Raw genomic sequence first — 1,010,470 nt, forward strand, 5'->3', positions numbered from 1 at the left:
ATGAATAAAATCTTTTAAAAAAAAAAATCCTTTCACCTTTACCAAATTCTGTTGGCTAGATGCAATTCACAATCACCACCCACACTCAACGGAAGAGGATTATACAGAACAGGAATTCTAGGGGTTGGGAAACAGTGACCACCTTATGATGTGTTTGTCAGTGTCCCCCAAGAAGTCTCTGTTTTCTGCAGTTAATTTTTTTTTTAATCAAGAACCAAAGAACTGAAATTTTACTTTTAATGTTCGCTCGCCCAACTTTTTCATCTTTATATATCATAGAAATCTTGGCTGAACATTTAGAAGATGAAATCTACTTCATGAGACTCATGGAAGGGAGAAAGGAATCTAAAATTTGGCTAAATCAGTTCTACCTCTCCCCTAATATATCAAGTTCAGGAATTCAACTCTACATATTAGGTATTCTTTTTTTTTTTTTTTTAGATTTTTTTCTTTATTTATTTGACAGACAGAGATCACAAGTAGGCAGAGAGGCAGGCAGAGAGAGAGAGGAAGAAGCAGGCTCCCTGCTGAGCAGAGAGCCCAATGCGGGGCCCAATCCCGGACCCTGAGATCATGACCTGAGCCAAAGGCAGAGGCTTAACCCACTGAACCACCCAGGCACCCCCATATTAGGTATTCTTTCATGGATTTCTGCTTCTGTTTGAATGACTATAGTAGCTGGAAGATAGTTCATGAGTGCTTAATTACCACTGTAGACAGCGACATTAGTTTTAAAAAGCTAACTTACAGGCACCTGAGTGGCTCAGTCAGTTAAACATCTGACTCTTGATTTTGTCCCAGATCATATCATGGTGTGAGATTAAGCCCCATATTGGGCTCTGCTCTGGGCATGGAGCCTGCTCAGGATTCTCTCTCTCTCTCTCTTTGCCCACCCCCCACTTTTGCTCTCTCTAAAAATTAATTAATTAATTACTTGATTAAATTTAATTTAAAAAGCTAACCTTAAATGAATTGGAACATTTATTGTTGAAAAACAAACCAGATTGTACTGGGTTGAATATTTCCTCCAAATTCATGTCTACTTAGAACCTCAGATTGTGGCCTTCTTTGGAAATTAGGTCTTTGTAGATGTAATTAGTTAAGATGAGGTCACCCTGGATATGGATGGGCTCAAATCCAAATACTAGTATCCTTATACAAAGGTATATATGAAATATACAGAGAAGGCAGCTGTGTGACAACTAGAGGCAAAGACTAGAATGATACCACTCTATTCTCTCCCTTTCCTACTAGGACTGTCTATTCTATGCCTGTACCACCATTATATTTTGGAGCACATAACTTGCTTCCTAGTTTCACAGGTCCACAGATGGGAAAGAATTTTGCTTCAGGATGGAGCATACCCAGAGTCTCACCCATAATTGATTTAGGTCGATTTAAATGATGAAATTTGGAACTTTTTGAGTTGACAGTGTTCAGATGAAATTTTGGGTATAAAGGTAATTAAATGGGTTAAGACTTTGGCAGATGTTAAAGTGGAGTAGATATATTTGGCATATGGGACAGACATGAATTTAGGGGGTCAGAGGCAGACTATACTGTGTTAAATGTGTTTCTCCAGGATAATGTCTACCTAAAACCTCAGAATGTGACCTTATTTGGAAATAGGGATTTTGCTGATTTAACTAGTTAAGACAAGGTCATACTGGAATAGGGTTGGCCCTAAATCCAATAATTGGTGTCCTTTTAAGCAGACCATATGAAGATATAGAGAGGAGCATACTTGTGTGATGACACAGACAGAGATGGAAGTAATGTAACTACAAGCCAATGAATGCCAGGGATTGCTGGCAGCCACTGTAAGTTAAGAAGAAGCAAGGGAGCATTTGTCTCTAGAGACTTTAGATCAGGCATGACCCTGTTGACATCTTGACTTTGGACTTTTGGACTCCAGAACTATGAGAACATATTTCCATTGCTTTAAGATACCGAGTTTGAAAAAAATTTTTATGGTAATTCTAGGAAATTAATACACAAACATATAAATAGGGACTTTATCTTTTACTAAGGAACATCACATGACAAGCTTATTCCCTCTTATGATGGCCTTAATCTTTTAGTTTGGTTTTCTCCAAGCTACAAATCAAGAGTCCTTCAAATATTTTTTGATGTAGCACAATTACATCCTGGTTTCTGTACCTCAAAGATTTGTAGTTTATCCGCCCCTTATTAAAATGTCACAGCCAATACTAAACATATTCCAGATGTAGGATCTCTAAGGCAAAGCAAAATGTCTGAATTTAATCTCTGAACAGAACAATCCTATTATTTTCATGTAATAATTATGTGAGCCTTTTAACAGTGTCATTACAGTCCTAAAATGTATTTAATTTGTAATCTACTAAAACTTCGAAATGTTTTTCCTGTGAACTTTTTTTTTAAAGATTTTATTTATTTGACAGAGAGAGATCACAAGTAGGCAGAGAGGGAGAGAGAGAGAGAGAGGGAGGAGGAAGCAGGCTCCCTGTCAAGCAGAGAGCCCGATGTGGGACTCAATCCCAGGACCCTGGGATCATGACCTGAGCCGAAGGCAGAGGCTTAACCCACTGAGCCACTCAGGCAGCCCTGAACATTTTTTTTTTTAAAGATTTTATTTATTTATTTGACAGAGAGAGATCACAAGTAGACAGAGAGCAGGCAGAGAGAGAGGGGAAGCAGGCTCCCTGCTGATCAGAGAGCCCGACTCGGGGCTCCATCCCAGGACCCTGAGATCATGACCTGAGCGAAAGGCAGAGGCTTAACCCACCGAGCCACCCAGGTGCCCCTTTCCTGTGAACTTTATCAAATTCTGGTCATATCCAATATACACTTGAACAAGTGGTTGACTGGACCAATGTACAGATTATTATATCTTCCTGTGAAATTGATCTCAGTTTGAAGCTATACTTTTAGCCTTAGTGCTTTTTTTAAATTTGGATTTTGGATGTCAGGACCTAAAACCAGTCCTCTAATTTTTCTTTGCTTAAGAATTTGATAAGCATGCTATCACTGTTCTCAAAATTGCTGGTAGAAACATGGGGCTCCTGGGTGGCTCAGTTGGTTAAGTGTCTGCCTTCAGCTCAGGTCATGATCCCAAGGTTCTGGGATGGAGCCCCACATCAGGCTCCTTATTCAGTAGGGAGCCTGCTTCTCCCACTCCCTCTGCCTGCTGCTCCCCCTGCTTGTGCTCTCTCTCTCTCTCTCTCTCTGTCAAATAAATAAATAAAATCTTTAAAAAAAAAGAGAGATGCAAGCATATGAGGATAAATTTCATTAAAATAAGATCAAAAATAGAATTCAGTGGCACATCAGTGAAATTTTTTCCCCCAAAAAAGCATAAAAATTAATCAGTATTCTTTTAAACTATTCAATTAGAAAGGATCCACTTAATAATAACATCAGCCAATATTTTATTATGTAGCCCACCAGAAGATTATAAATTGCCTGGTATAGCTAATATTCAACTAAAATTTAGCAATACTTACAATAGTATATTAATTTGCCAACTAAATTACAATTTAAAAATAAAATCAGATTATTTGGGAATGATTAATTTTGGGAGAAATCTCATTTTGAAGTATTTACCAAATGTTTACAAACCAGCTGTTTGATATGATTTTCTAGATTTTTCTCTTAAGAAATCAGATTTGCTCACAGCTTTGTGGTTTCTGAAATCAATCCTTTGTCTCTTTAAAAATTTACCCTGCTTGGGATGTGTGGGTGGCTCAGTCGGTTAAGCATCTATCTGCCTTTGGCTCAGGTCATGATCCCAGGGTCTAGGGATCAAGTCCTACATTGGGCTCCTTGCTCAGTGGGGAGCCCTCTTCTCCCTCTGCTTGTCACATCCCTTGCCCGTGCTCTCTCTTTTTCTCTGACAAATAAGTAAATAAAATCTTTTTAAAAAAATTACCCTGCTCTAAAAGTCTTGGTTTATCAGCAATTTAATTTTTATAAAAGTAATTTTAATTTTAGTACATCCTTACCTGTCATGGCATCCCAGTTTTCTGTTTATGGTGCTTGTTCTAAGCTTTCCAATTTGGTGACCAATCTCCTTAAAGAAAAAGGCTAAAACACAAAGGACATTGATAAAATTTTTCTGATGTATTAACATTAGTCCATTTCCCTTGTGCAAGAATCTCATCCTATCCTGTTCATTTTGCTGTAAACATGGCACCAGAATCCTCCTTTTGAACAGTTCAAAGAAACTATGTCCTTAAGAATCACTTTTAACACTTGTTTTATGGCACTCACATTCACAGCGTTTGAATCAATCTCTTGTGTTAAGAAGATTTTCTGTTTTCAGAATTGTCCTGAGAAATGCAAATTATATATATATATATATATGTATATATATATATATATATATATATATATATTGCTGATATATGTCCTATAATTAGATAATTTCCTTAACTGTACTATGTGGGTCATTAGTGTTCTGAAAGATATTAAATATATTATCTGGAGAAAAAGCTTTTTATATAAATATAGCTAGGATATATCCATTCTATAACTTTTCTCTTGATGTCTCATTGTATTGTAGATAATGCATTACTATTAATTAGGATGCTATATCTTGCAGCAAAGGAAATTCTTTAATTTTATGTTATATAGTTTCATAGAATAAATTGAGCACAAAACATTTTTTAAAACATCTCTTCATAGCTATTCAAAGAAATGCATTTGAGAAAGCATTGAATTAAATCATTAACACTCGGGACTTCACTATGAATTACTTAATCGTATGAGTGAGAATGACACAGAGAAGCTCTCTCTAGATCCCCTTTCAAAGAAAGACTTCTGGCGGCATCTGCGTGGCTTAGTTGGTTAACCAACTGCCTTTGGCTCAGGTCATGAGCCTAGAGTCCCAGAATTGAGTTCCACATCAGGCTCCTGCAGGGAGTCTGCTTCTCCCTCTAAACCCTCCCCCCGACACCTATGCTCTCTTTCTCGAGTAAATAAATAAAATCTTTAAGGAAAAGTTAAAAAAATTTAAAAAAAAGAAAGACATCTGGCCAGCTGTGGGGAATGCATTCAATACACTGCTTCCAGGGGTGCCAGGGTGGCTTAGCCAGTTAAACGTCTGAGCCTTCAGCTCAGGTCATAATCTCAGGGTCCTGAAATCAAGTCCTGCATCGGGCTCCCTGCTGAACAGGGAGTCTGTTTCTCCTTCACCCTCTGACCCTCCCCACTGCTTGTGTGTGTGTGCTTTCTCTCTCCCAAATAAATAAAAAAATAAAATAAAATAAAAATAACACTGCCTCCAGCTAACAGTTCTAGGAGCAGCTGCATACTAGTTTACATCTCTTAGGGGAGCCTGCATGTGGTGACTGAACAAGGTAGGGATATAAGGCTGTCATCATTTAGGTTCAACATAGCACAGATCTACTGAGCAATATTTGCTCCAGATCTTCCTACAGGGTTGGCCAAGGCTTTTTGTTGTTGCTATTGTTGTTCAATCTTCCTTCCTTCCTTCCTTCCTTTTTTTTTTTTTAAATTCTTCATTTTGCCTTTTTTTGTCCAGTCTTCCATTTCAATTCAGCTTCTTTCTCTGCCTCATCATACTCCTTCTCCCTTATCTCTCTGGTATTAATCACACATCTTGTACCGCTAACTCTATCTTAGCATCTGCTTCTTGAAAAAAAAATTGTGATAGCTGGAAAGCAAAAATTTAAAAAAGAAATGCTTTTAGTCAGTTTTCTTTGGACAGATATATTTTAGTGAGAGGTGAGGGGAGAAGGAAATGCACAGTGCAGAGGCAGTGTTAGAACAGAGCAGCATAACTCTGTTCTAACAAAGTATTAGAACAGAAGCACTCTCATGTGGGCTTGACACATGAACAGGGAGACCACAGACTATGGATGTGTCAAGGCATAAGCAGTAAGGAGAAGTAAGGAAAATGAATGATTCTAAGGACAAATACAATTGTAATTTAGCTGCATTCTTCTGGTTGGCCTAATGATAGGTTTAAACTTGCAGTGTTTCTCTGGTCTCAGGGCCAAGGGCAAAGCCAACCTTAATTTTAAATAAGACTATAAATTAGGGTTGGGCCAGATTGTTAGCCTATTTCATTATCTTGCCTAATTTCAAACCTCTGCTGAAATTAGCTTCATGGCTAGCTGCAGGAAGTGGTGATGCTGATTCAGCAGAAATATTTTTGGACTGAGATTTACATGAAGACAAATCAACTAGTCAATTCAGGGGAAAATAAAATAGCCTTGAACTAGTTGTTGGGATAAATGGAATCAATTCATTGAGCCATTTAAGCAAGAAAGCAATTCAAAATCTGACTCGAGCAAATATTCTATAAAGCTATTGTCAAAATAAATATACACAAAATTATACCTAAAACATAAATAAAATGTTACTTTGGCTATTACATGTTGAATTAATCCCTAAATTCAGTTCTCAAGTACAGCATACTTTATAGACCAGTGTTTCACTGTATCCTGTTGGCCAATATTCTCTCCTTGACCCCTTCGCAGAAAGTTTTCTCAAAGAGATGTATCATTTGAGGTATTTGAGAACACATAAGTACATTTTCAATCAAGCTCATTTCTCAAGAGAAGGGGATTTTTTTTTCCCTTTTTTAAAAGCTGTGATCACCAAGACAGCATAGTACTGGCACAAAAACAGACACACAGACAAATGGAACAGAGTAGAGAGCCCAGATATAAACCCTCAACTCTGTGGTCAAATAATCTTCAACAAAGCAGGAGAAATATCCAGGGGAAAAAAGATAGTCTCTCCATTAAATGGTGCTGGGAAAATTAGACAACTATGTACAGAAGAATGAAACTTGACCATTCCCTTACACCATACACAAAGATAAACCCAAAATGGATGAAAGACCTCAATGTGAGACAGGAATCCATCCAAATCCTAGAGGAGAACATAGGCAGTAACCTCTTCAACATCAGCCACAGCAACTTCTTTAAAGACGTCTCCAAAAGCAAAGGAAACAAAAGTAAAAATGAACTTTTGGGACTTCATCAAGATCAAAAGCTTCTGCACAGCAAGGAAACAGTCAACAAAACAAAGAGGAACCAACAGAATGGGAGAAGGTATTTGCAAATGACACTGTAGACAAAGGACTGATATCCAAGATCTATAAAGAACTCAAACTCCACACCCAAAAAACAGATAATCATGTCAAAAAATGGGCAGAAGACATGAACAGTCACTTCCCAATGGCTAGCAGACACATGAAAAAATGTTCATCATCATTAGCCATCAGGGAAATTCAAATCAAAACCACATTAAGATAACACCTTACCCCAGTTAGAATTACAATGATCAACAAAGCAGGAAACAACAAATGTTGGAGAGGATGTGGAGAAATGTAATTCCTCTTACACCATTGGTGGGAATGCAAGTTGGTGCAGCCTTTTTGGAAAACAATGCAGAGATTCCTCAAAAAATTTTTAAAAAGCTACACTATGGCCCAGCAATTGCACTACTGGTGTATTTACCTCAAAGATACAGATATAGTGAAAAGAAGGGCCATATGTTTCCCAATGTTCATAGCAGTAATGTCCACAACAGCCAAACTGTGGAAAGAGCCGAGATGCCCTTCAACAGATGAATGGATAAAGAAGATGTGGTCCATATATACAATGGAATATTACTCAGCCATCAAAAAGAATGAATACCCAACTTTTGCATCAACATGGATGGGACTGGAGGATATTATACTGAGTGAAAGAAGTCAAGCAGAGAAAGTCAATTACCATATGGTTTCACTTACTTGTGGAACATGAGGAATAACATGGAGGACATTAGGAGAAGGAAAGGAAAAGTGAAATGGGGGAAATGGGGGTGGGGGATGAACCATGAGAGACTGTGGACTCCAAGAAACAAACTGAGGGTTTTAGAGGGGAGGGGGTGGGGGCATGGATGAGCCTGGTGGTAGGTATTAAGGAGGGCATGCATTGCATGGAGCAGTGGGTGTTGCACATAAACCATGAATCTTGGAACACTGCATCAAAAACTAATGATGTATTTTATGGTAACTATCAAACATAATAAAAAACTTAATTAATTAATTAATTTAATTTAATTAGCCAACATAGAATCATCATTAGTTTTTGATGTAATAATGTTCAACGATTCATTAATTACATATAACACCCAGTGCTGTTTTCATCATGTGAAGATGTTTTATCTCTTTGGTTCTGATACCTAAGCAGTGAATATATTTTATAGATCCAGAAAATAAACTGTGCCTCACTTCAAAAAATAGGATTATGATTTAAAAATTAGTAGTCTCATTCATATTGTCTGAGTGAAGTTTATTCACTTACAGCTAGCTAATAGAATATGAATCAATTCAAACTATCAGAGATACACAGAATTTAGTTTTTTGCCTGTTCATGGATTTGAAAGTTGGATATATTTTCATAGAAAAATAAACCTAGTGAAACTTAATAATGGTCCCCCTCAGGAAGCTAAACAAATTCTCCACTTCAAATCTACACATCCAATAATTGTATTCTCCAAGGATTTAAGTGTGGAAAGTGTATGAGATGAAGTATGAGAAGTGACTTATGAAGATTAGTAAAAATGTAACATACCATAGCACATTATAATTAGTTGCTCTTGGAGCCAAACTCAGGTGCAGTTCCCAGAAAGACCCTTTTTTCCTTTGACAGTAGAGTTTATAAGTACCTATTTTTAGTGTTTCAACTGTTGTTCTGGATGATATTTTGAGGCCCATTAACTCCTAAGGAGATATTGAACCTCCAGGAACATACACAGACTTTTAAGGAGAATTACTTGGAAAAAGTAGAATGATACTCTATTTATGAAGATGGGTGAGATATTTCTGTTATGTATGATAGCAACAGAAAGTGGAGAAGAAATTAATGTGTTCTTCCTGTTTTCTATGCCTCTGCTAGATATGTTACATATATCATTTCAGTATCCTTATCAACTACAATCAATTAAATAGGTGATAAGCTGATTGTTTTAGATAAGGAAGTTAAGTTGTATAATATTCCCAAGACCTCTTATTTTCTAATTTGTAGAGATTTAACTTAAACTTTAACTTGTTGTGTCCTTTCTACCTTGTTAAGCTGCTTCCATCAATAATGTGACTCCCATCAATATTTAATGTGTGTTACATTTCATGTTTAAAACATGAACTGTTTTTTCATATTATTTTATATTATGTTTTATATTATGTTTATCTAGTTATATATTATATTATATATATTTTTATATTATATTTTATATTATGTTTTTATATTATATTTATCTAGACTTATCTTCAGAGTTAAAAAAAACTTGATATGATATTGGAGCTTTTGAAATAAGAATCTGAAGAGAACATATTTTATATTAGTCTTTTTATTTATTTATTTATTTATTTATTTTTTAAGATTTTATTTATTTATTTGACAGAGAGATCACAAGCAGGCAGAGAGGCAGGCAGAGAGAGAGGAGGAAGCAGGCTCCCTGCTGAGCAGAGAGCCCGATCCGGGGCTAGATCCCAGGACTCTGAGATCATGACCTGAGCCGAAGGCAGCGGCTTAACCCACTGAGCCACCCAGGCGCCCTATATTAGTCTTTTTAAAGCTATTTTTTTATTCACTGGTAGTACATGAACAATATAAGGGTTTGAATGGACAAACCAATAAGTAAATTTTTACTGTAAAGCAACAAATGAATAATGAAACAGTGAAGAAAAATCCTGAAATATAATTGCATTACGATAATTGGCAGCAGCAGTAGTAGGCTGCTATTTCAGTAAACTTGACCAGAGCTGTGACAGTCATTTGGTTTCTCTACTACTCTTCTATTGAGAGATATTTCTCCATGGGTCTCTTATGTTTTTGGATATCTTCCAGCAGAAGCACTGACTTCCTTTATGCCAAGCTTTCTTTCAAGGATGTTTATACAGCAAATAACCTTGGAAGATAGAGATGGTATCTCTTTTGAGAGCAAAGGGTAGGTTTTCTCTCAGCTGTGGAATATAGAGATGTTATCTCTTTCTGGAGCAGAAGACAAGCACACTTAGTAGGTCTAGGTACAGATTCATAATGCTCAATATTTCTGGTAGTCAAGGAAGGGCTGATACTTCAACCACCACTACAAAAAAGGAAGGCCAGCCCCTTATTTGTCATGTTGGATATTGGAGATAGTGGGATTGGAGATAAGTGGGAATTCTACTTTGTTCTTTATATTGGCTATCTCATAAATCAACATTTCTTGGCTAAGGTCCAAATAAATACTTTGGATTGAAAGACATCCAGCAAGTCCTGGAATGTTCTCTGACTTTAGGGCCCCATAACCATAATGAATTTTTGAACTAAAATTCTCTATGATTATTTTGCCTTTGGCAAAGGAAGGTAGCGTAGCAAAGGAAGGTAGACTCAGGAATTCATACTCATTGCCTCTCTGACATGGCTATTAGACATGTACCATCTGAAAGGGAGTTATTATATTGCTACTGAGCTCTTGTCAAAGCTAAAAACCTTCTCCACAGGGGCTTTGTGACTCTTTGGTGTAATATTCCCATTTTGAGGTAGATCAGCTTAGACTCAGTGACTAACAAGTAGAAAAATCTCAACAAGCTTCACTGATAGAATGGAAATTATATACCCAATAAAACAGGAGTCCTGGCCCCAGTGATGTATTTACCTTATCTGAAAAAATGACAGCTAATCCCTTTGGATGAAAATTTGTCCTTCACTCTGTCACCTAAAGCATAGCCTCTGACTCAGCAGAGTCCTTTATTCACAGAGATTCCCCTTGTTCTTAAGCTTGGTTCACTGATGGTTTGGCTAACCTAAAACTTGAAGAAATAAACTGGCTTGGTATACCTTTTCCACCTTAGTGTCAGCTATGCAGAACCAAAATTAGACATGATTGTTCCACTCATAACTCATAAGAACCTTAACTGTTCTTATAGCTGTGGCCAATGCTCTTCTTGATGAGCCTCATTACATTTTTAATGGCCTTTTTAATCTTGAAAATGGCCTAGGTGTTTGGTCTGCCCCTAGGAAAAGAAAAGATTCCTCTTCCTCCTCCTCTACTTTCTCCATCCCTTCCTTCTCCTTCTCCTCATTTTCCTTTCCCGTCCCTTCCTCCTTCTTCCTCTTTTTATTTTATGAGAGTCATTCAACAGTAGGCTGGTATTCAAGTCAAGGTATTTTATTGATCTCCCATACCTCTTGGCATCCAGAGGCATCTGGTTTTGCCTAGTCTCTGGTGTTGAAAAAGCCTATTCAAAAATAAAAAAGACTTCTTAATCTACTTGCCTGCCTACTTTAGTGAGGCTGTTTTATTCATTGAATACAGTTGTCCCCAGAAATGGATCATCTCCTCTGTGAGACTTTCCAGCTAATTCTCATGACAGAATGGGTGGGGATTTACATAGACCTATTGTTGTTTTTTTTTAAATGTGAGATTCCATCTAGACCATTCCTGGGCATAACTCTTTCTTTTCCCTAAACAGCAATTTGAGGCCAGTCTGTTTGCTACACTGGGTACAGCCAAATGGTCCCTAGGGAATTAAAAATAATTCTTGTTTAACCACCTGAATTGTCTTTTTGAATCAGCATGGTCTTTGATCATAATGATAATGGCAGTTAGTTGAGTATACTGGATACCAATAGTAACCCACACCAGATCTTTCAGTAGTAGCCTATATAGCCAAATGGTGGACATAATATCTCTATAAGTTTTATATAAACTTTGTCCTTCTTGGGCAAAAGGTTTGGATTCAGGTAAGAAATGTTTGAAGAAAAATGAATTTACAGCTTCTAGAATGGGACACAACAAATTTTAGGGGGTAGAAGGAGAAAACAATCACAGTGGTACCTAGGGAAAGAAAACCTCAGACTCCTTGAAGTATGGTGATGGAGGACATTAATGACCTTTGTCTTTCAGAACCATGAACATTTCTCATTAATGAAAACATTCTGATATGGCTCCCATAAACTGATGTGTCCAGCACCTTAAATTTAACTGACTGTTGTCATCTCCTGCCAGACAACTCTGACCATGATTTGATTAGTACTCTCCTTGATTATACTTAGAGGTCAATCAGAAACTGCAGATTAAAAAAAAAAGGAAAAGAAAAGAAACTGCAGATGGCTTCTGCTCTTGTACCTTCCATATAAAAACAGCTGTCAGTACTTCCATGTATCTTCCCAACCTCCATTACTATATAACTGTTTCTTATTCCCTTGGTAGACAAATACCTTCTGCCTGGTGGTATGAACAAACAGAAAAGATGGACTGGTTCCATGAAGGAAGTTCTATCCCAAAAAGGTTTGGTCATAATTATTTGAACTGAACTTGGTGTCTTGATGACTATAAAAGCCCATATTTTTCCAGTGACACCATGTACACCCATGGCGCTGTACTTCTTGTCATTATCTTGCCTTCCTCCCTAAATTATAGTGATTTATAGCTTAACAAAGATTATAATGGACTTTCAAGTTTTGAAGAAATGCCAGATTATGTAACTCAGGAGACTACAGAATTCTCTCTAAATGAGGCTACTTTTTACTCAGGGGAGCTTCCAAAGGAATAATTGACTTCAGTAAGTATACAGAGATAGTCATCCCTATAATGGTAGTCATTCAATTAGAAACAATATGAAATTTGTTTCTGACTTTAATTGAAATAACACAACTTTGACCATGACAGACACTTGCATCAGTATCAACTCACTGTCCGAAGGACTTTTTATAGATTATAAAATCACCCTAGGCATTCTTGCATGGCAAGGCAGAGTTGGTATAATTACTAATACATAGTTCTGTACTTGGATTAATGCCTTAGGGAAATGAAAAGATCAATATAGGAAGTTAAGAGGAAAGCCACCTGGATATTTAAGACAGACTCTGATGGTTTATGGAGTTTGTTCAACTGTCGAGTACAGGATTTTAGGGTAATGCATGATGTCAGTACTGCAGGTTTGTCTTACTCTTACTTGGAGTTCTAGTGGTAGAATTCTTAATTAAATGTTTTATATGAGAAAAATTGCACAAATTGTTCTCATATTAATCATATTAATTTGTCAACCACATTAATCCAATCACTGATGGAGCAGGAAAATTCACCAGAAGCCATGACAGTATAAAAGATATATAAAGATGAAGGATTGATATTGTTGGGAGACACAGGTCTTTCATACAGACCATATACATTTCTGTTCATGCTGTGAACAGAAGCACTGACAGCTATTATTCCTGACTATATTTCCAAAGTCTTTGTATAGTAAACAGCCCTGGGAGATAGAAATAGTGCTTTTCTCTGAAGAAAGGGACTAGTTTGCTTACAGGCTTGGAAGAGAGAAATAGTTCCTTCCATTCTTTACCAAAGAACAACATGCTTACTGCCTGTTATAAAATATTTAGGTTCCCTAAGCTCATGATTCCTTTTCTGTAATATGTATTACCTTGTCCTCTTTAGGCGACCCTCTGGGAATTGTGGCTTGAGGACATGGCATAAGTAAATATATTAAATTACAAGTTTGAATTGTTTTGGGACCAAATGATTAAATTAAATTTGCATTGCTTTTTCAGTGAATTTTACTATAATTGTTTCATGATAAATTTGAAGTCACTTTTCACACCCCAGCCCCCTATCCCCACCATCAAAATACTGAAAATATGCAGCTTAACTTTTTTTTCTCCAGTGGCTCTATATATGTGTGTGTGTATACACACACATATCCATATGCACTTTTATAATAAAAAGGACTTGTAGTAGCATAGAAAGAGTACTATGTTGGTAGTTTAAAAAGAGGGTTTTCTGTTACTTATCAGTTGCTCAATTTCAAAATCCTCTGTAACCTTTTTGATGTAATATTGATCTGTTTTACTCTTCTCATAGGGTTGTTGTAGAGATCAAATTAGATAATGTATATAAAAGGATGTGAGGTATCCAGAGTGTTTAAAAATGTAATGGAGGAGGTGCCTGGGTGGCTCAGTTGGTTGAATGTCTGCTTTTGGCTTGGGTTGTAGTCCCAGGGTCCTGGGATTAAGCCCCACATCAGCCTCCTTGCTCAGTAGGGAGCCTGCTTCTCCCATTCACTCTGCTGCTCCCCCAACTTGCTCACTTGGTCTCTGTCAAATAAATAAATCTTTTAAAAAAATTTGTAATGGAGTATTTTGACTAATATAAAAGGACTCCTTTTTTTTGCCTAATGCTTAACTTGGGGAAGTTTTTCAGAAAGTTACTGTTCTTTTCTTGACTTTGGGGTACTTTCTGAAATGAATTTTATAAAGATTGTTTTTACCTGTTGTTTTTTGTATTGCTACATTTGTTTTAACAGTGTACTTAGTATTTTTTTTCATCATTTAGTGTTTTATCAAAATTTTAGAAAAAAATCACTTTAAGTTTATATGAATGGTAATATCTACTTCCAAATTATAAATAAAAATGAAGAATACACAGTTAGTCTATTACCTTCAAAACAATGTCATCTATCCTAATAGTCACAAGTTTAGAATTAACTTAGTATATGAATACTTTATAGTTATATTCAAAGAAGTAGTTTAATACATTTATAATTTAAAGTAGAACAGATTATCCATTGAAAATATAAAAAATCATTTGTTTTCATTTTCCAGATTTAAAATGAAATGCAACTATACAATTACTCTCCATACTTTTTGCTAATTCCAAATGAAGCTTCAATAAACTGAGCTTTGTGCTTTTGCAAATGTACAGTATAAATGATTGCAAGCTGAACATATTGATTTGAATGGACTTCATTGGTTTTCTTCAGGCCATTCAATATTGATCACTTGTTTTTTCTTGATAATCAGAAAACTGATGAGATTGCAGTGATTACATAATCCAAAGAAAATAGCTTTCATGGGAAAAAAGGAAAGGAAATCTTAATTTATAATGATAATTAACCATGTCAGTTATAAGGAAATAAATCCAAGTAGAAAATATATTTTAAAATAGTCAACTGTATATAAAAGTAATATTTTGAATTGTCTATTTTGGATAACAAAAACATTTGAGATATTCTTACTCTATAAATGTGGTAATGGTTTCACCCTGCTCCAATATCAGCAGTAGGCTGAGCTTCACCTAAGAGCAATTGTAAATTATTCAAATATTGTCACCTCAATAGTTAATATTTTTATTATTTTGTTACAATAAATTTGTCAGATAGATATTATCCTCTTTTTATAGAAATAAACTCAGGCGACATGGCCCATTTGCAGTCACCCAGCCAAACTTCATACATTTCTGACCCAGAAGTCAAAGATAAATTTAGATCGCCCTTCCTTCATACTGTACCATTCTTTATATTATGCTGTGCAGCATATTAAGTCTAAAGTAGTTTTTCTTCTCATGCCTTATCAGATACTTGCCAAAAGCTAAATTCTCACTATACATTGCAAAGAGAAATGAAATTTAAAAGCATATAATTAATACTCTCAATCATGGTCATAAGCACTGGAATATAATGGAATGAATTCCATTTGCCATGCTCTGACTATTGAGAGTATAGCTTAGTCACCAAAAAGAGCCTGCTAAATATCAAGGTTGCTTAAAAAATAGATTATAGAACTTTCATGTTCCTAGGTTTTTCTTTTTCTTATGTAAGTTATCAGTTATTTATTTTTGACTGCCATTGATCAATAGCTCATCTCTGGACAAAAATGGTATAAAAATTAGCTATTTATTCACTAATTAATTTATTTATTAGTCACACACTATTCTTGATGCAGGACAATTAATAGTGGACAATGGTTACTGTGGGAGAAACAGATATTATTGAATTGCATGATTCTTTGAGAGCATGAAAGAGCATGTAACGAGGTAATAAAACTATTTAGGTACATCTTACATAAAGCTGAAATTTGAACCAGATATGAAGGAAGAAAATGAGATCTTATGTAAGTGGTGGTGGTAAGGAAAAACTTTTAAGGAAGATGACACATCATTTGTAAAGACTATGGCAGGGAGTAACAGATGTCCAGTAATTGAAGAAGGTCCATGTGACAGATTCCAGAGAGCACATGTGGGAGCATGACCTGAGATATAAAGTATGTTGTGCTTCACCTAAGAGCAATTATAAATTATTGAAATGTTTTGAATATGAGAAGGGGGCAGAGATCGGAGAAATTCAGATTTGTGTTTCAAAAACATTGCTGTAATTCAGATTTGTGTTTCAAAAATATCATTGTAGTTGAAGTGTAAGAATTTATCGTGGTTGAGAAACAAATCAAAGATGCTATAATATTTGAAGCTGGAATATCTTTGGACAGGAGAAGTCTGCCTTTCTAATTATACTCTGCTTAATTCAATATTTCAAAAGTATTTGTAGCTTCAGAGTGTAGACACAGAGTATAAGTCTAGGGGCACCTGGGTGGTTCAGTGGGTTAAGCCTCTGCCTTCGGCTCAGGTCATGATCTCAGAGTCCTGGGATCAAGCCCTGCGCCAGGCTCTCTGCTCAGCAGGGAGCCTGCTTCCCTCTCTCTCTCTCTGCCTGGCTCTCTGCCTAATTGTGATCTCTCTCTGTCAAATTAAAAAAAATCTTTAAAATAAAAAAAAGTATAAATCTGCACCTAGTTTATCAAGTCTTACTGAGAAAATAACCCTCTAGAAATAATCAGTAGTTATATTATATTGTATACACTGATATATTTTGAAGAAATACTATAATATTTTTACGTTACCTTATCTTTGGTGGCATAGTTATAGTAGAAAATATTTCAATCCAATAACTAGATATATATATATATATATATATATATATATATATATAACTAAGATATCTAGTAAAGAAAATTGTATTTTTGGTAGCAGGGCTATGAATAGTGAACGTCACAGTAAAAGGATAAAGGTAAAGGTAAAGGGATTTGTTGGAAGAAGCACCATATTTAGGTTTTGAAGAATATGAAAGATCTTGACATAACATAGACAATCAGTGAATGTTATGTTGTACTATCAGCAAATACACTAAACTAAGTAGAAAAATAAATGTGTTCAGTGGCTCTATTTTCTACCTGACTGGTAACAAGGAACAAATTAAATTAATAATTTTTTATGTCCTTTGGATATAGATAGCAGAAATTTTTTTAAAAAAGTACAATTTGTCAGAGATGTAGAAGGCATGGAAACATATGAAAAGTCATTTACAAAAGATTATAGTGACAGTGGAGAGGCAAAGGAATGCTCAGGAGGGAAGATGACTTGCCAATACTGCCAGATGTGAAAACAAAACAAAACAAAACTATTCTGCTAAAGAATTAAATTAAGTAAACTGTCAAATAATTTACACTAGTAAGTGAGAAAAATTGGTTTCCATGGATGAGTCAATTCATAGTTCCTAAAAGTTTAATTAGAAATAATGAAGAAGAATCAAACTTACTACTTAAAAGTCCATTTTGTGGGGCACCTGGCTAGCTCAGTTGGTAGTGAATGCAAGTCTTGATCTTGAGGTCATGAATTCAAGCTCCACATTGGGCATAGAGCTTATTTAAAAAACAAAAGAATAAATTATTGAAACGAAATAAAAGTCCATTTTTCAAAAGTTTTTAATGTACTTGCCCTATTTTTTATTCCAAAATTGACAATGTCCTGATCGTAATTTTAATTTTGCTGACTTGTTGCAGATTAGTTGTCTAGGTCATAATGACATCTATCTATCTATATACAATGACATCTATCTATATATCCTTTGCTTATAACCAAGACATGTTATAAGACTTTTTTGTGGAATTACCATTCTCTCTCTTAGAAGGAAGTCCCACTTTCTTTTTTCTGTGTCAAGAGACCTTGATTAGCTATGATCCTGGCCTAATGCTAAGCTGGTTCATTCTGCTCCTCTCCTCTTGATGCCCAGTGGCATTTTGGAGAACAGAAACTAGCATGTGCACATCTACCCATTTCTGCCCTCCTAACTCTTAAAAGGCACCTAGAGAGGGCAACCAGTTATGGTCTGCTCTGCTATGTCCTCACATATTGTGTGTTTTACAGAATTATCTCAGCACGGGGAAGCCTGGATTTTTCTATAATAACCTCCACTTTGTTCATTATTCTGACAAATTCTGGAGTTTAGGATCAAGAGATCTATTATGGTTACACACATAAGCGGCAATTACTAATGTGAATAAGAGTGTTTATTATTAATATAGGTGATTGTTCTACCTCCCTCTAGATTGAGTAACGCCTGGGCTACAATTTTTGCTTCAATTTTAATAATAGAGTTTAATTTTTTAGAACAGTTTTAGGTTTACAAAAAATTGGGCAGATAATACAGAGAATTCCCATATGGCCCCTATACATGGTTTAATGTTATTAATATCTTACATCATTATGGTTACTACATTATAATTAATGAGCCAACATGGATATATTTATGTTTAAAAAGTGTGTAATTTATTCAGATTTCCTTGGTTTTTACCTAAGGTCCTTTTCCTATTCCAGGATCTCATCCAAGATACCACATTGTATTTAGTTGTTAGTTCTCTTTAGCTTCTTTTTGACGGACAAACTTTCCTTGTTTTAGATGAACTTGCAGTTTTGAGGAGTACAGTTTTCCGTGATTAAACTGGGATTATTGATTTAAGAAAGGTAGATCACAGAGGTAACGTGTCCATTTTATTACATCTTATCAAGGTTATATACTATCAACATGATTTATGACTGATGATGCCAACTGTGGTCACCAGGCTGAAGTAGAGCTTGTTATGTTTCTCTACTTTTCCTCATTTACGGGAGAATTTTAAATATCAATGTATTTTTTTGAATAGGAATATTTTAACATATTTCTAGGGTGACTGAAAGAAGTAAGTGGTGAGGGTGAGAAAGGAAAATGATAACAAGGTTGCACATTTCCGAGGAAATGGAGAGGTTTCTGGGCAATGACATGAGTAGATAGGATTACTGTGGCTTGCAACAGAGCACATCTTCCTCTGAGACTGTAAAGAAAGAAACTAGGAATTGTGAACCTATAGTTATGTTTGAGTATGTCTCATGTGTTTATTTTTTTATGAGGGAGTTTATGTTATTTGTTTGGTTTGGTTTGCTTGGCTGAGTGAAAGGAAATGGCTGAGACTAACCACATAGGAAAATAGAAAATTTATCCAACTAGAAATTAGTGGAAAGACCACCAAGTAACAGTTGAGGGTCTATTTGAGGTTGGAAATGATCAGTTTTTTCAGATTATGTAATTTTATCCAGATAATGCAATAGACCATTGGTTTGAACCACTGTTGGGGATTGGCAAGATCAAGTGTAGTAGAAGGTAGGTCATGGGGGAGGATATGAGGTTCTGATGTAGAGCTGAGCTAGCTAAAAAAAAAAAAAAAAAAAAGTAATTGAAAGTATGAAGAAGGAACTAGAGACCATGAGACTTAAAATGAGGTAAGAATTTCCCAAAATGAATTTGAAATTTGAATTCAGTTAATGATTGAAAGGGGGATAAAAGAAGGCTGTTGTCATCAGGTAAATTTTAAATTTCAATATGCGGAAGATAGTGTGAAATTCTTCATCCATTTTGTGGCCATAAGAAAAGTCTACGAAAGTAGAGAGATGGTAAAAGAAAAAAAAAAAAGTCAAATTACAGAATCTAACCCTATAGATACCTATCATGGTGACAGTCATTCAGATTGATATCCTGATGACAGTGACTTAGGAAGTTGAGAAGAAACTGGGTCTGGTACAACAGTCTTTTTAAATTATTAATTTGTGAGTCTAAAGTTAATAGATAATTGTGACAAGGATAAGAAGAGAGAGATATACTTAGATTTTGTGGGAGGAATATTAGTTGGCAGGTATTGTGGAACCAGAGGGATGTCAAAATAATCCAAACTTTCTTTTTGATGATGTCAGTAATGGGCAAAGGAGTGTCCCGCTTTTAAAAGGAATGCAAATGGAGTTGAGAAAGGTAGTTTTTAGCTAATGAGACAATATGGTGCATTACTAGGAGATATATATTTTAATACAAATCGAGGTCATAAAAATTCATAAAGAATGTGATAATTTGGGGCGCCTGGGTGGCTCAGTGGGTTAAGCCGCTGCCTTCGGCTCAGGTCATGATCTCAGGGTCCTGGGATCGAGTCCCGCATCGGGCTCTCTGCTCAGCAGGGAGCCTGCTTCCCTCTCTCTCTCTCTGCCTGCCTCTCTGCCTACTTGTGATCTCTGTCAAATAAATAAATAAAATCTTTAAAAAAAAAAAGAATGTGATAATTTATGTATTTTGGTCTTATTATCAATTTAGATTTAGTATACTGGAATATGATTTCTTCCTCCAAGATATGGAGCAATGAGTTATAAAAAATGGTAATGAAAGTTTTGATGCTACTGAGATGATACATACGACATAGGGAGAGTGATACATAAGCAGAAGAAACAGCAGCAAAAGAACACAAAATTCATGTAAAGGGCTATGGCTCTAAGTTCCACGAACCTACTGTTCATCAGTGGGGTATAAGGAAGACTGGAAAGAGCTCTACTTCTGAGTTTGAGTTCTGCCTCTAGGAAACCAGCCCTGAGTTTACTAAGCACTTGAACTACTTGCATTTACTGACACTAGATATATTTCAGTCAATATTCTGGAATTTGAAGAAATGTTTTTAAAGTATTTTCCTGTCTTTCAGAGATGTCCTATATGAGTTAATTTGCTTTTTATAATAGTGAAATATAATGAAACATGCTTAACTTCTAACCCATCCTGATACAACTTTATTTGGAAATCTCATTTGTTAAAAATTTCTCTCCACAAAATGATACAAAAGTAGTCTATTTCCTATGTAAAGAGATGTAACAAATGACTATACAAGCATTTCTGGGACTCTTTATTTAATATTTAAATAAAATTATTTTAAATGTCCAGATCACTAGAGATTTTCGAGTTTTTTTAAACTAGGATCTCCGAAAATGGTTTCTAAAGTACTTATGGTGGTGTCTATTTCCTTTTCTAAGGCTTGGCATTTTTTGCACCAGATAGTATGTAAAATGAAAACAGGAATTTCATTATATAGATCATTGTAATTGAAATGCTAAATATGAGGTTTTACACATATGTAATTGAGCATCTGGAGTTTTCAAGATGCCTCTTTCTACTTTCAGTGGACAGTCATACTACTCTTATTAAATGTTCCTCAACAAATTATTTGGTGAGTTTTAGCACTGGAAACACAAAACACATTTACAAATTAAATTCTCTATAAAATGATAAAAATTGAAACACACAAGAGAAAGTTGGATTTTAACCCATATTTTCACATAGCTAACACCCTTTTGTATTCCATGATGAAGTTTTTACCTTTGTGTTACCTATCTGTTTAAGAGGGCCTATAGGCTAGAAGCCCAAGATCAGATATTGGTAGGTTTGGTTTCTTCTGAGGCCTCTTTCTTTGGCTTTCTGGTGTCCACCTTCTTGCTGTGACCTCACATGGCCTTTCCTTGTACATGAGCTTCCTATATGTCTCCATATGTTTCCAAATTCCCTCCTATAAGGACACCAGAATGGATTAGGCCCACCATAATGGCCCTATTTTAACTTAAATGCCTCTTTAAAAACTCTATCTCAAAATATAGTCATAATATGAAGTACTGGTGGCTAGAGATTCAACATATAAATTTTGGAGGGGATACAGTTCAGCACTTAACACCCTCCCCCCATATACATACCTTATGTCATGTCTGTCCAGAAATATTATCATCCAGTATCTTATAAATGAATAAAAGAATTAGGAAACTACGTGCATTTTTATTTACTGTATTTTACTTAGGCTTTGTTGAAATTAAAAATTAGCTCAAGTAAAAAGTCCCAAATCTTTGCTCAAAATATACAAAACAAATATTCATTGGCAAGCAGTTTATATTAACATATCAACTTTTGCAAAATATCTCATCACAAAGACCAAGTTCAGCTACTATGGTGGACTCTTCACTGAAGAGTTTCTAAATAAAGGGAGGGGAGTCAAGAATTCTACGAATTTGATCAATATAATGACTTTTTAAGAAAAAATACTTTTTAGACAATTAGCAGGAATTTTTAGACTTGAGTTTACTTATATTAAGATATTATCTTTCCTAATATGTCTTGGGTATGAATACAAAAATATTTTGCCAAAATGGTTTTTATCCTGTTACTCCTTGAGGAATAATCCTTCAATAAACCTTAGCTACCTCTATGATATGTCAAAGCACTTTAGCAAGGACTTAAAGGCTTTAAAGATATAACCTTAAAGATATAACAGCAAACTAGTTTTCTCATCTCATTTCCATGTACTTTCTTGAAAGAATTCTCTGCTTTACTCAGATTAATCAGTTATCTCTTCATGATTTCTTTAAATCATTGTTTTCTACACTATTTCTTATCTATATATAGATCAACTGACAGACCGAGTAAAATAAGGGGGAGAAAAGAAGAACAACTAAACAATCAATTTGTAATTAACTTAGGGTTATGATCATGTAATCTTAATTACTTGATATTTCTGTAAACAGTGAAATGTATTTTATTTTATTTTTTTAATTTCTTTTCAGTGTACCAGAATTCATCGTTTATGTAACACACCCAGTGTTCCATGCAATACGTGCCTTCCATAATAACCACCACCAGGCTCACCCAACCTCCCACCCCCCACCCTTCAAAACCCTCAGATTGTTTTTCAGAGTCCATAGTCTCTCATGGTTCGTCTCCCCTCTAATTTCCCCCAACTCCCTTCTCCTCTCCACCTCCCCATGTCATTCCCTGTTATTTCTTATGCTCCACAAATAAGTGAAACCATATGATAATTGACTCTCTCTGCTTGACTTATTTCACTCAGCATAATCTCTTCCAGTCCTGACTATGTTGATACAAAAGTTGGGTATTCATCCTTTCTGATGAAGGCATAATACTCCATAGTGTATATGGACCACATCTTCCTTATCCATTCGTCTGTTGAAGGGCATCTTGGTTCTTTCCAGTTTGGTGACTTTGGCCATTGCTGCTATGAACATTGGGGTACAGATGTCCCTTCCTTTCACTACATCTGTATCTTTGGGGTAGATACCCAGTAGTGCAATTGCAGGGTCATAGGGAAGCTCTATTTTTATTTCTTAAGGAATCTCCACACTGTTTTCCAAAGTGCCTGTACCAACTTGCATTCCCACCAACAGTGTGAGAGGGTTCCTCTTTCTCCACATCCTCTCCAACACACGTTATTTACTGTCTTGTTAATTTAGGCCATTCTAACTGGTGTAAGGTGGTATCTCAGTGTGGTTTTGATTTGCATCTCCCTGGTGGCTAGTGATGATGAACATTTTTTATGTGTCTGTTAGCCATTTGTATGTCTTCATTGGAGAAGTGTCTGTTCATGCCTTCTGCCCATTTTTTGACAAGATTATCTGTTTTATGAATGTTGAGTTTGAGGAGTTCTTTATAGATCCTGGATATCAGCCTTTTGTCTGTACTGTAATTTGCGAATATCTTCTCCCATTCCGTGGGTTGCCTCTTTGTTTTGTTCACTGTTTCCTTTGCTGTGCAGAAGCTTTTGATCTTGATGAAGTCCCCAAAATTCATTTTTGCTTTTGTTTCCTTTGCCTTTGGAGACATATCTTGAAACAAGTTGCTGTGGCCGATATTGAAGAGGTTACTGCCTATGTTCTCCTTGATGATTCTGATGGATTCTTGCCTCACGTTGAGGTCTTTTATCCATTTCAAGTTTATCTTTGTGTACAGTGTAAGAGAATGGTCAAGTTTCATTCTTCTACATATAGCTGTCCAATTTTCCCAGCACCACTTATTGAAAAGACTGTCTTTTTTCCACTGTATATTTTTTCCTGCTTTGTCGAAGATTATTTGACCATAGAGTTGAGGGTCCATATCTGGGCTCTCTACTCTGTTCCACTGGTCTATGTGTCTATTTTTATGCCAGTACCATGCTCTCTTGGTGATCACAACTTTGTAGTAAAGCTTGAAATTGGGCAACGTGATGCCCCCAGTTTTGTTTTACTTTTTCAACATTTTCTTAGCAATTCAGAGTCTCTTCTGAGTCCATACACATTTTAGGATTGTTTGCTCCAGCTCTTTGAAAAATGCTAGTGGAATTTGATTGGAATGGCATTGAAAGTATAGATTTCTCTAGGCAGTATAGATATTTTAACAATGTTTTATTTTTCTGATCCATGAGCATGGAATGGTCTTCCATCTTTTTGTGTCTTCTTCAGTTTCTTTCATGAGTGTTCTGTAGTTCCTCTAGTACAGATCCTTTACCTCTTTGATTAGGTTTATTCCCAGGTATCTTATGGTTCTTGGTGCTATAGTAAATGGACTCAATTCTCTAATTTCCCTTTCTGTATTTTCATTGTTAGTGTATAAGAAATCAAATGATTTCTGTACATTGGTTTTGTATCCTGCCACATTACTGAATTGCTGTACGAGTTCTAGTAGTTTGGGGATGGAGTCTTTTGGGTTTTCCATATAAAGTATCATGTCATCTGCAAAGAGAGAGAGTTTGACTTCTTCATTGCCAATTTGAATATCTTTTATTTCTCTTTGTTGTCTGATTGCTGTTGCTAGGACTTCTAATACTATGTCGAACAAGAGTGGTGAGAGTGGGCATCCTTGTCATGTTCCTGATGTCAAAGGGAAGGCTGTCAGCTTTTTCCCATTGAGGATGATATTTGCTGTGGGTTTTTCATAGATAGATTTTATGAAGTTGAGGAATGTTCCCTCTGTCCTATACTTTGAAGCGTTTTAATCAGGAACAGATGCTGGATTTTGTCAAATGCTTTTTCTGCATCAATTGAGAGGACCATGTGGTTCTTCTCTCTTCTCTTATTGATTTGGTCTATCACATTGATTGATTTGCAAATGTTGAACCATCCTTGCAACCCAGGGATGAATCCTACCTGGTCATGGTGGATAATCTTTTTAGTGTGCTGTTGGATCCTATTAGCTAGGATCTTGTTGAGAATCTTAGCATCCATATTCATCAAGGATATTGGTCTGAAATTCTCCTTTTTGGTGGGGTCTTTGCCTGGTTTGGGGATCAGGGTAAGGCTGGCTTCATAAAAAGAGTCTGGAAGTTTTCCTTCTGCTTCAATTTTTTTGAAATAGCTTCAGGAAGAATAGGTATAATTTCTTCTTTGAAAGTTTGGTAGAATTCCCCAGGGAATCTGTCAGGTCCTGGGCTCTTGTTTTTTTGGGAGGTTTTTGATCACTGCTTCAATCTCATTACTAGATATTGGTCTATTCAGGTTGTCAATTTCTTCCTGGTTCAATTTTGGAAGTTTATGGCTTTCCAAGAATGCATCCATTTCATCTAGATTGCTTAACTTAAAAATTGGCATATAACTGTTGGTAATTTCTGATGATTGTTTCTATTTCCTTGGTGTTAGTTGTGATCTTTCCCCTTTCATTCATAATTTTATTAATTTGGGCCTTCTCTCTTTTCTTTTGGACTAATTTGGCCAATGGTTTATCGATCTTATTGATTCTTTCAAAAAAACCATCGTCTAGTTTCATTGATGAATTCTACTGTATCTCTAGTTTCTATCTCATAGATCTCTGCTCTAATCTTATTTCCCTTCTTGTGTGTGGAGTTGGCTTAATTTGTTGTTGATTCTCCAGTTCTTTAAGGTATAAAGACATCTAGTATATTCTGGATTTTTCAGTTTTTCTGAGGGAAGCTTGGATGGTTATGTATTTCCCCCTTAGGACTGCCTTTGCTGTATCCCATAGGTTTTGGACTGAAGTGTCTTCATTCTCATTGGTTTCCGTGAATTATTTAAGTTCTTCTTTTATTTTGTGGTTGATCCAAACATTCTTAAGCAAGGTGGTCTTTAGCTTCCAGGTGTTTGAATTCCTTCCAAACTTTTCCTTGTGGTTGAGGTCCAGTTTCAAAGCATTGTGATCTGAGAATATGCAATGAGTAATCTCAATCTTTGGTATCAGTTGAGCCCTGATTTGTGACCCAGTATGTGGTCTCTTCTGGAGAAGGTTCCATGTGCACTCGAGAAAGAATGAGTATTCTGTTATTTTAGGGTGGAATATTCTGTATATATCTATGAGGTCCATCTCGTCCAATGTGTCATTCAATGCTCTTGTTTCTTTATTGATTTTCTGCTTGGATGATCTGTTCATTACTAAGAGTGGCATGTTAAGATCTCCTACTATTAATGTATTCATATCAATATGACTCTTTATCTTGATTAACAGTTTTCTTATGTAATTGGCTGCTCCCATATTGGGGGCATAAATATTTATAATTGTTAGATCTTCTTGGTGGATCGTCCCTTTAAGAATTATGTAGTGTCCTTCTGTATCTCTGACTACAGTCTTTAATTTAAAATCTAATTTATCTGATATGAGAATCACTACCCCAGCCTTCTTTTGAGGCCCATTGGCATGAAAGATGCTTCTCCATCCCTTCACTTTCAGTCTCAATGTATCCTTAGGTTCAAAATGGGTCTCTTGTAGACAACATATGGATGGTCCTGTCGTTTTATCCAATCTTCAACCCTGTGCCATTTTATGGGCGCATTTAGGCCTTTCACGTTGAGAGTCATTATTGAGAGATATGTTTTTATTGACATCATGTTACCTGTGAAGTCTTTGTTTCTATAGATTGTCTCCATATATTTCTGTTCAATGATATTCTTGGGTTTTTTCCTCTTTTATAGAACGCCCCTTAATATTTCTTGCAGTGCCAGCTTGGTGGTCACATACTCTTAAACCTTGCCAATCTTGGAAGCTCTTTATCTCTCCATCCATTTTGAATGTCAGTCTTGCTGGATAAAGTATTCTTGGCTGCATGTTCTTCTCATTTAGTGCCCTGAATACATCTTGCCAGCCCTTTCTGGCTTGCCAGGTTTCTGTGGACAGGTCTGATGTTATTCTAATGGGTTTTCCTCTGTATGTAAGGAATCTCTTCCCCCTAGCTGCTTTCAAGAAGTTCTGTCTAAAATTATGATTCATCATTTTCACAATCAGGTGTCTCAAGGTCTTTCTAGACTCTATGATCTTGGGGGGAGACCTTTCCGCCGCTGGTTCCATTCACCAGATTGGGAAAATTTTCATGGAGAATTTGTTCAATTATATCCTCTAGTCTTCTTTCTTTCTCCTCACCCTCAGGGATTCCAATAATTCTGACATTGGAAAGTTTCATGGCATTTGTTTCCCTAATTCTGTTTTCATGGCTTCTAAGCTGTTTGTTCCAGGCTTCCTCCTGATCCTTTTTCTCTATCAGTTTGTTCTCCAGATTACTGATTCTATCTTCTGCCTCAACTACCCTAGCTTTTAGAGAATTTAGATTAAGTTGGGACTCATTGAGAGCATTGTTAACATCATCCCTCATGGCTTTCACTTCTGCCCTAATCAATTCCATTTTGTCATCAAAGGCTTTCTCCAACCTAGCTATTGCCTGGATAATTGTTAGCCTGAATTCCCTTTCTGACATACTGTTTATGTCCATATTCAATAGCTCTGATGGAGAGGGCCCAGTATCTGAATTTTTCCTCTGTTGGGCATTCCTCCTCCTAGTCATTTTGGTGAGAGATGGCTGGATGGATGTGTAGCTGAATGTATCAACCATGGTGCAGGCAAGGTACACTCTGGAATGCTTCTGAGCAATCGAGAGTCCCCACCAAAAAGAAAGAAAAAAGAAGAAAAGAGAGAGAGAAAGAGAGACAGGAAAAAAAGAAAAAAGAAAAGAGAAGGCCCAGCCCGAATAGGCCCCAAAGTTAAAATTTATAGAGTATACAAACAAAAATAGACAAACAAAAAGACTGACGATAGTAGATGACAAGAAAAATAAATAAGTAAATAAATAAATAAAAGAACCCAGCCAAAATGAACCCCAAGTATAAGATTTATGTACTACCAGAACAAAAACAATTACACAGAAACACTAACAGAAGAAAAAGATGGGAGGGTGGTTATGAATTCTCAGTGTGGGCAAGGAAGAATATTTTGATTCTTCCTGCATGTATCTTGATATCTTTGTTAAAGGACTCAACTTTCCTGAGATAAGAGGGGATTAAAACTGGTTTATATATAGGGGTAGCATTGATTGGGGAAGGGGATTACCTTGAAGCTTATCTCTATATGAATATTAAAAAAATAAAATAAAATAAGATAAGTTAAAAAATAGAAAAGCAAAAGAAAAACACATATATGTATATGTATCAAAAAAGTTCAGGTTAAAAGATTATTATGGAATTTGATGTACTGAACATCTCATTGTGATGGTAAATAGGTTAAAAGGTTATATTAAAAAAATGAAAAGAATCAGAATAGTGCGAACAAATTAAAAATAAAAGTTGTATCTATAAAGTAGTGGTGGTTGTCCTCTTTTTTTTTTTGTTTTTGTTTTTTTTTTTTTGTTTGTTTGTTTGTTTGGCTGGCTTTCTGGGGGAGGGGCCTGCCACGTGGTTTTTCAGTGAGTCTTGCTAGAGTTGAGTCCTTCTACCCCCATCAAAGGTCTACTGTGAGGAAACTATTTTTTTCAGGCTTGTGTTCTCTGGAGTTTTGTTTGTTTGTTTGTTTTTTCTCTCCTTGGTGGCTTTGGTGGTTCTTTGGAGGTTTAGAGGAAAGCAAACTGCACCCAGACCTCCATCTCAGAGAGAAGTCTCAGTCGGTTCTCCTCTGGGTGCTCCAGAGCACATAAATTCCCCCTCTGCCACTGGCAGAGCACGTCCCCAGTCACGGTCGCTGGGGTCACAGAAACTCCCACTTGTAGCCAAAATGAGAAATACTAGTCTTGGCTGTCTGGGCAGGTTCAAACCACCGAGAAGTCCCAATCAGAGAGAGCACGCTGAGATTTTCATGCTGGCCCAGGCTGGGAGTGTTCAGAATCTCCCAGTCCTAGAGAGCGCTGGCTAGCGCCTGCATGAACATCTCTCAGGGGAGGGTGTGGAGAGTGACTCAGACCCTAGTCGTGCAGCACCCATGCCAAGTACAAAAGGCTGTAGTTCTAGAGAGCGCCAGTTGGTGTCCACACCAGAATCCCTCACAGGTGCTGCCACCCAGATGCTCTCAGGCACCCCGGCGGCTCAGGGACCAAGACCTGGCTTCTTCACTGCACTCTCTGGTTCCATGCCAGTGGTGGCCATCCTGCATCTGTGGGCTTAAGTCCCTGTCCCTAACCATCCAATTCCACCAATTTCCCCTTATCTTTTGCTCTTTTTGAATGCTTTCAAGCAGACTCCAAGTTAATGCTGGTCCTCAATCACAGTGCACTCCGTATTGGGGTATTACTTTCCAGTGGGTCACTCTGGTGACTCCCTCCCCCTTTTGTTTATCTTTCAATATCAGTCCAATGTTCCCACTCCACTTTTCCTGTCCACTGGCATCTTCTGCCTCCGTAGAGATCCAGAAGCGTATAATTCTAATCTCAGGCTGATTTCATCAGTGATTGGAGTTCTTTGGTAGGTAATCAGCTCACTTTAGGGGACCGGTTGAAACAGCGCCTCCTACTTCTCTGCCATCTTGTCTCCTCCTCAGTGAAATGTATTTTAAATACATACCACTTATGATGCAGATATTTCATTTAAGGATATATAGCCAAATAAATGTAATTTCATGTGCACCAAAAGTCACAAACATAAGTTTTTATAGAATTATTTGTATTATTCCACATCTGGAAACAACTCCAAAAGCCATCATTAGGACCACAGCTGTAGAATTTAATGATAGAAATACTATACAGTAATTAAAAATGTACAAAGTTTTGTTATAGCTAATGATATATCTCAAAAATAACTGAGTAAAAAGAGTTGCATGAGACAAAACATACACTGTTTGAAGCCAGTTATATAAAGTTCAAAAATAAGCAACATGAGTTTATGGTTTATTAGAATAATGGTGACCTCTGAGTTGAGGATATGAAAAATGCTACTGTGTGCAAGTAATGTGCTAGCTCTTTGGTTATGTTCATTACTTTATGATTTATGCACTCTTCTATGTGTATGCTATAATAAAAATCACCTAAGTGGGGGCGCCTGTGTGGCTCAGTGGGTTAAGTCTCTGCCTTCGGCTCAGGTCATGATCCCAGGGTCTTGGGATCGAGCCCCACATCAGGCTCTTTGCTCAGCAGTGAGCCAGATTACTTCACTCTCTCTGCCTGCCTCTCTGCCTACTTGTTATCTCTGTCAAATAAATAAATAAAATCTTTTAAAAAAATCACCTAAGTGGGGGCGCCTGGGTGGCTCAGTGGGTTAAGCCGCTGCCTTCGGCTCAGGTCATGATCTCGGAGTCCTGGGATCGAGCCCCGCATCGGGCTCTCTGCTCTCTCGGGGAGCCTGCTTCCTCCTCTCTCTCTGCCTGCCTCTCTGCCTGCTTGTGATCTCTCTGTCAAATAAAAAGAAAAAAAATCTAAAAAAAAAAAAAATCACCTAAGTGGATGCATATGCACATAGCAATATAAACTGTTAGTTTGTATTAACTGTTAGTTAGTAGCAAACTAACTACTGGATAACATGGTAGATTTAATGGAAACATTGACCTCAGTTCCCTCCAGAAACCATTATAAAGAATTTTTTTTTAATAGACAGAAAAACACAAAGGCAAAGAGAATACACAATAGCCATTGACTTATAGAAGACAGGGAACAGATCAATGAAGGATAAGTAATTTATCAGATGTTAAAGTTTTAAATTAAAAACAGTGTGGTAAACCAGAAAGCTAAATGGCACTGAAGACCTACTGACCTAGTAGAAGTTATGTTCCAGATCCTTCCATGCTCTGCTCATCTAGAGGGTGGCTTATCCTAACCTACCCAGGATGAAGAATACAGGTTATTCTCAGTAGATTGCCAAAGAGAGAACCTGCATATTGAGAGATACCAGTTACAATGGAGGCTGGATGTGCTATATGGAAAATTGGGAGATTAAGTGATTGTTTACATACTGAACATTGAGATCTTTTATTTCTTACTATATCTGGCTCAAAGATTACTAGCAGCCAAATTATACCCTGCAGATAGGCAATTGGGGAAAACTTCTGAAAGCCCAAAGAAAAGAACTGAAGAAAAAAAAAAAAAAAGAACTGAAGATATACAACATAAGTTCCTTGAAAACCTGCCTCTACTATGTTATCCTACTGTAAAGTGGTCAACAAAGCTCCACCACATATATTGAACTAATCTTTTTTTAGCCCATGATATTAATGGAGAGTAACTATATAAAGGATAGTAGGTAATAAAAAGATAGAGGCTAAAAGCTATAGATAATAACCAGTTATATAGAAGAAATAGAGAGTATGAAAGAAGAATTAAAAAAAACAACAACAATATTCTGAGTAGTATGGTAGGACAGTTTTACCATAAGAAAAAAAAGAAGACACTTTTAAGTAGATCATTGAGAGAATTTAGAAGAGCCCTTGGATATTACAAATATGATAGCATACACAAATATATCAGTAGAAATGTTGAAGTTAAAATAGAGCAGTTTTAAGAAAAAGGATAAGAAAATGATAAAAGAAATATCAGAGAAAAAAATACAGTAAAATTACAGTACTATTCCAGGTGATCCAATATCAACATAATAGTAGTTTCAGAACAATAATAGAATAGGGAAAGTGAAAGAGATCACATCATCAACAAAAAGATTTAAGAATATTTCCCAGGACTGACATGCATCCTGAGTTCTCAGCAAAATGTAAAATAGAAGACCCTTACCAAGACACATTATCACAATACTTCCCATAATTAGGAACAAAAAGAAAATCCCCAAAGGTTGTAACAAGGGAAGAATCAGGAATCAAAATAGCATTAGAATCTGTCAAAACAAATCTGAGAAGTAGGTGACAGCAGAGAAATGCTTCCCAAATTCTGAGAAAGGTATTTTCAATCTAGAATTCTGTAGCTTGAAAAACTAACATTTGTTTGTGAGATATATCTCATAATTTGTAGACTTACAAGATCTAAAACTTTTTTATTACTTGCCTCTATTTTTGGGAAGCAACTGGAGTATATACTCCAATAAAATAAGAGTGCAAACTAACAAAAAGATGCTCCTGGGCCCCTTGCTCAGTGGGGAGTCTGCTTTTCCCTCTGCCCCTCTCTGCCGCTCATGCTTGGGTTCTCTCTCTCTCAAATAAATAAATAAAATCTTAAAAAACAAAAACAAAGACAAAAAAAAACCCAAACAAACAAACAAAAAAAACCACCTTTCTGGCTGAGGAGAGAAGAGACTGATCGCCAGAGGTAGCAGGACTCTGCCAGGATCAAGCCTTTTATATGCAACCTAACCAATTCAGAGTTCTTCTCCTGTATCTGGCCTATACACCCCAGGAGGCAATATTTCTCTTCCATAATCATTCCAGGTCCAGGTACCAGGTAAGCAAGTACTAGAAATCCCTATAGCTTAGAGACTGCTATAATTATTCAAACTAGCCTATTCTAAACTTGCCTTGCCTTACCTTTGCCATGAAAACTCCAGTAAATGCCTTGGCCTAAGCTTTCCCCTTACTTCTGCCCTCCTGCCTGCTGACTACTCTGGTGTCTTACTCTGTGGCTCTGCATGGCATTCAGTGTCCTTCTCTGAGCTTTGTGGGTATAATAAACTTCTTCCTTCCATGCCCCATTCCCATTTCCTCCTGTGGCTGCACCGACTTCACCATACCATATCCAACATGTCCATCCATAGAACATGAGAAAAAGTACTTAGACAATAAGTTATGATCTAAACTTTTTACACAGAGTACATTTTTACTGAAAAGAAAAACTGCCAAACAAGGTTATTCATATTTGGGTATTTAACAGACATTTCTTAAAATAAGTGAAGTAAGCCTATTATTTGAAGGAAAACAACAGAGAGTATTTATTGCCATGATGAAATTTTAACTTTCAAATGAAGATTAAAATTTTGGAATACTTTTATGTGACTTGATAGCTTCCCATACTTAAAGACATTTCTGGTGAGATCACTGTAGTATTTGCGAATGTGAATTTTTGATATTAAATGAAGAAAATGTGTCAACATTGGATAACCTACATAAGATAGCAAAGCAGTATTTCCAAATGAGTGATGCATGCATGTTACAAAATCACCTGTGCATATAGATAAGATGTCCATTCAAGGTGAAAGACTACAGACTACAGTGTAGAAGTTCGTTGATAGGGTTTAGATTCTAATTGTAGCTGTTAAGAAACTGTCATTATTTAGCTTTGATTGAATATAAATAAATAAAAATATCCACAATTATTTGATAAGATTCCTCTCTTTTCTAAGTACATACTGTGTGAGGCTGGATTTTCTTTATATATTTCGACCAAAACAATATATGACTGAATGAAGAAAGTAGATATAAAAATCCAGTTATCTGCTATTAAGTAGACATTAAGAGATTTGCAAAAATATAAAACAACACCATTCCTCTCTGTAGAGACTTTTGTTTTGCAAAAAACTGTTATTTTTTTTAAAGATTTTATTTATTCATTTGACAGAGAGAGATCACAAGTAGGCAGAGAAGCAGGCAGAGAGAGAGGAGGAAGCAGGCTCCCTGCTGAGCAGAGAGCCTAATGCGAGGCTCCATCCCAGGACCCTGGGACCATGACCTGAGCCGAAGGCAGAGGCTTTAACCCACTGAGCCACCCAGACACCCCCCAAAACAGTTATTTTTATATAAATATCTTATTTATGCTTATCTATAACATTTTTTGGGGTTATTTTAAAATCGAGTAATTGGGGTGCCTGGGTGGCTCAGTGGGTTAAAGCCTCTGCCTTCGGCTCAGGTCATGATCTCAGGGTCCTGGGATGGAGCCTCGCATTGGGCTCTCTGCTCAGCAGGGAGCCTGCTTCTTCCTCTCTCTCTGCCTGCCTCTCTGCCTACTTGTGATCTATCTGTCAAATAAATAAATAAAATATTTAAAAAAATAAAATTGAATAATTGTTTTAAAGTTTCCAAGTTTTTCGGCAACTGTCTCAGGTTCCCTTCCTCTTCAGGAACTTTTACTTTACTATCATTTTACTATTGTTCAATAAACTTTGCTTTGCTGCCCACCAAAAAAAAAAAAAAAAAGTTTCCGAGTTTTTATTTGTACTATGGTAAATATAAGTAGACATAACCCATATAAAGAAGAGGTTTTGGGGGGCCTCCTTAAATTTCTAGAGTGAGATCCTGAAGTGAAAATGTTTGAGCACCACTGGTGTATATAATGCCTAGAACTGAAAGGTGAAAAAGTAGCAATATAAACATTTTTGAAGAGTTATGCTTTTGTAGGAAATGCTGAGGAATTAAATATTTCAAAGTGTCTGAAAGTTGATAAAATTATTCCACTGTGTAAGAAACAATGCAGATCACAAAATATATGCTTGTATTTATTGTAATAACTTGTAAATGGTGGCTTGGATAAAACTTGCAGTGATCATATCTCTTCATTAATAATAATAATAAAGTTTATAATATTGCTTGCTTTGCAGAATTTTCTGATAACTAGAAATAAAGTATTTAAGGCCTACTGTTTGGTTTGTTGTTATTGCTTTTAATTATTTATAATTATTGTAGCAATAAAGAAAAAATGGTGACCTGAGAAAACAAGATCCAGAATATGTCAAATATATAGTTATTTGTGTTTTTTCCCCCCTCTATTATCCACTCCTGTTGTTTTCTACTATTTTATATGGAAGGCTAGAAATATTTTCCATGAAAGGAACTCATGGGCCATATGGTGATCTAATAGTGAAACATCCCAAACTACCCAGCCATATTCTTACCACTGAAGTAGTTCAGACTATGATATTAATGTTGACTTAATTGTTACATATTCTTTTCTGAAGAGAGAATTAGGGAAATGGAAATTTTATAACGCTAAGTCTCTGGAGTATGGCTACAAAAATAGAAGAGCTCAGAAAGAGTTGAGGAAGGAGGAATTTCAGTGACACATATTGTCAAACTTTACCAACTGTCTTAGGGCTGGCCATTCTAGCTGATAATGAATATGGACATTAAAAATATTCACAACTCAAGATATAAAATACAGTTTACCTCCAGAGTCTCAATGCTGAGTTTCTCTACATTGGAGAAAATGGGATTCGTTAACTTATACACAGATGAAAGAAAGATACTTCTTTTTTATCTGTCTCATACTCACTGTTGTTAATTGGTACAGGGATACACTAAAGGCTAAACTTCAAGTGAAATGGACAGGTAAAGGGATTTTCAGTATGCTTGCAAACAAAAATCCAACACCAACATGAACATCTTGGCCAGATCTCTTACTGTTAAAACCATGTTATCATTAAAACATAACATGAGCATATTTTTTTGGTGAAGTGTAGTATTTTAAAAATGGAATCTCTAATTCTGCAAACTGTTGCACTTTCTGTTAAGACAACGATACAAGCTCCTGTTCTATTACTTTCATACTAAACCAGCAAAAGCCATTGTCAAAAGAATCTACACATATGGTATTTATAAGATGTTTAGTTTGCTTCATATGATTTTATTTTACTCTGGACTTCCTGCAACTCAGATAGTCTTCCTTTTAAATTACTGGAGATAATTTAATAATACTGTTTTTCTTAGACAAAGAACTACTCATTGTTTAAAATCAAAGAATGACTTTGGGAAACTTGAAGGATGAGTGAAATTCTATTTTAGCTTTTAGAAATATGTTGGTCATATTTTATGATACCTCACCTTTGCTGACAAAGTAGCCCTTTCTCTAGCTTTTTTAGACTAACTATGAAAGAACCAGTATTATTTTAAAAACAAAATATTCTATTCTATTAAAAATTCTCACTGATAAAATATAGAATAAAATAAAAAAAACTTTGAGATCCTGTATCCTTTCCTAAAACTTCGGGGATATATCCATAGGTTAAAAAAAAATAATTAGGACACCCTGGGTATGAGGTTAGGCAATGGTTTACAAAAAGAATTGGAGCAGCTGTATACTCTGACAATTAGTATATTATTGTACCATTTCTAGAGAGGAAATATAACTTAATCCAAATTACCTATGCAGCAATATACGTCTTTAAATTCTGAGGACTAGGAAATAGTGGCAGAAGGAAATGTCTGTCCAGACCAAGTGTGCTATAGTGACAGACATCTTCTAGAACAAGAATATATGCAAGGGCGGGGAGGGGGCACCTGGGTGACTCAGTGGGTTAAGCTTCTGCCTTTGGCTCAGGTCATGATCCCAGGATCCTGGGCAGGAGCCCCGCATAGGGCTTTCTGCTTAGCAGGGAGCCTGCTTCCCCCGTTCTCTCTGCCTGCCTCTCTGCCTACTTGTGATCTCTGTCAAATAAACAAACAAATAAATAAATAAATAAATATCTTTATTTAAAAAAAAAAGGACCCTCCCTCTCTCTTTCTGTCTGCCTCTCTGCCTACTTGTGATCTCTGTCAGTCAAATTAACAAATAAAATCTTTAAAAAAAATGGATATATGCAAGGGTGTTTTATTTGGTTGTGATGTTGTTCAAGGGGATTACACACACCTGTTAGGGGTTAAACATTGGACGCATATTATAGGTAATCTTTTTTTCAAAGATAGATTGGGGGGAAAAGTTATTTGTGCAACAACCACAGTAAAAAGTAAATTATTGACCTAAGCTGGCAGAAGTTGTTACATATATGAAAGGATTTCTACAAAAAAACCAAAAAAACAAAAAAACAAAACCCAAAAATATTTTAAATACATATGCTGTCATCAATAAAATATATTATAAAAACTTCATTACAGGGGCGCCTGGGTGGCTCAGTGGGTTAAGCCGCTGCCTTCGGCTCGGGTCATGATCTCAGAGTCCTGGGATCGAGCCCCGCATCGGGCTCTCTGCTCAGCAGGGAGCCTGCTTCCTCCTCTCTCTCTGCCTGCCTCTCTGCCTGCTTGTGATCTCTCTCTGTCAAATAAATAAATAAAATCTTTAAAAAAAAAAAACCACTTCATTACATAACAGGAAAAAAATGAGTTGAAAATGCAACTGCCATATTAAGGTCCAGAATGACATTGAAAGAGTCAATAGAATGAGAAAAAGGGTAACTAAAAACATAGTAGCAAATTAAAATGTGCATTAGTAGTACCAAGAGAGAAAGTATAACATTAAATCCCAGAAAATTATATCAGTGATGTGGAGGAATAATTACATAAGTTCTTAAGGAATAAAAGAGAAGAAAATAATTTAAAAAGAAGATAGCTATGGAAATGAGGGAGATAATCCAGTTTATATAGATTACCAGAATCCTGAGAAAGAAACAGGACCTGACTTCCAGAGAATAAATAAGTGCCAGGATAAATTGAGTAATACCTAAGTTTTCAGAGCAAAAACATGCATTTTGATTCAATGGCGATGAAAAAGAGATATATGTGTATACGTGTGTGTGTGTTTATATGTATATTCTTACACAAATAAAACCTACAAAATGATTTTTTAATGATTTTATTTATTTATTTGACAGACAGAGATCATAAGCAGACAGAGAGGCAGGCAGAGAGAGAGGGGCAGCAGGCTCCCCGCTGAGCAGAGAGCCCAACGTGGGACTCCATCCCAGGACTATGACCCGAGCCAAAGGCAGAGGCAGAGGCTTAACTCACTGAACCACCCAGGCACCCTACAAAATGATTTTTATATATTTCATATGTCTATAACTGGATCTTATTTTGTATCTATATTTCATTTTATAGTTTTTATACTGGGTGATACAGATATGTAAATTTAATAAAGCTATACATCTATATTTCCTGTACAATTTTTGTAATCCTTGTATTATCCCTATATCTCTATACATAATTACATACATATAGATAGGTAGAGATGTATATCTCCTGATAAAAATTTTTGCCCTTTTATTCCCTTCACCTATTTTGCCCATGTCTTCCCACCTCCCCTCAGGCAACCACCAGTTTGTTCTCTGTATTTGTGAGTCTATTTTATTTGTTCATTTGTTTTGTTTTTAGATTATACATATAAGTAAAATTATATAGTATTTGTCATTTTCTGTCTGACTTATTTTGCTTAGGGTAATACCCTCTAGGTCCGTTCATACTGTCAAAAATGGCAAGATTACATTCTGTTTTATGGCTGAGTAATATTCCGTCACACACACACACACACACACACACCCTCACATCTTCTTTGTACGTTTGTCTATTGAGGAACACTGAGTTGCTTCCATATTTGATTATTGTAAATAAGGCTGCAATAAACATAGGGGTCCATATATCTTTTCAAATTAGTATCCCCCCCCCCACAAAGATAAATACCCAGAAATGGAATTACTGGGTTATATGGTATTTCTCTTTTTAGTTTTTCGGGGGGCAAGATCCATACAGTTTTCCATAGTGGCTGTACTTAATTCTCACCAACACTGCACAGGATTTACCTTTTTTTCACATCATTGCCAACCCTTCTTATTTCTTGTCTTCTTGATACTAGTCATTCTGACTGGTTAAGGTGATAGCTCGTTGTGGTTTTGATTTGCATTTCCGTAATGATCAGTGATGTTGAGCATCTTTTTGTGTGTCTGTTGGCATCTATATATCTTCCTCGGGAAAAATGTGTCTACTCAGCTCCTGAATCATTTGGTTTTTTGGTGTTGAGTTATATGAGTTGTTTATAACTTGGATATTAATCCCTTATCAGATATGTAATTTGCAAATATCTTCTTCCATTCAGTAGATTGCCTTTTTGTTTTGTTGATGTTTCCTTCACTGAACAAAAGCTTTCTAGTTTCATGTAGTTCTAATTGTGGTTTTTGTGGGTTTTTTTTTTCCTCTTATTTCCCTTGACACTTAGGTCCTCTTTGGGTGATGTTTAGCAGCATGACTCTGATTTCTTGCCTTGTGCCAATAAGCATTTCATGGGGCAAAATGTTGGTGTGTTGTTTGTAAGAATTGTACAAAGAGAAACACTTCCCTAGTCTTGGGAAAGGCAGTTATCATAGTAGTTTGCTGATTTAAGAGGGGGGAAAACTGTTTAACTAGTTGTTCACATAATACTTAGAATTAAATACTTTCCACCAGACTGGGTAAAAATTTTCAGTTTCTAAATAAGACTGGAGTCAGTAGTGTTTCAAATTCCTCTATGTCTCCTCATCAGATTTTCACCAAGCAGTCTCATTGCAATTATCTTTCAATACAGAAAGGCAGTTTAATTACATTTCCCAATATAGCTACATTATCATTTCATATAGCTGTCATCTTGATCCTAAAATAACCAAAGTCTGTTTCCTGTGAATGTTAGCATATAATCAACAATAACTCCCATAAAGTGACCTTTTCTTGACCCAAAGCTGAAAAGAAATGGTGGAATGTAGTTTAGTGCTAAGAAGGCTCCTTTGAAAATTAGCAAATTGTTTGGAATAAAAGCTTTTGTTAGTGGCCCTTATCACAAATCTCATTGTGATCACAAATCTCATCAATTTCAAAAAATTGTCATACATTTACTGCAAGAGACAAGAAATGTTAGATCCTCAAGAAGTTACAAAATATGGACTTGTCCTTTATTTTCACTTAGTATGCAAACCATTTGAGAATCTGAATGATTAGATACCATTAGAAAAACCCAAGGATTTATAAACTTGGACCCCAATTCCAGCTGTGCTTCCTGTGGTGATTATTTTCCTGAATGTCCAAACAAAATTATATCCACCTACTGTCTTATACTGTATTTACTTATGTCACCATGCAAGCTAGTTTATTTTGTGTGGTGGACTTACCAGGATTAGCTTATCATTTTACTTCTGTTTTAATAAACATATTTAAGAAAGGAAAATCTACAAATGAGCCTTGCCAAAGAAAGCTATATTTAATACCAGTCTAACTTGTATGGCATTAAAAAATATTTTTTTACTCTCTCTTGGTGCTCCATGATTATACAAGAAAGAAGAGGAACATTTCAAAGTACAGAAATATTTCTTCATGGCTTTTAATAATGTGGGAGGGTAATTCAATAGAGATACTGAGTAGAATTACAGGGAGTTATAAGTGACTTTGTTTTTGTGCTTCAGGATCTAAACTAAACATGTGGGTCAAATAAGGTTTTTTGTTTATCTCTTTGGTTTTGTTTTAATGAGTTCATTTTCATATTATTTCCATTAGCCTAAAAATCTAAAGTTTTAATGAAGGTCACATTTGGGAATTTCTAAACTTTTCCTAGTACTCTCATTTTCCTAGTGTTCTATTTTTTTTCTCTCTTTTCTCTTTGACCTCACTTGCAGAATGTTGAATTAACCATATATTCCAGCTCATACCCCATTATCATATTTATCTGTGTCAAGAAATCACACTTATTTCATTTTATTTTCTTTCATCTTCATGTCGTACTTCCATTGCTTCCTCTCACAAAGGCGACTCTCCATTATGTTTGATATTTGTCTTTAAATACACATATATCTTGGTATTCAATACAGTTTGTATTGGGGACATGTTTTTTAGAATTACATAAATGTTGATATATGAATCTAAATTTTTTCTCCTTTTCATACAGTATTGTTTTTGTAATCTGTGTTGCTATATGTACATCGAGTTTTTACTTCTGACTGCTACATTATATTCTATGATCTAGTCCATTATTTTTAATTATCTCTTCTACCCAGACATCTTTTACTACAAATAAATGAGAACAAATTATGGAACTGAGTGGGAATATAATCCCAAGAGTGGAATTTCTAGGTCTGCAGTTATATACATAACTATTTTTACTAAGTTCTGAAAGAGTGCTTTCAGTAATGGCTGCAACTATTTAAACTCTCAGTAGAAGTATATGAAATCTTCAATATTTCTCTGTCCTCAATAACACTTGATATTATCCATTTTTTTTTCTATTTTCAGCATTCTCATTTCAAAATTCACAATGATGAGCTTCATAGTGAATTAGAGAATCGAATATTTATTAGTCATTTGTGATTCTCTGTTTTGAATTATATATTCCTGTCCTTTGTTCATTGGTTTTTATTAGATTTCTGATATCTCTCTTGTTGACTTGTAGGAGTTCATTTTAGATTCTGGTTATTATTTTGGTTTCAGACATGATATTATCTTCTTCTGGCCTTTGATTACGGTAGGTGTCTTTTGTTGAGGAGTAGAACAGTCAAGATAGACTAGGCTATACTGCATAAAAAAAATCTTCAAAATCTAAGTGCCTTAACACATAAAACATCATTTAAAGTTTGTTGCAGTTCTGGTCAGTCTCTATGAGTCCCTTCAGACTGGGGACTTGGGACTTAAGGATCTAAAAGTTTCCATCTGTTGGCACTGCTGTTTCAAATATGGCCTTTACTCATACAGAGGAAAGGACATAGAGAGCATGGTTTAACCATAGTTTTTCCTAAGTATCTTTAACCAGAAGTAAAACCTACCACTTTTGATCACTTTTACATATAGCCTGTTAACCAAAATAAGATGCAGTTGTCCGGTCTATCTGCATGAGAGGGCAAAAATTGATTGGGTATGTAGGTAGTGATTACTCTCTGCCAAAAAAAAAAGTTAAATTTGACATAATTTAATCTATCAAATTTTTAATCTCATGGTTTATGTTTCAGAAATTTTCATTATGAAGTATTTTTCTATCATGTAGGTATTCTTTCATATTTTCATGTTTTCTTCCATTAATTTTATAGCTTTAACTTTTGCACTTAAGTCTTTAATCTACCAGGAGTTCATGTTTGCTTGTGATGTTGGAGTAGTCTTTCTACCTTTATTAATCCAAATTTCCCATTATTGTTGTATTTAATAACTTCTTTTTTTTTTCTCTGTGATACCTACTTTTCTATCATGGTATTATATCAAATGCATAATTGCAAGGTCTCTTTTCCTGTGTTTCATTAATCCTAACTTCATCATTAATGCTAAAGTCAACATTCCTTTTTAAAATCCAAATAATATCTATCTCTTGATTTCTAAAATTTGCTTTTATTTATTAATTTGTTAACAAACTTATTCATTTAACAAATATTAAATGAAGATTTTCATATCCCAAGAACTATATAGGCATAGGAGTATATAATTGAACATTTTTATGTGTAAAAATATTTTTTAAAACATTTTATTTATTTATTTGCGAGAGAGAGCACAAAAGAGAGGAGAGAGCACAATTGAGAAGGGGAGAGAGGGACAGAAGGAGAGGGAGAAGCAGACTCCCCCCTGAGCAGGGAACCTGATGCAGGGCTTAGTCTCAGGGCCCTGATATCATGACCTGAGCCAGAAACAGACACTTCACCAACTAAGCCACCCAGGCATCCCTATAAAAAGTATTTAATAGTGACTCTGGGTAAGCTGTTTAGCTTTTCAGTGCCTCAGTTTTCTCATCTGTAAAATGGAGGAAATTTTCCTTATAATTTTGTTGGGAGAATTCAGCATGTTACCAGAACACTCATCAAGTACCTGGTATATAGTAACTTTTCATTAAATATTAGTTACTATTACTATATTAATTATTGCATTGCTTATATTGTTTTTATTTTTTTAATTCTATTTATTTATTTATACTTATTTGAAAGAGAGAGGAAGTGCATAAGGGAGTGGGGAGAAAGGCAGAGGGAGAGAGAGAATCTCAATCAGACTCCCTGCTGAGTGCAGCTCCCGAGGCTAGGCTCAATCCCTGGACCCTAGGATCATGACCTGAGCTGAAACCAAGAGTCAGACCCTCAACTGACTGAGCCACCCAGGAGCCCCACTACTGTTGTTTGACTACCAAAAATCCATGAGTTTTTACATTTTCCTTTTGATACTTTGATCATTGATCTTCTGCTTGCTTAAGAGTTAAAATAAATATAAAACAACCTAATAAATTCTCAAAGAAAAGAAGCAAAAATTTACCACCAAGAAATAAGGCAACAAAGAGATGTTCTTCCTATTCCTTGAGAAATTAGGAAGCAAAACAGTAGGTGAAACAAAACTTGGCCAATCATGCGGAGTTCAGCAAAGTGCACCTAACCCCTGATGGCGTTTAAGAAATAGTCACTATAAATCTTCAAAACTTCTTTCCACTTTCCCAAGGAAAGTTAAAAATGCTTCCATATTCAATTAAAAAGAAAAAGTGACACCTATGCTGCTCTGAGAAATACTAGATAAGTGAGTAAAAACTCTGGTAAACAAAATCCCATCCTCTCCTTTTAATTCTTAATCTGTGTTTGAAGCAAGAGTCATATGACATATTGTAATTTCCCTGCCAGGAGCTTTAATTAATAATCTTTATTATCAAAATCACTATTGTGACATTGATGTTAACACAGTATTTTAATATTTGCGAAGCCCCAAGTTCAATGTCATAAACTAGGTCTTAAAAAAGCGTATGAGCACTGTTATATGCAACTAATGAATCACTGAATACAGCATCAAAAACTAATGCTGTACTAGATATTGGCTAATTGAACTTAAATGTTTAAAAAACCCCACTTATCTAAACCTATAGTAACCTAAAAAGTTCATTTTAAGCTAGGATACTTACCATTTTGTCTACTGAACTAATGATTTTTTTCTTAAGCTTCCTATTGTTAAATAATATAAATTACAAATATAAAACACTTTTCCTGGCTTAAAGATGAAAGTAGATACAAGCATATCATTTAAGACTTGTTTGCAAATATTATTCTTGTCTTTTAGAATATCCTTTTTCTGTTTCTCATAACTTTCAATCTGCATATATATCAGTTTTTAAAAAGTAGACATAATGTGTTTGAGCTAGAAATTTGCCAATGTCATTTGCTCATTGGTAGGAGTGTAATGCAATATTCAGATTACACCATTGCCAAATATTTTCATTTGAGGGTAATCTAGCATTTTTTGCATTAATAACATGACTTGTTTTCTTTTTGAATTATTAACTCATCCTATATAAACTGAAATATATCTGTTCTAGACAACGAAGAGAAGTTAATCCAAATGAAACATAATCCCATGGACTTTAAAAAAGATTATAAACATTAAGAACCAAACAAATTATAACAGTTTTATTTACTTATTAGCTAGCATATCAAGCCACATCTAAAACAAAATGTATACCTAATTGTTTTCCTTCTTGATGTCATTGACTAGCCTAACAGTCATTGCTCTGTTATAGGGTTAACATGTACCTGTTTAATTTTCACAACATAATGTGATTACCACAAAATACAAATGAAAGAGCATGTTGACCCCATAAGGCATTTCCTAACTTGCTTCTTAGATTGGTCAGGTTTTAGGTAATAATGCTGTTTTGGATGGTAGCTCTTCCTGTTTTGTCCAACAGCCAAAGTGTGGCTCACAGTGGGACTTACAAAACAAAGAGGAATAGAGTTATTAGAAAGAATTTAGCGTCTTGGCATGCCTAACTAAGGTGTCTGTGCTTTATGTTACTAGACCCAACAGATTTTCTGGCCCATCCAGAAAATGAAAAAATGCCCTATTATTCTGAACTCTTTGATAATTCTATATTAAGAATTTAAAAAATATGCATGTGTATAAGACCAGGACAGAATAAGAAATGTATTTTTCATGTTATTGTTTGTACTATGAGTAGGCATTCATGTCCAGAAATTACTTTTTGGCATTTTCTCAGGGACTAAATTTAGTCTTGGAAAACAAAAGGCAACCATGAAGGGCAATATACAACTGTGTGGTAAAGATAAATATAAGGTACTTCCGATATGATGTAAACTTCTTAAATGGTTCCAGGCTAGTTCAAAAGACTTTCATAAATTTCACTTAACCCATTGTAAGTTGTTTTTCCAAATGGTTCACACATCTGTAGTTCTCATTTAAATGCTTTTTTATTCCTTGTTGGATGCACTTTGGTTTCACTGCCAGGGAAAACAGAAAGCCTCTTTCAGCTGTATCCATTTAGAAGAGGAGTGACATCTAATGACTAGTTAAGTGAAGGGTATTTATTCTTTAGGGGACATCATTCCAATTCTCCCATGGAGACAAATATTTGAAAATGATATTAAACATTTGTGTATGATAAAGTGGATTTTGGAGAAACACATCTTGAAATGTCAGCAGGGACCCTGAATTTCATTTCAGGATAAAGTTTGATCCTTTGTATCAAATATAGCAAATCTATTTGAATAAATGCAACAAAATGTGATAATTCTCTTTCCTGTACAATGCGTCTGCTCTTTTCACCCCTCCACCAAATAGTAATATAGACAAGGATTATAAAAGTCAAGTCAGAGTTTTCTTCTCTGTGTTGCTGAAATAAATTAATTTTCAATAGACTAAAAGATGATCTTTAAAAGAAAGTTATTATTTTCAGTGTCCATATAAAGTCCTCATTCAGAAAGAAAAGAATCAAGGAGATTTTTTGGATCTATTTCTAAGTTTTTGTTTGTTTGTTTGTTTCCTTTTAAATGATGAAGTTAAAAAGAAATTCAGCAATACAGGGTGCCTGGCTGGCTCAGTCAGTTAAGCATCTGACTCTCAACTTCAGCTCATGTCATGATCTCAGGATTATGATCTCAGGGTCGGTCATGAGATGGAGCCCTCTGCCAGGTTCTATGCTGGGTATGGAGACTGCTTAAGAGTCTCTCTCTCCTTCTCCCTTTGTCCCTCTGCCCCCATCATTAGGCACACTTGTGCTCTCTCCCTCTTAAAAAAAAAAAAAAAGAAAAGAAAAGAAATTCAGAAATAAAATCAAAATGTGCTGTCAATTATAGAATTTGAGCCACAATTTCTTATCTTACAAAGTGAACCTATGAGTTTTAAAAATTATAGTTTCTGCCATTTCAGTGTCTTCATGTTTATTTCATTTATTTAATGCCTTTCATCTACAGTTTCACTCCTCTCCTTAAGTAAAATGGAAGCCCAATAAACTCAGGTGTTTTTGTCTGTATTGTGCTCTGCTATAACTCTAGTGCTTATGATGGTGCCAGTTATTTGGTAAGCATTCAGTAAAAATTGGTTATATATTTTTATTTATATAGTTAATATAAAGGCAATGTATGTACCCTATAGAGTATAAGTTTGAAAATAAATAGAATGAAATGCAGTCAGATCTTACAAAGTTACACAAGTACATTATGGGGAGAAATATTTAATTTTTACTTCTAGCTATTACTCTGAAATTTTACTTGTGAAAAATATTATCTCATGAAAATTATATTATTAGATATTATTGTGTTTCCAAAAATATTGGGAAGAATGTGATATTACTATATACCTTTTCTGTACAGTAAAACTTTTAATTAATTAATTAATTAAATTTAATTAGTTGACATATAATGTATTATTTGTTTCAGAGGTACAGATCTATGATTCATCAGTCTTATATAATATCCAGTGCTCATTACGACACATACTTTCTCCAATGTCCATCACCAGTTACCCCATCCCACCACCCACCTCCCCTCTGGTTTTGTCTTGTTTCATTTTTTCCTTTCTTCCCCTATGATTCTCTGCCTTGTTTCTTAAATTCCACATATCAGTGAGATCATATGATAATTGTCTTTCTCTGATGGACTTATTTTGTTTAGCATAATAGCCTCTAGTTCCATCCATATCATTGTAAATGGCAAGACTTCATTCTTTTTGATAGCTGAGTCATATCCCATTGTATATATACCACAGCTTCTTTAGCCATTCATCTGTTGGTGGACATCTGGTATCTTTCCATGGTTTGGCTATTACGGACATTGCTGCTTTCCACATGGGATGCAGGTGCGCTTAGGACCACTACATTTGTATCTTTGGGGTAAATACCCAGTACTGCAATTGCTGGGTCATAGGGTAGCTCTATTTTCAACTTTTTGAGGAACCTCCATACTGTTTTCCAGAGTAGCTGTACCAGCTTACATTCCTACCAATAGTGCAGGAGGATTCCCTTTTCTCTGCATCCTTGCCAACATATGTTGTTTCCTGCCTTGTTAATTTTAGCCATTCTGACCGGTGTGAGGTGATATTGCATTGTGGTTTTGACTTGTATTTTCCTGATGCTGAATGATGTACAATAAAACTTTTGATATTTTTTTCTAGAATTTTGAGAAAGGCCATGGGGATTAGCATTTAATTCAGTTACTGTAGTTGGTTGGAATTAATGACATCTTTCAATGCAGGAAGTTCTTCATTTTTAATCTATTTATAGACGTGCCAATGTCATCAAGATAAAATTCCTAAGATATAAAATTCTGAAGTCTTCTGAAATCACTAAAATGGTAGAAATGTTTTCTGGCCAAAAAATTTTAGCTAGAGGAAAAATTAATTTCTATTCTGTGCACAGATGCAGCATTTGAGATGCTTGGTAGTGCCTTTGGTAAAGACAATTGTTTTTGCATGCCATTGTAACTCATTGACTTTTCTATGCATATATATTTATGTCAAAGACTTTGCTTATTGTTAAAAAAGTGTTTATTATCAGGGGCTCAAATCATCATTTTTACCTCAGGTGGTAAAGAAAAGAGAACCGAACTTGGTGCTGTCCCTTTCTACATAGAAATTCACTGACTTCCCTGATGGTAATTTTTGAAGTACTTTTAATAGTTAATATTCCCCCAACTCTGTACAATCTCCACTCTAACCTGCTTTGTTACTGTTATTACTAAGAAAAAGAAAAAGTAGTAGGGAGGTTAGTTAGCCATAGGTTTGATTTATTGCACTATTTTCAGTTAAAAGAATGAGGTATATCTACACTCCCCATAAGGGTAAACTGTAAATCTGTGACTTATATTTTGGTCATGCTGCAATATTAAAGAATATAAAGATGAGACAGAAGGATTTTCAGGGCTGAAGGAAATACTTCCTCATGAAGGTGGTGAGAATAATAAAGTCTTGTCAGTTTTCCTGTAGAGAGAATCCTGACCAATCACCATAGAATTCTTTTAAGTGCTATTGGTCAGGAAAATTAAAAATGGATTTTTTTATTACTGACATCAGTGATTCACAGCTTGCCAAACATAACTGCACTGCCTCAAGGTTAAAGGTAATAAATTCTTCTCAGTTCAACATAATCTTGGAGTATCCATTCCAAGTAAGGAATAGGCAAGATAATCTATGAGATGTCCAATTTGTTTTGCATTGGTTAACAACAATAACAAAAAAAGAGGAATTTAAAGATGATAGAAATTCAGAGATGATTTGCTCATCAGCATGTAAAAGATGATTCCCAAAGGCCACTTTTTTCTCATGCCAAATAGTTAATTCTTCTCATTGTAACTTATTTAAATATATTTTTAAAATCTATGTAAGTAACCTGCAGTGTGGGGCTCAAACTCTTAACCCCCAAATTAAGTCACATGCTCTTTGAAATAAGCCAGCTTTTAAGTAAGTTCTGCATTCATTATGAGACTTGAACTCACAATCTTGAGATCAAGAGTTACATGCTCTACTGCTAACCCATCCAGGCACCCTTGTAATTTATTTTTAAATATTTCACTTACCATTCTCTTTGCTTATGGTTTCAGCTCTAGTTTTTGTATTCAGAATTTTGCTATGTCACCTCAAGATATGTCACCTCAAGGATACTTGAAAACTCAGTCTAAGGTAGACCCACATTTACTCTTTCTTACTACTTACTACATTATCTTGTATTATTTTATAAAGCATGTTAGTATACGAACTAGTCTCCTCAGTAACCCCATAAGGAAGATTTTCAAACAGTCCCAGAAAAAGAGTAGGAATTGTGTCTCTTTAAATAATTTGTATTATGTGTCCAATGTTTAACTATCCATGTTGCAACAGTGATGGTTAATGTTGATTGGCCAGGCTATAGTTATATGTCTAACCTGAGAGTGGAGAGGTGGTTGGTCCCCTTAAAGGAAATCATGGTAGTGGAGAGTGAAATGGATGGGATGCAATGTTACAATAGCAGTTGATTAGTGTTTCTGACAATCTTTATATTTATACGCTCTATCCCCAAAGTCAAAATAACTCCAGAAATTTTAGATTTATATAAATATATAGATATATAAAAATATATAATATATATATAAAAGATATCCTAAAAATAGTATCTTTATGAGTTTTATGAGTTTTTTATGGAAATATATTGACTCTCTTTAGAGGTATAATAACTTCATGTTTACTTTGTGTGAATTTTTTGTAGAGAATAATATTTAAATGTAGGAAAGTTTGAATATTAGATTTTATTTCAGAAAACCTGGGTCTAAATTTAAAGTCTAATAGCAATAAGTTATCTTTACTCTAAAAAGTTCTAATTTCCTTATTACTTAACAAATTAAGGGTAAAGTAATATATGAAAGTGCCATTGAATACAGTACCAGCTGGTGTTTTCATACTCACTTTATTGCTCACATGTTGAAAATATGTCTTAACACTTATACATATGATAGCTTTTATTTCTTTTCAGAATTTTGGGAGCTAGTGGTGTTACTAACATCTTGACAAATTTTTTTTCTGAAATATATATCAATTTAGTAATTCAATAAGATTGTAAATCTTACACATCATATAAAAACCCTTTAAAGGATATATATGTTGCAGGATTTCTTTTCCTTCAGTGCTCACGGTTCTTGGTCATGCCAGTTCAAAGAATGAAGAGGTAGACCAGATTAAGAGTGGTGGGCCCCAAAGCAAAGTTTATTGAGCAATAGCAAAGTTTATTGAGCAATAATACAAAGCTCCCAAAGAGGGAGAGGACCCAAGAAAGTTGCCACCAGAGTTTCTAAGTCTAGAGGTTTTTATGGGCTTTTTGGTGGGCTGTTTTAATCTAATTAACCCTCTATGAGCCTGTCACCCAATCAGGTTTTTGTCATCTACCTATCCTGTAGGAAAGGGTGGAGGGCTCCATCCAGGGTAGTGTAAAATCCCTTTAAGAGTGTTTCCCCTTAGAGTGGAGCCCTTGTTACTGCTTGCCTCTTTTCCAACTATCCTTCTTTATATATCCAAAGCTAAGTATATATGAGTTCTGTGTTACTATCAGGGATAACTGGTGGGTAATTCAAGTTACTCACTTAAAAGGAATTATTTTATGGGTGTCTGGCTGGGTCAGCCTATTAAGTGTATGACTTCAGCGTAGGCCATGATCTCGGTCCTGGGAGGGCTCCATGCAAAGCGGGGAGTGTGCTTGTCCCTCTCTCCTTCCCCTGGCTCATGCTCTCTATCTCCCTCTCAAAAAAATAAACAAAATATATTTTTTTAAGGGATTATTTTATGTTCTTAATGTACCTTCAAAATAAATATACCCTGAGCTTTTGCGATTTTTTGGTAACATTTCAGATTTAGCATGGTTGCCTTTATACTTGGCAAATATAGCTGAAATCAGGACATCTTGTTAAAATCCAAATGCTATTGTTTTTGAGAATAAAGAAAGAAATTATAATTTTTCTTCTGAAAGAGAGGTATGTAATTCCTCCACAATACAACATCCTGGGTACATTTTTGAGAACAATCATTATCATTTAGCAAAAATCAAAAGCAGTGAAATGTTAAGTACCCTTATTCAGGATCAGAGTAATAAGTAAGGGTTTTGGTGACTCAAATGATTTTATATCATTTAATGATTATATTATTTAATGATTTTAAAATTTAGCAGGACACTTATTTTGTGTTATCTTCCCTAATTAACACTTTCTCTGTTAAAAAAATTAATTACTAGAAAACATATGAACATGTATGAGAATCAATAAACAGACACCTAAGTTCTTTTCCTGTGCAACCTGTAGGGGGGAGTAATTTTTTTCTCGAACACGTCAAAGGTTTTCCAGCTCATTTAAAATTAAATTGTCATGATATGGATTAACAGGGAAAAAACCCATAGTTTCCTTATGTGTGTACAAAGGCCCAATAATGAAATTGAAACCCCAAGAAATTTCCAAGGAAGCAGTTTTCATACTTTTTAGACAAAGAGGCAGTAATCTGTGAGGACTTGACAGGACAAAGAGAACTTAATTTTGTGAGCTTCAATTAGTAAGGAATTCTAAACAGAACTTGGGCTGGCTAGTAAATTTTAAAAGTAACAAGGTTTGTTTATACAACCTCCTTTGCTCTAAATTTCCTATTTCTGGTGATAAGGATGTTTCTTTACCTTCTGTTACAGAGAGGGCACCTTTCACGTGGGAGATTTATTTTCTGGTTTGTAGAGACAGAGAGAGGAGGAGCGATTACAGTGTTCTTTCTGCACTGACTATTTCTTAAGGGACTTTTAAAAAGAATAATCAATATGCCAAAGTGGTACATTTTGGGGCAGTGGGCCCTTGGTCCCTACAATCCCAAATTTCAGTTGTATTCAAACAATGTAACCTTTAATGCACTATTTATATCTGTTTGATGGGCAAGAAGTATAATTACTGTTTTACTTTGATGACCTGCAATGTTTTTGATATTTTTTAGTATTTTTTTCTTTTCTGAATCTTGATGTGTTGACTGCTGTGCTGATGTAACCAGAGCAGAAATTTAGTAAATTTCAATACAAATCAGGACATTTTTAAAATCAGTTCGTGCAGTAAACTGAAGGAGTATTAAATTCCCTTTGTTTGCATTTAGGCTGCTTGCTTTGAAGTGGAATCCTATCAAGGAAAGCCCTTGGGGCCTCCTCAACAGAAGAGATCAATTGTATGCTGGTAGATTACTTAAAGGTCATTTTGTCAGAGGATTTTTGAACTGGATTCTACACCAGCTCTGCCACCCCCCTTTTTTTAGTGACAGAGAAATTTCCTTATGCTTCTTGTTTTTAATTATTACTATTTTCTAGAAGGATTTATTTCTTTAACATTTATCCTGAGTATTTAATTAGGGTTCTCAATTAAGTGCTTGTAAACCTTTCAAGTGGAAGAGACAAGCATTTACAATAAATACAGTACATGGATGGTTTTAACACGAAAAATAAAGAGAAACCATTTCTTTTTTTTTTTTTTAAAGATTTTTATTTATTTATTTGACAGAGAGAAATCACAAGTAAGCAGAGAGGCAGGCAGAGAGAGAGGAAGAAGCAGGCTCCCTGCTGAGCAGAAAGCCCGATGTGGGGCTCGAACCTAGGACCTGGGATCATGACCTGAGCCGAAGGCAGCGGCTTAGCCCACTGAGCCACCCAGGCGCCCCAAGAGAAACCATTTCTTTTCTTTCTTTTTTTTTTTTTTTAAAGATTTTATTTATTTATTTGACAGAGAGATATCACAAGTAGACGGAGAGGCAGGCAGAGAGAGAGAGAGAGGGAAGCAGGCTTCTTGCTGAGCAGAGAGCCCGATGTGGGACTCGATCCCAGGACCCTGAGATCATGACCTGAGCCGAAGGCAGCGGCTTAACCCACTGAGCCACCCAGGCGCCCCAAGAGAAACCATTTCTAAAAAGAGATTTCTTCAGCGTAGGTCATTTACAATTTAGAAATTGTAGTTTTGAAATGTGGGTAGTGTACTGGTCATTATTTTTAGACCAATCTAAACAAAAACATTTATCTTGCATAATACTATGATTCTGGATAGGAATATTAGTTAGATGTGGTAGAAAAGAGATAAAGTGGCAGAATAATTAGGCCCCTATTAATTTTTTAGAAATTATAGTTATATATTTTGAATATGTAGAACAGTGAGTATCTGTTGTATATTTGCTTGATATGATTTCATATCCACTTTTTTATAACCAAAAGAGTTGTCTTTAGAAGTAAAGTTGTTTGGATATAAGAATGAAGTAAGTTATGTCAGAATGTCATCATCTCATCTGTTTTCATCAATAACAATTCAATAGTTCAGCCCCCACTGGGGGCTTATTAAAAAAAAAAAAAAACATATGAAGAAGCAACTACGGGAAGGAGTCATTTAAGACTAGAAATACCTAGAGTTTGTGAAGACTCTTTGAGAGTGTTCAGTCTGGAGAAGACTACACTTTGCAATCTAAAATAGGTCTCTGAAGACTTTGGGACATTGGCTCCAACCGAGATCAAGGTGACTCTTTCATCAGCTGTGGTGAAAATACGCAGTGTCCATAAAGACCATCTTGTCATCAACACCAGAACCTTTCTTCCCTAGCAATGTGCTCTATCAACAGGAGACTTTCACTTTTCCTCTGGCAGTTGGACATCAGCTCTTGTTGGCTAAGCTGTCTCTCCTGAGTACCAACTTGAAGTTGAGGTGTACCTCAACTAAATTTGGACTTTATTCCTTTGATCTCCCCCTGCCTGGAGCAGTAGTGTGATTAATCTGTCATTGGTTTGGAGTATATTTCTTTATGGTTCATTAAGAGGTGTTATCCTAGGGATGTCTGGGTGGCTCAGTCAGTTTAGTGGCTGCCTTCACTGGGTCATGATCCCAGAGGCCTGGGATGGAGCCCCACATCAGACTCCTTTCTCAGCAGGGAGCCTGTTTCTCCCTCTGCCTGCCACTCCCCCGCTTGTGCTCTCTCTTTCTCTGACAAATAAATAAAATCTTAAAAAAAAAAAAGAGGCATTATCCTGTATGACACTGGTTTATGAAATTCCCATGGCAAAACTGTTAAATACATTGTTGGCAAATGTATTTTCTGAGCATTAATTTGCTCAGAGCATTAATTTGCATCCCCAAACAAAACACTATCGCAGTCATACTGTTTTTATTATTGTATTGAAGTTAAATATTTAGATATTTTCTTGCCATATATACTCTTAAACTGAGTTATAGCACCATCTATACTACCAAAATAAAAGAAAAAAAACATAATAAAAAACCTATTCATCTGACATTTGCAATGATATAGACTTGACTAGTTTGAAAGGTAAATTAAGTACAATTAGTATAATTACTAAATATAGCTATTTCCTTTTCTTGGAGTTTTTTAATAGGAGATGTAATTCTGATGCACTTACTTTGATTGAATTCCCTCTACTATCATGCAGAATAATTGCTTTACACATGTATACTTGCAATTTTAATCATAAGTTCTTATTTACTAGGAATACTTAATTAAGTAGATCTTTAAACCCTGCTTGTATATATGTTTTTTAACCCACCATAGAATTAAAATGTAGCATTTAAATGGCACTGATATATATAAAAGCTGATTTTATAGACTTACTAGCTTTACTTATAATTAGTATTTTCAAAATTCCAAAGGAAATGAAAAATAGGCCACATAACTTGCTGAATGTTGCAAGTATTATAAGACATCTTTTTTAATAAGACATTTTTAACATGAAAAAATATGGGAACCATTTAAAAGTTTCTTAATAGTACACACACACACACACACACATCAGGGGAGCATGCAACAACCATGTTCATCACCAAAAAAATCGTTCTTAGTGCAGAAGTCACGTTAAAGTAGTTTTTGGCTATAGTTAAGTGAAAAATATGGAAGTCTTCTAGGCATTTTCTTTATTACTCAGATGCATGTTTTTCAGAGTAAAATTCCACAGTAATATTGTCTCATGGGGCATTGTCCCCCACCTGACCATCCATCTCTGAGTCTCAACAAAAATGCATTCCTTGGTTATATAATTTGGGGAAATAATGTATGTTCGATTATCCTCCTGGAGAGTTGAAAAATATTTAAAGACTGAAAAAGTCTTGCAGTAAAGAGATATCTCTAACTTTGTTTACCCCAGTGTTTTTGAAACATACGTAACCATAGAAATGAAAAGCAAGAAAAATAACAGTAAGTAAACATTTATTAATATCCCAGGGAACTATTTTTCTTAGGAAAACTTCCGGGAAATACTGCAGAATATCACTGGAAACCTTGAAGTTTGCAATTATTAAAAAAAAGGACATCAGAATTGGTGCATTGTTAGATTTTCCCTCTGAGTTTTCTCCAGGTGGCCATCAAACACAAAGGAGTTATAAAAATACTCCATTGTTATCTGAAAGCTCTGTTCCGTTTAATTAGTTTGAAGCTTTCTGTATTTCTTGAATCAATAAAAATTTTAAATAAGGATAAGATCTATGGTGTAATTTTTAAAAAATCACATTATGCCATAGCTACAAAGAGGAAGGAAGACCCTCATCTGTGTTTCCTTTTTATCTTCTTTCTCTCTGACCCAGAGGTACCCTTTTCACTGCTTTGGGGTGGAAAAGAAAAAGAAGACCGAAGACAAATACTACAGCTTTATAATTTTCATAATGGCTACATGAGAAACATACAAATCAAGTCCACAATAAAAAAAAATTGTATATAGGAACTTAAACACTAATTATTATTTTCTTTTATTATTTTTAAAAAGATTTTAATTATTTATTTATTTATAGCCCACACGTACACATGCAAGGAGCATGAACGGAGGGAGGGACAGAGGGAGAGGAAGAGGGAGAGAAGAAGACTCCCTGCTAAGTGTGGATCCTGTCCTGGGGCCTGATCCCATGACCCTGAGATTATGACCTGAGCCAAAATCAAGAGGTGGTCACTTAACTGACTAAGCCATCCAGGTGTCTCAGTTATGTTTATTTTAGATACCTCCACCAAGTTTTACAAAATTGCTTCTACTTTTTGTTTATTTGCTTTACAAAATGGTACTGTTGGGTGTTGTTATTGTGTTGCTTTAGGAACATATGCCAGTTGAGGATTTGCATCCTGCCCCTGCTGGAGTCTGCATATGCCCTCCAGGTCTCACCCCACCAATCCAGGAGATGTTCAATAAAACCACAATATTGTATACTTACTACTCACAAGGGTAAATTTTTACTTATGATACAGACAACAATTTGTTAGCTTATAAAGTCTTCTTACACCCTATCAAAGTTTCATACATTTAACTGATATTCTTCAAAGTTGTAGCTTGATACCATATTTATTTTTGTGCAGAGTGCAAAAGTACTTCATAAAAGTTTATTTGTGCAATCATCTTTCCTGGGGCCACACAAATTACTGCTTACTATAGATACACAGGGTCATGCCACCTTTCACTGTCATCATTGGCTTATCATAAATGCTATTTATAAGGACTTGGTTTAACCTAATGTATTGATTGGCTGCTGTGTCCCAAAAACTGTCATTGAAAAGTTTTGAAACATTTCTTTGTCTGTAACTGTGTGCTCTTATCAATATATAGTGGGATTTTAACAACATATAGTGCTATGAATGAATGAATCTATCAGAACACCACAGAAAGGGTTGCATGGAAACACCTAATAGTAGTTTCACTGGTATATTATTATGAACGACACACAGGGCCATTGTTAGTGTCATTGTTAATAAGTGATTTTCAGGATACAGATGGAGCTGGTATTAACTCATCATAATTTTAAGACTAGCATCACTCTATTGGTTTTGCCTATCATTGAAATAGAAATTTTCCAGTGCAATGGCATTACCTTAACGGCATCCAATTCAAAGTGATTTAAAAACATGTTCAGTCATGTGATGAACTTATTTTTACCCTGTCTTCACAATCTCTCTTTATACTGCTTACAAATTGAGGGTGGGTGGGGTGTGTGTGTGAAGTAAATATACCAAAATTTACAATTATTGTTTCTGTGAGATATATAACAGATTCCTACAATAGGTAAATACTACATTTCTAATTAGGAAATGATCAATAAATATGTTCAAAGTCCTTATTTTTTTTGTTCTTAAGGTGCTTTAGAGATAGTTTTTAAATCGAAATTCTTTCTACTCTGCGTTTTGCAGCATATGTGTATTTATATGTGTGTTTATACATAGAGAAGAATATATCAGACATTTGATAAAGTTTGTCATGAAAGAGGTAGACAACTAAATGCAATGCATATCACCCAAAATACACATTTAATTTGTTTCAATTTTAAATTATATAATATTTGGGAAACATTTCTTCCTTCTTTCCTTTTTTCTGTTATTTGTCATTTAATTTGACAAATACTGAATGGTTAACTGTGTGCTTGGGTCTGTCATAGATACTCTGAATATAAAGATTAGTATGGAAGTCTCTATCACTGGGAAAGCAAGCATATAAAAGATGATACTATAATGTCATAAATCCACTAAGAGAGATATACCCCATAATAATATTGATATATATCAATAATATATAAATTTATACATTTTGTATACAGGAAATGTAGAAAAAAGTAATACTAGGTATTCCATGATATTTGGAAAATAAAAAAATTAAAATTTGGAAATTTTTTATCCTCAAGGGTCTTATATCAGAAAGTTATATTTTGTGGGGATGATGAAAGCACAATTTGGCAGACAATTATTTAGTTATGAGGGTTATTATTAATTCTCAGGTCTTTGTACAGCTTCAGCAATGTGTCCAATCCTTTGTCTATTCAAAGAGTATGCTCTGTCTTCAGAGAGCATTTTATAATATTGATTTGGTTTTCAGCATAGATATTTATTTTGGTAAGTATGGTTTCTATAAAAAAGATTACTTTTAGTTCAATAACTAAATACTTCGAGTCAAATGACTGCCATTCTTTTTTTTTTCAAGTCATTCTTTTTTTTTCTTTTTTTAAAGGCTTATTTATTTATTTATTTGCAGTGAGAGGGCAGAGGGATAAGGAGAGGAGGAGAATATCAAGCAGATTCTCCACTGAGCACAGAGTCTGACATGGGGCTCGATCTCATGTCCCTGAAATTGTAACTTGAGCTGAAATCAAGGGTCAGATGCTTAATGTACTAAGCCACCCAGGTGCTCCCTGACTGCTATTCTAATTCACATTTTATTTTTTCTGAGTTTGATCAGAGTATGTTATTCTATCAGATATTGTTCAAAGGAGGAGGAAATATCCAAGGGTCATATGAGCTGGAGATGAGAGATTAGGTCTTGCTGATTTTAATAGCATTTACATCTTTATTACGTGTATTTTCCAATGGAATGTCCTACACATAATAGTGACACAGTATTTATTAAATGAAGGATCATTTACTGTTATCATTTATATGGTCTATTTTAACTTCTGATTAACAGTATTGAGGATTAAAACATTAATGACTAGTATTAGAATTAAACTGGATGACACCAGATGTAATTTGTGTAGGTAACAAGTAAGCCTTCTGTTATCAAATATCAGCTTGTCCTACCATGGAACTTGGAATTGGAGAACATTGATTTAAATCCTGAATCTTCAGAATGTGGCCTCAGATAAGTCATGTAACTCCTCTTAAACTGGTATCACCTTAAACTGGGTGATAATCAGTTTTAAAGTAGAGTTAATAGTGCTTGTTTCACTCTGTTGTGATGAGAATTTTTAAAAGATAATGCATAAAAAGGCCTTTTTAAATTGCAAAGCACTATTTGTTATGGATAAAAATCATATTATCATAGTTTAGTATGATAGTCCACTAAAAGCTACTCTGTAGAAATAGGATCAAGAGGTAATGATGGGGAAGGGGAAAGATGGACAAAGGGAGTGAGAAGAGAAAATAATGTAAAAATCATGTTTACATTAGTTTTGTTTTCTGGGACAGTAAATTTGATTTAACTTTTAAAAGTCAAGTTAAAAATCAATGTAACTTACCTGCTAACAAAAAAATAGATAAAACCATCTCAACAGATAAAGAAAAGGCATTTGATAAAATTCAACATATTTCATGATAAAATCTCTAGCAAACTAGGAACAGCAGTGAATTTCCTAATCTGATAGAAAGGGTTTACAGAAAATTTACCACAAATATCATGTATAATGCTGAAAGCTTTCTGTTTGAGACAGAGAATAAGATAAAGATAGCTATTATCATTATTCCTAGTACTATAATAGGTGATTGATAGATAATAGAGAAATGAATATTTAAATAATAAATAAGTATAAAGATTAAAAGAAAGAAGCAAAACTTGTATGATTCTCAGATGATATGATCATGTACATAGAAATCAGAGAATTTAAGCTACTATTAAAATTAATTATAAAGTTTAAAGGGCTTGTTGATATTACATTTTTTAGCAACAAGTTAAACATCATATTTAAAAAGTTACACTTTACCATAATAGAATAAAAATATATTCAAAGTCCTTGGAATAAATCTAACAAAAGATAAATAACATTTTTCAAACACAAAAACTAGAAACATAGTATAATCATTGAATGCTAATTCATATTCATAAATCAGAAAACAACATTTTCAATATATTCAAGATATATTGAATTCAAATAAATTCAAGTTATCTATATGTTCTATGAAATCCCAAATCAATATACTAGCATTATTTTTTGGAACTTCAAATAATGATTCTAATATTTATATATAAAAAAGATACAAAATTACTTGAAAAACACAATATGGGTAGACAGCTCACTGTATATTAAAATTTATTACAGAACTTTATAATCAGTTGTGTAGTATTTGTACAAGGATAAATAAATAAATAAATGGAATACAGTAGAGCTTCCTACATAACCAAGCTATTGGGAGGAACTTGATTTATGTCAAAGATAGCACAAAAGAGCAATAAATGAAGGAAAGTCTTTCAATAGGTGGTACTGCCATTTTGTATATAGGGTATGGATACTTACATAGTATAAAGCATGAAAAATAAGACAAGAAAATAATTTTGACCTCTATCTCATGCTGTGCACAAAAGATCAATTACAAGCGGATTTCATATCCTAAATATGAAAAGCACAATTACAGGGACGCCTGGGTGGCTCAGTTGGTTAAGCAGCTGCCTTCGGCTCAGGTCATGATCCCGGCGTCCTGGGATCGAGTCCCACATCGGGCTCCTTATTCTGTGGGGAGCCTGCTTCTCCCTCTGCCTCTGCCTGCCACTCTGTCTGCCTGTGCTCGCTCTCTCTCTCTCTCTCTCTGACAAATAAATAAATAAAATCTTTAAAAAAAAAAAAGAAAAGCACAATTACAAAGCTTTCACAAAATAATATCAGAAAATTACTTTCTGACCTCAGAGAATACTATTAAATAAGCAATGTAAATAAATAAATGATTGCTACATAGAACAATGGGGATGAAACTCAACAAAATAATTTTGAGTAAAAAATCCAGACATAAACTATAAATTCTTCTACTTAGAGTTCACAATATGGCAAATTGCCGCATGGCAAATATGGTTACAATATGACCTACCCAAAGTGTTTGTTATGTACACTTAAGTGTTCAAATTTTAAAGAAAGCAAAGAAGTGATTATCATAAAAGTTAGGATAGTGATGAACTCCACATATGATAGAGAGAATATTATATGTATTGATCTGAGTAATGATTACACGGATGTTCACCATAAGTGATTTTTTTTTTAAAGATTTTATTTATTTATTTGACAGAGAGAGATCACAAGTAGGCAGAGAGGCAGGCAGAGAGAGATGAAGGGAAGCAGGCTCCCTGCTGAGCAGAGAGCCCGATGCGGGACTCGATTCCAGGACGCTGAGATCATGACCTGAGCCAAAGGCAGCGGCTTAACCCACTGAGCCACCCAGGCACCCACCATAAGTGATTTTTAAGTTGCATACTTTTTTACATGTTTGAAAAAAAAGTTTAAAAAGGAAGTTAAGTGGGAATTTAGTAAGGTTCATGTAGAGTGTACCCATAAATGCTGTTTAATCTTGTGGTAGTCTAAGAAAAGCAGAACACAGTTGTTCATATTACCCAGTCTCTCAGCTAGGGAGGTATTCAGTTAGAGGTACAGTATAGCTCTAACCAGAAATTAAGTATGTTTGTTGTTTGCAACACTCTTTGTATCATATTCTTGGGGCCATTGCCATATATTATAAAACAATATATAACATTACATATTGCCATATACTATATTACATATATTGTATTATATGTATATTACTGTATCTGTAAGATACATGTATATAAAATTTAATCACCCAAAGAAATATTAAAATAAAAGATGATAACATTAATCCTCTTATAATAAAATAACCTCTATTGTAAAAAAATAATGTTAATGAATCTTATAACATAGAGTAGGTTTACAAACAGTACAGTATTATTTTATAAAACTTATACCAAGAAAAACTAGACAATATAATGTGTACCTACACATGCATGATACCTATACATATATGCTTATATAAAACTAAAAATTGATTTAAAAAATCTAAAGAATGAGTGCAGGATTCAGGCTAATTGTTACTTTGGTAATGGAAAATTATGTGAATGGAATAAAGAACACACAAGTAAAATGGCAAAGATTTTGAGGATATTCTAGTTCTTGAGTAGATGGTGGATTTGTAGGTGTTTTCTGCTATAGTACGTCATAGATTACATGTAACTATATGTAATATATGAATTATAAATCATATATTTACATGCATATACAAATGTACATACTTATGCAAATGATACAATTTACACATATTTACATAATTTACATAATTTCTCACCATGTAAGAAAGAAGTTTGCCTGTATTAAATATTTTATGTTGGAAGTTAAAAAAAAATCAGCAAAACTAACAATATATTTCTTAGTGATGGACACTGTAGCAACAAAGAATGTCTTCCATTCAGTTGTGTCATGTCAGTTCTAATCAGTATCACTGAGCATTATGTGTATGTCACAAAAAAATCACCAGCACCAGTATAATTCGTAATGAAATCATTTATCATCATAGAAACAATGCTTAGTTCAGTGCCAAATTGTTTATTTAATGGGTGAGAAAATGGACAGTAACATTTTAGTTAAGTAGCAGCTATTAGTGAGCTGAATTTAGACAATTGTACACAAAATAGGCAAAGACATATCAGAATGGCATGCAATGGTTTTATAATATAAGGAAGTAATGTTTTTCTAATATTGGAAAACAAAACTGCAATGCAGCTCGTTATGCAGAAATCAGATATGCCCTTTTCAACCTAGCAAAGGTATTGATATTCCTACCTCAAAACAGTCTTTATAGTGTGTTCTCTAAACCTTTATTATTACAGTTGTTATCCAAATGAACATTTTCCCAAGTTTTCTATTGGAAGAGACCTCTTGGTAATGGACCTTTTTGGCAAAACTCACACATATGAAACAAAATCCTGCTAGCAAAATCCTTTAAAAGGCCCAATAAACAGTTAATTTCAAAATTCATTATTTAAAAATCAATTTGCTCTCACACACAAAAATCAACAGGTAAATACTGAGTACTTTCACACTATTAGTGGAGTATGTGCATATACTTCCACACAATAATAAATAAATAACCATTTGATGAGGGTTTTATTCTCCCTGATCAACCTTAATGATATCTTGGTAGCCATTAATGGAAAAAAACAATAGGGATTATAGTATTGCTTATTTTGAACATTAACATTTATTAAGGAATACCAAGTGGGAAAATCAAAGGAGCAAAATATTGAGAAATATTTCATGACAATAAAGATTAAAGGAATCTAAATTGGAATAATATGATACCATTTTTTTCTATGATATTAGAAACATTATAACATGACATGGCCGTGATTGCTGTGAGTCTATTGAAATTGGTGTTATATGCATTGCTTGTAACTATGTAGCTTGAAGCCATAATTTTGGAAAAAGTGTAGAACTTAAAGTTTTCGTAATTTCAGTCTATGTTAAAGAATCAGTCCAAAATGTAAATGAAACACACAGAGAAATTCACCACATTAATGATTATAATATAAAAAACAAAATAGAAATTATTTAGATGATCTGAAATGGAGTAATAGTTATATAAAGTATAAAATATAGCATATCCATACTCTCTGGAATATAAAGAAAGCACTATGGTAATAAAACACTATGTAGAAATATATAAATATTTGTTGTAAGTCAAATTTTTACATTACAGATTGCAAGTTTTGAGAAATTAGGTAAAGCGAATATGTAAAAAACAGGTTTGATGGAGGTAAGGCAAAAATAGTGTTTGTGTAAGTAGTATGTATTTTTCTTATTTTTAGAACTTCTTAAATATTAAATTATTAAATATTAAATTATTTTTATTCAAATTCCTTAAAAATTTACTGAACACAAATTACAAGCATGTTCCCCATAAGCTGAACTTTAATAACATGCTCATTTATTGCATCAAATTAAAAAACAGTTGAAAGTATTACACTATTTCCTAATTTCCTGTCCCTCAAAGAATATTCCCATGTCATTGCATTTTTACCTAAAGCATTGAAAAATGTAATCAAATGTGTTTATTTTAATCAGTGACTAAAATGAATTACTGATAGTTAATGCCTATTATGTGACTATGTTCACAAAAGAAATTTGAAGACACGGGCTAATAATTTCATAAAGGCCAAACCAGCAGGAAGGCAACTAGACAGAGCATAAAGTGTCTCCCGAGGGAGCTGTGTCAAGAACGTGAGTGGGTCTTCTCCGTCAGTGCGGCAAATTTACAAGCACTTGTCCTTGTCCCTCAGACGGCAACTGCATTTTGTTCATCTTTGTAGTCACAGCTCTGGCAGAGTGATTGGCATAGAGTAAGCATTCATAAATATTTGTTGAGTAAGTGCTGAAAACTAAGTAAGTAATAAAATACCTGTGTTTTTTCATTTTTTTTAAATTTAATAGACCTGTAACTTCCAATAAACATTTCCAGCTTGCTTTTTGTCCCAGTAAAATTACTACTTCAGCTTCCTTTCTCTACCAAATGTGTCCTCCCTGGATTGTAGATTATACCAGACTTTAAACCCATGTGGAAGTAGGGAGTGAGGTGCACAAGGCTTTTTTCACAAACCCTGAAGTTTCCGTACAGTTCTGTCTTGCCTCAGTGAAAAGCTTGAGGATAAACTGATGTTAAAAAAGCACAGAGGTAGGGCGCCTGGATGGCTGAGTGGGTTAAGCCTCTGCTTTCGGCTCAGGTCATGATCCCAGAGTTCTGGGATAGAGCCCTGCATCGGGCTCTCTGGAGCTCAGCAGGCAGCCTGCTTTCCCCTCTCTCTCTCTGCCTGCTGCTCCATCTACTTGTGATCTCTCTCTTTGTCAAATAAATAAATAATCTTAAAAAAAAAAAAAAGAAAGCACAGAGGTGACATATTTGTCTTAAAAAAATAATTCTGGAGGCAGTACAAAAGATGAATTATAGTAAGGAGAAAGTTGCCTTAGGGATTCTTTTTTTTTTTTTTTAAAGATTTTATTTATTTATAACAGATAGAGATCACAAGTAGGCACAGAGGCAGGCAGAGAGAGGGAGGAGGAAGCAGACTCCCTGATGAGCAGAGAGCCCCATGTGGGGCTTGATCCCAGAACCCTGAGATCATGCCCCAAGCCGAAGGTAGTGGCTTTAACCCACTGAACCACCCAGGCACCCCGGCCTTAGGGATTCTAATAGGGAGGACAATCCAATTACCTAGAAAGGCCTTTCAGGACCTTGGATCACAGAGACAGGATCATATTTAAGTAGGTTACTTTTTGCCTTATACATTTCATCAATTTTTGCAAAACCAAAGGTTTCTGGTTCTTTGCTGACTGTACTTAACAGAACATATTTTTAAATGTCTGCTGTTAAAAATACTATTTTACAAAATTTTTATATGTGTTGCATACCATTTTTTTACATATAAAATGATTATTTTGGTAACTTTTTATCAGATGAGAAAAATTGTTTCTAATTACTTTTCTCATTCTGTTCATGGCATTTAGAACAGCTTATAACATAAATGAGGAGAAATAGTAAAAACATATTCAAAAACTTTAGCAAGAAGGCAGTCGTAATTTCACTTCTCTTACTAAAAGTCAATTTTCAAATGATGATTTTTACACAGGAGGACTAGGGTGAAATCACATCTGACCCATTTAATAAAAAATTTCAGTGAGTTCAATTAGAAAATTCTTTTTTTTTTTTTTAGATCAATTTAGTCAGAGCATCAATCAGTAGAACATTTGCAAATAGCAAAAGCTTCCTGGAAATGGTCAGGCTACTTCCTTTGAAATAAGCCAGGCTGAATTGTATGTGTTGCCAAAATTTTTCTTTCTATATACAAGTTAGCTATAAGGTATATGAGGAGAAATCCTTGATAACTATAGGTAAGAGTTGAATCCTCCAAACATATGGAATATTTATTGTTTATATTGTTTACATAGATAACATATATAGCAAGTAGATACATGTGCACACACCATTTTATATTTCTCATAAAGCAGAGATCATGATAAACTACGCATACAGACTTCCAGCTGAATCACGTAGTAAGAAAATCTGGAATATATGCTTAGAAACTTTAAATAGTCCACATACTTCCACAGTATTTTTTAAAGTTTGCAGCAGTGTAGCCATCTTTGTAATTGGGCATCATGGGAGAAAGTCTTTTTCGATTATATCTCATTACAGTTTTTCCTTTTAAAGGAAGTACTGAGCAGCAGTGATAACTGTCTTCCCTGCCTTCTAGAGCCTCACGGTTAGAGAAGGAGACCTGGGGAGAACCCTCGCAAAATATTCAGATCTCAAAGCTGCCAGCACAAAATAGAATGAAAATGGTACTGTTGGAAGGCCTTTCCCCCCCCTCCTCAGATTTCCAAATGAATCCAAGTGCATGTTTAGCTCAATGAGAAAAGAGAGTGAAGGCGTCCTAAAGTAACATAATGGATGGTCACTTTAAGGTGTGATTTAACTTGTTTAATGGCTCCACAATATATTCCTCTGTCTCTGCTGTGCATGGTTTTGGAAAAATAATAAATACGTTGTATTGACTGCTTTGGAAATTTTCTAGATTAGAATTTGTGGTTGCTTGCTCTGCAGCAAAATAAGTGTTAATTTTTGAAGTTTAGTATTCTCTTAGGATGGGATGATTGTGAAAAGTTAGTATATATTCTCCTCTTTCCTCTCTCAGTCTCTGAATATGAATATGTTTTTTCATCCCTAGAGCCTAGATTTAATAAACTACAGAGAAGGATAGGGATGTTTTTGTCTTTATATATAAACAGATAAAAACATACCTACAACAAAATAACAAAAAAGAAAACACACAAATTATTTCAAGAAATGTTTCAAATGTTACTCATTAAACAAATATCTTTTGAACATAAACTCTGTATCTAATATCATACTAGTAACTTTAAGGATTGTGTCCCACCATCACTCACAAAAAACTTGTTCATGAGAATTCTCAGTTAGGTAGCTGAGTGGAATTACCTCTGAAAAGATTTCTTCTTTCTCTGATACTGGTATCCTCTCAATCTTTGGAACTAAGACACTGCTTGATTTTTCAGTTAAGTTCTTTTGCAAACTTTTGATGCAAAGGCAATTACAGTCCAAAAATTTGGTACTACACATGTAAGTGCTTGGCAAAGTTGCTGGTTCCTAGCAGTTAATAAACAATGTTACTTTTCTTTTCTCTGATGACTTTTTTCTACTGTAGTCAACAGAAAAAGAAAAAAGAAAGATCACATTTTATAGAAAGAAATCCAGGAGTCACTCCAGAGTTTCCTATAATTCCTGAGCTTATGAAAATTGGGTAAACAGCTGCTTTCTAAAAGATAACTCTTCATGTTTCACAAACACATCTATCTTTATAACAGGGATAACAACCTCAGATGCTCATAAAGACCAAGTTAGTAACCTGGAAATGAGTGGAAAAGGATTGGGTAAGAGTTGCAGAGCACATATGATCTGTCTAGAAAGCAGCTGCCATTTGTCTCTAGGAGATTATAGCTGTGATAAGCAGGATGAAGATATCCATATTCCTATGTCCTAATTCCCAGAACCTCTTGAATATATTTTAGTATATAGCAAAGGAGAATTAAGTGAGCAAATGAAATTAAGATTGGTAATCAGCTGATCTTTAAAGAGGGAGGTTATCTTGACTATCTGGGGCAGGCCCAATGCACCCAAGCATCCTTGAATGTGGAAGAGGGTGGCAGAAAAGTCAGTGTCACAGAGAACAATATGAACAAGACGCCTCTGGCCAGTGGCTTTGAAGATGCCAGGGAGCAAGGGGATGCAGGCGGTCTCTGTAAGTAGGAAAAAACAAGAAGGCACACTCTTCTCTAGAGCCCAAAGAAAAGAATGCCACCAGTGGCACCTTGATTTTAACCTAGTGAGACCCTTTCAGACTTCAGACCTACAGAACTTTGATACAATAAATATGTGTTGTTCTAAGCCACTAACTTTTTGGTAATCTGTTACAGTAGTAATAGAAAATTAATACAGTGTCCATGTGCCCACAAGTGCACACTAGATCTAGTGTTTAAAGAAAGCTTGAGATACAGATTCTTATACGAAAGCTTGTAGATTGTTAACCTTGATAATTAATTCTGCTCTTACCATTAATTCTTCAGCTGTGTAGGGTCCATGAGAGATGCAGCATTCTGTTATTTTATAATTTCTGATATATATAATTTTGTATCTCTTGGTACAGATAGAAACATGATCTGGTACACAACAAAAGGAAAGAATAAGTTGAAGAAAGCCATATGTTCAGAGCCATCAGTGAAATACTACCAGGAACCCACCTATAGCCAAATAAAGTGGGGCTTTTTCCTAGTGCACCTAGGGAGATCGCACACAGTGAGGAACCATGAGGCATCTTAGTATGAGGAGTTTGGAGGAGGAGTGGGGAGGAGCTTATTAAAAGAATTAAGCTTATGTTAGGTGATTTTGGAGAGAAGGCAAGAAATATGGGGCCTGTTCTCAATTGTGTGATGTCAGAAAATTGGGTCATTTGGTGATATTGACCAAATCAAAATCGAGTATGGAAGAATGCTTAATACTCAGATACTCAGTACTAACTAAATACAGGTTAAGTATTTTTAAATTAGTGATTAAATATGTTTGAGTTCTCATTTAGTTTAACATTATTTTAAGATTATTTATCTTACATAAAGTTCACAGATAAGATATTTTTACTAAAGTCAATTCTCAGAAAATTCTCATAAGACCTTACATTTTATTCGAATTGATCATAAAACAAATATGGCAGATATGGCAAAATGTGCCTAAATCTTCCAATCATTCTCTCCACATTGAGGGTATACTGCACATTGTGAAGGTGGGTAGAGGAACTATAGTTAGGGTGTTCATGTGCAAGTAATGAAAATGACTGACTCAATTTTAAATTCATTTCTAAATGCTGAGTATTAATCAAATATTATACACTGAATAGCATGTTAGATGCTGAGGATACAATATGTGGTGAACTATAGAACAATTAAATTCAAGCAAAAGGGATATATATAGAAGTCTATTAAAATTATGGTCTTGAGGCAGAAATCTATGAAAAAAAAGTAGATCACTGACTTAATACTTTTGATGGTTACTGTTAAGTGTTGACTTAGCTTAGCCATAGTGCCCAGATATTTGATTACACCTTACTCTGGATGTTTCTGTAAGTGTGAGTTTTATTTGTTTTAGGGTTTTTTGTTTTTCGGTATGAAATTAATCTTTAAATTGGTGAACTTTAAGTAGAGCAGATCACCCTCCATAATGTTAGTGGTCCTCATCGATTCCGGTGAAGGCCTTAAAAGAATAAAGACTGACCCTCTGTTGGACAAGAGAGATTTTGCTCGCTCATGGCATTCATTTTTGAATTGCAACATCATTTTTCCCTGGGTCTCCAACCTGCTACTTGCAGTCTATCATGCACATTTTGGACTTGCAGCCTTCATAATCCTATGAGCCAATTCCTTAATGTAAATCTCTCTCTCTCTCTCTCTCTCTCTCTCTCTTTCTCTATGTCTCTCTCTCTCTTTCTTCCTTTCTCTCTCTCTCTATATATAAATACCTCCTATTGGTTCTGTTCCTCTGGAGAATGCTAACACAATGCTCAATGTCAACTTTAAGTCTGTGTGTATGAAGTCTTGCCTATCTGAAAACTTTTCACTTGATTAGTTTTTATCAGTGCGCCCCTCTTTGCCATTTTCCACACACACTCACCCACCTGTGCAATCACACTATTAATCTCCTGTTTACAGTGGCTTCTATTCAAGGTGAGGACTCTCCTTCTAGAATGAATAATAATTGCAGAATTCTGAGATCTGCCCCTACTTCCACCATTTTACTTATAAGCACTACATTCTTGCTTGTGAAACTTCTGCTGATTTTGTTTAAATGTAAAGTCCTCTCTCGCCTTTTAAATTTCAATTTCAAAAAGTACAAATTAAAATTTAGTTTTTTACATTTGCATGAAAATTCCCTTCTGCCAGAATGGTATAATGCCAGGGTCAATTTCATCCATTGTGCTGGGCACTCAGTGGGATGTATTTACTTGAGAAATTCAAGTCCTTCATATCTGGGAAATTATCTGCTGTGTTTCCATTGATAATTTTCTTTCATCATGCTTTAATAATCAGCATCCCTTTGTTTGAGTTGCCAAAGAAGAACCTATATTGAAACTCCTGGATTGGTCTTCTAATTTTCCAGTCTTTTCTCTCTATTTACTCTATTTTCTCTTTTGTTCCTTTTTTTTCCCAAGATTTTTCTCAACTTTATCTTCCAATATTTCTATTGCATTTTTCATTTCTACTCTAAAATTTCTTCAGTTATTTTTGTTGTTCTCTGGTATTACCAGAGGATCTTTTTCTTATCATTTTTATGGATTCAGTATCTTCTTATCTCTTTGAGAATTATAATAGCAGTTTTATTTTTTTCCGCGATATTCCTTTTTCACTAAGCTCTTTATCTTTTTTATGTTGTCCCCATCTGGACTCATAAAATAGTAATATTAATTGGTGACATTGCTATAATGCTAAGACCTTCTTTCCTGTTACTCATTAATTAACACAACTCTTTGATGTAGGAAGCTTATAATCTTCATTTTAGAGAAAAGGAAAATTCTGATATTTCCCATGGTACCATGTAGTTAATGGTGAAGTTATGATATTAATCCAGACAGTCTAGATCTGAAGTCTAGAGTCTTAACCATTATGACATATTATCTCTCAGATGAGAGGTAATACATGGTATGTACTACATAAAGGAGTATCTAAAATTCTGTTTGGAATCTCGGGTATGTGGATAGGGCTGGTCAATTTGAGCTTCCCTGTAGGATCATCTGAGAGGGACCATTTGTTTGAAAACTCAAATGCCAATGTTTTTAGATCTTTTCTCTAGAGATAGAAAACTCAAATATCTTCCCTCTGTTGTAAGACTCCAGCTCTGTCAGTGTTCTGGGAGCAGAGGCCAAGTTCAGCATTCAGGGTTCTTTTGGTAAAACCAGGGGTCTCTTAAATGGGTCACCAAGCAAGGTTTGAGACCGAGGTAAAACACAATTAAGAGATCTTATGCACCATTTCTTTGTTTCTCTCTTACCAAAATTCTGTTTCTTTCATCTTCCCTACCTGTGTTATATTCTCAATTTATTTTGACAGGCTTCAGTCTCACAACTCCTTTGAAAATTTTCTTCTTAAGGCCACTAAAACATTACCAATATCCATGGTATCTTTTTTCCTATCTCCTCTACTCTCACTCATTTTTTACATAGCTGGAAATATCTTCTATCTTGCAATTTATTTTCTTTTTTTCCTATAACAACACATTTTCCTTATTTTCTCCTGTATTTAGAAAACTTTTCAGATCAGTCATATTTGTTATTTTATGTTTTATGATACTGTGACATCTTAGAACCTTTCTGATTCAGTAGAGAATGGCTCTTCTCAGGGCCAGCAAATTCCTAATGATAGCAAATGACTCCTCTGTGAGTGCTCCTTTCATAAACCAATCAATCCAAAGCTCATATCCCCAACTAGTTCAGGCTCCCACAGAGCTCTAAGACTCAAATCAAATAACCTCCCCCCCAAATACCCCATGGCCAAGTATTAGACAATCTTATGTGCCAAAATTATTCAAACTAGCCATTGTTAAGCCTGCTTACTTTGACTTACTCCTTTCTTCCAGCAAAACCCACCTGCCTTAGCTCAGCTTTTCCTCTACTCTACCTTCTGACCAACCTTCCTCCCCATGTGGCTCTGCATGGTTGCTGTGCCTCCTGTTTCTGGGGATCTGTAAGTTTTCTTTCAGGATAGTCATTTCTGTGTCTGCATGTTGTACTATAACTGATTAAAATAAATCCTGGTACATTTTTAAATGTCTGCTCAAGCAGTAAATGTTGGCATGACTTCAAGATTCCTCCTGAAATTTTGTCTCTTATCCCTCAACTTCTAATTTCCATGTAACTGCATCTTTACTCTGACTTCTCCAAATGTTTTTCTCCATTCTAGATCCACCCCCCCCACCAGAGCTTGTCTCCAATTATTCAATTAACAATTTCATTTGTAATTCTACTAGGAATTTGACATATTAACATGGCCAAAAATTCTTGATTTTTCATGAAATGTATTCTTCTTCTAAAGTTTCCTTAGTAAATTTTACACTTAGTAAATTTTCCTTAGTAAAACTTATACTTTAATTGGTCAACTGAAGACCTTGCCATTATTCCAGAACATTTTCCTTTCCTTACCTCTCAGTCTTCTCCATCTTTACTGTCACCACTCAAGTCTAAAATCATGCCCATCTAAACTGCTTCAGTAGCAGCCAGGATCAACTTATAATTCAGACCATGGTACTTTCCTGCTTCTAAATGTACATCATACATTGAAGACAATAGAGATAAACCAAGTTGTGTGCCAGTGCCTTCTAGGATTTCCATTATCTAGTTCTTGCCACTTGTCTTTCTTTCTCTAAATACATACTGGTTCTAGCTACACAGGCTTTCTTGCTACTATACATACATGCCAGGCCCAGCTTGCTGCTTTGTCTGTAACTACTCCTTGTAAAGTTTTATATGGCTTTTTCTGCTTGATCAGAAAAATCTTAGGCTAATCTAAGCCCTTTAAAAGTCTGTCCTCTGACCACTTTGTTTTGTTTTCTTTATATCACTTGTTATTTTCAGAAATGTTTTAACTTGCGTACCTGACTAGTATCCATGGAACTCAATATAATTTAAGTCACTCATGAACTGAGATTTTATTTTAACCCTTATATTTCCTTTGTATGGAACAATGACGTATAATAAATTTTTGGACTTTGAATGAAGAAACTATAAATACACTGAACTAGCTTCAAAAGTAGCCAGAATTCAATAAATTTAAACATTAAATTGTGCCTGCATTTTGGTTTGGCATATTTATTGAGATTGAAGCATTTTTTTAATGCCCATGCCTTGTCTAACAATTTTAGTATACTGGCATTTTCTGACATTTGAAAATTCCTTTTCAATTTTCTCAAATTCATTCAGTCCTGAAACAGCAAGCCCAGTATATTTGCTTTATGATTCTATGATTCCTTTCTTATTCACTGAACCATTTTTCTCTCATGCCATGCTTGTCTTGAATATGACAGTTTTAGGGAGATAGTGGATGTTTTAGAAAATCATAACTGTTAAATAGATATTTAAAACATATCATTTAATGTTACAGACTAATGACTATAGAAAGCAGAACATGAGCACACAAAGTTTTAACAGTGATTTTTCAAATTCTTAATCTTTTAAATTAATGTTTTCCTCTGGTTTCAGTATGGAAGGTCTAATATTAAGACTGATATATTTGGAATAGACTGAAGGCAGTTTTTTTCCTTAAAGCATTTTGGGATACAGAATGAAAACAAAATAATTACTATTTGTATTAAAATAGAACACCTATGAATATATTATTTAACTTATACTTACTAACTTTAACTTAATTTAATTGTATAGTGAGGGTCATAAAACCTCCAAGTATTTAGACACATAGAGAGAAAGAGCTATTCTGCAATATAACAAAGTTTAGGGGACAATGGCATTTTGGGAAATCAGATCCAGTGTACAAATCAATTTGAAATCTGAGTGCCACCTGGTGGCCATTCTGACCCTATGGGGTGATGAGGCAGATACAGTTGGCACTAGATAAGACCCTTAATTCATTTTTATGTTTGTGTATATGTATGTATCCATACATGCATGTATGTTTAAAGAAATGATGGCATCTATAGTTTTGCTTATTGTTTGTTTCATTACTGTCTATAAAATACAAATACAGATAATAGAGCACTTGGAACATAGAAGAAGAAATTGTGGTAAAAATATTTTAATATAGGGGCGCCTGGGTGGCTCAGTGGGTTAAATCCTCTGCCTTCAGCTCAGGTCATGATCCCAGGGTCTTGGGATCGAGCCCCACATCCGGCTCTCCGCTTGGGGGGGAATCTGCTTCCCCCTCTCTCTCTCTGCCTGCCTCTCTGCCTACTTGTGATCTCTCTCTCTGTCAAATGAATAATAAAATCTTTAAAAAAATATATTTTAATATATCACTTCCTCAGTTTTGCTATCCATCCTAACACATTTTATCATTTACCACAGGAAATACAAGTGATAAAAACTCAACAAGAAGATCTATGTGCAAACTGCCTTCTTCAGTGTCTCCTAAATGTTGGCTCACAACTTTATATTCTTTCTAAAATGGTCACATTCTAAAGGATTATGGTTCTGAAAAGAGCCTCTGGGCCTTAAAGATATTAAGCTGAGAAGAACCGTAGAACATTAATTGTGAACACTAACACAGCAGTTACAGCGTGATTGCCACTATTCCAAGCATTTTGCATACATAGCTGTAATCCTGTCAATTGCCTAATGGCATAGCCACAGTAATAAGCCCATTTTATAGGTGAGGAAAGTGAAGCCCCAGTGGGATTAAATAAATTGCATAAGTCACACAGGGAATGCACGTTAGAGAGAGGTTTATGAATCTCAACAATGTCGTGCTAATGTCAAGCTGTAGACCACTACACCATGGTGACTTTAAATTCCCTACTCTACTTCTTTCCTGCCTTCTGTGCTTCATTCACTCATTCACCACTCACTCTGTTAACTTACCAGACACTAAGGATGAGTCTGAAAAAGAGGATCTTGAAATTTTCCCCATTCATTGACAGATCCAGACATGGACAGATTTTAAGGAACCCAGCTATAGAATTAATTATCTAATACAGTTAGATATTATTCATTTATGAATAATAGTGAATAAATACAATTACTCACTTATGAATAACTGCATTTTACCAGAAAATTCCTAAGAAAAGACTAAGTTTCTAATATTTTTAATTAAATGTATTTAGCAGTCTGATTGTTTACACATTTTTTAAGAGGATTCTTTTGACTATGCTCCCCAAATCAAAGTATTTAGCCAGCTGCCTTCCATATATCTATTTTGCCCTCTCTAAATCTAATGGTTATTATTTTATTCACTCACCCATTCATGATTTATTCATTCAGTAAATAGTTTTCAACATCCATTATGTGATGTTGTAAACACTACTCTGGGACACAAAGGTGGGCAAAACTAGACATGGTCCTCACATCATTTATGGTATTTTGTGGAAGACTGATATTTATGCAGTAATAAGTTAGGTAAGGGTAAAATACTGATAAGTACTACAGAAAGAGAGAAGAACATTAGTCTATGAGAAGTTTTAAGTGGAGGATTCACATTTGTTTGAAAGATGACATAAGGAATCTCTACACAAGTGACCATTACATTGATATCTGAAAGATAACTAAGACTTAGCTATCTATGAATTGCTGTTTGTATGGTATGAGCTCTTAATGAGAAATAACTGAATTTAGAATGGTTTTCCCAGTGGCCTATAGAGCTGATTCCTCAATGTGTGCTTCTTGGTGATGATATCAAAGCTTATATTAATTATCTTTTGAAATTCATCAGTGATCCCCCTGCCAAGAGTGATGCACTAATATTCCATTCAGGAAATAACTGCCTGGATTTATCAGGGTCCAACTACTAGATCTTAGGTTGAAATCTCTCCAGGAGACTTGAGGATAGATATTGAATGTGGGACCTCAGGACCTCTGAGCCTCGGTGACCCTCACAGCCATATAGATGTGTGATGAAAGAGATGATGATTGTAAAAATGCATTTGCCCTTTTATGTTACACTGTTTGCTGAAGTTGCAGGCATGGCTGCTGAATGAAAATGTCAGATAGGATCATAAAGCAAGCCTTGGGGTTGTACCAATTCTCTTGACCCAAGGCTTGTAAACCTGTAGTGTATCACCCACAATATACCGAGTTTTAAATACAGTGACATAAAGAAACAAGTGCAGTATTTATCTGGGACACTATAGTATTGAGACAAAAATTTTACCCATTACGCTGTGAATAAGTCTTATAAAAACTGACTGTGTATTTTACTGAGGCCATGCCATTATAGTTCAGAGAGTCTATTAGTCTTTCTTCTTACAGATACGACATTTATTCACCAAACAATTCCCCAAATGCCTTTTGGGTGGCATTTTAAGTTTAAAGCTCTTTAGAAATAAACTGAAGATATTTCTCTGGTATTAGTCAGGATCTCTCCATACCAAGACTTTTTTCCCCTTCTTCCTTCTCCCCTCCTTCCTCCCTTTCTTCTTTTCTTTCTCTCTCTCTTTCTATCTTTTTTCTTTTCTTTCTGGTCTATGTTCATCCCTTAACCTAACTTTCACTGGATAAAATTTTCCCCTTATGTCTTTCATTTAGTCTCAATGAACTGATTGCATTTGCTAAACAGATGAAAGTCAAATATTAAACTAGGCCAAATTTTGGCTTAGAGTCCAGGAGAGCTCATTCAAGGGGGTTGCACACATTTTTATTTCTATCCCAAAGCATCAGAAGTATCTATCCAGTATTCACAGTAGGAAAATATTATTCTACTGTACCAAGGCTAGCCTCAGTACCCTAATTAAGTACAAATGTGAACAGTCTGACTTTAGGAAATGGACAGCTATTTGAATAATAGAACTCTTAGTAACCTCACCCTTACTCTCTCTCTCAGTCCTCCTCTCCTGGCCAACTCTGACTTATTCTTTACATTCTATGGTATCAACATCACTTGCTCAGAAATGTCTTCTCAGCACCTCCACCCCATCCTACCCTGGACTTCAACACAGGGTCTCCCACTTTCTGTGTTCATAGCCTTCATTATTTCCTAAATTATGTCCCTGGTGTTCATATTTCCTACTAGAGTGAAAACTCTGTTAAGGCCTGGACTTTGGCTGACATGTATTCACTGCCCTATACTTATACCTAGTATAGCGCCCCTTGACAAAATAAGTGCTCAAAAAAGTCTGGTTGAATAGCTGAGTAAATGACTGTGTAAGTGAGTTGACATGGACACTGGAGAAATTCTTACTTCACTGAGGTTTGTCTTCTGTTTCTAGTTAGTACTTTTTTCATCAGTTGTTCTAATAGTTGGTGCCAAATATAGGCTTTCTTTCTGCCTCAGTCTGTCAGTATTTTTTTTTTTCTTTTGTCCTTTTTGAAAACTGCTCTTTTGGAACTGAAAGATCATTTCTAAAAAATTGTAAATGATGGCTGATAATAATAGAGTGTTGGCTGTATTATCAAACAGATCACTGTCTTACAACAAAGGAATAATAGAATTTCAGGAACAACCTAGCAAAAGGGATCAGACAACTATGGAACACTGGCCAAATTTAGCTAGAAACCTGTTTTTGTAAATAAAGTTTTATTGGAACCTGGCCAGGCCCATTTGTGCATTTATGGCTGCTATCGCTGCTTTCATGCTATTCTAGCACAGATGAGTAGTTGCAACAAAGGAGTGTGGCCTGCAAAGCCCAGAATATTTACTATCTGGCTCTTTACAGAAAACAGCCTGCTGATCCCTAATAGAAGTTAAGAGAATTTGTTTTGTTTTATCTAGCCTTGTGAAAATCCCTGTATTCATACCATTTAAATGATTCCCCACCTGCCTTCATAAAAGACTGGCTCTTAATGATGTAAAAATATATATATTTGTACTTGCTATTCAGCTTTCAGATAGTTGAATGAAGGTAACATCCACAGGGAGGGACAAACTGGGATATTCCACAATCTTGCACACAGCTCATAATTAGTAGCCATTGCGAATTATATGGTAGAGCTGAATGGAGCATACTGAAAATGAAATTTAGGATTTCAGATAGGCTGTAAACAGTTTCAGTAAGTACCAAAAAGGGGCTCTGTTTCACGGAATGAAATATGTATGCCTTCAAGGGATTTGCCGAAATAACTTATACTCTCTTCTTCGCTCAGAATATATAACCTGTAATAAAGAACACCCAAGATAGCAGAAGCTGAGAATACTCTCCAACAACTTTTTATTAGATGGAGTGATTAGGAAGCTTTGTCATCCTTCCTGAATTTGCATTCCTTTGGGTACAATCAGGGAGAGGAGTGAGAGGTCGATGCTTCTCCATCTGCGTTTAAAAATTGTTGTAGATGTTACCAGTTTTTCAGACAGATCAGATTCAGAGCTTTTTGAAGAATAATCTTTTCTGTCTGAAAAAGGTGTCTGGTGTTGCTTCGTACAGCAACTAAGAGAATCTCATGGCTCCTTCTCATTATGGTGGTGCATACAACCTTATAACTTATTATAGGCTACTTATTTTGTGTTGCTTTGATTATACTTTCCTTATTTTGATGAATTCAGAGCCTTTTATACATTTGACCTAGTTACAAATCATGCTGTAGTGCAAACTAAGATGCTGTTTGCTGTATAACCTTTGTCTTTGTCTCCTTGGGTAGTCATCTTTGAATACAAACTGAAGTCCTTCAGTTTGTAGCTAAGTGAGCTGTGCTTTAAATATGGTAACTTCTTTTCTATTTTTTAAAGATTTTGTTTATTTATTTGAGAGAGAGAGAATCCAAGGGCAGCAGCAGAGGGAGGAACAGAAGGAAGGGGACAAGGGGACTCTCTGCTGAGCACGTAGCCAAGTATGGCTTGATCCCATGGCCTGAGATCATGACCTGCATAAAATCAAGAATCAGGTGTTCAACCGACTGAGCAACCCAATCACCCCTATAATAATTTCTTTAAGAGAATAATTGAAAACAAAAATGATCACTCTTTGTAGCTCAAGAAGCTCCAATTCTGCCTCCAATGCTTGGCCCATTCTACTGTGGTCCCCAAGTGCAGGATAACTTAATAATTGAAGTGCCTTGCTCCATATGGTATGTGGTTGCTTCTCTGAGCATACAGGATGAATTTCTTATTGAAGTGCCTGCAATGATAGGCTCCAAGAAAATGGAAACAAATAAAAGCTCAGATGCTAATAGATTATTATTTGGTATTTCAATGGAAAACTCCATTCAATAAAAAATTATTACAGACTGAAAAAAAGATAAAAAAGACAAGAAAAGTGACGAACTGGAAGGAAGGGAACAAGTTTAATTTACCATGAAAAACAAGGGACACTGATGGTCCACAAAGCAGGACAAAAGTTATTTTATACCCAGGAGGAAAAAAATATACCCATGTGGAAGTACATATAAATAATTTAAATAGTAAAATTCAGGAATGCAGAATACCAGGTGGTTTTTAACATTATTTGACCCACTCAGGGATAGGTGCAAGTGAGATAATAAGGGAAAAGAAGTGAAATGGTGATAAAAAGGGGAAAATGTGCATTGAGGACAAGACTACTTGTAGTGTAAAGATAAGACTAAAAGTCAAGCAAAGTCTAAAGAAGTCAATGCTACATTACCATCCAAAAGCAGATTAGACAATAAAATCTCTGATGTCACAATCATAATAGGCATTTCTCATAATGCCTTTTGTAAGAGTAATTTGGAAGAATGTATTGTAGTTGGAAGTCAGTTGCACACATAATTCAGGGAATTGTGAAGAGAATAAATATATCAACAAATATAGCTTGCATAGCTGAGACCAAATGTCCAACTGTGTTGCTGTAAACGAAGTTTATTTTCTTTTATTATTATAGAAGTAATTTCTATTCATTACATAAGCATTAGAAAATTATACACATATAAAATTATATATAATTTATATATAAAATTTACTGTATGAAACAATAATTTTTTAAAATTCTCTATTATTTTTTGACAGAATAGTAGTGATAATAGCAAACATTATGTTCTACTTCAATAGCTGAGATATAAGATGAGATCACATTTTAAGGTAACTTTTTATTGACATATTATATTCATCCAAAAAACACATAACTTACAAAAATCTAAATCAATTAATTTTCACAAAGTGAACACACCTGCATGACAGCCATCCTGATCAAGAAGTAGAATATCACCAGTGCTCCAAAAGCCCCTTCATGCCCTGCCCCTTGAATTACACCCCCTTTGCAAAGATAGCTACTCTACTGAGGTCTATGGTCATTGATTGATTTTGCTTGCTTTTTAAATATATATTACTAAAATCATAGAGCAGGCATTTTTGTTTGGTTTTCTTCAGTGTATGTTGTGAAATTCATCTATATTATTATATGTATGAATATTATAGATATATTCATTGTTCAAAAGTATCTTATTAATTAATTAAATCTTATTTATTCTTTCTAATGTTCATAAACATCTGGGTGATTTGCATTTGGGGTGATTACAGAAGCATTGCTATAGACATTCATGTTCATGTCCTTTTGTGCATATGAATGTATTTCTGCTGGAATAGAATTACTGAGTGCATATAGTGCATATAGTCTCCTTTGATAGATGCTATGAGTTGTATGAATTTTTCCCAAGTGGTTGTATGAATTATAGTTCAACTAGTGTAAAAGAACTCTAGCTGCTTCAACTCTTTAATCATATTTATTATTGTCAATTTTTTAAAAAATATATATTTTTGCTGAGAATGTAGATGTATGTTATAATGGGTTAGTTTTCATTTTTTCATGAATATTTGCTTTTGAGTATTGATTTGGGCAATTTTTCCGTCCATTCATTGGAAATTTTATATCACTTCTTGTGAGATAACTGTAATAATCTGTGACATATTTTCATGTCTTTTCCTCATTGATTTATGTAGGTCTCTTTATATTCATGTAAGTCCTTTACACATATCTATTTGTGCAGCTAGATAGATGTTGATTAATTGGTAGTATCTTCTCTCAATCCATAGGCTGCCTTTTCACCCTCTTCTCAATGTTATCTCTTGATAAAAAAAATCCTTAATTTAAATGAAGTCTGATTTATCCCTGGTTTCCACATTAATGCTCTTTGTTTCCTGTTCAACAACTCTTGGCTTATTCCAAGGTTATAATGATATCCTCCTATTGTTAATTCCAAAATCTTATCATACAAACTTGACCTTTCATATTTAGATCTGTACTTTTCCTAGAACTGGTCTTGAATGTGTTGTGAAGGATGGGTCAAGAGTTATGTTTTCTTGAAGTACTTATATAACTTGGCACAATTTATTAAATGAACATACCTTACTTGTTGCATAGCAGTATTACATTTGTCATAAGTCAAGTGGAAATACATATATATATAAATCTGCTTTTAAACTCTCTAGTACAAAACAAATAGTTCTCAATAGTCAGATATTAAATATTTTAGACATGTGGATCATATGGTATCTGTCACAACTACTCAACTCAACCATCATGACACAGAAATAGCTATAGGCAATATGTAAATGAATGGCTATAGTTGTGTTCCAATAAACCTTTATACAAACAGACAGCTGACTCAAAGTTTATGGTTTGCCAACTAATGTTTAGGTAACTCCATTGGGTTATTTGTTTAACCTTGCACAATACAATTGTTTATTAATCATTGGCATTTTATATATGTATATATGTCATATTGCACATGATGAATTTGATCAGTTTTTATTTTCTTGAAAATGTGTTCACTTAGCCTTCATTATGGAGAATTTTTTTTTTCCCCCTGGGGATCCCAGCTGGCTCAGTCAGTAGAGCGTGTAGCTCTTGATCTTGGGGTTGTGAGTTTAAGCCCCATGTTGGATGCAGAGATTGCTTAAGTAAGTAAACTAAAAAAAAAAATAATATATTTTTTTCTGGCTTGGTTTTTTGTCTGTTGTTTTTGTTGTTTTGTTTTGTGTTAGCTCTTTAAAGATGTCATCTCAGTTTCTTCTCGTTGCAGTCATTTTGTTTTAAAAACCAACTGTTAGGTGTTGTTGCCTCTTTGAAAGTAATGTATCCTTTCTTTTTAAATTTTATTCTTCCCTTTCTTTCTTTCTCTCTTTGTATTTTTTATTTTTTATATTTTTCATGGTATACTTAGATGTGTTTTAAATTAATCCCTGTACGTAGATCATAAAGCTTCTTTAATTTGTGGCTTACTATTTTTCATCAGTTTGGAAGTCTTCATCAACATATTTTCAAATATTATTTATATCTTCTGAACACCAATTACACATATGGTAGAAGTTTTTATCATGTCTTGATTGGCTCTGAAGTTTATTTCCATATTTGAGCTCTTTTTACTCTCCCTGATTCAGTGTGGTTATTTTCTACTATTCTACTAATTGGAATCCTGTTTAACATTCTATTGATTTCTTAATTTCACTTATGATATTTTTTAGTTCTAGTATTTCCATTTAATTCTCCTTTATGGATTCTATTTTTAGGTATAATTTTCAACCTTTCCATCTATTTTTAAAATATACTAATGACAGTTTTCACTGTACATTTATAATTACAACCATGGATACATTAATAACAGAACAGCACAGTGTCTAATGTTACCAGTATCTGAATAGCCTGTGGATTTATTTCTATCTTCTATTTCTTTCCACTATGATTTCAGCTACTTGATCTTATCTCTTGGCGTATCTTGTGAGTTTTAAAATTAAATTCCAGACATTGTGCACAAAAACTATTTAGCCTTTGAATGATGCCAATTTTCCTTAGAAGTGATCTATGTTTCTTTTGGAAAGCAGTTAAATTAGTGGGAAATAAACTTCATCCAGTCTCTAATAGAGATGATTAAAGACTGTTTGAGGGTTTTTGTTTTGTTTTGTTTTGTTTTGTTTTTCATTTTTTTTTTTTTTCTAAAGGCTTCTCTATTTTGGTTTGCCCTTATTCCTAAGGTGTGGTCCTTTATAGTTTCAACTGAAAGTCTGAGTTTAATTACTAGAGCTCATTTTCTTTGGAAGACCATGAGTTCTAATTTTTGTTTCCTCATCCATGTGGGACTACTGAAGTCCCTGATTAATTTTTAGCCTCTCATATGTCAATTTATGCTTAAGTTTTCAGCATTTTGTGCACAGTTAAGGAATTGGCAGGATGCCTCGAGGGAACAAATAGCCCAAAATATCAGACTCATTTTTCTACAGATGACATTTTTTTTTTTTTTTAATCTTGCCTTTTAATGTGATGGCTGCCTTGGTAAACCTAAACTCCATTTTTTATCTGCCCACCCTTATGAGATTGCAGAGAACATTGAGCTGAAGTTTTCTGCCCAGTTGAAAATGCCTGGGTGGGAAAAGTGTCAGACAGTTTGGAACTCACCATAACTTATGTCCCTTCTTCCTGGGGTCTTGGTCCCTTTGGTCTGGCTGCTTTGCTTCTTTCCCATGTCTTCAAACAGCTTATTTCTTGTTTGTTGTTGTTGTTATTGGTGGGGGTGGTATGGTGGTAGTTTCATGTGTATGTGTGTTGTCTAGGTAAAAATATTGATCTAACATAAGCTACTCTTTTTTTAACAGAAGCTGTTCAAACAAAATAGATACAAGCTTCCATCCTACCTGTTATAAAATGCGTTCCTCATTTTTCAGGAGACCTCCTTCCTGTAGTAATTTTGGGATATTATGGGTTATCCAAGTTGGTAATTTTAGTTACTCTCATTTCAAAGAAAGATTGTTGCTATCATGTCCACACAATTTCACCTGAGTTCTTGAGTTTAATGCTATCTTTGACATCAGGGTACCAATAAGATATATTCTTTTTTTTTTTTTTTTAAATAAAGGGAGGAATCTTAGAACCTGAAGTACTTTTTTTTTTTTGAAGATTTTTATTTACTTATTTGACAGAGAGAGACAGTGAAAGAGGGAATAAGCAGGGGGAGTGGCAGAGGGAAAAGCAGGCTTCCCTCTGAGCAGGGAGTCTGACACGGGGCTCAATCCCTGGGATCATGACCTGAGCCGAAGGCAGACATTTAACAACTGAGCCATCCAGCCTCCCCTCAATAAGAGATATTCTTTTTTTTTTTTTTTAAGATTTTATTTATTTATTTGAGAGATCACAAGTAGGCAGAGAGGCAGGCAGAGAGAGAGAGGGGGAAGCAGGCTGCCTGCTGAGCAAAGAGCCTGATTCAGGACTCCATCCCAGGACCCTGAGATCATGACCTGAGCCAAAGGCAGTGGCTTAACCCACTGAGCCACCCAGGTGCCCAATAAGATATATTCTTGATTATATACACTACCACTAGTAATAGCTAAAATATATTCTGGTTTTTATTGGCTAGAATACAATGTGCAGAATTCTCTTCCCAACATGCTGGCTAAAAGAATCTATATCACAAAAGTCTGACAAATAGAATATCAAGAACCAAAGAATAAGGATGTCATATATGAGAGTGACATTCACGCTCTACTTAGTAATACAAGAGGGATTGGTCAAGGAGGGTCAGAAGACATCTAAGGATTGGTCCTAAATCTTCTCTAGAAATGTTCTTGGAAAATAAGTTCTTAGTTTGTGCAGGTACAATTTTGTAGCAGCTCCTTCAGTTTGTACGGATATAGTCTATTCTATTTCCAGAAAGCCCTAATTATTAGAAAGATACTGCTCTTACACTGAACCAAAATCCCCCTCTCCAATCTGAGTCCTAATCACTGAAAATACATGGACCAGGTTTAACATCATTTAACCTGATACTCTTTAGACGTTTTAAGACAGCTCTCTAATTTCCTATATGTTTATCTCTACAAGACACACAGTTTGGTTTCTGAACTGGCACAATGTCAAGGTTTTTACTCTCTGATTTATTCTTTTCTGGAAGTGTTCCAGCTTAAACATTCCCTTCTTGCTACTGTGTCCAGAATTGTACTTTTATTCAGGTGTGGTCTGAACTGCCCAGGATGCCATAACTGCCCCTCCCCATTTAAGAAAATATTCTCTTTATCACTCTACTATATATCTTAGGATGTAATTAGCAAGGGGCTATTACATCGTTAACACATCCTGTCTATACTACCAGGTAAAGAAAATGAAATAGCTATGTCTGCTGAAATACTATATCCTTATTCTGTCTCTGTATTGTTTAAATCGTAAGTTATCCTTAGTAAATTTCTTCTTTAAGAATTAGTTTATTATTTCTGTCCATTAAGGTGTTTTTAGAGCTTCAGTTCCTCAAAAGCCTTTTAAAATATAATGCTATGCCCATATAGCCAGGAAATCCCATTACCTTTCAAAATCTTCTAAAAAACACATTTTTTTTTTTTTTGGTGATTGATATCACAGCAAATTGCTATTAATGCAGCTTGTTTCTCTGTGATGTCAATACAAGTGGTCGAAATGTGATCTTTGCTTTTGTTCTTTTTGTCTCTCTTTATAATACAGTTCTGTTTTGTACTAACTTAATAAAAATGACTGGTTATAACGACTTAATATATACATAGAATTAGCCTATTTTAGAAATTGGTGTTGGTGTTAAAACGGAAACACACTCATCTTTTAATAATATCTGTAGTCCATGTGATTCATTGAAGTTATTAGTTCCAATATCTGTAATATAAAGATGCTAGTCATTCCATTAGGACATTTATGTTTATTTAAATTTTTAAAAATTTAGTTTATTTAAATCACTATTATTCTGAATCTTGATTACTCACAACTAAATGTAATTGGTAGGCAGGGCAGGAATTGGTAGGCAGAATAATGACCCCCACCAAAGATTTCATACTTTAATCTCCAGAAGCCATGAATATTTTAGCATAGGTGATAAAAGCAAATTAAGGTTACAAAACCAATTCATGTCGCTAATGAGCCAACATTGAAATGGGTAGATTATCCTGGATTATCCATGTGGGCCCAGTTTGATCGCGAGAGTCCTTAAACAAAGAAGAAGGCAGAAGAGTGGTTCAGAGAAAAGTGACAGGAAGACCCCACCCACCATTGTTGGCTTTGAAAATGGAGGAAGAGGCGGTGAGCTAACAAATCAGGGCAGCCTCCAGAAGCTGGAAAAGGCAAGAAAATAGTTCTTCCTATTCACCTCCAGAAGGGAATCCAGACCTTTCAAGACCTTGATTTTAGCTTGATGACACTTGTGTCAGACCTCTGACCTCCAGGACTGTAAGCTAATAAATTTGCATGTGTGTGTGTTTGGCTTTTTTTTTTTTTTTTAAAGATTTTATTTTTTCATTTGCTAGAGATCACAAGTAGACAGGCAGACAGAGAGAGAGGGGGAAGCAGGCTTCCTGCTGAGCAGAGAGCTGATACAGGGCTCGATCCCAGGACCCTGAGTGCATGACCTGAGCCAAAGGCAGAGGCTTAACCCACTGAGCCCCACAGGCGCCCCTTGTGTGTGTTTTTTAAGCCACTTAGTTTGTGGCAATCTGTTATAACACCAAACAGAAAATGAATACACAACATCACAGAAAATAGCACAAAATACAGTGTCTTTTCTTTCATCTGAAATCGTGATGAGAGTTAACTCTGCAAATAGGTGCTCCAGGTAGGAAGAAACTAAGTAGGCAAACAAAATTCTTACAGCATCACTTTCTAAAATGTCAATAAAATGGTAATTAATTGTGAGACGAAATGATCTTGGCTGCTTCTGATATTTCCCTAAGCTTTCTACTAGAAGCAAAACCATTAATTCTGTTGGTACCTGTATGCAACCTGCACCTTGTTTGCCAACCCTGAAGCCTATTCTTGAGGCCTGAGACACCCAAACAAAACCTAAGTTACAGAAATCTCTAAAAATTAATGTAAACCTTACTGAGGGTTTTTACTAATATTTTTGAAGAGATGGTGCAATATTTACTAACAAATCATAATGCCGTGTTCTGTTCTCTTCCTCTTTCTCTTTGCTAAACTGCCCAGACCCCAGGAAGTGGGTGAAGCGCCCCTGTCTCTGCAGCCTCTGAATGGAACTCTTGACTCCCACTCTTCGTAATTCTTATTTTCTTTTCTTGCTCATTGTGTATCACTCTGAGAATGTTAGCACACATCTTAAATGTGAGACAATAATGATCTAAGCTGCTTCCTCTATTTTTGTAAGTCATTTGCTGAAAAAAAAAAAAAAAAAACTTTAATGTTGCTGATACTATGCAAAGCCAATGATGCAGTTAAGAGCAATCAGGAGGGGCGCCTGGGTGGCTCAGTGGGTTAAGCCGCTGCCTTCGGCTCAGGTCATGATCCCAGGTCCTGGGATCGAGCCCCACATCGGGCTTTCTGCTCAGCGGGGAGCCTGCTTCCTCCTCTCTCTCTGCCTGCCTCTCTGCCTACTTGTGATTTCTCTCTGTCAAATAAATAAATAAAAATCTTAAAAAAATAAAATAAAAAAAAAAAAGAGCAATCAGGAGTCTTTTTGTGCCTCTCATCACCCAGATTGTCAGCTAAGTTCTAATTGCAGAACCTTACCACTCCTGATGATATAAACGAGAAAGTTCACAGTATCATTCTTAGAATTCAGGTTCAGTTTACTGCCTGGCATTGGGAAAAGGCAACTTTTTATTTGCAAACAGAGAAAAGCCAAAGACGAATTCAACATATATGATTTTACTTTCCAGCAAATACACTTTAACCATTTTTTATGGAGTAAGACAATAGCATCTTTTAACAGAGTGTGTTTTTAAGGACCAATTAATTTCTACAACCAAGAAGACAATTTTAGTCACGACTATAGAAAAATGCCATAGGGGCGCCTGAGTGGCTCAGTGGGTTAAAGCCTCTGCCTTGGGCTCAGGGCATGATCTCAAGGTCCTAGGATGGAGCCCCCGCATCGGGCTCTCTGCTCAGTGGGGAGCCTGCTTCCCCCTCTCTCTCTGCCTGCCTCTCTGCCTACTTGTGATCTCTGTCAAATAAATAAATAAAATCTTTAAAAAAAAAAAAGAAAGAAAAATGCCATAAATTCCTATTTTACTGCAAAGAGCTATTTAAATTAATTGATTTTTTAATCTATCTCAAGAAATTCTTCATTTAAGAGAAAATAGGAAAAAAACTATACTACCATATGCCATCTCAAAGTTTGTAAATCTCTGAAGCCCATGCTTATTTATCATAAAATGGTAGGTAACCCCCATGGGCAAGATTAAGAGATTATTATTATTATTATCATTATTATTATTTCAAGAGATTATTTCTCTTTTACTTTCAGTGAGGTGAATGTCCTAAATAGTCCTCTGATTTAAGAAGGGCTCTGCTTCCCAACTTCTGATGAGAGAAAAAGACAATGCATGTATCCCTGGTTTATGAATTTCTGTAAAAGACATTATTCTTAATACTTGTACATGAACACTATGCCTCTGGATTCAGTGTCTTTGCAACCACATCTCACATCAATATTTCAGCTTTAAATAAAATGCGAACATCTTTACAAATGTTTTGTTGATTTGGGAGGCCATGAAGTGAACTAGCAGTAAGATGGCCTACTGCTTTTGTTCAGTTATTAGAATAACTGGCAAATCAATAAATAGGTATTACTAATCTGCCTAATCCAAAGCTGGCTCTTAAGAATGTCAAGCCTTTGAAGATTCTTAAAGCACAGCAGCTGCATTCTCATTTAGCTAATTTTATTTCTAAAACCAAATTTTATACATATTTAATATATAGTTATTAAAAATGGAAAAACAGTAGAAAGACACCTTTCAAAATTATAATTGGTGTTGAATGTGTAACTCTAATTTGGGTAATAAGAATTTACAGAGTACAATATGCAATATTTCTTTTTTGTCATTTTAGGATTCACAATCTACTTTATAATAAGACATTTTTAACATTTCTTGAAAATGTCTGCAAATGGCAAGGTATTTTCTTTTTTTTTTTTTTTAAAGATTTTATTTATTTATCAGAGAGAGAGGAAGAGAGAGCGAGCACAGGCATACAGAGTGGCAGGCAGAGGCAGAGGGAGAAGCAGGCTCCCTGCCGAGCAAGGAGCCCGATGCGGGACTCGATCCCAGGACTCTGGGATCATGACCTGAGCCGAAGGCAGCTGCTTAACCAACTGAGCCACCCAGGCATCCCAGCAAGGTATTTTCTTAAACACACTTTCTCATTATGTCCTTATAGGTTGGTCTCAATGCCTAGAAAATAAATTGATGAAAAATACAGGTAAACTGAATTCCTAACTTGGGTGTCACTGATAACAATTATCAGATGATGTATTAAATAAGACAATTCTAACAAGGTAATATATGATTAAGACATAGCATAATTTTTTGGAATACTATAAACCTTAAAAATTTTAGTTCCTTTACTTAGATTTTTGAATTAGAGGTATAGCATAAATTTTCCTGCTGTCTTAGAATTCTAACCAGGGCCAAAAAGATTTGAAGGAAGTGTGTTGAATACCCACTAATTTGAAAGTGAGGTACCTGACCAGCTGTGCAGAAACTGCTGAGGGGTACCCCAAATACACAGATGGATAAACATTTTTCTAGCCAATATGAAGGGAAGTACAAAGAACAATAGAAGAAAGATCATAAAAATGGGGTTTTGTAGGAAGAGTCATTCTTTCTCCTTTCCTCTCCAGATCTCAGGACAACCAGGAAGACTTCGGAAATCCCCTTACAGAACATGGCCCATCTCACCACCAGGATGTAGACTAACCTGGAGTACAGGAGGGAGAGAAGCTCCGAATTGACCTTGTTCTTTGGAGTTGAGGGCACAGGGCTTGGTGTTGACGCATACTTAGTTTTGACCCACATTTGGAGAAGTTTGATACCAAGAGGATGGGCCTGACTATATCGGGCCTCTTTTTTTTTTTTTTTTTTTTAAGATTTTATCTATTTACTTGACAGAGAGATCACAAGCAGGCAGAGAGGCAGGCAGAGAGAGAGGAGGAAGCAGGCTCCCCGCTGAGCAGAGAGATCGGGCCTGACTCTTAGAAGAGAGGGCTTCGATGGAAGCAAATTCCATTTTCACTGAACACAGCCAGTATTCACAGAGACTCCACGGGACTCTAGAAGTTGAATTATTTTGAAAATAATACCATCTAAAGGGCTTGCAGCCTGAGGAAAGATGATCCTGGTTGGAAGAGGCAGGAGTATACTGTCCAGTGCAGGAGAGGGCAAATATAGAAAGGGAAAAGTTTGTAAGCTGCTAGCTGGAGACTACATTATTGCTATAGGCAATAGTACTGAGCAAGATCTATAGCAAGGATGGAGAGATTTTTGGCCCAACGTTCCTCCAAGAAAAGAAAGAGCAAGCACTGTGGCACCAGCTACACCATTCCAGATTATAACATTCCAATCAAATATTCCATTCTTCCCTCTCTTTTCTTTCTCTGTTCCAATCCAATACTTGAATGTGAAACTGGTTATTAAACTTGAAAGTGAACAGAAAACTTATGGAAACCTCAAAGACTTTTACCTTAGAGATAGGGAAGAGTTGACATGGTAAGTTTAACAGGATTGCAGTGAGGGAGAAAAACAACAATGCACTACTTTCTATTTGCACTCGGCAGAATCCAGTTCACTCATTAAACCCAATGCATTAAGGGATATTTGGAAGGAAAGCAATAACTGCCATTCATTTTCTGCTTCGAACAGGAATTTGTATCTTCCTTTCAGTTCCCCCAGAAGACCCTGAACAAGGATTAGAGGCCAAGTAATTTATCTTGAAAGTGATTCCAAAAAGCATCAGTAGAAGAGTTAGAAAGTAAGAGAGAGAAAGGAAGGCACCCAATAAAGCATCCATTTACAAGCAAGTTTACAATGTTGGTTTCTAAAACTTAATCCTGCTGGGAGAAATCTGGAAGCCAATATAAAACACGTGCTTCAGAGTTCTGCATCAGGGCTACAGGGAGCTAGGGTGTTGCTGTACCAGCTGCCATCAGTCAGAGAGTTAAGCTCAAAGAGACGTTGATTATGTGGCAATACCAGTTTGCAAAGTACATGGCAAAAAGACACTACCAGCCAAGGCAAGTATTCAGGCAAAAAATACATGTGATGGAAGGAGTCTGCACTGCTGTACGGCAAGAACATATAAACAGGGCATTGACAGAATCAAGTACATAAAATGAATCACATGTTAGGATGGGGGTAAAACATAGATGTTTCAGTCTTTTCACTGGAAAACTTTTAAGAATGGTTTTAAGCTCTGTCTTGGGGAACTTTACCTGTATTGCTTCTGAAGCAAAGAATATTGAATAACTCTTGCAGTTTTCTGTCAGAGTTATTAAATATAAAGTTATAGAAGGAAGACATTTTCTGTATATGAGAGGTTAGAGTTTTAAGCTTTAAAAATGTTTTTCACTGGAAATGTTTTAAAGGAGAAAAAGCTCACTTTTGAGTAAGAACAGGATTTTCTTTGATACTTAAAAACCAGTGGGAGTTAACTCAGGTTGTTGTAACTCTTATATACATGATAAAAAGTGAGTTAAACCAATGTACTGTTCAAAGTGAAAGTTTTATAGAATGCTTACTGACACAATTTTTAAACAATTATTAATGTAACCACTATTTTTAAATCATCTATTGAGTAATTACATATCCCAGATAGGAACATATTGAGAAAGCATATTAGCATTCAATAATTATTTATTAATTTCTCTTAGGTCTTCTTAATATACCTGATAGGAGCAATACAGTGGGGAATGAGAGAGCAGACAGGATTCCTGCTCTCTACTGGTGAAGGCAGAAGATATACACAGTAAGCAACTAAATGATCTAATTTGTAGTCACATAATAAATATTCTATAACAAACTTTTAAAAGAGCTATAAGAGAAAAATGAAGGGCACTTTGGAAGTTTAAGTATTTTGTTTTTTAAATTTTTCTTATAACTTCCTCTTTTTTGGATTCTCCCACATACCAAGTTAAAATAACAGAATGGGAACCATATTCCTAAACTCATGACTCAAAGCATATGCCAATAGATTTAAACAGCATGGAAAGTCGGATTACCTTTTAGAAAAAATTGGGGACACCTGGGTGGCTCAGTTGGTTAAGATCTGCCTTCGGCTCAGGTTCATGATCCCTGGGATCATGTCCTGATGATCAAGTCTGCATTGAACTCCTTACTTGGTGGGAAGCCTGCTTCTCCCTCTCACTGCTGCTCCCCCAGCTTGTGCTCTCTCTCTTTTAAAAATCTTTTTTAAAAAAAGAAAAAAAGGGCGCCTGGGTGGCTCAGTGGGTTAAAGCCGCTGCCTTCAGCTCAGGTCATGATCCCAGGGTCCTGGGATCGAGCCCCACATCGGGCTCTCTGCTCAGCGGGGAGCCTGCTTCCCTTCCTTTCTCTCTGCCTGCCTCTCTGCCTACTTGTGATCTGTCTGTCAAATAAATAAATAAAATCTTTAAAAAAAATTAAAAAAAATAAAAATTAAAATTAAAAAAAGAAAAAAAATTTGTAAGGTAACCATTAAAATTAGTGATAATTTAATTAGTGATAATTAAAAAATTAGTGATAACACCAAATGCTGGTGATGATGCAAAGAAACTGGGTCACTCATATATTTCTGGTAGGAACACAAAATGATATAGCTGTTCTGGAAAAAGAGATGTTTTTTGTTTGTTTATTTTGTTTTTTAAACTTATCATATGACTCAACAATTAAACTCTAAAGGTATTTATCCTGGAGAAATAAAAACTTATTTGCACACAAAAATCTGTGCATAAACATTTATAGTAGCTTTACTAGTAACAGCTACAGACTGGAAACAACCCAGGTATCCTTCAGTGAGTGAATGGTGCATACTATTCCATACAATAGAATATTACTCAGCAACAATAATAATTTTAAAAACTATTCATAGACATAATAATCTCCAGGGAATTATGTTGAGTGAAAAAAGCCAATCTCAAAAGGTTCCAAACTGTACAATTCCATTTATTTAATATTCCTGAAATGGCAAAATTATAAAAGTGGAAAACAGATTAGCGGTTGCCGGGGATTAAGGAGAGGCTGGAGATAGGAAAGGAGTAGGTGTGGGTATAAAAGAGCCACATAAGGGAGCCTGGTGATGACAGAAATGTTCTGTACCTTGATTGTACTGATATTAATAATCTGATTGGGATATTATACTATAGGGTTTTGTTTCATTTTGTTTTGTTTTAAGAGAGAGAGAGAGAAGCAGGGGAGGGGGCAAAGGGAGAGGGAGAGAGAGAATCTTAAGTAGGCTCCTGCCCAGCACAGAGTCTGATGTGGGGTTCAACCTCACGATCCTGAGATCCTGACCTGAGCCAAAAGCAGGAGTCAGATGCTTAACTGACTGAGACACCCAGGTGCCCCTATTGTACTGTATAGTCTAGCAAGATATTACCATCGGGGGAAACTGGGTAGGGGGTACAAGGGATCTCTCTATATTATTTCTTACAACAGCGTGTGAATCTATAATTAACTAAAAATTTTGATTTAAAAATGACAGAAGCTTATAAGTAAAAGCTCAGGAGGGTATTTTTTGTTTTGGTGGCAGGCAAAAAAAAAATTTTTATTTGTAATACAATATAGTATGTAAAAAGCAATAACCATACCAGAAAAAAAATTAAATTAAACATAAAAATTAATAACTTCTGTTAATAAAAATATGCTATTAAGAGAATCAATGCACAAGAAACAAAATACTTGGGAAAAATATTAACAAAACATACCGGACTAGGAGCTTATATACAAAATCTATACCTATGCCTATATCTAATTCCTCTTTTTTATTAATAAAACACTAAAAATGGGCAAAAGATTTGGGTAGAAACTTTACAAAAGAAGATTTATGAATATCTGAAGTGAACATATCACTATTCAACCTCATTGCTTATCTGGCAAATGAAAAAATTAAAATTAAAATCAAACCTCATTAGACACCCATCAGAATAGATCAAATTAAAAAGACTGATCACACTAAATGTTGGCAAGGTTGTGTAACAACCAGAAATCTCACTTTGGTGGGGATGTTAAAGGCTACAACTTGTTAAAACCTTTGAAGAGCCCAAGGTTTTACTGTATTTAGAAGTAAATAATTAGTCACACTTTCATGGATGCTGGGAGTAGGCTGGATCACTGGGTCATATCAAGAGGGTGTTTTGTGACAGCAATAGCAGTAACTGGAATATTAGCTTTTCCCACTGGTTCTTAGGTGACAATGGGAAGAGGACCGGATGACAACTGAATATAAAATAGGTTGCATTATGAGATAGGACACTTGATTTATGGAGCCTGCATCTGTATCTTTTATAATTGACAGTAAGCCTACTCTTCGCTGTGGAGGAAGACACTAACTCTATCTCCCATGGCTATTTGCTTGACAAAACATCTTACAGATAGTCTGAATCAAAGAGCAGTAAGTGCCTCACTGGCATGGTTAGTGCAGAAATATGAGAGATTCATGGAGAATTATCTCTCAATATCACTTTAAAAATAGGATTAACAGTTTCTTAAAAAACTAAACACAAACCACCTATGCCCTATCAATTCCTACATATTGGGCCATGAGAATGAAAACATATGTTAACAAAAAGACATGTAATAGTCACAGCAGTTTAATCTCTAATAGTGATAATAAATCAGCCCAAATATCCATCAGGAAAACATGTAAAAACTAGCTTTGATGTATCCATATAATGGAATACTTAACAATAACAAAAAAGTATGACTTTCTCATAAAAGCAACAAATGAATGAACCTAGAAGACAGTATGTTAAATAAATGCCTTACACAAAAGAAGCTATACCCAATAAATCCATTTTTATGGCATTTTAGAACAGGCAAAATTATGTTTGAAAGGAATTAGAACACTGGGCAGAAATTTATTCAGAAGGGGAAGTGGGAATTTTCAGAAGTTATGTTAATGTTCTATCTATGGCTTCAAAGTTTTGACTAAACTTGGAGAATGTACATTGTACATTTTACTCTTTTGATTTTAACATAAGAAAAATACTGTCGGGCTCCTGGGTGGCTCAGTGGGTTAAGCCGCTGCCTTCGGCTCAGGTCATGATCTCAGGGTCCTGGGATGGAGTCCCACATCGGGCTCTCTGCTCAGCAGGAAGCCTGCTTCCCTCTCTCTCTCTCTCTGCCTGCCTCTCTGTCTACTTGTGATCTCTCTCTGTCAAATAAATAAATAAAATCTTTAAAAAAAAAAGAAAAAAAATACTGTCAACAAATATAGTATCTAATTACAAAAATGCTAAAGTATTTAGGAAAGATTGTTTTGTTGTTTGTAATTTAAGTGCATTAGTTTTATATATATATATATATGTACATATATTATAAATGAATAGTTAGATATGGGATAAAACAGGAATAGAAGTATAGTAAATATAAAGTGTTTATAAAGTTCTTTTAATTTTGCTTTTTGTTTTATAAAAGAAATTTCTGCCACAATTAAGTTAGAATAAATTAGTGAATAAATACATAGTTTTAAAGTAAATAGGTATATTTTAAATTAAGCTTTCTATCAACATTGAAGGAGGTGACTGACTCTACCTCTTTCTCACAACCAATCTCAAGATCATAATTCTTAGAGACATAGTATTCTTTTTGCAGAGTGGCTTAGTTGTTCAATGCATGACTGCCATTGCTTTGTATTTTATCACAACTAGGATTCTTAGTGCCTAATATGATGCTCAGTGTATAATATTTCCTTAGTAAATTTTATATGTGATGTTGCATTAATAAAAGAAGCATTCAGGGGTGCCCAGATAGCTCAGTCGGTTGGGCGGCTGCCTTTAGCTCAAGTCATGATCCTGGGGACTTGGTATTGAGCCCAAGCCCTGTACTGGGGTCCTTGCTTGGCAGGGAGTCTGCTTCTCCCTCTCCCTGCCACTCCCCCTGCTTGGGCTCTCTCTCTCTGTCAAATAAATAAATAAAATCTTAAAAAAAAGAAGCACTCACTTTCATTAATTTACACACCTTCCCTAACTCTTCCATACTCATTCCTAGAGTACCCAGCATATTCCAAATATGGAGACATTAGTTAGAAGACTTCAGCACATTCCAGCATAACATTTTGTTTTATTTGTATTTATTTATTTTTATGTGGGTTTATCTTATTTATTTATTCAGATTTTGGCAAAAGCAGTACCCTTATGCTAACACCAGGTATATTATACGCTTCTTAGGTTACAACATACCCACGTTCTAAATTTTTTTTAAAATATTTTTTATTTATTTAACAGACAGAGATCACAAGTAGGTGGAGAGGCAGGCAGAGAGAGAGGGGGAAGCAGGCTCCCTGCTGAGCAGAAAGCCCAATGTGGGGCTCGATCCCAGGACCCTGAGACCATGACCTGAGCCAAAGGCAGAGGCTTAACTCACTGAGCCACCCAGGCGTCCCCAGGTTCTAAATACTTTATTATTAATTTTTTTACTTATTTTTAATTTAATTTTGGTTAGTTAATATATAGTACAATATTGGTTATTGGAGTAGAATTCACTGATTCATCACTTACATATACACCCAGTGCTCATCACAATTGCCCTCCTTAATACCCATCACCCATCTAGCCCATCCCCTACTCACCTCCCTCCATTAGCCCTTGGTTTGTTCTCTATTGTTAGGAGTCTCTTATGGCTTGTTTCCCTCTCTCCTTTTTTTTTTCTTTTCCCCATCCCATATGTTCATTTGTTTTCTTTCTTAAATTCCACATATGAGAGATCATATATCATTTGTCTTTCTCTGACTTATTTCACTTAGCAGAATACACTCTAGCTCCAGCCATGTCATTGCAAATGGCAAGATTGCATTTTTGATGGCTGAGTGATATTCCATTGTGTGTACACACACACACACACACACACACACACACACACACACCCATATCTTCCTTATTCATTCATCAGGATATGGACATTTGGGCTCTCTCCATAGTTTGGCTAATATTGATAAAACCAACATGACATTTTATTTATTTTTTTCATTTTATTTTATTTTATTTCTTTTCAGTGTTCTAGCAGTCATTGTTTATGCACCATACCCAGTGCTCCATGCCCTCCATAATATATATGACATTTTAAAATCAATTCAGTTAAATGGTTGAATCATGAATCTCTTAATAAATAATTAACTTTTGTCTTTCAACCACAAAGGGGAGGTATGTAAGACTGATTACATTTATAAAATTATGTGTACTGGCATATTTTTAATTTTGAAACTTATGCAAGATAGAGAATCTTTCTAAGGATAATGCCAAACAAAAAGAAGGAATAAAAATTGTAGTCATTAATTTAAACATATATTCAACCACTATTTACTGAGTACTTAGACCTACTCATCTGGGGCATCTTGTCAATGATGGACTAAGATGTCTTATTTCATAATTATCTTACATGTGCCATTAAGGTTAATATAATATTCAAAATAGAATTTGGTTTCTCATTATGTAAAACATAGAACTCAGGAATAACAAGAGCCATTTTCCATTTGGACAATTGAGGTACTATGCACATTTACGTTCTTTCTCTTCTTAAAATGTTTATTAATCTTATTTTGTACCCCTCTAAGCAAAAAATTCATCTCAATCTGCCAGCTGGCAAGGTTGAACATGTTTTCTGTGCTCAATAAATGTTAAATTACAAATTATTATGAAGTTCTTTACAGGATTCTGCCTATAATCATGTGGGATCCATAAGGCATTAAATAGCTTAATTTTCTATAAAAATGAGAACATGATTACATTTTAAACAAAAATTCTACAGAAGTTTTACTCACATAGTGGGGTAATTTTTCTTTTTTAAAAGCAAAATGTTATGAGAACCATGGTATGTGTAGAGGCAAAAATGTCTCTTACTTCCCAACCCACTTCTCAGCAGACACCACAAGTCAAAAGTCAATTTATATTCACACATAGTTAGTCTAATAAAGTCATAATATCCCATTTTTAATATCCTGATATATCGCTCCCTCTCTCACCCCCTTACCCCCAGAAGTTGACTAGACCCCAGCTTCATGAATTTACAGATATATGGCTAATAGTTTAATAACCTAGCATGTACTCACTGCAACTTGTTTCAGAAATAATTCTTCAAGTTTCTTTGAAGACATCATACTCCGACCCAACCCAGTAATATCTAATGACTACTACACACTTCAGAGCATCAGTATGTGGTGTTTAAAATCCATAAATTTGGAAGATAAAGTAAAGTGAAACTTTTGACCACCTAAAATCCTCAGGCCTTACCAGTCTTGCTTTTAATTGAAGTTTTCTTAGCATTTGTCCTGATTAAGTTGAGTAAGCCCTCACTTGTTAACATGGTACCTTCATTCCTCACAAACTCCTTCTGTACCCTATTAATGAACTATCAGGGTAGGGGCGCCTGGGTGGCTCAGTCATTAAGCTTCTGCCTTCAGCTCAGGTCCTGATTCCCAGGGTCTTGAGATCAGGCTCCCTGCTCAGCAGGAAGCCCGCTTCCTCCTCTCCTATTCCCCCTGCTTGTGTTCCCTCTCTTGCTGTCTCTCTCTGTCAAATAAATAAATGAATTTTTTTTTTAAAGTGAGATATCCAGGGTTGTCTCATATGCACCCAAGATTCCTGTGGTGATTGCCATTTTCAGAAGTACTTTTTTTGTTGAACTGTTTAGAATTACACATTTGTAAAACAACAAAAAATCATGGATTCCTTGGAAAGTTTAAATATTTAATCAGTATTAAAAAAATTCCTAGAATCATTTCAAGGCAATCTAAAATTCAGTTCTGTGACATAGAAGTACATCATTTAATAATCAGTATTCATGAAGCTATGCAGGCCCAGGTACTAAGAATTCTCTGTGAATTTCAGGCTTGGAGTAATGCTCTTTCTCCACTTGTGAAGTTCAGTTTGTCAATTTATTTATTTATCATTCAATAAACATTCATTGAGTTTGTACTACACCCAATCCTTTATACTAGCATTTCTACTTTTATTATGGCTAGTAACAACTTAATATCCCTTCTTCACATCTTAACCAAGACTTAAGAGCAAACAAAAATTGTCTTATTTTTTACCCAAAAAACGTAACTTTCAGGTTTTTTTTAAATAAAATAATGATATTAGTTTGAATTGTTGACACTAAGTGTCAGAATAAGTGTTTCAAGCTTTATAAGGTATTAGAAAATGAATTTCAATTTCTGAAATTCTCCCAATTGTGCAAATTCTAAATTCAAAATGTGTATCATCACAGGAATTCTGACTCACAAACTATCATTTATTCTGTTGATCTGAAGATAGATTTCTTCAGTACACCAATAGTCCATTACATACATACCAAGTTGGAATTTATTTGTATAAGGAAGACTTTTGTTGATTTGATTTTAGTTAGTTCCACATGTATCAATAAACCCCTAAAACTAGCATGTTATTATTTTTCCTTACTTGTACCTGTAGGACATGATTCCTGGGGCTCTTCTATAAACACAATCTGCTTTTATTTCTTTACTTTTTTTAAAAAATGTGTGTCTAGAATATATGATATAGGTGGAGATGTGTCTGAGGTGGAGAGGCGGTGTCCAGGAATGTCTTGAAATTCCTAGAGCTCCAATGAAAACATTTTGAAAATCCCTTTCTAAATATAACATATTGCATTGTTTTACCTCACACTACTTCAAAGAATAAAGAGGTACTTTATTATCCTTTGGACCCATCTCTTCATAGCATTTATACTTTCCCTTTTATTCTACTTACCTACAGTTGGGTAAATGGTTACCTATTCACTAAACTCATACATTCAAGAGATTCAAGCTCTTTATGAACTCCCTTATCTTTTCATTTTAAATAATGAATATAAGAAAATATTGAGGATTTATTTTTCTCCTCAATATGAAAATGTCTTTGTTCCTCAGATAATTACTGAATTATTTTCTGGACCATTTCTTGTTCCATTCAATTTTGTTTTTTAAAGTTTTGTCATGAGTACATTTCCACCATAATATAGTATCTAATGCAGTCTAACTGTACCATTTAAGAAACACTGTAAGTCAATTTTGGAATAAAAACAGTAGAAAAAGGGAAACATATACAAGCTTTTATGCTTTAATAAAAGTACCAGTGTTAACCAGATGTCCTCTTTCTTCCCATGCTCTGCTTGTAGCATTTACTTACAAATGCTAATCAGATCTGCAGACAGTATCTAGAATAGTTTGGTGCATGAGCTCCAGAGTCTGATGGACAAGAGTGGGCATCCCAGCTTCATCTCTTCCTAACTGCATGGACCTTGGTAGCTTATTAAACATTATCAAAGCCATCTATGAGAAACCCACTGCAAATATCATTCTCAATGGAGAAAAACTGAAAGCTTTTCCGCTAAGGTCAGGAACATGGCAGGGATGTCCATTATCACCACTGCTATTCAACATAGTACTAGAAGTCCTAGCTTCAGCAATCAGACAACAAAAGGAAATTAAAGGCACCCAAATCGGCAAAGAAGAAGTCAAACTATCACTCTTCGCAGATGATATGATACAATATGTGGAAAACCCAAAGACTCCACTCCAAAACTGCTAGAACCTGTACAGGAATTCCATAAAGTGTCAGGATATAAAATCAATGCACAGAAATCAGTTGCATTTCTCTACACCAACAACAAGACAGAAGAAAGAGAAATTAAGGAGTCAATCCCATTTACAATTGCACCCAAACTATAAGATACCTAAGAATAAACCTAACCAAAGAGGCTAAGAATCTATACTCAGAAAACTATAAAGTACTCATGAAGGAAATTGAGGAAGACACAAAGAAATGGAAAAATGTTCCATGCTCCTGGATTGGAAGAATAAATATTGTGAAAATGTCTATGCTACCTAAAGCAATCTACACATTTAATGCAATTCTTATCAAAATACCATCCATTTTTTTTCAAAGAAATGGAACAAATAATCCTAAAATTTATATGGAACCAGAAAAGACCTCGAATAGCCAAAGGAACATTGAAAAAGAAAGCCAAAGTTGGTGGCATCACAATTCCAGACTTCAAGCTCTATTACAAAGCTGTCATCATCAAGACAGCATGGTACTGGCACAAAAACAGACACATAGATCAATGGAACAGAATAGAGAGCCCAGAAATAGACCCTCAACTCTATGGTCAACTAATCTTCGAGAAAGCAGGACAAAGCTCTGTGCCCCCTGAACAGACAGTGAGCCGCCAAAGCTTCCACATGGCCATGGGCAACCCCAGTGAGTTCTTTGTGGATGTCATGTAGAGTGCACAGCAGGGGCCATGTTTAGTCTCTTCCCTCGGCCCATCTGGTCCGTGTTTGGTGCTTCTGCCCATCCCGTGCCCACCATGGGGTTTGCCACTGTGACTCTCACTGGCAGGGCCTGGTCCCTCCCCTGCTCTCGGGGGTGTACAAGGGACCTTTGGTTATTTTTAGCTTTATTGTTTTTATAAGCCTTGGGGGGGTTGAGATAGACTTTCATATTTTTGGATTTTTTTTTAGTAGACCTTTCCCTTTTTATATGAAGAATCCCTGTCTCCCGGGCCCCTTCTAACCCCAGAATGTGACCTCCTGCTCTGCCCACCCCGTCAGCTGTGTCTGTGCAGGGCGGGGGCTGGGCAGCGGTACCTTGGGAGGAGGATGGGGCAGGCACCCCAGCTGGCAGTCAGACGAAGCTGGGGTGCTGGTGCTGGGGCCCACGTAGCTTCTTTTGTTACTATATTTATTTAGCCGTCATTTGTATAAAACCAAATAAAGCAATAGGGGCAAAAAAAAAAAAAATGGCATGGTACTGGCACAAAAACAGACACATAGATCAATGGAACAGAATAGAGAGCCCAGAAATAGACCCTCAACTCTATTGTCAACTAATCTTCGACAAAGCAGGAAAGAATGTCCAATGGAAAAAGACAGCCTCTTCAATAAATGGTGTTGTGAAAATTGGACAGCCACATGCAGAAAAATGAAATGGGACCATTTCCTTACACCACACACAAAAATAGACTCAAAATGGATGAAGGACCTCAATGTGAGAAAGGAATCCATCAAAATCCTTGAGGAGAACACAGGCAGCAACCTCTTTGACCTCAGCGGCAGCAACATCTTCCTAGGAACATCGCCAAAGGCAAGGGAAGCAAGGGCAAAAATGAACTATTGGGATTTCATCAAGATCAAAAGCTTTTGCACAGCAAAGGAAACAGTTAACAAAACCAAAAGACAACTGACAGAATGGGAGAAGATATTTGCAAATGACATATCAGATAAAGGGCTAGTGTCCAAAATCTATAAAGAACTTAGCAAACTCAACACCCAAAGAACAAATAATCCAATCAAGAAATGGGCAGAGGACATGAACAGACATTTCTGCAAAGAAGACATCCAGATGGCCAACAGACACATGAAAAAGTGCTCCACATCACTCGGCATCAGGGAAATACAAATCAAAACCACAATGAGATATCACCTCACACCAGTCAGAATGGCTAAAATGAACAAGTCAGGAAATGACAGATGCTGGCGAGGATGTGGAGAAAGGGGAACCCTCCTACACTGTTGGTGGAATGCAAGCTGGTGCAACCACTCTGGAAAACAGCATGGAGGTTCCTCAAAAAGTTGAAAATAGAACTACCCTATGACCCAGCAATTGCACTACTGGGTATTTACCTTAAAGATACAAACGTAGTGATCTGAAGGGGCACGTGCACCCGAATGTTTATAGCAACAATGTCTACAATAGCCAAACTATGGAAAGAACCTAGATGTCCATCAACAGACGAATGGATAAAGAAGATGTGGTATATATACACAATGGAATACTATGCAGCCATCAAAAGAAATGAAATCTTGCCATTTGCGACGATGTGGATGGAACTAGAGGGTATCATGCTTAGCAAAATAAGTCAATCAGAGAAAGACAACTATCATATGATCTCCCTGATATGCCGAAGTGGAGATGCAACATGGGGAGTTAAGGGGGTAGGAGAAGAATAAATGAAACAAGATGGGATTGGAAGGGAGACAAACCATGTGTCTCTTAATCTCACAAAACAAACTGAGGGTTGCTGGGGGGAGGGGGGTTGGGAGAAGGGGGTGGGGTTATGGACATTGGGGAGGGTATGTGCTATGGTGAGTGCTGTGAAGTGTGTAAACCTGGCGATTCGCAGACCTGTACCCCTGGGGATAAAAATATATGTTTATAAAAAATAAAAATAAATAAATAAAAAAAGGTCCCTCACATTTTATAACTTTTAGTCCCCACAAAATTTAGGTCTTTCCTTTCATGAAGTAATTATTCAATAAACACTATTCTTATTTACTATTAGAAAACTCATCCAAAATAATATATGAATTTTTCTTCTTTCCTTCCTTCTCCTTTCTTTCCTTCTTTTCTGTATATATCTTAAAGACATGATTTAGCCTTGCAAGCTAACTTCCATCATAGGTCGTGAGACTCAGTTGTTCTACTTTCTTCTCAAAGAACACGGGATATGAATGTGAAAATCAGCAGCTTTTTAGATAAGTAATGTAATAAGAATGTTCAGTTTCAAATGTCAATGATTCTAGCATGATTCAAGTTTGTGAAGGTAGTTTAATTGACTCAACCAGTTTGTTTTCCTGACCAAGGTTCTTTGATCTTCTTTCTTGAATGACAAATGAGAATAAATTGATAAGCAAATTGGTTAGAATTTATACCCTCCATTACACAATCTTGACTCTTTAGGAATTTTCAGCACCACTCTCTTACCCCCCACTTGAGGAAAGCCATTTCTCAAGTCTCTGTTTAGTATTACATAAGAATATAGGTATTCATATACAAAGCCAGTTGATATGAGCAAATAAATACATATAAGGTGTGCTTCTGAGACAAAAAAGTAGTGCTGATCCAGTGTAGAAGGGTTACACAACATGTCCTAGAGAGAAAGATAGAAGAATGGAACAAATACCGTGTTGATAAGGAGTGGTTGCATAAAAGAACTTAAAGTAAGTAAATGCAGGCCTCTTAGGGTCTAAAGTGAAATAGAGGAACAGAGAGAGAAAACCCTAGGTTTTGAAGCTGTGAAAATATACTTAAAAGAATTAAAAACTGAAAAAAGTGACCAAGTAGTAATTATGATATAATCATAAACCATAAACACTTTGTTTTAAATGTCTACAAATTTATTAATAAATATCACATGATCACATGGTTGTCCTTTATCAGCCATCTCACATTTACTGAGAGAACAAAATTCTCAGTCTGGTGAGTCTTGGTTGCTCAGTCTGTCAAACTTAGTTTTGGCTTAGGTCATAATCTTAGGGTCATGAGATGGAGCCTTGTGCTCATCAGGGTGTCACTTGAGATTCTCTCCCTATCCCTCTGCCCTTCCCCTTGCTCATGCTCGCTCTCTCTCTAACAAATTTTAAAAAAAAAAGAAGACAAAGCTCTCACATATTCCAGAAAATACGCAACTTTCTCTGATGCAAGGGTTAGAATCCTAATTCCACCATTTGCTAGCTCTGAAATTACTTTAAACCACCTAGAATTTCCTCATCTGAAAACTAATAGTGATAATATTACTTATATCCTAGGCTTTTTTGTTAATATTAAATATGAGAATACATGAAAATGCTTAGTTTTATGCCTAACACCATACATATGTGTCATTTATATATCATTATATATCATTTATATGATATACAAAATTATATTGCTATATAATATACAATGTTATATATTATGTGTATCATATTTTATATGCAATATATATTATATGCGTAACATACATATTTAAAAGTAAATTTTATTTTTGCTCTCTATTGTACTGCATGACTCACTAAAGAGATGTTTCAGGTGACAGATAATGCTGTAACAAAAAAAAAAACAGTATGCATCAATGAAAATTTAGTAGTACAGTCCTGAAGAATTCTGGCATAGTGGTTTAAATGACCATGCAAACTCAGAACTTAATTAATCGATAGTGTTATATAAATATTTATCTGTAGAATCTATGCACAAATGACTCTGTAAACATATTTTGTGTTTTTACCAATGATATTCTAAACCACCTCTTTTAATGCCTAGATTGAGATGTAGACATATGATGTATTTTAGCACCTACCTACTTTAACTCTGTAATGCTTAGAAATGCTTCTGCTGGGGTGCCTGGATGGTTCAGTGGGTTAAAGCCTCTGCCTTCGGCTGGGGTCATGGTCTCAGGGTCCTGGGATCGAGCCCTGCCATCTGGCTCTCTGCTCAGCAGGGAGCCTGCTTCCTCCTCTCTCTCTCTTTGCCTCCCTCTCTGCCTACTTGTGATCTCTATCTGTCAAATAAATAAATAAAATCTTAAAAAAAAAAGAAATGCTTCTGCTAATACCCATGCATGAAAAAAAAAATCAAAACAGCTTGATACCGATATACTTATAATTACTTGATGGAAGACTGATTTTAGAGTAAATTGTTTACTTTCACAAACTTCTGCTATAGTCATGCAGTACCATTGTCCATCTCTCACCTCACCCTGACCAAGGATCTATTGGTAGCATCAAAGAACCCAGCCTCAGTGAAAGTGCAGGATAATCTTCTCTGTGTAAATGGGTCACAAGCCAAACTTTAACTTATTCCTGAAAACACTCAATTTTATAGATTAAGGATAGGCCCAAATTATGATATGTGTCAGTTGGTGTCCAAATTATATGTGTCAGTTATGATATATATTTGTGTCAGTGGTTCTAAGAAATCCCAGACACAGCATTAGCCTAACAAATTCCTTTGATAGAATGTTCATGGTTTGGGACGCCTGGGTGGCTCAGTTGGTTAAGCAGCTGCCTTCGGCTCAGGTCATGATCCCAGCGTCCTGGGATCGAGTCCCACATCGGGCTCCTTGCTTGGCAGGGAGCCTGCTTCTCCCTATGCCTCTGCCTGCCACTCTGTCTGCCTGTGCTCACTCTCGCTTCTCTCTCTATGACAAATAAATAAATAAAATCTTTAAAAAAAAAAAAAAGAATGTTCATGGTTCTTTTTCAGCTCAAGCAGTGACTAAACAAAATTTCTCTCCTCTGGCAATACAGAGGACATATCCTCAGAATACAGTAAATATGTATAAGAAATTTGTTTCAAAATCACCCTTTAAGTATGAACAACTTGAATAAGAATAATTTTTTTAAAGATCCCATTTATTTATTATCTCTCTACAAGAGACAGAGACAGAGAGAGTGAGAACATGAGTAGGGTGAGGGAGAGAGGGAAAAACAGACTCCCTACTGAGCAGGGAACCTGATGCAGGGCTTGATCCTGGGACTCCAGGATCATGACCTGAGCCGAAGGCAGAAACTTAACCAACTGAGCCACCCCTGAATAAGATTCTTTTCTATTTAACACTTTGTAATGAAATTAACAGGCAGTTAATCCATCTTTCATAAAGTATATGTGTATATATATATATGATGTATATATAATATATATATTTTATTTTGCAAAATTGCATCTAATTTTCAATGCAGTATTTCATATATATCAAGACAAACTCAACACTTTGAAGTTAGATGAGAATGAAGCTGTACAAAAATAGAGAAAGGCATCTAAGAACTGATGTAAAGTGCACTAGAATAAATCTGTTTTAGCTGTTCGGAGAACCCCAAGGTAATGGCTTCCTCCCCCACCCGATCTTAATGTCTCAGTGCACAGCTATTTAAGCTGAACCGTAGGCCCTTATCTCAGCTTTCCAGATGGGCCCTTTAGGTGCTTCTTTGACCCTCAGAAGGGTAATTGCTTAACATTTGAGGGAGGGTGGCATATGTGGTAACAAGAAGTTGAAAAGAATAATTTAAGAAGGAATAATAGGATCTGGATTTTAATAATTCATAAGACTCCTTAACAGGCAAGATTTAATTACATCTTTATCAGCTGTCCCTTTCAAATTTGAGTGCCTCACAACAATAAATAGCCTAACATTTTTAACTCCAACATACTGTGGACACATTATTTGAAAATGCATTTCATGCTCTTTTTGCTAAAATTATGTAAGCCAAAATGGATCCTCAGATGTTACAGGATAACATTAAGATGGAAACTTTTTTGACAGTGGATTTTTAATTAAAGCAAATGATTGAATTAGATTTTCATGTCTCTTCTATTAGGTATATATGAAAAAAGACTTACAAAGCATAATTAAACAATTTGCTGTAAACTAGACCATCCACAATAGCACACTGTTGACTGATTTCCGTACAAACTATGTTCCAAACAATTTGCATTCTAAACATATTTAGAATAAAAATCTTCCACTCTGTTGCTTTGGCAACACAGATTAAATCTGAAGTAGATGCATGAGATTTACTCCATTTCCTTTTATATACACCTTGGAGAAAGACCTGAGAAATTATTGGTGTTAATATTTTGCATTCTGCATTGTGCTGTTAGAGTTGAGGCTATGTTTTACTCAATAACTTGATTTTAGCACTTCTCAGAGGACCTGGGATATAGGATATATACTCAATCAGTATCTTCCACTGGGTAACAAAAACTGAAATTCTTGTACCCAAACCAACTTCCATAATTATCTTAGATTATTCCTCTATATGCTAAAATACTTGGTTGAAAAATGAAATTAATCTATTAATTGTCTGGTCTACAAAGTACTGAATCATTGATATAAATGCCATTGTCTCAATGCCATCAAAGTAACTGGTTATTTGGCATCATTAGATGCTTTGGGAAAAGGTTATGAAATTAGACCTCTTTTCTTTCAAGGCTGTGTGTATGACTGGGTATGTATATGAACATTGGGTTATTTGCAGTGTGACCAAATAATCATGTGTGAATGTCCCAATATTGTTTCATTTCCTTTTATATTGTTAACTCTTGGGCCTTTTAATTTGATTTCATGTTAATCACCGGACAGGATTTGTTGGTGTGTATAAGAAATTGTACCTTTTAGGAATATATTGGCTATAGAAACAGAAAATCCAATTCAAAGTTCCTTGAACAATGAAAACATCATCATCATCATAATCATTATTTATCTCACTGAAAAGAAGACCAGAAGTAAGGCAAGCTGTTGCACTGGTTTAATCTGGTTTAATGATGTCATCAAGAATACAAATTTTGATCCTCCTCTCTCTACTCTGTCATCCTTAATGTGTCAAGTATTTGCCCTTCTTTATTCATTCTTCTACGGATTACGAATGGCTCCCAGGTATCATTTCCTAGGAGAGCAATCTACAGAAAAAGAAGAGAGTTTGACTTCTTCTGGTTTTTCTGAAAAATAAAGAAATATATCTTCAAAGACTCCAAGGAAAATTCTCCTTCTATATCAATGGCCACAGTTGGAGTTCCTGTCCAATTCTAAAACGGTCACAGGCAAGGGAAATGGGACTGCTGTAAGTGGCCTAGGAGGATTAGGATCTCCCTTCTGGGTCTGTAAACAGGCAGACACTTAACTACTAATCCCATGAAACCACAGCTTCATAAAAAGTGAATGATATTAGTTAGGAAGCCAGAATGGGAAATGATTGTTAGGCAAAACAACATGTGATAAAAGGGTATAAATACTTTTCAAATCTATTAGTAATGAGTTTTTCCAACTCACCCATGTATTTAGACTTATTTTGTGGTCATTTCTACATCTACATCCTGTGAGAAATAGGCTCTGAAAAAATGTAATCATAAATAATAGTATCTGTGTTTGACATTACTATGACTCCAGGTATTGTGATATTTTTCATCTTGCAAACATTGTGTTGAAAATGTGTATTTGTCTTAAGAATTTGCTTTGTCCCCATTTAAATCTTGAAATTTCATCTTCCTTCAATTATTTTCATTACTCACCTAACGTTATCTAAAACCATTTATAGTGACCTCAATCTCTGTTCCTATAGAAGGTTGATATTATATTAACTGAACAAAGATGCTTCATTATTACAATTGAACACAACATTGTTTTATAAAATGTCAGGAAAATGAGTAGTAAGCTATTAATTTTAAGAATTCTTCCATAAAGAAAAATTTAATGTCTGCTATAATGCAAAATGATTGAACAATTTCTGAAATAGCTTATGCTAATTTTGATAGCTTACTTTTTTCATGATCAGGCATATTTATGTTTGCAATTTCACGTGGTACTTATATATTTCACATCTGGATTGTTGTAATTTATCTACCTTTTTTTTTTTCCAACAAAAAGCAAAAACTGGGTAACTAAGCCCTTTAGAGAATCACCCAGCTAAAGCAAAAGTAGTCAACTTTATTGATAGAATTGTGCTCTTCCAAAGGACCAAAACACAATCAAAACAAAGACAAATAAAAAACAAGGGATAACTAAAAATATAAAAAATGTAACTTACCAGGGACCGCTAGCAGTAACAGTAGTATTTCCTTATTTAGTTTAGGTTAGGTTCTGGGATTTCTATCATGGCAAATTGAAATATTTCCTTAAGGCAACATCCAGTTCCCTGGGATAACAATATTGAAATCCTAAACACAGTTATATTGTCACTCTTGAAATGTTAATGCAGGAAAAAAGTAGAGTGGTTTCTTATGAATCACAATAATGAACCAACCTTTTCCAGTATGTTCAGACTAAAAACAAAACAGAAGGAAAAAAAAAACCCTATTATTATTAAAAGTAGGATTCTATCTGATAACTTTTTAAAAAACTGGACTGTTGCTAAGGAGAGATTTTTGTTCATTATTATTCAAACAATTGCCTAGACTGCTTATACTAAATGAAGAGCTACAGAAATGAAAATGATGCCTAAAGCCAAATCATGTGCCCTCAGGATTCTGCCTGTTTAGCTCATAAGGAGAGTCCCTGAGTATAGTTCTTGCATTGCATTACCACTAGTAATGCCACTGGTAGTAACACAGTAGTGAAGTGTGAGACGCAGAGGTGATCCAAACACTCACCAGGTTCTCCTCTGCCTCTCTGTGTCATACATTCAAAAAAAAAAAAAAAGAGAGAGAGAGAGAGAGAGAGAAAGAGAGAGTGTGCATTTTGGAGTAGAGTAATTTTCAGTATCGCCTGCTGCTATTAGTATCCCTACTTAGTGTCAGTGAAGCAAAGCTGGTGTCAAATCCAGGAGCTGAAGTGAAAGTAATTACTTCCCAGCAAACTGTGTCCTTTTGCCCTTAAAGGAAGATGTATTCCCCACCCTTCTTTCTGTTGGAAGGCATACATTTCAAAGCCCTTCCCTTTTACTCATTTGATAATAATAAATACTTGGCATGAGATTTTGAAATATAGCAATAAAACAAATATTGTTGTTCTGTCAAATTTCTCACCCCTGCTGACTGATTCATAGAGATTGAATCTTTATCAAAGCCCTGTTTTCTCTTTGGGTTTTGATTTTTTTCTCCTTTCCTGAAAGTTCCTCTATGGATGATTTCCCTTTGCCCTTTTACTTTCTTGCCTCATCCTGGTAGATATGTGTTACCTGAATAAGAAATGGGAGAGTGTCAGAATAGTGACTAAAAGTAATTGCAGAATGGGCTTGCAAAAAACATAGAAGACACTAGAGTATCCCTTTCTGGAGAAATAAAAGAACTAAAATCTAACCAGCTCTGAATCTAAAAGGCTATTAATAAGATGCAATTTAAAAATGGAGGCTTTAACTGATAAATGAGGCAGAAGAGAGAATTGTCATATAGATGACAAAATGATGGAGAATAAAGCAGCTGAGAAAAAGAGAGATAAACAGCTGCTGGATCATGAGCATAGAATTTGAGAGATAAATGATACCATAAAGTGAAACAATATTAGAGTAATTAGGATCCCAGAAGAAGAGGAAAGAGAGAGAGAGGCAGATGGTATATTAGAGCAAATTATAATGGAAAACCTCCCTAATCTGGGGAAGGAAACAGGCATCCAAGTCCAGGAAGCACAGAGAATCCCCCTCAAAATCACTAAAAAGAGGTCAACACCCCAACATGTAATAGTGGACTTGAAAATCTCAGAGATAAAGAGAAAATCCTGAAATCAGCTCAAGACAAGAGTTCTGTAAACTACAAGGGTTGAATCATTAGATTGGCAGAAGACCTGTCCACAGAAACCTGGCACGCCAGGTCTGAAAGACTGGACTGAAAGAAAGGATTGGTATGTTATATTCAGGGTACTAAATGAGAAAAATATGCAGCCAAGAATACTATATCCAGCTGCCATGTATTCAAAATAGAAGGAGTGATAAAAACCTTCCAGGACAAATAGAAAATAAAAGAATTTGTGATCACCAGTCCAGCCCTACAAGAAATATTAAAGGGTATCCTCTAAGCAAAGAGAGACCTCAAAAGTAACCTAGACCAGAAAGGAACAAAGACAATATACAGAAACAGTGACTCTACAAGTAATACAATGGCTCTAAATTCATTTCTTTCAATAGTTACTCCAAATGTAAATGGGCTAAATCAAAAGACACAGGATATCAGATTGGGTAAAGAAGCAAGACCCATTGATATGCTATCTACAAGGGACTTATTTTACACCCAAAGACACCACCAGATTTACAGTGAGGGAGTGGTAAACCATTTATCATGCTAATGGATATCAAAAGAAAGCTGGGATGACAATCCTTATATCAGATAAATTAGATTTTAAACCAAAGACTGTAATAAAATATAAGGAAGGACACTATATCATAATTAAAGGGTCTATCCAACAATAAGATCTAAGAGTTGTAAATATTTATGCCACTAACATGGGAACAGCCAATTATTTATGCTAATTAGTAAAAAATTAAAGAAACACGTTGATAATAATATAATAATAGTGGCCGATTTTAAAACCCACCTCACTGCAATGGACAAAATCATCTAAGCAAATCAAAAAGGAAATAAGGGCTTTGAATGACACACTGGACCAGATGGACTTCACTAATAGATTCAGAAATTTCATCCTAAAGGAACAGAATACACATTCTTCTTGAGTGCACATGGAACATTCTCCAGAATAGATCACATCTGGGTCAAAAATCAGGTTTCAACTGGTACCAAAAGATTGGGATCATTCCCTGAATATTTTTGGACCACAATGCTTTGAAGCTAGAACTCAATCACAAGAGGAGAGTTGGAAAGAACTCAAATACATGGAGGCTAAAGAGCATTCTACTAAAGAATGAATGGATCAACCAGGAAATTAAAGAAGAATTTAAAAAATTCAGGGACACAAATGCAAATAAAACCACAATTGTTTAAAACCTTTGGGATGTGGCAAAGGTGGTCCTAACAGGGAAGTATATAGCACTATAAGCCTTTCTCAAGAAACAAGAAAGGTCTCAAATACACAACCTAACCTTACACTTAAAGGAGATGAAGAAAGACCAGCAAATAAAGCCTAAACCCAGCCGGAGAAGAGAAATAAAAAAGATCCAAGCAGAAATCAATGAAATAGAAAACACCAGAACAGTAGAACAGATCAACAAAGGTAGGAGCCGGTTCTTTGAAAGAATTAATAAGACTGATAAACAATTATAAGAGCATATTATGAACAACTATATGCCAACAAATTAGGCACTCTGGAAGAAGAAATAGAAGCATTCCTAGAGACATATAAGCCACCAAAACTGAAACAGGAAGAAGTAGAAACCTGAACAGACCCATAACCAGCAAGGAAAATGAAGCAGTAATCAAAAATCTCCCAACAAACAAGAGCCCAGGGCTGGATGGCTTCCTAAGGGAGTTCTACCAAACATTTAAAGAAGAAATAATACTTATTCTTCTGAAGCTCTTTCAAAAAATAGAATTGGGAGGAAAACCTCCAAACTCTTTTTCTGAGGCCACCATTACCTTGATCCCAAACCCAGACAAAGACTCCACCAAAAAGGAGAATTACAGACCAATATCCTTGCTAAACATGGATGCAAAAATTCTCACCAAAATACTGGCCAATAGGATCCATTAAAAGGATTATTCACCATGACCAATGGGATTTATTCCTGGGCTGCAGGAGTGGTTCAACATATGCAAATCTATCAGTGTGGTATACTACATAAATAAAAGAAAAAACAAGAACCATATGAACCTCTCAATAGATGCTAAAAAGCATTTGACAAAGTACAGCATACTTTCTTGATTTAAACTCTTCACAGTGTAGGGATAGAGGCAACATACCTCAATATCTAAAAAGGTATATACAAAAAGCCCACAGTGAATATCATTCTCAATGGAGAAAAACTGACAGCTTTTCCTCAAAGTCAGGAACATAGCAGCGTTCTCCACTATCACCACTGCTGTTCAACATGGCACTAGAAGTCCTAGCCTCAGCAGACAACAAAAAGAAATAAAAGGCATCTGAATCAGTAAAGAAGTCAAACTCTCACTTCACAGATGACATGATACTGTATGTGGAAAACCCAAAAGACTCCACCCCAAAATTGCTAGAACTCATACAGGAATTCAGCAAAGTGGCAGGATATAAAATCAATGCAGAGGAGTCAGTTGTGTTTCTATACACTAACAATGAGACAGAAGAAAGAGAAATGAAAAAATCTATCCCATTTATAATTGCACCAAAACCCATAAGGTACCTAGGAATAAACCTAACCAAAGAGGTAAAGGATCTGTACTCCGAAAACTGTAGAACAATCATGAAAGAAACAGGAGACACAAAGCAATGGAAAAATGTTTCATGCTCATGGATTAAAAGAATAAATACTGTGAAAATGTCTATGCTATGTAGAGCAATCTGCACATGCAATGCAATCCCCATCAAAATACCATTACTTTTTTTCACAGAACTGGAACAAAATTCCTAAAATCTGTCTGGAACCAGAAAAGACCTGAATAGCCAAAGGAATGTTGAAAAGGAAAAACAAAACTGGTGGCATCACAGTTCTGGACTTCAAGCTCTATTACAAAGCTCTAATCATCAAGACAGTATGGTACCAGCACAAAAACAGACACATAGGTCAATAGAACAGAATAAAGAATCCAGATGTGGACCCTCAACTCTATAGTCAACTAATCCTCAACAAAGCAGGTAAGAATATCCAATGGAAAAAGAATAGTCTTTTCAAGAAATAGTGTTGGGAAAATTGGACAGCTATATGAAGAAGAATGGAACTGGACCATTATCTTATACCATACAAAAAAATAGACTCAAAGTGGTTGAAAGACCTAAATGTGAGGCAGGAATTCATCAAAATCCTAGAGAATGCAGACAACAACTTCTTTGACCTCAGCTGCAGTGACTTCTTACTAGACATGTCTCCAAAGGCAAGGGAACCAAAGGCAAAAATGAACTTTTGGGACCTCATCAAGGTATAAAGCTTTTGCACAGCAAAGGAAATAATTGACAAAACCAAAAGACAACTGACGGAATGGGAGAAGATATTTGCAAATGAAATAAAAGATAAAGGGTTAATATCCAAAATCTATAAAGAACTTATCACACTCAACACCCAAAGAACAAATAATCCAGTTTAGAAATGGGCAGAAGACATGAACAGATATTCCAAAGAAGACATACAAATGGCCAAGAGACATTTGAAAAAGTGTTCATCATCAATTGACATCAGGAAATATAAATCAAAACTACAAGGAAATAACACCTCACACCTGTCAGAATGGCTAAAATTAATAAGTCAGGAAACGACAGATGGTGAGGATGCAGAAAAAAGGGAACACTTCTATACTGTTGGTAGGAATGCAAGCTGGTATAGCCACTCTGGAAAATAGTATGGAAGTTCATCAAAAAGTTGAAAATAGAGCTACTGTATGACCCAGCAATTGCAGTATATAGTATTTACCCCAAGGGTACAAATGTAGTGATCCAAAGGGGCATCTGTACCCCAATGTGTGTAGCAGCAATGAACACAATAGTCAAACTATGGAAAGAGACCAGATGTCCATCAACAATAATGGCATATTAGTCAGCCTCAAAAAAATGAAATCTTGCCAACTGCAATAACATGGATGGAACTAGATAGAGGGTGTTATTCTTTTTTTTTTTTTTTTAAAGATTTATTTATTTATTTATTTCACAGACAGAGATCACAAGTAGGCAGAGAGGCAGACAGAGAGAGAGAGGGAAGCAGGCTATCCGCGGAGCAGAGAGCCCGATGTGGGGCTCGATCCCAGGACCCTGGGATCATGACCTGAGCCGAAGGCAGAGGCTTTAACCCACTACCCACTGAGCCACCCAGGGCCCCTAGAGGGTGTTATTCTGAGCAATACAAGTCAATCAGAGAAACAAGTTGTCATATGATCTCACTGATACATGGAATTTAAGAAACAATTCAGAAGATCATAGGGGAAGAGAGGAAAAAGAAAAACAATACAAAACTAGATAGAGAGGCAAACCATAGGAGACTCTTAATCATAGGCAACAAACTAAGGGTTGCTGGAAGGGAGGGGTTTGAGGGTTGGGATAACTGGGTGATAGACATTAAGGACATTACATCATGCACTGGGTGTTATATAAGAATGATGAATCACTGATCTTTACAATAACACATTAATGTTAATTAATTGAATTTGAATCAAAGAAAGTAATTGCAGAAAATCTTAAGAAAGAAAAAACAATACATTTTAAAACCTGAAGTTCTTAACAACAAATGGATTTATTGTCTATATATTCCTTTTGGATTTGGTAACATAGAAGGCTAAACATTTGCAAAAGATAATGGCAAATTCAAAAAAGAATTACAAACAATAAAGTAAATAAATAACAAAAGAATAAAAAATAAAGTGTGTTAAATGCAAAGCCATATAGAAACATTCTAAATGAGGAGAAACTCAAAGTAGTTATTGAGGTAATTGAAGTCCAAAACGCCTTTGTCAATTATCTTGACACTGCATATAAAACTGTGATTCTAGATTATTTGAGTAATTGACTTTGTTCTATAATTTCTTTGAAATTATGATTACAGATGGAATTGATGCATGGATCAAGTGCTGTATCCATTTTAATGAAAGGAAAATAACCATGCTTGTGCATAAAATAACCTTATATTACAAAAAAAGGACTCAAAGAGAGGGGGAAAAGGAATTAAGCTGTTACTTCTAGCATGAAAATAGGCATGGTTACAGACCTATGGTTCTTTCATTTCCATTCTTCCTTCTTCTACTTATTTTCATCCATTGTATCACCACCCAGTGGATCAAATGAGAAAAAAAAAAAGAATAATGGATGGATATAGACGGCAAAATATTTGCAACAATTCAGAATGAAATGGATTTTAAAATGCCCCAAATATTGCAAAACTTTTTCCTTTGCTTTTCTACCTCAAAACAGAAAATATGAGCTCCCTTTGAGAACAAAGAACATTTTTTTTCTCCTACTTCCAATAGTACACATGATTTGAATAAATTTTCTCTATATATTGATGGATATTTGCTGGGTGAAGAGGATGATCAGTACATATTAGATGAGCTAGTGGGACTGATATCCTCACTAAAATTGCTTGAATATTTTGCTTTTTTCCTTCAAATTTTAATATTTGGGGAAATCTATTTCTCTTTCCTGCCTGAGTTCTTCTGAGTCAAATATGACAGAATACAACAGAATCATTAGCTTAAAAGGGGGAAAAAATATTATCTTTACTTTTCATTAAGACTGGGTAGCAGAACACAGCTAAGTGTGTCAGCTAAACCAGATTTACTAATTCTTTGAGCCCCATCGTTGGATTACCTACCTAAAAAGGTGTTTGAGATTGTAGGCACACCACTTAGTCATTGCTTTCCACTCACTGATATGGACAGGGGAGGAGGAAAAGATCAATTCCTAAGACTTAAGACATTAGGTAGATTGATTCCATCTGTGATATTGCCATCGTTTATAATAAGAACTAAATATTTGGTAATTGACCCTGTTCTTGGCAAAGTCTCTGAAAAACCCTTTGAATTTCAGAAGTAATGAGAGTGATAAGGTATTTTATGTTAATGAGGTATTTTGGACCCCACCTAAGGATGGGGGCTGGTTGCTGTGATTAAAGGGTTGGAACTTTTGGTCCAACCCTTGACATCTGGGGAGGGCAGAGGGGTAGGGAGGTTGAATCAATGGGCAATGGCCAGTGTTTCAATCAATCATGACCATATAATAAAACCTCCATGGGGGGCACCCGGGTGGCTCAGTGGGTTCAAGCCTCTGCCTTCGGCTCAGGTCATGATCCTGGGGTCCTGGGATTGAGCCCTGCATTGGGCTCTCTGCTCAGTGGGGAGCCTGCTTCCTCCTCTCTCTCTCTGCCTGCCTCTCTGCCTACTTGTGATCTGTCTGTCAAATAAATAAATAAAAATTAAAAAAAAAAAAACAACCTCCATGGAACCCCAAAAGGACTAGGTTCAGAGACCTTCCAGGTTGTTGAATGAATGGAGGTCCTGGGAGGGTGGTGTGCCTGGGCAGGGCATGGAAGCTCCTTGCACTTTCCGAAACCTTCCCCTGTGCATCTCTTCCATATGGATGTTTATCTGTATCCTTTACAATATCCTTTAATAAACTGGTAAACATAATTGTTACCCTGGGTTTTTTGAGTTGCTCTAGCAAATTATAGAACCTGAAGAGGGAGTTGTTGGAATCTCTGATCTAGAGCAGGCCAGTCAGAAGCATAGGCGATAACATGGGTTTGCAACTGGCATCTGATGTGTGTGTGTTGGGGTGGGGGGGGGAGTTTGGGGAGACAGTCTTACAGGACTGAGCCCTTAACCTGTGGGATCTGATGCTATCTCTGGGTAGATATTGTTGGAATTAAGTTAAATTATAGGACACCCAGCTGGTGTCACAGAGAATTGCTTGGTGTGAGGAAAACCTTTACACATTTGGTGACCAGAAGTGTCAGAAGTGAAATGTTTTGTGTGAATAGTAATGGAGCCACATGGGAAAGAAATACACATTAGCAAAAATGGGTTTGTTTGTTTTCTACACAGAGAAAGGAAAAAAATTGTGAGTTTTTTCTTCACACCATCCAAATGAATAAGATGAATCAATAATGGTCATTTATTGTACCTCTTTTTTGGGGAAAATGATGCAGCAGTGTACAGAACACCATTCTTCATGAAAACAAGAGAAAGTAGAGCTGAATCTAATTTCTAGTGGTCTTCTTTGAGATACTATAAGACAGAAGCAAGCTCCAGTCCAAGTTGGCACATTAAAAGCAGAGAGACAATAGGAAGATTACCATATGAGCTTTTTAAGGGAGATGTCCTCCCAAAGCAAGGAATATCTCTGACTAGTAAGAGCTGTGCACCTTATTTAGCAGAAGATAGATATTTTACTGTATCCTAAAGTTAATGAGTAAGATAGGAAATGATAGAAACCTGGAAATAGGAAAGGAGTTATACAGAAAATCTTCAATGGATCAGAGGAACAATTTCCTACTCCACAATGCTTTCTGCTGTGACAACACCTTGAAAAGGGTGAAATGACCTAAGAATATTTGGGGGACATATTGTAGAGAAAAACCTATCAGGTTGAGCTTGATATTTGTCATTTTCCATTCTTGGTATGAGGTAAAGTTTATTAGCAAAGAGCTAGAATTAGGTGGAAGAATGATCCCCAATTCAATTTGGAGAGTTAGGTTCATCTTTACTAGCAAAATCATCCTATAAAATGAAACTAAGAGGTTTCTTACGCAGGCTTTAAAAAGTTATGTTAACAAGCTAATACCAGAACTGAGCCTATAGTTGCTCAATTATAATGTCCAAACACCCACACAATGGGAAGCAAGTAGCTGCTTTGGTAGCAAAACCACAGGGGAATAATCTCTAGTGTGCCTCTAACGTAACCAGAGAGGTCACACTGAAGGGCACTGGACAAGGAGAATATGAGCAGTTACTAGATCTTGGAGCAGTTTATGCTGGCTAACCCACATGTTTGCCTCATTGCTGATGGATATAGCCAACAAACAGTTTTCCATGAGATTATTGTTCTATTCTTTACATGATTAATGCAATATATAAAGTCTTTGGGTTAAGATCAATGGCAGTCTCTCTTAACTAAAAGTTTTAATGCATATTTTTGCTTCTTCCTCCATTTTATATGACACATATATTTTCAAGATGTTTATATTTATATGTTAGCTCACCAGTTGCAGTATTTATGAAAGTATTGCAGTATTTTGGGGTCTGGAATTGCTTAAGATTGTATAGCCAAAACCAAAACAGAATGAAAGAAAATTAATGTCAGAAAGTTTGGGCTATCAGATCATTGGCCCACAGGTATTCAAACTTGGAATGAGTTTGTGTCCTCTCTCTTTGGAGAAGTGATGTATACTGCATCATGTTGGGCAAGAATATTTTTGAAAATGTTATGAAAGATGGTGTGTGTGTGTGTATTTGTTGTGTTGGGAAGTCAAGCAATGTAGTAGACCCTATTTATTTGTTTTCCATCAAACTCTTCTTCTGAAACATCAGTAAACTATACTTTCCCTCACTATATCCACATGGTTCTTGGTGTCTTTGTCCTAGAAGTTTGGTTTTGAAATAGTGACTTGGACCAAAGTGGACCATTGAGCATGTTATTCAATCCCCAAATATTCATTTATGTGTCCCTTAGCCTCTTCTTGCAAAATCCTTGACTTTAAAACTCTTCAAGATTTAATTTTAATCTAGATTGCACTTTAATTTTAACCTATTTTGGTATTGTAGAACAGTTTGGTAAAATCAAAGAACTCTTTTTTTTTTAATTTACTAAGAGCATTAATTTGAAGACTTGTTTTTGTCAGGATTTTTATTTATTTATTGCTACTATACAGAGAAAATTATATGGCAAGAAAATGGATTTTAAATTATAAGAAACATTCAAACGTTTTCCCCAAAGTTGTTGGGATAAGAAAGCTTCCCCAAATTACTAGAATTAGAATTATATAAAGTATCATGATAGGGTAAATATTTCAGGAAGTGTATTACAGTGGCGATTTTAAGACGGTGTTAGGAAGCAAAATAGCTCATCTGTTTCCACGTAAAGAATGGTATAAGGAAAAAGAAGTAAATGTACTTTAAAAATAAGGAGAAACTTAGAGTATCATAAGCAGTTTACTGAAGAATAAGTACTAACTAAATTTAGAATACTATTATCATCCCTACTTAAGACAGAAATGAAACAAGAGCACAAATTTGGAAAACATTTTTTTGTTGTTTTGAGTTTCAAAAAGGACTTGAATATGATTGTCAGCATATTACCAACTTGTTAAAAAAACACACTCCCAAATTTGGAGGTATGTCGAAGATGCTACAAACTCTTCATTAAAATAAGAAATTTATAAATAACTCACTGAAAAATGATAGTTTATGATGATCAGTGCAGTTTGAAGATCAAAAGCTTATTAAGATCAGCTATAAGGGTCATCTCCGGGTGGCCCAGTCAGTTAAGCAGCTGACTCTTGGTTCCAGCTCAGGTCACTATCTCAGGGTTGTGAGATCAAGCCCTGTATCAGGCTCTGCACTCAGAGCAGAGTCTGCTTCAGATTCTCTCTCCCTCTGCCCCTCCTGTTCATTCTCTCTCTCTATCTCTAATAAATAAATAAATAAATCTTAAAAAAAAATAAAAAGAGGGGTGCTTGGGTGGCTCAGTCATTAAGCATCTGCCTTTGGCTCAGGTCATGATCCCAGGGTCCTGGAATCAAGCCCTGCATTGTGCTCCCTGCTTGGCAGGGAGCCTGCTTCTCCCTCTCCCACTCTCCCTGCTTGTGTTCCCTCTCTTGCTGTGTCTCTCTCTCTCTCTGTCACTCTCTCTCTCTGTCTGTATTTTATGTAAATACATAAAATCTAAAAAAAAAAAAAAAAGAATCAACTATAGGAAGACAAATCCCTAAAGTATATGTGTGTGTGTGTATGTTTGTGTGTGTGTATATATATATATACACACATACACAAATACATATGGTATATACATATATATGGCACATATATAAATACATATACATACATATATGTATATATATGGCATTAAGTAAAGGTATTTTCCCTTGAAATAAGCAGAATGAAAATAATTGCCCGTACCTTCACTTTGATTTTGTTACCTAAGCTATAAAAAAATTAGCACTTATAAAGCTTAATTGTTACTTAGCATTAATGATTAACTGGATTTAAATTAAATTGAAAACCAGTTGTTTCAATCTTCAAAAATTAGGATGTACATTCTGATATAATTCTTATAACCAACACAACTGAGTTTTACTTTGAATATTGAGTTTTACCCTTTTTAAATGTTTTATGTATCTTATCTTAATCTTATAGTCAGATCTACAGAATAGGAACTGTCAACATCTCTATTTTAGAGATATAGAAACTGAGTTACCTAAGGTAACAAATTTGGTCACACATGAAATGATGATGCCACACAAAGCCACCACCCATTCCACTAAATGAACTCCAACACTGTGCTAAATAAAATCACTTGCAGAAGATAATTATCATGTTGAGCTTAAGGCAAATCATCTATCATGTTCTGGTAACATTTTTGTTGTTGTTGTTTTTTTATCAAAAAGTAAGGACATTGAACTAGGTACTCTTGATAGTCTTTTTCAGTTCTTGTATCCCATGGTAGATGTTTGACCCTTCAGCTGAGCAGCAGTTTTCATGATGAGAAATCTCCAATGGTTGCCTTCTGCAGTAAAACTCAAGCTTCCAGTGAATTCTTATACTGTTTTGTTGCAGGTGATTTAAACAATCAATGTAAAACAATAACAACACAGTTTATTTTAGATTATTAAATACAAATTATTAGAAATTAATTGGTATAAGAAATAAACCCTATCTCAAGTGGGGTTTATAAAACACAACTCCAATAGGATTGAATTTAATCATGTAAATCCATCCTTTTTTGGGTAGGAAATCATTCTGGAATTAGATATACTCTAGATACATCTATCAGATATCTGTCAGGTATAATATATATGATATATATATATGTATATCTCAGATATCTATATAAGACATCTATCAAATATATATAAATACTCTCTGTCATTCTGACAACAGCAGCTTAGGATTCAAGGGAGAGAAAAAAGAATTCGTTTGACTTTTTAAAAAAAGATTTTATTTATTTATTATTAGAGAATAAGAATGAGCAGGGGGAGAGGCATACAGAGAAGGAGAGAGAGAAGCTGATTTCCCACTGAGCAGGGAGTCCAATGTGGGGCTCAATCCCATGACTCTGAGATCAAAACCCAAGCCAAAGTTAGACACTTAACCAACTAAGCCACCCAGATACCCCTTTGAAAGAAGCCTTACACAAAAGTCCAATAAAGGCATCCGTATGGAAAATAACTTGGCTTCACACTAATTCTGCATGTTTGTTTGAGCTATGATCAAATTCTAGTCCTCAGTATTTCAACCTGTCCTTAACCCATGTTAGAATTCCTGCTCCTAGAAAGTGGAGAAGAGAGTGTTTAGAAAACAGGTGAGAGATGGAGCTCCTCCTAAGTTAGAAAATATGGTAAAAAATAAGACATAAAATAAGCAACAGTGCAAAGCCAAGCATTATAACTGAAGACAAAAAAAGGGAAAGAGAGAGAATTCAGTTTGCCTTCCAAACTAAAATATTTACATGATTAAATTCAACCTTGTGATACATCACAAGCAAAAATAATCAGAAGATATAATCTTTACTCAGTTATAATTGTCGGAACTGAAGGGCCTAAAATTCGAATGCAGTATTATGATTGACTAATAGAGTCTTCAAGAAATATTAACTCAGTTACTGCAAAGTAAGTTTAACTTTAAATTAATGCTGTTTATCTTTATGACTTTAGTGTTTCTCTGAAGACCTAATTAGAGTAGATTAAATTCATGGAAACTTTACTAGGAAATAATATCAAGGATATAAGCTGTATGTCATTTTTATTTAAAAATCAGGACCTCAGACCTTGCATGTAAATAAGTCTACACATTAGTTCCTGTTATTCAGCTGATAAATCTTAATTATTAAGATCCCACGTTATTATAATGTGTCCCTTATATTTAACTGAACTTTGTAAAAATAAAAATAATTTATGTTGTTAAAAGAAGGTTTATTATTTTATAGTAATGGACTGTGGAAAGCTAGGAGTTTCTTGAAAAAGAGCTTGAACTTTCATTTGTAAATAGATACCTGTGCTAGTTAGCAGCATTACAGTGTTCACTATGTTATAGAGCTGTTGCTGAATATCTGAGGGGTAGTAATTCAGATTACTCCTATACTTGAGGGAAGGGCAGGATGGGGAGAGTTTGCCTCCAAAGGGCTATTTCCTTCTTATTGGAAGAGGATAAAAAGGCAAAGTTTGCTAACAATGGTAGGGAAGCCAGAAGCTTCCATCATGAGATCCACTGGATACCTTCTGACAATTTGGCCATTCCTCTCCTGGATTCAAAAAGGGCAGACCAGTTTGATCCCTGGCTTCTGGCTGTAGTGTAGTGACTTTCAAGAGTTATGTACCTAAGAACCTGTTGGGAAGCTGGTTAAAATTCCATTCCTTACAAGACAGAGGATCATGGGGGAAGGCAGGGGAAAATGAAACAAGACAAAACCAGAGACTTTTAATCTCAGGAAACAAACTGAGAGTTGCTGGAGAGGAGGGAGGTGGGAGGGATGGGGGGCTGGTTGATGGACACCGGGGAGGGTATGTGCTATGGTGAGTGCTGATGAAGATATATGAATCACAGACCTGTACTTCTGAAACAAATATTACATTATATGTTAATTTAAAAAAACACAACCTTTTCAAATATAGCCATTAAAAAAAAAATTCAGTTCCTTGTTACATTCTGAATAGGAAGCCTAGGGCCAGCTACCTTGCCCCGCCCCCCTGCCTTCTTTTCCTTAACCAGTATTCCTGATGATTCTGATAAACACTTGTCCAGTGTCTGGTAAATTAGTACAACGCCTGTCTTAAATCTCTTTAAAAATGTTATTGGGTCTAGGGACGCCTGGGTGGCTCAGTTGGTTAAGCAGCTGCCTTCGGCTCAGGTCATGATCCCAGCGTCCTGGGATCGAGTCCCACATCGGGCTCCTTGCTCGTCAGGGAACCTGCTTCTCCCTCTGCCTCTGCCTGCCATTCTGTCTGCCTGTGCTCGCTCTCTCTCCTCTCTCTCTCTGACAAATAAATAAAATCTTAAAAAAAAAATGTTATTGGGTCTATACTGTTTAACAGTACAAACAGAACTAGTGGATAAATAAGTCCTGGAGAGTTTATGCACAGTGTAGCAATTATAGTCAATAACACTCTATTATAAACTACAAAGTTGCTAAGAGACTGGATCTTAATTGCCCCCACTCCCAAAATGTTAGTTTTTCTTTTAACTGTCAATTTATCTTAAATGTCATAACACGATTATTTAGATTTATTACCTATGGGCAGCGATATTATTCATAAGACCAGTTAATTCTCTATTATTCAAAATAAGTGGTAGAAAAAGAACTTTTGGAAAGTAAAGCACCTTGTTGATGATTTTCCTACAATACAAATAAGCAAAGCATTCTTAATGATTAAATGGGGTGAAGGTCATTATTATAGAGCAGTTCTGTATTGAAAAACCTTGTAGTATATAAATGAGCACACCAACGGGAGGATGTGTGCTTCCTCTATACCTCCACATTTAAAACTAAACTGTATAGAATCATGAACTAAATGATGCTAACATTTCACTAATTTTTATTAATAAAAATAAATAAGGATCTATTGTTATAGATCCTAATTTTGGTCTATTTAAGGCTTTTGTTTTCTGTAACTGTTTTAACTGGAATTGGTTGCCAAAATCAAAGCAGTTTGCTTGCTTTCACATAGCTTTTTCTGTTCTTAGTAGTTTGCACTCCAAAAGGAAGTCACCAAAGGGTGTACTCCTTGTTTAGTGTCTTTCGTCTACAAAATAACTGATGGACCAAAAAGTTATTCTGCTCTTACTACCAAGGTTTTTCAAATCCTCTTTTATTTTCTGGTGGTGAAGGGAAGGGAGTTTGTGAGAACAAGATGACTTTTAAAGAAACTGTGAAAGTTAACATTGGGTATAAAGATGGCCATGCCCATGGGACCTGAGAAAGAAAGTGAGTTCGGAAAAAACTTGGACTATGAATTAGTTGAGTATTAGAACTATAAGAAACCATAATAAGATAATGTAATTCTCTCTTTTTACAAGAGAGAACTACACTCCCACCCTCACAAAAATAATTTTGTGACTAGCCCAGTATCACCATTTGTGTTTTCTTCATCTTTCACTATTTTTTTTATCTTTCTTAGTTCTTTCTGAGTTCAACAATTGGAATAAAATAGTCCTCTCTTTATTCATCTTATAAATTATGAGGATTGAAAGACCAAAGGAACATTTCTGCACACAGAGGTTACAGTCAAAATCAAATAGGTCCAAAGGAAAACTACTCCCCAGGAAGTAAATTCAATAAGACATATTTCCATATGGTTTAATAGTTTAAAAAACATGCCAATGTTGAATTGAATCAGTCCAGAGCATTTTTGGTGTACAGACAGGCCCAAAGGATGGAAACTCTTTTACTTGCCAGAGATAGGCAGGGATAACTTAAATACACTTTGAGGAAACATGTTCAGTAAGTATTTGTGGAAAAAGAGAGAGGAGAGAGCAAGAGATTGATTTAGACCTGAGACAGAGACCTGAAAACAGATAGTGAGAGAAAATAGAAATATTCAAATATAATCTGATGCTTAAACTCAGAGGAGAAAAAATACATTTGGTAAGCAGCCAGATTCCCCACCTTGAACCGTAAACATTTACAATGCACTAGAGATTAAGAAGTTCCTATAAATATTATGTCAGCCTTTCTCTCTCATTGTCTGTTATTAGAAATGGACCTACCACTGTGTGAAGACATCTGGAGTAATCCCAGCATATGCTATTGTAACCATTATGGCATTTAACAGCTGTCAAAGGAGGAGGCACATTGCAAACATCCTGGTTGGAAACTTGGAAGTAGACTTGGCCTCTATGGTGAAGGAATTAGAAGCCCATTGTGGGCTGATTGCCATACAGACTGTTTTATGAGAATTTCTGGAACTCTTTTGTGCAACACTGTAACAATCTTCTGTTCTGGTTTTGTGAAAAAAAAATCTGATTTCAATGACTATCTATAATGGAAAATTTGAGGAGACTAGAATATTCAGAACTTCGAAACTTCCTTCATGGTGCTTTTGTCCTGTGGTGTGATACACTATGGACTCATGGTTTATGTTTTTGAACCTCCACGTAAGTGTGCGGTGGTCATGAGTTTCTGAGCCAGAGTTAACATTTAGGATTACTATAACCTGATTAAAATGTGCATGGGTGGATGATTTTAAACACAAAAGTGGACTCTTCAGGAAAAAAAAAATATGTTTTGAAGGAAAGAGATCAAACAAGCAGACAAAAACCTTTTGGGTTTTTTTTTGTATTTCATGATGCATTTGAATATAAATCTATCTCAATGGGAAATTCTAAAGTAGCCAGAAAAATAAACAGCTGACAAACATAAAGACATGAGGCTGAGAAGCACCGCCTAAGAACCTAGCTTATGATTATGTTTCCTTGTTTTGCTTCATATTCCCAGGTTGAAGTTGTTTGTGTGGTGTATGATTTCAGGCAGTTTTCATTACATTGCACATCTTGATAAATATTAGATGGGTTTTATAGCATCCCACGGTGCATGCTGATCCCATGGGTCACACAGCCTCAGCCTCTTCAGGAGTGAAAAGTCTCTTATTGTCACCACATATCACCCAAATTCCCATCACTGAATGAAATGGTACTATCTGCTTTTCCCCTCAGGATTTACTAACAGTCTCTGAAAAGTGCTGTAAATCTTATTAATTTTCTTTGATTTGGGTAAATATTAAAATATTCAGACACTGAGCTTTGGAAAATATTTCTTGAGTCTCATGAATGTTTCCTGGCTTATAAAAACAGAGAGATAGTTTAAAGCAAAAATTGAAGATTTTTATTGTTTGATTTATAAGTGTGTACCATAAAAATAAAATTTCAAAATCTATAATCTTCAAATTTTTCAATTTTCTCTCCCCTCCTCTACCTAGCTCTCCAAAACTGCAAACACCTACACACACAAATACATATTCACCCAAGCATACCTTAAATACATACCCAGTGCTGTATGTTTATGCTTATATAAGAGAAGCCAAATGAAGGTCTTCTATAGTTATATAGAATGTTGAAATAAGTTTCATTCATCTCTTTGACATATGCAATCTATGTGAAGAAAGAAGATTCAAGAACTTGATGGATTAGTATATTTAATGTGTACAATTGGAGCAATTTTCTTATAATTTGAATGAACCCAACAAAACTCAGGAGGAGAGAAAAATGAAAGTGACTAAAATCAATCTATTGATTTTAATTCAACTGTCCCTCACACTTGAGTAGGTGATTATATAAAGGCAAATGAAAATTATATAGACATTTCTAAAACAAATAAAAAGTAACCATAGGCACCAAAATATTTTTAGTGAGCTCATGTGAAAATACTTGTTAGAAAGAAAGGGGAAGCAAGTGGGAATATATCATTTGATGCAATGTACTAAACTTTTTCCAGGGAAGGGTCCTTGCTTAACAATTAGATGTCAAAAAACGCACAATCCTAACCTGAATATGTTCATGGCAGAATTGTGTTGACCTGCCAGATGTTTCCACATCTGTGGTACATCTGTTTAAACAGAACTATTGGAGGGGATACAAAGAATAAGATTCCAGTAAAATATAAATTCTTTTATAGATGTATGCTCTGTCATCAAAGCAATTTAATATTCCAATTTATTGAAAATCCCTAATTCAGTGTTTCTGTGAAGAATTTATTTTGAAGATATAACAGTACTCCATTTTTAAAAAATCAAAATTAGGTCATATTTAAAAACAAATAGATTGCTTTTTAAAATATATGTTATTGAATTGAGTGAGGCAAAGGCTGCCAGAACGATGGGTATTGATTTTGCTTCTAGTTTGCTAGTTTTTATGTGGTTCTATATATTGTAACATCAGACAGTGAGGAGGATATCATGTTAAGAAGTACAGTAATTCTGGAAACCTCTGTGAATATCATTTCTGCAAAACTCCCTTTTATTCCTTGAAAATTGTAAACCCTCCTTCTAGTGAAATGCAAAAAAATGCACATAAATATTAACACTGCTTATCATTAGCTATGAACTCATTTATTCCATGAAGATTATGCATTTAATGTACAAACTCCAAATAAATAGTTCATAAATCTTAAGAGTATGGGTCTGGGTCTTACATTCAGCCAACACTTATGCAAGTATTACTGATCACTTATCAATTGGCATATCTTAGGTTAAGGCTCCTGAGTCTAGGTACACACCACTTAATTAAATATGATCCTATTTGAATCTTTGTTTTGGCTTCTTCTTGAAATGCACTCTGAATTTGAGTCAAATCTGTCAGTCAATTATCATTTTATTTTCTATGTGTCCCATGAAGATCATGATTAAAGTGAAGACTTTAGCCAGTCCTTAGGGAGCCTATTGGTTCAGGACTCAAATGTGGTTTGCATTCTTTTCTTTATGACTTAACATTTTAAAAAATATAGCTTTAACTTTTACTACTAGTGGAGAGACTTAACACAGACATTTTTCAAGATAAATTGACTTAAAATAATATAATCCTGCATTTATTAAATCCCAGAAGTAATAAATAGGTTTGATTCACCTTATCTTAATTCTTTTATTTATTTATTTTTTTAATTTCTTTTCAGCTTAGCAGTATTCATTGTTTTTGCACCACACCCAGTGCTCCATGCAATATGTGCCCTCCCTAATACCCACCACCTTGTTCCCCCAACCTTCCACCCCTGCCCCTTCAAGACCCTCAGGTTGTTTCTCAGGGTCCATAGTCTCTCATGCTTCACCTCCCCTTCCAATTTCCCTCAACTCCCTTCTCCTCTCCATCTCCCCATGTCCTCCATTGTTATTTGTTATGCCCCACAAATAAGTGAAACTATATGATAATTGACTCTCTCTGCTTGACTTATTTATCTTAATTCTTTAATGTTGTACTTACTCAAGAAATACACCATAGCTGAAAGTATTCTTAACTAGTATATTGTGATCACAAAATAACTATATCCTTTTTTTTTGCATTTTTTAAATTAATTTTATTTTTATAAACATATAATATATTTTTATCCCCAGGGGTACAGGTCTGTGAATCACCAGGTTTACACACTTCACAGCACTCACCATAGCACATACCCTCCCCAGTGTCCATAATCCCACCCCCCTCCCAACCCCCCTCCCCCCATCAACCCTCAGTTTGTTTTGTGAGATTAAGAGTCACTTATGGTTTGTCTCCCTCCCAATTCCATCTTGTTTCATTTACTCTTCTCCTACCACCTTAACCCCCCATGTTGCATCCCCTATCCCTCATATCAGGGAGATCATATGATAGTTGTCTTTCTCCGATTGACTTATTTCGCTAAGCATGATACCCTCTAGTTCCATCCACGTCGTCGCAAATGGCAAGATTTCATTTCTTTTGATGGCTGCATAGTATTCCATTGTGTATATATACCACATCTTCTTTATCCATTCATCTGTTGATGGACATCTAGGTTCTTTCCATAGTTTGGCTATTGTAGACATTGTTGCTATAAACATTCGGGTGCACGTGCCCCTTGGGATCACTACGTTTGTATCTTTAGGGTAAATACCCAGCAGTGCAATTGCTGGGTCATAGGGTAGTTCTATTTTCAACTTTTTGAGGAACCTCCATGCTGTTTTCCAGAGTGGTTGCACCAGCTTGCATTCCACCAACAGTGTAGGAGGGTTCCCCTTTCTCCACATCCTCGCCAGCATCTGTCATTTCCTGACTTGTTCATTTTAGCCATTCTGACTGGTGTGAGGTGATATCTCATTGTGGTTTTGATTTGTATTTCCCTGATGCCGAGTGATGTGGAGCACTTTTTCATGTGTCTGTTGGCCATCTGGATGTCTTCTTTGCAGAAATGTCTGTTCATGTCTTCTGCCCATTTCTTGATTGGATTCTTTGTTCTTTGGGTGTTGAGTTTGCTAAGTTCTTTATAGATTTTGGACACTAGCCCTTTATCTGATATGTCATTTGCAAATATCTTCTCCCATTCTGTCAGTTGTCTTTTGGTTTTGTTAACTGTTTCCTTTGCTGTGCAAAAGCTTTTGATCTTGATGAAATCCCAATAGTTCATTTTTGCCCTTGCTTCCCTTGCTTTTGGTGATGTTCCTAGGAAGATGTTGCTGCGGCTGAGGTCGAAGAGGTTGCTGCCTGTGTTCTCCTCAAGGATTTTGATGGATTCCTTTCTCACATTGAGATCCTTCATCCATTTTGAGTCTATTTTCGTGTGTGGTGTAAGGAAATGATCCAATTTCATTTTTCTGCATGTGGCTGTCCAATTTTCCCAACACCATTTATTGAAGAGGCTGTCTTTTTTCCATTGGACATTCTTTCCTGCTTTGTCGAAGATGAGTTGACCATAGAGTTGAGGGTCTATTTCTGGGCTCTCTATTCCGTTCCATTGATCTATGTGTCTGTTTTTGTGCCAGTACCATGCTGTCTTGATGATGACACCTTTGTAATAGAGCTTGAAGTCCGGAATTGTGATGCCACCAACTTTGGCTTTCTTTTTCAATATTCCTCCGAGGTCTTTTCTGGTTCCATATAAATTTTAGAATATTGTAAGAAAGAACAAAGTAATTTTTAGTAGTAAAAATATGTTTGCTAAAGCAAAAAGAAATATGCTCAGAGAGGATATATTCAACGATGACACTTAGTAACAGGATGAGCATTTTCATCCAGGATTATGTTCTTTGTGCAAACAAACAAAATTAGACTGAATTTAATTGTGAAAATAGAAAGGGATAACGCAAAATATGTAAATATAGAAATGAGATATAAAGGGTACAAGTAAAGTTTAGATTATATACTGGAGAAAAATTTAAGACATAATTAGAAAAAAAATGTTGAAACAACTGTTGGAAGGTAATTCTCTATGGGTGTTTCTGTTCATCGCTGAGCTTCTTCTGAGCTGTTTCTGAGTTACAGACTGGCAGTTTTATAACGTTTTTAAAATGTGAATGACTATGGAAGGTAGAGATACTGTCTTCCACTGGGGCAGAGAACAGGTTTGTTTGCTTTCTGGAATAATAAAGATAATGCTTGCAACTCTTTAACAGATTGGACTTTTCTAAGGTCAGGGACAGAGTCCCTTGCTGTGACATAAGTCTCTGGGTGTATACGCCTACCTGGGTGTTTCTACCTTGGCACTGCTCCACATTATTTCTGTGGAACTTTAGACAAAAGGAACACATGCAAAGATGAAGCTCACTCTGCCTGCTATGCCATGAGTAGTAAAGTCCTATTTCTGACCCTGGAGTCTTTTGTCTTCTCTTAGCATCCATGAAATTCTAGCAGACTAACTTGTTAGCTTACACAGTAAAATCTCAGACCTTTCACACTTCTTAATGCCTATTTTGCTTTAAATACTGATATAAAAGAAGACTAAGGAACTATTATTAGTTACAATTTCCTCAATGGTTACTAAATAGTTTTCAGATTTTCTCAACTGTTACTGCAAAAAAAATTATTGTTTTCACTCATGTATAGAAGACCTGATAGCTCATATGAACATCACTTTCATGAGAAACTACTAAAAACCCTAGATAAGATCTAAAAGACAGAAAGAAATTTAAATATTCATATGTATTTTCTAATATTGGCAGTATCTTAACACAAAAGCATGTAAGACAGTATCCGAAATAAAGGATACACATTACTATTCCATGTAAAAATAAATTAAATTTAACGGAACATTAAGATAATAAACTACCATGACTAAAGAGAATTTGTCCCAAAATCAACCGAATGGAGATTTAAGTTAAGCAATGTATTAACAAAACGTATCACAACAACAGATCAAATAAGGAAAGCTATATAATAATATGTGACCTGTTGGCTAATTGAATTTAAATAAAAAGAAAAGAAAAAAAGCAATCATGACAAAATCCTTAGAAAAATTTAGAAAACAAGAAAGTAATACCCTACCATAAAAATGAATGTCTATTTCAAATAAATAATAGTGAACTACATTTGGGGTTACTTAATGTATGTTTAAGTAAGATTCTATTGGAACAAAAAAGTTTCATATATGATTTAGAAATAAAGTTCACATATTCCCTTTTTGGGAATATAGTGTTAAGTGAGATAAAAATTGCAACCAAAATTATATTTGAACAAAGTTAAAATGTGTGACCAATTTGGAATACTTTTATAAAACAGAAAGGAAATGTCAAAGGGTCTATGTCTCTTTACCACTCTCTGTCAAAATGTAAGCATTGGTGAAATTTCCTTCTGGATGCTTATTCAGGAGTGATTATTATTTTCCTTATATACTTTTAAAATTTTATATTTGGCAAAAAAAAAAAGATAAAAGAACACCTTGTGCTTAGTATGGGACAAATGACTAAGAGTGAATTGTGCTGAAAAAAAGGCCTTCTCTTTGTTTTCTCTGAGATATAACTGAATGAGGTTAAGGAAATTACCAGATGACCACTTTTTTTTTTGGATGATATTTTTTGGATATTTTTGGATGATATTGCCTGAAATTAATTATACTTATCAGATGTAGACTTTAACTACATGAAATTAAAACTTTCTGCACAATCTTAAATATAGCAGATTTCCTGGCATTGTGAGAATCTTGTTGTAATGTGTACAAGAGGGCTGAGACACATTTTAATGAGCTCTTTTAATATAATCCAAAAAGCATGTCATCAATTACATGCATAAGTAATTTAAGAAAACTTATATTAGTGTCAGTGTTTTTTAATATGTTCTTTAACTTTGATTTAAATTCTACCTTGCTCAGTAGTTGGGCACCTCTAGAAATGAAATTCATCTCTTTTAATACTATTTTGGGGGGACTGTTTTAATTCACAGTGATAAATTTCTGTTACCCAGAAAGTGCATGAAGGGTTTCACCATGCAATTGCTTGGCAGTCTCAGAATAGCTGTGGCTGCTCTATCATTAATCTAGTACTTATTGAATGTTTTGCCAAAAGTTACAGTGCTTTTTGCTGGGACAGATATTTAAAATATCTGTTATTTTATCTGATATTTAAAATAATAATGATTAATATTTATTATGTGACAGGTAACTTTTCATTGCTTCACTTGCCTTAGCTCAATTAATCCCCAAACTATGCCTACGAGAAAGTGTATCCTCATTTTATAAATAGGAAAACTGAGGCCTGGAGAGTTGTTGTCACTGAGTAGCTAGCTCCAGCTTTGTGCACAGACTGCTATGATACTGTATGTATAAGAAAAGTCACAGGTATGCCTTTAGGGCTATACTGCCTTGTGTGTCATGCAAGCAAATAATTACATTACAGAATGAGAAGTACTATTAAAAAAGCTAACTATTAAATATATAAGACAAGGGGCACCTGGGTGGCTCAGTGGGTTAAGCCGCTGCCTTTGGCTCAGGTCATGATCTCAGGGTCCTGGGATCGAGTCCCACATCGGGCTCTCTGCTCAGCAAGAAGCCTGCTTCCCTCTCTCTCTCTCTCTGCCTGCCTCTCCGTCTACTTGTGATCTCTCTCTGTCAAATAAATAAATAAATAAATAAATAAATAAATAAATATATAAGACAAAAGATTTTTTCCACTATAAAATTGGTCATCATATGGTGAAGTCTACTTGTTATAGATGTCTATTACAAAGCACATTAATCCCTAATACTTACGCTAAGAATGTTATCCCAATTATAAAAAATATGCCTAACTCCTCCCTTAAAAACTTAAACTGCATTATTAAAAAGATAAATGGGGAGGGTGCCAGGCAAGTGGCTCCATTGGTTAAACATCTGCCTTAAGCTCAGGTCATGATCCCGGGACCCCGGGATCAAATCCCACATCAGGCTCTCTACTCAATGGGGAGTCTGCTCCTCCCTCTCCTCCTCTCCTCCCTTTCCTCCCTCTCCTCCCACCCTTGCACCAGCTTGTGAGCTCTCACTCTCTCTCTCAGATAAATAAATAAAATCTTTAAAAAAAAATAAATGGAGAAATTTTCATTTCTTGACATTTCATTTCATTTCTTTAATAAGAAATTAAATTAGTCATGAATAATGCTTTAAAAAAAGTATACTTTAAAAAAAAAAAACCTTTAAAAGCCTCTAAATGGTCACAGACATTTGTAAAAAATCATCAAGCCAGTCCTGGCTAGAAATGGGAATCTAGACACATAAATAAGGAAATAAACTACTCTTCCCATAACATATTGACTGATCTGGAAATTTTGAATTTTTATTTTTACAAGCTCCCAAAATGAAGGGGTCAAAATATCAAAACCAAGTATTCACGAAAGGTAAGTAGTAAAACAGGAAATGCTCCTACAATAAGTTTGTCTCCAAAATCCAGCACCCCCAGGATGAGTAAGAAGTGGACCAGTTTTCACATGATTTGAAATCTATAGACTGTTCATGGTATTTGTCTGAAAGCTTTTCTGGAAGAAAGTAACACAAATCCTCTCCTGGGGAAGGAATTCATCCCAGCTGTCAATTAAATTCTAAAAATAATCATACTTATCACTGGCTGGTGAAAATAATTAAAAACACAAGTAAACATATAATAATTTATAAGTAGTAGAAATCACAGGCAACATAAACAGACCAGCAAAGACTTCATATACAAGTCAGGCACAGACTACAAAATAACTTCATTTTATATGTTTAAAGAAATAAATAATATATTTTAAAATACCAATAGGAAATAGGAACTACAAAAAAAGTAGCACAGCAAACTTGAAAAGGAATGAAATGTAACTTCTAAAATTAAAAAAAAAAACAGTAAAAAGTCAATGGACTGGCATAAAGGCAGATAAGAAACAGCTAAATTAATATATTATTGAATTGAAAAATAAATTTAAATAAATAATCTAGAATTCAGCATGAGGAAAAAATGTAAAATGCAGGATATATTTAAGATGAAATAGATGGGGTAAAAAGGACCAGCATATCCTTAACTGAAGGTCTAGAAGATGACTAATGGTTCAAAGGAAATATTTGAGGAGATAGTGGCTGAGAATTTTCCAGAATTGATGAAAATCTCCACTCTACAAATTCAAGAAGCCCAACAAACTGCAACTCAGACATATAAGAAGAAATCCAAACCTAAACATTTTGTAGTGAAACTTCACACAGGAAGACAAAAAGGAAATCTCTAAAGCTCTCTGAGGAAAAGGAAAAAGTCTCTTCAAATGACCAGAAGCTAGAGTGACAATTTATTTTTCCACAAGTGGGGAAGGGAAGGTTTTGTCTGAGGGCTGCAAAGAATTTATTTATGCCTCTTCTGGTAGTTTGTTGGAATCCTTGGTGGTCCTTGACTTATATGCATCACCTGGATCTCTGCTTTCATCTGCACATGGCATTCTCCCTATTCATGTGTGTCTGTCTCCAGATTTCTTTTGTAAGAGACCATTGGATTAGTGGCCTACCTTAATGCCACATAAATTAGTGGTGTTATGGCAAAAATTTGTTTTATCTCAGGAATTCAAAATGTATAACAAAGAAGAAGTGGCATTATATATACAATGAAATATTATGCGGCCATCAAAAAACCAAAATCTTGCCATTTGTAATGATGTGAATGTAATTAGGGGCTATTGTGCTAAGCAAAATAAGTCAATCAGAGAAAGACAATTATCATATGATCTCACTGATATGAAGAACTTGAGAAACAAGACAGAGGATCATAGGGGAAGGGAGGGAAAAATGAAACAAGATGGAACCATAAAGGGAGACAAACCATAAGAAACTCTTAATCTTAGGAAACAAATTGAGGATTGCTAGAGGGAAGGGGAGCGGGAGGGTTGGGTGGCTGAGTGATGGACATTGGGGAGGGTATGTGCTATGGTGAGTGCTGTGAATTGTGTAAGACTGATGAATCACAGACCTGTACCTCTGAAACAAATAATGCAGTATATGTTAATTTAAAAAGACTGTACTGTAAATATAAAGGATCAAAAAAAAAACCAAAATGTTCAACAATTGGGAAATAAAAATATCAATAAGTAGATATTATGTTTATTATATATTTAACCCCAAATAATTTTCAGATTCATCAACATATGAAAAGCAAAGCTATAAAACTTTATAATATAAGGAAATGTTTTTATGGTTTCAGAGTTGGGAAATATTTCATAAATGTGTGGTAAGAAGTACTTATTTTTTTAAGATTTTATTTCTTTATTTGACAGACAGAGATTACAAGTAGGCAGAGAGGCAGGCAGAGAGAGAGAGGAGGAATCAGGCTCCCCGCCAAGCAGAGAGCCCAATGCGGGGCTTGATCCCAGGACCCTGGGATCATGACCTGAGCCAAAGGCAGAGGCTTAACCCACTGAGCCACCCAGGTGCCCCAAGAAGTACTTAAAAAATTGATGCATTAACATTTCTTCAAAAGATACCATAGAGTAAAAACACAAGTCATACAGTGGAAAATAAAATGTCAGCACATTTTAGCAAGATATTCAAATATATGATATCTCCTACCAAAGGAATGTCATCGAAAGGGGAAAAAAAGCAAAATACTAGAGCAGATAGTAACAAATACTCTGAAAACAAACATTTAAATATACATATTTAATCATTTCTACATGTATTCAAAAGTGAAAGGGTAATGAAATAAAGGGAAATGAAAGAAGTTATAGAATATAATGACTAGCATAGTCCCTTGTAAAATACCAGAAATGAAACATTATCTACAAGACTACCAAAACTTGTTTTGTTCTTTTATTGTACAACTTACTGATCTTATGGTGTAACAGATGTCTAGATAATCAGAAGGAGGAGAAATGCAATGCAATTGGAATATCACTAATCAGTGACATTGTAAATGGCCTCACTTCCCATAGATTTTTTGAAATCGCCTTATTATCAATGGTTTATTTGCAAATACAATGTCTTTTTAATATTCTTAGAAGACTAAGACTTTACAGGACTTATACAAAGACTTAGTAAGATTCTTCAGCTGTTTGGCATGCATTAAAAACTGTTTGCATTGTTTTTAAATTTTTTTTATTTTAATTCCAGTGTAGTTAACATGCAGTATTATATTAGTTTCAGGTGTAGAATATAGTGATCCAGCAGTTCCACACATCACTCAGTGCTCATCAAGAAAAGGGCACTCTTAATCCCCTTCACCTATTTCACCCATCTCTCTCCACCACCTCCCGTCTGGTAACCATCTGTTTGTAAAGTTGTATGTTTGTATTCTTTTACAGCCTCTTCATCTTGCATAATCACAGAGAACACTTTAATATAGCAGCGTTCATTTATAAATATACATTTTGATGTATGTATTATAGTACTAAGAGCACTGCTGCTCCAACTAACCATTTTATAGAGATGTTGTTATGAACTAATGTTTGTGTCTCCCTAAAACTCATATATTGAAGCCCTAACTCCCAATATGAGGGTATTTGGAGATGGGGCCTTTCCAGAGTTAATCAGCTTCGAGGAGGTGGGGCCCCCATGATGGGGTTCATGTCCTTTTAAGAAAAGGAAGAGACATGGAATACCTGAGGGCTCAGTCAATCAAGGGTCTGATTCCAGATTTCAACTCAGGTCATGATATCCATGCTGGGCATGGAGCCTGCTTAAGATTCTCTCTCTCCCTCAGCCTCTCCCTGCTCATGCTTTCTCTCTCTCTCTCTCAAAAAAAAAAAAAAAAAAAAAAAGAAAGAAAGAGAGAGAGAAAGGAAGAAAGAAAGATGAAGAAGAGCCAAGAGCTTGTCCTCTCTCTACAAACATGAGGATATACAGAGAAGGAGACAGTCTATAAGGCAGGAGAAGAGTCTTCAACAAGAATCAAAACTGTTGGGGCGCCTGGGTGGCTCAGTGGTTAAAGAATCAAAACTGTTGGCACCTTGATCTTGGATTCTCTAGTCTCCAAAACTGTCAGAAAATAATGTGTGTTGTTTAAGCCTCCCAGTCTATGGTATTTTGTTGTCACAGCCTGAGTTAAGACAGATGTCATTTAAAAATTGCTCCCAAACTTAAAATTCTTTCTTTTGTCTCCAGAAGATCTGACTTTCCATTTATCACAAACTATAACTTCTCTCCTTTGGGGGAGATTCCATTTACATATTTTCTTTTGTAAATACAGCAATATATTAGAAGTTCTTTTAAATGTAATTATTCTTCTGACATGAGGTAAGTTACTTAGTTTGAATTTATATTCCCTAGATTGTCGCCTTATTGTATAGGAACAGTTATTTGTATTCTAAATGTATTCTATTCTTCATTTAATATTCTTTATTCTTTTCACATGTTCTACATCCATTTGAGGTAAAGTTATTCTATTTATATTAATGGTACAAATAAGTTGTTCTGGCATAACATAGTTTGTATATCAGTTAAATGCCATTGAGTACAAAGATGTTAGAACCAAAGTTTGTTTCACTATTACTGATATAAAAATCTTAGTTATTTATTAAAAAACAAAACAGATAACATTAAGAAGGCATAAGGTGTTTCAATGCTAAAATATATTTTAGTTTTACTTTATTTTAAAAATTAGAAACTAACCTGATAAGTATATTCAGATGTGCCTCCAAAATGAGAACTCATTGCATATTTTAGTGATGGTGCCTTTTTCATATGGCACAAAATCAAAAACTGGTATAAAAATTGATTATATATATATTTTTATAATGATTAATATGTTTTTAATATGTTAAAAATTGTTTGTGGCTTTTCAGCTCTCAACTGGACCTTAATTCATAAATGAATTCCATACTCCAGGTCAAAGACTGTTACTTTCTATACTGCACTGGCTTCTCTTAATTTTATATAAAATTATAGCCACACCTATCACTCTTGGTTCAATTTGTAATACAGAAATTATGTGTGATTTTAACAAAGGAAGGGATATTATCCAAGCAATTAGATAGTTACAAAATGATCATAAAGACGGGAGAATTCAAAGTTGTAGAGTCAGAAGGTCTGCCATCAGCTTCAGATTTAATTCATAGGGATCAGAGATTTGATGTTTCACAGATTTTGCAGTTAGTCTACTGCCTTAGAAAGAGGCAGTGGTTTCTACTTCTTTCAGTCTTCTGCATCTCCTGTGAATGCATCCTATTGGTGCAAACGAAACTGTACATGCAACATTGAAAGCTAAGATTCTCAGAAATATTACAGGTGTTTAGCTCTTGGTACCAAGCAAATCATAGATTGGCTGTAAAAGTTTTAAGTACCAATAAAGAATGTCCAGGTTACCCCCTACACAAATGCAAAGTGTTGGAAGATAAAAAGTGGACACAAGTCATCAACTCTGCATGATAAGATTTGTCTTACTACAGGGTAACTTTTATGAAATCATATTCATTGATTAAAACAAAGACCAAATTTTCAGAATCTGCCTCTTCTCTCCTGCCTATATCTCTTACTTGACTGTTCATTACATGCTTCCACCCTCAAACACATTCAAGCTTTGTCAGAAATAATTCATAAAAACAATTCTAAGGCATTTTGCAGGCATTGAGTGAAATCAAACTGCCAGTGGGGAAAAATATGTTTCATGATTATAATGGAAAATGCATATGTAGACAGAAAACCAATTTGTTTCTTTCTGTGACTGATTTTTAGTGATTAAAAATAATGAATGGCTTATTTTTTTTTAAAGCACAAGCTGCCTTTAGTGAAGAATATTCCTTGTATGTGTCAGCAAAATATGTTATTAGGCATTCTATTTTTTTCCATGCTGTTTATTTTAAATGATATCATACTTTTATAATGTATGATGTAAAAAAGGCCATATCTTTTGGCATAAATACATCATTTGTTGGCCATAGAATTGAACGTTTTTTGGCTTTCCCATTTTATTCTGTTTTCATATTATTAGCTAACCACACAATTAAAAACTCAGGCAAAGACACCACACAAGAGGAATTCTGAGCTTGATAAATATAACCAACTGCCCCCAAGCCCCTAGGTCTTTTCTTTTCTTGGCACTGAGTCTTTCCTGGAAATGCACCCTTTCTGAGAGATTATTCCTACACACTCAAATATATACAAAGGAATTATCTTATTCATATATATATCTCATTCGTGTGTGTGTGTGTGTGTGTGTATATATATGTATATATATATATATATTTAAAACAAATATATAAATTTGGACTCACAATTTCACACTATATAAACTTCACACAATATAAATTGTTATATATACATATATGTAACATCTATTATCATATAGCATATCATTATTATATAGCATTATATATATAACATCATTATATGTATGTGTGTGTGTGTATATATATATATATACATATATGTATATATATATATATAAAACAATTTGGACTCACAATTTCACACAAAACAGAGAAAATCCAAGCTCTGTCTTCAAGAGGACTGTTTGAAAATTAAGATGTGGTGACACGTGGGTCTACTGTGTTTCTCATTTCTTGAGTTCACAAGAGTACACATTATTTTATTTACTCTTCTCCTACCATAATCAGGCTTAATGATTCCTGATAACTTCTGTCAGAAAGTCATTCTCATTCTATCCTTGCTTTTTATTTCTAAAAATATTGATTCCAGACCAGCATCCCACAAGTATATATTTCTTTCATAATGATTGTTTTATTTGGGCATTCATCTAGTGTTGTAGGTCACACAAGCTCATTAGTACTAGTCTCTATTTAATTCTGAGAATCCTTAGGGGATTTCCTACATGTACTCATACATACCTCTTAAAGTATTTTTATTTTATTTTATTTATTTATTTGACAGAGATTACAAGTAAGCAGAGAGGCAGGCAGAGAGAGGGGGAAGCAGGCTCCCCGCCGAGGAGAGAGCCCGATGCGGGGCTCGATCCCAGAACCTTGGGATCATGACCTGAGCCGAAGGCAGAGGCTTTAACCCACTGAGCCACCCAGGCGCCCCTCTTAAAGTATTCTTAGGCCTATGCAATTATAAAACTCCAGAGGAGTTTAAGTAATAATAGCATTGACTTCCCTTGTTTAGCATAATGGCTAACACCTAGCAGCAACCACTCAATGAGTGCACATTAATTGAATGAACTTGATATCTAGAGTAGACCATTTTCACCAGTTCTTTTGAAAGAATAGTTTAAAAGCAATTCCCATGCAGTATAAGTCTGAGGCACTGAGGTAGATAAGAAGGTTTGAAGAAATTTTATTGAAAACACACACACACACACACACACACACACAGAGAAACATCAGGAAACACTCTTAAACCTTTAAAATAAATTGACTTTATTTTATTTTATGTAATAGTTACTTTGATATTAAATAGAACATATGGAAATAATACCAAAAATTTTGTTCTAATCTATTTTTTTTAAGTAGACTCAACACCCAACGTGGAACTTGAACTTATAACCCTGAAATCAAAAGTTGTATGCTCTACCAGTAGAGCTTGTCAGGCACCCCTCTCTTGTCTAATTTTAAAATAAAACCCTTACATGGTAGAGTTTCTTCAAATTTACCATTGTTATAAAATTAACTTAAAATATGGAAGCCATATCCAGTAAGATGTTCCCCATTGCCCTACTGATGCTAAATTAAAACAAATAATTATTTATATTCTTGTGGAATGTCTACAACCAGTCTTAGCCTGGGTCAGGTACCATACATGTTTTGTTTGCTCCCACGTATTCAGGTCTTAACACATAGTAGCTACTCAGTAAATATTGCTGAGTTAACCAATGGAGACAAAGGACTGTTATGTAATTACCTGCAGTTTCAACCTAGAAAGTCTTCTCTAGAAATTTTCAAAAGTCTAAAAGCACTGGGAATTTCCTAAGCTTTCTGCTACTAAAGCCATATATTCTTCTCAAACTGTAAATGGTATTATAATGACTGCAAATTATCAGACTGGTCAGATTTATGACCTGAATTTATGTGTTTCTTCAGATGCCATAAAAGTGTCATTCACTATCAAGTGCTTGAATTGGGGGCACAATTTTAATAACAAAGAAAAATGGCAAGAAAAAAAATGTGTCCATTTTAAAGAAAGATTGAATTAAAAATATCTTCCACTTAGCTAGTTGGTCAGTCATTTCACAGTCATTGTGCTGATTTTGACACTGTTAAAAGGTGTTATGACAAGGTTTAGAAGTAAACACATGAAAGTTCTAGAGATGCAAGTGAAAAAAGTTTGAAGTCCTAATATTCATGGAACATGTTCTTAGCAAAATTATAAGGCAGACAATCAGTTAAAGTGTCATTTGCATAGTGATACAAAGTGGGAATAGAGAGATACCTTGTTTTTCAGTTCTCTATCAGGGTATGTGCTTAATTTTTGAGCAGTGGGGTAAGAGCTGTGGGGTAGGATAAAAGGAAATGAAACCATATTGTTATTATATTTTTCATACTATACGTATACAAACATAGTTTCCGATCCTGCTCCATGCAGGCACACATATATGCACTCAAAATATTTTGATATGATATGGGTGATCAATTTCCACTGTATTTCCATTTCTGATAAAAGAATGGAAAATTCAGAGAAAATCTGCTGAGAGGTTGATTGTACAAAATAAAAAGAAGATTGCTTGAAGAAGCCACAATGCTAACAATTCTGGCTATAATCTATAGAGTCAAGATCTCAGAGAAGAAAGGCTTAAGGAAGTGATCTAGCTGTTTAGAACTACATTTTCTTTATTGATTCTGGAATCATAAAATGAGAACTAATAAGCTAAGCAGAGCTATTGTCAGCCTTTTATATATAAAGGGACAATACTTGGAGTCCTGGCCTTGCAAATAAAGGGAACCCTTATGAAATGCTCATTTGGGAAGTTGGTATCATGATAGGAATAACAATAAATAAGAAAAATGAATTGGTCTAATGAAATTTAGCATTATACATTCTGAATCCCTGACACTGGACTAATGTGATCCCAGATTACTAATGGCCATTGCATCTGGTAAGAGTAAAATTTAAATATTCTCTCATTAAAAAGTAACCAGCCACAGGAGTAGAAAGAGGTGACAGAAATAGAGATGAGGAAGAAAGAGGGAAAAGAGAGAAAGAAAGGGAGAGAAGAAGGAAGGGTAGAAGGGGGGGGAGAAAGGGAGTAGGAGGAGAAGGAATGGGGGAGAGAACTTAGAAATGAGAGCCAACAGACAATGAAAGAAGATCCAAAATATAAGGATAATAAAGGTTATCAGACAAAGACTTAATTATATTGTGTATGCTAAGGAAGCAAAAGATTGAGATTTGATACAGAGAACTGAAACTATTTTAAAAAAAGAATCAAATGGATATTCCAGATGCACATATTAAAATAACCCAAACTACTATCTCAGTGTATGGGCCTAACAGTAATCTAAACTTAGATGAAAAGATCGTTAGTAGAAGATAGGACAAAATGAATATCTAGATTTACAAAAGGATACAGGACAAAAACAGAGGCAAAACAAAGATGAAATAGGGATTTGGTGACAAGGTTTAATGTATATGAAATTGGAGTTCCAAGAGGAGAAAAGAGAATGCAGAAATATTTGAAGAGAATAGAGTCAGGAATTTTCCAAAACTGAAGAGAGCTAGCCAGCCACAGATTTAAAGGCTCTATGAAATCTCAGACCTAATTTCTTTTTTTTTAAGATTTTATTTATTTATTTGACAGACGGAGATCACAAGTAGGCAGAAAGGCAGGCGGGGTGGAGGGTGGAAGCAGGCTCCCCACCAAGCAGAGAGTCCAATGTGGGGCTTGATCCAAAGACCCTGAAATCATGACCTGAGCCGAAGGCAGAGGCTTAACCCACTGCGCACCCCCAGGCACCCCTCGACATAATTTGAAACAAAAGAAAACAAAATAAAAGCACACATTTCAGACATTAAAATAAAACTGTTTAAGAACCAAAGACAATTCTAGACCCCTAGCTATACTGCAAAGCTGTAGCCATCAAGACAGCATGGTATTGGCACAAAAATAGACACACAGATCAATGGAACAGAATAGAAAACCCAGAAATGAACTCACAACTATATAGTCAACTAATCTTCAACAAAGCAGGGAAGAATATCCAATGCAAATAAGACAGTTTCTTCATCAAATGGTGTTGGGGAAACTAGACAGTAACATTCAGAAGAATGAAACTGGGCCATTCTTTTACACCATACACAAAAATAGACTCAAAATGGATGAAAGACCTAAATATGAGACAGGAATCCATCAAAATCCTGGCGAAACACAAGCTGCAACCTCTTTGACCTCAGCTTTAGCAACTTCTTACTAGAATGTCTCCAGAAGCGAGGGAAACAAAAGCAAAAATGAACTATTGGGACTTCATTAAGATAAAAAGCTTTTGCACAGCAAAAGGAGCAAAACTAAAAGGTAACCTATGAAATGGGAGAAGATATTTGCAAATGACCTTTCTGAAAAAGGGATAGATTCCAAAATCTATAAAGAACTTATCAAACTCAATAGCACCAAAATAAATAATCCAGAAATGGGAAGAAGACATGAACAGACATCTTTCCAAAGACATCCAGATGGCTAACAGACACATGAAAAAATGCTCAACATCATTCATCATCAGGGAAATACAAATCAAAACCATTGAGATGCCACCTCACATGTATCAGAATGGCTAAAATTAACAACACAGGAAACAACAGATGTTGGCAAGGATGCAGAGAAAGGGGAATCCTCTTATACTGTTGGTGGGAATGCAAATCAGTGCAGTCATTCTGGAAAACAGTATGCAGTTTCCCCAGAAAGTTAAATATAGAACTGCCCCCCAATCCAGCAATTGCACTACTAGGTATTTACCAAAAGCATACAAAAATATTGACTTGAAGGGACATATACACCACAATGTTTATAGCAGCATTATCAACAACAGTCAAATTAAGGAAAAAGCCTGGTGTCCACTGAGGAATGGATAAAGAAGATGTGATAGGTATACACAATGGAATATGACTCAGCCATCAAAAATAATGAACTCTTGCCATTTACAACAACATGGCTGGAACTAGAGTGTATTATGCTAAGCAAAATAAGTCAGTTAGAGAAAGACAAATACCATGTGATTTCTCTCAGATGTGGAATCTATGAAACAAAACAGATGAACAAAAGGGAAGGGAAAAAAAAAGAGAGGGAAGCAAATCATAAGCGACTCTAACTATAGAGAACAAACTGAGGGTTGATGGAGGAAGGTGGGTGAGGGATAGGCTAAATGGATGATGGGTATTAAGGGGGCACTTGTGATGAACACTGGGTGTTTTTTGTAAGTGATGAGTCATGAAATTCTATACCTGAAACAAATTTTACCATATATGTTAACTAACTAGAATTTAAATAAAAACTTGAAATAAAAAAAGAAAAGGAGATCTCTAAGATATCTAAAAGATATATATATATATATGATGTATAATGAGCAGCAATTAGATTGACAAAATGAAATATTTTTAAGATACTATGAATAAAACAGCTAGCCTAGAATTCTATATTTAGGAAAATAGCCTTCAAAAATAATAACATTTTCAGGCAAACAAAAGCAGAGAATTTGCCTGTAGCAAACCTTTTTTAGAGCCAAAGAAATCATGATAAAAATTTAAAATATACTTTGAACTGAATAGTAATTTAAGGGGTAACTGGGTGGCTCAGTGGGTTAAGCCTCTGTCTTTGGTTCAGGTCATGATTTCAGGGTCTTGGGATCGAGCCCTGCATCAGGCTCTCTGCTCAGCAGGCAGCCTGCTTCTCCCCTCTCTCTGCCTGCCTCTCTGCCTGCTTATGATCTCTGTCTGTCAAATAAATAAATAAAATCTTTAAAACATAGTAATTTAAAAATATTAAACTTTTGGGGTGCCTGGGTTCAGTCAGTTAAGCATCTGCCTTTGGCTCAGGCCCTGGTCTCAGGGTCCTGGGATTGAGCCTCACATTAGGCTCCCTGCTCAGCCAGAAGCCTGCTTCTCCATCTCTCTCTGTTCCTTCCCTACTCCTCACCCCTGCTTGTGCTCTCTCTCTCTCAAATAAATAATAAAACCTTTAAAAAATATCAAACTTTTGAGATAAATTATAGGTGCACTTACTGGGAAATTTATATCCTAAGTGCAAATATTAGGGGAAAAGAAGCATTGAAAATCAATAAGCTAAGTATTTACCTTAAGAATCTAGAATAATACCAGCAAATTACACCCACAGAAATTAAAAGGAAATAATAAAGAGCAGCATAAAATTAGTGAGAAGGAAAACAACATAAAGGAAAAAGTTCAACAAAGTTTTTTTTTTCAAAACTAATTGACATCAATAAAACTTGACTCTAGTTTAAAAAGATGACACAATACAGTAATTGACATCAGCAAAGTCAAATGAACATCACTAAAATTGTCTACACATTATACAAACTATAGAGGAAATTTTAAAGAACTTCATGAAAATAAATTTGAAAATTTTGATGAATAGACACATTTGTGGAAAGATAAAACTTATTAAAGTGACTAAAAATAAGTAGAAAGCCTGATTAGTCCTATGCAATTGAATAAATTAAAACCATACTGAAAACTCTTTCCAGAATGCAAACTCCAGGTCCAGATATCATCAACACCAAATTCTGCCAAATACTTAAGGATTTTGATATAAATTCCTTAAGAGAATATAAGCAAGCATAACTTTAATCTTAAAACTTGACAAAGCTTTACAAGAAAGGAAAAGTGTAGGCTAATTTCCACAACCTAAATGTAAAATTTAGCAATATACACAAATGGCAAATAAGATGATTTGACTTTATATCAGTAAGGCAGTATGAAACTAATTCTGATATGCTACTGGGTCTCATAGAAAGGAAGCACCTAATCACAGGACATCAAGTGCTAATCATGTACTAGGTTCCATCATAACCTAAGTCATAAGGTCAGGAAGGCCCAGCTTCACATAGGGAAGATGTAATTGGTACATGTAGACTGGGCACAGGTAAGCTGATTGGCCTGAATTCTCATGTCATCTACCACAATTGAACTGACATGTCTCCCTCAGCTTATACCTATGATGGCATGGGGGTTTTCTTATGACCAGCCAACAGAAAAAGAAAATTCAGATATTGGTTCACAACAATTCAACTCAGTACATCTGTAAAGGCCAACAATAGATGGCAGATCTTCTAGAGCCCCACAGGAGGGGTTCAAGGACAGTGGTAAAGGAAAATCTTCTTAATAGGTAGAACTTCAGGAAGCATATTTCATCATCTACTTGGTGAGGAAAGAGAATTGGCTGGAAGTAAGAATATATATTTTCATAAGTGATGACTAATGGCTTGGCTGGGTGTTCAGAGGCCTGGAAGGAAATATATTGGAAGACTCGGCTAAAGACTTGCAGAGAAGAAATATGTAGATGAACATATGGGTTTGGTCATGAAGTGTGAAGCCGTATGCTTCACATGTTAGTACCCACCAAATAGCATATTCCATGGAGATGTCCTGAACAACCAAATAGAATGATTTTGCTAGTTTATATGAGCCAAGTCCATGTGGCAAATGGTCACATTAATGGAGTAGCTATGGTGGAAAGGATAGAGGTTATTCAAGAGATCAATTTTATGAGTTCCCTCCCTAAGCCTCTCACAGTTGAAAGTCCAACTACCAGTAGAAGACATCTATGCTGATTCTTTGAGATGGCACAATTCCTAAAAGATACTAAGCACTTACACTGGGCCTTTCCTCCATGGAAATGGCAGGGGTTTGTTTTGACTGGAATGTCACATATTTTTGCACATAATTTTGCCTTTCTTTTTTTTTTTTTTAAAGATTTTATTTATTTATTTGACAGAGAGAGAGAGATCACAAGTAGGCAGAGAGGCAGGCAGAGAGAGGAAGGGAAACAGGCTCCCCGCTGAGCAGAGAGCCCGATGTGGGGCTCGATCCCATGGGATCACGACCTGAGCCGAAGGCAGAGGCTTTAACCTACTGAGCCACCCAGGCGCCCCAATAATTTTTCCTTTCTTGCCTGCAAGTTGTCAGCTTGTTCCAGGTCCATGGGCTGTTGATTATTTGAACTACTTTCCAGAGCATTCAAATTTCTGACCTAGCATTCCATTCAATATCAGTTCAGAACATGGGTTCTGCTTAGCAACAGAAGCTCTACAGTGGGTACATGACCAAGAGATCATTTGGTTCCCTTACAAACCTCACCACTCAGAGAGTACCATGCAGATAGATAAATGGCACAGCCAATCTGAAGGCACAGAAGGGTCTTGCAGATGACACCAGTGTGGATGGGCCACCATCCTCTGTGAGTTGATAAATGTTATTTAATGTGGTGTCTCTAGAGTATAAAAACATATATCTGAAAACCAAGAGCTGAAAGTAGGAATCGCTCGCTTCATTATTAATAGTTATCTGACTGGGGAACTTTGGCTTCCTATACCTGAAAATCTGGTCTCTTTGGGTTTAGAGTTCCTTATCTCACAGAGAGAACACATTCTACCAGGGAACACAGCAAGCATTCTACTAAACTTTAAGCTGGGGCAGCTTTTGGTCACTCAGCCACCTTGTGTTGAGAGACCACCAGGAAAAAAATGGAGTCACTATCCAACCAGCGGTAATTGGCTATGATCATTAAGATCAAGTGCATCATCCTGTTATATACTTTAGGCAGGCAATAATATATTTGGGTTCCCTTTTACCAATATACTTCTTTTATTCCCACATAACTTAATACTTAAGTGCACTTTACAAAAGATATAAGTATTTGGTGCATTGGTAGAGCATGCCATTCTATGTATTGAATAAATGATGAATTAGATATATAAGCAAGTAAAAAACAATAATAGCAAATATGTATTGAGTACTTAGTAAGTTCCAGGCACTGTTCTCAGTTCTTTACACTATTAATCCACTTTATCTAACAGCCTTCCTCTAAAGCCTGTGTATCATTATCCCTACTTTACAATGGAATAAATTGAGGATTAGAGGAGTTTGCTAACTTGCTATATGTTATACACAAGTCACAGGAGAGTTTACCCTCAGTTCAGCACTGTCTCCCACCATTCTCAATAGCTACTAGGAATTTGAAACCTGCTTTTCAACTCTTTCCATTCTTTTCCATCATAAAATTAAAGTGGAGAAAATTAGCAATAACTTATTGTTAATTAAGGCTCTAAAGGTAAGAAATATTTGTTTCAAAGCTTATTTCTACTTGTTTTACCCTTTTTCTCATTTCAGTATCCCCCTACCACCCTGACTTTCCTGAACCTTCCCCTAGATCACTGCACTGGGTTCTCTCCTTTAAGATGTAGGCCATTTCAGTAGGAAATTTTTTGATGCCTCAGACCAAAGGTTGCTCTTATGTTATCTATCAAAGGTAAAGGCACAGATCAAATACAAGTAATCATTTTCAAACAATTCCTCTACTCACTGGATATTTCCAGGACTATTGTGTAGCAGATTAAGGTCACATAGCCAAAAAATTTTAGGTATTCTGTGATGCCTGCTGTCCAGCCAAAAGATGACTTCCCTTCCTTCTTCTTGCCTGTTAGTGATTAACAGACCAACCAGATCACACGCTTAAATCACCTTGTGCATCAGTGGTGGGCCGGTTCTGTTCAAACAAATGCTGCTGACATACAAATCTCATAAGATTACTTTCTGAATCAACCATGAGGAAAATTGAGACGCAGTTCTTCACCTAGCAATGACAAGACCTATCATCCTCAATTGATTGGCCGCCAGATGGAGTCCAAGACACTCATAGCTCAGTAATTTTTCAGCAGTAGCAGAAAATTAGATATGTAGGGGTAACTAGAACACCTTGATTATAGTGACACATTGTGTACTTAATGTAACAATATCCTATTCTGATCACCCTGATAAATCTCTTGTTTTTAAGTTTGGCTCTTTGTGATTTATTTATTTTAAGAAATCCAAATGGAGGAATAATGTCAGCCCAAAGATTTTCAGAACAGAAGAAAGGGTTTAAAAATAGAGACCTCACAAATGGCTGAAAGCTTGGAAGCCTTTCATCCTCAAATAATAAACACTTCAGTTGCTTTTTGATTGTTTCTTTTCCCATTGAGACATAACATCAACAGAATCTTGCATATTGATAGGCAGGTGGTCACTTAGCAAATCTTTTAAAATCATCTGCTAATCTAAATTAATATTTACTAAGCTACTATTCACACCTACATTCTTTTGCCATTTTTCATTTCTATTTCTCGTATTTGTTTTTGTGTTTTTTCCTCCAAACTTCCATAGCCTCCTTCTCTAATTCTATATGTTTAGTACGATTATATTTATTTTTACCCTTGGCAGACATATTATTTCTTAATAGATGTATTTTTGCATTATTTAATTGATTGTCCTATTATTTTATGCATTGTATACTCAGACTCATCATTATTTTGCAGAATTATCATTATTGTCAGAATTATGGGATCTTCTCAAGCTATTTTTCAACACATATAACTCATATTTATTGAATACAACTCTTTCAATGACTTTTTGCAGTAATCCTGGAAGTATGTGTTATGTCCACTTTAGAGTCAAGATTTAGATAAGCTAATAAAATATACATTGAAATTATAGCACTTTTATCTAATAAAAACATGAAATTGTCATTTGAACAATGGCTCTCTTCAGTGCAAAATGTGCATTAAACTAATTTACATTAATCACTGATCCACTATGAACTAGTAGTAATATGTTAGCAAAAACAGTATTACCCTATGGTGTCAATTTTTAGCATGCAGATTTACATAAATGATTTTTTACATCTTTTATCTTCCCTGAAGAATTAAATGACATAGCTAGAGATAAATTCAGTTCAATTGGCAGTTCATTTACTAATAAGATTAAAGATTCATATGTAACTATCTTAATATATTGAAAATCCATTTTCTTTTCCACAGCTTATTTTACCAAAAAGGACACAAATGATTTAAAAGCAATAAAGTAAAAAGATAAAATAAAATAAAATAAATAAAAATAAAAGCAATAAAGTTATTGCTCATATAGATTGTGGTGTACACATGATGTATATATAGAAGAGAAGGAAGCTTTAGAAAAATGATGAGTAGGAAATTTAGCTTCCATATTCATTTTTGGCATGAAATATATTTCTGGATCAAAGCATTTTGTAGTTAATGAATTACACTGTGAAAATTTATCAAGATGCCTGAAACTGGTAATGCATTTTTAACCTCTCTATAGCTCTGAGGAAGATTAATGAACTGCATGCATGTAAAATGCTGCAATCTGCATTTTGAAATATTTAAAAACTACAAGTTAGTTGTTCATTACCATAGTTGTCTCACAAAAATATAATGGCCCCAAAGTCTCAAAACTTCTATTTTAGTGAATCAGCTCAAGAATTGTAAATAGACTATCTGGAATAATAGATGCTGTCTTCTCAGGAACTATAAAGGTGGTGATGGAATATCTTCTGTAATAAAGCTACTTATGAATCTAGTTTTGTGACACTTTATCCCCTCAGTACATCTTTTCCAGTAGGCTTTCCAACACATACTAGAAAACCAGAGTTTAAGAACATTATTACAATAGTGTTTTCAATCTGGAGTGTGCATCAGAATCACATGAAAGGTTTTTAAAAATATGTATTTCTGGGCTCCACTCCTAGAATTTCTGATTCAGTAGATCTGGGGTGCGCCCCAGAATTTGCATTTTAGTAAATTTCAGATGATGCTGAAGTTTCTGATTATAGTGCTATATTTGAGAATCACTGTCTTACAAAAACAGCATTCAAAGATAAGAAAAATCAGGAATCAGGGTGTTTGTTTTGTTTTGATTTGATTTGTTCAGCACTTCTAATGCCAAGATAAGCCAAAAGTCCAAAATGGATTTTTTTTTTTCAATTGGAACTCTTTCTAGTAATGTCTGGAAGTGGAATCAATCAATGATTTCTACAGTATAGCCAATGTCAGAATTTTTTACTAAGTTGTATGTTTCACATATGGTTCAATTGAAATGTCTTAAGTGTCTAAGGATTTACTATCAGTAAAATGGATGTGTGAAATACTTGAAGAAAAAATAATGGAAATCCTTACCATACCAATAAGCTTATCTCTGCTATATACCCACATCTGGCCAGCAGAAATACATGCGTTTGGTATTCATTTTGCTTGTAGTTATACAAGTAGATGAAATGTAAAAAATACTACTAAATAGCTAGAATCAAACATATTTCATAAAGCCCTTGTTTTTAGCAGATGAAATTATTTAAAACCACTGATACATTGTTATTAAAATGACTGCTGGAGATACATGTAACATATAACATCAGTAAAAATGATGAGATTAAGGGGGTGGAAGTGCCAAAGGGTTTTGCAACAAAACAATTTGTTTTGAAATGAAATAATTTGGCAGATTATTCAGATTCATTTTGTGGGGTAACAAAATCAGTAAATTCCTGGAAAATAAAACTTAATTTTATTTTTTATGGTAAATGTAAAGTATATTAAATTGAGTAGGTACCCACTCTCAAATATTTAAAATCCTGACATATTTTCTGGTTTCTGAGTTATCAAAACTGCTTATAGAAACTGCTCAAATGTTCTTAACAATTTCATGGATTCCTTTAAATTTGTATGGTCTACGTTTTCCCAAATGACTTTGTAATTATATTAATCCTTAATGGCTTCTTCATCTAGAAAAAAATAAGAAAATTCTTGACTTCACAATGCAAATACATATTCTAATGAATAAGAAGTTAAATTAAGAAAGGTAGAAAGCTATATTGTTCAGAAGAGTTCACTAATTAGTTGCTTTCTAAAAATAATCTCTATTTTGTACAAACATTATATCTAATCATTTAGTAGAGTATTCGATCTTTTAAAATCAACAAGATTATGTTCAATTAGAAAGGAACTCAATTTGAGAAGATATTGAACAAACGAAGTTTAAAGCAGAGAAACTGCAAGATACATATTGCTTTTTAAAAATTGGAAAGTAGTAGGCACAACTTTACTGAATACTGCCAATTGCCTGGAGAATGGGGATAAACTAAAGACAAATGGAATATAAATGCCAATAGGTAGACCAACCATGTCATTGAATCAGACTCATTTTCTATCAGTTTACTTATCTTTTCTGTTCTAATTATAAAGAAATACTGATGAATGGGGCCTAGATGGAAGGGCAGATGTGTGTGTACACACACACACACACACACACACACACACACACACACACACGGAATCCTGGGTCAATCCAGGAATGAGTTTGTTTAGTTGTTTCATTTTGTGTATAATTAAAGACAGGAGGTTTAGAAAGAATACGTTGAAATTTAAAACTTTTTTGCAAAGCAACATTAAGTCCAGCTTCTAAAGTCAAAAAACAACCTGAATCCATGTACAGTAAAGCCCTTAGAGCTGTCATAGGGTGTTTCAAGGCTGGTTTCCTGAGTAAGAACTAGATGATCTTGACTTTGAGTGAAAGAGGACAGTTGTGTTGTAACAGGGCTGCATGTATAACAGAAGATAAATTTGAAATATTACATAAGGCTTCTGACCAAGAAAAGCATTTCATTCTGTTGGCTTATATATCCAACAGAAAGCAGATTTGTTTTGAGAGAGCACTAGAAAGCAAATCACGGCTGTTCTGAGCATATGTTTTAAGTTTAACAAAAAAGATCGTTCCAAATTGTTATTTCTTTGTCTGGTAACTATTGTAAACTAGTTATGTAAGTTTAAAAACTTTTAATTTTCCAATAAATAATTTTAATTTGCCTAAAAATGCTTTTTATATTATAGGAGACCAGTAAAACTAAAACTTTAGGTATAAATTGAGATCATTTGACCAACTTCTCTAACTATAATTACTATCTCAACTAGAAAGACATGATGTAAAAACTAAAAACAAATGAATAAACAAATCTTTAGTGAGTAAATATTAGTAATAAGATAAATCATCCAAGATGTGTTCCAAAAAATATTAGTTCTCTGATACTGGTTAACAGGGAATCATTGCATGAAATGATGTTAAACATAAGACACCCCAGAGCCCTCATTTTTTAATATTTATAAAAAATGTGAAAATGGGATACTGCATGCAAAATTTTTTTTCCCAAAATTTGAGAATGAAATGGCATTTTTTTTAAAGATTTTATTTATTTATTTGACAGAGAGAAATCACAAGTAGGCAGAGAGGCAGGCAGAGAGAGAGGAGGAAGCAGGCTCCCTGCTGAGCAGAAAGCCCGATGCGGGGCTTGAACCCAGGACCCGGGATCATGACCTGAGCCGAAGGCAGCGGCTTAACCCACTGAGCCACCCAGGCGCCCCTGAAATGGCATTTTGATAGAAGACGTGAAAGACAGATAGATAGATGATAGATAGATAGATGATAGATAGATAGATAATAGATAAGATAGATGGATAGAAAGATAGAAAGGTAGGAGATGATAGACAGACATATAGACAGACAGACCCAGACTGGAGTATGAAAGAAGAATATGAACATTTAAGTGCTTATGTTTAACCTGATGACTTGAAAACTCAATTACTATGGTTTTCTACTTTCTTATCTGTAAACAGAAGGAATTAGAACAAGTAGTCAATAATATTCCTTTTACCTTTACTATTATGGCCACATTTACTAAGTGATCTATAAGAACTGAATGTACACTGAGACCGGTTTCTTCCATGCACATCTCTATGATCTAGTCCTGTGAGGTCTCCGAGAGTGACTTTTGATCAGGCAGAAGGCACATGAATAGTTTTCTTTTTTTAATGTTACTTTCACTAAAAAATCAACATATAAGCATTGGAAAAAAAAACCCTCATATTTGTGTGAAAAATTCAAATTGTTTATCTTCATATAGCCTATCCTTTACAACTAGCTTCTGTTAACAATTGTCTGTTTTTTCCATGCATTATTTGTCTACAAATATTTAAATTACCTATATGAATAAATGAACCCATGCATTAGATATTATTTAGCAACTTGCTTTTTTTCATACTGTTGCCATTATATGAAATTTATCTAATAGCTTCATTGTAAAGGTTGCATGATAGTCTATCCAATGATTGACTATAATCCAATCAGTACCCTGTTATAAATAATATTAAAAAGAACATCTTTGTGCCTAAATGTTTATCTACTTACGATGGCACATTAGCAGAAATCTCGACTTTGAAGGAAGTTGGGATGCATGTATAACTGAGATGCAGTTTAGAAATTAGTTTGAAATTTAAAGGTGTTAAAGGCTTTAGTAGATATTACCTGGTTTCTCTCAAAAACATTCTTAGTATTTTGTAGTATTCCAAAGAATTCCACAGCCCAAGATCACTGAAAAAAAAATCTGGATTAACAGTATAATTATCTTAATACCTTCCAATCTGAAATACTTATTTTTATTTTTTAATTATAAAAAATTGAGAAACTTTTCACAGCTTGACAACTTCTGAAACTTGTTTCCATGAATGGCATATTCAAAGTTTTGAATTTTTCCTAAGGGCTATTAATATTTTTCCTATTATTTGGGAGAATTCCTTGCATAGTAAGTATATTACCTCTTTTTCAAAGAGTTATAAATTTATGGTGACTTTATTTTACCTTAGTTTAAAGACATTGTGTAGTCAAGGTTATCACTCCTACATTGACAGTTAGTTAATGACTAATAGAATATTATATTACTGAAGTAATACATATGCATTACATAGAAGGCCAATATTACCAAAAACTTAGAGCAAAATATAGCAATTTCCATTCCATTCTTCCATACTCTGCCCAGTTCTTCTCCTAAAAGACAGATTTCACTTTTTAGTGTATTTATGTGTCTCTATATTTCTGGTCAACATGATTATTCTGTTTGCCCTTTAATCATTATTTTTAGAAATCTTCTGTCTTCCTATTGCTTATAGCTATATAAAATTATGATTCATATTTAAGTTTATAGCACATCATGATTACATTTATTTCTTATTTTCTGTTTTTGTTTTGTGTTCATTTAAAAAAAATTGAGGTGAGATTCATGTAACATAAAATTAATGATCATACAGAGCATTGAGTGGTTTTATATGTTCACAAGGTTGTGCAACCACCACCTTTATCTAGCTCCAAAACATATTTGTCACCTCAAAAGAAAATCTTGTACCCATTAAGCAGTTAATCCCCATTCTGCCTTCCCGAAGCCGCTGGGAACTATAAAACTGCTTTCTGTCTCTATGGATTTATCTCTTCCAAATATTTCATATAAATAGAATCACACAATATGTAATGTTTCGTGCCTGAATTCTTAGTATAATATTTTTGCAGTTCATGTTGTGTCAGATATCAACACTTTATCCCTTCTGATGGACCAGTAATATTCCATTGTATGTAGGTAGGCACATTCTGTTTATTCATTCAGCTGTTGAGAGACATTTGGGTTGTTTCCATCTATTGGCTGTTGTGAATAGTGAGTCTATAAACATTCATGTACAAGTATTTGAGTTCCTTTTTGTAATTCTTTTTAGTATATATCTAGGAATAGAATTGCTGGGTCATACAGTAAGTCCATGCTTAACTTTTTGAGGAACTGCTAAGCTTTTCATAGTAACTGCACCAGTAATATTTTGCAGTTCCAATTTCTCCACATTTTAACACTTAGTATTTTTCATTTTGTTCAAAATAGTCATTCCAGTAGGTGTGGGCTTTTATTAAAGTCAATAATTTCTTTTGTTTTCCTTTGCTATTTTTCACTGTAACTTCTTCCCCTATTTCTAATTGTTTCTCAGAAATTTTTCCTCAAGGGAAATATCATCAAGCAATTAATGGTTCTATTTTCTTTGAGTCATCTTCCTGGAAAACTCCATTCTTCTACCCACTTCTGTTGCTCTCTATGCCTGTTATAATGAATTGTCACAAGATTTCCTTCACCATCATTCTAGAACAATTTGCTTTATCTTTCACTAAGTTGGATTTTCATTTCGTTTTTTTTTTCTCAATCTTATGCTCTCCTTTGTCTTTACTTAGTCCCCTGTTTTGGTGAACACAAACTGTAGTAGCTTCATTTTGTTAAAAATATGACATCCTGAGAAAAGCAAGGTGAAGATACTCCTTAGCATATCTGTTTTATGACAAATGTATCAAAACTGGGCAAGTTGGGGCGCCTGGGTGGCTCAGTGGGTTAGGCCGCTGCCTTCAGCTCAGGTCATGATCTCAGGGTCCTGGGATCGAGCCCAGCATCGGGCTCTCTGCTCAGCGGGGAGCCTGCTTCCTCCTCTCTCTCTGCCTGCCTCTCTGCCTGCTTGTGATCTCTCTCTGTCAAATAAATAAATAAAATCTTAAAAAAAAAAAAAAACTGGGCAAGTTGTCCCCTGTGCTTGTTTCAAAGCTGTCATGCTACAATCTCCTTCAGTAATCGTCCTAGAGATTCTTATTTTGTTTTTTGTTTGTTTTGTTTTTCCTGTATTGGACCTCCTAATTCCTTGAAATTCCTGGAAATACATGTCATTTAATTCTGGAACTTCCACCTGAATAACTTGATATGGTATAAAATCCCTCCGTGTGTTTGGTATTCCCCGCCCAGTGACCTACCCTCTCCTGGGAATACATATTTAGACTTCTACTGCAGTGGTAGAAGTAAAACCGACCAGAGAAGTATGGATTGGGATCTAAGGATTTAAGCTTTTAAATAGCTTTGAAGCACTCACCCTCATTTTAGGGGTTCACTATATACCTCAGGAATCATCTAGAGATGTCAGTCCCCAAACCTGTTTACATCTCTCTTTGGAAGAAAAGATTCACTTTTGCTTTTTCTCACACTTAGTTTAGAATTTATATTTCTCATGTCTTTTAAGTCAGTTAAATTCCTCCATCTGCTTTCCAGCTTCTGATGTGCTATTGCTTTGTTCCTCTCTTGTTAGGTTTGTGCAATACTGAAACATACTTTATGTCAGATAATGGTTAGACAACTATTTCTAATGTTTTTGCATACCCTAAATGCATTTTTCTGCCATTTTCACAGACTCCATCTTAATTTCTACAAAACACATTCCATTCACCAAAGCCTTCTGGGGAATTCCAGGATGCTTCTTGCTTTTGGTTCTATACAAAATATTTTATTCACACTCCTTCTTGGTTTTCCTTGTCCAGTTATCTTGTTTCTGGGATCAGCCACTACTCAAATTCTGCAGATTGGAGCCTACCAGAAAATTATGGATTCTCATCCAACATTTATCCCACCTCTTCATTTTTTCTTAAGGAGCATCAGCTTTCCTTAGACAGAAACTTACTTTCCACGCTGAATTACATTTCATGGGAGGCCAGTCACACCCCCAGGTCCATAGGGTAAAACCCAATAGATTTGACAGGAGGATAAATCTGCTAAAGGAACTTGGCCTCTGAGGGCTGAGCTGACATGCTGAGAATGGGAGAAGGAGAGAGCAAATGATTCTCAGCCATTGAACTGCTGAACCTTGGAGCCTTTCTGAGGATTTATTGTTATGTAAGAAAATAATATCATTTTGCTAAACACTTCAGTAGGAGTGCAGTTCAAAGTGTCCTAACAAGTAAAACACTTGATTGTATTTGTCTTTCCAAATTATTATATTAATTTAATAGGCCATAATTTCAATGGAGAATATTTTCACTCAGTTCAGTAATTTTAAAAAGGTGAGTCAAGAAGAAAAACTAGAGTTCGTTCATGGAAACAAACTTTATAAACTGCTGAGATTAATGGCTTGCAGATTCTATACTGAGATGGCATATATGAATTTAGACAGGGTTTCTTTTTTTTTTTTTTTAAGATTTTATTTATTTGACAGACAGAGATCACAAGTAGGCAGAGAGGCAGGCAGAGAGAGGAGGAAGCAGGCTCCCTGCTGAGCAGAGAGCCCGATGATGCAGGGCTCGAACCCAGGACCCTGGGATCATGGCCTGAGCCGAAGGCAGAGGCTTTAACCCACTGAGCCATCCAGGTGCCCTACACAGGGTTTCTTACTCCAGAGTGCTCATATCAAACTCAGAATCATTCTTTTTTATGTTAAAGAGATTTTGCTTTATGTAGTTACTGTTTTTGATTTTTTTTAATTAGCAAAACTGTACCATTTGTAGAAAACATTTGGTTCTGATGGAATGAATATAATTTTGAAATTTATTGATTAAAAAAAGTCCAAAAGTGGTATTCAAAACATTAGTCTATCTATAATGATAATGTCTTCTTGTAACTCTTTTAGTGTGATAAATTTAATCAATCTCAGACAATAAACATTTCTTGATCATGTCACTCTTCTAGGAGCTAGACATATACATATGAGTGAAATAGAATATATAAATAATATTTTGTCTTCTATCCTTAGGCATCCTAACTTCTAAATCTTAAACTTGGATATCCCACCATCTGCTTGCTGTCTCCTTTCCTCCTAGCTCTTTTGATTTTTCTCATTCTCATTATGTATACTCTGATACATTGGGGTTTCAAGTCTATTCTTCATTTTCCTTCAGTTTATTAGTCATGGCCTTGCTTTCTTATTTGTCCTACTTGTAAACCTTAGGTGAGCCCTTATTTCTTTTCCTCTTTTTCAAATCCCCTTAATTACCTCATAATTTTGCTGAATATGCTTTATAAATTCTGTAGCCTGAATCAAATTTCCATTTCTATGTTCCTATCCCAGAACTACTGACTTCTAAGCAGAAATGATGAGTCACTGCCTCTCAAAAAGCCCTTCTTTTCTTTCTTTACTTTTACATATCTTTTCATATATCCTTTACTTTCATGTTTTCCTTTAATTTAAGAAACATCTTTCAAAGCAAAGAAACAAGAAAACAAAAAACACCCTAAATAAAAAAAACCTGTCCCTGGTCAGCCAATGCCAAATCTATGTATTTTCTGTCTAAACCAAGCCTCCTGATAGTGTAGTCCAATTTTGTTTCTTTACTTCCTCCAGATGCTTTCACCGAAATCATAGCAATTCATCCTTTTCCTGTTATAGGAATTTTTAAAAATTTATCTTAAATTGCTTCTTGTAGCTGCTTTTCCAAATGTTAAGAAGCAGAGTTTGACTTTGAGTGATGACTGAACTTAAATTGGAAAATACATGATTGAACTTTTGTGTATGTAAAGGGAAAGACCATAATCTAGTCTGAGAGAGGAGGAAGCATCAAGTAACCAAATAAGGATAAAGAGGTGTCTTTCTTGGGCGTGTCATTATTAAGGTGACAAGTGGTTCATAGCTTTATCTAATATTTGGGCTTCAATGGAGAGGAAATGTGAGAGAGAAAGAGATTCTGAACTGAGAAGGAGTGGCACTCAACAGGATGTCATAGATCAGAGCAAGTTTGAGGGACAGTAGGAAAACCTACTGGACTAGATATGTCCAACAGATTTAAGAGCAGTGATGTCTGAGAACTAGTCATCATAGGTTATAATTCCCCTTCTCAAACTTCAGTAACACTCACTCTGCCAATGTTTGGTGTAGTGAGGCTGTCTTCTCCCGCTGTCTTTTTTCTATATTAGCATGGAGGAAGCTGCAGTGTTCCCTCTCCTTTTGCAACTGCTGTGGTTAAAAACAACTGCAAGATGGTAAGCATTGGCTAGGAACTTCTAGGAATGTTGAGCAAGACCTTTGCAGGTGTAACCATTACTAATATGGAAATCCAGATTGTTTTCTATTTGACTATCGAAAGAAAAGTGTTGACCTAGAGCTTATAAAATTGCTTTTTAAGACATCTAAATAAATTTTAAATGAATCTTTGATATTATTTAATTACCTTTCAGCAATCAGTTGACTAAATGACTGAGACTTTCTCTTTGAATTAAACTAACTAATGCTGAGTTTTGATTACTGACAGCAAACAATCCTGAGAGAGAACTGGTCTCTGGAGTTAGAAAATTTCTAGGCTCAGTATTATAGAAATGATTAAGTCAAAATGAATGAAGAGTGAAAATCCTTATACCCCATAATAAATAAAATTACAAATTGGTTATATTCTTGGCTTTTGGATTCAGTAAGTCTGAGTTTTACTTTGCTTTAAGTATTGATATAGTAATAAACCATCCCAGGTTGCCTGGGAATGTCCCAATTTTAGCACTGAGGGAGTCCCATATCCCAAAAAACTTCTCAGTCCTGGGTAAACCTGGACAGTTAGTCATCATAGTCTTGGATAGACTAAAGTTTCTTTCTTTGTAGATTGGCATAGTTATAATCCACATGTCCCATTATGTAAGTTAAATTAAACTAGTTCATTTTGTATATTTATATTACCCAGGGACAAGTCTGGCAGTCAGTATGTTAGCTGTCTTATTGTTATATTTATTATTATTTTCTTGGACTGTAAAAATAGTATTTCATGATAGGCAAGTAAAGTAATTGGTAAAATGAACATCTTTTTATGTTTGGTATTCAATACTGACAGCCACCAAGGTTGAAGTTCTATAAGATTTGGTTATTTTGGATGGCTGTTGATGGAATGCTACAAAATAAACACAAAGGATCTAAAAGAAGACACAACAGAGCAGGACGGATGGGTATATGCCTTTGTTGAGAGGTTATTTCATGTCCATGGTTGGGGATCCATGACTATTGAAGGTTACGAGGAAGGCAGGAAGAAGAGTAGGTTTAAGGGAAAGTGGTGAATTTAGTCTGAGATAAGCTGGATTTTCCATTTCCATGTAAAAACAGACAGATGTCTAGGAGGATATTAGTTATTTAAAATCAGGACATTCAAGATGGGGCTTAGAGTTGAATTAGTGAAAACCCTCTAAATTGCATTACATTATGCAAGAAGTTTATAAAGATCCAGTGGGAGAATGGTAGGGATACAGTTATGCCTCAGGATCAATGAGAACCTAAAACACAAATAGCATAAGGAATCTCCACATCCATATTACATTTCTTATTCTCTTTGTATGAAAATCATTCTGGGAAAGTTTTCTTTGGCAGATTATATTTTTCTAAATGGCCATCAAGGTAGATACCATCCTACATGGTTTTTTTTTTTTTAATAATGTAAAATTGAGACTCTCCTCTCAAATCTGTCATGTCTATGTTCCCTCTCCTTTTGCAACTGCTTTGATCAAAAGAATGAAGCAAAAATGATACAACATTATTAGAGAGGGTAGGTCAAAAGTGATGACTCCCATGTGACACTTTCTTGCTCTTTCAAAAGGGGTACCTTGGGACCTCTGAACCAACATATAAAAAGTCTGTCAAGCTTGAGAGATTTGACTATTTGGACAGACAACCAGCTGTTCAAATCTTCTCAGAGCAGGATCCTGACATATGCATAACAAATCTTTTTTTTTTTTTTTTTTTTTTGCATAACAAATCTTTAAGATAAACCCAGCAATGGCTACCATATTACTCTAACTCAAGAGATCTAAGACAATCTTTATATGCCTGTACATGAGCACTTTATGAATTGAGTTTATTTACTTCCTTAGAATTACCACTCTCTGCCTCCTGTGTGTACAGCGCATTGCCCTTCAGTTATAGACCTGCTGAGCCACTGGATTTTCTTCATTCTTTTCCTTTTGGAGCAGGAACAGAGGTGGTGAGAGTGCCTTAAAAGTTGAATACCAAGTTCCCCTTTGACAGACATGGGGAATTTCTGGAAATGCAGTTACTTTACTATTGAATTACTTTCATTTGAAAGAATTCACTGCATAATATGTAAAGTCAGAAGTCTTGTCCTAATACACAAGTCTGGATTTTGTTTCTCTTCTGGCTTTTAGCAACAGGCCTGTAAGTTTTATCTATTTTTTAATATTCTAGTTTAAAAGTGGCTTGCTTTATTCTACCTTACAGCAATGGATAATAAGATACTTAGATGTGAAATAAAGCTCATTTTCCACAGAAGCTTGCTCCTGATTATCAGGAAGGAGGAGAAAAGCTGGAGATGCTAAGCCAGAATATGGAGAACAGAAGACATCCTCAATTCCCCTGACTCTTCCAAGACAGATACATTTAAAATTCTAATGCAGCACAATTTCTTACTGGCAAACACACTATTCACAACTCAAGAAACATGATTTTTCTTGCTGAAATTACCCTTTTCTATTAGGACTCCAGTAATAGATGACATTAACTGGTTTATCATCCTAATACCATTCCCAACTTCTGGAACATCATTCCCATCTCTTTCCCTATTTTAAATTTTTATAGCATGTGTCTTTGCCACATTTGGTTGACCCTAAGTACACCTGATATAAGTTTGACTGTGTTTTTTCTAAGAATTTTAACTTAAAGAAAGAAAGAAAGAAAGAAAAACTTCTTTCAAGGTGATACATTTGAATGGATAATGATGATGTCATTAGCTGAACTACAAAACACAGGATGAAGAGATAATTTTCAGAAAAAAAATTGTAAACTTCGTTTTTTAATATATTAAGCTTGATATACATGTGTAACAACTATATAAAAATATTCAATAGGAACTTGTTAAAGTCAGTTGGAAGAGAGACGGGACAAAGAAAAAGAAAAAAATGTAAAGCAATGTAAGAATGATATGGAATTCAAGTGGCAAGAATTAGAATGCTGTCTATTTGACTGACGTCATTTTTAGTAACACAATTTCCTTTTTACATTGTTTTCCAAGTGCAGGTTCTAACCATTTCAATGTGATGCTCCAATAAACCCACAGATGGGCACATTAAGGACTGTTCAAATATGCAGTTCATAAAGATAAATAGACAAATAACTTTCTGTTTGGTTAAAAATTACTTTATATTATGACTAGAGTCTAGTTATCCTGAGAGCATTTCAACTCTGCCTAATAGGAGGCCTGTGTTTGTTGAACACAGAACTGTTTCTGTCTGTTGTTTAGTAAAAGAGCTTGTATATGCTGCCTTTTTTAAAAAAAGATTTTTATTTATTTATTTGACAGACAGAGATCACAAGTAGGCAGAGAGGCAGGCAGAGAGAGAGGAAGGGAAGCAGGCTCCCCGCTGAGCAGAGAGCCCAATGCGGGGCTGGATCCCAGGACCCTGGATTCATGACCTGAGCTGAAGGCAGAGGCTTTAACCCACTGAACCCAGGTACCCCAGCATATGCTGCTTTCCGTGTAACTCATCTTAATCAGCAATTTTATCCCCAGCTCTAAACTAGGCTCTTTAGAGACCCCCAACTATGTTAATTACTGAGGACATTGCCTCTTGGTGCTCTCTGGGAAGGTAAGGAGACAGAAGCTCTTGCTTTCATTACACCAAGCCAGGAATGTTGAGGCTAGAAGACAATGTCAGGGATAAAAACAGACATGGAAAATAAGAAAACATGAAAAATAAGAAAACATGAAAGGAACATATAACTGAAAAATAAAGGGAAGATTTAAGAAACTGAAATAGAACTTAAGAGGCCGATATTTAGAGTAGCAGTTCTGAAGTCCAGCTTATTTGCATTTTGCTTTAAGATGGACAGAGAGATATTCTGATCTTTGTTTCCAGTAATCTACTTAAACTTCAAAGTACAACTTTAAGGCCCCCAAATTTTGATTGCCTACTTCAATATGCTGCTGAAAATTGAGTATCAATTTACTTCCTGCCTAGGTTAAAGATTTGATAATGTACTTCAAAGGTTCTCTCTCCATGAAGGCATTTCAATCTCTTTTAAGTTCAAAAGAGCATTACTACTTCATCTGTGTAAATATTTCATAATCATAAAATTCACTTATCAGAAATAGTTACAATATAAACACAAAGCCATAGAATAGACACAAAATTAAGGTCTTACTTTTTTGCACAATCATATTTTGGGGGAAATGATAAAATTTTACCTACCTCATTTCTAAAGCTATTTTGTTTTTCTTATGTTAATGAATGGAAGTCTCCTGTCGCAGAGTGTACAAAAACAACCTATTTGTAAAGATTTCCAGAAAGGACAAGATTCTTAAACTGAAAAAGTCAATGAATACAGGAAAATTGCCATGGAAGAATTGCATGGGATTTAGAAACAGAACAAGTACTTAATCATGAAAAACTCTGAAAAAAAAAAAGTATTAAATAAGCACCAAAAAAAAAAAAAGAGAGAGAGAGAGAAGAGTGATTACATATTGAAAAAAATTGTATGTTAGGAAAAAAATTACACAATTATTTTTATTATTATTGACCCTTTGTGAACAGAAAATAATTAACTAGAGCTCTTCAAAGGAAAAGGTAGTCTCCTGATCTCTGAGTAAGAGACCATAAAATTACAGTTAATGTGGTGGGACAATAGGGTTACATAAAAAGGGAGAGACTACATAAAAAATAGCAAAATTCAATTAAGTTTTGCTTAAAATCACCATAATGCACATGGTTGAGTAACAACATTATTATGTGACATTATTCTACAAAACAAAATACTGACTAGTAAAAATTTCAATTTTGGCTCTTCCACTTAAAAAATTACCAAAAAACTTAGAAACAGTGACAAGTAACAAAATGATCAAAAAGATAGTAAGAGGCCTGAAGAGGAATCATGAAAAGACTTTTTTTTTAGTCTGAATGGGAAAAAAATGAGTAGTTCTTTTAATAGAAATTAGGGTCAATTTTGATTGTATATACGTTTTTTCCCCCCCTCCTTTTTTAACCAGTAATCATTCAAACGAGGTACTGTGGTGGGTTTTGCGGTTTTTCTGCTTGGATATTTTCAGAAAGAGGCTAGAAACATTTTTAGAAAGTATTTCAGACGCTTACCTGCCTAAAGGCAGGCAACTTGAACAGAAGGTTTTTCAAGGCCCTTATAGATCTATTATCTTATAATTCTATGATTTCATGTAATTCAAATCACTTCATATTGTCAGTATTCTCCATTTATGTGAACAGACATCAACTCTTGTATCTTATTTCATTTATAAGACAAGAGCTTGAAAAGCACCTTCAGATAGCAATTTGTACATGATCTGATATATTTTCATGGTTTTATAAGCATGAAAGATTTAAAAGAACTGTACCCAAGACTGCATTACTTATAAAGGGAAGTTATGAAGAAACACACCATAAAAAAAAAAAATTAAAACAGAAGAGCAGTAGCATGCTACTAAAAGCCTCCATTGTTATGGTATTTTCACTTTAAACACAAGTCCAAACTTTGAGGATAGTGGTGGAGGATCATGAACCTCTTCCAACAACCACTAAGAAAATTTCTTTTTACAATAATGAATGAGATTGCGTGAGCCAGAAACTGTGCCTTATTTTCATTTAGGAAAATACTGAAGACTTAACTAAGTAAATATCTATTGGTTGGTTTATTATGGCTTGGACTTTTCCTTATTACTTTTAATAAAAAACAAAGTGACAAACACAAAAGAACATTTATTAACATTTACTGAAACACTAATTTCTATGTGTACCCATTTCCTTATCTGTGAAGAAGAGAATAATGATGGGAACTACTTAATATGGTTGAGAAAATTGGTTGAATTAATCTATTTAAAGGCTCATAACAAGTTCTTTTTTATGTTATTATTACAGTAAAGACTGCCATAACTGATCACTGTCTAATAAATTCACCAAATTAATCAATACCTTCTACTTCCTACATAAAAACATAATGTTTAATATGTAAACCAAAATACATGTGACTAGAAATTTCCCCTTACATTTATTTGATTACTGAAAAATCTTGAAAGCCTTTATGCGTATTTTGCTAGTTGCAGTTATATAACATACTTAATAAGTAAGTTAATATTATGTGTAAAAATAATGTTGCTATTCATATGGCATATGTATTTGTTGAATACATTTGAAATCTTTAAAAAGAGATAGATGAGCTCCTAAGTAATGTTAGCATGTTAATCATGTCAATACATTGTTAATACATGTATTAACCATAAGAAAACATTTAGATCAAAAAGAAATAGAAAATATAGATGCTTTTAGATCATATTGAAAATTTCTTTTAACTACTTCTCTACTTGGTGGAGGTGAGGGATGAAGCCTAACATTGTAGAGGTTGCTTTTGGCTATAGTTATGCCAGAAAGAAGATACAGAATTCCAATTTCTCAATCATGGGACTCATATGATAAATCAAAATCTGATTAATTCATTACACATTTTGAGACTGTAGTGTTTAATACGTAAGTGATGAATCATTGAATTCTACTCCCAAAACCAATATTACACTGTATGTTATTTAACTAGAATTCAAACAAAAATTTGAGGGGCAACTGCTTGGCTCAGCTGGTTAAACATCTGATTCTTGATTTCAATTCAGGTCATGATCCCAGGGTTATGAGATTGAGCCCCAAATTTGGCTTCATGCTGGGTGTAGATCCTGCTTAAGATTTTCTCTCTCCCTTTCCCTCTAGCACCCCTCTCTCTATCCTTCTGTATATTAATTAACTAATTAATTAATTAAAATGAAAAAGAAAAAATACTGCAGTGTTTAACATATATACACAAATGTGTCTAAAAAAATATATATATAATTTTACATAATTCTTCAATATAACTATCTTTTCCCATTAAATACTGATTCCAATTCTACTGGAAATGGCTGTTATTATTTGATTATTTGATTATTTGACTGTGTTATAATTACAGATTTTAGGCAGAGAGCCTATGAATGTCCCTCATGTTATTCTTTGACCTGTATTCATGAGTTTGAGTATTTCATAACATAAAAAAGTTAATGGGAGTTTGAGGACTGGAGACAGTGTCAAAGAAGAGAGTTTGTGAACAGTGAGGTTAGGTGAGAGTTAGTAATTGTCAATGAGGGATATTATAGTTGTAGGGGGAAGACTTGGAATATTATAAGTTTGTATGTTGATGTAGATTATCTAGTGTGGCAGAAGATACATAATGAAGAGAGAGAATAACCAAGAGAAGGAAATATTTGACTAAGTTACAAGAGTGGGTTGCTGAACAAAAGTGTATGTATTTGTATATTTGACAAGAAGAGTTTAATAAGACATGTAAGAAAAAAAATCCCCAGAAATCCATCTATCATATCTATGTATATATATCTATCTATGTATCTATGTATATACACACAATACACACAAGTCATTTATATATTATGTACTTCTATTTCTGTATCTTTATCTCTAATTCTGTCCAATTTATCTCTAATTATAATTCCCCAAAAGTAATTAAAAACTGCAACTGGAACAAGTTTGAGTTCCTGCAAGATTCAAAATATATATGGCTTCCACAGTGCCACAATGTGGAGTGTCTTTTATACACCTTTATGTGGGTTGATAGAAGACAGAGTTAAGATTTAATGCTTGCATCATTAGAAAAGGTAAAGACCCCAAAACCAGACTTTTCCATCACAGGCTGTTAAATCTTAAAATCTGTGAAAGCAATTTGGTAGAAACAGTAGATTGATCTTGTTCTTCTCTCCCTATAACTGTCCCAAATACTTTTATTTTTTTCTCATGAATATCTCTGAATCTGTATCTTTTTATTCAATTTTCTGGGTTATTCACACCAGTGTGGGTGTTGTTTAGTTATATCTATTGCTTAGTTCAAGCAAGTTATATGCATTGCTTAGTTTTAGCACTCATCATATCTCACTTAGATTACAACAATTGTTCTCTTACTATGTTCTTGCTCTAATTTCTCCACTGGTGTGATTTTCCTAAAATATAAATATTATGGTATCATTTCCCTACATTAAAACTATTCCATGACCTATAGTCCTCACAGGACAAAATACCCATGCCCTCAGTATGGACTATTTAGTTAGGACATAGATTTTACTAAGGACCAGATACATTATTTGTAAACCCAATGAAAAATGAAACTGTGGGACCTCTTGTTCATAAATAATTAAGAAATCCAAGATGGTGATGAAAGCATTAAACCTGGCACAAGGTTTTCAAAGCACAAGGCCCTTTGCAACTGCATTGACCATACACACATATGAAGCTGGTCTTGATTTCACTTACTACTTAGCACATCATTTTCTGACATTTTCCACACTCATGAATGCCATCAGGTTTAGGAATACCTAATTATAAATTCTGAAATACATCTTGTGCTCTGCCCTTTCAGGCTATTACAATGGCATTCATCCTCTTTTTCTGGAAAGTCTTTATGCTTAGTTTTGCCTGAAAAAAAAAACTGTTAAAAAAAAAAAAAAAAAGACTGTTCTCTTACTATAAGAAAATTCCCCTGAAAAATTTAATACTTTGATTACTGTTTTCTGGATGAAACTATCATACTTAGCATATATTTATGTTTGCATTTATCACATAATTACAGATTTTACTTATATATATTTTTCTCTAAGGCTAGATTAGCCCCAAGAGGAAGGTCCATATTTCAATTATATTTTAATCTCCCATGCTTGGTTCAATACCTGGTAGGTATTAAACACATGCAATGTTCCTTGAATGATTTATGTATTATAATAATTCTAAATATTTTGAAGTTGTGAGCCACTAAAATTTGTTTGCACTGCTTATGAAAGTTTGGTGATGCAACTTCCTATAAGTAGGTCAAATTTACAGTTTACTTGGGTTATAAATTTTGTGTTTTAACTTTTTTTAATTTAAGCATAGTTGACGCATAATGTTACATTAGTTTCAGGTGTACAATGTAGTGATTCAACTTCTCTATACATTATGCTATGCTTATCACAAGTGAAGTTACCATATATCACCATACAATACTATTATAATATCATTAACTATATTCCCTATGTTGTGCCTTTTAGGTTGCAAATTTTGGAACCATTTGAAACTATTTTGTATTTGAAAATATTTGGAGTCATTGAAATGGTGTTTTAAAATGTCCTATTAGATAACTCAGGCACAGTGTGAAACTCACTTCTAAAATCCACACTGAATCTATCAATTCCCTGCCTCCTTCTAGGGGTGAGGAACCAACTGAGGTTTTTATATTTCTTGCTATTTTAAACAGACTGCATAATCTCTATTATTATTTCTGCTTAAATTAGAAGTTCTCAGATATTGTATGAATAAATTATTACTAGGAAGCATAAATCAAATATTACCAGAGAAAATAAGTTTGATCATTAAGGCTTAAGCAATGAGAGGTATCACATGTTTACTTGTAGGCTTCACTATGGAAGATGTTAAAGGAATTAGAAGGACCCATGACATTTAAGAAAATATATCAAAATGGTGATGATATACCTGGGGAAGATGGCAGACTAGAAGTATCCTGAACTCACCTCTTCCCATGGATATAACTAGATAACACCCACATCAGTGTGAATAACCCAGAAAACAATGAGAAGACTGGAGAACAGACTCTCCACAGTAAAACATAGAGAAGAGACTGTTGAAAATGTTAGGAAGGGTAAAGATGTGATCAGGAATCAAGCTGACACTCAAGACTGGGAGGGAGGGACATCACAGGCATGGGGAAGGGAGAGGAGCTGACCCCACACTGGGCACAGGGACCTGCACTGTTAAGTAAATCCTCATAATATCTGGCCTCAAAAACCAGAGAGGCTTAACTGTGTTGGACATTAAGTGGGGTTCAACACCTGGAATGTCAAAAGTCAGCAACTCAGCTCTGGGAGAGCAGGAGGGCAAAAGCAAATTTATACCCTGCCCTTTAAGAGACAGCATTAACAAACAACCCAGCTGAGACACAGCATGGAAGCAGCAGTTTGAAAAATGCCTGGGGTATACAGAAAGGAGATTTATTTACTAGTATCAGAAAATGTGCTGGAGGGGCAGGGATCTTTTGGAGACTTCTTCAAGAACAAAAAGCTGGTGGACATCATTTCCCTCCCCTGTCCCCAGCCTAGATACACGGACACCTGTGGGAACAAGCATAGTCAGAATACTCCACCTCGATTACTAACAACTTGCCCAGCCTCTGAGTTCTCCTGCAGACCCACCCTTCCAAACTGCCTTTGGCAGGAATCAATCCAACACAGTGCCACAAGCATGGCATTGAGCAAGCAGTCCCAACAGGGCCAGCACCCCTGTAAAGTGACTTCTACCCCAGGAAGTGGGGAAGATAACCACACACACCATTCCAACAGTCTGGGGATAGACAGATGGTCTGATTATAGTCCCAGTCCATCAATGAAAGCCTCTCAGAGGACAATAAAGAGTGAGTGCCCCACAACCACATCTTTAGCAAACACCTCATCTGACCCAACTCAAGCCCAAAGGAGCCCCAGACTGGACCATTAAAAGCACATGGATCAAACGTTGCCCACAACAGGTAAAGAAAGCTTGGACAAAAGAAAACAGGGCTCAGCCACAACAGTAGAGTAGCATGCAACACACACGGGAGACATCCCTGAAGTTCCAGGTTCTGGTGAACAGGGGACCTTGCACTGCAGGACACTATAAGACCTCTTCTTCATGAGGCCACTACTTTCAAGGTTAGGAGACATAGCTGACTTTCTTAACACAGTGAAACAGATAAATAGATTTAGACAAAATGAGAAGACAGAGGAATATGTTCCAAATGAGATAACAGGACAAAATCACAGCAAGAGAGCTAAATAAAGTGGAGATACGTACATCTGATAGGGAATTTTAAGTAATGGTCATAAAGATACTCACTAGACTTGAGGAAGGAGTGGAGGACCTCAGTGAGACCCTCAACAAACATAAAAACATAAAAAAGAACCAATCAGAGATGAAGAACTCAATAACTAAAATTAAAAATATACTAGATATAATAAATAATAGACTAGAGGAAGCAAAAGAATGGATCAGTGGTCTGGAAGACAGTAATGGAAAGCAATCAGACTGAATGGGAGAAAGGAAAAAAAATAATAAAATGTGAGAATAGATTAAGTGAACTCAGCAACACCATCAAGTGTAACAACATTCACATTATAGGAGTCCCAGAAGGAAAAGAGAGAGTAAAGGGCGCAGAAAATGAATCTGAAGAAATAATAGTTGAAAACTGCCCTAATCTGGGGAAGGAAATAAAAATTCAGATCTAGGACACAGAGAAAACACCCAATAAAATCAACCCAAGGAGTTCCACACCAAGACATATCGTAATTAAAATGGCAAAAAGTAGTGATAAAGAGAGACTTTTAAAAGCACTAAGAGAAAAGAAAACAGTTACCAGGTAAACCTCATAAACCTATCAGCTGGTTTTTCAGCAGAAACTTTGTAGGCTAGAAGAAAGTTGTATGTTATATTCAAACTGCCGAAAGGAAAAAAATATATATACATTTATAAAGAGAGAAAGAGAGGGATTCACAAAATAAAAGGATGTAAAGTATGACAATATATACCCAAAATGTTGTAGAAAAAGGAGTAAAAATTTAGTATTTTTAGGTGGGTTCAAACTTAAGAAACCACCAACTTAATATAGACTGTTCCATGCATAACATGTTGTATATAAACATAATGGTAACCACAAATCAAAAACTAATAATAGACATGCAAAAAATAAAAAGAATCCAAGTATATATTACTAAGGAAAGCCAGCAAACCACAAAAGAATAGAACAAGAGAAGAAAGGAACAAATAAGAACTAGAAAAATAACCATAAAACAAGTAACAAAAAGGCAAAAAGTACATCCCTATCAAGAATTACTTTGAATGTAAGTGGACTAAATGCACCAATCAAAAGACAAGATCCATCTATATGCTACTATAAGAGACTCATTTCAGACCTAAAGACACACACAGAATAAGAGTGAAGGGTTGGAAAACATTTATCATGTGAATGGAAATGAAAAGAAAGCCAAGGTAGCAATACTTACATCAGAAAAAATAGACTTTAAAACAAACACTGTAACAAGAGACAAAGAAGGACAGTATATAATCATAATGGGAACAATCCCATAGGAAGATATAATAATGGTCAATATTTGCGCACCCCACATGGGAGCACCAAATATAAAAAGCAGCTACTAACAAACATAAAGACATAAATTGATCATAATACAATAATAGTAGGGGAGTTTATCATCCCAGTTATATCAGTGGGTAGATCAACCAAACAGAAAATCAATAAGGAAATAGGGGCTTTGAATGACAGATTGGACCTGAGGCATCTAACAGATACAGTCAGAACATTTGATCCTAAAATAGAATAATACACATTCTTTTCAAGTGCACATGGAACATTGTCCAGAAGAGATCATATAGTAGTGCACAAAACAAGTTTCAATAAATTCATAAAGATCAGAGTTATACCATGTATCTTTCTCTCACCACAATGCTATGAATTAGTAATCAACCACAAAAAATGAACCTAGAAAGACCATAAATATATAGAAGTTAAATAACATGCTACTAAACAATGAATGACTCAACCAAGAAATCAAAGAGAAAATCAAATAACGTATGGAAACAAATGAAAATGAAAATACAATGATCCGAAATCTTTGGGATGCAGCAAAGCAGTTCTGAGAGGGAAGATTATAGCAATACAGCTTACCTCAAGAGGCAAGAAATAAAATCTTAAAAAAAAAAATGGGGAATGGGGGCGCCTGGCTGGCTCAGTCGTTAAGTATCTGCCTTTGGCTTTGGTCATGATCCCAGCACCCTTAGATGGAGGGGTCTTCAGCAGGAAGCCTGCTTCTCCCTCTCCCACTTGCCCTGCTTGTATTCCCTCTCACTGTCTCTCTCTCTCCCTGTCAAATAAATAAATAAAATCTTAAAAAAAAAAAACCAAGAAAAATCTCAAATAAACTAAGCTTACACCTATGGGAATTAGAAAAACGAGAACAAACGAAACCCAAAACCAGTCAAAGGAAGGAAATAAAGATTAGAGCAGAAATAAGCAAAATAGAAAGTAAGAAAAGAGAATACAAAACAAAACAAAATTAAAAAAAAAACAATAGAAAAATCAATAAAACTAAGAGTTGGGTCTTCGAGAAGATCAACAAAATTGATAAACCTTTAGCCAGACTCATAAACAAAACAAAACAAAAACAAAAGAGAGAGAACTCAAATAAAATCAGAAATGAAAGAGGAGAAAAAAATTGACATCTCAGAAATACAAAGGATTATAAAAGAATACTATGAAAAATCATATGCCAACAAATTGGGCAACCTAGAAGAAATGGATAAATTTCTAGAAATATATAACCTACCAAAACTGAAGCAGGAAGAAAAAAAATTCAAACACACTGATTACCAGCACAAAAACTGATTCAGTAATCAAAAAAATTCCCAACAAACAAAAGGCCAGGATCAGATGGCATCATAGGTGAAGTCTACCAAACATTTAAAAAATAGTTAATACTTATATTCTCAAACTATTTCAGAAAGTAGAAGAGGACAGTAAGCTTCCAAATTCATCCCATGAGGCCAGCATTACCCTGATATTAAAATAAGATAAAGTCACTACAAAAAAGAACTACAGACCAATAGCTCTGATGAACACAGATGCAAAATCTTCAACCAAATATTACCAAGCTGAATCCAACAATATAGTAAGAAAATAATACACTACACTTAAGTGGGATTAATTCCTTAGATATAAGAATGGTTTAAAAATCAGAAACCAATCGACATGATTCATCACATCAACAAAAGAAAGTATAAAAACCATGATAATTGTAATAGATGCAACTGACAAAGTGTAAAACATTTGACATTTGACAATGTACAACATCCATTCATGATAAAAACCCTCAAAAAGTAGGTTGAGAAAGAATATTTCTCAACATAATAAAAGCCTTATATGAAATACCTACAGCTAACATGAGACTCAATGGTGAGAAACTAAAAGCATTTCCCCTAAGATAAGGAACAAGACAAAGATGTCCTTTCTTACCACTTTTATTCAACATAGTACTAGAAGCCCTAGCCATAGTAATCAGACAAGAGAAAGAAATAAAATATATCCAAATTGGTAGAAGTAAAATTCTCACTATTTGCAGATGACATGATACTGTATATAGAAAATCCTTAAGACTCCACCAAAAAACTACTAGAACTGATGAATGAACTCAGTAAAGTTTCAGGGCACAAAATCAGTATACAGAAACCTGTTGTATTTTCATATAGTAATAATGAAGTAGCAGAAAGAGAAATTAAGAAAATAACCCTATTTACAATTTCACCAAAAATAATAAAATATCCTAAGAATAAACTTAACTAAGGAGGTGAAAGACCTGTGCTCTGTAGAACACTGATGAAAGAAACTGAAGATGTCACAAACAAATGGGAAAATAGTCCATGCTCATGGGAAGAACAAATATTGTTAAAACATGAATGCTACCTAAAGCAATCTACAGATTTAATGCAATCACTATGAAAATACCAACAGCGTTTTTCATGGAATTGGAACAAATAATCCAAAAATTTGTATAGAATCACAAAAGATTCTGAATAGCTAAAGCCGTCTTGAAAAAAAATCAAACTGGGGTTGTCATAATTCCAGATCTCTAGGTATAGCACAAACCTATAGTAATTAAAACAGTATTGTACTAGCACAACATAGACACATGCAGTAATAGAACAGAACAGAGAAACCAGAAATAAACTCATGATTCTATGGACTATTAATCTTTGACAAAGAAGGAAAGAATAGCCAATGGGAAAAAGACAGTGTCTTCAACAAATGGTGCTGGGAAAACTGGATAGCTACATGCATGCTACAGAGATCCTAGAGAGCTTCCTAGCTCCTTACACTACATGGGGACAGAGGGAAAAAATGAGAGCAATGGACAGAAAAAGGATCCTCATTGGAACATGAGCATACTGGCAACTTGATCTTGGACTTCCCAGCCTCAAGAACTGTGGGAAATAAATTTCTCTTATTTATAAGCCATCCAATCTATAGCATTTTGTATATAGAAGCTCAAAAGGGTTGAGCCATCTCACATACTATAGAATGCATAGAAAATTGGTTGTACTTTGCAAACAAGTTTAAAATATAATAAAACTATTGTTTCATAGGTTTGGAAAAGCAAAATTAAACTTCCTACTTTTGTTTCATTTTTATGCCTACTTTAATGAGCCAAGGCATGGTATTTAATTTAAATATGCTAACTTGGATTTGGATGTCAGAAATATTATTTAAAAATTTTTGGTTCTCTAAAAATTGTTATGGAAGATATTTTTATCTCCTTTTATGATATAAGACCTAATAAAGAGAAATCCAGGGGGAAAAAAAGAATAGAAAGGAAATTCTGTTGTTCAATATAAATGTATTGGTAGAAATGAATTTATATGAATAAGTTAGTAGGAAACCGGTCTGCAGGAAGAAATAGAATTATAAGGTAATTGAGTAGATCATTACAGAGATTTAAAATGAATAACAGAAACAAATTAATAGCCATACTTAAATCCCCAGCTTCTTATGAGCTGGTATCTTTAATAACTGACTAGAGTATCCTTGAGATTCCTAGGAATGCTGGTCCAGCAATGGTCCCATTTTCCAAAGCCTGGAATAATTCCATTATAGTACAAGGAATTTTTCATTGTTTTGCCCTAGAAAGAAAAGATTATTAAAAGTAATTAATCTTATTATCCCTAAACTTTGAAACTTATAATAGAATGCATAGCATGAATTCCAGAGAAAAACAACAAAAAAAGAAACTTTTTTAAAACTTAAAGGTAGAATTTTCACTTAAGCAAAATCTAGAAAAAAACAATTTATGCATAATTTTCTATTAAATAAAATTCAACATTCATATCTATACATTATTTCTCAATGGAGCTATTTTTTAAGTTTAAAAAAGGATTTGAGGAGAAATTATAACTTTTAATTTATAAAGCATGGCTTTTTTATTATCTGAAATCCTCAAACTGTTTGTATATGTCATTTAAAACTTCATCCTCCCGTTACTGCTATAAGGCAGATAGCAAGGAATGATTTGCCCTATTATTATCATTTGCCAAGATAATTAACTCTTATAATAACTGGAATATCTTGTATTATCATGTAAATATTTGATGCCTCTCTTTAGAACCTCCTCATGTGAATAGCTCTCTGCTGTGTCCCCCTTTAGAAGAGGCTTAGTCTTCTCTGCCCCACTGATGCCGAGGTAGCCGTGTAGCTTGCTTTGGTCAATACAGTGACAGAAGCCATGAGGTGTGCCATTTCCAAGAAGAAGCTTCAGGAGCCACTGAGTGTTTCCTACACTGTTCCTTTTTTTCTCCACGTGATAGCAACCCTCTGAGTCCTAGCAAAATGTGTATATATTCTCAACCTATGCTGGGCAAGAGGGTGAGAAATGAAACCTTTGTTGCTGAAAGTCACTGAGGGCTTGGGGGTTGTTTGTATCATGCCAAAATTTAGTCTAATCTGGAGCACGGCATTAATATTAAAAAAAATCTTGTCTTACATTTGGTTTTGTTCATATTGACTTTACTTATGAAAACAGAGAATGAAATAAAAGCCATATGGAGTAAGTGATGTCTATACATAAGTAAAGGGAATTAGTTTGTGTTGATTGCCTGCTATGTCTCATTTAACTCTCACAACCCTGAAAGATAGGGAGTATTTTGTTGATCTTTAGATGAGGACACTAAGACACTTTTAAATAAAAAAATTCTAGTTGACTTCCAGGGCTGATGTAAATAATTACATAACATGTTACTTAAATATATATAATGAGAAAATTATATTTAATTCTTGGAACATAAGTATTTTGTAACTATTAAAACAAATGTCCATGAACAACTATGTAATCAATAATATTCAAGTTGACATTAATTTAATTTAAAAGATCTTATAGTTAAGCTGAAACTATATCAGGCTTCAGAAATTAAATATGGTATCTATTGTTGGGAGCATAATTTTTTGTTTGTTTTTAGTTCAGATGTTTATACTATTATGTGCAGCATATTTAATTTTTATACCACATTTCTTATTATGGAGGACTAAAACACTTTTTTTATCCACTTAACATCCTATGATTATTTTCCATTCAATTGGTACAAAGAAAAAAATTACATATTAAAGTCAATTTTCTTTTTCATAAAACTTGGATAATTTTTTTTCATTAGACAATACTAATTAGAAACAGAGAATGAACCTCAGGGCAGTAAACAGATAATTAAAAGTATAATCCAAATTGTTCAAGATATATTTTTCTATTAACATTGAAAGTAACAGGCAGCACTAATATATAGATTTATAATAAAATAGGAAATATATAGCATCATATGAATTGTTTCATTGAGATCTGAACATATGGAACATAAGGAAACAGCGTTCTATAGGTTGAGAAATCCCAAATTAAAGCTTGAGGTGTTAAATAAAACTGTGAGTCATACAGCTCAAAAGTGGTGAAGCCCAGAATTGAATCCAATTCACTCTCCTTTTTTGTTACTACAAAAAGGAAAGTACTAAATATAGTACTATCTCATTTAAGTAAATAGCTTTTAAAAACTCACAAACTTATAATCTAGTAATACTGACTGAAAAGTAAAAAGTAAGAAAAGCATTGGCTAAAAGGATAGCAGAATATCAGAGAAATATATAAATACAGAGAATATAAATCAGATTCTTTGTTGCTAGAAGCAGATACCAACAGGTATATGTTGAAGAAAATCAGTTCAAACTGTTTTATGCTTGTTTATTTATCTTCTATTTATGTTGCTATATTTTCTTTTTTTTTTTTTTAAGATTTTTATTTATTTATTTATTTAAGAGAGAGAGGGTGAGAGCATGCACCTGTGAGAATGCGGGTAAGAGCAGAAAGAGAGGGAGAGAGAGACTCCTGACTCAGGGCTTGATCTCATGACACTGAGATCATGACCTGAGCAGAAATCAAGAGTAGGACACTTAAACAATTGAGCCACCCAGGTGCCCCTATATTGCTATATTTTAAAAAATGATTGGAGAGAACTTACAATTAAAAAAGAAATAGAAACAAGGAAGACCAATAAAGCCAGGTAAAAAATAATTCATAGGACAGAAGGAAAATAATACCAAAATCAGAACACTAGTTTAATAGAAATTTACTGCACTTTAGAATCAAATATAGTTATGACTTCGCAGGCAGCTAAATTAAGATGGTATTTCATAAATTTTGTAGCTTTTATTTCCAAATAAGATAAATCTATTTTTTCAAAGTATTATTAGATATCAAGGATAAGATTTAATAATTTTTTTCAAGAAAAAGTACTCATTCAATGACTCTAAAATTTACCATAGAGTAAAAAAAATAAGAATTCTTTTATTTTTTTAAGTTAGATTTAATCTACAACTCAAAAAATTCACTCTTATGGGACTTATAGGAAGTTGGATTTTGTCACTCTCAGATATCATGTCTATTCTATTCACAATAGTATAAATGTTGTGGGTCTAAAGGCTTAATAATTTAAGCCTTTGAAGAAGAACATCTGATCTCTCTGCATGGTCTCTAATGGCATGCTGTGCTTTAAACCCACTAATCCCTTAACCTTGGGCGATTCTGACACTTGTGAGGCAGCACTGTGGTCTATCTACCCTCTCCAGGTCCACCATACAGATACTCTCTCTGAAGTCTGCCACCTCACTGGGTAATGTGGTGGAGCTTTCACAGGCCCTCTTTCTTGTGGAACATATAAAATTCCAATTTCTTTGGAAAATTTTCAAGAAGCTCTTCAAATAACCCCTTATTCTTTCAGTGCCCACCAGCCACATGGAAACCATTCTCTATCTTCTCTTTTCTGGATTGATCTAAATATTTTCCCATTAAAGCCCCATTATAAACACGATTGAGCTAGAAGTTTAGAAAATTGGATTTTGTTCTTTTTATTCTTACTAATTTACTTTGTTAGATATACATTATTTAAAAGGTGAAGTCTTAGGAATACTCAAAGTAGGTTTTGTTGATTTATTGTTTCTGTTCTGTTAGACTTGGTAACATAGCATGTTACTACTTATTCAATTAAGGCCATTAAGTTTTAATTACCAAGGCAGAGAAGATGGAAAAATAAGAAAAATCTTCTTTCTTGAAAATTAGGAGATCGGAATATGGTCTAAAATGTTTTCATTTGTTTTATGCCTTTATTCTCTTTTCTCGATGTGGTAAAATAAACAAAATATTTACCATTTTAACCCTCTTAAGTGTACAGGTCAGTGGCATTAAGTACATTCACACTGTTGTGTAACCATCACCACTATCCATCCCCAAAACTTCTCTGTCATCTGAAACTGAAATTCTGTATCCACTGAACAGTAACTTCCCATTCCGCTTACCCTTAAGCCCCACGTAATCACTATCCCACCCCCTGTCTTTATGAATGTGACAAAATCTGGCTGTTCAAGACACCTCATTTGGTAGAATCAGACAATATCGATTCCTTTTGTGTCTAGCTTATTTCAATTAGCAGAATGTCTTCAAGCTTCATCTATGCTGTAGCGTGTATCAGAATCCAATTCTCTCTTACGGTATTTTCTTTATCTGGATAACATAACCATGTTTGGCAACAAAGCTGAGAATGGAGTTGGAATTAATGAGTTTAGTGGGCAGTAAATTAAAAAGAGAAATTCTGGGGAGCTAAAAGAGAAAAAGCAGAAGCTGATATTTCAGTTCTTGTATTTTTCCATTGCACTAGAAAATTAATTTGAACACATTTCAGCACTTCTCCATTTGTGATTCACGTTGGACATAGAGCTTTTTAAATTTATTGCTTGGTTAGAAAATGGATTAAAAACTTATAACAGCCTCCCTATCCATCCTTGTCTTCCCAAATCTTATGAAAACCAGCAGGTTTTTCTATTAAAAACCTAGTCATGTGAGTCATGTAAGAAGATGTCATTGTTCTAAAACAATGCAGTGAGCAGTGAGGACAAAGACTGCCAAGTTAAACACAAAGGATAAAATCTGTCTGCATATTCCCACACCCTTAAACACGTATTCCAGTGTGAACTGCCTGTCAGGTTTGGATGACAGAACTTGGCCCACCAGGCGATCATTCTCAGAAGAACTCAGCTCTCTCCAGAAACTGCATTTATATTTCCCAGATGATTATGTCTTTTATCAAAAGCAGCAGTTGAGAAATGGTCAAGCTCAGCATCAGAAAAAGTAGTCCAGCTATGATGACTAGTTTCACCTACAGATAAAAATGGGAAGGTGTAGGAGAGCAAGGCAGTTGATGTGTTTAGATTCTCAAGAATAATATTAAGTTCATGTAAACAAAGATGGGGCAAATCAGTGATCGTCAGAAGACAAATGACTTTTTCTTCAGGAAGTTTATTTACAAACCTAGCTTATGTTTTTTTAACTTCAAAATAAGTGAGGCAATTGTGTTAAGTGTATAGTACTCAGGACAAAATTAAAACAAAAATGTTTGCATAATATTATGGCTATATATATGCCTGTATGTGTGAGTCCATAAAAATACATATAATCTTTTTAAAGACGTATTTATTTATTTGAGAGAGAGGTGAGAGAGAGAGAGATCAGGAAGCAAGGGCAGAGGAAGAGGGAGAGAAAATCCCAGGGAGACTCTGTGCAGAGCATGGAGTCCCACACAGAGCTGGATCTCATGATCCAGAGATCACAACCTGAGCTGAAATCAGGAATCAGCCACTCAACTGACTGGGCCACCGAGGTGCCCCACATATATTCTTTAATAGACGTTTGTGATTCCCTCATACACCTTTCTTTGCAAAACCCTTGCAAAACAAGGTGGGTTTTTTTTTAATGAAACTTACTGGATTTGCAAATATCTTCTCCCATTCTGTAGGTTGTCTTTTCATTTTGTTGATGGTTTTCCTTTGCTGTAGAGAAGCTTTTTACTTGGATATAGTCCCACTTGTTTATTTTGCTTTTGTTGACTTGGTTTTTGTTGTCAAATCCAAAAAATCATTGAGAAGATTGATGTCCAGGAGTTTACCCTCTATCTTTTCCTTTAGGAGTTTCATGATTTCAGGTCTTATGTTCAAGTCTTTATTCTGTGTTGATTTTGTATATGGTATAAGACAATAGTCCAGTTTCTTTCTTTCTTTCTTCCTTCCTTTCTTTTGCTTTTTCTTTTTCCTTTTTTTGCATGTGGCTGTATACTTTTCTCAACACTATTTATTGAAAAGCTTGTCCTTTCCTCATTGTATTTTCTTGGTTCCTTTGTCATAAATTAACTGAGCACATACATGTGGGCTCTCTATTCTGTTCTATATTGATCTATGTGTCTGTATTTATGCCAATACCATGCTGTTTTTATTACTGTTACTTTGTAATACAGTATGTAATCAGGAAATGTGATGTCTCCAGCTTTGTTCTTCCTTCCCTAAGATTGCTTTGGCTATTTGGGGTCTTTTATGGTTCCATATAGATTTTAAAACTGCTTGTTCTCTTTCTGTGAAAAATGGTATTAGAATTTTGATAAGGATTGCATTGAATCTATAGACTGCTTCGGGTAACATGGACATTTTAACAATATTAATTCTTCATATATATGTGCAGGAATGTCTTTCCATTTATTTGTATCTTCTGCAATTTTTCATCAATGTCTTATAGTTTTCAGTGTACAGATCTTCCACCTTCTTGATTAAATTTATTTCTTGATTAAATTTACTAGGTATTTTATTACTTTTGATGTAATTATAAATGACATTGTTTTATCAATATATTTTTCTGATCATTCATTATTAGTGTAATCAAATACAACTGATTTTTATATAGTGATTTTGTATCCTACAAATTTACTGAATTTGTATAGTACTCCTAATGGTTTTTTTGGTGGCGTCTTTAGGGTTTTCTATATATATCATGTTATCTGCAACTAGAGGCAGTTTTATCTTTCTTTTCCAATTTAGATGCCTTTTATTTCTTTGCAAATCATATATCTGATAGGGACTTAATATCCAAAATTATAAAGAACACCTAAATAGCAGGAAAACAATCAGGGGACCTGAATAGATGTTTTTCCAAAGAAGTCCTACAAATGGTCAACAGCTATATGAAAAATGCTCAACATCACTAATCATTATGAATGCAAATGAAAACTTCAGTATCACCACACAGCTCTTAGAATCGTTATTATTAAAAAGACGAGAGTTAACAAATGTTGGCAAGGATGTAGAGAAAAAGGAACATTTGGATGTTCGGGGGGTGGGATATGAATTGGTTCAGCCACTCTAGAAAACAATATAGAAATTCCTCAGAAAATTAAAAACAGAACTACCATATGATTGGCAATCCCACTTATGGGTAAATATCCACAGGAAATGAAAACAAGATATCACAGGGATATGTGCACTTTTATGTTCACATCTGTATTATTCATATTGGCCAAGATGTGGAAACAACTTAACCATCCACCAACAGATAAATGTATAAAGAAGATGTGGTATGTATATTTAATGGAATATCATTCAGCCATGAGAGAGAAGGAAATCTGGCCATTTGTGACAACATGGATGGACTTTGAGGGCATTAAGCAAAGTGAGGTAAGTCAGACAGAGAAAGACAAATACTGTATGATATAACTTATATGTGATATCTAAAAAAAAAAAATCAAACTGATAGACAGTACAAAATTGGTTACCTGGGGGTGGAGGAGAGAAGGAGAGTTTGGTGAAATGGTATAAACTTTCAGCTATAAGATGAGTAAGTTCTGAGGATGAATGTATAACAAGGTGACTATACTTGACAACACTGTATTGTAGAATTGAAATGATACAAAAATTGTAAAAGAATAGAACTTAAATGTTCTCTCTCACACACACAAGAAGATAAACATGTGAGAGGATAGGTATGTTAATTAGCTAGATAGGGGAATTCTTTCACAATGTAAACATATCAAATCACCATGATATATACTTTAAATATCTTAAATTTAATGTGTCAATTATACCTCAGTAAAGTTGAAACAAAAAAATTATTAGAGGGGTGCCTGGGTGGCTCAGTGTGTTAAAGCCTCTGCCTTCGGCTCAGGTCATGATCCCAGGGTCCTGGGATGGAGCCCCACATTGGGCTCTCTGCTCAGCAGGGAGCCTGCTTCCCCCCCTCTCTCTCTCAGCCTGCCTCTCTCTCTGCCTTCTTGTGATCTCTATCTGTCAAATAAATAAAATATTTTTTTAAAATTATTAGAAATTTAAAGACTATCCAGCAGCTTTTTCTCCTGCTGTAATTACCAGTCCAAACATAATTCTGAATTTATAAAGTGGTACCTACACACCTTGAGACTTTTATTGGTTACGTGGGTATCTCAGTACACCATGAGGATGAGATGAGAAAGTCCTTTTGTTGTTGATGTGACTACTCTGTTGGTGCTATTTTGTGGACCTACTTGTCTCCTCTGGTACCTGAAAAATTATTGTGTGCCTCAGAGACTGAACTCCTTTCATACTCTTTGCTTGAAGTTATACATCTTGAATTTTAAGCCGTAAGTTGTGCCTAATAGGAGAATCCATTTATGGCCTGACTTAGCCTTCCCCATGCAGAATCATGCATATACATACATACATACGTATATCATACATAATTACATATATAATACATATATATATTATGCATATATATAGTATCATCTATCAATTTTTCCCTCCTACTCTATGTTTGGCTTGGATATCTAAATTAAAAAAAAAAAAAAAAAACAACCAAACAAGAAATGCAAAATATTGTCTTCCTACATGGACTTTAAACTTTTTTTAACCTGGCTTCTCTCTCCAAGACTTGTGATAATGATATGCTCTCCATTTTATATGAAGTGCCACTCTAACTGTAACTGATTTAGTTGTTCTGCCCTACTGTCCTGAATCTCATCCCTGAATTTTCATTCTCCTACCACTGATAAATGGATACTAGGCTTTTGAATATAATACTTGCAGTTGGCCTATGTACAATTTAGACAGATGCTATATTATTAGCCACTATTTTAAACAAGTTTTGAATTATAATTGGTCTGAAGAAATATGTATATCTTTATATTAAGAATCACGGATATTGCCTGAGGTTTTATATTAAAGAAAGAATTACAAAACTGTATATATACAAGACATTAAATGTATATTGCACAAAATTAACATTAAGTCTTATTTCACTTTCTTCATAGAAAAGATAAAAATAAGGAATTACCACTGCTTTCTTTAGAATACTCTGAATTATGTTAACTACTGCACAAATTCCGTATCATATACTGAAATCTAAAACAAATTCTCAGCTTTGAAAGCAAAGGCTAGCAACTTTCACATTTAAGAAGTGTTGTGAAATAACAAAGGAACAATTAAAACTAGAAAGGTATTTCATATATAGTTAGCCCTTGGTAAGTAAATCTTAAAATACCAAATTGAAGGATTTTTTTTTTTTTTTAAGTTGGCTCCATGCATGAAGCCCATTGCAGGGCTCAGATAACAACCCTGGATCGAGACCTGAGCCAAAATCAAGAGTCGGTTATTTTTTTTTTTTTTTAAAGATTTTATTTATTTATTTGACAGAGAGAGATCACAAGCAGGCAGAGAGGCAGGCAGAGAGAGAGGAGGAAGCAGGCTCCCCGCTGAGCAGAGAGCCCGATGCGGGGCTCGATCCCAGGACCCTGAGATCATGACCCGAGCCGAAGGCAGCGGCTTAACCCACTGAGCCACCCAGGCGCCCCAAGAGTCGGTTATTTAACTGACTAAGCCACCCACCCACCCTAGAACTGAAAGATGTTTTAATATGATACAAAAATAGATGAATCTGAGATCTATGATTATTTTTCTACAGGTAGAACTCATATGATTAATTGTCCCTACAAAAAATTTATTGAGCCTGATATATATTTATACTCATACAGACAAATTAAAAAAGAAATAAGGATGATTTAAAGTGTTAAAAAGAATGACATAGAAAATCACAAATTGGGACGCCTGGGTGGCTCAGTTGGTTAAGCAGCTGCCTTCGGCTCAGGTCATGATCCCAGCGTCCTGGGATCGAGTCCCACATCGGGCTCCTTGCTTGGCAGCGAGCCTGCTTCTCCCTCTGCCTCTGCCTGCCACTCTGTCTGCCTGTGCTCACTCTCGCTTCTCTCTCTATGACAAATAAATAAATAAAATCTTTAAAAAAAAAAAAAAGAAAATCACAAATTGTCTTAATATAACTATATAACAAAGGATTTTTTACTTAGTCTTAAACAAGATAGTAAAGCAAATTCAGATAAATTAAAGGAAAAACTTAAATAAGCCTATCTTATCTTACTTGTGAATCTTTTTTTTTTCCCTTTACAGCATCCCTTAGAAAACTTCTCACAATATTATGTGTATATTTATCTGTGTCTTTGTTTCTGTAATTTTTGTATCTCCCATTAGAGGTCCAGAAGCTCCATAAAAGCAGGCATGATTTGATTTCTGTTTACCCTGGTTACTTAGCCAGTCACAGAGTACTACTCAATAAATAGTAGCAAATTGTATGAATTTTTTCTTCTTTTTTCACATTTCAGGAGATAATGAGCCATTTGAATTATCCAGATTTTCATTCAATTTCATCATTTAACTAATGCTTACTAAGAGTCTGCGTGTCATGTCTGTGTTTAGTTCTTGATGTATATCTGTAAACAAGAGACCTTACCTTCAAGGAACTTAAAATCTAGACAAGATAAACAGAAGAAGAATTTCAAATAATGAGACAATGTTTTCAAAGAGAAATGAGAGTGAGAGAGATGCCAAAAAAAAAAAAAAAAAAAAGCCGCTTTAGGTCTCCACTTAAAATCTATAGATACATGTTACAGATCAAAATTATTTATTTATTAATCCCAATGGGAAGAATAAGCAAATATGAATTTTAGGACAAAAAAAAAATCAACCAACCAATAGTTGGTATAATGAGAAAAAGATTTTCACTTCTCAATAATATATTCCATTTCATGAAGACTAGCCTGGAGCATCAGGTCAATTAATATAATAACTTGGTACATAGAGACTTAGGCATAGGAAGTGAAATTTAATTTAGTGGTCTTATGTTAATCACTAAGGGTCCAGAAGAGAACAACAAAACAATCTTAAAAAAGTAAAATAGAATTTATGAGGAAACTAATCAAATATAGCCCAGAGAAGAGATGACTAAGTGGTATTTAATTTCACTTGAAGGGATATAGTAGAGACATGATATTAGGGCCAAAGAACTGGTATGAATGATGATTTAAACATGTGTCAATAATAAAAAATATATATGCTGTTAGCACATTTGGATATTTATATTTACTTAAAACTGTTTTTTTTTGCACCATAGAGTTATGTGTTTTTGGCTCTGGACTTAAGGACAATAAATAACTTATATTGGCTATAACCTAGGTGAGTAAGAATTTTTTGTTTTGTTTTCTTTGTGAGTGTATTAGTGGAGCTTTTTTTGTTTTTGTTTTTGTTTTTGAGCTGTGCTTTTTCAGCACAATTTGGAGATATAGAGTAGTATATTGTGTCAGTTTAGCTCTTGAAAGTTCATATTCTTAGGTTAATTCAAGATGCTAAGGTATAAAGACTAATTAAAATAAAACTTAAAAACTAACAAATACCATTAATCATTTAATATGTTCATTAAAATCTATCTCTGACCATTGGACCCCTTTTGAAAACTTCATAAAACCATTTAACCCCTGAAAATTACAATTATAGACCAGAGCTGAGTCCTAATTTGGATTTTTATTTAACCTATTCAGTATTAACATTAAAAATTTTTAAATATAGTTGAAAATTGATATGGAGTGATTACTTCAGATAATTTTTTTTCCTAAGCTTTATTTATTTTTTTATTTTTTATTTATTTATTTATTTTTTTTGGTCAGAGAGAGAGAGAGAGGGAGCAAGCACAGGCAGACAGAATGGCAGGCAGAGGCAGAGGGAGAAGCAGGCTCCCCGCCAAGCAAGGAGCCCGATGTGGGACTCGATCCCAGGACGCTGGGATCATGACCTGAGCCGAAGGCAGCTGCTTAACCAACTGAGCCACCCAGGTGTCCCTACTTCAGATATTTTGAAATGTGATTTCATTTAAATTTTTTATAGTGTTTCTATTTGCTTCAGTTATTTTTTATGTTAAAATGGATTTCTACTCTGATTCACAATTCCACTCTGATTCTTAACTTTTTAAATTATTTTATTCCATATGTTAACTAACTGGAATTTAAATAAAAACTTGAAACTACAAAAAATAGAAATAAAAAATAAACTTATTTTATTCCAAATGATTACATTAACTAAAAAACAAAAATAAAACAAAACAAAATCTCTATCCTGAGAATAAATTTGAATGAAATACATAGATTGCAACTATTATTATAATATCATTTTTTAGTTAAAACTATTAAAGGGATTAAAATATTTTAGGGTATGAAAGTAAAATCTGATTAAGTCATTAGAAAGGCATTTATCAAACTACTCTTTCTGGTTCCACATTTCAGTTAACATTATTTATTCAGTTTCCCTATGTGTTCAACACTATTCTGTTTTATATTGTACCTATTTGCAAGTACCTTAAAATATACTTTAAAAGAGAGAAGGAGATGGGGCGCCTGGGTGGCTCAGTGGGTTAAGCCGCTGCCTTCGGCTCAGGTCATGATCTCAGGGTCCTAGGATCGAGTCCCGCATCGGGCTCTCTGCTCAGCGGAGAACCTGCTTCCTCCTCTCTCTCTCTCTCTCTGCCTGCCTCTCTGCCTACTTGTGATCTCTCTCTGTGAAATAAATAAATAAAAATCTTTAAAAAAAAAAAAGAGAGAGAAGGAGACACATGTACAAAACATTTATATATATATACATATATGTATATATATATACACACACATATGTTAATACCATATACATATATACATATACATAAATATACACATATACATATAAATAACAGTTCGGTATATAACCAAGTAATTCATTATAAATTACAGACCACAAAGAAAGACTACCAGTGGAAGCTAGGGCAATCAGGAATGTGCAATTGAGAGGGATAGTTGCTGTGACTGAGTACTAGGATCTCGACTTGGTTAAGAGGAGTGAGGGGAAAACACAAAGAACAAAGCCCAAATAGAATTTGTGCTGGAAGAGTAAGAAAATTAAACTGACTAGAATGGTCAGAAGGGAAAAACCCTGGGAGGGAAAATAAAGCACAAAAAGCTAAATGTTTGTTCAAGGAGTTCAAACCTGCTCAGAATAGCAAAGAGGTTTGACTGTAGACATGAATGGCAGGGAGACCTGGTGACACATCTGCTTGGGAAATATTGTCAAAATGAACAATACAAATAAGCATTGATGCCAAACATTTTTCATTAAAGAGTTAACTTAGAATGTATGGCAAATCCAGAATTTTTTTTATTGTTGTTAGTTAATACTGAAAAATGATTATTTCCCCTCAAATTTTGACTTTTTTTTTTTTAAAGATTTTATTTATTTATTTGAGAGAGAGACAGTGAGAGAGAGCATGAGCGAGGAGAAGGTCAGAGAGAGAAGCGGACTCCCCACGGAGCCGGGAGCCGATGCGGGACTCGATCCGGAGACTCCAGGATCATGACCTGAGCCGAAGGCAGTCGTCCAACCAACTGAGCCACCCAGGCGTCCCATCAAATTTTGACTTCTTAATCTTCCATTATAATGTGAATATCTCATCCCTCTGATTCCAGCCCTCCAACCACTTTTGGTGGAATGGCTCCCTATTTCCTCATTACTTCCATTATTCTCTGTAAGTTTTAAAATTAAAAGCCAAATTTTTTCTCAGCCTAGTTGTTAACTCAGGTTTGTGTAAATGAATAATCTCACATACATCAAGAACCACTTGTGTTCCTGGGCCAGCTCCCAGAAAGCCAATTGGGTGCATCTCTCCCAACTATACTTACAGTGACAACACTTTGGGGACTTGAAATTGACAATGATGGGGGATATTTACACCCCATGAAAATTGGCAAATGCTACAAGTCAAATGCTTTTTATTTGGTCAGTTTTGTTTGGGAGGAGGGGAGTGGTTTGTTAAACCTTGATTAACACACCATTGTGTGCAACAATATATTTTTCCATACACTTTCCAATTGTTTTTTAGTTCCAGTTTTTATGAATCAATCAAAAAATATCTATAGGGCGCCTGGGTGGCTCAGTGGGTTAGAACCTCTGCTTTCAGCTCAGGTCATGATCTCAGGGTTCTGGGGTCCAGGCCCGCATTGGGCTCTCTGCTCAGCGGGGAGCCTGCTTCCCTTCCCCCCTCCCCCTGCTCCTCACCTCTCTCTGCCTGCCTCTCTGCTTACTTGTGATCTCTCTTTGTCAAATAAAATTTTTTTAAAAATATTAAAAAAAAAAAAAAGAAAATATCTACGGAACACCCATACGCTTAAGCCTACTAGGCTAAAAGCATGAACATGAAAGCTCACAATCTCTTCTTGTTAGTGTACACATAATACCTATAGACTATGAAATCTAATGTGTTCACTCTCAATGAAGTTAAAAAAAATGCTTAGGTATTTCAATATCCCTGGTATATATATTACAGGAAGAAAGGAAATCAAGGTTTAGTTCCACAACTCCTTGGCTATAGAAAATACATCCTGATAGGATCAATAATCAATAAGAGGTAATGGGACATTTTTAACAAATTCCTGTGGCAGATACTTTGCACAATTGATAAATAATTTAGATTTAGTATTGGGACAAGAATTACAACGTCAGGTGCAACTCTGTGGATTGCTCTGTGGATAAACTGTTCTTGCAATAACTTTAATTAATCTGAGAGTCTTAAACATCCAGCTAGAAGTTCATGAATCATTTTCTAAATATGTGGTGAAAGTGTATCTGGCAGCAGGGAATCATTAAGAAACAATAGCTTGATTGAAGGGCCTTGAGCTCCCAGATTTTCCAGGGTTTCCTCCATCACTGATTTGGGAAGACATCAACAAAGTTATGGCATCTTTATTCTGGGCTATTTCAGCTATAAAAGCATCTCTGGTAGCATGTTTATCATTCATTCTAATTCTTTATAATTAATAAGTTCTCATCAGTTAATAGGCGCTATGCTTGTCATTATCTCATCCTTCCTGAAACTACAGTCTAGTAGTAATAATAATACAATAATCAGTTACAAACCAGTAAGGGTGAAGGTGTTTCAGACAATACAGAGAATGGCCTTTTAGGGAATTGAAAAAAATTCACTAGAGTAGGAGGTTTTGATAGGGACAAAGTTCTTAAAAAAAAAAAAAAATCACATGCAAATTTTAAAAATCAGATTTGAGGGTGTTTGTTTGTTTGTTTGTTTGTCAGAGAGAGAGTGTGTGTGTCTGCGCGTTGCGGCGCGCGCGCGGGAGCACACAAGTAGGGGGAGGGCAGAGGGCAGAGGGAGAAGCAGGCTCCCCACTGAGCAAGGAGCCCTACATGGGACTCAATCCCAGGACCTGGGATCATGACCTGAGACGAAGGCAGACGCTTAACGACTGAGCCACCCAGGATCCCAGATTTAGATTTCTTAAGGAAATAATGGGGAGAGTATTAAATATTGATTATTTATTATTATTTATTTATTTATTTATTTATTTATTGTGTGTAAGGATTAAAGAAATGATCAGATTTTATTTTGGAAAGAACCTGAACTTAAAAGGAAAAATACCTAATCTTTAGTAAATTAAAATATTTGGAGCTATGCAAATCCCAGTGGGAGCCAAATCAGTGCTCACAAACTGAAAAGAATATGACCAAACTCCAAAGAACTAGTTTATCAAGAACACAAGACAAGAATTTTTCAAGGCAAGAGCAAACTGTCCACACTGACAAAGCCTTCATCATTGCAGATGGCTATGGGAAGTAGTGTTTCGATGTGGGAATTCATCCCAAACTTTGCTTCACTGTTCTTCTCTCAATAGAAATAATCATTTGGAAAGTTTCTCTGACATACTTATTCTTACTAAATGGGTCAGTGTTTCCACCCTACCCTACATGCCTACAACATAAAGGAGAAATACATATTGGGCTTAAAGTCATGCAGTAGTTGTGCAGTGCTTACCTCTGGTGTCCTGGAGCCAGAGCCTAAGATTGAGCTGCTTGAAGAGATTTACCCTTTTATTTATTATTTATGTCCATAAAATAAGGAAAAACAATAACTGTAAATTAAAGAGATTAACTTATGGGGGTGGGGTAACTGGATGATTGGCATTAATGCAATGAGTACTGAGTGTTATATGCAACTGATGAATTACTGAACTCTACCTGAAACTAATAATACAATAAATGTTAACTCAATTGAATTTAAGTAGTATTAGTTTTTTAAAAAAGGTTACATTATATAGCATTAAAGTTTGGAGTGATTTGTTTTTTTTTAATAAAATTCCCTATTTAAAATTTCTGCCCATTATTTTTACTGTCTGTTAATTATCCAGTGTCTTGTACCAGATTAATCTATTATGTTAGCCAGAAAAATAAAGAGAGGTTGTTACCTTGAAAGGCGATGCACTGTCTTATTTCTTTATGGTGTGTTTTAAAATTTTCTTCGTATATTGGAGACTATGTGTCCTAACTGTCCTACAGTCTCCAGAGTTATTCCTTTTTTTGTTTCTAAATTCACTTAAACACGTAAACAAATGAGATATTTAAAGGGTTTCACCCACTGTTGGGTAAGTGATGATGGGGACAGTGGTAATGATGATGGTGATAATAATGATAATGATTCTGGGAGTCAAATTTTCATCTGCCAAAAAATTAGATTAATTCCATAGCAGTGAGAAAATCACCATAGTCACAAGTTTTTCCTTTGGCATATATATTATAAAATATACTTTTATCCTCACTTGCCAACTTCATGCTATCATTCACACAGAAAGAACCATAAAATTAAAAATAGCTCATTGATTCTGGAATTGGGCAAACCCAAGTTGTATTACTGAAAGTTATACTATCTGTATCATTTGAACAAGTTCCTTAATCCCCACAGTCCTTGGATTCCTCTGCCATAAAATAAGAGAAACAATAACTGTGGTTAAAGAGGTTAAATGATATGGCATATATAAATGCCTTAGCACAGAGTAAGTACTGAATGCATAGTCTTCCCTCCAAATTTGGAAAAAAAATGTAATTACTGCAAATTTATTTTACATGTTTCTTATAAGACAGTACAAAGCTATAAAGAATTAAACAATAATTTTAATTTAATTATTATTTAATTAAGCTAGAAAGAATTAAACAATTTTTTTCAGTAGAACTGTTTTCTTTAACATCAATTTATTATAATTATTTTCCCTAGTATTCATCCTCTCTGAAAAAGTTATCACAATTTACTATGGGTTACCATAAAGAAAGAATGATCAGTTATTCTATATATTTTGTTGCAATATATAGTGTCATACCTTGAAATTTTTCCATTCCTGTTTTTGTTCCCTTTGTAAATATTCAGTTTTGACATCCTCCTGTAAGAAAATAAGATTCTATTGATTAAATGAGCCAATACTTTTTCCCAGTTTAGTACCCTGTACTGTGATTCTGACTATTAGATTTAGAATCAAAGCAAACCTTGAACATGTATAACTGTGAGCAGCTAGAAAACAATGGCCAAGATGTTGAACAGTCACATGACAAAAAGAGATGCAATAACTTGTTTGAGCCAAGCATCAGAGATGAAGACAGAGTCAGATCTTCAAGGACAAACAGGGTTTTGAAATAAAGTTCTATTGGTAGCTGATAATGGATAATTATCAAATACATAAGTAACTTAATTATATTTACATAAATTCACCCACAGTCTTTCCAGCCATTCTTGTATCTTCATTAACACTTCTATTTTATAAAATAGTAAACAACTAAGAAACAGAGGGATGAAATTAGAATGGTTCCACATTTTTAAAATAAAGACTTGCTCAACATGATCTCTGAAATTATTATTCCATTTCTTCTGTGTATATCATCATTTTTGTTTTTATTGCTTTTAAATTTAAATTATGAACACAATGAGTGAATACACGTCTATATTTATGTTGAATGTTTGTAGAAAATGTAATAAAAATTAAAACCTAACAATTCTCTTACTAAGTCTCCCAGAAAGCTTCTAGTTACCAAATGCAAAAGGGCATTTTTACATTTTAGAAGGACGTGATTGCTCATCTATTATATTTTACATAACTTAGAAGGACACAAACACATGAATATAGAAACCGTTTTCTTAAATAGAAAAAAGAGAGCACCCCTTAACATATGAACTGTTCCTCTCAAAACCTGTAATATTACCTTATGGCCTATGTATAGTCAAAAAAATCCAAGAAATAATTAATTTGGCTTCATGCATTGTATCACATAATAAAAGTATTAAAGACATAATATACAGCAACTTATTTCTCTTCTGGAATATGATCTTTCACATAAATAGTAAGTTTCCAGTTTCTCAGTATGATGGATACATGTCACAGTTAATAAAATGATCAAATAAGCAATGTAATAGAGAGTAAATCACATAATTATTCATTTTCAGCAAACATATATGAATACAAACCAACTAAACATAATTCAAACCTTGGTAATTCAGCAGGCACATAAGTATTTTTTTTCATTACTTTTGCTTTTACTTTAGTGTTCAGATAATATCAGTTTACAGTGATTTCCCAGATGATAAATGCTATATAAAACTACTTTTGTTTTTATTTGGAGATTTGTGATAGTTTAGCGATCATTTTTGGAATTATGCTTTTGATGACTCCCAGTGTAAAGCAAACCTTAGGATTAAATGTAGTGGCTGTGGCTTTCCTGACATTATTATTCCTCATACAAAGATAATCTGCTGGATAACTTCACACTGTAGAATAACTAATGACCCCATTCTCTTTTTGGCAGTCCAAATGAGGCATTTTTCAATGAAAACAAAGAACAGAGTTCAACATTAGCAGATGTCTAGGGTGACACACTAAACCTATGCAAGGAGTGGAAATCCTAGATCCTCTCATCTGTGTAAGAAATGCTGACCAGTGCGTGTAAGATTTCCTGGTAGCATCATCTGGTTTTGTAAGAGTAGAATTTTGCTCATGTATTAGATAATGATACCATCCCACATTCCAATCCCTATCCTGCTGCCAAAACTATTTTTCTTTTGAAAATAATATTAATGATCCATTAGATTTTTAAGCTATAATTAGGGTTTTATTACTTTTAAACTCTTTCTATGTCAAATAACAAAATAAAAGACTGTAACACACAAAGATAATTTATCTGCACTATTCAAATAAAATCTTGGTCTTTTTTTGCCCCAAGTCCATATGGCTTTCTCTATTATTCATTTTTTAGCCTACTCAAATATCATATTCTCCGTGTCTTCTAAGTAAACTTGTCGCCTTCCCTGTGAAGGTCCTTCTCATCCTGGTCAGGCTGCAAAACCAGTGCTTGGTAGCCACCTGTGCAGGTATTCTCCCTTCCCTGATAAACTGCTAAAACCTTGTGCAGAATTTCTGGACCCTTGTGACAGGACCTGTACTCAGTTCTCCTGTGCTCTCATATCCTCTGTGGGACAGCTCTCCCAAGCGGGCAACCTTCTCAAACTTTTCAGGCTAAGATACTCAGCACTGAACCCTATCCCTTCATCCTTATTCTGAGCATGTTCAGACACTCTGTGTCTACTCTCCCTCTATCTGGATGCCCTCATCAGCTGTCTCAGGCTCCAATAACCCCTGCCATGCAACCCTACTAGGTAAATGCCACATGGTCCTACATGGTCTCCACACCCTACCCTTCCTTGCTGGTGCTGCCCTGCCCATCCATGGCTTCAGGACTAAATTGTACAAGAAGGGAAGGAAATGGAAAGAAGAAGCACTCCTACATATATACTCTGTATATATATCCCTACATATATACTAATATATATACAAAATACATATGTACATATATTTATGTATGTACATATGTATACATATGTTGTTTACATAATTAAGAATAACCTAATAGTGAAAAAAATCAACTGACACTATTTACAACTGAGTTATTTGTTTCAGATCTTATATTTTGGCACAAATCTAATAATTCTGTTGTGAGTGAATGCAAATAACTTAAATGTTACTGTTTAACTTGGAGAATCAACTTTTTTTTTACATATCTTTGGTGGTGCTAAGTTATTTAAATGACTTGACTGTTTCTTAGAATTTGTTTCTAGTCATGAAAAAAATTTTTTTTAAAGATTTTATTTATTTATTTGACAGAGAGAGAGCACAAGCAGGAGTGGCAAGCAGAGGGGAAGGGAAAAGTAGGCTCCTTGCTGAGCAGGGAGTCCAATTCAGGACTTGATCCCAGACCCTGGGATCATGATCTGAGTTGAAGACAGATGCTTAACAGACTGAGCTACCCAGGTGCCCCTGAAAAAATTGTTTTATAAATATAAAATAAAACACACTTTCAGAGACAAAAGAAAAAGATAAATCTTGAATCACTAGCAAAGTTGAGATGTACTTATGAGTTAAATAAATTAGTTTCTTGACCCAATGATAAAGAAAGCACATTTTAGCTCTCAGCACTTGAAAAAAAGTATATTTTCCATCTTCTGAATCCTTTTATAATTTAGAAGGCATTATTGTATATCTGGTCAACATATTAATCCATTCTGCTAGGAACCCATTTAGGGTAATGCTTAATTATTTTTAATTTCCCCCTATATTTGGAATTAAATATAATATATGTACATACACAATAATAATAAATAAGTATATAATGAAGATATATTTAGAATATATATTCTAGTCTATTTAACGTAGTTTAGTTTTTAGAAGTTTTTAAACCTAGAATCCCAAATTTTTGTTTTTATAAATTTCTTCATCTTTTTTTAATCCTTCTTATGTTATCTCTTTCTCTCTTCCCACTTTTCCTATAATACATTTCCCTCTCATTCTATTTCTAGTTTATTCATCAAGGAAGTGTATAAAACCTGATGTCACACTATTTGACACAAGTACGATTGAATTTAAATTTTAAAGCTAAATCTTTTTGAAGGTTTAGTATAACATGGAAATTATTAACTATTCTCCATCTAGCTTTGTACATGGTACTCACTAGTAGAATCATCAGGTGTGCTTACTACTGCCACCTCTCCAGACTATCCTAAATTGGTAACCACAGAGCATGTTGCCTCACTGATACAATGAAATGAGCTTTTGTGATTATTCTATTATTATTATACCTTTATTGGCTATTGCAAATGCAGTGTAGCCTGGGAAACATCTAAGCTTGATAATCCACTGCCTTCTTGTATTCATCTGCTACTTTTAATTGTCATTTGATTGGGCTTTTAATTGATTACTTTTTAATTGATTACTTAATTAAATAAACTATATGTATTTACCATACATCAGAAGCCAAAAAGTACACAGATGGATGACATTTCAGGCTATTGCTCTTGAAGAATTCTCAGGTTATTTGATTATAAATACCCTTGAAAAAATCAGGGGTGCCTGGGTTGGACAGTCAGTTAAGCCACTGATGCTTGATTTTGACTCAGGTCATGCTCTGAGTCCTGAGATCCAGCACAGCATGGGCTCCCTCTTCATCACAGAGCCTGCATAAGTTTCTCTCTTCTTCTCCCTCTTCCCCTCCCTCTGCATGCTCTCTTTCTCTAAACGAACAAATAAATCTTTAAAAAATAAAATTAGGGGCGCCTGGGTGGCTCAGTGGTTAAAGCCTTTGCCTTTGGCTCAGGTCGTGGTCCCAGGGTCCTGGGATCGAGCCTCACATCGGACTCTCTGCTCAGCAGGGAGCCTGCCTCCTTCTCCTCCTCTCTCTCTCTGCCTGCCTCTCTGCCTACTTGTGATCTGTCTGTCAAATAAATAAAAAAATAAAAAAAAAATTAAACAGAGCAAAGTTACACTGAAATGGCTATTTTATGTCTTCAGTGATAACATTGATGATGCTTTCCCATAAAGCTCCCATAAAGCTCAATAAAAACTGTACTTTACCTGACCACTATGATAAAGGATATGCTAACAGACACAACCAACAAACTACACTGCTTATTTCTTGCTCCTGTCATATTTCAGTGCAGGTTGGTAGGATGGCCGTGGTACTGCTTTACACAGATATTCAGGGACCCAAGCTCCATCTGTGGCTTCTTAATTCCAGAGGCCTCAGAGGCCTCCTCTCATTCAAACAAGGGAAGATGGAAAATATAGGATCATGAGTGGGAGAATATGGAAACTACAAGGAAATCTAAAAAATACAATCTAGTTGTGTTCAGGAAGAAAGTGAAAAGATTTTGGGAACAACAAGATTGTTTCTGTCATAAACGTTATTTTATCCTTGCAGTTGACAAAGATCTAAAAATAACGTTTATGACAGTTTATGGTTGATCATTTCACAAAATGGAAATATAAATCATGGAAAATAATAGAGAAATTCTAATCAATATTGAGATTTTTAACATGACAAATCTCTCTCTTTTTAACCTGGCAGTTGATATGTTGTAATAGATTTGTTTCTATTTTACTATAAGGAGTTCTTGTTCTATATAGTATGCATTTTGTCTGATTCTTATTTAAATAATCCTTAAGGACCCATCCAGTTTTGGTGCTATTAGAAATGGGACACCTATGAGATAACCTATAGCTGAAGTTATTGAAGATTCTACAGGTAGGTAACAAATATTAGCTAACTCATTTTACTCCAGCTCTCAAACCTATCACCTTTATTTAAAAAAAAAAAATGCACCTTGACTAAAAGAAAATAGTTACTATTACATATACACTTTTAAAAATTCACATAATTGGTAAAATTTAATCATGGGAGGATTAGATTTTTTTTTTAAAGATCTTATTTATTTATTTATTTGACAGAGATCACAAGTAGGCAGGGAGGCAGGCAGAGAGAGAGGAGGAAGCAGGCTCCCTGCCGAGCAGAGAGCCCGATGCGGCAACTGGATCCCAGGACTCTGGGATCATGACCTGAGCCGAAGGCAGAGGCTTTAACCCACTGAGCCACCCAGGTGCCCCTAGATTTTTATATCTAAACAATCTGACAGATTAAAAAAGCATAAACAGTAACAAACTGAATCATAGTATTTTTGCAATTTTAGAAAGAAAATCATTTAGAATATTGTTGATAAATGAGAGATGACTTAACAAAGCAAAACAAAATCTGTGTTCAGCAAAAGTAAAATAGCAACTAGCTTTCTAAAGAACTAATTTAACCTGAAACAAAGACATATGACTTTGACCCTGGTATTGTATAAAACAACATTTAGGAAAAGATTCTAGAATCTTTGAAACAGAATCTTACACATATTTACATTAGCACCACAATCCTGGAATTTCTTCTATAATTTTCTTGACACAAAGCATCCCAATCTTATTCTCAACACTTCCAATGGATAGAGTGTTACTACTTCTCAGGTGAACAAGAGCCATTGCTAAATATATATGTCTTTATAAAAGGCTATCCTATACTGACTTAAAATAAAATTCCTTATGACTTCCAGCCATTAATCTTTTTTTCTGTGATCTAAGATAATAAATATATTTATTGTTCTACATAAGATATTTTTAAATAATGATGATGGATTTAATGCAATCAATCCATCTTCTTTTCTCTATTCTGAGCATCTTTCTTTATACCAGTTCTTTAAAATTTCCAATTAAATTGTTGGCTTCCCTTTCAGAATGTCTGTGGGTATTCCTAACCAGAAAAACATGTTTGAGATGAGAAGCAACATACTTGGCATTTGTAATATCATTTTTAACATAAAAATATGCAGTAAAAATAATATACCCCAACAATGAAATCCTTGAACTTCAAATTTCTCATGCAATACAATAAAGTTATGTTCATATTCTGTTACTTGGGTTTATTCTTTTAGAAAAATGGTGGTATTGTTATCTCAGGAAAAAAATTTGTTCTTAATATTTATTGTTTATGAACATTAAGCTAGAGAGGGTACATATTTTTAGGTCAGATAAATATCCAGTAGGATACATCCAACTGGACATGGCTAGAAGAATACAAGTATTGACCATCTCTCCACCCTCAAATTCCAGGAAGCAAAAGAAAAATACTAAGGTAAAATCAAATGCATAGCAATGTTCAGAAGGAGAACACAAGGACTAGTAAGATCCTGTATAAGATAGAAAGCTCCATTGGGGCACCTGGGTGGCTCAGTGGGTTAAAGCCTCTGCCTTCAGCTCAAGTCATGATCCCAGAGTCCTGGGATCGAGCCCCACATCGGGCTCTCTGCTCAGCAGGGAGCCTGCTTCCCCCTCTCTCTACCTGCCTCTCTGCCTACTTGTGATCTCTCTCTCTGTCAAATAAATAAATAAATAAAATCTTTAAAAAAAAAAAAGATAGCTCAAGGAATCTGAAAAAGATAATAATAATCTCATATACATAAATGTTAGATATATTTTTAAAAAAAAGAAACAAAAAACTTTTCCTACAGAAGGAATATTTGCTTGAGAGACCAGCCAGTTAATGCATATATTAAGTGACCTCTTTGAATCTTTCTTCATCAAAGTGGCTGACTTAAGTATAAATCCTCAGAATAAAGTTAAGTAATTCCACGATTAGAATGGTGAATGATGAGCTTTATTTCAGGAGGCCAGTGTAGGTTTTGGGTCAGAGAAATAGGGTAGCATTATCAGAGCTTTACACCATCCTGCTGCTATTAGCCTTATACACATACTTGCTGAAGGACTCAAGAGCCAAGCTATACATCAATGGTAAACTCAATAATCTCCTTCCACTGCCCACTTTGTCCACATGGTCCAAAAAAGCTAAGGCCTCTTTAAGCAGAATCTGCATTTCTTGGTTTTGTACAGAGTTCATAACTGGGTTGAAGATGAGCATTCTGACTACCAGATGTGGATGTCTAAAAATATAGACACAAAAAAAGACCATAATAGATATATTTAATGTCAAATCATATTTGTGGAAATTAAAAACATAACTAGATAATATTTTTTTAAAACTTCCTGATCAAATGAATAATAAAATGTACTTGATGATTCACTCTGGTAAGCTTTAAGATCGAATGGAAGTTGTATCTTAATACATTAAAAAGTACAAAGGAAACAAAATGGAAAGAATGAATAAAGTTAGAAAAATGAAGAGCAAATCTATGATATTTAGGATTCATTTCACATGTGTCAGAAGGGATAATGGAGACTAGAGCCTTTACAATATGAAGGCTTTACAATAGGAAGTGTTCAGATGCCACAACACCTTTCTAAACTCATCTCCTACAGCTCATCCACTCCAACCACTCTGGCCTTCTTTATATTTCTTGGACTTGTTTACCAAGTTCTCAACTCAAATAAGAATTGGACCTTTGAATATGTCTATTCCCTCTGTCTGAGACACACTTCCATAAAATAAATGTCTGATTCTTCCTTCAGGTCTCTGCTTAAATGTCAGTATATTCATAAGGCTTTCCCTGTTTATACTTTATAAAATTGCCCTTCCAGCCCAATCTGGGGCACTCCATCTTTCTCTATCTCTGCTATATTTATCCCTACAATGCTGATTAAGTCAAATAAATTAAGTACACTTTTATTTTCAGTCTCTTTTGTCAGACTGCAGGAAGTTGCTCTGTTTTGCCACCTACTACATCCCTATAATCAGAGCACTGTCTTGTACATAGTAGGCACTTAAAATACTTGTTGAATGACTGAATGAAAAAATGAATGACTTGGGGGAGGAGCAAGATGGTGGAGGAGTAGGAGACCTAATATCATTGGGTTCCAGGAGTTCAGCTAGATAGTTATCAAACCATTTTGAACACTTACACTCTCAACAGGAGATTGAAGAGAAGAAGAGCAGCAATTCTAGAAACAGAAAAGTGACCACTTTCTGGAAGGTAGAATGTGTGGAGAAGTGAATCTGAGGCAACATACAGAAGATAGACTGCAAGAGGAGATGCCGGCTCCCGGCAAGTAGTAGAGTGGTGGAGCACAAAATTGGAACTTTCAGAAATCTGCTTCACTGAAGATTGTGGCTCCAGAGGTTAAGCAGGGGGTGGAACCTTCACCAAGCACCAAGTCCTGTGCTCTCAGGACTCATGGGTCACAAAAAGACCAGGGGTGCCTGAATGTGGCAGGCCCCCAGGTATCAGAGCAGGGAAGCCAGCTGCAGAGATGGGAGCTGAGGAGGGGGCTCTCAGGTCTGAGTTCCCTTAAACCATGATCTGAGGCACAGTCAGGCTACTGTTCTTTGAGCAGGGACCCCAAAAGTGGCAGATCTGGGGAGAACACTTCCTTCTTCCTCTGGGAGGAGTGGTGTGGGAGTGCACTACAGGAATCTGCTGGGTTTGGAGACTCAAAAGGGGGCTGTGTGCCAGAGATAGAAACGATTAGTCACAGGCTGGGTGAACACGGAGTGCAACTGGAGACAGGGAGACAGGAGCGATTGACTGCTTTTCTCTGAGGACACACTGAAGAGTGGGGCCCCGAGCTCTTGGCTCCTACAGGCCAGAGATTGGGAGGCCACCATCTTCATTCCTGTCCTCCAAAGCTCTGTGGAAAGTGTTCAGGGAACAAAAAGCTCCTGAGAGAAAACCCAAGCAGACTACTAAGCCTGGCCCTGGCAAGGGCGGTGCAATTCTGCCTCAGGCAAAGACATTTGAGAATCACTGCAAAAGGCCCCTCCCCAAGAAGATCAGCAAGAACATCCAACCAAGACCAAGTTCACTAATCAATGAGAACTGCGGGCCTCCAGAGCTAGGGGAATATAACACATAGAATTCATGGCTTTTCTCCCATGATTCTTTAGTCTTTCAAAGTTAAAATTTTTTAAATATTTTTTTTCTTATTCTATTTTTAAAAATTTTTCCTCTTCCCTATTTTGAAGTTTTTTAACTATTTTATCAATACCTTTAAAAAAATCTTTTTAAATTTTCATTGTTATAGTCATATTCTATCCCTTCATTGTATTTAGCCTTATTTGTTGTATATATATAGGTTTTTCTTTCTTTAAAATTTTGGGATACAGTTTCTTCTAACAGGTCAAAATATACACTAAATCTAGCACATGGCTTTTTTCTAGTCACCAGCCTGATCACATTCTTTCCTTTTTATTTTCCTTTTTTCTTTTTCCAACCAACTTCTTATCAGTTATTTTTTAAAACATTTTAAAATTTTCATCTTTACAGTCATATTCCATCCCTTCATTGTGTTTACCCTTATTTTTGTATACATATATGCTTTTCTTCCTTTAAAATTTTGGGAGGCAGTTTCTTCTATCATACCAAAATACACCTAAAATCAAGTGTGTGGCTCTGTTCTATTCACAACTCTAATATATAGAGTTATATATATATATATATATATACATATATATATATATATCACGACCTAAACCAGGGGAGGGGTTGGGGCAGAAGCAGAAAGGAGAAACAGACAAAAACAAATTATATTTAGAACATTCCATCCCAGTACAACAGAATACATGTTCTTCTCTAGTGCACATGGAACATTCTCGAGAATAGATCACATCCTGGGTCACAAATCAGGTCTCAACCAGTACCAAAAGATTGGGATCATTCCTTGCATATTTTCAGACCACAATGCTTTGAAACTAGAACTCAGCCAACCACAACAGGAAAGGTGGGAAGAACACAAATACATGGGGGCTAAAGAGCATCCTACTAAAGAATGAATGCGTCAACCAGGAAATTAAAGAAGAATTGAAGTAATTCAGGGACACAAATGAAAATGAAAACACAACAGTTCAAAATCTATGGGATATACCAAAGGCGGTCCTGAGAGAAAAGTATATAGCAATACAAACCTTTCTCAAGAAACAAGAAAGGTCTCAAGTACACAACCTAACCCTACACCTACAGGAGCTGGAGAACAATAGCAAAGAAAGCCTAAACCCAACAGGAGAACAGAAATAATAAAGATCAGAGCAGAAATCAGTGAAATAGAAACCAAAAGAACAGTAGAACAAATCGATGAAACTAGGAGCTGGTTCTTCAAAAGAATTAATAAGATTGATAAACCCCTGGCTAGCCTTATCAAAAAGAAAAGAGGAAGAACTCAGATAAATAAAGTCATGAATGAAAGAGAAGAGATCACAACCAATACCAAAGAAATGCAAACAATTATAAGAACATACTATGAGCAACTATACAGCAACAAATCTGATAATCTGGAAGAGATGGATGCATTCCTAGAGATGTATAAGTTACCAAAACTGAAACAGGAAGAAATATAAAACCTGAACAGACCCATAACCAGTAACCAGGTTGAAGCAGTCATCAAAAATATCCCAATAAAAAGAGAAAAAGAGCCCAGGGCCAGATGGCTTCCCAGGGGAATTCTACCAAACATTTAAAGAAGAATTAATACCTATTCTCCTGAAACTGTTACAAAAACTAGAAATGGAAGGAAAATCCCAAACTCATTTTATGAGGCCAGCATTATTTTGATCTCAAAACAAGACAAAAACCCCATCAAAAAGAATTACAGGCCAGTATCTTTGATGAACACAGATGCAAAAATTCTCACCAAAATACTAGCCAATAGAACCCAACAGTATAAAAGGATTATTCACCACGACCAAGTGGGATTTCTTCCTGGGCTGCAAATTTGGTTCAATATTCACAAATTAATCAATGTGATACAATACATTAATAAAAGAAAGAACAAGAACCATATGATACTCTCAATAGATGCAGAAAAAGCATTTGACAAAGTACAGCATCCTTTCTTGATCAAAACTCTTCACAGTGCAGGGATAGAGTGCGCATACCTCAATATCATCAAAGCCAGCTATGAAAAACCCAGAGCAAACATCATTCTCAATGGGGAAAAACTGAGAGCTTTTCCGCTAAGGTCAGGGACATGGCAGGGATATCCACTATCACTACTGCTATTCAACATAGTACTAGAAGTCCTAGCCTCAGCAACCAGACAAGAAAAAGAAATAGAAGTCATCTGAATTGGCAAAGAAGAAGTCAAACTCTCACTCTATGCAGGTGATATACTTTATGTGGACAACCCGAAAGACACCACTCCAAAACTGCTAGAACTCATACAGGAATTCAGTGAAGTGTCAGGATATAAAATAAATGCACAGAAATCAATTGCATTTCTATATACTAACAGCAAGACAGAGGAAAGAGAAATTATAGAGTTGATCTCATTTACAACTGCACCCAAAACCATAAGATACCTAGGGAAAAAAAGCTAACTAAAGAGGCAAAGAATCTGTACTCAGAAAACTATGAAGTACTCATGAAAGAAATTGAGGAAGACACAAAGAAATGGAAAAACATTCCATGCTCATGGATTGGAAGAACAAATATTGTGAAAATGCTACCTAAAGCAATATACACATTTAATTCAGTCTTTATCAAAATGTCATCCTTTTTTTTTTTCAAAGAAATGGAACAAATAATCCCAAAATTTATATGGAACCAGAAAAGAGCCCAAATAGCCAGAGGAATGTTAAAAAAAGAAAACCAAAGTTGGTGGCATCACAATTCCAGACTTCAAGCTCTATTACAAAGCTGTCATCATCAAGACAGTATGGTACTGCCACAAAAACAGACCCATAGATCAAAGGAACAGAATAGAGAGCCCAGAAATGGACTCTCAACTCTATAGTCAACTAATCTTTGACAAAGCAGGTAAAAATGTCCAATGGAAAAAAGACAGTCTCTTCAGCAAATGGTGTTGGGAAAATTGGACTGCCACATGCAGAAGAAGGAAACTGAACCATTTCCTTCACCACACACAGAAATAGACTCAAAATGGATGAAAAACCTTAATGTGAGACAGAAATCCATCAAAAACCTTGAGGAGAACACAGGCAGCAACCTCTTCAACCTCAGCTGCAACAACTTCTTCCTATAAACATCACCAAAGACAAGGGAAGCAAGGGCAAAAATGAACTATTGGGACTTCATCAAGATAAAAAGCTTTTGCACAGCAAAGGAAACAGTCAAAAAAAACAAAAGACAACCAATAGAATGGTAGAAGATATTTGCAAATGACATAACAGATAAAGCCTAGCATCCAATATCTATAAAGAACTTATCAAACTCAACACCCAAAGAACAAATAATCCAATCAAGAAATGGGCACAAGACATGAACAGACATTTCTGCAAAGAAGACATCCAGATGGCCAACAGACACTTGAAAAAGTGCTCAATATCACTCAGCATCAGGGAAATACAAATCAAAACCATAATGAGATACCACCTTACACCAGTCAGAATGGCTAAAATTAATAAGTCAGGAAATGACAGATGTTGGCGAGGATGTGGAGCAAGGGGAATCCTCCTACACTGTTGGTGGGAATGCAAGCTGGTGCAGCCACTCTGGAAAACAGTATGGAAGTTCCTCAAAAAGCTGAAAATAGAACTACCCTATGACCCAGCAATTGCACTACTGGGTATTTACCCTAAAGATACAAATGTAGTGGTCCAAAGGGGTATGTGCACCCGACTGTTTATAGCAGTAATGTCCACAATACTCAAACTGTGGAAAGAATCTAGGTGTCCATCAATAGATGAATGTATAATGTGTGTGTGTGTGTGTGTACATATATGTGTGTGTGTGTGTGTGTGTGTGTGTGTATATATATATATATATAAATGGAATATTATATATGGAATATTATGCAGCCATCAAAAGCCCCCAAATCTTGCCATTTGCAATGATGTGGATGGAACTAAAGAGTACTATGCTAAGTGAAGTAAGTTAATCAGAGAAAGACAATTTTCATATGATCTCTCTGATATGAGTAATTTGAGAGGCAGGGTGACAGTTCATTGGGGCAGAGAGGGAAAAAATGAAACAAGATAGGACCAGGAAGGGAGACAAACCATGAGACTCTTAATCTCAGGAAACAAACTGAGGGTTGCTGGGGAGGAAAGAGAGGGATAGGGTGGCTGAGTTATGGACATTGGGGAGGGTATGTGCTATGATGAGTTCTGTGAATTGTGTAAGACTGATGATTCACAGACCTGTACCACTGAAGCAAATAATACATTATATGCTAATAAAAAAGAATAATAAAAATGAATGAAGAGTAGACAACAATTTTTTAAGCTTCTGAAAGAGTTATAAATTCAGAACAAAAAAGCACAACTTTCATTGAAAAGGAAATATGTTCAGAAATAAATGACCTCGGGATCAAAGGAGAGTCAAGACAGAAACTTAAGAAAATAGCATAACACAGGGAAGAGGAGGTTGACTTCAGATCACTTATCTGCATCAATGAGCAATGACTCAATAAAATAATATCGAGGCTATGGTTATTTATTCAATTAAACTAGCATTCAAATGAGAGTTGAAAATAAGATTTTGGTAGAAGAAAACCTTTAAAAATGACATTTAAAAAAATCAAACTGAGAAAAAGGCATATTGAAAGACTTAGGAAACAAATTTAAACTTAAAAATAAATATTATCATTAGAAATGTGACCTTGAAACACTTTATTAGGAAATCGTTGATAACTAATTAGAAGCAGGATTTCAGAAATTACTGACATTTGTGTATTAACTTTCCAGATGAAATTAAAAGAACATTAGGTGAAATGGAAGGTAAAATGGATATTAACATATTTTATTCAGGTCATATCTGTTTACATTTTCAAATTCATTTTAAATTAGAAAATGGAAGCGTGTATCTGGGTCATTGAGTAATATGTTTACTGTTACTTTCATATATGGACTTCTAGTAAAAATGTTTTATTTTGTGTTAGAAGGAAGAAATATTAGGGGACAAGAAGGACCTTAGTTTTTATTTCATTTATCTTCTATAATTTCATCTGTGAAACATGAATCAAAATTTTGGAAAAAGTACCTGGTATTTCTGGTCAACAATACTAAAGCAATATATAAAGAAGAAATTTCAACCTCAAATTATTTCTAACTTAATTCTTTCATAACAAAATACTCTCAAAAGAAAGGGCCTAAACAGTTGTTAAACCATATTCAGTCAAACATGCTATTTATTATCTTTTTTTATTAAAGCAAATACATACATCATATCGTAAAGGGTTTGAAAGTGGAAAAGTATCTGAAATAAAAACAAAAAGGCTTATATCTCACTTCCTCCAGCCACACTTCCCCCCTTACAGATAACCACTGACAGACATTAACAATGACAAATTCTAGGAACATGCAAGTTGGAATTTTGATAGCAAGAACATAAGTCTACAAGGATATCCTGTCAAATAAATTACTCATGAAGGCACAAAAAGGATTTTGAGAAAGAATATTGTGATTTCCTATTTCAAGACAGGAAATCAAGACAACTCAACGCTAATTCTTATAAGAACATGCATTCTCAGAACACAGGCCTTCTTACTCTTTGTAATACAGAAATGAAACATCAATGCATTACCTGAGCTACGGCACTCAGTTCACTGGCAAGAATTTCCTGGTTTATACTTTGATGATTCTAAGCAAAACATTGATAACTTTTTAAATATAAAAATGGCATTCTAACATTTATAGCAATCAGTCTCTATTTATAAAATATAACAGTTGTACCAGGTGGACTCCATGTTCAGCTCATGCTAACACTTTAAGAGAGGTTAAGAAAGAAACAGGAAGACAGTTTCTGCACTTAAGCAGCTTATATTTTAGTAGAAGGGAGAGGTAATTTTAAGTGACTGATAAATGAAATTAAATGATGTGCAAGATCCAGATGCAATAAGTAACAAAGAAGTGAAGCAGGAACCTTCCCAGCAGGTGTGCAGCATTTGGAGAGGCTTCAGAGAGGAAGTTTCCCATGGAGAGGATTTGAAAGATGAATTTATTTACCAGGTTTGTAAGAGAAGAATACAACAAAGGCAAAGGCACAGGGGTGTGAAATTAGATGGTGCATTTAATAAATTTAAAGCAATTCGGCATTGGTAGAGCATAAAGAAGTGTAAAAGGCAGGAAGGGACCCTGGAGAAATTGTCAGGGGCTAAATCATGGATGGACTTGTATTAGCTAAGTCACTTGGGCTCTAAACTGTAAGACATGCATATGAATGAAAGTTTTAGAACTGGGGGATATTTAGAGCTTGTATTATCCGAATGTATCTAAGACTTCCTAAATCATATATTACCACCGAGTGAATGTGATCTGTGAGCAATTTACACAAAATTCCTGAGCATCTATGTTCATCTGTCCTTGCTGGAAAGGTCCTGTGAGCAAAGTTCACAAATGAGTCTGGCTTATGTATTGTCAAATAAAGAAATTCTGGGCTAAAGGGAAGGTCATTAATTTTAGAAACATATCAGGTTTGTTAAATCACATAGAAAATCATTAGCAAAATATGATTTGGCCTGGATTCAATAATAGATTTCACTTGTTTCAATCTTTATGGTAAACTATGGAACTATTAATTCATTGCATATTTTTGTTTTCAATCAATCATTTAAACGTGTTTATTTATCTACCTTAAAGAGTTAAGTGCTGTTGTGGGATGTCTCAATTAAAAAGATATTGCTCTTAGTTTAAAAATGCATAAGATTATGTGCTATGATAAATGCTGAGAAGTGTGTAAACCTGGCGTTTCACAGACCTGTACCCCTGCGGGTAATAATACATTATATGTTAATTTAAAAATGCATAAGATTGTTGGGGATACAGAGCATAAGAATTATAAATATTAAATAATGTAAGAGATAAATAAAAGAAGGTATCACAAGGTAAGTGTCAGCTTTATTGCTAACTGAATTTCTTTGTGGCTAAAGAAATAAGCATTATTCACTTGTGACTTCCTTAGAAATTCTTGTTTTCTTCAATTCTAAGATTTATCATCAATTTTATCAAATAGATTTGGTCTAGTTAAATAGTTAGTCAATTACCAAAAATATGTCCATAATTACAGTATTGGATCTAGGATGCTAGATCACCATAACACACATGAATGGAATGCCACAAGATGACAAGTGGGAGAGTATACGATCCATAAAAATGGATAAAATTGAATGCCTTAGTTCAAGTAGTAGAAGTCGTTCCAAATATGAGATGACATGGGACAAAATGTAAATAGATAAAGTGGTAATTTGTACATGAGTCAAACCCCTTTCAATAGAGAATTGAAATTGCAATTTAACATCCAGTGAGTTTCCAAGACAGTCCCAGAGCCCTGCTAGCTTTTAAAGAGAGTGAAAATAGAATAATATTTACTTCATATAATTTGTGTGATGGACTATATTGAATGCAATGCCCTAAGGTACCATTTGTTACCAAAGTTCTGCCAAAGACGACTAAATTTAAAAATCAATAAATTCAGGACTAAGCTGAAAAACCAGTGAGGCCTAAATTACCAAGACTATTTTGTTAAGCTTTAATAAAAGATGAGACATTGAATGTCTTGATAGTCAATAGTCATCAGAGCAATGATGGGATATTGGCATGCACACTATTTCACACTTAACTGAGTTGATGTGAATGTTTTCTTTTCACTGACCTTATTTTAAATGGTATAGGAATTAAGTTCCAGATTTATTTTGGTTATCCACAGAATTTCTATGAATGGTATTTATAAACAAAAGAATTTCAAAGATGACAATAGAGATTTTAAGTTAAGACTATCTTGAAACCATTAAATAAAATTTGATAAAAACAAACATTTACACATATTTGACTGCACTATCATATAAGCAGTAAAGAAAGAAGCTAAAAGGAAATCAGGATTGTCAATTGCACACTAGTTAACATTTTAAAAAGCATCCATGAAGATATATATCCAATACCTAGATTAAATAAAACAGAATTGCGCCATATTTAAATAAAAGTGTGTATCAATAAAGTTTTCCCTACAGTTTCTAAAGTATGAAAAATGAATGTGAAAGATGTTATTTCTAGGATCGATTACTTAAGATACAGTACACAGAATGGTTAGGAGCAGAGCACTGGAGCCAGATAGCCTGGGTTCAATTTCCAGTCATGGGCCTTATGAACCAAATGACCTTGGGAAATTTATCCAACTTCTTTATACCTCAATGTTCTTATCTCAAAAACAGAGATGATAATAGAAGCTACCTTATAGCATTGTAAAGATTTAAGCCATTAAATGTAAAGCATAGAGTAAATACTCTGTGTATTAACTAAACTATAGCAATTTAAAATCAAAGAGAATGAAAATCAAAAAGATATCTTTTGGAAAAGGAAGCTCAGTTGAATGTTTTTTTTTCTTTCTTAAAATGATGAAGCAGTATCTTACACGAGTATTTTGATATTATTCATTTCTACCATTAAAAATGAGACATATGTATGATTTATCTCATTAGAAAGAAAGTTGCTTGTGATGCTTGTGATAACCACAGACTATCTAGTTTTATCATCTTAGATATCTGTAGGGAAATTGATTATAATAATTAACTCCATATTTAGCTATTTTTATAATATCTGGTTATAACAAAACATGGCTTGAAATGAAAATTAAATGAATTAGAAAATTCAGATTTGCTTTATATTAGTGGTTAGAACTATGACAGAAATATACATTGAACACACCACATTGGTTCTTCTGTTAATATTAAGTTTCAGTATTTTTCAAATTGGTATACATTACTACTTACAAATATCGCATGGGTCCTAGTATGTATTTGTCCATGTTGAAATATTAAGCATTGTGTTTTTAATTGAAATGTAAAAGTGTAAACTTTTTGGAAAATATTTATCTATATCTACATTTATGTCTATCTATGTCTGTAAAATATGTCTTTCTTTTTTCTTTTTTTTTTTAGTCTATTTCTTCCAACACCTTATTGTCTAATATATAACTATTTAACTGAGTGGATAGAGGATCCACCAGCCTTCAGCATTTTCAGAAATTAACAGCTCCTCTGTTGAGGGCTGCATAGGAAAAGAAAAAAGAATAACACGGAAGACATTGGGAGATGGAGAAGAGAAGTGAGTTGGGAGAAATTAGAGGAGAAACAAACCATGAGAGACTGTGGACTCAGAAACAAACTGAGGGTTTCGGAGGGGAGGCGGTGGGGGAATGGAGTAAGCCTGGTGGCGTGTATCAAGGAGGGCACCTATTGCATGGGGCACTGGGTGTTGTGCATGAACAATGAATTTTGGAACACTGGAAATAAAATAAAATTCAAAAAACATTTAAGGAAAACAAAAAAAGAAAAAGGAGGAAAACTCCCAAAGGTCATGTGCATACTCAGATGGGTTCATTGTAGTACTTTGCTTCTTTTGCTCTGCGTTCTATTGTTATTACTCACAGCTTTTCTATCTCTTCTCACAAACTGTACACCATATCTTTCTGAAAGCTATCTATGATTAAAAAGGACTGAGGTCTCCTTTCTCTTATATTTTACATAGATGCTGAGTGGTTTCTAGCTTAGTAAAATTGTCCTGATTACTTTGTGATTGATGTTAGTATGAGTAATAAAAATAATGGTTGAGAATCTACATTAGAAAGTAGGAAATTTGGTAATATACTTGTGCTTTTGGCTGCAAAATATAAACAGGCTGTTGTACTTCATGAAAACAGCAAATTTTGCACTGCCTCTGTCCACATTGGCGAGGCTACATTAAGATAGTCCAGATGTGACAGATGCATGAACCACACTGAGCTGATCTTTATCCTGGAGGAAATCCCAGAATATTCTGGCCAGAAAAAGGTTAAAGAAAGCACTTAGACTTACATCATGTACAACTTTAAATCCGGAAGCAATAATGAATAGCTTGTTTTGTTTATTTGTATTTGAGATTTTTAAGACAACACCCATTGTGAAATGCCACAGGGCATATGTATCATGAGAAATAAACAAAATGCAAAAAGCTAAAAGTCATCTTTAATTAACATATCAATTATGGAAAGCTCAATTGAACAGATGTCCCTTGCTTTGTGCCCAGAAGTTCAATGAACTGGAGTTCTGTCTGGTCAATAGGAAAAAAAAAAAAGTTTAACAGCTAAAAGTCTTAAGACTTTTTTTTAAGATTTTATTTGTTTATTTACTTGACATAGAGAGACAGTGAGAAAGAGAGAAGAGAGCACAAGCAGGGGGAGCAGCAGAGGGAGAGGGAGAAGCAGGCTCTCTTCTGACCAGGGAGCCGATGCAGGGCTCAATCCTAGGACCCTGGGATCTTGCTAAAGTTGAAGGCAGATGCTTTGAGCCACCCAGGCACCCCAGTCTTATGACTCAATAGGAGCACTCTTATTGATTTTACCCTTTGTGACCATACATATAGATAGCTATTGCTCTAAAAAAGGATATCTTTTAAAGGCCAATGTCATATGAAGTTTTACTAATTATATTTGAATTTTATCACTGAATTTTATTATCTTTTTATTACATCATTCAATATACATGTATGGAAGTCACTTAACTAAGTATACCTGGTATGTATAACCAACATGATACCCTTCCTATACTCATATCCTCAATCTGTTTTCCACATGAGTAATTTTTATGAAATATAGACTACATACCTTCCTGTATAAAAATCTCAGTGGAATACTAGCGATGGTAGGAGAAGATCTGGCCAAATAAAAATCAAGTCATTCACAAAATATGACACCAAGTAACTTCTCAGACTTCTCTGCTATAAATATCCATCAGAATCTCTCCATTTCAACCCTATGTTTTCCTTAGTAACTTAATAATTCATGTTGTGCTGAAAGTATAGATCATCTCACCACTTCCGAACATTTACATCTGGAAAATTCTGTTGATTCTTCAAAGCTTAAAGTGTTTCATATAGAATCATTACATCTATACTTCATAAATTGTACCTGCAAAATTAACTGTTCCTATCCCTTGTCTTACTGTTTTTGATAAGAATGCAGTCTAGCCCCACTATGATGGCTTAAAGAAGTCATAGTTGATTGGATTAATGATATATAAATATGTTGGTAGACTGTTCAATTTACTAAAGCAATCAATGAAATAGGCTCTTTCTTTTTTGCTACAATACCTATTTGTAGGCAACATGATAACAAAATGGCCACTTCTTTTCTCATAGTCTGTGCTCTAGTTCTTGAGAAAGGTCAAGAACATTTTGCTAGTGAGATATAGTCTGTTTCTTTAGAAGTGAAGCCATCTGTAGAGAACCCCTGTAAACATTTAATTAATCAGGTGACATGAACACTCCAGCTGCAATAGAGCTTGAGAAAATAAATATTTTTAAATTTCAGAATCTAGAGAACACTGAGAACATCAGTATATAAGTGACTCCATAATGCTTCTTCAACTGTCATAAAACTTACCAATTTTGTTATTAATTATAGATATTAATATAATTTACTTATGTTCAATTCTGCAATTCTGATTTCCTTGAAGGAAGATAGCTTTAGTAATCTTATCCCTCATGGCATGAGTAATTTTTAGACCACATTTGTAGAACATATAGCTTTAGGAAGAAGATACTTTTGATAGAACCCCAGTCTTTGAAATAAGACACCAGAGGTCTATACACTAGCAGAAAGCAACTTGAAAATAGACCAATCATGATTAAATCAAGGTAATTCTTCCAGTAATCTTCCTACTAACTAGAAAAAAAAATTCCCTCTGAAGAAAATAACATCATTCATAGATTTTATATTTTTGTCAAACTTTTTCAAAGAGAGATTTTATCATAATTCATTCCTACCAATAGTGTATGAGAGTTCCAATAGTTTTATATCCTAGCCAACCCTTAGTACCATCAATATTTTTAAAAATTTATTACATATGTAGTGATATTTCATTATAGTTTTATTATTTATTATATTGAAGACTAATTACATTGAGCATTTATTCATGTGTTTTTTGACTATTTTTATGTCATGTTTTGTGAAGTGCGTGTTCAAAATTTGACCATGTTTTAATTAGTCTTCCTTTTTTCCTTTGTAAGAGGTATTTTTATATTTCCTATCATTTATTGCATATATATCTTTCAAAGAAGCTCTCCTAGTATCGGTTTTACTATTTTATTTTATTAATCATAACTTTTTATAATATTTTTATTAAGATATAATGTGCATACCATAAAACTTACACTTTAAAGTGTAGACTTTTTTTTCTTCCTATAGTCATAGAGCTGTATAAGCACCAACATTATCTAATTTTAGAAGAGCAGAAATTTTTAATTTTCTAGTTCAATTTATCACTTTGTTTTCTTTATATGACTCATTTTTTCTGTCTCTTGTGTGATAAATCTTTGTTTATTCCAAGTTGCAAAGGTTTTCTTCCATGTTTTCTTCTGAAATTTGTACTTTTGACATTTTTTAGTTAGTGTGTCCATGAGGTGTTATAAGGCACACATTTGTTTTTTCGTATGTATATCCAATATTTGCAGGCTATTCTTTCTTTGTTAAAATATCTTTCTTCATTAAAATATCTTGTCAACCTTATTGACCATCTATACATGGGTCTTTTCTTTTTCAATTTTTTATTTAAATTTTAGTTAGTTAACATACAGTGCAATATTGGTTTCAGGGGTAGAATTCATCCTGAATTCAGGGTTCATCACTTATTCAGTGGTTCATCACTTATATATACCACAACCAGTGTTTATCATAACAAGTCCCTCCTTAATACCCATTACCCATCTAGCCCATCTCCTACCCAACTCCCTCCATCAACCCCGTTTGTTTTCTATCATTAAGAATCTCTTATTGTTTTTTCCCTCTCTTTTTGCAAGGATCTACTCCTATTTGTATGTTCTGTTCCATTGGTTTGTTATACCAGTATCTTTTGGTCAGTGTAGCTCCATAGTATATCTTGATAACTAGTTCATCTGTTTCTAAATTGTGCACATCTATTTTAAATATTTTCATGTATTTCTAAATTGTTTTGGCTATTCTGTATACTTTACATTTACATATAAATTTTATAATCAATTTTTTCAATTTCTAGAGAAAAACATTCTGGAATTTGTATTGTAATTGTGTCTAACTATAGATCAAATTGGGAATGACTGTCATGTTAACAATTTTGAGTCTTTCAATTAATGAACATGGTATTCTTCTACATTTACTTGTATTCTTTGGTTTTTCTCAACAATTATTTTTAGTTTTCAGTGAACCTAAATATTTCATGGTTTCAATGGTATTTTATTTGATGCATTTCCCCTACTTTTTTGAGGTATAATTGACAAAATTATAAATGTTTAAAGCTTGCAAATGATGACTTCATATACATGTATATTGTGGAATCATTGCTACAATCAAGTTAGTTAATATAATTAACACATCCATCACCTTACATAGTTCCTTTTTTTTTTTTTTTTGGAGAACAGATACTAAAAATTTAAGTAAAAAAGGTACAGCAAAACTTTATATATATTTATATATATATATAATATTGCATTAAATCATATAATATTATATTATATATGTGTGTGAGTATGTGTATTGTTTTAATCCTATTGAGAATGGTGCCATTTTTGCTAAAAGCAGGCAATCGACCTCATAAGGGAGATAGAGCAATAACACACATTAACCAAGTAGCAATTACAGTCACTCTAGAAGTCACTCTGCTAGGTTCAGTCTGTAAGCTGCCATACACCGTTTGTGGGCTGTTATCCCAGTGTCAGTTATGTTTTCAAGGACTTTGAAGTGCTTTCAGATCTGTCCCCAATATGTGACACCCATGGCCACCTGGGAGGTAGTCTATCTGCTGGCTCAGTTCTCAGTCTTTTTTAATACTGATTAGGAATAGTTCTACACATGCGCAGCTCAGGTGTGAGCTCAGGATTTTTTTAAAAACAAATTTAGGGACTGACTTTCATGAACTCCTTCATCTCATTATTCTCACTGGTACTTTCCAGTTCCCTGAGGTTCCCCCTTTCCACTTCTCTGGACAGAAGGTTGGGGAATTAGCTATCCCATTCTGCCTTGTACTTCTGAGACTGTACTCACCTATAGGGTCAACCAACATGAAAAACCAAGGGGAAAATAAATTATAAACTCATTGTCAGTTTGGTGTTACTTTGAATTCTTGTTTTCTTCTCCAATATACCTGCCACTATTTACATTTGAAAAAGCTCAATAGCTTCCCTATGCATTCTGTCCAGGTTCTATAACTTCATTCAGTGAGAAAGACATGGACGAATGTGTTTAGTCCATCTTACCTGGTACTAGGTCCAACAGTATTATTCTTAACAATGAAAAACAGAAAAAACAAAATGTCCATAAACAGCAAAATCAATTGTATATGTTTGTTACATGGAATAATAGCATGTTTATACCAACTACTGTCACTCATCAATGAAAAAGAATCAAAAACTGCTGCATACAACAGCACTGATAAACATCATAAATGTATTATCAGGAGAGGAAGCCTATGATAAAATAATGCATACTATATAATTCTATTCATATAAAGGTCAAGAGAAGGTGAAACTAACTTATGAGAAAGTTAGACTAATTCTTACCTTTGGGGAGAAATCAATGATATGGAGTGAAAATGAAGAAGGCTTCTGGGGTGCTGGCAATGTTCTGTATCATGAACTTCATGAACCTTGTGGGGGTTACATGGTTATTGTCATGTACACTTAAGAACTGTACACTTTTACTATATGCATATTATACCTCATTATAAAAATCTATAAGGAAATGAAAATAATAAAGTGAAGAAAACAGTGGTCATATCACATTACATTTTAATTTTGGGGGGCACAAACTTCCAGAGTGACTATAATTGCTACTTGGTTAATGTATGTTATTGCTCTATCTCCCTCATGAGGTCAACTTGGCAAATACTCTTCTCTACCATCCCATCTCTTAAACCCTTTCTCTCTTTCTCTATTTAACTATATTTCTATCTTTCATAAACATATACTTAGTGTCATTATGCAATTTAATCCTGAATCATTTGAGTTTAAATACAAAACTAAAAATAACTAAATATTTATCACAAATTTGAAACAAAACCTGAATAAATGAATGACTTCAAATTTTTGTTAAGCTTCCTGAATATGAAGAACATTAATCATCCAAGGTGAAGAAAAAATCTATAGGATTAAGGAATTCTATTCTTAAGTTATAAATCATAATTTTAATTTTCCTTAGAATTAAAGCCTTTGGTCCTGAAAATAAATGCATGGCCATTAGAAGATCATCATATTTCAAAAATGATAAGCACTCAAGTCAGTGTGGTTAACAATAGAATATGTCACATATTCGGTTGTTGAAGAGATCATATGGTGACTCTAATTTCCTACTGCATAGAGTTAAAACAATCATGGTAGAAATTTTTGGGTCATTAGCTCCCCGGAGTTGTCAACACGTGTTAAGTAGTACAACTTCAGTGAACTTCTCTGTCATTTGGTTAACTGATTGAATCATTTGTACATGATTTACTTAAGGGTGCAATAGGAATAGCCTAACAATGTTAATTATAAATCAAATAGCAGGCATTAATGAACAATTGCATTCACTATCTGTACTTTATGTATTTCATGAGCAATAAAATATTGCACCTTATACACAGGGTAAATGGCAACAAGGAAGGTTTCATCATAGCTGCAATAGGGACTTTCTTAATTCAAAAATAAAACTCCTATTAAATAATAGAGAAACTCAAATGATCTTTGTTATTTTAAAATTATTTATGCAGAAAAAAATAGTTGTTCAAATAAGTTTTTAGAAAACTTGAAAACCATTTTTGAAAGAAGAAATAATTGCCAAGCGTCTAGAAATTTTCCTTTATATTAGTTTTTCCTTCTGGAAGAATATGGTTCAAACAGAAGGATTTCTCACAGTGATTATGCATGAAAGTAAGCACATTAAATCAAGAGTAATCTAAAAGACCATAACATTTTGTTCTAATTAGAAGCAGAGCAATTTTCATATTGCAACATAACATTTGTTTTTTGCTTCCTAAACTTATTTTCAAAATTGATTTGGTAGAAATATAAAAATAAGGTAGTCACATTAGATCTTTTAAAATTCCTGTGTTTATAGTTTTTTAAATATTTATATTAGAGAACATTTAAACTAAAATTTAAAATCATGTATCAGATAATACAGATGATCCACAGCAATCATAATATTTAGACCAGAAACATAATAGAATAAACTGACAATTTCAAATATTAATTAAAGTAAACGTTAGCCTATTGGGTCTTTTTAAGAGGTATCTAAAGGGAAAGATTGGGTTTTACTCATTTAATTAAAAATACTTTCCAAACTATCTTAATATAATTATTCCCTCCATCCATTCTCTTTTATGTACATTAATCCATTATGCAATGAATAAAATAAAATCACTCCCTAAAATTCCCTAGTAACAATATTGGTCATTTTAATGTATTGCTCTAGTCTCATTTGAACCATGAATAAATGATATGCTAGTAGACAAAAGCATACCATGCAAAATTATATCATTCTGATTATATTAAGGGTAAAATGATTTTTTTTTGTAGATTTTACTTATTTATTTGAGAGAGAGAGAGAAGGAGAAAGAAAGCACGAATGGGGGTAGAGGCAGAGGGAGAAGCAGACTCCCCACTGCACAGGGAGCCCAACATGTGATTCCAACCCAGGACCCTGAATCATGACCTGAGCCAAAGGCAGACACTTAACCAACTGAGCCACCCAGGAACCTTAAGGATAAAATGATTTATATCAGGTGGTTGGCACTAGGTGATAATGATTACTATGAACTCAGTTTATTTTCTTTTCCTGTTAAAAGATATATCTTAAAAAGTTTTTGTTATAAAAATTCATGCAAAACTACAAAACAAAATAAATCAAGACTGACTAAGAAAATTGGGACAGAGGGAAATGAGGATAGGAAAAGGAGATGATGTCAGAAGTAAGATGAGTACACTGAAAGCATACCAAATGTTCCTGTACATCTGCTAGAGACAGGACACAAATTTAGCCCAAAGCTTTCTAGTAGTCAACACAAAGAAGGATCAATGATTCATTTAATGGGTCACAGTATCCTTGAAATGAAAACAAGGTACTCATTCAGGAAAAGACCTATTACTGGCACTATAACAACAACAAAAAATCCCACATGTCTTAATAAAAAGAATATTGGAAATTACATCCATACCTACATTTTTACAATAGAGTATAGTCAGATGAGCTCTGACATTTTTAGTAAAAACATATTTAAATTAAGCTGTGCTATGACACAGGACACAATTCAGAAAAGCCAAAGCAATCTAATTTGGATGGACACAATTATCAGATGATATGGCTTAACCCTGAAATCCACTGTGGACTTTCTAAAGCAGGAGGCTTCATATTTTGACTTGTCCTAGGAGCTGTCCTATGCACACACATGAGTGTTCACATATACAAATAGAAACACAGATATAAAGAAATCCAATACCATTTAAAAAAAAAAAAAAAAAAGAAATCCAATACCATTTTCAACAGGAAAAATTTAATAATATATTATTTTTTTTCTCCATTTTTATATACTGTGGCTTATATGTAGAAAGCTTGAAATTGGTTTGTTTCTCACAGATAATTAAAAAAATTCCAGATCTGAGCAAGGGCTGGCTGAAACACTGTTTAGGAAATTCTGAATCACTAATTCTCAAATGAGTGAGAATTAGAGACAATTACTTCCATGTTACTCTTCCTAACAGATTTTTAAATTTTTTATTTTATTTTATTTTTTGTCTAGTACAAAACCAGTTATTTTAAGAGTTAGCCGAACACTCACCAGGATACTAGCCAATAGGATCCAACAGTACATTAAAAGGATTATTCACCATGACCAAGTGGGATATTTTCCTGGGCTACAAAGGTGGTTCAACATCTGCAAATTGATCAATGTGATACACCACATTAATAAAAGACAAGAACCATATGATACTCACAATAAATGCAGAAAAAGCATTTGACAAAGTACAGCATCCTTTATTGATTAAAACTCTTTACAGTGTAGGGATAGAGGGAACATACCTCAATATCATAAATGCCATCCATGAAAAGCCCACAGTAAATATCATTCTCAATGGAGGAAAACTGAGGGCTTTTCCCCTAAGGTCAGGAGCATAACAGGGATGGCCACTCTCACCACTGTTGTTCAACACAGTATTAGAAATCTCAGCCTCAGCAATCGGACACAAAAAGAAATTAAAGGCATCTGAATCAGCAAAGAAGAAGTCAAACTCTCACTTTTCACAATGACATGATACTCTATGTAGAAAACCCAGAAGACTCAACCTTAAAATTGCTAGAACTCATACAGGAATTCAGCAAAGTAGCAGAATATAATCAATGCACAGGAGTCAGTTAGCATTTCTATACACTAATAATGAGACAGAATAAAGAGAAATTTAAAAATCTATCCCATTTACAATTGCACCAAAACCCATAAGATACCTACAAATAAACATAACCAAAAAGGTAAAGGCTCTGTACTCAGACAGCTGTAGAACACCTATGAAATAAATTGAGGAAGAGATGAGGAAATGGAAAAACATTCTATGTTCATGGATTGTAAGATCAAATATTTTTAAAATGTCTATGCTACACAAAGCAATCTACATATTCAATGCAATCCCTATCAAAATACCATCAACATTTTTCACAGAGCTGGAACAATAATTCTAAAATTGTATGGAACCAGAAAAGACCACAAAACCCAGATGAATGTTTAAAAAAAAAAAAAAAGCTGGTGGCATCACAATTCTGGACATCAAGCTATACTACAAAGCTATAATCATCAAGACTGTATGGTACTGTCAAAAAAAACAGACACATAGGTCAGTGGAATAGAAGAGAGAACCCAGAAATGGACTATGACCCAGGAATTGCACTACTAGGTATTCACCCAAATGATACAAACATAGTGACCCGAAGGGGTACCTGCACCCCAATGTCTATAGCAGCAATGTTCACAATATCAAAACTATGATAAAAGGCCAGATGTCCTTCAACAGATGGATGGATAAAGAAGATGTGGTATATCTATACAATGGAATATTATTCAGCCATCAAAAGAAATGAAATCTTACCATTTGAATTAGAGGGTATTATCCTGAGTGAAATAAGTCCATCAGAGAAAGACAATTATATTATTTCACTCATACATGGAAGTTAAGCAAGACAGGATCACAGGGAAAGGAAGGAAGAATAAAATCAGATGAAATCAGAGAGGGAGACAAACTATAAGAGCCTCTTAGCTAAAAACAACTAAGATGCTGGAGGGGGATATGGGTGGGTGGAAAGATGAAGAAATTGCATGATGGACATTAAGGAGGGCACTTGATGTAATGAGCACTGGATGTTATATGCAACTGATGAATCATTAAACTCTACCTCTGAAACTAATAATATACCATATGTTAATTAATCAAATTTAAATTAAAAAAACGTAAAAAGGGGGCACCTGGGTGACTCCATTCATTGTGTCTGCCTTCAGCTCAGGTCAGGATCCCAGGGTCCTCGGATCCAGCCCCACCACATTGCATTGGGCTCCCTGCTCAGCAGGGAGTCTGATTTTCCCTCTCCCTCTGCTCCTCTCCTGCTCCCCCCATACTTGTGTTCTTTTTATCTCTCTCTCAAAAATAATAAAACAGAGAGAGTCAATTATCATATGGTTTCACTTATTTGTGGAGCATAACAAATAGCATGGAGGACAAGGGGAGATGGAGAGGAGAAGGGAGTTGAGGGAAATTGGAAGGGGAGGTGAACCATGAGAGACTATGGACTCTGAAAAACGATCTGAGAATTTTGAAGGGGTGGGGGGTGGGAGGTTGGGGGCACCAGGTGGTGGGTATTGTAGAGGGCACGGATTGCATGGAGCACTGGGTGTGGTGCAAAAATAATGAATACTGTTATGCTGAAAAAATAAAAAATTAATTTAAAAACAAAAAAACAAAAACAAAAACAAAAAAAAACAATTTTTAAAACTTTTTAAAAAAGAGAAGAACTAAGATAGGGTTGTTTTTGAAAAGTAATAATGTTGATGAGGTATGCATACACTTACACGGTACCCTGGATTACTTTAACAGTCAAAGTCGTGCAGCTTTTATTTCAGGACCAAATAACAAAGTTTAAAAAATATGTTTTCAGATTGATGCCAGGTAAATGTTTTCAAGTCTGAAGGGAGTTTGAGTGAAATCATTTATAAAACTTTTAAAAATACAGGTGTCATATACATTCAAATATCCTGAATTAGAAATTGCCAAGAGTAAGGAAAGAGTAGCTCAAATATAACTGTTTAAAATGTTCCACAAGTGATGGTTTATGTAATCTATGTTAAATAGATGAATTAAATAGGGAAAATATTATTAAAATGAAAATAATTTTTTTTCACTTTTAAAATTCAACCCATTCAGACTGGTCACTGAGTCAAATGTCAAAAAGAACCTAAAACAGATATGTGTACCACATCTATTGTAGGGTGAAGAAACATTACACCTACAAGCCTCCTCCATTTTGCTATCATGTTGCTTTTTTGTCTTTGAAAATCAACCACTCAGATGAGTGAAGAATTCCAGCAGCACAGATTTGGGACTCCATGTGTCCCTGTGGCCATCTCTGTTGTCTTCGCCACTGCTGTTCTCCTGATTGCAGTTGTGTACCACTCAGCAAAACATTGCACACTCAATACAAAATTTCAGCCAAGGAAAAATGATAGACACTTGAATAAGCATTATAAATTGAATTTTCTAGACAGTATTTATTCTTTTTTTGGTGCAACACATATTCATTTTTACAGAGAATTTCAGAAAGTAACAGTCACTGATAGATGAACCAAGGAATAAAGAAGACCCAAATAAAAAGGAACTTCTTAATTTTTCTTCTGCCTTCTCATTTACCACATCTCCTAAATTTCTAGAGTAAAATATTCGATTTTTATTATTTATTTCTTTTTAAAGATTTTATTTATTTATGACAGAGAGAGAGAGTGAGAGAGGGAACACAAGCACGGTGAGCTGGAGAGGGAGAAGCAAGCTCCCTACTGAGCAGGGAACCCTGATGTGGGGCTCGATCCCAGGATGCTGGGATCATGACCCCAGCCAAAGGCAGACGCTTAATGACTGAGCCACCCAGGCACTCCTGGATTTTTATTTTTAAAATTTAAATCTAATTGTTCTGCTTTATTACAAACCTGATTTATTTCAAGAGTAACAGAAGAATGGCTTTTAACCAGCTACAAAGTATCTCTGACTATATTTTTCATTTAAAAATATCTAGTTTTATTATTCTTAATATGTTTTACCAACTATGAACTGTATGTTACACACTTAGGACAAACACTTTATTAGTTTGGTCTGATATTGAACTTGACTCACAATGCTTTAAATGTTCTTGGGAGAAAAACCACTAGAGACTCTTCACTGTAGGAAACAAACCCAGGGTTTGTGTAAAGGAGGTGGGTGGGGAGATGGGGTAATTCGTGATGTGTATTAAGGGGGAGGGGCATGTGATGTGATGAGCACTGGGTGTTAGAGCAACTGATAAATTATTGAATACTACGTCTGAAACTAATAATGTACTCTATGTTGGCTAATTGAATTTAAATATAATAAATGTTTCAAAAAGGGAAAAAGGTAAATGAATGTTTTCTTTATTCTCTCTGCTCCTTTTGCTCCCTTTTCAACTTTTTTGAGTCAAGTCTAGTTTAAAGTAGTGTCTCTCTAGTCCTTCTGTATTTACAATGTTTTTTGTACATTCTTTTGACAATTACTCATATGCCTTCCCCAGACTTCCATTGTTCTGCATAAGCCTCATTTATTTATCAAGTCAGGGCCACTAAGTATCTTCCCTGAAGTCTAGCCTTTCTACAAAGAAGAGAGAGAAAAGGTGTCTCTATTTCATGCCCTCAGCAAAATCTTAGCATAAAAATGTGTAAAAGGTAGAATAGTTAATTGTCTTAAGCAAAGGTATTCCTGTGGTGGGAACCATACAGGTGCAAGGGAGATCATTTGATGTTTCAGGTATTAGGGACTGATAGACAGTCTTGAACCATTCACTGGGAAAAAAAATACAGCCAGACACTTGTTAAAAAAATGTACTGTAGGCATGTCCTTGAGATGGAAAACCATAAAAAGTGGTACAGCCTAAATATGGAAATAAAATTAACGAGAGAAAATGTTTTGATTCATGTTTTTCAGTAGAAGTATATGCAGAACTTCTGCTTCCAGGTAAAGTGGAGTACTTTGTGGTAGACTGCCATTCCTGCTAAACACAATTAGAAAAGTTGGGAAAAACTTTTTTTTTTTAAAGCCTTTGTTTATCTTATAATCCTATGAAGATGTAAAGATCTGGTAATCATGGTCTGTTGTGTTTATAATGACAAAATTAAAGACTTTATGGGTCTCAAACACATGGTAAATTATCATCCATATCCCCGAAGCTGTGCAAGGCAAGAACCCAAAATGCTTATCCAAAAACCATTGAAAAAAAGCTGAATTTTCAGCAGTATTTCCTGGAGAGGTAAAAGTAGATTTCAGAAGTTTTAGGGGAAGGGCCCACATAATGTTTTCAAATTCCATGAAAAACCCTGGTGAGTGACAGGAATGAACAAATAGACTATTACCAAAGTTGTGATGCAGCCTTAATTCCCTGCTTCTTTTAAGTGTTGAACTCCCCATTCCATCTGCCTACTGAAGAAAAAAGAAGTCAATTACTAGGAGGATGTCATGTGAAGTCTCCTGAATTTTTGTGCAAAATATCCAGCATGAGATTGAAAATTACTGGGCATGGCATCAAGTATGACAATGTCAGAGAGAACCAAGGTCATCTATCTAGATGATCTGGATGCATGGATAATTCAGATGTTACAGTAGATAAGGACTTTAACATCAATTTGACAGTTTTGTTCTGTTTTATGGAGTCTTTAGGGCTTTCTACATTTATAAGCCCAACAGTATTTTACTTTTTTCTTTCCAATTTGGATGCTTTATTTTTTTCTAGTCTAATTGTTCTGTCTAGGATTTCCAGTACTGTGCTGAATAGAAGTGGTGTGGTGGTCATCCTTGCCTTGGTCCTGATGATAGAGGAAAACTGCTGGTTTGCTAACACTGAGTATATTAGCTGTGGGCTTGTTAAGTATGGTCTTTACTTTGTTGAGGTACCTTCTTATCATACCCAGTTTGATGACAGTTTTTACCATGAAAGGTTATTTTGTCAAATGTTTTTTATGCATATATTGATATGATCATGTGACTTTTATCTCCGTCATTCTATAATGACGGAGTACCCCATTAACTGATTTATGTTAAACCATCCTTGTTCAGGGATAAATCCCATTTGCTCATGATGTGTGATCCTTTTAAGGTGCTATTGAATTGGTTTGCTAGCATTTTGTTGAATATTTGTGATTCTATGTTCTCCAAAGATATGGGCCATGGTTTTCTTATCTTGTAGGATCTTTGTCTGGCTTTAAAGTTGCAGTACACAGGAATACTTGGGTCGCTCAGTCAGATAAATATCAGACTCTTGATTTCTGCTCATCTCATGATCTTGGAGTCCTGAGATAGATCCCCGTGTTGAACTTTGTGCTCAGCATGGAGTCTGCTTAAGATTCTCTCCCTCTAGAAGAGAAGTGAGTTGAGGGAAATCGGAGGGGGAGATGAACCATGAGAGACTACAGACTCTGAGAAACAAACTGAGGGTTTTGGAGGGGAGGAGGGTGGGGGGGTTGGGAGGGCCTGGTGGTGGGTATTAAGGAGGGCATATATTGCATGGTGTACTGGGTGTGGTGCATAAATAAGGAATCTTGAAACACTGAAAAAATAAAATTAAATTAAATTAAAAAGATTTTCTCCTTCTCCAGCCATCTCTCCTCCCTTTGTTCTCTCTCCCTCTCTCTCAAAATAAATAAATAAATAAATATAAAGTTGCAGGGCACAAAATCAACATCAGTTGTATTTCCATATGCTAATAATGAGTCATCCAAATAAGGAAATTAAGACAATAATCCTGTTTACAATAGCATCAGACCAAGGAGATAAAAAACTTGTACACTGAAAACTATAAAAGAAATTAGTAATAAATGGAAAGAACTGGTATTCATGAACTGGAAGAATTAATATTATTAATATATCCATACTACTTAAAGTGTTCTACAGACACAGTGTGATCCATATAAAAAACCCCAATGGTATTTTTTAGAGAAATAGAAAAGACAATCTTAAAATTCCTAAGAAACCACAAAGACCCCAAATAGCCAAAGCAATCTTGAGAGAAAAAAGCAAAGGTGGAGTTATCATACTTCTTGGTTTCAAATTACAATCAACAGCAATTAAAACAGTATCTCAGTCATATAAAAACAGACAAATAGGCCAATGGAACAGAATAAAGAGCCCCCAAATAAACCACACATGTGCCATCAACTGATTTTCAATAAGAATGCCAAGAATGTACAATGGCAAAAAGATCATCTCTTCAACAAATGATTTTGGGAAAACTGGATATATGCATGCAATAGGATGAAATTGGATACTTATCTGACACCATACATAAAAATCAACTCAAAATGAATTAAAGAGTTAAAAGTATAAAACTCATAGAATAAAATATAGGAGAAAGCTTCATGACATTAGTCCGTGTAATGATGTCTTGAAAATGACACCCAAAGCACAAGCAAAAATGGCAAAAATAGAGAAGTGGGACCACCTCACACTAAAAAGCGCCTGCATAGCAAAAAAACAAAACAAAAGAAAAACAGTCAATAAAATGAGCGGGTGACCTATGAAATGGGAGGAAGTATTGGCAAACTATATATCTGATAGTGGTTAATATCCAAAATATAGTATGAGCTCCTTCAATTCAATAGCAAAAATGTAAATAAGCTGATTTAAAAAATGGGCAAATAATGTGAATAGACATTCTCCAAAGAAGACATACAAATGGCCAACACATATATGAAAAGGTCTCAACATCACTAATCATTGGAAATGCAAATCAAATATACAATAAGATATCACCTCATACTTGTTATGAAGACTATTATTAAAAAATAAAGGACACCTGGATGAGTCAAGATGGTGGAGAAGTAGCAGGCTGAGACTACTTCAGGTAGCGGGAGATCAGCTAGATAGCTTATCTAAAGATTGCAAACACCTACAAATCCAACGGGAGATCAAAGAGAAGAAGAACAGCAACTCTACAAACAGAAAATCAACCACTTTCTGCAAGGTAGGACTGGCGGAGAAGTGAATCCAAAGCGACGGGAAGATAGACCGCGGGGGGAGGGGCCGGCTCCCGGCAAGTGGGGGAGCAACGGAGCACAAAATCGGGACTTTTAAAAGTCTGTTAAACTGAGGGACATCGCTCCCGAGGCTTAACCAGGGTGAATCCCACACGGGGTCAGCGTGGCCTCAGGTCCCGCAGGGTCACAGAAGGATCGGGGGTGTCTGAGTGTCGCAGAGCTTACAGGTATTAGAACGGGGAAGCCGGCTACAGAGACAGAGCCAAGGAGTAAGCTCTAAACTCGGGGTTACCTTGAACTGGTCGCAGGCTCGGTCAGCCCGGAGCGCAGCTGGAGGCCAGGGAGATGGGAGTAATTGGGCGCTGTTCTCTGAGGGCGCACTGAGGAGTGGGGCCCCGGGCTCTCGGCTCCTCCAGGCCGGAGACTAGGAGGCCACCATCTTCATTCCCATCTTCCAGAACACTACGGAAAGCGGAAAGCGGTCAGGGAACAAAAGCTCCTGAAAGCAAACTCGAGCGGATTACTCAGCCTGGCCCCTGGTAAGGGCGGTAAACTCTGCCTGGGCAAAAAAGCTTGAGAATCACTACAACAGGCCCCTCCCCCAGAAGAGCAACAAGAAATCCATCCAGGACCAAGTTCACCTACGAAGGAGTACAGTTTCAATACCAAGGAGAGCAGCGGAATTCCAGAGGAGGAGAGAGCAAAGCCGGAGCTCATGGCTTTCTCCCCATGAATCGTTAGCCTTGCAGTTAATTTTTTTTTTCCTTTTTCAATTTTATTCTTCTTCTTCTGCTAAATTTTTTAAACTTTTACCCTTTTCTTTTTTAACGTTTTTTAACTAGTTTATCTAATATATTTTTTCCTTTTTATATTTTTTCTTTATTCATTTTCTTCTTTTAATTGTTTCATTCTTTTTTTCTTTCTGAACCTCTTTTTATCCCCTTTCTCCCCCCTCACGATTTGGGATCTCTTCTGATTTTGTTAAAGCATATTTTCCTGGGGTTGTTGCCATTCTTCTAGTACCTTACTCGCTCCTTCATATACTCTTATCTGGACAAAATGGCAAGGCTGAAAAATTCACAACACAAAAAAGGAACAAGAGGCAGTACCAAAGGCTAGGGACCTAATCAATACAGACATTGGTAATATGTCAGAACTAGAGTTCAGAATGACGATTCTCAAGGTTCTAGCCGGGCTCGAAGAAGGCATGGACGATATTAGAGAAACCCTCTCGGGAGATATAAAAGACCTTTCTGGAGAAATAAAAGAACTAAATTCGAACCAAGTTGAAATCAAAAAAGCTATTAATGAGGTGCAATAAAAAATGGAGGCTCTCACTGCTAGGATAAATGAGGCAGAAAAAAGAATTAGCGATATAGAAGACCAAATGACAGAGAATAAAAGAAGCTGAGCAAAAGAGGGACAAACAGCTACTGGACTATGAGGGGAGAATTCGAGAGATAAGTGACACCATAAGACGAAACAACATTAGAATAATTGGGATTCCAGAAGAGGAGGAAACAGAGAGGGGAGCAGAAGGTATATTGGAGAGAATTATTGCAGAGAATTTCCCCAATATGGCAAAGGGAACAAGCATCAAAATCCAGGAGGTTCAGAGAACCCCCCTCAAAATCAATAAGAATAGGTCCACACCCCGTCACCTAATAGTAAAATTTACAAGTCTTAGTGACAAAGAGAAAATCCTGAAAGCAGCCCGGGAAAAGAAGTCTGTAACATACAATGGTAAAAATATTCGATTGGCAGCAGACTTATCCACAGAGACCTGGCAGGCCAGAAAGAGCTGGCATGATATATTCAGAGCACTAAACGAGAAAAACATGCAGCCAAGAATACTGTACCCAGCTAGGCTATCATTGAAAATAGAAGGAGAGATTAAAAGCTTCCAGGACAAACAAAAACTGAAAGAATTTGCAAACACCAAACCAACTCTACAGGAAATAGTGAAAGGGGTCCTCTAAGCAAAGAGAGACCCTAAAAGTAGTAGATCACAAAGGAACAGAGTCAATATACAATAACATTCACCTTACAGGCAATACAATGGCACTAAATTCATATCTCTCAATAGTTACCCTGAATGATAATGGGCTAAATACCCCAATCAAAAGACTCAGGGTATCAGAATGGATAAAAAAACAAAACCCATCTATATGTTGCCTACAAGAAACACATCTTAAACCCGAAGACCCCTCGAGATTTAAAGTGAGGGGATGGAAAAGAATTTACCATGCTAATGGACATCAGAAGAAAGCAGGAGTGGCAATCCTTATATCAGATCAATTAGATTTTAAGCCAAAGACTATAACAAGAGATGAGGAAAGACACTATATCATACTCAAAGGATCTGTCCAACAAGAAGATCTAACAATTTTAAATATCTATGCCCCTAACGTGGGAGCAGCCAACTATATAAACCAATTAATAACAAAATCAAAGAAACACATCAACAATAATACAATAATAGTAGGGGACTTTAACACTCCCCTCACTGAAATGGACAGATCATCCAAGCAAAAGATCAACAAGGAAATAAAGGCCTTAAATGACACGCTGGATCAGAAGGACATCACAGATCTATTCAGAACATTACATCCCAAAGCAACAGAATACACATTCTTCTCTAGGGCACATGGAACATTCTCCAGAATAGATCACATCCTCGGTCCTAAATCAGGTCTCAACCGGTATCAAAAGTTTGGGATCATTCCCTGCATATTTTCAGACCACAATGCTCTGAAGCTAGAACTCAATCACAAGAGGAAATTTGGAAAGAACCCAAATACATGGAGACTAAACAGCATCCTTCTAAAGAATGAATGGGTCAACAGGAATTAAAGAAGAATTGAAAAAATTCATGGAACCAAATGATAATGAAAACACAATGGTTCAAAATCTATGGGACACAACAAAGGCAGTCCTGAGAGGAAAATATATAGCAGTACAAGCCTTTCGCAAGAAACAAGAAAGGTCTCCATATACAACCTAACCCTACACCTAAAGGAGCTGGAGAAAGAACAAGAAAGAAACCCTAAACCCAGCAGGAGAAGAGAAATCATAAAGATCAGAGCAGAAATCAATGAAATAGAAACCAAAAAAACAATAGAACAAATCAACAAAACTAGGAGCTGGTTCTTTGAAAGAATTAATAAGATCAATAAACCCCTGGCCAGACTTATCAAAAAGAAAAGAGAAAGGACCCAAATAAATAAAATCATGAATGAAAGCGGAGAGATCACAACCAACACCAAAGAAATACAGACAATTATAAGAACATACTATGAGCAACTCTACACCAACAAATTTGACAATCTGAAAGAAATGGATGCATTCCTAGAGACATATAAACTACCACAACTGACCCAGGAAGAAATAGAAAGCCTGAACAGACCCATAACCAGTAAGGAGATTGAAACAGTCATCAAAATCTCCAAACAAACAAAAGCCCAGAGCCAGATGGCTTCCTGGGGGAATTCTACCAAACATTTAAAGAAGAACTAATTCCTATTCTCCTGAAACTGTTCCAAAAAATAGAAATGGAAGGAAAACTTCCATACTCATTTTATGAGGCCAGCATCACCTTGATCCCAAAACCAGATAAGGATCCCATCAAAAAAGAGAACTACAGACCAATATCCTTGATGAACACAGATGCAAAAATTCTCACCAAAATATTAGCCAATAGGATCCAACAGTACATTAAAAGGATTAGGGGCGCCTGGGTGGCTCAGTGGGTTAAAGCCTCTGCCTTCAGCTCAGGTCATGATCCCAGGGTTCTGGGATCAAGCCCCACATCGGGCTCTCTGCTCAGCAGGGAGCCTGCTTCCCTTCCTCTCTCTCTACCTGCATCTCTGCCTACCTATGATCTCTGTCTGTCAAATAAATAAATAAACAATCTTTAAAAAAAAAAAAAAAAAAAAAAAAAAAAAGGATTATTCACCATGACCAAGTGGGATTTATTCCAGGGCTGCAAGGTTGGTTCAACATCTGCAAATCAATCAATGTGATACAACACATTAATAAAAGAAAGAACAAGAACCATGTGATACTCTCCATAGATGCTGAAAAAGCATTTGACAAAGTACAGCATCCCTTCCTGATCAAAACTCTTCAAAGTGTAGGGATAGAGGGCACATACCTCAATATTATCAAAGCCATCTATGAAAAACCCACCGCAAATATCATTCTCAATGGAGAAAAACTGAAAGCTTTTCCGCTAAGGTCAGGAACACAGCAGGGATGTCCATTATCACCACTGATATTCAACAGAGTACTAGAAGTCGTGGCCTCAGCAATCAGACAACAAAAGGAAATTAAAGGCATCCATATCGGCAAAGAAGAAGTCAAACTATCACTCTTTGCAGATGATATGATACTATATGTGGAAAACCCAAAAGACTCCACTTCAAAACTGCTAGAACTTGTACAGGAATTCAGTAAAGTGTCAGGATATAAAATCAATGCACAGAAATCAGTTGCATTTCTCTACACCAACAACAAGACAGAAGAAAGAGAAATTAAGGAGTCAATCCCATTTACAATTGCACCCAAAACCATAAGATACCTAGGAATAAACCTAACCAAAGAGGCAAAGAATCTATACTCAGAAAACTTTATAGTACTCATGAAAGAAATCGAGGAAGACACAAAGAAATGGAAAAATGTTCCATGCTCATGGATTGGAAGAACAAATATTGTGAAAATGTCTATGCTACCTAAAGCAATCTACACATTTAATGCAATTCCTATCAAAGTACCATCCATTTTTTTCAAAGAAATGGAACAAATAATCCTAAAATTTATTTGGAACCAGAAAAGACCTCGAATAGCCAAAGGAATATTGAAAAAGAAAGCCAAAGTTGGTGGCATCACAATTCCGGACTTCAAGCTCTATTACAAAGCTGTCATCATCAAGACAGCATGGTACTGGCACAAAAACAGACACATAGATCAATGGAACAGAATAGAGAGCCCAGAAATAGACCCTCAACTCTATGGTCAACTAATCTTCGACAAAGCAGGAAAGAATGTCCAATGGAACAAAGACAGCCTCTTCAATAAATGGTGTTGGGAAAATTGGACAGCCACATGCAGAAAAATGAAATTGGATCATTTCCTTACACCGCACAAAAAAATAGACTCAAAATGGATGAAGGACCTCAATGTGAGAAAGGAATCCATCAAAATCCTTGAGGAGAACACAGGCAGCAACCTCTTCGACCTCAGCTGCAGCAACATCTTCCTAGGAACATTGCCAAAGGCAAGGGAAGCAAGGGCAAAAATGAAATATTGGGATTTTACCAAGATCAAAAGCTTTTGCACAGCAAAGGAAACAGTTAACAAAACCAAAAGACAACTGACAGAATGGGAGAAGATATTTGCAAACGACATATCAGATAAAGGGCTAGCGTCCAAAATCTATAAAGAACTTAGCAAACTCAACACCCAAAGAACAAATAATCCAATCAAGAAATGGGCAGAGAACATGAACAGGCATTTCTGCAAAGAAGACATCCAGATGGCCAACAGACACGTGAAAAAGTGCTCCACATCACTCGGCATCAGGGAAATACAAATCAAAACCACAATGAGATACCACCTTACACCAGTCAGAATGGCTAAAATTAACAAGTCAGGAAATGACAGATGCTGGCGAGGATGCAGAGAAAGGGGAACTCTCCTACACTGTTGGTGGGAATGCAAGCTGGTGCAACCACTCTGGAAAACAGCATGGAGGTTCCTCAAAATGTTTTAAATAGAACTACCCTATGACCCAGCAATTGCACTACTGGTTATTTACCCTAAAGTTACAAATGTAGTGATTCGAAGGTGCACATGCACCCGAATGTTTATAGCAGCAATATCTACAATAGCCAAACTATGGAAAGAACCTAGATGTCCATCAACAGACAAATGGATAAAGAAGAAGTGGTATATATACACAATGGAACACTATGCAGCCATCAAAAGAAATGAAATCTTGCCATTTGCGACGACGTGGATGGAACTAGAGGGTATCATGCTTAGTGAAATAAGTCAATCGGAGAAAGACAACTATCATATGATCTCCCTGATATGAGGGAGAGAAGATGCAACGTCGGGGGATAAGGGGTAGGAGAAGAGTAAATGAAACAAGATGCGATTGGGAGGGAGACAAACCATAAGTGACTCTTAATCTCACAAAACCAACTGAGGGTTGATGGGGGGAGGGGGTTTGGGGGGGGTGGGGTTATGGACATTGGGGAGGTTATGTGCTATGGTGAGTGCTGTGAAATGTGTAAACCTGGCGATTCACAGACCTGTACCCCTGGGGATAAAAATATATTATATGTTTAAAAAATAATAATAAAATTTAAATTAAAAAAAAAAGAAAACAAAAAAAAAGACTATTGTTGGTAAGAATATGGAGAAATTGGCACCCTTGTATACTGTTGATGGGAATCTAAAATGGTGCAGCAACTATGGAAAAATAGTATGGAGGTTCCTCAAAAATTAAAATAGAATTACCATATGATCCACCAATGACACTAATAGATATATATTCAAAAGAATTTAAACCAAGATCTCAAAGTGATATATTCAGTCCAATGTTCATTGACACATTATTCACAATAGTCAGATATGCAAACAACCTAAATGCCCATCATGATTTAGATAAAGAAATTTGGTATAGGCATACAATGGAATATTATTTCACCTTAAGATAAAAGGAAATTCTGCCACATGCAACAACATAGATAAATGTAGGGTATTATGTGAAGTGAAATAAGCCAGTCGTAGAAGGAGAAATGCTGTATGATTCCAATTACATGAGGTGTCTTAACAATAGAACTCACAGAAACAGAGAGTAGAATGGTGGTTTGCAGGGGCTGGGGGCAGAGGGAAATAAGGAGTTGCTGCTCAGTAGGTATCAAGTTTCAGTTATACATGATGAGTAAGCTCTAGAGATCAAGTATACAACATTATGTCTATAATAAACATTATGTAGGCACTTAAAAACTTGTTAAGAGGGTAGATATCATGTTAAGTGTTCTTACCACAGTAAAAAAAAAAACAAAAAACTGATATGTTCAAGATAAAGTGGAAAAAGTGGGCAAGAAGGATGAAAAAATGTAGATATCATCTGATAATTGGAACCTATACATTTTTTTTCAATTTATTAAAACTAAAAAAATACAGTTTACCCATTTCTCACACCATACTCCCCATCTCTGGCAACCAATAATCTGTTTTCTGTTTCTATGAGCTTTTTTTTTAAATTTACTATTATTATTTTTTAGATTCCACATATAAAAGAGATCATACAATATTTGTCTTTCTCTGACTGACCTATTTCACTTAGCATAATGTCCTCAAGGTCCATCTATTTTGTCACAAATGGCAAGATATTATTCTTCTCTTAAGACCTAAATACTATTCTGCTGTGTATATATACCACAATTTCTTTACCCATTCATCCATCAAGGAACACTAAAGTTGCTTCCATATCTTGGCTATTGTAAATAATGCTGCTGTGAACAAATGCGTGTGCATATATGTTTTTGAGTTAGTGTTTTTTGTTTCCTTTGGATAAATACCCAGATTTGGAAATTAAGAACTCAACAGCTAGATTTAACAGCAAATTAGAGTAGAATATAGGATTAGTAAACTGGCAGGAAGAATATTTGAAAGTATGCAAATACACTGAAGCAGAGAGAAAAGGAAATAGAAATGTAGAAAATGTAGAGGAGAAAAGACAAAGTACAAATTTTTTACACATATTTAAATGGAGTCTGAGATGGAGAGGGAAAAGATTGGAGCAGGATCTTTATTTGAAAAAATTTCTGGTTGTGAATTTTCCAAAATTAATGCAAGATAGATGCCAGTAGATTCAAAAAGCTCTAAAACCTACACATAATAACTAGAAATAAGAACAAAACCAAAAGTTGGCACATCAAAAGAAAACTACTGAAAAGCAGGGTGCCTGGGTGGCTCAGTGGGTTAAAACCTCTGTCTTCGGCTCAGATCATGATCTCAGTGTCCTGGGATTGAGTCCTGCATCAGGCTCTCTGCTCAGCAGGAAGCCTGCTTCCCCCCCTCTCTCTCTGCCTGCCTCTCTACCTTCTTGTGATCTCTGTCTGTCAAATAAATAAATAAAATCTTAAAAAAAAAAACACACAAATATGTACCCCTGGTGATAAAAACACATTGTATGTTTATTAAAAAAATTTAAAAATTTAAAAAACAAATAAAAAAATTTAAAAAAAATTACTACTGAAAAGCAAAGACAAATAGAAAGCCTTAAAATCCCAGAAGGTTATTTTGTGGATATTGATAAGTCGATTTTATGGTAAAATTTAAATGGAAATTCAAAGAAGGGGAAAATCGGCAAGGCAATTATGAAGAAAAATAAGGCAAGAGGATTTCTTCTATGAAAAAAAGCAGAATTTATATATAATCCTCAAAAAATTTTTTTTTAAGATTTTATTTATTTGTCAGAGAGAGAGGGAGAGAGAGCAAGCACAGGCAGACAGAATGGCAGGCAGAGGCAGAGGGAGAAGCAGGCTCCTGCTGAGCAAGGAGCCCGATGCGGGACTCGATCCCAGGACACTGGAATCATGACCTGAGCCGAAGGCAGCTGCTTAACCAACTGAGCCACCCAGGCGTCCCTATAATCCTCAAAAATTAACCTATTTTGGTGTGAGGGGAAAATGTACCTCTATTACATTACAGGGAATATATAAAGAGGCTCACTCATATATAATCACCTGATTTATAAGAATGATGGCAATGTGGTTCAATGAGTAAAAGGATGGTCTTTTCAATACATAAAGCTGGGAAAATTGGACATGTGTAAAAAACAAAAACAAAACAATACACTTGACCTTAAATTCACACCATACACAAAGGTTATTTCCAGATTTATTGTAGATTAGTTGTGAAAGGTAAAATAATAGTTTTTTGTTTTTGTTTTTTTTTTAAAGATTATTTTAGAGTGAGTGAGAGTTGCATAGGAGGAAAGCATAGAGGGAGAGGGAGGCAAGCAGACTCCCCACTGAACAGGGAGCCCAAATCAGAGCTCAATCCCACCACCCTGAGATCATCACCTGAGCCTAAATCAAGAGTTGCACACTTAACTGACTGAGCCACCCAGGCACCCAAAACAACAGTGTTTTTAAAAGTAAACACAGGAGAATTAAAAAGAGTTTGAGCATATGAGTGGGAGTGAGATCCAAGTTAAATTTCAATGCTGGCTCTTTCGGCTATAAGAATTTGACTTTGTTTAAATATCCAATAATTATACAGACATTTATGATCTGTGTCTGAAACTCCTCATTTTTATAAACTAGTAAAAATAATTGTAAGTCTGTGAAAAAAATGCTGATCAGCATGAATAAGGTGTATAAAAGATACAGGTATTTCATTCAGATATATATTCTGTTCTTTTAATTTTGATTTTGCGGGAATTAGTTAAAATAATACTAGTTTGTACAAACACTCTTGTCTCACTTTCATCATAATGATTTAATCCAAAATGCATCTGGGAGCTACACTTTAATCACAAATCCCAGTCGAGTTCTCAAAATCAAAACCCGATGTTGTCCCCTTTGGAGGACTTCTATCCTCACCATACATTAGTCTTAAAGGAAGACTCAACATGGGTCCAAATTCAACCACAAGAAAACATTGAAAACATCACAGCAAGTCACTAATAGATGGCCTTGAAGGAGGCCAAATTTGAAGTCAATTTAGAATTGTCAGAAAACATCATAGTCACAAATACAGAACTAAAAGTGAGCACTTGCATGATTATTAACACATTGGAGAATAAAATGTTGTTGTTGTTGTTGTTGTTGTTGTGCTCTTGTGCTTCATAGTTTAACACATGTGGCTGGCTTTGTACACAGCCTCTCTTCTTGCTCCTGTCCCTAAACCTGAAGTTGGATGCGGCACTGTTTTTCTACTAAGCATAAAAAAGTAAAATAAAATCACAAAAAGTCATTAGTGAGCAACTGGAAATTCTAAGGCAAAACAGAACTTTTATTTTTAAACCTGCCACTGCAAGCAACTTAAAGTTTAATTAGAAATGTGTATCTTCTTCTAAGTCTATCTCTGGCCACAATTCCAACCTAGGATTTTCTCCTTACTCCATTTTCCTCTTTCTGCTGCCTTTTAAATGCCTGTTTCTCTGATATATCACATTTCCCCATCATGTTCAGTTCCCCTGAATGCATAGATTATATCTTTGCTCATGCAGGTGTCAGTTCCTGCCAGTTAGCCAGCCCTTTCCAGCATTTCCTATATCCACTAACCCCATAAATAAAATCCTCTTTCTTATTTATACATTACAGACAAAAAACATCTGCATTCCCCTAAAAAAAAAAAAAAATTTTCAAGAACACCAGATTTTACTTGTGATACCTACGGCTCCAATGGGTACTAGCTGAAAGTCTGCTCCTAAGGAATAAAGGAGCCTTTTCAGTGTCCTCTTCTGAGTAGTGTTTCTGATCTAGTCTGATGACTCAGCTTTCAAGAGAGTCTCTTCTCTTAATTCTGGACTTATCCCTCTCAGTAGAGTCAGGCAAAGTTATACTTGAGTCAGCAGAGGTCAGTAGGTATATCTTAAGTTCAGGGACTAGGCAATTAGTGCTACAGAAGGGGAAGTACAGAGGGGAACTCAGAAGTTCAGCCCTCACCTACTAACCACATTTCATCCTAAGAGTCAGAGCCCACCTGCCAGAAACTGTGGGCCTTTTCTCCGCTTTAGCTTCTAATAGTGGTATCTCTGCCTTACTTTCAAACTACTCTCATTTTAGGAGCTTAACTTCTCTATGACAAGCATATAATTTGTACCCTTAACCTAAAATGAGTGGCTAAGTGTTTCTACTTCCCAGCATCTTGGAAAGTTCTTTGTTTTTATTTCCAAATATGTTTCTTCATGTCTCTGTTGGTCATATCAGCTTTATGTAGGACAACCATCAGACCAGAATTAAATTAGTGGGCAATTTCAGTGCCCAGGGCAAGTTCTGCAGGCCATTTTTTTCCTGTTCGCTAGCACATATGACCTCAGGCAGCTGATCCACATGTTAGTAATCTGCAAATGGCCCACTTTGAACTGACAACTGAAGTTTCAAGTCAACGATTCCATTTTTATCTACCAAGGACAAGCATTATTACCCCTAATCTTCTTCCTCCTGGATCAGCTTTACTTAAGAGACAGATAGGAGGGAGGAAAATTTGGGGTTTTAATGAATTCAAGCTCTTTCCAGGAGCGCTTATTTATAAATAGCTCTTCAAGTGACTATCTCTGAGTAATTCTAACATTTTCTCCACATCATCTTATCACAAGTCTTACTACAAAGTCTCTGGAGTTTTAAAATATATGTAGAAGTCTCTTATTACCTGTCTTTTTGACTTATGATCAAAATCTTGTCCTCTTAATCCTGGCTACTTTCCACTTTATAATATATTGCCCCCAAAACAGAGACATGTCCACCTTATGTAATTCTTAGCACTGGTCTTGAAAATGATTTTGTAATCTTTTTCATTTTTCTACTTTATACCTCCTACTCCTGAACATTTCACTGGCATATTATAATCACAAATCAAAATATTTTTCTTATGTCACTGGCATTATATTCCCCATACATTTCTCTGTTTTTTTTTTCTTGGTTGCTTTTGACCTCAACAAATCATTCTAATACTCAATTAACAACCAATTCACCCAATAGAGTACTTTCTCCAAGAAATTCTACCTCTCCAGGCAACATCAGCCATGGACATCTTATTATAATCCTGAAAGGTTTTGCTATCTTAAAAACTTGGTTAACTTTTGTAGCTCAAAAACACATCCATTACTAGCCAAAGACTTTAGAATATCATTTCTTGATTCTCTCAGAACTCAATACATGAAATGGTACATGAATTTGGTATTTTATTTTAATCTTCAGTATTAAACTTTGCAAATGCTCATCTCATAATGTTCCTCTTCTATGAAGTCATACGCCAACTATCATCATGGTTTGTGTCATTTGGCAACCACAGTAATGAAACACTCTTGTCTCACTTTCATCTTGATGATTTAATACAAAATACAGCTGAGAACTGCACCTTAATCACAAATCCCAGTTAACTTCTCAAAATAAAACCCAGATGTTATCCTCTTTGGGGGACTTTACCACACATTAGTCTTGAAGGAAGACTCAACATGTGTCCAAATTCACCCATAAGAAAACACTGAAAGCATCAGAGTGAGTCATGTAGATTTCACTAATGATTTTGTGGGGAGACAGAGGTCAAGGCTTGCACTGAGCACCACACTATAAACAAGTTAGTCTTTAAAAGTTCCCTTTAGGGATTTCTGGTCCTCAAAGACCCTATTTGGTTAAAGAGCCAATCTGTTTCCTTTCCCTTTGACTTCTCTCTGCCTTTTTTTGCATATGACACAGCATAGTTTGCCACCTTTCACAAACATCCTCTCCAGACATGTGGACTTGGGTTGTGCCTTCCATCAAGCTATCTGGCTTTCTCCAGACCTCTCTGAAATGTTATTGATATAAACTTTCTGCATACTCTTCATTATATCATAAAGTTGTTCAAGGGTTTCTTCACATTTCTTGTGTAAGTTATCAAATATTCTAACTTGAACTAACTATTCTAATGTGATCTAATTTTTAATGGTCCTCTATGCATTCTATAGGATATTATAAATATAAGTTTTATAAAGATTGGCATAACATGTGCTTATTACAACTACAAGTAATACTTTAGTCACATAAAATGGACATACTAAAACAAAAAATGTACAGCTTTTGAAATATCTATTTAAATGTACTGCTCTTAAAAATGTGAAATTATAAAAAATATTTTATTGTGCTAAAAACACTTAACATGAGATTTAGCCTCTTAAAAGATTTTAATTAACAATATAGTATTGCTATCTGTAGGCAAAATGTTGTACAGTAGCTCTCAAGAATTTTATTGACTATATTATTGCTTTTATTGATTAATTTATACATTGATTAGCAACTATCCATTTCCCTCTCATTCTAGTCTTTGCTTCCATGATAGTTATCTCATATAAGTGGAATCATAGAATATTTGTCCTTCTGTGACTGATTTATTTCATTAAGCATAAGATCCTCAAGGTTCATCCATGTTGTCACATATTATAGGTGTGTAAAAGAATGAAACTAGACCCTTATCTTACATCATACCAAAAAATCAACTCAAAATTAATTACAAACTTAAATGTAAGATCTGAAAACATAGGTGAAACTCTTTTTTTTTTAAAGAGTTTATTTATTTTTAGAGAAAGAGATAGAGAAAGAGTGGGGGTGGGGGCAGAAGAGGGAGAGAGAGTCTTAAGCAGACTCAGAGCTGAGCACATAGCCCCACCCAAGGCTGGATCTCATGACCCTGAGATCATGACAGGAACCAAAATCAAGAATGGGAGGTTCAACTGACTCTGCCACCCAGGCACCCCCCTTAAGTGATTCCCTTTTATGTAAGGATGATTATATGGTACAGTTTGTTGAAACAGGCTATGAGAATTTTTGTGGTCTAGTATAAATCCCCACGTTGCCAAAAATATTACCATAACCCCACATTAAAACACATAAGTAGGTAGAAATATCCTACTCCAGTATTTTCTAGGGAGTGGATAATATTCCAGTTATTTTAGTAGCAAAGGTACTAAACATTAAAATATAATAGATGCTTGCATTTAATTACCATGAATAGTGATATTTATTATAACTTGGACATTTTACTTACATCTGTCAGATGGCCAAAAGTTGGTTTAGCTGTATAGAGCATAAGTTGCTTGGTCACTGGGTCTAATTCTAGGGAAAAAAGCAGAGAAATTATTTATAATACCATCAAAAGTAATAAAAATAACTAAAAAGTGGAAAGTTGTTCATCTTTATCATTATTTTGATATGAAAGACCAAATTGAATTTCCTCTAATGATAAAATTTACTCATTTGAACTTTTTCCTAAATTCACATTCACAGACACCTTGATTATCACAGAGAATTTTAGCATAAGTTAATCTAATTTGTACAATGTCTAACTTCATAATCAGAAATAGGAAATGGTTTGGTACTTAATATGTGACAGATATTGTTGGTTGCCTACCCCAAAGCCATTACATTATCCCTTGCCAAAATCACTTTCTATGAGAGGCTAAAAATAAGATTTGCTTTTTCATTCAGGATCTCGTGCTCCAAGGCATAGCCATGTGACCAAACTTAATTATAATTTATTATCTAAACAGGAGCACATTTGAGAATAAAGAGGAATTATTCAAAATTCTTCTTGGACAATAGAGAACACCAGAAATTTAAATCCAGTAGGTTTTAACAGGAAGTGTCTTGGGGGACTTTTGGGGAAATCTAAATTCCAGAATTTAAAAACAATCTGGGGGTGGGCAGCTGCCCTTTATGTTTTGGGCAAAGTTGTATTGGATCACAGAGCCTGCAGCAACATTTTGGATGCATGAAAGGACAAGACTAAGGACAGCCAGCATATTGAAGACAGCTGAGTGAAAAGACAGAAAGATCTATGCTGACATCATTAGATAGTTTGCTTCTTCTTACATAATAAATAACTTTATCCTTTAAATTAGGTATGTTTTTAAATTTGTGTCAAAAGCAACCTAAGTAATATATTCATAAATATTAATATGTACTAAAATTTGGGATTTTATTTTATGCATAACCCATTCAATTATTGGACAAACTTTTTGATAATTTTTCCTCCTTGGCCTTATGTAATCTTCATAGTCTCTTTTTTCCTCAATATTGAAATATACAATGAATCCACTAATATTTTAATGTAAAGATGTCAGTTTCAAAACATTCTATGTAATATTAGCAAATATATTAAGTAATTTTATAGTGAACTTAGAAATAAATACTAATAAAAATCATGATGTAACTTAATATCTTGAAAAATAAAAGCTGCCCTAAATAACAAAATTTTAGAAGCACTGGAGTAATTGATGACTCAAACTCATTGGATTTGTAATATTAGAACATAAGTTAGCTAAAGTAAAAAAATTATATGCTTAAAAAGGGCATATAAAATAAAGAGTAGATTCTTAAAATATGGCATAATGAAATTTACATATGAGATCAAAAATATTAGGAGACAAGGGTGCTAGGTTTGTACATTGGAAACTATTCAGTCCCTCTCACACTCCCACATACTTCCCCTTAAATTATCTGTTCACTTTCTCCACTGCCGCATTTTATACAACACCTAATGTGGGAGACCCCCCAAATCAAGTTGATATAATCCTATAATTCAAGAAACTACCAGTTGGCTCCAGTATTTATGCCAGAGTTTATTTATTGAGAAGAGATAATTGGCTTGTCCCAACCTATACATTTATTTACATTAATTAAGGATATATCCCTGGTTCAATTAGGAGAGACTAATTAAGGAGCTTTTTTTCTGGGTCTGTGAGTGGGACACAGAAATGAAATTGCCTGATACAAAAAAGAAGTCAATTTGATTGCTCATGTTAAATGCTAGGCACCACCAAGACAAACTTCATGTTATCTTTTTGCAATTCTCACATAATATCTACAAGATAGGTATTTTTTTTTTAAGATTTTATTTATTATTTGACAGAGAGAGATACAGTGAGCGAGAGAGGGAAACACAAGCAGGGGGAATGGGAGAGGAAGAAGCAGGCTTCCCACTGAGCAGAGAGCCCGATGTGGGGCCTGATCTCAGGACCCTGGGATCATGACCTGAGCTGAAGGCAGATGCTCAACAAGTGAGCCACCCAGGTGCCCCTACAAGATAGGTATTCTTGCAACAATTTCACAAATGAGAAATTGAGGCCTCAGGAAAGTTAAGCAAGTGACATTATTGTATTATATATATGGCCAAGATTTTGGCTAAGTTTTGTTTATCTCATTAAAAGGTAAAAAAATGGATGAGGACCTCATTGTAAGCCATTAATTACTAACAGAAGGTACATCACAGAATTGTATGGATTGTCTTCATTTTTATGGGTATGAAAGTATAGGAACATCATTTGTATAACAGATGTGTACATTAATATTCATGTTTTATTTATTTTTATTTTTATTTTTTTTATTTTATTTATTCATTTGAGTGAGAGAGAAAGAGAGAGAGAGAACACAAACAGTGGGAAAGGCAGAAGCAGATGCCTGACATGGGGCTCAATCCCAGGACCTGGAGATCATGACCTGAGCTAAAGGCAGATGCTTAACCATTGTAGCCACCCAGACACCCCAATATTCATGTTCTTTTAAACACACCAACTTTACATTACCCACATTATGAAACTGCATTTAATAATTTAGAATATCAGGGGCACGTGGGTGGCTTAATCGTTAAGCTTCTGCCTTTGGCTCAGGTCATGATCCCACTGGGATCAGCCCTGCATCAGGCTGCCTACTCAGCGAGGTGCCTGCTTCTCCCTCTCCCATTCCCCCTGCTTGTGTTCCCTCTCTCTCTCTGTGTCAAATAAATAAATATAATCTTTAAAAAATAATAAAAAATAATTTAGAATATCAAACAATTTAATCAGAGAAGAGAATATGTAGCTACAGTTTTTGGTGTGCCTATATAGTATTATCGTAACTTTTAAAATGTATTTGAATAACAAATAAAAGTAGTCTGGGAGGTGAGTGGTCATTCAATAAGCAGATTTAATGTGGGATAATGTTGCCTCTCTTCAGCTCAGGTGACTGCTACAGACAAGAATAAAAGCAAAAAGATGTCATCTCTGAATTCTACTCGACTCTGACACACAAAATTTTCACTCCTTTTCTAACAATGTTTTAACAAGCAAAGAAGCACACTTTTCCAAAAGTGCATGCAAAAGAAACACCATGTGACTCCATTTCAGTAATTATGATAGCCATAAAAGAATTATTGTTTCCTTTTCTTTGTAGCTTCAGAAAGATCTCAGGAGGGACAGCTGAAAAAGTAATGTCAGATTGATCTACAGGATATGATTCAAAGGGCCCTGCTGTTAGCAAGTTTTCTAAAGAAGAATGCCTTCAAGAGTTGACATATTTTTATTATAGTGCTTACATGAAGCTCTGAAACTGCAGTAATCATTATAGAAACGGTACTGTGTCTGAGTTCCTTGAACAAAAAAATTGAAAAACTAAGGGTTTCTGAAAAAAATGATTATATGATATTTTTCATTTATTCTGAAATATAGTAAAATATATTGATACATTTTTGAATTTACACTAACCTTATATTTTTGGTATAAACCAAACTTGGTTGTGATAAATAGTTTTTCCATATATTTCTGGATTCAGTATCCTAACATAGTATAATTTTTCATTATGTTTATTTATGAAATTGGCCAATGATTTTTTTCTTATAATGTTTCTGAGATGTTTTAGTATAAAGACTAATTTAAAAAGTTTAAGACTGTTTTTCTTCCTATTTAGAAGGGTTTGTGAGAATTGACATATGTCTTCCTTAAATATTTAGTAAAATTCACAGATTACCAAACAAAATGGGTCTTTATAGGAAGATTTTAAATTACATATTCAGTTTTTTTAACAGGCACAAAATTATTTTCATTTTCTATTTCTTTTTGTGAATATTTTTTTCTTAAGCTCTATACCCTATATGAGGCTTGAGCTCATGACCCCCAGGTCAAGAGTTGTATGCTCTACTGAGTAAGCCAGCCAGGCTCCCCTTTTTGTGAAGATTTTCTAAGGTTTTGCTTTTCCAGACAGTTGTCCATTTTATCTAAATATTCAAATTTATTTGCTATAGTGGCTCATAATAGCCTCTCATGGCTTTAAATGTCTGTACCTGTAGTGTTCTAACCTCTTTCATATCTAATAAAACATATGTTCTTTCTCTCTTTTTCTCTCTAGATAGATAGATATATACTAATAAGGAGATTGAACAGTTGTCAAAAATCTTCCAATGAAGAAAAGCTCAGGGCTAGATGGCTACACTGGTGATTTTTAACCAAACACTTAAAGAAGTAACACCAATACTTCTCTAACTCTTTCAGAAAATTAAAGAGAAAAGAACACTTCCAAACTCATTATCCTGATACCAGGGACAAATAAGGACCCTACTAGAAAAGAGAACCTCAGGAAATATCCCTAATGAATTCAGATGCAAATATTTCTTTTTTTTTTTTAAGAATGTATTTATTTTATTCATTTGTTTATTTATTTATTTATTTGACAGAAAAAGAGAGAGAGACAGCAAGAGAAGGAACACAAGCAGGGGGAGTGGAAGAGGGAGAAGCAGGCTTCCGGCTGAGCAGAAAGCCTACTGTGGGGCTCAATCTCAGGACCCTGGGATCATGACCCAAGCAGAAGGCAGATGCTTAACGACTGAGCCACCCAGGCACCCCAGATGCAAATATTCTTGATAAAATACTCGTAAGCTGAATTCAGTAACACATTAAAAGTACCATTCACCATGATAAAGTAGAATTTATCCCTGGGATGCAAAGGTGTTTCAACATACACAAATCATTGCAATACCTCATATTAATAGAACAAAAGAAAAGAACCATATAAACCTCTCAATAGATGCAGAAAAAGCATTTTGCAAAATTCAACCTATATTCATGATAAAGAAAACACTTAACAAATTAGGCTTAGAAGGAATGCATCTCAACATAATAAAGATCATATGTAAAAAGCCCACAATTAATTTCATACTCAATGATTAACTGTTTAAAGCTTTTCTTCTAAGATCAGAAACAAGAGTGCCTACTCTCTCCATTTTGATTCAACACAGCATCAGAAGTTTTAGCTAGAGCAATCAGGCAAGAAATATAAATAAAAAGCACTAGAATTGGACAGGAAGAGTAAAATCATCACTATTTGCAGATGAAATGATTTTATTTTATTATTTTTTAGTTTCTTTTTTAAAGTTAGTTAACATACTGAACATGATTTTATATATAGAAAATTCTAAAAACTCAACCAAAAAACTGTTAGAACTAATCAACAAATTCAGAAAGTTGCAGGATACAAAATTAACATACAAAAAAGTTAGTTTTCCTACACACTATAAACAAATTTTCTGAAAAAGAAATAAAGAAATTGATCCTATTACAATAGCATCAAAAACAATGAAATACTTAATAAATTTTACCAATGAGGTGAAAGATCTTTACTCTGAAAACTATAAGACATTAATGAAAGAAATTGAAAGAAGACATAAATAAATGAAAAGGTATCCTGTATTTATAGATTGGAAGAATTAATATTGTTAAAATGTCAATAATACAAAAAGCCATCTATAGATTCAATGCAGTCCCTATCAGGATATCAAATGGTATTCTTTAAGAAAATAGAAAAAATATTTCAAAAATTTACATGACATTACACAGAACCCAAATAACAAAAGAAATCCTAAGAAAGAAGAATAAAGCAGGAAGCATCAGACTTTCTGTTTTCAAGCTATCTTACAAAACTGTAGTAATTAAAACAGCATGGTACTGGTATAAAAACAGACAAATAGACCACTAGAACAGAAATGAGAATTCAGAAATAAACCCAGGCATATATGGTCAAGTGATATTTGACAAGGGAGTCAAACATACTCAGTGGAGAAAAGACAGTCTCTTCAATAAATGGTGCTGGGGAAATCGGATATTCATATGTAAAAGAATGAAACTTGAGCCCTGTCTTACACAAAAATTAACTCACAAAAATTAACTCAAAATGGATTAAAGACTTAAGTGTAAGATCTGAAGCCATGAAACTCCTAGAAAACATATAGGAAAAAGTTTTCTTGACATGGGTCTTGGTAATAATTTTTTAGATATTATGCCTAAAACACAAGCAACTGAATAAAAAATAAAGTGAGACTACATCAGGCTAAAAGGCTTCTGCACAACAAAGTAACCATCAACAAAGTGAAAAGACAACCTACAAAATGGAAAATAATATTTCCAAACCATATATCTGAGAAGAAGTTAATATCCAAAATATATAAAGAACTCATACAACTCAATAGCTAAATACCAAATAATTCAATTTTTTAAATGGGCAAAAGATATATTGCCAAAGAAGATATATAGTTTGCTTTTGTATCAACATGGACTGGACTGGAAGAGGTTATGCTGAGTGAAATAAGTCAAGCAGAGAGAGTCAATTATCATATGGTTTCACTTATTTGTGGAGCATAAGAAATAACACTAAGAACATGGGGAGATAGAGAGGAGAAGGGAGTTGAGGGAAATTGGAGGGGGAGATGAACCATGAGAGACTATGGACTCTGAAAAACAATCTGAGGGGGGCCCTGGATGGCTCAGTGGGTTAAAGCCTCTGCCTTTGGCTCAGGTCATGATCCCAGGGTCCTGGGATCAAGCCCAGAGTCTGGCTCTCTGCTGCTCAGTGGGGAGCCTGCTTCCTCCTCTCTCTCTGCCTGCTTCTCTGCCTACTTGTGATCTCTGTCTGTCAAATAAATAAATAAAATCTTTAGAAAAAAGCAATCTGAGGGTTTTTAAGGGGCGAGGGGTGGGAGGCTGGGTGAGCCTGGTGGTGGGTATTATGGAGGGCACATATTGCATGAAGCACTGGGTATGGTGCATAAACAATGAATTCTGTTACACTGAAAAGAAATTTTAAAAAAAGAAAATAGTTTGCAAACTGGTACATGAAAGATGCTTAACATTACAGTAATTATGGACTTAAAAATTAAAACTGCAATGGAATATCACCTAACACCTGCTAAGAGTGGACACCATCAAAAAGACAAGAGATAACAAATGCTAGTGGGATGTGGGGGAAAAGGATCCCTTGTACAATCTTGGCGGGATTATAAATTGGTACACCCGCTATGGAAAACAGTATAGAGATTCTTCAAAGGAGTAAAAATAGAACTACCATATGATCCAGAAATTCTACTTCTGGAAATATATCTAAAGAAAATGAAAACACTAACTCAAAAAGATATCTGCACCCCTATGTCCTATGTTTATAGCAGCATTATTTACAATAACCAAGACATGGAAACAACCTAAGTGCCCACCAATGGATGAATGGATAAAGAAGTCACACACACACACACACACACACAAAACAAACAAATAAACAAAGAACTCATGGAAAAAAATTCCAGACTTGTCATAATCATAAGTGAGGATTAGAGGAGAGGGAACTGGAAGAAGGTGGTCAAAAGATACAAACTTCCAGTCATAAAATAAGTAAGGACTAGTGGTATAATATACCACATGCTGTTAATACTGCTGTATGATATATAAGAAAGCTGTTAAGAGAGTAAATCATAAGACTTCTCATCACAAGAGGTTTTTTTTCTTCTTTCCTTTATATTTATGTGAGACGATGGGTGTTAACTGACCTGCTGTGGTAATCATTACACAATATATGTAAGTCAAACCATCATGCTATACATCTGAAACTTCATACAGTGATACATGCAATTAGTTCTCAATAAAACTAGAAAAGTTCTTTAAAAAAATCTATGAATATTATTTTCCCAATTTGCATAAAAGGACAAAAATAAAGGATAAGAGCATCTCAATTTAAACTGGAAAAACTTCTCAGGTTATATAAATTTTTCCTGAATGTTTTAGTATTCTAAATCTAAGATATTGAAGTCATCTCTGATTATCAGGAAGAAGCACTCCAGTGGTTTATGCCCAAAGCAGTAATGAATGTTGAAGTATCCACATAAAATGTTGGTCAGTTGCAATAATGAAAGAAAAATTTTAAAAAATGTGAAATCTTTCTCCTATACAATCAATACCATATGTTTATTAAATGCATACTATTTAAATGATTTTTTAAGATTTTACTCACTTTTTAGCCACTAGTTTTAATACTCATAGAAAAATAATATTTTAATATTAAGCTAGCATTTTATTACATCACTGCTATGGTTGTTTTAATGGAAAAATTCATCCAATTTGCAGAGGATATTCAGGAAACAGCAATTACTATATTACAAATATAAGGAATTAAAATAAGATTTGAAATTTACAATAAATAAAGTGGGATCAGAATAGAAAGGGAAAGATAGCCTAAAGTTATTGGAAAGGATTCAAAAGAACATAGAAATAAACATAATCTCAAGTGTAAGAAATAGGAGTTGGAATTCTGTTATTTTCTGTATTAGTCAGGTGTGCACTAAAAGTTTACAATCAATTTGGGGTCCTACATTTCAAAATGCGAATGATTCAGGAAGATATTCAGCAAAGACAAATGCCAACTAGAAACACTCCCTTCTGAAGAAAAGAGAAAATAATTGATGCTATTTAGAGCAGAAAGTTGTGACATGGAGTAAATGCAGTTATTGTTTCTTTTGATTCCAGTAGAACAGACTATGACTAATCTATCAAAAACACATTAGATTTGGGGCTTTGGTTTTGATTATGATGTACTAGCTTGTCCTAGACCAACTCTACTAATAATAACTGGGAAAAGTGGGTAAAATGCATTAAATCTCTTTGGAGGCATCAGAAAATTACAAAGATGACCATGATATGAGAGGACAGAATCTGAGAGAGAAAGGAAAATACTTTAACAAAATTTTTACTGGTGCCATTTTTGTTTCCTGGCATTTGCTGATAGGTAGGGGTAAAACAAGGTAGAGTCTAGGGGCTGAGAATCAAGAGAGTGGTATTCAAGCACCTGGGAAACCATGTAGAGCTTTCAGCAGTCCTACAGTGCAAAGAAGGGCAAAACAGGGCTCAGGACCAGTCTGATTAATATATCAGATTCTGGAAGGCTACACTCTAGTTATAAGAGCAAACCTAAAAATAGACCAGCCCTCAAAAAAACCTGAAATCCAGCTTTAAATTTGCTTAGTTCCAATACTGGGTTCAAGAGATAAGTCTGCAAAGGCAAAGAAAATCAAAGCAAAAATGAACTTTTGGGAATTCATCAAGATCAAAAGCTTCTGCACAGCAAAGGAAACAGTCAACAAAATGAAAAGGCAACTCACAGAATGGGAGAATATATTCACAAATGACACTACAGATAAAGGGCTGATATCCAAGACCTATGAAGAACTCCTCAAACTGAACACACATAAAACAGATAATCGCATCAAAAAATGGGCAGAAGATATGAACAGACACTTCTCCAAAGAAAACATACAAATGGCTAACAGGCACATGAAAAAATGTTCATCATCATTAGCCATCAGGAAGATTCAAATCAAAACCACATTGAGATACCACCTTACACCAGTTAGAATGGCCAAAATTAACAAGACAGTAAACAACAACTGTTGGAGAGGATGTGGAGAGAGGGGAATCCTCTTACACTGTTGGTGGGAATACAAGTTGGTACAGCCACTTTGGAAAACAGTGTGGAGATTCCTTAAAAATTAAAAATAGAGCTTCCCTAGGACCATGGAATTGCACTACTGGGTATTTACCCCAAAGATACAGATGTAGTGAAAAGAAGGGCCATCTGTACCCCAATGTTCATAGCAGCAATGGCCACAGTCGCCAAGCTGTGGAAAGAACCAAGATGCCCTTCAATGGACGAGTGGATAAATAAGATATGGTCCATATATACAATGGAATATTATGCCTCCATCAGAAAGGATGAATACCCAACTTTTATATCAACATGGATGGGACTGGAGGAGATTATGCTGAGTAAAATAAGTCAAGCAGAGGGAATTATCATATGGTTTGGCTTACTTGTGGAGCATAAGGAATAACACAGAGGACATTGGGAGGTGGAGAGGAGAAGTGAGTTGGGGAAACTTGAGCGGGAGACAAGCCATGAGAGACTGTGGACTCTGAGAAACAAACTGAGGGTTTTGGGGTGGGTGGGGAGTTGGGTGAGCCTGGTAGTGAGTGGGCATATATTGCATGGAGCACTGGGTGAGGTGCATAAACAAAGAATGCTGAAACACTGAAAATAAATAAATAAATAAATAAATAAATAAATAAATAAAATGAAAAAAAGAGATTGTCTGAAATATGCAAAAGTAAATAATTTCTGGAGGAAGACAACACCACCCAGAGATAGGAATTACCCCTACAATATTTTTACACACTCATTGGGATTCAATCATAAATTAACAGGCTATCAGAATATAAAATCAATTCACAAAACACAAAAAATAAAATAAAAAAAGAAAGATTCAAAAGTGATGCAGATGTTAATGATATAAATACTAAATCAGAAATGAATATATTTTAGTATTTCTTAACCTTATTATTCTTCAAGGTAATGCAAATTAAAACTACAACAAGATAACATTATCTACCCAACCAAATTGCTGAAAAGAAAAAAGTCAGAAAATACCAAGAGTTGGTAAGGATTGGAAGTGATGAGAATTCTTACAGACTGATGGATGGAGTGAAAATTTCACTTGTCAATCTGAAAAGTTATTTCTCAGTATTTTCTAAAGCCAAACATGTACATGAACTGACCTAGAAATTCCATTCTGAGAAATTGGTTCTTTTGAAAAACATGTAATAAAAGGCATTTACTAGAATGCCAGAATGTTCGTGGTAGTATTTTTTCATGATAGACCCAAATTAGAAACACCACCAATATCCATCAATAATAAATTTATTTTGAAAAGTACAGTATATACAAATAAGAGGATATTATACAGCAATAAAAGTGAACAAAATACTGATATAAGCAACACGGATGGATCTTGCAAACAATATTGAGCAAAGGAGACTTTAAGAAACTATATCCTATGTTTCCTTACATAAAACTTAAAAATTAGAAAAACTCCTTCAGAGAATTACCAGTGAGAATAATGGTTAACTCTGAAGATGCAGATAGATGCTATAAATAATGGGGGGAGGTAAATAAAGGGCTCTGGGGTGTATTAAAAATCTGATTTATACCCTAGTTTTTAATCTGGGGATCTGGACCTTGTGCAGCCATGGAATTCAACCAGTGGAATGAAAATCCATATATAAACTATATCCACATATAGACTAAATATTATTTTTATATAAACTAAATATTATTTTTAATGAATGAATGTTTCATTCACATGTGTTAGTTTTTAAAAATCATTAAGCATTTATTTTAATTAATACAAAATCATTTAAATTATTATTAAATTCATATTAGCTTTTTGTTATTTGGTATTTCATCAACCAATACTTACCAATAACAATAATACTATTGATATTTATGAAATATTTTTACATCTATAAAGTTCCCTAAATATGAACAAAATTTGGAATCAACAACTTAGATGATGTACTTGGATAGAGGCCATTAAGTTGATGGTCTTCCAAGGTCCTTCTTTATTATTTAATTATTTAATTAAAAGAAAAATATTTTAAATGATACAAGCAATCAAAATAATGTTTGTAGTACAGTGAACTGTAAAACTGCAGCTTCACTTCAAGGACCATAGAAAAATATATTGAAAGTAAGATGTAAATGTTCAGGAATTTCAACTTGTCACTGGATGATTAATCTCCACAGATACTCTTTCAGTGTTATCAGTTAACTAACATGTTTGGTGTTTACCATGTCAATTTTTTCATTGGTGAAATAGATATCAATAATTCTAATGTTTCTAATGTGAATCATAATAGGATCTGATATAGTTTCAGATTGTCTGAAATAGTCACCTGGGAGTATTGACCACAGAATATTGAATGTAGGCTTTCTTCCTGCTATCAATATTGTTAGTCATATTTTATGCCAAATAAATTCTCATATCTTGATATATAGCATGAGTAATGCTTATGATATTTCTCTTACTTTATTCCTCCCATGTGTTAATTGTTTCAAAACATCAACCTTGCACTTGCTTACTCATTTAGATCTTTCACAAAATCAAAGACTAAGAAAACTGGTGACCTTATCTTAGGCAATAAAAAACCATTAGTGAATTATTGTTAAATATGTGCCATATACATTTGTGATATTATAATGAAATCAAAGGATATGATTGCATACCATGATCTGGCAATGTCTGTCACAGGAGTATTACCCAAGGAGCATTAAATTTTTACCTAATCATCTCTTTGTAAGTAGTAATAACTATAATAATGCCCACTATTTGCCAAGCACTTTTTTCTACTTTTCAAGTTTTTATTTAAATTCCAGTTAGGTAACATACAATGTACTACTAGTTCCAGGGGTAGAATTTAGTGAGTCATCACTTAATACAATATCTGGTGCTCATCACAAGTGCCCTCCTTAATACCTATCACCCATTTAACCCATCCTTCCACCCACTTCCCATCCAGTAACCATCAGTTTGTTCTCTATAATTAAGAATCTGTTTTCTGGTTTGCCTCTATTTTTGTCCCTGTCCCCATGTTCATCTGTTTTGTTTCTTAAATCCCCCATTTGAGTGAAATAATATGGTATTTGTGTTTCTCTGACTGACTTATTTCACTTGGCATAATACACTCTAACTCCACCCACGTCATTGCAAACAACAAGAGTTCATTCTTTTTGAGGCCGGGTAATATTCCATTGTGTATATATGTGTATATATATACATATATACACACATGGACCACATTTTCTTTATCTATTCATCAATCAGTGGACACTTGGGCTCTTTCCATAATATGACAATTGTTGATAATGCTGTTATAAACATCAGGGTGCATGTGCCCCTTCAAATGAGTATCTTTGTATCCTTTGGGTAAATACCTAGTAGTGCAATTGCTGGGTCATAGAGTAGTACTATTTTTCACTTTCTGGGAAACCTGAATACTGTTTACCAGAGTGTCTGGACCAGTTTGCATTCCTACCAACAGTCTAAGAGGGTTCCCCTTTCTCCACATCCTCACCAACACTTGTTGTTTCCTGTGCTGTTAATTTTAGTCATTCTGACAGATCTGATGTGATATCCCATCATAGTTTTGATTTGCATTTCCCTGATGATGAATGATACTGAGCATCTTTTTACATGTCTGCTGGCCATCTGAACGTCTTCTTTGGAAAAATATCTGTTCATGTCTTCTGCCCATTTTTTAATTGGAATTATTTGGTTTTGGGGTGTTGATTTTGATAAGCTCTTTACAGATTTTGGATACTAACCTTTTATCAGATATGTCAATTACAAATATCTTCTCCCATTCCATAGGTAGTCTTTTAGTTCTGTTGCTTCCTTCACTGTACAGAAGCTTTTTATCTTGATGAAGTTCCAACATTTCACTTTTGATTTCATTTCCCTTGCCTCTGAAGACATATCTAGTAAGAAGTTGCTATGATCAGTATCAAAAAGGCTCAGCCTATGTTCTCCTGTAGGATTTTGATGATTTCCTATCTCACATGTAGGTCTTTCATCCATTTTGAAATTATTCTTGTGTATGGTGTAAGAATGTGGTCCAGTTTCATTCTTCTGCATGTTGCTGTCTAGCTTTCCCAATACCATTTGTTGAAGATATTTTTTTCCATTGGCTAGTCTTTCCTGCTTTGTTGATTAGTTAACAATATAGTTGTGGGTTCATTTTTGGGTTTTCTATTCTTTTCCATTGATCTATGGGTCTGTTTTTGTGCCAGTACCATACTGTTTTGATCACTAAAGCTTTGCAATATAGCTTTAAGTCTGGAATTGTAATAGTTCCAGCTTTGCTTTTCTTTTTCAAGATTGCTCTGGCTATTCAGGGTCTTTCCTGGTTCCCCAAAATTTTAGAATTGTTTGTTCTAGCTCTACAAAAAAAGCTGGTGGTAATTTGATAGGGATTGAATTAAATGTGTAGATTGCTTGGAGTAGTATAGACATTTTAACAATATTTGTTCTTGCAATCCATGAGCATAGAATAATTTTCCATTTCTTTGTGTCATCTTCAATTTCTTTCACCAGTGTTCTATTGTTCTCAGAGTACAGAACATTTACCTCTTTTGGTTAGGTTTATTCCTAGGTATCTTACAGATTTTGGTGCAAGAGTATATGGGATTGATTCCATTATTTCTCTGTCTGCTGCTTCATTACTGGTGTATAGAAATGCAACAAATTTCTGGATTTGATTTTGCACCCTGCAACTTTACTCAATTTGTACATCAGTTTTAGCAATAGTTGGGTGGTCTTTTGGGTTTTCTATGAAGAGTATCATGTCAACTGTGAACAGTGAAAATTTGACTTCCTTGCTGATTTGGATGCCTTTTATTTATTTTTGTTGTTGGATTGCTGAGGCTAAGACTTCCAGTGCTATGTTAAGTAACAGTGGTGAGAGTGGACATCCCTGTGCTAAGCACTTTTCATACACTATTTTTCAATCTACAAAATGATATTTCATAGAAAAATGCAGTATAATGTTATGGACCAAAAAAAAAAAAAAAAAAAAAAAAAACAAGGGCTTACATAGGTTAAATACTTGCTTAAAAATATCATATATAGTTTCTAGGTGTTTGAAATTGGATTTGCACTCAAATCTCTGTCAACCAAACCCTGCATTTATTTTATTACATGTGTTACTTCTCCTCTTTACAACAATCTTTGAGTATATTAAGTTTCGCAAGTACAACTTTGACAGAATCATTTGTTCACTTTCTAAATGAATGAAAATGAATTATTTTTCCCTTAACTTGGTGCTGATATGTGTGATAGAAATTTTATAACTCAGAAATTCTTTCCTGCCTTTTCCCAGATATAACTCAGGCTGGTTATGATCAAAGCCATTGCCAAAAGTGAACAGGTGGAGCCCTAGACAAAGATATGTACAAAGATGCCATTTTAAAATTAGCTCAATCACGCTTTAGGAAGTTGTTAGAAAGACAGTGAAGCCTACAGGAAAAAGATTACATAAGAAGGAGAACCTGTTTGTAGCCAAGGAAGGATCTAGATAGTAAGTCAAATGACAGGCAGTTGCTATATATTCTTACATAGTGGAAAGATAACTTCAGCAATTTCACCTTTTGACCAAATATACAAAAAATTAAATACAAACTTAAAGACAGACTGACATATTGTGGATATTACAGACCCACTTTTTCCAACAGAACATAAATTAAATCAACAAAAAAGAATCACAGATATAAGCAAGAAATTAGGAGATATTTTAAGGTTAGCATGAGTTATATTAATTGATTTCAAAGAATTTGCTTTGAGACAAATAACTAGTTCTTGCCAAATAATTTCAACATGGTAAATCTCACTCAATAAAGACTGGAGTAATGTTGAAGGTAGGGGGTAGAGATTGGACTCAGTATTACGTTTTGTCAAGAACAAGAAAGGAGAGTAGAATATTGGCATTTAAATTTAGATAACAACTTTTTTAAGTATCAAAGTACAAACTGTGTCTGTGATGACACAGTTGTGATGAGAAGAAATCATGAACCCATTTTGGAATTATTGCAATTTGTTACATATTACAAAATCACTAATTCAAGGATGCACTGCACCATAAGCAAGCTGTTTCAAATTTTCAACTCATTACAACTTGATTTATGTCCCTGCACTTGCCCAGACTGACTTCCTCCACTTCCTCACATAAAAACTTACACTGGAGTGGCCCCGTGATTATTTCTTCTATATTCTTATCTAATACCTCCCTGATGCTGTTTACCAAATAGTCAGTCCTTTGCCAATCCCTTACCAGAATGCTGGCAGGAATCCTCTCACTAATAGGCCTCTTGGTTGATCTGGACAGCTGAAGTATATACTAAAAGAAACACCTTGTCAATAAATCACGGTCATTTGCTGTTCAAAGGTATATTTTTTTGAAAGAGAGAAAGAGCGTGTATGTGCAATGGGGAGGGGGAAATTGAGAGAGGGAGAGACAGACTCTCAAGCAGAATCCCTGCAGAGCAGGGAGCCCACCATGGGGCTTGACCTAAGGACCCCGAGATCATGACCTAAGGTGAAATCAAAAGTTGGTCACTTAACTGACTGAACCACCCAGGCACCCCATGTGCTCTTCAAATGGTACTATTTATAGTATAAATAAATCACATTAGGAAGTGTTGAGGGGTTGGCTTTCAGAGACTGGGTCTAATATCTTAATCACTATTGATAACAAATTTTTCCTTGGGTGAAATGCATTCAGGGACCCAAATGGACTGTTAAAATACAAATCATTTTTGTTATAAACATAGCCATTTGTATGTCTTCTTTGGAGAAGTGTTGTTCATGTCTTCTGCCCATTTTTTGATATGATTATCTGTTTTGTGTGTGTTGACTTTGAGGAGTTCATTATAGATCTTGGATATCAGACCTTTGTCTGTAGTGTTATTTGTGAGTATCTTCTCCCATTCCGTGGGTTGCCTCCTTATTTTGTTGACTGTGTCCTTTGCTGTGAAGAAACTTTTGATCTTAATGAATTCCCAAAAGTTCATTTTTGCTTTTGTTTCCTTTACCTTTGGAGACATGTCTTGAAAGAAGTTGCTGTGGCTGATGTTGAAGAGGCTACTGCCTATGTTCTCCTCTAGGATTTTGATAGATTCCTGCCTCACATTGAGGTTTTTATCCATTTTGAGTTTATATTTGTGTATGTAGTAAGAGAATGGTTGAGTTTCATTCTTCTATAAATAGCTGTCCAATTTTCCCAGCACCGTTTATTGAAGAGACTTTTTTCCACTGTATATTTTTTCCTGTTTTGTCAAAGATTATTTAACCATAGCATTGAGGGTCCATTTCTGGGCTCTCTACTCTGTCCCGCTGGTCTATGTGTCTGTTTTTGTGCCAGTACCATGCTGTCTTGGTGATCACAGCTTCGTAGAAAAGCTTGAAATCAGGCAATGTGATACTCCTAGTTTTGTTTTTCTTTTTCAACATTTCCTTAGAAATTCAGGGTCTCTTCTGGTTCCATAAAAATTTTAGGATTGTTTGTTCCAGCTCTTTGAAAAATGCCAGTGGAATTTTGATCAGGATGGCATTGAAAGTATAGATTGCTTGGGCGCCTGGGTGGCTCAGTGGGTTAAGCCTCTGCGTTCAGCTTAGGTCATGATCTCAGGGTCTTGGGATTGAGGCCCGCATTGGGCTCTCTGCTCAGTGGGGAGCCTGCTTCCCCCTCCCCCTCTGCCTGCCTCTCTGCCTACTTGTGATCTCTCTTTCTGTGTCAAATAAAGAAATAAAATCTTTTTTAAAAAGAAGAAAGTATAGATTGCTCTAGGCAGTATAGACATTTTAACAATGTGTATATTCACAGCAGCAATGGCTACAGTCACCAAACTGTGGAAAGAGCCAAGATGCCCTTCAAGAGCTGAATGGATAAAGAAGATACAGTCCGTATATACAATGGAGTATTATGCCTCCATCAGAAAGAATGGATACCCAACTTTTGTATCAGCATGGACGGGACTGGAGGAGATGATGCTGAGTGAAATAAGTCAAGCAAAGAGATTCAATTATCTTATGGTTTCACTTACTTGTGAGCATAAGGAATAACATGGAGGACATTGGGAGATGGGAGGAGAAGTGCATTGGGGGAAATCTCGGGGGTGGGGGAGACAAACCATGAGAAACTGTGGACTCTGAGAAACAAACTGAGGGTTTTTGAGGGGAGGGAGGTGGGGGGTTGGGTGAGCCTGTTAGTGGGTATTAAAGAGGGCATATATTGCATGGAGCACTGGGTGTGGTGCATAAACAATGCATTTTGGAACTCTGAAAAATTTTAAATTTAATTTAAAAAAATGATTTATGGGAAACCTGGCTGGTTCGGTTGGTAGAACATGTGACTCTTGCTCTTGGTGTTGTTAGTTTGAGCTTCAATTTTGTATAGATTACTTAATTTTTTTTAAATATTATAGAAAAGGAAGAAAAAAATCTACAAGTTCTTTATGGGGCAGCATATAAGAAAGAACACCTTAAAACTGTGATTGAGTGATTCACCGGATATATTTAGAAAACACCTGGTCTCTAGCTCTCAGGAGTAGTAATAATAGTAATAGTGGTAGTAGAAGTAGTATCAGTAGAAGGAGGAATAGTATAGATAATAGTAATAGCACTGATGATGATAATCACTTGCTTTCAGTGACTGTCCATTTTGTTTCTGGCACTCTAACATGTACTTTACTTATGGTATTTCATTTAATTATCAGAAAAATAAAAACAGGGGTGCCTGGGTAGCTCAGTCAGCTAAGTGTCTGCCTTCGGCTCGGGTCATGATTCTAGGGTCCTGGGACTGAGTCCTGCATGGAGCTCCTTGCTCAGCACAGAGACTACTTCTCCCTCTGCCTGCTGCTCCCCTTGCTTGTGCTCTCTCTCTCTCTTTCATACACACACAAATAAATAAAATCTTTATTTTAAAACAGAAGAACAGAATATTAAAGTCACATTTTATTTCAATATAATTATTTTAAAAACTTCAATAAGTTATACTGTATTTGTTCCAGGTTTATTTAGTTGGCTAAAAACAATACCCAAAGATCACATTTATGCACAGTTTTTATGAATATGAGAATTTCTGTTTCCTCACAGCACACCTTTGTGCACTAACCACCCTCTGGTTCATAAATTAATGACTTCAAACTGAGACAAATCAAAACCTGGAATATGAGCCTGTCCTCTAGGCTATATTCCAGAGACTTCTTCAGTGAGAAAAAGTTATTCTTCAAGAATTACCTAGGGAACTTTTAAAAAAACAATGCTCAAACCACTTTCCTGAGAAAAATTAAATTGAATACAAATTTCAGTGGTTAGGAAGAAAGCATCATTATTTTTTTAAAAAAGCAATGTGCATCCAAAATTGAAACCACTGGGTTAACCGGAGGTATTTGAAAGATGCTTAAGAGTATAGGTTTATCTTTTACCTAATCTTATCCTTTGAGAATTCTATCTTTCTGCCTCAGTATATCAGATCTTAAATTTGGATTATAGTATAATTTCCATCAATGCACAGAATCAAGTTATCCATATTTCAGTCAGTTTGGAGAGCAACAAAAGAGAGAAAGGATTTTTATTATAAAACTGCCTTTTCTTTATTTCTTGTATTTGGAGAAACTGAAGTTTGTCTCTTTCTTGAAAAATCTTAACAATGGCAGTAAGAATCAATCAACACCCTGCAACATCCTGATATTTTCCTAACAAGTCCTTGAAGATGTTGCTCTTATTCCAAATATACAACAAACCATAATTTAACTAAATATAGCAAAAAAAAAAATCAATTTTCTACCTGACAATGATAGAATTCTTTAGCAAATTAATTCTGTATGTTAGGGTATGCCAGCAAGTCAGTTCTACATATTAGGAGGTATTACTGCCAGTAATACAGTCCTGGTACCAATTCTTTATACGTAGTCTCAGTCATAAACCAGAGAAATTAAATCTTAACTTAAACAAAAAAAGAATTGTAGAGGAAAAGCAATTGGTGGCTCATTAAATCTCTGGGAATCCCAGAGAGTCAGCCTCAGGCAGAAACAAAGGGAACTAATGTTAACCAGGATCTTGCCACAGGGACAACCTATGTAAAGTGATTTTGCTGGTGCCATGACCACTGATTATCAATTTGTGCAGTAGGCAACATGTGCTTGATTCTTGTTCACCCTTACAATCCATCTGATTATGCTTTTCCTTTTATCCTTTTTTGATGTCAGTGTTGTTCCTAGAAAAATGTATTTGGAAAAGATCTGAAGTAAATAATTAAGTATCAGTTATAGTCAGTGGGTTGCTCCAGTTCAGTGGAACCAATTAAAATAGTCAAATATTTCCCTACCAGTTGAGTTAAATAACCATTGTCAAAACACCCTAAGTGTCCTATCAGCACTCCAGCTGCTCCACCTCCCTATTATCTTCCAATGATCTCTCACTACTAAGTTTGTGATGCTTGATGCATCAAGGATCCTTCAAGACATCACTCTGAGCCGTGTTCTTCTGAACGGACCAGTGTCAGGCTCTTCTAACTTTTAAATAATTTGAGTAACACTCCTCTTATTTGACTGAACCTTTGGCACAGGGAGCTGTAAAGTAATTTTATAAATTATTCAAGAGAGCTCATAATGAAAGGATGGGTCCAGCATTTGGAATGTAACAGGTTCATTCCAAAGCCAAAGCTCTAAAGTACAAAATCATACTATTATTTTCTACATAAGTTTGTATACCATTAAGTGAATTTTTCTCACAAAATCCACAGATTGAAGAGGTGAAAGGCACTGGGGAATGCTTGAAAGGGAATCAGGAAGAGTGTTCAAATGACCTTAAAGTCATATCACATACATATATGGTGCCCAAGGCTGGTGTTGCCTTAGGACATAAGCATCCTTAGTCCTGGTGTCTTTAGGGCTAACACATATTTGGCAGATGCTTAAAAATTATTGCTAGTTAATTTCCATGATTCATGTTTTTATCTACAAAAGAAACACAAATTGTAACAAAAATAACTATTACCTATTGAATCATCTCAGGTAAACTAGTGAAATAACTAAAAGCAAGACATGAAATATATATATGTATATTTCATGTATATATATATGTGTGTGTGTGTATACACACACACACACACACACACACTTGTCCACTTTGAAGGAAAAATAAATGGAAGAAAACAATTTTACTTTAGTATTTTTAACTTCTGGGGGAAAACTCTGATATAATTAAAGAATGAATCACTGAAGACTAACAATCTAACAAGCAGAAAAAATATCCCACTTAGGGAACAATTTTCTCCTCACAGGAGGCTAGGTGGGTCTGAAAGTTATAGCAGTAAAATCTCTAAGTTTGTTTTAGATTTACTGCCTCTCTTGGTCTGAAAAGAATATTAACAACAGAGTTAAAGCCCAATAAGTCATGGAAGAAACTTTAAAAGAGGCATGTAGAAGCCTTTGGGCAAAATATGTTTACTGCTTAATGCACTGAGCATGGGTGACATGGTGAATTTAAACTTCCAAGACAGAGGAATTATACACAACCCTACAGGCCTCCCTGAGACTTACTTGGAGTGATGAAAGGCATGCTTGGAGTACAATAAAAGGAGGATGGATAGGCTTTAAAGAAAAGTTGGATTATGTAAAGAGATCTATAGTTGTATGGAAATGTATGCAACTGAGAGTAAAAATATGCTGAACAGCATTTGAATAAATTGTGGAGGATCATCGGAATGTATATTTAAAGCCTGGTAACCATATACAATTCAACCAGGTATAGAAACTGTTTTTTACTTTTTTGATATATATCAACAAGCTGGTTCACAAACAGACTCACATAGGACTAGAGAATTTCTATTTTCTCTGGAGATCTATTTTCTCTGAAAAAAGAAAAAAGTGTTCAGCAGTATATGTCAATCCATAGAGATAGAATGAGGTGGTTCCAGAAATGGAAAAACAGTATAAGTCTTTAAAAGCTTAACAAAATCCGTACATAAATATTTAGATGTCTCCAGGAAATAGATATGTAAGAAAATATGAAAATAATTAAAATTTATTAATATATAAGGGAATACTTGCAGAAAGGTGTTTGTCTATAACACAGGTAAAATCCAGGCTATCACATAAAGATGAGAACATGTAAAAACTTAGAGGATGTTGATAATTATAATTTAATCATCAATTTATGATGATAAAATAATTGAAGCATGACCACAATTGCATCTATATGATTCTTCTATGTTTCAGTATAAAAAGAAGATAGTGTACATGAATTCTGAGGATTGTGAGCAAAAAAATGTAATTTCCCTGTATCTCCAGCACTAACCAAGAAAGAGAAAACTTCTGTTTCTTGTCATAAAGTGCCTGGCAACTATGAAGGTAAATTCTGTTTTGTGGCAGTTATGTTTCAACTATATTTCACAGCACTTAGGCAAAACAGTATTTGAATATCATGGTTTTTGCTCCGATTTCCCCTTAACTAAACAAAGGACACTTTGGCTTTATAAAACACAAAACCAAAAACCTTCCTTTTTAGGGGACTGGCTCAAGATGACAAGTGAAGCAATATTTATAACAAGGAAAGTGGGGGGGCGCCTGGGTGGCTCAGCGGGTTGAGCCGCTGCCTTCGGCTCAGGTCATGATCTCAGGGTCCTGGGATTGAGCCCCGCATCGGGCTCTCTGCTCAGTGGGGAGCCTGCTTCTTCCTCTCTCCCTGCTTGCCTCTCTGCCTACTTGTGATCTCTCTCTGTCAAATGAATAAATAAAATCTTAAAAAAAAAAAAAAAAAAAACAAGGAAAGTGGGTATACTAAGCTATGCAAGCATTTCTAGTTATGGGATGTAGTTTACTCCTCTGACCTAAATAAACAGTATGAAAATTACCTGTTCAGTCTTAGGGTAAATAAACTTTGCATCTCTGGAAGAAATAATGCACAAGGACAAATAAAAATATGGAGTAAAATTTTAAAAATAAGCCGAGAAGGGGGCACCTGGGTGGCTCAGTGGGTTAAAGCCTCCGCCTTCAGCTCAGGTCATGATCCCAGGATCCTGGGATCAAGCCCCACATCTGGCTTTCTGCTCAGCAGGGAGCCTGCTTCCCCCTCTCTCTCTGCCTGCCTCTCTGCCTACTTGTGATCTCTGTCTGTCAAATAAGTAAATAAAATCTTAAAAAAAAACAAAGGCCAAGAAGTCCTGACAAATAAAAAGTTATACTATAAAATAAAAGTAATTAAAACAGTATGATACCCTTCAAATAATAAAGCAACTAACTGAAATCAAGAACCCAAAACAGATGGAAAAAATACATTTTTTAAAATTTGCATCTATGACCATGATAAAATAATAGACTATTAAAAGCACAATATTAGAAAAATTAGCGATACATGACTATCAGGGGGTAATGGAATGATCCTTTCATTACATGAAAAGAAATTGTAAGTAATTCAAAACTAGGTGAAAAAACACTATAACACATTAGACACAAAACAAAAAAGCCATAAAATAGGCTGTAGACAATAGTTCTCATTACATTTAAAAAAAAAGAAGGTGGTTGAAAATATCAGAAAACTCAGTGACAATAGATGGATGGGGGAAATATTTCCAATATACATACAGGAAAATTTTCAGTCCTGTTAATACAAAGAAAACTCATATGAATTGAAAACAGAACAATTTAATGAAAATGGATAGGAGCTATAAATAGTTAATAGCAGAAAGAGAAATGCAAATGTCAAATATACAAAAGATGTTCTGCAACATTAATAATTAGGGAAATGCAAATAAAAATGATATACAGTTGATTTGTGTTATTCACGACAATCATATTCTATAAACTTGCCACAAAAACTGAACCACTGTTCCTAGAGGAATTACAGGAGTAGTTTTCTAAGAATCTCTAGTCACATTTTCATCAACTGATCAATACATAACCTTGTTTTATGGGTGCTTATGTTTTTAAGATACGTTATTTAATAGATACTATTGATTAATTCATTGACATTGAACTCACAGCCTATAGCACTGTAACTCATGCCTGAATGAAGCTTTTCTAACACATGTATTCTCTCCCTAAGGAATGTCACAGCCTTCTCGCACTTTGGAACATCAGACATCATTTCACCACTAGACTGCCATTTTATTTTATTTTATTTATGTATTTAAAAATTTTATTTATTTCTTTTATGGACAGAGAGAGGACAGGCAGAGGAGAGGAAGAGGGGGAGAAATCTTCATGCTGACTCCCCACTCAGTACAGAGCCCTACTTGGGGTTCAAGCCCAGGATTCTGAGATCATAGCTGAAATCAAGAATCTGACACAACTGACTGAGCACTCAGGCACTCCTACAGGGCCATTTTAAACAGCAAAATCACCAACAAACATAAAAATGAGGAAAACATGGCACTAAATTAATCACTTGCAAAAATTACACTTATTTATAGTATGAGAACTGAAACAAGAAAGCAGCGTGTGTTGGCCACTTAGATTTTTTTTGTTGCTGAGCATGTCTATGAATGGTCCAGAAAGCACCATAAGTATTGATTTTGGGGTTAAAAAATCAATTTCAGTGAGTAGGTAAGTTCACAAGTATACAATCAGGGATAATGAAGATATTTTAAACCATGTAATGAGCAAAGTCTGAAAAAATTTTATATCCAATGTTGATGTACAGAAACAGGGTTGGTGGAGTATAATTTGGTAGTACTTTTTTGTATAAAATTAGACAGTACACACAAAATTTAAAATGTGCATGCAGTATGGCTAAGTAATTCCACTTCTAGATCCAGCCTTTGGAAATATAAATGCATTAAAATATAAATATAAGAGTGCTATATCAGGAACATTTCTTACAGTATAATTTGATAAACAATACAAATGTTCAGTTTAAAATAGTATTAAATTGAATTATAGTGAATTCATACCATAGTAATTTCTAAAAAAATATTTTGGACCAATATACACTCAAAAAGTAATATGTCCTACATACATCAGGAAGTAAAAATGGCAAGTTAAAGCACAGTATGTATAATTTATGTTAATAAACCCAACTTATGTTAACATTTAAAATTTGCATAGAAATTCATGTAAATATATGTTTAAAGTCTTGAAAGAAATAAAGGAAAATAATTAAGTGTGCTTACTTCAAGGATAAGAATTGATATTTAAGAGAAATTTTACTACACTTAGGTATGCTATTTATTTGCTTTACTGATTTTATGTACTGTATTATTGATTTTTTTCCACAATAACAACATTAAAAGTAACTCTTTGGTTGTTTTTTGGTTTGTTTCAAGATTTTATTAAGAAAAAATATATTACAGGGTCTCTGAGTGGCTCAGTCAGTGAAGCATCTAACTCTTGATTTCAGCTCAGGTCATGATCTCAGAGTCATGGGATGAAGCCCAGCGTTGGGCTCCTGCTCAGCCCAGAGTCTGCTTCTCCCTCTTCCTCTGCTCCTCCCCTGCGCCCTTTCTCTCAGATAAATAAATAAGTAAGTAAATAAAATAATTAAATAATATATATTACATATACATATTACAAAAATAGGAGCTAAAGGAATAGAACACTCTATTTCCCTTGAAGACTTAATTATTAAAAAAAACATAAGAATTCATTTTGTTATATAATTCAAAATTACAAAATATTATGAAAGACAAATATCTAAGGTGTCATGAGAAAGAGAACCTGATTCTAAGTTAAACATGGGCATTTCAGTGAAAGGAGTCAGCATCCCAGGAGTAGAAGTTTGCCAAATGATTTAAGAAAAATTTTTTAATTTTTAATACACCTTAATAATAAAGTGTTTGGGGAAAGCTGATTGGTATGGCTGCATAAATTATCATGGCATGTTATAGATGAACAGTCATAAAGGATTGAAGAAGTTTGTTGTATTTCATAACTTCTGGTACCTACGAAAGGGATGCAATGAGGGAAAATACACATAAGGGTTATATTCAAGACTCTCCTCAATATTTCCTCTCTCATAAGCTTCCTTTAAAAACTGTGATGTCAGAGGAGTCAAGATGGCGGAGAAGTAGCAGGCTGAGACTACGTCAGGTAGTGGGAGATCAGCTAGATAGCTTATCTAAAGATTGCAAACACCTACAAATCCAACGGGAGATCAAAGAGAAGAAGAACAGCAACTCTACAAACAGGAAATCAACCACTTTCTGAAAGAAGAAGTGAATCCAAAGCGATGGGAAGATAGACTGCAGGGGGAGGGGCCGGCTCCCGGCAAGTGGGGGAGCAACGGAGCACAAAATCACGACTTTTAAAAGTCTGTTCCACTGAGCGACATCGCTCCAGAGGCTTAACCAGGGTGAAGCCCATGCAGGGTCAGCATGGCCTCAGGTTCCGCAGGGTCACAGAAGGATCGGGGGTGTCTGAGTGTCGCAGAGCTTACAGGTATTAGAACGGGGAAGCTGGCTACAGAGACAGAGCCGAGGAGTGAGCTCTCAGCTCGGGGTTACCTTGAACCGGTCGCAGGATCGGTCAGCTTGGAGCGCGGCCAGAGGCCAGGGTGATGGGAGTAATTGGGCGCTGTTCTCTGAGGGCGCACTGAGGAGTGGGGCCCCGGGCTCTCGGCTCCTCTGGGCCGGAGACCAGGAGGCCGCCATCTTCATTCCCGCCCTCCAGGACACTACGGAAAGCGCTCAGGAACAAAAGCTCCCAAAAGCAAACCCAATAGGATTACTCAGACCGGCCCAGGTAAGGGTGGTGCAACTCCGCCTGGGGCAAAGACGCTTGAGAATCACTACAACAGGTCCCTCTCCCAGAAGAGCAACAAGAAACCCAGCGAGGACCAAGTTCGCCTACCAAGGAGTGCAGTTTCAATACCAAGGAGAGCAGCGGAATTCCAAAGGAGGAGAAAGCAAAGCCGGACCTCATGGCTTTCTCCCCATGATTCTTTACCCTTGCAGTTAATTTAATTTTTTTTTCTGTTTCAATTATTTTCTTCTTCTGCTAATTTTTTTTAACTTTTACCCTTTTGTTTTTTAACGTTTTTTAACTAGTTTATCTAATATACATATATTTTTTTCCTTTTTATATTTTTTCTTGGGACGCCTGGGTGGCTCAGTTGGTTGGACGGCTGCCTTCGGCTCAGGTCATGATCCTGGAGTCCCAGGATCGAGTCCCGCATCGGCTCCCGGCTCTGCGGGGAGTCTGCTTTTCTCTCTGACCTTCTCCTCGCTCATGCTCTCTCTCACTGTCTCTCTCTCAAATAAATAAATAAAATCTTTAAAAATATATATATATTTTTTCTTTATTGGTTTTCTTTTTTTAATTGTTTCTTTCTTTCTTTCTTTTTTTTCTTTCTGAACCTCTGTTTATCCCCTTTCTCCCCGCTCACAATTTGAGATCTCTTCTGATTTGGTTAAAGCATATTTTCCTGGGGTTGTTGCCACCCTTTTAGTATTTTACTCACTCCTTCATATACTCTTATCTGGACAAAATGACAAGGCGGAAAAATTCACCAGAAAAAAAAAGAACAAGAGGAAGTACCAAAGGCTAGGGACCTAATCAATACAGACATTGGTAATATGTCAGAACTAGAGTTCAGAATGACAATTCTCAAGGTTCTAGCCGTACTCGAAAAAGGCATGGAAGATATTAGAGAAACCCTCTCGGGAGAGATAAAAGCCCTTTCTGGAGAAATAAAAGAACTAAAATGTAACCAAGTTGAAATCAAAAAAGCTATTAATGAGGTGCAATCAAAAATGGAGGCTCTCACTGCTAGGATAAATGAGGCAAAAGAAAGAATTAGCGATATAGAAGACCAAATGACAGAGAATAAAGAAGCTGAGCAAAAGAGGGACAAACAGCTACTGGACCACGAGGGGAGAATTCGAGAGATAAGTGACACCATAAGACGAAACAACATTAGAATAATTGGGATTCCAGAAGAAGAGGAAACAGAGAGGGGAGCAGAAGGTATATTGGAGAGAATTATTGGAGAGAATTTCCCCAATATGGCAAAGGGAACAAGCATCAAAATCCAGGACGTTCAGAGAACCCCCCTCAAAATCAATAAGAATAGGTCCACACCCTGTCACCTAATAGTAAAATTTAAAAGTCTTAGTGAAAAAGAAAAGATCCTGAAAGGAGCCCGGATCCTTTCAGCAGACCTGAAAGAAGTCGGTAACGTACAATGGTAAAAATATTAGATTGGCAGCAGACTTATCCACAGAGACCTGGCAGGCCAGAAGGAGCTGGCATGATATATTCAGAGTACTAAACAAGAAAAATATGCAGCCAGGAATACTCTATCCAGCTAGGCTATCTTTTAAAATAGAAGGAGAGATTAAAAGCTTTCAGGACAAACAAAAACTGAAAGAATTTGCAAATACCAAACCAGCTCTACAGGAAATGTTGAAAGGGGTCTCTAAGCAAAGAGAGACCCTAAAAGTAGTAGATCAGAAAGGAACAGAGACAATATACAATAATAGTCACCTTACAGGCAATACAATGGCACTAAATTCAAATCTCTCAATAGTTAGCCTGAATGTTAATGGGCTAAATGCCCCAATCAAAAGACTCAGGGTATCAGAATGGATAAAAAAACAAAACCCATCTATATGTTGCCTACAAGAAACTCATTTTAAACCCGAAGACACCTCGAGATTTAAAGTGAGGGGGTGGAAAAGAATTTACCATGCTAATGGACATCGAAGAAAGCAGGAGTGGCAATCCTTATATCAGATCAATTAGATTTTAAGCCAAAGACTATAATAAGAGATGAGGAAGGACACTATAGCATACTCAAAGGATCTGTCCAACAAGAAGATCTAACAATTTTAAATATCTATGCCCCTAACGTGGGAGCAGCCAACTATATAAACCAATTAATAACAAAATCAAAGAAACACATCAACAATAATACAATAATAGTAGGGGACTTTAACACTCCCCTCACTGAAATGGACAGATCATCCAAGCAAAAGATCAACAAGGAAATAAAGGCCTTAAATGACACACTGGACCAGAAGGACATCACAGATCTATTCAGAACATTACATCCCAAAGCAACAGAATACACATTCTTCTCTAGTGCACATGGAACATTCTCCAGAATAGATCACATCCTCGGTCCTAAATCAGGTCTCAACCGGTATCAAAAGATTGGGATCATTCCCTGCATATTTTCAGACCACAATGCTCTGAAGCTAGAACTCAATCACAAGAGGAAATTTGGAAAGAACCCAGATACATGGAGACTAAACAGCATCCTTCTAAAGAATGAATGGGTCAACAGGAATTAAAGAAGAATTGAAAAATTTCATGGAACCAAATGATAATGAAAACACAATGGTTCAAAATCTGTGGGACACAGCAAAGGCAGTCCCGAGAGGAAAATATATAGCAGTACAAGCCTTTCGCAAGAAACAAGAAAGGTCTCAGGTACACAACCTAACCCTACACCTAAAAGAGCTGGAGAAAGAACAAGAAAGAAACCCTAAACCCAGCAGGAGAAGAGAAATCATAAAGATCGGAGCAGAAATCAATGAAATAGAAACCAAAAACCAATAGAACAAATCAACAAAACTAGGAGCTGGTTCTTTGAAAGAATTAATAAGATCAATAAACCCCTGGCCAGACTTATCAAAAAGAAAAGAGAAAGGACCCAAATAAATAAAATCATGAATGAAAGAGGAGAGATCACAATCAACACCAAAGAAATACAGACAATTATAAGAACATACTATGAGCAACTTTATGCCAACAAATTTGACAATTTGGAAGAAATGGATGCATTCCTAGAGACATATAAACTGCCACAACTGAACCAGGAAGAAATAGAAAGTCTGAACAGACCCTTAACCAGTAAGGAGATTGAAACAGTCATCAAAAATCTCCAAACAAACAAAAGCCCAGGACCAGATGGCTTCCCGGGGGAATTCTACCAAACATTTAAAGAAGAACTAATTCCTATTCTCCTGAAACTGTTCCAAAAAATAGAAATGGAAGGAAAACTTCCAAACTCATTTTATGAGGCCAGCATCACCTTGATCCCAAAACCAGATAAGGATCCCATCAAAAAAGAGAACTACAGACCAATATCCTTGATGAACACAGATGCAAAAATTCTCGCCAAAATACTAGCCAATAGGATTCAACAGTACATTAAAATGATTATTCACCACGACCAAGTGGGATTTATTCCAGGGCTGCAAGGTTGGTTCAACATCTGCAAATCAATCAATGTGATACAACTCATTAATAAAAGAAAGAACAAGAACCATATGATACTCTCCATAGATGCTGAAAAAGCATTTGACAAAGTACAGCATCCCTTCCTGATCAAAACTCTTCAAAGTGTAGGGATAGACGGCACATACCTCAATATTATCAAAGCCATCTATGAAAAACCCACCGCAAATATCATTCTCAATGGAGAAAAACTGAAAGCTTTTCCACTAAGGTCAGGAACACGGCAGGGATGTCCGTTATCACCACTGCTATTCAACATAGTACTAGAAGTCCTAGCCTCATGAATCCGCAAACAAAAGGAAATTAAATGCGCCCAAGTTGGCAAATAAGAAGTCAAACTTTCACTCTTCGCAGATGATATGATACTATATGTGGAAAACCCAAAAGACTCCACTCCAAAACTGCTAGAACTTGTATAGGAATTCAGTAAAGTGTCAGGATATAAAATCAATGCACAGAAATCAGTTGCATTACTCTACACCAACAACAAGACAGAAGAAAGAGAAATTAAGGAGTCAATCCCTTTTACAATTGCACCCAACACTATAAAATACCTAGGAATAAACCTAACCAAAGAGGCTAAGCATCTATACACAGAAAACTATAAAGTACTCATGAAAGAAATTGAGGAAGACACAAAGAAATGGAAAATGTTCCATGCTCCTGGATTGGAAGAATAAATATTGTGAAAATGTCTATGCTACCTAAAGCAATCTACACATTTAATGCAATTCTTATCAAAATACCATCCATTTTTTTCAAAGAAATGGAACAAATAATCCTAAAATTTATTTGGAACCAGAAAAGACCTCGAATAGCCAAAGGAATACTGAAAAAGAAAGCCAAAGTTGGTGGCATCACAATTCCGGACTTCAAGCTCTATTACAAAGCTGTCATCATCAAGACAGCATGGTACTGGCACAAAAACAGACCCACAGATCAATGGAACAGAATAGAGAGCCCAGAAATAGACCCTCAACTCTATGGTCAACTAATCTTTGACAAAGCAGGAAAGAATGTCCAATGGAACAAAGACAGCCTCTTCAATAAATGGTGTTGGGAAAATTGGACTGCCACATGCAGAAAAATGAAATTGGGTCATTTCCTTACACCACACACGGAAATAGACTCAAAATGGATGAAGGATCTCAATGTGAGAAAGGAATCCATCAAAATCCTTGAGGAGAACACAGGTAGCAACCTCTTCGACCTCAGCTGCAGCAACATCTTCCTAGGAACATCGCCAAAGGCAAGGGAAGCAAGGGCAAAAATGAACTATTGGGATTTTATCAAGATCAAAAGCTTTTGCACAGCCAAGGAAACAGTTAACAAAACCAAAAGACAACTGACAGAATGGGAGAAGATATTTGCAAACGACATATCAGATAAAGGGCTAGTGTCCAAAATCTATAAAGGGCTCGTGTCCAAAATCTATAAAGAACTTAGCAAACTCAACACCCAAAGAACAAATAATCCAATCAAGAAATGGGCAGAGGACATGAACTGGCAGTTCTGCAAAGAAGACATCCAGATGGCCAATAGACACATGAAAAAGTGCTCCACATCTCTGGGCATCAGGGAAATACAAATCAAAACCACAATGAGATATCACCTCACACCAGTCAGAATGGCTAAAATGAACAAGTCAGGAAATGACAGATGCTGGCAAGGATGCGGAGAAAGGGAAACCCTCCTACACTGTTGGTGGGAATGCAAGCTGGTGCAACCACTCTGGAAAACAGCATGGAGGTTCCTCAAAAGGTTGAAAATAGAACTAACCTATGACCCAGCAATTGCACTACTGGGTATTTACCCTAAAGATACAAACGTAGCGATCTGAAGGGGCACGTGCACCCGAATGTTTATAGCAGCAATATCTACACTAGCCAAACTATGGAAAGAACCTAGGTGTCCGTCAACAGACGAATGGATAAAGAAGAAGTGGTATATATACACAATGGAATACATGCAGCCATCAAAAAGAAATGAGATCTTGCATTTGTGATGACGTGGATGGAACTAGAGGGTATCATGCTTAGCGAAATAAGTCAATTGGAGAAAGATAACTATCATATGATCTCCCTGATATGAGGGAGAGCAGAAGCAACATGGGGGGTTAAGGGGGTAGGAGAAGAGTAAATGAAACAAGATGGGATTGGGAGGGAGACAAACCATAAGTGACTCTTAATCTCACAAAACAAACTGAGGGTTGATGGGGGGAGGGGGGTGGGGGAGGGGGTGGGATTATGTACATTGGGGAGGGTATGTGCTATGGTGAGTGCTGTGAAGTGTGTAAACCTGTCGATTCAGAGACCTGTACCCCTGGGGATAAAAATATATTATATGTTTATAAAAAATAAAATTAAAAAAAACTGTGATGTCTTTATCTTCCTTCTATTAACCTCTATGAATTCCTAAAATGAATGGAAAACATTCATTTTAGGCACTCTGTTTGTGTGCCTTTATGTCCTCCCAACTCTTCTTCTGGAGGGAATGATCATGAGCTGTCAGGGGATTCTCAAGGTGTTAAAGATCTCTCTCTCTCTCTCTCTCTCTCTCACACACACACACACACACACACACATAGTGTTTGCACCACTGTGTTACACAAAACAATTTTTCCCTCCTGCTATGCTCACAACTACTTTGTAAACATTTTTATAGAATTTTTCATATGATTTGGCACACATTAAGAAACCAATAACATTTCTTAAATATTCATCTCCCTCTTCTCCAGAACTTGTGTTCTAAAAATCATACAGTTGCAGCAAGAAAATTATTTTCATTGAAAAAAAAAATCTATGCTAATTTCATAAGCAAACCAGCAATTATGGATCTGTACAATCTTTAAATTAATCTATAACTATTTATTATCATGTTAAATTTTTCTCTGAAGGGGTCTATAGTAATTTATGTCAACTTCAAAGCATATATTTAATTTTATATCATTATGTTCTCAGTGAGAAAACATGAAGCCAAGTACTTCGAGCTGTTAATCTATCCTTAGCAAGTGAAGGGCAAACAAAATATTAAAACAATATTATTTTGCTTTAATTTAGTTCATTGTTTTGGTGGTTTAGTGTCTTTATTTAAAAGGAAATAAACAATGTCTCATATTGATCTGCTTCATCATGGCAGTAATGAAAATAATAGTGTTATTTCTTTAGCTCTAGTAAAAAACGATGATTCCTTTTTATGCATTTTTTTATTAAGTCAGCAGAGAAAGAGCCATAAAAAATTTAAAAATCAAGATGGCTTAATCAAATGAATAATGAGTTTAATTATCTGAAACCTAAACTAAATGTTTTTGTTAAAAAATAACTAAGAATTTATGTCTCCTTTTGTTATATGGATATCCACCCTCTAACCGGAAAAGTAAAACAGAGGTTCATAAATGTTAAGTATTCTGAAAATGAAGTACACACACCATCCATGAAGAAAGGTAAGTTTTATCATCATAGCCTTAGAAATGCAAATAAAAGAACAGAAATAATTATTCTAGTCTTTCTTAATAGCCATTTTTAAGTGTGTGTGGGGTGGGGGCGGGTGGTATGGAATATGTAAGACAGCTGTGAGAGGCAGAGAGATAGAGAAAGGGAAAAAAAGGGGACTGCTAATGGTTACAAACAAAATTTAAAAGAAGTAGTAAATGGCAGGACAAGGTGATTTTTCTTTGGGATTCATATTTCTGAATTTAATGATAGGTCTGAATATATATAAAGTTGAAGAGTCCTATCATTTTTCCCTCCCCAGGCCACACCATTTCTTCATCTAAACAGCTATTATGTTTAGAACTGGGAGTAATTATTTGACATTTATTGGTGCTTTGTGTTGGGAGGAATCTTCTTATTTTATATCACTAAGCTAAATTGTATCTCTTCAAGGCAGTTCTGATTTTTAAATAGCCCCTAGAATATTACAATACTTAATACAAACATGATTATTTTCAATTGACAGACAAAATATCCCCTTTGATTATATATACAAAATAAACAGGTAATTCGATATTATTATTATATTACATTTTATATTACCTTTAACCTAGGAGTAGTTAATTGTGTCCTCTTTATTCAGCTGGTCATTTATTCAACTAACTTTATTAGATATTGTGCTATAGAGAATCTGAAGGATAATAATTCTTACTATTCCCTGAATAATCAATGTGCAATTCAACCTTCTCACTTGTATTGACAATTGCTTCCCTGAATTTTGATTATATTTCTGTCCCCCATCAATGTATCCATATATGCTGTCTTTGAGACCTAGTAGGAGTCACACTTACTTCATAGCTCCTCCTGTTGCCAGTCCACAGGCGGTTTTCTCTTCCTGTTCTATGGCATAGCTTATTTCTACATGCATCTTGGCACTTAGCCATTCACCTGTCTTTTACATCTCATACGTTAATCTCTTACTATTTTTAAACCTCCTGTTTTTGGGAGGTATTGCTTTTTTTCTTGCAATTCAAAGTTATTTTCCTATGAACCCCACAATCTCTTTTAGGAAAGAAACAATGGTCATATTTTTGAACTTCTCGAAGCTTAGTTCTAATTACATATTAGATGCTTTCTAAAAGGTTGAATTCATATGAGTAAAACACAATGACTAATAACAATTTACTCCATATGTCTATTTGCAATTACCCATCTTTGTTATTTTAGGAAAGAATTGAGATTACTTGCTCACATCTTATCTAATTAATAGAACAGAAGAACTGTTTCTTTAGGTGGAATATTACTGAAAGATTAAAAAGTTGTTTAGTTATAGTGTTAACTATACTTGAGTCTTGCCAGTGGGAATTGTTTCTCTTACTTTGTCCTAAACAGCAGACTGCTACCATTCTGTTTACTGTAATCTCCTCTTGATAATCTTCTGTCTCTTTTGAGTTAATATGCCTACAAACAAACTTGCTTCCATCCTCCATCCTACTCTACCCCAATCTTCTAGATTCCTGTAAATGGCATCCTGATCTTTCCAATTCCTCTGCCTAAAATCTCATAGTCATTTCATAGCTCTAGCATAAAAACAACAAACAAGCAAACAAACAAACAAACAAATCCTCTGTAGGCATACCTTCAGAATACTAACTGTAACTACTTGAAATAATCATTTTGTAGATAAAACAATAGTTAAAAGCCAACAACATTGTACGGTTTATCCATAATGCATTCAGAATCAGACTATTTCTCATCATATTCAAAGTTACCATTCTAGTCCCAGCCATCATTATCTCTTTAAAATTATTTTCAATATTTTCTCCCATTCTGTGAATTGATATCACTTTCTTGATAGTATAGCTTACATTGCAAAAGTCTTTAATTTTTATGAAGTCCAATTTAATATTTTCTTTTCTTATTTGTGTTTTTGGTATCATATCTAAGAAGAGTTGCCTAAGTTAGGGTCACGAAGATTTACTTCTAGATTTTCTTCTAAGAGTTTTATAATTTTAGCAACATTTACTTCTGTGATTCTCTATGACCCATTTTAAATTGTTTTTTGTGATAGTGTAAAGTAGGGGTCCAACTTCATTATTTTGTGTGTGAATATACAGTTATCCCAGTATAATTTGTTGAAAATACTATTTGTTTCAGCATAAAATTGTCTTGACACTCTGCCAAAATGTAATTGATGGTAATTTAAAAGGTTTATTTCTAGATTCTCAATCTTATTCAGTTGATATATATGTCTATCTTTATGCCACGACTGCACAACTTTATAGTAAGTTTTAAAACTGGGAAGTATAAATCCTCCATATTTGTTCTTGATCAAGATTGTTTTGGCTATTCCAGATCTCTTGTGTTTCCATATGAATTTTAGGATCAGTTTGTCATTTTCTGCAAAAACTCAGACTGGGATTTTGATAGGGATTGTGCTGTCTCTAGGTTAATTTTGAAACTACACTATGACCATCTTTTACATGGACTCTTTCCCACCCAGCTGATGTTTTCACTTTGATCCTTGCTCCTCAAATCTGTTCTGCAGGTAGAACCAAAGTGATTCCTTGAAAATTTAAATCAGATTATATACCTCCTCTGTTTACAAATGTCCAATGTCTTTCTGCCTCATCCAGGATGAAATCTGAGGTCTTTACTTTGGTTTAATGGTCCTGCATATACTTTTCTTTGGCTGCTACTCTGATTTCATCTTACAATTACCCCCCTTAGTCACTTATTTCATCTATACTGAATTTATCATTAATCATGCTGCACACAATCCACCTCAGATTCTTTAAACTCCCTATTCATTCTGCTTATGTCCCTCCTCCTCTGGACATCCATCACCTCTTTGAGGTCTCAGGTGTAATATTATTAGATGGTCCTACTTGACGATCCTTTTATCCAAAATAGCACTTTCGGGGCACCTGGGTGGCTCAGAGGGTTAAGCCTCTGCCTTCAGCTCAGGTCATGGTCTCAGGGTCCTGGGATCGAGCCCCGCATCAGGGTCTCTGCTCAGTGGGGAGCCTGCTTCCTCCTCTCTCTCTCTGCCTACCTCGCTGCCTACTTGTGATCTCTGTCAAATAAATAAATAAAATCTTAAAAAAATAAAATAAAATAAAATAGCACTTTTTCCATCTGTCTCCATCTTCTGATCTGCTTTGTTTTTCTTCAGAGCACTTAACCACTGCCTGGACATTAATATATACCACACATTTTTTTTTTTTCATATTTACCCCCCCCAATATAATGTAAAATTCATGAAAAAAAGTTTTGTTTTGTTCACTATTTTATCCTCAGTGCATGACAGGTACTCAGTAAATATTTGTAGAAAAATGAACAATATGTTTTAGAAGTGTCTAATGGCTACAGATGAAATAGCCAAAGCTAGCAGGATTCTGTTAGACAATGTTATACACAGATAATACACAATTAAAATTTCTCCTTCCTTTTGTATCCAATTATTATTGTATTATTCAGTGGGTCCACTTTAAAGCACATGTCAAACAATTTTGAAGTCCAACATAGTCTTAAATGAGTAAGTCTTCTTTGAATTTTATTTTTAGTAAGTCAAAAATACTAAGGACTTAGTATTTTATTATTACCAGTCCTGACAAGCAATAAAAATTATATTGCCATGTTCTAAAAAGAATCATTGGCATCTCATAAATAGTATTCTAGACTAGGAAGCCAAGAGCATTTAACTTCTTCACAATTCTATTTTTAACTCTGCATGATTTGGAATGTGCTGCTGGACAAGTCATTTATCTTTTCTAACATTAGGTTGTGTTTCTTTAAAACAAAACTAATACAACTTGCTGCTATTTATATTTTGTCATGCATATGGCAATGTTGGTAAAGGTGACATAATTCTAACCACAGGTTAATTTTGCACTTGGGAATTGCCATTCAAAAAGAAAGAATTTCTGAGGTATAAAACTTTCAGTGTGAATAAAGAAGGATATACTAATATTATTGTAAGAAAAATAATATAACTATAAATGGATGGGAAGCTGTATGGTACAGAAAAACATCAAGAGTCAGGGAGACTGACTTTCTTTTAAATGCTGACTCTATACTTTCTAAGTGTAGTAGTAACAAAAAAAATTTAACGTTATGGAACCTTAGCTCTTTTTCTCTAAAAGGAGAGTAACAAGCACTTAAAGTACCTAACATGGTGTGAGGTGTATGGTAGATGCTAAATAAATGGGCAGTTCAATCCCCTTGATAAGGACTATCAAATGGCCATGGCACAAAGTATAAGATCACAAGTCTAGTAAAAAGGTAATCTGAAACAATTATCTCTGCATGGAGTATGTGGGATAACTTCTGAAATGAATTAATATTTCCATTATTAGTTTTTAAAGTAGCTGATAGCTCCATAATAAAATCACATTTAAAAATGAATACTTTTGGGGCTCTTGGCTGGCTGAGTTGGTAGAGCATGTGACTCTTGCTTAGGGGCTGTGAGTTCAAGCCCAGAGCCTAGAGCTTACTTTTAAAAAATGAATACTTTTTACAAAACTGAATATTAAAATAAAATGAAAAAATTATGAGGACTTTGAAGGTCTCATAAAAATTTGGGACCAAGTTAGCTATTCAGTATTTATCTATTTGCCTTTTAAATATTCTTTATAGTTTTTTTTTTTAATTCCAAAAGTCAAATAAATATCCTCCTAAACCAAATACTGTCAACAAAAGTTGACAGCCTGGTGCGTATATACCATTCTTTTGTGTACATTCATATAAAAAGCTACTACAGTTTTTATTTTTTTGTGTACATCTGCTTTATATATACCCTGAAATATATTTTGAAAATTCCTAATACTAACAGATAGAAATCTAACTAGAAAGACTAATTCATAATCCAAAACAAGAAAGACTATGTTATTAAAACTAAGTTTGGACACCAGTGCTAAACAGAGACTGCCCTGGGAGAAACAGAATGTATGATCACATCAGAATGAAATTAGTTGGTGGTAGTATCAAAATGTTTTATGACACAGTTATTCACAATTCAGTCACTACCTTATTAACTAATGTTTATTGAGGTTGCTTCTAGTTTTAGGCTGCTTCAAAAAACAAACAAAAAGATGTGATGTAATAAATATTCATTTTCTGGTAGCTTTTTTTCCCTATAGGAGTGAGTCCTAAAATTGCATTGCTGAGTCAGGAGGTTTATACTTTAAAAGATGCACATGAATAATGTCAGATCACGTTCTAAAGAGCATTTCACACTCCCTGGAATGATTTCTCTACAAGGAAAACAGTCTTTACAAGGAAAATCCATAGTTACATGGATTGATTTTTCAATCCATTCTGAATCTGATTAATTTATATTTTCTTTTGGTAACCTCACATCCTTTTGCTTATAATATATTTAAAAATTGTTAACTATTTTTGTAAATTTGGGATATTCATTGTTCCATAGGAATGTAAAATCATTTTCTCTCATTTCCTAGCTATCTGTGTGGTTAGATATTCTCATGAAAATGTTGAAATGCTGAACTGTAGTTAAATTACATGTACATTGTGGAAAAGATAATATTTCATGAATTTAAATTTTGTCATCAAATCATAAATGATATTTCTTTGCTTTGTATTCTTTATTATTTTTATGAATTATATCACATATGCCCCAAGTTTCTGTTATTGGATTACTAATTTTATTTTATATATTTTTTGTCATTTCTAGTTCTAATTAGATATATTTGATTAGAAAAAGTTATTAAATTTTGAGTTTATACTAAATATTTGACATCTTAATATTAAAATATTAGCATTAATTAAATTACATTTATTTTTTTAGCTGGTAATTAAATGAACACTCTTGTTTATGTAAGTAATCATGATAAAGAAAATTTGGTTCCTTTTCCTGTATTTATTCTTAATATTTCTTGTTTTCGTCTTATAGTATTATCTAAAATTTCCTAAACTGTCCTAGTCAGTGATATGTGTGTCCTGATCTGGGTTTTATCTTCAATAGCTTCAGCATCCCATCACTTAAGAAATATTTTCGTTGGTTTCTGGTAAATCATCTTTATCACGCTTAAGTCTTTTTCCTGTATTTTCATTTTACTTGGAATTTTTCTAAGGCATTGCTACCAAATTCTGGAAAATATGTCTTCATTTCCATAAAATTTTATATTTTAGATCTTCTTCCTTTTCAAAGATAATTTTCATTTTTTAAAAAGATTTTTATTTATTTATTTGAGAGAGAGAGAGCATAAGCAGGGAGGGGTAGAAGAAGAGGGAGAGGGACAAGCAGACTCCCTGCTAAGCAGGGAGCCCAATGCGGGGCTCTATCCCAGGACCTTGAGATCATGCCCTGAGCTGCACATAACCAACTGAGCCACCCAGAGGGACTGATAATTTTCATTCTTTATACACAAGTAGATTCATGCATTAAAAAATTTACAATATTAAAAATGCCCATCTTTTTAAAAATTTTATTTATTTGACAGGCGGGTACAAGCAGGGGGAACAGCAGAGAGAGAGGGAGAAGCAGGCTCCCAACCAAGCAGGGAGCCCAACATGGGGCTCAATTCTAGGACTCTGAAATCATGACCTGAGCCAAAGGTAGATGCTTAATTGACTGAGTCACTCAGGCCCCGCCCAAAATGTTTGTCTTCTAAGAGTAAAATTATTGTGTCTCTGAATTCAATTTTCAGTGTTTTGATTATTATATTATTTAGTGATTTTCTTCCCATTTTTTTCTTATCAAGTTTTGCACAATCTGGAAAGCTAATAGTTAACAACCTTGCTTCTTATCTCAAGCTCCTATCCTCACAGGTTCAAGTTTTACCCCTAGACTCAGGCTGGTGGAGTAGCCATTATCTGGGATCTTTAAGATTTCATTGCAGAAGGAAAAATTAACATATTGGAATATACTATGATGCTTGCAATTTCTGCTAACACAAGACATATATCCTTGCATCAAACACTAAGAAATGAAGAGAAAGAAGAGGAAGTAGTAAAGATTTTGAAAGAAAGACTTTTACAATCAACTTTTCATATCATCCAGAATTTACTTTTGTATTTGCAAAAAGATAGTGATAGTGCTTATTTTCTCCCAGATTAAGTCAGCCAGTGTAGCAACTTCACGTTTCTTTCTTTCTCTATTCTATCCTCAACTTCTTATGTTTTGTTTAACTTTTTCTTCTCATTTCCCTGAGCTAACCAAATAATCTGATTTGTCAGATCAGACATAAATATTTATTTACTAAGAATTCAAGAATACAAGCTAGTAGCAAGTAAAAGATATCTGGGATATTAATGATGGTTTCCCTGGTAATTACATCATTCACTAGACATGCATTTTCTAGCTGGGAATACCAGGTCTCCATAGAAGACACATTTGTTACCCCGCAGTAAGAAACATCAGGTTATGAAGCATTTAGGTTTATACCCAGATAGGTGATTCTACTTGATACTTCCCATGAAATTGCACATCACATATCCTAGGTTTATTTACCATAAACAATCCTAGTCACAGGATTTCTTCTAAGAGCATTCCATTGATAAGGACTCTTTTCCTATCATATAGAAATAGTTTACTTAAGACATCCAAAGAGATTATATTGGGTCACTTGTCTTCTGTCTTTCCCTAAAGTCATTGCCCCAATAAAGAGAAATAGATTACAGGGCAGCTGTTTTAACTCCTTCCTTCTCACATTACTAGGAGACTCCTAGGTCTCTTTAGTTTTTCCAGAAGTGTCACTCTTTTATATGTACAATATATGTTTATATATTTTTATATATGTATAAACATATATAAACATATATATATGTTTATATATTTTATATATTTTATATATGTATAAACATATATGTACAATATATGTTTATACAATTTATATGTACAATATAGTCATAGCTAGAAAAACATAATAGCATTTTGGGTAGAGAAATAGAAATTCCCACTTAAATTAGTTTGCTATGTGAATTTGGTTGTAATTATCTCTAATATGAACCAAGTATATCCTCACAATCCTACTTCAGAATTTAAGAATGGCATTTTTACACATCATCTCTAAGGGTGACATCATCCTTGTATCATAGTACTACCATTTCCCTGTACTTGACACATATGTAAACCCATTCAAGAAATATGTATAAGTTCTCAGCCATTCAAGGCACATAAATTAAATAAACAAATACCAAAGCTTAGGATTATGTAACTGAGCCAAGACAGTTTGTTTCTAAGATGTGCTACCACACAGATTAGACATACATCCTCGAATTAAATTTTTTCGTTTTTCCAAGTTTACAATTTCTTCTCTATAAAGTGAGAAGCCTGGGTAAAAGCATGGGCTTTGGACAGAATTAGATCTGAATTCAGGGTCTACCACTTACAAACTCCTATGGAACTGTGCAAGTGACTTAAGCCATATAAGCCTTAGTTTCCTCTTTTGTAAAATGAGTTTAATAGACTTAACAAAAAGGCTTTGCATTGGGACTTCATCAAGATCAAAAGCTTCTGCACAGCAAAGGAAACAGTCAACAAAACAAAGAGGCAATCCACGGAATGGAAGAAGATATTTGCAAATGACAGTACAGACAAAAGGTTGATATCCAGGATCCATAAAGAACTCCTCAAACTCAACACACACAAAACAGATAATCATGTCAAAAAATGGTCAGAAGGTATGAACAGAGACTTCTCCAATGAAGACATACAAATGGCTAACAGGCACATGAAAAAATGTTCATCATCACTAGCCATCAGGGAGATTCAAATTAAAACCACATTGAGATACCACCTTACACCAGTTAGAATGGCCAAAATTAGCAAGACGGGAAACAACGTGTGCTGGAGAGGATGTGGAGAAAGGGGAACCCTCTTACACTGTTGGTGGAAATGCAAGTTGGTGCAGCCACTTTGGAGAACAGTGTGGAGATTCCTCAAGAAATTAAAAATAGAGCTTCCCTATGACCCTGCAATTGCACTATTGGGTATTTGCCCCAAAGATACAGATGTAGTGAAAAGAAGGGCCATCTGTACCCCAATGTTTATAGCAGCAATGGTCATGGTCGCCAAACTGTGGAAAGAACCAAGATGCCCTTCAACGGACGAATGGATAAGGAAGATGTGGTCCATAGACACTATGGAGTATGATGCCTCCATCAGAAAGGATGAATACCCAACTTTTGTAGCAACATGGGTGGGACTGGAAGAGATTATGCTGAGTGAAATAAGTCAAGCAGAGAGAGTCAATTATCACATGGTTTCACTTACTTGTGGAGCATAACAAATAGAATGGAGGACAAGGGGAGATGGAGAGGAGAAGGGAGTTGAGGGAAATTGGAAGGGGAGGTGAACCATGAGAGACTATGGACTCTGAAAAACAATCTGAGGGTTTTGAAAGGGTGTGGGGTGAGAGGTTTGGGAACCAGGTGGTGGGTATTAGAGAGGGCACGGATTGCATGGAGCACTGGTGTGGTGCAAAAACTATGAATACTGTTACGCTGAAAAGAAATAAAATATTAAAAAAAATATATATATATATACTGTAATATATATATATTCACAGTCACGTAGAGGACTAGCATGGAATTTAGGTAAAAATGTTAAAATTTGGATTTTAGGAAGATTTTGAAATCACTTGATGCTTTGATAAATATATTGATAGAAAATCTGAAAAAAAAAGGCTTTGCATTAAGATTGAATTAAATAATGCAAATAAAATAATTTGCTTCAGGCTGGAGGAGTCAAGATGGTGGAGAAGTAGCAGGCTGAGACTACTTCAGATAGCAGGAAATCAGCTAGATAGCTTATCTAAAGATTGCAAACACCTACAAATCCAATGGGAGATCGAAGAGAAGAACAGCAATACTAGAAACAGAAAATCAACCACTTTCTGAAAGGTAGGACTGGCAGAGAAGTGAATCCAAAACGACGGGAAGATAGACTGTGGCGGGAGGGGCTGGCTCCCGGCAAGCAGCAGAGCAATGGAGCACAAAATCAGGACTTTTAAAAGTCTGTTCCACTGAGGGACATCGCTCCAGAGGCTAAACCGGGGTGAAGCCCACGTGGGGTCAGCATGGCCTCAGGTCCCGCAGGGTCACAGAAGGATCGGGGTGTCTGAGTGTCACAGAGCTCACAGGTATTAGAATGGGGAAGCCACCTACAGAGACAGAGCCAAGGAGTGAACTCTCAGCTCGGGGTTACCTTGAACCAGTCGCAAGCTCAGTGAGCTCAGAGCACAGACGGAGGCCAAGGAGACAGGATTAATTGGGCACTATTCTCTAAGGGCGCACTGAGGAGTAGGGCCACGAGCTCTCGGCTCCTTCTGGCCAGAGACTGAGAGGACGCCATTTTCATTCCCATCCTCCGGAACTCTACGGAAAGCATTCAGGGAACAAAAGCTCCCAAAAGCAAACCCGAGCAGATTATTCAGTCTGGCCCCTGGTAAGAGCGGCCAATTCCGCCTGGGGCAAAGACACTTGAGAATCATACAACAGATCCTCCCACAGAAAATCAACAAGAAATCCAGCCAGAACCAAGTTCACCTAACAAGGAGTATAAGTTCAATACCAAGGAGAGTGATGGAATTCCAGAGCAGGAGAAAGCAAAGCACGGAACTCATGGCTTTCTCCCCATGATTCCCTAGTCTTGCAGTTAATTTAATTTTTTTTTCTTCTTTTTCAATTTTTTTTTCTTCTGCTAAATTTTTTTTAACTTTTACCCTTTTCTTTTTTAACTAGTTTATCAAATATATATATATATATATATATATATATGTGTGTGTATATATATTTGTTTCTTTTTTATATTTTTTTCTTTATTTGTTTTCTTTTTTTAATTGTTTCTTTTTTTTTTCTTTTCTTTTCTTTTTTTTTTCTCTGAACCTCTTTTTATCCCCTTTCTCACCCCTCACAATTTGGGATATCTTCTGGTTTGGTTAAAGCATATTTTCCTGGGGTTGTTGCCACCCTTTTAGTATTTTACTTGCTCCTTCATATACTCTTATCTGGACAAAATAACAAGGCGGAAAAATTCACCACAAAAAAAGGAACAAGAGGCAGTACCAAAGGCTAGGGACCTAATCAATACAGACATTGGTATATGTCAGAACTAGAGTTCAGAATGACGATTCTCAAGGTTCCAGCCGGGCTCGAAGAAGGCATGGAAGATATTAGAGAAACCCTCTCGGGAGATATAAAAGACCTTTCTGGAAAAATAAAAGAACTAAAATCTAACCAAGTTGAAATCAAAAAAGCTATTAATGAGGTGCAATAAAAAATGGAGGCTCTCACTGCTAGGATAAATGAGGCAGAAGAAAGAATTAGCAATATAGAAGACCAAAAGACAGAGAATAAAGAAGCTGAACAAAAGAGGGACAAACAGCTACTGGACCACGAGGGGAGAATTCGAGAGATAAGTGACACCATAAGACGAAACAACATTAGAATAATTGGGATTCCAGAAGAAGAGGAAACAGAGAGGGGAGCAGAAGGTATATTGGAGAGAATTATTGGAGAGAATTTCCCCAATATGGCAAAGGGAACAAGCATCAAAATCCAGGACGTTCAGAGAACCCCCCTCAAAATCAATAAGAATAGGTCCACACCCTGTCACCTAATAGTAAAATTTAAAAGTCTTAGTGACAAAGAGAAAATCCTGAAAGCAGCCCGGGAAAAGAAGTCGGTAACATACAATGGTAAAAATATTCGATTGGCAGCAGACTTATCCACAGAGACCTGGCAGGCCAGAAAGAGCTGGCATGATATATTCAGAGTACTAAATGAGAAAAACTTGCAGCCAAGAATACTATATCCAGCTAGGCTATCATTGAAAATAGAAGGAGAGATTAAAAGCTTCCAGGACAAACAAAAACTGAAAGAATTTGCAAATACCAAACCAGCTCTACAGGAAATATTGAAAGGGGTCCTCGAAGCAAGGAGAGACCCTAAGTAGTAGATCAGAAAGGAACAGAGACAATATACAATAACAGTCACCTTACAGGCAATAAAATGGCACTAAATTCAAATCTCTCAATAGTTAGCCTGAATGTTAATGGGCTAAAGCCCCAATCAAAAGACACAGGGTATCAGAATGGATAAAAAAACAAAACCCATCTATATGTTGCTTACAAGAAACTCATTTTAAACCCAAAGACACCTCGAGATTTAAAGTGAGGGGGTGGAAAAGAATTTACCATACTAATGGACATCAGAAGAAAGCAGGAGTGGCAATCCTTATATCGGATCAGTTAGATTTTAACTCAAAGACTATAATAAGAGATGAGGAAGGACACTATATCATACTCAAAGGAACTGTCCAACAAGAAGATCTAACAATTTTAAATATCTATGCCCCTAACATGGGAGCAGCCAAATATATAAACCAATTAATAACAAAATCAAAAAACACATCAACAGCAATACAAAACTAGTAGGGGACTTTAACACTCCCCTCACTGAAATGGACAGATCATCCAAGCAAAAGATCAACAAGGAAATAAAGGCCTTAAATGACACACTGGACCAGAAGGACATCACAGATCTATTCAGAACAGTACATCCCAAAGCAGCAGAATACACATTCTTTTCTAGTGCACATGGAACATTCTCCAGAATAGGTCACATCCTAAATCAGGTCTCAACCGGTATCAAAAGATTGGGATCATTCCCTGCATATTTTCAGACCACAATGCTCTGAAGCTAGAACTCAATCACAAGAGGAAATTTGGAAAGAACCCAAATACATGGAGACTAAACAGCATCCTTCTAAAGAATGAATGGGTCAACCAGGAAATTAAAGAAGAATTGAAAAAATTCATGGAAACAAATGATAATGAAAACACAATGGTTCAAAATCTGTGGGACACAGCAAAGACAGTCCTGAGAGGAAAATATATAGCGGTACAAGCCTTTCGCAAGAAACAAGAAAGGTCTCAGGTACACAACCTAAACCTACACCTAAAGGAGATGGAGAAAAACAAGAAAGAAAGCCTAAACCCAGCAGGAGAAGAGAAATCATATCAGAGCAGAAATCAATGAAATAGAAACCAAAAAAAACAATAGAACAAATCAACGAAACTAGGAGCTGGTTCTTTGAAAGAATTAATAAGATCGATAAACCCCTGGCCAGACTTATCAAAAAGAAAAGAGAAAGGACCCAAATTAATAAAATCATGAATGAAAGAGGAGAGATCACAACGAACACCAAAGAAATACAGACAATTTTAAGAACATACTATGAGCAACTCTATGCCAACAAATTTGACAATCTGGAAGAAATGGATGCATTCCTAGAGACATATAAACTGCCACAACTGAACCAGGAAGAAATAGAAAACCTGAACAGACCCATAACCAGTAAGGAGATTGAAACAGTCACCAAAATCTCCAAACAAACAAAAGCCCAGGGCCAGATGGCTTCCCGGGGGAATTCTACCAAACATTTAAAGAAGAACTAATTCCTATTCTCCAGAAACTGTTCCAAAAAATAGAAATGGAAGGAAAACTTCCAAACTCATTTTATGAGGCCAGCATCACCTTGATCCCAAAACCAGATAAGGATCCCATCAAAAAAGAGAACTACAGACCAATATCCTTGATGAACACAGATGCAAAAATTCTCGCCAAAATACTAGCCAATAGGATTCAACAGTACATTAAAATGATTATTCACCACGACCAAGTGGGATTTATTCCAGGGCTGCAAGGTTGGTTCAACATCCGCAAATCAATCAATGTGATACAACTCATTAATAAAAGAAAGAACAAGAACCATATGATACTCTCCATAGATGCTGAAAAAGCATTTGACAAAGTACAGCATCCCTTCCTGATCAAAACTCTTCAAAGTGTAGGGATAGACGGCACATACCTCAATATTATCAAAGCCATCTATGAAAAACCCACCGCAAATATCATTCTCAATGGAGAAAAACTGAAAGCTTTTCCACTAAGGTCAGGAACACGGCAGGGATGTCCGTTATCACCACTGCTATTCAACATAGTACTAGAAGTCCTAGCCTCATGAATCCGCAAACAAAAGGAAATTAAATGCGCCCAAGTTGGCAAATAAGAAGTCAAACTTTCACTCTTCGCAGATGATATGATACTATATGTGGAAAACCCAAAAGACACCACTCCAAAACTGCTAGAACTTGTACAGGAATTCAGTAAAGTGTCAGGATATAAAATCAATGCACAGAAATCAGTTGCATTTCTCTACACCAAAACAACAAGACAGAAGAAAGAGAAATTAAGGAGTCAATCCCTTTTACAATTGCACCCAAAACTATAAGATACCTAGGAATAAACCTAACCAAAGAGGCTAAGATTCTATACTCAGAAAACTATAAAGTACTCAAGAAAGAAATTGAGGAAGACACAAGGAAATGGAAAAATGTTCCATGCTCCTGGGTTGGAAGAATAAATATTGTGAAAATGTCTATGCTACCTATAGCAATCTACACATTTAATGCAATCCCTATCAAAATACCATCCATTTTTTTTCAAAGAAATGGAACAAATAATCCTAAAATTTATTTGGAACCAGAAGAGACCTCGAATAGCCAAAGGAATACTGAAAAAGAAAGCCAAAGTGGTGGCATCACAATTCCAGACTTCAAGCTCTATTACAAAGCTGTCATCATCAAGACAGCATGGTACTGGCACAAAAACAGACACATAGATCAATGGAACAGAATAGAGAGCCCAGAAATAGACCCTCAACTCTATGGTCAACTAATCTTTGACAAAGCAGGAAAGAATGTCCAATGGAACAAAGAGAGCCTCTTCAACAAATGCTGTTGGGAAAATTGGACAGCCACATGCAGAAAAATGAAATGGGACCATTTCCTTAGACCACACATGAAAATAGACTCAAAATGGATGAAGGACTTCAATGTGAGAAAGGAATCCATCAAAATCCTTGAGGAGAACACAGGCAGCAACCTCTTCGACCTCAGCCGCAGCAACATCTTCCTAGGAACATTGCCAAAGGCAAGGGAAGCAAGGGCAAAAATGAACTATGGGATTTCATCAAAATCAAAACTTTTGCACAGCCAAGGAAACAGTTAACAAAACCAAAAGACAACTGACAGAAAGGGAGAAGATATTTGCAAACGACATATCAGATAAAGGGCTAGTGTCCAAAATCTATAAAGGGCTCGTGTCCAAAATCTATAAAGAACTTAGCAAACTCAACACCCAAAGAACAAATAATCCAATCAAGAAATGGGCAGAGGACATGAACAGAAATTTCTGCAAAGAAGACATCCAGATGGCCAACAGACACGTGAAAAAGTGCTCCATATCACTCGGCATCAGGGAAATACAAATCAAAACCACAATGAGATATCACCTCACACCAGTCAGAATGGCTAAAATGAACAAGTCAGGAAATGACAGATGCTGGCGAGGATGTGGAGAAAGGGGAACCCTCCTACACTGTTGGTGGGAATGCAAGCTGGTGCAACCACTCTGGGAAACAGCATGGAGGTTCCTCAAATAGTTGAAAATAGAACTACCCTATGACCCAGCAATTGCACTACTGGGTATTTACCCTAAAGATACAAACGTAGTGATCCGAAGGGGCACGTGCACTCGAATGTTTATAGCAGCAATGTCTATAAGAGCCAAACTATGGAAAGAACCTAGATGTCCATCAACAGATGAATGGATAAAGAAGAGGTGGTATATATACACAATGGAATACTGTGCAGCCATCAAAAGAAATGAAATCTTGCCATTTACGATGACGTGGATGGAACTAGAGGGTATCATGCTTAGCGAAATAAGTCAATTGGAGAAGACAACTATCATATGATCTCCCTAATATGAGGAAGTGGAGATGCAACATGGGGGGTTAAGGGGGTAGGAGAAGAATAAATGAAACGAGATGGGATTGGGAGGGAGATAAACTATAAGTGACTTGTAGTCTCACAAAACAAACTGAGGGTTGCTGGGGGGGAGGGAGTTTGGGAGAGGGGGTGGGTTATGGACATTGTGGAGGGTATTTGCTGGTGTGAGTGCTGTGAAGTGTGTAAACCTGGCGATTCACAGACCTGTACCCCTGGGCATAAAATATATTATATGTTTATAAAAAATAAAAATTAAAAATAAATTTAAAAAAATCTAAATAAGTAAAAAAAAATAATTTGCTTCAGTAAACAATAACTAAATGTTAGCTATTATAATTATAAACATGAAGATTTCTATTAAATTGCTCAAGTCTATCCTATGACTATACATACCTAAACGTGTGCCAGACACTTTTCTAAGTTCTTTCACCTGTGTCAGGATATTTATTTTGTTTTGTTTTGTTTTGTTTAAGATTTTATTTATTTGTTAGACAGAAAGGGAGAGCATAAGCAGGGGGAGCAGCAGGCAAAGGGAGAAGCAGGCTCCCCGCTGAGCTGGGAACCTGACATGGGGCTCCATCCCAGCACCCTGGATCATGACCTGAGCTGAAGGCAGATGCTTAACAGACTGAGTCACCCAGGCACCTAGTCAGGATATTTCTGGAAAGTAATTATTTTTATATCAAGTTTTACTGTTAAAATATTAGGATCCAAGAGTTAGAGGAACTACTTACAGCCACAATTCACAGTAATTGATAGAACATGAATTAGAGTGCTGAATTTTTTAAGTGAAACATAATCTTACCATATCGTACTGTCTTCATCAAAGGAAAAAGTTAATAAGCTTCATACAAAAGGAGATTTTGTATAGGTCATAGGGAATAGATATGATTTTGATAGGAAGTTAGGAGATAAAAAGGCCTGGGGTACTGGGGTGGTACAGCCAAAGTGTTGGACTCGATTTCAGCTCAGGGTGTGATCTGAGGGTGAGCCCCATGAGCAACTCTACCTAAGACTTTCTCTCCAACTTCCTCTGCCCCTCCTGCCATGTGCTTTTTCTCTCTCTCTCTCTCTCAAATAAATAATGAAAATAAATAAACCTTCTTTTTTAAAAGGACACAAAAAGGCCTTTTAGCATTGAGCAAAGGTTTATAGTGGTGAATGAGGATATCTCCCATGGGGAAAGAGGCCTTAAGGGCTAACCTAGTTGGATCAAGTGATACCCATGGAAATGGAGAAAATACATACTGTGGATCAAATGAGATAAAAACAAATTGTACCATTTTGAACAGGAAATACTAGACTACTAGAAACAAGAGGTTCTATGTGTGAAAGTTCTTAGATTAAAAAGTTAAGTACCTTCTTAAACTCAACTCTTAGAGTTTATAATATACTAATTTGAAATACAGCTCTACAGCATACAAAGTTTCCCAGGCTTATTGAGGACAGTTTCTGTAGAAATCCTTCCTAAAATTCTTTAAAGCCTTTTTCTTACAACTAGAATATTATCATGGCCTGGTGAATTCAACATCTTCTACCTCTATCTACTGTTCCAGACCTCTCTCTCTACTCCCCTGCTCATAACTGCTTTAGTCTCCTTTTTGATATTCATTGCACAATCATTCCCTTCTAAGAATTTTTGTGCTTGTTCCTTCTTCAGCTTAGAATGCTCATCTCCAGGGGCGCCTGGGTGGCTCAGTGGGTTAAAGCCTCTGCCTTTGGCTCAGGTCATGATCTCAGGGTCCTGTGATCGAGCCCCACATCAGGCTCTCTGCTCAGCAGGGAGCCTGCTTCCCTCTCTCTCTCTCTGCCTGCCTCTCTGCCTACTTGTGATCTCTCTCTCTCTGTCAAATAAATAAAATCTTTAAAAAAAAAAAAAGAAAAGAAAAAAAGAAAAAAAAAAAAGAATGCTCATCTCCAGATCTTCACCTTAACTGGACCCTTTTCGACATACAGTTCTTACCTCAAATGTTACCTTCTCAGAAAGAAAGAGAACCTCACAATTAAAGAAGCATTCTCTGATCTATCACCTGTTATTTTCTCACTTATCTGAAATAATAATTGGGTTCCCCATTTCTGAATTTAATTGTGTACTATCTATCTCTTCTCTCATCAGAATATGAACCAATGGGATTAGGGTGTTTTTTCAGATGTCATTCTGCTAGCACCTGGAAAAGTACTTGGATAATGTAAGTGCTCAAAATTATTTGTTAACTGACTGAATGATGGATGCATGGATGGGTGAATTTGGACTTCCTTTACTCAACCCTCATTTTCAAATACAAAAGTTGGCAAAAAAAAAAAAAAAAGTCTTCTTCATTTTCCCTTGAATTACCCACCCTGACCAGGTGACAAGAACTTCCTCTGCCTACAAAGTTACATGCGCTCACCTTGTGAGTTGGATTCTGATTATACTCTGTAAAAGTATATAGGCAGCATCTCAGTCACCAAAGACTTTGGCAAACAACCAAAGTCTATTTTATTGGTCTTGTTCTATTTTGATTTTCCAAGCACCTTGGCAAGATAATTACCCATTTTTCTATATAAATTTTAATCCCTTTTCAGATACCATATTGCCCAGATAATCTCAGGAGTCCTAACTCCTATTCTGCAATTTATTTTATTTTATTTTTTATTTTTTTTAAAGATTTTATTTATTTATTTGTCAGAGAGAGAGTTTAAGAGCATAAGCAGAGGGAGTGGCAGGCAGAGGGAAAAGCAGCCTCCCTGCTGAGGAGCCCCATGCAGGGCTCAATCCCAGGACCCTAGGGTCATGACCTGAGCCAAAGGCAGCCACTTAACCAGCTGAGCCACCCAGTTGTCCCTCCTATTCTCCAATTACACATTCCTGATTCCATGTATAACTTCCACAATTTACTGACTGAGTACAGGCCTTCACCCCAATCACTTTCTGACCTAATCTGCTTTCAAGTTCCTGATAAAGGTCCCCATTCCCACAGGATCTTAGTTCTAATCCCTATAGCGGTCATTTTTATGAGTATTTGTTAATTTATCTCTAGACACTCCGTTATTTTTTAGGATCTTTCTCATTTTCCCAACTCCAATAAAATACCAACACCAGTCTTTTAAAGACGAAAAAGCCTATTGGAAAGATCTAACACAATAGCCTAGCACAATACACAACACAGAAAGGTCTCAGCAGCCAATACGTATATAATTAAATAGTAAACTATTAAATATTTACACAGAAAGTGGAATTCCTCCTCCAAAAGATCTATGCATCTCTTATAGATAAAGGTCCAAATAGACATAAAGCCTGAAAATAGACATAGGATGGTGATTGCATTTCCTACAAGCAGATCAGGACAGTATTAAGGAAGAAATCCAGTATTGCTGTAGAACAGAACTTGAACATTTTAAATCAGAATTAACTACTAATAAATGGTAACTAAGCAATTTTGTGGGATTTTATATGAGAAAGGCATTTTAAAATAAAGGATAAAAAAATAAAGGATCAGAATTTTGTCTTGCATGATACAATGCATTTATTTTTTTGAGATTTTGGAATCATTTCTAAGCCAAGATTTCAATATAATAGCCTTAATTCAGTTCCTATCACATAATATCCTAAGGGGAAAATCTGTATAATACACTGAATACAAAGACTTACTTATAATGAATTCTATGCCTTTGGAAAAATGGTCATTGCAAACTTTCACAGTAGATTTACTGATAACCTTGTCTGCAAATAATTCTGGGTCATTTTCTATTAAATCTTGGTGTATGTTTATCTGACATAGCCTATTGAGGCTAATTTTGATTAATGATTCATCTAACTTTTTGCTTTCTCTTCAAAATGTACTAAATTCTACTCTCTGTGTTAACTGGCACCACATAGTATATTCTATAACTTGGTTATATTCTGGAAATAATAACTATAACACAGGATATTTTTTATTTTTTAAGATTTTATTTATTTATTTGAGAGAGAAAGAAAACAAGAGGTGGGGAGGGGCAGAATGAGAGATGGGGGGGTGAGGGGAAGCAGACTCCTCACTGAGCAGGAAGCCCCATGTGGAGCTCAATCTCAGGACACAGAGATCATGACCAAGCTGAAGGCAGACCCTTAACCAAATGAGCCACCCAGGTGCCCCTATAAGATATTTTTAAAAGATTTTACTGTGAAATTTAAAGTACATTAATTTTTTTAAAAGAGTTGAATTTTTTTTTGCCATCTCTTGTCTATATGATATTATGAACTTTCCAAAAATAATTTTAAAACTTTTTCTAGAAAGTTACACTTTCTTTATGTACATATATATTCTTATTCCTATATGTGTCTTGAAACTCTTTTTGAGTAGAAGATTTCTAAATATTAGGAATAAAAGAATAATCATAAAAAGCATATTCATTTAATATCCTAATTTGGAAATTTTTACTTTTCTAAGAACTCCTCAGAAAATTTTTCTTTTTTGCCAGTTGTATGACTCAAGGTAGCACTTGCTAGTTACTATAACAAACAAACCAAAATCGTGGTTGCTTAATTCAACAAATGTTTATTTGACACTTGTACAAAGTCTAATACAGATGTTCCTGGCTGAGCTATTCTTCTGGGAAGTTCCATCCAAGAAAAGGATCCCAGAGTCTATGTTCCCACCATCATGTGATTCTGCTACCTTGGAACACTTCACTTCCAGACAGTGAGTGAGATCATGGAAGATCATATCTTTCATGGACAGCCCATAATAATTTCCCTTTATTCTATTAACCAGAGCCAGTGGCATGGTTCCAACCTCATTGCAAGAAAGGCTGGGGAACTTAACCTCTCTTTGCTCAGGAAGAGAAAAGGGGGATTGCTGAACCTCTAGTCAATCTCTGCCATAAAGTTATGCCAGTTGAAAAACATGGTAGAGGAAGTAAATATCAGCAATGGGAACAAATTTCCTCAATGATAGTTTCTTTTACTAAAATTATCCTTATTATGGGGCGCCTGGGTGGCTCAGTGGGTTAAGCCTCTGCCTTCAGCTCAGGTCATGATCCCAGGGTCCTGGGATCGAGCCCCACATTGGGCTCTCTGCTCCGCAGGGAGCCTGCCTCCACCTCTCTCTCTCTGCCTGCCTCTCTGCCTACTTGTGATCTCTGTCTGTCAAATAAATAAATAAAATCTTTAAAAAAAATTATCCTTATTAAAATCTTGGTTCCAAAAAAATTCTCGGTTCAAGGAATCAAATTTTAAAATGTAGCATTTTTATTATTCATATATATAACTCTGTAAATAGAAATGATTTTACCGAGTTACTTATGTTACACGTTTTATTCAATTGTGTTTTCCTAGAAAATTGAGTGACAGTCAATATTTAGCCATCAATCAAGATGTATTATCAGAAATACTCTAGAAAAACACTATGGCATAATACAAATAGATAAAGTACAGAGTAAATATTCACTTTAATTATATTTCAGCAGGTATATTACATATTAGATATAACTTTCATATACATATTGATGGGATACAATATTTCCTACAGTCTGATTTTCTTTTTCATGAATTATTTTATTAAAAAAACTGTATTTAAGGCAACTAGCTTTCCCAAATATAAATAATCAAAAAATAAAAAATACTATACTATGGAAGTATGGTTGGAAGTGGCAGAAACTGTAACATTGAATTAATCAGATGTGAACTATTGCAGATTCTAACAATTAAGCAAGCTTTTACAATATAAATATTAAAACTTATCAAGAAGTACAATGTAATTGTAAGTTTGAACAATTACATAGGTGTATACATAGATTTGGAGTCTCTAAATACATTGAGGCATAGGGTTTACAGAGAAACTTGACCTGAAATTTTATGTGAACTAATTCTAAAACTAATTAAGAAATACTGGTTTTTCCAGGCACCTGAGAGGCTCAATTGGTTAAGTATCTGCCTTTGGCTCAGGTCATGATCCCAGGGTCCTAGGCTCAAGCACTATATCAGGCTCCTTTCCTCAGTGGAAAGCCTGCCTTTCCCTTTCCCTCTGCCACTCTCCCATTAGTGCTTGCTCTCTCTCTCATGTGCACACATGCTGCCTCTCCCTCTCTCTCAAATAAATAAAATCTTAAAAAAAAGAAATACTGGTTTTTCATCAATCTTTGGGTTGAACTTCATTTTAATTATTATTATATATATTATATAGATAGATGATAGATAGATAGATATTGTATTGTCTTCCAAACCAGCAAGATAATCTGTATAGTTTGGTAATTTCCTATTAGCCAAAAATTTATAATAATTTTCTTTATTTCCAAGTATTTCAAATTTGAAGTATACAAAACATTTTCTAAGTAAATATAATACATTAACTATTTTTACATGATTTGTCCACTTAGATTCCTTGCTGAAAATAAATTCTTGATTAAGTTTTCATATACTTACAAGATTGAAGAATCAAAGCCTATAAAGGTTAAGGACTAAAACTGAACTAATTATTTTTATCAAAATGCTTCATATCCAGGAAAGCAAGAGATGCATCACTAACTCTGCTGGTGATGATGTCTTAAAACCAAAATTCTGCCTGGCTGCATTTCAAATTTTGTTATTTGTAATCAGGGTCAACTCTCTATTTCAATATCACCTATGAGGCTGGTGGCTTCACCTAAATCTACTAAGCTGATACTTCTATAATTCTGGGTCAGTAGAAGTATCACAGGTCATTAATCATCATCTTCAGAAAAGTCCAATGTCCAACAGCACTTGCTTTTATTTTGAGAAAAAATTCTGGCCAATATTGAAACCCACTAATTAAAAAGAATAAGTAAACTCTGCTTTTCTTTATCATTGAAAGAGTAAATCCCTCTACTTCTATATCACATATAATGATAGTTATATATTCTTAAAATTTATAACATATCTACTAAAAAAAGAATCTGACATAAGGTAAATATGTAATCATAACTTAAAAATGATTAAAGTAGCAGAAATGGAAAATAGTGAGAGAAAGGAAGAAATACCAATGTGAGTTTATCTAGATAAGGAAGTTACCACAATTAAAGGCAAAGCTGACATTGTTCTTTCTGGGAGTCTAAGAGAAATATAGATTGTTTATAAAGAGGAAGCACACCATCTCACTCACAAAAAATACTTGTTCTGGAAATCTTTAAAAAGTACCATATGTAGGGCACCTGGGTGGCTCAGTGGGTTAAGCCTCTGCCTTCGGCTCAGGTCATGATCTCAGGGTCCTGGGATCGAGTCCCGCATCAGGCTCTCCGCTCAGCAGAGAACCTGCTTCCTTCTCTATCTCTCTCTCTGCCTGCCTCTCTGCCTACTTGTGATCTCTCTCTGTGAAATAAATAAATAAAATCTTAAAAAAAAAGTACCATATGTAAATTGATTGAACTTAAATCATTAAGAATTTTGCTGTATGTTCATTCATATATGGAATTTAAGAAACCACACAAATGAGCAAAGGGAAAAAGAGAGAGACAGACAAACCAAAAAACAGACTCTTAACTATAGAGAACAAACTGATGGTTACCAGAATGGAGGTAAAGGAAGATAGGTGAAATAGATAATGGGCATTAAGGAGTGCACTGGTTGTAGTAAGCAGCAGGTGTTGTGTGGAAGTGTTGAATCACTATATTGTACACCTGAAACCAATATTATACTGTATGTTAACTAACTGGAATTTAAATAAAAACTTAAAGAAAAAGAAGTTTTCTGTATATAAGTTTGAGAATTTTAATAATGGGATAGATTATTTATAGATAGTCTTGAGAATGAAGTAGACCATTTATTTGTGGACAAATAAAGTATCATGTAACAAAGAACTGTTGTTCTTTGATTTTCAGTGTCATCAATATTTATTAAACTATAGGTTCTTTTCTTTGTAAAATGATCTTCCAAAAAATCCATCTTGAGGACACTGTCAATAGCAACCCTTAACCAGAGCACTAAACCATATTTTATGAACATATTTGGAAATTAATGGGTTTGTGGAAAAAATATTAAAAAGTATTGACTATTCAGAAAGAATCTAGGTGTTACAGGATATTAAGATTAACAATGGCATATTCCTTGACCTAAAGAAATTTATAATCCAATTAGCAGGATAAGAAATAAACAGGGATTGAACTGGAAATTGTGTAGTACTAGTTCTAAAAAAGACTATGTAAAAACAATGAAAGAATGATATTCAGTAAAGAATTCATTATGTATTTTAAATCAGTGTCAATGTGTTAAAGGGTCAACATAATCTAAAGTCATCAGTACAACTTTACAAAGGAGAACACTGTAATGTCCTGCTACCTACTGAGCATTTATTGTGAAGATTGTCTTTTTTTTTTTTAATTTCTTTTCAGCGTAACAGAATTCATTGTTTTTGCACCACACCCAGTGCTCCATGCAATACGTGCCCTCCTTAATACCCACCACCTGGCTCCCCCACGGAATGGGAGAAAATATTTGCAAATGACAGTACAGACAAAAGGTTGATATCCAGGATCCATAAAGAACTTCTCAAACTCAACACACCCAAAACAGATAATCATATCAAAAAATGGGCAGAAGATATGAACAGAGACTTCTCCAATGAAGACATACAAATGGCTAACAGGCACATGAAAAAATGTTCATCATCACTAGCCATCAGGGAGATTCAAATTAAAACCACATTGAGATACCACCTTACACCAGTTAGAATGGCCAAAATTAGCAAGACGGGAAACAACGTGTGCTGGAGAGGATGTGGAGAAAGGGGAACCCTCTTACACTGTTGGTGGGAATGCAAGTTGGTGCAGCCACTTTGGAGAACAGTGTGGAGATTCCTCAAGAAATTAAAAATAGAGCTTCCCTATGACCCTGCAATTGCACTACTGGGTATTTGCCCCAAAGATACAGATGTAGTGAAAAGAAGGGCCATCTGTACCCCAATGTTTATAGCAGCAATGGCCATGGTCGCCAAACTGTGGAAAGAACCAAGATGCCCTTCAACGGACGAATGGATAAGGAAGATGTGGTCCATAGACACTATGGAGTATTATGCCTCCATCAGAAAGGATGAATACCCAACTTTTGTAGCAACATGGATGGGACTGGAAGAGATTATGCTGAGTGAAATAAGTCAAGCAGAGAGAGTCAATTATCACATGGTTTCACTTACTTGTGGAGCATAACAAATAGAATGGAGGACAAGGGGAGATGGAGAGGAGAAGGGAGTTGAGGGAAATTGGAAGGGGAGGTGAACCATGAGAGACTATGGACTCTGAAGATTTGTCTTTTGACTTCAAAGTTTGTTAAGAAAAGAGGTGGAGACATAAAATACTGCAGTATGTGTAGCAAGAGGTCTGTTTATAAGGAAAACTTTCCTGGGAACACATATTTGGAATTTGGAGGTATAAATAATGGTTTTCCAGCTGAAAAAAATAATGGTTTTCCAGATGGTTAAGGAAAAAAAATCCATTTCAGAGAAATGCAATAGAATAGACAAAGGGCTTAGAAGCATAAAACAATATTTCCCGGAAATTATACTTAATTTGATACTGCTGGACATTTAGGCAATTAGAATGAAGAAACAAGTAGTTTGGCAGAGCCCATATTGCAATGGATCTTAAGTTGTCTTGAGAACTTTTAACTTTTCTATAGAACTCAGAGCTTTTCAATCAATGTGTATGTAACAAAAGGGTTAAAATGTACAGAGATACAGATCTCCTCAGTCCTGATGCAGCTAAAAGGGATTGAAATGCAGAGAGTCTGACAGGTCATGACTTAGATCAAGAGATGAAAGTATCTTACTATATTGACCCTGAATTTCTTTAAAATATTACAATATTTATGTGTTCCATGATGAAGACTTTAAGAAGCCCTGCTATAGATGAGGGGAGTCAATAAAAGGGTTCAAGTGGGGGGGGAACTAACAGATTTGCACTGTAGTAAGTTTAATTAGGGACTGTATGAATAATGGATTAGAAATGATAAAAGCCAGAGACAGGGAGACTAATTAAGTGGTTCCTGGAAATCTCAGTAAAAGATGATTAAATTATGAACTAAGATATGGCATTGGATATAAAGATGAGGAAAGAAATTTAAGAGGTATTTAGGAGGGAGACTTGATAGGATTTGGTAGTACTACAACTTCTGTAAACTCCAGGAGTATGTATGTCTACAGTAGAATGCAATGAAATGGTGGGTTCTAGTGGCCAATACAATAGCCCAGTGGATGTGGGGATTCCTACAAAGTATTAGAGGAAATACAGTACTGCTGATTTCTTCAGGATGCAGGATACTGAAAAATTTATACATTTATGGCCTCTTTCTGCCATGTCAATCATTCCTAGCCTGGAGCAAAGATTGAGATACTGAGTTCTAACATTTCCTTTCCGCCTCCCCTTGGGATCCAGCTTGTCTACCAAGAAGGATATTTCTTCCTGTTTCTCCATATCTTTACTGGAAAGCCCTACACCATCTCCTGCATGAAGAGACATTCGGTGGTGTAGCAATACCAATGACTGTAGGTAATCCAGGTGAATTTGGGGATTCAGGATTAGGACTCTAGTCTGCAGATATAGACCACATTCTCCAGTTTATATCAACAATGTAGTACTATTTTGACCTCCCTTCTACTATGTTCCTTTGTCCTGTTCTTATTTGCTTTAGAATTCAAGCAAATAAAAGGAATGTTACCTACTAGGCTCCAAATTCCAATGTATGGCATTGAAGACTGAGGAAAATGGAACTCCATCAATCGAAATAAGATACATTATTATTTCATGATCTTTTGTGATATTTCATAAGATAATTTCCTCAAGTAAGAACTACTTTTATTTTTTTTATTTTGTAAAATATTTTATTTATTTATTTGTCAGAAAAAAAGAGAGAGCACAAGCAGGGGGAGTGGCAGAGAGTGAAGCTGCCTCCCTGCTGAGCAAGGAGCCAGAAGAGGACTGGATCCCAGGACCCTGGGAATATGATCTGAGCATATGAAGAAGGCAGATTCTTCACTGACCGAACCTTCGAGGCATCTCTAAGATCTATTTTTAAAGGTCTGCAAGATGTCCAAAATATTTGGCTGGTTTTATCATTAACAAAACAGTTCTTCAATATATTTATAAAATACCTAATGGAATAAAATAATTTACAGAGGAAGTTATATGAAATATAACTTTTTCACTCAAAACTATGTCCATAAAAGCCTAAATTAAAACACAAATTTTACTCAAATTAATTAGCATTTTTTTCTTTCAATATTATTAGTAATAAGCAAAAAAAGATTCATAAGAAGAAAAAATACTTTTAAGTATCATACCTTGTTTTTTACTTGGAGATATATTTTCATATCAAAATTTTATCATAAACCAAACCAAAATACAAAGAAAAGGGAAGCATATTTACTCTGGCAAATCGTTCAAGAGTTTAGGCTCTTCTGATTAATGTTGTTACCAAGGAGACACCTGGTTATAACCTGTCTCAGCAAGAAGGAGAAATACTGATGTACTTGGAAGTAGATCTTCTGGATAAGAATGTATTCATTACTTCTAAAATGTCTAAAAGACCTATCTATAGTAAAAAATCTAGTTTCCTAAGCTTTTGATTAAGAGAATCATTATTAGAGATAAAAGTCTTTGGACATTCTGTTTAAAAACAAATAGAAACTTTCAGATAGTTTGTAGCAATGTCACCTTGCAATTGAAATTTCCCTTTTGAGAAAGACAATTTAAATACATAGCTATCTCTTATTTTTTCAAACATGGATGGTTGAATTGAGATATAATTAAAAACAGTGGTAATTCATTTTTTAATATTAAAAGCAATTCTTTATCATTACAAAAGTAATACACTTAATTTAATGGTAGGATAAGAATTTCAGATATCAGTAAAATTATAATTGTTGGTATTCATAATTTTAGTCTAAATGACTTGAGGTATAAGTTCTGGATCTGGGTAAAAATACATTACCTTCACAAAAATAATAATCTGATAAACTATATTCCCAATGGCATTATATAAAAGAGATTATACTTATATTTGCTTAAACTTAATAATAATTCTACACTCATTTTTATTTAGATGTTCAAGGTTATGTCTGAAAAGCATGAACACAGATTGCAAACGTTATTTGCAATTTTCGAAAAGTTAACAACCTAAATGAACAAAGAAATCACACAATTCTAAAAAGAAATAGTATATTTAACAACTTTTGATAAATTAGAAAGTGTAGGCAATCTAATCCGCTATGGGTGAGAATTCTGTTGGAGCACATTGGTTTTATTAGTTTTTGTTATTTTTTAATGGGCCACCTCAAATATAAACAATTATTCCTAACACCAATTAAATACACCAGCTAATAACAATATTATCTTGATTGCAAGATGACATATACTTGACATTATTTAGGCACATTTTACTTTCTCTTAAGTCCTTCCCTGTGCCATTTTACAGAGATGGATTCATATTTCAGATAATAAAGAGTAGAACAGATGGAAACAAAATGAAGTACCATGAAAATGCAGAAATAAAGAACATTGTTCATGTGTGAAGATGATTCTTTCAGTAAAATTAACCATTACATTTCTCATTAAAATTATTTAGCTATTTTTTTGGAATAAAATGTAAAACAATTAGAATGTAGAAATAAAAAATCTCTGAAATTAGGGGCAGGTGGGTGGCTCATTCAGTTGAGTGATTGACTCCTGAATTTGGCTCAGGTCACTATCACAGGGTCTTGAGATTGAGCCCTGTGTTGGACTCTGCAGTCAGTGGAGAGTCTGATTCTCTCTTTCTCCCTCAACCCCTCCCCCTCCAACTTGAGCACGCTCTCTCTCTTTCAAATAAGTACGTAAAACCTTAAGGAAAAAGAAAGACTCTGAAATTAAATACAGTTGACCCTAAAGAGCAGAGGACTGGGCCACCAACTCCTAAGCAGTCAAAAATCCAGGTATAACTTTTGACTTCTCCAAACTAAACTACTGATAGTCAGCAGTCAGTTAACACAGATTTAGTATGTCATATATATTTTATACTGTATTCTTACAATAAAGTAAGCTATGGGAAAGAAAAGGTTATTAAGAAAATCATAAGAATGAGAAAATATATTTTTAGTACTGTAATGTATTTATTGAAAAACTCCATATATAAGTGGACCCACACAGTTCAAACCCATGTTGTTCAAGGGTCAACTGTAAAATATTTTATTTTCTTGTAAGTTGTGGCAAAACAAAATGTAATCCTTAAGAACATTTCTGTTTAAAATATTTAATTAGGCACACAATGCATCAGTAGCTTTAAGACATCAGTCTCAAATGAATAAAATGTAGAAAGAAATTTTAAGTACGGACAGCACACATACAAAACACAACTAAAGCTTATACTAAGCTATCTATTTTAATTTTAGGTTGCCAAACAGCAAAGAAGATTCTAATACATGCTTAAAGGAAGTACTTTCATGTGTGAAATGTTGATTTACATAAAACAGTCCACAATGTATTTACTTTGCACCAGTTAATGTAATTAGTACACTAAAAGAAAAACCTAGCCTATATCAAGGGAGAGTATTGTAATTTAAATAGGTAATTGGTATTTATTTTTAAATGATGTTTACCTTTGGGAGGGGTTTGTATTTGAATGTCACAGAAACAAAGAAAATTAGTCAATGCTATTTCAAATTTATAACTTTTAAAAAATGGATATATGAGTTGTGAAATCATGGATAAAAATGGATATATGAGTTAAGTGAAATCACAAACTGGTAGAGAGTACATATTCTTTAAAAAACATAAAAAGCTTGAAATTCAAGATAAGGGAATTCAGTCAATCATACATGGATAATAATGGGAATGTTTCTTTTTGTTTTTAAAGATCTTATTTATTTATTCGAGAGAGTGAGTGAAAGAGAAAGCGAGAACACCGGAGCAGGGGCAGAGGGAAAGGGAGAGGGATAAGCAGACTCCCGTGCTGAGCAGGAAGCCCAACATGGGGCTCAATCCCAGGACCCTGGGATCATGACCTGAGCCAAAGGCAAACACTTAACCAACTGAGCCACCCAGGCACCCTGGGAATGTTTCTAATTGAGTTTATTTGAAGGAAATTTCTCACCCATTTTCAATTCCATGAGTTTTTCCTCTTTTATCCTTGATCTGATGTTTGCTATTCTTAGTTTCATTATATAAAAAACTATATTTTTCTTTAATATGCTGTTATGTCATCATGTATTAAACCCTATTCATTTATCCTTCACACTCACTGGCATTTCTCATTTGAGTATAACTTTTGGAGGACCAAACATGGGTAACCAAACATTATTCTTTTAATACTACTAGAATGCTAGAACTTCAGGTAAAGGCTTAAATGCTACAAGCCATGATTCTTCATATACACTTGATCTAAATTGTACCTTAGAAGATAGCACACTCTTGACCTGAACCAGAAACACAGAAGCAATAATTATAGATATGAAAAACCAAAAGATACTCCATAAAAGGAAGGAACGATGCTATTAATGGTAACTCAGGAATTAGAGATTTTATTAATTTCAAATCAAAGTGTTTTGAAATAGTGTTAATACATTCTTAATGTAGCACAATTAAATCAGAATATAACGTGTTAAAGGGGACTATCTATAGATATGTTGTTTTTGTAAATAACATATATATACACCTACACTTAGATATCTTTCTATGAAATTTATCCACACTTGTCAAAAGCTCATCAAATAAAAATGGTATGAAAGATATGTATGTATTTACCAAATAGGTCCTTATCTTCAATGATTGCCATCTCAACCTCTTTTCCAGTAACCACTGTGCATGTGAAAGGAACTTGAAGAAGAACACTAATCTCACCAAAGGACTCTTTCTCCTTAAGTCTACCCATACAAACAAGTTTTTGAATTTTTTTCTGTAAGAGATATAGATAATTGATGTTCAATGAAACTACTTCCATTCAATGGATAAGTACCATTATTATCAGAAATTCACTGTTCAGAAATCATTTTGGTGTATGGTATTTAAAATAAATTACAATTTCATTCAAGTCAGAGAAAAGCTATGTACACATGTATTTAAATATTAGAACAATAGTAAATTGATAGACAATTTCAGCATATCTAAGGTAATTCAAAGTACTAGTACTGTCATTTAGTGATCTGCAAATTAAATTTTTAATCCACTAAGGTGTTTAGGCAACATTGAGCTCATTCCATTTTTCAAGGTCCTAGGATAGCATTTTGTAAATATAGCTTAGTTTTGGTGTTTTCTGAGCTACCATTTATTTAAATTAGCCCCAGAAGCAAAGCACATTTGTTGGACTAACACAGAATAAGAAAATAAGCACAGATGGCTAGGACCAGAATTGATGGAATTAATGGCCACAGATGGAACTCCATCAAGACTTTCTTGTTTAAATAAAAAAGAAACATGGAAAGTGAGTTTGACCAGGGAACTAGCAATTTAGGTCCAAATTACAAACAGTGGAAAAGGGCCTACCAGGTTTCAGTATGCATGATTCTGAAGAAAAAGTTGAAACTCCAAATTAACTTTTCATGGCAATCTCAACAGCTTTGAAACGGGGATGAGTTGAAGAGCAGTAAGATTTAAAAAAAAAAAAAGTGTAGTTCTTGAAGTAGGTTGATGACATTAACTCGGAAGAGATGAAAGCCTTTACTAAGCATCCTGGGGTCAAAAGCCAATATCTAACTTGAAGAATCGCCACCCTGGCAAATCTTCATACTGAATATAATTTGTGTGGCAGAATTCAACTAAGTTTACATATTAAATTGAATGCCACTGAAGACTGCCTGGCCAATGAAAAGAAGGGTTAGCTCTAACTTTTCTATCACTGCATTGGTGTTTTACCTGTCCTAGAACTTCATAAAACTGAAATCAAATAGACTGCACTCTTTTGGGTTTGATGTTTTAGCCAAGCATAATGCTTTGAGATTCATCTATATTCTTGTATGCATTAGTTCTCTTTATTAAGTATGCCATTCCTTTGTATGAATATATCATAATGCTTCTATCCATCTAACTGTCAATGGATATTTGGATTACTTACAGTTTTTGGTTTATGAAGATTCACGTAGATTACATTTCTATTTCTTTTGAGTAAATATCTAAAGTAAAATTTCTGGGTCATATGTTAAGTGTATTTTAACCAATCCGATATTCTTAAAGTAGTAACTTGTTGTGCTTTTAATTTACATTTCTCCAAGGAATAAAGATATTAAACATCTCTAAATGTGCTTTTTGGTCATTCCTGTCTTAAAACTCAGTATACAATGTATTTTACATTCCCGAATCTTACAACTCAGTAAAAAGAAAAGAAATAGCAAAAAATAGTAAAAAATGTTGAACAGAAATTTCACAAAAGGAGACAAAAAAATGTTCAATAATTAGGCTAGATTCAATTATGATTAAAGAGAATACATAAGTTTAAAACTTACCACTCTTTTTGGCTGTAGTTTCATAAGTCCTACAATATTTCTATAAATGTCACAATATCCAGAATTAATATAAGCCACAAAAGAAATTATCTTTCCACTTTCCACTATCACTGAAAATAAAAGAGATAATTCATTATTTTATACATTCTTCTCTACAAAAATTATTTTAGATATCACAATGAAAGATGACATATTTAATTCAGGAACTATTAATGGCAAATTTTTTGATGGCTGGCAGTTCATATGCAGTACTCAGCAAATGATAAAAAATTTACATCTGTTATTTATATCTGTAACCTAATATATAGGTAAATATTGACAAGACTTTGGCAGTAAAGGCAATGGAATGCTAATAAACTGTCAGGTGGAGGAGATGAAAATGTGGAGCAAGCCCCAATTTGTAGCATTTGCTGATTTTTTATGATATAAATATTCCTACCATGGCTAATTTCAAATTGCTAGTGGCTTAACAACCAGCTCATAAAATTGCTGAATATTTAGCTTTTGACCTTATGAGGGCTGTGCCCTGAGCCAGGCCTGGCACTCTACTAAATACGGCAGTGGTTAAAAACAAGGACTTTATACAGTTTTTTTTTTTTCATAAAACAAAAAACAAATAACAGAAACAAACAGAAAAACAAGGACTTCGAGGCCATACTGGCCTGGTTTAAAACTCTACTCTGCCACTTCATATGTGAGTGCAGATAGATAATAGAACTTTTCTGAGCTTCAAGATTTTCATCTTTAAAAAGGCAAAATTGGGGGTTCCTTGTTCTATACTTGATACATGGTAATTAAATGTATATAATTTATCATAAGGTTTGGCACAAAGTATTACATAAAAACCATATTATTATCATTATTATTTTCTCATATTTATGAAACCACCCTAAGGCCAAGATACACTTGAAAGTGAACTGGATAATACCTTTACAACTATTAGTGGATTAAAAAGCAATGTAAATAAAAAACATCTGATCTATATAACATTAAATTATCAACATAATATAATTTAAATAATAAAATCATTTGGATTTACATAAATTGAAATTACTATTTCAAATTGAATTTCAGATTTCTTTGTTCTAAAACATATCAATATTTTTTTCTAAAAACCCCAAACACAGGTGCCTGGGTGGCTCAGTGGGTTAAGCTTCTGCCTTCAGCTCAGGTCATGATCTCAGGGTCCTGGGATTGAGCCCCACATTGGGCTCTCTGTTTGGCAGGGAGCCTGCTTCCCCCTTTCTCTCTCCCTGCCTCTCTGCCTACTTGTGATCTCTCTCTGTCAAATAAATAAATAAAAATCTTTAATTAAAAAAATAAAAACCCCAAACACAAAAGTGATAACATACATATAAAGATGTATATGTATCTTTCCTGTGAGTTTATAAAGTAGACAATTAAAAATATTTTCAATTATTCAAAAGCATTTATTTCATAGTGTAGAAGAGTATATATCAACATGAGAAAAATATTTTTTTTTTAAGATTTTATTTATTTACTTGACAGAGAGAAATCACAAGCAGGCAGAGAGGCAGGCAGAGAGAGAGGAGGAAGCAGGCTCCCTGCTGAGCAGAAAGCCCGACTCGGGGCTCGAACCCAGGACCTGGGATCATGACCTGAGCCGAAGGCAGCAGCTTAACCCACTGAGCCACCCAGGCGCCCCAACATGAGAAAAATATTGATGTTATGAAAAATAAGCTCAAGAATAGCATAGCTCTTTAAAAATTATGGTTAAAAAAGAACAAGGTAGCAGTTGGTAAATATAATTTATCATAAGCAAAAAATGAATGCCAACATACAATGGAAAATACTTTAAGATAAATCAAGTGACATTTCAATTATTTTGCTGACATGTTTATGAGAATATTCTATCTCCCTTTCCTCATATAATATTCAGAGCTCAAAGTTTATAATTAAAAATTTAAGAGGTTATTCTGCTATCACCAATCATTTATTTTGCTTAAATGAAAATTTATGGTAATGCTTCTACTGTCTTATATTGTATTTGTTACAGCCAAACATTGACACTATACATTTATCTTAAGACATCAAAGTAAAGTATGTCTGTAAAAATTATGTATAAGTTGTGTAGACAAAAAGAAATTTTCTCATAGATTATACTCGTAAAAGCAAAGAGTATCTTTCTACCAAAAGGTTATGATAGTAGAGAAAATGTTATGTGATAATAGAGACTATCATATAACTGTTTTCCTTCTTTTAGTCAATCAATAGGACATAAAGGGAGGCATAGTGCCTTTTGGTAATTATAAGAAAAGGATACACTTAAATAGACACTAAGAAGACCATTATTTCAAACGTTCAGAGCTGCAATATTATAAACCTTTTCTTGAAAGTCAAGTCCTATATAGATCACAAAGAAACATACATAATATCAAAGAGGATAAAGACCAAAAAAATTTTTCTTCGTTTTGAAGGCAAGGCAACAATGAAAAGGCTGAAGCACTCATATGGCAGTCTCATTCCATAAAAGGGATATTTGCTATCTGAGTAATTGTTTATGGTCTTTATAATAATCTTAGCAAATGTTTATCTTAGTGAAGAAAATACAGAAAAACCATTTTCATCTAGGTAAGTAGTTTGAATTTAATAATATTAATAACATTACAAAATGTACAAGATGTAACATTACAAAAATATGTATCATCACTTAAGTAAGATTTTAAGTATTACTATTCTTGACTAGAAAAAGAATCATATGAGGTACTTGTAAAGATTTAACACCCCCCCCCATTATGTTTCCTAGTTTCTCCCATTTGGCTTCTGATCCTGCTTCGTATTACAAAGAACTTAAGTCAGTGATGTCAAGATTAATATTGTCATCTTATACTCATTCCTCTTAGGATACATAGAAAATGACAACATAAGATCCAAAGGATTATAACAGAATATTATATGAAAAGATTTAGTCATGAACTATATAGATTAAATTTTATTATTATTTAAAGGTCATATTCATTGATGTTAAGGAATTAAAGTTGATTTGTATTTAAAAATTAAGTTTTGCCAGAACCCTATCTGGAGAGAATGGAGGACATATGTTTATGATTGCTTAAGATTGATATTCTTCCACTCGACATAAGATTCATTCATATGAGTGGATACACTACCCCATAAGAAAATGTAGATTAACAAGTTTGGAATTTTACTAGGATTCCAGAGGCACAGAATTGAATCTTAAAAGATAGGAGAAGAAAGAGGAAGAGAATATTCAGAGACATACAGTGCATCTGTATCAGAAAGCAAGGGTTTAAGTGGAGAGACTTGCTGTAAACACCAGAACTTTCTCCACTGAAATGTAGTAACATACATCAGCCCTAGTATTATGACTTGCATTTCTCCTATATACGTGTCCTGATGCAACTGGTTCTTGCAAATATGAGTAAAACTAAATGAAGGCACTAATAGCAAACTCCTTCTGAACAGAGTTTTGTTGGTTGTAATATCACCGTTGATACTACCCACCCTTAAGCCCAAAACGATGTACATCTTTGCATGTGAGAAGGGAGTTGAAAGGAAGAAATACAAGAGAGGTTCAACCTAGAATCACCACTTCAAAGAGTAAACAAAACCAAAATCTCTATAAGTAAACATACTAATATCAAAATCCAGAAGAGTATTATTTTAAGTATTACTTTAAATACCTTTATTGCTTCTGTTATTACAATTATTTTGCTCATAAAAAATCAGAAAATATACAAGAATACATAAGTTACATGTATCTTATACACATAAACATACATGTGCATAAATATATAAAAATGTGGTGTATGTGTAATATATATGCTCAAAAATATATAGCATAAAGATAACTATTATTGATATTTTTATCACATATACTTCCAGAATATATGGAAAATTCTGGGAATATATATGTATACATGTAAAATTATAGATTTGTATCATAATTTATAATAACTGACCAAAAAAAAAAAAATCTTCCCTCTTTAAATATAAGCTTGGGAATCACTGGAGTAAATTGTCTTAACTAAAATAAAAGTGAGGTACAAGTTCCATTTGTTATAAATGTTAAAAAAAAAAGCTATTTGAATTTCAGGAAAATGTAAAGGAAGCCATTAATGACAAAAAGTGCAAAAATCAAAGATGTATCAGAAAAAAAGACTAGTAAAAATGCCTTTGTATTTATAAACTAAATTTTAAGATTTTTATCATTAATCTAATTAATATATTTTTAATCTGATGACAAATTTAAAGGCCCTTAAGATAATATTCTAATTTTCAAGATTTTTTATTCAAGAACATTGATAAAATCAATTTTCTTTTAAAGTGGAAAAAAATAGGTTTTGAAGCTCCTCATAAAAAATTCACACCCATATTCTAAAACCTGAAATCATTAGACCATTACGAAAAGAACAAACTCAATTTTATCTTAAGGTAAATACCAGAAAGAAACTAAACATTAGGCACTATTTTTTTTATTTCTGTTGTTTATTATATGCTAGAAAGTAGTCATGAGTCCAATAAAATAATTTTATTCCAATTTTCAGATTAGAGTCATGATAAGAAGGAAAATTCCTTACTGGTTATTAGTATCAGTACTGGGACAGTTTAAATGGAAACTAGTGATTAGAAAGATTGTTAAAGGACATTTTCTTAATTAAGATAAACTCCATCCCATTAGCTAACAGACCAAAACAGTGTGTTGGAGCAGAAGTATATCTGAGGATCTGTAAGACTGATACAGCTTCAAGCAAGAAATGCATTAACTGAACGGGTATTGGTTTTCTTTGTAGTGATATAGAAGAATAGCACTATTGATTGATATTCTTACTGAAGTATAACTGACATATAGCATTATGTTAGTTTCAGGTACACAACGTGATGAATCAACATTTGCATACTTTGCAAAATGATCACCACAATAACTTTAGTTGCTATCTGTCAACACACAAAGTTACAAATTGTCTTCCTTGTGATGAGAACTTTGAAGTACTACTCCCTTAGCAATTTTCAAATTTATAATACATTATTGATTATAGTCACCATACTGTACATTTAATCCCCATGAATTATTTTTTTTATAACTGGAGGTTTGTTCTTTCTGATCCCCATTCTCAAACCCCCTCTCTCCTCTGGATACCACCAATGTATTATCTGTATCTGAGTTTTGTTTTGTTGTTCTTTTGATTCCACATATGTACAAAATCATTCGGTTATTATGTCCTTTAAGTTTGCTTAGTATAACATCCTCAAAGTCCATTCATGTTGTTGCAAATTACAACACCTCATTCTTTTTTAAATGCTAGGTAGTTATTCCATTGTATATATACATATAAAACACATCTTCTTTGTCCATTCATCTATCAATAGACATTTGAGTTGTTTCCATATCTTGGCCATTGTAAATAATGCTCCAGTGAACACAGGGGTGCATGTGTCTTTTAGAATTAGTGTTTTCATTTCCTCTGGGTAAATATGCAGAAATGAAATTGCTGGATCAAATAATAGTCGGGTTTTTTTGCAGTTTTAATTTTTTGAGGAGCCCTCATACTGTTTTCCATAGTGGGTGCACCAATTTAAACTCCCACCAACTCCAGCTTCAAATTCTCTATACTTCTCTATTCTTTCTCAGTAGATGATAGATAGGTAGATGGATAGATAGATGATAAATAGATGAATGCTTCTATAGAGGCATATATATGAATATATATGCTCAAAACCAGAGGTTTGAATGTATATACATATACATACACATATACTTGTATAGGGGAAGTGTGTGGATATATTTCATAGGATTCCATATTCCTTCCTCACATATATCCTGTCTTCTTATGATCTTGTAAAAGGACTGATGTTTAAGCACGTGTTATATTGTGTTTTGGTTAATACTGCTGCTTTTGTTACTTAGATTTTAATGAGCTTGGTGTTTTCAAAATTACACATTTGGTTTTGTCTTTTCATTTGAATTTGGAGCCCTGCTTTGTAATATTACATTTGATTCCCCTCAAGCTTAAGGATTACCTTAGTAAATATACAACATGCATTTAACTGTGTCTACCAGAAAGAAAATGCTATATACTAATTTGCCATTATTATACTAAATTTTGATCCTTAAGTTTTCCAGATATTTTAACCATATTTGGGCTTTAACTAAATATGATTAAATAGCAAGATTCAGCATAAACCCAAAACTATAGATATAGACTTCCAAATACCTCAAACTCTGGAGGTATAGAACATAAAGTGATTATGCAAGAAATATTAAATAATACAAAGGTGATTTCTGGAAGGACTTGTGTAAGATAGAAACTTCTCTTTTAAGTTTGGGAGAATTAGATCATCTGATTGTTTTATCTTGATTATTAAAAAATCGTTTTTTAAAATGAATTTTGGCCTTCTTCAAGTTTTCTAATTTGTGCTTCTCTTTCTTTTCACTTTTGATATATTATAGAAGTATTTTTTCCCCATCCAGTTTTTTAAATCATTAGAATGGACTTGTTTATAACCCATTATTATCCTTAAAAGATTATTTTGTCTTCATTATATTTCATTTGTTTGTAACACGATTTATTGTTTGTAATTTTTTCTAAACAGCATTTCATTTCACAAATAACCACTATTTCTGTGCAGTTATTGCTTCATAGTTCATTGATCTCTGCACTTATTTTATTATTTTTTAAAATATTATTTATTTAGTCTTGCTTTCTTTTTTCCAAACCTCTGGTTTCAAATGCCTGGATTATTCATTTTTCTTTTTTTCTGATTTCTTAAGGATTCAACATCACACATTTCTTTTATCTACAGTTTTAATTACATTTCATATATTTTGAAGTAAAGTGATTTTGTTATATGGTTGAGAGTTTTTCTTAATAGCCTTTAATCAGTGGGGTACAATAATATGTAACTTTCCAAACACTTAAGGACTGTCCTTTGCTGTCCTTTTAAAGTCAGTTTGAAGGATAAAATGGAAGATGGCAGAGAAGTAGCAGGCTGAGACTACTTCAGGTAGCAGTAGATCAGCTAGATAGCTTATCTAAAGATTGAAAACACCTACAAATCCAATGGGAGATCGAAGAGAAGAACAGCAATTCTAGAAACAGAAAACCAACCACTTTCTGAAGGTAGGACTGGTGGAGAAGTGAATCCAAAGCGACGGGAAGATAGACGGCGGGGGGAGGGGCCGGCTCCGGGCAAGCAGGGGAGTAATGGAGCACAAAATCAGGACTTTTAAAAGTCTGTTCCGCTGAGGGACATTGCTCCAGAGGCTAAACTGGGGTGAAGCCCACACGGGGTCAGCGTGGCCTAAGATCCCGCAGGGTCACAGAAGGATTGTGGGGGTCTGAGTGTTGCAGAGCTTGCAGGTATTAGAATGGGGAAGCCAGCTACAGAGACAGAGCCGAGGAGTGAGCTCTCAGCTCAGGGTTACCTTGAATAGGTCGCAGGCTCGGTGAGCTCGGAGCGCGGCCGGTGGCCAGGGAGATGGGAGTGATTGGGCGCTGTTTTCTGAGGGTGCAATGAAGGGTGGGGCCCCGAGCTCTTGGCTCCTCCGGGCTGGAGACTGGGAGGCCGCCAATTTCCTTCCCATCCTCCGGAACTCTATGGAAAGTGCTCAGGGAACAAAAGCTCCTGAAAGCAAACCCGAGCGGATTACTCAGCCCGGCCCCTGGTAAGGGTGGTGCAATTCCGCATGGGGCAAAGACACTTGAGAATCACTACAAAAGGCCCCTCCCCCAGAAGTCCAAAAAGAAATCCAGCCAGGACCAAGTTCACATACCAAGGAGTACAATTTCAATACCAAGGAGAGCAGCGGAATTCCAGAGAAGGAGAAAGCAAAGCACGGAAATCATGGCTTTCTCCCCATGATTTTTAGTCTTGCAGTTAATTTTAATTTTTTTCTTTTTCAATTTTTTTTCTCTCTTCTTCTGCTAATTTTTTTTAACTTTTACCCTTTTCTTTTTTTTAACGTTTTTTAACTAGTTCATCTAATATATATATATTTTTTTCTTTTTTATATTTTTTTCTTTATTCGTTTTCTTTTTTTAATTTATTTTTATTTTTTTTTCTTTCTGAACCTCTTTTTATCCCCGTTCTCCCCCCCTCACAATTTGGGATCTCTTCTGATTTGGTTAAAGCATATTTTCCTGGGGTCTTTGCCACCCTTTTAGTATTTTAATTGCTCCTTCATATACTCTTATCTGGAAAAAATGACAAGGTGGAAAAATTCACCAGAAAAAAAAGAACAGGAGGCAGTACCAAAGGCTAGGGACCTAATCAATACAGACATTGGTAATATGTCAGATCTAGAGTTCAGAATGATGATTCTCAAGGTTCTAGCTGGGCTCGAAGAAGGCATGGAAGATATTAGAGAAACCCTCTCGGGAGATATAAAAGACCTTTCTGGAGAAATAAAAGAACTAAATTCGAACCAAGTTGAAATCAAAAAAGCTATTAATGAGGTGCAATCAAAAATGGAGGCTCTCACTGCTAGGATAAATGAGGCAGAAGAAAGAATTAGCAATATAGAAGACCAAATGACAGAGAATAAAGAAGCTGAACAAAAGAGGGACAAACAGCTACTGGACCATGAGGGGAGAATTTGAGAGATAAGTGACACCATAAGATGAAACAACATTAGAATAATTGGGATTCCAGAAGAAGAAGAAAGAGAGAGGGGAGCAGAAGGTATATTGGAGAGAATTATTGGAGAGAATTTCCCCAGTATGGCAAAGGTAACAAGCATCAAAATCCAGGAGGTTCAGGGAACCCCCCTCAAAATCAATAAGAATAGGTCCACACCCCATCACCTAATAGTAAAATTTACAAGTCTTAGTGACAAAGAGAAAATCCTGAAAGCAGCCCGACAAAAGTCTATAAAATACAATGGTAAAAAAATTAGATTGGCAGCACATTTATCCACTGAGACCTGGCAGGACAGAAAGAGCTGGCATGATATATTCAGAGCACTAAAGGAGAAAAACATGCAGTCAAGAATACTATATCCAGCTAGGCTATCATTGAAAATAGGAGAGATCAAAAGCTTCCAGGACAAACAAAAACTGAAAGAATTTGCAAACACCAAACCGGATCTACAGGAAATACTGAAAGGGGTCCTCTAAGCAAAGAGAGACCCTAAAAGTAGTAGATCAGAAAGGAACAGAGACAATATACAATAACAGTCACCTTACAGGCAATACAATGGCACTAAACTCATATCTCTCAATAGTTAGCCTGAATGTTAATGGGCTAAATGCCCCAATCAAAAGACTCAGGGTATCAGAATGGATAAAAAAACAAAACCCATCTATATGTTGCTTACAAGAAACTCATTTTAAAACTGAAGAAACCTCCAGATTTAACGTGAGGGGGTAGAAAACAATTTACCATGCTAATGGACATCAGAAGAAAGCAGGAGTGGCAATCCTTATATCAGAACAATTAGATTTTAAGACTATAATAAGAGATGAGGAAGGACACTATATCATGCTCAAAAGATCTGTCCAACAAGAAGATCTAACAATTTTAAATATCTATGCCCCTAACGTGGGAGCAGCCAACTATATAAACCAATTAATAACAAAATCAAAGAAACACATCAACAATAATACAATAATAGTAGGGGACTTTAACACTCCCCTCACTGAAATGGACAGATCATCCAAGCAAAAGATCAACAAGGAAATCAAGGCCTTAAATGACACACTGGACCAGATGGACATCACAGATATATTCAGAACATTTCATCCCAAAGCAACAGAATACACATTCTTCTCTAGTGCACATGGAACATTCTCCAGAATAGATCACATTCTTGGTCCTAAATCAGGTCTCAACCAGTATCAAAAGATTGGGATCATTCCCTGCATATTTTCAGACCACAATGCTCTGAAGCTAGAACTCAATCACAAGAGGAAATTTGGAAAGAACCCAAATACATGGAGACTAAACAGCATCCTTCTAAAGAATGAATGGGTCAACCAGGAAATTAAAGAAGAATTGAAAAAACTCATGGAACCAAATGATAATGAAAACACAATGGTTCAAAATCTGTGGGACACAACAAAGGCAGTCCTGAGAGGAAAATATATAGCAGTATAAGCCTTTCTCAAGAAACAAGAAAGGTCTCCGGTATACAACCTAACCCTACACCTAAAGGAGCTGGAGAAAGAACAAGAAAGAAACCCTAAACCCAGCAGGAGAAGAGAAATCATAAAGATCAGAGCAGAAATCAATGAAATAGAAACCAAAAAAACAATAGAACAAATCAACGAACTAGGAGTGGTTCTTTGAAAGAATTAATAAGATCAATAAACCCGTGGCCAGACTTATCAAAAAGAAAAGAGAAAGGACCCAAATAAATAAAATCATGAATGAAAGAGGAGAGATCACAACTAACACCAAAGAAATACAGACAATTATAAGAACATACATACTATAAGAACAACTCTACACCAACAAATTTGACAATCTGGAAGAAATGGATGCATTCCTAGAGACATATAAACTGCCACAACTGAACCAGGAAGAAATAGAAAACCTGAACAGACCCATAACCAGTAAGGAGATTGAAACAGCCATCAAAATCTCCAAAAAAACAAAAGCCCAGGGCCAAATGGCTTCCTGGGGGAATTCTACCAAACATTTAAAGAAGAACTAATTCCTATTCCCCTGAAACTGTTCCAAAAAATAGAAATGGAAGGAAAACTTCCAAACTCATTTTATGAGGCCAGCATCACCTTGATCCCAAAACCAGATAAGGATCCCATCAAAAAAGAGAACTACAGAACAATATCCTTGATGAACACAGATGCAAAAATTCTCACCAAAATATTAGCCAATAGGATCCAACAGTACATTAAAAGGATTATTCGCCACAACCAAATGGAATTTATTCCAGGGCTGCAAGGTTGGTTCATCATCTGCAAATCAATCAATGTGATACAACACATTAATAAGAGAAAGAACAAGAACCATATGATACTCTCCATAGATGCTGAAAAAGCATTTGACAAAGTACAGCATCCCTTCCTAATGAAAACTCTTCCAAGCGTAGGGATAGAGGGCACATACCTCAATATTATCAATGCCATCTATGAAAAACCCATCGCAAATATCATTCTCAATGGAGGAAAACTGAAAGCTTTTTCGCTAAGGTCAGGAACACAGCAGGGACGTCCATTATCACCACTGCTATTCAACATAGTACTAGAAGTCCTAGCCTCAGCAATCAGACAACAACAGGAAATTAAAGGCATCCAAATCGGCAAAAAAGCAGTCAAACTATCACTCCTCACAGATGATATGACACTATATGTAGAAAACCCAAAAGACTCCACTCCAAAACTGCTAGAACTTGCACAGGAATTCAGTAAAGTGTCAGGATATAAAAATCAATGCACAGAAATCAGTTGCATTTCTCTACACCAACAACAAGACAGAAGAAAGAGAAGTTAAGGAGGCAATCCCATTTACAATTGCACCCAAAACCATAAGATAACTAGGAATAAAACTAACCAAAGAGACTAAGCATCTATACACAGAAAACTATAAAGTACTCATGGAAGAAATTGAGGAAGACACAAAGAAATGGAAAAATGTTCATGCTCCTGGATTGGAAGAATAAATATCGTGAAAATGTCTATGCTACCTAAAGCAATCTACACATTTAATGCAATCCCTATCAAAATAGCATCCTTTTTTTTTTTCAAAGAAATGGAACAAATAATTCTAAAATTTATATGGAACCAGAAGAGACCTCGAATAGCCAAAGGAATACTGAAAAAGAAAGCCAAAGTTGGTGGCATCACAATTCCGGACTTCAAGCTCTATTACAAAGCTGTCATCATCAAGACAGCATGGTACTGGCACAAAAACAGACACATAGATCAATGGAACAGAATAGAGAGCCCAGAAATAGACCCTCAACTCTATGGTCTACTAATCTTTGACAAAGCAGGAAAGAATGTCCAATGGAACAAAGAGATCCTCTTCAACAAATGCTGTTGGGAAAATTGGACAGCCACATGCAGAAAAATGAAATGGGACCATTTCCTTACACCACATACAAAAATAGACTCAAAATGGATGAAGGACCTCAATGTGAGATAGGAATTCATCAAAATCCTTGAGGAGAACACAGGTAACAACCTCTTCAACCTCAGCCGCAGCAACATCTTCCTAGGAACATCGCCAAAGGGAAGCAAGGGCAAAAATGAACTATTGGGATTTCATCAAGATCAAAAGCTTTTGCACAGCAAGGGAAACAGTTAACAAAACCAAAAGACAACTGACAGAATGGGAGAAGATATTTGCAAACGACATATCAGATAAAGGGCTAGTGTCCAAAATCTATAAAGAACTTAGCAAACTCAACACCCAAAGAATAAATAATCCAATCAAGAAATGGGCAGAAGACATGAACAGACATTTCTGCAAAGAAGACATCCAGATGGCCAACAGACACGTGAAAAAGTGCTCCATATCACTCGGCATCAGGGAAATACAAATCAAAACCACAATGAGATATCACTTCATACCAGTCAGAAGGGCTAACTTTAACAAGTAAGGAAATGATAGATGCTGGCAAGGATGTGGAGAAAGGGGAACCCTTCTACACTGTTGGTGGGAATGCAAGCTGGTGCAACCACTCTGGAAAATAGCATGGAGGTTCCTCAAAAAGTTGAAAATAGAACTACCCTATGACCCAGCAATTGCACTACTGGGTATTTACCCTAAAGATACAAACGTAGGGATCCGATGGGGCACGTGCACCCGAATGTTTATAGTAGCAATGTCTACAATAGCCAAACTATGGAAAGAACCTAGATGTCCGTCAACAGACGAATGGATAAAGAAGAAGTGGTATATATACACAATGGAATACTATGCAGCCATCAAAAGAAATGAAATCTTGCCATTTGCAACGATGTGGATGGAACTAGAGGGTATCATGCTTAGCGAAATAAGTCAATTGGAGAAAGATAACTATCATATGATCTACCTAATATGAGGAAGTGGAGATGCAACATAGGGGGTTAAGGGGGTAGGAGAAAAATAAATGAAACAAGATGGGATCGGGAGGGAGACAAACCATAAGTGACTCTTAATCTCACAAAACAAACTGAGGGTTGCTGGGGGGGAGGGGGATGGGGAGAAAGGGGGTGGGGTTATGGACATTGGGGAGGATATGTGCTATGGTGAGTGCTGTGAAGTGTGTAAACCTGGAGATTCACAGAACTGTACCCCTGGGGATAAAAATATATTATATGTTTATTAAAAATTAAAAAAAAATTTTTTTAAAGAAACAAACCAAAAAAGTCAGTTTTAAGGTTTTTTTTAGTTTTGCTCTTGACTCTTTGTGAACACTCTACATAAATTTTCGTAAATGCTGCTTATGTCTTATTTGCTGGGGGAAAACTGCTCTACATATATATAATGGCTCGAATTCTTTATTTAACGTTCAGTGTCTAGTTGTCCTCAGTTTTATTCTATTTGGTCTATCAGTTCCTGAGAGAGCTATATATAAATAGTTAACTATAATGATTATGATACTTGTTTCTTCCTATAAGCCTATCAGTTGTTTATATACTTTGAGGCTTTGGATATGTACATGTTCCTAAGAGTCACATTTCTCTCTCTCATTCCTATTAGCAATATATAATGCCTTATTTGTTTACCACAATATTTTCATTGAATTCTATCTTGCTGTATCTTAAGATTGTTTCATCAGGTTTACATTCTTTTAAAATAAATGCATCGTCATTTATACTGTTCTGTGGTATGATTTCCTTTTTAAATTATTTCTTTTTTTTATGCTTGTCAATGTTTTCTAGTGAACTTTCCACTTCTCTATGTATAGAGAAACATTATTTTTAAGATTCCATGGTGTAGAGGTACTATAATTTAGGAGAATATAATAATTTTTGTAAAATTAAGCTTTTAAATGGTTCCAAATTTTGCTAGTTAAAAATATTCTATAATAAATTTCTTTTATGAACATCTACAGATAGGTGCAAAATTTTCTATAAATTAAAATTTTTCAGCTAATAGACAGATGAAAAGATGCTCAATATCCCATTAACAAGGAAATACCAATCAAAACTACAATGAGATTTCACTTCACACCTGTCAAAATAGGTAAAATTAACACCACAGGAAATAGTAGGTATTGGTAATGATGTGGAAAAAAGGGAACCCTCTTACACTGTTGTTGAGAATGCAAACTGGTGCAAGCAGTCTGGAAAACAGTACTGGAAAACAGTATGGAGTTTCTCAAAAAGTTAAAAATAGAAATACTTTCTAATCCAGTAATTGCACTACTAGCTATTTACCCAAAGGATACAAAAATGCTGATTCAAAGGGGCACATGTACCCTGATGTTTATAGCAGCATTAACAATAATCGTCAAATTATGGAAAGAGCCAAAATGTCCATTGACTGATGAATAGATAAAGAAGATGTGGTGTATATATATATATATATATATATATATATATATATATATATATGTATATCCATCAAAAAGAAGGAACTCTTGCCATTTGCAGTGATGTGGATGGAGTTAGAGTGTATTATGAAATTAGTCATTCAGAGAAAGACAAATACCATATGATTTCACTCATTTGTGAAATTTAAGAAACAAAACAGATAAACATAGGGCAAAAGAGAGAGAGAAGCAAACTCTAAAACAGACTCTTAACTATAGAGGACAAACTGAGGGTTAGTGGAAGGGACATGGATGGGGGATGGGCTAAATAGGTGGTGGGCATTAAGGAGGCATTTGTTGTGATGAGCACTGGGTGTTATATGGAAGTGATGACTCACTAAATTCTACTCCTGAAACTAATAATACACTATATGTTAACTAACTGCAATTTAAATAAAAACTTGAAATTATAAAAAATGAAATTTTTCATATAGCTTCTAATAGTAAATTCTGATATATTTTTGATAAATTTTAAAATGAATTCTAATTTTAATTGTTATGTCCTTGATATTTATTGAGAGTTAGAATCCATTTATTTATGTATTTACTATTTATATATTTTAATGATTTTTTGGTGATATATAGTGTCCATTTTTAAAACTGAGCTGTCTTTTTTTATTTATTTGTAGTAATTCTTCAGAGTATGGTTATTTAATCTTCATTATTATACACATTGCAATTGTTTACTTCTAGTTTCCCAAGAATTATTTAATTTATTTATAATCTTATCACATAATTTTTACTATTTAGTATGTGATCAAACCTGTTAAAATTTTATTGATAAACTAGAAACTGAGAAAGACAATGATTACTAATATAATAATTCCATATTTTGAAACACATGGCTGGCATAGTTGGTAGACCAATAATTCCATATTTTGTTTCAATAAATTTTTTAGGTTTTTTAACTTAAAAATTTCATATATTTATAATTTGAAAAATGTATGAGGTAAGAGTTTTTATCTCAAATGGATAAAACTCCTGAAACAGTTGTTGAAAATTCCATCCTAGCTCAACTGATCTGAAAAGATCCTACTATCATATAGAAATTGATAATAAAATTATGGAAGTTTTTCTGATTATTGTGATCCTGTGCTCCAACACTTTTTAAATTGTTTTAATGTTAGACTGTCTTGAGTACTGTGAGATAAGTTTTCCTATTGAAATTTTACCAAAATTTTCCTGGAACATATTGTATTTGCTCTTCCAGATAAAATTATGGTGCTGAATATTTTGTTTGTATCTCCAACCCCACACTCTTAACTTTCTCTACTCTGTTGTTTGCCCTAGAATGCCAAAACTCATACAATTCATCAACCAGTCTCCTTCATCCTTTGGGTTTTGTTTGAATTTGGCCAATAGGATGTAAATGAAGGTGACTATAGAAGAGGTAATTTGAGATACTTATTCCCCCATCTGCCTCCCTGATAGACTACTATGTAGCAGAAGCTGAACACCTGTCCTAAGGTCACCAACTGCTACAGCAAAGTGCTTATACCTATAAATGCTATCATATACTGATAATTTCTTTCTAGTCTTTCCCCTTCAGATCTAGACATGGTAGTCGTTTTCTACTATACGTGTCTCTGTGTTTCACCATCTTTTGGTATGTTTCCTTAATCTTACCCTCACCTTTGCATGTAGTCTCTTCCTTAAACTCTCTTCCAACACTCCCAAGTAATATGTTGTCTGCCAGACTCTTACTGATACTGATGGGCTTCAAGTCCCATAAGATATTCTATCAATATTTTCATTATCATTCTATTCAATTCATGTTTAGGTGGAAATAAATGTTTACAATATTCCATTCTAATTTCTATTCCCTAAGTATTCTTTATACCATTCAAAAAAGTGTATAGTTTGGACCATAAAGGGGTTTACACTTTTCTAACTGAGTTCATTTTGGGGTACTTAAATTTTTTTATATTTTAAGTGATGTTTCCCATTATTTTGCAAAATTAGTTACTGTTTCTTATACAAACTATGACATATTGATGTAATAAAAGAAGAGTTTTGAGGAAAAGACTGACACCTGACCCAAAGTCAATTTCAATTACAGTGTCACAGTCAGAATAAATAAAGCATAGTAATTGTTATACTCAAGAAGTTTATTCTACAAGAAAAAGTAGTATTGCGCAAATGTGGATCAGATGGAAGATCCACAGAGGACTTCCTTTTGTGCAAGATGTGTTGATCATCAAAGAATTTTGGTGGCATTACTAATGACTAACTTGATGCTAAGCAAATAGAAATATTTTAAAGGAAACATTTCAAATAACACAGGAACTGTATAATTACCATCTTCCAAGAATATTTCTGATTTCACTGGTATCATCGTTTTTTTTCCTCTAGAACTGTGATTAATGTTGATATATATCCCATATATATATACATATATATGTATATATATATGGAGATGGATGATTAATCTTGGTGTGTATATATATATATATATACACACACACACACATACATATGGTTAAACACATAAGTAGGTATATATATATATATATATATATATATATATATATATATATATATATTTCCTTTCTGTGGAATACTGAAATGAAACCCATTTCAGTGGGTTATTGAAAGTAACCATTGTATATAGCCAATTTTCAGTTGTAATGGCAAAAATAACTTTATCTCACAGAATTACCTAGAGGATTAAAGAGATAATCTAACCTAATATGCAAGAGACAGTGCTTTATAAATAGCATTAATTTAATAGAAGAAAATTATTTTGTATTTATGTAGAAAAATAGAAGTTCCTACGTTTTCACCTGATAATCATATATTTTAATCATAAATTCTATTTAATCATGGTAATTGTCCATTTAACAATGATACTCTGATTAGTTACTTCATTTTGACACTACCTAACCATCCTACATTGATTTTATTTCAATTACTTAAGCAACATCATCTCAGAGATGAATAATCACATACTAAATGGACTGGCTCAAAGGAGTACATGGGTAGTATGATGTATTCATAATTTGTATCTAGTATATATGATAATTAAGTTTATTCATTATTTGAGATAATGATTTACTTCATTAATTTCATGATAATTAATTTTGATTCAGGAGATATTCCATTTGGTATATGTTAATGTAATCTGGACCAGCATAGCTAAACTGTTCAAGTAAAGAGATTTATTTTATTATATGCTTTCAGAACATTGGTTATTTATACTCAAATTAGTTCAATCATTCTCTATATTTATGCAAATGTATACTTTAATATATCTATTAATGATCCAGTCATCATTTTTGTGCACAATATTCTGGCTTGAAAAATATGTGAAAATTTTCGTTTTTAATATTTTAGTATTTCTCAAAGCAACTTTAAAAAGATATGCTAAATCCCATTTCCATTTTCAAAAGTGGAATATTAATGTTTTTCCTATAAGATTTTATTTAAAATTTTTATACTAATCATTTTTATAATACTTATTTGTTACCCTGAAACTATTGTTTTCCTTTTAATCTCATTACTTTTACACATTGAACTTTCAATGTGAAATGTATACCCATAATTTTCCTATTGTCATCTCTATTTTTAACTTAACAACTAATAATTTTTCCTATTGTCATCTCTATTTTTAACTAACAACTAACATTTTAAATTGTTTTTGCCACATGACATCTAATTAAATATCTTCTTCCCCACATGTGCAAATTGTTTTCTAACACCCTTATTTTCAAGATAATACTAGTCTTTCCCATGATGCATGGTACTTCCTGTTATATACTATACAATATTCTTCTGCATGTTAGTGTCTTATATAAGATAATACCCTAATAAAAACCTAAGCCAAGAGTATGAAAAAGTTGTTGGAAATTTTATAAGAAGTAAATTTAAAGCATGTGTCAAGAATGATATAATTATACACATTGATGAAATATTTCTAATAATTTTTCCTAAGGAAATAATCAGGTAAATAGGTACTTGGGTATTAAGTATTCAAAACCAAGCATGTAATATTTTATGCAACTTAAATGACAATCAAGAAAGAAATGTTTAAATAAATTATAATAAATCACAAAATATATTATGCTTCCACTAAATTCAGAACTCAAATCTGTTATTGGTGTGCATATATTCATTTTATAAGAGCCAGTGAAAAAGAGTTCCATTAACTCTATAGTATTCAGCTTTGACAAAATATATAAATATTATTTGCTTTTGAATTAAAACACTGAAAAAAAATAGGTAAAGTTTAATAATTCTATAAGAGCATAATTAGAAGTTGCATATGCTTTATAATTTTTCGTTTTCCCAAAATGTATACACTGAGATATAAATTATTTTCATGAATAGATGTCTGGGGCCACTGAGAACAAATAGGAGGTGTATAGTGTGCTGCTTCTCCAGAAAACTCATGGTATAGCATATAGGCCAATAAAAAATAGCGTGGTAGCCTTTCCCTCACAGGGAATGAGAATTATGGTACATCATTCAGTGTTCTGCTTGCTGTTTGTTAGGCTGCTTGATGGGTTGGCTTTTGCTCCATTTCTCTTGGATTATGGGTGGTATCTGGCATCTTCTTAGATGTATGGGGGCTGCTAAGAACAAAAAGAACAGGGTGGCATGTTGCTAGTTCAGAGGACCCATTGTACATCAGAAGATACCAGAAAGTATAAGAGATTATGAGTTCCTGAAAAAATATCTAACCAGCAAATTCCTCTAATTAAGAATCCACACACATAGATCCAGAGAAGGCATACCCACAGAAAAGTCCGAAAGGTCCCAGATTCCCTAGCTAGATGGACTGGTGAAAGTTTTTCCCTGTATAAAAATAGTTCATAAAAACTGGGAGAGGTGGATGTTTTTTTCAAATGTACAAATACGGAAAAATAACCCAAACAAAGGGACAAAATGAATCTTCAGAAACCAATCCCCCCAAAATAGAAATATATGAATTACTTGGCAAAGAATAAGAAATAACATGCATAAACATTTTCAGAAAGTAGAAGCTAGAAAGATGGTAGAGGAAGCCTCAGACCTGTATTCCCCTCAGAGAAATGGAATTAACATTACATGACTAATTGCCTTTGTGAGAAATCCAGAAAGCAATTAAGAAGTTCCTGTACTGAGGAGGAGTCAAGATGGCGGAGAAGTAGCAGGCTGAGACTACTTCAGGTAGCGGGAGATCAGCTAGATAGCTCATCTAAAGATTGCAAACACACAAATCCAACGGGAGATCAAAGAGAAGAAGAACAGCAATTCTAGAAACAGAAAATCAACCACTATCTGAAAGGTAGGACTGGCAGAGAAGTGAATCCAAAGCGACGGGAAGATAGACCACAGGGGGAGGGGCCGGCTCCCGGCAAGCGGTGGAGCAACGGAGCACAAAATCAGGACTTTTAAAAGTCTGTTCCGCTGAGGGACATCACTCCAGAGGCTTAACCGGGGTGAAGCCCATGCAGGGTCAACGTGGTCTCAGGTCCCGCAGGGTCACAGAAGGATCGGGGGTGTCTGAGTGTCGCAGAGCTTATAGGTATTAGAATGGGGAAGCCAGCTACAGAGACAGCCGAGGAGTAAGCTCTAAGCTCGGGGTTACCTTGAACCGGTCGCAGGCTCGGTCAGCTCGGAGCGCGGCCGGAGGCCAGGGTGACGGGAGTAACTGGGCGCTGTTCTCTGGGGGCGCACTGAGGAGGGGGCCCCGGGCTCTCGGCTCCTCCGGGCCAGAGACTGGGAGGCCGCCATCTTCATTCCCGTCCTCCGGAACTCTACGGAAAGCGCTCAGGGAACAAAAGCTCCCGAAAGCAAACTCAATAGGATTACTCAGACCGGCCCCGGGTAAGGGCGGTACAACTCTGCTGGGGCAAAGACGCTTGAGAATCACTACAACAGGCCCCTCCCCCAGAAGAGCAACAAGAAACCCAGCCAGGACCAAGTTCACCTACCAAGGAGTACAGTTTCAATACCAAGGAGAGCATCAGAATTCCAGAGAAGGAGAAAGCAAAGCACGGAACTCATGGCTTTCTCCCCATGATTCTTTAGCCTTGCAATTAATTTTTTTTTCTTTTGTTTTTCAATTTTTTTTTCTTCTTCTGCTAAAACTTTTCAACTTTTACCGTTTCTTTTTTAACGTTTTCTAACTAGTTTATCTAATATATATATATTTTTTTTCCTTTTTATATTTTTTCTTTATTGGTTTTCTTTTTTTAATTGTTTCTTTTTTTTCTTTTTTTTTTTTTCTTTCTGAACCACTTTTTATCCCCTTTCTCCCCCCTCACGATTTGGGATCTCTTCTGATTTGGCTAAAGCATATTTTCCTGGGGTTGTTGCCACCCTTTTAGTATTTTACTTGCTCCTTCATTTACTCTTATCTGGACAAAATGACAAGGCGGAAAAATTCACCACAAAAAAAAGAACAAGAGACAGTACCAAAGGCTAGGGACCTAATCAATACAGACATTGGTAATATGTCAGATCTAGAGTTCAGAATGACGATTCTCAAGGTTCTAGCCGGGCTCGAAAAAGGCATGGAAGATATTAGAGAAACCCTCTCGGGAGAGATAAAAGCCCTTTCTGGAGAAATAAAAGAACTAAAATCGAACCAAGTTGAAATCAAAAAAGCTATTAATGAGGTGCAATCAAAAATGGAGGCTCTCACTGCTAGGATAAATGAGGCATAAGAAAGAATTAGCGATATAGAAGACCAAATGACAGAGAATAAAGAAGCTGAGCAAAAGAGGAACAAACAGCTACTGGAACACAAGGGGAGAATTCGAGAGATAAGTGACACCATAAGATGAAACAACATTATAATAATTGGGATTCCAGAAGAAGAGGAAAGAGAGAGGGGAGCAGAAGGTATATTGGAGAGAATTATTGGAGAGAATTTCCCCAATATGGCAAAGGGAACAAGCATCAAAATCCAGGAGGTTCAGAGAACCCCCCTCAAAATCAATAAGAATAGGTCCACACCCCGTCACCTAATAGTAAAATTTACAAGTCTTAGTGACAAAGAGAAAATCCTGAAAGCAGCCCGGGAAAAGAAGTCTGTAACATAAAATGGTAAAAATATTCGATTGGCAGCAGACTTATCCACAGAGACCTGGCAGGCCAGAAAGAGCTGGCATGATATATTCAGAGTACTAAATGAGAAAAACATGCAGCCAAGAATACTATATCCAGCTAGACTATCATTGAAAATAGAAGGAGAGTTTAAATGCTTCCAGGACAAACAAAAACTGAAAGAACTTGCAAATACCAAACCAGCTCTACAGGAAATATTGAAAGGGGTCCTCTAAGCAAAGAGAGACTCTAAAAGCAGTAGATCAGAAAGAAACAGAGACAATATACAATAACAGTCACCTTACAGCAATACAATGGCACTAAATTCATATCTCTCAATAGTTACCCTGAAAGTTAATGGGCTAAAGCCCCAATCAAAAGACAGAGGGTATCAGAATGGATAAAAAAACAAAACCCATCTATATGTTGCCTACAAGAAACTCATCTTAAAACCGAAGACACCTCGAGATTTAAAGTGAGGAGGTGGAAAAGAATTTACCATGCTAATGGACAACAGAAGAAAGCAGGATTGGCAATCCTTATATCAGATCAATTAGATTTTAAGTCAAAGACTATAATAAGAGATGAGGAAGGACACTATATCATACTCAAAGGAACTGTCCAACAAGAAGATCTAACAATTTTAAATATCTATGCCCCTAACGTGGGAGCAGCCAACTATATAAACCAATTAATAACAAAATCAAAGAAACACATCGACAATAATACAATAATAGTAGGGGACTTTAACACTCCCCTCACTGAAATGGACAGATCATCCAAGCAAAAGATCAACAAGGAAATAAAGGCCTTAAATGACACACTGGACCAGATGGACATCACAGATCTATTCAGAACATTTCATCCCAAAGCAACAGAATATACATTCTTCTCTAGTGCACATGGAACATTCTCCAGAATAGATCACATTCTCGGTCCTAAATCAGGTCTCAACCGGTATCAAAAGATTGGAATCATTCCCTGCATATTTTCAGACCACAATGTTCTGAAGCTAGAACTCAATCACAGAGGAAATTTGGAAGGAACCCAAATACATGGAGACTAAACAGCATCCTTCTAAAGAATGAATGGGTCAACCAGGAAATTAAAGAAGAATTGAAAAAATTCATGGAAACCAATGATAATGAAAACACAACGGTTCAAAATCTGTGGGACACAACAGGCAGTCCTGAGAGGAAAATATATAGCGGTACAAGCCTTTCTCAAGAAACAAGAAAGGTCTCAGGTACACAACCTAACCCTACACCTAAAAGAGCTGGAGAAAGAACAAGAAAGAAAGCCTAAACCCAAGAGGAGAAGAGAAATCATAAAGATCAGAGCAGAAATCAATGAAATAGAAACCAAAAAAACAATAGAACAAATCAACGAAACTAGGAGCTGGTTCTTTGAAAGAATTAATAAGATCGATAAACCCCTGGCCAGACTTATCAAAAAGAAAAGAGAAAGGACCCAAATAAATAAAATCATGAATGAAAGAGGAGAGATCACAACTAACACCAAAGAAATACAGACAATTATAAGAACATACTATGAGCAACTTTACGCCAAAAAATTTGACAATCTGGAAGAAATGGATGCATTCCTAGAGACATATAAACTGCCACAACTGAACCAGGAAGAAATAGAAAGCCTCAACAGACCCATAACCAGTAAGGAGATTGAAACAGTCATCAAAAATCTCCAAACAAACAAAAGCCCGGGGCCAGATGGCTTCCCAGGGGAATTCTACCAAACATTTAAAGAAGAACTAATTCCTATTCTCCTGCAACTGTTCCAAAAAATAGAAATGGAAGGAAAACTTCCACACTCATTTTATGAGGCCAGCATCACCTTAATCCCAAAACCAGATAAGGATCCCATCAAAAAAGAGAACTACAGACCAATATCCTTGATGAACACAGATGCAAAAATTCTCGCCAAAATACTAGCCAATAGGATTCAACAGTACATTAAAAGGATTATTCACCACGATCAAGTGGGATTTATTCCAGGGCTGCAAGGTTGGTTCAACATCCGCAAATCAATCAGTGTGATACAACACATTAATAAAAGAAAGAACAAGAACCATATGATACTCTCCATAGATGCTGAAAAAGCATTTGACAAAGTACAGCATCCCTTCCTGATCAAAACTCTTCAAAGTGTAGGGATAGACGGCACATACCTCAATATTATCAAAGCCATCTATGAAAAACCCACCTCAAATATCATTCTCAATGGAGAAAAACTGAAAGCTTTTCTGCTAAGGTCAGGAACACGGCAGGGATGTCCGTTATCACCACTGCTATTCAACATAGTACTAGAAGTCCTAGCCTCAGCAATCAGACAACAAAAGGAAATTAAAGGCATCCGAATGGGCAAAGAAGAAGTCAAACTATCACTCTTTGCAGATGATATGATACTATATGTGGAAAACCCAAAAGACTCCACTCCAAAACTGCTAGAACTTGTACAGGAATTCAGTAAAGTGTCAGGATATAAAATCAATGCACAGAAATCAGTTGCATTTCTCTACACCAACAACAAGACAGAAGAAAGAGAAATTAAGGAGTCAATCCCTTTTACAATTGCACCCAAAACTATAAGATACCTAGGAATAAACCTAACCAAAGAGACTAAGCATCTATACACAGAAAACTATAAAGTACTCATGGAAGAAATTGAGGAAGACACAAAGAAATGGAAAAATGTTCATGCTCCTGGATTGGAAGAATAAATATCGTGAAAATGTCTATGCTACCTAAAGCAATCTACACATTTAATGCAATCCCTATCAAAATAGCATCCTTTTTTTTTCAAAGAAATGGAACAAATAATCCTAAAATTTATATGGAACCAGAAAATACCTCGAATAGCCAAAGGAATATTGAAAAAGAAAGCCAAAGTTGGTGGCATCACAATTCCGGACTTCAAGCTCTATTACAAAGCTGTCATCATCAAGACAGCATGGTACTGGCACAAAAACAGACACATAGATCAATGGAACAGAATAGAGAGCCCAGAAATAGACCCTCAACTCTATGGTCAACTCATCTTCCACAAAGCAGGAAAGAATGTCCAGTGGAAAAAAGACAGCCTCTTCAATAAATGGTGTTGGGAAAATTGGACAGCCACATGCAGAAAAATGAAATTGGATCATTTCCTTACACCACACACGAAAATAGACTCAAAATGGATGAAGGATGTCAATGTGAGAAAGGAATCCATCAAAATCCTTGAGGAGAACACAGGCAGCAACCTCTTCGACCTCAGCCGCAGCAACATCTTCCTAGGAACATCGCCAAAGGCAAGGGAAGCAAGGGCAAAAATGAACTATTGGGATTTCATCAAGATCAAAAGCTTTTGCACAGCAAAGGAAACAGTTAACAAAACCAAAAGACAACTGACAGAATGGGAGAAGATATTTGCAAATGACATATCAGATAAAGGGCTAGTGTCCAAAATCTATAAAGAACTTAGCAAACTCAACACCCAAAGAACAAATAATCCAATCAAGTAATGGGCAGAGGACATGAACAGACATTTCTGCAAAGACGACTTCCAGATGGCCAACAGACACATGAAAAAGTGCTCCACATCACTCAGCTTCAGGGAAATACAAATCAAAACCACAATGAGATATCACCTCACACCAGTCAGAATGGCTAAAATGAACAAGTCAGGAAATGACAGATGCTGGCGAGGATGCGGAGAAAGGGGAATCCTCCTACACTGTTGGTGGGAATGCAAGCTGGTGCAACCACTCTGGAAAACAGCATGGAGGTTCCTCAAAATGTTGAAAATAGAACTACCCTATGACCCAGCAATTGCACTGCTGGGTATTTACCCTAAAAATACAAACGTAGTGATCCGAAGGGGCACGTGCACCCGAATGTTTATAGCAGCAATGTCTACAATAGCCAAACTATGGAAAGAACCTAGATGTCCATCAACAGACGAATGGATAAAGAAGATGTGGTATATATACACAATGGAATCCTATGCATCCATCAAAAGAAATGAGATCTTGCATTTGCGACGACGTGGATGGATCTAGAGGGTATCATGCTTAGCGAAATAAGTCAATCGGAGAAAGACAACTATCATATGATCTCCCTGATATGAGCGAGAGGAGATGCAACATGGGGGGTTAAGGGTGTAGGAGAAGAGTAAATGAAACAAGATGGGATTGGGAGGGAGACAAACCATAAGTGACTCTTAATCTCACAAAACAAACTGAGGGTTGATGGGGGGAGGGAGGTTGAGAGGGGGGTGGGATTATGGACATTGGGGAGGGTATGTGCTATGGTGAGTGCTGTGAAGAGTGTAAACCTGGTGATTCACAGACCTGTACCCCTGGGGATAAAAATATATTATATGTTTATAAAAAATAAAATTAAAAAAAAAAAGTAGTTCCTGTACTGTAGACAAGCACAAAACCAACCACGTAAAATCTGGTAGAAAATTCATGGCACTTTCTCACCAGACTCACTCCTAGTTGTGTTGTGGCATGATTTGGAAGAAACCACTAACACCCAGATTCTCCCTGGGGAGGGAAAGAAATGGAAGGTACATACAATGTTCTGAATTTTGGGAAGCTGCCCAGGGGACTGATTTCTATCTTGCCTGAATTTAAGCACTGATGGGAAAGGAATGCCAGGTTGGGATCCACTGAGGACAAAAATGTTCAACATATACCAGAGTATATAGTACCACAGACAGACACGAACTAGGTACTGTTCATTAGTAGCACTTGGCAAACTTCTTCAGTAAGATTACACATATAAACTCAGAGAGAATACATCCCAGAAAAGCCTTGAAAGATGCCTAGAATATCCAGCTGGGATGATTTAAGAAAAACCTCCCAGGGCAAAGACCATAACACAAATACTGTAGAAGTGACTGATACATTTTTAAATTTCCAAAGTCCCAACAGAAGGTAACAAAACATAACAAAGAAACAGGGGGATATGACCCATTCAGAGGGACAAATTAAATCACAAGAAGCTGGCCCTAAAGAAATGGAGACAATAACTACCAGACATAGAACTAAAGAAAAAAAAAAGATCATAGAGATGTTGAATGAATTAAAAGAGAACACAGAGAGGCAATTATATGAAATCAGGAAAATGATGTATGAACAAAATGAGAATATCATCAGAGATAGAAAAAATGTAGAAGAACCAAACTGAAATTCTAGAACTAAAGAATAAAACAAATGATTGAAAATTTCACTAGAGGGATTTTATAGCTATTGACCAGACAACAGAAAGAATCAGCAAACTTGAAGATAGGACTTTTGAAATTACTGATGTACAGGAGCTAAAAGAAAAATAATAGAAAAGAACAAAGAAAACCTGAAGTACTTGTAGGACAGCATTACATAGAACATGCATATTATAGGAGTCACAGAAGGAGATGAAAAGAAGAAGGGGCAGAGATCCTATGTGAAGGAATAATGGCTAAAAACTTCTCGAACTTGAGAAAAAAAATGAATATATACATTCAAGAAGCTCAATTCACTCCAACTAGAAGAAAGCATACGCACAGACAAATCATAATAAAATTGTCCAGTCACATAGAGAATTGTGAAAGCAGCAAGTAAAAACAGCTATCACAGGGACGCCTGGGTGGCTCAGTTGGTTAAGCAGCTGCCTTCGGCTCAGGTCATGATCCTAGGGTCCTGGGATCGAGTCCCACATCGGGCTCCTTGCTTGGCAGGGAGCCTGCTTCTCCCTCTGCCTCTGCCTGCCATTCTGTCTGCCTGTGCTCGTTTGCTCTCCTCTCTCTCTGACAAATAAATGAAATCTTTAAAAAAAAAAAAAAAAAAAAAAAAACAGCTATCACATACAAGGCAACTCTAGGGATCTGCTGTACAACACTGTGCATATAGTTAACAACACCATATACTACAAAGTCGTGTAAGTCTGTGTTTGGTGTTTATTACCACAACAAAAAAATAAATTGGTGCTAAGTAACTTGAATTACTACTATTTTTTTCATTATTTCTGCCTTAAAACATAGCCTGAGTAATACACACACATACACACACACGTGCAATTTCCTATCAACAAAAATTCAGTTTTTGAAATATTGTTAATCAATCATTGACTGAGGGGAGATGGCACATAATTTTAACTTTGACAAAGTAATTTTTCTCTATTGAAACTCCAGAATTATAATCACACCAGATGTGTTTAGAGAGACACCTGAGAAAAGTCTCAGAAATATTTTTAGTTAAATTTTTAGAGTTGTTGAAAATATGTTATTTTCCAAGTTTGAAGACTTGATCTTATTCCCCTTATCTAAAAACGCAAATGTAGAAACAAAAGAACCAGTGAAATTATCTAATTTAATTAAATGATTAGTATGTACCTTTCTCATGCACAAAACACTATTAATCATGTTTTTGAAAAGCCTGAAATATAGTTACCGAGAAGAGGCAAATAATGAAAAAGCAGTAGTATAGGACAGTAAAATGTTTATTTGCTTCCACATAAATTTTGTTCCTTTTTTCTCTTTTGGAGTTAAAATAACATCTTCACGATGTAATGTAATGCAAAAAGCAGCCATTCAATATATTTTCTTCATATGGTGTGAAATCTGGACTTGGTCTTGGAATGTGTCACTATTCTAAGAAGCTTTCAAGCTGGAGGACGTAAATATTTTTTAAAAAATTTATTCAGGGGGCGCCTGGGTGGCCCAGTGGGTTAAAGCCTCTGCCTTCAGCTCAGGTCATGATCCCAAGGTCCTGGGATGGAGCCCCGCATCGGGCTCTCTGCTCAGTGGGGAGCCTGCTTTCTCCTCTCTCTGCCTGCTTCTCTGCCTACTTGTGATCTCTGTCTGTCAAATAAATAAATAAAATCTTAAAAAAAAAATAAAAAATTTAAAAAAATTTATTCAGATCACTTTAAAATGGTGCAATTATCAAAAAGAAAAAAGATATAATTCACTGAAAAGACATCAAAATAAGTTATACAGGTTCATGCACATTACCTTTATCAAAATATAAGCATTTATAAAATGGTTTTATAATAAAATAAAAACATTTATAATCTACATAGAATCTTTTTCCTGATTGGTTAGCACTGTCTCTATTTTCAAACTCTACAACTTTCACTGTTAATTTCTTTCTCACAGAGCAATGTTATTTTGTAATTAATCAGTATTTGTTGATTAAAGTATTAGAATTAAATTTAGGTAAAATTATGTTAACTTCCTCTCTCTCTACATATATGTATAATTATCTGTATATATATTATAACTAATTATAAAAATAAATACAAATATATAAAAATATGTCATGTATAAATTAATATATTTATTATAAATTATAATATATAATATCTGTGTGTATATATATATATATATATACATATGTGTATGTATGTGTGTGTGTGTGTGTGTGTGTGTGTATAAAACTTATCTGTTGAGAAAAAGTGTATTTTTCCTGTGGCTACAGAAGATATAAATCTAATTTTGAGAGATGAGAACTAAAATGACTGGGTGGAAAACACAGGATTATGATTTGTAGTAAATTAGATAGTGCCAAAAAATATTAATAAAATGAAGACATGGTAATAGCAAGAATCCAAAATGGAACACAGGGGGATAAAAAGAAATGCACATACATACACACACAGAGGACAAAGCAATAGTGAAACAGAGGACAAGTTCCATCAGCCTAATATACATATAAACTGGGGTATCCCCAAAAAGGAAAGAATATTTGAAAAAATATCAGCCAAAAATAGTCTACATTTGATTGAAATGAATTTTTCATTCAATAATATCAGAATACATATTGTTTACAAGTTCACATGGTACACTTACCATATAGACCATATTATGGACTATAAAACAAGCCTTGACAAACTTTAAGGAATTCACAACACATAAAATATGCTCTTTGACAAAAATAAAATTAAAATATAAAATCATTAACTGGAAAAAATACTTGGAAGTGTAATAACATATTTCCAGATAAACTATGGGTCAATAAGTAATCAAAAGGAAAATTACAAAGCGTTTTGAGTGAGATGAAAACAAAGACCAATAATCAACATTTGTGCAGTACATCTAAAGCAGTACATAGAGGGAATAGCACTAAATGGATATATTAACAAAGGAAAAAGTTCTTAAGTCAACAACCTCAGTTTCTATCTTGATCCTATAATGGTATATGAAACTCAACATATGCAGAAAAATAAATGAGAGGCAGAGAAATCAACCAAAGGGAAAATAGCAAAATACAGAAAATCAATAAACAGACAAAGCTGATTCTTTGAGAAGGTCAATAAAATTAATATACCTCAATCTAGACAAATCACAACAGAAAACTCTGATAATAGGCCTCAGGGATTAAGTACTATTATTATCCCTATTTCCAAAGGAGAAAAACGAGGCACAAAGTTACATGACTCGTTCAATATCTCACAAATAATAAGTAGTGTAGCCAGAATTCAAACCCAAGTGATTATCCTCCTCCAGTGATGCTCTTTAATATATATTATGCTATGTAATGTTTGTTTATATAATTATAAATTCATATTCATTAGTATTTCTATAGCTACATAATTATATATGGATATAATTCAGTAAATAATTACATACCACTAGAACCAATCTCTAAACACATTCTGCCTCTTTTTCAGTTTTAAGCATATCTTGAACATCTATATACATCTGCATATATGACTCGCTTCATTCTTTATATTTGCTTCATTCTTATATTCTTTATATTTCCATTCAATGAATGTCCCATAATTCACTTAACCAGCCCTTTCCTGGTAGACATTAATTAGTTTCCCACTGCTAAAAAATGTACAATTAAAATTATTATACATATACCTTTGAATTAACAAGTGTATATTTGGGGCGCCTGGGTGGCTCAGAGGGTTAAGCCTCTGCCTTTGGCTCAGGTCATGGTCTCAGGGTCCTGGGATCGAGCCCCACATCGGGCTCTCTGCTTGGCAGGGAGCCTGCTTCCCCCTCTCTCTCTGTCTGCCTCTCTGCCTACTTGTGATCTCTCTCTCTGTGTCAAATAAATAAGTAAAATCTTAAAAAAATAAAAAAAATTAAAAAACCACAATTTGAATAAATAAAATATTTTTAAAAAGTGTATATTTACTAGTAGTATAAATTTTTAGCAATAGAATTTGCTGCTATAAAGTTTTTTTTATTTTTTGTAGATTTTGACAAATTAGTCTTGAAACATGCTGTACCAGCTGACATGCCCACCTAAAATGCACAAGATTCTTGTTTTTAACTTCCTAGAGAATCTTGTGTATTAAAATTATTTTCATTTTTTGTCAATGGGATAGGTAGAAAATTCTAATTAAAATAAAATTTTCAAATTATGAGTGAAGTTGAATTATGCAAGGTTTTTATTACCTCATAGAGACTGTCTTTTTTTTTTTTTCATTTAAGACAGGAATACTTTATTCAAACCCATCAGAGAAATGGACAGCTTGAGTCTGTAATAAAGTGTTGTGGTTTTGTTTGTTTGTTTGTTTCTTTCTTTCTTTCTTTCTTTCTTTTTAAAGATTTATTTACTTTAGAGATACACGGAGAGAGAGAGAATGAGTACATGAGTAGGGGATGGGGCAGATGGAGGAGAGACAGACCCTTAAGAAGGCTCTCTATAGAGGGTGGAGCCAGAAAGTGGACTTGATCCCAGGACCCTGAGATCATGACCTGAGCCAAAATAAAAAGCTGGTCACCCAACCAACTAAGCCACCCAGGCATCCCAGAAAGTATTGTGTTTTAAAGCATAGGTCAGTCGTTTTACATGAAAGTATACACTATTATATACAAATCAACTGATCAGAGCACAACTTTTCAGTGTTTAAAACAGAATAAGCTACCCTGTAAGGGCAGCACTTTTGTGACCCTTTTAACTATAGTATTCCTCTCCTTCTTCATCCTCTTCTTCAACAGAGTCCACAACAACCTCCTTATAATCCTATTCAAGAGCAGCCATATCCTCACAGACCTCAAAAAACTCTCCTTCCTCCATGCTTTCACCCACATACCAGTGAACAAAGGCAGTTGGCACACATCAGGTCAAACTTGTGGTCCAGGCAAGCCCAGGCCTCAGCAATGACTGTGATGCTGTTCAGCGTGCACACAGCTTGTTGTACTTTGGCCATGTCTCCACCAGGTACAAAGGCTGGTAATTAATGCTGACTTTGGAACTAGTGGGGCAGCAGTCCACAAACTGGATGGCACATTTGGTCTTGATAGTAGCAATGGCAGCACTGACATCTTTGGAAACCAAGTCACCATAGTACAACAGGTAGCAAGCCACGCATTTGCCATGGTGAAGGTCATATTTCACCATCTAGTTGGCTGGCTCAAAGCATTCATTGGTGATTTCAGCTACAGAAAGCTGTTCAGAGTCAGCTTTCTCAGCAGAGATGACAGGAGCATATATGGCCAGAGGAAGGTGGATGTGAGGACAAGTCACCAAAAGTTGGTCTGTCTGATTCTGTCTGTCTGTCTGATTCTGTCAGATCAATATTCAGGGCTCCATCAAATCTGAGGAAAGCAGTGATTGATGACACAATTTGACCTATCAACCAGCCTACTTAGGTTATTGTAAGTTGGGCATTCAGTATCAAGGTTTCTACAACACATATTATAGATGACCTTATTGTCTACATGAAGACACAATGAGTGCTCCCAGGTGGTGTGGGTAGTGAGGATGGAGCTGTAAAGCTCAACTAAAGCTGTGGAAATTGGTGGGGGCGGAGGCGGGGGATGAGCTGGGTAAATGGGGAACTCCAGCCTGGACTTCCTGCCATAATCATCAAAGAAATGTTCCATCAGTAGGTTGGTGAACTCCGAACCATTCCCCTCCAAAGTTGTGGAAAGCCAAGAAGCCCTGAAGACCTGTGCCCTGGTGGGCCAGTTGGTGAATTTGGTCCAACACAAGGTCACTGATTTCCTTGTAGAGCTCTAGGGTATAGTTATTGGCAGCATTTTCCTTGCCTGTAATGATCTTCATCAATGACTGTGGGTTCCAGGTTTACAAACACTGCCCTGGGCTCATGCTTTCCAGTGCCCATCTCACTGAGCAAGGTGTTGAAGGAGTCATCTCCCCCAATGGTCTTGTCACTTGGCATCTGACCATCTGGCTGAATGCCATGTTGCAAGCAATAGAGCTCCCAGGAGGCACTGCCAATATGGACACCAGCCTGGCCAACGTGGAGGGAGATGCATTCATGCATGGTTGCTGATTCGTGGCTGCTGAGCAGATGGCAGAGAGGAAGAGGAAGAGGTTGTTTCTTCTTATAGTGCAACTCTCAGATGGTCAACATAAGAGAACCTGCTGAGAACTTTCTATTCTCTTTTATCTTCATTCTCTTTCCCCTACCCATCCTCCTTGAGATTTTACAACTATTGGTAACAGCCATTTTTAAATTAAAATAATTTATTTCTTATGTGTACAGCAACTTTATTAGCCTGATATATTTTTTTAAGATTTTTTTTTTAATTTATTTGATAGACAGATCACAAGCAGGCAGAGAGGCAGGCAGAGAGAGACAGGAGGAGGCAGGCTCCCTACTGAGCAGAGAGCCCGATGCGGGACTCAATCCCAGAACCCTGAGATCATGACCTGAGCTGAAGGCAGAGACCCTAACCACTGAGCAACCCAGGCGCCGTAGCCTGATATTTATATATTAATAGTTATGGAACATTTTTTCCATTTAGAATACTGAATTTTTGTTATGCAGAGATAAATATTTCAATTTGTCTTTTACCTTTTTCTTTTGTCATGTTTTAAAGGATTTCCTCCACCAAGGTTAGAAAATGAATTTGCTATTGTTTTCTTATAGCAATGTTATGACATCATTGTTTACATAGAGGTTTTTAATCCACCTGAGATGTATTTGTACCCTACTTGTCTAACAATCAGATATTTAATAAACTATCTTTTTTCCTACTCTTTAAAATAACACCTCTATATTATACTAAATTTCAACACTAAATTTGTCATATGGAATTGCCATGTTTTCTTCCTTAGTCTTTCAATTAGTCAGCTTGCCAAATAAAATATTTTATTTATATTATATTCTCTTAGTATTTTAAGCCCTTCAACAGATGAATGGATAAAGAAGATATGGTACATAGATACAATGGAATATTACTCAGCCATCAGAAAGAATGAATACCCAACTTTTGCATCAACATGGATGGGACTGGAGGAGATTATGCTGAGTGAAATAAGTCAAACAGTGAAAGTCAATTATTATATGGTTTCACTTACTTGTGGAGCATAGGAAATAACATGGAGGACATTAGGAGAAGGAAAGGAAAAGTGAATTAGGGGAAATTGGAGGGTGAGACCAACCATGAGAAACTGTGGACTCTGAGAAACAAACTGAGGGTTTTGGAAGGGAGGAAATGGGGGGGTTGGGTGAGCCTGGTGGTGGATATTATGGAGGGCATGTATTCCATGGAGGACTGGGTGTGGCACATAAACAATGAAACTTGGAAAACTGAAAAAATAACATAAAATTTTTTTAAGAAGAAAAGAAAGCACTTTTAAAGTTTGCTTATTTTATTTTGTATGTAGATATCAGTATAAACATCAACTTTAAAAAGAATTCCTGCTGCTGTTCTTTATTATGTTTACATTAGGCTAACAAATTTGTGAAAAAAATCATCTTTGCAGTAATGTAGTTTCCTATTCAAGAAAAAGTTTTTTTCAATTTCTGTCTTATTTCATGTAACTCAGTTGACTTTTACATATAGTTCTTATTAAGTGTGTTTCTAGATATTTCATATTTTGGTTGCTATGATATATATAAAATCTCTTCTTCCTTTAAATTTTTAAATAGGTTTTATAAAATAAAACTTAAATATTAAGCTTGCCACCAGTAGTTTCACTGAATTCCATGGTTCCTAATAATTTTCTCATTGACTTCACAAATAAATCATATATTTCGTAAGTAAGAATGATTTTACTTCCCGCTTTTACAAGTTCATATTTATTACTTATTTTATTTAAAAATGTTTTACTGAGTATTGTATGTAAGTGTTGAATCACTAAATTATACACCTGAAACCAAGATTACACTGTATGTTAAATTCTAAACTGGTATTTAAATAAAAACTTAAAAAATAAAGAAAGAAAAATGTTAGTAAGTTCATCACTTTAATAATAATTCTTTTGCTATTTACTATTAAGAACATAGCTAACTTATTTTTTGAGATCTGGATCATTTTATATTATAGAACATTTTACCTATTCTTAATTTATTAGGATTTTGTGTCGGAATTTCCTCAAAGGCGTTTTAACTGCCATGAACACAAGTTATGTTTCTACCTTGATCTATATCTTAGTAAAGATACTAATGGCTTTTTAAAAAAAATTATTTTGAGTTAATTCCCATTGAATTCCTCGAATGAATCAACTTTTTTAGTGTCTTATTCCTTAAAGTGCTACTGGATTATGTTTTCCAATATAATTTTCAGGATTCTTATATTGATGTTTACATTTGAAATTCCTAGTCTTTTTAATATTTTTATATACTTTTGTATTATCTTCATCCACTTTAACTTTCACGTTTTACTAAATTTGAAAGAGACCATTGGTATCACTTGTTCTTTACAAAAATTTAATCAAATTAACTAATGTTAGCCATACTAAAATATTCATACTGTTATTACAGTGTGCTTCTGATACTCAGTAAGAAATTTTCCAATATTCTAGAAAAGGATGCTATGATTAGTCTTCTGAGACAAACAGACAAAGCAAAACCAACAATTTATACTAGAAAACATGAGATAGAAAACTGGGGATAAGACAAATTTTTGTCTTGATGTACCATTATGGAAATTATTTCTGTTGCTGACAAGTTTTTTCCTACTGTCATTATATAAGAAAAGTGACTAAAATGTTAGAAATGTGAAATCTATATAACTATTATAATGTATTTTCTTATATTTTTCTATTTTTTTAACAAGTAATTCTACAAGTAACTTTCAATCTAATGAAGAAAGCATAAGAATAAAGTATAAGGCATCAGATCTCCCTGTGATAAACAAAAACATCACTTATGCAGGTTATGCAGGACATTAAATAAGTGCTGAGGTGGTTTGTTAAGTGATAGTCTTGTGGTTCAAATGCAATAAAAACTATTGATAGTTTCTTCACAACTGAAAGATTTGTTCAAGTAAGGTATAGTTCTCTTTAAAACTGTGTCTTAAATATTTGACAAATAGCATGGATAAATAAGGGTCCAAAGTGCTTCTTGAAAATAACTACTTAAGCACATAAACAAAATTATTCTGTGTAAAATGCCTAAATAACTATCGTCACATTATTCGAAAACATAGCATTTATTTTTGGAGAGTAACTCAAATTTGATTTATATTTTATATTCTATAGCAAATATTATCTCAAGGTAAGTTGCAGCAATATTTTCTAAAATAACATTTGTCAAACATAAGTGGATTAATATTAATACAGTATGTGCAAAAAAGAAGCAAACCTCTCAAGTTCAATATCACTTTGTTCTGTCTGAAATGGAATGTAAGTATATGATATTTTAATATAAAGCCTTGCCAAGTTTTCTGGGTGAAGAATTGACTTAATGTTAAAATAAACATCAGAAGAGTGCCTGGGTAGCTCAGTGGTTAACATCTGCCTTGGTCCTGGATTGAGGCCTGTTCAGACTCCTTGCTTAGCAGGGAGTCTGCTTTTTCCTCTCCCTCTGCCCTTCTTCAGTCTCGTGCTCTCTCTCTCTATAAAATAAATAAATAAAATCTCTAAGTAATAATAAATAAACATCAGAAAATAAGGCTATTATTACAAAAATGGTCAAAAATTAAGTATTAAAATAATTCAGAAAATAAAAAGTATGTTATTTTAGATGTTTAAACAGAACTACTATAGCACTTCAGCCTAAATTTATGTTAATGCTCACATTCTTCTCAGAGCTGTAACTATCTCCTAACGTCTCCTGTAAGATTTGGGTATCTACAGAAACCAAAAGGCAAATACAGATCTTTGACATGGCTGCCCTCTATTAATCCAAGATTTGTCTTGACTCTTGATTGAACAAAAGACTATGTGGACTATTATTATTTGAAATATTTAGTTTTACCAGAACACTAGATTTATTTTAAAAAATTATTTATTTATTTGACACAGAAAGAGAGAGAGAAAGAGAGCACAAGCAGGCAGAGCAGCAGAGGGAGAGGGAGAACCAGGCTCTCCACCCAGTAGGGAACATGATGTGGGGCATGAACCCAGGACTCTGGGACCATGACCTGAGCTGAAGGCAGATGCTTAACTGACTGAGCCATGCTGGTGCCTCCCAAAATGCTAGATTATAAAAAGATGCAAATAACATCTTTTATTAAATTCTGAAAAGCAACATGTGCACTTATGAATAATTAATGACTCGTGGCTGTCATTTGCATGTAGAAATGCAAAAAAATTGAAATAGTAAATAAGAATGCTATAGGCAGAGGTAGACTGCACCTAGCAGAGTTTTTTTTTCTTTTCTTTTTATAAACAATGTAAATCTCCACTATATTTCACTAGCGCTAAGATCCGCTCCTTTTGTTATTAGCTAGTAGCTTGGAAAACCTTACGTAAACATTTGTTTGATATCCAAAATATATAACAATGCCACTGACATAAATTCAATACTGCTAATATCTAAAAAAATGAAACTAATCATGTGCTATCATGTGCTATTGACCTAAGAACATACATGAGGTTGTGCAAATATAACATATATAATTCTCATATATAATGAGAAATGATTAAAACAAAACCACTAGTACCTTGAAACAAGGTATCAATTTGTTAAAAATAGATTATTATTGTGGTGCCTGGGTGGCTCCGTAGATTAAGCATCTGCTTTCAGCTCAGTCATGATCTCAGGGTCCTGGGATTAAGCCCCACCCAAGTCAGGCTCTCTGCTTAGTGAGAAGTCTGCTTCTCCCTCTCCCTCTCTGAGATCTCTTGCTCTCTCTCAAATAAAAATAAAATATTTTCAGAATTAAAAAAATAAAAATAGATTATTATCTTGAAACTACTTGATACAATGCTTTGAGGAGACAGAAAGTACAAGAGAGTAACTTCTAGGTGCTCAGTCCAGAAGATAATAGACATGATAGATGATAGCTAGATAGTTAGATAGAGGTATAGATATACAGACTTTTGCTTTGTTTAAACTATGGAAGCCTGCAAAACTCTTCTTATAATAATCCTGAGCAAGAGTCATTCTAGAGATTCTAGAAAATTCATGCAGGGGATTATATTTCATGAAGTCATATAAAGGCAGTTGCAAATACAAATACACAAAATGATACCATTAGAAACATTGCCTCTGAGAAAGTTAGAGGAAGATCTGTGATTTAACAGCTAAACAGCAGAAAATGATTTTACGTACTAGAAAATGCCACGTCTGATGCAAGTTATAGTGTAATACAGCAGGAGAAATGATTTGGGGTCATGAAGAAATAAAATCATAGAGAACACAAAGCATATATAGGTCTAAAAGGAGGCAGTCCTCTCTGCCTTTAATTGCTGCCCCAAAGCTTTAAAAGTTAGATAATGCCACACTTCTACTTGGATAAAGTTTGCATTTTTTGTTGTCTCAGCATCTCTGTAGAGACACACTCAACCTCTTTGGCAGTCCAAGTGGTTCAAGGAGAACTTTACCATTTTCCAGGGGCAGGGCTGTGATCAAGCTCCAGCTGAATGACAAAATCCCTCTCCTAGCCAGAGTGAGTTGTTGAGTGTATATGTGACTCAGACTCAGCCAGTGAGACTTACTAGATTTTTCCTGGAACAATCAGCAACAGACCTTTTCACAGTGATTGTTTGCTGTAACAAAAATGTATCCCCTAGATATTTTTGACCTTAACATGGGGAAACTTGGAGAAGGGAATGAATACAAAGCAAAACAAAACCAAGGACTGGAACAAACAATCATAGGGCAATTAGGTCAGATTTTGGATCAAGGTTTCCTGAAAGATAAGTTCCTGAACTTCCCAATTACATATATCAATAAATTACTTTGAGTTTATTAGTATATTTTCTCTTGATACATGAGTTCAATTTCTGTCATTTAGGATGAAAATATATCTAAGAAAACACATTAAAGTAAGAATTCATGAAGCCTTTCTTGAATACCCTTGCTAGGCTCTGATCACTTAAGTTTTTACCAAAAGTTCTCTTAAACAGACTCCACTTAAGAGATATACCAAGATAAAAAAAACTATAGGGGGAGGAGTCAAGATGGTGGAGAAGTAGCAGGCTGAGACTACATCAGGTAGCAGGAGATCTACATTTACAAATCCAACAGGAGACCAAAGAGAAGAACAGCAACAATTCTAGAAACAGAAAATTGACCACTTTCTGAAAGGTAGGACTGGCGGAGAAGTGAATCCAAAGCGACGGGAAGATAGACTGTGGCGGGAGGGGCCAGCTCCTGGCAAGCGGCGGAGCAATGGAGCACAAAATCAGGACTTTTAAAAGTCTGGTCCACTGAGGGACATCGCTCCAGAGGCTAAACCGGGGTGAAGCCCACGCGGGGTCAGTGTGGCCCCAGGTCCCGCAGGGTCACAGAAGGATCGGGGGTGTCTGAGTGACGCAGAGCTCGCAGGTATTAGAGTGGGGAAGCCGGCTACAGAGACGGAGCCGAGGAGTGAGCTCTCAGCTCAGGGTTACCTTGAATAGGTCGAAGGGTGAGCTCAGAGTGCAGCCGGAGGCCAGGGACACGGGACTGATTGAGCCCTTGTCTGTGAGGGTGCACTGAGGAGTGGGGCCCCGAGCTCTCAACTCCTCCAGGCTGGAGATTGGGAGGCCACCATTTTCATTCCCATCCTCCAGAACTCTATGGAAAGCATTCAGGGAACAAAAGCTATGGAAAGCTAACCCAAGTGGATTACTTAGCCCGGCCCCTGGTAAGGACGGTGCAATTCCGCCTGGGGCAAAGACACTTGAGAATCACTACAACAGGCCCTGCCCGCAGAAGATCAACAAGAAATCCAGCCAAGACCAAGTTCATGTACCAAGGAGAACAGCAGAATCCCAAAGAAGGAGAAAGCAAAGCATGGAATTCATGGCTTTCTCCCCATGATTCCTTAGTCTTGCAGTTAATTTAATTGTTTTTAATATTTTTTTCTTCTTCTAAATTCTTTTTAACTTTTACCATTTCCTCTTTTAACATTTTTTAACTAGTTTATCTTAACAATACCTTTCATAAAAAAATAATAATAATAATCATTTTGAACCATCATTATTATAGTCATATTTTATCCTTCATTGTATCTAACTTTATTTTTTGTATACACATAGGGTTTTTCTTCTAAAAAATTTGTGGTACAACTTCTACTAATAGATAAAAATATGCCCTAAATCTAGCTCCAGGCTAGTTCTAGTCTTCAGCCTGAGCAAAATCTCTCCACTTTCTTTTTCTTTATTCTCCCAACCAAGTTACTTTATCAACTCCTTTATATAAATTTAAAAAAATATTTTTTTCATCTTTATAGGCAAATTCCATCCCTTCATTGTATTTACCCTTATATATGTTTTTCATTCTTTAAAATTTTGGGAGGTAGTTTCTTCTAAGAGACCAAAATACTCCCAAAATTAAGTGAGTGAACCTGTTCTAGTCACCAGTCTAGTATATAAATTTTTTCTTTTTTATTTTTTTTTAAATTTTTTTCTTTTTTTTTTTTTAATTTTTTTTTCTGAACTTTTTTTCACCCCCTTTCTTCCCCCCATGATTTGGGGTCTCTTCTGATTTGGCTAACGTGCAATTTCCTGGGGTCTTTGCCACCCTTTTAATATTTCATTTGCTCCTTCATATACTCTTATCTGGACAAAATGACAAGGCAGAAAAACTCACCCCCAAAAAAGAACAAGAGGCAATGCCAAAGGCTAGGGACCTAATCAATATGGACATTGGTATTATGTCAGATCTAAAGTTCAGAATGATGATTCTCAAGGTTCTAGCCGGGTTCGAAGAAGGCCTGGATGATATTAGAGAAACCCTCCCTGGAGAGATAAAAGCCCTTTCTGGAGAAATAAAAGAAGTAAAATCTAACCAAATTGAAATTTAAAAAGCTATTAATGAGGTGTAATAAAAAATGGAAGCTCTTACTGCTAGGATAAAGGAGGCAGAAGAAAGAATTAGTAATATAGAAGACCAAATGACAGAGAATAAAGAAGCTGAGTAAAAGAGGGACAAACTAATACTGGACCATGAGGGGAGAATTAAGTGACACCATAAGATGAAACAACATTAGAATAATTGGGATTCCAGAAGAAGAAGAAAGAGAGAGGGGAGCAGAAGGTATATTGGAGAGAATTTCCCTAATATTGCAAAGGAAACAAGCATCAAAATCCAGGAGGTGCAGAGAACCCCTCTCAAAATCAATAAGAATAGGTCCACACCGCGTCACCTAATAGTAAAATTTAAAAGTCTTGGCAACAAAGAGAAAATCCTGAAAGCAGCCCAGGACAAGAAGTCTGTAACATACAATGGTAAAAATATTAGATTGGCAGCAGACTTATCCACAGAGACCTGGAAGCCCAGAAAGAACTGGCATGATATATTCAGAGCACTAAATGAGAAAAACATGCAGCCAAGAATACTATATCCAGCTAGGCTATCATTGAAGATAGAGGGAGAGATAAAAAGCTTCTAGGACAAACAAAAACTGAAAGAATTAGCAAACACTAAACCAGCTCTACAGGAAATATTGAAAGGGGTCCTCTAAGCAAAGAGAGACCCTAAAAGTAGTAGATCAGAAAGGAACAGAAAATATACAGTAACAGTCACCTTACAGGCAATACAATGGCACTAAACTCATATCTCTCAATAGTTACCCTGAATGTTAATGGGCTAAATGCCCTAATCAAAAGACACAGGGTATCAGAATGGATAAGAAAACAAAATTCATCAATATGCTGCCTACAAGAAACTCGTTTTAGACAAATACACCTCCAGATTTAAAGTCAGGGGGTGGAAAATAATTTACAATGCTAATGGACACCAGAAAAGGCTGGGGTGGCAATCCTTATATCAGATCAATCAGACTTTAAGCCAAAGACTATAACAAGAGATGAAGAAGGACACTATATCATACTCAAAGGTTCTGTACAACAAGAAGATCTAACAAATTTTAAATATCTATGCCCCTAACGTGGGAGCAGCCAACTATATAAACCAATTAATAACAAAATCAAAGAAACACATCGACAATAATACAATAATAGTAGGGGACTTTAACACTCCCCTCACTGAAATGGACAGATCATCCAAGCAAAAGATCAACAAGGAAATAAAGGCCTTAAATGACACACTGGACCAGAAGGACATCACAGATCTATTCAGAACTTTTCATCCCAAAGCAACAGAATACACATTCTTCTAGTGCACATGGAACATTCTCCAGAATAGATCACATCCTGGGTCACAAATCAGGTCTTAACCAGTATCAAAAGATTGGGATCATTCCCTGCATATTTTCAGACCAAAATGCTCTGAAGCTACAACTCAATCACAAGAGGAAATTTGGAAAGAACCCAAATACGGAGACTAAGCAGCATCCTTCTAAAGAATGAATGGGTCAACCAGGAAATTAAGGAAGAATTGAAAAAATTTATGGAAACAAATGATAATGAAAACACAACAGTTCAAAATCTGTGGAATCACAGCAAAGGCAGTCCTGCAAGGAAAATATATAGCAGTACAAGGCTTTCTCAAGAAACAAGAAAGGCCTCAAATACACAACCTAACTCTACACCTAAAGGAGCTAGAGAAAGAACAACAAAGAAAGCCTAAACCCAGCAGGAGAAGAGAAATCATAAAGATCGGAGCAGAAATCAATGAAATAGAAACCAAAAAGCATTAGAACAAATCAATGAAACTAGGAGCTGGTTCTTTGAAAGAATTAATAAAATTGATAAACCCCTGGTCAGACTTATCAAAAAGAAAAGAGAAAGGACCCAAATAAATAAAATCATGAATGAAAGAGGAGAGATCACAACCAACACCAAAGAAATACAATTATAAGAACATACTATGAGCAACTCTATGGCAACAAATTTGACAATCTGAAAGAAATGGATGCATTCCTGGAGACATATAAACTACCACAACTGAACCAGGAAGAAATAGAAAGCCTCAACAGACCCATAACCAGTAAGGAGATTGAAATAGTCATCAAAAATCTCCAAACAAACAACAGCCAAGGGCAGATGGCTTCCCAGGGTATTCTACCAAACATTTAAAGAAGAATTAATACCTCTTCTCCTGAAGCTATTCCAAGAAATAGAAATGGAAGGAAACTTCCAAACTCATTTTATGAGGCCAGTATCACCTTGATCCCAAAACCAGATAAGGATCCCATCAAAAAAGAGAATTACAGACCATTATACTTGATGAACACAGATGCGAAAATTCCCACCAAAATAGTAGCCAATAGGATCCAACAGTACATTAAAAGGATTATTCACCATGACCAAGTGGGATATATTCTAGGGCTGCAAGGTTGGTTCAACATCCGCAAGTCAATCAATGTGATACAATACATTAATAAAAGAAAGAACATTAACCATATGATACTCTCAATAGATGTTGAAAAAGCATTTGACAAAGTACAGCATCCCTTCCTGATCAAAACTCTTCGAAGCGTAGGGATAGAGGGCACATACCTCAATATCATCAAAACCATCTATGAAAAACCCATCACAAATATCATTCTCAATGGAGAAAAACTGAGAGCTTTTCCACTAAGGTCAGGAACATGGCAGGGGTGTCCATTATCACCATTGCTATTCAATATAGTACTAGAAGTTCTAGCTTCAGCAATCAGACAACAAAAAGAAATTCAGGGCATCTGAATCGGCAAAGAAGAAGTCAAACTATCACTCTTTGCAGATGATATGATACTATATGTGGAACACCCAAAAGACTCCACTCCAAAACTTCTAGAACTTGCACAGGAATTCAGTAAAGTGTCAGGATATAAAAATCAATGAACAGAAATCAGTTGCATTTCTCTACACCAACAACAAGACAGAAGAAAGAGAAATTAAGGAGTCAATCCCATTTACAATTGCACCCAAAACCATAAGATAACTAGGAATAAAACTAACCAAAGAGGCAAAGAATCAATACTCAGAAAACTATAAAGTACTCATGAAAGAAAATGAGGAAGACACAAAGAAATGGAAAAATGTTCCATGCTCCTGGATTGGAAGAATAAATATTGTGAAAATGTCTATGCTACCTAAAGCAATCTACACATTTAATGCAATCCCTATCAAAATACCATCCTTTTTTTTTTTTTTTCAAAGAAATGGAACAAATAATCCTAAAATTTATATGGAACCAGAAAATACCTTGAATAGCCAGAGGAGTATTGAAAAAGAAAGCCAAAGTTGGTGGCATCACAATTCCGGACTTCAAGCTCTATTACAAAGCTGCCCTCATCAGGACAGTATGGTACTGGCACAAAAACAGACCCACAGATCAATGGAACAGAATAGAGAGCCCAGAAATAGACCCTCAACTCTATGGCCAACTAATCTTTGACAAAGCAGGAAAGAATGTCCAATGGAACAAAGAGAGCCTCTTCAACAAATGGTGTTGGGAAAATTGGGCAGCCACATGCAGAAAAATGAAATTGGACCATTTCCTTACACTGCACACGAAAATAGACTCAAAAAGGATGAAGGACCTCAATGTGAGAAAGGAATCCATCAAAATCCTTGAGGAGAACACAGGCAGCAACCTCTTCGACCTCAGCCGCAGCAACATCTTCCTAGGAACATCGCCAAAGGCAAGGGAAGCAAGGGCAAAAATGAACTATTGGGATTTTATCAAGATCAAAAGCTTTTGCACAGCAAAGGAAACAGTTAACAAAACCAAAAGACAACTGACAGAATGGGAGAAGATATTTGCAAATGACATATCAGATAAAGGGCTAGTGTCCAAAATCTATAAAGAGCTTAGCAAACTCAACACCCAAAGAACAAATAATCCAATCAAGAAATGGGCAGAGCACATGAACAGACATTTCTGCAAAGACGACATCCAGATGGCCAACAGACACATGAAAAAGTGCTCCACATCACTCAGCTTCAGGGAAATACAAATCAAAACCACAATGAGATGCCACCTCACATCAGTCAGAATGGCTAAAATTAACAAGTCAGGAAATGACAGATGCTGGCGAGGACGCAGAGAAAGGGGAACCCTCCTACACTGTTGGTGGGAATGCAAGCTGGTGCAACCACTCTGGAAAATAGCATGGAGGTTCCTCAAAAAGTTGAAAATACCCTATTACCCAGCGATTGCACTACTGGGTATTTACCCTAAAGATACAAACGTAGTGATCCGAAGGGGCACGTGCACCCCAATGTTTATAGCAGCAATTTCCACAATATCCAACCTATGGAAAGAACCTAGATGTCTGTCAACAGATGAATGGATAAAGAAGAGGTGGTATATATACACAATGGAATACTATGCAGCCATCAAAAGAAATGAAATCTTGCCATTTGCGTCAATGTTGATGGAACTAGAGGGTATCATGCTTAGTGAAATAAGTCAATCAGAGAAAGACAACTATCATATGATCTCCCTGATATGAGGAAGTGGAGATGCAACGTGTGGGGTTTGGGGGGTAGGAAAAGAATAAATGAAATAAGATGGCATCGGGAGGGAGAGAAACCATAAGTGACTCAATCTCACAAAACAAACTGAGGGTTGCTGGGGGGAGGGGGGCCGTGATGGGGGGGTGGGGTCATGGACATTGGGGAGGGTATGTGCTATGGTGAGTGCTGTGAAGTGTGTAAACCTGGCGATTCACAGATCTGTACCCCTGCAGATAAAAATGCATTATATGTTTATTAAAAAAATTAAAAACTTATTTAAAAAAAAAGAAAGAAAGAAGTTGAGTCTCAGAATTGTCTTTTAGCTAGCCAAGGATAGAGCTGGGATTCAGACTCAGCCAGTTTAAGTTCAAGCTCCATACTCCTCATTGTCATGTGCCACTTAATGGCACAGGAAAAGATGGAGGTGGAGAGTGGAAGACTCTGAAGGTATGGTAATGGAGTTTTAAACTCCCCAAGGCCAATTTTAAATACCAGAGATCATAATTCCAAGTATGCTCTATGCCAAGAGTACAGATACTTTTTTTTTGTGAGTGTATTTTTTAATGGCCAGGTGATTCAGAACTTAAACTTATGGATTTGTTCTACTGACTTAATAAATGGGGTGCCTAGACAAAAAAAAAAAAGAAAGAAACTATAGAACATGACCGATGCCCATGTCTCATTGAGTATTGGCAGCTGATAAGTTATACTTTAACATATTCAAATGTTTCAAGTACAATCAAAAGAGCTGTATTCTAGACAACAGTTGATTGTGTTCGTTTCAACACAAAAATACACTGTTTATGTCCGTTGTATTTCTCATTGTAATCATAAGTTTTAATAAAATATTAAACCAATAAATATTCTATGTGAGAGTTTATTTCTATGAAATCTAAACATGAGTGCATTAGAAAGACATAATAGTTGTGAGCTGCATAGGAAAATATCCTAATTTGATAATGGAAAGAACCTGGAAAAAAAGCAAAATCTAATCCTCACAAAATATTTTATTTCTTGTTACTCTTTAAGTGTATTAATATTAGAATTCATGGCTATATTTAAAAAGTAAAGATCTCTAAGGTAGATTCATATTCAAGGAGGTCTTCAACTTCCATCGAAACATGGAAAATAGGGAATATGTAGACTATTTTAAATTAAAATAAAGTTCTTAAGCTACCTATATGTCATCTTACACAATTATTTAATTTTTCTCAATTATGTTACCAGTTGCTGGTTCTAACATACCAACCCATACTCCTCACTCTGTCTCATATTGGACTGTCTTCTGTCCTTATTCTATTTTTCTCCAATAAGCCAAGGACCCAATAAATTTTACCAAATTTACAATATAAACTTCTTTCAATCTATGATTTTCTGGGTAACATATTTGAGTATAATTCAGAACTGTAGATACCCGAAGATTTATCATTTCATTTATACTGTCCTCTGTAAGGCCTAGGTGAAAAAAAAGGAGGGGGGACAGAATATTGTGAGGAGCTTTTTAACCATATGTCTATTTCTCACTTTTTATTATAGTAATAAGAGTTTCCTGAAACATCAAACACTTTGGTATATCCTTCTGAAAGAGAGAGCAAGGCAAATTCTGTAAACTGCATGGGATCTAACAAAACCATGGGGACTACAGAAGTCTGGCCATCAGCAGAAGCCGAGTAATAAACATGGGCATTGATGAAGGAAGGTTAATTCTCAGAGTGCACAGAGGCAAATATGTGAAAATGACAGGAACCTGACAAATTAAAAAAAAAATTAAACTCCAGATTTTTTCTTCCTGGAGTCTAACATGCCTACTTCTGCTAACAAATAGGCAGCTGCTTCTGACTCTTCCAAATACTAGAAAATCTCTTGGAAAAATAACATGATGGAAAGAAGATTTTCCATTATATCATATTTTCATTTTGTCATTAATCAGTTCTGGATTTCAAATTTGACATTTACTAGAAGTCTAACTTTGGAAAAATAAATTTTTTAGCTTTTATTTCTCTCTTTCATGAAGTTTCTTTTTATTAATATAAAATATTATATTTTATATAATATTTAATATGTAATATTAAATCACCTGATAGAGATTTATGAGAAGTAAATGAGAAAATACATATAAAAGTAACCAAAAAGTAGCTGACATAGAGTGGATGTTAAATAAATGCTCATTTTACCCTGACCCAATCAGTTGTATTCCTTTTTTTAATGGAGTGAAGTAACCAATATAAATTTGAAGCTAAAAGAATGACCAGTTATGCTGTTCAATAGCTCAAGGTGGTAGTGATTGGTTGGGTGAGGGTTACTTTTTATTTTTAGAAACAGAGAAAGATATTTTTCAAGTCCTCCATCATAAGTAGGGGTGACATGATTTAAGAAGGTTTTGCGCACTGTCCTAGGAACCTAAGCGACTAATACCATTTTGTTGGTGGGGTGTAGTGAGGGAGGGGATGGGAAGTATTACAGGTTCCAAACATATGATGTAAAGAATATATATATTTGCAATTAGGGCCCAGTTTTGTGGAAAATCAAATTATCTTTATGATAAAAAAATGTATGGCAATATAGTTATATTCTTAATAATGATAAACAGATTAATAAAGCTTGAAGATTCCTTTCTCAAATAAACTGTTAGAGAATGCCTTTAAATGCTAACTTCCTTGATAATTATAGAAATCAGTTTAGAATTTATGTAATTCTACCTGAATAAGTTTAGAAATATGAATATCACTTTATAAGTCATTACCATCTGTGAAGATAAAGATCTGTGGTATTCCATAGGTTTATTGGTTTAATATAGTCAACATAGCCTGCTAAAAAATGAAAATACAAATATTGCATGTAACTATGTTTTAATTTTTCTGAGATTATCTTAAACCCCGCCCCCCAACACACATGCTTTCTCATCTGTAAACATGACATTCCAGAAAAATTTAGGATGCTCAAATGTCAGAGCAAAGAAAACAAAACTATAATGACATGGTTCGCTTTCTTAGCTGTATTCACTCTTTAGAAAGTAGTCATTAAAATGATATATGAAATCTTTAAAAATGTAGCCATATAGTTACTCACTGTTCAGTAGATTTAAAAAAATCCAGTTCTGTAATTCTATTACACCATTATTTTTGTCCTTTTTTGTTTTGTGATATCAGAAAAAGTATTGCAAATTCTAAGTCTGCACTATCTAATATGGAGCCACCAGTCACGGGTACATATTAAGCATTTGAAATGTGGCTAGACCAAATGGAGATGAGCTGTAATTACAAAATATACACTGCATTTTGAAGATTTAATATAAAATTTAATACAAGTAAAATAATATAAATTATCTAGTTAGTAATTTTATATTGACTGCCTGTCAAAATTAGACATATTGAGTTAAAATATATTAAATTTAATTTCATCTGTTTCTTTTCACTTTCTTAAATGTAGCTAGTAAAAACTTTAAAATTATATATGTACCTTGTATTATATTTCTTTTGGACAGCATTACTCTAAGATTTATACTTCCTCAAAACCAAATATTATTACATTATGATCCTTTATAAATTATAGGTTCTGTTTTAGGTTTTTAAATCTTATTTCTATTTTATAGCCATCATAAGTGCAATAAAAAAAGAACTGAGTCATCACTGGTCAACACAGTCTTACCAAACTAATACAGACACTGCTTCTAATTATTATGGCTATTACTATTCATGTCTTCTTCCCGTGTTTTTACTGGGAAGCAAAACATGCTCTTCTTTTTTGGGTGTTGAATTTGATTAGTTCTTTGTAGATTTTGGATACTAACCCTTTATCAGATATTTCATTTACAAATATCTTCTCCCATTCTGTAGGTTGTCTTTTAGTTTTGTTGATCATTTCCTTTGCTATGCAGATTTATATCTTGATGAAGTTCCAATCATTTATGTTTGCTTTTGTTTCCCTTGCCTCAGGAGACCTACCTAGTAAGGATTTTTATGGTTTCCTGTCTCACATGTAGGCCTTTCTTCCATTTTGAATTTATTTTTGTGTTTGGTGTAAGAAAGTGGTCGACTTTCATTCTTCTGCTTCTTTCCAGTTTTCCCAACATCATTTGTTGAAGAGACTGTTTTTTCCATTGGATAGTCTCTCTTGCTTTGTTGACAATTAGTTGACCATATAGTTGTGGGTTCATTTCTGGATCTTCTATTCTGTTCTTTCTATTTGTTGTTATTTTCCTAGCTTCTTTAAGTGTTAGGTTAGGTGTGTATTTGAGAATTTCCTGCCCCTTGAGGTAGTCCTGTATTGCCATATATTTCCTTTTTATGACTGGTTTTGTTGCATCCCAAATGTTTTTAACCATTATGTTTTCATTTTCATTTGTTTCCATGTATTTTTTATGTCTTTAATTTCCTGGTTGACCCATTCATTCTTTAATACTATGCAATTTAACCTCCAAGTATTTGTGGTCATTCCAAATTTTTTCTTATGATTGACTTCAAGTTTCATAGTGCTGTGGTCAGAAAAGATGCATGGTATGACCTCAGTCTTTTTGTACTTGTTGAAGCCTAATTTGTGACCTAGTCTGTGATCTAATCCAGAGAAAGTCCCATGTGCACGTGAAAAGAATGTGTACTCTGCTGCTTTAGGATGAAATGCTCAGAATATATGTTAAGTCCAGCTTGCCCTGTGTGTTATTCAAACCCATTATTTCCTTGTTAGTTTTTGCTTTGATTATCTTTGCATTGATGTAAGTGGAGGTTAAAGTCCCCTACTATTATTGTATTATCATCAGTGAGTCCCTTTATGTTATTATTAATTGTTGTATATATTTCAGTTCTTCCAAGTTGGGGGCATTAATATTTATAATTGTTAGATCTTCTTGTTGGATAGACCCCTTAATTATGATATAATGCCCTTCTCCATCTCTTGTTATAGGCTTTGGCTTAAAATCTATTTTGTTTGATATAAGTATTGCTACTCTGGCTTTCTTTTGATGACCATTAGCATGATAAATATTTCTCCATCCCCTCTCTTTCAATCTTCAGGTATCTCGGGGTCTAAAATGAGTCTCTTCTAGGCAGCATATCAATGGCTCTTACCTTTTTATTGATTCTGACACCCTATGTCTTCTGATTGGAGCATTTGGTCCATTTACATTCAAAATAATTATTGATAGATACTTATTTATTGCCATTTTATTATTTGTATTGTAATTTTTCCTGAAGATTTTATCTGCTCCTTTTTAGTCTTTGTTGCTTTTTGCCTTTCCTTACTACTCAAAGAATTCCCTTTAATATCTCTTGCAGGCCTAGTTTGGTGGTCATGAACTCCTTTAGTATTTGTTTGTCTGGGAAACTCTTTATTTCTCCTTATATTCTGAATGATAGCCTTGCTGGATAGAGTACTTTTGGCTGCAGATTTTCCCCTTCAGCACATTGAATACATCATGCCACTCTCTTCTAGCTTGCTAAGTTCTGTGGAGAGATCTGCTGCTAACCTATGGGTCTTCCCTTGTAAGTTAGGGACTTCTTTTGTCATTTTGCTTTTAATATTTTTTAATTTATCACTGTATTTTGCAAATTTACCTACAGTATGTCTTGGTGTTGGCATGCTTTGTTGACTTTGATAGGAGTTTTCTGTGCCTCCTGGATATGGATATCTGTTTCCTTCCCCAGATTAGGAAGGTTTTCAGCTATTATTTCCTCAAATAACACTTCTGCTCCCTTTCCTCTCTTCTTCTCTAGAACTCAGATGATATGAATGCTATTATGTTTGATGAAGTCACTGAGTACCCTAAGTCTACTCTTGTGATCCATCATTCTTCTTTCTCTCTTTTGTTCAACTTCATTATTTTCCATAATTCTCTCTTCTATACCACTTATTCATTCCTCTCTTTCTTCTATTCTCGTGGTCATTACATCTAGTTGGTTTTGAATCACAGTTATCGCATTTTTCATTTTGGCCTGATTGTTTTTTAGCTCTTTAATGTCTGCAGTAAAGTTTTCCCTGATGTCTTCCATGCTCTTCTCAAGCACAGCTAGTGTCCTTATCACTATTGCTTTAAATTCTGGATCAGGCATCTTTATTATATCTGTTTCAATTAGATCTCTGGCCATTGCCTTTTCTTGTTCTTTCTTTTGGGATGAATTCATCTTGCATTTTGTCTAGGTCTCTCTCTGTCTTCTGTGTGGTAGAAAAACCTGTTATGTTTCCTGCTCCTGAGAGTAACAGCTTTATGAAGAAGAGATTATATAGTGCCTAGGGCCTAGTGCTTCAGGAAGTATCTATGGTGTGTGCTCTCTGCACTCTGCTGCTGTGTTCTGGCTGCTTTACCCCTCAGGTCAGTCATCTGCAGTTTCTCCTTGCCTGCAGTGGGCAGTGTTTGGACCTTGGCCAGAATGTGGCAAGTTTTAATTAGGTGTGCTCTATTTGTTAAAAGAGAACTGATGCTATTTCCACAGAACTGAACCTTTGCAGAACTCTATGGTCAGTAGATATGGTACATATGAGGGAATTCTGTTGGTCTCTGGGGACAAGGGACCCATAGCACTAGTCCTTCGGGACACCAGCTAAAGAAAAGCAGTCCCAATGGAGTGCAAGGGGTCAGAACTTAGTCTAAGCAGGTTAGGCAACAGTGTTGGCTCTGTGGTGTTTAACGAAGTTGGTTTATGCTGAGGTGTGGGAAGGGAAATGGCACCAGCCGGTATCTTTGTTCCTGAAGAAGGGAGTCTGTGCTTGCTGCTCTCAGGGAAGCACTTTCAGAAGAACAAATAATTTCCCCTGTGCATCACAGGCATTTTTCAGATCATTGCTTTCATACTATCTATCTCTGGGTTGCTTGCTTGCTTACCTGGAGTGGTACAGCACACTTCTATCACAGTCAAACCTACTGACTTTTAAAACTCAGGGACCTGGTATGGCAGGGACCTGTGCTGGTCCTCTGGGAAAGGATCTCACCATGCTGGGATTGATGCAAGTTTGACCTAGAAAGGCAGTCATGCTAGAGCACAGGGACATGGGATTTGGAGCACAGCAGGCTAAACAGGTTAGCTGCCTTCAGCAAGTGTCTCTGTGCTTATGTTGAATGGCAGGGAGAGAAATGGTGCTGGCTAGTTCTTTTGACCCTGAAGAGGCAATCTCACTTCTCACTGATATGCTCCAAGAAGAAAAGTCTCTTCCTGTGCACCTTAGGCAATCCTCTGATCATGCCGCATGCCTCAGGGTTGCCTTGCCTTCCTTCTCTCCAGGAATAAGGAAGCACCCTGAGGTCTCTGTCCCAGCCAAGCCTGAGACCTATAAACCTCCAGTCTTGCACTTTCCCGATTGCAAAAACTCATAAAAATTAGCCCCTCTTATTTTCCCAGCCAATGGCATTGTGGAAGTGTTCTTGTGCATATCTCTGTGCACCTTATTCTCTCACCTTTCTCTGGGATCAGGGTTCCTTCCCTTCCACAGCACCTGCAATCTGTTTCTCCTTCAAACCATACCTTCACACTCCCTACTCTCCTCAATGTGGCCTCTTCTCTCTCTCTAGTTGTACAGTTTGTTCTATCAGTCCTCAGGTAAATTCCTTGGGTATTCAGAATAATTTAATAATTATCTAGCCATGTTCAAGGGACGAAGCAAGCCTAGAGTCCTTCTACTATGCCACTACCTTAGCTCCCTCCCTCTAATTACTGTTTCAGCAGACAGTTATTCCAGCTTCTTTATTTCATCTTGTTAGATATACTCCAGATTTTACCATACACAAAAGGAATGCTTTGGTCTAATGCATGATCTTTTCCTGGACAAACCTTTAGTAGAACTTTTGTTTGATATCATAACTCTAATGAACTGGGCCTTAGAATTTGGAAACAAGCAAAATGACGTTTTCTATATTTTCACTTCTCTCCCTCTGTAAAATCTGTATATATCAAACATTAATTACCTAACTACTTGCATTATTCTGGTGTCTATCTTTGTGCATATAATCTCTTCAGGTGTGAAAGAACCTTCCAAAAAGCATGATTTCTTAAAAAATGATGAAAACTGTCAAACTCAAGATTGCAAGGACTTACTTATATCACTGCCTTTCTGCAGGTGGAAGACCGGATGGGTGCATCACAAGATCCATCATAGATAGCTTCTTTATTTAGCAGATTGCTCTGGGTTTTTATAAGCCAAATTACAATTATACTTATTTAGTTAGCTAAGTATAAAAATAAATAATTATTATGGAATATCTTCAATATACCAGAAAGTTAAAAATCATCCATACTATCAAGTAACAAAGATTATTGTTAACAATCCAGTTATAAATAATAGTTTTAGTGCAGTTCAATAATTAGCATTTAAAGTTCTACTCTGAAATTTTTAGAAATTACTTTGATTAAGGTGAATGGTATTTATAATTAACATTTATATAGATTTAAATGTCCATGTATTTGGTGTGCTTAGAAAAAAATTATGTCATGTATTTGGTTTTTAAAATGTGAGAAAATGGAATTGTGCCATTTTATTTTTTTGATGGAGGAAAATGCAACTTTACTTCTAAATGTAAAGAGATAGAATGTCAAAATTCAATTGCCTTAATAAGGAAGATTATAATTTTTATAACAACAAAATAAAAGAGACAATGGTCATATGTGGGAAGTAGAAAGAAGTGGAGGAAAGTGCTCTATAAAGAGCTTCAGTATTGCCTTGTTTGCTCAAGAAAAGTTCTATTTACTCATGAAGCAGTTGAATAGATGAGTGCTCTATTATTAGAAGATATTTAATTGTACCTTATCTATTTCCAAAGGGCTCAAATTAATTAAATAAATGTTTAATTTATTTTAATTTAATTTCCATCTAGCAGCTGGATCATTATTTAGATGAGCATTTTTTTTTAAAGATTTTATTTATTTATTTGACAGAGAGAGATCACAAGCAGGCAGAGAGGCAGGCAGAGAGACAGGAGGAAGCAGGCTCCCTGCTGAGCAGAGAGCCCGATGCGGGACTCGATCCCAGGACTCCGAGATCATGACCTGAGCCAAAGGCAGCGGCTTAACCCACTGAGCCACCCAGGCGCCCCTAGATGAGCAATTTTTTTACTTTACATAATTATTGAAGATATTGTTCACCTTTCTTATTCTGTTGTTATAATTAAAGGGCTAAATTTGAAGTTAAAAAATGAAACTACATACTTCCTACAAAGCCTGTTTAGATGTATTCTATGGATATTAATATATCTTTGTCAAATTACAAAATCAATTGAGAACAAAATCAATGGTTTTATAGTGCAGGTGTTATAGTTTCCAGCAGTTACAATAACAAATTGTCACAAACTAGGTGGCTTAAAATGTGAACTTTATTTATTGGTAGTTATAGAGGCCAGATCTCTGAAATCAAGGTGTCAGCAAGGTCCTGCTCCCTCCAAAGAATCACTAGGTAGGGAAAATATTTCTTCTCTTTCTTAGCTGGCATGCTTTAACGTTCCTGGCCTGCTGGCTCATCACTCCAATCTATTCACATCACCTTCTCTTCTGCTTGTGTCTCAATGAAATCCTTCTTGGACCCTTCTTATAAAGATACACAAATGGCAGATAGAGCTTACCTGATTAATCAATGATAAGATCTTCCTCTCAAGAGCCTTAAGGTTTCCATATCTTTTGCCATATAAAGTAATATTCACAGGCTCTAAAATTAGGAAGTGGATATATCTTTGGGAAGCCATTTTTTCTGCCTATCACAATAATAAAAAGCATAATCTAACTACAATATTTAAATTTGTATTTATCAAGCTGATCAAATGTTTGCAATTTTTTCAAAGATTTATTTATTTATTTATTTTAGAAAGAGAAATTAAGAGAGATAGTGCATGGTGGGGAGAGGGAAAGGGAGAGAAAATCTTAAGCTGACATCCCTCTGAGTGCAGAACCCAATGAGGAGATCAACCTTACAACCCTGAGATCATGACCTGAGCTGAAATCAAGAGTAGATGCTTAACAGACTGAGCCATTCAGACACTTGCAATTTTTCAAACATGAGTGTTGTCTAACAATAAGAACTTCCCCAAACTTATATTTTAAAGCAACAAATATGTTTAGGTCTTAATAGTAATGCATTTTATTTCTATTGGCAAAATTTTCAGAATTTTGCATCCAGACTCTAATAAACTTGACTTAGTTTTAGAGATCTCATGTACATGCATCCAAATCCACATGTTTTATATAATTATTTATATTAATTATGAAGTGAAACAAAATTTCATAATGAAAACTAACAGAAACGTTATATTTAATGATCTTTCTATCCACAATATTTCTGAAGTAAATTATTAAATTGCGTATGATAGAAACAGTAGCTATTTTCATAGAATGTTAAAATTACTAAATTTTACCTAGTTGTTGCACATTTTCATTACTAATTACTTTTAGCAAAAAGATGTACTATCAAATCATGAGGAAAGAAGAGCTTTTTAAAAAAAAAGGAGCAGAAGTTTCATGGGAGAAAATTAGTTTCTTGAGTTGCAAAGGAAACTGTAATATAGAAAGATCCAGGTAGAAATACTGGATCATAATTAAATGACCTTGACAAATAAATTTAGAAAATAAAGTAATAAAAACACATAATCTGAACTTGTATCTAAAGATAATATCACCATAAATCCTTTAATGGAAATAAAAATTAAAGATGAAATTGTAAAGTCAAGTGGTAAGGACCTTAAGTAGTCTTGGGAACATCTGCAGATGGCAACAACTGAAAGGTTTGAGTTTTAAGGACCAAAATGAAAGGAAAGGAAAAATGTCTTCTCTTACACATTAGGGAATAAGAACAAACATACTACATAATAAAAACATAAATTATAAATATCTGTCAATGAAAGCATGAGTTACAAATATCCACCCACAGCTAAACAAGTTATTGAGAAAGTTATGTTTAGCTTGAGTTCTGGGATAGGATGAAAAGAAACTCTCTCGTGAATATTTATAAATAATGGCTTATACTGACAAAAGACTTGAGAGAGGGGATGGGGTGGTCCGCATTTAAATATCTCTGGGAAATACTAGGGAAGTTTTGTTCCATCTTTGAGGTAGTAGGTGAGAGCACAGGTTTATTTAAATTTGTACTTGAGGATCCTGCCTGCTGTTTGTAATAGTTTAGGCTGACATACACATATTTGCATATATCTATGCAGCAACAAAGTACTCTGGTTGAAATTAAAAATGAAACAAAGCATCCCATACAAGTGCATAACGCCAAAGGTACTAAAGAATAGAGAAAACGTATTTATAAAGGTCCATTCCATACAATACACTGAATAATTAAATTGCCTCTCACATTAATTTCTTGCCATTATTAGTATCACTGTTGCCTTTTATCTCTTTGCCTCTGTACTAGCAAAATGGACTCTTAATTGTTTTCCTGGTTTTCTACTGCCTCTCTCCTTTCAACCATCATTCATATTGCTCTACCTGATTCATTCCTCTAAAACTTTTACTAGGTATCTTTTACTATTAAAAAATCTTTAATGATACCATGTTAGCCATAAAATAAAGTACAAGTACATGAATATGGCATTTAAAAAGCCTCAGACTATCTATAGTTTTGACTGAGATTATAATGATTACAATTGAGCACCTAACCTTAGTTGGGCTATTTGATCCACTCTTGTGAATCATATGCAAGGCATATATTGGCTCATGTTATTTTTCTTTTCTCTCCTAGAATTATCATTCCTACTCTCTGTCCAACTATATCCAAAAAAATCCTTTCTTCCATTTAATATTTATTGTATCTGTTGAAAATAGTAATTTAACAATTATCATGATAAATAATATACATGTCCATGAGTTACCAAAAATTATTTTAATGCAAGATATTTGTGACCCATCTCATTAATTTAAAATCAGTCATTATTTTTTATAATTATTAAATCTCCTGAAATAAATCCAAACTACCCTACATAGTATTGAATGCATTGTAGCTACTCAAATATTTGATTTTATGTAATTTTAGAATGCATTTCTTTTAATATTCACAAAAGCAACTAATACAATGTTTTGTACATAATAGATATTCAATAAAAATATTAATGATTAGGGGCGCCTGGGTGGCTCAGTGGGTTAAGCCGCTGCCTTCGGCTCAGGTCATGATCTCGGAGTCCTGGGATCGAGCCCCGCATCGGGCTCTCTGCTCAGCAGGGAGCCTGCTTCCTCCTCTCTCTCTGCCTGCCTCTCTGCCTGCTTGTGATCTCTCTGTCAAATAAATAAATAAAATCTTTAAAAAAAAATATTAATGATTAAAGCCAAATGAAGAAATTCTTTAAAAGCACTTACAAAAGAGATCAACTTTGGTAGAATGGATAACTAAAGTACTATTTTTGGTTTCTAAGTATATAACATAGACTCTATCTAAGTTTAAATAGAAAAAGTTTTATTAGAAGGTATTAGCAAGTTCTAGGAGGACCGTGAAACTAGGTTTCAATGCTACAATTTAAGAAAAAAGCCAATGGAAAGGTCCACCCACAATATAGAGCTCTTCTAAAAGAAGCCTCTCTCCTGCACATCGCTCATAATGCTAGGGGGAATATCAGAACCACCATCCTCATCACCATGCCTGTAAAGAGTCGCTCCCTGACTTCTTCCAAACATTGTGTTTGTTGGAAAGAATTCAGGCCATAATCAAAATTATGTCTTTTCAAAAAAGATTCTAGGAGATGTAGTCTTTAGCTTTTCTAGCCTCTACAATGGAGGAAGGCAGGTTAAAGATGTTTGAGAGGGGTATTGAGCAAATATAATCTGCAGTATCTATCATACTAAGAAAATATTTCTTACAGAGATATTTATAAAAATAGTGTATATGATGACAAATATAAAAAGTATAAAGGAGATTATACTTGAACTATATTTATCACTGAACTATATAATCATTCCATGCCTTGTGTTTTAGAAAGTTGGCTGCATATATAGTTCACAAATTTGAAAATAATGACTAAAAATACAAATGATTAATTGACAGATTCTACAAATTTTTGGTCCTGGTGATTTCTTGAGGAGAACATTCTTTCAACTGCCTTTAACTGGTGTTGTCCTTAATACCATGCTAATGCTTGTTTTATTTGATATCATCTCAAGTTAAGGTTAGCTTTTATTATCCTTAGTTTAAAACACTGTGACCCACCCCCAGCATTCTTCATTGTTGACTGATTGAAATCATATAATTCTCTTAAATTTCTACTCAAAGACAGTAAAACAACAAATTTTGTTTTGAGATTTAACAACAAAAGTGTGTTCAAATATACAAAGGTTTATTTAGTGAATAAATTCCCTCATATAGAGAAAATATATTCTCGAAAAAGTAGAAACAGCATGTATAAAGATCTTGAGGGGAAGAAGCCACTAGAAGTCATAAAAATCCAGAATTTTCAAGGAAAATTGAAACGAACAGAAAAAAGGATGATTCAATATAAAACTTGGAGACACAGTCAAGGCCCAGATGCAACTGGCCTTTTAAACTATATTAAGGATTTTGTATTTTAATCTAATAACAATGGGAAGAAAGAATATTATTAAGGAGATGAATGATAAGATAAATTTTGATGAATGATATGATAAATGATGAATGATGAGATAAAATTTTATTTTAGTACCAGTCAGTATACTAAAGTGTATAGGATATAGTGTAGCTTAGAGAAAGGAAGGTGGGGAAGACAGGAGAGAAGACCGGAGAGAAAAAGTTAACATGGTGGCAGGATTCTGGAACTAGGTAAGATGAAATAAGTGGAAGACACATTATAGTAAAAATGATACAAGTCAAAGACAAGGAGAAAATCTCAAAAGCAACAAGAGAAAAATGACTCATCAATTAGAGTGAACAACAATAAGATGAACACCTCACTTCTCAACAGAAACAATTTGAAACCAGAAGACAGTGGAATAATGTCTTCAAAGTGTGTCAAACAACAACAACAACAACAACACTACCAACAAAGGTATCTTTCAAAAAAGAGAAACATTCCCAGTTAAATAAAACCTGAGATTATCTGTTGCTATCACAAATACTAAGGGAACTTCTTCAGACTTAAAGCAAGGAACACCAAACAGTAATTCAATTCTGCTAGAAAATTAAAGAGTACTTCTAAAGGTAAATATGTAATTATAGAGATCAGTGTTAAGTGCATATTTCTTCTCCTTTCTTCTTTTAAATGACTTAGAGAGTGATTTTAAGTACATAATCCTGGTTTGGGGTCTATTATATACGTGTGTATATATATTTGCAAATAACAGCACAAGATGGTAAACTGGAGTAAACTAATACTGGACTAAGGAAAGCATATCAGGTGATACTTCAAATCCACAGAAATAAGTGAAGATAGCTAGAAATGGTAAATAAATCATTTAACATTATAAACATATACTTTTCCTCCCTTCTCACAGTTCCTTTAAAAGATGTAAAATCATATAAAATAATAGCAATTTATTGTTCAGTTTGAACATATATAGATGTAATATGTATAGTGATAATGGCATATGAAGAATGAAAACAGAGTTATATATGGTAATATTTCTATATCTAACTGGAATTAAGTTAGTCAAAATCTGAAGTAGATTCTGGTAAGTTGTGATGTATATAGTTAGCTCTGGAACAAACATAAAGGAAATAATAAATACAGTGAAAAATCAGTTTTTCTGATCCAGCTTCCAAGGAACTCGGGAGTCATTACTTCACTCTAATAATAAGTAAAGAGCTAAAAACAAACAAACAAAACAAAACAAACAAAAAACCTGAAAAATAAAGAATTTTTAACTTCTAAGAGGAGTGAGATCAAAAGAAAAACTTCTGCCCCACAAACTGGAGCAACTAATAAGTAAATACAAACAACTGCAACTTGCCAGAACAGAAATCTCCTCAGGAACCAGTGCTGGGGTAGAAAAATCAAAACTGTACTTGACAAATTACTGAAGGTTCACTGTGGCCAAATCTGAGTTTGAAATTCCAAGGAGACACAGGATTCAGGAAATCCCACACTTTTGTGAGTTTTACCTTCTGGGTCTCTGTTAGGTTCCTACAGTATATATTAGAGGAAAATTCCTTAAGCTTCTGGAATGAAATAGGCAAGGCACTGTGTTTAACAAGACCTGCCTTGGGGAAAACTAGTTAACCAGAGCCTAACCTAGTGGGATTTTATCGGAACCTAACTGAACTAGAGAAGGAACGTACCTAACATCAGTCCACTCTGACCATCCTGTTCTATCTAATGTGGGGGTAGGGGTGAGTGAGAGAACTAAGAAGTATAAGTGAAACTCCCATTCCAGAGACATAAGTCCACTAAAAGACTGAGTCCTAATCACAAGACTATAAAACATTTCTTCCCCTATACCTTATAAACATATTACTAAAGCCTATTTATAGTAGTTCTATTTACAAAGTACCTCATGTCCACCAATCAAGAAAAATGTCAAGAGAATGAGAAGACAAAGCACAGATTGGGAGAAAATATTTGCAAAACACATATCTGAGGGAAAAAAAAAAAACTGTTATCCAAAATATACAAAAACTCTTAAGAATAACAAAATATTTGGGCCCCGAGGGGCACCTGGGTGGTTCAGTGGGTTAAAAAATGGGCCTTGTTCCAAATAGACACCTCAACAAAAACATGTATAGATCAGAAATAAACATGTGAACAGATGCTTCACTCAAATGTTTTCAAGGAAAGGCAAATTAAAACAACAATGAAATACCACTATAAATCTACTTGAGTGGCCAAAATCCAGAACACTGACAACACTAAATGCTGACATGGATGTGGAATAATAGGAACTCTCACTGACAATGGAAATGCAAAAGAGTACAACCATTTTAGAAGACAACTTGTAGTTTCTTACAAAACTAAACTTATTAACTATCCAGGAAGATATTTTTTTACTATTATTATATTAGCCATTTTATCTTTCAGAACTAAATTGGTTACTACTTTTTAAAAGTATCTCTAGTGGGGCGCCTGGGTGGCTCAGTGGGTTAAGCCGCTGCCTTCGGCTCAGGTCATGATCTCAGGGTCCTGGGATCGAGTCCCGCATCGGGCTCTCTGCTCAGCAGGGAGCCTGCTTCCCTCTCTCTCTCTCTCTGTCTGCCTCTCTGCCTACTTGTGATCTCTGTCTGTCAAAGAAATAAATAAAATCTTTAAAAAAAAAAGGTATCTCTAGTTATTGTTTGCTACATCATATGCCTGGAAAAAATGGAGCATAATGATGTATGCAGGATAATAATAAGATATACATAAATAGTTCACTGATACCAAGTTAACATTTTTTTCTTATATACAATAACCACAGAAACAAGCTGATTAGTGAGATAAGCTGGTTGTCTTTTTCCAGCAAGTCATACTTTGAAAAAAATAACACCTGGGAAGACTTTAATTAGGGTGATAGGAGCTGCACATGCCCAAATTACCAGCAGCATTGTACACATCTATTATAGTCAGGATCCTTTGGCAAGTGAAGCAAAAGTAAGAAGACTTAGGAAGTTACAAAGGAAATAGAGCCAGAAATAAGCCTTACTTATTTCATAGATTGCCAAGGATTAATCCTAAATTCTATCAAGCTTTTGAGTAATTAACTAAATCTCTCTGAAACTTCATCCAATACACATTCCTAAAAGAAGATCAAAACACACATTATTATGCTTTGGAAATCATACTAGTGCTAATTTTAAACCAAGATAATAAAAGTATAATTTGAGATAGAGTTTTTACACTTTCTGATAAAAATTCAAAATAAATCTTGAGTAAAGTCGAAAAGTATTACATCTAATGCTTCTCTTTGATATATCATGTTTGTCACTGCTATATAAGAAAATTTGATTAGGTTGACAGAACTTATTCTTCACCTATGTATGTTTATTTATAAGAACCACAGTATTTCAGAACTGAAAGAGGCTTTAAAGATCATTTATTATAATTGTCATTGTTCTCTAAGGAGGACAAATGATTTTTAAAACTGTATAAATGTAAGCACTACATATTTTTATTTGGGAATCAGTCAGAAAATGATGCTACTTTTGACTTATTCAATATAATCACAGACTGTCCAATACAATAGATGGATTCCACCATTATTTTTAAAGACATTTGTAAAAAGAACTTGAACCCAGCATTAGCCTAAGAAACTACTTTAATTCTGATGCTAAATTTAAATATTTTGTTGATATTTTAGAGTGAGGCACATATTAGTCATCATTAGTAATCAAAGACATTAAAAGCTCATAATTATTCCCCTTTTTAAAATTCCATATTCTTCTGTCTCACATACATAATTGAAAATATCTTGTTATAGTTTCTTTTCTCCTTTTTATTTTATTTATTTTTATTTTTATTTATTTTTTTTTAAAGATTTTATTTATTTATTTGACAGAGAGAGATCACAAGTAGGCAGAGAGGCAGGCAGAGAGAGAGAGGAGGAAGCAGGCTCCCTGCAGAGCAGAGAGCCCGATGCGGGGCTCGATCCCAGGACCCTGGGATCACGACCTGAGCCGAAGGCAGAGGCTTTAACCCACTGAGCCACCCAGGCGCCCCTATTTTATTTATTTTTAAATTATATTTTATTTATTTGAGAGAGAGAAGGAGCGAGACAGACAGCATATGCAGGGGGAGGATCAGAGGGAGAGGAACCACCAGACTCTAGGCTGAGCATGGAGCCCACCGTGGGGCTCAATCTCATGACCCTGAGGTCATAACCTCAGCTGAAATCAAGAGTCTGATGCTTAACTGACTGAGCCATACAGGTGTCTCTTCTTCCTCCTTTTTAATCACCTAAAAATATTAATGTCCTAACAGGTAAGACTGAGACATTGTTTTTTATACAAAATAGCCCTGGAAATGAGGCATGGACCAAAATGTGACATATCTGATACAAAAGGAGGAACCAATGATAAATCAAAATGCCCATATTAAAAAAAAAGTTTCCATACAGGGGCGCCTGGGTGGCTCAGTGGGTTAAAGCCTCTGCCTTCGGCTCAGGTGATGATCCCAGGGTCCTGGGATCGAGCCCCACATCAGGCTCTCTGCTCAGCAGGGAGCCTGCTTCCTCCTCTCTCTCTGCCTGCCTCTCCCCCTCCTTGTGATCTCTGCCTGTCAAATAAATAAAATCTTTAAAAAAAAAGTTTCTATGCAATAAATATGCAGACTTTAGAACTGTCCAATTCCTAATTTTTCCCAAGTTAGGGAATTGCTTTCTTAAATATACTGTTGGCCAAAAGTGGCATTAATAACACATTAGAAAAAAATGTCTCATAAACAAAAATACATCTAAAATTCAATTTTTGCAAGCAAGAAAAAAATATATATTTGGATAACTATGGGTTAAACACTATTTTCAAAAAGTGATAAATAAAATATAAAAATAAGCACAGGAAAGAAATTTGGAATAAATTCTGTAAACGAGTATAATCTCTACAAATTTAACAAGTTTATTAGAGAATCTTGGTTTTTGAAGCATAACCTCGCCTCTAGTGATACTTACTTTTCTTCTAATAAAAGAACCTTCTGTATTGGTTCTATGCTACACCTCACCTTTCTATTACACAGTGACTCCCTCAAAGGGTATCTTAGCCAGATTTTTCTTAACTCCACCATATTTTTATTAACAGTTACATTATGGAATTTGCAACTCAGACTCATTCTTTTTAGCATTTTAATTTTAAATTTAATTCAGAAATTTTCTCCTCCTGGCAACATATCCCTTACTACATTTATGGCTCTGTAGCCTTGAAATGGAAGTATTTCTCTTGAACATTATATCTTCTATTATAATCCACTGTCCAACTAAGAGAAAAGCCAGGCAAGGCTGCAAACCTCTCTCTTATTTGTGACTATCTCTTGTAGGGCAGTAAGGATTCTTACTAGAAGGAGATCTAAAGCTGCTCTGACCCATCTACCACAATTCCTCTTGTGTCAGTGTCTTAGTCAGTTTGGGCTGCCATAACAAATATCAAAGCCTGGATGGCCCAAACAAAAAGCATTTATTTCTCACAGTTTGGGATGCTGGGAAGTTGAAGATCAAGGTGCCAGCAGATTCAGTGTCCAGTAAGATCCCTCTTTCTTAATTGCAGAAAGCTGCCTTCTTGTATCCCTTTATGGCTGAGAGAGAGAGAGATCATCTCTCATGTCTCTTTTTATATAAAGACACTAATCCCATTCATGAGGGCTCTCCTTTAGTGACTTAATCACCTCTCAAAGGTCCCACCTCTAAATAGCATCATATTGGGGATTAGGGCTTCAATAAATGGATTTTGTGGGACACAAACATTCAGTCCATATCAGCTGACATCTCTCATTTAATAGGCTTTCATAGATAGAAACAATTATGCAAAATGACTTAATGCCACCTACACTTTTTCTGTACATGTAAGCATGAAATCCACACATCCCTGCCATGCCAAATACTGGAAATGTTGGCAGCTTCACTGTTGCTATTCCTTCTCTCAGCCTCACCTTTTCTCTATATTTTCCACTGATAATGTGTATTGCAAGTACAGAGAAGCAAATTTGCTCCTTAAGTAGGTGTTCAATCAGGAGAACAGGAAAAATGAATAAAACTTCTCACTGCATTTCTACTTTTGTCCTTACATTGACTGGATAGGGCAAGAAGGGCAAGGCCATGAGGAAATACAGAGGGATATGAAAGTAAGGCAAGTTCTGAGATCACTCTTCAAGCCAATACATAATGATTTTTTAATAAAAAACAGGCAATAATCTAAATGTCCAATTAAAAGACTACATTAAGAAGTTAGAGAAACACTCATATGAAGATATATTATATAAAACATTAAAACCACGAAAAATTACTAATTCCAATAATATGTTATGTAAAGAAAATGATCCAAAATTGCATTAAACTCACCATGACCTGGAGGAAATTTTTTCCATTTAATGAGTGCAACTAGCTCACGTATGGATAAAGTGGGCCACTCTTCATAATATGGACATTTACGAATTAATTTCACCTTTTCTTTATTTTCGAGTTTTATTTTTTCCTGAAAAAGGTTATTAAAAAATAAGGGAAAATGTACAGTAGATAGATAAATGGCAGTAACAGAAAAATAAAAGTTATACGAGTGCAAATTGTATAAATTACATTTGAATTTTGTAGGAGCATCATTCTATGATCACATAACCATATTGAAATTTTAATCTTCAGATTTGCTACTAAAATTGTATTTTTCCCCCTTTCATAATATTTTTAGACTTCCATAAGTGTTTTTAGCATTTTTAAGAAATCCTGTCATAGTCAAGACTAAACTCAAAAGTTGTACTTGATAATATTGAATCCTTGACTCATATTTTGAAAATAAAACATACAAAATGATTTTTTTTTTAAGCTAGCCACTCGAAACCAGGGATTTGGAAGGAAGCTGAATTCTGAGAAAGTCATCTGTACCAATGACACTGAGACAACTGTATCAAAAGAAACCCTAACTATTAGAGACCTAAATCTAAAAGGTGGATGCTCTTCATCTCCCTCCAACCTGAGCACACAACCGTAGCTGATACCAGTGCTCTGTTGCCCCTGTACCAGACTTAGATCCTATCAGAAAAGCTGGCAGAGTAGGACAATGGGGGCCTTTCAATGCAGTCATTTATAAAAAAACTTTCTGTCACCAAGAAAGGAGAAATCAAAAAAAGGGAAAATTTTGGAGTTGATTAAAGGAGACTAAATTGGTAAACTTGAAGTAAATAAGTTATCTTAATGTAGCAGAATTGGGGGCCCAGAATTTAGTTGTGATCACCTATTCACCCAACTCTGGGTGTTTAATATCTATTAGAACAATGAAATAGCATGTCAGCCACTCCCAAGTATTTCTTTTTCCTCAGGTGGACTGTACAGATTTAGAGATCTCTCTGTATGTTTGTCTGGTATCCCTAACACGTGACAAGCTGTTGACACCCAAAACATATGTTTGTTGATAAATACCTGAATAAATGAATGTATAAATGAATGGATTTGAAATTCATGAAAAACCCAAAGTGCTAAAAATATACATAAAATATACCCATAGAGACCTTTCTTTCCACTTCAACTACCCATCATCATCATAAGCTTAAATAATGTTCATCAAATAAGCCATATTTTTGTCTCCAAGTTAAGTATATTAAAACATTAAAAAGATATGGACATCTTCTGTCTAAAGGCAAAACTTAGCTTGAGTTTACACACATATTGTGTGTGTGTGTGTGTGTGTGTGTATTAGATATGGTCATACCGATTTAAATCTTGCATAATTCTTTGCAGAGATTTTAAGAATTTCACAATCTTCTTCTGTGATCACTGAGTACTCCTTTGTTTGTGATTCAGTCTGAGCTTCAACTTCTAGGGTTCCAAAGGTACTCCATTGTCGAAGCTGTAAAAAATACAGAAGTAGCTTAAGCTTCATTATCACTCATCAACATAAAAATACTAGTGATGATGAAAGAAACAATCTAGAAGAGTCTGCAAAAGAGATGATGGCAGATCAAACTCCAAGTCTGTGAAAGAAGGGGATCTAAACAGTTTTGCATGGATGTCATACTTCTACCCAATTTTACCTTCCCAAGGCAAGAAAAAAGTTTCCATTTTTTCACTAGAATGAAAGAAATAACTTATAAGAATAGATCTTCTGGGGGTGCCTGGGTGGCTCAGTGGGTTAAACCTCTGCCTTCGGCTCAGGTCACAGTCTCAGGGTCCTGGGATCAAGCCCCACGTTGGGCTGTCTGCTCAGCAGGGGGCCTGCTTCCCCCCTCTCTCTGCCTGCTTCTCTGCCTACTAGTGATCTCTCTCTGTGTCAGATAAATAAATAAAATCTTAAAAAAAAAAAAAGAATAGATCTTCTGTTTTATCTCCTGATTCATTTTAAGTATCTAGAATAATGCTTGGAACATAGTAAACATTCAATAAATATTTGTTGAAAGAGTGAAGAAAAAAGTACACTTACATACTTGGTCTTCTGTTTATTTTATTATCCTCATATGTTAGTAGTAATAATGAAATGAATATATTGTTATGCAGTATATAAATTATAAGTATATATATTTATACACACTCATATTCACACATAGTGTCTTCTAATTTAATATGTAAAGGATAAATATTTAGCATCCTCAAAATTTTGCACTAGGATATGTATTGTAAATTATTACTATATAATGAGAATATATTTAGCTACATAGAAGACCTGTATTTATGTTTGCCTGGGGAAAAATATATAGCATAGATCATCTATATCTATGAAATTGAGAAGCTTCTTAGGAAAAACATTAGGTCTATATGCCTAAGATAATATGAGAGGACATCCACTCTTCCATTTCAAATCCATAAAAAGGCTGAATTGTCTTCTTTTGAGTTGAATGGATAGCTGAGCTTGAATCTGCAAGTTCAGAATTAAAGAGGAATTTTAAACAGACACTGATGAAGCTGAAGTGGTTCACAGTGATATCAAACTAGGATAAAGGCCTAAAGGGTGGAGCTCTGGGATTTATCATACATGTAGGAATAGGAAATGAGACCCAGGACCATGCAAAGCAAGGAACTGGAATTGAGCCCTCTTACCTAAAGCCTAAGACCTTGTGTAACTGTCCCCAAGATCAAAGTACTGCTTAAAATATAACCTATGAGAAAATACACTAGTTATGAAACATGTTTAGATATAGCCTTAAGAAAAACATGTACCGGCAATAGGCCTCTGGGGGAGAAGATGATATACGTCCTTGAGGCGGAGCAGCTGGGGATGCCTGGCTCACTCAGGGCCGGCCCAATGCCCCCTGCTTCATTTTTTCGTTATCTCCCCTTCCCTGAAGAGCACCAGTAGTTAGTCAGACAATCCTTTTGTTTGGGCTTGCTTACTGTAGGTCATGTACTACATGACAAGACATACTTTGTCTTTCTTCTTATGTATCTACAAGACTCATGGTCAATGTGTTATCTCCAGTTTCTTTGTTGATTGTTACCCACTTTCTAATAAACATGAGACCAAGGAGTTGTTTGGGGCGACAGTCTTTTCTACTGACCCCTGCTCCCCTTCCCTTGCAGCTGCAGCTGACTTGTTTGTGCTTCATTCTTCTCCCGTGCGCCATCAGGAGGCAGCACCTTGGAAAATCACCTCTTTGTGAAATGGAGGCAACAAAGTCTAGTTTGTTGCCTCCACTAGTCTAGCTAGGGAACTGGGTAGAGTTGTCACAAAATCAGGATCCTAGGTCTATAACTTTTGTAGGTGAAGAGTGTACATTTATACATCATACAGGACTCAAAGCTTAAAAATTACTCTACAATTTGGTATACATCTAGTACCTAGGATCCGGGAAAGTGCAAATTTAAAACCCTATGGATGAATTGAGGATAAAAGGAACTCACATAAGAAGCAATCCCTACTAATAACAAAATCACAGTAAAAACTTACAAGCTTCACAAGTGACAAAACTCCTATGAGGATAACTCAACAGAGAACTTGAAAAAGAAAAAGAACCATCTAAAAGAATCTATATACAATTAACTTATTAGATCTTACTGCATTTGCATTTTATAAAAGAACAAAATTAAACTTTTGAAAGTAAAAAGTTATAAGAAGTTATTAAAAAACTCAATGAACACATTAATTAAAACATAAGAAATAATTCACAAAATGGATAAAACATAAGAAAAGCATTCAGAGTAAAACATAAAATATAGAAGAAATTTGAAATAAGAATTTAAGAGATATGGAAGACAGAAGGAGAGCATTCAGTATACATGTACTAGGATTTCTAGAAGGAATTAAAAATAATGGGAGATGAGTAATTATCAGGTCAGTGACAACAGCACCAAATTTTCCAGAAGAGGGAAAAGATGAGTCTTAGAAATGAAGGAATATACAAAACTTAGATATATATTTGTATTTTGTATTCCTGCTCAGGTTTTGTTTGGTGTACTCTATTTATCTTTCTCCTCCAGGTACCCCTTCATCATCTTGTTAGTGATCAGTATATTCAAGTAGATATTTTCTATATATAGTTTTCCAGATTTTCTAATTGTTTTCAGGATAAGACTTAGTTTGTGTTACCTAATAAACCATTATGAAAACATAAGTCCTTTATGACTTTAATATTCTTAAGGCTTTCTTTCTTGATGTGTCAATGATATCATCAAACTCCCTAATATTATTAGGAAAGTATTATATTTCCAATATCTTTTACATATGGTCTATATGTAAACATTGTTGTATAACTGAATTACTATATTATTGAATTATTTAAATTATTAATATTTATATTTCCATTCTGTCCTATAACTATCTCATCTTCAAAGTGCTCAGAAAAAATAAGTTTCAAGCTAGAATTCTATATTTACTTAAAATAGCAATATGGAATGAAGAAAAGCATCAAGCTAATTTTTGACATCATGTGAAACAAATTTAAAAAGGAGAATTTTAGTTAGAACAATACTGAATCCAAAGAGGAGTACAAAACAGTTGATAAAAAAATTGGTGAATGTAAATAAAATTTATCAGCATATAATATTTTTAAAATAACTAATTTTTATAGCTATTTTAAACTAACTATCTTTAAAATAACATACTAATATGTGGTACTTTAAAATAACATAGATTTAAAATAGTTTTACAACAGTAACTCCAAAGAGAAGAGCAAGAAGACAAAAAAAAAATGTATTGAGAGTAAACCTTTATACTTTGGAACTAGGAAAGAAAAAAGATTATATAGCTTTTCTTAGTTAAAATTGAAAATTTAATAATATAGAAATTAGACCTTTATGGATGGAAAAGGAAAATAAACATAATGACACAAAAATAAAGTGATGAAATTTACTATGTCCCTAAAATATCTAACACCTATAAGTTGACTTAATTACAAGCAACAAAAACAAATAATTAGAGAAAATGCCAAATTATTTTATTTTTTTTATTATTTTTTAAAGATTTTATTTATTTATTTGACAGAGAGATCACAAGCAGGCAGAGAGGCAAGCAGAGAGAGAGGAGGAAGCAGGCTCCCTGCTGAGCAGAGAGCCCGATGCAGGGCTCAATCCCAGGACTCCGAGATCATGACCTGAGCTGAAGGCAGCGGCTTAACCCACTGAGCCACCCAAATTATTTTAAAAAAAGAATTTAAAGAAGAGAACAACTAAATAAACCACACACAAAAGAAATATTCTCAACCTTACTAGTAGACAGAGAAATATTTATTCATCTATCAGATTGAAAATATTAAAGTACTCTAACCTATGAGATCAGGGCAATACTTTTGTGCATAACTTGAAAATATAAAAACCTTTTAAAATGGGAAATAATCTAGCAGTATTTACTAAAATAAATAAAGAATATATGAAATGTTTTATCCATCCATAAAATGGGTAAAACATTTTATCCATAAAAAAGTTTTACCCATCTCCTAGAATCTATCTACCTTATAGAAATAAATGCATTCTTAAGGATATTTATAATAAGTTTAATGCAGCACATTTTAATAACCCCCAACTGGAATCTTTAGTGGCCACCAGTTAGAGTGTGTATGCGTGTATGTATTCAACTAAATCTAAATTTTTACATACTGTATAAAATTAGTGACATCTATGTATCTTATCCTGTAAGAATTCTTATAATGAAAAAAACAAATAGCAGGTAAAAATATATGTTGAAAAATTTTATAAACTGAACAGTCACAAAAACAGTAATCTGTAAATATTTATATAATTGTTCATATGCTTATGTGAGCTCAGAGGAAGTTGTGCAAGTGTGAGCACCAACCTATTCAGGGGAGAGGTGGAGCTAAAATGACAAAAGACTTACTACCTTTTCCTTAAAACTTATATTTTTCTTTCAGTTACAACACTGAGTATGTATTAATTTTAAGTTTTGGACATTTTAAGATACATTTAAAATGCAGATTCAAAACAACATGCTGTGTAATTTTCCGTACCTGTTAACCCTCTTGATATCTTTATACTGATATAGGAAATATATTAAATGATACATATTAGATGTGTATAGTTACTTTTGAATGATTAAAGTGCAGGTAACTATCATTGTCTACTTTGTAACTCTGTATTTTCTGAAATTTTCAATAAATAGAGAAATTTTGAAATCTGGCAACATTACAAAGCTATTTAAATTATATTCAAGAAAATCTTACTCAATTTGGGGGGAAACATTCATTAAAGCTAGGTAGATAATCTTATTTTGCTGGAGATGGTTGTTGGAAGTGCACAAAAGGAGCCATATCTCTCACTTCTAAATTCTCATGTTATTTTAATGAAAAATAAATTGATAATTCCCTCTATTGGAAAACGACATATTCCTTTTTTTAAAGATTTTATTTATTTATTTGACAGAGCAAGAGCATGAATGGTGGTGGGGCGAAGGGAGCAAAGGGAGAGAGAGAGAAGCAAGCTCCCCACCAAGGAGGGAGCCAGATGAGGGATTTGATCCAGGACCCCGGAATCATGACCTGAGCCAAAGGCAAACATTTAACAAACTGAGCCACCCAGGCACCCTGGAAATGACGTATTCCCATGATTAAAAATGGTTATACTTCTCTAATAATAAATGAGCCAAACATTAGCTTCTGAATGGTAAGAGTTGGTAAAACCTTAAGATTTCCTTTGAGTGGGGGCACCTGGGTGGCTCAGTGGCTAAAGCCTCTGCCTTCCGCTCGGGTCGTGATCCCAGGGTCCTCGGATGGAGCCTCACATCCGGCTCTCTGCTCAGAAGGGAGCCTGCCTCCTCCTCCTATCTCTCTCTGCCTGCCTCTCTGCCTACTTGTGATCTGTCAAATAAATAAAAATCTTTGAAAAAAAAAAAGATTTCCTTTGAGTGAAAACATTGAGATTTGTTTCAAACAGCATTTTACTGTTTCTGAAAAACAGTAGATTTTACAGGTATAATTTTTGATCTTCCTGTCTTATTTTTCCAGTGCTTCTAGCTTTCAAGCATTTACACATTAAACAAGATCAATAACTAAAATTAGAATTGCTATTTTTAAACCAAGGAAGGGTAATATTTTTAATCCTGTGGATCATTTTTCCCCACTAAGGGGCTAAAGAGGCAGACAGAAAATACAAAGCCTCTCTAGATCAGGGATTCATAACCTTAGACAAGGATGGACTTCCAGAATATTCTTGAACTCCTAATGTCTCATGCCAGTTAGTGGTTATTTGTAAATCTCTCTTTTTTCCTTGAAAGGTTGTCTATAGCTTTCATTAGATTCTTAAAGTTGTCTATGTCTCAGGGAAAAAAACAAAAAAACAAAAAAAAAACAAAAAAAAACCCCACAACATTCCCCTATGATTTAAATGACCTATTTAGAAAGTACATTTCATAGCCATTTAATGTTGTACAATAAGAAATTGATATGGAAATGCTGCATTTTATAATCTCTCATATACGTATGGAGGATTTGGGCCATATTAGGGTTGTATTATGATATCTAACAAGTAGAAACAGGAACCAACCTAAATGTGAGGACAGCCTGATTGGGATCACTCAACCCACTGGCTAAGAGACTGGCCTTCCTGCTTAAATTCTCTGGGTACATTCATTCTAAATCCATATGCTGAGCCAAAGAGGAAGACATTTCCAGTCTGTAGGAAAAGAATTGATATTTGAAGATTATATGAATAACTATGCAGTCTCTAAGTAAAACCTACAACTCAAGTCAATTTGTAGATTTGGTAAATAAAGTCCTCTTTAAAGTCAACTAAATAAAGCTTCCTATTATGTCCCTCATGCATTTTGGCAAGAAAGGTCTAGATATGATATCAGACCAGAAAAGTAGAAGAAGAAATTTTTTTTTCTTCAAAAAAGAGTAGTTTCTTCAAGCATTCTCAAGGCACTCCTACCTCCTACCTTTCATTCACATGAAACACTTGTCTTAATTACCTTACACACTGAGTGTTGACTTGAAATTCTACCTAGCTTAAAACCCAGTTTAATCCCTATTACTTTTCTAAGGTTCCCTGGGTAATCCAGTTACCCCCCTGATTTCTAATAAACTATGTACTCTATTGTTTGTTCTATAATATGCAATGCTCTCATAAGTATGGGCACTCTATCAAAAATATTATATTACTATCTTAAAACTTTGAGAATAAAGAAATGTGTTTCTTTCTCTCTAATATAGGAAGATTTTCAGCACCAAAGGGGCCTGGGTTGAATAATCATCATTTGGTGACATGTTAAGACCAGTACAATTATAATCAAATATCCTTAAGTTTTAAAAGTTCAGTTGTGAAACATTAATTGATCTTTTAGATAAATGTTAAACTTGGTCTGTGGAGTTTATCTGATGTTTGGTTAATTCTACGTGGTTATAGGACATAATCATTTGAAATTTGTTGAGACTCAGTTTATGCCCTAATATCAAATCAATTTTTAAAATGTTCCATGGGCACTTAAAAGGAATATACATTTTGCAATTGTTGTTTGCAATGTTGAATACAGGTCTATTAGATCAAGTTTGTTCACTGTGTTGTTCAGAATTTCCACATATTCACTGACACTTTTTTTTGTGGGGGGTCTGGTCCCTTATCAGTTACTCAGTGATACTTATTAAAATTACCCTTTATAGTCATGGACTTGTTTACTTTTTTTCTTTCCTAACTTCCTCTCTTCATTTCTTTATCTTTCTTTTCTTTCCTTTCCTTTCTTTTCCTCTTCTCTCCTCTACTTTTTTTCTTCTTTCTTTTCTTTTCTTTCTTTCTTTCTTCCTTTCTTTCTTTCACTTTCTTTCTTTCCCTCCTTCCCTCCCTCTCTTTCTCTCTCTCTCTTTTTTTTCCATCAATGTTTATATATTTTGAGGTAACAATTCTTAGTGTATATAAATTTCACACTAATTATGAAATATCTCTTTTTACCTTTAATAATATTCTTGCAGTAAAGTCTACTTTGCCTGCTATTAGTAGAGCTTCATCAGCTTTCTTTGGGTTAGTGTATTCTGGTTTACCATTTTTCCATTATTTTATTTTGCAACTTCCAGTATGTTTTTAATAAGGTGTGTCATACCAGAGTGTGTGTCATACAGGAGTTTTTTCTATCTATTCTGAAAATCTTTGTTTATTAATTAAAATACTTAGTGTTCTATATTTAATGTAATTACAGACATATTTGGTTTAAATTTGCCTTCCTAATATTTGCTATGTGTCTTTTTTTATTTTTCATGTGTCATTTAATTCTTTTTATTCAGTGCTGAACACGGAGTATGAAAAACAGTTATTGCTGTAGATATCATCTTCCTTTGAGATGCTTTTCCTACTGACAGTTAAGTAGTGAGTTGTAGAAGCAGATTAACATGATCCAATCGTTGGGTATTGAGGTATTTGAAGCTGGTTTTAGTTCTGGGTTTCTACTGATAGACTAACATGTATCAGAACTTCTTACCTTACTAGACATAGAACTTCTTTTTTTTATTTATTTATTTGACAGAGAGAGAGATCACAAGTAGGCAGAGAGGCAAGCAGAAAAAGAGAGGGAAGCAGACTCCCCATTGAGCAGAGAGCCCAATTTGGGGTTTGATCGTAGGACCCCGAGATCATGATCCAAGCTGAAGGCAGAGGCTTAATCCACTGAGCCACCCAGGTGCCCCTAGACATAGAACTCTTAATTGCTACCTGTCAAACACTATGAGACTGATGACAGTTCTTCTTGTTAGATTTTTAGCTGCATATTTTTACTTGTGTTCTGTGATGGTTAATTTTATGTGTCAACTTAATTGGGTCATGGAATATCCGGATAAATTGGTCAAATATTATTCTGGGAGTTTCTGGGCAAGTTGAACTTTTAAATTTATACACAGAATAAAGTAGATTGCTTTCTATTCTGTAGCAGGCCTCATCCAATCAGCTGAAGGCCTGATTAGAACAAGAGACTGATCTGCAACCAAATAAGAGAGAATTTAGGAAATTCTCTCTCCAGTGGCCTTCAAGCTGATCTCACTAAATATCAGTGATTCCTGGTTTTACAGCATCTTCCAGACTTCAGACTCAAACTGGATATTGGTTTGGCAGATTTTGGATTTGCCAGTCTCCATAATTGTCTGAGCCAACTTCTTACTATCTATCTATCTACTTATCTATAATCTATTTATCCTTCTGTCCATCCATCCATCCTACTGGCTCTGATACCCTTAGTTCTATAAAGCTTAGGAATTAGCAAATACCTGAAAGAAAAGAAAGGCATATCAAGCTACCTTTCCTCTGCTTTTCTTTTTCCAGTATCTTGGCTCCTCAAATCCTGATTGTCTAGGTAGATTGAACTCCAAATTTTGTCACTCTTGTACTGCAAGACTCCTGAAAGTCCCGAACTACTGTTTTCTTCTTATGCATCCCTATAATGCTTAAAAATTGGCAGATGCCTCAAAGGAAAGCAACAGGAAATGTCTGGTTCAAAATGTTGTATTTCCTTTCTTTCTTGAATCATGGCCCTTCAAATCCCCTGGTTCCTTGCTTGCTCTCAAATACCTTCAGACAGTTGTTTGGTTGGTTGCTGTTATCCAACCTTTTTAGTGTTCTCAGCAGGGTAATTGGGTTGATGCAAGTTACTCATTATGGTCAAAAGCATGAGCTTTGGCAAACTAAAGTGACTGTTTCTTTAAAACAAGATCTACTTCTCTTTGTATTGTTTAGATTTTGTTAGCTTGCTCTTATCATCCCTATATAAAATGAGTGACAAAAATCACTCAGAATAATCAATGGGACAATAATATCTAAACCCTTTTCATAGAAGATAAAGGAAGGATAGAGACTCTGGCAAGATTGTCCAGGAATTTTTATATAAAATAGTATCTGTAATTAGAAAAATATTCTGAAGACCCTTATCCTGGTTTTGACTTTCTTCTCCTAAAAAACAATGGAGAGAAATTATATGGCAGCTTCTTAACACAAGGAAGGAACTAGTAGGCATACAAAGGGGGAAAATGCTTCATATTTCAAAATACTTCATATTTCATCATTTTCTCTTTCTCTGTAGATGGATAGATCATATAAATGATTAATTAATCAATGAATATTAATGTATTGATAGCAGAATTTCTAATGTCTGAATTATTCATACACATCAGATACTCATAAGAATAATATAAGTACAAAGTACTCTTTGCTACTTGGCAGGTTATGTATGTTGTATGTACCTGTGTGTCCTGTTGAGTTTTCTCTGTCAACTGAATTTTTTTAAGTCTTTTAAAAATCATAAATTTTCTGGTTCATATAAAAGATATATCTACAAGTGCAGGAAAGGAGTGGATCAACAATGAAAAATAGTACCTAATGAACACATTGGAAACATGTTCCTCTATAAGTGTCACAGTACCTACAATATAAAAACTCGTAACGGCCCAGACTACATCCTAGTAGCACATGAGCACAGCTTAGCCGATAACCATGAACCAAACATCAGATACATCCCAAATATTTCTTTGTGCATTAATTTTTTTTTATGTTTGGGAGGGAACAACTCATACAATATCTTCAGCACTGGACTGCTGATTTTTCTTGCCAAAGAGATACAGTTTTTTTTCTATGTCCTCAGAGGTCCTAAATGACTACACTTAATTCTGAAGGAGTCACCAGCATGATTCAGCACTTTCATTTATCTAATTTGAAAATACTGAATGTATAATTTAATCAGAAGTATAGTTCAAAAATGAAACCAATTAATTAAAAGATAACATTTGGACAAATAAAATATATTTCATAATTTTCTAAACATCGTTAGTGCTCAATAAGTATTACTGACTAGTTATAGATGAGAAAAAACATTTTTATAGCATTATTATTTGAGATATTTTTATTTTCTTATTACAAGGGAGGAATTAATCATTCTGATATGTAGGAATATACCATTCAACCACTAGAAATAATCATTCTAGCATATCATTTAGTGATATTGCTCTTTCACTGCAATATTATACTGCAGAAAATATAAGAGTGGCATAGTCACAATTATTTTAAAGTAGCACTAAGAACTAAAAATACTTCTATATTATGATATGAAATGTAATGTCAGTTAAAGTAAAAGCTAATATTACTTTAAATAATCATAAATTTTAAAAAATTAGCATGTAAATCTTAGTAAAAAATTAATGGAGCATATGTTGAAATGCATACATTATAGGTATTCATACGTAAGTGCTCATCACATGTTCACTAGCTATAACACTTATGAAATCTAATGTTCTTTAATGGATCAATATCATTCATGTGTTACATGGTTTCTCATTTTTAAATTAATTGCTCTGATGTGATTTAAATTTTATATGAAAAATGATATATTTTGGTAGCTTTGTATAGCAGACTCTCTAATAAAGCAGAAACACTTTCTGACTTTATATTCAAAATAGAATTTTATCCACATAATGGTAAATTCAATGGCTCATATATCCATTTATTCTGAGTTTAATATGATCTTATAAAGAAGATTCAGTTGAACAAGCTTAAATATAAAGTGAAATAACTGTGTCAGCCTAATCTCAATGTGAAAATGATTTAATATTTACATTTTTGCTTATAGCCAAAATAAGTACTTTGAACTGCACTTTGGGATTTTCCATATTCACCATTAAAGAACTATAATTTTCTTAACTATATTCTCTACTTTTATAATTATAGAGCCTACTTCTTAAACTGTTCAATGAATAATAAGCATATAAAAGTAACAATAAAATGAGCTTCTATGTGCCCACTACCTGACTAAAAAAATCAAATTTTCCTAGTTAGGCAGAGGTTTCCATTATGTTAATTATTAAGATATTAATTTATAACTATATCCTGGTAAAATTGTATGTAACTACAATATAGTATAGTTTTACCTTTTTCTTCACCTATTACCTATAGTTTTACCTATTTCTACAAGAGTATATTTTACCTTTTTCTTGCCTATTTCTATAACCTATAGTTTTACCTATTATTATAGTATAGTTTTATCTATAGTCTAGTTTTACCTATTTCTTCTTTACCTCTTATTTTAAGTAACATTAGAATAAATATTATTATATTTTTGCTGAATATTAAGTTTTTGAAATACAACCATGTTGATGTAGTTCATTCACTTTTCATTGTTGCATGACTACGCTCAGATTATTTATTAATTATTTTGCTGATGAACATTTGTGTCATCAGTATTTGGCTATAAAATGATAATGTAAACGTTATTATACATGTGTTCTTATACAACATGTAATATTTTTCTAAGATACATGCCTAAGGATGCAGTTTCTGTGCTATAGGATGTGTTTTCACTTTAACATCTAATATCCAATCCAAACTGTTTTCTGAAATGCATGTTCTAACGTATACTCTTACATACATCATAAATGCATGCAATGTCTTTCTGCACAGCTTCTCCAAAATTATGCATTTTCTGATTTTTAATTTTTTCCAATTTGATAGTAAGTAATATTATTGATTATACATTTTTGTTATTTATTTGCATTTATTTTAAAGTGCAAAAATATTTACTATATATTTACTGGATTCCTAAAGTGGTAGAACTTCATTGAATTTGTCAAGTCCTTAATTCATAATTTCTCTTCTGCATAAGATTGATGTATATGTTTTGTATTTTTCTTTATGATTTTCCTTTGGATTTGTAGATGATTATATAGTCAAAATGTTGGTTCTTTCCCATTTATGTGTGTTGAAAAAAATCTTCATTGAAAGTGTGCCTTTTCTTTACTTAGGGTATCATGGGATGAATAAAACCTAATTGGTATTTTTTTTATGCTTCAAGTTTTTATTTAGATTCTGGTTAGTTAACATATAGGTTCGTATTAGTTTGGGGAGTAAAATTTAGTGATTCTTCACTTACATATAACTATCCAGTGGTCATCAGAAGTGCCCTCTTTAATACCCATTACCCATTTAGCCCATTTTCCCACCCACCTCCCTTCCAGCAACCCTGCTTGCTCTTCATAGTTAAGAGTCTCTTATGGTTTGCCTCCATCTCTTTCTTTCCCCTAAGTTCATCTGTTTCATTTCTTAAATACCATGTATGAAATATATGGTATTTGTCTCTCTGACTGACTTATTTTGTTTAGCATAATATGCTCTAGCTCTATCTGCATTATTGCAAAGGGCAAGCTTTCATTCTTTTTGATGGCTGAGTAATATTCTTATATATACCACACCTTCTTTTTCCATTCATCAGTCGATGGACATTTGGGTTCTTTCCATATTTTGTCTGTGGTTGATAATGCTGCTATAAACATTGAGAGCATGTGTACCTTCAAATCAATATTTCTGTATTATTTTCCAGAGTGGCTGCACCAGTTTCCATTCCCACCAACAATATAAAAGTGTTTCCTTTTCTCCACAACCTTGCCAACATATATTGTTTGGTGCTGTTAATTTTAGCCATTCTGAGAGGTATGATGTGTTATCTCATTGTAGTTTTGATTTGTATTTCCCTAACAAGGATATTGAGCTTCTTTTCATGTGTCTGTTAGCGATCTAGATACCTTCTTTGGAAAAATGTCTATTCATGTCTTCAGCCCATTTCTTAACTGATGATTTAAGAATTTGGGGGGGGTATCAAGTTTGTTAAGTTCTTTATAGACTTTGGAGACTAACCTTTTATGAGATATGTAATTTGCAATTCTCTTCTTCCATTCTGTAGGTTGCCTTTTAGTTTTGTTGATTGTTTCCTTTAACATGTAGAAAGTTTTTATCTTGATGAAGTCCCAACAGTTTATTTTTGCTTTTGTTTCCTCTGTCTCTGGAGACATGTCTACTAAGAGGTAGCTATAGCCAATGTCAGAAAGTTTCCTATGCTCTGCTCTAGGATTCTGATTGTTTCCTATCTCACATTTAGGTCTTTCATCCATTTTGAATTTATTTTTGTGCATGATTTAATAAAGTGGTCCAGTTAAAACTTTGATTTTAAATTTGTTTGCGGGGAGGGGTAGAGGAAGAAAAGATAAGATCTTAAGCAGTCTCCATGCCCAGTGTGGAGCCTGATGCATGTTCGATCTTACAACACTGACTGAGATCATAACCTAAACCAAAATCAAAAGCAGGACACTTAACTGACTGAGCCACCTAGGTGTCCCAAAACTTTCTTGATTTTCAATGAATATCCTTAAAGTATACTTCTGTAAGTATCTCATTTCAAAAGCTTTTGTTATCATGACATCATGAGGAAATTCTGCTACATACTCCTTCAGAATATTTTTTAGCTAATTCCCTTTATAATTAAGTTTGTGATCCTAAATTGATCTTTATGTATGATGTGAAGTAAACAGTAGGTTTATTTATTCTATTTGCATAGGTAACCAATTTCCTTAGCTCATATTATTGAATCCTCCCACAACTTTCCCCACTGTTTTTCATGATACTTGTTTATATCAAGAGTGTTTACATATGTGGATCTTATTTTTGGACTCTGATTGCTCATATGTTCATCTAAGCTACTATTAATCATTATAAAAGCACTATATCAATTAGATAGCCTAGTTTTAAGTCTTGATATCTGGTAGAAAAAGAATCCCTTCCCCAAGTGTCATCTTCAGAGTACCTAGCTATTTTTAGCTTTTGGCTGTTTAGTATAATTTTTAGGACCAATTGGCAAGTTCTACAAGAAAACTACTTGGATTTTTTTCACTGAAATTGCATGACCTAAAGATCTTTTTGGGAGACTTGTCATCTTAAAATATTAAATGTTCCTATCCCTAAATGTAGGGTAACTATATTTAAGTCTTCTCTTATATGTTTTAGGAATACAAATAATGTTCTCCAAAAAGTATCACAACAACAATTTTTATTATTTTTCTCATGTACTCAATATTTTACATATCTATTTAATAGAATCTTTTTATTAATGATATTTTCTAACTATACTTTTGTGAATTCTTTTATTGTAATATCAACAATGCATTTAGGGGTATGTGGGTGGCTCAAATGGTTAAGCATCTGCCTTCGGTTCAAGTCATGATCCCAGGTTCTGGGGATCGAGTCCTGCATCGGTCTCCCTGCTCAGCAGGAAGGCTACTTCTCCTTCTCCCTCTGCTGTCTCTCTATCAAATAAATAAATAAAATCTTTTTAAAAATGCATTTATAACATAAATAATGATTTGTTACATTTTAGTCAGTTCTTTAGTTGTTTTCATTTAGAGGAAGGGGTTGGTAAACTTTTTCTCTAATGGACTAGAACGCATACATTTTCAGTTTTATGGGATGTATAGTCTCTGTTACTATGATTCAACTCTTCCATTTTGGAGTAGAAGTAGTCACAAACAGTATATAACAAATGGGTGTGGTTGTATACTTACAAAACTTTATCCACAAAAGAAAAAAAAGCTGTAGTCAGATTTTGCCCAAGGACTTGAGTTTGTCAACCCCACAGAGCTTCATTAATATTATTAAGTCTCATATACTTTATTATTATTTATGTTTTAACCTTAAAAATGTATAAAAAATCATTCTGTAAGATGAAGTAAAAATGACTAACATTTAACATACAATAATACATTTTACATGATATACTATATGGTATAAAAGAGTACTACTAAAATATGATATTCATATAATTTACATTTTAAAAATTATAGTTTCCAGATTTTTTAATTGATATATTTCCTCCTGTAGTAGCCTTTCCGTTCCTCAAAATGTTTTACATTTAATTTTCTTTGGCCTTGGAAGTCATATTTTCAGGCTTATTATATGTTAAATATAAGTAAACTATGTCATCTAAACATCTATTGAACTCTCCTAGGAGTAAAGTATGAAGCTTGGGAAATTTGTTTGCTTTGGTAAAATATAACTAATCTGCTAAAAAATCCTTTAGGTTTATCACTCTGTTCATCTTAGAAGAAATTGACAGATCCACTCTTGTTAGATGAAATATTACTGTATGTGAATATAAAGCAAATCCTTTTAGAAAACAATTACACAGACAATTTTTTCTGAAAATAATTGTGCATGTGTTTATCTGTGTGTATGTGTTCATTTATATGTTGGCTGAGTAAAGTCTTAGCCAACTTTTCAAGGAATTTTCATCATCCAGAATGTGTTATGGTGGAGGTTTACTAAAACTTTTACTAAACATTTTCTGATTTTCAATAATATAGTCTGTTAGCTGTATATTTTGTCCAGTTTCATTTATGCAGATGGATTTCTGAAGATGGGTAAAAGCAGCTTCTTAAACAATTGTTTGGGGAAAAATATAAGCCAGTTAATTAAGTCAGTTAAAAATAAGAATTGATTTCCAGTATTATTATACATACATACACACACACACACATAGTTTCCATACAAATGACAAGCTTATAAAAGAGAATAATGGTCATCATAATTGACAAGGACACTAAATAAATACAAAAATTATTTTAATTAAAGAAAAACAGAGTTGAGACCACCATATACCACTATGGTTGTGATCATACTTTTCAGGCAATATCACGTAATAAACATATATAAATGGAGTTCCACATAAATCAAGGAAGTTCAATCCTCATTCTCAAAGCAGGGCCTGGTGCTCTGAATTTTTTCTCCCACAAAAAGGCGTTGTTTATTTATTCACCAATTCACACCATCAAACTGAAACTTTCAGCTGCATTTCCAGCCATCTCCACCACATCATCACCTTCTTTAAGGCCAAGACAATTTCTTATTTATCTCAGTACCAAACACATAGTAGGTGTTAAAAAATGTCTGTTGTAACTAAACTGAACATTAGAAAAATGCCAAAATATAATCTTTTATCAGAATAGATAAAGACCTCTTGAAGTATTCAAAGGTTTTGGATGCTAAAAAGTGGCGAATTTCATGATTCTCTATCTCAACTGGCAGAACCAAGTGGAAGTTTATATTCCTGCCTTTGACCAGGGCATATGTTAATGGGATTCTCAAAAGCAGGGAAAGGAAATAAAATAATTAAATCTGTAATTGAAAAATAATGCTGTTTGTTAAAGGGAGGAACCTTGCCTGAGACTCAGTCAGAATGTTTTTGCTGTTCTAATTCCAGTTTTTAAACTTCTAATAATTAATAAAAATATAATGTTCAGCCATCTATACTGTGTTCAATAAAGAATTTATTAGGAATGAAGCACAGTTCTTGAATTACTTTTTGCATCAACAAAGCAAATAGAAGCAGAAATTTCATTTCTGTGATACTCTAAGTGGTATCATCACACCTCTAGCTGTCACTAATCTGCAAGAAATATACCAGTCACCAAAAGAACAGTTTTCATGGTCAAGCCAGTCCTATAGGGAAAAAACAAACAAACAAACAAACAAACAGTTTTTGATCTTCAGAGAATCACTATGCTCAGACACATCTCAAATAATTGGTGGTTTACTTTCAAATGCTTCCAAAGAAAGAAAGAGTATATAATAAGAAAGCTCTATTACAAAGAACTTGAGGTGAATTGAAACGTCAAAGAACATTGAATAAAACAATGAGGTTGTTTGTTGCTTGAACAAGTGGGAAGAATCAAATAACTCTTAAGGAAAACCACCCATTAAGGAAGGCAAACTGATGGAGGAACTTTTCGCAACACAGAAAGGCAATTTCAAGGAATTTATTACTATGTATTTTCACCAGCTGTAAAGAATCTCAAAAGAGTACTTTAAAGATTTACAATGCTAGTGAAGAAAACATTTGCTATACAGAACCAAAAAAAAAAAATCATTCTTATTGTTTAAGATCTTTTTTAAAAATTACTGATCTTTAGACAGGGAAAGAAAGACATTGGTCCTCAAACTGCTGACTCAGAGAGCAAGAAGGGTTGGATTTGCTGAAGAGGAAATAAACTATTGGAAATGTGGAACAACTGCAATGGTGAGACACCTCTATCAATCTGAAGAGCAACCTGGGATAAAGTAAGTCTAATCAACTGCATAAGCTTCCATTGCTGGCCAATGAAAGAGCCTCCCAGGATGCCTGGATGCAAAAGATTTAATTATGCAGTTATTCAAGTAAGTACTTCTTTCACATAGACATGAGTATAATATTCTTAATTTGAAATTGTGGTTTTATAATTATGATCATATTATAAGAAAACATTTTATTTTTTTGTTTTGTTTTTGTTTTGTTTTGTTTTGAAAACATATTTTATATGTACATTAATCTTACAGCATTATTCTGTTTATTGTGTCTTATTCTGCTTAATAAAGACATAAAATATTTTCTGATACTAGGCACCATACTCAAGACTTTATAAATATTAGCTCACTGAATACCCATAACAACACTCTGATGTGAGTTTGTTACTATATTCATTTTTTAAGGATGAAAATTAGACTCAGAAGGCTAGGCAACTTTTCCAAGGTCACACAGCTGTTAAGTGGCAGAATCAAAATTGGAACTCAAGCAGTCAGTCTGGCTTCAGAACCTGAGCTGGCTCCATCACTTCTCTGTGCTATCTGTGTATGCTCAAAGCCAGGTGCAGAATAGGTGAGGAAAGATAGCTAGTGAATATTGAAAAATGATAATTACAGATATTGATTTTCATATTAATTATCTTTTTAAAAGTTGGCTGCACTTACATATTCTTCAAAAATTTAGGAATTTGAAATCTATGTGTTAAATGAGAGGAACAAATTATTCTAACTGGCTTTCCTTTCTCTTGAAAAACTGTAATCATTTTTTCCCTCTTTACAGCATAGCTCTACTTTCATGCACAGATGTACTTTAATCAGGTAAATAAAAATCAAAGAGTAAATAAAAATGAGAATTATTCAGTAAATTTTCCACATGCATGAGGTTTATTTCTAGTACCTTTAACATCTTATATCCTGTGATCTTTTCTTAATTTTCTATGCCTCAGTCCTTTCTTCCCACCACCTTCACTGGCCTCAAATTGTCCCTGACTCCTTGGGTCACAACTGTTGTGCCTCAATTACATTTCTGGAGATTATTTTTTAGAGTAATTTTAGGTTTACAATAAAAATGAGAGGAAGGTACAGAGATTTCCCATATATTCCCTGCCCCGCACATATATACTTTCCCTCATCATCAACGTCACTCAACAGAATAGTACAATTTTTTAAGCAAAGATGAACCTAAATTGAGACATAATTATCACCCAAACTCCCTAAGTAACTGTTTGGTTCATTTTTTGGTGTAGTACATGCTAAAGATTTGGACATTAATGTATAATGACATAGATCATAAAATCATAGACTATTTTCACTGCCCTAAACATCCTCTGTGCTCTGCCTATTCATCTTTCCCTCTCCCACTATTACTCTTGGCAACCACTAATTTTTTTAAAGTGTTCATAGTTGTGTCTTTTCCAGAATGTCATATAGTTAGAATTACACACTATGTAGCCTTCTCAAAGTGGCTTCTTTCACTTAGTAATATGCATTTAATCTTCTTCCATATCTGTTCATGACTTGATAGCTCATTTCTTTTTAGCACCAAATAATATTTCATTGTCTGGATATACCACAGTTTAATTATCCACTCACCTATTAAAAAACATCGTATTCCTTTCAAGTTTTTGGCAATATGAGAAAAGCTACTATTAACATCTCTGTGCAGGGTTTTGTGTGGGCCTAAATTTTCATTTGGGCAAATACCACAAAGTATAACTGTTGAATCATATAGTAAGAGTATAATTAGTTTTGTAAGAAATCACCAAATGACCTTCCAAAGTGGCTATACCACTTTGCATTTCCATCAGCAATGAATGAAATGCTGTTGTTCTGCATCCTCACCAGCCTTTGGTGTTGTCAGTGTTACAGATTTTGGCTATTCCAATAGGTGTATAGTGGCATTTCATTGCTGCTTTAATTTGCATTTTCCTAATGAAATATGATGTGGAATATCTTTTCATACGTTTATTTGCCACCAGCATATCTTCTTTGGTGAGGTCTCTGTTAAGGTTTTTGATCCATTTTGTTTTGGTCCAGGTTGGTTGTTTTCTTACTGTTGAGATTTAATTAGGAGTTCTTTAAATATTTTAGGTAACAGACCTTCATCAGATTCATTATTTGAAAATACTTCCTCCCAGTCTGTGGCTTGTCTTCCAATTCTCTTGATATTATCTTTTCGTAGACCAGAAGTTTGTAATTTTAGTAAAGTACAGCCTGTCAATTATTCCTTTCACAGATTGTATCTTTGGTGTTGTATCTAAAAAGTCATAACCATACCCAAGGTCATCTAGGTTTTCTGCTATGTTATCATCTAGGAGTTTTTATCATTTTGTGTTTTACAATTAGGTCTGTGATCTATTTTGAGTTATGCTTTGTGAAGGGTGTAAGGTCTGTGTCTAGACATTTTTTGCATGTGGATGTCTAGCTGTTCTAGCACTATTTGTTGAAAGACTGCATTTACTCCATTGTATTGCTTTGCTCCTTTGTCAAAGATCAGTTGGCAGCATTTATAAGGCTCTATTTCTGGCCTCTTTATTCTGTTCCATTTATCTATTTATCTATTTTTTCACTAGTAACACACTGTCTTAATTATTGTAGCTTTATAGGAAGTCTTGAAGTCGGGTAGTATCAATCCTCCAACTTTGTTCTCCTTCAATATTGGGTTGGCAATTTTGCGGTCTTTTGTCTCTTCATATAAACCTCAGGGTCCATTTGTTATCTATAAAATAACTTTCTAGGAATTTGATTGGGATTGCATTGAATCTATAGATCAAGTTGGGAAGAACTGTCATGTTGGCAATATTGAAACTTCTTATCCTAAACATGGAATATCTCTCCATTTATTATTTTATTCATCAAAATATTGTAGTTTTCCTCATATGGATCTTATACATATTACAGTCGTTTCATATCAAAATATTTCATTTTTAGGGGTGTTAACACAAACGGTTTTGTGTTTTTCATTTCATATTCCACTTATTCACTGTTAGTATACAGAAAAGTAACTGACTTTTTATATTAACCTTATATTCTGTAACTTTACTGTATTAAGTTCCTAGAGTTTTTGGTTGATGTTTTCAGATTTTCTACATAGATAGTCATGTCCTCTGTAAAAAAGTTTTATTTCCTCTATCTCAGTCTGTATACCTCTTGCTTTCCTTTTCTTTTTTCTTTCCTTTTCTTTTTTCTTTCCTTTTCTTTATATAGTGAATAAGCAAAGACTATCACTATAATGTTTAAAAGGAATTGTGAGAGAGAACATATTTGCCTCATACCTGATCTTAGTGGGAAAGCTTTATGCTTCTAATCATTAAGTATGATGCTAATTGTAGGTTTTTCTGTAGATAGTTTTCATCAAGTTTAGCAAGTTTCCTTCTCTTCCTAGTTTACTGAGAGCTTTTGTCAAGAATGGGTATTGAATTTTGTCAAATGCTTTTTATGCACCTGTTGTTATGATCATGTAATTTTGTTTTTTCATCTGTTGATGTGATCAATTACATAAATTGATTTTTGAATATGGAATCAGCCTTGAACACCTGGGATAAATCCTACTTTGTCATGATGTATAATTCTTTCTATACTTTTTTGGACTTGGATAGTGTGAGTACTTCATAATAAGAATCTTAATTCTCCCTCTTACACCTTTTATCATCACTGTCATTTCTTTATACATAAACATAGTGAAACATTTATATATTTATACACGCATGTGTATATATATTCATAAGCATACATAGTCAAATACAGTGTTGCTATTATTATTTTGGACAAGCTGTTATATGTAAGATAAAGAAGAAGAAAATTAAGCAGTTTTTATTTTGTCTTACTTATTCCTTCTCTGATCCTCTTCCTTTCTTCCGTGTAGATCTTAGTTTTTGACTTATATTATTTCCTTTCTCTCTAAAGATTTTTTTTTAAAGATGTTATTTATTTATTTGGCAGACAGAGATCACAAGTAGGCAGAGAGGCAGGCAGAGAGAGAGAGAGGAGGAAGCAGGCTCCCTGCTGAGCAGAGAGCCCGATGCGGGGCTCAATCCCAGGACCTTGAGATCATGACCTGAGCCGAAAGCAGAGGCTTTAACCCACTGAGCCACCCAGGCGCCCCTCTCTCTGAAGATTTAACATTCATTGCAGGCATCTACTTATACCACCAACAAATTGAGAAAGTCTTTGTTTTTCATCAGTTTTGAAAAATAATTCCCAGGGTACAGAATTTTAGGTTGGCGGGGGGTTTTTTGCTGAACATTTTGAATATTTCGCTCCACTCTCTTCTTGCTTACATGGTATCTGTTAAATCAGAAGAAATTCTTTGTTGCTCTATATGTAAGATGATTTTATTTTCTCTCCGACTTCTTTCAAAATATTTTCTTTAAAATTTTTCTTTTAAATTTTTTTCTTTAAATTTCTATAATTTAAAAATGAAATGCCAACATGTAGGTGTTTGTTGTTTTGTTTTGTTTTGTTTTGTTTTGGCATTTATCCTGCTTAGAGTTCTCTGAGGTTCTGGATCTGAGGTTCATTGTCTGACATTAATTTGGAGAAACTTTCGGTCATTATTGCTTCTAGTATTTCTTCTGTTCTTTTCTCTTTCTTCTCCTTTTGGTATTCTCATGATGCACGTGTTACACTTTTTGTAGTTGTCCCAAGGTCCTTGAATATTCTGTTCTGTTTTTAGTCTTCCTTCTCTTGGCATTTCACTTTTGGAGATTTCTAATGAGATATCCTCAAGCTGAGATTCTTTCCTCAACCATGTCAAGTACCCTAATAAACCCATCAAAGGTATTCTTGATTTCTGTTACAATGTTTTTGATTTCTAACATTTTTCTTTCTTTCTTAAGATTCAATCTCTCTACATTGCCCATTCAGTCTTACATGTTGTCTACTTTACCTATGAGAGCCCTTAGCGTATCAGTGACAGTTGATAATGTGTAGTCTTGTTTCTGTTTGTTTGTCTGTTTGGTTGGTATTTATCCTGCTTTGTGTTCTCTGTACTTCTGGATTTCACAATATTGTGTAGGTTCCATTAAGACCAGGTTTCCCTAGAGATTTTAACTCTCAGAGTTGTCTATACTGAGCTACCAATAATTTGTCAGGGTTCTTCTTTATCTATCCCCCACACTGGTTCCCTACCTGGTTTCTACTTCCGAGTTTGTGCTCCTGTAATCTTGTGCCATATATTTGCTTCTGTCTTTCTAATCTTACAGGCTGTTTGCCCTTTGCCCTCCCTTCTTTCATGGATACAAGTAGAGTTGTTGATACTACAGCCTATTCAGCTTTTTACTTGTTGATACAACAGAGTGGGGATTTCCAAGCCCCTTACCCCCACAAGCGCTTCCATTTACTTTGTGTGAGATAGACAACATAACACCAAACATGTGATTATAACAAGTAATTGACTACTGATGATAACAAATTACTTTGATTGGACAATACAAATAAGCTAGACGGCACTGAAATAACATCTTTGCTCACTGTTACAACAGTCTTTCTGAAATCTCTTTCTCTGCTTCTTTTTACCACTCCTACTTTCCTCTCATGCTCAGTGAGTGGGAGCCTTTCCCAAAGATTAGTCCTCAAGTCTCTGGTCTGCACTTTAGGTAGCTCTACTGTCTGAGAGCTTGATTCTAACGACACGGTATCACCATTATTTGGAATACTGTTAAATCACTCTACATTTCTGACCTGTATCTACAATGCCAGTCTCTTCTCAAAGTGCCTAACTGGGCATTTCTCCATGAATATAATTCATATAAAACCCAATCTAAAATTGTCTTCTCTAATTTAGAGACCTTTCTTTTTTCTCTATTTTGTATATGATAAAATAATTTTATCAATGACTTAAACTCAACCCTCCAGTTGTTGACATCCCTAACTAAATTCTCATTTTCTCATAAATCCCACATCTTGCAATCATGACTATTCAAGTCATGGTTAATATTTTGTTTTTCTTTATTATCTGTCCCTTTCTGTCATTATTTCCCCAATAGTGGTTCTAAATCTCCATACCCTGAATTTGGTCCTTATGTGATCAATTCTGTTTATTAATTCTCTCTGCAGCTCTCATTTACCAATCTATTTCTGGATCTCTAATATAATAATAATCATACTATAACAGCTACTTCAATATTTTCCCGTTTATCAGTCAGGGGAGAGATACAATGTGCCTTTTGGGTAATATGAGAACAATGAAATGAAGGAATTATTGCCAGGTGGACAGGAGAGACCCCAAGCCCTGAGTCCTCAACCTAGCCAATACCAAAGATGTTGCCAAAGATCTACTCACAAGAAAGAATTCAAGGACAAATTAGCACAGTGGAGAGACACAAGTGGAAAAGTTTATTAAAGTGAAAGTACACTCCTGAGATATGAGAGCTGGTGAGTTCAAGAGAGAGAGAGAGAGAGAGAGCGCTATGCCTCTGGGGTTTGGGTTTTTATCTTTTATTGACAGTTGTTAACAGGAAAGTGGAATATTTATTACTTGGAGTGGGAATTTCTTTGAAGCAGGATTTGGTGCTTTTTCTTCCTTATTTGGTCAGGGGTTTCTGGCCTACTTTTTCAGCCATCTTGATCCTTGTGGCTTGTTGTGGCTTTGTTTTGGAGTACTGCCAGGACAGGCCTCTGACTTTTCCAATAGCTGGCCATGACTTCTTCTAACAGAACTACTTATTAAGGATATTGGGAAACCTGATGGGATAGTGTCATAACCTGGGGTTAAGAAAGGCAGAGCACATCTCTCCTAGACCTGAAAAGAGAGGAGAACTTGAAGGCTTGGAGAACTGTGTTGTGAGGATCATTTGATTAGAGCTGTGACCTTCAGGTGAGAGATTTAGTCAGTGACACTGCAGACAAGGAGCCAGGGAATAAATACACATATCTCCACTCACCTACCTCCTTCTGATCTCCCACTGGTCCCCTTCCTGGACTAAATCCAATTGTAGATCAGTGGGGAAAAAGAGCTAGTCTCAGGGTAGAGAGGAAGGTAGAAAAGAATGGGAGACTGGTTCTGATGACTAAGAGAAAGGAAGGGGAAAAATCATTGCCTTAGATTTTCAGCTTATCCTTTAAACTGGCCTTGAATATCAGGCTTAGCCCTACCTTACTACTTTCTCTCTCTTTTCTCCTTCTCCAGATCTGCTTTTTGTTCATTTACCACTGAATTTCCTGAACTCTGCACATCCCGGATGCTTGCTCATTTTCATTTCTAAATCATTGCTTAAGACAGGATTCTACACAGAAAATTTGTGTGCCCTCTCTCTTTTCTATATAATCAAATCTTACTTATCCTTTAAAGGTATCATAAGATCCCCCTTATCAACAGGCATTATTTGAAACTCAGCCCATAAAAATCTACTCCACCTGTGACATACTATCCAACTTTGTGTTCCAGTTATTACACACTTGAATAGGGACTATCTCATATTGTCATTTAATTTGTATGTGTACATATATTGAGCCTCCAACCAGATTGTAAGCTCTTCAGAGGCAAGAAAAAAAATTTCTCTAAGTTTTAGACTCCCCACATCTAACAGAACTTATAAATACTGTGTATTAGATTTTAAACTTAAGAATAAGAATGTCAAATTCATTTTTGCTTCACCAGTACTCAGCAGTCAATATATAGCACACAGTGGATGCTTATTTAAGGTTTGTTGAATTAACTACATTAAAATAACCAGTGAAAAAATAAATTATGTGCTTCTATTAACTTATTCTCTAAATAAAGTAACAAACTATTTCTCTGATTATAAAGAAGTCTACAGAGTCTAGATGTGAAACTGTTTTTCTTCATGTAAATATAATCATTGAAATAAAAACACAATTGATTTTGAATAATGTTAAAACTCCTACTATAATAACAAAGTATTGAAAGTCAATTATCATTGTTTGATGTTAGTCAACCAATTTCATTGAACTGAATATAAAGAAAAAGTATACCTTGTTTCACATTTATGTAAACACAAAAAGGAAAAAGACTTTTTCTTTTTCTATATAAAACCCAGTATATCTTGAACTACAATTGAACCATATTTATCATAATAATGTATATAACTCTGGCCATAGCAGCAAGGAAAAAGTAGAAATGAATTTCAGAAGGGATACTAGAGACTTAGTCTAATTTAAATGTTTTTATGTATTTGTTGTTCTATCAAAAACACTGATGTTATTAGTAGTTTAGGTGGGAATACATAATCTGCTCATCAGATTATAATCAAGATAGATTCTATAATGATGCTTTTCAAATATACTTACCCACCACAATATTTGAAAAGTATTTACTTCAAGAAATCCTACTAAGAAGAATATTAAAAGATAAATATAAAAGGGTTCTTCTTGACATAGATATGGGTGCCACTGTGGGCAGCAATGAAATGTTCTACCCAAACTTTGTCCTTAGTGGTTCTTAAATGACTAAGGAGTAAATTTAGAAAAACTGTTTGATGAAACATATTTATAGCCACCTGCCTTTGAGAACTACCACAGAATTTGAAAAGAATAAACAGTAAATGGCACCTAGACAGAAGTGGTCAATTCAGTTTCTAAGAAAGAATGTCATATAACAAAAACACCAACCATATTCAACATTCAAAATACTAGGAAGTCAATACCACAAAAGCTAGAGAACTGAAATTACACCAAAGGTCTCACATGTCCTGTTTTTATAGTTTTGCCAATCTGCTGAATGATTAAATTACCTTACATAATGTCAAACTAACTCTTGAGAATTTTGTGTCAGAAACATATTCACTCACTCAATAGCAATTCCTCAGTCCTGCCTCATTTGCTAAGCCTGATTTTGCTCAGGCATCAGGCTACAAAGTGCCCAGAGATAATGACTAATCCCTTGGATCTGAATCTTGATTGCTCTAAGCTTATAAATGGTGATCACATTCAACTTCGTCAATTTTCAATTGAAAAGTGAAATGTCTTAATCCATTTGGGATGTTATAACAAAATACCATAGATTGGGTGGCTTATTAGAAATTAGCAGTAGAAATTACTGCTCACAGTTTTGGAAGCTGGAAGTCCAAGATCAGGGTACAAGCACGGTTAGGTGAGAGCTTTCTGGATTGCAGATTTATTGCTATATCTTCATATATAGGAAGGGTCAAGAAATGTCTCTGAAGCCTCTTTTATAATGTCACCAATCTCATTCAAAGGGCTCTGCCCTCATAATTTAATCATTTCCTATAGTCCCTACCTACTAATATCATCACTTTGGGAAAGAGTATTTCAACTTACACATTTTGAGCGGATACAAATAATTCTGACCATAGCGTGGACCTATGACCCTGTCTGGCCAATAAGAAAGAAGTGGAAGTCTGTGCCTTGTGTGGATTTTGTGAAAATGTTTTTTTTCACTGATAAAAGGACACATGATGAAGAACCATTCCCCACTCCATGCCTGGAAAAGTGACAATTGAGAGACAAATCTGAAGAAGAAAGCCAGCATTCTAGGGATGGCAGGATGGAAAGACAGGCAAGTTCCTGCATCCAGGTGACATCGTTATGGCCCTATATTAATCACTGAGCCATCTATCTCCAGACTTCCCTTATGTAACATAATAAATATACTTATTGCTTAAACCATTACTGATAAGGGTTTAGATTATACACATTGAAAAATCTTAACTGATACAGGGGTAAGACCAAATTCTCTAAACACATTTCATAACTTGGATTTCAACTCTAAGAAAAAATTTTCTATTCAAAAAGTGACAACATATTAAAAAATATGCTAATGTAAAAATTCTAGCAGTTATTGCATGATCTAGTTTGCTAAAAATTAAACCCTATAGCTTCCCAGTATGATCAATTCCCATTCCCAATATGATCAATAACCAAAAGACATCATGGAAATAATGACTTGAGAAACAAAAAGAATGTAAATTAGCTTATTTTAGAAGTAGTGGGAAAATTACCGAACAGATTTGCCAGTGCCTTAACCCTCATCATTTCCTCATTCTGTGTCTGTTAGAAAAATTTAAATAGCAAAATAGTGAAGAATTCCAAGATAGTTGCAAAAAAAAAAATTAAAGAACTACAACCTGAAGCCATTATTTCTGGAAACCTTTCTACAGGTGAAATAGGCACCAAAGTAAAGCAAACCTGTAACCATGACACAGCAGTCCAAGAATCTGCTGGATTTCTAAAAATATGAACCCATTTTACATGAATAATTATTTTTAATCTAATAGTGTAAGTTGTAAAAGTGATTCTTACAAATAAGAGACCTATTTACTTACTCAAAATATATACCTGGGAAATAATGGCAGCTGGGATGCCTTCTCCTGCTTAACTCTCTGATGAGAATATTGTTTTCTTTTTTTTTTTTTAATGTAAAGCATAATCTTGAAAACATGAGCTGAAAAAGGGTGTTTGCATGGTGGTGGTATTGAAGTGTGTCAGGGGCATTTACTGTTAACCATTTTGGGTAGGAATGAGAACACATTACAGACATTCGAAAGTAAGAAAGTTGCTTTCCTAATACACTATTTTCAAAAGAAGTTTGGTATGACCATCTGCAATTGCAGAAGCTTCTTGAGGAACCTGGGATGGACGAACTATGTCAATGACCTCATCACACAGAAGTGAACTGCCCCTTAAGATAGAATAAATAAGGGGCGCCTGGGTGGCTCAGTGGGTTAAAGCCTCTGCTTTCGGCTCAGGTCATGATCTCAGGGTCCTGGGATCGCGTCCTGCATCGGGCTCTCTGCTCAGCAGGGAGCCTGCTTCCCTCTCTCTCTCTCTCTCTGCCTGCCTCTCTGTCTACTTGTGATCTCTCTCTATCAAATAAATAAATAAATAAATCTTAAAAAAAAAAGATAGAATAAATAAAAAAGTCCAGGAAAACATTAATTAAAAATGTAATAGGTACAGTGCCTGGGTGACTCAGTTAAGTGTCTGCCTTAGGTTCATGATCCTGGGGTACTGGAATCGAGCTTCACATTGGGCTCCTTACTCAGCGGTGAGTCTGCTTCTCCCTCTTCCTCTGTGATCTCTCCTGCTCTCACTCTTTCTCAAATAAATAAAAATCTTTTTAAAAAATGTAATGGGTGAAAAATGCTTTGGGTGATTTCCTGTGTCAATGTAGGCTCATTAATTGTAACAAGTGTATCACTTTTGTGGGTGATGTTGATAATGGAAGAGGCTATGTATGTGTGGGGTAAGAGGGTACTTTCCTCTCAATTCGGCTGTGATCCTAAAACTGCTCTTAACAAAATTAAAACTTTTTTAAAAATGTAATTTTTTTAAAGCAGATACAATGATAGAAGCAAAAGAGTATCTGGATTCAAACATAATTTTTCAATTTAGCAAATTTAGTAGAAGAACTGAAAAAAGGGACAGTTCTAAAACTGAATTTGTAATCTGGAAATTAAATTGAAGAGCATTTACATACAAAGCAAAATTCCTAAGAAATAGAATCATTAGTGAATTTTTTTTTAAATAGTGAAAGATAGCTGAGAAGTATTGAATACAAATTCTAACATATCTCAAGGAGAAAAAGTGGAAGCTATAATTAAAGATAAAAATGTGATTATTAGGACAGGTTAAAGAAAGTTGTGCTTAAATGCTTAGGCTTCAAAACCAGACTGTCTAGGTTTGAGTCCAAATCCCACCATTTTTGAGCTATATATTTGCAGTTTACTTGATTTTTTGTTACTTTGGCTTTTTTTATTATAAAATAGAATAAAAACAAAAATGCCTAATTCACAGTTATTTTTTATTATATGATCAAAATATTTAATTATTTAATCCCTATTAAGAGTTTTAAATAAAAACCTGGCATATGGTAAACATTCAGTAATTATTAGCACACTTATCATCGTGAATGTTATTAATGATGGGAAAATAAACATTACTAAAATACATATATAAATAGTAAATCTTCCAAAAGTACTTGGGAGAAGAGAAAATTTGAAAATGTTCAATTTAAGAGTATATTAAAAACACTTAAAATTATGACTACTGTTTCATTAACATGCAGTGTCATTTGGATACTTTTAATAGAACATTTTCAGAATTTGACAAATCAAGCACACAAAAAAATGTGTATAATAGCAAGGAATATAATGATGCAACCAAAATTTTAAAAAGTTTGTAAAAAATAATTTTCAAAACAAAGAGGAAGTCAAACAAATCACAATTATTTGGAAATTTAGTGGTTGTGTTGGGCCAATAGGGCTCCCATTGAAAAACAACAAAGTTACTTTGCAAACCACATGAAAAATACATTTGAGAAAAAGAGGATGCCTGCCTGGGTGGCTCAGTTGGTTAAGTGTCTGTCTTCTGCTCAGGTCAGGATCCCAGGACCCTGGGATCCAGCCCTGCATCCAGCTCCTTGCTCACTGGGGAGGCTACTTCTCCTTCTGCCTGCCTCTCCCCATATTGTTCTTTCTCTCTTTCTCTGACAAATAAACAAATGAAATCTTAAAAAAAAAAAAAAAAGAAAGAAAGAAAAGAAAAATATATTTGAGATCTTCAAAATCTCTAAATGTAAAAATAGAATCAACAAAGGTAGGGATTGAAAAAAATTTTTTCAAACATTTTTATAAAATCATGGTGACACAAGAACTCAGAGGCCTTTAAGACAAAAATCAATATATTTGATAGCATAAAAATTGATATACCTGTAATGATAAAAGAACCATAAAGTAAAAGCACGAGCAAAAAAATAGATTGTTAGATCATATATGCAATACATGTAATAGAAAAAAGTTAAATCACTAAATCAAAGATCTTACAAATTAATAAGCAAAAGGACAAAGAAAAACTTAAAGGTAAAATAAGCACAATATGAAGCAGGCATTACATAGAAGACATGCAAATACCTACAAACAAGAAACTATACATAGTTCTCTACCTCCAAATAAATGTTATAAAATTAACACCTATTTTAAATCCTATATAAAGTTGAAATTATTTTTCACACAAGTTCCTTAAATCCACTATTTAAAAAGATAAGAAAAACAATAGTATACTTGAATATATTTTGATGTCTTCAAAATTCTAGTCAAATGAGAAATAGTCTTTTTAAAAAAAATGATCAAGAGAATATAAAACAAATTGAAAGCTTTAATTCAATTAACTATATGTTTTGAAGTAAAATATATCTGAATTAATGCTGCTGTATGAAGTCCTTTTATGATGTTATTAAAAAATTACTGGTAAACAGACTTAATACGTACCAATAAACATCTCTTTAATTGCTTTTATAATAGAAGAGCTGTAAGAACATCTTAAAGATAGTATAATTTTTATTCTTTCTCTAACTTATTTTCCAATAGTGGTAAATGTGCTATGACCTGATCTTTATCAGTTACACAACACATTCTAACCCTCTGTAAAAATAAAAGACCACTACGTGTAGTAATGATAAGAAATATCTTTATGTTTTAAATAAATCACAAGCTATCTCTATTAAATTTTTAAATGCTGGAGGGCCACCTAGATGTTGTTTCAATTCCATTATTATAGCAAAAATATTTCCTATGTGACTTTCTAATTTTTAACTTTCAAATATTCCAGTAATCACATTTCATTTTTAAGAAAATAACTGCATATGTTTTTTTTAATTTTTTTTAAAGATTTTATTTATTTATTTGACAGAGATAAATCACAAGTAAGCAGAGAGGCAGGCAGAGAGAGAGGAGGAAGCAGGCTCCCTGCTGAGCAGAAAGCCCGATGCAGGGCTCGAACCCAGGACCTGGGATCATGACCTGAGCCGAAGGCAGCGGCTTAACCCACTGAGCCACCCAGGCGCCCCAACTGCATATGTTTTAAACATACCAATTTAGAGATAATAAATGCAGTATATAAAAACAGGAATTTTAAATCATTGGAGATTAAATCCTATATCATTTGCAATTTAATTGAATCAAAACTCATTTCATAGTTCATCTTTGATATTTTAAAGACTCTCCTTGATTAAACTGAATTTAATTTAAGGTTTTCTTATTGAACACCTTAAAAATTTCTGGAATACGGGGCACCTGGGCGGCTCAATTCATTAAGCCTCTGCCTTTGGCTCAAGTCATGGTCCCAGGGTCCTGGGATGGAGCTCCACATCAGGCTCTCTGCTCGGCGGGGAGCCTGCTTTCCCCTCTCTCTCTCTGCCTGCCTCTCTGTCTACTCATGATATCTCTCTCTGTCAAATAAATAAATAAAATCTTTTAAAAAAATTTCTGGAATACTATAGTACAGGCATCAGAAAAAATAAGCTCCCTGATTCCAAAAAAGTCACCTTCAGATTGGGGGTGAAGTTCATTTGGCAGTTTCTTTAGGGATCTGGGGAGAACAACATCTAAGATAACAGCAAAGAAACATTCAAAACAATATATGAATAAATGAGATAGAGATGGAGGTGATTAATAGAAGTCTGGACTGGCACTGAATCCCTGAGGAGCACTGTGATATGGAGAAATGAAAGAAAAAAAAATGAGGGTAACTTAGAGAATAATATACCCAGAACCCAGTTAGGCCGTACCCATTCTCAGAAATCTGGAAGCAGAGGAATTAGATACCTAAAGACAAACCCTTATCTTTATCAAACATGATTTTCTCTTTACTCTTCTGAATATTCCAATACCCTGCTGGGCTCAGAACTTAAAATTAATTGGAATAAATTCCCATTTGAAATTATTGGTTGAGTTTTATTCTGGGTCTAGAGATGAAATTGTTATTCAACTGCCTTATAAGAGAGGTGCATTATTTATACTGTGGGAACAAACATTTATCAATGCCTCTAAAGTCACCCCCATTTTTTCCCAAATATCTGATAAAATCTGAAATGTATTGGACAGTATGAGTAAGACCCTCACATCTCAATTACTCTCAGGTAAGAAAGATATACTCTGTGCTGATAACACAGATTAGAAATATTTTGCAGTTGGGAGACTAAAAAATTAGGATTTAATAATAGAGTTATTAACTTACTCAAAATATTTTCACTCTAAATTAAAGATACATGCATATTGGAAGAAAACTGGTTTTAACAAACTCTGACCACCACAACCCCTATCACCTACTTCTCACTCACACAGCTTATTATTGACTGACTAGCTAACAAATGATATAAACCAATAAGGAAGACTTTAAAGTGTGGATCAATTCCCATATAACATAGAAATTAATGTAAATATCAATTAAATTTCTGTGGCAATCATTATATTATGCATATGTGCTCATTATCTCTAGTTATCCAATTTATACTATTACAAAGGGAGGTAGAACCCTTGCCTTTTCCTATTTTAACAAGGATATAAATGTTATAATTAAAGCCCTCCAAATGATTGCAAATAAATATAATTTTGTTTTCTTTATTCACTGTACTGGTATCATATTATTTAATTATTTGATTTACACAGGCACAAGCTAAGAATTTAATCACTGTATTCATGTCCTCATAATATTACTTCTGGGCCACAGCAGTGATCACATAATTATTCTTCCATCTTCATGTACCAGACACCATGCTAGGTACTTCTATTATTATTCTTTCAAAACTATACCTTATATAAATTTTTGTGTTCAAATAAATTGTGACTATAAGTCAATGTCCATAATTTTATGCAATGCCCAATTTAAGTATGAACCCCTTAAACTTCAAATACAATATCCACTACTCTCCTACCTATTTCTCTAGCCCTATCTCCAAATTATTTCCTTAGATGGATTTATCATTCTAGTTAATTCATTGTCACCAACAATATTTTGTCAAATAGACTTAGTCATCCTAGCAGCCTTTATTAACCATAGAAAATACTTCCTCTAATATGTTATGCCTATCCATTTTAAATTTAACTTTTAAATCTTTTTTTAAATTTAATTTTATAATTTCAGTGTTCCAAGATTCATTGTTCATGCACTACACCCAGTACTCCATGCAATATGTGCCCTCCTTAATACCCGCCACCAGGCTCACTCAACCCCCCACCCCCCTCCCCTTTTTTTAATCGATTGCCTGCTAAAGCTATTATCTTTCCTTTAGACTCTTAAATAATTATTTGTTGCCTACAAAATTCATTTGGCAATTCATATATATTGTCAATGCATAATAATAAAAAACAACATTAAGCTCTTATTGTGTGTTAAGCACTTTCATGTATCATTTTATTTCATCCTTAAAACAACACTACTTGGAAGAATTTGATAGTACTATTACTACCACTAAATTTATCTTAGAAATAAAGAAACAGGGCACCTGGGTGTTTCAGTAGGTTGAGCAACTAACTCTTGGTTTCAGCTCAGGTCAAGATCTCATGGTTGTGAGATTGAGCTCCTTATGGGGCTCCATGCTTGGTATGGCATTTGCTTGAGATTCTCTCTCCTTCTCTTTTGCCTCACCCCCTGCTCACTCATGTGTGCATGCTCTTTCTCTCTAAAATAAATAAATAGAAATAAAGAAAGAAGAAAGAAAGGAAGAAAGAAAGAAAGAAAGAAAGAAGTAAAGAGGAAGAAAGGAAGGAAGGAAAGAAGGAAAGGAGGAAGGGAGGAAGTGAGGTAGAAAGGAGGAACGAAAGCCTTTAGAAAGATTAAGGAGCATATCCAAGGTCAAACAGCCAGTAAATAGCAGAGACAGGCTTCAAGTCTAGAACTGTCTCATACTAGGCTCTTTTATCATTTTTTTTTAAAGATTTTATTTATTTATCTGACAGAGAGAAATCACAAGTAGGCAGAGAGGCAGGCAGAGAGAGAGGAGGAAGCAGGCTCCCTGCTGAGCAGAGAGCCCGACGCGGGGCTTGATTCCAGGACCCTGAGATCATGACCTGAGCCGAAGGCAGCGGCTTAACCCACTGAGCCACCCAGGCGCCCCTCTTTTATCATTTTTATCACACTTTTACTATTATTTCAAATTGCACTTAGTATTTCCCTTAATCTCTACCTTCTCTTTCTTGTAAGTATAGTTTCCTTTTGGTATGAATGTATATATTATAGTATGAATGTATTACATTATAGGTGTTCTATACATTCTGCCATCATATAAGTACCTACAACACAAGAGATCTACTTCAAAGTAGTAATATTAAATTTTGGAGCTTGTGACAAAGCTAGATAGCTACAACAAAACTAAATCCTGTACAGAAAGCACTGGTGGTTACACATAATCATGTTAAACAAGATCCAAAGATGAGTTAAGATTATGAATTAGCCAGATACCCCAACTGGAAAACTGACTAAGCTTCTTTATAACCTAACAAATGAATGAGAAGCTAATAAATTCTAACAAACGAACCATGGAAGTGAGAAAGGACTGACTCAGTAGATAGGGGAGCACAGAAGGGAAGTAGCTGTGAACTGATATAGAGGCAAAGGCAAGGAGGAAAGAAAAAAACAGTGTCTCCATATTGTACAAGCTTCAACTCCCATCCTTATAACATCTGAAAATGAACTCAAGAGAGATGTTCTCAAGTAGGAATGAAAATACTTAATTCCTGATACATTGAGTAAACTTATTGCCAAGGAAGACCACCTGTATGTGTCAGACTTGGGAAATGATCACCCCAATAGATTCTGATTAGGTGGAAGTGTCTCAGGGCCTTATGCAAATAAATCCACTCTACCACAGCAGACAAAATGACTTTTCACACATAAAGTATACAATACTCCTCTGCTTTTTAAAAAAAAAGCTGGTAAATATTCAAAACATAGCATTGTCATTTTCATATTCAAATGAAGAATTAATGGAACCCAAAAGATAGGATTGATTGTTTCTTTAAAATACTCATAATTTCTATTTTTTAGTAAGCCCTGCACCCAGCATAGAACCCAATGTGGGGCCTGAACTCAGAACCCCTGAGATCAAGACCTGAATGCTCATAATTTTTTACTAAAAAATGTAGAACAAAGACAAGGATTATTTCCACTTAAGTCTTAACTTTTCTATCCATTATGAATATTAATCATACATTAGTTAGGTTGTTTATTTTTAGCAAAAATTTATTAAGGCATTCTTTGGGAGAGGAAATGTGTAATTTTAAAAGCACATCCTGACACAGAGCAAAGTGATTAAATAAGCTGGGAAGTCCATTGGCTCTAACATGAAAATATTAAATTTGCTCAAAATATTATAAAGATTAGCTTTCTGTGAGCATACATCAAATATCTTGAAAACAATAATAATCAAAAGACACCAGCGTATACCATGAACTGTCAGGCTAATCTAAAATGTATAAAGTTAATGTTCTTTTCAAGTGATTAGTATAGCTCCTTAATGTCCTTTCATCAAAGATGAATTCTTCCCACTGGCTCTAAAGATGAACTACAAACTTACTGAACCTGCCTAAGTTACCTGTAACATTTTCATTCCTAAAGACCATAAGTTTTCCTCACTGTCCATATTATCTCTCCCTGCTCATATTGGTTTTCGTACTTGGAGTATTTCCATTTACTAACTTATTCATCCTCTTAGACATCCCCTTATAAATGCTTTTGCTTTAAACAATGTATGTATCTATGTCAATCACTATACCTATGGAAAAGGGGTATAAAGATTAGATTAATTTCAATGAGTTTACAGTAGAATGAAAACAAAAACATAACAATTAAAAAGTCACATGACAAAAACTAATACCACAATCTAGGGACTTACACAAAATAAATCTGGGCACAGGGGAAAGTGAAAGATCATTTTGTCAGAGAAAGGAAACGATGAGTTTCTTGAGAATGCATGAAAGTTTGTGGAAAAAAAACAAAAGAGCATGTCATTGCAGGCACAGGAAACAAGATGTACAGAGGCATGGAGACAAAAAAACCTTCAGTGATCTATAAGTAGTTCTTCATAGCTGGGGTAAAAAAAAGTTCTTCATGCACTGGACAGGTGAATTCATTCATGAAGGGCCTTGAAACCCATGCAAAGAAATTTAAATTTTATCTTAGAGGTGACTAGAAGAGACTGAAGCATTTTATGCAAGGGAGCAACATAATCATATATGACTTTTACAAAAGTCATTCTAGTGACAATGTGGATGGTGAACTGAGGGGTTTCGTATATTGGATATCTTTCATATAAGATAGTGGTGGTCACAATGTATTGGCAAGAAATAAGGAGAGCCCATAGGGTGCCTGGGTGGTGCAGTTGGTTGAGTAGCTGACTTTTGGTTTTGGCTCAGGTCATGGTCTCTGGGTCTTGGGATCAAGCTTTGCATGGGGCTCTGCATTCAGTATGGAATCTGCTTAAGATTCTTTTGCCCTCACACTCTTCCCTCCCCACTGCTCACTCTCTCTCCCTTTCTCAAATAAATAAGTCTTTTTTAAAAAGTAAAAATGAAAGAAGAATTAAGGAGAGCTTAAAGATAAAATTGGTATTTAAAAAAGATGGAATGAAAAGTAAAAACACCAATAATAATAATTGTAGGTAAAAAAATCAGTTCTTATAATGTGCTAGACATTGTTCTCAGGCTTATATAATCTCATTTAATACAATGATCTATGAGGTAGGCATTATTACTAAGCTCAGTTTTTACAGATAAGGAAACTGAAGCATAGTGTCTTAGTAAATTGTTCATTTCCAGAGCTATAAAGTATGGCCTGACTGCATTACTTGTGTTCTTAGAGTGGTGTTATCATGGTCACTGCATAACGCCACACAATGTGAGCAAGGCACAGATGACCCTGGTTACTCCTTCAATATATGTTCTATTCTATGGAATTCTATAAAATAAAGGGATAGTGCCTCTCTTCATTGATTTATTAACTATCTCTACTTAGAGACATAACTCAAGCTCCTTAACTTCATGACATGTTCCTGGCCACTCTAACTGACAAGGAACTTGCTCTTCCTCCATATACCATAGTCCTAGTCAAAACCAACTTCCACTTAATCATGTACTGTCTTTCTTGTTCTTGTAATAAGAGTTGGTTTTGTTTCCCTATTACAGATAAGTAGAATTTATCAGGTTTTATTTCAGTAATCCTTGGCTCCACCACAATATTGTCAAATAATAGGGTGTGTGTGTGTGTGTGTGTGTGTGTGTGTTTTGATTTGTACACCTGTTTGGAGGCATGCTTACCAAAATCCAAAAACAAAGAGCCAGCTCTATGAGAGACATGAATAGAATACCATTGTCTCAACATTAATAAGAGCAGGAGGAGGAGACAAAAATAAATATTTTATGATTTATAAATTTTATTATTGAGAAATACTAGTTTTGTAAGAATTATCAAGGCAGCACCCGTCCAACCTGCTAAAGAATAATGTACAATTAGTTAAGTCACTCAGGTCTTATTTTTAGATTTAATGAGCTAACTTGCTAAAGAAGAGCATTAAAAAAATTCTCAGATTAAATGTTTGAACTTTATTAGTTAAAATACATATATTCAAGGGAAACTTATTTTCTCCCATCAAGGGTGCTATCAAGTCATCTAACAAATGCTCACAATAGGTCAAAAGATACAACCAGGCAAGATGGCTCCATGCAAAGCTCTTATTGTTAAGAAAGGGCCTCAAAATGTCAATGACTATTCAATCATCTCACCTTTTTGGAAATCATCTTCTCCCTTGGGTTCTAGGACCCTGTCATAGTTCTAGTTCTGCTCCTTTGCTGGGTTCTTTGGTGGCTCTTTTCATCTTTTGAAGTATGGAATTAATCAAATTTGCTCCTTGAATTCAGCCCTTTCTTTTTAATACTGTTTTTATCAGAGTCTTTATTTATTTTTGTGGTTTAAATATCATATTTCTTTGTACACAATTCCCAAATCTACATCTGTAGTCATTTCAAGATTGTATCATAAACCCACCATAGCACTTAACACACAAATAAACTTACACAGTGTAAGTACTTAAAAAAACTAGTGAATTTAACTGTGAATCTGTAGTATCAGAAAAAAAAAAACTTTCCTTTTAAAAGCTAGTTTTTTAAAACTGATTTTTTATATAGCAAAACACACATGGTAAAGAGCTACAATTCAATATCATAGCTTTTGCCAAATTGTAGAGGGTTTCAAGAAAAAAATAAAATTATATGTAAAATTTCTGTGGAAATAAGAAAATAGAAAATGTGCCCTGACGCATTCTATGAATTATACGTATCTTATGTGTATATCATAACATTCTATTATATATATGTAATAGGATATATATATGTAATATAATATAATAAGCTATATATGATTACAGAATATATAATAAGTAACAATTGGGACATTCGCATTTAATGTTCTATGTGTTGTGGATAAGCACATATTTTATTTCATATGAATTTTATTACATATATATATACACACACATATATAAATAAAATGGGATGTTGTATGTATACCAATGAAACACAAACTATTAAGTGGAATTTTTCCAAGAATTTTCCCAGAATGTTAACCTTATATTTTTATAAATTTAAATTGTATAAAATAAAATTTATTTATATAAAGGCTAGAGAGATGATAGCTACTTGTGTAACAGAGTGCTTGGTGAAATTTTCTTATTGTGAAAGTGCTTTTTTCCTGTTGTTTCAGAGTTACAAGGATTTAAGTCTGCAGAACTTGCACAGAGATTTAGAAATTGTAAAATCAGTTTTGTGAACTTTAGCTCACTTTCTAACTCAAGAGATTATAAGCTGAGATCAGGAAACTGATGACAATGCTTGTTGGGCGAGACTTCGTCAGAGTCCCACAGTCTTCTCCTTTCTGACTTTTTCTTCTCTGCTGGGGAATCAAAGCGATGAGATAGGAATTTGAGAGAGTAAGTGTGTGATTCTCCCTCTCCCATCAGCCAGGAGGGCTCACAAGAAGTAACCAGTGTAGGACTGCCCAGAGAAAGGAATAAAACTGGAGAATTGCCAGAAAATGTAAGCTGACATAAAAGAAAGGCTGGTAGGTCTTCCACTACCTGAAGCCATGGATGAATTAAATAGTCCCCTATAGGAAAGAGCACACTTCCAGGGAGTTACAGGAAAAAGAATATATAAAAGACTGCATTTGGACATCAAATCACAAAGGATAACCATAGAATTTACCTATAATATCCACCCTCCCTTCCTTCTTGATCCTGGCTGACAGGAGCCTGAAAAAGCATCTAGTAAGTTGAAAGGGATGCACAGTTAAAAAACAGGAATAACCCCTTCCCCACTGCAGAATTATGGCACAATAAGGCACAGCCTGTGCCTACAAACAGCACAGCAGTTTGAAATTTTGATATGAAGACAGGACTGGAAATTTTAATATATAAAAAAATGCAGCTATTTGTTAATACATAGGATCTGACAGATTTCATCCAGAGAGCAGAGAAGAATAAGGCTACATGGCCTGTTTAAAAACTTCAGTATGAAAAAGAAATAAAGCTATTTTATAATTTCACTCTACTGTGTTCAACTTTTTCAATACACATTTTTTAAATAAATGATTTTCTCTTCATGTGATTTCAAATGTGCATTTTTAAAAGAAAACTTCCATTAATTAACTGGAAATTTATTTTAATAATTACTGAGTTTCTTCAACTTAAATATTTGCTTTTTAATTGTTGCTAAATGTTATAATGTCAAAAATACATTTTAATAAAAGATAGGGCATAGAAATATATATGTATTAAATACAAAAGTTTATAAAGTATGAAATATGGTTACAATCGCATGTGTGAGGGGGTGTGTGTGTGTTATCATTATACCATATCGTACAGAGATGACTTAAAAGAAATTTGATTTTCTTTATGATTGTTCTTTGAAAAATTAGAAAGGATAAAATGAATTTAAAATTTTAAAATACTTAGAATCATTAAATTGGTGGTCTTGTAAAGGAATATAATATTTTCTCTCCTTTCCTTATCTAAAACAATATAATAGAAAAATATTTTGCTTTTAATGTACAAATCAATTTCAAGAAAAGCAAAACCAAACATTCTTGCTATATATACTTGTGTCACACTAATTTTTTTTAGTCCAGTTTACACTGATAGCAGGGAGGAGGTACAGGAGTTTGTATCTAATGAAAAATGAACTTGATCCTTAAACTGTTTTTTTTCACCTATGTTCATTATACTCAGATAATGCTCACTTGTTTATAAAACTGTTAGAAGTTTAAATTGAAGAGTAAAGATATTATTACCTTTTTTTTGCCTTGTAGTGTTTGATTCTCTGGTAAACATAATAAAAAAAGCAAATAATGGCAAAGAAGCCAAGTAGAAAGAGGAAAAAAAAATAACCTTTTATTTGAGAAAAATAAAAAAAAAAACACTCTCCTTAGCACAAACTTTTGAGAGTCATAATATTTTTATTTGTTAATGTCCCATTAAATAAATAAATAAATAAGTACAGTTACTAAAATTAGGCAAAGAGCAACATGTCTTAAAACTTTTCTTACAGGGGACAGTGTTGGGAAGGATAATTTAAATTTTTAGCAATTTGAAATAAATTTTAGTTAATAATCACATACTTGTTCTTCAGCAGACTTAAAAGCCTTAAGGTTGCTAACAGTCAATGAAATTGTCTGCCTTTATTTCTATCCTATTTTTTCAAAATATTCTATCAGAAGTAGAAAAAAAAAAAAAAGGACTTTAGAGCTGTGAACTGCCTGTCAGCCAGTTGGCAATAAAAATCTATCACTGTAGTACTGATAGTCCCTGGCATACTATAGTACTACAAATGATAAAACTTTTAATGGTGTTAAACAGGAATGGGGTATTGGCAGATGAGAATGCACAGGAAATTACAATATTTCAGACCTTGAGATATTTGGGGATGAGTAATTTTAAGAACCACAGGATAGAATGGCTTGGTGATATCAATACACTGGAGAAAGACCAAGAAGGTTGAAGAAAATCAATCATCTGCTTAAGGTGAAGTATGCAATCCAAGGGCTCCATGGCAGGATATAAATGAAATCTCCTCTTCCATAGTTGGAAGACAGAAAAAACTGAGTATTGGGTCTAGTATTTAATTATAAGGATAGCATATCTCAAGACAAGGTTGTAGTCACAGCCTAAACAAGTATTCTGTTGAACCTAAAACTTGGAATAATGGCTTTAAAATCTGAATACAAAATAAATAAATAAATAAATAAATCAAATCTGAATACATTAAGTGTCACAATGACCACCTGTTACATGAGAAACATGGAGAATGCATTTAAAAATGGAGTTTTCACCTAGGTCTAGTTCACAGTAACTCCATGGGGTCCATAGACCTACCTCACAGCAATTTCCATGGGCCTTAAATGTATAATTTGAACGGAGACATGGTAGAGCCCTTACATTGGTTTCTTGGTCTTTGTGATAAGAGCTCTTATCAAGGAAGTTTATGTGGAAGCCTCTGAAACTGTCCTCTTCCTACCCTCTTCAACTTTAGCCAACACAGTAAATTAAAACAATATCACAGACATCATCAAGATTGCAGACTAAGAGGTCCTATTCTGTCCTAATTCCCTCAAAAAAAAAAAAAAAAAAGATTTAGCAACTATCTACAAATGAAAATAGCTGTGAGAGAATGCTGGAATATAATTAAGATGCTGCAACATGCCACTAAAGCACAAAAACCAAGAATGGCCATATAGAAAAAGGAAGGAAACATTTCACCTGTGTCACCTCATTTCCCAGGCCAGCATAGCTCAGTGCCAAGAGAAATCCTCTCCATGGTGAATTCTCTGGTGGGTGTAAAGAAGAGCAGGTGACATGATCATCCTTCACCACTGAGGATCTCCACAGTATTTGCCAGTGTGGACCCACCTGTTGGACACAACAGAGCCAAAACTGCTGGGCTTCCCTGGAATTGGAGCTACTTTGTGCTTCCAGAGCTAGCATCTCCATAGCTCTCTCAGTATTGGCACAAGGACACCTTGGACCCAGAGCCATTACCACACACATACCCTAATCTGAGGAGGATACAGAAAGCCTACTAAATAAATAATGACCAAAAACTTCCAAAGCATGGAGAAGGAAGACATCAAGATTTGAGAAACAGAAAGAACCCAAGTAGGCTGAATATAAAGAGGTCTCTATCAAGACATACTATGATTAAATTTTCAAGTCAAAGACAAAGATGGTTTTGAAAATAGCAAGAGGAAAGCAATTTATCACACTAAAGATTATCAGGAGAGAGTAGAACAATATATTTCAGGTACCAACAAACAAACAAACAAACAAATAACAACCTGCCAATGACCGTATCTGTCAAAAATGAGGAAGTTCATCACCACTAGACACACCTTAGAAGAACTGCTAAAGGAATTTCTTCAAATTGAAAGAAAGGCATGCGAAACAGCAATGTGAAAGCACATGAAAGCATAACTCTCACTGATACAGGTAAACATACAGTCAAATACAAAATAAGGCAACATGGTAATGGTGGTATAAAAATTTCTTCAAATCCTAATATAAAAGTTTAAAAACAAAAATATTAAGAATAACTATAACCACAAAAAATTGTTAAGGGATACACAATATAAGAAGAAGTAAACTCTGACTACAAGTACACAAAGTAGGGGAGGGGTGAAAGTGTAGAGACTTTATATGTGATTGAAGTTAAGTTGTTATCAATTTAAGAAATGAAATTACAAGATATTTAGTGATACACAGAAGATAAAGAGAAAAGAATCAAAGTAAATCACTATGAAAATATCAAATAACAAATGATGATGACAGTAAACAACTACCAAACAGAAAGAAAACAATTAATAAAATGACAATAGTAAATCCTCTCTTATCATTAGCACTTTAAATGTAAATGGATCAAATTCCCCAATAAAAAAAACACAGAGTGGCTGAAGAGATCAAAATAAAACAAGAACCAGTAATACTCAATGAGAGACTTACTTTAGATTTAAGGACACATATAATAATGGACTTTAATAGCCCACATTCAGAAGTGGACAGAGCATCCACAGAAAATCAGCAAAGAAGGAGCTGACTTGAGCAACACTATAGACCAAATGGACCTAACAGACATATACAGAACTTTCCACCCAAAAGCAGTATAGTCTTCTCAAACGCACAAGGAATGTTCCTAGGATAGATCACGTGTTAGGTCACAATCATTACAAATATATTTTTCACCAACAGTGAAATGCAACTAGTAATCAACAACTATAAAGAGACGGGAAAATACGCAAATATGTAAAAATCAAACAACATATTTCACCAACCACTGGGTCAAAAAAGAAATCAAAAGGCAATTTAAAAAAATATCTCAAGACAAAAAAAAACAAAAAACAAAAAAACAAAAAACCACATCACATACCAAACTTATGGGATGTAGAAAAAGCAGTCCTAAAAAGAATATTCATAATGATAAATGCTTATATTAAAAAGATTTCAAATTAACTTTATGCCTTAAGGAACTAGAAAAAGAACAAACTGAGCCCAAAGTTAGCTGAAGGAAGAAAATAATGAAGAATAGATCAGAGATAAACCAAATAGAGGATAAAAAAAAATTTAAAAATCAATAAAACTAAGGTTTTCTTGGGGTGCCTGGGTGGCTCAGTGGGTTAAGCCGCTGCCTTCGGCTCAGGTCATGATCTCAGGGTCCTGGGATCGAGTCCCGCATCGGGCTCTCTGCTCAGCAAGAAGCCTGCTTCCCTCTCTCTCTCTGCCTGCCTCTCTGTCTACTTGTGATCTCTCTCTGTCAAATAAATAAATAAAATTAAAAAAAAAAAAAACTAAGGTTTTCTTTTAAAAAAATAAAATTGACAAACAGCCTAAGGAAAAAAGAGAAGTTTTAAGTATATAAAATCAAAAATGAAAGAGGAAATATTACAACAGATGGTTCAGAAATAAAAAGGCTTATTAAAGACTAATATGAACAGTTATATGCCAACAAATTGGATAACCTAGAAAAAAAATGGATATATTTTTAGAAATATACATCTTAACAAAAGTAAATCAGACAAATAGCAGCCTGAGCAGATGGGTAACAAATAAGGAGACTGAATCAGTAATCAAAAATCTCCCAGTATGAAAAGCCCAAGACAGAATAACTTCATAAGGTGAACTCTACCAAACATTCAAAAAAGGATACCAACCTTTCTTAAACTCTTCCAAAAAATAGAAGAAAGGTCACTTCCAAACTCATTTTATGAGGCCACACCACTCTGATGTTAAAGCCAAAGACACCATTAGGAAAGAAAACTTGGGCCAATATCCCTGAATAACATAAGCACAAAAACAAAAACAAACCTAAATAAAATAAATTCCACAATACTCTGAAAGGATTATACACAAGTGGATTTTATCCCTGGAATGCAGGGATGGCTCAATATTCATAAAATATACAATGTGATTCACCACAGTAGAATTAAAGGGTTTTCATTAATTAACATGATCATGTTAATAGATACAGAAAAAAACATTTGACAAATTCAACATCCATTCATGATCAACACTGAGCTATAGAAAGAATGTACCTCAACAAAATAAAGGCTGTACAAAAAATGCTAATAGCTAACAGTATAATCAATGAAGGAAAAACTTGAAGATTTTTTCTGGTATCTAGTCCAAGGAAGAATACCCAGGCTTGCCATTTCCACTTAACATAGTCTGAATTCCTAGACAAAGAAATTGAATGGAAGATGAAGAGGAAGAAGGGGGTGGGGGGGAAGGGGAGGATGAAGAGAAGTAGAAGCAGAAGCAGAAGCAGAAGAAGAAGAAGAAGACCACCACCACCACCGATGATGACAAGGGGGAGGGAGAGAAGAGGAGGAACAAAGAAAGAAAGAAAAGACATGCAAATAGGAGGGAAGGAAGAGAAATTATCTCTGTTTACAATCCTCAACTTTCTGTGAAATCACAAAAGACACCAAATAGCCAAAAGAATCCTGAAAAAGAAAAGAGCTGGAGTCATTACACTTCCTGATTTCAAACCATATGATAAACTTACAGTAATTATAATGGTATGATACTGGCTTACAAATAGACACATAGACCAATGGAACAGAATAGAGAGCTCAGAAATAAACTCCCACATATATAGTCAACTAATATTTGCCAAGGGTACCAAGAACATTCAGTGGGGGAAACAATAGTCTTTTCAACAAGTAGGGCTAGGTAAACTGAATAAACACATGCAAAAAAATGAAATTGGACTCTTACATTATTCACAAAAATTAGACTAAAAGATAGGATCTGATACCTTAAAACTCCTAGAAGAAAACATAGGAAAGAAGCTTCTTCACATTGATCTTGACAATCATTTTCTTGGATACAATATCAAAAGCAAATGCAACAAAAGTGAAAATCAACAAGTGGGACTATATAAAAACTGAAAAGCTTCTTAACAGCAAAAGAAACAATCAACAAAATGAAAGACAAAACACATAATGAGAGAAAATATTTGTAAACCATATATCAGATAAGGAGTTAATATCCAAAATATATAAGGGACTCCTACAACTCAACGACAACAACAATAAAACACAATCTTATTTAAGATGGGCAGAAGAACTAGATATTTTTCCAAAGACAACCGAGTGGCCAATAAATACATAAAAGATGCTCAACATACCTAATCATCAGGGGAATGCAAATCAAAGCCAGAATAGGAAATCACTTCACACATTTTAACAGAATGGCTATCCTCAAGAAGACAAGAGATAACATGTGTTGGTGAGGATATGGAGAAAAATAAACCCGTATACAATGTTGGTAGTAATATAAATTGGTTCAGCCAATATGGAAAGCAATATGTAACTTCCTCAAAACAGTTAAAAAATAGAACTACCATATAATTCAGTAATTCCACTTCTGGGTATATACCCAAAAGAAATGAAGACAAGATATTGAAGAGATATCTGCACTTCCATGTTTATTATCGCATTATTCACAATACCCAAAATATGAAAACAACCTTTATCTGCCAATGGATGAATAAGAAAGAAGATACATTATCTATATAATAGAATGTTATTCAGCCATGAGAAAGAAGAAATTACTGTCATTTGTGACATGGATGGACCTTGAGGACATTATACTAAGTGACATAAGCCTAAAGACAAAAACTGTATGATATCATTTATCTGTGAAATTTTAAAAAAGCCACACTCAAAGAACAAAGACATTAGATTTCTTAATTTCAAATTATATTATAAAGCTATGATAATCAAAACAATATGCTACTGGCATAAAAGCAGACATGTAGACCAGTGGAAGATAATAGATATCCCAGAAATAAATCCATACAGTTATGGTTTCTGATCTTCCACAAGAGTACCAAGAAACATACTGAGTAAAGGATACATTTTACATTTACATCAGTAAATGTTAGGAAAACTAGATATCCATATGCAGAGCAATAAACATGGACTCTTATCTCACATCATATACAAATATCATCTCAAAATGGGTTAAAGTTTTAAGATAAGACCCGAAACCATAAAACTCTTAGAAGAAAACAGAAATCTTCTTGACCTTGTTTTAGGCAATGATTTTTTGGATATGACACCAAAAGCACAGGGAGCAAAAGCAAAATAGACAAGTGAGACTGCATCAAACTAAAAAGCTTCTGCACAACAGAAGAAAAAAATGACATAGTGGAAAGCAACCTACAGAATAGGAGAAAATATTCACAAACCATATATCTGGATGAGGTTAATATATATCCAAAATATATAAGAAGCACAACTCAATTCAAAAAGTGAGAAAAGAATCTAAATAACCATCTCTCTCTCTCAAAAGAAGACATAAAAATGACCAACAGGTATATGAAAAAGTGTTCAACATCACTAATTACCAGGAAAAAAACAAATCAAAGCCACAATGAGTCATCACTTTACACCTCTTAGAATGGTTATCATCAAATAGACAAAAGGTATTGACAAAGATGTGGAAGAAAGAGAACACCTGTACACTGTTTGTAGAAATGTAAATTAGTACAACCATTATTGAACACAGTGTAGAGTTTCCCCAAGAAACTTAAAAATAGAACTACCATACAATCCAGCAATCTCACTTCTGTGTAGACAACTAAAGAAATGAAACGATTTCTAAGAAATATCTGTATTCCCATGTTCATTGCAGCATTAGTCACAATAGCCAAGATATGGGAATAATTTAAAGGTCTATGCACGGGGGCGCCTGGGTGGCTCAGTGGGCTAAAGCCTCTGCCTTTGGCTTGGTCATGATCCCAGAGTCCTGGGATCGAGCCCCACATCTGGCTCTCTGCTCGGCGGGGAGCCTGCTTCCTCCTCTCTCTCTCTCTCTCTGCCTGCCTCTCTGCCTACTTCTGATCTCTGTCAATTAAATAAATTAAAAAAAATCTTTAAAAAGGTCTATGCATGGATGAATGGATAAAGAAGATCTCAACTGCTACAACATGGATGAATCTTAAGGACAGTATGTTAAGTGAAATCAGCCAGACATAGAAAGACAAATTTTGTAGGATCTCACTTATATGTATAATCTAAAATAGTCAAACTCATAGGAGCAAAGAGTAAAATGCTGGTTACCAGGGGCTGGGGTTAGAGGAAATGAAAAGCTATTACTCAAAATTTCAGTTATGCAAGATGAGTAAATCGTACAGATCTAATGTATAGCATGGTGACTAAAGTCAACAATACTGTACTGTATGCTTGAAATTTGCTAAGAGGTTAGATATTAAGTGGTTTCACCCCAAAAGGATTGTTAATTATGTGCCATGATGACTATGGTAACTAGCTTGATTGTTTTGATAATTTCACTTTATTTACATGTAAGATAAATATATACAATTTTTATTTTTCAATTACACCTCAACACAACTGGAGAAAAAAATACTACATCCCAGGCAGAATGGCAGGTAAATGCTACCTTCATAGACCCACTACAGAATTCAGAAGTGGTGGTCCCATCACATTCCCATTTTATTTTATTATTTTTTTTAAAAGATTTTATTTATTTATTTGACAGAGAGAGATCACAAGTAGACAGAGAGGCAGGCAGAGAGAGAGAGAGAGGGAAGCAGGCTCCCCGCCAAGCAGAGAGCCCAATGGGGGACTCGATCCCAGGACCCTGAGATCATGATCTGAGCCGAAGGCAGCGGCTCAACCCACTGAGCCACCCAGGCGCCCACATTCCCATTTTAATTCATGAGTTTTGCCCTCATCAAATGAACAAACAAACAAATAGATTCTGAAAGATTAGAGTTGACTACTACTTGGTCTACTACGTGGACCAAGAAGTAGCTCTCATTATAGCTGCTGTGCCAAGTGTGGTATTTTTTTCTAAAGCATATTGAAATGGCATCAGGTACATATTATGTGGCCATTGAATGGAAAATGTGCTCTTTTTCATCTCTATCAAGAAAGATCAGAAACATTACTCATTCACACGTGATCAACAACCATATGGCTTTATATTGTATCATTTTTTATCTTATTCTTTCTTTCATAGTTTTACCCATCCTCATTCTTTTTGAACCTGAGAATGTTGTAGGTTTTTTTTACTTCAGTCCATAGTGGTAAATAGTTCGGCTTTATTTGGTTTCATTGGCTCTTTTCTACTCTGAATATCTTGACCACCTTAAATCTAAAACTGGCTTTTTCTTAGCCACAATTCTAGTCAAACCACATTTGATCCCCATGGAGAATATCCAGAGACCCAGAAAGATATTGAACTTTAATTTTTTGACCGGCTGATAGTATCAAAATCATGAATACAAGCCAAGGATTTTCCTCAGGTAAAACCTTCCAACTGTAAAGGAATCAATCCCTTGATCACCTTAGCATTGTTCTTGAGATTAACAGGATAAGCATGCATTCTTAATTTGTCAAAAAGACCTTTCATGATCTGTCCTGTTTTCCTCTCCTCAAACCATTTGTTCCCTCTTCCTTATCTCAAACTACCCATCTTCCTCATTCGGTGATCCAACCACATTGGCTTTGTCCTAGTTATCAAATACTCTATATAATCCCCGCCAGTGCGTGGTATGTTGTTGAAGGCATCCCTCATTAAAATTTCTTAAACAAATTTCAAGTTCAATATTAATAGTATAATTTTCATTTTTAAAAGATATATTATCTTTAATACTTAAGAATTCACTGAGATACTTGGATTTAAATATCTGAAAGAGATCAAGTTTTATAATGATACTTTGTTGTTTATGGAAAAAGCAAAAACTCATTTCTTACTGTTGCGTCACATGAAGGTGGGTGCATCTCAGCAAGCATAAAGTTTTTGAAGTCTTCATTGACAAATCCTTGGAAACGCTGAGGTATGAAAGAAGCTGTTGACTCATTTTTTTCAATCAGATTGCTATGTATCTTTGTTTGAGGTCTAGCTGAACCTTTCAGTATTATATAAAATCCATCATTTCCAACCACTGAAACAAAACAAAACCAAAAAAGCTATACTATTGACTATTTCCCAGGCTTTCTGATATAGACATGACCACAACACATATTACAGTTGCTTTGCTTTTATAGATTTCTCTTAGTTTATGCAATGAGAACTCTAATGTAGCAGTTAGGCATTCACAAATAATTTACTCAAATAAGAATAAAAAACACTATACTCAAATACTATACTCAAAAAAGAATAGTAAAAACATGTCTCCATATTTGGAGAATTCTTTTCTGACAATTATAATAATCGATCCTCTTATGGAACTGATAGATTCTAGAAAAAGAACCATGGTAACATGTTACAATTAATAATTTAAGATATTTAAAGAAAAATAGGATCAGAAAATTCTTTGAATTTTTTAAAATGTTCTCTTCCCCTCAAAAATGCAATTTTGCTTATTTTGTATAAGTAACTATATATATATGTAAATTTTTATTTGTCTTTCCTCTGGGTATGATGATGATTGCTCATAGCGCTCATTTAGAAAGAGAGATCATTATTAGAAAGAAAAGTTTTTTTCTAGTATTTCTTTTGCTTCACATTGTAACTCTCCATAATCTTCCTAAAGTTTAACTATGCTCCTGTAAGTATGGTTGGTTTACTCAGTTGCGAGCATTCTGAATGAGACTTAAATCTGTTCTAGTTCTTCTGAAGCCTGACCTTTTATTTTTTTTTTTATTTTTATTTTTTTTTATTTATTTATTTTATATTTATTTTATTATTATTTTTTTAAAGATTTTATTTATTCATTTTACAGACAGAGATCACAAGTAGGCAGAGAGAGAGAGGAGGAAGCAGGCTCCCTGGTAAGCAGAGAGCCCGACGTGGGGCTCGATCCCAAGACCCTGGGACCATGACCTGAGCCGAAGGCATCGGCTTTAACCCACTGAGCCACCCAGGCGCCCCTGAAGCCTGACCTTTTAAAGAAGCAAAGCATAGGACTGGATTATGTCATTTTCCAATTGTTTACATTATTTTATAGGATTGGAGCAAATTATTCAAGTGTTGTGAGAAGAACTTTTCTTAAATTTTACTTATTATCTTGCAATAAATAGAAACTTTACAAATTGATTTTTAAGAACAATTGTAGGTTTTTGGGTTGTTTTTTTTTTTCTAAGAAATGACAACTGCTTGCCTTCTCTGCTTTTTTCTAAATGAGTGCTTTATTAGTGGGGCTTTCTTGGTAATCATCTGTACACAGTGACTATAGGATAGTGATTTTCAGTCTTCTTTAAAGCAAGGGTTGTGCTTGCTTGAATGCCTGAGCTTAAAATAGATTCCTTTCTGGATAGCACAATATCACTTCTTACTAAACATCTAATCTATGTGGTGAAAGCACTGTAGAAACATTGCTTTTAAATAGCTATCAGATGAGCTTTATGAGAACTACATTGTAGAAAGAACACTGTAAAGGTAAAAGGTATAAAATTTTGTAAGAGTATTAATGATTTTGACCAATTACATAGGTGAAAAAAGCAGTTGGGTGAAATGTGTATTCTGATAAATAAATTTGTATTCTGTTTTTGTATAGATTTTTTTTAAGATTTTATGTATTTATTTGACAGAGATCACAAGTAGGCAGAAAGGCAGGCAGGGGGCGGGGGGGTGGGAAACAGGCTCCCTGCTGAGCAGAGAGCCCAATGCGGGGCTTGATCCCAGAACTCTGGGATCATGACCTGAGCTGAAGGCAGAGGCTTTAACCCACTAAGCCAGGCACCCCTGTTCTTGTATAGATTTAACTGGCATTTCTTAGTATAGAATAAAAATTGTAGAAAGAGCTACATTGTGTGAAATAATTTTATTCCAAGGGCTCCTAGTTGCTTACCCAATATGAATAGTCTTTTCCTTTACTAACAAAACCACAGTTTTATCGGGTGTTGCCTGTGCCAGTTTAAAAATTACATTTGCCAATACTCTTACATGCATGGCTCTGTGACACGATTCTGATTAACAAAACATTGGGAGAATTTTTGCTTTCCAAATATGCATGTCACTCCTTCCTGGATACCAAGACAAAGATATGTTAGAGCTGGAGAAGCATCTTGCTTCTAAAAGGAAATGGCAAGGAGAACATTAGGATATTCACCTTGATACCTTTAAATCTATCTTGTGACTTCTCATTATGTAACATAAATAAATTCTGAAATTTTTGTAAACTAGTGCCATTTAGTTCTCTATTACTCACAACTGAACACAATTTCTGTGAATATTGTTGTAATTTCACTTAACTCTAACCGTAACACAGGTTTGCCTTACTGATGGAACTGACTCTTCTGGTGCTCTGAAGAAAACCTTCCTTTTTATTCAGGGTTTGGCTTGATGAGAGTGAATATGACTAAATAATCTCTACATACAATGCATTAATTTTCACATTTATATTAAAAAAATATCTGTAATATTAAGGAGGCCTTTAAGGAGTTAAACTAAATAGCAGGGAAGTAGAATTTGAGATTCACGCCAGAAAATATTTTATCAACCCTCAAATTATAACTCACAAATAATAAGTCAAATTAAGCTATTCTGGAAGCTGCTAACTCTCCATTATATATAAAGACAATGATTGTATTTGGGTTGCCTAGGTGGCTCAGTTGGTTAAGTGTCTGCCTTTGGCTCAGGTCATGATCTCAGAGTCCTGGAATCAAGTCCCGCATCCAGCTCATTGCTCAGCAGGGAGCCTGCTTCTCCTCTGCCTGCCGCTCCCCTTGCTTGTGCTCTCCCTCTCTCCCTCTTTCTCTTTCTATCAAATAAATTTTAAAAATCTTTTAAAAGATAACAGAAAATGAAAATTCTCAGAATTCATGTAACATCTGAAACTGGTCCACAAATATATAGATAAATGATATACACAAAATTAAAAAAAGGTCTAGAAGAAAAAAATACAATAGAGTTAAGCTTTCAAATAACAATTGAAATATTACTTAAAAATCACAAAGTGGTGTTAAACTTATGAATTGTGACAAAAATATATTTATTAACAATGTAAGATAAATACAAGCTTTTGAAATTCATAAGCAATGAGAAGGAACCTATAACATAGGCTCCTTATTCAAATTCTCAAAATACACAAAATTACAGTATATAACTTTTTAGAAAAAAAAGCACTCCAAGCATCTAAGAAAAATTTGACTATAAGAATTAAAATACAGATCAAAATGTATTTTAAATTTTTATTTTAAATTTAATATTTTAATAATAATTAAATAATTTAATTTAATATTTTAAATCTTGATTCCCAGATCTTGCAAAAGTAAAAGAATTCAATAAATTCAAGGTGGTTAAGATTAATTTCATATTATTATTTATCTAGCCAAACTCCATGACATGAAAAGGCAAAAAAACAAAAACAAACAAACAAACAAAAAACACAAACATATTTTCATAAGGGCTTCAAGAAATTTCCTAGTACAGGACGGACCTCATGTCTTAAAATATCTTTTAACCACACTTGAATTAGCTGAACAAAAGGCATTCAAAAGGAACTGAGAATACTAATAAGGGAAAGTTTACTCATTTTGGTACTGAGTTTTCAAAAGGTCAAAGGCCAAATACGAAGTTTGATTAAAGGAAACACGTTTGTGAATTCCTGACTAAGAGTCTCCTGGTCTCTGGTTCAGCTAAAATCAACCATTTTAAAAGGATTTAAATGTTTCAAGGAACTATAATTGGATAAATAAAGTCATATTGTCACCTGGGTAATTCTTACTTGGCCTGTAAAATTGAGTTTTAAGTGTTATCTATTTACCAGGGAAGCCTTTGCCTGACCTCTGCCTTGCTGCCATCCATACTAATTAACGCCCCTCCTCTGCGACCTTTTTTCAAAGAATTTCTGTCATGATACTACGTTTTCAGTGTCTGCCAACAGATTCTAACCTCTTGGAGAAGGATCTCTAACTTTGCTCTCAGTATCTCCAGCCCAGAGCATATTGCCTGGATTACTTTAGACATTTAGCAAATACTCGAATGAACAAAAACTTAATGAATTGTCCTTATTGTATTTCTCCCCAAAGAATCTTTTAAAACATTTGGGGAACAACTCATTTTTTTCCTTAGAATTCTGTCTATTGAGAAATAAGACAAAATTCCTGGGTGGCCTAGTTTCTTCCCGGTCCATTAGGTGGGAACTTAGGAAAATACCAGAAAGTTATGTGACTTTTAAGCGAGGTGGTTTTATTCATGGAATCCTCATATTATAAGGTCTAAATGGTCCCATAGATAACATAACAAAAGCAATGAATAATTTTTCACAACTTTTATTATATTAAGGTATGTTTGGAGATAGGATTTTGCTCTTTGGGGCTATTTTTCTTCCCATAAATTACCAGGAGAAGTTATATTAAGTATGTCTCATCACCTTTTTTTGAATACTGCTATAACCTGTGGAAAATAATCTACAAGTAACATTGGATATTTATTTTAAGATTAAAAAAAAAAAACTCAAATAAATAAATCTAGAGGTAAGTGGCAGGGATGAAGAGAAATTTATTTCATTTTATTTTGGGCACTGATCTTCCACTGGAATAGTATTAATATTGACACTTCCTGTCCAATATTTGCAGAGATTTCATAAAGGGAGAATTTATAATTTCACAAATTGTTGATTGTTTTTAATAACCTTAAAACATTTTTGATATTTTTACTTAGTTCTTACAAAAAAAAAAAAAAACACACACACTAAGAAAATTCCATATTTCAAATTGCTTGTTCATATCCATAACGTGTTATATTAAGACCAAGGCTGGGACACCTGAGTGGCTCAGTCCGTTAAGCATCTGCCTTCAGTTCAGGTCATGATCCCAGGGTCCTGGGCAGGCAGAGGGAGAAGCAGGCTCCCTGCTGAGCAAGGAGCCTGATGTGGGACTGGATTTTAGGACTCTGGGATCAGGACCTGAGGCAAAGGCAGATGCTTAACAGACTGAACCACCCAGGCATCCCTACAATATTGTTTTAAATTTTAGTGAAGAAATGGAACAAGGAAAAACAAGATGGAGGCAGGGATATATTAAATTACAAAACAAAATCTGTAAAATGCTATTTATTTGTGAGGAGATAGTACTGGGCCAATGGACAATTTTCACTCCATTTTCCTTACTTTAAAAGAAATTTTAATATTACTAGTTACCTGTAGTTTAGTAACTACAAGAGATTTTTACTCCATTTTTTAATAAATTTTTACTACATTTTCCTTACTTTAAAAAAATTTAATATTATTAATTACCTGTAGTTTAGCAACTACAAGAGATTTTTTTAAATTGACTTGACTGGAAGTCTCAATACCACTGAATTTCCTGGGAGTTCTCAAAAAAAGAAAACAATGTACTGTAAACACAGCTAAATTTTTCACAAAACACATTATTTAAAATATCTTTTTTTTTAAGATTTTATTTATTTATTTGACAGAGAAAGATCACAAGTAGGCAGAGAGGCAAGCAGAGAGAGAGAGAGAGAGAAAGGAGGAAGCCGGCTCCCTGCTGAGCAGAGAGTCCGATGTAGGACTCGATCCCAGAACTGAGATCATGACCTGAGCCGAAGGCAGAGGCTTAACCCACTGAGCCACCCAGGCGCCCCATTATTTAAAATATCTTATACCAGGTTATAACCAGAGTATTTCTAAAGACTTAAAAATCATTTCTACATGGGAAGATCAAAAGGATGGCACCTGGGTATATAACCATGGAATTCACTGATACAATCCAAAGGTGTTACTTTACCTGAAAGAATGAATGAATGACATCTATTCTCAGACTATCATTCAATATATTGACTAAGAACTGTGTTCTTAGACAAATTTTGAATTGGTACTGTGTATTCAAGAATGCAGTGGCTGGGAATGACCTGTAATACTAATTAATGAATACATTCATTTGTTAAAGATTTATTGAGTAGACTATTTTGTCCAAGCACTGCAAGTTAGGTCATGTTTCAGATTAAGAACCTAAGTACATTAGAGTCAGCTCTGTTTTTGAAATGAGGAGAAATAAGATAGCTTGGGAAGCCAAAGAACTTGAGACCAAATCATGCCTGAAGAATGTTATGGTATATATGCCTAGAGATATGCAGGTGGTAAATTAAGAAATTTTTTATCTCTAAAAATAAGTGGAAGCACCTACAACACACAAAGAATGTGTTCTTTCTGACCCAAATTACATAAAATTGAACATTTTAAAGTAGTTATCCAAAGTTCTGGTCTATTAAAACAAAGAAAAAAGTCTCAGTAAAGGTTTTAAAAAATATCTTCTCTTAAGAAATACAACTTCCAGATGGATTTTCCACTATTTTTTGATTTTTAAAATATATCTCTGGATAGCAAGGTCAAGTTTTTGTTCATGGTTGTTAATAAAAGTCAATTAATCTTTAGAGAAATCTATATAATTCATAATTTGAGCTTTAGAATTATTGGCTTATCCAGGGAGATTCTTTCTAATAATAATTAAATATCATGAAGAGTTGTCTATTAATGTCATTATTTCTATTGTCTCCAATGAATATAATATATAAATCACTTCATACATTGACATTTAAAAACTCTGTGGCTACATATCAAATACAGTTGATTAAAAATTTCTACTTTAAAATATACCAACAATTTTATGAAACATCATGTACCCCAAATTATATTCCAGCTTAATCTTGATTAAAGTACATAATTATATTCTAGCTTAAATCTTGATTAAAGTACATAATTATTCAAAATGTTTTTTTCTGAAATTTTCACAGTGATTCCTAACATTAAGCTAAACCACATTCTAATCCTAAATGTATCAATTTTAGTAAATTTTTAAACCATATTCTAAATCTAAATGGATCAATTTTAGTAAATTTTTAAAATTCATGGCAAAAATTATGGATATAAAACTGACTGATAGGGACGCCTGGGTGGCTCAGTTGGTTGGACGACTGCCTTCGGCTCAGGTCATGATCCCGGGGTTCCGGGATCGAGTCCCACATCGGGCTTCCAGCTCCATGGGGAGTCTGCTTCTCCCTCTGACCTTCTCCTTGCTCATGCTCTCTCTCACTGTCTCTCTCTCAAATAAATAAATAAAATCTTAAAAAAAAAAAAAACTGATGATTTGACTCATTTCCTCTACAAAATACAAAGATTGGGGCCAATATATCACTTAAGTAACTTTTATCATTTTACATGTTTTTTCTAACTTCTGGTTTATGAAAACTACCATTATCTTCCCTATAATCACATTTTTCAATGTTCTATTTTAAGTTTTAAAATAAACTTAAAGAAATATTTCTGTATTATTTTCCTTTACTACTAAAAGCCATCTTAACCATTTTATTGGTATCACTTTTACAAAATGTCACAGTATATTTTGGACACTTTAAAGATAAAAATTTACAGTAAACATTAAATCCGGGCCAGTGCCATGAAAATGACATATCACATCAAGAACCATTCCAATAGTAGATAACAGCATAACCATGCAAAACTGTTTTCACACTAGGAAAGATCAGAAAAGGAAGACTGCTTTCTATGATGCATCATGTGGGCAGACATTCTAGATTATCCATAAAAAAAAGTGTATCAGTTAATGATACATACTGCCTTTGTGAAGGCTTATTGATGATATGCATTTAAAAAGTTTCTTGATATTGTAGAATTGCAGGAGTTTAATTACTTAAGGAATTTTTTATTTTATTTTACTTTACTTTGATTTAATTTAATTTTACTTTATTTTTGCTTGAAGAGCCAGCAAAGGGCAAGAGAATACCAAAGACTGGCTTCAGGTTCAAAAGCCCTGGTTCAACCCTTTGCTAGAGTGAAACTAGTAAAGCTGAATTTCAGTCTTCAAACACAAGAAAGGGATAGTCCTATAAAGCTACAAAGCTAAGATATCTCTCTCAAATAATTAATGGTGGTAGAAGGAATTTACACACCATGAAAATTATTCTAATATAAGGTATTTTTAAAAGCTAATAAGAAAGAAGTTTTTTTTCTCCTATGGCAGTATTCCCCCAGATATGCTGCACAGAGCTGCTTCCTGAGGTGGGGAAAGAAAACACGGGGATAACTTACTTCTGAAGTCATTTAGTATCTATGTAGTGTCCTACAGGAAATACTCAATGCATGCTGGCATTTTGAAGTCTTTGAATTTTCACACGTCCATTTCCTCAGAAAACTCATTTCTGTTTGTTTGTTTGTTTATTCTTCATATTTTTAATGTTAAACATTTATTAAGACTTATTGACTTCAAATTTCAGGAATTTCCAGGTGCTGGCATGTATTAAGGTATTAGTGGTGTCCAGTGGTTTCTGATAGTTTAAAGAAAAAATTACTTTAAAAAATAGCTTATAGCTTATAGCCACAGAAAGAATGAAGTACATGATACAATGTGGATGAACCACAAAAATATGTAAAGTTAAAGAAGCCAGACACAAAAGGTCACATATTGTATGATTCTATTCATATGGATTTTCTGAAATAGGTAAATCTATGGAGACAGAAAGCAGGCTAGTGTGGAGCCTGATGCAGGGCTCAGTCTCATGACCCTGAGAGATCATGACCTGAGCTGAAACCAGAGTCTTATGCTTAACAGACTGAGCCACCCAGGCACCCCTTACTTTGAGTTTTAAAATGACTTTATTGAGATAAAATTCAAATTCCATGAAATTCACTTTTTAAAATACAAAGTCCATTAGGGTTTTTTTAGTATATTCAAAGAGACTTACAGTCAGCATCATAATCTAATGTTAGAATATTTTCATCATCCCCAAAGGGAATTCATACTCATCAGCAGTCATGCCTCAAGGCCCTATTCCCCCAAGTTCCTGGCAACCACTAATTGTTTTCTCAAATAAATTTGCCTAGAGATTTCTTATCAATGAAATTATAAATATGCATCTTTTGTAAGTAGTTTCTTTCATTTAGCATAATGTTTTCAAGATTCATCCAGATCGTAACCTGTACTTTATTCCCTAGTACTACCAAACAATATTCCATTATGAAGATATAGCACTTTTTTTTTAAAGATTTTATTTATTTATTTGACAGAGAGAGAGATCACAAGTAGGCAGAGAGGCAGGCAGAGAGAGAGGAGGATGCAGGCTCCCCGCTGAGCAGAGAGCCCGATGCGGGCCTTGATCCCAGGACCTGAGCCGAAGGCAGAGGCTTTAACCCACTGAGCCACCCAGGCGCCCGAAGATATAGCACATTTTTAAAAATTCATTCATCTTTTTTTGGAAATCTGGCCTGTTTCCATTTGGGGAATAAATGAATAAATCTCTGCGGACATTTGTGTACAAGTTTGAATGAATGCAAGTTTTCATTTATCTGGTATATCTGAGTAGACTTGCTCAATCAAATGCTAACTTTATGTTTAACATTTGAGGAGTTGCCAAAATATTTTCCAGAGTGGCTTCACCATTTTACTATCCCATCACAAATGTGTGAGAGTTTCAATTTGCCTACATCTTAATGGTTATGATTGTCTGTTTTTTATACTTAAGTCATCTTAATGGGAAGGGAGTGGTATATAATTGTGAATTGATTTACAATCCTCTAATGACTAATGATGTTGGTCAATTTAATATGCTTATTGGCTATTTGTAAATCATATTTTGAAATGTACCTGTTCAAATAATTTACTCATTTTTCAGTTTGGTTAATTGCCTTTTTATTATTGAGTTGTAAGTGTTCTTCATAATCTGGATATGAGTCTCTTATCACAGGTATGATTTGCAAAAACTTTCTCCCATTCCAAGGGTTGCATTTTCATCTTTCTTGATTGTGCTCACTGAAGTTCAAAATTTAAAATTTTTATAAAATCCAGATTATCTGTTTTTTTCTTCTGTCACTTGTGCTTTCTGTGTCATGTTTAAGAAAGCATAGCTTAATCCATGGTCACATGATTAATTTGAAAATTTTCCTGTAAGAGTTTTGTGGTTTTGTTCTCACATTAGGTCTCTGATCCATTTTAGATTAGTAATTATATATAGTGTGAGTTAAAGGTCTGACTTCATTCTTCAGCATGTGGATTGATATACAGATGTGCCAGCACCATTTTTTGAAAAAATTACCTTTTCTGGAATTGAATTTTCTTGACACTCTTGTTGCAAATCATTTGGCCATGAAATTAAAGCTTTATTTCTGCACTTCCAATTTTATTCCATTAATCTCTATGTCTAATTTTGTGCTGGTATTATACTGCCTTAAAACTGTAGGTTTGTAATAAGTTGCAAAATCAGATGTGTGTATCCTCCAACTTTATCATTGGTTTATAAAAAAAAGTTGCTCTTCAGGGACCTCTAAATTTCCATATAATTTTAGAATCAGCTTACCAACCCCTAAAAAAAAGACAGCTGGTATTTTCATTAGAGATTGTGTTAAATCTGTAGATCAATTTAGGAGTATTGCCATCTAAACAATATTAGGTCAAATTAGCCACCAGACAGGTCAAATCACTTGGATGGAACTTTTAAGAAGGATGCAAACCTATTCTGCCACCACCAGTGGCCGTTAGTCTGGTTTTTACAGCTACCATAACTTCAAGGCTGCTGCTTTTCAGGTAACTGCAAAATTAAGCTATAGTGAGATGGGAAGAGGGGAAGTCAAAATGTTGTAAAACTCACTCTTCTTAGTAAGATTCCACCATTTTTCTGGAATAAACACATCTGGATTGATGTAGGTCTTTTCCAGAGTTATGAAAAAGTTGATATTCACAGTTTTTGCCACTCTGTTCATTTACGGATTTTTTTGGAAGTCCTTAATGTTCTATTCCAAAAGTGCTTCTCTGGCTTATTTATTTTTTGTAGCTGTTTGTTTTAATATCCATTACCTGCAGCTGAACTCCATGAAAACTCTTTAGGAAATGTCATCCTAAAACACTGAAGAAAATGTTACTTTCAAAAGTCTTGTTGTCTTTCAAATATTAAATTAACAGTGTCATTTTTTCAATTCTTATTGTGCATGTTAACATAGCAAGGCATCTTTTTTTTTTTTAAGATTTTTTTTATTTATTTATTTGACAGAGAGAGATCACAAGTAGACGGAGAGGCAGGCAGAGAGAGAGAGAGAGGGAAGCAGGCCTCCTGCTAAGCAGAGAGCCCGATGTGGGACTCGATCCCAGGACCCTGAGACCATGACCTGAGTCAAAGGCAGCGGCCCAACCCACCGAGCCACCCAGGCGCCCATATAGCAAGGCATCTTATGCATGTGTTATCTGACCACTCTATCTGCATTACCTTGTCCAGCTTGCTTAATATCTCTGTCTGTCAAGTTCCTTTTTTGTAAAATGAGGATTATAACCACACATGTCACAGAATTTTTAAAGTATTATGCAAGGTAGTACTTATAAATTATTAAGAGTAGTGCCAGATCAAAAAATATTTTATATAATATATAATTATTCCATGGAAAATGCTGTTGGTGTACTGTACTGCATTAAATTTGGGTAGCATTAGCTTTGGGTAGTACAGACATTCTAACAATATTTTTTCTTCCAATCCATGAGCATGGAATGTCTTTCCATCTTCTTATGTCATCTTCAATTTCTTTTATCAGTATTTTATAGTTTTCAGAGAACAAGTCTTTCACATGTTTGGTTAAGTTTATTTGTAGATATTTTATTGTTTTGGTACAATTGTAAATAGGACTGTATTCTTAACTTCTCTTCCTGCTGCTTCATTATTAGTGTATAGGAATGCAGATTTCTGTATGTTGATTTTGTATCCTGCAACTTTACTGAAATCATTTATCAGTTGTAGCAGTTTTTTGGTGGTCTTTAGAGTTTCCTATTTATAGTGTCATATGACCTGCAAATAATGATATTTTTTCTTCTTCTTAACCAATTTGGTTGCCTTTTTTTTTCTTGTTGTGTACTTTCTGTGACTAAGTCTTCCAATAATTTGTTGAATGGAAGTGGTGAGAGTAGGTATCCTTTGTCTAGTTCCAGACCTTATGGGAAAAGCTCTCAGTTTTGCACCTTGAGTATGATGTTGGAGGTGGGTTTTTCGTATAAGACCTTTATTATGTTGAGGTATGTTCCCTCTAGACTTACTCTGCAGAAATCATAAATGGATATTTATCATAAATGGATATTGTACTTTGTGAAATGCTTTTTCTGAATCTATTTAAATGGTCAAGTGGGGTTTTTTTTTATCCTTTTTGTTATGGATGCAATGTATCATGTTAATTGTTTTGTGAATATTGAACCACCTAGGCACCCCAGTAGTTTTTTATTAATTGAAAATATTCCAATACAGAAATGGAGAAAGTTATGCATATGGGGCTTCTACACTGGTATTACTTATTAATACTCCTGTATCAAATGCTCAGAGCAGTTATTTGTTGTGCTTGGGTAACACATGTTCTGATCAGCTGTTGAATAGTTCTATCATCTCTGGTTTTCAGTTTCACTATTTAGAAAGTAAGATTCCATGGCAAGATTAGAGAAATAAATATCATGGCAAAGGTTTCTGGTATCATCATGTGACTGAAGAGTTTGTATTAATTTTTGCATTAATTTTCTCAAAGTCTCACAACCATCTCTTGGGTAGGGAAAGACAGAAATGGAGCTAGCCCCTCACAATGCAGATGAAGACTGAAAAAGCTTTCTTGCCAGATTTCAAGGACAAATCTTCATGAATCAGGGCACACCACCTTAGTTGCAGTGAAAGTATATCCATGCTTTAGAATCAATGCATGTTCTTCAAGGCATGTTTGCTTTTAAGAGAACATTTGTCTTTATGATAGGCCTAAATATTTGCCCATTTCTATGACAAGAGCATATCATTTGAATTATGGTTAATTTACTTATAGAAAAGATGCCCGCTAGTTTTTTTTTTTTTTATGAGATTTGGCTACTGTGTTTTTATATGTTACATGAAATTCAAACCACAACAGAAAAGACAATCTATATAGGCTAAATAAATGTTAAAATTTAGTAACATAAAAATATTAGTCAGCATTAAAATAAATACAAGAGTTTACTTAAGTGAGGAACTGTGGTGTTTTGAGATATAACCTCATAAAAGGTGGAAGTAAAATTTTAAAAAATGAAAGAAATAAAAGAGAAATAACTCCTAAGACATAATAGACTTCAAAAAGAAAACAGTAAAGATGATAAAGATATAAGATAAAAACCCCTTATAGTAATTATTTCATGGAAATCTATCAATGTTAATATAAAGGTAGACAGTAATAAAATTTTGATCTGGGATCTAATTCCATGTTAGCCACCAAATTGAATTCTGAAGTAAGTTAATTCTCTTAGCTTTCATGAACTTTAGGTTGCCAATCTTAAAAATGCCTGCTGCTCAGGCCAAAATATAAGAGACCCAATGGAAAACTCTTGAAATCATTTGAATTAAGTAACATATATCTTTGGCTAAATATTTATATTGAGTTGTAGTGTCATTTTCACTTAAACTAGAGATATGTATATGTGTTAGCCAGTACTTAAAATCATAATATTATTATCCTGTTAATATTTTATTGTTTAAGAAAGCTGAGTGAGAAGGTGAGTGAGTAATGGGGAGTTTAGGAAGCTGCCTTAAATTCCAAAGTTCCAAAGAACCCACCAGAAGAGACCAGAAGGTGCAAACAGCTATGTAGGCTTGCAGGAGAGAAACCAAAGCCTCAGCCTCAGATTAAAGTCAGCAGCCTGGTGACAGGGGAATACTTTAAATAACAGCAGGAGAGGTGAAATGCACACATGAGTAAAGGAAAGAGAGAAAGACACTTGGTTATATCTTTTTTTTTTTAAGTTGGATGAATGAAGAGATTTACAAAGGTCAGATATTTAATGAATTGGCTGCTTGGGTAGTGAAACAGATCTGGACTCACTGAATCAGATGTCTTAAAAACTCAAGAGAAGGATTTTGACACAGGTAGATGTAAAGACAGAGACTTGTATTTTTTATAAAATGTTTGAAAATATGTTCTATTGAAATATGAATTGAAAAACCTTATTTAATATGAAAGATGAAATAAAAGTTGATATATATTTGTCAAGGAATGAAAGTTCACATTTTAATAGTCAATCACCCAACTTTTAAGATACCATCAGAATAGATGAATAGAATCATTTTTGCTTTGAAGTAATTTTAAAACCTTTTTGAAAAAAAAAAAAAAAAACAGTTACAAACACTAACCCGTGAATATATCTTTATTGTGAAAAATTCAACAAAAATATATGTAGAAGAAAGAGTTAATTCTTCACTGTCCCTCAACTCTTCCCTCCACCAAGGTAATGGTTTTTAAAATACTTATTTTTGGACTGTTTTCCTGGAGCTACTTCTATGTACTTTTTACTATGAATTTTTATATATGTATATATGCAGTACATCTGTATATATAACTTCAGATTTGTATAAATATGTGAAAATATAACCATATTATTAATATAACTCCACAATGACCCTATTTTTATCTACTGTCTTTAATAATTTTGATAAGTTTCCACGTCAATATACAGAGAGATCTACCTCATTCTTTTTAACAACTGCCTAGAATTTCATTGGATACATGTATCATAATTTAGTATGCCTTTTATTCCATGAAAGAGATGTATCATTGTAATAACCTATCTTCTGTTGAAGGTCATCTAGGTTGTTTCCATATTTTTACCATAATAGGTATAATTTCAGGGATTTATGATAAAAACAAATTAATTTTTAAATTACTATCCTCAAGTTAATGCAAAGCAATGGTAAATGTTCTTTCTTGCCTTTCAAAATCATTTTGTCCTTTGCAAACTCCTGTGATTTAATTTTCATTGCTTGATGTCAGATTAAATGAAACTAATTATAAGAGATGACCACTGGGGGAAAAGTCTTGAAATATTTCAACAGACATATGACATATTTCAAAAGACACATGCTCTCTGAAATTACAGTTATATTTTTAAGGCATGATCCTGATGAACCACTTTATAAAAACAGCAGAATATTAGACACAGAATGAGTTAAAGTGTGTTTGAAATTCAATTCTAATCAGAAATATTCTGCACGATATTTTATGCCTTATGGTTCTCATCTGTGGAGAAGAATAATAATACTTTTATTTGTGTCTGTGAGGAATAAATTAGGGATATCCCCTGACATAAATAACATATTAAATAAACTTAATTCTACTTTTCTAATAGGTATTTCACAATCGCAAAAAATGGTATTGAATTCTGTTGTGTCAGGTGTGTGTGTGTGTGTGTGTGTGTGTGTGTGTATTTGTATACCCCTCAAAAGTTACAATATGAAGTACTTCTATTAATGTACCCAATGTATCCTTGGTAAAGGGACTAGAAATTTAAAATTGGGAAACTAAAATCTGTCTGGAGAGGTTTTGTGCCCAATATCTGGGGCAATATCTGGATAAGTCAATTAATTGCTATGACCATTTGCTCTCTTAACTATGTAATCCAATGCTAGATTGTCATTAAATGTGTATATCAATGAGTGGTTTTCAAAGTATAGTCCCATACTAGCAGTGTCACCTGGAAAATTACTGGAAATGCAATTAAGCCCCATCCCACATCTACCAAACCAAAAACTTTAGAACTGAACACAGCAATTTGAGTCCTCTGCGTGATTGTGATGCATGCCCAATGTAGAGAAAACACTAGTGTATATCATTAAGACATCCATACTAAAATGTGGAATGTTATTCATTTCAGTACTTATAACTACAAACAAAATATACACAAACAGTGCATTTTAATGTATCAAGTGAAAATATCAATATTATAGAGAACTCAAAATAGTGACATACATTCTATGTTGCTAAATTCCCTCCAGATTAGTCTGTTACCTGTGCTGCCTTTTACCCAGGTTTCAGAAGTGACACTCTTACTAAGTATTTTCAGATGCTCCTCAGGTAACTGACAGGTCAAATCTGGAATTGTTTTCAGCATTTTCCACACAGTTTTGTGTTCACGCAATGTCCTATAAATGGGCCTTGAAACAACATCAAAAAGATTAGCAAATTGAGAGAACACAGCTTAACTACAAAGAGACAAACCAAAAATTCCTGATTTTCGAGCTTTCAAATTTGCATTTTTTTTTTATTCCAGGTTTGCTTAAGGATACCTATGATGATACTCTATTTTTGTTTTGGTAAACAACTTTAGAATTTATTCTCCTTCCAGCACTAAGATGTACATCCGTGAAACTTGAAACTTAAGGAAATTACCTAATGCCTTTACCTTCTTTTTATAGAAAACTCAGTGCTTCAATTATAAGACTACATCTTTTATTATTAGTCATTATAATAATAAAGACCTCTTTCGTTTAGTAAAAAGATTGATTTTTTAATCCAGTGTATACTTCAAATCCTTTCCAAGTACTATTAAATTAAATGAAGCTACAATTTAACATTTGATAAATATTTTAACTGAAAAAAATGCACATGTAATTTTAAATAAAACACAGTCATCCTGTGATGGATGATATTTATTTGCTTTAATCATTAAATTCACTATTTAATATATATAATACCATAATAAAGTTACAAAATTCATGTTGATCCTAAATTCTCAAGAGAGTAACTTATCATACCACTGCTAAATGCTCAATATTTTTCAAGCAATTTTAAAAAAATCTATTGTGAAAAATCAGTTTGGCTACAGAAAGGGAATTTGGGATACTCATAAATGCAGGTTTGCCAGAAATAGTCCCAGTTTAGATGTAATGTCCAGTTGAGACGCCTGGTATGCATGTGGTTGTGTGCACACATTTACTAGATGACAATATATTGTGCTTTTTGTGTTCTAGCAAAATAGAAGTTGGAAAAATACTAATGTAGTAGATAGTCTTAAGAAAGAGTCTTGAGGAAACTGGCTTCCTAGTTAACATCATTTAAAATGTGTACTTCAGATGCAGTAATAAAGATGAGTGTTATTAAATAACATTTTATAACAAAAACCTAAAATATGTATCATTGATTTAGCAATAAAACAGGAGGTGGTAAAAAATAATAATATCACAGGAAAAAAAGTGCCAAACTTTGATATATAAGTTGTCTGCAATAACTTATTGGAAGTTGGAAGGCATACCAAGTACCTAGGAAACCCACTGTTTCACAGAAAGTAGATGGAAAGAGCCAGAAAGTTACTGTTTTGTTTGCTCGATGTTACTTCTTTCTTGCAATGTATTATCAGGGGCCTAAAATTGGACAGTTTTCAAGCATAAACAGAAAGCAATGGAAGAGATCTAGCAATGTGTGGCATAAATGGAAAAGCCAAGTGCTTCTTGATTCCATGCAATAACAAAAAAAAAAAAAATTGAAAGATATTTGACTATCAAAGATCTATTTTCTCGATTAAATAAAGGCCCTTAATCCTGTGCCAAAGTCCTAATTACAAGCTTTGCCTTCTCAACCAAGCCCGTTGTTACAGAAGAACTTAAAGTAGCCTACATTAAAAGAGAGGAAGGCACAGGAAGAAGAAATAAACAAGAATTTAAAAACATTGTCTAGAACAGAACCTTGGATTTGGTTACTGGTATGCAGAAGATACTGAAAACAGATCAGAAACCCTGACAAATGATCCACATGGTCCATTGTTCTGAAATTCTCGTGGAACTTTTCATTTGATTCTAACATACACTCCTGTGTTTACCATCCTCAAGATGATAAATCAAGACAATCATGTCTGAAACTTGGCCTTCACTTCCTCTCTTTAAACACGGCCTTCCTTCACTTCTCTCTCATTTCTACCTTTACCATTTGTCAGGAATGTTTTTTACATACATCATACCCACTCTTTCCTTACCTATTCGATCTACAAAAGCTCTTAGGAAAGAAATTAGATTAACAACAACAACAACAACAACAAAACATACATTGAGAGGTGTTAGGAAAACTATAATGCCCAAATTATTACCAGTAGAAAGGAGCTTTTTTAAAAAATTAATAGTGTCATTATTATCATTACGAGTTATCAGACCACATACAATGGTGTGAAAGAAAATGTTATTTTCTTGAATTTTCATTATCCATCTCTATGTCTATTTCTAGCTCTAAATACAGCTAATCACAAAAAAGCAAAATGTTAGTATATTCTAAGTATTTAGAAAAATATTAGTTGGAAACAAAATAATTTCAGGATTTTCCCTTTACTTCTTTTTCTCCTGGTGATTATGCCAAACCTAAGAGCTTATAGAGTCATGACAAGTTACTAACTGGCTTCTGATGACCAGTATCTATGCTCACTGGCATCATAAGATGAAACTACTATGTATAACCATTGGCATTCATGCTGGCACCCATTGAATTCCTAAATGTTTCCAGTTGTAGGTACACATCATCTAGATTTTTGTTAAGCTCTTGTAAACCTGCTTACTTTTTCACTCGGCTAATTCTTCACATTTCTTGTGCTAAGGAGAGAGTACGATTGCTTCAGTGAGTATCTCTGGACAATGGGACACTGGTTAGGGCTCTCTTAAGACCTTTACATCCCTAATACTAGTAAACTCACATTTACTCAGATGTGCAAATGAAACAGAACTTCTGCATTTTTCTCTATTATAGTCTAAGTGTCCCCCATCTACTAGATTAGGGTTAAAACAACATTAAAAAAAATCCTTGCATTTTCCTCGTAAAATATTACATGCCTTCTGATACAGGCTCCATTTAACTTAAATGTTGAGGATACACGGAGCTTCCCATACTAGCTGATTTATATGGTTTTTCTTCAAGGACTTAAAGACTGTTTAGTAAAAATATTTAGTCTTCCAGAGTTACATTTTTCCAAGAGGTAGTGCAAGTATATCTCAGGATTGACTCTGTCCTCCTGGCACTGGTTGGAGAAACAGTTGGTCTGCATGTGTTGAAAATTTTGCCAAAGACATATAATCAACTTATATTACAGAACACATAAACACAGCTATTAAACTTGGGCAGGATGTTTGTCAATGAAACAAGAGTAAATCAGAGCAGTCAAATACAAATAAGGGGATAAAGTAAGGGGAATATGCTATTAAAAATATTTAAACTGGGGATCAAAGAGGTTAATTTCCTCAAGGACACATAACTAATAATAATAAAAAAGAAACTGAAATACTAAAAATTGTTGAGCTATGAGCAAATCATGCTGCTAGCACAAACACCACACACAAACACACAGGTGCAGAAACACACACACACAAAAACCCTAAATTTAAATAGAATAATTCCAGACACTCAATTAGTTCTGCAATAGGAAAAAAACACACAGTTTTCTTATTTAAAACAGAGTCAAATATTATATGTGGAAAGGTACACATGATAGCTTTAGGTAATATATTTAAAGTTGGAAATAAGTAGTCAATAATAGAGAAGAAGTATTCTACTTCATGTTTTCAAGAAGATATCATTTAGGTTATTACAGAATCAGGGATATAATACAGAATCCTATGTAGAAAGACAAACCTGCAGTATTGGTTATTAAGGCATACATTGCATGATTGCAAATATATCAGAAATACTCTAGGGGCAAGGTTATAACTAAATCTTAATGATCTGATTTTATAATTGAAAAATACCATAATTAAAATATTCACTGTAGACATTCTATTTTATGAACCAGAACTTAATGATTCAGAAATTACTACCTTCTTTAAGATTGTTTCCTTTACATAACTGTTTAAATTTAAAGTGTCAACTTATCTCATCAGTTATTGCCACCATCTGGTTTCCTCTTCCTTTAAAACAAGATAACTATATACTAGGCCATACCTGAAATAATAATTATCAAGTATAATTTCATCCATTAAACTATCATTCTAAATTGTTGCATATAGCTTGGCAAAATAACTGCATTGTCTATTATTTATTTTTTTATTTACATTTAATTTAAAATACCTAAGCTATTTAATTTAAAGAACTCTCTGAGTATGTAGGTATTAGAAATTCTGTTAAGACACCTTCCTATTCAGGGCACCTGGATGGCTCAGTCAGTCTTTTGATTCAGCTCAGGTCATGATCTCAGGGTCTCCATGAGATCCATGAGATGGAGTCCAGTGTCAGGTTCCAAACTGGGCATGGAGCCTGTTTAAGATTCTCTCTCTTCCTCTCCTTCTGCCTCCACAATCTTCAGCCCCTCAACCCTGTCCTCATTGGTCAGCTCACACGTGTTCTCCCTCTCTCTCAAAAAAAAGAAAAAAAAAAAGAAAAGAAAAAGAGAAAAGAAAAGACAGCTTCCTATTCCTGGGTGGTCAAATAGAAAAGAAAAATAAGCAAAAAAAACCAGGAGTAACGATTGCAAGACCTCATTCAGAAAGGGTTCCCAGAAGGCCCAAGAAGGTCTCTAAAATGAAAGTAAATGTCAGAAATGATAATTAATTTTTACTTTTCAAGGACTTATAAACATCAAAGAAGATATCTCTAGGTCCTGTCATAAAACAATCATTTCTTAAATAAAGATTTTATTTATTTATTTGAGAGACAAAAAGAACATAAGCAGAGGGAACAGCAGAGGGAGTGGGAGAAGCAGACTCCCTGCTGAGCCAGGAGCCGGATGCAGGGCTTTATTCCAAGGTCCTGGGATCATGACCTGGCCCTAAGGCAGACACTCAACCAAATGAGCCACCCACATGCCCCAAAACAATTATTTTTTAAATTGGAAGTAAAGGTATATGGAGATAGAGAGGATTCAAAATTTGAAGAGCTGTCAAAGTAAATAGGGAATAAGATTATTCTGTCTGGCAATTATGAACAGAGGTTATAAAGAGGTCAATTTTTTCTAATTAAAAGGTACAATTAAAATATTAAGAACAATAAAACAGATCCTTGGGAAATGTGTGTGTGTGTGTGTGTACAAACACACAAAATTCAACATTAGTTCCCTATCAAAATCTTCCTACTGTTTGGGTTCACACTTTCTTTTAATAATGGTTAAAAATAACCAACTAAACAGAAATCTACAGGAGGCTCAGTCTCATGTGCTGTTGGAAACTTGATAATCCTCTAATATCCCTGAGAACTTGGGAAAGCTTATGTTTCTCCCAGTAGTTTCTTGCTGTTTTCCTATTTTCACTAAATTCTTAATTTCTGGTCTCAAAGGCAGAATCAGCTGTGGTCAGTTTTATTTTGTTTTCTTTTAATAACATTTTATTCATTTCTATGTATAAGTCAGGTCAAATAGAGAACAAATTACCACTTGTCTCAATTTTTTATATTTTCACTAATATCATCATGTGATTCTTTATACAAGGATTGTACAAGAGCAATAGTATTCAAAAACACATACAGTCACAGAGCGGTCTGTTCAAACTAAATCTTACATAAAGTATTCATAAATAATGTCAATAAAAGCATAACAACAAAAAAAGCATAACTATACTACTTTAAGGAATAGGAAAACAGATCAGTTTCTACACAAGGTATAGTTTCCACATGGACCAACATGTTCACCTGAAGGAGATGTGAGGAATCCACAAGGCTGATGGAAAATTATGGGAAATCCAAGCTTCCTTTCAACATGAATGCTCTATTTTTTTAATTAGTTGATTTCCCACTGTATTTTATTTTATTTATATTGTGATATAATTATAAAAAATTACATTTTCTTTTTTTTTAAGATTTTTATTTATTTATTTGACAGACAGAGATCACAAGTAGGCAGAGAGGCAGGCAGAGAGAGAGAGAGGAGGAAACAGGCTCCCTGCTGAGCAGAGAGCCCGATGTGGGGATCGATTCAGGACCCTGGGATCATGACCTGAGCCAAAGGCAGAGGCTTTAACCCACTGAGCCACCCAGGCGCCCCAAAAAATTACATTTTCAAATCCAACTTTTTCCTTTTAAAATGAGAAAGTTTAGTCTTGTATATGTTAAGTAACTTGCCCAAGGTCACATAGATAATAAATAGCAGAGCCAGGATTTTATCCAGGTAGTCTCACTCTAGAATCCAGATCTCCATCTACTTAGCCACTATACTAAGTCAAGTCTTCTAGTGATTTTCATTTCTTTTCAGTTATTAGGCTAATTGAGCTAAGGTAGGGTCTGTTCCAGGTTTTGCTGAGTCAGACACATAAATAAAAAAGAACACAAATTTATAAATTAAAAAATTGGTACAAATGGGAATACAGTTGACCCTTGAACAACACAAGAGTTAGGGGCACTAACCTCCCACACAGTCAAAAATCCACATGTAACTTTAACTTCCCCAAAACTATGTACTAAATAAGCTACAATTGATGAGAAAATTTATTGGTTAAACATAAGCAGTTGATTAACAAATTTTATGTTATATATAAGTATATATATTACATCTATAAATATATATAAATAAAACATTATTATGAAAATAATAATGAAGAGAAAATATATTTACCATGCCGTAATATATTTGTCAAATAAAAATAATGTGTGTATAAGTGGACCTCCACAGTTTAAACCTGTGTGTTCAAGAGTCAATTATAGTTATTTAGAAAGAGCAGAAAGCACTACAAATTATAATTTTTAAAAGTTGGGTGGTTTTAAATCACCATAAAAATCCAGAAAAAAAGTTACAATACTTTTATTAATTAGTTGCCTACATACATCTATAATATTTATTTTTATAGAATTTGTCCTGAATTTCTTATATATTTTCATTTCTTTGCATGAGAGCAATTTTATATTAATTTTTATTGACAGAATAGAGTCTTCTCTTGAGCTTGATTGGTAGACTTTTTAAATTAGTCAATAACTTTAAATTTTTTTTAGCTTTACAACTGATTATTAGTAGAGTAACATAAAATTTCAGTATTCTTGTCAAATTTGGGAAAATCCATAACCACATTTCTTTCATCTATGATCTATAAGATTTGGAAAGCTCTTCCACAAATTTAACTCTCTCCATACATTCTAAAGTATGTGCCAATCCATGGCCCACACGTGTCTGGTATCAGGCTTCCATAGAACAGTCGTATATGGTGATAAGAGCTCTGGTTCTGCTTCTTCATCTCAAGATGCTGTTGAGTCCACTGTGTTTGGTAGGGCTATTCCTGATAGCCATTCATACACAAGCCTAACAAGCATTAACTGGCATATGTAGCAGTGACTAACAACCAAAAATTATATCTCACTAGACCAAACTGAAATGTATCTCTAATGCAATTTTCCATAAACTGAATCCCCCAAATGCCTAAAGCCACTCCAATGCCGGTGCCATGAAAGTGAAATATAAGTAAAGGAAATTGGCAGGCAAAGGGAAAGAAGAGATCACAGTCAAAATAGCTCACTTTTGCAAATTTTACAGGAACTATGAACATGTGAATTCATTTCTAAGGCTTCTCCCAGGGTCTTGGATGGGACCCATGCAAATCAAAGAATAGACCTACAGTTTAAGCTTCATTATCTTCAAGGTAAATCTACCTCTGAGTCAAGCAAAAGAAACAACAAGAAGAAAAATAGGATTGGCAATTAAGCTTAATTAAAAACAGAGGGCTTTGAATCTGGAGTAAAATATAGGTTAAAATAAAAGAGACAGAGTATAAATAAGGAACACAGAGCAAAGTAAAATCGTAAGCCTGAATCAGAGGCTGTGGAGGAATTGCCTCAAATTTAAATTAGGGGGGAAAAATGGTAGAAATGGCTTGGTAATCATCAGCTGAGAGCAGAATACGTGGAAGTGTGTTAAATTTGGATACATCTGTCCCCAGAACACGTACCCTGCCCAGTCACACAAATTCCTAAAAGATTCCAAAAACTTGCTTGAATTTGATGCCCTGATGTGTATCCCCATAAAAGAACATTTTCAGAAACTGCACAACTAAAATCTCTGGGCTTTAGAAGGTACACATTTTTTCAAGTGTTTTGTGAGCCAGAGATTAGTGGGACAGAAAAATCTAGCTAAAAAGATCATTTTAATTAAAGGATACACACATGCATACCCTTGGGCCTCCTCTGTAGTTTTCAAAGCAGCATTTATGGCACTTATAAAATTAGTTAAAACAGTTTTAAAAAGTGACCCCCATGTCATTTATTTATCCATTTATTCTGTATGTTTTTGAGTAATTCACTATAAAATTATTTTTCTGGAATCTTGTACTTGAAATTTTTTGAAAATCATTAATCATTAATATGCACATCACTTTCTATCTGACTTCTCATTTGAATTGCCTAATCAGTCAAGGATGAATGAACAGAATAACAATTGATTTTATTTGATCATCCAAATTCATATGACAAATGTCGATTATTATCAGTTTTTCCAAAAATTGAGTTTGGTCATTCATATGGAGTGCATACATCAGAATCACAGCATGAGCTGATTCTCTTTGCTATTCCAATACACAGTTGAAAATTGAAAGATCAGTAACAGCAACTTTAACTCTTCCTTTCAAGCTTAAAAAAATGCTTTTATGATTAGAAAACAGGTTATTTTTTTTAAATGTCTCTTTCTCCTCATTGTTTGGAAAGGATGATTTCTTTTCCTTAAAAGACATGTTGTACCACCAGAGTAGAATTGCACATTTCCCTTCACTTCACAAGGACAGGACTGAAGAAAATTATAAATTAGGCTGCTAATTGGAATTTTTGTAAAAAAGTGTGGGGGCATCATAAAACAAGTTTCAAACAGCTTAAGTTTCTACGTATTCATGATTCCACACTGAAACTTGAGAATTTTGAGAATCCTAAAAAAAAAAAAAACCTCATTAAAGAGCACTTTCACGAATTCAACCCATAAGACCTGAGTGTTTCCAACAGCCACACAAAAAGGGCATAAGTTAGATCTCAAAAACAGTTGACCCTTGAACAACATAGGTATGAGCTGTGTGGTCAACTTACATGCAGATTTTTTATAGTACAGCGCTGTAAATGAATTTTCTTTTCTTTATGATTTTTCTTAATAACTTTTTTTTAGTTTGCATATTATAAGAATAGAGTATATAATACATGTAAAATACAAAATATATGTTATTAGACTGCTAATGTTATCAGTGAGGTTTCTGGTAAACAGTAGGCTATTAGTATTTTAAGTTTTTATGGAGTCAAAAGTTATACATGGATTTGCAACTACATAGTGATGGGGGTTGGGGGAGTGTTGGTGCTCCTAATCCCTACATTATTCATGGGTCAATGTACTTCAAAAGTTACCTGTAAACTCACTCTCAGAACACACTCAGCAGCAGTAAACAAAATATCCATGGGTTACTAAAACACACAGATGTTTAGAACTTTTGTTTAAGGTTTTCTATATTTTTTTATGCTTAGACATTTGAAATGACTGTTTCCAAGACACAAAATTGATGACATGGATTTTTCTGTAAAAGACATTGACAAACAATTTTGTTAGGAACCTTAATTATTCTTAAAATTATCACCCTATTTCTCTCTTCGGTGCTCAAAGGAACATAATAACTATGTGTCAGATTCAGAAGGCAAACAACACCTTCTACCCACATTTTGGATTTTTGAGGTCACCTAAAAAAGAGCCTCCACTGTTTAACCATTCATTCATTCTCTTATTGGACAAATAGCTTTGTGCAAAGGTTAATTTCAGGTATTATTCTAAATAAATAATTATTCTATTATTTGTCATCCAATAAAGTAAAGACAAATATGTTCCTTGCCTCATACAACCCTAAATCCAAAAAGAAAGTCAGACATTAAACACAACTTATGTCTGTGAAAGTGTACAGCACTGTGTCCCATGGAAATACCAAGACATATCTAGTCTAGGGTGCTCAGAAAATATTTCCAGAAATGAGAGTGTGTAAACTGACACCTGAAGGATAAATTGGGCAATGAAGAAAGGGAAGATAACAGTGTTGCATGCACAAGTAATTGCTTGTCCAAAGGTCCAGAATCAAGTATTCAAGAAATTCTTAGGGAAGAAAGGCCAAAGTAGTTGGAGCAGAGAGGGCAATGGAGAAATTGGACATAAAGTGAGGCTAATACAAGAGGCCAGGGGAAAGTCTAGAGGGCATGTAAATCCTGTGAAGAATTTTAGACTTTATCATAAAGAAAGGTAAAGATATGCATGGGTTTTAGTGAAAGGAATAACTAAACAGATATGCAATTTTGAAAGTTCACTCTGACTATAAAGAATGAATTAGAGTATTGTAAAACTAATGAACTAAAGTCAGGTTAACGCAGATTATATATGAAAAAATTCCATTTAGTAGGTTAAGTTTTTAAAATTAGTTTGGAATATGTTAAGTGAATTTAATGGACCAAGCAAAACACAATATAATTCATTGCTAGGCAGGCAAATCATCCTTCCACAGGAGTAACACTGGTATCACCAATATTATCGATATCATGACTGGAGAGACTTCCTTTGTCAGGATAGCTGACTGGTAAGCCAGTCTGAAAATTTCCAGTCCAAAATAATCTGTTATGTTTAATGTCTAAATTTCTGACCACATCTTAGTTACGTCAAAATGCTAACAAGGAAAAATGAAATATTAGAAATATCCTGTTAATCCCCTCTTTAGCGTACTTTTCAAGATGTATTATATCCTTATCTAATGCTAGGACCATGAATATCTACAAACTTAAATTTAATTAAGTTAGTTAAACTTTTCCATAATTTGAGGGGAAATATAGGTTTACAAAGCCACAAATCATCACATGTATCTGATGGGTAGACAGATGGATGGGTGGATGGATGGATGGATGGATAGGTAGAGTTGCAGACATATGTGTAATTAAAATATTTACATATCTAGATTTCAATATCTACAGATATTTTGAATATCATATTTCTATATATCTGAAGATAGAGATACATTATCTGTAGGTAGACATTGAAATAGATATTTAAATCTATATATCAAATATATGCAGATACATATCTGTGAGACACATATCTATATCTATATAGATATAGATATATATCTGTAGGTATATGCTGGTATATGGCTATATAAATATTTTAACTTTTAAATATAAAAATGTTGCTTTTTTGTAGATTGATAAGAAAATGACAATATAGAGAAAATCCATTAGGCATTGAGTAAAAAGAAAAACTAAAATGTTGGATAATGTCAATTATGTACTTCAATATTTGCTTCTCAGCAGGAAACATCTGACACTCAAATGGATTTTTTTAACCTGATAATAATTAATGCATTTCTATTTCCTTCTGGGATGCATAAAAATGCTTGAGCTAAATTTAGTGTTAAGACACATCAAGCATGTTAGATAAGGTATACTATATATTACATTTAAAATAGGAGTTGATTTATTTAAATAAATTTAAAATAAGAATAAGGATTAAAAAAAACCTTTAAAATAATAATCAAATTTATAATAAATTTAAAATAGGCACATTGTATTATGGTCCACTGGATAATATGAGATTCAAAGAACAGATTTGTTGTTGTTGTTTTTTCCCCAGCACTTTTACTTTTTAAGAAGAATGTCTTTTGTTATTGTTGGGTGGTTTGTTTTTTTGTTTTTTAACTTTGGAAGAGCTTGAAATGGATATGGCAAGAGTGATGGATGCCTAGGATGAGGGCATGGAATGAAGCTGGTAAGAAAGTATTCTTACTTCTTAATTAGATCAAGTAGTTGAAGAGAAAGAGGAAAAAGTCTTGGAGGACCATCAGGTTCCGGACTTAGGAAATTTTAAGTGTGGTGGTGGAATTTAATGAGATGGAAAAGGCTTCAGAAGAAGCAAGTTTAGTAGAATGAACAAGAATTTAGTTTTAGATTTAGAAAGTGAGATATGCCAAGTGATCACTCCAAGTAGATAACTGATCCAAATCACTACAGAAGAAGAAAAAAAGAAAAAAAAAAAAAAAACCTAGGAAAATACTTTCAGGCATCTGCTTCTGGGAAAGCTAGATTAACAGGGACTTGTTCTATTCTGTTGCCTGAAACAATTAAAACTGAGATAACATAGACAAAATAATGGTTTTAGAGACATTGAATATCAGGCAGAGAAAAACCATGATCCCTAGAAACAAAATACAAATGAAGGTAAGATGCATGATTTCCCTACTGTACAGAAGAAAGAAAATTTCTATGCTATAGCATGACTAGAGGGAACCCAGTCTCTCAGAATTGAAAAGTCATATCCAAGAATCAGGAGAGTTTAAGATGGCCAGATTACAAAGAGAAAATTATTGTAGAGGAGAAAAATGCAGAAAGAAACAGAGCTCCCAAAATTCACAAGGAGTACCTACTGAGTCTTTAGTATTATCACTGCTCCCATGTGAATAAATTATAATAGGATGGAAATTGAACCAGCTGAAAATGTCAGAGGGAACAACAAGTGGAGCTCAACCATGTCTGGGAAGTTCCTTTTTCCAAAAGGCAGAGTGAAAAACTTGTAATTCACAGGACATAGGATAAAGCACTAATGAAGCTTTGGCATTAGTATTAAGGAAAAATACCCCCAGACTAAATGCTCTACTGATCCTTCCTAACAAAACCTAAAGTTAAAACTGTGTTTTAACTTTTGTGTTTCCAAAAAACACAACTAATTCTAAAACAAAGCTCAAAATTATAATAATATAGAAATATTCAGCATCTAATCAGGTAAAATAATCACAAAGACTGGTATCCAATCAAATATCACCAGGCATACAAAGCAAATACTATTAGAGCTTCAAAGATAGACAAATATATAATTATAGTGAAGATTTCAATATCCTGCTTTCAAAAATTGTTATAAAAATATATCAAATAAGGCAGCTCGAGGAGTCAAGATGGCCGAGGAGTAGCAGGCTGAGATGACATCAGGTAGCCGGAGATCAGCTAGATAGTTTATCAAACCATTCCAAACACCTACAAATCCAACAGCAGATCAAAGAGAAGAAGAGCAGCAATTCTACAAACAGAAAATCGACCCCTTCCTGAAAGGTAGAACCTGTGGAGAAATGAATCCAAAGCGACAGGAAGATAGACCCCGTTGGGAGGGGCCAGCTCCTGGCAAGCGGTGGAGCAACAGAGCATAAAATCAGAACTTTTAAAAGTCCGCTGCTGGGGCACCTGGGTGGCTCAGTGGGTTAAAGCCTCTGCCTTCGGCTCAGGTCATGATACCAGAGTCCTGGGATCGAGCCCCGCATCGGGCTCTCTGCTCAGCAGGGAGCCTGCTTTCTCCTCCCTCTCCCTCTGCCTGCCTCTCTGCCTATTTGTAATCTCTGTCTGTCAAATAAATAAATAAAATAAAAGTCCGCTGAACTGAGGGACATTGCTCCAGAGGCTAGCAGGGGTGAAGTCCCGGAGGGACAGCATGGTCTCAGGTCCCGTGGGGTCACAGAAGGATCGTGGGTGTCTGAGTGTAGCAGAGCTCACAGGTATTAGAGCGGGGAAGCTGGCTACAGAGACGGAGCCAAAGAGTGCGCTCTCAACTCGGGGATTACTTTAAACTGTAATCCGTGGCACAGTCAGACCACTACTCTTTGAGCAGGGACTCCACAAGATCCAGGAGACCACCCTGGAAGAGTACAGGGATCTGCTGGGTTTGGAGACTCCAAGTGGGGCTGTGTGCCAGAGACAGAAACGCTTAGTCACAGTCTGGGTGAGATCGGACCACAGCCAGGGGCCAGGGAGATGGGAGTGATTGAGCGCATTTCTCTGAGGGCGCACTGAGGAGTGCGGCCCCGAGCTCTGGGTTCCTCTGGGCCGGAGATTGGGAGGCTGCCATTTTCATTCCTGTCCTCCAGAACTCTACGGAAAGGTTCAGGGAACAAAAGCTCCCGAAATTGAACCGGAGCAGATTACTTACCCTGGCCCCTGGTAAGGGCGGGGCAATTCCGCCTCGGGCAAAGACACTTGAGAATCACTACAACAGGCCCCTCCCCCAGAAGATCAGCAAGAAATCCAGCTGAGACCAAGTTCACTTACCAAAGAGAACAGCAGAATTCCAGAAGACAGGAAAGCAAAGCATCGAATTCATGGCTTTCTCCCCAAGATTCTTTAGTATTGCAAAGTAAATTAATTTTTTAAATTTTGCTTTTTTCTTATGCTAAATTTTTTTTAACTTTTACTCTTTCCTCTTTTAATGTTTTTAACTAGTTTATTTTAACAGTACCTTTCATAAAAAAAAAACCAACTTCTTGAAACTTCATTATTATAATCATATTTTATCTGTCATTGTATCTAACTTTATTATTTGTATACACATAGGGTTTTTTCTTCTACAAAAATTTGGGATACAACTTCTTCTAATAGATCAAAATATACCCTAAATCTAGCACAGGGCTTTGTTCTAGTCTCCAGCCTGAGAAAATTCTCTCCACTTTCTTTTTCTTTATTCTCCCAACCAACTTATCTTATCAACTCCTTTTTTAGAAATTTGTTTCAAAAAAGTTTCATCTTTGGGCACCTGAGTGACTCAATAGGTTATTTAAGCCTCTGCATTGGCTCAGGTCATAATCTCAGAGTCCTGGGATCAGGCCCGCATCGGACTCTCTGCTCAGCGGGGAGCCTGCTTCCCCTTCTCTCTCTGTCAAATAAATAAATAAAATCTTTTAAAAAATTTCTTTCACTTCTATACTCATATTCCATCCCTTCATCATGTTTACCCTTATTTTGTGTGTGTGTGCATGTGTGTGTGTATATATATATATATGTGTATATATATATATATATATTTATTTTTCATTCTTTAACTTTTTGGGAGGTACTTTCTTCTAAGAGACCAAAATACTCCCAAAATTAAATGGGTGATTCTGTTCTATTCACCAGTCTAAAATATGTATTTTCTTTTTTATATTTTTTTCTTTAAAAAATTTTTTCTAAACTTCTTTTTACCCCCTTTCTTCCCCACCATGATTTGGGGTCTCTTCTGATTTGGTTAAAACACATTTTTTCTGGGGTCCATGCCACACTTTTATTATTTTATTTGCTCCTTCATATATTCTTATCTGGATAAAATGACAAGAAGTAAAAACTCACCACAAAAAAAAAAAAAAAAAAAAAAAAAAAACCAAGAGGCAGTATTGAAGACCAGGGACCTAAACAATATGGACATTGGTAATATGTCAGATCTAGAGTTCAGAATGACGATTCTCAAGGTGCTAGCTGGGCTTGAAAAAGGAATGGAAGATATTAGAGACACCCTGTCTGGAGAAAAGAAAGCCCTTTCTGGAGAAGTAAAAGATCTAAAATCTAACCAAGTTGAAATCAAAAAAGCTATTAATGAGGTGCAATTAAAAATGGAGGCTCTTACTGCTAGGATAAAGGAGGCAGAAAAGAGAATTAGTGTTACAGAAGACCAAATGACAGAAATAAAGAAGCTGAGCAAAAGAGAGACAACTACTGGGCCACAAGGGGAGAATTCAAGAGATAAGTGATACCATAAGATGAAACAACATTAGAATAATTGGGATTCCAGAAGAAGAAGAAAGAGATAGGGGAGCAGAAGGTATATTGGAGAGAATTATTGTAGAAAATTTCCCTAATATGGCAAAGGGAACAAGTGCCAAAATCCAGGGGGTACAGAGAACCCCCTCAAAATCAACAAGAATAGGTCCACACCCTGTCATCTAATAGTAAAATTTATAAGTCTTGGCGACAAAGAGAAAATCCTGAAAGCAGCCCAGGACAAGAAGTCTGTAATATACAATGGTAAAAATACTAGATAGGCAGCAGACTTATCCACAGAAACCGGGCAGGCCAGAAATAACTGGCATGATATATTTAGAGTACTAAATGAGAAAAACATGCAGCCAAGAATACTATATCCATCTAGGCTATCATTGAAAATACAAGGAGAGATAAAAAGCTTCCAGGACAAACAAAAACTAACAGAATTTGTAAACACCAAACCAGCTCTACAGGAAATATTGAAAGGGGTCTTCTAAGCAAAGAGAGAGCCTAAAAGTAGGAGACCAGAAAGGAACTGAGACAATATACAGTAACAGTCACCTTACAGGCAATACAATGGCACTAAATTAATATCACTCAATAGTTACCCTTAATGTAAATGGGCTAAATGCCCCAATCAAAAGACACAGGGTATGAGAATGGATAAAAAAACAAAACCCATTTAAAGCCTCTGCCTTTGGCTCAGGACATGATCCCAGGGTCCTGGGATTGAGCCCCACATCCGGCTTTCTACTCAGCAGGGAGCCTGCTTCCCTCTCTCTCTCTGCCTGCCTCTCTACCTACTTGTGATCTTGTCTGTCAAATAAATAAATAAAATCTTAAAAAAAAAAGTCAATACGTTGTCTAGAAGAAACTCATTTTAGACCCAAAGACACTCCAGATTTAAAGTGAGAAGGTAGAGGGCGCCTGGGTGGCTCAGTGGGTTGAGTGACTGCCTCCGGCTCAGATCATGATCCCGGACTTCCACGATCGAGTCCCGCATTGGGATCCCAGCTGCTTCGGGAGTCTGCTTCTCCCTCTGACCTTCTCCTTTCTCATGCTCTCTCTCACTCATTCTCTCTCAAATAAAATAAAATCTAAAAAAAAAAAAAAAACAATTTCTAAAGTGAGGGGGTGGAAAACAATTTACCATGCTAATGGACATCAAAAGAAAGCAGGTGTGGTGATCCTTATATCAGATAAGTTAGATTTTAAGCCAAAGACTATAATAAGAGAAGGACACTATATCATACTCAAAGGGTCTGTCCAACAAGAAGATCTAACAATTTTAAATATCTATGCTCCTAACTTGGGAGCAGCCAAATATATAAACCAATTAATAACAAAATCAAAGAAACACATTGACAAGAATACAATAATAGTAGGGGACTTTAACACTCCCCTCAATGAAGTAGACAGATCATCCAAGCAAAAGATCAACAAGGAAAGAAAAGCCTTAAATGACATATTGGACCAGATGGACATCACAGTATATTCAGAACATTCCATCCCAAAGCAAGAGAATACACATTCTTCTCTAGTGCACATGGAACATTCTCTAGAATAGATCAATAGAATAGAATAAATCAGGTTTCAACTGGTATCAAAAATTGGGATCATTCTCTGCATATTTTCAGACCACAATGCTCTGAAGCTAGAACTCAATCACAAGAGGAAATTTGGAAAGAACCCAAATACATGGAAACTAAACAGCATCCTTCTAAAGAATGAATGGGTCAACCAAGAAATTAAAGAAGAATTGAAAAAATTCACAGAAACAAATGATAATGAAAACACAATGGTTCAAAATCTGTGGGACACAGCAAAGGCAGTCCTGAGAGGAAAACATATAGCAGTACAAGGCTTTCTCAAGAAACAAGAAAGGTCTCAAGTACACAACCTAACCCTACACCTAAAGGAGCTGGAGAAAGAACAACAAAGAAACCCTAAACCCAGCAGAGAAGAGAAATCATAAAGATCAGAGCAGAAATCAATGAAATAGAAACCAAAAAAACAATAGAACAAATCAACGAAACTAGGAGTGGTTCTTTGAAAGAATTAATAAGACTGATAAACCCCTGGCCAGACTTATCAAAAAGAAAAGAGAAAGGACCCAAATGAATAAAATCATGAATGAAAGAGGAGAGATCACAACCAACACCAAAGAAATACAAACAATTATAAGAACATACTATGAGCAACTCTAGGCCAACAAATTGGACAATCTGGAAGAAATGGATACATTTCTAGAGACATATAAACTACCACAACTGAACCAGGAAGAAATAGAAAACCTGAACACACCCATAAGGAGATTGAAGCAGTCATCAAAAATCTCAAATCTCAAATCTCAAACAAACAAGAGCCCAGGGCCAGACGGCTTCCCAGGGGAATTCTACTAAATATTTAAAGAAAAAATAATTCCTATTCTCCTGAAACTGTTCCAAAAAATAGAAATGGAAGGAAAACTTCCAAACTCATTTTCTGAGGCCAGCATCACCTTGATCCCAAAACCGACAAAGACCCCGTTAAAAAAGAGAATTACAGACCAATATCCTTGATGAACACAGATGCAAAAATTCTCACCAAAATACTAACCAATAGGATCCAACAGTACATTAAAAGGATTATTCACCACGACCAAGTGGGATTTTTTCCAGGGCTGCAAGGTTGGTTCAATATCTGCAAATCAATCAATGTGATACAATACATTAATAAAAGAAAGAACAAAAACCATATGATACTCTCAATAGATGCTGAAAAAGCATTTCACAGTACAAAGATCCCTTCCTGATCAAAACTCTTCGAAGTGTAGGGATAGAGGGCACATACCTCAATATCATCAAAGCCATCTATGAAAAACCCACTGCAAATATCATTCTCAATGGAGAAAAACTGAAAGCTTTTCCGCTAAGGTCAGGAACACAGCAGGGATGTCCATTATCACCACTGCGATTCAACATAGTACTAGAAGTCCTAGCCTTAACAATGAGGCAACAAAAAGAAATTAAAGGCATCCAAATCAGCAAAGAAGAAGTCAAACTCTCACTCTTTGCAGATGATATGATACTATATGTGGAAAACCCAAAAGACTCCACTCCAAATCTGCTAGAACATGTACAGGAATTCAGTAAAGTCTCAGGATATAAAATCAATGGACAGAAGTCTATTGCACTTCTTTACACCAACAACAGGACAGAAGAAAGAGAAATTAAGGAGTCAATGCCATTTATAATTGCACCCCAAACCATAAGATACCTAGGAATAAACCTAACCAAAGAGGCAAAGAATCTATACTCAGAAAACTTTATAGTACTCATGAAAGAAATTGAGGAAGACACAGAGAAATAGAAAAGTGTTCCATGCTCATGTATTGGAAGAACAAATATTGTGAAAATGTCTATGCTTCCTAAAGCAATCTACACGTTTAATGCAATCCCTATCAAAATCCCATACATTTTTTCAAAGAAATGGAACAAATAATCCTAAAATTTATATGGAACCAGAAAATACCTCGAATAGCCAGAGGAATGTTGAAAAAGAAAGCCAAAGTTAGTGGCATCACAATTCCGGACTTCAAGCTCCATTACAAAGCTGTCATCATCAAGACAGTATGGTACTGGCACAAAAACAGACCCATAGATCAATGGAATAGAATAGAGAGCCCAGAAATAGACGCTCAACTCTATGGTCAACTAATCTTCAACAAAGCAGGAAAGAATGTCCAATGGAAAAAAGACAGCCTCTTCAACAAATGGTTTTGGGAAAATTGGACTGCCACATGCAGAAAAATGAAATTGGACCATTTCCTTACACCACACATGAAAATAGACTCAAAATGGATGAAGGACCTCAATGTGAGACAGGAATCCATCAAAATCCTGGAGGAGAACACAGGCAGCAACCTCTTCGGCCTCAGCTGCAGCAACTTCTTCCTAGGAACATTGCCAAAGGCAAGGGAAGCAAGGGCAAAAATGAACTATTGGGACTTCATCAAGATCAAAAGCTTTTGCACAGCAAAGGAAACAGTTAACAAAACCAAAAGACAACTGACAGAATGGGAGAAGATATTTGCAAATGACGTATCAGATAAAGGGCTAGTATCTAAAATCTATAAAGAAATTATCAAACTCAACACCCAAAGAACAAATAATCCAGTCAAGAAATGGGTAGAGGACATAAACAGACATTTCTGCAAAGAAGACATCCAGATGGCCAACAGACACATGAAAAAGTGCTCCATATCACTCGGCATCAGGGAAATACAAATCAGAACCACAATGAGATACCACCTCACATCAGTCAGAATGGCTAAAATTAACAAGTCAGGGAATGACAGATGCTGGCGAGGATGTGGAAAAAGGGGAACCCTCCTACACTGTTGGGAATGCAAGCTGGTGCAACCACTCTGGGAAACAGCATAGAGGTTCCTCAAAAAGTTGAAAATAGAGCTGCCTTACGACCCAGCAATTGCGCTACAGGGTATTTACTCTAAAGATACAAACGTAGTGATCCGAAGGGGCATGTGAACCCAAATGTTTATAGCAGGAAAGCCCACAATAGCCAAACTATGGAAAAAACCTAGATGTCCATCAACAGATGAATGGATAAAGAAGATGTGGTATATATATACAATGTAATACTATGCAGCCATCAAAAGAAATGAAATCTTGCTATTTGTGATGATGTGGATGGAACTTAGAGGGCATTGTGCTTAGCGAAATAAGTCAATCGGAGAAAGACAATTATCATATGATCTCCCTTTTATGAGGAAGTTGAGAGGCAACGTGGGGTCTTTGGGGAGGAGGAAAAGAATAAATGAAACAAGATGGGATCAGGAGGGAGACCAACCATAAGAGATTCTTAATCTCGCAAAACAAACTGAGGGTTGCCGGTGGGGGGCAGGTAGGGAGAGGGAGAGGGTGGTGGGGTTATGGACACTGGGGAAGGTATGTGCTGTGGTGAATGCTGTGAAGTGTGTAAACCTGGCGATTCACAGACCTGTACCCCTGGGGCTAATAATACTTTATATGTTAATTTAAAAATATATATCAAGTAAGGCTACAGAAATCTTAAACAACTTGGCCTAATTGATATTTATAGAATACTACCCTTCAATGAGAGCAAAATATACATTATCTTCAATATGTCTTACTAACTTCACACAAAAAAATTAAGTCCTTTATATTAACTCTTAACTGCTTCTTTGAGGGGTATTTAATCATTTTTTCCCTTTTTTTTTTCATATTCAGAGTAAAACTACATTTAATCCCTTTGTTAAAAAAATTAAATTCAGTAAATTTTCAAATATCTTCAAAATCATACTTTCTCTTCAAAACCATAATTATTTTAATAGTCTTCATACTAGTATATAATGTTTTAAAATGCAGCTTCCAAAGCAAACTATATCCAGGCTTATTCATGTCTTATTCCTTCAACTAACCTCAAATGTGATAAAAAAAAAAAATTATTTCTTCATTGTTTCCTATAAGTTTTAACTCAATTATTTTGTGGAAATCTTTAAATCTTTCTGCTTTTGGAAACTATTCAGAGATTCAATTAGTTTCTCTAGAAATGTTCAAGGCCTTACTTCCAGTTACCTACTGCCATCAAAGTGAATCTCTGCCCTTAGGTTTTATGAAATTTTTGTGTTCTGGATAGATTTCAAAGAGTTAAGAGAATATGACCACTTCTTATCCTTATATTGTAATCAGACTTATCTAATCCTCATTTTTACCCATATTAATGTAATAATCTATTAAATTCTCCCTATTTACACCCTTGTTTAATACTGCAGCCAAAGGGTTACTTTAAAAATATCAGTTGGGGGAGACTGTGTGGCTCAGTCAGTTAAGTGTCAGAGTCTTGGTTTTGGCTCAAATCATGATTCATGGGTTGTGAGATCAAGCCTCACATTGGGCTCTCTGCTCAGTTGGGAGTTGCTTGAAGGTTCTCTCCCTTTGCTCCTTCCCCCTAAAACTACTAAATAGATCTTTTTAAAAAACAAAAATAAAAATGTTACGTCAGGTTTTGTCCCTGGATTTTTCTTGGGCTCTAAGTAAAAGCCCAAGTTTTTATAATGGATCAAACTGTCTGTCTTCTAAAACTCTTCCATTTATTCACTCCCATTTAGTCACATTGGTCTTTTTGCTACTCTTCAGACGCACCAACCCAACTCCCACCTTAGGGCTTTTGCATTTCTTACTTCCTCTGCTTCAAAGGTTCTCTCTCAAGATATCTGCACTGTATCCCTCACTTCCTGATTCTGCTCAAATGTCAGCTTCTCAGTGAGACTTTTTCTGAGGACTTCTAGATACAACTTATTAACCTCTACTCCTATCAAGACCCATAATTCCCTAATCTTTCTCCATAACACTAATCACTTTCTGAAACATCTTGTATTTTATTTTTTGTTATTGCTAGTTGTCTTCTACTAGTAAATAAGCAAAATGAAGGCAGGGTCTAAATTAGGTTATGTTCCATGAATAGGGCTTGGTATTTAAGAGATGCTCAATAAATACTTATTAAAAAAATGAAATATTTCACTTTTTCCTTAAGCCACTGCTACTTGCTAATAAATTCCCCAAGTTGCTTTCAAGTTTCAGGACTATCAATTTACTTAAAACAAGTGAATTTTATTTTAATGTTTATCATTACTACATTACATTTTGTATCATCTCTACATACTTTTTTAACTACCCAAAATCATGCCAAACCTTCTATTTGTTCTAATAATCCTTGTAACTATCTTCTTCCTGGTATGTTAGAAAGCTGATTATTTTTGTAATAATAAAAGTTTAGTATGGTATAAAATTTTGTAATTTTATTTACTGTTACATGATCAATTAAAAAGTATGAATTGTATTTATCTTACAGTTACTGGTTACAATCTGATTAAAAAAGATGTAAGATTTCTGGGTAGGAATAAAAATTTGAGTGCTTGGTGTTTTATTTATCATAAAAATGTGTGACAAAGATGATTAAGAAGCATTGCATTAATCTCTGTGTCAGTGGTTTTAGGAAAAGAAAAGCCATTCTTCTTCAGATGCTGATATTCATTATCAGTGCTAGACTGGTTCAGTGATGTGTAGAATTTAGAACTCTGCAATTATACTATAAAATTTTTTCAGCATTGTAATTCCTACAGGAAAATATCTTCTTTTGAAGATAAATTCCTTCATCTTCCAATCCTTTTCCTTCACTGGAATAATCATTTTATAAAATAATTTTCAACATTGTGAAGTTTCTTAGGAATGAAACCATTGTCCCAGCAAGAGTCTATTCTTAGGAAGTAGCAGAATGAGAATCACTATTACAATTTAGATCCTAATGATTACTTCTTAAATGTTCCCGTTTACATTTTACTTCCACTTTATATCGCTTTAATTTTCTCTATTCCCTTCCAGGAAAAAATGAATGCATATAATAATAAAAATAATTAACATCTGAATAGCATCTTAAAATTTTCAAAGCACTTTTACTTAGATTGCCTCATTTACCTTAACAACAACACTGTAAATTTAAATATTTGCTGTTTTCCTATTATCTAGTCAAAAAACATGAAGAACCTCAGATTTCAAATAATACTGACAGTGTCAAACACAGCTTCAGCCTGGTTCTAAATATCATTTTCTTCCCTGTCTTGTCATTATGCATAAGGAAGTATAAACAAATGACATTTTTATAAGAATTTTATTCAAATTATTGTTTATCTTGATAATATAACCTATGAAGCCAGAAGAACTAAGAATAAACAAAAATACTGGTTGTATCTTATATTTAAAATACTGATTTAAAACTAAAAGTCAGGAAATATTCCTAGTAAGAATTACAAAAAATCAATTTTAATCTGGTTTAACTGACATAATCCTTGCCAGACTGCATTCAATGCAAGCATGAATTAAGGTTACCACTAGACTTGAGATTTGAATAACTGAAAACTAAAGGAATGTAATAAAGATGCACAATCATATTTTCTGGATCAGCAAATCACAATATATTCATCTAGCAAAGCCACGTGGAACTATATTGGAACCTGAGGCAAAAAAAGATATTTGCCCCCTTATATATTCATACTAAAATACCCCCCATAATTTGAGCTATGTGGAAAATGTTAATAAAATGTTCTGCATTGGGGCACCTGAGTGGCTCAATGGGTTAAAGCCTCTGCCTTTGGCTTGGGTCATGATCCCAGGGTCCTGGGATCGAGCCCCACATCAGGCTCTCTTCTCAGCAGAGAGCCTGCTTCCTCCTCTCTCTCTCTTCTCTCTGCCTGCCTCTCTGCCTCCTTGTGATCTGTATCTGTCAAATAAATAAATAAAATCTTAAAAAAAAATGTTCTACACCAACAACAAAAATGAATAGATTTAAAGCCCTGCATTGCCCAGTCAGTTCATACACCACTGTTGATTTATGAAAATAAATCCACCTAGCAAAGCCCCCAGCACCTGGTTATTTAGAAACCCTGGGCTGATGGGAAATGATAGGACTCATCATTGAACAAAAAGGTAGAATCACAACCAAAAACAATTTGTATTTTGTTAATCATAGTATTTTATATTAATCTAGATTTTTCAAAATATTCACCAAATATTTTACCTTGACTACTTACAGTTTTGGGTATGCCTCCCCTTAAATTTGGCATCTCATCTTAATCCCAGACCTGTCTCCAGGTACATTTTTAAGTATCATTGAAAAAAGATAGCTGAAAAGCCGTAACTACAAATTTAAATAACCTACTTCAAAACAAAACAAAACAAAACAAAGTATGTTCTGTTACACCATATCATATTAAGCTAATGAGTTCTAGAGTCAGCTTTACCACTATGAAGAGGGTAACTTTGACCATTTTATTAGACCTCACTGTCCCTAAGTTTCATTTTCTATAAAACAAAGCTAATAAAGAAAATCTATGCCAGAAAATTATTTAATATGCTAGCACGTAAAGCATCTTGAAGGGTACCTAGCAGAGTAGGATCCCAAAGATGATGACTATTATATACATATCAAGTACTATGAAATTTTATTATTATTATTATTATTATTAATTTTAGTTATCGTCAACGTGGGTCTTGAGTTTGAGAGCTGAGATTAAGAGTCTGGATGCTTCACCAGCTGAGCCACCAGGCACCCCTAAGCTCTACACAATTTTAAGATAAGAAAAATATGTATCACCCTATTACCAGTTTATTCCAGAGACACAGTAAGAACATTTTAGTAATTGATGCCAACCATATCACCTATCTTTTTGGAAAAAAAATATAGCATTTTGTTTTCAAGGATTTATAATAAATATACCACCACTTCTACACACTTCCAAATGGATGTTTTAGAATTAGAAGAAGCTTGGAATTACTTTCTTTTTTTAGCCCATGCTAGATGTAAGGAAATTATAAATGAATTTTTGTAAATGACTGGTATAAGATTAATGTATGAACACATGAGTATACAGATTGAAAAGTTAGGAGATAATAAAACAAAACAAGTGCATACTTCTTTTAACATTTCTTACACTGCAAAATAATGATTATTTCATGATGTGTATTCTTAACAGCACTATCTAAATTTTTAATCTGTCCTTAGTTCCTCACAACAAACCACAAAAAAGGACTCAATAATAAAGATCCAGCAGTGATTATTCACAGATGGAATCTGAAAACTTTTTCCCTTCTGGCCTTAATCTTGTATACTTATGTCTTTAATATATATGTTCCCATCCACAGTGAAAGTTATCTTTCTTACTTTAGCTTGTTAATACATTCCTGGCTATGAACTAATTCTTCCCCTAATCAGCACACATATACAACCCTCAGCACTCTATCACTCCACCTTGCTGCTTGATCTTTTCATTCTTTTATCTATACTCCATTTATACTTTTCTTTATATTATCTCCTGCTTTTGGGGGGGTAAACATTTATCCCTTTTGACCTAAGTCCTCACTAGATACAAGTGAGAATTATACATATTGTCTACAAAACCATGATGAACTTTATAAAACAAATAAATAAAAATTGTGTTTTATTAGTTCCTACCACAAAACCTTCACAAATACTTTGAGGGGAAAAAAGAAACAATTTTTTTAATTCCTTAATTTTCTTATGTAGCTGCTTTTTAAATAGCCAATGATCTCTGACCATTAGGTCAACCTTGCACTAAATGAGAGAAGAAAATTACATAGATAGGCATTCTCTTTGTTTAACTTTACTTGAGCTGCAGTTATGCAGGCAAAGCCTCAGAATACAGATGGTAAGGAGTACAGGAAAAAGGCAGATAAGGTGGAATCAAATGGTAGTTAATGAGTAATAAGTGTCACTTGGCTGATAAAACTGGTAGCTATTCAATGAAAATCAAGATTGAAGACCAGTAAAATTAGAAAGAAGTAGGTATCAGACTGCCACCATATAGGCAAGAAGAGAATCTAACAAGACAATCCAGTTCAAAGTATTAGTTCAAAATCTAGAGAATTGAACAAATGTACTATATGAATTCAAGGGCTGGAAAGCTCAGTAAGAAGCTTAGTAAGAAAGCTCAAGAACAAGTAAATGCAGGTGTTCTTAACTGGAGTTAAGAGAAAATTAGGTCAGATAAGTGGATTCTGTACCACATTTTTATAGTTATATTTCTCAGCCCATCTGCTTTACCGCAACTTCTTTAGATTAAAATTTTTTTACATTAATATTACTATATTTTCTTCACTTTGAGCTTTTGCTCAATTTCACATTATCTCCCATAGACAAAAGTCTTTCAATTCTGATCTTAGGACTCCCCCCACCAAGTTTGGTGCTTTGATCAACATCACCTGGAGACTTCTTAGAAATGCACATTCCAGACCATGTGAATCAGAATGTCAGGGATTAGGATGCAGCAATACATTTAGTTCACAAACTTTCCAGGTGGTTCTGATGTATGTAAAGTTTCAAGAGCTCTTGCTTTGTCATGCACCATTGAATCAAGTACCTGGTGTTTAAGGTAACAAAATACATTTAGCCATAGAGCTCAACTGAAATTGTCTCAGAACTTTATGGAGAGAAGAGGAACTGGAATAAAAGAAATTAATTCTAAATTAGAAAGATGAAAAAGATTCATGAGATTTTAGGATTATTTAAAGCTCATCCTATCTCCTTCCTAGTGTCCAGAAAAGATTTTAGTTAAATAAATTTGAGAGTTGTGACCTAAATTAATGTTATATACACATGTGTTATATACACATTATATAATTATATGAAACATATAGATACTATATAATCATATACATTTTGTTGAAAAAAAAAAGTATTTTAACTCATGTTTCTTTCTCCAAAGCTTAAAGTTATAGTTTATTTTAAAAATCTTAGATGTTGTTTTCAAGTATTAATTATTGAGGTATAACTAGGCTTTAGGATTTAAATTATTCTATAATTATGTGCTACCATTTAATTCTAGCAAATAGCTTTAGTTTTATTATATATATACTTTATTATTACTTTTTTATTCCACCTAATTTCACAAATATTTTCAGGTGGCATTCAAAAATGCACTTTAAGAAAAATAATGAGAAAATAAAAATAGAATAATGAGAATATAATTACAAGTAGAAATTAAGACCAAGTAAAGGAGGTGGAAAAAAAGACTCTGGAAAGAGATCACAACACTTATCGGAACACAAAGATAATAGATATTTCAATTACATTGGAAAAGAAATAGTTCTGACACACAGATAAGGATATGAAATAAAATAAAGTGGGGCCCTTTAACTCATGCAGTATAAAAAAGGCATGCCACAGGAATTAAAGGTTAAAATGTAAAACTTAAACAATATCAACTATAGAAGAAATTCAAATTTCTCTTTATAAATGATGGAGAAATTAAAAATACCATTGCTAAAACCAAGAAAGAAAACTGAGGTGATATAAAAGAAAAGGTGAAAGTATCTCACTATATAAAAATTTAAACTTTTTAAGACAAAAGACATTAAGCACAAAATCAATACAAAATCTTATAAAAATAGGTCTAATAAAAATGACAATATTAATATTGGTAATAAATAACTCTTATTTTTTAATAAAAAAGATAAACAACTGATAGGAAAAAAAGGATGTAAAAACCAGGGCAGAATGTCATATAAAAATAGAGAAGTTGAATCACAACATTGTATATATGAAACTAATGTAAAATTATGTGTTAGTTATACTCAATTAAAAAACTTAAGGGGATGTAAAAACCAATTCATAGACAAGTGTAACCAAATGGCCAATAAAAATATGAAAAAAAAGCACAACATCACTAATAATTAGGAAACTTTAATTAAAATAATTATTTTATCTCCACACAGTATCAAAAATTAAAAGAATCATTATCATTAATTATAAGGCTTAGTGGGGTGCAAAGGTTAGGATGCTATCTTACATTACAGTGAGTTTTTTAAAATAATAAATGGAAATATATGTTAAAGCAATAATAAGCATACCCTGACTCAGAGTTCCAACTCTTGGGACCTGAAGTATAGGCATCATCACAAAAATATTTATTGTAGCATAGTTTATGTGTGTCTCTCAATTGGGAGATTATGTTAGAAACACTACAAATACATTAAAAATTTATTGACTCTATAACCATCACCTGGAGATATTTCTGTGAGTTGGTAATTGAGAAAAGCAATCTAAAGTATATCAATATTATCTCATTGTTATAAATTAGCAATAATAAATTCTTCTGATCATACATTATGTACATATATCTATACAGCAGTATGTTGACATTTTAGGAAAGTGTTATCTGAAGAGGAAAGGAAGAAAAAATGGTGGAAATAAGCCAATTTTCTAAATGGCAATTTAAAATATATGTCCCTACAAACTCAGAATACATATTGTCATCTTGTTTTTATAAACACAATGTTTTTTAATATAGTATTAAAGAGATACTTGAAAGGATGGCCACAGAAGTGTTAATGGTGATAACATCAAAGTTGTGGGATTTAAGGTAAATGTTACTTTATTCCTAATATTTCCATGTAATGTTGGTATTTTTATAATAAACATGTATTCTTTCTATGATTAAAAATTAAAAGTACTTTATATGATCACATAACAGCAACTACAGTTAAGCTTCAATAATGACCTCGAAGACTTTGTTCAAAATTATAGACTACACACAGCCTGTAATTCCCTTAGCAATACAAAAGAAACAGTAAATACATAACTATATACTGCATTAAAAAAGAAAAAAAATTGTGTATGTGTGTATCTGTGTGTAGTGGAGATGCAAGTTCCTGATAATGGCTGTTCATGGGAGGCTTCTCTCAGAAATGAACATGTAAGGGCAAATAGAATGATGAGTAGCCAGCCAGCCTTAAAAAGTCATGACAAGGGGGAGGAGTCAAGATGGCAGAGAAGTAGCAGGCTGAGATGATATCAGGAGATGAGCTAGATAGCTTATCAAATCATTCTGAACACCCACAAATCCAACAGGAGATCGAAGAGAAGAAGAGCAACAATTCTAGAAGCAGAAAATCAACCACAAAATCAACCAGTAGGACTGGCGGAGAAGTGAATCCAAAACCACGAGAATGTAGACCCCGGGGGGAGGGGCTGGCTCCCGGCAAGTGGCAGGGCAAAGGAGCACAAAATTAAGCCTTTTAAAAGTCTACTCCACTAAGGGACATCGCTCCAGAGGCTAAACCGGGGTGAAGCCCATGTGGGGACAGCGTGGCCCCAGGTCCTGCGGGGTCACAGAAGGATCTGGGGTGCCTGAGTGTTACAGAGCTTGCAGGTATTAGAACAGGGAAGCCCGCTACAGAGACAAAGCCAAAGAGTGAGCTCTCAACTCGGGATTACCTTGAACCTAATCCATGGCACAGGCCAGTGCTCTGTGAGTGGGATCCCCACAAGTACTGGGGAGACCCCCCCGAAAGAGCTCAGGGATCTGCGGGGGTATGGAGACTTCAGGGGGAGCTCTGTGCCAGAGACAGAGATGCTTGGTCACAGTCCAAGGTGCAGCCGGGGGCCAGGGAGATGGAGTGTTGAGCGCGTTTCTCTGAAGGCGCACTGAGGAGTGGGGCCCCGAGCTCTTGCTCCTTCTGGCCGGAGATAGGGAGGCCGTCATTTTCATTCCCGTCCCCCAGAACTCTACAGAAACCCTACAGGGAACAAAAGCTCCCAAAAGTGAATCCAAGTAGATTACTTAGCCCGGCCCCTGGTAAGGGCGGTGCAATTCTGCCTCAGGCAAAGACTCTTGAGAATCACTACAACAGGCCCCTCCCCCAGAAGATCAACAAGAAATCCAGCCAAGACCAAGTTCACTTACCAAGGAGAAAAGCGGAATTCCAGAGGAGGAGAAAGCAAAGCATGGAATTCATGGCTTTCTCCCCATGATTCTTTAATCTTGCAAAGTTAATTAATTTTTTTTAATTTTACTTTTTTTCTTCAGCTAAATTTTTTTTACTTTTACCCTTTCCTCTTTTAATGTTTTTTAACTAGTTTAACAATATTTTTCACTTGATCTTAGCCAAAAGGCCGAGAAGCGATTAGTTTAACAATATTTTTCATTAAAAAAAATCTTTTTTGAAACTTCATTATTATAGTCATATTTTATCCTTCATTGTATCTAAGTTTATTTTTTCTATACACATAGGGTTTTTTCTTCTAAAAAATTTGGGGTATAACTTCTTCTAATAGATCAAAATACACCCTAAATCAAGTACCATGCTTGTTCTAGTCTCCAGCCCAAGCAAATTCTCTCCACTTCCTTTTTCTTTATTCTCCCAAGCAACTTACCTTATCAACTCCTTTTTTAGAAATTAAAAGGAAAATTTTTTTCATCTTTATAATCATATTCCATCCATTCATTGTGTTTACCCTTATATATGTTTTTCATTCTTTAAAATTTTGGGAGGTAGTTTCTTCTCAGAAACCAAAATACTCCCAAAATTAAGTGAGTAACCCTGTACTAGTCACCAGTCTAATATATTTTTTTTTCATTTTTACATTTTTTCCTTATTTGTTTTCCTTTTTTAAATTTTTTTTTTTTCTGAACTTCTTTTACCCCCTTTCTCCACCCCACGATTTGGGGTTTCTTCTGATTTGGTTAAAGTACATTTTCCTGGGGTCTTTGCCACACTTTTAGTATTTTATTTGCTCCTTCATATATTCTTATCTGGATAAAATGCCAAGGCAGAAAAACTCACCATGGAAAAAAGAACAAGAGGCAGTACCGAAGGCTAGGGACCTAATCAATACGGACATTGGTAACATGTCAGATCTAGAGTTCAGAATGACGATTCTCAAGGTGCTAGCTGGGCTTGAAAAAGGAATGGAAGATATTAGAGAAACCCTCTCGGGAGAGATAAAAGCCCTTTCTGGAGAAATAAAAGATCTAAAATCTAACCAAGTTGAAATCAAAAAAGCTATTAATGAGGTGCAATCAAAAATGGAGGCTCTTACTGCTAGGATAAAGGAGGGGTTTCTTCTGAAAGAATTAGTGATATAGAAGACCAAATGACAGACAATAAAGAAGCTGAGCAAAAGAGAGACAAACAACTACTGGACCAGGAGGGGAGAATTCAAGAGATAAGTGATACCATAAGATGAAACAACATTAGAATAATTGGGATTCCAGAAGAAGAAGAAAGAGATAGGGGAGCAGAAGGTATATTGGAGAGAATTATTGTAGAAAATTTCCTTAATATGGCAAAAGGAACAAGTGCCAAAATCCAGGAGGTGCAGAGAACCCCCCTCAAAATCAACAAGAATAGGTCCACACCCCGTCATCTAATAGTAAAATTTATAAGTCTTGGCGACAAAGAGAAAATCCTGAAAGCAGCCCAGGACAAGAAGTCTGTAACATACAATGGTAAAAATATTAGATAGGCAGCAAACTTATCCACAGAAACCGGGCAGGCCAGAAAGAACTGGCATGATATATTTAGAGTACTAAATGAGAAAAACATGCAGCCAAGAATACTATATCCAACTAGGCTATCATTGAAGATAGAAGAAGAGATAAAAAGCTTCCAGGACAAACAAAAACTAACAGAATTTGTAAACACCAAAGCAGCTCTACAGGAAATATTGAAAGGGGTCTTCTAAGGAAAAAGACAGAGCCTAAAAGTAGTAGATCAGAAAGGAACAGAGACAATATACAGTAACAGTCACCTTACAGGCAATACAATGTCACTAAATTCATTATCTCTCAATAGTTACCCTGCATGTAAATGCGCTAAATGCCCCAATCAAAAGACACAGGGTATCAGAATATATTAAAAAAAAAAAATACTAAAGCCCATCAATATGCTGCCTACAAGAAACTCATTTTAGACCCAAAGACACCTCCAGATTTAAAGTGAGGGGGTGGAAAACAATTTGCCATGCTAATGGACATCAGAAGAAAACAGGAGTGGCAATCCTTATATCAGATCAATTAGATTCTAAGCCAAAGACTATAATAAGAGATGAGGAAGGACACTATATCATGCTCAAAGGGTCTGTCCAACAAGAGGATCTAACGATTTTAAATATCTATGCCCCTAACATGGGAGCAGCCAACTATATACACCAATTAATAACAAAATCGAAGAAACACATCGACAAGAATACAATAATAGTAGGGGACTTTAACATCCCCTCAATGAAGTAGACAGATCATCCAAGCAAAAGATCAACAAGGAAAGAAAAGCCTTAAATGACATATTGGACCAGATGGACATCACAGTATATTCAGAACATTCCATCCCAAAGCAACAGAATACACATTCTAGTCTAGTGCACATGGAACATTCTCCAGAATAGATCACATCCTGGGTCATAAATCAGGTCTCAACCAGTATCAAAATATTGGGATCATTCCCTGCATATTTTCAGACCACAATGCTCTGAAGCTAGAACTCAATCACAAGAGGAAATTTGGAAAGAACCCAAATACGTGGAGACTAAACAGCATCCTTCTAAAGAATGAATGGGTCACCAGGAAATTAAAGAAGAATTGAAAAAAATTCACAGAAACAGATGATAATGAAAACACAATGGTTCAAAGTTGTGGGACACAGAAAAGGTAGTCTTGAGAAGAAAATATAAAGTGATACAAGTCTTTCTCAAGAAACAAGAAAGGTCTTAAATACACAACCTAACCCTACACCCAAAGGAGCTGCAGAAAGAACAACAGAGAAAACCTAAACCCAGCAGGAGAAGAGAAATCATAAAGATCAGAGCAGAAATCAATGAAATAGAAACCAAAAAAAATAAATAAATAAACAAATCAACGAAACTTTCTTTCATTCTTTGAAAGAATTAATAAGATTGATAAACCCCTGGCCAGACTTATCAAAAAGAAAAGAGAAAAGACCCAAATTAATAAAATCATGAATGAAAGATGAGAGATCACAACCAACATCAAAAAAATATAAACAATTATAAGAACATATTATGAGCAACTCTACACCAACAAATTTGATAATCTGGAAGAAATGGATGCATTCCTAAAGACATATAAACTACCACAACTGAATCAGAGTGAAAGAGAAAACCTGAACAGACCTATAACCAGTAAGGAGATTGAAACAGTCATCAAAAATCTCCAAACAAACAAGAGCCCAGGGCCAGATGGCTTCCCAGGGGAATTCTACCAAACATTTAAAGAAGAATTAATTCCTATTCTCCTGAAACTGTTCCAAAAAATAGAAATGGAAGGAAAACTTCCAAACTCATTTTATGAGGCCAGTATCACCTTGATCTCAAAACCAGACAAGGATCCCATCAAAAAAGAGAATTACAGACCAATATCCTTGATGAACACAGATGCGAAAATTCCCACCAAAATACTAGTCAATAGGATCCAACAGTACATTGAAAGGATTATTCACCACGACCAAGTGGGATTTATTCCAGGGCTGCAAGGTTGGTTCAACATCCGCAAGCCAATCAATGTGATACAATACATTAATAAAAGAAAGAACAAGAACCATATGATACTCTCAATAGATGCTGAAAAAGCATTTGACAAAGTACAGCATCCCTTCCTGATCAAAACTCTTCAAAGTGTAGAGATAGAGGGCACATACCTCAATATCATCAAAGCCATCCACGAAAACCCACCGCAAATATCATTCTCAATGGAGAAAAACTGAGAGCTTTTCCGCTAAGGTCAGGAACACGGCAGGGATGTCCATTATCACCACTGCTATTCAACATAGTACTAGAAGTCCTAGTCTCAGCAATCAGACAACAAAAAGAAATTAAAAGCATCCAAATCAGCAAAGAAGAAGTCAAACTCTCACTCTTTGCAGATGATATGATACTATATGTGGAAAACCCAAAAGACTCCACTCCAAAACTGCTTGAACTTGTACAGGAATTCAGTAAAGTCTCAGGATATAAAATCAATGCACAGAAATCAGTTGCATTTCTTTACACCAACAAGACAGAAGAACGAGAAATTAAGGAGTCAATGCCATTTACAATTGTACCCAAAACCATTAGATACCTAGGAATAAACCTAACCAAAGAGGCAAAGAATCTATACTCAGAAAACTTTATAGTACTCATGAAAGAAATTGAGGAAGACACAGAGAAATGGAAAAATATTCCATGCTCATGGATTGGAAGAACAAATATTGTGAAAATGTCTTTGCTACCTAAAGCAATCTACACGTTTAATGCAATCCCTATCAAAATCCCATCCATTTTTTCAAAGAAATGGAACAAATAATCCTAAAATTTATATGGAACCAGAAAAGACCTCAAGTAGCCAAAGGAATATTGAAAAAGAAAGCCAAAGTTGGTGGCATCACAATTCCGGACTTCAAGCTCCATTACAAAGCTGTCATCATCAATACAGTATGGTACTGGCACAAAAACAGACCCACAGATCAATGGGACAGAATAGAGAGCCCAGAAATAGACCCTCAACTCTATGGTCAACTAATCTTCGACAAAGCAGGAAAGAATGTCCAATGGAAAAAAGACAGCCTCTTCAACAAATGCTGTTGGGAAAATTGGACTGCCACATGCAGAAAAATGAAATTGGACCATTTCCTTACACCACACATGAAAATAGACTCAAAATGGATGAAGGACCTCAATGTGAGACGGGAATCCATCAAAATCCTTGAGGAGAACACAGGCAGCAACCTCTTCAACCTCAGCCGCAGCAACTTCTTCCTAGGAACATTGCCAAAGGCAAGGGAAGTGAGGGCAAAAATGAACTATTGGGACTTCATCAAGATCAAAAGCTTTTGCACAGCAAAGGAAACAGTTAACAAAACCAAAAGACAACTGACAGAATGGGAGAAGATATTTGCAAATGACGTATCAGATAAAGGGCTAGTATCCAAAATCTATAAAGAAATTATCAAACTCAACACCCAAAGAACAAATAATTCAATCAGGAAATGGGCATAGGACATGAACAGACATTTCTGCAAAGAAGACATCCAGATGGCCAACAGACACATGAAAAAGTGCTCCATATCACTCGGCTTCAGGGAAATACAAATCAGAACCACAATGAGATACCACCTCACATCAGTCAGAATGGCTAAAATTAATAAGTCAGGAAATGACAGATGCTGGCGAGGATGTGGAAAGAGGGGAACCCTCCTACACTGTTGGTGGGAATGCAAGCTGGTGCAACCACTCTGGGAAACAGCATAGAGGTTCCTCAAAAAGTTGAAAATAGAGCTGCCTTACAACCCAGCAATTGCACTACTGGGTATTTACCCTAAAGATACAAACGTAGTCATCTGAAGGGACATGTGAACCCGAATGTTTATAGCAGCAATGTCTACAATAGCCAAACTATGGAAAGAACCTAGATGTTCGTCAACAGACGAATGGATAAAGAAGATTTGGTATATATATACAATGGAATACTATGCAGCCATCAAAAGAAATGAAATCTTGCCATTTGCGACGACGTGGATGGAACTAGAGGGTATTATGCTTAGCAAAATAAGTCAATCGGAGAAAGACAACTATCATATGATCTCCCTGATATGAGGAAGTGGAGATGCAATGTGTGGGGTTTCGGGGGTAGGAAAAGAATAAATGAAACAAGATGGGATCGGGAGGGAGATAAACCATAAGAGACTCTTAATGTCACAAAACAAACTGAGGGGGTCTGGGAATAGGTGGGCAGGGAGAGGGTGTGGGGTTACAGACATTGGGAAGGGTATGTGCTATGGTGAGTGCTGTGAAATGTGTAAACCTGGAGATTTACAGACCTGGACCCCTGGGGCTAATAATACATTATATATTTATAAAAAAATAAAAAACTTTAAAAAAAAATCATGACAAGAATATTTGAGAAATAATTATCCAAATAGAAGCAAGTATATGTACAAAGATCTGAAATCCTAAGGAGGAAAAGAAGCTTACTCTTTTTCTCTGAGACTGGGGTAGTCAGAAGACATTGAGAGTGACTGGACTTTGGGAAGAATGGGTAGGGCCATTTCTTCAGGCTATTTGCGGATTTGTTAAGGAGTTTAGGATTTTTTTTTAAAAGAAATGGTAAATCAATAAATGGATTTAAAATAAATGGAGAAGCAATGAAATTCAATTTGTGTTTTGAAAAGAGAATTCCAGCAGCTATGTTAGTACTAAACTAGAAGGCAGAAGTAGTGGACACCAAGAACTTGCAAAGGAGCCTATTAATAGCTTCTAGGTGAGATGATGTCAATATGAATGGAATGAAGCAGACAAACCCTATATTTTAAAGATAAGCCTGAAAAGACTTACTGATATTGGGGTATAAAAGGGAATAGTAAGTATCAAGTATTATGCCCAGGTTTGTCACTCCATGGATCCTGGTCTTGTTTATTGAGATAGAGTGTGAGAGAGAGAAATGGAAAAGAAATAGCTTTAAAATCATTGGGAGTAGGCTGGGTGGGCAGTAGAAACTAAGAATTCTATTTGGATATGGTAAGTCAGAGATGCCTATTAGACCCTCATAAAAACAGTTCCATACATGGATGTAGATCGAGCTCAGAAAAAAAAAAAAAAAAGCGGTGGCCTATTTGTTTTTGTAATCTCATAATGGCTTGAAAGTGTATTTTGTTTCATAGTCCATAACCTTTTACTTAGCAATTTCATTTGTAGGAAGTTATATTCAGGAAATTAAAAACATGGACAAAACTCATTTACAATAATTTTATCATATATTATAGCAAAGAAACAATAGAACAAGCATAAATAAGAAACGAGCAATATTACAAAGAAAGGTCAGACAGGATTTGATTGAATGTTAGGAAAATGAGTTAAGAATTAGACTTAGAAAAGATGTATGGTATGATTGCAATCATTTTTAAATTGTTGAGATTGTTTTGTGGACTAATGTGTGATCTTTTCTACAGAATGCTCTGTGTACCCGTGAAAGGAATGTATATTCTGCATTTTAGGATGGAATGTTGTGAATATATCTGTTAAATTCATCTGGCCCATTCTGTCATTCAAAGCCACTGTTTTCTGTTCAAATGATCTGCCTATCACTGTAAGTTGGGTGTTAACACTATGAAATTAGAAATCAACCACAAGAAAAAACCTGGAAAGACTATGAATACATGAAGGTTAAATAATATGCTACTTAACAATGAATGGATCAACCAAGAAATAAAAAAGGAAATCAAAAATTACATGGAAATAAACAAAAATGAAAAGACAGTGGTCCAAAACCTTTGGGATGCAGCAAAAGCTGTTCTAAGAAGGAAGTTTATAATAATACAGGCCCACCTCAAGAAAGAAGAAAAATCTCAAATAAACAACCTAACCTTATACCTAAAGGAGCTAGAAAAAAACAACAAACAAAACCCAAAACCAGTAAAAGGAAGGAAATAGTGAAGAGTAGAGCAGAAATAAATGATGTAGAAACTAAAAAAACAGACAACAAATCATTGAAACCAGGATCTGGTTCTTTGAAAAGATCAACAAAATTGATAAACCCCTGGCCAGACTCATTGAGAGAGGGAGAGAGAGAGACTCAAATCAACAAAATCACCAATGAAAGAGGAGAAATAACAACCAAGGCCACAGAAATACAAACAATTGTAAGAAAATATTATGAAAAACTATTTGCCAACAAATTAGACTACCTAGAAGAAATGGATAAATTCCTGGAAACATATAGCCTACCAAAACTGAAGCAGGAAGAAACAGAAAATTTGTACAAACTGATTACCAGCAAGGAGATTGGATCATGATAAAAAAAACTCCCAACAAAACAAAGTCCAGGATCAGACAGCTTCATACCAAATTCTACCAAACTTTTTAAGAAGAGTTAATACCTATTCTACTCAAACTAGTCTAAAAATAGAAGGAAAACCCAAATTCATCCTATGAGATGATTATCACCCTAATACAAAACCAGATAAAGATACACAAAGAAAAGAAATACAAGCCAATGTCTCTGATGAATATAGATGCAAAAATCCTCAACAAAATATTAGCAAACTGAATTTAAGAATAAAAAATCATTCACTACAATTAAGTGGGATTTATTTCTGGGATGCAAGGGTAGTTCAGTATTTGCAAATCAATCAACATGATACATCACATCAATAAAAGAAAGGATAAAAACTATAAGTTGGGGGGCTAATAATACATTAAATGTTAATAAAAAATAAAAAATAGAAAAAAAACATGTTTGTCTCAATAAATGCAGAAAAAGCATTTAACAAAGTACAACATCTGTGCATAATAAAAGTCCTCAACAAAGTGGGATTAGAAAGAATATACCTCAACATAATAAAGGCCAGATATGAAAAACCCTCAGGAAACACCATACTCAATGGGAAAAAACTGGGAGCTTACCCCCAAAGGTGAGAAACAAGACAAAGGTGTCCACTCTCATCACTTTTATTTTTTTTAATTTAAATTCAATTAGTATGTAACATATAGTACATCATTAATTTCAGATGTAGTGTTCATTTACCAGTTGCATATAACACCCTCTCTCCACTTTTATTCAATATAGTATTGGAAGTCCTAGCCACAGCAATTAGACAACAAAAAGAAACAAAAGGTATCCAAATTGGTAAGGAGTATATAATGCTTTCATTATTTGCAGATGTCATGATACTACATATTGGAAATCCTAAAGACTCCACCAAAAAACTACTGGAATTGATAAATGAATTCAGTAAAGTCACAGGATATAAAACCAATGTGCAGAAATCTGTTGCATTCTATGCATTAATAATGAAGCAGTGGAAAGAGAAATTTTAAAAACAATTTACAATAGCACCCAAAATAGTAAGATACCTAGGAATAAACATAACCAAAGAGGTGAAGGCCTGTACTCTGAAAACTATAAAATACATTCAAGATGACATAAAGAAATAGAAAGACATACCATGCTCATGGACTGGAATAATAAATATTGTTAAAATTCTCTCTACCCAAAGTAATCTATAGATTTAATGTAATCTCTCTCAAAATACTAACAGCATTTTTCACAGAGTTAGAACAAACAATCCTCAAATTTGTACCACAAAGGACCCCAAATAGCCAAGCAATTCTGAAAAAGAAAAACAAAGCTAGAGGCATCACAATTCCAGACTTTAAGTTATATTAAAAAGCTGTAGAGATCAAGACGGTATGGTACTGGCACAAAAACAGACACATAGATCAACAGAACAGAAGAGAAAACCCAAGATTAACCCATAATTATGTGGTCAATTAATCTTTGGCAAAGCAGGAAAGGATATCTCATGGGAAAAAGTCTCTTCAACAAATGGTGTGAGGAAAACTGGACAGCAACATGCAAAAGAATGAAAATGGACCACTTTCTTATAGCCATACACAAAAATAAACTCAAAATGGATTAAAACTTAAATGTGAGAACTGAAACCACAAAAATCTTAGGAGAGAACACAAGTAGTATTGTCTCTAACATTGCCCATAGCAACATTTTTCTAAATATGTCTCCTGAGACAAAGGAAATAAAAGCAAAATAAACTACTGGGAGTACAAAATCAAAAGCTTCGGCATAGTGAAGGAAATAATCAACAAAACTAAAAGACAACCTATGGAATGGGAGAAGATATTTGCAAATGACATATCTGATAAAGGGTCAATATCCAAAATATATAAAGAACTTACATAACTCAACACCCAAAAACTAAATAATCCAATTAAAAAATGGGCAGAAGACATGAATAGATATTTTTCCAGGAAAGACATCCAGATGGCCAACAGGCATGTGAAAAGATGCTCAACATCACTCATCATCAGGAAAATGCAAATTAACGCTACAATGAGATATCACCTCACACCTGTCAGAATGGCTAAAATGAACAGCATAGGAAACAACAGGGTTTGTCTGCCAAGGATGTGGAGAAAAAGGAACCTTCTTGCACTGTTGATGGGAATGCGAACTGGTGCAGCCACTCTGGAAAACAGTAAGGAGGTTCCTCAAAAAGTTAAAAATAGAACTACTCTATGATCCATTAATCACACTATTAGGTATTTACCCTAAAAACTCAAAAACACGAATTCAAAGGGATACATGTATCCCTATGTTTATAGTAGAATTATCTACAACAGCCACATTATGAAAGCAGTCCAAGTGTCCATTGATAGATAAATGATAATGAAGATGTGGTATGTGTGTGCATGTGTGTATGTGTCTAATCATATATATATGGAATATTACCCAGCCATAAAAAAAAGTGAAACCAGGTCATTTGCAATGACATAGATGGAACTAAAGAATATAATAACAAGCAAGATAAGTTAGTCAGAGAAGGATAGATACCATATGATCTCACTCATATGAGGAATTTAAGAAATAAAGTGAGCAAAGGAAGAAAAAGAGAGGGAGAGACAAACCAAGAAACAGACTCTTAACTATAGAGAATAAACTGATGGTTACCAGAGCGGAGGGGAGTGGGGAGATGGTTATAATAGGTGATAGAAATTAAGGTGTGCACTTGTGATGAGTAGAGTGGTGTATGGAATTGCTGAATCACTATGCTATATATCTGAAACTAATATAACACTGTATGCCAACTATACTGGAATTAAAATTTAAAAAACAACTTTAAAAAAATTCAAATGAATGAATGAGACTTAGATATAGAACCTGAGTTGTCTGGGTAAATAGTACCTTGCATGGGATAGTTACTGAGAAACTTGAATTAGAAACACAAGGAATGACATTTGCAAATGTCATTTGTTGATATTGAAGTCATGGTGAAAACTGTCCAAAGAGATCTGAAATTGTGTGGAACTGCTGTGAGTCAAGATTAAAAATTTGAGAAACATATTGAAATTATGAAAAATCAGAATGCTTTAACTTCTAGGTCTGCAACAAACTGGTATAAATTTGATATATCAAAGTCTTCTAGATAATTTCTAAACTTCCTTGCAACCTTAACATACTCAATACTAAGCATGAAAAAATCAGTTGAGAATATTTTTGCATTTCTGCAATATGGGTCAGTGTTTAAGGATTTTGCTTAATATTGCCATGGTATGTGTGTTTTTATTTATTTCCTTTTGTGGAATTTAGAACTTAGAACAGAAAATTCTTATTTCTGATGAAATTCATCAAGAGATCCTTGTTCCTTTACTGCCATGCTATGCAGTATGACAGAAAAATGCAAAGTACTATATTCAGACCATTGGAGAATGCTCAGTCCAACTAGACAGGCTGTGAGCCATAAATTTCTAAAGATATTATTGAATGGTTGTATATCTATTAATTACCATAATGAAACTTGAATAGGCATAAAAGTAGAGTAGATAACAATTTCATTTTCTTAGTTCTAAATATGAAGAAATTTCAATAAAATATAATGACAAAATGCTTGTTTCTTGATTCTGAAGATAGAACATTTTTAGATAGTTTAGAATAATAAGTAATTTTTTATACCATGATTCCTTTTAAGAGTGTCATTTCAAAAACAAAAGAAAGGTTATTAATAACAAAATAATTTCACATTTATTAGCTGGGAATCTCTTTATATATTTCTTTTTTTTTAAGATTTTATTTATTTATTTGACAGACAAAGATCACAAGTAGGCAGAGAGGCAGGCAGAGAGAGGGGGAAGCAGGCTCCCCGCCGAGCAGAGAGCCCGATGTGGGGCTTGATCCCAGGACCCTGGGATCATGACCTGAGCTGAAGGCAGACCTAATGAATGAGCCACCCAAGCGCCCTGCCTTTAATATTTATAATCAAGAAAACATATGCCTCTTATTGAATCCAAAATTTTCTTAGTTTTTATCAGTTTATGATCAACATAAAAATTTAGACCAAAATAGTCAGCAGCATTATTATAAAATTAAAAATTTTTATGCTAGTGAACTTTTCTCCAGTGTTAAGTGGACACACAAAGCATTAACTTTCCAAAATAAAATATGAAAGCAGCAAAATAAAAATCTAACAGGGAACGAATACAACTTTACTATCACAAACCTCTTGTAAATTTTATTTCATGAAAATCGCCACAATTTATAATCCTTTCTTCACATTTCCTATTAAAAAAAAAAAACCTCTCAGAATTATTGTTCAGGTTTTATTGTTCAGTATTGTTATAGTACACCTTATTTTCTTCCATATTTAGAAGCGGATATGTGCTTATATTTGTGAGTTACTCAGTAAAGCATTTCGACAAAATACATTCTCTGAAAAAGTTATATTGAGTGCTTTGGAAATTGTGTTAGAACTTCAAGGGAGTTAATCCAACTAAACGATAGCTTATCAAATTTAGTGTTTCAAACAATTTAACATTCCCTATTCTTACTATTTTGAAATTCTAGACTGTTCTTTATGTGAATCCAATTGCTATTCACCCTAATAATTTTTCTGTCCAAATTCTCTGTTTTTCTTAAATAGGTCCTACATATTTTATCATTTGTTAGTCCTTTTTGATACTCTTCCACTTTGTATTGTCAGTAAGAAGTATCAGAAAGATTGACATTGCCTTTCACTATCAGCCTCCATTTCACACCTTTAGAAATAGAATCCCCTGCAAGTTTTAGCTATGCAATAGCTTCCTCTGTTGCACCTGCTTGTGTCTGGGGGCTTAACTTTTGTTAATATCTTGCGAATGAAGATGATTTCACATGCATAAAGGAAAAATTGTTTTCCCTCCATTTCCACGCTTACATTTTTCTTTGCAGGCTAGAAGATGTATGTGGAGGTAACCTATCTTTATCCATTAACACAAAGACAACATCTCAGGAGATGACAGAGTAGCATGATAAAAGCAAATTTAGTCCTGGAATATATTGCTAAACAGAGGCTCCCACCAGCCCAAACATTTCTAGTCTGTCATACAAGTGAGAAATAAAACTCTAGATTATTTAAATCACTGTATTTTAGGATCTGTTAGAGTGGCTGAGGAATTTCCATAAAGCAAGATGCTTGAGTCATAGGAAATACACCCTATGATAGTCCAATCATTAAATGTTGCTCTCCATTCTAATACATACTGGATTTTGTAATTATCATAGATCATTGTGTCTGGTTATAAAATCCTGGTTAAAAAACGTTTAGATGAAGTTTCATCTAGTTCAGGAAACTTCTTATTCCTTACTTGTTCAAGACTCAGTGCGCTATTCTACTACAGATGCCTTTACAGATTTATATTCTGACTCAGAGTGGTTTCTTTAAAAGCTGTCAATTGAGCAGTATATGAAATTCTTAATTCAAAAACATCCTATTGTTTTAAAGTGTTCACAGAATTGTTTAGAAGAACATACTGATGATTCAAGAGCTTAGTCAATTTTGACCTTCATGTCTAATGTCACTCTTCTACAAATAAGGCCATAGAGGATATCTGTACACTTCTTTTTTCAGTATTCGATTTTTAGATGGTGTTGATGAACATTGTTTTATGATAAAGTTGGTATTAGAAGCTAGAACTGAAAAAAGTATATTGTAAAAGGCTCCTCCTGTTTTTTCCATCCTTCTATTATTTACACCTATGAAAGATGTAATATATTTACATATTTTAATAATATATTTCAGAAAAATATAAATTTAATTTTGAATAAAATTAAATTATTTGAGGGTTTTTTCTTATAGGTAGCATTTGGAAAAAGGTTTTTTCTCTTTCTTTCTTTCTTTCTTTACATTCTGTGGGCTGTCTTCATTTTCTTGGTAGTGTTCTACAAAGCACAAAAGTTTTAAATTTTTATAAAGTCCAATTTATCTCTTTTATCCTTTTGCTACTTTTGCTTTGGTGTCATATCTAAGAATCCATTGTCAAATCTTAAGTTATGATTGATTCCTATGTTTTCTTCTAAGTGTTACTTCTTACATTTAAGTATTTGAGCCATTTGATTGATTTATTTATTTATTTTCACATACGGTGTGAAGTAAGGGCTTCACTTTATTCTTTTACATGTGTCTATACAGTTGTCCTAACACCATTTGCTGAAATTTGCAGTGTTTTTGAGTATATTTCTTTGTATGGCCTTTTTTAGTGGTTGCTCTACATACTATGTTACATGTACAAAATTTGTTAAAATATTCTGGAGTTAAAATTTTGCAAGTTTAAGTGAAGTGTAGAAACTTTACCTCTTTTTATGTCCTCTACCCTCCTCCGTTTATAATATAATTGTCTTAAATATTTCCTGTGTATGCATTTAGAATCATATTAGAGAGTGTTATAATTTTTGTTTCAACCATGAGACATAATTAAAATACTTAGGAGGAGGGATGCCTGGGTGGCTCAGTAGGTTAAGCTGCTGCCTTCGGCTTAGGTCATGATCCCAGGATCCTGGGATAGAGTCCCGAATCGGGCTCCTTATCCAGCAGGGAGCCTGCTTCTCTCTCTGCCTCTGCCTGCCACTCTGCCTGCTTGTGCTCTCTCTATGACAAATAAATAAAATCTTAAAAAAAAAAAAAAAAGAATACTTAAGAGGAGAAGGAAAGTCTACCCACATTTTCGCTGTTTCTGTCACTTCCCTCTTTCTCTGGAAAGATTCCGAGAGTCCTTCTTTTGACATTGCCTATGTCTAGAGAACTTTCTTTAGTCATTTTTTTCCCTTAGGGTAGATCTGCTAGTAACAAATTCTCTTAGCCTTCCTTCATCTGAGAATGTCTTGATTCCTGCTTCATTCCCAAAGGATATTTTTAATTAGTTCTCTTTCAGCACTTAAAAAGTATTGTGCCACTTTTTTTTTTTTTAACTCCTTGGTTTCTTTCTCTTTTAGCTCATTTTTTTATTTGCCTTTTTAAATTACTATTAGGTTAACCTTTTAATTTGTGAATTTACTTGTGAATTAGTGATTTTTCTCTTTTTTAACCTTTTGATCTCTTCATTCATTTTTTCCACACCCTACCCCCTGTCTTTGACAACCACCAATCTGTTCTCTGTATCCATGAACTCATTTTTTGTTTTTGTTTTGTTTTTTAATCTACATATGAGAGAGATCATATGGTATTTATCTTTCTCTGTCTGACTTATTTCACTTAGCATTCTACTTTCTAGATCCCCATGCGAATACAAGAGTTCTTTTGTTGTTGTTGTGTTGGCATTCATATATGGTTGTTTTCTAAATATTAAAAATATAAGTACTTATTTTTAATTGTAAATGCTATTATGTCATTAGTTGGAATAAGGGTATCCCAGTGCAGTGCCTTGATCAAAAGAGACCCTCAGCATCCAGAAATAAGTACATAAATAATTTAGGAAGCAGAAATACAAGGCTAAGAGCTGGGGCCTATGCACAGCCATGATGTTTTCACAAGATGGACCAAGAGCCTTGGGTTGATTATAGAAGGTGCTGTTCAGATAACAGCAGTAACTGTGTCCAGAAAAACAACTTCCACACTATAGCAGACTGAAAGGCTAGTCACACAACATCATGACCTCAAAAGGCAGGACAAAGATTTATCATGTCTCCAAGAAGGCAGATATGGAAGTGAGAGTTCCTTTATCTCTCATTCCCTCCCTGCTCTGTAAAACTACAAAAACAAAAAAGCCACAGTCAAGAGCTCTGCCCCTCACTATACCATGTTGTATTTCATCAATTATGACTGCACCGCTTTAATTCTACTTCCTATAGAAGCTAGAAGATAATTTCTGAATCAATCCCATTTCTTTTATATTTCATGAAAATTTCTAAAAATTATATGATGGGTTTTTATGTACAGTTTCATGACTAAAGTAAAAGAATATTCTTTTGCCTCATTTAAATCAACAAAAGCAACTGGTATTTATAAAATACAGCTTGAAGGATTGTGCACTGGCAAGGATTATAGCAGGTACTAATAGAACCTGATTCTATACTTATTTGAAATTCAAAATTAACCTTTCATAATCTAATGCAAATAAACATCCATTGAAAGGCAACAAGTGAAATGATACACTCAGATTCTACTATAAAACTAAGGGTTTGGCAGCTCATTAACTACAAAAGAAAAAAAAGATTACTAGAAACTAAAAAAAGATTGAAATAAGTAATGGATGCCATAAGCCCTCCTCAAATTATGTAAAAACAGATTTATAGCTTGATCCTGCCAAATGATAACTGGCAGACTATTAAATTGCTTGGAAAATGAGATATGTTATTTTCTGCATAATGTCACTTGCATAACAATGAAAAGTGCTTGCTAAGGAATGGTTATGCTTTAGTTCTTGCTCACTCTCTTTTACTCCAGAAATGTGTACTTAATGTAAACTCTTGGATTTATATCATGCTCACAATCTTTATGTAGTACTGAGAAGCACTCAACTCAGAGTAAAAAGTGTTTTGATATAGTACCAGAGTATCCATTACTTTGCTGTATGATCACAGACAGCTCTGGGTCTGGAAAGACCCCCAATTCTCCAATTTATGTAAAGAATGAACATAGCTTACTGTTCAGCATAAACTTCACTGGATGAAAATCAAGCTTTTGTTACAGTTTCCTATGATATCTTTGATATCACCATACATTGATGGTAATTTTAATATACATATAATCCATTTCACCAAAAACAGTAAGGGTTCACTATGTGTCTAGAGCCATTTTAATGGCTTTTTGTAGTAACTCATTTAATCTTTTCAGGTACCTAAAGAGTAGATCCTAAGCAAAAAGGAAATGGAGGCACAGAGATGCTACATAACTTACCTAAGGTGAGAGCTACTGAAGTGTGGTGTGGTGGAATGGATGGAGATTTTTATGCCAGGCAGTTTGACTCGAAAGCGATCAATTCTAAGGTCAAATTAGTAATAATATAGGCAGACCCTGTTTATTGAGAACCTTCTAAGGATCAGACACTATCCAAAGTACTTTTATATACAATAACTCATTACATTTTGTATAAAAGCCTATGATATAAGCATCATTAACCCATTTATAGATTAAAAAACAAAACACCAAAGAAGTATCATAAATTTAGTAATGTGCTCATAGTCATCTAAAGCAATTAGTGAATCCTTAATTTGTTTGCTTGACTCCAAAGCCTAAGCTATTGACAAGAAGAATATATGGCCTCCTTTTGCTTTACTCCAACATTATGAGATATATCAAATAAGAAATCTATTTACCCTTGCCAAACATTTTTTTTGCATCTCAAAAATCAAATAAGTTACTTTGCACAGTAAAAGGAAAAATAAGCAAATATGCTAGGAATGAAAATATATCAATTATTATATTGATTATATTATAATTATAATTATTATATTGATTTATACTCCAAACTCACAACCAAGCCTTCAGGATTATGAGATTCCTTTGCCCTTCCTGAGCTTGTTTGGCAGGAAAAGTAGCCCTGAGTTCCATTCAATGTTCCAGGCAAAGCCCCCTGTGTATAGGCACTTCAAAAAGGAGCTGGGGAAGGGCAAGAGAAGAACGTCTTTTTTTTTTTTTTTATGTCAGCCAAAACACAGTCTGCTGCAGTCTTTTAAATACAAAAGAAGATCAAATGTGTTTCTATATGTGGGCAGTTGTCAATGATTCCCAAGTAACAAGGACAATTATAATGTGGGGGTACCAATATATCCCTTAATTTTGGCCAAGATGATGACTTTTGGCCTGCATTCTGCAAATCTAACAGTTATCAAGTCAGCCATTGTTGTTAAGATTTTTCTTTGTGTTGTTCTGCACTGTGTATGCTCAATATTTACTATAATAATATTATTTTCTATTATTTTCAGATTTATCAGCACAGACATATGCATAATCTTATTACATAAATTATTCAAAATCAGCCAGATAGACCAATGATTAAAAAGCTGATTAGAAAAGAAATAGTACTGTTAATCAACTTTAAATCTCAGAAATCAAATGATGCATAAACAATTGCTGATAAATCTGCAACATTAACTTGCTTTTTGGAGAAAACTGTTTATTAAGATAATGTTCATCTGCTGGTACATCTGCCATTAAAGCTCATGCATACAGACAGTTGCCCTAGCTTTAGTCTCCTAATAACACTCTCTATGCAAGGAGTCACAGGCTCATTTAGCTCTGTGCCTTACTCCAAAAAACTCTACTTTCATCAAATTCTAGATCTTGGACAGCTTCTCTTCCCCAAATACATAGAGAAAAAAAACCATACTTTTCATTTTTCGTCTTAATTTCTGCTAGAATTCCAGCAAGGAACTGAGTTTCTGACTAATAACTGCTATAGTACACTATGCTTCTGAACTGACCTTTTATGGGAGAAACAAAAAATAGAATGAGAGCAATATGATCCTCTGTCCTTTATTTCCATAGTAGACTAAAATCCCAGACCTGATTGAAATTAAATTTGTCAGAAGGGGCACCTGGGTGGCTCAGTTGGTTAAGTGGTGGACTCTGGATTTCCACTCAGGTCATGATTCCAGGGTCCTGGGATCAAGCCCTATGTCAGGCTCCAAGCTCAGTGGGGAGTCTGCTTGAGTATTCTCTTTCTCCCTCTCCCTCTGCCCTTCGCCCTTGCTCTCTCTCTCTCTAAAAATCAATCAATCTTTAAATTTGTCAAAGGGCATTACACAGCACCATACTTTGAATATATATCCTGCAAAAATAATTGAAATAGCAAACCACAAAGACATATCTGTGCATGTGTCTGATTATAAGTACATTTTATCAGATACATTTAAAACATGGAGGGGTGCCTGGATGGCTCGGTTGGTTAAGTGTCTGCCTTCAGCTCAGGTCATGATCACAAGGTCCCAGGATCAAGCCACATCAGGCTTCCACTTGGAGAGGAGTCTGACCCTCCCCTCTTGGTGCTCTTTCCCTCTCTCTTTCTCAAAAAATAAATAAAATCTTTTAAAAATAAAAATAAAACATGGAAATACTTATGAACAAAACAAATTAATTCTTAGTCATCAAATCGAGTAAAAACTTCAGTTTCTTTTAAAAATGAGAGTACCAGGCTTTACCTTAGAGAGTTCCCTTGACAATTAAAAAAGACCATTGTGCAAAAGTGTTTAACATAGGGCTGGTACACAGTGGGCACATAGTAAGTGTTAAGTCTTGACACTGGGTAGGATTACTACCCACACGCTCTTCCGGAGAGTAACTGACACTATGACTCCAAGTACCACCAATAAGTGAACAGCTGCTGTGTGTGTGGTTCTAGACTAAAAATGTCTCTGAAACTTCAGATAAATATATATACAAAAAGTAACTAGACAAGTCTACTTGAATGTTCCTAAAGCATGTCCAGCTCAATATGCTGGAAATAGAGTTTTACATTTCCACCAAACCAAATGTAATTCACCTTCATTCAGAAATCTAGGAATTGTCCTCAACTTTTTCTCTCTTGCATCACCCATCTATTCAGTCTCCTAGTTCTATTGATTCAACCCCCTATATATATTTCATGTTTATATTCTCTTATTGACATTAACATTGTCATTGGTGTTGTTTAAGATCTGACCATTTCTTGCCTGGATCTGTGCTGTCCTTTTTAATTGGTTTCTCAGCTTTTGTTTGTGCCCCCACTTCTACATTGTCACTAAAAATGCCAAATGCAAATTGACTATGGTATTAACTGGTGAAACACTTTCGTGGCTCCCATTATCTATCAGCTAAAGACCAAATTCTTTAATGTCTGGATCTCTTAGAGGACAATAGATATCACCTCCTTACCTGCCAATTTATGAAGATATTGAGAAATAACAGGATGAGATAGATAACTAAAACATCTCCTTTATTACTGATGAAACTATGATGGAAATATGGTTTAAACTTACAATCAAGTATGCCTTAATACTGAATACCATAATCAGGAAAATCACCCTCCCAACCCCAGGCAGTGCTGAACCAAAGCAATTCTTCCCATCTGGAAAAGGTGTTCCCAGCTAGCAGCACACCTGGAGAGAAGGAATGATTTCTTTTAGGAGTTTTACAGTTTCATGTCTTATCTCTAAGTCTTTAATCCATTTTGAGTTGGTTTTTGTGTATGTTTTAAGGTAAGTGTACAATTTCATTCTTTTGCATGTGAATATCCAGTTTTCCCACCACCATTTGTTGAAGACACTGTCCTTTCTCCATACTCATGGCTCCCTTCTCTGAGATCAGTTGACTGTATATGTGTGATTTTATTTTGGGACTCTCTATTCTGTTCTATTAGTTTATATGTCTGTCTTAATGCCAGAAATTAGTCTTGGCAATGATTTCTTGTATGTGACACCAAAAGCAAAAACTGATAAATGGGACTATATCAAACTAAAAAGCTTTTGCAGAGCAAAGGAATATCAACAAAATAAAAAGGCAACCTACAGAATGGGAGAAAATATTGCAAACTATGTATCTGATAAAGGGTAATATATAAGGCACTTCTTCAATTAAATAACACAAAAAATAATTTTTTAAGTGGAAAGTATTTGGATAGTTTTCAGTGAAGACATAAAAATGCCCAATAGGCATATGAAAAGTTGCTCAACAGCACTAATTATCAGGGAAATGCAAAGAAAACCTCAATGAGGTATCACCTCACACTTGTTAGAATGCTATTATAAAAACAAGAAATAAAAAAAGATGGTGAGGATGTACAGTGATGAGAACTATTACACACTGCTGGTGGGAACGTAAGAAAGTGTAGGCACAATGGAAAACAGTATGGAAGGTCATCAAAAAATTAAAAATAAGACAATCATTTGATCCAGTAATTCTACTTCTGGTTTTCAATCAAAAGAAATTAAAATACTATCTGTAAGAGATATCCATATTGTCATGTTCTTTGCAACATTATCAACAATAGCCAATATGTAAAAACAACCTGTTATCCATCAGCAGAAGAATGGATAAAGTGTAGTGTATATATGTATTCAGTGAAGTACTATTTAAACCTTTAAAATAAAACCCTGCTACGGGGGCGCCTGGGTGGCTCAGTGGGTTGGGCCGCTGCCTTCGGCTCAGGTCATGATCCCAGGTCCTGGGTTCGAGCCCTGCATCGGGCTTTCTGCTCAGCAGGGAGCCTGCTTCCTCCTCTCTCTCTGCCTGCCTCTCTGCCTACTTGTGATTTCTCTCTGTCAAATAAATAAATAAATAAATCTTTAAAACCCTGCTACGTGTAACAATATGGATGAATCTTGAGGACATTATGCTAAGTGAAATAAGCCAGTCACAAAACAACAAATATTGCATGATAAAACTTACATGAGGTATTTGAAATACTCAAATGCATAAAAACAATAAAAACAATAAAAACAATAGTGGTTGCTTGGGGCTTAGGAGAGGGAGAAATGGAGAGTTGCTATTCAACAGGAACAAAGTTTGTTATGCAAGATAATTAGCTTCTAAGGAAACAATAGTTTTCCCTGCAGTTATCAATACTATATTGTGCACTTAAAATTTTGTTAAGAGAATAGATCTCATGTTAAATGTTTTTACAGAAATGAAAAAAAAAATAAGTTTAATTTAAAAAATAAAAGAAATGGTGAAGGTATGTAATAAAATCTATCTAAGTTTACCTTTCAGAGAGAGGTAATTTAATTTAATTTAAATCAAATTTAATCCACTTAAATCTATCTAAGTTTACCTCTCAGAGAGGTGGTTCCACAAAATCCCCTTAGAGTAGAGTAAGTAAGGCTGGGTGTATCTCATTAATAGAGTACCTTTCTTCCAGAAGAAAACATCAGGTGTGTTCTCCCATAAAGATCAGCCTGGCTAACTAAGGCCTTTATGAACTGACCTCTAGAGCTTCTCCTGTAGTCCCATCTTCTGACACTCCCTGCCACCCTGTTTAGGTCTTGTTGTCAATGTCGAAGTGTGTTTCATAGAATGTTAATAAGTTTTAAAGCAAAAAGGGGGCACACGTAGCCCAATGTTCATAGTGGCAACATCCACAATAGCCGAACTGTGGAAGGAGCTGAGATACACTGCAACAGATGAATGGATATAGAAAATGAGGTTCATACATACAATGGAATATTACTCAGCCATCAGAAACGATGAATACCCATTATTTGCATCGACATGGGTGGAACTGGAGGGGATTATGTTGAGTGAAAAAAGTAAAGCAGAGAAAGCCAATTATCATGTGGTTTCACTTGTTTGTGGAACATAAGGAATAGCATGGAGGACATTAGGAGAAGGAAGGAAAAAATGAAGAGGGGGAATCAGAGGGGGAGATGAACCATTAGAGACTATGGATTCAGGGAAACAAACCAAAGGTTTCAGGAGCGGGGGAATAGGTTAGCCTGGTGATGGGTATTGAGGGTAAGTATTATAATGAGCAATGGGTGTTATATGCAAGCAATGAATCATGGAATGCTACAACAAAAACTAATGAAGTACTGTATGGTGACTAACATAAATAAATAAATAAATAAATTAAATAAATGAATGAATGAAACATTTCATCTGGAAAAATAAATAAATAAAACAAAAAGTGATGTCAGTAGAGGAAATCTATGATCAAACAATTTTGAGAAATTTTAGACCAAATAAAGAAAAGAGCTTTCCTCACTGTAGAGTATCTTCAGATCCCTTAATATGCTAACGGACATTATGACTTTCCAAGAAGGTGACAGGCATAGGCCATGCATTTTGTTTCCAGATCATCTTGAGGGATGTTTCCTAAGGCACACTTTGGAAAATGCTATAGTAAAAACATTTCACTTGCAGCTCTGAACAGATCTTAATCTCTCATGCTTCTAAACCACTGGACATGTTATCCCCACTGCTTAAATATATTTCCCTCCTCTGCTTCACTAGCTTCCCATGACCCTTTAAGACTCTATTCAAGTTCACCTCTAGAGTCTTTCTCAGCCCCTAGACTTCTCTTCCCACCCTCCCACTGTTGTGTTTTTTTCTTTCTTTTTTTTTTTTAAATATTATTTATTTATTTGAGAGAGAGCAAGAGAGAAAGAATGAGCAGGAGGGTGGAACAGAGGGAGCGGGAGAAGCAGACTCTTCACTGAGCAGGGAGTCGGATGTGGGGCTCAATTCCAGGACCCTGAGATCTGTGACATGTGCCAAAGGCAGACACTTAACTGACTGAGCCACCCAGGTGACCCTGCTGTGTTTCTTTAGAACTTTTAAGCTCTTGAAATCATATTACTTTTCACTGTGTATTATTGTTGGTTTTATTTGACTATTTTATCAAATGGGAATAACTAGATGTTAGAAAATATTTTTTATCTTTTATCTTAAAAAGCTTTAAAATGTTAGCCATTTGATAAATAATTGTATAAAAAAAGAATGCATTTGTACTTTTTTGGGTGTCAGTTCAAACTTAACATGATACTCTGTGCCTGCTGCCTACCCCACCCTACTCTTAACACCAACTTGTCCCATGCCATATTTCAGCCATCCTGAATATCATTCACTTCAGCCCTGTTTCTTGCCTCTTTGGTCTTCCGATATATTGTTCCCTCTTTCTGGAGTTTTCTAAACCTTCTGCATACAAAACCCCTTTATTTATTTTTCATACATTTCATTTCTTCTAGGGCTTCCCAAAATGAGATGAGATGCACTTGTACAGATCTCAAAGTATAGCCTAGCTCTCTCCAACATATGTTATTATAACTGCTTATTTAGTTGTATGTTCTATGTAAACGCAGCAACCACATCTGCCCTGCTCAGTAATGTGTCTTTATTGTTGAACAAGAGCCTGACACATTCTAGATGAGCAACCAGTAGTCATGAAATGAATGAACAATTAGTTATGCTTCTCACCAAGGATCCACATATCAGTCTATTTAGAATTTTATGACATTCATTTCTTCAGTGTCCCTTTATACTGTCTGCTTTTACATGAGGTGATGGGTGCATATTTTACTTTTACTTTTCTTTTTCCTATTCCCAGTGCTTCTGTCCATAATTTGTCATCTGCATACTGGGACCTGATTTACAAATCAGTCCCTACCTCCTCCGTATCATACTGCTGTCTCTCTCTACAAATTATAGCTTACAGGTCCCTGTACAAAAGGCTGAGAAACTCTACAAGGGCTTGTTTCCATTGACATTAAAATAGTGGGTCATACTATATCCAGAAAATTCATGTGGAAATGGCAGTATGATATATTTCTTCAGAGAACAAAACAATTATAGATAAGCAATTTTCTTTCCCAAGAGACTTGTAAAGTGCTTTCCTTGTGTCACTTTTCAATATTTTATGTTGTGGTGAGTAACTACATCTTTTCCTTCCAATTAGAAAAGCCATCAACAAGCCATAGAGTAAATAGCTAACCAGTCAAGTAAAAAATGTATGTGAGCATACAACCCCAAACCACCGTTTTTCAAAACTGACCAGATACAGAGATGCCACAGAACATCTTGTTCAACAAACGTTAATCAAATTATATTAATATAATTTTTCCTTGCATCTAGTGTTTATTTTTTGGAAATTGTTTCTATATTATTTCAAATGAAGAACATGGCTAGATTAAAAACCATAAAGGGGGCAAAATAGGACACACTATCCGGAAACTACAAAGTTGTCCCCAAAGCAAAAATATACTGTTTTTTTTAACTCTGAGATTTTATTTTATAATTTTCTTTTTTTAAAGAATTAGTGTATGTTTATTATAGAAAATCTGCAAAATAAATATAATCTGAAAACCCACCATAGAAATGCCAGAAAGTCAATGCAGGGATAGGATTATATAAAAGCATTTGGAATTTTTAGAGGATAGATAGGTTTAATGTGCACAGATTGTTGGGAGTTATCAATCTGGAACCCCCTTGAAAAGGAATATAAGATTAGTTCTACAGAAAATTGTGAATTCAGTGAAATTTGGGCTATCACAATTTCCAAAAATGCCTCCTTAGCTTTCCTCTTTAGATAAACCCTAATTGTTCCTTCCTTCTTTAATTACACTCATGTCTCCACCTTCTGTGCCACAGTTAACTCCAGGTTTTCCCCACATTGGTCCACCCTGCATGCAACTTACAGGTTTTCTTTTATAAAAATATGATGCTGTCAGTCTTCACATTAAACACATTTAATTCCTCTTTCTATTGTAAACATATTGTACATACTAGGTCTTTGTTATTCTAATTTTGACTTCTCTAACCTTACTTTTGAGGGCTTAAATAAGAGAAAGAAAATGAACTCATTTAGTATCAAAAACAATTATTGTTGCAATAATCATTATTATGATGATGCTACATAAAAACTTTAAAAAATAGTTTTAATAAATTTTCCAATTATTAAAGTGAAAATAATATACCTTTGGATGAAAATTGGCCAAAACATGACCCATAGTCTCTCAACCAAAGTTAACCACTATTAATTTGTTATAATATGGCCTTCTAAAACACGCTTTTCATATACACTTACATAATCTAGATTAACAAAGTTATTTAATTTAAATGAGGCAAAAACACACTTATGATAATTCAAATAATGATAGTGTAAGGTACAAAAATATGTATGAAAAAAAGAATGACTAAAACTAATATCTCCATCCCATAATTGTTCCCTCATACTTGGTAATTACTCAGAGAATGTACATGGGTAAACCTAGAGCAGCTAGGGCACCATACATTGGGCTTGCATGATGGTGGTAAGTAGAGGTAGTATATTCTTTCCTTGTTTTAATTTTCTTCATGAAATGACACCATTGCTATGATCTCAGTGTTTGTGTCCCTCCCAAAATTCACATGTTAGAATTCTAATTCCCAAAGTGATAGCACATTATGGCCATTGGGAGGTGCTTATGCAATGAAGGTGGAGCCTTCCTGAATGGGATTAGTGTTTTATAAAAAAAACCTCACAGAGGTCCCTTGCCCTTTTCATCCTGTAAGGATAAAATGAGAAGTCTGTGACTCAGAAAAGAGCCCCTCAGATAACCATGCTGGCACCCAGAGCTCTGACTTCCAACACCAAAGCTGTGAGAACTAAATGTTTTTTGTTTATAAGCCACACAGTACAATCTGTACTGTTTTATTATAGCAACCTGAACAGCCTAAGACTACCATCTACATATTATACTTTTTTCCCCAGCTTAACTGAAGTTTGAGCAACAAATAAAAATTATATATATTTAAGGTATACAATGTGATATTTGGATATACCCATATATCGTGAAATGATATCCACAATCAAGCTATTTAACATAGCTATTACCTCTTACAGTTACCAGAAAGGATGAATACCCAACTTTTGCATCAAAGATGTTCCCCACCTAATGTAATCTCATTGCAATTCAACTATAAATACATCACCACCACTTTCTTTTAAGTAGTAATGCAAAACCATACAAGCTTTCATCAGATAGAGAAAGTATCATTATGCCACTTCAAAAGATTCTTTCTAGTAGTCCAGTGTTCTTATTCAGAGGAGGGGCCCATTTCTTGGTTTTGTTTTGTTTTTTTTTTTCCATTTCTACTCTAGTACAGTCAAAGTACCATTGAGATGTTATCTTTTTCTCCCTTCTGAATTCAATGAACTCAGTGTTAAATGTAATCACCAATAACACATACTATATATGAAGTAGCAATAACACATAAATAACATTTCTTACCTAAGTAGAGAAAGAAAAAAAGATCTACTCCTAGATCTATAAGCACAAGTGTTCAGGCTATGGACAGGATGCATGACAAGAAGACTGTTAGTTCAAAGCATATAAAATAATCTGTAAAACAGCACCCCAGCCTAATAGGAATTCTCATGATGGGAATGGTAAGGAACAGATTGAAGTCTCACTCCTTTTGCAGGGAAATGAATTGTTTGGTCAGATAATCAGACTGCCTAAAGTTTTCCCATGGAAACTGATCTCCTATGATTAGCAGCTATAAAAATCACAGCTGTCTACTTCAGGATGGTATCAACTACCTTGTAGAAATTTCTGAAACTATGGACTCAAGTTTGTTTGTTTTTATTTTTTATACTCAGGTCTGAATGACTGAGGCTACCTACCACATTATTTTGCATCAGATCCAGATCCCTCTTCAGCCAGGCTGGGGAATTTTGGCAGTACACAACTCACAAAAGCTTGGTGGCCTGCCTGTCAACATTCTTCACAGGGACTCTGTGGTCTATAAATTAAAGATCTCAGCATGCTTCTCTATTCACACTTCTAGATTAATATTCCTCCTTGGCTGTCACAGAACATTCTGAATTCAAATCTAATTCTGCCTCTTCCTTGTTAAGTCTCAGAAAAGTCATTAACCTACCTGAATCTCTGTTCTGTAGAATAAATAACAATGCTGATAAGTCTATTTTATAGGACTCCTGCAGGAAATGACAAAATTTAAGTGCATAATTATGTCTGCATGCTTATTCATAAAGTCCAACATATAGTAATTCCAAATCACTTTAATGACAAACCAAACCACATCAAGGCAAGAAAATTTTTGAAAAATCTAAATGTTTTTATAAAAGATTAAAACTTACCATGAAACCAGAGTGCAAGCAGAAAAATATTAAATTTTGACAGGGTTGAAAGCAAGAAATGTGAATAATTCACAGGTTCATAATAATAATTTTATATAGTACTTACACAAAAGTTAACCTTATGGCTATATGAACAAAGGAAAGTTTCCTACCTGATGGTGTATTTCCTTCATACAGTGTTAAAATTTTAAAGAAAACACTAATTGGGTGTGATAAAAGAAAAAAAATAGTCGAGAAACTTCAGACACCCTTTTCAGAAAAGTATTCTGCATGAAATAAAGAAAACTTGTACTAAAAATATGAAAACACAAAGAATCACTCCATAAAGAATGACGAAGTAAAACACACACACAAAAAAACCTCACAGAGTAATATAGCTTAACAAAACAGTTCAATCAATCCTTCGATGCAGAGGAATCCACTAATAAATGAATTTGCCCTGACACTTTCATTTTTTTGTCTAGGGTGCTCAAAATTAAAATTTATCATTCTGGAAGTTGTTCACAGTTCCACGTACTAAAAAGTAGGCCAGATTGTATCATATTCAAATCCTATTTGACTAGATAGAAATAAATTACTATTCATGCACAGTTTTTAGAATTTCTCAAAGTTAAACGAATTTAGTGGAAATTATCCTGAGCAGTTTTCAAGAAGTTTTAAGTTAACTCAAATGTTTAATAAGACATTAACAAATGTAGTCATGAATGTACATTTAAATTCTTGGATGATAAAATCACTAGCTGTTACAAACAGGTGATCATACTAATAACATTGTCCATATAAATAAAGATGTATTAATTAAAAATGGCAGAAAAATACTTTCTTCATGAACGCAATAGATATTTTTTTAAAGATTGTATTTATTTATTTATTTATTTATTTATTTGACAAAGAGAGAGCAAGAGCTAGCAAGAGCAAGCACAATCAGGGGGAGCAGAAGAAGTAGTAGAGGGAGAAGAAGGCTCCCCACCAGGCAGGAAGCCTGATGTCTGTCTATGAACCTTATTTATTTTTAATCTAAATTTCTTCAAAATTATTGATGGATTAGAAGCAAAAAAAAAATCACTACCTGTGCACAAACTGATTAACTCTGTGTAATTAATGCGGAAAGAAGATAAAATGCACAGGTTTGGAAATGTTAATAAATGCCACACTGTATTAGTATGATTTAGTATCAAAGTAATACGACTTTTATGTTTATTTTATATTTAATATCTGAGATTTTTTTATAACATTGCAGAGAAACTGATATGTATTTAAGCTAATTCCACTACAGTTAATTATGAATATTTAAACAATTCTGGCTTCATAGGTTTCTATATGCATCCTGAAGCTCATAATTAAACATTCCAACCAAACTGTCACCAGTTCTACCCTTGACAGGTTATCTTAGTTCTCTGTGGCAATTACCAAGCCTCCAAAAACCTGTGGTTCTTTTTATCGGCTCTTGCTTGCAGCTCCAAGGAATCTATCATTTCATGGTAATGGAGGACTTCATTATCAATTATTACCAGCCTCACTGTTTTTCACAAAACCTTTACTCATCCCTACACAGCATTCTTTCTTAATTTGCTGTAATGGCTCTTCCAAATTTTGACAACTCTCCCAAAGCAACTATACCACTTTCTGAAGATAACCCACTGGCTTTACTCCATTTTTTTTTTTAAGATTTTATTTATTTATTTGACAGAGAGAGATCACAAGTAGGCAGAGAGGCAGGCAGAGAGAGAGGAGGAAGCAGGCTCCCTGCCAAGCAGAGAGCCCCACGTGGAGCTCAATCCCAGGACCCTGAGACCATAACCTGAACCGAAGGTAGAGGCTTTAACCCACTGAGCCACCCAGGCGCCCCTACTCCATTTCTCGTTACCTTTTTTCTTCTCTTTGCTCTCTCTTGTCAAATAGTTTGACTTTGATAACCGACAAATACATTAATAAGTAGAATCATTCAGGTGAAATAAAACTGGTGTGATTGCAGAATGTGAATGTTCCCATTCATTTATGCAATTAAATCAGTTTCATAGTTAAGTCTTTTAAAGCCTTTGTCGCCAGAGGAATATAACCAATTGTAAAGAAATAATTACACTATAAATGTAATTTATGTACATAACTGGTATTAAAAACATATGAAAAATTTAGTGTGGGCCCTGAGTATAAAAGGTGTAACTTTTCTCTAGTTGAAGCCCCCATCCCAGCTAAGGGTGGATAACAAAGTCTTTCTGACAAACCACAGTCATTTCAGCCACAAACTAAAGCCAAACAGTTCCCTTGACCTTCTTTTCTCAGGAAAGGTTTTGATATTTGGTATCTAGAGAGGAGGAGGGGCTGAGATACTTATAGCATCATCAAATTGTGGAGGAAGCCTTTGACCTCTAGTCTTTGCTGGCATCAGCTTTTCTGTCCATCTGTTCTGGTCCCCAGGCTTGGTTGTGTTGCCATCCGTGGCTGCTTTTCCATCCCAACTATGAAAGACCTTCAAGCCTGCCAACTCAGCTAACTTCTCAGATCACTGGAAACTATAGTTTCTCTCTCACACCACTCCAGGCTGCAGGAATCTTGGCAGTTGTATTTAGTCACCTAATGCAAATATATGCCAACTGGTGAGTGCATTTGTAGACTGCCAAACATTGCTTACATGGTACCAGGGAACTTAAAACTCAAGCAATGTGCTGGCTTCCTGGGTTTCCCTCCTGCCTTCAAATTCCTACATAATTCCTACATAAATTGGAATTTGTTTGTGTGGTGGGACAGGTTTCTTCTTGAAACATGGTTTGTTTGCAACCCTTACCTTACTCTCGTCTCTTGAACAAGTCCTAGGAGAGATCTTTATCCTCTACTTTGTGATAATAATAATAGTCATAGTAATAACAATAATTATAAATCTATAACTTTTTCTGTTCTACTTTATATTGATGCTATGACCTCCCTTCCCTGTGATAGGGAAAACTATGATCTAGTTGGGTAAAAGGATGAAGAAGTAAACAATAATTGGAGGATAATAAAAACAAAGTTTTAGGGAAGTCTGGGTGGCTTAGTCAGTTATGTGTCATGATCTCAGGGTGCTGGTATCAGGCCTCACATAGGGCTCCCTGCTCAGCGGGGAGTCTGTTTCTCCCTCTCTCTCTTCCTGCTCCTCCCCTTGCTTGTACTCTCTCTCTGTGTCAAACAAATAAAAACCTTAAAATAATTTTTAAAAAGCAAAGATTTTATACCTTCATCCCATCACTCCTTCACACCAAGAATAGCGATTTATAACAAAAATTTAAAAAGAAGATACTTCCCCCAACCCACAGATGTTAGATTCTTATCTTCTCTAGCCTGCTAATTCAAAAATTATTTTTCAAAATGATTTTTCATGTGAAATTTCAATCTCTCTTCTCAATAAAGCCTACTAAAATCCATCATAATCACTTGTATTTTGTATCTCTAAGTAAATCATTTATTGACATTCATTTATTTATTCATCACCAGGGTTTTATTGAGAATCTGTTATTGACCAGGAACTCTCCTGAATGATGGAAATCCAAAAACAAAGATGTGGTCCCTGATCTCATACAATTCATAGTCCAGTGGAGAGAACAATTCAAAGGATGGGTAGTTATAATATGATGTTATATTTGTATTTCTATGCAAATGATAGAGAGGAGCACCTAGTAGGGAGTCAGAGAAGATGTCCTATAGGATGTGCTATCTAGCTAAATATTAAAGGATTAACAGTTGTTAACCAGGCAAAGATTGATGAAATGCTATTTTCATGAAACAGCAAGAACCAATGAAGAGTACTGTGTATAAGGATGTAGAAGTTCAACCACACCACAGAGATGGTAAGAAATAATGTTCACAACCTACACAATCACCAGTTAATGAATTTGACTTGTTTCCTCTAGGTTGTCAATGAGAGATCTTTGATAGGAATCCAGCAGGAAAGTAGAGTGCTCAAAATTTCCCATTGGATAAGCCATTTGGGGACATGCTTTGTTAACCTCTGCACTGATGACACACACGTGACTTCTTGTACCTCAAAGTTGTTCTCCATGTAAGTTTTACTTCAGTCATTTGCAATTTCCTTTATTAAATGTCAGACTAATAGATGGAACTCAGGCTCTAAGTAAAAGTTCTCCCTCCGTGTCCTTAAAGTGGTGAGGTAAAGAAAAGCATAATGGGACATGGCGTGCCTCTTCCTACTCTGTATCAACTAACCTCTCTGCTGACAGTAGAGAAAAAGATGTGGGGTTTTCCAAGAAATAATCTTAGCTATTTTTGTTGTTTTTTAAAATAGGTATATTTAAAACCTAACACAGATAATGTTTCTTTTCTTTTTTTCCAGGGGCTTCAATACCAAAAAGAATAATCAGCTCATTGTCACACAATCATAATTATAGCAAAACTTTGGAAAGTTGTTCATTCTACTATCTAATGGAAGAACTACACACTAAACATCCAAAATAACATTCACTATTATTTAATATTCTCCTTCTAAAGCAGAGATTCTTCTGTATCCCATCATTACACCTAGTTGTTCTTTGTTAAACTCTTCCCATTCATATGCTTCCTCCATTCTTCCCATAAAATAAGGAAATGAAAACATCAATAATAAAATTGTGTGCTTCTAGCTCACATATTCTATAATGGATCATAGTTTTATAAGCACTCAAATTCATGTAAGAGACTAGCAGCATCTTCCACATTAATTACAATGTTAACAGCAACTCCATGTGTAATTCAAATAATATCTGTATCTAGCCAAATTAAATTATTTATAATGCCAAAGATATGCTATATCATATCATACTGCATATTATATTTTACCAACGGAATTTTGTTATTTCTAAAATTCTCATGTCACTGTGATCTAACTTAGCTATGAAAATAAATACTGTCCAGACAGACATATAAAGCCGGGAATAAATAACTCAGTAAGAATCAAGTATATCCCTATAAATGCTTTTATTGCTTTTGAGCTGCTTCTTCAGATTTTATGTTTGGGTGATAATTGTTTCCTTCTATATCATTTTATCTTCTCCATGAAAATAACTAGATTATAAATAAGAGATAAAACCTAGATCATCAAGATCTTAAAAGCCAACAGCATACTTTCTCACAGATTTTGAACAACTATTCAGACACTCCCAAACCTTATACATACTTTGCTAGCCATCTTCCCCATATAAATTTTCTGATATTAAAGCATTAAGGAAGTAAAAGAGATCCACTATGAAAACTGTTATATGGTCTTTTTTGTTTGTTTGTTTGGGGGATATGTGTGTGTGTGTTTTCCCTGCCTTAGTTCACTAACATACAGCTATAAAACGTATTAGAACCACATAGAGGGTATAAAATTATATAATTTTTAACTGAAAATTTGGATCAGATCTAGGCATATATAATTTTAGGTTGCTGGTCATTTTTTAAAATGCACTTTTTAAAGAATATGTATCATACATGCCTGAGATCTAGGATGACAAACTTTTTTTTCCTTAAATGCATAGCTCTATTAGGTAAAGATGAGCACCACCAAAAATGCAAAACAGCAATATAAGCTAAATACTTATTGAGTATGTCTACCATGAGATGTGTTAAAGGAAGCAAAAAAAAATCATCATTTTGAGATTTCTTTTCAAAGATTTTCAGTAAGTCATCAATTTACAGGACAGCAGCAGTACACTTGAATTGCCAAATATATTTTCTCTTCCAACATTTAGTATTATTTCCCAAAATATAAAATCAATATATTATAAGCATTTATTACCATCTTCATGAAATGTTCTCAGAGATAGTAAAATATTAAATTATGATTGCCTTATTAAATATATACCTTTTTGCTGAATATAATTCTCATTTTACATGTGGTTTATAGAGTTGTGTTAACCATAATAACCTAATATCAGACTCAATTTAATGTTTACTTTTTATAAATGCAGAATTTATACACTAGACTAAACATCAGAATAAATTATTTAGGAAGAAATGAAGGGTTTTTAATGATCTAAGTGTAAACACTCATGGACATCACAGTCCTCAAAATCCCTGTTAACGGGCGCCTGGGTGGCTCAGTGGGTTAAGCCGCTGCCTTCGGCTCAGGTCATGATCTCAGGGTCCTGGGATCGAGCCCCGCGTTGGGCTCTCTGCTCAGCAGGGAGCCTGCTTCCTCCTCTCTCTCTGCCTGCCTCTCTGCCTACTTGTGATTTCTCTCTGTCAGATAAATAAATAAAATCTTTAAAAAAAAAAAATTCCTGTTAACAACATCATAGAAAACAAAACAGAACAACAACAAAAAAAAAACAACATCATAGAATTTTTTAAAAGTCTATTTTCAAGATTAAAGGAAGAATCTGATTAACAAAGGTGATTCAAGTGTAGACTTTAACAATAAAAGTAATTTGAAGAAATTAAGCAACTGAAAGTATACTATTTATTTCTTTTTATTGCTAAGAACATCTTTATGAAACTGGAAGTTTTATTTCTAAATCATCTATACTGACCTTATTCCCTTCTCAATTCACAAGTCCCAGCTTTTGTTATTAATTTGATATCCACATTAACTATAGCGGCACTGATAAAGAATACTAATCAGTAACTGGTAGTTTTCAATTAGCAATAATCAATTAGCAACAATCACGCCTCGGATAAACCTCATTGGCTACGATACTGCCACTGCACAAAGCTAGTAACTGGTAGTTTTAACATAGTAGATAATTACATTCAAAATAATTTACATTTACATTTTAAACAAATTAGTCACACAAGTCACACTGACTTATACTGTTTGCAGCCCTTTTCCAATATATTTTATGAACATATTTAAAAGTAATTAATATTTTTTCCAATAATACAAGTTTATACATAAAGTAAAGGAATTATCAACCCTTTCAATGTTTGGCAAATACTATAATGTTTGGTAATTCCTACGTTATTTTAACATCAACTAATGGAAGTATAAAGAAGAAAGTGAAGTACTTTATTAAACAACAATTTTGAAATAGGAACTAAATGAAACAATTCTGAGTGCACTACCATTAGAGTAGTCTGGGAAAATCTAGGTCAAGGTTAAATCATGTACAACAAATAGTTTCCTCTTTCTTCCAATATATAAATACAGACAATTTCTTAGTACCACAGTTAGAATTCAATAAATGTTGATTGCCTGAATCAAGAGAATAATAACTCACTCATATTTTTTTAATTTAACCCTTCTGTGGAATCTTAATTTTTCTTGTTTTTTAAAAGGGAGTTCTATAATGGGGTGCCTGGGTGTCTCAGTCAGATAAGTGTCTGACCTTGGTTTCTTTTCAGATCATGATCTCATGGGTCTGTGAGATCAAGCCCCATGCCCAGCAGGGAGTCTGCTTGAAGATTCTCTCCCTCTGCCCCTCCCCTCTGTTCACACTTGCTCTCTCTCTCAAATAAATAAATGAATCTTTAAAAAGAAGTTCGATAATAATCAATAGAAAAAAATAATGTTCTAGGTCACTTATCATTGCAAACACTGTGCCTAGTACAAAATGAGCAAGTGTGAGCTACACATCCTTAGACTTTTTTTTTTTTTTTTCATTAAGGTAAAGCCATATTTAGGACCATGTAGGGTTGATAAAACTCAGAAACTTGACACCTACAACCTTCTTGGCATGAATAATAAGAGGATAAATTTCAGGGAAATACAGCATCTGGAAAAGAAGGGGAAATTAAAAAAAAAAAAAAAGAACCACTAATGAAGATCCCCAAATTCTGCATATAAACCTTACCCCCATGTCTAGTTTAGCTCTGAACTACTCAGGCTAAATGCAGATTCTAGTAGCCCTGCTAAGTTTAAGAAACAAAAGAGAACTCTCAGCTTCTGATCACTGCATGAAAGACTGAGTTTGGAATTTGGGTCCAGCCTGATAAAGTAAAAATCAATATTTTTGAGAAGAATATAATTGAATCCAGAGCCTTCACAATGTTGAGAATACAACTCAAAATTATTAAATACATGAAGAACGGATGACTAGTATGCAAAGAAAAAAATCAATATAGATAGACAGTAAAATGTCAAAAATGTTGCAATTAGCAGAAAAGAATTTTAAAGAAGCAAACAATAGCTATTGTAATGAATAAGCAAAAAAAGAAATAAATATTTTTAAAAATTAATGAAAATTACAGATCTAAAAAAATCTAAATTTTTAAAAAATGTATCATTAGAGAGTAAGAGCCAATTGGATTGAGAAAAAAACAGAGTCTGTGGATTTAAAGACAGATCAACAAAAATTATCCATGAAAAAAGCAGGGAAAAATATTGAGAGCAATTAAACAGAACCTCCATAGTTCGTACATTATAAAAGTACTAGCAATCATGTACTGGAGTCCACAAAATAAAGAAGAGGAAAAAAGAAAGAAAATATTTCAGTAGTGGCAAACATCTTCCAAGATATTGTGGAAAGACATTATTTATAGTTTCAAGAATCTCAGCAAATTCCAAACTGGATAAATATAAAGAATATTATTGCCAAGCATATCAGAGTCAAAGAGCTGAAACTTCAAAATAACAAGAAAATCTTAAAAATAATTTCCCAAAAAGACATATTACCTACAGATAAAAACAATAAAAATGACCATTTCTCATCATAAAAATATAGAGGGCAGAAGAAATTGGAACAAATGTTCAAGGTACTAAAACTAAACCCAGAATTATAAACCAGTGAAAATATCTTGTAGGAATGAAGGGAAACTAATGAGTAAATTAGTAAAAACTAAGATTGTTCATCCTCAGCAGACCAACACTAGAAGAAATGATGAAGGAAGTTCTGGATGATGGGAAATGATGCCAAACGAAAAGTCAGATCCTAGGTAAAAAATCAAGAGTATCAGGAATGGAGTTGAACTGGTTAAACACAAATACCTTTCTCAATAATATCACTTATGACTGATTAAAGGAAAATGCAACATTGTACTATGGAGTTTAAAATATGTGTGTTTATGTGTGTGTTTGGGTGTTCTAATACTTAAAAAAATACAAAGAAAGAAAAAAATAGTCTATAGATCAAAGAAAACTCAAGAGAGAAATTTAAAATTATTTAAAATGAAGTATAGAAAAGAATAAATTAGGAAAAGTTATTAGAGCAACAGTTACAGATGTAAATGCTTACTAAGAAGTAAAGAAGTATAAGTCCAACATGTAAAGTTATAACATATATAAATGTAACATATAGGACAATTGTAGCCAAATGGAGTGGGAGAAAATGAGCATATACGGATTTTAAGGTTTTTACAATTTGAATGAAATGATATATTTGACTCTAAGTGTGAAAAGTCAAAAATGTGTATTATATCCATTGGAGAAACTACCGTAAAATAAAGGAGAATAGTAAAGCCATCAGATAAGTTAAATTTAAACTATTTTTAAAAATCAATTAACCCAAAAGAAATTTGCAAAAAGAAGAGAAGAGAAATATCAATAATAAAAAAAATGGGGAAAATGGAAAACAAGTAATGAAATGGCAAAAATCCAAACAAACAAATAATTACATTAAATACAAATGAGCTAAGGATTCCAATGAAAATATAGACTGCTGTTCAGAATACACATAAAAAAGGAAGATATAAGTACAGATTTTCTGCAAGAGGCATACTTTAAATGTAAAAATATAAATAGATTGAAGATAAAAGAATGAATAGGTATATACTCTGTAAACCATGTAATAAAGCTAGTGTTGAATATTAATATTAGATAACGTATACTTCAAGGCAAGGAGTCTTCTCAAAAGGAACATTTCATAATGACAAAATAGTGAATTCAGAAGAAAGGCATAAAAATCATAAATATGTATACATCTAGACACAGAGCCTGAAATACATAAAGAAAAAATCGACAAAATTAAAAGGAAAAATACACAAATTCACAATCATAGCTGTATAGTTTGACAAACCTTTCTCAGAAATGAAAAAAAGAAAATTCAAAAAAATAAACAACATGGAAGAAATGAACACCACAATTATCCACTTTGATTTAGTTGACCATTATGAGCACTATACCCAAAAGCTGCAGAATACACATTATTTTCAAAATCACATAGAAAACTCACCAAGATAAACCATATACTGAGCCATAAAACCAGGCTCAAGAAATTTCAAATTTTGAAATCCTGCAAAGCACATTCTTCTACTATAATGGAATCAATAGAAATCAATAACTATAATGTATCTAAATTAAAGTCCAAATATTTAGCAATAAAAAAAGTCACACTTCTAAAAAAAAAAAATCCATGGGGCACCTGAGTGGCTCAGTGGGTTAAAGCCTCTGCCTTCGGCTTAGGTCATGATCTCAGGGTCCTGGGATTGAGCCCCACATGGGGCTCTCTGCTCAGCAGGGAGCATGCTTCCCTCCCTCTCTCTTTGCCTGCCTCTCTGCCTGCTTGTGATCTCTGTCTGTCAAATAAATAAAATAAAATATTTTTTAAAATAAAATAAAAATAAAAAATTTTAAAAATCCATGGATCAGAGGAAAACTCAAGAAAAATTTTTAAATATTTTTAATTGGGTGATAATAGAATAACATAACAGATTATGACATATAGCTAAAGCAGACTAGAGAAAGAATTAATTTGCTTTTTTAAGTTATTAAAGTAGTTAATAAAATAAAATAGTAATATAATAACAAAGATAATAAATAGCTATTATCTTCAGTGTAAAATCTAAGTGTACATTTTTGTGTTTAATGTCAATGTTTTCTTTTCTCTTTTTTGCCTGCTTTTAATTTTCATTAAGTTATGAAGATACAAATCTAATATGTTCAGCATAGCAATTCTAGTGGTCAGAGTAAAATTGTGTTCAAGTCAAATAAACTCTCCTTACATATTCACAAATATGACTGTGTACATTTTTAAAATATTCCACGTAATAAACAGACATATATATAGTCTTCTTTCAGTGAAAAATAGAACTAAATTATAGAGATCAGATTAATGCTATTGATTTGAATAATGTTTTAAACCTCTAATATAAGCCATACTAACGTTAGAAACCATTATACAGCCATCAAAAGTCATTGGAGTTTCTCCATTATTGTGTGTGTGTGATGTGGGAAATAGTTTGACAGCATTAGAAAAATCTCATAACTTGTGAGCCGCAGAAAAAATCAGAACCATGTGTGGATTAAATACAGACTTCTAAAGCAAGGAGTTTAAATTCCTTTAAACAAAAAACTTTGAAAGACTGTATGCATATATTAAAATTTTATATTTATATATATATACAGATTTTATATTTATATATAGAGATATAGAGATTACACATATAAATGTTAGAGTAAGCACCTCATTAGGTTTTAACAGGATACCTGGAGGGCCCCAAAAGGAAGAGTCAGGGTCAGCTATCAGGAAAAACCTGTCCCAGCAGTGTTCCAAAAACAAAGCCACCAGAAGCTAGATGGAACCAGACAGGCCCAGGACAAAGGACAAAGACCCCGTCCAAGTGAGGCAGAAAAAGCATGAAACCCTGCTCCCCAAAAAATCCTCTCTCCAAATAAGAGATATTTCATGCCCTAGTTAACAACTGTCAATTAAGGATAGAGACCCAAACCCCAGGGCCAGGCTCTCCCTTAAACTGGTCCAATCTTACATCTCAAAAGTGTACTCCCATTTAATAAAAACTTCACCTGCTCAACCACTGTCTGGTCTGTCCCTGAATTCTTTTTTTGTGATGAGACTAAAAGCCTCTAGTGATATGCTGGGGACAGACTGGGTGGACGCCTCAGGGCCCAGGCTGGGAGGGAGTTGGGGGGGGCTTGGGGGAGGGAGCAGCACGGAGCAGTGGATTTGGGGATGGAGTGCTCTCTCCAGTTCACCTGGCAACATAAATAAATATATAAGCACTGTTTTTGTTTTTACTTTTTAAAATTGTTTCTGACTTTCCGTTAAGTTGGTGTGATGGAAATTACACCATTATTAAATTCTATAAGTTGTGTAGTTTATTTCTATGAGAATTACTTAAACCCCAGAAGCATTTTAGGATGCTTCCTATTGTGTAAGATATTTCTGCCAGCCTTTGGACTCATTACAACCAAGAGCATAGAGATTTATGCTTTGAATGTGTTCTGCATCCCCACACGGATACTTAACAGTATTTGATGCACAGGAGACCCTGAATACATGTTTGTTGAAAGAAAAGTACATAAATGATAGAATTTATGGACAACTGTATGAATGTAGATGTGAAAGATAAGAAATGAAACTGGAAACCTGTACCTAAAACTTTATTTATTTCTCTGAATAACTTTTCAAAGATATTTCTGTGAAAAAGGCAAGTATGAAGAAACAAATACAGGTCCTTTTGCCAAACAGAAGTTGTAGTCAGGAAATTAGTTAAGCATACAATTATGCCCTTGTCAAGTGTGCTAAATTACAAAGTTGTAAAAATGAAGGCAAACTTGACAATGGATATTTCTAAAGTTAAGAAGCCCAATACTGGAAAATAGAACCACTGAGAGTAGAACACACATTGGATGCTCATTAAATACAAAAATCATGTAATAGCTCTGCAATTTATTCACAATAAAGCCAAAGTACTTAAGTCTTACACCTACAATCTCATGCCCCATTTATTCTATTCCAGCAACAAATGGCTTCCTCACACTTCCTAGAAATGCTTCCTGCCTTAGGACTTCTGTACCTTCTGCACCTAGACCACCTACTGCTTGTTGAACTAATCAAATATTGGCAGAGCTCCTTCTTTCAAAGCTATTCCCAAATTGTATTTTTTTTATTGTGTTATGTTAGTCACCATAAAGCACATTATTAGTTTTTGATGTACTGTTCCATGATTCATTCTTTGCATATAACATCCAGTGCTCCACGCAATCTGTGTCCTCCTCAATACCCATCACCAGGTTCACCCAACCCCCCTCTCCCTCCCTTCTAAAATTCTCGGTTTTTTTTTCCCAGAGTCCATGATTTCTCATGGTTGTCTCCTACTCCAATTTCTCTCCTTTCATTTTTCCCTTCTCCTAAAGTCCTCCATGGACTTCATCAAGATAAAAAGCTTCTACACAGCAAAGGAAACAGTCAACTGAACAGAGGCAACCCATGGAATGGGAGAAGCTATTTGCAAATGACACTACAGACAAAGGGCTAATATACAAATGGTATTTTCTCAGTGAGGCTTGCCCAGGCCATCCTATTAAAAACATGCACCACACCCCTTTAAAATCAATGGTATTCCTAAATCCCCTTGTGCTAGTCTGATTTTTCTTTTACTATAGCACTTAACACATTCTAACAAATTTTATAATTTTTATACATATTATGATTATTATTTACTGTTTGTCTTCAACCACAGAATACAAATACTGTTATGGCAGGGAGTCTCATCTTGTTGATATATATTTACTTCCTTCTATACGGTAAATTCTCAATAAATTTTTAAAGAAAGAAAATGTACTTTACAAATTGAATTATTCACTAATAATCTAAATGTATTTAAAAATTTTTAGCCAAACATCTGGAATATCTTTTGCCTACAGTCCACCAGGGCATGTCCTCCCAAGTATCAGTTCAAGGACTGACTTAATAGTTGGGGTCTTGGCAATTTTTCTTAGCTCACTTTCTAACTCTGCCAATTTTTTACAAAATTGCTCCTTTCTGTACCCAAATGAAGTATGTGATAAAAGACTAACAGTAGCTACACACTACTATGTAAAACATTTTTTAAAAATTAAAAAGGAAACCGAATAATCATGCTTGCTTGGCTGTTGGAAATAAGGTGTTCCTAGGCTGATGCAGCTTCCCAGTTTCCACTGGCTACCCTTTCATGATCAATATTCTAAAAAGTGTCTCACAGTAGGTCCGACTATTCTAGGTTCATTATTAACATTTGGTGTATTCTCAATTCTTCAAATGGTTCTCACAAATTATGTCCAAATAGAACTAAGATAGTTCATTCTGCCATTTATTGAAAGGTGTTTACTTAGCGCCTTCAATGTATCACACAGAGTGCTAACTGAAGCCTCAGGATCTAGTGAATAATTTTAAAATCTACACATTTGCTTTCACATTTATTGTCATCAAACATAATGGAAATAATTTCAAAGTAGTTGATATTATTATTAAATATTGTGAGCACCCTAATGTTCACAGCAGAGACAAGTTTAGACATACATATATATATTATATATTATGTACATATAGTATATAGGTAAATTCACATTACAATTCCAAATGCTGTTAGGTACTGATATAAATAATGGTGCATTAATAATGCTGTGATAGGTACTGCATATATATCATAGTTTTTTAATATTGTTATTGTTTAAAGTATTTTTTTAAGTGAAAAAAAGGGGGGGCATTGTATTCCTGAGAGGGATGTGTTTTTGAAAACCAAATATCTACATATATAGCTCTTCACCACATTTGCTGATGGGTTCATTATATTCTTATTACATCTCACTTCTGGTAGAACAGGTTAGATTAAGAACCAATATCTTCCAAAAATAATATAATGTTGCAGATTAACTTATTGATTGCTTTGTTCAGTTGTATCATATTATACTATAACATTATATTAACGGTAACATATCCAAAAGCTGTTGGATAAATTGGTGTAATTAATTATTTGGAAACACTCTAATAATCAGATGAAAAAGTTCAAGGAGAGAGAACTTACACAAGTCTATCTATCAAAAGAAATTAGGTAAATAAGAATTAGTAGATAAAAATCAGTCATTGAAAGATGAAATGAAATTCAAATAAGGAAAAAGCTGAGATAAAAAGTCAAGAAATAATCATTGGGTATATCCATTGCCGTGCAATTTAATGCATCACTTACATATAGCTTCCGTATAGCAAGAGAAACCATCAGCAAAGAACAACTGTAACCTATGGAATGGGGAAAGTATTCATGAACCATGATCTGATAAGGAATTAATATTAGAAATATATAAAGAACTCCTTCAACTCAATAGCAAAAAAATTAAAAAGTGGGCAAAGAAACTGAATAGACATTTGTCCAAAGAAGATATACAAAAGGCCATGAAACAGGTACATGAAAAGGTGCTCAATATCACTCGTCATTGGGAAAATGAATATTAAAACCACAATGAGATACCACCTCATTCATTAGAATGGCCATCATCAAAAAGATAAGAGATAAACACTTGCATGGATGTGGTAAAAGGGAACCCTGCACACTGTTCATGGGATTGTAAATTGGTACCAACACTCGGAAAATAGTATGAAGGACCCTCAAAAAATGAAAAGTATGATCTAGCAATTCCACTTCTGGGAATATATCTAATGGAAACTAAAACACTAACAAAGGATACATCTACACCCCCATATTCATAGCAGCATTATTCATAATAGCCAAGATATACATGGAAACCAATACATGTATATGTATATTTATGTGTATACATGTATATATAATATATGTGTATATATAGTATATGTACATACACAAATATGTATTTATATAGTACAACTTCTTATATACACACACACGCATACCCACACACACACACACACATATGGAATATCCAAACACACACACACACACACACACACACACACACACTGTAATATTATTCAGCCATAATTAAAAAAAGAAAACCTTCTACTTTTAGTAATATGGATCAACCCTGAAGGCACTATGCTAAGTGAAATAAGTCAAACAGGCAAAGACAAGCAACTATATTATCACATTTACATGTGGAATGTTTTTTTAAAAATCAGAAAAAGAGTTTAGAGGTGGAGAGCTGGGAGAAGGGAAATTGGAGGAAGATGGTCAAAAGGATCATACTTCCAATTATAAGATAAATAAATAGTAGAGATGTAATATACATGATGACTATAGCTAACACTATATATAAGAAAGTTAAAAGAGTAAGTCTTAAGAATTGTTATCACAATAATTTTTTCCCTTTTCTTGTCTTCTTTCCTTTCTTTTTATTGTATCTATATGAAAAGATGGATGTTAGCTGAACCTGCTGTGGTGATCATTTCACAATTATGTAACAGAACCCACCATGTTATATAATGCCTCAAACATATACAGTGATATATGTCAACTGTTTCTCAGTAAAACTGCCCAAAAAAATTATATATAAAAAAAATCACATCAGTTGACTAAAAACCTGATTTAAACCAAAACTCAAACTAAGTACTCAAAGAGCAACTAATGAAAGAAAGTAACATCATGAATTTATTTGTTCATGAAGAATTTTACTGCAGGCACATTTTTTTTTTTACCAATAACCTTTTCAAAATTTACTGAGTAGTACGTAGAAAAGAAATTCTAACAGTAGCTCACTTTCTTTCTATATTAATCACATAGATTAATGTATATATAATATTTGCTCTTTATCTTGGTTAAATATGGTTACATTCTTTTATTCCCACACATGATGTAGGAATGTTGCATTTTTCTTGTTTTTTTTTTCCCATTTATTTTACACTGAAATAAGAGGCATAGTGGCACATTTTCTTTTTGGTGTGATTAAGAGATATAAATCAACCTTCTATGTTAAATAAAATTAAACATACATCTTTTTTCCCTAAAATACCCAAGTTCTACTTTGTGAGTGAACATAGTATTAATTTAGCACTTATTATAAGCCAAGTTACTGCACTGGCCACATTACAAATTCATCCTACCTTAATCCTTTCATGTTTAAGGTGAGTTATTATCCCTGTTTTACAGTAGAGGAAACAGAATCAGAAAGGTTAATTATTTTGCCCAAATGAATGCAGGTCTATAAAACTCAAAAGGCCAAGCTATTAACATTACATTACCTCTCAATATTCTATCATAGGATGATGCAGATGCTGTAGGTGTTTCCACTAAAACCCCAAATCAGGCTGCTACAACCATTCCTAACTACTGCTTATAGCTCACACTGGAACTCTTCCCTGAAGAATTGCCCTTGACACACATAAACCACCTTGCCCTATGCTCATCCCTTTAGCTCTCAGACAGAACAGTCTCATTAGTGCAAATTATGCTTTAAAACTCCCTGTGGGATCAGGCTGAACTGAACTTGAAACCATATCATCGCCGAGCCTCTTCCTCCATCCTGGCCTTCTTCTTTCATTCCTTGATAGGTTTCCTGAAAACCGTGCCACACACAGGAATCCCTTCCTCAAGCTTTGCGGCTAGGAAACCTGACCTAAGACAACTGGTGCCAGGAGTGTCTAGAGAGTAGACTCTACGGATAGAGTTTTAACACTGGGTTTCATGTTGACCAAAAAGTAATGAGGACCCAGTCACAGGTCATAGGTAGCATTTGGTAGTCCCTAGCAAGATGAAGCAGGACAATTGCTAAGACTTTGACCTGTGGTGATCTAGGAAGAAAATATAGATTACAGATGCACTAGCTCATTTAATGTCTTTGAAATTTGAGAGGTATGGAGGAAAAGTAACTCTAAAATTTGTGCACAACTGAGTGGGCATTACTGAAAGCTAACTAGTGCACTGGAGAGATATGGTAGGATTGAATCAGTTAAACAACAATTTAAAGCAAAGTCTGGGAGTCAGAGGGCCTCCTTTGGCAGGGTTTAAAGACATTGTCATCTACTACAGTTGGAAAGCTAATTAGGCTGAAGACCAGGCCTATGGCTTAATTGTAAAAATGAAAGAGCATCAACTCTTCTAGTCCCATCCATGTTGATACAAAAGTTGGGTATTCATCCTTTCTGATGGAGGCATAATAATCCATAGTGTATATGGACCACATCTTCCTTATCCATTCATCCATTGAAGGGCATCTTGGTCTTTCCACAGTTTGGTGAACCTTCGCATTGATTCCTTGGCAGATGGTACAAGGATTACTGTTGTAGGAAAAGCCAGGTGGATGTCCCTGAAACGGACCACGTTAATATTAAAAAATATATATATATCAAATCATGGATTTAACTGAAGGTAGTATTAATTTCTCTCTCTGAGAAGCAGGGTACTGGCTTTCATCATATCTCAATTTATTTCATCAGTCTGTTCCATGCAAAAATTAAAATTAAAATTAAACAGATCATGGCAAATGAGAGTGGACCATTAAAAACTCAGTCATGTGGTAACCCTAGTGTAGCTAGTATACCAGATGTGGTATCTTTACTAAAATGGCTTCACATTACCCTGGCATGAGCTGTGAAGCAATTGATCCAGTAAATGCATCCTTTTTCATATCCATTAGGAAAATCAGAAACAGTTTCCATTCACATGTGATGGAAAACATACACATGTGTTGTTTTGCATCAGGACTAAATTTAACCTTTGGTCACAGGATGATCCAAAAGAACATGAATCATCTGGATACTCCACTGAGTATCAGATAGGCCATTGTATTGATGACATCATATGAATTGTACTTGATGAAGAAGAAGGGGCAGGTACTCTGGATGTCCTAGTCGGAATATATGCTCCAGGAGACAGAAGATACGTGCCATTATCAGTAAAAGTTTAAGGAGTTCACTGGTCTGGGGCATACTGGGACAACTCTTCCAATTCGAAGGACAAGTTATTACATGTGTGTCACCCACCACAAAGAAAGAAGCATTTGGTAGATCTCTTCAGATGTTGGAGGCAGCATATAATCAGGATAATTGTGTTGATCTATTTTTTAGGTGTTGCAGCAGGTCATTTTTGAGTGGGGCCTAGGGCAAGAAAGGGTATGGAAGGTCCAGGCTACCCACAGGCTTAGACTATATAACAACAGAGTCCATGTATAGAACTAATAGATAAAAATTCTGTGTGGAAACTTCAGCAAGCCCCAATAAGACATTCATAGGACAGAATCTAACATAAAACAAGTGCACGCCTAAAACAGGGAAATATACACCTTTTGAAAATGCTGTTACTGCACCATTGCCCCATTCACGGGTGGCCTTGACGGAAGTGGTGAGGGGAAATTCTCCCAATGTGCAGAGAGCTTCAGTGTCAGGTCATCCACTCTTTGTGGAGAGAAAAGTAGTCCAAGAAATGAATACAAACAGATTAACAGTGACAAATGACTTGGCTTTTCAGTCAGATGGCTATTAGAAGCAAAATTAACATCATGGAGAAGGAGATCTAAGGAAAAGGCATATTGTAAACAAACTGCAGGATAGTAATATTTTTGTTCCTTTCCATTACCCATTATCTTTGAGTCCAGTAGCTCAAGATTCTATATAGAACACATTCTGGCTTTTATATTTCCTACACAACTCAGGAATACTAACACAGCTGAGATTTATATGAGTTGAATTATGATATTTTTATTACATAAGATATTAGTGAAAAAATATATAGTACTCCTATTTCTTAATCATAGTGTGCCAAAGGTTCCCCACACAAAAATATTATGCCTAAATCTCTTCATAGATTCTGACGTCAAAAGTCAACAAAAGGAGCTCTCTGTTACTGCATATTCAATTTGACTTGCCCTTCAGGGTCCCTAAGAAATAGTCCCAGGGATTGAAAGTAACACTCCCTATTGCTAGAAACACTTGGGATTTAATTTCAGCCTTTATTTATTTTCCCCTCAAAAAGAAACAATACAAAATGATTTATAAGAGGTGAATTGTCATAAATTTCATCTTAACCTCTTTGCTATCTTCATATGTTCCAAGTTTTGCTATAATTAAATCTAGTTTTGATTTTGTACTTGGATAAGCTAAGTACATTAACTTTCTTATTTGAAAATAATAAAATGTAAGCATAATAAAGTGGAGGGTAAATTAGAATAACATTTTGCCAGTTATAGAAAGAACTTTCATCAATTCCTTTTTTTTGTTGTTTTAACTTATGAAGGCCTACATCTTGTCCTTACAGAGGCCATTAATAGTGGTTTTGTGGGGCACCTGGGTGTCTCAATTCTTGATTTCAGCTCAGTTCATGATCTCAGGGTCTGGGACAGGGCCTGAGTTGGGTCTATCTTTCTCCTTCCCTGCCCCTCTGCTCCTACCCCCCTACTCACTCGCACTCTCTCTGTATCTCTAAATAAATCTTAAAGAAAAAAAAAAAAAAAGAGTGGCTTGGCTATAATATAGACCAAGAGATTATAGGAACTAAAATCCAAGAAGTATTTCATTATAAACCAGGACAAGTTATATAATTTCCTCATAAAAACAAGAAAAGCCATTACTATCATAAATACAGGAATAGATTAAAGGTAAAGAAAAGGCAAGGGGAGCCTGGGTGGCTCAGTGGGTTAGGCCTCTGCCTTCGGCTCGGGTCATGGTCTCAGGGTCCTGGGATCGAGCCCCGCATCAGGCTCTCTGCTCAACAGGGAGCCTGCTTCCCTTCCTCTCTCTCTCTGCCTGCCTCTCTGCCTATTTGTGATCTCTGTCTGTCAAATAAATAAATAAAATCTTTAAGAAAAAAAAAAAAGAAAAGGCAAGCATTTTTATATGGAGAGATTACCAAAATTCCTATCTATAGAGTGGGTTAAGAAAATAGAAATGATCCCAGACACCAAATTAGGACTGCCTTAATACACATGCCATAAAAACTTAACTTTTTCCTTTTCTACATGCCCCCAAAATCCATTAACTCACAGATTTTAAAAATCTAGGTTGTAAGTTATGTAGAATGTTGGTTCTTGAGAGATGTGTATCGGAATCACACGTGAAGCTTTTAAACAATGCACAAACAGCCATAATCCAGACCCACTAATGTATAATCTCCCAGATTAGACCCAGTCATTTATATAAATTAAAAGCCCCACAAGAATCCTTCTACAATGTATATGTATATCAAATCATCCTATTGTACAATTAAATATATTACAATTTTTTTTAAAGATTTTTTTATTTATTTATGACAGAGAGAGAGATCACAAGTAGGCAGAGAGGCAGGCAGAGAGAGAGAGGAGGAAGCAGACTCCCTGCTGAGTAGAGAGCCCGATGTGGGGCTCGATCCCAGGACCTGAGCTCCTGACCTGAGCCGAAGGCAGCGTCTTAATCCACTGAGCCACCCAGGCACCCCGATATATTACAATTTTTATTTGTCAGTTATACCACAGTAAAGCTTAAAAAAATAGAAGCCCCATGAGTGATTCTGTTATATGCCTCCATCTGAAAATACTGATGGTTTAAACAAATGTAGTGTTGCCTACCCCAATTTTACCTCAAAGCCTCATTTTTATGGAATGAAAAACATTTAACTAAAATCTTGTTTGAAATCATAGCATTAAGATTTTACGCTAGGCATATTCAAAGGCTTAAAGAACTAGCTGACTAGTCAGAGAGCTTAACAACCACAAATATAACTTCAGTGGAAAAGTATGATTGTAATGCCAATTTAACCACAAACTGTTGGTGTACAGCTGTGGGGAACTACTTAGACCTAAAGAATTCCTCTGTCAATTGAAAATATAATTACTATATAGTTATATTAGTATTATGACATGATTCAAAATGACATAAACAAATAAATAGAGGGATAAGTCAGTATGCTATTTCAAGAGATATACATGTACACAAAAAATGAAATGAAAACAAGGATATTAAGGGCACTCAAACTGATCAGGTCCTGTGTGCATGTTGCAGAGCTCAGGCAAGAGAAGTCTGGGTCTTCCCAGAAGGTCTACTCCATGTCTAGACTAGTTGCATCGGTAATGTACTTCAGTAATGCCAACACCATGGTGTTCAAAGACAACTAAAGGGAAGTTCCCCAACAAAATAAATTCTTAAGATACAGCATTCATCAAATATTTATTGTATACTTGCCAAGGATTAAATTAGGTAATAGGGATAAAAACAATATGCAAGATCAATGTGACTTCTACCTTCCCAGAGCTTATAGTTTCACAGATGAAACAAAATCATTTCAAAATAATCTTAATAGTGCCATTAAGAACAAACAACCAGGATGTCAACATAGAAAATAATGGAGATGGGTATTAAGGAGGGCACCCATTGTGATGAGCACTGTTATACACAACTAATGAATCATTGAACACTAATATCAAAAACTAATGATGTACTAAATAGTGGTTAACTGAACATAATAACAACAAAAAAAATTTTTTAAAGAGGCCTATGGAGGCTGAGGGTCTAAAAAGTTATTCCCCCCAAAGCCTAGTTCAAGTTCAAAATCTGTATGGTTCTGTCAATCTGGGCCCCTGCATTACTACAATGGGGCATGCAGCAGACCTGTACTGAGCATGTAGCACAAATGAGTCGTGGATGTTTTTATTGTAGTAAGCCACTGAGACTTTGGAGAGGTTTCTTAATACTGAGTAGCCTAACTTATCCTAACACGTTTATAATAAAGCTACTGTTCAAATCGGGGGGAAGGGGGGAGAGAAAGAAAAGAATGGACATGGGAAATGATATCATTAGAAGAGTATTTGTAAATGGGACTTGCTGAAGATGTAACAGTTAACTGAGATGGAAAGGAAGAGCATGATGGGCAAAGGGCCAAGCTGGACAGTATCCTGCATTGTATATGTGCTCCTATGTTGAAGAAGTGAGCAAAGATTAATTGAAGAAATGAACAAAGATTAATATTGCTAGGACCAATGGAGCAAGGGGAAGGTTGGCAGGAAACGATGCTCCAGGGAGGTGGCAGCAGAGAAGGTAACGTACTTTCTTGAAGGCCATGGTTAGGAGATTTACTCAAAGTACTGTCAGAAATCCAAACAAGGGGATACAACCAAAAGTCTAGTTTTGTACACATTACTTTTGAGATGTCAGTGAAAAGTAAAATAAATACATAGAAACAGAAGCATTCCAAGAGAAGACACTGAAGGACATCTACCTTTAGAAGATGGGTATGGGATAAGACATGATAAAGAAAGCAAGCAAAACCTCTAGTCAGATTAGAGAAAAAACAGGTCAGCATGGTTTGCATTCTTTTCATGGAGGCTGGAAGACAGGAAGGGAACCAAGTGTGGAATCTTAATAAAAATGTTGCAAAGTTCAAGATGGCTCTTCAATATAAAAAATATTAACAGTTGTTATTTTATTATAACCTGAATATATTTTCTATAGAAACATCTGTTTGTCTCAAATGGTAACAGTGACAATCACTCACATTCAACTTTAATGTAGAATGTGATAAGGGAAGAGCAAAGGAAGAATTACTGTCACTATAACTGATTTTTTGGGTGATGAGTTGTCAGGTGATTGTTCTGTCAAAGATATACTCTGCCTCTAGTCCAAACTGGTAGATCAAATTATGTAGCTATACGATAAAGTGAAGAAATTCCCCAAATGACAAAATAGCATGTGCACTGACAATGACTCTTCTGCTGTAATGATACAGGCACTTCATCTGAGGGTCAGGAAAGAAACGGAAGCAAACTAGGCTGCAGCGTCATTAGATGTAGAGCTGGCACCCAAAATTTCAACCAGAAATTTCATCTGCAATGTTCAACCCAATCCAAAACATGGCTCAGCCTAAAGCAGAATGGATGAAGGCACAGCAGCCATACTCACTGCTGAATAGGTAGCCATGCTTTTTCGGGGGGAGAGTCTCTCTAGCTTGAAATAAGCCCATGTCCTTTCAAGGACTGAACAAGATGTAAAAGGTCCTGGTGAAAGTGTTTGTCACCCAGGATATGGAAAGTAGTAAAACAGCAAAGTTCTGACAAAAATATGAGGTAATGCCATGTCAACGGCATCCCTGGCTCCTAATTATCATACAGCATATCCAAATCAATTTATGTGTTCTGTATTTTAAACCCAGTAAAATGCAAGCCTGAATTCATGATTCTTTTACTAATGTCCATATTAATTTTAAGAGAAATTTAAATGAATGCTTGGTATATTCATCTATTATTTTTAAAAAGTGTGCTTTAAAAAAAGAAATTTTTCAATTATTTTCACCATTTTTGAAGACAATTATGTTATTCTAAGCTAATAAACATCTCCTAAGTTTGATTTAGTCTAAAACCAAATCATTTACCTTTAAATTTAACACCGCATTATCATAATTAAACTATTATCCCCTAAATATTCAATCCCATTAATATTTACCAAGCAATTTTTGTGGGGACTAAAACAAAAATAAATTGCTATATTTTGCTAAGTGCAAAATTATAACAGTTGATAGCTGATCTGACTTTTTAAAAAAGTATTTTAAAACTATTATTTCTGAGACATTCGATTGTTTGATGAAAATTGTTTTGGTCTTTAAAATCTTAATTCCCTGCTGTACCTCAATGGACAAAATAAAGTCAAGTACTAAAAAAAATTCCATAAAATGGAACAAAAATTATGCATTGAGCCTTTAAATTTGTTATAACATAAAAAACAGAATTTTTTAGTGAAACGTACATTCTGTAATAATTTATATTTTATAAATTAAGCACATGGTATTGTTTTTTTTTTATTTCCTTTGGGGGAAAATTATGGTTCACTTCATGGCCAATAGTAGTATTTTATATCAATAACATAAATAAGCATGTAAGTATGTACAAAGAACATATTAGACTAGAAGAGTAATTCTCTTTTCTTGGGTTCTGATTATAGACCAGATATCCAGGTTAGGAGGTAGGCTTGGTGTTTTCCTCAGCCTATCTCAACACTTCTGTATTATCATTCCCTCACTTTCCTATAAAAGTACCTTTTCCTTGGAAACCAGACACAGATCTTGATTATGCCTCATTGGTCTCACCAACCAATTCATTATGCCTCCACCTCCATCTCTGCATTTGATTCTGCATTCCCCGTTTTCTTCTCCACCCAGTTCTTGCCAGCATTCTGAGTATTTCTAATCCATGGGAGAAAAATCATCCAACAGTCTATTTGTTCGTCTCTTTGACATCCTCATTTCCAGTTGCCTTAATCCCCACTAAATCTCATAATCATTCTTGAAACTTGCCATCATTAAGAAGTGCTTGAGTTCTTAAATATTAAACACTCAGACTTCAGACACCAACTTGCAAATATATTGGTTCTTTTAATCACTAATGGCCAATAAAACTTGCCTTATGATCTTGCTGAGACCTTTGATCCTTGACAATATTTTTTTATACTTATTAGCTCTATTCTGTTTTTATTCTTCAACGTAGTTTATTACCTTGTTCAATTCCTTACCAAAGTCCGTATTTCCGTTGCATCTTTTTCATTTGGTTACATGCCTGGGAAAATGTCAACCATGGATCAAGTAAACCATCATGATCTCCAAATCAACTGGACCCAAAATATGTTCCAACAACCTTTCTCATCTGCTCTCACCCAGAGCAATTAGAGTACATATTTAAAAATCTTCTCTAATTCCCTCTACTCTATTATCACAGCAATTCCCTCTTACTCTCAGAAGATGACATCATCTCTTTCTTAAAACCCTTACTGACTTCAGGGTCACAATACTTTGCTGTTATTAATTTCACTTTCAGAGACACTCTGTTTAAATCTTCCAGATCATTTTCCTCTGATTCAGTTTCCTCATCTGTAAAATGAAATAAGCATGTATATTTCATGGCACTGTTGTGAAGATTAAATATGTTAATACATGTTAAGTGCTTATCTAATAGTGCATAGCCCACAAGAATTACTCATTAAATCGAGGTTTTTCATTGGACCTTTGATTCTTTTCTCTTTTTCATTGCCCTCCATTCTCACCCTCCACACCTTATCCTGGAGATCTCAACAACCCTATAGTCAGCAGCAATTAAAATCTGCATGCTGGGGTGCCTGGGTGGCTCAATGGGTTAAAGCCTCTGCCTTCAGCTCAGGTCATGGTCCCGGAGTCCTGGGATGGAGCCCCACATCGGGCTATCTGCTCAGCAGGGAGCCTGCTTCCCTTCCTCTCTCTCTGCCTGCCTCTCTGCCTACTTGTGATCTCTCTCTCTGTCAAATAAACAAAACAAAACAAAACAAAACAAAAAAAATCTGCATGCTGTTTCTTGCCAAATCTCTAAGTTCAACTCAGACCTCTCAGCAAAACAATAATCTATTTATCTAACCATTTCCAAACCTAACTCATCTTATTCCAGCTTTGTTCTTTCTCAAGCATTTTATCTCAGTAAATCCTGTCACCATAAAGCCAACTGCCTAAATCAAACTCCTGGACATTTTCCTCAGTTCCTCTGAATCCCTCTCTCAATAGACTTTTCTATCATTTGTCAAGTCCTGTTGTCTCTATATTCCAATTACTTTCAAATATATCAGTTGTTTATATACTCACTAACTATAGACCATTTCATGCCATTGTTACCTCTTATTTGAGTTACAGTCACCTCTAATGGCTATGGCTACCCATAACCTTGCATACAACAATACTTTATCGATGTTATAATTAAAACAGCTTTTTAAAACACAAATATAATCAGGTCACTTCTCTGTTCAAATGACATAAAATGTGAATTTCTACAAATTCCACCATTCCATCCTCCTATATTCCAGCATCTTTACACACAAACTGCTTTCCTTCATGTTACTACAAGTAAACCATGTCTGCTCTTATATTAGGTCAACTTGAATGCTTGCCCATTCATCTATGCAAGACCCTCAAAGAATCTTCTCAGACACCATCAAGTTTGTGTTCACTAACCAATTATATCCATCAGCATTAAAAAAAAAAACAATCTCTTGATCCCACTGCTCCTTCGAGCTATCTTGTAACAGCAAATTGCCTCCAAAAGTACTGTCTTAATGCCTGTCTTATATTGTTATCTTGATACTTAATTCCATGAAATGATTCTGTAAGATTTTTTTTTTATTATTTATTTATTTGACAGACAGAGATCACAAGTAGGCAGAGAGACAGACAGAGGCAGGGGAGTGGGAAGCAGGCTCCCTGCTGAGCAGAGAGCCTGATGCGGGGCTCAATCCCAGAACCCTGAGACCATGACCTGAGCTGAAGGCAGAGGCTTAACCCACTGAGCCATCCAGGTGCCCCAATTCTGTAAGATTTTAACAGATGATTTTTTTAATGAGACTTCCTGATAGCCTAGCATATGCTCTACCTCCATGCAATCCTGTATATACTTTAAAAGAATGTTAAATCTGCAATTGTTGTGTCAGATAAATGTAAAAAATGAAGACAGAAGATAGAACCATTCATATGATCAGTATTGTTATTGACATTTTATCAAGTTCTGTAATTTCCTGAGCTGTGTGTAAAGCGACAATTATGATTATGGTTATGGTTTTGTCTATTTCTCCCTTCTGTCAGTTTTTTCTTCAAGTATTTTCAAGTTGTATAATTAGGTGCATTTATATTTATAATTGAGTCTTCCTGCAATATTGATCCTTTTATATGTATGAAGTGTTTTTTCCCCTAATAATACTACGTGTTTTTAATTCTAAAGTTTTCCTTCAGTTCTTTCTCATACTTTATCTGGTGAGATTCCCCATCTGTTAATTCATTATTATTCTGTTTTCTTCTAGTTCTTGAACATGTTAATCATAACTACTTGAGGGGTGCCTGGGTGGCTCAGTGGGTTAAAGCCTCTGCCTTCGGCTCAGGTCATGATCCCAGGGTCCTAGGATCGAGCCCCACATAGGGCTCTCTGCTTAGCAGGGTGCCTGCTTCCCCCCTCTCTCTGTCTACTTGTGATCTCTGTCTGTCAAATAAATAAATAAAATCTTTTTAAAAAATCATAACTACTTGAAAGTCCTCATCTGTTATTTCTAATATCTGGGTCATCTTAGAGTTTATATTGACTGGTATTTTTACTGAGTAACTTTTTCCTGATACATTATGCCTCGTAATATTTTATTGTGTGCTTGGAATTGTGTTTTATACATTATAGATACACTGGATTTACTTTGCTTTGAAAGGTGCTGAGGTTTTGCTCTAGTAGGCAGTTGTATTGAAATCTCAAAATCTGTTTTCTACAACAGGCAGAAGCTGAAGTGTCTGCTCACTTCTTTTTTCCAGCTGCTGATTTTACTAGAAGAACTGGAACATTCTCTACATGGATAGCTCAGTGGGAAGACAAAAGGTTTTGGTAGAAGAAATGACACAGATTTCAGTTACTACATAGATAAGAGAAAGTCTGGCTTCCCTCTGTAGTTTTCCTCTTAAATTTTCCAACTACTCAGCTGACTCAGAACTCTGGCTTCTTACAACATAAGCCTTTAAGACTTTACCTTCTACTATCTTCATGCCCCACACTGAGACTTTCTATCATGACACAAAAAAAATTGCAAATTCACAAATCACATCTGATATCACTTTCTTTTTTCAAAGATCACATCCCCTAAAGTTTCTGTCTCTTTTGGGTTTCTCTCCAGTTTCTTCAAATACTTATTTTCTTTTGAAAATTTTTAAAATAGTTTATCTAATTATTATCTGCAGATTGATCAGTATGATAAAGAAGCTCTAGTATCACAAGTCATAGCCTAACTCTATAGAAACTTTATTTGCATTGCCAATAGCCCTACCTTGCTAGAGCTGATTATCAATTCTCAGTCTGCAACTTACCCAAACTTTCAACAGAATTTGACACTCCCTACTGGGATCACTTTCCACACTTGTCTTCCAGGCAAACGTATTCCCCCGTTTTCTTCCTACTTAAGAGACCTCTTCTTAAGTAACTTTCCTGGTTCTTCATCTTCTTCCAGACCTCTTAACATTAAAATTTTGCCATGAATCAATTTTGCAACTTCTATTTTAAGTCTACAAGCATTTCTTTAGTGATATCATCCATCAAGTGGCTTTAACAATGACCAAATTTACAGCTGTTTTTCCTAAATTCTATAGGCATATATCTCTAACTCACTGTTTATCATCTCCACCTGAAAATCTGTTAGGTATCTCTAATATGATTATGTCAAAATTTAAACTCTTAATATTACATTACCCAAGCATGTTTAAACTGCATTTTTCGATATGACATTATTGGTTATTTCAAACTTCCAGCTGCTTAGATAAAAATGCTGGGGTCTTCCTTGAATGTTTTATTTTCTCATACATTCGAACTGTTAGGAAACATCAAATGCTCAACCCCCCTCAAAAAATATCCAGGAATATGTCTACAATTTGCCTTTCAAGCTGGTCAAATCCACCTTCATCATTATTTCTTATCTTGATATTTGCAACTGCCCCTAATGGATTTTTCAACTTCTACCATTGCCGTTCCACTATTTTTTCCTCAAACTAGTACCTAAATTATTCCTTTAAAATGTAAAATAGATAATGTTACTTCTTTGCCAAAAAAAATGTTCAATGACCTTTACAATGACCTAAAGAGTTTTTTTGTTTGTTTGTTTGTTTTTGTGGTCTGGCCATTCTCTGACTTATTCTATTTCTCTCTTATCTACTCAGTACATGACTGCCATGCTGAATTTTTTTCTAAAATTGCACACTTTTGCCTTTGCCCTGTATGGTAAATCTTGTTTCCCCCCAGTATTGTTGATTTTCTTGCTTTGAATATAACCGATTTATTTTATTTAGGTTGTCTTCCCCCAATAGAATTTAAGCATGAGGGTAATAATTTTTGGTTTTATTGTTTGTTTGTTTGTTTATCTAACACAAGTCTGGTAATGAACAGTTGTTGAACTAATTCATAAATAAATAAATTAAATCCTAAATGACTTCCCTTTGATGTTAGAATAGAATCCAAACTCCTAATTTGTCTTATAATCTTCTGCATAATATTGCCTCTATTTATCTTCGAAGAGTTTCATGTCTTTAAGTCTTTCTCCCGACATAGACATTATATAGTCATGTTATAAGTTTTGTCTTTGAAAAAGTCTTTTCTTACTTTTTCAAAACCACCTTACCCCTAGTCTGGATTAGTTTTATCTTCTTCCCAGGATACCAATTACTCATTATAGAATTTATTTATTCAACTGAAACTCAAAACTGTAAGTCATTCATAGCAAGGCTACCTCTATTTTATGTACAATTTAATTTCAAATATTTGGTCAAATGTTTGTCGAAAACTGTAATTAACATTTATTAAGAAGAAAATCTGAAAGGTATTATTATTATGAATGAAAAGTTATTAGAAGTGAATAAACTAAGGCTTGCTTATGGTTATAGAATCAATATATGGAAAAACCAGTATTTCAATTTAAGTCTAACACCACTTTCCTTCCACACAAAATATTCATGAGTTATATAATTTTCTTATAGGAATGCTTAAATAACAATTTATTATAGCATGTTATACATTTTCCAATATAAGTTATTGATCATACCTAGGAATTTTTGACAAAATGAGTTTCTTTTCTACAGCAATATGCAAAGAGTGGCATATAATGTTATAAACATACATATTTATGTATCATCAATCTTCAAACCTCTTAAAATACTTTACAAGGGTTTCATGTCACAACACAGTCAGAATAACAACGACTCTAGTGGAATTTGATGGATTGTGAAGTTAATTTACCTGTTAGGGTGTCAAAAGTGCAAATCTCCTTAGTTGCTGATCACTGCAGGAAATTCTAAAAAGCTAGCACCTGAGGCAACAAGGAGGGAAGTTTGAAGAAAAGCACAATCAAATGCCAGTTAATCTAATCAAATTTGTGGTGACATGCATTGCACTAAAATTCTTCAGAGGAAATCAGTAAGACGAAAAGCTCAACATGATGTAAACTAATGAAGAACAAAGTTAAAATCATAGCTAAAATGTTATTCTTCCCTACAAGACATACATCAAAGCAAAAAACTGCTTTCTGCCCCACTGTGAAGACTATAATTATTTCTAATGGTTTATGAAGACAGGGCTTGTGCTTGTCAAGTAGAGAAACATAAATGTTTTTCTTGGTACACACTGAAGTGTTTTATATGAAAAAACAACAATCTTTGGAGTTAGTCACTCTTGGATATGAACCACAGCTTCACCCATTCAAAGGTATGTGATCTCATGTATTGCATACGCTGTGAGCCTCAGCTTCTTTTTTTGCAAACTGCAGAAAAGTTTTTACTCCTCAGACTTAATTTTTAGTCCAACTAATCATTCAAAAATTAGTCTTAAACAATATAAATACAAAATTAAAAGAAAAAAGGTACATGTGATAACAAAACCAGAGTTGAAATGGAAAAAACAAAATGAACTTTATATACAAAATGTTCATTGCGTAAGGAGATATTCAGAATATCCAACACTTTCCTTCACCCCAGAAAGTTCAACACATCCTATAAACTTTTTTACTCATGAAAAGTTAACTCTTGATGCTCAGGGAATGTTCTGGAAAGGAAAATGTCAAATGGGAAGAAAGCCATGTGATTAAGGGAGCTATGTCTGCTTCCTGATGTACCTTGAACTTCCTTTACTTCTTGCATTAATTTCCACTTAATTGAGTGCTCCAGACCCTACTTTTTGGCATTTAAATTTGCCTTCTCTCGAATTTCCCTTTAATGTGCCATAATTACTATGCAAAACTTTTCGTAAATTAAAGGTTATAAGGGGCCAGGGGGGAGGGGGTTAAAGCAGAATCAGAAGAAACAGAGCCCCCTCATCTTGGTCTGCTCTATGAACTCCATTTTCTGGCTTGTTATCTGGAATTCAGAACCTAATTTAGGTTACCAGATGGAAGATGAGTTGTTTCTCCTATCCTCTTCTTATCTGATGGGCAGGAAATTTGTGGAAATCCACAAAGGACAATGGAAATTTGAGGAAATTCCTGAAGGAAAGTACTCTGGCACATATTTGTAACTTTGCTGAGTTTTCTCTCAGATCCCTCATATTTAATCGTGCTTTTTCAGTATTAAAAATAGTCCTTTAAATTAAAAATTCTCTGATGTCCCTGCTATGGATGGAATTGTGTCCTCCCAAAATTTATATGTTGAAGTCCTAACTCCAAATGTAAATGTATTTAGAGTTAGTTAATAAGGTTATATGAGGTCATGGGGTAGGGTCTAGTCTGATAGGGTTAGTGTCCTTCCGGCAAGAAACACCAAAGTGTTCTCTCTTACATACTGACTCTCTCTCCACAAGAAAGTGGCCATCTGCCAGTCAGGAAGAGAGCTCAAACTAGAAACTCAACTGACCACCACCTTGGTCTTGGACTTCCCAGCCTCCAGAATTGTCAGAAAATAAACTCCTTTTGTTTAAGACACCCTGTCCATATACTACTTGTTATGGCAGCCTGAGTGACTAATACAACCCTTGTTTGATTTCCCACAAAACAGTCCCTTACTGTGATATTTAAAAATACATGCAAGGACTGATTGCTTCTGAGTATAAGTGATTTTAGATCATTAACAACTATTACTTAACATCCTCTGAGGTTATATTCAATATTACAAAGAAGCAAGGGATGTTTCAAAGACAAAAACAAATACATATTCATTCATTCATTCACTCAGAAGGTAATAACTGAGTGTTTGCCATAGGCCCAGTTACAAGGACAATAAGATTGTTGCCTTGCCAACAGGCAATTTCGTAGAGGACATAGACACATAATCTAGTAATTATGATGCAAAATCACAAGTTAAAAATAAAAGCTATTTATTGATTGTTATAATAGCAGAGAGATATCTAATCCAGTTAGAGTGAAGGAAAATTAAAAAAAAAAAAAGACAATATTCAAATAAAAAGCTATCCAAAAAAGCATATGCTTATCTCCTAATCAATTTAGGATGTTCAATATAGGCTGTCAGGTGTATTATCTTAGAAAAGCACTAGGTTTTCCAGGACTCCAGATCCAAATTAAACAATTCCTTAGCCCCCAAAAGAGAGTAAAAGGTAATTCTAATGTGTAGCTTCTACGTGATTTTACTCTGCATTTTGTACTTTGTGAAAACAAAGCACAGTGGAAAACGTAATTAACCTTCATTTAATCTGAAGCTTTCACAGTTTAGAAGAGAGTATGCTATTGTGAATGTGATGTTTTAGGATGTTATAGACATTGGTTCACAATGCATAAATTATTTTTGTGGATTTAACAGAAATGCATTGGGCAAAGATCCCTGAAAATTTTATTTCTATATTAAAATCTTGAGGTCCTACAGCCTCTATGTGCACAAGGTTTATAGGAACAAAGACTTAATAGGCATAGCAATGGGACCAGGTTATCCAATGCTCCAGGAGAGATAGAAATAATTTGAAATTTTTTAAAAATTAGCAACCTCACTGTGAAATGAATAAATGTGTAAATATGACATTCCTTGTTTCTTGATTATTTTTAACCATTCTAAGAAAATGAACATGACCAGTAAAAAAAAAAAAAAAAAATTAAAAAGCACTGGAGAAGAAACATCAAAGAAATAACAAGAAAAGGAAATATTTGCTCTAAGATTTAAGAAAAGTTTTACCTAAGAGCTTATGCTTAATATTTCCTAAATTAGGGCCTTCCCTTTGGTAGTATCTCTAGCTCTTCTAATTATAGCAGCTGCCTTGTAAGGAAAAGAGAAAAAAAGTTAAAAATTTAAAAAGTGAATCCCAATGTCACCTACTCTGAGAAGCCTGGGCCTTTAGTATCTTTGCTTATCTGAATTACTAGCACAATTATCAGTCCACCTGGATGACCCATAAAGTATCATCTTCCCTTGCAATTAAGGGAGGAGCCGTGGTAAAGGAGTTTTGTCACTCTCAGAAAAGCAGAAAGTTAATGGTAGAGAATATATAGGTCAAGTATGTTCTGACATGGATCCTGAAACGAATTCAAGAGTTATCTCAGGCCTAGTGTGTGCCAATATTCCTAGAGGGAATATCAATTTTAAACAAATGATTAGGGCATTATGGAAGCATTTAAAGAGGAATTAATCTAGTCCTTGGAATTAGTGTAGACTTCTGTGATAAAGTAACATTCAAAACTAAGGAAAACTAAAGAAATATAAGTCATTTCCTGCTGTGAGCACGGGAGAAGAAGAATATTTAGGGTTGAAGAGACAGTGAGAGATCTCTGAGACATAAGGAAAAAAAAAGGTAATTACTGGAACTGAATAAGGCCAGAATGTAATAAACCTAGAACACTTAAAGCACAGATAATAGGAGAAAATGATATAAGATGAAGTTGGAAATGCAGTCCAGAAGCTTAGAGTCAATGCCAAGTATTAGGCTCTTCGGTCTCAAATCTGTGTCATTGGGAGCCACATGAAGTTCATAAACTGATACAAGAAGAGTAGATGAAGAAGGGGAAAAGAGCGACTATAGAGAGACCAGATGGGTAACTAGTACAATCTTTTTTACCAAATTCTGTACAACAAAAGAGTTGCCAAGAATTCACATGAAAAAATAAAGTAAAATAAGGATATATTTATCTTAGAAATCAGGAGATGAAAAGATCGTGTTTACTCATATGTTAATAACACTCAGTCCCAGTCATAGATCTTTAGGAGGTAACAGCAAAAAGATGTGGTGATAAACTCAAAGTGGCAGACATGAATGAGAGAGGCAAGAGGAATAGAGATAACTCCCAGGTTTTTGTCTTATGTAACTACACTAACGAAAAAAAGGCCCTTCATCTTACTGAGAGAGGGAATACTGAGGGAAGAACAAGTTTGAAGTTACAAGGTATAGAGAGATGGTAAGTTGACTTTTTAGAATGTTGAATATGGGTGACCATGAGACATCCAATTTCAGAACTAAGAGATCTGAAGATCAGAAAAGAGGTAACATCTGAGGATACAAATCTATGAAAGTATGACTTATGGACTCTTCTCTAAGTTATCAGTGGCCTAGGAAAAATAATAAGTAAGAAAGAAACAATAAAGCTCTGAAAATTGCCAGAATTTAGCTGTCAGGTACAAAAAGTGGAGCCAGCACAGGAGATAAAAATGAACTGCAAAATAAGTAGGAGGGAGGAAATTTTTCTATTTGTATATATGAGCCAGTTGAGACTTGTGGTTATAAATTAATCCCAGAAATACTAAATCTGATGTAGTTCCTCTAGACTGAAAATGTGAGACAAGTACAACTTTCCTAGTATGGCGAATGAATAGAATTATTCTTCAAGGTGGGAAGGCTGACTAGAGTGAGAAGTAGAATCAGTAGATCTAAATCCCTAGCTTGACTTTTTCTCTTGTTATCTCTGTATATTTTAATTTCTCTGTGTCTTAGTTTTGCCTTTTGAAAAATTAAATTAATATATCTACCTATAATTGTCACATGTAAGAATTAAATCAATATAATATGTAATAACAATATAATATATTGAAAAGTGGTAATCATTCCATAATGTATATGTACATCTAATCATCACATTGTATACCTTAAATGTGTATCATTATATTTGTCAATTATTCCTCATTAAAGTTGAAAAAATAAAAAAATAAAAATAACTTCGAAGATAAGTAAACTATTCAGTTGCAGACAATTCACACCAACTGTATCCAGCTTTAAATGTGCTACCTGAAAAAATACTTCAGTTGTTAATTTAGTAAAATCTTGGAAACTGATATATTCTGATGAACTAATGTATTTCCAATGACTTATTCATTTTTGACAGATACTGGTGAACACTACATTGTCATCAGTAAACCATCCTTGGAAGGTTATTAACTTCCACACAAGGCAGTAATCCAAGATAAATTAGCATTCTTGGGGACATATTAGAGAATGAGAAAAAGGAAATAATCTTAGATGAAGTTATCTTTATAAAATATGCTGTTTTGTACATTTTCAAATCATTGCTTGCTCATCTCTTGTGAATTATTTATTTCCCTTATGCACAAACTGTACACTAATTAAACAGTAATTAAATAAAATAGAAACATTACATTCTTTGAAAGGGTATGCTAGAACGACCATGTGATTAAGTGAAAATATTTTAAAGGTGTATTCATTTTATTTGCATTTATAAAAAAAAATAGGAAAATGGGACAAATAAAATGAAAATAAAAAGAAATATGTCTAACCTGAATTTCCTATTCAGATCTGTAAATTAAGACTGTATCTGAATATCCATCTGAAGAACTAAGTGTATTTTTTTTCAAGATTTTATTATTTATTTTGTTTTTGTTTTTGTTTTTGTTTTAAAGATTTTACTTATTTGACAGAGAGAGATCACAAGTAGGCAGAGAGGCAAGCAGAGAGAGAGAGAGAGAGAGAGGAGGAAGCAGGTTCCCTGCCAAGCAGAGAGCCCAATGCGCAACTCCATCCCAGAACTCTGAGATCATGACCTGAGTGGAAGGCAGAGGCTTAACCCACTGAGCCACCCAGGCACCCCTTATTTATTTGTTTTTGTGAGAGAGAGAAAGAATACAAGTCAGGAAGGGATGGGCAGAGGGAGAAGTAGACTCTCCACAGAGCAGGAAGTCTAATGTGGGACTGAATCCCAGAACCCTGGGATCATGAGCTGAGATTAAGGCAGACACTTAACCAACTGAGCAACCCAGACAGGCAACCTGACTGGCTGTATTATAAAATATCTACGTGTTACTGATGAAAGACATTCTGTAAACACAAGGAACATTTTCAATAGTATCAAAGTCTAATAATATATAATTTTTAAATAGAAGAAAAGAAAAAAATCTTTGGGAAAAAGCAAGACTAAATTATAATTCCAAACCCATTTTTTCACGTCTCACTTACCCCTTAAATCTTTGTAATATGATTGGACACTTATGACTTATAAAACTGATCTTTATAAAAAGGGTTTTCAATTAAAAGCTCAATAGCTGCTTTCAGTCTTTCTTTTCCAACTTTTCATAAAGTATCTCACACTTTTTATTTCTCTAAATTATACTTCTTAATTCCCAATAAATCCAGACATATTTTCATTTAGTCACCATGCTCACAAACTCAATTTCTAGAAAGTTAATTATATTTAATCTCTTGTTTCCACTTCCCACTTCGAGACTGAACTTATTTGGCTTGAAATATGCAATAACCTCATTAGATTTTTTTCATGCCCCCTGTTTTCCCAACTCCTACACACACACATTTAAGTCCATCCTATACAACTGTAAAATAATTTTTTTTTGTATACTTAGGTGCTTTGACAATGTAACTCTAAGAGCATACTTTTTTTTTTAAGATTTTATTTATTTATTTGTCAGAGAGAGAGAGAGGGAGAGAGAGTGAGCACAGGCAGACAGAATGGCAGGCAGAGGCAGAGGGAGAAGCAGGCTCCCTGACGAACAAGGAGCCCGATGTGGGACTCGATCCCAGGACGCTGGGATCGTGACCTGAGCCGAAGGCAGCCGCTTAACCAACTGAGCCACCCAGGCGTCCCTAAGAGCATACTTTTAATGACTACCATTGGCTACAGAACTAAGTCTATAGTTAACCTATTACTACTCTCAGCACTATTAGACTCAGTTCCACTATACTGGACCTAGTTTCTTTGTTTGTTGGTTTGGTTTTTGTTTTTTATTTTATCTTTAATTCCATCTATTTCACTAGATAGATCCATCTTTCCCACCAAAAAGACTTCCTGAGAATTCTAGGATTCTTCTTGCCTTCAAGGCTTGTTGTTTCTTTTTTTCCATCTTCTAAGCCTTTCTGAAGCCTAATTCAACTACTTTCTTCTCTATGAAGTTTTCCCTTAATCTCCCTCACTGAAGTCATCTCTTCTATATTCTCAAATCACTATGTATTAGGCATATAGCCCATATCGAGATAGTGCAAGGGCTGGACTCAAGTCCCCTTACCCTTAATCACAAAAGTCAGCATTCCTTGGCTATTGAAAGAAGAGCTGAGACACATACCTCCTAAGTAAGGTATCTCAGGAGAATACAAAAGTAGGCTATTCACCTAAAAAAGAAGCTCATCTGCCAGAAACTGAAGAAACCATTCTGTACCAAGATGGACCGCAGCACTGACCTTTCATCAGCTTTCTCCCTCATTATAATACTATACATAATGCCCAAAGTAGAGATTTAACATGCTAATTAGACATGAAACACATGAAGAAGCATGACCTTTAAGTGCACGTGACAAAAAAAATTTCCCACCTCTACATATTTAGATTTCACCTTTTTCCTGAGTCTTCTAAAAATCTCCCCAATCTCTCTTCAGAAAGCCAGCCTAAGGATCTTTTCCTTTCTGCTGGAGCATAAGTCCCAATAAAGCCTTCCCTGGAACTCACGTTTCGTCTGTCTAGTCCTAGTTTTTAGAGAACCGAAGGGCCCAGTTCAGTATCAATATCATATTTAACAACTTATAATTACTTATGTTCATGCCATATTTCTTCTCTAAGTTTGTCAGTTTTGTTGAAGTAGAAATTTTCTTTTGGTTATACCTCTGTGCACCAAAATATCAAGAACAATATAAATGCTTATTATTATATTACATTGAACATTTCAATTTACTCTCAAGGAGACTTGGCTTTGGAACCCATTTCTTCAAAAAATATACTTCTACCTTTATGAAGATATATAAGGTTAATGAGAGCTTTTCATAACAAAATACTGATAAAATCAATGTCAAAATTTACTCCTCCCTAATAATTTTAGTAATAATATTATTATTACTTTAAACATATAAAATATTTCCTTTGGGTGTTATTTAAAATTACCTCAATTAAATATTGTTTAAAAAGTTAAATTATTTAAGGACAGTATTTTAAAACAAATAGTACTAAAAAGAATTATAACTATAAATGTCAGGGTATAGGAAAAATGGTAAATTCATCAATAATTTATAAAATGACTTATAAAAGTCACAAATGCTCTTTTAATATTATTCTGACAGACAGATATGCTACATGGATATACAAAAAATATCCTATTGTCCCCAATCAGGCACAATATAACTAAGACTACTGTTATAGAAAGAGCATTTTATTGGGCATTTCATGCCAAAAGGGGCCAATTGAGTTACAACAATCTATCATTAGTAGTCCATTAACCTCTAACATTACTTAATATTCATAAGTATTAATAGATGACAATGTCAAAGGTGAAACATTTGAAAAATGTCTTTGAAACAGGAGAAAAAACTAATATGCCTTTCAATCAGAAAGTTACAGTCATAAGCAGGCATACATACAACCTGACCTTTGGAAAGGAGGATAGAACTTTTGCAATCAATTTATCACTTCAAAAAGGCTATTACATAGTGACAAATGACTATGTGAACACAATGTGATCACAAAATTTTCCTTTTTCAGAATAAACATGGGGTAATGGAAAGAGCTGCAGAATCACAGCCAACGAAACTGTGTTCTCTCCCAGGCTTCAACACTTGCCACCCACATGACCTTTGTCAAGTCATTTAGTATCTCTGGTCTCTGTTACCTCATCTGTAAAATAAGAAAGATAAACTCAATGATCTCTCAGGTAATTCCAAGCTCTAAAAGCTTAAGACTCTCAGGAATTTATTTCAGTGGAAGAGTTTCCAAGAATTTTCTCTTACAATATCCCTCAACAACATGCTTACTGCTGTTTTGCCATATGCCATATTTTTTGTTCTGTTTCTTTGAATGTAGATAGTGAATTTTTTACAAGCACTTTAAATCCCCAAAGTGTCTACTTTGGTATTTCATACCCACTAGGCACTCAAAAAATACGAATGGATGCTAAGAAGTGTTTCATTAACATCCATTTCTCTGCTTCCCAGGTATTCCTGATATTCATTGGCCTTTTATTTTATTCTAAGGTAGTTGAATTCACTGCCACTTCCAGGAAAGAATCCTCTCATTTAGGCCAATCCAGGAAACATGTCACATCCCCTTGGGGACAGTGATTGGTTCAGAAGTAGGCAGGTGACCAAACCTGATTTAAACAGAGTGGATTTTGAGTTTTTGCTTTGAATACTGAGCCTTTCCCTTCCTTTGACAGTATTATGTCAAAAATGTAAGGTATGGAACAGCTCAGCCAGACAAAATTTTACACTGATACCCAAAAGAAGGCCAAAGAGAAGGATTAAAAAGAAATGTTATTGAAGCCCTATTAAATGTTCTGAACCTGTCTTTCAACCTGTGCATAAAGTTCTTATTGCTCTTGGAGTTTTGGTTTTATGAGAAAGTGCATTTACTTTTCAGTTTAAGACAGTTTAAGTTGGATTTTTTTCTACACACAACTGAAGTATTTAAATGCAGGCAATTATGGAACTTGCAAAGGATCTGATTAGCAACACCTCAGAGATCTCTCAACACCTACTGACTATAATAAATATGTTAGATTTCATAATCTAAAAAATTATTTCATTTTCATAAAACCATGATTTTGAAAATAAACAATGGTTTGGCCTTTGAAAACAAGATTATAATATTTGCATTACCCAATGGACAATATTTCAAAACAGTAACATCTGAAAATCTGAACATAAAAATCATTGCTTCAGAAACATCTCCATATACTTGTTACAAAATATTCTGCTCCCTGCCCATATACTTTCCCTTTCTACTTTTAAAAATCCTATTTGCATTCTGCTTAGCAAGTAGAAAGCTAGAAAGAATGTCTTTCCCATGCTCCAAAAACCAGAAAAAGCCAAATAATCAACAACAGCATAACTCTCTTTTTAAAAACTAAATCAGAGAGCTGAGGTTGCAAGGCAAAAAAACTCAGCTGAAATCTAAGGAAAGTCAGATGCATCCAAGGTGACAGGAGCATAAGCTGAGGCAGAACTGGGTAAGAAGAATCCCAGGAAGAAACTATAGTAGTTGGTAAGAACCCAGCTAAAAATCACCTTAAAATTTCTTTAAAAATGTGAGGGGAAAAAAAATTGTTAGTGAGGGCTATAATGTGATTTATAACACTTAGTAGCCTCAGATTCCATGAAAGTTCACATCCGTTCACAGACTCTTCACTAACCTCACTAGGACCTTAGTAGAGATTCTAGTGGCAGCGCAGAATGAAGAAAAGGAGAGGAACAGCTACTGACGGAAAAACATGAAGCCCTGTTTGGATCCCTCTCCCCTATCTCTACTATGGAACAAAAAATTAAGGCATTCTGGGAAAGGCAGCAAACTCTATCATCCTCAGGATAGTAGTGGAGAACCACTAGCGTTGGGGACTACAGGAAGAGAGCAAATAAAACCTCCATTCCTGGGCCTGGGCAGGAAAACACCTTGTGTCCAGACAATAAGAGAGACCCCACCACCGTGGCCAAAGTCCAAGGCCAAAATCACTGAGAAAGTCGGATTCCTGAGATCCAGGGACACAGGCGCTGCATAAGAATGCAGCTGAATCAGGCCAACTGAGAACCACCCCAAAACGTCCAACTCCAGGGTAACAAGCACAAGGAAACAAGTAATAACAGTCTCCTGCTGAAGTAAGTTGAAAGAACATGGAAAAATAACCTCTCTGAGGCACAGACTCACAGGAAAAGATTAAAGCTAAGGGTGTAATAGGAATATTGAAGAGAATGTACAATCTAGTCCTCACCCTAAGTACAAAATAATCCTAGGGGAATTTGCAGTCAATGATAGACTGAGGGTAACCACGTCAAAAAAAAAAAAAAAAAAAAGAGAGAGAGAGAGAAAGAGAATGACAAAAAAAAAAGAGAAAGAAATAGAAAAGAAAAAGAAAGAAAAACAAATTCACCTCAATCCACCACTCCAAAAGCTGAACAGAGAAAGAATTGAGCCTTGTTTCCAGACATAGATACTGTTTACTCTATGGTCTTACCTGCACCTTTTTTATTTTAAAGATTTATTTATTTATTAGAGAAAGAAAGAATGCATTCATGCAAGTGAGGGGGGAAGCAAAGGGAGAGGGAGAGAAAGAATCTCAAGCAGACTCCACACTAAACACGGAGTTCAATGGAGGGGTTCAATCTCCCAACCTTGAGATCATGACCTGAGCCAAAATAAGAGTCAGATCCTTAATCAACTGAGCTACCCAGGTGCCCCAAAAGTACAATATTTTTAAAAACCTTGTTAACTCAAGATTGCATATCAAGGGAAACATCTCTCAAAACAAATAAGAAACAAAGGTAAAATAAACATGTTTTGAGGCAAAGTCTGAGATAATTCATTGTCAGTGGGCCTGTGCTACAAGAAAAATGAAATCAATTTCTTCTAGTAGAAGAATTATAATACTAGACAGGAATTTGGATCCACATAAAGAAATTATAAGCTCTGAAAATGGCAGAAATAAAAATAAGTATTAAAAACTTTTTATTAATTGCTTTAAAAGACATTTCATTATCTAAAAACAGCATCAATGTATTTTGAGTTTTACAACATTCATTAAATACGTGAAAAGAGTAGCGTAAAGAATTACAGAGAAGTGGATATATACTGCTGTAATATTTTAACACTACATGTGAAGTGTTATATATATCATTTGAAGGTAGACTACGATACATTAAACTTGTGCATTGTTAATTCTAGGTAACCACTAAAAACATAAAGAATCATAATTTAAAAACCAGTAGGGAAGATATAAAATGGAATCATAATAAAAAATCCAAAAGAAAATACAAAATGTGATAAAAAAGAACAAATGGAACATAATAAAAAACTAGAAAAGTGGAAGAATTAAATCCACCACAGTAATATTAAATGAATTTAAGTGGTCTAAACACCAGAATTAAAATACAGAGATTGTGAGCTTGGATTGAACACACACACACACAAACACACACACACACACACGACTGAGGTACATGCAATGTATAAGAAATCAACCTTAAACATAAAAATATAAATAATTTTTAAATAAAATGATGAACATATACCATTTAAGCATTACTCAAAAGTAAGCTCCAGAGGCTATGTTCAAAGTAGGCAACAAAACAAAGAAAATTATCAGGATTAAGAGAGATATTACATAATTATAAAGGGATCAAGAAGACATTAATATGCTAAACATGTATTCCTCTAATAACAAAGTTTTTTTTTTAAAAGATTTTATTTATTTATTTGTCAGAGAGAGAGAGGGAGAGAGAGCAAGCACAGGCAGACAGAATGGCAGGCAGAGGCAGAGGGAGAAGCAGGCTCCCTGATGAGCAAGGAGCCCGATGTGGGACTCGATCCCAGGACGCTGGGATCATGACCTGAGCTGAAGGCAGCTGCTTAACCAACTGAGCCACCCAGGCGTCCCGTAATAACAAAGTTTTGAAACATATGAAGCAAAAACTAACAGAAATAAAAGGAGGAATAAACATATACACAATATTGTTAGAAATTTCAACAATCTACTATGAATAATCTAAGAAATGCATAGATAGAAAAATTGGAGAAATGATTGAACACCTGAACATTATCAACTTACAACTGTTATCTACCAATAACAGAAAAATGAACAAGTTATGATCACTAAGATAAACTCTATTACTCAGAATAGTAATAAAACAAGCTTATTTTTTTAAACACTGAAAACATACAAGGGACTAGAAAGAACAGAAAGATATTTGGAAAGTCCCAAATATTTGGAAATTAAGCAATACACTCCTAAATAACCCATGGGTCAAGAAGAATCAATAAGAAAAAATAGAAAATATTTTGAATTTAAAATACTATAACATATCAAATTTTGTAAGATTGCAGCTAAGTCAGTGATTTGAGAAAACTTTAAAACACTAAAAGCTGGGGCGCCTGGGTGGCTCAGTGGGTTAAGCCGCTGCCTTCGGCTCAGGTCATGATCTCAGGGTCCTGGGATCGAGTCCCACATCGGGCTCTCTGCTCAGCAGGAAGCCTGCTTCCCTCTCTCTCTCTCTCTCTGCCTTCCTCTCCGTCTACTTGTGATCTCTCTCTGTCAAATAAATAAATAAAATCTTTAAAAAAAAAAAAAAAGAAAAACACTAAAAGCTTACTTTACAAAATGATAATAGTTTTCAATCAATGAACTAAACCTCCATTTTAAGAAACAAGATCATAAAAAGCAAAATAATCACAAACCAAGAGAAAAGATAAGAGCAAAATAATTTTAAAAAACATAAAAATAGATGGGCGCCTGGGTGGCTCAGTGGATTAAAGCCTCTGCCTTTGGCTCAGGTCATGATCCCAGGGTCCTGGGATCGAGTCCCGCATAGGGCTCTCTGCTCAGCAGGGAGCCTGCTTCTCTATCTCTCTCTGCCTGCCTCTCTGCCTACTTGTGATCTCCATCTGTCAAATAAGTAAATAAAATCTTTAAAAAAGTAAACATAAAAATAGAGAAAATAAATGGAAGCAAATGATGGTTGTTTGAAAAATAAAGAAAATTGACAATTCTTTAACCACAGTGACAAAGAAAAAGAAAGAAGACACAAATTACTGATATCAAGAATGAGAGAAGTAACCTTAGTCATTGCAGATCCTGCAGACATTAGAAGAATGTTAATATTATGAACAACATTATGGGGAAAAAATGAGAATTTATTGAAGTTGACAAATTCATTGAAATTTTGAACTACCAGAGCTCACTGAAATAGAAATGGAAAACCTGGATGGTTGAGAAAAAATAACTTGTTATTCAAAACCATCCCACAAAGACTTCTGAGAAAGTTCACTGCCCTGGAAATTCCCTAAAATATTTAACTATGAAATGATACAAATCTTACACAATCATTTCCAGAAAATAGAAAATAAAATTGACACTGTGTTTCTAACAATTATTTAAAAATTCAATGACCTAAAATATCCTAATTAATTTTTCAAGAAGAACAAAACTGAAGGACATATACTACCTGATTGCAAGACACATAAAAATATAATAATTAAGACAATGTGATATTCATGAAAACATATAGACATCAATGAAGCCACTTACAGAGTTCAAAAACAGGCCTACAAATATATGTTCAAGATTTTCAAACAAAGGTGCCAAAAGATGCCAGTAGGGAAAGAAAGCTTTTTCAGTAAATATTTTCAGGACAATTTGATATCCATGTGGACAAAATGAGCACTGAATTTTATCTCACATCATACACAAATATTAACCAAAATGGATGAAAAATCTAAATATAAAAATTAAAACTGGAAAAAAACACTGAAGAAAACTTTTGTATCCTTGAGTTGGCCAAACATTTCTTAGATAGAATGTAAATACCATGGAGCATAACATAAAAACCTAATAAATTAGACTATATTGAAACAAAAATATTCTGCTCTTTGCAAGATATATATATATATATATATATACACACACACAATATATATATATAAGTATATATATAATATTTACAAGCCACAGAATGAAAGAAATACTTGCAATATCTTCTCAGGCAAAAGATTCCTATCCATTTAAGGTATCCTTCCAACTCAATTAGAAGATAAACAACTCTATTAAAAAATAGGATAAAGAGGGGCGCCTGGGTGGCTCAGTGGGTTAAAGCCTCTGCCTTCGGCTCGGGTCATGATCCCAGGGTCCTGGGATCAAGCCCCGCATCGGGCTCTCTCCTCAGCAGGGAGTCTGCTTCCCCCTCTCTCTGCCTGCCTCTCTGCCTGCTTGTGTTCTCTATCTGTCAAATGAATAAATAAAATCTTTTAAAAAAAAGGGATAAAGATTTGAACAGATGTACAAAAGAAGACATGCAAATGGTCAATATGCCCAAGAAAAAATGCTCAACATGAAGAGTCCCCAAGGAAATGCAAATTAATTCCTTAGTCAGATGCTACTATATATCTATTAGAATACCTAAAATTAAGAAGACTGACAATACCAAGTGTTGACAAGGATACAAAAGCAACTGAAACACTTATATATTAATAATGGAAATATGAAATGGTACAGCCACATTAGAAAACTATTTAGTGATTTCCATAAATGTTAAAAACACCCCTCTCAAAATCTAGCCATTCTAGTCATAAGTATTTATGAAGACTTGTACACAAATTATCTTAGGACCTTTATTCATAGTCCAAAACTGGAATAAACCCAATGAATGAATAAACAAAATGTATATATTCTGACTGTTTTAAAAAGGAACAGATTACTATAAGACATGGATGATCTAAAATCAGTATGCTGAGTGAAAGAAATAAGATGCTACTGAATCCATATTGTCTCATTCCATTCACATAAAAATCTTTAAAATGGAAACTAATCATGACCAAAATAAATAAGTAAATAAGCAATTGGTGGCTTCCTGTGGCCAAGAGAAGAAGGAGGGATGGATTTCTTAAGGGAACAATGAAACTTTTGGAAGTGACAGCATTCTTTTTTATCTTATTTTGATGGTTTCAGTTACATGCCACAATTCATCAAATTATACACTTTTTTTAAAGATTTTATTTCTTTATTTGACAGACAGAGATCACAGACAGAGAGGCAGGCAGAGAGAGAGGGGGAAGCAGGCTCCCTGCTGAGCAGAGAGCCTGACGTGGGGCTCGATCCCAGGACCCCAAGATCACGACCTGAGCCAAAGGCAGAGGGTTTAACCCACTAAGCCACCCAGGCGCCCCAATCAAATTATACACTTTAAATGCATGCAATTTATTGTAAAAAATTATGTCTACAGAAAGTTGATATTAAAGTAATTCTCAATAAATTTCTAAGAGCAGATACTATACAGATCTGTAGACTACATCATTAGAGACCACTTTACCTTTATTCTGGAATAACCTCAAATCATGTCTGAACAACTTTTGAAAATTTACAGCTATTTCACACTAGGCTATCTGACATTTGCAATTTTTTTTTTCTGTATAAGGATGTCTTAGATACAAACAGAAGTGTCAAAGCCATCAAGATCAAGCCTGTATTAGTCCCTATTATGTTCCTAGTCCCAACTATTGTAGACTTCTCATAAACGGAAAAATCCAAGCATATATCTTTGATGGAGAAGTAATGGAGCCAATGCAATGATTCCTCTCAAACTAGTCATGTTTATTTTGCCAGAGAAGATACCAAAACCAGAATCTCATCTCTACATTGGCTTCTAGGTCTTTTAAGTTATGCCCATGGCATTTGTTCCTTGTTACATTGCTTGGAATGTGTATTTTATCTACAAATGCACTTCTTTTAGAAATGAAACCAGTTACATTCATATAGCTTTCAGTCCACATTAGCAATTCTATTCCAGCAACCTCTTCCTAAGAAACTAAAGTTGCATACATATACATATATATTTTAAGATTTTATTTATTTGTCAGAAAGAGAGAGGGAGAACACAAGCAGGGGTAGCAGGAGGCAGAAGGAGAAGCAGGTCTCCACTGAGCAAGGAGCCTGATGCAGGACTGGATCCCAGGACCTGAGTTAAAGGCAGACACCTAACTGAGCTACCCAGGCATCCCTAATCAGTTGTTGTTTTAGGGACTTTCTGAAAGTACTCAGCTAAACACAATAGATAGCTCGACTAGTCTCACAGACCTTCAGAGACTTAGAAAGTCTTGCCTCAATAGGTCTCCCTGCATCTATCATTCAAAATACAACCTGAAACTTGTCTAATTTCAATCAAGTCCCAGCACTGAAAAGAACCTCTTTAAGCCATGGTTCTCAAAGCCTCATAAATACCTTGTTTCTGCCCTCCCCCTTCTGAGACACTGCCAAACACTATCAAGATAAATACCTCCCTTTTTGCAGTAAGCAATAAGGTCATTTTTTTCAACAGGTTATTTTGTGTTTTCAAGGAGCAATCATTTAACTGCTTGTGGAATCAACAAAGCCTAGAGGCTTCTGACTGCTCAATTCTTCATTCAAATCACATAAAATGATTCAAGACAGTCTCAAAGAAGTCAGCTCACATAACCTGTGTTTTCACCATGAATGTTTGTCCCTCAATTTCTTGACTAAATCTTTGTTATATTTTCCTAACATAAGATACTTAGAGCTTTAGTATATTTAACTATATGAGTAGTTATAATCACAATTGTGATCAGTATCTCCATAACACTCTAATATTTTATTACAATTAAGTTACCACATAATTTAAGTTATAAAAAAATACAAACCACCAATAATTCTATGTGGAGAGTAAGTATATCTTAGGGCCAAATTGTAGCAGGCCCTAATAACATACCATCCAGATGTAGGCTATAATTACTACTATGAAATCATCACTCTGTAGACTCTAGAAACCAGGGCATTTCTCAGAGGTTTAATAAAAACTACTCCCTGCCCTGTCACTCAACCTTCTCTGTAGTTCCCACTCACTTCATGGTGAGAATGTTACAGCTTTTCCTACACAAGTGGTGAACCTCTGCCTTCCTCTCTTTCATCCCATCTGTACTGTCTTCCAGAAATGTCTTGAAGTTGCTGCATGTGTAATGTATCCTGATTTACACCACTGATATGTATATTTTTCTTTAGCATGTCAGTGGAAATTTGAAAGATAGAAGCTAGACTCAGGGGCTAAAGAAGTCTCTCTCAGAGAGCTATTAAAGCCAAAAATGACAAATAGAAAAATATTCTAAGACCCCCCACATACATGTAGTTTTTTAAAAAGGAAGAAATACAAATGGCATATGGGTATATTATGTATTTTTACCTCACTAATAATTGAAGAAGTACAAATAAATGCAACTTTCTTTTTCTCATTGGAGGATATTTTAAATATCTTCATATTTAAATATGAATATTTAAATAACTTCATATATGCTTACTATGTGTCAGAGAGTGTTCCCAGAGTTTTACAAATGTTAAATTGCTTAATTCTCAAAAATCCCTAAGAAATAGATACTACTATTATTCCCACATACAGATAAGCAAACTAAGGCATACAGAAGTTATGTACTTTTCCCAAATACATACAGTGATTGGAAGAGCCAAGATGTATGCTCTTAATCACTAATTATATTGACAATCAATCCCTAGTGCTGAAAGAAAAGAAACCAAACTTCCCTAGATGATTCCAGAAAATTGCATAGTTCATTTTATGAGACCAGTATAACCTTAAGAACAAACCTTAACAAGGACATTACAAAGAAAAGAAAACTAGAAACCAAATTCACTCATGAAAATGAGTTAAAATTTTTTTTAAATGTTAGCAAATTTCACCCAGCAATAATTAAAAGGACAATACTTAAGGCCAAGATGGATTTATAACAAGATCAATGATGCTTAACTTTAAAAAACTTAACAATGTAATTCATCATTAACAGAATAAAGAAGGAAAAAAACTATATGATTATTTTAATAGATGTAGAAAAAGACTTCAATAAAATTCAACAGTCTTAACAAAAAATATCTAAAAATCAGGAATTCAAGAGAACATCTTTATTATGATAAGGGAAACATATCTATTTAAAAATAAACTTCTATCATACATAGAGCTGAAAGCTTTCCCTCTGACAGTCTTATATCACAATGAAGTACAACAGTTATCATCACTCCTAGTGATGGTGGGCCAAAGGTCCAGTGTAATAAGACAAGGAAATAAAAGTCATTTGAATAGGAAATAGAGAAAAATGTTGTCACTTGCAACTATGATTATGCATGTAAAAAATCTTATATAATCCAGAGAAAATTTAATAGAAATAATAAGCGGTTAATATTGTTAGTTACAGGTCAATAATTAATGTATTTCTATATCTCAAATAAAAATATTTAAAGATACTATGTACAACACTATCTAAATCAAATAAACCTAACAAATCCAATATAGAAAAAATAAAACATTATTGAGAGAAACTAGAAATAGCCTAATTAATGAAGAAACAAATCATGTTCATTAATAGAAAGATTAACTATAATGAAGCTGCAATTTCAAATACTCTTTAGATTGGATGAAATCCCAAACATTTTTAGGTGGATTATAGATCTAAATGTGAAAGACAAACCACAAACCTTAAAAGGTAACAACAAATGTTTTCTTAAGCCTCTGGTAGAGGAAGGTTTCTTAAATAAGTCAGAAAAACTTCTAACCAGTAAAGATTGACACATTAGATTATATTAAAACTAAAAATTGTGCTCATTAAGTGATAACATTAAGAGACTGAGAAATAGAGTCACACAGTGGGAGAAGATATTTGCAACACATAAAACCAACAATTGGGTTATATCCTCGATAATAAAAGGACAATTTAATTTTTTAGGTGGACAAAATATTTGAACAGATATCATAATTGATTTGTCAGTTAACAAATGAAAAGGTGCTCAAACTCATTGATCATCAGGGAAAGCCATACTAAATAAACAATGAGATACCTCCATACCCACCAAGATGGTTAAAACTAAAAATTAATCAATATCAAGTTTCAGTGAAGATGTGGTATACTAGAAACATACAGCAGTTACAATCAAAATAGTTATTATTTGGCAGTATTTACCAAAGTTAAAATCTCACCTATACTAATGACGTACTATATGGTGACTAACATAACATAATTAAAAAATAAATTAATTTTGAAAATCTTTTCTACATTATGATCTAAGAATTTGGCTCTTAGACATATATCCAAAAGAACTACATGCCCTAAGATACAACTCAAGAATCTTCATAGCTATAATATTCCTAATAGCCCTAGACTACACACACAAGACACAGACACGAAAAGGAGTTCCTTGCATCATACAGAAGCTTCCTTTGCCCTATTTTTCCCATTGTGTTTTTTGTTTGTTTGTTTAAATTTCTCTTCCAAAGAGTAATTCACCAACGACTATAAATAAACAGTAAATAAACAGTAAAACAACAGCAAAATTTCTCATCTCCCATTTCATATTTTTAAATCTATTATTTTATGGTGCCTTGGAACTACAATTTTTAAAAAGGTATTGTGCTCTTTATTATCAATTTGGTGGAAACATCAAGGCTCTGGATAAATGGCATCACTACAAAAATATTTATTTACCCTGCTGCCTATTACTGTGCCTCATACATAATAGATGCTTAATAAATATTTACCGCTTGAATTAATAAAAAGTTCAAGTAATCATCCTCGATTCTATTTCACTTACTCCCTCTCCTAATTTAATGCAGTTATCTGTCCTCATAGGATAAACTGATCTTCCAAAAACAGGCTACAAATTATATAATTCCACTGCTTAAAACCATTCAGTGGGGGGCTTGGGTGGCTCAGTGTGTTAAGCCTCTGCCTTCGGCTCAGGTCATGATCTCAGGGTCCTGGGATCCAGGCCTACATTGGGCTCTCTGCTCAGCAGAGAGCCTGCTTCTGCCTCTCTTTTTGCCTGCCTCTCTGCCTACTTGTGATCTCTCTCTCTCTCTGTGTCAAATAACTAAATAAAATCTTTGAAAAAACAAAAACAAAATAAAACAAAACAAACCATCCAATGGCCTCCCATTACAATTCAAAAAAAGGGAGTGGAGACATTAACAGCTCTATTTCTCACTATTTCCTTCAAAGCCCATACACAGTATCTCCAAGGGAGCAGAGACCTTTTCTATTTTTTTAAGTGTGCTACTCTCATCACTTAAAATGATCTGACAAGTAACAAGCACTTGATAAATATTTGATGAACAAATATGTGATAGGGGTTTATCTGCAATTATTAATCAGTATATTTTAGGTTTATGTCCTTCCCTCTCATATCTTTCTCTGACAATATCAAAGGTATTTTTTTCTCCTCCATTCCATATAGAAACAAGTCTTTAAAAAGCTCTAACACTGTCTGAGAAAGAATATTTTGACATATGCTGGTTAGGACTAGAACTTTAGAAAGAGAAGGAAGGCACCAGAATGATAACAAAGCCAACAAGGAAGGAGTGGGCAGAGAAGGATACTCAGAGTGGAAGCAGCAGAATGAACTTTCCTCATAAGGACTAGCCAGGTAAAGGAGACACTGTGCCCAAATGTCCAGAAGTGTGGACATACTACTTGTCAATTGTCTGTGAGCATTCAGCTATCTGACACCCTCTGAACAGAGAGGAAGGGTTTATTCATCTGTTTGGAGACTGAGACGTCAAATAAAACATCACTCTCCTACCAAAATGAAACTAACAGAACCAAGTAAGAGTTCTCCTAGGAATTGGGCAGCTGTGTACACATCACCACTATTATGAATGGGTGAGTTAATGAGCAAAGGAAGTTGGGACATTTGAGATAAGAGTACAAACTCAAATACATGCTAAAATGAGATTTACCTACACCTAAAAAGCTAAATTACAAAAGTACTAAAGATTTATAAGACAAAGACAAGGTGGCATAAGAATGGCAACTTCAGTGAATCCCTACAATTTTTCATTCCAAGTTTTCACTGTTTACTGTATTTGTTCCTGCTTGACATAGTCATCAACAAAATTTTCCCCCCTATGATAGGTTTAACTATTCAAAACAATTTTTCAAAACAATAACAACAGAAGCAGTCATAGTGGCAACAACAAGTAAATAATAAAATAACACCAAAAAACAAATAAGATTACAAAAGCAGAGATTTGTTTATTTTTTTCTAAAAATGGCTTCACTGTAGGGCCAAATTAGTGGGTGTAGTTTATAGCAACAAAGACCTGTCCCTTTTTTTCATTTTAACCTTATCTTTTGTTAGTTCATATCTCATGTAATATGCAGTTTTGTTGAAGATAGTTTCTGAAATCTCAATATTCATGGGTAATCCCAGAAGGTGCTTATTGTTTTCCTTTGTGTGTGAGAAATTCTTGTCTGAGAAAGAGAAAATAACTTCATTTGCAGATTTAAGTACATTTTAAGTACTTTAAGTACTTAAGTACATTTTAATAATGCTTTACATATGTTGAATATCAGACCCCACACAGGTTCTGATGAATTATATTTTCCTTTGATGTGTTAATTTTATAAATGAATTTATCGACTGATACATCCTTGGTTCTAGGAAGGATTTGACATTAGCTTATCAAAACACAAAATTAACTAGACAAGCTCAGTCTCAAATCTTGGCCTAAACACATATAAACTGAGCACATATAGACATTGGCATATTGGTAGATTATTTAATCACCTGGAACCTCGTTTTTTTTAATGTTTCCAACCATAAAACCCACCTCCAGTGTTCATGATAAAGAATAAGTTATGTTAAAATCGAAAAGCAATTGATCTTTCCTTGTCAGATCCCTTAATCCGTTCAAAATTTAAAAAAAAAAAATAGGATTTTTCTTACCATTTTAAAAACATGTTACTTAAAACATTATTATACCCAGTCATTGAAAACACATTTTAAGCCCCCATCCATGTGCAAGTCATCTGTAAATTAACTAAAAACTTTGTCAGAATGTGATGAGTAAGATAACATCTACAAGTGCTTCTGCTGCTTTATTGAGTAACCCAATAAATCATGCTTGCTTTATGTTGGAGGTCAAAATCACAGATGCAATTAAAAAAGCAATTAAATATTGGAAGAACAGATGATTACTTATCCACATCTCAGAATGCTTAACATATTTTCAAAGTCTAATTTGCTAAAGCTATAGAGATTATTTGTACATCTTTTCAAGAATATAACAGTTACTCAGTAGGTTTTTGAATAATTATTTCAAAAAAAGGCTCAGTTGATAACTATTCTTGGGTCAAAATATCTTCTCCTATTTGTGAGTGATTATTTAAATTCCTTACTAGAGAGGAACACGAAAATGAAAGAACATTCTTAGGTCTCTTCGGGTGACAACTCTAAGCATAATATAAGGCATGGAGAAATTACACAGAGAAATAATATGTTAGTGGAAATCAATCACATTTTAAAGAGGCAAATTAAAAAAATACAAGGTTATGAATTAAATACTGAGTGAAACAATGGCTTTGCTCAATAATTTTAATTTGTGAAGACTGAAAAGTGAAAAGAATGCTCTGAAATGTCTAAAGGAAATGCCTACATTTAACCTGGAGAAAGAGGAAAGGGAGATGTAACTATTTACAACCAAATACAATTTGCTTTAAAAGCTTCCTTATTGCTCTTATTATTTCATTCATTTCTAGCTTGATGACATGAACAAGAAGTTGTATTTTTGACTGTACCATAAATACCAGATTATAAGTAAAAATAAAATATATTTAATGATAATGTGAACATACACAAACATGTTTTTATCTTCTATCACATTTTTTGAAATTATTATTAGTTTTCAAAAAAATACAATCTAACAGAGGTAGTTTCTAGAATTTATGAAATTCTAAATACACAGAATATAGTTTATCATTATATTAGGCAATAATAATGTGGATAATATATCACTAGAGTTGTGATACATACAGTTACATGCTGAATTACATTTATAAAAAAAAATTCACACAATCAGTGCAATTGACCACTGTAAAAAAAAAACAAGAGTGTCTGTAATTATTCACCTGAAATGTTTTGAAATATCTAAAGCTCCAAAGTGTTTTGGATGTTTCTTTAGGAAGACAGGACTGGAATAAGATGGGGTTAACCATCCTCGTGCATAGAAAATGGAAACCTCAAAACTTGTAAGGCGGCAGCACTCATTCATCCAGGGAAGAGTGTGTTCTGGCTGATTGGATTTAAGGACTCTCAGCCTTGGGAATGCAGTAGCCTATGTAATATCCAAATAGTTCTTGTTATGATTACATGTAACCTTCTGATTATAATTTGCCTTTTTTCCTAGTCACTAACAAACAGAGACTACTAATTGGCTGATATAGTCTTCATGATAGTTTATTTTAAACTATAATGGAATAAATTGTCTTGATTTATTCATTGCTTTCTCTGATGTTGGTATTGTGACTGTTTCTGAGGATTTAAATCACCATCATGCTGATGACACTGAGGCATTAAACCTAAAAAGATATAATCTAACCCTGACTATGGTGAATTCCCAAAAGTTGCTGTAGGTCTCTACTGAAGTTCATAGAATCCATTAATGTGTACTTCTTTGGTGACTTCTAGGAATCATTGTGCATCGTTCTTTGAAATTTAAACATCGGCATTAATAACAAAGAGCAACATATTGATTAAGAATAATGTGCTTTAGAGCTATAGAGACCTGGATTTAAGTTCCAACACCCACATTTATAGATACGTGTTTTGGGGCAAGCACCAGTTTATTCAGGTTGGTGGCAAATTTGGAAGACTTTAATGCCTGGATAAAATATAAAAATATTTACATGAAGGCATCAGAAGGCTAATAATGCCATGAGGAAAAGTGAACCCAGTATTTGAAGTTGGCTTTCCTTTAGAAAGCTGCCCATTTCTAAAGTTTAAAGATAAAAATGGGAAGCAGAAATTGGAATCCAGGACTGCTAAGGCTATGCCTAATAAATACTCCCAACAAAATGGTTAGTAGCCCAAAAAACTCTATCTTCAGAGTAAGGATGAATTAGAAATAGGACCAAAGAGGACCACAGCTCAATATTAAATCATTTCAATTCCTTAAATAGATTAGAATGTCCATATTGCTTTTGTCTCAAAGTCCATCGGGAGCAATGTAAATCTTCCTGGAGAAAGATAACATCACTAGGCTTTATAGTGTTTCTTTAATTTTTCAAATACAGTGGCTAGCACATAAAAAAATTAATTAGGCCCAGGAAGAAAAAGACAAACAAAACAAAACAGGAGAAAAGCAGACAACAGAAATAAACCCACAACAACTTCATATATTAGTTATCGGGCATAGGCTGTAAAATTTACTTATTATGCTTCAAAGAGATAAAAGACAATATTAGAACTTCTGCAGAGAACTGGTAAATCTATAAAAAGCATATGGAATATCTGAAATTACAAAAATGAAAAACCCAGCAATCAAATTAAGAACTGAATTGATCAGAGTAACAGAAGGGTAAACATAGATACAGAATTTATGAACCAAAACTGATCAAAAGAAAATAGCCAGATTGATGCACACAGAGCAAAAGCATGGAAAATGTAGAGGGTAAAAATATAGAGGATAAGTTGAGAAGGCCTACCATACATGTAATTGTTACAGAATAAGAACAATGAGTGAATAAAATAGAAGCAAATTCAAAAAAGAAAATATCTATTTTCCTGAAGCAATAGAAGACAACAAGCCACAGATTTAAAAACCTCAAAACAGGATAAGCAATAAGAAAACTCCTATACCATACCATAGCAAAAATCTAGAAACTTATTCCCAGAGAAAATGTCTTTTGAAAGTGAAAAAAAGAGATGAGTAATAACATTTTCACACAAGGAAAGAAACAAACAACAACAACAACAAAAAAAAAAACACTAAGGAATGCTCTTTAGACAAACAAAATTGGATATATGAATAGAAATAAAGGGCAACAAATATATTATTGATTTTGTAAAATAATAACATCTTTTGAAGTTTAAAATATAGAAAAGTGAAGAGACATGAAAAAATAATATAATTCAGTATGGAGGACAGTGGCTTTACAAGGTCCTAAGGCCCTTTCCTTACTTAGGAAGAGAGAAAAAATGTCAATTAACATCACACTTCGACGAAGATACATGTGGTAATTTATAGAGAAACAAAAAAGATAATATAATTTTAAGATACTGTGTTGGAAAACTGCATAATAAGACATATACAAGACAAGACAAGATAGGAGAAAAAAAAAATACAGAAAATTCAAAACAGAGGATCCTTGAGTGGCTCGGTCAGTTAAGAGTCTGACTTAGACTCAGATCATGATTTCAGGGTCCTGGCATGGAGCCCAGCATGGAGTCCAATGGGAGTCTGCTGGTCCTCTGCCCCTCTTCCCATTCGCTCTCTCTGACACATGCACTCTCTTTCTCTTTCTCTCTCTCTAATAAATAAAATCTTTCAAAAAAAATAATAAAGGAAGAAAATTTAAAACGGAAAGCAAGTAAGAAAGTTCATTTAAAATCAGATATGCTAGGGGTGCCTGGGTGGTTCAGTTGGTTAAACGTTAAGCGTCTGCCTTCAGCTTAGGTCATGATCTCAGGGTCTTGGGATGGAGCCCTAAGAAGGGCTCCCTGAGCCAGAAGTCTGTCTCTCTCTCTTCCTCTGCCCCTTCCCACTGCTCTCTCTCTCTCTTTTAAATAAATAAAATCTGTAAAAATAAACTAAAATTAGATATGTTAATAATTTTAGTAAAGAACAGTTGAGGAATACCTGTAATAAAGGTTGCATGGGGAATCCTCAACCCTGTTTCCAAGAGCAACATTTACTGAATATAAAAGCCAGTGTAGCAATACTATTATGAGGAAAAGGGTATAAAGAACGAAAGGAGGAAAAAAATTCTCAACATTCACAGATGATAAGATTGTGTATAGGAAAACATAAAGTTCCAGATGAATTGTTTGAGTTAATAAATGAGTTTAACAAAGTGCTATATACATTGCTATTTGGTCAATATACCAAAATCAATCACATTTCCAGGTAGTAGCATTAAGCAAATCAAATATGAAATTTTTAAAAAGATACCATTTAAAATACTAATAATTCAAAATATGAAATTCCTACAAATAACTCTAACATAAGATATCAAGTCCTATTTTAAGAGAACTATAAACATTATTGAGGGAAATTTTGAAAGATTAAAGTAAGTGAATTGGAAAACTTAGTATTAAAAAGACATCAATTTTCCCTAAATTAATATATTTTCTTTTAGAATTTTTTTTTAAGATTTTATTTATTTATTTGACAGACAGAGATCACAAGTAGGCAGAGAGGCAGGCAGAGAGAGGAGGAAGCAGGCTCCCTGCTGAGCAGAGAGCCCGATGATGCGGGGCTCGATCCCAGGACCCTGGGATCATGGCCTGAGCCGAAGGCAGCGGCTTTAACCCACTGAGCCACCCAGGCGCCCTTAAATTAATATATTAATAATGGAATCTTACGCAAAATCCCAAATCTTCTTTTCTGAAATTGATTATCTGGGAGTGCCTACAAGGCTCAGTCGGTTAAGTGTCTGCCTTTGGCTCAGGTGATGATTCCAGGGTCCTGGGATCAAGCCTCTATCACATCAGGTTCCCTGCTCAGTGGGAAGTCTGTTTCTCCCTCTCCTGCTCCCCCTGCTTATGGTTTCTCTTTCTCTGTCAAATACATAAATAAAATCTTAAAAAGAGAAAAAAATGATGATCTGATTCTAAACTTTACATGGAGATTCAAGGAATAAGAATAGCTATGACTCTCAAAGTCAAAGAAAAAGATTTAAGAACTTTATCAGATACCAAGTTTAATTATAAATTTAAGTAATAAAGGAGATACAATCTAAGCATAAAGCTACACCAATAGAAAATAGAAATAGAAGATAGAGGCCAGAACCAATGACTTGAATGCAGGACACTTCATCCAGAGCAAAGACAGCACTGCAGAGCATTGGATAATTCATGGTCTTTTCAGTAAGTGGTGCTGAGAAAACTGGATATCCATAAGGACCATCATATCACAATCTTTATAAGACTGACTCAGTCAATACTTTTCTTTTTTTTTTTTTTTAAGATTTTTATTTATTTATTTGACAGACAGAGATCACAAGCAGGCAGAGAAGCAGGCAGAGAGAGAGGAAGGGAAGCAGGCTCCCTGCTGAGTGGAGAGCCCAACTTGGGGCTCGATCCCAGGACCCTGAGACCATGACCCGAGCTGAAGGCAGAGGCTTTAACCCACTGAGCCACCCAGGCGCCCCTCAGTCAATACTTTTCTTATCAAGAACACAGTCCCTGTGTTAAGGAAGTCCTGGTGAACTTAAGGCAGCTATCAACTATTGTACCACTCCTATTATATTCTTGTCTCTAGCTAAGTTCCAAAGTTCCATGAACTGTCCATAATAATGGTATGGCTTCTAATCCACTCACTATTATGGTTACCTTCATTTTGCTGGGCTACAATTTGCCAGTCTCTTTTCAGAACACATAACCAAAACTGAGACACATGCTTCAAATTCTGATCTGCACTATATTTTCTTGTGTTTCAGTTGTTATACTATTAATACAGCTATATGCTAATTTTCTTGGCAACCACATCAGTAGATGGCTTATACTAAGATTGCAATCAGCTAACATCCTTTTTTTCTCCACATATATGAGGACCTCTCTTCTCCATTTTGAATTGCAGAGTTATGCAATGCTTTTAATGTAAGCCTCAAGGTTTACATTAAATTCTACTAAATTTAAGGGAAAATGAGATATAATGTATAAAGCACCTTAACATGACACCTGGTTTATAGTAAACAATCAAAATATTAGCTGTTTAAAAATGTCATATTTTCCTTAACAATTTAGTCACCTTCTAGGAAAATGACTTGGGTCACTTACATGCAAACACACAACACAAATACACAGACAGGCACTGATGTGTCCATTTCTCTCCAGTCTACAATTACAGTATTGAAAGAAGCTGCTATTGTCAAGAATTATTGATTGAAATTAATTTTTCCTTGAATAAGGTAATAAGGTAATAAGAAAATATAAACCTACATAGAAATTATGAGCAGTTCTAGTTGTCCTTTCAGACTTCTGTTGTTTGCTTATAATTTTTTAATGAATATTACCACTTACTTGGGAGTTGACTTGCTGGCTAGCCACAATCCCAGTTCACTTTTCATTTGGCTGGTGTCATAGCCTTGATGTCACTAATGGCCTACTCTCAACAACATAAGGACAACTGACTATCTGTGCTCAACTAAAAATAGATCCTGAATAGAACTTGACTATTTCATTTTCTCTATCAAACATAGTTGTGCTGACTAGAGATACCACAGGGTAGAATAATCATGGGGATGTCTGCAGAGAAGCCATTAAGAGAGTTGTGTGGTCTTATCAGAGCTGCTGCTTCTTTTTTAAAATAAATATTTGGGGGAAATGTGTTTGTACATTTTCCTTTAAAAACATATTTCCTACACAATTTTCATATTCTCTGAAATACACTTGCATGGAACACACAAAACAATGATGAATTAAGCCATTAGAAATGTGGTCAGCTTAGCTCACATTCCTAAACAAATCTCAGAATGAGGCACACATAACACATTCAGGCCTCATAAATTCTCACTAAATAGTTATTTCAAATTGTGACAGGAGCTCCATAGGAAAAAATATAGTAAATTCAACATGACTATAAGTGATTTAAAAGGCCATTCTGGGGGCACCTGGGTGGCTCAGTGGGTTAAGCCTCTGCCTCCTGAGATCGAGCCCCACATCAGGCTCTCTGCTAGGCGGGGAGCCTGCTTCCTCCTCTCTCTCTGCCTGCCTCTCTGCCTACTTGTGATCTCTCTCTCTCTGTCAAACAAATAAATAAAATTAAAAAAAAAATAAAAAATAAAAGGCCATTCTGGGAGGTCAGCAAGGAGGGAGATTAAGAGGATTTCATTTTCGTGATTAGAAAGGAAAAGTTCAGAAGGAAAAAAATAAATTAGCCATTTGTGGAGATCATAGAGCAAACGAACATTTTTCTACTAGTACAAGAGAAGTGAGTACACCACTGACTCATTACAAGCAGCCATAGAGAGTTTTATCCCCAATTTTACAATTGTAAACTTGGCTTTTTAGGAAGGAGTTTTGCATTAAAAGTGGAATTTGGGTTTCACAACTATTCAGATCTGGTCTCTGCAAATAATTCTTATGTTGAGCCAAACCAAAAGGGGCAGAAAGTAAAATTTTCTCAGAGTCAGTAATGTCTTTACTCACTGCTCACACTCTTCAGTCTTTAAACAAAGGAAGGAGTATTTATTGCTGACCTGCTTCTTTCTTTTGGAAAGGTAAAACTTTTTTGATATAAGGTTTATAAAGTGTGCTTATCTTTTGTGAATTACATTACTGGTGACTCATTTTGTATTTCAGATTATATCAGCTCACCCTATAATATACTATACTTTTTAATAGTTGATGGAAACTTTTTAATTAAAATTTTTTTATTTTAAATTATTATTATGATCAGTTTTAAAGTATCCATACAGACAACCTTTTTTTTTCTGTGATGTATTTTATTACATCAGGCTTAAAATAAACTAAAATTTGAAAAAAATCTTTAGTTTTATGGTGATTTGATTTTTCAATACAATAGACCTAATCTATCTACTATTTACTTCAGTGATATGGCAGTGATTATCAAATGGAGACAAGGGGTAAGTATCAGTAAATGCAAGTGTGAGTAAGTATTTAAATGCAATTTGTCATGTTCCTTTATAATATATTACGTTCTGACATTTAATAAGACCAAAGTCAAAATCATCTCTCTTACATTGATCTGTCTGTTCACGCACAATACTCTGTTTTTAGTAAGAGATGTTGTTATACGGGTTTTAATATTTTCCTCTATATTTTGTATTAATTTTATATTGCTGTATAAAGAATTAGCACAGACTCAGAAGTTTAAAAAAAAAAACACGACACATTTATTATGTCATCATTGCTGTGGATCAAAATTCTGTGCATGGCCTAACTGGCTCCCCAGCTCAGGGTCTCACAAGTTTACAATCAAAGTGGCAACTGGACTGCATTTTCATCTGGAAATCCAACTAAAGAACAATTCCACTCATTCAAGCGGTTTCCAGAATTTTTTTTCTTGAATTTGTGGGATTGAGGGCTCCAATTTTTTAGTGACCATCAAATGGAGGCTATCCTCAGGTACTAATGGCCACCTACAATTCCCAGCCATGTGGCCCTCTTAATAAGCAGTCATAATATGGCAGGTTGCTGCTTGAAGGTGGAGAGTCTTTCTAATTTCCCAAGATAAAGTCTTATAAAACATAACAAAGTCATGAAAGTCACAGTCCATCACCTTTGCCATATTCTCTTGGTTAACAATAAGTCACAGGGTCCATTTACACACAAATGCAGATACAGATGTAGTACCAGGGACAGAAATCATGAGGGATCTTTTAGAATTCTGCCTATCACAAATTTAAACTAACTTTTTAAGTATTTCTTCAAATATGTGTTCACTATTTTTAGGAATTTAGTTTTCTCATTGTAATGTGTATCTGTGTACATCTGTTTGAATGCATCATATATTTTAATTTAGGAGAAAATACTTCTAAAATGTAATCCTCCCAACCAGAAGCATTAAATAGTCATGAATGTATTCAAATGCTCATGTTATCTCTTTAAAGTATTATCATTATCTCCATGTAGTTCATATATATTCTGGTTGAGGAACTTTTTCAGTTAAGAATATTTCTGGATGTTAATAATTAATGAGAATAAGACTTTTGCTTATTCATTTTATATTTATTCATGTAGTAAATCACTATTAGCTTATAATCGGTATTTATGCTATTTGTAAACACCTTTGTGAGATTTTGTTCTATCTAATATATATTTTTAGTAAACTTGTAGATTTCTAGAGGAATTTTTTATTTAAATTCAATTAATTAACATATAATGTATTATTAGTTTCAGAGGTAGATGTCAGTGATTCGTCAGTCTTACATAATACCCAGTGCTCATTACATCACAGGCCCTCCTTAACATCTATCACCCAGTTACCCCATCCTCCCACCTCCCTCCCCTCCAGGGACCCTCAGTTTCCTTCCCACAATTAAGAGTCTCCTATTGTTTGCCTCCCTCTCTGATTTCATCTTATTTTATTTTTCCTGTCTTTCTCTATGATACTGTTTTGTTTCTTAAATTCCATTATAAGTGAGATCATATGATAACTGCTTTCCCTGATTGACCTATTTTGCATAGCATCATACCCTCTAGTTCCATCCATGTTATTACAAATGGCAATATATATATATTCGACTATATATATATATGTACATGCATGTATGTGTATATATATATATATATATATATATATATATATATATATATATATAAAATCACATCTTATTTATCCATTCACCTAATGGACATCTGGGCTCTTTCCATAGTTTGGCTATTGTGGACATTGCTGTTATAAACATTGGAGTGCCGTTGCCCCTTTGGGTCCCTACATTTGCATCTTTAGGATAAATACCCATTAGTGCAATTAGCAGGTCATAGGGTAGCTCTATTTTCAACTTTTTGAGGAACCTAGATATAGTTTTCCAGAGTGGCTACACTAGCTTGCATTCCCACCATCAGTGTGAGAGGGTTCCCCTTTCTCTGAATCTTTGCCAACATCTGTCATTTCCTGACCTGTTAATTTTAGCCATTCTGACTAGTGAGTGGAAGGTGGTACCTCACTGAAGTTTTTTGTTTTTTGGGGTGTTTTTTTTAGGATTTATTTATTTATTTATTTGACTGAGAGATCACAAATAGGCAGAGAGGCAGGCAGAGAGAGAGGGGGAAACAGGCTCCCTGCTGAGCAGAATAGAAAAATCACTTTTCAATTCCTAAAGCCTATACCCATAAAAATCACCAGAGATGATTAAAATATGTATTTTCAATAGATAATGAACTCCCAGTTGAACACAGCAAGTTTAAGATATGTGTTATCTTCTTTCTTCTGAAATATCATCAAAATTTAAGAACTTAAATGTAAAAGCGTAAATGCAAGAACTTTAAAAAAGGTGTTTAAATGCAAACATACAAAAATTATGTAAGAAAAATTAACAGCAGAAAAAAGAGGTTAACAAAATTTTAGCAAAAGAAAGAAGGGGGACAACAGTAACTGAGTTAAGTTTCAACTTTCTCTGCTCTGCTGAAAGTGTGTATTTGGAAAGAAGCACACAAAGTAAAAGATTTACTACCCAAAACCCCAGGAAAATCTCAGGAATCAGAGTCAACTGGTCTCACTAAAGGTATTGTTGGGAAATAAAGGTGGGACTACTTAAAAAAGGGATATTGACTGAGCATGAACATAGAGATATTAGATAACTAGATTCCCCATCCCCTCATCCTGTGTAGGCAGATGGCTATCACTTCTCAATCCCAGATAACACCAGAACTTATGATCTGTGCTGGCTCTGGGGAGCAGAAGACAAAGAGAGACAAGTTACTGAAAACAAAGATGTAAGTGCAAGTTTCATACTATATGGTATGATGCCTCAGTTCTAGTTCCCGTCATTAGTTACCAAGAGCACCAGGTGTGAGACCCTAATCTATAATACCAACAGCTAAGAGACTGAAAGATTATATTTAGGAGAAACCAACTATCCTGTTGGAGGAGGCCATCAAGATGACATGACTCCCTTCTAACCTAAAGTACACCCAGGCAATCGAAGGCTCCTTACTACTTTGTAATCCTTAGACTGTATGCTCTGTCAACTATTCCCACAGAGGAGCCATTTTCAAACACGCAGCCTTGAGAGCAATGTGTTGGCTGATACACCTGAAGAGTATGCATGACTGAATCCTGTTAAGATCCCATTAGAAACTTTTAAGAATCTGGAGGGCCTGTGCACACATCTTCTTGTCTTGTGGCCACCCAAGCCTCATTTATAGGTTCTTGCTTATTAAACCTGCTACCTACCAATCTGGAGTGGTCTGCCTCAGTCTTCAGTCCCTCCTTGCCTTCTGTGTACAGGGGGTAGTGTGAGAACCAACACAGCCCTAGAAATTGATGTCTGAGACTGAAATCTCTCAGTAACAAGCTTTCATTCTATGTGAGCCCTACAAACACAATTTTGAATCAGCAGTTTAGTGTCTCACTCTTAAATATGAATGGGCAACAACAAATTATAACCGACAGTTGAGAAAATTTCCGTCATGAGACAGAGGCAAAAACAAAAAACACAAAAACAAACTTTTGAAAATACTAAATCCTTAAAATAATTAAAGGATGCTATGAAAAAGAAATATTTGAAAAACAAAATAAAGGGGTATTGGAAGTTTAAATTATGGTAGCAAGGATGCAAATTCAACAGCAGTGTTGGAAGATAGAGTGGAAAGATTTTATCTTCCATTAAAGATAAAAGGGAAAAAGCTTTTAAAAAATCAGATAATCAATTTAGAACAGCTACAATCAATTATAGAAAGAGAGTGCTAATATTTAACTAACGGGTTGCCAAAAAATGGAGTGAGGCAATTATCATAGAAATAATATAAGAAATCTAAAATACACAAGGGTAAGACTTGGAGCCTGACATTGCCAATCAAATGGCCAGCAAAATGAATGACGAAATGCCTACAAGAGTTATATCATTGTGAAGTTTCAGAATTCTAGAAATACAGGTCCTAAAAGCTCCTAGCAAGAAGGGGGGCACATTTAAATAATTGTCAATCACAACAGCATCAAGCTCCTCACAAAAGTAACTTGGAAGCTGGAGGACAAGGAAACAAAATTCTGAGGTAAAATTATTTTGAACTCTAAATTCTATGTCCAGCCAAGATAGCAATTAAATGTGAGAATAGAATAAAGACATACTTTTGCATTCAAGGTCTTAAAGAATTCTACATTCTCTAAAGTTCATAGAGAAACTATTGCCCTCGAGAGACAGTGAATAGAGAGAGAAGACTCAGCATTTGCTAGGTTGATCCTTTGCAAGTGAAAGTTAAGGAGAATTCCCAGGATGAAGGGGAAGAAATCCCAGAATGACCATTTAAAAAAAACAAAAACAAAAACAAATCAGGCCTGGACAGCATCTTTTATAGAACGAGGCAGGACAGAGGCCTCCAAGAAGCTCAACTCAAGAAAAAAAGAATTATAAATAAACTAATATATTTGATCTTATTAAAAGAATTTTACTATTTTTGAATACTGGAATAAATTAATGATAGATACAGAAACAAGTGAGTAAATGAAAAATAAAAAACAAAAAACTATCATTTCCAGGAGATACAAAATGTTGTATGAGAAAGAAATTATAATACTATATGGGACAGCTATGACTAATAAGTGCCTCCATAGCCTTGTATTGCTAGGGAGAAGGGGGGCTGGTGGAAGAACTGGTACTGGCACACTTATTTCTTGATTTTGCAATTCCAGGCATCCTCTATTGACTTATTAAGGATTAAGATCTTTTTGACCCTTTAAATCTCATGTCTTCCTCCCTGTCCTCACAATTCATGTTTCTTCTGCATAATTTTTTATTAAATCTATATATTTGATGCTTTCCATTATTGTATTAGATAAAATAAAAACAGGGAAATCATCATCCCTTCCCCTTCTTGCTTTGAACACAGATGTTATGGCTGGAGCTGTGTTTCCCCCTCATCATATTCTGAGTTCTAGATAAATTACTGCATATCCCACTTCAGATAATGTGGCAAACATGTGTATATTTACTAAGAATACTAATGATATACTACATCTCTGAATAATTCTGAAACATCAAAGTACACTGACAAATTCTACTTCAAAAAAATGTAAATTTTTAAAATGTATTTAGTCAGGTAGATTAGAGAGAGAGGAAAAGGAACAAATTAGCAAAAAGAATGGGTATGTGGAGATAAGAGAAGAAAAAGGAAATGATTTTCATGTCCCTGGGCACAATGTATGGAATTTCATAATTTTCCTAGTCCTTCTTTATCTCCCAAAAAGTCGACCTATCTCTAAAGATAAACCAAAGTGCTGGAGTACTTCATAAGAATTCCAAGAGTATCTAAAGCGGCTTCTGCTTTAGTGCTTACTTCTCCCATTTTCCAAGCAGTGCCATCAAATTACAATTTGAGGAAATGTAAATATTCTTACAGCTGTCAAAGTGTTTATGTTTTAAAATGGATATTTTTAAATCCCATTCAACCACAAAGCATTGTGAGACAGTTTCCATGGTTACTTCTATTAATTCCAGCAGCCATAAGACATTTAGCAAGCTGCTTAAAAAAATTAGTGTCATCAAGCATTTTTTAAAAATTTTTTAGAAATGGAGGAGGAGTCAAGATGGCGGAGAAGTAGCAGGCTGAGACTACTTCAGGTAGCGGGAGATCAGCTAAATAGCTTATCTAAAGATTGCAAACACCTACAAATCCAACGGGAGATTGAAGAGAAGAAGAACAGCAATTCTAGAAACAGAAAATCAACCACTTTCTGAAAGGTAGGACTGGCGGAGAAGTGAATCCAAAGCGACTGGAAGACAGACCGCGGGGGTAGGGGCTGGCTCCCGGCGAGCGGCGGAGCAACGGAGCACAAAATCAGGACTTTTAAAAGTCTGTTCCACTGAGGGACATCGCTCCAGAGGCTTAACTGGGGTGAAGCCCAGGCGGGGTCAGGGCGGACTCAGGTCCCACAGGGTCACAGAAGGATCGGGGGTGTCTGAGTGTCGCAGAGCTTACTGGTATTAGAACAGGGAAGCCGGCTACAGAGACAGAGCCGAGGAGTAAGCTCTAAACTCGGGGTTACCTTGAACCGGTCGCAGGCTCGGTCAGCTCAGAGCACGGCCGGAGGCCAGGGTGACAGGAGTCATTGGGCGCTGTTCTCTGAGGGCGCACTGAGGAGTGGGACCCCGGGCTCTCAGCTCCTCTGGGCCGGAGACCAGGAGGCCGCCATCTTCATTCCCATCTTCCAGAACTCTACGGAAAGCGCTCAGGGAACAAAAGCTCCCAAAAGCAAACCCAGCAAACCCGAGCCGATTACTCAGCCCAGCCCCAGGTAAGGGCGTTGCAACGCCGCCTGGGTCAAAGACACTTGAGAATCACTACAACAGGCCCCTCCCCCAGAAGATCAACGAGAAACCCAGCCAGGACCAAGTTCACCTACCAAAGAGTGCAGTTTCAATACCAAGGAGAGCGGCAGAATTCCAGAGTAGAAGAAAGCAAAGCGTGGAACTCATGGCTTTCTCCCCATGATTCTTTAGCCTTGCAGTTAATTTAATTTTTTTTTCTTTTTCAATTTTTTTTTTCTCTTCTTCTGCTAAATTTTTTTTTAACTTTTACCGTTTTCTTTTTTAAAGTTTTTTAAATAGTTTATCTAATATATATATTTTTTTCCTTTTTATATTTTTTATTGGCTTTCTTTTTTTAAGTTTCTTTTTTTTTTTTTTCTTTTTGAACCCCTTTTTATCCCCATCCTCCCCCCTCACGATTTGGGATCTCTTCTGATTTGGCTAAAGCATATTTTCCTGGGGTTGTTGCCACCCTTTTAGTATTTTACTTGCTCCTTCATATACTCTTATCTGGACAAAATGACAAGGCGGAAAAATTCACAACAAAAAAAAGAACAAGTAGCAGTACCAAAGGCTAGGGACATATTCAATACAGACATTGGTAATATGTCAGATATAGAGTTCAGAATGATGATTCTCAAGGTTCTAGCAGGGCTTGAAAAAGGCATGGAAGATATTAAAGCAACCCTCTCGGGAGATATAAAAGCCCTTTCTGGAGAAATAAAAGAACTAAAATCGAACCAAGTTGAAATCAAAAAAGCTATTAATGAGGTGCAATCAAAAATGGAGGCTCTCACTGCTAGGATAAATGAGGCAGAAGAAAGAATTAGCGATATAGAAGACCAAATGACAGAGAATAAAGAAGCTGAGCAAAAGAGGGACAAACAGCTACTGGACCACGAGGGGAGAATTTGAGAGATAAGTGACACCATTAGACGAAACAACATTAGAATAATTGGGATTCCAGAAGAAGAGGAAACAGAGAGGGGAGTAGAAGGTATGTTGGAGAGAATTATTGGAGAGAATTTCCCCAATATGGCAAAGGGAACAAGCATCAAAATCCAGGAGGTTCAGAGAACCCCCCTCAAAATCAATAAGAATAGGTCCACACCCCGTCACCTAATAGTAAAATTTACAAGTCTTAGTGACAAAGAAAAGATCCTGAAAGCAGCCCGGGAAAAGAAGTCTGTAACATACAATGGTAAAAATATTAGATTGGCAGCAGACTTATCCACAGAGACCTGGCAGGCCAGAAAGAGCTGGCATGATATATTCAGAGTACTAAACGAGAAAAACATGCAGCCAAGAATACTATATCCAGCTAGGCTATCATTGAAAATAGAAGGAGAGATTAAAAGCTTCCAGGACAAACAAAAACTGAAAGAATTTGCAAATACCAAACCAGCTCTACAGGAAATATAGAAAGGGGTCCTCTAAGCAAAGAGAGACCCTAAAAGTAGTAGATCAGAAAGAAACAGAGACAATATACAATAACAGTCACCTTACAGGCAATACAATGGCACTAAATTCATATCTCTCAATACTTACCCTGAATGTTAATGGGCTAAATGCCCCAATCAAAGACACAGGGTATCAGAATGGATAAAAAAACAAAACCCATCTATATGTTGCCTACAAGAAACTCATCTTAAACCCGAAGACACCTACAGGTTTAAAGTGAGGGGTTGGAAAAGAATTTACCATGCTAATGGACATCAGAAGAAAGCAGGAGTGGCAATCCTTATATCAGATCAATTAGATTTTAGGCCAAAGACTATAAGAGATGAGGAAGGACACTATATCATACTCAAAGGAACTGTCCAACAAGAAGATCTAACAATTTTAAATATCTATGCCCCTAACATGGGAGCAGCCAACTATATAAACCAATTAATAACAAAATCAAAGAAACACATCGACAATAATACAATAATAGTAAGGGATTTTAACACTCCCCTCACTGAAATGGACAGATCATCCCAGCAAAAGATCAACAAGGAAATAAAGGCCTTAAATGACACACTGGACCAGATGGACATCACAGATCTATTCAGAACATTTCATTCCAAAGCAACAGAATACACATTCTAGTCTAGTGCACATGGAACATTCTCCAGAATAGATCACATTCTTGGTCCTAAATCAAGTCTCAACCGGTATCAAAAGATTGGGATCATTCCCTGCATATTTTCAGACCACAATGCTCTAAAGCTAGAACTCAATCACAAGAGGAAATTTGGAAAGAACCCAAATACATGGAGACTAAACAGCATCCTTCTAAAGAATGAATGGGTCACCAGGAAATTAAAGAAGAATTGAAAAAATTTATGGAAACAAATGATAATGAAAACACAATGCTTCAAAATCTGTGGGACACAACAAAGGCAGTCCTGAGAGGAAAATATATAACGGTACAAGCCTTTCTCAAGAAACAAGAAAGGTCTCAGGTACACAACCTAGCCCTACACCTAAAGGAGCTGGAGAAAGAACAAAAAAGAAACCCTAAACCCAGCAGGAGAAGAGAAATCATAAAGATCAGATCAGAAATCAATGAAATAGAAACCAAAAAAACAATAGAACAAATCAACGAAACTAGGAGCTGGTTCTTTGAAAGAATTAATAAGATCGATAAACCCCTGGCCAGACTTATCAAAAAGAAAAGAGAAAGGACCCAAATAAATAAAATCATGAATGAAAGAGGAGAGATCACAACCAACACCAAAGAAATACAGACAATTATAAGAACATACTATGAGCAACTCTGCGCCAACAAATTTGACAATCTGGAAGAAATGGATGCATTCCTAGAGACATATAAACTACCACAACTGAACCAGGAAGAAATAGAAAGCCTGAACAGACCCATAACCAGTAAGGAGATTGAAACAGTCATCAAAAATCTCCAAACAAACAAAAGCCCAGGGCCAGATGGCTTCCCGGGGGCATTCTACCAAACATTTAAAGAAGAACTAATTCCTATTCTCCTGAAACTGTTCCAAAAAATAGAAATAGAAGGAAAGCTTCCAAACTCATTTTATGAGGCCAGCATCACCTTGATCCCAAAACCAGACAAGGATCCCATCAAAAAAGAGAACTACAGACCAATATCCTTGATGAACACAGATGCAAAAATTCTCACCAAAATACTAGCCAATAGGATTCAACAGTACATTAAAAGGATTATTCACCACAACCAAGTGGGATTTATTCCAGGGCTGCAAGGTTGGTTCAACATCCGCAAATCAATCAATGTGATACAACACATTAATAAAAGAAAGAACAAGAACCATATGATACTCTCCATAGATGCTGAAAAAGCATTTGACAAAGTACAGCATCCCTTCCTGATCAAAACTCTTCAAAGTGTAGGGATAGACGGCACATACCTCAATATTATCAAAGCCATCTATGAAAAACCCACCGCAAATATCATTCTCAATGGAGAAAAACTGAAAGCTTTTCCGCTAAGGTCAGGAACACGGCAGGGATGTCCGTTATCACCACTTCTATTCAACATAGTACTAGAAGTCCTAGCCTCAGCAATCAGACAACAAAAGGAAATTAAAGGCATCCAAATCTGCAAAGAAGAAGTCAAACTATCACTCTTTGCAGATGATATGATACTATATGTGGAAAACCCAAAAGACTCCACTCCCAAACTGCTGGAACTTGTACAGGAATTCAGTAAAGTCTCAGGATATAAAATCAATGCACAGAAATCAGTTGCATTTCTCTACACCAACAACAAGACAGAAGAAAGAGAAATTAAGGAGTCCATCCCATTTACAATTGCACCCAAAACTATAAGATACCTAGGAATAAACCTAACCAAAGAGACTAAGAATCTATACACAGAAAACTATAAAGTACTCATGAAAGAAATTGAGGAAGACACAAAGAAAAGGAAAAATGTTCCATGCTCCTGGATTGGAAGAATAAATATTGTGAAAATGTCTATGCTACCTAAAGCAATCTACACATTTAATGCAATTCCTATCAAAGTACCATCCATTTTTTTCAAAGAAATGGAACAAATAATCCTAAAATTTATATGGAACCAGAAAAGACCTCGAATAGCCAAAGCAACATTGAAAAAGAAAGCCAAAGTTGGTGGCATCACAATTCCGGACTTCAAGCTCTATTACAAAGCTGTCATCATCAAGACAGCATGGTACTGGCACAAAAACAGACACATAGATCAATGGAACAGAATAGAGAGCCCAGAAATGGACCCTCAACTCTATGGTCAACTCATCTTCGACAAAGCAGGAAAGAATGTCCAGTGGAAAAAAGACAGCCTCTTCAATAAATGGTGTTGGGAAAACTGGACAGCCACATGCAGAAAAATGAAATTGGATCATTTCCTTACACCACACACGAAAATAGACTCAAAATGGATGAAGGATCTCAATGTGAGAAAGGAATCCATCAAAATCCTTGAGGAGAACACAGGCAGCAACCTCTTTGACCTCAGCTGCAGCAACTTCTTCCTAGGAACATCGCCAAAGGCAAGGGAAGCAAGGGCAAAAATGAACTATTGGGATTTCATCAAGATCAAAAGCTTTTGCATAGCAAAGGAAACAGTTAACAAAACCAAAAGACAACTGACAGAATGGGAGAAGATATTTGCAAATGACATATCAAATAAAGGGCTAGTGTCCAAAATCTATAAAGAACTTAGCAAACTCAACACCCAAAGAACAAATAATCCAATCAAGAAATGGGCAGAGGACATGAACAGACATTTCTGCAAAGAAGACATCCAGATGGCCAACAGACACATGAAAAAGTGCTCCATATCACTCGGCATCAGGGAAATACAAATCAAAACCACAATGAGAAATCACCACACACCAGTCAGAATGGCTAAAATTAACAAGTCAGGAAATGACAGATGCTGGCGAGGATGCGGAGAAAGGGGAACCCTCCTACACTGTTGGTGGGAATGCAAGCTGGTACAACCACTCTGGAAAACAGCATGGAGGTTCCTCAAAATGTTGAAAATAGAACTATCCTATGACCCAGCAATTGCACTGCTGGGTATTTACCCTAAAGATACAAACGTAGTGATCCGAAGGGGCACGTGCACCCGAATGTTTATAGCAGCAATGTCTACAATAGCCAAACTATGGAAAGAACCTAGATGTCTGTCAACAGACGAATGGATAAAGAAGATATGGTATATATACACAATGGAATACTATGCAGCCATCAAAAGAAATGAAATCATGCCATTTGCGATGACGTGGATGGAACTAGAGGGTATCATGCTTAGCGAAATAAGTCAATTGGAGAAAGACAACTATCATATGATCTCCCTGATATGAGGGAGAGGAGATGCAACATGGGGGGTTAATGGGGTAGGAGAAGAATAAATGAAACAAGATGGGATTGGGAGGGAGAAAAACCATAAGTGACTCTTAATCTCACAAAACAAACTGAGGGTTGATGGGGGGAGGGTGTTGGGAGGGGGGGTGGGGTTATGGATATTGGGGAGGGTATGTGCTATGGTGAGTGCTGTGAAGTGTGTAAACCTGGTGATTCGCAGACCTGTACCCCTGGGGATAAAAATATATGTTTATAAAAAATAAAATTAAAAAAAAAATTTTTTAGAAATGTTTATCTTGACAACTAATCATCTCTGTTCTATGCTGATAATGCTGAAAACTCAGCAGATGTGTTAAATTCAATGAACAATGTACATTTTCACTAAGTAAAGCATATCTAAATTTATTTTATTTTTATTCTCCATTGATTATACTTGTGACTTCAATTTCTATGTGGAATGCTGAACACATATATGTACCTGTGAGAGTATATTAAAAATTAGATCAGAAAAAGGGGGAAGGAGGAGGGGAGGGAGGATGAGGGAAGAGGGAGGGGGAAGGGAGAGGGAAAGTGAAATAAAAAAAAAAATAAATAAATAAAAATAAAAATTAGATCAATGTGAATTAGTCAACATCTTTACTTTTTATGGTAGCTTTTAATTATTTCATTCATTAAATAAATCCAGATTTTGCATTTCAGGAAATTAATCCCTCAAAATGAAAATATATCTCAAAAACAAAGCCTCATAATCTTATAATTTAAATACAATAATAATACCAATAAAATGAAAATACACCTTAAAAACAAAACCTCATAATTTTACAATGCATGTATCATAATTATACTAATAATTAACAAATAAATTAAGACATAAAGTAATGGCATACAAATTATTTTCCCTTAATCTTTTTTTTCATACTTTTTTTTCTTTTTTTGCAAATAGTATTAAAAGACTTAAAATAAAAAAATGTGACAACCTTTCTCACTGTTCCCCTTATCTCTCTCATACAGGTAACAACCACTTTGACTGTAGTAGTTATTTCTTTGTTTTCTGTCATGATACATCAGCAGATTTCTAAATAATATGCATATTCTGTTATCTTTTTATTCATCAATTTTAGATTTTAATTATTGCTTTCCTTTAAGGGCACATGAGGTTTGTTTTTTTTTTTTAATCTTCCTTACTTAAACTGTTTTGCTTCTACTTTCCAACAGTTATATAACTATACAAACACCATAATAATTTTGGTTAACTTTATAACTTAATGTTTAATATGCCTTTGAAGAATACCATGAGTATGACTCCTTTGTTGTTTACTTGTTTGTTTGTATGTTTGGCTTTTCCTGTATAACACTGCATTATTATTCACTCTTCATGTAAATAAATCTGAAAAAACATTTTTAATTAAAATATACTCAGGTTTCAAAATGGAGAAGAAAAAAAAGGATAGAGATAAGAACACATTATCAAGAAAAATTTTTCAGGACAAATACTTTTTTCCCCACAAACCACCTACATTCAAAACTGACTATTTTGTTTGTAGTTTATATGAGAATAAATAGATATTACAAGAGAATTCTTTGTCATAATGTCTTCTTATTCGTACATAGAAAATCACCAATATGAGCCTTACAGTATTCTATTACTCTTTTGCTTCCTGATATTATTTCTAAGTCTTGAATAGAATGACTTCTGGGTCACAAACCTCTCAAATTATAAACAGTCTCATAGGTTCCATATTTCACTGTGAAATATAAATCCATAATCTGAAGACAAGGTAGATTTTAGAATAGACTTTTATAAGTACATATATGTTTAAAGACTAGAAAAATCACATTTTCCCCTCAAATTAGAGTAACTATATAACAAATAGAGGTACTCTTTACTTTTAGCAATAAGAAAGAGAGGGAGAGGGGGGAAAGGAAGGGAAAAGAAAAGAAAAGGAAAAGAAAAAAAAGGAATCAAAGATAAGAAAACTCTATTTAGTCATCGCTACTCTAGCTCTATTAATTCCACAGAACTTACCATTATAAAGACAGGATTTCCTCCTCCCAGCATTGTGAGTCCCTCATCAGCAATGTTTGGGTATTTTTCATATTTTGTATTTTTTTTTATCCTCAGCAAAATTACTCACACAAAATAGACTCAATGAAGTAAAAAATTTAAAAATAAAAATAAAAATAAAAAAATACCATAGTCTGTCAGATAGAAGCATCTATCTGCTTAGTGTTATAGGAAGAAAGACCACTCTTCTAGTTAGCTCAGGCTACTAATAAAATAAATAAATAAAATAAAATAAATAAAATAAAAATTAAAAAATATAAAAAATAAATAAAAATTTAAAAATACCGTATCTGTCAGATAGAAGCATCGATCTGCTTAGTGTTATGGGAAGAAAGACCACTCTTCTAATTAGCTCAGGCTACTAATAAAATACCACGAACTGGGTGACTTAAAAACAACAGAAATTTATTTCTCATAGTCTGAAGATTGGAGAGTACAAGATCAAGTCACCAGCAGAATCTTCATCTGGTGAAAGCCTGCTTTCCTGTTCACAGACATCTGTCTGGTATGTCTTACTATGTCCAACATAATAGAGGAGATAAGGGAGCTCTCTTCGGTCTCTTATAAGAACACTAATCTCATTCCTGAGGGCTCCACCCTCATGATCTAATTATTTCCCAAAGGCACCACCTCCAAATAACACCACTTTGGGCATTAAGCTTCAATATATGAATTTTGCGGAGACACAAACATTCAGTTCATAACAACCACTAACATTTGCTTCAAAGGACCTGAATTCAAGTTTCATCTCTCTAATTGGGAGCTGAGTGGCACTACCCACACTAATTTCAGTTTCCTTTGATGTAACGGTGATAATACCTGCTTAGAAGGGTTACTGTAAATACTATAATATTTGAAGATGCCTGGGCTCACAGAATTATTCTCCTCTAAAATTGTCTTCTTTTGGGGCGCCTGGGTGGCTCAGTGGGTTAAAGCCTCTGCCTTCTGCTCAGGTCATGATCCCAGGGTCCTGGAATCAAGCCCTGCATCAGGCTCTCTGCTCAACAGGGAGCCTGCTTCCTTTCCTCTCTCTCTGCCTCCCTCTCTGCCTACTTGTGATCTCTGTCAAATAAATAAATAAAATCTTTTTTTAGAAAAATTGTCTTCTTTCTTCCCTCCTTTCTCTCAAATTTGTAATCCAAATTTTGTGGCTTCAAGCAAGCAAATTCAAGTTGTTTTTAAATTTCAAATTGTCTCCATCTAACAAAGTATTAAAATGTTTCCAGCAATTATTATCAGTTGATACTGACTGAGAATCAACTTGGTATTGTACTCACTTTTCTGAAGGTTGGGCAGTAGATTTGAATAAAAACAGGCAAGATGATAACTCTCATCTTGGCAAGAGCGGCTACAAAAGGCTAGCATATAAATATATGATCACCTAGAAATTTGTGGATTTAATAAATTCAAGGACCACAGTAAACAAAGTATAACCAAAGTCATCTGAAACTTCATGCACAAACTTTAACGCCCAAAGCTCCAGTACTCTGTTTCCTTATAGAAGGGTATCGCACTTGGAATCATCAGATAAACTTGTATTTCTCATTGTATTTCTTTCATTGGGCCTCATTTGATGTATTTACTTACTTCTCTTTTCACCAAGAAAAAGATATATAACTTTCCCATTTCCTTGGCCTCTACAATAATTCATATTACTGAATACAATAATTTTATTGCTGAATATTTCATAAGATACATTTTATAATCAATCTGGTAAGTTAAAACACAAGCATGCCTTGACATGCACATACTCTATTATCTCATTGTCATTTCTACTGCAAACATTATTTCTCATGAAAACTACTAATTTTCATTTAATAAGATGAATATCAGTGTATAATTTTTCTTACATAGTATCCATATCCACTTGCTTTTGAAAATACATATCTGATAATTATTACACACTCAGAATGCTTATTGATTTGGATAACAATTCAATTATGCATGTTTTCTCTACAATTTTATTTATATTAATTTCATCTTTGGATCAGTTTCTTAAACTTGACACTACCAACATTTGAGCCAGATAATGCTAAAGAGTCTACTTATGTACTTTAGGATATTAAGGAGCTTTCCTAGCTTCTACCCTCCAGAAACCAGTGGAATTTCACCCCAGTTATGACAACCAAAACAATTTCCAGATAGTGCCAAATGTCACCTCGGAGACAAACTGTCCTCTTTAAGAACAATTGGTTTAAATAAATAAATCTGGGGCACCTGGGTGGCTCAGTGGGTTAAAGCCTCTGCCTTTGGCTCAGGTCATGATCCCCAGGGTCCTGGGATCGAGCCCCACATCGGACTCTCTGCTCCGCAGGAACCCAGCTTCCCCCCACCCCCCGCCCCATGCCTGCCTCTCTGCCTACTTGTGATCTCTGCCTGTCAAATAAATAAAAATAAAATATTTTAAAAAAATAAATAAATAGGGGCGCCTGGATGTCTCAGTGGTTAAGCATCTCAGGTCGAGATCCCAGGGTTCTGGGATCAAGCCCCACATCGGCGGGCTCCCTGCTTGGCGGAAAGCCTGCTTCTTCCTCTCCCACTCCCACTGCTTGTGTTCCCTCTCTCACTGTGTCTCTCTCTGTCAAATAAATAAATAAAATATTTTAATAAATAAATAAATAAATCTAAGTTGCCACCTTTAATAAGAAAACATAACCATCAGAACACTAAAAATTTTTATGCCTACAATTCAAAGGAGCCTAAACATGTGAGAAATATAGCTACCACATCACATTTAATTATCCACACACAATTTTGTAACTGTATAGTATGAATAATGCAGTGAAATAGAATAGGTATAACAGTATACTCACTACAAAAGCACTTCCAAACTGCAAGAAAACTTATCAAATTAACATTTGTAAAATTATTTTGAAAGAATAGGATGTCGGACAAGCTATACATACTGTGTACAACATTGTCCCCACAAAACTCAGCAATAAGAATGACCAACAAATCACCAACATTTCTGCAATCAATGAATTCTGCTGTAAAGTTGGACATCAAATTTCTTGCTAATCCATCTGCTGTTAAAGACAGACATTTTCGGACTCACTTAATAACTTCCTAATTCTTTTTTAGCTTGCAAATTCAAACCATAATGAACTCGTCCTGCAACAGATCTAGATGTCCTCCACAGAATTTCATATACATGGTTTTATTTATACTAGAATTTCCTTTGCTTCATAGAAAAAAGTACAAAAACAAAGTTCCCAGATGTTCCTTAGCTCTTATACTCCAATTAATCTATTCTCCTCCTTCAAACATAAATTATTCCATGTAAAATTATTCTTAGCATCAATTATCTGAGCTATTCTCCTAATATTGTTTATCTTCTCCAGAGTTTCAATTAGTCTTCTGAGAAAACAGTATGAGCCTCATGTTTATTGTTTAAATTATTGTCCTGGAACAAACTGACAATATCTAGTATTACAACTCTAAAAACAGAAAATAAGAATACATATCCCTTCACCAAAATGTTTTTCTCAAATCAAATTCTTACTTTGTTATTATTCAGATGACAAATTAAAGATTTAACTCATTCAATGAAGTTTTTTGTTTTTAATCTGAAGGATGAATATTTAAACAAGTTCTTCCACTCTACCTATAATAAAATAGCTCTTCTCAGATAACTACCCCCAATACACAAAAAAAGAAAAATCATAAATGTTGGATAAACTGAACAAAAGCAAACAAATAAACAACGACAGAATTTTGAATATATCAAAGAAAACCAAAGTAGACAGGAGTCCAAATGCTTCAGAGAAAGGAAATTCACAGAGGTGGCCCAATAGTTTTTACTGTTTACCTCTTAAGGCACTCGATGATTCATAAGCTGCATGGGGCAAAAGGCCAGGCCAGTTATAAAACAGAATATAAAACTTAACAGGATAAAATCTAAGCAGAGATTTCTACAGTCTTGCTGTGCTGCAGAGATTAAGTATTAGAAACCAGGGACTGCCAAGAAGAAAAAAGCCCCAGTAAACATCCCCTGAAAACCCTGAAAAGCTACACTGTAGGAAAAGAGACAAAACAAACAAAACCAGGCCTAGGAAAAACTGAATCCAGTTCTAAATCCTCCAATCATAATTGCAACATGGTGATCTATTCTCTGACAGAAAAGAATTTAATCCTCCACCCCAAAAGATATTATCATCCAGAATTTCTACAATGTTTCACACTTAATGTCTGGCTCACAAACAAACATTACAAGGCATGCCTGAAGAACAAACCCAATGATTAAAAATCAAAAGAAAGAAAGGGGATAAAGGTAGAAACATACCTTCAAGAAATCCAGATATTGTAAGTTTCAGACATGGATTTTAAATAAATGTTTTCAATATATTCATGAAAACATATAGACTTTCACTATAGAACTGGAATTTATAAAGAAGAATAAAATGTAAATTTTAGAAATGAAGATACAATAATAGAAAAACAACCTAGTAGGTACATTTAACAACAAACTGAACAAAAAAACAGAGCATTAGTGAATTGGAAGATAGATCAATAGAAAATATCAAGACTGAAGCTGATAGTAATGAAAAGCTAAAAACCAGAAAAGTTTCAGAAACATATAGGCCATTCACTGTAGATCTAACACAAGCATTTATAGTTCCATAAAGAAGTAAAAAAAAAAAAAAAAGAGAGAGAGGGAGAGAGAGAGAGAGAGAAAGGGCATATTTGAGGTATTATGAAATTTTTCCAAAACTAATGTAGGACAGCAAGCCACAGATTCATTGCATTTTGCCAAGGAAAAACAAATTAGGCACATTACAAAAGGAATCCAAAAATCAAAGATAAGGAATAAAACTTAAAGGTAGTCAGACAATCAGTTAACTAACTTGATTTCTAAGAAAAAGAACAGGAGAAGAAAAACAAGGAGGGGTGGGGAGAAGGAAAGGGAGAGGACAGTTTGGGAAGGAAAAGAAACAAAGAAGCAGCAGCAGCAACCACTGCTTCTGCCACCTGAAAACACTACAGTGGCATCTTTACTGTACTTAAAGAAAATAATTGCAACTTAAAATTATTTAACCAGTAAAAATATCCTCTAAGAGGCTCCTGGGTGGCTCAGTTGAGTAAGCATCTGCCTCTGGCTCAGGTCAGGATCCTAGGTCCTGGGATTGAGTCTCTCACATCAGGCTCCCTGCTCAGTGGGAAGCCTGCTTCTCCCTCTGCCTCCGCTGCTCCTCCTGCCTGTGTGCTTGCTCTCTGTCTCTCTCTCTGTCAAATAAATGAAATCTTTTTTTAAAAATCCCTTAATTATGGGGCACCTGGGTGGCTCAGTGGGTTAAGCCGCTGCCTTCGGCTCAGGTCATGATCCCAGGTCCTGGGTTCAAGCCCCACATCGGGCTTTCTGCTCAGCAGGGAGCCTGCTTCCTCCTCTCTCTCTGCCTGCCTCTCTGCCTACTTGTGATTTCTCTCTGTCAAATAAATAAATAAATAATCTTTAAAAAAAAAATCCCTTAATTATTCCCTGCATGTTTTCAAACCACAATGCTTTGAAATTGGAACTCAACCACAAGAAAAAATATGGAAGGAATTCAAACACTCGGAAGCTAAGGACCACCTTGCTTAAGAATGTCTGGATCAACCAGGAAGTCAAAGAAGAACTTAAACAATTCATGGAAACCAATGAGAATGAAGACACATCAGTACAAAATCTATGGGATATGGCAAAAGCGGTCCTAAGGGGGAAATACATAACCATCCAAGCATCACTCAAAAAAATTGAAAAATCCAGAATACACCAGCTCTCTTTACATCTTAAAGAATGGGAGAATCAACAACAAATTAAGCCTACCCCACACACAAGAAGGGAAATAATCAAGATTAGAGCAGAGATCAATGAGATAGAAACTAGAGATATAGGAGAACACATCAACGAAACTAGAAGCTGGTTTTTTGAAAGAATCAATAAGATCAATAAACCACTGGCCAAACTAATCCAAAAGAAAAGAGAGAGGACCCAAATTAATACAATTATGAATGAAAAGGGAGAGATCATGACTAACACCAAGGAAATAGAAACAATCATCAGAAATTATTATCAACAGTTAAATGCTAATAAGTTAAACAACCTAGATGAAATGGATGCATTCCTGGAAACCTACAAACTTCCAAAACTGAATCAGGAAGAAATTGACAACCTGAATAGACCAATATCTAGTAACAAGATTGAAGCAGTGATCAAAAACCTCCCAAAAAACAAGAGCCCAGAACCTGATGGATTCCCTGGAGAATTCTATCAAACATTCAAAGAAGAAATAATCCCTATTCTCCTGAAGCTATTTCAAAAAAAAGAAACAGAAGGAAAACTTCCAGACTCTTTTTATGAAGCCAGCATTACCCTGATCCCCAAACCAGGCAAAGACTCCACCAAAAAGGAGAATTTCAGACCAATATCCCTGATGAACATGGATGCCAAGATTCTCAACAAGATCCTAGCTAATAGGATCCAATAGTACATTAAAAAGATTATCCACATGACCAGGTGGGATTTATCCACGGGACACAAAGGTGGTTCAACATTTGCAAATCAATCAATGTGACAGAACAAATCAATAAGAGACGAGAGAAGAACCACACGGTCCTCTCAATTGATGCAGAAAAAGCTTTTGACAAGATACAGCACCTGTTCCTGATTAAAACCCTTCAAAGTATAGGGATAGAGGGAATATTCCTCAACTTCATAAAATCTATCTATGAAAAACCCACAGTGAATATCATCCTCAATTGGGGAAAAGCTGACAGCCTTCCCTTTGATATCAGGAACACGACAAGGATGCCCACTCTCACCACTGTTGTTCAACATAGTACTAGAATTCCTAGCAACAGCAATCAGACAACAAAAAGAAATAAAAGGTATTCAAATTGGCAAAGAAGAAGTCAAACTCTCTGTCTTCGCGATGACATGATACTTTTATGGAAAACCCAAAAGACTCCACCCCCAACTACTAGAACTCAAACAGCACTTCAGTAATGTGGCAGGATACAGTTGTAGTCAATGTGCAAAAATCAGTTGCTTTCTTATACACTAACAATGAAAATATAGAAAGGGAAATTAGAGAATTGATTCCATTTACTATAGCACCAAGAACCATAAGATACCTGGGAATAAACCTAACCAAAGAGGTAAAGGATCTGTACTAGAGGAACTATAGAACACTCATGAAAGAAACTGAGGAAGACACAAAAAGATGGAAGACCATTCACATCAGAAAATAAACATTGTTAAAATGTCTATACTGCCTAGAGCAATCTATACTTTCAATGCCATCCCGATCAAAATTCCACTGGTATTTTTCAAAGAGCTGGAACAAACAATCCTAAAGTGTGTATGGAACCAGAAGGTCCCCAAATTGCTAAGGAAATGTTGAAAAAGAAAAAACTGGGGGCATCACATTGCCTCATTTCAAGCTTTACTACAAAGCAGTGATCACCAACATAGCATGGTACGGGCATAAAAACAGACACATAGACCAGTGGAACAGAGCAAAGAGCCCAGATATGACCCTCAACTCTATGGTCAAATAATCTTCGACAAAACAGGAAAAATATACAGTGGAAAAAACAGTCTCTTCAATAAATGGTGCTGGGAAGACGGGACAGCTATGTATAGAAAAATGAAACACGACAATTGTCTTACACCATACACAAAGATAAACATGAAATGGATAAAAGACCTCAACGTGAGGCTGGAATCTATCAATATCAGAGAGGAGAACATAGGCAGCAACCTCTTCGACATCGGCCACAGCAATTTGTTTCAAGATATGTCCCCAAAGGCAAAGGAAAAAAAAGCGAAAATGAACTTTTGGGACTTCATCAAAATCAAAACTTCTGCACAGCAAAGGAAACAGTCAACAAAAGAAAAGGGAAACCCACAAAATGGGAGAAGATATTCACAAATGACACTATAGACAAAGGGCTGATATCCAAGATCTATAAAAAAAACTCCTCAAATGCAACACACACAAAATAGGTAATCACATCAAAAAATGGGCAGAAGACATGAACAGACACTTCTCCAAAGAAGACATACAAATGGCTAACAGGCACATGAAAAAGTGTTCATTATCTTTAGCAATCAGGGAGATTCAAATCAAAACCATATTGAGATACCACCTTACACCAGTTAGAATGGCCAAAATTAACAAGACAGTAAACAACAAGTGTTGGAGAGGAGGTGGAAAAAGGGGAACCCTCTTACACTGTTGTTGGGAAAGCACGTTGGTGCAGCCACTTTGGAAAACAATGTGGAGATTCCTCAAGAAATTAAAAATAGAGCTTCCCTATGACCCTGCAATTGCACTACTGGGTATTTACCCCAAAGATACAGATGTAGTGAAAAGGAGGGCTATCTGTACCCCAATGTTCATAGCAGCAATTTTCACAGTCGCCAAACTGTGGAAAGAACCAAGATGCCCTTCAATGGACGAGTGGATAAAGAAGATATGGTCCATATATACAATGGAGTACTATGCCTCCAACAAAAAGGATGAATATCCAACTTTTGTGTCAACATGGGTGGGAGTGGAGGAGATTATGCTGAGTGAAATAAGTCAAGCAGAGAGAGTCAGTTATCATATGGTTGCACTTACTTGTGGAGCATAAGGAATAACACAGAGGACATTGGGAGATGGAGAGGAGAAGTGAGCTGGGGGAAATCAGAGTGGGAGGCAAACCATGAGAGACTGTGGACTCTGAGAAACAAACTGAGAGTTTTGGAGGGGAAGGGGGTCAGGGTTGGGTGAGCCTGGTGGTGGGTATTAAGGAGGGCACATATTGCATGGAGCACTGGGTGTGGTGCATAAGCAATGAATTTTAGAACACACACACACATACACACAATTAAATTAAATTAAATTTAAATTAAATTTAATTTAATTTAAAAAATAAAATGAAGAGAAAATAAAGACATTTCAAATAATAAAAACCAAGGGAATTTGACACCCAGCACACTTGAGTTAGAAATACTGGAAGGAATTCTTCCTGAAGAAGAAAAGTGGTCTCAGATTAAGGCATGGAAATGAGAAAGGAATGAAAAGTACAGATAAAGGATAAAAAAATACGTAAGTAAATTGAAATGAATATTGACTATATAAAATAATAGTAATAATGTTTGATGGGTGAGGAAATATATGTAGAATTAAGTTAAACAACAGAAAAAGACAAATGGCAAACAATTAAATAGTGTTAAACTGTTCTAAGATCATTTCAATTTTCTCAAGGTGGAAAAACACTAATTTATCATAAATTCCAGTAAATCAGGGGCATATGCAGTAATTACTATGGAAGTAAATAAAAGAATATATAGTTAATCAGATAACGTGCAGGAAGGAAAGCATGAAAGAGGGAAAATATCCCCCAAATAATAGATAATACGAATAGAAAACCGAGAGTTATTTCACAAATTTCAACCCAAACATAATTCCATTAAATAATAAACAGAATAGATGTCATAATTAAAACAAAGATTGCCAAACTGAATAAAAAATATCTATATGAATTTATTGAGAACATGAAAAAAAATGTTGCATTGGAAGAAAACATTTTTGCAATGGAAATGGGATATTCCTTTTATGAAAAGATGAATAAGGTTGTTTGGTAGAGCAAAGAAATACAGGCTCCCCAAATAAGCTTATAGGAACAATTTGGCACAAGCCCATTTTTTCTTAATTGCTACTATTGGCCCACATCAATTCAATTTTGTTTTCTATAGGTCTTTCATATATCAAGCTAACTCCCTGATGATTTCTGCTTTTCTCTTAGACTTTTAGCTATGACAAAATATTTCACTCAGCAGGGACTTAGATGCTGGGATACATTTGACTTGTCAACACTGAGCATTCAGATATACATTAAAAATAAACTTTGGCATACCCAAAAACTAACTCTTAATGGATAAATTCTGCAGGAAGTACTTCTAAGACTAAAAAAATGCAAAGGCTATAGTTAAGAAAAACGATTGCTATGTAAAACATCTAAGAAACACCAGTACATATTCACCTCCAGATTTCTATATTCAGTTTCTAAAACAAATTAAGCATGTAATAAATAAAAACCCACGAAACTAAGAGAACATCAAGCAATATGCTTAGAAGCAAATGTAAACAGATTCAAATAAAGATGACATTTAAAACAAACACATAAACACAACACCTGGGAGATTCTGAGACCTCACATAAGACTTTACACCAACCCATTATATTAGCCCTGAATTAACATTAAAAAAAAAAAAGAAATTAGTGATATGCATTTCAAACTAGTAGGAAGTATGAGAAGTTTCTCCATCTCATAGAAATAGTCTATATACATAAAGTTCCAGAAGCTTAATGTAATGTTTCAAACTCGAATGCTTCTTACATTCATATGAAAATTAGCATAAATATGCAGATCAAAATGTTAATTTTATTATTATTAGTTCTTTCCTTATATCTCTCCCTTCAAATATAATTTAAGAATATTCACACACAAATTTTGTTTTTAGAGTCATTTAATGACTATATGAGTACCATCCCATAAATGACAAAGATTAGAAAAAATATAAAAGCACTATGTGAAAATGTGTGAAAAGTTGAAAATATAAAAACAGGATCTTATTGAATTTTTAGGTATTTTCCAGTTTGATTAGAATCAAGTCCCAGTGAGGTTAATAATTCTGCATCCTCTGTAGTATAAAAAGATGGAATGGGGAAATATATTGAGAAAATATATTTAGGGAAATCAGCAATAATATGATTTTTATTACACAATGTTTAATTAGGTACTAAGATAAAATCATAATTTATATAATTTATAACATATATAATATGTAATAAAACATAACATATAATTTAGTATATAATAAAATACAATATATAATATCAGGAAGTAAAACATTAAGGCAAGAAAAAAAGGAAGTTAAAATTGTCTTTTGCTGGGTTCATTCATTTCAGACTTGCTATAATTATAGATAATGGGACTAGTAGTGTTTCCTGTTTGGGAGTACTCTAAAAGTCACTTAGAACTAAGGTAAGGGCTGAGGAAATGAACAGGGGACTCACAGGATGACATTCTTTTTCCAGATTCAGAGTGATGGAAAGAAAATTGTCACTCAGAATCCAGACAGAATTAAGGGAAAAGAGTTGCCTAAGCTGGTTGCTCAGTGTTGCCTGAGCAACTGAAATCTCTCAGGTCCAAAGGATACCTATAGGATCTCTTGACCAAGAGGGCCTCATCTTTATCCTCAGCTTGATTAAACTTTAGACAGGACTTTTGTTGACTACAGATCTCTAATCTCCCAGTTCTTAAGACTGTTTACTTGCAGTTGTAAATTCTTCCTCAATCCACCTGTGGTTTAAATCTTCTACAACCCAGGAAAGTCTTTCTTAAGCAGCTAGAAGCCAGTCCTTTGAAATATAATCATCAAAAAAGATAAGACCCCTACCTCCTGTACTCTATGGGAGTGTAGGAGCCTTACTTAGATAAAGACCAATTAACAAACATAGATGGCCTAATCACATTGATCCACCTTTCCACTGTGAATTATCGGATTCTTTTCCACTAGCTTACCCCAGTGCTCAAAACCTCTCCCACCTTCTGTTTCAAAAGAATTAAGTTACATTCTCTTCCTGCTATTGCAATAGTCATAAATAAAGTTTTCCTTTACTTGTTTAACATATCTGGTGTGATAGTTCCTTACCACCATGGTCCTACTCAGTTATGAGGGTAAGAGAAATACATGTGTGTTCCTCAATAAATAAGCAAGTTGAAGTGCCAAACATGTGGATAGAAATTATGGAATTGACATTTTGTTCTGACATGAATAACAGCAGTCAATACACTATCACCCAAGGGTCCTACTATGTTTTAACTAGAAACCACATTAAGTTAAAAAATCTTTTTTAACTTTAACTTTTTTAACTTTTTTAACTTTTTAAATCTTTTCAAATCTTCCTTCTTATTATCACAAGGTATCACTTTGGTGACCCAAGCTTTTCTTTTTCAATATTAGAGAGCTGTAGGGTTTTTTGAGTTATAATTGACATATAAAAAGCTGTACACTTTTAATGTATATATCTTAATGAGTTTGAAGTATACACCCATGAAATCATCACCATGTACAATACAGTAAATTTAACATCACCTCGAAAATTCCTCCCTCCCTCCCTTTTATTTTTTTGATAAGAACATTTAATATAATATCTACTTTCAACAAATACAGTATTATTAACTATGTGCCCCATGCTCTACTGTAGATTTCTAGAACTTATTTAGCTTGCAGATGTGAATATTGATGAAGATTTGAGTTGTTTCTATATCTTGACTATTGTGAATAATACTGCAGCGAAGATGGGAATGAAGATACCCTTTGAAATACTGATTTTGTTTCCCATAGATATATACCCAGAAGTGACAGATTGCTGGATCATGTTAATTTTTTAATTTTTTGAGGAACCTCCATACATTTTTCCATAGCAGATGCACCAACTTACATTGCTACCAACAGTATACAGAAGTTCCCCTTTCTCCATAACCTCAACACTTGTTATCTTTAGTTCCATTATAATAGCCATCCTAACAGGTGTGCAGTGATACGCATTGTCTCATTGTGGTTTTGATTTGCATTTCCCTCGTGATTACTGATGTTGAGCATCTTTTCATGTACTAGTTGACCATTTTTATGTCTTTAGAAAAAATGTCTATTCAGTTCCTTTGCCCATTTTTAATTGTTTTTTGCTGTTGACAAAAATGTGTAAGTTCCCTATATATTTCAGTTATTAACCCCTCATCAGATATAGGCTTGCAAATATTTTCTCTTGTTCTGTGGGTTGCCTTTTCATTTTGTTAATGGTTTCCTTTGGTGCACAGAAGCTTTTTTTATTTTGATGTGCCCCCACTTGTTTGAGTTGCTTGTGTTGCCTGTGCTTTGGTATCACATCCAAGAAATTATTGCCAAAGCCAATGGCAAGAAGCTTTTCCCTATGCTTCCTCCTACGAGTTTACAGTTTCAGGTCTTTTTTTTTTAATATCTTGTAAAATATTTCTATAAACATTGTAATACGATGATATAAATGAATTATATCAAAGAGCAAACTATTATATTTCAAATCTGTCTTAGATTGGGACTTTCCAAGACAATTTTTGTGACACCCGTGCAAATAAAACATGTGATTTTATAACCACCCACTAAAAACAAAAAAATTAGTTTTATTTTAATATACTGAAATTCAGCAATGAGTAGTTTGAATTTCAAAAGTCTGTCTTGAAGGTAGAATATATTACAAAGAGCAGATCTGTTTAAATATCGTGTAACACAGTTCATCATGTTGTTTGAATTAATACTGGTATGTTCTTAGTTTTAGGTTCCTTTTCACCCTTCATTGTAACATCTGGTATTTTTATGCCAGAAATGTCTATAGATAGCATCTTTATCCTGCACATATGTTGCTGTAATGCATAGATGAGTTCTCAACATTGAGTCTTCAAATATATTTGATACACTATTAGGGCTCATATAGAACCCTTTCTAGACTAATGCTTGGTAAGCCTACTCTGAATTATCTTCACTCAAGAAAAGCTTTGCACCACAAGGTGGCATCCTTGCTTCTATTTGGAAAATTTTAAGAGTCTCTAAGACTTCAGAACAATTACTCTATTTTGGTTCCTGACCAATCATGAAACCCTCTTTCAGACATCATTTCTTCATTTACCTAATACTTCACCCATTCAACAAACATCTTCCTTATTTCTGACCATCTCTTGAAGCCAAGCCAATGGAGTTTTTTCTTCATTACACCATTGAAAACACAACCACAAAGATTGCTATGACCTCTATGTTGTTAAATCCAATGATCACCTATCTGTTTTCATCTCGCTACCCTCACAGCAGATCTTTGGCACCAATGATTACTCCCTTCTCATTGAAACATTTTCTTCACTTGGCTTCCATCATACCACACTGCTTTCCTCCAATTTCACTGTTTATTCCTTCTTAGTCTCTTGCTGAGTCCTGCCTACTTTTTAAAGGCTGGGAGCCACCCCCCTCATCCCACCCCCCCAGTCTTGTGTCTCTACAATTGCCTGTCCAGTCTATTGCTTTAAACAAAATATCTCCTCCCTGGCTTCTGACATGGAAGCTGAAGAGGGTTTCTTTTGGTAGAATCACTGAAGTTTGGGTTGGTAGGAGAAGATGAACTGGCCAAGGCTGTGATCAGAGAAAAGTGAGAAGTCTATTGTAGGCTGAAAATCACTGGTAAGATAGGTGTAGCTATATTGAGAAGAATTTTGGTTTCCAGCCAAAGAAACTGAACTTTATGCTGAAGACGATAAGTAATTATCAGAGGTTCTTAAATAGGGCAAAGATGTGGTCATCAATATAAATGTATGTATAACAAAATGAGCATTTAGATCCTTGTGTTTTGTAAGTTAAGAATTCCATTTTTTTAGAAAAATAATTTGCAAAAATAGAATTGACCAGGAAAAAATAAGTCCAAGAGTAGCAATAATGAATAATACAAAAGGTTTATAATGAGAAATTTTTATAAATAAGTTATATTTTTGTTATCCCCTGTTTAAAGTTGACCCAGCCAAACACAAAGGAAAGGAAAATGCATTAATATATGCCTCATTACACGAATAGTTACAATTTATTGAAAATTTACTATGTGCAAAGCACAATAGATTCTTTTTATATATAGTGTATTGCATTGAATTTTCAAATATTTTTTGCCAATTCTTGGTATATCTGTTCGTGGATTCATTCTATGCTCTTCTAATCTTTTGTTCTTCTGGCTTACAGCTAAATTTGGCCTTTGAAAGACACTGGCAGGAGATTAGAAGACACATTGAAGAGAGAAACCAGAGTATTTCCCCCCAACTTCTAACTTAGGTACCATCTCCTACAGCTGTTGGGTCTCCTACTTGACTTCAGCCCCTCTGATCCAGCCCACTGGTATCACTGAAACTGGATGACCCTAGTTTATAGGCCACTCTATTTCCTCTTTTTCCTTTTGTCCTTCCTGTTGGCATAACTTCTGGGTTGCTTAGCTTTTCCTTGTTTAACATTTAATCCCATCTAGGACCTATGTTACCAATGCCCTAAACTAAACTCCTTCTATTTTTTTTTTTAATAAAGGGATTTCTCTTTTCCAGATAAAATGATTTCTGTTTTTCTTTTAACTGTTTTATTAGATCCTACAAGGCAAATAAAGACCACAAAAATTCAATGTTTAAGTAATTTGCCAAAGGTCACACATAATAAGTGGCAGCAGAATGACAATTTGTACTAGGATCTACCCAACACCTAAATTGCACTTACCATACTACATGAACTCTTCTTTAATCAATACTATGATAAAATAATAAAGTAATGTCATATTGTGATAATTTAGGTATTTTAAGATATTGCAAAATAAGTAATCACTTTCCTCCCCCCCCCCTTTTTTTAAGAAAACTTTATGCCTATTGTAGGGCTCGAACTCACAACCTCAAGAGCAAGAGTTGCATGCTCTACTGACTGAGCCAGCCAGGTGTTCCACACTCTTTTTTAATCAATTAATTATTTATTTTTGAGAGTTGTGAGACAAGTATTTTAAAACAGCAAGAGTCACAGAACATGGAACAATCATGCGGTATTTTTCAACATATCCCTGTATTTTTGCACAAGATAATATTAAGTAATGAGATCCTTTTTACATTGTCTTTCCAATCTCTGATGTTAAATATTCTTTTTCTTTTCAAACATTTAAACAAATCAGGACTCCATCCAGAATGAAGTTCAGAAAAGGAGAGAGTTTTGCCCTCAGCCAAGTTGCATGGGCGTGAACTAGTAATTGCTTCAAAGGAAAAAGGTGTTTGAATCTCCCTTCTTATCATCTGTCCTAAGAAAGAGATGATTAACCCCTTAAAATAGTCAATAAATATTTTCCTGCACACATAATACCTGGTGGGCACATTTCTAGGTACTTGGAATACAATAGCAAATGAGATAGTCACAGATGCTTGTCTTCATGGAACTTACATTTGAGAGAGAGGAGACAGACAATAAATATAATGAAACAAATTGCATAGCATGTTAGATGGTAAAAAATGATATGGAAAAAGAAAAAATACATCAACATAAAAAAGATGAGGAAAGAAGAGTGAGAATAGGTTGTAAATTTAAATTATATAACTGACAGGATTTACTGAAAAGGTGACTCAATTTGAGCAAAGGCTTGAATGAGGAGTTAGCAGGAGGACACTGGACAGAAGGGGTTTCAGGACAGGTAAAAATCAATGCAAAGAAGAGAATATATTTGGCATTTTGAGAAACAGCAAGGGGACCAGGTGACTGGAATAGAATGAATAGTGGAATTATTACTAAGGGATAGCATTTGAAGTGATGCAGGGGGAGGAAATATCACATACCACTTTGTGGGATATTGAAAAGATTCTGCTTTTACCACACAGGATTTACAGCAGAAAAACAAACAAACAAACAAACAAACAAACAAAAAACATGATCTGATTACCATTTTTAAAGAACAATTTTTGCTACAGTAGTTAAGACCAGACTATAAAAAATGACTAGACGCCAAGATCAGTTAGAAGGCTATGACAATGAACCAGGAGAGAGATGACCATGGCTCTGACCAGCTCAGTGTAGGCAGAATTAAAGGAAAGTGATTGGAATGAATTCTAGACATACTTTATTTTGAAGCTCATTTCTGCAGGATTTCCTGTTGGATTAGATGTAAAGTATGAGAAGTAAAAAGAGTACTAGGTAATTTATATGTGAATTCCATCAAATTAAATGAAATCTCTAGCAGCAGAATGAAGTGCATTCACACATATTGGAAGTTCTTACTTCTGACTCTACTTTCCATAACCCATTTATCAACAAATGACAAAATTTGGAGAATTCTACTATTACTCCAAATATTGGGATAAACAAACTGAAAGGATATCTTCTTTTACTTCTTACAAAGGACATTTATAAATGATCACTTAGAATAACAGAACATGGGGCACCTGGGTGGCTCAATCAGTTGAGCATCCAACTCTTGGTTTCAGCTCAGGTGGTGCTCTCAGGGTTGTGGGATGGAGCCCCTTGTGTTGTTCTAAATCAGCACAGAGTTCTGCTGGAGATTCTCTCCATCTCCCTCTCTCTCCTGCCACCTCCCTCTCTCATAAATAAATAAAATCTTTAAAAAAAATATAGTTAAAACAGAATGAAAAGTGGAGGTGACTTCTTAAGGAACCGAAATTTCAAGAGTCATTAAAGTAAAACCTAGAGGGGTAAGTCAGAGGGGGAACCTTGATATACTCTATAGTGGGAATTGGAAATGTCTCCCCAAGCAAATAAACTGAACTACAGTTAAAAGACATTCAAAAAATCCAAGAATGTAAAACAGATTCTAAGTTTAAAGAAAAAAGTATTCTATCAAAGACACTAAACATTCCCTCAGCTGAGCTTATCCCTACTTCTATATGTTCCCAGTCTATAGAAAAAGTGTATATCAATAAAATAAAATAACCAATTTTAAACTTTAGTTCATTGGAAAGAACAACTGGCTTTAGGTACTGTATGAAAAGAACAACAACAACAACAAAAATAAATCATACAGACTCCAGCAGAACACAAATATACCACTTTATCTGATCTGCTCACACAAGATCAAGAGGAAAAAAAATAGCATGGCACTTATACAGGCAGTGTAGAGCTACAAATTCTCCTCCCGCAAAGAAAAAAAGGTGAAAACTAAAGAACTATGAATAAGCCAACCAGAAAAATAACATAACACAAGAAACAGATAAAATGCAAAAAAAAATTTTTCTTAAAATGTATTAGTTATGAAGATTGAAAGAACAGCAGTGTGATAGTTCATTCTACATGTCACCTGGACTAACCACAGGGTACCCAGATTAACTATTCTTTCTGGGTATGTCTGTGAGTGTCTCTAGATGAAATTAACACTTGAATCTATGGAATTCAGTTCATTGCCTTCCCCAGTTTGGGTGGGCATCATTCAATCTGTTTAAGGTCTGAATAAAATAAAAAGCAGAGGGATGAGGAATCCCCCCTTCTCAAGTGACTGCTTGAGCTGGGACACTGAACTGCTCTGGATGCTCCTGTTTCTCTGGCCATCAGACCGACACTGAATTACACCACTGGCCTTCTTCGTTCTTCAGCTTGCAGACACAGATCATGGGACTGCTCAGTCTCCATAACTGCCTAAAACAATTCCTTGTAGTAAATCTCTTTCTATAGATCCAGTTGATGGTCTTCCTCTAGAGAACCCTAATACATACAGATTACAGGAAAATTTGATTTTGAAATGTCCAATATTGTGGCTGGGTGGCTCAGTTGTTTAAGCATCTGCCTTCAGCTCAGGTTATGATCTCAGGGTCCTGGGACTGAGACACACATTGAACTCCCTGCTCAAAGGGGAACCTGTTTCTCCTTCTCCCTCTGCCACTCCCCCTTCTTGCACTCTCTCGCTGTCAAATAAATAAATAAGATATAATTAAATAAATAAATGTCCAATGTTGAGAACTAACCTAGTTATATTAAAGAACTTCAAAGATAAAGAATTATTTTAGAATATAGGAAGGAAGAACAAATTATGCACAAAAGAGAAAAATAAACACGGCAACATTAAATTTCTATAGAGAAATATTAATGACATAAGATGATGGAACAATGTTAAAAAGTTCTAAAAAATGAAAGTGAGATCCAAGATTATTATACCAGCCAACATGTTATTCAAATACAAAAGCAATTGGAGACATAACATGTAAGAAGTTGCTGTGGCTGATGTTAAAGAGGTACTGCCTGTGTTTTCCTCTAGGATTTTAATAGATTCCTGCCTCACGTTGAGGTCATTTATACATTTCGAGTTTATCTTTGTGTATGGTGTAAGAGAATGGCTGAGTTTCATTCTTCAATACATAGCTGTCCAATTTTCTCAGCACCCTTTATTGAAGAGACTGCCTTTTTTCCTCTGTATATTTTTTCCCACAACTTCTTTCAAGATATGCCTCCAAAGGCAAAGGAAACAAAAGCGAAAATGAACTTTTGGGACTTCATCAAGATCAAAACTTCTGCACAGCAAAGGAAACAGTCAACAAAACAAAAAGGCAACCCACAAAATGGAAGAAGATATTCACAAATGACACTACAGACAAGGGCTGATATCCAAGATCTATAAAGAACCCCTCAAACTCAACACACATAAAACAGATAATCATGTCAAAAAATGGACAGAAGACGAACAGATACCTCCAAAGAAGACATACAAATGGCTAACAGGCACATGAAAAAATGTTTATCATCTTTAGCAATCAGAGAGATTCAAATCAAAACCATATTGAGATACCACCTTACACCAGTTAGAACGGCCAAAATTAACAAGACAGTAAACAACAAGTGTTGGAGGAGATGTGGAGAAAGGGGAACCCTCTTACACTGTTGGTGAGAATGCAAGTTGGTGCAGCCACTTTGGAAAACAGTGTGGAGATTCCTTAAGAAATTAAAAATAGAGCTTCCCTATGACCCTGCAATTGCACTACTGGGTATTTACCCCAAAGATACAGATGTAGTGAAAAGGAGGGCATCTGTACCCCAATGTTCATAGCAGCAATGGCAGCAGTTGCCAAACTGTGGAAAGAACCAAGATGCCCTTCAACAGATGAATGGATAAAGAAGATATGGTCCATATATGATCCATATATACAGTGGAGTATTATAACTCCATCAGAAAGGATGAATACCCAACTTTTATATCAACATGGATGAGACTGGAGGAGATTATGCTGAATGAAAAAAGTCAAGCAGAGAGAGTCCGTTATCATATGGTTGCACTTACTTGTGGAGCATAAGGGATAACATGGAAGACATCGGGAGATGGAGAAGAGAAATGAGTTGGGGGAAATTGGAGGGGGAGACAAACTATGAGAGACTGTGGACTCTGAGAAGCAAACTGAGGGTTTTGGAGGGAGGTGGTGGGGGGTTGGGTGAGCCTCGTGGTGGGTATTATGGAGGGTACGTATTGCATGGAGCACTGGGTATGGTTCATAAAAAATGAATTTTGGAACCCTGAAAAAAAAATAAAATAAAAATTTTTAAAGAAGAAATTGGAAAACATACTTGAGCATAACTATTACTTCTTGGGTGTCTACTATGTGACAAGCCTGTTCTAAATGTTTTCAAGTGTCAATTTATCTTCACAACAACATTATGAGGAAGTTCCTATCATTCACCCAACTTTGCACATGAGAAAACTAATGCATCATGAGATTATAAAATTGCTCAAAGTCTCACTTGAATCTAGACCCACTTGAATCTAGACTGTCTTGCTTCAAAGACCACACATTAACTATACTATCACCCTTATAAAATAAATAAAGAACTTAAAGGAATATTTGATGGCTACAGCACCCATGAGCTTTTCCTAGTAAATAAAAATGAAAACCAAAAAGATAAAATTCAGCCTAAAGCTAACAAAATAATAGGTGCCGCTTTGCAAAGCAATGTAGTACAACTGACAGATATAACATGTTAAGTAATTGTGCTGTGATTCTCACACTGTGGGCTAATGTCCATGTATAATCAGTAACAGAATGAAACAGATGCTTTGAAAAACATCACTGGAGTATTTGCACCTTTTTCTCCACCATGGGTAAGGGGAGGAAATATTCACTTTCAGCTCAAGCTAAGTGAAAAGGACTTCAAAAGATCAAATGAGAGTTTTATATTTGTCTTTTGAAGTTTGGGGAAATAAGGGATTGGTCTCTGATATGTGCTTAAGAAACTTAAAAGCAAGAGGCTAGGATCTCAATCTGGGGCCAGGGCAAAGGCAAAGAGACCAAATTATTTTGCAGAGTAGGCCATGCTTTGAAATAAAGAACACATGATTTTTCTGGTGCAATGACTCAAAAAACAGTATGGAGGTTCCTCAAAAGTTAAAAATAGAACTACCCTACAATCCAGCAACCACGTTACTGGGTGATTACCCAAAGAATACAAAAACACTAATTCAAAGGGATACATGCACCCCTATGTTTATAGTAGCATTATTTACAATAACCAAGATATGGAAGCAACCCAAGTGTCCATCAGTTGATGAATAGATAAAGAAAATGTGGTATATATCTACAATAGAATGTTATTCAGCCATAGAAAAGAATGAAATCTTGCCATTTTCAGCAACATGGATGGAGCTAGAGAGTATTGTGCTAAGTGAAATAAGTCAGTCAGAGAAAGACAAATACTATACGATCTCACTCATGTAGAATTTAAGAAACAAAACAAATGAGTAAAGAAGGGGAGAGAAAGAGAGAGAAAGAGAACAAAACAAGAGACAGACTTAACTATGGAGAACAAACTGATGGTTACCAGAGGGGAGGTGGGTGGGGGGATGGGTTAAATAGATTAAAAAAATACACTGTTATCATGAGCACCAGTGATATATGGAAGTGTTGAATCACCATATTGTATACCTGAAAGTACTATGACACCATATGTTAACTCTACTGGAATTAAAATTAAGACCTTAAAAAAAAAGAACATGTGATTTTTTTTTTTTTTCCATACAGTAAGAAGACCCTTAGAAAGGAATCAGACAGGAGTTAAGATTGGGAATGAAGCTCAGAGAGCTGATTATTTCAATGACAGGGACATTTTGTTATTGAAAGAAGATAACTCTCGTGATTAAAAGTGACTGCAGTCTCCATATAGTGGGCATAAATGTCAGGAATGGGATGGGGAAGTTGCTTTCCATTTTACAGATTCATCAAATTGTACTCCAATCCAAAACGGTTACACAAGAGTGGACTGTGGGAAGCTTTGAAGATCCAGGACAAAACAAGACTCATTTGCAAATAGAAATTTGCCTAGGAATAGGTGAAAGGGTATAAAAATTGGTTGGAAAAGTCCCACACTGGTTGATATATTTCAGTATTGAGCAGCTCCAAAAACGTACACTTGCAATTCATTCAGAGAGTTTATTTATTTATTTTTTCTTCTTTCTCAAAGATTTTATTTATTTATTTGAAAGAGAGGCAGTGAGAGAGAGCATGAGCGAGGAGAAGGTCAGAGGGAGAAGCAGATTCCCCATGGAGTTGGGGGCCCGATGCGGGACTCGATCCCAGGACTCCAGGATCATGACCTGAGCCAAAAGCAGTCGTCGAACCAACTGAGCCACCCAGGTGTCCCTCAGAGAGTTTAAAATACAGTAATTACAAAATTAAGCATGGTGTCAGTAATAGTTGACTCTCTTCATTCACGGTTCTGTATTTTTTAATTCACCTACTCACTAAAATTTATTTGTAACCCCAAAAACAATACTTGTGCTTTCACAACAAGATTCATAGACACATAAAAAGGCAAAAACCTGAGTCTCCCAATACACATGACCCCAGGTGAAGTCGAACAAGGCAACATTCTGCTTTCTTCAGCTTTCACATTTATAAGAAATTGTCCTTCTCAGGGTTTATTTAGTGTCATGTTCTCCAAATTTTTTGTGCTTTTTGTTGGTGATTTCATGGTGTGAAATGGCCCCAGACACAATGCCAAAGTGCTGTCTGGCGTTCCTAAGTGTAAGGGCTGTGATATGCCTGACAGAGAAAATACATGTGTTCGATAAAGCTTCCTTCAGGCATAAGTTAGAGTGCTGATGGCCACAAGTTCAGTGTTAATGAATCAACAATATATATTAAATAAGATGTCTCTTAAAGTATCCCATGTAAGACAAGGCTATGTACTGATCAGTTGAGGAAAATGTGATTGCATGCGTGCAAGTACAAGGACCCTGTATTCCCCTATGAGCAATGGTCAGTATTGTAAGCGACTATAGACCATAATTATCATAGGTAACAATGATCAACTGTATTTTCTCAGTATTTATGGAATATATTTGCCTTTGTGCTATAATGTGAATGTGTAGGAAAGGAATCTTGAATCTGGGCTCACTCTCAGCACTTGAGGAAAAGCAATGTGCTTAACAAGGAACATTAAACTATTATCCGCTTTTTTTTTTTTCCTTAAGATTTTAATTATTTATTTGACAGATCACAAGTAGGCAGAGAGGCAGGCAGAGAGAGAGGAGGAAGCAGGCTCCCTGCTGAGCAGAGAGCCCGATGTGGGGCTCGATCCCAGGACCCCGAGATCATGACCCGAGCCAAAGGCAGAGGCCCCAACCTACTGAGCCACCCAGGTGCCCCTATTACCCGATTTTGCTCCTGAGCTGCTCTTAATCATAGAAGCTGCTTGTGGTGGAGGTGCCATATTGGAATGCAATCACAACTTCCCCACCAAGAAAAATTAGGACCTATTTAGAGAATAGCCACCCCTGGGTCTGAGGGGAAACTTCTGAGTCAAGAGTTTAAATAAGCTGGGAGATTAACTATAAACCCTCCTAGCTTCGACCCCTTGGGGACCTTGATGGTATCACAGTAAAGGGCATATTAACACACACCTGCTGTCCCCATTTGCTCACACAAGCCCCATCACACTGGCCTGAAGAGAGGCAATCAGGAGTCAGTGACTTACCCCTACAGTAGAAAACAGTTTTTATATATAAAAGATCTGCAATCACTAATATTCACATATACTGCAGTGAAGACAAAGTCTTTGCTGTCAGACTATTCTGAATGTGAGTTCCAAATCTAAGTCCCCATACCAAGTCCCAGATCCAAACCTCACTTTCCTCATCTGTTAAAATGGGGGAAATAAAAATTCTCACCTAATTCGATTGTTGTGAACATCAAAAGCAATAGCAAATGTAAAGCTCAGTAAATGTCAAATTTTATTATTAGCCTCTATCCCGAGATCTTTTCAAATCCCATAATAACACTACAGTAAACAATTTGCTCCATGAAACAGTAAAGTGTAACCAAAAAAATCTAAGAAATCCCTTCAGGCTCTTAAAAATTCCATAATATGTATGACAGAAGTCATTTAAAAAGCTATTAAATTTTATCTCTAAAATAAACTCCACCATATATTAATTTTAATTTATTGTAACATGTTAACTGTGTATTCACTTGGTTAATTTTTTTAGAGATTTTTTTTAGAGCAGTTTTAGGTTCACAGCAAAATTAACAGGAAAGTGGAGAGATTTTCCATATTACCCTTGTCTCTATACATTGTCAACATCCCCTACCACAGTGGTATATCATTAAAATTACTGAACTTACACTGACACATCATAATCACCCAAAATCCATGCTGTAATTAGAGTTCACTCTTGGTATACATTATGAGTTTGGACAAATACATCATGATATGTATTCATCACTATAGTATCATACAGAGTATTTTCACAGCCCTAAAAATCCCCTGTGCTCCATCTGTTAACCCCTCCCCATTGCCCAATCCTTGGCAATGACTGATCTTTTTACTCTCTCCCTGGTTCTATATTTTCCAGAATCCTATATAGTTGGAATCATACAGTGTACAGGATTTCAGGTTTGATTTTTTACTTAGTAATCTACATTTAAGTTTTCTCCATGTCTTTTCATGGCTTGATACCTCATTTCATTTTAGGACTGAATAATTTTCCTTTGTCTGGATGTACCATAATTTATTCATACTATTTCAACAGTGACTGCACCAATCAACATTCCAATTAATAGTGCACAAGGATTCCTTTTTCTCCACATCCTCCCCAACACTTGTTACTTCTTGTCTTTTTGATTCTAGCCATTCTGACAGATAAAGTGATATCTCATTATGGTTTTGATTTGCATTTCCCTGATTATTAGTGATGTTGAGCATCTTTTCATGTGTCTATTGGTTAATTGTATGTCTTCTTTGGAAAAACGTATATTCAAATCCTTTGCCCATTTTTTAATCAAACTGCTTTTTGGTGCTAAACTGTCTAAGTTCTTTGTATATTATACATATTAAACCATTTCTGGATATATCGTTTGCAAATATCTTCTCTCAATCAGCACTCTGCCTTTTCATTTTGTTGATCATTTCCTTTGATGTGCAAAAGCTTTTTATTTTGGTGTAGTCCTAATAATATTTTTTAAAGATTTTATTTATTTGAGAGTGAAAGAGAACATGAGAGGGAAGAAGGTCAGAGGGAGAGGCAGACTCCCCATAGAGCTGGGAGCCTGATGCGGGACTCGATCCGTGACTTCGGGATTATGACCTGAGCCGAAGGCAGTCACTCAACCAACTGAGCCACCCAGGCTCCCTAGTCCTAATAATTTATTTTTGCTTTTGTTTCCCTTGCCTCAGAAGACCTATCTAGAAAAATGTTGCTAAGGCCAATATTTTCTTCCAGGAGTTTTATGATTTCAGGTCTCACATTTAGGTCTTTAATCCACTTTATTTTTTTAATCATTTTTTTAATTTATTTTCAGCATAACAGTATTAATTGTTTTTGCACCACACCCAGTGCTCCATGCAGTCCGTGCCCTCTCTAATACCCACCACCTGGTTCCCCCAACCTCCCACCCCATGTGTTGGAGGGGATGTGGAGAAAGGGGAACCCTCTTACACTGTTGGTGGGGATGCAAATTGGTGCAGCCTCTTTGGAGAACAGTGTGGAGATTCCTTAAGAAATTAAAAATAGAACTTCCCTATGACCCTGCAATTGCACTACTGGTTATTTACCCCAAAGATACAGATGTAGTGAAAAGAAGGGCCATCTGTACCCGCAATGTTTATAGCAGCAATGGCCATGGTTGCCAAACTGTGGAAAGAACCAAGATGCCCTTCAACGGACGAATGGATAAGGAAGATGTGGTCCATATACACTATGGAGTATTATGCCTCCATCAGAAAGGATGAATACCCAACTTTTGTAGCAACATGGACAGGACTGGAAGAGATTATGCTGAGTGAAGTAAGTCAAGCAGAGAGAGTCAATTATCATATGGTTTCACTTATTTGTGGAGCATAATCCACTTTATTTTTGTGTATGGTATAAAAAAGTGGTCCAGTTTCATTCTTTTGCATGCAGCTGTCCAGTTTCATTGTCTTTTTCAAGCAGAAGTTTCTTTCTCGGATCATGTCTTTGGTGTTGTATCTAAATTAATGAACTTTTTATACTTTTTCAAAATGTATTTAAAATCTGAAAATAAGCCCACAGTGAGATACAAATGTTGGGGCAGTTGAATTAGACATTCACTAAGGAAGTAGAGAAATATACAAAGTAAATAGGACAGGGACACCTAGGGGCTCAGGTGGTTAAGCAGTTGCCTTCAGCTCAGGTCATGATCCCAGGGTCCTGGGATCGAGTCCCACTTTGGGCTCCCTGCTCAGCAGAGAACCTGCTTCTCTCTCTCCCTCTGCTCTGCCTACTTGTACTCTCTATCTCTGTGTCAAATAAATAAAAAGCCTTTAAAAAAATAAAGCAAATAGGACAAAAAATACTCTCCATCACTGTCCCATCATTGCATGCCAGAGACAGGGCATAGCTTGGGCTGGGTAGCTCGCTTGCTCAGAGCTGGCAGCTGAGAGCTAGCAGCAAGCAACACTGCTTACAGTCAGGGGAATAATCAACTTGAGGGTCAAGGAACTACTCACCATACTATCCCAGAAGTAATTCTTCTTGACACATTGTTTGATTTGTCTCATTCTTTAAAGTGATAAATTTCCAACTGTTACAAATTCTAGTCTCAAGTGTGAAGACAACTCGAAAAAGGTAATCATAGGAGAAAATAAAGGCAAATACTTGAAAGCTGTTGATAAATCTACCTTTTAGAGCTTATATGTATCGAAATCACTTAAAATAGCAAAAATTGAACAATTTGTGTTTATGGAAGCACAATTGTTTATTACAAGTAGAGTAATTCAATCAAAAAGATTTTTCTGTCAGGCACCATAAATTATTACATTTTTCAACAACACTGGAAGAATCTAGCATGTCACCACATTGCTATTACCCTATAAAAAATGGCAGTTAACATGGGAAGCAGATAGTAGGTGGTCCAAGCCGAGTCTTTGAGAACATAGACATAGACAATGGCCTTAAAAACACACACCCATGGGACCTCCTATATAGAGACATTATTTCCAATTAAAAAAAAATGTCTTTTCTACACTGAAGAGCTAATTTATCTGAAATATATATTTATTAAGAAATATTTCTAGAAGAGTAATCATTTAAAATTAGTTTCTCAGTGTTGTTTATTATAGTTTCTGTTCTGACATTTTCTTATTTAAACTAAGGAAAAATATATTTCCTGTATTACAAATACACAAGAAAATAAATACTCTTGTTCTTCAGTGATTAATGATAAAGAGAATGGAGACTACAAAGGGGAAAATGTGACCTGATTTTTAATTTGATTTCATGAATTAATAACTTATTGAGTCTAAATTTGAATTGATTTGAAGACACAATTTTAACATTTCTGTAAATGAAAAAAAAAGATGAAAATTACATTACGTGATTCATTACTTGGAATATTCACTGTATATTCTCAACTTCTAAATACACCTAGGCTGTGGTAGAGATTGCACTTTTTTTCTACAGAAGAATATTTATTTTCTACATAGAGGGCTAAAATCAGTATACACACTGCTAAAATAAAAAGCATGTCACTTACAAACATAAAAACTAGGTAGGTTACAGCGATTGTTGTCTCTATTCTGTGAAATGTAAACAAAGAGATATGCTTACTTATTAGGAATACTAAATCCATAGTTTATAAAACAAATTTCAAAATATAAACCACTGGCCAACTTTAACTTTGAATTAGAGACAACATTGTTTCAAACATAGTGTCTAGATTATCTCATGTTTTATTTATGTTTTTAGAAAATAAAATACTTTTTTGTTTTTATTATTGTTATTTGCTCAGGAGGAAGTTCATCCACCCACACTGACACATAAAGGTCAATATGGAGATTGGCTTCCTGTAAATTAGATTAATGGTAATGAATGTCCATCCATTCACTGTAATATAGTGTTCCATTACATGGACAGAACACTATTTATATCCATTCTATTGTTACTGCACACGTAGAAGGTTTATAACATTTCAATTAAAAAATGCTCTCATGAATAATCTTAGATATGCTTCTTGGTACATACATGTGCAATAGTTGCTCTGTAGTCTATGCATTGGAGTATATTATAATTGTGTGAATGTTTAACTATACTAGGTTACACTAAATGTATTACAATGTGACTGTATTGATTTATACTCTCAAAATTGGTATATAAGAAGTCCACATCCTTGCCAAAATTTTGTATTGTCTCCCTTTTAAATTTTTCAGTCTGGTGGGCATATACTGGTATTTCATTATAATTTTAATTTATATTTCCCTAATGACTACTGAGATTGAATATTGTTTCATATGTGTTTTGATCACTACTATTTACTCTTTTATAAAATAAAACAGTCCAATTATACCTTTGAATGTTTAAAATTAAAGTTACAAGACAAAACATTTCCTTTCCTCTTAATAATTATTTGGAGTACACTTCCCACTATAAAAACAAAACAAAAGAAAAAACAGAATATTGAATCCTTATTTGTGCAAAAATCAGTACATATTTATTAACGTCCTACTGTGTTCTAGGTGGCCTCTGGAGAAAAAAAATTCCAGGGTATCAAGTACCATCAGAAATTAACAGATTATTGCTTTTTAAAAAAGTGAATAACTAAAGTTTCCTCAAACCTCCCACCATCTGCCTCAATTCTATCAGGAGAAGAGTTAATCCCTATCTATTTAAACTCCATGGAATTTCACCTAGTATTATAAAACAAAGCATCAACTCAGTAAGAAAAACATGTTAGGGCAGTGAAAACATATGAGATCTATTTTCATTCCACTACAAACGAAATGAAAAAATGTGTACAGCAAGTATGGCATAGAACACTCTCCAACCCCACCCCATTCACTGCATCCCCGAAAGGTTTCAACTTGTACTGGACCACTCACTCATTCAGTGAGTAAACATAACTTCTGAATCGCTGTAGCTTACAATCTTCTCCACAGCACTTCAAGTCTAATATAGATTATATGAATTAACTCCTAATACTAATAACTGGGTTCACTTATTCTGTAAAAATTTCTTCAGTACCTATCGTATGCTAGAAATAATATGCTACACATAGAATAAATAATGATTAGGAGACAAATTCCCACCTTTAGGGAGATTATAGTTTAATAACAAAAGTTAAACATTTGGCCATGCAAATAAACTATTCTGGCACTAAGACAAGAGTTTAGATAGATCTCTGCCCATAGAGGCTCAAACAAATAACTGTAGACATTTACCTGGTATAAAAAGGCTTCACAGAGAAAGTTGAAAAGTGAATGGGAAGAGACAGGTTCAAAGTAGAGGGAAGAGCATTAGCATAAGCACATGAAACAGTAGCCCAGTCAGAAAACTATGGATCAGGCATAAATGGGGCTTATAGCACAATATAGGGTAGAAAGGGGCCAAATAGTAAGGATCTGGGTACAGCATTCTGGAGAATTTGGAAATGTTATATGTATTTACATAGAACAATGTATATATCGCATCAAAGAGGAAGGAGATTACACATTCAAAGAGATCATTAAGGGAATTTTAATAAAGGGATTATTTACAGAAGTATAGATAGAGTTGAGGGAAGTCTACAGGGGTTAAAGACCAGTAGCTAGAACTGGGGACACGTACAGCAGGAAGTTGTTAACCACGATAGGCCTGATGGTACTTGGGAAAGGAGGGATCCTTGATATCCTGAAAGGGCTGTAGTTGTCAAAGGGGGGTGCTACAGCATTTGGTAGAAGGACACGGCCAGCCTTGTCTATTTGGGAAGAAAGGATCCAAAGGAATAACAGTCCACAGTCTGCTTCCACATATTTTTACCTTCTAGCGTCTCCCATTGTACTAGATACAACCAGAAAAAATGTCCAGGAAGAGCAGCTGAGAGTTTATGAAGATCATCCTGCTGGCACATAGAGCAATGTGGAAAAGAATGAAGGAGAGTGTATGCATATGCATATGTGTGTATCTCACCTACTATGTGCAAAACACTATAATTTATACACTTTGTGTGCACTATCTCTTTGAGCTTCATAAAAACCTGGGAACTAGATATTTTACCACTTTTTTTTTTTTTTAAAGAAACTCAGGTTAGACAAATTATTTGTGATCACTTATCTAGCAAGTTGCAAGCCAGGTTTTCAACTCAATACGTTTTGACAAGAATGCTTCTACTCTAAAATATGTTTTCTCCCTTCAACCAAGAGCCAATATCACATGAAATGGTAAATCACTAGAGGCATACTATTAAAACAAAATACATGAAAAAGCTGTTCACTATTCCCACAACTATGTATTCAATACTACTATAATGTATTTTAATGCATTAAGATAAAAAAGGAAAACAAAATATATCTCTTTGAAAGCAGATAAATGATCATCATTCCTGGATAGTATCATGACACTTAAAAATAATTAAAAGAAAGTTAATTTGAAATATGTTGGAATGAAGATGAGTTCAATAAGGCAGCCAGTCCAAATATATATAAACCTAATTAAATAGCTTTCACATATACTTAACAGTAGTTGGTTAGAAAATACAATGAGTTGAAAGTTGCTAAGCCAGTAGATCCTAAAACTTCCCGAAACAAAGAAAAACTCATTTTTTGTATCTACTTGAGATGAAAGATATTAGCTAAACTTATTGTGGTTATCACTGCACAATACATGTAAGCCAAGTCATTATGCTATATATCTTAAACTTACACAGAGGCCACTCTTTAACATTTTAGCCATTCTACTAGGTATGTGGTGATATATCATGGTTTTAATTTGCACTTCTCTAATGACAATGATGTTGATATTTTCATGTACCTACTTGTCATTCATATATATTCTTTGGTGAAATATTGGTGCAAATATTTTGCACATTTTAAGAGAAAAATGGGAAAACAGTTGCACAGATATTGAGGTTTCTTCATATTTTGTGAAAAGCCCTTTATTAGATGCATGTTTTGGAAATATTTTCTCAGTTTTTGGCTTATATTTTCATTTCCGTTCCAGAGTGTTTCAAAAAGCAGAAATACTTCATTTTTATGAACTCTAATTTATTGTTTTCTTTTATGAATCATGCTTTTGAGGCTGTACCTAGGAAGTGTTTAGCAAGAATGTAGAGAAACTGGAATTCTCACAAGCGATTGGTGAGAATGTCTAGTGGCCCAAGAAATTTGGAAAATGGTTTGGCAAATTCTTAAAAAGTTTAACACACACTAACCACATGATCAAGATGCTCTACTTCTAGGTGCCTATTTAAGTGAAGGCAAACACCCATGCTAAGACTTGTAGATGAATGTTTACGGCAGCTTTGTGTAATAGCTTAAAACAATCCAAATGTCCATAAATAGATGAATAGATAAACTGTTGTGTATTCATATAACACATTACTACTCAGGATGAGAAAAAAAAAAAAGAATGAACTACTGACAAACAAAACAACATGGATAAATCTCCAAATATCTGTGCTAGGTGAAAGAGCCAAACTAAAAAATAGTATGTACTGTATGATTCCATTTATTCAAAATTCCAGGAAATTAAACTAATCTATAATGACAGAAAGCAGTTAGGTGGTTGCTTGAGGACAAGTTGGGGAAGAAAAAAGGAATACAAAGGTACACAAGGAAACCCTTGGGAATGATGGATATGTTCATTATTTAATTGTGGTGATGTATACATGTGTCAAAACATATCAAATAGTGTAATTTAAAATGTGTATTTTATTGTATGTAAATTATGCTTCAAAAAGGTGTTAATAAGATATGCTATATATCTTCATTTGACAGTTGTCAAAATCTAGCATGACCTGCAAATATATATTGGAGAAGTACATATGTTGGACAAAATCCATTTTCTTTTTAAAGATTTTATTCTTCATTTGACAGAGAGAGATAGCAAGAGAGGGAACACAAGCAGAAGGAGTGGGAGAGGGAGAGGAGGCTCCCCTTTGAGCAAGGCAGACACTTAATGACTGAGCCACCCAGGCACCCCACAAAATCCTTTTTTGAAGAATTTATTCTCCATTCTATAAATGGTACTACGTCCATATTATATCTATAATACATAGAAACCTCTTTATATCAACAGTATATCATTAAAGCACAATAGAAAACATGGGTAAAGACTATGATCAGTTAGCTCACACCAACACAAATAAATACAAATAGCCAATAAATGGATGAAGAAAAATTCAGCTCAAGAAGGAAGCAAAGATATGCAAATTAAAATAATTATGTTACATCTTTTGTCATTGTTTTACGAAACTGATTTTTTTTTTTAAAGTGAATGTTCCGGGCGCCTGGGTGGCTCAGTGGGTTAAGCCGCTGCCTTCGGCTCAGGTCATGATCTCAGGGTCCTGGGATCGAGTCCTGCATCGGGCTCTCTGCTCAGCAGGGAGCCTGCTTCCCTCTCTCTCTCTCTCTGCCTGCCTCTCTGTCTACTTGTGATCTCTGTCAAATAAATAAATAAAATCTTTAAAAAAAAAATAAATAAAGTGAATGTTCCTTCCTAGGGGCAATATCAATTAGTTCATTCTTTCCAAAAATATGTGGCTAAAAATATCAAGAATACTTATATTATCTGTACTCTTTTATATACATATCCCATTTGAAGGAAAACATCATAAATAACCAGAAATTTAATAATTCTTCTTAACCGAAAAATCAGGTTCTATTGCTTTCAATTAAGAATTCTAAATGCAAAAAAATTGAAAACCAATAGGAGCTAAGTCTAAAATTATTAGATTTGTAACATTGAGTAGCAAATAGTAGAGAAGTAATGTGTGAAAATTTTAGTCACAATAATTACCTTTAAACATATAGAAAATAAATGTTTCAAAGAAAAATTTTTGCCAAGCCAGGCCTGTTGATAGGATCTAATACAAAAGAAAGAGCATTGAACCATATGCTGATGGAATAACTTGCTGTACACCAAACCCAATGTAGTGGCTCATTTTGAAACTAAACTCCATGCAGACGATGAGATAGGAGGTAGAGTCTCAAATCCACTGAGAACCATAAATGGAAGTTGCAAACACATTACAGAATACTTACCACACTCTCTTTAGCCAAATCAAGGTATGTGCAAGCCACACACTTATCAGGTCAACCCTGAATATTAAGGAAACCAATTAAACCACTGTTTTGCAAGAATAAGTGTTTAATGGATGAGACAGGAGAGATAAATAAGGAATCATGTTTCAAGCTTTTAAAGACCACCAAATAGTTTATTACCTCTCTGCAATTAGACCCAAGATTTGACATTTAGACAACAGTGACCATGCAGACCTACAGTCTACTAGAAACAATCAAATCTTTCAAATAGTTTCTAGATATAGTACTACTTGGGCCTAGACTTGATTTCCTAAGTCTCTCCAAAATAGTACTTTATGTCAGTAGATAGCAAATCCCAGAGTACAAAAGCATTCTGCACATACATATAATGCACAATTTTATACATAGAAAACTAAAACATCTCGCTTGGTAAAGTTAGAACTTTCAAGATGACTTTGTGAATAAGTAATTACATTAAGAAAGCAAGTAATGTCCCTTGTAAAGCCATACATAAAATTTTTAAGAAAAACTTGCATTTTTGCAATAACTTAAGAAAACAATTGTTACAAGAAATATTTTTAAAGTCCTTATATCCCATTGTCTTATTATATCTATAATATAACACATAAGAAAAAAAAAGCCATTAGTCATTCCATTCTGATCTCTCTGTACACAATCTCTGCTTTCTATTACACTTATAAATCTAATATAATAAGAAAGTACTTACATCAAATACTTAGTAAAATATTTCCATAAAAATGATTCTAACTTGAAGTACAAAATGAAATAATCACCCAAGGCAAGAAGTCACAGCTTTGACATTCACATCTATGTTAAATAATATACATTTTATTATGGATGTAATGTTTGTGTCATCCTCAAATTCATATGCTAAAATCCTAAACCTCAAAGTTATAGTGTTAGGATGTGGGCCCTTTGGGAGATGAGTAGGTGACGAGAGTGGATGAGAGGTGATGAGACTGTCTGTGATACTGTGATTTCTAAGAAATATAAATTTGGTCATCTGAGTATATATCTGGTCTGAGTATATATCCATAGTTCCTGGCTCACAGCTCCCAAAACCCTTGGAATTTCCTTAGTGTTAAGATTGACAAAGGTGTCTCTAGTTATTAATAAGGTGACTTTTGGACCCCACCTGAGAATGAGGGCTGGTTAACAAACCAACTACATGATTAAAAAGTTGGAACTTTCATTCCACACACACGCCCCATACTCCCATCCCTTCCTCCATCCAGGGAGGGAGAGGGCATGGAGATAGAATCAATCACTAGCGGCCAATGATTTTATCAGTCATTACTTTGTAATGAAACCTCCAGAAAACCAAAAAGAACAGGGTCTGGAGAACTTCCAAGTTGGCGAACAAGAAGAAATTTGGGGAGAATGGTGGCACACCCTGAGAGGGCATTGAAACTTCACACCCTTCCCATACACCTTGTCCTACGCACCTCTTTTATCTGTTTTTTCCTGTTCTATCTTTTTATAATAAGTGATCAGGTAAGTATCATGCTTCTCTGAGTTCTGTGAACATTCTACCAAATTAATCAAACCCAAAAATGGAGTCATAGAAATCACAGAAATCTGTGATTTCTAGTCACTTGGTTAGAAGAGCAGGTAATTGTGGGGCTTATTGGGGATGGGGAGATGCAGTTTTGTAGGAGTGAACACTTAATCTGTGGAATCTAATGCTTTGTCTGGAGAGTGTCAGAATTGAGTTGAATTCTTGAACACCTTGCTGGTTGGTGTGGGAACCCCACAACTCTACATACTGGAAACAGAATCTCAGAATACCTAACTTAGTACTCTTAAAAAGAGACCCCAAAGAACTCGAACTCCTTCCTTCATGTGAGGACACCACAATACAGCCATCTATGAACCAAGAAGAGGGACCTCACCAGACACAGAATCTGCCTTGATCTTAGATTTTCCAGTTTCCAGAATTGTGAGAAATAGATTTCTATTGTTTAAGCCATAGTCTATGGTATTTTCGTTATAGCAACCCAAATGAACTAAGACATCTGCATAGTGAAAAAAAATTTTGCAAGAAACATTGCAGTAGAAGATATTTGCTTATTTTCAAATAATAGGACAGCATAAAAATATAACTTTTTAAAGTACTAGTTAATTTGTGACCAAATACTAGTTTCTGAAACTTCAGTATGAAAATATTACTGGCGAATTTGTAAAGTAATGTAAATATATGATAAATAATGAATAGGCATTATTTATTAAAAAACTGTAAGAGAAATTTGCATATTCTTTCTTGAAGAAATAAAAAATGGGATGCGTTGTTATTCTGAGATATTAGGAATCCTTTTATATTCAAATGTAGCAAGCACATAGTAAAATCTTTTGTATGAGAGCCTATCGAGATACGTAAGATCTAAGATCGTTTGGCAAAGGGAAGATTGACTTATACAATGTAGCAGATAGGACAGATTAAGTAATATGGATGGAATTTACATTTTTTTTTAAGATTTTACTCATTTTATTTGACAGACAGACATTACAAGTAGACAGAGAGGCAGGCAGAGAGAGAGAGAGGAGGAAGCAGGCTCCCTGCTGAAAAAAGAGCCCAATTCGGGGCTTGATCCCAGGACGCTGGGATCATGACCTGAGCCGAAGGCAGAGGCCTTAACCCACTGAGCCAGGTGCCCCGGAATTTACATTTTTAACTCTATTTAGGCTTCACAACAATGATCCTATGAGGTTAATCATTGTGCCCATTTTATTTTATTCTTTAAATTTAATTTAATTTTAATTCCAGTATATTAGTTTAACATAAGTGTACACTAGTTTCAAGTGTGCAATATAGTGATTCGACAGTTCCATACATTACCCACTGCTCATCGCAACAAGTGCACTTCTTAATCTAATTGTGCCCATGTTATAGATGAGTAAATTGTATATCAAGAGAGAGAAGTTTTCCCAAGATCATACAACCAGTAACTAGAGGAGTGCAGTTTAGAACCCAGGTCTTTCAGACTACAAATTTCAGGGGTTTCACAATATGTGCATTCCAATGTGACCTTGACTTTTACCCTGATAGACTAAGATTCAGTGCCTTACTCTTCTATTACATCAATCTACTGTCAAGAAGTCTTTAATTTCTGTCTTTTGCTAACTCATCTCTTAAGCACAAATAACTCTCTTCATTTAATTCCAATCTTTTATCCTAAATGATGACTGTTTTCTGTCAAAAATTTAAATTACTTGTAATATTCACACCATTCTTTATTAACCTATGTTCCATAAATCAATTTTTATCCAAACTCTGTATTTTTAACAGAATTAACCCCACAAAGTATTTTTCTCTCATCAGCATACAGCCTTAAAATATAGTTTAATATTACAATTTCTCATCTTATATGCCATTTCACTGGAAAACAACAGTGTAGGAACCATATTGTATTTGGATTTTAAGCAGCCTGAATCTAAAAAAGCAAAAATCCTCATGTCCTTCCAGGGAGCAATTCCTCTGAGTCATTCCTGAGAAGGGCTTTGCATCACTGCTCCACTGAAACATAATGATCTTCTGATGCCTCATTCCCTCAAAGGAAGCATCTTTAATTGGAGAAAGTAGGAGAAAACACAATTGGGCCAAGTTTCCTCAGAGGATCTTAAACTGCTTTTCACAGCTCATTTATAAGTTTGTCTCTTCTCCTACCCTTTCCAAGACCCTCACAAATATACATGCATGTCACTTTTCTTTTCAGAAATTAGTCATTTATAAAGAAACCAATTATTTTTACCAAAGCAATCCATAATTGCATTTTAAAAGCTGGTCACTGTTATAGGCAGTGTAATCAAATACAAACATGTGAGAGTATTAGATCATTTGTCCAGGATACTGACTGTTAGTGGTCAAGTTGAGCAAGTCCTGATGTGCTTCCAGGACTATCAATTGCAAACTTCTCATATCTTGGGGCACCTGGGTGGCTCAGTGGGTTAAGCTTCTGCCTTCAGCTCAGGTCATGATCTCAGGATCCTGGAAACGAGCCCCACATGGGGCTCTTGGCTCAGCAGGGAGCCTGCTTCACCCTCTCCCTCTGCCTGCCTTTCTGCCTACTTGTGATCTCTGTCAAATAAATAAATAAAATCTTAAAAAAAAAAAAAAGAAAAGAAAACTCATGTCTTAAAAAAAATAAGTAAAATCAAGTTCTATATGTCAAACCAAACTCCCTAACACAGAATTCAGGCTTAAGTCATCTCTCACCAAGACCAATTCCATACAGCCTCCTAAGGTCACCCTAAATCTCCTACTCTCACAGTCAGCTCTCCACACGTGACCTATTACTATTTAAATCACAATGCGTCACTCCCATTTTGTCAGTTACATCAAGATTAAAAACCTACCATGGCCTACAGGACTCTAGGTAATGATCTGATTCCTGGCTACCTCCAAAAGTCTCATTTCCACCTTTTCCCTTCACTCATGCATTTTCATAGTACTGGCCTCCTTGCTAAATTTTTTTTCAATTTACAAAACATGTTGCCATCCTGGGCTCTTGCATTGCCTGGAATGCACTTCTCCAAGATACTTGATTGCCTAGTTCTCTCTTATTTCATGAAATTATCTAATCAATTTCACCTTTCAAAAAAGACTTTTCTGATCATTTTCATCATACCCTATCCCCCAATTCTGCATTAGTTTTTCTTCCTAGCATTTATCACTCACTGACATAATACACATGTTTATTATCTCTCTCTCTCTCTCTCACACTAGAATATAAGCTCCCATTAGGGCAAATATATTGTGTGTTCATCACTAAAGTCCCAATACCAAGAACATTGCCAGAAACAAAATATTAAATCAGTAAATTTACTTATAAATTAAAATTCTAAGTCATGTTTTAGTTCATAACTTTTGATGTTTATTCATGATCCATCTCCCCCTCCGAAAATAGTTTCTCTTTTGAAATGCTATCCCTTTAGAAAGGCTATCCCTTACCAGTTGAATATAAACTCAGTAAAACTATCAATAAAAGTGCACTGCCCCTTCAGTATTTATCCAAGGGGTGGGTACAAAACCAAACTACAACAATCTGACTTCTTATCCCTGAACTAAAGTGTGAACCTAAAAACTCCCAATCAAAAATACTCGTAGCTGAATGAGTCCAGTGTTGTATATTTTTTAAGATTTTCTTTATTTATTTGTGTGAGAGAGAAAGAGAGCACAAGCTGGGGGAGGGACAGAGGGAAAGGAACAAGAAGACTCCCCACTGAACAAAGGAGCCCACTAGGGGGCTCAATCCCAGGACTCCAAGGTCATGACCTGAGCCAAAGACAGACGCTTAATTGACTGAGCCACCAGGTGCCCCAAGTCCAGTGTTGTATCTCGAGGAGACAATCAGAGGTGCTCTAGCTCATATCATCTCCAGTATCTCATAGTTCTATTTGGGGAGCTACCCATTATTCTTCTATACGTTTCCTGTCTTTCCCCATCTTTTGTTTGTTTGTTTGTTTGTTTGTTTGTTTGTTTGTTTTAACCAGAATCGATTTCTGTTGGTTAAAATCCAAAATCTTAACTAATAAACATTACAGACTTATATTGAATCCAATACGCCTTAAAACAAAAACTTTAACAGAAAGTCTCCCAACTCTTTTTTCTATCTCTCATCTTTCCCTCTCAGTCTGTTCTTCACACACACACTTCCTAATTACACAGCATCTTTTAGTTACTCAAACCCCCACCTCGCTGAAGACATCTCCCAGACTTGCCATTTCTAATGATTTTAATGTTTCAAAATCATTTATCCTTCCTCTCACACAGCACTGTTTACTCAAAGCTGCTGAATTAAAATGGAAGGTAAGTAATCAATATGATTAAACCAAATCTCACCAAGTTACCAATAAGCAATAGCTTCTTCTTTTTGAGAGAGAGAGAGAGAGTGTGTGTGAGCATGCATATGGGGGGGTGGTGTTTAAGAGGGGCAGAGAGAGAGAGGGAGAGAGAGAATCCTCAAGCAGCCTCCACACTCAGAATAAAGAGCCCAATAAGAGGCTTAATTCCAACCTCCCAAGATCATGATCCCAGCCAAAATCACAAGTCAGATGCTCAACCAATAGAGCCACCCAGGTATCCCTAAGCAACAGCTTTTTAATCTTCCCATGCATATTTGCATTTCTTTAAAAAGAGGCTGCTATTACTCAAAATTTATTTGTTAAAATTTTAGTCAGGATAACAAACTGAAGAATTTTAGAAAGTAGATAGCTACTTTTAAAAATGTGTTAAATCACATCAGGAAGGAAGCCCATCAATCTGATCATGGTTCAGTTAGAGATAAAGTGGGCTACAGAGATGACAACTTATCCATCAATAAACAGAATTTTAGTTAAAGTACTTTATCTGAGTACATAAAGCACACAGCCCCACTGCAAATGTGATTGAATCACAGAGACTTATGATGTTATTAAATATGGCTAACATACCCTAAGACCCTCCACTCATCCCCCGTACCTGAGTTTTTAGGGATGGGGGCAAAACCAACATTCATTTCTAACCAATATAATATGACAAAGGTGATGGGATATACATGTCCTTAAGTTATATAAAAATTCATCTTAGCAGAATAGGAGAAAGAGAGAATTTCCCTTGCTGGCTTTTGAATATGTAAGCTTCCATGTTGTAGAAAGGTCTGAGGGATGGTGATTCAGCAAGGATCTGCGGGTCTTTAGGAGATGAAATGGGTGCCTATCTGAGAGGCAGGAAGGAAGTAGAGACCTCAGCCCTACAACTACAAGGAGCAAATTCTGCCAACACTTATGACCTTGGAAGAGGACCTCATGCTCCAGAAAAGAATGTAGCTCCACAAATACCTTAATTGAAACCTTGTGAGAGTTGCTGGAGTTGGGGGGTGGGGGTGGCAGAATGGATGGGATGGCTGGGTGATGGAAGTTGGGGAGGATATGTGCTGTGGAGAGTGCTACATATTGTGTAAATCTGATGAATCACAGACCTGTACCTCTGAAACAAATAGTACATTATATGTTAATAAAAAAAAAGAAACCTTTTGAGACATGAGCAGAGGACCCAACTAAGCCTTGCCCAGAAAGATGATAAATGGATGTTGTTTTAAGTCACTATGTTTATGATAATCTCTTATACAGTAATGGAAAGTGAATACACTAGTGCACCAAGAAGACAAGAAGATAAAAACATGCCTGCAGAAGAATAAATATAGATTATGGACTAAGCACATGCACTGCTCTTTTACTGACTAGTTTATTATATCCACTTCAAAGCACTAATATGAGGATGAATCAGAATTTTTATGTATAAAAATTAAAGGCTTCGTGAACATTAAACATAAAAGTGAGTTCCCCTCTCATATACTCTGCCCTTGTAACTCAGTGAGTGACACAGTCCCACCCATTGGCAGCTGTCAAGACCTGCTACCTTCGTTTTGAAAAGTCATACGTGGCCAATTCTGAGCCACTGCAAGTAGGAGCTTGGAGTACTTCAAGATCTCCTCTACCTACCCACACTTTCTCTCACATGTGAGTGAGGGAGTGGGTTCTGGAAATTGCCACTCTCCCAACATCTACTGTCTAGGGTATTTGTAGATTTACTGTTAAGTGGACTTCATGGAGGTCCACTTAAGGATGCGGCGGTAGATTCTTTGTCTATTCCATCTTCTGTTTGGATAGCCTTCTACCATGGCTCCTGCTCAGTCTTGCTAACATAGTACTGGGTTTTTATACATTTCTAATTTCTATCCTACCTTCAGCCTACATTTACTTCTTAGGATTTTAACACCTTGCCAGAGAACCGTGTCACTTGAGCTCCTCCTGCATTTTAGACAGAACCTATGTCATCTGGGAAGTGCCACTTTGTTATTTTCAGAAAGACAGAGATTACCCCACTGAAAATCCTGCAGCCCAGCACAATCTGAAATCAGCAGTGAGTGATTCACGGGTTTCCAGACACTTAAAATATTTAATCCAATGCAATTTTTGTCAACATTATGGTTTAATGGAATGCAAGTGACTATAGCTCCAGTAACTTTCAGTGCTTTAGTGATTTTCTACCAAAGTATATATTTAGCATAATCACTGAACTCATTCTCATTAAATTTTCTATTTCTGCAGCTTACCAGTTTAATTATACCCCTGTATGACAGGTGGTTATGATTTCCTTCTCTATAATTCCCTCACAACTCCCTTGTTATAAGGGGACTAGTATTTGCTGTGTTTATTTCATTGATGTTGTTCTAAGTAAAAGTATCAGAAATCTGACTATTCTCAAATTTCCTGGAAGTTCTGACCATATTTTCTCAAATTTGCAGTGTTAATTTTTTTTTTCAGGTAGGCTCCATGCTGGGCATGAATTCAGGACCATGAGTTCAAAATCTGAGCTGAAATCAAGAGTCAGCCATTTAACTGACTGAGCCACCCAGGTGCCCCTGCAATGACAATTTTGAGGAAGAGTGCTTCTAGTATAGAATTCTTAGTGTATTCATCCAAACATAAATGCCAGATTTTTGGTTTCTCATTCCATGCTACTGGTTTTTATTTTGGGCACAATTCTAGTCTTGACACTTTCTCTTCATTTTATTCTATTATCACAGATTCTTCTCATCTTCATTTCAACTTTAATTTTACTCACAAATGCAATACCAACCCTGGAAACCAGCCTCCACCTAAATTTAAGCCCTCCTTTCTCCTTCTCCTCCTCTTCCTTCAGGAAGGTGTCCCAATCATAGTACAATGTCTTCCAAGAAATTAAAAAGATATGAGGTAAGTTTATCTTAAAGCCTCTGTGATGGGGAAGATAGTTTAAATGCTGTGAAGAGCTGACAAGTAACCATAAGCTGATGAAATCTTAAACATAATTTTGATTTAACACAATCAGTAAATAACACCTATTTTGCTTGCAACATAAAATTAAAATGTGCCACAGTTGGATATATTACCAATATATCCATGATATGCCATGAAGATGAAATTGATGAAGACTCCATTCATCTAGAAACAGTCTTCAGTATTTCTACCTCCCCTGAATCAATCACTTATGGTAGAATACAATTAAAGCACACTTACCTGAAAGCAGTTAACTTAAAAAAAAAAAAAAGTAGAGCTATTCAAAACTATTATTCAACTACAAGAAGTAATATATTAAAAATACTTACAATTTCTTTAAAATATCCAGGAATTCTACAAACTCTTCTTCAAATTTTTTGGGCTCATATAAAGTAAGACCACCATGTGCTATTTTAACATGGATAGCTATATTGTGAGAATCATCACGTTTTGGGGGTTCATATTCTACTGTGTCTTCGATAGATTTTCTGAACAAAGGAACATAACAGATTATGGTGTTACATATTGTACAAAATGATTGACATGAACTCCTTACTGTCAAGACTAGAAAGGCACTGTTGTAAGATAATTTGGCATTTTAATAGTGTATGCCTTTTCAATGCCTTACTTTTTTCCCCCAATCATCAGTAGTACAGTTAAATACATCATCTTGTTAAGCCTCAACACTGACATACATAAAATATTTTCTACATACAGAACTTGGTTATACATATTATAACTGTCTTAAGTGATTGGAACATGTTTTGTAACTAAGTGTACATACTTTAAGGAAATATTTGAAGTCAATGGTTAACATCCTTGTCTTTATAGCTATATACTTGTTTTTTGGTGTAAACTTAATACCAACAATAAAAGTGCTTTTTAAAAACTTTTGTTTCCAACTGGTAAATTATGAACATCTTGAAAGAAGCCATTTTTCTTTATTCTTATGCTACAGTATGTCATACATCCAAGTCCCCAGGAGATGTATAACTGAATGACCATTCTCCATTCATTTTTTTAGCTCCACGCATTCCTATCAAAAAGTCACTAAAAACCTAAGAGCAAAAACTAACAAATGCTGTCTATCCTTAAGAAAAAAACAATGTACAGGAGATGGTAAAAGCCAAAATTATCATAGATTACTGACCTATATTATATACAAGAGAATATAAAAATCATACTTAAATATAAGATAAACATTAATTGGAATAATAACAGTAAATAATCACATTAACGTCTAATGCATACTTGAGTTTTTATGCTAGTTGTTTTGCTAAACATTATATACACGTATCAATATTAACTATGTGAAATAAGCAATATTATCCCTTATTGATATGATAAGGACATTTCAGGTTAAGGGGTTTATATAATTTCTCTTACCACTCATAACTAGTAGAGCTAGAGTTTCTGTAATATCTCTAAAGTTTGCAGATGTTAAAATATCAGTAGTAAAACTTACTTACTTGATGTATACAGAAATGAGATAGCCCAGCATAATTTACAAAGATAAAATTAAAAGCCAAAATCCGTTTCTCTTCCATTCCTTTTACAGAACCTCAACCATTCCTCCAGACCTGGAACTCCACTTAAAACTCTATCCCTAGTTACTACCATAAATAGTAAGCATAGTAAAACTCAACAATGATAAGAATTCAGGTACAAAGCAATTGGCTTTCCTCCACCCAGCCTGGATGCTAAAATGCAAATAGAATGAAGTTTTTATATTCTGGAGAAGAGAGGTCCATGGACTGAGGAAAAGTGGGAGGTAGATATGGCTGACTTTGTGGCAGGAATGTGGGAAGTGAGTCTCCATTGGACTTAGTATTCTTCCAGTCCAAGTTCATCTTATTTGTCCAAGTCACATGACTCCTGATTTCCTACTTTGTGTTGGAAATCTCAAGGCAGCCAAAGGATTCACAATAGTCCCCAGTGATATTTAAGCTTCTTAAAATTAACCAGGAGATACTAAACCAACAAAAGCAACAGGAACAAATAAGTGGCCATACACATTAATTGATTAATTGATTAAATTGTGCTCTATGCTCTTCAGGAAATGGTAGAAAATTATCCTCACCATTATATAGTAAAACTAGTAATAATGCAATATATATAGTCTAAAGAAATCAGTCATACAAAATGCAAAAATCATTTCATGAGAAGTTAATAAATTGTACAAGAAGACAAGGCAAGCAGGAGTATGGAAGGCCATGGACATGATTCAGCTCTTTTCTGGAGAGCTATGTTGGTGATCTCAAGACTTCTGCATCTCTCTGTATTCCACAATAACCTGTACCTTTAAATTTTTTAAGCAAAGTTTGATATGGGGTAAAATCTCTGATACTCATGGGTTTAACTTGAAAACTGAATACTTTGTGTTATTCTCAGGCCTCTAAAGATTTTTTTCATAAAGTCTTAGTCATTATATGCTAAGATTGTGCCAAGATATGCAATATTTGTATAACTATGTTGTGTGTGTGTGTGTGTGTAAAATACAATGCTTCTGTATCTAATGTGTTTAGGATTCTTTTACCCTCTAATCTAATTTGACAATTCATTGGGATTGTACAGAAAGATTTGTCCCTTTTTTCTCAATGATTAGCTGTTTTACTGCTCTTTTTTTCAATTGATCATCTTAAGGATTTTTCAGGCATTAGACTAAAAAGGTATATATAAAACTAATTGGAAAGAAACTTACTGCTTTAAGTGGATGTATTTTTTTTAAATTGATAATCAATGAGCTAAGGATCCACCTCAAGAAGTGAGAAAAAAAGAGCAAGGTATATCCAAAATAAGTAGAAGTATACAATAAAGAAAAAAAAAATCTCTTAAAGCAGAGTAATAAACAATACCAAAACTTGGTTATTTAAAAATCTAATAAACTTGGAAAAACCAGATCTACTGCACTTAGCAAAAAATTGATCAAGAACAAAAAGAGAGAAAGTAGAAATAAATATCAGGAATGAAAAAGGAGATTTCATCACAGATCTCTGATATAAAATTATCATATTATTGATAATTTCACACCAATAAATCTGAAAGCTTAGAATGAGATAAATCACTGTAAAAGTGCAAATTACCAAACTGATACAAGAAATAGAAAATTTTAATTGTTCTAAATATTTTAAAGAATATAACTAATAAGGGGCACCTGGGTCACTCAGTCGTTAAGTGTCTGCCCTTGGCTTAGGTCATGATCACCAGGTCCTGGGATTGAGCCCCGTACTCTGCTCAGCAGAAAACCTACTTCTCCCTCTCCAACCCCCACTGCTTGTGTTCCCCTCTCTCACTGTGTCTCTCTCTGTCAAATAAATAAACAAAACCTTAAAAATATATATATAACTAATAAGTAAAACTCTTTCCGCAAAGAAACTCCTGGTCAAAATGGTCTTAATGATGAAGTCAAACTTTTTTTTTTTTTTTAAGATTTTATTTATTTATTTATTTGACACAGAGAGACATAGCGAGAGAGGGAACACAAGCAGGGGGAGTGGAAGAGGGAGAAAGCAGGCTTCTACTGAGCAGGGAGCCTGATGTGGGGCTCTATCTCAGGACCCTGGGATCATGACCCAAGCCAAAGGCAGACTTAACAACTGAGCCACCTAGGTGCTCCAAAACTCTTAATAAATAAATAAAGCCAAACACTTTTAGAAAATACAAAAGACAGTTATACTTTCCAGCTAGTTTTAGGAAGCCAACATAGCCTCAATATCAACACCTGGCAAGGATATTACAAGAAAAGAAAAAACAAGCCAATATCACAATATAGATGCAAAAATTCTAAGCAAAATACTAATAAACAGAATCCAGTAATAATTTTAAAAGAAAGTAAAGCATAGCCTAGTTGAGACTATACCAGGAATATTATTTCAGGTATGTAATTCAATACATTAATGAAATAAGAAAAGTTATGATTATCTAAACACTTCATATGATATAATATTTATGTGTAATATAAAATCCTACAAAACTAGAAATAATAAACTTTCTTAATATGACAAAAGTATTTTAAAAATACAACAAATATTATACTTAAACTAAAATTTAAAAAGCTTTGCCTCTGGAATTAGAAATAAGACATTTATCCTGCTCTAACCTATTCAATACAATAATGGAGGTCTTAGGCATTAAAATACAAGTAAAAAGTGTAAGAACCAGAATGTATCAGTAAAACTGTTATTTTTTTTGTCAGATGACATTATAATTATTAATGACATTATTATTAATGACATGGCATTATCACTATTCTAGTATCTACAAATTTCATAAGAGAACTTAGTGAGGTTGCTAGGTAAAAGTTCATTAGACAAACAATTGTATTTCTGCCTTTATGTTCCTTACTACCTTTTTTTTTTCTTAATACCACTTACTCCATTTTATTGGAATAAAGTCAGTGTATACATATCTCAGCAGGAAAAACATGATATCATCAGTCATCAGTGAGCATGGTTTCAAAAGTCTCCCCCATTTCCTCACAGGACACATACTTGGCTTATAATGATGGTCATACACCTATTTAAGATAAGGTCCTATCATATCTTGGAAAGCCCTACCATGACCAGGACTTCACCCATGCAACTTCTGATGCAACATGTAATATTGGCCATCATTGGACAGGGCCAGCCAGGTATCTCCTGGGCAACAAGGTCTCAGGACAGTCTGGCTTAGCCAATATGCTCCTTACTACCCAATGCAGGAAGGCACTAATAGTATAATCAGTCTCTAAATATGTTATTGAAAGCTAATAAAAGTGATAAAGAATTTATATATGTTGTGAAAAACAATCATAGGGTTCTTATAAGAGTGTAAAAATGTAGGAAAAGATAATGTCTCTCACAGAGAGTTTTAAACTGAGACATTCAAGATGAAAAGAGTTTAAAAAATACTCCTTTTTTAAACAAGGACGTACAAGGAATTTTCCTGCCAAAGAAATTTCTAAAGATGCTAAATTTGACTCAAAAATATATTGACCATGTCAAATAGACATAGACATTATAAGACAGATTAATATCTTCTAGCAATCTTCCCATATTTTTTGGAATCATTACATCTAATTATTTCTGAATTAATTTTTACTCAAGGTAAATGATAGGGATGCATGAAATTATCTATAGAATTGGATAGTTATCATAATGAGCCAGTAATTAGGCAATTCTATTCATTTCTCTGCTATTAACTTTTTAAAGTTTTGGCATTTTTTCTATTGATTATTAAGTTAAAAAATACATAATACATTGTACTTTTAAAAATAACAATAAAACAGTGTTAGTGTACCCACTCAGATCTTTATAAAGTACCTGTGGCACTATACAACTACTTTTCCATGGACAGATGTAGCACTCACTCCAGAGATAAGAACTACCCTGAATTTTGTTCCTTGGTCTTCATTATACAGATTAATCAAAAATGTATGCATCCCTTTAAAAACTTAATTTTAATTTTGCATATTATTTTTGCACTTGATAGAAATGAATTCTTTTTTTTTTTTTTAAGATTTATTTATTTGACAGACAGAAATCACAAGTAGACAGAGAGGCAGGCAGAGAGAGAGGAGGAAGCGGGCTCCCTGCTGAGCAGAGAGCTCTATCCCAGGACCCTGGGATCATGACCTGAGCCGAAGGCAGAGGCTTTAACCCACTGAGCCACCCAGGCGCCCCGATAGAAATGAATTCTTAAGCATTCTGTAACTTGCTTTTTTGTTATTGTTCACACTGTGTTTATGAGACTTAATGACTATCTTTCACTCATTTTACTGCTATCTAAGATTTCGTTTGTTTATTATCACAAAGGGGGTTTTCTATTCCCATTTTCTCAGTCTGTGGGCAACTGAGATTTTGTTTCCAGGTTTGTTTTGCTTTTTGTTGGTTTGCTTGCTTTATACAAACTTGCCTACCATGACTAGTCTTATATATACACAACTTCTCCAGGGAATAGACCCAGGATTAGAATTTTTAAGTCAGAATGTATGTTCATCCTCAATTATATTAATAATTAGCCAATTTATTTTCTAAAATGGCTAAAAATGTAGTCCAGGTGTAAGTTTCAGTTGCTCTACATTCTCACTGCCACCATGATATTATTAAATTTTTTATTTTTGTGAATCTAATTGTAAAATATTAATCATGTTTCATGCATTTATTAAGTTATATAGACTATAGGAAATCACTGTTATTTAATTCCTCAGTAACTATAAAGAGAAAAAATATTATTTAAAAAGATCACAATACCACTAAGATGTGATTTCCCTCTTTTGCTGTGTTGAAGTTTAGTCATGAAAAATAATGATGGGTAAAACTATTTGCAACTAAGCATGATTCAAAGTAATGAGATCAAACTATATCAGAAGTCACTGAATTATTCACTGCCACACACTTGCAATTTTTAAAAAGCCAGAAAAAATATTAATTTTATTAAATCTCAATCCTCTGACCCTGAGCACACATTTTTTTGTGATATTCTGTGTGACAAAATGAAAAGAATAAAGAATTTTTGCAGCATTTCAAATGTATCCTTGTCTCAAAAGTGAGTTATTATCTAATTTGTAAGCTAAACTATCCACTTTTTTCACTGCACTTCATATTTACTTGAAAGAATAGCCAAAAAACAAATGATAAATGACTTTTTATGTTTGGAATATATTTTCTCAAAAATGAGTGAAGTGCACTTGTCACCTCAAATATACAGTATCTGTCACTTATGATAAAATTCAAGCTTTCAAGTAAAATTTTATTTTTAGAAAACTTGTATCCACGTCTGTAAACTTGACAAATTCCTAACACTTAAGGCTTTTCTGATGATTAGTGATATTAAAAAACTGTGATCTTCATATATTGCATAAACATGTCAACATTTTTAAGATCTGTATAACCCAGTGGACCAATGTTTTCTAAATGGCCAGTGCATATTCCACAATCATGCATTAGTAAAATAATAGTTTTGTGCAACATCATAGTTTTTGTAGCTATCAATGTTTTTAAATTGGCTATATTAAAGGCAAAAAAAAAAAAGGCCTCAATAAATTCAGGTGACTGGGATTTAGCACCACCACCGAGCAAAATAAAATAACATTTAGTATACGTTATCTCAGTCAGTCCTCCAACATGACTATAGAGTATGTATTATTGTCTCTATTTTAGATGAAGAGACTAAGAGTCCAAGTTTTAGGTAATCTTGTTAAGGCAACACAATTGCGAAATTGCAGAACAACAAACCCAGATGTGAGTAGTCCAAAGGCCATCAGAACAACACATTGCAATCTGTGTATTCTTGTATTATAGGTCTTACAAACTTTTTAAAAAATAATTTCCCCAAATCTGTAACTCCATCCCCCACTTTTCTGTAAATCTTATAAATTTTACTAGGCAGTAGTTAGAGCCAGAGTAAAATATGAGGATTCTCGGATCCTTTTTTTTTTTTTTTAAATAAAGTCAGCCTGACTCATAAAAATACAAATAAATACAGTCACTTTAAGTGTACTATGTATACTCCATTTATTAAGCTTAGTTTAATTATCACTAATGACAAACCTGGGAAATAATTATGGGTAAATGCCATCCCCAAGATGCAAGTTAATAAATTGCAAGCTTTGTTTTATGCTGTACAATAGTGCTGACTTTGTCCTACACGTTGCCAAAATATCCAAAGTTACAACTGAGGATTCAAAGGCAAGTTCCATTATGTACTCTTGACAGCAAACATTGGAATCCTGTCATCTCTTATAATATAAGAAAGAATATTTTAAGATTAGACAGAGGTAAGCAGTATTTCCCTAGTTTCTACTAAAAAAAAATGTCTATGCCAAACTCAAAGTCTCCTCTTTTCGTTTCCAAAGAGCAATAGAAAATCCACAGTTAAATGTGAACAGCTGGACTTAACATGTATTCTATGGAATAAAACAGCAATACATTTTCCATAATATATGACAAGCCATATGAAAATGCAAGAAAGTGAAATTATTTCATAAAGCTTATTTACTTACTAAGGATTAGTTGAAATTAAAAAGCTCAGATTTTAAAAGGTGGGATATCTAAAGACAACCTTTAATATAACAATATATTAATATATATTTATAAGAGTAATCAAATACCATGCTCTGTCTTCACTTATAACCTAAACTCCCTGTATTCACAATCCAATTCAACAAACATTTGCTAACCTCCAAACCCAAACAAAGAAGCGTTTATTTTGTTCACTCTCTCAGTTCTCAGGTATATATCATTTTAATTTTTCCTTTTTAATCACCCTACTTTTTCCACCCACAGAACATTGCTGAACTGGTAACACACTTGGTGATTACAAATCTACATTATCTAATTTTTACTGATCCTTAATTACTCTCAGCATTCTTAAATTAGCTTTGTTAAGCTCTTACACACTCCCTTCAGTGGCTTTTATCAAGTTTCTTTTCTAACCCCATTTCCACATTTTATAGAAAACATTGTTTCAGTACCAAGCCTCTCTACCTGACTTCTGTATAGGAATTAATGATTATTGACTGTTGAGAAACAATGATAAAACACAGTGTAACCATTCAGCAATACCATCACTCACACTGGACTTAATTTATTGAAGAGAAAACTAAAATGCAGAGAAAATGTGTCCAGTAAATTTTTAGAAATTCTATTCCTCTTTTCAAAGTAATCTCTTTGAAGAGATCTCAGCCTCATATGGCTACTTTACGTAATGAATGAAGCATCTAGTTTTGAAGAATGGAAAGGCCAATTTGGAAGCATAGGGAGGCAAATTTCCTGCCACCAATAGTACATAATCTGGAAGAAGATCCAAACATTCAACTACAGCCTTTCAAAGCATAGAACTGACTCCATTTGAATCAAAGATGGCTTTCCCCCCTTAGTTGCATATGGTCTTTGATGAATGGGATTTATAAGAAAATACATCAACATTTACAATACTCCTCCAGCTGAACTCATAATTGCACCATGTCTATTACCTGTCTCTTAACTGATGGTATCACATTTTTCCATTATCAGGATATTGGTCAGGAGTTTCATGCAATACAAATTATGAAAGCTGGGTTCTACTGGCCTCTTAAAATCTAGATAAAGTCCCATGTAAATCCACAGAAGTACAAAGCTCTCCTTAAGATTTCAGTATTTCCCCAGATTGTACTATTTCTTCCTTACTCTTTACTCCATGTCTTATTTATCCAGAAATAAAACCAGCTCTGACTATATTTCCTCAACAAAACAAAACTAAACTAAACTAAACCAAATATTTAGAGCATTTGTAAGTTTAATAGATTTCATCAAACACTGCGGTTATCCTAAAGAGATGCTGTACCACATATAGCACAGCATACTTGAAATCCATAAATAGGGCTTTCTTAAATGTCCTCAACCCAATGCCTAGGATCAATGGTTTCTCCTTACTCTGTACACACTTCTCCAATTATTTCCTGGCTCCTCTTGCTTCTTGTCTGCCCCTTGTTTTCTCTGCCTTTCCTCTCTCCTGGATAGCTCCACAACTCCAAGTTAGAATGCCTCTACCCCAGGCAGAGCCATTCAACCTTCCTCAGCAGATATTCCCAGGTATAATTCTAACCAAAACTATCTAAATCTAACCAAACTGTCTAATTTAGTTAGATCAGGAAGGAAGTGTGCCAAAAAGGCCTTCCTTTTAGCATAATCAGCCATTCCTCAGTGGCAGATGTAAACATGGATGGTAGGTTTCTTTAGACTCAGACTGGAAACTTTCTTCTAACAGTCCACTCTAATGCAGGGAAATCCTACCCCGCTCTGCTATGATACTGTCACAGTAAAGGTTTTGATCTGGGCCACAAAAGACATCAGAGCATGGGTGAGGCAACTAGTTAGATTTCTATAAACTTCCCTCCCCTTCCCATCATAAAATTCTCCAAAAGGTCCAAATATTGCTTTCATGAGCTAGCATGTCAGTCCTTCATTTCTCCCTTGCCTTTCACCCTTTCTTCCTCTTTCCTTTTTCCCCTTCCTTTTCTCTTTCCTTCTTTCTTTCATTCTCTTTTCCTTTCCTTTTTCTTCCTTTCTTCTTCCTTCCTTCCTTCTTTCCTTCCTTCGTTCTGCTTTCTTTTTTCTTTCCTCCTATCTTCTCTACCTGCACTCTCAGCCACCAGCACACCCATCTTGATACATATGGAAGAAATTAACTAAAGATTTTGGAAAAAAATTTTTCAACAACTTTCTGGTGGCAACTACTGAACTAGGCAATTAGTATACCGACAAAATAGCTTCACCAGAACTTATATAATAAACAGTGTGAAGATCATCGCATGCACCTGGGTGTTTTGGTTTTGTTTTATTTTCTTTTGTTTTTGTCTCAGGGACCATTTACCTTCTCTTAGCCAACTCTTATTTATCCCTGAACTTCAACATCACTTCCTCAAGGATGCTTGCGTTGATCTTCCAGTACGTTGTCTGCTATTAACATAAGTACTCTGAGTGGAAACCACCTCCCAATCACCTCTGTCACCTCTGATACTTATATATATATATTTTTTGTTACCTCTTTGTGCCTGCCAGTGCTACAAAGCCATATCTTCTGAGTGGAGACTTCGTGTGACTTTTACTTAACATATGGTCAGTACTCAGTATATATTACTTAAATGAATAAACAAATGATAAAACATATCGTAAGTTTTCTTCCAGATAATGTAAATTTTTGCTTTTCTATTTAGAGAAAAATAGTTCAACAGAATTATGATAGTTCTGACTTTAAAAAGACACAGGGAGCATCTCATTCAATAGACCTCAGAACTTCAGAGAAAATAGGGGGTTTATAATCATAAAAAGGAGAGTTCCATTTGTTCTAATGTTAAATACACATTTTTCAAATATCCTATGTTTAATTACCCTGAGGCCAGATTCAAGCTAGCATGAAATAAGCACTACTTAGATGTAGCTGAGCACATGAATAATTTTCACAATGCTAGGGAATGAAATGAAGTCCAAATCTCAAAAGAAAACCACAAGCTAAGAAAGTAATTTTATAGAGATTTTTTTTTTTTTGAGTCAGTCTATCAGAATCCATTTGCTCTAGGTTTTCAGTTGCTTCATCTCCAGATATTCATCTTAGTTTTCCAGCATTTTCTGCACTTACAGTTCTAGAGAGAATTTATAATCCATCAAGGTAGTATGTGTACTATACCAAATGGCTGTTTTAAAATGTGTTTGGAAAAAATATATTTATTACGGAGAAGTTCCACATCATTTTAACCCAGATCAAAGGTACAGGTTACTGCTGCTTTTAGATCTAGAAGTAAAATTTTGAGTTTCAGTTCAAGCAGCTGGGATATCCTACTCTCTTTAGAATCTGAAGTCCAAACTGAAGCATCAATTCCTTATACAAAACATGCTTTGACAGCTTTTGTGGTAATTAGTAATTTGCCCAACTGAGCATGGCCAGACTTCTGGGCCCATGAGAAGCATCCCAGGAGACCTCTTCTGGTCAGGACGCCTTTAGCATGTTGAAAAAATACTCTTAGTAAAATCCTGGGGTTGATGGGCACAGTATGGCACACTACTAAAATCCTTTTTCTCTTCCCAGGTCAAATTATTCAGTTGTAAGTTATATAACACAAGCTAAGTTAAAATGGTTTTACTGAATTTTACCATTATCTGGTTATAAACCTGTTATAACCTGTTACTAGTTATAAACCTGAAACTCCTTCTAAACATAGCAAGTTACTCCTTTTTCTTTGTCCTTATTTGATCCTATGTCTAATTAGAATTAAATTTTTTTAAATAATAGATACTGATTGGACTTCATTAAAATGTCAAGTAAAAATGTATCAAAAAATTCTAAAATGCCACACTCTGCATATTAAGTGCAATGTTCAATTTGATGCTACATTTGATGAGACGAACATTATAACCAAAGCCCATACACAACTTTGTAGTTTAACATTAAAACAAGCCCACAGACAAATGAAAAAAAGGTTAAAAATGTGAACTAAATTTTCCCAGTATAAAAGTTGCAACTTAGTCATTTTTTTCATTCTCTAAAAGAAAAAAAAGTATATTGTCTCTAACCTTACTATCCAAAAAGGTAAGTCAAAAGATTTATAAAAGTTAAATAAGAATACAAGCTTCCTTGTAAATACATGAATTCTTACCCTCCTAAAACATTACTTATTTGATAAATATATCTTCAACAAAGATTACCACATTCTGTGATGCTTATTGTTTTCTCAGTTACTATCATTTCCTTAAACTTTTTACTCCAGAAATGAACTGATATGAAGGTATACTGATTAAAGTTTATGTCTTTGGGGGGCACCTGGGTGGCTCAGTGGGTTAAAGTCTCTGCCTTCGGCTCAGGTCATAATCCCAGGGTCCTGGGATCGAGCCCCACATTGGGCTCTCTGCTTAGCGGGGAGCCTGCTTCCTCCTCTCTCTCTCTCTCTCTCTCTCTCTCTCTGCCTGCCTCTCTGCCTACTTGTAATCTCTGTCTGTCAAGTAGATGGATAAAATCTTTAAAAAAAATAATAAAGTCTATGTCTTTTCTAAGAAATAAAAAGTGTTGGCTCATGCACTGTTGATGGGAATAAAAATTGGTACAGCTACTGTGGATAGCAGTATAGAGTTTCCTCAAAAAATTGAAAATAGAAATACAAGTCAATAATTTCACTAATGGACAGTTACCCAAAGAAATGAAAACACTAACTAAAAAAGATATATGCACTCCTGTTTATTGAAGCATTATTTATAACAGACAAGATATAGAAGCAACCCAAAATGTCCATTGATGAATGGATAAAGAAGATGTGGTATATATACAATGGAATATTACTTAGCCATAAGAAAAAGAATGAGATCTTGCCATATGTAACAACATGGATGGCCCCAGAGGGTGTTATGTTAAATGAAATAACTCAGACAGAGAAAGGCAAATACCGTGTAATGATTCTAAAAAATAAAACAAATACATAAACAAATAAAAGCAGAAGGAGACCCATAAATACAAAGAGCAAATTAGTGGTTTCCAGATTGGGAGGGAAGGCAAAATGGGTGAAGGAGAGTGGGGGATACAGGCTTCCAATTATGGAATGACTAAGGGACAGTGATGATAGGCACAGCCTAGAGCATATAGTCAGTGGTACTGTAATACCATTGTATGGTGACGGATGGTAGATACACTTGTGAGCATAGCAAAATGTACAGTTTTGCTGAATCACTGTTTTATACCTGAAACTAATGTAATATTGTTTGTCAAGTATATTTTAATTAGGAAGATTTTTTAAGTCTGTCTTTTTTTGTTTAAAAAATGGTAAGTATTAAACCTGTTGAAGTGAAGAATGCAGTGATTTGTTACTGTATTATATGTATTAACTCATTATTGTCGTTGTTGATTAACTCACTTGAAAACAAGCAGAATTTCTTGACAGTTGGTATAAATCTATATAAAACATCACTGCCTATATCTATAAGTACATGATAATAATAAGAGTTAGTACAATTAAAAAGTTTGTTCCATGCATAACTCTGAAGGAGGATATTATCTTCTCTTCCTGACTTAAAACAGAGCAGTTGATATTCAGAGACTATCCCAAACTCATGCTGCCACAATTGTGCAAAACAGAAACTCAAATCCAAGTCATTTGGGTGAAAACTCAGTGCTTTTTTAAAAGAAATGTTGTCTATTTGATATCCTGTGTCTGTGAATCTACCAAAAATTTACCTTCTCTCTACTTAATTCATAAATAAAATAAATTTTAGATAATCATTATAGTTCTGACCAGTCTTTGATCTCATTTTTGCTCTGTATTCACATTTTTTGCTCAGGTAGAACTGTTTCCCTATATCTCAGCCAGGTCTTCCATTTATTTTCATTAATGTGGCATTGCTCCAAGTGAATTTAATGGTTGTATGAAGCATTTCTTCTACTCTCCTGCTCTTTGATATTTAGCAAATGCCTGCCATCAGGCATTCTCACCAGATGTTCACAACCAGGCATACCATACTTCAAAGTCTTACTATTATATCTGTCACATGACATTTGTGTTCACACGACGTTTATGTTAAATGAATTATAGAGTGTTGAATACAGCAATAATGATAATAGGTAAAAGCTACTGATGAATAGTTTTAATGGCGTAGGTATTTAGTGTCTGCCAAGATTCATGTTTCCTCATCAATTATATTCTGCCGAAAGCTTCTCTGAATCACCCAAGCTCTAGTCCCACCGTCCAGGCATATGTGGGTTTATCACATTACATGAAGGACCAGTGCAAGCTAAGCTTAGAGATTTATAATTTCTTAATATATTTTATGAAATTTTATTTTAATTCAGCTTAAGGTGTTTTTATTGCTACCTTAGAGTAGTTTCTTTCTGGATGAAAAAATAAATGTTTTGTACTATTTAATAGCCACCTACTATACACATTACACATAAAAGCATGATTTTATTTTACTATGAGACATAGATACTGAATAACATCAAATACCTTTATGCACTGATAGATCATACAGTTTCTCCTTGAGCTCATCATATTATAAAGTTATAATAATAGCTTTTCTAATAATGAACCTTCTTTTCACTCATGAGATGAAGCCAATTTAAACATGATGTACAAATCTAACACACTATTATGCTAAATTTTATTGTGTATGTTTGCCTATATACTCATAATAAAAATTGGTATTTCTTGTTTATTACTATAACCACCCCTGTTAAATTTTGATATCAGAGTTATACATACATGGCAAATTCACAAACTATTTTTTTATTTTCAACACTCTAGGAAAATTAAATTGCACAGAAATTACCTTTCCTTGGACATTTGAAAAGAACTTCTAGTGGTATCACTTGGGCTATGGGTTTTTAACTTTTGCTTTTGTTCTTTTTTGCTTCAAAAAATACTTTTGAAGAATGCCTTGCACAATTTCTATTTATACCGTAATAATTTTTTAATTTTTATCTTCTTGAATAAATTCAGTAACACAGTTTTTTAGAAAATTAACCAATGAGATCTAGATTATCAAATTAGCCTCAAGCTATATAAGGTATTCTATCATAATTTATAATTCTCTTAGTTTTTCTGTATCATTTACTGTATTATCTTTCACATTCTTAATAGTATTTTCTTTTATTATGTTTATTATATAGGGCTAGTTGCTTATTCATTTTAATGATAAAACTAAAGGAGCAACATACATTTATTAGTACTAATTATCATACCATATAATTAAAATTCCTTCAAAAGAGCTGTGTGAATTTATTCTTTCCTATCAAACTCCATTTGCTTGGGAGCTCCCTAGCATGGAGTGCTGGAAACAGATCAAATACTTTCATTATTTGAGTTCCATTTGTTCTTTAATGTGTACACACACCAAACTTGCTTCCAAAAGAAGATATCATTACCTTTTTCCCTCCAGTTTGAAAAGTTTAGGCAGTCTGTGTTTTTTCTGCAGGAATATTTTAGGATATTGCTTTATAAACATAGTGTGAGCTGAGAACACACTGCAAGAACTCCTGTTTTAAAAATATAAAGAGAGAAAAATTAAAATTTAGATATCATCAGATAATAGTTTCCAAGGGAAAGATTTTTAACTTCAGACATACAACTATTTACCCTAAAAAGCAAATGAAAAAAATATGAAACCTAAACATTCTATGCTTTAAAATTATCCACTGTAAAAATTGTCCATAGTGTGCCTCAGTAAGAAATGTTTTATGAACATCAGATTTATGGGAATGTCAATGCCAAAAATTTAATTTTAAGTTGAGCCTTCTTAAAATTTTATTTCTATAATTGATGAAAGCCCTTACATAAAATATGCCACATAATTAAATTCCTCCAAAATGATTCAAATAGAGTTCACATATACATTACCAAAAAGTATATTTATCTGAATCTTTGCGATGACTTATGAAAATCTCATGCACTGTATTTTTAGGACCAGAATAATGATGTGTTAGAGCAAAAGATCAGCACTTCCCAATCCAGAAAGTCACTGGAATCATTGGGATGCTTCTTTTAAATACAGATTTCTGATCCTTTTCCTGAGGAAACAAGATCTCCAAAGATGGAAGTCTGTGTGGACTTCTCTATTTTAGATATCCTACTCCACAGTGGACCTGAATGGCTCACTTGGTTAAGTGTCTGCCTTCCTCTCAGGTCATGATCCCAGTGTCCTGGGATCAAGCCCAGCATCATCTGTCTTCCTGCTCAGTGGGGAGTCTGCTTCTAACTCTTCCTCTGCCTGCCACTCCCTCTGCTTATGCTCTCTCTTTACCTCTCTTTCTGTCAAATAAATAAATAAATAAATTTCCTTCTCCAGGTGATTGTTAATTGTAGCCAGGTTTGCAATCCATGGCAAATACTAAAAATGCCAATAGCAAGATCCAGTGGATATAGTAAATTATCACTCAGTGTCATGTAATGACTTATATTTCTGGAAAATGTGCTTCATTCCATTTTTAATTGACAACCACCATGAAAAGTTGGTCAATTGTTTTTAAATGTTAAGCATTCATCTTAACAGCTTTTTTCAATAATTATCAAAAATGATCATACTTAATATGCCAATGAGTTAAGCAAGCTAGATGAAATGGATGCATTCCTGGAAACCTATAAACTTCTAAAACTGAATCAGGAAGAAACTGACCACCTGAATAGACCAATATCTAGTAACAAGATTGAAGCGGTGATCAAAAACCTCCCAAGAAACAAGAGCCCAGGACCTGATGGATTCCCTAGAGAATTCTATCAAACATACAAAGAAGAAATAGTACCTATTCTCCTGAAGCTATTTCAAAAAAGAGAAACAGAAGGAAAACTTCCAGACTCTTTTTATGAAGCCAGCATTACCCTGATCCCCAAACCAGGCAAAGACTCCACCAAAAAGGAGAATTTCAGACCAATATCCCTGATGAATATGGATGCCAAGATTCTCAACAAGAACCTAGCTAATAGGATCCAATAGTACATTAAAAAGATTATCCACATGACCAGGTGGGATTTATCCATGGGACACAAAGGTGGTTTAACATTTGCAAATCAATCAATGTGACAGAACAAATCAATAAGAGAAGAGAGAAGAACCACATGGTGTCTCAATTGATGCAGAAAAAGCTTTTGACAAGATACAGCACGTGTTCCTGATTAAAACCCTTCAAAGTATAGGGATAGAGGGAACATTCCTCAACTTCATAAAATTTATGAAAAACCCACAGCAAATATCATCCTCAATGGGGAAAAGCTGACAGCCTTCCCTTTGATATCAGGAACATGACAAGGATGCCCACTCTCGCCACTGTTGTTCAACACAGTAATAGAAGTCCTAGCAACAGCAATCAGACAACAAAAAGAAATAAAAGGTATTCATATTGGCAAAGAAGTCAAACTCTCAGTCTTGGCAGAGGACATGATACTTTATATGGAAAACCCAAAATCCACCCCCAAACCACTAGAACTCAAACAGCAATTCAGTAATGTGGCAGGATACAAAATCAATGTACAGAAATCAGTTGCTTTCTTATACACTAACAATGAAAATATAGAAAGGGAAATTAAAGAATCGATTCCATTTACTATAGCACCAATAACCATAAGACACCTGGGAATAAACCTAACCAAAGAGCAAAGGATCTGTAATCAAGGAACTACAGAACACTCATGAAGGAAATTGAAGAAGACACAAAAAGATGGAAGAGCATTCTATGCTCACGGATCAGAAAATAAACATTGTTAAAATGTCTATACTGCCTAGAGCAATCTATACTTTCAATGCCATACTGATCAAAATCCCACGGGTATTCTTCAAAGAGCTGGAACAGACTATCCTAAAATTTGTATGGAACCAGAAGGTTCCCGAATTGCTAAGGAAATGTTGAAAAAGAAGAACAAAACTGGGAGCATCATGTTGCCTGATTTCAAGCTTTACTACAAAGCAGTGATCACCAAGACAGCATGGTACTGGCACAAAAACAGACACATAGACCAGTATAACAGAGCAGAGAGCCCAGATATGGACCCTCAACTTTATGGTCAAATAATCTTTGACAAAGCTGGAAAAAATATACAGTGGAAAAAAGACAGTCTCTTCAATAAATGGTGCTGGGGAAATGGGACAGCAATATGTAGAAGAATGAAACTCAACCATTCTCTTACACCATACACAAAGATAAACATGAAATGGATAAAAGACCTCAATGTGAGGCCAGAATCTATCGAAATCAGAGAGGAGAATATAGGCAGCAACTTCTTTGACATCGGCCACAGCAACTTGTTTCAAGATATGTCTCCAAAGGCAAAGGAAACAAAAGCGAAAATGAACTTTTGGGACTTCATCGAGACCAAAAGTTTCTGCACAGCAAAGGAAACAGTCAACAAAACAAAAAGGCAACCCAAAGAATGGGAAAAGACATTCACAAATGACACTACAGACAAAGGGCTGATATCCAAGATCTATAAAGAACCCCTCACACTCAACACACACAAAACAGATAATCATGTCAAAAAATGGGCAGAAGACATGAACAGACACTTATCCAAAGAAGACATACAAATGGCTAACAGGCACATGAAAAAATGTTCAGCATCATTAGCCATCAGAGAGATTCAAATCAAAACCACATTGAGATACCACCTTACACCAGTTAGAATGGCCAAAATTAATAAGACAGTAAATAACAATTGTTGGAGAGGAGGTGGAGAAAGGGAACCCTCTTACACTGTTGGTGAGAATGCAAGTTGATGCAGCCGCTTTGGAAAACAGTACGGAGATTCCTCAAGAAATTAAAAATAGAGCTTCCCTATGACCCTGCAATTGCACTACTGGGTATCTACCCCAAAGATACAGATGTAGTGAAAAGAAGGGCCATCTGTACCCCAATGTTCATAGCAGCAATGGCCACAGTCGCCAAACTGTGGAAAGAACCAAGATACCCTTCAACAGACAAGTGGATAAAGAAGATATGGTCCATATATACAATGGAGTATTATGCCTTCATCAGAAAGGATGAATACCCATCTTTTATATCAACATGGACAGAACTAGAAGAGATTATAAGTCAAGCAGAGGAGTCAATTATCATATGGTTTCATTTACTTGTGGAGCATAAGGAATAACACGGAAGACATTGGGAGATGGAGAGAAGAAGTAAGTTGGGGGAGACAAACCATGAGAGACTGTGGACTCTGTGGAACAAACAGGGTTTTGGAGGGGAGGTGGGTGGAGGGATGGGTGAGCCTGGTGTTGGGTATTCTGGAGGGTACGTATTGCATGGAGCACTGAGTGTGGTGCATAAACAATGAATTTTGGAACACTAAAAAGAAATAAAATAAAATAAAATGGGGAAAAAATGATAATACTTAAAAATGAACACTGACAAACAACTTAGTCAATATTTGCCACATGGCAATGAATATAAAAATCCTCAAGAAGGATTTCTTGTTTCACTGTCAATGTAAATAATAACAACACATTATAAAATATTTATAATAGCTTATTTTCTCCTGGCCAAGAGTTTCCTAAAACATAATATTAATTCTTTACATAAAACAAATACTCCATACTTTAAGAATGTTATGTAAGTTAATTGATTCACATAATGCAATGTGAATTTGCTTTAATATGATATTAGGCATTTTCATGCCTAATCTCACACTACAGAGATACACAGAACAAGAATCTACTCTTTAAAAAAAAAAAGTTTTATCTATTTATTTAAGAGAGAGAGGGACAAGATAGCAAGAGAGAGCAGGAGCAGCGAGGAGGGAGAAGCAGGCTTCGGTTGAACAGGGAGCCTGATGTGGGGCTTGATATCAGGGCCCTGGGATCATGATCAAGCCAAAGGCAGATGCTTAATGACTGAGCCACCCAGGCACCCCTAGAATCCACTCTTTTTTAAATCTAGTCACTGATATCATTAGAAGCTTTTCCAAGATCTTTTTTTTTCTCCCCATTTGGAACTAGCATTTTACAATCATCTATTTTACACATCTACTTATGTCAAGTACTTGTTATATGCCAAACATTGGACTAAGATCTTTACATGATTTCTGTCTCATTATATATTTATATAACCTGACAAGGTTGCTATTCTTTACTGCCCATTTTACACATAAAGAAACTGCAAACTTGATTCATATAACTAGGAAGTAGAGGACACAGGATACAAAGGAAAACTAAATTGACTTGAAAATCCATTCTCAGGGTGCCTCCTGGTTTTGGTTCAGGTCATGATCACCAGATCCTGCGATGGAGCCCTAGGTCGGACTCCATGCTCAGCAGGGAGTCTGCTTGAGGATTCTCTCTCTCCCTTTTTCTTTGCCCCTCCCCTCATGTGCCGTCTCTCACATTCTTTCTCTAAAATAGACAGGTAGGTAGGTAGGTAGATAAAACAATCTTTAAAAAAAAATTGTCTTAACCTTTTGGATATACTGCACTCCCAAAATAATAAAACATGTTAGTTCTTACTAAGTGTCAGCCATTATTCTACACAGTTTACATGGTTCAGATAATTTATCTTTATACAACTATATTACCTGATATTCCTATCATCCCCATTTTGTAGAGAAAGAAATTGAGAGCCAAGAAATACATAGTCTGACCTCTTTCCTTTGTCTACATGGAGTCTATTCTACAAGACTTGGAAACTTACCCCAATCTGTGATCTGGATATATCATCTTTGGAGTAGCTGAGAAGTTTACACCAAAATGCTAAGACCTTCACTGTTGTCAATTTCTATATGTATGACTGAGTTGCTTGCTTCACTAATCCTGAGAATTTTCAAGATTTGGTGGCTGGTGTACATGGACCAGTGTTTCTGATCTGTCTCCAAAGTAGTATCATCAAGAAGCAAAAGATGTGGAAGGTTAAAGTGGAAGAATCAAATGTTAGAACTAGGAATGATACAATTTTCAGAATGAGGTCCTAAGTGCCCTATGATGCTATGATGTATATTCTACATCACAAAAAGTAATTTGACAGCATATTCCTATTTCTGTGTCTCTTTTGAAATAAAAACATATAGTTCTCTGCATTCAGTAGGTATGCATTATTGTCTAAAACTATGTGACATCTAAAAATAATTGCCTCTAAATATGGATAGGAGAAGTAGATTAAGAGAAATGATGTAAATATAATTAGACAGCCAGGGACACAGAAAGATTAAGAATTATGGCAAGGATGACTATGGATCCAAATAGCTATTTGACACTTGAATACTGTCCACAAAATAACTTTCATAATTTCCTAGGCTATGAGTAAACACTGTCTATTGACAAAATTCATTACTTTATTGATGCTCATCTGCAAGGAAACTCACACACAAAGAAAGAGCTTCAATTTCCTCAAGCAGATGAAGGGGAGATACATCCAAAACCTATAGATTTACTCACAAGAGCTCTAGAACACTTTCAGGATGCTCTATAGCCAAAGGTCACAAAATTAAATGCTTACAATAGCCAAGCACGTATTAAAAGGTGGGGACTGTGCTGAACTGGAAAGAATGCCCATAAACCCACAACCCTCCTTTCTCTCTGCTGTTGGTGTTTTCTCATTTTTATCCCATATTAAGAAAAGTCCAAAGTGGTCAGACTCTGCAGGCTTTTGTTTTGTTTTTGTTTCGTTTAGTTTGCTTTTACAGAAGCCAGACGTCTGAAGTTTCATGTGAAATTTTGATTTTTAAATATTAGTAACTGCTGTAGATTGAATTTGTCCCCCCAAAATTCATATGTTGAAGCTCCAATCCCTAATGCAATTGTATTTGGAGATGAAGCTCTTAGAATATAAAGTTAAATGAGATCATGAGGGTAGGGACCTAATCCGATAGGACTGGTAGTCTTCTAAGAAGAGGAAGAGAAAGACCTCTCTCTCCACATGCACACACGAAGGCCACACGAAGGCCAAGCGAAGACACAACTAGAAGGCAGCTGTCTGCAAACTAGGAAGAGCATTCTCACCAGAAACTGAATCAACTGGCACCTTGAGCTTGGATTTCTTGCTTCCAGAACTGTGAGAAATAAATTTCTGGTGTTTAAGACAATCTATGGTTTTATGTTATGGCAGCCTAAGCAGACTAAGACAGTGACTTACTTTTTTAAAAAGTTTTAAATTACTGTGTGACTCAATCAAAATAATCTTCTGGCTGTATACCAATTACACTATCTCAGGCCAAAGAAGGAGCCCCAGTTAATGGCCTTGATGGTGTTCCCTAACTACATGACACGTAGTTACTTCTTGTGTTCTCTACTAGGTTGTGCCTATGATAAGAAATAAAAGAACCTTAGTCTTGGGCTCAAAATGATCTGAATTTATACATTAATTTTTCTACCTTATATAAACTTAAGCAGGTCATTTATCCTTCATATGCCTCAGTTCCTTATATATCAATTAATAGATACATGTCTAAATAATAACAATTCTACTTTTAATATACAATGATTTTATATCAATCTCAAAATCTTCTCTATGTTGCAACAAACCATGTCTTTTTCTTCCTGGGCACAGAGCTAAAAACTATATTTCCCAACCTTTCTTGCACTTAGATGTAGTCTCATGGCTGAGTTCTAGACAATGGAACATGGAAGAGAGTGTGAGAGTAATGAGCACCATTCCAGACCAGGCCCATCAAAATCTGCTCCCAACCTCACCAAAAAATCTTCCTACCTAAGATTCTCCATGTCTTTTTCCCTTCCAACTTGAAGCAAATGAGTAGGGTAGATGTGAAAACCACACACAAAGATGGGAGAACAAAATCTGAGGGTTTTGAAGGGGCAGGGGGTGGGAGGTTGGGGGAACCAGGTGGTGGGTATTGGAGACGGCACAGATTGCATGGAGCACTGGGTGTGGTGCAAAAACAATGAATACTGTTACACTGAAAATAAATTTAAAAAAAATTTTTTTTAAATAGGAACAGCCTACCAATCAAAAATAACCCTATAAGCCTTGATCTGAGAAACAAAGAAACTTCTATTATGTTAAACCACTGAGATTTAGGGTTTGTCTATAACTGCTAGATACCCTAAAACAACTTATATTTTCTGCATATATCTTCTGCATCCTGTTTAGTTCTGCTTACAAATTTGGGAACATAATACACTTTTAATAAAATACTTATTGATGAATTATATTTATGTGATTTCCCTAAGGCAATTTACATTTTTTCATTTTAAAAATTAATTAAAACAAGTCATAAAAGTTGAATCTATTCAACCTCTATAGATTTTTTCCTCCTGAATTTTTCTTTTAAATATTATATCACCTAGGGCGCCTGGGTGGCTCAGTGGGTTAAGCCGCTGCCTTCGGCTCAGGTCATGATCTCGGAGTCCTGGGATCGAGTCCCGCATCGGGCTCTCTGCTCAGCAGGGAGCCTGCTTCCTCCTGTCTCTCTGCCTGCCTCTCTGCCTACTTGTGTTCTCTCTCTCTCTGTCAAATAAATAAATAAAATCTTTAAAAAAAAATAAATAAATAAATAAATAAATAAATAAATATTATATCACCTATACATTTATTTGATGAAAACCAAAAAATATATAAATGTTATTCTTCTGCATTAGAAGAAGGTGCAGGTGTAATTTAATACAAATTAAGTTCACTTTATATATATATACAGAGAGAGAGATAATATATTATACATTATATAAAATGGGTTTATGTTTTCTTTTATTTATTATATATTACATTGTATATAATGGATCTCATTATTTTATTACACTAGTAATTTAAAGAAAAAAATGTTCTGTAATAAGGCCAATGTATTTAACATACCCTAGCTACTAAATGGAAAGATCAATCAATCAGCAATCTTCAGATAATGCCACTATAAAGTGTCAATCCATTCAGTTTCCTCTGACTTACCTCTGAAATTTTTTGAAATGTTATTATCTAGTTATGAGTACATTTGATCATCTTCCTTATCTACGGATACAGCTCACTACCAATGACTTCATGGCTTCAAAATTATTTGATTATTTTTTCAAAGGAGCTCTACTCCTATGCCACTACAGTTGATTAGTAGATACATTAATCATAAAGATTAATCCCTACATTTTTTATTTTCATAAAGTTTCTGGAAAAAAATTAAAAGATATGTTTTGACAAAGCCAACTGTAAAGATATGACTTGAAGACCGAATCTAAACCTTTTATAGGGATATTGACCTGTCATAAAATTTTACTTCCCCTATTTTCAGAACAAATACTCAATTAGCATATAAACTGAAGTTGTGCTTTGTCTCATAAACAATTCCAACTTCTCATTTATTTATCTTTAGAAAAGGAATATCTACCTTTCGGATTGTTGTACTAGTTAGAAGTAATAAAAGCAAAGCTCTGACCCACCATTCACAATATATTAGGCATGTAAAAATAATAACTATTACTACAAACCCAGGTACAGAATATATGCATAGAGTAACAAATTCTTCATTTTATTAAAAATGTAGAGATATAGGGGCGGCTCAGTGGCTCAGTTAGTTGAGCATCTGACTGTTGGTTTCAGCTCAGTTTATGACCTCAGGGTCCTGAGATCCAGCCCCACATCAGGCTCCATGCTCAGTATAGAGTCTGCTTGAGATTCTCTCCCCCTTTCCTTCTGCCCCTGCTGCTTGTGCTTTCTCTCTTTAAAACAGATAAGTATTTTTTTTAAGTGTAGAGATATAAACTCTACTTCTTTATTTAAAGGACCTACACAATGAGTATAAGGGAAATATTCATTGTTGTAACAGAACTATTAAAAAGAAAATATCTGGGGGTGCCTGGGTGGCTCAGTGGGTTGGGGCCTCTGCCTTTGACTCAGGTCATGATCCCAGGGTCCTGGGATCCGGCCCCACATCGGGCTCTCTGCTCGTAAGGGAGCCTGCTTCCCACCTCTCTCTCTGCCTGCCTCTCTGCCTACTTGTGATCTCTGTCTGTCAAATAAATAAATAAAATCTTAAAAAAAAAAAAAAAAGAAAGAAAGAAAGAAAAAGAAAATATCTGGCACCCATTGTCCTGTAGTGTAGAACATCGCACCTTAGAAAAAAGATCTTCAGTTTCTAAATCGTGGCAGTCCCAATTCTCTAAAGAACTCTGTTGTTGCACATATCATGCAAAAGAACTTTCTGGATTACATTGTTGATCTGACAAGGAGTAAGTGATGTCTCTGAGGAGCACCACATTGCAACAAAAAGGAAACGAAAGTGAGTGGATACCTGAGATGCGAGCAAGAAGTAGATAGGAGGGGTAGGATTTTGAGGAGGGCACTGGGAGGAAAATGCAACTTGACCCAAGGAAAAAGGAGGGGAGCCCAGCCTGAGGACCTTGATTTAGAGAGAGATTCTTGAAGGAGAATGAAATAATGTCAGCTTCTTCATAATACCCTGGTTCTAGGAAGAGAAAGTTATAAATTCTCCCTGGGGGAAAGTATCCACAATTTAGGTCACATATTATTACATGCTAAGAATAAGCAAGTCTTTCGCAGAAAGATTATCTGCAAAGACAAGTTACCATGAGTGGAGCATGAGACTTATACTCCTAAAGACTATAAATCCTGGTATGTTAGATATAGGGTATAGAATGGTATAAGATATTTGTAGAAATAAAAGATAGAATAACAGTGATGATCAATAAGAAAAGACTATCAGGAATGACCAGACAAATTTGAAAAAAGAACTTGGTGGAACTTCTCAAAATGAAAATTATAATTATTAAAATTAAAAACACAATGAAAAGGATAGAGATCAAATTAGAGAGAGTTGAATAAGAAATTAAATTTGAAGATATATCTGTAGAAATTCACAAACACTTCAGAGAAATAATATTGGCAAAAAAGAGTAGACAAAAAGGTCAATGAAACAGAACAGTAAGCCCAGAAATAGATCCACATGTATACAATCACATGATCAAATCAAAAGAGCAAAGGCAGCTCAATACAGAAAGGATATTTTTTTCTGAAAATGGTATTATAACAACTGGACATCTCTCTAGGAAAAAAAAAAAAATGCATGGGTACACAAACTTTACACCCTGCACAAAATTATCTCTAAATAGATCACAGACCTAAATGTAAAAGCCATAATTTTATAACTTGCAGAAAAAAAAAAATTGGAAAATAATCTAAGTGACCTTCGATGTGGTGATGACTTCTTAGATTAAACACCAAAAACATCATTCATGAAAGGAAAAATTAATAAGTTAAACTTTATTAGCATTTAAAATTTCTGCTTGCAAGACACTACTGTGAGAATGAAAAGATAATACACATACTGGGAAAAAATATTTGCAAAACACCTATTTGATAAAGGACTGATATCCAAAATATAAAAATAACTTTTAAAACTCAACAATAAGAAAACAAACAACCTAATTAAAAAATGAGTAAAAGATATGAACAAACAACTCACAAAGAAGAAATACAGATGGAAAATTAACATATAAAAAGATGCTCCACGTTATATATCATCAGGGACATGCAAATTAAAATAACAAGATATCAGGAGTGTGTGGGTTCCTCAGGTAAGTGTCTGACTCCTGATTTCAGCTCAGGTCAAGATCTCAGGGTCCTAAGATTGAGCCCCATGTAGAGCTCTGCATTGAGCATAGAGACTCCTTAAGATTCTTTTCCTCTCCTTCTGTGCCTACCCCCACTTGTGTGTGTCTCTCTCTCTAAAAAACAAAAAACAAAACAAAACAAAAAAACACAAGATACCACAACACACCTGTTAGAATGGCTAAAATTCAGAACACTGACAACACAAATTTCTGTCAAGGAATGGAGCAATAGAAACTCTCATTCACTGCTGGTGGAAAGGCGGTGGTAGAAACACTTTGGAGGCCAGTCTGGTGGTTTCTTACAAAACTAAACATACTCTTACCACACAATACAGCAATTGCACTCTTTGGTATTTCCCAAGTTGGTAACTTAACATTCACACAAAAACCTGTACATGAATATTTATAGCAGGTTTATTCATAATTGCTAAAACTTGGAAGCAACTATTCTTCAATTGAATAGATAAACTGAAGCACATCCATACAATGAATATTATTCAGTGACAAAAGGAAATGAGCTATCATGTCATGAAAAAAGATGAAGGAATCTTAAATGTACCATTGCTAAGAGAAAGAAATCAATTTGAAGTAGCTAAAAACTGTATTTTTCCAAGTATGTAACATTTTGGAAAGAGTAAAACTATAGAAATAATAAGATTGGTGGTTACCAGGGATTAAGGAAGGAGGGAAGAGTAAGTGAAACACAAGGAATGTTTAGAGCAGTAAATATTCTATATGATACTGTAATGGTGAATACATGTCCTTATACATTTATCAAAAACCCTAGCATGTACAACACAGTGAATCCTGTTATAAACATAGACTTTAGTCAATAGTAATATACCGATATTGATTAATTAATTGTAACAAAGATACCACACTTACACAAGATGTTAATAATATGGGAAACTAGGAGAGTAAAGGGTATTTGGAAACTCTACTTTTTGCTCAATTTTTCTGTAAACATAAAACTGCTCAAAAAATAAAGTCTATTAAAAATATATGAATAATGGGGCACCTGGGTGGCTCAGTGGGTTAAAGCCTCTGTCTTCGGCTCAGGTTACGATCCCAGGGTCCTGTCTCTGCTCAGCAAGGGAGCTGGCTTTCCCCCCTCTCTCTGCCTGCTTCTCTGCCTACCTGTGATCTCTGTCTGTCAAATAAATAAATAAAACCTTTAAAAAAATTTGTTTTAAATATGAATGAAATAAAAAGATTTACTTTGTTGTAGTACACAATGAAGAATTAAGAAGAGACTTGAGGGGGCGCCTGGGTGGCTCAGTGGGTTAGGCCTCTGCCTTCAGATCAGGTCATGATCCCAGGGTCCTGGGATCGAGCCCCGCATCGGACTCTCTGCTCCACAGGGAGCCTGTCTCCACCTCTCTCTCTCTGCCTGCCTCTCTGCCTACTTGTGATCTCTGTCTGTCAAGTAAATAAATAAAATCTTAAAAAAAAAAAAAAAGACTTGAAAGTGGAACTTTAATTGTAAATGTAGTAGTCCTGGAGACAGGTAGCTAGACAAGTAACTAGAATTGAGTACTGGGTAAAAAATAAGTAGCAAGTATTAGAAATACAAAGGAACAGTAGAATCTAAGTATAACATATGGAAAAATAAAGAAAGTGTGTAAAACATGCCTACAAGATTTTCATGCTTCAATTACTAGGTAAATGGCAGGCACTCAGCAAATATCTTTTGAATGCCAGCTATGTTCCTTGAACTGAAATAGGCAATGAAAATACAGTGGTGAACCAAACTCATATGATTGTTTCCCTCTGGGAATTCAGAATCTAATTGTGATAATATTATAAGGAATAGAGATGAGAAGCAAGTTTTCATAAGAATATGAGTTTGTTTCTTAAAATCAAGATACAGGGATATTTGAGGGTTAATCACATCTTAGAAATCATTTATAGCTTCTCTAACTTGAGAAGGTTTATCTAAGAAAACATCCTTTAGAACAAAGTTCCTTAAGAGGACAAGAAATTAGAGAAGAAGGGGATTATGGGTTCCTGGAGCAAATTCCAATGTGTATGGGGGTGTCCCTCCACAAAATACCAAGCAATTCTGGGGATACCACTAAGGTGTCTGAGAATTTAACTCAGTTCTTACACTGCCTGGAGGTAGTGCTCAGTCTCACAGATTAAGGGTTCAGTTCCACAAGACTGTTCCCATCTCACTTCAGATGCCAATCACATGTAGCAGATCCCCAGATTATGCACAACTCTGTTCAATTTGGTCACAGGGGCAGATTTCCATGACTCTCTCCAAGTTCAGGCTTGATTAATTTGCTACAGAGGCTCGTAGCAAAGTTAGGGGCACTCCCCACCCTCCAAACAACCCCCTTTGCAGTTGAAAATCCATGTAGAACTTTTGATGGCCCCAAACTTAACTAACAGCCTACTGTTTGCCAGAAGCCTTACTGATAACAAAAGTCAATTAATACATAATTTTATGTCAGACGTGTTATATGCTGTATATTTACAATAAAGTAAACTAAAGGAAAAAAATGTAGGAAAATACATTTACAGTACTGTACTATATACATTAAGTGGGGGAAGCTAAGATGGCAACATAGTAGGAGGACCCTAGGCTTGCTTCTTCCCTGGAACACAGCTAGATAACTATCAAATCATTCTGAATAGCCAGGAAGGAGATCTGAGGATTGACAGAATAAACCGCACAACTAGAGGGAGAGAGAAGACCATATTGAGGAAAGTAGGAAGTGCAGAGATGTGGTTTGGGGGAAAAGTGAATCACGATGCTGTAGAGAGAAGTGAGGCCTAGTCAAGAAGCAAGGTGAGACAGAGTAGAGGACACAGGGATATCCACAAGAACACTTCCCCAGAGTATTGTCTGGGAAACTGAGAGAGGCTGATTTTTGTGTTTTTCCAAAATGCAGGGCTCAAAGAAACAGGAGTTTTAGAGGTTCGTGGGGTTGGCTGGGATACAGACCTGAGGGCGCTGTCCTATTTCTGGGGGGATGGCACACAAGCAACTGGGGATAGGGGAAGGGATGGGAACAGGGCACCATCACAGGATTCCCTAAGGCACTGGGGAAGAGACTATTCACTCTTCTTGGAGTGCATCTGTAAGAGCTGGTGTTCTCAGAGTCACTTCCCCAGGGACAAAAGAGTCAGTGGGCACCATTTCCCTTTCTGACCCTCAGCACAGCCACAGGGACACCTCCTGAGGGTGGCTAAACCACATACTGGCTGTTTAGCCTGCTTTGTTCCAAATCCCATGCCCCTGTACTATGATGCAACTGCCCTTCTTCATCAAACCTGCATAAGTCCCAGTGTGGAAAAACCCTCCCCCAGAAAACAAGCACCAGTCCCCACCACACTAGGTCCTTAAAGATTGAAGTTTTAAGTCAGCAGGCTTGGCTGGGATAGAGCCCAAAGTGCACTGAGCTGCTCCACGCAGGCAAGCAACCTAGTAACAGAGAGTGTGAACATAGTAATCTGAAAAACACCTGGGATGATCATTCACTATTCAGAGAGTGTTTCCCTAAGAGCAGGAAGCACAGAGTCCCCTCTCCGGGGACAAAGGAGCTGGCTGGCACCATTTCCCTCCCCATAAACCTCAGCATAAACCAACTTAAGGAAAACAGCACAGTGCCAGAACTGGCTGCCTAACCTGCTTACACCAAATCTTTCCCCCCTAGGCTCTGCTAGTACTGCTTTTCTCAGACAAGTGTCCCTAAGGACCAGTTCAGCAGGTCCCTTCCCCAAAAAACCAGCAAAACCCCCCACATGCACCATGTCTACTGACCAACCATAGAGTTATGCAAAGCTTCAGTTCTAGTGAAAGTAGCATTAGGTCTCATTTAACAAGTAGATCAGAACCCAATTAGTTAAAACTCACCATACTCTGGCCAAGGTTCAAACACTGTCCATTGCAGGCAAGGAGAACCTCTTCCAATGACTAATCTGAGTGACAGAACAGCAAAACACAGCAGCAGAGTGCACACAGCACACACCACAGACCCTTCCTGAAGCACCAGACTCTAGACACTATATAATCTCTTCTTCATAAAACCATTACTCTCAGAAGCAGGAAACATAACAGGATTTCTACCACACAGAAGATGAGACCTAGACAAAATGCCAAGACAGAGGAATTCATCCCAAAAGAAAGAACAAGAAAAAATAATGGCCAGAGATCTAATTGAAACAGATGTAAGAAATAGGCCTGATCCAGAATTTAAAGCAATAGTGTTAAGGATATTAGCTGGGCTTGAGAGGAGCATGGAAGACATCAGGGAGAACCTTACTGCAGATATAAAAGAGCTAAAAAACAATCAGCCCAAAATGAAGAATGCAGTAACTGTGATTCAAAACCAGACAGACCACAAGGATAGAAGCAGAGGAATGAATAAGTGATATAGAAGATAGAATTATGGAAAATAATGAATCTGTACAAAAGAGAAAAAGAAGAATGATGGATCAAGAAAGTAGACAGGGAACTCGGTGACTCCATCAGACATAATATTCATTTCAAAGAAGTCTCAGAGAAAGAGATAAAAAGGAATAGAAGGCTTATTTGAGGAAATAATACCTGTAAAATTCCCTAATCTGGGGAAGGAAACAGACATCCAAATCCGGGAGACACAGAAAACTCCTATCAAAATCAACAAAGCAGGTCAACACCAAGACATACTGTATTTAAATTTGCAAAATATAGTGGTAAAGAAAAAATCCAAAAAGCAAACATTAAAAGAAGTCCCTAACTTAAAAAGCAAGACCCATTAGGCTAGCTGCAGATCTCTCCACAGAAAGTTGGCAAGCCAGAAGAGAGTGGCAATGATATATTCAACATGCTGAAGGGGAAAAATATGCAGTCAAGTATACTCTACCCAGCAAGGCTATAACTCAGAATAGGAGAGAAGAAGGGTTTCCCAGACAGGAAAAGAAAACTAAAGGAGTTCGAGACCACTAAACCAGCCATGCAAGAAATATTAAAGGAGATTCTTTGAGTGAGAAGAAAAGACCAAAAGTGACAAAGACTATAAAGGACTAGAGAACATCACCAGAAACAGCAACTCTACAGACAGCACGATATCATTAAATTCATATCTTTCAGGATTCCCACTGAATGTAAATGGACTAAATGCTCCAATCATAAGACCTATTTTCAAAGATCTTCTTGTCTTCCTTCTCTTCCACACTTTATTCCCTTAAAAATAAAAATCACCTATCACTTCTTATCTTAGTTTTTACATCAAAAAATGTTTGCTTTTGCCTGATACACCAATAGAATTAACAAAACACCCTCACTAAGAAAAAGATAATATATTTTGCAATAAACATAGTTATAATGAAGAGCCAACCATTATCAATAGACCCTAAGAGCCTTAAACTGATCCAGGAGCCTCCTTAAAATAATTTCTATTATTTTATTATTTCTATTTTATTATTATTACTAATTTCTATTATTCTATTATTATAATTTCTCCATCAACCTCTAAAATATTCTAGTAACTTAGGGTACTTTACCTTAACCTGAAGCAATGAGAAACAATTACTGAATGTCATTTTTAATATTTTAATTAATTACTATAATTTTAAGGATATCATTTTCATCTTTTCTAATGTAAAAGTACAAAATAAAAGATACAGTTTGGGAAAATTAGGCAAAATTAATCATCTGTAAGTTGAGGAGCTTCCACTAGATGATTTCTGAGTTAACTTCTTGTTCTACAATCTTCTGACTCTATAATATTTTGTGTATGGGGAGATGATGCTAGATAGTCAACTTAAAAATGGACTTTGGGCTAAAACCCATTTATGAGTTATAATCTCTGTAAATATAAAAAATATATAGTCAGCACAATATATATATAGTCCTCTGATTTGAGGATAAGTGGCTATATATTAGTAATATTAATCACTAGTAAGTATTGAACTCTATATCCCAGTCACAATGCTAACTGACAAGCACCACTCTCACACAAATGTACAAATTTATCTTTATCTTTTATATTTCCAAATTAAGACATGTTTAAAGGTTTTTGCATGAAATTACAAGAATAATAGGCCACATAAGAAAATGCATTTGCAAACATGTAGCCTCATGTTTGTTTGTTTGTTTATTTGAAACTTGGGAGAACATACATTTCCTTTTAAACCATATTACTCTGTTTATTCCTAAGTAAACTGAGCTCTAAACGTAAGAGCTGACTGATCAAGTACTTTGACTAAAAGGAAAAAAATCTCCAAAGCATGAAATGTCAAACCAACAGAAGGTGCTTTTTAAAAAATGTTTAAAAATGATTAGCTCTCTAGACAATAGTACCAAAATAAATAAAAGAGCACCTGTGTGGCTCGGTCAGTTAGGCATGTACCACGGGCTCAGATCATGATCCCAGATCCTGGCATCCAGGTCCACGTCTGACTCCCTGGTTCTTTCTCTCCCTCTGCAGCTCCCCCATGTGCTCACTCGTTCTCATTCTCTCTGTGTCTCTCTCTCTAATAAATAAAATCTTTTAAGTAAGTAAATAAATAATCACACTATAAATACATAGCTTTCCTCCTAATCAACACGTAGAAAACCCTTATACATTTTTAAAGCACCAAGAAGATATTTAGTTCCACTCAACATTAGAATGTAACTCAATTCAAAACGTTGAACTCAGGGCACCTGTGTGGCTCAGTGGGTTGAGCTGCTGACTTCAGCTCAGGTCATGATCTCAGGGTCTTGGGATCGAGTCCTGCATCAGGCTCTCTGCTCAGCAGGGACCCTACTTCCCCCTCTCTCTCTGCCTGCCTCTCTGCCTACTTGTGATCTCTCTCTCTCTCTCTGTCAAATAAATAAATAAAATCTTTAAAAAAAGAAAAAACATTGAACTCTATGCCAAATGTCTAGGGGTAGGAAGCAGTAAGATAAACAAATCTTCTGCCCTCATGGAATATGTGGTCTACTAGAGATGAGAAGTCTTACATCCAAGAATTTAGAAATCCAAAGTGACATCATTCCTCTTTGTTACACACTTTCTTTTTACTTGCAATAAAAAATTCCAGAATAACATGCTAATATATTGCCTTTATTCTCAGAGGAGAAGAAACATCAGACAGACACCAACTGACTGACTACATGCATTTGGGCGCAGCCATCACACACTGGGGCTTGCTTTTTGTACAAACACACAGGCACAAGGGTATAAAATCCAGTGAGAAGAGTTCTCATACACCTAGGAAGGGGACAGGAGTAGCTTCAACAGCTGTGACTGAGTACAGGGTAGAGGCACACAGAAAGTGGTAGAGAGTAGCAGCCTCCCCTTTATCCTCCCACCATGGGCCAAAGGAAGGACAACGACAAAGAAGAGTTTATATATATAGTTAAAATATATATATGTGAATAATATGTAAATATTATATATATTATAAATATATATCATCAAATCCTTGGTAGGATTTATATACAAACATATATATATAATATAATCAAACCCTCGGTAGTTTTCATGTTCAAAAATGTCAATCCTTGGGGCGCCTGGGTGGGTTAATCCTCTGCCTTCCACTCAGGTCATGATCTCAGAGTTCTGGGATTGAGCCCTGCATCAGGCTCTCTGCTCAGCAGGGAGCCTGCTTCCTCCTCTCTCTCTCTCTCTCTCTCTGCTTGCCTCTCTGCCTACTTGTGATCTCTCTCTGTCAAATAAATAAAATCTTTAAAAAAAAAAAATGTCAATCCTTGAGTCATTTAATTCTTAGCTTTTCTTTTTTAATTATAGGAGAATATTTCATTGGTCATTTTTAACATATAATACATAAAAAATAAATAAATATGGAAGAATACATTTTTCTTAAATCTCTTCCCAATTTTTTTAAATCAACTGAAAGCTTTGTAATTCTGGAAGAATTCAATGTATATATTTCTGATAATCTGCATAAAGAAATCTTAGTGGGAATAGGACCTGTATTGCCAAACCATCATTTTGTTGTAACTTATTATCTTATTCTAAAAAGATATTCATTTTCAAATCTATATTTGCATTTGTAATCTTATATTCTTTTTCTAAAACTTAAGCCCTAAAACCTAAACCCTAAACCCCCCCAAAAATATATATATACAGGTACCCAAAATATGCCCTCTCCCAGATCCCTGGTGTATACCAAAGTGTCAAAAGAAAACACCCAAGAAATTCACAGGATTTGGTGTCTAAGGAAAGGCACAGTAAATATAAGACTTTAATAGAAGGATGTCAAGCAGGACAACCAGACTGGGCTTGGAGCAGCTGACTGTGACAGAGCTCTACTTAGAAGAGATAGTTGAACCAGGAAGACGAAAGGTATAAGATTTATGTAGAATGGATACTTTGGCAGTTCCACATCTAGATGATTCAATCTCTCTTGCTATGATCACCCAAGGTGAGTGGAGGGAGAGGTCTAGAAACAAGCTTTGTTTATTTGTCTGCTTTTTAAAGATTCTATTTATTTATTTGACAGAGACAGCCAGCCAGAGAGGGAACACAAGCAGGGGGAGTGGGAGAGGGAGAAGTAGGCTTCCCGCTGAGCAGAGAGCCAGATGTGGGACTCAATCCCAGGACCCCAAGATCATGACCTGAGCAGAAGGCAGACACTTAAAGACTGAGCCACCCAGGTGCCCCATGTTTTTTTTTTTGTTGTTTGTTTTTTGTTTTTTATGTCTGGGCAAAAAAGCAAAAGGAAATGACAGGACAAAAGGCATTCAGCTCCAAAACCTGAACTAGCTTCTTATGTGTTAGGAAAGGGTCCAGCATATAAGATATATTCAACACCTAAAAACTTGGACGAGCCTTTTTGAATAGCAATAATCATTTTAAAATAACACTTACATAATTCTCACTATGTGCCAGACCCTGTTTACTCTACATATGTTAGCTCATTTAGTCATCCCAATAACTCTGTAAAATGGTACTATTATTATCTCCATTTTAAAAATAAGAAAACTGAAGTAAAGAGAAATTAAGTAACCAATCCAAGGTCACACATTCTGCGAGTGCCTGAGCCAAGTTTGAAGCCAAGTGGCATAACTTGGGAGTGCCTGTTGATTCTTCGTCTGTGCAGAAAGACACTGAGAGTGAGAAGAAGGCGTAAGTGCCTAAGAAAAAGAATCTTTCTCAGGAGAAACCCAAGAAAAAGAAGCACATCCTCCTCCCTTTCTCTGAAAAAAGAAGAAATGACAGGATTGGTGAAGATATAGAAATAATTTGAAATCAGAAATACAAGAATATCAAAAATACCAGAAACAAGTGTTGGTAAGGATGTAGAGAAAAAGGAACACTGCTACACTATTGGTGGGAATGCAAACTGGTATAGCCTCTGTGGAAAACAGTATGGAGGTTCCTCAAAAAGTTAAAAACAGTACTACCTATGATCCATAGGTATTTACCCCAAAAATACAAAAACACAAATTCAAAGGGATACATGCATACCTATACTTATTGCAGCATGTTTACAATAGCCAAACTATGGAAGCCCCCCAAATGTCCATCATGGATAAATGGAAGAAGAAGATATGGTACACACACACACACACACGGAGGAGTATTATTCAGCCATAAAAAGAATGAAATCTTGCCATTTGCCATACCGTGGATAGAGCTAGAGAGTATAATGCTAAGTGAAATAAATCAGTCAAAGAAAGACAAATACCATCTAATCTTACAGATGTGTGGAATTTAAGAAACAAAACAAATGAGCAAAGGGGAAAATGAGAGATAGAGAGAATCCAAGAAACAGTCTTAACTATAGAGAATAAACTGATGGTTACCAGAGGAGAAGCGGATGGGGGCCTGGGGGAAATAGCTGATGGGGATTAAGAAGGGCACTTATCATAGGGGCGCCTGGGTGGCTCAGTGGGTTAAGCCGCTGCCTTCGGCTCAGGTCATGATCTCAGGGTCCTGGGATCGAGTCCCACATCGGGCTCTCTGCTCAGCAAGAAGCCTGCTTCCCTCTCTCTCTCTCTCTGCCTTCCTCTCCGTCTACTTGTGATCTCTCTCTGTCAAATAAATAAATAAAATCTTAAAAAAAAAAAAAGATGTTAAGAAGGGCACTTAACATAAAGAATAGAATAGAACAGAATACAATACAATGCAATACAATACAATACAATACAACAGAATATATAGGGGCATTTTCTCAGTAGTCCCATTAAAGATGAAGCAAGGTCCTCTCTTAATAAGGGAAAGTGGAAGAGTGGATAGATACTGACTAATACGTAAGAAGCTAACTAGCTTTATTATTTTAAAAACACAACCTGGGAAACAGAGTTGGCAAGATAATAATTTTTTTCAAATTATATCTTCAAGTATCACATACCTTAGGATTCCTGAGCTTTGAGCCCTAGTATTTCCTAATTCTTTGGCTCCATCTTTCAACCAGGTATCTCCCATGCACAGCTAAAGTACTTATTTCATTCCGGATTTGTGTTTTCAACCATTTAAAGCTTTCACCCTTTATGACTAAAATTTTAAGTCTTAGAAAGGACCAACCTAGGCATGAATTGCTTCACACTCAATTGTTTCCTCAAAATATAACACATATTCTGCCCCTTTAACCTGGAGAAATAACTTCCAGTTTTTCAAATATTTTTTATCTATGTGGTAAATGAAGTACATATGGAGTCAACAATAGTTTACTATACTTTATACTTTAAATCCATAAAACTATATTTTAATCCATAAAACAGACATGTTCATATTCATCTGAATGAAAGAAAAAGAAACACATGAATAACTTACCTGGATTGCAGTCCCCTTATGTGGCACAATGCATTCAACTGGCCATAATCAATGTACTTAGACATTTTCAACCCTGAAAAAAATCAATTAGAAATCGGAGTAATTTTCTATAATCTTATTAACCAAGATTATAAATAGAATTTAATTCCAAACATTCATTATAGTAAAAGAATTCAGTGACCATGGAAGTGAAATATTATCAGTCCTTGAAATACAAGCAGAATTGAATAAGGTGATTAAATAACACAAAGAATGTAATGTTTTTCATTGATGTCAAATCTGGTCTGACATTTGTTTGTTGGAGTTTATAGGTGTCATATAATGTCCCTCCTCTGGAAGAAAGCCTTTCAGAATCCCCATCCTGTACCTTTAGAATGTGAATTGACAATACCATGACAATTCAAAGAAGAGTGTTCTTGAGGTTCCTGTCTCTCTGTCTCTGTCTCTCTCTCTCTGGAATACTACAAGGTTTTATTTCATCCATTCAGGCCCCCATTTTTCACTAGCCCCTCTTCAAAGCACCTTCCAATTTCTGGATTCAGTTTGCAATTCCATCTGAAGTTCATGTGTAAGCAAATCACACAATATCCCTTAAGAGCAGGAAGATAGCCAAGATCATAGCCAAGAAGCAAAATAATTGCAATTCTCCTTCAGTGCCAGAAAGAACTGACATCCTTCAAAGGAGATGAAAAGGAAGATGGAGTACTGAATGCGGTAAGCATCATTACAATGACGGTCACTCACATCACAGGTCCTCCCCTTTCTCCAGGAGAATGCATGCTGTTAGAAATGTTGTAAAACAGAAAGCAGTAATACCAACATGCACATTATTCCTTCCCTTCATGAAAAGGTATTGAGAAAATCAGCAGCTTAACGCACTTCTAAACTTTTTAAAATGTACTTATTGACCACATCCCAGTAGAATTTGACATGTCCAACTTATCAATTTTAATTTCAAATTATTGAATTACAAAATTTGATATTTTGTTTAAGCCTTCTGTGATCTAAAATTAATAACCAATATATATACTTTTTAAATATTCTAATACATACTTTTTAAAAATGAAATTGGAATGAAATAAATTTAAACAGAAAACTAGTTGCTACCCACATAAATCATAACCATTTAATAAACTTGAAAATACTAATTACATGATTTAGGTATTTTCTTACTATATTACTTAGCTAAGGCTTAAGAATCAGAAAATTACCTAATTGCATTTTAGCAACATATGGAATAATTCTTTTAATTAAGCCAAGTTATAGCTACATTTTATCAAAAATACTTTTAAGTATACTCATATTTCTAATATAGGATATTGTATAAAATCCTAATTATAGTAGATTTGTAGATTGATGGATTAAGAAAAGACTTCTATGAAATATTAGTTTAGTCCAATGTCCCAAACCAGTTTAAAAATAGGATCCGAAATAGCCCTGATGTCTCGTATGGACAGGAAAAGGGGATGGTTGTCATAGATATTTCCAAAAAAAAGTTCAAGGTTTGAGAAATTCTGGCTTAAAGGGGGGATTTTAAAAAGTAAATATCTTCATCCTTCAGTTAAAATAGCTTACAAAAAAAAAAAATCACAGGATGGATATTATAAGACCAAGAATTGCTAGCAGAGAATAGAAAAATTGAGGCATCAACTTGCCTGTAAAAAGCTATAGCACTTGATGGTAAAGGCTTTGCCCTAAAATTGGCACAGCCAAGTAAACTCAAAACCAGAACAGCCTGTATACTAAGTACACACAGCCTAGAAGGACATCTTACAATTCACCAAAAAATTTCTTTGCTGATTCTCATTTCTAGGAGGTATTTGTAACAAGGGACTTTACATAAAGGGTGTTGAACAACATAATGAATCTTGTCTTTGAAGCAGTTTCATTAAAAATAAAAATTCAATAGATTTCAACATGAAATTATAACTTTGGAGAGACTGGAAGTTGAGCTTTTCTGGTGATCAAATTTAATACCAGGATAAAGCTTAAGGAGTTTCAGAGGGACTAAGTTTACATTTGTTTTCCAATCTTGTTTTCCCTCATGAATATATTTTAGCTGGGCTTTTGACAGAAGCAGAGGGGGCTTAGCCCTATGATGGGAAATCACAGATTTTGACCACAGTTTGTTTGAAAGAAGATTAGAAGCTGATACAAGAGGATGGTTAAAAAGTAAATCCTAAACTAGAGACAAAGAACAAGAAATTCATGGCACAATTAAAAAAAACAATTTTTTTACAGATACAGTGCTCACTGTATATTACTGAAATAAAGAAACTAAAATCCAATGTTTTACCTGAGTGATACATTGGTGATCTTTTGTTTATGTGTGTTAATGTCTGTCCAGAGGTGGATATGTATTTTTATATTTGTGCAGTAGAATCAATTATGTATGTTTTTTGTGGGGGTTATAAAAATTTTTAAAAATGGGTCTTGTGAGTGTTAAAATAAAATTAAACTATTTTTCTCCAATAAACTTTCCTTTAAAAGGGGTTAAAAGCTAAGAGTAAGTATAAATGCAAAACTACTATTTACTGGGAAATTAGGATTATTGGAGTGGCTACTGGGTAACAAAAGAGATGGACAGCACAGCCAAAGAGAAAATGTGACAGTGACCACGTGGAATTGTCAGGGTATGGTTATCTGGAAAACAGAAAGCTGAGACCTCTTCAAAAGTACTTGGAAGATACACTCTAGTAACTAATACAGTGATAACTTTGCTTAATGCAAAATTCAGAGCACAAAGAAACAGTTCAGCAGCAATAGCAACAGAAACACTATCAATAATTTTTTTTTTATGGTAAGAACAGCAGTACTTCTACAAATAAGCAGGTGGTGAAATCTAACATAGGACTGAAGTATGGAACACAGAGAAAATAAATGATCCATTAGACACTATAAGCATGACTAATTCTTTCTATATACTTGGATAAGTGATCCAGTTCAATGCTTTTAAGTAAGTCTAGATTTGTGTAATAATAGGGAATTAAACAGTCCTACTTTGATGATTAATATTGCATTTGTTTCAGGCATGTGGGTGGCACAGTTGGTTAAGCATCTAACTCTTAGTTTCATATCCGGTCTTGATCTCAGGATCATGAGATTGAGCCCTACACCAGGCTCCATGCTCAGCACAGAGTCTGCTTAAGTTTCTCGCTCTCCCTTTGCCCCTCTCCCTGAGTGCTCTCTTTCTCTCAAACAAATAATCTTTAAAAAAAAAAATAGTGTCTTTGTTTCCCTTCAATTAATTTTGTTTTCTAAAATACCCAAGTTAATTCTCCTTCAAAATAACACTGAATAAACATAAGGAACCTGAAAAATGTCAATTAAATAAACCTCCAAGGGGCAAAGGAATACAGCCTAATCAAGGACTTCTATAACTAAAAGCTGATGTACAACATAGACAATTACACAAGTAGGTTTATGTTGTTCCTGTCCCTTGTATAAGTGGGTTATGATGTTAAAATATACATATATTAACTGAGGAAGGAAGAGAAGAGGGGGATATTATGCAACAAATTATCAAAATAACTTCCCTTTATATCCAACAATTTTGGAAAAGTAATCTACATTCATCTTTACTTCTTCAACTCAGATTCACTTCTCCACTCACTATAATTTATCTTCCACTTTCATTATTCATTATAATTTGTTTCATTAAGAATACAGGAAATCCTAGAGTTTCAAGTCCAATAACTTTTTCAGTCTTCCTAACACTAAATTTTGTGTGACATCTGGCCCTGGTGAAGCCTCCCTACGAGGCTTTTGTGACACTATCCTCTCCCTGCTTGCTTCTTCCTCAGTAGACTGCTCTCCTGGCTCATTTCTCTTGTCCATGAATCCATTCTCGATCCCTCTGTCTTTTCAGCTTAGATCCTCTTCCTCCATGATCTTACCTGCACTTATTTTACATACACTTAGGGTCCTTGAATCAATCTCTCCAGCACAAAACTCTAACCTGCACTCCACTAATACATGAACATCATCCTTGAAAATCAATTTCAAGATAACAGAAACTTTACTTAAAATTTCTTTCTCTCTCTCTCTCACACACACACACACAACACACTTCCTGCCCCTTGCACGTTATCAAATTTTAATCATTTTACCTCTCTCCTACAGAAGATTGAAGATCACATCAATGTCGTTTGGGGCATTAAAAATATCACCATGGCAAAGTGCCCACTAAATAACAAAGTGTGAAAAGAGGAAGTAATTTTGGTCTTCATTAAAACTAAGTATTTATGAGACTCTTAACTATAGAGAACAAACTGTGGGTTGCTGGAAAGGAGGTGGGTGGGGGAATGGGGTAGATGGGTGATGGGTGTTAAGAAAGGCACTGATGGGGGTGCCTGGGTGGCTCAGTGGGTTAAAGCCTCTGCCTTCAGCTCGGGTCATGATCCCAGGGTCCTGGGATGGAGCCCCACGTCGGGCTCTCTGCTCAATGGGGGCCCTGCTTCCTCTTCTCTCTCTCTCTCTGCCTACTTGTATCTCTGTCAAATAAATAAATAAAATCTTAAAAAAAAAAAAAGAAGGGCACTGATGATGAGCACTGGGTGTTAGATGTAAGTGATGAATCACTCAATTATACAGCTGAAACCAATGTTACATTGTATATTAACTAACTGGAATTTAAATAAAAACTTGAAAAAGGAAAAAATACTAAGTATTTACCGTATTTCCAAACTACAAACTGAAAAATATCAGCTAAATAGTGTAGTTTCAATAAATTTTAAGAGGTACAAAAGTTTATCTCGTTTGAGAAAATAAGCAGAGTTCTTTAGGGGAAGGTTGTATAAACCTAAAGAATATAACTAATGAAATCTTACTTGAAATGGGAAGTTCTTGAGACTTAGACAGACTAACAGGAATCTGAAGCCTATGACATATATGGAATGTAGAGCTGAGCAAGGATTCCACATATACCCATATTTTTTTTAAGACTCAGGTTGTTGTAGTGGTAGGATGACAAATGTTAAGTGCCAAACAACAAAGAAGCAGCTTGTCTCAGTCAGTGAAGAGAAAGAGAGGCCAAATAAACAGCATAAGAAATACAGTCAATGGTATTGTAATAGCGATGTAACAGGACAGATGGTAGCTACACTTGTGGTGAGCATAGCATAATGTATAAACTTGTCAAATCACTAAGTCGTACACCCAAAACTAATGTAATATTATGTGTCAACTATATTCAAAAATAGATGACAAGTCACTATCAAGAAACCTTTGGAATACAAATTATGACAATACTAATTAGCAATATCATTTAAGGAAGAGTACAGAACAGAGTCGATAAGAAAGTATTCAAAGTTAAAGAGAAAGTATTCAAAGTTAACACACAAGAAAACTCATTCTGTCTGCTGTATTACTGCTATCTTTTCTCCGCAAGTTATCTATCTTCAAACAATAACCATCATTCAATAATCTGGGTACCAAGGCAAAACATACCCTAAGGGAAGGTGTGAAGAATAATGAGAAACAATTAATTTTCCAAATAAAAGTCAAATAATATGCATCAGAAGAAACAGAGGATGTGGGAAGAAAGCCCTCACAATTACACACACACACACACATCTCTTATAAAAGAAAAACAAAGAGCTACATGACATTAAATATAAATAAGACAATAGAAAGATATTACAAATAAACAGGCTAAATTCAGGAAAAAGAGAAAGATAACATTATGACAAAATTCATGTTAGAAATAGCAAAAATGACAATATTTAATATAATCAGAACATAAAGGCTAACACATTCAAATAGAGAAAAGAAAAAGAGAAAATAAAAAATGAAACAGATATTACATATGAAAACTTTTCCTGAATAAGAAACAGAAATAATGGGATAGCGAAAAAGTGCTCAAACGCCTAAGAACACTTTTCTCATACAAAGACTTGAATATGAAGAATTTAATACCATGATCCAGAAAGGGAAAGAGAAAGCATAATACATGATTTACAAAGAGACCAGATATTCTGGACTGGGTGAATAATTAAATGTTACTATGATTTGAAGATAAACAATTATTTTATTAGCACCCAGCCAAAAGTCAGTGTGGTCTTAGTCTTCTCTATAGGAAAGTCTTGGCTAATAGTAAGACAAATGGGGGTGAAGGGATATATTATGAGTTTTATTCTCCAATAACTATAAAGGTAATAAACAAATATAAGACCTCAGCAAATATAAAGTACCATAAAATCTCTTTAAAAAATACAATTTGATAAACATACAACTGAAGGTTAAATAGTACGGACACCATATAGTAAAAGGTAGGTAAATTCTGTAAGCCTTAACACAAATAACAAATTCTTCATAGATGCTAATAAAAAGGGTATAAATAGTAATGAGTAACAACTTGGAAGTTTCAGCAGAGAAGTGAAAGCATAAAATATATTTGTACAGATACCTTCACATGGTAAATAATTAATATTTAAAGTTTAAAGAATATTTTAAAATAATGGGACCTTAATAATACTATTTGAATGTAGGAATGCAACTAGTCAAAGACTTAGACAATAATATTCTTACTAATCAAATCATGCTGTGAAGAGGGAAATTTTTCTCATTTTATATTAGGCTGTGAGTGTTCATTGTCTAAAGTCGATAACTCAAGAAGTACAGGTTTAGGTATGGAATCTATTAAATATTTTTTTGTTCCAAACTGTATGGCCTTAAAATTCATAAAGCAAAAATTTCAGGAATAAATGGAGACAGGATAACCTCCACAGTAACCTTCTTTCCTTCTTACCTACAAATCAAGTAATTAAATCACTGGGGATAGAAATATAAATTACATAATTAACAAGCTATATTAAACATATATCAAATTTATTCTTAAGGAGTATATCACACCTGAAACTATAAAACATCAAGAAGGTAAAAATAGTGAGTATTTTCATGAACCTACAGAATATAATTAGTCTTTCTTTATAGAAAATGTATTCCCCAAAATATTTGTATTACGAGAAAAGAGAGAAAAATAAAACAAAAAGAATTAAGCATTTTGAGTCAAAAAGTTAGGAAAAGAAAGTTAAAACAAGAGAAATTCAAGGGAGAAAACAGAAAAGCAAAAATTAATGGGCTTATAAAGCAGGAAAAACTGTAGAAAAGTAAACTCAAGAGAGCTGGTTCTAGGGCTCAGATGGGGAAAGCACAAGATGAGCCTAAAAAATCTTACTGTGCCAGAAAGCAAGAAAATGGCTACACCAATATGAAGGTATTTCCAGTGCTCAGACTGAACAATCTGGGCATCAAAATATATAATGATAACTCATTAAAATGCTTGGAATAGGGTGGGTGGGTTGGTTAAGTGTCTACCTTCAGCTCAGGTCATGATCCTGGGGTCCTGGGATCAAGCCCCATGTCAGGCTCCCTACTCAGCAGGGAGTCTGCTTTGCCTCTGTCTCTTCCCTGCTTGTGCTCTCTCTCTCAAATAAATAAATAAAATCTTTAAAATCCTATGAACAAATTAGGAAATCATAATTTTACATTTATTTATTTAATATTTTATGAAAATTTAGTATTTCTATACTTTCAAAATACCTCTTCACAAAATACTTAATTACAAAAGGGAAAGGTAAGTTCACTGCAGAGAGTTCTCCATATAATCACCTTAATCAACTGATTAATGAGATCACATGTCACCTGATAAGATGGAAAAAGAACCTAGAATCACTTCTCTGACAGTTCTGCCAAAGATATGCTAATCATGAGGAAAGATCAGAGAAACCAAGCTGAAGTATATTTTCCTAAATACCTTGTTTGTAATCTCCCAGCATTAAGGTCATGAAAGCCAAGGAAAAGGGAGAAACTATTTCAGTCTAGACAAGAAAATGAAATGCAACACAAGATTTTGAATTGGATTTTTTTACTATAAAAATCATTATCAGAACAATTGGCTAAATTCAAATAGGAGGAGTCTAGGAATTAGATTACAGTAACTGTATCTATGTTAATTTTTTTTATTTTGATGGATGTGTTCTGATTATGTGATAAGAGTATTTCCTTGTTTTTAAGAAATACATACTAAAATATTTAAGGAAAATGGAGTATCAAATGGCTCTGAAAAAATAAGTTTCTTTACATTAAACTTAAAAGATTTCTGTAAGATTGTAGTTTCAAACTATTTAAAATTTATTTTCAAAAATTTAGTATCTATGACTTCTATAGTTAGAAAATATGAGAAAAAGTTATCATTCATAATAAGAAAAAAGATAATATGTCCAAAAATAAATTTTACTGTGGCATAAAAGGACATGTGCAAAAATTGGAAATAGGAAGGTTGAATATTACAAAAGTACAAGTTCTTGAGTGGGAATATTCAATATCATAAAGACATCAATTTTCCATAAATGAACCTTTTAAGTTTAACACATTTCCAACTAACACACCCACGTTTATTTATTTTAAAAAGCCCAGTTATTTCTAAAGGTCATACTGAAACATAAACTTAGAAGAAAAGCCTGAAAAAGTCTTTTATAAAAGAGTAATCAGTAAAGGTTAATCTTACCAGATACTGAAATACAACATAATGCTTCAAAAATTATAACAATTCAACACAAATGCATAAACAGAAAAGAGATAAGTGGAAAAGTAAATAACAGTTTCCAGAAATAGATCCAGAATGCATATGAAAATTTAGCATTCAATAAAAACTGGCATTTCAAATTAGTAGGAAAAAGATAGATTACTCAACAAATAGTGTTAAAACAGTTGACTGGTCATTTGGAAAAAATATTAAGTTGCAGCCATCCATCACTATTCTAAAGTAAATTATTCAAAAATAAATTCCAGATGCAACAAATATTTAACAAGCTTAATATTAAAAATAAAACTATATAATAAAAGAAAACATGGAAGAAATATTTTTAAATCTTCGCATGAAGAATGGCATTCTAAGCAAGAATCAATAACATAGGACAAAAATTACACAATCTAAAATATATGACATAAAAATCATAAACATGAAAAAAAATGCGAACTGAGAAAAATTCCTATAAAGTATATGCCAAAGGGCTAATTTCTTTTATACATGAAGATTTCTTTCATATAAAGGGAAAAATAAAATTCATTGAATGGATAAGGGACATATAAATAGGCTGTTCTCATAAATACACATGACCACAAATATATGAGAAGATTCTAATCCTCTTTCTTAAAGAAATACAAACTTACAGAGCAATTAAAACTATTTCCAACCAACTTATTAGCAAAATGTTTGTTTTATAATGCATGATATTAGTATAAATATTGTAAAATAGAAACTTGCATATACTGATGGTGGGAGTAGAAATTAGCGCAACCTCTTTGGAAGACAATTTGTAAATGGTTATCAAAATTTAAAATGCACATATCCTTTGGCCTAGCAGTTCTGTTAATACACTTGCTTAGCAAAAAAAGAACATAGTTCAAAATGTTTATTTAATTTTAACATCAAAACTAACTAGAAACAAATTCCCACTGAATTAGTAAGGATCTAGCTATTAGGAGACTGAAACCACACCAGTAATTTCAATGGCAAAAAAAAAAAAAAGATACAAAGAAGTGTTAGTCAGATATTACTAAAACTTAGAAGTGGAGAGCAGTGGTCCTAAAGAAGCTGAGATTCGGACCTCTGAGGACAGAGCATCAGCAGCTGGAGTTGAATTGTTGAGGGGGTACAATGAAGCTATTTCTGGGAACACTGGGAAAACTGCAAATGGAATTAAGTGCTGCTGCTGGAACGAACAGCCACTGCTTGGGTGAAAAAGACACTGCTGGAGAGACACAAGGAAGCAAACCAGAAATAGAAAACAAAAGCATAAACACTTTCTTTATCTTTGCTCCTGACTTCCAATCTCCCTCTAACACCTGCTATCGACAGATCCTAATGGGAAGCCAGCTGGATTTCTGGGAAAAACTGGTTTGCGGAGCCCCAGCCTCAGCATCACAAAGCAGAATATATAGAAGGGTGGGTTTTAACATGAGTCACAATAGATTAAATAGCACATCCATTAGTAGTATTTTGGTATGTTCAAACAATGAAATATAATATAATATAATATAATATAATATAATATAATATAATATTCTTCAAAAATGAATAAGGTACATATCTACACATGGGTATGAAAAGGCCTTCATAAAACATAATATTATTAAGTGAAAAATAAAGGTACAATATAGAGTAATAAAAATGCCCTACCATATATATTGAAAATATAAAATATATTTTCATATAAAAAATATACACACATTTGTGCATATATATTTACATACCTGAATATGCATGGAAAATTTCAAGAAAAAATATTTTTTCATGATAGTTATTTCTGAGGGTAAATGGTCATCTGAATGTTGCTTTGAACTTAGAAAGCCCTCCTATCCCCCTGAGCAGGACTGCAGATGGGTTTAAAGAACATCAGTCAAAGAGTTTTAGCTATAGTGGAGAGTTCTACCAACAGAACTGTAAAGTCTAGAACATGAGAGACAGATTTTAGCCAAAGCATGCAAATTTTAAATGCCAGGTTGAAGAAAATGGATTGTAATCTAAGTTTTGGAAGACAGTAAAACCTTGACAGCTTTCAAGTGGACAGTCAACATGATCAAATTCCCTTGTAAATCGTCATATTAAAAAAAAAAAAAAAAGGAATCTGGTCCATAATATACTTTGGAAGGAAGTCCAGAGATCAGTCCAGTCAAAGGTAAGGAATATCCAGTCCAGGTGGCTGAAGGAACAGAGGACTAATGCAAAAGGTTTTCTGAGATAGACTGCTTAGAACAGAGCAATAGCCTGAAACAAGAGGCGTGACCTAGTGTGACTACTAGTGGAGAGATCTTATTTGCAATGCACGTAGCTTACTGCAGGGTTTCCTATCTGAACACCCAGAAACGATTTGAGCTCAAGTTTAAGTTGCCATTACTTAACTTCTAAATGTCACTCGAGATTTTCTGACAAAAAAGTACAAGTACATTGAAATAGTTGTGAGTAGTAAAGAAAAAATAATAAATGCTTGTGTTTTTTTTTAAATAAAACATTCTTCTTTTCTACTTTTGGATTTAAAAAAAAGTGACCTTTACAATGAAAAATAAAGTTGAGAAAATAATTTTCTGATACTTCTTTCCCAAAATAATCAAGTGGCATTTCCCACAGGGACTATTATTGATTATATAAACACAGAGACAAACACCTTTTCCATCTTTTATTCCTTCTTGGAACATTCATTCTCATCTTTTACCTCTGTTTTTCAACCTTGTTTTCTTGTATGGTACACAAGTCTGTTTCTCTCTTCTCCACTGACAGGCTACCCTTTTTCTTACTTGCACTCCTAGGATTTGAGTGGTTTAAAACTTTAAAATGGAGCAATAGTTACTATTCTAGATAAATATATATCTTGAAACTCCTTTCATCTTTAGCTACTAAAAAACTGAAAGTCTCTCAAATTACAGGAAATGTCCTTGAAGTGTTAGGAATGATGACACAGTTTTTTCAGGTTTTCTGTAAATGTACATCATTAAAAAAAAAAAAGGCAAGGAAAACATTCAGTTAGGAGTACTATCTTGTTTCTAAATTCCTTGATGTTATCTCTGGTCTTCTCTTGAATGCCATTTTTTTCCTTCTATGTTTCCTATGCTGGAAAAAGCAAGATGTACTTACAAATATCTTGGGAACCTGAAACAATTTTTTTGTTATTGGAACAAACACAAACAAACAAAAAAAACCCTTTTGTTAAAGCACAGAAATTCTTTCTCCCAGATAAACCAGTACTTAAAATGTAAAGTGTATATTTCAACTTATCCTTTTCAGAAGGATAAGCCTATTAAGCATGAAAAAAATAGCATAGCATATCAACCCAAACAAAGGTAGCCAACTAGAACAAACTCCTAATGATAAGTGTGGAAGGCGTTTTCTCCAGTCATAAGCTAAAGGACAGCTCCCTGCCTTCTATTTTTTTTTAAAAATTAGATATTTTTCTTCCCTTTGTCTCTTCAGAATATCAGCTAATAATAACAGGTCATGTGCGTATCTAGACTCAGATGCTATTTCACCCAGGTGGTAAAACTACTGTAGATTTTGCTAACTGTAAGGTTTTATAACAATTCTCATTCAGAATAAAAAGTGGCATGACTTTTTGCTTTTGAGAACAACCAACTCCTTCTGGGTTAGCAAGCTCTGAACAATCCTGAGACACAAAAAGACTATAGAAGAAGACTGGAGAGTTTTAAGGAGAAAAACTGTATAAGGGATTCAAGCTTCACTACTGGGAGTGCCAGTGAATCTGATTTCAGAGTTAATGAGACAGTATTGGAGGGGTGTTTAAAGATGCATGTTATATGTTCTTTCCCTTAAATTAAGAGTGTCTCAATGGTCAAAATGGCAAAATGCAACAAATGCATTTATATCATTCAACTTGTAAAATGTGGAGGGGATTTCAGGGTGCTGGGTAGGAGAAAACTATACTGCTACTGACTGGTGTTTTTTGAGAAAATTCTTATGAATGATACTTTGAAAATTCTCTACCACTTGACAACTGTGTAAACCTTGTTATGAAACCCAAGCCTCACTACCCTTAATTGTAAAATGGACCATATGTTAATTTTGTATTACTGGTGAAACAAATTACTATAAATGTATCAGCTTAAAACACAAATGTATGATCTTACAGCTCTGAAAGTCAGAAGTCTGAAACAAATCTCACTATGCTGAAATCAAGTTGTCAGCAGGGCTGCATTTCTGCTGGAAGCTCCAGGAGAGACTATTTCTTTGCCTTGTCTTGCCTGTAGAGGCTGCCCTAATTTTGTGGCCCATGTCCCCCTTCCATCTTCAAAGTCAAAATGGCTAGTTGAGCCTTTTTCACTCTGAATCTCACTGACTGTAAGTCATGTGCCTCTCTCTCCCCTTTATAAAGGACCCTTTGATTACAGTGGGCCCACTGCAAAATCCAGAATCTTCTCCCATTTCAAGGTCAGTTGATGAGCAGCCATCCACAACCTTAGTTTCTCTAGCCATGTAGCATAGTTTATTCACAGGTTCTGAGGATTAAGATATGCGTATCATTGGGGACCATTATTTTGCTTACTACAGACCTCATAAGTATCTTGTGAGAAATAAATGAAACAATAAAACATGAATAATGCTTACACACTGCCTATAAAAAGCCCTCAAATATTCACACACAAAATTTATAGATAGGGAAGACACTAAAGATAACCTAACTAACCTCACCCAAAACAAGCAAGGATATATATAATGGCTGGATTTTTTTCCAGGTTAATGAGAAATAATTGACATATATCACTGTATAAGTTTAAGGTGTACAGCATATTGTTTGATTTACATATACTGTGAAATGATTATAATAGGTATGGCTAACATCCATTATCTCATATAGATATAAAAAGAAAATAAAAAATCATCCTTGTGATGAGAACTCTTATGATCTACTCTCTTAACAACTTCTCTGTCATACAGCAGTGTTAACTATAGCCATCATATTATACATCGTATCCTTAGTGCGTATTTATCTTACCACCAGAAGTTTGTACCTTTTGATGATGCTTCTCCAATTTCTCCTACTCCCACTCCACCCCCCACCTCTGGTAACCACAAATCTGATCTCTTTTTTTAAGATTCTACATGTAAGTGAGATCATAAAATAATTGTCTTTGTCTCACTTATTTCATTCAGCATAATGCCTTCAGGGTCCATCCATTTGTTGCAAATGGATTTCCTTGTTTGTTTGTTTTTTTATGGCTAAATGATATTCAATTGTGTATACATACCACAACTTCTTTATCCATTCATGCATCAATGAACACTTAGGTGTTTCCATGCATTGCCTATTATAAACAACGTTTCTATGAACATAAGGATGCAACTTTTTGAGTTAATGTTTTCATTACCTTTGGAAATTCCAAAAGTGAAATTGCTGGATCATATGGTAGTTCTATACTCCATACTGTTTTCCATAGTAGCTATACCAATTTACAATCCCACCAAGAGTGCACAGGGGTTCCCTTTTCTCCACATCCATACCAGCATTTGTTATCTCTTGTCTTTTTGATAATGACCATTCTAAAATGTGATATTGAAGTTTAATTTGCATTTCCCTTATGACTAGGGATTATGAGCATCTTTCCAAGTATCTGTTAGCCTTTTGTATATTTTCTGTAAAGAATGTCTAATTAGATTCTTTGCCCATTTGGGGGCATTTTTGAATTTTTTAATTATTTTTTTGAATTATTTTGAATTATATATTTTTTTGCTACTGAGTTGTATGAGTTCTTTATATATTCTAAATATTAATCCCTTATCAGATATATAGTTTGCAAATATCTTTAACCATTGTGTAGGTTGTTTTTTTCACTTTGTTGGTGGTTTCTTCTGCAATGTAGAACCTGTTTAATTTGACATAGTCTCACTTTTTAAAATTTTATTTTATTCCTTGTGTTTAGGTGTCATATCTAATAAAGCATTACCAAGACCCATGGCAAGAGTTCTTCTATGTTTTCTTCTAGGAGCTTTATGGTTTCAGGTCTTATATTTCAGTCTTTAATACATTTTGAGTTAATATTTGTGAATGTTAGATAGTGGCCAAGTTTTATTCTCTTATTTTTGAATATCCAGTTTTCCCAGTATGATTTACTAAAGAGACTGTCTTCTCAATTGGGTATTCTTGGCTGCATTGTCAAATTCTAGTTGACTGCTTGTGCTTAGGTTTACTTCTGAACTCTCAATTCTGTTCCATTGGTCTATTTGTTTTTATACCGGCACTAACTGTCTTAATGACTATAGCCTTGTAGTATAATTTAAAATCAGGAAGTGTGATGCCTCCTGCTTTGTTCTTCTCTCTCAAAATATTTTTTGTTTGGAGTCTTTTAGGAATTTTTTAGGAATGTTTTTTCTATTTCTGTAACAAACGCCACTGGAATCTTAATAGGGATTACATCAAATCCACAGATAAATTTTGACATTTTAACAATATTAGTTTTTCCATTCCATAAACACAAGATAACTTTCAATTTATTTATGTCTTCTTTGATTTCTTTTGTCAGTATCTTGTGATTTTCAGAGGTGATCTTTCGCTGCCTTGTTTAAATTTATTCCTAAGTATTTTATTGCTTTTGATGCTATTTAAATGAGATTGATTTCTTTCTTTTTCAGAAAATTCATTGTTAATGTATAGAAATGCCGATTTTTATATGTTAATTTTGTATCCTGCAACTTTACTGAATTCCTTGATTAGTTCTAACAGTTTTTTGGTTGAGTCTTTAGGGTTTTCTATATATAAAATCATGTCATCTGCAAATGGAGACAATTTTAGCTGAATTTTTTTAAGGTCCTTAACTGAACCTTCCTATTTATGCCCATTGCATTTTGAATCATTCCCATTTATATCTTCTTTATAATTCAGATTCAGTCATATTATCGATTGAAAGCATCCTCACATGTGCTTTCATGAGATCATTGTTTCAGCAGAGACAGAGTTTGCTAAGGGAAATTGTCAATTTGCTAGAGTTAGCACAAAGACACAGTTACTAAGCAAGCAGGACACGTCTCCAAAGAGAAGTCACAGACATAGAACATCAAGTAAGAACCTCTAAACGCAAAACTGGGAACTCCACTGTTTTCCGTTATACTCTATTCTGTTCTGAGATCTGAATTGCTGCTGATTTTTCATCTTTTTATCACTTCATACAAGTTAAGTGTCCTTGGGAGACACTAGAGAGGGTGGCACATATTTCATCCCATTGATGATAAATGAATTTGATCTTTTAACTCCCAGCTACGGTGCTTCCTAGGCTGCTATAGAAATTGTCTTAGGATGACTTTTTTTTCTTTTGCACAAATAAAACCTGTCCAGTAGAAGCTGCGGGTTTTGGCAAAATTACATTTAATATTTATTTCAATTCACCTAGAAATACAAAACTTTGACTACATTCAAGAATTTTTTCACAGTAATAATAAAAACATAAAAGTAGCATATATAAGAATTGGTTTGATTTAACATAAGGACTTTGTCTAAAACTGTTCAAGACGTAAGTATACCCCTTCAAAAACATGTCAACTGCTGCCTCTGGCACCCTTTCCCCTGGGAACTATGCTCATTAATTTAAAAAAAATGATTTGAAAGAGTTAACGATCATAGGAAGATAAAAGAATAGACAGGTTAGCTTTTCCAAATCATACAACAAATTACCCAATAAATATTTAAAACACAAAGTAAATGTTTTATGGAAGTTGAAAAAAATCAAGATTATTATCTTTGTTACTCAGAAGACTTTTTTAAAGTCTCAAATATCACTGGACTCTTCCATATTATTAGAATATTGGTGATCAAATAATAGATCTGTAAATTTGACAGTTATGACAAGAAGTCTTGAGAAAAATGTTCCAGGTATAGACTGACTATATAAAAGTACGAAAATACTGTCAATTGTATAAACTTCAAAATATTTAACTCTGTAATTCCTATGATATTATAAATCAAATACTACAAAATAAAAATAAAATGGAATAGGAATAAATTTCAGAGGAAGAGTAACAGGCATTATCTCCCCCTTTTTTGTCCTTGAAAATTTTAATGAGAATTCTCCTAGTGAAAATTAAGTATTCATTAGCTCACAAAGGGCAAGGCAGTAAGACTGATTGGGTAGGCACTAGAAGACCTCCCAGAAACAAGGGGTTTGATCAATCCTGAGCCATAGGATCTTTATAAGCCTTTGTTTCCTTTTCTCTTTAAAAGTATTTCTTACTTGAAGTTCTGAAAGTTCATAAAGATCCTCACTTTACAAAGTAAAATATTTGAAATCTAGAGAATTGAAACGACATCAGGAGGACAAAGCAGGATTTGCCCATCTATGTTTTTTCCATCTCACTACTCTATCAAAAGGATTCCCCTTCCTCTCTCTACCAATTCACAAGGGTCCTGTTTCTTACATCTGGGGTAAATACCACTAAAAACAATAACAAACCCTTGACATATTCCTCACTCACTTGGTAAACTTCGAAGCTGGGGAGGAGGTACATTGTTTACAGCTATCATGTGAGACAAAATAGCTGCTGGATGGGAAGACGAAGGCATCTTGATGGCTCAAAGGCAGCTGATCAAATGCTACTTGAGAGGCAAATGAATGATCCCTCTTTGCCTTAAGGCATCATAAAGCAGAACCCTCAAGGTACTCTTTGATAGGCTGAGTACTACGGAATCTTCATATTCACAGTTCTTGTAGAGTGCACAGCATTTCCAAGAGTTAATATAGACCAGGAAAAGCTATATCTTAGTCCTAGTCCAGTGGAATTTATGAAGGGGGTTTTACTACCTATAGAGAGTATTAAGAATGAAGAAGGAAATTCCACAGGGCAGGTACAGCAGATTCAATAGCCCACAAGTCCAGATAAAATGAAAGAAGATTTCATTTCTTAAGTCATCCATAGTCCAGAGCCTTTTTTTTTCTGCCTTCTAAATGTTTACATGAGGTATTAGAGACCTGATTTGTAGCAGCACCAACAGGGTATTTATACTGCTCTCCATTACTACATACATAGGGTAAAATACCTCTTCTAATTATATATCAATAAACTCACCCCTGCTTATATGTAACCATATTCTACTGGAGTACGGTATATGTTTTGGTTATTTTCTGCTGCTTCACAGTACTTAAGGCTCAGTACAATGACTAGGGTTTAGAGTCTTAATTAATGTATCTTTTCATTCTATGTTACCTCCCAAGCCTTTAAAAATATTTTCCCGGTGTCATAAGTATAATAAGCAATACACGAAAGGACTGCAACTGACTGCTAGAATGGTAACCATTTATTGATCAACTTCATCTAGAAACCAATACCAGAATTGAAAGCTTTAGTTGTACTACAAAAGTAACATTTATCTTGCAACAGTTCCTATTAAATTGTATCTGCTCTAAATAAATAAATAAATACTATCTGCATAATAAACTTACTTCCCCATAATTTTTCAATTGAATATATTTTCCTGTCCCCAGTTTTATAAACTCTGGATTCACTGGAGACTCAAATCTGTTGAGTCTTATCATTGCTTTTCATTTTGTGTTTCCTTTATATTAATCATCCTATCACAGAATGGTACCTTACCATCCCTACTGTACCCCCTTGATAATTCCTACAACCTTGATTTGATGGACTATCCCAGATCTATTCTCTTCCCAGTCTCACATTTAAAACTCAAAGAACCAAGAACTTCTTTATAAAAGTTAATCACAAAGTGCTTTTGTATATTTCATGGATTTTGAATAGATGGGACTCTGTTAGATTATTTTTTTTCCTCTAACAAGTAGTTTTGATCAAACAAATCAAAGAAAGGAAGTTTTCAAAGGCCCTAACTTTATAATGATCAATTTCCTCTGATCCCAATTTCATCAGTTCTTATTTTTATTTATTTTCTAAGTTTTTTAAATTTCTTTTCTAAATTTTCACCTTTTCTTTTTTCTTCTGTATTTCCTATATTAAAAAACACATACAATGAAACCTACATATCATAGTAATTTCACATCAAACTCAACCTTGCTTGAAAACTCTTTAAAACAAAAGAAAATGTGAAAAGTTGATAGTGCAAGGAAATAAGAACATTAAGGTGGATACAGAAAAAGTTTTAAAAATCTCAATTAATTTTATCTAAGTTTATATAATCTTCATGATTTTGTATATTTGCTAGTATCTGCCCATATATGTCCAGAAAGAATCCATCAAATCACAAATGCAGCTCTTCCAAATGTTTTCCATTACTCCTTCCAATGTATTCTGAGTCCTCTTAAGATTCATTCTAGGAACAATAATATGATCACATAATCACATGATTTGTATTTGATGGAAAGGTGTATTAAGTTGTTTGTCAATGTCTGGGAATTCTTCATAAATCTGATCACTTCTCAAACACTTATTTGTAAAATTATCTTGGTCAAGTCACTTAATTTGCCTTAGCTTCAATATCCTCATCTATACATATAACACAATCATATATAATGATACTTAGTGCAAACTTTACAATACATGCAGTCTACATATATAATAATGCATCACATAAATATTATTAAAATTATATTAAAAGTGAATCTAAAGATCCCAGCACAGCTTCTAAATATAGTAAGTATTCAATTATAATTTTGATTAGTAATAATAATAGTAATTTTTCTGAGGTAAACTTGAGAAATTCACATGGATTACATACTTTTTATATACTTTAAATACTTTTTCTTTTCCCTTTTTTAAAAAATATTTTGTTTATTTATTTGACAGAGATCACAAGTAGGCAGAGTGGCAGGCAGAAAGAGAGGGGGAAGCCGGCTCCCCACTAAGCAGAGAGCCCGATACGGGGCTCGATCCCATAACCCTGAGACCATGACCTGAGCGGAAGGCAGAGGCTCAACCCACTGAGCCACCCAGGTGCCCCTAAATATTTTTTCTTAATGATACTTTTCATATGGGTTCCACTCACTCCTTCTACATAGTCAGCAGTAGTATATCACAATTTACTGTCCAAGATATACCTTAGGTATTGATTCTGTATCACGAAAAACAGTAATAATAATAACCAAATTTACCATGATAATTTTGTATACATACCTAACATTTCCAAATAAATTAGTTCCAAAAAACAATGCTTCAATTAAAATTAAAACAATTGTTTTAATTTACATATTTATATTTAAAAATATAATAATCAATTGTAATTGTTATGCCCGAGTTTTCACATCAGAGAAACCACCAAGGAGCCAAGCACTGATGCAATCACACGAGGGTTTATTTAACAAGCTTAAGCTTGGGCCCAAGTATACCTGATGCAGTGGGGTAGGGACTTGGACCCCGAGCTTAGTTAAGGCAGGGGTATTTATAGGTCGTTATAAGAGGCTGCGGGGGGGGGGGGGGGATTTACTAAAGCAGGGTGGGGGTCTCTGGAACCAAAGCAGGGTTGGGCTTCCTGGAACTAAAGCAGGGTGGGGCTTCCTGGAACTAAAGTAAAGTAGGGGAAAGTTCAGCCCTTGGGCACAGGGGTCTGAGATGGCTGTACTTATGCTAAGACTAAACCTGAGGTGGGATGGCCTTAATTTTTCTCGGCCTCCACAGTAATAGCATTGTATGGTAACAGATGGTAGCTACACTTATGGTGAACATATAGAGATGTTGAATCACTACATTGTATACCTAAAACTAATGTAACATTGTGTGTTATGTTACATTACTATACTCCAATAAAAATGTTTTTATTAATTAAAAATATGTAATTATCAAAACATTTATATAAATTAAAACTGATTAGATCAAAACTCATTTATATAAAATAGAGTGTTACATATTACATCATTGGCCACTCTGTTCTTTGAAAGGACAGTCCTTAAATTACAAGTACACTTGCCTAAAATGACTCCAAATCAAAGTAAATTATATATGTATTACATACATATTCACATAAATAGTTAAAAATAACATCCAAATTGGGGCAATTGGGTGGCTTAGTCAGTCAAGCATCTAACTCTTGATTTCACTCAGGTCCTGATCTCAGGATCGAGAGATCAAACTTCACACCTGCTCTACTTGAAGATGGAACGTGCTTAAGATTCTTTCTCCCTCTGCCCCTCCTCCCCACCTGCCCTCCCAACGCCCCACCCACTTGCATGCATTCTCTCTTAAAAAAAAAGATAATAATAATATACAAATTAACCAAAATATAATATATATGTAATATAGATTATACATAATATATGTGTTATATATAATAATAATATCCAAATTAACCAAAATGTACATAATTTATATATAATTTTATATAAATAAAGGTTTGTTTATAAAATAATGAATAAAGCACAATATTTATTTATATATACATATATGGAAGTGAAATTTAGATGGTAATTTGGCTTTTTGGGGTTTTTTTTTTAATATATTAACATTTAATGTTGATTTGTTTCAGGAGTACAGGTCTGTGATTCACCAGTATTACACAATTCATAGCACTCACCATAGCACATACCCTTCCCAAAGTCCATCACCCAGCCATCCCATCCCTCCCACCCACCTCCCTTCCAGTAACCCTCAGTAACCCTGAGATTAAGAGTTTTTTTATGGTTTGTCTCCCTCCCCAGTCGCATCTTGTTTCATTTTTCCCTCCCTTCCCCCATGATCTTCAGTCTTGTTTCTCAAATTCCTCATATCAGTGAGATCATATGATATTTGATATATTTGATATAATCTTTCTCTGACTGACTTATTTCACTTAGCATAATACCCTTTAGTTCCATCCACATCATAACAAATGGCAAGATTTCATTTTTGATGGCTGCATAATATTCCATTGTAGACATATACTACATTAGGTGGTAATTTGTACTGCTTAGTTCCATGTACGTCAAAGTTGGTAATAGAAAATGAACAATGCAAAAATACTGTCATTATCTTCTGACTTAAACAAATTTTTTTCTGTTTCATTTATTCTAAATTGCTCTGAATTATAAATTTTATGTCCTCCCAATGGTTTTATTGTGAGATTAATTTATGAACAATTAAACTCCAATTTATCAATATGTTATTAAAGAAATAAATCAATTTTCCAGATCCAATAGACAATGATATATTGGTATACATACATTTGATTATCTATCCGTAATATATAAATAATATACTACCTATAATCAAAAAATCATCCTGTTTTTGATTCATATAAGTCTTTTACCATATGTGGCCTAAGCAATAGTATATTCATATACAAATATTCATGGCACTTGCCATAGATATATGTATTCTTTTAAATACATATTGAATTTAAATCACACACACAACAAAAGATTTTCCATTTGAATGAGTTATTTATTAACCTGAAGAAGGGGACCAAGTTTCTCAACAGATGTAGCTACACACATTTGTATAATTTGTTTCTCTAGAGTTAAGATAGTTTCTCCAGAACAGCACTAATCACTACACTTGTGAACTAAGACCTATTTTCAATATTTCTTTCCAGTATAATGTATTTGTAACTTTATTCATTAGAAAAAATATGTCAAATTAGGATAAACTTGCATAATTTAATAGATCTCAGAAGATTTACCAAAACAATTCCCCCGTTGATCTAGAGATTCCCAAGTATAACATATGCTATATTCAAATAGCTTTACTGGATGAACGTTAATTAGTCACAATTCCAATGCTGCTGTAACCCCTTAGATCAGGCATGTAACTCTTTAAATGTGAAAACGTAGGAAGGTAATAAGCAAAAATCTGAACAACCATACAGAAAATGACCTCCAAACATGGGGAAAGTGGATCAGCATTTGACTCAGAAACTAGAAACCAAGAACAAAGGAGGATAAGAAGGACAAAAAATATACTAGCCACTCCTAAGTGTTAAGAGTTTCATCAGTAACCAATGTAGAGAATGAATCAATTATAGTAAACCACACTGTGCTTTTACATTATTATCATATGAAAGATCAGGTAGACACAAGCTCACATGCCAGCTCAGCCACTACATTGCTCTGCCATATGGGAAAAGTTATTTATATGCTTTAGCTTCCTGTAAAATGGAAAGATATCTATCTGTAGCATTATTTTGAGAGAGAAAAAAAATAGAGATCACCTAACACAAGCTGGTATAGCAGTCGTCCAACTAATGTTAGCTCTTATATTTTCTAGTTTTTCTATCTATATATTTATATTACTGTTTAGTGACCATATTAGCTCAATCTTACAGAATCATTGTAAGGATTAAATGAGATAATTTTTTAAATTTTTTATTTAAATTCCAGTTAGTTAACATACAGTGTAATAGTAGTTTCAGGTGTACAATATAGTGATTCAACATCCATACAATATCCAGTGCTCATCACAACAAATACACTCCTTAACCTCCATCACCTATATAACCCATCCCCACACCCACCTCACCTCTGGTAACCACCAGTTTGTTCTTTATAGCCAAGAGTCTGTTTCTCGATTCACCTCTCTCTCTCTTTTTTCTTTTTTTCCTTTTGCTCATTTGCCCTGTCTCCCAAATTTCACATATGAGTGAAATAACATGATTCCTGGAGATACTGTTTTACAATCCTTAACACTGTGCCTTAAACATGTAAGTACCCAATAAGTGATAGATGTGATTAGGTATTATCAGTAGCAACCAAGGCAGCAACAATAGCAGTATTCGTTCCTTCAACTAATAAATCTGCTATTATTTTAGGTAGAATCCACTACCTAATTTGAATGCCAATTTGAGTATACCATCTTTATACTAATATTAACACAGAACAGTCACTTTGAGCTCCTTAGCTTTGTGTCCCCGGTTCTGGCTAATACTGGCATACAATAATAATAATTCATTGAGTGATTTGCACCTTCCTGACACATTCATATACATTTCATATATGTAGCCCAATCTTATATAAATCACGTTGAAAACGTAAGGATAAACCCAATTACATCTCATAGTTACTTACATCTCTTCTAGTATAGGCTTCTTCTAGTTTACATCTTAATAATAACTCATGTCACATCATGCTTTATACAAAGGTTTCTGCATCTATTTGAGCACCATAAGATTTCCACATGAGAAAGGCAAGTAGTTATTTTCAAATGAGGAAACTAGGGAATAGCGAGGATAAGTGATTTGTCCAAAACTACGCAGCTGCACAGTCACTGGGAATCTTAATCAGGTCTGTTTCAGAGCTGGAACACTGAAGCGACTGGAACATAAATTGAAGAAGACAAGATGAGGGAAGGGGACTAGGTAAGGAGCTATTGGATTTGTAATGATGAAGATTTAAACTAAGGCAAGACAACAGAGAAGGAAAAGAGAATGGCTGATGAGCAACAGAGGCTGGAGAGAATGAGTGACTGAATTTCTAGGATGCGCATTTCATGTTGGGGTAGATGCAACTACACTAATCCAAACAGAGGCCAAAAGATATGATGATGACGATGATATGATAAAAATAATAATAACATAGCCAACATTTAATGGGCACTTTCTTACAAGGTGTCAATTTGGACACTCCACACATTTATCCCTCACAACCCCATGAGGTAGATACAATTTATTAGGCCTATCTTATAGATAAGAAAAGTGAGGTACATGGAGGAGTTTAAGAAGGTCATAAAGGGCAGAGCAGGTCTTACTTTTAACCTATAGCAAAAGAACCTGAGAGGCTGGAACTGAAAAGGGATTCTTAGTTTGTGAAAGAATGAGCAGGTTAGGAAAAGGTAAGACATGGGATACCTGTTCCTCTCTCTTTCTCAAAATTATTAACCTGATTTTATCCAGGAAACCTAACAATTATGTCCTCAGTCTATTTCCTTCCGAAAATAACTACAGAATTCTGAGAACTCATTTAGAAATAAGAATGTCATTTTAATATAGAAATCACTATGAAGATGAATCCAAATGCAATCTGATTTTTTAAAACAGAGGATATTTCTCAACAAATATGATAATAACAAATGTTTTCTTAAAACATACATAACCTGGCGATTCACAGAAATGTACTCCTGGGGCTAATAATACATGATATGTTTATAAAAAATTAAAAATTTTTTTAAAAATCAAATAAAAGTAAAAAAATACATAGTAACTGTCTGAAATGACTTTTTTTAGATTTTATTTATTTATTTGACAGAGAGAGTGAGTGATCACAAGTAGGCAGAGCAGCAGGCAGAGAAAGAGGGGGAAGCAGGTCCCCTGCTGAGCAGAGAGCTCAACGTGGGGCTCCATCCCAGGACCCTGAGATCATGACCTGAGCCAAAGGCAGAGGCTTTAACCCACTGAGCCACCCAGGCACCCTGTCTGAAATGACTCTTTTTTTTTTTTTTTAAAGATTTTATTTATTTATTTGACAGAGAGAAATCACAAGTAGGCAGAGAGGCAGGCAGAGAGAGAGAGGAGGAAGCAGACTCCCTGCTGAGCAGAAAGCCCGATGTGGGGCTCGAACCCAGGACCTGGGATCATGACCTGAGCTGAAGGCAGCGGCTTAACCCACTGAGCCACCCAGGCGCCCCTGAAATGACTCTTAATAGTCTTAACCAACAGGACCAAAGTAAGACTTCACGACATCACTTTTTATAAGAAATACAAATATTCCACAGGAAAGCAGAGCATCTTAATATTGAGGGATAACTGTTTAAAATGATTAAGATGTTATCAACTGTTGATGATTATAAATGAAAAATATCTTAAATGAGGTCAACTGTTCAAGGAAATAAACATTATAATAACTATATAGTCTGGAAAACTACTGAGATCAGAAATGCTTCTCAGACTTAATTGCTATTAACAATTCCCAAGATGGCTTTTAAATAAAATTATTTATATCACAAAACTTTAAAAATATCTTATCTTACTGACTTTAAAATCTTTTCCCTTTATAGGCAGTCACAAACAGATGGAGTCTCCTTATTGAAGATAAGGATTTTTCCTAAATAGAATAAAGGGTACAAAAATTTTACATTACTAAGAATTTTAACCAGAGTAGCATGTTAAGACATTTACTTTACTAGATTATGAAGTGCCCTAATATTTTAATGTCTGTTCAAAATTCACTCTGAAGCCACAAACCCATTTGTGTTCCACTTACTACAAAATTCTTTGAGTTTATTTGATCAAAGTTAACCTCAATAATATGGTGAATCAAAGCTAATTCATAGCATTTCTGTTCATATTTCTATTCTCACAAGAGTAAGAATTAAATGACTGAAAACATCTGTGGACTATATTCCAATTGGGAAGCTAAGTGATTTCCGTGCATTATTTTCTATTTAATTCCATCTTGTGAAAGTCTATGAGGCAGAAACTGATACTATTCCCATTTTACAGATTTGGAAACAAAGTCTTGGTGCCAATAAATAATTTCCCAGGTCTTCCAGCCATGGAAATGCATCTCAGGATTCACTCTCTGGCTGACTTCAACTGGTTGTTTCAGCAACCACTCAAGCAAGGGAAAACATGACCAACAATCACTTTCCCAGACTTCTTTTATATTTTTTAAAGATTTATTTATTTTAGAGAGAGAGCACAGGCAGGAGGAGCAGAGGGAGATGGAGAGAGAATAGAAAGGAGGCACCATGCTGAGCACAGAGCCCAAGGAAGGGCTTGATCTCAAGAAGTTGAGAACATGACCTGAGGGGGAACCAAGAGTCAGAGGCTTAGTGGACTGTGCCACCTAGACATGTCCCGCAGCCACCCCCCCCAACCTTTAAATATGAATTCCTCTTGTTAAAAGGAAGCCCCTATTTAAGCAAGTAACTGTTCTTAACAAAGATGTGCATTACCCCATTTTCCTTGCATGCTGTGACTACTCACTGGCAGTTTCTTAGCTGCACAATCTATTTGTTCTCTTGAGTTTTCTCCAAGTACATTAGTTTGAATTCAGAACATTTTGCTCTGCAGGTGCTCAAAATTCATTTAAATGTATAAGTACAGTACCTAGCTTAAATGCAGGAGGACATAAACCATGTCTCCCTTATCTAAAAGCAAAAAAATAATACACTATGGAGTATCATGCCTCCATCAGAAAGGATGAATACCCAACTTTTGTAGCAACATGGACGGGACTGGAAGAGATTATGCTGAGTGAAATAAGTCAAGCAGAGAGAGTCAATTATCATATGGTTTCACTTATTTGTGGAACGTAACAAATAGCATGGAGGACATGGGGAGTTAGGAGAAGGGAGTTGGGGGAAATTAGAAGGGGAGGTGAACAATGAGAAACTATGGACTCTGAAAAACAATCTGAAGGGTTTGAAGAGGTGGGGGGGTGGGAGGTTGGGGGAACCAGGTGGTGGGTATTAGAGAGGGCACGGATTGCATGGAGCACTGGGTGTGGTACAAAAACAATGAATACTGTTATGTTGAAAATAAAAAAAAAATAAATTAAAAAAAAAGATCACAGTCAAAAAAAATAAAATAAAATAAAATAAAAGCAAAATAATAATAATAATAATAATGCCTCTTTTTCTTTCTTTCTCTCTGGCATTTTCTTTAGTATGACTTTGATATTCTCAAAGATTAACTTGGCTATATTCACACCTGCCTAGAAGAACATCTAGAAAGGTCAAACAGGTGTGTACGGTACAAGATTCCTTGTCCAATACTGCCTATTCCTTACACAACCTCACTTTCTAGCTTGTGAGATTACGAGGCCAGAGAAGTAAAATAGGGACATGGCAACATTTATAGAGCCTGTGAACAGCATGAAGCATTGTCTCCTTCTTGAGGTGAACTTACTGTACACCTTCTGTTTCCTGAACATATGACTCTGCTTTTCATTTGTGCGGCAGACAGAATTGGACTCACTACTTCATCTAATCTAGGTTCAACAATCGAAAGGCCACATAATGAATCAGAAAGGGAGTCACGACTGAAGCCCAGATCACAGATTTTGCCTAGCTAAATTCTCCCTCCTGATTGGTGTCCCTTCCCTCAGCTTTTTAAGAAGTGAATATTATTTCCCTCTTTGCTCAATAAATTGCGTTTTTCTCAGTTTACCACACCAAAAGTGACTTTTATGAAGGTACCATTCACAACATCAAACGAGCCACTAGAAATTTTGATTTTTTTTCTAATGTAATCTCATTGTCATTTAGGTTTGACATTTTAGAGACTTGAACTTCAATGTGCTGTACTATTCAAAGTTGCCTGGGGACAGGTGCTGAGCTGTGCTTTTCCCCAGTGATTCAAGGAAGAACATTATTCTTCTTTCTTTATTGCTCCAGTCTTCCAATCTACACTTCCACAAATCACTATAATTTGCACCACACAGTACACTATCTGCATGAGGTGTCCTGTAGCAACTTGTGAAATGGCCTATAATATTATAAATCATTGTGCTATTTTGGCATAAAATGTAACTTAGGTAAATATCCATTGTTACGCATTTTTTCTCTAGAGAACTATTAGTTACATTTTATTATTCAGACAGAAAGCCTGTTACCAGTCATATATTTTCAAGTTTTGTTTTTTGTTTTTGTTTTTGTTTTTGCTGTTGTTTGGTGGCTGCTATTGTTTAAAACAACACTTTAGTGCTTACTAGGCACAATATCTTTGAACAAAAAAAAATACACATTGTATGTTACTAAACAGTAGTTCACATGAAAGATAGCTGACGCCCATTTGAATATTTTTATTAATCATTACTTTGTTACATAATATCTGTGACAAACAGTACAGACTTACAGGCAGTGACAAATGGCTTAGTTGAAGCAAATCCAAGACTTTACTAGGTGAAATACAAGAGAAGAACAACTATGCAGCAAAAGCTGGCTGAAACACGGCTTTGGATCACATCAATTCTGATGCTTTATCTATTTTCGGTGATATATCAAATTGCCCTTCAAAATTGTGCATGATTCACTTTTTTGATGGGCTGGATCAAAAAAAAAATCCTACAAGTTTTTCAAAGTTTAATCAGCTCTTTCCTCTATAAACTGCATCAGTCAGCATTTGATCAGAAAAGCAGAACTATTAGAAAATATATGAAATAAGGGATTTATTATAGGGATTTGAGCTTATACAATAACACAATATAAATCCATCTCATCAAGTCACTGCTCATCTTTTAACTTATCTGATTTCCATTTTTCCTCTAAACAGTCTCCTTGAAGTATTAAGAGAAACTACCAAAACACCATGCAAGATACATTCAAGAGAACAGAGCAACAGTATGGTTCAAAATGGTATATAGATATCAACTCTAAGATAGTTTTTCAGAGCTTTCAATAAACTAGTCAAAAAAGTTCCATAAAAGACAAAATGTGTAATACTGGAACTTAAAAGTGATAGATACCATAATGACAAAATCCGGAAGAACTCTATGAAATTTTAAAGCATATGGAGTAGAACTGATGGAAATCTACCTGTAATGGGTTGAAATATGTCCCCCAAATGATATGTTTAAGTCTGTTATAATAATCAAAAAGAACAATTTAGTTGATCTAAGCAAATTTTATTTTATACTTCGTGAACCAAGCAGTCTCCACTCTCAAGAGTCCAGAGAACTGCAAAATAAGGAACAAGGCTGCAGTTTTTATAGAAGAAAGCAATCAGGGAACAAGGAAATAGTATTTGGCTTTAGCTGATTGGCTGGAGCTGCATATCTGACCTTATTTAGAATAGGAAATCATTACTGATTCTTGGCAATCAACCAGGGATTGGCTTGTTGGATATACTGTATTTCTGGTAAAGCAGAGCATTTACAGGAATGTGAGTTATCTAAGTTTCAGTTTGCTGATGTGAGCCTCAACCAGAGCCTAGAAATGTATTTCAATTAAATCTCACTTCCCAGTACCTCAAAATGTGGCCTTATTTGTAAATGCCCTTATTTGTCTTTACAGAGATGATCAAGTTAAGATGAGGTCATCAGGGTGGGTTCTAATCTTGTATGACTGGTGCTCTTATAAAAAAGGGGGATTTTGAACATTCAGAGAGAGGAGACAATGAGAAAACACAAGGAACCATTTGACTGGAATGATGCATCTGCAAACCAAGGAAGGCCAAGGATTGCAGGAAGCTAGAAGAGGCAAGGAAGGATCCTCCACTAGTGACATCAGAGAGGACACAGCCCCTCCAATACTTGATTTTGGATCTCTAGTCTCTGTGAGGAAATAGATTTCTGTCATTTTAAGCCACCCAGTTTTTGGTCTTTATTACAGCAGCCCTAGGAAACTAATGCACTACCCAGGCTTCATCACAGAGCTTAGCGCATAATTTCGTCTTACACCAACTTTAAAACCAAAAACAAAACAAACAAACAAAAAACAAACGTATTCTTCATCCTGTGCCACCCACTTCAGGCTGTTGTACAAAGTGCACAAAAAGCCCCCATCAGCACCCATCCTCAGCCTCGCATATTCCCTCTGGCTTGTCTTTCATGTGTGCTCTAATAACCATTGTTCATCAGTTCAACTCCTCCTCTTTTTTTTTTTTTCCAAATTGGTTCCCAACTTCAACTTGGCTTCTTTCATAAGCAGCTCAATTCTGGACTCTTTCCCCCTCAACTCTGTCCTCATTCCCTCTCTCAAGAACATGCCACACAAAGTGGTCCACTGATTCTATGAACAGCACACATTCTTGCACCTCTCACTTTGCCCACAGCCAGATCAGAAAATAGTATCATAAGATGACTGGGTATCATCAGGTAGACTAATAAAAATTTTCTAGATAACTGAACTTACACTCCTAAGCAGCAAAACATTTTTTTTAATTTTTCACCATCTTGTTCCAGAAGGATGGATGGAGAGACAGACAGACAGATAGACAATATAACAGAAACGGATGAATAGTCTTTGGCTTATTGATTCAGGATTATCATTAAGACCATCAATCATACTGATGAAGTTCTAGAACCTAGGTGAGGTTCGGTGGGCTGAGGTCCGGAGCCAATGACCAAGAAAGATTTCTTGAGACATCTTTAGTGCAAAATGGTGGTTTATTAAAGCACAGGGACAGGAGGGCAGGAAGAGCTGCTGCCCTGTTATCCTGAGGAGTGGCTGATTATATACACAGGAGTTGGGTAGGTGAGAACAAAGCGGGTGATGTTAGTCTCTAAGGAATTTTGGAAGCAAGGTCTCCAGGACCTTGAGGGGCTAGCTATTGTTGGGAGAAAGGTTATTTATTACTAGTAGTAAAAATCTTCTTGTGAGACCCTTTAGATGTATATCAGTGGGCCATATGCTTGGGAATGATTCTTAACACTATCTTGGAGATCTAGAGATAAAGTTTCACATTTCTCCTGTCAAATGTCCTTGTTAGTGAGATTTGGGTTTAGAAGAAATTTAACTTTATTTAGGGCTTGAGGAACTGAGTTATTTGCTTCTGGAAATTGTGCTATTGATAAGGTAACTTCTTTGTTTGTAGATCTCTAGGACATTTGTAAACCAAGGAAGACTCCTATCTTGTAGGATTGTGATTTCTGGAAGTTAACTATTTGTTTCTCGCTTATGGCAGTCAGGGCTGCCTGAGGAATGTCACACACATTATCGAGGGGAGCGGGTGGAGAGGGGATGCAAGGTGCCAGCTTTTGCTTTGTCCTCAGCCAGCCTCCTGCTCCCTCATCAATACTATAATAGTGTCTTTAGAAACTATTAGGTTATATAATCCTATCCAAACCTATTAAATAACTTCAGAGAATTTTTTTTTTTTATTTTAACATTTTTAAAAGTTTCCTGTCAGTAATTTCTGGCATCTGTTACTGTGGCAACTTTTCCCCTTTAATTTGTTCCTCCCAACCATCACTGTCCAAGGATATCAGTTAAACTGGCCCCAGCAGCAGGTTTAGTCTCGGCTATAGAGAAAGCATCCTCTCCCACGGTGCCTCCTTCCCATGGGAACTCATATCCATGACAGATAGATAGACAGACAGATAGATAAATGAATATGTGTGAGAAAGAGATGATACATCATTGGTTGGTTATTTCAGAAAAGAGTTTGCCTAAACATCCTAAAATATCAAAACTCTTATTCATTATATTTGATGAAACCTATCTTTTCCAAACATTACAACTGAATTCTGAATATACCATGTTATTTTTCTAAAATCCTAAGACCACCATCTCACATACTTTATTAAGTTTTTAGTTATTAATGATTTTTACTAGTTTAGTTATTAATGATTTATATAAATGTGCTACTCCTTGATTAAATAAGAATTAATTTTGCTTTTGACTTAACTGGCAATTTAATTAAAAGGATTTCATTACAATTGGATTTTTGTGTCAGCTGTTTCTTAGCAAATTCAACTGAGTTATTTTTTCCTTCTTTTTAAAGATTTTATTTATGGGGGTGCCTGGGCAGCTCCATAGGTTAAGCGCCTGCCTTTGGCTCAGGACATGATCCCAGAGACCTGGGATTGAGTGCCATATAGGGTTCTCTGCTCAGCAGAAAGCCTGCTTCTCCCCCTCCCTCTGCCTGCTATTCCGCATATTTGTGCATTCTCTCTTTCTCTCTCTCTGTTAAATAAATAAATAAACAAGGATTTTATTTATGTATTTAAGAGAGAGAGCATGAGTGAGAGAGCAAAAGCAAGAGAAAGAGCAAGAGAGAGAGAGAGAGCACACACACACACACACACACAGGAGTGGGGGGAGTGGACAGAGGGACAGAGTGAAGCAGATTCCGCACTGAGCAGGAAGCCCAATGTGGGGCTTGATCCCAGGACCCTGAGATCATGACCTGAGCCGAAGGCAGATCCTTAACTGACTAAACCACCCAGGTATATTTGTTATATAATTTTCTATTATGTCTTTTCAATTAGTAACTGGGGTTATGGAATTTATTTCTAAACTTGAGTGTACATCTTTCTTGGGCAATTAAAATGAATTGTGTACTGAAAACTTGCTGCCTTTCTACTTAGCCATGCTGTGGCTTCAGGATGAAATGAAGTAAAAGACTTGACACCTATCACTATTACCCTATTGCAATGAAAATGTTTTGAAATAACCTTCGCCAGTAGTACTTTTCTTAGTCAACTACTCAAAAAAATAGATCACTTGCTTTCAAATTTTCTACATACAATTGCATATAATTAGGTTCTAAAGTTTTTGAGCATGATGATAATGATAATGATGGTCATTAGTATTTTGAAAGAGCTCCACGGCAAGGAGAGAATAAGCGAGGTTGTATTACTATCAGTCATTGCTAAGAATCTATAAGCAGAATATGAATCATTTAAAAATCTTTAAAAAATCTTCAATATTATACTTGCTTATTTCATATTAAATTACACTTATTGAACTAAAGTCAAGTCTAAAACATGTTTGAGCCCCAAATTTATTTTTTTTTAAAGATTTTATTTACTTATTTGACAGACAGAGATCACAAGTAGGCAGAGAGGCAGGCAGAGAGAGAGGAAGGGAAGCAGGCTCTCCACTGAACAGAGAGCCCAATGCGGGGCTCGATCCCAGGACCCTGGGACCATGACCTGAGCTGAAGGCAGAGGCTTTAACCCACTGAGCCACCCAGGTGCCCCATTGAGCCCCAAATTTAGAATGTTATATCTATTTTTAAGTTTTAAAAGCAGATACTCTAGGGAAAATATCATAAAGATTCTTCAAAGAAAAAAAAAAAAAAACTCCAGTGCAGCCTTGACTAAATATTGACAAAGACTGTCAAGCTGAACAGCTAACTGATGATGACCCTAGTTGAGATATCTGTTCTCAGCCATATTTTCAAAAGCATCAAAGTCATCCTGTAGTCTCCTAGTAAATTGTCAAATCTGTCTGGAATTGCTGTTAGGTTCCAGCCATATCTGTCTATTCATGAAAAGTCAAAAAACAAACAAAAAAAACTACCAATAAACTTTGGCCTTTGAATTTGAGTTCTCATCAAAGAAAAGTCACTGTATATTTTTTCTTTCCTAAGAGCATTTACAGTTTTAGTGAAGTGTTTAAATTGTACTCTACAATAAAAGCAAATTTCAGAATGAGTTGAAAATGTTAGAACAGATATCTGAGACAACAAAGAATTAAACCAATATATAATTTTAAGTCAAAAGAGATAGCTCATGAGACTTACAGGCTTAGAATTATGATTTATAGACCAATTGATATAAGAGGCATTGCAGTGCTCTTCATCACCAGAATATTTCAAGTATTAAGATGTACTTAAGAAGCACTTAACTTAGATTTGAAACTACATGGAGAGAAACTAAATACTAAACCTGATAGGTCATTTTCTTTTCCTCAGTTCAATTCAATTCAGGGAGGATTATAGAATGACAGTGCTGAAGTAAGGAGCAGAATAGTCATCAGAAACCCTACCTACTGAGTGAAATGAAGGAACCAGAGAACTTGCAAGATAGGCAGGCCACAAGGAAATGGGAACTCAAATAAGAGCCTCCACAACAAAGACTCAAGCAAGTCAAAGAGAATTATTAACCAGTACAAGACACCTACAGCAAAAAGGGACCCAAGATTTCTGAAGAAACTTCTTACAACCAAGTTCACACTGGTCTCTGTGTATTTAAATGCTAGTAGAACTGGGGCAGGCTCACACATTGACATGATTTCTGATCCTTTGTGCAAGCTTAATACTGAAAAATATTTTATTTTATGATATCATCTATGGCTACCACTGGAATAAATGAAAAGATCTAAGAGAGTGATAGCTCTAATTACCTCTGGGTATCAGTTATATACATCACTTTAACTATGTGAACTCTCTTCTTTTGTATCCTTTTCAGTGCTTGCAACATACAATTCTGATCTTAGAAGACAAAGTAGCTTTCCTCCAATTCCACACTATATTATTTACACAGGAGTAAAGGTCCAGCATAACTTTGTTAAAATAGACAAGCTATTATTCATGGACAGTTAAGGATGTCCCCAAAGAATCAGATAAGAGAAGTATTTCTTAAGCCAATTACTATATGATTGCTTTCATAGGTGAATATAAACACAGAGAAACATAAATAAGCACCTGAGTTCTCAGAATAATGTAATTAAATAAAAGATATAAATTTCCCATAAATAATCTTAGCCCCTGTTAATATCTGTGCCTTTTAAAATTATAATCATACATACTTTTACAGAAAAATAGAGAAAATTAAATCATGACTGAATTTTCCAGAAGTCACCACTACATCCTCCTAAATACATGAGTGTATATAATCACCACAATTACAATTGCTCTTTTGGTGATTTGGTGTTTTGCCAAAAATTGAACTGCTAAAATAAACATCCCTAAGAAAGAAGTGATAGTGAATTTACAATCATCTTCTTACTTCAAAACTGGAAACAGGCTAGGTCCTTGAGTTTAGTGGGTAGGTCATGATTGTGAAATTCAACAATAGTGTTAGAACAAATGGCTAACCTAGTTGTTACCTGAATTCAAACGATTAGTAGATAAAAGCACACAACTGAAATCAGAAAGAGTCAAAAGCAGATAAGGCATGGAGAAAAAGCGGGTATTAAATTTAAAAGAACAGAATTCATTACAACCCAAAGAACCAGGGCAGGTACAAAATGAGTCACAGGAAAAATGTAGGAGTTTAAAAAAAAAAAAAAAAAAAAAGCTTGTTCTCTGGGAGAACAATCATTCTGAAATGATGAAGAGAGTCCATGACCTTTATCTTTGGAGGCCTATACCTAATTGGACTGATCTACTCTTTTTCCAAAGGATCCCTAAGGGACAAGAGAATCATTTCCAATCCTTTAAAGGCACTTAGGGCCACATCATCTTGCCAAAATTTCGGAGAATAAATTTTATTTTCTGTTCTGTCCCCAGTCCATAAAACAGTGCCTGGCAAATAATAAACAATGAATATTTTTACTTATCACATCCAGGACTCATTAGAGGTTATCTATGTCTTCAAGGGTTCAAAATTGTCAATGTGTCTTAATTAGCAAATACAGCAATAGCATATAATGCTTATATAACACTTTATAGTTTGTGAAACAGTCTCATCAATATTACTTCATTTGACCTTCACAGCCATTCTGAAATAAATATTAAATATAATGATCATCCCATTGAGGTGAAAAACTGAGTCTCAGAAAGAAAGAGTGACTTTAAACTGATTTAGAGTAAGTAGAGAAACTGGAATTAGAAATTAGAGGTGTTGGTTCTAAGTGCAGAGGTGTTGGTTCTAAGTGCGGTTCTCCTATGGTAGAGCACAGATGTTCAAAGTTAGAAAAAATCCCACTGACTATCTGATACTGGTGGCTGAGAAAGGAAAGCATATATCCAACCTCCTGTAAGTTCTCACACATTGGGACAACTTCAGCCCAATATCAAATACATGGCAGAGCACAAATAAGATGTTTAGCAAATGGAAATAGAATATTAACTGAATATAGGAATTTTCTAAAACAAATCAAAGAGGAAAATAAAAGACATTAATTTAATCTAGGATTAAAAAAACAAGATGTCGGGGGAGGAGTCAAGATGGCAGAGGATTAGCAAGCTGAGATGACATCAGGTAGCATGGAGATCAGCTAGATAGTGTATCAAGCAATTCCGAACACCTACAAATCCAACAGGAGATCCAAGAGAAGAAGAGCAGCAATTCTAGAAACAGAAAATCACCACTTTCTGAAAGGTAGGACCTGCAGAAAAGTGAATCCAAAGCGACGGGAAGATAGACCACGGCGGGAAGGGCCAGCTCCTGGCAAGCAGTGGAGCAACGGAGCACAAAATCAGAACTTTTAAAAGTCTGTTCCACTGAGGGACATCACACCAGAGGCTAAGCTGGTGTGAAGCCCAAGCGGGGACAGTGTGGACTCAAGTCCCACAGGGTCACAGAAGGATCGGGGGGGCTGAGTGTCACAGAACTCGCAGGTATTAGAGCAAAGAAGCTGGCTACAGAGACGGAGCAGAGGAGTGAGCTCTCAACTTGGGGTTACCTTAACTGTGATCTGTGGCACAGTCAGACCACTGCTCTTTGAGGAGGGACCCCACAAGATCTGGAGAGACCACTCTGGAAGAGTGCAGGGATCTGCTGGGTTTGGAGACTCCAGGTGGGACTCTGCCCAAGACAGAGATGCTTGGTCACATGGTTGGGTAAGCTCAAAGTTCAGCTGGAGGCCAGGGAGACAGGAGTGATTGAGCACTTTTCTCCCAGGGCACACTGAGGAGTGGGGACCTGAGCTCTCGGCTCCTCCAGGCCAAAGATTGGAAGGCCGCCATTTTCATTCCCATCCTCCAGACCTCTAAGGAAAGCGTTCAGGGAACAAAAGCTACCAAAAGCAAACCTGAGCGGCTTACTTAGCCCAGCTCCTGGTAAGGGCAGTGCAATTCCACCTTGGGCAAAGACACTTGAGAATGACTACAACAGGCCCCTCCACCCGAACATCAGCAAGAAATCCAGCCAAGACCAAGTTGACTTACCAAGGAGAACAGCAGAATTCCAGAGGAGGAGAAAGCAAAGCATGGAATTCATGGCTTTCTCCCCATGATTCTTTAGTCTTGCAAAGTTAACTAATTTTTTTATGCTAAAATTTTTTTAATTTTACTCTTTCCTCTTTTAATGTTTTTTAAACTAGTTTATCTTAACAATACCTTTCATAAAGAAAAAATCTTTTTGAACCTTCATTATTATAGTCATATTTTATCCTTCATTGTATCATTTTTTGTATACACAGAGAGTTTTTTCTTCTACAAAATTTTGGGATACAACTTCTTCTAATAGATCAAAATATACCCTAAATCTAGCACAGGGCTTTGTTCTAGTCTCCAGCCTGAGCAAATGCTCTCCACTTTCTTTTTCTTTATTCTCCCAACCTACTTCTCTTATCATCACTTTTTTAGAAAATTTTTTTAAAAATTTTCACCTTTATAGTCATATTCCATCACTTCATCATGTTTACCTTTATTGTGTGTGTGTGTGTGTGTGTGTGTGTATTTTCATTCTTTAAAATTTGGGGAGGTAGTTTCTTTTAAAAGAACAAAATATTCCCAAAATTAAGGGGGTGACTCTGTTCTATTCACCAGCCGAATATAAATATATATTTTATATTTTTTTCTATATTCTTTTCTTTTTTAAATTTTTTTTCTGAACTTCTTTGTATCCCCTTGCTTCCCCCAAGATTTGGAGTCTCTTATGATTTGGTTAAAGCACATTATCCTGGGATCTTTACCACACTTCTAATATTTTATTCTCTCCTTCATATATTATTATCTGGATAAAATAACAAGAAGGAAAAACTCACCACAAAAAAAAAAAAAAGAACAAGAGGCAGTACCGAAGGCTAGGGACCTAATCAATACAGACATTGTAATATGTCAGATCAAGAGATCAGAATGACGATTCTCAAGGTGCTAGCTGGGCTTGAAAAAGGCATGGAAGATATTAGAGAAGCCCTGTCTGGAGAAGTAAAATCTCTTTCTGGAGAAATAAAAGAACTAAAATCTAACCAAGTTGAAATCAAAAAAGCTATTAATGAGGTGCAATCAAAAATGGAGGCTCTTACTGCTAGGATAAATGAGGCAGAGGAGAGAATTAGTGATATAGAAGACAAATGACAGAGAATAAAGAAGCTGAGCAAAAGAGGGACAAACAACTACTGAACCACGAGGGAAGAATTCGAGAGATCAGTGATACCATAAGATGAAACAACATTAGAATAATTGGGATTCCAGAAGAAGAAAGAGAGAGGGGCGCAGAAGGTATATTGGAGAGAATTACAGTAGAGAATTCCCCTAATATGGCAAAGGGAACAAGCATCAAAATCCAGGAGACAAAGAGAAACCCCTCAAAATCAATAAGAATAGGTCCACACCCCATCACCTAATAGTAAAATTCACAAGTCTTAGTGACAAAGAGAAAATCCTGAAAGCAGCCCAGGACAAGAAGTCTGTAACATACAATGGTAAAAATATTAGATTGGCAGCAGACTTATCCACAGAGACCTGGAAGGCCAGAAAGAGCTGGCATGATATATTCAGAGCACTAAACGAGAAAAACATGCAGCCAAGAATACTATATCCAGCTAGGCTAAAATTGAAAATAGAAGGAGAGATAAAAAGCTTCCAAGACAAACAAAAACTAAAAGAATTTGCAAACACCAAACCAGCTCTACAGGAAATATTGAAAGGGGACCTATAAGCAAAGAGAGAGCCTAAAAGTAGTAGATCAGAAAGGAACGGAGACAATATACAGTAACAGTCACCTTACAGGCAATACAAATGGCACTGAATTCATATCTCTCAATACTTACCCTGAATGTAAATGGGCTAATTGCCCCAAACAAAAGACACAAGGTATCAGAATGGATTAAAAAAAAAAAAAAACTATCAATATGCTGTCTTCAAGAAACTCATTTTAGACCGAAAGACAACTCCAGATTTAAGATGAGGGGGTGGAAAACAATTTACCATGCTAATGGACATCAAAAGAAAGCTGGGGTGGCAATCCTTATATCAGATCAATTTGATATTAAACCAAAGACTATAATAAGAGATGAGGAAGGACACTATATCATACTCAAAGGGTCTGTCCGACAAGAAGATCTAACAATTTTAAATATCTATGGCCCTAACGTGGGAGCAGCCAACAATATACACCAATTAATAACAAAATCAAAGAAACATATCGACAATAATACAATAATAGTAGGGGACTTTAACACTCCCTTCACTGAAATGGACAGATCATCCAAGCAAAAGATCAGCAAGGAAATAAGGCCTAAATGACACACTGGACCAGATGGACATCACAGATATATTCAGAACATTCATCCCAAAGCAACAGAATACACATTCTTCTCCAGTGCACATGGAACATTCTCCAGAATAGATCACATCCTGGACCATAAATCAGGTCTCAAGTGGTATCAAAAGATTGGGATCATTCCCTGCATATTTTCAGACCACAATGCTCTGAAGCTAGAACTCAATCACAGAGGAAATTTGGAAAGAACCCAAATACATGGAGACTAAACAGCATCCTTCTAAAGAATGAATGGGTCAACCAAGAAATTAAGGAAGAATTGAAAAAATTCATGGAAACAGATGATAATGAAAACACAACGGTTCAAAATATGTGGGACACAGCAAAGGCAGTCCTGCGAGGAAAATATATAGTGGTACAAGCCTTTCTCAAGAAATAAGAATGTTCTCAAATAGACAACCTAAACTTACACCTAAAGAGCTAGAGAAAGAACAACAAAGAAAGCCTAAACCCAGCAAGAGAAGAGAAATCATAAAGATCAGATCAGAAATCAATGAAATAGAAACCAAAAAAACAATAGAACAAATCAACGAAACTAGGAGCTGGTTCTTTGAAAGAATTAATAGGATTGATAAACCGCTGGTCAGACTTATCAAAAAGAAAAGAGAAAGGACCCAAATGAATAAAATCATGAATGAAAGAGGAGAGATCACAACTAACACCAAAGAAATATAAACAATTATAAGAACATATTATGAGCAACTCTACGCAAAATTTGACAATCTGGAAGAAATAGATGCATTCCTAGAGACATATAAACTGCCACAACTGAACCAGGAAGAAATAGAAAACTTGAACAGACCCATAACCAGTAAGGAGATTGAAGCAGTCATCAAAAATCTTCCAACAAACAAGAGCCCATGGCCAGACAGCTTCCCAGGGGAATTCTACCAAACATTTAAAGAAGAATTATTCTTATTCTCCTGAAACTGTTCCAAAAAATAGAAATGGAAAGAAAACTTCCAAACTCATCTTACGAGACCAGAATTACCTTGATCCCAAAACCAGACAAGGATCACATCAAAAAAGAGAATTACAGACCAATATCCTTGATGAATACAGATGCGAAAATTCTCACCAGAATATTAGCCAATAGGATTCAACAGTACATTAAAAGGATTATTCACCACGACAAAGTGGGATTTATTCCAGGGCTGCAAGGTTGTTTTAACATCTGCAAATCAATCAATGTGATACAATACATTAATAAAAGAAAGAACAAGAACCATACGATACTCTCAATAGATGCTGAAAAAACATTTGACAAACTACAGAATCCCTTCCTGATCAAAACTCTTCAAAATATAGGGATAGAGGGCACATACCTCAATATAATCAAAGCCATCTATGAAAAACCCACCATAAATATCATTCTCAATGGAGAAAAACTGAGAGCTTTTCCACTAAGGTCAGGAACACAGCAGGGATGTCCATTATCACCACTGCTATTCAATGTAGTACTAGAAGTCCTAGCCTCAGCAATCAGACAACAAAAAGAAATTAAAGGCATCCAAATTGGCAAAGAAGAAGTCAAACTATCACTCTTTACAGATGATATGATACTATATGTGGAAAACCCAAAAGACTCCACTCCAAATCTGCTAGAACTTGTACAGGAATTGAGTAAAGTGTCAGGATAAAAAATCAATGCACAGAAATCAGTTGCATTTCTTTACACAAACAACAAGACAGAAGAAAGATAAATTAAGGAGTCAATCTCATTAACAATTGCACCCAAAGCCATAAGATACCTAGGAATAAACCTAGCCAAAGAGGCAAAGAATCTATACTCAGAAAACTATAAAGTACTCATGAAAGAAACTGAGGAAGATGCAAAGAAATGGAAAAATGTTCCATGCTCATGGATTGGAAGAACAAATAATGTGAAAATGCCTATGCTACCTAAAGCAATCTACACATTTAATGCAATCCCTATCTAAATCCCATCTATTTTTTTCAAAGGAATGGAACAAATAATCCTAAAATTCATATGGAACCAGAAAAGACCTCGAATAGCCAAAGGAATATTGAAAAAGAAAGCCAAAGTTGGTGGCATCACAATTCCGGACTTCAAGCTCTATTACAAAGCTGTCATCATCAAGACAGTATGGTACTGGCATAAAAACAGACCCATAGATCAATGGAACAGATGAGACAGTCCATAAATAGACCCTCAACTCTATGGTCAACTAATCTTCGACAAAGCAGGAAAGAATGTTCAATCGAAAAAAAACAGCCTCTTCAACAAATTGTGTTGGGAAAATTGGACAGCCACATGCAGAAAAATGAAACTTGGACCATTTCCTTACACCACACACGAAAATAGACTCAAAATGGATAAAGGACCTCGATGTGAGACAGGAATCCATCAAAATCCTTGAGGAGAACATAGGCAGCAACCTCTTCAACCTCAACTCCAGCAACTTCTTCCTAGGAACATCGCCAAAGGCAAGGGAAGCAAGGGCAAAAATGAACTATTGGGACTTCATCAAGATCAAACACTTTTGCACAACAAAGGAAACAGTTAACAAAACCTAAGGACAACTGACAGAACGGGAGAAGATATTTGCAAACAACATATCAGATAAAGGGCTAGTATCCAAAATCTATAAAGAAATTATCAAACTCAACACCCAAAGAACAACTAATCCAATCAAGAAATGGGCAGAGGACATGAACAGACATTTCTGCAAAGAAGACTTCCAGATGGTCAACAGACACATGAAAAAGTGCTCCACATCCCTCGGCACCAGGGAAATACAAATCAAAATCACCGTGAGATACCACCACACACCAGTCAGAATGGCTAAAATTAACAAGTCAGGAAACAACAGATGCTGGCAAGGATGCGGAGAAAGGGGAACCCTCCTACACTGTTGGTGGGAATGCAAGCTGGTACAACCACTCTGGAAAACAGCATGGAGGTTCCTCAAAAAGTTGAAAATAGAGCTACCCTATGACCCAACAATTGCACTACTGGGTATTTACCCTAAAGATACAAATGTAGTGATCTGAAGGGGCACGTGCACCTGAATGTTTATAGCAGCAATGTCTACAATAGCCAAACTATGGAAAGAACCTAGATGTCCATCAAAATATGAATGGATAAAGATTATATATATATATATATATATATATATATATACACACACACAAACACACACACAATGGAATACTATGCAGCCATCAAAAGAAATGAAATCTTGCCATTTGCAACGACGTGGATGGAAGTAGAGGGTATTATGCTTAGCGAAATAAGTCAATCAGAGAAATAATTATCATATGATCTTCCTGATATGAGGAAGTTGAGAGGTAATTTGGGGATTTGGCGGGGAGGAAAAGAATAAATGAAACAAGATGGGTTCGGGAGAGAGACAAACCATAGGAGACTTTTAATCTCACAAAACAAACTGAGGATTGCTGGGGGAGGGGAGTCGGGAGAGGGTGGTGGGGTTATGGACACTGGGGAGGGTATGTGCTATGGTGAGTGCTGTGACATGTGTAAACTTGGCCATTCACAGACCTGTATACCTGGGTTAATAATACATTATATGTTAATAAAAAAATAAATAAATTACTTTAAAAAAACAAGATGTGAATATATAATATGATTTCCAGAAACATCAGTGAGAGAGAAGAAAAAGAGACCATTTATTTGCTAACTCAAGGTAAAGAAATCCTACTCATCAAAAACTACCTAATTTCCTGATACTATACTCTTTATTACAACATGACAAAAGCAAAGGAGCACCAAAACATCAAATATTACCTATTTAAAGAACTGAGCTTTAAGTAAAAGTCTGAAGACTATTTGACCAGAAACTTAAAAACTAAACTTTTTATATTAGATTCTTTCTGATTTCAGGTTCAAAAAGAAGATACTATCAAAATACTGTATGAATATGGTTATCGAATTTTCAGAACAAATTGAAACATTTCATAAGAAGCTTTTGGGCATCTATTGAAGAATTGTTTTTCTCTATCTAGCCCTGTCAGATATTCAGCAAAAATGTGTTCCATGGATCCAGAAGAAAAATAAATAGAGAGGTATCTCCTAGTTCAAAATATAAAAGTTCTAATATCTTCCTATTCCCCAAAATACAGTCAAGTCCAGAGCATATCACTTCTCTAACATCTCCTCTTGTCTTTGCTATTGGCTAGGGTAGTAGCATCCATCTAAACATAGATTCAGATGATCTTTGCCTAAAAGTTCTCTGGATAACTGAAACTCCTGCTGCCTTTCACTAGGCTATGCTCACCAAACATCTGCCTTGGGTAACATTACACATATGAAGCTCCACCCTGGAGGCAAATGTGGAAGCTGAGAGATATACTCCCTCTGATGGTTTATTACATGTTATGACCTTTTCAAACCAAAGTTTCTTTTTCTTAATGCTTCTGTACTCAGCAAAAAACTCCTCTTTTACTAAGACTATTAGTACTTTTATATCATTTGGATAGAGGGACAGCCATATAAAATTGATAATTTATCTACCCTAAAAGCTGGAACTATGGAAAGAAGTATGCCTACCCATACAGAGAAGGAAAAGAGTATAATATGGTTAGTGTTTAAATTCAATTTTGTTCATTGCAGATAATTTCATTTTCATGTTAAGGAAAGTTCTAAGTTTCTACAGAAAATATGCAGAGATACCAGGCTTATTTATGATATATTCACACTGCTTTTATGTAACATAGCCAGGGAAATTTCTCAATTTGAATCTGTAATTTACCTATGTGGATTAATAAAAGAGAGAGTAAGAATCCTTAAAAATCAAAGTTAATTCAAAATGTCAGTGTAACCTACACACTGTTATTCATCAATCTATTCATCTGTTTTAAAATACTTGTATTAAGGGGTGCCCGGGTGGCTCAGTAGGTTAAAGCCTCTGCCTTGGGCTCAGGTCATGATCTCAGGGTCCTGAAATTGAGCCCCACATCAGGCTCTCCACTCAGCAGGGAGCCTGCTTCCTCCTCTTTCTGCCTGCTTCTCTGCCTACTTGTGATCTCTGTCTGTCAAAAAAATAAAATCTTTAAAAAAAAATACTTGTATTAAATCACTAATTTTTTAACCAATGATATGCCCATTACCTATGATACCTCCCTTTATGACTAATCAAATTTATGCACTTACTTCCTGTTCTTTCCACTTGTAAAAATCTTTTCCTTCATTCAATACTGAACCCAATTATCACAATTTCTGCTTTAACATACTTATTTTCCTCCTTCTCAGACATTTATTTGCTTCTTTTTATTATTTTTAACTTTATTTTATTGATAATTAACATACAGTATTATATTAGCTTCAAGTGTATAATATAATGATTTAATAATTCTATATATTACCCAGTGCTTATCAAAATAATGTATTCTTTTATGTGGGGAGCAGCATTCAACATCATTCTATGAGATCAGTATTACCCTGACACCAAAGCAGGATAAAAGTAACACAAGAACAAAAAGTCTAGTTTGTCCAGCATTGCTGCTTCAGCACTCTTTTGACATCCATTTGCATGATAAATGTTTCTTCACCCCCATCACTTTTTTTTAATATTTTATTTATTTATTTGACAGACAAAGATCACAAGTAGGCAGAGAGGCAGGCAGAGAGAGAGAGGAGGAAGCAGGCTTCCTGCTGAACAGAGAGCCCAATGCTGGGCTCGATCCCAGGATCCTGAGATCATGAGCCCAAGGCAGAGGCTTAACCCACTGAGCCACCCAGGCACCCCATCCACCCCCATCACTCTTAATCTGCAGGTATCTTCTGGTCCAAAATGAGTCTCTTGTAAGTGGCATATAGATGGGTCTTGTTTTTTTACCCATTTTGACACTTTATGTCTTTTGATTGGAGCATTTAGTTCATTTACATTCAAAGTAATTATTGGTAGATATGTTTTTTATTGCCATTTTATTACTTGTTTTGTCATTGTTTCTGGAGATTTTTTTTCTGATCCTTCCTTATTTTTGTTATTTTTGGTCTCTCCTTTGCACTCAAGGAGTCCCCTTCAATATTTCTCACAAGGCTGGTTTGGTAGTTATGAACACCTTTAGTTTTGTTTGTCTAGGACACTCTTACTCTGAATGATTGCCTTGCTGGACAGAGTGTCCTTGGCTGAAGAGTCTTCCTATTCAGCATAGGCCACTTCCTTCTGGCTTGCCAAGCTTCTGCTGAGAAATCTCCAGCCAGCCTTATGGGTTTCCCCTTGTAAGTTAAGTACTTCTTTTGTCTTGCTGCTTTTAAAGTTTTTCTTTATAAACATATTTTGCAAATTTAACAACAATATGTCTTAGTATTGGCCTCCTTCTGTTGATTTTGATGGGAGCTCTCTGCACCTCCCAGGTGTGGATGTCTGTTTCCTTTCCCAGATGAGGGAAATTTTCTGCTATTATTTCTTGAAATAAATTTCCTGTCCCCTTTTCTCTATCTTTTCCTAGGACCCCTGTAATATGAATGTTATTATGTTTAATGGAGTCATTGAATTCCCTAGGTCTATTCTCATGTCCCATACTCTTCTTTCTCTCTATTCAGCTTCATTATTTTCCATTATTTTGTCTTCTAGTTCACTACTCATTCCTCTGCAGGGAGCCATGATTGCAGAGAAGGGTGAGAGAGAAAGAGAAAGAGAGAGGAACACACAGAGGAATACAGAAGGAATATATTACTCCAAAGTCACAGGCTTCGAAAATGACAGGTGCTGAATTTTGTGAGTCCTTACAACCAGCGGGGCTTAAAGCCTGGAGTTTTAAAGGTCAGCAGACTTGGCTGGGATAGAGCCTGGAGGGCACTGCCTTGCTCCTGGAGAGCAGACAGGCAAACAACCCAGAGACAGCATGGAAGCAGTGATCTGAAGAATGCCTGGGCACACAGTGGGGAGATTATTCACTCTTCTCCTTCTCCAGAGGGCATCCCTGAGATGGAAGCATTCATGGAGACACCCCTCCAGGAATAAAGTGGTGGCTGGTGCCCTTTTCCCTCACCCACCCCTCAGCATAAACATAGAGCCACCTGCAGGAAGCAGCAGAACACTGACACTGGCCGCTTAATTTGCTTACACCAAGCCCCAATCCCCTGTGCTCTGACAGAACTGAAATTCTCAGACAAGCTTGCCTCAGTCCCAATGCAGTAGGGCCTCTCCCCCAGAAGAATGGCGTAAGCCAATGCCCATACCATGTCTTCTGACCAGAGAGTTCTGCAGGGCCTCAGTTCTGGTGGACTTGGTGTCAGGTCTCATTTCACAAGCAGACCAAAGCACACCTAGCTATAACTAGCCACATTCAAGTTAGGGACCAAACACTGTCCAGAGCAGGCAAGGAGAGCCTCTGCAGACCACTGGCCTGAAGGATGGGACAGCCAAAACACAATAACAGAGCACAAGCAGCACACACCAGAGACACACCCTGAAGTGCCAGGCCTTGGGCACTATATGACCTCTTCTTCATAAGGCCTTTACTTTCAGGAGCAGGAGACATAACTGGCTTTTCTAACAGAAAGAAGAAGTCAGAGACTTAAACAAAATTCCAAGACAGACGTATTTATTCTAAATAAAAGAATGAGATAAGGCCACAGCCAGAGATCTAAATGAAAGAGAAATAAGTAACATGCCTAATAGAGAATTTAAAGCAACATCATAAGAATATTCACTGGGCTTGAGAAAAAAATAGAAGACATGAATGAGACCCTTCCCAGACATTTAGGTCTCCTTCATTAGGCTTCTATTGCATTTCCACAAAACTCCAACACAGAGCTTAGGCTATTTCATCACATATACTTCTCGCTTCAGTACTAGACTGATTTCTCCTTAGGAAAAGTACCCTGTCATTATCACCAATTGTTTATTTAACTTTGTATCTACAGCACAAAGCGTAATGCCTGGGACATAATAAGGACTCAATAAACGTCTACTGAATGATCAAATGATTGGTTAAATGACTGAATACTAGGAAGTAGGGAGTTAATCATTCAGCTATTCTGAATTATATTTACTCCTTCTCTAGTCCATTTGAAATTGACTGAAATAAATATCAGAAAGGAGACAGCTGTAAAAATTCTGAAGGAAAAAATCATTCTTCAACATATATGAGTAGTAGATTGTTCCTCTAAAATTTTCCTCTAAGACTTGCTTTATGGATAAGTTACGTATTTTTGGAAGCTTATTAGGTAATCAGAACTTTCTTCACTTTTCAGAGAACGTGACCTATTTCATTATTTACTCATATTTACCCACTCATGACTCATGAATATGAATCAATAAGTTGAACAACAAGTGTTCTATTAGTAGAGTTCTTGGTTATAAGCAATAGAGATAGATACTAATTTAAAATAAAAGCAATTGGGGCACCTGGGTGGCTCAGTCATTAAGCATCTGCCTTCAGCTCAGGTCATGATCCCAAAGTCCTGGGATCGAGCCCCACTTTGGGCTTCCTGATCAGCGGGAAGCCTGCTTCTCCTTCTCTCACACCCCCTGCTTGTGTTCCCTCTCTCGCGGTTTCTCTCTCTCTGTCAAATAAACAAATAAAATATTTAAAAATATAATAATAAAATAAAATAAAATAAAAGCAGTTGATGAGATATGTATTAGGAGGGTCATAATAGGAAGTGGGAAGGAGCTAAGAGGCAACAGAGAAAAGGCAGCAAAAACCAAAGAGCAGTTGGGAGCATAAAACATTCTGATGATTACTCCACAGTTACTTCAACTACTCTTCCCATTCTGGCATTACTTGCTTATGTTTTAAAGTTCTCCAGGTGGCCAATCAACCTAGCTTATGTTCACAAGTCCATTACTTAGCAGGAAGAGGGAGGTCCTTAATACTTTTGCCTTCATAGTGGAAGACTATTACCAGTATTAATTCCCACCAAGAATACACATGATAGAAGACGGAAAATTCCACAAAACAAAGGCAGGTTGCCATTAGGAAAGGAAATTAATGTTAGCCAACCAGAAAGTTACAAATATTCCCCATAAATATGCATTACATTGTAGGCAAATTTTTCTTCAAAGGACTGAAGAGAGGTCAAGGATGAACCAGATATGAATACTCCCATTAAGAAACTTACAGTCACAACTGCTTTGGAATCACACTATTATCACTATACCCTGAAAAAATTAGGTCAATATATTCAGTTGAACTGTATGTAATTACTAATAGTCAATCATTTTTCACCTATAAAAAATGGCAATTTCACATGATTCAACCTAAAACTTAGGCTAAACAAAAATAAACTATTAAATTATCAAATCCTGAGAGTTCATAGGCAGCTTACATTCCATTTTTTATTCCCATAACCATTCTTCTCAAATTTATAAGAGATATCACAAACTGAGTGTGCATTGAGTGTTTGACAGCACTAACCTCTATTTCCCTAAGCATTCACCTTTATTTCTTTTACCTAAGTACTGGGATTTCTATGGTACCTGCAAGACTCAAAACAAAATAATTTTGTGGCATGTCTTATATTGGATATCATTAAAATGAGTACATTTTAACATGTGAAAATAAACATAGAGAATAGAAAAGAGACTATATGGCCAATAAAAATTAGCATTAGCCCAAGAGGAAAAAATTTTACAACCAGTATATAAATAAATTGAATCACTTTGAAGACAATTATCATGCAAAGTGATTGTGTTAGATGTTCAAGTTAGAGTAATATATTCAGAATAATAAGCAAGAAGAATTTCTGTTCAAGAAAAGTATATAACTATAAATAGAAGAACAAATAGGAATCCAAATCACAAAAGTATTGTGTTGTATCAAGGATTAGCAACCTTCTAAAATGTGCGCCAAAATTTCAAGCCCTACTCTTCAGGTTCTTTCAGGATCATGGAGAAGAAGGTTACCATGCCAACTTATTATAACAATGTTTCCATGCCAACTCAAATGATAACTAGTAAAAAGGGTGTTGTTTTTCCAATTCTTTCCTTAAGCTAGCTCCCTCAAGCAGTGAATAGTGAACCTAATGAAGTGTGGCAAACTGGCACTTGAAGATACCTGCCGTTCTCTATCCTCAGTGGAAAGACCTGATCAGTTTGACTCTGAATGACCTTTATGGATGTATTTGATGCTGCATAACTCTCTAACATGACTCAGTATCAGATTTACCGAGCCACAGAGTATACCTGTAATTTGAAAGAATTAATACAGCTTCTCATATACTCAATTTATTCTCAGAAACTTTAAATTGGGAATTAGGGGAGAGGAAAAAAATTCCAAAAATTTTATATATTTATGCATTAGGTTGTAAGTATCTTAAAGTACTGAATTTCTTCTTTTTCAGTATTTTTAGGATAAACTTTGGGTTTGTGTCAAGAATCCCCGAGACCACACATAGGCTTGATGATTTGCTAGAAAGATCATCAGACTCAGAAAATAAAATTGGTTCATTATAGCAAAAAGACGTCAACTGAAATCAGCAAAGGGAAAAGGTTTATGGTGCAAACTCCAAGAGAAACTAGAAACAAGTATCCAGGTATCCTCTCTCAGTGGAATCACATGGATACATTTAATTCTCCCAACAACAGTGTGTGAAAAGGTGTGCCAAACACTGTCAACCAGGGAAGCTCACCTGTGTCTTGGTATCCAAGTTTAGTGGGGGCAGTAACAAAGGCATGTGGTACTTGCTTGCATGACTGACTTCAGCTACTTAGAGTCTTGCCCCTCACAAAGCACAAACAAGTGTTTACACTTGTCATACTATGTACATAAATTAAAAGATCTAACTGTTATCTCATGGACTAAGGCCTCAGGCATACAAAAACACTTATCAGGCAAAATATTCCAAGGACTCAGAGCTCATCTCCCAAGAATTGATCAAGGGTCAGTCCTGAAGACAAGCTTTTCTTCTGAATGTGCAGAATTTGAGCAATCCTGTCCTGCTAAGTTAACCCTTTCTTGCTTGCATGGCAGATTGTTAATTGTAATATAAAATCTACCTCCTTTTCTTATATGGTAATAATTTTATCTGAGCACATAGCAAGACAATTAGAAACTATATCTCCCATCTTTCCTCACAGCTACTTGTGACCATGTGATTAAGTTCTATACAATAGATTTTATGAAAATCCCACCTTACTGCCTAGAAGGAGATTGCTTCTCTGGGGCTTTCTTTGCTCATTCCTGTGCAAATGATGATGGGTCAACAACCCAGCTTCAACCTATGACCCAGAAATTCTGTATCACAAGAAAAGTATATCACAAGAAAGTCACATCCGTCCATGAGGGGACATTACGAAGATGTTCACAAGCATTGTTTGAGGTAGCAGGAAATGGAAACAATCTAGTTGTCTGTCATTGGAAGGACAAGTAAGCAAAACATGATAGATTCACACCAGTTAGGGTGATGCTCAAAATATGTAACAAATTTCATAACAGCATCCCCAGTCAGTCAAAATGAGTACCACCTTCAGCAGTGGAGTGGCTTCCAAGAGACTTCCCACTTCTACATTCCTGCCCCAAAAGAGGGCTCCATATTAACCCTGTAGATTCTGGATTGTGGACAGATCCAAAGATATAGTGAAGCAGCCCTCAGGAAACCCTAAGTAGAGGCTATTTATCAATCCACATAAAGGCATTTTTTTTTTAAGATTTTATTTATTTATTTGACAGAGAGAGATCACAAGCAGATGGAGAGGCAGGCAGAGAGAGAGAGAGAGAGGGAAGCAGGCTCCCTGCTGAGCAGAGAGCCCGATGCGGGCCTCGATCCCAGGACCCTGAGATCATGACCTGAGCCGAAGGCAGCGGCTTAACCCACTGAGCCACCCAGGCGCCCGACATAAAGGCATTTTTATATTTTAGTAACTTTTATGAAGATACACATGTATCTGAAAAACAGCTATGTGGAATATGAGGCATTGGTTAGAATAAGTAAACTACATAGTCACACTGCAACATAGATAAAAAATAAAAAATAAAATTAGGTACGTAGCAGAAAACCATTTAAATAAAATGTACTTGTACCAGCAGTACTCATTTTGTAAGAACACATAAACAAAAGACACAATTTATTTGCAATTATTACATGAGCAGAGGGAAATGGCAAAAAGGAATGGTGATGAGGGGGACTAAATAAACAAGAGAGGGCCTTGTGTAGATGAATCATGATAATACCCAAAATATTCCATTTACAACTAAACTTTTTCTGAGTCCAACAAATGCAGTCAGCCTATCTCTATGAATTTCCTTGTGTTAAAGAACTTATACAGAAGAAAATAACTAGATCAAAAGAAAACTTTTGCCCAGATAACCTGTTTCTACCAAAAACAAAAATTATTTTTTAAAATTCAGTTCATAGAACAGAGACAACTTATCAAGGAATTTGAGGAAAAATATAGAGAAAATGCGATGTGGGATGAGTCTTAAATGATAGATAAGATTTCAACTGAAGAACACAGGATTTCTGACAGAAGAACAAACAAAAAAAGCATAGGGATGGAAAGCCTGAGGTGATGGGAAGTGGGAATAAAATGAGAAAGCAAATAGGATGCATGAAAAGGAAAAGTGAGAAATGTATCTGTGAAAATAAGTTTCAAACCTTCCAGAATTGGATGAGTTATGGATGCTAGACAAAGAATCCTGAAGAAAATGAGAAGCAATTGAATTTTGTAGTTGTTGGTATTGGTATTGGTATTGGTATTGGTATTAGCATGAGTATTGTGTATAGTCAGGAGAATTAATCCTGCAGCTTTATTTAAAATAGCTCAAAGGGAGGGGTTCTCAAGTGAAAAAAACAGTTTGAAGAGTTAGGGGTTCAGAACCAGTCACCTCAAAATGTGTCACTTTTGCATACAGATTATTTTGAACTGAAAATAATAAAAGCCCAAAAGATTCAGGAAGAAACTTTGACCTTCTCCCAACTGTCTAAAAGAATTTAGATGGAGAACCTACTCTAGGAAGAGTGCTATCACCATAGATAATAATATAATATATATTATGTATATATATATATATGTATAATATATATGTATAATATAATACAGTATAATATTAACTAGGGTAGTAGACAGTAAAAAATTCAGCCAAGTCTATGTTAAAATTCCTCTCTATGTCCCATTGTTTCTGTATGGCCCAGCAAACATCTGTTTACCAAACATGAACTCCTTTTTATCTTCCTGTGAATTGCTTTCCTTCCCTTTGAAGTCCCAGGCCACACCCCTATCTTCTTAGATCTGAATGACATATATATCTCATTTTGTCTATCTTTTGAATCTTATATTTATGGGAATTCCCATACATACAAATAAAATTCAATTTTCTCCTGTTAATCTGTCTCATACAATTTGATTCTTAGACCAACCAGAAGCTTGAAGGATATAGTAAAATTTTTCCTCCCCAGCAAAGACAATTGAAATAATTCAGACAAGAGACTGTGAACATTTCTATGTGGGGAAAAAATTGATAGGTAAATATCTATAGATTATATAATTGATTGGAAGAGAACTTTTAAGGTAAAGGAGTTGAAATGACTCAGTTTTGATGTTTGAAAGATAGAAAACTATTGTTTCAGGCATCTGGGTGGCTCAGTGGGTTAGGGCCTCTGTTTTCAGCTAGGATCATGGTCCCGGTGTCCTGGGATCGAGCCCCGCATCAGGCTCTCTGCTCAGCGGGGAGCCTGCTTCCCTCTCTCTCTGCCTGCCTCTCTGCCTACTTGTGATCTCTGTCTGTCAAACAAAGAAAATCTTAAAAAAAAAAAAAAAGAAAGAAAAATATTGTTTCTCCAAGAAATAAGGGATTGGGGAATTGTTATATTATTATTAGTGGTAGTAGTATTACATTATCATTATTATTATATTAATACATTATATATTATATAACAGTGTTATATAATATATAATTATATATTGTTTTAATATTATTATTAGCAATTATTATAGCAAGGAAAAAATAGAAAGAGAAAGGATATCAATTTTAGGTGTTCAAAACCCTGAAGGGAAAGAATTTTTAGACATGCAAAATGTGAGCATATTTCTAGGCCAAGTAAGAGGGAATGATTAAAGATGAAAATTCAAAATGGCAATATTTTAACATAAGGTCCTAAAGGAAAAGCAAAGGAAAATCATGACCTTAGTAAGTAGTAAGGAAATGTCTTCCAGCCTGGCTAGATGAATATATGAAGAAATATATTCATTATTTTGTTTTGGAAATATCTCTGGTATCTTAAAATTTTTTTGTCTCCTTGCAACCTAGAAACAAGATCACAGCCTACACCTGCCATTATTTTCAAATAGTAAATTGTTAGAAGGCTGAGGTGATTTCAAGGAGGACTGAGACAGGAGTACTGCCCAGTCTTCATGGTTCTATTATGCATTACATGTGTACAGACCTAAGAGGGTCTACAGACACGCCTTCCTTGTTGAATGGCTATGCACTTTGATTTGGGAGGGAGCCATGTACTCCCTCTAAGCAATAATTATTTCTAACATAATTTGAATCTGTATCACAAAGCAAACTTTATCATCTTTTAACTGTTATTTACTCACTAAGAACCCTGAAATAGTTTTACACAATTGCACTGATAAACAACAACAGCACAATAATGGATACGTGGATGTTATAAATGAGAAATGAAATAAGATTTGCCATTCTAATCCAGAAACATTTTTCACTGTTAAAACAAATAAATTATTTGACACAGCTGGGGGGATACATTTTAGAGAGTATAACCAGTACAACATGAAGATCTGCAACTATGATTCTAAGACTCAATAAACCTTTTATTTCTTTCAGGTCCAAAAGTGGTATTATAATAGAAAACCATATTTCCCAAAGTGGTTAGAGATTTTAGAAGGTAATTTACTCGAAGCCTATTTTCAAAGGGAATTTTTTGCAAAGAAAATCATAAATTGATAATTTTAAGTCTCTTTCCATTCCCTCCTATTGGGCACATACAGTGACATTTGAAACACCAATAGGATATTTTTTTTTTTGTTCACTTTCACCTTAATGGGGTACTCCTCAAGAGTAAGTGATGAAAATTGTGAAGAGTAATGTGTTAAAGTTCCCATTACTGTCTAAAATAATTTGATAATTCCTTCTACTGAACAATTATTTCTTTCCTTCAAATTATGTCAAGGCCATAATTCTGAGCCAAATATGTATTGAGCATGTGTTATTTGCCAGACATTGTGCTGCGTTAATTAAATATAGTCCTGTAGGTATGGAATTATAATGATTACATAATATAGGGATGGGAGTTATCAACCTGTTTTCATACCTCACAGATATTTCTTCTATCTCTCTTCTATTATGTAGGCTAAATTTCCATACCACTTGCCCCACAATTCAAATTCATCTTTCATATATCAGTGATATTTCCAAAACATAAATTTGATTATTTTTTTCATGGCTTAAAATTCATCAGTAACTCTTTTTATCACACAGATTAAAGTCAAAACTCTTGATTTGCTTTCCAGGTTTATCTTTCACTCTTTCCAACTCCTTCTTCATCTTTTTCATCTGGCTTTCCTCCTTCTTTTCCCTCCACTCCCTTCCATCTCCCTCCCCCTCCCCCTTCCTCCTCCCTGCTGCCTCCTCCACCACCTCCTCCTTCTTCATCTTCTTCTTCTTACTTTTAAAACAGGGAGTTCCTAGATTTTACAGTGTCCAGAGCAGTCAACACTCTTCCATGTCCCCATACCTTTTCTAACAGTTTCCTCTATCCAAAATTTTTTCTTTAACCCAATCTGTATCCTTGACTAGCACTACCTAACGACCCACATCCTACCCTATCCCGTACCTTTAGCTGGATTGGGAAAGACATATTTTCCTGTGAACACTCAATTCAAGAATTTATCTCATAAAAACTTCCTTCTTAGGAAACTCCTACCCACTTCCAAGCATTACCACTTACATTCTGATATAAACACTATTTACCTTTGGCTTCTTTATTTATCTGATCAGATCTGTGTTATAGAATCTCTTGAAATTCAATCACACTTGTCTTTTAATCTCTCTATTAGACTGTAATATCTTTAGGAAGAGGGATACTATGCAGAAGGCCTGGCTTATTGTAGGTGTTCAATAAATGTTAATTGAAATGAATAAATAAATGCTAGATCTATCTTATTTAGAGTAGTCTATTCTTCCTAGGGACTAAATTCTTAATTTTGAAAGTAGAACAATATTCTCCTTGATTTCCTCCCCCACTTTAAGAGATCTAGAGTGGTGATATATTTATTACATAAAGATGCTACGGAAAGAGCAGTAAAATTCAGTGATTTGAAGTTCTGCAGCCTTATAAAATTGGATTCGAATCTTAGCTCAGTCATTTTCTGCCCCTATAACACTGGGTATATTTTTAAACTCTTAGAGATTTTGTTTCCCCATCTCTTAAATAGGAATAATAAAAGCACCACTTTCACAAGGTTGCTGAAGGTTGAATAAAGATGAAGGTTGAATAAGAAGATGCATCTAAAGGTTGGCTACAAAGCACTAGTTAGTTTTAGCTATAGTTACATATTATCACTACTACCAGAGGTAGTGAAAATGGAATCCAATTTTAACTATCCAGTTCCAGCCTATTCTTCTGTTCTTCCATACTAAGCTATTGTGAGCTATGGTCTGCTCCTTTTTCTTCACTTAGTCACTTAACATAGAAACTCTCAATGTCCAGAATACTTCCATGAGAGGCTATCTGATGAGAGCCCAGCTACAACCATTGTGCTATGGACAAGGGACAATGCCTTTTAAGTAATTTTATTAAAAATATTAGTAATCCTAGAACCTTAGTCACCACACTGATAAAGTGTATTCCATGACACTTTTCTGGAATATAGGATAAATGACTGGACAGATGCATAGCTCTGCTTTACTTTTTCTGAATTAACTCTCTACTTGTGACACTCTGAAGGCTTTTGAATTTTTATTAAAATGATGATTCTATGTCTTTGAAAAGGATTGTGTGGTCTTTATAAGTCATATTTCATAACTTATTTCTGTTTTCTCTACTTCCTTTCCTCTGCATTGACTCTGAAGCCTAGTTGTACACCTGACCATAACTGACCCACTCCCAAACGTCCCCCAGACAAAAATATATACCCTTAATAATTGAGGAGAAAAGTGGATTAACTTTTTATTTCACCCACTTAAAAATACCTTTACATTAGATATGATAATAGAGTTGATGACAATTATTTTTTAATCAAAAGATTTTCAATTTCAAAATAGATTTCCATGAAAATTAAGAAAAGTTGAACAGTGATTAGAATTTCTTATTGTATTTCTATTACAGACTATTTCTGTCTTCATGTAATGGGATGTGATGCTCTTCAAGATCTGTTCATGTTTACAGAAAAGTAATGAAAGTAATAAATAAAAGTGGTCAAGGTAATAAATTTAAGAGTAAAAATCTTATATAGCCAAATGAATGTCTAAATTGTGACTTAGTGAGGCTCAAAATTCCCCCCAAATTTCATGTTTAGCAGCACCACAAAGTATAGTTTAAAGCTGTTAAGTGTACTGTCAATACATTTTTTAAAATAATTCAATATACTATGGTGCTTTGAGAGATTAATCATTTCTGCTTAATTTCATATACATAATTTCTTTCTTTATGACTGTGTTCAATTATTTTGTGGCAGCAATAAATATACTTTGGCTCAAAAGTCCATCAAAAAGTTGCCAAAATTAGATGCTTTTTTTTTTAAAGATTCCATTTATTTATTTAACAGAGAGAGAGAGAGATCACAAGTAGGTAGAGAGGCAGGCAGAGAGGGGGAAGCAGGCTGAGCTGAAGGCAGAGGCTTAACCCACTGAGACACCCAGGCGCCCCAAAATTAGATGTTTTTAATAAGAACAACTGTATTTTCTTATCCTCTTCCTGAATACTTAGCTATAAAACTTGAAAATGTTATTACAGAATATAAAAGAATTCTAACTTCAATGAATATAGACAGCAGAATAGGGCCTTATTCATAATATATGTTCAACAAGGGTGTATTAAATTGGATCTAAGTTTTCAAATATTTAGTTTTGAATTAAAATAACTAAATCATACATGAATTAACTCTGTCTACACTGAATTCTAAAAACACAATTTCACCTTGAGTTATTCACCTTGAAAATTCTCTACTGTAAGTATATTTACCTCATCTGAAAACTAGAGGCAAAACCAACAGATATACAGTAGTTGCCCTTTATCTTTAGGAGATATGTTTCAAGACACCCAGTAGATGTAGTGAAGTGAAGAATGTAAGCATGAGGTTATTACGGACCTTTTGGCCACATGTCTACAGCTGATCGCTCTTAAGTGAGTCTATGGAAAGAGAAACGACAGATAAGAGAAGGACTACTGTATTCAAGTTCCTTTTTGTCTCCTGATAAAAAGGCGTGAGAGGACTTTCTAACCTCAGTAGTGTGCTAGAAAATTCTAGCATTTTCTAGCAGAAAATTTTCTGCATTCCCAGGATCCCTTATGCCTAAGGCATAACCATATAACCTAAATTTTGCCAATCAAATGTACCATATGGAGTTGGGTTTTTAATTTAGCCAATGTAAGAGTTATGTTTTTATAACCCATACATCAAAACATCTAAGATTAATCACTTAAATCACGGAAGAATCTTTTGAAATCATGGCAAATAAATACCTTAACAAATGACAAATATGGATGAAAGTGTGCAATATACATGACAGATAAAATACCAATTTTTAATATTCAAAAGCTCATATTATTAAGAAGAAAAGATAATATAAACAGATAATAGACCTCTCCCACCCCCAAGTAAAAATCAAATTTTGAAAAGCCAATCAGATCGGGGGGAAATGCTCAGCCTTATTCATATATAAAGAACGTGAAATCAAAATAACAATGAGATACTATTTTTCATCTGTCAGATTAGTAAAGATGTAAAGTTTCATGATACCAAGTACAGACCAAGATGTGAGAAACAAGGTACTTTCATTCACTATTGATAACATATCATTCACTATTGATAGCTTGGCCTTTGGAGAGGAAATTTGGCAACATCTATCACAAACTTCAGCATATGCTTGCTTTGACTCACCAATTTCATTTCAAAGAATTTACCCAAAGGATGATCTTACAAAACTTCGTGAAAATATCTAAAAGGATATTCATCACAAGATTCAGTTCTATTAACTAAAAAGAAGAAAAAAGAAAGAAAAGAAAAAGAAAAAGCTAAATTTCCAAAAGTATGAAAGCAGTTTTTAACTTAATGGAGGGGGGTGGGAGAGATGGGGTGGCTGGGTGATGGACATCGGGGAGGGTATGCACGATGGTGAGCGCTGCGAATTGTGTAAGATGGATGAATCACAGACCTGTACCCTTGAAACAAATACTATATTTTATGTTAATTAAAAAATAATAATGGTAATCCATGGAATAGAACATCCTGAAATCATTAGAAAGAATGAATTTAATCTACAGTTAACATAAAAGAGTTTTCCAAGATTAAACAGCAAAGGAAAAGAAGCATAGTGCACATACAGCATTGTCTCTTTGGTAAGCGTTTTAAAGGATATTCACTAGCTGGTTGCCTCTGGTGACAGACCATACTTAAATTTTTCAACAACACCTTCTACCACAGTTCTTCTGACATGTCACTTTGCCACACCCATATCAAGAGGTGGAGTCAAATTACCATGGCCCACTCTGTGAATCTGTACTCCTTAAGTGACCTGTTGTTGACCAATAGAGTGCAGTGGAACTGTGGTTTCTGAGGCTCTGTCAGGGAAGACCATAGTTTCCACCTGGTCTCTCAGAATGCCTGCTCTCCTATGACCCCTGTTCTGATGTTCCATGGCTCGCTCTTTATCTCTCTCTCTCAGTCTCGCGCACACCAGAAGATAATACGGTCTTGTGTTGCAGAAAGAGAATGTGCCACCCAAGAACATAGCCAAAGCTATGAAGACAACTTTAGACATGTCTGCAGCAGTAAAAAAGCATGGGATTTTAAACAGCAAACTTGAGGCTTGTTTGCCCTGGAAGACACCACTGGATTAGAAAACTCTCATCAAAATCTGGACCCAGAAGGAGAAGGAAGTGCACACCAAAAGGATCAATGGAATTCTCTAGAAACCAGCAGTGACCAATGCAGACCCCCCTCCAGGGGATGTAAGACCGGCCTCTGAAGACAAGGGTTCCAGTGGGCCTGCCTTGGGCTCTCCTGGCTGGCCTGGAGCCCTCAAGCTCTCCCCAAACTCTGGGGAGTCTTGAAAACCAAGAGGCATCTCGAGGGAACTTTCTTGCAGCCCTAAGGGAGGCTTGGAGGAAACGGTCATTCTCGTTTCTTAGAGAAAAGCTTGACATCCACCTCCTGAATCCTATTAGAACTTACCGGGATTGGAGCCCCAAGAACGGAGGACCCTGACAGGGCTGCTTCTGGAAGTTCACACCAGGTCTCTGCTGCTTAGACCGGGGCCACTTCTTAGGCCGAGCGCCTGACAGTGCTGTCCCAAAACAAGCTAGAGAATGAACGCAGACCTGCCCCAAAGACGCTTCTGGTCCTGGAACACCGCCCAGGCGGGCCCTCTGAAGGATTGAGGGGCCACGTCTCCAAGTCCTCAGAAGAAAGAGGCCAACAGCCAAATGGCCATCTCTTCAAGGAGCAGGCCATAAGCCTAGAATTTGATTTCTCTGACCACGCTGGCAGCAAAGAGCCACCCCCATCACGAAAACTGCAAAAGAGACTCAAGGCCTCCCTCGCTCCACCCAGGATGAAAGGCCACACAGGGAAAGTACCCCCCCCCCACCCCAGGAGGCAGCAGAGGGTCTGGTTTCCGCTCCCCGGGGCGTCTTACAACCTGCAGTGGGACAAGCTACAAGGCCCACACTTTAATCTGTCAGGAGGTGGTGGAGAAGCGGAGCCTCAAGGACGCCCCCAGAGCGGCCTGTGGGGACCAAACGAGTGTGGTGACCGCGGAGGAAGAAGACTCACCTCCCAGCAAGTCGGTGCTTTGAGATTCAGCGGATGATACTTCCAGGGTGCAGACCGCTGCTGTGCGTTGGCAGCGGCGGGTGAGAAGGAACCTGCCAGTCTTCCCGAGCTGGGGCTCCCACCAGCGGGTCCCGGGAGAGTCGCACACTGCGCAGGCTCAGCCAAAGCCCCGCCTCATCAGCAGGGTTCCCCCTGCCGTGCTCCTAAGGGAGAAAGAACCCTCTAAAGTTTTAGGCACTGAGGCTGAGGTAGACTATGTGGAGCAGCTTGGGACTTCTTGTTTAAGGAGGCGCTTTTGAAGAAACAGTCTCTATACCTCTGAGGTCAAGCCCTCAGAGACAGGCGTCGGCGGTGTCCGAGACAAGCACTGCACACCACGCGGTCGCGCCTTCCTCAAGAACTTTCCTGAGGCAAAGCTCTTGGAATTTGAACCCTTACAAGCTTCAAACGTACCTGTGTGCTGTGTGTCCTCCATCCTGTGTGCTCTCAGGCCTAGGAGTTTACTGCTGCCCATGGTACTCACCGTGGACGAGCGGCAATACAGCCACAGGACTTGGACACAGCAGTGGAGGCGACACAAAAGGAGTACCTGTTTCTGAAAAGCAAGTGTGAAGAGCTGCGCCTGAACACCTCGAAGATGGGGGACGACACCGACGGGTTTGAGGGGATCCTGTACCAGGTGATAGAAGCGCCTCAGACACAGAAAGAATTTGCCGAAGCCAAAATCCAGAAGGTTCTTTTTTCTTTCTTTTTTCTTTTTTTCTTTCTTTATTTTTCTTTTAAACCGTTCAACCCTTGCTTTACTTGGTGGTTTCTCATGAAAGATACATTTAAATTTGGCAAAGTGAGCGTGTGTGTGTGTGTGTGTTTCACTACGGGCGTCTGTACACATCTGACTGGAAGGACTGCAGGGCTGTATAGAAGCCTCCACCGTAGACTTGTAAGGACCTTAGGTAAAGCAAAGACCTTCCCCCTTGCATCCAGAAAATAGTTTCAGTCTCCAAATAATGCTGAGGTCATTCCTGTTCCTGAGTCAAACCTGCACGCCCTTTTTTTTTTTTTTTTTTAAATATTTTATTTATTTTACAAGTAGGCAGAGAGGCAGGCAGAGAGAGAGAGAGAGGAGAAAGCAGGCTACCTGCTGAGCAGAGAGCCCGATGCGGGACTCAATCCCAGGACCCTGAGATCATGACCTGAGCTGAAGGCAGAGGCTTTAACACACTGAGCCACCCAGGCGCCCCTGCACGCCCTTTTTATCAAGGAAAATATTCCTTTAATTTGAGCATTCAGAAGCATGTCCAAAACACCAGAAAACTTAACGTAAACTTATTTTTAAACAACAGGTTACTTTTTTTTTTTTTTTGCAAATCAGTATCTTTATTTTTAATTCTTTTTTTTCCATTTCCAGCTGCCTTTATTTACTTACTGAAGTATAACTGACATGACATTATGTTAGTCTCAAATGTAAATAATAATTCAATATTTATATATATTGTAAAATGATCACCACCATAAATACAGTTAGCATCCAACACCATACACAATTAAATTTTTTTTCTTGTGATAAGAACTTTCTAGATCCACTCTCCTAGAAGCTTTCAAATACGCAGTGCCGTTCTATAGTCACCATACTGTACATTATGTCCCCGTTATTTATTTATTTCATAAGTGGAAATTTGTACCTTTGTACTTCCTTCACTCATTTCAACCACCCACATGCTCTTGCTTCAGGCAAACACCCATCTTTTCTCTATATCCATGAGCTCAGAGGTTATTTTTAGTTTCCATATAAAAGGGAGGTCATATGGTATTTATCTGTTTCTGTCTGAATTATGTCATTTAGCATAACTTCATGTCCATCCATATTATTGCAGATGGCAATATTTCATTCTTTTTATGGCTGAATAATATTCCATTACATATATATAAACACATTTTCTTTATCCATTCATCAGTGGGCATTTTAGGTTGTTTTTATTCCACGGCTATTGTAAATAATGCTACACTGAACATAGGAGTATATATATGTTTTCAAATCAGTTTTTTCGTTTTTTGTCAGATAAATATCCAGAGTGGAATTGCTGGATCATATGGTAATTCTATTTTTAACTTTTTGAGGAAATCCCATTCTGTTCTTCATAGTGACTGCTCCAATTTACATTCCCAAGAACAGTGCAAAAGTGCTCCCTTTTGTCCATATCCTCACCAACACTTGTTATTTCCTGTCTTTTTGGTAATAGCCATTCCAACAGGTATGAAGTGATCTCTACTGGGGTTTTAATTTGTAGTTCCTTGATGATTAGTGATGTTGAGCATCTTTTTATGTACTGGTGGGCCATTTTTATGTCATATTTAGAAAAATGACTATTCAGCTGCAAATACAGAGAACAAACTATTGGTTGCCAGAGGGGAGGGAGTCAGAAGATAGGCAAAATGGGAAAAGAGGAGAAGGATATATAGACTTCCAAAGGGCCGTAGGAGATATAGAATTCCAGTTTTGGAATGAAGAAGTCAGAGGAATGAAAGGCACAGCATAGGGAATATAGACAATGATATTGTAATAACATGGTGACAGATGGCAGCTACAATTGTGATGAGCAGAGCATAACGGATAGAGAAACTGAATCACTATGATGTGCACCTGAAACTAAGGTAACTGCATGTCAAATCTACTCTAAAAAATTAAAAGAAAAAGAAAAGAAAATGCCTATTCAGATACTCTGCCCATTTTTAATTGGATTATTTTGTTATTGTTGTTATTGTTGTTGTTGACTTGTATGAGTTCTTTTATATCTTTTGGATATTAACCTCTTATAAGATATCTGATTTTAAAATATTTTCTCCCACTCCATAATTTGCCTTTTCATTTTATTGAAGGTTTCCTTTGCTACACAGAAGCTTTGTTTAGCTTGATGTAACCCCACTTGTTTATTTTTGTTTTTGTTGCCTTTGTTCTTGGTTCAAATCCAAAAACCATTGCCAACACTAACGTCAGGGAGCTTACTGCCTGTGTTTTCTTCAAGGAATTTTATGGTTTCAGGTCTCATATTCAAGTCTTTACTGCATTTTGAGTTAATGCTTGTGTATGATGCAAAACATCATACATTATTTGATTTAGCACATTCTTTGATTTGCAGATGTTGAACTTTCCCTGCACACTTGGAATAAATCCCACTTGATATTGCTCTATGATTCTTTCAATGTATTGTTGAATTTCATTTGCTAGTATTTAGTGGAGGATTTTTGCAACTATGTTCATCAGGGATATTGGCCTGTAATTTTCTTTTCTTGTGGTGTCCTTGTCTGGTTTGGTTTCAGGGTAATGCTGGCTTCATAAAACGAGTTTGAAAATTTTCCCTCCTCTTCTATTTTTTGGAAGAGTTTGAGAAGGATTGGTACTAATTCTCCTTTGAATGTTTGGTAGAATTCATCAGTGAAACTATCTGATCCTGGACTTTTGCTTATTGGGAGGTTTTTGATAACTAATTCAATCTCCTTCCTAGTAATCAATCTGTTCAGGTTGTCAATTTTTTTCACATTTTGATCTTGGAAGCTTGTATGTTTCTAGGAATTTATCCATTTTCTCTAGGCTATCCAAGGTGTTGTAAGATAATTGTTCATAGTTCTTATAACAATTCTTTGTATTTCTTTGTTTGTTTTTGTAGTTTTGTTGAGATTTCATTGACAAACAATACTGTATAGTTTTCATTTTATTTTATTTATTTTTTATCATGCTAAGTGTACTCTTTAATCACCATCACATATTTCACCATCCCTCTACAACCTGATTCTTTGTATTTCTGATACCAATTCTAATGTCTCCTGTTTCATTTCTGATTTTATTTATTTGGTTCATCTTTCTTTTTTTTTCTTGGTGAGTCTAGCTAAAAGTTTATCTATTTTGTTTATCTTTTCAAAAAACTAGGTCTTAGTGACATTTTTTTTCCCTCTATTACATTTATTTCCACTCTGATATTTTTTTTTTATTTTCTTCTACGAACTTTGGGTTTGTCATTTCTTTTTTTTTTTTTAAGATTTTATTTATTTATTTGTCAGAGAGATAGAGTACAGGCAGGCAGAGCGGCAGGCAGAGGGAGAAGCAGGCTTCCCGTGGAGCAAGGAGCCCGATGTGGGACTCAATCCCAGGACACTGGGATCATGACCTGAACCGAAGGCAGCCGCTCAACCAACTGAGCCACCCAGGCATCCCCGTTTGTTATTTCTTTATAGTACTTCAGAGACATTGTGGGTTCAGTTCCCAAAAAAGCAAATATCATGATAAATTAAGTCAAATGAATAATTGGTTTCCCAGTGCATATAAAGGTTATGTTTACACTATACTATAGATTATTAAGTGGTCAATAGAATTATGTATAAACACAATGTACATGCCTTAATTAAAAAACACTTTATTGTTATAAATGTTAATTGTCATCTAAGCTTTCATTGAATTATAATCTTTTTGCTGGTGGAGGGTCTTGTCTGAGTCTTCATGCCTGCTCACTGATCATGGTGCTGGTTGCTGAAGGTTGCATGATTTATACTAAGACAACGCTGAAATTAGCCACATTGCTTTAGCTCTTAACAAGTCAGCTTCCCCTTTAAAGATTTGAAGCTAGCCATTGACTTCTCCTCTCAAGCTATTGAAAGTCCTAGCAGGCATCATCTTCCATTATATGGCTGTTTTATCTACAATTGAAAATCTGTTGTTTGGAGTGCTACTTTCATTATCTTAGCTAGATCTTCTTGATAACTTGATTGAGTTTCTCCATCAACACTTGCTCCTTCATCTTGCTCTTTTAGGTTATGGAGATGGCTTCTTTCTTTAAACCTCACAAACTTCTACTAGATTCACACTTTTCTTCTGCAGCTTCCTCACCTCTCTCAGACTTCTTAAAATTGAAGAGAGTTAGGGCCTGCTCTGGATTAGGCTGTGGTTTAAGGAAATATGGCTGTTTTGATCTTCTAACCAGACCCCTTAAACTTTCTCCATATTAGTCATAAGCCTGTGTTAGTTTCTCATTATTCGTATGTTCACTGGAGGAGCACTTTTAGTTTCCTTCAAGAACTTTACCTTTGCATTAACAACTTGGCTAACTGACCCAGGAGGTCTAGCTTTCAGCCTATCTTGGCTTTCAACATGTCTTTCTCACTAAGTTTAATGTCGTGGCCGGCGCGACAAATCGACCAGGAACGTGAGGGTAAGAGGATGAAGAAAAGAACTCGAGAAGCAGAGAGATGGGGGCAGGAGGAGCACTGAGAAGGATGTCCAACAGTGCTAAATTTATTCAAAGCATTAAGGCCATATATATAGTGATATTACAATAGGAGAAGCAATACATCTGTGTCTAGTTAACTACTAGTTCCCATAATAAGTTTCACAATTGACTATAAGCAGACCTCGTGACGCCAAATGGCTGATGCCAGTACAATTGTTCTGTATTGATACAGCAAACCTGAAAGTAATTTATGGGCTGTACTAGGGCAGTGATGACCAGCCACAAACTTATGACCCCAACCGAATTGTTCTCATTTGTTTAGCAAGCGTGTGGGAAGTCACGTAGGTGAGCGCACAACACATAGCACAGACCCTTTCCCAGTGCTACTCAACTTTTCCTGTCCTAAACTTTTTGTTAGGTTATTCGGACTTTAAAGGAGGCACAAGTCAGGGCCTGGTTTGGTCCTCGTCTCAAGCCTTATTGCGGCCTCCCACAGTTTAATTATTCCTAATGTTCAATTTCAAGTAAGAAACATGTGACTCTCCCTTTCACTTGAACACTTAGAGGATATTGTAGGTTTATTAACCTGCCTAATTTCAACATTGTTGAGTCTCATGGAATAAGGAGGGCCAGAGACAGGGAAATAGCCAGTTGTTGGAGCAATCAGAACACACACAACATTTATCAATTTTGCTTGCTTTGTTACATGGGCACGGTTCATAACACCACAAAACAATTACAGTAGTAACACCAAAGATTACTGATCATAGGTTACCATAACAAATATAATAATAATGAAAAAGTTTGAAATACTGTGAGAATTACCAAAATGTGACACAGAGACACAAAGTGACCAAATGCTGTTACCAAAATGCTACTGCTTGACACTAGGTTGCCACAAAACTTTAGTTTGTTAAAAACATAATATCTGCAAAGCACAATGATGTAGAGCACAATAAAACAACGTATACCTGATGTTAGTGTATGGAGAACCACTGTCCACCTATGTGTGTTTTTATAAAGCTTTCTTAAAGTAAATTTGCATTAATTATGCTTCAAATACTTCAAATAAAAGTGTTCTACAATAGAAACCATGGCAGTTCATTGAAAAGTATTACAGAAAGTACAATACAACAAGTAAAATTTAAGTTATAATAATGATTGAAATTTGGGAATAATCGGACATATGCTGCTTTGGTGTACAAATATAATATATTGATGTGCATTGTGCATTTTAAATGTTTTCTGCCATTGCTTTCTTTTGTTTTTATTTATAATGTGATATATTTGATATGTTTGTTTCTGGTCATTACTAAGTTATCTAGATAAATTTCAAAGAATTTGATCTGAAGATAGGCTGCGATACCTTGACAATTGAAGATGGGGTGAAGTTGGAGACTCCAGATCGTGCTCCAAATGTAAGTTCTTAATATTTCATTCTTGACTTCACCTATCAGGTCTTTCTGAAATTTAACCCTTTTTCTTCCATTAGTTCCTCCCACTACCACCAACAGAAGTATAGAAACTTAGTTATTATCAGTTTATATATAGTATATTTATTAGTCCTTCCTCAATGAGTCTTAAGGTATTCAATCCAAACACAATTTCTTAGAATCCATTGCCAGATAGAAGCCCATTGGAAATAGAGGCCAAGAGTGAAATTGCACAGTGCTTGATTGGGCCTTGTTTTGGAAAACACTTTTGCCTCCACAGAGTTAAAAGGTAAACTGAAAAGGGGTGCCTGGATGGCTCAGCTGGTAGAGCATGAAATTCTTATTCACCATGTTGGGTGTAGAGATTACTTAAAAATAAAATCTTTTTAAAAAAAGAAAAAAGGTAGACTGGAAAAGCAAATAGAAATTTGACAGAGACTCTGATACTAAAGATGGTGGGTACTACTCACTCACTGGTAGCAAAATCATACCTAGCCATCAAGAACTGGAGTTGAGGGCGCCTGGGTGGCTCAGTGGGTTAAAGCCTCTGCCTTCGGCTCAGGTCATGGTCCCAGGGTCCTGGGATCGAGGCCCGCATCGGGCTCTCTGCTCGGCGGGGAGCCTGCTTCCTCCTCTCTCTCTCTGACTGCCTCTCTGCCTACTTGTGATCTCTCTGTCAAATAAATAAATAAAATCTTTAAAAAAAAAAAAAGAACTGGAGTTGAGAGTTTATTAGTGGCTTGACATTTGGCATAGTTAGCAATGAACCACACTTGGAGTTGAGGTAATTAAAATAGACTAAATATGGTTCTTAATGTGAGTTAAAAGAATGAATATATATTGAAAAAAGGCAAATGTTAAGAACTTATTTACTGCCCAGTTCTTGGACTATTCATTCCAACAATCTGTATATAATACTGGCATGAACAAATGTTTTGGGGAGACTATATTGTTTTCTCTGCTGTGAACCTCAAAAGCTTAGAGTACGGTTTCTCTCAGAATTCCCTAATAACTGTTGATTTGCAGTTCAGACTCTATCAACCTGATTTTTTCAAAATGGGATCTTTTTGCATCACAGTTACCTGGGCCACTTTTTAAAATGTAGAATTCTGGACCCCCTAAGTGACTTACTGAATCAGTATCTCTGGGACCAAAAATCTACACAGTTTTTATCTTTCTCTAACTTGATACAAATACCTAAATATACCAGAAATTTTTATAATATTTGAATACTTTTTCCACATTCCTTGACATTATACAATATATGACAGATATTTACCCACTGGGAAAAGGAGTGGGGAACAGAGCCAAAATCCATGAAATCAATTTTTAAAATTATAGTTGACATGAAACATTATATTAGATTCAGGTATACAGCATAGTAATTCAATAATTACATATATTACAAAGTGCTCACCAGGATAAATGTAGTTACCATCTGTCATCTGTTTATACCACCCACTGCACCCCCTACCCCGCAACTACCAGCTTGTTCTTTATATTTATGAGTCTGTTTCCATTGTGTTTTGTAAATTTGCTTTGTTTTTAGATTCCATGTATAAGTAAAATCATATGGTATTTGTCTTATTTCATCTGACTTATTTCATTTAGCATACTACCCTCTAGGTTCACCCATGTTATTGTGAATAGCATGATTTCATTCCTTTGCTTATGGCTGAGTACTATTCCATTATATTTATATACTATATCTTCTTTATCCATGGAAAACCTCTAAAAGGGGCAAAAGATAGTCCCAGACAGTTTTTGCTATGTGATAATACAGGCCTAGGATTGACAGTTTGTCAAAAGAAATCACAAATTCAGATTTTCAATGTGCAATTTTCAGTTATTTGAAACACAGCTCTTCCCAAATACTAAGTAAAAAAAATATATCTACTGATCAGATTACCTCTGTGGCAAGCAATTTTTAATACAATATTAAAATTTAATGAAACCCAAACTGTCGGGTATAAAACCACCAGGAAATATAGGAGGAACTATAGATTATGTCTGGAAGATATCAGTCCAATATAGTGAAATATTTACCAGGCTTGTCATCTAGATAAAAATGCTGAGCTTTTTTAGTAGTAGGAGGTGTTAAAAATGAAGTCACAAACAATTTGAGTTACATAACCAAACAGGTAGAACATGTAAAATACTAGCCCTTTTTATCCACCATACTTTAAGAAGCACAAAATGGAATTGTAGTTGGCTTAGAGATAGACAACTAGTTGTGGTTGAGCAATGATAATCCATGTTGCAGGGGATAGAGAGAGGTTGAAATTGAAGTCAAGCGTGCATTAAAATTAGAAAGAAAAGTAGGTTTGGTTGGGGGGGGGGGTGTTATAGTTTTTGTTTTCCTCCTGGAAAAAAGAGAATTAAGAGGGAATACTATAGGGGCCTACTATGTATACATAAGGTAATAAATAAATTCCTAGAAAAATGAAATAAAAACACACATAAATATAATCCCATTGTTTTTTCATTATGAAATTAAACAGAAAAAAATTTCTCTTTCATATTTGCCATAGAATTTTGAAAGATTTACTCCCAGTTTCTGTACTTAATCACATTGGAGGTTGGAAACTAGTCTAGAATCTCGAAGGGTAAGTGGAGGTGGGATGCAGGTGCCAGCCAGGCACATCTCTGGGCAAGTGTTGAGCTATAAAGTCAGAGGAGGATCTCTACAGGAAAGGGAGCAGGAAAGGACCCTATCTTGCCCAGATTTAAAAACAGTGTTATGGGGCACCTGGGTGGCTCAGTGGGTTAAGCTGCTGCCTTCGGCTCGGGTCACGATCTTAGGGTCCTGGGATCAAGCCCCGCATCCATCTCCTTGCTCAGTGGGGAGCCTGCTTCTCTCTCTGCCTCTGCCTGCCTCTCTGCCTGCTTGTGCTCTCTCTCTATCAAAGAAATAAATAAAATCTTAAAAAAAAAAAACAGTGTTATATATGTGGCATGGTAAATTTCCAAAAGATTATTTTTAGAAACCCATTTGAAGGGAATTTACTCTTACTTATTTTTTAGTTTTAATTTCAGTACAATTAACATATAATTTATATTAGTTTCAGGTATATGATATATTGATTCAACAATTCTATATTTTACTCAGCACTTACCACGATAAGTGTACTCATAATCCCCTTTACCTGTCTCACCCGTCCCCCACCCACCTCCTCTCTAGTTACCATCTGTTTGCTCTCTATATGTAAAAGTCTGGAGGTTTTTTGGTTTGTTTGTCTTTTTTATTCCTTGTTCATTTGTTTTGTTTCTTAAATCCCATATATGAATGAAATCATATGATATTTGTCTTTCTCAGACTGACTTATTTCACCTAACATTATACTCTCAAGATCCTATCCATGTTGTTGCAAATGACAAGATCTCACTCTTTTTGTGACTCAGTAATACTCCATTGTGTGTGTGTGTGTGTCACATCTTTTTCTTTATCCATTCATCTATTTTTTTAAATTTTTGCCATTGATTTTTTTAAAGATTTTTTATTTTATTTATTTATTTGACAGAGAAAGATCACAAGTAGGCAGAGAGGCAGGCAGAGACAGAGAGGAAGGGAAGCAGGCTCCCTACTGAGCAGAGAGTTCAATGTGGGGCTCCATCCCAGGACCCTGGGATCATGACCCAAGCCAGAGGCGGAGGCTTTAACCCACTGAGCCACCCAGGCACCCCTATCCATTCATCTATTGATGGACATCTATGTTGCTTTTGTAATTTGGCTGTTGTAAATAATGCTGCAATAAACAAAGAGTTGCATGTATCTTTTTTAATCAGTGTTTTTTGTATTCTCTGGGTAATACCCCATAGGAGAATTACTGGATCATATAGTAATTCTATTTGTAAGTTTTTGAGGCAACCTTCGCATTGTTTTCCACAGTAGCTGAACCACTTTGCTTTCCCGCCAACAGTGCACAAGTGTTCCTTTGTCTGCACATTCTCACCAACATTTTTTGTTCTTTGTGTTCTTTATTTTAGCCAATCTGGCAGGTATAAGGGGATATCTCATTGTGCTTTTTTTTTTTTTTTTAAAGATTTTATTTATTTATTTGTCATAGAGAGAGAAGCGAGAGTGAGCACAGGCAGACAGAGTGGCAGGCAGAGGCAGAGGAAGAAGCAGGCTCGCTGCCAAGCAAGGAGCCCGATGTGGGACTCGATCCCAGGACGCTGGGATCATGACCTGAGCCGAAGGCAGCTGCTTAACCAACTGAGCCACCCAGGCGTCCCTCTCATTGTGCTTTTGATTTGCATTTTCCTGATGATGATGTTAAGCATCTTTCCATGTGTCTTTTGGCCATCTGTATGTCTTTCTTAGAGATATCTGTTCATGTCTGTTCATGTCTTCAGCCATTTTTAAATTAGATTATTTTTTAGGGTGTTGAGTTGTATAAATTCTTTATGTATTTTGGTTACTAATCCTTTATTGGATATGTCATTTGCAAATATTTCCTCCTATTCAGTAGGTTGTCTTTTTAGTTTTGTTGAATGTTTCCATCACTGTGACTGTGCAGAAGCTTTTTACTTTGATGTAGTCCTAATTGTTTATTTTTGCTTTTGTTTCCCATGTCTCAGGATGAATGTCTAGAAAAATGTTGCTGTGACTAATGTCAGACATATTACTGTCTATGCTCTCTTCTAAGATTTTTATGGTTTCACGTCTCACATTTAGGTCTTTAATCCATTTTCAATTTATTTTTGTGTATGGTATAAGAAAGCATCCTGTTATAGCATATTGATGTCCAGTTTTCCCCACACCATTTGTTGAAGGGACTGTCGTTTTCCTATTGCATATTCTTGCCTCCTTTGTCAGAGATTAATTGACATATAATTATTTCTGGGTATTCTATTCTGTTCTTGTGAGCTATGTGTCAGTTTTTGTGCCAGGACCATACTGTTTTGCTTACTTTAGCTTTGTAGTATATTTTGAAATCTGGGCTTGTGATACCTCCAGTTTCCTTCTTCTTTTTCAAGGTTATTTTGGCTATTTGGGAACTTTTGTGGTTCCATACAAATTTTATGCTTTTTATAGTTCTATGAAAAATGCTGTTGGTATTTTGATAGGGATTGCATTCAATCTGTAGGTTGCTTTGGTAGTATGGACATTTTAGCAATATTTTTTCTCCCAGTCCATGAGCATGGAATATCTTTCCATTTGGTGTAATCTTCAGTTTATTTCATTAGTGTTTTATAGTTTTCAAAATACAGGTCTTTCACCTCAGTTTAGTCCAAGGTATTATTTTGGTGCAAATGCAAATGGGATTGTTTTCTTAATTTCTCTTTCTGCTACTTCATTATTAGTGTATAGGAATGCAACAGATTTCTGTATATTGATTTTGTATACTGTGGCCTTACTGAATTCATTTATCAGTTCTAGTAGTTTTTTGTTGGAAGTCTTTAGTTTTCTGTGTATGCTATTATGTCATCTGCAAACAGTGACAGTTATTTCTTCTTCTAACCAATTTGGATGACTTTTATTTCTTTTTGTTGTCTGATTGCTATACTTAGGACTTGCAGTATTATGTTGAATAAAAGTGGTGAGAAGGGACATCCTTGCCTTATTCCTGTTCTTAGGGGGAAAGCTCTCAAGGTCTGTATCCATTGTGTGTTTTTCATGTATGTTGAGGTATATTTGTTATGTTCCTTCTATTATGTTGAGGTATGTTCACTTTAAACCTACTTTGTTGGGAGTTTTTATCATGAATGGATGTACTTTTTGCACCTAGTGAAATGACCGTATGATTTTATCCTTTCTCTTATTGATGTGATATATCATGTTGATTGATTTGCAATTATTGAATAACCCTTGCATTCCAGGACTAAATCCCACTTGATCATGAATGATTTTTTTAATGTATTGTTAGATTCAGATCCTAATATTTTATTGAGGATTTTTGCATCTGTATTCATCAGAGATATTGGTAGTTCTATTTTTTTGTGGTGTCCCTGTCTGGTTTTGGTATCAGGGTAATGCTGGCCTTATAGAATGCATTCAGAAGTTTGGAATAGTTTGAGAAGAATAGGTATTAACTCCTTTTTAAATGTTTGGTAGAATTCTCCTGTGGAACCATCTTGTCCTGGACTTTTGTTTGTTCGGGGTTTTTGATTACTGATCTAATTTTATTGCTAGTAATTAGTCTGTTCAAATTTTCTATTTCTTCCTGATTAAATTTTGGGAAGTTATATATTTTAGGAATTTATCCATTTCCTCTAGGTTACCCAATTTGTTGACATATGACGTTTTTCATAATATATTCTCATAATCCTTTGTATTTCTCTGGTGTCATTTCTTATTTGTGATTTTGTTTATTTGAGTGGTTCTTTCTCTTTATTTTTTTAAGTGAGTCTGTCTAAAGGTTTAGAAATTTTTTTATTTTTTCCAAGAGCCAATTCCTGGTTTCATTGATTTGTTCTATTGTTTTTTGTTTCTATTTCACTTACTTCTGCTCTAATAATCCTTATTATTTTCTTCTTTTCACTGGCTTTAGGTTTTGTTTGTTCTTTTTCCAGCTTCTTTAGGTGTAAGGTTAGATTGTTTATTTCAGATTTTTCTTGCTTCTTGAAGTAGACCTGTGTCGCTATAAACTTCTCTCTTAAAACAACTTTTGTTGCATTCCCAAAGATTTTGGACCATTGTGTTTTCATTTTCATTTATCTCCATGTACTGATTTCCTCTTTGATTTCTTGGTTGACCCATTCATTGTTTAATAGCATGTTTATTTAACCTCCATATATTTGTGTCCTTTCCAGATTTTTTTCTTATGGTTGATTCTTGGTTTCAATTTTTTTGAAATTATTGAGACATGTTTTTTGACTTCACATGTGATCTATTCTGGAGAATGTTTCATGTGTACTTGAAAAGAATGAGTATTCCACTGTATTAGGATGGAATGTTCTGAATATATCTGTTACATCCATCTAGTCCAAAATGTCATTCAAAGATGCTCTTTCCCTATTGATGGTTGTGATGACACAACCATTGATGTAAGTGGGGTGTATAAATCCCTCACAGTTATTGTATCATTATCGATTACTTATTTTATGTTTGTTATTAACTGTTTCATGTAACTGGTGCTCCTATTTTGGGTGCATATATATGTACAATTATTATATCTTCTTGTTGGAGTGTTCCCTTTATGATTATGTAGTGTCCTTTCTCTCTTGTTACAGTCTGTTTTAAAGTTTATTTTATCCAACATGAATATTGCTGACTTTTCACTTCCATTTGCATGATAAATGATTTTCTATCCCTTCATTTTCAATCTGAATGTGTCTTTAGTTCTGAAATGACTCTCCTGTAAGCAACATATTAGATGGCCTTGCTTTTTTTAATCCATGCATCATCATATATTTCATAATTGGAGCATTTAGTCCACTTACATTCAAACTACCCTATGACCCAGCAATTGCACTGCTGGGTATTTACCCTAAAGATACAAACGTAGTGATCCGAAGGGGCACGTGCACCCGAATGTTTATAGCAGCAATGTCTACAATAGCCAAACTATGGAAAGAACCTAGATGTCCATCAACAGACGAATGGATAAAGAAGATGTGGTATATATACACAATGGAATACTATGCAGCCATCAAAAGAAATGAAATCTTGCCATTTGCGACGACGTGGATGGAACTAGAGGGTATCATGCTTAGCGAAATAAGTCAATCGGAGAAAGACAACTATCATATGATCTCCCTGATATGAGGGAGAGGAGATGCAACATGGGGGGTTAAGGGGGTAGGAGAAGAATAAATGTAACAAGATGGGATTGGGAGGGAGACAAACCATAAGTGACTCTTAATCTCACAAAACAAACTGAGGGTTGATGGGGGGAGGGGGGTTGGGGGGTGGGGTTATGGATATTGGGGAGGGTATGTGCTATGGTGAGTGCTGTGAAGTGTGTAAACCTGGCGATTCGCAGACCTGTACCCCTGGGGATAAAAATATATGTTTATAAAATAAAAAACAACAACAACAACAAAAAAAAACAAAGTAGTTATTGATTGGTATGCACTTCTTGCCATTTTGTTACTTGTTTTATGGTTGTTTTTGTAGTTTTCTCTGTTCCTTTCTTCTCTTGTTCTCTTCTCACGGTTTTCTGGCTTTCTTTAGTGATATACTTGGATTTCTTTCTCTTTATTTTTTGCATATCTATTACCAGTTTTTGATTTGTGGTTACCATTAGGTTATATATAACATTTTATATATACAGTGATCTATAGTAACTTAATGGTTGCTTAAGTCTGAGCCCATTTTGAGAGCACTAAATTTTTATTCCTCTTCCCCACAGGTTTTAGGTATATGGTGTCATACTTTAAATACTTTAAATCCCTTGACTGATTTTTACAGATATACTTATTTTACTGCTTTTGTGCTTCCTAATTTTCTTCTTCCTGCTTATCGTCTTTCCTTTTCACTCAGAGAGTCTCCTTTAACTGCGCAATATCCCCATGGGGCTATTTGTTGTACTATCTCTTTAAGAGTGGGGACTCAGTTTCCCAGAGCCTAGTCCAAGCATTTTTAAAGTTCCAGTTGTTAAGCACCACTGGTTATAAGAACTCAGGAGGTTAGGTCCCTCTGATTTCCAAAGCCAGATGTTATGTGGATTTGTCTTCCCAGTGCAGGTCCCCTATGCCTAGGATGCTTGGTGTAGGATCTGTTCTCTCTCTCTGTGCATTCCTCCCTCCTGCAGGCAGTCCAGAGGGTAAGTTTGGCTCCCAACCATGTCTCCGCCCTTACTATCCTATTTGTCATGGCCTCTTCTCTATATTTAGCTGTGGAGAATCTGTTATACAAGTCTTCAGGTCTTCTTTTTGGTTTATTTATATGATGTGGGTGTTATCTTGGTGTATCCTTGGGACAGGGTGAGCCTAGGATCCTCCTACTTGTCATCTTCCCCAGAAGTCCGAAAAGAATTTATTTTAAATAATGCTCAACAAATAAAACTAGTCTCCATTTAGACATCTTATTTAGCAATCTGTTCACTCATCTGCAAACTCCTTTTTGCTTTTTTTCTTGTATGATCCATGTGCTAAAGAATCATTTTGGGCACCAAAATTATTTTTTAAATAAATTTTTTTAAAAGATCAAATTTGTGAAAGTCAGGAAACAATAAAAAATGAAAAATACATTCATTTAACAGAAAGCCATATAAAATCATCATATTTGAAAGTATTCTATAAGAGAATGAATTCAGCCCATATTAAATTTTATAAGTTCTGATTAATTTAATAAACACAGGATGCATTATTTTGATAAGTATTTAACCAGGTATGAAACATTCAAATCTATTCTATTTAGGTCATAGGACTAAATTAAGCATTGGAAATACATCATGCTTTTTCTTTCTCATTTTCTTTCAATATTTAGATTCTGAAAGGTAAAATCAGTCGTTATATTCTATTCCATAAAAAATGTAGTCCAGGGGCGCCTGGGTGGCTCAGTGGGTTAAAGCCTCTGCCTTCGGCTCAGGTCATGATCCTGGGGTCCTGGGATCGAGCCCCGCATCGGGCTCGATCCCAGGAATATAGTCCATAAAGTTATAGTATATTCAGCAGCTAAAATAATCCTCTAAAAGCATTAATTATAAAAGGTTTTATAAAGTATTAATTATAAAAGTCTTAATTATAAAAGGTTGTTTAAAAATAACTCACATAATTTGTTTCCCTGAAGTACAAAGCATATAGCTTTTGCAATTCACTAATCAAAAATAATTTAAGTGTGCTACATCACTTCACCTTGACACTTTGGCTCCAAAGAAACACTCATGACAAAATTATCAGCAATAAAATTATTACGTAATAGTGAATGCACAATAATTATCATATACAGTACTAAGTTCTCCATATAGTTTTATCAGATGAGAGTTCCTAAAAGTAGTGTAAATTTAAGCTGCAAACTTAAATTCACATTCAGAGATCTGTTGCTTCTGCCATTGCTGTATCATTAGCCTTTGTTCATTAGCAGCCTTTTCTTTCTCACTCTCATTCTTGTTCATTTTCTCTCCGATGGAGTTATTTGGAAGGCATTTTCACCCAATTTTGAAATAGCATTTTTCATTCCTGGCAACTTCTTGGTAGTGTGGTGACAGGCATCAATAGAGATCAGAATGTGAACTTGGCCAGTTGATAATTCACATAATGGATTTCAACCATTGTGCTATTATCTTTTAAGGGCTGTTAAAAGAAATTTAACTTCTCACAGATTGTTTTCCATGTGCTATTTTCATACTTAAGCATCAACTCATCTGGTTTTGGAAATGGATATAATAAATTTGAGAGAACTAACTGTAATGATAGTACAGTTACTGACATTGAATTTACCTCCAGCCCTTATTTCACCTGCAAAAAGAAGAAGATGCTGATCTGTCTACTCTTCTCGTCTTTGTAGCATCAAACTAAGGTGATTAGAAATGCACTCTGTTGGGACACCTGAGTGGCTCAGTCTGTTGGGCATCTGCTTTCCACTTGGGTCATGATCCCAGGGTCCTGGGATCGATTCCCACATTGGGCTCCATGCACAGCAGGGAGTCTGCTTCTCCCTCCTCCCTTCACCCCCTCATGCTTTCTCTCTCTCTTTCTCTCAAATAAATAAATAAAATCTTAAAAAAAAAAAAAAGGAAAAAGAAGTGCATTCTGTCAAGCATGTGATTCTCTTTCCTTTTCCTGCCTTTCCTCTCACATATTTTGTTGTTCCATTATTGGACCCACAGTAAGACTGTAAAGAATAATTAAGTGAAAACTTGCAAAATAATAGATGAAAAAAAAAGTCTTCCTTTCCTAAGAGATCCCTGGAAATTTTATGAGTATTCACTGATATTGGATGACATTATATTTGAACAAGCAAAAATTGGGGTGCCAGGCAAGGGTATAAACTCCCTTCTGGGAGATAGTGGCAACCTGGAGCAGGGCAGAGAGAGCACACAAAGACTGTGTCCACTGGCCTCCATTACTTGAGAGCACCTTCTTAGACGCCTAGTTGAATGGCAAACCAGAAACCTGCCCTCAAGCCAAAGCTCCTTGAGAAACAGCTGGGCCTCTTTCATAGAAAGATGGGAGGTGTGCTCTAGTCTGCTAATGATGCATACCCTGGGAGTTAGTCTACCAAGAACCGTCTCTCCAAGTATTACAGTCTCATAAGATCCAGGATTCCCAAGTTTCTCTAGCCTCTAGAACAGGGTGATTGAGGGGTATCCTCTAGGTGGAACCCACAAAACCTAAGGCACAAAATGCATGTAAAAGCTCCCATCTGGGAGATACTGATGCTTTGGAGAACTGCAGAGAGAGAGCTTGAAGATCATATCAGGCAACTAAAATGAACATGTAGATGCCACCACCAGGAGAAAGAAAAAAATTTTTAATTTAAAAAGGATGGTGCCTGCCAACTAGAGCACAAAGATGGCACCTTCCAGCTGAAAAGAGTTAGAAGGGGAGCATATAGATGGTGTCCACAGAAAAAAAGAGATGACACCAACTGAATGAAGGAGAGGGAGAGCATAAGATGATGCCTACCAGTCAGTAAGCCCCTAGAATGTGTGTCCCTCTTGCCAATAATTTAATATTAGCAAATGAGCCTCATTTAAGTATGGGCATTTCTTGATCAGCTCCTTCTATGCTGGGCCCTGGGGCCAGTGACCCCCAAGGGCACAAACCTTTTAGGAGTCATTTATCAATTTGTTATAGCTTTGTGGGTTCCATGGATGTGAGCCTCATTGGATTTCAAAGCTAGATATTTTGGGGTCTCATGGCTCAGGTGCAGGTATTAAAGGATGGGTTGCCCAATGTGGAGTTCAGACTACTTCAATGTGGACCTTCTTTCATTTTCCAGATGTATAGATATTGCTCAAACAGTTTTTAGGGTTTTTTCCAAGCCAAGTTGTAGCTGCACATTCAGTGTGTCCATGGGAAGAAGTGTTCCCTGGATCCTTCTACATCATCCTTCTGAACTCGAACCTCTCCAGAGCCAAAAGGTTCTGAAAGAAAAAGATGAACTTACTGCAGATGTAAACTCCATGGAAAAATCTTTCTCTGACCTCTTTAGTGGTTTGAGAACAGATGGAGCTGATCAAAGGCTACCATGTAAAGAATCACTGAAGATGTGTACTGAGGATTAAATAGTAAGAATTGAAAAGGAAAGCCAGAGATACCAAGGGCTAAAGGCCCATACAGAAAAGAAACTCACACTGACAAACGAGGACGTCACTCAGGTCTGAAGCAAGGCCCAAAATGAGGCTATGGCTTTACAGGTGAGCCTGAGGAAAGAACAGATGCACATCTACTCTCTGAAGAAGAGTAAAGGAAACAATGACCTGACCAGAATCTGTGACAGCCTCATTTCCAAGATGAGAAGATCAGACAGGGAAGTCCCTGATCAATACCCATCCTCCCTCCTGTTTGTTTTTCTTTCTGTCAGTTAGAAGAGTTCATGTTCTTTCTTCTCTCAACCTCAACTTGTTTTTAAGCTATATTACTTTAAACAGAAAACTAAATAAAATTTCTTTTAAGTTCAGGAAAGAGAGAAAGAGAGCACACTTCTGTGCAGGTGTTCTGGTCAGCAGTCTCTGCTGAGACCTGCTTATATGACATTCCAGCCCAGGTTCCTGAAACATGAGTAAAGAAGTCTCCAAAATATTTCAGTCCCCAGCCTTTCTAATATTCCCAGCTGACATATTAGACATTATATAGACAAGCTGTTCTCACTGTGACTTCTCTGCTTTCCTCATACACAGAACCAGTGAGCATGATAAAATGATAGCTGTTTTAAACCACAGAATTTGGGGGCAGTTTGTTATGCAATAGTAGATAATCTGAATGTTCCCCATCTTCCTTCTCCCATTTTCCATTTTCCAAATGTCCTCAGTTCGTTTGGGGTCCATGTTGTCTTGGACAACTGAGTTGTCCCCCAGCTCCAAGGGTGAAATAGGTGTTACAGGGTAATCCAATTGGCAGTGCTTTTCCTCTAGCTACAGAGACTAGTTCATGCAGGTGCACATGATCTAAGCCAGACTCTAATATTCAGGTTGACTATTAAAAGTGTTGGAATTTTCTGTAACAGATGTTTTCTTTGTAGACAGTTTGGACTTCCTGGAGTTCATTTGTTTTTTTTTTTAATCATGAGGGAAGCCAATCTGAAAATAAAAGCAATACATGGAAGAAAAGAGAGTTGAGAACCCCAGAAACTCAGACCTGGGGCCCTGATGACATCATAAACTTTTTAATTAAACTCTTCCCTTAAATTTGTTTTTCTGGATGTTTTAGTTATGTACTCTCCCTTTATTATTTAATCCAGTTTGGGTTGAGCTTTCTGTTGCTTGCAACCAAAAGCATTATAAACTTTCTATGTATAAACCTAAATTTTTTCTGAAAAAACTCATGTCAGTGGCTACCAAGGATGAAAGAACTGAGAAGGAGGGAAGCTTTTATTTTTTTATCTTATACCTTTTTATACCTTTGAATTATCTAATAGTATGTACCAATTACTTTTTTTCCCCACATCGACAGGAATCATCTAGTTGATGAAATAGGCCATTTTTTTTGTTTCGTTCATCATATTTTTCAGTATGATATCCAACCACTTTCATATGATTCATAAGTTACTCCATCCTATAACATAAAAAGGTATTGAGTACTTACTATGCTGGGTAATTTCACATGTATTACCTCTTTTTATGCTCACACAAAAGTCCAGTGTTTAATCCCTGCTATCCTCTTGCAGAGTAGGAAAATGAAGCTGAGAGCTATTCAGGAATTTGCCAAACGTGACAAAGCATGTTAAGTGGTAAAATTAGTACTTAGTTAATGATAAATCAAGGTTTGCCTAATGCCACAGTCAATGCTTATACCTGCCTCACCATCAGTAATTCAAGTGCTTGTCCAACTAATATTTGAACATTCTATCCTAAGGTAAGGATAAGCCTTTCAGCCTTTCTTTGTGTTGAAAACAACAAAAATTAGTTATCTCTGTTAATTTCACCTACTGAGAATAGTTGCTTTGTTTTGTTTTTTGTTTTGTTTTGTTTTGTTTCTGACTATGCTAAACAAACTATCTGGAGGGTTTTTTTTTTAAATATTTGAAGGCAGCTATCATGGCCACCCTTAATCTTTCCTTACACGCCCCATCATATCCATGCTCACACACAAATATATACATATACAACATATATATGCACACACAGACACCCAAACCATTCTTTTCCTGATGTCTTTAAATCCTATCAGATCATCTATCCCTAAAGCTACCTCTTTCCATTTTCTCACCATTGTGATCTCACTATCTTGCACCTTCTCACCCTTTTAAAATCAAGAAAAGTTGGGTGCCTGGGTGGCTCTGTCAATTAAGCATCTGCTTTCGGGGCTCAGGTCATGATCCTAGGGTACTGGGCTCCCTGCTCAGTGGGGAGTCTGCTTCTCCCTCTATCTCTCTCTGCCCCTTCCCCTGCTCGTGCTCTCTCTCTATTTCTCTCTCTCTCAAATAAATAAATGAATAAATAAAATGTTTAAAAAGAAAGAACTAAATAAAGTCTGCAAAGTGTAAGTGGTTTTCCCAAAGACATAGTGCTACCTATTGATTGAACACAGGATGTCTGACTACTGTTTTCTTATGGATCAATACCAATATTCCTCAACAGGCATAAGCAACATAGTTCTTTATAATGGTATATTTTTTCCCATTCAGACAAACAGACAAGTAGATAAATAGGCAAACAGATCACTATTTTGATATCCCCTTAATATATTAGCAGCTTTGGATGAAAATCCAACCATAAAAGATTAGGCTGAATATTTGAGACCAGACACTAAAAATTTAGAATGCTTACCAATGTGATAGAATAAATAACACTTGAGGGTTTTTTTTTAAATATTTTATTTATTTAATGGAGAAAGAGACAGTGAGAGAGAGAATACAGGCTGGGGGACTGGGAGAGGGAGAAGCAGGCTTCCCGCTGAGCAGGGAGCCCGATGTGGGGGATGGATCCCAGGACCCTAAGATCATGACCTGAGCCAAAGGCAGACGCTTAACATCTGAGCCACCCAGGTGCCCAACAATTGAGATTTTTTAAGTGCTGTGACAGACATTTCGAAGAAGCAGTGTATCTAAATCAGCCTGTATTTAGTTGTGAGTTGGAAACAATTCCTGGCTAAGAACATATGCCCAGTTTAGAATTATGCGTTTCTCTTCCAGAGAGAGCATTTCACAAGAAAGTTTTATCATTTCCATCGTCAGAGTCTATGAAAAAATGGTATCTGGGAAAATTGTACAGATGCCAATAAAGAGGCAACAACATAAGCCCATATTCAGTCTCTGGCTCTGTGAGGAAAGAGGAATTATGCTTTGGAAAGTGTGATAATATGTGATTATCACATAACATCTACCATAGCTCTCAGTTGCTGTAGATAGTGCACATAATATAGTCCCATAGTACCCACCCTCCAACCTTCACTCCCTTTTCCTTGCAACCCACCCACTTCCTACACATACCCTATCAACCCTACAGACACATATCATGTATATGTGGGAATTTTACCCATTTAACCACAATCATCTCTATGATCCCTAAATAGAAGTCTTCCTTCTATTTAACAATAAAATGGTTATAATTTGTCTTGTGTTCATTAGGTATAATGGAGAATTAACCAATGAAAGGACCAGGTAACCCCTCTAAATTGTATTTGCTTTTTCTCTAGCCCTCCCTGATAAACTGTCTGTGGAATGAGGTCTCAGGACAATGATATAAAAAGTGCATTCCCTCAGACCATCCTCCCTTAAACAGGCTTCCATTAGGAGATTTTGTCTTCCAGCTTCCCTCAATCATCCCTACATTAGTCTTATTTCTTATAAAGTCCTAAATCACTTCACTTCAGTTTTTTTTTCCTTGATCATATTCTAGGCTTCACTTCCTAAAAATAACAGATTATTTTTTTAAAGATTTTATTTATTTATTTGACGGGAGATCACAACTAGGCATAGAGGCAGGCAGAGAGAGGGAGGGAAGCAAGCTCCTCACTGAGCAGAGAGCCTGATGAGGGGCTTGATCCCAGGACCTTGAGATCAAGGCGCAGGCTTAACCCACTGAGCCACCCAGGCGCCCCAAAATAACAGATTATTATTCTGCTCCAATTTTGATGTCTTGGTTATACTTTTAAAAATGCACTTAAAAATAGTTTATTAGCATGTGCCATAAAGAGTAATGTTCGTATTTTAATTGGTACTGCTGGGATTCTCCTATTCCAGTCATTTAAAATATTATGTCTTAAACAGAAGGATTCTTACTATGACTCTAAGCAGAGTCTTTGTCTCCAGTTTCTTTGTCTTCAGAAGATTATCCATACCTTATTTCCTACCCAAGTCCTTAAAAGAGTTGTGAACTTTGTCATCTCATTAAGTATAAACTCTTTGTTTCATGGAAACATTTTCCTATAGTTCGTGATAATTAATAGGTTCCTTATATAAAGTGCCATAAGCTTTTGTACATTACCCTGAAGTTATACACAACTTTGTAAAAGCCCAAACGTATGTGAAACTGTCTAGAACATACTGACTAATTTACTTGGTCTTACTCTGACTCACTACACGTCATTGTTTACGTCAGAGTTCATAAATCATACTTTGTTTGGAAAAGATGATTCATATACAAGTCTCAACTGATTGAATAAAAACTGAGCTTGTGTACAATATAGTAGAGAACAAAAGTATGTGTTTTTGTTATATGCATTTTCTTTTGATGGTACTAAACTACTACAAGTGAATTTTCATGTTTCAACTTAATAAATTCCAGCAGCTCATTGTTGTGTAAATTTAGACAAGGCTACTGTGAAACAGCAATTAAAACTACACTATGAAACAACCCCATATTTTTGAGACTTTAAAACTGTATGTATTAAGTTTAAACTCAGGAGAGTAATATTGGCCCATCTTTAACCTTGAAGCTCAAGAAATTTTCATTTAGTTTACTAAATTCCATTTAGTTAATTTCATTCAGTTGTATGTTCAATCAATAAAAAGTAAATCCAATTCACCTAATATAGACTGAGCATATACTATAAGAAAGACACTTATATAGAATATATAGTTTCGATCTAAACAGACTACTAAACTGGCCAGGTAATTTTTCTCACATAAATAGTCATTATCCCACACTTTCTTATGATTAGATCCTATTTGTTTGACCCGCTCATGTTTCTAATTCTAGAATCCTCTCAATAATCAAAATGATGTTAATAACATAAGAGCTTAGATTGAGTCTTCCAAGATGAAGAATACATTATTAGTGTCAAGTATAGAAAATTCTAGTATTGAGTTGATTGAGAAAAATCTAAAACACAGAATTTTAGTCCATTAAAGTGAGGCCACAAGATTAAAGAAAGAAATTTTCAGTACAGGTATGAACATATGTGACAATACTGGACAGATGTTTAAATGTTAGGCTGCTTCCTTGAGCAGATGCATCATTCACTGTTCTATTTCAGTAAGCAGGGAACATCATAATGAAATAAACAGACACATTTGGTAACAAGAGATCATCATTTTTATGAATTATATTTTTTGAAGATGGGACATTTTAAAGGACTTTGCTGCAATACATCATCGTACCTGGTGTAAATTTATAATGTGTCCTGTTTTTCAGAATTGACTAAATCAAATGAAGTTTCAGGGAGATGAAATGAACTTGATGAAAAGCTGTTTCTGAATCTTTGAAGGGGTTTCAGCTCTTTTTTTTTTTATCAAGGCAAATCTGTCTTGTAGCATGTTAATGTAAATTATGGTAGTGAATGTCATATCTCCATCTGCTCCAACAATCTGTTAAAATACACAATTCTTTTCTAGGGAAAAGAGTTTATAATATTTTAGCATATTGTTATCAATACCCCTCCTGAATAAACTGTGTCTTGGCAAAATCTATTCTTCACCAATGACCTAATTCCCTGCCCTGGCAGGATTTCTTGGTGATATCCCCAGGAGTGTATAAATATTTCTTCTCTATTCCTAGAAAGAGTATTATCAGCTCCTGATAACACTCTCCATCCTGTGTGTATCCATCCACATCAATGTAACAGACACTGCATTTAGAAATCACCGTGGGAGCTAGCTCTTCAGAATATTCTCTTTGGAAAACAGGGAAAGAAGTCAAAGGGAAAAACAGAGCTTTTAATCACAGCAAGGATGGACTTAGAACATCTTTGGACTTTAGCTTCTGAAAGCATCAGCATTGGTTTGATAGAAAGAGCCCATCCCAAGAATCAGGAGTTTTGGTGGCTCTGCTGCTTTCTACAGGGAGCTTGTACAAGTTACTTAACATTCAAAGTCTCATTTCCCTTATTTCTAATAACAATATCTACATCAGAGAACAAGTGAAATCTTTTTTGAAAGTACCTTATAAAGTTCTTAGAAATACTAGTTATTTCATGTAAGACAACCACTTCTCTTTTTCATATTAACATTAGAGAATACAGGGGCGCCTGGGTGGCCCAGTGGGTTAAAGCCTCTGCCTTCAGCTTGGGTCATGATCTCAGGGTCCTGGGATAGAGCCCTGCATTGGGCTCTCTGCTCAGTGGGGAGCCTGATTCCTCCTCCTCCCTCTCTCTCTCTCTCTCTGCCTGCTTCTCCGCCCACTTGTGATCTCTGTCAAATAAAAAAATAAAATATTTTAAAAAACATTACAGAGTACAAATCTGTCCATTTTCACATGCTGTGTTTTTAAGCCTTAGTTTAGATTTCACAAAATAAATAAAACATAGTAACTAGCATCTTAGAATATTAAATTGGAAGACATCTTTAGGAACATTTATTTTAACTCCCGCATCTTAAAGAACTTTTTAAAAATGATTATCAGAAAAGTTAAATGCTTTGACATTGATCTTAGTACAGTTGATTATTTAAAATTGGGCTAACAAATCTTATTATAAAACTGAGGTGAACAATGAGAGACTATGGACTCTGAGAAACAATCTGAAGGGTTTGAAGAGGTGGAGGGGGTGGGAGGTTGGGGGAACCAGGTGGTGGGTATTAGAGAGGGCACAGATTGCATGGAGCACTGGGTGTGGTACAAAAACAATGAATACTGTTATGTTGAAAATAAATTTTAAAAAATGATTTTAAAAAAACTATATTAAGGTCAGCATGTTTTGCTTTTTGTAAAAGAATATTTCATTGTATATACCTGTGTATATTGCATGTATACTTATATGTAATTTAAGATTTTACTGAGAAAATGTGTTGGGTTATTCAGGATAAGACTCAGCTAGATGATATTGGGACAGGTACTGAGAAAAATAAACATACTGTCTGTCTTCAAAGTACTACAACCTATAAGGGGAAGAAAACAAATAAAAAATTACTCTTTCCTTATAAACTAAACATACTCTTATCGTGCAATCCAGCAATCATAATCCTTTTTAATTATCCAAAGTAGCTAAAAAATTATGTCCACACAAAAACCTGCACACAAATGTTAATAGCAACTTTATTCAAATTGCCAAAATTTGGAAGCAACCAAGATGTCCTTTAGTGGATGAATGGATAAATAAATTGCGGTCCATCCAGACAATGGAATGTTATTCAGTTCTAAATAAAAATGAGCTATCTAGATATGAAAACAAGCCATGAAACATGGAGAAAACTTAAAAGCATATTACTATTTGAAACAAGTAAATCTGAAAAGACTACTTCCTGTATGATTTCAATTATACAACATCTGTAAGAGGCAAAACTATGGAGACAGGAAAGATCAGTAGTTGCTAGGTGTTAGGGCGAGATTAATAGGAAGGGCATAAAGAATTTTTAGGGCAGGGATGCCTGTGTGGCTCAGTTGGTTGGACGACTGCCTTCGGCTCAGGTCATGATCCTGGGAATCCCGGGATCGAGTCCCGCATCGGGCTCCCAGCTCCATGGGGAGTCTGCTTCTCTCTCTGACCTTCTCCTCGCTCATGCTCTCTCTCACTGTCTCTCTCTCAAATAAATAAATAAAATCTTTAAAAAAAAAAAAAGAATTTTTAGGGCAGTGAAACTACTCTGAATGATACTATAATGACAAATACATGTCATTATACATTTATCCAAACCCACAGAATGAACACCATAAGTGAACCAAAGTGTAAACTATGCACTTCAGGGGATAATGGCATGTCAGGGTAGATTCACCAGTTGTAATGAAGGCACCATTTTGGTAGAGGATGCTAATGGAGGAGTATTTGTATGCATGGGCAAGGAATATGTAGGAAATCCCTGTACCATTGTTGTAAACCTAAAATTGCTCTTAAAAAATACTTTAAAAAATCATAAGTCATGAGCACACACAAGGACCATAATAAATGTGTATAACATAGGAAGGTTTACAAGAAGAGAAACAGATCATATCCCAATCTGTTATTTCTCAATTACTAGTAACTGTTGACAACCCATTCCTTGTAAATTTGTGTAGAAGATTCTGTATCTCCTTTCTTGTGGACCTAATTGGCCTTTGATTCACTTTCTAATGATTCTGAATATACAGCTTTTTCAAGACAAACTTCTCCTTCGAATTCTGTCTTCTGTCCACCAGGTAGAAATCACTAATGGCATTCTGGGCATATTACTATTACAGCACTTACCAGTCACAACGTATGGCCACTGTTGGTTATTCTGATCTCCCCTCCAAACTGTGAGATCTGTGAAAAGGGGAAAGATTGCCTTCTCTCACTGGGGATTTCCTTGTGCTGCCATCCCCTTCCTTGCTCCATATGCAAATGGAATGGAGTTTGAACCAAGAGACACTTGGGAAACATTTGTCCAATTGACATAAGTGCTTTAAAGTGACAGTGAAATAAAAGGGTTGAAACATACCTTCTACAAAGAAACACGGTTTAATAATGAAAGTAGTCAAAGTTGCTCTGCTGTGGGAAGATACATTTGACTACATTGATCAGTGACTAAATTCCAAGCTTCCAATGCTCTCAAGCATTGTAGGAGCAGTGCCACAAACAGAGCAGAAACTAAGTGCAAATGGAACCAAGGAACTTATAATTCAAAGTTAAAGTGAAGGGATGAGAAATTTGTTCTCTTTGGGAAAATTAGTTATACAGATCTGTTTTTCCACGTTGACGTAATTAGTCAATAGTGTCACTCCCTGTATTAGATTATGCATCTGTTCACTGATTGCTATATACCAACCAAACCTTGAATTAAAATGAAAATGAAAAACCTTGAATTTGAAGACTCAACAATTATTTTTAAAGACTGAAAATTTTAGATATGAACAGACATCTCTCCAAAGAAGACATACAGATGGCCAACAGACATGAAATAAAATGCTGAACATCACTCATCATCAAGGGAGTGCAAATCAAAACCAAAATGGGATATCACCACATACTTGTCAGAGTAGCTAAAATCAAAAATTCAAGAAATAAGTCAGTGTTGGGGAGGACTCAGAGAAAAAGGAACGCTTGTGCATTGTGGGTGGCAATGCAAACTGGTGTAGCCACTGTTACCTTACCATGCAGGAATTGCACTATTGGGTATTCACCCAAAGAATATAAAAACACTAATTCGAAGGGATATGTGTGCCCTGTGTTTACTGCAGCATTATTTACAATAGACAAATCGTGGAAGCAGCCTAAGTGTTCATCAACAGATGAATGGATAAAGAAAATGTGGTATATATATATGCAATGAAATATTATTCAACCATTAAAAAGAAGGAAAATCTTGCTGTTTGCAACAACATGGACAGATCTAAAGAGTAAAATGCTAAGCAAAATAAGCCAGAGAAAGACAAATACCATATGATTTCACTCATTTGTGGAATTTAAGAAGCAAAACAAATGAACAAAGAAAAAAAGAGGGAAACAAACCAAAAAACAGACTTTTAACTATAGAAAACAAACAGATGGTTACCAGAAGAGATGTGGGTAGGGGGATGGGTGAAGTGGGTAAAGGTGATTAAGAGCACAATTCTTTTGATGAGCACTGAGTGATGTATAGAATTGTTGAATCACTATAATAGTATACCTGAATATGAAAATGTACATATATTTTGGAAAAAGTAAAAATTAAAAATTTTTAAAAACATTAAAATATATTTTATTCTCACATTTCTGTTAATAAAAATTTTAAAGACACTATAATATCAAGCCTTGAAAATATGCATTTGGGGAATTTATTGTTCATTTTAAGGAAATTTTAAAGTATATTTGTCCACAAAGGTACATTATACTAACATGTAACATAAATATCAGAGATTTAAAAGAATATATCTTACAAGAAAAACTAGAATCATTACAGATAAGCTCTTGCAAGCTGTCACAAGGATATATATATGGTTTTAGGTACATTATGAAAGAAGGTTTTACTCAGAAAACATGATAGATCTGCCTGTGTTGTTGAGAACTGGTGTGTCAATGAACATTAAGAGACACTCTTGGAGATTTGCTACACAACAAAGCACATAAGTGCACATTGAGAAAGAAAAGCTTTCTGGCAACACATAAATCCTCTCCTAAAATTTTGATGTTTTCAGAAAGAGTATGGCTTTTTGATCTTTACCAAAAAAAAGTGCGTTTTGAGTTCTGTGTCCCCAAACTTGTAAAATAAACCCCTCGAAAACATATTCTTGAAGCTCAGAGGAGGTATCCCTCACTTTTTCCTAATTATTTTGTGTTGCATATTCTTATACAAACTCTTTTCAGAAAAAGAAATATTAGGTTGGATCATTCATATGTGATATTTAGAATTTTTTAAAAATTTGTATCAAAGTCTTTGCTTAAACTTAATACAAACTTCACTTTTTAAATTCATTGATGGGAGACTCAGGGGATATTAAAAATCAAAAGAAATCATAAAATCTAAGCCCTAAGTAAAGAACAATTTTAATTAACCATGACTGAATACCAAAGTGGAAGAAAAAAAAAAAAGAATTACTGCATTTTCCTCCATGTCTAAAAGTTCATGAAGGAATATTTTAGTTTGGTCAGAGAAAGTTTGAAAGCTGTGGCAGGACTACAGAAAGCCTGTCTTTTCAGTTTCCTAAAATGAGAAGTTGGAGCCATTAACTAGGCACTGACTCTCCTTGCTCAGGTACATGCATAGAGAAAGAGGAACTTCAGCTAACAGGGGCAACTCTTGATTTGAGCAGACCATCATCAACAAAATCACACCAAATTCGGGTTCATATTTGCACTAACTGATATTTAAGAATTGAAAATGAGCTCAAGATAAATAGCTGAAAAAAATTCTTTCGGCTGCATACAAACAATCTTATGGAATCAAGATGATTTGAGGAAATCTGAACAGACTGTAGTCTTTAAAAACAATGCCTGTTTCATCACAATTTTACAGAAGTGACCCAAATTACTCTGGATGTCTATTTGGAATAGTTGTTGCCAATGTGGACTATATACATAAAATGTTGTAATGTACTGCCTGAGTTATTTTCTTATTTCAAAATTCCCAGGTTCCCTGATTAACAGAAGCTAAAAAGCTAATCAAAATAATCTAAAATCTCCATCCTAAAAATATATATTAGACTCTTTTATGTTACATGGGTAGAGGATAGCTATTAAAAGATAATAGGTCAGATAGATAGATATATGAGAGATATATATATCACTCACAAATTTATTTTTTCTTGTTTCCATTTTTTTTTTTTTAATTTTAATTCCTGGGTCGTTAGCATACAATGTTATATTAGTTCCAGGTATACAATGTAGTGATTCAACAACTCCATTTATCACTCAGTGCTCATGAAGAGACGTGTACTTTTAATCCCCTTTACCTATTTCTCCCATCCTCCCACTCACCTCCCCTCTAGTAACCATCTATTTGTTCTATGTAGTTAAGAGTCTGTTTTATTGATTTGTCTCCTTTTTTTCTTTATTCATTTGTTTTGTTTCTTAAATTCCACATATGAGTGAAATTATATGGTATTTGTCTTTCTCTGACTGGCTTATTTTGCTTAGCATTATACTCTTTAGCTCCATCCATGTTGTTGCAATTGGTCAGATTTTATTCTTTTTATGGCTGAACAGTATTCCATTGTGTGTGTGTGTGTGTGTGTGTGTGTGTGTGTGTGTGTGTGTGTCACACCTATATCTTCTTTATCCATTCATCTGTTAATGGACACTTGGGATGGATTTCAATTTTTTTTAAACATCTATAAACATATTAGGAAACATGTAGCAGGATATGAACATTTGTCTTGTTTTAATATGAAAACTCTAACTTTTCTTTTTATGTCTTCTACATTGGAAAAATCATTTCTCCTCAACTCCTGAGAGATTTGAAAGCTTTTTGCCCTTTTTGACCTGTAGTTTTCATTTACTAATAAACATAATGTGTTCTCATATCTATTGGAAAAAAATATAAAGAGTATGAAAGAATTGGAGTGACAGAGAGTAGGGAAGAAAATAGTGATCAAGAAGGTATAAGGAATAGAATCTGAAGGGAAAATGAACAAGTTTACCTTTGGGGTTTACCAAGTGGGGCCTTGTAAATCGCAGAATTCATCCCAGAGAAGTTGCCCCAAAGAAAGAAGGCCTACTACCAAAGAAGAGTCTAATCTTCTGGACCAGAAACAGTCGCCCTATTTCAATTGCTCAGTCTTTACCTGTTACCCATTTTTCAGTCAGAACCTCTCACCACGTGCTTCCTCTGAATCTAGACCCAGATTTTCAACCTTCAGTGCTCAGTGCTCCAGAGGACTTCACTCTGGATATAAAGCAGCTCCTCACTTACTGACTGTCCATTGGGTGACACTGTACATGACAAGACTTCATTTGGTTAACTAATTATGCCCTATGGCTAGCCCCCTTTATGCCCTAAAACATTATTAAACCTAAAAATGCAAGGGATCTGAAAACCTAGTCAGATCTTCACACAGACACCAGAAGGGATTTTAACAAGCCTGATTTCTCTAATCTGGGACATGATTACTGCTGCTATCTTTAACATATTGATGTGAAAATTAAATTAAATATCCTTTAAAATTTCCTTCATGAAAGAGATGACACTTCATGACTTTCCTCTGTCAGAGATGAATCAACATTTCCACAAATACATATTAACTACTTAGTTTCATTATGGCACCATAAAAGATGCTGGATAATACAAAATTGCTCCATTGAAAGATGAAAGACAAATATACATGAGAATGTTAAACTGCACAAGCAAGTTCATTATGTGCTAAATGACCACCACCAATAAAAAAGTGCTATTGAAGTTTAGAAAGTTTTATGGATTAAAAGCTTTATGGATTTGGAAAGCTTTATGGAGTATTCAAAATAGACACGATGAAATGATGAAGTTTTAATTGGGCCTTGAAGAAAAAGTCATATTTGAGAAGGTAGAGAGAAGGAAAAAGTTACTAGAATTTAAGAAAAGAATATAGTTTGTCTCATCATGAATCTTGATTGGATACCATGGAAAATACTTTAAATAAAGGCTTCAAGTTATAAGCCAAGTTATTTATCAGATGATTTCAAATGACTCCAGTGAACTAATAATGAGTCATAATTGATCATCTGCTTTGGGAAGACATCATACAAATCTCCTACTTTTTGCCAAGTACAGTGTTTACTATTCAGGATATAAATATAAGCAAAGATAACCATAGTTCCACCCCTGGCAAAATGAAGGCAATAGGATTTAATCAAAAATACTCACAGAATATGAATTGGTGTAGACACTGTGAAAAACAGTATGGAGATTCTTCAAGAAATTAAAAATAGAAATACCATACTATCCAGTATTCCAGTACTGGGTATTTACCCCCAAAAATGAAAACATTAATTGGAAAAGACATATGCACCATGTGTTTACTGCAGTATTATTTACAATAGCCAAGATAGGGAAGCAATCTGTCTACCTGTCTACCAATAAATGAATGAGTAAGGAAGAAGTGGTATACGTGCACACAAATGCATATACACACATATACACATACAGTGAAATATTATTCAGCCACAAAGAAGAATGAGATCTTGTTTGTTGTTGCAGACCTTGCCATTAGCAACAACATGGATGGACTTAGAGGGTATTGTACTAAGTAAAATAAGTCAGATGGAGACAGTTATATACCATATGATTTCACTTATGTGTGGAATCTAAAGAACAAAACAAGCACACACAGAAACAAAAGCAGAAACAGACTCACAGATACAGAGAACAGTTGGCTGTTGCCAGAGGAGAGGACAATGGGGGCTGGACAAAAAGGGTGAAATGGAGTGGGAGATATAGGCTTTCAGTTATGGAATAAATAGGTGATGGAGATGAAAGGCACAGCATAGGGAATATAGCCAGTGGTATTATAATAGTATTATAATAACATTGTATGGTGACAGGCGGTAGCTACACATGTGGTGAGCATGGCATAATGTATAGACTTGTATATCTAAAACTAATGTAATATTGTGTGTCAGCTACACTTCATTAAAAAAAAAATACAAGTTCATATGAGACTGAGAAAAACCAAGAACCTGTGACACCAGAAGTGAACAGAACAGAGAGCATATTAATTTAGGACTGAGTGACCCAAAACTCACATTCACTATATAGCAGTGTCTCTTGTGGCAGTGGAAAAGTGATTGTACTTAAGGTAACAGAGGAAAAGATTGGTTCCAAGGGTTTAAGGAATACAGACAGAAATTTCAGTTCAATGGGTTTCCATACAAATGCCCCAAATTAGGCTGGCCTGCTTTTCAGATGGAAATTTAATCAAAGACTGAATTGCTGTATGCCTGGAGTACTGTAAGGAGAGTTCTTGCACTGGAAGTCCATTTTAACTTTAATAGTCAGTTAAACAATAATTTTCTTCTATAGGTAATATAATTACTGAACTAAGTAAGCACTGATGTTCCCACACAAAGAAATGTATAATAAAATTATTTTTTAAAATAATAAATAATAAGGCCTTTATTCTAAAAGGACTGGATGTTCATCTACTATCATTGGTATTTTTATTGATCCTATTATTTCTAAAGTCTTCCTACAAATTCTTACCTGAAAGCTTTTTTGTTGATTATTCCACTTCAGCATTATCAAATCACAGGGAAATTTGAAACATTTGGCTTCCTTAAGTAGCTTTTAAATGCTCAGCATAGTCTATATCAAATTAGTATTCAACATCATTTCTTCAAAACCTTAAATTAAGACTTGATTTTAATTACCTCTCAATTATATCTTGCCACTCCCGTAAGTTAGCTGTTTTGAAGGAAATGAAGCTGCATAGAAAAATTAGATTTTAAAATGCAATATGACAACTTTAGGCTTAACTTCTGTTGCAATTATGAAATGGTTTCCCAAAACAAGGCAACTTCATATAATTTTTTATTGCATACCTCTCACTTCCTACCTCAGATTTCCACATGTATCTATGTCTTTTTCAAATACAATACATAAAAAACAATAAGGAAATATTAGGTGTCAGATATATGCCCCACATAGAACTAGATGAAGCCCAAGACACAAGGACCACTGCATCACTGTTGATGCAGACCTCAAAATAGAAAAAAAATCATAAATGTTACCAATTTAGATTGTTATCAATTTATAATTTGATCACGACATTTAACTGGCTTCAAAATTTTTCCCAGTGAACAGAGGTTTCTATTACATTTAAATTTATTCTTTAAAAAAAAAAAACTTGGGGTGCCTGGGTGGCTCACTGGCTTAAACTTCTGCCTTCGACTCAGGTCATGATCTCAGGGTCCTGGAATCAAGCCCCGCATCGGGTTCTCTGCTCAGCAGGCAACCTGCTTCCCCCCTCCCTCTCTGCCTTCTGCTCTGCCTACTTGTGATCTCTTTCTCTATGTCAAATAAATAAATAAAATCTTAAAAATAAAACTTCTCCCTAATGAAGCAAACATACAGAATATTAGAGAAAATAATGATGATGATGATGGTGGTGATTACAGCTACATTTATCAGGTATCTACCATGTTCCAAGCACAGTTATAAGCACTTTATATGTTTTGGTTAATTTAATCCTCACCTTATGAAAATCTTTATGAGAAGAATTCTATTGTTTTTCACTATTTTATAGTGAATAGTATTTCACTATTTTTTAGATGAGGAGACTGAGTCACAGAGATTTCGCACCTGGTGAAAAATAAGACCCAGATTCTAACTCTGATCGTGGAGTCCCAAAACTTATGTTTTAGGGAACTATATTATTAATATCAGTATTTTCTGCCTTTGTCTTAGCAATAAACAGAATACTCCCTCACAGTGTGACTCCAACTTTGAATAAAGAGGACTAACTTAAAATACAATACTGTGGGGGCACCTGGGTGGCTCAGTGGGTTGGGCCTCTGCCTTCAGCTCGGGTTGTGGTCTCAGGGTCCTGGGATCGAGCCCCACATCTGGCTTTCTGCTCAGCGGGCAGCCTGCTTCCTCCTCTATCTCTGCCTGCTGCTCTGCCTACTTATGACCTCTCTCTCTGTGTCAAATAAATGGATAAAATCTAAAAAAAAAAAAAAAATACAACACTGTGCATACACTGATGGATTAAGAAAGGCGGACAACTACTAAGGGCATCATATTTGCAGAAAATAGAGCAAGAGATGTAGATAAGCAAGACCCGTAGTGAACATGTAACTTCTGATTTTAAAACACTGCTGACCCTTTCATATCTTAGAAATTACCCAAAACAAGGAGCAGGGGAAAAAAACCTGAAACACAAACCATTACATCTTAAAGTAGGAGATACCAAGGGATTAACAAAAACAGAGCACACAGGCTAGCTGCAGGAGCACCTGCTGAATGGCTTGCCATTAAAGGGAAGCTAGAAGTAGAGATGGATGAGGAATCATGCAGACAGGCTGTATTGTCAAGAAACAGCCTGTTGGTGAGACAGGAAGAAAGAGACATGTTCATGAATAACCCTGTAGCTGCCAGTTTAGATGACTGGGAGAAAGTAAAGACTATAAAAAGCCTTACTCACACACATGCTTATAACAAGAGCTTCCACCAACATAAAAGACCACTTGGCACCTTTCTCTTATGAACTCTTGGAAAGTATGTAGTCCAAGTAGAACCCACCTCTGACAAAAATGAAAAATAATATTTCAGGACTGTGTTCAAGATCCTTACTATCATACCAAAAGAAAATAAGAGGAGTAAAAGGACAAGAGAAATGAGTTACTTGCAAGAAAAATACCAATAAGAAACAAATGAAAATTGTAGCCATCAATGTCACTGTGAATTTTTTAAAGATTTTTTTTTATTTGACAGAGACCATAAGGAGGGAGAGTGGGAGAGGGGCAAGCAGGCTCCCTGCTAAGCCAGGAGCTTAACAAAGGGCTCCATCCCAGGATCCTGAGATCATGACCCAAGCTGAAGGCAGACACCCAACATACTGAGCCACCCAAGTGCCCTACCATGAATTTTTTAAGTAAAAACTCAAGCCATAGACACTTGAGCTCTGGGGAGAAATCATAGGATAACAGAATAAGGTAAAACTTAGTATGGCTGAACTTAGAGAGAAAGTGGGGAGAAAAGCATAGAAATGAGGTCCATGTGGGAAGCAGACTTAATTAATATTGTTGCAAACACAGTAATGGATACAGAAGGCAGGATAGGGAAAGGGAAGCAAAATGAGATGAAAATGAGCAAATTAAATCAATAGAAAAAATCATACATATGAAGATGAAATGAAATTCCAATATATACAAAATTGATACCAATTTAAAAAAAGAAATCTAGCATAATGGTAGGAGAAAATAAAAAGAATTGGTTTAAGAAAATTACCCAGAAATTTGGAAATAATTATATTTAAAACTTCATAGGACACTGAATATCTCGAGGAGGAGGGTGGGAATGCACACAAAAAGTCCAACACCAAAGCATTTCTTAGTTAAACTCCTAATTTTTTTTTTATCTTCCGTAGTTGGGAGTGGGGCAAGGAGGAGTCATTAAAACCTGAAAAACACAGTACTTATCCTTGAAGTTTGAAAATAAGGAATAGGATAAATGTAAAATGAAGAAAAACTTTACTATTAATTAAAATCAAGTAGGGTAAGGAAAGAGTCTGAGGTAAGAAAACATAGAAATATAATTATTTTTATCATAAATAGATCCTCCACTTGGAAATAGAGAATTAAAGGCATTATATAAATTTGCAGTTAGAAATGTACCCATTAGACAGCATGGTACTGGCACAAAAACAGACACATAGATCAATGAAACAGAATAGAGAGCCAGAAATAGACCCTCAACTCTGTGGTCAACTAATCTTCAACAAAGCAGGAAAGAATGTCCAATGGAATAAAGAAAGTCTCTTTAACAAATGGTGTTGGGAAAATTGGACAGCCACATGCAGAAAAATAAAACTGGATCATTTCCTTACACCAAACATGAAAATAGGCTCAAAATGGATGAAGGACCTTAATGTGAGACAGTAATCCATCAAAATCCTTGAGGAGAACACAGGCAGCAACTTCTTCGACCTCAGCTGCAGCAACTTCCTCCTAGGAACATCGCCAAAGGCAAGGGAAGCAAGGGCAAAAATGAACTATTGGGACTTCATCAAGATCAAAAGCTTTTGCAAAGCAAAGAAAACAGTTAACAAAACCAAAAGTCAACTGACAGAATGGGAGAAGATATTTGCAAATGACATATCAGATAAAGGGCTAGTATCCAAAATCTATAAAGAAATTATCAAACTCAACACCCAAAGAACAACTAATCCAATCAAGAAATGGGCAGAGGACATGAACAGACATTTCTGCAAAGAAGACATCCAGATGGCCAACAGACACATGAAAAAGTGCTCCATATCACTCGGCATCAGGGAAATACAAATCAAAACCATGATGAGATACCATGCTTAGCGAAATAAGTCAATCAGAGAAAGACAATTGTCATATGATCTCCCTGACTTGAAGAATTTGAGAGGCAACGTCAGGGGTTTGGGAGGTAGGGAAGGAATAAATGAAACAAGATGGGATCGGGAGGGAGACAAACCATAAGTGACGCTTAATCTCAAAAACAAACTGAGGGTTGCAGGGGGGTGGGGGGTTGGGAGAGGGGGGTGGGGTTATGGACATTGGGGAAGGTATGTGCTATGGTGAGTGCTATGAAGTGTGTAAACCTGGCGATTCACAGACCTGTACCTCTGGGGCTAATAATACATTATATGTTAATAAAAAAATAAAAAATTAAAAAAAAGAAATATACCTATTAGGAGGAAAACCATAATAACTAGAAACAAATAATTACAAATTAGAAATTGCACAAAATAAGAAAGCAGCAAAACAAACTCTAATAATATTGCAAATTTCAAAAACAAAAGTATGAAATATTTAAAAATATAGTAATATGATAAAATACAGCATACCAAAAATATCTTTTATAATAGTGGACAAAATTCACCTATGAATTTGACCATAGAGTCAATAAAATAAATCAGGAATGTAGAAATAAAAAGGTGAAGAGGTATATACAAAACAAAATTTTTAAAAGAAGAAAACATGTCATAATTATTTTTATACGAAGCACACATACAGAAAAAGCATAAACCACACAAAGAAACATGCTCTATGAGAAAATGTGCACAATCCACAGTGCAGAATTATAGTTATGATCAAATAACATAGCACTAATATTCACAAAATAAAAAGTATATGATATATAAGGAGAAATAGCCAAATGCATTAGAGGAAGGAATATTAATTTACCTCTCTCATCCTTGATACATGAAGTGGACAAATAATAAGGAAAAATACAGGAATCCTAAAGAACATAATTGATAATGTAGCATATAATCACTGTATATTCAATACTTACATCATACAAAAAGAGAATATACCTACTTTCTGCATTTCTGTGGAACATTAACAATTTTTTTTCTTTTAATAGGAAAAAAAAAAAATAAAAACCTCAATAAGCTCCAAGAAGTAGAAAGAGTAAAGGTAACATAGAAATTAATAACAAAACCAGAAAATAAAAACATATCCCCTGATTTTTAAAAAACTAAGTCAAAATGGAAATAAAAATAAACTGCAAAACATCTATAAAATAGTAACAAGGAAACTAACTGTTATGTCTCATAACACTGGAGAAATTTACAGTGGTGGCAGATTCATCACCTGCTCTAATTTGAGGTTCCTTTCTTTCATAACCAGTACATGTATAACTTAATAAATTCTATTGCTCCTGGCAATAAGATTGTCAGGCACTGACAATTAAACCTAATACCTTACTAGTGCTTGGAAGAGCATGAAAAATTCAGCTGCCTTATGGGTTTGCAGTTGAACATTTGTTATTTTTCCTTTTCCTTTGTCTGAATATGTCTTCCTGAGCATTAGCGGAAATGGAGTGGGCTTACACTATGGCAACTTGAACAATGGAAGAGTAAATACTAGATAACTCTTTTTTGGTTTTTTTTTTTAAATTTAATTTTATTTTTTCAGTGTTCCAAGATTCATTGTTTATGCACCACACCCAGGGCTCCATGCAATACGTGCCCTCTTTAATACCCACCACCAGGCTCACCTTCCCCCCCACCCTTCCCTCCCAAAAGCCTCAGTTTGTTTCTCAGAGTCCATAGATACCTCTGTTTTTATGAAAGAAACAAAATAATGTCCTTTAGTCATTTCCTTTTGTCATTTCTACATGCTCGGTCTCAGCATCCCACTAATTTGCTTGTCATTCCTCACTTCTCTTCTCCTCAGCTCTTTCCTGCTCCAAAATCTTAGAATTTTATAAATGTGAATTGTGTTCAGAGAACAAAGATAACATTGAAAAGAAGGGACCTGTGGAAAAGCATGGAGTTTGGACTTTAGGAAGGTAGAGATTGTTGTCTGTTTTGTTCACTGGATAGTCACCATGCCTAGAACATCTCTGGTATATAGCAGGGGCTCAGTAAATATTTATTGAATTAATGAATAAAAATGAGAAATGGGTAAATAGATGGTAGGAATAAGGTGATCTCCAGTTCAACAAATTTCTCCCCAACTCCAGACTAATCAAATAAAGGAAATTATAAAGATTTCAGATCCTAAATGGGGTATTGCTAAAAATATTCATATTTGTAGTATAAATACTTGGTTTAACGCTTTATGGTATCATCTTAAGGCTGGTAGAAAAAATTCAAGAAGTATCCCACTATAACCAATGTCTCAATAAAATATGTTTAGATATTATTGAAGATTCATTTTTAATTTTATGGAAATTTAACATCACCCCTTATAGATAACCACAGTTATCAGTGACGTAGTTATTTCTTTACCTTGCTCTTTTTTCCCCTCAAGAAAATATTCTTTTTCTCCCAGTAGTGAAGAGAACTCAAGAAAGAAATGAACAATGGTAAAAATATAACTATTTTCTGCCTATATTGTTTTTCTTAAACTTGTAATAAAATAAAACATCTTCATATTTTTTCAAAGATATTTGTAAGAACAGTAATTATATATGTGAACCTGCAGTATTATTTCAATGAAAGAGTTTGTTCACATTTATAAATATATATAAACATATATAAAATTGTTTTTTACAGTTTGTAAAATATGTAAAAGACATATAGAAAACATTTATAAAGATATATAGAAAAATTTTTCTAGGACTAATAAAATTTCATTGTATCAAGTGATGTTACTTCTGTGAATTATGTGCTTACCATACTATGCTGCATTTTATACAACATGTAAAGAAACAATTATAAAAGGTGTTTTAGGGGCACCTGGGTGGCTCAGTGGGTCTCTGATCCTCTGCCTTCCTCTCAGGTCATGATCAGTGGGTCCTGGGATCGAGCCCCATATCAGGCTCTCTGCTCAACAGGGAGCCTGCTTCCTCCTCTCTCTCTCTCTCTCTCTCTCTCTGCCTGCCTCTCTGCCTACTTGTATCTCTGTCTGTCAAATAAATAAATAAATAAATAATAAAAAATAAAATAAATAAATAAAAAAGGTGTTTCTAAGAATGTTGGTTGTACATTTGAAAAAATATATAACATCTTCATAGTTTGTCCTTTAATACCATGTTGGACATTTATGGACTATTAACTAATATGTCACTGACCATAATTTCAGTCTTTGATTCATCATTTTTTTATTACTATCACAGAAAAATTTGTTGAGCTTATATAGGAGTTAACATTAATTTTTTCTAGCAAATCTTCAGAGGTAACTTAAGAATAGTAATCATCTTGCTAGATATATATACATTTTGTATATAAAAATTACATTTTTTCCGGAAAAATATCAATAGCTGGAGTCTTGATAACAATATTCCATTGTTCCATGTTAGTTTTAGTTATAAATTAACTTTTTTTATGTACCATTTCAAGACTGATTTAGAATTTTTTTTTTATTTCAACTCCAGTTAGCATACAGTGTTATATTAGTTTCAGGTGTAATTTAGAACTTTTTTGAATGAAGCTTTGACCTTGAGCAAAACCCCCTCAAAATCTATAGCATAAGAAATGTCCTTTTCTTTTCTTTAATAGATTTTCTTTAATAGGTTTGGGAAGGGCATGGTTTGGGTCATAAAAAAAATTTTTCCCTTATTTAATATTTGTCCTCATATGCTTTCTAAAAATATAGTTTCATAGGCATAATGCTTTATGAATAATAGAATTTAAAAATTTTCCTAAATTTAACAACATCAAATGTCTTAAAACCAGTAGTCATGATTTCTTTGTCAACATGATGAAGTTTTTTAAAGGTCTTTTTTTCATTACATAAGGTTTCTCAAACTAAGTCTAAATATGCAAAGTGCCTAAATTTGAACCATAGCATAATCATTTTTCCTTAAAATAGTTGTCCAATTAGACCATCTCTTTTATTGCTATCAATTTTTTATTTTCTATTTTTAGTATCCATATTTACAAATTTTTATAATGAATGTATATTATCTTTAATGAAAAAGTTGTAAGATCAAGAAAATTGATGTCATTTGTCTAATATGAATTAAAATATAATAGGTTTTAAATATACCTAAATATCAAATCAAAGTACTTTTAGAATTATAATTTCATCTGACATACAATGAAAGATAAGATAATTAGGATAAATTGAAATGTTTCAAATGGCTACTGAGTTCTTCTCAAACAATTCTTTAAAAACTAAAATTTTCTTCCTTAAAGGATGCAATAAAACAACTTATTTTAAAGTGCCTATAAAGTTGGTTTGTAGTATATTCAAGATGTGGCCTTTGTAAATATCACAAGTTTTAGAAAATGATTACATTGGTTAGTAACTAGATTTAATGTTTTTGATATTATGAAAATAAACATTTCCAGAGGCAAAACAAGTAATTAAATAGAAGTTTCAAAAAGATATTGCACACACAAACTGATTTATATCCAAGGAAAAAATTTCTTACAACACAGGCTCTGAACAGCAGACTTTGGGATTATTTCTTTTTTTTTTTTTTTTTCCACTTCTAGGCACAGAAGGAGAAAACATTTTTGTAACTTCTTTGTGTTGCTGCTAGTGTATAAATTATGCAGCAGCTTAGAAAAAGGCGGAACCCAAATTCTTAAACTGGATCTATAATTACACAGACAAAACTGAAGAAATATGCAAGAGATTTTTTTTTATTTTTTTTTAAAGATTTTATTTATTTATTTGACAGAGAGAGAGATCACAAGCAGGCAGAGAGACAGGAGGAAGCAGGCTCCCTGCTGAGCAGAGAGCCCGATGCGGGACTCGATTCCAGGACTCTGAGATCATGTCCTGAGCTGAAGGCAGCAGCTTAACCCACTGAGCCACCCAGGTGCCCGAGATTTTTTTTTTTTTTTAAAGCTAACTAGAGGGGTGCCTGGGTGGCTCAGTGGTTAAAGCCTCTGCCTTTGGCTCAGGTCGTGATCCCAGGGTCCTGGAATCGAGCCTCACATCGGGCTCTCTGCTCAGCAGGGAGCCTGCCTCCTCCTCCTCTCTCTCTGCCTGCCTCTCTGCCTACTTGTGATCTGTCAAATAAATAAAAATCTTTTAAAAAAAATTAAATAAATAAATAAATAAAAGCTAACTAGAAGTAAATTTTGAAATCAATTCTTTTATTTTTTTTTTAAATCAATTCTCTTAGAGAAGTTCTTCAAATTGGGTTCTTAATTATAGAAGTAGACTTTTGCATCCATGTTGTAACATAATATTGCCATACAAAAAATTACCTATTAATTAGGTATGAAATTACCTATGAAAAATATACCCTTGCATAAGCAATATATTTAGAGCCAAATAAAAATATTTTCTGACTTTTAGTAGGTTATGATACATAAAGTATATATTACTATATTATTGGAACTTTCAATATATCAGAAATACATACCACAGATAATATTTAATTAATAAATGGTAAAAATATCTCATATATAAATATTCTCCTGATCAGAAGAAACTAACCAACCAGAAGTCCAAATTTTCAAAAACTGTAATAATTAAAAGGAAACATATAATAATTTATAATGCTACATAACTAAGATATTAATAAACTGGATAAAATTAAAAGAAGGCTTACTGAAAGTTTCGAGTCAAGTATAAAAATCAATCCATAAAATTTATGTTTCAAGAAAATGAATGCTTCCAATTTGGACAAATGAAGACCAAAAAATTAATTTTAATAATAAGTTGTTAAAAAGAGTCTGATGAAATGCATAATATCTTTAAAGGAATAGATAGAGTGATTGTTAAAAATTTCACCAAATGCTGATGAAGTCAAGCCCCAGTAAACTCTCCCCCAAAGGTTGAAAGAAAAAGCTTTTTTTTTTTTAAGTTTTTTTTTTTTTAAAGAAAAAGCTTTTAAGGAAAGAGTTAATCAAGTGTCATATTGAAGAAACTGTTTTCACCAAAATTTGATTCAATCTAAAAATTGATCAGTAAGAATATAGAGTCCAAATTTTGGTGGATTATTAAGGAAAGCAAGAAATGTTACCTTCCTACTAAAAAATAAAAATAAAAAAGCTTAAAAAAAATCCTCTCTAACAAAATGTCTTTTGTAACAAACATCTCTCTTCTTTTAATAGTATCTTCTCAGTTTACTAAGTCAGCTTTTATCAAGGATGAAATCAAATATATCGCTAGTCACTGAGTAGCCTTATCCATAACTATTAAGTAAAGTTCATAATTTTGAAAATACTACTTAAAATAAACATTTCAAATGTAAGTGTTTAAAGGTTAGGGATCACATACTTGGCACAGAGAAGGAACCAAAGTTTAATTATAAAATATCTTATAAACCTACAGTTTCATTTCCCCATCCAAGACATCTAGACTTAAAATAATTTCTGCACAGCATTTATACATTATAAATTATTCTAAGTCTGTATCTAAAATATCTTTAATCTTTGGCTAAAAATATTTTTATGTAAATCTACCTCCTTTTTTAGTATGCTTAAAAGGGAAATTTGATTCTGTTTACATAAATTCTCGTAGAGTCTGTTCTTCCAAGAAGGGCATCCCTATACAACTTTAACATTTTTTTCATCAGCAAATGTAAGGTAGGAAAAAAAAATTGTGAGGTAGGTAGGTAAAGTATTATAAAACTTCTTCATTTGTATTTACATTTTTGTTTAGTTTTTTTCTAATTAAACTCTGGCAGCAGGATGTAGGTACAATGTAATATAGATCATTTCTTGTTCCATATGATTCTTTTAACAAATCGTGCTCCTACTATTTAGAAATCACTTATTAATCCAAGCTCTGTTATCCAAACTAATATATTTCTAGAACAAACAAAGTAGAGTCAAATTTTGGCCTTATGAGTTAAAGCCAGATTTTCCCTACTATTTCTAAAAATTAAACAACTAAAGTTTAATATTGTTTTTATTCACAACTCTTTGATTATGAAATTCCCTTGCCGATCATAAAAAGGCTGCACTCTCTCTTTTTCTAAAATTATGTTATGTTAGTTACCATACAGTACATCATTAGTTTTTGATGTAGTATTCCATGATTCACTGTTTGCATGTAACACCCAGTGCTCCATGCAATCCATGCCCTCCTTAATGTCCTCTTTAATTCCCATCACCAGGATGATCTTTTTTTTTTTTTTAAGATGCTCTTTGCTGATAGAAATCTGTAGAAAAAGATAGCAATTCACAATTTCTACTTCTTGGGACTCCTCTGTCAATGAATAGAGCTAGTATTTTTTTCCCTCCAGTCTCCTCTTACTATTACTTTAGCCATTAATGAATTCACTATAAAATAATGGGTTTAAAAAAATAATTAGAAGTTAAGACTTGTTTCTTTCCTCCTTTTATCTACTTTTTTCTCTTTTCCATCTGTCTCTTTTTTTCTCTGTGCCTTCCTTAATCTTGTTTTCAATATGACCTATTGATAAGAAGTAATTAAGTGATTAAATTGCAAAAGTCCACAGGCATCAGTTGGTTTACAAAAAAGTTCATCTGCATACTTTTCCTCTCTTTTTTTCTCTGAAATAAACACACACAAATACACACAAATAATGTATTGGTCAAGGTCCTAGCAGGAAACAAATGGTACATTCAAGTATAAATAGTCCTCAAAGGAACTCATTGCCATATTGTAATACTGATGTTTTGATGTTTTGGTAGCTACACTTGTGCCGAACATATCATAATGTATAAACTTGTCAGATCAGTATATCATACACCTGAAACTAATATAACATTGTGTGTCAGCTACATTCAAATTAGAAGAAAAGGGAGGGACTCATTGACAGTATGCAGGCAGGGTTAAGTGAAAACAGGTACCAGCACCAGAAAGAAAGAAAGACTCCTTTATCCAAGGAGTCCTGAAGTAGTAAAAAGAGTGTTCATGTTATTTGAACTTGGTGACATCTATTACCATACAAAAAAGACTAATAGAAGCAATTTCCAATGGGGTAAAGAAAGAGAGTCACAGACATCGACTTAACGGAATAAGAATAGGGTGAGGAGGAAATCAGTACTCCTAACTTTCTCTTCTACCATTCTTTCAGTCTTGCCAGTGAGAAACCATTGACAAAATCAAATAAAAGCTACAGGACAAAGGAGCTCAGGAGAGGTGGTGCTTGGAGTTTAGTCTCAGGGATTCTAGATCCGGTAGAGAAGAGTAGAAAATCATTAGAAGAGCGAGGAAGGGCCAAATTCTAACACTAACAGTCACACACATAAATTTACTCCTTTTCCTTTTCTTATAGTTCATACATTCAATTCATAAGTTACCACAAGTTGATGGAGTCACATAAATGGCTTGATATTTTAGAAGGAGTAAGAAAAGAAAGCTCCAGTTTTGTTTCAAATAGCAAGCTGTCATCAAATTCCATTTCTGTGATCCTTGTTCATAATCTAGGGATGTGAAATACCTTCCTTCTTACATACAGAGATGATCTGTTGCAGAAATATTTCCTTTGCTTAGGAGTTTTTAAAATATTATTCTATATTGATGGTTTAGTATCCCAGTGTCCAGGAAAATGGACATTTTACCAGTTATTTGTGTCATTGTATTAATAACCACAATTTTAGTAGCTATATTGTTTCCCAGGCAGCATATTTGTAAATTTGCATGTGTTACCTAACACAACATTTAAAACAGCTCTATGAGGGAAGGAGTATGAATTTTTAGGACATATTTTTTGGAAAAAAAATTTAGGGAAGAATTGACATTCAGAGGTTGAATAATTCTTCTAAGGTTATGGTGCTAGTTATGATAGAGCAGGTGATTCACTCTCCACCCTTTTCAATCCCAAAGCCTATTTCTTTCTTTCTTTTTTTTTATAACATTTCATTTATTTGTCAGAGACAGTAAGAGCACAAGCAGGGGGAAAGGCAGGCAGAGGGAAAAGCAGGCTCACTGAGCAGGGAGCCCCATAAGGGACTCGATCCAGGACCCTGAGACCATGACCCAAGCCCAAGGCAGATGCTTAACCAACTGAACAACCCAGACATCCCAGCCTATTTGTTTCTTACTATATTGTACTGCCTCTTCCTGAATCCCAACTTGTCTTCTTAATTTACATTTTGATTTCAAAGGTCTAGTACTCAAACACCCAAAGTGCACCATGGTGAAGTGGAGGCGATGTTCTTAATATTAAAGCTCTTATTCAGATTGATCTCCATTTATACAATTTTACACATACTTACCAGTTTACACAGAAAGTCATTCATTCTAAACCCTTCACCAACATATTAGCATAATAATATTTAACTTATTTTTACCAAACCAGTCATTCACAGAGTCAGTTATTCTTAACAACTTATTTTATCTTATTGGAAAGTCCATTAGTAGTTATGATAATTATCATCCACTGATAGTAACCGCAAATGATGTACACCATAGAGAGAAAACAGTATCATTATAGGGAAACCAAGTAGAAAGCTACTGCAAGGGTCTGGATTAGAGAGATGCTGATAATAGCAACAGAAAGGAAAGGATGGATATAAGCAGGGCTGGAGGTCCTAGTATAAAAAGAAAATGTGGGGCCACTTGTTCAAAAACATTAAACTTTCTTTTCTTCTGTAGTTTCCCTCTGAGTCTGGCATAGTTGTTTTTATTTGTATGTGCCATCACTTCATGCACTTAATACCCACAATAATTCCATAAGTCAGGTAAACTATGATTATTCAAAGGGTCTTTTGTTTGTTTGTTTGTTTTGTTTTGCCTTTTGCAAAAGAAAACTTACTGAAGCTCTGGTCTGATGCAGAAGTCAATGCTATTTGCAACTGCTGGTTCCAATAGCCACCTGGAAATTCTTGTCTCTTTTCAGGAAAATTCTCTTTTAAAATATATTTCTTCTATATAATACCCCTTAGTTTTGTTATTTCTAGAAGGATTGTGGGTTATTTTATTCAAAGTAAAGGATGATAGACTCAAAGTAAATGAAAGATATATTTAAATAATGATAGATAAGGCAGGGGTTGCATATGTATGTATTTCAAATTTAAACTTGGTACATTTTACTTTCCTTATAAAGCACTTCTTAAATAATAAGTGAGAATTTCACAAGTATGTCTTATGAGTGAAATGAATTAGAAGAAATCCACACTTCACAGCTGAAAAACCCCAGCTTATCTAACTGCACACTCCAATGAAGTTGATTTGAGTAGGGAGTTGTTTTTGAACTTCATGGAAATATTTAGGGCAGTATGCCAAGTATAAAATCTGTCCTAAGTTTAGTCATTGGAGTCTAGACAATCAGACTAAAAATATTGGCAATTAATTACTTATTTGTGGGGTGCTATTACATTTTCTATATCCATGGTTAAAAATTTTGAACTCAATTTCCCAATCCATTGGTTGAGAGCCAATTTGTTCTATTATTGGGCATATGGATTGGGGCAGCAGGGGGATTGGGATAAAAGTGTTTCCTTCTCATGCAGTGATTTCTAAAACTTCTTCAATGATTGTAGTAATGTGACTGAGTAGTAGGGAAAAGTTCATAGTAACAGCTATAATGTTTCTGCCCAGATGTTTTCCCAGTTACAGAGTTCTAAAATCAATTCCAACCTAACACAATGGTAACTTAAGCAATTCTAAAAGCTGGGTAAAACTAAAAGGGCATAGAAAGAATCTGGAAAGCCTACTGTCAACTTTAGTTTATGTTTTTATTTTTCTAATAGTAATGGTGATGATGAATAAGGATAAGAGTGATCATTTACTGAACAACTGTTATGTGTTAGAGACACTGTTAGGTGTTTTATTGTCTTACTTAATTTGCATAACAATATTAAAATTATATTTATCATTCTGCAATGAAGGCAGGGACACTGAAGCTTAGAAAGGTTAAGAAAATTTTCAAAGTTGTGAATTGGAAGAGAAAGAAGACAGAGAGTCAGCAAAGTAGATGTTTGCAACCCAGGAGCCAGATTGGCAAATTCAGATCCTCCTTCTGGCTGTTGAAATTTTGTACAGACTCTTCCCTCTGCCTAAAATGTTCTCCAACCAACTTTTCCTACAGAGAGTCCTTCTCATTATTGAGAAATGTTTTTTGAAACAGAGTTCTTTCTTCACCTATGGTACCCTCCTCTATTGTATCTAATCACCTTGCTTATTGTCCATGATGTACTTATCAGAGTCTGTGATTATCTCAATGTTTTTTATTTGCGAAATATCTAATACTACCTCTTGAATGACAGCTTCATGAAGCCTGGGACCTTACCTTTCCTTTTTCTCTATTGTATTTCCAAAACTGAACATATTCCTTGATACATAATAAATGCTCAGTAAATGTTTATTAAATCAGTGACTGAGTCCTGACAGGAAAATACCTAAAAGTTCAGATGGCCTTTAAAACCAAGACAATGAGAGCCCCTACCCAGGATTTCAAACTCATGGATTATTCACACACAAGGTGCAACACACAAACTAAAGAGGATGACTGAACAAAAAGCTGGGTTTTCTTGAACTGCCTGATCAACTAGCTTGATTATTATGGAAGTCAGTCTTCTGTTTGTAGGACTATCTAACTATCTATATATGAGATGAGAAGCCTCTAAAGTTTCATACCACAAGAAAGATTTGTTGATTACATAAACATTTATTCCCCAAAATTAAGCTCCCATGTCAGGATGTGTAGCAGTTGACTGGGTGAATGAGTAGCAAGCAGAAATTCTTCTGCTTCCCTAGGTTCACTCCTACCCATATTTGGCCTCCGAGTTATAAGCTTCAGGTGCTCACCTGTTTGAGACATCCACCTGTATGATTCAATTCAGGAGTAGTATACATTTTTAAAAATATGATCCATGGAGCACTGGGTGTGGTGCAAAAACAATGAATTCTGTTACGCTGAAAAGAAATTTTTAAAAATAATAAATAAATAAAATCTTTTTAAAAAAATATGGTCCATACAGGCAAATAATAATCTTGCTAATATTAATAATTAATAAAGCACAATTTCAGTCTCTACTCATTTTTTCAAAGGACTAAAGGAATACAGGTCCTATTCCATTCTAATCCTTTTTATCCCCCCCTTTTTTTCACCCTCCCCACACACTGTCCCATTTATCAATCCCCTTCATCCCCCAAGTTTTCCTATTCTGTCTTCTACCTCGATTACCTATGTAGTGCTTACAAATACTTCTCCCTAACAATATGGGCCAGGGAAAGTGATAGACTATGATCAGCATAACAGCGATAAATTGTGTCCTATTTACAATTTATCACACCACAAAAGTACAATTTTTCCCTCCAATAACAATTATGGAAGGATGTTGTTTGTTTCCCTCCTTATTCATAGATAGCTATATGGGTAATCCATTATCTTTTCTTGTGACTCCTTCCTAAATCTATTAGGAAATGATACTTTCTTGGGAAATAAAGCATGTTTAACTTCCACATGTTGATAGCTTTGAAATGTGTAGATTTGTAAATATTTGCAAAGGAAGATAATCAAAGGCAGGAAATAATATTATTTCTACAAAAAGAACTTTTACTTTCCTTCAAGTGTCAGTAGTTCTGTATTTGCTACCATAAAGTTTTTGTATTATGTGTCATATTTAGATAATTATCATTAGCACAAGCAAAGAAAAATCATATATCTCTAAGTTATACGAGTAAGCTATTTCAAAGTTCTGATCCCTAAAGTTAATTAGTCTCTTCCCAAAGCTAATAGAATAGCTCTTAAAAATGATTTGCATTCACCATACTTTCCTTTCAAAAATAAAACTCTTTCAAGCCAAGATATCTCCCTGAGGTGGCTTTTTGTCAGAGTATAGCCACAGCATTTCTTTATATGAAAAATTTTTTCAGTGATCCAAATGCCATGTTCTCTCCTACAGGATATTCTGATGAATAATTCCTCAAACTACTCATCTTGGAAAAATCAGAACTGCATTTTGCATACCTGAGTTACATACTCAAACCACCAGATAAATAATGAATAAAAGACACAAGATGATTTTTTTTAAAATTAATAGAATCTAAAATAATTACTGAAAGTGAAGGAATTAGAAGCTTTGGAAATTCTTATGTACTAGATTGCCTTTAGATGTTGGCACCATTTCTACCTACCTCCCCTATGCTGTCCTTGGTATTGCAGAAGCTAGAAGCCTGGAAGCTACAATTCCTCAAAATTCTTGTCAGCAGGGTTCCAAGTTAGAATGCACCAGCCAGGAGGCACTTACCTGAGATTTGAGAGGCAAAAAAAGTGGCAGAAAGCATACTATTGTTTCTCCTTTGGAAGCAGACAAACCACAGATTGATGGACTTCAGCAAAACAGATATTTTCTATGTGCCTCTGGGTATTTCACCTAGCTGAGCTATGATTCTGGAGACTTTCTGAAAACTACACTGCCTGAGAGTAAATGGCACTGTTCTCATTTTCATTTTTCTAATTCTGCCAGTGGTTTCAAAAACATCTCATTACCTTATTATCTAATTTGATTTATTGAATTAATGTAATTCAACTTATCATCTAATTCATTGAATCCTCTTCTGCTTGAGAGATCTTGAGTGGTTTTGTTTTCCTGACCAAACTTGGGACAATACATGCTATAATTTCATAAGATAGGATGTAGCTTTTAGCAGATTTTATAAGATTGAAGAAAAATTAATGGAAATGTGTCCTTAATTTTATGATTTGATTAGGTCAGCTAATCTTGGGTAGCAGTATTATGTGTTCTGCTGCTGACTCAATTGAAGTGCTACTCAAATACAAATGTATTGGCACTTATTATAGCCACTGTGCTCTTTATTTCCTGCCAAATAAACAGAAAAGGGAGAAAATGTCATTGCCCTTGCCCTCCAGATGTACAAAACCTAATAAGGGAAGTAATAGTAGTGTACATTAAAAAAATATTAATCGAAACAAGACAGAACATCCCATGTCAGAGAGAAGATGAATGGCCTTTCCTCCTTTACACCCATTGATGGTGAAATAGATGGCAGTCTCTAAGGGAAGCTTTTAGTGGGATAGCAGGTTTTCTAAAGACAAAAAAGAACAAGCCAAAGCACAGGGAACAGAGTAAGAAAGTGGAATGGGAAAAAGAAAAAGAAAAAAAAAAAGCCAGATATGTAGATTGAAACTCTTATCCTTGAAGTCTAAGAAAGCCCAAATATTTCAAAATATTAGAAATAGCATTAGACTGGGACTCTGGAAGCCTGATTTGGATCTCATTTCTGCTACTAAATTTGGTTTTTATCACTCCCCTCTTTGAGCCTTCAACTTATTGTCAGTAAAATTGTGGCTTGGATTTAGTTATACCGAAATTCATTCCAACTCTAACATTGAGGTACAGGAACAACAATCCATCCAGGGTGTGTGGGATCTTTCTGACACGTTTTCCAATACTTTCAAGGCAGTCTCAGAACTCCCCTGGACATCTAGCAATGTCCCATGAAACATTGATTTTTAAAACCCAAATAGACATATCAATTTTTATAATTCAGATATTCAGCAATTGAACTATCACAGGCAATCAAAAGGAATAAAAAAATAAATTATTTTTGTACATCTGAGGCAAAATCATCCTGATCCACTCCATCTGACTTAGGAGAAAAACTCCCTCACTGCTACTTACTATCTTCTAAATGTACAGAAAGCAGGAAGGACAGCTTCCATAGCTCTCCCAGAGCACCACCATGGGGATAAGGATTAACTCTACCTCCTTATAAAACATATGAACATACCCTTATCCTTAAATATGCAACCATCTAAATTTGGGGACTTTTTCTCATGAATATTTAAGTAATCAGTAAGTAGTAGTAATCACTTCATTTTATAATTAAAGTAGATGGGTCTTATTTTTAATTTAGGGTGGGTTTTTTCCTCCTCTGTTAGGCAATCACAGCAATTCTTGATGAATGTGTGCTTTATCTGGTAAGAAACGTCTACCAAAATAAAAATTCACTGCTTTGGAAAAAAAAATTAGTGGATTAAATCATGTGGAAATTTTTGACTAGTATAATTAAGATGATGTATGATTTTTTTTAATTTCTGTACTATGGATATACAAGCCAAAATATGTAGTATTAGCAGACACACCTGCATGATTTCAATTCAGTGCAGAATATAAATATTAAATTGCCTTGCATTCATGAAAGAACCCATTCCTGAATCCAAGTCCACTTTCGCTTTTACTACATTTCTCACTCACTTCAATACCTGTTCTGGGCACTCTAGCTAAAAATTAAACATTTAAATGAGTATACACTCTTTAAAAAAAAAAAAGATTATATTTATTTGAGAGAGAGTGTGAGAGAGAACAGCATGAGTTGGGGGAGAGTCAGAAGGAGAAGCAGACTCCCTGCTGAGCAGGGATCCAAATGCCTGCTCAATCCTGGAACTCCATCCTGGTACTCCGGGATCAGGACATGAGGCCAAGGCAGGATCTAAACTGACTGAGCCACTCAGGTGCCGCTACACTCTTTTTACATGCATCCATTCTAACTTGCAACAGGAATCCGTCTTTACCTTAAAAAGTAATTGAGCTGATGAATTAGTAATGACTTTTCTGTGCTGGGAACACTTAGTTCTAAACCAACTGTTCTAAAAACCAGGACATGGCCTTTGGGGTAGGCTGTACTTTGTACTTAGAAGCAGATGATTGGTAGAGGGAATATCAATCCCTCCTACTCTTTGATTCTTTGCCTGTTGGCTTGGCATCAAGGGGCTACTTCTTTCAGCACAATCCTGTAATATTAAGTTCCATCATTTGCTTTGTCTGCTTTTCAGTGCTTATCATACCATATTGTACCTGTTGAATACCTGACTCTCCCACAGGTGTTGTATTACTTGAGAACAGACCCCACACCTAACACATGTTTGTCTCCTCAACACTAGTATAGCTCTTTGTACATAGTGGTATTCTAGAATAAATAACTCTTCTTTATCAATACAAAGATTGCCTAAAATTTGGCTCAAAATAAACCACCCCATCTGTCGCTGCTTTTTCTCTGCTTCCCTGAATTTTTCAGACATACCATTTAAAATGAAGCATTTGTCAAGTCTTCCAGGCACAGGACATGAATTATTTTTGTTAACCATCTCCCTATCATTAACAGTTATTGGATGGCATGGAGTAGTTATGTTGGACAGTTAAGGGACATATACCTGAGAAGGTATATTGGAGTTACTACAAGTCAAGAGCAATGATAAAGCCATGTTCCCCTTGATCCTTTCATTGGTTTTGTCAAATAGTTTCCTTGAGATATGTTGTGGGATTTGTTTTCTTTTTTTAATTATTTCACCAATTTTTTTGGTATCATATATTCTGAATGAGTTATAAAGTGACATCATAGAAAGGTCATGGATTTCAGAGCACAAAATGCCTTGGATCAGCTCAGTCTCTGCCACTTACATCCATTCATTAAACAGACTTCTGACCATCTACTTGGCCCTAAGCTAATCATTGGGCAAACAATGATCACTAGAACATGATTCTTGCTTTCAAAAAGTTTGAAATCTAGAAGTGATAAAAATGTAAAAGCAATACATAGGAGCTACAAAGGGAAAGCACATGAAATTGTAGAAACATACAGGAAGTGAGCTTAAATATGTGGGGATCCAATGATGAAATAAGTTGAATGTGCTTTGGAAACAAAAAGTTCCATGCAAAGATGAGTCACTGTAGTTCTAGCCTTAATTTAATAACATAGAACACTGGAGTGCCTAGGTGGCTCAGTTGGGTAAGCCTCTGCCTTCAGCTCAGGTCATGATCTCAGGGTCCTGCAATCGAGCCCCACATTGGGCTCTCTGCTCAGTGGGGAATCTGCTTCCCCCTCTCTCTGCCTGCCTCTCTACCTACTTGTGATCTCTCTCTGTCAAATAAAATCTTTAAAAAAAATAATAACATAGAACAGGTGAAAAGTGGAAGTGGCCAGAAGAATCATGAGATGGTGCAAATATCTTCCTTCAATCCTTGTATCCAAAAATTCTGAAGAGTATTTGAAAGACTCTCTCACTTTGTCTATAAAATCTGCCAATGTTTACCAACCAAGAAGTCTCTAACTTTATTCAGAAACTAAGAGTACTAAATAAGTTATAAATATTATATCAAATATAAATTATTGTGTAACAGATTTGATTTACCTTAACAACCCAAATGAAATAGTTTAAAGCAATAATTGACACTAATGTTCCCATTTATTTTTCAACAAAAATTTTTTAAATAATCTGTGGAAGGAAATAAATTATAAGACACATATCAAATAAAATATTCTTCCTGAGAAAATGTTGTATATAGCAATCAGGAGTCAGGTCAGAAATTCAGAAGCCAGTCTAGGTAGTTCATGCAGGAATAAATTTAATAAAATGAATAAGAGGCTTACAAAAACTAGTTCCAGGGTTGGGGCAGCCCCAGTCAGGGAAAGCCTGTGCTGATTTTCAGGGAATCATGAAGTATAGGCTTATAGACCACTACCACCACCACCAGTGAGCTCAGCTGCCTGCAGCCTCAAAGTAGGTGATTCACAGAGGATGCTGGGAAACTGCTGGCAGGATTTCACATATGCCCATCTGCTGAAGCCCATGAACCTGCCTGCAGGAGCAATAATGGCTTCTGCTTCTCTTCTGCCTTCCAAATCTTGCACAAGAGCCTCTCATGGGTGAAATCTAATCCAGAACCCTGCTGGCACAGATTTGGAAAAATGTTGTTACCAAGAATTCAGAGGAAAGCAGAAGGGGGAAATGGTGCTGAGTTTCCATCAGACCATCTGGCACACATCTCTTAAATTTCAACACATGCTTATTAAGAATAATTTTCCCCAGTTCATATTTTTAGTAATTTATAAAATTAGCCCTTGCCCTGTTTCTCATTCTGTGACACCCTATGAAGCTTATCCACATAAGTTACTCCCTTCTTTTCTCTCTTTCTGGACTTATTGGGGAGAAAAAGAATAGGCAAGTTAAAAATACATTTCCAGTGAATGCACCAGAATAGAAACAATATATAACTGCCCTAACAACCTGACCTAGACAAATTAATAAATGCTCATTAAATTTTCTCTCTCCCATAATATTATCCAGAAACTTCTAAACAAAACTTTCAATAATATTAAAATTCATTCAAATAAATAATTTGTTATGTTTAGAACAGTTAATCAAATTTTAAAAATCGATAGCAAACTGTAGTATATATTAACTTTTAACACCAAGTAATCATGAAAAATAAAAATACAATGTGAGATTACACATGAGTAGGTGCTGCTTTCTAGAGCCACATGATTTAGATTCAGGCCCAGTTCTAATACTAATCATTGTTTGAGTTTGACAAACTACCTGGCCTCTCCAGTTTTCTCATCTGAAATATTGAAAGGATGAAATGAGTTAATACATTTAGAGTTTTCAGAACCATGCCTGCTTCATAGAAAGCCTTTGGATAAATACTTACTATGTGGTTCACAGAAACAAATTTGCCATATCTTTTCTTGGATCCTTTCATTTAACAAATATTTATTAGCATTTCTGTATGTCAGACCCTTATGTAAATCATGGTAATAAAATGGTGTTAAGTATAAAGACTCTACCATTCTGGTAGAAAAAATAGAAAAAAATTAAACAATAATATGATGTCAAGAGCAGTAAGCACTAGTTAGAAAAATGTAAAACAGAGTAAGGGGATAAAAAGTGATGAAGCCTGCTACTTCAAATAGAATCATCAGGAAGGTTTTTCAGAGAAGGTAATATTTGATGAAGATTTAAATGAAGTAAGAAATTTGGCCATTCCAGTGTATAGGTGAAGAATATTCCAGAGCTCTGAAACAATAGCAAGTGCAAAGTCACTAAAGAAGGAATGTGCTTGGCATGCTCAAGAAGGAACATATTGGTCAGTGTGGCTAGAGTAGTGTGAGGAGCAGGCAAAAACCTAGCAGATGAGATTGGAGACCCAGTCTGGGAAGGCCTGGTCAAGGATGAGACAAGTAAGGCATCAGAGTGCAGGAAACTGAGAGTGAATACCAAAATATATCCCTAGCTTCACCATAGTCCCTGACCTCAGCCAGAGGAGCCAGATCTTGCAGAATCTTCTAAGCCATTGTAAGACTTTCAGATTTTAAGTTCAAAGCCTTTACCAGGCCTACAATTTTCTGTTTGGTCTAGGTACTCCTCCAAAGATATATTCTACTGCTGTTCTTTGCTCACTCCATTCCAATCATCCTGGCTTTACTCTAGATCTTCAAACGTATCAACCACACTCCTATCTGCACTTGCTTTTTCTCCTACATGAAGAGAACCACAGAGTTCACTCTCTAACTTCCCTCAGGTCTCATTTCAAACATTACCTTCAGAGAAGTTTTCCCACCATCCCATCTAAAATAGCAGCTTCTTGCTTCTACTCTCATTCTCTATCCACTGTTCTGTTCTATTTTTCTCCATGGCAATTACCACTGTCAGATACTATATTGTATTTTTAATATGTTGCATGAATCCCTCAACCCCCGGTGACATTTGGTCTGTTTTATTCCCTGTGATATCCCCAGTGCCCAGTACCTCCCTAGCATTTAGCAAGTGCAAAATATTTGTTCAGTGAAACAATGTGAAAGAGGAACTAAGTGACTATTTTGAAGCATAAAAAGATAATCAATATGGCTAGAATCACGAAGAAGACCTGTTTGCTAGGATTAAGAGACAAAGTCAACATAATCTGTTGAAGTACCCAATCTGTTAAACTGACAACAGATTATTTCAAGTCTGAATTAGTCTCTGACTTTAGAATAAGGTCAAGTTAGTAATGTACTATATCCTAGACATACACAGATATACTAGACTACATATAAATTGGGCATATGTGGAAGCAAGGAGTCTGCTCCACCCCATCTCTACCAAGGGGTGGCTTATGGAGGCCTGCTGTTTGGACTGGAAAACAAATAACATACTGGAGAGAGCAACCTTTGCAGTTGGAAAATTTAGATTTCATCTTGAATTCTGCAGTATCTTACCAGCATGGTCAACTAGGACATCCTCCCTTCCTTCCTCCTTTCTTTTCCTTCCCTTCCTTCACTTGACTCATATTTATGGAATGCTTACTTTGAACCAGGAATTTGGCTGGGAGCAAAGAGAATGCATAGAGTGGGGAAGAGAAGGAACGCTGAGCAGTGTTTGAAGAGAAGGGCATTGCATGCTGAGAGAGGATAAGTAATGTCAGGAAAGCGGTAAAGAACAGAGTCTGTGAGAAGTATAACTACCAGGGTCTATAACTGGCCCAACACTTGTACTTCAGGAGTACATGTTCAAGTCCAACAGAAAGAGAACATGAGGTGAGAGCAGAATGCTAACAGTTAAGGTGAAGCAATAGCAGGAGATGTCCACAAGGGAAACAAGTACTTAACACTCAGAGAGTAATGAGAACTAGGAAGTTGTAGCATCTCAAAAGGCAAGCAATTAGGGTGGCAGGGGAGATAAACAGTACAAATATATTCAGTAATTGTTGGGTTGAAAAATACCCATCAGACAAGACAACTGAGACCTGCGGAAGAGTAGAGGAAGCAGAAGTCAGATTATATTAAGGTGAGGGAGAAAGACACAGGATATCCCCAAGGGGCACCAGGGTGGCTCAGTTAGTTAAGCACCTGCCTTTGGCTCAGGTCATGATCCTGAAGTCCTGGAATTGAGCCCTGTGTCATTCCCTCCTCAGCAAGGGAGCCTGCTTCTCTCTCTCCCTCTGCCCCTGTCCCTGTGCTCGCTCTCTGTCTCTTACTCACTCTGTCTCTCAAGTAAATAAAATCTTAAAATGATGTGCCTCAAAATCCAATGACTGGTATCCTTATATATAGGCCTTGTGAATATATTGATGAAGACAAGGCCATGTGATTATGGAGGCCAAGATTGGAGCATTGCAGCTATAAGCCCAGGAATGTCAGGGATTTCTGGCAACCACCAGCCGCTAGGAGAGAGGCATGGAACAGATTCTCCCTTTGAACATCCAGAGAGAACTGCTTTGCTGATTTTGGACTTGATTCTGAATTTCTGGCATGCTGAACTGTGACAGAATAAGTTTCTGTTGTTTTAAGTCACCAAGTTTGTGTTCATTGTTATGCCAGCCCTAAGGAAGTAATACAGTAGATAATCATACTGTCTGTAAATAATGACAGATGCATTTCTCTCCTACCATCTTTAGAACTCATTTCTTTTGCTTTTGCTTTATTTATGGTATTTGTCAGAACATCCAATATTGTGTAAAACAGTGGCAGTAGTAATAGGAATCCTCATCTCATTCCTGATTAAGTATGCTTACTATAAGAATGTGGTATATGACATCTCCAAATTTAAAAAATTCTATTCTTTGTCTTCTAAGGATATTATAATAGAATTTATTAGTGTGTCTTTCTGCAATTTTAAAATAGCTATGATTTGTTACCTTTGGCCAGGTAATGTGTAAATTAAATTTTTAGATTTTTTTAATGCATTGAGACATTCATGTATTCCTAGATAAATTCTGCTTCGTAATGTATTATTTTTATACACTTTTGAGTTCAGATGGCTAAGGTTTTATTAAGGAGTTTCACATCTGTATTTGTATTAGAGTGGGCATCTTTCTTGTGCTATTATTACACAATTTTAGAATCAAACTTAATAAACTAACTATGTAAAATAGGCTTGGCAAATTTTGTGCCTTTTTATATTTTGGAAAAAAATTATAAGCTTGAAATTAACAGCTTCTTGAAAGACCAGTAGAATTTTGGTCCAGGTGCCTTTAGGGTCTGTTTTGTTTTGTTTTGAAAGTAAAGATATATTCATCATTTTTTACTGTAAAAGATAAAGAAATTCAAGCCACTTTATTACCTTGCACTCACCAGTATTCATTCGCTTAGTCCTTTAGCTTGCCCATTTGTGAATTCCTTTTTTTTTCAACAAGTTTTATTTTTTTATTGTTCTTTTGAATGTTTGTTTTATTTTTTTAATTTAAATTTTAGTTAGTTGACATAAAGTTTAATAATGGTTTCAGGAATAAAGTTCAGTAGTTCATCATTTACATGTAACATGCAGTGCTCATTATCACAGGTGCCCTCGTTAATACAGATTACCCATTAATCCCATTCACCACATACCTCCCTCCATCAACCCTATTCGTTCTCTATAGTTAAGAGTCTTTCATTATTTGTTGCCCTCTCTCTTCTTCCCCTCTCCCAAATGTTCATCCAGGTCCAGGAGTCTTTGAATTCCATTTCAATTTCTTTATATGTTTATTAGTTTATTCAGTTTTTCATTTCTTCTTATTTTCTGCCCTTTTATGTTTTTTCAAATATATGTATGTATTTTAAATCTCATATTTAATATTATAAAAGTATTTTGAATATGTTATAAATATATATGAAATATAAAGTATATGTAAATAAATATATGTGAAATATATAAATTTCATATTGGATTTTAAGTTGATTGGAGTGTAGCTCTTTTAATATTCTTTTATTTTTTAATCTGTTGGGATTGTAACTTTTCCCTTTTCATTCTGTATTTTATTTGTATGTCATGTTCCTTCTTTCTTTTTTTTTTCCTGTATCAATCTTGCTAGAGGTCTTCATATCTTATTAATCATTTCAAAGGCCTGTTTTGGATTTAGTTAATCTTCACTTTGTTATTGATGGTGTTATTTTTATACTGTTTTTCATGGATCTCTGCCCTTTATTATTTCTTTCCTTCTCGCATATTCAAGTTTATTGTATCACTCTATTTCTAACTTCATGAGCTAACTTCACGAGCTGGTTTGTTTTTAATCTTTCTCATTTTGTGATAAAACTTTTAAAGCTATAAATCTAGTGCTGATTTAACTATTTCTTACAAGAGGAAAAAAAGTGGTGTAATGTATGTCTGTATGGAGCGTATCTCTGGGCAGAGAATGTGCCAGTGAAGGGCTGCCAATATGCAAGACACCTTCCAGACTGCTCATCATCAACAATCAAATATCATTAATGTGAAGTATGGAGGAATGTGAACTAGAGAGTGGAAAAGTAAAAAAGGATTAGGGTTACCCATTCATGTTGATGGATAAATGGGAGAGAAGCAAGCTGGAGGCAAAATTGATACTGATTCTGTCTTGTAGATACTAAGATTTTGGTCAAGCACTAGTTCTTACTCTATAGCTCTTCTTGTTGCTATAGGCTCAGTTAATTATTTCATTGATTGAGTCTCTTTCTTTTCCTGCCATTCCATGATTTCCAAGTGTCTTCTGATTTCTAATGAGATTCAGTGGGTCCTTACTATATTCCAGGCACTGTGTTAAGCACTGGGGAAACACTGGGGAAACAATAAAAGATTAGTAGAGTCCTTGCCCTTATATTGTTAAATCTATAACATGTAGAGCACCAGCTATCATTTCTTAAATATCTTTTCTGAGAAAATATTTGAATTCTTATTAATTTTCCTGTATTCAAAAAAAGACTTTCTCTGTTCTTAAAATAAGCCCTATAGTGTTTTAAAGTTACATTGAGTGGGATTCCATCCCTCATAACCAAATGAATTTTTAGATGTTTTAATAGAGTGAGAAGTGTTAATTTGCTGATTCAGGCAGTGTGTGGATCAAGATGCTAGTCACTGCAATAGAAAATATATACATAGCAGTGATTTGGAGGGTAGAAAACTATTTCAGGTTTTTACACTTGAGTTTGTGGTTTGTTTGTTTTTTTTAAATGAAATCCAAATAGAAATATATAAGAGAAAGTATTAGATGTATAGGTCTCAACCTCAGAGGAAAAAAAAAAATTTTGCCAGTGTTTCTGATTGACTTTTATTCATTTTTTTATTGTGTTATGTTAGTCACCATAAAATACCTCATTGGTTTTTGATGAAGTGTCCCAAGCTGGAGAAAGAAATTTTGGAGTTACATTCCAATAGGCATCCATTAAGGACATAGGAATGGGTCCTCTCACCCAGGAGAACTATACAGAATTCTAACAATACTAATACTCACTTTCCATTTCCTACAAACTTGATAGATGGCTACTCAGTACTTGCTTATTATGTCTCATCTCTTTCTGTGCTTCCTTCTGCCTTAAGCTAAATAAAATTGATGTATTGAAAGATCATCTGAGTTCTATTTATCTCCAATTAAAGTGACAATATTGTTCAACTTTATTATGCAAATTAGGCATCTTTTTCTTGGTATTCCCAAATCTGCACTCCTCTGGCTTTTGTTTATTTATTTTACAGTGAATCTTTATTGGGAGGTTGCTATATGCCTAGCACTGTTCTAGATACTAGAAACCAGAAAAAAACAACAGATAATGTCCCTGCCCTAGTGGAGCTTACATTCTCCTAATTTTCTGATCTGTCCTCCACTTAGTCTCTGGATTTGCTTCTTCATCAAAATGTAAATGTAATATATAGATCTTTCATCCTTTTTTTCTTCTAAAAACTTTGATTGCTAAACCAATTATTATTATGTATTATTATATATTCCCAAATCTGCCTCTAGTTGTTACCTCATTTCTAAATCTCTGGACCAAAGTCAAGCAAAAGCAATTAATTCTGTAAAAGATTCCACTGTTTACAAAAAAACACAAATATTATGAATATGATCATTCTTATTTTAAAAATTAAGAAGCTGAGGTATAGTAACTTCCCTAAGTGGAAGTGTTAAGTGGAAGAGCCATATAATAAGCATAGGTTTTCAGTCTTTAAAATTAGTGTTTGTACTATTATTCTATTGTAAACAGATTCCCTCATAAGAGTATCAGACTTACGATATTTAAACCAAATGTATTAAATCCACCTTTTGAAAAATTTCTCCTATGAACATCAGAGCTATTTTTATACATTCCCTTCCCTCACACTACATCAAAACACATAAATTTCTTTAAATGTTCTACAGTCTTTTTAAATTTTATTTTATTTTATCTCTTTTCAGTGTTCCAGAATTCATTGTTTATGCACTACACCCACTGCTTCATGTAACACGTGCCCTCCATAATACCCACCACCAGGCTCACCCAACCCCCCACTCCCTCCCCTCCAAAACCCTCAGTTTGTTTCTCAGAGTCCACAGTCTCTCATGGTTTGTCTCCCCGTCTGATTTCCCCCAACTCACTTCTCCTCTCCATCTCCCACTGTCCTCCGTGTTAGTCCTTATGCTCCACAAGTAAGTGAAACCATATGAAACTGACTCTCTCTGCTTGACTTATTTCACTCAGCATAATCTCCTTCAGTCCCACTGATGTTGATACAAAAGTTGTGTATTCATCCTTTGTGATGGAGGCATAATACTCCATTGTATGTATGGACTATATCTTCTTTATCCATTTGTCCATTGAAGGGCATCTTGGTTCTTTCCATAGTTTGGCAACTGTGGCCATTGCTGCTATGAACATTGGGGTAGAGATGGCCCTTCTTTTCACTACATCAGTATCTTTGAGGTAATAAATATCCTACAGTCTTAACAACTGTCCCCTCAATCTGACTTCACTGACATTGTCCTACTTCATTCCCTCAGTACCTTTCTTCCTGCCACCACTCATAGAAACAAACCCATCTTTTCCTACAAGCAATCATACAAACTGTCACCATTTTCCTAGCTTGCCCAACTTACACACCTCTATATCTTTGCCCAAGTTGACTTTGCTTTCATTCCTTAGAGTATTCATTGAGCACCTATTATATTCCAAGCCCTGCATCCTAGGTGTTGGAGCTCAGATTGTAGTAATAGTCATTGTTGAAGTTTACTGAATGTTGGCATAAATGTTAATCCCACTAATCTTCCCCAAAAGCCTATAAGTTAGATAATATTACAACTGTTTTTCTATTTTTAGATAAGGAAACAGATTTTAAGAGTTTATGGGTTTGGACCATGGTCTGAACAAAAAAAGCCTGAATATGAACACTATCTGCCTGTATCTAACATCCTCACACTTAATCATATGTTATTAAACCTCTCTTCCTAATATTCCTTTTATCTGCCTACTAGGAGTCTTGTCCCTCCTTTAAAACATGGTTCAAATCTTGACTTATCCAGGAACTCTTTCCTAATCAAAACTAAAAATTCGGGCGCCTGGGTGGCTCAGTGGGTTAAGCCACTGCCTTTGGCTCAGGTCATGATCTCGGGGTCCTGGGATCGAGTCCCACATCGGGCTCTCTGCTCAGCAGGAAGCCTGCTTCCCTCTCTCTCTCTCTCCCTGCCTCTCCATCTACTTGTGATCTCTCTCTGTCAAATAAATAAATAAAATCTTTAAAAAAAAATTAAAAAAAAAAAAAAAAAAAACTAAAAATTCATCTTATCCCCTTAATACTTCCAGAATATTTTCTTATAATTTTTCTCCATTATAGTTTCAGATTACCATAAAGAATCTGGTATGTTTCAGAGTCTTGTCAAAGCCCAAGCAAGAATTTCAGGTTTGTGAGTCCTTAGGGTTGCTTTCCTTAAATCTATACAAGTGGTAAAAAAGACTGCCCCATTTTATATTATTGTTGTCATCACACTTTAACCTAAAAGTTGAGTACAATTTATTTTCTGGTATATCTTGTATACAGGCAACATACAATTAACCCCTGAGCCCTTTTTTTCTTCAAATGTTTTAATCCCTCATTTGTGTAAACACAATCCAATAATCAAAGTTCAAGGTGTCTACAATTTATTTAAGTTTCCATTTCATGGGAAATTATTTGATATTAAGGAATTTGTTCAACTAATTTGTTAAATCCATACAATGAATATGGCATTGGAAATAAGCTTATAGTGTAATATTTACTGACACAGAACAATGTTCATGACATGTTATTATTAAATGAAAAAGTAGTGAACTGTGGACAGTATTACCTCAAGTATTATAACTATTTATCAATAGGAATCTATACTCATATCTATCCATATGAAGAGAGAAATTTAACAAACTAAGGTTTTTACAGCAATTATCTCTGAAGTGTAGAAGCCAAAGTTAGTTATAGCCCTTTCTACTTGCCTATATTTCTAATATTCACATGTATTTATATCCTAAACATGCTTTTGAGTTCACCTTACATACTATTTAAAAAGTCTTATTGCAAAGAGGACCGCTTTGTGCCCTGTGAACAGCTATCGATTTTTTTAATGTTAATTTAGTTCCAAATGAAATAGAAGTAAAAGTATATTTTTTGCTTTATGCCAAAATCACAGAAAAGCCTAATGTCCTATAACCTTGTAATTGTACAACAGACTTATTTCAGAGACATCTTTTTAGAGAGCCAGGTGAATGCAATAGTGTAACATTACACATTAAGGAAACAAATGACATCTAAATAAGATCCCTGCAATATTCAGAGAAGATTTCAGCCGTCCTCGTTAGTATAGTGGTGAGTATCCCCGCCTGTCAGAGAAGATTTCATCCAAATGTCTCAAAAGAATAATGATTTGGACTGAAATAAAGCTGCCTAACTCTTTAATGAATATAATTACAATAAATCCACACTTTACAAATTTTGAGTTTCCCATTTGACTACCTGATTTTTGCTTTGTTTTGTTTTGTTAATTTTTAACTATTCCAGTTCTGCCCTCTGAAATGTTTGATATTCAAGTTCCACCTGAGACTAGCTAATACGATTTTTATAGTGACAGGCTTTAAATATTCATGACAAAAGAACAGGAGTCTCAGTGTCAATGCAGAATAAAGAAGTATTGGCAAAGTTCAGACAGCATGAGAACTTAAAGGAATACATCTCTTTGATATCACGGCACATTTTAGTTTCCCAAGGAGCTACAGTTTACTCAAGGTAGCTGCAAGCGAGCCATCTCTTATTTTCACTCTCTACTGAAAGAAAAAAACACAAACTTTTTCTTTCTTTAATGTGTAAGAGCCCTGAGACTTATAAGACCTTGTTAATAAAATGGGTATGGATTTTACCCCCAGTAATTGATTACTCTAAAAAGAAAAATACCTGAAGAAAAAAATTAATTATCAGGGATTATACATTCAATCTAAGAAAAATAATCTAGTAAATAGTATATGCATACCGTGGAGATATTGTAGTTTCAGTTCCAGACCACTACAATAAAGTGACTATTGCAATAAAGTGAGAAAAATTTTTTGTTTCCCTATGCATATAAAAGTTATAATAAAATTACCCTTGAGTCTTTTAAGTGTGCAATAGTATTATGTCTAAAAAAACAATGTACATACCTTAATTTAAAGACACTTTATTGGGATGCCTGGGTGGCTCAGTCGGTTAAGCCGCTGCCTTCAGCTTGGGTCAAGATCCCAGGGTCCAGGGATTGACTCCCACATCCGGCTCCTTGCTCAGCGGGGAGCCTGCTTCTCTCTCTGCCTCTGCCTGCCACTCTGCCTGCTTGTGTTCTCTCTCTCTCTCTCTCTGACAAATAAATAAATAAAATCTTTGAAAAAAATAATAAAGACACATTATTGCTAAAATATGCTAACCATCATCTAAGCTTTCAGGGACTCGTTAACTTTTTGCTGCTAGAGGGTCTTGCCTTGATGTTAATGACTACTAACTGATCAGGATGGTGGTTGCTAAAGGTTATGGTATCTATGACAATTTCTTAAAAGAAGGCAACAATAAAGTTCACCATATTGTACCCACAGAAGAACTTCAAAATTGTAGTCAATCTTCTCAAACCTGCCATTGCTTCATCAACTAAGCTTATGTAATATTCTAAATCCTTTTTTTTCATTTATATAATCTTCACAATGTCTTCACCAGGAGTAGATAAACCACATTCTCTACTCATCCATAAAAAGCGACTCCTCATCCATTCAAGTTTTATCATGAAATTGTAGCAATTCAATCACATCTTCAAGCTCTACTCCTAATTCTAGTTCTCTTGCTATTTCTGCCACTTCTGGAGTTACTTCCTCAAAGTCATCCATGAGGGTTAGAATCAGCTTCTTTCAAATTCCTGTTCATGTTGATATTTTGACCTCTTCCCATGAATCAAGAATGTTTTTAATGGCATCTAGAAGGTTTCTTTCTAGAAAACCTTCCAGAAGGTTTTCAGTTTACTTTGCCCAGATCCATCTGAAGAATCATTAGTTAGAGCAACTATAGCTTTATAAAAAAAATGTATTTCTCAGATAATCACTTTAATAATAACAACAACAATAATAATGCAAAGTCAAAATTACTCCTTGATCCATGGGCGGTAGAATGGATGTTGTGTTATCAGGTGTAAAAATGACATTAATTTTATTATACTTCTTCTTCAGAAGTCTTAGATGACCAGGTACATTGTCAACAAGCTATAATATTTTGAAAGGAATCTTTTTTTCTGTACAGTAGTTCTCAACAGTGGGCTTAAAATATTCAGTAAACCATGTTGTAGACAGATGTGCTGTCATCCAGGCTTTGTTGTTCCATTTATATAGCAATGACAGCGTAGATCTAGCATAACTCTTAAGGGATATAGGATTTTTCAGAATGGTCAATGAGCACTGGCTTCAACTTAAAGTCACCAGCTACATTAGCCCCAAACAGAAGTGTTGGCCTGTACTTTTAGCTAGGCATTGACTTCTCCTATTTAGCTATGAAAGTCCTAGATGTCATCTTCTTGCAATATATGACTATTTCATCTAACATTGAAAATATGTTTGTAGCCACCTTCATTAATTTTCTTAACTAGATCTTCTGGATAACTTATTATGTTTCCTATATTGGTACTTGCTGCTTCCCCTTGCACTTTTGTATTATAGAGATAATTTCTTTCTTTAAGCCAAGTTTCCTTAACCTAGGTTCACACTTTTCTTCTGCAGCTTCCTCACGTCTCTCAGTCTTAGAGTTGAAGAGAGTGAGGGCCATGTTCTGGATTAGGCTGTAGTTTAAGGGAATGTTTAGTTGGTTTGATCTTCTACACACACCACTCAAATTTTCTCCCTATCAGCAATAAGGCTTTTTTGATTTCTTATCATTCATGTGTTCACCAAAGTAGCATTTTTAATTTCCTTCAAGAGTTTGCTTTTGCATTCACAAACTTAACTTTTTGGCACAAGCGACCTAGGTTTCTCTCAACCTCAGCTTTTGACATGCCTTTCTCATTAAGATTAATCATTCTTAGCTTTTATTTTAAGTGAGACACATGCAGTTCTTCCTTTCACTTAAACACATAGAAGCCATTGTAGGGTTGTTAATTGGCCTAATTTCAGTATTATTGTGTCTCAGGGAATAGGGAAACCCCAAGAAAGGAAGAGAGATGGGGGAAAGGATGGTTAGGTTAAAGCAGCAGTCAGAACAAACCTAGCATTATTCATTTTGCCATCTTATACATGGCACCCCAAAACAATTACAATAGTAAGATCACAATTAATCATAGCTAATATAATAATAATAAAATATTTTGAAATATTGTGATAAATACCAAAATGTGACAAAGAGACATGAAATGAGCAAATGCTGTTGGGAAATTGGCACATATAGACTTGTTCTAAACAAGGTTGCCACAAACCTTCATTTGTAAAGAAAGCAATATCTGTGAAGTACAATAAAGTAAGCTCAATAATATGAGCTATGCTTGTATATGGGTTGCCTTTCAGCATGAATATTATCCTAAAGATTTTGAAAGACATACTGAAGTTCAGAAAGATATATTTCCATACACGATTACAGGTTAAATTTGCCCAGAAATGTTACAGAATTTCAATGAGCAAGGTATTTGATAAGACATGGGGGGGGGGACTGTATGAAAATTAAATATGGAGGCATTTAAGATCTGGAAGCTTTCACGTACATCTATTTGTATTGTCCTATACTCAATATTCCAACTCTTTAATACCCCACACTATTTGAGAATTTACCAAGAAAAAAGTATGGAGTGAGCAATGCAATAGTTCTGCACTAGGATAAATTTATATCCCTATTTTATTCCAACCAAATTAATTTGACCAGGTGTTTACCTCTGGCCATGAACTCTGAGTCACTCTATAGAACCAGCAACTGACAATACCTGATAGAATTGGTGACAATGCAAATATCATATGTAAGAAGCTCACCTAAAGAGCCATGGAGATTATGGAAAAATGAGACCTATGACTACAAGAATGTAGGGGTATTTGTTATTGCTGTGTTGAGGATTAATACCAAAACAAATAAATACTTATACAAAATGAGATCACTGGCTCTGAAGACATAGGCTTGGTTTGTCATCCTGAAGTCTTCTCCCCAGTTCTGTTGTCTATTCCTATCTCTGCAAAGTTCAAGAGCTCTCACCCTCTACACGTAAGTCTAAACTTGTAATCTCAACCCTATTAGCATCTGCTTTGTTTCAAGACAAAAGGAATGAAGAAGCAAAGGGTAAGAAAGAGCCTAGTGTTTAACAAAATAATTACTGTATTTCATTAATCCTAAAGCATACTCATCTTGTTCATATTTTCATATCTCTGAAAGTGAGATATGTCATTTTATAATCACTGTAGGCTAAGGATCATGAACATAATTGTTCATTTGTTCATACTATTATTGCTTCATTTGAATTACGTGCATTATTGGTAGTAGAAGTGTAATTATAAAGTGTCTTTAAAAAATTAGACTATAATTCATCCTTGAAACTAAGTTATTATGTGTGCAGAAAGACATAAAAATAAGGAATGGGGGAAATGATTAAGTAAATAACCATTTTTGGAGAAATGATGGCAAGTCCATATTTTCTTGCAAAGGAGCAACCAACAATAGTATAGCAATTAAGAAAAGAAAAATCCCACAAGTGGATAAAGCCATGATGCATGGTAATCCCTCTCTAACTTTAGTCACCTAGGGATCTTGTTAAACATGCAGATTCTGATTCAGTGAGTCTGAGGTGGGGCTAGAGACACTGCATTTCTAACAAGCTCCCAGGTGATGCTGTTGTTGCAAGGTGCTGAAGAATTACTTCTCCATACCACAAGTAATCCCACTGTAAGTAGGATTAATTGCTGATTCCCTCTAAAGAAATGTAAAAAATTCAAAGCAGTGAGAGGCTAGTATGATCAATCTGTATGTTGCATTGAACTATCATTAGTCAGAACTTCTTGCTGACTTTGAAGAGAGGCCCTTACTTTCCAGTTACTGGGGATTCAGTGGAGGAAAGAAGTAGACCTATGAGTATAGTCAATTAGGAAAAGACCAGAATCAGAACATATAAAATGTCTACCAATAGAGCATTTTTTTTTTAAGATTTTTATTTATTTATTTGTCAGATAGAGGTAGAAAGCAAATGCACACAAGCAGGGAGAGCAGCAGGCCAAGGGAGAAGCAGATAGCCAGCTGAGCAAGGAGCCTGATTCAGGGCTAGACTTGATCCCAAAGCCCTGGGATCATGACCTGAGCTGAAGGCAGACCCTTAACTGACTGAGCCACCCAGGTGTCCTAGTAGAGCACTTTTTAAAAAACACTGCATCATCAGTGTTTTGGGCAATAATGGTGATACTGTACTGAAAACAAGACTTTCAATGGCTCTTATTTGAAAAATGATTTAGAAGAATAGGGTTGTGTATGTGAAGACAAATTTTAATCAGTTTGTCTTTCTTATTATTTCGTTTTTAGGTATAGATAAGAGTGATTTAATATTTTTTAATTTATGTTTAAATTCGTCTAAAAGTATTTTTTCTATAAATATAAAATTAATTCTAAATGCTAAAGCATTGTAACATAACTGGAAGAGTTTGTTTTTCCAGGCACTATAGCATATTTTTTTCTCAGTAATGATGTCCTAGATTTGATAAAACACAGCAAAATGCTAACCAAACATCGTTCCTTCACAAACAAACATACACACACACACACACACACACACACACACACACACATGCACAGGCACACACATTAAAATTATACTCTGAAAATAAAATGAGATATAAGAATAAATATGCAATAAATTAGAATGATTTTCTTTTTTTTTAAACTTTACTTATTTATTTGACAGAGAGAGACACAGGGAGAGAAGGAACACAAGCAGGGGGAGTGGTAGAGGGAAAAGCAGGCTTCCCGCCTAGCAGAGAGCCCAATGCGGGCTCCATCCCAGGACCCTAGGATCATGACCTGAGCGGAAGGCAGACGCTTAACAACTGAGCCATGCAGGTGCCCTAGAATGATTTTCTATAAAAACAGTAATAATTGGCCCTTAAAAATCTATAAATTGGTGCCTGGGGAGTCTGGTAAATTTCAGATTGCATTCATTGCAGACAAGAACTATTAGGATATATTATCGAATAATGCATTGTCCCTAACAAAATAAAGAAAAAAATATATTAACAAAAAGGAATGATCAAGAGAAAGAATGGGAAGGGGTCTCTAAAGAGAAAGCATCCAAGACAATCCAGAGGAGGGCATATCCTCATTTTAGAAATAAGTACCCAATTCCTTTCACAAATACTCACCAAGTGAAGATCAATGTAATAGGCATTTTGGTTTTTTTTTGTTTTGTTTTGTTTTTTAAAGATTTTTTATTTATTTATTTGACAGAGAGAGATCACAAGCAGGCAGAGAGACAGGCAGAGAGAGAGGAGGAAGCAGGTTCTCCGCTGAGCAGAGAGCCCGATGCGGGGCTCGATCCCAGGACCCTGAGATCATGACCTGAGCCGAAGGCAGCAGCTTAACCCGCTGAGCCACCCAGGCGCCCCTGTAATAGGCATTTTGATCATTCAATTTATTCCCATCAACTGGTTCCATGCTCACCAGGTTTCCTTGTGATTATAGTTTGTCTTTTCTTTTGCTGAGAGGAAAGAGAATTCACTCATACCAGTACAAATATTCTACTCTACCTAAAAGTTAGATATTTAAAATGATGAGTTAATAAGTTAGAACTCTGGACAACACACCAGTCTCTTAGGGATTTAGTTTGGTAAGAATGCCCACAAGATGTCACACAAGGGCAAGCTTGAAGATTTAATTTCTGAGCCTGCGGAGCTGAGAACCAGTCTCAGTAACGTGATGACCTTATCAAATAATGATTCTGACCTTGTCTAGGCTGCCAGCTGGCTTTGCAAGTGTTTACTTCCCTAACTGCAACAATTACTATAATTCACATAACAAAAAAAGTCAGAAAAGTAATAGGAGATTGGATTTTATACACACCACTTCTAACTCCTAACTTACTCCCCAGAAGTATTTTCTTAATCAAAGTCTATTCTGTTTTCCAACATTTTTGGTTTATTAACCAAAATATTATAAGGATATTAGTAGATGATAAATTGCTCATAATTTCCATGCAAGCTTCACTGAAGGAAAATGCAGAATAAAGCTTTACTATGAAGACTTATCTAAAACAAATCTGTTAGTGTGGACTTTTACAAGGGACATATTGAGTACTTATCTAATCATATAAGCAGATTAGATAGGTAATATAGAGAAATAAATATGAAATATAACATACCAATACTAGTTTTCAGAAAGGGTGAAAAAACATTTAGACAATCTAATATTTAACAACAATGACTTCCTGGGACATACCCCAAACTAATGAAATCAGGATTTATGAGGGGTAGAGCCATATTTCATGCTTAAAATTTTTTTAATAAAAGCTTGGCTTGCAGAGTTTAAATAAAAGTGATGGTATACTCCAGACACGTATGTAGTCCATCATTAGATGATGTGTTGATAAATGACTTTAAGGCTTATGAGTTCTTTATACGGATTCATGAATCTCACTGCAACGGGGACTGACACGAAGCCACACTGCCAGGATTCAGATCTCACTTCAGCCTTGTGCCTCAGATGTACTTCATCTATAAAATAATAATACCTACCTCAGAAAGTGGTATGGAGATTAAATGAGCTCATATACATATATGTGTCTATATATGTGTGTGTATGTGTATATGTGTGTGCATGTTATATATAGCATCTAGAACAGCCCCTGGCATGTAGTAAATGCCAAATAAACATTTGTTATTATTATCATCTCCCGCCAAGTATAACTCTCAAGAGCCTTCTCCAGTGTCACGGCAGCATCTTGGCTCCTCTCAAAGTGTCTCTTTTGATCTCCGATTGTCCCAAAAGTAGCACATCATAATCAAGGCGGTCAGCTCAGCTAGTTCACCCTACTTCCTCCTTCTAAATTATCCTCTGCTCTGGCTTTTCCCTTGTTCATGTACACCACCCACAAAACTGCTTATTTCTTATTTCTGCCTCACTCTGCCATTGCAATTCATGACAACTGCACTGTCCGTGCCTCAGCTATGGTGGACTATGGATTCTCAAGGTAAGCAAATTTATATGTGGAGTCATGCAGAAGTTGTTCCCTAGGTCCCAACATAGTCTTGTTTTTTCCAGAGTCTCACAGAATCCCCTGCACAGAGTAGATTCTGTCCCTTACAGTCAACCAGATGATCACCTCCACTCCACAGAGCTGGATGAAGAGGTATTGACACAACCTCCTCATTTTCTTTTCTCTTTTTCTTTTGTAATTGGGGAAGGGAGGTAAGCTTTCCCTCAACCAAAATCTCTTCTTATTCAGTTAAAAAAATAAAACCTACGCATCTGGACAAATAAGTTAACAAATGGCAAGGGTTACAGTTGGAGTAGGCAGAAGGAGATTGACGTGATGTCAACACAGTAAAAGCCTAAGAACTTGAAAAGTTTTCTTTTGTTAGCATGTTATTTCATAATTATTATAACATTGTAAATAATACCTAATAGTAGTACCTATATTTTTATTATCTAGTTTTCATTTTATGAGAAAAAGTGAAAGGTAAGCAAACAAACGCTACCAAATGAATTTGACTAGGAATGTGGATCAAGGTATTAAAATTTCTTTCTTACAAGTACTGAAAAATACCTGACAAATGGCAAAAAATTACCAGACCAAGGCAGAAAAGAAAATAGGAATGCGGAGGAGTAAACATACACAGAAAATAACTTTTATCTTGGAAACATTTGTCTATGGAGGAAATTTTGAAATTTCATTTAGATGGCTTCTCTAGACAGTCAAGATCAGAACCCAGGAAACACACAGGATTTTGTCATGCTGGAGCCACAAGAAACTGGGATACACCCTTAGTATAAGGGTGAACTGTTAGAGAAAAAAATTATTTATGATACTTTAAAATGGTAAGGCAGACTTTATTCAGGGGGACTATTATAATAGGTATAAGGGCTACTGAAGTGGGATTTTGCGGTAATTGAGCTCAACTCCAACACAGCAAGGAAAAATGTGATTTTATACCCAAGGAGCAGAGTAGGGTCTTGCTAGACAGAATTACTGAGTGGGTAGGATAATTCTTGCTAACTGACCTAACAGGAGTCTTGTTGAAAGCAGGCCAGAGTTATCAGATATTACCCGAGAGACAGTGAAGGATGAGAAAGATGATCAGATATCCAGGTTGTGGGATTCTGGCTAATCTGATTTAGAACCCTTTCTAAAATTGGGTTCTTGAGAACATGCCCAAGGACAGCATAGTTGAAAAAGAACTCAGAGGGGGAGGAGGCTGATGAAAATTTGGTCAAGGAGAGTCTTTTTCAGTCTCAAAGTGGAGCAGCTCATGTTCTAGAACTTTTGCTCGGGCTCCAATCACTAGAGTCATCCAAAGAACCCAAGCTTTGAGCTTAGTTAGAGATGGTTCAGGACAGATGCAGAACAAAAGCAAATCCTTTCTAAAAGAAGATAATTTCATCAGGTGCTATAATTATTCTTCCAAAGTATTGTTCAAATATAATGAACAGCAGACAGATAAGCAAGAAGAGCACAAAGATAATGAGAAAACTAGATTCCGTGAGCAAGAAACAGCAAAATCAAGAATCAATAAACAAACCCACAAAGACTTAAGGCATGGACTATGTGTAGAAAATAGTTAACAGAGCAGGCCACACTGCTGTCTTTTGAAGGCCCGGCTTACAGGGTTGGTTCTTGGCTGGCGTCTGGGAATTTGGATTTCAGAAAGGTTCCCACCACCATTAATTGATGAGTGCCCTACTGTGGCCACACTGTGCAAACAATATGATTTGCACTAAACTCCCGCTCTCTCTGGGAGTCTGGGTATGTGCATGGACAGAGAGTGCCCATATGATCAGCCCCCAATAAAAGCTCTGAATGCTGTATTTCTAGTGAACCTCCCTGATTGACAATATTCCGAATGTTCTCATAACTCATTGCTGGGGAAGTTAAACTCATCTTGTGTTTCTCTACTGGGAGAGATCCTTGAAGCTTGCACTTACCTTCTTCTGGACTATCTCCATGCATCTTTTCTCTTTGCTAGTTTTGCTGTGTATCCTTTCACTATGAAAATCTTAGCCATGAATACAAGTAGGTGATGAAAAACCTAAGAGTCCTCCTAGGAAATCACTGAACTGAAGGGTGGTCTTGGGGACCCTCCAACACAGACAATAGAATCCCTGTGCTTTTAATTATATGATAACATAAATACAAATTTAAGGATATCTGTAGAGAAAAGAGAAATATAAAAAGTGACCTAGGAGACTTGAAAAAAGAACAATATTGAACTTCTAAAATTAAAATTCAATAAACAAAATTACAGTGTTGGTGGTTCAGTTTAAACACAGATAAGACAGCTGAAAATGGGATTTGCAAACTTATGATGGCACACTTAATTGGTTTTAAAACAAATATTTCCCACTTCAATATCTTTGGAAATTATGTGCATTTTATATCAATGGGATAAGAAAACATTTTGTCATAATTTATTTCTCTTAAAATCAATAGTGTCAGCCTGAATCTCATATGTTATATGTCAATCATATCTCAATAAAAAATCAATGGTGTCTGATTTGATGAGATACAGTAAATCAGAAGAAATTATCTAGAATGCAATACAAGAAAAAATGAAATGGAAAATACAAAAGGAAGAAAACCTTGATTTTTTAATAAGAAAGATCAAAAGAGGCAGAAGAAAGAATAGAGCAAAATAGGAACAATACTAGAAAAGATATGGCTGAGAGTTTTCCAGACATGATGAAAATCACTATTAATTATCTAACTGCTGCATAACAAATTACCCTGAAATGTGACTTAAACAACAAAATTTACTGTTTTTTCAAAAACAAGATCAGAAATTCAGAAATGACTTAGATGGGTGATTATAGCACAGTGCTTTACATGAGGTTGCAATTAAGACATCTGCTAGGGCTGGAGTCATCTGAAAGCCTGAATAGGCTAAAGAATCTCCTTCCAAGATCAGTAGCATGGCAGTTGGCAGGAAGTTTCAATTCCTCATCACATGGGCCTATCAAAAGAGCTGCTTACAATATGGCACAATATGGCATTTTCCCCAGAGAAGATAATTCAAGAGAAAACAAGAGTGAGATACAGAGAGGAGCCAAGACCTAATCTTGGAAGTGACATACCATCACTTCTGCCCTGTTCTATTGGCTACATGAACCAGCCCTGGTAAAAGTGGGAGAGGACTATATAAGGGCAGGAATGCCAGGAGACAGCAGTCACTGGGAGGTAGTCTGTCAGATTCAAGATGCCAAACAAATATCATAATAAGAAATGAAAAGAAGCACACACCTAGACACCTCATGGTAAAGCTACAGAAAAAAATATAAGGTAGAACATCTTTAAAACGGCAAAGAAAAAAGATCATCTTCAAAGAGGCAACCTTTCTTTAGAGTGAGAGGTGACTTTTCAACAGCAATATTGGAATCCGAGGGATGCTAATCTTTCAATCTGCCAAAATAATATACCTAGAAACATTTTCCTCAAGAATTTAGGTTAAACGAAGACATATTCAAATAAGAAAATGAGAGGAATTGACTCAGTAAATTCTCATGAAAGAAACTTCAATAAAGGTACTTTAGGCAAAAAGAAAATTATGTCAGATGACAGGTTTAAGATGCAGGAAGAAATGAAGGGCCAAATATGATGAATTGTGCATATAAATCAGAAAGAACTTCAACTATATAAAATAATAATAAGACTAATGTTTCACTGGGTTTTAACAAGAAGATAAGAGATCAAACAATAATATTTATGTCATGAAGAGAGTAATTGAAGTTAAATGTTCTTTGCATTTTCTTTTTCTTTTTTTAAGATTTTATTTATTTATTTGACAGACAGAGATCACAAGTAGGCAGAAAGGCAGGCAGAGAGAGAGGAGGAAGCAGGCTGCCTGCTGAGCAAAGAGCCCGATGTGGGGCTCAATCCCAGGACCCTGGGATCATGACTTGCGCTGAAGGCAGAGGTTTTAACCCACTGAGCCACCCAGGCACCCCAAGTCTTTGCATTTTCTTAAAGAGTGAAGGTATTATATATTAAAGTTTGAGAGATTAAAGATAAATGTAGGAATTTTTAGAACCACAGAATGAATAGAAACAAAATGGATATCATCCAAATCATTAGTGGGGGGAAGAAAAAGAAGTAATAAAAAAAATAGTCATTAAAGAAGATAAGAAGGTGTATGGATATAATAAGGAGGAAGGGGGGATGGGAATAGCAACTTATAGGTAATTAGAGAGTGCATTGTCTTTAGATAATTAAAAAGTAATGAATAAGGAAGACTAAACTATAGTCTGCTTTTTATTTTCATTATATACCAACAATGCTAAATAATAATCTTCAGTAAAATTTCCTTACCACCAGAACAGACTGCTCCCACCACACTCCTTCTCCTTGGCAAAAAATTAATAAATAAATAAACAGAACAAGTAGGACAAGCAGCAAACCTGACTGCTGTCACTTGGTACATTTGTAAGATGAGACATTTAAACCTAATATATTGATAATTTATATTAAATACAAAAGCACTAAATGGTCCAGATAAAAATTGTTAGACTGGATAAAAAATAATATCCTACTACCATATATGCTGTTTATAGAAGATACATCTAAAACATGATACATATAGTTGGAAATATAAAAAAGGAAAATATACACTGTGCAAAGTAAAAAACAGAAAAAAAAACTAGTGTAGTAATGTTAATATTGGACAAAATATAATTTGAAGCAAAAGCATTAGCAGCCATAGATAAATATGCTAAGAAAAGTTTTTTAATTCACCAATAAGATAAAACTGTAATATGTCTGTACCTAGTTAATATTAGATCAAAATATAGAAACCATAAATTAACAGATCTATGATGGTGAATAAACAGGTCAACAATCACGGTAAGGGATTTTATATATTTGCTTTTTTTTTTAAAGAGTAAGACATAGAAGATTTGAACAAGATTAACAAATTTGGCATAACAGATGTATGGAATACTATGCTCAACAAATGAATATTTATATCATTTTGTTTAAATACTGTTCAAATACAGTAAAATTATGATTTAGAAATGTATACAAATATGGGAAAAGTATAAAGAAAAATAGAAAAGGATCATGATAAAAGTGAGGAAAATAGTTACTTCAGGTAGGATTGTGGAGGAATAGAGGGATATCTGGAAGGGACAAATGGGTGAGTGCCAGGAATGGCCAGCAATTCCATACCGACGGATAAAAGATTACTCCAGAGTTTGCCGTTGAAGAAAGGAGAAGGCAAGGGGGTCAACGCTGAGAGACAAAAGACCCTTTGCTCTCACCTTTATTTGTGCTTCAGGATAAACATAAATCTTTATTACTCTATCTCAAGCAAATGATGGTGCCAAGGGGTCTTAAAGAAAGTAGAAGAATCTAATTATGGGAAAGATACTATGTGCTGATCAGCTTGTTCTACGAATTCTGCTAAACTTGGCTTTAGGGGACAATGCATACATCTCATAGATCACAGGGCAGCTGTTTGGGCTAAGAAAGCTTTGGGGAAGGTAACTCCCTGCAGCATTCCTATGGCACAGTGGTCTGGCTGGCCTCAACATTCTAAAGGCCTACACCCTTCTTTGAAATCTTCCATCACCTTCAGGGACCACTGTGTTTCATTTTAGCAAGCTGATAGTAGGAATGATTTCATGCTCACTGTTAACCCCAACAGGTGAAGCATACTGTGTGAAGGCAGTTACCTGATCTGTCTCCCTTCTATATATACTTTTATCTTTATTTTTAATTGAAGTATAGTAGACATACAATATTATCCTAGTTTCAAGTGTACAGCATTATACAGCATTGGATAATTATATACATCACAAAATGCTCACTGCGATAAGTGTAACTACTCTTGTCGCCATACAAAGTCCCCTCTCCCATACTGATTCTAACTTCCTTCTATTTCTCAGGCCCATCTACACTCACAAAGCCAAAATACCATATTAAAGCAAGATCAAATATTCTACCCAATTGGAAAACTGATTAAAGTTGTTCTTTTAGCTACAGATTAGTGACTACGTTTAAGATGTACAAAGAGTTAAAATAATCTGTCAGCATAAAATCAGACTAAGTGGCAGAAAATTATTAGAGCAGATTAAAATTTTCTCTTTCTGTAGAGCATAACAGTACAATGAAATAAAGCAGGCTGAGTGAGCAAGGTTGCTGGTCAAATTGTATCGAATAATTTTGATTTGGGTACATATAAAAAGAGCTCCTCTATATATAGAATTTTATCTAAAAATTTTTATTTTTTGATAAAAATAATGTATACCCCCTTGTAGATGGTTCTTTCTTTTTTGTAACTAGAGATTTTTTAATAAACTATTTAGGGGTGGAGGGAACCATTGATCACTGTGGAACTGTAATTAATAGTTAAGATTCTGATTTTCTTAAAATAATCATACTAAGGATGGCAAATTCTGGGCACTGAAGCCACAAGCCTTCCCCTTCCAAACATAAGACAGATGCTACTTCTCTGTCCCAGAATCCTTCTCAAACAAGTACTTTGAGCAGCCCCCATCCATCTATTGGAGTTAGCACAGGAGTGAAAACCTATTAAACAACTATTCAAATTATTCCTTAAAGAACATGCCATGCCAAATAATATGTTGAAATACAGAATGCTACGTCATTAAAATATCTAGTTTAAGAGTGTAGAAGATAAAACAGGGACGTTGGAGTCTAAGTGTCCTGGGTATAAATCCTGGCTGCATCCTTAATTTAATTAATGTCCAGAAACATAATAGGGCTTCATTACATGGTAACTATTACTCTTATAGTGAAAAGAGCATGGATTTTGAATCAGGCAGACTTAAATTCAAATCCCCATTCTTCCTTTACTGTGAGTTTAGGTAAGTTATTTACTCTTAGCCTGCTTCCTCATAGGCAAGAAAGGATAATAACTGCCTTGTTGGGTTGTTTTGTAACTCTCAATGCTAATGTGTGGAAATTGCCTAGAAACTGGTCAAAGCGAGGTGCCTGGGTGCCTGGGTAAGTTAAGCGTCTACCTTCAGCTCAGGTCATGATCCCAGTGTCCTGGGATTGAGCCCCTCATCGCATCGGGCTCCCTTTCCTGCTTCTGCCTCTCTCTCTGCCCCTACCCCCTGCCTATGTGTGCACTCATGCTCTCTCTCACTCTCACTCTCAAATAAATAAATAAAGTCTTAAAAAAAAAAAAAGAAAGAAATTGGTCAAAGCTTGACCAATGATAACTTCCATGTTTCTAACATCCCTGTTATTATTATTCTTCCCTCCTCTACAAAATAAAAACATATATATATGAAAAATAATTGAGGGAATGGATGCCAAACTGTTGATGAGGTGAGGGTGAAGTGGGGAGGGAGAGAACTTGGAGAGCTCTCAATATTGGCAATTGTTATTTAGGGTTCATTTGTGTTTTCCAGCTCTTGATTTATACCTGAGATGAAAAAGCAATATAATATTAAAACTTTAAAAACATGAAATGCTTATTAACTATACACAAAAAAATTTTTCAAATATTAATTCAACTGTAATAAGATAGAACTCCATATGATTGGGACACAGCTTAGCATTTGCCACCATTGTATTATTTTCATGTTACATTATTAGAGAAGTTTAAACCTCAGCAAAGTGTACGCACACACACACACACACACACACACATGCACTTTACCTAGATTGAGATGGGAACCTCTCTTTATTCCCTCTTTTTTCTTAAGTTAGAACAAAACATGATCTATAGTTTGCCTATTTTAAATGTAATTCTTTTTTAAATTATCAAGATAGATACTAATTATCATTTCTCATATTGTAGAGCATGTTTTAGACAAAATTTTGAGATCTTCCTCATTATTCCTCAGCATTTCTTTAAAGGATAAAATTTATTAATTAAGTTAAATTATAGCCCAAAACTTACTTGATAGCTTGTCACCAACTTTGGAATGACTTCTCAAATAACCCAGGCTGGCTTTTCTTTAGACAACCAACTTTAGTCTGTTAAGCTTGCCTGTATTGGAATTTAACTAAATTTGAAAGGGAGGGATTTAAAAACTATATTTAAAGTATAAGGCCATATAGAATGTTCTGGATACATGTTCACCTATTACATTCTCCCAAGAGTTAGTGGAAATTGCTTCTTTTCCATACACACAATAGCCATGGGAATGGTCATTTTGTGCACCATTACCTGCCCTCATAGAATAGGTATCTGCCAATGACAATTAGGTCAATCAGTGACCCAAAACTGGGTCTGGAACAGAGATCACTCTCTTTCTCTAGAAGTCTAAATTGCAACATGTTGGCTTCCAGGTGTTGTTGGCAGCCAATTTCTGTTGTGTAGATGGAGGAGCAAAAGAAAGAAAAACTTATAAGATATATAGATGAGACTCAGAGAAGATAAAGACTTTGAAGAACCCTGAAGGCAAAACAACACTCTCCCTGGGATCTATGTATCATTCCTATGCCTCTTAAGTTCCCCTTTGTGATTAAACTAGTTTGAGTTGGGATTCTCTTATATGACATCAAAAGTACATTAACTAACATAAAAATGATAACAGTCCCTAATATACCCATAATAGATTTATTTCTAGTTTGTAAAATTTTTCTGAAAACTTATTCCAGCCAGCCTTTCCTTCTGCTACTTGAAACTGTTATAAATTCCATGACTGGACTTGACATTCTTACTTAACTACCTGTTTACAAATTACTTTGCCTAGAATTTCCTATTAAAAGGTGTTTTCTGCAAAAAAAAAAAAGAAAGAAAATTATGTTTAGAAAAATGAATATATAAAGCAACTTTTTGAATAGAAATTTGGATATAGATTACAAAAGTGCTGTTATTTTCTTCCTATCAAAAGGTAGAGTCTACCTTTCTAACTATTGAAGCTGGGTTGAACATGTAACTTACACAATGGGATATTACCGAAAGTGTTGCAAAAGACAGAAAAGAACTTACATATAGAGACTTGATTTCTTGCTAAGACCACCATATAAAAGAGCCTAAACAAGGTAGAAAATGATAGGCCAAATGAAAGAGAATCAAGAAAGCTAGGTCAACATCCCACCAACCCCTAGACTATCAGTGGAGCCATCCTAATCAGCCAACCTCTAATATTAACTGATGGGCCTGCTGACAACTGATGCATGAGAGAGCCTAGAGATCAACCAACATGGCCCAGAAAATTGTGATATAAATTAAATGGTTGTGGTTCTAAGGCACTAACTGGTAAGGTGATTTTTTTATGCAGTCATAGATAACTAATGCAGAGATTTAAGCTCTTTTCCTTATAGTGCAAAAGAACAAATTCCTAAGATTGACCAAGCTTCATTTAAATTCAGCTCAGTCTCTTAAAATTTACAATCCTTTTTCCCATGCCCTGAATAGTCCCCTGAACACCTTCATGCAACTGAGCCCCTCCCTCCCTCGCTTGCTCCCCACAAGTTTCTACTTAACTTTCAAAAATCAGCTTCTGGGAAGCCTTCTGAAAACATCATACACAAATAAATAAGTTATTCCATCCTTTGTGCTATTCCTTCATAGTATACATACCTCTTTTATAATATTGGTGTAATTGTGTATCTATTCCAACTTTTTTACTCCATACCTCCACCAGGATGTGACCCTCTCAAGTCCAGGCCTTTGATTAATCCAGACATAGAATGATGCCTCAAAGTAGAAAGTACTCAATGTAGATATAGATATAGCTCTAGTACTTTATTGAATTATAATTAATATACAATAAAATACATAAATTATTAAATTTAGACTCCATTAAATTTTGACAAATAAAATATACCATGTAAGCATCACCCAGATCAAAGTAGAGTATAGAGAGCTTTTCCATCATTCCAGAAAGCTCCCTCCTGTTCCTTTCCAGTCAAATCTCCCCATACTCTGAAACACAGCCCACCACTTAGCATAGATTACTTTTTGTCTGTTTTGTCACCTCCTATAAATAAAATGAATTTTGTGTTATTCTTTGTCTGGCTTCTTCCTCTCAATACAATGGTTTTAACCTATATTCATATTGCTCAATGTATCAGTTGTCTGTTCCTTTTGACTGCTTCAATATTAACTATTTTTTAAGGTTTTATGTAAGTTCCACTTAGTTAACATACAGTATACTCCTACTTTCAGGTGTACAATTTAGTGATTCAACACTTCCATACAACACCTGGTCCTCACCACAAGTGCCCTCCTTAATTCCTATCACCTATTTCACCTGTCCTCCAACCCACTTCCTCTCTGTTAACCATCACTTTGTTCTTGATACCTAAGAGTTTGTTTCTTGGTTTGCCTCTCTCTCTCTCTCTTTTTGTCCCTTTGTTCTTTTGTTTTGTCTCTTAAATTCCACATAGGAGTGAAATTACATGGTATTTGTCTTTCTCTAACCAACTTATTTTGCTCAGCATAATAATCTTGCTCCATCCATGTCATTGCAAATGACAAGATTTCATTCTTTTTTATGGCCAAGTAATATAATATTACATTGTGTGTGTGTGTGTGTGTGTGTGTGTGTGTGTGTGTGTGCCACATCTTCTTTATCCATTCATGAGTCACTGCAGCCATTAGGACACCCGGTGCTGTTTCCATTGTTTGGCTATTGTAGATAATGTTGCTATAAACATCAGGGTGTGTATAACTTTGAATAAGAGTTTTTATGATCTTTGGGTAAATACCCAGTAGTGCAATTGCTAGATCAGAGGGTAGTCCTATTTTTAACTTTTCGAGGAACCTCCATACTGTCTTTTAGAGTGGCTGTACCACTTTACATTCCCACCAACAGTGCAAGACCGTTCCCTTTTTTCTGCATCCTCACCAATACCTGTCTCTTCTCGTGTTGTCGATTTTAGCCATTCTGACAGGGGTTAATTGACATCTCATTGCAGTTTTGACTTGCATTTCCTTATGATGAGTGATATTGACTGAGCATCTTTTCATGTGTCTGTTGGCCATCTGGATGTCTTCTTTAGAAAAATGTCTATTCACGCCTTCTGCCCATTTTTAAACTGGGTTGTTTGTTTTATGGGTGCTAATTTTTATAAGTTCTCTATGTATTTAAGATATTAAGCCTTTATCAGATAATGTCATTTGCAGTATCTTCTCCCATTTCATAGGTTGCCTTTCAGTTTTGTTGATTGTTTCCTTCACTGTGCAGAAGCTTTTTATTTTGATGTAGTCCCAACTATTTATTTTTACTTTTATCTCTGTCATCTCAGGAGACATATCTAGAAAGATGTTGATATGGCCAATGTCAAAGAAGTTATTGCCTGTGCTCTCTTCTAGGATTTTTATGGTTTCAGGTCTCACATTTAGGTCTTTAACCCACTTTGAATTTATTTTTGTTTATGGTTTAAGAAAGTGGTCCGGTTTCATTCTTGTACACCTGAAACTTACGAAATGTTATATACCAATTTTATTTCAGTTAAAAAAAGAACTGTTAAGGGAACTTTATTTTTTTACCCAGAGCATAGATAAACTTTCTTAATATTCTGGGCCATTGGATGAATTTTTTGGTTTTGTCAGTTTACCAAGGATGCATTTCTTTTAAGGGGGTCTTATCTTTGTTTTATTCTGTTTTTAATGGGACCACTTCTTTTGTGCACTTTCCAATGAAAACCAAAGCCTTTAAGCATTAAGACTACCCTCCACATCCCCTATACCCAGGGCAGCCTGAGTTAACTCATTAAATACCTCTTCTTTCTGTATTTTTGAAAACTGGGGGTTTCCTTATGATACCAGTTATGCATTTTTAAAGTATATTTGTTACAGTTTATGGAGGAAAAAGTTTTAAGTACTTGTCAAGAAGAATTTTAATTTAGTTTTCCATATTTCCAATGCACAAGTCCCCTACTGATTTTTAAAATAAATTAAAGTTTTAATTTTAGATTCATTGATTGAATAAGAAAAACCTTCTGTAATAAATAACTTGATAGAGGAGCACCTAGGTGACTCAGTGGGTGAAGCCTCTACATTCGGCTCAGGTCATGATCCCAAGGTCCTGGGATCGAGCCCCACATTGGGCTCTCAGCTCAACAGGGAGCTTGCTTCCTCATCTCTGCCTGCCTCTTTGCCTACTTGCAGTCCCTCTCTGTCAAATAAATAAATAAAATCTTTGAAAAAATAACTCGATAGACTGTATGATTTGACTTGTACATCCTGAAAATATAAAATTATTTATTTTTGTTCAAAAAATGGGTGTTCTTTGTCTTAAAAGACAGAGTTTTCTTTTTGGTCACACTGTTGCTTCAGAAATAATTCTGAATGAAATATTAAATATATATGTAATCATTTTAGGAATTTCTCAGATAATCCTCTAATCCTATAGTTGATTATATTTTTGAACTTTGGATATAAACATTAAAGGGTTGACAGCAGGCTTGTGACTAACCACCTCCCTTCCTGGGACCTGAGAGGTGGCCTCATCAGTCTTCCTTGTATACCTACTCATAGTATTAACTAGTGGAAAGATACCAGAGAGTTCCTATATATGAAATATGTTTAGTAGGACAGTTTTGGTCTCTCTAGATTGCTTATTACGAATAAACCTGGAATTTATGGATTTATGTGGCATGGCTGGTTGGTGATTGGGGGAGGGGGAGGATGTAAGCTTTGTTTTTTTATTTTTTTTTATTTTTTTTTTTTTAAGATTTTATTTATTTGACAGAGATCGCAAGTAGGCAGAGAGGCAGGCAGAGAGAGAGGAAGGGAAGCAGGCTCCCTGCTGAGCAGAGAGCCCGATGCGGGGCTCGATCCCAGGACCCTGGGACCATGACCTGAGCCGAAGGCAGAGGCTTTAACCCACTGAGCCACCCAGGCGCCCCAGGATGTAAGCTTTGTAAGGGAGTATAAAATGGAAATGTCCTCACGTCAAACCATCTTCCTTTTGTGAGAAATGCTTTTGAATACAATAGTCAAAAACTCCTTATATATCCAAAATCAAAATGTACCTACTATAAGAGAAAACAAGCAATTTGGGATACTGTGTTGTTGGTTTTGAGTTTTTCAAAAAAAGCTATTTTGGCTATATCTGATGGTGGCCAGTATCCATTGAATAATAAGTGAAGTTTGATATTAGGTAAACTTTATGATTCTGGGAAGTTGGTTTTGACAATTCAACACTTAGGGCAAAAGAAGAGTATTACAGATATTAATTCAAGAACCTTTCCAAGTTATTTTAAGTACCTCCAACAACTTACCTTTTGTCAATAGAATGGTATTAACACAGGCATTAAAATTACAGATGAATACTTTCACTTTGTCTAGAACTGGGGTCTCAAAGTTCAGAAAATGGACAACTGGAAAGAATTCTGGAATGAGAGAAATGAATTTTTGGCTCTTTCTTTTCCACTGATTAGATCTCTTGCCTTACCCTGGAAATGATAGGGTTGGCAAAAAAAAAGTTAAGTTTCCTTCTAACTCTAAATTCTGTGATTTCATGTTGTTCTGTAGAGGATCTCTTCAGCCAACAAGAAGACAAGGGAAAGAAGAGTGTTGCATACTCTAGGTGAAGTGGCTACTGGAATTTCATTGAGAGCACTCCAAATTTTTTGTACAAAGTTGCCACATTGCTGCAAGAGTATATGTTAAACTCTACCATGTAAAAGCAATCATTCTTCAATGTAAATCTGATCATAAGTCTAACTGAAAGCCCTCAGCAACTCCTTCTGCCCAATGGCTTAAAATCTAAACTCCTAACCATGACATTCCAGGCTCTTTATGATCGACTCTGGTCTATATCTCGGGTTTCACCTGCAACCCCTACTTCTTCCCACTCTCAGCTTTTGCCATAATAAATTATTTATGGTAACTTGAATTACTCTGCTTTTTCTTATATCATTACCATCTTTGCTCATATGCATGATTATCCTGCCTGAAATGCTGTTCCACTTCTTGTCTATCTAGCTCAAGCTGGGTATCTCCTTCTCCTGTCTCTTTTCCTTGTTTTAGAAGGTGTATTTATAGTGATGTTGAGTATGTTTTCTTGTGCCTGTTGGCCATCTGTGTGTCTTCTTTGGAGAAATATCTGTTCATCTCTTCTGCCTATTTTTAAATTGGGTTATTTGTAGTTTTTGGTGTTGAGTTGTATAAGTTCTTTATATATTTTGGACACTAACCCTTTATGAGATATATTATTTGCAAATATCTTCTCCCTTGTTTGTTGCTCCTATTGTGCTTTGGGTCATACACACATCTCTACATTACCATTTCTCATTTTATAAACATTTTAGATCTGTTTTTCCTTTGCGAGTGTAAGAAGCTCGTTCAGGCAGAGGTTATACTCTGGCTACCTTAATATCCCTTGTGCATATTCTAGTTACTCCATGACTGAATGAATATGGAGAGGGGGAAGCTCTGCACTGAGTGTGGATCCTATTTGGGATTCTTTCTTTCCCTCTTCCCCCTCGTCATGGCCCCCCTGCCTGCACTTGCATGCACACTCACTCTTTCTCTACAAAAAGAAGGGGAAAAAAGAGTAAAGAGTTTCTCTGTGGTAGATGTAAAATGTAAGAAGTGGAAAAAATCTGCCTGAAGAAATAGAGATGTTATGGCCTCATTTTTTTTTTTTTTTTTTTGATCAGTAGTGATTGTATACAAGACTTCATTTGGGCTGGGAGTCACGTAGACTAATGTTTGCTTTAATCTTATTGATTTTTAAGTTTTACATTAAGTTTATAAATGAATTTAGTTTCATAGTTACATGAAAGTTGTAAGCTAGTTTATATCTAGTTTCATGTTTGAACATATTTTTACATCATTCCTATGAAATTATTCAAATAACTGCTGGAGGATTCATAATAAATTTTCCAATTAATAGGAACAAAGTTGAAGACATGTTAAGTTCCTTTGAAGGAGCTTCAGTGGTGGGATTTCAGACATTGCCATTAAGTGATTTTGGATGGGGAGGACTTTCTAGGAAAGTTCTCGAATCACAGCCTTTGTTTCTGGGAGGGAGCATGGGTTGGAACTCTCTTTTTATCTGGCAGACTATTGGAAACGAACTAAAGGTTATACTTTTTCCTACATCTCCTAAAGAAAGTAACATTTAAATAATTCTTTGAGGTTCCTCTGAATTAAATTTAAAAAATCTGAATATTGCATTATTTCAATAAGACAAACTGCAAAGTTATAAAGAGAACAACTCGTTTATAGTAGATAATCTCAAGCACTAACTTCAAAAAACCAGAAGCTGTTTCCACACCCCCAGCTTTTGTGGGGGGAGTTCTATTTTGGGAAAAGAGAATAAACTGATAATAAGCCTGAACACTGGCTAATTTCTGAAGAATACACTGAATTGAGCACATTGTTTTCAACTCTGTAAGGCAGGAAGGTAAATAAATTAAGAGCATTTTTTCAACTATAAGACTTTAGAGGAAAAAGCATTGGACATGTGAACCCAGTTTTAGTTATCTGTAAAACAGAAGCTAGAGTAACAAACTCTTAAGGATTTAGGGACAATTAAATGAACGACTGAATATATGACATAAGAACTATCTTATGTAAGTTAAGTGCTCAACAAATATTTGTTAATTAATTGAATAAAACAAGTCGTGTTTCTGGAGAGCACTAAAATTTAAAATACTCTGCTTACTAAAGCGTATAAATGTTCTGGAGTGGTTAACATTTGAGTTTTTACAGTATTTCGGGTGCTTTTCTTGCTGTTGTGGGGTATGTTAGAGATGACTAATAAATGGTGCCTGCCTTGGATACATTCACATTCTTCAGAGAGAAGATGTATAAACAATCACAACTTGAGGTGCCTGGATGGCTCAGTTGGTTTAGCATCTGATTTTGTCTCAGGTCATGATCTCAGGTTCCTGGGATGGAGCCCTGCATCAGGCTCCACACTCAACAGGGAGTCTGCTTCTCTCTCTCTCTCCCTCTTCCCCCACCCCGATTTGTGCACTCTCTCTCTCTCTCTCTCACACACACACAAATAAATAAATAAATAAATAATCTTTTAAAAAAAAACCCCACAACCACAATTCAACTTCTGTGATGGAAGTGAGTAATGTTATATTAGTACCAAAGTGCAGGTAGCCAAGTCTGCTTGAATGTGAGCAGACAGTAAATGAGAGTAAAACTCCACAGAAGAGTTAATGTTCATGATAGGTTTGAAGAAGGAGGAATTCACTAAGTAGATATGGAAAGGTAGCACATTCCATACACAAAAGACATCCAGTTAATCAAGGTATTATAGTAAATGATATTTAATGTGGCCAACATAGTGCCTTAGTAGCATGTAACAAAGATTTGTTGAGCTATTTTTTAATATTAACAATAAACATGAAATATATACATAACTTTCTTTATAGTAAATATGTCATAGTACATATCATTTCCAAAAGGGACCAAGTACACTGATTTTCTGTTCTTTTCATTTTTGTAGGGTTAGCAAAACACTAAGTTCAAAAAAAAATCCAAAGAAACTTCCAAATATTCATTTTTCTTGAGTTGAGGACATTAAATATTTAATGATCTTACAAAGTGAATTTATAGCAACGTATACTTAGAGGAAATTTTCCATCATACAATATGTATAACACTCTAGAAATATTTGCCAGTGTGATTTTATGTGATGACAAATTTAGAGTATTTAGATTTTTTTTCAGTCACCTGCAGGTATAATGTGACTAGATGTAATGCAACTCAGCTAATATGAAGAATTTCTAAAACTAAAATAATTTTAAATATAGTGTTTCATTTAGAAATGTTCTCTGTTTCTCTGATTATAATATTTGCATTGCTTTTAATTTATAATTAAAATGCATGAGCAGCGAATGTAACAGATATTAAGGGTAAAAATGCCTTCAGGAAATTGTTAATAACTAGTGGCATCTGTGACTAATGAATGCTATATTGGTTTAGACTGTTACTAATAGAATAAATGTTTGAAAAAAAATTCTTATGTTAGTATTTTATAAACAGTAATCAGGTCGTGATGGATTTGTTATGTGAATATATACAGTGTAACTATGTGAAGTTTCCTCATTCTTTTATATTATTTTGAAAAGTTGATTATCCTGCTTCAGTATTTGTTTCCAATTATGGACGATCATTGTTTATTTATTTATTTTTTATCACCTAGTGAGCTAACTGAAAGCACTTCAGTTAATTAAACTCATGATCTACTGTTATGTAAGGAGATTAACAGTACGATTTATAAAGAAGCTTGTCTATATACATTTAGCTTTCTAGCTAAGCCACTTTTAACTGGATTTTTTTTTTCTATATTCTAAATTTATCAATGATCTGAACCTAATATTTTAGGAATTTCTGAGCTATTATAGATTGCTCTTAGCTCTAATTTAAAAATACGTCCAACTAATGAAAGTGGTTTTTGGTTTATCAATAATAATTGTTGGTTATCTCAACAATAAAAGCCCATGTATATGAGGGAAATACATTAATCATCGACCCAACATGAGAATGTTACAACTTTTCAACGCTCAAATTTACCAATGGTGAAAACTTTGTTGGTCTCTTAGGTTGAAACAGGAAATGTAAAACACAGTAAATGAAAATCTGAGAATGATTATTAGTTCTTTATTTAGAAGCCAGAATCTATCTCACCCTTGGGTTTTAGCCTCAAGGTTCCTACAATCTGCTGGATATTTAATTTGGACTATCTTGTAATCACTTTATGATCAACCTACTTAAAAATAAATTTATCTTCTTTACCACCAATCTCAAAGCTCCTTCTGACTTGCTGTTTTGCTGAAGGCACTAGCATTCCTTTATTTCCTCCCTTATACTTATTATATAAACTAGTTGCTTATTTCTTAGATTCTTTCTTTACAACTTCTGCTCCTTATTCTTCCTTCTTCAATCTCATTTCACCACCATATCTAAACACTTAGAGAAGGTTTTACTGTTTTAATAACTTCTGGGTTGTCTAGAAGAAGCTGCAAGCAACGCATTTGGAGTTCAGATGCCTACCTCACATGTGTTGGGGGACGCAGAAATCCACCCCCAAAAGACATTGAGGAGTCCTGCAGAACAGTTGTTTTGAGCAGTGTTTTCCATATTTTTCTGTAATATCAAAGAAGTCACTAGTTTCATTGAATTTAAGTTCCGATATTGATTTATAAATATCTCTGATGTTGAACATCCTAATGCACATGTTAGAAAATTTTAAGTCACTTATTTTTAAATAATATAAGATTTATAGAAAACGCACAAAAACACTGCAGAGAAATCAGTATCTGCTTCATTAAGATTCCCCAATAGGATCACATTTTATGTTTTACCACATTTGCTCCCTATCTGTTTCACTCTCTCTATATACGCTAATTATCACTAGTCATTTCCTGAACCACTTGAGAGCAAACTGCAAACATGATGCTCCATCACTCTGAAGTATTCCAATCTGTGTTTCCCAAACATGGACACTCTCATATATGACTGCCATTCAAAACTCCAAATCAGGGATTTAACATTGATATAACACTGCAGTTTAATCCACACACTCTATTTAAATTTTCTCAACCATGTACCTTTTCAATTTCTGATCCAGGATCCAATACAGGATCATGTGTTACATTTAACTGTCATGACTCTTCAGTGTCTTTCAATCTGGAATGAGTCCATCTTTTCCTGTATTTCATAAACTTAACAGTTTAGAAAAGTACCAGCCTATCTTTCCATGGGATGACATTGTCTATTTTTTACATCCTTGTCAAATTAATATTTTTGAAAAGTTTAATCAAATCTCTCAGCTAGCACAAGTCTAAATTCTACACTGACTCTCATATGTTTACACTTGAGTTTGGAGGTCAAGAATTTTCCAAATATTGTTTGTCACTTATATGTCATTTATTGGATATTGCTACATATTTATGCTTATGTTCATCTATTTGTTGATTCATGTATTCATTTATTCAGTCATTAGATGATTCAATAAACTTAATAATCAGAGACATTGAAAGCCAGTAACATTATGTACATTATTTCACTTACTGCTCATAATTCCTTATCAGACAGGTTTCATTATTGGCCCCAATATTCAGATTAAAAACCCTGAATCTTAAAGAAGTCAAGCAATTTGCCCAAAGTTGCAAAGTTAAAAAACTGTAAAGCTGTGACTCTGATGTCAAAGCTATATATAGTGCTTTGTGAACTTATCTAATGAGCACTGGAGATGTAGAAATTGAGACTTCTGTCTCACAGCTTAGTGGAGAATACAGGCATGCAAATACATAGTATTAAGTATCTAGATGCAGGGAATATAATTCATCTATTGTAAGTCCTGGCAATGTTTTGTAATACGTAGACATCCAATATGTCTGTTAAATAAATAAATGTATTAATGGGGAAGGGTTAAAAACCACCTTAATTAATTACTTAATTATACCTAAGATTTGTAAACGTATTTTAAATTTAACTCTATTTTATTTGAATATTCATTGAAAATAGCCAATATTTAAAACTGTATGTAGTTTTCGTTGAGGAGGGTATGTGCTATGGTGAATGCTGTGAAATGTGTAAGCCTGTTGATTCACAGACCTATACCCCTGGCGCAAATAATACATTATATGTTAATAAAAAAAAACTATGTAGTTTTAAAAAGTAGTTGCAAACTGTCTCTACATATTCAGACAAATATGGAAAATTTTGATCATTACCAGTAAATCTGTAAGATAAATTATTAAATGAATCTTCTTGTGGGATGTGTATTACCTGAGTTAAATTACTGCACTTAATTCATAATATACTTCTGAATTCATAACATTTAATTCATAACATACTTTCTAAATTCTCTACATCACTCTATTTCTGTAGTGTACTGCTAACTATGTAATTTCACTTGTGTAAAATTTTGTTATGCCCATTCCTGATTTCACAGAACTGTAACTAATTTATGAATTTGAACTAGTCCAATCCTCTGTCCCTAGGTGGTGTCCCAGAAAGAAACTTATTTGTATTATTATGGAAATCTATAACAATGAGCTCACATTTTCTTAACATTTTGATATTTAATATATTTACTATTTGAATAAAGTTGAAATACGAACTTGACTCATTAGAAAGAGACACAGTTGACTTATGAGGGAAAATAAAATATTTGAAATTAGAGAATGTGAATTGAAGATTAAAGTCCAGCACTTAAAACTGTATGGATTTGAGCAACTCACAGTTTATGTATAAAAAGGAGATAAGCATGACTCTTTTTTAGTATCCCTTCCATAAAAATCTTTTGATATTTAATTAAATGATATGTTTATGATAGTGATCTAAAACTTTGAAAATGCTTGACAATAGAAACATTTATTTATTTATTTAAGAGAGAGTGGGTGGAGGGGCAGAGAGAGAGAATCCTTAAGCAGACTCCTCACTGAGCCCAGAGCCTGACACTGAGCTTGATCTCAAGACCCTGATAGCATGACCTGAGCCAAAACCAAGAGTCCGACATTCAATAGACTGAGTGAGTCACCCAGGTGCCCTTACAATAGAACTTCTAATGATAATTATAAATAATAGGTTAAAAATTTATATTAGCACAAACTGAGCACCTTATATCAGGAGTGCCAAAAATAGATTACATTATGTATACACACACACACACACACACACACAAACAGTTGATAATATTGTTAACCCTTGTTATAATAAATCAGGATAATTATTTTAACATTATTTTCACCAAGACTCTCTTAATATTTATTATAGAAGACCAGTAACTTATTCTATAAATGCATATTGAGACCACAATGAAATACCACTGCCTATGCACCAGAATTGCTATGGAAAAATGGACACTCATACATTACTGAAGGGAGTATAAATGTCACACCAACTTTAGAAAACTGTCAGTTTCTAATGTAGCTAAATACATATCTACACTGTGGCTCAACATTTCTACTCCTATAAACAGACCCAAAAGAAATGAATGCTTATGTCCACATAAAGACTTGTATGGTAATGTTTAGAGCAGCTTTATTCATAATTAGCTCAAAACTGGAAACAACCCAAATGTTGTTCATCAAGAAGATAATTAAAATTATTGTACCCAAGGCACTCTACACATTTAATGCAATCCTTATCAAAATACCAACAGCATTTGCACAGAGCTAGAACAAACAATCCTAAAATTTGTGTGGAAACATAAAAGACCCCTAATAGACAATGCAACCTTGAAAAAGAAAACTGAAGCTGGAGACATCACAACTCTGGACTTAAGTTATACTAAAAAGCTGCAGTAATCAAAACAGTATGATACTGGGACAAAAATATACACATAAATCAATAGAACAGAATAGAAAATTCAGAAATAGACCCACAACTATTTGGACAATTAATCTTCTACAAAGCAGGAAAGAATATCCAATGGGAAAATGAATGTCTCTTGAACAAATGGTGTTAGGAAAAGAGGACAGCAACATACAGAAGAATGAAACCAGATCACTTTCTTACACCATAAACAAAAATAAATTCAAAGTGGGTTAAAGACCTAAATGTGAGACCTGAAACATAAATTCTAGAAGAGAACACAGACAATATCTTCTTTGACATTGTCCATATCGACATTTTTCTAGATATGTCTCCTGAGATGACAGAGATAAAAGTAAAAATAAATAGTTGGGACTACATCAAAATAAAAAGCTTCTGCACAGTGAAGGAAACAATCAACAAAACTGAAAGGCAACCTATGAAATGGGAGAAGATACTGCAAATGACATTATCTGATAAAGGCTTAATATCTAAAATACATAGAGAACTTATAAAAATTAGCACCCATAAAACAAACAACCCAGTTTAAAAATGGGCAGAAGACGTGAATAGACATTTTTCCAAAGAAGACATCCAGATGACCAACAGACACATGAAAAGATGCTCAGTCAATATCACTCATCATCAAGGAAATGCAAGTCAAAACTGCAATGAGATGTCAATTAACCCCTGTCAGAATGGCTAAAATCGACAACACGAGAAGAGACAGGTATTGGTGAGGACACAGAAAAAAGGGAACTGTCTTGCACTGTTGGTGGGAATGTAAAGTGGTATAGCCACTCTAAAAGTATGGAGATTCCTCGAAAAGTTAAAAATAGGACTACCCTCTGATCTAGCAATTGCACTACTGGGTATTTACCCAAAGATCATAAAAATTCTTATTCAAAGTTATACATGCACCCTGATGTTTATAGCAACATTATCTACAATAGCCAAACAATGGAACAAACAGCACGGGTGTCCTAATGGCTGCAATGACTGATGAATGGATAAAGAAAATGTGGTATACTTATCGGCATTGGGGAAGGTATGTGCTATGGTGAATGCTGTGAATTGTGTAAGACTGATGATTCACAGACCTGTACCCCTGAAACGAATAATACATAATATGTTAAAAAAAAGAAGAAGAAGAAGAAGATGTGGCATACACACACACATACAAAACATAATATTATATTACTTGGCCATAAAAAAGAATGAAATCTTGTTGCTTACAATGACATGGATGGAGCAAGAATATTATGCTAAGCAAAATAAGTCAGTCGGAGAAAGACAAATACCATATAATTTCACTCCTATGCAGAATTTAAGAAACAAAACAAATGAACAAAGGACAAAAAAAGAGAGACAGAAGCAAACCAAGAAACAAAATCCTAAGTATCAAGAACAAACTGATGGTTTCCGGGGGGAGGTTGGTGGAGTGTTGCATTAAATAGATGATGGGGATTAAGAAGTGCAGTTGTTATGATGAGCACTGGTGTTGTATGGGTGTTAATCACTATATTGTGTACCTGTAACTAATAGTGCACTGTATGTTAACTAACTGGAATTTAAATAAAAATTTAAAAATAAAAAAAAATTTTTAAATTCTATTCAGTAGAGACTTGAGTTTCTTTTCTATATAAAGATAGAATAAAATGTGGGAATAAAATAAGTCTCCACCTTCAAAAAGTTTAACTTTATTGGTTCAGAAAAAAAATCTGTGGTGTGGTAAGATATATATATTCTTTTTACAATTTATGAAATTAATGATCCAATGGAATTAGGTAGGCTTATAAAACTAGGAATCACATATGTAGCTTTTATGATAATCCAGTGATTCGTAAGAAAATTGTGAATTTCTAGGAAGTTTTAGAACAAATTGCTTCTAAGCAACAAAATACATATCCTCTAAACTGTTTTTATCAAATATACTATCTCTATTATAAGCTGAATTATATTTTCTCAAAAATGCGTATTGAAGTCCTAATCCCCAGGACCTCAAAATACGACTACATCTGAGTTGGGGTCTTTAAAGAAGTAATTAAGTTATAATGAGTTATAATGAATTATAATATATAATAGTTATAATGAGTTCACTAAAGTGATCTGGCATCACCTTATGTGATATGACTGGCATCCTTGTAAGAAGGAACTGGGGACACAAACATTATCAGGGGAAAGACAAAGTGAAGACACAGATAGATAGCTATCTATAAGCCAAAGAGACCTAGAATACTTCCTTCCCTCATGACCCTTGGAAGAAACCAACCTTTCTGACACTTTGATCTAGGACATTAATAATTCTTCCAAAATTGTGACAAATAAATTTCTGTTGTTTAAGTCATCCAGTCTGTGGTAATTTGCTTTGGCAGCCCCAGCAAACTAACATACTCTTTGATTAATTCTAATATAATCATCATTATGAATCTGAGATGAACATTTAGGTTATTGGGAATGCAAAGCTTCATTTTATGACTTTCCATTATAATTTCTAAGAGTTTCATTAATCTGATCAATTAATAAAATACTTATAAAAAAAACCAAGAAGGACAGAAAAAGGAACAAAAAAATGTTATCTCCTGGTGTAGAACTAGAGATGGGAACTTTGGGGGGAATGAACTGTTGTTCCTTATAAGCCCTTACACACTTATTATTTTTTAATCATTTATATTTACTTTGATTAAGTTAGATAGATGGAGATGGGTAGGTGGGTAATTAGAAAAGAAAAATAAATAAACAAACCAGTGGGCAGTGTGATCACATTTAAACACTTCAAATCAACAATGAAGTTTCGTTTAATCCTCCACTTGTAAACTATTCTCTTTTTTCTCTTTAAAGTTCATAAACAGAATTCAAATCACCCAAGCAGAAGTAATTTGCTGCTTTTAAGCCAAAGCCCTGACTGGCTACAGAGTTGCCTCTAGGAATTAACGAGAACAAAATCCCGATTAAACAACTAATTGGCTTGTCTACTAATGAAAAGAAAAACAAAGTACCTTGCTCTACCCTGAGACAGAGTCATAAAAACGGAAGTTTTCAGAACCACCTCAGAGAAAATGTTTAAATCGTTAACAATAAAATCCAACAAGGTGAAGCCTAGAGAAGGGAACGATGAGAATAAACAAGGTCCTGATCCAAGCAATCAGCTTCAGCAATCCACAAGACAGGTATGCTACTTACATTCCTAAATCAGTCTTGATTATCATCATTTTTTTGTCTAGTGATTGATTTTTGTCCAGTGTTTTAATATATGCTGTGGTATATAAGATTGCTGTTTCACCTGCTACCATTTGGGTCATGCTGTTTGTCTTTGGAAGTTTATCCACATTGTTTTATATATACTATAAATATTTGCTTTTTTTTTAAATGTACTTGCTTTAAAACAGGTTGATAGATTTTTAGAAGATTACAGTAGGAGTTGGAAAAGCCAAGAAAAACTTCTCATTGCTGATTTACACTTCTGCATAATTCAAAAAGAAATAATTTCTCAAATATTAAGTGGGCTATATGAATTAGTTTCAACAAAGAATGTTAAACATCCTGGCTGTGGTAAATTACAATTTAACAATAATTGCTTTAGACTAGGAGTTCCTGAAAAGGAAATAGTTTTGCCATTCAGGACAATTGGCAACGTATGGAGTTACTTTTGATCGTCACAGCTCAGAGTAGAGATGTTACTTGCATGTAGTCAGTAAAGACCAGAAATGCTGCTAGACATCCTAGAATGTACAGGGCAGCCCTTCACAATATAGAATTATCCAGTTCAAAATTTCAGTACTACCAAAGTGGAGGAACCCGGCTCTAGATAAGTTTTTTTCATAAGTTCTAGGTCTATTCATCTGTGAAATGATGATAATACCTGCTTCATAGCCTGTTTTATAAACTAGAGACAATATATCTAAAGTGCATACTAGAAATTAGCAGCCTCCCTTTCAAGTAAGTGTGGCCCTATTTGTGAGTTCTCTCTAGTGGAATGCGAGTGACTAGTGTTCATATGATAATAGTATAGCACCATATGATAATAGCATTGTATTATATAGGAAAAGGTCTCTATTTTCTAGAGACACATACTGAAGCATTTAGGGATCAATTATCATGTCTAAAATTGACTCTTAAACACTTCACCAATAGGGTGATGATAAAGTACTGGAAGGGGCACCTGGCTGGCTCATTCTGTGGAGCATGTGACTCTTGATCACAAGGTTGTGGGTTCAAGCCGCATAATGAGTAAAGATTATTTAAAAATAAAATATTTTTTAAAAGGAAAAAAAAATAAAGTGCATGGTAGAGGCTTCCCAAATAGCAATTAATATTATTATTATAATAATTTGTGTTTATATGATAAATATAAGTCCAAAGTGATAATTATATGATCAATAGTCACTTATAACTATCTATAGAAAATTTTCATAAATTACTGACTAGATTTACCTAAAAGTTCTGTGTAAGATTTTTAGAGCAATAATTATTTTCCCATCTAAAAGACTCAGATGAAGGATGTGAAGTACAAGCAGGAGTGTACCTCAGGGACTAAAATAGCATGGTCTAATGACTCAGGTTTAAATGATCCTAGAGTATAGAAAACACCAAGATTACTTAGCATTTGCCCTGGAAAATTTGTCTTTGATTTCCAATTAACAATTGACTATGTTTGCACTGGAGAGCAGATATGGACAATGTGCTTAGCATTGCTTCATGAGAGTACCCTTGAATTTTTTCTAATTCTTACCCTAATATAAATATTCCCACATTTTGAAAATTATTTATATGTTTAAAAACTCATGGAATATCACAGATGTTGAACCGGTTATTTTCCTTCAGCTAGTCTTGTGTTTCTTGCTGGAAAAGTCACTTCAATGATATTTAATCCCTGCCTGTCATAATTATTTTCCAACAGAACACATAAAAATAACTAATATATTATTCTCTCAGAGAACATATAGCTAACAATAATTACTATATGCCAGGAAAGTTGCTATCCTGTTCCAAGTACTATTGTATTAAATCTTCAGAGTAACCATGAGTCCTGTTATAATTTGTTGCTTACACACAACTAACAACTGGCAAAACTTGGACTGGAGCCCTGTTCTATCTGATTGTTGCACCTGAGAGCTAAATCTCTAGGCTATACTTCTTCAGAACAAATGAATTATAGTTGAATCAACTTTCTAAATACTCAACTCACTGGATAAAGGAATGTTAGAGAGAAGGCAAAAAGAACTGAGACTCCTTACACAGTTCTTTCCTTCAGAAACAGTAAGATGGTCTTCAGCTTCCAAGTGTTTAAATTTCTTTCAAACTTTTTCTTGTGACTGAATTCCAGTTTCACCACATTGTGGACCCTGAACCGCCAAGGAAATGTTGGAAAAAAACAAACAAAAAAAGACTGGGGGCATCACATTGCCTGATTTCAAGCTATATTACAAAGCTGTGATCACAAAGACAGCATGGTTCTGGCACAAAAACAGACACATACACCAACTGAACAGAACAGAGAGCCCATATATGGAATTTCAACTCTGGTCAACCAATCTTTGACAAAGCAGGAAAAAATATCCACTGGAAAAAAGACAGTCTCTTCTATAAATGGTGTGGAGAAAATAGGATATAGCTATATACAGAAGAATGAAATTGGACTATTCTCTTACACCATACACAAAGATAAACTCTAAATGGATGAAAGACTTCAGTGTGAGACAGGAATCCATCAAAGTCCTAGAAGAGAACATAGGCATTAACCTCTTCAACATTAGCCACAGCAACTTCTTTCAAGACAGGTCTCCAAAGGCAAGGGAAACGAAAGCGAAAATGAACTTTTGGGACTTCATTAAGATAAAAAAAACTTCTTCATAGCAAAGGAAACTGTCAACAAAACAAAAAGGCAACCCACAGAATGGGAGGAGATATTTTGCAAATGACACTACAAACAAAAGGCTGATATCCAAGATCTATAAAGAACTTCTCAAACTCAACACCCAAAAAACAGATAACCAAGTCAAAAAATAGGCAGAAGACATGAGCAGACACTTCTGCAAAGAAGACCTACAAATGGCTAACAGATACATGAAAAAGTCTTCATCATCATTAGCCATCAGGGAAATCCAAATCAAAACCACATTGAGATACCACCTTACAACAGTTAGAACAGCAAAAATTGACAAGGCAAGAAAAAACATATATTGGAGAAGTTGTTGAGAAAGGGGAACCCTCTTACACTCTTGGTGGGAATGCAAATTGGTGTAGCCACTTTGGAAAACAGTGTAAAAGTTCCTCAAGACATTAAAAATAGAGCTACTCTATGATCTAGTAATTGCACTACTGGGTATTTACCCCAAAAATATAGATTTAGTGAAAAGAAGGGCCATATGCACCCCAATGTTCATATCAGCATGTCCACAATAGCCAAAATGTGGAAAGAGATAAGATGCCCTTCAACAGACAAATGGATAAAGAAGATGTGGTCCATATACACAATGGAATATTAGCCATCAGAAAGGATGAATACCCAACTTTCGCATCAGCATGGTTGGGACTGGAGGAGATTATGCTAAGTGAAATGAGTCAAAGAGAGAAAGTCATTATCATATGGTTTCACTTATTTGTGGAACGTAAGGAATAGCATGGAGGACATTAGAAAAGGGGAAAAATGAAGGGGAAGAAATCGGAGTGGGAAAAGAACCACGAAAGACTATGGACTCAGGGAAACAAATGGAGGATATTAGAAGGGAGGAGTGTGAGGGGGTTGGGTGAGCCTGGTGGTGGGTATTAAGGAGGCCACGGATTGCATGGAGCATTGGATCCATGCACGAGCAATAAATCATGGAACACTACATCAAAAAATAATGATGTACTGTATGGTGACTAATATAACACAATAAAAATAAGTAAATAAATCCTTAAAAAATATAGGAATATAATACTGGAGAAGTACTTAGACTAAACACAGGTAGAACAACTCTAGTGTATATCCCATGACAGTAATACTGGAGAAGTACTTAGACAGGTAGAACAACTCTTGTGTATATCCCATGACATTCTGATGGTACCAATTTATGGATATTAACATGAAGCCTATGGGCATCACATTATATCTTAAAAGGCATATTTTGGGAAATTATTTGCATCTATTCTTTAGATGTAATAATACATTGGTTGAGGAAATAGAGTTATTCTCTAGTTTCAAATATGCTAAATATTAAAGATGACAGAAAGTTAAAAATCATTTTTATCAATAGGATATAACCTTTTAAAATGACATTTAAACAACAAGTTTCTGAAATACAAATAGATGTTTTGAGGCCTATAGGAAGATATTCAGGAATGAATAAATCGATTTACATTGTTCTTTTAAAGTTTCATTTAAAGAGTTTGTTCTTAAACCAAAATATCATAGGTGACTTCCATTGGTCAATAACCAATAAATCAAGATCTGCAAATTAAGACTATTCCAAACTCTCATACTACAGAATAAGACACCATTCACATAAATCAACATTTGTATACATGAAAAGACTATGATGGAATGTTTATGAATAACATCATAATATGATGTAAAAGTACTTGATTGAAGTCAGAGGGCTTTACCACTACTTTATAATATATCCAGGGATCCATATCTTTCTAGCTACTTAAACAATTTCCTACTCAAGAACATAAAAACAATAATAGCTGTCTTGCCTAAAGCATATGGTTACTGTCAGGCTTAAATTAAATCATCTGATTAATTTATTTTCCAGTTTAAAATGTTCCTGACATATAGTGCCTATAAATAATGTCAAACGCCACATCAACACTTGTGAAATTCTCAAGGCCCTTGTCCCTGCCTATTTAGCTAGCCTTATTTTCTCACACTATTTCCCATTCAACCACTTCTACTTTAGTCTCCCCCAAGTATACAATCACACCTTGAACTACTGTTAAAGATGCATCCTCTGCCTGAAATATTTTCCATATCCTGTTCATTCAAAAACAAAATCATCTTGATTTGTAATACTCTCCTCCCTTTCCTTCTCCTCCTGTAGAATTGACCATTCCACCCTTCTGTCCTGTTCTATCCTCTACAGACATTGTCTCATCACCTATAACATTTCCTTACATTTACATTTTTTAGTGTTTGTTTCCCCTTCTAAACTGTGAACAGCTTGGGAGTCAACATTTCCATAGTCTTTCCTTATATCTCCATCCCCGTAGGAACATCCTCAGACAAACACTGGCCACATCCAGTGAGACATACATACATTTCAAAGGAAAACTTAGAGGCACAGACAAATGAGACAGAAACAAATGAAATCACAAAGAGAAAAAAGAAGAGAGCTCTGAATTAAGAAACTAAACTATTTTCTTCTCTCCCTCACTTTAAGTTCTACTACTAAAGACATAGACCAGAGCTAACACTGGAGCTGTGGGGAATGAGGACTGAAATTGGGTGGAACATGTGCCAGGGAGATGCAGCAACCACACGGACAAAAAGAGAGTGCCTGAGGCCAGCAAGCCGTGAAGGTTAGGGTTGATTATTCAATAGTAGAGCCAAGAATATTCATTTAAGTACAAGAATTATCATTTGTAGTATACCATTAACAAATGATAAACTTTGACGATTGGCTTAATCACTGAATGAAAAACTCTGTTATATTTTACATTTAGATTTCTTTTATGTAAATCTGTCATGTACAATCTTTATTTTGTTTCTTAAAGGGAGAAAACAAAAGTGAAAACAAATCTCTCCAAACCAAGATGACTCCTGTCACATCTGAAGAGTCACACACCAAAATACAAGGTCAGAATCCAAATCTATAGGAAAAAATCTATAAAGTAAAATGCATCTCTCTCTAAATGTGTTACCTTAGCTAGGTAGATCACCTGGGGTAAACCATACTTGAGATACCTAAGGATCTGAATGTTTATAAAAACATCATTTCTTCATTCAGTCACTTACTCAATATATGTTTTTTTAATACCTACTGTGTGCCAGGCATCAGTCTATGGACTAGAGATATAGTAGCAAACAATATGGGCCAAGTCTGTGTAAACATAGGCATATAATGAACAATGTAATTTCAAATAAGTTTCATGAAATAATAAAATTAATGTGGCTTGTACATGTTTAAAGTTTCAATGATCAGGCCTCTGCTCTTCTTCCTTTAAACTTTCTTCATTAGAAATCTTATCTACTCCTAAGGCTACCATAACTCATTCCTATATCAGTGATTCCATAGCAGGCTCAATTCCTTTTTTTTTTTTTAAAGATTTTATTTATTTATTTGACAGAGAGATCACAAGCAGGCAGAGAGGCAGGCAGAGAGAGAGGAGGAAGCAGGTTCCCTGCTGAGCAGAGAGCCCGATGGGCGGCTCGATCCCAGGACTCTGAGATCATGACCCGAGCCGAAGGCAGCGGCTTAACCCACTGAGCCACCCAGGCGCCCCTCAATTCCTTTTTGAAGACCATGTCCAATATTTTGTAAGTAACCATTGGACATATACACCTGTACATTCTGCTACTATTCTGTTTTACTATGAGTTATTTTATAGCAGTGATGGTTTCAAATCAACATTTCTTCTCACATAAAAATACAACCTTAATGGTAGGAAACCAAGGATCACATCTTTGGGATGACAAGTTTATTCTTATCTTTGTTATACTTTTTTTGAAGTGTATTTGTAAGCTTAATTTTTCATAGTTGGTAGTAAAAACTCTTGTGGAAGCTTCATTTAACAGAGAAGCTTTTTGAGTTGACAGGAAAAAAATTAGTTTCATTTAAATCTGCAGAGTTAGCATGTCTTCAAAGGCTTTAATAAGAATAACAGTTATATTTAAGATATTTTGTTTTGAAAAAGCAAAATTATTAGTGTTTAAAGATAGCCTTTTATATGTGGTTGGTATTTTTATATTCTTCACTTCAAAACATGCAGGTGCAATGTCACAATATCTGCAGATGTTGATTTCTGATTATAGAACTCTTATCTTCTGCAGAGCATGGTTTAATTTTTATCTGCAATGGAAATGAAGAACGTAATATATTTTGGATTCAAATAGAGATAACTTTCTAAAGTCCTCTTTTGATTATAATCATCTTTCTTAGGCTTCCACTTCACTTATAGCACATTAAGTCCTTCTTTAAAAAATGTTTTGGTACCAGTAGAGGATATATAAATGACTTCCCTAATAGTTTATGATATTGGAAGGTGACTTAGTGTGGAAATGGATCAAAGTTAGGTGCCCATAGCTAGTATGGTATGGTAGGTTGACTAATGGCTCTTCAAAGACATCCATACCCTAATCTCTAAAAACTATGAATTTTTTACATGAGGGAGAAAAAAACACTGATGTTATTAAGTTAAGGATTGTGAGATGGGAAGATTATCCAGAAGGCCTCAATATAATTAAGGAGTTCTTGTAGGAAAAACACAGGAGGGTCAAAGACAGAAGAAGATGGGATGATGCAATCTGAAGATGGAGGAAGGGACACAAACCAAGGAACACAGGCAGCCTCTACAAGCTAGAAAACAATAAACCAGTGTTGTTCTAAGCCTTTAAGCTTGTTTGCTACAGCATCAGAAAACTAATCTATTTGGCTTTAAAATACTCTGTTCTTAATAACAAAAGAGAAATAAGAAGTTGAGTTTTACTCCAATCAATAATGTAAATTCAGTACATTGACAGAACATAGTACTAGCAAGAGCACTGGTTTTGGAGTTTGACACGCTTGAATTCAAATTATATCTCTACCACTTAATAGCTTTGAGTGACCTTAGTCAAGATAGTTGACATCTCTGAGTCTCAGTTTGCTCATGTATAAAATAAGGATAATACTGTCATCAATCTTGTAGGTTGTAAGTACAAATTAAATTAGTTAACATATGTAAAACATTTAGCACTGAGGTTGATAAATTCCAATGTTGATGAAGTCAAATAGTGTAAATGAGGATCACGCATTCTCTGTTCAAACAGGCCAGAGGCCACTCAGCTCCAAGCAATCACTGCCATGTGGATGGGAGGCGAGTGCTGCCAGACATCAAGAGCGACTGCAAATACAAATTTTAACTTGAAATCTCCCAATTTTTAAATACCAACTTTTTTAAATGTTTGAATATTCTCTTTTTAAATTACTGAAATAAAAACTAAAATCTTGTCATATGACCATTTTGTGATCTCTAACCAAACATGGTAGGTACTTGGTGTTATTCATGTATGTATTCATGTATGAACAGTGACAACCCTTGACAGAATTCTGAACCTTGCAATTCAAGATTCTTACTCTTCCCTTTCTTTCACTCATGCCCTCCATCCCATATTTGTGTTACAAACAGACTGCAAGTGTAGTATCCTCTCTGGCCAACTGCGCCAAATAGCTGTCTACAGCCAAGAGCTCTAGGTTCCAAGTCTAATAAATTTCCAGGTCTGCAGAGGTGCCCCAGGCCTTGCCAGTCCCCCATCACCATCCAAAATGATCTGCGCTGCATCTCAGCCAACTTAGTTTGGACAAAAATCTGGAAAGTTAAAAACCGCTCTAGAATTTTAAAAATACTCTAAAAAATAAAGTATATTAATTTTTAAAATATAGCAGGAAAAAAGAAGGAAAAATCCTAGCTTGTTTAAATAAGAAACCACTCTTTAGTTCTTGATAATCACAGTTAACTTATACAAATTTCATTTGCCTTGTATGAAATAGGAGAATAGCCAGACTATGTACAGAAATTTAATTTTTAAAAATCAATAAAGGCTTCCCTGTATAAGATCAATCAGTTCCATTGTCATGCACAAGAGCTACTACGGCTAATTTTAGTAGTATAGTCCACTTTCTGTAAGTGTCGATTCTACTCATCAGCCAAAAGACAAAGTGGGAATATAGGAATAACAACAACAAAATGAATGAAACTTTTTATCAAAACTACTTAAGCATATTTTTCTGCTTCATCCAAAAAGAAAAAAAAAAGGAGAAAGAAAAATCCCTTATAATGTAAACAATTACTTACCATTATTGAACTTAATAAGAAATATTCTTTCAAAATGATACCTGATGTGATGATGAACAAAAGAAATGAGAAATGAATCAACACAGCATGTGAAATTTCTGAAAACTTGGTCCTGAAAAAAGATGAATTTGATGTTCTTTATAATTTGACATGATGAAGGAAAGTGCTAACCATGCGGATTTAGCAAGGGACAGGGATGTAATTTGGCAAGGGATGGAGCCTTCAGTGGCAAGGGCTCCAGGGTAAGAAAACCTATGGATAACTGGAAAACCATTCAAGGGACAGAGTCAGACCTAGGAGCTAATTGCTCTCTCTGCCTCTCGCTCATAATCAACATGGCTTAATTTCTCATGTTTGCTGCATTTCTCTCTGCATATCTACTCTGGACTGCTCTCTCTCCCATCTACTCATTTCCCAATCTAAATTCCAGAGAGAATGGTCTGACAGACTTAGATAGCAACCATTATTCCTATTGGGCAGAGCCTATCATACCACCACCCAAATCACCAGCCAACTGTGGACTGACCACCTTCTTTAGATCAGGTCACCATCTGTACGCACAATCAGTAACCATTCCTATGTATAATACAAAACAGAGATGCCTTGTTAAAGGTGGAGAAGTAAAGAGATCTGATCAGCTGGGAGAAGCTAGCTGATCAGCTAGAAAGAAGACCAGACTCTTAACTGAAAAACTTCCTCGGTTTCCATCTATTTTACAAACTAAAAACGTAAGAGATTCTAACCAATGTGGATAGGATATTTTTTATTTTTACTTTTTTTTCTGATAAAATACTATATATTTTATAGTTTTCATGATTTAAATATACCTGCATAATTCAATTAAATCAAACTGTTTTGGGGCTGCTTTTTTTTCCTGCTAAAGAATATAGATGATTTATAAGAAATTGCATTCTGCTTTCTTGATTCTTGAAACACTTTTAAGTAAATAACAGCTCCTGCATGCTTCACTTATGTCAATGCTGTGCAGATTTGAAAGAGTTAATATACTTTTTTTAAAGCTAATTTATCCTAGTCAGGCTGGTGGAACACTGTGTTTATACTGCATTTTTCTTGAATGGAGTCTTTATCTAATCCTCACAGAAATACCCATGACAAAAGTATTTCTCATTTTATGGATGAGGAAACTGTTATAGAAAAGCAACTTATCCAGAGTCACCCAGAGAATTAGTGATGTAAGGATCAGAGTTCTGTATTTAGTACCCAGCACCAGTAACTCACCACAGTCTTTAATATAAACTGTACATTAAATCTATTTTCTAGATGAACTAATCCCAGTACAAAAGTATCTGAAACTAAGCATGACATTGAGGGAGGACAGGATCTGTCATTTTGCACAGTACAAAAGCTACCTTAGATGGATCTGTATTTTTTGTTTATTAATTCATTTCTTTACTTGTGATGATGTATCTTAAAATTAAAAAAGAAAACTCCCTAAATATAAAAATCTCTTGGGGCACCTGGGTGGCTCAGTGGGTTAAAGCCTCTGCCTTCGGCTCAGGTCATGATCCCAGGGTCCTGGGATCGAGCCCCGCATCGGGCTCTCTGCTCAGTGGGGAGCCTGCTTCCTCCTCTCTCTCTCTGCCTGCCTCTCTGCCTGCTTGTGATCTGTCTGTCAAATAAATAAATAAAAATCTAAAAAAAAAATCTCTTTAGGACTTTCTGGCACATTAAGGCTGAGTAGAAGACTTCTAACCTCCGATCCAATGCAAGGACCCCATCTTACTTCCCTTAATGCAGTCTCCAGCATCTGTCTATCTACCTCCAGCAACAGAGGTTTCCCTGCCTCACAAAGCCATATGTTTCGCTGTGAGACAAATGTAGTTGTTAGAATGTCCAGGATTTTATTTGTCCATTGTATAAATCCCATTGATGGATCTTTCTTCTGCCTTCTGCTAATATGAAATAATACACCTGATATTATATTATTAAATTAATTAAAATAATAAAATATATTAAAATAATATTCTCTTCTATACAACAGACCTTCAAAGAATCTGAAATAACTGCTACATCACTAGTTGGTCTTCAGTACTTTAGCTAAAGACTCTAACTTCCTTAACCATGCCTTATGAGATGGTTTCCAGAACTCTCACCTACTCTGATTCTCTTTCCTCTGGATTTTTTATAGATTGCATGAGCATTTCTAATATAAAATATTACATTTTTCAAATTCTGTGACATTTTAGGACACTTCCTCAGTTTCCATTTTATACACATTGGTATAATGTTTGCCAGCTTCCTCCATGTCATTTGACAATCCACAAAGATATAATAAAATGTCAAATATGGTCAAAATGTTATAGTTAAAATTTTTGTAAGAACACTAAATATCCTAGTAACAACAAAATTAAACACAGGCTGAGTCAAAAATACAATCTCGAGTACCAGAGACTAATCATAAATTATACGCTTCTTAAAACTGTTATTTACCATTTTATTGCAAATGTTCATTCATTAAGATGAAAATGATAGTGTCACTTATGCATATCATCAAAGTACTCAGACTTAGTTTTTGTTAACTCACCTAACATCTAATTACTCAGATATTGTTGGTGTCTAATAAAAGATTTGTTTTTGAGACAGAACCCACAATGTATTTGGTGTTTTAAGAGTTAGAAATTTAACCAAGTGATATCATCACCCACATCAAACATTTCAACAAATGAAAGCATTTTCAAGTCTTTTCCTTTTTATATCCATCCAAAAAAAAAAAAAAAGCCAGCTGAACCAACACCTGTCTAATTCACAACTTTATTCCCAAATTAGGTTCTTTGGATTCCTCCTTTTCCAGCAATTATTTAGTGCCACTGATAAAACGTGGAAGGTTAATGGCTTTCTGCATCACTTATTTCCTCACTTGAAGATGGAAACAGATGTTTCACACCTGCACAGGTTTCCTCAATGTGCTGCTACAAGGGGGCCAAGCAGTTTGAAAGTGTATTATAGAGGTCCAGAGCGAGATGCTGCCAGGCCACAGACAGAATCAGCCAGGTGTGGGGACGGCAAATTCAGTCCTCATTCTTGCACATTCAGTAAAACCAACCATATCAGAACACTTTGATTCCAGATTTTACTATCTGCCATGGGCACACATTCCAGGGCAGAATTTGACTAAGTATACTGATGATATCTGGCAATTGCTATGCAATGTACAAAGAGCACAGTTGGCAGAAAAGACATACACTATTAGTTTGGGCAGCTACAAAACAGGGAATCCTGCTGTCCATGTGTGAAGCAGGGGAAAAGTACAATGTGAGGGTGACAAAACTTCACCCAGATGCCAGACCAAGATTTGCTGTGTATTTTAGATTTCTTCCATGATGAGGATGATGCAAACAATCTGGCCATCTGTTCCCACAAACAAATAACATGTTGCATAGATAAAAAAAAAACACCCACACTGACTATAGTTGACAGGGATCCTTTTGTTTTAAGTCCTCATGAGTATGTTTCAAAGTTGTTCTGCTTAGAATCCAAGCATGGGCAATAACTGGTTTCTCATTTTCACCAACGAGCTATGATTAAGGATTTATTTTGTAATTAAAATGCTTATCCACAAAGCAAATTAGGCTGGAATTAATTTCTAAATAGCCTAAACTTGCCATAGTAGAAGCAGTGTCATTTTAGAAGGTGTTGGTAATGTCTAGAAAAGATCTGGTAAGATATAAGGATCTAATTAGAGTTAGTTTAATCCAAATGTTATGACAATAAACAGAAATTCCTTATTAGAAGAGGAAAAGAGAACTGTTACAGAATAGTCACTTAATTGGTACTAGCAGAAAAGTAGTACTGTAAATGCAATGCATATGCTATAGCTTGAATGACTAATGGAAGTATACGATGCCACTTATATTCATTTGCTTTTATAAGAAATGGTCAATAAAAGCCTCTTAAGAAATACTCTGTTTTATAGATTATGCTTGTTTTATTCAGGAGGGATTTTTTATGATTCTTTTACTCATATTTCATGCTCTATTTGGATACTAATTTGGGGGCAGGGGTGCAGGTACTCTTAGAAAAATATATGAACACAATGGTTCATAACCTTTTTTGGCCCAGACTTCTTGGAGGAGCTCATGCTAACCTTAAATCCTCTCCATGTAAAAAATGCATATGCAGCATACAGTCTCAAAAGTTCCAATCCATAGTTGCACTAGACAACTGTGGCCAGAGGTTAAGAACTCTGCTCTAAAAGATCTTGCAATAATTACCCCAGTGTTTGTAGATATGGGAAAAAAGATTTGGCTTTCACTTTCCTAGGCAGAAATATGTAGAATAATGTTAGAGATTTGAAAAATGATTTTTTGTTAGATAAAGAGAAATAGGAAAATATTGCTTAAACCGAATACATAGGGAAAATAAGACCTTCTCTCTTATTTCTACCAAAAGCTTCTTAGTACAAAATGACATATTGAAAGTGCATTTTTTTTACTCTGAAATCTGTTCAGTACTGATAAGCTTGCTAGTGTACCACATGTGCTTGTGTAAGAAGGACCCTATCCTGCGCTCTCAGTAAGATTCTGTATTTGTGGGAATATTTCATTTGGCATATTGACTCTAGACACAGACTCCAAGAACATGATTACAGTAATGGTTCTTTGTATCCTAAGTAAAGTAAGGAATTTGGAGGTTTTTCATTTAAACATACTACTGTGGTTTCTATCTTCTAGCCAGAATTACTGTAATTCTGAAATAAATGTAGGTAGGAGATACATAATGAAGAAACTTGTTTTTGGAAATCCAGAATTTCAGCTTTCTTAGTCATAAGCTTTTTAAAACTCTAAGTTGAGTCCATTTTGTGATTCCCTTTATTCCTGAAACATGTTCCTGAAAAGTTTTGTACTTTGGAAGATTTAAATGGATCATAGGAATTTTCATATTAAAGGACTTACGTGGTAAAAACTTTTGTGAAAGTAAGTGATCACACATGATTTGTCATTTTTTGTGAATCCAGATTTTCAATACTGGATTGGCTTAAGTTTTTCCAATTATAATGTATTACAAAAATAAGTTATGATTTGAGCATTGATTCTAATTTCCTAAACACAGTACATCCAATTAAAAATAAATTAGAAACTGTAGACAATGAATAACCATTAAATTTTGTTCATTCTATTTCTTTGCTCCTTCTATATTTTCTTTTTATATTAAGCCATTTACTTTCATTAAAATCTTCTCTATAATCCAAATATTTACCAGTGAATTGATTATTCTCTTGGCACACTACAATTTAAACTATTTTAATTAGAAATTGTATTTGTAGGCTTGAAGGGAAAATTTTAACTTTTGGACTAAAAATGAAGCTAGTACACATTAGTTTGTATTGCTTATTCAGAAAAGATGTCATAGCTAAAGATGATCAAAACAAAACCAAAAATTTTGTTTCATTAAAAAATTAGAATGCAAAATTCTAAAATAATGTCAATGATATTACTTCTCTCTGTTTTATTCTTCTGAATTTTATGAGGCTTCAGTTTCAGCCACAAATTACGAATAATACCATAGCAGAACTGAAATGCCTTTTGAATGATTATTCCATATTAATCTCAGTTTAGCCAGTTTCAAAGAGAAATATACTAAATGAACCTTTTGCTGCATAATACACCAACTCTAAGTATACTTTTTATCAGCCTGAAGGTATCTACAAGTTAACTTCACCTACAGGAGGTCCCACTTTGTTTAGCAGGAATCCTAGGGGAAGCATTCCTATGACTATTTTGGAGAAACAATAAGCATTTTTGTAATTTATACTGTCCAATATGACTTATCAAGAGTAGCATATATTCTTCTGTCTAAATGTTGTTTCCTTTCCACAGATAAAATCTCCAAGAAAAATTCACTCAAAGATCTGACCCCAAGCCCTGACCATCAAAATGTAACAGAATCAAAGGGAGCAACACCAGAGCAGAAAGAAATGGAGACTGGGAAAGAAGACTTAGTCAGGTGAGAACTGAATAAAACTCACATTACATGTTAGATATATTGCTCAGGCTTCAGTGAAGAAATCAAATGTGTATTCCCCACTTTAGCTGAACAAAGGTTAGGACAACAGTAGTCACATAAAACAGAAGAACTGGCTGAAAGTTAAAGGTTGTTTCTGTCCAGTTAACTGTCCCTTACTAACTAGTCCTGGTCACTAACCAGGATCTCTAGACAACCATTTAGCTATAGGCCAGATCACACCAGCAAAAACATGGCAGTCACACGTCTGAGTCATTAATATCATCAAGGAAACAGCCTACATATTTACTAGACATGAATTTTTAAAAAGAGATTGAACAAAATATATGATTCTTTTCCAAGTTCACAAAGAAACAGCCAATCCAATTCTGTAAATATTTTATAGTTTAGTTGTTATTTCCTTTTATCTGCTAAAGAAAGTGTAGCATGATAACCAAGAATAATTACAGTAACAGGTAATCTTTATGCCACTGAAGAAATACAGTTTTATAAACACTTCCCACAAAATTATTGGAAATACCACAAAAGAGATGACAATTTCAATGTGAATAAGTGAATCCACAATAAAACACAACTAGGAGCCCCTTCATTTTGCCACTTCTTGGCATGCTATTATGTGCCTGCTGATCCAATTTGAATTGCTTAATTATAGTTAATATAATTGCAATAGGCTTATGGAATAATAAAAGCATACTCTTATTTAACAGGCAAGAAGACTTGTCATTTAAAAAGAAATTAGAAGTGCCTTTTCCTCCCCCTAAATCCCCCTCCCTACTTCTTTCTCAACAGCTCCTACACTGTGTTAAACCATGTGCTGCCAATAGGAGTTACAGTGACAATATAGGACACAATGTATTGCAGACTGAACAACAGGAATCAGAAAGAGAAGGTACACTTTCAATAAACACAAATTTGGCTATATATGGAATTAAATATGAGTTCACTCTATCACATGCATATACATAAAAAGCTGTTTGACAAAAATTAAACCTGACATACTATTTAGGCCGAGAGATGTTTAAACTCTGGGTTAAAGACTAAAATCTTACAACTGAGCTAAGTAATTATTTATATTATTTTTATAACTGTTGGTGTTTATAGAATGATTTGCAGTTCTTTTAGTGGGTCATTATTATCTTCATTTTACAGATAAGCAGTCAAGGCACAAGGAGGTTAATTAGCTTGCCTATAGTAGTAATAGGGTCAGCTCAGGCAAGATTGGACTGCACAAGACTCAAATTCCTCAGTGGAACTTTTTCCTCCCTCTCATGAATACACTTATTTCAATCAACAGCTTAACCTCCTGAACCAATCTCTCCTTCTGGTATTTATTTTAGTATACTTAATTTTTTGTAATAACCAATGGTGATAGACATGTTTTCAAAGGACTGAAGTGGAAGCCATAGCTAACATTTTAGGGATATATTGCTCTTAAACCAAATCCATTTCTAGTATTGTACTCTTCTAAAATATGAAAATGGAAAACTTTCAGTTACCCAGAAAGTGGGTCAATCAGTGTATCTCAAAAACAGAAAACTCCTTGAATGATCCCTAATACCATGCCTGGTCTGTGTCTTCCCCTACTTTCCTATCCTTCTACTCTGGTCACAGTGGCCCTAATTCAGTCTCTTGTACCTGTGAATTGATTTTTATTTTTTCTGGAATAATTGATTGTTCTTTCTGCAATATAGGCAGCAAAGTGCCTTGAGAATTATTGACAAACTGAGTAAATCCAAATTAGCTTAAAACTCTTTCTTTGTTGTTAGATGGCTGGTCACACTTTTCCTCAGGAATGAGTGAAAACCAGCTGCACTGAAGGAGCAACTTTAATGGGTCACTAAAAGTTCCATTGTCACTTTTGACTAATATTATGGGAATCCTAACATCCAAATACCATGTACAACTTTCCAAAGACTTCCTATTTCAATTTCATTGGCATTAATAGTACCACATCTAGAATCCTAGACAACAGGGTTTTTGTACATCACTAGAAAATATCAATTATAGGGCGCCTGGGTGGTTCAGTGGGTTAAAGTCTCTGCCTTCAGCTCAGGTCATGATCCCAGGGGCCTGGGATCGAGACCCGCATTGGGCTCTCCATTCAGCAGGGAGCTTGCTTCCTCCTCTCTCTCTGCCTGCTTTTCTGCCTACTTGTGATCTCGGTCTGTCAAATAAATAAATAAAATCTTTAAAAAAAAAGAAATTATCAATTATAAAATGACTTCCAATTGATAGTGTTATTTCACAGTACTCTCAATGAGTAAAGATCATTTTGGTATTTGCAGTTATCAAAAATCAGTTTTTTTTTCCTAGAAAAACATTAAGGATTTGATTGATTACAGGCAAAGAATGCTTGTGAGTGACTGCTTCTCACCTCAATTTTTGAATTTGCAAAAAATTAGATTATTAATAAATAAATTAAAAAGTGGATTTATTGCTCCAAGTTTATTTACATTATCTTCTACCTTAAGCCCCATATTGAATAGGGATTATGTGTCTAGGCTGATCAATAAATATTGAGGAAAATGCATGTTGTGGATTTTGTTGTCTCTGTGTGTGAAGCACAGTTTGATATTATTGATTATACCTTTAATTTTTGTCACATTCAGAAGATGGTCAGAGGTGGATACCAAGAGAACTAACAGTATATATATACTGTACTATATTTACTACAGTGTATATAGTAAATCTGTGGATATATTATATAACAGATTTATTGTAAAGAATTGGATCACATAATTATGAAGGCTGAGCAGTCCCAATATCTTCAGTCAGCAAAGCTAGAGGCCAAAGGGAGGCAATAGTATAGCTCTAGTCTGAATATGAAGGCCTAAGAACCAAAATTGTTGGTGTAGTTCCAGTCTAAAAACTGGCAGACTTAAGACCCAGAAAGAACCAATGTTTCAGTTTTAGTCCGAGGGCAAGAAGTCCTCAGCCTGCAAACTGGAAGAGATTTCTAAACATAACCCAACTACTCTGGCAAGCTGATGATGGATTTTCAGTCCCCAGATCTGTAAAAAAATAAATTTCTGTTGTTTACATACTAACCAGTCCCTAATACTTTTGTTACAGCAGCTTGAACTAAGACATCACCATATCCCAAACTCTTTAACATAGAGCCTCTGTAATGTTCCCTGTCTCAGATATTGTTTTCTTTTTTTTTATTTTTTTTTATTTTTTTTTATTTTTTTATATTGTTTTCTAAGAATAAAGGAGTATAGATTTATGTTTAATCCGAATTCTGATATTATGTCTACTTAGCTATTTATATAAACACAGAAAAAGGTGAGTACAGTTTATGTTATTATTATAAAGATATAAATTCATAAAATAAAAATCACTTCTGTGATTTTTTTTCATCCAGTCTTCAATAAGATTCTAAATAAAGCTTAAAACTAATTTTCTAGCTGCAGGAATAATATTTATCTCAAATACATGTCAGCCCAGGAGGAGATATTCTTCAAGATATCCGAGTATTATATGTCCACAGTTCTGACTAGAATACATTTGTATTAAACTAGCTTTCTTTCTTTATCCTTTCTTTTTATAACCTTTCACAACATTTTCTAAATTGTTTATCCAGGGAAAAGAAATTCTTTGCAAATCTTCCCTGAAAAAAAAGCAACCAATTCATTATCTTGTCAGATGAATCATTTAACATCTGAAAGACATGGGGTTCACCCCTGGAAGGTCCCATTGATGCTATTTGTCCATTACCAAGAAAAATGGCCTGTTTCTGACATTCCATCTCAGCACATTCTTATTTTTTAATATAAAAAAGTATATTTTGATGGACACTAATGAATAGCAAGCAAAAGAAGATGTGTTTTGCCTGGAAACATCAAATAGCTATGTCTGGAAAAGGAGACAGAGTTGAATGCCTGATAGGTTAAGTGGTTAAATGATGAACAAGCAAGTGAGTGAAACGTTCAGTGCCCGTGACTGGGGTGCACTGCAAGACTGACTTTTACAGTATAGTATATGACTTTTCATCACCATTGCTACCCATAATGCCAAGAAGGAAGGTTATTTCTATGAATAGTCTTCTTTGTTCATAATAGCAATCAGTCTCTATTTGGGTGGTTTTAAAATAGGCAATCATTTCACAGCAGGAACAATGAGGACAGAATAGAATTCTGAATCTTATCAGCACTCATAAACACTGCCGTTTATTGTCTTGTAGCTAGAAAAAGCAAGAATCACTGCAGTAAAGTTGCTTAAAAATCCATATGTGATTTTATAGTTGAAATAGAAAAGGATGTCAGCTCTCAATTTTAACTAAAATAAAATACAATTTATACTTGAATAATTTAAAAGCTTGTGAAAAAGGAAATCAGTTACATATTTACCAATTTTATGTAATGCATAATAAAAAGGATAAACTGTTACTTTTAGCCCCAAATTAAAATTTTCCTCTGTGGTAACCAATACCTTTATAATTAGGCATTGAAAACACTTTTAACAACAGATTGGCATCTGCTTTTAATAATGGCGTCATTTTTAATAATGATTGCTAGCCTGTATTTCTAGCAATATGGCAGACTAAACATTTATAGAAAATTCTTTGGAGAGAACATAATTAAAAATACTAGATAAAATATAAAATCTACATTTGAATGCATGCCTGAGCTGGTGGGAAGTAATTCTATTGTTAGAAAGATTCACGAATTGGTGTTTGCTCTGAGAATTTATTCCAAACTTTTATGGCCTAGATCTGAGTTAAAATGTGTGATCGATGACACAAAACCTAGGGTTAAACTATATATGAGGACAGGTTGGAGACTCCTCCATAAAACTAGAATTCTAAAGTGTAACTCACTGGAAGGTAAACTATCCTCTAGAGAGAAATAGTCTTTGTCTATGTCCTGGCTCTGAGTGGATAAAAAGGAAAGAAATTTGAAATGGGGAGAGGAAAAGAGAGAAAAAAGAAGAGGAAAGTAGAGAAGAAAGGAGCAGGGACAAAAGGGAAGGGAAGGAAGAGAAAGAAAGGGAAGGAAAGAAAAAGAATTCTTAGTCATAAGCATTATTCAAATAAATCTGGAACCAGAATTCCCATGACATTTGTATCCTAGTAAGAAAGACTGAGGCTAAAATAAAATATTTTAAATGGTTAGGTTTGGGGGCGCCTGGGTGGCTCAGTGGGTTAAAGCCTCTGCCTTCAGCTTGGGTCATGATCCTGGGGTCCTGGGATTGAGCCCCACATTGGGCTCTCTGCTCAGCGGGGAGCCTGCTTCCCTTCCTCTCTCTCCGCCTGCCTCTCCATCTACTTGTGATCTCTGTCTGTCAAATAAATAAATAAAATCTTTAAAAAAAATGGTTGAGTTTGAGAACTGAGATGTCTGCCAAAAACAACAACAAAATTTGGGAAGAAAAAGTCTTTAAAACCATGTCTCAAAGTATGCACACAGATAAAGTTCTAATGAACAAGAATTCACAATCAAAAATTACTAGATACATCAGGAAACAAATCATTGTGAACAATATAGCAGAAACAATAAACTTCAATATTAGACTCTTAATATCTGGAAAGGGTAAAATGATCAAAAACAGCACATAAAATAAGTATATTGGGGTGCCTGGGTGGCTTAGTCAGTTGAGCATCCCACTCTTGGTTCCTGCTCTGGTCATGATCTCATGGGTCATGAGATCAAGCCCCAAACTGGGCTCTGAGCACAGTAGGGAATCCGCTTCTCTCTCTACCTCTGCCCCTTCCCCCACTCTCTATCTCTTTCTAAAATAAATAAATAAATCTTTTAAAAGTAATACATTTAAAGGAATGGAAAAAAAGATTGAAAGTAAGACAAGGGAACAAGAAATTGTTAGAAAAGACAAGGCATTTCTGCAATTGAACTATAGAAATAAAAAATATAATCCCTAAAGTTAGGAAGTCATTGGGCCAATTGGATAATTAGACAGAGTTGAAGTCTCAGTAAAGTCGATGATAGATTTGGGGAAATCACCCAGAATTGTACCATGGAGAGAAAAAGATGGAAAAATATGAGAGAGAGAGTAAGAAGCAGGGAGGAGAGTGTGAGGAGGCACAAAATGCATATAATCAGAATTCTAGGAGAAAATAAATCAAATGGTAGAGAATCAATATTGAAAGAGAAAATACAATTAATGGAAGATGGTAATGCTCAGATTCTGTAAACCAAATGAATACAAATCAGCATAAATAAAATTAGTTAGGGGCACTACCCACCATTAGTGGGTTAAGTCTCTGTCTTCAGCTCAGGTCATGATCTCAGGGTCCTGGGATCATCAGCAGGGAGACCACTTCCCCCTCTCTCTCTGCCTGCCTCTCTGTCTACTTGTGTTCTCCTCTCTGACAAATAAATAAATAAAATCTTTTTAAATTTTTTTAAAAATAAATAAAATCAGTTAATCCTAAATATATTCTAGTAAAAGTTAAAAGTGCAAAAGAAAAAAAAAATTTTAACTTAGCCAGAAAGACAATATAGACTACCTAAAATAGGAGAAGTAAACTAATATCTGACTTCTGACATTGACAGTAACAATAGAAACCAATAGACAGTAAAATGACTTTATCAAGATTCTAAAAGTAATTACCAACCTAGAATTCTATACCTGGCAAATTATTCAAAAATAAGGGAAACTATAGATATTTTCAGTCCAACAAAATGAAGGGAGTTTAGAAAAATTTTAATGTATACTGCAGAGAAAAGAAAAATGATCTAAGAAGGAAAGACTCAAATTGGATTAGTCAAAGAACAGTCAGGGAAAAAAAATAGTTTATTCTAAATATTTCAAGAAGAAAGAAATTAAATACAAAGAATGTGGTAGGATAAAAATTGCTGTAAGAAAGAGTGGGAGGGACGCCTGAGTGGCTCAGTTGCTTAAGCAGCTGCCTTCAGCTCAGGTCATGATCCTTGCATCCTGGGATCGAGTCCCACATTGGGCTCCTTACTCAGCAGGGAGCCTGCTTCTCCCTCTGCCTTTGCCTGCCACTCTGTCAGCCTGTGCTCGTACTCTCTCTCTCTCTGACAAATAAATAAATAAAATCTTAAAAAAAAAAAAAAAAGAGGGGCACCTGTGTGCCTCAGTGGGTTAAAGCCTCTTTCTGCCTTCAGCTCAGGTCATGATCTCAGGGTCCTGGGATCGAGCCCCACATCGGGCTCTATGCTCAGCAGGGAGCCTACTTCCCCCCCTTCTCTCTCTGCCTGCCTCTCTGCCTACTTGTGATCTCTGTCTGTCAAATAAACAAATAAAATCTTAAAAAATTTTTTAAAAAAAAGGAAAGAAAGAAAGAAAGAAAGAAAGAAAGGAAGAAAGAAAGAGTGGGGGAGCAAAGGGCAAAGGTGGAGATCGCAACCCAGAAATTAGGTAAATGCAGAAAGCAGCAGCCACAGCTTCCCCGTGAATTGAAAACTGGAGACTAGCAGTAGAATATGGAGTTTGAACAAGGTTCAAGAAGCAGCTGTTGGTTCTGGGGAAGTATGCTCTGATTTTTTTTTTTCTGGACATTTTTGTTTTTTCACATTTATACACACATTCTAATCGTTATTTAAATGCTTCCTTTAAATATACCTGATAATAAGAAATTTAGTGCCCATTGTTATTCATTTTTTTAATGTTCCCCAAATATTTATTTTCATCTCTGTTATTTGGTATTTAAAAATACAGTTTCCTTTTAAAAACAAAAGGCACACAGAAGTCTGGGTTCCAAAGTCAGGAGCAAAAGTTTAGTTGAATATTCCACATTATTAACTGAAATAGGTATGATTTCAGGAGTGTTATAATCTTTTTTTGCCAATGTGTTATACATTGTGAATATAGTAAAATAAGGGCATCAGCCTTGTTTTCATACCATTCCAGACTCCAATCCTGGGAAACCAGTCAGGTAACTTTAGAACATCCTAACAATATCAACCTTACAGGATTGTTGAGAGAATTCAAAGCAATAGTGAGTGTAAAACACTTAGCACATTGCATGATGAGTAGAAAAAATCAGTAATTGACAGTGGTGGCTGACATTATTTTTTTTTAATTGTGTTATGTTAGTAACCATATAGTACATCAGAATCCACCTGACAAGGGATTCTCAAAAATAAGTTTCTCAGGCTTTCAGCCACTCTTAGTGACATGGGAGAGTGTAAAAAGGAACAGAAATACTATTGACTGAAAATAAACAATCCAGCACAGAGATTCAAGAAGTGAGCAAAGAAAATGCAAGCATATGAATAAATAGAAAAAAAAATTATACCATAAATTAATCACAATAATGTCTAAATTGGGGGTAAAAAAATTGAGATAGAATTAACTATCCCCTCTACAGTGAGGTGATTGGCATACAAGAAAATTAAAAGTTTGACTAATTTTAGGAATTCTTAATTAACATGTTAAAATGCCTTTGAAAAAACCTAAATTAGTTAAAGTGGAGTATTTAACCTCCGTATGCTATATTTATATGGTTTTAGTACCAAAGATAGTAGATGAGAGAGAGAAAGAGAAAGCACACAAACAGTTCTGCTAATTACCAAATGAAATTGATAATTCCATACTCCTAGAGAAAGTTATTTTAAAATACTTCTCTTTAGGGCGCCTGGGTGGCTCAGTGGGTTAAGCCGCTGCCTTCGGCTCAGGTCATGATCTCAGGGTCCTGGGATCGAGTCCCGCATCGGGCTCTCTGCTCAGCAGGGAGCCTGCTTCCTCCTTTCTCTCTCTGCTTGCCTCTCTGTCTACTTGTGATCTCTCTCTGTCAAATAAATAAATAAAATCTTTAAAATACTTCTCTTTGTTTATTAATAGAGCAAATATTTTAAAAGTTATTAAAGATATACTGTATTTGAACAACATAATTAACAAAGTAAATCTAAAGGACATTTGGAAAACCCTTATATAAATTCTTTAATAACTATATTTCTTCAAAAACTGAAGAATACAATTGCTTTAAGCTTACATAAAACATTACAAAAATTCATGATATAGTATGCCAAGGTACACTGCCAAATTTCCCAGGAGATCTTTAAAAATACAAATGTTTGCATTCTACCCCCAACAATTCTGACTTCCTTGGTCTGGAGTGGGTCCCAGGCATTAGTATGTCTGAAAACCTCTTCAGGTAATTCTATTATATATCCAGGATAGAGAAACATTTCACTAGAGTATAAAGTAAGACTCACAAATTTTAAAGATTTTATATCATATTGAATTTATTTTCTAATGACATTGTCATGAAGTTAGAAGTTAATTTTTTAAAAAACTAAAATTTTGAGAAAAATATCACATAATTAAAATATAAAACACACTTTTAAGTGACCTCTAGGTCAATAAATAAGTCATGAGTGAAATAAGAAAATACTCAGGAATGGGATGCCTGAATAGTATAGTCAGTTAAAGTGACCAACTTTTGGTTTTGGTTGAAGACATGATCTCAAGCTTGTGAGACTGAGCCTTGTGATGGGCTCTGCACTCAGCTGAGTCTGCTTAAGTCTCTCTCCCAGGGTGCCTGGGTGACTCAGCCTGAGTCTGCTTAAGTCTCTCTCCCAGGGTGCCTGGGTGACTCAGCCTGAGTCTGCTTAAGTCTCTCTCTCCCAGGGTGTCTGCCTTCGGCTCAGGTCATGATCATGGGTCCTGGAATTGAGGCCCACGTCAGCCTCCCTGCTCAGTGGGGAGTCTGCCTCTCCTTTTCCATCTGCTTCTCCCCCTGCTTGTGTTCTCTCCCTCACTGTTGCTCTCTCTCTCTCAAATAAATAAATAAAAGTCTTAAAAAAAAAAAAAACTCTCTCTCCCTCCTCCCTCTAAAATACATAAATAAATCTTTGAGAAAAAAAAATACTCAGGAACAACAATGAAAACACTGCATATCAAACTTGAATAATAATCTGTCAGGTATTTTTTGTTTTGCTTTTCTGTTTTGGACTTTTTCTTTTTTCTTTATTTTTTTAACTAGAAAATGTGTTTATAAAGTTCATTTGGAAAAATAAACAAAAATGACCAGAAAGACCCTGAAAAATAATAGTAATGGATGTGGTATTAGTCCTACCAGATACTAAAACCTATTTAAAAATCTCTGTAATTAAAAAAAAAAAAGTGTGATATTGGCATATGAATAAACAAATAGAATAGAATAGAATAGAAAATATAGCCATAGAACTAACATAAAATGTGTACTCTGATAAAGCCAGCATCAAAACTCAACACAAAAATGGTAGATTCAAATAAGTGATATTAGAGTAACTGGATAGACTTATAAAAAAAAAAAAACTAAAATAGGATCTGTCCCTCATGCTACACATGAAGATAACTTCTCAATAGAGCAGAGATTTAAATGTAAAATAATTAAAACATATAAGTACTAGGCAGACAGGTTAAAATTTCTCTATAATGTGGAACATACATTAAGTCCTAATATTAAAAATTCAGAAATAATGAAAGAGCTTGATACATTTTACTACATTAAAAAAAGGACTGCAGTCTTTTAAAAAACATAAGCAAAAAAAAAAGATCAGAAGCAAAAGACAAAAGAAAAAAATCTAAATATCCAGATATGAAAATTCTCATTGCTACTTTCTGGGGGAATTAATCATTTTATTTTGGGATTGATGGCAGGCTTTTAAATTCTGTTTTGTGTTAAGATACTTTAAGATTGTCAATGGCCCAATCAACTTGATATCTCTGTGATATATCAAGTAGTGTGTCACTACTATAATTTCATTTTCCTCTTTTAAAAATGTATACCAGAAGTATAATGTACTTAATTAATAGCATAGAGTAAACCAATATATCATGTAATTCCAGGAGTAAAACAATGATCCTGATAGTCCATATGGTGCAATCTGAAGTTCCATCTTTACCTCAAAAAAAAGTAATTATTAGTAGTGTGTATATAAGCATATATTATAAATAATATTCATATGTTATGCATGTATTATTCAAATACATATAAGTATATATTTGGTGGTAAATTACTTGCTAGAGATTCCATACATGCTTTCTACTCTAGAGTCATTAGTAATGTGCCAGAAATGAGATGTGGTATGCCAAGATGAAACAGGCTAGTATTAGAAACAGCAAGAGTAATTTACTGATAGGTGGTTAGACATGAATCAGCTGACAAGATGAAAATTTTGTGAGTATGCATAATAGCCTTGAGACATAACAAGCCTACAAATACAGTTTGTGGTCCTGTTTTAAACTATTTCACTATTTATCATGGAGAGACAACAAATTAGTTGCCCAATACCATAGAAAAGCAGATAAAACTTGTGTCTACTTTCTTCTTCTTTGCATAGAAAAAAGAAAATCAGACAATTTTATATTGTCTTATGACACCTAAGTTATGACTTCTTAAAAGTGAATCTTCATGTTTATCTAGCAAAATGAAGGGAACCAAAGGATAACTGAAGCATTGATGGAAATTTTTGAAAATTTGCAAATGGGGATGCCTGGGTGGCTCAGTTGGTTAGGCAACCACCTTTGGCTCAGGTCATGATCCCGAGGTTCTAGGATCGAGTACCACGTGGGGCTCCCTGCTCAGCAGGGAGCCTGCTTCTCCCTCTCCTCTGCCCCCCCACTCATATTTTCTCTCTGACAAATAAATAAATAAAATCGTTAAAAAAAAAAAGAAAGTAAATTTGCAAGTGGACAAACTCTGATTACCATTAAGCAAGCAAGATCATGAATAAAGTACACTGCAGGGATGGAAAAAACAGGGCAAGCCTAATGAAAAAAGACACAGGAGAGAAGGGGTTAGTGGGGTGAACTTAAGTACAACTAGAGTTTCTTCCTATTGCAAAAAGCCAATCTGAGAGTTGCCATATGGAAAAGTGGGTCCTGTGATGCCAGTATCATCTGATTTTTTTTTTCAGGAAAACCCCAAATTCTAGAAGTCCGTATCTTGAATACTACCAAAATAAATTGAAATTCTTTTGAACTATAGGCCATAAAAACACAGCTACAGGTCATCAATTTACCATCTCTGCCTTGAAATAATATACTGGTTCTAAACAAATTCACTGTTTAAAAAATATAATCCCAGGGGCACCTGGGTGGCTCAGTGGGTTAAGGCCTCTGCCTTCGGCTCAGGTCATGATCCCAGGGTCCTGTGATCGAGCCCCACATCGGGCTCTCTGCTTAGCGGGGAGCCTGCTTCCTCCTCTCTCTCTCTCTGCCTGCCTCTCTGCCTACTTGTGATCTCTGTCTGTCAAGTAAATAAATAAAAACTTTAAAGAAAAATATATATATATATAATCCCTTAACAGAATTAGAGGTGTGATCTATTCCCAATGTAAAGCAATTATAGAGAATAGAATTAAAATTAAAGAAGACAATTTTATGTCTTTAACAACTTTATTGCATTTCTTTCAAGTGTTGTTTTTATTGTTAATTTTTGGATTTGGGCTTATATTGTAATCTTTTTAGATATTTTATTTTATGTATCTTTGTCTGACATGATTTAATAAGTTGTCTTCCATGTAACTAGCACTCTTGTAGCCAATCTCTTTAATGCATTTATAATAGTTCGAATATGCATCAATAGCAAGAGCTTAGAAAAGTGGTTTGATTGATTCCATTTTAAAGTTAATTGACTGATGGAGGCTGGAAGATCTGCTTAAAATAGGTAAAATGGAAGCTCCCCATTGTGAGAGAATAAATGGAAGACACACTGTGTTTCTTAAAATCTTTATCCCCTTGGGAAGAAGAAAGAGACTGGCCTGCCTGGGACTGGCACTAGCAGGAGACAAGAAAAAATTAAGGGGAAAGGAGTAGAGACCAGGATGGGGGGGTGGGACCACAATACCTCCCTACCAGATGATAGCAGCAGATAAGAGTTGAGTCATTTGAGAAAGAAAAGAAAGAGCTTTCCACCTAGTGAGAGACAATTTCAGGCATGGGAAGTGGCAAAACCAGCACATTGGTTTGCAGCATATAGATTTTCAAGAAGCAGCAAAAATGCTATGCAGGTAAGTTAAGAGAAGCAATCTAAAGTAAGCTGGCCTGTGGGGTCAGGATGGGGAAATTTATAAGACTCTCCCATACTCTCTCCTCCTTTTCTGAGCGAGAAAGGAACTTGAATGTTTCCCAAAGTCAGCAAACAAAGGTACGGGGTCTTACTCATTTACTAGAGTGAGGCAATCGCCAGAAGGACAACCTTATCTCAAAATTTTGTCTCAAATGTTTAACACAGTGTCTAGCATCTAGCAATCAAAGATAACTGCTTTGTGAATAAAACATTGTGTGTTTTACTCTACTTCAAGTAGATTCCTAGAAGGGGAATCTCAAAGTGAAATACATAACATATTTTTCAATTCTGATGGAACTTTTATGAGTACAGTTTTTGCCTTAAATATTGTCCACATTTTAAATATAGGAATCTTCTTAAATATGTCTCCCTTTACTAGCTATGAAATGTCTGACAGTTCTTCCTTATATGGAAGGTAATGTTTTTATTTATTGTTATCTTCTTCTAGCATCCCATAGTGCCTGAATAGTTTGCTAGATAACAGAGTAAAACATGAAACTATGGGGTTAGTGTCTAATAATTCTATACCAATAAATGTTCACCCTAATTCTGCTGAGACAAGTAATACTCTAGTAACTAGTTTGTGTGCCAGCTGTCAGCTAGGAAAATTGTTTCTACCCAGCCCAATGATTCATATCATCTTAGTTGTTCATATACAACTGTTCACCAGTGCCTTTATTTGGACATCGAGTTCACAGAAACAGGGCTCTTTGAGCACTGCCAAGCACTAGTTATCGTAAGACATTGGCAGACATAGAATAAAAATTATGTTTTATAGGAAAAAGCAGCAAGGGGATAAGTTGACAAAACAAGAGCAGTAAGAAGAGAAATTCCACATGCTTCCACCACCAAGTATAACAGGTGTCAGCGTCTGTATCTGTAGCCATTTATTCAGCCTTTGCTCCTTCTCGCTTTTAAATAATAGCAACAAAATGCTTCCCTTAGTTCCAACATAAGCACCCAGCAATTGTTCTATTTCTCTTCCTGCCTTTATAGCAAATCTCAGTTACCCATATTTATTTTTTTCTACTTCTTCTCTTCCTATGTTCTCCTGAACCTGCAATCAGAATTTGATTCCTTCATTTGAAAAGCTTTTATGTACTTTTATGAAAGTTTATATTGGTTTTGTCCACCTTTACCAAAGTCGGCAATGCCCTTTACACTGCCAAAGCCAATGGCCAGTTGTTCGTTCTAATTTTTTTGAACCATCGGCTGCAATACACAGTTAGTTGATCCCTCACTCCTTCCTTGAGACACTGTCTTCATTTGGCTTCCCAGATACCACTTTCTCTGATTGGTGCCCTACCTCACTGGCCTCTCTCCCTGTCTCCCAATGTCTAAACTTTGAAGAGCACAAACCCCATCTTCAGATCCTTTCTCTGCTCTACCTATGTCCCTTTAGTATATGATTTTATCTGGCCCAATAACTTTAAGCAACATTGACACTCTGATGACTTCCAAATCTATAGTTTTAGTCCAATCTCTCTCCCAAACCCCAGTTTGAATTCCAGTTGCCCACTTAATATCTGCACTTCAGTGTCTATTTAGAAATGTCAAAATGCATGTATCCAAAATCAACTCTTAATTTCTTTCACCTCTTCCAAACCTGTTCCTCCTGTAGCCTTCATTATCTTAGTATAAGGCATCTTCAATCTTCAGTCTTCCATTTGCTCACGCCAAAAATTCACCTGTTCTTTCTCTCATATAGTACAGCCAATCCAGTTGCAAATTGTGTTGGCTCTTCTTTTGGAATATACTCAGAATTTTATCACATCTCAGAACCTCTGCTGCTACTACCCTAGTCCCTCCATCATCTCTCAGCTAGCTGTTACACTATCTTCCTAACCATTCACCTACTTTCTATTCTTTGCCCCTTTGTGGTTTATATTCCACACAGTAGCCCAGGTGACTTTTGTTGAACTGTAAATCATCTCTTTCTCCTCCAGATCCTTTAATGGTTTCCCATCCCATATTGAGTAAAAGCTGAAGTTTCCACAATGGCCCATAGGGCTCAACAATATCTGTCTCCCAGGCTACCCCTGCTTCTCTGACCCTAGATCCCACTTCTTTACCCTCTCTTTGTGATCCAACTACACTGGAACAATCTTTCCTCAGATATCTACATAACTTCCTCCTCACTTCTTTCAATGTTTCTGCTCAAATACCACCTTATTGGAGCGGTCTCCCCTAACCCCTATAGAAAATAGCAGTCCCTTTTACTCTCTATATCTCTTACCCTGATTTGTCTTTCTTTGTAGCCTTCATCATCACCTGGCATACTCTGTATTTTTAAAACGTGTATATTTCTCTCTCTCTTATAGAAGGTATAAGGTACTTGAGGGAAGGGCTTCATTATGTTTACTTCTAAATTTATAAATAAATGCTAAATGAATGAATGGGATCTCCAAATTACATAATTTTGGAGGGAAGCTAAGGTTTTTCCCATAAATTTGTGACTTCATTCTTAAATTCATAAATTTAGAATATTATAAAGTTAATTTAAGTAACTCCACATATTTTTCTATGAATATATTTGATTAAATTCCATGTCTTATTTCACAATTATTTTTATCACAAAATACCACCAAGTCTTTTCCAAAGGCTCATAGCAAATTCATAGTTTAATGTGCTTTTAAGCTCTTTGGGGTCAATAACAAAATTGAACCCTCATGTTTTAACTGATTCCACAAGTGTAAGTGTATGAAGTAGAAGTTACATATTCAATTTCCTCTCTGTAATTGTTGGTTTCAGTTGCGATCATTCTGATGACTCATGTGATAACCAGATTTGGAAAAAGCACTGTAATCAGGAGGTGATTGCACTAGGTGTTTACCTCAGAGTTTAGGGCATGATTTAAGACTTAAATGAAAGGAAAACAATGGTTTAAATCTGGACTTCAGTAGGCATCAGTCCACATAATAAAAGTACCAGAAAGTGGGACACAGTAAACCTCCTGTTCAGGGCAAAGCTAATTGAAGAGAGGTTTTGCTTCCCCCCAAAATTAAGATACAAATGGTGGCCACATGAAAGGACTCTCAAGGCTGTTGCACTTTTACCCACTTGGAACTCAGTACAGTGCTTTTCTTGCACTAATGAGCAATGCATTTACTCACATGCTTTTAAAATTAGAATCAGAGGTATTTTTTAAAGTAATGAATGTTTTGCTTAAACCATACCAACATGTGTTTTGAAAGGAACTGGAAATGTAACATATGGTTCACATAGACTTAAATAGGCCTTGTTCAGACATTAATCTGAGAAGAGGGGCTGTTTGCCTACTCGACTTCCTTAGACGCAGTGATCTCTACTCAATCTAATCTCCTTATATCAGATATTTTATTTTCATACGAACTAAAGAAGTACTTCACTACCTACTTTATAAAGACAATTTTTAAAACATTCCTAAGGAATATAAACTACAATATGAAAGGAACTTCGTATTCTGATTCTTAACAACTATTTTTACAAGGAACTACAATTAAATTAACAAACTTAGATCACTGTTACTGCAGGACCTCAATAAAGAAAATTCTTAAGTTAACAATCTTCAATGACTTGGTGAAAATGTAGCCAGGTATAACAAGTTTCTGTATTGGTTTCTACAGATCAGCATCTGGTTTTGCATCACCCATTATTCCTATTCCCTGACTCACTATGTCCCTACCATTTGGATCAACTCCACGCATAGAGGCAAATACAAATTTAGCAACTCTAGCAACTTACCTTCTCACTGCCCACCTGAGACCAAAGCCTCTGATGCCATATGTAAACCGTATGTTTGTGGTATGTGGCTCCATCTCAGAAGCTCAAAGTGTAACTCTTCTCTGAATACTTATGTATTCACATTGGGGGTGTCCCTGATATCCAGTCTTTCCTCAGTATTTGAATTTGACTACTTTTTGTGTATGCATCCCCTCTTCTGCTTACAATCAGAGGTTTTCAGCTTCTAAGGGCTTACATGATTAGATTGGGCCCCACTGGGATAATCTCCCATTTTAAAGTATATAGCCTACAAAGTTCTTTTTGCCATTAACATAACATAGTCACAGGTTCCAAAGTTAAGAATGTGGACATCTTTGGAGAAGCCATTTTTCACTTTTATTCACACCTGAGGCTTATTGAATCTAAAAAATTTAAGTAGTTATGGACCCATAGTGTACTTTTGGCAAATAAATTCCGTAAAAGACTGAATAAGATTTAAACAATGAAAATAAAAACTCCTCAAGACTTGAGTTTTAATTGGCGAAAAGAAAAGGCTGCCTACTCACTGACATAAATACATATGAGAATTCTACTCAAAGTGAAATATTGGCAAAGGACTTCAACAGATAATTAGAATTCTTAGGCAATTTGCTCCTTTCAAGATGCTTTATGAGAGGTGTCGGGAGGGGTTTGTTGCCTGTGGATAGCTTTAAATGCTTGGACATGGGTTAGTTTAACTTAATTGCAAATTTAATTTTTAACTCTAATCTGTCCTTAAAGGTAGCTGCTAACACCACATTATACTTCCAGGGTTGCTAGTGACCCCTGAATGTAAGAGACCTACTACCTCCCTGCCATTCTCTCATACAGATGACCCTCCCCACCCTCCTTATTAAAAAGCATAGATGATGTTTTGAAAATCACTGGTTGTTTGAAACTCCCAATACATTTTCCCATTGGAGAAATATTAAAAATAACACTCAGATGCCAGAGTAGGCCTGTGGAATACAATTTACTTAGAACAGAACTGCTTGAAAAGAGCTATAGAACTAATCTGTGAGAAATTGTATTCTGAGTTCCAGTTTGGAACACATCATGGCTATAGTGCCCCTGACGTGGAGCTCACTGTGTCAGCTCCCACAGTGGATCAAATTAGCTAGAGATCAATCTGCTAGAGAGAAATCTCCAAGTCCTTGATGTGGTTTCCAAAGCCTGGACACAAAGTCTTTCAGAGCAATGCCCACAAGGAAGTGGCAAAAGCTACAAGGCTTTGGAGATGAGGAGCAGCATGAGGCAGAACTTGTCAGGTAGGGAGCCTAGTCTCCAGTGATTTACATCTTTCTTTTCTTTTCAACTTGCACTTTCCACTGGCTCCATCAATGCCTTATAGCTAAGTTTTTAGCATCCCTTGCTAACAATATAGAAAAATACAGTTTAATGGATTTTTCCTCCCCTTCTGTCCCTAACATAAACACAATCCTTTAATGATTTTCAATCAGTTTTGACTGCTAAAAACAATAAAAGATATTATTTTTATAGCATTTTTTGTTTTTCATAGTATATTTTACCCCTGTCCACGATGGCAAATTTGAACAACTAGCATAAAAGGAAAGTAGAAATTATTCATAATTCCAAGACTAGATATATTTTTCAACTGACTCTGTTGAAAAATATGAATGAATGAATGAATGAATGAATGAATGAATTCATAGGGTCAGACCAAAATGAGGCTTTCCTTAGGTGTACAAGCTCCTTGGCAATAGTCTGCTCAGCACTGGTTCTTACTGTGCAATAGACTCCTGAACCAAAGCATGGATTAAATTAAGAAAAAGAGACACAGCAGCAATCAGTCACAACAAAATTTGAACTTAATTCAGAACTGCCTTTGAGTAGTGTCAAGTTTTGTAGCCATAAACCTGCACTTACACTGCCCTCTAGTGCCCTCCCACTAGATCTAATGCAGCAGTATACGTTATTGAAATCATTGTAAAGCTGAAAAGAGATCAAAGGAAAACAATAATCAAGGAGTAGAAGAAATGGTTAGTAAAGAAATTCAGTTGTGTAGACTCACTTAATTCCTATTATGGAAAAATATATCAGAAAGCTCTTAATTTCTTCTCCTTCTTCCCAGCCTATTCCCATCCCCCTCTCTCCTTACCAACACAATGCACATGTTTTCCATTGTGACCAGGCCTATAAGTGGAAGGGAATTGAGCCCTGTAACAAAGCTATGAATTAAGAATTATATATTATTTGTAAATATTTGGATATATGTGACAGATTAATTAGCCTAGTTTGAAATAGGAATCTGATTAATAGAAAAAGAAGAGGAATAGAGTAAAGAAAAATGAAGATGACATAAATCACGAGAAAATGGAAGATTATTCAAAGAATTGTATTAGGTGGTGAGCTATTTGAAAAAAAAAAGTGATTATGTTTAGACCCTCTCATCAGGCCAAGGGGCCAAATAGATTTTAGGGAAATGAAACTTCAAACAAAATTAATTTTTGAAAATTAAAGTTAATCTTTATCAAATATATGGAGAACTGTCCAAGCTGGAAAATGACAAAGAAAAGTGTTGTAATTCAACAAAACAAAAATTAAAACTTCTCTCTGTGTTAGAGAAAAATATTTGCATATATATAACATATGAAATGTTCATACAAAGAGATAAGCAAAAGAATGTAACCTCAAAACCAGCAATTAACAAGTGAAAAGAGTGACTTACAAGTAAATGCAAAACCATTCACCTGCAGAGTAACCAAAACCTGCTAATCAAAATTACATGCCATTGTTCAGCCTACCAAATTAGCAGAAATGTTGTTAAATGTTTCCAATGTAGAAAAGAGAGGGTAAAATAGACATTCCCAAATTTTTCTGACTCATCTTTAGAAAAACAATTGGCATGTATCAGAATTCTTAGAAGTAGCAATACGCCAAAATATTCAGTGCTACCATTTTTGAGAATTTTAAGGAAATATCCTAAATGTGTAAAAAACTTCATGGTCAAAGATGATATTGCAAGATTATCTGTAATAATACAAATGTATAATCATCTTAAAAATTAGAATAATACAGAGAAACCTTACAAATTGCACTACTGGTGGTTCTATCACACTGTAGATGGGATTGCAGAATCACTGATCTTCTTAGCCCTCAAAGATAATAACAGGGTCTGTCTACATGGCCAGACCCCCAGGGCAGTTGCCACTGGCCTCAAGCTTCATCTATTCACCTCAGCCTGTCTTAAAAATATTAATTTTCTAGTGTGCCATGATATGAAAAAAACTAGAAAGCATTTTACAGTATACACTTTAAATATGGTTACTATGTAACTATTAAAATGTTTATGAGGAAATTCTAATTTTATAAAAATGTTATATTATTGGGGCACCTGGGTGGTTCAGTCGGTTAAGCGTCTGCCCTCGGCTCAGGTCATGACCTCAGGGTCCTGGGATTGAGCCCCGCATAGGGCTCTCTGCTTAGCAGGGAACTTGCTTCCCGTTCTCGCTCTCTGCCTGCCTCTGCCTACTTGTGATCTCTCTCCGTCAAATAAATAAATAAAATCTCTTTTTTAAAAGTTATATTATTAATAATAAAAAGGAGAATAGAGATTTGTACATATCACCTAATCTCAAATATTTTTCAACCTGTATATAGAACAAAAACTTAAAGAATACATCAAAATGTTAATAATGATTTTTCTTTGACTAGTATACCTAAAACTCCTATTGTTTTCTTTCTTCATTTTTCTGTATTTTCTGAGTCCTCAATAATAATTATGTAGTCACTCCTAACAATTAAAAAATAATTTAAGGTCTTTAACTGTAAAATATATAACAAGGAGCACAAAAAATAGGGCAGGGGAATGAAATTCCAACTGATTATCTGTTGAATTTTTTTTTTAAGATTTTATTTATTTATTTGACAGACAGAGATCACAAGTAGGCAGAGAGGCAGGCAAAGAGAGAGGAAGGGAAGCAGGCTCCCTGCTGAGCAGAGAGCCCAATGGGATGCCAGGCTTGACCCAGGACCCTGGGATCATGACGTGAGCCCAAGGCAGAGGCTTTAACCCACTGAGCCACCCAGGTGTCCCTGAATTTTTTTTAAATCTACTATAAAATGTCATGATGGTGATGGTCCAGTAAGAGAGCTATTTTAGACAATACACTATTATACTATGATCTTATTTTTCCAATCTTTTAAATTACCTCAAGAAGTCAACAGAGGATCTATCCTGAAAGACTGGATAAGTATCTATCTAGACATAATGTAGAGAGGATTCTTGTTTAAGTAGAATTGGATTAGAAGACTTCTGAGACGTCCTTCAAAGTTTACCTTACACCCCAAATACATCTAACACTAAACCTAAGAATAATCAATAATTTATATTATTGGATTATGTTAGATGCTCTGTACATAAATTTTGATTTAGATAATTATTAGCTTATAGTTGGTAAAATAGGGAAAAAGTTCATTTTCATAGATTATCAAAGTATAAGAAAATGACGCATTCTTTCCATGCTGAGGAGGTAGGGATTTTAGTAGAGCCTAGGATTCAATATATGCAATATTTTTTAATATTTTGAGTTACATTGAAAATGACAATTACCCAGAAATTGATAATCCAGATTTGGAAACACTCCTTCACTTTTAGTATACCAATCACCTACTTTGAGGCTCTACTGGTTTTGAGTTGTACCATAACCTAAAGGTGTTAGAGATGGGGAGAGAAAAAGAATTAGAATTTAAACAATTTAATCTAGTTAATTGTAACTGAGAGATTTCTTTGTAAATAGAAAATAGCGTTAAAGATATGTCTTACACTAAGAAAAATTACCAGAATTTTTACTACAACTACTTTTTAAATACAACTTCTCACGGAAATTCCCTAGTGATGAATTTCCCATATGGTCAGTAAAATGGTGCTGAGAACATAAGTGTTTGAAAATGGCAAACAATATACTTCAATAATTTCCAAGATGTTATATAAATGTCCTAGACAGAGCTGAGTTAATCACTGACAAATTTTTTAAAATAGCACAAAGAATTTCAGACATTTCTATTAAAGTGAAATAATTCTGTAAAAAAAAATATGTATACATATATATATATATATATATAGTTTCTCCTAGAACATTGCTCTTATTCTTATTCTTAGGCTTCCTTTTGTGAAGATAAAATAAATATTTATAGCAATTAATTGTCTTTGTATTACAAAAACAAGAAATTAAACATGTTAAGAAAATTTGCAAATATCTTGCTATTTTATTTGGCTTCATTTTGATTGAAAGGGAAAAGGAAAGAACGAAGAAGGAAAGGGAGGGAGGGAGGAAAGGTGGGAGGGAAGGTCATGAGCATTGTACAAAAAAAAAAAAAAACAGAAAAACTCCAACAATTCTAAAATTTAGCAAAAGAGATTTAACAAAATGAGATTTGAAAATATGGAAAATTAAAGTTCTATCCAAACTCACAGCAGTTTTCAAATAATGAAAGACTTGAAATTTTTCAGTAATTTTTTTCTTTTATTGATGTGAAAGTGAAGACATTATTTGTCCTGAGTGAACATCATATATAATATTCAACAAGAATCAATAAGTATTAATAAATGTTCTATCAAAAATAGTACTCATATGCAGTATTTTGACATTCAGTAGTCTAAATTCTGTTGTTTATTTGTAAAATAAGAGCTAATTAATTTACAATTAAATTATTTATAATTACACCAATATAAGATAATAATGGAGATGATTTTTAAATTCTGTTATAATTTCTAATATGAGAAAATGTATTAATTCTCAAAAAGGAGTATGATTTAGAATTTGGAACTGGATCACAAAGTTTTACATGAATCCCTGGTGGAACTCTAGAATAGATTGTTAAACATGATTTTTGAGCAGTTAGAAAATAAAATGGTAATCTCTAGATAGCAAGTGGAGTTTGCTAGTAAAGAAGTCCAGTTAACTTCATTTGAGAGAAGAATTTGACAACCTCAACTTTTTGTGTGTGGGTGACTAGGATAAAACCATAGATGATAGAAGTCCAAAATCTATAAATGAAACAAAATAAGATAGGAAAGGTAATATATCTGTGATAGGGTCAAAAGAATAATAAATTGGAATAATAGGTTAATGGCACTAACAAATGGCAGTAAAAGAATGTGATTCTATTCTTCATTTTCCCACTTATTGTTCTTTTAGACTTGGACATATCTCTCAGTTTCTAGAACCTCATTGTCCTCACTGGAATGGAGAATAATTTCATTTGAACAGCCTTATTCATGGGGTTATAAGAATCAAATAAGATGAGAAAAGTATAGCATAGGGAATATAGTCAATAATAACATTGTATGGTGACAGATGGTGACTACACTTATTGGACTGAGCACTGAGTAATATACAGAGTTGTCAAAGCACTATGTTGTACACCTGAAACTAATAGAACATTGTATGTCAACTATTCTTCAATAACAAAAAATGGTGAAAACTCTTTTGGAATCATGAAATGCAATTAAAATATTTTTGAAATATACCAGATAGAGGTGTAGAGTTCCAAATAAAAATTTAAAGTATTAAATCACTTGACTGAGAGAGAGCCACATAGAAATTGCTGGAAGACCCAGTCGAGGAAAATGACTCAATATGAGTCAACTATTTTAAAACAAAAATAATAACAATAACATAATATTGCATGATATTGCAGAATGCATAATATAATATTGTAGAATGCATAGTACCACTCTTATTTGTGTCGATTAAAATATGTCTATAGTTATTGTTTGCTTCTTGGTATCACTTCATAAAAGGAATATTGACAGAATGCTTCCTGAGAAAGGCACCCATGATTATGATTAGCGGGGGTCTCAATATCATACCACATGAAAACATCCTCAATAACATGGTATCCTAGCAAATTAAGACTCATTATAGGAAGGAAATGAAAATTGTCTTCAGATATATTTGTTCACTGTATGGAAGAGGAGTTAGATTTGTCCTGTGTAGTTTCAGAAAACAAACAGGATCAGTGTATGAAATTTGCCTTACTTTAGTTCACAAAAAAATTTTCTCAGTTAAGAGAATGAAAAGACAAACGATAGACTGCAAGAAAATATTTCTAAATACATATCTGATAAAGAATTATTATCCAAAATATACAAAGAACTCCTAAAACTCAACAACAGCAGACCAAGAACCCCATTATCCAAAACAAACAAAAAAAGAAAGATCTGAGCAGACACCTCACTGAAGAAAATATACAGATGGAAAGTAAGCATACACTTGACATCATTGGTCATCTGGAACTGCAAATTAGAACAGAGATGTCACTATACATCTATTGAATAGCAACACAAATGCTTGCAGGAAGGCAGAGCCATAGGAACTCTCCATCACTGCTGGTGGGAATGCAAAATGTTCCACACAGAGATTTATGATAGCTTTATTCATAATTGCCAAGAACTGGAAGCAACTAAGATGTCTTTCAATAGGTGAATGGATAAATAAACTGTGTATATCTACAGACTAGAATATCATTCAGTAATTAAAAGAAAGATTATCAAGCCACAAAAAGACATAGAGGGAAACTTTAATTCATTCTGCTAAGAAGCCAGTCTGAAAACGCTACATACTACATGATTCTAACTATATGACATTCTAGAAGACAAACTATAGTGACCTTAAAAAGATCAGTGGTTGCCAAGCATTCAGGGGAGGGAGGGAGAGGTGAATAGGTAGAACAAGGAACTTTAGGACAATAAAACTATTCTATATGATATTATAATGATGGACTTATATTAATATACATTTATCAAAACCTACAGAAATGTATAATGCAAAAAGTAAATCCTAATGTAAACAATGGACCTTACATAATAATAATGAATCACTTTTCATTCAATTGTAACAAATGTACCACACTAATGCTAATGCACACTAACAGAGGAAAATGTGGGATAGGGTGGGTGTAGATAGATATATGGGAGAAGCTTTCTTTTCTTTCTGTTCAATTTGTCTCAAGACCTAGCCTGCTTTAAGAAGTCATTTGGAAAAATAATAATAAAATCTGAACATTTTTTACTTAAGTCTTCTTAGTAATGAAAACTACTCATATATGAAGTGGACTGCTTGCAGTGATGATTACTATACCTGAGAAAGTTCAAAGAGAGATCAAACACCCATCCTTCCTGGATGAGGTAGACTTTTTTCTTAGAGTGAAATGTTATACTACATGACCCCTAAAAGACTTGTTATATGCCTTTAATCCATTAGAAATAGTCAAGGTGCAACTCTCATCAAATTACTTTGCTTCTCACTGCTTCTAAAACCATCAGGAATCTGTATATTTCCACCATTCTCTCTCTCTCTTTCACTCATAATTCTAACAGTAGTGGGAGGGAAGGATTGTTTATGTGTTTGTGATGGCAAAAAGATGTTCCCTTTCCAGGAACACCACAAAATGCTTTGTTTTCAACCACAGGTATGATAAATCACTCATATTCTAGTGGAATTGATTGGAGTTTGGTTATGATACCATGGTTTTTTAGATAAGAATCACCTGAAAAATTGATTCATAGAGATACTTCTCATATTTCATACCCAATGTTAAGCATCTGGCTCTATGAAGAGCAAGAGTTCCTAAGATGCAAAAAGAAGAATATTTGCTAGCTCCTTTTACCCAGCAATATGTGAATTTTGCTATATCTTAACAGTTTAGGTGTTACCTTTTGAAAATCTACTAAACATACACAAACATTTTCTCCAGAAAAATATATATACACATTTTAAAAATTTCATGCAATTTCAGGGGTTCATGGAATTTCTGAAACCAATATAAGAACTGTTAAGTAGTCCATGAACCCTGAATTAAGAATCCCTACAGGAGCTATTCAGTACATAACTTGATAGTTCCCGTCTCTATACCTTTACTCACACTGTTTCTTCCACTAATATGCCCTACCACCTGCCTTCTGCTGGGACACCAATTCTACTATCTGACCTCATTATAACTAACCAACTTTACACCTAAAAATCAAACAAAACATTCCTTCTCTGGTCCTCTCTTTAATTCCCATGAGACCCAAACTCATTCCTATCCCATCACTTCCCCCCATAATTTCCTCCATTATTTAAACCCACTGACCCATCACAATTATCTCAAACCTATTTGCTTTGTGAAGCTCTGACAATTCCTTCCTTATCACTCATTGTGAATATCACATAATTCTATAAATGTGTTAGCATTCATAGCATTTTTTTTAATTTTGGTAAGAAATTATTAGGAAGTAATGTGACTTACCTTCTTAGTGTATCCAAATACCTCTCTCATAATGACTACTCCATAAACACTTGATCACTTCTCCTTGGCATTTTGCACACTATAATTTAATGTAATATTGTAATGTTATAATATTAGTAATAATCAGTTACTAATGAGTAAATGAATCAATGGTGGATTTTTTTAAAAAAATAATTGATGTGAAATTCATCCATTTTAAAGAGAACAGTTTAGTAGCACTTAGTATCTTCACAATGCTATTCAGCTGCTATCCACTGGTCCATGTTCTCTCTCTCCAAATTCATCTATTCTGGATATTTCATCTAAATGGAGTCATGCAATATGTGACTTTTTGTAACTGGATTCTTCCACTTAGCATAGTGTTTTCAAGGTCCACTCATGTTGTGGCATTTAACAGTACTTCATTCTTTTTATGGCTGAATAATATTCTATTGTGTATATATATACTATATTTGTTTATCCATTCATCTACTGATGAACAGTCGGCTATTTCCATCTTTGGGCTATTGTAAATAGGAATATTATACATGCTTGTACATGTACTTGTTTAAATGCCTGTTTTCCATTATTTGGGGTATAGACGTAAGAGTGGAATTGTAGAATTACATGATAATTCTGTGGTTAACTTTTGGAGGCCCTTCTAAAGTGTTTTCCACAGCCCTTGAACCAACTTATATTCCCAATAATGTACAAGGTATAATAGTTCTTATTTCTCCACAACCTTGCCAACATCTAATTTCTACTTTTTGTATTATATACTTCCTTAGGTATTAAGTGGTACCTCTGGATAATGGTTTTGAAACACTGGGCTGTTTTGAACACATCTTAACACCTTACAGAAGTGAATTTACTGTGAAGCTAAGAAACCTTGTGTTTCAGAATACCTCATTGAAGACTCTCTGTTGAAATTAGAATTCATAATTTCTATTCTTTTTCTTTAAAAGAGCTGTAAGTTACAAAAGTTTCCAGCCCCACAAAACTTGAATTTCCTCTACATACAAGTAAATGAAAATATCTACCGTTCATGAGTATAACAAAAATATGCCTATCTCCAGCAACGTGGTATATTCTTTTGCTTCTAGGGTCACCATGCTTAACTTAAGGGCTTTATGCAAAATATCACCTGAGTAACAAATTTAAGAACCTAGTGTTCCAGGTAACATGGCAGGAATCATAATAATTCCAGCCACTTATTAATTGCAGGTCACCCTGAGTCCAGGCTCTTGCTAGAAAGCCAAACATAAATTTCTATTTCCAAGAGGATAAATACATAATTCTTCTAGCAATTACCTCTTCTCAAATATCAAATTAAAAAGAGCAAAGCCATAGAATGCCTGTAATATTTTTAAGCTATATTGTCTTTTACTTTACTTTTGTAGTTTGCCTGTCAATAGGATTCTGTCACATTCACTAACAGAAATCAAGTTGTAAGTGCAAATTTATATGATTACTGATGTCCCTGATTTACATAAAATTCTGTGATGCACATTCAAAATCTGTACTGACTACAAATAGATCAAATAGTGAGCTTCTTCAACCATGCCCATATGATTTATGAATAAGTTTTACCGCTATGTGCTGTTATGCCCTTCAGAAACTAGGTTATTTGAATTGAATATTCAGTGTAATACAGTATGTGACAGACTATACAAATTATGTGCACAAGACATGGTAAGTAATTTTAGCTGTAAAATTTGATGATAATGTTCATCAGGAGAGTGCCCTGCCTCTCTGAAAAGGCTTGAAAATTTATGTTATAGTACCATATGGTGTTCTTGGTTTTCCACATTTTCCTCTTGAAAATTCAAGTGTTTTCTCATCTTTTATCATAATTTTATCCTGTGCAAAATATTAGCTTTACCTTGCATGTAAGCAAACTAAGTTTAAGTCACTGTCATTCAATTTTAATAAATTCACCTTCCAGCATGTATTGCTAAAGTAGGACCTGAATGAATAGATTCTCACTCAGTTGTGTTCCATATATCTTGAATATTCTCTACTTTTTAGAAGATATTCACTGTCAGACTAGTTTGGCTTTTTAAAATCAAAATACAAAACTCAAAACATTGAGTTCTAATTATTTCCAGTTTTCTCTTCTATAGCTTTGTCATAATTTGTTTATAACCTTCTATCACCTATTTTCATGCATGCCTTCTCAGACAGTCTGGGCTTTAGTTCATCTGAAAAGATATATAATAAAGCCCATCTCATTGAGTTTTGTAGGAATCATGTGTGATATTGACACAGCTAACATTCAAGAAAAGTGAGGATTTTCTGCCTCAAGAAGAGAAAAAAAGTACCTGAGCCAAGAAAAATTGAGGCTCCTAACCAACATTTTACAGATTTAAGCTTGCAAGACTACTATTAATGGAACAGTGTTTCTCTTACCTTAATGCACATACAAGATCTGAAAAACTTGTCAAAATGCAGATTCTGTTTTAAAAGTTCTGGGACAGGGCCTGATATTTTGCCTTTCTGACAAGCTCAGGAGATGCTGATGCTACAGGTCAACAGACCACTCTTTTGAGTAGCAAGGTTATAGAACTCCAAGTTTCTACCCAAATGTGCTGAACTTAACTAAGCAGGTAGATGGTGTTTTTCAGGTTAATGATGGTTGGTTGTTCTTTTTTTTTTTTTTTTTAATTTGGGGTTCTTGTAGATTTATACATAGTTGCATAAAAATATAAAATATATAAAAATATAAAAAATAGAAATTATATAGAAATCTCCCCCATACCCTTTAACCAATGGTAATATCTTGTAAGATTCTAGTACAGTGTTACAAAGGATATTAACAGAGATAATCCACTGATCTTATTTAGATTTCTCCAGTTTCGCTTGTATTCATTTGTGGATTTGTGTGTGTTTTATGTGACGTTATTGTGTGTGTAAATTCATATCACCACTGTCAAGATACAAAACAGTTCCATCAAGGATTTCTCCTGGAAAGGATTTGCCCTTTTATAACCACATGTGTCTTTTTCCCTATCCCTACCCTGTCCCGTCCCTTCCTCCTGACAATCACTAACATGTCTCCATCTGCATAATTTTGTCATTTCAAGGACATTATATAAATGTAATCATAAATGGTATTTAACCTTTAGATATTGGCTTTTAATAAGTATAATTTCCTAGTGAATCATTCAAATTGTTGTGTGCTTCAGTAACTTATTCCTTTTTTCTAAGTAGTATTCCATTATACAGCTGAACTGAGTTCAGCCATTCAGTCATTGAAGGACATCTGAGTTGTTTCCAGTATTGGATTTTTACACATAAAGTTGCTATAAACATCTGTGAAGAGGTTTTTGTGTGAGCACAAGTTTTTACTTCTCCAGGATAAATGTCTAACATATCATATGATAATTGGATCATGTAATTGTATGTTTAGTTTTATAAGAAACTGTCAAACTGTTTTCCAGAGTGACTGTACTATTTTACATCCTCACCAGCAAAGTATGAGTGATCCAGTTTCTCCATATCCTTGTCAGCATTTGGTGAGGTCACCTTTTTTTACTTTAACCATTCTGATTGGTGTGTGTTGATATGTCATTGTGGTTTTAATTAACATTTCCTAATGGTCAATGACACCATACATCTTTTCATGTGTTTATTTGCCTTTTGCGTATCCTCTTCCATGAAATGACTATTCATGTTTTTACTTACTTTGTAAACAAATTCTTATTTTTTAAAATATATTTACTTAATTTACAGACAGAGAAAGAGAGAGCGAGCAGGCACACACTTGCACGCAAGCTGGGAGAGGGGCAGAGGGAGAGAATCTTCAAGCAGACTCCCTGCTGAGTTTGGAGCCTGATGTGGGGTTCGATCTCACAACCCTGAGACCATGACCTGTGCCAAAACCAGAGTGGGATGCTCAAACAACTGAGTCACCCAGAAGCCCCAAATTATTTTTATTTTTTGCTGTCATGTTTTAGTGTCATTTATATATTCTAGATACTAGATTTTTGTTGGATATGTTCTTTGAAAATATTTTCTCCCATGGTATTGCTTATCTTTTCATCTTCCTAATAAGAGCATAAGTTTTTAATTTTGAATAGGTGAAATTTTCTGTTTTTCCTTTTGTAGATTATGTTCTTGGTGTCAAATTTAAGAACTCTTTGCCTAGCCCCAGATCCAGAGAAGTATCTTCTACTTTTTCTAAAAAGTTTTCTAATTTTATGTTTTATACTTAACCTTATGATCCATTTTGAGTTTATTTTTATATAAAGTCTGAGATTTAAGTTGAAGTTCACTTTTTTGCCTTAGATGTCCAGTTGCTCTAGCACCATTTGTCAAAAGGGCTATCCTTTCTCCTTTGAAGTGCTTTTGCACTTTTGTCAAAAATCAGTTGGTGTGTTTTTAATGATGACATGAATGTCCTACAGGTCTGTCCCGAGCAGTAGATAACTGACAGCAATCAAAACTATGGCAGTGTCCCAGTCAGTACAAATTTCTTTATGAAAATATAATTACTAACTGAGCAGGAATGCTATTATGGTCTTCTTACATCATAAGAAAAGTCCCAATGTAGCCAAGCTACTAGCACTGTTCTCTCGCTGAGTTTCAGCAGTTATTAGCAACTTATAATTTCATCTTGTTTTTTACTAACCTACTACTAATAGACATTTCATCCCTTCATTTATTAGTTTAAAAGTCAAAATTACTTAAGTTTTATCCACATTCCTTGACACCTTCTTAAGATTTTTTTTTTTTTAATTTGTCAGAGAGAGAGGGAGAGGGAGCGAGCACAGGTGGACAGAATGGCAGGCAGAGGCAGAGGGAGAAGCAGGCTCCCCGCCAAGCAAGGAGCCCGATGTGGGACTCGATCCCAGGACGCTGGGATCATGACCTGAGCCGAAGGCAGCTGCTTAACCAACTGAGCCACCCAGGTGCCCCTCCTCGACACCTTCTTGAACATGTTTAGTTTGGCTCTTCAGTGCTTCAGATCAATTTGATGTCTCTTCCTAGCATTAAGAAGGAAAAGAAGAAGCTGTGAATTTGGCACTCAGAATATCCCTTAAATGTACGCACCGTCCTCTCCTTTATGTCAACATCAAACTGAATATTCATTTGTTATTATACTTTATTAGATACTGTTAATTGTGCACCTGAAATACAAATGATGTCTCTCTGCTTTCAGAGAAAAGAAGTTATGCAAATATTTTCCAATCAAGGAAATGTATTCCTGCTAACCATTTACTACTCACTCACTCTTAAGGAAGAATCTACCCAAAAACTTTGCCCTGTCAGACACTGAACCTCCTAACTTCTAGATGGGCAGGGACTGGGAACCTGGTGCTCTGGGGCGCTAAGAGCTAACCACAATCACATACAGCCACCAGAGTGTAGACTTCTATTCTGCAGTCTTGTACCCATTGTGCAGAATTGTGACCTAACTCTATGTGCTGATGATTAGCACTCTGACTTCTCCTCCCTTTCCTAGTCTGACTTGCTTACTATATCTGGTTTCTCTGAGGATGTCCTCTGATTTTGCTTCATCAACTTTTGAATGATTCGCTAGGTTTCCCTCTTCCTACAAATTATTTCTCTTCACGTTTAAATTATTGAATTAACCCAAATGGAACCCCTTCCTGCCAAGTACTTTCTATGTACATCTCCACTGGCATCTCTTTAAAAGAAACCAATCTCTGCTCTGAATCAGAAGATTATGCTTCTGTCTCCAAGCCACAGCCACACATACAGCTACCAAGACAAAGACAAATCTGCCTCAGGGTAACTGACATTGTTTGGAGGCATTGAAATAGTTCCACATCCCCCTTGTCACATCTGCTTCTTGCTATCCACTCTCTCATTCCTAATTTTCTCATAGCAGGAGAAATTGCCAATCTAGTCAGAAACCAAGACATTGATCTGCTATGGTATGCTTAGTAGTGATTGGGATTCCTGTGCCTTAAAGGCAAGAAACCAGACACTAATCCTTTCTCTGGGTGTTTTTCTTCTTCTATGTAATAAACCCATCTGGACATAGATTGCTTCTTAGGGAAGATTTCCACTCAAGGTACGTAGGTGGGTAAATAAACCCACAGTCTGATCTACCAAATAGCGTATTTCTCTTCAGCATGTGGTTCCCAAACTTAGATTCGGGGCAAGATTTTAGCATCTACTTTAGCCTCAAGACCTAAACTGAATTTCTCAACAGAGATTTTTCCATAAATCTACATCTTCTACTAACTAAAATCCAAACTCCTTCATATTATTCCTCTTTTTAACCATTTTACCTTTTCAATTCTGTTCCTAATGTCAAAGGAAGAGGCCACCATGCAATACCTGACACAAAAATTAAATTTATTGCTCGCTAAGCCAGACAGGGTTATACTTGGAAGGTAAAGTCTCCCAGAGTATAGCAAAAATCTGATTTTGTATAGGGTTTGGCAGTATGGAGTTCAAAGAAAATTCATTTTCCCTTAGAAATTTTGAGATGTTGCTTTATTAGCTTCTAGTATCCAGTGGTTCCAAAGAGAAATCTGATGCCAGTTTAATGCTTCTGTATATATAGGGATTTTTTTCCCACCTCTCAAAGATATCAACATTTTTCGCTTTAATTTTAGTGTTCTGAGATTTATAATGGTTTGGTCTTTGTGTTTTCTCTTTTTTGTTTCACTTGGATTTGGTGACATTTTTAATCTGAAGACTTGCATATTTCCTCAGTTATGAAAAAAGGTTTCTCTATAATATCTCTCTCTGTTTTCATTGCTTTTTTTCAGGGGGTGGGGGTCTGGTCAAACTCTTTATCTCCAAGTTTCTAATTGGTTCTCTTTCAAAATAACCTATTCTGACTAAATATCTCACTAAAAATACATATCTCCATTTTTTGAAAGATTTTATTTCTTTGAGAAGGAAAGAGAGGGAGAGAGAGAGGGGGAGAGAGCATGCAAGTGCTGGGGGTGGGGCAGAGGAAGAGGGAGAAGCAGGCTCCTCACAGAGCAGGGAATCCATACAGGATCCAGAGATCATGACCAGAGATGAAGGCAGATGTTTAACCAACCAAACCACTCAAGTGCTCCTCTTTTTTTTTTTTAATTAACATATAATGTATTATTAGCCCCAGGGGTACAGGTCTGTGAATTGCCAGGTTTACACACTTCACAGCACTCACCATAGCACATACCTTCCCCAATGTCCATAACCCCACCACCCTCACTCTACCCCCCCCCCCCGACAACCCTCAGTTTGTTTTGTGAGATTAAGAGTCTCATGGTTTGTCTCCCTCACAATCCCGTCTTGTTTCATTTATTCCTTTCCTACCCCCCCCCATCTCCCCACGTTGCCTCTCAACTTCCTCATATCAGGGAGATCATATGATAATTGTCTTTCTCTGATTGACTTATTTCGCTAAGCATAATACCCTCTAGTCCCATCCACATCATTGCAAATGGCAATATTTCATTTCTTTTGATGGCTGCATAGTATTCCATTGTGTGTGTGTGTGTGTGTGTGTGTATCACATCTTTATCCATTCATCTGTTGATGGACATCTTTCCATAGTTTGGCTATCGTGGACATTGCAGCTATAAACATTCGGGTGCACGTGCCCCTTCGGATCACTACATTTGTATCTTTAGGGTAAATACCCAGTAGTGCAATTGCTGGGTCATAGGGCCGCTCTATTTTCAATTTTTTGAGGAAACTCCATGCTGTTTTCCAGAGTGGTTGCACCAGCTTGCATTTCCACCAACAGTGTAGGAGGGTTCCCCTTTCTCCGCATCCTTGCCAGCATCTGTTGTTTCCTGACTTGTTAATTTTAGCCATTCTGACTGGTGTGAGGTGGTATCTCATCATGGTTTTGATTTGTATTTCCCTGATGCCGAGTGATGTGGAGCATTTTTTCCTGTGTCTGTTGGCCATCTGGATGTCTTCTTTGCAGAAATGTCTGTTCATGTCCTCTGCCCATTTCTTGATTGGATTAGTTGTTCTTTGGATGTTGAGTTTGATAATTTCCTTATAGATTTTGGATACTAGCCCTTTATCTGATATGTCATTTGCAAATATCTTCTCCCATTCTGTCAGTTGTCTTTTGATTTTGTTAACTGTTTCCTTTGCTGTACAAAAAAGCTTTTCATCTTGATGAAGTCCCAATAGTTCATTGTTCCCCTTGCTTCCCTTGCCTTTGGCAATGTTCTTAGGAGGAACTTGCTGCAGCTGAGGTCAAAGAGGTTGCTGCCTGTGTTCTCCTCAAGGATTTTGATGGATCCCTGTCTCACATTGAGGTCCTTCATCCATTTTGAGTCTATTTTCATGGTCCAGTATAAGGAAATGGTCCAGTTTCATTTTTCGGCATGTGGCTGTCCAATTTTTCCCAACACCATTTGTTGAAGAGGCTGTCTTTTTTCCATTGGCCGTTCTTTCCTGCTCTGTTGAAGATTAGTTGACCATAGAGTTGAGGGTCTATTTCTGGGCTCTCTATTCTGTTCCATTGATCTATGCGTCTGTTTTTGTGCCAGTACCATACTGTCTTGATGACGACAGCTTTGTAATAGAGCTTGAAGTCCGGAATTGTGATGCCACCGACTTTGGCTTTCTTTTTCAATATTCCTTTGGCTATTCGAGGTCTTTTCTGGTTCCATATGAATTTTAGGATTATTTGTTCCATTTCTTTGAAAAAAAAAAATGGATGGGATTTGGATAGGGATTGCATTAAACGTGTATATTGCTTTAGGTAGCATAGACATTTTCACAATATTTGTTCTTCCAATCCATGAGCATGGAACATTTTTCCATTTCTTTGTGTCTTCCTCATTTTCTTTCATGAGTACTTTATAGTTTTCTGAGTATAGATTCTTTGCCTCCTTGGTTAGGTTTATTCCTAGGTATCTTATGGTTTGGGGTGCAATTGTAAATAGGATTGATGCCTTAATTTCTCTTTCTTCTGTCTTGTTGTTTGTGTAAAGAAATGCAACTGATTTCCTTGCATTGATTTTATATCCTGACACTTTACTGAATTCCTGTATAAGTTCTAGCAGATTTGGAGTGGAGTCTTTTGGGTTTTCCACATATAGTATCGTATCATCTGCAAAGAGTGGTAGTTTGACTTCTTCTTTGCCAATTTGGATGCCTTTAATTTCTTTTTGTTGTCTGATTGCTGTGGCTAGGACTTCTAGTACTATGTTGAATAGCAGTGGTGATAATGGACATCCCTGCTGTGTTCCTGACCTTAGTGGAAAAGCTCGCAGTTTTTTCCATTGAGAGTGATATTTGCTGTGGGTTTTTCATAGATGGCTTTGATGATATATAGGTATGTGCCCTCTATCCCTACACTTTGAAGAGTTTTGATCAAGAAAGGATGCTGTACTTTGTCAAATGCTTTTTCAGCATCTATTGAGAGTATCATGGGGTTCTTGTTCTTTCTTTTATTAATGTATTGTATCACATTGATTGATTTGTGGATGTTGAACCAACCTTGCAGCCCTGGAATAAATCCCACTTGGTCGTGGTGAATAATCCTTTTAATGTACTGTTGGATTGTACTGGCTAGTATTTTGGTGAGAATTTTCACATCTGTGTTCATCAAGGATATTGGTCTGTAATTCTCTTTTTTGATGGGGCCTTTGTCTGGTTTTGGGATCAAGGTAATGCTGGCTCATGAAATGAGCTTGGAAGTTTTCCTTCCATTTCTATTTTTTGGAACAGTTTCAGGAGAATAGGAGTTAATTCTTCTTTAAATGTTTGGTAGAATTCCCCTGGGAAGCCATTTGGCCCTGGGCTCTTGTTTATTGGGAGATTTTTGATGACTGCTTCAATCTCCTTACTGGTTATGGGTCTGTTCAGGTTTTCTATTTCTTCCTGGTTCAGTTGTGGTAGTTTATATGTCTCTAGGAATGCATCCATTTCTTCCAGGTTGTCAAATTTGCTGGCATATAGTTGCTCATAATATGTTCTTATAATTGTTTGTATTTCTTTGGTGTTGGTTGTGATCTCTCCTCTTTCATTCATGATTTTATTTATATGGGTCCTTTCTCTTTTCTTTTTGATAAGTCTGGCCAGGGGTTTATCAGTCTTATTAATTTTTTCAAAGAACCAGCTCCTAATTTTGTTGATTTGGTCTACTGTTATTTTTGGTTTCTATTTCATTGATTTCTGCTCTGATCTTTATTATTTCTCTTCTCCTGCTGGGTTTAGGCCAAGTGCTCCTCTTATCTCTATTTTTAATTATTGTCTATTTTATTTGTTTCCTCTCATATTAGTTTTTCATTTGTTTACTTTAGTGCTTCTGACAAAGTTGATTTTGCACAATTGTTTGGTAATTCTTGGCATATGTTATTCATCTTTGTACTTGAAATTCCCCATAACCTGTGTAGATCAGTAGTGCACAAAAAGGGAGCAATAGGAGGGGTCTACCTTGGAGGTAGAAGTATTTTATTATCAACATTATTCAGGATTATCAGCATACAGTGATAATAAAAAAGAAACTAACTTTCAGTCACTTCTAGCTTTTACTAAATTGGATACAGCCAATACCGCCCCTTTACTGCCTGCACCCAGAGAAAATTATTCCCACTCAACCCCCTCTTATTCTACATCCTTACCTCACTCCACCATGTAGTAAACCATTGCTATAGATTCTGTTCCATTTACAATTTTCTTTCTACAGTGATTGTGGGAAAGAACACATTGCCAAGAATTTACCACTAACTCATCTTCTGGACAGAGTGCACCCAGGTCTTCTTATTCTTGCAGTTCACCTGGGATTCAGCTCAGCTTTTCAAGCCCAAATCCCATCTCATGCTACATCCTGGAGGCAGTGACTTCTGCTTCTATCCACTTGGTGAAGGTTAGGGGTGAAAGAAAGCAACCAACTTCATTACTCTGAATGTTGTTCCTTATGTAATCATCTTAATGATTGACAGTGGCCCCTTCTCACCCCTTAAATCCACCCCCAAAACTTCCAGAAAGTCTCTTACTTTGCAACAAATATCTTTTGTCAGTGTTTGGGCAGTGTTTTTCTTCGTTATTAACAGCAGTGTTGTACACATCATAATTTGTGAGAATTGAATGAGTTAACATCTCAACCCACGTGCTTTTTGTCTTTAAAAAACTTTTCAAATTTCCGTTTTCTAGCTAGCCTTTCCTGTTTGTTTTCCAGTATTGTGGATGTTTTAAATCTTTTCTTTTGTCATTTCTAGACATTTATGGCTTTCAGCCTATTATCTTGATTTAATTTTTCATCTGCTTCTAAAATAGTGTTACCCCTTTTTTTCTAGACATGTATGCATTCTGGGATAGTCTGCTCAGGCTGCCATAACAAAATCCACAGACTGAATGACTTAAAAAACTGAAATTTATTTTCTCACAGTTCTGCAGGCTGGAGATCAAAGTGCTGTCACAGTTTCTAGTAAGACCTCTCTTCCTGGTTTATAGATGGCTACCCTCTCCCTGTGTCTTTACATGCCTTTCTTCTGTGCATGCAGAGAGCCCTCTTTTTCTTCTAAGGACACTAGTCCTGTTGGATTAGGGCCTAACCTTATGACCATGTTTGACTTTAATTACCTTTCTAAAGACCCTATCTCCAAATACAGTCACATTGGGGGATAGGGCATCAAAGTATGAATTTGGAGGGGGACACAATTCACTTCATGGTACCTTCTAATCAATCAGTTTTTAATTTAAAAAAAAACCCAGGGTGCCTGGGTGGCTCAGTGGGTTAAGCCTCTGCCTTTGGCTCAGGTCATGATCTCAGGGTACTGGGATCAAGTCCCACATTGGGCTCTCTGCTCGGCAGGGGACCTGCTTCCCCCCCCCACCCTGCCTACTTGTGATCTCTCTCTGTCAAATAAATAAATAAATTCTTTTTTAAAAAAAAATAAATAAATAAAAATGTAAAATCCTAGAAATTTATTCAGAAAAAAAAATATTTCAAAGAATCTTTAAAGTCAATATAGGACATGTCATCTTTCCTGAAGCAAAGTAAGTGCACAATGAATATCCATTAAATATATGAATGAGGCATTCAAAATGCACCTTAGAACTTTCCCAAGGCACCATTTTTCAGAAACATTTTTGAGCACATTGTTTGACTCTTTCAGGCTGCTCTTATATGAAAAAATGATAAAAACCTAGTTGTTTCTCCTTTTACTCTCAAAAAGTACCTGAAATCATTAGAGAATTTAACATGTTTATCAACATAAAACATATAAGTATTATGATTATTTTAGGTATGTATTGATATGTGTATTCATTCTCCTTCCTAATGGTTTAAGATTTGGGAAGGATTGCTATTACGCATGTTGGTGCATGTGTATGTTGATGTGTATGCATGCATGTGTACATATGAGTCTTATGGATATAAATGTATAAACTATATGATAATATTTTTATAACTTTTTTGTTACCTTAGTATTAAAATGTTTAACTTTTAACGACATTAGGCACCACTATATTTATGGACCATTACAATGTGATTCACTAACAATAAAAATAAATATCTTGGACACAACCTCCAGTACTTAGAGATTAACAGAGGAAAAGATCTAGAGAGTGGACTGCTGGCAAGGATTTAGAAATAAACTCTGGAGTCACAAATGTATTGTAGCCTATTCTAGACAGATCAAGAATTTGGTTTAAGAAATTGTGCATCATAACATCCATATGTACATTTCCATATGTACATTTCCATATGTAGAAACTAATGTGTACAAACAATACCATATGCACAAGTGAAATGTGATAAACAACTCAAAATCTTCACAGTATTTAGAGGTGAATATGAGAAAGGAGCCAAGTAAGACTTGGTTGAGTTATAACTATACTAGCCCAAATTTGTTTAAAATTTGTAGGTTTTATGGTCAACCACCAGATACATTAGTAATAATCAGAATTTTTTTTAAATATTTTATTTATTTATTTGAGAGAGAGGCAGTGAGAGAGAGCATGAACGAGGAGAAGGTCAGAGGGAGAAGCAGACTCCCCATGGAGCTGGGAGCCCGATGCGGGACTCGATCCTGGGACTCCGGCATCATGACTGAGCCGAAAGCAGTCGTCCAACCAACTGAGCCACCCAGGCGTCCCAATAATCAGAATTTTATACTAAGTTCAGGTATTTTCATTCCAAAATTTACTCCTATAAAAATGTCATTATTCAAAGGAAGTTTCTTTTCTTCAAATATAACTTTTGAGAATTGTCTGAATTTATCATTAATTATTTAGAAAACACAACAAAAGAAAAAAGACCTGCTCCTCTCTTCCCCCATATCTTCCTAAATTGGAATATAATATTCTTTGCCCAATCCCTATCTTCAACAAGACATGAATAATGGTTTTAAAGGACTTTGATCAACTGGAATTTTTAAAGACTTAAGTCACTGAAAAATGAATTGAATTCTTAATTAAGCATTAAGAATTCAGTTAAGTTTGCAAAAGCCAAAGTTTATTCAACATTTTACTAGAAGGAATAAATACCACTTTTAACTGAGCTTAGGAAATAATGAATGGAAGTCTAAAATACCACTTCGTGAACAAAGGCAGAGTCTGTGCACCTTTACAAAATACTTATGAAGGCAAAAATGACAAAATTTGCAGTTTCTGTGCAACATGAGACACCACTGACCTCCGTTTCCAAACTCTTAGCTTCCCTGATTTTTGTGACATTTTTGTCTCTCAGATCTACCTCTCTAATTGCTACTTCCCAGTTCCTTATCTTATGCTACTCCTTATATGTCAGCAAATTACAAGGTTTGACCTGCCAGTCTTTTCTTGTTCTATGCAGGCTCTTACCAGTAATCGGATCCACTGTATAATTTCTGCCATCACCTCTAAAAAGGTGATACCTCTTTCAACATCTCCATCCAGCTCAGTTCTCACTGCTGAATTCCAAACCCAGATTCTCAACTACCTGCTTACAGAATGTATTTCAAAAGAATTTGTTCATCCACAAACATATACTAAATTGAATGAATTTGTAGTTATTTTATAATATAGACCTCCATCCAAGTTGCCCATGCAACATCACAGTCACCCACTTTGCTAACTTCCAAGGGTTGCCACAACAAATTGCCATAAACTGAGTGACTTGAAACAACACAAGTTTATCCCCTCACAGTTCTATAGGCTACAAGCCTACAGAAATTCAGGTGCCTGCAAATTTGTTCCTTCTGAAAGTCTAAGGGAGAAACTGTTCCACACCCTTCTCCTAGCTTTTGCTGGTTGCCAGCAATCCTTGGTGTTTCTTGATTTGTGGTTCATCACCCCAGTCTCTGCCTCCACTGTCACATGGTGTTCTCCCTGTGTGTCTCCTCGCTGCCTTTGCTTGGTCTTCTGTAAAAACACCAGCCATCAGGGGCACCTGGATGGCTCAGTCAGTTGAGCAGCTGCCTTTGGATCAGGTCATGATCCCAGGGTCCTGGGATAGAGTCCTGCACCGGTCTCCCTGCTCAGCAGGGAGCCTGCTTCTCCCCCTTTCACTGTCCCTCTCTGCCCAGCTCATGCAATCTCTCTCTCTCTCACTCACTCTCTATCAAATAAATAAATAAAATCTTTAAAAAAAAAAAGATACCAGTCATTAGATTAAGGGCCCACCCAACTGCAGTATGACTTCATCTTAACTTAGTTACATTTGTAAAGACCTTATTTTCAGATAAGATCACAATCTGAGGCTCCAGTTGGAAATGAATTTTGGCAGAACACCATTCAATGTAGTCCACTATTCAAACTTGAAATTTCCACTGTTATATTAACCCATATATTTCAACTCAGCTCTCTCCTTTCTTCAAATCAGACTTCTTCCACACCACAACTAATAATCATCTTTCTTTTTTCCATTATTTTTTTTTAAAGATAGCTAATACTGTCCCTCTCCTGCTTAGAATCTTACTCTGCTTCTCCGTTGGTCTCAACTAACCTTTCAAACCAAATCATGGATGATTTGGGATTTTATGTTAAAATGTTTGAGTCTTTATTACACTCCATAGAGCAGCAACTGATACACTTTTTCTCCAGCTGTATCCTTTGACTTGAATATTTTCCCTTTATATTGTCAAAGTGCCATTCATCTTTCATTGTGAAATCATCCCTGACAACAACCATCCATTTTACCTCATCAAAAGAACTCATCCCTTTGTATTATACTAAAGCAACAAGTTTAAGCTAGAGCATATGTATCACTGAGTGTACATGAAAACTATCCAAGAGTCTTAAAAAATACAAGATAGTTTTAAAAGAATCAATTTCAAGATCCACATCTTACTTAGGTATTCTTTCTTAAAACTGATATCCCGAGTACACCCACAGACCACAAATTTCCCTTTCCTATCTCCCCTTTCACAATGGATTTTCTCCTGTTTTGCAAAAGACAGACCTACTTCTAACCCATCCCAATATTACTATGATGCATTTTCCATGGAGGAGCAAAAGCTCCTGCAACCCAAGAACAATTGTCAAATATGTAATTTTTTTGGCCTATATCTCTAATTGAATTCTTTTTTTTCTAATTGAATTTCAAGAAATGAGGACTACTGTGATATTATTTTTTATCAGCTCTTTTTTAAAATGAGTGTTCTCTATACTCTTATCAAAAAAATTAAAAGAACAAATGTCATTCTAACTAATTTTTTATTCTTCCATAGATACATAAACAAATTTTAAAAGCCTCACTCATCTCAATAATTGTTTCAGTAAGATTTTCCTTCTATTTTTCTTTACCAAAATTTATAAAATGTTTGCACATTTATGTAAAATATGGTTCATTAAGGAATTATGAGGAATAATTCTTCAAAAATTATAGTTAGTAATATGAATAAGAAATATCAAATATCACTCAAATGAAGCATAGTTACATAAGGCATAGCCATTGCTTCTCTCTTCTACCCTCATTTGTCTCATAAAAACACAAGTTTCTTCTTTTTTTGCCTTTTTTCATTCAGTCACAAAATTACCTCAAGAAAAAATACATTCATATCTTCTGTATATATGTAGGTAAGGGAGAAGATGGACAGGGATTACTCTACATGAGAAGCTGGGGGGGAAAAAGATGAAATAAATTGACATATTAATGCTCAGCTAATACAAAAAGAAAAATATATAGCTATTGAAAGACAGCTATGCATTTAAAATGCAGGCATGCTTTCTAATATAATTTTCAGCATTTTAATCATGAGGTAGGTTTGCACAGTAAAAACTAGTGTGATTAAATGGCAATTATATGGTCAATTAGGGCTTATCGATGATTCAGGAAAAGAAAAAAACATGCTTCTTAAATCTTAAGGCTTGAGTTAGACATTTTAACAGTTTGAATACCTGACTTTTCAGTTAATGATCCACCAGCTCTCAACCTCACTTCTTATAGATTTTTTTAGTGCACTGAGGCACATCACATAAGGTCAAACAAAAGGTTGGAGGTAGTGGGTTTATTTATTCAATAAAGATTTATTAAAGCCTATCTTGTCCTAGGTCTTGGGGAGTATAAAGTAAACGCACATAGTTACTGACTTGGAGAACTTCAGTCTATGATGATGCCATCTACATTCATCTCTTCAAACATCCCATATACATTAATGACCACCAAGGTTTTGTCATAAGAACTGGATTTCCAAATATCTCCTCACTAGCATAATCAAGGTCCTATCACACAATGTCCTACAAATGCTTTGAATTAAATATATACACACAAAAAAGTGATTTTCAACATACCTACTATATACAAACATCTCTTTTTAAATTCTTTTTTATATTAATGTCATCTTCATAAATCTAGACTCTAGTAATAGAAACTTAGAAGTTATTCTTGATTTCTTATTTGGATTTATCCAAAAGACCCAGAAAGTTCAACTCCTTTCATTTCTGCCTCTAAATTATTTCTTTAGTCCCTCTCCTTTACCCTTATCAGTTCTAACTTAATCCATTCACCTCTTTCCTTGTTTCCATGCATTTACACTGTGCCTCTTCAACTTTGCCCCTATTGCTACATCTCCAAAAATATCTTCTCATACCCTTCATTTGCTCAATACTCTGCATTGGCTCCCATTACCTTACAGGTTAATGTCCAAACTCATAAGTAGGTCATACAGAAACATCATAACCTGACTCCACTCACCTTTCCATATTGCCACTTCCAACATCCCTGCTACCTGGCTTCCTGCATATACACATTCTGTTCTAGTCACATCACATCACATTAAACTATGAGCTTCCATAGAGTTAGTCTCCATCTAACTCATCTTTTTATTCCAGTATATAAGGTAAAAACTCAATAACTGCTTGATGGATGAGTAAACTCCTAGGCATGCTAAGAGTTTAAGAAGAAATCAGTAAAATTGATGGATGAATAAACTGCTAGTCATGCTAAGAGTTTAAGAAGAAATCAGTAAAATGATATATATGACATTTCTTAATCAGAAAAAAAATTTCCAGTTTTGAAGACCTAATGTCTTCCTACTTCTATATTTTCAAAAATATATCGGATTTTTCTTCCATTGCATCTCAGTCTTCACCATTCTTGAGAACACTTATAAAGCTAAGAGCGTGACATGCTTGAAGACTCTCAATGATGAAGCAGAATTTTTAAAAGAGCATGCCATGCCAGGTGAAGTTTCTTTTCTTTCTTCTAATAATACAATTTAATAGCATAATCCTAGTCATCAAGATTTAATATTATAAAGAATGGACTTTTACTATTTGTGGGTTCTAATATTTTACTAGCAAATCTGTATTCCATCAGTACTATTTCCATCAAACTTAATTTTTGAATTTTTCTCTTCAGTCGCAGAAAGGAGCAGATAATAACATAGGGTCTATAACAAGGGTGAAAAAAATTAATCTCTTCCCTGTATATATCTCTGCATGGATCCATCTTTACCGCCATTTTTTTCCTCATTTAGTCCAAAAAGCAAACCACTTGGAGCCCCTGTTATAAATGAGTATGCTGATGCCCAGCTACACAACTTGGTGAAAAGGATGCGTCAAAGAACAATGCTCTACAAGAAAAAGTTGGCAGAAGGAGATATATCGTCACCTGAAGCCAGCCCCCAAACTGGTAAGGTTTGTTACCTCAAAGTACTGGAAAGAAAGAGGTTATGAGGGGACATGTATTTTACAAAAGTCTTAGTTTGTGTTCCCCAAGAGCAGACCCTGAAACAATGACTTAGGTGCAAATAGTTTATATTGAGGGTGATCCAGGAAGGTGAAAGCAGACAAGAGAGATGGAGACAAGAGTTAAGACAATGAAGATGTATTAATGAGAGGGCTTCTTCTGTGGGCCCTCAGACTTGATCCAGCTAAAAAACTGGATCACACTTAAAAATTCTCCTGAGAAACCTCCCCACTGTTTCCCACAGTTGGATGCATCAATTAACATTCCCACCAACAGTGCACGAGGATTCTTTTTTCTCCACAGCCTTGCCAACACTTGCTATTTCTTGTCTTTTTTGATACTAGCCATTTTGACTGATGTGAGGTGGTATCTCATTGTGGTTTTGATTTCTATTTCCCTGATGCTGAGTGATGTGGAGCATCTTTTCATGTGACTGTTGACCATCTGTATGTCTTCTTTGGAAAATTTGTCTATTCAAGTCTTCTGCCCATGTTTTAATTGGATTGTTTGTTTTTTTGGTGTTGAGTTGTGTAAGTTCTTCATGCATTTTGGAGGAAGTGGCCAGGGTATCATTCCACCAACTCCTGTTTTCCATTAGTTAAGGGTTACGGTTGGGGCATGTTGCTAACTCTCCAGCACTTTAAGCAAGCCATCTGAGAAAAAATGCTGAGGGAGACTGACACAGGGAGCCCTCTGCACAGGACCTTTAGACCAGGTGTTGCTTTGCTCATGGTATAGAAGCAAAGCAACAACAGTATCTGCTACGGCAAGTTTTATTGTAAATATTAATTAAGAATACCCCTGATAGGGGTGCCTGGGTGGTTCAGTCGATTAATGTGATCTGCCTTCGGCTTAGGTCATGATCCCAGTGTCCTGGGATCAAGCCCTGCAATGGACTCCCTGCTCAGCAGAGAGTGCTTCTCCCTCTCCCACTCCCCCTGCTTGTAGGCATGTGTGTTCTCTCTCTCTCTCTCTCTCTGTCAAATAAATAAATAAAATCTTTTTAAAATATCCCTGATATACAAAGCACTTATAAAAATAGAACACTACCTTAATACACAACATAGCAAAGAACATCAATTAATCACATGGCAGACTGGGGCAATTATCAGCCTCCCTAGCAATTGCAGAAATGTCTTTATGAAAAATTAATAAGTACAATAAAGCAGACCACAAAAATGATATATATTATGGTTATATCTTTGTAAAAATATTTATATATGTATAGATAAAAATAGAAGAAAATTTTGTTGTTTGATAGCAGTTAAGAATCAAACTGTTAATTATATAAGATGGAACTGAGGGTTTCCTTATAATTCTGTACAAGATAAAAGGGATTTTTAAAATAAACTATGTATTATATAGTATATATATATACACACTATATAGTATATATTATATACATTTATATAATAATATATTTATAATTATATATATTATGTAGTTTCTTTTTTAAAAGAAGAAGCTATAATAAATCAGTCATTATATTTTGATAAAGATAAGTTAAAAAATATTTTGAGTTTTATGCATAACTTGAAAGATATGTGTGAGACTAAAGAGGCATGAAATTAAAACCTGTGGCATGATGTACATTTGTAATGATACTTTTCAATGTAAATCTAAAGGATTCTAACTTTATTTATGCTACAAAATATGTAAGAATTAGCTTGTTAAATGTTAAAATAGGATGTTAAAATATCCTAATTTTGGGGTGCCTGGCTGGCTCAGTCAGTACAGTATGCAAATCTTGATCTTGGGGTTGTGAGTTTGAGCGCCAAATTGGGTGTAGAGATGTCTTCCTTTCTTTCTTTCTTTCCCTCTTTTTCTTTTTCTCTTTCTTTCTTTTTTTCCTTTGAGAGAGAGAGACAGAGAGAGTACACATAAGCAGGAAGAGAGGCAGAGAGAGAGTGAGAGAGAAGCAGGCCCCCCACTGAGCAGGGAGCCTGACATGCAGCTCAATCCCAAGACCCTGGGATCATGACCTGATGATCAGGATCATGACCAAAAGCAGATGCTTAACCAACTAAACCATCCACGTGCCCCTAGAGATTACTTTAAATTAATTAATTAATTAAAGTATGATATTTGTAACACCTTTGGGATAATTTACTGGGAAGCTTTAAATCTGCTGTTTATTTCCAAATTTCAGTGTTTTTATTACCTGGATATTGTCATTAATGTAGCTATTTTCAAAGTCATAACACGCCTTATCTACCTAAACTGAGAAGGGAAGATTCTGAAATGTTCTGACTCGAGAAATCCAAGCTTTTCTCATTAAGCTAACCTAACCTCTTAAAAATGTGTTCTTTTTTTTTTCCCTATAAAGCAAAGCCCACAGCTATACCATCAACACAAGAAAGTAATGCTAAGCTAAAAGAAGAACATTACTATCACATACTGTGTTTTAAATTCCAGAAGATGCCTCTGACAGAGTACCTAAAACGAATTAGACTTCCAAGAAGCATAGATTCATACACAGGTACCAACAAAGGGTAGACTATCCCAGTGGGAGGGCTAGATATTACCAAAACCCCTGTAACCCAAAGTTACAGATGGCCTCCATTTCTCCCTAGTCCACATCCTGAATCCATCTAGAAAGCAGAATTTAAACTATATTAAATATGCAATGGATTGTTTGCCCCTCTCTGGTGAAGGGAAGATAAAATATTCCTGCCTGTTTTTAAAGGGCATACCAGGATAATGAGGAATAAAGTAAATGTATAATCATCAAAATAGATAAGTGATTGATTGATTGATTGATTGGTTAATAAAAATAAATAAATAAAAGGCAGTCCAGGGTCTATGCTGCCCATAATTACTTTTGAAAAGAAAGTCCCAAAGCATTCAGTGATATGTACACTGACACCCTTCACCCAAAAAGTCATTATGAAGTGTCTGTCTTCTTCCATGCCTTCATGTTGTTGATTATTCTAACTGAACAAATCCTTTCCTATGGCCTCCCTTGGGCAGAAGAAAGCAACGCGTAAAAGGACATAGACTGCCTTAATGGGCTGATTCTCTGCCCTCTCCAGGTCAGCCATACTCGGCAAGATGTAGACAAAAAGCCATGGCAAGATGTGGCTTTTTGTCTACCTCCCTGGGTGACCCTGCATCTTAACTACCAATGCACAAAGTGCCTGCTGCTGCAGTTATCCAAACAGGGCATCTCTGGATTCCCTGGGTCTCTTCTTCCTTGATCCATGTAGCACAGTTACTTATAGGGACAGACTCAGAAAGGCCACCTGTCAACAAGAGAGGAATGCCTCTCTCCAATGTCAAAAGAGCTGTAAGATCACTCAACAAGCCTTGTAAAGCTCAATGCTTTCTACTGTAGAGTCAGAATTGCACTGAATTTTAATAGACCCTCTTATAACAATTTGCTTAGCTCCAGACGAAAGGGCTCCAATGTTACCAAACTAAGCAAGAGAATTATTTTAATGCTTGTTACATGCCATTTGGATTTTTCTAGATCGACACTATCTTCTGTGGCTTCTGCTCGTCACCATTGCTTATAACTGGAACTGCTGGCTTATACCACTGCGCTTCGTCTTTCCATATCAAACACCGGACAACACACACTATTGGTTTATTACAGACATCATATGTGATATCATCTACCTTTGCGATATGCTATTAATCCAGCCCAGACTCCAGTTTATAAAAGGAGGAGACATAATAGTAAGTGTAACTGGGGAAAAGCAGAAACTGACAAATATCAGATTGAACTACAAAAATAAATTTACAACACTATTTAATGTCTGACTGGCTATCTCTGCCTGGATGAGTGTTTAACCACTGGAAACCACCAATACAGTAATAACGATAACAACAACAACAAAACAACCATTGAGAACTCACTATGTACAGGGGACCATGAATATCCCTGTGGTTTAGGTTCCTCATCTTAAAAATAGTAATAACAATAGTACCTTCACAGTGTTGATGGAAAGACTAAATGAAGTGATGCCTGGAACTATGTTGAGTGCCTAATGAGTGTATATTAAATGTTAGCTATCACTATTATTCCAGTTAATTTCTTTACAATGTCTCATTTAATCCTTTCAAGTCACCCTATAATAAAGATATTATTAAGAGGAAGAGGAAACTGAGGCTTGGAGAGTGTAGGAGATATGCTCAAGGCACAAAGCTGAACAGCAGCTGAGGCAGAATTTAAATCCAGATCTTGACCCCAACACCCATGCTCATGAACCATGTTGGTTCATTTGGCAAGTTTTTCAGAATTTGATAATATGTGAGGATAGAAAGATAAAACCAGGTCTGGAATGTCAAAACCATATACATATTTTACCTAAATAATGTTTAAAAATGTATAAATTATGTATGCAAAAGAAGTGATTTAATAAATATTTCTCTAGTAAGCACACCTCAAGTAGTCTGAATAGAATAAGGCAGGTATTATAACACTCATTATTATCACTCAGCGTCCTCAGGAGACAACCTGGTATTGTGAGCACTAGGCTATAAGATTTCTAGGACACAAACTTTACCTTGTTTATCATTGCATAATCAGCACTGAGCACAATACCTGTACATAGTGCAGAAAACAAGTCTTAGATCTTCATACTTTGGGGAAACCTAACTTAAAAAGAAAAGAAAAGCTGTCATGAACCTTTTAATCAGTGTAGGTTCACTGCACTGTCCAATATAGTGGCCACTAAAGAGATGTGTCTATTCAAATTTAATTTTAATTAAGATTAAATAACATTAAAAATTCATTTCTCAGCCACACTATCAATATTTCCAGTGTCCAATAATCACATTTAGGTAAAGACTACCATATCAGAGAGCACAGGATATTTTCACCATTGCAAAATGTGCTATTAGAGAGTGCTCTAACAATGATCCATCAAGATCTTCACTGAGACAGCCAGACCATAAGTAGGAAGCCACACACCCTGCAGACAGGTGTATATCACAAGCACATAAAACACACCTGTGGTTTTGTGGGTTGTTTTAATTAATATGGTATCTGCTGGCATCTCTTCTATTCACTCTTCCACTTTCCATGTTTATCACATCCTAATTCTCACCATCAAATGCACTGACCTACCTCAGAAACTACCATTCTTACCCTTAGGAGAAATTATTTTCTCCTAGATTTATTCTCAGTGTTGAGTGAATTTCATAAGCAATCCAGTCAACCTAACAGAAGAATACATTTTCACAAGCACATACCCAAATCTCAAAGCCTCTACTCCTCAGCCCCTTCCCCAGCTAACTAGAAGGATGCTTCCTTTCCAACTGATGTCCACTGTAATATCCTCTTCACAATCTCAGTGGTAACTGCACAGAACAGACCCTCCAATGGCTCTGTCACAGTAGGAAGAGAAGACTGAGGGAATACATGGCTCCTTGGGTTCATACATATTCTTGAAAAATAAAAATGGGTTCTTTAATCTCCTGAATATTTTCTTTTGAGTCTACACACAGTGTTAAATTATCATAAAGCTGAAAGGAGAAATTTTGGTTATTGTTTTCTTTTAGAAAAAAAAAAATTCCTGAAGAAATCCTCCTATTATTTGAAATCTTCCTAGAAAGAAATTCTAAAGGCAAGAGCTATAGCTGTAGCAAGAATCTATTCAAAATAGTCCTTCAGAGCACTAGTCAGCTCACCAGTACTATCCCCAGAGCTCACTGGCAACTTGATAAATGATGATGGTGGTGTACAAATAAGAAGTAAACAACACACAAAAAAAGAGCGCTAATTTCAACCTCCATTAGATGCACAAGGGGGGAGAAAATCAATGTTTGACAAATGGAAAATAACAAAATCAGTAAGGGGAGACTTATTTTCAATTTTCTAAAAGGCCCTTTACACACAATGGAGTGTTAAAAACAAGAAAAATAACGAATTAAAAACACACTCAGTGGGCTCTATTTAAAATGCATTATCACAAACTACAAATACAGAGCAGGAACTAATTGCTTTGTTTGTTCAAAAGAAATCTAATGGTTTCTTTAATTCAGAATAGGTGGTGTTAGCCTTTGAAACTTGATTACATTTTGGTAAGAAGACTATGCAAGTCAAGTACCCAAACTGAACATCTGACTAAATTTAGCTATCTTTGCTACTTCTGATACACTGTTAAATTATTCATTCACTTCTTCACTCATTCATTCATTCATTCATTCAACAAACATTTATTAAATATCTTCAGTTGCCAGGTATTTCAGGGCTGGAAGATGGAAATATTAATTCCCCCAAGGCCTTGGAAAACAGATAAGTAACAAAAGTGCAAAAGGCCACAACAGAGGAAATTAGGAGGGTTTACAAGTTTTGCACAGTATTCATTTGCAATATCCTTCTTCTGAAAATGGTACTACACAAATAGAAGAATTTTGTATCAAAGATCAACAAAAGAGTCTCTTATCTGTAATTTCCTTCATAGACAGCAGAAATAAAGCTGAAAATGACAATGACGATTAGAGATATGAGAATCATACCCACAACATTGCTAAACCTACTCATCACGATTCATGGAAATGCTCAGTGCTGCCTGGTGACAATGTCAATCAGACCTGATGTTGTAGTCAACCATTTTTGGCACTTCGTCTTCTCAGTTACTGTTAAGAAACTGACCTGAAGAAAATCAACCACTCCCTTCTCCATGCTCTGTACATTTTATTCATACTTCCATTATTTAATTGTTAAATAACAATGAGGCTAATTATGATGTAGTAGAAACAAACAGACCAGGGTCAAATTCCACCTCTGCAATTTATTAATAGCATTACTTGAAAACAATAAATGTAACCTTTCAGTAAGTACTATCTTTTCATCCATAAAATGGGAATTATAGTGCCCACCTCATAAACTATTATGAAGATTAAATAAGACAATGTGTACACCTAGGCCAGAGTCTGGAATCTAGAAAATGTACAGTAAATTGTTAAATGAATCAAATGAATGAATATCCATACATTTAACTTCCCGTAATGTCTCCGACTTGTATCTGTAGTTCTCTTTCTTACCTGATAGTAAGTTTCTTGAGTATAAGGAGAGTATCCAATTCATTTCCCTCTCTATCTTAGGAACTCAGAGAGTATATTCAAGAAATGTTTGAAGGAGGGGATAAATGGCAATTTTGGTTCAAGGATCTTCTCTCCTTGAATAATTATTTAATCTGCCTTGTAGTTGCTTCAGATGATATTATTATTTTTGAAACACATCCATCTGTTCTACATGAAATTACGGCATTTCTATGAATTATTTATCAGAAGAGGTAAATATAATAGTACCTGTGTAGAGCTTCTTCAAAAACTATCTTTTGGAGGAAGATTTAGGTGCAGTCAGCATATCCTTTCTAAAGTAAGCCTCTCTTGAAGAAATGTTGCTTGCATAATGATAAGGCTTAAAAAGAGAAAGAGAATTAAATGGGTAACATTGGTTAAGTAAGTGCCTAATTGTTACCAGTAAACATGCTGGTCGTCATAAAACTAACGACCCCAAATTTAACGATGCCAAATTTATTTAGTGCTCCAAAGAAGAGATATTTTAGAATCACTAGATCTCATTTTTATCTAATCAAAAAATTTTTCATTTCATTTACATTTATTCAATCATAGAATCATAGACAAGCCTGAAAGTAAAGGGATAAAAGTGCTAAAAACATTCTTCCAGGGTTGGAGGAGAGGGCGGTATTTTAACTTTGTAGCACTTGAAATGTTTCTGTCAGTCCCAGATAAGCTTTGAAGGAGCTAACGGATTTTACTCAAGCTTGGTACATGATTCAACTTAAACTTCTATCTATGTCTACCTGTGGTTCAGTAAGCCATTGAGTTTCACAGTAAAAATCATTAGAAGAGCATGTCTTATATATCTACTAATATATTTCTGTAAGATTTAGTATATATGTATGGGTAAAAATTACAGCCAAAATAGGGTGTGGGGAGCAGGAATTAGGGAGCTGGCTAATCAGTAGTTAACACTGCTCAGCAGAAGTTTAAAACTTCTGAACTTGGATAGTCTGGATGGTAATTATTAAAAGACATTACTTCCAGGCATCCAGGTTCTAATACTTTGGCCAACTCATTAATAGCACAAAGACTGTTCCTCCCTACCTATAACCAAAATCTAAGAAAGCAAATCCAATATTAGCATTAATTCTTTTAGGCCTGAATGGTAACAAATGCCTCTTAATCTATCACCTATCACATATTTATTGGGCACCTACTATGTGTTAGACATTGCTTGCATTAGAAACTGGAAAAACAAGACAAAGATACGGACCTCACCCTCAAGTAATTCAGCACATGAAAGACAGACAAAAGAAAAATGGTAGGGTTTGTAATGGGAGTCATGACAGTAATAAGCCCTAAAGGTTATGAGGCACAGAGAAAACCATGTGAAGGAGAGGACACCTGGTCCAAATCTTATTGAATGAACTTCAGTTATCTGCACACCTCCACCCCCACTAAAAGGGAACAAAACATATGTTCTAAGCTCTGAAAACAGCATAGGAAAGTCATGAAAGTGAGAAACTCTGATGCTGAATAAAGTGGATGTGGGATGCTGTAGGAGGCGAGTGAGACAGAGAAAGTAGAGCCTTTGTAGACCATGAAAGGGAGCTTGTATTTTTTTTTAAATCATGTGGAATCAGAGGATTTCGCATAAATGTTGATTGTTAAGTAATCTGATTTAGCATGATCATCTAGCTGCCATTATAGAATGGACCAAGGGGAACAAGTCTTAGGGCAAAAAGACCCATCCCAAAAGGATAGAATGGACATGAGGAAATTGTACTATATGCTGGCTAATTGAACATAATAATAAAAAATAATAATAAAAAAATTGTGGAAAGGAGAATCAGTAGAATTGTTGCTGGATGGATGAGGGGGGCTGAGGGAGAATGCGTGTTCTGGGATCACTGACCGGTATAGATGAGGATGCTCATAGGATTACCCAAGAAGAGGAAGGGTTGGAAGTGGGAAGATAGTTAGGCTAGTGGGGAGTGGAGAGTGATGATGAATTCACGTTTGGTGTAAATTAAATCTGAGATAAGCAGCACTGCTAAGTGAAGACAAAAGGCAGTTGCTTGTCCAGGTCAATAGCTCCAGAAAGTGACATTAGGTAGCAGTAGATACTTGTAACCATATAAGTGGATGAAATTTTCTAGGAAGCAAGTATAAAAAGGCAGAGAAGAGAGCTGAGTCCTGGGGAACGTTGGCATTTAAATGGCTATCCCTAGAATCAAAAAGTTAGAACTGAAGAAGTAAACCAAAAATGGCGTTTCAGAATTTTTAGAAAGAGTTTCAGGAACAAATATCCCACCAAATATCAAATGCTTTAAAAAGTTTTATTTATCTTTTTGTTCCTTTATCTATTCATCTACTCAATAAGTATTTATTGGTTTCCTAATATATTCTAGCCACTAGCTATGTACAGTTGCTAAACGAAGTCAACCCTGTCCTGAGATAGATTACCATTTAATGGAATAAACTGATTTTAAATAAATGAGCCAAGAAATACATGTGTGATTTCAAAACATGGTAAATGCCATAAAAGAATGCTAAGTACTATAGAGGATTTCTTGGGCATGATCATGAGGAGGATGTTAGTGGCTGACTTCTCATTGGCAGTCTTAATGGAATAAGAGAAATGAGCAAAGGTCAATTTGCCATTAATTTGCCATGGGTTGAGGAATAAATATGACGGACGGAAAGATGCAGAATAAAGCAATGCAGACAACTTTCTTAAGAAGCTTGAGTATGACAAACAATAGATCAATAGCAAAAAGAAAACAAATGACAAGGGAGATTTTATTCTATTTAAAGAGATGAGAGGATAGAGTGTATTTATTGGCTGAAATTACAAGGAACCAGTTGAGAGAAATAAGTATAAATATTTATTAAAGTGAGAAAATAACTGATGAAATTGAGTATAATTAATATAAAATATAAATATAAAATTTCAGGTGGATTCAAATGAGTTAAAGAGACACTACAGGAGTTCTACAAAGTTTCAGGTAGGTGACTTACTGTTTCAGAATTGTTCAAATAATTCATTACCATTTTGATTTTAAGTCCCATTTATAAATTTCTTTTTTTTTTAATTTCCTTCATAGCCTTTGTAACAAAGTTTATACAGATGAAGTTCTAGGCAAAGGCAAGCCTAAAGTTTTTGCTTCTCAATAATTACATGATAGACTTCCATGAATGTGCAAGTGTGGAATTTAACATTCGGATCTTTATCAAGCACAACAAAACGTTAGCACTCACATTTAAATTCTGATGAAAACGTCAGTAAAGGAGTATGGAGTATACTTTGTCTTGTCCATACAGAATGCTATCCTCCAATTCATGTACCATGATGATGTAAAAGTCTATCTAATTTTTTCTAGTCTTATTTCTTTCTTGTTTATATAAACAAAATTTAAAAAAAGAAGAAGCAATTATGTCAATAACATGAAACCTTTCTTTCCTCAAATAACAGTATAATTGTATGGTTTTTTCACTCATAATTATTTATACCCAAGTAGTTTGTTATCTTTTATTTGTTCCTCCTAACTATGAGAAATAGACAAAGTTTGGGGAGTTCTCCAAAGTTCCCCAATATGTATAGGTAAATTGCAACCTCCCATTTCAAGAAAAACACTTTTGTGGCCTCAGATTTTGTATAACAATACAAAGCTGGGGTTAGGTGTCAAATTGTCCCCATTGGTGATCTATGGTGATTAAAATCTCTTTTAATTTGTTTTTATCTGCACTTAATTTTCTTTGTAAAAAAATTGCCACATACTCAGACATACTCATAATCTACACTACTTTGATGAACTCCACAAGAGGATGACTATTCTTCTTAAGTGTCACAAAACTTATTCCAAATTCTTAATCATTTTCTTGAATTTGAATAAGTGAAATTAACTCATATATTTAATTTGGATGTATAAATGTAAAATTTTACATTTAATTGTGGTCACTCCTTTTGAATTCTCTTAACACATCCTGCTTCTCTAGAGTATTGTATTATAGCTATTTTTGTGTTTCATTATTCCACTATTAGATTGTGTAGACAGAAACATTTTACTCATTTCAACCTCAACATGTTTTGCAAAGTGCCTTGTACAAAGTTCAGTATTGGTCAGTTCTTACTCAATTCAACTTTCTACAATTCTATGAGAAATAAATCATCTTTAACAAGTTACATATTAATGTGTTAATATCAAACGTGAGTAATGACTACATAGATAATTCCAGTGGGCATTTGAGCAATTGGATACACAACAAGTAAAAAGACCACAATTCTGATGCATTAGTTCTAATACATTTCTTTTAAAAATTTTAAAATATTATTATGATTTGAGCCAGAAAACATGGGTACCACCATAGCTCTAGACAAGTCAACAGTTCCATGCTCCTGCTTTCTTGCTTATAAGACATTATTTTAGTAACTACTTCGTATACCTCTTAACTTGTTACAAACTCAATATCTGTAAGGTAAAATTAATGAGGTTTCAGGATATGATGTAATTTATAAACCAATACTTTCAGTAAGGATTTTTTTATAATAGCCAATGTGGTTAATTCAAACTGAAAGTTTTATTTCTTTTCAATAGCATGAAGCTATTGTGAAATTCTGATATGTAATTAACTACCTCAACCTTCCCTTTTAATATGTGTGGCCGATAACAGAAAGCTCTTAACTGTTCCTATATGTCTTAAATACATTAAGTGTTTGTAAAATGTACTCTGTTTCAAAACCACGGTTTCAAAACCAAGTAAAAATGAACGAAAATGAATAAATCAATGAAAATGAATAATTATCTTACATAGAAGAATTTCTTACTGTCATCACTACAATCAAGAGGTGATGTTGCATTTTCACAACTACCCAAGGAACAGAAAACCAGAATAATTAAATACGTAACAAATTTTAAAATACTTTTTTAGTTATAATAGTACTTTCAAAAACTTCTTCTCTTGGAGTTACTGATTAATTGTAAATGGGACTGACCCTTCCCTCTGTCTTACCCTGCACACTATCTAATAGGTAGATTTCATAGCGGTAGCGGTTTATCGTTAGCAGTATCATCCCAAATGGAGAACAGTAGAAAGAACTGAGGCATCTGGATGAACCACCAACAATATAATCAGCCCTGAATACAGGAGAACAGGCTGAAACATGAAAATATACAACTGCAGTGTGCCTGTGTGGCTCCATGGGTTAAGCACTTAAGAGTCTGCCTTCCACTTGGTCATGATCCTGGGATCCTGAGATCCAGCCCCACATCCGGCTGCCTGCTCAGCTGGGAACCTGCTTCTCCCTCTCCCTTACCTGCCGCTAGCTCTACTTGTGTGCATTGTCTCTCTCTTTTGTCAAATCAATAAATAAAATCTTTAAAAATATATATATATGCAATCGCAGTTAATGTGCAGTGATCTCAAATAAAATCAAGAGTAGACTTGACTTTCAGCCCGAGTCTCATTTAAAATACATGTTAAAAATGTATTTGAACATTAGTAGCCATGCCATCTCTGAAGTGTGTGTGACACTCAACAAAAATTGCAGAAAATGCAGTGCCTAAAGAGAGCTCAGATGCATGAAGGTAGAAATGAAATACATTGGGAATAGTCTACAAAATCTTTTTCTTATTTCATGGTGCAAATATACCTTTCAGGGGCACCAGGCATACTACTGAAGGCAATTTTATATTAAACAACAAATAATTCATGGTGACTGGTCAGCTTATATATACATTGATATAAATCAATCCATGTCCAAAAAAGCACATAAACACAATATGATTGTGAATGTGTTTCTCCAACAGCTGGATGTTGCATCAGTAATGCCGTTTGATGTTTTCTACCTCTTCTTTGGGTTTAATCCAATATTTAGGACAAATAGGATATTAAAGGTAAGATAACTATATTTAATTTTCTTTTATAGTAATGGAAATCTTGAAATGTTTTTAAATGTCTGAAAAGTATAATATTTTTAATTTTTCCCAAACTGTCCATTTTTTTGCCCTCATCAATACTATGAATTTTTTTTAATTTTTTTAATTCATTATTATTATTTTTTATAACATATAATGTATTTTTATCCCCAGGGGTACAGGTCTGTGAATCACCAGGTTTACACACTTCACAGCACTCACCATAGCACAGACCCTCCCCAATGTCCATAACCCCACCCCACCCCACCCACCCCACCCACCCAACCCCCCCCCCCCCCCCCCGCTGCCGACCCCCCCTCCCCCCAGCAACCCTCAGTTTGTTTTGTGAGATTAAGAGTCACTTATGGTTTGTCTCCCTCCCAATCCCATCTTGTTTCATTTATTCTTCTCCTACCCTCCAAACCCCCCATGTTGCATTTCCACTGCGTCATATCAGGGAGATCATGTGATAGTTGTCTTTCTCCGATTGACTTATTTCACTAAGCATGATACCCTCTAGTTCCATCCACATCGTCGAAAATGGCAAGATTTCATTTCTTTTGATGGCTGCAATTACTATGAATTTTTTTTTAAAAAGGCAAAACATCATTGTTTCTACTGATGGAAGTTGCTCTTGATTGTTTTATTCTATATTTCACAAGAGGTACTTTTATAATCTATGATAGGAATGTCTTTATGCTTCTAAATGCAACTATAATAAGAAAATGAGTCTTTCATAATCTTACATAATAATCTTTCATAATTGTGTTCTTTCCCATTTGTCCTTTTCCATTAGATAGTCACTGAATGCCTGGAACATAGGCAGTAAAACGAGAGATTAGGTTACCTCTAAATTATCTTACTCATCTAAGTTCTATAATTCTAAAAAAAAAAAAAAGCTGCAAACACTTTTAGTAACAAAATTATTTACATATTTGGATACAACTCAAATATCCACCAACAGAAAACTACTTAAACAAATTGCAGGACGTCTATATAATAGATGACTTTGTAACACAAGAAGTTAATAAATAAAAAGGACTGTTTTCTATTAATTTATACAGGAAGATCTCTAAGATAAATTGCTAATTAAACAAAGCTAGTTACAGATAGTTTATGGAACAATACTAATTTTTGTATAACACAAACGGAAAAATATTCCATTTATTTGTATTTACATAAACAATGGAAAATTACCAAAACTGTTTAATAAAAATGGTTAACTGAGGTGGGGATGGGTGACAAGAGAGAAAAACAGAATGAATAGGGGCAGGAGTGGGAGCAAGTCCTTTTTTTTTTTTAATTTTTTTTTTTTTTTTAATTTGACAGAGATCACAAGTAGGCAGAGAGGCAGGCAGAGAGAGAGAGAGGAGGAAGCAGGCTCCCCACAGAGCAGAGAGCCCGATTGCGATTGCGGGGCTTGATCCCAGGACCCTGGGGATCATGACCTGAACCGAAGGCAGAGGCTTTAACCCACTGAGTCACCCAGGCGCCCCGGGAGCAAGTCTTTTAAAGGCATATATTTCCTTTTAAAGGCATATATGTTTTTGAATTATGTGAAGACATTACCTATTCAAAAAGATTCTAAGACAGAAACATTTTCTAACTCGTAGCTTCATCAGGCAACTCAAAGAAACCTGAGGAGAGTGAGGAGGTGAAATTTCATGTAAATCTTTAACAATAGCATATATCCAAAGACAGCCTTCGTAAAAGGAACACCAAAGATTTTATAAATTTTTGGTGGTTATCTCTCTCACACATTGGGAAGACAACACAACACAACCTGGGGACACAGTGAAACCTGACGACAGCAAAAATAGCAGCAACCAAAAAGAAGCAGCAAATGCTCTTTGTTGGATACATATTTGGGGTTGTATACTTTGTTAAACTTAATATTCATAATTTTATTTATTCCTTCAAACAAATTCATTTTAGAGATGAGGAAAATGAGAACAGGGTGGGAAAATGTGCATTTTATCACATATTTTTCTGACTCCAAATTCTTCACTGTAATCAGATTGGCAAATAAACCTCAAGCTGAAGGGGCTTTCCTTCCATGCCCAAGCCCTTAAGGGAAATAACAACTCTGAATTAGATGCATATATACTCATTGTATCTTTTTGAACAATGTCAAAAACAGCTAACTAATACTAATATTACCAGACTTTAAATTTTATTGAAATAAATACACATTTAGTGCAACTTGCTTAAAAATAAAACTAGTGTTGAGCAACAGGACTTAACACGTATTTATAACTTCAATGGATTATATTATGCTTTTCCTATTTTGCTTATGTCTTGAGTGTGGTACGATTTTAATTATTGTAAAATAGGGTTCTACTAGATGCTTTAAAAAGAAAAAGGGAAGAAATGTTTTTTAGGCTTGCTTTTCAACAAGCATTACAAACAAGACTATAACTAGAGAGTCAAAATAAAGCAAGAAACCCTGGGAGATTGGCACCATTCTAAAAAGTGGATGGAACTAGAGGGTATCATGCTTTAGCGAAATAAGTCAATCGGAGAAAGACAACTATCATATGATCTCCCTGATATGAGGGAGAGGAGATGCAACATGGGGGGTTAAAGGGGTAGGAGAAGATTAAATGAAACAAGATGGGATTGGGAGGGAGACAAACCATAAGTGACTCTTAATCTCACAAAACAAACTGAGGGTTGATGAAGGGAGGGGCGTTGGGAGGGGGGGTGGGGTTATGGACATTGGGGATGGTATGTGCTTTGGTGAGTGCTGTGAAGTGTGTAAACCTGGCAATTCACAGACCTGTACCCCTGGGGATAAAAATATATTATATGTTTATAGGAAATAAAATTTAAAAAAAAATCTAAAGAAAAAAAAAGAATTAAGGAAGGCTAAAAAAAAAAAGAATGTTTTGTTGAGTGTTGTATGACAAACTTATCAGGAAATTATGCTAATTAACTTAATCTCGGAACATTTTGGAAATACACTGTCTATTGACTACTACAGGTATTGTTTACTTAAATTGATTCTCTAACTAGTGATTTGCTAAATAATATATTACACATTACAACAACATAACAAAGTAAGAATAAAAAGAATAATGTAAGTGCTAAAAAAAAAAAAAAAAGTAGGGGCCAAAGGAAAATACAACTAAACAGACCCTAGTTTGTTTGTTTTAGAGACTTATGAATGGAATCATTTTCAGTAACAAAGTTTATTTTACATAGTTTTATTTAAATAGATGCATTTAAAACTAACACACTTTTGGATTTCTTTTGTTTTTTTTCTACATAGTACACTTCATTTTTTGAGTTTAATCATCACCTAGAGTCTATAATGGACAAAGCATATATCTACAGGTAAAGTAAACTCAGTATACTTCTGGGAGTGGCAGAGAAAGTAATGGTGCAATAGTTTAACCAGCATTTGAGAAGAATATGATCTCCCTGCCAAAGAAAACAGAAATTAATAAATAAAAATTAATTAATTAATTGAAATAAATAAAAATAAATTTTAAAAATTCTGCAATTGCAGAATTTTGGCTATGTAAAATAAAGGGTTATGTTCTAAAACAGACTTGAATATTTTGAAATGAGATAAAAGCATGAAAATCCTATTAGATTTTAGAAGAATACAGAACTAAAAATAGAATGTATTACCTGTTCCAGTCAGAACAAGTACAGATAAGCGTGCTCCTTCACAAGTTGACTTTGCATCTCTCTCATAACAATTCATTCTAATCTGAATTTCATTCATTTGCTCTCCTGAACTTCACTTGCACAGAGACTTCTAGTCACTATTAATCGTAGCATAAAGTCCCATGAGCTTTTCAGAGATATCCAGTTAAATCAGTCTAGCGTATTTTATGAGACTCAAAGTGGAGAGGTGACCCCTGAGGCATGTCTTTCAGGGGGTTGATTCATACCATCTGTGAAAAGAGAGGAAGGTTTTTTTTTTTTTTTTACGCTCTGTCAGTCCCAGTCAAGACACTGCAGTTAGAAAACATGCAATGGCACCATCATTTTATACTGTACTAATGAGAGTTAACAGTTCACAAATTTAAAGCAAGGAGATTCCATGGAGACTTTAAGGAAAAGAAAATGTTAAAATAGGCTGTATTCCAGAAACAACATGAGCCCTTACTTTGCATTTCTTCTCCTTGGCAGAGTCATTCGAACAACTGGATACTTGCTGTTTACTCTGCACATTAATGCCTGTATTTATTACTGGGCTTCTGACTATGAAGGAATTGGAACTACTAATTGGGTGTATAATGGTGAAGGAAATAAGTAAGTTTTAATTTGAAGGAAATAATTTTATGGGTTCTTCTTAACTTTTCTGTTTCAGTGTATGTGTTTTCCTAAACCAGTGTTTTTGGGAAACTATAAATCACAACCCATTAATGTCCAGTAAAAAGTTTTTAGATCAGTTTACTTTTAAGTGAAAGAGAGTAAAGTAGAAGAGAATAGAATAGAAATTATCAGTCTGTCATATGTAATAGATGTGTGTGTGTGTTTGTGTGTGTGTGTGTGTGTGTGTGTGTATCCTGGATTGACCTGAGAAATGCATGGATTATGCATACCTGGATTATGATCAAAAAAGTTTGAAAGCCTCTGCTTTAGACAACAGAGTGGTAAGGTAACTTTTAACAACTTCAATGCTGATTGTTAGCAATGAACAATGTTAATTATTTGGAGGGCAGGTGCAGTAGCTAATTAGTTTACCACTGAAGGGTTTTATGGGTTTATGAGTCAGCTATAAACACTAACTCAATTAAACACTTACAGAGTAACAAGGATCATAAATTAAACTTGACAATTAGATATGCAAGTATCACAGGAATAAAAGAAATTATTTGAAAATCTTAGGGCCATAGAATTAGGATTCAATAGTAACAGCTGGGTTATTTAATAGTGAGATTTCCTTTTGGTAGATACAGGGGTCTGGCATAAAATTAACTCTCCTAACTTTATGCTCCAATGAAATGACATTGAGCATATTATAAGGCGATGTCCTTACTGGAAAAGGGCAGGTCCCAGCATGACTTTGAAGAGCAACTCACAGCAGCCTTGGGAAGGAAAGCAATTAGAGCAAAGAGAGTGAAAAATACCTCACAAAATTACACACTACCTAGAGTGAGCGGGATGTGTGTGAGGGATTATAACAAGTCTTTGAACTTTTAATCAGAATTGATTTTAGAAATTTGAAGTCAGAAGACCCACTGATTAGGAAAACATACACATATACATACACACAGAATAACTATTCCTGGAAATCTTATAATCAAATCTATTAGTAATTCCATTTAGAATATGTAGTTTTAAAGATTTTATTTATTTATTTATTTCTCAGAGAGAGAGAGAGAGAGAGAGAGAGACAGAGGCAAGCAGAGGGAGATGCAGGCTCCCTGCTGAGCAAGAAGCCGAATGTGGGACTTGATCCCAGGATTCTGGGATCATGACGTGAGCTGAAGGCAGACGCTTAATCAACTGAGCATTTTTATATATTTTTAAGATAATTTTCTTTTGACAGTTATTAATATACTTACTATTCCTCAAAGTTTTCAGACAACACCTTCTATTACTATGCTCCTTCTATTACTTCATATTATTCTGTGACCTCATAAGTCCAATGCGTTTTTTACTTAGCTCTTTTGATGATGTCTGATGACCTATAAAGTGAAAGTTGCTTATGAGGTCACTGGATGTACATACTTTGCCCTCATTAGAATTAGGCAGCAAATTGTGGGTCATAAGTGAAGTATTGTGAACATTTAAAAAAAGAGTCAAATTTAATACCATTCCATTAATCCTCACCACAATAACATACCTATTCATTTTAATAGAAGTCAAAGAGTCATTTCATTTATATTGAATAGGCATCCTTCATTCAACTGCAAAACTTGATAAAGAAGAAGGTTTAGGGGCACCTGGGTGGCTCAGTGGGTTAAAGCCTCTGCCTTCGGCTCAGGTCATGGTCTCAGGGTCCTGGGATCGAGCCCCGCATCGGGCTCTCTGCTCAGTGGAGAGCCTGCTTCCTCCTCTCTCTCTCTCTCTCTCTGCCTGCCTCTCTGCCTACATGTGATCTCTGTCTGTCAAATAAATAAATAAAATCTTTAAAAAAAAAAAAAAGAAGAAGGTTTAGCTCAAAAGAAAAACATATGTAGTTAAGGTTATTTTGTACCCCAAAATATCCCCAGTATAACTTTGTTCTTTGTCCATATGTACCACAGTTTACTTATTTATGGGCCTAAATTTCCCAGTGTCCAGAAATGTCTTAACAAAAAAAAAAAAAAAAAAAAAGAGTTTAAAAATAAACAAAAAAAAAGTTAAAAAAAAAAATAAGCAAAGCTGTCATGGGAATCATGGCTTTAGACAGGGTGATGAAGGAATCAAAATTACTATGCCTTATGCTGGGGAAATTTAGGAAGACTTACCTCCCTTCATTCTACACATGAAAAAAATGAGACCAAGGTAGATGAAGGTATTTTTTCACGGTTTCCTATACTTCAGGTCAGACACTAGCAAAAGGAAAGGAAAGGGAAGGGAAAGGAAGGGAAGGGAAGGGAAGGGGATGGGGGAAGGGGAGGGGAGGGAAGGGAAGGGAAGGGAAAATAATATACTCAATATTTTTGCTTTTATTGTATTTTCAAAATTTAAAAATAACTCTATACAAATATTGAACTCTGGCTAATATATCTGTTCTGAAGCACTGTATTTAGAAGGAAGTGCTTACTGTCTGCAAATTACTTTGAAATGCATCCAAAAAATAAGATGGAAGGAAAAGAAAATGGATTGCTGAATGGAAAATTGGAGGGATATGTGACAAAGTAGGTAGAGTAAAATGTTTATATAGTAGAATCTAGGTGTTCACTATAAAAGGCAGGGGTTCACTATAAAATTCTTTCAATTCTTTTGAAAGGGAAGGGGAAAGAAGGGAAGGGAAGGGAAAAGAAAAAAAAAGGGAGGGAGTGAGGAAGAAAAGAAAGAAAAGTCTTTACACTAGACACTATACACCCTTTGGATGTAACAAAACACCAGAACAGCAATGAGTTCAGTGGACCAGAAAGGAGATGAAAGCCATCTGGCAGCACAACAGGGAAGAGTCTGCAAGTGGATTCCACAGATGTGCTCACAGATGCAGTCTTCCTATGTTCTTATTTCAGTAAGTCTAGGTATGCATAACCATTCACTTATTCTTTCATATCATTCAACAAATATTATTAAACTCTTATTGTGCTAAGTCCATAAATACCTTTGTGGAACTTACCTTTAGTAAGACCATTCTCCCTCATACCCAGTACATCCAGTGATAAATTTATAGAAATGTGGGACTAAGGTGGATAGCAGTAGTTAAGAAGGTCCACTCACAAAGTATTAGATACTTTTAAAAGTTACATGTTCCACTGTACACCCACCACAAAGGCTAAAAATTAAAAAGACTGAAAATGTCAAGTGTGAGGGTAAGAACAAGAAACAACTGGAATGCTCATAAATTGTTGGAGAGAATGCAAAATAACAACCATTTTAGGAAAAGATCTGACAGTTTCTTTTACAATTAAACATATAACTTACACGTTGTATGTAAACGAAAAATCTCTAGATTCTACCCCTGAAACTAGTGTTATGCTGAATGTTAACTAACTGGAATTCAAATAAAAACTTGAAAAAAATGTACCTTATAAACAAAAATCAAGCCTAAATATTTACTCAAGAAAAATAAAAATATGTGTCCATTATAAACTTACATAAGTACATTGAAGAATGTTTATTCATAACAACCAAAAACTTGAGACAGCCTAGGTGTTCATACATAAGAGAATAAACAAACTGTGCTATATTCGTGCAATGGATTTTACTCAGCAATGAAAAAGCAAAAACTGTTTTTACATACAACAACATGAATAAATTTCAAAATCATTATTCTGAGTGAAAGACATCTTGCAGAAAAGTGTACATATGGTATAATTTCATTTATGTGGAATTCTAAAACAGGGAAAACTCATCTCTGGTCGAAAACATTAGAAGAGTGGTGGCCTCCGGGAAAAGGAATGACAGAACTTTCTAGAGAGAGGGAAATGTTCTCTATCTAGATAAGTGTTTGGGTTACACAGAAATATATATTTGTCAAAATTCATCAAATAATATACTCAAGATTTGCGCTTTTATTTTATTTTCAAAATTTAAAAATAACTCTATACAAATATTGAACTCTGGCTAATATATCTGTTCTGAAGCACTGTATTTAGAAGGAAGTGCTTGCTGTCTGCAAATTACTTTGAAATGCATCCAAAAAATAAGATGGAAAAGAAAAGAAAATGGATTGCTGAATGGAAAATTGGAGGGATATGTGACAAAGTAGGTAGAGTAAAATGTTTATAGTAGAATCTAGGTGTTCACTATAAAATTCTTTCAATTCTTTTGTTTGAAAGATCTTATAAAAAAATGTTGGAGGGAGGTTTCATGTCATGTTTGTTTCACAGAAGAATTTCTATTTTCACACTAAATGTTTTTTATGGTTTTATGTCAAATTCTGCCTTACTGCTCTAACTTGGAACTGTATGTATACAGCCTATTAGATACTTCATGTATTAAATCAGCCAGATAGAATCTCCTTGAAAAGATCTATCTTCCTGCCATGTTAATATTAGAGGTGGACACACTTGACTAATTAAGCTAATCCTAGAAAAATCAATAAGGTGCCATCTAATTAAATTACAAATCTTACCTCTGGTTGTGCATGTCTGAGTATACGAGACATGACTGAGAAAAGATCCAAAAATAAACCTCAAAGCATTAGGGCAGAAAACTTCCAATTAACATAGCAGAATATTTTGTACACAAAAAAATAATAGTTCAAGGCTAACACTTAAGATTCAAAAAATCAATGTCTATATTTCACATTTGATTCTTTTCTAACATCCATAAATAGGAAAATGAAAGTAATTCATATTTATTCCTGCTAACACTGTAGTGACTTTGAAGGGGACAGTAATCCCAACATTTGTAATGGAGTTGGCCATGTAGGGAGAGAATCTAGACCCTGTTCCACTCTTGGGTAGTATTGGGTTCAATATATTTCTTTAATTTAAAGATACCCACAAGTCCTAGGCCTGTGACCAAAGAAAATCAGTAATAGGAAATTATAAATTGGAATTTTAAAAATTAAAATGCGATTTATAAAATTAATTCCATACTTCTTCAAGGTGGTTCTCTTTGACATCCAGCTCACTATAATGTTAGCAAGTCCAAAGAAATCTGCTAGAAAAAATTACAGATTGGTAATATTTTTATTCTCTTGGTACAGTGGTTTCAAATCTTCCCAAAGAGTTAATTATTTTTCTGTTCCTACATCTGCCAAGTTTAAAAAAAAAAAAAAGAAAGAAAGAAACTCATGCCCTTCAAAAGGTATTGAATTTCAGAATAAGTGATTTCTTTCTAGATCTGCTTTTGAATATTGACTTTAACTCCAGTTTGATTCTTTGCAAACCTCCAAATCCCTACTGTTTAAAAATCTGAAAACTATAAACTTTTTCACAAGAAAAAGACCACCCTCGTTCAAAGACTAATACACAATTACTTGAAGTGCAAATATTTACGTGGCACACGTAATAAAAGAAATAAAAGCCAGACTAGGACCAGAATTCTGTAAAAAATACTGCTTTTCTGTGTCTACCCCTAGAAACTAGAACTGCTAGTTGGAATCCACAAAATCCAGTGCCTCACTGCAGCAATATATGGAGATGTTGTGTATATATAGCGAATTTTTCTTCAAGGATTCAGTGGGAATAGCTGATTCAGACCATGTTATCAGAGCTATATGAAATATATCAAGTACTGTACCTAATGCACAAAAATTATAATAAATGTACAATGTGATTGTAATACCAACTTTCATTCCTGCCTTACTACAGACTCTATGAAACCCTTAGCCAAATGTAGCTAAGTCAATCTTAGAAGTTCTGTGCTAATCTTTAACATACTCTTTTCTGCTGCCTTGATTTCTAATTCTCTTCCTATCTGGGCTATATTGATCCCAGTCTCTCCACTTGCAATTGTTTAAGTATAGAATCTTTATTAAGTATATTTCTAAACTTGATTATTATAGTAATCAAGTATATTGTTATTATACCTGATTTTCTTCGATACTAAATTTCTAGATGAATTACATATTACACCCAAGAGAAATTTCCCTTTCAATATTGAAGTCAGTATGCCTCTATCTCTGTTATGGTTATATATTCAATAATTTAATAAGTATGGGTAGAAAAGAGAGAGGAGGAATATATCTGCTCTATTTTCTATCAGTAAAAACAAGTGTATCTAAACTATAAAGGCTCTCCAATCTTTATAAATATCCTCGATCTCATAAATCACTAGTGTGGTAGTTTAAAGATGCCCTCGAATTCTTTGCTGCTCCTCTCATTGTAAGGATTCTGTAAAAAGTACTGCTATCCTTTCCCTCAACTCTGTAACAAGAGATTAAGACATTATGGAACTTCTCAGTTATAAGAAAACTTATAGCTACTGAGCTGCTAGAGCCACCATGTAAGAAGCCCATTTACCCTGAGACTACCATGCTATGAGGAAGTTCAAGCTAGTTGTACTGAGAGGCTGCTTGAAAAGAAGATAGCCAGACAGACCCATCCATCCTAACCAATCCAGCCAAGGCTCAGAAATGTGAGCGAAGAAGACACCTTGGGCATTCCAAACAAACATAATGTGTAGAACAGAGGAACCCAGTCAACAGTTAGAATCAAGGCCCCAGGTATTTGGCCTCAATAAGTCTGCCCAACTATCTCCAGTCATTAAAGTCACCCCAGCTGAGGGTCTACTCATCATGGAGCATTAATGAACCCTCTCTGTTGGGTTTTACACAAATATCCAACCCACAAATTTATAAGTCCTAATAAAATAGTTGTTTCATAACAGTAAATTTTGGGGTGATTTTTTTGCAGCAAGAGATAAGCAGAATAGCTAGTAAGCACCCTACATTGAGACTAATTATTTAGCCATTTCATAATATTTATCAAGAAGTTTGTTAATAACATGGTATTTGCTAATGTTTCCTATAGAAAGAAAACCATGATTAGGAAGAAATGCGTTATAACCTAGTAGTAATCTATACTCCCAAGTATAGTGGTCTTTTAATGTAATAGTAAAAAGCGAAATGCATATGTTTTCTTTTCACAGGTATCTGAGGTGTTATTACTGGGCTGTTCGAACTTTAATTACCATCGGGGGCCTTCCAGAACCACAAACATCATTTGAAATAGCTTTTCAACTGTTGAATTTTTTTTCTGGAGTTTTTGTGTTCTCCAGCTTAATTGGTCAGGTAAATAGAGATGTGAATCCCTAGATACATAATGGTACAATTTTTGAAAATCTAATAAGTCTTTATGATTTTACAAAAGAAAAATCAAAATCCATCTAGTGCTTTCTTTATTTTTACTAATGTTCATCTATTTTAATGAATTGGAGGAAGATATTAATGAGCCAACACTGCCTTTCAATTTTTAAACTGTTATATCTCTCAGAAGACCTATCCACAGTGAGTGTCATGTTAGACTCAGAGAAAATCAAGTTTCTAAATTGACTTCTTGGAATTTCCTGAAAAACTTTAAAATCTCCCTTCTTTAATTAAACTTCAAGTATTGTCATATAGTCCCTAGATTAAAATCAACTTCAGAGGTTACTGAAACCAGAGGCTACTAAATGCCATCTAAATATATTTAATTAATAAGTCATTGGCTTATAAATGCTTACTATGACATCTCTTTGTCCTTATTCTCAAGGAATCACAGTCTGGTAAGAAAGTAAAACAATTGCAAATAACTATTGCAAGATAGTTGGCATTTGCAAGGCATAGAGTCCAATATCTTTGTGGACTCCCAGATTTACAAGAAATAAAAACCTGAAGAGCATAGCATTCTTAGAAGGTATACTTCCTTAGGAGGTACTCCATATACCATATGTTTGAGAACAAAAAAGTCATGTTAAGATTCGTATCCTGGGTAAAGAGTTAGGCAAAATCACAAAATGACTATCATCACTAGATACATCATTAGTTCTTACCACACTCACTGTGGTATGAATAAGTCCCATGCTTTAACAAAATTTAGCAATAAAAACTATTTTTATAACATTTGAGGCTGACCACAATAGTCAAAACTCAACTCCTACACCCATGAATATCAGGGCCTGCTATCCATGGTAAGTACAAAAAGAAAGTTTGAAATCTCTATATTAGTTCAGAATAGGGAAGTTTCCCAGAAGAATGTATTTGCAACATCTTAAAAAAAAAAACAGATAGAATCCAGTAGTTATAGACAGGTAGTCCAATCAATCAGAAACAGTGTGAAAGATGGCAATGATAAAACACAAGCATGTTTGAGGAAATAGAGTACAGAATGACCAGAGTGAATGATGCTTATAAATAGGTTAGAGATGTACCTAAGGACAAAATATTTTAAGGGCTCCAAATATTAAAGATACTGAACTTTATCTAAGCGGAAATAGGAAGTTAGCCAATGGGACATTTTGAACAAAGGAGAGATTCAGGAAGATTAATCAAAATATAATATGAACTGGAAGATGTGATACTGTTTTTAAAAGTACGTTTAATTGCAGACTGTTGTAAGGGTTTTTTGGGGCAACCATCTTGGGAGAAGCTCATTATAGGGGTCAGATAAACGATGTGAAATAAAGAAATTACATTTTTATTGCAAAAAAAGAAAGTGGGTTTTATTATGGGGTGCGTGGGTAGCTCAGTTGGTTGAGCGTCCAACTTTTGATTTTGGTTGTGGTCATGATCTCAAGGTCCTGATCTCAGGATCATGGGATCAAGCTCCACAATGGGGCTGGAGATTCTCTCTCTCTTTTTCTCCCTCTGACCATCCCCACCTCTCTCTCTCTCTCTCTCTCTCTCTCTCTTTCTTTCTTTCTCTCTTTCTCTCTCTCTCAGGCACAAATAAATAAATCTTTAAAAAGTAAAATATGTTTTATTATTATTTATGTATGGTGAGGCCAACAAATCAGGAGACAACTGACCTTGAAAAGATAGTTTGTTATACAAACAGATCCAAAAAAGAAGGGTCACAACATGCCAAGGGGCCACGTGGGGAAGCACCAAGGAAGGAACTGGTGAAGCAGGGTAAGCAGATTTAGGATTGGCTAGTTTGGAGAATTTTCACAGGTTCTGGGGAGTAGAGGCTCTGTCTGGTTGGCTGGTACTTGGCTGTGGGGTAATTAGGTGGATCAAGTGAATAGTAGCCTGGAATATGAGAGTCCAATAAAGAAGACTGTTGGGAGTATAGCCTCTGGATTGGTTACTTTGTCTATGAAAGGTGCACTCCCAGTGGAGTTGTTTACTATGTCTAGGAATTAGCTAACTCTGGGAGAGATAGTACCAGATATCAAAGCATCAAAATACAGAAAATTTTAAAATATGGTTAAAAAGATATATAGGGATATGGGCAACTCAAGGCTGAACATGGTAACAGAGTGGAGAGAGAGATTGTAAAGGAAACTCTAGAAAATATTTAGGTTTGGGAAAAGCACATAAGCAGTTAAAAACTGTAAGTATAAAATATCATCATCTTAATGGCTTAATCATTACATTGACAATGATTGGAAATGAAAAGCTGGCTTAGAGAGAAATGCAATTAATTTGAACATAAACAACAGAAATCTTAATATTCCATAGTTTCTCATAAAATCCATGTGAGGTAGTCATATCCCCTGCTGTCTTACTTTTATACATGAAGCAACTCCAGTTTAAAGAGATTAAAAAGCATCCCTAATTCCTACATGTAATTCACAGTTGTATTGATAAGGCCATATAATATTGTTAGTAATAGTAAAATTTTAACATGTATTTAGCACTTACTATGTACAAGACAATGTCTATAAAATTAAAAAAAATTGTATATTACTCCTATTAAATTTTCTTGCTACTCTGAATATGGTCTTTGGACTAAGAGCAGAAGAGCCACTTGGAAAATTTAGATTTCAGACTTCACCCCAGAACTAGGAAGTCAGAATCTGCAATTTAACAAGATCTTCAGGTGATTTATATACACATGAAAGTTTGCAAAGTGTTGCTTTACACACCACACCACATCTTCCTCTACATTGAATTTGAGGAACTGTTCCAACAGGAACAGAAAGAAACATCAAGCCACTGAAAATGTACTAGAGTCTCCCCCCACCACCACAAAAAAGAGTGAGAAAGGAGATACAGATTTGTGTCTTAAACTCTCATAGTAAATACAAGATGCTGAGGGAAACAGTCAAAAACAAAAAAGGGACTGGGACACAATCTCCATGTATTCAAAATTCCCACATATAACTGCACCAAGTACTAACTACATCCTGAATCTGATGATGACATTTTAACTATAGTATTCTATTCTCTGATACAACTCATAGAGACTAACATTTTCTCCCCCTAATCTGGAACACATCATGGAACGCATGTCTTCTCACCAATGCCACCAAAACCCAGTGCTGCTGAAGGATAGCGCATAAACCATTCAGATTACTGTCACTATAATTTCTGTGTCCTCAACATTGATCAATAATGCTCTTAATTATTCTTGGCTCCCAATTTAAAACTCTATTAAATCTTCAAACCCAGCCACTAACACTCTAATTCTCATGGCCTTCGGTGACTTGGTAATGTGTTCCATCTGTCAAGAATGTCTTGTAAAAAGGAGGTCTAGTAACTGAGGTTGTGAAGGGTATTTAGAATAGCACCAAGGAGTAAGTCAGGGACTGAAATAGATGTATCCAGTTGGACTCTCTGCATAACTCCTCAGCAGATACTTTTGATAAGAAGAAAAATCCATTGACTCTAAAAATATAAACTGAGGAAGGCACCAAAATAAAAGAGCCATTTGAAGTAGACCTCAGAAGAATGAAGTTTTTCTACAAGCAGAAAAGGCTCAGCTACTAGAATGAACGAGCAAAGTCTCAAGAATGTAAAAGTGAGACCCTGGTTTTCCTCCGTATTATAAACCCACAGTCAAAGCAAATTTACAACCACTTGCTTCCCTCTATGTGAGAGGAAGAGTCAAGCTATATATTTTTTTTGTGCTGAGACCTTAAAGATCAGCTTTTAACCTAGAGTGGGTTTTTATGGCTGAGTTATAAACATCCAAGAACTAAAACCTGACAGTTCCTTAAGTATTGTCACAGCAGTAGATGATGCTTCAGTAATTTCAGCACATTTCAACTTCTGCTGAATACTGTGCCTTAAGCATGATGAGATTTGATTTTATCTGTCTAAACAACACAAAGGGAAGTACAGAGGTTGCAATTTCATGATGAATTGAGTCCATAAAGCCAGACACACTGGATAATCTATGAAGGATGCTTTCAAAGTGAGACTCACAAAAGTGGACTAGACATTCTAACAGGAAATTGCTCAACTTTCTTTGTGTATACCTTGAATAAGCACAAACTGTATAATTTTTAAAATACCAACTAGCATCTTTGCAGTAATATACAGGTTTGCAAAGAAGATTGGGTGCAGTCACATGCATTATGTGACTGAATCTTCATGAAAACTTCACATGGTAAGTAAGACAGGTCCTATTGTTGTCCTTATGGGGTCAGAGGGAGGATATGATTTGCCCAATGTTTTATATAAATGGTTGAAATTAAGATTCAATATCAGTGTGTTAAAAATCAAGTCGTGCATTGGAGTGGGATGTATCTCATAAAAACTCATAATTCAACTGGGCTTTTAGTACCTCTTGCAGTTCCTCTGCCAGGTGTGAAATGACCGTATTTGTGGTTTTAGATGCAAGATGTAATTGGGGCAGCTACAGCCAATCAGAACTACTTTCGAATCAGCATGGATCAGACTATTTCCTACATGAACACTTATTCCATTCCTAAGACTGTGCAGAATCGAGTTCGGACTTGGTACGAATATACGTGGGACTCTCAAAGAATGCTAGGTAAGCAAGGCAAATTACCAATTAAATCCCTGAATAGCATGTCCCTATAATGCAAGTTCTATAAGTTAGAAGCAGAAAGTAATTGGATTTGAGCAAAAGACTGGAAAACAACCAAATGATCTTTAGAGTATTAGTTTAATACCATGAGATTTTCTTTCACATATCCAAACATAACTTACCAGTTATGCAAATGCTGAAAAAACTATTCCTGAGGATGTGTCAAGTGAGGAAGAACAGCAAAAGAAGCAGTAACAGGTTCCTTCCTTCTCTCTAACTGTAGATACTGCTCCAACTCCTTGGTTTAGGAGGAAACTAAGTACAGTCCTTGGAAACAAGGAGTTATGTTTTTATAGAAAGGATATTCATACTTAGAATCAATACTGGCATCAAAATAAGGATATATCAGTTCTTTTTTTTCTAAATGGTTGTAAGGAAACATCAAAAATAATCAACTCTCAGAAATTTGTACAACACTAGACTAAGAGTGGACAGATTTGTTTATGGGACATTTTATCAGCCTGAAGGCCCATCATTAAATTCACATACAGAAAAATCATTAATGTATTTGCATTCTTCATTGAGTTAATAAGAAAGTAAATAACAATAATTTAAATTTACTCAGCACATTTCTTTTTTTTTTTTGATAGAATTTTTTAAAGATTTTATTTATTTGACAAAGAGAGACACAGTGAAAGAGGGAACACAAGCAAGGGGAAGTGGGAGAGGGAGAAACAGGTTTCCCACTGAGCAAGGAGCCTGACGTGGGACTCAATACCAGGACCCCGGGATCACGACCCAAGATGAAGGCAGACACCTAACGACTAAGCTACCCAGGCACCCCAGCACAGTTCCTTTTAGATTTCATTCCCAGCTGAGCCATCTACCAGTTATGCATAATTGAACAAGTCACTTACAATCTCTCTGAATCTCGGTTCTTTTTTTGTTTCTTTTTTCTGCAAAGCAGGAATGAGAACACTTACCCTTACAGTTGTCACAAGGGTCAAATAAGATAGTGATAGAGCTCAGTGAGCTTTCAAATGCCACATGGTACTCATTATAACTTGCCATCCTCAGGATGTTAGAGCTGGAATCTACAGAATCAAGACAAAAACTAGATCCTTTTTCCATTAGGTTGTTCACTAGCCATGTCCAATAATCACTAAACTTTACATCTTAAGTTTCAGTAACCACAATGTCCTGAAACTATTCAGAACTATTATGTCATCAATAGTTAAAATACTACTTTTCTCCATGAAAGTGATAGTGTGATTGTGATACATATGTATGTCCAATAGAAGTAATAAAAGTATAGAATTTGATGCAGCTATTTATAAAAAGAGTTGGCACTTTATTTCCTTAATTTTTAAAATTTCTCTTACACGTATGTGATTTTTTTATTAATTATTCTGCTTGTGGGTTTCTGTGTTTGTCTTTGTAAAGATGAGTCTGATCTGCTGTGCACCCTGCCTCTCACCATGCAGTTAGCCCTCACCGTGGATGTGAACCTCAGCATCATCAGCAAAGTCGAATTGTTCAAGGCAAGTGCTTTTACAATGAATACAAAAACACAGTATCAATTTCTCCATAAAGTCAAAGCTCTTGCTGTATATGGCATTTATTATTTTTATTGCCTTCTGTTTTAACAAAATCAACAGTCTAGAATTTATGTGGAGTTAGATTCAAATAATCTGTGGGTCTGTCTTCAACAGATGACTTATTCTTTAGAAGCCACTCTCTCCTAATTGGTGTCAGAAAAGAGTTCTTCAGGCTCTTTTTGAATTAATTTAAATATAATTAAACTCTGTCTTTGCTACTATGCATGCCATTTCCCATTTATGAATGAACCTTGACAATGCGTGACAAACCCCAAATTAGCTCTAGATTGGCCTGACATTCAGAGAATTGTGCCTAACCATGTCTTCTATTACTAATGTTTTGGATATAGAGTTTTTAAATGGCCAAATTCAAATTTAGAGGCTTTTTTTGAAGATTTTATTTATTTGACAGAGAGAGAGATCATAAGTAGGCAAAGAGGCAGGCAAAGAGAGAGGGAAAGAGGGGGAAGCAGGCTCCCCACTGAGCAGAGAGCCCGATGCAGAGCTCTGTTCCAGAACCCTGAGATCATGACCCAAGCCAAAGGCAGAGGCTTAACCCAATGAGCCACCCAGGTGCCCCTAGAAACTTTTTTTTTTTTTTTGTAGAAAAAAGTGCATTTTTTTACTTTTGGATGTTTTTAATTTTACCATCCTCACCTCTTCTTATTGCATTGTACTGCATATAAGTGTTTCTCATTAACGTTTAATTCTGCCTGTAGTGTTCACTGATTCATCTATTCAATTATCTGTTCATTCTGTTCATTCAATGGCATTTATTAAGTTCCTACTATGTTTCAGGCATCATTTTAGCCACTGGGAATACAATAGTTGAAAACAAATACTTGCACACATAGAGCTTAAATCCCAAAAGAGGGGGATTAAAAAATAAATATGAAACATGTTTGGAGGTGATAATGCTATGAACAAAATTGAACAGGCTAAGGAAGATGAGAATGGTACCGGTCAAAAAAGGCTGCTCTAATGAAATGCAACTGAGTATTTAAGCAAAAGACTGCAAGAGGCAAGGAAGTGAGGCATGCAGATATTGGGGAAGGGAAGGAAGAGATGGACAGAAGGACAATATTATAGGAAGACAGACAAAATGAGGCCCTGAGTCAGGAGCATCCTAAAGAAGCCAGAATAGCTGAAGCAAAGGTAGAGTGATAGGAAACAAAATAGTCAGAAGACAGTCAAAGAAAGGGAGTCTGGGGCATCAGGGTGGCTCAGTGAGTTGAGCTTCCAACTCTTGATTTCAGCTCAGGTCTTAATCACAGGGTGTTGGGATCAAGACCTATGTCAGGCTCTACGCTTAACACAAAGTCTGCTTGCTCCTCTCTCCTTCCCCACCTGTCCCTACTCCTGCTCACACACATGCTCGCGTGCGCTCGCTCTCTCTCGCTCTCTCTCTCTCAAATAAATTGGAAGGAAGGAAGGAAAAGAAAGAAAGAAAAAAGATAGGAAGGAAGGAAGGAAGAAAGAAAGAAAGCAGGAAAGAGAGAGAAAGGAAAGCTGGGACACCTGGGTGGCTCAGTCAGTTAAGTGTCTAATTCTTGATATCAGCTCAAGTCTTGATCTCAGGGTTGTGAGTTCAAGCACCCTATTGAGCTCCATGCTGGGCATGGAGCCTACTTGAAGGAAAGAAAGAAGGAAAGAATCAAAGAAGGAAGGAAGAAAGGGAGGGAGAGAGGGAGGGAGCGAGCCAGGCGGGGGGGCAAGTTAAAGGAGGACCTTGGAGGCTCTAGGATAAACCCGGATTGTACTGTGAGATGCAAATGCCAGTGAAGAATTAAGCAGATGACTATTTAAGATCAGTTTGAAGGGATCTCCCACCTATAATGTGGAGAATAGACTGTGGAAACAAATGTGAACAGTGAAGAGATCAAAGAGTGGTTACTGCAACTATGCATAGAAGAGATGATCACGACCAGACCCAGAGTAGTAAGAGCAGAGTTGTTAAGAAGTGGCCAAATATTAGATATATTTTTTATATATATAACATATAGTGTTTTATTAGTTTCAGGCATACAATATAGTGATTCAACACACCCATACATCACTTGCCACTCACCATGACAAGTGTATACCTTAATTCCCACCCTTATTATACTTTTAATTACAGCCATCCTAGTGGGTGAAAAGTGGTATCTCATTGTGGTTTTGATTTGCCTTTTTTTTTAATTAAATTTTTATTTACTTTTTAATTTCTTTTCAGTGTTCCAGAATTCCTTGTTTATGCACCACACCCACAGCTCCATGCAATACGTGTCCTCCACAATACCCACCACCAGGCTCACCCAACCTCCCACCCCCCTCCCCTCCAAAGCCCTCAGTTAATTTCTCAGAGTCCACAGTCTCTCATGGTTCGTCTGCCCCAATATTGGATATATTTAAAGAAAGGGGCCAAAGTTTTTGCTGTTGCTTATATGAAGAGAGAGAGAAAAAGAGAGAGAGAAAGAAATCAAAGCTGACTCCATGGATTTAAGCCTGAGGAACAGGAAGAACAAAGATACCATTTGCAAAATAAGAAGTTTTTAAGTATAGGGTGAGGGGGAGAGAAACAGACTATTTTGGGATATGTTCATTTGAAGTGGGAGTTAGACCTCCAGATGAAATGTCATGTAGGCAGTTTGATGAATAAATCTAAGTTCAGGGGAGATGTCCAAGCTGGAGTAATAAATTTGGGCATATTAACACATTGATGTATTTTAAGCCATGAGACTGGATGTGATCCTCTAAAATGAAAGTGAAGACAGCAAAAAAGATGAATCCAGACAGAAATCTATGTCTTGAAAATACATAATCAGCACCATTAGGGACAGTATGAAGAAGCAGAAGCTGTATGGTAAAATGGTTGGAAAAAAAATAAAATAAAATAAAATGGTTGGGCAGAGTCACTTCCAGTGTTAGGTTCACCCCTGGCTCCATAGGATACCAGTGTTAGGTCAGTATCCTAGGACTCTTTTCTTGATATAACCAGATTTTCTTTTTAAGATTTTATTTCTTTATCTGACAGAGAGATAGAGAGCACAAGTATGCAGAGCATCAGGCAGAGGGAGAGAGAGAAGCAGGCTCTCTGCTGAGCAGGGAGCCCAATGCGGGGCTCTATCCCAGGACCCTGGGATCAACACCTGAGCTGAAGGCAGCCACTCAACCGACTGAGCCACCCAGGCACCCCTAACCAGATTTTGATGAAGATATGAACCATGTGATTTTCAAATAGGCAGATGACACAAGGTAAAAAGGAACAGTTTAAAATGTGTTAGATTGCAAAACTTAAAAATAATTGAATACTTTAAACAATAAGCAAAGTCAAGATTAGTTTCAACAGCATAAAAGTTCCAAATTTATGCCTGAAATTGAAATATTACAAATATAAAAAGAGCCACAGTCAGTTTTATAACAAATTTTTTACACTTGGATGTTTTTGCTCACCTCAAACTCTGTATGAATCAACAGAGTTATGTATTACAATGTCCCAAATTTTTTTTTTAAAGATTTTATTTCTTTATTTGTCATAGAGAGAGAAGCGAGAGTGAGCACAGGCAGACAGAGTGGCAGGCAGAGGCAGAGGGAGAAGCAGGCTCGCTGCCAAGCAAGGAGCCCTATGTGGGACTCGATCCCAGGACGCTGGGATCATGACCTGAGCCGAAGGCAGCTGCTTAACCAACTGAGCCACCCAGGCGTCCCCAATGTCCCAAATTTTTAACATAATTTGGTTTTCTTGATTATTTCAGCAACATATCACATTGCAAATAACCAGATGTAAGAATTTTTGTAAGGTAGATAAACCAAGGGAATAGAGGTAGGAGCTGAATAGTGGACCAAGGAAATAGTAAAAGGATGATTTTTTTAAGATTTTATTTTTTTAAAAAGATTTTATTTATTTATTTGTGAGAGAGTGTGAGTGAGAGAGCGCATGAATGGGGGAGGGGCTGAGCAAAGGGAAAATCAGGCTCCCCATTGAGCAAAGAGCCCAATGCAAGACTCCAAGGCTCAGGCTCCCTGCCAGGACCCCAGGATCATGACTGACCCAAAGGCAGATGCTTAGCTTAACTGACTGAACCAGCCAGGCACCCTTGTAAAAGGAGGATCTTATAAATAACATTGTTTTATGATAATACAAACCAAATCAATGATTGCTTCTAGTGAGGTGTGAAAGCCACAAAGCTAAATTATTTTCACAGTATTTTAAAAATGTTATAACACTCTCTATACTTTGATGACTAACTTAACTAAGAATAGGTAACCACAATTGGCTCTCTTTAAAAAAAAAAAAAAAAGCTTTAAGTTATATACCAATGACTTTTATGGGATTATCTCTAATTTGGGAAGTTATCAGTTTCTAATATCAGAGTATTTTCCTTTGTTTTTACATATATTTCTTTAAATCCATAAAATCAGCAACATCTGATTGAGAAAAAAGGTTAAATCTTCACATCTTGATGTTAGTCATAAACTTAGATTCATTCTTTTCTGACATTTCCATTAAATGTATTTTTCTCCCAGAAATGGAATATAAATTTCCATTTATATTTCTATTTTTTTTCATTAACATATAATGTATTATTTGTCCTGGTGTAAAGGTCTGAGAATCATCAGGCTTACACATTTCACAGGCTCACCTTAGCACATAACCTCCCCAATGTCCATAACACAGCCACCCCATCCCTACACCCCTACCCCCAGCAACCCTCAGTTTGTTTCATGAGATTAAGAGTCTCTTACGGTTTGTCTCTCTGCCGATCCCATCTTGTTTCATTCCCCCCCACATAACCCCCTGCCCTGCCTCTCAAATTCCTCATATCAGAGAAATCGTATGATAATAGTCTTCCTCTGATTGACTTATTTCACTTAGCATAATACCCTCTAATTCTATCCACATCGTTGTAAATGGCAAGATTTTGTTTCTCTTGATGGTTGCATAGTATTCCACTGTGTATGTGTATATGTATATGTGTTTGTGTGAATACACACACACACACACACACACACACACACATATCTTCTTTATCCATTCATCTGTTGATGGACATCTAGGTTCTTTCCATAGTTTGGCTACTGTAGACATTACTGCTATAAATATTTGGGTGCACGTGCCCCTTTGGATCACTACATTTGTATATTTGGGGTAAATACCCAGTAGTACAATTGCTGGGTCATAGGGTAGCTCTATTTTCAACTTTTTGAGGAAACTCCATACTGTTTTCCAGAGTGGCTGCACCAGCTTGCATTCCCACTAGCAGTGAAGGAGAGTTCCCCTTTCTCTGCATCCTTACCAACATCTGTCATTTCCTAACTTGTTAATTTTAGCCATTCTGACTGGTGTGAGGTGGTAACTCATCATGGTTTTGATTTGTATTTCTCTGATGCCGAGTATGTTAAGCACTTTTTCATGTGTCTGTGAGCCATTTGGATGTCTTCTTTACAGAAATATCTGTTCGTGTCCTCTGCCCATTTCTTGATTGGATTATTTGTTCTTTGGATGTTGAGTTTAATAAGTTCTTTATAGGTTTTGAATACTAGCTCTTTATCTGATATGTCATTTGCAAATATCTTTTCCCATTCTGTCAGTTGTCTTTGGTTTTGTTGACTGTATCTTTTGCTGTGCAAAAGCTTTTGATCTTGATTAAGTCTCAGTACTTCATTTTTGTTCTTGCTTCCCTTGCCTTTGGTGATGTTTCTAGGAAGAAGTTGCTGTGGCTGAGGTCAAAGAGATTGCTGCCTGTGTTCTCCTCAAAGATTTTGGGTTTTATTTCTTCTCACATTGAGGTCTTTCATCTATTTCGAGTCTATTTTTGTGTGTGGTCTAAGGAAATGGCCCAGTTTCATTCTTCAGCATGTAGCTGTCCAATTTTTCCAACACCACTTGTTGAAAAGACTTTATCATTGGATAGTCTTTCCTGCTTTGTTAAAGACTAGTTGACCATAGAGTTGAGGGTCCATTTCTGGGGTCTCTATTCTGTTCTATTGATCTGTGTGTCTGTTTTTGTGCCAGTACCATACTGTCTTGATGATGACAGCTTTGTAATAGAGCTTGAAATCAGGAATTGTGATGCCACCAACTTTGGCTTTTGTTTTCAACATTCCTCTGGCTATTCAGGGTCTTTTCTGGTTGCATATAAATTTTAGGATTATTTGTTCCATTTCTTTGAAAAAAATGGATGGTATTTTGATAGGAATTGCATTAAATGTATAGATTGCTTTAGGCACCATAGACATTTTCAGAATATTTGTTCTTCCAATCCATGAGCATGGAACGTTTTTCTATTTCTTTGTGTCTTCCTCAATTTCTTTCATGAGTACTTTATAGTTTTCTGAGTACAGATTCTTTGCCTCTGTGGTTAGGTTTATTCCTAGGTATCTTATGGTTGGGGGTGTAATTTTAATTAGGATCGACTCCTTCATTTCTCTTTCTTCTGTCTTGCTGTTGCTGTATAGAAATGCAACTGATTTCTGTGCATTGATTCTATATCCTGACACTTTACTGAATTCCTGTACAAGTTCTAGCAGATTTAGAATGGAGTCTTTTGGGTTTTCCACATAAAGTATCATATCATCTACAAAGAGTGAGAGTCTGACTTCTTTTTGCTGATTCCAATGCCTTTTATTTCTTTTTGTTGTCTGATTGCTGAGGCTAGGACTCCTAGTAATGTTGAATAACAGTGGAGATACTGGACATCCCTGCCATGTTCTTGACCTTAGGAAAAAAGCTCTGTGTTTTTCCCCATTGGAATGATATTTGCTGTGGGTTTTTCATAGATGGCTTTGATGATATTGAGGTATGTACCTCAATGCCTACACTGTGAAGAGTTTTGATCAAGAAAGGATGCTGTACTTTGTCAAATGCTTTTCCAGCATCTATTGAGAGTATCAGATGGTTCTTGTTTTTTCTTTTGTTAATGTATTGTTTCACATTGATTGATTTTTGGATGTTGAACCAAACTTGCAGCCCTGGAATAAATCCAACTTGGTCGTGGTGAATAATCCTTTTAATGTACTGTTGGATCCTTATTGGCTAGTATTTTGGTAAGAATTTTCGCATCTGTGTTCATCAAGGATATTGGTCTGTAATTCTCTTTTTTGATGAGGTCTTTGTCTGGTTTTGGACAAAACCATTTTATGCTGGCCTCATAAAATGAGTTTTGGAAGTTTTCCTTCCATTTCTATTTTTTGGAACAGTTCCAGGAGAACAGGTATTAATTCTTCTTTAAATGTTTGGTAGAATTCCCCTGGGAAGTCGTCTGACCCTAGGCTCTTGTTTGTTGGGAGATTTTTGATGACTGCTTCAATCTTACTGGTTATGGGTCTGTTCAGGTTTTCTATTTCTTCCTGGTTCAGTTGTGGTAGTTTATATGTCTCTAGTAATGCATCCATTTCTTCCAGATCAAACTTGCTAATGTATAGTTGCTCATAATATGTTCTTATAATTGTATTTCTTTGATGTTGGTTGTGATCTCCCTTCTTTCATTCATGATTTTATTTATTTGGGTCCTTTCTCTTTTCTTTTTGATAAATCTGGCCAGGGGTTTATCAATCTCATTAATTCTTTCAAAGAACCAGTTCCTAGATTCATTGATTTGTTCTACTGATTTTTTGGATTCTATATCATTGATTTATGCTCTGATCTTTATTATTTCTTTTCTCCTTCCATGTTTAGGCTTTCTTTGCTGTTCTTTCTCCAGCTCCTTTAGGTGTGGGGTTAGGTTGTGTACTTGAGACCTTTCTTGTTTCTTGAGAAAGGCTTGTATTGCTATATACCTTCCTCTCAGAACTGCCTTTGCTGTGATCCAAAGATTTTGAACAGTTGTGTTTTCATTTTCATTTGTTTCCATGAATTTTTTAATTCTTCTTTTATTTCCTGGTTCACCCATTCATTCTTTAGTAGGATGCTCTTTAGACTCCATGTATTTGAGTTCTTTCCATCTTTCCTCTTGTGATTGAGTTCTAGTTTCAGAGCATTATGGTCTGAAAATACTCAGAGAATGATCTCAATTTTTTGGTACAAGTTGAGACCTGATTTGTGACCCAGGATGTGATATATTCTGGAGAATGTTCTATGTACACTAGAGAAGAATGTGTACTCTGTTGCTTTGGGATGGAATGTTCTAAATATATCTGTGATGTCCATCTGATCCAGTGTGTTATTTAAAGCCTTTATTTCCTTGTTGATCTTTTCTTAGATGCTCTGTCCATTTCAGTAAGGGGGATGTTAAAGTCCCCTACTATTATTGTAGTATTGTTGATGTGTTTCTTTGATTTTGTGATTAACTGGTTTATATAATTGGCTGTTCCCATGTTAGGGCCATAGATATTTAAAGTATCAAGTATTAAGTACTTAAAGGGTCTGTCCTACAAGAGGATCTAACAATTTAGTGTCCTTCCTCATCTCTTATTATAGTCTTTGGCTTAAAACCTAACTTATCTGATATAAGAATTGCCACCCCAGCTTTCTTTTGATGTCCATTAGCATGGTAAATAATTTTCCACCCCCTCACTTTAAATTTGTAGGTGTCTTTGGGTCTAAAATGAGTTTCTTATAGACAGCATATCAATGGGTCTTGTTTTTTGTTTTTTGTTTTTAATCTATTCTGATACCTGTGTTTTTTTATTAGGGCATTTAGCCCATTTATATTCAGGGTAACTATTGAAAGATATGAATTTAGTGCTACCGTATTGCCTGTAAGGTGACTGTTACTGTATATTTTCTCTGTTCTGTCCTGGTTTGTTACTTTTAGGCTCTGTCTTTGTTTAGAGGACCTCTTTCAATATTTCCTGTAGGGCTGGTTTGGTGTTTGCAAATTCTTTCAGTTTTCATTTGTCCTGAAAGCTTGTTATCTCTCCTTTTATTTTCAGTGACAGCCTAGCTGGATATAGTATTCTTGACTGCATATTTATCTCATTTAGTGCTCTGAATATACCATGCCAGTCCCTTCTGGCCTTCCAGGTCTCTGTGGATAGGTCTGGTGACAGTCTAATATTTCTACCATTGTATGTTACAGACCTCTTGTCCCAAGCCGTATTCAGGATTTTCTCTTTGTCACTAAAACTTGTAAGTTATACTATTAGATAGTGGGGTGTGGACTTATTTTTATTGATTTTGAGGGGGCTTCTTTGTGCTTCCTGGATTTTGATTCTTGTCCCTTTGCCAAATTAGGAAAATTCTCTATTATAACTTGCTCCAATATACCTTCTGCCCCTCTCTCTCTTTCTTCTTCTTCTGGGATGCCAATTATTCTAATACTGTTTCATCTTATGATATCACTTATCTCTCGAATTCTCCCCTCTTGGTCCAGTAGTTGTTTATCTCTCTTTTTCTCAGTTTCTTTATTCTCTGTCATTTGGTCTTCTATATCACTAATTCTTTCTTCTGCCTCATTTATCCTAGCAGTAACAGCCTCCATTTTTTATTGCACCTCATTAATAGCTTTTTTTAAATCTCAACTTGATTAGATTTTAGTTCTTTTATTTCTCCAGAAAGGGATAGTATTTCTCCAGAAAGGGATTCTCTAATATCATCTATGCTTTTTTTGAGCCCAGCTAGCACCTTGGTAATTGTCATTCTGAACTCTAGTTCTGACATATTACTAATGTCCATATTGATTAGGTCCCTAGCTGTCGGTGTTGTCTCTTGTTCTTTTTTTGTGGTGAGTTTTTCTGCCTTGTCCTTTTATCCAGATAAGAATAGATGAATGAGAGAACAAAATACTAAAAGGGTATCAACAACCCCAGAAAAATATACACTAACCAAATCAGAAGGGACCTGAAACTGGGGGGAGAAGAAGGAGGAAGAAAAAAAAGAAGAAAAAAAATATATATATATATATATATTAGACTGGTGAATAGATCAGATCCACACACTTGATTTTGAGTGTATTTTGGTCTGTTAGAAAAAACTACCTCCCAAATTTTTAAAGAAGGAAAAACATATATATACAAAAACAAGGGTAAACATGATGAAGGGATGGAATATGACTGTAAAGATAAAAATCAAAAAAGATTCTAAAAAAGGAATTAATAAGATAAGAAGGTTGAAAAAGAAAATAAAAAAAGAAGAGGAAAGAATGTGATCAGGCTGGAGACTAGAACAAAGCCATGTGCTAGATATAGGGTATATTTTGATCTATTAGAAGAAATTGTATCCCAAAATTTTAAAGGAAAATAAACAAAACCTGTATGTATACAAAAAATAAGGTTAAATACAATGAAAGGATATGACTATACCAATGAAAATTTGAAAACATTTTTAAAAATGTATTGATAAGATAAAATAGTTAAAAAACATTAAAATAGAAAAGAGGGAAATTTTTTTAAATTAGGATAAGAAAAAAATAAAACTAAAAAAAATTTGACTTTGAAAGACTAAAGTATCATGGGGGAAAAAAGCCATGAATTCTATGTGGTTTTTTCTCCTAGCTCTGGAGTTCCACAGTTCTCATTGATCAGTGAACTTGGTCTTGGCTGGATGTTCTTGCTGATTTTCTGGGGGGAGAGGTCTGTTGCAGTGATTCTCAAATGTCTTTGCCCGAGGCAAGGGCCAGGCTAACTATTCTGCTTGGGTTCACTCTCAGTAGCTTTTGTTCCCTGAACACTTTTCCGTAGAGCTTTGGAGGACGGGAATGATAATGGCAGCCTCCAAATCTCCGGGCCCCATAGAAGCCAAGAGCTCAGGGCCCCACTCCTCAATCTGCCCTCAGAGATAAGCAGTCAATCCCTCCTGATCTCTGGTCTCTGGCTGCACTCTGAGCTCACCCGGCCTGTGAACAAGTGTTTCTCTATGTGGTGCACGGCCCTGTTTGGAGTCTCCAAAGTCAGCAGATTCCTGCCACACACTCCCATGCTGCTCCTCCCAGAGAAGATAGGAGGGGGTCTCCCTGGATCTGCTACTTGTGGGGTCCCTGCTCAAAGAGCAGTGGCTCAACTGTGCCTTGGATCATGGTTTAAGGTAATCCCAAGATGAGAGCCCACTTCTTGGCTCCATGTCTGCAGCCAGCTTCTCCCCTCCAATACCTGGGAGCTCTGCCACACTCAGGCCTCCCTGGTCTTTTTGTGACCCTGTGGGTCTTGAGACAACACTATCCCCACAAGGGTTCCACCTCCTATTTAGCCTCTGGAGTGACGTCCCTCAGTGGAGCAGACTTCTAAAAGTTCCGATTTTGTGCTCTGCTGCTCTCTCACTTGCCCAGGAGTTGTCCCCTTCCCCTGTAGTCTATCTTCCCATTGCTTTGGATTCACTTCTCTGCACATCCTACCTTCCAGAAAGTGGTCGATTTTCTGTTCCTAGAATTGCTGCTCCTCTTCTCTTCTGTCTCCTGTTGAGTTTGTAGGTGTTCAGAATGGTTTGGTAACTATCTAGATGAATTTCTGGGACCTGAGGATATTTCAGTCTCTTACTCCTCTGCCATCTCGCTCCTCCTTTCACCCACTCTATATTTCTATTAAATTTTTTTTAAAGTTATCTTTTTCTAAAGCTAAATGAAGTAGAAAATAAGTAGGTGTGGAATCTTTCTAATTTTATTTTTGCAAAGGCAGTCTTAGTAGATTATACAAATTTGTTATTTTTTTTTTTAAGGAGAAAATAGGCTGAATAGTGATCCTACACCCCTACCTCATAAATTATACCAAATTAACTCTTGTGTTGCTTCTGAATCAGTTACATACATTCACAGAGTGTCACCTATGCACTCAGGCTGAATGCACAATGGAGAGAACATTTGAAGTATGTATGCCCAAAGGATGCTTAGGAGTCTACAGAGTGAGAAGGTAGAGGCTCCTGGCCAGGAGCCTTCATATGACTTATTATTACAAGTGTGAGAAATTATAACCTGTTCACAGGATGAGAAGTTCTTTATGACCAGAGCATAGGGTGATAACCACAGACAAATCTAGAAAGGTCAGTTGAAGCCAGGCCCTGTAGTGTGGGCCCAATTCTATAAGCAAAGGAAGCTGGAAAGGAGGAAATTCACAGTGTACATTTCAGTTTTACAAAGACAAGAAATGGAACTACAATGAATAGACCAAAACATTCAAGGGTAACAAAGCATGACTGTCAACTGTCAAAAACATCCATATCTTGAATTCTTCCTGAAAAATGAATCTTCCATATCTTTAAAACGCAGGCAGACAGGAAGAGAGAGAGAAAGAGACAGAGGAAAAAAAAACAAAAACAGAAATCTGGCACCAAGATTGGAGGCTGACAAGCATGTTTTGTGCCTTCCCAATGTTCAAAATTAAGGGAAATAAAAGGTACTTGAAAATCACTTAACTTACAAAGATTTATTTTAAGATGTCCTAAGGAATATTTTAGGTTTGTAGCTTAGGTCTTCAGTCAAAAATTTCACAAGGACTTTTCTCCATTTTGTAAATTTGAGAATGGATACAGACGTAATAGAATTTGTTTGCAGTGCAGGACCAGAGAATGATTCTATGCTAAATAAACTTGCTTCAGTTTTTTCAAAAGTCATATATCTGTTCCTTTAATTTTGTATTATATTTAAATTTTGTTTAAACTGCAACTGCTCTCTCTCTAAAAAATAAATGAATACATCTTAAAAAAAAAAAAAAAGGAGGGGGAATGCCTGGGTGACTCAGTTAGTTGAGCAATTGAGCATCCAACTCTTGGTTTCTGCTGAGGTCATGATCTCATGGGTCATGGGATCAAGTCCTCAGTTGAGCTCCATGCTCAGCAGGGAAGCTGCTTGAGATTCTCCCCCTCTGTCTCCCTCTGACCTGCAGCTCGTGCACACACACACACACACACACTCTCTCTCTCTCTCTCTAAAAAATAAATGAATAAATCTTTATTAAAAATTAAAAAATAGGAGCACCTGGGTGGCTCAGTTGGTTAGGCCACTGCCTTCAGCTCAGGTCATGATCCTAGAGTCCCAGGATCAAATCCCACATCGGGCTCCCTGCCCAGCAGGGAGTCTGCTTCTCCCGCTGACCTCTCTCCTCTCATGCTCTCGCTGTCTCTCTAATAAATAATTTTTATTAGAAAAATATTTTAAAGTAAAATAAAATAAAATAAAAACTGCAAAAAGCACACTGTGCTTATATTCCTTTCCTTTTAGCCTTGTGAAGTTTGTTTATATATTAGTGGAGCAATGACTATTGTAATGCTTTAGCAAAAGTAATACAAGGCTGGAATATCATAAATTATAATATGAACAATGTCCCATGAAAGTTGTCCACACTATACTTGATCCTTCAATCCTAATACTATCACCATAAACCTTGTTATACCCAATTCTTTTTTTTTAAGATTTTATTTATTTATTTGATACACAGAGATCACAAGTAGGCAGAGAGAGAAAGGAGGAAGCAGGCTCCCCGTCGAGCAGAGAGCCTGATGCGGAGCTCAATCGCAGGACCTGGGATCATGACCTGAGCCGAAGGTAGAGGCTTTAACCCACTGAGCCACCCAGGCGCCTCGTTATACCCAATTCTTACATGACCTCTATGTTAGTCAGGATAGTCCGGAGAAATAGAATGAACCAATAAGATAGGCACATATATAGAGAGAAAAATATTTGTTTTAAGAAATTGGATAATATAATTATCAGAGCTGGCAAGTTCAAAACCTACAGGGCAAGCCTGCAGGCTGGCAACCCTAAGAAGAGTTAATGTTGCAGCTCAGATCCAAAGGCAGTGTGCAAACAATTCTTTCTTCCTCAGAGAACTTCTGGGGTTTTTTTTTTTCTCTTCAGGCCTTCAACTGATTTAATAAGGCCCACCCACATAATGGAGTGTTTCCACACTTTACTCAAAGTATAATAACTTAAATATTAACTTCATCTAAAAAATACCTTCACAGTAACATTTAGACTTATGTTTGGCTAAGTATCTAAGAAGGCTGTAGCCTAGCCAAGTTGACACAAAATTAATCATCACAGCCCCCAAGCACTGTCAGAGCTGTAGGGAATATAATTAAGTCAAAAGTAAGAAACCAAGCAATTGCTAATGCCAAATTTGAAAATTGATACATGCGTCTTCTCAAAAATAATAATAGCTGCTGTTTATTTTTATTCTCACTATGTACTACACTGTATTATCTGCTTCAATACATTCTCTCAATTAATTCTCACAGCAAACCTCTAACAAAAGTTTTATTAGTATCCCCATTTTACACGAAGTGCGAACTACTTACCTGACTGAGGCCATAGATCTCAAAGCCGTGCGACAGGGTTTGAGCACAGGCTTTTCTTACTCCACAGTCTATGAACTTAACCATTCTACAATGCTATTTTTCAGTTCCCCACCAGTCCTATCTGGATAAATGATAAGATGTTGAGGAACCAGAAAAGTTTTCCTAGGGTCAAAAAAACAATGCTAGCTCAAGGCCATTCTTTAGCAATTTTCACAGAATTAGTACTAGCACATCAGTTTCACACCCAGAAACCTAAGTTCACACACACTTTGCTACTTTCTTTCTAAGAAAAGACCCTCAATCTCATGTGTTTGTTTTTTTTTCTGTCAAAGCAAGTAGAATTAGAATCATAGGATTTTACTAAAACTTTGCTTCAATCAATTGTGGTTAATTAGTAAGATTTGCTGCTTCTACATGGGGTTATCAGAGCTTCCAAAGAGCTTCAAGATGAATAGTCATATTATAACATTTTCTTTAAATTTTCCCACAAAAAATGGCTCTCTTCCTTGCAAACTGCATGTTGTTACAGCCCAAGCACAAGTATTAAGCTAATAAGGAACAATTCATTTCTATAAAGTTGGGAAGCTTTCTCTATTTTCCGATGATCTATTATTTTGATTTCGATTTTTAAATATCGTTTATCAAATCAAGTGCTAGGGAAATCGCATTTTGCCTCTACAACTAAATTGCCAGAAATGGGAGAGAATTTAATAAAAGTTCTATTCCGCCACCTAGTGGCCAGAATCTTAAATCTCATCCTTTAGAAACAAAAAAAGCTTAACAGTAGGAAATCAGGGATCTAGAGATACCGAAATGAGAATGGAGGCACCACCAGACTGCCAAGGAAAGCACAATGTTTCTCACTATTTGCTTCTCTAGTAAAAATTCAGGACAGATCCAAAACAGGACACCTCACTGGGACCTGTGACTCATTGTGATTATGTGGCAAATGAAGCTTGAAAATGTTTTGACTTCAGCGGTAGGAAAGAGGCAGGGTAGGGGTGACAAACTATGTGAGTGACAGACTGAGTCAGGAATGGAATGGAAATGGATGTGAGGGCGATCTGGCTGCGACATCTGTCACCCCATTGATCGCCAGGATTGATTCGGCTGATCTGGCTGGCTAGGCGGGTGTCCCCTTCCTCCCTCACCGCTCCATGTGCGTCCCTCCCGAAGCTGCGCGCTCGGTCGAAGAGGACGACCTTCCCCGATAGAGGAGAGGACCGTTCTTCGGTCAAGGGTATAAGAGTAGCTGCGCTCCCCTGCTAGAACCTCCAAACAAGCTCTCAAGGAAAGGAATGGAATGGAAATGACGTAATTATTTCTACTAGTCACACACAATCCCCCAGTAGTAACACCCTAATCAGATGTGCCATCACATATTTTCTCTGAAGGGTTTCAAATCAGAGCATTACAGTAAGACTTAACTACATTTCATTTTTATTAACTTTATTTTTACCCTGGTGGTATCAGTAATAAGACACTGTTGCGAGTGTTTTTAAAGTATTTTGAACAATGAGTTTCTGACCCAGATGAACTCCATTCAGCCACACGCCCTGAACAGTTACTCTGTCTAAAGTGTGAGGCACTCCAGATAGGGCACCCACAGAGTCTCTGCTCTCCAGTGCCTCCCAATAAGGCAGAGAAATTCTAAATAATAATATTTAGTTTGGTTGTGTGATGATTATGTGACTCAAAACATATAAAGTGTTTATATCAACACCTGCCACATAGTAAATTCTGTATTTATTATTACCATATTACTAACTGGAAGATAAAACTGGTTCAATCACACGGGAATTTCTACACTGGTAAAATCAGGTCCTTCATGTGGCCCTGCTCAAACCTATTTTCAAGATGGATTAGATTCATCCACAAGGTTGTGACTTCCCACTTCGACTGTGTGATACTGAAGCTCACAGAAAAATAGAATTATTGTCAGTTCTCAAGGAAATTTTGATGGAAAAGCTTTTACTAGTGTTTGCAAATAATGAGCATAGACTTGGGCTCAACATCACTTAGAACTCATTAAGTTATGGCATAGTAACATGGCAAATTATTTATCACATTTGACTTTGCTGCTCCCAATAGCTACCGTGACTGGAAAGTCAGTGGCATGGGCAACTGGATTCAGAATTCTCTGTTCTACACATATTACCCATCACTTCCTTAATAGGAATGGAGTTTAAGATGGGATAAGACACTTCCTTTTATAATAAGTAAGGGTAAGTTGGGAAAATCCCTGAAGACTATCATTTATACTTGAGGGACACCTGAAGTCACAATGAATTATGTTACCGTGACTATCTTAAGTTCTGTTTCAAAAAATTTAAGCAGAAATAAACATAGAACTGGAGAAATCCTACAGGACTGAGAAGGTAGTCATTCCAAAAATAAATTTTACCGGCTTTTCAGTTGTGCTCAGAGCTTAGCCTTATTAAAAGAATTTTCTAAGTACAGGAAGCACCATCTAATTTATATGCTATGTTTTGAATTAAGTAAAAATAGAGGGGTACATGAATGGCTCAGTTGGCTGAGCTTCTGACTCTTGGTTTTGGCTCAGGTCATGATCTCATGGGCTGTGGAATGGAGGCCCCCCCCCAGCCCCCACATTAGGGGTCTGCACTCCGGAAGGAGTCTGCTTGGGATTCTCTCTCTCTGCCACTCCTCCAGCTCTCGTGCACTTTCTCTCTAAAATGAATAAATAAATCTCTAAAAATAATAATAAAATAAAAATAAAATTTCTCTATTTCTTTTCAAATCACCAGAATCTTTATTCAAATCTGTAATATACATTTATATAACACTGAATTTCCCATTTTTGAAAACGGAATAATATCTAACAACTTCATTTTATACATCACCACATATTTACCTAGTGCCTAGAGTGCCCCAAACACTGGTGAGACATTGATGGTACAGAAGTGAATAATACACAGGTCTTACCCTCAGTTGCTCCAAATATAGATTTAGAAGACAACAACAACACATACACTTTGGTGATTCTCTTTCTCTGACATCTATTGCATGTGTGACCTTAGGGAAGTAGTCAATAGACCTCCTGAGCTTCCATACCCTCATCTAAAAACCAGGAGTGATAATATAGTAATTAATGCCAGGCATCACAGGAAGGTTAAAAGAATAAAACAGGTAAAGATAAGAAAATAGCAAAATTTAATACAAATATTATTAATATAATGTTAATGTTAATACTAGTGCAGGTACTCTCACTTTATTTTTAAAAAGGACATTTATGAAACAATGACTGAGTTCTGACCTTCTGTAAATCAGAAAATTTCCTAATGGCCTCTATAAAAGAAATGGAGCTGCATTACAAAGTAAAAACACTAGCCCTGGGATGTAATTCTTTTTAATCACACAATAGTGGAACAAAGTGTATCTCAAGAAAATAATCATTTCTGAGGGGTAGGGGGTGGAGATAATTGTTGTCAGACACAAACTATAACAACTTCATAATGCAAATGGCATTCACTAAGCCTAAGTACGGATGAGAAGGACCTAGTTCTCGATCACAGCTGCCCCAAGGCCAATGGCACCTGTCCATAAAACAATTAGGGGACGGAATCACTTAATTGGTAAAACTTAAACTGTAAGTTTTTATTACATACAGCTGCTATGTGCCATTTACATAAATTGATACACACTCTATGCAAATGTGTTAATAAAAATTCATATTTATAACAGTTCAGATGTTTTTCTCTGAGGAAATCCAAGCTATAAGCTAAAAGTTATTCATGTAGGCACTTGCACATTTCTACTGAGGAAAGCAGTAATTGTTTGCTTATCTATTTTAGAGCTCCTCTCCTAGTTTGGTCTAACACTTCCATGGATTAGGTTTCCTTTATTAGTGCTTTCTGCCAGTGAGCTAACCTGAAGGTAGAAGAGAAAAGATGAAATGTGTTCTTCCTCAAATGGCATTCTGTTCCTACAAACGATCTTGAGATATGTGTTTTACTTCATTTTCATTAAAATTAATAAAAGTCAAGCTGACATCTCATCAGTTCTTCTCTCCAGTTCTAGTCTCCCACCTTCCCCAGAAGGGACCACTAAGATGATTTCAAGCGTATCCTTCCAGTCCTCATTTTTATAATTTTACTTTATATCTATACAAACATCAATGACTATTTTGTGTAGTGTATTGTGTATTCCATAGCTAGAGTCATATTGATTGTATTCTACATCTTGCTTTTGTGTGCAGCTCAATTTTTTGTTGAGTTCAATCATATCTATATACAAAGAAAGGTCTGATTTATTTATTTTAACCACTCTATGGTATCCAACCTACATTTACTCAACATTTTTATCTGTCCACAGATTGACATTATGTTGTTTCCAATTTTTTCAGTACTAAAAACAGTACTGCCACACACATTTCTGTGTATTTATAGAACAAGAATTGTGCTCATAGGAAAACATTTAAAATCATTAATAACTCCTATGAGTACAATTTAATACAGTTGGGAATTTTCATCAAAGTTCATTGTGATAGGAATTGTTCAAGGAATGAAAAGTTTATTTCGGCCTACAAATTATAAGTAGGATTGTAAAAATTAATGCCAAAAAAATCAAATTGCACAAATGTAAGTAGGTTTTTTCAGTCTTCTGTTTCTGATTATTTACAGTGTTATTCTTCTCCATGGATATGAGTGATTGAGAATTAGTTTCATCACAGTGATATTTCAAATGTGTTTTTGCTTAAGAACTTCCAAGTATATTTCTAATGAATTTTCTCTAAAACATCAAGAACATGAACTTGCTTTAGTGAGGGAGATCCTACGATAAATACAAAGTTTGTTTGTGTTTTTTTTAAGAGTTCTGAGTGATCAGAACTCCAATTTCCAAAATGAAATTACTCCAAACCATTACAGGTTTAAGAGAAATCAGGAACTGGAATATTAGCCATCAGAAAGAGGGAACATTTACCATTTACATCAACGTGGATGGAACTGGAGGTTATTATGCTGAGCAAAATTTGTCAGTCAGAAAAAGACAATTATCATATGATTTCACTTATATGTGAAATACTAGAAACAGGGCAGAGGACCATAGGGGAAGGGAGGGAAAACTGAATGGGAAGTCATCAGAGAGGGAGAAAAACTAGGAGAGACTCTTAACTACAGGTAAAAAACTGAGGGTTGCTGGAGAGGAGGTGGGTGGGGGGATGGGGGAATTCGGTGACAGGCATTAAGGAGGGCACTCACTCATGTGATAAGCAATGGGTGTTTTACGAAACTCATAAATTATTGAACACTGCATTCTGAAACTAATCATGTACTATAAGTTGGCTAATTGAATTTAAATTTAAATAAAGAAAAGAAAAGAAATCAGGTACATGATGGGGTGCCTGGGTGGCTCAGTCAGTTAAGCATGCCACTCCTGATTTTGGCTAGGATCATGACCTCAAGGTTGTGAGACTGAGCCCCAAATCCAGCTCTGCCCTCAGCCCAGGTGTCTTCTTGTTCATTCTCACTCTCTCTCTCTCTCTACCCCCATCTCTAAAATAAATAAATAAGATCAAAAAAGAAAGAAAAGAAAAAGAAATCAGGCACATGAGCTATATATTTATAGAATTTTTACTAAAAACAAACTAACCACAATTTTTAGAAAGAAATTAATGTTTGTCATTTTCTTTAGCAAATATGATAACCTATGAGACACAGTAAGAATAAAACAGATATAAATAAAAATTATATACCTTGCACAAAACAAATACATAACAAGGAAAGAAAAGGTAAATTTTCCTTCACCTCTAAAAGGATCTTTCTGTGTTTTTGCAAATACAAATCATACCATCTTCAACAAATTCAAATTGTGTTATCCACATGAGCAAATTCTTGGTCCTTTCCCCTCTCTCCTGTCCCCACTCCCAGGAAGTAGTAACTGCTCCATCTCTTAAAAGTTTTATTGATATTTAACTGGAATGTCTTATGACGTGATTCACTTCTACCATCAATTACAGCTTTTCTGTTTACTTAAAATATCATCCCAACTAGCTTACTTTCTTTCATCTTTCATAGCTCCAAGGGCATGTACAAAGGCTTGCTCATAACAGCCTTTCATCAATATTGGTTGGGCTGTATTAAGAAGGTATTCCTGTCACCCTTGGCCTTTTTTTTTTTCTATCCTGGATAACCAAAAGCTATATTTTCTCACATAAATTTTTAAAATTCTGACTTTAAGTTCATTTGAGTGCTCCTTACCAATGGCTACATGAAGATACTTCAATCATAAATTATTAACGTTCCTTATCAGTCAAACAGCCCTGAAGTCTAAATTTCAGATGGATCTAGGTCAAGTGTTTGCTACTGAAATCATTACGGAAAACTGGTGATTGCCGAAAGAATGATTATCCAATCCACAAATTGGGATCGTGCCCTTTACGTCTCCTCCTCCTTCCTCTGCTCCTGACTATGATTAGTTCTCCACAAAATAATAATTCCCCTAAGGGATGGGAAGGACCAACCACAAAAGGAAAGCAGCTACATGCTAGCAGTTCTGAGAGAAAAAAATTAAAATATTTGGTGAAAGCAAAAGATTCCAAACCACTATATAAAGTAACATTTTTGAAGCATCTATCAATTTTTCTTTAGCCTATCATAGAGATAAATTATAATTCTTTGTGTACAACACAAATATACATGCCTATTCTAACAAATCAAATGTGTCTCTTACGCTATTAAAGTGGATATGAACATCATTCACTCAACAGATATTGCTGTTGTACTCCGCCTTTAAGAAGATAAATAAGTTGGTAAAGAAAGACAAACAAGTTTGGAAAGTTAAATAATAATATCAAACAACTGTATGAAAGATGTTATGATAAAGAAAAATGTTCAGATTTTTATTTTGCTCTAGGTCAGTCTTAATTCTAATAATTATTATCACTATTATGTTATCATAAGCATTAATAGCAATCATTAATTAAACATTATATTAAGTTTTACATGAGTAAAATTTTTACCATTATGAAATGTATTCTTTTAACTCCCACTTAACAGATTAGAAAATGTTCTGTAGTAATAGGTAGTGGAGACAGGATTAAAACCCAAATCTGGGGCACCTGGGTGGCTCAGTTGGTTGAGCCACTGCCTTTAGCTCAGGTCATGATCCTGGAGTCCTGGAATCAAGTCCCGCATTAGGCTCCCAGCTCCAAGGGGAGTCTGCTTCTCCCTCTGACCTTCTTCTCCCCTTTCATGCTCTCTCTCACTGTCTCTCTCTCTCTAATAAATAAATAAATAAAATCTTAAAAAAAAAAATCTGACCAGGTTCCAAAGTCTTGCATTCACACTATAGGTTTGTTTGGGTTTCTTCCTAAACTTTGGGTCAAAACAAGTCCATATCCATTGGCAATTAATATTTTAGTATTAACACAGACTATTTTTTTAATAAACATATATTTTTATCCCCAGGGGTACAGGTCTGTGAATCGCCAGGTTTACACACTTCACAGCACTCACCATAGCACATACCCTCCCCAATTAACACAGACTTTTATTACTACTTATTTTCATGTCATTTTAAAATTATTTGGAATGTTGTCTTTGTAGCTGTATAAAAATTATTTTTCTTTTTGTTATTTTTTTTTCTTTAGGGTTGTGATACACAGATGATTTATGACATGTTGCTAAGATTGAGATCCATTGTTTATTTACCTGGTGACTTTGTCTGCAAAAAGGTGAGTGCATGCTACCTTTTGAATGCACAACTAGTAAATAAACACATTTAAGTTCAGATATAGGTCAAGAACATAGTTTAAACAGAATTTCCAGGGTGAATTCCATAGTATAGAAATAATTATGACATAGCGTTTTATAAAAGAATAATCTACTCTAAGTTCAAACTGGAACAAGACAATATGGATTTCATTACCTATAGGATATAAGTGGGAAGTCTGAAAAGTTGCTTTGTATAAATGTAAATCATCAATTATCACACCCCATTAATGCCAAATATTTAAAGTGGAGAAAAAAGTTACAGAAGTGAAAGGTGGTTCTGCCCTTTTTATATCTTCAGCAAGCTATCAGTTACCTCGATTTAGCTCACCCAATTAGTGGATAATTAATGCCACATTCTTTCCAATTTTACTGTAATTTTTATGATTACCAAAGTAATACATGCTCATTATTTTTAAAATGGAAAACACATAAAAAGCATAAAGACAAAAATTCCACCACCCAGAAATAATCACTACTCATATATTGCAATCTATCTTTTATACTGATTAATGGATAGATAGCTTGTTTTATAAAACTGACATACTGTATTTATTTTTTATCATATAACTATATATCATAGTTACATTTTATTTACTATTCAGTTATCTTCTACCACCTTATTTTTAAAGTTGCATAATATTATAATCTATAAATCAATTTTCAAATGTTTGCTATTATAAAATAACTCTACAATGAATATTTTTGCACATCTCTGATGTCTAACTTAAGGGAGGAGAGAAGGAATGCTGACTTTGGGTTTTATATCTTGGGAATCTAAATCAGTAGTGAAGTCAATAATCAGAATAAAAAGGGACACCTGGGTGGCTCAGTCAGTTAAGCATCTGCCTTCAGCTCAGGTCATGATCCCAGAGTCCTGGGATTGAGTCCAACATAGGGCTTCTTGCTCAGCAGGGAGCCTGCTTCTCCCTCTGCCTGCTGCTCCCTCTGTTTGTGTTCCTCTCTCTCTCTCTCTGACAAATAAATAAAATCTAAATAAAAATAAAAGTAAAAAATAAAAAATAATAATAATCAGAATAAAAAGTAGAGGAAGATGAGCAATTTAAAGAATGAGAAATGATCCAAAACCCTGGAGAGTTCACAAGCAAGTAATAGCACCTATATCATTCCAAAATAATGTGTTAGGTACTATGATAGACATAAACCCAAACTGTTAAAGGACACAGAGTAAGGACACGTGTCCCACTGGGGTACTAGCAAGACTTCCTGGAGAAGATGGTATTCAAGGCAAGTCTTAAAGAATGAATTTACATGGGGTCACTTGGGTGGCTCAGTCAGTTAAATGTCCAACTCTTGATCTCAGCTGAGGTCTTGATCTCAAGTTCGTTGGTTCAAGCCCCATATTGTGCTGGGCATGGGGCTACTTTAAAAAAAGAAAAAGAGTCCAAAAAATGAATTTACATGAACAAAGAAAAAGAAGAAGCTGGCATTTCAGATAGAGGAAAGAATTAGCATGAGCTAAGGCAGAGGGAAACTCCCTGCAGAGGAAGCTCAGAAAACTACAGTAAGTCCAAAGTTAGAACATTCTAGTATTATTTATTTTAAAAAGTCAATATTTTTGAGTACTATGTCCAGACACTGTGTTGAGTACTGGGTATAATCAGCAGTGAGCAAAAAAAACATGATTCTTGTCCTCCAAGGGCTTACAATCTAGTTCAAGGGTATTCAATTCAATTCAATTCAATTCAAGGGTGTACATCAGAATCACCTGAAATTAGAAGCCTGGACTGCATCCCCAGCAATTCAGTGGGTTAGGGTGGAGCTCACATATCAAGATTTTTTAAAAGCTCCCAGACAATCTAAAATGCAGCCAAAGTTGAGACTCACCAGCCTGATGGAAGAGACAAATAATAAACAAATGAAGTTAAATAAATACATAAACTCCAAAATATGCTAACTTCTATAAAAATGGAATTCGCTAGGGATGCGTGTGGTGCAACAGCACTTATTTAGATTTGAGGGTTGAGAAAGGGGAAGGTTATCAGCCATGACCTTTATAAAACATAAAGTGAAATATTTCTTTAGTAATAAGGTGGAGAGGACAGCATTTTAGATGAAGGCTTGGAGCCATGAAGTAGGATAGAGCTTGGCATATTTACTGAGTGGAAGTAAGTGATCAACTGGAATGATGGTGTAAAACAAAGTTAAGAGTAGAAGATATTTCAAGGCATCTGGGTAGAGATACCTGGTGCACAGATAGAAAGAAATCAGTCTAGTTTGTGAGAGAGGATAGAACTAGAGGTAAATCTTGGGAACAAACATATGGAAACCAACTTCATTAGAAGCTTAAGAAAGATAAAAGAAGAGGGCCAAGGCCTATAACTTTGGAAAATACCATTATTTATGGAGGAGGTCAAGGAAGAAGAATCAAAGGAGGAGCTATCAGAGGTAGAGGAGGAAAAATGGAGGAGAGATTTTGACATAATAGAAACCAAGAATATGCAATCCCAAACAAATTAGTCCAAGTTAAAAGCAGGCGGGTTGGTGATATGAAATCATTTTCACTGAAATGGGACGTACAAACCACAGCTCATTTTAAAGACCCCTTTAGGGCAGTGTTAGATTTGAAATGACATGGCCTTAATGCACCAAAATGGCCTTTCAATTTGTTCCAGTAACAGCAGGGACTGGAAATTGAGAAAACTCATAGAAACTTTAGCACCCATGCCCCTAAGCAGTGCAAATTTGCTTAACAAAGTGTGAAATGCAGAGTAGATACAGCCTTCTCATTTCTAATTTCTTCCTCGCATACCTCCAGCACTCGATAATAAAAACAGATCAGTGAACACAAGTGAGGAAAGAAAGGAATAAGTAGGAGAAATAGCAGAAATAACGCATGAGACTACCTGCCACATTGCTTTGCTTTTGCTTTTAAGAGAGGAGGATTTAATTCATAGTAGATATTGGCAGAGATGAAAAGTTGTTAAATTCAGCTTTGTTTTTGCTTATCATTTCCACAAATCACTGTAGGAAACAGGAAGGAAAAAAACTCATATTCTATTGGTATTTGCCTTAATAATTGAAGGAATGTCAGGGCTCAGGATGAAGTTTGCTGACCTGCCTAATTTTCAAGATGGCTCCCAAATATACTGAGTGTGTAGCTTGAACCATTTCGAAAAAACTTGGGAATTTTCCCAGAATTAATTGCAGAATTAATTTGAGTGTCAGAATGCCCCTTCTGAAGAATATATCCTTCTAAACAGGAACCCTGAAATTTGAAGTGCTCTCTCACTAAGGGTTACCTCACTCTACATGAGGCTCTTGCATTTGTACACTTTCTCCAAATTAGTACATAAACCAACCACAGAAGCTTGGTTTGGTCTTAATTTTGCACATGCTGTCAGAACCTTGTTCTCTGAAGAATGTCTACTCCATTTGAATGCTAATTAAACTTGCAGGAAAGGCTTAAATTAGCCTAGAAATATGCAAGAAATCATGAAAGTTTTGGTTCGTTGATTATGCCAGATCTCCTTGGAAAATTACTGAAATGATCATTAAAAAATAATTAAAAGTGCTGAACTATTTTTAAGTGCCCATTATGTACTTCTACCTCCAGTCAGATGTAATAACTGCCTTTGAAAAGTCATTCTAGTTCCTGGAGAATTATTTCATGAAAAGAATAAGGAATATACCCTTGTAGTAATCATTACTTCCTGGAGTAATCTCTTGGAAAACTAATATTCAGACACTTTTCCTTTTTTAAAAATAATTCATCATCATTTTATTGTTTTTTTAGATATTGGTGTTGATACTGGATTTATCATTAGGTATGCTCTATCTGTATATATTCTACAGAGTCAGGTGACATATGTGCTGCTAGTTCTAATGCTATCATCTGCCAACCTTGTAAATTTGCTCAAGACACTTAACTTTTCAAGCCTCTACTACCAATTTTTTTTTTAAAGATTTTATTTATTTATTTGACAGAGAGAGAGATCACAAGCAGGCAGAGAGGCAGGCAGAGAGGCAGGCAGAGAGAGAGGAGGAAGCAGGCTCCCTGCTGAGCAGAGAGCCCGATGCGGGGCTCAATCCCAGGACCCTGAGATCATGACCTGAGCCGAAGGCAGCGGCTTAACCCACTGAGCCACCCAGGCGCCCCGCCAATTTTTAAATATCTTTTACCTCACTGGGATTTTTGCAAGAATTAAATGAGTTAAGATCCCTGAAAATGTTTTGCAATTATAAAGTAGCATGTTCTGATAGAAGAAATGCAAGTATTAAAATAAGGAGTAATGTAAATATCAGATATTATTATGATTTTTTAAAGTACTCTGTAAATGTTAGATGTTATTAACATTGATATTATAGAAATAATTGTAATAAGATCCATCTGTCTTAGAATTTCTACTTTGATCTATGTTTGAGAATAAATACATGCTTAATATTCTACACAATGCAAAATTTAAAAATATTTGCTTTGCACACTTAGGAGATGTGCATTCTAGGCTTCCTTTTGCTTCTAATTACAGTTATGGAGTTTTGGTTAGTCAACCATGCTGATCTGTGCCTTTGTTTTTCTTTCTGTAAAATGGAAATAATAGTGCTTACTTTATCTTCCTCATAAAGGTAATAGGAAGATAAAATGAGAAATTCAATGTCACAGATGTTAACTAAGAGGTAGAATCCGAAAATTTTAAATTTAAAATTTAATATGACAAGAATTAATATTCAGGAAAGGGAAACAACTGGGATGCCTGCGTGGCTCAGTTTGTTGAGCATCTCACTCTTCATTTTGACTCAAGTCATGATCCTATGATCAAGTCCATGTGGGGCTCTGCACTCAGTAAGGTGTCTGCTTGAGAGTCTCTCCCTCTGCCCCTCCCCTGACTTGTGCTTGCACTCTCTATCTCTCTAAAATAAATAAATCTTTTTTAAAAGGGAGGGTGGAATGAAAACAAACCTTGGTATTAAAGGATCTTAAAACTTCACAGAAAATGGTTAAACTATATTTACCTCATTCATAAATGAGTGCCTATATCAAAAGCCCTATGCTCAGCACTGAAACAAAGTAAACATTGTCTCAGCCATCACAGAGCATAAACTATAATCAACACTGTTTAATCCTGAGTTAATTTTAATGTATTCTAATCTTTTGAAAATATGGCTAACAGGAAAATTTAGTGAATTCAAATAACCAGTCCCCTCCTGAACCAAGTAAGTAAATTCACTGTGTTCATGCTATGATTTTATACCTCAGGGTGATCAAAACCCAATTCATTAAGACTTATAGGTGTTATTATCCAAATAGTTTGCCTAGTATTATGCAAACCAGCTTATTTAGAATTTAACAGCTTTTCTTGACCCAATTGCAATTTAGGTCTCTCATATGATATATTTATTCTTTCTGGATTTTGGAGTGAGAAGAGATATTCGAAGAGGCCCACAATAACACATTAGTTTGGTGATTTGCATGATTCAACAAAAAAGTTACATTCATGGCTTAAGATTTATTATAGCAAAGCATACAGTGTAAGAACAGGAAGAAAAAGTTACACATAGGCAAAGACTAGAAAAATCAGGTGCAGGCTTTCTAGGTCCTACTTCTGAGAAGATCAAAAGGATACATTTTTCTCTCCAGCTGTAGACCTAAAGACAAAGAAAAAATGTCTCCACTTAGGGAAACCCATCAGAGTCTTGAGGTCAAAAGTTGTTAAATGGTGCTGGTCACATAGCTACATGACCAGCCATGATTCAGACTCCAAACCAGATACCAAATACACATCATAAATCTTTGTGTTTACATTAAACAATGTTGACAGCCTGGTACATCCTGCTACACTGCCCCAGGCATACAGAATAACACTATTAACCAGTGACTCTGTGAACATTCCAGGAGTTTAATTCTCAGGGCTTGAACAAGCATCATTGCCCTGGCTCCAAGAGTCCCCAGAGATAAGCAAAAGAGAGTCCCCAGAGATAAGCAAAACTGAGTAAAACAACCTGATGCATTAACACTTTCTTTTCAATATGGAACAAGAATAATAGCTTAAAGGTCTCCTGTGCTCCAATTACTAAATTCAGACCTCAGTGTTACAGGCATAAGAGTGGAGTTGACCTTTGAAAGACTATAGCCCATGTTCTTTTTAAACACCAAGCACCTTCTTCTAAGCATAGCAGTAGCCACCAAAGCCTGGGTGACTATGGTTACAACCAGTTATTTCCTCTACCTGTGCTTGTCCCTGAAACTGTGTGCTGACTGAAACATCTTTACCTTGCCAATGGTGCCATACAGTGCTTACCTGTCTAGTAGTGGCATACAATGCTTCCATATTGGGAAGTATCACTTCCCTACTAAGTTCCTTTCATGTGATGTGTCCAACCAATATCCATAACTACCTCAAGTCTTAATCACTTTTACATTGATATTTCTTGCTTTTTTTATTTATATTTATTCCTCTGGAACGTTTATTTCTTAATTTGGGGGCATAAATGTCAAGAGTTAAGTAACTACCATTTCCTCTTTATATTTGGCATACAGGGAGAAATTGGCAAGGAAATGTATATCATCAAGCAAGGTGAAGTCCAAGTTCTTGGAGGCTCTGATGGTACTCAGGTTCTGGTTACTTTGAAAGCTGGAGCAGTATTTGGAGAAATCAGGTAGCTAAAAGATACATCATAAGTATTAAAGTCTATTATTTGTCATGAAAGAAAAATCTTGGGTCATAAAATAACTAAGCTTCCTGCTCAAATTTGACAAATGTTTGATTGTTCTGAGAGCATTGGCAAAATAAGGATTTTCACATTTCTGTTTATCCCTCCTTCCCCCAAAGACCTAGCTCATTCAGCTCCTTAGTGCCAGGACCTAGTCAGTGCCTGGCAGAAGGTAGATACTAAGTATATATTGAATATGTATATATGTGAGTGAATCAATGATGAAACAAGAGGTTGGGAGAGTTAATTGTTGGAAAACTTAAATTTCAGGCTAACAGAGCAGTTTTGAGTGAGCCAAGGAGGTGAGTAACAACCAGATTTTACAGGTATTTTAGGCCATGGTATGGAATTCATTTTATGGAATATGCATTTTATTTTAAATACAAATGGATGCCAGTGGAGGATTTTAGGCAAAAGTGATACAATTTGAATTATGACTTTAAACAACCACTCCAACAGCTATGTGGAGAAGAGACAGTAGAAGAGCAAGTATAAAATAGAGGATTGTTCAAGTGAAAGATGATGGAGTCTTGAACTAGGTTGTTCAAGTGAAAGATGATGGAGTCTTGAACTAGGTTGTTCAAGTGAAAGATGATGGAGTCTTGAACTAGGATGCTGGCTCTGAAGGGGAAGAGAAGTGTGTACTGTCAGGCAGTTACTGACCTAACAGTTTCATAGCTGTTAAGAAATTATCTTCAGGGTTCCAGAGAGATGGGCAATTTCAAATGACTTCATATTAGTATAAGATATTTCCTGAGAATGTTGAAGCATGTTATATCTCTGTTAATAATGTGGCCTCCCTTTTTTAAATTTTTTTCTCCTTGCTTAAAACAGAATGGACACTCCTGTGAGGGTCCTGCTTTGGGGCAGTGCTGGAAACACTTCTCAGAATGTTCAAGATTTTAGTCATTTGCCTATTTTCTGTTGCTTCCTTACTAGGAATCCTTACAAAAGTGATTTAATATTTTAGTGACTTAATAACCACTGTAATCTTCAAGGTCATAAAACATGCAACAGTCTAATCTGAAACATCACAGAAATTAATTAGCTGACCTCTCCCAAGGGTTGAGTGCTCCCTGAAGAATAAAGCTTTATAAATACAAGTATGTTAATTGCTGATACTATCATCACAGGAGGAAATACTCTAGGAGTAGTATCCAGGTGCTGCTGAGCTGCAATTGAAAAGAATCTTAAAGATTCTTAAAGAATCTTAGATTCTTGACAATAACTTCTCAAATAAATCTCCTATTACCCATTTGGTTTCTAAGGCCAAATTGAAGCCAGTAGACCAGGCAAGCTCTATACTTGCTCAGTAGTCTGGTTGATTCAAGCAAAAGGGAATTTTTGCTTTGATTCTCTTCTTGGCTATCGCTGAGGAGAAACAGGGTGCATCTGGCTCTTACCAGATAGCCACAGGCTTCGTAGGCCCACAGCTGTCATATGCCCCTGGAGCTCTAGTTATTTACTCCAGTGATGGAAGCATGACTGCCAAACATCTAGATACTGGAAAGATCTGGTGATCATGTTTACTACTCAAAAATGCTGTGACCTTTGTTAAAATGATCTATATCCAACACTATCATACAGCTTTTTAAAGAAGGTTCTTTTTTCTGAGGCAAAAAAGAAGAAAAAAAGAAGAATTGAGGGCTTTCAAAGACATTGTATAGTAATCTAAAAGAGCAAAACCCTAACTAAAATATAGATTTACAGCCTTTCATGGAGAAAACCCAGACCATACTTCCAATTAATATCTGAAGAGTACAGACACCCCATTTTTTTTAAATGTGCTAGCTAAACTTTATTAAAATGTTGTTCTAGGGTATTATAATTTTCTTCTTTTTTTTAATTTTTTTTTATTTTGTTTTTTATAAACATATAATATATTTTTATCCCCAGGGGTACAGGTCTGTGAATCGCCAGGTTTACACACTTCACAGCACTCACCATAGCACATACCATCCCCAATGTGCATAACCCCACCCCCCTTTCCCAACCCCCCTCCCCCCATCAACCCTCAGTTTGTTTTGTGAGATTAAGAGTCACTTATAGTTTGTCTCCCTCCCAATCCCATCTTGTTTCATTTACTCTTCTCCTACCCCATTAATCCCCCATGTTGCATCTCCTCTTCCTCATATCAGGGAGGTCATACGATAGTTCAGACACCCCATTTTTAATAGAGAGACCTAGGGTCTGCCAAAGGATGGTTTTGTAGTAGTTCTGACTCCATTGTTTTCCTTGCACATACAGTAAGTGCCAAGTCTTATTCACCAAAAAAATTTAACCACTTCCTATTCTCCTTCTTCTCACCATTCTTGAAACACATATGAACTTCTACCATTGGTATCGTTATTGTGATTTCAATAGAATTTCCTACTGGTTTCATATTTCTTTGGAATATCCTTCCCCTGGAAAATATCTACTCACTCTTCAGGACTCAATTCATGGGTCACCTTTGAAGCCACTTCTAATCACCCCCAAAACAACTAGAGGCTCCCTGTTCTCTGCTTCCATACTATTTTATTCATAACTTTATTATAGTAGTTAACACTGATTTAATTACACTTAATTTGTTCAGATGGATCTTCCCAACAGATGAAGTTATTAAAATATAAGAACTAGAACTTTCCATCTATTTCACCAGCAGCTACATAAAAATAATACAGTAAGCCGATACAATAAGCAACATAAGTTCTTCCTCACTTTGCTCCTCCTCACAAGCACAATTAACAACTATTAGAAAACAAGACACTACTGAGAGAATCCTACAACATGTGGGTGAGGCTGGAGCACCACCTGCACCACAGAAACCAAAAGACTGCATTAGAAGGGAAGGGGTACCTGGGTGGCTCAGTTGGTTAAGCAACTGCCTTCAGCTTAGGTCATGATCCTGAATTCCCAGGATCTAGTCCCACATCAGGCACCCTGCTTAGCAGGGAGTCTGCTTCTCCCTCTCTCTCTCTCACTCTTTCTCTGAAATAAATAAGTAAAATGTAAAAAAAAAAAAAAAAGGGTAAGAGAAGTAACTACACAGTGACCACATTGCCCCTTCCCAAGGTCAGCATAGCATCATACAGAGGTTTCCCCTGAGCCTCCAGTTTCTCCAGTGGAAAAGAGAACCCAAAGGGGACAACCATCTCCCAAGCATTGTGGAACCCCATACCTTGATCTTTCACCACAATGATTGCAGGAGAACCTGTGTCTCAACCACTGGGAACCTGACCGTGATGGAGAAGAGAGGAGAGGCTTGCAATATCCAGCAAGTAGATCTTGACAGACTAAGTTCATACAAGCCATGCCCAAGTAGAAATCCCAACTAGCAGCTTTGCAGAACCAAACCAGGAATGCACTCACCCGGGAACTCAGCAGAGTGTGGAACCGTCTAATTCTGATCTTCAAACAAGGTTTGCAGACCTTAGAGCCCCATTTGCCCTTGTTCAGGCAAGGAGCTAAACCAGTCCCACCCACTATGGAAAGGTTTTTGGCCCCATCTGACCAGAAAGGCTAGTAACAACTGCTGGAATCAGTGTGGGCCAGCGGCACTCAAGCCAAGAGGCAGGCAGGCAGAGGTGAATGGTCCCAGAAAAGCCAGTACTGAGCATTGAGCATTCCCATGATATGCACAGGCAGAGGGATCAATTCATAGATTCATAGTCAAGGCTAAAAGAGGCTTTTCAATTACAGAACCTACTTGGGAAATTTAGAATAGCCTAGAGCAGTCCCTTTCACTCCCATGCAGGCAAGGGAGCTAAGGCATAGCCCTAACTTCTGTGAGTGCCTTCTGGCCCCATCTGACCAGTAAGGGCTGGAGACAACTCCTGGAAACTACGCTGGCCCAGTGGCACTGAAGCCACTCAATCAAGGTAGGCAGGCAGCAAAGCTAGTGGCCCTGTTCACTCAGGGAACTTGTAGTGCGGGTTGGCTTGAGTTAGCAAACAATGAGCTTTACCTGCTTTAAAGCTACTTTTCCCGCTGTGCCCAGGTAGGGAATCTAATTTATACTCCTGCTCCTCACTGACTACAGCCTTTAGCTTATCCAACTAAGGAACCTAACCAGAGTACATAGGAGGCTACATATCCCATTCAACTGCCCTACGTACAGTGGCACTTGAACAGAGAGTACAGCCCACAACTTTCCCCATCCAAAGGGAAAAATCAGTTGTCTCACCTGAGCAAGGAATTCAGTACACACTCTGGCCTGATTCAGGTCCCCAAACAATAAGCTGGGTTCAATCCTGCTGCCTTTCTACATCAGGGAAGCTCATTTATAGTCCCATCTACTACTGAATCCTGTACCCAGTCTAGACCATTTAGTAAGACTCACCAGAGAATCCAGGCAACCATGGAGCCTGTCCTCCAGTCTCACTTCGATAGAAAACCAAGCCAGCAGTCCTATCCAGCTATTCTCAGCCAATGGCACAATCCCCCATGTCCTTCCTTAGAATTTGAACAGTTGCATCACATAAAAATTGACTGTAATAGCAGGCTATATCTGCCCAAGGACATACCAGCAGACACCCAGAAACCCAAACTGAACTGACTGGTGAAGAACTGAGTCTGTCAAAGCAAACCTGTAAAGTCTAATTATTCAAATGTGTAGATAATAATGTAAAAAAAATCAAGAATCATGAAGGCAGATATGACAACACCAAAGGAAATTAATAAAGCTCTAATAACTGATCCTAAAGAAATAAAGATCTATTAACTGTCAAACAAAGGATTCAAAATAACCTTCTGGTTTATGCATTGACAAAATAAGAAGTTCAACCAGAGATGCGTGGGGTTGTGTCATCAAGAGTGCTTGAGACCCCTGGATATTCTATGTCTCTCCCTGGTCTCACTGCACTAAGTCTATGCCCCTTTCTCAACTTGATCTCAGTTGGTTACATCGAATAAGAAGTAATAGTCATCCAAAGAAGAAGAAGAAGAAGAAGAAGAAGAAGAAGAAGAAGAAGAAGAAGAAGAAGAAGAAGAAGAAGAAGTAGTAGTAGTAGTAATAGTCATCTCTGCATTAACAAAAACTAGAACATTTCAGGATGCCTCCTCTGGCTCAGTCAGTTAAGCGTCTGCCTTCAGCTCACATCATGATCCCAGGGTCCCGGGATGCAGTCCTGCACTGGGCTCCCTGTGCAGCAGGCAGGCTACTTCTCTCTCTCTGCCTGCTGCTCACCCTACTTGTCCTCTCTCTCTCTCCCCCTCTCTCTGACAAATAAATAAAAATCTTTTAAAAAAAGCCAAACTCTAGAACCTTTCTAAATGCCCACCAAGAGGACATTAAATACCCTAAATTGTGTTGTAGTTTTTAAGTGGAAAACTATGGAGCCCTCAAAAATAATTCTATGGTCAAGGTGCCTGGCTGGCTCAGTTGGTGGAGTGTGTGACTCTGGGTCTCAAGGTTGTGAGTTCAAGTCCCACACTGGGTATAGAGATTACTTCAAAATAAAATCTTTAAAAAAGTTCAAACAAAGAAATAGAATAATGAAAAATATATATATATAATATAAATGCAAGAGTTGAAAAGCATGTAATTGAACTGAAGAATTCAATAGATAGTTTCAAAAATAAATTCAACCACACAAAAGAATCAGTGATCTGTAGGATAGGACTTAGGAAATTACCCAGAGGAGCAAAGAGAGAAAAGAATTTAAAAAGTGAAAAAGGCCTACAGGAATACACAATGATATCTTGATACATTAACCCTTTATCATTATATTATGACCTTCTTTGTCTCCCTTTACCATTTTTAACTTAGAGTCTATTTTGTTTAATATGATTATAGCTACACTAAAAAAAGATATCTGCAAACCCATGTTCATAGCATCTTTATTTACAATAGCCAAGACATGGAAATACCCTAAGTATCTACTGGTGGATAAATGGATAAAGAAGCTGTATTCAGGGGCACCTGGGTGGCTCAGTCTGTTAAGCTTCTTCCTTCAGCTGAAGTCATGATCCTAGAGTCCTGGGCTCTAGCCTCACATCCGGCTCCCTGCTCAGCAGGGAGCCTGCTTCTCCCTCTCCCTCTGCCACTCTCCCTGCTTGTGCTCTCTCTCTCTCTCAAATAAACAAATTTTTTTTTTTTAAGTTGTATTCAGGGTGCCTGAGTGGCTCAGTGGGTTAAAGCCTCTGCCTTCGGCTCAGGTCATGATCTCAGGGTCCTGGGATGGAGCCCCGCATCAGGCTCTCTGCTTGGCAGGGAGCCTGCTTCCCTTCCTCTTTCTCTGCCTGCCTCTCTGCCTACTTGTGATCTCTGTCTGTCAAATAAATAAAAATTTTTAAAAAAGAGTTGTATTCATATATATATATGAATACCCATATACATATATGAATATAATTCAGCCATAAGAAATCCTGCTATTTGCAACAATATGGATGGACACTGAAGGCATTATGCTAGGTGAAATAGATCAGATAGAGAAAGAAAAATATTGTATGATTTCAGTTACATGTAGACTCTAAAAGAAAGGAAGAAAGAAAGAAAGAAAATATTCATTAAAAAGGCTTGGGGTTACCAGAGACAGAAGGTAGGGGGAGGGGAATTGGAAGATGCTGGTCAAAAGGTGCAAACTTTCAGTTAAGATTTTATTTATTTATGTATTTGTCCAAGATATATAGAGAGAGCACAAGTAGGCAGAGCTGTAAGCAGAGGGAGAGGGAGATGCAGTCTCCCCACGGAGCAGGGAGCCCAACGAGGGACTTTGATCCCAGGACCCTGGGATCATGACCTGAGCCAAAGGCAGATGCTTAACTGACTGAGCCACACAGGCACTCCCAAACTTCCAGTTATAAGATAAATAGGTACTAGAATTGTAATGTACAACATGATGACTATAGCTAACACTGCTGTATGATAGATAGGAAAGTTAGGAATAATTCCTAAGAGCTCCTATCACAGGAAAACTTTTTTCCTGTTTTCCTTTTTTCTTTCTTTTTTATTGTACTTATATGAGCAGATGAATGTTAGTTAAACCTAGTGTAGTAACCACTTTATGATATATGTAAATCAACTCATCATGAAGTATGGCCTAATTTTATACAGTGACTCATGTCAATTGTTTCTCAATAAAACTGGAATTGAAAAACTATAAATAAATATTGATTTTCATTTATATCCCACTTCCTTTCAAAAATAATTTGTAGGTATATTCAGTAATTTTTGTTTATTTTTTTTAAATATTTTATTTATTTATTTGACAGAGAGAGAGATCACAAGTAGGCAGAGAGGGAGGCAGAGAGAAGGAAGCAGGCTCCCTGCTGAGCAAAGAGCCCGATGTGGGCCTCGATGACCCCAGGACCCTGAGACCATGACCTGAGCTGAAGGCAGAGGCTTAACCCACTGAGCCACCGAGGTGCCCATATTCAGTAATTTTTAGTTAATTAATTCATTGTGATTTATAAAAACAACTGAAATTTATATCTAGGACCCCTTACAGCATAATGTGAAGTGTCTCAAAGAAAACCACGCATGACATGATAAACAAGGATGGTCAACAAGAAACAGTTGGTTCCCTGAAGAGCCTTACAAACAGATGAGACAAGGAAATGAAAGATTCCAATACCAGGTGATGAAATGTATGGATTACATCCAAAGATGGAGTATACACAGGAAGTTAAGGAGTACAAGGCTTCAAAATGACCAGTGTATCCCTTGGATTTGGCAATTACTTGAGCTTATTTGGGAACTGATAGAAGACATTTCAGTGTTCCTCAAAGGACACATGCAGAAAATAATGTGTGCACAAAGGTCAATGCTGTTAGTCCCTACTGTAGGATATGTAAATGATTTTTCACGTAATGCCTATAGTGGTTGCATGGTGGCCCCCACAAAGATATATCCATGCCCTAACCCCTGGAACCCATGAAGATAAAATATAACCTTACAAGGAAAAAAAGCAAAAACAAAAACCAAAAAAGGCTCTTTACAGATATAATTAAGTTAAGGATCTCAAAGACAAGATCATTCTTAATTATCTGGATGAGCCGTATTTTGAATGACAAGTATCCTCACATGAGACAGAAGAGGAAAGACACACAGACGCAGGGGAAAGAGGGAAAGACTATCTGAAGACTGAGGCAGAAATTGGAATTATCTAGCTAGAGCCCGGGAATTCCTGGAGCCACCAGAAGCTGAAAGAGGCAAGAAAAGATTCTTTCCTAGATTCTTTGGAGGAAGCCCAGCCTCGCCAACACCTTGATTTTGGAATTCGACCTCCAGAATTGTGAGAGAATGCATTTTTATTGTATTGCCACTGGTTTTGTGGCAATTTGTTAAAGCAACTCTAGGAAACAAACACCAAGCTCTTTAAATTGTTAACTTTAACACTTTTACTGGGCGGGGGTGGGGAAGGCATGCTTAATACCTCCTTCTACTCACCCTACATGGCCAGTGTACCTCGGAGACCTCTCAGTCTTACCTCCTTGATAAATCTCCCATCATTTATATCTTACCATCTCCAATGCTCCTGCTTTGGTCCAACCCACCTCCACTTCTCACTGGACTGTAGTGGCCTAGTTTGCTTTTCCTACTCTAATATCTACATCTTCTGCAATCCAGTCTCCACTCTACAGCCAGAGGGATCTTTGGGAAACACAGATATGATTGTGTCCCCCCCCCCACTTCTGCTTAAAACAATTTGATGCTTTTACAGTTTTTAGGAATAAGAACAAAGTTCTTATCCTGGCCTACAAATTTCTACAGAGGCTAGCCACTGCTCACCTCTCTACTCACATTGGATCCCACTCACGTGCTCTCTTTAATTCAGGCTTCAGTTCCCTGAATATGCCACATGATATATGGCCTTGGGGAGTTTTTCACACACGCTGTTACCTCTGTCTGGACACTTTCCCATCTCCTTTACTTAATCTCAGCTTCTTTCAGAACTTCCTATATTCTCCACTATAGGGACCTCCCAGTTCTATTTGCTATATGCTCTGGTCAGACTATATTCCTTTCTTTCTGAGAACTTATCCTTGTAATTATGCCCTCCCTGGTGCATTTATTTCCTTGGTGTCTTTTCTCCTCACTTATTTGTGGGCACCAGGACTATTGTGTATGGCTGTTCCAGTTGTGCTGTGCATCAAGATGACCAGTGAGGGACCATATTCCACTCCTGAGTCGTGATCTCTGCTATTGTGCTCTTCTTCATGCACAGTTACTCTTTTCTTTCCAAATGGGAGCATTTTTCTGGCCCAGATTTGCACCCACAGGACTGCAGGTGCCCAGAGAAGCTACATTTTTCTATTTTGTACAAAGGCACAGGTTTCCAAGGACAATAGCAGACACCACATTTGGTTTGTTCTGCACTCAATTCCCAGCCCTTAGGGCAGTGCCTGGCCCATATAGTGACTAATAAATAGCTATTCAATAAGTAAGTGAATAAATAAATAAGTGAATGTAATTATCTTTCTATCTTTGCAAATGTACTAATACACATTCATTTTTGTCATGAATATGCAAATTTAGCCATGTGCTCTTTTTTTTTTTAAGATTTTATTTGTTTATTTGACAGAGAGAGATCACAAGCAGACAGAGAGGCAGGCAGAGAGAGAGAGAGAGAGGGAAGCAGGCTCCCTGCTGAGCAGAGAGCCCGACGCGGGACTCGATCCCAGGATCCCCGAGATCATGACCTGAGCCGAAGGCAGCGGCTTAACCCACTGAGCCACCCAGGCGCCCCTAGCCATGTGCTCTTTTAGTCAGTTTTTATTATTAAGAATAGCACTGCTGTGTTTATCTTTATAAAATTACTTTGCTTTTATTTCTTTTAGGTTTATTCCCAAAAGTGAAATAACTAGGTCAAAAGGTAGAAACATTTCTATAGCTCTCATATTATACAGGCAGATTGTTTTCCAGAAAAATTAAATCAATTTACAATACAGCTTGCACATATAGCTATTTTTCCCTAACATCACTGGCTTTACTTTATTATTCTCATTGGTTTTGCATTTTAATAAGTCGTTTTAATTTGCATTTCTCTAAATAGTGCCTAGAAAATAATAGGCATGCAATAAATATTTTCTAAATGAATTAATGTTCTATGGACCTATTTATTTTTATAAATGTGATCATTTATTTAACTTCCATTTTTCTTTCTTTTTCATCATCCTTTTTTCATCATATATAGCATGTTATTAAGTAGAATTTAGGCATTTTGATATATTCTTAGGTATTTTAGATAGATATTCTTATGTATTCTTATGTATTTTGATGTATTCTTATGTATTTAAATTTAAATATTTAAAATATTTAAATTCACATCAATTTTATTTGTCAAATCACCCATTCTGAGAATGCTTTTTTTTATATTTACCTTGTATTATAGTGAAAAGCCTCAAAATTTTGAAAAATAACTTTAAACATTTTCCCCCTCTATACTATGTTTGCCTATTTCTCCTGAACACTCAGTTTTTAAAATAAGAGTACCAGAGAATACTTCTAGTTCTTTAGATCATTTTAATTCCATATTCTTACACTTTATCAGAATAATTCAATTATCCCTTTCTGGCCCCCAACCCGGTGTCCCCAAACCCCCGTGCCCCCAAAAGCTGCCTTCAGCCCCTCTTCCTAAAGTCAGAGAAAGTAGATTCATTAGAAACATGAGCAAGGGTAAGATATTTTGATTAATATTGAGAAAGAAAATTCTTTATTTTTATTTTTTCCTATATCTAACCTGTAAACACTACCTGTGTTACAAATATGTATTTATATTTTCACTATATCATTTTGTAGGCCATCTCCTTGGTTGTGTAGCACTTTTTGCTTAGAGCAAAAAGCACACCTCATCTAAGTTTCACAGTATTCTTGTAAACAACTATATTATCAGTACCATTATTAAAACATGCATCCAAATATCCTAAAGACACCTCCTAAAGTAACTTTGTCCAATGTCTCTAATTCTATGAAGATCAAAGTTTCTTAGCACCATTTGGAACAGCAGGGAGGGGGTCAAGATTCTGACAGTCAGACTTTGGCATATCTTATTATACCAGCCTGACTGGCTTTCTCCCTTATTTTTTCTATTGTCCACGGGCAAGTAAGTATGTGTCATTAAAATAATACCAATGCCTTACTGGTAGTACTAGAATTCGAGTGTAAAGAAAATGTCTCTTAATTAGTCAGGTCCAGCCTTACATTTGAATTCCAACAGTGAAACTCATAGTATTTGTTTTTTAGTAAGTCACTTCACTGATTCCAGAACTCAGTTATTAAGTCAGTAGGTATAGGTAAGAACTTACATCACCAGATAGACATGGTCATTAATATATGTTATTGTTGGCTATTTTGACTCCAAAGAGACTTTTAGTAAACTACTATATAGTTTGTTTGATACGGTATTTTCTAACCAGAGTATCAATTACAGAGAATTCTCCTGAGCACTTGAAAGCATATAGATAAACAGAGTGCAGAATAAAATGTACCTTTTATTCTTTTTTTTCCTCTCCATATCCTTAGAATTTTTACCTAGATTCTTCATTGTTCATCCACTTCCTCTGAAGCTATTTCAACTCTATTATCAAGACCTGAGGGGGAAAGGGCTTTGTGTTTTATATCTGTGAAATCTAAACTCTCTAACTCTGATGAAAGTCCACATACACAGATTTTTCTCAAACTATTCAAAAAAAAAAAAAACCACCAAATTCTAGGTTAACGTGTGTTTGCCTTGCAGTAGTTTTATGAATATCAAAGTATCTGCAAAGAGCAAGCAGCTTGGGCAGAGGCGACACTAGAACATCCTCTGATATTTGCTCACCTACAAAAGTTTTGTTAGAATTATTTTTAGTGAAGTGGTAAAAATTTTCAAGCAACGAAGTGTTTTCCAGTAACACTGAAAAGGATAAAAGAGTTTCTCAGAAAAAGCTACACAGGTGATCTAACCTCCTGCTCTCTAAATAATCATCCACTTGGAAATTTGCTTAATGAGAACAGACATTTGAAGTTTTAATCTCTCACTCAGCATTGGATGTGATACTCTTTCCATCACCAGTATTCAGAGACAGTTTTATTTCTATTCTAGGAAATGATTCTTCTACATGGGGAAAAAAAATGCTTTTAAACTAGAAATATCTTTATTTTAGGAAACATTCTCATTTTTTTACATTTAAAGCATTTGTCATTTGTTTTTTTTTTTTTTAAGAGTTATTAATTTATTTTAGGAAGAAAGAGTGTGAGTTGGGGGAGAGGCAGAGAGAGAATCCCAAGCAGACTCCCCACTAGCACAGAGCCTGATGCAGGGCTCAGTCTCATGACTCTGAGATCATGACCTGGCCCAAAATCAAGAGTCAGATGCTTAACCCACTGAGCCACCCGGGTGACCTGCATCTGCCATTTTGAACTTCATTTACCTGTTTAAGAAATCTGTATAGGTTTGCATCCCAATTCCACAACCTATGAGATGTGTGACGCTGAGGAAGTTACTCAGCTGAGACTTCATTTCTTCATCAGTTAAAATGGATTAATAATAATATATAACTATCCCATAGAATTGGAAAGCATTATATGTATTAATACAGAAAAAAGAACTTAGGGGGTTCTTGGGTGGCTTAGTCGGTTAAGTGTTGGACCTTGGGTTCAGCTCAGGTCATGATCTCAGTGTTGTGCCATTGAGCCCCACCTCAGGCTCTGCACTCAGCATGGAGTCTGCTTGAGATTCTCTCTCCCTTTTCCTCTGCTTCTCCCCCACTTACACTCTTTCTCACTCTCACTCTCTTTTTCTCCAAAATAAATGAATAAATATAATCTTCAAAAAAGAAAAAAACTTAGAAAAATGTCTAACTCATAGTAAGCACTCAAAAATATTAGTTAGTAGTAATACTATATTTTCTAGTCTGACAATCCTCACCCACACTTATCCCACTCCTAGATTATAAGCAGTTTATGGACAGATGTTAATCACCTTTATAGCCCCAGAACTTAGCATTGTATCTAGCTCATTATGGAGTATGATATTTCTACACACTCCTAATTTATCTCTAATTTCTTTTTTTCTTTTTTTTTTTCATTTTGTACAGTGAACTCCTCACATTCTCCCACGTGATAGATATCTAAGGCATAATGTTCCGTAAAATGTCAAACTCCTATAGAAACAGTATTTATTGAAAGTCCAGCTGAGGGGCGCCTGGGTAGCTCACTGGGTTAAAGCCTCTGCCTTTGGCTCAGGTCATGATCCCGGGGTCCTAGGATCGAGCCCTGCATCGGGCTCTCCGCTCAGCAGGGAGCCTACTTCCTCCTCTCTCTCTCTGCCTGCCTCTCTCCCTACTTGTGATCTGTCTGTCAAATAAATAAATAAAATCTTTAAAAAAAAAAAAAAAGAAAGAAAGTCCAGCTGAGAAAGGCAGTGTTTAAGAGGGATTATTTGTTCTCTGTATATTCTAGGTACAACAAAAAGAGTGCAAGTTACCTGGAACGCATCATACTGATGCCCTTCCTCACCTACAGAATTATTCTTACTGAACTGGACTTTGGAGTGACACACAGACTTTAATGAGGAAAATAGCACAGTTTTAGCAACTTATTTTTGCATCTATCATAAAAATATGAGGATGGGGGCACCCAGGTGGCTCAGTGGGTTAAGCCTCTGCCTTCAGCTCAGGTCATGATCTCAGGGTCCTGGGATCAAGCCACACGTCGGGCTCTCTGCTCAGCAGGGAGCCTGTTTCCTCCTCTCTCTCTGCCTGCTTGTGATCTCTCTTTCTGTCAAATAAATAAATATAATCTTAAAAAAATATATGAGGATGGTATTCACCATTTACATGCAGTCTCTCTACTAAGCCCTTCAAGAGGCATTCTTATCTTTCTTAAAGCTAAGAATTCATCTTTTTTGAAGTATAAAAGACCAAGAGTCAAAGTTGAAGCCCTCTTATAGCAAAGTTTGCATTTTTTTATGAATCCCATTTATGTCTCCAGTCTAGTTTTTCTTTTGCTCTTCCATTCAATTTACACCCAATTTATACCCCTCTGCATTCTACTTATCTGTGTGAATGCTTTCTGGATATGCTAGCTCTGCTTAAAAGGGCTGTGCAGGCTGTGCACTGCACAAGTCCAGGGAGCTCCAATCACATAGTTTATGTATGCAGTGCACAATTTATGATGCCATATGTGGCAACTCTTTTAGCTCTCTGTGATTTATATATATCACATACATCTGTATTAAATATATGTATATCATATATGCATAATGTGTATATATGTATATGTGTATGTACACACATATATGATCTCCATGTCACTATTTATTCCTGACATTTACAGAGTTTTGCATATATAGGTCCTCTCATACTGAATATACCTTCTCTCTGACATGAACACATCTGATTTCACTCACTTATCTACACATTAGTGCTATGAATAGTACCACTAGTACTATGATGGTTAATTTTATGTGTCAACTTGCCAGAGCTAAGAGATGCCCAGATAAATGATAAAACATTATTTGTGGGTGTGTCTGTGAGGATGTTTAGGGAAGAGATTAGCATTTGAAGAGTGGAGAAAATCACCCTCACCAGTGCAGGTGGGATCATCCAATCCTTTGAGGTACTGAAAAGATAAGGAAAGGCTAACTGGCTCTCTCTGCTTGAGCTGACCCATCCTTCTTCCCCTGCCTTTAGCCATCAGACATCAAAACTCTTGGTTCTTGGGCTTTCAGACCCAAACCTGGATTTATGCTATAGGCTTCCTCCAATCTCCCTTCAGTCCAATGACACCACCAGCTTTCCTGGGTCTCCAGCTTGCAGATGGCAGATTGTAGGTCTTCTCAGTCTCCATAACAATTCCCATAATAAATCTCCATATATATATATGTTTATATATACATATATATATACATGTATATAATATATATATACTTAATATGTATATTAAACACATAAATACATATACACACACATATATGTACATATATTTGTATATATCCTATTTGTTCTATTTTTCTGGAGAGCTCCAAGTAATACAAAGTTATATTTATTATTACTTACTACAGTTACATGCCATAAATTAGGAATTAAAATTTCTCAGCTGGGAATTTTACCTAATAACACTTTCTTCATAATTAAACACCAGGAGTCTATAAACACCTATTTCTCCCTAAAGATAATCAGATACTTATAGTAGGTAATAAAAGATGGCCTTGTTTCCTAGAAGAATGATTAAGTAACCTGCTTAGAAATGTGTGTAATAGGGATATCTGGGTGGCTCAGTGGGTTAAGCCTCTGCCTTTGGCTCAGGTCTTGATCTCAGGGTCTTGGAATCAAGCCCTGCCCCCCCCTCCCCGCACTGGGCTCTCTGCTCAGCAGGGAGCCTGCTTCCTCCTCCCTCTCTCTGCCTGCCTCTCTGCCTACTTATGATCTCTGTCTTTCAAATAAATAAATAAAATCTTAAAAAAGAAAAAAGAAAGAAAAGTGTGTAATAAATGGTAGTTATCTGGTTGCAAAGTCTATATTCTTTACACAAAATCATACTAGGCTTGAATAATTCTTCCTTTGCCCTCTAACTCACTCCACTGAATACATGGTAGGTGCTCAATGAATACTTACATGGTTGGAATAAAAATCAAAAAGATTTAGTTATTAAGTTATTGTCTAAAGTCACAGCACACAGAGGTAGATCTAGAATTAGAATCCACTCCTTTCTTTCCTGGGCCATTGCTCTCTTCGCTATTTTTTGACCTGCAGACACTTATCATTAACCTCCACTATTTATCCTCTAGTACGTGCTTTCAGAAACTATATGGGGTCGGGCATATTTAGGGATCTTCTTACTAAGCTATTTAATGCATGAAACTTTCCATTGGTGGAATGCTAGAGAAGCATTTTGTGGACAGAAGAAAAAAAAAGGAGGCTATTTTAAACATTGCTGAGAGAGTTTGGGCAAAATCCATCTGGCAAACAGACTATTTCTTCTGTTCAAAAACTCATCAAGCACTCTAAACGTGTAACCTGTAGGCAAGTTTAATTAAAGCTTGAGAAATCTCAAAATAACCTGACATTTAAATATGTTATTTCCGTTCTGCTCTCATTGTCTGACACACACCGAGACATTCTTAGGCCCAAATTAAGCTCCCCAGTGCCATCCAGCCCTGCCTAACTACTGGATTACCCTGTGCACAAGGCAACAGGAATGTAAATGAAATAGTCTCATTCTATCATTGGCCTTCAAATACCAACATCCATTTCACAGAAAGACAAGTAAGAAGATAGATAGGAAGTTGGATGGATGGAAATAGATTGATAGGCAGGCAGATAAGGTAAAATTCATTCCTCTTCAATAAAAAGGAAAAAAGTGAAAGCAAACTTGTCTTGGGAAGAACCTCAGGAAAGGAGTAAATAATAAGTTTTGGGGGTGGTGTGCCTGGGTGGCTTAACAGTTAAGCCTCCAACTCTTGATTTTGGCTCAGGTCATGATCTCAGGGTCATGAGATTAAGCCTCCTGTTTTGTTCTGAGCTGGGTGTGGAGCCTGCTTGAGATTCTCCCTCTCCTTCTTTCTCTCTGCCTCTTTCTCTTGGAAGGAAAGAAGGAAGGAAGGAAGGAAGGAAGGAAGGAAGGAAGGAAGGAAGGAAGGAAGGAAGGAAGGAAGGAAGGAGAAGGGAAGGAAGAAAAGGAAGGGAGGGAGGGAGAGAGGTGGGGAGGGAAAGAATGAGGAAGGGAAGAAAGAAAGGCTGTTTTTGCCATGGAACAAGAAATTTAAAATGTGAAGTCACCAAACAAAATAAGTAGTCATTTAACATGGTCAACATTTATGGATTCCAAATATCTTCTTTATGTATTGAGGGAGTATTTCCATTTCTAAACATCCTGGATAGACTTGGACCAAGTTCAGTGAGAACTGCTGGAAAGAGGCTCTGTTTGATTCCTTAAGGTGGCCTAATTAGGATTTTTTCCTCCTTTTTTCTGTCTTCTCTGTTTTCACCTGAGCATTCAACTCTCCTCTTTTAGCATGTCAGTTATACTTCTTTTAAAGACTTTTTAGTGGTAGCCCTAGAGTTTGCGATATACATTTTAACACTTTTTTTATTAACATATAATGTATTATTTGCTTCAGAGGTACAGGTCTGTGAATTCTCAGTCTTACACAATTCACAGCATTCACCATAGCACATACCCTCCCCAATGTCCATAATCCAGCCACCCTATCCCTTCCCTGCCAACTCCCCAGCAACCCCCAGTTTGTATTGTGAGATTAAGAGTCTCTAATGGTTTGTCTCCCTCCCGATCCCATCTTGTTTCATTTTTTTCCCTCCCTGCCCTCCATGACCCCCCACTCTGCCTCTCAAATTCCTCTTGAATGCAAGCTGGTGCAGCCATTCTGTGAAACACATTTGAAACTAATTTAAGTCTACCTTCACAGAACACAACCTATGGAGCAAGAACCTTACACAGTATTACCAATTCTTCCCTAGCAGCCCTTAAGTCATTCATTTCATTTATCCATTTTCTATAAATCACCCAAAGCATTGTTATTTTATTATTTAAAATTATTTTTAGATCAAAATTAAGAATAAGAAAAACAAAGATTTTAGTTTTATTTTACCTCTATTCCTCCTCCAATGTCCTTCATCCTTTTATGTAGACCTGAATTTCTAACCTACATTATTTTCTTTCTTCCTGCAGAACTTCTTTCAACATTTTTGCAGAGTAGGTGAACTAATGTTGAATTCCCTCTGCTTTTATTTTTCTAAGAAAATCTTTGTTCTTTTTCACCTTGAAAAGGTAATTTCACTGTACATAGAATTCTAGTTGCTGATTTTGTTTCTTTCTTGTTTTTTTTTACTATTTTTATTTTTATCAAAATACATAATTGGCATATAATATTGTGTAAGTTTTAGGTGTACAACATATTGGATTTAGAAATTCATATATATTGCAATATAATTACCACCACTGCATTAGCTAACTTCTATCATGTCTAGTTATAATTTCTTCTTTGTGGTGAGGACAATTATGATCTAATCTCTGTTAGGACCTTCAACACTATATTTCTCTCCCCTCTTTTCTTAATTGCATGGCTTCTCATGAAAAGTCTGCTGATTATTATCCTTGTTCCTCTTATAGGTGTTTTGTGCCAATCTAAACTTATCAATAACCCAATGTTGTGGTCGGACTGGCCTTTCTGGTTTTTATTAAGATTGTAAGACACAGGGGCACCTGGGTGGTTCAGTTGGTTAAGTTTCTGCCTTCAATTGAGGTCATGATCTCAGGGTCCTGGGATCGAGCCCCCCCACATTCCCTGAACAGGGAGTCTGTTTCTCCCTCTCCCTCTGCCACTCCCCCTGCTTACTCTCTCACTCCCAATCTCTGTCAAATAAATAAAATCTTCAAAAAAAAAAAAAAAGATTGTAAGATGCCTTTCAGCAACAAACATTAGGAAACCTTGAAAAAGTACAAATTTATTACTTACAAGACCTCAAAAATTACACAACCCACCTGATGCCACACACCAAGGTCACAGAGAGGGAAAGAATGCACAGGCCTGGGGTTCTGCTTCTATTGGGGTTGAGAATGGGGGTCTAGGATTTTGTGGGCTCACTTTTTATTAGTGAATTTAAAATATAAGAGCAGAAATTTAAAGTATGGGAAGTGAAAAAAAACAAGCTAGCCCAATGGTTAGTTATTAAACTACATCTCTAAAACAAAGCCTCACTGGGGGAAGGTAGTCTGGCTTTTTATATAATTGGGTGGCTGGCAATGTATTTAGTGAAGATCAGCATCTTTGAAGTGAATGACTCTTTGAAATGGCAATCAAGCTTAGGTCAAGCACTTGGATTTCAAAAAAAGGAATAAAACACAACTGTCAGAGGTAGGTACTTATTGTTGTGATAGTCTTCAAGCCTCCTGGATCTGTGGTTTAATGTCTGTCATTAATTTTGGAAACTCCTTGGCCATGATTACTTCAAGTATTTTTTCTGGTATTAAAGAATGATATATGGTATGTATTTATTTTATGTATATGTGCACACAAAAGTTACATATTTACTCATACTTTTTTAAATTGTCCTATAGTTTTTGAAGTTTGGGAGCAGGTTGTTGGGGTTTTTTTTTTTTTTTTTTCATTCTTTTTTTCTCTTTACATTTTAGTTTGGGAAATTTCTACTGACCTGTCTTCAAACTCATCTGTTTTCTTGGTCATGTGCAGTGCACTGATGAGCCAAGTGAAGTCCCTCTACATTTCTGTCACAATGTTTTTTATTTCTAATCTTTCCTTTTGAATTGCCTTAGAATTTCACTCTCTCTCCTTACATTTCCCATCCATTCTTATATGATGTCTACTTTTTCCATTAGATCCCTTAACATATTAATCAGAGACATTTTAAATTCTCTGAGAATTCCTATATCTGTGTCATATCTCAGTCTGGTTCTAATGCTTTCTTTGTCTTGTTATGCTGTGTTCTTCTTGTTTTTTTAGTCTGCTTTATAACTTGTTGGAAGCTGTACATGATGTAATTGGTAATAGGAACTGAGGTAGATAGGTCTTTAGCATGAGGTTTTATGTTAATCTAGCTAGGGGTTAGATTGTGTTTAATATTTGCTGCAGCTCTAGGTGTTAGAACTTCCAAATCTCTCTGAAATGCCCTGTTTCTATCTCCCCTTTTGACTTTGGCCTTCCCTAAGAAAGTCTGCATCTTGCAGCTATAATCCACTATTATTATACAAGAGTCCCATTAGTCAGTTTTATGGGAAACAAAGAGGATGGGGGAGATGAAAAGTGAAGCTAGAGAAACAAATAGAGGATATCCAGTCTAAAAAGACTGTGAGCTTCTGGAATCTGGGGTGGAATCTCACGGGGCACTGATGGCTACAAGTCCTTCATTTGAGATGGGATTTCAAAACAAAACATGTTGAAAACTGTTGCCACTTCCATCACCACCACATCTAACTTCCTCCACACAATCACCTGAACTCTCATCTTCATCTTTCCAAAGCAGTGTAAATGGTTAAAATATTTTATACCTATTTTTTTTTAATTTTGGTAGAAGAAAACTGAAACTGGTGATAAAGATTCACTTTTCTCCTCTTTCAGCCTCCTAGCGGCAAGAGGCGGAAATCGTCGAACCGCCAATGTGATAGCCCATGGGTTCGCCAATCTTTTAACTCTAGACAAAAAGACCCTCCAACAAATTCTAGTGCATTATCCAGATTCTGAAAAGCTCCTCATGAAGAAAGCCAGGTATGACCTTTAAAACCCCATTAGAGTTTGGGCAGTTATCAACTTTCTCCATGAGATGCATTTAGCAAACAACTATATATGCAACTATCTGTTGAAAACTTCTCAGATTAGGAGAAAATGTTAGTGTTTTTGATAGGTTTTTCCAGAATTCTTACAGTACTATCTAAAGTAGCCTTTCTCAGGGTGCTTGGGTGGCTCAGTGGGTTAAAGCCTCTGCCTTCGGCTCAGGTCATGATTCCAGGGTCCTAGGATCGAGCCCCACATTGGACTCTCTGCTCAGCAGGGAGCCTGCTTCCCCCACCACCACCGCCTGCCTCCCTGCTTACTTGTGATCTATCTTTGTCAAATACATAAATAAAATCTAATAAAATAAAATAAAATAAAATAAAGTAGCTTTTCTCTTCTATTACAGTGTGCTTCTAAAGAAGAAAGCTCCGGGCACAGAGGCAACTCCTCCAAGAAAAGGACTTGCCTTTCTCTTCCCACCAAAACAAGAGACACCTAAAATGTTTAAAGCTCTCCTGGGAGGTACAGGAAAAGCAGGACTTGCAAGACTACTCAAATTGAAGAGAGAACAAACCATTCAGGTGATAAGACAGAGTGGATGGAGGGCTATAACAGACCATTGGACTAAGTATACCCAGACAAGCTCCTGCTTTAATTCAATTTCAGACACTGGGATAGTTTGGATGCATCTAATGTGAATAATTACTACTTTATTTATAGCACTTATTATTATCTAAACTATATCCTCATGTATCATTACATGCAATACTCATGTTTTATTATAGATATTTTTAATATATATGTATATATAAATACATTCAGCTCTCATTATTTGTATATTCTGTATATTTGCCTATCTACCTACTCACAGAAATTTCTTTATAAACCCCAAATCAGTGTTCAACATGGTCATTTGCAAACATATGTATATGCAGAGCAGTGAAAAATTTAAGTTGCCCAATGCACATGTTCTCAGCTGAGGTTGAACAGGAAGACACTCTACTTTCTTGTTTTAGTTCTCACACTGTAAACAAGTGACCTTTTCATGGTCTATTTAAGTGCTTTGTTTTTCTCATTTTGTATTGCATAAAGATGAAGTACTACCCTGTGTTCATAAGCACAAAAATGCTCTGATGTACTTCCAGAGAAAAGACACATGTTAGGTAAGCGTCATTCAAGCATGAGTTACAGTGCTATTGGCCTTGAGTTCAATATAATGAAACAATATATGTTGAATAAATGTCTCTAAACAGAAATACACATAAAACAAGGTTATGTATTGACTTGTTGACAAAAATTTGTCAACAGAGGCTCATAGGAACAAAATCTTGCATTATCTCTAGGGGCAATGGTTCAGTATTTGCTAATTTTCTGTTTGTGGCATCTTTATAGAACAAAACTACCAAGAATAATTAGAATCAATTGCATATGTATAAGCACACATATAAACCTATAAATATATAACATATTTTACCAGTGAGCCAATAGATATCTTCACAAATATTCAATCACTTATATATCACAAATGTTAATAGCCAAAAATAACTTCATAGATTTCATCCAAGCCCTTCTTGTAATAGATGAAGAAACTGAACTCCAGATCATCTTATTTGGATAAGATCACAAAAAGTGACAGAGCAAAAACTATTACTCAGGTACTCAGACTTCTAGGCCTACACTGAGCTGCCTCTCAATTCTTAGAAACTTCAAGATACTCAAATGTTATTCTTTTTCTCTCTTGATTTTCATATTTCTTTGATTCTTGTAATAAGCCTATGAGGGCAGATATTGAAGACGGAGCAGAGATTCGGGTTTTCTGAATCTGGTCATGTTATCTATAACAACTATAAGAAATGGGTGGATCTTTCAGAAGATCATTAAGCAAATATTATAAATCAGTCACACTCAAGAGACTAAAACTTGCCTCTCCTTTTTCACACACAAAGGCTATGGTAAAAATGAGGAATAAAGTATAAACCAAATGCCTCATTTAATCAGCATGGAAGTAATAAGTTATGTAAAAGACTTATGGGGTACTGAAATATAGGTCATTGTGTTAAATAAGTTTCCCAGCTTTACATGTGCGCATTCATACCTTGTACAAACCTTTCTTAAACTGACCTGAAGCATCATCAGCAAAGAGCATAGTATATTTTTTGCTATGAAATTTCTACAGATGATACTAAGCATAAGAGTTCCTAAAATCATAGAGCTCAAGCACCCATGGGACAAATGGAAAAGACTGTATGAAGAAAGAGAGATAAGTTTCTCCCTGAGATTCTCCCATGAGCTTATGCAGCAGGAAAACCATACTTTCTATAGTATTTTTATGGCATTTGGTTCACCCTTTTTTATTAGAAAATAAATATTTAAAATTTCATCTTCATAAAATAAATAAGTACATACTTTTAAGGCAAAAGCAAAGAATCCTGAGCACTAAGTCCAATAATTCAGAGAGCATAAGGACCAATGGGAAGAGAATTTCTTGTCAGGGACAAAAATGAAATCCAGAATTACTCTGTTAGGTCAAATGTGACAGCTCAACCTCATTCTTGCAGCACATCAGAAAGTTATCAAATGACAGTCAAATGCAAGGCAGACATGATTCCCACATTAATTCAGAGAATCTGTCTTGGTAGTGATCCTTAGCCATTGTATATTAATCAAAAGAGTCCAGTGTCCTTTATTATGCTCTCAAAACCAATTCTTGTAACTGCTTCTTCCAGAAAACAAGTGAAAATTCTGAAGAAGGAGAGGGTAAAGGAGCAGAATATGAAAATAAAGGAAGAGAGCCATCAGAGAAAGCACAGGACAGCTCTGAATGTAGAGCAAATTCTATTACAGCAGAAGAACCCCAGCCGATGACAAGCGGAGCTTTACCGGGAGGAACTACTCATCAATCCCTCATCATCAGCATGGCTCCTTCTGCAGAGGCTGGGGAAGAGGTTCTGACGATTGAAGTCAAAGAAAAGGCTAAGCAATAAATGTTTGATTATCTTAGATATAATCTAGCTAATTCCCAAAGAGATTGTACCCAGGATTATAGCTTAAATTAATGAAGGAAAAAGACCTTGCCAGGACCCTTGAGAAACCATAGACAAATCCCTAGCTTAGTTTCTAGGACTTATCTGAGAGTGTGATCTTATACAGTAGTAAGAAGATTATTTTAAAACCATCCCTATTCTCTGTTGTCATTAGCCTTGTGCAATTGGTATTTCTCCTAATTTTATGTAGTAAGGTTTTTTCTTCCATTCTCTCTTGATGTTTCTTCCTTCCATTTTTATTATTTTGGTCTTGGCCCTGGAGTGATTCACTTACCTTTCAATTTGTGTGTGTGTGTGTGTGTGTGTGTGAGAGAGAGAGAGAGAGAGAGAGAGAGAGAAAGTCTTGCACGGCACTGTTAGTCTTGACTAAATGTCCTATGTATATTAATATTACTTCTCACTTGTAGGGGATTATGAGATTTTAATAAAATGCTGAAAGTAAAATACCAGGTAATTTCCATGCAGACAAGGGTGATGAGTTACTCAAATAGCAAATCAACCCAGCAGCAGGGACTGAAGGGAAACAGAGATAATGGAGTTTATGGATGTGAAATCTGACTTGCCAAAGTCCCCTAAAGAGCAATATTGTTCAGTGGTACCAACAAACCCACAGTGGGGGGGAACACGGTGACATATACGGTGACATATTGTAGCAACATGTTGGGAAAATCATTCCCTTTGCTAAAGAAACAAACTAACAGTTTCCTGCATAGCAACTTGAAAAGCAACAATCTACCTAACCCATCGGGCTCCACAGACTCAGACTGGAGGAATCCCACGGTCCCCATCTTCAGATAGGCTAAAGTGACATTTCTCAGAGTCTTCCTCAAGCATTTGCTTCAAACGGTGCCAGACCTGAGCTTCTTATTGTTTTCAGCTTTAGTAAAAAGTGATGAGGTTAGGAAGGCAGACTGTACACATGTCAGATTGATATATCCCTACAATTTGCAGAACCTACATGTACAGCTGTTTACAAAATCTCCAAGTTAATTAAGTGCACTTTAGGAAGTTGTCCTCGTGAATCAGCTAACATTAGCATAATTACTAAAGTCTCATGCTGTGAGGAGGCTAAAAAAACCAGGCTGATGTCGGAAGTAATAATACATATAGAATTCCATTCTAATAAATGACATTAGTGTATAACATTAAGTTCTGTATAATAAGGCTATTCCCAAGTCCCAGAAGGTGGTCATTGAAACAGCACTTTGCTGAGAGAGTTTTAACAAATCATATTAACCAAAAAACCTATAACATAGATGCATTCCGCAAACCATGTATAAATCGATCACTATAATAAATGTATCATTTGGTTGAGTCACCATTTTTTTGTTTTTGTTTTTGGGTTCTTTTTTTAAGATTTTATTTATTTATTTGACCAGGAGAGAGAGACAGTGAGAAAGGAAGCACAAGCAGAGATAATGGAAGAGGGAGAAGCAGGCTTCCCGCTGAGCAAGGAACCAGATGCGGTGATCAATCCCAGGACCCAGATCATGACCTGAGCCAAAAGCAGATCAACCTCATCCCTGACCTCCCCAAGGGCATGCTGTCTCCTGTGCGCTATCTGTATTTGTGAAACAGACCAGTTTCTACTTGTCATTGACATGCTTTCTTCCAGGACCTCTCTCCCCCACTTATCCCCTTGCCTAAACAGTGTGATCTCCAGCAAATGCAAACTAAATCTAGCATTAGCTTAAACCAAACATCATTAAGAATGTGAAATGGTTGCCCTACTACAATTTTCTGAACACACTCTAAGGCATTTGAATTTTTTTTTTTAGCACTGTAGCCCAGCACCACTTACACACACACACACACACACACACACACAGAGAGAGAGAGAGAGAGAGAGAGAGAGAGAGAGAGAGAGCAGGGAGGCTCAGAGACAGTTGAATGGAGAGGGGTGCCAAGGTCTCATCACACCACAAACTTATTCTTAGTTAGGGAGTTGCTCTTGGTGGCTGTGTCTGCATGGGCCTGATATCCAATGACGATCTTCGTGGAGAGGCCCAGGCGCTCTTTGTAGACTTGCCCAATGTGCAGCATGCATGCCTGGTTCTCTGCCTCCCTCGTCCACACGGCAATCTTGTCCCCCTTGGTTCGGATGTTGATGACAGCCCCACACACCTCCCGGCTGTGCTCCTTGAAGCTCTCCCCGATCAGGCACAGCAGAGTCTCCAGCCGCAGGCGGTCCAGCAGGCTGTGGCGCTGCTGCTTGGTGAGACTGACCAGCCAGCGGCCACCCCTCTTATTCCTGCTGTCATCCCACATGGGCTCAATGCCATCCTTGAACAGGGCGTAGTCACAGCCGGAAGAGAGCTTACTGGCCAGCTGGATGTGACTGTACATTGCCCAGAAGTCCTCCACAATGTCAAACTTGGTGACCAGATGCAGGTTGTCCTGCCAGGCGCAGCTGCGGTCATTCTTGAAAAACCACAGCGCTCACCTGTTCAGCAGCGGGTATAACTCCAACTTGACCCCCTGGGGGGCCCCATCCTGGGCCTTCCTCCTCTGGTACAGCAGGGCCCCGGGGGGATTCAGAGCCCCCTCTGCCACCAAGACCGGCCCTGCTGCCCCCTCTTTCTCTTCCCTTTTCTCCTCCTTCTCCCCCCACTTTCGGATTCCACCCTCAGGCTCTCTGGCAGGGCTGGTGGTGGCCATAAGGCAACCCCAATAAAAATGCTAAGGTTCCCCCATGCTAAGTTTCAAATAGGCTCAAAATAATAATAACTACTATATAGCATTGACTCTGTCCAGCTCTTGTTCTAAATGTGGTACCACTACTAAATCATTTAATCTTCTTAACCATCCTCCAAAGTCGTCATTATTCTTAACATTTTCACCATTTTCCAGATTAGGAAAATGAGACATAATAATCATTAACTTGTCCTAGGTCACTGAGAGTGCAAAGATTTCCTAAGTTAGGCTACTGGAAAGGACTCACCATGCTCCACAGAGCCTATTCATACCCACATACTCATATTCATACTCACACTCATCCTCACTGTTTTTATTCAAAGGTAATGGACATAACGCAGGAAGAGGAAGACCCCAGGCAAGCACTGAGGGGTCTGATTGGCATCCCATGAACAAGCTTCCAGCCTTCTTAGTCACACAAGGATCTGATCATACTCTGTTTAAGGACTGAACCATTGAAATCTAGGCAAGGAACTCAGGTTGCAAGAGAGCTCAAAACTTTATTTCCCAGCAGAGGTCATAAACCCCTCTAGCCACACAAAGAAGGCAGGCTGACTAATCAGTTAAAACAGTAGAAAAACTTAAGCGGAGAGCAACTCTGGGGGTCACCAAAGGAGTTGAGCCCTTGAAATACCACATCATAAATCCCATCACCCTTATCTTAACCCAAAGTCAAAACCCAGACATCCAGGGATCCCCAGAGGCAAAGACTGAGATTTTTCCCTACCACTTTTCTTGTTTCCCCTACACCTGCTAACCCACATATCTCTTCTTTGGATCCCTGATAGAGCCATGTTCATTAGTCATTTGAGAAGTCAACAAGTAGTCTGGTGACTAACTGGCTAATTGATGGTGCACAGATATATGAAAATTCTTCCTCAACCCCCAGCTGGGTCTGATCCCAGTAATCAGTTGTCAAAGGTATAGTGCAGAATGGGCTGGTTACAAGGGATGTATCTTGAAAAGATCCCAGAAAAGGAAGAAGGAAGCAAGAAGTCTCTCAGCAGAAGTTCTACACTTCATAAACATTACATTGTTAAAGAAGTAAAGCAACATCTCTTTATACAAGTAAGTTTTTTTCTGTGAGTCAGAGTGTTTATTCAACAAGCAATTTCCTCTGACTCCCTGAAGACATCTTCAAGTATTATTTGCTCAAAAGTGATTACAAAAATTACATCTTCTATTACTTTCACATGTAGCCCTCCAAATTCTGCACAACCTATAAGCTGTCTAGTAGTCCTAAAAAAAAAAATGCCCAGGTCTGTTTTACATTGTTAAACTGTATCAACATGCTTTTGCTGACTAAAACTAAGTGACTTAAAAATAATAATCAGGATTCTGTAGGTTGCCAATTTGGGCTTGGTTCAGCAGGTGGTTCTTCTGGTCTTAGCTGGGCTAGTCCATGCTCTATAGTCAGCTGCTGAATTGGCTGGGGGCTGCTGGTCTAGAAGTCTCAGATGGATTGGCTTCTGTCATCCATATAACCTCCTATCCTGGGCTTGGAGGCTGCATAGGGTTCCTAGAGAGAGAAGGCAGAAATGAGCATGGTTCTTGAGGTCTAGGCTTAGAATTCTATTAGCCAACTCACAAGACCAGCCTACATGCAAGGGCCAGAGAAACAAAATATACCTCTTGATAGGAGGACTGCAAAGTCACATTGCCAAAGTAGTGGGTACAGAAAGGGGAAAGACTGTGGCCATTTTTGTAATTACCCAGACAGGATATTACCAGATAAAATACAGGACATCTAGTCAGTGAGTATTGTTTTAGTATAGGTATGTCCCATGCCATATGTAGGACTTATTTATACCAAAAAAATTATTTATTATGTATCTAAAATTCAAATTTAATTCAATGCCTGTATTTTTATTCACTAAATCTGGTAATCCTACACACAGACCATGTCAAAAATAAACAAAACCTTTCTTTATCTAAAAGAACTTTGGGGTGCTTGGCTGGCTCAGACAGTAGAGCATATGACTTTTAATTTCAGGGTTGTAAATTTGAGCTCCATGTTGGGCACAGAACCTACTTAAAAAAGAGAGAGAGAGAGAACTTTGAACTTGAAATTACTGCTAAAGTGTATAACTATATCAAATGTTGTATTAGAATAGCCCAAAACCTTAAGTCACCCACAGAAAAGGAATAATTTGTACCCCTACTCATATTCTAGGAACCATCTTTGGTGAAACACTGCTCATAAATAACCCTAAAATAATATATAACAAACTGTTTCATTTCAGTTATGCATTAGATGATAAATTGCTACATGGAACAGCAATGAGAGAAGAAAGAATCTGTACTTTCTGTAATTTGGACCTATTCTGTACTTATAATAATTCTTTTACCTTCCTATGAGGAATTTTTTAAATCTCTGGAAGATATTAATCATTATCCTATCCTGGAATTTATTATATCTAATCAAAGCAAAGGTACTTGAAATTCACATTTTAAGTACCTTACCCATACACTGTAGTAAAATTTGATGTTTTCCTCCATGAATTTTTATGACTGGCTGTATTTTTCCTACTATAACTTTTGTGACTAGAAATGACAGTGCAAAGGTCAAATAAATGTGCATCGTTAAGCAATACAACCTGACATTTCTAGACAATAACTCCCTCAAATGAAGAAAGGGAGGCCTACCTGAAAGGTCACAGCCCCTCTTACTGTCCCTGTGTAGCCCTGGTCGTCTCTGCCTACTGCACACAATGATTCTGATACAAATTTACGTGGAGCCTATCTGCTGGAAACTCTTAAGTAATATGAAATTCAGCACAAGGTGCATGCTAAGGGTTATTAACCCGGCTTGTGATGCGGTTTCTCACATCCAGCTTTAAATAAATCAAGCTCTGTTGTTTACGCCAGAATTTTAGACTTGAAAGGGAATTTAGAGATTACTACAGCAAGGCCCCATTATACAAAACACGAAACAAAATTCTATGCCCAGGATCATACCACAGTATGGCAGAACCCAAGGACAAAGATACCACATTGTTTTTCAAATGTGAAGATCATGGCCTAACTTGATAAAAGTAGTATCCACCTGAAGAAGGAGTTTTTCAAATAAGTATATTTCTCAAAATTTCATGGGGCACGGGGCCCCTGGATGACTCAGTTGTTGGGTGGCTGGGTCGCTCAGTTGTTAAGCGTCTGCCTTCAGCTCAGGTCATGATCCCAGGATACTGGGATTGAGCCCTCACATCTGGCTCCTTGCTCTGTGGGAAGCCTGTTTCTCCCTCTCCCACTCCCCCTGCTTGTGTCCCTTCTCTCCCTGTCTCTCTCTGTGTCAAATAGAGATAAAGAAGATATTTTTTTAAAAAATTTTCATGGGGCAAAATGATAGGAAAGCCTGCCATGTAAGGACCATATTTATATTCTAAATCTGAGAGGAAAGTTTCAGACTTAACTTGCACTTCAGAAAGGTACCAACCACAGATTTCACTAAATCAGGAATATGAAAAATTAACAGAACTAGAATTTGACATCCCATTTGTAAAAGTGGGTAAAGAGATTTTGTTATGAAATAGAAGAGTTATGACAAACACGTATTCTTCTCCCTGTACCAACAATGTTTGCAAACCACACTGTTTTCTGACTTCAAGCCATAGACAATGTCAATTTCTTTGTTTGCAGTTTCATTTGCTTTCTTTACATTAGAAAACCCCAAGTAACATTCAAATATCAGATGAAATACTGAGCCACCTGTGAAGCCCTCCAAGATCTCCCCAGTGTTCTAGCTGCTCCCCACAATGAGAAGAAAATCTCCCCACTCTAAACTTCAACATTTTCTCATATAATTGCCATCCTTGCATATGCTCTAACACATACCTTATTCATTCATTTTTTCCCCATGTCTACTAAATGCCAAGTTCTCCTCCAGGCTCATGATGCAGCAATGAACAAAATAACAAACAAACAAACAAACAAAAAAACCCTGATTCTTGGAACTGACATGATAGTGGGTGAAGAGGACAAGAAACAAAACAACAAACTTAAGCAGAGAAGAGGATAGATGGTACTGGAGAAAGAGGTATAATTTTATTTTTTTTTATTTTTTTATTTTTAAAAGATTTATTTATTTATTTATTTGACAGACAGAGATCACGAGTAGGCAAAGAAGCAGGCAGAGAGAGAGGAGGAAGCAGGCTCCCCGCTGAGCAGAAAACCCAATGTGGGGCTTGATCCCAGGACCCTGGAATCACGACCTGAGCCGAAGGCAGAGGCTTTAAACCACTGAGCCACCCAGGCGCCCCAAGAGGTATAATTTTAAACGGAGTGATCAGCAAACACCTTACCGGGTATAACTGAATGAAGACCTGAAGGAGGTGAGGGAGCAAAGCTCACAAGTGACTAGGGAGAGTTCTTCAGGAAGGGGCAACAGCAAGTGCAAAAGACCTGAGCCACGGATATGTCAGGCACATTCATGTAAGAGCAAGAAAGCCCAAATGCTTGGAACAGAGTGGCAAGGCAAAGATCAGTAGAAAAGAATTCTAGAGGGGCACCTGGGTGGCTCAGTCAGTTAAGTGTCTGCCTTCATCTCAGTTCATGTTCCCAGGATCCTAGGATCAAGTCCCGCATCAGGCTCCTTACTTAGTAGGAAGCCTGCTTCTCCCTCTCCCTCTGCCTGCCACTCTGCCTACTTGGGTTCTCTCTCTATCTCTCAAAAATAAATAAAGTCTTAAAAAAAAATAAAAAGTCTAGAAAAGGAGCAGGAGCCTTTGAAAAGTTGGTAGGATTAGTAACTTGAAGGTAGAGATGGTGAATGATTTGTTGAAGTTGTGGTACTACAGGGAATGAGCTGTAAAGTGGGTTGTTAATGGAAAATGGGATACTTGAGATTAGGAAAGGGTTTGTTGTGGGTAATTATAAAGTCTAGAGTGAGGACTGAGGTAAAGTGGAGGACAAGATTATCACAAATGAATAGAAAGTGATCTAAACTAATGATAATAGATTCAAAGCTGGAGGTTTTAAAGAGGAGGGAGGGGTTATCTAATGCAGAAGGAAGGGCCAAGGAGGACGCTTAACCCTGCCTCCAAGCCCAACTAGATCAGGAAGAGAAAATAACTACTTGAGAGGACTGCAGAGGTCCTCTCAAGTAGTTCTTCAAGAGCAATAGGTTTTAATTAGAGTAAAAACAAGAGGGGGTTGTTCAGAAAAAGCACTGATAAAAGGGATTATGCTAATGAATGGCCCAGTTCCTAAGGGCAGAGCGGAAGAGTTTGAGCAGTTGCAGGGCATTAGGTTGTGGTGAGAATATGGATTGTACAGAGCAGCCAGAGATGGGTTGGAGTGAGGAATTTATGACCTGAGCTTCTTGTGACGACTGGCAGGATCAGTCCTAACAGTCGTAGGACAGCAGGAGAGAGAAGTAAGTGCTGGGAGGAGGGGAAGGAGGAGCATCTGGCCAGCCAGAAGTCTCCTCTGTAGTCTTGACTACGGATGCCTAAAGGCATAAGAAGAAACAGTCTTACTTGAAGCACAAGGGGCCACCTCGCCCTGCTTATTCTTCTTTTACTTTAGCATCACATACTGTCTCCTTTTCCATATTAGATCATAAGCTCTTTGAAGTGACTAAGAAATTTTAACTCATTTCGATGTTGCTTATTGATTGCCAGTACTAAGCTATTCGATAAATATATGCTCAAAAACAAGTCATACTTCTTACTGGATGGAAGGACTGGTTGAAAAAGACAAAGTATTTCCTACTCAGTCTTCTAAGAACTCTCTAGGGCTCCCCAATTCCTGATATTCTTCTGAGTCTAGTCCTAGAAGACCAGGTGCTGTTACAAAACCTGTTGTGCCCAGTCTGCTTGTGAAAAGGCCAAAGATATCATGGCCTCCCTTTCCCTATGGTGAGAAGTAAAAATTCTGCTTATAATGGTATTTCTCTCACTGATCACTTTTTTTTTTTTAAGATGTCTATTTATTTGACAAAGAGAGAGTGTGCATAGAGCAAGGGGAGCAGCAGGCAAAAGCAGGCTCCCTATTGAGCAGAGAGCCCAACACAGGACTTGATCCCAGGACCCAGGGATCATGACCTGAGCCAAATGCAGATGCTTAACCAGCTGAGCCAACCAGGTATCCCTCACTGATTACTTCTTCTTCAGGAGGAGAGAATCAAAAGCCAAGCCAGAGTAAAATTCTCCAAGGACACTACAACCTGTTGTGAGTTTTCTGGGGAATGTAGCCAATCCTCACACGGCCATGCTTGGTGACAAATGACAAATGTCATGGTCTTGTTACAAGAAAGGATCTGGCAATCCTGGACATCTACATCACCATGAGGTACAAGCCAGCCTCTGAACCACTAAGGAGTTGATAAGATATGGGCCTAAAGGATGATTTGATGTGGAGACAGGGTTGTGGCAGGAAAAGCAGAGAATTCAGAAACTGACCTAGAATCAGACACTTTACAAGTATGTGACCAAAGAGCTGAGTCTCTACCATAAGGTGACCACCACTAACTGTCTCATCAGGGCCTCACCAAGGCAAAGCCTCTGTGGCTAGGCCTAAGTTTTGCGACAGGCATCCATCTGTCTGACCTAAAATGTAAGGCTCTCCAGTTTTTCAAGAACATAAAACCTGATTATATCGTTCTTTTGTTTAAGTTGATTCAGTGGCATCCCATTACCTTTAGCCTAAGCCTGAACTCCCTTGCATGCCCCAGAGGTCCTGCAGGTTGTAAACTCTACCAATCACTCCATTTCATCTCTCCTCTCTTCTACCACTTTTCCTCCCACACTTCATATTCCAGCAACTTTAAGTTCTTTCCATTCCTAAAACATTCAATTTTATACTTGCTGTTGACCTAACACCTTCTAAATGCTTTTAACCCTCTTCACTCAGCTAACTTTAAGGTCTTAGCGTACATGGCACATGTACATGCTCTTTGCCCACTAGATGGGTCAAGTCTCCTGCTACAATATTTTACATCATACACTGATCTCATGTCTCTGTAATTACTCATTTAATGTTTTCTCTCCCCCCCAGTCCATTATTTCTACGAAGGCAGCAGCTGTAGCTACTTAAATTACCATTGTATCCCCAAGGCCTTGTCCGATGACTGCAATATCACAGACGCAATTTAAAAAACAAACAAAAAAGTAAGGTGGGTATGCTGTCCTGCTGTCCTGCTTAACACAACTGATTGTGAGTGCCATATTTTTCAGGCTACCCAGCTATAAGCTGAGAACCTTTCCCTTACTGCACCCAGAAATCTATCTTCAGGGATGCCTGGATAGCTTGGTTGTTAAGCATCTGCCTTCGGCTCAGGTCATGATCCTAGGGTCCTGGGATCAAGTCCCACAATGGGCACCTTGCTTAGTGGGGAGACTGCTTCTCCCTCTGCCTAATGCTCACCTGCTTGTGCTCTCTCTCTCTGAAAAATAAATAAATAAAATCTTTTAAAAAAGTAAAAAAGAAATGTATCTTGAATGCATTATCTTTTAAATGAATAAATCCCATAAAATAATTTTTTTAAAAACCCCAAATGTTCAATTCAATAAAAGAGAATACAGGCCACCTAAAATACTATATTCACTTTATTTCTAATTTTTCTACTGGTTTTGATAACATTTAGAGAAAGAATAAATGAAAACAAGGCACTACTGTATCACATCAAGAAATAATTTTATCCAACGAGAATTCATATGGAAGATATATTTAACATCAACTCACATATTAGTAACTTATACACTTATTATTAAGTATGACATCATTAAAGCACAAAATAGTCTCTTGCAATCCCAACCAGACTTCTGGCCTCCCTTATGTGTCACTCCCATGACTACCAACCACACACATAAAGAGACTAGGGAAAATTTATTGAAGATGGTTTTCCTGGAAATTCGTAAAATGAGAAAGATAAAGTATGTCAAATAAAGCATAAATAGCAATGGGGCCCAGAATTTACCCTGGAAAGGCTGCCTAAGGCACTACCAAAAAAACAGTTGTAAATCCCTGATCTGACTTTGAAATGTTATGATCTTAAAAATTTCAGTTTGAAGCACAAGATGACATGACCTAATTAATTAGTATTAATTGGTATGTTATTTTCTCAGTAAAGGCATATTTGAAAAATATTATGTCTGTCCAGACACTGTTACCCCAATATGTGTTTGTAATACAGGTGTTTATATAAGGTGTGAAAATCAACTTGGTTATTCTTTTAATGCATTTTAAGAACTAATGACACTTGAACGAATGGTGGCACTATAGGGAAAAGGACTATTTTTACATAAAACAATACTAAATCAGCATGTGATGAGGTGAATTGGTGAGATTATAAGAATTTTACAAAATGGTAATTTAGAAACTTTAAATGATTTCATTCAGAACTGCAAAAAAGGAATTATTCTCATTTGCTGGAATCACAGTTCTTATGAATAATAACATCTACTAATGAACCTGATCAAGAATGAGTAAAAAAAAATTTAAAAATTGGAATGAAAAATAAAATTAAAATTGGAATGATTCTGGTTAAGACCAGAATACAAAATTATGAAGACCAAATCAATTTGACAGTGGTGACAGAAGTATTTGGCTGTTATTTGGCTCATGAAAACAACGAATGCTCCTGACCAGTGGTTTCAGAGTGACTCGGCTATACCCAGGAGCTGGTTAAGGAGACTGAGAAGGAGGCCCCGAGAGTAGGGCTCTGGATCTGCTCTGGACCTAGAGAAGCTCTACTTCTCTGTTTTACCATACAGTAAGAGTGTGTGTGTGTGTGTGTGTGTGTGTGTGTGTGTGTATTTTAAGGCTTCAATTTGTTAAGAAAAAAATCCTGAAAACCACAGCAATATATACATGCTATTCCCCAGCACACAAAGAGAATTGAAATCAGGACATATGAGACAAAAAGGCTCTAAAATTCTGGAAGAATGATCAGTTTTCTTCTGACTTAACTAATGTTAAAGTGACTTGTCAACTGAGATATGCCACAGGGTACAGACTACTCATTAGGTACCTTCAGCTAATAGCACATATGCAGAGGCAAGCTAGCTACGTGGGAAAGGAGGAACTGCTCACAGGAGCTAGACAATCACAACAACAAGCAGGTCTCCTCTTTGGCCTGACCTTGGCAACAAGCGGTTTCTGAGAAGCCAAAGTTCTTCATGGTTGAGAGCTCATCTCCTTTAGACATTTCAGAGACCAAGCTATACGAGCTGTGGTATAAGTTTTCAATAAGACTGAAAGGCATGTCAGCAAGGCACTGGTGCATCCACTTACAGACAGAGGATAAACACATAACTTTTAACATTAAATTGTTAGAGATGATTGGCCAACCTACGAATATGCATAGTACTTGGCACATAGGTCCTTTAATAAAATGTTACTGAATCTATTCTGAAAATGTCATGTTTGCTAAGTAATATGTTCTAAAGGGTAAAAATCAGGAAAAAAATTCTGCTCTAAAAAGAAAAAAAAAGGATGTAAAGTCCACTCTATCCTAATGTAGCAGTGGGGAATTTTTTTTTTTTTTAAGTTATAACAGGTTTTTAGGCTTAATACATACATTTTGGACTTGGGAAATAACATAATTAAAAAGCAAAAATTGATTTTGATTAATATATGACCACTATCATGAGTTTAAAAATCAGATTAAAAATGTTACTAATAAAAGGGAGAAAATGTTTAAATGAATCTGCACAAATGTAAAAATCAATGTGTGAAAGCTTAGCAAGTCTTTTTTAAATAAATATTTCATTAGGAAATGGAATTCTGAATTTCCCATTATATATTTGGTCCTCATAGCTTTCCTGGATAAAGCAGTCCTAACCATTTTAATAAACTCCAATTAAAATACTCTAATAATGCTGAATCTAGGCTAACCTATCATCTACACAGATATAAAATTCTGAATGTCACATACAGTAAGTGAAAAGGTCAAATCTGACTATGTTTACAGTATTCTACAATGAAAATAAAAAAATCCAGGAAGGCAAATAAAAATGGCTTACTTACATGAGGTTCTTTTTATTTGTTGATTGTACATTTTAAGAATTGGATATATACCTTCCCTTCTCATCCAGTATTTTTTAAGAAGTCCTAAGTGAATGCATACTGTTTTATAAACTGCATTGTCAAAACTGCAGCAAAATTCAGGCAAAGTGAATGTAGTTTTATCCCATGGAAAAGCACTGAATACAGTTACAGGAACTAATTCAGTATCATCTAATTTAAGAAGTTCTTGTCACCAGGTCTGGTTATGTTCGTTTGTGAAACATACATTGCCTAGAACAAAGTACACCAACCTGCAAATCACAACCCAGCAATTTTCATTCTTTCTATTGACAAACATTCAGAAACTGTATTTTCACCATATGAAAGTAAACAACCACAACCACCAAATCAACTTTTCTCACACGAGTTTCTAATCCCAACAGTGTCACTGCAAGTCACTAGCAATCACCGCATTATTGAGCAAAGATTAACTTAGCACTTCCCTCCAAAAAAAAAAAAGTATAAAAAGAATGCTTTTTACATCATAAATGCTGGCGATGAAAAGCATGTAAAATAACAGATTCATGATTCGGGGTGGGAGAGGAATCCATTGCTCCACACAGCACAAAAGAATTCTGCTCAGGCGGCCATAGCTCTTTTCATTTCTTAGCTGGGTTCTTGGGAGGAAGGAGTTTATATGTGTTGAAGTAGCCCACCACCTGCTGGGGGATCTCTGCCAAGACACACTGAGCGAGCGCTTCTTTCGGAGCCTTATGAAAAAACAAAATCAGAGTTGACTTTATTAGTAACCAAATTTTTACTGGCATTTTGATAACAGACTAGGAATACCTCACCTGTCAGTAAAAAGTAGTAATTCCCAATTCCTAGGCTTATATCCTGTCTTAGGAAAAGCCTGTGAAACACAGAATGAGCTAAGTAACCAATGTTACTTAGGAGTGCTATATTACCCAGTAATATTTATCAAGTCCTTTTTTGGTGCCAGCATTTTGGCATTTGATAATTACTTTTTTCTTTAACTTTTAAAGGTGGGTTTTTTATTCACTTGGTATTAATTTTTTTAACTTTTTATTTTGAAATAATGACAGATTCATAGGAAGTTGCAAAAACAATATTCACCCAGTTTCTTTCAAAGGTAGTATCTTTCATAACTATAGCAGAATATCAAAAGCAAAAACACTGACAATGGTACAGTTCACAGGCCTTATTCAGATTTTATCAGCTTTATTTTACATGCACTTATTTTCACATGTGGATGTAATATTCTATATAATTTTATCACCTGGAGAGATCTGTATAACCATCACCACAATCAAGATACAGAACTGTTTCATCATGACAAGGATCCCTAACATTAACACTTTTAATCACCTTCCCCCACACTCATACACTGGCTCCTGGGAACGTAAAAAAGCATAACCATTCTGGAAAAGTTCAACATTTTCTTTAATAATTAAACAGGCAATAATCATACCCAGAAACTGCACTTCTGGGTATAATAGAGAAATAAAAATTTATGCCCACACAAAAACCTGTATATGAATGTTTATAGCAGCTTTGCATATAACAGAAACTGAAAACAATTAAAGATGTCCTTCAATGGATGAATGGTTAATACCTACACTGTGGAATATTCCTCAGCAATAAAAAGGAACATATGCAGAAACAACCCTGCAGAAAATCATGCTGCGTGGGGAAAAAAAAAAAAAAAAGCCAATCCTAACATTTCTATAACATTTTTGAAATGACAAAATTATGGAAGTGGAGAACAGATTAGTGGTTGCCAGGGGTTACAGGGGGGTGGAGGTGCACGAGAAGTGGGTGTGGCTATAAAAGGGCAACTTGAGGAGTCTTGAGAGGATGGACCTTCATTGTTTATCAATGTGTATACCCTGGTCGTAGATTCTGTGCTGTAGTTTTACAAGATGTTACCACTGGAGTGAACTGGGTAAAACAAAGTCCTGAGAGATTTTCGTCAGATTAACTTCCAGTCTGGCAAATTCATCATATACTTGTATAGAGTTTTTCTGTTGTTACATACATAGGTAAAGATAAAATACATTTTAAAATATTCACAGCGGGGCGCCTGGGTGGCTCAGTGGGTTAAAGCCTCTGCCTTTGGCTCGGGTCATGATCCCAGGGTGCTGGGATCGAATCCCACATCGGGCTCTCTGCTCCTCGGGAAGCCTGCTTCCTCCCGTCTCTCTCTCTCTGCCTGCCTCTCTGCCTACCTGTGATCTCTGTCTGTTAAATAAATAAATAAAATCTTTAAAAAATAAATAAATAAATAAAAAATAAAACATTCACAGCAACACCACTTATAACAAATCATCATACAGACGGCAAGAGGCATGCAAGTATACAACTTGAAGCAAAACTGCAAAATCTAATCAGGGCTCTTCAAACCAAAACTCCATACATCCTCTAACCCCAGACACCTACTTCACTACATGGTGATGGACTGGTGAATGTCTGTGTTCAAACTCCTTACTGTGCATGAAGAATAAGGAGGAGTGGTACTCACGTTCTGGAATTGTCTGAAAGGCACAAACTGGACGATATCTCGGATGGCTACCTCGCCTGATGGGGAGCGGAGACTCCCACCATCACCATCCAGAAACTCCATGGCACTGAAGTCAGCACCTCCTACTCCCACAATGATGATGGACATAGGCAGCTTGGCGGCATTAACTATAGCTTGTCTGGTCTCATCAAGGTCTGTTATCACACCATCAGTAATGATCAAGAGCACATAATATTGCTGCCAAGAAAGAAAATTATATCCACTGAGCGGGTCGAGCTCCCAAACAATAAAAGCAATCGTTAAAAACGTCTCCAGTGTGATGAGTCATTCAAGTCTCTTTCTTGCTCATTTCCCTTGCCAGTCTCTACCCAGGATACCAGCTACAGAAAATATTCTAACATTCTCTAATGACAAGGAAATGTATTCATACAAAAATTACAGGTTTATTAAAAATGAAACAGACCACAAAGTAGGGTTAGCATAAATATAAAGAAGTAAGACATCGAAATGTCAAAGATTAAACTTTTAGTGAGCATAGGAGTAAATACGTTAACATAAGTATTAAATATGTTAAAGTACTGATCAAGGGAATAAGTGGTAACTCTATTTCTAAAAGGTCAAGTATGGAAGGAAGTAGAATTGTTTATCAAACTAAAGTGCATTTAAAAAAAAAACGAATAGGTCGGGGGGGCGGAATCTTTCTTTCAATTCTCTCATTTCTGAAAACATTTTTAGAGGTTGGTAAAATATTACATAAAATTGTAACTCCACCTTTTGGGTCATTTAAATCTAGAATGGAAACAAGTTTTATAATAAAGCCAACACATGCTGGGTGTTTACTCTGCCCCAGGCACTGTGCACTTTATAAGAATTATCTTAGTTCTCATTTCAGCAGTCATATGAGGTAGTTATCTCTACCCTACTTTTGGATATAAAAAGTTATGAAGCTAAGAGAGATTTGGTATCAAGGTCCAACAGATAATGGTTATCTAATCCAAACCCTTTGAGTACAGTTAGTGATTTTTCATCAGCAACTGAAATTGTAAATTTTCTCAATTTGATAATTTGTTAAGTCTACCTTTGAAAAGGCAGATTTTAATCATTTCTTTTTAGTAAAACCTATTTACAAAAATTAATTCAAATGGCAGAGAAAAGATTCACGAGTATAAGGGTTATTTTTTTGTCTTGTACTTAGTGATCACTAATATAACAACAGTTGTTACTCCCGAACCAAGGATAGCCATATGTTATTACTTTATTCTTTGTATATCAATGGGCCAAATAAATGGAAAAATGGCACCAGAAGCAACTACCAATCCAAATTCTCCTTGTCCCCTGGTACTATAGCACTTACAGAAGCTGTCTGTTGTTGGGTGGCTGCAGCAGCAAACCTGGCCACATGGTTTATGATTGGAGAAAAATTAGTTGGTCCATAGAGTTTTATCTGAGGAAGGCAGGCCCGATATGCCTCTACAATGCCCTGGATTCCTAGGCAAAAAAAAAGCAGAATTAAAAATTCTCAAACACAATTTAATTGTTCATTGTTTACCATACTGGCTAATTTAATTAAATATATATATGTCTGTATATATATATGTATGTGTATGTGTATGTGTGTGTGTGTGTGTATACACATCTATTACTTTAGTTAAAAACTCTATATTCAAAAGTTCCTCTTAAACCATGTGTTATAAAACTTCATAGCCATGTTCCATTGCAAACACCTATAAACATTACCGTCCTCCAATAAAAGACATTTATTTTCATCTCAGCCAAATTATTCATTAATCTACAGTGGGATTGTTATATTGCATAATTTCTGTATTTTAGGAAAAAGACTTTAATGGGAAAAGAATCATGAAAAAGTTGCTGCATCTCACAACTGACAACAAGAGGTAAGAAAAACGTATTGAATAAATAGAAAAACTTTTGCACATGTGGCCAAAGATTCTACAAAGTCGGATGGTTATAAACCTAACTGTTAATTGTAGTCAAGAGTTAGTAGTCAATAACTTAAATGTTAAGCATGGTACGGGAAATTGTATAGTCATAAAAATTCATTTCCAGGTTATGTATTACATTTTGCTGCAGAAATACCAATGTGTTTGTTTGTTTATGCTGTACTGCCTGGGCCTGCTGGGATGCTGTATAGTGAAGATTGGGCAGGGCCATTCAACTAGCTTTAACCAAGCATGTAAATGGACATGACATTCATGTCTAAGTAGACGTTTTAAGAGCCACTGCCTGTTTTCACCAGCGATCTGGCTCTTTCCCTCTGCAAAGGGAGTAACACATCCCAGATACAGTCCTGAGTCCCAGAGTAAGAAGAAACTTAGAGCAGACTAGCTATATGTAAAGGGATATATAAATAAATAAATAAACTAGTTTATTTATATATAAATATATATATAATATAAATATATAAATATATATAAATATAAATATATATAATATATATATAATATAAATATATTTATATATATATATATAAATAAACTATTTGGGAGCGGACTCTTTCTCTCAATTCCTCGTTTCTGATAAACATTTTTAGAGGTTGGTAAAATATTACATACATAAAATTGTAACTCTATCTTTTGGGTCATTTAAATCTAGAATGGAAATAAGTTTTATAATAAAGCTAACACATGCTTTATAAAATAAACTATTGCTATTATAAATAGAAATAGAAATAGAAACCATTGCTATTATAAATCACTGAGGGTGAGATTGTTTATTACAACAGCACAACTTAGTGGAAGCTAAGTGGCATTCCTGGTAAAAGCATTGCTAGTAAGCTTTAATGCAACATACGCGCCTGTGGAATCCAGCCCTTATGTCAGAGTGTCCAGGATGCAGGTAAGATACTAGAAATCCTCAAGAACTTCCCCCATACTTGTCGAGATCATCAAGGAAATCTGCCTAAAAAGATTTTTAATGCAGGGGCACTTGGGTGGCTCAGTGGGTTAAGCCTCTGCCTTCGGCTCAGGTCATGATCCCGGGGTCCTGGGATCGAGCCCCGCATCAGGCTCTTTGCTCAGCAGGGAGCCTGCTTCCCCTCTCTCTCTGCCTGCCTCTCTGCCTACTTGTGATCTCTGTCTGTCAAATAAATAAAATCTTTTAAAAAATAAAAAATAAACGTTACAGGAAAAAAAAGATTTTTAATGCAAACCAAAACAAGTCTGTTGCTTAAAAGATCCCCAACAGAGCAGAGATCAAGAAGGAAAAGAAGTAGATACTTGACTTAAAACTTTCACAAGACCAACTCTCTTAACATTTAAGAGTTCTAATTCACTCCTCTAAGTCACTTTGAACTTAGGAAGAAGTCAGTCCAGTACTAACAAAAATAGTATTAACATACGCCAGCAGGAGGATCTTACCACAATGATACATACTGCAGAAAATTTGGGTACCCAGAGCAATAATACTCTTTCATTTTTATCATCTCAGCTTGCTTTTCAATCTGAAGATATATAAACTATTAATTAAATTTCTTCACAAATATCAATTGCCTTCAGTTACTGCACTAAAATTAAGTTATGCCAAAATCCTTCCTTGCATTAAAGGAACATTTTGTTGGAATAATTTGTATTAGGGTTTGTTTGTTTGTTTGTTTTTAAGATTTTATTTATTTGTCAGGGAGAGAGAGAAAGAGTCACAAAAAGAAAACTAGGTAGGGAATTTAAGTAAATCACAAGTAACAAACTAGTAACAAGTTTGAAGAAAAAAGACAAGGAACAAGACAATTAACAAAAAGACAAGTAAGAAAAAAACAAGTAACACACTAGTAAGGTATTCAGTATAAAATCTTCCTGTTTTTTAGCTTACCGTTGCAATAAGGATTGGATGGATTAAAGTTCATTGGAAATTCATGTGAAACCTGCCAAAAGAGGAAAGGACTGATGAAGCCTGTTTTGCTTTTGTGGGAGGCAAATACTTAAAATAAGATTTCCTCTTACCTGCCACTGAGGAGGTATCTGAGCTCCAAAACCAAAAGCTGGAAACATTTTATCACTAAAAAGAAAATGTGTAAAAAACTGAAAGATCATTTTTTTTCAAAATAGAAAATTTTATCTTTACTCTTAATAAAACCTATAGTTTGTGGGGTTTTTTTTTTAATTCAAAAATCTTAGGAAAATAAAAAGATTAAACCCATAGTAACCACCAGAGAGAACCAATGTTAACATCTGGCAACAATCATTCTAACTATTTTTCTGTGCACTGAGGGAGAAAAATGCTTCTCTCTATATATTTATAAAAATGGAGTTTGTATTCATTTTATAATATGCCATTTTCTACTTAAATACTATATATTATTTTGCTGAATAAATATGTAGATAAATCCATAAAGCTTTGAAAACCACAAGTTCATTGGCTTATAGCAAATGCATTTGGCAGCAAAACCTGACCTCAACTGACATGAGGTTATTTATAGCTTTTATTCATGCCACTGATTATGAATATTCATACATCTGGCCACAGAAACATGGTGCAAATGCCACATATAAAATTCTCACATTTTTTGTGCAAAATGTATGAATATTTGGTCCCAATTGTTTAGGGAGAAGGGATTATGCACCTGAATATATAACATCATGTGAATGGCTGCCATGTATTCCACCACTTTATGGATATTCTCCCCCAACTAATAAAGATCCAATGTTTTGCTATCACAAAACATTGTAATGAACATACTAATCTTTCTGCTAGGATATAAATGTATATTATCATATATATATATATATATATATATATATATATCTCAGAAAAATTAGTATGCTCATTATGTTCATTATGGTATGTTCATTCATTAAAATATATATGTATATATATTCTAATTTACTCATCGGAGAGAGAGAGAGCACATAAGCAGGGGGACAAGCAGGCTGAGGGAGAAGCATGTTCCCTGCTGAGCAAGGATCCCAATGTGGGACTGAATCCCAGGACCCTAGGATCATAACCTGAGCCAAAGGCAGATGCCTGACTGACTGAACCAACCAGGCGTCCCAAAAGGATATATTTTTTTAAGATTTTATTTATTTATGTGTCACAGAGAGAAAGCACAAGCAGGGGGAGCAGCAGGCAGAGGGAGAAGCAGGATCCCTGCTGAGCAAGGATCCTGATGTGACTTGATCTCAGGATCCTGGGATCATGACCCGAGCCGAAGGCAGACACTTCACCGACTGAGCCACCCAGGCATCCCAGCTAGGATACTCCTTTTAAATTAGTTTTTAATGGTTCTTTTTGTATTGAGGATAGAACCTGAGTCAGACACATCAGGAATATTTTTCCCAGTTTGTAGTTTGCCTTTAACTTTGTTTAAAATATACTTCCTTTTATAGTTTTCAATATTAATGAATGTGAACAAATAAAAATTCTTTCATGATTTCTGCCTCTGCTACCTTGCTTAGCCTTCCTCACTGCAAAATTATAAACAATTCACACATATTTATTCCTAGAATGTCCAAGGTTTGATTTTGATATTAAACTTCTAATTCACCCAGAAAGTCTTTTGGGGTAGGATATGAAACAGAAACTGCCACTCTCTATCTGTATCCCTTCTCTCCCTTCTTAATAATGGAACACCTGAGCTAGAGACCACACTAGCTCTGCTGCAGCTTCTCTGGGCTGCATGTGGCCAGGTGGTGGATAGATTCTAGTTAAGAAAATATGAGTAGAAGTGGTTATCAGTTACTTCTGAATCAGGATGCCCCTAGCAGGGAAGTCACCTGTACTCCTTCCCAGTTGCCCATCTCCTCCTCCCACTGACTAGACAAGATTAGAAGCACAGCAGCTGCCTTGGACCCAGGGGTAGAATCTAGGACTTGACAATGGTAGAACTGCCCTATCAATCCTATACTATCTCTAGACTTCCAACATTAAAGGGAAAATAACTTCTGTTTGGGTAAATGCACTTTGTTTTGGGGGTGTCCACTCTAGCAGTTTGTCTATACCAAATAGTATCCTAACAGGGGCACCTGGCTAGCTCAGTTGGTAGAACATGTGACTCTTGATCTCCAAGTTGTGAGCTGGAGCCCCATGCTGGGTGTAGAGATTACTTAAACATAAAATCTTAAAAAAGAAAAAAAAAAAAAAAGGTACCTTAACATATACCAGTATGAGTTCGGGATCTAAATTCACTTCTTGTCTAGTTTAGCAGCTGTGACAACTCCTTTCCCCTAAAACGTCATCTCTATCACATACTAAGTTCACATACACACTAGGGTCTATTTCAAGACTTCTTGCTTTGTTCCACTGGTCATGTACTAGTTCTGTAATATTAATAATATAGCTTTAACATGAGGGTTTCTTTAAAGATCTTATTTATTTGTCAGACTGAGAGAGAGAGAGCACAAGCAGGGAGAACAGTAGACAGAGGGAGAAGCAGGCTCCCCTCTGAGCAAGGAGCCCAATTCGGGATACAATCCCAGGACCTTGGGATCATGACCTGAGCCGAAGGCAGGCGCTTAACCGACTGAGCCACCCAGGTGCCCCTAAAATGAGTTTAAATATCTGCTAAAACAAACTCCCCTCATTTTTTTTTTCCTAAAAAATTTCTTGGCTATTGTGATTCATTTTTCCCTCTAGGAAGTTTTAAAAATCATTTTAGCATGGTTCGACTGCAATTTTGATTAGAACTGATTAATTCTGGGAGAAATTTTATCTCTTACATCATTATGACGTCTGCTATCTAGAATCACAGTGTATCTCTCCATTTAAACAATTTCCTTCTTTGTCCTTAGTACAACTTTGTAGTTTTCCCTCACTAAAGATACTAGAACTCGCACTGAATTCATTCTTATTTTTTATTGCATTATGAATTGTGATCTTGTATCTGCTATAATCTCTTGAATTGGCTAGTGAGAAATTGCTGGTTTTTAAATTTTATGTTGTATCTGACTACCTTTCTGAACTCTCTCTACTTTCTAATTTTTTTTTTACTTGATTATTTTAGGTTTAAATTCATTCCTTATAGGTTTGCTAGAATTTATGTATGAAATTGTCTTGGCCTCGTGCCCTTGTGAGGAGTGGCTCTGTGACCAGCTATCCCATTCCTTCCATGATTCCAGGTCTACTCAGGCTCTTTAAATCAACTTTGGTAATTTAAAGCTTTTCTCCCCCTCCCCCATCCCCGCAAAATCCTTTAATCCAGATTTTCCAATGTAATAACAAAGTTTTATATAGTATTAACTTCTAGTTTTTAATGGTTTTTTTCTTGAATTTATGCTTATACTCTCTGTCTCATTACTAATATCCTATGCACGTCTTCTCTTTCTTGGGGGTCAGCGTTGGCAGATTTGCCTGAGTTTTGCTGAACTTGCAAAGAATCATCTCTTCATTTAATTTATTCATTTAGTGAGGTTTTTTGTTTTTTTTTTTTTAAACTTTCCAAGTCTTTACTTTCAGTGTTTAGAAGAAATACATCACAGTACATAATAAACAGTTTGGAAAGCATGTCTCTGGAGCAGACAGCCCAGGCTCAATTCTATCTCTGCCAGTTACCAGTTGAGTGACCTTGGACAAGTTAACCTCTTATGCCTCAGTTTTCTCATCTGTACACTGTAGATGATAATGGATGATAATAGTACCTATGTCACAGCAAAGTATGAGGATTAGGTGAGTTATCATGTAGAAACAGTATTATATTGTGCCTGACATGTCATAGCTAATTTATAGATAGAATCTGCTATTATTGTTATATCTTTATTTTTTTCTCCTATTCTTTAATTTTATTTTATTGAAAACCTAGTTCATTTATATTCAATTTTTCTTGTTTAAAAATAAAAGCATGTAAAGCCAGAAATTGTCCTCTATAAAGACAGGACCACACTGTATGTTAACTACCTAAAATTTAAATTTTAAAAAAAAGGGGGGATGCTCCTGGGTGGCTCAGTCATTAAGCGTCTGCCTTCAGCTCAGGTCATGATCCCAGGTTCCTGGGATCGAGCCCCACATCGGGCTCCCTGCTCGGTGGGAAGCCTGCTTCTCTCTCTCCCATTCCCCCTGCCTGTATTCCCTCTCTGGCTGTTTCTCTCTGTCAAGTAAATAAATAAAGTCTTTGAAAAAAATACTAAAAAAAAGTATAGTCTTCTTGGTGCCCCTATTTCTAAGATAGTCTGCTATTATACTTCAGTTTCTTCTTTGTTTTTGTTTTTAAAGATTTTATTTATTTGAGAGAGAGAAAATGAGAGAGAGCGAGCATGAAAGGGGGAAGGTCAGAGGGAGAAGCAGAGCCCCTGCTGAGCAGGGAGTCCTCAGGACTCGATGCCCGGACTCCAGGATCATAACCTGGTGGGAAGGCAGTCGCTTAACCAACTGAACCACCCAGGTGCCCTCAGTTTCCTCTTTGATCTAAGAACTTGTTAAGATTTTTTTATTTCCATACGGTAAATTTTATTTTAGTTATCCTTTTGTTAACTTCTAGGTGGCAGTCTGATAAAGTAACTCTGTGAACTTTTTATTTTTTATATCACCACCACTATAATTATGTTACTTTAAAATTTTTATTGTACTTCTAACTACTTTCAGTTGAAATACTTCAATACTCTTATCAAACATGTCCATGGTTATATTTTCATTTTGGATTATGTAACGAAGTTTTCTATAAAATAGTTTTTTTGTTATATTTAATGACTTTTGTCTTAAATCCTACCTGGCTGGTAAAAGAATTGTCACCTTTGCTTTAGATTTGTTCATTTGCCTGAAATTCACCTCTTTAAATATCATAGCAGATTAATGAAAAGCTCCATCAATATATGTAAGGGCTTTAATCATAAAATAATAGGCAAAGGTAAGTGAAAATTTATACAGTGTCCTAAGAGATCCAGAACAAAAAATTATTAAGGTGGACTTTCTTTTCTATTGTTTGGTAAACCTTCAAGAGGGCCTATTTAATCTATTCAAAAATCTATACATTGAGAATCTATTCAAATTTTTAGAGCAATCAGGTCAAGTTTTCTTTTGGCACTTGTTCAAAGTTGCCATTAAGAGAATAATTTGAGGGGCCCTTGGGTGGCTTAGTTAGTTAAGCATCCGACTCTTGGTTTTGGTTCAGGTCATGATCTCAGGGTCATGAGATCCAGTCCCAAGGGGTGCTCTGCACTCAGCAGGGCATCTGCTTAGGATTCTCTCCCTCTCCTTCTGCCTCTTTCCCCCACTGGCATGCTGTCTCTCTCTCAGATAAATAAAACCAAAAAAAAGAAAAAGGAAAATAATTTGACAGTGACTGCCAAGAAATAGACATGTTAATAAACAGTGTCTATAAATGTTTACAAAATATGTCAATCTGGACTTCAGTTACACAGATGACTTATCCTTAATAAATAAACCCCAAGGAAACAGTTGACTCCAGTCAGCTGTTAAATAAACAAGCTATATATAATACATTATAACTGATCACAGCTAGAGAGAAGAGGTCAAAAGTAAACCCTAAGACTGTCACAAAGAGAAAACTAGAAAAGAGAACACAGAAGATTTTAGGGAGAAAGTTACTCCCACCACACCCCCTTTTCTACCCCCAGTCAACCCCAGCAGCCCTATCACCACCAATTATATCAAAGTACTAGCAGATGAAACAGAAACTGCCCTTTCTGGAGAGCTATGAAAACAAGTATTTTAGTCATACTCACGTATCATAATCTTGAATGACCAGTCCCACAGACCAGATAGCAGTCAAATACTCATTAACACCATTTGGGCTAATGTAATGAAGGGAGTCAGGAGACCTTGGGTCACCATTAGAGCCAGTGAAGTCCACTCCCACCTGCCAAATAACAATCACAGCCCTTACTAAGGAGAAGCCATATGTTCAGTGTCCTGGAGACAGACAGACATTCGTCCCAGAGCCTGCTGCTGCCATCTCCTAACAAATGCCTGGGCCTACCAGTATTTCCACAGACAATTAAACAGTTAAAGCTTCAGCCTGAAACAACCTGCTGCTATTCATATTTTTTCTAGATGACTCAAATCCATGAATTTTTATACCCAGTAGTTTAGACATAGGGTTTATTTTGTAGGTTGTTTAACTAACGCTTTCTGTAATTTAAATTACTCCATCAGAAGGAACAGATCTTATCAACAAAGTTGAAGGCTTCCTGATGAACTTAGACAACCTGTCTGAGGAGACCATACTAAACGGCGTGGGTAAATTCCAAAGTCGGTTTTACAAGAAAATAAAGAACAGTGCGAAACTGTAGGGAAAAAGTAACATTTTTTCAGCCTACTTTGAGAAAGTCAGTGTTACTTACAGTAAAATTCAGTTGACATCCTCCCATGATATAGTCAAGGAATGTGCACTCCACTGTAATCTAAAAACAAAGAGCAAACTCTCAAAATCAAAAATCTCTTACTGGGGTTCCTGGGTGGCTGAATTAATCGAGCATCCAATGCTTGGTTTTGGCTCAGGTCATGATATCTGCGTCATGGGATCTAGCCCCACAACAGGCTCTGCACTCAGCGAAGAGTCTGCTTGGGATTCTCTTTTCCTTTCCTTCTGTCCCACAACCCCCCATAAAAATAAATAAAAAATCTTTAATTAAAAAAATCTCTTACTATACAAGAGATACAAAGAGCTCTCTGGCATATATTTTTAACAGTTTAGACACTGAACAGAACCATGATATAAGCAGGTGGAAACCACACTGGTATTTGAGTTTAAGTATCCCCGTCCCTACTTGTCATAAATCTGTAAGATCTTACTTTGAGATAATTAAAGCAATGTTAAGATTAGATTTTTTTTGTTTTAAGATTTATTTATTTTAGAGAAAGAGATAGAGAGCATGAGCAGGGGGAGGGGCAGGGGGTATTAGGGACAGACATAGAGAAGCAGACTCCCTGCTGAGACGAGAACCCAAGTTGGGGCTCAATCTCACAACCCCGATATCATGACCTGAGCTAAAATCAAGAGTCCAACACAGAACCAAATGAACCTCCCAGATGCATCTAAGATTAGAATATTAATGGCCAAAGATGAAATACACTCACTTCAAGTTTTAAGAAACTAGTAATGAGTCTAATATGTTGAGAGCTTGATAATAATCAAGATTTAAAAAAAAAAAAACAAAAAACAAAACCAAAAAATCCATTTGTTTGTTGCAAGAAAGCTCGTGAATTTTTCGCTCTATTTATAATATCTCAACTTGAAATTATGACCAGGATAGATGCACTGGGTTAGATCATCTCTACTAATACCCTGGGAAAATACCATGATGTTTCACATTTCCTAAAAATAAGAAAAAAAGGGGTGCCTGGGTGGCTCAGTGGGTTAAAGCCTCTGCCTGCGGCTCGGGTCATGATCTCAGGGTCCTGGGATCGAGCCCCGCATCAGGCTCTCTGCTCAGCAGGGAGCCTGCTTCCCTTCCTCTCTCTCTCTGCCTACTTGTGATCTCTGTCAAATAAATAAAATCTTTAAAAAAAAAAAAAAAAAGGAAAAAAAAAAACTTCAATATTCTTTGTCTTTTGCCAAAAAGTTATCAAACCTTAGAAACAAAGTTACTTGGAAAGATTTCTATACTAATTCCTACTCTCTTCTTTTCCCTAAGGGTGTCCAGATGATCATATGATTTTCAATTGCCCAAAATTCAATTCACATTTCCTAAGATAAGGAAAAATTGTAATATTCTTTGTCTGGTTTAATATACACCATATTGAAAAAAGAACTTGAAATGTGATATCATTATACTATAAATGGTAAACATCAACTAACCTCACACTGTTTCACACTGATGACACCTGAATTCTTGTAGCTTTTCTTCTTTTGCCTCTTTTTTTCATTTATGCATTCAAATTCCACCTGTAGGAAGAAAAGACAAACTATTAGTTCTTACTAGTGATATAAAAAAATGCCAACGTTGGGGCGCCTGCGTGGCTCAGTCAGTTAAGGGTCTGCCTTCGGCTCAGGTCATGATCCCAGGGTTCTGGGATGGAGCCTGCTTCTCCCTCTGCCCCTCCCCCTGTTCATGCTTGCATGTGTGTGCCCACACATGCGCTCTCTGTCTCTCTGAAATAAATAAATAAAATGAATGTTTTTTAAAATGCCAACGTGAATTTAAATGAATGGCTTTTTTTCGCTTGGAATCGAACCATCCCCTGATATAGGTCTGCTGCAAAATATAATTTTGAAATAATTACATAATAAAATATGTGAAATATTTTTAACTGAAATTTGTAAAAGGCATTCCTAAGATTGTATACCTTTTAAAATGGTTCCTAAGGGAAAAAATAAATAAATACATATAAATAAAATGGTTCCTTAGTATAAATTTTGCCTCTAATAGATGATTTCCTTGCAAATGCTTCAAGTAACATTCTTTATTTTTTATAATAAGGGAAATAAAATACTACTTTGACCCATTATTTTCAAAAAAGAAGAAAAATATGCTGCTTAGAAAAAGAAGGGAAAAAACCTACCATCAGAAAACAGAAATATATGGAGCCTAACTATATGGTAAAATATGCAAAGATCATCTTTTTCCCCTGGGGATACTTTCAGAGATAGATTTAATATCTTACATCTTCTTTCCAGTGTAGCTCCTTTCCCCAAACAGAAGGATCTTCTTTTCCACCTTCTAGCCACCTATCCATCCATAAGGCTTGGCTCAAGCTGCCCTCCTCTATAACATCAACTCATATTCCAGTTTTCTATCTCCATTCATCTCTGTAAACTTCTACGACTATATAAAATTTAGTTACATACTTTGTGTTATTCTTAATTGTTTCATTTCATTAATTTTGTTTCATACCCAGGATATAATCACCACCAAATTATACCTTCAAATTTTCTCTATCTTGATCAACTCAATGAACACTTGATGAGTCACCTTTTCTGATGAATAGAAAGTAACTTATATACTTTAGACAGAGTCATTGCTAATTTTCTTTTTTTTTTTTTTAAAGATTTTATTTATTTATTTGACGAGAGAGAGATATCACAAGTAGGCAGAGTGTCAGGGGGAAGCAGGCTCCCTGCTGAGCAGAGAGCCCGATGCGGGGCTCGATCCCAGAACCCTGAGATCATGACCTGAGCCGAAGACAGCGGCTTAATCCACTGAGCCACCCAGGCACCCCCATTGCTAATTTTCTAGGAATCAAATATTAAAAGGTACAGTAGATACAACAATAAAAAACAAAATTATGTTAAATAAATTCTTTCATAGTTCAGGATCCTGCCAGACTTCTCAGTCATCATGATTATTAACTATTGAATATTTGAGATGTGGGAAAGCCTTAAAGAGAATTCTCATTGGTAAAAGACTGTGTTACTTCATTTCATTTATTCCCACTTTGACAGAATGTCTACCAAGTGGCAGGTACTATTCTAGGCACTGAAAACACAGATGATAAGATATGGCTCTGCCTCTGAAAAACAAGAGCAGATAAACGTTGTCATTACAGCAATATTAAAAGCTGCATTCTGTCGTGGAGAAGGGAAGGATCAAGATAGCTAGATTTAGAAAAACTTTACATGACCCATAAAGTATTATAGAGTTAGTTGTTCACTATCTTCTAAAAGTAGGTCATTTACTGATTCTGCAAGATAGCGACAAAGTGAAATTACTAAAACAACAATCCAGACCACTCCTCTTTAGTTCTTATTTAGGTAGCTTGTTTTATTTGAACTGTTCAGACTTTTAGCATTTTTCATTAGTTCTGCTTTTTAAAAAAAATATTTGAATAGGTATTTACAGGGGCACCTGGGTGGCTCAGTGGGTTAAACCTCTGCCTTCGGCTCAGGTCATGATCTCAGGGTCCTGGGATCAAGCCCTGCATCGGGCTCTCTGCTCAGCAGGGAACCTGTTTCCCCCTCTCTCTCTGCCTGCCTCTTTGCCTACTTCTGATCTCTGCCTGTCAAATAAATAAAATCTTTAAAAATAAATAAATAAAACTAGGGATTTTCAATCAAACCAAATATATCGTCTGAAGCTAAAGGAAACCAAACCTCTAACTATAAATATAAACTTAGACTCCCAAGTATGGATCTTGGATCATCCAATTACTACACAAATACAATCCACAGATTTCAGAACATTTTAGAACACAGCAAAAACATGGCAAACAGTTTGCCATACCAGGGGAAAAAATGAAATAATAAATACATGGCCAAACAGTAAAGTGCATTCAAGTAACAAAGATGCAACTTACAGGTGAATTTCTGGAGGCTTCTTTCAGTTTTGTCATGGTGGTTTGAAATGTTCCAATGAGATCATGTGACCCATCATTATCATAATCATAACACTCTACCTAGAATTAAGTATAATAAAAATGTATAAAAATCAACCTCATTTTGTTTAAAAGGATTGCCTGCAATAAATGGGACTTACCAAGAAGTGTCCTATTGATGTAAAAAAGTGAAAATGTTTAATAGGAGAAGTAGGAACTAACTTCCTGGAGGAAGTTAGTGAACCACTTTCAAACCCCAGCTATTCTTGTGACGGGGATCTAGGATAGATCATAGGCAGATGAAAAATACAGATACTGTCTAAATTCCACATTAAACAGTTTCCAGTTCACCTATCATGCCCTTTATAAGAGATGATAAAATCAAAATGGAATTACACCTTCTTTCTCATCCACTTCTTCACTTCGTTATCACTACACAGTGACTAAAAGCCGTCAACTGCAGGAGGAAAGAAAGTCAGTATCCTAGACAACTAAAACTTGTATAATTAAATCCTAGATGATTTAGAAATATGGCAAATATATTTCATTAGCTGCAATCTGGTGAGGCTAGGGCTGTATTCAGAATTAGACATGATGAAGTCAGATTCGCATCCTTCTGAAAATCACAACTCTTAGAATGAAAAAGAAAATTCAAGGAAAAGAGTACGTTAACCACTGAGGAAGTATCTGGACTGGGTCATTTTAACTCTTATTTCCATGTAAAACAGGGTGAATTCTATTCCTATCTATGGCTCTCACCAAATGCATGTTCTTTCTTAAAGCAGACGGAAGAGAACTGAGAGTACCTGATGTGCATGCAGCTTTGTGCCAAGTTGACAGCATAGCCAGAGGGTAAATATTCACAAGAATACCTGATTACTCATTGCAATGAGAATATTAAGATGGTGTGAACTGCTAGCAAACAGAGGTGTTTATCCAATTTTTTAGAGTGCTTTGTAAATTCAGAACAGATTATCTCATTTCCTCATTTATTATGTGCACTGCACACATTATCTACACAGGCTTGTGAAGTAGGCAGAGGAATTAAATAGTGTTAGAAGATGATATGTTTTATTTGGTAACCAACATAGGTAATATAAAGCTGTGCTAAGGACACTTTTGAATTTTTCTAGAGATTTAAAATAAAAGCCTGTAACTGAGAATACTTGCCAAGACAGTATCCTTTACAAAGTTATATTAATTACCAAGTTAAAATGCTTAGGATTTATGTGTTCATCCAGAAAAGTGAATTATTTTCTTCTCAGTTCTATGAGAAGTGAACTGTCTGCCTATTATAACAGGAAGTGTTTCCTTCCTTACTAATATTTTGATTATTATTCCAGGGAGACTATAATCAATCAATAAAGACAAGGTCTAGAATTGCAATTTTGATTAACTGTAAAGGATTTTTATTTGTTGTAAACAGTTTGGTCTCTTAGCGATTATGGGAATTTGATTCTTGCCTTACACATATCAGATATGTAATTTTTAAACCGAAGTCCCTTTTTCTGACTCTTTATTTAAACTGTGAGGGGAAAAGAAAATGAATGATCTTACTAATTTTTTTCCAGAGAAAGTAAAATTAAGATAAAAACAAAAGCAATCTTAGTATTATCACGATTTTACTTTTTAATAGATTTTTTTTAATATATGGAAAGTAGAACTTGATTTTTTTTTCCTAAGTAAGCTCTATACCCAATGTGGGGCTTGAACTCACCACTCTGGGATCAAGAGTAGCATGCTCTACTGACTGAGCCAGCCAGGTGCCCCAGAACTTTGCATTTTATATTTGCGTTCAGAAAACTCCAACTTCTATCTAGGTTAAGATCAAGCTTTGATAAGGCCAATTTTATTTATTTTTTTTTCAATTTTATTTTATTTTTTTTTTTAAAGATTTTATTTATTTATTTGACAGAGAGAGATCACAAGTAGACAAAGAGGCAGGCGGAGAGGGAGAGAGGGAAGCAGGCTCCCTGCTGAGCAAAGAGCCCGATGCGGGACTCGATCCCAGGACCCCGAGATCATGACCTGAGCCGAAGGCAGTGGGTTAACCCACTGAGCCACCCAGGCACCCTTATTTTTAAAGAAAGTATATGAACACCTAAAACTCTTCATATGCCTGAGACTTCAGGGAATGTAAGAAGATTTGTAAGTTGGAATTTCTGAGAGCTCACTATAATAACTACATAGGAAAATTATATAGAAAAACTATACAGAAAACTATATAGGAAAAATTCACTGTTTCCCCACTGAAGGCAAATATTTGGTGCTAAAGAAAGATGTGACATTTATAATGCAGGCCTATGTTCAGATATAATTTCAGATAAATGATGTAATGATTTGCATCTTTTAATTTCTCTTCTCAAAAATTCAAAAACTAGGGGCGCCTGGGTGGCTCAGTTGGTTAAGCAACTGCCTTCGGCTCGGATCATGATCCTGGAGTCCCGGGATCGAGTCCCGCATCGGGCTCCCAGCTCCACGGGGAGTCTGCTTCTCCCTCTGACCTTCTCCTCGCTCATGCTCTCTCTCACTGTCTCACTCACTCTCAAATAAATAAATAAAATGTTTAAAAAAAAAATTCAAAAACTAGTACTACTGGCTGTTTCAAATACTGATACAGTTATCAGCAGTGCTCGTGACATTGAAATACATGCATATATACATATGCACCTATGTATATATGTAAGAGAATGCACGCACCACAAAATACTACATTCACTAAGGCATTCCCATTTTAGGCAGGGGGGCAGCATGCAGGATTATGTCTTTTATTCACTTGATCTCATGAGAATAATAATACATGCTGGAGTGATAACACTGGCACATTCACACAGCAGCAAAGAAACTATGGATGATTCTGACTCTATCCTCTGCTCTAAAACCCTTTACCACACCTCTAAACGATTTCCAAACACCAAGAGACTCACAGATGGATGATTTTGTAATATTGCAAAGAAATACAGCACTAAAGAATGTAAAGACAGTCATGAGGTGGGAAACCAAATTGTGTATAGTTAACACAAACTGAGAAAGTTTTAAGAACACAAGACATTCATCAGAGAAAACTCAGAAAATCAGTTTACTTACTATAATAAAATAGCCCTGTAAGCATGCCACTGTGTGAAAAAAAAGTTTAAAAAACATTGTTTCATTGTTAACATTTTATTGCAAGCAACCAGTTATGGTTTAGGCATTTCTTTTCCCCAGCCTTTCCCTGTTTCTCAGGTCTAATAAAGTTTTAGCATATTATTTTTAATGTGAAAAGCAAAAGTTGTAGAGATAGTATAATTATAGAAAGTAATTTTTAAAACTACTGTTCTACTATTTATTTTGTACCTAAATTTTCACCGTTATTTGAAATAACAAATAAATTCTACTTATATTGATTTTTAAAGTTCTCTGCCAAGTTCTCTGAGGACAAATTTTTTTGGATCTAAGGAATTAAGTCATTTTAATGTAACAGCATCTGTGCTTTATATAATGGTTTAGAAAACTTTCACTTTCATTAATTTAATCCTTCCCTTTTTTGTAATATAGACATTATTTTCTCTATTGTGTAAGTGAAGAAGTTAGATGACCTGCCCAAGATCCCTTATCTGGTTGAAGGCCTAAGTCAAGACTTGGACTATAGCCTGAGACGAAATCTTACGCTCTGTGTCATCACTTTTCCCGTTTTTACCATATTCATTACCAAAGGAAAAAAAACTAAAACAAAAACAACAAACTCCACTTTGGTTTGCTGACAACTAAACACAAGAAGAGGCTTCTATCTGGACTCTTAGGAGACTCCAGGATAATGTGTCTTAAATGTGTCTTAAAAATAATAAATATTTTTATTATGTGTCTTAAAAATAATAAATATTTTCTAATAAATGTCTATAAATTAAGACATTAAAAAATTCTTAGATGCCTGATACTTCCTGGTCCCACTCTGCTTTCCTAATACTTTATAGTAAAGCCATCTAGAAGTTTTCAATGAATATCTTGCTCTGAAAATAAGCGATGGAAAATGCCACCACTATTCTCCTCTGCTGCTAATGGCAGAGGGAAGCTCTGGGTTTTTAGTCAAAGTAACATCTGCTTCTATTTGCAAGGGACATGCCAAAGGCAAAGAAGGCAGTTAAAGTTTCCTATTTGCAGAAAAAAGGAATCTTATTAAAAGGAGGAAAGATTTAAATTGGACATTTTATTTTTTTTAAATGAAGAGTAAAATGAAAATCACAATTTTTGATTAAGCATTAGGCCAACAGATCAATCAAATGTATCTACCCTTCAATTTACTTATCAGAGACATTTCTATTTTAATATTCCTAAATACAAATAAAATATAATCCTTACAGGTATCTATTAGATCACTTACTTCTATTAAATACTATCTAATCAACTAGTGTGTGTGTATACATAACATATATATAACTTTAAATTACCTTGATCGTTTTGTCCATATCTCCATAGCACAGGGAGTTAAGAGAGATTTTAAAAGGCCTCCAAACAGGATTCAAGTTATTTTTAATAACCTATAAAATGAAGATACAAAGACTAGTTAGAAAAACATTCATTTCTTGCTACACTCTCACTAATCATCCTCCACCTTTTCACCCAGTCAATTTTTTCAATGAAAAACTATCTAGGACAATATTATACAAGTGTTAGAAGAAAAACGTGATAGATACGGTCTGAGAAAAGAAGAGAAACTACTTGGAAAATATATTTCACCCATTACAAGGTACACTTAGAAACTACAGATTGTTGATTTTGTGGAAAACCAGGGTTTTCATTGCAGGACACAGAAGATTCAAATTTGGAATAAGCAAGGATGAGAAAGAACCTTGCTGGGTTGGGCTTGAATTGAAGAAATAGTCTAAATTCATGATTTAAAATTTTTGTAAATATACATACATAATAAACATATGCACAAATACACGTTTCCCAGCTATGTCCTTTGAAAAGGCATAAGTCAAATGACATCTCAGTAGCAATGAGTACATCTAAGACTACTCTGTTAGAGGAATAGGGTTCCAAGAGAAAGGGCTCATTCCAGACCTGGGAGAGAGTGAGCATAATATGACCTGAGAATATAGTTTAATGCAAAGTAAGAGAATGCAGGGCACCTGGCTGGCTCAGTCAGAGGAGCATAAGACTCTTGATCTCAGGGTGGTGAATTCAAGCCCCAGATTTGGTGTAGAGATTACTTTAAAAAATAAATAATTAAATAAGTAAATAAACAAATAAATAAAAGAATGCTTAAAGACTAATGGGGTTATGTTAAAGGGACCCAAAAGCCTTTCAATATCACTCTCCCTGGTCAAATTTGGATTAATCAGAACAGCTAAAATGACAGTAATGAATTATAATATAATGAATATACCGTGTTATAACAGTCATGAGTCTACAATGATACCAAAAATAAAAAAGGAAGTGAGAGGAGAGATGAAAGAGGTGTATCTGCTACTATATGTAAAGGGATGAAAATTTTAGAAAAAAATCACTATTTTATAACCCCTAATATAAAAATTGACTTACGTATGGATCATCAGTAGATGGATGATATGCAAAAGAACAGTTTAATCATGCATTCTCAAAGTGTCACACCACAGATCACTTATTAATAACAAAGGGGAAAAAATGGGACTTTATCATGGCAAGATCTGGTGATCATTAGCTTAATCAAGTAGACAAGATTGGCAACATCATTACTGGACAGCTTGAGACCATGAGTCCTCTGATGATACAGAGCAAGGTATACATACATAATGTTCTGGATGGATTTGTTTGATTTGGATATAACTGTAAGGAAACAGTAGACTTAGAATGTTGGACACACTGGTCTTCATTATTCAGGAGATTCAAGGGCATTAAGACCTAAGACAGATAGGGAGAAGAATCTTATATATTGGGAACATAAGAACCCAATGCAAAATGTGAAATGCAAAATGTGAACCTTTAATCAATCCTAGACAAAAATATGTGGAGGTATATATATATACCCCTCCATATGTGTGTGTGTGTGTGTGTGTGTGTATCTCAATCAACTGCAGAAATTCAAAGTTATATGATACACTGATGTTATAAATTTTAAATTTTGAGTCCTAAATTTCCAGGTGTGATTGTCTAGGAGAATGCCCTTCTTCTCAATAAAAGCCTGCTGTGGTAATAAGGTGATGTCTGTAGCCTGCATTAAAATGGTTCTGCAAACGGGAAGTATATGTGTGCATGTCTGTGTATATGTATATGTGTGTCTGTGTGTGAAAGTGAGTGAGTGAATGAGAAAGAACACACATGCAGATATGACCAGGTGGCAAATCAAAGTGAAGGATACACAGGTATACATTTTAGTGCTTTTTACAGGGTCTTAAATTTTTCAAGATAAAAATTTTACTGACAGTTCAGCATGGTAGTACCTCCACATGAAAAGAAAAAAAAAAAAAGAAATGAGTATGTTGATCTTGTATCTCTGGCTCTATATGTCTGAACTCAGATTGATATTTTTACAAATACATAATTTTTAAAAATTTAGATTACTACAATTCCAATGGAAACCTCAACTCTACTTTTTCAAATTCAGATATTCACCTCTGTTCGATGAACCATGAGCCAGTTTCCATCAGATGTCTGCTTGTGGAATTCCAGGTATGGATCTGACTTTCCAAATAGATCCTACATTTTAAAAAAGTCAATTATTCTCCTCTGAAACCATGTGAAACCACACTTTATACATATTACATGTTAGCAGTACCTGAAGTCTAACTCCATAGTACAGATATATACAGTACAGTACAGTAATAAATACAAATCCCAGTCTTCCTCACAAACTTACCAACCTGCAGATGCCTACAAGGAGAACTACTAAGGCATTTGTGATAAACGCTCATAATCCTGTGTCTCACACCATAACTTCTCAAAAAAACATGAGAACATGGTTTTAAAATATGGTGAACAGGGCGCCTGGGTGGCTCAGTGGGTTAAGCCGCTGCCTTCGGCTCAGGTCATGATCTCAGGGTCCTGGGATCGAGTCCCGCATCGGGCTCTCTGCTCAGCAGGGAGCCTGCTTCCCTCTTTCTCTCTGCCTGCCTCTCTTTCTACTTGTGATCTCTCTCTGTCAAATAAATAAGAATAAAATCTTTAAAAAAAAAATATGGTGAACAATAAGACCCATAATCAGTAAGATATGTTTGGGGCTTGTTTTTATTAGTAAGAGTATTCAATTAGTTTCATTAGTAAGAGTATTCAATCACATAGCACTGAATAGTTTTACATAAATGACATCCCAAACATTAGCCATACTGACACCATGAGGGACAGCAATTATCAGCAATAAAATGGATTCACAGGGGTTAAGTGACTTTGGCAAGATCATACATCTAGTAAATTCATGGATCTGAGTCTTGACTTTATATCTTATTCTTCTATTTCCAATACTCTTCCACCAATTCCACACATTTCTTTACACACAGAAGGGAGTAGAGGTAAATATGTGAAGTGCATAATGGAATTATTCCAACGGTACAAAGTACATCTTCTTTTTCCTCTGTAATTCACCACAGAACCCCTGTATAATGCTGAAGCACAGTGAGTGCTCAAAAATACCCTTATCACTAGCCTCAATACAAACACACACATACACACACACACAAATACACATACAAACACATACACAGAGATAAAATTCTGGAAGATTGACCAAATCACTTTCAGAGGTCAAACTCAAGTGAAATTATAAATTATTTTGTTTTCTCATTTTTGTTTGCCTTTATTTTGACATTGTCATACTCTTTAGAATATACAACTTATTATTTGTTAAAATGAAAGGACACCTGTTAATTCCACAGTAATATATGCAGCTATGCCCTGAATTGAAAATTTCTTGAGTCCTAAATTAAACTCAATATTAAATTAAGAACTAAGATAATATTATTTCCTTCCTCAGCAGTTCAATGTCAAGCAAGTAATATATATGGTACAGTCAAAAATATAAACACGGGGCTGGGTGGGGGGACAGGAAGGACCTGGGAGGCTCAGTTGGTTAAGTGTCTGACTCATGATCTCAGGGTCTTGGGACTGAGCCCCATGTTGGGTTCCCTACTAAGCGGGAAGTCTGCTTCTCCTTCTCCCTGTGTCCTTCGCCCTTCTCATGCTCTCTCTCAAAAATAAATAAATAAAATATTTAAAAATATATATAAACCGGGGGGGGACTGGTTGGCTTAGTCAGAAGAAGATGTGACTTTTGTTCTTGCATCATGAGTCTGAGTCCCATTTGGGTGTGGAAGATTACTTAAGTAAGGAAACTTTTAAAATATAGATATAAATATAGATACACACACACACACACACACACACACACACAAACAAAGGTTATCCAGAACTCTAAAAAAATATTAAGATTTTACTTATTTATTTGAGAGGGAGAGACAGCTCAGGAGAGGGAGAAGCCAACTCCCCACTGAGCAGAGAGCCCAACTCAGGGCTTGATCCCAGGACCCTGAGATTATGACCTGAGCCGAAGGCAGACACTTAACTGACAGAGCCATCCAAGCACCCCAGAACTTATAAATTTAACCTTATCTAATAAGACTCTTAAGAATCAGTGTAATTAGCCTCTCTGTAAACCATTTAATAAAACTAATAGCAGCACTATACACAGAGAAGTTAACTTTCTAAAAACACATTAATGTACCTTGTCTGACCTTAGAAATAAACCAGAGAAAAGCAGAATATCATTATTACCATTTTGAAAGTCAGACAACAAACCTTTGAAAGTTCATTAAAATGTCAGTAGTAGATCTAAAGTAAGAATTAACAGTTCCTGACTCAGATCTCCAGAACATGTTAAGTGAAAAAAAGCAAGGTGGAGAAAAGTGTATATATGCATATCTAGAGAATATATATTCATATGTGTGTCTGAATGCACAACTATGGGGTGGCTTAGTTGGTTAAGCGACAGATTGTCGCCTTCGGCTCAGGTCACGATGTCAGAGTTGTGAGATGGAGCTCCAAGTCGGTATCCCCATTGAGTGGAGCCTGTCTAAGATTCTCCTTAGAATCTTCTGCACCAGGGCGCCTGGGTGGCTCAGTGGGTTAAAGCCTCTGCCTTCGGTTTAGGTCATGATCTCAGGGTCCTGGGATCAAGCCATGAGTCGGGCTCTCTGGTTTGCGGGGAGCTGCTCCCCACCAACCCCCTGCCTGCCTCTCTGCCTACTTGTGATCTCTGTCAAATAAATAAATAAAATCTTAAAAAAAAAAAAAAAGAGGGGCGCCTGGGTGGCTCAGTGGATTAAGCCGCTGCCTTCGGCTCAGGTCATGATCCCAGGTCCTGGGTTCGAGCCCCACATCGGGCTTTCTGCTCAGCAGGGAGCCTGCTTCCTCCTCTCTCTCTGCCTGCCTCTCTGCCTACTTGTGATTTCTCTCTGTCAAATAAATAAATAAAATCTTTAAAAAAAAAAAAAAAAAAAAGAATCTTCTGCACCTACCCTGCCCACTCCCCGTCCCCAACTCATGTGTGCACACACACACATACACATGCTCTCACTCTCTCTACCTCACTAAAAGAAAAAATGGTATATGTATGGGGGCGCCTGGGTGGCTCAGTGGGTTAAAGCCTCTGCTTTCAGCTCAGGTCATGATCCCAGGGTCCTGGGATCGAGCCCCGCATCGGGCTCTCTGCTTGGCAGGGAGCCTGCTTCCTCCTCTCTCTCTCTGCCTGCCTCTCTGCCTACCTGTGATCTCTGTCTGTCAAAGGAAATGAATAAAATCTTTAAAAAAAAAAAAAATGGTATATGTATGTAGTATGCTACAGCTACCCAAGGGCTGAGGGTAGAGAATATAAATACAAATACATAAATACACACACACATACATATCTATCTACATAAACATATCAATACACATACATATATACATATATGTATATATACAGAGGCATACAAACACATACACACACAAAAAAGCCTTAGTTTTCTTTTAGGAAATTGAAAAATTAAACCATGAAATATAAATTTTAAAACATTATTACTACAGGGACAAAGGAAGAAAAAACATAGTAGACAGGGAAAGAAGCTAAATTTCTTGAAAATATCTTGTTTTATAGATTTGGCTTTGGAACCATACAAATCTCTTATATAATTATAAAACAAAGTTAAATTTTTAAAAATTGAAAACAATCCCTAAATATCAAAAGCAAAATTCAAATGTGTCATTGTGATAGAAAAATAACTAAAAGATTTCTTTAAAACACAAGAATTTGAATATACAACCCACATAGAATATATAACCCTAAAGACAAAAAGAATTTCAAAGAAGAGTGCCTAGTTGGCTCAGTCAGCAGAGTACGTGACTCTTGATTTCAGGGTAGTGAGTTCAAGCTCCACACTGGGTGTAGAGATAACATAAATGAACAAATAAAGTTAAAAAAAAAAAAAAAGAATTTCAAAAAAAGCTCAATCTGTTTTCAGTAAAAATACTGTTAATTATAATATGGATATTTTTATTCTGAAAGTATTAGATATTATAAAAGGCAAACAGAAGCAATTATGTTAACATCCTTAGGAACTGAGATTTTTAGCATAAGAGAAGGCAGACACAAATATAGAATTAAAGAAGTAAGGCCCTGTAATTCTATATCTGAACTGGAAATAGTTGTATAAATTTATGATTTAGTTTTTCTTTAAAAAAAAAAAACAAAACAAAACAGGCTTTCCTCTAATTGTCTACTAAAAAGCCTTAGAAACAGTAAGTGGCAATAATCGACAATAAGCACCCCTAGCACCAGACTGGTCTCTAAATAACAATTTCCACTAAAATATAATTAGGCTCTTTTTAATCTGCAGTCTGGAGCAGAAATTAGATAAAAATAAGCCTGGAACATCTTGTCATGCCACACAGCAAGGAAGCTATCCAAAGACTCCTGGAGATGTGCCAACTGATTTCGGGAACAAACTTCAAGAGGTTTTCACAGGCCAAAGTTAAGATAATTTAAGCATCTATGAGTTCACTGATAAAGAGTTCATAGCAATACTAAAAATAAAAAACAACAAACAAAAACAAAACCCTCATTGTCACATTTAGAGGGTGATAGGGAACCAACTTAATCTGTGAAATGGTATATATGAAGAAAAAAATCAAACATTTTAATTTGCTTCCTGTACAATCATACCTCAGAATAAATACATACGTAACATGGGTAAGAATACTTTTCTCTATAGAAGTATCCTCATTAATAAATGAAAAAGCAATGATAGCATGAGAATCTCACTATTTAACAGGCTCTTAATAAAATAATATATCTAGGCAGTATAATTATCATCAATGTTCAGATGTCCCAAAAAGACAGGACTCAACAATGGGAGCCTCCTGATGAAATCACATGTCACCACCTATAAAGCTGCCCTACTGACAATTCAAAATACCACCAGATCATTCCTCTAGACTCCGTTACCAGCTTACAGAAATCAGGAAATAAAGGTGGAGAGAAGAACATGTTAAATGACACCACAAGCGTTTAATCAGTTATAAGCAGTGTTAGAACTTCTATAGGACAAAGGAGTCCATTTCTTTATTGAGTAAGTTCCATGATGGACAGATGGATGGATGGATGGGATGAAGGAAGAAAATGAGAGGAAATAAAGGAAAGAGAGAGGTAGGAAGTAAGTAAAAGAAAGGGGGAAATGTATGGATTTAAAAAGACTGAAAACTGGGGCACCTGAGTGACTCAGTGGATTAAGCCTCTGCTTTCGGCTCAGGTCATGATCTCAGGGTCCTGGGATCGAGCCCCACATCAGGTTCTCTGCTCAGCAGGGAGCCTGATTCCCTTCTCTCTCTCTCTGCCTGCCTCTCTCTGACTACTTGTGATCTCTGTCAAATAAATAAAATCTTTAAAAAAAAAAAAAAGACTGGAAACATACCAACCAATTATACTATTAAAAGAATCTTTGGAGATACACCAGAATATTTATGGATGAAATGACATGATGTCTGAGAGGAGAGAAGGCAGAGAGGGGTGGTGATGAAACAAAACTGGCCATGAGATTTAAGTGTTGAAGATGGATGATGGGGATATGCAGGGTTTTTAAAGACTATTCTATTTAAATTTTTCCAAAATAAAAGTAGTCCCTGGCTACTAGTCTAAGATGTTTGCAAACTAAATTGTAAGGCAAATAAAAATGATTTTAAAAAATTGATTGGTTTGGCACCTGGGTGGCTCAGTGGGTTAAAACCTCTGCCTTCGGCTCAGGTCATGATCCCAGGGTCCTGGGATTGAGCCCCGCATGGGGCTCTCTGCTCAGCAGGGAGCCTGCTTCCCTTCCTCTCTCTCTGCCTGCCTCTCTGCCTACTTGTGATCTCTGTCTGTCAAATAAATAAATAAAATCTTTTAAAAAATAAATAAATAAAAATAAACATTGACCTTTGGAAACAAAGAGAAAAATCCAATAGAGCATGGAATTTCTATTTCTTTCCTTAAGGTAATCAAACAACACTGTCTCGAATGACTTTTACAATAACCTTAATGCTTTTAATAACTCTTCTTTTAAGCTAAACAAGCCCTTTGATAACACCTAGAAGAAAGAGGTAAAAGAAAATGGCTTCTGCTTAAACATACATAGGAAAGCAGAATCTGGATGTAACTAAATACTCTAAGTGATGCTTAGATGACAGAGTTCATAATACTAATTGCATCATTTTTTTTTTCAAAAAGGAATCAATGTGAGGCAAAACATGATATCCTTGTAGAAATGTGCATCAACTACCCACCTTATTGTCCAGTTTTCTTGCCTCCATTTCAAACAAGACCACTCTGTTATCCTTTATTTCTTCAGCTGAAATCTATGAGGAGATATGGTAAGTGAAAGACAATGTTTTAGGGATTCTGATAAACTCAGAAGTACTGATTTATTCTGTTATCTGATAATAGATATAATCTGTACTAATATAAATGAATTTTTTAATCTTTTATAAGAAAAAGTACCATTCAGAAAGATTGATCATTATTTCTTTAATGTGTATAAAATATTTTCCCCAAATATGCCAAATCTGTATTACACAACTTATTTTTCAAATGCTGTTACCCAAATTAGATCTTCCCCATTCCAGTGAAAAATCAAAGCCCCTGGGGCGCCTGGGTGGCTCAGTAGGTTAAGCATCTGCCTTCAGCTTATGTCATGATCTCAGAGTCCTGGGATTGAGGCCTATGTCAGGCTCCCCACTTGGGGACTCTGCTTCTCTGTCTTCCCCTCTGCCCACACCACCCCACTTGTGTTTGCTCTCTCCCTCTCTCTCTCTCTCTCTCTCAAATAAATAAATAAAATTTTAAAAAAGTAAAAGAAAAATCAAAGCCCTGAAAAACTGCATGACCCTATCTAAAGTGTGAGCAAGTCATACTTAGAGGATACTTTAAATTGAAATATCAGATCAACGTTTTTCATCCAATGTCATTGAAAAACTTATTCTAGTTAAAAACAAATTCAGGCTATCATGACCCCAAGAACTATAGAGCTAACTACTGTAATGTTCTGTCTCACAGAAGTCAACACCCAAAGACACTTAAAATCCTTATGCCTCAGGAGACTTAAACTAGAGCAAAACAGTTGCTTAGGGAAATGCCCTCATAATGACAACAACCCTCAAACAGGAGCGAGCCAGCCCTCCATTCTCAGAGCTAAAGTTAGAAAATATTGCTCCAGACAGTGATAACCTAGACAGAAACTCTAGAAGATAATTATTTTATCCTATTATTTAAAGATATTTATTTAAAGTGTGGCATTATGTAATTTGAAATATAAAACAGTATAAAGCATATATTCATTTGCCTAGGACCAGTAATTAGCAACAGAAAAATCTGAGTGGGAGGATGGGCAGGAGAGCAGGAGCCCAGAAAAGATGGTTAAGAGTTCAGAGGCTCATGGGTGCCTGGCTGGCTCAGTCAGAAGAGCATGTGACTCTTGATCTCAGCATCATGAGTTCAAGCCCCACGCTGGGTACAGAGGCTTAAATAACGAAATAAAAACTTAAAAAAAAGGGGGGGGGGGTTGAGGGGTCCAATAGTCATGGCATAATATAAGATCCATTTGGAATTAAATCCATTATACAGTTTCTGTCCTATTGGGGGAACTTTGTAGAGGGTCAAATTAATCCATTCAGATGATTAAGTCATTTCTCTCTAACTTGGGGATTTACACTTCCATGAGGGAGAGACAAGCATCACCAAGCTACATCTGATTCCATGAGCAACTTAAAAGACTCAAAGAAGGAATTCCCATACTGCATTTTCTCCTTCTTTTTGACCCAACGTATTTCCCATTTGTGATCATTGTAAGGCAAGTAAGGATGAAGGACAACATTCGGGATGAAATGATAAAGCATGGCTATAGAGTATTTGTCTGATATGTACAGTTTCAGCATGTCCTATCCTGTTAAATCTTTTCAGGCAAAAGACAAATATCTTGGGGCGCCTGGGTGGCTCAGTGGGTTAAGCCGCTGCCTTCAGCTCAGGTCATGATCTCAGGGTCCTGGGATCGAGTCCCGCATTGGGCTCTCTGCTCAGCAGGGAGCCTGCTTCCCTCTCTCTCTCTCTCTCTCTCTGCCTGCCTCTCCATCTACTTGTGATCTCTCTCTGTCAAATAAATAAATAAAATCTTTAAAAAAAAAAAAAAAGACAAATATCTTATTGTTACCGTAATGCTCCCTTTCCCTGCAGGTCTGCCATTTTTAAGCACCAGAGGTCGAGTTAGCTTCTTACTGGAAACAATCTGTTAAAATTGGAAAGTGATACAAAGAGCTATTTCACTTCAGTATGTGAATTTTTAAACTGAATGATCTCAAAAAAAGTTGAGTATAAAGTTAAATCAACTTAAGTCATTAGAAATGTTACCATTAAGTCCATGCCTTAAAGATTTAGAGATTATAAAACACATCTACATATTTAAAACCAACTGGAAAAGATTTCCAAGGAGCCAGTCCTGGCAGATACGATCTCCCAACCACTAGTTTCTTTATCAATTACTTCAAAGTTTAACTTCCTCCCTGTAATGGAAAAAGAGGAACGGGTTCTCTTCATATATACTAATCACTGAGCTGAAAACCCTATAGATGAGAGATGGGCCTCAGAACACTCAATAAATGAGATTCAACTTTTCAACTGACGCATAACTTGACTATATAACCCCCACAAAATATCATTTTTGATTAAAATAATATAGTAGAGGTGTCTGGGTGGCTCAGTGACTTCTGCCTTCGGCTCTGCCTTCGGCTCAGGTCATGATCCCAAGGTCCTGGGATCAAGCCCCACATCGGGCTCTTTGCTCAGTAGGGAGCCTGCTTCCTCCTCTCTCTCTGCCTGCCTCTCTGCCTACTTGTGATCTCTGTCTGTCAAATAAAAAAAAAAAATATCTTAAAAAAAATAATAAAATAAAATAAAATAATATAGTAGACCTAGGTACTCTCAAATAGATGCATCTATCAAATTCATTATAATTTAGCTACAATGTAGTTTTTTTTCCGGAAAAAATCAATACTTTAATTTTCTCTTTGACCCTCTTCATCAAAGTTTTAGAAAACTGATCAACTTCAGTTTCATATTGTCCTTGAGACATAGGAAATACCAAGATCCCCAAACAGTACACGGAAAAATAAACAAATCTAGGCAATAATGTCACCCACTGAAAAACAATGAGTCTTCCCTCCTGAGGCCTTCCCAGCTCTATTGCAAATGGTCATGATCTCTCTTCATTTTTTTTTTAAGATTTTGTTTATTTATTTATTTATTTGAGAGAGGAGCATGTGGCAGGGTGGGGACAGGGGGAGGGTGCAGCACACAGAGAGGGACAAGCAGATTCCCTGCTGAGCGGGATCTCAAGACCCTGAGATCACAACCTGAGCTGAAATTAAGAGTTTTACAACCAACTAAGCCACTCAGGCACCCTGATTTCTCTTTAGAACTCAGACTCTGAGAAAGAAACAAAACGGTGAGCCTACAGGCACACCTCTACCCTGATCAAATCTGTCACATAGGAAAGACAGATAATTAAGTAACTATGGATGGATGGTTGATGATCAGGTAGAAGCAGTAGAGAGTACCGGGGTGAGCACAGGGTGGCGCTCCAAACTACTCAAGGGGATCAGAGGAGGCTTACTGTAGAGGAAGGCTTACACGGGTACACCTAAGGTTGAGGAAGATCAGGCCAGGTAAAGGGACAGTGTTGGGCCATCAAGGATCTAGAGGGATCAGTCACGTTAGTTAGAACATTAGAGAGGTTGCTGTTACTTTGAAAACATTTATGACTTAAGCATAAGAACAAAATTGTAGGGGTGCTTGGGTGGCTCAGTCTGTTAAGCCTCTGACTCTTGGTTTAACCTCAGGTCATGATCTCAGAATCTCATGTGCTCAGTGCAAAATCTGCTTGTCCCTCTCCCTCCCCATCTGCCCCTTCTGACACCCTCTTTCTCAAAAAAGTAGGTAAATCAAATCCTAAAAAAAAAAATTTTTTTTTAAAGAAAAACCAATAGTACACAAAGCAGCTAGAGCAATGGTATTATTTACTGCAATGTTAAACGAAACACCCCAACTCAAAAGAATTAATGGGTTTTGCCAAAAACACATAGTCCCTGCCCTTATGAAAAATAAGATAAATTCTATAATGTTCAAACCAAACATACTAATATATGAAACAGGTCTGTAAAGTGATTACATACATCTCAACTCTAAAAATTAAACTAATGAACACTTATAAAAACGCCCAATTCTCTGGTTAAAATTTTAGACACAATATACTGCAGTAGCTAATTATACTCACTTGTCCAAGGGTACATTCAAATTCTCCTAAGAAGTCATCATCATTCAGCTGGATGGTTTTGTTGTCAATGTCATAAATCCCAAATTTCAATTTCTGAACCACTTCAAAGTAGTAATCAATAACAAATGTCTTGGAAAATGTGGGATTCAAGCAATTCTTAATCCTTTCTGTGCGATCAACCTATACTCACCCCAAAACAAAAAGTTTCGTCAGATTAAAATGCACTTACATTTTAGCATCTTTATGTACTATAGGTAACTAAATATAAGCATAACAGATAGCTAAAGAAAGTTTCCATATGTAGATGAAAAATTCCACAATCAAGGACAAACTTGCCCCCAAAAAACTGCATTAAAATATGAGCTGTTTTCATTATTTTTAACAGTTGTAATAAGCACTTCACATTATCAAAAGAGCAATTCAGAATCCTTTTCACCTACAGTATTTAACATTACCTCATACCACTGTTGACCACTCGTATTTAAAAATAACACACATAAAGGGTCCGACTTTGACCCTACATCCATATCCAAAAGATTGTCACAGGAAACATTCAGCTCCACCTTTGTAACGCATTGGGCAGCCATCTTGAACTGTGAGAAAACCAAAGAAACAGGATGCTAATGAAATGGTGCCTTTAATAATAAGTCCATGCATTCCCAATGAAACAGCTGAATTCTTAGGAAAAGCTGTCAAAATAGGATCCCGGAGTAAACTCGCTAGAATAAGACTGTTAATATGTGAGGCACCAGGGTGTCTCTGTGGGTTAAGCCTCTGCCTTCGGCTCAGGTCATGATCTCAGGGTCCTTGGATTGAACCCCGCATGGGGTTCTCTGCTCAGAGGGAAGTCTGCTTCTCCCTCTCCCACCACCATCCCTGTTTGTGTTCCCTCTCTTGCTGTGTCTCTGTCAAATAAATAAATACAATCTTAAAGAAAAAAAAAAGCAGAATTATCCCTTAATAAGAAACAAAATTCACAAATTCCCAATTTGCTTACTAAATACCCGACCCAGGTATTTTGTAAAACTAAACCTAAATCTAAATCTAAATTCAGATTTCTTTATTTTGTCATCTTACGTTGTCAAAATTATTAAGTGCCAAAATACACAGTGCTGACAATATGTGCCAAAGATATAAAGATCAAGAAGTCATTGAAGCAGACAGAGAATAACTGACAGAACCAAGAGTGTGGGTCAGACTGACATTCCCTGGGCTTTGAAGGATTCCATTAGGTGAAGAGAGAGACAGCACAGAGTAGAAAAGAATCAAGACATTAGAAGACACAGTGAGGACACCTCATCATCACATGTCACAGAAGTAAGTATCCATGTTGGGAGAAACCAAGCTGGACAGGAAGAGGGTCAAGTTTGGTGTCCTGAGAGCTAGGCTGAAGTACTGCGGGGGAGGGTGGATAGGAGGTACTACTGAAAGTTCTCACATTGAGGATAATAGAATGAAATGGTTTATTCTTAAATGTCACTTGTGTCAGGGCACCTAGGTGGCTCAGTTAGTTAAGGGTCCGACTCTCGACCTCAGCTCAGGTCTTTGCTCCTTCCTCTTTATCACCCCGTATGATAAGCTCTGGAATCAGACAGATGAGTTCTCATCTGGATCCCACACTGACTTAATGTGTTACCTCAGGTGAGAGTCTCCACCTCCTTATAGCCCCTCGTTTTCCTCATCTGCAAAATGAAAATAATATTTCTCATACAGTTGTTGCAAGGATTAAATGAGTGAATATATTTAAATAGTGCCTAGTACATGGTAAGTGTTCCAAAATTATTTATTACTATTATATTATTTTAGGACTACTTGCCTCCAGGTCTGATCTTCTCCCATATATCCCGTGTTTCTTTTTTTTTCTTTTTTTTTTTTAAACTAGTCTATTCCATGACGATTTCTCTAATGATTCCAAACTACATCAAGTCATTTGAATTCCTGCTGCAATAATAGTAATAGATAACTACAGTATAGGAACAAGATCAAATCTGGAGTACATTTAGAGTAATACTTGGGTGAAATCCTGCATCTGGTAAGACCTGTGTGACCTCAAATAAATTACTTTTCTTTTTTTAAAGATTTTATTTATCCATTTGACAGACGGAGATTACAAGCCGGCAGAGAGGCAAGCAGAGAGAGACGGGGGAAGCAGACTCCCCGCTGAGCAGAGAGCCCGATGCAGGGCTCAATCCCAGGACCCTGAGATCATGACCCAAGCCGAAGGCAGAGGCTTAACCCACTGAGCCACCCAGGCGCCCCAAATAAATTACTTTTGGAGCCTAGATTTTCTCATCAGTGAAAATGGAGATACTGTAAGTAAACTTACAAATTGGGCATGTGCTGTGCATCTCGCTTTCATATCTAACATAGAATCTATGGAATAAATGCTTAGTTGTAGAATTTTTTTCTTAAGGTAGTTTAAGTCTTATAAATTGTATGTCAGCTGTACCCAGGATAATGCAGTACCCTGTGGACAGATTTAGAATGAGTAAGGATTTCTAAAGCTCCTGAAGAACATGTAAAGAATTGTCTACCAGCAAGCAGAAAGCCCTCAAATTCCAAAAATGGAGAGAATTCAACAGAAAATGTATTGTATCTATGTGTGAAGTCAGCCTCATAGCAAAAAGACACAATACATCAGAGGAGCATTTTTTTTTTCCCTAACAATGCTCATACAAGAGCCACGAAAACAATATATCAGACACACCCGATTATTTAGTAAATCGTTGACATTACATTACTATATTGCTGTTAGGACACAAATTTCCTCTATTAACAGCATTCCCCCATGAAAATGACTCTGAATGCAGCCTCATTTTTTTCTAGAAATTCATTATGGCTGAATGACAAATGGAAGAAATTACATAAACAATCAGGTCTGGAACCTTGTTAAAAGCAACATCCCGGATGATGCTCTTCTCAGTTCCTTTCAGTGTCATCAACCAGCACATGATACACAATTTTTTTTAAAAAGCAATAGGGCATTCTTTTATGATGGAGGAAAATAAGGCAAATGTTTTGTACACTTTGAGTATGGAGAATAGGAGATTTGGCTGGGATAAGTGACCAAGCAGAGGAATGTGTGTGTACAACTAAAGAGTGATTCTATGTGTTTTACTACCCAAAATGTAGGATGATAGAAAAGACAGAAAGAACCTCCTCCAGGAGTGGACAATAGCTTCTTACAACACAGATTACTTATTGGAGAATTGTCTAGTTTCTAAAATGCAAATAACATCTGGAAATACTAACCCTATCAACAATTCTCCCAGTAACTCTAATTTTCCTGAATCAACGTTATATAACACAGTTCAAAGGAATTAAAAATAAGACCTAATCATTGAATTTGGGCTGGATGTATTAAATTTAAAGCATATGGTCACTCCTATACCTGAAATTTCTGAGGTCTAGCTGAAAATTCTTAGGTCTTATGTGCTTTCTCTTTTCCCATCTTTCCTTAGAGGTACTCCTTAGGTCTACTCAGTAAAGCAGATTCTGCCTAGAACAATTTCAAATCTCTCTCAACTATGGAGGTGTAGAACCTTCCCTATGCCTATGGTCACAACTTCTTCAGGTCTTTTTTTTTTTTTTTAAAGATTTTATTTATTTGACAGACAGAGATCACAAGTAGGCAGAGAGGCAGGCAGAGAGAGAGGAGGAAGCAGGCTCCCCACCGAGCAGAGAGCCTGATGTGGGGCTCGATCCCAGAACCCCGGGATCATGACTTGAGCCGAAGGCAGAGGCTTTATCCCACTGAGCCACCCAGGCGCCCCTCTTCAGGTCTTCTGTAGCTCTACCTGCCTACTTAACGGTCTCCAGACAGGCACTCCCACTGCCATCCTCTTTCTATTCATATCATGATTTTATCACTTCTGATTTAAAAAAAAAAAAATCTGATGCTGGTGGCTCAGTGGTTAAGCATCTAGGCTCCCTGCTCAGCAAGGAGTCTCCTTCTCCCTCCCCTTCTGCACCTCTCCACCCCTGCCCACCCTGCTTGTGCTTTCTCTCACTCTCTCTCTCTCTCAAATAAATAAATAAATAAATAAATAAAATCTTAAAAAAATAATAAATTTTTTAAAAAATCATTACTGGCTATCCAGAGTCTACTCTAGTCCAATTAGTTACACCTCGAATTCATGGCTCTGTCTACATCTGCCCCCAGCCTGTCATCTAAATTCGTCAAGATCCATTTCAAATGACATTTTCTCCATCAAGCTGTTGCTGATCCCCCTGTAGGGCAGTTATGGTACTGATGCTATTTTCTTACCACTATTATTACTTGTATGCATGGCCCACACTCTATCTACTGTGTGCTGAGGACAAGGACCTGTTTTTTACTGCTTCCTCTGCATCCTGAAGCGTGCTGTCTGATGTTTGACACAGGTTTTTCATGGCTGAAATACCAGTAACTTTGGAGTCAGTAGAATTGGTTCAAATTTCCTTCCCATCATTTATTTGGGTGTGTCAGCTTTACCAAATTGTCTGTCGGAACCTCAGTTTCCACATCTATAAATGGGGATAAAAAAATTACCTGACAATTGTAGGTTTATAGGGCACTCACATTTTTAGATATTCTATGAATTGTAGCAATTATTATTTTATAAACTATTCAAATACTTTAACGAATAGTCTAGCCATCAATGGCTTATTATTCAATAGTAAGACATAATGAAACTTTCTCATCCTTGTTTATAAAGAACTTCTTAGAAAAATAATAAAAGAATGCCTGGGATTTACACAAAATTAATTTGCCAGGCAGGCAGCCTTTCTTATAGATAAGTGCTAATTTTCCTAAATCCTCTCAGAAGATTTTGTTTAGCTGAGCTACCGCCCAGTTGGTGCATGGGGGATGGGGGACAGAACCAGTGTCAGTGACTCATTATTTGTTGTAGAACAATTGGGAGGGAGAAGTCAGTGCCCAGCCACCAATGTCTCTAGGAAATTTCACTCTTTAGCTACTAAATGAGGAGGCTGGCAACATTACAAAGTTCTCAAAGGTTCCTTCTGGTTCCAATACCATGATTCACTAACTGCTATCCATACTGCATCCTGCATGACCTCCACTGAAAGCCAGCAGGGTAACCTTGTGGCAGCTGGAATGGGGCCCAGCAACATCAGCAGGACACACGCCATGCAGTGTTTCTCAAATTGTGTGGCTCAGAACAGTAAAAGTGTCCTCCTCAACCTCCCTAAAAAAGTGGGGGAAGGGTAATATGGCAGTCAGTTTAAAAGCTGCCACTACTTGGAGGTCTCAGTCAAACCAACAAGTGTTTACATTAAGAGGTTACTGTGTGGAACACCTGGGTGGCTCAGTCGTGGGGCATCTGCCTTGGGCTCAGGTCAAGCCCTGTAGTCGTCGTCAGGCTCCCTACTCAGCAGGAGGCCTGCTTCTCCCTCTCCCATATCCTCCCCCTTGTGTTCCCTCTCTCTCACTGTGCTTCTCTCTGTCAAATAAATAAGTAAAATCTTTTAAAAAAAGAGAGAGATTACTGGGTTCCCATTATCATGCTAAGGACAGTGGGGACCTGATACAGCAACAGAAGACCTTGGAACTCATTATAATTCTATTGGGGAGTTCCATTCATTCAACAATTATTTACTGAGTATCTTCAATGTGTTTGGCCTGGGGTGGGGAAAGAATGCAAAGCAAAAGCAAAATACCTATAGCTATGCACATATACACGGGAATAACACAAACCGTATACAACAGTGTGGTGCGGAGAGGAAGCAATCAAAGTGCCCTCAGAGCTGGAGAAGAAATCTACAGATTCCTATTTTTACCAAGGATTAAAACTACACTCCATTATAAAATAACTTATATTCATGTTGCCACTTGCTACTGGATCATTTTTTTCCCTTAAAAATAGAGAGTGGGAGAGGGGAGTATGGAAAGAGTTAGTAAATACACGTGGCTGGATAATTTCTGGCTTTTGTTTTCTACAAAATTCTCAAGATGCTTCCAAATAATATATTATCTTCTGAACTTTACCAAACAAACAAACAAACAAACATCTAGTAAATTGGGCAAGACAAGGAATAAGTACTAAATGGCAAGGGATCAATACACCAGAGCTAAGACTATAATATCTGGATTGTCCCAGAATGTTAATAATATTCAGCACATTGTTAACTTTTAAAACAATACATCGTGTCTATTAGAAAAAATAATAATAATTTGCCCAAACATTTAAATTACTTGCCCAAGATAAACAAGCTAATAAGTAGCAAGGCCAGAACAAGAACCCAGATTTGTTTCCCATCATGCCAGAATGCCCTGAGAGCACTAAGGCCTGTAATTAATCATTACTTAGTATAACAGCAATATTCTCTAATTAATTTCCCTATAGCTTTCTAGTTAGTATCTCAAATGTAAATATTCAGCCTGACGCAAATTAACGAATACGATCTTACAAAATTAGAAGATTAATTTTTAGGCTACAACTATGATTATGTTTCTTAAACAAAAATAACCAGAATAAACAGTAACAGCCAAACAGTAGAAGAACTGGAATGGTGTGCATTTACATCACAGCAGTTCCTCCTCAAGACAGTACATTACACTGTGAATTACTTAGGGCTAAGAAAGCATTTTCTTCTTGCTAGAGTCTCCGCAAACACAGATCTACATGGGGGACACAGAATCTCGGTGCTTTCTGAAGGCAGCAACATTAATTCTCAGGAATATACCACACTTAATAGCCAAAGAAAAACTCACATTAAAGGAATGTACAGTGAGCCTGCCCTGCATTTATTAAGAAAGTGATGCCCAGGGACACCTGGGTGGCTCAGGTGGTTAAGTGTCTGTGTCTGCCTTGGGCGTCCTGGGATTGAGCCCTGCATCTGGCTTCCTGAGCAGGGAGCTTGCTTCTTCTCCCTCTGCCACTCCCACTGCTGCTCCCCCTGCTTGTGCTCTCTCACTCTCTCTCTCTGTCAGAAAATAAATAAAATTTATTTATTATTATTTTATTATTATTATTAAGAATATTAATATTCTTAATATATTAATTATTAAGAATAATAATATATTATTATTAAATTATTATTATTAAGAAAGAAAGAATAATATATTATTATTAAATTATTATTATTAAGAAAGAAAGGAAGAAAGAAAGAAAGAGGGAAAGAGATGCCCACATTTTAAAAAAATACCTGCAATGGAATACTAGCCATGGGGATAGAGAATTAGAATTACGCCAAGCATTAAAGCACATAAACAGTGAAAAGGGCACGTTTTCTTTTTAAATGTTAAAAAGGGACCAACGGGAAGGGTCACTGGACCAGGAGTGTGAAAAAATGGAGTATAGTTCTCCATCGGCCCTACCATACGTGCCCCAAGGGCTATAACTGCTCTAGGCCTCTGGTTTTTCAACTGTCAATTCTAAGAGTTGAGCCAATCGCTTTAAGTAACTTTAAAACCTCTTCTAGTTACTATTCCATGACTAATTACAGTGAATATGAACTTGTTTAGGAAGTGGTACTAAAAGAGGAGAAAAATTTAAAAAGTAGAAAATAGCAGAAAATTTATAAGAACCAAAAAGAATAATGTAAGGAAAAGAATAACATTTCCCAAATTCACCTTCCATCTCCCACCACCAAAAAAGCTATACCTGAAAAAATATATATTTAGATACTTCCCCACCAGTTAGGTACCTTTGCTTGAAATTCTTAAATTCTCTATCCCCGGATGACTTGAAAAAGTATAGTATACCGACAAACAGAACACCAGCCCCAATCTATTAGGTACATGCAGCATAACGAGTTTTACCATCTATGGAATCTCACATTATTAAACTCCCAGCTCGTAATACAGCAGCAAAAGGAACCAGCATTTGACCACCATTTTTAAAATGAATTTCCAGGGACACCTGGGTGGCTCAGTTGGTTAAGCAGCTGCCTTCGGCTCAGGTCATGATCCCAGCGTCCTGGGATCGAGTCCCGCATCGGGCTCCTTGCTTGGCGGGGAGCCTGCTTCTCCCTCTGCCTCTGCCTGCCATTCTGTCTGCCTGTGCTTGCTCTCTCTCCCTCTCTCTCTGACAAATAAATAAATTTAAAAAAAAAATCTTAAAAAAAAATAAATAAAATAAAATGAATTTCCAGATTCTTGAATAATCCTGAATAAAATCTGGATAGCAATGCTATTGCTGATATCTGAACATGCAGAATTGGGAAAAGATATATTTTTGTATTACTCTTATTTTATTATTTTTTTAAAAGATTTTATTTATTTGTCAGAGAGAGAGAGAGAGCACAAGCAGGGGGAGTGGCAGGCAAAGGGAGAAGGTGGCCCCCGCTGAGCAAGGAGCCCCAGTGCAGGACTCAATCCCAGGACCCTGGGATCATGACCTGAGCAGAAAGCAGATGCTTAACCAACCGAGCCACCCAGGTGTCCCTTACTCTTATTTTAAACACAGAAAGCATGTGCAGTTTTACCCTGTCCTTACTGTTACAAAGTGAGCAATTAACTAAGGCTCCTTCCTTGATTTCTCTAGAAGATTCCTAAGATTATACTGATCTGTTCTATGACTCATAGCAGGCTACAGAGTTCATTTCACATGCATTTTCTGGTTAGACTGCTTTACTAATCCCAACGGCTGCTTTATACACACTTTAGAAATGTCACTGATTATACTGTCAAGCTTATCTAATGAACAGTTCATAGTATATGCACTGTTAATAAAAGTTAGAAGCAGTTGCAACATCGCAATGTTGCCTCACTTTAGGAAGCATGCATCTTGGCAAAATTAGCTACAGAGTAAGTATCTACAAAGTGAATCATCTTTTACCAAAAATGGCATTGATAAAAATCAGAGCTACATCCCCTAGCAGAAATTCCAGGATGCTCAGTTGAAAATGTTAAAATTCTAAGGGCTCAGTAAAGCTGCTGGCAGTTTGGATACTATAAAAAGGCACATCGACCTGCTGAGACTGCTGTCCTTTGGTGTTCAGAGCTATTTAAGAACTCCCCACCTTCTGGAATCTCCTAGATGTTGGGCCAGCCATCAGAACTTCTCACCTGTCCCTACTATCCAACTATGCCCAACTCTAAAAGCACGCTTCCTAAAACTCGGCTCCCTTCCTTCTCTTCCTAGCTGGGCCATACAATATTTAACTGGGCAAGACAGGCATTTCACATTTTGTCACTTTGTGCTCCTTTCCAGTTCATGGTGAACAATGACACAAAATAATTCTTTCAGTTTAAAGCTGGAACAACTACAACTACTTCATTCTTAAGATTTAAGTTTGTACATTGAACAGTGGCACCTGGCTGGCTTAGTCAGTAGAGCATGGGACTCTTGATCTTGGGGTTTAAGTTCAAGCCCCACCTTAGTTACAGAAATTACCTAAAAATAAAATATTTTTTAAAAAATAATAAAGTTTTGTATGTTGAGCAAGGACTGTTGAAATGTTTATACATTTCCTGATTTCAAGAATATTCCGTTTACAGTTACTTGGCACATAAATGTCAACTGGTTTTAACTTTCTGGCAACCCTCTTTCTATTTCCCAAACATGAATAGTTTAATAATACTATTCAATCACTCAACACATATTTATAGAGTATCTACTGTGGGTCAGGTCATGTTCTGAGGTGTTGGGAGAACAATGAACAAAACAAGTAACGTGCCCTCCTGAGGTTACACTATAGGGAGAAAGACGATAAAGAAGATAAGTAAATAGGGGTGGGGGAGGGACACCTGGCTGGATCAGTCAGTAGAGCACCGGACTCTTGACCTCAGGGTCATGAGTTCAAGCCCCATGTTAGGCGTGGAACTACTTCCAAAAGAAAAAGAAAAAAAAAAAAAGGTAAATAATCAACCTAATGGAATTATATAAGCCTGAAATGGTGAATACCTAAAATGGGGAAACCAGTCTCTTCTGAACAACATATGTTATGTGATATTTGATTCACAGAAAGAGTTTATGTAACATATGTGTGATATGTGTGGTTATAAAGTGTAACTACCCATCTTAGAGTCTTTGCATCTCTACATCAAGGGCCAGTAAACTTTTTCAGTAAAGGAACAAAAAGTAAATATTGTAGTTTTGGCTGGTCAAGAGGTCACTCACAGTCTCTGTCACAACTACTCAATCTGCCCTGGTAGAATGAAAGTGGCCACAGACTGAACAGGCATAGCTGTATTCCAATAAAACTTTATTTACAAAAACAAGCCATGGCCTTGATTTGGCCCACAGGCTGGAATTTAAGTCAAAGACTCTGAAGTGTTGGGATCACAGACTCTTAGAACATTGGAATCATAGGCTATTTGACCCAAGGGTCCTACAGCGTTAGTTACTATCTGAATCACAGGATTCTAGAAAGTCACCCTCAAGCCTCAGAGTGTTAGAAGTATAGAGCTTCAGTCCTTAGATATTAGAATCACGTAGATGGTCTGGACATGAGTCAAGGAGTTCTAGCCCTTAGTTGACCAGTATGATAGCCACTGGTGACATGAGGCTACTGAGCATTTGAAATGTGGTGCCTCTGAGATGACTGAGCATGATTTCAAAGATTGAAATGAAAAAGAAATGTGAGAACTCTCAATAACTTTTTAGATTAATCACATATTGAAATGATTTTTAAATACATTTGGTTAAATAAAATATATCACTAAAAATGTTTTAAAAAGATAAGTTAGTAAAATATACAGTATGCTAGGTGTGAAAGTGCTAAAGAAAAAACGAAGCAGGGGAGGACTAAGAAGTACTGAAGCCGGGGTACAACTCTAGATATTTTATAACCTTAACTTGACAACACAATCGGGAAATACTTGTTTTGATTTTCACTTCTTTTCAAATAATCCTGATCCCTAAACAGATGAAAATGTGACCAACAAGTTCCTCTTTACAGTTGTAGATATCTATTTTAACATGTACTACCATGTTAGAGGAACAGTGAGCTAAAGCTCAGAAACCTGAAGTAGCCTGATGAAAATGCGTATTGCAACCATGCTGTGCTTTGGTAATTTTCACAGGAACCAGACATAATACACCCCCTGGCAACAGGACATTTCAAAATGATTTGCTAAAATGAGTAGTATTTCCTTCTACTTTTCTTTTCTTTTTTTTTTTTTTTAAGATTTTTTTATTTATTTATTTGACAGAGAGAGATCACAAGCAGGCAGAGAGGCAGGCAGAGAGAGAGGAGGAAGCAGGCTCCCTGCTGAGCAGAGAGCCCGATGCGATGCGGGGCTCGATCCCAGGACCCTGAGATCATGACCCGAGCCGAAGGCAGCGGCTTAACCCACTGAGCCACCCAGGCGCCCCTCCTTCTACTTTTCATGGGAAAACTGTATTAATATGCTATCCATCTAACTTATGTTGGTAAATTTGACCAGTAATAAACTGATTTTAATTTTTTTAAAAATATGATTGGAAAAGCAATGATTGCCCACTGATAAGCTGTTAAATACTAAAAGAATACAGCTTCTTCAAAACAATCCCAATATTCTTCCACTAGCCTCTTCAAATGTAAGCTAGCATAATCAACCTAAATGTAGTTATCATCATCATACCAAATGTATATATAGCAACTGGCTTTGATTACATCAGACACTCAAGTAATGTAGTTAAATAAAATCTACGATACTTATAGGGGATCATTTAAACCACCTTCTCAGTCTATCTTTCAACAAATCTTCAACCACATATTCTACCTAATTGTTGGCCTTTAACCTGCCTAGCGATCCTTATAATGTACGTAAGAACACGAAGGAAAAACATTGGTGGGAAGGAAGCTAACCTGTAGGGTAAAGGTAATAGTGGGTACATTAAAGGAATGTCCAAGTCTGGGGTCCTCAAACTTATTGAGTACCACCAACAGATGGTGTCATTGATCCTTACTAAAAGATCCACCTAAGAAATTATGTTTTTGGTGATCAGTGGTGGCTCATTACAGATCTTCGAAGGTCAAATGTCATTGAGTTGTATTTCATATCCAACACTATCGTTCTCAATTTTGCTGACAGGCATACTTTCTTGCATAATAACTCACTGACTGATAAAAAAAATGAAAAAGGAGAAAAGAAAACTCTAACAATTGTAGGGAAAAAAGCACAGCAATAGTACTGAGAGAGAAGGAGGATGAGGAAAACTATGTCAAAAGCTATAGCAAGAATTGCTAGGAGGTAGGATACCATGTGAACTGATTATCTGAACAGATGCTGCAAAGGAAATATTCAGGACTGCAGTGATAGCATTGGAAAGAGTATACAAAAAATACCTGCATATGTGTAAACTTAGGGTGCCTTAAATTTATATGGAAATCAAGACCACTGTCTATAAAGTGTTTACAGTTAGAAGTGAAAGTAGGAGAGGTGTCCAGTCATTAGACAGCCCTAAAAAGACAAAGAATCCTTTTGTTTCCCCCATCCTGAAAACTCCTCTCCCTCTCCATTCTCCAGGAGCTAGATCTGACAGAAGAAATCCTGAAGGAGAACCAACTGCACACTTCATTGTGTCATCGTGCCAGAAATTCTGGGGAGTGCTGAAATTCAGCTCCCCCTTACATCCAGAGAGTCTCAACATGGTCCAGTCCCCAAAACTTACTTTATTTGAATATTTTCAGCCCAGACTGGGATGCATTTTTCCAAAACATCAGCCAAAAGCAACTGCCTTTAAAAAATATCTCAGAAAGGAAAAAAGTGGCCCCAGGTACCAAAAGTTAATCTACTGGTCTCACTATAATTGCCGTCATATATGTCATCTGTTCTTAGTTCTCCTTTCTTATCCTTCCTTGCTTCTCTCTACCTATGCTCTATGCCCACATAAGTTTTGTTTGGCTCTGGGAGGCAGCACTCAGAACTGGACTTTGCAGACCCCAGATAATGACAACAGCAAGATACATGTAGCTATATATGTGGCAGGTGTTTTGCTAAGTGTATTACAAATACGATTTTATTTAATTCACTTAAAAATCCGTATGATATAGGATGCATTTTATTTCTATTTTACAAATGCAGAAACAGGCCCTAAAACATTAAGTAAGTAACCTGCCCAAGGTCACACAGCTAACAAACGCCAAAGCATACACTTGAAACCCAGCTAACTGTCTTATCCCAAGCAGAAATGTTCTTTACATTAAGCCATAAGGCCTGTGCCCAGAAATCATACAGAGACCTGAAATCCAGCCCTAGTAGTACTGTTTAGCACTTTTGTAGTTTGGTAAATTATTTAATCTGAGTCCCGAGTATGAAACAGAGTAACAATACCACCTAAGTCTGTGAGCATTAAATGAACTAACAAATACAAACATTTTCTAGTACAGTGTTTATGGGTCACTAGCCAAAATTCGCTATATACAACCCCGTATTCCTTCTGTTTCTCTATTTGATTTATTGAGGCAGCCACAAAAAGATTAAGCAGAAGCTGTGGGTCATCAACCAAGTGCAACGTTAATGGTCTGTATCCTCTGTCTCCCAGAGGTTCTGGCACTGCAAAACCAATGCAACTGCATTTCCTCCATGTCCTGGCTTGTAGTGAGTCCAAAGCCCTAGACAGAAGAATGTGGGAGCCAGAGCCGGAACAGGAGCTCTTAGGAAACCCTCTCCCACAACCTTCTGCTCCGCTATGAAATCAAGAGTTACCTTTTCCCGCCCCACCTAGCTGCTTCTCTTGGAACCCTCAGCAGCTCTGAAGCGTGCCTGTTCCTCCGAGCATTCGATTCTAAGCGAGGAACCCAGACCCAGCCCCTCACCCCACTGGGCGCTGCGGATTTTTCCAAGCGTGTCACCTCCCCTGGGCCTCAGGCCCGACCCTCCCTGCTGGGGTAGTCTGGCGAGCTGGACACCGCCCGCCCAGGTGCACGAAACGCCAGGCCCAGGAGGCTTCTCGCGGCCCACAGCTTAGCCCCGAACTCTGGCTTCTCCGGAAGGAGTCAGCCAGCCCCACGCCTCCCCAGGCTCGTACGCTGAGGCTCAAGAGTCCCCTGCGCGCTCCGGCCGATCCCTCGCCGCACCAAGCCCAGGGTGCACAAACAGCGCGAGGGCCGTGTGGGCCCCACCGCGCGGAGCCTGCGGGCCCGGTTTGTCCCCGAGCGGGCTCTCTTTGTCCCCCAGGGGATCTGTGGGTTGTTGGGGCCCCGCTACACCAGCCCCGAAGCAGACAGAGGCCCGCACTCACATCCGGCTCTCAGTGGGGTAAATCTGGCAGGGGTGGAGACCAGGCAGGCAGAATCCACTAGGTAGCCGAGGCGCAGGGATTCACAGGAACCCGAGGCCGAAAGGGCAGAGGGGCGGGGAGGGGCGGGGAGTGGCTAAGGTGAAACTCCGCCCACTATGGCCTCGGACCGCCCAGTACTGACTCTTACCTGCACCTAGGGAGTAGACCGGTGCTTCCAGGTCTTTTAGGAGATGGCTTTGCTTATGGAAGGCCCCAGCTGATTTTGGACACAAAAATGAGTTGCTTGGTGCAAAAAAGAAAATTTTCAGAAGGATAAACGAATTAAAATATTTGAGAAAATTTATACTACTATCTGAAAAACAGGGAAAAATTCAGAAATGCGAACTCCTAAACGTTCTTATTTACAACTTTTCAATGTACGCACTACCCGAGTCATTTTGCATCTGAATCTCATTTAATTCTCACAATTTTGTGACGTAGTTAGTGCCATTAACCCCATTTCGCAAATGAGAAAACTGTGATTGAGTAACTTGAAATATGATAGCTGAGTAATTGGTCTACTCGCCTGAAGTCACAGATTCTAAGTAAACTAATTTCAAAGCATCCTGCTTGACTGCTACTTGACGCTGCCTACAACTAAACAAACTCCCACGGAAAATATTGCTACACTTGACTACTAGAAATTGAGAACGTCTGCCCAAGGAAAACAGGGACAAAATCATTCAGCAAACACATGAGAAAAATATTTGCTACAAACCTGATATTTAAGGAAGGATTAGTATCTAAAGTATAAATTGATTTTAAAAAAATAGAAAAATGGGGTGGCTCAGTCGGTTAAGCATCTGTCTTCAGATCATGATCCTGGGGTCTTGGGATCAAGTCCTACTTTTGTCTCCTTGCTCAGCAGGGAGCCTGCTTCTTCATCTGCCTGCGGCTCTCACTGCTTGTGCTTACACTCTCATTTTCTCTTTCCGACAAATAAATAAATAAAATCTTTTTAAAAAATAGAAAAATGAGGGAGTGCCTGGGTGGCTCAGTGGGTTAAGCCTCTGCCTTCAGCTCAGGTCATGATCCCAGAGTCCTGGGATCAAGCCCCTCATCCGGCTCTGTGCTCAGCAGGGAGCCTGCTTCCTCCTCTCTCTCTCTCTCTCTCTCTCTCTGCTTGCCTCTCTGACTACTTGTGATCTCTCTCTGTCAAATAAATAAATAAAATCTTTAAAAAATAGAAAAATGAGCAAAAGATATATTTTCTGTAACTGCAGAAGACAGGGGCACCTGAGTGCCTTGGTCCCTCAAATGTTTGCCTTTGGATCAGGTCCTGATCCTGGGGTCCTGGGATGGAGCTCCACAGCAGGAAATATTCTTCTCCCTTTCCCCCCTGCTCCTGCTTTCTGTCTCTCTCTCTCTCTCAAATAAATAAATCTTTTAAAAAAAAAATCGCAGAAGACTATGGAAAATGAAACAAATGAGGACTTTCCTAAGTAAAAAAAAAAAAAAAAAAGACTTTTAATCCAAAAAATGCACAAAAAAAAACCACTTTTAAATAATTATATCATTGCAAGTGAAGATTCATTCATTTATTTATTGAACACCTTTTGGGTGCCTACTACAGGCCAAACATTGTTCTAGACTTGTGATTAACTAGTGACATACAGAATTTTCTATACTAGAAGAACAGATAAGTTATTAAAAATAAATGAGATGATTTCAGATAGTCATAAGTACCATGAGGAAAGTAATATAGGGTAATGCGATAGGGAGGACATTGGGGATAATGGAAGGTTTTTGTTTTGTTTTGTTTTGTTTTGTTTTGAAGATTTTATTTTTAAGTAATCTCTATTCTTACCATGAGGCTCGAACTCACAACCTGCAAATCAAGAGTCACGTGCTCTAACGACTGAGCCAGCTAGGTGCCTCAAATGGGAACTTTTTTGGATTGGGTATGAGGGAAAGTCTCTCTGAGGCAGTGATATTTGATTGAAACCTGAAAAATAAGAAAGAGCAAGTCATTCAAAGATCTGAGATCACGAGACAGAAAAAGACTTAGCAAATTGCAAGGACAGAAACAAGACAGGACAGTAGGGAGAAGGAAGAGAATTGCTTAATTTTGTTTTTAATGAAGGTGTAAAGACAAATTTGTTTTACTTTTGGTTCTAATTTTACATTTAAGTGAAAGTCCTCAGATACCACTAATTTAGGTGAAAGTTTCAAAATTTTAAGAATACATATCCATATCCATACCTAAACTTCCTGACTTTTGGCTCTACTAAAATAGGGAAAGAAGTAGAGATGAGAGTGGTTTTACATTTTTACATTTTTTATATTTTTATAGTTTTAGTACCCACTATGGCTTCAGGTCAGGTCATGATCTCAGGGTCTTGAAATTGAGTCCCATGTTGGGGCTCCTTGCTCAGTGGGGAGTCTACTTCTCCATCTCCCTTTGCCCCTCCCTCCATTCTCACACACTCTCTTTCTCTCTCAAATAAATAAATAAAATCTTTGAAAGAAATAAAATAAAGAAAAGAAAGATGAATGGAAATTAACTAAGTAAGAAAGAGTAGAGTGGGATGGGAGCAAGGAGGAGGGTGACAAGTGTAATGGGAAGGAATCCTGACAGAGAGAATATCATGTAGGGAGGTCTGAAGCTCATTGTAGAAAAGAAAAGATAGTGTGCCTGGAGTCAAGAGAGAAATGTTATAGACTAACAGAAACTAAAGAAACATGACAGTTAAATGCAGCACATAAACATATAATAAGGATTTGATCTGGTTTGGGGAAGAAATGGTTGCTATCTAGGACAGTTTGGGGGCAATAAACAAAATTTATTTATTAAATAATAGTATTCAGTCAATTTCAATTTCCTGAATTTGATAATTGTACTGGGACTAAATAAGAGAATATCTTTGTTTCTAGGCACAAAGCATCATGATATCTATAATCTACTCTCAAAAGATTTAGCAACAAAAAATAATAATTGGAAGATAATATAAATGTTACATGTAATATATATAAAGAAACATAAAGAAAATTTGACAAAATGTTAACAATGGCTGAATCTAGGTGAAGAAATGTGAGTTCCTGCAATTTTCCTAAGGATCTAAATTTTTTTTCAAAATAGAAAATTTCATTAACATTTCACTCCTTTGGGATGCCTGGCTGGCACAGTAGGTAGAGCATGTGACTCTTGATCTCAGGGTTGTAAGTTTGAGCCCCATGTTAGGTGTAGAGATTACTTAAAAATAAAATCTTTGAAAAAATTTACTCTGGCTAAGATATCAGAAACTCAGTTTCAGGATTCTCATGGCATCCAGTTATATGAACATATTATTTAGGAATATTGAGGTAACTATCGGTAGAAATATGTAAAATGGTTCCCTCTGGAAAAAAAAAGACTAAGGTTCAGAAAAAAGTTAAGAAGAGACTCTATATGTTTTTTAAAATATACTTTAAAAACAAAGAAAATAAGGATATTACTAATGCAATCATAAAGAAATGTGAGGGATTTAATGGAAAGACGTGGAGGCAGCAATCATATAAAAGCATTGGACTTGGAGTTCAAAGACATGGATTATAGTCTTCTAGTCTTCCAACAATATCTATTACCTATGTATCCTTGGTCAATCTATTTGAGCTATAGTTCTTTTGTTAATTAATTTGGCATACCCATTATTTCACAAGGTAGTTGGAAAGAACAAATGAAATAAGTATGTGTTATTGTATTATGTAATACTATATAGGTAATACATAAATGTAATCTAATTCTAAAAAACCTATGATTATCTTCCCTTATTGCCCATAAAAAAACACTTACGTAATCCGGATAGTATGTACTCCATTTGCAGCTCATGTTTTCACCCACATCAGTCTTGAAGTAAGATTCAAAACCTCTTTGATACTTCCCAAAATATTCCACCCTGGTGAGAGGTATTAATCTTTTTTTTAAAAGATTTTTATTTATTTATTTATTTGACAGAGAGAGAGAGATCACAAGTAGGCAGAGACGCAGGCGGAGAGAGAGGGAGAAGCAGGCAGAGACCCAACCCACTGAGGCACCCAGGATCCCGAGAGGTATTAATCTTGCTAAATATTTTGAGGAGAAACTGAGGGCTTGTACCACACATCCCACGGCAAACAAGGTTGTCGCGGCCGGCGAGACAAATCGACCAGGAACGTGAGGGTAAGAGGATGGTGAAAAGAAATTAAGAGACAAAGAGATGGGGGCAGGAGGAGCACTGAGAAGGATGTCCAACAGTGCCGATTTTATTCCGCATCTTACAAGCATTTATAAGGCAGACCACAATAGAAGGAGTAATACATCAGTATCTAGTCAGATAACCACAAGTTCCTGTAACAAGTTTACATTAACTACAAACAAATCTTGTGATGCCAGGTAGTCATGGCTAATGCCATTAGCTACTATTGATACAAGAAGTTACAATCAACCAGGGAGTGGATTATGGGAAGTACAGGAACAAGGGCCAACTAAGAATTTATGACCCTGACCACATTGTTCCCTTCTGTTTGGGGAAGGGAGTGAAGTCACGTAGGTGAGCACAAGACACATAGCACAGACCTTTTCTCAGTGCTACTCAACTTTCCTGCCCTTAACCCCTTATCAAGGCGTCCGGACTTTAAAGGAGACACAAGTCAGGGCCTGGTTTGGTCCTCGTCTCAAGCCTTATTGTGGCCTCCAACACAAGGTCATCAACTTTCTCTCAAGAGACCTCCTCTCCCTAGTCTTTTCTGATGTGAAATGTTGTGGTTTGGAAGCAGTCAAGAAAGAATTATTGAGACGACTTCAGTGCAAAAAGGGTGGTTTTACTAAAGCACAGGGACAGGACCTATGGGCAGACAAAGCTCTCTGGGGTTGTAAGGAGAGGCTGATTATATACTTTCAAGTTGGGGGGTGTTTAGGGATAGGGTAAGTCTCTAAGGAATTTGGAAGCAAATTTTCCAGGACCTGAAAGGGCTAGCTGTTACGAAAAGGTCATTTAATACTGTCCAATAAAACCTTAGTCATGAGACCCTTCAGATGTATATTAGTGTGCTGTATGTTTTGAGGATGAATGCTAACGTATATACATATATTTTGGGGGAGGGGGAAGGTATAGATAAAGGAAGTTTCCAAAGGGATTTTTATAGTGTCTTAGAGGTTAGGCTAATGTCAAACTAAGGTTGCCTGAGGTAGCTAAACTCCTTGAGGTAGGTACTTGTCAATGGGCTGTAAGTTGTATGAACATTTAATTTTTGTTTCTTTTCCCTCTGTTCTCCACATCGTTTTCTACTAAGACCAGTTTGGGCTTCACATTCTTTATCTTCTCTGGCTTCTCTATCCCCTCAAGAACTCCTCCTCCTAACTGTCAATCTCTTCTTTGCTTTCGTTATGTGGAACAGTTTAATTCTTCCAAGTATTTATTTCCAAAAAGGACCGTCTATTACTCTATC

General features: G+C 35.3%; 3 protein-coding genes and 4 pseudogenes across 4 annotated transcripts; 2 read left to right on the plus strand and 5 right to left on the minus strand.

Moving 5' to 3' along the window:
* Window positions 1-191,035: 191,035 nt before the first annotated feature.
* Window positions 191,036-663,971, minus strand: CNBD1 (cyclic nucleotide binding domain containing 1). The gene is made up of 12 exons (XM_047728365.1): window positions 663,850-663,971; window positions 646,875-646,947; window positions 625,037-625,147; window positions 610,006-610,164; window positions 436,582-436,727; window positions 420,617-420,807; window positions 371,034-371,171; window positions 369,674-369,806; window positions 304,714-304,823; window positions 303,020-303,170; window positions 239,444-239,511; window positions 191,036-191,101 (listed from the first exon to the last, which is right to left on the minus strand). Exons 1-12 carry the CDS (start codon window positions 663,935-663,937, stop codon window positions 191,036-191,038), a joined length of 1,434 nt encoding a protein of 477 aa, XP_047584321.1. The 5' UTR covers window positions 663,938-663,971.
* On the minus strand, window positions 336,105-337,440 carry LOC125099053 (tubulin alpha-1A chain-like; annotated as a pseudogene).
* LOC125099420 (uncharacterized) lies at window positions 500,172-500,343 on the minus strand (annotated as a pseudogene).
* Window positions 663,972-707,427: 43,456 nt separating the features above from the next.
* On the plus strand, window positions 707,428-725,989 carry LOC125097252 (transforming acidic coiled-coil-containing protein 3-like; annotated as a pseudogene).
* Window positions 725,990-803,695: 77,706 nt separating this feature from the next.
* On the plus strand, window positions 803,696-944,965 carry CNGB3 (cyclic nucleotide gated channel subunit beta 3). The gene is made up of 18 exons (XM_047728366.1): window positions 803,696-803,806; window positions 809,334-809,415; window positions 818,450-818,576; window positions 862,401-862,555; window positions 864,939-865,091; window positions 866,082-866,290; window positions 872,548-872,598; window positions 875,401-875,487; window positions 878,780-878,844; window positions 879,652-879,774; window positions 886,678-886,819; window positions 891,290-891,449; window positions 892,890-892,987; window positions 914,800-914,883; window positions 921,420-921,538; window positions 941,596-941,742; window positions 942,155-942,329; window positions 944,475-944,965. The coding sequence occupies exons 1-18, from the start codon at window positions 803,696-803,698 to the stop codon at window positions 944,730-944,732; spliced, it is 2,346 nt and encodes a 781-aa protein (XP_047584322.1). The 3' UTR covers window positions 944,733-944,965.
* Window positions 944,966-946,706: 1,741 nt separating this feature from the next.
* Window positions 946,707-947,450, minus strand: LOC125097253 (eukaryotic translation initiation factor 4E type 1B-like; annotated as a pseudogene).
* A 7,651-nt stretch (window positions 947,451-955,101) lies between these two features.
* Window positions 955,102-1,005,143, minus strand: CPNE3 (copine 3). Of its 2 annotated transcripts, XM_047726780.1 has the most exons (17): window positions 1,005,026-1,005,073; window positions 992,516-992,590; window positions 991,364-991,501; window positions 990,909-991,088; window positions 988,791-988,865; window positions 986,872-986,943; window positions 980,701-980,784; window positions 978,555-978,644; window positions 974,110-974,208; window positions 971,675-971,761; window positions 970,218-970,277; window positions 969,600-969,733; window positions 963,930-963,984; window positions 963,799-963,850; window positions 961,328-961,461; window positions 959,974-960,210; window positions 955,102-958,201 (listed from the first exon to the last, which is right to left on the minus strand). In XM_047726780.1, exons 3-17 carry the CDS (start codon window positions 991,493-991,495, stop codon window positions 958,091-958,093), a joined length of 1,602 nt encoding a protein of 533 aa, XP_047582736.1. In that variant the 5' UTR covers window positions 991,496-991,501; window positions 992,516-992,590; window positions 1,005,026-1,005,073; the 3' UTR covers window positions 955,102-958,090. The 2 variants fall into 2 exon arrangements, with proteins under 2 accessions (XP_047582736.1, XP_047582737.1); XM_047726781.1 differs by lacking the exon at window positions 992,516-992,590 and having other exon boundaries at window positions 1,005,026-1,005,143.
* Between the last annotated feature and the right edge of the window lie 5,327 nt (window positions 1,005,144-1,010,470).

This window comes from Lutra lutra, chromosome 4 (assembly GCF_902655055.1).
Source record: "Lutra lutra chromosome 4, mLutLut1.2, whole genome shotgun sequence".
Taxonomy (NCBI): Eukaryota; Metazoa; Chordata; class Mammalia; order Carnivora; family Mustelidae; genus Lutra; species Lutra lutra.

What these genes read in the sequence shown, in the direction of transcription:
- CNBD1 (XM_047728365.1), bottom strand. Translation starts at nt 663,937, where the DNA reads ATGCCTTCGTCTTCCCATCCAGCAGCTATTTTGTCTCACATGATAGCT. An exon ending in CACCTTCATGTGACGCAACA is followed by an intron (nt 371,172 to 420,616) that starts GTAAGAAATGAG and finishes TATTTTTTACAG; the next exon opens with CTTCGACAATGGAGTACCTT. An exon ending in ATTATGCAAGATTTAAATCG is followed by an intron (nt 369,807 to 371,033) that starts GTATGACCATAT and finishes AACCTTTTTCAG; the next exon opens with GAAAAAATAAAACTCGAAAA.
- CNGB3 (XM_047728366.1), top strand. Translation starts at nt 803,696, where the DNA reads ATGTTTAAATCGTTAACAATAAAATCCAACAAGGTGAAGCCTAGAGAA. An exon ending in GGGAAAGAAGACTTAGTCAG is followed by an intron (nt 818,577 to 862,400) that starts GTGAGAACTGAA and finishes TTCCTCATTTAG; the next exon opens with TCCAAAAAGCAAACCACTTG. An exon ending in GACAAAGCATATATCTACAG is followed by an intron (nt 878,845 to 879,651) that starts GTAAAGTAAACT and finishes TCTCCTTGGCAG; the next exon opens with AGTCATTCGAACAACTGGAT.
- CPNE3 (XM_047726781.1), bottom strand. Translation starts at nt 991,495, where the DNA reads ATGGCTGCCCAATGCGTTACAAAGGTGGAGCTGAATGTTTCCTGTGAC. An exon ending in AAGCCTCCAGAAATTCACCT is followed by an intron (nt 971,762 to 974,109) that starts GTAAGTTGCATC and finishes TTCTTCCTACAG; the next exon opens with GTGGAATTTGAATGCATAAA. An exon ending in CCCAACAACAGACAGCTTCT is followed by an intron (nt 960,211 to 961,327) that starts GTAAGTGCTATA and finishes CTTTCTTGGCAG; the next exon opens with CAATATTATGTGCTCTTGAT.